The sequence below is a fragment of the Lithobates pipiens genome, unplaced genomic scaffold (assembly GCF_037356315.1).
Source record: "Lithobates pipiens isolate NorthernLeopardFrog02 unplaced genomic scaffold, aLitPip1_a1.2 Scaffold_19, whole genome shotgun sequence".
Lineage (NCBI taxonomy): Eukaryota > Metazoa > Chordata > Amphibia > Anura > Ranidae > Lithobates > Lithobates pipiens.
Window position 1 is genome coordinate 145,737,038 of NW_027507764.1, and position 1,097,469 is coordinate 146,834,506.

General features: G+C 42.7%; 4 protein-coding genes, 1 long non-coding RNA gene and 2 pseudogenes across 6 annotated transcripts in view; 2 read left to right on the forward strand and 5 right to left on the reverse strand.

Moving 5' to 3' along the window:
* Positions 1–159,287: 159,287 nt before the first annotated feature.
* On the reverse strand, positions 159,288–188,857 carry LOC143996370 (uncharacterized). Its single transcript, XR_013277541.1, has 3 exons — positions 188,716–188,857; positions 181,013–181,065; positions 159,288–162,177 (listed from the first exon to the last, which is right to left on the reverse strand). It is a non-coding gene; the product is annotated as an uncharacterized LOC143996370 (long non-coding RNA).
* GALNT15 (polypeptide N-acetylgalactosaminyltransferase 15) lies at positions 164,850–213,061 on the forward strand. Its single transcript, XM_077491376.1, has 10 exons — positions 164,850–165,802; positions 170,593–170,759; positions 174,949–175,153; positions 180,948–181,115; positions 183,528–183,645; positions 189,267–189,461; positions 189,778–189,909; positions 194,112–194,213; positions 201,421–201,549; positions 212,101–213,061. Exons 1-10 carry the CDS (start codon positions 165,330–165,332, stop codon positions 212,233–212,235), a joined length of 1,824 nt encoding a protein of 607 aa, XP_077347502.1. The 5' UTR covers positions 164,850–165,329; the 3' UTR covers positions 212,236–213,061.
* A 68,567-nt stretch (positions 213,062–281,628) lies between these two features.
* OXNAD1 (oxidoreductase NAD binding domain containing 1) lies at positions 281,629–398,451 on the forward strand. The gene is made up of 8 exons (XM_077491377.1): positions 281,629–281,771; positions 314,301–314,453; positions 314,788–314,854; positions 330,540–330,646; positions 347,928–348,069; positions 359,608–359,850; positions 385,530–385,638; positions 398,015–398,451. The coding sequence occupies exons 2-8, from the start codon at positions 314,332–314,334 to the stop codon at positions 398,167–398,169; spliced, it is 945 nt and encodes a 314-aa protein (XP_077347503.1). The 5' UTR covers positions 281,629–281,771; positions 314,301–314,331; the 3' UTR covers positions 398,170–398,451.
* Positions 398,452–491,917: 93,466 nt separating this feature from the next.
* On the reverse strand, positions 491,918–969,258 carry RFTN1 (raftlin, lipid raft linker 1). Of its 2 annotated transcripts, XM_077491379.1 has the most exons (11): positions 968,737–969,258; positions 959,010–959,121; positions 853,109–853,264; positions 750,700–750,886; positions 661,514–661,622; positions 597,788–598,193; positions 595,295–595,498; positions 556,415–556,530; positions 513,368–513,471; positions 502,827–502,908; positions 491,918–494,791 (listed from the first exon to the last, which is right to left on the reverse strand). In XM_077491379.1, the coding sequence occupies exons 3-11, from the start codon at positions 853,251–853,253 to the stop codon at positions 494,276–494,278; spliced, it is 1,869 nt and encodes a 622-aa protein (XP_077347505.1). In that variant the 5' UTR covers positions 853,254–853,264; positions 959,010–959,121; positions 968,737–969,258; the 3' UTR covers positions 491,918–494,275. The 2 variants fall into 2 exon arrangements, with proteins under 2 accessions (XP_077347505.1, XP_077347504.1); XM_077491378.1 differs by lacking the exons at positions 959,010–959,121; positions 968,737–969,258 and adding an exon at positions 794,548–794,689 and having other exon boundaries at positions 853,109–853,237.
* Positions 921,125–921,229, reverse strand: LOC143999747 (U2 spliceosomal RNA; annotated as a pseudogene).
* Positions 969,259–1,006,104: 36,846 nt separating the features above from the next.
* LOC143999733 (U2 spliceosomal RNA) lies at positions 1,006,105–1,006,189 on the reverse strand (annotated as a pseudogene).
* Positions 1,006,190–1,018,407: 12,218 nt separating this feature from the next.
* The window catches only part of DAZL (deleted in azoospermia like), a 127,637-nt gene continuing 48,575 nt past the window's right edge, over positions 1,018,408–1,097,469 (reverse strand). The window contains exons 5-11 of the mRNA XM_077491380.1: positions 1,090,216–1,090,279; positions 1,090,007–1,090,140; positions 1,082,544–1,082,618; positions 1,082,419–1,082,469; positions 1,070,426–1,070,539; positions 1,070,189–1,070,281; positions 1,018,408–1,021,102 (exon numbers count right to left, since the gene is read on the reverse strand). Of these exons, the coding sequence (XP_077347506.1) occupies positions 1,021,034–1,021,102; positions 1,070,189–1,070,281; positions 1,070,426–1,070,539; positions 1,082,419–1,082,469; positions 1,082,544–1,082,618; positions 1,090,007–1,090,140; positions 1,090,216–1,090,279 (600 nt within the window). The 3' untranslated portion in view covers positions 1,018,408–1,021,033. The remainder of the gene's footprint in view (positions 1,021,103–1,070,188; positions 1,070,282–1,070,425; positions 1,070,540–1,082,418; positions 1,082,470–1,082,543; positions 1,082,619–1,090,006; positions 1,090,141–1,090,215; positions 1,090,280–1,097,469) is intronic.

Below are 1,097,469 nucleotides of genomic sequence, written 5' to 3' on the forward strand. Positions count from 1 at the left end.
TTTAATTTGACTTGACATTTAGTAACAAGTAGTTGAACCCGAGACTTCCTGATGATAATTTCTGGCATAGCAGCAGGAAAATTATTTCCGCCTACATTTGTTTTTCCAGTTGTTTTGCTACTTCTAGGACACCTCAAATGCAAACAAAGATATCTGCTGTTTTATGGCTTAGCCAGTTTCTTATATTTCTCCCGTGAAATGATATGTTTTCTTCTCGGTCTCTGGGACTAGTAAAAATACTGATCTGAAGATTTTGGCGACCGCAAGTGGAAAGTTCTTAATGTCCGATCTCCATGAATCCAAGGAAATTTGGAACAAAATCTTACCAAACACAACAACATTCTTTTTCTGTTTTTCACAGTCATACCTACCTTACTGAACTTTTACTGGTCTAAATGTAAAAAGTAGTGTCAGCTTATTGAAAGCCCTGGTACCAAGAGAATAAAATTTTCAGTAATATTAGACAGAATAAAGAATTAAGGTCTGAAAATAGAACTTTAGAATCTGTATTTGCATTGCTCACTTTATCAGCTTTTAAAATACTGAGCACGTCATAAACATTTATATAAAAAGAGAAGGAATTGAAATGACATCAGGCTGGAACCTGGACCTAAAAGTTATTATACTAGTCATGGTAAAAAAGGAAAGAGAGCAACAGGCAGGATATAGAGACCTAATTTTAACAAATATCCTCCCTTGTGAACATAAAGAAAACATTTTGTTAGGAATAATATAACAGCTACATAAACTATTTGATCATTTTATGTGTTACAGGGTTCATGTAAGTCTCAGAAACAAGTATGATGTACTTTTTTGGGGAAAGTGGCTTGCTTTTGCGCTGCTTTGACTTTGAGTTGCTTTCAATTTGGTTGCTTCAGGCTGCGTCTGTGTTACTTTTGCATTTATATTGACTTGTATCTGGAGAGAAAGCAATTCAGATGCACACAAGTCCATGTACATGTGTACAAAATGTTCAAAATATTACAAGGACCCAGCTGGCTTGCAATTGCAAGTAACATGGTGGTTTGGAAGTGTTCATTTAGGCTCAATTCACACTAATGCGTTTTTTGATGCATTTTGCAGAAATACAAGGATTTTTTTTTTAAATGAGTTCCTATGGAACACGTTCACATCAATCCATTTTGTGCCTCTGTGTTTTTGGAAAGGGTTGGGGACTTTTTTCCCCGCAAAATGCAGCGTTTTGCATGTAATAGACTTCAATGGACTCGCATTCAAAACGCAAGTACCGTGTTTTTACCGCAATTTTGCCTAGTGTGTTTTGTTTGTTTTAGCTGTACCTTCATTGTATATAACTGGTTGCGAAGGAGGGGGCCAGGAAGTTGTCTTCAGCTGTCAGCTGAATTTCCCAGCTGAATGTAAAAGAAAATAATTGTCGGCAAAAAAAAAATTGTGAAAAAAAAACCACTGTGGGGTCCCCCCCAGGTCCATACCAGGCCCTTGGCCTCACCAAAATGTAAAAAAAATCCATACCAGACCCTTATCCTGGCTTATCGGAATCTGGAAGACCCCTTCAACAAGGGTTCTTCCAGATCCCACCCTCCCTCCTATGTGAATGAGTATGGGGTACATTGTACCCCTACCCATTCACCACAAAAAAGTAATGTAGTCTGAAAAAATACAGTCGTTTTTGACAAGTGTTTTGTTAAAAATATCTTCTTCCCCACTTCTTCCTCTGATCTTCCTCCATCTTCTCCCGCATCTTCCTCCTCCGGCCATTCTTCTCCCACTTCTTCTTCTTCTCCTGTCTTCTTTGTCCAGTGTATTTCCTCTGCCGCTGACCCTCCCCCGAAGCTGCGTCACTCAGATCTGTCCACGCCAATGTCAACCATGTCTTAGATAACAATGAGGGCGTGGCCATCGGATGAGCTCTTCTGGAGGCCCCACTCAATTGTGACATCACAAACCCATCATGCCCCATCAGTGACGTCACAAGGCCTGTTATGGTTTTGGGGGGTGTTGGCGCTCGCTCATCCCCTTCCTTTCCTGACGTGCCGGGCTGCATGCTCAGATAAGGGGAAATTGAACCATCACAAGAACAGCGCATCAGAGAGACTCATAGTCTGATGTGAAAAGCATAAAAACAATTTATTAAAATGAAAAAGAAAAAAACTCAATAAAAGACGTCTGATCCTCCAGGGATCTTAAAACCTTTACATCAGTCAATCACGACAATAAAACAACAGTTGCTTGATGATAAATTAACCCTGGGATCTTCTACTCGTAACTTTGAGATGTTGGTAAAAACAGGGCTGTGTTGCTAGTGTAGTCTATTGTACACGTAGATTGAATGATTGTGGGTGATTATCTCCCAGAGGCAGGGGGAACCAGTGAAGTTCGTATATAGGTGTAAATAAATGGTTGGAACTGAGTTCCCAAAAGACACTCACTTTTGTTAATGGCTGGACTGTAGGGCTGGGGCGCCGTCACGCTGAGCTGGAGGAGTGGAAGAAAAAGGGTCAATCCTGCTCCCTGTGCTCCGGGACGGAGGTGCAGTAAGCGCTGAAGGATGTTAATCCAAGTTGGACACGAGGTGGCGTCCACCTTGTGTGTTGGAGAGGCTTGGAGCGCAGCGCTTCGCTTGCCCGAACGGTTGCGGGTCACTATTGGTCACGTGGAAGGCTCCGTAGCGAGGGGGGTTGTCATGCCGACCGGCCTGCTAACATGTTTCGCGCGCATGCGCTTTATCAAAGCTGAGGCGGCGTGTGGTACACATAGGGATATATAGCATCGGGTTGTGTGGAGGGGCGGGGAGTACCGGAGTACACTAAATTAACCCCTCATGTGTCAAAACGTATGTTTTGCTTGAGACTTGTGGAACAATGATATCTATTGGTGTGTAGACTTAAGGGACACCGATAACAATGGATTCGGATTCGATTGAGATATTGAGTGGGTGAAAAGGGATATGAAAATCTAAGGAGAAGTGTGGGGTGGGGAAAAAGAGAGAAAATTATGTGAAAAAAAGGGGGGAAAGGGGGGGGGGGAGGTGGGGAATGTATAGGAAAGATGTAAATTGGATATAGCGACATATCTTTGGTAAAAAATTGTAAATATATGGAACGTAAAAAATGTAAAAAATGTAAAAAATGTGAAAATAAAAAGAAAGATGAAAAATAAAAAAAAAAATGGAAAAAAAAAAAAAAAAAATGTGAAATGTAAAATGTATATGTACATATGTATTCACCCACTCAGATACATGATACAATGGGGGGGGGGGGGGGGGGGGGGAGGAGAGGGGAACAAAAAAAAAAATAAAATAAAAAAAAATATATAATAATATAATATAATAATGGGGGATGGCGGGCAATGGGTTATGTTTATGTCTGACAGATGTGTATCAGGAGGTTATGCTGAGGATATCGATGTCTTCGTTGAGGCCTTCTGGTGAGAGGGTACCCATGAGATATATCCAAAAGGTCTCTCTACGACACAGAAGGGAAAATCTTTCGTTGTCCGTTAGGGTACCCTTTGGGATAGACTCAATTGCAAGAACCTCCATTTTTTTTAAATCTTTATCATGGAACTGGCGAAAATGGCGCGGGATGCTGTGTTTAATGCAACCCTTTTTGATTAGGCGGCGATGTTCGCCCACCCTAATACGTAAGGCCCGTATGGTACGGCCTACATAAAGGAGGCCGCAGGGCCAACGTAGGACGTAGATCACATATTCGGTGGAGCATGTAATGAACTGTTTTATCTCAAAAGTTTTTCCTTGAGGTGTGATAATGGTGGATTGGCCATTAGGGATGGATTGGCAGGTAAAACAGCCTCTTTTGCGACATTTATATATCCCATGTCTATTGTCGAAATACATCCTGATATCGGAGAATGTTTTATTGCAATTTTTACCTGATTTAGTAAGTTTGCTAGGGGCGATAATATTTTTTATTGTACGGGAACGTCTGAAGGTAATTTGTGGTCTAGGCGGAAGGGAAGAAGCCAGGATAGGATCTAGCTTAAGGATATCGTAATGTTTGAGAATTATTTTTGAAATATGTTTATACTGTGTATTAAAAGTGGAAATGAACCTGACTGTGGGGCTGTCGTCTGTGGAGTCTTTGGGACGCTTTTTGGTGGGTGAGTGCTTGGTTGTGTATTTCCTGAAGGCCTGTGTGATTAGGTCATCTGGGTAGCCTTTTTCTAAAAACTTTTTAGCCATCTGCTGGCCTTGTTGTATGTAATCATCAGTTAGGGTGCAGTTTCTACGTAGCCTCTGGAATTGGCCGCTGGGGATGTTTTTCTTCCAAACTGGGTGATGACAACTCTTATAATGTAGATAAGAGTTGCCTGACGTGGGTTTGGAATGGTTGCTAGTGGTGACATTTTGCTCATTATGGGATAAGACAAGATCCAAAAAGACTAACTGGTTTTGGTCAATAACTGATGTAAAGGATAAGCCCATAGGGTTGTTGTTACAGAAGCTGACGAAGGAGGCAAAACTGTCCACGCCTCCACTCCATATGAGCAAAATGTCATCTATATATCGACCATAAAATACGATGAAAAAAAAAAAAAAAAAAAAAAGTACATGCAAATTATCTGCAAACATCTTCTGCAAAAAAAGGCTCTGAGTTCCGGATAGCTTTGGTAAAAGTTATATTATTGAAAGAGATATTGGTATATCATTTTCCAAGTTAGGAGAACAGTTTATCTCCGAAGGAATGAATCATAGGTATCTTCTCCGGTCTGCATATCTTATGTGGAACAAAGCTTATTAGAAGAGATATGGAAGCATTCATAGGAGGGGAAAGCTAAACAGTTCTTAGCAAAGCAGCGATAGCGATTCTGTGTAAGTATATAGCTCAGTAGAAGCCATGCGAGCATAACAGCAGAAAATCTAGTGAAGGATAAGGGTGAAAGAAAAAAAAGAACAAAAACAAACTGTAGAGCCATAGATTATACTTTCACTAGGTGGCAAGTAATCTTAACATAGAATGTTTTAGCGGATCTAATCAGCAGTGTGACAAAAGGGTGACTAAGTATCTTTTCGGAGATCAAAGTGTAGCAAAGTTGTTGGAAGCATGCAGGAGTTTGTAACATATCTGATTGTATTTAAAAGTCAGAGCGGGAAATGGCAGAAAAAGTGGAATACAGGGAGAGGAAAAAATAAAAAAAATAAAAATACTGAAAGAGATGCAGGAAAGCAGAATTGGTGAGTACTTATCTGTATTTAATGGAGGATTTGTGACATTTCAGCGATCACGGCGAGCTCTGCGAGACAGTGGAGCAGATGTAGGGCTATGAAGCTGGGGTTGTGAAGGCGGTGTACGCGATGCTCTTGTTAGCGAGGGAGAGCGGCGCCTTCGAAAGTGAGTGTGCTGTGTTTCCATCAGGTCTTCGGTAAGGCTTTTTGGGATTGAATTAGACTTGAGAGCTGTGTTAAATTCAGAGTACCAGTGAGGTAGCTCCACGTAAGGTATATCTAGCGTATAGCAGAATCCTTCAAGCTCTTCGGGAACTCTTAGCAGGGCTGTTTTCCCATTATTAGAAGCAGATAATCCAAAGGGAAATTTCCAGCGGTATAAAATTCCTTCACTTTTCAGTACTTCTAACAGGGGGCGCAGATCCCTTCTATTTCGAAGAGTTATGGCAGAAAGGTCTTGGAAGATGTGAATAATATTGCCATTGTAATTCAGTTGTTGTTTAAGCCTGGCACGCTTCAGAATCTCTTCCTTTACTTTATAGTCAGTCAGGCAACAGACTATATCCCGCGGTGGATCAGTGTCTTTCCCTCTGGGTCTGAGTGCCCTATGGAAGCGTTCCATATCGATTTGAGAGTGAGCAGGCTTCTCTAGGAGTTGATTGAAGAGATCCGTGATGGTAGATAGAATTTGATCTGGAACAACACTTTCGGGGATTCCTCTTATCCGGAGGTTGTGTCTTCTCCCCCGGTTGTCAAGGTCCTCGACGTGTCTCTGGATATCCCGGAGCTGCAGTGTATGTGAGTCCATGGTTCGGTGTATCTTTGTGATAGCTGTTTGATGCACAGCCGTCTTCTTCTCGACGTCTTGAACTCTGCCCGCAATGGCTTGAATCTCATGACGGAGATCTGTGATAGCAGCGAATAAAGTATCTTTAATGTCCGCTGCCACTGTCCGTAGGTCCGTTAGACTCGGTTGTTGGTGAGCCATTTGTGTTGGTTGTAGCGTTGCGGGAGCTGAGGTGGCTGGAGTTAACACAATCCCGCCTGAACTCTGAGAGGATTCTGAGGTGGCCATGTTGGCCCGATGTGCCGTAATCACCTCAGAGATATTCTGGGTCCTCCGGTTATGGGTTTCTCTCGGGGAGCGGGATCTTGAGGTAGAAGTTCCTCTAGAAGCTGTCCCCATCCTCTGGGAAATTAAATATGGTGAATAAATCCTCTGTATGCTAAGGGAAGGCTTAGATTTGGCGGAGCTGTAGAGCTAAGCATCCATCTTCTCTCACGGCAAGCCACGCCCCTCTTTAATAAATTGTTTTTATGCTTTTCACATCAGACTATGAGTCTCTCTGATGCGCTGTTCTTGTGATGGTTCAATTTCTGCTTTCTTCCACCATGTCCAAAGTGGTCTAGCAGCTGCACATTGAGACTAATTATAGGCCCTCTATGAGACAACAATTAACCTAATATTTGGATAAAGCGTTCTCTACAAAAGGTTTTTTCCATTTGTGCGCCAAGAACTTTTGTTTTTAATGCTCAGATAAGGGTCTGGAATGGATTTTGGGGACTACCCTATGCCATTTTTTTTTACAATTTGACGCAGGGGGTCCCCTCCAAATCCATACTAGAACCAAGGGCCTAGTATGAAGCTGAGGGGGGGGGGCCCATGCTGTTTTTTTTTTACATTCAGTGGGGAAGCCCGCTGACAGCTGATGACTCATCGGTTGTTATGGTTGCGGTGAATACCTTAGCAACCAGGTATATAGTGTAAAAGTAAAAAAAAAAAAGGAAAAACGCAAATCGCTGTAAAAACGCGTGTCCAAAAAAGCAGCAAGCACCGCAAAAAGCACTGCAGAAATGCTCAAGGGAAACATGTATAGATGTGAATCAAGCCTTAATGTAGGTATGTGCTTCTGACAATCAGCAACATCAGCATCTCCTGGCAACCTTGCTGCCCTCTGCCATTATCTTTGCTTGCTATGTTGAACTTGGGCCCTATATAGTTCATCGTGGCACTGGTATACTGATGATTTTTTTGGACTGGGGACTGGACTTAGTACATTAAAATTGTTATTAAAATGACTATTTAACCATAAAATGACTTTTAGCTATAATCTTCAACATAGGTATGTGCAGTGGGTGTGCCAGGTGTGCCTGGGCACACCTTAATCCCTACATGCGGTGCCAATTCCCCCTACTGCCCGGGCTTCCCCCATATTGGCCCCCCACTCCACAGTGCTGCTGGCTGCTGGCTTCCCTCCTGTGCCCCTGGCTGCTGTGGGGGATGATTCAGGATGGAGAATGGAAGGGGGCAAGTAAATATTTCACTTACCAGTGCCTTTCTTTTCTAAATGAACAGTGGACACACTCACTCACTGTGTTCATTCTTAAAGGGTAACTCCACTTTCATAGGGGAAAAAAATAGCAAAGAAAAAATAATATAGCGTGTACAATTGCAATACAAGTCATATTGTAATTGACTGTTATTAAAAATGACCTTTCCTTTTCAATCTGCAGCCGCTGCAATTTTCTATAAATGCAATGCAATATGGCTACATGGAGTTGTTCTGTACACAGAATGTGTACTGACCACTCTCCAGAAACATAATTTCCTGCTTCTGTGATTGGCTCACCGATTTTACCAGAAGTCTGCCTAAGATACAAATCAGATTTCAGGCATCCCCTGCAACAAAAATGCAATTTTTGGTGAGATATTTCAAATAGGAGCACGTCTAAAGGGATGCAGGCCCAGCAGCTTTCCTCATTAGTGCCCTGCAGCTGCCACAGCTGACTGATAATTATGAAACCACTCCCATTAGACCCACTAAGCACAGAGGCACAGACACACTTGGATTTCTTCAGAATAACAAAAGGTAGGAATCTGCAACAATGGTTGTTATAATCCTTGCAATGTACATAGCTCACCCATAGTAAAATGTGTTTACTATGCTTCAGTTTGTGAATGAACAGGAAGTCCTTCAGCACAGAGCATTTCCTGTTCATTCATTGTCCTGTGCAGCTGAGGTTTACAAGGACTAAAGGAAGGTTTTGCTAGAGTAGGTTTACATTATAAACCAACAGCCACAAATTTTAATGTACATGCCAAGAGTTCACATCCTCAGGTCCAATTCACTCCTCATTGTCATCCATTCCTATGGAAGGCAGATTTTGCTGAAAACTACACCCAAGAGAAAGCAATCCACACATTTTTGGATTTCATTCTTAAGGACAGTTGGGCACTGAGGTGGTTTTCCGGTATTTTAGCACTAGAAATAGCCTCTAAATAACACCGTAAAACCACCTCCCATTCATTCCAGTTTGACTTTTCACACTGGGGCGTTGCGCTTGTGGGATGTTAGGAAAAGTCCTGCAAGCAGCATCTTTGGGGTGGTTTGGGATTACCAGTGTATACAACGCTCCCAAAATGCCCTGCTCATTGAAATGAATGGGCATCGCTTCCAAAGCACCTGAAAAGCGCCCTGCTAGTGGCCAAATAGCGCCACAAAAATGATCGGCGATTTAGCGCTAATGGCCAGGCGCTGCAGTATGAAAGCAGCCTTAAGTGGAGAACACCTTCTAAGGCAAAATTCTATCAAGTGAATGAAGCATCTCTTTTTGGATCTTTAATATTGTAAGACAGATATATAAGCACATCAATTATAATAAAAGAAAAATAACCTGCAAGGTTTAAATTAAATAGGTATATATTTTAAAGCAGTGAACATGACCTTACCCACACATTTACATGTGGCTATTTATTCTGTGTAATTTGAAATAAAGTAAAAGAAAGATTCCCCTACAGTGAATATTTAGTGAATGACAAAGAAAATTTAAACCTAAGTGCCTGTGGATGCTAGTAAATTGTACAATAATACACCAGCTGCAGTAAAACAATTACTGAAAAGCAATAAACAATTAAAAAAAATTTGCTGTGCTTAGTGTAGGTACATAAATATACACGCATTAATATCTTATGCAGTCCTAATAAGTGATGGTATAAAGTGCTCGTGCCTAGTAAGGTATCCCTGTGCAGATGTGCTCAGACAGGTTACCCCACATAGATGTGCACTCACCCCCAGGAGTTGACCACCTATCTCAAGTGTGATCTTGCAAGAATGTGGGGATACCCCTGTAGAAGTCTGTTGGCTGACGTCTTATGCAGAAAGAAGTCTCATGTGGATGCAGAGAAAAGTATTTAGATGTGCCTAAACCTGGCACCCGATGTGTATAGCAGGTGATTCGTTTATGGGGTAATCGGCCCACTCTTAGGAGACTCCGTTCCCAGTGTTCAGCTCAATTCCTGATTCCTCGCATGGGCGGAAGTGTGTTGCGATGACGCGGTAAAACCTTGATGTGTTTCGGCCAGAGGGCCATCATCAGGAAGAAATGCTAGTCGGGAGCTCAGGTGTTGCAACCAAGACACGCAGGTTTTTACTTGACTGAGTCAGTCTTTTGAATACCAATTTGTTTTATATTTTAAGAAGTTTTTTAATAAAATAACCATTCCGTTTTACACTATGAAGTTCCATTTGGTTCATGAGGATAGCCTGGTTTGTGCCACGGAAGAAGCGAGCACTGCACGGAGAGAAGATCTACCCCAGGAGGGGTTGAGGAATCCAAATACTCTAGTGTTTGTTGAGTTAAAGGTGGAGGTGCCTGTTCCAGACACAGCTAGTTCATCTAGTACATGCTTCTTACCCCTTCAGGGGTGTTAGAATCTGGTGAGTGAGGAACTGAAGGGGAGCACGGAAGTCACTTGATTCCTTTTTGCACATTTTCCGGAAAAATCCAGGCACGAGTCACTTTGGAAAAGCACAAGTCAGCTTTTATCTGCTTTTTTATATTTTTTTTGCTCTATACAAAGACTGGACTTTATTAATTAGCTTTTTTAATAATCATTATTTTTTATTATTTTTCACTTTTGACACACTTGTTCATGGACTATACTTTATTAATTAATTTATCACTTTTGAATTTGTACAATTCTGCATCTCTATGAATGAATATTGTTTATACCCCTTTATCTCTGGTGTTCTATAATAAAGGCATCTGCAGGAGTTAGTGGGTGTTGTGTGACTCCAGCACATGTTGAACCGCAACATGCCAACGACTTGGTAGAGTGGATGACCAAGCCCTCTTCATCCTCCTCATCCTCTCTCACCCAGTCTCAGGGTACTAGCAAAGCAGCTGCCAACGCATCGTCTTCCCTCGTCTCAATGTCATCATCAGTGACTCCTTCCCTAGACCCACCACGTCCTCCTGAGGAGTCTCCTGAACTCTTTGAGCACAATGTGGGAATTTCACCAATACACTGTATATGTGATATTAAAAATATATGTGAATGGGAATGTGTATCCGTTATCTTACATAACAACTATGCACAAGTGTGGTAAAAAATAATAATAACTATGCACAAGTGTGGTAAATAATATGATGAAAAATACAACTAATCTATCACAACTAAAAATGTAAGTGCTTTGGTAAAAAGTGCTTTTGCTCACATAAATGAGCCAATACTTATACTCTAAAAAGTGATAATCAAAAAGGCATTGTGAAACTACCAAGTGAAAACATCAAAAAGATCATATAATGTCCAATCCAAAATATATTATAATGTCCAACTGAAAATATTTATTCAAAGTCGCATCATCTAGTTGCTGAAAAAACGCATAAGACTTTTATCAGATAGGAAGGTGAAGCAAGGTGACTGGTGAAAACAAGGGTTAAATTCCTCTCCGGTGCGCCACTCTGTGTTAGAGAAGAAATGTATATATGCGCTCACCAGACATTAAACCCCCAATGGGTTAGCCAAGCAGTCACAGTATGAGCCACTGTGCAGCTCTCTCAAGGCTCTGCCACCGCTGTGCTGTGGGGATATTTTACACTCTTCCTTCCGTGAATGGTCCGTTTAGCGTTTGTACATGAAGGGAAACAGAAGTACAGCCATGGTGCAATATTGTTGTGTAAACGTACAATGTTTATTAAAATCAGTTTTACTCACAAATTCCAAAAAAGATAGATCGCTGTGAAATATGTTCCGCCGGCGTTACTGCTTGAATAGCAGTGTAAGGTGCACGTTCTAGGCCACGCCCTACGCGTTTCGTCAGAGCGACGTCATCTGGAGCGGCCATATTGGTGCACCTTCACGTTTATGTAGGGTGCAGTGCTCTTCTGCGCTTGCGCGATGTATTAGCGCCATTTTAATTGTGGGAATGCCCTATCCGAGCCGCTGTGCGTCTATATTGTATGGTCTCTTGTGACAGTATAAACGTGGGAAGACTCTTTGCTTATTGTCAATCCAGGGTATGCCGTCTTCTATTGTGTAACGGTCACAATTAAACTTTTGCCTACATGTTTGTAATTGCGGACTCCGGGCATGGTGAGATATAATAATGTAGCACCGCAACCTACATAACTATTCCAGTATACTTATAAAGGGAATATCAGCAATTATGCATGAATACAATTGGTATCTTTCAATATACTCATAAAAAGAGGTTAACCACTGTACATAAAAACAATTAGTAAAATTAATATAAAATTAATACAGTGTATGTAAAAAATATATGTAAAACATACAGAAAAGAAAGGAGAAATTATTAAAATATATAAGGACCAAGTATATAAAATTTAATATAAAATTTAATATATTTAATATATTTAATAGTAATACCCTGACCAGCTGCATATTGCATGTGTTACCTGCTGGGCTTCCTGACTACAGGATTTTTATATGTGTTTATTTTCAGTCTGAATGGTTAAAAACAAGAATACAAAAAACTATATGTCCACTATATTAATAAATGGACATATTCCCCGGTAAAGAGGACAGGAGGAGAGGAAAAAAAACTAAAAGTGAAAAAATGTGTATGTGTGCTACTAAGCTCACACAAATTAGAAAAAACTTTTTTTCTCTTTTACCAATAAGCTGAAATAAATATATTGTGGGGAGATATTGATATCTGCTCATTTTTAAAAGGCCTTATTTTAAAACATTTGTTAATAGGGCAAACTAGATAGAAGAAGTGCAATGAAAGGAAACTAATAGTGAAGTTGAATGGGGAACTCAGTGTTTAGATGTATACCTCGTTTCAAGGCCTTGTGCATGGCCTTACATGTTGCTAGACATATTCTCCAGTAGGGGGCAGACTTTTTTCTGTAATGTCAAACAATTATTGGTAGGGGGGGGGGAGATGGGAAAGGAAAACCTTCTAGGTTATGGTTCGAATGTTATATTGTGATTTATTGGTTTATTTGGTCTATATTAGTCCTGCCCTGAGCCGATAATGTATAGTTATGAGTTTAGACTGGGGGAGTTTTAAAAGTTCGATAAAAAACAATTCAAATCCAGCTCTACATTCATTCCCTGGGGTTGGAGGGTGTCTAAATTGTATATCCATTTGGTTTCATTTCTGGATATTTTGATGGTTTTGTCCTCACCTCTCCAGTGGGCCTTTACTTTGTCAATACCATAAAATGTCATCTGTCCTGGGTCACGATTATGGTAATCCCTAAAATGTCTGGAGACACTGTGATTGGGGTACCCTTTTTTGATATTCCTAATATGTTCACCAATTCTAGTTTGGAGTTCTCTCGTGGTGCGTCCTACATATTGTCTAGAGCAGGGGCACTCTATAATGTAGGTGACATAAGTGCTTTTGCATGTAATGAGCTCATTTATTCTATATTCTTTTTTATTTGAAGCTGACTGAAAAGTGGTTCTTTTCTTTTCAGTTTTTTTACTATTTCTACACGGGAGGCATTTACCGCACCTGAAAAAACCTTTCAGATTACCCCCTACTTTAATTTGTTTCGGGGGATCAATGGTGTTTTTAACAAGTTTGTTCCTCAATGTAGGTGCCCTTCTGTAAATGAATCGCGGTTTTTTTGGGAGGATATCTTTGAGTGTGTGATCTGCTTTCAAGATAGGCCAATGTTTCTTGATGATGGATTCCACCTCTTTATGTTGCCTATTGTATCCCGTGAGGAAAGCAACTGATGAGTTGTTAATTCTATCTTGTTTTTTATCTTCCAATAATTTGTTCCGTTCCATTTGTTTTATTTCGTTTTTGAGTTTGCGCAGGCCCCTTTCATCATATCCCTTATTTTTGAACCTTTCTATTATTATTTCCGCTTGTTGTTCGTAGTCAGTGCTTCTGCTGCAGTTTCTGTAAAGTCGCATCAGTTGGCCTTTCGGTATGTTCCCCAACCATTTAGCATGATGACAACTATTTGTGGGAATGTAACCGTTACGGTCGGTGGGTTTGAAGAAAGTGCGTGTGCCCAGTTTGTTTCCTTCCTTGTATATTTGTAGATCTAAGTAATTTACACTATTGCTGTTGTAATTACCAGTAAATTTTATGTTGTAAATATTATGGTTGATCTCGTTGAAAAATTCTTGTAGTTGTTCTGCTGTGCCACCCCATATTATCACGATATCATCTATATACCGTCGGTACATTTTGAGGTTCTCCCTATGTACACCATATATTTGCTCTTCCTCCCATCTATTGAGAAATAAATTCGCTACACTGGGGGCATATTTGGCCCCCATGGCTACGCCTTTGATCTGATTGTAGTATGTTCCCTTATACCAAAAATAATTGTGGTGCATTGCCATTTTAAGACCTTCCGTTAGATATTGTATTTGCTCTTGTTTTAGGTCAGACATCTGTTGCAATGCCCACTCGACGCTACTGAGCCCATCATCCTGTCTTATATTGGTGTATAACGATTCCACATCAATCGTAACCAATAGGTCTTTCTCTTGAATTGTCAGATTTTTCAGTTCTCCAATCAGTTGTTTGCTGTCACGTAAATAAGACTTTCCTTTGATTACCAACGGTTGCAGGAAGCCATCAATATAGGCCCCTAATCTGGAGAGCAAGGAATCGATCCCACTCACAATTGGTCGCCCAGGTGGGTTGTTTTGATTCTTGTGTATTTTAGGGACGTGGTATATAATTGGAGTTTTAGGTGCCTTCTGTATTAGATATCTGGATTCCTTTTTGTTTAAAATGCCGAGGGTTTTTCCTTTTTCTACAAATTTTTTAAGTTTCCTTTCGTATTCGGCTTTGGGATTTTTCTTCAGTTTCTTATAGGTGTTAGGGATGTTAAGTAAATTCTCCATTTCCCTCTCGTAGTCCTGTTTGTTTAAAATTACCAGGCCCCCCCCTTTGTCCGCTGGTCTGATTACTATGCCTTTCTGTTTTTCTATCCGCTTAATGGTGTTCCATATGTTTTTTCCTTTAGTTCTTTTTACTTCCAAGTTCTTCAAATCGTTCTCCACCATCTTTCTGAAAACTTTTATATTCTCATCCTGCGTTACCTTAGGGTTGAATGTGGAGTTGTTCCTTAATTGGGAATGTTTGTATGGACCGTTGTCTTTGTCCCTAGTATTTGGCTTTGTTGGACCAAAGAACTTGGTGATATTAAGTTTCCTCACAAATTTTTGGAGATCTATGTAAGTTTCAAATTTATCCAGACCTTTATCAGGTGCAAATTTCAACCCCATGTTTAAAACTCTGAGTTCCTCTTCTGTGAACACGACTTGGCTGAGATTGTAAATGCCATCTCCTATTGTTCTCTTCTTCTTTTTCTGGAGGCCTCCTCTCTTCCCCCTTGTACGTTTTCTGTTTGCCAGTCTGATGGCCTGTGTGGTTCCGCCCTTCTCTGTTGCCAAGGGCGTTCGTGTTCTCCATGGTTTCTCCTTGGGTTGTCTTGTCTGGTCCATCTCGGGTTCCAACCTCCATTTCTGTAATGGCTTCTTTGCTGGTTTCTTCCCGGGTATCGAAAAGGTCCTCCTTCTCTCCATGGGTTGTGATAAGTGTCCGGTATTCTGGGTGGTCTGCGCTCCTGCCCCCTGTGAAAAAAATCTCTATTGTATCCCCTATTCCTATAAGGGGTGTATTGGGGGTATTCCCTCAGGGGTGAATACCTATTGGGATGTCTGGGGATATTTGGCGTATAGGGAGTGCGGTTGTCCCAATATCTATTCTGAGTTTGTTCCCTAGGGGTTCTGCCTTCTGTTCTCCTATGTGCTGGGGTAGCAGGGGTGTTCTGTACAACCGTGTTACTTTGTGTCTGTATGTCCCTTACCCAATGTTGTTCTTCTTCTTGTATATCATTTTCTCCTGATTCTTCCATCAGTGAAGTTTCATTTTCCACATCACTGTAGTTATTGTCTGTCTGCCATTTGTAAACCTGCTGGTTTTTGTAGTCCAGTACGTCCCTTTTAAACTTTTTCTGTTTCTTCTGTTGCACTTCTTTGTCATACTTCTTTATGGTTTCTTGTAGTTCCCTTTCCTTGTTTAAGTATTCCTCTGTTTCTTTAAATGGTGTTAATTGCTCTCTAAGTTGTGTGATCTCCGTTTCTATGTTCCTTAATTTGTGTTGTCGTCTCACTACTATTTTTTGTAACAATTCGGTCTCACATTGATTAAAGAACCTGTACCAATCATCCATCAACTGTTTATCATTAACTGCATCATTAGGAGAAACATCCCAGCGTAATCTTCTGGGTGTTATTTTCTCAGTTATGTACATCTCTAGTATGGCCACATCCCACCATACTCTCAATTGTTTTTCTAAGCAGTGTTTTAGGTGTTTGAATAAACTTTCCAGGTCCTGTCGGATGACCACATGTTCTTGATTGAACACCTCCATTAAGTTAACTTTCCTGCTATTGACATATTTAAAGATGTCCATTGCTGCAACTTAGAGTGAAACTAACTGTTTCACAGAAAATAGCAAAAAGAAAAGATAAGATTGCGCTATGGACAAATTTACCTGTTTGCTAGACAAGTTTAAATAAGTTTAAATGTTAAAATGACTACAATAAAGTGAACTGTGAAGGGTTAAAGCTGCCTGTGCTTGAAACCTATCCCTCAAGATGGGAATAGATTAGAAATCTGAAAAATAAATTAAGCTTTGGCGCTAAAACCTAAATGGTGTACTAAAAATGCTAATATTCTGCAAATTACATAAAATGAAGCCCAATGTGGGAATTTCACCAATACACTGTATATGTGATATTAAAAATATATGTGAATGGGAATGTGTATCCGTTATCTTACATAACAACTATGCACAAGTGTGGTAAAAAATAATAATAACTATGCACAAGTGTGGTAAATAATATGATGAAAAATACAACTAATCTATCACAACTAAAAATGTAAGTGCTTTGGTAAAAAGTGCTTTTGCTCACATAAATGAGCCAATACTTATACTCTAAAAAGTGATAATCAAAAAGGCATTGTGAAACTACCAAGTGAAAACATCAAAAAGATCATATAATGTCCAATCCAAAATATATTATAATGTCCAACTGAAAATATTTATTCAAAGTCGCATCATCTAGTTGCTGAAAAAACGCATAAGACTTTTATCAATATGGCCGCTCCAGATGACGTCGCTCTGACGAAACGCGTAGGGCGTGGCCTAGAACGTGCACCTTACACTGCTATTCAAGCAGTAACGCCGGCGGAACATATTTCACAGCGATCTATCTTTTTTGGAATTTGTGAGTAAAACTGATTTTAATAAACATTGTACGTTTACACAACAATATTGCACCATGGCTGTACTTCTGTTTCCCTTCATGTACAAACGCTAAACGGACCATTCACGGAAGGAAGAGTGTAAAATATCCCCACAGCACAGCGGTGGCAGAGCCTTGAGAGAGCTGCACAGTGGCTCATACTGTGACTGCTTGGCTAACCCATTGGGGGTTTAATGTCTGGTGAGCGCATATATACATTTCTTCTCTAACACAGAGTGGCGCACCGGAGAGGAATTTAACCCTTGTTTTCACCAGTCACCTTGCTTCACCTTCCTATCTGATAAAAGTCTTATGCGTTTTTTCAGCAACTAGATGATGCGACTTTGAATAAATATTTTCAGTTGGACATTATAATATATTTTGGATTGGACATTATATGATCTTTTTGATGTTTTCACTTGGTAGTTTCACAATGCCTTTTTGATTATCACTTTTTAGAGTATAAGTATTGGCTCATTTATGTGAGCAAAAGCACTTTTTACCAAAGCACTTACATTTTTAGTTGTGATAGATTAGTTGTATTTTTCATCATATTATTTACCACACTTGTGCATAGTTATTATTATTTTTTACCACACTTGTGCATAGTTGTTATGTAAGATAACGGATACACATTCCCATTCACATATATTTTTAATATCACATATACAGTGTATTGGTGAAATTCCCACATTGGGCTTCATTTTATGTAATTTGCAGAATATTAGCATTTTTAGTACACCATTTAGGTTTTAGCGCCAAAGCTTAATTTATTTTTCAGATTTCTAATCTATTCCCATCTTGAGGGATAGGTTTCAAGCACAGGCAGCTTTAACCCTTCACAGTTCACTTTATTGTAGTCATTTTAACATTTAAACTTATTTAAACTTGTCTAGCAAACAGGTAAATTTGTCCATAGCGCAATCTTATCTTTTCTTTTTGCTCTTTGAGCACAGTGTTGGGTACATGCTCCAGGAGGATGCCCAGTATTTTGTAGGCTCTGATGATGACACTCAGCTAGAGGAAGGCAGTAGCGTGAGCGCAGAGAGAGGGGATGCTTAAGAAGGACAGCAATCTGGCAGTCATGTTCCACAAGCTGCAGCATACTGCCAGGTTTGCTACAGCGATGAAGAGGGAGGGGATGATGAGGGCACTGACTCCACGTGGGTGCCTGGTAGGAGAGAGGAGGAGGCACATGTCCAACGAGGCAGGATGCCCTCCGGGGGCCAGCTTAGGGGCAGCACACCGACTGAATCACACCGCAGAGCTCCGCCTGTGCAGGGCGCTGCCTCTGCGCGTTATTCTAAAAGTTCTTTGGTGTGGGCCTTTTTTGAGACGAGTGCATCAGATCGCACCGCTGCTATTTGCAACATATGTCTCAAGTGTATCTCGCGTGGCCAAAACATCAGCAGCTTGGGCACCACATGCTTGACCAGACATATGTTGACCTGCCATGCAGCTCGTTGGCAAGCGTACCTCAAAGACCCACACCAAAGAACAAAGCGGACCTCTCCTTGCTCCTCATCAGCTGGCATCTCCAACCCCACTAGACCTTCAGTCCTCTCTGAAACCTGCTCTGAGAGGAATGAAGGTGTACAATTAGGTGTGTCACAGCCAAGTGCTTACGGGCACTCTGCTAGCAGTACACCCACGTCCGATTATAGCAGGCAAAAGTCCCTGCCCCAGCTGCTGGACCGGCGAAAGAAGTTCACTCCCAGCCATCCACATGCCCAGTGGTTGAATGCTAGCTTGGCTAAATTGCTAGCACTTCAACTGCTGCCTTTTCAGTTGGTAGACTCGGCCCCCTTCCGTGAGTTTGTACAATGTGCGGTTCCTCAGTGACAGGTCCCCAAACGCCACTTTTTCTCACGGAAGGCGATTCCGGCTCTCTACCGGCATGTGGAAGGCAATGTCCTTGCCTCGCTGGACAGGGCGGTCAGCGGTAAGGTGCATATTACCGCTGACTCATGGTCCAGCAGGCATGGACAGGGACGTTACCTGTCTTTCACGGCCCATTGGGTCACTCTTCTGGCAGCTGGGAAGGATGCAGGACAAGGTGCAGTAGTGTTGGAGGTTGTTCCTCCACCACGCCTCCAAAATGCTACTATTGGTTGTGACACACCTCTCTACTCCACCCCCTCCTCTTCTTCTTCCTCCATGGCCTCTTCCAGTGCTCTGTCCTCAGAACCAGCGGTGCTCCGTAGGCGTTCCAAGGGCTACGCAAGTACGCAGGCAAAACGATGCCATGCCATGCTTGCGCTGGTTTGTTTGGGGGACAGGAGCCACACTGGGGCAGATGTTTTGTCAGCTCTGCAGGGGCAGGCCGAGAGGTGGTTGACGCCACGCCAGCTTAAGCCAGGAATGGTGGTTTGTGACAATGGCACCAACCTCCTCTCCGCCCTCCGACAGGGACAACTGACCCATGTGCCCTGTGTAGCTCACGTCCTTAACCTGGTGGTGCAGCGGTTCTTGGGCAGGTACCCCGGCTTACAGGATGTCCTGAAGCAGGCCAGGAAAGTCTGTGTGCATTTCCGCCGATCATTTAATGCCTGTGCTCGGCTGGCTGAGCTCCAAAAGGAGTTGAACCTGCCCAAGAACCGCCTTATATGTGACATGCCCACCAGGTGGAACTCAACGTTGGCCATGCTGCAGCGGCTGCACATGCAGCAGAGGGCCATCAATGAGTACCTGTGCGACTACGGCACCAGGACAGGGTCAGGGGAGCTCGGTTTTTTCCCACCACGCCAGTGGGGCATGATCAGGGATGCATGCACTGTCCTGTCACCGTTTGAGGAGGCCACAAGGATGGTGAGCAGTGACAGTGCATGCATCAGTGACACTGTACCTCTTGTCCACCTCTTGGAGCATACGCTGCGTGGAATAATGGACAGGGCACTTGAGGCAGAACAGAGGCAGGAAGAGGAGGACTTCCTTGCCTCTCAAGGCCCCCTTTATCCAGACAGTGTTCCTGCTGTGCCACCCATCACACAGGACGAGGATGAGGAGGAGATAGAGAAGGAGGAGGATGATTGTGTCAGCATGGAGGTGGAGGCTGGCACTCAGCATCAGCAGCAGCAGTCTTGTAGGGATGATTTACAGTCCCAAGAAACACGTGGACTTGTACATGGCTGGGAGGAGGTAGCTGCGGATCATGTTGTCCTTCGTGACCCAGAGGACTCCGGACCGAATGCCTCAGCTAACCTACGCTGCATGGCCTCCCTGATCCTGCAAAGCCTGCGGAAGGATCCTCGTATTCTTCGGATCAAGGAGAGGGGCCATTACTGGCTGGCCACTCTCCTTGATCCACGGTACAAGGGTAAGGTTGCTGACCTTATCTTGCCATCGCAGAGGGAGCAGAGGATGAGACATCTCCGGGAGGCCTTGCAGAAAGGTCTGTGCAACGCGTTCCCAGAGACTGGGAGGTTACAAACTCCTGGTCCTGGACAACGTGTTGCTGAGGCATCGGTCAGAAGGAGCGGTGGAGAAGGTGGCCGTCTGACTGATGCTTTCAGACAATTTTTTAGTCCGCAGCCCCAAGGTATGATCGGTTCCAGCAACCATCACCAGCGTCTGATTTACATGGTGCAGGAATACCTAGGGGCAAGGTCAGACTTGGACACCTTTCCCACCGTAAATCCTCTGGCTTACTGGGTCTTGAGGATGAATCACTGGCCAGAGCTTGCACAGTATGCAATTGAGCTACTGGCCTGTCCTGCATCCAGCGTTCTTTCGGAACGCACCTTCAGTGCTGCTGGTGGCTTTGTTACCGATCACAGGGTGCGCCTGTCCACCGAATCAGTTGATCGACTGACCTTCATCAAGATGAATCAGTCTTGGATCACCCACAGCTACCAAACACCTGAAGCAGATGTAACCGAATAATTTTTTTTGAAATATCACATCCCTTCAAGACTGCCTATGCTGATGCTGAGTGACTGTCCTGTTATGTTGATTGTCTATGCTCTTCCTCCTCCGCTGATATGTTGGAAAAACATTTCTGGTTCTGGGTGATGCCATCAGCCCAATTTTTCTGCCCCTGTTTAACAGGGGCGTTTAATTACAATTTTTGATGCAATGCTTTGCAGCAGGGCTAATTCCTGCAATAAAACTAGAGTATATGGGAGAGGTTGCAGTGTGGTGGCACCAGCACCAGTGCCTAAAGCCCAATTTTTCTGCCCCTGTTTAACAGGGGCGTTTAATTACAATTTTTGATGCAATGCTTTGCAGCAGGGCTATTTCCTGCAATAAAACTAGAGTATATGGGAGAGGTTGCAGTGTGGTGACACCAGCACCAGTGCCTAAAGCCCAATTTTTCTGCCCCTGTTTAACAGGGGCGTTTAATTACAATTTTTGATGCAATGCTTTGCAGCAGGGCTAATTCCTGCAATAAAACTAGAGTATATGGGAGAGGTTGCAGTGTGGTGGCACCAGCACCAGTGCCTAAAGCCCAATTTTTCTGCCCCTGTTTAAAAGGGGCGTTTAATTACAATTTTTGTTGCAATGCTTTGCAGCAAGGCTAATTCCTGCAATAAAACTAGAGTATATGGGAGAGGCTGCAGTGTCGTGGCACCAGCACCAGTGCCTAAGGCCCAATTTTCCTGCCCCTGTTTAACAGGGGCGTTTAATTACTATTTTTGATGCAATGCTTTGCAGCAGGGCTAATTCCTGCACTAAAACTACAGTATATGGGAGAGGTTGCAGTGTCGTGGCACCAGCACCAGTGCCAGCAGCCCAATTTTTCAGCCCCTGTTTAACAGGGACATGTAATTACAATTCTTGATATAATATTTCACAGGAGGGCCCGTTCCTGTGCCCACCCAGAGTAACTGTGAGGACTTATAGTGTTGTGGCACCAGCACCACAACCACCAAAGGTCAATTTTTCTACCACTGTTCAACAATGGCATGTAATTACAATTCTTGATATAATCGTTCACAGCAGGGCGCTCCAGCGCCCACCAAGAGTCACTTTGAGGGCTTACAATGTTGTGGCAAAACCAACACCTTGTTCTGCCATTTCTGCAGAGCATATAGGGCAGGCCCCTACTTTCAAACATCCAACTTACAAACATCTCCTACTTGCAAACGGAAGGAGACAACAGCAAGTGAGATGAAAAAAGATGGACGACAAAAAAAATTATACAGGGGTGATAACCCTTCCCTATGTTTTCCAAAAAGCTTAAAAATAGTTTTTTTGACTGGAGCTACACTTTAAAAATGTACCAGTTGAAAATTACAAACAGATTCAACTTAACACAACAAACCTACGCAGTCACTGTCTTGTTTGCACCGCCTGTATACTGCTGTTCTGAGTATATAGGACCTGGGGGCCACACGCATTTCCTTTTTTTAATATGGGTACGGGGTTCCCCTTAATATGCGTACAAGGGGCTGGTAATGGGCAGGGAGGGCTACCCATGCCATTTTTCTCAATGATTTTCAACCATATTGCAGGAACCAGATATAACATTAAAACCGCAAGCAGTTTTCAATGATGTTATTTCTGTTTAATGTCATTTTGTGCAGGGACTGTTCTAAACACGGGAAACACGTGGCACTTCACAGGCATACTACAGACACCCCCCAGGCACCATATTTAAAGGAATATTTCCCTTTTTTTTTCACTTTAATCGTCATTAAAATCTGTGCTCCCGCCAAAACGGCCATTTTTAAAAACATTTTAGGCATTGACCCATGTCCCCTGGGGCAGGAGCCAGGTCCCCAAACCCTTTTTAGGACAGTATCTTGCATATTAGCCGTTAAAATTAGCACTTTTAATTTCGAACGTTCGAGTCCCATAGACTTCAATGGGGTTCTAAAGTTCGTTCGAATTTGGGGTCCATTCGAAAGTTCTGGTGCGAACCGAACCGGGGGGTGTTCGGCTCATCCCTACTCATCACGACAGGTGTAATCACCTACTCCTCCTCACCACCACCTCTTCACTACTTTCGGTCTTTTATGACCTGTGTGCTGAATCCCTGTGGTCAGGGGTGAAGATTCTTTCCCACCCGAATATCACTTCACAGCCTTCCAAATTCTGGGTCCCAAATAACTCTATATTAAGACAGAGAGGACTGTGAGTCAGTCCTCTCCTGATTGACTCTACTCCCGGAATTTCTCACCCTGGGTAACCCTCTGAATACTACCGCACTTCCCCTAAAGGTACCATACCCCAAATATTGGTGCAATATAGCACCCATCCAGGACCCAACCTTGAAGTCCTGTACATACCCACCCCCCCACCTCAACGCGGAGGTGTTGGAGGCACCAATCACCACCATACAATGAACTTGGGAGAGGGCATTCGCATTCTGTTGTTGTCTCCCGGATCTGTGCTCTACCTTAAAGTTATACTCCTGGAGAGACAGGAACCACTTTGTCACCCTGGAATGGGTGTGCCTGTTTTATACAGAGGTGTATTGTCGATGGGGGCATAATGTTTTACCCATTGCTCTTTGGAACGTGGCAGGGGCCGAGTGTAAGCCAAATGGCATTCGCTTATACTGAAATTGTGGCCTTCTGGGGGGAAAAAGTGTTTTTCTCTCTGGCTTCCTTGGTGAGGGGAATCTGCCAGTACCCCTTTGTGAGGTCCAATGTGGTGATGTACCAGGCAGGACCCAACCTCTGAATTAACTTGTCTACCGGTTGAATTGGATAGGCATCAAATTTGGACACTTCATTAAGTTTCCTAAAGTCATTACAGAAACGCAGGGTGCCGTTGGGTTTCGGTACCAAAACTATTGGACTTGACTCTGCGATTCTTCAATGACGTCAAGCTCAAGCATCCTTCTCACCTCTTCGGACACTACCTTCTTATGAGCTTCTGGGATGTGATAGGGTTTTAGTCTAACCTTTAGATTGGGTTCTGTTATAATGTCATGTTCAATGACATTGGTGAGCCCTGGTAACCCTGAAAACATTGTTCGGTTTCTTTTGCAGAAACTCCTTTGTTTGTTGGGTTTGAGGCTTAGAGAGGGTAGCAGCAACCTGCACCAGGTCAACTCTGGCAGGGTCCCCAGCATTGACACCTACCACAGCGGACACCTGTTCTCGGTGTGTCCAGGGTTTTAACAAATTGATGTTACATAGTTAGCAAGGTTGAATAAAGACACCAGTCCATCCAGTTCAACCTGATTACACACTCACATCGGTCCCTACCCTCAAGGAGTCCACAATCCAATGTCCCTATTCATATACTAGGGCCAGTTTTGGACAGAAGCCAATTAACCTACCAGCATGTCTTTGGAGTGTGGGAGGAAACCAGTGTACCCAGAGGAACCCCACACAGGCAGAACATACAAACTCCAGGCAGGTAGTGTCATGGTTGGCATTCAAAAGATTGACCCCTTGTACTGCTAGGTGAGAGTGCTAACCACTACACCACTGTGCCGCTCCTGTGATAAATTTGATACGGTTTTCTTTTCCCAGGTTGGTGCACCCTGTAGTTCACCTCACCCACTTTTTCCACCACCTCAAATGTTCCCTGCCATTTGGCTAAAAATTAGCTCTCTACTGTGGGGATCAGAGCAGCCACCCGGTCCCCCACTTGAACCTGCCTGATGTTAGTGCTGACCGGTTGTACACCCTCCTCTGGGCATCCTTGTCCTTCTGGAGATGCTCCCTCACTAATGGAATCGCTCTAGCTGCCCTCGCCTGCATTTGAGTGATATGCTTTACAACCATTTTGTGTGGGGAAGACTCACTTTCCCAGGTTTCTTTTACTAAATCCAGCAGTCCACGGGGTCTTCGCCCGTACACCAGTTCAAACGGTGAGAAGCCCCTGGACGCTTGTGGAACCTCTCGGATGGCAAATAACAGGGCAAGGAGCAACATGTCCCAGTCCTTCCCGACCTTCTGGACCACTCTTTTTAACATTGACTTCAGAGTCTTGTTAAACCTCTCAACCTGGCCATATGTCTGAGGGTGATAGACGGACATCCGCAACTGCTTAATCTGAAACAGCTTGCATAAGTCCACCATCACCTTTGAAGTGAAAGGGGTGCCCTGGTCCGTCAGTATCTCCTTGGGGAACCCAGTTTGTGAAAACATTTGAAACAACTCCCGGACAATGGCCTTAGAGGACGTTTTCCTTTAAGGGACTGCTTCAGGATATCTGGTGGTGTAATCCAGGACTACTAATATATATTGGTGTCCCCTGGCTGACTTTACTAAGGGCTCCACAAGATCCATAGCAATCCATTCGAATGGTACCTCAATTATGGGTAAGGGTACCAGGGGGTTTCTGTAGTGGGACACCGGGGCTAGCGGGGCTAGTGGGGCAGGACGCACAGTACCTTTTCACCTCAGCTTTTACCCCTGACCAGTAAAACCTGTCAGTTATCCTGGCTTCTGTTTTATCAGCTCCCAGGTGTCCCCCCAGTGCATCGTTGTGGGCTAAATCAAGGAGCATCCACCGATACGACTGTGAAACAAGCAACCGCTCCACAGTTTCCCCTCGGCTTTACACTACTCTATACAGCAGGTCCCCGTTCACTGCAAAGTGAGGAAACCTTTGTTCGGCACTGGGCACTTGTAGGACTCCATTAATAACTAATAGCTGCTCCTGAGCATTCACCAAAATGGGGTCCTGTAACTGTGCTGTGCCAAACTGTCAGAAACCATGAATAAGACCGAGACAGAAGTCCAATTAAATCACACTTGTTTATTAAATAAAAATAAAAAGGTAAATAGAAAAAGTGTAGTCAAAGCATAGCCAGAGTCCAGTAACCGGATAGAGTACTCAGCCAGGCCAGAGTTCAATAAACAGATCGGGTAATCAGCCAGGCCAGAAGTCAGGGATCCAAGTAGCAACAGCAAGCAGGATAAGGAGCCAGAAGGGATGTCAGCAAGCCAGTCTTTAAACAGAACCACAGGAGATGGTTTCTTGTGTTGCAACCAAGGCAGAGGTGAAGTGAGCTGGACAGCTTTAAGTAGGCAGGTCAGACGAGCATGATCAGGAACAGCTGGTACCTGTGGAGAGAAATGAGAGCTGGCAATTAGCTGACAGCTGAGCAGCCAGCCCAGAGAAGGAAGGGCTAAGCCAGCCCTGACACAAACACACCCCTGGACACCCCCATATATGGGTGCACTAGCCTAGAGGAAGTTTACCCCTCATCCTCCTCAATCAAGGTCTGCGATGGGGAAGATTCCTCTTCGTTCTCCCCAACATGACCTGTAGCGGAGAAATCCCCCCCCCCCCCCTGAGGTCAACTTGGCCTTGAGACCTGAAAGATGAGCATTATCAACTACATTCGTATTTTCTGCAATGTCATTATCAGTGACAGGTATCCCAATATTATGGGTGTGTGTTGCGGGTGGTTCGGGACCAGACCCCTCAAGGTTTGGCCCCAAACGGCCCAGTGTCCCCAGTTCTCCTGGCTGTCCTGGCAGCCCTGTCTGTACCTGGTTCCATAGTTCAATAAACAATGGGCAGTCACACCCCACTATGATGTCATGTACCAGACTTCCTACCACCCCAACCTCTTGTGTCACTGAGGTACGGACATAGGAAACAGTCATCAGAACCAGGGGGTACTCTGGAGTCCAGTAGAGCCCTGGCAGGAAGGTGGTTTACCCACACTTCACACTCAAACCGTCCTGCAGCCAGATCAAGATGACTGGCACAAGGAGCTTCTCCGACCAGTCCCGCAATCCATAGGCTCCTCCTGAAGTGCGCATTGTGCCCCCAGGAACAACATCGCCAACACTATAGGTCCCCCATCCTTGGGATCCTTGGGACAGGAACCAACCTTGGTGGTTTTGCGAAAGATGCAGGTTTGCGGGTTCCAACGTCTGGCAGGGCTTCTCTTCTAGATGCTGTGGCCGGTCTGGTTGACCTTGATGTGGGTTCCCGATGCTTCAAAGGCCCAAACAGGTCCTCCGCCACGGTGTACCTTTCGACCAACTCAATCAGCTGGTCAGCGGTTGCAGGGTCTCCATGGCTTACCCAGCACTGTAGGTCATCTGGCAGGGACCGCAGGTACCAGTCCATCACCACCTGTTCCACCATTTGTGGACCTGAAAACTTTTCTGGCTGCAGGCATTTTTTAACTAGCTGTACCAGTTTGTGCATTTGGGACCTGGGTGGTCAGGTTTGTACCACCAGCGATGCACCCTCTGAGACCGGATGGCTGTGGTCACTCCCAGGTGGGCCAGGATCTCTGCCTTCAGACGCTCATAGTCACTGATGTGCTCAGTTGGGAGGTCAAAATAGGCCTTTTGCGGGTCACCAGTGAGGAAAGGGGAGATAGTGCCAGCCCATTGGTCACGGGGCCACCCCTCTCTCTCCACTATCCACTCAAAGGTAGTGAGAAAGGCCTCTACGTCATCGCTGGGTTTCAGTTTTTCTAATAAATGGCTGGCCCTCATGGCCACTTGGTTGCTAGCAGCCACGACCACTTGCTTTCGTCCCTGAGCCAGCCGCTGTACTGCCTCCTGCAAAGTAGCCACCTGTGCTTGAGTGGACTCCTGCTGGGCAGTAAACTGGGTGGCTAGCAACCGTGTGCATTCCTGCTGTGCAGCTACAGCCTGTGCCAGGGTCTGCTGCTGCTGCTGAGCCATCGCTTCCTCATGGTGATGGTTTGCTTCTGCTGAAGCTTGCTGCTGGGTCAAGGAGTTTTGTGCCAAAGCCTTGATGACCCCCTCCATGTCTTTGCCTGCTGCTTGCAGCATCTGAGCTGACTTCACCCAAGACATGTCATAGGTACACTGTCTCTTTAAATGTCAATTTTTAGTTTTAAATGTTTTTTGCGGCTGCAAATGCACTTTGCTCGCATTCTCCACCAGTTGTAAAGTTTGAGGGATAATAGCTCCACGGGACTAAGTGCATAAACCGTTTAAACTTTAAACAAAAAGGCTTTTATTTGTAAGCAAATCAAAAATAAAGCTTCATTCAGCACACAGCGCAAAAATATAAAACAAAGTCTGCTTATCTTCAGCACAAAGAAAAATAAAGAAAAGGCACACACAGTTTGTGGCCGGGTCTTCATCCCAGAGTTTTAAGAGTCCTTGTTGAATCTTTAGCAGCTCCAAACAGATACACAGCTCATCTCGACAGGTGTAATCACCTACTCCTCCTCACCACCAGCTCTTCACTACTTCCTGTCTTTTATGAGCTGTTTCCTGGAGGCCTTTAACCCCCTGTGTGCTGAATCCCTGTGGTGAGGGGTGGAGGCTCTTTCCCACCCCGATATCACTTCAGAGCCTCCCAAATTCCGGGTCTAAAATAACTCTCTATTAAGACAGAGATGACTGCGAGTCAGTCCTCTCCTGATTGACTCTACTCCCAGAAATCCTCACCCTGAGTTACCCCTTAAACACTACCGCACTACCCTTAAAGGGATCATACCCCAAATATTGTTGCAATATAGCACCCATACAGGACCCAACCTTGGCGTCCTATACAGTAGTTCAGGATTAAATCTCATTTCTTCTCATTTTAATGAGTGGTGGTCAAACTCCCTTCTGATGAAAAGTTTTATCCCTATTGTGGGGTCACCACCAGTATGGTATTTGTAAATTGAAATCATATCCCCTCTCAAGCGTCTCTTCTCCAGAGAGAATAAGTTCAGTGTTCCCAACCTTTCTTCATAACTAATATCCTCCAGACCATTTATTAGCTTTGTTGCCCTTCTCTGTACTCGCTCCATTTCCAGTACATCCTTCTTGAGGTCTGGTGTAATTCCAGAAATCATGGGGAGAGCAGGAGGCAAACAACACACTCAGTCCTGCAGCACCTTGAGATTAGGGATGATCCAGCGCTAACTTGACAACCAAAGGGTGCAGGTCTGGTGTAGTAAAAATTGTTATAATTGACAAAATAGGGAGAAATCACTTACATCATAGTTGATAGTGTAGCACTTGTACCAGGACAATCAGGGTAGCAGCCAGCAGTGTAAAGATCAGCAGCAGCAGTGAACTAAGGTGGAATCAGCAGCTAGCTGGGGCTGTATGTTCTTATCAAAACTGTTGAACTGATAGAAGATATAGAAGAAACATGAAGAAGTTAAAATGTATACAATATAATGTATTATAATATATATATAATATATTACTGATTCATTTAGAACATAATTTTTGCATATTGTCAATGACATACTTACCTAGTACCTAGATGATATGTCCTAGTTTAATTGTTTTAATTAATGCTTTTCAGTATTTTCAAATAGTATATTTGTTTTTTTACCGCACAGTAAGAACTGGCTAAAATTTGAGGTCCTGGCTTGACTTCTCTATTTGGCTTTTCACTTGACAAGCCTAATCAAAGTAAGTCATTTCAATGGCCATTATAGTTCATGACTTTCAACACTAAAGTCTAGGAATAAAAGCTACAGGGCACTTACAGTACAGACTTGTGGCGTATACAGTGATTATGATACAGTATGGACTGTGTAGAACATCTAGAAATGAAAGTCAATTTTTTTCACTTCGTTAGAGAACACTTACATATACCGTAAAAGTAAAAAAATCATTACTCAGTTCAGTTATTGTAATTCTCGGAAATCTTCCTTTATGCCAAGGTGCTACAAGCCAAGTTAGAGTTTTGCTGTGGGAACTTTTGTGTCTCCAAGCACCCCAAACATAACTTAGTGACTTCATGCTCTTCCACGACTGCAGAACATCATATAGAAAGTAACTGCAACTTTAAGTTGAAAGGTGATTCCTAATTGATGAGATCATGCTTTAGTTTGATCTCCAGTCGGGCTGCCCCTCACTAAACTTGACCCACCCCACTGCCTTTAGCCAATACCCCAATTAAACTAAACTATACTAATTCCCCAAATTCATACCTGAATCTATGATCAAGTGATATTCTGAGTTCCAAGTGTATATCTACACTGCAGATTTGGAGCATCCTTCCTCGAGTGCTCACGTCCTTCCCTGGTGACATGAGCTCTTTCAATTGACTGGGTGCTCATAGGGTCCCGAAGACTCCAGTTGCAGTGTCATGATGTTATACCAAGGGACAGCAATAAGACTGGTTAGCGACAGGCCTGGACTTCATTGGTGGATCACTGATCTCCACTACCAGAAGGCCATATGACACCAAAGGTGGGATTTAATACTTTGTTACATAAAAACCTCAATTAAATGAGAATTCTTAAAGAGTAACTCCACTTTTGTTGAAAGAAAAATATTCCTCTCTGGGTGATCTATGTACATTGCAAGGATTTTAATAAAATTTATTGCAGATTCCAACCTTTTTGTTATTCTGATGAAATCAATGTGTGTTGTCTGTGCCCATGTGCATCTAATAGGAGTGGTTTCATAATTATCAACCAGCTGCTGCAACTGCAGGGCTCTAATGAGGAAATTTGCAGGGTCTGCATCCCTTTAGACATGATTTCCTATTGGGTGTATCACACCAAAAATTTAATTTTTGTTGCAGGAGGTGCCTGAAATCTGACTTGTATCTTAGTATAGAGTTCTGGGAAAATCACACAATGAGAAAATGAAATATCTGGCGGGCATCATCTGTGTTCAGAACATCTTCAGGTAGCCATATTGCAGTGCATTTTACAGAACATTTCAGAGCTGCCGATTGAAAAGGAAAAGTCATTTTTAATAACAGTCAATAACAAATTTTAATAACATTCAACAACATGAGTTGTGTCGCAATTGTGTCCATCAATGCCACATCACCTGTGCCCAACAATGCAGCCTACCTGTGTCCATCAATGTCACTTCACCTGTGCCCAACAATGCAGCCTACCTGTGTCCATCAATGCCACTTCACCTGTGCCCAACAATGCAGCCTACTTGTGTCCATCATGCCGCTTCATCTGTGCACAACAATGCAGTCTACCTGTGCCCAACAATGTCACTTCACCTGTGCCCAACAATAAAGCCTACCTGTGTCCATCAACGCCGCTTCACCTGTGCCCAACAATGCAGCCTACCTGTGCCCAACAATGCAGCCTACCTGTGCAGGGGAAAAGAGAGGAGAGGAAGAGTGCCAAGGAACATCGCCAAAACAGCTTTCATTTGAATTGCCGACTGTTAGCCCTTGTACACACGGACGGACATTCCGACAACCAAATCCGTTGGATTTTGTCCGAAACTGTTGCATACACACGGTCGAATAAAGTTGTCGGAAAATCCGATCTTTCAAAACGTGATGTCGTAATTTCGTTACGATGGGACTACGTTCAGGCTAGTAGCCAATAGCATTGATGTAGGAATTTGATCTGAGCATGCGTGGCACTTTGTCCGATCGGAATTCTCTACACATGATCGGAGTATGTCCGATCGGAGTATGTCCGATCGGAGCAGTTTGTCGGAAAATATTTCCAGCAAGTTGGAAAATTTGGTCCGACGGATATTCCGCCGGAAACAGTCCGATGCATACCACACACAGTCGGAATTTCCGTCAAAACGGTCCGATAGGACACATTCCGACGGAATCTCTGACCGTGTGTACAATGGCTTAGTGTTCCTGCCGCTCGCCGTCAAATACAGCCCCTCCTCTTGGCCCCGGTACTTTGATACACGTCACATGTCCCAGAATTGAAGGAGTGATCTGTATATCAATGTACCCGGGCCAGGAGGCGGGGCTGTGTGTGAGAGCGAGTGCGGGGAACACTCAACAATTCTAATGAAAGCTGTTACAGCGATGTTCCCTGTCGCTATTATGATCCTCTCTCTTCCATGGGGCCATTGCTGGGAGATCGGTTCCCTTCAACCCAGCCTGGCGGTGCTCGTCCCCCTGCTCCCAGGCAGCCCACGTTCTCCAGCCTAATTTTCCAGTAGGCGGGTGGAAAATTTGAGGGCTGTGCTATATTTTTTTTTTTCTTATTTGCTATTTTTTTCCCATGGAGTTACCGTTTAAAGCATACATAAAGGCAAAAACATTTTTTTTTGACAGAGTGAAGAGGGATTAGAGAGAGCCATCCTCTCTATTTGTCTTGTTTGCCATTATCAATTGAAAGTTTGGTTTGTCCCCAGAACTGTAAAAGAGAGGAAATCTTCCTTGGGGAAAACATTCTGGCATACCCCCCAACTTTTTGAAATGATAAAGATGGACACCTTTTAACACACAGTAGGTAGGCAAAGGACATGTCTCTGCCATGACCCTAGATACACAGACCACAAAGATCTAATATGCAGAAAATGACTGGATAAACCACACAAGTGCTTTTTTTTAAACCTATCTTTCCTTTATATAGGCCTTTCAAAAGAACAAGTGCAGTAATGTAGAGTGGCATAATACTTATTGTCATATAGAACATTTTGTATAACTATGTATGCATTAGCCCTTGTACACACGGTTGGATTTTTTCCCGACTGATTTTGTCCGAAACTGGTGTTGCATACACACGGTCGGACAAAGTTGTCGGAAAATCCGATCTTTCGTAACGTGATGACGTTATTTAGTTACGACGGGACTACGTTCAGACTAGTAGCCAATAGCTTTGGTCTAGGAATTTGATCTGAGCATGCGTGGCACTTTGTCCGATCGGAATGCTCTACAAACGATTGGACAAAGTCCGATCGGATCATGTTGTCGAAAATATTTTATATCGTGCTCTCAAACTTTGTTGGTCGGACATTCCGACGGAAAAAGTCAGATGAAGTCCACACACGGTCAGATTATCCGACAACATGGTCCGATCGGACATTTTCCATCAGAATGTGTGTACAAGGGCTTACACTATAAAGGTGGAAAATTTAAACAGTATGAGTGACCGAGGGATTTGGTCTCAAAAGAGGAACATTTCTTCCAAAGGAGGAACACTTGGGAACTATAATTCTAACGACCTTGGTGATAACCAGGCATTCCCTCACTTTGGAGTGATTTTCTCTTGTTTCCTGTTCAGACTGTGGGACAGGAAGTTAAGGAAAATCTCCTCAATAGGTCACAGATGGCAAAAAAAAACAATAGGGGTTAAAATTGTAAATCCCTATCCAAAATGAAAATTTTTTGCCTTTAGTTCTACTATATAACCTCATAATGGGTTAAACCATAAAATAAGCTTTAAAAAAAAAAAGGTTGTAGTTGTGTTGCTTTTGGACAGCTGGACTCTTCCGTTGGTCCTGCTGGGCTGAGGTTAAAGACTGAGAAGGCTGAGGAAATAATTCCTAATGAGTGTTGATTCCTCATTCACCTCCCCTGTTGCCCAACACCTTACAAGTTATGTAATAGTGGGAAACATTGCCAATTTCTGTGAAGATCTAACAGGCAAGGAAATTTGTGCTGCAAGTACATATGTTGAAAGGAATTCTTTGCTAAATGTTTATGGTAATTTGGATTTGTACTAACTAAAAAATATCTCAGCTGTGGAGGTTTTAAGTGTTTGAAAGGGTATAGTAATGCATAAATGAGCAACAGTATATTATTTTTGAAGTCTAGGGTTAGATGTGGGATGATGTCATGGAAGACAAAGCGTAAATGAAAAATCACAGCTGTAAGAAAAAAGCCTTAGAAGGTAACAAACAGCAGAATTTTACCTCTAGGGCCGCGTACACACGCGGGGACTGTTCGCTCAACTTTGTTCGTCAAACAGTTTCAGCGGACAGTCCGCTCAAAATTAGCATGGACGGACTTGCCCACACACGACGAACGAACAGTCCGCTGAAACCGTGCGCGATGACGTGAACGGCACGTACGACGGGACTAGAAAACAACGTCCTATACACTGCAATGCAACCTTCGGCGTGTAAATTCTTTCTGAGCATGCGCGAGACTTAGTTTGACGAACAAGCCTACACACGGGCGGACTGCCCGCTCAAACCAAGTTTCAGCGGACAGTTTTTCGGAATTTCCGAAAAACTTTGTTCGTCAGACTGTCCGCTGAAACTGTCCGCTGAAGCCCACACACGAGTGGACTGTCCGCCGAAACACTGTTCAGCGGACAAAGTTGAGCGAACAGTCCCCGTGTGTGTACGCGGCCTAGGACTTCTTCTAATGCCGCATACACATGACTGGACTTTCTGGCAGAAAAGGTCCAACAGTCTTCCCGACGGAGTTCCAATGGACTTTCAACGGAGTTATGACGGACTTCCGAACGAACGGACTTGCCCAAACACGAAGTCCATTTGTTTTAAATGTGATGACGTGTGATGGGACTAGAAAAGATAGTTCAATAGCCAGTATCCAATAGCTGCCCTTGCGTTCTATTTGGTCGTCGGACCAGCATACAGACGAACGGTTTTCCTGATAGAAATTAACTCCGTCGCACAGATTTGAAACATGTTCTATTTCTAGGTCCGTCTGAATTTTTGAAGAAAAAAGTCAGATGAAGCCCACACACGATCGTAATATCCGACAGAATGATTCCATCTGACCTTTTCTTCTGGAAAGTTCGGTCGTGTGTACGCGGCATTACAGGTTCAAAGAGAACTTCTGACTGGTAAGATATTGCTTGTCAGTCACATGCTCAATAAGACCATGGTGTTAAAGAACTAATTTACATTTTTTTTTTTTAATTATAAATAATTTTGCCTTACTTGATTTAAAAAAATAAACTTGTTCAATCAAGCCGTGTTTGCAAGAGACCCTTGAAGACAGTAGGGAAACTTAGATAGCATTGGCTATTGGCTATTAGATAGCATTGGCTATATGTGTTTGTACACTGCAAACTCCTGGATAAGAAAAACACATATCTTCAATTGAAACCGATATCTTCAATTGTTCCTATTATTTTCAAAAAAACATTAGATCCAAACATTGCTAGAATACTGTAACAATAGCCTTGTCGATCCATACAATAAGACAAGATGGAGAGTTCATTTTAAACATGAATTGCATGGAGTCATTAGTTCGAAGTCAAGTCACTATCAGCTTGGAGAGTTCATGTTCTCCATGTGCTTGCAAGGGTTTCCTCTAGATACTCTGGTTTCCTCCCACACTTCAAAGACATGCTGGTAGCTTAATTGGCTGTGGTCTAAACTGACCCTAGTATGTATGCATGTAGGTATTTTAGTGGTACCTTAAGCCTGGTACACATGAGCTGAATATCGGCTGGCAACGGCTCGTACACCAACCTGTCTGACAGAAGCCGACTGAGCGGCATCAGATCAACACTGGCAGCCAATGGCTACAACCACTGACCAGTGTGTTTTGGCAGGGAAAGGGGTGCAATACCCCTGTCAGAACACAATAGCTCAGCAGGGAGATTGCTGTACTAACATTGGATAATTAGTACATCGTGCTCCTCTCAAGCTCCTCAGTTTTTTTTTACGTTTAGCCCGCTGGGTTGAATGAAAGAAAAACTGATAGTGAGTACCAGGCATTAGACAGTAAACTCCTTTAGGGCAAGGACTGATGTGAATGTACTGTATGTTAAGTGCTGCAAAAATTAACAGCGCTATAGAAATGCCTGTAATAAATAATATAAAGTACATTGCCATATTCATGGAGCTGAAAATCATCCAGAGATAGGGCTATATTCAACAGGATGCTATGATACACCAAACATATCAGAGACACATAAGGCACTGTATGTTATAGCATGGGTACCAAGTGTAATAGAGAGGCATTAGACACTTCATGTCTATAAGTGGGTATCAAGTATCAAAAGAGGTATAATGCACTGGGTGTAGTATAGGGGTGTGATCTTCTGCGGATCTACCCTTACCACTACCATGATGGCTTGCTGACTTAGTTGACATTCAAACCTGGAACCTGGATTTCACCATCGCTTTCCATTCAGCCTTGTTTTTTGCCAGGTTAATATTTTGCTTTTTGTCATAGCTGCTTGTCATTTTTTAGGTGTCAACCATTCATCATGTTCTTCGTCCCCCTTTCTTTGCTTTACCATGCTCATTTCCACAATCTTGCAAAGCTCCTTTCAGTCAAGGTTTTCGTGATATGGGCAGTTGGCATTTTTATTCATTATTCTTTCCTGCAGATGTGGTTTTGCTTCATTTACTCTTTGCAGATCCTCCTGTAGCACCACAGTTCAAATCTTGTGATCTTGTGTTAGAGGCGTATTTGAAGAAAAATGTTCTGTCATACCTGAGAACAGACCAGACTTACATTTGTAGCAATCTTTTCTTTGTGCTTAGACGGAGGATTGTTCTTCATCAGCTCTTTGTGTCTCCAGAAACTTTATGTAGCATTGACAATTCCAGCTCTGACATCAACATTGTTCTTCAAGCTTTCATTAATCCATATTATAAGGCATTGGAAGTATCTTAATAAACAAAATATTAGTGCAACACAATATACATAAAAATCTATATAAAGTGCATGTAGAAAAACATTATGTACAAGTGTACATAATTATATGTACATAAATATATCATTATGTGAAGATACAGGATAGTGGAATGACATCAAAGATAAGGCTCGTATCTCCATACGCGTTGCGTCCTGGATGTGGACTTCATCAGTGAAGGCATATAGGGATAGGAGCCTGATCTTTGATGTAATCCTGCAACTATCCTGAGTTACACAGAGGCAAGGTGATGAGCTTGAGTGGAGTTGAGTAAATAAAGTGGAATTCAGATCTGATTACATCCCTAACAGCTTGCTATGACTATGATAAAACAGTGGTCACGGCGAGTCGAGTAAATGCCAAAGAGCTACATTTTTGTCCCATCTGAACAATAGCACTTTCTCCCAATCCTTCTCTGAATCATTTAGATGTTCATTGGCATGACTGTACATGTACCATCTTGGGGAGGGTGACTGGCCGTGTTTGAAGGAAGAAAAATGCTGACTATGACCCTAAGAATACCATCCCTACAGTCAAGCACGAGGGGCCATGTATTGTAAAATCTTGGATGAGAACTTTCTACCCTCAGCCAGAACACTGAAGATGGGTCATGCATGGGTGTTTCACCATGCTGGCTGGCCATATTCACTGTCTCCACTATTTTCTGTCACTTGTAAACACAGAAGCCCAGCGTGCTGCTCCCTCAGAGCACTCAGGGTGGACACAGACACAGCTGTCGGGATACGGATGTATTATTTATGAGCATCAGAGGGCTTGCTGGCTGAGAAACAGCCTGGTGTTTGAATGCCAATGACCCCTGCTGGACAATCTCACTACCGCCTGCTGCTGCTGTCCAGTGAAGGAGAGGCAGAGCCACACATGGACTGTGTGGGAGGCTGAGACTGACTGCTTCTGAGGTGAGGGTGCATTCTTGGGCACAGGTGAAGCGGCATTGATGGACACAGGCAGGCTGCATTGTTGGGCACAGGTGAGGCTGCACTGATGGGCACTGATAAAGTTGTTATTAATATTTATTTTTATAACTTAATTTTTCATAAAACATTTAAGTGTAATTTCATGAGATAATTTATGAGGGCGTGTTTATGGGTGGAATTAGGGGTGGGGCAGGGTAGGGTTTGGGTCAGGCAACTGGTGCCTGTCTGGTAGCTCCGGACTTGAAATCTTTCTACCATATATAACAATATATCACTAACAGGTAGAGGATTATGTAAGTAAATGTAGCAAAGTAAAGAAAACCAAATTGAAAAAGTGCAATGTGTGCTAAAAACACTAAATAGCATACATAGCAGATTTATAACCAGCTGATTTACATTCCTAGTCAGATCAGTATCTGGGCATCTTTTTGTTTACTATTGGGACCCTTATCTTCCTCGAGGTATCATTATACAGATAATTCCCACTATAGCTGTTCCTTCATTTCTAGTTGCTGCTTGTTTACCAAAGGGAATGTACAGTATTTCACAGAAGTGAGTACACCCCTCACATTTTTTGTAAATATTTTATTATATCTTTTCACTTGACAACACTGAAGAAATTATACTTTAATACAATGTAATGTAGTGAGTGTACAGCTTGTATAACAGTGTAAATTTGCTGTCCCCTCAAAATAACTCAACAAATGTGACTTGTTAGTGTCACAAGGTCTCAGGTGTGAATGGGGAGCAGGTGTGTTAAATTTGATGTTATCGCTCTCACTCTCTCATACTGGTCACTGGAAGTTCAACATGGCACCTCATGGCAAAGAACTCTGAGGATCTGGAAAAAATGAATTGTTGCTGTACATAAAGATGGCCCTAGCTATAAGAAGATTGCCAAGACCTTGAAACTGAACTGCAGCATGGTGGCCAAGACCATACAGCGGTTTAACAGAAAAGGTCCCACTCAGAACAGGCCTCGCCATGGTCGAGCAAAGAAGCTGAGTGCACATGTTCAGCATCAAATCCAGAGGTTGTCTTTGGGAAATAGACGTATGAGTGCTGCCAGCATTGCTGCAGAGGTTGAAGGGGGTGGGGTCAGCCTGTCAGTACTCAGACCATATGCCACACACTGCATAAAATTGGTCTGCATGGCTGTCATCCCAGAAGGAAGCCTCTTCTAAATGCACAAGAAATGCACAAGATGATGCACAAGAAAGCCTGCAGTTTGCTGAAGATAAGCAGACTAAGGACATTAATTACTGGAACCAGAGGCGGACTGAAAACTCATGGGGCCCCAGGGCAATAGGAGATTATGGGGCCCCCAAGCAATCAGAGATTACATTATATATGTATATAGACTAGTTTCTATTGGCTGAGAAGGTACTGGAGAGGTGGGGCAGCTATAAACTCTGGATTTTTAGACCAAAAGGATGTTGGTAAGGGACATTTCAGAGACAGATGTAAAAAAAAAAAAACACACATTTATACATACTGTCCCTGGTTTTACTGAGGCTGGCAACCCTGATGGGCCCCCTAGTGGCATGGGGCCCTCGGGCAGTGGCCGAGTGGCCCAATGGTCAGTCCGCCCCTGACTGGAACCATGTCCTGTGATCTGATGAGACTAAAATAAACTTATTTGGTTCAGATGTGTCAAGCATGTGTGGCGACAACCAGGTGAGGAGTTCAAAGACAAGCGAGTCTGGCCTCATGGTGGTGGGAGTGTCGTGGTCTGGGCCTGTGTAAATGCTGCCGGTGTCCTGTCGGATAGTGTCCCCCGTCGGATAGTGCATGCGCAGTACACAGGACAAGCAGATTCCGAAAATAGCCGAAAATGAACGACGCCTGCGCCGTGAGTCCAGATTCTAGCCCCACCATCCAAGTGGACATAGAGCTAGAATAAAAAGAGCCGAGCGAAGCGAGGCCATGCCTGAAGCGTGGCGAGCGAAGCGAGCCCACGAGGGGTCCTCTAATATCTGCAGCCCTATATCCACTTGGATGGTGGGGCTTGCACCTGGACTCACAGCGCAGGTCAGAGCGGACACTTTTCGATGGCTGGACTGTAGCTGTCACAACACCGGCACTGGGGAGCTACAGTTCATTGAGGGAACCATGAATATGAACATTTACTGTGACATACTGAAGCAGAGCATGATCCCCCTCTTTTTGGTGACTGGGGCACCGGGCAGTATTCCAACATGATAATAACCCCAAACACACCTCCAAGGCAACCACTGCCTTGCTAAAGAAGCTGAGAGTAAAGGTGATGGACTGGCCAAGCATGTCTCCAGACCTAAACTCTATTAAGCATCTGTGGGGCATCCTCAAAAAAGGTGGAGGAGCACGAGGTATTTAACATCCACCAGCTCCATGATGTTGTCATGGAGGAGTGGAAGAGGACTCCAGTGGCAACCTCTGGTGATCTCCATGCCCGAGAAGGTTAAGGCAGTGCTGGGAAATAATTCTTCTCCTCCCTACAGCAAAACTCCCCCAATCCTCTCCTCACTTCTACAACAAATCCTCCTTCCCCCAATCCCCTCCTCTCAGCATAAATCTCCCTCCAAACCTCCTTTCTAGAAAAATCTTATCCCCTACTGATTCATCCAGCACATATACTCCCCCAAATTACTCCTCACAGCATCTTTTGTTACCTGGTGCCCCTCCCCCAAGTCACTTGTGTTCCTCCCTGTAACTTTCTCCATCTCAAAACTTACAAATCTCAGATCAGCAAGGCTCAATTCCAGGGGAAGGTCCTCCTCCTGGGCTCCTCCCCTTACTGTTGTGCATGATATATGTCAGCGCAGAGGAGGAGCCTACAAGAAGGTTCCCTTTGCGCTGTCCATGCATTATTGTAACGGGCAGCTAGAACTTCTTCCTGTCGCTGCCTATCACAATTTCAGTATCACAATACATAGATTAATCAATTGCGGTGTCTGGGACCCAGGGCCTCCATCAAAAATCATTGGGCCCTATACAGCATACCTCACAGGGTCCCCTCTAACAGGCGTGTAAAAATTTTAAGGCATTCTTGGGCAGCCAGAAGAAAAAAATGAGGCAGTGTAGAGTTTCAGCCTACAATTAGAGTGCAGGGGTCAGACATACAGTACTGTGCAAAAGTTTTAGGCAGGCTGTAAAGTAAGAATGCTTTAAAAAAATTTTTTATTGTTTATTATTTATTTTATCAATCTTCAGAAGTGAGAGAACAGAAGAAAAATCTAAATAAAATCAATATTTGGTGTGACTTACGCATTGACTTCAAACCTGACTTGCACAAAGTTAGGGATTTTGTACGATTAGAGTCAGGCATATAATGAACCACTTATACCAAGCATTTGCTAATGATCATCAATTTCTTATGTAAATTGAACACAGTCATTAACTGAAACACAAACAGCTGCGCAAGAGGTTTAAAACTGAGTGAGGAACAGCCAAACTCTGCAACTAAGGTGAGGTTGTGCAAGACAGTTTCATGTCACACGTCATACACCATGGCAAGACTGAGCACAGAGACAAGACACAAGGCCGTTATACTAGCAAGATCCCTCTTAGGCAAAGATTTCAAAACAGACTGGGGTTTGAAGATGTGTTCTTTTGAAGAAACACTGAAGCCCCATACACACTATCAAATTTTTTGCTGATTTTTTCCTTCAGATTTACCAAACCCACATAGTGCAAGGGCCTGCCTGATTGCATACCAATTGAAACTCCTAAGGTTTGACCTCATATTATATGTTTTTGGTAAATTCGAAGGAAAAAAACTCAGCAGAAAATCTGATAGTGTGTATGGGGCTAAAGAAATGGGCCACGTTAAGGACCATAGCTGCAGTGGTCGGCCAAGAAAACTTAATGCAGAAGATGAAGGACACAATGGGGGTTATTTACGAAAGTAAAATCCACTTTGCACTGCAAGTACACTTGAAAGTGCACCGAAAATGCACTTGGAAGTATAGTTGCTCTAAATCAAAGGGGTACATCTGATATGAGGGGAAGCTCTGCTGATTTTATCTTCCAATCATGTGCAAGCTAAAATGCTGTTTTTTATTTTTCTTGCATGTCCCCCTCAGATCTACAGCGACTTGCAGTCGCAAAGTGGATTTTCATTTAGTAAATGACCCCCATTTCCCTTTCAACATTGCAAGATGCCAACAGTGCCATTAGCAAAGAACTAGCGTAAATCAGTGGGACACAGGTACACCTATCTACTGTCTAGAAAATTTTGGCCAGAAGTAGTCCTAATGGAAGAATTGCAGGCAAAAAGCCATACTTCTGTAGCGGCGGGCTCCTGAAGAGCACACGCTATGCATTTTCAAAGTTAAACTTTACCTAAACTGCAGTTTGGTTTGGGTTTATTTGTCTAAATTGGACCTCTGCATCAGTCTGACTGGACTGTGAGATGTTCAGCCTGGCCACAGGGGGCACTGTCTCTTGTGGCAGGTGTGGAACTATGGTCTGGTAAGGTGCTTAACCACTTCCCACCCGGCCAATGCATATATATGGCCGGGTGGGAGCCGTCTACTCCTGATAGGACGTTCAGGAACGTCATTCAGGAGTAGCGGGATCGCGCGCGCGCGTGCCCGCGCAGCAGCGCGATCCCGATGTGCTCGTGTCACCCGGACATGGCACATCTCAGATCGGCAGGAGGGCTCTGTGATTGGCCCTCCTGATCACATGACGGCCGTGTCCAATCACGGCCGTCATGTGATGTAAACAAACAGCCGGTTGCTAGGCAATCGGCTCTCCTCTCCTCACACGCTGAGGAGAGGAGAGCAGAACGCTGCAGCCGGCTGATGATCAGTGAGTATGGGCTGCTTTTTACAGCTTTTTACTCACTGATCATCAGTGTAGTGTAAACACACAACACACCACACAGTACAAACACAGTCCCCACATATGTCCCCAAAACACACATGTCCCCAAAACATACATGTCCCCAAATAATAAAAACACATGTCCCTAATAATAAAAACATGTCCCCCACATATGTCCCACTAAAATCACATGTCCCAATGATTATCTGCACACATATGTACGTGATCACCTGCACACATATGTACATGATCATTTGCGTACATATGTCCGTGATCACACAAACCAATTATTATACACTTAACGGAATTTTTTTTACCAAAAACATGTAGCAGAATACATTTTGGCTTAAATTTATGACAAAATTTGATTTTATTGGATTTCTTTTCAAATAGAAAAAAGAAAATATTGTTTTTTTTCCAAATTTCCGCTTTTTTTGCGCTTATATCGCAAAAAAAAAAAAAACGGAGTCGTGAATAAATACCACCAAAATAAAGCTCTATTTGTGCGAACAAAATGATAACAATTTCATTTGGGTACAGTGTAGCATGACCGCGCAATTGTCACTGAAAGCGCTAGAGCGCTGAAAGCTGAAAATTGGGCTGGGAAGGAAGGGGGTGAAAGTGCCCTGTATTGTAGTGGTTAAATTATTCTCTCTCTTGGAGCCAGGTCGGTGGGAGTGGCCCTCTCGCTGTGCCCTCTGGGAAAGGGTATTTAAGATGCTGACGTCACATGGTTCGGGGGTTCCGGTCCAGTATGAAGTGCTGATTACATGGTTCTGGTCCTCCTGACCAGCCACCATGAAGGCTATGGCCTGGGGTGCGGATACACCTGACTTTGATGTCTCAGGGCTGGCTAGCCCGAGGCAAGGAAACTAAAGGAGGATTCCGAGGTGGTTGGGTGCCATCTCCGGTTCGGGAGAGACCCATTGTACTTCAAGCATTCCAGGGGAGGACTCTTTAGAAGAACACCACGTATGGGTTGGTTTTCTTAACAAGAGCCTGGAAGGGCTGAAGTAACCGAGAGAATCCGGTCTTGTGGATATCGCCAAGCAGGCTGAAAGATCCAGGTATCCTACAAGTGTTCTAAAGCTTAGTTTCCATACATGTTCTACAACGTCTGTGACAAAGACTTTGTTCCTGAGTAAGCACCTTGTTGGCTGCTAGGCCTTGTGAGAGAGGGACTGTCCAACCTGAGTGTTCATCCAGCTGCGAATGGCTTTTCTCTGGATGCAGTCAAAGTAAGCAAGTTCTTTAACGTTTTTGGACTTTGACATTAAGAGTACCTGAACTTCCTTTTCCAACCCTCTGATCCCAAGTTGAAAGACTGTTCAGTTGTCTGAGTTTGCAAATAAAATCCATTCAAGTGGATCTATTGTCAGTCTCAAGTTGCTGGGTCATCTACCACGGGACATCCTCTAGACGTGCAACAAGGAGAACGGAAGGTAACGGTAAGCCCAAAAATAACCAGCAGCTCCCTCGGGGGTTAGTGCTACACTTCTGATGTGAAAACAAGGCTAAGCATCTTATCTATACACGAAAACATAAGAACAGGGGTGCAGAAAAATGGTAGCAGGTGCTCTGGACTGAGGTTTTAAATTTTTAAATATCTGGATATAGCAGGGAGTAGTTTGTTTGTGAAGAGCTGGAGAGTGTCTTCTAGCAACAGTGAAAAGCTTCTAGGCTACCTTTGGGTGCAAAGATAGGTACCAGGTGCAGACCTCGGCTCACCACCGCGTGAACAAGCAAGCTACATGCTTGTGAAATGCGTCAACAGCAATCCCTGTATTTGTCTGACAAATTTTTTACAATAAAGAATATATTCAAGCAAGATTTTGGATTTCCAGTGTGCGACTATTTTTCATTTGTTAAACAGTGAAGCGTGGTGGAGTTTCCTTGCAAGTATGAGGCTGTATTTCTGCAAAAGGAGTTGGAGATTTGGTCAGGATCAATGGTGTCCTCAATCCTGAGTAATATGTAAGGTAGATACTTATCCATCATGCCATACCAACAGGGAGGCATCCCAAATTTATTCTGCAGAATAAGACCCCAAATATATAGCCAATGGCATTAATAAACTATCTTCAGAATAAAGAAGAACAAGAAGTCCTGGAAGTGATGATTTGGTATTCACAGAATCCTGATCTCAACATCATGGAGTCTGTCTGAGATTACATAAAGAGACAGAAGGATTTGAGGCAGCCTACATTCACAAAAGGTCTGTGGTTGGTTCTCCAAGATGTTTGGAGCGATCTACCTGCCAAGTTCCTTCAAAAGCTATGTGCAAATGTACTTAGAAGACTTATAGAATTGATGCTGGTTTGAAGGCAAAGGGCGGCCACACCAAATATTGATTTGTTTTGGATTTGCTTCTGTTCATTTACCTTCTGTTAATTATTAAAAATAAACTATTAACACTTCAATTTCTGAAAGCATTTCTTTTTTTTTTTTTTCCATACTGAAAGCATTTCTAATTTACAGAATTTTTTCAGACCTGCCTAAATTTTTTGCACAGTAGTGCACGTAATGTACAAAGTTCAGGTGTCAGGAGTATGTAACGTACAGAGTGCTGGGGTCATATGCGTGGAATATACAGAGTGTTTGTACCCTGCACAAGTGATACCCATGCTGGGGATGCTTGTGTAAGGAGAACAAATGTATGCACACACACACACACACACAATCAGGTAGGCCTTGTTCAAAAGGGCGATGAGGTGCCATTTTTGATCTTCCAGGTGCTGCACGCGGGCAGCCCATTGAAGTCTATTGGGATACATGGCTGCACGGACACAGCCCCTTGTACTAATGTGACAGATGTGCAGATGCGTGTGAGCATCTTCAAAGGCAGATAGTGTGCGTTTGGATCTGCTCACCCAACCGCACACGATAGGCTTCTGCATCAGCTGCATCCCCTGCAGCACAGTGCACAAAAAGGGTGCATTTCCTACCTCTGCCTGACCACGCGTAGTATTATATATATTTTTTAAATATGTTTAGAGAAATTTGGGGTCACCTTTATAACTTCTGGTTACCATGGCTGTGATTGCCTTTATTTAGCACTCCTCTGTTTTCTGTCTTGCCAAGCACTATTGGGGATGCGGTTATTTCACAGAACGCCTGAGATAATCATTCAATATGCTTTTTAGAATTAAACAATAATGGTGCAGTTCAGACCTCTGTGCTAAATGCACTATGCCAAATACATCTCAACAAAAAAGGAAATGGTGGTTCTGTGCAAAAACACAAATATTTAACTGGTCTACAGTGACTCTTTAATTTGATATCCACTTCCACTGGTCATTTGGAATTTGAATGAAAGAATAAGATTTTAATTAGTGGATGACTTGTAAAGAGACATCAGGGGAAGAGACTTATTTCCAGCTCCCTGTGCCAAGTTGAACTTTTTTTCTGCTAGCTGCTGATAGTTTATCCTTCCTGTCATGGACTTGGCTTTGGTTACATATCCGGGGATATGAGCACTTAGTGAAAAATAAAACAGATTAGGCTCCACTGTCTACATAGCCTACAACCGCGGGATTATATATTTTCTTTTAACGGTCACAGTAGCTTGTTAAGACTCGGCTTCTGTTCAATATAAGAAACTGTATTTCTAGTGGATGGCCGGATACAGATAGAGATATCAGTGAACGCAGGATAAGAGAGTGGCATGTTTTTACACTCATGCACTGGGGCAGATCTGTTATGTGACAGCACTTAAGAAAGATTCAAATCTGTAAAATATAACATACGAGTTCCTGTTTCCTCAGTGCTAAGCAAATGAAAACATCAAATCAAAAAGAATACAACATAAATGAATGAAATTGTTCTGTAAAGAATGTCTACAATTCAATTACTGGTATGTCCTCTAGGCTATTTTTAAAACAATAAATCCTCATGTTTTAAGGGCTTGTTCACATGTCTGGCAGCCTTTACCGCCCCTCTGAAAAGTGATCAGTGGTGGATTGTTTTTGTAGAGTTGTTTCATAGGTTGTGAGGAAGAAACTTGTCATCTCCTCACCACTGGAGTTAACACTGTAAATGCTGTACCACTGTGCCCATCAGACTTGTACAGTTCTTGTTCAGCTGCCTAATGCAATATGCTGTTTATTTTGTGCCACAGCTGTGGAACATAGCATTGTGCCCGTGGCATGTGTATGGCCCTGAGCAGCTGCATGTACTGTATGTGCCGCCCCTCTGAAAAGCGATCTTGTCGCCTCCTCACTGCCTGATTTAACCTTGTATATACCATAGCATTAAATTGCACATAGTTGCAGGGTGGTTGCGGACTGGACCCATAAACTTGCACAGGAACGCGATATGTTATTTAATTTTTGCCGCACAGCAACGCACACATGGCTCTCCCTCTCCATCATTGCAAGAGACTATCTCACCTGTCACATGTACACGCTTATGACAGGCTGCTAGAGAAACCTTTGTTGCCTTTGGTAACCAATTGTATCTTCACACTTTACCGTCAACTTCATACCCCAATGTGTTTAGAGACCAGAGTTGTAGATTATGTGTCGGTTACTTGCTTTATACCCTTCTAGTAACTTCAGACAGTCATAGGCAAAGCGGGAGAAGCTTGAGAGGTATCTAGAGTGCCAAGCTAGGGACCCTGCAGAGAAGTGGGGGTGACGCTTGAGGAAGATACCACCGTGAAGATTGGAGGAGCTCAAGGGATTCAGTGGCAGGCCTGGGACCTTGCTACACAAGCATCACCTTTACAGCACAAGGCTTCATAATCCGTTATGCGCTCCCCAATGCCAATAATATTAAACTATGCTATAATTTCAAGGAGCAGGGCTTATAGCCAGGTGTGGGTAAGTGAGTGAGTGAGTATGATAAAATGTTTTCTGTATGAATCAAGACTACAACATGCAATAAGGAGAAGTATAAAGGTACAATTCTACCATTTGCATATATTATTGTAGTGCTACCCCCGAAAAAGCCACTGTAGATTTTTAACTGGTTCTTTCCCAAAACAGTGCAGGGGCAGCCAGGCACCCAGCAACAGTCCATTCATTCTGGCTCTTTAAATTGTCTAGGGGGTGTCTTTTTGCATCTTTTTGCTTGTAGAAAGTTGGGAAGGGATTTGGGATGCTATGGAATACTGAATTTGAGCACAATGCTGCAGAGGACAACACTTCCTTCCTCTCTAAACAGCAGCAATGCAGTCTTTCACTCACAGCTGGGAACCATACGATAGTTTGCAGGACAGGTACAACTAGGCTGGAACAGTCCATAGACTCACAGCTGGGGACCACGAGACAGCTATAGCTCTGGTGCAGTTATATAATTTCATGGCTGGGGACCATGAAGCAGCTTTAGCACAGGTGCAGTTATATAGGTTCATGGCTGGGGACCATAAAGCAGCTTTAGCATAGGTACAGCTAGACTGGTTTACGTCTGGGGACCTTAAAGTAGCAATTACACATATACAGATATATACGTTCACAGCTTGAGGCCATGAAAAAGCACAGTTGCAGCTGGATAGGTTTATGACTGGGGACCATGAAGTAGCTTTAGCACAGATACAGATAGATAGGTTCGCGGCTGAGTGTCATGAAGTATCTTTAACAAAGATACCGCTAGATAGGTTCAAGAATGGAATGAGGACTATGAAGTAGCTTTAGCACAGACATAGATAGATAGGTTCATGGCTGGGGACCATGAAGTAGCTTTAAGGTGCAGCGCAGACAGGAGGCTCTACTCATAAAATCCTGAAACAAGGGATTGGGTAAGCCACAAGATGCTACATAATTTTTTGTTATTTTTGTCTTTGTTGGTCACCTCTAGACACATATGGATACATTTATCATCAGAATTGAAAGGAGAAGAATGGAAAGGTGGCTGAAAAGCATCTATAATAGTTTACATAGAGAGCAGTTTATGGGGTTATCTGTGTTGAAAGAACAACAGCAATGTTGCTTTGTAATGTAACTATATACTGTGTGCATTATACATGTCTATGCAGCTAGGTGTCACTGTAGTATTATAGTGTAACGTGCATGTAAATCTATATGGTGTTGTAATTCTATTGTATATGAGAGGATGTGCTTTATTCTCAGTGAATTCAGCTTCTGTTACCGTGATGTAAACATATGCTTTACAATCCTCCATGCAAGTAAAGTTATTCTCTCCATTCAACAAGCTTCCAGTGCATCATTTCAACACTCAGTCAACAGGCTATGGGCCCAGGCACTGGAGAGTACTGTATATAAGCTGCGAGCGGTTCAGATGTGAAGTTGGTTTTATTCGCAAAACTGAACAATGCCAATTGCCAGCTGTGGATGTTCATGCTAGAAATACTTTTCAGCAAGGACGACTTGTGGCAAGTGCTGAATACAGACAGACCCACAAACGGAGAGATGGAGGAATGGGACAGGAAAGATAGGCAAGCAAAAGCGACTATAAGCTTGCTAGTGTAAGATGACCAGCCTATCCACATAATAACAGAGAAAACTGCCAAAGGAATGAGGACTTCATTATAAAAACTGCATGAGCATTCAAGCCTAAACAGAAAGCTGTTTCTGCTAAGAAAGCTGTATAAAATGAGACTAGAAGAAGGTCAGCAAATGTGTGACCACATCATCGCTATTGGAGAGAACATTAAATATAACCATATTGTTTCCCTGCTCCTCTGCAGCCTTCCAGAGACATATACTGCTCTTATTAATACTTTAGAAACCAGATCCGAGCAGGAGATAACGCTAGAATATGTCAAAGACAAATTAACTGATGGAAACAGAACAAGGCTGCACACACGGCTTCAGGCAAAAAATTTACACACCCGATCCAAGGTGCTAATCCCGGCTCATCATCATAGGCAATATCAAGAAGAGTAGAAAAGATTGATCGCACACTCAAATCCAAAAGATGCAGTAGAAATTTCTTTATTGTCATGAGCCAGACAAAATTGCAATGATGATCAGTTAATGCGTTTCACATGAAAAGAACCGTGCTTGTTCACAACAATGTTCAACTGATCATCATTGCAATTTTGTCTGGCTCATGACAATAAAGAAATTTCTACAGCATCTTTTAGATTTGAGTGTGCGATCAATCTTTTCTTCTCTTCCTGCAAATTAATTGATGAATAGAACAGAAGGAAAGAAAATACGCACCATGATGACAAAGCTCTAAAGATGCACAAAGGCACAAAGTACAACAAAAAAAGCAGAGCCTGTTTTCACTGTAAAAGGACTAGTCACTTAAAAAAAGGACTCTTCTATCTGAAAAACCGAGCAGCGAAAGCTAGAGCTATCCACAAAAGAAAGAGTCAAAGCAAAAACAAAGGAAACTGCAGATGCATCACTGAGTGGCACCTTTAAAGTGACACAAAGCGGCAAGCCATGTGGCTGGTGCATAGACAAGCCACATGACTAGCGATGAGACCTTCTTCGCAAACATTGATTACAGTGCAAAAGACAAAGTTTTCCCAGCAAATGGGAAAAACATCACTGCAGAAGGTAAAGGCCACCGCTTCCTGAACTGGATTACACAACAAGGAGGCAAGCACAGTATCTTTGTAAAAAAAAAGTGCTGTATGTTCCAGAACTAGAAGGCAGCCTTCTCCCAGTGAAAAGTCTGGCAAACAACGGTCTCACAGTTAAGTTCTAGGGTGATGAATACACAATTCACAATAATAAGCAATTCCTTGCAAAAGGAAAATTGGATGATCACCTATACAGGCTCAGCACCATGGACCAGCAAGCCAATATAGTCTCTAATAACATACACAGCAAATGTATTCACTTATGGCACAGGCAGCTGGGGCACAGAAGTCCAGGAGCTATACAGGACATTATTAAGAGAGGCAAGTGCTGTATTGAAGCAAAAGTCACACATGTTCCTCTTCCACAGGCTTCTGAAAGAAAAACTACCCACCCCCTGCAGCTCATACACAGTGACGTATGCTGAACAAAGTGGTGTAGCAGAAAGGAAAAAATCACACTCCTATAGAAATGGCCTGGTGCATGTTGTCGGATGCCAACCTACCTCACAAGTACTGCAACCTACCTACATAACAGACTACCTCAAGAGCCATTAAAAGTACTCCATTCGAAATGTGGCATGGATGAAAGCCTAGCACAGGGCCCATCAGAGTGTTTGGATGTAAAGCATATGCCCATATTTCAAGTGAGAAGTGATCCAAGCTGGAGAACAGAGCCATAGAGGGCATTCTAGTAAGCTACAGTGAGAAAACTAAGGGTTACAGAATCCTACACCCAAAGACTGACAAAGTGACAATAAACCATAGTGTTTATGTGATGAGAGCCCATCACCAGAAACACCGATCCCTGTTAAGTGAATATGCCCAGCAAACCAAAATAAAAAGGTTGACCAAAGCGAACCTGTGCAGGAGTCAGAACAAGAGGTGGAACTCACAATGCCTAAATCAAATTCCCCACCAGATCAAGTCAGAAGATCCACTCAGACTGCAAAGGGGATACCACCACACAAGCTGTCATATGCTGTCAAAACAAACAGCGTACTTGAACCAACCTCCTGGGAAGACATAGAAAAACTGCTAAAACCTGAAGCCAATAAATGGAGAAAGGCAGTAGAAGAAGAATTAAAGTCACTTCAGGAAAATAAAACCAGGACATTCACAGAGCTCCCTCCAAACTGAAAAACTCTAAGGCTGCGTACACACGGGCGGATTGTCTGGCCAACTAAGTTCGTCAGACAATCCGACAGACAGTCCGTTCAAAATTTGCATGAACGGACTTGACCACACACGATGAGCAGACAGTCCGCTGAAAGCGTGCGCGATGACGTGTACAGCACGAACGACGGGACTAGAAAAACGACGTCCTATACACTGCAATGCAACCTTCGGCCGTGTAAATCCTTTCTGAGCATGCGCCATACTTAGTTCGTCCAACTTGCCTACACACGAGCGGACTGTCCGCTGAAACCAAGTTTGGACGGACAAAACCAAGTTTGAACGGACAAAATTACGGAAATTCCATAAGACTTTGTTCGTCAGACAGTCCGCTGAAAAAGTCAGCTGAAGCCCACACACGAGCGGATTGTCCGCTGAAACACGGTTCAGCGGACTAAGTTGGACAGACAATCCGCCCGTGTGTACGCGGCCTAAGAAGTAAGTGGACTTTCAAAATAAAGCCAGACGCAGAAGGGAATATCCACAAATACAAAGCTAGACTAGTTGCCAAGTGTTACTCCCAGAAATTTGGTGAATATTACGATGAAACATTCGCTCCTGTCGTAAAACACTCCATCATCAGAGTGCTTCTCAGCATTGCAACCGTGAAGGGCATGCAAGTGAAAAACCTAGATGTTAAAACTGCTTTCCTATATGGAGACATTAAAGTGGTTGTAAACCCTTACAAACCACTTTGACCTACAGGTAAGCCTATATTAAGGCTTACCTGTAGGTCCAAGCAATATCTCCTAAACCTATATGGTTTAGGAGATATTTGCCCGAAAACGGGCACTGCTGTCTACGGCGCATGCGCCGTAGACAGCGGCGCGCATGCGCACTGAGCGCGGCATTTCCAAGAATGGAGCTGCCGCGCGTGTCAAATCCCGTGCGCATGCGCGGGAGTGACATCATCGCGGCTTCGCCGAATGACAGCGGCGGAGCTGCGCGACCCCCCCAACAAGATGGATGCGGCGGACTACAGGGGACAGCGGCGACTTCGCTGGCTCCTGTGTCAGGTAAGTGGCACATAATGGGCTACTATGCGATGCATAGTAGTCCATTATGCTTTGCCTTTGCAGGGAATGAAAGAGGAAGTAAACTCATCAGGGTTTACTTCCTCTTTAAGGAAGACCTCTACATGGAGCAAACACCTTGGTTTGAGCAAGGAGACAACCTTCTGCGTAAACTTCAGAAGAGCATCTATGGTCTTAAACAATCTGCAAGGATGTGGAATGAGAAAATTAATGAAGTACTTACAGTACTAGGGAGGGATTCTCAAGAAGTAAAGCAGACCTTTGTCTCTACTCCAGGAATCATGAAGACAGATGGGAATACATCCTTATCTATGTCAATGACATTATAACCTTTTTGAGAAGGGGATTACAATCAGATAGTTCACAAGCTGAAAAAAAAATGAAATCAAAGAGCTAGGGAACATTAGTTACTATCTAGGAACCAAAATAGAGAGAGAAGAAGATGGAAGTTATCTTCTCAAACAACCTCAGAAAATCTCTGAAATTTTGGAACAATTCCATATGCAATATGCAAAGGAAGTGAAACCTCCTATGGAACTAGGCTATCAAAAGAGCAATGAGGCAGAAAATTTGCTACCCAACAATGACATCTACCACAGAGCAATCGGTGAGCTGCTATATGTTGCCACTTTGACAAGACCTGACATAGCCGTAGCAGTGGGCATACTATGCAGGAAAGTCTCAGCTCCCTGTTAGCGTGACTGGAACACAGTAAAAAGAATGATACAGTACCTCAAAGCAACAATTCAGATGAAGTTATGGTTATTAGCAACATGAAATCCAACACTGGTTGGGTATGTAAATGTTGATTCGGCCGAGGACTGCAAAGACAGCAAATCCACAAGTGGATTCATCTTCCAGTACGGTGGACTCCTCTGCAGACATCGCTTGCACATACTTCTATACATGCTGTTTTTTGACACCCTCAAAATGTGAGTGTTTTTATTCACCTTTTATATTAAAGTTATTTTCGTGACAATATTACGCTATGTTGGATTCCTATTTTTATGGTTCTATGTATGATATCATCATGCCATCCTTTACTGGATAACCACGTTCCTTTGCCATATTGATGTTGCAGTGCAAGTTGAGTGGGTGGATTACCTACACTCATTGGGTTGAATTCCATATATAAGCCTACATGACTTGGAGGGCATACGCCTAGCTAAGTCTGAGTCTTCTGATAAGCCTCCTACAATATCACGGTGGTGGTGGTGTTGCATGTACGAAGAATACACCTTGGAAGTTTTCACCTAATCTGGCACTGAATTTACCTTTTGGGACTCTAATAGCACTTGCAGTGTTTTATGAATAAGTTGTATATGATTACATTTTTTCCACTTAATTAATGTTTAAAAAATGTGAGCTCATGGAGCACTAGTAAGTTTTGTTTTGATGCATCTGTCTTAAGCTACACATATATATATATATATATATATATATATATATATATATATATATATATATATATTCACTTATATATTTGTATTCTAACACTATGATTTAGCACTACACGTAATTTTTTTCTTTGTGATCTTCCAGTACGAGGAAGGAACTATAAGTTGGTCTAGTCGAAAGCAGGTAACTGTCACTCTATCTTCAACTGAAGCAGAGTACATTGCAGCAGCACACACGTGTCAAGAAGCGTTATGGATTTATAGTCAACTTTTTGTGGACATTGGGGTAGACATGTCAATTAGTAAATTAGTGATACGTGAGGAGTGAGCTGAGTTGTACTTTAAGCTGGGGGAAGGTGCAGCCCCCTCATTCTTAGTAGGCATTTTATCAGTGAACTATGTAGTCCATTGGGAGCTCAGCCTCCAACAGTGCATTTTCATTATGGTAATACCTCCTGTGTAATAAAAACCTGGAAAAAAAAGGATAAAATCTGTTCAGTGAACATCATCATGCCCCATATGGCTAGGACAGCATGAACTTTTAGAGCCCATTTACACTTGTGTGTTGTGAGAACATGTGTTACCGCAATGCATCTGCTCTATACACAGTGTATTGTAGTGCCTTTTATTGTGAATGGCATTCCAACACATTGTACAGCAGAGAAGAATGTACAATGACATACTATGGGTGTGCGTTTTATCATCATTGTGTATTTAATGGGCTGCCTTAACATAAGTCACATTAACTCATGTCGCAACATGCATTTATGAGCTTGCATTAATACAACAGAATGCTTAAGCTGGCCATAGATTTGTGTGCGATTTTCTTTCTTGCAACCACGGGTTGCAGGAAAGAGTTGCATGATTCCTCCATCAACACAGTCCGTGTTGATGGGGGAATTCCTCCTGCGGAACTGTTGCATTCTCCCGAGGTAGGGGAGGGGGAGCCGCCCTAGCAGCTACAGCTACTGGCATTAATTGCACGAAAAATCGGACAAGCTGGTTGTATCTAGGTTGATTGATCTATCAACTTAGGTACAATCAACCTGCCCATACATGGTCCGAATCTATGGCCGCCTTAACTAGCAGCACCACATCTGCAGTTCTTACGTATGTATTAAAGGATGGCTTATACAAGCACTAAAAAATAAATGGCAGTCTGTACAGTATCCACTATAGTTAAATTATTTTAATAAAGCCAGCCCTCTGGCCCTCTTTCATTTTTTAGGGACTAGTGTCATTAAGATTTTTTAATATATTTTCCTATAAAATAATAATGCTGGAACCCTGCAATTTCATGGCTTTAGTAAGGCAGGCTTTGAAGTCTTTCCTCTCAGTGAAGCATTTGACATAGATTTGTGCCAGAGTCGGTATCCCATCTCACAGACATGAGAAATTTTTCCTGGACCTGGCTATCATTCTCTTTTTGGACCAACTACAGAAAAATTTAATGAAAAATACAGTCCTAGTAGTTGGCTCCTGATCCCGGGAAGTCATAATTTTCAGCACAGATCGATTTTACTTTGTGCACTAATCAAATGGGTCATTGCAAACTAATGCAAACTAAATTACGTTATTATGAATACTCCTTTTGCTAATCTTGCATTTACAGGAGTCTGCTATAGATAATGTACTCTTTTATGTCTTTTATGTAATTCCAATGACAATTACTGTAAAACTATACATTATTTTGTGGCTTCTGCCAATTTTGCCAGTATATGTAGTTTTCAGTTTTTTGGGGTTTTTTCATACCCTACAAAGTCTTTTTGCATAGATAGGAACCAAATTTGTTAATGGTAACAATTAAAGGCAAATAGAGGAGTTTAGAGATTTATTTTATAGGATTCATGTATTGAAATGGCTTCTCCTGCAGCTCTGTTTTATTAGGAATCATTAAGCTCACAAAACATCTCATCTCATCAAACTAAATTGTCAGTAAGACGGTGCAGAGATAGCCATTTGGCAACCAATCAAAATGCAGATTTCTGCTACACAAAATTATTTCAGTTTGAATTTGTGCATTGCTGCCTGTTTGGATCGATTTGACATCACTATGGGAGAGGTGCTAGTAACCAGGTGTAGAAATCAAAGGCTGGAAAAGTGTGGCAGTGTGTGCAGGGTGAATAAGATTTTTCCAAAGTCACAATGTTACATTGAGGATGCACAGGGTACAGATGCTACAGTATGTTGATCCCTTGGCTTCAGTACTTTATGACTAACTGGAGTACAGAAATTAAGCAATGAATGTTTATTCCGAATTAGTGACTTGGAATATTTTGAACCCATGAACATTAAGGCGGTCTGCATTTCTAGAATGAGGTTAGAGCGGAACTTTGCCCAAAACAGGGAAGTTTGCCTAGGGCCAAAAGGCTGCAGTACCATTCACAAAGTGCAGTGCAGCTCTCATATGTGCAGAGGGAAGCCGGCTGTGAAGCCTCAAGGAGTCACAGCCAGCTTCCCACACTAGACATGGCAGATCAAGATCCTCTTTAACATTGCTTGCTTTTTTCAAACAGGTTTCCTTTGATTGAGAAAGTGCTTTCTGTGCACCCCAAGAGCCCTGCAGTGCAGACATATGCCATTTGCAAATATAGACTTGTTTTATTTCTGTTTATTACAAGCACTGTTTAATGCCGTAATACTGGATGCAGTGTCTTACACCTCAATATTATATGACGTTTTCATGCTTAGAGATTACATTCAGTTACTGACATGGAGTGCCTTGTGTCTCTCTTGTAGCAAGACCCACAAAGGGTTTGCTGAGTCATAATGAGTCTCCTAGCCTGTCTAGAGGCACCAGTTGCACACTTGCCCCAAACAGTCACTGACTAGTGAGCAAAACAACAATAAATGGAACTCCACTCCGTCAAATTTGCTTGATGAGAAATTTATCTGGAAAACATTGGGGAATGAAGATCAGTGTGTACGAGATAGTAGCCTCAAAAAAGTTCCTTTAGCATACACGCACAAATGGAGGAAAAACGACTTCAGTCCTCCTTGCAGACCAGTATAATGTGGCTTTAAGCCGAGACCAGTATTATTTAATTTTGAGCTTTTAATTTAAGACTGGCAATATTCATTTGGAAATGAGAAGTTTAGGCTTCCTGTTGGGTCTACAGATAGTAACTTGTAGCCAGATCTCCAGGACTTTTACCACAGAGAAGATCCCTTTGCAGGATGATCCTAACTGGAAGCCATCCTTCTACTCGCTTTCTCCTGGAATGACTTTCCAAAGGAGCAGCAGCAAACTTCAGGTCTTTGGACTCTGACCTTTCTCTTAGCGGTAATCCTCCTCAATCAGCAGGCCGGGAAAGCCCAGATAAACAGCACACTTCCTCTGCAAGGGAGAGCTTTCTGGAAATTCTCCTAAATATATAAATACCTTGAATATGGGGTGGCGGATGTATTAGTAATGGGGGATTTTAACCTGACTTCTACCCCAGATCTGGATAGACTCAAATCGGTCTCTAGATGGGTGCCTGGCTTGGTGGATTGGGTTGACACCTTCAATTTGACTGATGTATGGCTTCACTTTAACCCCAGTGCCAGACAGTTTACCTGCCACTCCTCCACCTTCAGAACCATGTCCCGTATTGACATGACGTATACGTCATGCTCTATGCTCAAGAAGGTCACAAATGTTGATATTTTGTCCCAGGGAATCTCAGACCATGCCCCCTTATTTCTTCAGGTGTCCTTTGGGGAGAGGTTATGGAGGCTCTCCAGATATTGGATTGAGGATGAGGGGATTCAGGAGTCGGTACAGGAGGGAATATGTCACTATTGGCTGGACAATGTGGATACTGCTACTCCCCTGGTAGCATGGGATGCCTTTAAGGCCTGGACCAGAGGGGAGTATATGGCACATATATCAGTAGCTCATAAGGAATCCACGCAATCTCTGGAGGGGTTGGAGGAGGAGGCTGGAAGGAGGGAAGCGGCCTATGTTGCGCACCCCAACCAGGTCACATATGCGGAGTGGAAGTTTGCCCTATGACAGCTATCTTTATTTACAATAGAAGGGACACAGAAGTCACTCCTTACTACGGCCCAAAAAATCTTTGAGTATGGAAACAAGAGTGCTGGCGTGGTTGGTCAAAGGGCAATTTGCGACCACTCATATTAGTGGAGTCAGAGATTCAGACGGGGTCCTACTAAAATCGCCTAGTGACATAAATTATTGATTTGCCCAATATTACCAGCACCTATATTCCTCTAGAGTGGACTACTCCCCACAGGAGCTATCTGAGTACCTGGCCGGAGTTCCCTTCCCGACTCTTAGCGATGAGGCATGCACCAATTTAGAGTCTGACATTACTTTGGAGGAGGTCCAGATGGCCCTTTCTCAACTCCAAAAAGGGAAGACTCCCAGGGCGGACGGACTACCCACGGAGTTCTACTCCCATTATCAGGATCTGTTAGGCCCCCGACTTGTATCCCTTTTTGCCCAGTTCTTTGAGCTGGGGGCTCTCCCAGAGACTATGTCTGAGGCGGTGGTGGTGCTGGTTCCCAAACCAGGCAAGGATTGTGAAGACTGCTCCTCTTACAGACCAATTTCCCTTCTAAATGTTGACGCCAAGATTTTGGCAAAAATCCTAGCCAACAGGCTGTCGGTGGTCCTGGAGGAGGTGGTACACCAGACCAAACGGGGTTTATGCCTGAGAAGGGAACCGATATCAACATCCGCCGCCTCTTTCTGAAGATGTCAGTGAACCATGAAAATAGGGGTAAGTGGGTCATCGCCTCCCTAGACGCTGAGAAAGCATTTGACTTGGTGGAATGGACCTTCCTGTGGGAGGCGCTGACCCAATTCGGTTTTGGGCCCAGGTTTCTCAGATGGTTACGAATGCTATACCAGGCTCCGTCGGCTTGCATCCGAACCAATGATAGGCTTTCTATGCCCTTTTAACTAACGAGAGGTACGCGTCAGGGCTGTCCTTTGTCCCTTTTGCACTTTTTGCACTTGCTCTTGAGCCATTAGCAAACTTGATTAGGAAATCCGACAGGGTCAAAGGAATGAGGATAGGGTCCCCAGAAGAAAAAATTACTTTATACGCAGACGATAGCTTACTGTACCTCCAGGACGCGAATGAGTCCCCGACGGCGGCACTAGAGATATTTGACACATTTGGGAGGTTTTTGGGAATACATATCAACTGGTCCAAGTCAAATGTCTTCATACAGGCCCGGAACCCCGACGTGACGATACCTTTGCAATGGGTGGACCAGTTTAGGTACTTGGGTGTCCAGGTTCGGAGGGAGCTGACGAGCTTTATGGAACGAAATTTTTCCCCGATCCTGTCTCAACTTTGGACCAGGTGCGCCTCTTGGGCTTCCCTCCCCCTTAACCTTATGGGCCGTATAAATCTTTTAAAAATGCTGTTTTTTCCTAAAATCATTTTAGTTTTCCGTAATAGTCCTACCTGGATACTCAACTCCTTTTTTGCAGAGCTCGACAGATGTGTGGGTTCGTTTATTTTGGGGGGTGGGACCCCCAGACTGGCTAGATCGACTTTGACTCTCCCGGTCCATTACGGAGGTTTGGCGTTGCCGAATTACAGAGCCTACTACTGGGCGGCTGTGCTGGTCACAGTCCGCTGGTGGTATGTCTTCTCTAGGAATAATGCTGCGGTATGTCTAGAGGCAGCAGTACTTGGTTCACACCGAGAGCTGGGCAACCTGGTCTATAGGGGGCATAGGGCATACGATAACCTCTAGGGTACTCAAGCCACTAGGGTAACCCTCTGGGTCTGGTCGGCGGCTAGGCGGGGGCTTCTTAATTCAGGGGATTGGTCCCCTTTCTGCCCCTTGTGGGGGGAATCCCAATCTCCCACACTTCAGGACAGTCCCAGACCCACAGATTTGGGCCAGATATGGTATTAAGATGCTCTGGGACATTGTCTCAGGGGGAACTGTAATGTCTTTCGGGACCCTCCAATCTAAACAGCAACTGCCGGGGTGGATGTATTTCAGATACCTTCAGCTACGCCACGCCTCTAGGGCCGAGTTTCCAACGCCCCCCAGACTTAATATGGACCCTATTGAGGAATTATTGGCTCAGGAGAAACTGCATAAGCCCCTATCTGCTCTATACTTAGACCTGCTGAGGAAGGATACCAGCAAACTGGATAGACTCTGGGATCAATGGAAGGCGGACGTGCCAGACTTAGATAGAGAGGACTGGAATGACTGATTGGGCGACAGTACCTCCCTGCTAATATCTACCAAAGAGAGACTGATACAGGTTAAATTCCTACACAGGGTCTATTATACCCCTCAGAGGCTCCACAGAGTGTACCCCCAGACATCGCAGGAATGCACACGATGCCAGAGCAGTGTAGGTACATATCTCCACATATTTTGGAGCTGTCCCAAGATTGCCAGATTCTGGGCTAGGGTGGTGGACACTATTAACGGGCGCCTTCAGCTGGATCTCCCTGTCTCCCAGAGGCTGGCGCTCTTGGGTATTCAGGATGATGAGCAAAGGCCTAGATATACTAAACTGCTGGTGACCTATCTTTTCTTTTATGCGAAGAGGGAAATTGTGTTGAGATGGAATGACCCCTCTCCCCCCACGGTGATATCATGGGAGAGGTCAGTTAATGCTGTGCTTCCACTATACAAATTGACATACATGAATAGGAACTGCCCGAAAAAGTTTAATAAAATTTGGCAACCTTGGACGGCGTAGGGGAGGCTGGGCTCCTGTAGGATCTGACACTCTGGGCAGTAGCTCTGACACCAGCTCCTGATGTAGAAGGATTGCATGAGCTCAGGGGTAGGTCTTTGGAATGTCGCATACCTACGATTTGCATTTCTTTTGTATACAGTCCACATGTACTGTACTTCTATGACTTGGTCCATGTTGGACATATGTTGTATCTTGCTTTGATTTATGATCAGTAAAGGAACATTCTTGATTTTAAAAATATATATAAATACCCTCCAAAGCATGCACTATTAACCATAAATGCATTAGTATTTTGGCCAGGGTGATATAAATGTAAGGCACCCCAAGAGCTGCGAGTAGAACTGGGATCCCCCACCCTGCACAGCCAGGCACACCAAATCTTCACAGTCTCCCAAAGTCAGAAAACAGTCCAATACTTTGCATTTGGTATTTTTTTGAGGGATTACAACTTGGATGGGGATAGGGGTATTTTGGAATGCCTATTTGACTTTAGAAACTCTTCAGGGACTATATACAGTCTATATACACTCCTCTGCTTCCTCCAGCACTTCACTTGCTTGCCGACGAACACAGACTCAGATGGGACACTTTTAGTGACTCTGGCAAAACACCCAGCCAGGTCAAAGCAAAAGCCCTCTACAGTCAGGGACTCAGGGCCCCTTTGGTTGTGTAGCAAAGTCCAGTGTCCAGCTTACATCTCTGTGGCTACTGATCCCAGCACCACCTCTTCAGACCCACCTGGCTGCAGCTGCCCCTTTCACTATCCCTCCTGGCTACTTCTCCACAGTCCTCCCAGACTGACACCACAGTCCTTCCCGACTGCTCACTCACCAGCCCACCCAGCTGACTCCTCAGCAGATCTCCTAGACATGCTGAGTCTCTCCCACTGTCCTCACACCTGCTCCCATGCATCCAGGACAAGATTGCTCCTTGTGTTGTAGAAGGTTCCTCCAGCCCTCAAATCTGAGTTCACTCCCTCCCCTCAGACTAGGGGACACCCGCAGAGGCCACTAACAGCCTCCTTAGCACTCCATCTCCAACCTGACTGCTCCTGCTGGCATGACTCAGGAGTATTTAAGAGGTGCCCGTCCCTTGCCAGCCCACTTGGCTGGAGAGTGGCTAAGGCCCTCATCAATACTCCAAGTAGCTCCTCCTAGACGCCACTACTTCTGGAAGCTTCTCCAAGGTTCCAGGGAGCAGGTGGAGTTACCAGAGGTGCGGCTTGATGAGTCATCCAGCCTCCCTGAGTCACTCATGCCTGACCCAGATTCAGCCCAGGCTTGGCTACTAGCCAAGCCAAATTTACCTACTCTAACAGCTATGCACACTATCACACTAAGCTAGGGGGTGCTATATAAATATTGAGGATATTTTCATATCCTATCCCATACTATTGCCACATAATTTCTTCAACAGCAGGAGAAAGCAGGCGATTACCTGAGCTTAGGGGAATTTACAAAACACTGACTATAAAAAAAACAGCCCAGGCTGCTTACAGCTTGGCAATAATACATTTAAAGTAGAAACGCTTCTGTATATGGCTAGGTTGCTACAGTCTTTTATACACTGTGCTTTATGTGTCTCTGTTACATTCAGTGCCTTAAAATGATATTTTACATTTTAAGAACATTATTAAATGCACTCTTATTGAAAACAAGCCTGTAAAGTATTGCAACCACAATTAGTGCATTGTGAATGCAATGCATATGCTCCTGCACTGTTCCTCCGACCCCAGGTCTAGTGATGGCCGAACGGTTCGCCCGGCGGTCGTTTCGCGGCGAATTTCCGACTTTCGCCGTCCGCGGGTTCGAACGCCTTTTTCCGTCGTTCGCCCCGGCGGACTTACGTGTTTAATGTATACAAGAACTTTAACCTTTCGTGACACGTTTATCATGTGTTACAGGACAACCAATTGAGACATGACAGCTCATGGACACTTGGACATTCCCCCTAACCTATAAATACACCCGATCCGGTGGCCATTTTACATTCTTTCTTCTGTCACTGTAGGGAAAGGATCCTGTGTGGAGTAGGGACAGAGAAAACGCTAGCTATTTGGTACACAAAAGTTCTTTTCAGGACTGGTATAGGTGTTAGGTCAGCAGCCTGAGTTTCTTTTGTCAGTTTAGATAAAGGGACAGAGCGCTGTATGCTGCTATTTTAGGGACAGCTCAGCCAGATTAGTCTTTCTTCATCATCATCATCATCATCATCATTAGCTGTTACTATCAGGTCCACAAAAGAGCTGTTCCAGCTAATCGTTCCAGCCTACTCTTTTTTGCCAATTTGTATAGGGACAGGCAGGAAGCAGTGTGTCAGGCAGTGAGGATAATTTTAAAGACTTGCTGTTACTATTAGTTCCACAAAGGTTCTTTTCAGGACTGGTATCAGTGGTACGGTAATAGGCTTGTACACGTATAATATTCTTTCTTCCAAATATAGAAAGAATATTATACTTGACTGCTGCCCTTCTGCTGCAGTCTGCTAATCATTCACAACTCACTTGTTCCACAAAGCTCTTTATCAGGACTGGTAACTTGGTCTGTCTAGGGTGCTACGGTACATAGGCTTGGGTGCGGTACAGTCTGCTGTTCTGTAAGGACCGCTATCGGTCCACAATAGATAGGGTTGCCGTGCACTACTGCTGACCGCTGCCCTATACTGCAGCAGTCCTTCAGCGGTATAGGGACTGACGCACAGTCTGCTAAACACTAATACACAACCTGCTTGGTCCACAAAAGTTCTTATAAGGACTGGTAACTTGGTATAGGGTGCTACGGTACATAGGCCTGAGTGCGTTACAGTCTGCTGTTCTGTAAGGACCGCTATCGGTCCACAATACATAGGGTTGACGTGCACTACTGCTGACCGCTGCCCTATACTGCAGCAGTCCTTCAGCGGTATAGGGACTGACGCACAGTCTGCTAAACACTAACACACAACCTGCTTGGTCCACAAAAGTTCTTATAAGGACTGGTAACTTGGTATAGGGTGCTACGGTACATAGGCCTGAGTGCAGTACAGTCTGCTGTTCTGTAAGGACCGCTATCGGTCCACAATACATAGGGTTGCCGTGCACTACTGCTGACCGCTGCCCTATACTGCAGCAGTCCTTCATTGGTATAGGGACTGACGTACAGTCTGCTAATCACTAACACACAACCTGCTTGGTCCACAAAAGTTCTTATAAGGACTGGTAACTTGGTATAGGGTGCTACGGTACATAGGCCTGAGTGCGTTACAGTCTGCTGTTCTGTAAGGACCGCTATCGGTCCACAATACATAGGGTTGCCGTGCACTACTGCTGACCGCTGCCCTATACTGCAGCAGTCCTTCATTGGTATAGGGACTGACGTACAGTCTGCTAATCACTAACACACAACCTGCTTGGTCCACAAAAGTTCTTATAAGGACTGGTAACTTGGTATAGGGTGCTACGGTACATAGGCCTGAGTGCGTTACAGTCTGCTGTTCTGTAAGGACCGCTATCGGTCCACAATACATAGGGTTGACGTGCACTACTGCTGACCGCTGCCCTATACTGCAGCAGTCCTTCAGCGGTATAGGGACTGACGCACAGTCTGCTAAACACTAACACACAACCTGCTTGGTCCACAAAAGTTCTTATAAGGACTGGTAACTTGGTATAGGGTGCTACGGTACATAGGCCTGAGTGCAGTACAGTCTGCTGTTCTGTAAGGACCGCTATCGGTCCACAATACATAGGGTTGCCGTGCACTACTGCTGACCGCTGCCCTATACTGCAGCAGTCCTTCATTGGTATAGGGACTGACGTACAGTCTGCTAATCACTAACACACAACCTGCTTGGTCCACAAAAGTTCTTATAAGGACTGGTAACTTGGTATAGGGTGCTACGGTACATAGGCCTGAGTGCGTTACAGTCTGCTGTTCTGTAAGGACCGCTATCGGTCCACAATACATAGGGTTGCCGTGCACTACTGCTGACCGCTGCCCTATACTGCAGCAGTCCTTCATTGGTATAGGGACTGACGTACAGTCTGCTAATCACTAACACACAACCTGCTTGGTCCACAAAAGTTCTTATAAGGACTGGTAACTTGGTATAGGGTGCTACGGTACATAGGCCTGAGTGCGTTACAGTCTGCTGTTCTGTAAGGACCGCTATCGGTCCACAATACATAGGGTTGCCGTGCACTACTGCTGACCGCTGCCCTATACTGCAGCAGTCCTTCATTGGTATAGGGACTGACGTACAGTCTGCTAATCACTAACACACAACCTGCTTGGTCCACAAAAGTTCTTATAAGGACTGGTAACTTGGTATAGGGTGCTACGGTACATAGGCCTGAGTGCGTTACAGTCTGCTGTTCTGTAAGGACCGCTATCGGTCCACAATACATAGGGTTGCCGTGCACTACTGCTGACCGCTGCCCTATACTGCAGCAGTCCTTCATTGGTATAGGGACTGACGTACAGTCTGCTAATCACTAACACACAACCTGCTTGGTCCACAAAAGTTCTTATAAGGACTGGTAACTTGGTATAGGGTGCTACGGTACATAGGCCTGAGTGCGTTACAGTCTGCTGTTCTGTAAGGACCGCTATCGGTCCACAATACATAGGGTTGCCGTGCACTACTGCTGACCGCTGCCCTATACTGCAGCAGTCCTTCATTGGTATAGGGACTGACGTACAGTCTGCTAATCACTAACACACAACCTGCTTGGTCCACAAAAGTTCTTATAAGGACTGGTAACTTGGTATAGGGTGCTACGGTACATAGGCCTGAGTGCGTTACAGTCTGCTGTTCTGTAAGGACCGCTATCGGTCCACAATACATAGGGTTGCCGTGCACTACTGCTGACCGCTGCCCTATACTGCAGCAGTCCTTCAGCGGTATAGGGACTGACGCACAGTCTGCTAAACACTAACACACAACCTGCTTGGTCCACAAAAGTTCTTATAAGGACTGGTAACTTGGTATAGGGTGCTACGGTACATAGGCCTGAGTGCGTTACAGTCTGCTGTTCTGTAAGGACCGCTATCGGTCCACAATACATAGGGTTGCCGTGCACTACTGCTGACCGCTGCCCTATACTGCAGCAGTCCTTCATTGGTATAGGGACTGACGTACAGTCTGCTAATCACTAACACACAACCTGCTTGGTCCACAAAAGTTCTTATAAGGACTGGTAACTTGGTATAGGGTGCTACGGTACATAGGCCTGAGTGCGTTACAGTCTGCTGTTCTGTAAGGACCGCTATCGGTCCACAATACATAGGGTTGCCGTGCACTACTGCTGACCGCTGCCCTATACTGCAGCAGTCCTTCATTGGTATAGGGACTGACGTACAGTCTGCTAATCACTAACACACAACCTGCTTGGTCCACAAAAGTTTTTATAAGGACTGGTAACTTGGTATAGGGTGCTACGGTACATAGGCCTGAGTGCAGTACAGTCTGCTGTTCTGTAAGGACCGCTATCGGTCCACAATACATAGGGTTGACGTGCACTACTGCTGACCGCTGCCCTATACTGCAGCAGTCCTTCATTGGTATAGGGACTGACGTACAGTCTGCTAATCACTAACACACAACCTGCTTGGTCCACAAAAGTTTTTATAAGGACTGGTAACTTGGTATAGGGTGCTACGGTACATAGGCCTGAGTGCGTTACAGTCTGCTGTTCTGTAAGGACCGCTATCGGTCCACAATACATAGGGTTGCCGTGCACTACTGCTGACCGCTGCCCTATACTGCAGCAGTCCTTCAGCGGTATAGGGACTGACGCACAGTCTGCTAAACACTAACACACAACCTGCTTGGTCCACAAAAGTTCTTATAAGGACTGGTAACTTGGTATAGGGTGCTACGGTACATAGGCCTGAGTGCGTTACAGTCTGCTGTTCTGTAAGGACCGCTATCGGTCCACAATACATAGGGTTGCCGTGCACTACTGCTGACCGCTGCCCTATACTGCAGCAGTCCTTCATTGGTATAGGGACTGACGTACAGTCTGCTAATCACTAACACACAACCTGCTTGGTCCACAAAAGTTCTTATAAGGACTGGTAACTTGGTATAGGGTGCTACGGTACATAGGCCTGAGTGCGTTACAGTCTGCTGTTCTGTAAGGACCGCTATCGGTCCACAATACATAGGGTTGCCGTGCACTACTGCTGACCGCTGCCCTATACTGCAGCAGTCCTTCATTGGTATAGGGACTGACGTACAGTCTGCTAATCACTAACACACAACCTGCTTGGTCCACAAAAGTTCTTATAAGGACTGGTAACTTGGTATAGGGTGCTACGGTACATAGGCCTGAGTGCGTTACAGTCTGCTGTTCTGTAAGGACCGCTATCGGTCCACAATACATAGGGTTGCCGTGCACTACTGCTGACCGCTGCCCTATACTGCAGCAGTCCTTCATTGGTATAGGGACTGACGTACAGTCTGCTAATCACTAACACACAACCTGCTTGGTCCACAAAAGTTTTTATAAGGACTGGTAACTTGGTATAGGGTGCTACGGTACATAGGCCTGAGTGCAGTACAGTCTGCTGTTCTGTAAGGACCGCTATCGGTCCACAATACATAGGGTTGACGTGCACTACTGCTGACCGCTGCCCTATACTGCAGCAGTCCTTCATTGGTATAGGGACTGACGTACAGTCTGCTAATCACTAACACACAACCTGCTTGGTCCACAAAAGTTTTTATAAGGACTGGTAACTTGGTATAGGGTGCTACGGTACATAGGCCTGAGTGCAGTACAGTCTGCTGTTCTGTAAGGACCGCTATCGGTCCACAATACATAGGGTTGACGTGCACTACTGCTGACCGCTGCCCTATACTGCAGCAGTCCTTCAGCGGTATAGGGACTAAGAGTTTTGTCACAGGGTGATTTAAAAAATGACAGGCAGAGGAAGAGGCAGGCCCTTCCGCAGGGGTGGTAGGGGTAGGGCAGGAGCAACAGCCTTGAGCCAAAGTGGGAAGTTGCAGAAGGTGCGTTCAATTACTTTAAAGGACGCACCAGACTTGGTTGAGTGGCTCACTCAGCCTTATTCTTCTGCACCCTCCTCATCCTCTCGATCTGCACCCTCTTCTTCACTCTCTGCTATGTGCACCCCCAAAGACACTACCACCAACAACACCACCACCACCACATACCTTCCGCTTGAGTGCAAATGGGGGCCTTCATGCTCCAGTGTTTTAATAGGGACCCCCGTATAAAAAGCATGAGGGTCAAGGACCAGTACTGGGTGGCAACGTACTTAGATCCCCGGTACAAACACAAAATGGCGGAAATGTTACCGCCGTCGCAGAGGGCTGTCAGAATGCAGCACTTCCAGGCCTTGCTTCGAGAAATGCTGCATTCTGCTTTTGCGTGCGCTGGCAGAGGAGCAATTCCCACTCCCAGAGAAGGATTTGCGGGTACCAATCCAACAGCGCCTGCAAGAAGAGGCCGGTTTGAAGATGTGTTGGTGACTTCGGATATGAGGTCATTCTTTCAGCCGACCCATCGACAGGTGTCATCCGGATCCAGCATCAGGGAACGCCTAGACCGTCAGGTGTCCGACTACATTGGGTTAACGGCCGATGTGGACGCTCTGAGGAGTGATGAACCCCTAGACTACTGGGTGGGCAGGCTTGACCTCTGGCCAGAGCTTGCCCAATTTGCAATCGAACTGTTGGCTTGCCCCTCATCCAGTGTCCTGTCCGAAAGGACGTTCAGCGCAGCAGGGGGGATTGTGACCGATAAGCGTACTCGCCTAGCTCACGACAGTGTTAACTACCTCACATTTCTAAAAATGAATGAGGCATGGATCTCGGAGGAATTCAACACATGTGATCAGTAGACCATGTATATGTCTATAAACAATTTTTGGAATCAAGCACACAGACCTTCTTAATTCATTTGGCTCACTTCCCTGACCCAAAAAAGCACACCGTACTATATGCCCCTACCCTCCTCTTTGAAGAGGTTGAGCGGTGTCATATTTCTACTGGGGCTGCTTATTATGAGGGGTTCCCACCATCCCTGTGCTGTGCTGACTTCCTCCTGGGTGTTCTTATTATGAGGGGCTCCCACCATCCCTGTGCTGTGCTGACTTCCTCCTGGGGGTTCTTATTATGAGGGGCTCCCACCATCCCTGTGCTGTGCTGACTTCCTCCTGGGGGTTCTTATTATGAGGGGATCACACCATCCCTGTGCTGTGCTGACTTCCTCCTGGGGCTGCTTACGGTGCTGCTGTCAGCGCTGTATGTCACGGAGCTGCTGTCAGCGCTGTATGTCACGGAGCTGCTGTCAGCGCTGTATGTCACGGAGCTGCTGTCAGCGCTGTATGTCACGGAGCTGCTGTCAGCGCTGTATGTCACGGAGCTGCTGTCAGCGCTGTATGTCACGGAGCTGCTGTCAGCGCTGTATGTCACGGAGCTGCTGTCAGCGCTGTATGTCACGGTGCTGCTGTCAGCGCTGTATGTCACGGAGCTGCTGTCAGCGCTGTATGTCACGGAGCTGCTGTCAGTGCTGTATGTCACGGAGCTGCTGTCAGCGCTGTATGTCACGGAGCTGCTGTCAGCGCTGTATGTCACGGAGCTGCTGTCAGCGCTGTATGTCACGGTGCTGCTGTCAGCGCTGTATGTCACGGAGCTGCTGTCAGCGCTGTATGTCACGGAGCTGCTGTCAGTGCTGTATGTCACGGAGCTGCTGTCAGCGCTGTATGTCACGGAGCTGCTGTCAGCGCTGTATGTCACGGAGCTGCTGTCAGCGCTGTATGTCACGGTGCTGCTGTCAGCGCTGTATGTCACGGAGCTGCTGTCAGCGCTGTATGTCACGGAGCTGCTGTCAGCGCTGTATGTCACGGAGCTGCTGTCAGCGCTGTATGTCACGGAGCTGCTGTCAGCGCTGTATGTCACGGAGCTGCTGTCAGCGCTGTATGTCACGGTGCTGATGTCAGTGCTCTGTATTACGGTGCTGCTGTCAGTGCTCTGTATCTCCTGCACCCTCTTGTTTGCCTACCCTGGTCCCTGACCTTCCCTCTCCTCCATTGCCTTCATTAGCTCCATAGTCCTGAATTGTCAGAACAATTTCCCAAATAAAAAAAAAATGCTTGTAGTTATCGATCCCAAATTCACCTCATACATGTATTATGCTATTGTCCAGGTGGTGGGACTACGTGCTACCCCCTAATAATTACCCCGTGGCCGCAAATTCGACCTAAAGGTTTGCGAAATTCGCCTCCCATTGAAGTCAATGGAGCCCGCGGCGAACGGTCGTTTTCGCGAACGTTTGTGCCCGTTCGCGTTTCGCGTTCGCGAAACGTCCCGTCGGAAGTTCGTCCATCACTACCCAGGTCCATGCAGAGGTACAGATCTTCGATTTTTGAGCTGGAGGAAGTAATTAATGTGTGGTGACATAACCCCCCCCCCCCTCCCCCTTCTCCATTGATGTCTAGTCTGCTGTGTTGACAGATGTCGCTTTCCATTCACAGATTTGTGTGAATGGATCCATGAATGGATGATGTGGCTGTGTTGGCTCTTTGCACACAGTGGTGCCATAAGTGTTTAAATAATACAGGATACTGAGGGAAGAAGAACCCTATGATACAGGTAAGGAAGGAGAGGGGGATTGAGGGCAGGGGCTGCAAAATGTTACCAAGTTTCGTATTACAGCTGAAAATAGGGTGTAACATGGTTTAATGTTGTCACCTTCTGAATGGTGGGGTGCTCTCCACGCTGCTGAATTCTGGACTTGATGTGGTCCAGTTTTTTCGACTTGGACTTCCCTTCTAGTCCTCATATTATTATTTTTTGTAGTACTTTCGTGTATATTTCCATGTTACCATTTTCCATATGATGCCTGTGGAGCTCTCTGTACTTTGCAAACTATTTTTGTGGTTCACGCTTGGATGTGGTTTGTTGGATGTTTCATTACTAAATAAAGAATTAAAAAAATTACATGCAGTTCTTACCGTAATATGGACGTGGTGTCTCAGGTATCAGACATCTCTGACTCTGGTAACATAAAAATAAAATTATAAAAAAATTTATAAACTCTATTAGATAGGGGTTAGAGGCAAAGTAGAGCATTACGTGGATTATTAGGGGTGTTGTGTACATCTGTGATAAATATTTTTGAACACGTGTTGTTTTCAGCTATTAAATACATCATTGCTATAAGCTGTCAACCAAATACAATTTTTGATAAATGTTTATGCACTTATTGGGTATAGACTTCTTGTAAATCAATAATAATAAGCCTATTGCTTTACTTTGATACTGACTTGATCTTGAAAATGAATTTATCAGACACACAGAGGAACTTTGTGTCTGGGGTCATTCCTTGCGATCATTGAGTAGATTTTACCTTTTAAGTAATATTGTGTGTGTGTGGTATAACGTGGTGTGTGTTCTTGAGCTATTTCTATGACGTGTTAAATGAATTAATATTATTTTGTAGGCATTTTGCCATAAGCTTCCATGTGTAATGATATAACATTTCATGACCGTGGTCTGAATATTACCGATCCATCTGTAGTTTAGTTCTAGATCTGATGGAAATATTGGCTGTGAGTTGGAAAGAATGATATGTTTACAAGAGAAATAATCACTTGAAACCACATGTATCTGCACTGAAAAGATTTTAAGCAGCTATATTTTAGACAATGTTTCTATATCCTAACCTCCTACCAGTTCACTGGTAGTTTGTAACTGAAAAAAGGGTTTCTGATGATTTAAGACCAAACACTTTTGTATTTGTGGGGTTTATTAAATACAGTATAGAAAAGATTAATGTGTAAAGTGCTGTGACAACCAATACCAATCACTTTTTTTACTGCTTTAGATAAATGTAAAATGGCTGAATTTTGCAAACCACATCATGGACTTAAACATCTTTTATGGTAATGAGCTCTATTGGGGCAATAACTCCCAAAGGATACTTGGCATTGGAAGAGCTAGTTTTATTTGAGCGATTGTTCCTTTTCTGCACAATAAAGGAAATATGTCTTTGCTCTGTGTAAATTAAGTAAACTATTGGCTTGAACACTTGACTCCCCAGTTAAGATGGCATTATCCTAGACCAGCCTTTCACAACCTTTTTTTTTTTGCCATGGAAGAACCCTTGAAATATTTTCAGGTCTTAGGGAACCCCAGCTTATGGCAAATTACTGTGCTTAGTAGGTAGTAGATATTTATCAAAATTAAGAATATTTTACTGAATAATCATAAAATTAAATGAATAATAATGTTCAGAATGGCAAGACAGTTGTAATGACCCTTACTTTGTTGTTCAGTGTAGCTGGGACCGCTTAAATTTGTTATTGTAGTGAACCCTTAGATTAGCGGTTAGTGTAACTGTGACTCCTTACATTGGCGATCAGTGTAGAAGGGCCTCTTACATTGATGGGCAAATTAGAAGGGAGCTTTTACATCGATGGTTAGTGTAGTGACCCCCCCAAATTGGTATTCAGTGTTGAAGTGACCCCTTACAATAGAGATCAGTCAAAAATCAATCTGCCACTGATCGAGGAGCCACTAGAAATCCCTGGAGAAATCCTAGTTGAGGTAGTAATTTACATGTTTTTTTCCCATAAATAACCATTATTGCCTAAAACAAAAGTTCTATAAAGATAAATGATTGTAACATTTTAAATTTTTGAATTTCACCTTACTTAAAAGATCACATTTGAAAGAACCATTTGTCCAGAATTTGGAAGGACATTACTAACCTTATAAATTAAAAAGCTGTGGTATACCAGAGATCTCTGGCAAGAAAAATCTGAAACTACAACTTAGGAATCAAGGTCATCTCAAAATCAAGGATCCCTCTGAATCTGAAGCACAGGTAGAATGTAATAAAACATTGAAATATAGTATTGATATTTACTGGTTCACCTATTTAGGTTCAAATATAAATGTTAAAACCCCTTTAGCTTGCCCATAAAAATATTTGGATGTGCAGACTTGATTTGGTAGTCTCTATAGATGTCTGTACATGAGGACTGCAGGATAAATGTGAACTCTCACACTGCTCCAGCATTTATGGCTATGTTGAGGAGACTGGCGTATGGAAGAAAAAATAGCATCCAGATGAGATTTTCTGACCTGTCTGATTGCTTTTCCCTGATTTTTAGCTGGCAGTGTCTAGTTAGCCCATACAAACATAAGTTTGATTGCTAGATTGAAATTTCTGAAAACTGCGCTGGGCAAATCTTTTCACTACCTGCCACACCAATCATGTTCAAACTTCCAAGGCAGGTTTGAGTTTAATTGATGGCTATGATAAATGTGCTGTATGACTTTTACTTAGGCTTTGAGTATGGTCTGGAATTGAAATGTTTCAGTATTACAAGAAGGCATATTTCAAGTTCACCAGATTGCTGACAAAAAGTACTAGGATAAACTATTGCATAGTGGCAAGGTTTGGTTAAAAAAACAAAAACGCCAGACAGTTAGGCTGTACCCCTGAATGCATCTCAAGGTTTAAAATTTTATTTTACCATAAGGTTTCTCCAGAGATTACTTGGTGTTACTAGGTGTTCCTTGAGCAGTGGTAGACTGATCTCCTGCTTTATGAATAGTATCCAGGTCAATGCCACTACTTATTTGGTATAATTAATGCAGCTTCTACTCTGATATATCTGAAAATGTAACTACTGACACCAATAGTTTCTAGATATTATTATTGTACAGGATTTATATAGCAGCAACAGTTTGCGCAGCACTTACAAAATAAAGGCAGCAATTACAGGTACAATACAATTTGGTACAAGAGGAATCAGAGGACCCTGCTCGTTAGAGCTTACAATCTAATGCCCCGTATACACTATCGGACTATCCGGCAGACTTGCAATTTTTTCAGCATAGGGCTAAGTCCGCCGGATAATCCGATCGTGTGTACGTGGCATAAGAGAGAGGGTCAAGTGATACAAAAGGTGATAACTGTGGGGGGATTAGCTGATGGAGAAAGTGAAATCACAGTGTATTAGTTAGAAGCAGAATAGGCTTCTTAAGAGAAGAGTTTTCAGGGATTGTCTAAAGATGGACAGATTAGGAGATAGTCAGACAGATTGGGGTAGGGAGTTCTAAAGGATGGGAGAAGCTTAGGAGAAGTCCTAGAGGTGAGCATGGGAGGAGGTGACAAGGGAGCTAGAGAGCAGGAGATCTTGGGAGGACCAAAAAGAGCGGTTTGGTTGATATTTTGAGATCAGGTTAGTAATGTAGCTGGTGGCAGAATTGTGGATGGCTTTGTAAGTTGTTGTTAGTACTTTCAATTTTATTTGTTAGGTGAGAAGCCAGTGGAGGGATTGGCAGACACTGAGCAGTTGGTAAGGTAGATAAGACTGGCAGCAGCATTCATGATGGACTGAAGGGGGATAGCCTATGTAAAAGTAATAAAATGAGGAGGGAGTTGCAGTAGTCAAGGCGAGAGATGACCAGGGAGTGAATTAGAAGCTTTGTGGTGCCATTGGTTAGAAAAGGGCATATTGTCGCATATTGTGGAGATGTTGCGGAGGTGGAGGTGGCATTATTTGGACAGGGATTGGATGTGGGCCTGAAAGGATAGTTCAGAGTCCAAGGTTACCCCTAGCAACCTGGCACATGTTCTTCAAAAAGGACAGTTTATTTGTGAGCAGGCAGGTACATTTCAAAAATACAAAGTGAAATGAATAACAAGGGGCACCAACACTAAACAACCTCCTGTAGATTAAAAAAGAAAAACAAAATACAAAAAAGATAATAATGGTGTTGTGGTAAGTTGAAACCCAAAACACACCCCAAAAAATGCAAAGATGAGCAAACTGACAAAAAAGGAGATGTTGATGAAAAAAAACAACCACAAAATTCCCCCCCCAAAAAAATAAAAAATTGTGTAGATGTGACGATTTAAAATATTGTATTGCTGAAATGAGTAAAAAAGACTCAAGAAATACGTTCGGGAGAAGTGTGTGACTAAGAGCATCAAAAGAAGTTCATTCTTGCAGCATTGTAAAGAACAAGAGAATGCGCTTCATGATAGAATTTTTAACATTGCAGCGTGACGAATGTGCTATATCGATTACGAGCGGTAGTTTTACCTGAGCGAGCGCTTCCGTGTCCGAATTTGATTGTGAGCATGCGTGGCACCTTGTCCGTCGGAGTAGGCTACACATGATCGGAGTATGTCCGATCGGAGCATTTTGTTGGAAAATTTTACAGACCAGTTGGAAAAGTTGGTCCGTCGGATATTCCGACGGAAACAGTCCGATGCAGACCACACACAGTCGGATTATCCAACAAAACGCTCCGACAGGACGCATTCCATCGGAATCTCCGACCGTGTGTACACGGGCTTAGGTGAGGGAAATATCTGTACAGTGGAAATCTTGTCACAAATTGTATAAATCCTTTTTTTGAAGTGATTAGTAATTTCCTGGGCCATGAGTAAGTTAGTTAATGATTTTTAAAAGGACTTCCCTGAGACCTGATATTCCAAGTGTTTCTCTGGGGTAAAAAGGTTTAGAAAAGAGGGACAACAGCAGTTTCAATGGTGATGGGGCCAAATAGATCCAAAGGGCCTTCCTGACAATTATCTTCCAGTGCTTTTCCACCGCTCCCTTCTTCATTACTCTATAATGTACCATAGAAATATTTCACTAAAGTGTAAAGTGTTTCCAATCACAGAGCTCAAAGTCCAGAGGATTTAATGCATCTTTTCAGCAGATTGTGCCCTTTATGTAAAAACTGTTGGAGGAATTTAGCTGGTCAGCTAAATATGCATGCTTGTAAGTTGACAGGGAGGGTACGTATAAGCTGTGTGTTCTGGAAAGATTGCTAGCATGGTTTTAAATTTAATATTCTCATTAAAACATTATGAATTGTGAGTTATCATTTCCAAGGAATGCTAGAGCCTGTCTTGATACTCTGCTCTTTTCGGTACATTCCAACGCTCTGACTTCAGCTTCCAGTAAGGCATTACTAAAACAGTTTGAGAATGGAAAGCTTGAAATAAAAGGCGAAAATCTTTAACATGCAATCACATCTTCATCCCCAGCGCGGGATAAATACGGAAGCATTGAGGAGCTGCACGCTATTCCTCTCTCACAGTTAATCCAGCACCTCCGTACAGATCCCCCTGGCAGGAAAATCCTTGTTTCCCTTCATAAAGTACACATGAATATTAAGTTATCTGGAACAGTTTATGTTAACGTACTTAATGTTATCAAGATACACTTAAAACCAAGCATTTCAATCTAATGGAATGCTAGAATTCAACATACAGTTGTGGAAATGGGTGGATGCTTTTCATGCTTTTGGTATCAAGTGATTGCTCATTTTTTTATACACGGTCATAACAGTTGCCTTCCAATGGATGTTCTACACTGAGAGGTAAGTAAAGGCACCGCATATACCATACTTATCAACATCATTGTTCATATTGTGCAATTTTTGTTAATAAATATTTTTTTTAATGATGTTGAAACAGGGTATCTGTTCCCTCTTGTATTTTATGATAGTAAATATATTTAAAGAATGCCAAATCCTTTGTTTTTTATGTAATCAATCACCGTAAATCAACTCATCCTAATATAATGCAACAAAAAAGAGATTCGCCCTTGGGAGTTTAAATGAGGGGGGCACCATTTGGCCAAAAAGCATCATAACAGTAATTGAAGTATAATGTACAGTAAATCTGTCCAAACCAGTCTAGCAGACATCCTGGGTATGATAAAGTTCAAGGGGGCCGAATACTTTCACAAGGCACTGTATATGCTTTTTATTCAAGGGAAAATCATGCATACATTAATATCATCAGCAATGGCCAATAATGGACCTATGGGGTAGACTGGTTTCATGAGCATGTCATGTGAAGGGTTTTCCTCCCTCAGCTTCCCTAGAGCTCCGACAGCTGCTGATATGCCAAAAACATTCACTAAAAGGTTTCTGAGTAAGAAAAAGAATGGCTTTAATTGCTATACAATAGGTCACTGGGTGGTCAAGTGGTCTGGATGTGACTGCAGTTGACAGTATCAAATGAGCCCCTGTTTGATAACCTTTTGGCTTATCAAAGCATCACTAAATTTATATATATATATATATATATATATATACCGTATGTATGTATGTATATATATGTATATATATATATATATATATATATATATATATATATATATATATATATATTATATATATATATATATATATATATATATATATATATATATATATATAAAATTTGTGAGGTCAGGCACTCATGTGGACGAAAAGTCCTGGCTCACACTTTCCACTCTAATTCATCCCAAAATTGTTCTATCAGGTTGAGGTCAGGACTCTGTGCAGGCCAGTCAAGTTCCCCCACCCCAAACTCACTCATCCATGTCTTTATGGACCTTGCTTTGTACACTGGTCCAAATCATTTGATGGAGGGGGGGATTATGGTGTGGGATTGTTTTTCAGGGGTTGGGCTTGGCCCCTTACTTCCAGTTAAGAGAACTCTTAAGACGTCAGCATACCAAAACAATTTGGACAATTTCATGCTCCCAAATTTGTGTTTGGGGAATGGCCCCTTCCTGTTCCAACATGACTGCACACCAGTGCACAGAGCAAGGTCCATAAAGACATGAATGAGTGAGTTTGGGGTAGAGGATATTGACTGGCCTGTACAGAGTCCTGAACTCAACCTCATAGAACACCTTTGGGATGAATTTGAGTGGAGACTGCGAGCCAGACCTTCTTGTCTCAGTGCCTAACCTCAAAAATGCGCTTCTGGAAAAATGGTCAAACATTGCCATAGACACACTCCTAAACCTTGTGGACAGCCTTCTCCAGAAGAGTGGAAGCTTCTTCAACTCTGCTGCCCCCTCCCCAAAGCACCCTCCCATGTTGAGGGCAACATGAGAGCCCCCCCCCCCTTTCCTGACCTGCCAGTCTGCATGTTCAGAAAAGGGTCTGGCATGGATTTTGGGGAGGCCTAACAATGTTTTTTTTGTTTTTTTTACATTTTGCGGTGGAGTTCCCCTTAAAATCCATACCAGACCCTAAGGGCCTGGCATGGATTGAGGGGGGGGGGGGCCCACACACCATTTTTTTTTTTTTTTACATTTTTTATTGCCAGACAATTTAAATGTCTCTTTTTTCAGGTTCTATACATGATACAGATGCACCACTTTACAGGCAGGCTAAAGGGGACCCCCCCACTATATTTAAAATATTTTTTCATTTTTATTGTTTCACTTTAAGCATCATTAAAATCATTGGCCCTGTAAAAAAAAACTATCTTTAAAAAAAAAAAACATTTTGTATTGATACATGTCCCCCAGGGCAGTACTCGGGCCCCCATACCCTTTTTTTGGCCAATAACTTGCATATAAGCTTTTTCATTTTTCAAATTCGGATCCCATAGACTTCAGTAGGGTTCGGGGCTCAGGTCCGAACATTTGCGAAGGGGACCCAACAAATCAAGCAGCTTCTTTGGAAGTAAGTGCCACACTCGCATAGGTGTGATTGGAGCTGTAAAGAAGAATTGAGCTCTGAAGCTGTGCCCAAAAAGAGACAGACAAATGACTAGTCACCAATATTACCCGTGATCTCCCTGCAGCCGATCTTTCCCTCATTATTGGCTTACTATGCCTTGCACTGTATTTCTATGTGGAGATCTTGGCAGACACTGGGCTTTGCTTCCTAATATCAGAGTCTTTAGCAAGGAGAACTGTGAAGAGCACAACAGTGACATCAACAAATTTCACTTCAAATCTCCAAGACTAGCAGTGAGATGCAGTAGTGTCTTAGATCTCACACAGATAAACAGATGTGAGGCTGTAGGCTAGAGTGACCAGAGGAGATGGAAGAGATGCTGCCTTGTTCCTACAGAGCAGTGGAGCACTTAGGCAGTTGTACCAGTTACTTACATTGGGTGACTTAAAAACTTTATGAATAAACTTTGTGTTACTTACTACTGACCCCTGCTTTCTGCATCACTTACTACCAACCTTTGTCTTCTACATCACTTACTACTGACCGCATGTTACATACTACTGACCTCTTAACTCTGTGTTACTTACTACTGATCTCTGCCCTCTGCGTCACATACTAATGACCTCTGTCCTCTGCATCACATGCTAATAACCTCTGAACCCTGTATTACTTCTGACCTTTGCCCTATTCATCACTTACTACTGACTTCTGCCCTCTGTGCCACTTACTACTGACCTCCAAACTCTGCATCACTTACTACTGACTTCTGTGTTACTCAATACTGACCCCTGCACTGTGCATTACTTGCTACTGGCCTATACACTCTGCTTTACTGCTTATACGACCTCTGCACTCTATACCTTTGCGGTACTTACTGCTGACCCAGGAGGGGGTGTTCGGCTCATCCTCACTACTGCTCTCATCACTCTGCATCATTACTACCAATGTCTGCACCACTCACTAGTGACCCCTACAATGTGCATTACTTATTACTGGCCTCTACAATGTGTAATGCTATTGACCTCTGCACTTTGCATTACTGACCTTTGCGTTACTGACTGTTGACTCCTGGACTCTGCATTACTAAGGATATCTGAACTCTGCATTACTTACTGCTGACCCCTGCACTCTACTTGACTTAATACTGACCTTGGCAGTGTGCATTACTTACTACTGATCTCTGGCTCTGCATTACCCACTACAGACCCATAAACTCTGTAATACTACTGAGCTCTGCACTGTGCTTTACATACTACTGACCTCTGTCCTCTTTATCATCTATTACTGAGCTCTGCACTCTGGGCTACATAATCCTGACCTCTGCCATCTGCATTACATGTTACTAACATCTGAACTCTGTGTTAATGCTGCTGATCCCTGTACTCTGCATTATGTAACAATGACCTCTGAACTTTGGTTTAATTACTAGCAACCTCTGAACTCTGCATCCCTTATTACTAACCTCTACACTGTGCATTATTTACTACTTACCTCTGCATCACTTACTACCAACCCCTGCAACGTGCATTACTTATTACTGGCCTCTACACTTTGCATTATTATTGACCTCTATACTTTGTATTAATACTGACCTTTGTGTCTCATCGACTGGCATTGTCATAGTGAAGCATTGGGTGGCCATGGAGCTCGAAGATTCAAATGGTACAGTACTGAACTGGCCCTGGTTTGCTTCTCCCCTTCCTAAGGCTTTATGCTTAAATCCCACCCTTGGGAGTACCTTGAAGGTCTCTCTGTAAGCCTTCCGCAGCACTTCAATCTCTCTTGCTCTGTCCCCGATTAAATGTATCTTAGGCAACCCTGACTTTCCCCGTCTCAAAGCTAGTGGCTACACTCATCTGACAGACTTTCTGACTTTCAGACTTTGACCTTGATGGACCTGACTCAACTGGCAATTCCTCCCTTGGTCTTCTGGGCAGGCTTCCAACTTCAGAAATATCTGCTCACTTTCTCGTATGCCAGGTATCAACCGCCCGCTTTCATCTTTCAAAGCCTTGTGCCATAGGGGTGTGAACCAGTTCATCATAGCCTTTCCCTGATCTACACAACCCTTGTTTGGCCCTAGGTAGACTTCACCCCTCGGTTTCTCTCTAAATGGGAATCAGAGCTGGGACTGTCCCTTACAACTGTACAGAGGAGAAAAAAAATGTTTGCCCAAAAATCCTCTCTGGCCCCTGGGGTTCAAGAGACCAATTATAAACTTCTCACTAGATGGTACCAGGTCCTGAATAAACTCCACCGTATCTCACTGCAGATTCCAGATGTTTACTGGTGCTGCAGAGAGGAGACTGGCTCCTTTCTACAAATTTTCTGGCAATGCCCCAAGCGTCAGCTGTTTTGGCAGGGGGTAACCTGCTGCACCTGTCAGGGAGACCCATCAAGAAATAAAAGGCCTCTCTTACGATTCAGTTGCTAAATGTGGCGAAGGCCTGCATCCCACTTTTCTGGAGGGACGTCAACTCCCCACACTGTCTCTGTAGTTCTCCAGGGTAAATGCTCCTAGGGATATGGAGGGCCTCACAGCCACCCTGTGTAATAGTGAAGAGACCTCCAGGGACACCTGGAGACCCTAGTAACACTTAATTTTCTTGGAAGCATACCTAAACAAATTCTCCTCACTTTAGTGAGTCCACCCACATTCAGGCCTATCTCTCCCCCAGTTTTATTGCTTTCAGGCTCTTTCCCAACCATTCTCTCTTCATTCCTCTCCACATTGTCTTTACTCTGCTCTCTGCCCCCCACTTTCTGTGGTTCTTTTCCTTCCTCTTACCACTCCCCTCTTCTTGCTCCTTTGTTCTCCTAACCCCCGTTGTATATTTGCAAACTGTCTGATTTTTTCCGTGTGGAACTGAGAAATAAAAATACTGACCTTTGTGTTACTTACTGCTGACTCCTGAACTCTGAATTAGTAACTAATTAGCTCTGCACTTTGCATTGCCTAATACTGCTCTCTGTACTCTGCATAACTAAAAATTGACCTCTGCGTTCCTTACTGCTGACCTCTGTACTCTGCATTACTTCTAACTAGGGCTGTGGAAATTAAAGATTAATTCCTCCATTAATCGATTCATTTTTTTGATCAATCAAAATTCTTTTGATCGGTGCTCACCTCTCTGCCGACTTCCGGGTCTTCAGGGAGCTCCGTCGAAGATTTGGTGACATCGTGGACATCAACGTCATTGGACTCCTCCCCCTTCCCCAAGTGCCTCCATCTGCTAACGAAGAGAAGGGGGAGGAGTCCGGTGAAATCGAAGTTCTGATTGAACGTAACGCGTACAGGGAAGGAGCTACGCATGACGTCACCCACTGCTGCCCTACAGAACTAACACAATTGTCGGCTTTACATGCTGTGCTTTTATCATCTTTATGTGAGTAGTTTGTGTTTGAACACAGAAATGTAATCTTATACTTAAGCGGTGAGCACGTAGATTTTTTCTTTCTACCCATGACCTGGTGTCCTTGCTGAGATCTAAGGAGATGTGAGAGAAGTTTATGGTCTGTGCTAACCCTTTTGATAGCCGCTTGCATGACCACCTGTTTGCACAGGGGTCCATGCCATAAGGTGAGAATGATTAGTTAGACTGGAGGTGGAGGGATTGTCACGCTACTGTGGAAAAAAAATTACTTATGTCAGTGCTACAGTTTGAATTTAAAACGTATTTGTGTGAACTGTGAAGCTAAGTAATGGATTGTGGAAACTAACTAGTGTTGGGTGATTATATATAGTGTATACCACAATTACCACTGACTAATGCAGAGATCAACTAAAAGTAGTTGGATCTGTATGTGCATTATAATTAATCGAAATTAGTCATTTATTCGATTAAAAAAAAAACGATTAATCGAACACGAAAATTTTAATCTGTAACAGCCCTACTACTAACCTCTAAATTCAATATTAATTACTCCTGACCCCTGCACTCTGTGTTACTACTAACTGTTAATACGTCCGACTCGAACATCGGCTGTTCGCCCGTTCGGCGAATTCCGAACATTATGGGCCGTTCGCGCCAAATTTGTGTGGCGCTCACGGCCCACAATGCACTGCGCCATCGCAGTGCATTGCTGGCTCATGATTGGCCAAGCATGCACTGTGACCCCGCATGCTTGGCCAATCACAGCGCCGGCAGCGAGGAGAGCCATGATTGGCCACAGGCAGGATGCCTGTGGCCAATCATAGCTCAGGCTGTGTAGTACACGCCCCACACTATATAAGGCCGCCAGCGCGGCGGCCTTGTGTAGTGTGTTGGCGTCTGTAGGAGTTAGTGGGTGTTCTGTGTACCTTCAACACAGTATACACCAATCGTTATCGGCCGATTTTCCGTTCTTGCTCTTCTGTAGTGGTTGTTGTCTGCGTGCCCTGACCGCAGTATACACCGCTATATTCACCTATATAGCTAGCTATATTTCTCTTTTTTAATAGAGCTTGCAGTCAGTGGTAGGAGATTGTGCGTGCTGTCTGCGTGCTCTGAACCCAGTATACACCGCTATATCCATCTATATAGCTAGCTATCTTGCTCGTTTTAAATAGAGCTTGCAGTCAGTGGTAGGAGATTGTGCGTGCTGTCTGCGTGCTCTGAACCTAGTATACACCGTTATATTCACCTATATAGCTAGCTATATTTCTCTTTTTTAATAGAGCTTGCAGTCAGTGGTAGGAGATTGTGCGTGCTGTCTGCGTGCTCTGAACCCAGTATACACCGCTATATCCACCTATATAGCTAACTATCTTGCTCATTTTAAATAGAGCTTGCAGTCAGTGGTAGGAGATTGTGCGTGCTATCTGCGTGCTCTGAACCCAGTATACACCGCTATATCCACCTCTATAGCTAACTATCTTGCTCGTTTTAAATAGAGATAGAAATAGTTTTAAACAGGCTCATTCCTGCACTAAAACTAGAGTATATGGGAGAGGTTGCAGTGTCGTGGCACCAGCACCAGTGCCAGCAGCCCAATTTTTCAGCCCCTGTTTAACAGGGACATGTAATTACAATTCTTGATATAATATTTCACAGTAGGGCACGTTCCTGTACCCACCCAGAGTAACTGTGAGGACTTATAGTGTTGTGGCACCAGCACCACAACCACCAAAGGTCAATTTTTCTACCACTGTTCAACAATGCCATGTAATTACAATTCTTGATATAATCGTTCACAGCAGGTCGCTCCAGCGCCCACCAAGAGTCACTTTGAGGGCTTACAATGTTGTGGCAAAACCAACACCTTGCTCCGCCATTTCTGCAGAGCATATAGGGCAGGCCCCTACTTTCAAACATCCAACTTACAAACATCTCCTACTTGCAAACGGAAGGAGACAACAGTAAGTGAGATAAAAAAAGACGGACGGCAAAACAAATTATACAGGGGTGATAACCCTTCCCTATGTTTTCCAAAAAGCTTAAAAATAGTTTTTTTGACTGGAGCTACACTTTAAAAATGTACCAGTTGAAAATTACAAACAGATTCAACTTAACACAACAAATCTACACAGTCCCTGTCTTGTTTGCACCGCCTGTATACTGCTGTTCTGAGTATATAGGGCCTGGGGGCCACACATATTTCCTTTTTTTAATATGGGTATGGGGTTCCCCTTAATATCCGTACAAGACCCAAAGGGGCTGGTAATGGGCAGGGAGGGCTACCCATGCCATTTTTCGCAATGATTTTCAACCATATTGCAGGAACCAGATATAACATTAAAACCGCAAGCAGTTTTAAATGACATTATTTCCGCTAAATGTCATTTTGTGCAGGGACTGTTCTAAACACGGAAAACACGTGGCACTTCACAGGCATACTATAGACACCCCCCAGGCATGATATTTAAAGGAATATTTCACTTTTTTTTTTCACTTTAATCGTCATTAAAATCAGTGCTCCCGCCAAAACGTCCGTTTTTAAAACTTTTTTTTGCATTGACCCATGTCCCCTGGGGCAGGAGCCAGGTCCCCAAACCCCTTTTAGGACAGTATCTTGCATATTAGCCGTTAAAATTAGCACTTTTAATTTCAAACGTTCGAGTCCCATAGACTTCAATGGGGTTCCAACGTTCGTACGAATTTGGGGTCCGTTCGAAAGTTCTGGTGTGAACCGAGCCAGGGGGTGTTTGGCTCATCCCTACTACTAACCTCTAAACTCAGCATTACTTACTACTGACCCCTGCACTTATAATTATTCCTCATACCTGATCTGTCCAGAGTAAGCTCCCAGGCAGCCAGAGTATGCCATCACAACCCCCAATCTCCCTCTTATGACTGCACGTTTGTTGTTCAGATATTATCATGATTACCAAATTCCCCATTAATTTTATCAACTGCAGCATACAGTATCTCACAAAAGTGAGTACATCCCTCACATTTTTGTAAATATTTTATTCTATCTTTTCATGTGATAATACTAAAGAAATTACACTTTGCTACAATGTGAAGTAGTGAGTGTACAGCTTGTATAACAGTGTACATTTTCTGTCCCCTGAAAATAAACTAAACACACGGCCATTAAAGTCTAAACCGCTGGTAACAAAAGTGAGTACACCCCTAAGTGAAAATGTCCAAATTGGGCCCAAAGTTTCAATATTTTGTGTGGCCACCATTATTTTCCAGCACTGCCTTAACCCTCTTGGGCATGGAGTTCACCAGAGCTTCACAGGTTGCCACTGGAGTCCTCTTCCACTCCTCCATGACGATAGCACAGGGCTGGTGGATGTTAGAGACCTTGCGCTCCTACACCTTCTGTTTGAGGATGCCCCACAGATGCTCAATATGATTTAGGTCTGCAGACATGCTTAGCCAGTCCATCACCTTTACCCTCAGCTTCTTTAGTAAGGCAGTGGTTGTCTTGAAGTTGTGTTTGGGGTCGTTAGCATGTTGGAATACTGCCCTGCGGCCTAATCTCTGAAGGGAGGGGATCATGCTCTGCTTCAGTATGTCACAGTACATGTTGGCATTCATGGTTCCCTCAATGAACTGTAGCTCCCCAGTGCCGGAAGCACTCATGCAGCCCCACTTTGTGACACTCCCACCACCATGCTTGACTGTAGGCAAGACACACTTGTCTTTCTATTCCTCATCTAATTTGCTGCCACTCACGCTTAACACCATCTGAACCAAATACGTTTATCTTGGTCTCATCAGATCACAGGACATGGTTCCAGTAATCCATGTCCTTAGTCTGCTTGTCTTCAAGTAGAGCAACAATTCTTTTTTTTCAGAATCTCAGAGAGTTCTTTGCATTGAGGTGCCATGTTGAACTTCCAGTGACCAGTATGAGAGAGTGAGAGCGATAACACAAAATTTAACACACCTGCTTCCCATTCAGACCTTAGACCTTGTAACACTAAAGAGTCACATGACAGCAGGGAGGGAAATGGCTAACTGGGCCCAGTATGGACATTTTCACTTAGGGGTGTACTCACTTTTGTTGCCAGTGGTTTAGACATAAATGACTTTGTGTTGAGTTATTTTGAGGGGAAAGCACATTTATACTGTTATACAAGCTGTACACTCACTACTTTACATTGTAGTAAAGTGTAATTTCATCAGTGTTGTCACATGAAAAGATATAATAAAATATTTACAAAAATGTAAGGGGTGTATTCACTTTTGTGAGATACTGTACATGACAAATACAAGAAATGAAATGTGCGTGGTTGAGGGAACTCACCAGTAGATGCAATGCAATGCCAAGGTCCTTTGAGTACAATTAAGGGAGGGAAAGGGAAATTTGTGATGGAGGTGCTGTCATTGAGTGGAAAGGTTGTTCTGGAGGAAGAGGCAAATTTTTCCTTGGGATGCACTCTTTGCTCTACTTATATTTGACCTCAGCACATTGTACATTATTTAGGGCCAGTTCACACCACATGCAGTGCAGTGCATCAAAAACGCATGGAAAGTAGGTTATATGCTTTTCGATGGCATAGTTCACACCAGTACCTGCAGTTCCAGTGAGTTCCAGTTCCAGAAAAAAAAGTAGAACATGCAGCATTTTTCCTGCACTGGGCTGCACTGGAACGCTGTAAAACACATCAAAATCACACTGGAATGCACCTAAATGCACTGGAACACACATGTCCTTATTTAAGGTTAAGAAAACAGAGGGGGAAAAAAAATGCACTGGACGGCATCAAAAACGCACTGGAATGCATGAAAAACGCATCAAAAATGGTGTGAACTGGCCGTTATTCCAGTTCTATTCTACTCTTGACCCAGAACAGAACAGATTTTTAGGTTTAATTAAACTTTACACCTTTAGGCCCCTTCCTCTGTTAGCACAATCACGGGGAAGTGTGCAGTGTGTTGTGCCTGCTCAGCTGTCTTCACACCGCCTGAAGAAAGCCTGCTCTTCTCTGGACATCTCCTGTCCTCAGCCTCAGGACTGATCCTGTTTACCTAACATCGCTCTGTCAAAAAGGAGTACCACCGTTTGCGAGAAAAAACAAACACCATCGTAGTACCAAGCTCACAATTGGGAGGTGGAACCATCAGAGGCAAGGCACACAGTGGTGGAAAGCCTATATGCCCATAACCCCTTAGGGGGGACAAGGATCTGGTGAGTGGGGACCCAAAAGGGGCACAGAAGTCACTGATATATGCAATCACCAAAGTCACTGTTCTTGTTTCTTTTCATTTTGGGACTTTGAGTACCGTTGAAGCTTACAAGAAATTTGAACTTTACAATTGCACTGAGCACTTTTTTGGAACTATGTTTTTGTTTTTTTACAAAAAAATTTTCACAATGTTTTCAACATTAATGGGAGAGGACTATTGAGTATACATATAAATTATTGTGATCATTGGTTTACCGTATATACTCGAGTATAAGCCGAGATTTTCAGCCTCTTTTTTGAGGCTGAAAGTGCCCCCCTCGGCTTATACTCGAGTCATCGCTGTCTGCCCGCTCGATCAGCGTGTCGAGCAGACAGACAGCGGCCATTCTATAATTCAAAAGCCGCGCCTCCGGCGCCGCCTTCGCCTGTGATAGGCGGAACACTGAATTTCCCAGCAGCCTGTGTTCCGCCTATCACGGACATCGTATCATCCTCGTACTACGGACGAGGATGATACGATGTCCGTGATAGGCGGAACACAGGCTGCTGGGAAATTCAGTGTTCCGCCTATCACAGGCGAAGGCGGAGGCGCGGCTTTTGAATTTTACAATGGCCGCCGAGGCGCCGACGAAGAGGGCACGGGACGGAGGCAAGGCAAGGCACGGCACGGGACGGGACGGGACGGAGGCAAGGCAAGGCAAGGCAAGGCACGACACGGGACGGAGGCAAGGCACGGCACGGGACGGAGGCAAGGAGGCAAGGCACGGGACGGAGGCTCGGGACAAAGGCTCGGGACACAGGTAGGCTGGACACACACACACACACACACACACACACACACACACACACACACACACACACACACACACACGGATGGAGACACACACACACAGGGATGGATGGATACACACACACACACAGGGATGGATGGATGGATGGAGACACACACACACAGGGATGGATGGATGGAGACACACACACACAGGGATGGATGGATGGATGGATGGAGACACACACACACAGGGATGGATGGATGGATGGACACACAGGGATGGATGGACGGACACACAGGGATGGACGGACACACAGGGATGGACGGACACACAGGGATGGACGGACACACACACAGGGATGGACAGGCATGTCTCACCCTCGGCTTATACACGAGTCAATAAGTTTGCCAGTTTTTTTGGGGGTAAATTGGGGGCCTCGGCTTATATTCGGGTCGGCCTATACTCGAGTATATACGGTAGTTTATATTATAGTTCATGTATTGTATGGTTTTTGGATGGCACATTCTACCCCCTTTTCTTGTATGAGGATCCAGACTGACGTTTTTGGAGCTTACTTGCACAACATTTCATAGTATCACTTTGCACTTTATATTATTTTCTGCAGCACCTGTGCACCTTATGAACTTACTATATATTTCTTATGCACATATGCACTTTACTAGTTTATAACCTTTTTTCACATATATGGTAAACATTATACTAGTAGCACTAAGTTTGAAGGCCAGAAAACTCCCCTTAGACACAATTTAGTGGAACAGGGTATGAGGAGTTTTCTCTTGCCTACTCTCCAGATAGGTACAATATATACAGATACAGGGGCGCTCTGCGCTTGCTCCTTTTTAGTTGTCTATCTGTTCCCTTCTCTGGGATTAATATATTTTTTATTTTCATTACCAGTACACATATAGATGACATAGAGGGGTATATTTATTAGCTTTATTTTTTCATAAACAAGCACTTGTTAAGAAGGGTTGGATCACCTGATAGAGGGAACAGGTAACGCAGTAGAGGAAGCGCCACTAGCCCGGTTTAGGACTATACATATTTTTTTCTTACTAGTAATGGCGGCAATCAGTGACTTGTAGCGGGACTGCGATATTGCGGTGGACAAATCGGACACTAATGCCACGTACACATGACCGGTTTTCCCGTCAGAATAAACTTGTGAATTGGTTTTTCCAACAGAGTGCCGACGGAGTTCCTCTGAAACTGTCTTGCCTACACACGATCACACCAAAGTCCGATCGTCTAGAACGAGGTGACGTACAACATGTACAACGGGACTAGAATAAGGAAGTTCAATAGCCAGTAGCCAATAGCTGCCGTCTCGTACTTGCTTCAGAGCATGCATCGTTTTTGGTCCTTCGGAACAGCATACAGATGAGCGGTGTTCCCGATAGGAAATGGTTCCATCGGAAATATTTTGAACATGTTCTATTTCTAGGTCCGTCAGAATTTTCGAAAAAAGTCAAATGAGGCATACACACAATCGGAATATCCAATGAAAAGATTCTCTCTTTTTTTCTGTCGGACATTCCGCTCGTGTGTACGTGGCATTAGTGACACTTTTTTGTGGGAACCAGTGACACTAATACAGTGATCAGTGCTAAAAATATGTACTGTCACTGTACTAATGACACTGGCTGGGAAGGGGATAACATCTAGGGCAATCAATGGGTTAAATGTGTGCCTAGCAACAGGGCTGTCTTTAATATTGATTGGACCCTGGGCAAACGTTTTCTTGGGCCCCTCCCATAAAATTTCACTCTCCACCTGCTCTGAGACATAAAATAAATATCAGCTAGACTTAAAATCAGTTTACTGTATCAGATCAGGCAGCAATTGAGATTGGTTACCAGAGGTTACAGTGTGTCATTACCGCTTACTGACTGGTTGCTAGAGGTTACAGCACACATTATGGCTCACTGATTAGTTGCTAGATGTTACAGCACATGATTTCTGCTTGTTGATTGGTTGCTAGAGATTACTGTACAGTAATACTGCTCACTGATTGGTTGCTAGAGGTTACAGCACACCATCTCCTCACTGCAGGGGACATGACATACATATGAATGCCACCTTTATTTACATATCTATGCTGCTGGCTGCAGCTATTTACATAGGAATTCCGCTTATTTACATGTAAACACAGGTGAGTCCTCTGTACACAACAGTAGGGCAGTAGGGCAGAGCTGAGCAGCATTAGTAGCAGCACTTCACACTGAGATATCAGGACACAGCAAGGGACTAAAACTTCAAGGGACAAGGAATTTAAACTGGGATAGTTGGCAAGTATGAGCCAGCTGCTTTGGGCCCCACAACAATGAGAAGGCCCAGGAAAGCTGTCCCTTCTGCCCTGCCTTAAAGACAGCCCTGCCTAACAAGTGTTTTCTCACTGTGGGGAAGGTGATTTTACTAAGGGAAGACATAGATCCCTGTACTTGCTTTGCAGGAACACAAGATCAATGTCTTCCATACTGACAGAATGGCAAACTGCCTTGTTTACATAGGCAGACCACTAGGCGAGTCCGCCGGATCCGCTGATCGCCTCTGACACCCAGAAATGCAGGATCACGCATATACGTGATCCTGTGCAGCGCAATCGCCCTGTAGCAGTAAATCTGCTATCAGGCGATCGGAAACTGGATAAGATCATTAGCATTATGATAACTCTCAGGCAGCAGGCACTCTATCATGGCTCTGGCTGGCTCTGTCACAGTGTGTCACATATAATGGCTGCTGGGTGCTAATTTTGTGAACTTCTGACCAATAAGTGCTGCTGCCTGTGAGTTCTGATACCATCCATTATGCCAGAGAGACAGGCACAGTGCAATGTAGTCTATTCACAGACGCCCCTAAAGCTCACCTGTGTTGAAGCCTTGAAGGCACTGGCAGCCCCACAATTGGATCTGCTTCCCCTCTATTCCTGATACTGGACATCATCAGCTGGGCTCAGCTGCCTCTCTCTACCTGTCGCCTCCGCCTGCCTCACAGCCTCTCAGGTCTCACTCTCTGGGCCCCGGCTACTACTGGGTGGGGAGTGGAGGAAAATTACTCTGCTGGGGAAGGCAAGGAGATAAGCAGGCAGATGGCTGGCCAGGATTTGAGCCAAGACAGAAGAACATGTGAGCGGAGATGAATGGGCATGTGGCAGAAACTGAAGAAATAATGGAAAAAATACACCCCCCAAAGCTAGTAGGAGCGGGGGGGGTATAATTCAGATTATTATTTTATTCTGTACTGACTATCTTTGAAAATTGCCCCAGCTCCTGTTGAAGTCAAATCCGGGGACAAAACCGTGGACAGAATTGGTCCGGGGACAGTGTCCTCAATCCGGGGACTGTCCCCTGAAACCGGGGACATCTGGTCACCCTACTTTATTAGGGTTTTGATGTCAACCCCAAATTTGGCATTTTCTTTATTTTCACTTTCGAAAAAAAGAGGGCGACTCTCCCTATTGGGGCACCAGACAGCATAAAAACAGACAGGTGTTCTAATCCCTCTACATTCTATCCAAATTTTTTAAAAAATTGCCTTCAGTTACACATAAAAGCCATTACTTGAATGAATGGAATAACCCAAAAATCCACACTGTGCACTCTCCTGCTATTGTCTCTGTGATGCCCTGATGCTCCTTTATTTCTTCTCTGCATAATGCTGATATCACTGTCTGCTTTGTGGAGTGTTTTTTAGGGAATACCAAAATGCACAACAGAGAGAGAAGTTGGGTAGTTTAGCTTAGAGTACTACACTGGTTGGCAGTTAGGTCAGGCAGTTACAGAGGACAATGAAAACCCTCAGGGTTTTTAGACAGAGAGCCTCATTATGTACCAATAAAGTTTGTTAAATGGTGGCAGCATGAATCTTGCTCATAGCCAAGGACATTAATTTACATCCACCTTTTTTGGATTCGGAATACACATATGCTTTGGTTATATTTTATTACTCATTTTAGTCCAAAATTATTATTTATACATGCATAATTTGTTCAGAATGTGTCTCATGCACAAATGTCTTTAAATCAAGTCCAGACTCTTTCCATGATATTCTGATAACACATTTCAGTGAACTTCATTTATTGACTTTTCTGTATATCAGATCTGTAAAAAAAACAGCATGTTCTGACCTCAGAATGTGGTGATCATCATGGTTGACTTACCTTCCAAACTGAGCAACATTGCTAAAGAATGTATTATTCCTTATGGCTCCTCCACTGTGTAATCCTACAGAATATAGACACCTGAAATTCCCTACAGCTATCTAAGTAACACAGAGCTGCACGGTAGGTTTGTAAATTCTTGTTGCACTAATCAGTCAAAAAGCAGAATACAGGTATGGAAAATTGCCCCATGTTATAATTAGTGCCTGCTTCTTTTTATGAAGCTCTGTGGTGCTTGTCAAAACCTTGTGAACCAAAAAAAGTGAACTGTGCAGTTACAGTGCACAAAAATGTGAATGAGAGTACAGTAATGGTCCCACCTCAGAAGAAGGGCTTAATACCCTTAATCCCCAGGGCACAAGGCTCCTGGTATTGGCAAGGCATGCTATGGTCTATGTAGGCTGAAACCAGGTCTCTAGGGACCTGCCAAAGCTGGTCCTACAAGTACTTGGTGGGGGGCACTCCTGGAACGGGATCCTCTGGTTGGGGATATGAAAAATACCCAAAGCTCACAGATACTCCCCCTGACATCAGGGCAGGCACAGATAACTTGCACCCTTAGTCTCTGTGTAAAAAAACAAAAAAAGCACACGTGCATTGATAGTGCCTATGATAAATAGTAACAAATAAATAAAATGTGCCATGTGTTGTACACTCCTTACTGCCCTATAACAGAACAAATATTCTGATTGTTGTTGATCATGCTCAAAATCAGAAGCACCATTTGCTATTATTGAGCTGCTTATAACCACCCAATGAATATCATCCCCACTGTTGTATACTTAGTGGTCATTCTGAAGTTTAACAACCCTCAGGCTTGTATTTATATTGGACATTCTTTGTGACTTCTAATATAGTAGCACAGTAAAGACTTTTTGGAACAGAAGATATGTATACTACATGTCTCATTTTATCACATATCCCAAAAAATAAAATAAAATATGTAGCACCCCCTAGTGTACAGTCTAGTCAGGTAAATGTAGATGACGCATAGTACCTTGCGTGAGTCTGGGAAATTGCTATGGGTTCAGCTTAAGGCCAGGCTGGAAGGCTTTGCAGACCAGGCCTCTATTGACTATCATTTGTTCTAAAGGTCCATGGAAACTTCTAGAAACTAGTGGGCGGAGGTATAGAGGCAAGGATCCGAATATTTATGGGAGTTTGATCAATTCTCCACGCAGAAGGCCTGGCAGGGTGGTAAGGCAGGCCCACAAATATTGAAGAGCCTGGCCAGCAGGGGGTTGTTGTTGGGTGTGTAGTACCCTGGTGTTTAGGCAGGGTTGCTTTCTAAATTTACCTGCCAGGTGTAACTACCATGGCCCATTGTTAGGGATCATTTGATTACATTCTAAAGCCCCATACACACTATCAGATTTTCTGCTGATTTTTTCCTTCAGATTTACCAAAACCATGTAATATAAGGTCAAACCTTAAGAGTTTAAATTGGTATGCAATCAGGCAGGCCCTCACACTACATGGTTTTGGTAAATCTGAAGGAAAAACTCAGCAGAAAATCTGATAGTGTGTATGGGGCTTTAGTCTGTAATTGCTGCACTTCTCTCTTTTGCCACTAGATAAGACAAGGGCAATGCAAGGTCAGATTATGAGTATATGGTGCATCTCAGCCAATGGGCAGGGGTTTTATTAAATCCCTTGGCCTGCTGTGAGAACCTATATATTTGGGTTGAGTCAGGTGATCAGTGCTCTGTGCCACCTGGATGGCTGTCTGGGTGGACGTGTGTTGTACTGCCTGGGCTGCTGGGCCAGAGTTTGGGCCTGTCCCAGGCACATATGGCTGCTGGTCTGTCTGAGGGCCTATCCAGAAGCAAGAGAGCAGCACTAAGGGACCAACCACCTTATTACCAGGGACCGCAGTAAGTAGCTGAAGCAAGTACCGGAGCAGAATTCCCACAAACCGGGAACGGTGAAGAATCTGGAAACTTCAGTGGGTATCAAGCCAGGGACCCAGCCAGCGGAGGTGATGCTTGCAGAGCAGCCTTGTGTGTCAAGCCAGGGACTGAGCAGGCCAGTGGGGTGAAGCTTGAGAAGTATCTGGAGTGCCAAGCTAGGGACCCAGCAGAGAAGGGGGGTGACGCTTGAACACTACACCCACTATGCCTTCCAACCCACTCTATATGGAAGGATGTCAGCAGCTCTTGGCTCTGGAGGTTCTCATTAGACTGAAGGAGGCCTGGGACTTTGCTACAGGTGGAAGATGGAGTGCTGAGGATGGTGAGGCCTAGGTGGAGACCCCAGGGCTGGGGGGTTCTGCTGGAGCTGAGGAAGGAAGGAGAGGAAGCTGAAGAGAGGGACCTTCACCACCCTTCAGTCTCATTCAGGAACCACCCTGTCTAGCATGGGAAGACCTGTACAGCAGGAGGCCTGAACAGCAGCCTTTACTAAGGCAGCAGGATTCAAGGGGACAGTTGGAGTATCTCTACCTATCCCCCCCCCCCCCCAAGGCCAATAAGGCCAGTTATAGGTAGGGGCGGGGGCCATCTCTTTGTTATTGGTGCAAATTTGGTCAGGGGACACACTGGGCACCTTTGCTGACATTGTGCTATGTGCTGGGTGTCCAATGTGCCCCTGTGCCTTTAAGGAGGATTGGGCTACCTCCAGGCCCACCTGCCACTTATCTATCCATTAGAATGCATGTAATCCATTGTGGAGCCTCTCATAAATTTAGAAGAGTTACGACTGCAAGTGATACAGGATTCCGTGAAGAGGCCTTGCAGCTTACGCATGCATTTGCAAATGTGTGCTAACTAAACCCATGTTTTTAATGCATACTGTTGGACAGATTAATTTGGTTGGTAAGCTGGTTGGTGAGTTGAGCTGGGAATTTTCTCTGGTTTTGTTTTTCATGTGTTTGTCCTTCCATGTGCTCCTTGCTGTGAAGGCCAGTTATAGGTGGGGACAGGGGCCATCTCTTTGTTACCAATAATGGAAAAGGCTGCCAGATGCAAAAGGTGTCACAGCGAATCTAAATCCTTTGCTCTGGGTTATTTTTCAAGGCAGCCAGGTGGGTATTTTTTTTTAAATAAAACGCTGTTTTTTGACATATAGCTGGTTGCTAAGAAGCGGGCCGGGAAGCCGGCCGCTGCGTCCATTACAATGGATGACTCAGCTGTCACGAACCGGGGCATGCTGGGTCGATAATGTCACAAAGAAGGCAGTGCTTCCAGGTTGCCTTGCCCTTACCTATATAAGAGTTGTCAAACAGTGGAGGAGGCATTCGGTGGCCAGCCGTCCTAGTGAGTGGAGCTCTCTTTTTTTTTCTCAGGTCCCTGCAGTGCGTGGACGTCATGATTGACAATGGATTTGCATCGGGAGACACTGTTTTTTTTTGTTTTTTTAATAAAGGAATTGTCAAAAACTGTCTCTGTGTTTTTGTTAGCTTTAGACAAATTTTTGGTGAAGGGGTAGGGCCATTCTCATTCGCATGGGGGGGGGGGGGGGGATGGGGGCTGGGATCTGGTGGCCCCCCTTGTTGAAGGGGCTTCCAGATTCCAATAAGCCTTCTGCCCGTAGACCCCCACAACCACTGGCCAGAGTTGTGGGGATGAGGCCCTTGTCCCCATCAACAACAAGGTGCTTTGGGGTGGGGGGCAGAGCCTCCCCTGCCCCAAAGCACCCACCCCCTCATGTTGAGGGCATGTGGCCTGGTATGGTCCGGGGGGTGCTCGCTTGGCCCCCCTTTTCCTGACCTGCCGGGCTGCATGATCGGATAAGGGTCTGGTATGGATTTTGCCCATTTTATTAATTACATTTTACTATTGCCGGCAATCGTATTGTATTGCCAGCAATGTAAATGTAATTTAATTCATTTTTTTTTCTTTAGAAATTTAATTTTTGCTGCAGCATGTTCTGCACACTAATTTCCATGTTTTTTTACATTGAGCTGTCAGCAGGAAACTCGCTGACAGCTGGTAAGTCATCCGTTGTTAACCACTTCAGCCCCGTAAGATTTGGCTGCTGAATGACCGGGGCATTATTTGCGATTCGGCACTGCGTTGTTTTAACCGACGCTGCACCCAAACAAAATTGACGTCCTATTTTTCCCACAAATACAGCTTTCTTTTGGTGGTATTTGATCACCTCTGCGGTTTTTATTTTTTTCGCTATAAACAAAAAAAGAGCGTCAATTTTGAAAAAAACACAATATTTTGTACTTTTTGCTATAATAAATATCCCCATTTTTTTTTAAAAAAGCACATTTTTTTCTCAGTTTAGGCCGATATATATTCTTCTACATATTTTTGGTAAAAAAAAAAAAATCGCAATAAGTGTATATTGATTGGTTTGTGCAAAAGTTATAGCGTCTACAAAATAGGGTATAGATTTATAGCATTTTTATTTATTGAATTTTTTACTCGTTTTGACGGTGATCTGCGACATTATGGCGGACACATCGGGCAATTTTGACACATTTTTGAGACCATTGCCATTTATACATTTATGCATTGGCTCCCTCGTGTGTTGGCTGGACTCTATGGGGGTTATTTACGAAAGGCAAATCCACTTTGCACCACAAGTGCAAAGTGCACTTGAATTTGCACTGAAAGTGCACTTGGAAGTGCAGTCGCTGTAGATCCGAGGGGGACATGCAAAGCGAATAAAAAACAGCATTTTAGCTTGCACATGATTGGATGATAAAATCAGCAGTGCTTCCCCTCATTTCAGATCTACCCCTCAGATTTACAGCGACTGCACCTCCAAGTGCACTTTCAGTGCAATTTCAAGTGCACTTTGCAATTTTAGTTTGGACTTGTAGTGCAAAGTGGATTTGCCTTTCGTAAATAACCCCCACAAATGTGTACATACATAGACACTAATGCCTGATAAACTCTAAGGGGGTTATTTACGAAAGGAAAATCCACTTTGCAATGTAAGTGCACTTGAAAGTGCAGTCGCTGTAGATCCGAGGGGGACATGCAAGGAAAATAAAAAACAGCATTTTAGCTTGCACATGATTGGATGATAAAATCAGCAGAGCTTCCCCTCAATTCAGATCTACCGATTAGATTTAGAGCGACTGCACTCCCAAGTGCACTTGCAGCGCAAAGTGGATTTGCCTTTCGTAAATAACCCCCTATGTGTCATTTCCTTTTTCTCATGACATAATTCAGAGCAAAGCATTGTGGGATGTGTAGTTCAGAAAGCTGAAGTTTCCATTCCAGAGGGACTGTCTGGAACTGCAGCTACCAGACTGCTGGAAATAGAACAGACTGCCGGGAGAGAATATAAAAGGGTCTGGAGCGACCTGCATTGCTCTCTTGGACGCCAGTGTGAATCTGCCAGCAGGGAGCTCTGTGTCATTGTGAGCTGCTGCTGACTTGTGGCCTACACAGCGGGGAGTCGTTCAGCTGTACCCGGAGGGACCTCTGCGGACAGAATAGTTTCTCTTCTCCAGCAGACCAGAGGCTGTTCCAGGTTATCCAGCGACGCATGCGCTTCAGATCTGGGTAGGCCACAGCGTGGTGTGATGGATGCCAGATGCCTTTTCCCAGAGCCAGGATCCAGAGGGAGTTCCTGAAAAGGGTCTCATCCATCGCCTGCATTGCTTCAGCAGCTTCTTTATCCAGTGTGGTGAGGAGGCATAGCCCAATTAGATTATTAAGAACACTTCATACAGACATCTATCATGCTGCCCAGTTTGCTGGTTCTTGTGGTGCCACTGGAAGCTAGTTCATATATTCTTTAGGACACTGTATGCAGACATCTATGCCTGTTTGCTATTAAATATCACACAGTAAAAATCATACAGGAAGAGTTTAAAATACAATAAGGATACACTGCAGATCCACTAAATCTGCTATATTTTCAAGGATCTCTTTGAACCTATCATTACAGAGCTAGCTGAAGACTTCTGGATTTCAAGGGGCATCACTTTAACCCATTTTTTTACCCTCTATTCATCTGCTCAAGTGACTAAAGTTGTTTTAGCACAGAGGCTCTGTTATTATTTCTCTGGAACTTTATTTAAAGGCGCCAGCCAACTCTAACACAATCAATTGAATATTGTTTGCCAGATTGTAATGCTGTTAATGGCCTGTGGGTTGAGGAAACAGAAGGGAGTGAGCAGTGCTGAGACAAGGTCATCTAGAGCCCAGGGCGAACAAATTGCGCCCCCCTCCCCAAGATATATGATTATGTGTCAGCAAAAATCACCTCCTCCTAAAAAAAAAAAAAAAAAAAAAAAAAAATCGAGCACTAAGCTACGTGCTCCCCCAAGCATAAATCCCCCTTCCTCCCAGTACAAATTCATCCCCCTGCTGAATTCACCCCTCCTGGCATGACTCTTTTGCCCCCCATTCCCCCCGGCTCAAATCCTCTCTCTCCTCCCCATATGCCGCCAGCACAAATCCCCCCCCCAAAAAAACTTTCCTCTCCAAGCACAAATCCTCTACCCCTTAAACACCTTAAACACCCCCCCCCCCCCCCAGCACAATTACTCTCCCCATCCTCCTAGCACATATACCCCCAATCATCTCTACTAGCATTTATCTGTACCCAGAAAAAAATTCTTAGCACTAATCTTAATCTCCCTCCCCACCATATTACCTTTTCTAGCACAAATCCCCTTCACCCATCTCCCCTTCCAACACAAATCCCCCCAAATCCCCACTCCCAGCACACAACCGAAAATGTCCCCTCTTGGAACAATTCACCCCCCAAATCCCCCCCACCCAATACAAATTCCCCCCTCCAATCTCCTCTTGGTCCCCCCCCCCACCTTGCATGATAACACAGTGCCCAGGGCAGCTGCCCCAACTGCCCACCACCTGTCCCGGCCCTGGGAGTGAGTCTGACACTGACATAGGAAATAAATATGTGATAATAAAGTGTCCCCCCCCCCCCCCCCGCCCATTCTGCTGACCTGTTCATAAAGGTTTCTGTGATTTGGGTAAGGTTAAGTTATATTTGAATTATACTGTGTATTCTGTGTTTTATTATTCACTGAAACTAAGTCTGTGTCTCATAAATAGAGTTATAGTGTTCAGATAAAAATGCCTTTTACCATTTGCAGAGTGTTTTTTTACATTTTTCTGTGTTCTCGTTATTACAGTAAACAGTTTGAACTGTTTCACTGATAGTGTGCGAGTCTCTTATTATTAGTAACAGTTGATAAGAATAAGTGAACCCAGGGTGTCAGAGGTGATGGAGGATTTGCAGAGTGGGGGCAACCAGTGGGGTACAGAGTCTATTAGCAGCCCTTACGAGGGTACCGCTACATGTAGTAATTACAGCTAAATCGAACAAATATCACATTTTAATTGAATGCAAAATTCTTTGCGAATTGCAGTTTCAAAACTGATTTTATCGTATTTTTTGCAAAAAGTGGAATCTACAGTATGGGGAGCCAAAGTGCAGCAGTACCAAGGAAAAGAACTTAGAAGCACATATAGTTGGGCAAACGGTTCGGCCCGTGCATGAGTTCGGACCAAACAATGGCCCCCCCAAGCACTATATTTAAATACATTTTAGTTTTTTATTGTTGCACTTTAAACATCATTAAAATCACTGCTCCTAAAAAAATATTGTTTAAAAAAAACATTTGCATTGATACATGTCCCACAGGGCAGTCTCCGGAACCCCATACCCCTTTTATGGCCAATTACTTACTTAATTACTTGCATATAAGCCCTCAAAATGTACACTTTTGATTTTTCCTGTTCAGCTCCCAATAATTTAATTGAGCTCTGCTGCCATCAGGGGGGTGTTCGGCACACCAGAGGAAAGAGCATCAAGAAAGTGTAGCACAGACCCTTTACTCGGTCACGCTGTTTAATCCAGGTTCTGATGCCAATTTAATGCAAAGCAGCCAGTCACATGGTATATTCAGCCAGGTGCACAGAATTTCTCTCAGCCTTTCTTAGTCAGATAATGTCTTTTTTGTGACTTATTGTTTGAAGAAATGGGATAAGGATTAGGGTGGGCCATGGGATAACCAGACCTAGCAATTTGATCAAGGGCACTATCTAGCAAACAGTCAAGGTTTATGGAATCGACTTCCATGTAGAAAAAAATGCAAACAATTCAGCACAGGGGGAATCCCACAGTGGAAACAACCCTGGGCAGTATGTCTGGAAACAGTACCTCCAACAACAAAAGGGGCACAATGGCAACAGTTTCTCTCCCAGGATTTCTCTCAGGCCTGCTCACCGTGTCACTGGTAGGGATGAGCCGAACACCCCCGGTTTGGTTCGCACCAGAACCTTCGAACGGACCAAAAATCCATACGAACTTTAGAACCCTATTAAAGTCTATGGGACTCGAAAGTTCAAAAACGAAAGTGCTAAATTTAAAGGCTAATATGCAAGGTATGCAACAGAATAAGGGGTATCTTCAGGTGTATACTGTGCTGGAGGCACACAACACCCACTTTAACTCCTGCAGATGCCTGTATTAGAGAACACCAGAAATAAAGGGTAGATACAGGTTTATACTGTGCTGTGCTTGGAGGCACACAACACCCACTAACTCCTGCAGATGCCTGTATTAGAGAACACCAGCAAAAAAGGGTAGATACTGGTGTATACTGTGCTAGAGGCACACAACACCCACTTGAACTCCTGCAGATGCCTGTATTAGAGAACACCAGCAATAAAGGGTAGATACAGGTGTATACTGTGCTGTGCTTGGATGCACACAACACCCACTAACTCCTGCAGATGCCTGTATTAGAGAACACCAGCGAAAAAGGGTAGATACAGGTGTATACTGTGCTGGAGGCACACAACACCCACTAACTACTGCAGATGCCTGAGAAAAGAACACACTGTCCCTGCCTATCTTTCTCTTTCCCTGCACGCCGGAACATACTACACAAGGCCGCCACGCTGGCGGCCTTATATAGTGTGGGGCATGCACTAAACCCCCTGAGCTATAATTGGCCACAGGCAGGACGCTTGTGGCCAATTATGGCTCTCCTCGCTGCCGGCGCTGTGTTTGACCAAGCATGCGGGGTCACAGTGCATGCTTGGTGAATCATGAGCCAGCAATGCACTGCGATGGTGTAGTGCATTGTGGGCCGTGCATGGCACACGAATTTGGTGCGAACGCTCCACAAAGTTCTGAATTCGCCGAACCGACGAACGGCCGATGTTCGAGTCTAACATGCATTCGAATCGAACACCGAGCTCATCCCTAGTCACTGGCTACTTGGATGCCTCTTTCCAGTATCAGGTGTATCATGAGCCTCCCGATAAGATCCTCCCTTGATGTTGCCTCAGCTGTTCTTGCAACTTGGGAATGATCCTTCAGCTCCCTCCAGAGGCAAAACCATCCAGAACCCTTTGCAGACTCTCAAAGGCCTTGGAAAGTTTAACAGTGCTTCCAGGCTGAGTCACTCTCCAGCATGCAAAGGACCAGACTATTCCAGACCAGACCCTATATACATCTCTCACCCCCCTTATGGTCACTATCCCGAGCTGTATACATAATCAGTTCAGGCTCTACTTTTTTCACCAACTATGTTCCCCTACTTTCTGGACAAACAGGGGGAGACAGGCAAGCCTGCAGCTGCATAGCTCACAGCAGAGAAAATTGATAAAATCCAGCTGCACTGGCTACAGCAGAGCCCATAAATAACTATATTTACCTAAAACCTCTAAGCACCTAACCAGGAGGATGCTACAAAAGAAGAGGACAGACCAGTAACAGGATGAGTCAACCCATAGCCAACTGCCTGATGTCCAGCAGCGTACCTCATTCATATTGGTGATTCAATCACCTAGAAGCATCAATTCTTCAGTAATTTCACACCCCTGTACAGCCAAAGTACAGAAGTACAGCCAAAGCTTGTTTTGCAGAGCAAACAGTGGTGACTGATAGTCACCAGCTCTTTTCTCATGGAGCTCTGAGAACCGAGCTATTGGTGGCATTTGATCGCACGGTACTCAGTGTAAAGAAGGGCAACAAAGCTAATAAAGTGTCTGGAGGATATTAGTTATGAAGAAAGGTTGCGAGCACTGAACTTATTCTCTCTGGAGAAGAGACGCTTGAGAGGGGATATGATTTTGATTTACAGATACTATACTGGTGACCCCACAATAGGGATAAGACTTTTCCATGGAAGGGACTCACTAAAATTAGAAGAAAAGAGGTTTAACCTTAAACTGCATAGAGGGTTCTTTACTGTAAGCCCTCGTACACACGATCGGACATTCCGATAACAAAATCCATCGGATTTTGTCCAAAACTTGTGTTGCATACACACGGTCTGACAAAGTTGTCGGAAAATCTGATCGTACGTAATGTGATGATGTTATTTTGTTACGACAGGACTATGTTCAGGCTAGTAGCCAATAGCTTTCATAGTTAGTAAGGTTGAACAAAGACACCAATCCATCCAGTTCAACCTGAGTGAGTGTCTACAACTGTCCCCATTCCTGTACACTGCACACTCACACCAGTCCCTACCCTCAAGGAGCCCACAATCCTAGGTCCCCATTCATATACTAGGGCCAATTTTGGACAGAAGCCAATTAACCTACCTGCATGTCTTTGGATTGTGGGAGGAAACTGGAGTACCCTGAGGGAACCCACGCAGGCACAGGGAGAACATGCAAACTCCAGGCAGGTAGTGTCGTGGTTGGGATTTGAACCAGCGACCCTTCTTACTGCTAGGTGAGAGTGCTAACCACTACACCACTGTGCTGCCCAGGTCTAGGAATTTGATCTGAGCATGCGTGGCACTTTGTCCGATCGGAATGCTATACACACAATCAGACAAAGTCTGTCGGAAAGTTTTAGAGCCCAGCTTATTCTGACGGAATCAGTCCGATGGAGCCCACACACAGTCGAATTATCCGACAACGCGGTCCGATCGGACATTTTCCGTCGGAATGTCCGACCGTGTGTACAAGGGCTAAGAGCGGCAAGGATGTGGAATTCCATTCCACATGCGGTGGTCTCAGCGGGGAAGGGGGGGGGGCCCAGATAGTTTCAAAAAACTAATAGATAAGCACCCGAACGATCGCAACATACAGGGATATACAATGTAATACTGACATATTATCACACACATAGGTTGGACTTGATGGACTTATGTCTTTTTTCAACCTCACCTATTATGTAACTATGTAAAAGCCGGTGGGGACAGATACAGAACTGAACCAATGCTGCGTCCAGCTTGGTAAGTATGATTCTAAAAAACACCCCATTTCCATACTTCTCTTTTAAGATAAACTCCCCAGCCCATTTAATTTTTATAAGTGTTACCTGGGTTCTTTGAATAGTAGTGTAGATCCTGCCCACATTGTCTCCTAAACCGCATCTAGCAACCACTACTTCCAGCTTCTACTTCAGCATAGCATTTTATTAGCTATATATTTTACAGGACAGAATAACAGCCTCTCATTGAGAAATACGAATTGTAAATGGTTCATTGTCTTGTGTTATAAATTAAACATTTGATCATCTTTTAAACTGTTTGCTATGATGTTTAAAGTAGAAAAACAGATGATATAGTGAGGTTTTCACTTACCAAGTGCTGAAAAATATGCAATACATTAGTCAGTAAAATAAAGTATCAAATATTATCCTGGGAAGAAATCGCCCACACCTAATAAAAGTACTCTGATGGCACTAGCATTTCCAGTCCAATAAGTGAGTCATAGATTCTTTTTCTAATTAGCGAGGAAGACGAAAACTTTGCAACAACTCTGAAAACTAAGTGTAAAGAATATGTTGATTTCTCCACATCAGTAATCCACGCCTATAGAAATTCTTATTTATTTTTTGTTTTTTTATTATTTTAGGTAGGGAGCATTGAATGGACAGTCCAACTCTGTCTTTGCCAGTGATTATGAATCAAAGTTTAACCTCAGCTTTGTGTAAATTTTTTGTAATAAATATAGTATATGAACAACTCAGTTTACTGAAAGATCATAGTTTTTGTTTCTTTCAGTTTTTTCATACGGTGGATCCTTTCCATTTTGCTTGTATAAAAGCCCTACTTTTAGATCTAAGCCTGACTTTACCTTATTTTAAATGTTTTTTCACCAGTTGCTGTTCTCTGTAATCTATAAACCATGGTACCCTGGTAAGGGCTGCTAATAGACTCTGTACTCCACTGGATGCCCCGACTCTGCAAATCCTCCATCACCTCTGACACCATGAGTCCAGTCATCTTACCAACTGTATCGATAATAAGTCTCACACACTATCAATGAAACAGTTCAAATTGTTTATTTTATTAATGAGAACACAGAAGAATGCGAAACACGCTGCAAATGGCAAAAGGTATTTTCACCTGAACACTATAACTCTATTTATGAAAAGCAAACTTAGTGATTTGAACCCTTCAGTGGCAAAAAAAAAAACACAAAGTACACAGTATGATTCAAATACAATTGGACCTTACCCAAAATCACAGAAACCTTTGTGAACAGCTCAGCAGAAGGGGGGAGGGGGGACTGGCACTTTATGTTAGACTCACTCCCTTCTGTTTCCTCAACCCACAGGCTATTAGCATCATTACAATCTGACAAACAATATGCAAACGATTGTGTTAGCCCTTGTACACACGGTCGGACATTCCGACAACAAAATCCGTCGGATTTTGTCTGAAACTGGTGTTACATACACACAGTTGTCGGAAAATCAGATCGTTCAGAACCTGATTACGTTATTTCGTTACGATGGGACTACCTTCAGGCTAGTAGCCAATAGCTTTGGTCTCGTAATTTGATCTGAGCATACGTGGCACTTTGTCCGATCGGAATTCTCTACAAATGATCGGCCAAAGTCCGATCGGATCATGTTGTCGGAAAATTTTATAGCCCTGCTCTAAAACTTTGTCGGTCGGAATATTCCGACAGAAACAGTCCGATGGAGCCCACACATGGTCGGATTATCCGACAAAACGGTCTGATCGGACATTTTCCGTCGGAATGTCCGACCTTGTGTACAAGGGCTTAGAGTTGTCTGGCTCCTTTAAATAAAGTTCCAGAGATATAAGAACAGACCCTCTGTGCTAAAACAACTTTAGTCGCTTGAGCAGATAAACAGAGGGTAAAAAGGGTTAAAGTGCTACTCCTTGAAATCTTCAGCTAGCTTTGTAATGATGTGATCAAAGGTAACCTTGGCAATAGGGGTATAACAGATTTAGTGGTTCTGGAGTGGATACTTATTTTACTTTAAACTTTTCCTGTATGATTTTAGCTGTGTGGTATCTGGTCAGATTTAGTATCAAAGATGAGAGCAGGCATAGATGTCTACATACAGTGTCCTAAAGAATATGTGAACTAGCTTCCAGTGGCATTACAAGTACCGCAAACTGAGTAGAGCAAATAGATGTCTGTATGCAGTGTTCTTAATTAATTGGGCTATGCCTGTGCACCACCCTGGATACAGAAGCTGCTGGAGCAATGTAGGCAATGGATGAGACTACTTCAAGAACTCCCTCTGGATCCTGGTTCTGGGAAATGGCATCTGGTGTCACCACACCATGCTGCAGCCTACCCTGATCTGAAGTTCAGGCATCACTGGATAACCTGGAACAGCTTCTGGTCTGCTGGAGAAGAGAAACAATGCTGTCCACAGAGGTCCCTCTGGGTACAGCTGAATGACTCCCCGCTGTGTAGGCCACAAGTCAGCAGCAGCTCACAATGACACAGAGCTCCCTGCTGGCAGATTCACACTGGCGTCCAAGAGAGCAATGCAGGCCACTTTTATTTTCTCTCCCAGGGGTCTGTTCTTCTATTGCCAGCAATCTGAATGTTGTAGTTCAAGCCAGTCCTGCTGGAATGGAAACCTCAGCATTCTGAACTACACATCCCGAGTTTTGTCACAAGAAAAAAAAGAAATGACACATAGGGGTTGATTTACTGAAGGTAAATAGACTGTGCACTTTTGAAAGTGCAGTTGCACTTGGCAAGGGCAGCTGCTCCAGAGCTTAGTAAATGATGGAGAGCTCTGCTGATTTCCCTCATCCAATCGTGCAAGGAAAATTACATAAACAGCATTTTTGCTTACACGTGATTGGATGATGAAAGTCAGCAGAGCTCTCCATTATTTACTAAGCTCTGGAGCAACTGCCCTTGCAGAGTGCAACTGCACTTTCAAAAGTGCACAGTCTATTTGCCTTTAGTAAATAACCCCCATAGAGTCCAGCCAACACAAGAGGGAGCCAACCGCACACATTAATAATACTGCAAGATGTCTCTGAATTGTAGGCATAATAGCCAGCCCCTGGCTACACATGTAATTACATTCTCGCCTGACTTTCTTTAGCTTAGAACAGCTTTCTTCTTAACTGGTGCCGAACAAAGGAATAAATACATTATGGTTACATTTTGCCTTCTCTTGTTCTTCCTTTTATCCCTCATCAATATGCAAATTTTGTAATCAAACCTTTCTTTTACATCTTATTTTAGATGCATGCCTGCTGTCAAACCTTTTATCGAACACTTTATTTTAGATGCATGTCATCACTGGGTCTCTGCGATTTTCTATGCAATGCGGTTCGATTATGACTGAAGGGAGGAATCGGTACTCATTACGGGAATAGTTATGCAATTATCAGAATGACTTGATGGATTTCCAAGACAGTCAGGCTGGGGAGGAAAGAGCTAGAACTGCAGTCTGCGGGCTGGATGCGGCCCTTTGCATGCTTTTATCTGGCCCTTGGGAATTCCTTCCACAGATGGAAAGTGTTATTTCTCCTACTGATACAGAAGATGTGGCACTATTCCTTCCACTGACACCAATGGTGAGCCACTATTCCTTCCACTGATACCGACGATGGGGCACTATTCCTCCCACTGATACCGACGATGGGGCACTATTCCTCCCACTGATACCGACGAAGAGGCACTATTCATCCCACTGATACTGACAATGGGTCACTATTCCTCCCCCAAACTCGCTCATCCATGTCTTTATGGACCTTGCTTTGTTCACTGGTGCGCAGTCATGTTAGAACAGTAAGGGGCCATCCCCAAACTGTTCCCACAAATTTGGGAGCATTAAATTGTCCAAAATGTCTTGGTATGCTGACGCCTTAAGAGTTCCCTTCACTGGAACTAAGGGCCCAAGCCCAACCCCTGAAAAGCAACCCCACACCATAACCCTCCTCCACCAAATAATTTGGATCACTGTACAAAATAAGGTCCATAGAGACATGGATGAGCAATTTTGGGGTGGAGGAACTTGACTGGCCTGCACAGAGTCCTGACCTCAACCCCAACACTTTTGGGATGAATTAGAATGGAGACTGCGAGCCAGGCTTTCTCATCCACATCAGTGCCTGACCTAACAAATGCGCTTCTGAAAGAATGGTCAAGCATTCCCATAGACACACTCCTAAACCTTGAGGACAGCCTTCCCAGAAGAGTTGAAGCTCTTATAGCTGCAAAAGGGTGGGCCAACTCAATATTGGACTCTACGGACTGGGATGCCATTAAAGTTCATGTGTGTGTAAAGGTAGGTGTTCCGATACTTTTGGTAATATAGTGTATATACACACACATCCAAATCATTAACTTGATTAGCATGCAGCTAATGCTAAGTATTTGTGATCCAGAGCAGTGTTTCTCAAGTCCAGTCCTCAAGGCGCCCCAACAGGTCATGTTTTCAGGTTTTCCCTTATTTTGCACAGGTGATTTGATCAGTTTCACTGCTTGGTAATTACCACAGCCGTTTCATCTGAGGGAAATCCTGAAAACGTGACCTGTTGGGGCGCCTTGAGGACTGTAGTTGAGAAAAACTGATCCAGAGCCATGAAAAAGGGCGGCTTTTAAAACATGCAGCATGTTATTAAAGTGTAAGTAAAGACGAAGCTTGTTTTTTTTTTTTTTTTTGAATAGAAAGGAGAGAGATTGCAACCTCTGTCAGGATTTTATTGCTGTTTGTGCCCAGGAAATTAATCTTCTCTGTTTGGCCTTGTTTACATTTACATTGCCCTCTGAAGAGCAATCCTCATTGTATCACTGTTCAGAAGGCATTTGACAGGCGGTGAAGAGACTTTATATCACCTCCTCACTGTCTGTTTTAATCCCCCAAACCCTGCACCAGCATGCCACAAACATGTGCAGAGTGGTTGCAGGACACCCCTATTCAACTGAAAATGACAACAGAGATCATTTTTGCAGCCATGACATATATACACCCCTCGCCATTGCCTTTGCAGCTTATAGTGGAACTAAAGATGCATATACTTACTTTAGTACCAGTGGTCTGACACCCACAATGACCCTTGCCTACGCCTTGCTGGCCTCTCCTCCCAAGGTTCTTCCATGTGTTGGTCTTCAGCCGTTTTGTTATGGGGAATGACACTGGATGTCTCTTCTGCAATTAAAAGCCTGCCTTTTTTTGTTTAGTTTAGTTGCGCTTGGTGGGGGGGGGGGGGGGGGGTGAAAACCCTGTGTTGAGCCCCCCCCACAGCCTGCAAGTATAAGCTAGGCCTTTATCCTGTTTATTATTATCATCGAGAGTGAAAGGAAAAGAAAATCCCAAATATCTTTGGCTGTCACCAAAAACAGGAATGGAAAGGAAATCTTCCAAAGGGGGCACTTGTTCTGGTCACTGTAAAGAAAACCAGGCATTCCCTAATTTTGGAGGAATTTCCCCTCACTTCCTGTTTTGACTATGGGACAAGAAGAGAAGGGAAAACTCCTTAATGCAGATGTTTAGATTTCTTACTCCTCTTAATCCAAAATGAAAAAAATATATATATTTTTCTCTCAGTTCTACCTCAAAGCAGAGGTTCACACAAAAAGTGAACCTCTGCTTTTCAGAACCCTCCGGTGTCACATTTGGCACCTTTCAGGGGGGAGGAGGGTGCAGATACCTGTATAATACAGGTATCTGCACCCACTTCTGGGAATAGACTCCTGCGGGATGCCCCTTTGCATCACCCCCTGTTGTGTTCTGGGAAACACATAGGTCCCAGAACATAGCGGGACCAGTGAGGACACAGAGCATGACTCGCGCATGTGCAGTAGGGAACTGGGAAGTGAGGCCCCAATGCTTCACTTCCTGATTCCCTCACCGAGGATGGCGGCAGGGGCAGCGAGAGACAAGTAATTGCTCGGCTTCTGCTGCCGACGTCGAGGGCACCCTGGACAGGTAAGTGTCCATTTATTAAAAGTCAGCAGCTGCAGTATTTGTTGCTTGCACACATCAAAAAAGTGTTTGTTTACATCTGTTTAATTATAGCTTTTGGGACCACTAATCATACGGTGGATGGGCAGGGCCAAATGTGTAACGTAATATAGTGCCCCCCTTGATCCTCAGGAGCAGGTGGAGTAGCCCCGGAGAAAGCCAACATTTCACCCCAGGACTGACTCCTTGGCTAAAATGGGGGACCAAAAGTGTATTGGGCACCAGTCACTTTCTGTTTTATTAAAGAGTTTTATTGCTCATCACACAAGGAGAAAAGATTAGAGATCCCAGATACCCAGAGTAACACTTACAGACTTCTCCAGATCCATGTCCATCTCTACAGTGTAACCTTTAAGCCAACCCAGCAACACTGTAGCTTCTTAAGCTGGTTGGCAGACTTTTCTCTCTGTGCTAGTTCCACTACCCTCTGTACTATATCCTAGGCTTTCATGAATCATGACCAAGAGAGTCATCAGGCCCCTGCAAGAAAACCAGCCTTCATCCTGACTTTCTTCAGCAAGGTCCTCCTCCCAGGCCTTGATCTCTGCACAGTTTCCCCCAATGAACAGGCAGTACAGCTTCCAGGATCACTTTAAGTCTAAATCCACATCCATAGCACATGGTAGACCCCACACTGTCTATGGGCCTATTAGGATAAATTGGACCAGCTGCACCTCCCCAGGATGCAGCCCATAGGAAGAGAGAGATCACAAAGCCTCAAATATTTATATACACCCCAGCATGCACCAGTGGTAATTCACCTCCTACTGATTGGCTGGATAGAAATATTTATATTCATAATTCAGTTTTACTCTAGCATCTTATACTATTGCCAGAGGCACCAGTGACACCTACTGGCAGCAGAGAGAAACAACAGCTTCACTGAGTTTAGGGGAAAGCCAAGTGATGAAATAGACTACAAATTCAGCTTGGGCTAACTGCCACCCAGCAAAACTACATTTAGGTAGTAGTCCCTGTTTAAGAAAGTAAAACTAGATGACCGAAGTGTACCGATCATACTGGGTAGCCAGCTACCTCTATAGGCTTTCACCAAACTTATAACATAATAAAAATTTCACTCTGTACATACAACCACATAAACAGAATGATGGGTGGCAGCTTTCTGTACAATAAAATGACCAATTTTAAAACATAGTGCTTTCAGTTTTATTGTGGCATACAATAAAATTAGAATGAAACACATTACTTGAACTAACAGGGCAGACAGTAAATGGTCCGAAAATGTTTTTGAAGCCCAAAGTAAATTGTCTCAAGCAGAAGCGAGGTTTCAAGCAGTTTTGGCATCTACAGTACGGTATTTGTACTTTCATCATTCCAGCTGGTTCCTGCTCCAACAAGCAAATGATGAAAGCAGATTCAGATGTTTTAAAAGTCAAATGAGAATGCTTTAAGATCAAATAGGGTCTCGTTTTAATAAATGAGGCAGAATTCAAGTACTGGCAACTGTGTGAATAGTGCTTCAACTGTAACTGCTCTTTTTCCAATAGGCATATTAGGAATAGGCCCTGTTTATTTAGTTTCCATGGCACACTTAATTCAACCTCCACAGCAATGACATCATTAATATGCCTTCATCATATGGCACATAAACGCAAAGCAGGTGCTCTTGGTTACCAGAGGTAAAATACTCTGAGATCACATAAATAAGAGAGTCACTAGTCACTCCTGAATTTTAAAAGAAAGTGTTTTATTCCTCTGACCTAAACTTAGGAGTTTGTGCATTTAGCACAAAGGCCATTGTGTTGGAAGTAATGAATGCCATGTAATGAAAGAGAGTGTCTTGCATCTACAATATGGGATAGAAGTAATCTGCAGAATATTTACCCTTACCACTTAAAGTCATCTCCAAGTCAAGAATATAATTGAAAAACCTTATAGAGGTTTTAACCCTTTCTGTTCAAAACTACAAACAAATTGGGGCAATTTAATAAGGCATTTGCACACATTTCTTGCAGTATGTATGTAGTTAGAATCCTTGCACTAAATTAATGAAAACCCTGCAACATGTTCATTGTTAATGCCAACATTCGTGTCAATTTCAAGTAGTTCTTTTACTACACTTTTACTGTATGGTGTATTGTGTATAAAGAAATTCCTCCATATAAGGATGATAACATAAAAATCTATGAGTAATTGTGCCAGCATAGAACAAAAGCTGCATTACTCTGCTCCTACCAAGGCACCTTATCCCCATGTTAACGGGTGTGGAAGTCTGCATGGGGAGCTTATTGGATTCTGGAAGCCTCCTTTAAAATAAGGGGACCCTCAGATAGCTGCCTTCCCCCATTCAAAAGGGATTTCTTCCATATTAACGGGGAAAAAAAAATGATAAAGTAAACAACAAACAGTCACAAAAAACTCATTTATTTATAAAAGAAAAACTTCTATAATGTATATTAAATCCAATGTTGATCATATTGTCCAGTGATGTACAGTAGTTCCATTGTCAATCATGAGTGATGTCCCAACAAGTCTTCAACCATAAACTGATGACCCATGTCACAACAGTCCTCACCCGTAGCACTTCTGTCACAAATGACTGTTATCAGACTGGCAGTTGAATGTCAACAAATCATCCAGAGATGCTGGCTGCCATCATTAACCAAATTTGGTCAATGGCATCAGCTGGGATGCACACCGTCTTGTTTATAATTTAAAAAAATCTGATAGGCGAGCACCTGAAAGTTGTCATTTAGTGGCGGTGGTAATACCACCACTAAATGAATAACTGCCAGCTGCATAAGTCAGAGGTTCAGGTGGGTGAATTGGTGAAGTCTGTCCAATCAGTTTGCCCATTCTGGGAAATGTGAAGAGCATAGGATTGAGTTGAACACATGGACCCAAACATGAAATTGATCCCTAGTAGTGACGTGTGCTGCTGTTTTGGGACTACAGTGCCCCTGAGTCATGAGAAGTTGGCATTAGTAGACGGGTTACATAAGTATGGATATTGCTGCTAGCAACTTTCACCTAACATAAGTTATATAAGTGGTGAAATGTACTTAGGTAGTGCATAATTCCACACAAAAGCACTTGAAAAAGGTTAGGCGCTCATGGGCTTATATAGATACTGACCTACAGTATAACCATCTTGGGCAGCATATCGGGATGTTCTTAAAGTCCTCTGGGATTTCTCTTTTTCCTCTGACTCCCTTTTTTTAATTTAATCTTCTTTTCCTTTTCATATGTGACAGAGGTTGTAGCACAATTCTTCGCTGTTGATAACTGCTATGTAGTGACTTATTTGCTATGTTATGGGAAGTAAGCTGGATTCTGCAAATTTAAAGATATGCTTGTATGTTGATTAACTTTTGCTAGTATTAATGTATCAACAGCAGATCGAAGTTATATCGCTGTTTGCTCCGAATATTGCATTTTTTCTACTTTGGATTGTATTTTAAAACTTTAATAAATATATTGAAAGTTGACGTTCCACACTAACAGTGCACAGCCCAGACAAATCTTTTCATGCCCGCTGCCACAGTCAAACATACACTATGGTCACGTTGCATGGAAGCCAATTAGCTGTCAACATTAAACCACTTACACTTAAAATGTATATTATCCCATAATTTGACATTTCTGATTTGTTTCTGTGGTACCATGTACTTGTCTTAAAAAGTATTCTGTTCTCTTTACATTGCTTCCCTTGTGTGAAATACCTGCTGATCCTGCCAAGTCCCCCTACTTTCCTATTTCAAACTGACTACGCCAAGTATAGAAACACATCCCAGCATGGCCAGTTTTCTTCTTTGCATTCTACTTGGTAGCACAGCCTGCCTGTACTCCGGTGGCAAGATTTGTTGATTTTTCTGTACCTGTAGAGTTTGTGTCTATTGTAGATATTTTCTAAATATGTATTTTTCTCCCTGACTTACAAATTTCAGTAATCGAGGCATGGTTGCTCTCTATTTAGCCACCATGGCAATGTCATCTTTGTGGCTCTTTCAGGCATAGGGTCACTTGAATTCATTCATACCTGTAAAAAGAACACTGCATATATTTACCTCTCTTAAAAAGCTTAAATTTCATGGCTCACAGTGTGGATGGTGTCATCTGTCCCCGTGCACATGGGGTAACTCTCGCGAGGACCGCGCTTATCAATACCCAGGAGAAGGCAGAGACTGCAGTGATCTGAAGAATCTAACATTAAGGCAGTTTCCTGAGATGTGTCTTTACTGTGTGCAGTAATAAAGTACAGAGTTCCTCTGAAAAGCAACTTGTCCCATGTCACTACACACTGTAACTAATGAATGTTTGCATTAGGAGTGACGTGCTGAGCCTACACCCACTCCACCAGTCCAGTGTACCTCGGTTAACTCACTCCCAGTAACAGAATGGGATCCCCCCAAGCCCCTAGTGCGAACCTCATGTGTGGACTCATTTAACTCTTTCCTTCCTGTACCTCGTGACCAGGCCATAGATGTCCTAGTCTGCTCCCTAAATCAATACTAAAATGAGTGTAAAAGAGAAAATTCACTATTTGCACTATATTCTGTTATTGCTCGGAATAATATGGATGCTCAATGAAAGATTGTTTTGTATGTACTATTTATTTTCATTCTGCATTGACTGTATGTATCATATAAGCAATTTATTAATAAACAAGTTTTGATGAAGAAAAAAAAAATGAGTGATCGCGCTGCCTTTTTAATCAAGGTAAGTTAATAACTAAAAAGTGACAATAAATGACCAAATGTATAAGTGTTTCATATATATAAAGTGCCAGTACAAATTAAATCCATGAACAAACGTATAACGCAAAAAAAAAAAAAAATACAATAAATATGAAATAGTAAAAGCTTCTTATAAATTGTGCAATCAAGAAAGTCTCTAATTTGATAAAGTGCTTCATAGAGACAACACCACAGTGTAACGTCAATGTTCAACTCGTGCTTCTTTTACCAGGTGAAGTGCAAGCTCACCTCCATTATAGACCCCTAGGGCAGGGCCGGGTTAAGAGCATCATGGGCCTGGTGCGGAGGACTTTGGAGGGCCGTTTTTATGGTTAATAAATAAAATTAAAACACAGACAAATTTTTATTAAAACAAATTAGGTATTTTTTAACAAACTGCTCATTCACACTACATGCAAGAGAACCCGTGCAAATGAACCCACATTTTCTGTATACTTTTTTTTTAATTTTTACATTTTTTTTTACAATTTTACTTTTTTATTATTATTTTTTTTTTTCAGTGGAGGGCAGTGGATGGTGTAAGTAGTGCAGTGGATGGTGTCAGCAGGTTTTTTTTTTTTCTTTTTTTATAATTTCTTTTTTACAATTAATTTTTTTTTATTTTTTTTTTTTCAAAATGCATTTGGGGCTGGGTTTTTGGCAGTGGACAGCATCAGTAGGGCAATAGCAGTGCCCAAATGGTCAGTCCAACCCTGGTGAATATCTTCTGTAATCACGTCCTGTCCTAGAGTGACAATACTGCTCCTCTACATATACAGTACAGTGGGTGTTGTCACCCTGGAAAATGAAGTGTGCTACTGGCAGAAAAACAGGTGAAAAGGACAGGAAAAAGCCTCAAAAAAAGAAAACTACTGCAATTGCCACATCAAGGTCTGCTAACCTGCAGTATATTAAATTTTTATTCTTGGATTTATAAATGCTTTAAATAGATACAATAACAACTGTAGCATTCAAATTACACCAACAACAGATCCTATTCCAAAAAATAATTTTCTGCTTTCCTATGAAATCTAATATAGGAGTCCTCTATGGGATCTTTGTCTTTGGCTCAGTGTTTTCATGCAGTCCTGGATTTTTATACCATTTTATACTAATAAATGTTGTGACATTTACTATGTTTTTTTCACTTATAAATGTACCAAATCTGTTATGCTTTCTCATTCCTCCAAGGTAATGGCAGCTTGCCTTGGCTCTAATTCGTCTGTAGACTGAAAGGATAACTGCTTGCATCTTTACTTGATGACCTTGAAATATTGTACCTTTGCCAAACAGTAGTCTGAGAGAATTCACTGAAAAATGTGCTTATTACGATCATTCCAATAGAAATAAAGCAAGGGAGTACAGCATGTTCGAAGCTTGTGATGAATATCATTGTGATTTGTTTACAAAGTATCATAGTTTGGTAATATACAGCAGCCAATCAGCAGTAAGCTTTGATGGTTCTACTAAAAGCTAAACTATTGCTTAAAAAGGAATTCCGGGCATGGTATATTTTTAATTAGTTACATGCTAGGGGGAGTACAACTGGGGGGATCCATAGTGGAGAAGGATCTGAGGGTTTTCGTAGATCATAGGCTCAATAATAGCATTCAATGCCAAGCTGCGGTTTCCAAAGCGAGCAAAGTCCTTTCTTGTATTAAGAGAGGTATGGACTCCAGAGAGAGAGAGATATAATTTTGGCCCTGTTCAAATCATTAGTAAGACCTCATCTGGAATATGCGGTTCAGTTTTGGGCACCAGTTCACAAAAAGGATATTGGGGAACTGGAGAAAATGCAGAGAAGGGCAACCAAACTGATAAGAGGCATGGAGGAGCTCAGCTATGAGGAAAGTTTAGAGGACCTGAATTTATTCTCTCTTGAGAAGAGGAGATTAAGGGGGGATATGATCAACATGTACAAATATATAAGTGGTCCATATAATGAACTTGGTGTTATTCACGTTAAAGTGGTTGTAAACCCTTACAAACCACTTTGACCTACAGGTAAGCCTAGATTAAGGCTTACCTGTAGGTCCAAGAAATATCTCCTAAACCTATACGGTTTAGGAGATATTTGCCCGAAGACGGGCACCGCTGTCTATGGCGCAGGCGCACTGAGCGTGGCATAGTCGATGACGAAGATGCCGCGCAATGCCGCACGTCTCAGCTCCCGTGCGCATGCGCGGAAGTGACGTCATCACAGCTTCGCCGAATGACAGCGGCGGAGCTGCGAGACCCCACCGAGAAGATGGATGCGCCGGACTACAGGGGACAGCGGTGACTTCGCTGACTCCTGTGTCAGGTAAGTGACACATAATGGGCTACTATGCGATGCATAGTAGTCCATTATGCTTTGCCTTTGCAGGGAATGAAAGAGGAAGTAAACTCATCAGGGCTTACTTCCTCTTTAAATTATTCACGTTAAGGTCATCATCACAGAGGACAAGGGGGCACTCTTTACATCTAGAGGAAAAAAGATTTAGGGCCGGTTCACACTGCGGGCGATGCGAGGCGACACGACTCGCCTCGCCGCAGTGTGACAAGTCGCCCCCGTTCTGTACAATGGAACCGTTCTGAGAGGAGCGACTCGAGTCGCTCCGACTCAGAAAAAAGGTTCCTGTACTACTTCTGGGCGACCTCGGGGCGACTTGCATTGACTTCTATACAGAAGTCATCTGCAAGTTGCCGCTGAGGTCGCGGCAGGTCGCGGCGAGGCAAGTCGGTGTCGCCTCGCATCGCCTGCAGTGTGAACCGGCCCTTAATCTCCAAATAAGGAAAGGTAAGTAAGCGAGGTAAGAGCTGTGAAAATGTGGAATAGACTCCCTCCAGATGTGGTTCTGGCAAGTTCAAGAGATTGCTTTAAAAAGGGCTTAGATTCTTTCCTAAATGTACATAATATAACTGGGTACTAACATATATAGGTAAAGTTTATCCAGGGAAAATCCAATTGCCTCTTGATGGATCAGGAAGGAATTTTTTCCCCTGCTGTAGCAAATTGGATAAAGCTTTGCGGCTTTTTTTTTTTTGGCCTTCCTCTGGATCCACTTTGGGTGAAGGATTGTGTATATGGGATTGTATTATTATTATTATTTTTTTTGGTTGAACTAGATCAGGGGTAGGCAACCTTTTGACCACAGCGTGACGAAAAATATTTTTAGGGAATTGAGTGTGCCGATTTTCTAACAAAAAAATGTCAACTTCACACTCTCAATTACAAAAAGGATTTTTTTTTTTTTTTTTAAAGTAAATGCTGTAAACTACTTCAGTAGGGAGAAATTCACATCCTGCACTCTCAGGCCTCAGATCAGCCCCAATACATTCACCTTCACACCTCAGATCACTGCCCCACCACTGTAACCCCCTGCACATCTGCCCAACCACTGTACCACCCTGCACTTCTGTCCCAACACTGTACCCCCCTGCTCATTTGTCCCACCACTGTAACCCCCTGCACATCTGCCCAACCAGTGTAACCCCCTGCACATCTGCCCCACCACTGTACCACCCTGCTCTACTGTCCCACCACTGTACCACCCTGCTCTTCTGTCCCACCACTGTAACCACCTGCCCTTCTGTCCCACCAGTGTAACCCCCCACTCATCTGTCCCACCAACAGGGAAGTTGCTAGGTGGCAAAAAGACCAGGGGCTTCAGCCTGAAGTCCAAGGCCAACATGGGTGGGGGGGGGGGCAGCGCTAGTGGCGCAGGGTTTTTTTTTGGCTGGGTCGGTGGGGTTGTGTGGTTGTGTGTAAGCTCACTTGCTGGTTGCTGCCTGGCTTACCTGTGCCCATCAATGCTGACCACTAAACTCACCTGCCTGATGCACTGACCTACCTACCTAACATACACTGACCTACCTGACATACATACACGGACCTACCTGACATGCACTGACTTACCTGACATACACTGACATACCTGACACACACTGACCTACCTGACATGCACTGACCTACCTGGCACACACTGACCTACCTACCTTTCACGCACTGACCTACCTGACATACATACACTGACCTACCTGACACACACTGACCTACCTGGCACACACTCACCTACCTGACATGCACTGACCTACCTGACACACACTCACCTACCTGACATACATACACTGTTGGTAGTGACACACACTGACCTACCTGACCAGGAGACTTCATGTGTCCTGCAGCAGCAGCTCAGCTCAGCCGTGGTGTGTGGTGCACCCATTTTCACAGCAGGCAGCCAGAGGAGGAGAGGAGAGCCAAACGCCAAGCTGGGAGTTCACATTGTAATTCCCGCCTTCTGGAGCCTGCAGCGTCTATGATGGACATCACACATCCCGCGGTCCCGCCATTGGACCAGTAGGACGTCCATCATAGGAGCTGCAGGCTCCAGAAGGTGGGACCTGCTATGTGACTCGGCAGCACTCAGCGGCGCTCGGGATCAGATCAGTCCCCGCTCAGCGGCACTCGGGGCTACTAATACAGGTATGCATCCCTGAGACCCGGGGCTTTTCGGGGACCCATTCGGGGCTTCAGACCCCCCCAGCCCCCCTCCCGACGCCACTGCCCACCAATGTTCTCCTTTTCCCATCTGCCCCACCACTGTACCTCCCTGCACATCTGCTCCACCACTGAACCATCTTCTCATCTGTCCTAACACTGAACTTATCTGCTCATCTGCCCCACCACTGTATCTCCTGCACATCTGTCCCACCACTGTATCACCTGCTCTTTTGCCCCACCGCTATAACCCGCTGCTCATCTGTCCCACCCATGTACCTCCTTTCTCCTCTGCCCCAACACTGAACCCCCTCTGTTCATCTTTCCCACCACTGTACCCCTTCTCATCTGGCCCAACACTGGACCCCCTGCTCATCTGTCCCACCACTGTACACCCTTGCTATTTTGTCCCACCACTGTAACCCCCCTGCTCATCTGCCCCACTAATGTACCCCCTTTTCTCATCTGCCTACCACTGTACCTCCCTGCACATATACTCCACCACCGTATCCCCATGCTCTTCTGTCTCACTACTGAATCACTTTCTTATCTGTCCTAACACTAAACCCATCTGCTCATCTGTCCCACCACTGTAACCCGCTTTCTCATCTGCCCCACCAATGTACCTCCTGCACATCTGTCTCACCTCTGTACCCCCTACTCTTCTGCCCCACCTCTGTTCCCCCTGCTCCCCTGCCCCACCACTGTAACCCCCTGCTCATCTGTCCCACCAATACACCTCCTTTCACATCTGCTTCACTACTCTACCCCCCTGCTTTTCTGTCCCACTTTTGAATCCCCTTCTCATCTGCCCCAACACTAAACCCCCCTGCTCATCTGGCCCAACACTGAACCCCCGTGCTCTTCTGTCCTACTGTTGAACCCCTTTCTCATCTCTTCCACCACAGTACCTCCCTGCACATCTGCCCCACCACTGTACCTCCTGCTCATCTGTCCCACCTCTGAACCCCTCCAGCTCAATTTCCCCACCTCTGTACATTCCTGCTCATCTGCTCCACGCTGTACCCTCTTCTTATCTATGATATGCGAGATATGCAGAGTGGGGAAAGGAAGCAGAGATGAGACACATCTACCTGTCTTGGCACACTCATCCTGCTGATCCAACTCTCGTGTCCAGCCCATGTGCTTGTATGTAATGTCACATACAAGCATATGGAACGGATGTGCAATGATGAGCTCGGGTCAGGGGCATTTTCTGAAAGCAGTGAGCCTGTCTGCGGGATCATAAGTTGGGCCCCCACAGCTGAGAAAAAGTGTGGCGCTCTGCGCCACAGGAAAAGTTGGGTGTGATTTTCATTGCACTGAACACCAGCTGTGACTTAAAGGGACACAGAGTACAGAGGGGTTCAGTGGTAAGTCACACAAAGGTTCAGGAATAATTTCAACAAAGTTTCCAGAAGCTCAACAGTAATTCTACAAACTGTTACCTTATTGTGATTTCCTCAATCACAGTGAAATCCCTTATTTGGTAGTGGCAACCAAGCGAGTCATCTTCCTCCAGATGGTGGGCAGGGCTAGCAGGACTGTGATTGGCTTTAGCAGTGGCAAATGACAGTCCTCCTCCTCCTGGGATCGCCCCACCCCCCACCCCCCTAGTAGAACTGCACCCAATCTCTTCCCCAATCACAAAATCTGATGATTGCAGCTACAGCAAACTTAGAAAACCAAACAATGTTTCCAATCTTTTACAATGTGTGGGGGCACACTTTCCCCTCGAAGTGGGGAATTCTGAAATTGGAATGCATTACTGTTTCACTGACACTTCCCTGCACTGCTCTGCTGATGGGGAGGGAGTCGAGTGCCGGCAAAAGATGCTTTGTGTGCCGTTTGCTGCACCAGTGCCAGGGGTTGCCCACCCCTGAACTAGATGGACTTGTGTCTTTTTTCAACATGACTAACTATGTAACTAACTATGTACATTGGTCCATCTTAGTGTAACTACACCAGCAATGGGTTTTGGATAGAATAGCTACAGTAATTCCCCACTATTTGGATTGTGATCCCTTTAAGGAAGAGTTCAAGAAACCTTCCCATGAAGGGTGAGGGGTTTCGGGGTAGTCAGGTCAGAAAATACTTATTTTACATACTCTCTGGGTTGGTAAGTCCGCATTTGGGACCAGGAATTCAAAGACTTGAAGAGATTCTGGGTGGGAAAGAGCTTCTAAATCCTGATTACAGGGACTGTGGTCCTGAATGGGATTAAGCCAACTGCAAGAGAGGCCTAAAGAAGCTGTCAATGGGTGTTTGTGAAGTGAAGTGTGTAGCAGGGAAAATGTAAGAGTCAGTGTCAGTAAGTAAGTAAGAGTTAGTGTTGTGGACTGCTTATGATTGAGACTCTGCTTAGCAGCTGGAAAACTCCTCCTTGGGACCCTGAGGGAGGCAGAGTCCTAACTCTGTAAAATTTGTGATTTTTACACCAGGAGTGTGGACTGTTTGCTTTATTTTTACTGAAGAATGCTGTTTTGTTTGCTTGTTTTGAGAGACCAATGAAGACTGTTACTTTTACAAGTGGCTGGCTGGTGATCTTGGGCTCTCCAGACTACAGTATAGACCAGGGGTCCCCAATCTTTCTAAACAAAGGGCCAGTTTGTTGTCCTTCAGACTTTAGGGGGGTTGGGCTTTGCCCAGCGGAAGTACAAAATTCCCTGGTGCCATTGGATGTAACCAATGCCCCACCATTGCTATTAGTGGGAGGAATAGTGCCCCATCGTTGGTGTTAGTGGGAAAAAGAATGCCGAATCGTAGGTGTCTGTTGAGAAATAGTGCCCCATAGCTGGTGTCAGTGGGAGGAATAGTGTCCCATCATTGGTGTCAGTGGGAGGAATAGTGCCTCATAACTGGTTTCAGTGGGATGAATAGTGCCCCATCCATAGGTGTGCGCACCCTATTGCATTCTGCAGCTCTCTAATTTTCTGAAAATGCAATGCAATATGGCTACCTGGAGGTGTTCTGTACACAGAATGCCCCCCAGACACATAATTTCCTGCTTTCTGATTGGCTCACCAATTTTCCCAGAGGTCTACTAAGATACATGTCAAATTTCAGGGATCCCCTGCAGCAAATATGTCATTTTTGGTGAGGTACTTCCTTTTATTCTCAGAGAAAAGGTACAGGAACTCCCTGTTCAAGTCACCCCTTGTTTCCGCCCCTACCCACCTCCGAGCACCATCCCTTGATTTCTCTCTCTGTCCAACTCCCAGTTCCACCCCTTTCAGAGAGTACAGAACCAAGTATCATTTTGTAGTAATTTTATGAAATTTGTTAATAATAAGCTATAAAATGTATCCCCTGCATCCAACAACAATACACCCCTCAAAATTGTTACCCCCAGCAACAATAGACCCCCCACAACAAAATAGCAACAATGGATCTATCACAGCAAAATAGCAACAATGGATCTATCACAGCATTAATAGACCCCCCCCACCAGCAACAATAGATCTCCTAGCAGCCAGCATCCATAAACAGCCAACAGTAGACCCCTCCCTCAATAGTAGATCCTTCCCAACAACAAATGAACCCCAGCAACAATAGATCCTCCAGCACACCTCAGCACCCAATGCTAAATCATGCATTCAGTGCTAGAGGTACCGGAACTGTATACCCCCCGCATTCCCGCTGAAAAAAAACCCTGGATACTTCCAATAGGAAATCACGTCTAAAGGGATGCAGGCCCATCAGCCTCATTAGAGCCCTGCAGGTGCACAGCTGATCGATAATTATGAAACCACTCCCATTAGATCCACTTTCCCACATGGACACAGACAAACACAGGGATTTCTTCAGAATAACAAAAGGTAGGAATCTGCAACAAAGTTTGTTAAAATCCTTGTAATGTACATAGATCCCTCAAAGGGGAAGGTTTTTTTCTCAACCAAAGTGGAATTACGCTTTAACCAGTTGCCGACCGCCGCACGCCGATGTACGTCGGTAGAATGGCACGGGCAGGCATAAGGACATACATGTACGTCCCTTGCCTCCCGCGGGTCGGGGGCCCGATCGGGCCCCCGCCCGGTGCCTGCGGCGGTCGGTTTTCGTCCGGGAGCGATCCGGGACGAGGGGGCGGCCATTCATTCATGGCCACCCCCTCGCGATCGCTCCCGACGAATAGAAATCCCCGGTGACATCACTTCCTCTCCTGTAATGTAAACACAGGAGAGGAAGTGATGTATTCTCTCCTCCGTGTCGGTATTTTTCGTTCCGACACGGAGGAGAGCGGATCAGTGAGTTGCACCAACACTCTACACACACAGTAGAACATGCCAGGCACACTCACACCCCCCCTTTACCCCCCGATCACCCCCCCAATTACCCCTGCCCCCCAGTCACAGTGACACCAATGTCATTTTTTTTTTTTTTTTTTTTGCATTGGTGTCATTTGTGACTGTAATAACTGTTAGGGCAGTTAGAGTTAGCCCCCTTTAGTTCTAATGTACCCCCCTAACCCCCCCAATAAAGGTTTAACCCCGTGATCACCCCCCGTCGCCAGTGTCACTAAGGCTGGGTTCACATTGCAGCGGTTTATGAGAACGAATGTGATTTGCACCGCACTGCAGTGCAAATCACATCCGATCTCTGTGCGATTCGAGTTCAGCCATTCGCCGCACCCGCCGCACCCGCCACACCCGCCGCAAATTCGCACGGGACCCTTTTTTTGGCCCGCAGCAGAATCGGATCGCATGGGTGTTCACACCATGCGATCCGAGTTTGCAGATCGCACTGCGATATGCGAACTGATCTGGGGGTGTCAGTAACATTTCACTGACACTCCCAGCAGTTCGCATAGGGCAGTGTGAACTGCCGCCGGGAGGCATGCGATGCGGGAACCCGCCGCGCATTCGTGGCGTTCCCGCATCGCTCCAGTGTGAACCCAGCCTAATAAGCGATCGTTTTTCTGATCGCTGTATTAGTGTCACAGGTGACGCTAGTTAGGCAGGTAGGTATTTAGGTTCGCTGCAGCTTTTTATAGCGCCAGGGACCCCCATATACTACCGCATAAAGCCCCCTAATTGCCCCCTAGTTAACCCTTTCACCAGTGATCACCATATAACTGTTACAGGTGACGCTGGTTGGTTAGTTATTTTTTTATAGTTTCAGGGCACCCGCCATTTATTACCTAGTCTCACTAGTGTACCCCTAAATTTAGGGGTGTCTACTTTCCAAAATGGGGTCATTTGGGGGGGGTTTGTGCCATCTTGGCATTTTATGGCCTTCAAAACTGTAACGCCCTTAGAAAGCCTGAAGGCGGTGCTTGATTTTCGGGGCCCCGTACGCGGCTAGGCTCCCAAAAAGTCCCACATATGTGGTATCCCCGTACTCAGGAGAAGCAGCAGAATTTATTTTGGGGTGTCATTTCACATATGCCCATGGCATGCGTGAGCAATATATCATTTAGTGACAACTTTGTGAAAAAAAAAAAAAAAAAAAAAAGTTTGTCATTTTCCCGCAACTTGTGGCAAAATATAAAATATTCCATGGACTCAACATGCCTCTCAGCAAATAGCTTGGGGTGTCTACTTTCTAAAATGGGGTCATTTGTGGGGGTTTTGTGCCATCTTGGCATTTTATGGCCTTCAAAACTGTAATAGGTAGTGAGAAGTGAACTCAAAAATTTACGCCCTTAGAAAGCCTGAAGGCGGTGCTTGGTTTTCGGGGCCCCGTACGCGGCTAGGCTCCCAAAAAGTCCCACATATGTGGTATCCCCGTACTCAGGAGAAGCAGCAGAATTTATTTTGGGGTGTCATTTCACATATGCCCATGGCATGCGTGAGCAATATATCATTTAGTGACAACTTTGTGAAAAAAAAAAAAAAAAAAAAAAAAGTTTGTCATTTTCCCGCAACTTGTGGCAAAATATAAAATATTCCATGGACTCAACATGCCTCTCAGCAAATAGCTTGGGGTGTCTACTTTCTAAAATGGGGTCATTTGTGGGGGTTTTGTGCCATCTTGGCATTTTATGGCCTTCAAAACTGTAATAGGTAGTGAGAAGTGAACTCAAAAATTTACGCCCTTAGAAAGCCTGAAGGCGGTGCTTGGTTTTCGGGGCCCCGTACGCGGCTAGGCTCCCAAAAAGTCCCACATATGTGGTATCCCCGTACTCAGGAGAAGCAGCAGAATTTATTTTGGGGTGTCATTTCACATACGCCCATAGCATGTGTGAGCAATATATCATTTAGTGACAACTTTGTGTAAAAAAAAAAAAAAATTTTTTTTTTTGTCATTATTCAATCGCTTGAGGCAAAAAAATAAAATATTCAATGGGCTCAACATGCCTCTTATCAGTTTCCTTGGGGTGTCTACTTTCCAAAATGGGGTCATTTGGGGGGGTTTTGTACTGCCCTGCCATTTTAGCACCTCAAGAAATGAGATAGGCAGTCGTAAACTAAAAGCTGCGTAAATTCCAGAAAACGTACCTTAGTTTGTAGATGTGACAACTTTTGCGCAAACCAATAAATATACAATTATTGACTTTTTTTTTACCAAAGACATGTGGCTGAATACATTTTGGCCTAAATGTATGACTAAAATTGAGTTTATTGGATTTTTCTAATAACAAAAATTAGAAAATATCATTTTTTTTCAAAATTTGCGGTCTTTTTACGTTTATATCGCAAAAAAAAAAAATCGCAGAGGCAATCAAATACCATCAAAAGAAAGCTCTATTTGTGGGAAGAAAAGGACGCAAATTTTGTTTGGGTACAACATTGCATGACCGCGCAATTACCAGTTAAAGCAGCGCAGTGCCAAAGTGTAAAAAGACCTCTGGTCATTTACCAGCAAAATGGTCCGGTCTGAAAGTGGTTAAGCAGACATATTGTATTGCCCCACCCTCTTCCCCCTTCACCACCATCCCTCGTTGCCATGGCCCACTGATATCTCAAGTTTTCTTATAGATCCCATAAAGTTGAACTCCAGACAAGCTTGTCTCTTCCCCACTCCACAACTAGACAGTGAAAGGAGAAGTGGCAGATTGATTAGCTCATCATGTTATCAGTCTGTCCTTTCCATCTATCGACTTTCTACGTTACCACATTAGCACTACAGCGCTGTTGACTGACTCCATGTGCTGCTTCTCCCTTTCCCAATCTGAGCTCGTCTGAACAGAGGCTGCAAAAGGTTGATACCAGATTAAATTCAGGGAGTTAAAAAGCTTGACTATAACATTTTCTTTTAATTAATAGGAACCAGCTTCCAGGATTTTTTGTCAAAGGTTAAAGGGGTTGTAAAGTAAATTTTTTTATTTTTTTAAAATAACAAACATGTTATACTTACCTCCACTGTGCAGCTCGTTTTGCACAGAGTTGCCATGAACCTGGTCTTCTGGGGTCCCTCGGCAGCTGTTTCGGCTTCCTTCCACAAGTACTTCTCACGTTCATGCAAGCTCCCTCGCATGGTGAGAAGTACTTGTGGGCATGCTTCCGTGATACAACCGGCCCCCGCCCCCGGCACTCCATGTCATTGGATGTGATTGACAGCAGCACGAGCCAATGGCTGTGCTGCTTTCAATCCATCCACTCTAGCCAATCAGCGGCCAGGCTAAGCGGCTAAAAGGATGTCGGGGGCGAACGCAGGACTTTCGAGGGGTCAGGTAAGTAAAATGGGGGGGCTGGGGGCGCCGGCACTGAAGGATGTTTTTTCACCTTAATGCATAGAATGCATTAAGGTAAAAAAAATGTACCTTTACAACCCCTTTAATTGAGCAAGCTGAGGCTACCATGCACAGCTGCACCAGATGTTGCACTTTCTAGTTTCAGTAAATCAACCCTACTGTGTTTTTCTGTCTTCTTGTAATATCCTTTGTGTGCATTGCATGAATCTATCCACAGCCACTGTAGCCAAACCCATTCAGGCATCCGGACCCTTTTCGGGCGCCTGAATTACAGCGGCGGGGGGGTGTTTTTGAAGCACCTGATTAGAGCCATATGCTCTAATAGGCTTCAAAAAAGGTGCATAAACCATTGTTAGCAGGTGTATTAGCAAAGCAAATTAATATTTGCTTTGCTAACACAGAACCGCCTCTCAGCCAATCAAGAGGGCAGGATGTAATACCGGCTCACCTGATTGGCTGAAGGTAGAGGCGATTTCATTGGCCGCCTAGCAATACAGGAAGAAGACACGCATGGAGGACGCATTGAGGACACAGAGCCATCGCCGCGCTACCTGTCCCACAGCTCGCTGCCTTACCCGCTGTCTGAATCACCATTACAATGGGGTAAGTGCCAGGCTGACAGAAGGCGGGTGGGGGGCACAAAGGCTGCAATTGATGGAGCACAGTTGGCTGCATTTGCGGGGCACAGTGGCTGCATATTATGGGCACAGAGGCTGCAATTGATGGAGCACAGTTGGCTGCATTTGATGAGCACAGAGGCTGCATTTGATGGGCACAGAGGTTGCTCATGATGGGCACAGTTGACTGCATATTATGGGCACAATTGGTTGCATATGATGGGCACAGTTGGCTGCATATTATGGACACAGTTGGCTGCATATGATTGACACAGTTGGCTGCTTTTTTTATGGGCACAGTTGGTTGCATATGATGGGCACAGTTGGCTGCATATTATGGGCACAGTTAGCTGCATATTATGGGCAGAGTGGCTGCATATGCTGGGCAGAGTGGCTGCATTTTCTGGGCACAGTTGGCTGCATATGATGGGCACAGTGGCTGCATTTGATGGGCACAGTGGCTGCATATGATGGGCACAGTCCCTGCATATGATGGGCACAGTTGGCTGCATATTATGGGCACAGTTGGCTGCATATTATGGACACAGTTGGCTGCATATTATGGACACAGTTGGCTGCATATTATGGGCACAGTTGGCTGCATATGATGGACATGGTTGGCTGCTTTTTTTATGGACACATTTTTATGGGCACAGTTGGCTGCATATGATGGGCAGAGTGGCTGCATATGATAGGCAGAGTGGCTGCTTTTGCTGGGCACAGTTGGTTGCATATGATGGGCACAGTGGCTGCATTTGATGGGTACAGTGGCTGCATATGATGGGCACAGTGGCTGCAATTGATGGCATAGTGAGGCTTCAATTGATGTTTTTGTTTCAGTATTTATTTTTCAGAATTTTTCAGTTTGTTTACACTCCCCCACCCCCAAAAAAAATTTTTTGGAGCACCAGCCACCACTAGTAGGACCATGGAAAACGAATGTAGCCATCCTCTAACAGGAAACCAGATCACAGTAGTAAAAAATATAGAATTTAGAGTTGGAGTTTGGAGTTTTGGAGAGAAATAGAATGTCCTAATTTGCATTAAGAATACGTACATATTTCATATCAGAGTTTAGTGTCTTTTTGACATATATACACAATATGATTGGCAAAAAGGAAGTATTCGGAGGCGGGGCTAATCTTGGCTCTTACACAAAATGCTGTTGATGTATTTTGCTCAAATTCAAAGCACATATGGAAACGCACTAATGTAATGAAGTACAAAAAGTTTAATACAGAGTACTAATAAAAATGTGTGGATTTACCCAAATAAAATGATTTTAATAGTGTTCTTGGCTCACATCACGAAAATATTGAGTTATCTAAGTGAAAAATTGTATGTGCACAAAGAAACTGGGTGGAATAGAGAGAAGTGTAATGAAAAATGGTGTAATAATGTGAATAAATGGACATTCTATTGCACGGTAAGATTACTGGAAGTTCAACAAGTTCTTTTGGCAGAATGATTCACAAACAAGAACTGTCATTAAAGTATTTTGTTGAAACTACAGCCAGATTCAAGTTGCTCTGACTGGATATAAAACTGAATGTTATAACCATTGGCGTTCTAACCTTCGTTAGTTTTGAACATGCATGATAAGTCTCAATGGGAAGTTTCAGAAAAGTTTTGAAGATTTTACTGCAGAGGTAACAGCCAGCACCCAACCAGTGGTGAATTTGGAGTATATTCTCCAATACGAGACATTAAATGTTTATTCAACAATACCAATCAAAATTACTTTAGTAGTTCAAACGGGACCCTCAAGTATCTAACAAGCTAAAGACAAACGGAAAGACCTGAAACTATATGGTCATCACTGGAACTTTGGAAAGGATAAGGGGAGATCTTTCTCACATGCACAGTCAGCATCTTGCTGCTTCAACATTTAAAGTAATATTAAACCCTAAGCGATTTTAGTTTACTACATTGAGCATAGTAAAATAAACATCCCCCAGTAAATGGTTTGTTAGAGTTCTTACCCCAGCACATTACAATTTCAGTGCTGCTGGCTCTTGCTCTCCTGGTGCTGCTTTCCCGAACTTCCGGTCTTCACAGGAAGAGGTTAACAGAGGACAGCACAGTCTTTAGCCAGTCTGTTAGCTTGGAGAAGGGAGAGGGAGGAGGAAGGAGGGGCACGGAAGTGCCCTGCTATACCAGGGCTGTATTTCTAGTGATGCACACAGTGTAGGGAAACACAACTCCATATTCCATAGAATGCTGCAAGGAAAGAGTATCCTTGCAAGCTCAGTAATTAAATGGGCTGCTGTAAGTGGGGGTTTCCTTTTCAGAAAAAAAGGAAAAGGTGAACTAACACCGTATACTACCTTCTCTCCCTTCCTCGGTCCTTACTGTGCTTATCTCTGATAATCTCTTATTAGCTCTTATCTCTGATAGTGATGAGCTGTCGGTGCCCTTAATTTGAAATCCCTGCTCTTCTCATTCTTCTTTCTGCAGGACTTCTGGGACAGATCAGAATTATTCTTAGTGGTCAGCACTGACACAGAGCATCACTCTGATATGTCGCAGAAGCCCTGCAGAAAGAAGAGGGAGAAAAGCAGGGATTTCAAATACCTAGACAGCTGTACTGACAGCTCATCATCCATGGAGGTAAGTACAGTATAATGAAAAGGTGGACTAACCCTTCAAAATCATATATATATATATGAGAACGTACTTAACCACTTAAGCCCTGGACCATTTGGATGCCCAAAGACCAGAGCACTTTTTGCAATTCGGCACTGCGTTGTTTTAACTGACAATTGCGCATTCGTGCAACGTGGCTCCCAAACAAAATTTAAAACCTTTTTTCCCCACAAATAGAGCTTTCTTTTAGTGGTATTCGGTCACCTATGCGTTTTTTATTTTTTGTGCTATAAAAAATAGCGCCAATTTTGAAAAAAACACATTATTTTTTACTTTTTGCTATAATAAATATCCTCAAAAAAATATACATTTTTTTTTCTCAGTTTAGGCCAATACGTATTCTTCTACATATTTTTGGTAAAAAAATCGCAATAAGCGTTTATTGATTGGTTTACGCAAAAAGATATAGCGTCTACAAAATAGGGGATAGTTTTATGCCTTTTGTTATGAATATTTTTTTTTTTTTACTAGTAATGGCAGCGATCATCGATTTTTATCGTGACTGCGACATTATGGTGGCAGATTGGACCATTCACATTTATACAGCAATCAGTGCAATTAAAAATGCATTGATTACTATGTAAATGTGACTGCCAGTGAAGGGGTTAACGACTAGGTGGCGCTGTAGGCAGGGGTTAAGTGTGTCCTAGGGAGTCATTCTAACTGTGGGGGGAGGGGCTATGTGTGACACGACACTGATCACCGCTCCCGATTACAGGAAGCTGTGATCAGTGTCCTGTCACTAGGCAGAATGGGGAAATGCTTGTTTTCATTAGCATTTCCCCGTTCTTCCTCTCTGTGAGACAATCATGGATGTCCCCATGGACATCGAGTCTGCAGGACCCTCGATCACACTCACGCACCCGCAAACCGCTTTTTAAAGTGCAACTTTTTTTTGTATTTTTGGGGGCAAGTGGGGTTAGGGCCTTTAGATACAATTGGCAAACTCAGAGACTTCAATAGGAGAACAGCCGTGCAGGGAAAGGCCCCCAGCAAGGCGCCTCATCTGCACATGCTGGAATGCTGTCTCCTATGGCAACATTCTTTAGCAGTTCCTAACTCAAACGTAACAGTTCCTTCAGCTTCACTACAACTGCTTCTTGTAGTTCTTCAACACTGAGCTCCTGGTCTCTCAGTAGACCCACTGATTCACTGATTCTGAATCCCTTCAGCTCCTCCCATCTTTGCGGTGGTATCTCCCTCAAGCCTCACCCACGCTTCCCTGCTGGGTCCCTAGCTTGGCACTCCAGATACTTCTCAATCTTCACCCTTGCTGACCAGATTGTCCCTGACTTGACACACAAGGCAACTCTGCAAGCATCATCTCCGCTGATTGGGTCCCTGACTTGATCACGACCTGAACTTTCTTGATTCTCCATCGTGCCCTTTTGGTGAGAATACTACTCCAGTACTTGCTTCAGTTACTCAATGTGGTCCCTGGTAAAGGTGGTTGGTCCCTTAGCGGCGACAGCCCCCTTTGTACCTCCGACCATGAAAGGTTCTCCGGCCGTCAGAACTGTCACTTTTAGTTGGACTGTAAGCCCCAATCCCAACCCTGCGCTGCCCTCTTACTTCTTGATAGGCCTTCACCCAGCCTGGCAGCCAGATGCCCCTGGCATAGGCCCAATCTCCGGCCCAGCAGCCCGGACATACAACACATGTCCACACTTATATTATGTACCTGGTTTTCTATAATAACAGTAAAATGTCTTACACTTTTTTAAAGTAAGATCTGTTTAAACATATAGGTATTGGCATTGCTAGTACAAAGAATAGGGATCATGTAATTACAAACTGCATTCGTGGCATATGTGACTGAGGAGAGGGGATAAGTGTGTGGAGGGGAATTTGTGGCTGAAGAGTGGGAACTGGGTGCCTGAAGAGAAGGGGGATATGTGGCTGTGAGAGGTAGGAGTATACAGTATGTGAATGTATTGTTCTTTTATATCAGTCAAACATGCCTCAGACAATAGACAAATGCCTTAGGTGGTGGGTTCATGGACAGAGTCAGAGGGAAGGGGGTATGATATAGCTGCCCAGAGGAAGTTCATTTCAAAGTACATCTCTGTCAACAAACATGTTAGAATCACTCCTGGCTGAACTACACACATCAAAACTAAAAGTCTTGTTTATTTATCATAGTGATCATTTTTAGCTCTAAATGAGTAAGGAACCAAGCATGAGTAGTAAAACATATGATTTATTTTATCCACTATGACCTGTTACCAATTGGTGCATGTGCAGTCTCAATTCCAAAAAAAATATTGTAAAAGTTCCCAAGAAACTGAGCCACGTTATGTAATTATGACTGGACTTGTTATTTTCCCCAGCACTCTGTGTTTCAACAGTTGTCTAAATTTCCAGTATTACAAAAGCATATGGGTTTGATCTGATTCCGCAAACTAGAATGTCATTGGCTGCTGTGAATTACCGCACAATGCGTGTTATCAGTGCTCTATTCTCTACTATACTTGAATAAGTGTAAATATGTACTGGTGTATGTTTGTATGTCCAGTGTATAACCAGCTTTAGAAGTTGAAGTAAATAGCTTTCAAATATATAATTTTCTCATTGTATTTATTTTACCTATTATTAAATTACTCCCTATGTTTTACCCGATGTTGGATCTTAAATGAAAAATGAAAATGCAATATAAGGTGAAATTAAATGTGCTACGTTTTAGTGGTGTGAAGTTTAAAGGATAAGTTTACTAGTGCGACTTTTGTGCAAAAACAATCTGTGATGGATTGCTTTTGAGAGGTGTTTTACAGTTGTCGAGGAGGCTATATACCTTGAGGGGGCAGTTTATACTGCAATTATACACAAGCCCAAACTAAGACCACCCTGGACCTTGGGTGTGCTGCATATGCCCCTAAAAAAGTATTCACAGTACACAGAGTATGTGTAGATGCTGCTCCACCCTCTTCACATTTGCTGGCAAAATGACAGCTGGGAGTTGCTATGTAAATACTACAGATACTACAACTGCTAATGTCAAAAACAGACGATGTACCACAGTTTGTATAAATGTGATGGCCCGCCTGACACCCTGCCTGAGTGCCTCGCCAGACCCTACCCCTTGCCCCTCCAAACACTTCCAGCTGACCGATAGCTAATACCAGGCAATTACCCTAGGCATTGTACACAGACAAGATGTTGAGGTAAAAACCAAAGGAATCAATTTATTGAACAGCAATACAGGTTTTTATACACTTCAAAAATAAGGGCTGTCACCGCATGAACAATGCAAACTTCCAACATCAATTCAATGATCAGCTAACAGTGATCTAATTAGACAGTACTCTAATTAACAGCTAACTAATTAACCAGTAAGCTAATTAACAGCTAGGCACCTAAACAAGCCTTGTTTAGTCAGGGAATACCCACGCTAGACAGTCCGGCACCAGTTCTCCAACATTCAAGAAGACCCAGGGCTGTCCAAATCTCATTAGCCAGTTTTCTTTTCACATCCATCTTCTTACTGAGTTTCAAGTTGGCAGAAACCATCATGGCTTCCTTGACTGCTAAATATGATAATAACATGCCATTTTGGATTATATAACAGGACATCTTCTAGGATTCTTGTAACTCCCTCAAATGCCAGGGCCCATAGTCACTAGGCAAGATGCTACCCTACAGTCCCCTCAAAAAGCCTCTATTCCAGTTGGGTCGGTCACAATAAACATTGTTTAAAAGTGAGATAGAATAATAGAAATCAACACTGATATGGCGCATTCCATATTGGCATGGCCACAGTGCTGTGTTTGGTGATGTGGTAAAGAAAGTAGGGCATGAAGTGAATGGGGCCACGCCTCAACCATGTCCAACGAAAAATACATTTTTGTGTGAAATCCCTCTTCAAACAGGAATGCGGGAGGTGCGGCATATTGTCTTCTGACTGCCTGCTAACAGCAGGCAGTCAGGGTCCTGGTTCCAGACTGGAAATAGCTGTATGTTGACGCAGGCACCCAACCTGGGTGCTGGACGGTTCCGTGACAAATAACATATTTATGTTAAAGATACACATTAATTTAAATGTTTTTGACAACAGAGATGGGTTATGTACTAAGGGGCATCACTACTCACATTTGCCCAGGCCAGCACAATTTCAAAATAGTCTTTTTGTGTTACAAAGTAAAAATATATTAACACAACAATATTAATAAGTGAATATGATTTGTAGAGGTCATTTCTGAATAATACATTTCATCTTGTGTGATTAGATCTGGTGTACTTCCAGTGTGCTCCCGCTGGATTTATCTTAAAATACATGTTTTCCTTTTCTTCAGGAAAAGTTAGAAACAACACTTTTACTGGCGGCACATCTAGCTGCCTAATTCCATCCAAGTCCACCCTTTCTAGGCTAAGGGATCCAAAGGATATTGATCCACAGTGTCATAAATGTGAACTTTTAGATATATTACTGACAGGTTGCCATATATTACTGGCATTTCAGAAAGGAAATATGGGCTTTTATGCACAAATACCTATGTAGTTTCCGTGCACTTATTTCTATTGCATTCAACGTGTACTGTTTTTACAAAGAGATCACCTTACCTGCCAGCTAAACTCATTTCATAGTGATGTGAAATCATGATTCTGTTTTTTTCTGATTATTTTTCAATTTGCTGTAGCATTGGCTTTATCTATAAACTGATAGAAAATGTGCATTTTAAGGTAACCCTTGCTTATTCCAAATGCATATATGGTTAAACGTCAGCCATTGGCAAGTTTACTGTCTGTTTAGAAATATTCATACTCAACAATTTTGCCATCAAATGCTTCATGAACATCTTTATGTTTTATGACTTACCCACTGTATTTCATCTTGTATGTCTGGATTTGAACATTCTTGTTTACCTATGTGCACATTTTATGCATAGTGTTTGCAAATGGTTATATTATTTTCACTATTGTTAGTGCTATTTAGCATAATTACTAATTGTCATTTTTACATTCATTTTATTTGTAGCATTTACATGAAAAAAAGACACAAGTCTATCTAGTTCAACCAAGAAAAAACAAACAAAAAAATATACAATCCCATATACACAATCCTATATCCACAGTTCATCCGGAGAAAGGCGAAAAACCCCAGCAAAGTACGATCCAATTTGCTACAGCAGGGGAAAAAATTATTTAGCTGATCCCCCGAGAGTCAATTGGATATCACCTGGATCAACTTTACCTATAATTGTTAGTACCCAGTTATATTATGTACACCCAGGAAAGAATCCAGTCATTTTTAAAAGCAATCTACTGAGCTGTCCAAAACCACCCCTGGAGGGAGTCTATTCCACATTTTCACAGCTCTTAGCCCTTGTACACACGGTCGGACATTCCGACAATCAAATCTTGTTCGATGGATTTTGTCCGAAACTGTTGCATACACACAGTTGTCAGAAAAGTTGTCAGAAAATCAGATCGTACTTAACGTGATGACGTTATTTCGTTAGAACGGGACTACGTTTAGGCTAGTAGCCAATAGCTTTGGTCTAGGAATTTGATCTGAGCATGCGTGGCACTTTCTGGAAAATTTTATAGCTCAGCTGGAAAACTTTGTCCGTCGGAATCCACACACTGTCGGATTATCCGACAACATGGTCCTATCGGACATTGTCCATCGGAATGTCCGACCGTGTGTACAAGGGCTTACTGTGAAGAAACCCTTCCATATTTGGAGATGAAATTTCTTTTGCTCTAAATGTAATGAGTGCCCCTCTGTTTCCTCTGTGATGACCTTAAAGTGAATAATTCAAGATCAAGTTCACTATATGTTTTTGTACATGTTGATCATACCCCCCAATTCAGTTTCTATAATCTTTTCTCATAGCTGAGCTCCTCCATGCCTCTTATCAGTTTAGTTGCCTTTCTCTGCACTTTCTCCAGTTCCATGATATCCTTTTTGAGAATTGGTGCCCAAAACTGAACTACATATTACAGATGAGGTCTTACTAATGATTTGTACAGGGGGAAAATTCTCTCTCTCTCTCTCTCTCTCTCTCTCTCTGTAGTCCATTCCTCTCTTAATACAAGAAAGAACTTTGCTCACTTTGTAAACCGCAGCTTGGCATTGCATGCTATTAATAAGTTTATGATCTACCAAAACCCCCAGGTCCTTCTCCACTATAGATTCCCCCAGTTGTACTCTCCCTAGTATATATGATGCATGCATATTCTTAGCCCCCAAGTGCATAACTTTATATTTATCAACTTAAAATCCTAATTTGCCACATAGTTGCCCAATGAAATAGTGCGTTGAGGTCGGCTTGTAAGTTGGAAACATTCTGGAAGGATGTCATTCCACTACATAGCTTGGTGTCATCTGCAAAGACAGACATTTAACTTTTAATCCCAGACCTTATATAATTTATAAAGATATTAAAAAATAAGGGTCCCTACACTGAACCTTGGGGTATACCACTGATAACCTTAGACCATTCAGAGTAAGAATCCTTAACCGGCTCCCGAGCGCCTCACATCTACTTATGGGGGCAGAATGGCACCCCTGTGTGAAACCCTGTACCCATACAGAGGGTTTCCTTTAAGAGTCGTCAGAGGCGGGGGACCCAATGAGCATGGCCAGTGGTCACAATCGCCGCCGGCCACATATGATCTCATGCATGAGTGGCAGCATGGGGATTTGTGTGTGTAAACACACAAATCCCTGTGCTGTCAGAGGAGAGGAGACATGTTGTTTGTTCCTAGTAAGTAGGATCAGCGATATGTCTCCTCTCCTACTCAGTCCTATCCCAATACAGGTAGAACACACTGAGGAAACACACATTTAACCCCTTGATCGCCCCCTAGTGTTAACCCCTTCCCTACAAGTGACAATTACACTGTAATCAGTGCATTTTTATAAAACTGATCGCTGTATAAATGTTAATGGTCTCAAAAATGTGTCAAAAGTGTCTGATCTGTATGTCACAATACTGCTAAAAATCTCTCATCATCGCCATTACTAGTAAAAAAATAAAATAATAAAAATGTCATAAATCTTTTCCATAGTTTGTAGACGCTATAACTTTTGCGCAAACCAATCAATATATGCTTTTGCGATTTTTTTTTACCAAAAATATGTAGAAAAATATATATTGGCCTAAACTGATGAAGAAATTTGTTATTTAAAAACATTTTTGGATATTTCTTTTAGCAAAATTTAAAAAAATATTGTTTTTTTTTCAAAATTGTTGCTCTTTTTTTTGTTTATAGAGCAAAAAATAAAAACCACAAAGGTGATCAAATAGCACCAAAACAAAGCTCTATATGTGGGAAAAAAAGGACGCAAATTTAGGTTGAGTACAGCATTGCATGACTGTGCAATTACCAGTTTAAACGACGCAGTGCTAAATTATAAAATGTGCTCTGGTCAGGAAGGGGGTAAAACCTTCCGGGCTAAAGTGGTTAAGCACTACTCTCTATACATTTCCACCCATAATGCTTCAGACTTGTCACACTCTCCATCAACTAGGTCCTCTTTCACACTTGCTTTGAAATCACTTCTCACATAGAAACAGACACCACTACCCCTTTTTACCTGTTTTTCCAAAAAAGAGCATAGCCAGGAATAATAATAGCCCAGTCATGTGAAGAACGAAGCCAAGATTCAGCAATACCAATTAAATCATATTTCTCCTCATTCACCAGAGCTTCCAACTCACCTATGTTGCTTGGCAAGTTGGCGGAGTTCTGGCATTTTTATTTTAGTACAAATAGTATTAATTTATGACTAAGTGATTGAAAGCCTGTTTAGGGAAAAATAGTTTTTGAAAACTTAGCACAAAGGACGTCACTTACATCTAATCTGTGTCTACTGTGCTGGTGCCAACAGTAATAGAAGAAATCTGGAGTTTTCTGCCACCCTCCCATACCATGCAGCCATAATGTTCTCATGCTGCAGGGATTAAAGAGGAAGTAAACCCTGATGAGTTTACTTCCTCTTTCATTCCCTGCAAAGGCAAAGCATAATGGACTACTATGCATCGCATAGTAGTCCATTATGTGTCACTTACCTGACACAGGAGCCAGCGAAGTCACCGCTGTCCCCTGTAGTCTGCCGCATCCATCTTCTCGGTGGGTCTCGCAGCTCCGCCGCTGTCATTTGGCAAAGCCGCGATGATGTCACTCCCGTGCATGCGCATGGGAGCCGAGACGCGCGGCATTGCGCGGCATCTTCGTTATCGAGGATGCCACGCTCAGTGCGCCTGCGCGGCGCTGTCTACGGCGCATGCGCCGTAGACAGAGGTGCCCGTCTTCGGGCAAATATCTCCTAAACCGTATAGGTTTGGGAGATATTTCTTGGACCTACAGGTAAGCCTTAATCTAGGCTTACCTGTAGGTCAAAGTGGTTTGTAAGGGTTTACAACCACTTTAATACCAGTGCTGGAGCTGTGATAGGCACTCATTAAACGTGCTAACCATGCCTGGCCTTTTCCGTCCTTCTCCTTTATTCATACAACCTGTATTATAGCTTCCATGAATGAAAAGTGATCTATGAATGGAAGAGACAGACCCTTATTTCATCACCCTAATTCATAGATTGACCCTCATTAATTGAAATACAGCTTCTGTGAAAAGAGGAGGGGGATGGAAAGGATGACCTTAGTTAGCCCATCTTTAGAGTGCTTGTCAAAGGTCCAGTGCTGGTATTAACCCCCACAGCACTGGACGATTACAGCAGGGGGTAATTGAAGGGGGCAAAGGACTGCAGATTTTCACTATGACAGCTTAGAGCAACACAATGGACACTTTGGATTAAAGTGGTTGTACACCTCAGTCATGAAATATGAACAAAGCATATCCCTCTATATAATGTGTCTCAATCAAGAGCACTTGGTGTCACTTTTGTCTGCTGCTTCATTCCTCTGCTATGAGCATGAATCACTTCTGACAAGTTTTTCTGACACCAAGAGAAAAAAGGGGAAAGGGGAGGGAGCTCCAGTTGATTGACAGCCTGTTCCTGTGTGCTGTGTGAAGGGGGGTGAGTCTCTTCCATCCAATCAGCTCTCAGAGCTCTCCTTACTGAGCTGTACACACTTCGGCTCTCAGCCCCCTTTTTTCTGAACTCCCACACAAGCTTTATAATTCAGAACTTTGAACAGATGCAGAGAAGAGAAGACTGCAGATAGACAGATACATTTTATGTATAAGAATTTGTTCCAACTCTGTTTATCACCTGAGGCCAGTCACTTCACTGGTTATATGTAAGGGTTTATAACCAGTTTAAATGTAAGTCCCTTGTGCTCATTTTTTCCCCCTAAACTTATACTGTATGTAGCACCAGTGGCAGTGCGTCCATAAGGAGAGGGGGTGGCTGGAGAGGGGGGAGGGTGGTGGTGCATAGGCTCTAATAGGTGTCGAAAAAGGTGCAATGCGAGCGCCATTATTATACAGGATTTAGTATACAGGATTTATGCTTGGCGCACGCCGTTCACCCAGGTGTGTTAGGACAGGGAATGAATATTGACTTTCCTAACACTGAACCGCCTCTCTGCCAATCAGGTGCTCCGGTCTGTTACCCGTCACCTGATTGGCTGAAATGACAGGTGGTGCGATTGGACACCTATCAGGTGTCCAATTGCCTATGGGAGAGGACAGGAGAAGATGTATGGAGGATACCGCTCGCTGCTGTTACCCGCTGCCCCACTGACACAGGGTAAGTGCTGGGCAGACGGCGAGCGGGCAGGGGGGTTTACAGTGGTGGCATTCAATGGGCACAGTGGAATCATTTGATGGGCACAGTAGTAGCATTCGATGGGCACAGTGGGAGTATTCTATTGCCACAATGGGAGCATTTGATGGGCACAATGGGAGCACAGTGGGAGCATTTGATCGGCACAGTGGGAGCACAGTGGGAGCATTTGATTGGCATAGTGGGAGCATTAGATAGGCACATTGGGAGCATTAGATGGGCACAGTGGGAGCAATTGATGGGCACAGTTGGAGCATTTGATGGGCACCGTGGTGGCATTTGATGGGCACAGTGGCCCGCAAGTGATGGGAACAGTGGCTGCGTTTGATGTGCACAGTGAGACTGCAATTGATGTTTTTTTTCAATTTGTTTGCGTCACCCCCAAAAATTTTGAGCACCAGTCACCACTGTGTAGAACCCTGGTGTTTAGGCGGGGTTGCTCCTAAATTTACCTGCCAGGTGTATCTATCTTGGCTAATTGTTGAGGATCAATTGATTTCACTCTAATGCCCTGTACACACGGTTGGACTTTCAGACGACAAAATCTGTCAGATTTTTTCCGATGGATTTTGGCCCAAACTTGTCTAGCATACACACAGTGGCACAAAGTTGTCAGAAAATTCCATCGTTCTGAACGTAGTGACATAGAACATGTACGTTGGGACTATAAATGGGCTAGTAGCCAATAGCTTTCGTCTCGCAATTTATTCTGAGCATGCGTGGCACTTTGTCCGTCAGAATTGTCTACATACGATCGGAATTTAAGCGATCGGATTTTGTTGTCAGAAAATTTTAGATCCATCTCTTAAACTTTGTGTGTCAGAAATTCCGATGGAAAAAGTCTGATGAAGCCCACACATGATCGGATTTTCCGTCGGAAAGTTTGATCGTGTGTACAGGGCATAAGTCTGTAATTGCTGCACTTCTCTCTTTTGCCGCTAGGTGGCCAGGTACCTGGTGGCATTAGATATGAGAAGGATATTCTGACACTGCTATGTCAGAATATGGGTATATGGGGTATCTCAGCTAATGGGCAGGGGTTTTCTTCAATCCCTTGGCCTGCTGGGAGAACCTATATATTTTGTGGAGTCAGGTGATCGCTGTTCTGTGCCACCTGGATGGCTGTCTGGGTGGATGTGTGTTGTACTGCCCGGGATGCTAGGCCAGAGATTGGGCCTATCCCAGGCACATCTGGCTGCTAGGCTGTCTGGAGCCTATCCAGAAGCAAGAGAGCAGCGCAGGGTTGGGACTGCAGCTTGCAGTCCAAACAGAAGTGACAGTTCTGCCAGCTGGAGAATCTGTCATGGTCGGAGGTAGAAGGGAAGCTGTCGCCACTAAGGGACCAACCACCTTATTACCAGGGACCACAGTGAGTAACTGAAGCAAGTACCAATGCAGTATTCTCACCAACCGGGGACTGAAACTTCAGCGGGTATAAAGCCAGGCACCCAGCCAGCAGAGGTAGTGCTTTCAGAGCAACCTTGTGTGTCAAGCCAGGGACTGAGCAGGCCAGTGGGGTGAAGCTTGAGAGGTATCTTGAGTACCAAGCTAGGGACCCAGAAGAGAGACGGGGGTGACACTCGAGGAAGATACTACCCTGATAATTGGAGGAGCTCAAGGGATTCAGTGGCAGTGAATCATCTAGTCTAGTGAGAGAGACTGGGAGCTCAGTGGGCTGAAGAACTACAAGAAGCGACTGTAGTGGAAGTGAAGGAACTGTTAGGCTTTGTGTTAGGAACTGTTAAAGACTGTTGCCTCAGGAGATAGCATTCATGCACATGTAGATGTGGCGTCTTCCTGGATTCCTTTCCCTGCATGGCTGTCCTCCTATTGAAGTCTTGGAGTCTGTCATTTAATCTTGCAACTACCTAAGGAGTCCTGGCCCTAACTCTCTTTCCCAAAGTTCTATTAAGAGAAATAAAAATCTCTTTTGCATTCAAGAAGTGTCTGGCGCCCAATAAGTTTAACTACCTTGCACCCACTATGCCTCACAACCCACCATATACAGAAGGATGTCAGCTATCTCTGGCCCTGGAGGTTCTCATTAGACCGAAGGAGGCCTGGGACCTTGCTACATATAGCACTATAGCACTCACTTAATTTGTTAGTATGGATTTTTGATATTTTCACATTAGATATATTTAAATCACCAAGTTCTATGTCACAGATTCATTATAGTGTATCAAAACTATTTGATATTTCCACAGCAGCTATCAAGATTATTTTAACACCTTTTGCAATTTACTTTAGCACAAACTTTCCCTATATATGTATTTGAACTCAATAGTTAGATTTTTTAAAAAGGTGAATATGCTTCTACATGCAAAAAATATAAGTGCCCAGTAGGCTCTGTTCACACATGTGCACGTCGACAGAATGCTTGCAGATTTTTGCCCCTTTCCACACTTTGGGTTTAGGGCAGCCCATAAATTTCAATGGGCTACCCTACCCTGCGAAAAACACACTAGAGAAGTGCATGACCCTTTGAAAGATCACACCGTACAATAATGCACATTGCTTAGTTACCTTGCATTTTGGCTCATGTGAATGTGCACATTAGCTAGATGTGTGGGGGTGCGTTTAAAAATCAATGGCATTGTCAAGCACCTGCAAAAGGGCTGCGCAACTTTGTGCACAAATGTGAACCTAGGCCTAATAATATTATTTAATTATTTATTAATAGTTATTAGTTAATAGTTATATATCATTTATAATAAATACCATTGCATTGATCCAAATGCCTTTGGGAATCAGGAAGATTTTTTTCCCATTAGAACAACTTGGGCCATGCAACGAATTTAGGGACAGAAAAGTCCCCCCAACTTGAAACAGGGAATGCAAGTCATGGACAGGAAAAATGTACTTCAACTTGTAACTTTTAAGTGGTGGGGTGGGGGGTGTGGTTCCTATCTATAATATTCTCTTCCCTCTACCTTATTTTAGCCAGCGTTTCCTTTCCAGCATTTAGGAATTGGATTCTAGTTGCAACACCTTATTGTTTGCACATTGAGCTGATGCGTGGACATCAGGGTCAACGGGTCTACTTAGACAGACATTCTTCTGTCTGGGAACTGGTTTTGTGTATGTGCAGTGGATCCAAAGGCCACAATCTCCCACCGAGAGGATATGCACAGTAGTGGTATAGTGTGGTTGTCTTTGGTATGGTCAGCAGAATTGCTTCTTGAGCTAGCTCTGTAATGATGGGCAATGTTTCTGTTCAGGTAACTGAGGCTGACATTGTTATCTTGTACTATCTGAAGAATTTTCCCTTATCTAGCACTAGGTTTCATGCTGATGAAAAGATTATGTTGTATTTATTTCAAGGGCAAGCAACGTGTCTGGCCCTGTATAATCTAGGTTTTATTTTGACTGTTGTGTTTCAGCGGCCTCTTGATGCCTACCATTCCAGGGCAATGGCCTCTTTCTTCACTTCCTTTTTAATGCTTACCTGATATAGCTGCTATTGTTCCAATATGCATTTTTTTTTATCCTTTAGACTCTCTGCATTTATTCTAAGCAGGCTTGTTTCTTTCGCTTCTTGTTTTTCATATGATTGGCATGTGCTCAGTGCCTGTCTATTAAGCTTGGACCAATGGTCTCTGCGGCGGATTCGCCGCGAGATCACCGCTATCGGCGACGGGAGAGGTGCCACCCCCCTCCCGCCGCCCTCCCGCACCTTACGCCGCTTACGCTCGGTAGCGGCGGAGGCGATCGGGTCCTTTCGCTAGATGGGTATGGAGATGAGTGAGGCTAAGATGGCCCCCACTCGTCTCTATGCCATAGGAGGGCGGAAGCAACGTCAAAATGTCACTTCCGCCCATACCTCTTAAAGGTATATTTTTTTTAAATGTAATTTTTTCTTTTCTTTTTTTTTTTTTTTGTTGCATTTTAGTCCACATATGAGATCTGAGGACTTTTTGACCAAAGATCTCATATTTAAGAGGACCTGTCATGCTTTTTTCTATTACAAGGGATGTTTACATTCCTTGTAATAGGAATAAAAGTGATCCATTTTTTATTTTATTTTTTAAAACAGTGTAAAAATAAATAAAATCAATTAAAATAAATTACGACGAGCTTGCGCACAGAAGTGAGCGCATACGTGAGTAGCGCCAGCATATGAAAACGGTGGTCAAACCACACATGTGAGGTATCGCCACGATCAGTAGAGCAAGAGCAATAATTATAGCTCTAGACCTCCTCTGTAACGCAAAAAATGCAACCTGTAGAATTTTTTAAATGTCGCTTATAGAGATTTTCGAGGCTAAAAGTTTTATGCCATTCCACGAGCGTGCGCAATTTTGAAGCATGACATGTTGGGTATCAAGTTACTCGGCGTGAATTTTTTCCAAAAAAAGTGCGCTTGTAAGACCGCTGCGCAAATACGGTGTGAAAAAAAGTATTTCAATGACCGCCGTTTTATTCTCTAGGGTGTTAGAAAAAAACAATATAAAATGTTTGGGGGTTCTAAGTAATTTTCTGGCAAAAAAAACTGTTTTAAACATGTAAACACCAAAATCTGAAAAAGAGGCCTGGTCCTTAAGTGGTTAAATTAAACAACTGCACTGTTGATGAAACTAACAGCTACACATACCTCGGCCTAGAAATGAACAAATCAGGAAGTTTCAAGCCAGCCATAGAGGCACTAAAAGACAAGGCACGCGGAGCCTACTATGCCATCAGGAGACAGCTGTACCACCTAAAACCACCAGTGAGAGTCTGGCTCAGAATATTTGATAGTGTCATCACCCCAATTCTTCTTTATGGCAGTGAAGTTTGGGGTCCTGTCACCTACCCAGGCCAATCCAAATGGGACCCCAGCCCAACAGAAATATTCCCTCTGGAATTCTGCAAACACCTCCTCCAAGTCCATCAAAGCACCTCCAACAGTGCTTGCCGGTCTGAGTTGGGCAGATTTCCCTTACTTCTCGCAGTACAGAAAAGGTCGCTATCATACTGGGACCATGTACAAAACAGCAGTCCCAACTCATACCACCATAAAGCCTTACTGAACAGTAAGGACCAGTCCAAACCATGTGGCCTGCAACAACTCATCACCCTGTTTATCCCAAACTCTCAACAATGCGGCCTGACATAATCTCAAATAAAAAACATAACAAATTACTCCAAAGATAAATATGTTGGAGAATGGAGAAACTAAATAACAAACTCCAAAAAACAAACTGTTTACCAGTCATTGCAGAGAGACTACAAACTGGCCCCGTACCTGGAGGTGCTACAAGACCCCAAAGACAGACAGACCCTGAGCGCTCCACAGCCTGGAAATCCAATTAGGATGGCACAGACAGACCTACAAGCCCAGGGAGAGTAGACTGTGCCAGCAATGTGACCAGGGGGTCCTGGAGGATGAGGACCACTTCCTGCTACAATGCCCAAAGTACTCATCAGTGAGGGACACTCACTTCCAGAGACTTTCAACTCTCATACCGGACTTCACTTCTATAGAAAAGAAGAGGAAACTCCAATTTCTACTGGGAGAAGAGGAGCCAATGGTAAAGATACTGTAGCTACCCAATATGTGACAGCATGTCACCGACTGAGAGGGGCATGAAAGACTGAGGACATACAAAATCCTTAAAGAGACTTATGCCCATTCCCCTTTATATTACCCATTACCTTTCCCCCTTTTTCCTATACAAACTCAACTGCTTTGGCAATGCTAACATGTATTTGGTCCTGTCAATAAAGCTTATTTGAATTGAATTGAATTGAGAGAGAGAGACAGACAGACAGACAGAGAGAGAAAGAGAGAGAGAGAGAGAGAGAGAGAATGAGAGAGAGAGAATGAGAGAGATAATGAGAGAGAGAGAGAATGAGAGAGAGAGAAAGAGAGGGAGAGGGAGAGAATGAGAGAGATAGAATGAGAATGAAAGAGAGAGAGAGAGAGAGAATGAGAGAGAGAGAGAGAGAATGAGACAGAGAGAGAGAGAATGAGGATGAGAGAGAGAGAACGAGAGAAAGAGAGAGAATGAGAATGAAAGAGAGAATGAGAACGAGAGAGAGAATGAGTGTGTGAGAGAGAGAGTGAAAATGAGAGAGGGAGAGAGGGGGGGTAATAATGAGAGAGAGAGGGGGGATAATAATGAGAGAGAGAGAGAATGAGTGAGAGAGAGAGAGAGAATGCAAATGAGAGAGAGATAATGAGAGAGAGAGAGATAGACAGAGAGAGGATGAGAGAGAGAGAATGAGAGAGAGAGAAAATGAGAGAGAGAATGAGACAGAGGGAGAATGAGAGAGAGAGTTTCTTGTGTTTCTTGGGAAAATCCGACAACAGACATTTGTCTGTGGAAAAGTTAAAAGCCTGCCATCCAACATTTGTCCACCGAAAATCTGACAGAACAATTGTCTGATGGAGCATACAAACGGTCGGATTTTCCGCCAACAGCCTGTCATCACACAATTCCCATTGGAAAATCCGATCATTTGTACGAGGCTTAACAGTTGTATATCTGTGGTCATAATCAGCCTCTTTAAAAAAAAGTAGACCAATCTCAAGTCAACAACATCTTCTCACTACTGCCACTAGCAATGTAGTGGTATGATGTGGAGAGGACCTGTAACCCAATAAGAAATTTAAAATAAATTAAGTAATAATCCCATCCCAATCTAATTGGCATATACCTGTACACTATATTACCAAAAGTATTGGGACACCTGCCTTTAAACGCACAGGTTCAATATTGAGTTGGCCCACCCTTTGCAGCCATAACTGCTTCAACTCTTCTGGGAAGGCTGTCCACAAGGTTTAGGAGTGTGTCTATGGGAATTTGTGACCATTCTTTCAGAAGTGCATTTGTGAGGTCAGGCATGATGTTGGACAAGAAAGCCTGGCTCACAGTCTTCGCTTTAATCCATCCCAAAGATGTTCTATTGGGTTGAAGTCAGGACTGTGCAGGCCAGTCAAGTTCCTCAACCCCAAACTCACTCATCAATGTCTTTATGGACCTTGCTTTGTGCACTGGTACGCAGTCATGTCAAATGATTTGGAGAAGGGGGATTATGGTGTAGGGTTGATTTTCAGGAATTTGGCTTGGCCCCTTAGTTCCAGTGAAGGGAACTCTTAAAGTGGTTGTATAGTCAAAATTGTAACTTTTACCTACAGGTAAGCCTATAATAAGGCTTACCTGTAGGTAAAAAAAAAAATCTCCTAAACCTGTATGGTTTAGGAGATATTCCCCTCGCAATGAGCCGCTGACTGTAGCGGCGCATGCGCACAGGGGATTCTCGGCTGAAAGCACGGCAGACTCCGGACCCTGCTGGAAAGAAATCTACCACGCGCAGGCACGAGAGTGACGGCATCGTGGCTCCGGCCACTCACAGCGCCGGAGCCCCGATATCCGGAAGGCACGCCGAGGGAACATGTCAGCTCCCTGGGCGTTAATCGGGTGAGATGTCAGGACCTCGTTCTAAGGTAAGTATTTCATAATGAGCTAGAATGCGGTGCATAATACTTTTGGTTATATAGTGGATTTTTATTACAAGGTGTTTGATTGTCATAACCTGTAAATTATACACTTAAAAAAAAAAGATAATCTACTATAAGTTCTTTCTAGACTCCAGTACCACACACCATAGCTTCTAGATCAAGTCAGTTTGCTGAAGTCAATGCAAATATTCAGCATTTAATCAATTACTCCAAATTACCAATTTAACTTTACAGTTGTGGTAAATATTACTGTAATCCTATTTTTGGATAGCAGAGCTAGTGCCAGCATTCTGATTGGCTGATGTCAAAAGCCATCTATTAAAGCAGCTAACAAGGGCCATATGGGCAGTATGGCATTGCTCACAGAACCTATAAAATTTGACGTTTACTGTTCTTTCAGGCATTTCATTCCAGTGCGCAAAATGTATATTTCCCCTTGGAAATGGGACAATATTGAATCTTTTATAAATTAAACAAGCTAGGCTTATGTTTTTTTTCCATAGATTATCTTTTCATGCAAACTACATAATCTTAGCGTATAGCTCATTATACCTAATCCTTGACACATGCACAGGAATTTAGTAGAAGGTGACAAAAATTGATAGCGGTCTTAACAGGCTGCTAAAACTTTGTAAGTACCATCATCTATGTACAAGGTAAGTTTCCCCACCTTTTATACTTACAAGAGTAACATATTTATCCATATTCAATAATTTTATGTGATATTAATGAGTAAAATTGTACCCTCACATTGTATTGGTTAACAGAATTCCTAAATATTATATATATATTTCACAGCAACCATATACAAGCAGATACACATTAAGAAGATTGAACAAATTACTTAGAAGATATTTCAGAACAAGTATTTCTGCCCTTGGACCTGCTTAGTGATATTACTTAAATATACAAAAAGGTAATAAATAGATCTTTCAACCAATGGAAAACAAGTTACACCTTCTGGGCTAGGCTTATTATAGTTTTTTATGAGCCTATTGTCCAGAATGGTATACAGGATCAAGATAGAAAGCCATGGGGACAAGCGATCAGACAGACACACACACACACACACACTTCATTTATCAACTCATAACTTCACCCACATTGATGAAGATTCCTTGACTCCTTAAAATTTGAAACTCTGAGGACGCAAGACGTAATTCCTCTTTAGGAAAAAATCCTGGAAACCACAGCAGCCACTTTAAAACTCTAGTAACCATTATTTTAGATTATCAGCCATTTTGGAAAGAGTGTTAATTGTATTAATTTTACCTTATATTCTATTGTTTCATTTGAAAATATGAATTATTGATTTTTGATCATACAGTTGGATAACTATTTCTCTCGATTTGATAACCACCTTGTAGATTTTTCTCTAAAGTGTAATTTTTCATTATCATTTTTGTAGTTACCTTTCTGTTGACATAGCAGACGTCTATTTTATTTCACGTTATTGATCACTTACTTAGCTGCAGTATAGTAACGGTTGAATTCGTAAAATGCGGACGTTCTGTCTAATCGTCAGATATACCCGGTTATTGACTCTACAGGGAAGTTTTATCATTTCTGTGTAATCTAAATAGTACAACACTGCCATTAGCGGGTGTTTCTATTAAATTTCTTGATTTTATGTAACATTTGTTTTTGACAACCAATACTTATAGCTATTTTGTATGATTACATGTCTGGTGAATAAATCTCCAATTTTTAGTCTGTGTTCATATTGATTGATCCTGTATCTTAAAAATACTACCTTTTAAAATCACTCATTCATAATTACTGTGCAGGAAAATTATTCTCATAAGCACAACACCATGGACAGTGAATATATTGACCAGTGATGCACCACAAGAGGATAACCAGAAGCTAATTAAAGTAACTGCCCTTGGGAATTTTTTTTTCAAAACAGATTCTACAAAAGATTATTTGTATCTACCTTTCTGGAGGTGCTGTTTTGTCCCTCCAGGAGAAACTTTGTATTCAACACTTTTGGGAATGTTTAATGCCTAGCCTCTACATCACTATAGCACACAGCAGTAACATAGTGGCCAGCAGGAGAAACCACAGTGCACAGTAGGGACCAGTCATAGAGTTTTCGGTGACCTGTTGATCTTCAGCCATGTGATGGTCCAAGGACTGCCATAAAGGTAAATATGAACAGTCTTTGTTTGTAGCAGGCCTTTATTGGAAACTGCTTTAATTACAAACTGCATGGAGTGTCTAAGCTAAATATTGGTGCCATTATTAGAACAATCCTGCATTTTTGCTACTGTAACAGCCCAGTGTCCAAAGAGCGAAGCCCAGTCTGTCCTGAGAGACCAGACATTTTGGGATATATTTATGAAAGCTAAACAGGAGAACTTGCCCATAATGACCCTTGTATCATTTTCTCAAGTATTAAAATAGACAACTGTTTTTCCTCTTTAGTTTTTTTTATACAGACCACAATTAAATAAATTAGTGTGAGAATGGAAATTAGCAAAACTTTTCCAATTCCCCCAAATTATCCTGCAGATCTCTTCTTTAAAAGACTACCAATTTTTAAAAAGTGACAGAAATTATGTTATATGCCAGAGTGCCTGCAGGTTAAAGTGCTCATACTGTACGTGGATCAGGATCTCGATGAAGAAGACACTTAATTGCTACCGGAAACAGGTTAATTCAATTTAAGATTTGACACCACAAGGATTACATCGAATTTACCCGAACATCCCCGACCACTGCTGGAGATTCCTAATGGAGCCTGCTGGTTTTCTTCATATATTTTGTGAATGCCCACACATTCAATTGTATTGGCAGGAGGTGACTACATTCATCCATACTCTGACCTCTATAACCATCCCGTTGAAAATTTGTTTCTTCCTTCTGGGGATGGTAGACTCACTGGCGTTCGCTAGTAATGTGTTCCGCACATTACTAGGGATATTGTTGTTTTACGCTAGGAAGACCATTTTGTTAAAATGGAAGACTCATATACAGTAGCCCCCACGTTACCCCTTTGGAAGCAGCTGGTCAATTTGGTTATACCACTTTATATGGGCACATAGTACTCCCAAAGCTGTCCTAAGAAGTTTTAAAAGGTGTGGGATGTCTGGATCAACTCATGTTACTGCAGATAACTGAGATGATAGTCGGAGAATTTCATGCTTTGAGTCATTTTTTGGCTTGGCTGGGCAGGTGATCTGCCCCCTCCAATAAATGATACTCCAGGCCTGTAACATCCCGTGTGTATAAGTGATGAAATAATTGCAATGTCTTAATGGCTTTATGTGTGACATTCAGAGCGGAGATGTGACCAAGACTTATTACCTGCTATATAACTCCTTCTCAAAGGTGTGGTACTGAGCATCTAGGTTTTAGTTAAGTAGTCACTTAACATTTGTTGTTTAATGTGCTAACTGTTAAACATGACAGCCAGGGAATGCCCAAAGGCTATGCGTTATCTTTACTTTTATAAGCTCTTGAATAAAGAGAATTTAGAAAAAGTGCTCATACATAAAAGTGGAGGTATTTTGTGTTGGTGTAACTTTTCAATGCATCTTATTTTGCTATGTTAACTGCCATAATAGGCAAAATGAGAGCAGAAAAAATGACAGTCGTTAAGTTGTCTTTTTTTATGAGATTATGGGACAGAAAATGTGTTTGAAATATTATTTAATAATAGCACTTTTATAGGCCTCTTCTGTTTTTATCTCCTAAAATTTTTTTTAATAACACAAAAAATTTGCATATATCAGGTTCTGTTTAGTGGCTAATCAGGTGCATGATTGTTCTGCGCTACCCAGCTCAAGCCTGTCACTGGTATGAGCTGGATGGATAGTCAGTTTAGCTATTGTCAAATGGAGCAATAACTCTAACCTGCTTGTAGGCAGATGCAGTCAGACTCCCTTCAAGGGTGGTACTGTCTGGCGGCCGCCATGCAGGAAGGGCGGAGGACAAGGGGGAACCAGATTCCTCCAAGGCCTCTGTAGATCTTATGAGGGAAGCAGTTGTCCAAGTGGACGCAGCTTCCCTGATTGAACTGGCGGCTATCTTTGATGTGGGCAGTGCTTATAAAAAGCACTGTCCCCTTTGGGTTGGTGCGCATTCCGCATAGTGATAAGGCAGGGACAGATCTCCCGCTGGTTGAGGACAGTCAGATTAGTGCAGGGTCAGGTTCTTGTGGAGGAGGGACATGATAGCGACTGTTGCTTTGATTCGAGCAGAAGCCTTCTTTAAAAGAGCACGGTTGCTGATCTGCTTTCTAGCTGCCTCCCCTGCTGGATGCTGCTGGGTGACTACAGTGTGCACAGCTACTCCTTGTCTGGTTCATGGTAATTGTTCCGGTCTGGTGTGGCCATGTCTTGCTGTTTCTTTCACAATTATTACATTAATATACAGTAGCTTGCTGCATCAATCAGTCTCCGTGTGAGTTCTCTTCTTCCGCGGGCAGTGAGCCCTGGCCACACATTCATGCTTCTGTAGCACACTGCTAAAGCAAAATGTCTTCCTGCAAAAAGTACACTGCTCTGTTTCTCTTATAATCTTGCATCCTTTCAGCAAAGCTAATCCTTATCCTCGCTGGCCAAACCTGAACTCAGAAAGTTACATTTTGCTCTCATATAGGGTACACCTAGAAAAGTTAGTTTGCCTAAATAGCATCCTAAAAGATTTAACTTTTGTCTTGAATTCTTCCTGATAAATAGCAATAAGTTCCAGTGCCTAAGCAGCTTCATAACCATATGATCTGTCTGTGCGAGATCATCTCTGTCACTGTTGTCTTTGCTTGTTAGACCCCATACACACTATTAGGTTTTCTGCAGATTTTTGTCTTTGGATTTACCAAAACCATGTAGTGCAAGGGCCTGTCTGATTGCATACAAATTGAAACTCTTATGCCGCGTACACACGACCGGACTTTCCGGCAGACTAGGTCCGATGGAATCAGTCTGTCGGACAATCGTGTGTGGGCTAATCCGATCGTTTTTCACATAAAAAATCAGACGGACCTAGAAATAAAACACGTTTCAAATCTATCCGACGGACTCAATTCGTATCGGGAAAACCATTCGTATGCTAGTCCAACGGACCAAATACGATGCAAGGGAAGCAAGGGAAGCTATTGGCTACTGGCTATTGAACTTCCTTTTTTAGTCCCGTCTTACGTCATCATGTTCAAAACAAACTGACTTTTGAATGGACTTAGTCCGTTTGTGTGTGGCCAAGTCCGTTCGTTGGGAAAGTCCGTCGAAACGCTGCCGAAAGTCTGTCGGGAAGACCGTCGGACCTAGTCTGCCAGAAAGTCCAGTCGCAGCATTAAGGTTTGACCTCATATTATATGGTTTTGGTAAATGTGAAGAAAAAAATCTGCAGAAAATCTAATAGTGTGTATGAGGTCTTAGTCTCATAGTCTCACAAGATTTGTAATGAGATTCGGTAATGTCATTACAGTGCTGCTCACTGTTCTCCTTGCTGGAGAGAAAGCTCTACCTTCTCAGGATCTCCCTTCTTCTGCATTATTCATTCTGTGTAACTACGCTTACTCCACCTCTCCTGATGCTTCTTTATCAATACCCCACCAGTTGTCAGCATGCCAATCATCAAGGAGCAGCAGTGACATAAGGAAGCAATGCCCTGTCTCTGCTAAGATGGCTGTCTCCGCACAGAGACACAGTGAGGAATGAGGCATGTTAAGTTAATAATGGGAAAAAGATTAGCTGCAGGGAGGCCAACGGCCCTACAGGTGATTTGTACTCTAGTCACCAATATTGCCTGCTTGCCCTTTTTGGGCAAATTTTCCACAGTACAGGTCCTCTTTAACCTCGCTTACTGGAAAAGTTATACATTTTGTCGTTCCATCTGGCGGCTACCCTTCTTTTCATTACTCCATGATAATAATGGTGCTTTCAAAGCTGTTTCAAGATCCTCTATTGTAATTTAAGAGTTTAAAATCCTGGACCCCTATTTGTTCCAAGACTGGGAGCTACTGGATTAGGTTTCAGTTACCAGCCCACCTTCTGCTCAAATATGAGATCATTGCTTGACTATTCTGACATTGTGCTCTGCTGCGTTTTTTTTATTTAGTATGACAGATCTATGTGCAATAATGAAGTGCGAAGTGTAGAGGTCCATGGCAAGCAATCAAATTCAAATATAAGCTTTAGATAATTAAAAGGTAATGTCCGATTGACTATGTGCTATTACACTCTTTGCCTTAGCTTTGCCTTATTAACCACTTCAATACTGGAAACCTTCACCCTCTTCCTGCCTGTAACAAAATGTCCCACACTCCGCTTAAAATGCTTCTGTAGCCAAAGCCTTCCGATGGGCTGTCATCCGCTATCCAGGGGCATGCTTGGGATACATGCCACCGGAGGGCACTGTAGCTCTCATCCAGCAGTATCTCTACCCAGACCAGCCTGCTTAACTCAGCTGTTTGCTCCTTGTGTGTTTTTTCTCCCAAAAACAGAACCCGAAATCCAGACCGTGACCAGTACCTTTCCTGGATAGAGGGGAGAACTTTTCCCTGGTGTCGCTGCTCGCGGGTTAGCGTTTCCTTCCAGAGTTCGCAGCGGACAGAATCATACCATCCCAGCAGGACCGGCTCTAATACTGGTCCCCTGTGCTGTATCTGCATCTCTCGCAACCTCCTTCCGAATTCCTCTTCCATGGTGGCTGGTATCTGTACCTCTCCTCTCCTGCTATCCGGACCTTGGATCAAGGTGGATGTTTGGATGTCCCAGACTACAGGTAGCATCCCACTGGTGCCACAAATGTAATGAAATGTCCCACACTACGCTTGAGTGCTTTCGTCATATACCTCTTCCTCCCAGTCTGAATATAGATATCAGATATTCCAACCGCTGCTAACAACAAACAAGGCAATACTCGTTTGGTTGCTAAACATGAACTGTCTATTAGAACAAGAATACAGTCTTATATACAGTTGAGGTTCCCCACTCCTGCTCATATTACTCTAACAATACAACTGTAACCAGAAACATAGCCACGAGTCACCTAGTCACCCAGACTAGGTGACTAGGTGACTCAGGCCGCGTACACACGGGCGGACTGTTCGCCCAACCTTGTCCGCTGAACAGTGTTTGGGCGGACAGTCCGCTCGTGTGTGGGCTTTCAGCGGACAGTTTCAGCGGACAGTTGGACGGACAAAGTCTTTCGGAAATTCCGAAAAACTGTCCGCTGAAACTGTGTTTGAGCGAACAGTCCGCCCGTGTGTGGGCCTGTCCGCTGTACTTTCGAAATGAGCGCACTGTTCCCGCTCGGAAAGTCCGCCCATTTCGAGCGCGTGTACAGGTAGGCGGGGCCCGCGAAGGAGACGTCGCGGGCTCCGCCGCCTGGAATGGGCTTAAAGGGGAACCCCAACGCCGAAAAAAATCGGCGTGGGGGTTCCCCCAAAGTCCACACCAGACCCTTGTCCGAGCACGCTACCCGGCCGGCCAGGAAAGGGGGGCGAGCGAGCGCGCCCCCCCTCCTGAGCCGTACCAGGCCGCGTGCCCTCAACATGGGGGGGTGCCTTGGGGAAGGGGGGGCCGCGCGGCCCCCCCACCCCAAAGCACCTTGTCCCCATGTTGATGAGGACAAGGGCCTCTTCCCGACAACCCTGGCCGTTGGTTGTCGGGGTCTGCGGGCGGGGGGCTTATCGGAATCCGGGAGCCCCCTTTAAGAAGGGGGCCCCCGGATACCGGCCCCCCACCCTATGTGAATGAGTATGGGGTACAATGTACCCCTACCCATTCACCTGTGAAATAAAGTACAAAAAAAAACAACACAGGGAAAAAATATTTTATTGCACAGCTCCGGGGGGTCTTCCGTCTTCGGGGGTCTTCTCGCCGGACTCCTCCGCTATGTGTGTGTAGCTCTTTTACTAGCGGAGGAGTCCGGCTTTCTTCCTCCCCGCCGCCGGCCTCTTCTCCCGACTTCGGGGGTCTTGTCCCCCTCTTCGGTTCTTCTGCCGGGCCACCGCGCCTGGTCCGGTGGCCCGGTCTTCTGTCGCCGTCTTCCGTTCTTCTGTCGCCGCCTTCGGTTCTTCTGCCGGGCCACCGCGCCTTCTTGTAGCTCTTTTACAGGCGGTGGCCCGGTCTTCTGTCGCCGCTGTCGTCGTCGCCGCCGCCGCCGCCGCCTTCCGTTCTTGTTCTTCTTCTTGTTCTTCTTCTTCTTCTCCTGGAGATGTTGACTCGACGAGCTCTCCGGCCGGAATGCCAGGGACACGCTCCGCTGCCACTTATATAGTGACAATGGGGCGGTGTCACATGGTATATGTCACATGGGTTGGTCACATGGGTTGATGTCACATGGGGACTATGACATTGTAAGGGGGCGGGGTCACCATGTGACCAACCCATGTGACATATACCATGTGACACCGCCCCATTGTCACTATATAAGTGACCGCACAGCGCGGCTCTGGCATTCCGGCCGGAGAGCTCGTCGAGTCAACATCTCCAGGAGAAGAAGAAGAAGAACAAGAAGAAGAACAAGAATGGAAGGCGGCGGCGACGACGACAGCGGCGACAGAAGACCGGGCCACCGCCTGTAAAAGAGCTACAAGAAGGCGCGGTGGCCCGGCAGAAGAACCGAAGGCGGCAACGGAAGACGGCGACAGAAGACCGGGCCACCGGACCAGGCGCGGTGGCCCGGCAGAAGAACCGAAGAGGGGGACAAGACCCCCGAAGTCGGGAGAAGAGGCCGGCGGCGGGGAGGAAGAAAGCCGGACTCCTCCGCTAGTAAAAGAGCTACACACACATAGCGGAGGAGTCCGGCGAGAAGACCCCCGAAGACGGAAGACCCCCCGGAGCTGTGCAATAAAATATTTTTTCCCTGTGTTGTGTTTTTTTTTGTACTTTATTTCACAGGTGAATGGGTAGGGGTACATTGTACCCCATACTCATTCACATAGGGTGGGGGGCCGGTATCCGGGGGCCCCCTTCTTAAAGGGGGCTCCCGGATTCCGATAAGCCCCACGCCCGCAGTCCCCGACAACCAACGGCCAGGGTTGTCGGGAAGAGGCCCTTGTCCTCATCAACATGGGGACAAGGTGCTTTGGGGTGGGGGGGCCGCGCGGCCCCCCCTTCCCCAAGGCACCCCCCCATGTTGAGGGCACGCGGCCTGGTACGGCTCAGGAGGGGGGGCGCGCTCGCTCGCCCCCCTTTCCTGGCCGGCCGGGTAGCGTGCTCGTACAAGGGTCTGGTGTGGACTTTGGGGGAACCCCCACGCCGATTTTTTTCGGCGTTGGGGTTCCCCTTTAAGCCCATTCCAGGCGGCGGAGCCCGCGAAGTATCCTTCGCGGGCCCCGCCTACCTGTACACGCGCTCGAAATGGGCGGATTTGCCTCCTCCTTACGTGGGCGAGTCCGTTCATTTCAAAAGTTGAGCGAACTGTTTGCCCAACCTTGTTCGTCAAACAGTCCGCTCGTGTGTGGGCAAGTCCGCTCATGCAAATTTTGAGCGGACTGTTTGCCGAAACTGTTTGACGAACAAGGTTGGGCAAACAGTCCGAGCGTGTGTACGCGGCCTCAGAGATATGACCTTTTAGGGTAAACTTGCCATCTCCTCATTCACAACTTACAATACACATAAGTATAAACACATCCCCAATAGTTTGCTAGGAGACAAAGGTGTGTTAATGAGCACAATAAACTATTGGGTGAAAGACCCAGGCTTTCCAAATCTCGTTAATCAGCATTCCTTTCACATACATCTGTCCAATGAGTACTAAGCTGGCAGAGACCATCATGACCTCCTTAATAATGTTCTTTTGCATTACATAACAGAATATCTTCTTAAATGCTTGTAGATCCCTCAAATGCCAGGGCCCATAGTCGGTATGCCAGAGGCTAGCATTCAGTCCCCTCCAAAAGCTTCTGGCTCGGGTGAGTCTGTCACACTGCCCAGGCCAATTTTCAGGTTTCAGCGCTGTCACACTTTGAATGGCAATTGCGCGGTCATGCAACACTGTACCTATATGACATTTTTATAATTTTTTTTCACACAAATAGAGCTTTCTTTTGGTGGTATTTATTCACCAATAGTTTTTATATTTTTTGCTAAATAAACCAAAAAGGACAAAAAAAATTGAAAAACAAACACATTCTTGTTACTGTTATAACATTTTGCAACTAAATACGGTAATCTTTCTTTAAAAGTGTAATCCAGATTGTATTCTGCTACATTTCTCTGATGAAAATAACCAAAATCAGTGTATATTATTTAGTTTGTAGGAAAGTAATAGAGTCCACAAACTATGTTATATAGTTTATGTATATATCTGAAGATTAGTCCTGATGTACTGAATCTCATTTCTTTCTCATGACAGAAAATGCCATGACAGTAAAGATATCCCCCAAATTACCCGTTTTCACATACTGTGACCAGAGCAATACAGTGTTACCATAGTAACACTGTACTACTCTAGAGAGGTGATCAGGTATTTTCTTTTCTTTACACACTCTGATTTCTTATAACAGTGAATATCATTGCTATAGTCAGCCATTTTTTTTCTGAATGAAATACATTAATTTAATGTGTACTATTGTGTTTAACTATGATTGGCCACAGCTAATCACATGGTACAGATGGGCATTAATGATAGCCATCCATTGTGCACAATTGTCATGTGATCTGATGTGGTTGGTCACATCGATCACATGGTACCATCGGTGGGCTCTACACTGTTCTGTTACATAGTTACATAGTTAGTAAGGTTGAATAAAGACACCAGTCCATCCAGTTCAACCTGAGTGAGTGTCTACAATTGTCCCTAACCCTGTACATTGCACACTCACATCGGTCCCTACCCTCTAGGAGCCAACAATCCAAGGTCCCCATTCCTATACTAGGGCCAATTTTGCACAGAAATCAATTAACCTACCTGCATGTCTTTGGGTTGTGGGAGGAAACCCACACAGGCACAGGGAGAACATGCAAACTCCAGGCAGGTAGTGTTGTGGTTGGAATTTGAACCAGCGACCCTTTTTACTGCTAGGTGAGAGTGCTAACCACTACACCACTGTGCTGCCCTTCTGTCTTCTGCTACAAAGCCAAGAGACAATAACCATGGAGCGGGAGCAGATAAAAGCAAAAGCTTAGGAACATGGAGGGGAGTTGAAGAGAGACTTTGCTGGTGTAAGGAGTGTGTATGTTGAGAGTCACGTGTGCCTGGACCGAAGCTGAGCATCAAAGTGGAAGAATACTTCTGGTTGCAGAAGGGTGAGAGCCGCCATCAGCATAGCCTCAAAAGAAAAGTGGGGACCCTCATTGTTGAAAGCTCATCACTATACTGATCGTTACAATAGGACTGGGTGAGAGGGTCTCTAACCCACTTATCAACGTTTCCAATTACAAACAGTTGCTGCCATTCAGGTTTCAGACACTCTTCAGCATAGGTCTCTACTAGTGATTTTTGTGCCAGTACCTCTTACTGCTGCAGACTGCCATCATTCTACTGTTATCACAGTCACTGCTTGCAGGATACAATTTAAAATCAGCGCTCAGTGGAACTCAACATAAATACAATCAATTAATTAAAAATATCACATTTAATCAAAAGAGAAGCACAGAGGTAAAGTCATTAACCACTTCAGGACCGCCGTATTGCCAATGTACGTCAGCACAATGGCACAGGCAGGCACAATCACGTAGATGTACGTGATTGCCTTCCAGCGGGTGGGGGGTCCGATCGGACCCCCTCCCGTTGGATACGACGGTCCGGTTCGCTCCAGGAGCGCTCCGTGATGAGGGGATGGCCGTTGGTTTTCGGCCACCCCCTCTGGATCGCTCCTGGCCAATGAGAAGCTTCCTCCCACTGTGTATTGTTTACACAGGAAGGAGGAAGTGATGTCATTCTCCTCGGGGCGGTCTTTTTGACCGGACTACGAGGAGAAGACTAATAGTAAGTGTGCACCAACACTACACTGACATGTAGGTACACACAGGCACACAAACCCCCCCCCCGATCCCCCCCCCGATCCCCCCCCCGATCGCCCCCCGATCCACCCCCGCCCCCCCTCCCCCCCCCAGTCACAGTGTCACTGATTGCATTGATCATTTCTTTACTGATCAATGCATTCAGTGTCAGTTGTGACAGTAAAAACTGTCAGGACAGTTAGTGTTAGGTCCAGGGTAGCCCCCTATCACCCCCCAATAAAGATTTAACCCCCTGATTGCCCCTAGAGTTAACCCTTTCACCCCCTTTTGCCAGTGTCACTAAGCGATCATTTTTCTGATCGCTGCATGTGTCGCTAGGTAGCTAGTTGTTTTTTTAGGTTCACCGCCAGGTTTTTATATCGCTAGGTACCCCGATATACTACCCAATAATGTTTTTAACCCCCTGATTGCCGCTAGTTAACCCTTTCACCCCCTTTTGCCAGTGTCACTAAGCGATCATTTTTCTGATCGCTGCATGTGTCGCTAGGTAGCTAGTTATTTTTTTAGGTTCGCCGCCAGGTTTTTATAGCGCTAGGTACCCCGATATACTACCCAATAATGGTTTTAACCCCCTGATTGCCGCTAGTTAACCCTTTCACCCCCTTTTGCCAGTGTCACTAAGCGATCATTTTTCTGATCGCTGCATCAGTGTCGCTAGTGTCGCTAGGTAGCTAGTTATTTTTTTAGGTTCACCGCCAGGTTTTTATAGCGCTAGGTACCCCGATATACTACCCAATAATGGTTTTAACCCCCTGATTGCCGCTAGTTAACCCTTTACCCCCTTTTGCCAGTGTCACTAAGCGATCATTTTTCTGATCGCTGCATGTGTCGCTAGGTAGCTAGTTATTTTTTTAGGTTCACCGCCAGGTTTTTATAGCGCTAGGTACCCCGATATACTACCCAATAATGGTTTCAACCCCCTGATTGCCGCTAGTTAACCCTTTCACCCCCTTTTGCCAGTGTCACTAAGCGATCATTTTTCTGATCGCTGCATCAGTGTCGCTAGTGTCGCTAGGTAGCTAGTTATTTTTTTAGGTTCACCGCCAGGTTTTTATAGCGCTAGGTACCCCGATATACTACCCAATAATGGTTTTAACCCCCTGATTGCTGCTAGTTAACCCTTTCACCCCCTTTCACCAGCGATCACAGTATAAGTGTCACTGGTGACGCTGGTTAGCCAGTTAATTATTTAGGTTCCCCGTCAGGTTTTTATATAGCGCCAGGGACCCCCATATACTACCTAATAAAAATTTGAACCCCCTGATTGCCCCTAGTTAACCCTTTCACCACTGATCACCGTATAAGTGTTACGGGTGACTCTGGTTAGTTTGTTTTTTATAGCATCAGGGCACCCACCATTTATTACCCAATAAAGGTTTAACCCCCTGATCACCCGGCGGGTGATATCAATTAGGTTTTAGGGTCAGGGTCTGCGTCGCCCCAGGCAGCGCTAGGTTAGTGCCAGTACCGCTAACACCCACACGCAAAGCATACACCTCCCGTAGTGCTATAGAATCTGAACAGATCAATATCTGATCTGATCAGATCTATACTAGCGTCCCCAGCAGTTTAGGGTTCCAAAAAAACGCATTGTTAGCGGGATCAGCCCAGATACCTGCTAGCACCTGCGTTTTGCCCCTCTGCCCAGCCCACCCAAGTGCAGTATCGATCGATCACTGTCACTTACAAAACACTAAACACATAACTGCAGCGATCGCAGAGTCAGGCCTGATCCCTGCCATCGCTAACAGGTTTTTTGGTAGCATTTTATATTTAAATCCGGAAGGCAGTGCTTGGTTTTCGGGGTCCCGTACGTGGCTAGGCTCCCAAAAAGTCCCCCATATGTGGTATCCCCGTACTCGGGAGAAGCAGCAGAATTCATTTTGGGGTGTAATTTGACTTCTGCCCATAGCATGTGTGAGCAATATATCATTTAGTGACAACTTTGTGCAAAAAAAAAAAAAAGTTTGTAATCTTCCCGCAACTTTTGGCAAAATATAAAATATTCCATGGACTCAACATGCCTCTCAGTAAATAGCTTGGGGTGTCTACTTTCCAAAATGGGGTCATTTGGGGGGGTTTTGTGCTATTTTGGCATTTTATGGCCTTCGAAACTGTGATAGGTAGTGAGGAGTTAAATCAAAAATTTGCACCCTTAGAAATCCTGAAGGTGGTGATTGGTTTTCGGGGTGCCGTGCGCGACTAGACTCCCAAAAAGTCCCACACATGTGGTATCCCCGTACTCAGGAGAAGCAGCAGAATGTATTTTGGGGTGTCATTTTACATATGCCCATAGCATGTGTGAGCAATATATCATTTAGTGACAACTTTGTGCAAAAAAAAAAAGTTTGTAATATTCCCGCAACTTGTGGCAAAATATAAAATATTCCATGGACTCAACATGCCTCTCAGTAAATAGCTTGGGGTGTCTACTTTCCAAAATGGGGTCATTTTGGGGGGTTTTGTGCTATTTTGGCATTTTATGGCCTTCGAAACTGTGATAGGTAGTGAGGAGTTAAATCAAAAATTTGCACCCTTAGAAATCCTGAAGGTGGTGATTGGTTTTCGGGGTGCCGTGCGCGACTAGACATGTGGTATCCCCATACTCGGGAGAAGTAGCGGAATATATTTTGGGGTGCAATTCCACATATAACTATGGCATGTGTGAGCAATATATCATTTAGTGACAACTTTTTGTAAAAAAATTTTTTTTTTTTTGTCATTATTCAATCCCTTAGGACAAAAAAAATAAATATTCAATGGGCTCAACATACCCATCAGCAATTTCCTTGGGGTGTCTACTTTCCAAAATGGGGTCATTTGGGGGGGATTTGTACTGCCCTGCCATTTTAGCACCTCAAGAAATGAGATCGGCAGTCATAAATTAAAAGCTGTGTAAATTCCAGAAAATGTACTCTAGTTTGTAGACGCTATAACTTTTGCGCAAACCAAAAAATATACGCTTATTGACATTTTTTTTACTAAAGACATGTGGCTGAATAAATTTTGCCCTCAATGTATGACTAAAATTTAGTTTATTCGATTTTTCTTATAACAAAAAGAAGAAAATATCTTTTTTTTTCAAAATTTTCGCTCTTTTTCCATTTATATCGCAAAAAAAAAAAATCGCAGAGGCAATCAAATACCATCAAAAGAAAGCTCTATTTGTGGGAAGAAAAGGACGCAAATTTCGTTTGGGTGCAATATTGCATGACCGCGCAATTACCAGTTAAAGCAGCGCAGTGCGAAATTGGAAAAAGACCTCTGGTCCTTAAGGTGTTTATTGGTCCGGGGCTGAAGTGGTTAATATCCAGCACAACAGTGAGGGATGTACTTATTGCACAGTCAAGTAAAAATCCAAAAGTAGGAATAAAGCAAAAGTAATAGTACACTGAGCCGCCTTCCTTCAGGAAACAAGGGGTTAACTCTTGGCTATAGATCTATTAACAGGTAGCCAAAGCATAGAGGACTCATAGTTCCATGTTGCAGTAACTTGGCAATTCTCTTATCGCAGGCTGCTGTCCACTTAAAAAACATGTGCGCTATTTTAATCTCAAGTTGAGATGATCAGGGATCAGACAGCGCTGCTCCAAGACAGTCACCCGAGTACCTCTATTTATGATGAGCGACATCCTATATTGTATGTCTGGGAGACATCGGGTTGGCGTCCCAGCCGGGAACGACCGGAAAAGGACAACCACTATCGTTCAGAAAATGGAGCTCCCGTTCGGAAGGAAAGGATGGTCAGTGAAGCTCAGTAAGGACAACCACTACCGTTCGGAAAATGGAGCTCCCGTTCGGAAGGAAAGAGCAGTCAGTGAAGCTCAGTAAGTTGCCGTGACGACCATGACTGACATGTTTCACGCACCTGTGCTTTGTTAAAGTCCAGGGACTTTGACAAAGCGCAGGTGCGCAAAACATGTCAGGTTGTCTCCAATAAAGCTGGCCATACACCGTGCAATTTTCTTATTCAATTTCCTTTGGGTTTGCCTTCAGCTGTGTGGTACAAGGGCCTGTCTGATTGCCCACACATTGAAGGTGTTTGGATTTGGCCTCATATTGTGTGGTTTTGGTAGATCTGGGGGAGATCCATAGAGGAGAATTGTATGGTGTATGGCCAGCATAACACCAAAAAAAAGCGCTGGAGTTTTGTGTTGTTTACTGCTTGCAGGATACTGAAATGAGTTAACCCCTTTATTCCCTGCAAGGCAGAACCCTGTAGTGCATCCATCTATGCTCAAGTGATCTATCTAAGTCTTGTTTAAAAAAATAAAATAAAAAATAACAAACATGTTATAATTACCTGCTCTATGCAGTTGGTTTTGCACAGAGCTGCCTGGACCCTCCTCCTCTAGGGTGCCTCTTTGCTGCTCCTGGCCTCTCCCTCCAGTCGAGTGCCCCCACAGCAAGCAGCTTGCTATGAGGGCACCCGAGCTGAGCTGCAGCTCCGTGTGTCCATTCAGACACAAGCTGGACCGCCTCCTCTCTCCCCTGATTGACTAACTGGCTTTGACAACCGAAGGAGCCAATATCGCCACTGCTGTTTCTTAGACAATCAGGAGGGAGAGTCTCGGATAGCCGAGGGATTTCTAGACTGTTTGTGCTCAGGGACTATCTTTCTTTGAATTACTAGTGTGCAGGAGATTTGACACATTTCTAAGTGCTTAAACCTAGACTCTCTGGACTGAGGGCCTACAAGTGAGTTAGCCCTAATTCCTTGTTCATTTTACACATCTCACTTGGGGAGTAATCTCTCAGACAGAGGGCTATTGTTTATATCTTCAATCCTGCAGGACAGGTAGTCACGCTTTAAAGGGTGTTTGACCGGTCTGTATTGCTCTTGTGCTGATTCACCTTGTTTACTGTTTAACCGTTTTGCTAACTGTTGAAGTGTCCGCCATTCTTTTTATTGCAATTAATAAAACTTGGTCATTTATTTTACACTGTGTGAATGTATTCTTCTTGTGTGGCTGCTGTGAGTTCCTTTGGCCAAGGTAATTTGGTGGTGTCAGTTGAAGTGGGGCTTCATATCGGGCCAAGAAAGGAACAGAGGATCCAAACATACAAGCGGCTCCTTCAAGGGTGGAGCTACATAAGTCTGTATCTTTTTATCATATTTAAAAATAAAACTGTCATGAGAAATACAGAAGTCCTATAAGTTGTGAGGTAGGGCCTCAATGGATCATGCTTGTTTTTTCATAACATCCCACATATGCTCGATTGGACTGAGATCTAGAGAATTTGGAAGCCAAGTCAACACCTCAAACTCATTGTGATGGTCCTCAAAACATTTTGTAACAATTTTTACAGTGTGGAAGGGTGCATTATTCTGCCAAAAGAGGCCACTGCCACCAGGGAATTCCAATTTCCATGAAGGTGTGTACTTGGGTAGCAACAATGCTTAGGTAGGTGGTACGTGTAAAGTAAAATCCATATAAATGGCAGGACCCAAGGTTTCCTAACAGAACATTGCTCAAAGCATCACACTGCTTCCACCAGCTTGCTTCTTCCCATATTGCATCCTGATGTCATCTCTTCTCCAGGTAAGCGACACATACACACCTGGCTATCCACCTGATGTAAAAGAAAACATGATTATTCAGATGAGGCAACCTTCTTTCCTTGCTCCGTGGTCCAGTTCTGTTGCTCCTGCACCTGCACCTATGTGGCCCTATACATAACAAACTGCTATGGCAATTTTTTCTTCTTTCAACTTCAGGGGCAACATATTTACTTACTGCCTAGTACTATATATCCCATCCACTTATAGATGTCTTTTATATATTCACTTAACCTATCAGTGGTCATAAAATTATGGCTTATAAGTGCATATGTAGATCAGGATCATGACGGCACCTGAGCGCATTCAACATAAATTTTAGTGTTTTTCCCCACCCAGAAAGCCCAGGTGCTGCTTACAGCCTCCCATTGACATGAATAGAAAATTAGAAATAGATTTTGCAATTTTTGCATATATCTGTACATTTGTTTTTATGATAGCACTTCCGTATACCCAGGCTACAGCTGCTCACAGCCATTCATGTCTATGTGAGAATTTATAAGGCACCTCAGCTTTCCAGGAGTGGGGGAACCCAAATTTACATTGAACAAGCTCAAGCATCCATATGCAAGAGATTTCATAGAAAATGGGAAGTCCTTATCTATATACCTAAACTGGAGAGGTTTACCTGTTCTATTTGCCCTGGTGACCATTGTCATTTAAGAGTTGTCAGTGGAACACCTCCTGTTGTGTATCCAGGACAGGAAGTGAAGAGTAACTAGCAAATCAATTGGTCCCTACAGCACAGATAAAGAAACATTCTCATCAACTAAACTGAAGTGGACAGATCCTCCAGTTACCCAAAAAGGAATGCACTTAAATAAATATTTAAGTGAGCACCCTAGTGCTACCTGAAATATATTTATTTAAGAAAGTGGAGCACCACCAATGGTGGTTCTCTCACCAATGGTAATGAATAAAGGCAGTCCCTATACTAATTGCTTCTAAACCAAATGTGCAAATAATAAAGTGTAAAACGTGTAAAAAATCTCAAAAACGTAATGCATCTTAAACAAAGTGATAAATGCTAAAAATACAGACCTCAGTTTATAGGAAAATAAACAAATATAGTTCCAAATTCATATATATATATATATGAATTTGGAACGATATATATATATATATATATATATATATATATATATATATATATATAAAAAATCTGTGTGCCAAAGTGCTATTCAATTGCGGTGCACCAATTACGGTACACTTAAAGCGGAGTTCCACCCAAAAGTGGAACTTCCACTCATTTGTCTACTCTTCTCCTCCGGTGCCACAATTGGCACCTTTCAGGAGGGAGGGGGGACAGGATACCTGTCTTTGACAGGTATCCTGTTCCCACTTCCAGGAGCCCGAGCCGCGGACCGTGAAATCACAACGGGGCTCCCTCCTCCTCTCCCTGTGGCCGGGCCAGTAGGAGAGAGGAGCAGGGCCTTGCACATGCGCAATAGGGTTCCCGGCGTGAAGCCGTAAGGCTATACTGCCGGGTACCCTTAACCGCAATGGCGGCGGCAGCATCGCTGGACTCCACGACAGGTAAGTGTCCTATTGTTAAAAGCCAGCAGCTGCAGTATGTGTAACAAAAAGAAAAGGGAAACTCATCGCTTAAAATAAATTACAATATGCACTCAAATTAACAGATGACCTTTATATATTGGCACAACAATAATGGCCCAATCTCAGGAGCTGGCTTCTAAACTTCCTGGTTAGAACTGTTGTTCTAACCAGGAAGTTTGATCACTGCTGAGTAGAACATGCTTCAAAGCATTTCGTCAGGATTGACATAATTTCGTCAGGATTGACATCATCAGGAGGCGGCTCACCAATCTCACCAATAGGACAGATACTAAAAAAAATGGTAATATTTGAAAAATTTGCACGTAAAAGGTTTTTCAAAAAACAATTTTTTGACAAAATACCGTGTGCTAATTTACTGGCACTATTTTTTGTTTTTTTGCCAAACTACTTTTCAGAGAAAACCTAACATACTATATATCATTTCTTCCTTAATAGTGACTACTGTTGTTGCCTATTATATACACCTTTTAACAGCAAATATTTTAAAGCCCAAGTCTGTGAATTTGTTAAAATCTACCCTTGCAGTGGGGCCCCCTTACACCAAAGGTTAAATGCTCTATGGGACAAAGGCAACATTACTTTCAGCTGTGGGGCTGTCCTCTACTCCCCGAAGTGGGCGGTCTTTCGGTGTCACTGCGTACAATGCAGGGCTAATAACGCTGCATTGTACGTGAAGGAGGCAGATGTGTGGTCGAAATCTCCTTGGAAAAGAGACTTCACAAGGCCATTTGCACAGCTTGAGGAGGGACACTGCTGGGGTGAGGAAAAAGGTAAGTATTATACCTTGTTCATGCACCCCTAGGCCTATTGAACAGTTACTCTTGCAGTGAGGTCGGGGGACCGCCTCAAGGGTATTTTTGTCTATACACTCTAAATGCATATAAATACTTTCCAAGCCTACACTTTATAAATTCAAACTCCTAAATAGAATATAAGTATATTTTAGGTTGCAGAGCTGGCCCTTGCACCTTGGGGGCCCTGCTGGTTGAGCTAGAGCGTGAAATGGTCTTTTTCATAGGAATACATAGTGGGCATTAGGACCAGGGTGCATTGTGCAGAAGTATCTGGCAGTGCTGAACTTGTGTGTGAAGGCGAGGCAGTGTGGCTGCCTATTTACAGTACATCTGTTCATCAGATCTCAGTGCAGTATCACAACAGTGCAGAGATCACACATCTGTGCTTGTTTCCCTACGATCAACTGGGATGAAATGATAACACTGCACCAGCACAAGGCAATGAAAATCCAGTCTATAAAATGACATCTAGAGGGGAGGAAATATTTTATTACAACCATGTGGCATTTCATTGAATACTTTTTATCCTGAAGAAATCCAAGGGATTACGGTGACCTGTTTGTTTATCCTATATATTTCCTTACATTGACTGGAAGGAATTTATCTGCAGAGGGCTGGTTGGTTTAGAGGAGAGGAAAAAAAAGAAAAGAAAATATTCACAGTAGGAGCATGCAAGCGGAATGCAAAGAGGAAATACGGACCTGTATGGGAAAATACATGTGAGGGAAACTGATCTGGAATGAAGATAATTGCAAATACCATGACGGTGTGTGTCTTACTGTGCAACCAAAAACATGTTGTTGAGGAAGAGGTGCAGATCCCTGCTGTGCCAGCTGCAAGTCCTGGTGCTACTTCTGGCATTGGTTCTACTGCTGGTGATGGTGGCTATTCTGGACCCAGAGGTACAGAGTGAAAACAGCTCTGGTTATATTTACCAGCACCATGGCACTGGGCAAAGATGGGCAGGTAGCTACTTATTGGAGCAGTCTGAAGATGCCAATCAGTATAAAGTAGAACTTCTTTCGCCGCTGTCTTCTCTAAGGGATGAGGAGCTTATTGCCATTGGGATTCCTGGGCACAGTAAAAGCCTTGAGAAGATCAGGAGAAACATCTATAAGATTGTGAAGCACTCCAAGAGGAAGGATGAAGTTAATATCGTAACACAGAGTGGGCAGACTGAGAATGGAAGGAACAGACATGAGTATAATGAAGATGGAAACCAGAAAATTCCTTTACATAGGACAGTACCCGAGGGTCGCCATCCATTGTGAGTATTGAAAATGATGATCTGGGAATAATGCTACACAAAAAACAGAATGCCTTTGGAATGCTGATCATAGACATGCTGGTTTCAGCACTGTAGACATGGCAGCCTTGATGTAATACTGAGCCTTGTAGTTCCATTAAAGTAGGAATAGAATATCTCATCTGGGTTTGCCATATCACACAAAATGTTTCAGTACCTGCAGTAAAGAGTAGCAGCAAAGCATATGATCCTGGAAGTACAAGTGTTCTATACTCAACAGTTATCCAGGACATGCAAGCCTGTTAAGTAAAATGCTGCACATTGAAAGGAAAGTAGGTACAGGTTCTTCTCAATAGGAGGACTGTTAGTACTGGGTACTTTTCTACTGCGATTAATGGAAATCTCCTCTGAGAGAATTAGTGGGCTGCCATTGTTGACCTCCTGTAAATACTTGTTCCCTAACTGTCATATTGATCCAGTAAAATTGTTTCTGAGTCTTCTGAGTCACTGACCTGGAATATGCAGCTCAGGAGTGACTTCACTCTGACTTCATCTGCTGAATAGCTATACTAGTTCAGGGACTTAGAAAGTATTGAAGCTGAAGACAGTCAAGCAACTAGCAATTGCAGCAACTGTCAACAATACCAGTCCACATATTTCTTTAAATACAGGTTTCCTTTAAAGGGAATCTAAACCCAAAACAAAAATGTGACATATTGCAACTTGTCACTCCTTGCATGTTGTGGCTGCATTTGTTTCAGTCGTACATTTTTTCCCTTTAAAACCTGACAATTCTTTTATCTGTATCTTTTGAGAAGCAGCAATGTTACCATAGGACAGGACTACAGAACAACTCTCCCTCTTCTCCTTAACATGAAAAGGGCAGGTTTCTGTAGTCCACATAACCAAACTGGGAAGACTGATAAATTTTTTCAGTGCACAGGAAGTTATGAGAACCCTGGATTTTTGACAGGATCAACAGGTATTTTTCTGTATTTCCCAAAATCTACTTAAAAGAGAAGTTGGAAGGGAAGATTTTTTTTTTAAATAATACTTACCTAGGTGGATGCAGTATTGGTCCAATGCTGCATCTGTCCCTCGCCAACTGTAAGGCTGAGAACCAAGCAATCAAAGACCACTCATCGCTCAGTTCTCAGAGCTCCGTGAGTAGAGAACTGGTGACCATCAGTCACCACTCTCTGCTCTGCCCCCTCTGCTCATGAAGCGCTAGGCTGTGGAGGGGGCAGGAGCGGCCGGCTCAGGCTCTCAGCGGCTCGCTGAGAGGCTGAGCCAGAAGCTGTTCCAGGTATGTTGGCAGATGCTGACTTTATTGACACGATCTTGCCCCAGCCTGGGCCGACTCTGTGACGTGAGCCAACAGTGGGCTTCAGCCCGCGGTCTGCTGAAAATGAGTCTCACAGGAGTGCAGAACGAACTGCACTCCTGCGATCCACATGAGCAGTACAGCCAAATGAGCTTTGGCTGTACCTCTCCTTTACCCTAAAGACTGCAATCTATTACACTTTTGTTCTTGGGTTTAGATACACTAGGCTAAATTCACCCTTTGGACCAAATTTTTAGTTACCAGTATGTAATTAAACCTTCAGTATTGTCTTTTTTGCCAGAGAACTTACTGTTTTAATTTCCCTCATTTTCTTTCCCTGCATTTACTTATTTTTTCCCATGTGACCAGCTAGTAAACTTGCTATGATTCAGACATGGGTGGGAGGGGTGAGTGGGGGCTGCGGGTGGTAATGGTGAGTGGCGGCTGTGTGTGGTAATGGTGAATGGGGGCTGTGGCAGTAATCGTGAGTGAGGGCTGTGGGTGGTAATGGTGGGTGGGAGCGGTGGGCAGGAACACTGAGGGGGGGAGTGGTTGGCATAAACAGTGGGTGAGAGTGGTGGGTGGAACTGTGATGAATGTCAGCGCACAATGAAAGCAGAGCTCTTCTGGACAGCACTCAGGCCATCCTGCATTATGCAGTTTCCCCTTTATAGTGGCTTTATTCCAGTTATAAAGCCACTTTCTGTGGGGGGGGGGGGGGGGGTTTGGTTACCGTGGACTCATTCCCAAGCTTTGCCATGCCCCCTTGTCCTAGGATGACTCCCACTGCTATCAATCTATATTACGAGGAGGGAGAGAGGTGTTGCTGATGCTCTCATGCACATCGCTGGATCAAAATCACTTTCAGGTAAGTAGAAGGGTGATCATGAGGGGGATACTGGACACAGAAATGTTTATTACCTTAATGCAGAGAATGCATTAAGGTAAGAATCTTTAAGGCTTTAAAACTACTTTAAGTGATGGATGAAGGCGTCGTCAAACACAGTCATTTTTAGAGATCGGTAAAACCAAGGAGCCGTGTTTTTATACCAACAGACCCAAGACAAAATTTGTTGCTTCAAGTTCCTGACCCTAAAAATAAATGTACCGTGGAGCAGCTGTGCACAGTAACCAATCAGCTTCTAGCTTCAGCTTCTTCAGTTAAGCTTTTAAAATGCAAGCTAAAAGCTGACTGGTTGCCATGCACAACTGATTCAGATTCAGCCTGCTCCAATCTTAGTGAATTCCTCTCAAAATATTAAAGGCCATGTTTACCTTTAAAACATGTTACATGGTACATTCATATTATAGGTGTAACATGTTCCAGCTCGTGCCCTGCTTACCCTCCTCACCCCTTCCCCTGTCACATTTTAAAATCGTTACAACTGTACTGGGCTATGCTGGAAGAAATGTCTGCAGGAGGCTGACATTATCCCTCCAATCCACTGACTGCAGCTACAATGCTTTTTGGGCTCCTGTAGGAAAAAATAAAGAATGCACACTTTTTTTCTGCAAAAATATATGTATTTATAAATGTTTTCCTAAAAGGGGAACTTAGCCTTTAAAACTGACAATGTTATAATCCTAAGATCACCTACTTACAATACATATTATTAAAGAGACTGAAGGAATGTCTTTGCCGCAAATATATCCATTTCTGATGAGTCAACAAAATTTTTATAAAAATTCTCATGAATGTTATTAGAAGATATTATGTCGACCAAGTTGTAATTTTGGTTAAGTTGCCTTTACTAAAGTGCAATATAATTTCAGCCATGACCTAGAAACCATGCCCTTAGAGGCTAAATTAATTATAAAATACATTTTAAAAAATTCAAATTTTTATATCTTCACCTACTATTCTTCAAAAAAGTTATTTTTTGTAAAACACAGTATTGATATGCAGACATAGCACAACTGGATAATTTAGGTAAATAGTCACACAATTTATTGCTTGACAATTCTCAAGTTTAGTAAATTAGTGCAGCAATATGTGACATCTGACAGAATGACACAATGTAAGATCCAAAATATTCATGTATCACTTCTTCAACGTGCATAATAAAATTTAAGAATTTTGTGGAAATTTGTACTGAAAGAGATCATGCTTACTTCTTGATGGTGCTTGGGTGAAGAGTCACTGAATTTAGTCAGATTTAAAAAAAAAGAAGAACAATATAAAAAGAAGCAGGTGTTGGACCGTTTATTAATAGTCAACTTTGGTTTCTAATAGTTTATAGGGGGATTTCAAATTTATTTATTTTTTAAAATTTTTGGGGTTTGTGAAATATGAGAATTGTTTCAATAATAAATGAATGATATGCACCTATTTTTTTTTTTTAAATGTTAGGTATATTATGCTCTATTTACTAAATAAATGCTTTTTGCATGGTTTGTTAGCCTTTCATATGGGTTTTTTTCAGCATATTCTGAAAAAGCACGGTTTATATACATACCATTCCCCGTGGGGAACAAAGAGAGAAAAAAAGCAATCCCGAGAGTTAAAAATAGCAGGTAGTCCTGTCACTATTTTTAGAATACATTTTGTATTTTGAATTATAACTTAATTTGTGTTATAGTTTCATAGTTAGTAAGGTTGAATAAAGACACCAGTCCAACCTGAGTGAGTGTCTACCCCTATCCCTGTACATTGTACACTCACATAGGTCCCTACCCTCAAGGAGCCCACAATCTAAGGTCCCCATTCATATACTAAGGCCAATTTTGGACAGAAGCCAATTAACCTACCTGCATGTCTTTGGAGTGTGGGAGGAAACCGGAGTACCCGGAGGAAACCCACATAGGCACAGGGAGAACATGCAAACTCCAGGCAGGTAGTGTCGTGGTTGGGATTTGAACCAGCAAACCTTTTTATTGCTAGGTGAGAGTGCTAACCACTACATCACTGTGCCGCCCAGCTCAGTTATATTGCTTGTCTGGAGCTCAGTGCTAGCAGTATCCTATACTTCATACTGTTGATATTCCTTCAACTAAATTAGACTAATCTTTTTATTATTACAATTATTACTAATACTTTACAGGCAACCAACATGTTTTACTACTACTTTTGTTGTATTAAAAACATTTCTGTATTTAAAAGGTTAGAACCTCTGTAATTTTTTATTTTATTGTTGTCTATGTTCCTGCCAGAGAGGTCCACTCTATGGAAAATTAGGGAAAATCCAATAATTTGAGTTGCCACCTGAACAGCAATAGAGGAGGAAATCTTCCAATGGGGATGTTGTTTTAGTTACATCTAAGAGGGTTTCCTTTAGTTTGAAGAGATGTTATGTCATTTCCGGTCATGTATACAGGACAGGAAGTGAGGAGGAAAGCTCCCCGGTTAGACAAATAAGGCAGAAAAGCCTCTAATTTACCCAGACTTCCTCTTCCCCCCTGGAAGGGTTTTTGCACTTCTCTTCTCTGTTCAAAATTAATTTGGCATTAGCTATACATTAAGGAAATCTATTTTCTTTGCCACACACAGGTGTCACCAGCAGATTTACAATGAAAATCTCCCTACAACCAGTGTCATTATCTGCTTTCACAATGAAGCCTGGTCTACACTGCTGAGGACAGTACACAGCATTCTAGACAACTCTCCCAGAAGGATGTTGAAGGAAATTATCTTGGTAGATGACCTCAGTTATCAAGGTAACCTCTCATGTAGAAAGACTTAAAAACATTGTAATGCGAGAAATACAGTGCTTGGAGCATTTTTAAAATGTGCTAGTTGCCTGGATGTCTCTGGCCTTAATACTTACAGAATCTCTTACCCCACAGCAGGTATAGAAACAGAAACGGTCTTGGAGATTCACAACTCCTAATCTGCCTAATCAAAATGCAATAAGGCCTAATGTATCAACATAAAATCAAGGCCAGCAGCATTTTTAAAAGGAAAGAGAGGCAGTGGCATCCTCCATATTCCTAGGAAATCAAACCTCAAAGTCTGCACGTAAACCCCATTGCTGGAAATAATATCTAGATGTACTGTCTGTGCAAATTGAAGTGTATGTAAACCTTAAAAATGAACTTCTTGTATTCTCTCAATTTCAGTCTGTAAAAATTTTGCATCGGAAGTGTTTTGTGATATCTGTTTAATAATTTCAAAATACTAGTGGGGCCTGCTAGAAAATCAGAGGTGCCCTGTGGCATAAGCATACTTTAGTATTTCAAGGAGTCTAATCATCTACAAAACAATGTTAAAGGAGTTCTATGGTCACAACATAGACTTTCATATTATAACATCAGCACTGTAGTAAAAATACAAACAATAGTTATTTTTGACAACTGAATATAAGTGTACTTGAAGAATCTCCTTTCATGTTGTGAGTGCTGCCCGCCTACTGGCCTTCTATTTCCACAATGTGTGAATTCCCTGCATGCTTTGGAGCTTCTTCTTTGCTGTTTACCTTCAATTACTAAGGACTACATATCCCATGGCACCTTGCTACCTGCAAGCAGTGGTTCTTGTACTGACTCCACCCCCTGAAACTCTTCCATTGAGCACCTATGGAGTTCAGAAGGCAGGCTCTGTGAAATGCGTGACACAGTAGTGTCTGCTCACAAGGCATATTGACTATGTGTCACAAAAGAAAATAAAGGTGTTGGGATCTTCACAAATTAGTGTAGCACTACCCCCCGTATGAGCCTCTGATCAGGACCCTCAGACCCTCTGACACAGAAGGTTTATTGTACAAGCATGCAAACACTGAAACATTGAAAGTAATCCTTGAAGTGGTAGTAAACTCGACTTCATAAATAAAAATCTCCTAAATGGTGCACAGGAGATATTTCCTGTACCTATAGGTATGCCTTATTATGAGCAGTAGTAAGAATTTATCTGCCAAAGTGCAAGAACATACTGCCAGTGTGCACTAATGGTGCCTATGCTAGGCCCAAACTGACTAGGTACGCGCCATCAGTGTTTGAAATGACCAGGAAGGGAACAAAGGGGATTGGCAGGATGGTTTTATGGGAAGACCAGTCCTTAATGTTTTTCTTCTTTCCTTGGGGCCCTTTAAGAAGCGTTGGTGCACTTAATGATGATCTTATTAAACCTGCATGCAGTAACGTGTGGAAAGGTGCAGTGCAATTTTATCACAGAGTTACATGGATACAGGCCAGGGGTGGTGACAGTTTGGTGTAACTGTGGCCCAGTGTTGATACAGGCATACCCCACTTTTAAGTACACAAGCTGGAAAGTGCGAAATCAGGCTCACTTCTGCATAGAAACCAATGAGCTTCCAGGTTTTATTACCAAAGATTAATTGAACAAGCTGGGGTTAGATGCTCATTGGTTTCTATGCAGAAGTGAGCCTGATTTTGCACTTTCCAGCTTTAGTAAATAAACCTCATTGTGTACTTAAAATTGGGGTATGCCTGTATACTGTAGGTGCATTATGGAGTTTATATAGGTGCACTAGATACCCTGCTCTCTGTGAATAAGTTCTCTCAGTGTCAGTAAAGGGCCAGCAGCCCTCTCATCAATTCCTAAAAAATGGTGGCAGGCACTGATGATGGAAAGGGCCCCCTTCAGTCTCAACCTGGGGCCCCTTTGGTCTTGTCCTGGTATCTCTGTCATCCATCAGCCTTCTGTTGCCAGATGTGTGTTTATGGACTCCCTGGCACCAAGAGAGCAGGCTTTCCTATGGCGGTTCAATACAACATCCTTGTATGCTCCTCCTGCTGCCCAGAGTCTATTTGGGACATGTAGTTCAAAGAGTCCATTGCACTTTATATGGCTGCTGTCTCAGACTACAACTCCCAGGATACCAGACACTCTGCAATAAAGTCTATGGGCTTACTTGGCTTTAGATATCCCCCTGATGGTCATAAGAGGATAGTGCAGCATGAAATTAATATCGGAGTAGAGGGAGAGAGGCAAATAAAGGGCAGTGTCTCCTTCTCCATGATGCTGTAGAACAGCACCTGGCTAAATAAGTTTACAAACTTCAAGATTATTCAGATTAATAGGAGTAAACTAAAAATAATTGAAATACAATGTGGAAAATAATATATGGGCTTTAACATCTGTGTGTACAGGGAATATAAAACAAAGGTATGTTTTTGGAAATACACTCTGATAGACTGCATGTTTTGAAATGAACCCCTGAGAACGGTAATAAAAAGTTGCCATTGCTTACTTGTTCCTGAAGCTCCACACCTTAGGTCTTTATTGCATAGCGGATCACTAAAATTAAGCAAGCACTTGGCCAATAAAGTCTGAAAAGTTTGAACTCCAGCCCCACTTGCTTGTTTAGAGTCACCGACTCACTGGTAGTGAAGATATGATGATGATGGATCCTAAATCTTTCAAAACAAGTCAGCAACAGCATCTTCCATACTTTCACACATGTGGTAACAGAACAGGAAGATCTGAATAGGCCCTAACTCTTTAGTAAGAACGTACAATTTTTTTTTAATTTGACCCATAACCTAACTTCAAAACTGAAATCCAGGAGTTACACAAAAACACCATTGCAGTGGAGCTACCTCACACAACAACGGTTAAATGCTTCTTAAGTTTAGGGGTAGAGGAATGAGCTTTAACACTTAGCCCCGTACACACGGTCGGAGATTCCGAGTTATTCTGACGGATTAATTCCGGAAGAGGTCCGGAAGTGATGTTGCATACACACGGTCAGACTCAGTTGTCGTAAAATCCGATTGTACATAACGTGATGATGTTATTTTGTTACGACGGGACTACGTTCAGGCTAGTAGCCAATAGCTTTGGTCTAGGAATTTGATTGTGAGCATGCGTGGCACTTTGTCCGTCGGAGTAGGCTACACCTGATCGGAGTATGTCCGATCGGAGCATTTTGTCGTTAAATTTTACCGGCAAGTTGGAAAAGTTGGTCCGTTGGATATTCCGACGGAAACAGTCCGATGCAGACCACACACAGTCGGAATATCCGACAAAACGGTCCGATAGGAAACATTCCGTCGGAATCTCCGCCCATGTGTACAAGGGCTTAGTCTATTCCTTGCTTCAGCAGGCTTTGCATGCTCTCCTCTTTTCTCTAACATTACAAGTTGTTGAGGGGCCCTCTCCATCCTCATGTACAACGCAAGGCTAATGGTTCTGCATTGTTCTTGGTGATGTCAGTATGCGGCCACTGGCCAAAACACCTTAGAGTAGATGGCATAGCCTGTGAGAAGCCTGCCAGAGCAAGGAAAAAGGTATTACCACTTATTTCTCTTTCCCTAGACTTAACGGATAATTAACCCTTGAAGTGTGGGATAACACTATAGCAGTGTAATTCTCAGGCCGCGTACACACGCGGGGACTGTTCGCTCAACTTTGTCCATCAAACAGTTTCAGCGGACAGTCCGCTCAAAATTAGCATGGACGGACTTGCCCACACACGACGAACGAACAGTCCGCTGAAACCGTGCGCGATGACGTGAACGGCACGTACGACGGGACTAGAAAACGACGTCCTATACACTGCAATGCAACCTTCGGCGTGTAAATTCTTTCTGAGCATGCGCGAGACTTAGTTTGACGAACAAGCCTACACACGGGCGGACTGTCCGCTCAAACCAAGTTTCAGCGGACAGTTTTTCGGAATTTCCGAAAAACTTTGTTCGTCAGACTGTCCGCTGAAACTGTCCGCTGAAAGCCCACACACGAGCGGACTGTCCACCGAAACACTGTTCAGCGGACAAAGTTGAGCGAACAGTCCCCGCGTGTGTACGCGGCCTTAGAGGTCAGATTCAAATATAGTTCAGCTTTAAGAAAAATTTGAAAATAAACAGGTCTCTACTTACACATAGGGTAAGGTTATACAAACATGCTACCCTGGTCAGTTTTTTCATTCTTGTGTATTATGTCCAGGTCATCTTAAGTCTGCTCTGAGTGAATACATTTCTCGAATTGGTGGAGTGAAGCTCATAAGAAGCAACAAAAGGCTTGGTGTTATAGGGGGTCGTATGCTTGGGGCAGCCAGAGCAACAGGGGAGGTTCTGGTCTTCATGGATCCACATTGTGAATGCCACCCAGGCTGGTTAGAACCGTTGCTGAACAGAATAATGAATAACAGGTAAGATTTTTCTGCATGGAATTGCACTGCTGCCAACCTGCAAAATGTGTGTAATAATGTCAGAAAACACAAGTTAACCATAAAAACCAACCAGATTGTTGCTTTATTTCTGATCTCCAGACAAACAGTAAAATACAAAGTTGAAACACATATGTGGAATTTGTTTTACCTGACGAAGGATTGGCATTTCAGTCCAAACAGTCCTGAACTTTGCACAGCTCTGTCACTGCAGTAAAGTAGAATAGCCCAATCCTGCCTCTTTCATTTTATTGGGCAGTGAAGAAGCAGACATTTGTGCCTCTGTTGGGATCCCCTCTCAATGCCTGCCCAAGTGTTCTAAAAAAGTTTTCCTCTTGACCGTACATGAAATGCTTTCTACTACAAAAACATCTTTTTGAGTCCACACTATTTGAATAATTTCACTTTAACAATTGCTACTAACAAATATTTCCCATGCAAACTTAATTACTATTTAATTGAAACGTATACTGTAAAACAGATGTTAGCAGTAAACTCCAGTTTCTAAATATAGTCGTTCCCATCAAGTACTATGGTTAGGATTCGGGCCTTGGTAAGAATTTGTGGTCTATGTTTTTAATTATTTGTAGGCCCATAAAAAGCCATTTTACAGAATGACCGTAAGTTTGTACAGACAGGTTCTCCTTTCTGATTGTTATTGCTGTATTTGTTTTCCTATGCAGTTGCATGTTTAATGTATCTTATATGTGTTGCTTACCTCTCTGTATCAGCATGTAAGGCAGAGCAGGAAATGGTTGTGCTATATAAATCATCACTAATAAGATAAATGTGACTCACAATGTTAAAATAATCAGACATTCTCAGACAACACCAGATGTTTGTAGCACAAAAAAAAAAAAAAATGTTTAGACTTTCAGACTAACTTCACACTCTTTGCTCCAACATCCAAAATCGTCGAAATACGGCCATAAACAATGATAGGGAAAGTGGAAGTAAATAAGACCTATCCTATGCTGGAGTGAATTGTTGATTAAGTTGCACATTTATATTTTATTTATTTCATTTATTGCATATATATATACTGTATATATATATATATATATATATATATATATATATAGATAGCGCAAACAATTTACACAGCACTTTACATTCACCTCAGTCTCCTACCTTATATGATACATACACATACTAGGGCCAGTTTACATACTAGCATGTTTTTGGAGTGTGGGTGGAAACTTGAGTACCCTAACTATTAAATTGTCACATATTCGAGAGAATTTTGCAATGAAATGATATTTGATACATTTCCATTACCGTTCCTTCTCCATATCTCCGCTGCCTGTAAAACGCCACCACTTCACGGGAGAGATGCTTGTAAACATGTGCAAGTCAAATTAGTTTTTTTAAAGAATTTTGACAAATCCGTTAATTCTAAAAAATCCGAATTAACGAAAACCCGTTTAACAAATTTCTCAGAATATTCGTCAATTAAGATATTTGATTGCTCTTCTGGAGCTGAAGTAATTAAAGCCTGTGGGCACCTTTTAGGCCTTGCATACACTATATGCTTTGCTAAATCTCCTAGACTCCTTCCATCCTGCAGCAGAGTTGTGGCAGAAAAAATGCTTGACGTTTGTAAACTCGTGTAACATGTCAAGCACCTGGACGTTAATTCATTTAACCACTTGCCGCCCGCCCTATTACAAATTGACGGTGGCAAAGTGGTTTCATTATCCTAACCGGACATCATATGACGTGATTAGGATAATGAGCCGCTGCGCGCCCCCGTTGTTGCGGGGTGTCACACCCGGCAACTACGATCTCGGTAAAGAGTCTCCGACGGAGACTCTTTACCATGTGATCAGCTGTGTCCAATCACGGCTGATCACAGTGTAAATGGGAAGAGCCGGTGATCGGCTTTCCCTCACTCGCGTCTGTGAGACGCGAGTAGAGGAGAGCCGATCGGCTGCTCCTCTGACAGGGGGGGTCTGTGCTGATCGATTATCAGCACAGCCCCCCCGAGGATGCCCACACTGGACCACCAGGGACACCACTAGACCACCAGGGAAAAGGTAATAAAAATCCATAATCCTCCCTAGACCACCAGGGTGCCAGTCAGCACAATGGGTGCCAATCAGTGCCCATAATGGATGCCAATCAGTGGCCACAATGGGCATCACTGATTGGCATGCATTATTGTTTGGCACTGATTGGCATCCATTACTATAACACCGATGCCGCCTATGAGTGCCCACCTGTGCCGCCTATGAGTGCCCACCTGTGCCGCCTGAGTGCCCACCTGTGCCGCCTGAGTGCCCACCTGTGCCGCCTATGAGTGCCCACCTGTGCCGCCTATGAGTGCCCACCTGTGCCGCCTATCTATGCCCACCTGTGCCGCCTATCTATGCCCACCTGTGCCGCCTATCCATGCCCACCTGTGCCGCCTATCCATGCCCATCCGTGCCGCCCATCCGTGCCAGCTATCAGTGCCAATTTGTGCCACCTATCAGTGTCCGTCCGTGTCGCCCATCCGTGTCGCCCATCCGTGTCGCCCATCAGTGCCGCCTATCAGTGCCGCCTATCAGTGCCACTTCATTGGTGCCACATTGGTGCCCATCAGTGCCACCTTATCAGTGCCCATCAGTGTAGCCCCATCAGTGCCCATCAGTGAAGGAGAAAACGTACTTATTTACAAAGTTTTGAAACTGAAACAAAAAAAAACATTTTGTTTTTCAAAATTTTCGGTATTTTTTTATTTGTAGCGCAAAAAATAAAAACCGTAGAGGTGATCAAATACCACCAAAAGAAAGCTCTATTTGTGGGAAAAAAATGATAAAAATTTCATTTGGGTACAGTGTAGCATGACCGCGCAATTGTCATTCAAATTGCGACAGCGCTGAAAGCTCAAAATTGGTCTGGGCAGGAAGGTGTTTAAGTGCCCTGTATTGAAGTGGTTAAATGGTTTGAATAATAATTTATTCTTACCATTTAAATAAATGAATGCTCAAGCGTAAAACACGCTTAGTGCTTAGGCACATTTAGATGCGTTTACACATGTTTAGGTGAGTCAAAACTCTGCTGCTCCTGGAAGCACTGGCTGTGGGTTTCTTTCATACCTTTAAACACCCAAGCCTCTAAACTCCTCCAAATCACAGGGTCTACTACACCCCCAAAATTGGACAGTATTTACTCTCAATTGAACTTCCTGGGTACGAGACGTGCTATATCTACTGGTACCTTTATACACATGGTGTGGACCTGTCCTATGATCCGTACTTTTTGGGAATTGGTGGTTGATGTTCTTAATGATACCTTGCCTTGAGACCTGATCCACTCTTTCTTTTACTGGATAAAATGGGGCATATGGAGGCTAATGAACATACTAACTTATTTCTCACCTATGCAACATTTTAAGAAAGACGGGAAATCTTGTTGAGCTGGAAATTGCCCAGGCCTCTGACTGTGTCTGCCTGGAAAAGGGCTATTAACTTGGTTCTGCCTCTTTATAAGGTAAAGCATGAGAGCAGAAACTGTCCTAAAAAATTCTATAAGGTATGGTAGGTTTGGATAGATGCCCACTAAGAGGATGCGCTTGCTTGAGTTTAATTGGATCTCTCTCCTTCCCTCCCCATCCCTTCCTTCCCTAATCACTCGACTCTGCCCTTCTCCTTCACTTTATTCTTCCATCTGATCCGTCACTTGTTCACTATCTAATTAGACACTCAGAGACCTATATATACCTGAAATAGCTGCCTCATCCTGGCCTTGGTCTCAGAGTGCTCTGCCTGGATAACTATTTACCTTTCCACTTCCCATTACATATGTAGAGTACCAACTACTGTTTATGCATAGGATTTCCCATGCACAATCAATTTCCTACCTCAATGCCTTAATCCATTGTAGTATATAGCTAAATCATAATAAACCACTTCTTGGGACATACCTCATATCCACATCCTGGATACATATATTTGAAGAACAAGAGATGGGAGGGTGGTACCCCCTACCCTAAAACAATTAGGACTTTTAAGGATACAAGGTAGTCCTTAAGGTGAGCAGAAAAACTAAATTCAATTGTAAAAAGAATTGCATTTAGTTTTGTGCTCACCTCAGTGACTACCTCATATCCTTAAAAGCCCTAATTGTTTTAGGGTAGGGGTATCCCCCTCCCATCTCTTGTTCTTCTAATATACCATTGCAGTACATAATTATATCTTTATATTGTAATGTATCCCACGTTACCAGGTGCATTGTTCTTCTCTGTTACCCTGTTGACTCTGACCTTGCAAAACAATCATTAAACCTTGTTCTGTTAAAAAATAAAAACTCCTCTAAATGCCTATGTGTGCATGGGCATGTAGGTTAACATACAGGGGCCATTAGAGGCAGGGGAAAAAATGCTCAATGCCCCTAGGAGCATTTGCCCAACGTGTATTAAGCTTTAGGCACAGGCAGTAGAGTGGTAGCACTGGAAATGATTTCAGTGGTCCAGCACTCGCCACTGAAAGAAGGACTGGGAGATTAACTTATGCCAGCCATACGTGCCAGTTGAGCGGGGACTGGACAAATTTCGATCCATGTATGTATCTATTATCTATCTATTATCTATTATTATTATTATATTATCTATTATTATTATTATTACTATTATTATCTATTATCTATCTATTATCTACTATTATCTAGTATCTACTGATCAACTTCTGTACAACCGTGTCAGATTTTTCCTGATCAATTAATTTCACTGATTATAGTTGGCAGCTGATCATTATATTCTGATTGCAGGGAAGGCTCATCACTGTCAGAAAGAAAAAGCATAGTGGGAGAATTCTCCCATCCACTTCGAATATGTGTGAATAGGGAAATTGGATCATTTTTATTTTTTTCAACCCCCTGGTTGAATGAAAGAAAATTATGAATGAATAGACTGTCTTATGCTGCCATGACGGGGGAGTGAAACAGGGGTGGGGTTAACGTTCACGTCATTGACCACCAATGCAGGGTAGGGTGATGGGTTAACTTTCACTTCCATGACCCAATTTGCAAGAGGGGTGATGTGGGATAATTTTCTTTACCACTGACCACCAAGGCAGGAAGGGGCGTGGGGGGATACATTTCACTGCCAGTGATCACCAGTGCAGGGGGTGGTGGGATACAATTTAACCACCAATGTGTAGGGATGTGTGTCAATACTCTTGACACCAGTGCTGGGGGCTTTAATGGCAGCCAATGACACCAAAATTGGCTGTTGTTATTGTGTCCATTGACACCAGTGTTGAGGGTTATTATTGCACTCACTGACACCATTACTGGGTGATATTATTTCGTCAATATGGCCAGGTCCAAAATGTCCTGCAAATGTCCTGCAATTACAGGATTTCCTCAGTTTTCTGCATTGAAAGACACATGACATCAATTAACTTGAAAAATCAAGAATCAAGAAAAATCTAGTAGCAGAAAGCAGTTAAAGAAAGGGCACAGCGCTAGCAGGAGGCGAGTACTGCAGCCAGAGCTGCTGTTTTAAGCACCTCCTGGGGCCCAACTAAAAAAAAAAGTGTCTGGAGTTGGTTTTTATTCCAGCCTTTCAGAGCACAAAAAATGCTAATTAATGCATGTGTTGACACACCCCTAAGATTTCTAAAAGGATATCTATAAATGGAGCTCAGAAGGCTTCCCCTAGTAATATGTAACAATATAAAGTACAAATATAAGCTCTGTAAAAACCTTAGATTTTTTGGTTTATAATAACATATGAAGCTAAAGCATTATATTGCCTCTTTACAAATATAGCATTATTTTTTTCATGTCATAGAAATAGAATAGTTTCGCCCATTCTAGATGTCATTGACTGGAAAATGTACGACTATTATCACTCACCTGACCTGAGACAAGGAGTGTTTGATTGGAAACTTGATTTTCACTGGGCAAATCTGGCAGAGAGTGAAGAGAAGGTACAACAATCTCCCATCATTCCATTCAGGTAATGTTTAATTATTTAGCCAAGATGAACATTATAAAGCTTTACTTTGCTTGGCCTTATTTAAAGTGGATGTAAATATATATATATACCCAGTGAAGTATATAGCCTCAGATGATACACAGGAATGAAACAAATTTCCCTACAACAACATAAGTAGAGGCTTTCAGAACTGTTCCTTGAATAGTTCAGCACTCTGCTAATCTACAGTGCCTTGAAAAAGTATTCATACCCCTTGAAATTTTCCCCATTTTGTCATGTTACATGCAAAAACATAAATGTATTTTATTGGGATTTTATATGATAGGCCAACACAAAGTGGCATATAAGTGGCATATAATTGAGAAGTGGAAGGAAAATTATAAATTGTTTTCCAAATTTTTTCCAAATAAATATCTGAAAAGTGTGGTGTGCATTTGTATTCAGCTGCCTTTTTTTCTGATACCCCTAACTAAAATCTAGTGGAGCCAATTGCCTTCAGAAGTTGCTTAATTCGTAAATAAAGTCCACCTGTGTGTAATTGAATCTGTATAAATACAGCTGTTCTGTGAACCTTAGTGAACAAGCAGCATCATGAAGGCCAAGGAACAAACTAGACAGCTCAGGGATAGTTTTGGAAACGTTTAAAGCAGAGTTAGGTTATAAAAAATATCTCAAGCTTTGAACGGAGCACTGTTCAAACCATCCGAAAATGGAAAGAGTATGGCACAACTGCAAAACCTACTTTTGCAGAATGTTCTGAATCTATCGCCCCCTCTAATGGGTGTAGTGATTTTCTCAATACCCTGTATATCCAAGACTGAAACATGGATCCAATGCCTAGCGACATTGGTAGAGTGATTTTTATCAATGTCATGCAGATGGTCATAAAGATGGTCTCTGAACCGTTGGATGGTCTGTCCAATGTATTTGGATGTTGCATGTGCTGCAAGTGATGTCATAGACTAGGAATTTGGTGTTACAGTTGATGAATGAATGGATTTTAAATGTTTTGCCAGTTGCGATAGAACAGACAGTATTACCCCCTTTGATAAAGGGTAAAAGGGTACATGTTCTGGTACCGCATCCAAAGGTGCCTTTAAACTGCAACCAGTGGGTTCCGGGACTGGTGCTGGTGTATAGACTAGGAGATAGGTATCTTCCTAGTGTAGGGGCCCGGCAAGAAACCTTTTTGATTCCTCCTGTCATGATTCGAGCATATGTGGGATCATTAACTAGTACTGGAATATACCTATTAATGATATTTCTGACCCTATTAAATTCCACACTGTAAGGTGTTGAGAACACAGGGAGGTACTGGCATTCAGAGAGAACTCTTTTCTGTTAACAGTTCTAAGGGGGCCCCTATCTGAGATTAACTGAGACCACGGAGTGTTCTCAGCAATCTTGAAGGCTCTAGAAATCATGGCTTTGGAATAAGCTTGATCCTCAAATCTAGTTGTCATGTCCCCTGCTTCCTTTATAAAATCAAAATCCTTGCTGCAAATACGTCTTAGCCTAAGAAATTGGCTGACCGGGATCTCTCTTATTGTATGTTTTGGGTGACCTGAATCGGCTCTCAATAGAAAATTGCCTGCAGTAGATTTCCAAATTAGAGGTCACCTCACTGTCACTGGCCTGCAACTGAACATCCAGAAACTTGATGGACCTGGGGCATTGATGCCCTGTAAATCGTAGATTCAAATCATTTTCATTTAAATAGTTCAACCAAGTTTCCATGTTGAATTGCTCATCAGTGACAACGAACAACAAGTTGTCTATAAAGCGTCAGTAAAATATGGTATCTTTATGGTGGAGGCTGTTTGATCAAAACATACGATCCCTCTCCCACCATCCCATGTACAGGTTGGCCAATGATGGAGAGAATTTTGGCCCCATCGAGGCGCCACACATTTGGAGATAAAAATCTCCATCAAACATAAAAAAAGTTGTGTGTAAGCAAAAATTCAAGACTCAACAAAATAAACTTCTATGACAAAAGAGAGAACTGGCCTAATCAGTTGAGAAACAAACTAAACCGCTTGTATGCCCAAAGAATGTAGGATGGATGAATAAAGACTGGAGACATCACATGTAACCCAATTATAATTGGGCTACCATGTGAGGTCTTTCAATTTCATCAAAAGGTGTGTAGTGTCTCTGAGAAATCCCAGTAAATCACTAACCAAGGGTTATAATTGATTGTCTACCCATTGGCCCGAGCGTTCGTTCAGTGATCCAATGCCTCAACGATTGGTCTACCAAAGAGGGGATCTAACCTCTTGTAGATCTTTTAATACATATGTAATAATAAGATGACATGATTTATAAACATTTATTACCATTACAGTGACTATTGACCTAATGAATGACTTATGGATTGTGATTTTAAGTGTTTTAATGTACATCGTGTAATAATGTGCGATATTCACCCAGAACTCCTGTAATACCAGGAAGTGTAATAGCTGTCGACCGTCACTACTTCCAGAATATTGGAGCCTTCGATACAGGCATGGAGTACTCAGGAGTCGAAAATATTGAGCTTTCTCTTCGGGTGAGTTAACATATCATGAATCATAGTGAAGAATATAAAAGCAAACTAAAATTAAGGGAGGAAATATTGGAAGGAAAACACGAAAATAACCCATGTGCTAAGATAAGAGATCAATTTTACAGTTGGCTGAGCACTGCCAATATTGACCCACTGGTTTTGTGAAAAGTGACAGCTAATGTCACATGCTACAAAAACACAAATACACTGTAGTGCAATAAAGGGTAGACAAGTACTCACAAACTACATACTGAGTGATAATAAATAAAAAAAAATGGGGAAAACTATCACGTTGGATATCTATACTGATATTGACTGGGTAATGTGTTAGGAATGATGCCACATTGTTTGATGGAATTTAAAATGATCAACGTACAGAGGGCTAAAATTCAAAGACACCCCAAATATCAAAGTGAAAAAATAATGTAGCAGGCTAGTCAATTTTGCTGAAATTTCATTGCGGCAAATCAAAATGGTACTCAGTAGTTTGTATGGCCCCCACCTGCAGGTATGCATGCCTGAGAAAGTTAGTGCATGCTCCTAATGAGACGACAGATGGTGTTCTGGGGTATTTCTTCCCAGATCTGGACCAGGGTATCACTGAGCTCCTGAATAGACAGGCACAACCTGGCGGTGTCGGATGGACTGAAACATAATGTCCCAGAGGTGTTCTACTGGATTTAGCTCAGGCGAGTGTGGGGGCTATCCAATAGTATCAATTCCAGGAACTGGCTGCATACTCTCGCCACATGAGGCCAGGCAATGTGGTGCACCAGGGGGAATACAGGACCCACTGCACCAGCGTAGGGTCTGACAGTGAGTCCAAGGATTTCATCCGATACCTAATGACAGTTGACAGTCAGGGTGCCATTGTCTAGCCTGTAGAGGTCTGGGCGTCCCTCCATTGATAAGCCTCCCCAGACCATCACTGACCAACCACCAAACTGGTCTTGCTGAACGATGTTACAGGCAACATAATGGCTTCTCCAGACTCTTTCACGTCTGTCACATGTGCTCAGGGTGAACCTGCTTTCATCTGTAAAAAGCACAGGGCGCCAGTGGTGGACCTGCCAATTCTGGTATTCAATGGCAAATGGCAATCAAGCTCCACTGTGCCTGGCAGGGAGCACAGGGCCCACTACAGGACGTCGGCCCTCAGGCCTACCTCATGAAGTCTGTTTCTGATTGTTTGGTCAGAGACATTCACACCAGTGGCCTACTGGAGGTAATTTTTTAGGGCTCTGGAAGTGCTCATCCTGTTCCTCTTTGCACAAAGGAGCAGATACCAGTCCTGCTGATGGGTTAAGGGCCTTCTATGGCCCTCTCCAGCTCTACTAGAGTAACTGCCTGTTGCCTGGAATCTCCTCCATGCTCTTGAGACTGTGCTGGGAGACACAGCAAACCTCCTGGCAATGACACGTATTGATATGCCGTCCTGGAGGAGTTGGACTGCCTGTGCAACCTCTATAGGTTCCAGGTATCGCTTCATGCTACCAGTAATTACACTGGACCCTAGCCAAATGCAAAACTAGTGAAAAACAGTCAGAAAAGATGAGATGGGAAAAAAAATGTCAGGTCGTCTCATTGTTGCCCATCTAGTGCACCTGTTGTTAATTTCATTAACACCAAAGCAGCTGAAACTGATTAACAACCTGCTCTGCTCCTTAACTGACAAGATCAATATCCCAGGAGTTTAATTGACTCAATGCCGTACTCTGATCAAAAAGTGTTCCTTTAATTTTTTTGAGCACTGTATATATATTTCCAAGGGTAGCCACTGCACTCTATGCTTGAAGTACAGTAATTGCCCAAGTGCTCACCCACAAAGACATCCATATAAATCCAAAACTGGTTTAGAGTCACTCAAGGGTCTTGCAGAGGAGGAAGATCAAAAAAAGGCCGTGTTTTTATTGTCAACATTTTGATGAAGCTCAGTCTATCTTTCTCAAGACCAGGAGAAAGATGGACTGAGCTGAATCAAAACGTTGACAATAAAAACACTGCTTTTTCTGATCTCCCTCTTCTCAGAGATTAATATTCAGTATATTCACTATATTGTCAACAGTATTGGGACACCTGCCACACACATGAACTTTAATGGCATCCCAGTCTTATGCCCTGTACACACGGCCGGACTTTTCAACGGAAAATGTGCGATTGGATCGTGTTGTTGGAAAATCCGATCGTGTGTGGGCTCCATCAGACGTTTTCTGTCAGGAATTTCCGACACACAAAGTTTGAGAGCTGGATCTAAAATTTTCCGACAACAAAATCCGATTGTTTAAATTCCGATCGTGTGTAGACAATTCCTGACAAAGTGCCACGCAAGCTCAGAATAAATTACAAGATGAAAGTTATTGGCTACTAGCCTCTTTATAGTGTTGTTGTACATGGTTTACGTCACCTCATTCTGAACGATCAGATTTTCCAACAACTTTTTGCGACTGTGTGTATGCAAGACAAGTTTGGGCCAAAATCCGTCTGAAAAAATCAGACAGATTTTTTATCGGGAATGTTCGACCGTGTGTACAGGGCATTAGTCCGTAGGGTTCAATATTGAGTTGGCCCACCTTTTCCAGCTATAACAGTTTGATCATTCTTCCAGAAGTACATTTGTGAGGTCAGGAACTGATGTTGGACAAGAAGGCCTGGCTCGCAGTCTCCGCTCTAATTCATACCAAAGGTGTTCTATCGGGTTTAGGTCAAGACTTCGTGCAGGCCAGTCAAGTTCCTCCACCCCAAACTCGCTCATCCATGTCTTTATGGACCTTGCTTTGCACACTGGTGCGCAGTCATGTTGGAACAGGAAGTGGCCATCCCCAAACTGTTTCCACAAAGTTGGCAGCATGAAATTGTCCAAAATGTCTTGGTATGCTGACACCTATAGAGTTACTAAGTGGCCAAGCCCAACCCCTGAAAAACAACCCCACACCATAACCCTCCTCCACTAAATGATTTGGACCAGTGCACAAAGCAAGGTACATAATGACATGGATGAGTGAGTTTGGAAGTTTGGAGTTAGAACACCTATGGGATGAATTGGAGCGGAGACTGCGAGCCAGGCCTTCTCGTCCAACATCAGTGCCTGACCTCAAAAATGTTCTGGAACAATGGTCAAACATTCCCATAGACACACTCCTAAACCTGGTGGACAGCCTTTCCAGAAGAGTTAAGGCTGTTATAGCTGCAAGGGGTTGGCTAACTCAACATTGAACCCTACAGACTAAGACTGGGATGCCATTAAAGTTCATATGCGTGTAAAGGCAGATGTCCCAATACTTTGACAATATAGTGTATATAAATATATATATATATTTTGTGACGGTATGCGAAGTGAGATAACCAATAATAGGTACATTTCACCTCGCATCGTTCCATTGTAAGGGACTAAACCGGAATCCGGCCCGGTTTTCCAGCCTCTGTGGCAGGCTGGGTTCTGGTCCAGTGGTTCCGGTCCACTGGAATCCACAGTCAGCTGGACCTTAAATATCCAGGAAGAGAGCACAGCAGGGCTCTGGTTTTGAGACTCAGGAAGGAAACTGAGTGAGAGGAGCTCTGGCTGCTGGACTAAAAAAGGTTTGCGTTTCCATATGTTTTGTGGGTGACGTGGATCAGCCCCACACTGTATAGAGAGGAGACTATTTGTTTAGTTAGAGATGGACGGCAAGCATTTAATTTACTGTTTGTTTGTTTTTACTTTGTAAACCTCCTGCAAATAAACCTGGCATCCACTAGATTTTTAAGAAAGAGCCTGTTTGCAGACTGTCATTCAGAAAAGGAGATCCCCACGAGCTAATGCTCCTGGAACTCCAAACATTTTCTTTAGCTTTGCTCTCAATTCAACGCACAAGCTTCCTCCTGTCTCTTCCGCGACACTCTCACGCAGTGCCAACTCGCAGGCTTTTTCCAACTCCGCCCAGAGTTTTCGCGCTAACAGTGGATGTCAATCATTTTTGTTCCCAAAATGGCATAGTCCAAAAATTAAACCCTCTACCCGATAGTAGCCAAGTACACAGTTCTTTTATTGCGAGGGGTAAAGGCAAATCCCAGACTCAGGCCCCCACATGTAGCACTGACTCCCGAAGGAGCAGCTGATTTCATTGGGCTTACCGTTACCTTCTTAACCTCGTGTGTGTCTAGGGGTTTCCCTAGGTAGATGGCCCAAGAACTGTAGAGACTGAGGCCAGATCCACTTAAAGGGATTTTTTATTTGCAAAAATAGTTAACGAACACAGTCTCTCAACAAAGGGTTAGCGGGTTTAGGTAGAAAAGTCCAGGTACTCTTAGTGCTAATTCAATCTTGCAGCCGGTCCGGCGATACCACACGAGACCAGATTCACTTGGGGTCTTTCAACTTGTCCAGGCTCTTGCTGAGAAGCCAACCTTTGTGAGGCCTTCTCCCGAAGAGTCCTCCCCTGGATACCTTCACAGTTACTGGGCCTCTCCACAAACCAAGACGGCACCGGACCACCTTTGAATCCTTCTTTCAGTTTCTTTGCCTTGGGCTAGCCAGCCCCGAGACCTGTAGTCCAGTGTATCTGCACCCCAGGCCATGAGAGTCCTGGGAGCTAGTCAGGAGGACCAGGACCATCAGCCAGAAAGCACTTCTGGACCAGAACCCCGAAGCACGTGACGTCAGCACCTTAAGTACCCTCTCCCAGAATGCGCCACCCACGGTCAACACCATGCAGTCCAGCCAGACTGGTACTGAGGTCAAAATTTCGAGTAATTAAACCCAAAACCAAACTGCGGTTCCAGGAAAAGTTAAATGACAAAACACATAGCACGTGCTCTTCAGGAGCCGGCGCTATATATATATATATATATAACAGGCTATAATACCAGAGTCCAGGAGCAGTTCCAAATAATCAATAAAACAATGAAAAAGATCACAAGCAAATGGATGGGAGTGACATACATCACTTCGGAATCATACGGCACACCAAACACAACATCATCGTCAGGATCTTGGGAAAATCCCAGCCATTATAAACATCAGGAGACACACAGAGTACAGAAAGGTGTCAGTATATCAAGCATTCAATGAGAATAAAAGTAACAATATCCACTTACATTAAAAACTGGAAGTAGCAGCAGAGAGCCTTCAGTAACATGTGGTACTCCTTATGGTTCAACTCATTACAGGCAGCAGGGCAAGGCATGGAGCAGCATAGATCCACAGTTTCACACTGGCTGACTGTCGTCAGCAGAGCCGGCACTGAAACATTGAAGTAAGCTAAGTTCAAAAGAGCTGCAGGAGCACATATAGGAGCAGTAGTAGATAAAGCAATGTGTTTCTGAGTAATCTCCCCCTTTATCATGGCTTGATCAAGTTGGCAATTTGCCTGAACCACCCAATTTATCACACTTTCATCCACCAATACCCATATCACACAAAGCATGTGTTTTGGTAAGGTGCCTTGGGTTCTGGTCCACCCATTGTACACCATCTTCAATCATCCCAACCACCCTTAGGCCTAATAGATTCTAATGCAGTAGGGTAATGGTTTCTGTTTTACAAAGCATGGAGTGTATGTTGTACAACATGTATATAAGTCTGTAGCAATGTTCTCTGACTGTGGTGTTAACAAAGTATTATTGTTTTATTGTATATTTTTTGACAGGTTTGGCTCTGTGGTGGCTTAGTTGAAATCATACCATGTTCACGAGTTGGCCACCTGTCTCAAATTCACAGCACATCTAATATAACTGAAGATGAAGCAATGCTTAGAAACAAAATCCGAATAGCAGAGGTTTGGATGGATTCATACAAAGATGTCTTCTATCAGAGCTTTGGAACGGAGCTCTTAAGCAACCTGGTCAGTGGAAAGTATTCTCTTTATTTAAAAGCTTTTTACTAACATGGGGAGGAGGACTTCAACCTGTGCATGTTTATTTACACTATGATCGTCCGTGCTTTTCTGCTCTGGTAAAACATACCTACTTCATTTCTTGTCCTGAGGAAATATCTAATGGCAAATCTCCTCAGTAGAGTCACAAATAGCAAAAAGACCCTTGGTGGAGATCCTACGCCTTCTCTAAAGTTTTAGCTGGATTTGAACTTTATTATTTTTCAGCTATTGTTCCAGCTTGTGATACTATGTAGAATCATGATTCATTTTTTTCATCTTTTAGAGCAAGAAGACTGATGTCACTGAGCGTAAACAACTGCGACTGAGACTTGGCTGCAAAGGGTTCCAGTGGTTTTTAGAAAATATCTATCCAGAAATCAATAACTCCATTTCGGTGCAAGGATCATATGGCCTAGTAATACTTTATTATGTTTTGTGTGTGTGTGTGTATTAATTTTTCACACATTGTTTACCATAAAACACTCAAATAAAGATCTGTCCATACAAGTTACTAATAACTGTCCAAGATTTTATGAAGGTTAATATTTAAAGGGTTACCAAACTCACCTCAGTAAAATCAGTCTGTATATGCAGTAAAGCATGCTTGTAAAGGCCCATACACACGATCAGACTTTTTGACAACAAACATGCAAATTAGCTGTTTTGGAGCAACATCCGATCGTGTGTACGCTCCATCGGAAAAACTTTTTTGGTTTTCATCTGACTTTTGTTGGCTGTGCGAACGGACAAACTTTCTGGCAACAAAAGTCCGATGGAGCAAAATCTGATCGTGTGTACAGAAAACCATAGGACTTTTGCACAAAGTACAAACAGGCATGCTCAGAACCAATGCAAAAGATCAGACAACAATACAGAAGTTGACCAAAGGTGGCGGTAAAGAGCAGAAAAATCACATGATTTGGTGAAAGTTGGCTGAAAAAGTCCTGCTGTGTGTATGCAATACAAGTTCAGGGCCGACGCCCTTTGTACAAAAATCCAAGGGAAAGTTTGTACAAAGTCCTATCGTGTGTATGAGGCTTTATACTCACTGTGCAACCTAAGGCTCAGGGGTCCTGCAGCCTCACAGGACAGTCAGAGTAGAATGAAAACTCCTCCTACAAGCTTTAACTAGACACTGATTGAAGTCATACGACTGCTATATACTGCTGATGAGGAAAGGTTTACATTTGCTAAAATAATTACATTTCTATGTTTTGTGTACTGTAGATACAGTAAATGCAGGGTCCTGGGTTTAGTAACACTTTAATGCCACGTACACACGATCGGACTTTCCGCCAACAAAACCGTAGATTTTTGTTTGAAGGTTGTTGGCTCAAACTTGTTTTGCATAGGCACGGTCACACAAATGTTGGCCAACAATTACGAACGTGGGAAGGTATAAAGCCTCATACACACGATCTGACTTTGTACAAACTTTCCCGTGGACTTTTGTACAAAGGGCGTAGTCCACAAGTTTGTATTGCATACACACGGCAGGACTTTTTAGGCAACAAACACGAACGTAGTGACGTTTCAACGTACTGATGACACTTCAAAAGAGGACGTTCTATTACTCCAGCGCCACCTTTGGTCAACTTCCATATTGTAGTCTGATCTTTTGCATTGGTTCTGAGCATGCGTGTTTGTACCTTGTACAGAAGTCCGATGGTTTTGCGTATACACGATCGGACTTTGCTCCATCGGACTTTTGTTGCCAGAAAGTTTGTCCGTTCGCACAGCCAACAAAAGTTCGATGAAAACAGAAAAAGTTTGTCCGATGGAGCGTACACACGGTCGGATGTTGCTCCAAAACAGCTAATTTGCATGTTTGTTGTCAAAAAGTCAGATCGTGTGTACGGGCCTTAAGACGTATGACGAGCCAAGAAAAAGGAAGTTCAATAGCCAGTGCGGCTCCTTATGCTTGATTCCGGGCATGCGTCAACTTTTGTGCGTCTGACTTGTGTACATACGATCGGAAATTCCTACAACAAAGTTTTGTTGGTGGAAAATTTGAGAACCTGCAAACATTTGTTGGTGGAAAGTCCAACAGCAAATGTTCGATGGAGCATACACACGGTAGGACTTTCCGACAACAAGCTCACATCCAACATTTCCGATCGTAAAATCTGACCGTGTGTATGCGGCATACGTTTTTTACCCTACGTACTACATCAATTTAAACAAAATCTATACTAAAAAGTATATGGCAATTTCTGACTTTCTTTAGAAAAAGCTAGCTGTCTGTCTTAAGCCTCATACACACGATAGGACTTCGTACAAACTTTCCCTTGGATTTTTGCACAAAGGGCATCGGCCCTGAACTTGTATTGCATACACACAGCAGGACTTTTTCAGCCATCTTTCACGAAATCATGTGATTTTTCTGCTCTTTACCGCCACCTTTGGTCAACTTCTGTATTGTTGTCTGATCTTTTGCATTGGTTCTGAGCATGCCTGTTTGTACTTTGTACAAAAGTCCTATGGTTTTCTGTACACACCATCAGACTTTGCTCCATCGGACTTTTGTTGCCAGAAAGTTTGCCCGTTCAGAACCAATGCAAAAGATCAGACAACAATACAGAAGTTGACCAAAGGTGGCGGTAAAGAGCAGAAAAACCACATGATTTGGTGAAAGTTGGCTGAAAAAGTCCTGCTGTGTGTATGCAATACAAGTTCAGGGCCGACGCCCTTTGTACAAAAATCCAAGGGAAAGTTTGTACAAAGTCCTATCGTGTGTATGAGGCTTTACTCTGACTTCAGTACTTTAGGTTACTGACCTGAAACAAACATGCAGATCTAGCAAGTCAGTATGAAGTATGAATGTGGAAGTATGGGTTTCATTTTGTTCATGCTTAAAGAGAAACACTTTAAATCAGCAGCTAAAATTCTGTAGCTGCTTGTGGTCTGGGCCACTCGCCCTGCACATGGGGATACACTTCATGCAGAGCATGCTCATGAATGTTCAGGACCAGGCAGGGACCACGTTCATGTGAGAATCAAACATTATGATGGTTCCCGGCCTTAGAGATTAGTCTTATACAGTGTTCAGTAATTAATTTCTTATTCCCTCAGTAAAAGTACTGTCCCGTGTCACTACACACTTTGATGTATATTGCATTTAGAAGAGACATTGCTGAGCCCGGACCCTCTCCTTCCATCCAGCATACCACTGCCACCTCGTTCCCATAACAGAGTGAGGTCCTGCTGTGCGCCTAGCATGTACCCCATGCGTGCACTAGTTAACTCCTTCTCTCCCATACCATACGGCCAGGCTATGAGTCTCTATTATGTGGGTTTATTTAAGAAAGAAAGCCAACTGTCTAGTCAATGACTGGAACCTAATGCCATATCCCTAAATAGAGAAAGAAAAACAAAGGAGATGCCCCCTGGGACTTTATAGGCATAGGTTGGAAACCAGAAAGATGCTTAGAGAAATATAATAAAAAGTACACATTTTTATTGACTTTTTCCCAGCGGTCGGTTTCCCACAGCAACCTGGTTTGGTCCCGGTTGCTGCGGGAAACCGACTGCTGGGAAGGGAGCCAAATTACCATCCTCTTCGCTATTGGAGCATCTGTCACCTTTACCAGGTACCACCCTTTGACAGGCTGCAACGTATCTTAAGACTATTAAAATAGATTTGTGACAAAATAATACAATGGAAGTGATAATAAACATACGAAATTGCTCCGAACCTGTAAATAAAAATATGTGACTACCAACACATACTGAAAGTCCTTTGAAATAAAAGTCCAAATAACAATATGTGCACCACTTGTGACCATAAATGTGACCAATAAATTAATAAATTAATAAAGGTGAAAAGAATTGTCTTCTTACCAGAAGGTTCAGACCCCAAGGGTCAAAATTGGCTTATAGGGATTATGGCAGCTTCTCCAATCATCACATTCCTCCACCGTTACAAATGATCTCCTATATATACATCCACTGTAGCTGGCTTCCAAAAGGGCTCTAACATTAACAGTGACTCATAGGTGGGCATCCAAACATAAAAAACAGAATGGCTCCAAATAGTGTAAAATCCCAATTTAATGAAGGTTAAAAAAGATAAAATGCACACTTACAAACATGAAGAAACATCAGGCCTTAAGTGGGTAGCGCCGGCCAGACGCATACCATCACAAACCTGTCCTCCCCAGATCGTATTCACAAACCACGAGGTGACGTCAGCGCGACGCTCCACCCTACGCATTTTGTAATAACTTACGTCGTCTCGGGGATGTGGTTTTTCACTGCTGTTCTTTTAGAACAGTTTTGTGGAGGGGAGTGGGATGTTAATCAGTGAGGCTATTCCTCAAATTTAGTATATTTCACTAAGGTCAGCGCAGTTTTTATATTTCACAGTTTGATTTAAGTTTGTATTTTTGGTACAGAACAGAATCGCAGCTTTCACTCAATTCAAGTTTTCACAAGATTATTTATAATTTATACTGTAGCGCAGTCTCTTTTCCAACTCTTTTTTTTTGCAACGTATCTTAGACTAGTTTTGGTTACTTCAAACTCATGTGAATACAGAGTATGTGGAAATGGGTGTCATTAAATAATAAAAAAAAATACAAAATTAATAATTTTCTTTATTTTTTATATCATTCACAGCTGTTTAATACGGAAGCAGACTCCTGTGTGCAGGTCATATACAACAGCCAAATGTCACATCACATGGTTGAACTTTCAGACTGTGCTGTAGAAATGGATCAGGTATAAGTGAACATGTATTCACTATTATTTCAGCTATGGCGGAATTGTTGCTGAATTATTCAGATTTGCATTTTATGTGTACATAGATATGCATTAGTATATACACTATATCACTGAGGCTGGGTTCACACTGCTGTGCGGAGCGCCTCACAGCAGGGGTCTGGTGTGCCCCTGTTCTCAATTTTAGGGATGAATCAGGCCTGAATTTTTGGCTGGATTCGGACCTGAAACGGACCAGAAGACGCACAGGACTCTTCTGCAAATCGCTCCACAGCCGTCCCAGAGCTGTGTGAGTCGGCTCCATTGAAAGCTGGTGACAGTCTCCTGACATGTGAATTGGATGTGGGGAAACCCGAATCCAATTTGAACTAGTGTGAACCCAGCCTAAAGTTGTGTAGATACTCTTAATTTATTGAGTTTAAGTGTTTGTAGTGAAGAATGCTGTTAAAGGTATAGTATAAAGTACAAATATGGGGTATTAATAATGCTACAACATACAGTGCAAATACATTTTAGATAAGAGCAGCTTCACACTGCCCCAGTGTGGTCTTGCTGAGCTTTGAGCAAAGTGAAGCTAAGTCACAGGTTTTGTTCAGGGATAAGCTACGCTTTCCCATAGTCTTTTATGATGGTCTGTGGGTTTGGTGCAGGTTTAGAAAGCTCAACAAAGATACAGAATGCAGGAGTTCTGGTGTGCTTTATAAAACCACACCAAACCGGCAGGACCCCATAAAAGTCTATGGCAAAGTGCAGCTAACCCACAGGAGAACCGCGAGTTAGCTGTGCTTAAGCCCTTGTACACACCGTCGGACATTCCGACGGAAAATGTTTCTAATGGACCATTTTGTCGGATAATCCAACCGTGTGTGGGCTCTATCGGACTGTTTCCGTCTGAATATCCGACCGACAAAGTTTTAGAGCTGAGCTATAAAATTTTCTGACAACATGATCCGAGCTGACTTTTTCCGATCGTTTCTAGAGAATTCTGATCAGACAAAGTGCCACGCATGCTCAGATCAAATTCCTAGACTAAAGCTATTGGCTACTAGCCTGAACGTAGTCCCATCGTAACGAAATAATGTCATCACGTTCCGAATGATCGGATTTTCCAACAACTTTGTCCGACCATGTGTATGCAACACCAGTTTCGGACAAAATCCGTCGGGCAAAATCCGACGTATTTTGTTGTCGGAATGTCCGACCGTGTGTACAAGGGACCACGAAAGGAACGGAGTTGCCCACACACGAATGGACTAAGTCTGTTCGAAAGTCCATTAGTTTTGAACATGATGACGTAAGACAGGACTAAAAAAGGAAGTTCAATAGCCAGTAGCCAATAGCTTGCCTTGCGTCGTATTTGGTCCCTCAGACCAGCATACAGAAGAACGGTTTTCCCGATAGGAACTGAGTCCGTCGGACAGATTTTAATCATGTTCTATTTCTAGGTCCGTCGGATTTTTAAAACAAAAAATGATCGGATTAGCCCACACATGATCGGATTGTCCGACCGACTGATTCTGTCGGACCTTGTCTGCCAGAAAATGCGGTCATGTGTATGCGGCATTACAGTGTAGCAACAATTTGGGGAAGGAAAAGGGGTGAAGATAAATAGACTTGGCGCTATACCTTCTCCATGCCAATTTATATGTTTAAAACTTTATGAGATATATTTTCCAGGGTGCTGGCAATTAAATAAAATTATGAAACCAATGAATGGCAATTGCTTGCCATAACCACTACGAGTGCAAGTACATATAAATTACATGTGCCACAGGATATATACTGTCATCAATTAGAAAATATTAAAATGCAAGTGAAAAAATATAAGTGGAAAAAATTCAAGTGAAAAGATTGGGTAAGGAATGGTGGCTAATTCTTTCCTAATGGTATAGTGACTGTGCTTGGTCTGTGATAAAAAATTATGCTGAATGCAATCAAAATGAACTAACGTGACAACCAACACGCTGTGACAGACATAAAAAGCAGATAACCATGTATTGTGCAAAAACCAATATAAAAACCAATATGAAAAAACAATGTTAAAAATATTAGAAAAAAATATTAAAAATTAGAATTAACATTCATAGTGAACCATATATATTTTTTTTGGATTGTGAATAGTCTTTATAGTGAGTGGCGTGATCCTCCGTGCATATAGGGAAGGAAGGGGGGTGGTGATATTCAAACAGTGTTTCCCGTGTTCAGTGGTTACTCCAATAATATGCTCTCACCGGAAAAAATACCCCATCCGGGGTGGATCGACCTTCACAATATCAGCTATTGTGTCGCTTCTCTGGCTTGCTTCTGGTGCGATAATGGGGGTCTCTCGTTTTTCGGTGAGTGTAGTAAACCACATGTATTATGTCAAAAGAGAGGCATATCCATAGCGTGATACCGTTTAAAATATATATTTATTAAAGAAAATAGATAAAATCTACTTACAAACGTAGATATTGCAATGGCAGTAATAGTACAGCGTTCAGGCAGGTTTAAAAGTCCCGCTCAGCTTCCTGGTTAGCGCTAGAGGTGTACGTCGTATGGCCACGCCCTACGCGTTTCGTCACTCAGACGTCATCCGGAGCAGCTGCTCCGGATGACGTCTGAGTGACGAAACGCGTAGGGCGTGGCCATACGACGTACACCTCTAGCGCTAACCAGGAAGCTGAGCGGGACTTTTAAACCTGCCTGAACGCTGTACTATTACTGCCATTGCAATATCTACGTTTGTAAGTAGATTTTATCTATTTTCTTTAATAAATATATATTTTAAACGGTATCACGCTATGGATATGCCTCTCTTTTGACATAATACATGTGGTTTACTACACTCACCGAAAAACGAGAGACCCCCATTATCGCACCAGAAGCAAGCCAGAGAAGCGACACAATAGCTGATATTGTGAAGGTCGATCCACCCCGGATGGGGTATTTTTTCCGGTGAGAGCATATTATTGGAGTAACCACTGAACATGGGAAACACTGTTTGAATATCACCACCCCCCTTCCTTCCCTATATGCACGGAGGATCACGCCACTCACTATAAAGACTATTCACAATCCAAAAAATATATATATGGTTCACTATGAATGTTAATTCTAATTTTTAATATTTTTTTCTAATATTTTTAACATTGTTTTTTCATATTGGTTTTTATATTGGTTTTTGCACAATACATGGTTATCTGCTTTTTATGTCTGTCACAGCGTGTTGGTTGTCACGTTAGTTCATTTTGATTGCATTCAGCATAATTTTTTATCACAGACCAAGCACAGTCACTATACCATTAGGAAAGAATTAGCCACCATTCCTTACCCAATCTTTTCACTTGAATTTTTTCCACTTATATTTTTTCACTTGCATTTTAATATTTTCTAATTGATGACAGTATATATCCTGTGGCACATGTAATTTATATGTACTTGCACTCGTAGTGGTTATGGCAAGCAATTGCCATTCATTGGTTTCATAATTTTATTTAATTGCCAGCACCCTGGAAAATATATCTCATAAAGTTTTAAACATATAAATTGGCATGGAGAAGGTATAGCGCCAAGTCTATTTATCTTCACCCCTTTTCCTAGTACCTTTCCACCTGTCAAGGTGGAAACAAATAGAGGCTGCTCTTACCCCTTTTTTCCCTGCTACTTTTCCACTTTACCTACTTGGTATAATCCAATTTACTCTATAGTAGGAGATCCATAGCGCAATCCAAAAAAACCCCCCTCTTCTACAATTTGGGGAAGATCCCATCTGTTGCAGCAAAATTGTGTCCCTGTGCACAAAGCTAGCTCCATAAAAACACGGTTTGATGAGCTTGGTTTTGAGGCAGTTGGGTGGCCTATATAGAGTACTGAATACCTTTGAGATAAATATGAAAGCCAGTTGGGAGTCAGAGCTTCTTACACAACATCTGTACCTAACTTCTCAAATAATCTTTTGGCTGAATGGGCACAAATTCCCACAGACACACTCCTATATCTTATTTAGAGTCCTCACAGAAGAGGGGAAGCTATTATATCTGCAAAGGGGGGGGGGGGGGGTATTATTAATGCACATGGTTTAGAAATTAGATGTCCAAAAAGCTCATATAGTTGTGATGTCAGGTGTCCATAAGCCTTTGGCCAATGGTGTGTATTTGTGTTTGTGGTGCACATCAGTGTCTTGTGGGTCCTGGGTATACAAATGGCTCATTTACAGTCATAATTAGACACTGCAAGTACACAATCAGCTTATTGTACAGGCTGTTATAAAGTATACCTAAAGGCAAAACCTGTTGGACAGAGTGGAGATGGATTAGAACACCTGTCAGGTGTACCCTGTTAGGGAGACTCACCCTCTCTATATATCTGTCCTGTTTACTGTTATCAGAAGTGAAAGCAAAAGAAAATCCCATATTGTGGGTTGTCCCCAGAACAGTAACAGAGGTGAATTCTTCCAATGGGGACAATAGTTCTGGTGACCCAGGCGGCCCAAATTTGCAGCAATTTCTTCTTTTGTGCTGTCTAGTCTATGGGACAAGGAGTGAAGGTAAACCTCCCCAATGGGAAACACATGGTAAAAAAAACTAACAGGGGTTATGACACTCCTTACGCTATGCAAAATGAAAAAAATCTTACCAATGGTGGTAGTAAATAGAGACTCACGCAGTATTAAAGAAATAGTTCAAATATTTTTACTGTAGTAATGAGAACACAAAATAGGTATATATCAACTTTGTCAGTTAGCAAGAAAGCACTCCTACACATAGTTTCTTTGTCTAACTTATCAAAGAGATAATATCAAAGTTCCTTCAATTGGAAATGTACACACATATTAACCCAATCACCGAAACCTATGTGAACAGGTTAACAGGAGGGTAGACAGCTGGCACTATATCTTTGTGTCAGGCTTCTACCTTCTGCCTCCAACTCACAGGCCATTAATCTTGCATAATATAAAGAAACAACATAAAGACTATTATATTCAAATAATCTAGCTCCCTCTAGATGAAGTCCAATGCAATCAAGGCAGATGAGGAAAAGGGATAATAAAAGGGTAAAGGATATTCCTTAAAATCCAGATATCTTCAGCTAGCCTCTTTGTGTTGTAACTAAAGTAATCCTTAATAACAGGGTGTAACAAATTTGGCTGAACCTTGATTTATCCTTGTTGTATTGCAACTTCCTTCTTTTATGATCCTAATGATGTTATCCAGTATAGAATCAATAATGTGAACTGGGCATAGATGTCTGCTTTCAGTGCTCGTTATAACAGAAACTCTAACTTCTGTGACACTACAAGTACCACCAGCTGAACTGTTGTGAATGATATCTGAAAGCAGTGTCTTTAACTATAACATGGACTATGCCTGCTCACCACTCTGGAACTCAGATAAAGTTGGCAACGATGCAGATGATGAGAAGACACTAACAGGAACTCTCTCTCTGTATCCTGGCTCTGGGTAATGGCGGCTGCCATGCCATGCTGCAGCCCACTGGGATCTGAAAGGCAGGCGTCTCTGGATGGACCAGAACTCCCTCCGATATGCTGAAAGGAAGAAGCGATGCTGTCCACAGAGATCCCTCTGTTTATAGCTGTCTGGCTCCCTGCTGTGTAGGCCGCAAATCATCAGCTTCTTTCTGTCACACAGACCTCCTGCTGGCAGAGTATAACAGCATCCCGAGAGGCTGATATAGGCTGCGCCAGTCCGTTTTATATCCTTTCCCAGCAATCTGTTCTGTCCACTCAGCATTCTGCTAATTGTAGTTCAGATGAGTCCTGCTGACATAGTCACTTCAGCATTCTGAACTACACATCTCATGAAGCTTTGCTCTAAATCCTCTCAAAGGAAAAAGGAAATTTACACATAGAGTCCAGCAAACACTAGAGGGAGCCAACTCCACATGAATAACACAGAAAATGTCTCTAGATTGTAGGCATAATAGCCAGCCCTGACTACACTGTCATATTGCAAAACAAAAAAAACACGTACATCTGAAGCCAGCGTGTCTGTGAATGGCTTTGATCTGAGCTGTCATTGGGTAGCTCAGAAAACAGTCACGATGTATAGAGGCAATCACAGTGGCTCTGTAGCTTGAGATTGCTGTGAGATAAGCATAAACACTAGTAGTGTTTACAAACATGTAGTCCATTCACCATGGAGGAAGCTCCCTTTACTTCACGGTTAATGGACTAAATGTCTGTAAACACAACAGGAAGGATTGCAGCGGATCGAAGGTGAAAGTAGGGGGGTCTTAAAGTACCACTGGCTACCAATGATGATTGGATATTGGATAGTGGTTGTTTTTAGAGATGTGGGGTTTTAAAGTGCCACTGACTACTGATTGTAAGAACTCTTTTAAAAGGTGGTGGTGGGGGTTAAAGTGACACCGACCAACTATGATTGAGGGATCTTTTTTTTTTAAAGGTAAAAAATGTAATGTGAATGTGAGCATTTTTTTGTCTTTCTTCCCATTATATAGTACAAAAAAAAAAAAAAACTGTGGTTAATAAATACCACCAAAAGAAAGCTCCATCTGTCTAAAATTGGGTACAAGGCAAATAAACTGGACCAACAAAGAGAGTAATTAGAAATTTCCAGAAGAGGAGAGGGCTGTGACGTGTAAGGATGGACTGGGCTGTGTTGGGAAATTGACTCCCATGGAGTAGTCAGATTTGCTACCAAGTTCAAAGGCACATTGTAATTGAATGAAAAGCTTTGAGAAACTTTCCCAAATTTCTTGATCTACATACTGTTCAGAGTCACTGACTTGAGCTGGCCTTACGCTGAGCCCTGCCGGACCTTCTGTATTCAACAAAAATAAATGGTGCCTGCTGGAAAATATTCGGTCAAACTGCGTCTGCATCCATTTAAATGTAGACACCGCTTAAGTATTCTGACAGCCTCCGTTGATGGCTGTCAGATTATAATAGCCCAGCAGAGAGATTCATTCATCCATGCTGTTTAGCATTGATAGATAAATCTAACAGTGTATGGCCAGCTTTAGAATGTGTTAAAGTTAGTGGGTCAGCATAGCAGCCTGGCAAAAGACATTTCAGAAACATCAAGACAAAAATTGAATTCTGATATGTTTTTTTTTTTTTAACCGTGACATTGCCAATTTTCTATGAGTATCCTGTAAATAGTTCTTTATAATAGAGATACCAGGTCTGTGGGGGCATGTGGTAATCTAAAGTTATTTATTAATACACATTTCTACTTTACAGCTTTTTGTGTATCATGATAGGAAGATCCATTCTAACTTCACAGAATCACTCTGCTTTGATCTAATGTATGAACAGATTGTGCTAACAAACTGCTCTGTGAAACAAGCATCCACGTGGGATTTCAATGAGGTATTTAAATGTCAATGTATAACATTTATAATAAGAATTATACTGAATGTAAAAGAATTGCAGATGTTGTTTTCCTAATTTTAAATTTACAGGGGAATTCAATAAAGCATTGGTGCCAGTTTTCTGGTGGTATGGTCCTTTCAAAGGTCCTGTGCCAAATTTAAAAAAGCCCACCACCACTTTCGTTCGCTTCCCTGAAACATGTGGCCAGTGGCGGTGCATCCATTAAGGGTGCACGGGCGCCGTCCCCTCTCTCCAGCCACCCCCCTCTATGACTAATTATTATTATTATTATTATTATTGGATAGATTCATGCATTGCATTGTATTGCATGAATCTATCCATGGCTGCCACCGCCACCCCCTATTCAGGCATCTGGCCCCTTTTCGGACATCGGGCACCTGAATTACAGCGGAAGGGGTGTATTTGTGAAGCACATGATTATAGCCATAGGCTCTAATAGGCTTCAAAAAAGGTGTACTCGGAGAGCAAAGCATTGCGCTCAGAGTCCACCCAGATGTGTTAAAAAGAAAATGAATATTGCTTTTCTAACACTGAACTGCCACTCCACCAATCAGGTAGCGCGGGTCTGATACCCATCACCTGATTGGCTGAAAGGATAGGCGCTGCAATTGGATACTTATCAGGAGGAGAGGAGACGCATGGAAGACACAAGGCCCCACAGCTCACCGGCGTCATATGCTGCCTGACCCACCACTGAGATAGTGTAAGTGGCAAATGGGTGGGGGGGGTCACAATGGCAACTTTTGATGGGCACAGTGGCTGTATTTGATATGCACAGTGGCGGCATTTGATTTGCAAAGTGGCAGCATTGTGTTGTCTGCCCCTATACATTGTAAAGTGCTGCATAAACTGTTAGCGCTATATAAATTGTGTATAATAATATAATAATAATAATTTGATGGGCACAGTGGCAGCATTGATGGGGCACAGTGGCAGCATTTGATGGGCACAGTGGCAGCATTTGATGGGCACAGGGGCAGCATCTAATGGGCACAGTGGCAGCGTTTGATGGCACAGTGGCTGCGTTTGATGGCACAGTGGCTGCGTTTGATAGCACAGTGGCTGCGTTTGATGGGCACAGTGGCTGCTCTTGATGGCACAGTGGCTGCGTTTGAGGGCACAGTGGTTGCATTTGATGGGCACAGTGGTTGCATTTGATGGGCACAGTGGTTGTGTTTGATGGGCACAGTGGTTGTGTTTGATGGGCACAGTGGCTGCGTTTGATTGCACAGTGGCTGCGTTTGATGGGCACAGTGGCTGCTCTTGATGGCACAGTGGCTGCGTTTAATGGGCACAGTGGCTGCGATTGATGGCACAGTTGCTGCATTTGATGGGCACAGTGGGGATGCAATTGATTGGTTTTTTTTTCAGAATTTTTTAGTTTTGCGCCACCCCCAAAAAAAATTTTGAGCACCAGCTGCCACTGCAAGTGGCAGAGTCAAATAGTTCTAAATATTCTTTTACAAATAGGCACTATCACTGTACCAAATTAAACAATAATGACCTCCAGTTTATTGATGACAAAACTGGAGGTAAATAAATTCATTATAAATCTTCCTACCTGCACCCTGTGTTTTTCACCCGCATAAGATGTGCATTAAGCACCAATGCTTCTGTGAAGAAACTTCATATCTAACAATCCCTGGGTCTCTAAGTCTAGTGTTCTGTAGGTGAGAGCTTACTAGTAGTTAGATCTGACACAGCTACAAGCAAGCAGAGCAGTGAAGGCTAAGAGATTTGTTTTCACCACATTAGCGCTCACACATTTATGATGCAAAACAGAGAAATGGTGAGTCATAGATGGAATGTTGTGTGATTTGGAACCAGGAGTTGCCTGTCCCTTTAGCACATATGGTAAGGCAAACAAATAACACAGGGAATGTAAGCTAACACCTACTTAAAACAAGAAAGACATTTGAAAGTTTACAATGCCTTTAAAACCATCTCTAAGGCTGGCCATACATGGTTTGAATCCTGCTGAACTGGCCGAGATTTGAACGTTAATGAGAAGGCTGAATGTAGCAAGTTGATCAATTGATCAACTTGGGCATAACCAGCCTGCCGGATTCTCTTGCGATTATCGCAAGTGGCTGCTATAGCCGCTAACAACAACCACTGTCTTCACCACGCATAAATGGATTCCCTTGCATGCCCCTACTCCCTGCCAGAAGGCAATGGCCAGGCAGGAGGGATTCCCACATAAACATTGTCCGTATTGATGAGGGAATAGAGCAAATTTCTTTCATGCAAGCTGTGGTTGCAGGGAAGAAATTTGCTCTGTGTATGGCTGGCCTAAGTTGGAGTAAAGAAAGCTAGCTTGTCCATTCCCCACCTCTCACTGGTTGCTAAATAACCTGCCCTTAACTATCCTCCTAGCAACCAGTGATGCTGACAGTGATAGCAGTCTGATGGGTAAGCAAAGACACTAGTTCACCATCAGGTCCGCTCTCTCCTTGCGATTAACAGCATACAGTGGAGAAATTCTATAGCTAATAGTAGGCCTTGTCAACTGGCTAAGGATTTGCCCACTGTAGATCACTAGGGGAGCGGACCTGATAGTGAACTAGTGTCATTAAATGCCCATCAGGCTCCACCCCCCACCTAGATTAAAAAATCCTTGGCTTGTTAAAATCTTTATTCCAAAAGAGAAAACAAAATGTTGCTGTAACTGATTAAAAAGTATTAAAAAGTGATTAAATAGTTTTAGCTGGAGGTAAGGTTTAATTTGCTAGTCACTTATATATCCCCCTCACAGGTGGACAGTGCTGTTGTCCAAAGATGGCTATGCTGCTTCTACATAGACACAGTGGAGGATTAAGTGTAGCCACCTAAAGACATAAGGTGCGTCACTGGTGGAATCACCATGTCATGTACAAAAGAGATAACACAAAAATCTAAGTCCTGAAATTATTAAAACTGCATGTTTTAACTATTAAAAGTAGAATTTGGTCAGAATTTAAATGTAAGAATTGACATAAATACAGAGAGGACATTCTATTTGCATTTGCATAATGCCCTGTACACGTGACCGGTTTTCCCATCGGAATAAACTCTGAAGGTTTTTCCAATGGAATTCCGCTGAAATTGTCTTGCGTACACACGATCCCACCAAAGTCTGATCGTCAAGAACACGGTGACGTACAACACATACAACGGGACTAGAAAAAGGAAGTTCAATAGCCAGTAGCCAATAGCTTCCGTCTTGTACTTGCTTCAGAGCATGCGTCGTTTTCCCTCTGTCGGAACAGCATGCATACAAGCGGTGTTCCCAATAGGAATTGGTTCAGTCGGAAATATTTAGAACATGTTCTATTTCTAGGTCCGTCAGAATTTTTGAAAAAAAAGTCAGACGAGGCATACACACGATTGGAATATATGATGAAAAGCTTCCGTCTGACTTTTTCTGTCGGACATTCCGTTTGTGCGTACACGGTATTAGTCTACCGTACTCATTTATGCCAGTGACCCAGTGACTTTTTTAATACACAGTGAAAATTTCTAAACATATCCAATACAAAAAGCCTGATGAAAACAAAAGATATCAGTATTATGAAATTTCTCACAGCTACGGACCAAGTTTAAACCTGCCTTGAAAGTTTAAGGGGCCAGGTTTACTTACGTGATTTATTGACAGACAGCACACCATAACAAATCAAAAGATTGACATGAACCTTTCCTAGCAAGCACATGCATAGCACATACCATGCATTGTGTTTCACTAAGGTTGTGTATTGCACTCTACTTTACAATGCGTTGGGGTGCCATTCACATTGGTACCCCATTTGTACCTTTGGTGAAAACTCAAATGAACTAACCTGTAAAATAATGATTGAAAACCTAACTTAGGGTAAACTGAATGAGCTTTCGGACTTTATTACCACTGAAGTGTTTGCTGGACAGCACTATTAGCTCGCTAGTTTTATTTTTGGCCTAAAATTGTTCTTTAGGAAATGTGGGTTTGCTGGGGTTCATACATTAAAAGTTAAATTAGAAACCTTTTGAAAGTAAGAAGATAATCACTTTCACTTCCTGTCCTATAGAAACAACTGCAAGAAAGTGAAATCCTCTCTGATAAAAAGGAGTTTAAGTGAGATTTAAGTGAGATGTAACTGTAACTATGTGCTTCCATTGGAAAATATCCCCTTTATTCCTCTTCTGTTGATAACCCAAAATTTGGGATTTCCCTTCTCTTTCTCTGGCAAAGTTCATCAGGATATATAGAAAAGATGACTATTCCCCAGTTGGAACAAAGACAGCAAAAAAAAGCTTACAGGTGTTCTAAGCCTTCCCTAGTTCATACTAAAAAAGTTTTGGTTTCAGATATACTTTTAACCCATTCCAATCCTTGAAGGGCTATGGTGGTTGAAAATTTTTTGTAAATGTGACAAACCTTAATGTTTCCCCTGCTCTATGCTGTAGTTCCATCCAGAAGTGTTGGATGCTGACACCACTCTAGCTCTCTAACAAAGCTAAGATTGGTGGTGTGTGAGACAGGATGGGTATTACCCCTTTTCTTTACAAGCTCGGCGCTTTAAAACGTATTTAACTATTGGTAAAATACTATAACACTCTTAATGAACAGATGTGCACCACAATCTTTTGCACCTCCTTGTCTCCTTGGGGGGGTTCATCCTGGTGCAGGCTAGAAGTTCAGGTGGCCCTACACTTGGCTGCTTTATGTATACAGTCTAATATGTAGAAGGAGGGAGAACCAGTATTCTGGATTTGAATGTAAAATTAAGAAAATCTCTGTGTTTTTAAAACACTTTTTCAGATTGAAAGGCCTAAACCTAAATGTTAGAGTAAAAGAATTACAGAATGGTTAACCATTGCAGATTTTCTGTAGGGACCAAATAAAATCACTTTACAAGGTTATGAACTTTAAAGTTTTACAAGTATGAGCTCAGTGTTGTACATAATGCTGCCAATTATTACCTACAGCACCTATAAACTGCATAGCTCTGCCCATTTAGTAATTGTAACACTTAACATTAACAGTATACCTCTGTCTTTTTTAAGCTAGGCGGTTCAACTTGTTTGAAGTTCTAGTAAAACAGATTTGGATTGAATGCAATAGAATCAACTGACAGCAATTATATCTGTCAGTAATTTTCAAATGTTACTATACATCCATAGCCACCATAAGCAGAAAATTGTGTTTCTCATCAGCAGAAAATAATTAATTATATGGTTGCTGTAGTAAATGATAGTACAGACCTTTCCAAATGTTCCACTGAGTACACTCTATGCATTCAACTATACACAATAATAAAAATTGGATAATTTGCTGGTTTAGACATTCATTTTTATAATTAAAATCTATACAAGCCTGAAATGTTTTAGTTTTGGATAGAGTAGGGAAAGTTTTAGACCCCTGTAAGGTTTTTATCTTTCTTCCTGCCTGTGCCCAATCAGTCAGATTTCCCTTCACTTCCTTTTCTAGAGATGCCACGGGATGTAAAAGGAGATCTTAACATTTTGAGGGAAGATTTTCCTCTAAGCCCTTGTACACACGGTCGGAGAATCTGTCGGAATGAGTCTTATCGGACCGTGTCGTCAGATAATCCGACTGTGTGTGGTATGCATCGGACTGATTCCGTCCGAATCTCCGTCCGACCCAATTTTCCAACATGTTGGAAATATTTCCCGACCAACTGGGCCGGACGGACCTAATCCGATCATGTGTAGAGCATTTTCATCGGACCAAGTGCCACGCATGCTCAGATCAAATTCCTACATCAAAGCTATTGGCTACTAGCCTGAATGTAGTCCCATCGTAACGAAATTACGTCATCACGTTCTGAAAGATCGGATTTTTCGCCAACTTGGCCCGACCGTGTGTATGCAACAGTTTCGGACACAATCCGTCGGACTAAATCTGACAGGCAAAATCCGACTGATTTAATTGGCAAAATCTCCGACCGTGTGTACGTGGGCTTAGACAATTGTCACCAGAATATAGACGTTTTGGGATTTGTTCCTAAAATTCACATATTGGATATTAGAGGCCTTACTTTTAATCATACGTAGTACCCTCTAGTGTGTGCTACTAGAAGTGAGAGTAGGTAAATTGTAGTCTGGCCCAGGGATAAACCTGAGCCACTGAATCTGGGTCAGGGTTATTAGAGGTCAGAGCTGGATGACTCATCCTGGCAGCTCCCTGGTGCCTTTCCCTCTTTCTAGAATGTTGGGGAATGTTCTGGAACTAGTGGACGGAGGTGAAGAGGAGCTGTCTTGAATATTTATGGGCCCTCGGCCAATCTCCAGGAGTGGGCCTGGCAGAGGACTTAGGATTTGATTTTTCTTACGAACTTTGCAACACTTCCAAATTTATAAGATGCTTTAAAGTGGTTGTAAACCCTTTACAACCACTTTTTACCCTGGATATACCCTGGATATCTCCTAAACCTGCACAGTTTAGGAGATGGCACATGTACACTGAAGCAATGTTCGTGCCCTTGCTTCAGCTAGTGTGCCGTTGCTTCAGCCAGTGTGCCATTACCGGCGGTGACATCATTACGACTCCAGCCAATCACAGAGCCAGAGCCCGCGATACCCGGAAGTAACTCCTTAAACGATGTCGCCGGCCAGACCAGTGTACCAGGACCGCTGTGGGGGGCTTTCATCTAAGGTAAGTATTTCATAAAGTGCTAGTATGCATAGCATACTATCTCATTATGCCGTTGTTTTGCAGGTTTTTTATTTTTTTATTTTTTGTTAGTGGGTTTACAACCACTTTAACTGACAGCCAATTCTCCCTCACTCCACTGTCACTGATTCGATAAGAAGAGCTTGGACATTTTAGGCACAACATCACAAAGGTTACAAAAATATTAATTTATTGAGAGAAAATGACAAACCATGTATAAAATCACACTGATAAAATGAACCGATGAGGGAAATGTAGCACTAAATATAACCAGCTTATTGCTACATGGAAACTGACAACAAGTAGATTTGATGTATAGTAATGGTGAATCCAAGAGTACAGTTATATTGCAGTGAAGTATTATCTTGCTCTACATGTTATGTGCCTTGCACTTCTTCAGGAGAATTTGAATAACTATTTAAATATAAAAAAAGAGAAAAATACATAAACAACAAATAATGAATATAAAACAGTTAGCAGTTAATACGGTCTTCCATTTTACCCATCCCCCCAAAGGGAGGGGGGCAGCCCACAAAACAATCCCACAGACAGTGAGGGCAAGCCAAACAACTATGGGGGCGTGCATAACATGAATAGAAATAATATAAAGTGTATAGATGTACTTTAGTGCATAGGGTAAAGCAAATATTGGGTGTAGCCCCAGTACTTACAATGATCTATAAAAGCACAGGCTCACAGCTGAAAGCAGTGTATACAATTAAACCGGGCGCCTGCTGAGGGGTCAGGTGTTACCATCAGAGAGTGGAGATCTATGATAAATAATGCCGAATAGGTCACATTATGGCAGAGTAATCTTAGCAGGATGTACCAGAGCAAAAAGTATAAAAAACGTACCCGTTATAAAACAAGATCTCTGTCTAACGAATGGGAGGATGTATAAGGTCAATGGTAGATACAGTGAGTGACAGAAAAAGGGAAGAAAGGAGCGTTAGCACAGATCCCCCTTCATAGTACAGATTGCCACAGATTAAGAAGGGCCATTGATTGTAGACTCCCCCCAGAGAGAGAAGCGCCGTTGAGTATACTATCGGGTAATTTAAAAATAAAGAGGAAGGATTGTTCAAACCATATTGTAGAAATAGTAGGAAGGGGACCAAACTTGATGCAACAAAATGAAGATGAATTACCTTTAACAGGGAGAACCCTCAAAAAACGTGCAGCCGCCTGTATAGTGACACACCAAGTGCGTGTGACTCAATGATACAGCGAGACGGCGTACCTATGTATGAATGTGCCATCTGTAATCAACCAATCAGCGTGCAAGCCAAGATGACATCATCCAGACTGGCCGTACAGCTTCACCATGCATGTGCCCAGTCCAGGACACTCCCCCACAGTAGATAGTATCACAGCGTGGGACACAAGTGGCTAACAGGCAGTGATGTAGGGGGACCAGGAGTGAGGACAGTCTGGATTCAAGGAGTCCCACTTCCTCCAGGTGCAGGGAGTGGTTATGGGCACTTGCTGCGCACCTGCCTATGCCAACCTGTACCTGGGGTGGTGGGAACGTGGCCTTTTTTCTATGACTCATTATCATCTTTCACCAACCATGCATTATGTTGGATGCATTACATTGATGACGTTTTCATTATCTGGACAGGCACTCCTGCTTTATTGGGCACCTTTGTTGATACCTTGAATCGAAACCAGTTCAATCTAAAATTCACAGTTGCCAGCGACTTTTGACAAATTACCTTTTTGGATCACACCATTTTTAAGGACAAAGATAATTGTTTAGTCTCAATACTTTTTAGAAAACAGACAGCTGGTAATACATTGTTACACGCTGATATCCCAAGTATCCCTTATGCTCAATATCAGAGGTTACGTCACAACTGTGCCCACCCAACCAATAGTTATGTTCTGGAGGAGGGATACAGGGGAAAAACCCAATGTATATGTGCTGGAGGAGAGATACAGGGGAAAGATCAATGTGTGTGCTGAAGAGGGATACAGAGGCAAGACAAATATGTGCTGGAGGGAGGATAGAGGGGGTAGACCAATGTGCATGTGCTGGAGAAGGGATACAGGTGAAAGGCTAGAGGAGGGATACAGTGGCAATAGAAATGTGTATGTGCTGGAGGAGTGTTATAGGCATAAGGTTGGTTTGCATAGTATAAAAGTGAAAGTCAAACTTAGATATAATATAATATAGGATAGATTATAGCAGGCATGTCCAAAGTCCAGCCCGGTTTTGAGCGGCCCGCCTGGTTATTTGGACATATATATCTTTTGTGGCCCCCCGACAATCTCCCAGCATCAGGGCCACAAAAGATGTATATGCCTTGGAAGGGACAGGGAGGAGGCGGGACCGAGCGCCGTATACACACACAGGAGAATTTCCTGTTTACAGGCGGCCTCTGTAATAGGAAGTCCCATCTCCGGCGCTGCCATTGGATGACTGTTCTGTCCATCAAAGAAGGCGGGACTTTCTATTACAGAGGCCGCCGTGTAAACAGGAGATTCTTCTGTAGGTAATCTTTGGCGCTCGTCAGTGCATTCCTGGCAATGGTGCTGCATTCCTGACAATGGTGCTGCGTTCCTGACAATGGTGAGGCATTTCTGGCAATGGTGCTGCATTCCTGACAATGGTGAGGCATTCCTGGCAATGGTGGGGGCATTCCTGGCTATGGTGGTGCATTCCTGGCTATGGTGGGGGCATTGCTGGCTATTGTGGTACATTCCTGGCTATGGTTGTGCATTCCTGGCTATGATGATTCATTCCTGGCTATGGTGGTGCAATCCTGGCAATGATGGGGGCATTCCTGGCTATGGCTGTGCTTTTCTGGCTATGGTGGGGGCATTCCTGGCTATGGTGGGGGCATTCCTGGCTATGGTGGTTCATTCCTGGCTATGGTGGGGGCATTCCTGGCTATGGTGATTCATTCCTGGCAATGGTGGGGGCATTCCTGGCAATGGTGGGGACATTCTTGGCTATGATGGTGCCTTCCTGGCTATGGTGGGGGCATTCCTGGCTATGGTGGGGGCATTCCTGGCTATGGTGGGGGCATTCCTGGCAATGGTGGTGCATTCTTGGCTATGGTGGGAGCATTCCTGGCAATGGTTGTGCATTCCTGGCAATGGTGGGGGCATTCATGGCTATGGTAGTGCATTCCTGACAATGGTGGGGGCATTCCTGGCAATGGTGGGGGCATTCCTGGCTATGGAGAGTGCAATCCTGGCTATGGTGAGTGCATTCCTGGCTATGGTGAGTGCATTCCTGGCAATGGTGAGACTACATTCGTGGCAATGGTGGGTCTGCAGATGAGCACTGATTAGGCTGCATTGATGGGCACTGACCATTATTTTACTTCACAATTCTTTATTTAAATTTTTTTTTTCCTGAAACTTCACTCTTAAAGTGAAGGTGCATGTTATATGCCAATAAATACAGTATATCCAAATAATATGCCCAAGCTCACACACAGCCACAAAGGCAATAGAATTCTTGTTGGGCAGTGTATAAGTGCTCGAAGGAACACACTTAGACAGAATTTTAACGGTTCAAGGAATGTCAGGCAAAATGGTCGGCCCTCATGCATGTTCATTTCATCAAATACGGCCCTCTTTGAAAAAAGTTTGGACACCCCTGGATTATAGGCAACAAATGGTGGGTTGACCGGGAAGCTGTAGTAGTTAAAACATAATGCTGCTAGTAAGAAAGTTTGCAGGGTCTTCTGAAGAGACTGCTTGGCAGATTTAGGAATGTGTCTGCCTAAACAGTGTATTATATTTGGATATAAAGGTGTCAGATGAAGGGAACACCGACAACTTCTCTCTTTAGCCATAATCTGTCTCTAAAATGTTGCTTTGTTGAGCAATATCATAAATTAAAAATATGATTTTTACTCTTGTAGGCTGGACAACTGATACACATTCCTACAAGTAAATGTGTGGAAACAGTGAGCATAGAGACTGGCAAGACATTTCTCTTCCTTAGCTCGTGTAAGAAGAACCAAGGGAACCAGACCTGGAAAATGATACTGGTGTGAGGATGTAAATGGGAAGTTTTGGACACTATTTAACCTGAAAACTGCATTTTATTTTTTTTGCCGCAGACAAGGATTATTCCCTTTCCTATGCGAAAGTATCATACAGCATCTCATTTCAAACTTATTGCACTCTTGGGCATTACGATGGTTTTCATGTAGATTTTATGTATAAATGGCAAATTTTGTGTACAAAAATTACATTAATCAGAATGTTCCTAAAACATTGGGCATTATTCCTTGTTGGAGTGGAACTCCAGCCAAATACTTCTCTTTAATATTGGGAAGACTAGGGTAAGTCTGCTCTTCTGTCAGGTTTTAACTGCTGTCTGTATCCCCACTTTTCCCTGCGGACACAGTAGCCAATAAAGAAAAGACAGAAAATGTAACTATTTTGCATTATATCCAAAAGTAGCATAAAGTTTTGGTGCCACTGTAACTGTGTCGATGGGCTTTTCTATTTGTTTCAAAATGGTATTGCATTCTGATTCAACTCAATGCAAACCCCACTTGAAGCAGGTTCAAAGGAGGTCAACTGCACCTGTCAATGACTTCTGAATGATCTCAGAAGTGTGCCAAACTGATGGCATCCACAAAGCTCACAGTCCATCAACACAGGCCCTAAAATTTACTATGGGCTTTTGCCAGTTGAAATATAGAGCACAAAACAAACAAAACCTATAAGCCTAATGCATCGAATCTCATGAAATCAGGACAAATTGTAAATATGTTGTAGACTATTTGTAAATTGGGATTTTTTTTCTGTTACAAATTAGCAGCAGAAATGCTGCATAACTATTGCACATGTAAATAAATGTTTTTTAAGCTATATTCTTTAGTCAAACATTTCAGGTCTACGTAGTATGTAGACAGTCAATACTCCACTGCAATTCTAACAAGATCCACAACTAAAGGGCTGCTGTTGGAGATGTAGTAACACACAACCTGTGGGTACTTTCAATATCCACAGTAGATCAGCTAAGTTGGATTTTTTAAGACCGTAGCATATCTTTCTTTACTAATAACATAATCCTACAATGCATAACTGTATGTGAATTATTCCGGTTATTCAAACATCTTCCAAAAGCTATGGGTACTTTTATAAAACTTACAGTTTTTAATTATTTGCTAAGGCAAAAATAGGGTTAGTTTTTTTAACATACATTGAGATAGTTTAACACAAATAGGGTCAACAGATTAACAATCATTAAATATTTTAAGGAATTAGGGCTACCACCCATAGTCTCTGTGAGTTAGCCCTTCCTGTGCGAAACGCATTGGATGGGTAGTTGAAAAGAGGGATGTCTAGCTGTGAACTTGTGTCATTGGAATAAATAGTTTTTAAGCACTGTGACTTTATAGGTATGCAGTCCATTAATTTCCTTCTGACATATGGTTGCCGAGCAGGGACACGTTCTTGGGCCAACACCTAATAATTACCAGAAGGTCAATGGACAGTAAACATTTCAAGAGTGACATGGTTTGTTGCTGGTTTTACTAACTACTGCTAGAAGCAGTTCAGTTATAAATTAATGAAATGCACAGTGATTGAAAGCATCATACATTAGACAAGCTCTCATCTGAGTGACAAAATATTATGATCAACCAGGTGTCATTCACATTGCCATTATGAGTTTTATATATGTGCCTAATGTGCTTTAAAACATTAACAACTGTGTTTTTGTTTCACCCAAAGAGACATTGAACAGGTTCAGGTTATCTGCAGATCTTGGTATACTGTGGTTGAATGAACTTTAATACATTTTACAGTATAAGGTCCATTTCGGTATATATAGCAGTATGTTTAAAGTGAACCTTTTAGTTTAAAGCCTAACTCCTTTCTTTTTGTGACTTTAAACAGTTTAATTGGACCAAGCTAGTCCAAACAAACTATTTGCTTCACTAACAGATGCACCCGCTGGGAGCGCTGTATAAACGGTATGTAGCCTTAGCTACTTACAATATACAACCCTGTGTTCTGGCAGAGGGACTGCTCAGCCATTCACAGGAAGCACATCCTCTGATTGGAAAGGTGGGTAGATGACCTCACGATCTTCACCTCCGCCAGTCAGAGGAAGCCTTATATTCATTAAATACAATGCTTTCTGTGAATAGCGCTCTGCCCGGCTCAGATTTGTTCTAGGAGTGTGATGAAAAGTCCTTAACAGATCCCGTTTCATCCATAGAAGCTATGGAAATGGCAGGGGTTGGAGGTGTAATAGAATAGAGGAGGATTTTCACTAACAGTAGAGTAATCAGCACAAGGGACATGACCCACAGACTGTAAGTTACCGTATTTATCGGCGTATAACACGCACTTTTTCCCCCTTAAAATCGGGGGAAAGACGTGGGTGCGTGTTATACGCCGATCCCCACTGTCTGCGATCAAAAAAAACCGAGCGCGGCCGAAAAATACAGAGCGCCGCCGAAAAATACCGAGCTGATTGCTCGGCTCCGCTCGTAGTCCCGCCTCCCTGCTCTTTCTCTAGCGAGCGCTGCCGAAAAAGACCGAGCAGTCTGTACTGTGTACTCGGCTCGGCTCGGCTTGCAGTCCCGCCCATACTGGGCGGGACTGCGAGCGGAGCCCAGCCGAATACACAGTACATACGGCTCGGTCTTTTTCGGCAGCGCTCGCTAGAGAAACAGCAGGGAGGCGGGACTACGAGCGGAGCCGAGCAATCAGCTCGGTATTTTTCGGCTGCGCTCACTCGGCCTGTCTCGGCGGCGGGAAATTTAAACATGGACAAGGCTGCAAACGGCGCTGGCCAAGCTGCAAATGACACTGCAAAGCTGCAAACAGTGCTGAGCAAGCTGCAAATGACACTGATCATTCTGCAATGATGGACAAGGCTGCAGATGCACACTGATAAGGCTGCATTGACTGGCCTTTAAATGTAAGTTTTTTTTTTCCTTAAACTTCCCTCCTAAAACTTTTTTCCTTAAAATGCCCTCCTAAACTTGGGGTGCGTGTTATACGCCGGTGCGTGTTATACCCCGATAAATACGGTATGTTCCTTGTGCTGATTTTTTCGTTTGTGATTTTGGCTGCACATTAAATATAGCCAAATACCTCTTTTAACAATATAAACTAAGATAATTTGACATCAACATGTTAGCACTGCATGCAACACTGTATTTCTGTACATGTACTGTAGGTGCCAATTTCTATAACAGCATTGTTAACAATCTACGTAAACTGTATAAAGATATTCTGCTTTTTATACAATGGTTAAGACGGTAAACGGGAAGTTTATCTGATGCAAATGTTTGCTTTCTATTTTCTAACCTGTAGTAGCAATCTATTTTGTACATTTGCTTTTTTCTGTAATTTCTGAGACAAATTTAAATAAATAATAAAGTGTTAACTTATTCTAATAGCACACTGTTGCCAAATTTCAGCCCACACCACTTTTCTTGAATGTGTCCATGTCCTGTTTATTCCCAGTTTTAGCAAACTAATTTTGGCTTCCTGTATGTCTCACGGGCTCCAGCAAAGAGAGTTCTGCAATTTGCAGATTGTATTATTGCTGTTACAAGAGGGTCTCACTCTCACTGTTTTCCATTCAACTTATTTTGCAATATAAATGCAGCAAGTAAGTACATAGCAGGAGAAAATACTGTAGATGACCTAAGTGAACAGAAGCTAAATATAAAGAACCTGCTATCTGATTTGGAAAAAGCAAAAATCCAAATAATAGACTGCTTAAAAATAAATCTAACCGTATAAGAGGTTACCTGTTCAAAGCCTAGAATCGTAGGTGACATTACTTTGGAGGTATCCTATGGTGAAGTTCCAAGCGTGTTTTCCCACAATCTCAGGAACTGTTCAAAGTCATTCAGTGTTATGAGTGTCTCTTCCTGATTCGTGGTACGAAAGATACGCCCACTGACATCTCTGTGACATTGGGGGTTCCAGGTTCTTCTACTTCTGCAGAGATCCTAACCTGTACCATAGCATATACACCATGGGGGTTATATAATAAAAGTGGAGGGAGCTAAATCTGGTGCATCTCTACACATAAACCAGTCAGCTTCCAGGATTTATCAGCAAAGATTAACTGAACAAGCTGAAGTTAAAGTGTTACTAAACCCCCAACAGTAAAATTAGTCTGTATATGCAGTAAAGCATGCCAGTTATACTCACTGTGGAACCTAAGGGGTTAATCCTCTGCATTGTGTAAAAAGGCTGTTTGATCCTGGCTTCCCTGATCCTCCCCTTCTTCCATTGCCCCATGATAATTTCCTGATAATATCAAGCCTATGGAGTCAGGCCACACATGCTCAGCACAGGGCCAATCAGCACTGTCCAGACAGAGGGCCAGGAGTCTTGCAGGTTCATAGGACAATCAGAAAACTCCTACAGTGCTTTAACCAGTTCTTGGCCAGACATTGATAGAAGTCATAAGACTGCTCTAACTGCTGATGAGAAAAAGGTATTTAGCAGTTTACATCTAATAGAATTATTTCATTTCCATGTTCTGCATACTGTGGGAGACCAGATATAGTGAATGCAGGGTCCTGGGTTTATTAAGACTTGATACGTTGATTGGCTACCATGCACAGCTGCACCAGATTCTGAGTGCATCCGTGTTATTAATTCTACCCCATGTAACCATCTCCAGTAGGATTCTGAATCATATGCATGACAGAAGAAGGTAATCAGAATGTGCATGAACATTTTCTCAATACATGGAATATCGCTGTTAAATTTTAATCAGTTTAATTTTAGAATTTTGGTCCACCTGAATTGTACATGAACATTAAAAAAAATGCTGTTTTGGAATAAAAGCACTAAGCCACTAAGCTTATCAGCTGTTGAGATATTATCCACACAGGGAATGTATTGATTACTTTGTAGTGAGTCGGCCAGCATAAGCATGCATTGTGAGAACGAGTCATTAAGTTGGTGGCTCAAAGCCAAGTAGCACAATCACTTCTCCACTCACTTCCCTCGTCACCTTCCCTCAGAACAGCCAGTACAGTCCACAGGATGTTCCCTGAATGTCTATCTAGAGAGACCTAGTAATGCGCCTGGCATTTAAAGTACAGTCCCCATCTCTTCCTATAAACCAGGCCAGGAGTGGAACTCTCAACACTCCAACTCTTGGAATGGACACCGGCTGCTCCAGCCCTTGCTAATAGCAGAATCTGCAAAGAAGTATAAACATTTACTGCAGATCCCAGCTCTTCACACAGTAATGCAATGTCTAGTCGATTAGATTTGACTTTTGAATTTTTACTTAAACAATGCGTATGTACATAGTTCAGATAATGGATTTAAGTAATGTATCACGGTACGGTCCTTGCCACTAGAGTCACTCAAAACATTTGGACAATGAGTAATTTGAGCTAATTTGTTTTTTTTCAAATATAAATTTTATTAAACACCACATAAAGGGAGATATCCCGACAGTACAATCAATACAGAGATACAAACATATGAAGCGCTTGCGTGACTTAAAAAACATTACTAGCAAGGTCACAGAACCAGGCTTCTCACAGTGAACTGCCAGCAAACCGGGATAATGCGCTAAGCCACCCATCATCCCACCGTAATCACTCATGTCCAAGACGGGAACCTCCCTTCCATTTTCCATATACTCTTCAGGGAAGGGGGGGGGAGAAAAGAAGGAATGAAGAGAAAGGGGGGTGGGTATCAGCCAGGGAGATGGACATCCCCATCCTAGGGCCCGCACCATCGCAAGTCCACTACGAACCCAGGAGGGCAGTCCCCTCCTCCGAATATATAAAGGCAATCCATATTGCCCACGTCACCGAAAATTGCTCACTCTTATGCTGTGCCGTAAGGGCCAAGTCCTCTAATTTCCTGATTTCCTCCACTCTGCGCAACCAATCTGTAACAGTGGGCGGGGACTGTTGTTTCCATCTAAGCGGAATGCATGACTTCGCTGCATTTAAGAGATGGCGTACTAATGACTTTTTATATTTTTTAAGGGGGATAGCTGACAGGTGTAGGAGGAAGAAGGCGGCGTCATCTGGAATTGTGTATTCCGCAAACTGCTGAACAATGCGCCTTATAGCTCCCCAATAGTCCCCAAGTTTGGAGCAAGTCCAGAAAATGTGGAGCATGGTTCCCTCTTCCTCGCCACATCGCCAGCATCGGTCCGAAACGTCAGGGAAACATTTGTGAAGTCTTGAAGGAGTGAGATACCACCTATAAAGCACTTTATAGTTTGTCTCCTGTATTCTGGTGCATATGGACGTTGTAACCGCGCAGGTAATCATCTTCTGTTTTTGTGTGTCTGAGAACGTTCGATCTAGGTCTTTCTCCCACTTTTCCAGGCCAAGCAGGCGTGGTTGAGCGGCGGGTGAGTTAAGTAGTACATACATACTGGAAAGCGTACCAGTCAAAGGTTCAGTGCCTACGCAGAGTTCCTCAAATACTGTCCGAGGACGACCGAAGTCCTGGGGCTCAGGGATCGAGTGCAGGAAGTGGTGTAACTGCACCGCCTTCCAAAAATTTAGGCGGAACTCACCCGTTCCGTCGGATAATTCCGCAAGAGTAGGCCAACGGTTCTGTATCACAAATTTGGCCGCATGATCAAAATCTTTGTTACGCAGGGCAACAAATTCCCTGGGATGAAGGCAGGGGCGTAACTAGAAATCACAGGGCCCCATAGCAAAATGTTGTATGGGCCCCCCCCCCCTCACCCAGGGGCGGATCCAGAGTCTAGTCTCGGGAGGGGCACTGATAAAAAATACTTTTTTGGGGGGCAATTTATTGGGGCAATGGCTGATGTTGGCGCTTCAATTGTCACGGCACCATTTGTGTTATGGTGTAAGGATGATTGAAACACATTATTTCTATTATTACATTGTTATAGTTCAACTCACCATAATGCAGAATCAGTGGAAGCCCCGAGTGTGTCACCTGCCACCAGGTGCAGATTGTCCACTTGCCACGTCACCTGCCACACATTGCAAATTGTCCACTTGCCACGTCACCTGCCACCCGTTGCGGATTGTCTGTTTGCCACGTCACCTGCCACACGTTGTGGATTGTCCACTTGCCACGTCACCTGCCACCCATTGTGGATTGTCCATTTGCCACGTCACCTGCCACACATTGCGGATTGTCCACTTGCCACGTCACCTGCCACAAGTTGCGGATTGTCCACTTGCCACATCACCTGCCACCCATTGTGGATTGTCCACTTGCCACGTCACCTGCCACCCATTGCGTATTGTCCACTTGCCACGTCACCTGCCACAAGTTGCGGATTGTCCACTTGCCACGTCACCTGCCACCCATTGCGTATTGTTCACTTGCCACGTCACCTGCCACCCATTGCGTATTGTTCACTTGCCACGTCACCTGCCACCTGTTGCGGATTGTCCATTTGCCACGTCACCTGCCACAAGTTGCAGATTGTCCACTTGCCACGTCACCTGCCACCCATTGCAGATTGTCCACTTGCCACATCACCTACCACAAGTTGTGGATTGTCACTTTCCTTTTAAGGTGGGGAATGGGATTGTCACGTCTGAGTCAGGCAGCAGAGAGATTCAGGCAGCAGAGAGATGATGTAATCTCTCTGCTGCCAGCACAGTGAGTGAGGGTGGAGCTGGCAGAGAGATTCAGGCAGCAGAGAGATGATGTAATCTCTCTGCTGCCAGCACAGTGAGTGAGGGTGGAGCTGGCAGAGAGATTCAGGCAGCAGAGAGATGATGTAATCTCTCTGCTGCCAGCACAGTGAGTGAGGGTGGAGCTGGCAGTTCGCAGGGCGGGCGCTGGGCGGTGAGAGAAGATGTCATCTCTCTGCCCCGCCACTCGCTGATTGGCCACCCACCAAGCCTCCCCGCTGGCAGCTTCCCCGCCACGCCCCCCCCCGCCGCCGCCGCCGCCTCCGCCCGCTCGTACAGTCAGTGTGACTGTACGAGAGCTGAGCGGATAGGCAGCTCGGCGGCTCACCCGCCGCCCGCTCACCGGGCCCTTCTCAGCTGCGGGCCCCATAGCGACCGCACGGGTCGCTATGGTGGTAGTTCCGCCACTGGATGAAGGCCCGGCGCGATGTCTGAGCCTGTTCCAACTGTACCCATAGTTTAACTCCACCGTTCCGTCTCCAGTCCAGAAAACGACCCAAGTGGAAGTACCGCTTAATATCAGGGACTGCCAGACCGCCCTGATGTTTGGGGAGGGACATTTGGTGTCTATTAATCCTCGGTTTTTTGCCGGCCCAGATAAAGCTTATGAAAAGGTTATGTGTTTGCTTGAAGAATGCTAATGGGAGATGTATTGGAAGAGCCTGGAGCAGGAAGAGGATCTTAGGAAGTATACACATTTTAAGGAGGTTACACCTGCCAAACCACGAATGGAGACCCCTGGACCAACCATCCAGGAGTGAGCGGATGGTGACCAAGAGAGGTGGGAAATTCAACTCGAATGTCCGTGTTATGTCCATGGGAATGTGAGTCCCCAAATATTTTAGAGCCACATTCGTCCATCTAAAGGTGAAGTGGGCTTGCATAGATTGTATGACTGATGGGGGAACAGCTACACCCATGGCTACCGATTTGGAATAATTGATTTTTAAATTCGATACTTCCCCATACACCTCGAATTCTTTAAGGAGGTTGGGCAGTGAGATGGTGGGGTTGGTCAAAGTGAACAATAAATCGTCCGCGTACGCCGATATTTTACAGTGCAAGGCACCCACCTGAACACCCTGAATGTCAGGATTTCTTCTAATGTTACATAGGAAGGGTTCTAGGGAGAGCGCAAAGAGTTAGGGTGAAAGAGGACACCCCTGCCTCGTACCGTTTGTGATAGGGAAGGGCGTTGATAGGATACCATTAGCCTTCACCTGTGCCGTGGGGGAGGAATACAATTTGGTGATCCAGGTGAGCATTCTATCTCCGAGGCCAATATGACGGAGCACGGAAAACAGGAATGCCCAGCTCACCCTATCGAACGCTTTTTCAGCGTCTGTGCTAAGAAACACACATGGGGATTTTTTAGTACTGGCCACGTGAAGTAGGTTTAGAACTTTTATAGTGTTATCACGCGCTTCCCTTCCAGGTATAAAGCCGACTTGATCTAAGTCGATCAGCGTCTGCAGGTGGCGGGCAAGGCGTGTCGCTAGAATTTTAGTGAATAATTTTAAGTCCGTATTTAACAGGGAGATGGGTCTATAACTACCGCATCCGGAGGGGTCCTTACCCTCCTTGGGGATTAAAGAAATATGTGCATTTAGCAGATCCCTCGGTAGGGCCGTGTCTGCCCCCACGGCGTTAAAGAATCTCACCATACGTGGACCCAGGACGGGGAACAACGTTTTATAATATTGAGTGGTGTATCCGTCCGGGCCCGGGGCTTTCCCCGGCTTCATAGCGCTAATGGCAGTCTGAAGGTCCACTAAACTTATCGGGGCTTCAAGTTCTTCCCTAACTGCCGTGGGGAGAGAGGGCATCTGGGAAGATGCTACGTAAGCATCAAACACAGTCTGGGAAGGGCCTGCACTTGGGAGGTTGTATAAATTGGTGTAATAGTCACGGAAAGCCACCGAGATATGTTGCGGCAGGGCCACCTTCTGGCCGTCCGGGCCCACGATAGAAGGAATGTAGGCTGCCTGTTTTTGTACCCGAATTGTTCTAGCTAGCGACTTCCCGCATTTGTCTCCGGATTCATATGCAATTTGCCGGCTACGTTGCACCGCCGCCTTAGCCCTGTAGTGAAGCAGGTCCGTAATCTGTTTGCGCGTCATGTTCAAGTCTGCTTCTAAGGACTGCGAAGGGGCGTGTTTGTGTCGTGCCTCCAGAGAGGCCAGGGTGTCTAGAAGTGTACGCAGAGTTGCGGATCTCTCTTTTTTTATACGTGCCCTGTGGCTGATCAAGAGCCCCCTAATGACCACCTTATGCGCCTCCCACAGCGATCCTGGATCACAGTCGGGGGTGTCATTCTCCCGGAAGTAAAATTCCAGTGTTTTGTTCACTTCTGTTAGAACTTCAGGTGATTGGAGGAGGCCCTCATTCAGCCGCCAGAACCGCGAACACAACGCCGTACGACCAGTGAGTGTGTATGTAAGGTAAATAGGGGCATGGTCTGACCATGTAATGTGACCTATAGCGGAATCCACCACTGCGTGTAGTTGATTGTGAGGGATCAAGAAAAAGTCAATTCTGGAGTAAAGTTTATGAGTGTTCGAGTAATAGGAATAGTCCCGTTCGCCCGAATGCTGTAACCGCCAAACGTCAATTAGGTGGGCCTTGTGAAGGGACTGAGCCACTCGTTTCCTGTGGGCTACAGGGACCGATGAGGAACCCGACGAGGTATCGGAAGATGGAATTAGAGGGAGATTAAAATCCCCCCCCAATATCAACTGGCCCTCCTTAAAGTCGTCCAAGCTATCTAAGACTTTTGCAATAAAGGTGTGCTGATGTTCGTTAGGTGCATATACTGTCGCAAGGGTGATTGTTACGTCCCCCACCGACCCCTTAAGGAACAAGTACCGACCTTCCGCATCCCGGAGGGCGGTTTGACATTTCCAGGGAATGCCACTGGAGATCACTATTGAGACACCCTTGGTTTTGGCGGAAGGGTTGGTAGCATGATACGTCGTGGGGAAGAATCTGTTTTGAAGGAGTGGGACTTTAGTGTTTTGAAAGTGAGTTTCTTGTATAAACGCTATGTCCACATGGGATTTCCTTAAGTCTGTTAACAGCATGCGCCTTTTTTCGGGGATGTTAAGTCCCCGTGCATTCAATGAGACCACCTTGACGGAGTCCATCTCCCCTGGCTGATGAATGGGGAGGCAAGGGGAGTGACAGAGGGGGGGGGGGGGGGGAAGGAGAAGAGAGAATAGGGAGAAGCGAGAGACAGGAGAGGGAGAGAAAGAAGACAACAAAAAGAGGGTTGGGGGGGGGGTGGAAGGGCAGGCCGATATAAGATCAGAGACCTCCCTCCCACTCGGGAAAGAAAGTTGCAAGGGGTGGGTCTTGGAGGAAGGGGGACCCCCAAATATCTAAACAAGACTAACCTTGAGAAGGCACGTCACCTCCAGAAATCCGGGGGTGTGTGCCGGCCTATTTGGGGGATGGGTTGGACTCTGGCAGGAAAGAGGAGCCCCCGTCCTCCCACCCTCCCCAGGACTACACTGTACCAGCGTAAGCGGCAACAATAATTAACCTAGCCAGAGCCCCTCGAGAGGGGTAACACAAAAAATGGAGAAAAATAACAGAACGTGATAAGTACTACAGAGCATTTCCAAACAGAGTGCGACAATATGAGGCAGAGGAACGCAATGCAGAGCACTCTACCAGATTCCCATGGAGACCCGAGGCGTAGCCCCCTGAAACAGGGGGGGGAATCCGTGGCAGGGCCACAGGTCCGTGCAAACAAAACCAGAAATAAGAGTCTACAATACAATAAAACAACATCGTAGCGAACAGAACATCCGAACATAACACACCTCCCCAGCGCCCCCCCCCCCGCCCAAGGACCCCGCACCGTCACCACCGCCCCCCCGCCCAGCACCCAAGGTCCAGGTCACCCGGGGGGGGGGGAGGGGACCCCATCGGCTCCACCCCAGCCCCCCCCACCCCCAGCAAAACAAAGCACCCGCCAGGAGGGCACCCCAGCCAACACCCCGGCCCCCCACATAGGCCACAGTCCACAGCTTGATGAGGTGTCCACGACCTGTTCAGATTAGGGACAACGTCCGTGTGGAGGAGTCTAGGTTCCAATTGGCGAGTACCCATCGGCCGGCCTCCACCCCTGTACTGTCCGGACCACACATTCCGAGGCCAGATCAAGGTCTTACTCACTGAACCGGCAGGCCTGCGGGGAGGGGGGTGTCCACCGCATCAACGGCTCATAAAAGGAAAGCAGTCCTCGGAGCAACCCCCATCCCGCACCCCCAGGCATCCAGCAGAACTGTGGGTGGCAAGCAAGGTATGCAGGCCGACCCCCCCCACCACCCCGAACCCCCAAAGAAAAGGAGTCAGGAGACAGGGGGGGGAGGGTCCCGGAGCACCACCGGACGGCGGGACAGGGGGGGGGGAAGCCAGGGGAAACATCCAAGGTAGAGAGTGAGGGCGGGCCTCGGAGCACCTCCGGGCGGCAGGACGGGGGGGAAGCCAGACGGAGCCAGGTGAGTCATCTGATGTAAAAGGTCAGGGGGGGTCACAAAACACCTCCGGGCAGTAGAAAGGAGAGGGGGGGCGCAGGGAAAGCAGCAAAACAGTCACCATGAAAGAGAAGGACACAGAAGGAAACTTCACACCTCTCTGCCGTCCGCCGGGGACAGCGCTCGGGATCGTCGTCTACCCCTCTGTGTTCCGGAAGGCAAACCTCCGCCCGCAGCGACACGGCTCCTGTGCCCTGGATAGTCCGGGAGATAGTCCAGCCAGTTGGGCAACATTATTGGCTCCGCCCCCAGGAAGGAGAAAAGCGCCGGCAGGGAATCGGGGGAACGAAGTGTAAAGGACCGCTGGTCCCTTCGGAAGGTAACTGAAAGGGGAAAACCCCAACGGTAGGTCACTCCTCTTCTCCTGGCTAGATCCAGCAACGGTTTCAATAGCGCCCTGCGCTGTAGCGTAGCTCTGGAAACGTCTGGAAGGATCTTGAGTGGTGCCCCGTCAAGTTCCAGGTCTTGAGCCTCCCAAGCTTTGCGGGCTATAAGCTCCTTGTGAGCATAGTGGTGCAGGCGGCATATGACGTCCCGTGGTCTAGCAGGGTCCTCAGATCTCGGACCCAGCGCACGATGGATACGATCGAACTCCAGCCTGCCCTGTAGTTGGTCCCCCGCCACTCTGCGGAAGATATCCGCAACGGTCGCCTCCAGATCTTGCGGGCCAGTTGCTTCAGGGAGGCCTCGAAGCCGCAGGTTGTTCCTGCGGCTCCTGTCCTCCATTTCTTCCATATGGAGCTGCAGACCCAGCGATCACTCTGACTGCGCGCGATGGTGTGCCTCCAGGTCCGTCACCCTGCGGTCCAGTACTGACAGGGACGTCTCCCCCACCGTCAGCCTATCCGCCAGTGAGTGCACCTCCTGCTTAACCGCGTTAAGCTCCTTGCGGTGGGCTGCCTCCACTCGACCAACCAAGTCCTCAATATCTGCCTTCGTTGGCAGTGCCCGCAGGATGTCTCTCAGCTCCTCATCAGCACCACATGGTGGCCGTCGTGAATCCCCCGGAGGTGAGGAGAAGGCAAGGGGGAAGTCCGGGGCCGGCTCCGGGGCTCCGGGATCCCGAAGGGGTAGCCATTGGAGTCGTGCACTCTGAGTCCTGCACGTGGGGGGCCTGCGCCTCCGCCATATTGGTGTCCGCGGAGCTCGGCAGGGCCGCCCCAAACAAGCGCTGGATTTCGCCCCGGGGGGAGGTCGAGGGAAGCCGATGCTCAGTTCTCCTGTTCTTCTTGGATGTGCGCTTACGAGAGGAGAGCATTATGCTGACAAGGGAGCTAAGTAATCCGGAGAAGGCCGGGAGCTTTACTCAAACACCTCTTTACTCCGCCATGTCCAGGCCACGCCCCCGAGCTAATTTGTTTACCCTTGGTCAGGCATATGGTATAGTCCCATTTTATTTCCCTTTTCTGTTCTAGAGTAAGCTGGGTCACCAGGCTCAGATGGATGCCCACCAACTGGAAAACATAGCTTCTCTTCTACATCCTCTTCCACCTCTTACAACTCCCTACCATTAACTAATTCCACCATTCCCTCTCAGCCCAGATTAGCTGTCAACGGGGTGGGGGAACTAACTCCTATTGCAAGTAGATCTGTTGAACAGCCCTGCAAAAGCAGAACATGCATATGTAATGAGCAAACAAAGTTGACCCCTGTACATATATTCCTACAAATTATACTATAGGGTCCAAAAAACAATCAGTCAATCTAAGCCCCTGTACACACGGTCGGACATTCTGCCAACCAAATCCGTCGGATTTTGTCCGACGGATTTTGTCCGACGGATCTTGTCCGAAACTGTTGCCTACACACGGTCGGACTAAGTTGTCGAAAAATCCGATCATTCAGAATGTGATGACGTAATTTCGTTACGATGGGACTACGTTCAGGCTAGTAGCCAATAGCTTTGATGTAGGAATTTGATCTGAGCATGCGTGGCACTTGGTCCGATCAAAATTCTCTACACATGATCGGAGTATGTCCGATCGAACCAGTTGGTCGGGAAATATTTCCAACAAGTTGGAAAATTGGGTCCGACGGATATTCCGACGGAATCAGTCCGATGCATACCACACACAGTCGGATTATCCCACAACACGGTCCGACAGGACACATTCCGACGGATTCTCCGACCGTGTGTACAAGGGCTTAGAAGATAGAAACTGTATATGGAAGTGGTGATTACTAGTTCTGAGGGTCTCATCCTAATCCAGTTCAAACTTATTGCAGACCTTTCAGACTGAAATGGCTGCATGTCTGTTTCAGGGCATTGATTCACTGGGAAGTTAAGACCAGATGAGAATAAAAGCCTCAAAATGTATATCTTAAAAAAAGCACATACAATGGCAGCTTTTCTATCTATAACTTCACAGGTTCTCGTTAAACCAGAGGTTCTCTCAGCCATCAAAAATATATTTTCTTAGGAAATCAAACCAAAGAGAATATATACTTTATATAGCCTTCAGTCAAAACTGCTGAATTAGTGTCCCCCCCTGCGTTCTGGCTTTGGTTGTCTCTACACTATAGACTCTTGGAGTGATTTTCCTGCCGTTAAACACATACAGAAGAGCAGAAGAGAAAGTTTGTTTCTATTCAGACCAATAAATCTTGCTCACTGTAAATGTTAATGGTCATTGTATGAAATGATTATTTAAAACTGGCCAAAACCATGGCAGTGGGGTCATAGTACTTTACAAACTCACACAAATCCTATATTTGGCAAAGCTACAATTGGGGCTGCTTAGCCAAGCCGTAAAAACAGGGCTTGTCACCAAAACAAAGCTTGCCACCCACCACATTGGAATATATGAGACATCAGCCTTTGACTGGCAGACTCTTAAGCCCAGACTGTTAAAATCAGAGTTGTGGAGGCCATGGGAATGTTTTTCATGGCTGGTTTTATCTGGGCTCCTGAGTTTCTACCACATTCTGTAAAAAAAAAAAATGTGCATACAGTAAAGACAATATTAAAAGTTGTAAAGACCTTGCAGATGTGAGCTTAAACACTGACCACCATCCACTTAACGCATCTTGTTTATTGGGTACTACAAGATGCGGTATTACTAACTTAACTAAATCTTTGCATTGTCTTGTTGGTCAAATGTCTCGGCCACCCACATTGTGAACTGCATTCTCATACTCAAAAACAAAGTTATAAAAAAAACCTTGTCTAGAATCTGATGAGAAACTTAATTTAGTCTCATGTATAGGATTTTATAGCCATTTCCCTATATTTCCTACCTGTAAGATATAAATGGTAATTTCTTCAATGTTATATATTCAGGTACTTTTTTGGTTCTTTGTTATGCCCTTCTATAAATAATTGACCTATGGCAGATTTACCCCTTTCATAACCAGGCCATTTTTTGAGATACGCATTACTTCAGGGATATGCAATTAGCGGACCTCCAGCTATTGCAAAACTACAAGTCCCATCATGCCTCTGCCTCTGGGTGTCATGCTTGTGGCTGTCAGAGTCTTGCTATGCCTCATGTGAATTGTAGTTCTGCAGCAGCTGGAGGTCCGCTAATTGCATATCCCTGCATTACTTTGACTGACAATTGTGGGGTCATACAATACTGTACCCAAATAAAATTTGTAATTTTCCCACAAATAGAGCTTTCTTTTGGTGGTATTTGATCACCACTGCATTTTTTAAATTTTTGTTCTATAAACAAATAAACTTAACATTTTGAAAATATATAAATAAATAACTAAAATGTTAACTTTCTGCTATAAAACATATCCAATAAAAAATGTAAAAAATAAAATGTCTTCATAAATTTAGGCTAATATGTATTCGGCTACCTATTTTTGTAAAGCGTATATTAATTGGTTTGTGCAAAAGTTATAGCATCTACAAACTATGGGATATATACTGGAATTTTTATTATTTATATTTTCTAACACTAGTAATGGTAGCGATCGGCGACGTATAGCGGGACTGCGATAATTGCGATATTGCAGCAGACATTCTGACATTAACTGACACTTTTGACACTTTGTGGGAACCTTTATACAGTGATCAGTGCTAAAAATATGCTGTACTAATGACACTGGCTGGGAAGGGGTTAAACAGCTAGGATGATCAAAGGGTTAAACGTGTGCCTAACTAGTAGTTGTGTATACTGTGTGAGATGGATACTTTTTCGGTGCTTTGCAGCAAAAGAAAATCCATCACTCCCCCCCCCCTCCCCCCGTCAAGACAAAGCTCTGCCTTGTTTACATAGTGTTTTCCAGACGATCAGCTGGTGCAAGCGGACATCCATTGGCTGGCACCCACTAATTGGCTTCTGTTGTGACAAATCACCCTACCTGGAAGTGCAGAAACATGTATCATATAGATATAGTGTTACATGACAGTCGGCAAGCTTATATTTCACATTTTCCAGCCATTGCTATACACAGGAGCCCCTTGCAAACATAAATGGCTAATCTAAGGCTAGGTTCACGTGATTGCAGTTTCCCTGCGGCCATGTTTTTGTGGGCAAAACAGCCTATTTACTTGACTGAGCTTCTGTACCTAGGGAAAATGCAGGGAAAAGGTCCCTGCTTTTCCAAAATTGTACAGTGCCTTGAAAAAGTATTCACACCCCTTGACATTTTCCACATTTTGTCATGTTACAACCAAAAACGTAAATGTATTTTATTGGGATTTTATGTGATAGACCAACAGAAAGTGGCACATAATTGTGAAGTGGAAGGAAAATGATAAATGGGTTTCAATTTTTTTTTACAAATAAATATGTGAAAAGAGCATTTTTATTCTGCCCCCTTTCTGATACCCCTAACTAAAATCTAGTGGAATCATTTGCCTTCAGCAGTCACCTAACTAGTAAATAGAGTCCATCTATGTGTAATTTAATCTCAATATAAATACAGCTGTTCTGTGAAGCCCTCAGAGTTTTTTTTTAGAGAACCTTGGTGAACAAACAGCATCGCAAAGGCCAAGGGACACATCAGATTTTGTGCATGCAGTGTAGGGGGCGTGCACGTCCCGCCGGAGCGCTGCTCCCGCTGTGATTGAGCCAATCAGGGAGTAAAACAAGGAAAACCCCTGCTCTGTCAGGGAGAAAAAAGAGAGAACTTGTGTTTCAACCAAGCTGAATCACGCTCTCTCTTTTCCTCTAGTGTATCTGTCCCTAACACAGTTTGAAAGCACCGAAAAAAAGAATGAAATGGCTGCACATGCAGGACTCCCAATTGCCTTTATTATTCACAAGAATAACACCAAATGCACCAACATATGGTCTTGTAGACGCATTTCACACATACATCTTGTGCTTAATCATTACAATGACTGAAATAACTGATGGATCTGAAATAGACCGCCCCAGTAGTTGCAGGTGTTCTGGGGGCAGTAATAATCAGTGATACAACACAGCCTAATGAATCACCAAGCTTCAGCTCATAGGAGCATCAGGTTGGAGATTTAAATAGAAAATCAAACTGGAGTTCCATGCTCCCATGTGCACCGAGAAATCCTCCATACATGCTAAGAGCATGGACCAACAATCGCATAGAAACATTGTGATTCATATAGATAATACCAATACAAACATTGGAAAAGCAAAAATCAACAACAGTGAAAAGATTAAAAAAAAAAAAAAAAAAAAAAAAAAAGATATACATATACTGACATAGAGAAAATCGACATTATAGTGAATTGTAAACCAATCATCCCGTATAAACATGCACGCATGTGCAGGCGCACACACAAATGCATCCACACATACACACAGGAGACATACATATAAAATCATTTGTTCCTCTGTATAGGACCACTACAAAGTCCAACATGGTGAATGCATGTGTATATATATATATATGCAGACATGCATACTTATATCATGGAAAACTACCTCCATTGCGGGGTGTGCAGAGACACATATATTCCAGTGCAATCATAAACATCATATTGTACATAAATGTTAAATCTACACGCATGCACTATATATTTAATTAAGTGAATCCAAATCCAGTGTATCTACATAAGAGCCCCTGCAATTGGAGTAAATGTGAACTATTTCGCAGATGGATATAAAGAATATATATAAAATATATGGTGTACCATCTCAGGAATAAAACCAAATCTGATCCGACTGTAGGACCCAATGTGTTATTGTCAGATTCAACCGAGTGTACTGAGACCCAGGAATCCACTATCCAGCTCTGTCCATACACAAGCTAATGTCGATCGCACAGCGATCACACAATGGACACACAGTGATGTGAATAAAGGAAACCATGCCGGTCAATATGTGGCCCACATGATGGAAATGATGATGACAGTACTCGGCCCAGTTGGAGGGTGGCGAGGCAGGTGGTGAAATTATGTAAAAACAAAATAGATAAACACAATAGATAAACACGTCAGTCCCGATGTACGGAGGGAAGTGCAAGTCAATTATTCATAAAAATGACTGACATCCCACTCAAAGTTGAGCCAGGTCTGGAGGTGGAAAATCCAATAGACTTCCCTCCGGCAAAGGGACCGGAATGCATCACCCCCTTGCCTTTTCAATGACCTGAACCCACATGGCTGTTTTGTCACCATTGTGGCACCTGTTAAAGTGTTTGGCCTCATTGGTGAAGAAGTTTTTGTCTATACTATAAACATGTTCTTGAAACCGGTCTCTAATGCCGCGTACACATGACTGGACTTTATGTTAGAAAAGGTCCGATGGTCTTCCCAACGGACTTCCGACCGAACGGACTTACCCACACACGAATGGACCAAAGTCCGTTCATTTTGAACGTGATGACGTATGACGGGGACTAGAAAAGGAAGTTCAATAGCCAGTAGCCAATAGCTGCCCTAGGGTCGTATTTGGTCTGTCGGACCAGCATACAGACGAACGGTTTTCCCGTTAGAAATTGATTCCGTCAGACAGATTTGAAACATGTTCTATTTCTAGGTTCGTCTGAATTTTTGAAGAAAAAAGTCAGATGAAGCCCACACACTATCGTAATATCCGACGGAATGATTCCTGTGTGGGCTCCGGCTGACTTTTTCTTCCCAAAAGTCCAGCGGACTTAGAAAGAAGTTTTGACTCAAAATTGTCCGCTGGACCCGGCAGTCCGGCGGACAATCCACCCGACTGTGTGCTAGTCCGCTCTGACTTTTGAAATGAACGGACTTGCCCACACGGAGAAAAATCCGTTCATTTTGAACGTGGCCCAGGTAGATGGGACTAGTGAAGGAAGTCAATGTCGCCGCCTCCTTCGGCGAGATTGACACCTCGCTGGCCCCGTCATCTGGTATGGATTTAAAGGGGAAGCCCTATGCTGAAAAAACGGCGTGGGGGTCCCCCCAAGGTCCATAGCAGGCCCTTATCCGGTCAGGAAAGGGGGTGGGGACGAGCGAGCGGCCCCTCCTCTGTATAAGGGCACGTGCCCTCAACATGGGGGGGTGCTTTGGGGAAGCCCCCCACCCCAAAGCACCTTGTCCCCATGTTGATGAGGACAAGGGCCTCTTTCCAACAACCCTGGCCGTTGGTTGTTGGGGTCTGCGAACGGGGGGCTTATCGGAATCTGGGAGCCCCCTTTAATAAGGGGCCCCCAGATACCGGCCCCCCACCCTATGTGAATGAGTATGGGGTACGATGTACCCCTACCCATTCACCTGGTGCAAAAAGTGTAAATAAAAAAACACAACACAAGTTTTTAAAATAATTTATTAGACAGCTCCGGTGGTCTTCTTCCGTCTTGATGGGGTCTTCTCCCTGGACTCCTCCGCTATCTTTTGCTCTTTTGCTTGTTCTTTTACTAGTAGAGGAGCCCGGCTTTCTTCTTCTTCGTCATCGCCTCCGCTGTCCAGGGGTCTTCTTCCGACTTCGGGGTCTTGTCCTGCTCTTCGGGCGTCTTGTCCCGCTCTTCGGTTCTTCTTGCCGGGCCTCCGCTTTCTTCTTATAGCTCTTTTACTAGCTTTGGCCCGGTCTTCTGTCGCCGCCACCGCCTTCTCTTCTTCTTCTTCCTTGCGATGTTGACACGACGCTCTCTGGGGCCACAATGGCAGGGACGCGTTGTGAGGCGACTTATATAGGGACAAGGGCGGGGTCACCAGGTGATGTCACATGGTGACCCGCCCCTTATTATGTGACAGTCCCAGCATCCTCCGATGACGAAAATACCAGAAATTCGGACGAAAATGCATTCAGACGAAAACAAATGCACATGTCTATTATCCAATAGACGGATTAAGGCATTTATTTATGACCATGAGGTAAGAGATCTGAGAGCACATTGAGTGGGTGTTGTTTTATCATCTGAACTACAGTCAACAAGATTTTTGAATTTCTTGCACTTTACGCATAAATTATTTTAATTATTGGCCTGAGGACTTTGGCTTATATATTTGATTCTCATTGGACTTTGCACTTTATATATTTCATCTTTAATCTATCTGAGGATTTTTTCAGCACGTGGAATTTATATGTCTATATTATATGGTGTCCACTACATATTTATCACTATTTAATTATCACTGGCTTATTTTGTTTGTGCACTCAGATGTTTATTATCATCATTATGTCATTCTAGTCACGATGGTTATGCACAGGATCACATATCATTTTTTATCTGAATCATGTTTTTATGTTGCCATGCCTACACCAATCTACCAGGTGTCCCAAATGGGCAGCCTGGTAGTATCTGTATAGGTCGTGTATGGCCAATCCACCATGTTGCTTAGAAAGAATCATCAGAGATCTTCTGAGCCTCAGATTTTTATGTGCCCAGATGAATCCGGTGAAAAGTGCATGTATCCTTTTGAAGTATTGCCAAAGTATACCAATAGGTATAGCCGGAAACAAACACAGGAACTTTGGTAGAATGTTCATTTTAATAATATTACCTCTCCCAAACCAAGAATGGCATCCCTTATGCCACCACTCCAGGAGGATCCGCATCTCCTGAAGAAGTGGTGGATAGTTAAATTCAAATGTACGCGAGGGGTCTGCTGGAATCTAAGTACCTGAATATTTCAAAGCCTGGTCCGTTCACTTGAATTTAAAACTAGGTTTCAGTATTCTCATCTGTTCAACAGGGACCGCTATTCCCATCGCCTCCCATTTAGGAAGGTTAATCTTGAAATAGGATGGGGTACTGTAGATCTCAGTCTCCTGGACCAGATTTGGGAGAGAAATCATTGGAATTGTTAATGATAAAAGCATCTCATCTGCAAAAGCCAAATTCTTATATTGAGTTCTTTCCACCATCAGTCCTGGAATATCCGGGTTTCGCGTTTGAGTTTTACTATCGCACTTATAAGTCCATTTGTACAATTTTAAAGATGCAGTGTAGGGCAGCGCTGCATTTTGTTCTTTTTATTGTCTCACGTACATGTACACTGACCATTACACTGACCTACCTGACACATACACTGACCTAATTGACCATTACACTGACCTACCTGACACACACACTGACCTAAATGACCATTACACTGACCTACCTGATAAACACACTGACCGACCTTCCCATTATACTGACCTACCTGACACACACACACTGACCTAAATGACCATTACACTGACCTACCTGATACACACACTGACCTACCTGCTCATTACACGGACCTACCTGACACATACACGGGCCTACCTGACCATTACACTGACCTACCCGACACACACACACGCACTGACCTACCTGACACACGCCCTGACCTACCTGTGCATTACACTGACCTACCTGACACACACACGCACTGACCTACCTGACACACACACTGACCTACCTGAGCATTACACTGACCTACCTGACACATACACTGACCTTCCTGACACACACACTGACCTACCTGACACACAGACACTGACCTACCTGACACATACACTGACCTACCTGACTATTACACTGACCCACCTGACCATTACACTGACCTACCCGACACACACACACGTACTGACCTACCTGACACACGCCCTGACTTACCTGTGCATTACACTGACCTACCTGACACACACACGCACTGACCTACCTGACACACACACTGACCTACCTGACACATACACTGACCTACCTGACACACACACTGACCTACCTGACACACAGACACTGACCTACCTGACACATACACTGACCTACCTGACCATTACACTGACCCACCTGACCATTACACTGACCTACCTGACCATTACACTGACCTACCTGACTATTACACTGACCTATCTGACACACACACTGACCCGCCTGACCATTAAACTGACCTACCTGGCACACACACTGACCCACCGGACAATTACACTGACCTATCTGACACACACTGACCTATCTGACCATTACACTGACCTACCTGATACACACACAACAACAATGTGCATATAACTTTTATATTAAACATGTCACGATCAAAAAAAAAAGTAAAAATAAAATGAAAATAAAAAAAAATTAAAGAATTAAAATGAGAAAAAAACAGTTCATCTGTGTCAATGCTTCCAAAGCAATCACAGCTGTGTGTTTTCATCCTCAAAGGGACCAATATCCAGTGCACACCTCCACCAGTAGGGATGAGCCGAACACCCCCCTGTTCGGTTCGCACCAGAACCTGCGAACAGACCTAAACTTCGTGTGAACTTTAGAACCCTATTAAAGTCTATGGGACTCGAACGTTCACAATCTAAAGTGCTCATTTTAAAGGGTAATATGCAAGTTACTGTCCTAAAAAGTGTTTGGGGACCCGGGTCCTGCCCCAGGGGACATGGATCAATGCAAAAAAAAGTTTTAAAAACTTCCGTTTTTTCAGGAGCAGTGATTTTAATAATGATTAAAGTGAAACAATAAAAGTGTAATATTCCTTTAAATTTCGTAGCTGGGGGGTGTCTATGGTATGCCTGTGAAGGGGCGCATGTTTCTGCTGCTTAGAACTGTCCCTGCACAAAGTGTCATTTGTGCAGGAAAAAAAGTCTTTTAAAATCACTTGCGGCTATTGTCGGCTCCCGTAATACAGAGAACACTCAATGAGTGTTCTCTGTATTAGCCGACAATTCATTCATTCATTGATAAAAAAAAAAAAAAAAGCGTGGGGGTTCCCCTAAATTCAATTACCAGGCCCTTCAGGCCTGACATGGATATTAAGGGGAACCCCGTGTCAAATTAAAAAAAAAAATTGACGTGGGGGTCCCCCTTAAAATCCATACCAGACCCTTTATCCGAGCACGCAACCTGTCAGGCCGCAGGAAAAGAGGGGGGGACGAGAGAGCGGCCCCCCCTCCCTCCTGAACCGTACCAGGCCACATACCCTCAACATTGGGAGGATGCTTTGGGGGTCTGTGACCCCTCAAAGCACCTTGTCCTCATGTTGATGAGGACAAGGGCCTCATCCTCACAACCCTAGCCGGTGGTTGTGAGGGTCTGCGGGCGGGGGGCTTATCAGAATCTGGAAGCCCCCTTTAACAAGGGGACCCCCAGATCCCAGCCCCCCCTGTTTGAAATGGTAAGGGGGTACAAAGGTACCCCTACCATTTCACAAAGAATGTGTCAAAATGGTTAAATAAGACAAACACACTTTTGAAAAATTCCTTTATTAAAAATAAAAAAAAAGATTCCAGCGGTGCTAATCCACTCTTGCTATCCAGCGACGAATCTCCGGGGTCCAGCGATGGATGATCATATCCAGCGACGGGGGATGAAACGGAAACCTGCGTCACTGGGGAACCCCTGGCTTCCCTCTCCAGCGTCAGAGGGGCGGGGTCAGGTGGCGGGTGGCCCCACCCTCCTAATATAAGAAACGTCAGCGCTGGGATCTCCGCAGTCTCCGCAGTGGAGACAGAAGACAGATGTATGGACAGCGCTGGACTGAGAGATCCCCCGTCGCTGGATATGATCATCCATCGCTGGACCCCGGAGATCCGTCGCTGGATAGCAAGAGTGGATTAGCACCGCTGGAATCTTTTTTTTATTTTTAATAAAGGAATTTTTCAAAAGTGTGTTTGTCTTATTTAACCATTTTGACACTTTCTTTGTGAAATGGTAGGGGTAGGGGGTCACAGACCCCCAAAGCATCCTCCCAATGTTGAGGGTATGTGGCCTGGTACGGTTCAGGAGGGAGGGGGGGCGCTCTCTCGTCCCCCCCCCCTCTTTTCCTGCGGCCTGCCAGGTTGCGTGCTCGGATAAAGGGTCTGGTATGGATTTTTAGGGGGACCACCACGTAATTTTTTTTTTTTTATTTGATGCGGGGTTCCCCTTGATATCCATATCAGACCTGAAGGGTCTGGTATGGATATTTAGGGGGACCCCCACGTCAATTTTTTTTTTTAATTTGACACGGGGTTCCCCTTAATATCCATGTCAGACCTGAAGGGCCTGGTAATTGAATTTAGGGGAACCCCCACGCTTTTTTTTTTTTTTTTTATCAATGAATGAATGAATTGTCGGCTAATACAGAGAACACTCATTGAGTGTTCTCTGTATTACGGGAGCCGACAATTTAGCCGCAAGTGATTTTAAAAGACTTTTTTTCCTGCACAAATTACACTTTGTGCAGGGACAGTTCTAAGCAACAGAAACATGCGCCCCTTTACAGGCATACTATAGATACCCCCCAGCTACGAAATTTAAAGGAATATTACACTTTTATTGTTTCACTTTAATCATTATTAAAATCACTGCTCCTGAAAAAACGGACGTTTTTAAAACTTTTTTTTGCATTGATCCATGTCCCCTGGGGCAGGACCCGGGTCCCCAAACACTTTTTAGGACAGTAACCTGCATATTACCCTTTAAAATGAGCACTTTAGATTTCTCCCATAGACTTGTATAGGGTGTTCCGGCTTTTCGAATTTGCTGCGAACAGCCCAAATTGTTCACTGTTCGCTGAACAGGCGAACAGGCAATGTTCGAGTAGAACATGAGTTCGACTCGAACTCGAAGCTCATCCCTATCCACCAGCTAAAGTTCCTGCTCACCTCAAAGATGAGTGTAAAAGCATAAACAAATCACTCCTCGTGTCAGTCACAATGGATCAACTTTCACTCTCCAATGGTAATCTTACAGTCTCCAGATTGCTCCTCTGTGTGGGTAATCAGCGTCTGTGTTGCCGCCAGACAAATCTTCCTTCACTTCACTTCATAAGTGCTCAATCACACTATTACATCCATAGGTTTATGGACATGAAACAACAAACACGAGTGCCATAGTGTACTCTGCATGTTTATTCAAAAGCCCCCAAAACAAATCCACTTACAAGATAAAAACTTTAAAACAGCATGTCTCAAATCATCACTTCATTCACCGCAAATCTACACTCACAATGTTTCACAGATGCTTTATACTGACCTACCTGACACATACACTGACCTACCTGATACACACACTAACCTGACCATTACACTGACCTACCTGACACACACACTGACCTACCTGCCACATGCACTGACCTACCTGACCATTACACTGACCTACCTGACCTTTACACTGACCTACCTGGTTATTACACTGACCTACCTGACACATACACTGACCTACCTGACACACACACTGATCTACCTGACACATGCACTGACTTACCTGACACACACACTGACCTACCTGACCATTACACTGACCTACCTGACCATTACACTGACCTTTAGGATGTCTGCTAAAAAACCTATATAATGTTTGGGGTTCTGAGTAATTTTCTAGCAATAGTTTGTCTCAATCATTTAACTACTACTTTGTTTGGATAGTCTGATCTGTTAAAGGAAGTTGGAAAAATAACAGAATTACTGGCCTGGATCTATTGGTGAAAATAAAGAAGTTTTTGTGTGAGTTGTGTTCATAGCCACAAGAAAAGTTGTAGTTTTGGAGTGAAATCTTCCTTAAGTGCCCAGCCAGGACTTTAAATCTGTGGTCGCATTAATTACATATCGCTATTCGGCAAGATAAATACCACTAAAAATATAAACATACAGTGGGAAGGGAACAAACAACCAACTATTTTGCATTACAAAAATACTCCTCTCCTGCCATCTGGTGGCAACAATAAATATACAAAAATGTTATTTATTTTTATTTATTTTTGCAACGTTTCCTTTGAATAATAAAAACGGGAATATTTTATAATCTGTTAAATTTAATATAATTTTTTTTTTATAATTCTACAAAAACAAAGTAAATAATTGATAAAAAATAATCCAACATTCTAAACAAATCATTTTCTTACCAAATGAAGAGCAGTTATGATTTATTTTGCTTATTTACAGTATATCACAAAAGTGAGTACACCCATCACATTTTTCTAAATATTTTATTATGACAACACTGAAGAAATTACACTTTGCTACAATGTAAAGTAGTGAGTGTACAGCTTGTATAACGGTGTAAATTGCTGTCCCCTCAACTCACAGCCATTTATGTCTAAGCTGGCAACAAAAGTGAGTACACCCAATTAGGCCCAATTAGCCATTTTCCCTCCCCGGTGTCATGTGACTCGTTAGTGATACAAGGTCTAAGGTGTGAATGGGAAGCAGGTGGTGTTATTGCTCTCACTCTCTCATATTGGTCACTGGAAGTTCAACATGGCACCTCGTAGCAAAGAACTCTCTCGGGATCTGAAAAAAAGAATTGTTGCTCTATTGTACCTTAAGATAGCCTAGACTATAAGAAGATTGCCAAGACCCCAAAACTGAGCTGCAGCATGGTGGCCAAGACCATACATTGGTTCAACAGGATAGGTGTCTGTAAGGTAAACCGGACCTCCACCACTAAAAGGCCAGTGCGGATACTTGCTCATGCCCGTACACATTGCACTTGTGCTAATATTCATAAGCAAAAGACCAACATAATTCCTGAAATGCCAGTTCATCGCGCACACACCAATTAGCACTTGGCACCCAGTGGCCTATTTAAATTGCTTTTTCACTGTAAACAGTGCTGGATGATCTTCAGCTTCTTCCTGACTTACCAAGACCTGATCTGCTGCTCCTCTTTGTTTGTGTATGACCCAGCTTGCCTTTGGACTTTGTCTCTGCTTGTTCCTTTACTCTGTTACCTGGTATCCAGACTCTGGCTTGTTTACTGAACTTGATCTGCCTACTGACTTGGTACCACATTGCCTGGCTGTTCCTGACCCTGGCCTGCCTTCTGTACTTGCTTTGCCTGCTGATTCGATACCCTGCTGCCTGATTGTTGCTGACTGCTGCTCTTTTCCTGGTTCCGCACCTGTCCATGTTCTGGTGCCAAGTTGTTTCTACTTCCTGCTCCAAGCACCGTGACTGCCAGCTCTACCCACCTACAGAGGGGACATCACCAGCCAGCTACCTGGCACTCGTGCCACTCCTTGCCTTTACACTTTCTGTTCCCACCTTCAGGAGTGTAGGCGGGAGGAGCAAGGGAGGCCTCCATCACATTCCAGTCTCCACCAGGTACGTGATAGTGTCAATCAGAACAGGCCTCACCCTGGTCAACCAAAGAAGTTGAGTGCACGTTCAGTGTCATATACAGAGGTTGTCTTTGGGAAATAGATGTATGAGTGCTGCCAGCATTGCTGCGAAGGTTGAAGGGGTGGGGGGGTCATCCTGTCAGTGCTCAGACCATACATCCCACACTGCATCAAATTGGTCTGCATGGCTGTCATCCCAGAAGGAAGCCTCCTCTAAAGATGATGCACAAGAAAGCCCACAAACAGTTTGCTGAAGACAAGCTGACTAAGGACTGGGACCATGTCCTGTGGCCTGATGAGACCAAGATAAACTTCTTTGGTTCATCTGGTGTTAATTGTGTGTGATGGCAACCAGGTGAGAAATACAAAGACAAATGTGTCTTGCCTACAGTCAAGCATGGTGGTTGGAGTGTCTTGGTCTGGGGCTGCTTGAAATTTTCCACATTTTGTCATGTTACAACCAAAAATGTACATAATTGTGAATTGGAAGGAGAATGATTTTCAACATTTTTTATAAATAAATATCTGAAAAGCGTGGCGTGCATTTGTATTCGGCCCCCTTTAGTATGATATACCTAACTAAAATCTAGTGGAACCAATTACCTTCAGAAGTCACCTAATTAGTAAATAAAGTGCACTTGTGTGTAATTTAATACAGCTGTTCTGTGAAGCCCTCAGAGGTTTGTTAGAGAACCTTTGGGAACAAACAGCATCATGAAGGCCAAGGAACACACCAGACAGGTCAGGGATAAAGCTATAGAGAAGTTTAAAGCAGGCTTAGGTTCTAAAAAAAATCCCAAGCTTTGAAAATCACAAGGAGCACTGTTCTATCCATCATCCGAAAATGGAAACAGTATGGCACAACTGCAGACCTACTAAGACACGGCCGACCATCTAAACTGACAGGCCGGGCAAGGAGCTCATTAATCAGAGAAGCAGCCAAGAGGCCCAAGGTTATTCTGGAGGAGCTGCAGAGATCTACAGCTCAGGTGGGAGAATCTGTCAACAGGACAAGTATTATGCCTTGTACACACGGTTGGACATTTCGACCCCAAAACCCGTCAGATTTTTTCCAATGGATTTTGTCAGAAACTGGTGTTGCATACACACGGCACAACAAAGTTGTCGGAAAATCCAATCATTTGGAACGTGGTGACGTCCGTTGCGTACGATGGGACTACATAGAGGCAAGTAGCCAATAGCTTTGGTCTCGAAATTTCATCTGAGCATGCGTGGCACTTTGTCCGTCTGAATTCTCTACAAACGATCAGAAAAAGTCAGATCGGATTTTTTTGTCGGAAAATTTTAGATCCTGCTCTCAAATTTTTTCCGTCTGAATTTCCAATGGAAAAAGTCTGATAGAGCCCACACACAATTGGATTTTCCGACAATATAATCCGATCGGACCCTTTCCGTCGGGAATTTCCGACTGCGTGTACAGGGCATTAGTAGTGCACTCCACAAATCTGACCTTTACGGAAGAGTATCAAGAAGAAAGCCATTGTTAAAAAAAAGACATAAGTCCCATTTGCAGTTTGCGAGAAGCCATGTGGGGTAACAGAAAACATGTGGAAGAAGGTGCTTTGGTCAAAGGAGACTAAAATTTAACTTGTTAGCCTAAAAGCAAAACGTTACATGTGGCGCAAAACTAACACTGAACATCAGCCTGAACACACCACCCCCACCGTGAAACATGATGGTGGCAGCATCATGTTGTGGGGATGCTTTTCTTCAGCAGGGACAGGGAAGCTGGTCTGAGTTGATGGGAAGATAGATGGAGCCAAATACAGGACATTCGTACAAAATAAACTGTAATGCCGCGTACACACGACCAGACTTTTTGACAGCAAAGGTCTGACAGATTCAGATCTTTGCTGTCCAAAAAAATCAGACGGACTTTAGAAATGGAACATGTTTCACATTTTTCCACCAGAACTCCACCGGACCCAGTTCCTATCGGGAAACCCGTTCGTCTGTATGCTGGTCCGACGGACCAAATACGATGCAAGGGCAGCTACAGCACCTGCCCGCGAGAATGTTTCCAGCGCGATCCTATCAGGTTACTGTACATCCCGCGCTCGCTGTGATAGGAAAAACAATCTGACAGAGCTTGAGCTATTATGCAAAGAAGAATGGGAAAAAATGGCACTCTCTATATGTGCAAAGCTGGCAGATTCATTCCCAAAAAGACTTGCTGCTGTAATTGCAGCAAAAGGTGGTCCGACAAAGTATTGACTCAGGGGGGCTGAATACAAACGCACACCACACATGTAAAAAAATGTGAAAACCATTTATCATTTTCCACCCACTTCACAATTATGTGCCACTTTGTGTTGGTCTATCACAAAAAATCCAAATAAAATACATTTACATTTTTGGTTGTAACATGACAAAATGTGGAAAATTTCAAGGGGTGTGAATACTTTTTCAAAACACTGTACTGTGACATACTGAAGCAGAGCATGATCCCTTCCCTTCGGAGAGTGGGCCACAGAGCAGTATTCCAACATAACGACCCCAAACACACCTCCAAGATTACCACTGCCTTGCAAAACAAGCTGAGGGTAAAGGTGATGGACTGGTCAAGCATGTCTCCAGACTTAAAACCTGTTGAGCATCTGTGGGGCATTCTCAAATGGAAGGTGGAGGAGCGCAAGGCCTCTAACAACCACCGGCTCCATGATGTTGTCATCGAAGAGTGGAAGAGGACTCCAGTGGCAACCTGTGATGCTCTGGTGAAGTCCATGCCCAAGAGGGTTAAGGCAGTGCTGAAAAAATAATAGTGGCCACACAAAATATTGACACTTTGAGCCCAATTTGGACATTTTCACTTAGGGGTGTACTCACCTTTGTCGCCAGTGGTTTAGGCATTAATGGCTGTGTGTTGAGTTATTTTGAGGGGGCAGCAAATTTACACTGTTATACAAGCTGTACACTCACTACTTTACATTGTAGCAAAGTGTAATTTCTTCATTGTTGTCACATGAAAAGATATAATAAAATATTTACAAAAATGTGAGAGATATTGTACATTGTAAAGCACTTTGAAAAAGTGTAATTGCAAAGAAATATTAACCAATTACATCACTCCAGCTATAATAAAGTGTTTGTGGCATATCAGTGCATCAGTGTTGTTTTTTGCACTGTTAACAGTGTAAAAGTTATTAAACAAAGCTAAAAAAGATAAAAAATAAATAGACCAGTGGAAGTTCTGGGTGCTTGTTATATTTTAAATACAGTGGAACATAAAAAAATATAAAAAAATAAATCGATTTTGCTGTTGCCTTTAACACCTACTCAGATACAAGGTTGCATTTACACCTGGGCGTTTTGAATTGGTTATGCCTATAGACACATTTAGAAAAGGATAAAAAAAAAACAAGCAGCCATACTAATGATGTCAAAGATGTATACAGCACAAAGGGGCTGAGGGACATCATTAGACTGCCCCCCATTTCAAAATGCCCAAGTGTGAATGACAAATTGCACAATGCACATTTTAGATGCCATTTACTTGAATGGCACCCAAAAATGTGGTGTGATTTTTCTGTGATTGTCACACGATAAATTGCGCTGGAATCGCAGAAAACCGCATCACTTGAAGCTTGTCACCCATAAAAAGTTCCGGAGCTTCTTTTGGGTGACATGTGATTTGTCTTTCACACCTGGGCGTTTTGAAATTGCGGGCGGAATCAAAGAAAATCTGCCCGCAGTTCAAAATGCCCAGGTGTGACTGCAGCCGCAAGGCACAGAGAAGGGGCATTTTCTGAATTCAGTATGCCTTTGTGCAAGAGCATAGGTTTGACCTTATCTAAGAAAAATAAAATGCAGCATGCTCAGTGCACTGCGGAGAAAACTAGTTGTGGATTTCATTGTGCTAATTATTTGGTGTGGCTTAAAGAGATGTAGTACATTTAATCTGAGACAATTTACATGAATGAATGAATGAATGAAATACTTATATAGCGCACAATGCGAACTGAATCGCCTCTACATACATAGTATGGAATGAGGCGGTGTGGAAAAGAAAACGTTACAGTACAGAACAAGACGGTGTGGAGTATGGAACGTACAGCTTATACCGTGTTTCCCCGAAAGTAAGACAGTGTCTTACTTTCTTTTTATCCCCAAAAGCCCCACTATGTCTTACTTTCGGGGTATGTCTTATATTGGAAAAAAATCCCAGCATGCAGAGCTGCACTGCGCTACAGAAGAGGACTACAAGTCCCAGCAAGCAAGGCTGCACTGCATTACAGAGGACTACAAGTCCCAGCATGCAAGGCTGCACTGTACTACAGAGGAGGCCTACAAGTCCCAGCATGCAAGGCTGCACTATGGAGGACTACAAGTCCAAGCATACAAAGCTGCTATGCTCAGCAGAGGAGAACTGTAAGCCCACACAGCCCGGTATGTTGGGACTTGTAGTCCTCCTCAGCTGCATCTTGCGGTTACATAATAAAAGGTGCAGAGAATCTCTTCACACCCCCCCTCCCCCTCCCCCTCCTTGGTCTCTCTCTGTATGACCAGCACTGACCTGTACCGGGAGGACACAGAGCCAGTGACACCTGTCGGCAGTGATCCGGGACCTGGCGCAATAATCCCCTTCTCTGTGGTTGCGTCGCGCCGTTCTGATCAGTCTCGGGCAGCGGCTGTCACTCACAGCCGAGCAGAGTGAAGCCACCTCCCCCTCCTCTTGTATGGCTACACAGTGCTGTGTATGGAGGAGGAGGAGGAGGGGGAGGCGGCTTCAGTGAAGCCGCCTCCCCCTCCTTCTCCTTCATGGACAGCACTGTGTAGCCATACAAGAGGAGGGGGAGGCGGCTTCACTCTGCTCGGCTGTGAGTGACAGCCGCTGCCCGAGACTGATCAGAACGGCGCTGTCTCTTCAGTCGGAGGGGGAGGGCGCTGGCCTGGCACCCCCCCCCAGGGTGTGGCACCCGGTGCGGCCCGCACCCCCCGCCCCACTCTTAGTACGCCACTGGAGGCGGCAATACCCCCGTGTTTCCCCGAAAGTAAGACATATGTCTTACTTTCGGGGTACGGCTTATATTAGCCGACCCCTCTGAAACTCCCGATACGTCTTACAATCGGGGGTGTCTTACTATCGGGGAAACACGGTATGTACATAGCAACGCTCAATAATGCACCTATAGCATTTATGTTTTTTGAAGCATTAAAAAAGATTAAAGAATGTCTTAAATTGTCATGAAAGTGTTTTTTTGCTTGTGGAAAGTGCTTAAAGAAAAATGTATTATTCTGCCCCTAAACATACTCATAAAGTTATCTCTTTAAAGTACACTGTTAAATGTTTTATGCAGAATTAAGTTACAAAATTAAATATTAACAACAACTTTATCAGTGCCCATCAATGTAGCCTATCAGTGCCCATCAGTGCCACTTATCAATGCTGCCTCATGAGTGCAGTCTCATCAGTGCAGCCTCATCAGTGCCCATCAATTCAGCCTCATCAGTGCCCATCATTGCAGCCTCATCAGTGCCCATCAGTGCAGCCTCATCAGTGCCCATCAGTGCAGCCTCATCAGAGCCCATCAATGCAGCCTCATCAGTGCCCATCAGTGCAACCTCATCAGTGCCCATCAATGCAACCTCATTAGTGCACATCAATGCAGCCTCATCAGTGCACATCAGTGCAGCCTCATCCGTGCTTATCAACACAGCCTCATCAGTGCCCATCAATACAGCCTCACCAGTGTCCATCAATGCAGTCTATCAGTGCACATCAGTGCAGCATATCAGTGTCCATCATTGCAGCCTCATCAATGCAGTCTCATCAGTGCCCATCAGTGCAGCCTCATCAGTGCCCATCAATACAGCCTCATCAGTGCCACCTCATCAGTGCCCATCAATGCAGCCTCATCTGCCAGATTACACAGAGAGCTGATCTCCAATGTCAAACAAAGCCCTGCCTTCTGGATCGGCTCCTATGATAGACATCACACTGCCTCAATTTTCTGGCACTGGACCAGTGTGCTGTCTATCACAGGAGCCGATCCAGGAGGTGGGACCTCTCCTATCTGTGTGAGCCGGAGGAACTTCTCTTCCTCTCCTCTCCTATCCCTTCCCACAGTTTCCTGGCAGATTGCAAAATCGGCTCCCATTTAACCCCGCTTGCCATATCCCCTTCCAATATGGGTGCTTACTCACCCTCAACTAATTTCCAATTGCCAAATGCAAGCAGAAATTTTGAATGGAAATTTTGAGGGCTGGTATATGCTAAATAATTTTTTATTTTTTGATGTTTTTTAACAATGAAATTGGAATTACCCTTTAAAGGGAAAATGATGTAGAGGAAATGATCTGATTTGAGGCATGGTTAGGTTTTGGTGTGTTAGCAGGCCTTTTTGTGAATTCTCTGCAAGATGTATTCATATGCTTTGACACTTGGCTTGGTCCAGCTCAAGATGATCATCAAAAGAATAGCCCAGCAGGAGAGGAGGGTGCTGTGCCAATATTGGGTGTATCTCTAAAGTCCCATACACACTATCAAATTTTCTGCTGATTTTTGTCTTCAGATTTACCAAAACCATGTAGTGCAAGGGCCTGCCCGATTGCATACAAATTGAAACTCCTAAGGTTTGACCTCATATTATATGGTTTTGGTAAATCTGAAGACAAAAATCAGCAGAAAATCTGATAGTGTGTATGGGGCTTTAGTCTCGCAGAGAATTTCCAAGGGTCATTTCTATATACTTTACCACAAATTATGGGTATACTGTCAGGAACCATGAATCAGACTGAGACAGAAGTACAGTTAACTCACACTTGTTTAATAATAATAAATAAAAGGTAAACAGAGTAAACGTAGTCAAAACAGCCAGAGTTCAGGAACCGGAACGGACAGTCAGACAAGCCAAAAGGTCAGGGAACCAGAGATAAGCATAGTAGAACAGCAAGCAGGATCTGGAGCCACAAGGAATGTCAACCAAGCAAGTCTTTAACAGGAACACAGGAGAGCGTCTCTAGAGATGTGACCAAGATGAAGGCAGAGATCATCTGGACTGGACGGCTTAAGTAGACAGGACTGACAAGCAGGATAACATCAACAGGTGAGCCACTGTGGAGAGATAGGAGCTGGCAATTAGCCAACAGCTGAGCGGCCAGCTTTGAGAAGAAAGGGCTGAGCCCAGTACTGACATACAGTATACTCCTAAAAGTTTTTTGATTATACCCACGTGAAGGTGTCCATGTTTGCTGGCCTTCTTGAGATTGTTAGACAATGACTGATGTGAGCCACAACTGATATGAGGTACCCTGTGTCACCAAAAGAATGTTTCCTTTTAAATTTGCAGTAATGTCTAAGTATTCTCTTTATTGCCATTTCTGAAGACAATTACCCCATCAAGTCCCCCTGTCTTGTGATTGGCAGTGAGCGGATTCTGTAGCTGGTGGAAAGCTCATTTGTTTGTGTCTTGAAAGCTGTTTTTATCTTCCGCTGTGTGAGTACCTGTCTAATGTATTTATATAAATAAATTTTAATACATACTTCACTATTGGAGCATACTTCTCTCTTTCCTATGAAACAACTATGGAATAACATTGAGCAATAAGACCTGTGTGGAAAATATCAACCGTGGGGGCCAGCACTTACCTGCTAGGAAAGGGGGATACAATCCCTGGATTTTTTTATTGGGCTGTTCTGCTGTTAACCTTACAGCAGTAAGGTAAGGGGCCACTTCACCTGATGTGCTGTGAAAACACTCCGAATAAGGATTAGACACGTTTTCTGGCAACCCTTTGGAGAAGCACTGAATCAATCACTGGTCACTTTATTCACCCCAAGTTCACAATATAGACTCGAATTTTTTGAGCTACTTTCTTTCTTGATTGTTTTTTTCTTTTTGTTGATTTTGCACGGTGTGTGCCACGTTTGGAATTTACACAGTCCTTTGAATTATTTTTAGAGATGTTTTGTATGCACAAGACACTTTGATATTTATTGCTGCTATTTAATTTAAGCACTGGACACTTTATGTTCATTTATTCGATTATTCACGATTGCATTTGTTTAAGGCACTTTATTTAGTTGGAACTATTTTGATACACTGTATAATATATAACTGTTTAATTTAAGGTATATTATACCTATTTAATAGGCAGAAATTGCATCTTTGGTAGCACAACTTTTTTATTTTTGATATAAGAGATTATAGTATAGTTTGATCTTATGAGGTAGCGCAACACCATTTGTTTGATTTTTATACTGTAGCTGATATTTGTCCCAATCTCAGGTATTAAATCTGCCCTCTGCTGAGTCAATGTCAGATGGCATCTTCCCGACAAAAAGAAAAATGTTCGGCGATTTCATGTCAGGAGATACATGCTGATGTGAAATTTAAGGACTGGGCATAAAGGTCCACTTTAGATTACAGTATGGCATGTTAATTGGAAAATGTAACAAATACACAGTAGGTGTTATCCCTATTTGGCTGCAAATGTAGAAATACACTTTAAACATTTTAATACATAGATTTAGGATATATTACTACATTTATATAAAATAAAAAATAGCACGGCATGTAATTATACTCATTCTTGATCTACTGATCCCTGGAGGAAATTTTTCCCAACTGAAGGAAAATACCCACTTGATGACTTGTCAGATCTGTTTTTGTTTTTTTGCTTGCATCACAATAGCTCAGGAGAATCTGATCGGATAATTCAGGGTGCTGTTCCACCGCTTCTATGAGTACTGATACATTAACTACTTCCAGTCCGGGCCTCTTCTGACATTTCTCTAATACATGTAAATATCTGCAATGCATTATTTTGCTAGAAAATTACTTGATACCCCAAATATTATATATTTTCTGAAAGCAAAGGCCCTGGAGAATAAAATGGTTGCTGTTGCAATTTTTTTTTATGTTGCACATAATTTGCGTGGCAGTTTATCAAATGCAAATTTTCTATAAAAAATACACTTTATTGAATTTTAGTGCACACAAACACAATATAGTACCTAATATTTTGGTAAAATATAAAACATAATGTTATGCCCAGTAAATAAATACCTAACATGTCGTGCTTTAAAATTGGGGTGTATTAAATTATCCATAGGCGATGCTTTAAAAGCCTCTGCAGGTTACCAGTTTTAGGCTGGGTTCACACCATAGCGATGCGGGAACGCCGCAAATCCGCTGCGTTTTCCCGCATCGCATGCCTCCCGCCGGCAGTTCACACTGCCCTATGCGAACGGCTGGGAGTGTCAATGAAATGTTAATGACACCCCCAGATCCGTCCGCATATTGCAGTGCGATCTGCACACTCGCACAGGAATCGGATCGCATGGTGTGAACACCCATGCGATCCGATTCTGCTGCGGACCAAAAAAAGGGTCCCGTGCGAGTTTGCGGCGGGAGCGATGCGAATTCAGCCATACTATCTGTATGGCTGAACTCGCATCGCTACGGAGATCGGATGTGATTTGCACTGCAGTGCGGTGCGAATCACATCCGGATCTCCCACCCGCAGCAGTGTGAACCCAGCCTTAGAGTTAAACAAAGTCTGGTGCTTGAATGCTACTGGTGCTACTCTCACTTGGATGTACCTGGCGATTGTGGTGCAATCACTGTTTACATATGTGCACTTTTGCATTTGTGCGGGAGCATGGAGAGACTTTCATTTTTTTAAATGTATTTATTTTATTTAAATACTTTTTTTTACACTTTTACTTTAAATCAGTGGTCATCAACCCTGTCCTCTACCAGGCCAGGTTTGCAAGATAACTGAAATACATCACAGGTGATAACATTTTCCGCTCAGTGATTGCAGTATTCTTGTCCACATCTCCCCAAGGTAATACATAAAATCTGGCCTGTTAGTGGGCCCTGAGGACAGGGTTGATGACCACTGCTTTAAACTATTTTTTTTTGTTGAACTTTATTGTTATCACAAGTGATGAACAACATCCCTTGTGATAGCATGGGCCATGATATGTCCTCTTTATGCATCTGGCATCTATTATATCTCATATCTCTCCCCTGCCCTCCAAAGCAGCTGACCAAACAGAGAATGGTTTGATTGTCTGCCTTACAAGCCAGGAACGGCTGTTAATTAAAGAGAAACCAAAAGCGTTGAAATCCTTGAGGATTCAGGTTTCTTAGCTCACAGAAGAGATCAGAGGATGGAAGTTTCTCCCACATTTCATGTTGTATTAGTCCCAGGCTCCCTGGTGCGACAGGAAAGTCAGTGGGTGTGGGAGGGGGATCCCCTTCCACCACCCGTAAAAGTGATTTGGCGACTGTAATGTGATCATGTGATCTGATTCCAGTGATGTGATCTTATTCCATGTGATGTACACAGCAATGTGGTGTGAATCACATGCTATGTCTGTGATTGAATAAGTGTGAAGCCAGCCTTAAGGGCAGTTATGAGGCTTTAATAACACTGCTTAACACTTAAAGACTGCCCATCGCATATATACTGTGGCAGGGCAGCTCTATTGCGTGAAACAACATACCTGTGTGTAGTTTTATCAATATATAGTGTGCACGTCTGAGGAGCCGATGCGCCATGTCCTCCGCCCACCCACGATCGCTTCACAGAGAGGCAAGGGACAACATGTTGATCTGCTGTTCCTAGTGACTAGGATCAGCGATCTTTGTGTTGTTCCTGTCAGCACTTCCCCCACACAGTAAGAAAGCAACAACAGGGAAGACATTCAACCCTTTGATAGCCCTTGATGTTAATCCCTTCCCTGCCAGTGTCATTTATGCAGTAATCAGTGCATTTTTTTATTTAGCACTGATCACTGTATTGGTGTCACTGGTCCCCAAAAAGTGTCACTTAAGGTCAGATCTGTCTGCCATAGTGTTGCAGTCCCGCTAAAAATTGCTAATCGTCGCCATTACTAGTAAAAAAATAAAAAATAAATCAAAAATCCATAAATCTATTCTGTAGTTTGTAGACACTATAACTTTTGCGCAAAACCCAGCAATATACGCTAATTGGGATTTTTTTACCAAAAATATGTAGAAGAATACATATTGGCCTACACTGATGAAGAAATTTTTTGGGGTTTTTGGATATGTATGGATATGGATATAGCACAAAGTAAAAAAAATATATATATATATATTTTTTTTCAAAATTGTCTGTCTTTTTTTGTTTATAGAGCACGCAGTAAAAACCGCAGAGGTGATCAAATACCACCAAAAGAAAGCTCTATTTGTGGAAAAAAAAGAACATAAATGTTATTTGGGTACAACGTCGCATGCCCGTGCAATTGTCAGTTCAAATAACACAGTGCAGAATCGCAAAAATGGCCTGATTGTTAAGGGGGTAAATCCTTCTGGGACTGAAGTGGTTAAATACAATTTAACCACAAGGTATTGACTGTGTGTAAACAAGCCCTTACCCTATAACTGAAAACTCTAAATTAAGAATTTACAAAAAACAATCCTGGTCAAAGCTGTAATAAGTTTCTTATTAGAAGAAGTACATTTTTCAAAAACCAAGGACTGAAAAAGCGCTCAGTACAGCACCCATTTTTGCTTGTTTTATTGAGGACAGGGAGTGATGGTTTTGTTTTTTTGTCCACACTGGATTTAAAGTGTAAGCTCACCTTGACAGAAAAGCCTGTAAGGTGACCCTACACTGGACCCCTCACCATCCCCTCTGGTCCCACTGTACTGTAGTCCCATGATCCTGCCCTGTCAGGGACCAGAACGATCTTTACCAGTCTGGGAATTTGAAATCCTCCTGGCTTTCCTTCCTCTCCTTGCAGCACCGATAGGACAGGCTAGATGGATTCCGATTGGTCAGTGATATCCATGTGACAGTGCTGACCAATTAGAATGCCTTTTGTCCATACACGCTGATAGGTACGAAAAGTAGATTGAGCCAAGATCGGTTTTCATTTTTTCAATCTCAGGCTTTTCAGCCTGGAGGAGAGATGTGGGGTCACCCCACATCTCTCCATAAAGAGGACCTGTCATGCACTATACCTATTAAAAGGGAAATTTAAAGGGAAAGTGTAAAAATAATAAAATTCTAATAAAATCAACAATAAAAAAAATAAAAAATAAAATAAATAAAATGCCCCCATTCCTGCATGCTCAGACGCAGAAGCGAACGCATTTGTAGGTCGCGCCCACATATGTAAAAGGCATTCAATCCACACATGTGAGTTATTGCCGCAAACGTTAGAGTGTGAGCAGCAATTATATCCCAAGATCTCCTCAGGAACTCTAAACAGGTAACCTGTAAAAAATTTGAAAGCGTTGCCTATGGAGATTTTTAAGTACCCAAGTTTGGTGCCATTCCAGGAGTGTGTGCAATTTTAAAGTGTGACATGTTAAGTATCTAGTAAGTCAGCGTAATATCATTTTTCACATTGTACAAAACAATTGGGCTAATTTTAGTTTTTTCTTTTTTTAATTCATGAAACTGTTATTTTTTTTAAAAAAAATGCGTTTGAAAAATTGCAGCGTGTAAAAAGTTGCAACAACCGCCATTATATTATATCCCTTAGGGTCTTTGCTAATATATATATATATATATATATATATATATATATATATATATATATATAATGAGTAATTTTTAAGCCAAAAAATTATGATTTTTACATGTAGAAGTGGAGTGCCAGAATTGGCCCGGATGTGAAGTGTATTTTTTGCTTCTTTTTATTTCTCTTAAAATGATTGTAAATGATCACCTTGTAAAACAACCCAATTAGTTTAAAATAGAAATGAAAGAAAAAACATAAGTGTGTACATATAAAAAAAAATGCTAAATACCGTTTTCTCCCTTTTTTATAAGTGAACACATTTCCTCTGTTCTCAGCTGCATAAGAGCTGGGGGGAGGAGAAGCAACAGCACACTGATCTTCCCAATGAAAGGCTGTGCAGGTGGGGGGGCAGAACAAGTCTGATTACTGATTCTCCTGCTTAGCGTGGTCAGTTTTTAATAGTAAAGTAGATGAAACAGGAACTCCAGGGATTTCACATGAAGGAAGTCATACAAGTACATGGTTCAGCAGGCACGTATCAGGAATATGAAATGCTGGATTTACATATTCTTTAAATTTGTCAAGGGTGGGGTTTGGGGGGAATTAAAGTAATATACCTAAACATTTTTTGCTGTGGTGTCCCCTTTTCCCGGTTAAGAAAGTAGAAAAAAAATCAGAAATTTTGGGTTGTCCTCAGAAAAGTAATAGAGGGGAAATATTGCAATGGGGACACTGGTTCTGGTGATCTGGAGGTCCCCAATGAATTCCCTTAATTTGCAGTGATTTCCTCTCATTTCTTGTTTGGTTATGGGACAGTAAGTGAAGGGAAATCTCCGCAATCAGATACAGATGGTGAAAACAAATTTGACGGGGTTATTACCCTCCCTTGCGCTATCCAAAATGAAAACGTTTTGCCTATAGATCTACTTTAAAGAACCCTTGGTAGATTTTGAAATTAGATCGTAACAAGAGTATCTTTACCATGAATTTAAATGACTCCATAGTAACAAACTGAGAATAAGACGCTGCAAATATGCAGGAAGGAATGAACAACTGCAAACAAAAAAAGTTACAAAGTGATAAGTGATGGTCAGCACTTTTTTCTATACCATGTAGTACATTCATAGAGCCTGTAGATGTCTCTGCTACTATATTTATGGATGTCTTAGCTGGTAAATACCAGCAGCTAGACTGAAGAGCGCTCAGCAAGAATTCAGCATTGAGCAGTTTTCCTTGAAGCCCTCAAAGCAATGTTCATCTTCAGTCTGGGAGTGTTAAATACACATTTAAATGGGAATGTCCGCTGTAGCATTACTGTTTAAATTGAGACAAAATTCTTTATTTGAGGTACTGACTGGGGCTATAATTTATTACAACCTATGAATGCTGTATCTATGACTTTCCCTCACTTCCTATTAGATTGAACACAAATCGTTCAAAAACATAAGCAGACCATGATAAAACCCAGCAATAAACATGCTAGTTTTGGCAGAGTGAGGAAGGGACAGCATCCCTTTTAGTTTGTTATTGCTGATTTGCGCCCCTCACTGGGGAAGATCATTCACCACCAGCTGCCAGTGACTGCTCATCAGTACAAGAAATAAAATGGAATGTTACCAACAGGTACAATTTTCCTGTGTGTTCCCAAAATTATACCCAGATTTCTCTTGCTCCCTCCACTAAATGTTATCCACATTGGAATAAATAAATTGATCTGGTACCCATTTGCATACCCTCCAACATTTTAAGATGGGAATGAGAGACACCTACCAGCAAATGTATGCAGGCATGGGACCCACACACTGCCACACCCCCTTAAAGGGGAATTAACCCAAAGGTTAATTAAATCCACAAGTGCTTTTTTTTTATCACTACTATTCCTTTATGTTGGCTTTTAAAATGTACAAATGCAATTTAGAATTTGGAGAAAGGTTTAGCATTGAGAAACACTTTTTGAAAGATAAAAAGTGAATTTTTTTATACAGCTATATAGATCATACCAAAATGAGGGACAAATGAGGGGAAAAGAGGGACATTGCTCCAAATCAGGGACAGTTGGGAGCTATGCCCATTTGGGGCCCATGGGTACCACCATGCCACATCCTAAAATCAACGTAGAATTAGAGGCTAGAAAAATCATTGACTTATAGGCACATAATATATGTATAAAATTAACAAATTGTATTGATCTGCATTAAAATATTAGTATACAAACAGTATACCCTATTTGAAGCTGTGTGCATGGTAAGGTATACACTAAAATATTCACATATCCTCCCAATATTGGTGTTTCACTTGTCCTTGATGAATCTCATAAGTTCCACTCTATATATGTTTCACGACCTGGTTGCTTCTTCAGGAGATTTAAACAATCCACAGGCATTGTAGATCCTTATTGACTCTTTATTGACTCATTATGATTCTTGTCTGACTGACAAGAATCATAATGACATAGTTGATGAGGTTAAAAAAGACACAGGTCCATCTAATTCAACTCTGCAATGCAACATTAGCCACCATGGTCAAAATAAAATTGCTTCTCAAGCATGTCATAGCAGATGCGTCAATTTGGGTCACATACTTCTGATCATCTATACATCCCCCAGCTAAAGGGTATGTTATAACTGAATAAGTGACATCCGGTAGAAATTTTGAGGGATGCTAAGGGGCAATAAGACCCACAATTTGGTAGGAATAATGGGGCAATCCTGTAAGATGTTTGGAGGGTACCATTACTTTACGACAGGAGCTATAGGGTGCTTAACCACTTGCCTACTGGGCACTTAAACCCCCCTCCTGCCCAGGCCAATTTTCAGCTTTCGGTGCTCTCACACTTTGAATGACAATTACTCATGTAACACTGTACCCAAATAGATTTTTATTTTTTTCCCACAAATAGAGCTTTCTTTTGGTGGTATTTGATCACCTCTGTGTTTTTTATTTTTTTGCGCTATAATTGAAAAAAGACCAAAAATTTTGAAAAGAGACCTAAAATTTTGAAAAAAAAAACGCATTTTACTTTGTTTCTGTGATAAAATTTTGCAAATTATTAATTTTTTTTCATGAATTTTGGCCACAATTTATACTGCTACGTATCTTTGGTATAAATAACCCAAATTGGTGAATATTATTTAGTCTTTAAAAAGTAAAAAGGTAGTGGTGCGCGGTACTATGGTGAAGAATCTAGTTAAAACAGGTTTAATATATTCAATAGGTACTCAAAAGATTAGAAGATAAATGTAATATCGTCTCCACTACAGGTAATAAATGGAACGTAGAAAAAGAAAAGACAATATATGTATATAAAAAATATAAAAAATATATATATATGTATATATAGTGAGGGACCCTCACTCCTATGCGTAGTAGTATTTTGAGTGGTAGACAAATGGATAAGAAAAACAATTAATGATAAATAAGACTGGTGGTCCCAATGCGATTTTTTAGGTAGCAGAGTTGCATAAGGGCCGGTTCACACTGCGAGCCGCGGCGAGGCGTCTCCGACTTCCTCGCCGCGACTTGCAGGGGGGGTCAGCGGCGACTTGCAGAGGACTTCTGCATAGAAGTCAATGCAAGTCGCCCCCGAAGTCGCCCCGAAGTAGTACAGGAACCTTTTTTCTGAGTCGGAGCGACTCGAGTCGCTCCTCTCAGAACGGTTCCATTGTACTCAATGGGGACGACTTGCGGGAGCGAGGCGAGGCGAGCCGTGTCGCCTCGCCTCGCGCCGCAGTGTGAACCGGCCCTAAAGTGGCAGTGCTGAATATAAAGAAGGTCCGTGAAAATAACTACTACTGTATTTGTTTCAGTGACTAAAGTACTATACATAAAATAGTGGACGAAATAAAAAATATATAGAGTGAATCACCATGCGATTTGTTAAAAATGACGAAAAACGCATACAAAGTGCTAGTGCTGAACAATAAATAGATCTGAAAAGAAAATCTGCTAAGTCAAAGTATATGTGTAACAGTGTACAAAAGTAATCATTAGCTAGATAAGGCAAAAGATGTAAGTAATGCTTGCCTTGTGACTAAAGAAATCGCATATGGTGTTAAAGCCAAGGGAGGGTTAAGCAAAGTGACTCTGTGCGGGTGTCTTTATACCATAGACTTAAATATCGGTGCAGTGCACTAAATTGAATCATACAATCAAAGAAAATAAATCAAATTGTTGAATCAAAACAAAAACGCATAAACAATCCAAGTGTTGGTGAGAGGGAAACAACCCTCTGGGAATAATCCAAAACAGAAGGAAAAAGGTGCACAGTGTTTGAAGCTATAAAAAATATAAAAAAACAACAATGGAACAGTAATCCTAGTTAAAATTGTCCATTCAGCTGGTGCAACAACAAGTGGCGATTAGCCCAAAATCGCATGTAACAAGACAGTCGCCTGCAATGCTGGTGCTTAAAATATATGTGCACTATAAGGTAGAGATTTAAACAGTGATAATGGTGATGGTGGATATCTCCCACATGGTCCTGTGTAATCAGAATATGGGTGTCCCCTTACCTTACAGCTGTAAGGTAACAGCATATGGTATATGTATCCTCAGGGTTCCTGGTGGTCCTTATCCCTCGAGGTCCTATTCACATGTCCCCGGGTCCTGGCGTCTCCTGCCTACTGTGCCGTATTGGGCTCTGTAAGTGGTCCCTCAGCGGTACTTCAGCGTGGGGGGGGGGATTGGTGGTATACCTCGGCGGTTTTATGCAAGGGGTTAAACAGATAAGGAGGAAGGGAGCCCCATAGTATAGTATTTTTCAACAGTATTGAAATTTATTTATAAAAACAGCTTTGGTACTCACAAACAGACAGAGTTTTTGTATGGTGTATAAACGAGCCTCGAGCTCGATTGCGTCACTTCCGGTAGCGCCCCGACTAGTGTTCATCACGGTCACGTGACTTCATCAGGGGATGAAGTCACGTGACCGTGACGAACACTAGTCGGGACGCTACCGGAAGTGACGCAATCGAGCTCGAGGCTCGTTTATACACCATACAAAAACTCTGTCTGTTTGTGAGTACCAAAGCTGTTTTTATAAATAAATTTCAATACTGTTGAAAAATACTATACTATGGGGCTCCCTTCCTCCTTATCTGTTTAACCCCTTGCATAAAACCGCCGAGGTATACCACCAATCCCCCCCCCCCCACGCTGAAGTACCGCTGAGGGACCACTTACAGAGCCCAATACGGCACAGTAGGCAGGAGACGCCAGGACCCGGGGACATGTGAATAGGACCTCGAGGGATAAGGACCACCAGGAACCCTGAGGATACATATACCATATGCTGTTACCTTACAGCTGTAAGGTAAGGGGACACCCATATTCTGATTACACAGGACCATGTGGGAGATATCCACCATCACCATTATCACTGTTTAAATCTCTACCTTATAGTGCACATATATTTTAAGCACCAACATTGCAGGCGACTGTCTTGTTACATGCGATTTTGGGCTAATCGCCACTTGTTGTTGCACCAGCTGAATGGACAATTTTAACTAGGATTACTGTTCCATTGTTGTTTTTTTATATTTTTTATAGCTTCAAACACTGTGCACCTTTTTCCTTCTGTTTTGGATTATTCCCAGAGGGTTTTTTCCCTCTCACCAACACTTGGATCGTTTATGCGTTTTTGTTTTGATTCAACAATTTGATTTATTTTCTTTGATTGTATGATTCAATTTAGTGCACTGCACCGATATTTAAGTCTATGGTATAAAGACACCCGCACAGAGTCACTTTGCTTAACCCTCCCTTGGCTTTAACACCATATGCGATTTCTTTAGTCACAAGGCAAGCATTACTTACATCTTTTGCCTTATCTAGCTAATGATTACTTTTGTACACTGTTACACATATACTTTGACTTAGCAGATTTTCTTTTCAGATCTATTTATTGTTCAGCACTAGCACTTTGTATGCATTTTTCGTCATTTTTAACAAATCGCATGGTGATTCACTCTATATATTTTTTATTTCGTCCACTATTTTATGTATAGTACTTTAGTCACTGAAACAAATACAGTAGTAGTTATTTTCACGGACCTTCTTTATATTCAGCACTGCCACTTTATGCAACTCTGCTACCTAAAAAATCGCATTGGGACCACCAGTCTTATTTATCATTAATTGTTTTTCTTATCCATTTGTCTACCACTCAAAATACTACTACGCATAGGAGTGAGGGTCCCTCACTATATATACATATATATATATTTTTTATATTTTTTATATACATATATTGTCTTTTCTTTTTCTACGTTCCATTTATTACCTGTAGTGGAGACGATATTACATTTATCTTCTAATCTTTTGAGTACCTATTGAATATATTAAACCTGTTTTAACTAGATTCTTCACCATAGTACCGCGCACCACTACCTTTTTACTTTTTGTCTTCTCCAATTGGGGTTCAAGTACCCCATTTCAGTGTGTGCAGCGGTGCAACAATTAGATTACTCTTTGATTAGGCGCAGGAATATTCTCTTTTATTATTTAGTCTTTGTTAAAGTTAGAGAGTTTACAAGTTGTGGTGCAAATCATAAAAAAATTATCACACCTGATGTACTGGTGGCCTATCTCATTTCTTGCAACACGAACAAGCCAGGAAAGTACAAATACCCCCCAAATTACCCCTTTTTGGAAAGTAGACATTCCAAGGTATTTTTTCCCACAATTCTTTGCAAAATGAAGATTTTTTTTTCCCACAAAATTGTCATTGTAATGGGTTATTTCTCTCACATGACATGTGTATACCACAAATGACACCCCAAAATACATTCTGCTACTCCTCTTGAGTATTACAATACCACATGTGTGGGACTTTTTCACAGCCTGGCCACTTAGAGAGGTCCAACATGCAGGGAGCGCCATCACATGTTCTAGGAGCATAAATTACCAATTATCAAACTTGTTGACTACCTATTACACTTTTGAAGACCCTGGAGCACCAGGACAATAACACATGACACTGACGTGGCACTGATGGCAGATGGCACTGATACGTGGCACTGATTGCACATGACACTGATGACAGATGCCACTGATGACAGATGGCACTGATGTGTGGCACTGATGACACGTGACACTAATACGTGGCACTGATGACACGTGACACTGACAGGTGGCACATGGCACTGGGGACAGGTGGCACTGATAGGTGGCACTGAGGACAGGTGGCACTGGGGACAGGTGGCATTGATAGGTGGCACTGGGGACAGATGGCACTGATAGGTGGCACTGGGGACAGATGGCACTGATAGGTGGCACAGGGGACAGATGGCACTGATAGGTGGCACTGGGGACAGGCGGGCATGTGTGTGTGTGTTTCACTGTGTGTTCTTCTCACTGACGCTGCAGCTGCATCTCTCCCTCCTCACACGCTGTCTCTGTGTGAGGAGAGAGAGCCGGCGATGAGAGATGATCTCATAAGTTTACATATGATATCACCTCTCATTGGACACGCCGATCGAGTGCTAAATGGCCGCTGTAATTGGCCATTTAGCACGATCTGTGATTGGCTGTGTTCAAGGGACACGGCCAACACAGGACTTCCCCCGATGCGGCGCGCAAAGGGGAAGTAAACAGGAGGACGTCCAGGGACACCCTCCCGGCAGTTAGTGTCCCTGCTATAGCGCAAGCGTGAAGTGGTTAAGAGAGAAGTATAGCTTTTTTTTTACAAAATCATATTTACCTAGGTGGATACTGCATCGATCACCCGCCAGCTCTAAGACTGAGAGCCAAGTGATCAAAGACTGCTGATCGCTCGATTCTCAGAGGTAGATGAGCAGAGATCTGATGACTGTCAGGCCGCGTGGTCTGTTCGCCCAACTTTGTCCGTCAAACAGTTTCGGCAAACAGTCCGCTCAAAATTAGCATGGACGGACATGGCCACACACGACGAACGAACAGTTTGCTGAAACCGTGCGCGATGACGTGAACGGCACGTACGACGGGACGAAAAATACGACGTCCTATACACTGCATTATAACTTTCGGCGTGTTAAGCCTTTCTGAGCATGCGCGGAACTTAGTTTGTCGAACAAGCCTACACACGGGCGGACTGTTCGCTCAAACAAGGTTTCAGCGGACAGTTTTACGGAATTTCCGAAAAACTTTGTTCGTCAAACTGTCCGCTGAAACTGTCCGCTGAAAGCCCACACACGAGCGGACTGTCCGCCCAAACACTGTTCAGCGGACAAAGTTGGGCGAACAGTCCGCCCGTGTGTACGCGGCCTTAGTCACTGATGTCTGCTCTGCCTCCCCACCTCCCCCCGCGCTCACTGGACTGTGGAAGGGGTGGGAGCAGCCTGGCTCAGGCTCTCAATGGCTTGCTGAGAGGCTGAGCCAGGTGCCGGTCCAGGGTTGTGGGTGGATTCGGACTTTATTGTCTCAATCTTGCCCCAGCCTGGACCAGCTCTGTGATGTCAGCCTGTCTGCTGAAAACGTGTCACAGGAGTGCAGAATGAACCACACTCCTGTGATCCATAGAAGTACAGCCAAACAAGCTTTGGCTGTACTTCTTCTTTAAGTTGCCTCAGCATTACTTGCAGTTTAAAAAGGTTATTGTAATTGCTTTCTTATGCTCTCCAGTTTCATAATGCCTGCATGATATGGTTCCTATCGATTACACTTACACCAGTGCTAAAATTTAGGTGTGAACACTTATACAAGTACAGTAAATCTAGCACAAACTGGAACATTCACTTTTATTGAAACCAAAACAACAAGCACACTCTGAGATAAAAGGCAGCTCAAATGACACAAAAATCTCAACTTGAAATTTAAGTTTGGCTCCATAAGCTCCTGTCTGCCTCCCTGTGAGATGTATTCATCATATTAAAGGGCTAATAGCGAGGATCAGAAGGAGGAAGGGGACAAACCAAGTTGTGGCTGGTGCTCAAAATTTTTGGGGGAGGTGCAAACAAACTGACAAATTCTGAAAAACACCAATTGCAGCTTCACTGAGCCCACAAAAATGCAGCCTCAGTGCCCATCATATGTAGCCACTGTTCCCATAAAATACAGCCTCTGTGCCCATAAAATGCAGCCTCTGTGACCCCCCCCCCGCCATCTGACCGGCACTTACCCCATCTTGGTAGTGGGCCAGGCAGAGGGTGACAGCAGCGAGGTGTGGGACTGGCAGGCGATGTCTTCTGCATCCTATTAGTTTTCATATTAATTTGCTTTTATAACACACCTGGGTGGACTGAGGGTGCAATGCTCTGCGCTTGCAGTCCACCTTTTTTGAAGCCTATTATAGCCTATGGCTCTAATCAGAGGCTTCAAAAAAACACCCCCCGCCGCTGGAATTCAGGCACCCGGCATCCGAAAAGGGGCCAGTCGCTTGAATAGGGGGTGGCTACTGCAATGCATGAATTTATCCATTTTACATATAGGGGCTGGCTGGAGAGAGGGGAGTGGTGCCTGTGCACCCTTAACCACTTAAGGACCAGGCCTCTTTTTCAGACTTGGTGTTTACATGTTTAAAACAGTTTTTTTTGCTAGAAAATTACTTAGAACCCCCAAACATTTTATATTGTTTTTTTTCTAGCACCCTAGAGAATAAAATGGCGGTCATTGAAATACTTTTATTCACACCGTATTTGCGCAGCGGTCTTACAAGCGCACTTTTTTTGGAAAAAATTCACTTTTTTGAATAAAAAAACAAGACAACAGTAAAATTAGCCCAATTTTTTTTTATATTGTGAAAGATAATGGTACGCCGAGTAAATTGATACCCAACATGTCACGCTTCAAAATTGCGCCCGCTCGTGGAATGGCGTCAAACTTTTAGCCTCAAAAATCTCCATAAGCGACATTTAAAAAATTCTCCAGGTTGCATTTTTTGCGTTACAGAGGAGGTCTAGGGCTAGAATTATTGCTCTCGCTCTACCGATCGCGGCGATACCTCACATGTGTGGTTTGACCACCGTTTTCATATGCGGGCGCTACTCACGTATGCGCTCGCTTCTGTGCGCAAGCTCGTCGTGACGGGGTGTTTTTAAAAAAATAAATTTTTCTTATTTATTTTAATTGATTTTTTATTTTTTTTTACACTGTTTTAAAAAAAAATAAAAAAATGGATCACTTTTATTCCTATTACAAGGAATGTAAACATCCCTTATACGGTAATAGAAAAAAGCATGACAGGTCCTCTTAAATATGAGATCTGGGGTCAAAAAGTCCTCAGATCTCATATTTGGGCTAAAATGCAAAAAAAATAAAAAAAAAATTAAAAAAAAAAAGAAAATCTGACATTTAAAAAAAATATACCTTTAAGAAGTATGGGCGGAAGTGACGTTTTGACGTCGCTTCCGCCCTCCTATGGTATAGAGACGAGTGGGGGCCATCTTAGCCTCACTTGTCTCTATGGCCAGCAGATGAAAGGACCCGATCGCCTCCGCCCCTACCGACGGCTCCGGTAAGCGGCGTAAGGTGCGGGAGGGCGGCGGGAGGGGGGGTGGCACCTCTCCCGCCGCCGATAGCGGTGATCTTGCGGCGAATCCGCCGTGGAGACCACCGTTATCGTACAGCCGACCGCCGCCTGAAGAGATGGATATCTCGGTTGTGGCAGCAGCTGCTGCCGTTACCGAGATATCCCTCTTCAAAAATAAGATGTACATCATCGTGCGGCGGTCGGCAAGTGGTTAATGAACACACCGCCACTGGACAAACCCACATTCAAAAAATTTGAAACATTCTTTGAATGGCGCCCGTGCTGAGCAGCCGACCCCCTGTGTTCAGTAAGCTATTGTGCAGCCACTCGGAGCAGGACCTGGAAATCACTGGACTAGCGGTGTCTACTTCAGTAATTTCAAGCTTCCAAGGGGTTCTGCCAGGTATGGTATATACATAGTTACTTTGGTATATAAATAGTTAGAGCTGGACCAATGTAACTATGTATAATATAGTCACTAATTCCTAGTATCTTTTGGGGAGATTTTTGTACCTAAATTCTCAGGCCCACCCTGTAAAATACTAAAAAGTCTGGTTCTCTGTGTTTGAGTGTTGATTAATTTTATCTTATGGAGCATGCAATATCAACAGTGTGAATCACCAAAACGTGGGTAGGTATTACTTTTGTGTACTCCCAAAACACCAGGGTTGCTGCCTACTGAAAAAGCCCAAATTATGGTCCCATGCTATTCTTAAAAGTGGTGTTAAACTCAAAAACAAAAATATTAAGAAATAAAATAAAACATTGCTGCCAGTTCTTAAATGTGGTAGCTACATTAGATTTCTTTTTAGTCTTTTTTTCCTTTATTTTCACCTGGCAATTTAGCCAGTAACACACTTCCTGTCTTTGAGCAATCTGGTTGGGAGAGCAAAGGAGACAGTTTTGGACGGCAGCATTGTCAGCCTAGGAAGATCAATTCGATGTACTAGAACATGTGTCAAACACAATGCCCCTGGGCCAAATCTGGCCCAACAGGCCATTTAATGTGGCCCTTGCACCTTACCTGCAGCTGTGACGCACCCCCAGCCCCCCCGTTTCCATCTTCCCTGGTATCAGCAGTCAGCCGACTTCAACCCTTCTCTCGTTCTCCTCCAGACTTTGCACTTTCTGCTTCCCAGCTCCATCCCCAACTTCTTCCCAGCAGCAGCATTAAGTAAGGGGGGGGGAGTGCACTGTGATGTTAAGTGGGGGACATCTAGTCTTACAAATTCAACTGGCCCTTTGAGGGCAACCATAATGCTGATGTGGCCCGCAATGAAATGGAGTTTGACGTCCCTGTACTAGAAGATTTAGATGGACTTAACTAACAAATCAGTAGAACTTCGGCTAACACTTTTAAAAGGTTACAGCAACTTGTTTTATTTTGGAAGGGGGGGGTAAAGGTTTTACATTTAACAAAATGAAAGCTAACAGTTGGTAAGCTCCCATCAGTGTTAAATGGTTTGTTACAGACCTTTAAATGTCACTTTTAGTGAACAGCTTGCACTGTACAAGAAAGCCTATAAAAATAACCGACCTTCTGGCTGGATCACCAAGTGAAAATAAAGAAGCCTAAAAAAGAAAATGAATACAGCCGCCACATCCAAGAATTGGTAAACTGCAATATATGAAATATTTTCTTTTGGGTTTAATGCTGCTTTAGATATATTATCGTGCATCCCTCATGTCTTAGCAGTTATGCCCTGTGCACACGATTGGACATTCCGACCACAAAATCCATCGGATTTTGCACACACATGGTCGGACAAAGTTGTCAGAAAATCTGATCGTTGGGAACGAGGTGACGTTCGTTGCATACGAAGGGACTACGTAGAGGCTAGTAGCCAATAGCTTTGGTCTCGTAATTTAATCTGAGCATGCGTGGCACTTTGTCCGTTGGAATTCTCTACAAACGATCTGAAAAAGTCAGATTGGATTTTGTTGTCGGAAAATTTTAGATCCAGCTCTCAAACTTTTTCTGGCGGAATTTCCGACGGAAAAAGTCCAATAGAGCCCACACACGATCGGATTTTCTGACAACATAATCCGATCGAACCTTTTCCGTCAGAATTTCCAACCGTGTGTACAGGGCATTAGTGTTTTAGTGCCTAGGTGCTTAACCAGGCCTGTCAAAGAAAAATCTTAATTAGATTGGCTACTGCTAGCTTAAGTGGTTGTAAAGGCTAAAAGTTATTTTTTTACCTTTGAGCATTCTATGCTCTGCTCTGCTTCAAGCATTCTATGCTCTGCTCCCCCCGAGCTGAGCCCTCCTCGATCCAGCGATGTGCACGAGAATCTCGGCTGTCCTGGGACTCCCTCTCTTCATTGGTTGGGACAGCAGTGGGAACCATTGGCTCACTGCTGTCAATCACAGCTAGTGAGCCAATGAGGAGAGAGCAGGGGACAGGGCCGACCAGCAGCTCTATGTGTCTTATGAATGCATAGAGCAGGGCTCGGGAGCGAGCACCCACCAGAGCCCCAATAGCAAGCGGTTGATATTGGGTGCACTGGTTGTGGGGAAGTAGCCATGAGCACCTGCTAGCCAGGGGGGAGCAGGGGGCCCGAGAAGAAGAGGATTGGGGCTGCTCCATGCAAAACCATTACACAGAGCAGGCATGTCAATAAAAAATGTTTAAACCGAAACCTTAATACCACTTTAAATGGTTTAATACATTTCTTTTACTCTTATTTCACTTATTTAGAATTATTTTTTCTCTGACTTTCTATTGTGGCTCTTGGGTAGTGGAATAAAAGATCTAGTGCTAGTACCTCTTAAGGGTACAGGAAGAAGCACAAATATGTGAGCAGTGACTTGTAAAGGGACCTTAAATCACATTTCTCTCTTATCTTAAAAAGGAAGTAAACCCTGTCTTCTTTTCTTACACCAGGGGACACCGAGCCATAGTACTTACTATGTGGGATGTCCCATAGCAATGGCAACTGAAGGAAGGGAGACACAACAAAAAACAAGAGGCCAGAGGACTCATACTGCAGCCTGCAATATACTGTGCCCAAAGGCAATAGCCTCATGACCTTTAATATCGATTTGATAGAATCTGATAACATATGAACCGAAGACCAAGTCGCAGTCTTACAGATCTGAGCCATAGAGGCCTGATGATGCACCACCCAAGAGGTACTAATCATCCTGGATGAGTGTGCTCTAACATAAGGAAGAACTTTCTTCTTTAAGCTGAAGCTTGAACAATCACTTGATTTTGGACCCTCTGGTAGTACAAACAAAACATGTGTTTTGGGAACCTGAGCGGTTGCCTTTAAATAGACTCTGATCGCTCTTACTACATCAAGGGAATGTAGTGCCTTCTCTTCCCTAGATTGAGGCTCTGGGGAGAAAAGAAGGAAGAATAATATCTTGGTTTAAATGAAAACTTGTTACCACTTTTGGTAGAAATTCAGGACGAGGACAAAAACCACGTCATCCTTATGCATGATCAAATGTGGCTCTTTACAAGAAAGAGCCGCTAGTTCCGATACTCTTCTAGCAGAAGAATTAGCAACCAGAAAGATTATCTTTCTTGTCAAAAAGAATCAAGAGAATTTCTCATAAAGGCTCAAACGGCTGATTCTGCAAAGCAGATAAGATCAATTTTAAATCCCAAGGATTTAGCGGTGCCTTGATAGGGGGATTAATCCGTGTTACCCCCTGAATAAGCTACGCACTAAGAGTGGGAAGCAGGATTTTATTGAAAAAACACTGACAAGGCCGGGATCTGGCTTTTAATAGCAGTCAATGCCAGCCTCATCTCAGCTCCCATTTGCAGGAAATCAGGGATCCTGCCTATGACATACTTCCTGGGGTGCCAACCCCTGGATCCACACCAAGAAACATATGCCTTCCAGACTCTATAGTAAATGATTCTGGAAGCCGGCTTCCTGGCATTAATCAAAGTAGACACTACCGAAGGAGATGACCCACTTTCCCACAAATTTTTCGTTCGTAAGGTAGGATGAAATACTGGACCTTGTGCGAGAAGGTCTGGCTATAATGGCAGAGTCCGAAGGACTCCTACTGCCATCTTTATGATCTCAGTAAATCAAGATCTTTTGGGACCCACTGGGGTCACCAGAATCACCTCCTTTCGTTCCTGCGGAGAAGGGGCAGAAGTGGCAGAACTGGAGGAAACGCATAGATCAGTGAAAACTGATCCCATGGGAAGACGAATGCGTCAGTTCCGCCTGCTAGCGGACCCCTTGTTCTCGACACAAAGTTGTCGACTTTGTTGTTGAATCTGGACGCGAATAGGTCCATGCCCGGAATACCCCATCTCTGACATATCGCTAGGAAGAAGTCGGGGTGAAGAGACCATTCTCCCGGAAATAATTGTTGGCGACTCAAATAGGCCAATTCTCGCCGATAGACAAGGAATGCTGTGTTCTGCCCAAGGTAGAACATTATTGACCTCTTACTGGGCTGCACGACTTCTCGTGCCCCCCTGGTGATTGATGTAAGCCACAGCCGTGGCTTTGTCGGACTGAATCCTGACAGTCCCGTAGTCTGACCGTCCAAGATTTTAGGGCCAGATGTACTGCCCGAATCATCCAAAAAGTTGATATGCAAGGTCCTCTATCCTGGACCATCTCCCCTGGACAGAATCTTCTTCCAGGGCTGCTCCCCACCCTAGAAGGCTGGCATCTGCTGTTAACACTTTCCAGAGTTCAAGTAGAAAAGATTTTCCCTTTTGCTGGATAACAACCACCATTTAGGCTCTGACTTACGTCGGGAGCCAAGCGTAGTGGAAAAAAAACCAAGGCCTAAATCTTTTTATTCCAGACCAACAGGATGGTGTTTTGAAACAGTGTTGAGTGAAAACTGCTTGTAAGGAATGGTCTCGAAGGAGGCCACCATTTCCCCTAACAATCTCATGCACAGCCGAATGGAAGGATTTTTCTTTGTTTTGATAAGTTGAATTAGTCCTACAATGGAACCGATTCTTGTCTGGGGTAAGAATACCTTCTTCTATACAGTATCTATAACCAGCCCCAAGTACTGTAATCTACTTGATGTTTTAAGGAGGATTTTTCTAGGCTGAGTATCCAACCCAGAGATTCCAGGTAGTTTACAACTGTGATCAGACTCTGGTTTAGACCTGAGACTGAATGATCTATTTAAAGGTAGATCGTCTAAATAGGCTAGGACCGTTATGCCTTGAGCCCCTAATCTGGCTAAAGGAGAATCTTTCAGAACACCTGTGGTGCTGAATGGCAGAGCCACAACTGAAAAATAGTATTTTTTGTACTCACTGTAAAATCCTTTTCTCTTATATTCACCGACTGACACAGCTCCTCTCTTAGCCATTGGGTTGTTACGCCACCTTTAGGAAAAGACTAGGCATTATATGTTATGGAAAACGCAGAACTTTTAGTTCCGCCCAATGGGCGGTCCCTTAGGTAACAATCCCTCAGCCTGCCATGCAGCCATCAGTATGTCAACAAGCAGTATAACGTAAAGAAAAATAGGAGGGGCGGGTGCTGTGTCAGTCAGTGAATTACAGAGAAAAGGATTTTAAGGTGAGTACAAAAAATCTTATTTTCTCTATAATTCACCGACTGACACAGCTCCTCTCTTAGCCATTGGGATGGTCCCGAGCAGTGCCAAAACGAGGGGTGGGAAGCAGCATAAAAACTTCATCCACCATGGCAAGTGGGAAATATAACTTTACCCACAAAAAATGACAGCTTGTGGAAAAACCACCACAAAAAAAACGGGTGCTCCTCCACAGAGAGACCCTACCTTCAAAACCGCACCAAAAACTGCTTTAACAAATGCAACAGTGCATTAACTTAAAGGTACTGCGTTTTTGCCCCAAAAAAACAGGAAAAAATGAAAAATTGTCTACACAATTGCAACTATACAGCCGCCTGCAAAACGACATCTACCTTGTAGAACTTTGTAAACATGTGGACAGGCGGCCAGGCCGCCGCCTTACACACTTGAGCGACAGGCGCTTGATGTCGGAAGGCCCAAGATGTTCAGATTGCCCTTGTGGAGTGAGCCGTGACCGGTTAGGGGGGCACCTGCCCATTCAAGGCGTAGGCTTGTACTACAATCTGCCTGATCCACCTAGAAATGGTGGCCGACGAGACCGCCATGCCTTACTTTGGACAAACCACCGAAACCAACAGTGAGTCTGACTTCCGGAAGGGAGCCGTGGCAGATAAATACACCTTCAGAGCCCGAACCACATTCAGAGCATGAAGGGCCACGACTTGCATGACAAGGCTGCCAGTTCCGAAACCCTCCTGGCCGATGTGATGGCCACTAGAAAGACTACTTTCTGGGAAAGAGTCAACAGGGGAATCTCTCTATTTTCAAATGGCGGTTTTTGAAGCGCTGATAACACCAGGTTCAGATCCCACGGGGGTAACGGTGGATGCACCGGAGGGACTACATGTCGCACCCCTTGAACAAAAGTGCTCACTAGAGAGTGAAACGCCAGGGGTCACTGAAAAAAAGACAGCCAAAGCTGATATTTGTCCTTTAATGGTGCTTAACGCCAGTTTCTGGCCCACTCCTTGCTGAAGAAACAGCAGGATCCTGGATATAGAAAAAGAGCGTGGATGCCATCCTCTCTCCTAACAAATGGAGATATAGGCCTTCCAGGTACGATGATATATCTTCAGAGAAGATTTCCGTGCTCTCAACATAGTTGGGATCACTGAGTCAGACAGACCCCGGTTCCTCAACACCTCTCAATAGCCATGCCGTTAAAGCCAGCGATGGTAAAGCAGGATGGAGAATCGGACCTTGAGACAGAAGGTCCTCTTGCAACGGCAGCCGCCAGGGAGCGTCTGCCACCGGGCCTGTGTACCAAGGACGCTGAGGCCAATCTGGGGCAATCAGTATTACTGGGATCCCCTCGGCTTCCACTCTACAAAGCAGACGTGGTAACAGTTTCAGTGGAGGAAAGGCGTAGATTAGCTGCTTCTGATCCCACGGAGCCACCAGTGCGTCTGACGCGTCTGCCCACGGATCTCTTGTCCTAGACACGAATCTCAGCACCCTCCGATTGAGATGGGAGGCCAGAAGATCCATGTCTGGTATGCCCCATCACAGGCACAGAAGCCTGAACACCTCGGGATGCAACGCCCATTCTCCTGGGTCCAGCATCTGATGACTTAGATAGTCTGCCTGTCAGTTCTCCACTCCCGGGATGTAAATGGCTGACAGGGCGGGTACATGTCGCTCTGCCCACCGAAGTATGCGAGCGACCTCCCGTGCGGTGGCCAAGCTTTTTGTTCCTCCTCGGTGATTGACGTATGCCACTGCAGTGGCATTGTCTGACTGGATCCTGATTGGACTCCCTTGCAGTCTCATCGACCATGTGGAGAGGCATAGCCTAATCGCTCTAAGTTCGAGCAGATTGATCAGCAACTTGGATTCCTCCATCGTCCAGAGGCCCTGAGTGGACTGAACTCCCATTACCCCACCCCAACCTGATAGGCTGGCGTCCGTTGTGATCACTGTCCAATTCAGAGGTAGGATCAACTTCAAAGACTGAAGCACCGAGGACCTCAGCCACCAGATCAGGGAATCCCTGACTAACTGGCTCACCTGAATCTGCCGATCCAGGGACAACGGGGATTTGTCCCACTTTGTCAAAATCTCCTTCTGCAGCACTCTGGTGTGGAACTGTGCATATGGTATTGCCTCGAAGGAGGCCACCATGAGTCCCAGGACTCGCATGCAGAAGCGAAGCGATGACCACTTGCGGTTCAGCAACAGTTTTAACGCGGCTCTGAGAGTCTGCAGTTTGTCTGAAGGGAGAAACACTCTCGCTTCCATGGAGTCCAGCAGTAAGCCTAGGTACTCCAAACGCTCACCGACTTTTTTAGGTTCAACAGCCACCCAAAGTCTTGCAGGGTCTGCATGGTGATCGCCACATCCTCCTCTAACTCTGAGGTGGAAGAAGCTCTCAGGAGGAGATCTTCTAGGTAACCCACGATCGCGATCCCACGTTGCCGTAGCAACGCCAACACAGGAGCCAATACCGTGGTAAAGACTCGGGGGGATGATGCCAGACCAAAAGGGAAGGGCCACAAACTGGTAGTGGGCATCCCCGACTGCAAATCGAAGAAACTTTTGATGCTGGAGGCATATGGGTATGTGCAGGTACGTATCCTGGATGTCTAAGGACGCCAGAGAGTCCCCTTGATGGAGTGCAGTGACTACTGAGCAAACTGATTCCATTCTGAACCTCTGCACCTTCACAAAGTGATTGAGGGCCTTTAGATCCAAGATTGAACGTACCCCTTCCTTCTTGGGAACTACAAACAGGTTTGAGTAGAATCTCTGTAAATGTTCCAATTCTGGAACAGGTACAATCACCCCGCGAATCAGCAGGTCCCTTACCGCCCCCAAGAGGGCCTCCCGGTGACCTGGGAGTATGGGTATGCTGGAGGGGAAGAATCTGTTTTGCGGCCAAGAGAGGAACTCTATCTTGTAGCCGTAGGAAATCAGATTGCAGACCCATTGGTCGGACAGTCGGGAAGACCACCAGGCTGCAAACTCCTGAAGGCAAACCCCCCACCTGAGTTAAGGGGGGGGCAAACCTGCATGCGGTAGCACTTTTGTTCACAGGCTTGCGGTTCCAGGGACGTTTTTGTCCTTCTGTGGTCATCCTGTCAGACTGGGGACGTTTAGCCAAAGCTCCAGGCGGACGAAAAAGATGGTTGTGAACGGAAAATGAGGGCCCTTGCCTACGGCATGGCTCCTTAGCCTTCCTGGCCTGTGGGATTAGAGTACTCTTATCACCTGTGGCATTCTTAATAATGTCATCCAAAGAGGCTCTAAAGAGCCGGTCACCAAGGAAGGGAAGATCCGTCAGGGCTTTTTTGGATGCCTGGTCAACCGACCAGGCTGCTGGCCTCAGCACACTGTGACACAGACATCAGGCCATATATGCGCCCAGAGCATAAAAGCTCACGACCACCTCCGGAGCCGAGATCTGTCATGGCTGGTCTAGCACGTACCTGCCACCTGCACACGCTCGCTGGACAGGCTGGGGAGACTACAAGGATAAGAGTATCCTGTCTGTCACCCAGCCGGCTGTTGATAGCAGATCACAGTATCTTTCATCTTGTGCAAAAAGTAAAGCTTCTGCAGAAAATACACGGACCGATGGGTCCGTCAGGGTTCCTAGGTCCTTCTTCACTAGGCAAAATAAAACTGATGGATGCATGGCAGGCTGAGGGGTTGTTACCTAAGGGACCGCCCCTTGGGCGGAACTAAAAGTTGTGTTTTCCATAACATGTAATGCCTAGTCTTCTCCTAAAGATGGCGTAACAACCCAATGGCTAAGAGAGGAGTTGTGTCAGTTTGTGAATATAAGAGAAATGATGACTTTATATTTCAAAGCGCAGAAATTTCTGGTGAGCGGGAAATATTGGTACGTGAAGATATGCGTCTTTGATATCGATTGAAGCCAAAAAACTCCCCTCCTTGCAGGATGGACACAACCGATCGGATTGACTCCATGCAAAAGGATCAGATGTTTAAGTGCCAATTCAGATCTGTTCAGTTCTGGAACCTTGAAAGGTTTGAATTCAAACTGTGAAGGTTTGAATCAAAACCTGTACCCTGTTCCACGAAGGGAACTGCTGAGATCACTGACTGGAATAATAGATGATCCAGAGCCAGAAAGAGAGACTTCTTACTCTCTGAACTCTAGCTGTAACCTAGAGAAAACTGCATAAGCCACCCATCTGTCTTGACATTGTTTGTGCCAATCTTTTGAGAAATGCAGGAGCCTTCCCCCCACCCGAGTGAGCGGGGGGCCTCCCTTCATGAGGAGGCTTTAGCATCCTGCTTTGTGGACTTTCTGCCCCAAAATCTCCTCTGACCCTGGTGCTGCCCTTGGGGTCTTTCCCTTGAACCTGACGGTTGAGGCCTTCGAGACTGCCTAGCCCTAGAGGCTGATGGCCCTGGAGTGGCAGCACGCTTACAGAAATATTTGAACTTCTTCTTTACTGGTAAAAGAGAGCTTTCCCATTAGAGATCCTTTGGATGTATTTTATCCAGATTGTCTTCAAACAGCCATTCACTATAAAAAAAAAAGGGGAAACTGGCTAGGAGCTTTTTACAGGTTGCTTCGGCTGACCAATCTTTCAACCATAAATCTCTGCGTGAATGCACTAGTCCAAGCATAAGCTGTGGGGCTTAAATGATAGAATCTTTCATAGCATCTACTGTGAAACATAGTGCATCTAATGCGCCAGCCCATTGCTGGGCCTGCTGATCAGGCAGAATCTTAAACTGTTCCTTAAAATGGAAGTAAACTCTCCTATCGTTTTCAGCCAAGGAAGCTGCCATCTTTGCCTCTGTTTAATCTTCAACTGCTATGGTGCTGCACATGTGATTCGTTATGACATCAGCCATTGGATGGTTTGATAGTTTGGCTGAGAGCCTTCCCGCCATGCCTTTTTTTTTTTAACTGTTTAAATCGATGGGTTTACTTCCACTTTAATGGACTGAGATACACCAATTGCAGCAAGAACCGTCTGCGCTACTGAACTTGCTAAAGACATATTGCTTTTAGAAAGAAGTTCCAACTTTTTATCTGTTGGATCCCTTAACATCAGCGCATTATCCACCGGATATGTGAGATTCTTGCTCACTGAGGCGATTGCAGCATCAATTGCTGGAACCCCCCATTTCTTATAGAAATCCTTTCCATAGGATAAAGTGTGGAGAATTCCTTAGGAGGATAATATTGTTTATCCGGATGTTCCTATTCAAAATATGTAAGCTTTTGAAGCCATGCATGAATAGGAAAAAACTTGCCCAGATGGGGGAGGTTATAATGAACCCAAATTAGAGGTGGGTTGCTCGAGAGCCTGCTCTGCAGGCAGCAAAAAGTTTAAACCAATTTAGTAAGGGAGAGCACAAGCAACCTGTCTTATGATGCTACTCCTAGATTAGGATCCTCGACAGAGGATAAATAAGTATCTTTCAAATATTTGGGAAGATCTACCTGATACCCAGCCTCCTGCACCTCAATAAAAGGGTCCTGAGCACTAGATGGAAATCTGCTACTTTAGCCCCACTATGAGGAGATATCATAACATCAATCTTCTTTCCAAATTACAAATGGTAGAAGAAAAAAGAAAACTCTTGTGTGATATATACAGGGACTGAAGTGTCTAGCACAGCTGCAAGAACAGTTCCCTCTGACGGCTCCATCTGACCAGCCACATCCCTCTCAGAGGAGGATGACATTCTTTTGGAAATGGATTTAGTTTATGGTGAAATCATTGACTCCTTTAGAACCCTTGGCCCTCGTACACACGGCCAGACATTCCGACAACAGAATCCATCGGATTTTGTCCTAAACTTGTGTTGCATACACACGGTCGGACAAAGTTGTCGGAAAATCCGATCGTACGTAACGTGATGACGTTATTTCGTTAGGATGGGACTATGTTCAGGCTAGTAGCCAATAGCTTTGGTCTAGGAATTTGATCCGAGCATGCGTGGCACTTTGTCCGATCAGAATTCTCTACACACAATCGGACAAAGTCCGATAGGATCATGTTGTTGGAAAGTTTTATAGCCCAGCTCTAAAACTTTGTCCGTTGGATATTCCGACGGAAACAGTCCGATGGAGCCCACACACAGTTGGATTATCCGACAACACGGTCCAATCGGACATTTTCCGTCGGAATGTCCGACCGTGTGTACAAGGGCTTAGAGGAGTTCCTGGTCCCATTACCACTCATAGCCTGAAGCATAAAGCAGAGGCACTACCAGCAAAAGAACGTACACTGCTAGGCTATATACCAGCGCCATTAGCTGCTATTAATCCTAGCCTGGTAAAGTAAAATGTGTCAAAGGGAAATGCCTGTGTTACCAACCTGAAACAAGCCAGCCCTTCTCCTGCTCTGTCCCTCCTCAGCCAGGCAGCAGCTTCACACACACTGCTTTAACAACTTCCTGCATGTGTGGCCGGCGTCCAACAGCGTTAGCCATGCCCCCCACGCAAATTACGACCCCCCTTTCCTTTCAAAGGAAAGTGTTTTCCCGCATGAGCGGTGTCCTGTGAAACGGCAGACATGGCGGAGAGGGGGGTAAATCCTCCGCTGAGCGGCCGGCGCCGGTCTGTCTCCTTTTAAAAAAAAAAAATCAAACTGCTTTGGCATATTAATCCCCTGAAGGGGAGAAAAAAACAACAAGATTGGGGGCGCAGGAGGAGAACCAGACCCCCCTTTCTTACCAGATGATCTGCTTGTGGGAGGAGAAATTAAGGCTTCTGCGCTGTTTCCAGCATCAGGTCGGTGAGTGCTCAATACAGCCCCCAGTGGTGACACATAGGCATGACAGCATTATACATAGACGGAGAAATTCCTGAGAAAATCTCCCTTACCTTTCCTCGCAGCAGGGTTATCTGAGATAAACCCAATCTTCACCCTTCACGGTGGGCTCCAAAACCTTCAGGAACAGTGAACCTCAGGTTACCCACAATCCTGGACCTGCGACAGCACCCAGCTAGTAAAAAACGTTATGGCCTTACTACCAAAAAGTACTGGATCCTAGGGTCTAGCTCTCTAAAAAAGAAGCGTTCGCAAGCAAAACCTCATTTCTTTGGAAACAAGGCCCGGGTACCATTCATTTAGCCCATAAAAAGACATCAGAACGGATACGGTCAGCATGGCTAGCCCCAGCAGGGAAGCTTCCAGTGGAGCTCAGCACAGCACATTTTTACTCGTGACCAACACCTTAGACACTGGCAAAAAAACTGAGGTCTCCCAGTAGTGGAAAGGAAATGACACGTGGCACTTATACGTGGCACTGATGACACGTAGCACTAATACGTGGCACTGAAGACACGTGGCACTAATACGTGGCACCGATGACAGATGGCACTAATACGTGGCACTAATACGTGCGACCGATGACAGATGGCACTAATACATGGCACCGATGACGCGTGACACTGATGACAGATGGCACTGATAAGTGGCATTGATGACACGTGACACTGACAACAGATGGCACGTGACACTGACAGGTGGCACTGATGACAAATGGCACTAATACGTGGCACTGATGACAGATGGCACTATGTGGCACTGATGACACTTGGCACTGATGACAGATGGCACTGATACGTGGCACTGATGACAGATGGCACTGACGACAGGTGGCACTGACAACAGGTGGCACTGGGGGCAGGTAGCACTGGGGTGGATGGCACTGGGGGCAGGTAGCACTGGGGTGAATGGCACTGGGGGCAGGTAGCACTGGAGTGGATGGCACTGGGGCGGATGGCACTGGGGCAGATGGCACTGCTGGGGGAGGATGGCACTGCTGGGGGAGGATGGCACTTTTTTTTTTTTTTTTTACTAGAGGCAGAACGGCTGCCGCTGCAGCCGTTCATCTCTCCCCTCTCACACTGTCTGTGCGAGGAGGGAGAGCGGCGCTGAGAGATGATCTCATATGTTTACATATGAGATCATCTCCCATTGGACACGCCGATCACGCTGTAAACGGCCGCTGTGATTGGGCGTTTACAGCGATCTGTGTTTGCCTGTCCCCGGGGGACACGGCGAACACAGAACTTCCGCGATGCGCGCCCGCGGCGGCACGCATTGCAGAAGTAAACTTCAGGACGTCCAGGGACAACCACCCGGACGAACGCGCTTGCTCTACGGCCGTCATTCGGCTATAGGGCGGGCGCGAGGTGGTTAAATATGAGATCTGATGTCAAATAAAAAATAAAACCCTCAGATCTCATATTTACACTAAAATGCAAAAAAAAAAACAAAAAAAAAAAAAACAGGAGACAGGACACGATCGTCTCCGCCACTGACAATGGCTCTGGTATGGGCGGAGGGCACCAGATCATGGCGGGGGGGGGGGGGCCCTACTCCACTATCATTTGTAGCAGACTGCCCACTGAAGAAGAGGATACCGGGTTATGGCAGCTAGCTAATGATATCCTCCTTCAAACAGCCGATGTAAAACTGCAGCAGGTGGTCCATAAGTGGTTAAACTTCTCCACAACTTTATCCCTGACCTGTCTGGTGTGTTCCTTGACCTTCATGATACAGTTTGTTCACTAATACTCTCTAACAAACCTCTGAGGGCTTCACAGAACAGCTGTATTTATACTGAGATTAAATTACACATAGGTGGACTTTATTTACTAATTAGGTGACTTCTAAAGGCAACTAGTTTCACTAGATTTTAGTTAGGAGTATCAGAGTAAAGGGGTCTGAATACAAATGCACGCCACACTTTTCATATATTTATTTTTTAAAAATTGTTGAAAACCATTTATTATTTTCCTTCCACTTCACAATTATGTGCCACTGATCGATCACATAAAATCCTAATAAAATACATTTACGCTTTTGTTTGTAACATGACAAAATGTGGAACATTTCAAGGGGTATGAATACTTTTTCAGGGCACTGTAAATCTGGACTGGCAAAGATTTCACTTTGATTTTCAGGGGTTTGTTGAGGTCAGTTTAGACAATGGAAAAACATGATTAACATTTACTTCATGCCGCCTTCTTCTCGTATTTTATATATTATTTGCTCAGACAGGAACCAAAGAGTACAGAAAATACCACAATTGTATGCCACATCCTTGTACAAATACTAAAACAAATGCTGAGATGTGGGTGTTACAGAATACAGCCTACAAATATGATTGAATGATGTGCTCTGCTTAGCTGCTATGAATAGTTGAAGAGGAAGAATCTAATTTGGAGGAAATCCTTTGATTTTTAATGCACAGCGTCTAGAAGAGAAACAATGTGTCTATAATAAAATGAGAGAACAGCTGTGCTTAAGAAATAACATTCATCATTCAAATCATTTTAAGATTTTTTTTATACATAAACTATAGCCCCTTCTCCCCTTCTGCAACTTAAATTTGCTCATGACAGTTTTGAGGTCTGTACTTTAAGACATTGCTGACTGTCATACAATAGTAACCTTGTAACCTTCTGAGGAGCTTTTCAGGCACTTTCACACACAAAAAAGCGCCTGTACAGTTCCTGAAAACTTCTTATTAACATCAATGGATCCTTTTATACTGGGGCAGTGAAAAAAGTCCTGCAAGCAGCATCTGTGAAGCACTTAAAAATAAACACCCCTATTTATTGAAATGAATGAGAAGCGCCTGAAAAGTGCCGCCAAATGGATCTTTTGAGTCACATCACGTGACCTTAAAAAAAAAACGCTGCAAAAACACCTGATGTTTTATGGGCCGTTTTCAAGCTCTTCAGTGTGAAAGGGGTCTAAAGCCCCGTACACGCGATTGGATTTTCCCGACAACAAAACCGTGGATTTTTTTCCGAGGGATGTTGGCTCAAACTTGTCTTGCATACACATGGTCACACAAATGTTGGCCCAAAATTCCGAACGTGAGAACGCGGTGACGTACGACGAGCCAAGAAAAAGGAAGTTCAATAGCCAGTGCGGCTCTTCTGCTCGATTCTGAGCATGTGTAAACTTTTGTGCGACGGACTTGTGTACACACGATCGGAAATTCCGACACGTTTTGTTGGAGGAAAATTTGAGAACCTGCTCTCAAACATTTGTGGGCGGAAATTCTGACAGCAAATGTGCGATGGAGCATACAAATTTCTAACATTTGTTGTTGGAAAATCTGATCGTGTGTACGGGGCATTTAGTGTTTGCTCTTCTGTGAGCCAAGGATGATTGTGTCGAAGTGACTAAGAACATCTCCCGTGTTGAATGAATCTTTAGATCAGCCATTAGTTCTGTGGAACCTCTAAGATTCCCTTCTGGAGTTGCTGGGGGTTCCTTGAGCTGTGGTAGACTGACCTCACATCTGGTCATGACATAGCTCCTGAGCCAACCCTACTTGGCAGAGCCAGCAACATGCCACAAAATTATCTATTTAGTTTTCTGTATAGGGTGGTTTTGATTACTACTGAAAGAAGGGCATTTTTCTCAGTTGTCCCTCTCTGTGGATTTTTTGTTGGAGGGGTTCACCAAGACCTGAAAACAGTGGCGGCTGGTGCTCAATTATTATTTTTTTTTTAAATAAACCTCCCTGCCACCCTCCAGACTACTTACCAAATCCAGGTCACGGACGGCTTATTCACTGCCCACCCATTTTGAAGCCAATTAGGGCATCAGGTTCTGATCTGTGCTTCTAAAAAAACAAAACACCAACATAGAAAGCCATGCTTCCAGTGCCCTGCATAGAGATGGGCGGGGGGGGGGGGGGTGTCAGTGCCCCTACACCCCGTATGAGAGGCCATCACTGCCTGAAAAACATTTTACATGTTCCTCTGTGGTAAAAAGGTTAGGAAAGGCTGCCTTAGAGCTTTGGTACACCAGCTATATAACATGCAGATTGGGAACGCTCTGTTCCTGATCTGAATCAGGGACAGAGTCCCTAATTCAGATCAAGGACAGAGAGTCCTATGTACCAATGCTAGCAGCATAATGAATAATAGTTAAAGTATAACGAAAGGCAAAACTTTTCTCTAGTTTTGGACAGAGTGGAGAGGAATTAGAACACGTTAGTTTTCATTGCTGTCTGTGCACCCATTAGGGAGATTCACCCTCTTTATTTGTCCTGTTTACCATTATAATCGAAAGCAATTCCCTGCAAGAATTTCCTCTTGCTTCCTGTTTAGGCTATAGGATAGGAAGTGAAGGTAAATCTCCGCAATGGAGCACAGATGGCAAAAAATAAAAGAGGGGTTCTAACTCTCCCTTACTCTATCCAAAATATAAAAAAAATCAAGTTATCCTTACCGGTAACTTGCTTTCCAAAAGTCTTTCAGGAGAGCACTTGAGAGAAGGATGCCTCCCCTTACCAATAGGAAACACCTCTTCCACCAAATTTAAAAGGAGGCTCCTTCCAACACATTGCCAGTAGTAGTAGTAGTAGTGGAAGAGAACCTCCAGCCCCGACCTGGAACACATAAATTCGAGATATAGATATATAAACGACTAACCATATCTCAATTTATGTGTTCCAGTTCGGGGCCGAAGGTTCTCTACTGCTACTACTGGCAATGTGTTGGAAGAGGTGTTTCCTATTGGTAAGAAGAGGAGTCCCTCTCTCAACTAATGTCCTGAAAGACTCTTGGAAAACAAGTTACCGGTAAGTCTAACTTGAATTTTCCCTTAACATCTTTCAGGACAGCACTTGAGAGGATAGAGACTTACCCCCTAGGGAGGAACCACAGCCTGCCAAAAGCCTGATCCCCCTTGACAGGAGATCCAGTCTGTAATGACAGACAGTAAATATTGATGAAAGTGATCCGCACAGACTTCTAACACATTAAGGTTATAGAAAAATATTCACAATTAGTGTGAAAAAGTATACAATAGCTGAAATCCAAAATAAAATGTGTATACATCAAAAAAGTCCATCAAAATGATAGATTTGTGACAATAATCATGAGTGTCCATAATCCTGGTGAATCTTCTAAACAATTGTGTTGTGACATTTATGTTAATCTTCGTGACTAAATAGTCACGTAATGCTCTCAGAACCCTTACCTCCAAATGGAGAAAAATAAGCCTTGGATTGATATCCTGGGATGGGATCGCCTATGTGTCATCCGTACTCCCAATCGATATCCATGTAGATGGTTATGGATGTGTTTCACGATCCGCTGAGCAAGTCCTCTCTCTGCTGACAGCTTGAATGGCCTCAGAATCTCATGGTTATGCTATTCAGCATTAAAGGAAATAAAAGAAAACAGGCGTCCCATAGTGTAATATGTAAAGTCAATACAATTTATTGAAAATGGCAAGTTGCCTATTGCATCAAAAAAAGTTAAAAGCAAGCTAATCTGTATGTAGCCGTCTGTCAAACACGCTCCTTGCATCACTTACAGTCTCTCAAACTTCCGGACAATCCCTACGCACGTTACAACCAATCCGGTTCCCCTGATGAAGTCACGTTTTATGACATAACATGTGTAGGGAAGGGATTGGCCAGAAGTTTAAGAGACCGGAAGTGAAGCAAGGAGTGCGGAACCACGAGATTCTGAGGCCATTCCAACTGCCAGCAGAGAGAGGCCTTGCTCAGCGGATCATGAACCATGTCCATAACCATCTACACTGGGAGTACGGATGACACATAGGTGATCCCATCACAGGATATTGATCCAAGGCTTATTTTTCTCCATTTGGAGGCAAGGGTTCATGGGAGCGTTAATTGACTATTTAGTCACGAAGATTAACATCGATTTCACAACACAATTGTTTATTTAGAAGATTCACCAGGCTTATGGACACTCATGATTGTCACTAATCTATCATTTTGATGGACTTTTTTTGATTTCAGCTATTGTGTTTACTTTTTCACACTATTTGGGATTATTTTTCTATAACATTAATGTGTTAGAAGCCTGCGCGGATCACTTTCATCAATACGTTTCTGTTTAGTGTGCACTTCTTCAGATTTTGCAGCGATTTCACATTATTAGTTTTTATTGTTTAGTCGCTTAATTAGTAGCGCTAAGGACCTCGCTTTAAATTGTAATGACGGCCGCTCAATTGTCAGTTAAATTGCCACAGTGCCGAATCGCAAAAACTGCTCTGGTCAGGAAGGGGGTAAATCCTTCCGGGGCTGAAGTGGTTAAAGAAAACCATAATTTTAGCTTCTAAAGACTGAAAAGCAGCATAGAATGGAAGTATTGAAGAAAAATCCAGGCTTAGGCATCCCCTTAGCTGTGTAGAGAAAGGGCCTGAGATTACTCTCCGTGAGATAAAGCATCCCCTTAGCTGTAGAGTCTAGGTTTAGTCTGTGACATAAAACATCCCTATAGCCGTGTCTAAGAATAGCGCTGGTCCTATGAGCGGTGCCGCCATGAAGCTCCCCTTTGGTGTCATTTCTTGGTAGGAAGATTTCCCGCGCTGCTCGCACTTTGCGGACAAATTCCTCCGACCACAGACAGGCATTAAGCAGGAGAGCGCCGGAGCGGGAGTCTCTAACCCAGAAAGTTCTTCTCCTCACCTCACGAACAGTTCAGTCACGTGAACGCTTTGCAGCCACTCCCCGTTTTTTGACGGTGGCGGCGGGATGACGTCAGAAACCCGGAAGTCAGCAATGTCATCTAGTCACCCGGCATTTTTTGTGGAATGGTGTGATCAGAGGTCAGTGCTCTGTGTCTGAAGTTATAGAAGCTGCATGGTTTCTGCAGGTGTGGGACTACGAATGCCAGCGTTTCCAACTTGCCACGGTGTCACTTCTAGCCCCATAGCTTAATCTTATTTGGAATCAAACCCCACTGTCCCTCTTTCCTCCCTTGTGTTCCTGTATTTTTGGGGGGTTGATGTTGAGTTCTTCTGAAAGAGGAGCTTCAGTCAGATTTAGAAAAACACTGCTATATAGCTGCTGACTTTTAATAAAATGACACTTACCTGCCCAGGGATCCAGTGTTGTCCTCACCCGGGACTGTCCCCTCGCCAGTCTCTGGGTCCCCGGTGCCACCATGTTGACTGGGGGAAGCCAGTTGTTACTCCCCACTGCACATGCGTGAGCCGCTGTGCACCTTTGAAACATCCCGCAGCCTCCTGGGACCTGTGATATGTCCCAGGAGCTTTGGACACGGAAAGGGGCAACTTCAGCCTGGATTGCTAGGCCAGGCATCACTAAATGGTGGACTGTGGCTGCCTTACTCCCCCCCCCAGACTTCGCCGCTTTCGTTATCACAGCAGAGAGGAGGTGGGAAAGATCAAGAGGGAGAGGCACAGTAAAACTGCATGGGGGGGGGGAGCTGACAAAGGTAACTTTGGACATCAACTAGGAGATAATTGGTTGCTAGGACACAGAGCGGTCCTAGCAACCAATCACCAGCTCCTTTAATATGTAAAGTTAACTTTGTCAGCTTCCGCCTCCCATGCAGTTTTTACTGTGCCTCTCACTCTTGATCTTTCCCGCCTCCCACTCTGTAGGACTGAGTGGGGCAGAGGATCTTACACTGAAGGATGGGGGTACTGGGGATGGTTGATGTCAACTTATAGAGAGGTCTTCTTTGGGAAGGGAAATTGGGGGGGGGGGGTGGTGTAAAGGGGCAGAGCACAACAGTGTGTGCTGGGGGTGCAAAGGGGCAGTGAGTCCTACTGTGGATGTAAAAGGGGGGTTGATGTAAAGGGTCAGTGAGCCCTATTGTGGGGGTGATGTAAGGGACAGAGTGCACTGGTGGTGGAGGTTGCTGTAAAGGGGCAGAGAGCACTGCTGTAGGGGGGGTAATGTGAAAGGGGGGGCGGGCAGGGGCAGAGCACACCAGTGTGTGCTGGGGGGGGGGGGTGCAAAGGGGCAGTGAGTCCTACTGTGGATGTAAAAGGGGGGGTTGATGTAAAGGGTCATTGAGCCCTATTGTGGGGGTGATGTAAGGGACAGAGTGCACTGGTGGTGGGGGTTGCTGTAAAGGGGCAGTGAGCACTGCTGTAGGGGGGAAGTACTGTTGAGGGGGTAATGTGAAAGGGGGGGGTCAGAACACTACTGTGAAGAGGCAGAGGACACTGATGTAAGATTGGGATTGTGATATAAGAGAAGATTGGGGCTGCTATGTGTGTGCAAACATGCAATTCAGATCTCTGCTGAAAAATGTTACTGATCGGAATTTTAATTCAATACTCCTGGCCTAGGCAGTCCCAGCGGAAGTGGGTACCTGTCAAAAGCAGGTACCTGCCCCCCCCCCCACAAAAAACCCAATGATTAACAATAGGAAAGGAGGAGGATGATAAGCGGGACTTCCCTTTTTAGGTGAAGTTCAGCTTTAAGAGGCACTTTATTTCCACTTAATTTTGGCACCACCATCTTTAAAAATCTGGCACGTGCACAGATGTGTGCCACATGTCTCTGCCCAGCCTTCAGGAAAATGTACAGACCTGCAGCACATATGCACACACACATGGTGGTGGTGGGGTTTCCCTCACAAGCAGATGCCCAGAGATTAGGGATGAGCTCAGGCGTGTTCGCATGCTCCACGTGCAGAGCCCGCCAGTAAGTCAGCGCAGCGCTGCGCTAATCACAGGCAGTGAGACATTGCTCCGATGCGTGGCTGCAGAGATTGGGCAATGTCTCGCTGCCTGTGATTAGCCCAGCGCTGCGCCGACTTTCTGGTGGGCTTTGCACGTGGAGCATGCGAACACGCCTGAGCGCAGCCTTACCAGAGATCTGGCACCTCATACCTGCAATATCTTTGTGCATATGCAGGAAAGCCCCCCGTATGTTTGCGGATATTCCATAGGTTTCCGGTGGCTCTGAAACCCTGCAGCAAATCTGTGCAAATATGTAATTTGGCTGCTTGTATAGGTAGCATTCAGTTTCTTGGAGAGCTTTCAGAGTTCTAGGCCCTAGTAATGATCCAATGGGTGTCTCCAGTTTATACCAATAAATGATTCCTACTCTTCGACTTTTTCTATACAAAATCATGAGGGTGACTGGAAGAGAAGTGGCTGTTGACTTGATCTGTATCTGATTTGTAGTGTTGAGCTGACACTTGTATGTCGGTACATTCTGGGCTGCATATTGAACCATTAAAATAACATTTGATTATACTGATTATATGCTATTGGGAGATGCTTCTTGTTCTGTAACATTTCCATTTGCTGAAATTTCAGGTAGTCTTATGAAAGAACATCTTGTCAACTTGATATGTGATGAACATAATTTACGTTGTGACCTTTCAAAGCTGCCAAGTCTGAAATACAGTTTAGTTGTAAGTGACTGCACATAAAGTGTTGTCATGAGCCATGAATTTTTTTTTTTTTTTTCATGGAAGAGTACCATTTTTTTGTTGGGATCCTGACTTTTAGCAATGATAATGGTAGGAAGGAACCCATAATGTTGTATTAAAGTACCTGTGTACATTATATCAAGGGGGGGGTTATGGGTAATAATTCTAGTGCTCAAAAATCCCAGAAATGTATACATACAAATCTTACTGATCACCTTCAGAGCTGAGTTTATTTTTACACAAACACAGGAAACCTGCAGATCATCAGTAGAAAGTAGGGACATTGCTATGGTCTCAAGGGACCCAGGACACAAATATGAGAAAAATGGTGGTGCACGAAACTATGGACAGGATTAAGATGAAGAAGTGGTTTTAGGCTGGGTTTCCCTGCATCCAATTCGCATGACAGGAGAGTATGACTGGCTCTCAATGGAGCCGGTTCAAACATCTCCAGGGCGGCTGCGCAGTGGATTACACTGGGGTCATGTGCATCTTTGGGTCTGTTTCAGGTCCGAATTCAAGCCTGATTCGTCCTTGAAACAGAGAACAGGGATGCACCAGACCCCTGCTGTGAGCCACATCCAAATTAAGTGTGAACCCAGCCTTAAGGTATTGGTATGTGGGTTAGCCTTTGGTAACCTCATGTGCTGTGCAGGACCACTGGTCCTACATTTTACGTAATGACATCAGAGAGATGCAACCATTCAGGGAACCAGTATTACAAAGAGGAGGGAACCCATGTTATATTATACCTTTTTCCAATCCCCATAGACAAAAGAGAATTTAACCCTTGCAGTGCAGAAGAGTGCGCATTGCAAGGATAACTTTTTCTCCATCCTGGACATCAGCTTAAAACATAAACAGTCCTGTCCTCTTCTCTTTGCTTCCCTGACACATGTTATTTCAAGGCATTAATTCCACCTGATACAGAATAGAAGATTTCTGTACCTACAGTCCCTATTTAATGATATGGAAGTAATGGGTGACTAATTATTAAAGAACACATAACAAACACCTAACCTAACTGGATGATGTGGCCAACAGCACCAATATACTGTATAATACATATATTACAAGGGGAACAAGCTCGATTGATAGCAGCAGCACTATACTATACATGAGACAGGGAAACCAGAAACAGCTCAAGCAGGTTTGTTTTTGCACCTTTTTCAGCAAGGCATTGAAGGTACAGCACATCTATAGGATAAAAATATTATTAATATTATACAGGATTTACAGTTAGGTCCATATATATTTGGACACAGGCACAATATTCATACTTTTGGCTCTGTATGCCACCAGAACTGCAACCATTTTTATACAGTCCCCTCTTTTTCAGGGGCTCAAATGTAATTGGACAAATGAATATAATCATAAATAAAATGTAAATTTTTTTATATTTTGTTGAGAATCCTTTACTGGCAATGGCTGCCCGAGGTCTAGAACCCATGGACATTACTAAAGACTGGGTTTGCTCCTTCCTGATGCTTTACCAGGCTCTAACTGCAGCTGTTCTTCGCTTGCTCTTTGTGGGTCTTTCTGCCTTTTGCAAGTGAAATGCTCAATTGGGTTGAGATAAGGTGATTGACTCGACCGTTGCAGAATATTCCACTTCTTTTCCTTCAAAAGCTCCTGGGTTTCTTTTGCAGTGTGTTTTGGATCATTGTCGATTTGTACTGTAAAGCGCCGTCCAATCAACTTTGCTGCAATTGGCTGAATCTGGGCTGGCAGTATATCTCCAAACACTGAAGAATTTATCTGGCTGCGTCTGTCTTCTGTCACATCATCAATAAACACCAATGACCCAGTGCCACTGAAAGCCATGCATGCCCATGCCATCACACTGCCTCCACCATGTTTTACAGATGATATTGTGTGCTTTGGATCATGAGCAGTTCCAAGCCTTCTCCATTCTTTTTTCTTCCCATCATTCTGGTACAGATTAATCTTAATTTCATCCATCCAAAGAATGCTTTTCCAGAACTAGTCTGGCCTTTTTAGATGTGTTTTTGCAAAGTCTAATCTGGCTTTTCTATTCCTTAGGCCAGGGCTCGACAAAACCCAGGCGCCAGGTCGCATTGGCGACTAGAAATAGCGACCTCGCGCCTGGGGCAGCACAGCTGGGGGTATCCTGTCTCTGTGGACCCCCCCAGCGTGATTGCGTCGGGCCGTTCCGCCGGCGGCCGAAAATTTAGGCCGCGGCTTTGAGGCCTTCTGCGGTCCTATGATTCCTTATGGAATCTGGCGCCCTCTTGTGGTCGCCGTTGGTATGACAAACCAGCAATGCTAATGAAGATTCCTCTGCCTGTATTATATTACCTGCCTCTTCTTCCCTTTATTTAGAACCCCCTAAACATTATATATATTTTTTATTCTAACACCCTAGAGAATAAAATGGTGGTTGTTGCAATACTGTCTGTCACACCGTATTTGTGCAGCGGACTTACAAGCGCACTTTTGTTGGGAAAAATAATTTAGTTAATAAAAAAATAAGACAACAGTAAAGTTAGCCCAATTATTTTTTATATTGTGAAAGATAATGTTACGCCGAGTAAATTGATACCCAACATGTCACGCTTCAAAATTGCGCCCGCTCATGGAATGGTGACAAACTTTTACCCTTTAAAATCTCCATAGGCGACGTTTAAAAAAATTCTACAGGTTGCACGTTTTGAGTTACAGAGGAGGTCTGGGGCTAGAATTATTGCTCTCGCTCTACCGATCACGGCGCTACCTCCTATGTGTGGTTCTAACACCGATTTTATATGCGGGCAGGACAGGGCGCGTTTAAAAATTATTATTTTTTCTGCTTATTTTAACTTTTTTTTTTTCCACTGTTCTTTTAAAAAAAATGTTGTGTCACTTTTATTCTTATTACAAGGAATGTAAAAATCCCTTGTAATAGAAAAAGCATGACAGGTCCTCTTAAATATGAGATCTGGGGTCAGAGAGACCTCGGATCTCATATTTACACTAAAATGCAATTGAAAAAAAAAAATTGTCATTTGAAAAAAATAAATAAAATGCCCCTCTAAGAGCTATGGGCAATGACTTGGAGACGGGGGGGCGGCGACGGCGCTATCTTCCCCTCACTCGTCTCCATGTCAGGCCAGGGACAGGTCCGGATTGCCGTCACGGACCTGGCTCCTAACTTTTTAAGCTGGCTCCTAGATTCCAAGCAAATTTGTCAACCCCTGCCTTAGGCTTATGGATGGTTTGCCCCTTGTTGTGAACCCTCTGTATTTGCTCTTGTGAAGTCTTCTCTTGATTGTAGACTTTGACAATGATACACCCACCTCCTGGAGAGTGTCCTTCACTTGTCTGGATGTTGTGAATGGGTTTTTCTTTACCATAGAGAGGATCCTGACACCAGGGAGGGAAAATGGCTAATTGGGCCAAATTTGGACATTTTCACTTAGAGGTGTACTCACTTTTGTTGCCAGCGGTTTCAACATTAATGGCTGTGTTTTTAGTTATTTTGAGGGGACAAATATACACTTATACAAGCTGTACACTCACTACTTTACATTGTGGCAAAGTGTAATTTCTTCAGTTTTGTCACATGAAAAGATATAATAAAATATTTACAGAAATGTGAGGGGTGTACTCACTTTTGTGAGATACTGTATGTTACTTATCTCATATACTGTATATAATAATAAATACACCCAGAAGTCGGCTATATGACCATTTTAACTAGAAGTCAGACATGAAGCTATATGAAGGGTGGAAGGGGGATATCTTTAATTTTAAAGGAGTACTAAAAGCTGAGACTTTTTTTTTTTTTTCATTGATATGATAATTTTAAATATTATGCACAATAGTGGTAAAAGTTTACCAGGAAAGGAAGTCTGCTCATATAATTTGTAATCAAAACATCTTTGCCATTCTGAAGCTTCCCTCCAACCACTTTGCATATTATTTTATATATACTGTGATTCTGTACTTGCCAAATATGCTGCAGAAATCTCCCTCCACTGAGTCTGGCTGCATCCATTTTAACTGTGGGCAGCCGAAGCTGCTGCCTGTTCACTTCCTGGATTTACACAGACATACAGAGGCACACCTCCAGCTCTGCAGCCCTGCGGCTCTCGTTGGCCCTCTTATGACTCAAGCCCCCTCCCTTCCTGGCAAACTCTCAGGAGAGAGAGAGCTGTGCATTATGTCATAAGCCTAGGCTTTTTACCAGTCAAGAAACAGGAAGTGGGCTGTATAAGGTATTTACTGGCAGAAAACAAATGTTTTACTATCCAAAGTTAAAACAAGCCCAGAAGATGTAATTGATGGAAAGTTGATTTTTTTTTTTTTGTAATCTTGCAGATTTTCAGACAGCACTATAATATGCATGACAGACTCCCTTGTCATGGACGGGTAGCTTGATACAAGCTCTCTGCACCTGCTAGCCAGACAGCATTTAAAATATTTAGTAGCAGCAGCATGTTTTTTTTTTTCACCTGTCATGATGGGGGTTAAAAAAACAAATATATTAGCCCTTTATAATACAAAAACAGCAGATAATCACTACTATAAGGGGTTCATTTATACGTATATTTAATGTGATTGAAAACATTGGATTTTTTTTCATAACAACAAACTTATACTTACCTGCTCCATGCAATGGTTTTACACAGAGCAGCCCTGATTCTCCTCTTCTGGTTTCCCCTACAGGCGCTTCTGGCTCCTCCTGCCTTCAGAGTGCCCCTATAGCAAGCCGCAAAGTATAGTATAGAGTGCCGCTATAGCAAGCCGCAAAGTATAGTATAGATTGCCGCTATAGCAAGCCGCAAAGTATAGTATAGAGTGCCGCTATAGCAAGCCGCAAAGTATAGTATAGAGTGCCGCTATAGCAAGCCGCAAAGTATAGTATAGAGTGCCACTATAGCAAGATTAAAAAAAAAGTCTGCTTTTAGAATCACTCATTTCCTTCTGCCCAGGACTACATGTCCATGATATATACTGACATGTATGAAGGGTGTACTGAGCTGTATGTGTACTGCACTGTGTATACTAACATGATTGAATGATGTACTGAATCTGTATGTGTGCTGCACGTTGTACACTGACATAAATGAACGATGTACTGAGCTGTATGTGTGCTGCACTGTGTATACTGACATGTATAAACGGTGTACTGAGCTGTATGTGTGTCCCACTGTATATACTGACATGTATGAAGGGTGTACTGAGCTGTATGTGTGCTACACTGTGTATACTGACATGACTGAACAATGTACTGAGCTGTGTGCTGCACTTTGTATACTAACATGAATGAACAATGTACTGAGCTGTGTAATGTATTGTGTATACTGACATGAATGAACAATGTACTGAGCTGTGTGCTGCATTGTGTATACTGACACGTATGAATGTTGTACTGAGCTGTGTGCTGCATTGTGTATACTGACACGTATGAATGTTGTACTGAGCTGTGTGTGTTGCTTCACTGTGTATACTGACACGTATGAACGTTGTACTGAGCTGTGTGTGTGCTACACTGTGTATACTGATATGTATGAACGGTTTAATGAGCTGTATGTGAGCTGCACTGTATTTTCTGTTATATAAACAAATAATGCATTCTGTATGCCGGCCAACTAATCGGCTGACCAACTAATCGATTATGAAAATAGTTGACAGCTATTTTCATAATCATTTATAATTTACTATGTCGATTAGTTATTTCAGCCCTACATTTAAAAATAGATATGCCTGGAGGAAGCCCACCTCTCCTTTAAAGCGGGGGTTCCAGCTTGTTTTTTTTTTTTATTAATCCCTGGGATGTTTGCACCTAATGCTATTTATAATGGGATGTGTATAAAATGTAGGTATTCTATTCTTTGTAGCCCCCAGGGAGTCCACTCCCATCTTTAGCGTGGGCATCCTCTTTCCAGGATATGGCGCTGCTGGATACCCAGCATGCACCTCCTTGTTCTCGCGCATGCACATAGCGTAAATCACTCGTAATTTTATAAATGGTGGATGCCCATTAACTCCAGGGATCTATGACACTAATCTCACAGGAGCCGATGTGCTGACGGAAAAGATGTATCTTGCCGCAGCGAGATGCACAGGAAGATAAAAAATATGCCATTGAAAACAAGGCACATTAAATAAAAACAAAAAAACAAGTACCAATGCCATTTTAACCTGCAACAAAGAACTGGGTGGGGCAAAGTTTTAAATGCGGGTAGAACTCTGCTTTAAGCAGACTAGGATCTGAACACGCCTGAGCTCATCCCCATCTGCGACCCATTCATAGAGCATCTGAGGCATTGTACATTGATTTGCTGCAGGGTTATTTTAGGGGTGTTTTCCTGTTTTTTAACACAAAAATGCACCAACATGTTTGAAAATGCTAACATCCACATATTTTTACATGTAATATTTTTAGGAGGAGTGCTGAGTAGAAAGTACTTTCATCAAATGATCACTTTCAGTTTTGTAAAGGACAAACCACGCACCTGGAATGCCTGTAGACACGTATAACTCGTACAATGTCATACAATATGATATATTTTTTGTAAATGCTCCTAGCACTGCAAACTTAGGGGTGTTACTGGAGATACCACATTCAGTGCAACAGGCTGACTTCGAGCACTTTGCAGACTTCTGGGAGAATTCAGTAAGTAATTTACCGGAGAAAGTAGGTAAGGATTCTGGGAAATCCTAACTGCAAACTGAAGGTCGTTACCATGGATGCAAAAGAATAAAAATGTAGTATTTTGGCAGGCAGGACGTGTAAAGTTCGCTGACTTGTTACTAGTTAAAGCTGTGTATTATTTTTTGAACCTTGGAGTGATTTGTGAGTTTCTTCCAGATCTGTGCAGTAATCCCACATTTATTATTATTATTATTATTATTATTATTATTAAGGATTTATATAGCACCAACAGTTTGCACAGCTCTTTACAAAATGAAGGCAGACAGTACAGTACAAGAGGAATCAGAGAGCCTAGATCTTTAAAGCTTACAATGTAATGAAGCTTTTCCTCTCTGAAGCAACATTCTGTAGTAAAGACCGGTCACTGCTGCTCTCTCTCCTTGTGCAGGGTGACTGGTCTTGTCTCCACCCCCTCATCTAGCTTTCAGCAGGCACGCTGTTGTGGGTGGGGCCTGCTAAATCTATCCCACAGCTCTGCTCTCTATGCAGGCTAGGTATAGCACAATAGACTGTAATGATGTCGCTGTTACTTTTAGAAGGTAATACCTGGGTTTGTAAAGGCATTTAATGTACACAAAAGGGATTTATAAATGTGAACATATTTTAATTAAACCAATTTGTACCCAGAGTTCAGCTTTAAAGTGGTTCTAAGGTCTCAAGGTTTTTTTACCTTTTATGTATTCTATGCATAAAGGTAAAAAAAACTTCTCTGTGCAGCAGCCCCCCTAATACTTACCTGAGTCCCATTGCAATCCAGCGTTGTGCACAAGAGCCCCGGCTCTCCGGGGATTATCCCTTCTCATTGGCTGAGACAGCAGTGGGAGCCATTGGCAGTCCGTGAGCCAATGAGGAGAGAGATGGTTGGGGCAGAGCCTGTTTGGGTGTCCCCATTGCAAGCTGCTTGCTTTAGGGGAACTTGGCAGGCGGGAGGAGCCAGGATCGCCGACGGGGGACGCAAGAAGAGGAGGATCTGGGCTTCTCTGTGCGAAACTGCTGCACAGAGCAGGTAAGTATATGTTTGTTATTTTTAGATTTTTTATTTGAAAAAAAGGCCTTTAATATCACTTTAAAGTATATGTTCAGCTTTTATAATGAAAAAGGTGTTCTACTGATGTCATGCCACACAGCACAGCAAAACAGCTTGGCGTTTTTTTTTTATTCCATTGTAAATATATCTCACTAGATTTAGTACAACATGTTCAGGTTTATCAGTCTATTGATCAAGCTTCAGTCATACTAAAAATGTGAATTAGCCAAATGCTGCTTTTGTTTTGATTGGTTCCTCCCCTGGCAGCAAATTTTGAATATCTGTAGGAATGTTGTAGAAGAGAAGCAGGCAGCGCTATTAGTGGATCATGCTGGGGTTTCTGTCTGCTAATCATTTCAGATCTGAATCCTGGCAGTGCTGTAAAGTGAAAAGCTAGCATTATGTAGGTTGTAAATTAGAAGGTGTGCTGCATTGCTAATCTGTAAATAATGCTCATAACCATTAGTGCTGCTTTAGTAATTGTTATATATTCTAAATTAGAACTAGGAATGGCCAGTTCTATGAGCAGTCCTGTAAATTCAGTCACTCCTTCTATTACGCGCAAATGGCCATTTCATTATTTGTGCCAAGGAGGAATAATGTGATTGAAGAGTACTCTTGAGCTACTTCAACATGCGCTGTAATCATCTCCTGAATAATTCTCCATGTAGTGCTGTCTGTAGCCTGATTACTAGACAAGTGGGCTTATTCAGTGAGACAGCGCAAAGTGCAGTAACCCAGAGTAGCCAATCAGATTACAGTTGATTATAATTAAAGCATTTATAGTGAAACTGTCAGACTTTAAAACTGAAAGTCGTCCCCCCCCCCCCCCCCCCCCCCACCATCACAACCACCCAAAATCAAAAAGCCCAGCATGTCAGCTGTTACCTTCTTTTTTGGCTAGAGAGGGCCTAGCCCCAGTAATATCCCTGAATACCTAAACCATCTGCCAATCACCTGTCCAAAAAGTCACTAAAGCTGGGTATACACAGTTACAGCCAGAAACCCCCCCACCAAAAAGGATAACTCCCTTTCACACAATCAAGGTGGATTTTGGAATCCTGCTTGCTGTTTGTGTTTTGACAGCGGGACTCTCTGCTATGAGAACAACGACTGCAGCCAATTCATTGTTTGATGAAAATGTTCTAATTATTGACTTCTGTTGAAGAGGGGGTGCCACACACAGATCGAAATTCGCCTGGTTCCTGATTAGCCAGCCGAATTTTAACTACTTGCCACCTGTGGGATGTCCATGGACGTCCTCGGGTTTCAGTCATTATATCAATCTTTTAAGGCGTCTACTCTTTCTATCAGAAGTGATTTGAGAGGCTAATTAGCAACACATTCACTTCTGCACGTGATGGAAAGGGGTCCCACCCCCCTCTCCCGCCACTTTTCCCATGTTCTCCTGTCCCATCACAGAGCCTGGTAACAATATGGCCAGTGGCGATTGCTTCACTGAATAGGGAGAGAGGACCTGACGTCTCTCTCTCTCTCTCTCTCTCTCTCTCGATCTCTCTCTCTCTCTCTCTCTCGATCTCTCTCGATCCCTCTCTCTCGAAACCGGGAGCCACAAATATTTGGTCACTTCTGGTTTCACCTCTTTGTTTACCTGGCCACTTGCATGGGAGGCTAGAGGAGAGATTTTGGGGTCTAATAGACCCCAGATCTCTCCATAAAAAGGACCTGTCACATCCCGTGCTGTCACAAGGGATGTTGTTCATTCCCTGTGATAGCAGTAAAGTTAATCCTAAGAAAAAAATTGTATAAAATAAATGATAAATAAAAAAATTAAAGGGCCCCTGTCCCACCACGCTTGCATGCAAATTTGAATGTATACGTTATTCCCGCATGCATATGTAATCGGTGATCACACCACGCATGAGGTATTGTCTCAAAAATCCGTTCGAGAGCAATAATTCTAGCACCAGACCTCCTGTGCAACTCTAAACATGTAACCTGTAAAGGTGTTTTAAACCGACGCTTATGGAGATTTTTAAGCACCGTAGTTTGCTTCCATTCCACATGCGGACCCAATTTTAAAGCATGACAAAAAATTGGGGTAAATATTGTTTTGGTTTTTTAATTCATTAACCGCTTGCCGACCAGCGCATGCCGATTTACGTTGGCAGAATGGCACTGGTGGGCAAAAGGGTGTACATGTATGTCCCCTTTAAGAAGCGGTGGTGCGTGCGTGCTGCCGCCGGCGGGCGCCCGCTGCGGTCTCCGTGACCATGAGTGCCGCGGACTCGATGTCCGCTGGGTGCCCCCAATTGTGTCACAGAGAGGTAGAATGGGGAGATGCTTTTGTAAACAGAGCATTTCCCCGTTCTGCCTAATGACAGGACAGAGATCACTGCTCTCTGTCATCGAGAGCAGTGATCGCTGTCATGTGAGGTGTAGACCCTCCCCCCCACAGTTAGAATCACTCCCTAGGACAAACTTAGCCCCCTCACCGCCCCCTAGTGGTTAACCCCTTCACTGCCAGTGTCATTTACACAGTAATCAATGCATTTTTATAGCACTGATTGCTGTATAAATGACAATGGTCCTAAAATAGTGTCAAAAGTGTCCAATCTGTCCACCAATAATGTCGCAGTCCCGATAAATATTGCAGATCGCCGCTATTACTAATGAAAAAAAGCAACACTCACCATTTTAATCTGCAGGGCCTCTGTTAAAAAATATATATGTTTGGGCGTTCTAAGTAAAAAAATAAAAGTCGATTTTTACATGTAGGAGCGAAGTGTCGGAATCACCCGGATAAGAAGTGGTTAGTCCGTCTTTGATCCATGGAAATAGATGGCAAGGCTTATCTCAGGAGTCAGGGAAGTCAAACCCAAACAAAGTGTTGCTTATATTATATCACAGGGGGGGGGGGGGGGGATTTATTCCTCAAGCACAAAGTGTATTGATGACAGCATGACAGCTAGGTAACCAAAATTAGCAGAACAAGAAGTCAGCAATGGCTTTTGTGTATCCCCCCTCCTAAATACAAGATAAACATAGGTTTCCTTCAAGCATGGTGTCCAATGGCAACCAGCCAGCATCTATGCCCCACTTATGCAGAGTGAACTCTGATTGCTTATAATGCAAATAATACATTTGCATACAGTGCCACCATACCTGGCCACATGCCATCAACATGGGGGGGAAGGGGATGCTTTCTCACAACACAACCCTCAGTGGTTGTGGGGATCTGCAGGTGGGGGGGGGCTTATGTGCATGTATAAAGCCCCCCAGATCCCAACCCCCCCCCAATGTGAATGAGTGGGGCTACTCACTGGATGTTAAAGTGGTTCTAAAGTCAGAAGGTTTTTTTAATCTTAATGCATTAAGATAAAAAAACCTTCTGTGTGCAGCAGTCCCCCAATACTTACCTGAGCCCCATCTTGATACAGCGATGTTGCACGAGAGCCTCTGCTGTTCTCCCTCCTCATTGGCTGAGACTGCAGTGGGGCACCATTGGCTCGCGCTGCTGTCAATCAAAATCAAATCCAATGAGAGAGAGGGGACGGGACGAGGCCATGTTGCAACTCCATGTCTGAATGGACACACAGAGCTGAGGCTCAGCTTGGGTGCCCACATAGCAAGTTGCTTGCTGTGAGAGCACTCAGCAGGAGGGAGGGGCCAGGAGCTCCAACGAGGGACCCTAGGAGAGTAGGATCAGCGCTGTACTGTGTAATACGACTGCACAGAGCAGGCAAGTATGACATGTTTGTTACTTTAAAAAAAAAAAAAGACTTTAATCTCACTTTAAGTACACCACCGGATGCCTGCCTAAAAAAAAAAACAACGCTAGGCACTCTTCTTATCCATCTGTTTCCTTTCTCCCCCCACTGCTCCCTTCTTCCACCCACCTACTATATTACAACATCTGGGTACCCAACCTTGTGTGTAATTAGTAGTCGTATGCCACGTACACGCGATCGGACTTTTCAACAGCAAAGGTTCGATTGAATGAATCCGTCGGACAATTCGATCGTGTGTGGGCTCCATCGGACCTTTGCTGTCCAAAAATCTGACAGACTTTAGAAATAGAATATGTTTAAACATTTTCGGCTGGAATTCCGCCGAACCCAGTTCCTATGGAGAAATCCACTCGTCTGTATGCTAGTCCGACGAACGAAAACCGACGCTAGGGCAGCTATTGGCTACTGGTTATGAACTTCCTTATTCTAGTCCGGTCGTACATCATCACGTTCAAATCCGTCGGACTTTGGTGTGATTGTGTGTGACCAAGTCCGTTCATTTGTAAAGTCAGTCAGGAAGACCGTCGGACCTAGTCTGCTGGAAAGTTCGGTCGTGTGTACGTGACATTATTCTAGCTAAACGTTAGTGCTATTCATTCATGTTCAGTCTGTGATCTGAAATTTTGTACCTTTTTATGCACTTATCTTTATTCGCTGTTCAGAATTTGATGCGACTTGTTGGCTACCTTTTGTACCCTAAATAAATAAATTGAAAAAAAAAAACCACTAGGCACTGGCACTCAGCAGCTGTTAGCAGAGAGTTTAGGAGCATTTAGGAGCTTTCAGTGTTTTTTCCACTGGCAAATCGTTCCAAAAAAACACGAAAAAATAGGGCTTTGTTCTGCTCCTACACGCTGAAGCTTATAAAATGCCTCTAGACTATCAAAGTTATCAAAAGCTGCTGCTAAGAGCATTTTTGTATGCTGGTATGCAATTCTGTGTGCTAGTGTGCATTCTATTCTTCTAGGCACTATGGAAAGTGGTAAAAATCCACAATAATCATTATTCCTATTATTTTATTATTTAAACAATAATAGAAACGGAATGCAGGCATGATTTGTTGCTGTTCCCATAGCTGCCCTCTTTCTTCAGCACAATTGGGCTGTACAACCCTGGGTGCTCCATAACTGATTTTAGTAATACTACTGGACATTCTCATAGCTGCCATTGCTTTTAAACTGCTTTCCAAATTTGAGACAGCCTGACACTGAAGTCTGTGTTTTGTTATTCTTAAGTGCACACTAGCATTCCTCAACTGACCCAGAACAAGGAAGTTGGAGGCCAATGAGTCAAACATTTGCAGAGTTAGCAATTCCAGGAATACCACTCCTAAATATCTGTTAAACATAACGCTGACCACAAATAAATGATATGGAGTTCCAAAAGGAAATCAGTTTGAGCAGAGAATCGCTGTGTTGGTTACTAATACTATTACATATGTGCACAACCTTCTTCAATAGGGAGTGCTACTTAAAGTGGAACTAAAGTCTAATGCCGGCCATACACGGTTCGAATTTCGAAAATCGTATCTAAGAATTTTCGTATGAATTTCGCACCATTAGTGGGCTGCAGCAACAGCCGATTTTCGTGCGGAAATGAAATTTGAGGAATCGGACATGTTGGAAATTTTTAGAAAAACAAACGATTTTCTAATCAATGATGAGAGAATCGTGCGAGAAACGTAATAAGAAAAGAAAATGTATGGAGATAAAAGAAAATTTACGGAGAGAAAAGAAGATTCCCGGCCAAGAAAATTCTTTTCTGTAGCAACATGAGGTGAAATTGAATGCTTGGTCGGCTGAATTTCGAAAATCAATGGTGGCATCATCGGATCACAAAAAAAATGAATTTTCTGATTTTGAAAAGAAAATTTGTTCGAAATTCGACCGTGTATGGCCTGCATAACTCTAAATAAACAAAAATTGCGAGCAAGCAGACTCTTCATTACAGGAGAGGCAAGCAATTTCTATTCTGCAATAAAATAAACTTACCTGCCTACTCGCAGGCTAAAGATTTTAAGGAAAGCAGAAGCCAGCAGCACCAGGGACACATCGGATTAATATAGTACTAACTAATGTCTCTTGTGCTGATTTTTTTTTCTTTATTATAACTAGCTTAAATTTTTCACAAAAATAGGTTTTCAGGAATAAAAATCCTAACTGCAGTAATTGGAGTTCACTTTACTGAAGTGGTAACAGGTTAGGAGCAGGTCATGATGAATTCTCATTGGTTGCTTTAGGGCACCATGATTAAAGGAAATCTTTTTTCTTTGGGGTATCAGGCTATAGAAAATCCTCATCTACAGTATATGGGGAAGAAAGGCATTTTTTTATTGCTGTTGGTGTGTAGAAAGCTCCTAGAAATCAAATTCCCTGCTCATGTGATTGGCTCACTGCTTTTTCCAGAGGTCTGTACCATGATGTCAAATTTTAGCTATTCCTTGCAATAGATGTTTGATTTTTGGTGAAGGCTTATCATATTCAAAAAGGTTGCAGAAACTGCAGCTAAATGCCTAGCAATGTATATAGTTCATATAGAGAGGACTATTTTAGGCACTATACAGTTTGTGCACATACGTTTACATACCCTGGCAGAATTAGATTTCTTGGCCATTTTTCAGAGAATATGAATAACACAAAAACTTTTCTTTCACTCGTGGTTAATGTTTGGCTGAAGCCATTTATTATCAATCAACTGTGTTTACTCTTTTTTAATCATAATCACAACAGAAACTAACCAAATTACCCTGATCAAAAGTTTACATACCCTGGTGATTTTGGTCTGATAACACGCACACAAGTTGACACAAAGGGGTTTGAATGGCTATTAAAGGTAACCGTCCTCACCTGTGATCTGTTAGCTTGTAATAAATGTGTGTGTGTGTGTATAAAAGGTCAATGAGTTTCAGGACTCCTGACAGACCCCTTGCACCCTTCTTCCAGTGCTGCACTGAAGTTTCTGGATTCTGAGTGATGGGGAAAGCAAAAGAATTGTCAAAGGATCTGCTGAAAAAGGTAGTTGAACTATATAAAACAGGAAAGGGATATAAAAAGAAATCCAAGGACTTTAGAATGCCAATCAGCAGTGTTCAAACTCTAGAGGTGGAAGTGGAAAATGAGGGGTTTTGTTAAAAGTAAACCATGGTCAGGTAGACCAACTAAAATTTCAGCCACAACCGGCAGGAAAATTGTTTGGGATGCAAAGAAAAAACCCACAAATAATTTAAGGTGAAATACAGGACTCTCTGAAAACGTGGTGTGGCTGTTTCAAGATGCACATTAAGGAGGCACTTGAAGAAAGATGGGCTGCATGATCGAGATGCCAGAAGAAAGCCATTACTACGCAAATGCCACAAAGTATCCCGTTTACAATAGGCCAAACAGCACCGAGACAAGCCTCAAACCTTCTGGCACAAAAGCATTTGGAGTGATGAGGCCAAAATTTAGCCTTTTGGCCACAACTATAAACACTTCATTTGGAGAGGAGTCAAAAAGGCCTATGATGATAGGTACACCATTCCTACTGTGAAACACGGAGGTGGATCACTGGATTTTGGAGATGTGTGAGCTACAAAGGCACTGGAAATTTGGTCAAAATTGATGGCAAGATAAATGCAGTATGTTATCGAAAAATACTGGAGGAACATTTGCATTCATCAGCAAGGAAGCTGCGCATGGGACGTACTTGTACATTCCAACATGACAATGATCAAAATACAAGGCCAAGTTGACCTGTCATTGCCTACAGCAGAATAAAGTGAAGGTTCTGGAGTGACCATCTCAGTCTCTGTTAGGGCTGGCTGCTCAGCTGTCGGCTAATTGCCAGCTCTCATTTCTCTCCACAGTTACCAGCTGTTCCTGATCATGCTCGTCTGACCTGCCTACTTAACCACTTTCAGACCGGACCAATTTGCTGGTCAAAGACCAGACCACTTTTTGCGATTCGGCACTGCGTCGCTTTAACTGACAATTGCGCGGTCGTGCGACGTGGCTTCCAAACAAAATTTACGTCCTTTTTTTCCCCCACAAATAGAGCTTTCTTTTGGTGGTATTTGATCACCCCTGCGGTTTTTATTTTTTGCGCTATAAACAAAAATAGAGCGACAATTTTGAAAAAAACGCATTATTTTTTACTTTTTGTTATAATAAATATCCCCCAAAAATATATAAAAAAACATTTTTTTTCCCTCAGTTTAGGCCGATACGTATTCTTCTACATATTTTTGGTAAAAAAAATTGCAATAAGCGATTATTGATTGGTTTGCGCAAAAGTTATAGCGTTTACAAAATAGGGATAGTTTTATAGCATTTTTATTAATAATTTTTTATTTTTATTTTTTTTTACTAGTAATGGCGGCGATCAGCGATTTTTATTGTGACTGCGACATTATGGCGGACACATCGGACATTTTTGACACATTTTTGGGACCATTGTCATTTATACAGTAATCACTGCTATACAAATGCAGTGATTCCTGTGTAAATGACACTGGCAGTGAAGGGGTTAACCAGTGGGTGGCAGTGTAGGGGTTAAGTGTTCCTAGGGGTGTGTTACTAACTGTGGGGGGGTTGGGCTTTAATTTAGTGAACACTGATCTCTGCTCCAATCACATGGAGCAGAGATCAGCGTCACTAGTTGCTAGGCAGAATGAAGAAATGCTGTTTACAACGGCATTTCTTCATTTGGCCGCTCCGTGAGACGATCGCGGGGATGCCTGCGGCGATTGAGTCCGCGGGTCCCGCGACCGGACTCACGGGGGTCCCGACCAGCGCGGGAGCGCGCCGCTGGTGGCACGCTCCCGGTGGCAGGGCGGCAAATTTAAAGGGACGTACATGTACGCCCATTTGTCTGCCCGTGCCATTCTGTCGACGTACATCGTCGTGCGCTGGTTGGCAAGTGGTTAAAGCTGTCCAGCTCACTCCACCTCTGCCTTCGCCTTGGTCACATCACAAGAAACCATCTCCTGTGGTTCTGTTTAAAGACTGGCTTGCTGACATCCCTTCTGGCTCCTTATCCTGCTTGCTGTTGCTGTACTTGGATCCCTGACTTCTGGCCTGGCTGATTTCCCGATCTGGGTACTTGACTCTGGCTATGCTTTGACTACGCTTTTTCTATTTACCTTTTTATTTTTATTTAATAAACAAGTGTGATTTAGTTGTACTTCTGTCTCAGTCTGATTCATGGTTTCTGACAGTCTCCTGACCTCAATATCATTGAGCCACTCTGGGGAGATCTCAAACGTACAGTTCATGCAAAAGAGCCCAAGAATTTACAGAAACTGGAGCCTTTTTGCCAATGGAATGGGCAGTTTTACCATCTGAGAAGATAAAGAGCCTCATCCACCAATACCACAAAAGACTTCAAGCTGTCATTGATGTTAAAGGGGACAATACATGGTATTAAGACCTGGAGTATGTAAACATTTGATCAGGGTCAGTTGGGTAGTTTCTGTTGTCATTATGATTTAAAGAGTAAACACAGGTGATTGATAATAAATGGCTTCAGCCAAACAATAACCATGAGTGAAAGAAAAGTTTTTGTGTTTATAATTCATATACTCTGAAAAATGGCCAAGAAATCATACATTCTGCCAGGGTATGTAAACTTATGAGCACAACTGTACCTCAAGCCTAATGGTTGAGTCCTTTGTGGACGTCAGTCATTACATACTATAAAATGTTATTCAGCAGCACCCAAATACAGTTATGGTTATCCGCACAGTCTAGATGCATTTCTTGAGCTCATATTTAAAACTGATCTCTAGGCAAATACAAAAAGATGATTAAGTTATATATTAAATAAAAATAGTTAAATATATTTTTATTGCAGCTAGTGTAAATACCAGAATTTCAATTGGTAACAGTCTCTTATAATTCAATGTACAGCAGCACTATGACTAGGAGAGGGAGAAGCAAAAGTAAGAGCCAATTAGGTGGGCTACATGTGCTGACAATGAACATTCTGATAGGAGGAGAAAGCAGCAGATCAGCAACTGTTGCTTCATCTCTGTCAAATTACAGGCCAAGGGCAGGGAGGTGACTAGTCTATCCACTTGAAGACCAGGCCTTTTCTGACACTTTGTTTACATGTAAAAATAATTTTTTATTTTTTTTGCTAGAAAATTACTTAGACCACAGACGACATATATATATTTTTTGTCAGCAGAGACCCTAGAGAATAAATGGTGGTTTTTGCAATTTTGTATATGTCAAGTGGTATTTGCACAGCGACTTATTTTTTTTTTTCAAAAGCATATTTTTGGGAAAAAATACACTTTAATGAATTTTAATGCACACAAACACAAAATACTACCCAATTTTTTGGTAAAATATTAAAGAAGGTGTTACCCCGAGTAAATAGATGCCTAACATGTCACGCTTCAAAATTGCACACGGTCGTGGAATAGCGCCAAACTACGGGATTTAAAAAGCTCTATAGGCGATTCTTTAAAAGCCTTTACAGGTTACCAGTGGAGAGTTACATGGAAGGTCTGGCGCTAAAATTGTTGCTCTCACTCTGAGATTTGCAGCGATGCCCCACATGTGTCGTGCGATCATCACTTACTTATGTGTGTGGGACCAAAGCCTGTCTACGCCTTTGCACGGGGGCGCTTTAAACATTTATTTTTACATTTTTACACAGTTCATTTTTTTTGATCACTTTTATTGCTGTCACAAGCAATGTAAACACCCATGTATTGTGAGCAATAGGCAATGACAGGTACTCTTTATGGAGAGATCAGGTGTCTATTAGACCCCAGATATCTCCTCTGCCCTTAAAGCCTCTGATCACACCAAGATCCGTGTGATTAGATGCCTTTCATTTTTAAAAATGTTGCTGTTTACTTCTAGGGAAACTGGAAGTGATAGAAAATGCTCATCGCTTCTGGTCTCCAATACTGTAGATCTGATCAGGGACCTTCTGATCCTCTATGGTAAGCTACTGGATCTGCCGGCTTCACTTCTGGGTTCTCCAAAGGAGGCACTGGTGGGGTGGGTTCCACCACCAGGTCAACCCCTCCCCCTGGCTACAAAATTACTCGCTCGAATGGCTTTTTACAAAAAAATCTGATCGCCTCCTGGAAACAAGAATACTGGGATGATGCCTGTAGCTGCCAGTAACCACTTGAAGTACCAGCGTGAAGGTATGTATTCTTCAAGTGGTTATACTGGATAACTAGCTGAGAAAAGTCAGGTCAGCAGACTGGCTGTGCCAATCTTGGGGCTATTTATGGAGTATCTCTTTAGTTTAAAAGGAAAAGACCAAGTGATGATAACCTAAAATTATGTATTTTTGGGTGATTTGCGCACATTGCAGTGCATTAAATAGTGATTCTAAATGGAGAACATTTTCCCCAAAAACTTATTTAGAAGTCATGTCTGGTGTTATAAAGATCTCGTCTTTATTTTGCCCGATAGCTTTATCAAATAGCGTCTCCAAAGCAGGGTTTCTTGTTTGTATGTATTTTTGGCTACTTATCCAGGATTTCAGATCATGCATGGCCGCTGTGTATTTGCCAGAAAAAAAGATGCCAAGTATTAATTAAATATTGTTGGCAACTGTAGAACTTCATGGCACAGACCTCATAGTTACTCTTCTATCTCAGATGAGCAACATAGTGAGCAGTCCAGGATTTTCATAGCACAGACAAGCTGTATGCAGATTTAGATAGATATGATCCCCTGATCCTCTACGGCCATAAATTTGGATATTCTTATTATAATGGAGACTGTTTTTAAATATTGGAAAATTCTGATTTTTTTTTTCATTATTTTTCAAATTTTTGCTCACAATCTTCAGTACTTAATAGTAAAAATAATCAAAAATCTGAATTGAAATTGCAGTTTGTAGCTTAGCATACAGATGCTGTTATTTAATCACATTAATTCCAGAGCAATTTTTGCTTTTCATTGCTGCATGAGTTCATCCAGATAAAACTTTTTTTTGTTTATTTTGTTAGATACCCATCCAAATTTGAGGTTGTTCCTAAGAGAAATATGGATTTTTTTTTTATGTGAAATTATTTCTGTTTACATCCATAGGCAGTTTTAATAATAAAAATAAAAATAAAAAAACGTAAAAAAAAATATATATATATAGTTTTGCCACTTCCCTTCTAGGCATCCAAACACACTGAAAATAAAATGATCCAGTATTTACTCAGCAATTTATTCTCTTTATAAAAATAAGAAATCTATGCTGGAGGCAATATTAACTGCTGTATTACAATTTTTAAGCACAGAAATAAATGATTCAGCAATCTCATATGTATCCCTAATTGTTGCTCGACCACTTTCCATAAAATAAGAGATGTCTCATAATCCTTAGTTTTGGGAACAACTTCTTTAGTTCTTTATTTAACACTTCAATACAGGGCATTTTCACTCCCTTCCTGCCCAGGCCAATTTTAAGTTTTCAGCGCTGTTGCATTTTAAATGACAATTGCGCGGTCGTGCAACACTGTACCCAAATTAGATTTTTTTTGGTGGTATTTGATCACCTCTGTGGTTTTTATTTCTTGTGCTATAAACAAAAGAAAAGTGACAAGTTTGAAAAAAAACACAATATTTTTTACTTTTTGCTATAATAAATATCCTAATTTAAAAAAACAACAATTTTTTTCCTCCATTTAGGCCGATATGTATTCTTCTATATATTTTTGGTAAAGAAAAATCGCAATAAGCGTATATTGATTGGTTTTCGTAAAAGTTATAGCGTCTACAAAATAAGGGATAGATTTATGGCATTTTTATTATTATTATTATTATTTTACTAGTAATGGTGGCAATATGCAATTTTTATCATGACTGACATTGCGGTAGACATATCGGACACTTTTGATACTATTTTGGGACCATTCATATTTATACAGCGATCAGTGTTATAAAAATGCACTGATTGCTGTATAAATGTCTCTGGCAAAGAAGGGGTTAACACTAGGGGGCGATCAAGGGGTTAAATGTGTTACCTAGGGAGTAATTCTGTAGGGGGAGGGGACACGCAAGGGGAGGAAACCGATCGGTGTTCCTCTGTACTGGAAACACACAATTGGTTTCCTCTCCCCTGACAGGATGTGGATCTGTGTGTTTTGGCTCCCAAGTGACGCGGCGGGCGCATGCCCCCTAGGTGGCCGGGAAGCCGAGGACGTCATATGACGCCCACCCAGAATGGGAGATCCCTCCTGTGGACTATGGGTGGGGAAGCAAGTGTTTTTAATGTTTTCAAAGTACAAATGGGATTTGACAATCAGAAATAAAAAACAAAACAAAAGCTTGCAATAAGCCATATCATCCCATGTAACCTAATGTATGTTTACACAAAATGGAAGAACTAGTATAAGGCCCCTTTCACGCGGGGCAGACTCCACCAGCTCAGCAGGGAATCTTTCCACTGATCCCTGCCGAGCAGGCAGATGGCTGGTCCGTGTCTGCACTGCTTTGTGGACTGTCGGTTGTAAATGGACTGCCTGTCTGTTTTATACCTGACTGCTCTCCTATCTGATTCGCTAGATAGATGGGGAACCAATCCCTATCCATTTGTTTTTAGTGGATCGGACTGGATGTCGGCATGTCCGTTTACATCCACCGCTTTATAGAGCACAATGGGGGGGTCCCATCGGGATCATCTGAAAAACTGACAGACGGACCTGATTGGTCCACTCGTGTGAATACAGGTATAACCTTAATACAAATGACATGTTAACAAGGCAAAATATGTAGACAGGTGTGCTCCAATAAGAATCTTAAAAGCAGGCATGTGGTGATAATAATAATAATATAATTTACAATGGGTTGTAGGGAGCAGAGCAAAGTATTTTAAATCTTAAAGTGTATCTAAGCTCAAGAAGAAAAATGTAAAATATTGTAGGTTACCAGTCCATCAATATTGTTGCTGCAATAGTTTGCTTTTTTTTTTTTTATCAGGTTAAGTACATTTTTTAGCAAGTGCAGAATATCCCTATTGGTCTTGCTAAAATGCAGGGTCCTTGTCACTTTCTGTGAGCTGATTTGGAAGCACAAACTTGATTTTCCTTTTCTTAAAGATGAACTGCAGTCAGCTCACATAATTTGTAATAAAAACATTTTTGCCATTCTGAAGCTTCCCTCCAACCACTTTGCATAATATTTTATATATATTGTGATTCTGTACTTGCCAAATATGCAGCAGAAACCTCCCTCTACTAAGTCTGGCTGCATCCATTTTAACTGTGGGCAGCTAAAGCTGCTGCCTGTTCACTTCCTGGATTTACACAGACACACACCTCCAGCTCTGCAGCTCTTAGTGGCCCTCTTCAGACTCATCCCCCTCCCTTCCTGGCAAACGCTCACGAGAGTGAGAGAGAGAGCTGTGCATGATATCATAAGTCTAGACTTTTTACCAGACATGAAAGAGAAAGTGGGCTGTATAAGGTATTTACTGGCAGAAAAAAATGTTTTACTCTCCAAAGTTAAAAGAACAAGGACAGAAGATTTAATAGATGGAAAGATGAAAAAAAATAACTGAAGGTCCACTTTAATGGCCCTGTAATCTATTTTTAATGAAACTGTTTTTTCTGCCTCCTTGTAAAGTCCTCTGTGAGCTCATGAACCTTTACTTTTGCTTCTCACTTCCATTTGGAGAAAGCAGTGGATGCTGGTTGTGGTTATTTGCACTGCTCTATGCGCACTATAAATTACATAGTCCATATTCAATCCCAGGAGCAAGCAAGAGAGGGTGGTGACATATCTACGTATAGTTGGACCATGGAGAACAAATGTAGCCACCCTCTAACAGGAAGTTGGATCACAGCGGCATTTAGAGGTTTTGAGGGCATTAAAAGGTACTTTTTGAGTTGAGATTACATATTTGAATGGAATTTGTAAATTATATTTTACAAAAATATTATTGACATTTTTAAATATAGCGTGGTGAAAGCGCATTCTGAACATATATATAAACAAGGGAAGTGTATTACACAAAACGGAGCAAAGCTCCTTACAGTTTCGATCTGTCAGGTCTGGGCTCAGGCCTTCCTTCTCTGAGCTGGCCGCTCAGCTGTCGGCTAATTGCCAGCTCCTATCTCTCCACAGTCACTCGCTTGTTGATGATACCCTGCTCCTCAGTCCTGCTTACTTAAGCCGTCCAGCCCAGATGATCTCTGCCTTTGCCTTGGTCAACATCATAGAGACTTTCTCCTGCCCTCCCGTTAAAGACTTGCTTGGCTGACATTCCTTCTGGCTCCAGATCCTGCTTGCTGTTCCACTATGCCGATTCCTGGCTTCCTGATTTCTGGCTTGTCTGACTATCCGTTCCGGTTACCAAACTTTTGCTATGTTTTGACCGTTCGATTTACTTTTATTATTAAACAAGTGTGATTTAACTGTACTTCTGTCTCGGTCTGATTCATGGTTTCTGACAGCAGCTCAGTTTCAGGGTATATAGATGATTTTATAAAAGATTTACCTCTCCCATCCCTTCCTGTCTCTCATTGGAACATGATGGAAGAGGTAATGGCTGCCAAAAAAACCTCAAGAAAAGCACCAGGTCCCTTACTATGCGGGAAACGGCCATTAAGCTCTTTACTAGATGATATCTGACTCCAGTTAAATTACATTCTCTATTTCCTACAGTATCTCCCCTGTGTTAAAGAGGCTGACCAACACCAGGCACATTTCTCTACTTGTTTTGGGAATGTACTCATATGGCCCCTATACTTAAGCCATCCAGCTCAGATGATCTCTGCCTTCGCCTTGGTCAACATCACAGAGACTCCTGCATTCTTGTTAAAGACTTGCTTGGCTGATATTCCTTCTGGCTCCAGATCCTGCTTGCTGTTCCACTACGCTGTTCCCTGGCTTCCTGACTTTCTAGCTTGTCTGACTATCCATTATGGTTACCGAACTTTGGCTATGTTTCGACTATTTTGTTCTATTTACTTTTATTATTAAACAAGTGTGATTTAACTGTACTTCTGTCTTGGTCTGATTCATGGTTTCGTGCTGAGGTTCTCTCCTGATCACCACAATGCAGTAAGACATGCTTCCAGAAGGTAGCCAAGGTCCTATGCACTTCTTCACTCCCCTCCCTGCCGGAGGAGTACAGTGATTTTTAGCTATGTCTTTGACAAAGGTCAGGCCGGTAATTTGCCTCCACACCAGTCGTATGATTGTGCAATTGACCTTCAACCTGGTGCCCTACCCCCTCGTGGCCGGGTTTAATCTTTGTCAGTCTTGGAGGATAAGGCCGTGGAGGCGTATGTTACAGATGCACTTTCTCGAGGTTTCAAATCCTTGTCTCCTGCTGGCACCACTCTTCTTCTTTGTGAAGAAGAAGAGTGGTGAACTGAGACCTTGTATTGATTATATGGGTCTCAGTCATTTCACGATTAAGAATGCCTATCCGATTCCGTTGATTACAGAGTTATTTGACCGCCTCAAAGGAGCAGCAGTTTTCACAAAGCTTGATAAGAGAGGAGCATACAATCTCATGAGGATTAAGGAGGGTAACGAGTGGAAAACTGTGTTTAATACCAGAACAGGCCATTATGAGTGCCTTGTAATGCCTTTTGGCCTTTGTAATGCCCCGGCAGTTTTCCAGGAATTCATTAACAAAGTCCTCCGAGATTTGTTGCAGTTGTGTGGTGGTTTATCTCGATGATAGCCTCATATTTTCCAAGTCCCTGGAGAGTCACCACACAGATGTCTGTTGAATGTGCTTCGGAATCTAATGCCGCGTACACACGATCAAACAATCCGGTGGAAAAATCTGGTGGACTCAAGTCCGCCGGACAACCGACTCAAGTCCGCCGGACAATCCGCCCGTGTGTAGGCTCCGGCTGATTTTTTTTTTTTACCCAAAGGTCCGGCAGACTAAGAAAGTAGTTTTGCACACCAATCTGTCCGCCGGACTCGCATTTCGGCAGACAGTACGGCCGTGTGTGTGCCAGTCCGCCGTACTTTTGAAATGAACGGACTTTTCCCGCCCGGAGAAAAGTCCGCTCATTTTGAGCGTGGCTCCAGGTAGCCGGGGCCAGCGAAGGAGGCGTCGCTGGCCCCGTCACCTGGTATGGACTGAAAGGGGAATCCCTACACCGAAAAATCATCGGCGTGGGGGTCCCCCCTAGGTCCTTATCAGACCCTTATCCGAGCACGCTACCCTGCCGGCCAGGAAAGGGGGTGGGGACGAGCGAGCGCCCCCCCCCCTCCTGAGCCGTTCCAGGCCGAGTGCCCTCAACATGGGGCAGTTGGTTGTCGGGGTCTGCGGGCCCCCCACCCTATGTGAATGAGTATGGGGTACAATGTACCTCTACCCATTCACCTGTGCAAAAAATGTAGAAAAAAAAACAACACACAAGGGTTAAAATAGTTTATTACACAGCTCCGGCGGTCTTCTCGCCGGACTCCGCTATCTTCTGCTCTTTTTCTAGCTCTTTCACTAGCGGAGGAGCCCCACTTTCTTCTTCGCCGCCGCCCTCTTCTTCCAACTTCGGGGGTCTTGTCCCCCTCACCGGTTCTTCTTGCCGGGCCACCGCGCCTTCTTCTAGCTCTTTTACAAACGGTGGCCCGGTCTTCTGTCGCCGCTGTCCCTGTCTTCTGTTCTTCTCTTCCGGAGATGTTGCCTCGTCGTTGTCTCCGGTCACTATGACAGGACGCTCGGCGTGCGGCGACTTATATAGGGACATCCCTGGATGATGTCCCCGCCCATTATGATGTCACAGTCCCAGACATCACCGGATGATGTCCCCGCCCATTATGATGTCACAGTCCCAGAGGATGCTGGGACTGTGACATCATAATGGGCGGGGACATCATCCGGGGATGTCCCTATATAAGACGCCGCGTGTCCTGTCATAGTGACCGGAGACAGCGACGAGGCAACATCTCCAGAAGAGAAGAAGAGGAGAACAGAAGACGGCGACAGAAGACTGGGCCACCACTTGTAAAAGAGCTAGAAGAAGGCGCGGTGGCCCGGCAAGAAGAACCGAAGAGGGGGACAAGATCCCCGAAGTCAGAAGAAGAGGGCGGCGCCGAAGAAGAAAGCCGGGCTCCTCCGCTAGTGAAAGAGCTAGCAGAAGATAGCGGAGGAGTCCGGCGAGAAGACCCCCGAAGACGGAAGAAGACCCCCGGAACTGTGCAATAAATTATTTTAACCCTTGTGTGTTGTGTTTTTTTTTTCTTCTAAATTTTTTTCACAGGTGAATGGGTAGGGGTACATTGTACCCCATACTCATTCACATAGGGATGGGGGCCGGGATCCAGGGGCCCTCTTATTAAAGGGGACTCGCGGATTCCGATAAGCCCCCTGCCCGCAGACCCCGACAACCAACAGCCAGGGTTGTCGGGAAGAGGCCCTTGTTCTCATCAACATGGGGACAAGGTGCTTTGGAGTGGGGGGGCCGCATGGCCCCCCTTCCCCAAGGCACCCCCCATGTTGAGGGCACACGGCCTGGTACGGCTCAGGAGGGGGGGGCGCTTTCGCTCGTCCCCACCCCCTTTCCTGGCCAGCCGGGTAGCGTGCTCGGATAAGGGTCTGATATGGACCTAGGGGTAGGGATTCCCCTTTAAGTCCATTCGCTGGCCCCGGCTACCTGGAGCCGCGCTCAAAATGAGCGGACTTTCCTCCGCGTTTGTGGGCGAGTCCGTTCATTTCAAAAGTACGGCGGACTTAGTACGCCATACTTAGTCCGCCGCAAAAGTACCGTGTGTGGGCAGGTAGCTCATTCGGAAAGTCCGGCGGACAGTCCGCCAGACTAAGTCCGCCAGATAGTCGGCTACGTGTGTACGCGGCATAAGAGAGAACAATCTCTATTATAAATTGGAGAAGTTCGAATTCCGTCGTGAACAGGTTAAATTTCTGGGTTATGTAATTTCCACTGCTGGTTTTTTGATGGGCCCAGTGAAACTTTCAGCAGTCCTACAGTGGCCCCGACCTGTGGGTTTATGTCTTCTGCAGAATTTTCTTGGCTTTGCCAACTATTATCAGAAGTTTATTCATAACTTCTCGTCTCTGGTCAAGCCCCTGACTGATATGGGTACAGGTTGAGAACCATAAGGAGTATGAAGTACAGCTCATTGTTGACTCCCATAGATTCCGTGGGCGCATACAGTAACTGGTGCATTGGAAAGGGTACGGACCGGAGGAACGCTCTTGGGTCTCATCCTTGGATGTACATGCCCCAGTCCTCCTCCGTGTTTTTCATAGACTTTTTCCCCTCAAGCCTGGTGGTCCTCCGAGGGAGAGGGGTCATTAAGGAGGGGGTACTGTCAGGGCTGGGCTCAGCCCTTCCTTTTATGAGCTGGCCGCTCAGCTGTCAGCTGGTAATTGCTAGCTCCTATCTCTCAACAATGACTCACCTGTTGATATCCTGCTCCTCAGTCCTGCCTACTTAAGCCATCCAGCCCAGATGATCTCTGCCTTCGCCTTGGTCAACATCACAGGTATGCTCTCCTGCGTTCCTGTTAAAAACGTGCTTGGCTGACATTCCTTCTGGCACCAGATCCTGCTTGCTGTTCCACTACGCTGTTCCCTGGCCTCCTGACTTTCTGGCTTGTCTGAATATCTGTTCTGGTTACCAAACTTTGGCTATGTTTTGACTAAGTTTCTTCTATTTACTATTATTGTTAAACAAGTGTGATTTAACTGTACTTCTTCTGTCTCGGTCTGATTCATGGTATCTGACTGGATCAGAGTGTAAGTACAAAAGTTCACAAAGCCTCCCACGGGAAGGGTCATAAGTACATTGAATAACACAATAGCTTGTAGACCCATAAGAAGTCCTCTGTCGAGTAAATTTCTTTTCAAACCACAGTTTAGTGTCACTAACTACTAATCCCTCTAACCCCCAAAATGAACAAAGCAGGTATTTGAAGTCCAGGCTTGATAACAACCTTTGCTCTGTCCATGGATACAGTAGAAGAGTGAGTGTAGCTACCCTGGGACAAGAAATGCCAGGTAAAAACTAAGGAAAAAAGCCTGAGAAAAAAAGCAATGGAGCAACTTCATGTAAGAAGTGGTAAGCTGCAATATAATACACTTTTGTTGAATTTGGATACATTTTGAAGTAAAGTGGTCACAGCATACACTTTGATTTTTTTATAACATCAGCATTTTAATAGCTATACAAACAATAGTTATTTTTGACTATCCATTATATTCTTACTTGAAAAATTCCTTTTCATTTTGTGAGTGCTGTACGTCTGCTGGTCATCGCTTTTCACAACTTCCTCAATTCTCTGCATGCTTTGTAGCTTCTCTTCTGCCCATTTCTTTGGTTTACTTTGGAATTTTAAGGACTGCAGATCCCACAGTACCTTGCTACCCGCAAACAGTGATTTCTGTACTGACCCCGCCTCCTAAAACTCCTCCTCTCAGCCCCTCTGCAGTCCAGAAAGCAGGCTCTGTGAAATGTGCAACACTGCAGTGCATATTCACAAAGCATAGTGAATATGCGTCAGAGAGTTCAAGTATTTGTCACAAAGTTTACAAATGGCAAGATTGTTCAGATTAACTTAGAGGGCGGCACAGTGGTGTAGTGGTTAGCACTCTCGCCTAGCAATAAGAAGGGTCACTGGTTTGAATCCCAACCATGACACTACCTGCCTGGAGTTTGCATGTTCTCCCTGTGCCTGTGTGGGTTTCCTCCGGGCACTCCGGTTTCCTCCCACAATCCAAAGACATGCAGGGAGGTTAATTGGCTTCTGTCCATAATTGGCCCTAGTATATGAATGGGAACCTTGGATTGTGGGCTCCTTGAGGGTAGGGACCGATGTGAGTGTGCAATTTACAGGGATAGGAACAATTGTAGACACTCACTCAGGTTGAACTGGATGGACTGGTGTCTTTATTCAACCTTACTAACTATGTAACTGCTTCCTGCCCGGGCCATTGTAAAATGGCACCTGAGTGGGAGACCTATCAGTGTACCGGCCTGCTTCCAGTAGATCACATGACAATTGTAAACAATGAATGGCTGCGATTCATGCCGTACAATTATGTTGCTAGTTGTAAATGGTCACTGTTATCACATTGTACAGACAGGGCCGATCACAGCCAATTTGTACCATGTGGTTAGCTGTGGCTAATCACAACAATTTTTTTTATTCAGTAAAAATGCTTGCTTATAGCAGTGAAATTCACTAGTGTTTAAAAAAAAAAAAAAAAACCCTGATAACCTCCCCAATGTAGTGCAGTGCTATGATAACACTAATGCTCTGGTCACAGTATGTAAAAACAAAATGAAGAAAAATAAAATAAACAAATATTCAAAAAAATTGAAAAAATGTAGTACATTATTTATTTTTTATTTACATGCTGTCACCAGTCAGTGTCCCTGCTCACTGCCACACCAGTTACATGATGACGCTGTACTGCACTGGTGACAGTATGTAAAAAATAAAAAATGTGAAAACATTTTTTTTTTTAATTCTTAATTTCCCAGAAAATTTGTAACAAAAAATTACAACTTTAAAAAGCACACCATGCCTCTTACTAAATCACTTTGACTCTACAAAAGGGTCCTTTGGGGTATATTTGTTTATGTATGTATGTATGTGTATATATATATATATATATATATATATATATATATATATATATATATATATATATATATATATATATATAAAATATAATCTCTATCATAGTTTGTGCACTCTATAACTTTCTTACAGACTAAATAATATACACTGATTTTGACTATTTTCAAGAAATGTAGCAGAATACATTTTTTACATAAATTTACGAAGAAAGTTTATTTATTTGAAACATTTTATAACAAAGAAAACAATTATTATTTTTTTTTTTCAAAATGTTTTGCCTTATTTCCTTTATTTACCAAAAATGTGAAACCCCAGTGGTGATTAAATACCACCAAAGGAAAGCTCTATTTGTGTTAAAAAATTTAATGTAATTTGGGTACAGTGTTGCATGACCGTGCAATTGTCATTCAGCCCTTGCTGAACACAGGCTGGAAATTGTGCGAGTTCAGCTGAACTCGCACTATTTCAAAACCGCATTTCAGTGCGAGTTCCGGGGGGGGGGGGGGGGGTATTTGAAAGACATCTGTGTGGGTTCATGCCCACATGTCTTGAAATCGCTCCCGAAGTTGCCAAAAGTATTGCGGAAACTACTTTTGGTAACCGGTGCGGCGTCGCACGGATTGGGACAGTGCCGTTACCGCCAACAGGCTGAGATTTGGCATGCGATTTGACATGTCTCAAAGTGCGACAGCGCTGAAAGCTGAAAATTGGCCTGGGCAAGAAGGGGGGAAAAGTGTCCAGTAGTGAGGTGGTTAATAGGAATAGGCTAGAAATAATTGAAATTCAGTGTGGAAATGAATATATGATTTTACATTCTGACCATAGATGCACTTTAAATCAGTTTTTATAGAAGAACAAAAATAGTCTAAATTGTGTTTTATAATGAACTGTGTTTGCTGTGAATCATGTTTAGGAGTGTTATTCTTGTGTTTATAATTCCTGATCATGGCTTATTTTTTTTTTTTTTTATTATTTCTTGCAGACTAAAGAGCTGAATAGTGTTCTCCCCAGCCATGGCTCTTGCTGCAGTTTCAGCCTCTTGTCAAGTGCTCAGAGGGACTACTGGAATTTTCACTGGTCAGTTGGCCTCATTGCTGTGGAGAGCTCCTGCTTTGTGCTCTTGTACCCTGAATAGGTGGGTGAGCTGTCTGCAAGCACTATTAAATATTGTTTGAAAAGCGATGTGATGGCAGTTCTGTTGTTCTAGGATAGAGATGGTCAGTAAACTCTCAAACAGTAGATTTTGTTGCTGTTGTACAACACTGGCCTTTTCCTAAGTAGCCCTACACCGTGTAGTTCAGCAAGGCAGCACAGTTGTTTCTGCTGCTCGTGGGTCTGGGTTGCTCTAATAACTGAGAAAACAGATATTAAATAGTTCTATGTTATCATAAGAAAAATTCAGTGATTTTTTTTTTTTTTTTACTGGAATTTTTTTTTCAATTATTGACTTTGGATTTATTTAATGATAGAAGGAAAATGACATCACAAAGGAAAACAGATCACTTGGAGAGGACGGCAAACACATTCAGGCAGGAGGTGAGTGGACAGGTTCATCTATCATAAAATATCTCCTTGCTTAATTGTCCTTTTTTTTTTTTTCTTTTTTTTTTACTTCATCTCTTTCATATTTACAGCCCCACATTTTCACTGTTGTGTGAGCAGCGATTGTATTGAATTACCAGCCGGGTTCTTGTAGCTGTTAGAGACCCCATTGGTTAGATTTCCACACAGTAGTTTAGATCTCTGCCCCTGCCACAAGGCCATTATAGTGTTGTCATTCTCTCTCTTGTACTCCCCGTTTACATTTTATTCTATACTATGTAAAATCTATCAGGGGAATGGAATGCCATCATAGTTTTAGGCCAAAACTAAACATTTTGGTGGGGAGATCTTTTTTTTTTTTTCAAGATCCAAAGAAAAAGAAAGCTGGAATTGGGTTTGTCCGATTTTTCGTATAGTGTATGGCCAGCATTAGGTGTCTTTAAATGGAAAAACTATTTTTAGAATGCATACAGAGAGCAGAGTCCACCTACTTACCCTGTTTCCCTGAAAATAAGACCTAGCATGATTGTTGGTTATGGCTGCAATATAAGCCCTACCCACCAAATAAGCCCTAGTTAAAGTCCTTGTAAGTCTTATTTTCAGGGTAGGGCTTATTTGGGGACAGGTGATGGTGATTGAAATCTGATACATTAGTGAACAAATGAAAAATAATAAAGAAAATGTCTGTTATTAAACAGTCCATAAATGACACCAGAATGTCTCAAACGGAACATAAAATTATCCTGATGTGAAATCTTCAAAACTTTCACCACACCACGTGCAATCAGTGTTTCCACTCCCCTTTAGTTATGCTCTCACCAAATAGCGATGCCTTGCACTCTCGTGCTCGGCAAAACAGCATCAACACTTAAAGGGTTAAACATCCAATGATATCCAGATGTGACACCCGATATCATGGACTCTCCATATATAATAAAACAAAGTGCTCCTAGTGCAGTATCATTGTGAAAAATGTATTTCTATTAAAAAGCTTCAAACATTGCTCTCACATAAGCTAAGATCAATAAAGCATAGAGACATCCACTTGCAGCAGCAAGTACTGGCGTAGTATGGTCACAGCGGACACAAAATGTGTGAACTGAACCTCACCAACGAGAGATCGTGCTCCTCGGAATGTCACTTCTGGTATAGCGTCAACTGGTTGCCGTACAGCCAACGTCCCAACATTTCATAATCACAACTTACTCGTGGCTACCCATGAGTAAGTCATGATGACGAAACATCAGGATGTTGGCTGGGTTGATGCTGTTTTGCCGAGCATGCGAGTGTAAGGCATCGCTATTGGGTGAGTGCGTAACCAAAGGGGAGTGGAAAGACTGATTGCACGTGGTGTGGTGAAAGTTTTGAAGATTTCACATCAGGATCATTTTATCTTTCATTTGAGACATTCTGGTGTCATTTATGGACTGTTTAATCACAGATTTTTTTTTTATTAATTTTTCATTTGTTTACTGTATCAGTTTTCAATCACTATCACCTGTCATTGGGTTTATTGATTTATAGTGTTTATTAAGTCAGCGCTACTATTTACTTTAATTCATATTGTAAATATTTTTTATACAGTACTGGCACTGCCATAAACATGTCCATAGATGTACAATGAGTACAGTACAGAAGCTGCCATAAACATGACCACACATATACAATGAGTACCGTACTGGCACTGCCATAATCTTGTCCACACATATACAATGAGTACAGCACTGGTACTGCCATAAACATGTCCGCAGAGATACAATGAGTACAGTACTGGCACTGCCATAAACATATATCAAAAAAGTTATACGAACAATTCATCAATATATACGAGAATATCAGTATAAAAACAGCGCTTATTTTTATAACAAAAAGTCCTTTGTAGAAGTCGTAATAAACAAAAAAATCACTAGACAGTTCCAAAATGTGCAGATAAAGTGCCTATAGTGATCTAATCAACGTTGTAAGGTGATCAAAGGTGCTGCCAAACTTTCTTCCACCATAAACCGGGAGTGCTTCACCACAAGCGATGCGTACCCCCCTCGGGGGTTAAACTCACCAGACACTGCTGATAAGATAAGCCTTAAGGAGTGATCACTTCAATGGATATAGTAATATTCATATATATCCCCCTTTAGCGTTGCAGTCACAAGTAGTCCTCCAAGTATATCATAGAAATGAAACAGAATGTATACATAGCATAATACTGTTTTATTTTTTAAAAAGTTTGACACATATCAGCAAAGTCACCCACTTCAATATATGCGTACATTAACAAAGAGTAACATCAGCGTTAAAAACGTGTACTTCACCGAATTATCGATTCCAGAACCATTCACCAGTGTTCCCCTGTATGCACTGGGTATCACTTCCTGGTCCGTGGTTAGCGGTGGAGCGCACACCTCACTTCCGGTAGCGACTTCCGACTTCAACCGAGGGCGCCCTTTATTACGACTTCTACAAAGGACTTTTTGTTATAAAAATAAGCGCTGTTTTTATACTGATATTCTCGTATATATTGATGAATTGTTCGTATAACTTTTTTTATATATTTTTATTATAAATTTTTTAATGGCTGCTACTATTGTCCGCTCTGCTGGGTTTTAATATACTCAGCAGTTACTATCAAGTATAGTGTGGTTCTAGCATTTATTACATATGCAGGCATCCGCTTGAAAGGAAGTGTATATGTGTATGTATATATATATATATATATGTGTATATATATATATATACTCTTTTATTTACGTGTGTGCGTTCACTGTTTAAGGGGGCTCATATACGTGAGTATATATATATATAATTTTGGGAGGTGTATGAAGGTCTTAGTCTGGCGCAGAGAGGTATATGATAGGCCGTTTTAAAGTATACCTGCTGTTGTTTGTTTACTGCCATAAACATGTCCGCAGAGATACAGTGAGTACCGTACTGGCACTGCCATAATCATGTCCACACATATACAATGAGTACAGTACTGGCACTTCCATAAACATGTCTGTAGATATACAATGAGTACCGTACTTGCACTGCCATAAACATGTCCGCAGATATGCTTATCCACTTAAGGACCGCCGTATTGCCAATGTACGTCAACACAATGGCACAGGCAGGCACAAGCACGTACATGTACGTGCCTGCCTTCCAGCAGGTGGGGGGTCCGATCGGACCCCCTCCCGCTGCATACGGCGGTCCGTTTCCCTTCGGGAGCATTCCGTGATGAGGGGATGGCCGTTGGTTTTCGGCCACCCCCTCTGGATCGCTCCTGGCCAATGAGAAGCTTCCTCCCACTGTGTATTGTTTACACAGGAAGGAGGAAGTGATGTCATTCTCCTCGGGGCGGTCTTTTTGACCGGACTACGAGGAGAAGACACAAAGTAAGTGTGCACCAACACTACACTGACATGTAGGTACACACAGGCACACAAACCCTCGCCCCCCGATCCCCCCCCTCCCCCCCCAGTCACAGTGTCACTGATTGCAGTGATCATTTCTTTACTGATCACTGCATTCAGTGTCAGTTGTGACAGTAAAAACTGTCAGGACAGTTAGTGTTGGGTCCAGGGTAGCCCCCTATCACCCCCCAATAAAGATTTAACCCCCTGATTGCCCCTAGAGTTAACCCTTTCACCCCCTTTTGCAAGTGTCACTAAGCGATCATTTTTCTGATCGCTGCATCAGTGTCGGTAGGTAGCTAGTTATTTTTTTAAGGTTCACCGCCAGGTTTTTATAGCGCTAGGTACCCCGATATACTACCCTGTAATGGTTTTAACCCCCTGATTGCTGCTAGTTAACCCTTTCACCCCCTTTTGCCAGTGTCACTAAGCGATCGTTTTTCTGATTGCTGCATTAGTGTCACTAGTGTCGCTAGGTAGCTAGTTATTTTTTTAGGTTCACCGCCAGGTTTTTATAGCGCTAGGTACCCCGATATACTACCCAATTATGGTTTTAACCCCCTGATTGCCGCTAGTTAACCCTTTCACCCCCTTTTGCCAGTGTCACTAAGCGATCATTTTTCTGATCGCTGCATCAGTGTCGCTAGTGTCGCTAGGTAGCTAGTTATTTTTTTAGGTTCACCGCCAGGTTTTTATAGCGCTAGGTACCCCGATATACTACCCAATAATGGTTTTAACCCCCTGATTGCTGCTAGTTAACCCTTTCACCCCCTTTTGCCAGTGTCACTAAGCGATCATTTTTCTGATCGCTGCATTAGTGTCGCTAGTGTCGCCAGGTAGCTAGTTATTTTTTTAGGTTCACTGCCAGGTTTTTATAGCGCTAGGTACCCCGATATACTACCCAATTATGGTTTTAACCCCCTGATTGCCGCTAGTTAACCCTTTCACCCCCTTTTGCCAGTGTCACTAAGCGATCATTTTTCTGATCGCTGCATTAGTGTCGCTACTGTCGCTAGGTAGCTAGTTATTTTTTTAGGTTCACCGCCAGGTTTTTATAGCGCTAGGTACCCCCATATACTACCCAATTGCCCCTAGTTAACCCTTTCACCAGCGATCATAGTATAAGTGTCACTGGTGACGCTGGTTAGCCAGTTAGTTATTTAGGTTAGGATAGGTAGGATACTACCTAATAAAAATTTGAACCCCCTGATTGCCCCTAGTTAACCCTTTCACCAGTTATCACCGTATAAGTGTTACGGGTGACTCTGGTTAGTTTGTTTTTTATAGCATCAGGGCACCCACCATTTATTACCCAATAAAGGTTTAACCCCCTGATCACCCGGCGGGTGATATCAATTAGGTTTTAGGGTCAGGGTCTGCGTCGTCCCAGGCAGCGCTAGGTTAGTGCCAGTACCGCTAACACCCACGCGCAAAGCATAAACCTCCCGTAGTGGTATAGAATCTGAACAGATCAATATCTGATCTGATCAGATCTATACTAGCGTCCCCAGCAGTTTAGGGTTCCAAAAAAACGCATTGTTAGCAGGATCAGCCCAGATACCTGCTAGCACCTGCGTTTTGCCCCTCTGCCCAGCCCACCCAAGTGCAGTATCGATCGATCACTGTCACTTACAAAACACTAAACACATAACTGCAGCGTTCGCAGAGTCAGGCCTGATTCCTGCGATCGCTAACAGTTTTTTTGGTAGCATTTTATATTTAAATCCGGAAGGCAGTGCTTGGTTTTCGGGGGCCCGTACGTGGCTAGGCTCCCAAAAGGTCCCCCACATGTGGTATCCCCGTACTCGGGAGAAGCAGCAGAATTTATTTTGGGGTGTAATTTGACTTATGCCCATAGCATGTGTGAGCAATATATCATTTAGTGACAACTTTGTGCAAAAAAAAAAAGTTTGTAATATTCCCGCAACTTGTGGCAAAATATAAAATATTCCATGGACTCAACATGCCTCTCAGTAAATAGCTTGGGGTGTCTACTTTCCAAAATGGGGTCATTTTGGGGGGTTTTGTGCTATTTTGGCATTTTATGGCCTTCGAAACTGTGATAGGTAGTGAGGAGTAAAATCAAAAATTTACACCCTTAGAAATCCTGAAGGTGGTGATTGGTTTTCGGGGTGCCGTGCGCGACTAGACTCCCAAAAAGTCCCACACATGTGGTATCCCCATACTCGAGAGAAGTAGTGGAATATATTTTGGGGTGCAATTCCACATATAACCATGGCATGTGTGAGCAATATATCATTTAGTGACAACTTTTTGTAAAAAAAAATTTATTTTTTATTTTTTGTCATTATTCAATCCCTTGGGACAAAAAAAAAAAATATGGTCTCAACATGGCCCTCAGCAAATAGCTTGGGGTGTCTACTTTCCAAAATAGGGTCATTTGGGGGGGTTTTGTGCCATCTTGGCATTTTATGGCCTTCAAAACTGTGATAGGTAGTGAGGAGTAAAATAAAAAAATTTATGCCCTTAGAAATCCTGAAGGCGGTGCTTGGATTTCGGGGTCCCGTACGCGGCTAGGCTCCCAAAAAGTCCCACACATGTGGTATCCCTGTACTCAGGAGAAGCAGCAGAATGTATTTTGGGGTGTCATTTCACATATGCCCATGGCATGTGTGAGCAATATATCATTTAGTGACAACTTTGTGCAAAAAAAAAAAAAGTTTGTAATATTCCCGCAACTTGTGGCAAAATATAAAATATTCCATGGACTCAACATGCCTCTCAGTAAATAGCTTGGGGTGTCTACTTTCCAAAATGGGGTCATTTTGGGGGGTTTTGTGCTATTTTGGCATTTTATGGCCTTCGAAACTGTGATAGGTAGTGAGGAGTAAAATCAAAAATTTACACCCTTAGAAATCCTGAAGGTGGTGATTGGTTTTCGGGGTGCCGTGCGCGACTAGACTCCCAAAAAGTCCCACACATGTGGTATCCCCATACTCGGGAGAAGTAGCGGAATATATTTTGGGGTGCAATTCCACATATAACCATGGCATGTGTGGTCTCAACATGGCCCTCAGCCAATAGCTTGGGGTGTCTACTTTCCAAAATAGGGTCATTTGGGGGGGTTTTGTGCCATCTTGGCATTTTATGGCCTTCAAAACTGTGATAGGTAGTGAGGAGTAAAATAAAAAAATGTATGCCCTTAGAAATCCTGAAGGCGGTGCTTGGATTTCGGGGTCCCGTACGCGGCTAGGCTCCCAAAAAGTCCCACACATGTGGTATCCCTGTACTCAGGAGAAGCAGCAGAATGTATTTTGGGGTGTCATTTCACATATGCCCATGGCATGTGTGAGCAATATATCATTTAGTGACAACTTTTTGTAATTTTTATTTTTTTTTTGTCCTTATTCAATCCCTTAGGACAAAAAAAATAAATATTCAATGGGCTCAACATACCCATCAGCAATTTCCTTGGGGTGTCTACTTTCCAAAATGGGGTCATTTGGGGGGGTTTGTACTGCCCTGCCATTTTAGCACCTCAAGAAATGAGATAGGCAGTCATAAATTAAAAGCTGTGTAAATTCCAGAAAATATACTCTAGTTTGTAGATGCTATAACTTTTGCGCAAACCAAAAAATATACGCTTATTGACATTTTTTTTACTAAAGACATGTGGCTGAATAAATTTTGCCCTCAATGTATGACTAAAATTTAGTTTATTCGATTTTTCTTATAACAAAAAGAAGAAAATATCTTTTTTCTTCAAAATTTTCGCTTTTTTTCCATTTATATCGCAAAAAATAAAAATCGCAGAGGCAATCAAATACCATCAAAAGAAAGCTCTATTTGTGGGAAGAAAAGGACGCAAATTTCGTTTGGGTGCAATATTGCATGACCGCGCAATTACCAGTTAAAGCAGCGCAGTGCGAAATTGGAAAAAGACCTCTGGTCCTTATTGGTCCGGGGCTGAAGTGGTTAAGGCAGTCCCAGTACAGTTCTCATTGTATAACTGTGGACATGTTTATGGCAGTGTCAGTACTGTACTTATTGTACATGTGTGGACATGTTTATGGCAGTACTTTAATATTTTTAATTGTATACATTGTGGTATTCACATGTTAAAGGCTAGCAGCTGTGATAAGGTTTTTCTTCTATTTTTTATTTTATTCACATTGAGTGTAGCACTGTCTGTCTTTATTAGTTCATTTTAGCATACAAAGCATTTTTAAAGTGTATGTAAAAAATTTTTTTTTTTACTTTTAGATACACTAGCTGCAGTGATGGTGAACCTTGGCACCCCAGATGTTTTGGAACTACATTTCCCATGATGCTCATGCACTCTGCAGTGTAGGTGAGCATCATGGGAAATGTAGTTCCAAAACATCCGGGGTGCCAAGGTTCACCATCACTGCACTATGGGAAGGGTAAAACTGCTTCAGTTCCTCTGCTGAGAGTTTCTTTCATTTCCTTTTCTGAGAATCAACAGGAAATAAAATGTCTCCAAAGTCAACAAAACTCCCATCCTAGAGAGTTGTTGCAGGTGGCCCTGTTGGGTGATTTTCCCTTACTCTTACCATTTGTTTAGTGACAACTTAGTCAAATTTTGACAACGGGTGTTAATAGGATGAAAATACAGACAAAAGGGCCAAAATACCCCCATCCCCCAAAAAAAGCCTTTGCACACAAAAATTTATTGTTATCTGAATTTTGTTCTGATTAGAAGAGTTGGTGGGATTTTTTGAATTCAGTATATCAAATTATAAGTCTGCTGACAGAATGAAAGTAACCTAAAATGTTCTGTGCAAGGAATAATTATTATATATTCTTTTGTGTATAGAAATCTCTATACAAGCAGTTTATGAAGGCGCGTGTTCTGCATTACATAACGTGGTCCAGGATTTGGTATCTGTCACTGGAGGTCCTGTTACAATGTTTTATGTTCTTTTATTACACATTGACCTATGTATGGATTTGACTTTGTGTAGTATACATAAATCTCTGGCGTTCCCTATTATTACTTATGGCAGTGGTACCCATACCTAAAGGGTTATGTAATTGCACACAGCTGTGCTTGATTTGTGCTTTGTGTAGTTTAGACCTGATGGTGATTGTTCCTACGAGTTGAATGTTTTCACTCATGTGTGATGAAATCAGTGTGTTCGTTTACGTGTTCCATGTGCTGACTGTCCATAAAAGAAGACACACACTCAGCCATTCCCCTGACATATAATACAAACACATTGACAAAACACCCACATGTTTTTCTGCTTTAGTATGATCATTTCATGCTATTGTTATGCTGAATTCAACAACCACTGTTCTGTATACATGGCTGCACACTCATGGCATGACACTATTATTCATGGTTTCATTGTGTCATTTTTTTTATTTATTTTTTCTTTACATCACATACCAACCTTTCTGAAGAGCTCTAGCTAGAGCACACATTTGTGGAGGTTTTAATAAAATGAAAAGTTACTCTTATACCCCATACACACGATCAGAAATTCTGCCAGCAAAAGTCGGATGTGAGCTTTTGGTCAGAAATTCCGACCGTGTTTATGCTCCATCGGACTTTTGCTGGCAGAATTCCAGCCAGCAAAAGATTGAGAGCAGGTTCTCTATTTTTCGGTTGGAAAAAGTTCCTATCCGAAAATGCGTTCGTCTTTATACAATTTGGACGTGCAAAAAATCACAAATGATCGGAAACAATTTGATGCATGCTCGGAAGCATTGAACTTAATTTTCTCAGCTCGTCGTAGTGTTGTTTGTCACCACGTTCTTGATGGTCGAAAGTTCAGAGAACTTATGCGTGACTGTGTGTATGCAAGGCAAGCTTGAGCGGAATTCCGTCGGAAAAACCATCCAAGTATTTTCTGATGGAATTTCTGATGATCGTGTGTATGGGGCATCAGTAGGACATGAACTGTATATATTACTGGAGTATAACACCAGGCCCATTTAGTGCTATGCATATAGCTTTTTAAACTGTGTTCTCTTTTTTTTTTTTTTTTTAGTTTAGTTTAGTTTTTATAATAAATATCCCATTTTTTTTTCTCCTCAGTTTAGGCTGATATGTCATTTACATATTTTTGGCAAAAAAAAAATCTCAATAAGCGTATATTGATTGGTTTGTGCAAACATTAGCACTTACAAAAGCGCCTACAAAATAGGTTATTGATTTTATTTTATTTTTTTACTAGTAATGGCGGCGATCTGCTTTTTTTTTTTAAACCATTAACATTTTTTACAGCAATCAGTGCTATTAAATAGCCACTGATTACTGTATAAATGTCACTGGCAGGGAAGGGGTTAACACTAGGGGGCAATCAAGGGGTTAAATGTGTTCCCTCACTGTGTGTTCTAACTGTGGGGGGATGGGACTGACTGGGGGAGGAGACCAATCGTGTTTCTATGTACTAGGAACACACGATCTGTCTCCTCTCCCCTGACTGGACATGGACTTGTGTGTTTACACACACAGATCTGAGGTTCCTGCTCTGTCACGAGCACGTGCATTGGCTCCTCAGTGATGCGCCCGCGCACACACCTGCTACACCTCTTAAAGCGACCACCGTACAGCTACGGCGTTTCGTGCAGAGGAGCCATTCTGCCACCGTCAAATGCCCTTCCTGCCCTGCACACAAGGAAGATTCAAATGGCAGGTGCAGTGTGGGATGGAGCACCACATGGTAAGCTGCACTGTGATTCCAAATCTGTGCCCGGTTACACAGATTCCAACCAATGATCTTCCTGCCAGGGAGAGAGGGGCGCGGAGACACCTGCACTACCATGAGGTACTAGAACTGGGCCGGGTAGGTGAGATGAGAGGAAACCTTTTGGGGGGGGGGGTGTTGAGATGTGTGCAAAGGTGGGGGATGGCAGAGAATGGTGTAGCGGTCAGAGGCAAGGAGGGGTGAAAGTGAGATTTGGACAGCCAAGAGAGCTGAAATCTACACGATGTGCATAGCACACGCCCTAAACCCTGCAGTCTATATGTAACACACCCCTGAACACTGCACTCTGTACATAGGGCACCCCTGAACACTGCACTCTGTACATAGGGCACCCCTGAACACTGCACTCTGTACATAGGGAACCCCTGAACACTGCACTTTGTACATAGGGCACCCCTGAACTCTGCACTCTGTACATAGGGCACCCCTGAACACTGCACTCTGCACATAGGGCACCCCTGAACTCCGCACATAATGCACTCTGATATTTATTGCCCCCTTTAAGATCCTCCCACTGTTTGGCCAGACCCAATGCTTGATGTGATTCAGCAGGGGAGGGCATTGTTGAGTTCCTGCACCTATTCTCTCAGACAGAAAGCCCTGGGTAAACTTATATAATCTTACAGATACAACCGGCCCTTTGAGGGCAACCATTATGCTGATGCGGACCTCGATGTAATTGAGTTTGACAACCCTGGTTTACACTGTTACCTGCGTATGAATTTGCATATGCATTTGTAAGTTTATGCAAGTAGCGCCGTATATATTGTATCTAGAAAGGTGGGAGTGAAGACTGCTTGTGACAATGGGGGTGTGGAAGGAGCAGCTTGAACAGAGCACAGACACAGTCCTGTGTAAACTGCAGAGAAAGACATACACTGCAGGAGACAGAGAAACTGCAGTACACCGATCTTTTCTGTGATTAGTAGTACAGGCAGTTTGTCAACAGATGTCTAAACAATGTACCACAATGGGCTGGATGTGCTTCCATGCCCGGGGGTTGTCAGTTTGAAAAAGGAAGTCAGAATCACTAGGTATTTCACACAAAGGAAGCTTAAAAAAGAACAGGACACTTAGTAATACAAATATATGGTAACATAGAAACATAGCACAACAAGTATATGGTAACATAGAAATATATTAGAAATATGAAATGTTGGAGTAACATACCCTTTAAGGCAGGGCTCGACAAACCCCGGGCGCCAGGTCGCATTTGCGACTACAATTAGCGACCTGGCGCCTGGGGCAGCACAGCTGGCGGTATCCTGTCTCCGTGCACCCCCCCGGCGTGATCGCGTCGGGCCGCGCCGCCGCCGGCCGGTAATTGAGGCCGCGGATTTGAGGCCTTCTGCGGTCCTATGTTTCCTTCTGGACTCTGGCGCCCTCTATTGGTGGCTGTTGGTATGACAGCCAGCAATGCTAATGGAGCTTTCACTGCCCGCCCATCTCCTCCCCTTTACTTAGAACTCCTAAACATTATATATATTTTTTATTCTAACAACCTAGGGAATAAAATGGTGGTCGTTGCAATACTGTCTGTCACACCGTATTTGTGCAGCGGACTTACAAGCGCACTTTTTTGGGGAAAAATTATTTATTTAATTAAAAAAATAAGACAACAGTAAAGTTGGCCCAATTTTTTTTATATTGTGAAAAATAATGTTACTCCGAGTAAATTGAGTAAATTGATACCCAACATGTCACGCTTCAAAATTGCGTCCGCTCTTGGAATGGAAACAAACTTTTACCCTTTAAAATCTCCATAGGCGACATTTAAAAAATTCTACAGGTTGCATGTTTTGAGTTACAGAGGAGGTCTAGGGCTAGAATTATTACTCTCGCTCTACCGATCGCGATTCTTATTTTAACTTTTTATTTTTTATTTTTTCACTGTTCTTTTAAAAAAAAATTGTCACTTTTATTCCTATTACAAGGAATGTAAAAATCCCTTGTAATAGAAAAAAGCATGGTCCTCTTAAATATGAGATCTGGGGTCAGAGAGACCTCAGATCTCATATTTACACAAAAATGCAATAAAAAACAAAACAAAAAAAACATTTGTCATTTGAAAAAATAAAAATAAAATAAAATGTCCCTCTAAGAGCTATGGGCAATGACTTGGAGACAGGTGGGGGGGGCCGCGCTATCTTCCCCTCACCCGGATTGCCGTTACGGACCTGGCTACTAACTTTTTTAGCTGGCTCCTAGATTCCAAGCAAATTTGTCAAGCCCTGCTTTAAGGAGTATTAACCACTTAAGGACCGCCGCATGCCAATGTACGTCATCACAATGGCATGTACAGGCACAAGCACGTACATGTACGTGCTTGCCTTCCAGCGGGTGGGGGGTCCCCCTCCCGCTGGATGCGGTGGTCCGTTTCGCTTCAGGAGCGATCCGGGATGAGGGGATGGCCGTTGGTTTCTGGCCACCCCCTCTCGATCGCTCCTGGCGAATGAGAAGCTTCCTCCCACTGTGTATAGTAAACCCGGGCAGGGAGAAAAAAGATGTCATTCTCCTTGGGGCGGTCTTTTTGACCGGACTACGAGGAGAAGAGTGAAAGTAAGTGTGCACCAACACTACACTAACATGTAGGTACACATAGGCACACAAACCCCTCCCCCCCGATCCCCCCGCCCCCCCTCCCAGTCACAGTGTCACTGATTGCAGTGATCATTTATTTACTGATCACTGCATTCAGTGTCAGTTGTAAAAGTAAAAACTGTCAGGGCAGTTAGTGTTAGGTCCAGGGTAGCCCCCTACCACCCCCCAATAAAGGTTTAACCCCCTGATTGCCCCTAGAGTTAACCCTTTCACCCCCTTTTGCCAGTGTCACTAAGCAGTCGTTTTTCTGATCGCTGCATTAGTGTCGCTAGGTAGCTAGTTATTTTTTTAGGTTCACCGCCAGGTTTTTATAGTGCTAGGTACCCCGATATACTACCCAATAATGGTTTTAACCCCCTGATTGCCCCTAGTTAACCCTTTCACCCCCTTTTGCCAGTGTCACTAAGCGATCATTTTTCTGATCGCTGGATTAGTGTCACTAGTGTCGCTAGGTAGCTAGTTATTTTTTTAGGTTCACCGCCAGGTTTTTATAGCGCTAGGTACCCCCATATACTACCCAATAATGGTTTTAACTCCCCGATTGCCCCTAGTTAACCCTTTCACCAGCGATCACCGTATAAGTGACGCTGGTTAGCCAGTTAGTTATTTAGGTTCCCCGTCAGGTTTTTATATAGCGCCAGGGACCCCCATTCACTACCTAATAAATATTTTAACCCCCTGATTGCCCCTAGTTAACCCTTTCACCAGTGATCACCGTCTTAAGTGTTTTGGGTGACTCTGGTTAGTTTTCTTTTTATAGCATCAGGGCACCCACCATTTATTACCCAATAAAGGTTTAACCCCCTGATCACCCGGCGGGTGATATCAATTAGGTTTTAGGGTCAGGCTCTGCGTCGCCCCAGACAGAGCTAGGTTAGTGCCAGTACCGCTAACACCCACGCGCAAAGCATACACCTCCCGTAGTGGTATAGAATCTGAACAGATCAATATCTGATCTGATCAGATCTATACTAGCGTCCCCAGCAGTTTAGGGTTCCAAAAAACCGCATTGTTAGCGGGATCAGCCCAGATACCTGCTGGCACCTGCGTTTTGCCCCTCTGCCCAGCCCACCCAAGTGCAGTATCGATCGATCACTGTCACTTACAAAACACTAAACACATAACTGCAGCATTCGCAGAGTCAGGCCTGATCCCTGCGATCGCTAACAGTTTTTTTTTGTAGCGTTTTATATTTAAATCCAGAAGGCAGTGCTTGGTTTTCGGGGTCCCGTACGTGGCTAGACTCCCAAAAAGTCCCCCACATGTGGTATCCCCGTACTCGGGAGAAGCAGCAGAATTTATTTTGGGGTGTAATTTGACTTATGCCCATAGCATGTGTGAGCAATATATCATTTAGTGACAACTTTGTGCAAAAAAAAAATTGTAATATTCCTGCAACTTGTGGCAAATATAAAATATTTCATGGACTCAACATGCCTCTCAGTAAATAGCTTGGGGTGTCTACTTTCCAAAATGGGGTCATTTGGGGGGGTTTTGTGCTATTTTGGCATTTTATGGCCTTCAAAACTGTGATAGGTAGTGAGGAGTGAAATCAAAAATTTGCACCCTTAGAAATCCTGAAGGCAGTGATTGGTTTTGGGGGTGCCGTACGCGGCTAGACTCCCAAAAAGTACCACATATGTGGTATCCCCGTACTCAGGAGAAGCAGCAGAATATATTTTGGGGTGCAATTTCACATATAACTATGGCATGTGTGAGCAATATATCATTTAGTGACAACTTTTTGTAAAAAAAATTTTTTTTTGTGTCATTATTCAATCACTTGGGACAAAAAAAAATATTCAATGGGCTCAACATGCCCCTCAGCAATTTCCTTGGGGTGTCTACTTTCCAAAATGGAGTCATTTGGGGGGGGGGGGGGTTGTACTGCCCTGCCATTTTAGCACCTCAAGAAATTAGATAGGCAGTCATAAATTAAAAGCTGTGTAAATTCCAGAAAATGTACTCTAGTTTGTAGACGCTATAACTTTTGCGCAAACCAATAAATATACGCTTATTGACATTTTTTTTACTAAAGACATGTGGCTGAATAAATTTTGCCCGAAATGTATGACTAAAATTGAGTTTATTCGATTTTTCTTATAACAAAAAGTAGAAAATATATATTTTTCTCTAAATTTACGGTCTTTTTCCATTTATATCGCAAAAAGTAAAAATCGCAGAGGCAATCAAATACCATCAAAAGAAAGCTCTATTTGTGGGGAGAAAAGGACGCAAATTTCGTTTGGATACAACATTGCATGACCGCGCAATTACCAGTTAAAGCAGTGCAGTGCGAAATTGTAAAAAGACCTCTGGTCCTTAGGCTGTTAATTGGTCCGGGGCTGAAGTGGTTAATGAAGGAAAAAAGCTGTACCCAACAATGACTACAATTACACATAGACTTTAGATGCATTTTTCAAATTCCTGCAGTTTTAGGATGTTTATTCAGATTGTCTAAAATGTTTTTTTTTTTTTTTTAAATCATCGATAATAGGGTAATTTGGCTTGGTTGGATGTTTTTATGTATAGGCCTGTGATGGCGAACCTTGGCACCCCAGATGTTTTGGAACTACATTTCCCATGATGTTCATGCACCCTGCAGAATAGTTGAGCATCATGGGAAATGTAGTTCCAAAAACATCTGGGGTGCCAAGGTTCGCCATCACTGGTATAGGCCTTCTCACAGATCTCAGTAGAGTGTATAAAGAGGCACAACCTGTATGTAATCTGCATATGAAAAAAAACCCATAGGATTGTATTTCGGTGCATTGTGGGATAGGAATACCTACCCTGTACCTTGTTACACTAAAAACGTAATGGTCATTGTTATAAAAACAAGGTGTCAGTTCAGTTTTACGTGTCAGGAATAAAGTGTACAGGTAGAAAGCATGGCCTTTCTTCTACAGATTCACTAATGGATTATTTTAATATTTGAGGTCTTTATGTCTTAGACCTTTTGCTTCAGCATTCATTTACTTCATCTTGCAGGTTATTTCTCCGGCAACAGTTTGTGGGATTACCAATGAATCTGCCACTGTGAAAAGAGTGCGGCTATCTGTAGGAAACAGTGAATTTACTTTTAAAGCAGGACAGTGGTAAGAACACTTTTCATTATTTAAAAAAAAATGTTTTTTTAAAGGAAACCTGACGCCCAACGTAACCACTTGCTGTCTGTCAATTGTACACAAATGGCTGAACAGTGCCGCTAAACAGACAGGAGGGCATTTTAAAATGACCTTTCCCTTTTTACATGCTTATGTGCGCCCTCTACAGTGCACACGAGCACCACAATGTGACCGCACTGTTCACTAGACAGCTTACTGAATAAATGTAGAGCCCATGAGGGGCTTTGTACCATGTGATCTCTGTAACCGATCACACATTGTTTAAAGTGGTTGTAAAACCTTACACACCAATTTTACCTACAGGTATACCTATAATAAGGATTACCTGTAGGTACTGGAAATATCTCCTAAACCTGCACGGTTTTGGAGATATTTACCATATAAGCTTGTACCGATGTCAGCTTGCACACTGAAGAAAGGGCATGATCGTGCTGTTTCTAAAGGGCCTGTGCGTGTGTGGGAGTGACCTCACGTGACCACGGCCAGCCACAGAGCCGGAGTCTGTGGCCCCGGAAGGAAAAGGGGTGAAGATGGATGCAGCCACCAACAGGGACATCACGGGCTTCGTTTGCAGGTAAGTGTAACATAATGGGCTCGTATGCTATGCAGTAAAGTAAGTAAAACCCATCACGCTTTACTTCCTCTTTAAAGTGGTTGTAAAACCACTAAAAAAAACAAAGAGAAAAAAAACATAGCATACTTTCTCATTATGAAATACTCACCTTAGATGGAAGCCCCCGCAGTGGTCCCAGTACACAGCTCCGGCCGACGACATCGCTCCCGGAGTTACTTCCAGGTATCACGGGCTCCGGCTTTGTAATTGGCCGGAGCCGCAATGACATCACTCCTGCACATGCGTGCGGGAGCCGCCGGTGACGGCACACTAGCTGAAGCAACACACGAACGAGCCATTGCTTCAGTGCGCATGTGCCAATGACGTTGGCACATGCTGACACAGGGGATATCTCCTAAAACATGCAGGTTTAGGAGATATCCGGGGGAGCTACAGGTAAGCCTTATTATAGACTTACATGTAGTAAAAAGTGGATTGTAAGGGTTTACAGCCACTTTAAACTACAGCTGTAGTTAGCAGCAGCTTTCACTTTCATCTCACATAGTGATTGTTGGAAGGAAGTTCCTAATTACAGACAGCACACAGGAAAATGAATAATAAAAAATGCTACGACAAACACTGTCAACACCCCCTTTTACCATCCTCACCCTTCTACAGTATGTGTCGGCTCTAAACTGACCTGTATATTAACCTCTTACCTGCCTTATCCGTTACATCTGTACATTAACCCCGTCATCTCCTTCCTCCTGTTTGACCTGTACAGTACAATCATTGGGTACTTTTTTGAATGAACGAGGAATTGTCAGTGTATTACAATACTGAAAATTGTCCTTGACAGGAAGAGGGCATTAACATGCTGGTCTTCACATGCTTAAAATTATTGTTTTTTTTACTTTTTAAACGCTTTTGTGATCAGCTTTTCAGTTGTTGGTAAATCTGGAAGGATAAATCACTATCGGGTACTGATACTTCAGGTTCCAATGTCCACATACTTGCTACTCTTTTTTTTTTTTTTTTGCTCTGGTTAGATTTTTATTATAAAGATCCTTTTGACAGGCTAGAGAGAATTGTGAGAATAAGAAATGGGGAGCCGCTATTCTTTACTCTTTGAATATGCGTGCCATGATCAGTCATCCGTATCATTCCCTCAATACTTTACGAATAAGTGGCCTGGGACATACATGTTTATAACAGCTGTCAGAAATACCCAATATGTTTATCCTTTTCTTTACTATTTCACTGACCTGGAACAAGAACATGTCTGACAACCCTGATGCCTGAGGTATCAACAGCAGCTATCCATTTTTTGAATAAAGATAGAAATATTGTTGCATCAGTCTGTTTTACAGTCATTAAAGTGTTAAATTCACCTACAGAATAAATGTAGGTGAACTAACACAGGGCACTCTTCCCACCCCCTCGGTCCCTGCTGTACTTACTTCTGGGGTCACTGAGCTGTCAGTACCCTCACGGCTGCTCTAGAAGTGTGAGGATTTGAAATCCCAGCTCTTCTTCATCAGCACTTCTCAGGTGGACCAGATAGATTTTTTTTTTTCTTCATTGACTTTCAAAATTGCCAAGCATATGCCCAGCTTTGCTGCCTTTAGTTTGGGTTCGCACTAGTGTGATGCCAGACATTGCATGTGATTCACCCTGTATTGCTGTGCACATCACATGCGAATTCAGCCATACAAACTATGGCTGAAATCGCATTGCATTTGCACCAAAATGGTTCAGGACCCTTATTTTGGTCCACACTGGAATTATATGGCATGGGTGTTCAGACCCATGCGATATGATTCCTGTCCGATTTCAGTTCGCACTGCAATCTGCAAACTGATTTGGGGGTGTCATTCACTTTACATTGACACACGCATCGGTTTGAAGAGAGTAGTGTGAACTGCCTGCGGGTCAGATGCGATACGGGAACCTGCACAGGAATCGTGCTGGTTCCCGCATCGCACCAGCGTGAACCAGGACTTGGAGTCTACACAGGTTTAACAGTCCCTGAGATAGAGCATATTTCAAAAATCAACTATACCTATGTGGCTTCTCCTCCTCTACATGTAATCGTTACACATAAATATTTGAAACTATACATCTCATGACATATTTCCAACATAAATGTGCCGTATTTTTATTATTCAACCCCTGGATGGTGATGAACATATAGCAAGAGTATGATCACCAGTCATGTACCGACACATAGTTACTGAATTTATGTTTGAACTCATTTTAATATTTAGGATATGGGCACATTTCAACAGATATACTTTTGGCAGAATTTGGAGTTCTTCACTGTAAACCTGTATACTGCTACAGTTTTGTCAAGGTTAAACACTAAAGCCCTGTACACACGGGGCTGAATGTCGGGTGATGGCCAGTGCAATAGTAAAAACGGCCGACATGTGTACTGCAGTTGGTCCGACAGAAGCCGGTCTGCTTCTGTCTAAGGGGTATGACCGAAAAATGTCTGCCGATCAGCATGCTCAGCCCATTGATTTGAGCCTAAAAAAAAAACTAGCAGTGTGTACTAGGCTTAAGTCTACCTTTTGGACCAGGTTTCAGGTTACACTCACATTTAGGGTATAACCTGAACCATGTTTGCATGCAAAATCCTGAAAACCCAAACCACCAACCCTTTCATGAATTGCAGGATGCCTCTACCTGCATCATTTTGTAATTATTTAAATTTAGTACAGCTTGGGTGTGGCTCCACCGCCACAGGCAATGACACCAAGGTCCCAGATTTTTTGACAACAAATTACTACTAGTTCTACCTCCTATCGTGGTAGAGTGCCTACCTAGGGGGGGCGGGGGAGGGTGCCGTAGTTCAGTTGCCCTTCCATCAGCCCCATAACAGCAAGCCATTACCTCCGTGCACACCTGAGACTGAGGAAATTTATTGAAAGAGCTGACATACTGATCGTTAGTGCAATGAATGCAAACAAGTATTAAAGCCTGGTTCACACCTATGCATTTTTTAGCGTGTTTTCAGTTTTGCAGCAACACACTACAGTCCATTTAACATGGTTTCCTATGGATGTAGTTCACATCTGTACATTTTATGGTATGGGCCAGGGCCTTTTTTTTCCGGTTTTGGTTCCACTTACTTCAATTGATGTAAAGCATGTATTGAAAAACGCAAAATGCACCTGGAATATGCAAACTACAACCTGCATAAGTGTGAATCGAGCCTTAATGCACATTGATCATGAGATTAATGTTGCTGCATTTCCTTGCAAAAGCGGAACTAAGCATTTCAAAATGTAACAATTTCCAGATATTCAGGGCTTATTTAATGTAATTTCCATTTTTACACAGGAAGCTATGGATTTTCAGAGTTGCAATTCAATTCTGAAGATACATATTCATTTTACTATATTGGGAAGCTGCAGATTATGCATCCAAACCCGAAGCATGCATTATATTTTTAAAATGCATTCTCAGCTAAGTACCGTATATACTCGAGTATAAGCCGAGATTTTCAGCCTCTTTTTTGAGGCTGAAAGTGCCCCCCTCGGCTTATACTCGAGTCACCGCTGTCTGACTGCCCGAACAGCGTGTCGAGCAGACAGACAGCGGCCATTCTACCTTTCAAAAGCCGCGCCTCCGCCTCCGCCTGTGATAGGCGGAACACTCAATTTCCCAGCAGTCAGTGTTCCGCCTATCACGGACATCGGCTCATCCGAGGATGAGCCGATGTCCGTGATAGGCGGAACACTGACTGCTGGGAAATTGAGTGTTCCGCCTATCACAGGCGGAGGCGGAGGCGCGGCTTTTGAACAGGGGAATGGCCGCCAGGGCGCCGACGAAGAGCGGCGATCCTGGCATGGGACGACACGGAGGCTCGGGACGGGACGACACGGAGGCTCGGGACGGGACGACACGGAGGCTCGGGACGGGACGACACGGAGGCTCGGGACGGGACCGGACGGAGGCTCGGGACACAGGTAGGCTGGACACACAAGGCTGCACGGACACACACACACACACACACACACACACACACACACACACACACACACACACACACACACACACACACACACACGGATGGATGGACACACACACACAGGGATGGATGGATGGATGGACACACACACACACACAGGGATGGATGGATGGATGGACACACACACACACACACACACACACACACAGGGATGGATGGATGGATGGATGGACGCACACACACACAGGGATGGATGGATGGACACACACACAGGGATGGACGGACACACAGGGATGGACGGACACAGAGGGATGGACGGACACACACAGGGATGGACAGGCATATCTCACCCTCGGCTTATACACGAGTCAATAGGTTTCCCAGTTTTTTGGGGGTAAATTGGGGGCCTCGGCTTATACTCGGGTCGGCCTATACTCGAGTATATACGGTATGTGGCCAGTTTTATAGGTTTTACTATAAGACTGATTTATCCATAGAAGACTGATTTTGGAACCATTTGCTTGTGGTGGTTTTAGTATGCTAAATGGACCAAGGATACCCCCAGTAAAAAGAATGCACTTGGACAACTTGACAGAAACGAAAGTAACCCTGGTACAGATGTTTTAGAAAGGGATGGGTTTTAAGATATTATTATTATTATTCACAATTTATATAGCGCCAACAGTTTGTGCAGCGCTTTACAATGTAGAGGGGGTAGAGCACTATTACAGTACAGTTCCATACTGAAAGCCCTGCTCGTAGAGATTACATTCCAAAGGGAGAGGTTTACATAGTGGATTTAGATAGTTAGCAAGGTTGAATAAAGACACCAGTTGAACCCGAGTGTGGGTGCGTGTCTACAATTGTCCCTAACCCTGTACATCGCACATCAGTCCCTACCCTCAATCCAAGGTCCCCATTCATATACTAGGGCCAATTTTGGACAGAAGCCAATTAACCTACCAGCATGTCTTTTGAGTGTGGGAGGAAACCGGAGCACCCGGAGGAAACCCACGCAGGCAAAGGGAGAACATGCAAACTCCAGGCAGGTAGTGTCATGGTTGGGGTTTGAACCAGCAACCCTTTTTACTGCTAGGTGAGAGTGCTACCCACTACACCACTCTGCCACCCAGGTTGGTGGTACAAAAGGTAATAGATGCAGGGAATGATTTGATGGGGGGTGGCTCGGGCACAGTTGTTAGGTGGGTGTGGAATAAGCTTCTCTGATTAAGTGAGTTCTCAGGAATCTCCTAAAGCTGGACAGATTAGGGGCTGATCGGATATACCGGGGAAAGGAATTCCAGAGGATGGGAGAGGCTCTGGAGAAGTCCTGAAGGTGAGCATGAGAGATAACAAGGGAGCTGGAGAGCAGGAGGTCCTGGGAAGGAGCGGAGGGGACGATTTGGGCAATATCTGCAGGTGATGTAGCTGGGGGGCGATGTTGTGGGTGGCCTTATATGTTGTGGTTAGCATTTTGAATTTCATACGGTGGGGTAGGGGAAGCCAGTGAAGGGATTAGCAGAGAGGGGCAGCAGTCACAGATCGATTATTGAGGTGTATTAGTCCAGCAGCAGCATTCATAATAGACTGAAGAGTGGATAGCCTGCATAAGGGTAGGCCATTAAGGAGAGAGTTGCAGTAGTCAAGGCAGGAAATAATCAAGTAGTGACTAAGTTTCTTTGTGGTGTCATTAGTCAGAAAGGGTCGAATTATGGAGATCTTGTAGAGGTAAAGGCGGCAGGATTTAGCCATTGATTGGATGTGGGGGCTGAATGAGAGGTCAGAGTCAAGGATTACACCCAGCACCCTGGCATATGTGGAGGGAGCAATGGTTGTGCTGTTGATCTTAATGGTAAAGTCATGGGGGGGGGGGGGGGGGGGGGGACCGGGAAGGAGGAAATATTACAAGCACAGTTTTAGAAAGATTGATTTTGAGAAAGTGGTGTGACATCCATACCGATATGTCATTCAGTAAGTTTGAGATCCGTGAGGAGATTGAGGGGGTGAGTTGAGGAGTGGAGAGATTAATCTGGGTGTCATCGGCGTAGAGGTGGTATTCAAAGCCATGGGAGGTTAACAACTGGCCCAGGGAAGAGGTGTAGAGTGAGAATAGGAGGGGCCCAAGGACAGAGCCTTGGGGTACCCCAACAGAGAGGAAGAGGAGCAAAGGAGATGGAGTTGTAAGTGACACTGAAAGTTAGCTAAGATAGGTACGAGTATAACCAGGATAAAGCAAAATCACAGAGGCCAAGGGAGTGTAGTTTGCTGAGGAACTGGTGGTCAACTGTGTCAAAGGCAGCAGAGAGGTCTAATGCCATGTACACATGATCGGACTATGCGGCGGACAATCCAACGGACTTTGCAGCTGAGGTCCGCCAGACTTTCAAGCGAACAGACTTGGCCACACACAATCACTCCAAAAGTCTGGCGGATTCGAACGTGATGACGTAGAATAAGGAAGTTCATAGACAGTAGCTGCCCTAGCGTCGGTTTTAGTCTGCCAGACTAGCACACAGACGAACGGATTGTCTGCTAAAAGCCGAGTCCGGCGGACAATTTTGAAGCAAGTCTTATTTCTAAGTCCACCTGGACTTTTGGGAAGAAAAAGTCAGCTGGAGCCCACACACAATCGAATTGTCTGGTGGACTCTGGTCCGCCGGATAGTCCGATCGTGTGTACGCGACATAAGAGTATGAGTATGGAGTAATGGCCATTGGTTTTAGCAGTTAGTAAGTCATTGGTGAGTTTTAGTAGTGCAGTTTCAGTAGAATGTTGTGGATGGAAGCCGGACTGTAGGGGGTTGAGAAGGTTGATGTCCGTGAAGTAGCGATTCATTCGGTAATGAGCTTGGAGGCAAATGGGAGCAGGGAGATGGGTCTTAAGTTATTCAAACAGGTGGGGTCTAGTAAGGGTTTTTTAAGTATGGGAGTAACCATTGCATGTTTGAGTAGGGAAGGAAAGGTGCCAGAGCAGAGGGAGAGGTTGAAGATGTGGGTAAGGGAGTTTAGGATAGAGTGGGAAGGTGGTCACAGTAATTGTGAGGGGACAGGGGACAGGTGGTGAGGTAAGCCATGGAGAGGAGTTTGTCAACTTCATCAGTGGTAACTGGGCAGAAGGAGGAGAGTATTGAGTGATGTGCTAGACCTGATGTGTTGGGTAGGGGAGGAAGTTGAATGCTGGATATCTCCTTGCGAATGGGGTCGATTTTGCTTTTGAAATGGTTGGCAATCTGTTGCGCGGTAAGCAAGTTGGTGGGTGGCGGCAGTGGGGGGTGAAGTAAGGAATTAAGGGTAGAAACGAGTTGACAAGGTTTGGATGAGAGCATTTTGATGAAAGTGTTGTAGTAGGTTTGTTTAACAGTGTGGAGGCAGGAGTTGTATTTGAGAAGGGCAGATTTGTAGAAGGTAAAGTCTTGCAGGGACTTCGATTTACGCCATGCTCGCTCAAGAGCACAGCTGTGTCTCTTGAGACTTCTAGTGTCGTCTGTTTGCCAGGGTTGTGGCAGATGGGGCCTGGTTCTGCGTGTAGAAAGAAGAGCTAGTACGTCTAGGGAGGATGACAGCGTGTTGTTGTAGATGTAAGTGGTTAGGTCTGTTCAGGGCAGGGGTGCAATTATGTCGTGAAGGGCATCAGTAGCAGAATGAAGAAGGGAAGAGTTGAGGTTGCGAAGGTTTCTGCGGGTATTGGTTTGTGGGTTGGCAACATGGGAGGTAGGAGACAAGGAGCATGTGAAACGGATAAGGTTGTGATCAGAGAGAGGAAAGGGGGGTGTTAGAGAGGTTGCAGGGAGTGCAACGATGGGAGAATACGAGATTGAGAGTATTGCCGTTGGAGTGAGTGGTGGTTTGTGTCCATTGTGTTATGTTAAAAGAGGAGGTTAGGTTGATCAGTGGTTGCAGTATTGCCATTGATTTGAATGTTAAAGTCACCTAGGATGATGGCAGGTACTTCAGAGGAGAGAAAGTAGGGTAGCCATGCAGAGAAGTCATCCAGAACGCATGACACTGGTCCAGGAGGCTGATAAAGGACTGCGGCCCTCAGACAAGCTAGAAAGAAAAGACAAATGCATTGCACTTCAAAAGAGCAGGGGAAAAAAAAAGGAGGTATGGGAAGAACCTGGAAGGTGCATTGTGGGGAGAGGAGAACTCCAACACCACCTCCTTTTCATCCACTGGGTCTGGTAGAGTGAGTCCAGAGAAGGCCATGGCAGCTGGAGAGGTAGTGTCAAATTCCTGGAGCCAGGTTTCGGTAATAGCAAATAGATTAAGGGATTTGGAGAGGAAAGGGTCATTGACAGAAACTAGTTTGTAGAACACCAAGCGGGCACACCAGAGGGCACATGAAAGAGGGGGGCTGACTTGTGGAATCAGGGGAATTGGGATGAGAAGGTGGGTTTTACGACTACTGTTGGAGGAGGTAGACAGACCATTTTGGGGGTGGGAATTGGGTGTGGGAGGGCTGGGGTTTGGTGCAATGTCCCCAGACATTAGGAGTAGTAGGGGGGTGAGGGTCATAAGGCGGGAGTGGGATTTATAGGAGGGCAGTGCAGTGAAAGTGGTGATACTGTGTGGGCTTAGAATGAGCAGGAAGTGATAAATGCAGGAATACTGAGTGGGCAGAAGAGAGGGAGATATGTACAGGTTGAGGGCTGGAGAAGGGGGAGGGGTAAATACATGAGTTTGAGGAGAGAGGACATTATAGCAAAGATTAGTGTGAGCATGTTGGAGGGTGGGGAGATGGGAATAGAAGGAAGGCTGAGGAAAGTTCGAGGATGAAGGGGAATTTCACTAATGTCTGTACTTACTTTTTTGTGGCAGTGCCTTGGTCAAAGTGCCAAACACTTGTCGCCAGAGTGACACTTTGCGCAAGGAGTGGCCAGCCGTCCATAGAAATGAACTACATTTATACAGGGATGGGGTGGGGGGAAGATTCACAATTTTTCAATTAGGAGCTGATAAATCCAAGCTTGTGGGAGGGTGGGGTTTACAACTGGCCTGGACAGAGTGCAATGCAAGAGGGGGCAACAGGATAAGGTTAAATGTTTGATCTTGTCCAAGGCAGCATAATACAATATAAGTGACACTTTCAAAAATAAACAAGTATAGACAGCAGTTTCAAATTCTTAGTAAGGCAGAATTAGAGTTCAGTTAGGTAATGCAGTCCAGTGTATAAGAGAAGAGTGGCGACTATGCAGTTACCAGAGGGTATGAAGAGTCAGGTGGAAAATCGCAGACAGAGCGACTTTGTGTTGCAGGGAAGGTCTATGCAATTACCTGAAAGAGTAGATCAGAGAAGGCATGGTGAGGAGATGGTAAAGATGACAATGTGGTCTTGTTAGAAGAAGTGCCCGTGTACAAGTGCCAAACACTTGTCGCCGGAGTGACACTTTGGAGTGGAGTGGCCAGTCCAAACCCTTACCAGCCATCCCAAGAAATGAACTACATTTATACAGAGATGGTGTGGGGAGAAGATTCACAATTTTTCAATTAGGAGCTGATAAACCAGGCTTATGATATAACCATCAGTGTGTAAAGTTCATCCACAAATATCCAATGGTGTTTCAAAGGTCCATAATAAGGATTTACATTTCAGCAGGATCTGCATTATCTTTTCCAGGTAGGGTCTGAAGTACTTCCCAGCAATGTTCATGGAAAATGAAGGAAGGAAAAAAAAAAGAGAGTGAGTGCCACGGTTTGAGTGTAGCTTGCATGACAACATACGGGCAAAAAATAATAAAGTATTGCACTCACTTGTGATTAGAAGGACATGGCATATAGAAAAATAATCCGCAGGATATTCAGCAGGGGGCACTTTCCTGGGTTTCGTCGTTGGGTTGGGACATGGTTGGGAAAAACTCAGTGCAGAATTTATTAAACCATCATATATATATATATATATATAAATAAACAATAATGCACTTGCATATGATCAAATGGAAAACTGCAGTAATGAAAAGATACCATCAGTGGGCAAAGTTCTAGGTCCCAGAAGGCAGCAGCAGGTGTAAAATGTTGGTGAGAGCTCCTTTAATGGCCAGGTGACACAGGAAACGGCACAGAGAGGCAGAAACCAGGAAGAACCACCTTGAATAGATACAAGAAGTGGCAGCTGTGGACCGCAATGAAGCTCAATAAAAATGCTGAGTCAGCGCTTAGTGGACAATGGAAGAGTTAGCTGCTAATATACCCAATTTTCCTCAGTGTGTGTAAAGATATATGGGTGCAGCACTAAACAAATTTTAACATCTAAATATATATACAATTAATTGGTCACTTATTTGTGTATCATGTATTAACATTTACACTTTTTCTTGTGAATTTAGTTCTATGTAATATTTTTTTTATGTTTCATTAAAGTCTTTTCACTGATTAATGATATATTTTAAGATGTTAAAATTTGTTTAGCGCTGCACTCATACTGTATATTTTTACCGACTGCAGCTGGGCCACAGTGACATCACGCGTGAAAGGTGGCTTTTCAGGCCACGGTCCCCCTTTCTCGAGTATTGTTTATTTATTTTACGTTGTGGTTTTTGGGCCTAATGTTCATCCTCAAGTCTTTTTTTTGCAAAGAAGACAGAAGGTTAAGTATGTGTGTCTGTGTAGAAAGCCTTTAGGATTTATGGATGCACGACTAGCAGTGGTGCCACTAGTAAAGTAGTATGGGAGAAGGCCAGCACTCTGTAAAAGTGTTTAGTTAGTCTCCTGCATAACAGCAATGTCACTTGTCCAAGGGCATGTAGAACTTTTTTGTCAAGGCATGAAAAACTGGTCCCACACGCCCTCGAAATGTGATGTTGGTGATTGCTGTTATGCAGTTACAGTAAAGTATTAAACTTTATATAAGCAGATCTTTCTTCTTTTTTTTTTTTTTTTGCTGCTTTAGTCTGTTTCAGAAGATGTTGGGTGGGTCATAGCATTGCTAGCAATATGTAAATGTCTTCACACCCACATGTTTTCATTGAAGCATCTACCCATCAGCCTTAGGAGACATAGGAAAAGTAGATGGTGAGGAAGAGGAGATGACTGAAAAACATGTAGTGAAGACCCGCCATGCTGAGTATAGAGATTGTGAAAATCCACTAACTCCTCTACAGTTGACTATGAAGGCAGGTCCTTTGTGCTCAATTATTGGCTTTGCTCTAAGCCCCTATTCACACATGAGCATCTTTCAAGCTTGAGCAGTTTTGTTTTTTAGCCAATGGAAAGCTAGTTACTAGGAGGAGGAGAACAAGAAGGTCATGTACAAGCGACACATCGCTCAGATGTGAATGGGGCACCATTGAATATAATGGGAATCTTCATGTTGGGTGTTCAAGCACTTCTGGAAATGTACTTCATATTGCTCAGGTGTAAACAGGGGAAAAATAATTTTTTAAAGCTGTGGTGTTTGATTCATAGATTTGAAAATACATCTATATTTTTTGGTCGTTTGAACCTTCTTGGTCAGTAAACCTGTCTATACAATTATATCAGTGTGTGTCTTTTACTAAGAAAGCTAATGTCTGTTTAAAAATGCACTTGTGCAAATCTTCACTGATTTTCTCACATGTTCAGCTTAGCAAATGCTAATAAAGGAAGTGATTTGTATGTGCATTGTTTCACAGCTGTTCTGTTAAAAAGAAAACTGGTGCAAGCGTTGTTTGCATGTTGTTCTTTATATATTTATAGTTTGTCCTTTATTATGTATTTTGTCATGAAATTTTAAGCACAGAAGCCCTGATAGTCTCAGTTTGGGAAGTGTTCTGCCTGGATGAAGTGGTAAACACCTAGGAGGACAACAATGAATGGTCTAATGTTTACCAGAGGTGTAACTGTAGCTTGTGGCCATCTTACTAACCATAGAAGCAATTTGTGGGCTTTGGATATTGCTTTATTTGCAGAGACCTCTGGTATAACTGGATGTCATTACCAGCCTTTCCTTGTGTAGGATTTATGTGAACGGCTCCTAAAATAAATATATCATGGTATTGCAGATAACCTGATGATATCATTACACAGCTGCCCTGACATCATGATGGTACTGGGGTCTCGGAGAAAAACTACTGCTCAGTCAAAAGCCCATTTTTAAAAAAAATATATATAATATTTTCCCAGTTAAATAGCTATTTAGGTGCATTGGAGAGGGCAAACAGTATCTCACAGAAGCATATTATGTCATTCAGACCAAATATTGAGCCACCATTAAAGCAGAACTGAACTCAAAAAGTGAAAATGTGCTTGTTCTAGGGATCATAGTATATAGGATTGTTATTTGTAACTAAGCAGTACCCTGCAAAGGTATCTTTTGTCTGCAAGGAAAAATAACAGCGCAGTTCCTTGGATGTGAGGGTGCCCAGACACTCGTATACCTACAGCCTGCAGTGTGAGATCTAAGGCACTGCTGCCTCTTAACTGCCAGTCTCAGATGATTTGGAATGGGATTTGGAGACTTCCTGGTTGTGTAGCTCTTTGTTCTCCCTGCTGGAGACTCTGACACTAGTATGCAAACCCAGGTACTACCAAAATGGCTACCCCCACACAGAACAGAACAAGGCATGGTAATTCAGTAAGGCCCCTTTCACACTTGTGTGACTTGGGACTGCAAAGTCACATGACAAGTTGTTCCCCATGAAAACCACTCATATATGTGAGACTTCAAGTCATGCTGACTGCAAAGTAGTCCCTGTACTTTCATGCGAGTTGTGGTCCATAGACCTCAAGTTTACACAGGCATTCCCTGAAATCGCTTCAAAAACGTGTGGCTTTTAAAAGGGGCATAATGGGGAAACATCAGCTGGAGTAGACCACAGATAAAACACAGTTGACAAGTCAATTGTTCTCTGCTTGTCTTTTTTTGGCTATTCTTTTCCGAGTTCATTTCAGACAAAAATAAAAACCTAATAGGTGGTCTAATCCAAAACTAAGAAAAAAAGTTTTGCCTTTTTTTTTTATACTTTAACCACTTAAGCACCAGCCTTTTAAACCCCTTCATTACCAGGCTGCTGTGCTAATTTGTCCGACAATTACTCTATCATACAACACTGTACCCAAATGAGTTAAAACATTTTTTATATATATATATATATATATATATATATAACATAGCTTTCTTTTGGTGGTATTTAGTAACTGCTGTGTTTATTGTTTACCTTAAAATAGAAATAAGACCAAAAAATATTCCCCTTTCTAAGGTAAATAAAAATGCCAGAAAAATATCAAAACCCCCCGAAATGAATAATTTTTGAAAGGCGGACAACCCAAGGTGATCTATTTTTTTTTTTTTTTTTTGTTGCTCATATTGAAGGGGTTAAACACGACCCTGAGAATGGTCCACTACTATATACATTATTGTACAGGTTGCACACAGAGGAAGAGGGCACTGAAGGTATTAAAGTGCTGATTGTGTACAGTCACAGGATGGAGGTGAAGAGTAATGTTCAGATAGACATGAAAAGGAAGGTGAGGTATTTAACAGGTCACATGGAGACGGTGGGGGGCTGGAAAGGGTTGAAAAAAGATCTGCCTGTCACTGCAACAGAATGAATGGATCAGCAGCTGCACATTCACAAATGCTCAGCCTGTCCCTGTACCCAGTTCTAAAGGGAGGGATCAGCATTGTAATTAATATCATGTAATGATCAGTCACAGCGATCCCATGGTACCCAGATGCTTAGATTGGCTTGTTACAGTGTTTTGTGCATTCCCAACTATACACAACAATCACCTGGTGGATCGGCAACCCAACGCGTATTTATTCCGTGCCGCTCATAAACAGCACTGAATAAGGCCCACCAATCCCCCATTCCTAATTCGTACACAAGTGGTTAAAGAGCAGCCATATTTAATCTGTAATCGCCATCAGTCACCAGCACAGTGGGTAGTGGTCACTCCATCTTTCTCACCCTTTACAGATTTGTAAATTGAATCCCTTCACCCCTGACAGCGAGAGCACTGCTAGCAGTGGGTGCCAGAACCGCTTCAGCTCCTTTTGAGCTGCAATGATCGTAGAAAGTGGCAGAAGAGTTTTATAGGCTGATTAAAATCTTCAACTATACAATACTAAAAATCTGTAATTTTCTTTTGTACACCTTTAGTGTTCTAGTTTATGCTTACAGAGAAATGTATTTATCCTGCTTTATTACTGTAAAGTCTATTAAGCCCAGGCATTTTATTTTATCATACAGTTTTTCAACAGTAATCAACTTTTTTCTACCAGAGTGCTATCTGAGTTCTTCAGGAGTGCCATGACAAAATACCTAAAAATTGCCCTTCATTGCCCAAAATTGTGTACAAGCCAACAGGTGGATCATGCCTGTCTTTTTGTTACACAAGGCCACAGGTTTTCATTGTGCAAAATTACAACTTTGTGCACTGTGTGGGTCAGCCAACAACAATTCCTGACATCATCGGTTGATAAAGAGGATGCCTGGCATCTGCACAGCATCCTTGTTCGACCCCCCTGCCTCTGTCTGTCAGCACTTGGGCCAAGTTAGATGCGTGGTGGAGAGAAAATAAGGGAGAACAAATGCTGGAGTACTAGTTAGTACCAGTGGGCAACAGTGTATTTGCTTTTCATGAATAAATTTTCTCTCATGATTTATTCTCTATCTCTAGTGCATCATTTTAAAGGGTGCCTTGACTGGAAAAAGGTTGAGAAACACCAGTTTAAGTGATTAAACATTAGAGGGCGCTATTGTCTAGTTCTACTAATTCATGACCAGAACAATCTGTTAGCATGCAGAGAGCTGTCGACAATAATAATAATAGTAAAAATCTCTACATGACTTTAGCAAATATCTTCTTTAAATGGGAATGTAAAAAAAAGTATTAAAAAAAGATTAAAAAACCCACCTAATTTTCTAATTTGGGTCATGAAAATGATCAGATCCAAGGACATTCTGGAGTCAGGTCGGATAATGAGTCTGTAGATTCAATTAATTAAGAAAAACAATGACTTCATGTAGTACAGCTATTTATAGAACTTACCATCAATTGTAAGATTCCATTCTGTTTCTTTTAAATCATTCTGTAAAATTTTATGATCATTGATTTTGTTAAACAAAGAAAACAACTTTTATATTTCTATATTTTTCGTTTTACTAATGCCAAGACGCTTGAAAAGCCTGTTTTGCGTCATTGTATTTTAGCTTGTTAATCGATGTATGCACCACATGTTTCTCATTAACATACAATTAAAGTAAATGTAGCTAGCTTAAATCCAGCTGTAAAATAAAATTTTATGGTGTGCTTTGTTTCTTTTATTATATTAGGAATGTGTTGACTTTTTTGGATTTAAGCCTGGCTTTCCTTGCCATTGAAAGTTCAGGTTATTTGACAGTCAGTGTAATGGAGTCAGGAATGTTAAATGGCCATAGAGTGCAAATGCTGATTTCCCAAATTGTATCCATTCATACAATACAAAAGCTGGTTTGCAGTTCAGTCTTAATACAATATATTTAAATTGCATGATTTACTTTTCTACTTATGATTTATTAATAGAGCAAAGAACTATATGATAACCCATAGTAACTAGTCATCTGCTATGCTTCTGAATGGTCTACACCAGGGGTGCCCAACCAGTGGCCCGCGGAGCCCTCTGATGTGGCCCTCGACCTCCTGCTCTGGGATGGCTGGTTGTAAATCTCAGAGCATAAGTGTTGTGAATGAAGGTGACGGTAGGAGACGCAAGGCGAAAGAGAGAGGCATAAGGAGCTGCTTCCTGTGAAGCGCTGCCTCCTGTTGCAGGCGGAGTGATACCAAATGTACTCTGCCTAGGACAACAGTCGGCGATACCTGGATGAAATACTGTTATTATAGGTAAGTTTATTACAAAAATCACAATGTATATCTGGGCATATCTGTTCTTCATTGGTTACTGAGCTGCTTTCAAACTGATTTGCAGGTGCAGCGCAGTGCACCTGCAGGTTATCGGCACTGAGCCATAGACTTCTGTTATTACCTGCCAGTTTGGTGTGCTTTCAGAAAGTGAACTTCAACTGCAGGATATAATAGAAGCCTATGGCAAAGTGCAGCTAACCCACAGGAAAGCCACAGGTGCTCAGGTGGGCTGCGTCATTGTTCACTCTGCATAAGCAGAGTCCACTCATTGTGGCCCACGACCGGTTATCAAGTCGCTTAAGTGGCCCTCGCTCTTCAAAAGGTTGGGCACCCCTGGTCTACACCAATGAAAGCTGAAATCCGATTCAGAAAAGACAGGATCAGACAGCCTTTTTACACAATGCGGGGGATTAACCCCTGAGGTTCCACAGCGAGTAGAACAAGCATGCTTTGCTGCATATACAGACTGATTTTACTCTTGTGGGTTTAGTAACTCACTGATATAGACAATGTACCTATCTAAGTAAATAAACTTCATTTTTGTAATATTTTTTATTTTAAAAGTAAAAGAGGGCAACATAAATCTAGTGTGATATTTGACACTGTTTGCGATAAACTAACAGCACATCAGTATCTGGTTCGATGGATATAGTAGCAATTCTCAATTCCTTATTAAGGTACTCATCAGATATTTTGTTTCTATATTTGCCCTTCATGTGCTTTATCCTTGAGAACAGTTGCTCACCGATATTAGTGCCGACGCAAACTGATGACGTAAATAAGGTGTGATTGTGTAACAGTATTTGGTTTATAGTAAAAAATACTGTATAAAAAGAATGTAAACTGTGCATGTTTTCTAAATTAGGTACAATTAAAATTTGTAATATTTTGATTTTTTTACAGGGTAGATTTCTTTATTCCTGGAGTTCCTAAAGTTGGGGGTTTCTCCATTTGCTCAAGTCCAGGACTTCTGGAAAAAGAAGGGGTACTGGAGCTTGCAGTGAAGTATAACTTACATCCGCCTGCTCACTGGATTCACACACAGGTAATACTGCAGTAACCTAGCCCAGTGTGGGTAGTGCCAAAAAAAAAAAAAAACATGTTCCATATAAAATTTGATGTGATTATTAACCATTTGCCAGGTGTTTTGATTATTACAACACAGATATCCTATACCTATTGTAAGAGAAAAATACAGGGGAAAAAATTGCGTTATAACTTCCCCCTTTGCTTCCGGACGTTCAAAATAATGCATGTTCAAAATAATATGTAAGTTTCATTAATTTAGGAGAGAGGCGTGATTAAATAGCAGTGTTTAATGTAACATAAAACTTTTATCTTGAAAGTAAAGGAAATAAAGAATGATAAAGAATGAACTTTGATATTGGGCTTTTAGCAAATGGCCGCAGCATTGGAAGGTTTCCGTAGTAATGGAGGTGGTAAGCAGGTTCAGTGTTTTGCTTCCTTCTACTCTTTTAGCCTTTGAATTTCACACAATGCACAGCGCCCCCAGGGGACAGTTGACTGGTTTGACATTACAGGCTTCATTACGGAGGAGGTGATGTCACTAGAGAAGGAAGGTGTAATGGGGAGCACTCTCGTCTAGTAGTAAAAAGGGTCGCTGGTTCAAATCCCAACCACGACACTACCTGCCTGGAGTTTGCATGTTCTCCCTGTGCCTGCATGGGTTTCCTCCAGGTACTCCATTTTCCTCCCACACTCCAAAGACACGCTGGTAGGTTAATTGGCTTAATTGGCTAATTGGCTTCTGTCCAAAATAAATTGGCCCTAGTATATGAATATGAGTTGGGGACCTTGGATTGTGGGCTCCAAGGGTAGGGACCACTGTGCGTTTGCAATGTATGTGTGGGGCGCTACGTAAAAATTGACGGCGCTATATTGGTACCTTAAATAAATAAATAAATAAATAATAATAGAGGAGCATCTTAATGAGACACAATGCATAGGGATAGGTCCAATTGTAGACACGGGTTGAACTGGATGGACTGGTGTCTTTATTCAACCTTACTAACTATGTAAGGTAGTAGCCAGAGTCCATAAACTTCAGACTCTTCCTCTCCTTCGTCTGCATGTCCCTCAAAGTTGACAAGGGGGAGCAGTGTTGTAGTATGCAGTGACAGAGTTACTAGCTGGCAGAAAGATGCAGTGGCTGGGTGTTGGGATACATTGTAAGGGGTGCTGAAGGAAGGTTCAGAATTGCAGTGCAGTGGTATGGGTGCTGGGACGTAGAAAGGTTCAAAGTCAGAGGTGCTGGGTGATAAGTAGGTGCAATTTTAGGTGGCTAGGTTTTCTAAATTCTTCATAGGCCTGAATGCAAAAGCTGTCTACCTGTATTCCTGCTTTGACTAAGCACCACCCAATTATATTGAAGGTTTTTGCAGTTAGCATGGGGAGATGGTCATTAGGAATAGAGTAATGGTAACAAAAGGCACTCTGTGTAATACGTGTGGGGCCATTTATTTGGTATGGAACCCCAATGCATTAGTACAGTAAGTGCCAACAGACTCGTACTGCAGCACAACACATGCTGTGGTGCACTGCATTATACAAAAAAAATAAAAAAGTCTTTTTTTTCTGTTGCTGTGCTTTGAAAGGCTATTCCTGATGAAAGAGTTGCCTTAAAGTGATATGAAAGGTATTTAAAAAAAATAATAATAAACATGTTACCCTTACCTGCTCTGTGCAATGGTTTTTTCACAGAGTAGCTACAGACCTCTTTTTCTCTGCTCCCCCGGTTCCTCCATTTCTAAGAAGTGGCCCTATAGCAAGCCGCTTACTATGGGGACACTCACGCATGCTCGCTCCCGAGACCCACTCTGTGCATCTGTAAGACACACAGAATGGGGCTCAGCCCCAACCCCCAGCTCCCTCCTCTCTAGCTGTGATTGACAGCAGTGGGAGCCAGTGTTCTCTAATTTTATAAGATAAATGCACAAAGTACAATTTTGCATTCTGACTGACAAATCCACTTTGAAACAAAAGCTTATTTTTATTAAAAGAACACTTAAAGGGATTGTAAAGTGAATTTTTTTTTAAATAACAAACATGTTAGAGTGGGCCCGAACCTGCTCTTCTGGGGTCCCTCGGCGGCTGTCTCGGCTTCCTCCCGCAGGTGCTTCTCACATTCATGCGAGCTCCCTCGCATGGTGAGAAGCATCTGCGGGCGCGCTCCCGTGATACAGCCGGCGGCTATAGCCGCTCGCTGTATCACACGGCCCCGCCCCCCGGCGCTCCGCGTCAGTGGATGTGATTGACAGCAGCGCGAGCCAATGGCTGCGCTGCTTTCCATCCAGCCACTCCAGCCAATCAGCAGCCAGGCTGAACGGTGGAAAGGACATCGGGGGACGAGCGCGGGACTTTCGAGGGGGTGAGGTAACTAAAACTGGGGGGCGCAGACACTGTCAGATGTTTTTTCACCTTAATGCATAGAATGCATTAAGGTGAAAAAACATTTACCTTTACAACCCCTTTAAGCTTAAATGGGTCTTCAACAACCCAACAACCTCTGTCAAGTTAAATGGGTCTCCAGCACCCCCCAACCCCATTGTTGACTTAAATAGGTTTCTAATATTCCCCCTCCCTTCCCCTCTTGAGGTGTGGGTTTTGGCACTAGGTAGACCAGCCTTTCTCAACCTTTTCAACACAGAGGAACCCTTGAAATAGCTCTCTGGTCTCAGGGAACCCCTGCTAAAAAATGGACATCTGCAACTCGTGATACAATAGTGTGATGGTCAGTGGGAACAATGGTCCTTACACTTGTGGTCATTGGGAAGAATTACCTCCTTACAGATAGCTAAAAAGATCAATGGTGTCAGTGGGAACTTATTTGAGAAGCAGAAATTGCCCAGTGCTGAAGGAACCCCTAGCAGCCTTTGGAGGAACCCTAGGGTTCCACGGAACCCTGTTTGAGAATCACTGAGGTAGACATTGCTTATGAGAAGCATCACCTGTCAACTAAGGGGACCCCTTGTAAATATTTTCTGTTGTGGTCTTGATGGCTGGATTTCCATTTCAATCTAGATATAAACCCCAATGTCTTTTCCAGACATACCGTATTTATCAGTGTATAATCGCGTGAAAATCAGGGGAAAATCATGGGTGCGTGTTATACGCCGATCCCCACCGTCTGTGAGGGCCGCTGACATTGACTGAGCTGAGTGTACTGTGTACTCGGCTCCGCTCACAGTCATGCCCAGTCCCGCCTCCTAGCCTTTACGTCCCACCATTGGACCGGTGTTGTGTCCATCATAGGAGCTGGGCCAAGGGGCGGGAAGGGGGCGTGATTGCAAACGGAGCCGAGTACACAGTACACTCGGCTCGGTCTATGTCGGCGGCGACGGTGTAGCGACATATTTGGCTACACCCCACACTCGTCCACAATAAGGATACACTAAGAAGGGGGAAAGCGGACATGTTGTTACACCCACTGGAGTTTTGCATTTTACACGTAACACTAACATCAGTTTATACAACGGTGCTAAATTTGAAACCCCAAACATGCTGCAATTTTGGGGAGGCTGCAGATGGACTCTGGGGAAGGCTGCAGATGGACAGTGTGCAAGGCTGCAGATGGACGCTGTGCAAGGCTGCATTGAGGGTCATTTAAAATGTAAGTTTTTTTCCTTCCTAAAAGTTTTTTTCCTTAAACTTCCCTCCTAAACTTGGTGTGTGTGTTATACGCCGATTAAATACGGTACATTACTTTTTGTGCCTAAATATCAATTTATGACTGTTATTTCCTTTAGTGTGGACTGGATTCAGTCATTCTCATATGTACTCAAAATATGAGCTCTATGTTTGTTATTACTACCTTTTGAATGTATGTTTTTGATACTATCTGGCCAGAAAAGGGCATTATGGAGCAGGCCCCGAGTTATTTTACTGCCCTATCCCTTATTCTGTTGTGTTCAATTTTGTACGTACACTTGCTAGAATTATTATTGCCTGTTTACAAGTTTTGTGCTTTAGGTAGGCATTAAAATTGTGGTTGTGACTCCTTTCAACCCCCAGTTTACAGCATTTGGTGTCCCGGAATTTAAGTTAATTAACCCAATTAGGAAGTAGGCAGTGACCCTGCACCCTTCAAAAAGTCACTGTGTTGAAGAAAAGAGTGCCTTCTTAAAGTGGTTATAAAGCCTAAACATTTTTTGCCTTAATGCATTCCTTGCAAGTAGTATCCCCCTCACCCCACCCCCCATACTTGCCTGAGCTCTGATTCATTCCAGTGCTGTGCCCATCTGCAGCAACTCTCTTTCCTTACTTCCTGGTCTCATTGGCCTTGCTGAGGCAGTGGAAGCCAGTGGCTCCTGCTGCTGTCAATCAAAGCCAGTGATGCAGGAGTGGGGGGTTGGACCAAGCCTCACTGTCTGTGCCTATAGATGCAGGCAGCACAGCTCGGTGTGAGCCCACACAAATTCCCACATAGAAAACTGCTTCCTATGGGGGAAATGACCAGAAAGGAGGAGCTAGAAGTGCGGGTGGGAGACCCAAGAAGAAGTAGTTTGGGCCGCTCTGTTATTTAAAAAAAAAATGCATTTACAATCACTTTAACAGAGTAGATTATAGCAAAGATTTTAGTTATGATCATTATTCCTGTTCTGATTGTTTTTTCTTTTCTTTAAGTGGCTAGGAATGTTTTTTTTTTTCTTTGGTAGTACAAACCAAACCTCTCCCTTTAACTGCGTAGAGGTTGTGTTTCCTATTAAGACTAGCTTTAAAAAAAAAAAAGACCATTCCTCAACATCAGTGCTATGAGCAGTGTTGATTCTTCTCTAAGTCCTAGGATTACACTGACTCTGTGAGTTCATAACATGATTGGCTTTCTCTGCTCTTGGGTACTGTGTTTTGCTCTGCGTTTTTTATTTCATTATAAATCTTTCCTATTATGGCTTTATTTTTCAAGTTTCACTGTGAGCCAATGTTTTAAAATAAATAGCTGTATTTAGGGTCGGAAAAATGTGGTTTAATATAATAATAATTTTAATGTAAATAATTTGAAACTTTCAAAAAAAGGACTTGGACACCAAAGTTCTAGGTAAGGAGGTATCCATCTTACATTTATGTTGGAGGTTAGTACAATTATCCCCTACTTTGGAGTTGTGTGCATCATTACCATGTTAACCATGAACACGAACTGAGAAACCCGGCACTGCTGATAAACTTAGATTCGGATGAAGCATGCGTCTCCAAGGTGGAGAATCATAATTCTGCCACCCTCCTGTATGAATAGCTGGCAGATGTGGCTGCAGAGGTATCTGCTTTGCCTTTGACAAACACCATTTGTGGAATGATATTTGGTTGGGATTTTGTAAATTAGTACCTTTTGGTGAACTCAGTAAAGTACAGTAGAACAGGAGTGTCATAACAATTTCAGTGGGCAGGGAACAAAAGGAATTTATTTGGAACTGAAGGTAAAAAACAGACCAGGCAATACTCCAGCCACCACTAAAGATTGGTAAACTGCATTATATTACATTTTTGGTTTCGGGTTTAATACTACTTTAATGAGGAGTTCAATGCAAGACAGACCACTTGAACTTCGTGCTCTGATGCATTTTACTTGCAATTAGCTTATTCATAGTGTAAGGAGATTGTGAGTGAATTACGTCAGACGGCAGAGTTCAAGTGGTCTGTCTTGCACTGAGCCATTTATTAAATCTTCTGGTACAATAATTTTTATTGAAAAAATTACCGGTAACAAAACAACTGGTGACCCACGCAGGAGGATCATGGTAAGAATGCTAAAAATAATGGCATTGGTTGATACATGCCTAATGTAACAGTTTAGTGGGGTAAAACCCTATATTATGACCTTGCAACACAGGCTACGGGTCTGCAAAGGAGACCTAGGTCTGAGGGCTTGGGAGCATACTATGGGGTGGTGAGGGTGGGCATGGGTGTAGGCATAAGCCAAGTGCCAGAAATAAAAAGGGGGGAATATATAGAGGGTGGGGGGACAGAGAAGGGAAGAAAGGATAAAGAGGAGATAGCAAGGGAGAAAGGGGGGGAGGGGAAGGAAGTTCCTGCAGGCTTGGGTTTAGGTGAAGTCAGTTATAAAATGCCCAGACTGGTCAGATGCAGGGTGGGGAGAGCATAAGACCACCAGGGTGTCCATACTTTGAGAAATTTAGTATGAGAGTTGTGTAAAATGCTAGACAATTTTTTTTTAATGAAACCATAAGGTCAGTCAAAATGCTCTGCCACAATCAAAAAAAAGTGTTTCTTCCAGTCCCTGGCAATTGTGCATTAAGGATCAATAAGCAGGTAGGTCACCAGTTTTTTTTGGTAGAAAAATAAGCCTTGGATTGGGCAATGTAGCAAGGCCAGTTTAGCATCTTTGCAGATGGACAAATGGAACAAAGTATAAATAAGCCCAAAAACCCTGGAGTCCGGTTAAATGGGGGCAGGACCACCAGATATGAATAACATCTCTTTTTTGCCTACATTCCCTGAAGCAACTCTCACTATAGGATGGGTTTGAACTTGCTATATGGGCCAGAACCCAATACCATCTAAGGAGGACCTTATAGGTGCCCCCCCCCCCAAGTTAGCAGGGTTAAAAGGAGCACTTTGCAATGAAGGACCAGGCCTTACTTTACTCCACTCCAATTCTGGTCATGTTTCCCACCAGGATTTGTAGGAGGCAGCAGCAGGGCAATCAATGGTGTTAGGGGTGGCATAGATCCTCGAGATAGTGCCTGGAAAACCAGGAGAGTGTAAGCAGGTGTGCTCAAAGGCCTTTTTCGGAAAGTGGTAAGTAGAATTGCATCTCAGAGAGTCCACCCAGTGGCGTAGTTGGGCGTAACGAAAAAACTTAGTGGGTGGTGCCTCGGGAGTTCCCTGGAACGAGGGCCAGGAGGAGAAACATAAGGAGGTGGCAGACCTTCGTGAATCCATGCAATGACCTCCAGGAAAAGGATTCTGGTTGTTTGGAACATGGCAGAAAGAGAGGGTTGTTGAAAAGGGGAAGAAGTGGAAGGAAGGGCGACATGAGGTTACCTGAGTAACGGATCGAATCCCAAAGTTTTAGGCAATGAAGCATGAGGGGGCATAGAACAGGAGGATGAGCCCTATGGAGAAGCCATGATAAGGCCGATTTTGGAATTGGGGTGTAGTTGGGCAGTTCCAGAAGGAGCCACAGCGGAATGTTCAAGATTGCATGTAGTAAGGTTAGTTGGAAGATCTGCACTGCCAGATCATATTTTGCTATATTAGGAACCCCACGTCCTCCTCATATTCTGTGCATATATAGTGGAGCGAGGGACCCTGGGTAGTTTGTAGGTCCAGATGAAAGAAAGTATCTTTTTTTGTAGCAGGCATAAGAAGAAAGAGGGGCATGAATGGATAGGGTTTGGAAATAGTATAGGATTTTAGGAAGGATGGTAATTTGGACTGCATGACTGGGACCACTCATTCATTAAATCTTCAATAATGACTTTTAGTTTGGAGTGAGGCTGTCTTTCTTTTTACTGTCGCTATCGCCATAAGGTTATCTCTTATGACTTGATATCTAACAGGTATTTCATCAAATCCCTACTATTTGGGTTCACACAAAGTGATTTGCAGTGCCACGTTCATTACTTGTTTGATGCATCAGTTATTTTCTATTTCCTGGCTCAAGTTTTGACCATCCTTTACAACTACAGGAAGGTTCTTCAGGGCTTTGCTCACTTATAAACTCCTTGTGCTAAGCACAAACTGATAACCCATTACCTTTTATTTTTTGTTAGAGCAAGAGATCTTGCATTGCATTTGTAAACAGGGATATAAGTTCTCCCTCCCATTGGTAGCAATATGAAAATCTGTAAAACAGATGGTGATGGAGGGGTTGTACTGGATGTCTTCAGTGCTCCCATTGTCCATTGCCTACAATTCCAAGACCTCTCTCCAATCTTTCCAAAACCAAAACAAGATTGACTACAATTCCACGTTTGCAAAAAACTGTCAAAAAAGGAAAGAGTGCTCAATACAGCCAATCAGATGGTTGCTTTGATTTTCACACCTGCTAAGGAAAGGAGGTGAAATCTATTTAGCTGCTGTTGGCAAAAATAGTATTGATTTTCCAGTTTAAATTCAGCAGTCCAGTTGCATCTAACCAGCACTATATTTATCATTACACATGTGATGGCGGGCATGATATGCTTGCATATGCATAAGAATCCTCACGTGTGATGAGCAAGCAGACACAATGGTATAGACTCTCATTAACATGGAATAATCGTGACCATGCCAGCAGGCTGAATTGCCAAGTGTTTTCTAATGCCATACCATGTTATTCTTGCAGCCAGTTGCAGATGGTAGATATCTGCCTTCCAAGTTACAGATGGAAGATATTGGTCCTTTACTTCTAAAACATTGCCTGAGGGGGGATATTATTTACTACATGTACATTGTATTTAGATTTTCTGTTCACTCAGACCTTGCTGAAAAATTACATTTGTGGTATTATAAATTAGATAAAATCAGTGTATGTTCTAGACAATGTAAGCAGAAGTTTACTGCACAGTACACAGGATTAGTATGTTGGGGAGATAATGTACCCTGTAGGTTTATACCAATATTAGAAGTCGTTGAACAGGTACAGTAAGTGACCATTAAAAAGCTCCCAAGAGCTCACATTGCCTTATAAACTGTTACATAGTGGTGTATTATTCTGGATAATACATGGCTTCAAAGTGGATTTTGCACTTAAAATGCAAGGTCTTCTTACTTACCAAGCACCCCCTTCCCTATGCCAAAATGCTAATCCCAAAGTTAGTTAATATACTAACCTTACTCCTGCTTCTCTGGAGCCTATGTGCGAATTATGCCACCATCCTTCCAGCAAGGTCCCAGGGGATGCCAAATAGCCCCAATCATGGGTGAAGACTTTTTTGCACTGTGCTATAGCAGGGATATGCAATTAGCGGACCTCCAGCTGTTGAAAAACTACAAGTCCCATCATGCCTCTGCCTCTGGATGTCATGCTTGAGGCTGTCATAGTCTTGCTATGCCTCATGGGGCTTGTAGTTCTGGAACAGCTGGAGGTGCACTAATTGCATATCCCTGTGCTATAGCATCATCATAAGAGTTTGATGCATTCCCACAGATCTTAGCAGAAAGATGGTGACATCCAGGGAAGCCAAGGAAAAGTACATTTATTAAAGCGGGAGTCCGCCGGGACTCCGCGTTTTTTTTTTTTTTTTAAAAGCCAGCAGCTACAAATACTGCAGCTGCTGACTTTTAAAATAGTGACACTTACCTGTCCAGCGCGCCCGCGATGTCGGCACCCGAAGCCGATCTCTAGATCGTCTCTCGGGTGCTGCCGCCGCCATCTTGGGTATGGGAATCAGGAAATGGAGCCTTTCGGGTTCATTTCCCGGTTCCCTACTGCGCATGCGCGAGTCGCGCTGCGCAATAAGGACGGTCCCCGCTGCCTCTGGGATCTGTGTGTTTCCCAGCAGGCAGCGGGGCACTTGCGGAAAGGGGCTGGCACTTGCGGAAAGGGGCGTAATCTTCGCCCCTTTCCGCAGAGAGCTATCCTGTAAGTGGGTGCAGATACCTGTACTGTACAGGTATCTGCACCCCCCTCCCCCCTGAAAGGTGCCAATTGTGGCGCCGGAGGGGGGGAGGGTTCCGATGAGCGGAAGGTCCACTTTAGGGTGGACCTCCGCTTTAACTAACATTTTTAACCACAAGTTTTCTTTTTATAGTAATTATGGGTCTGTTTTATTTAAGCTCTGCCCATCTTCATCAAATCCTTGCCTGCTTTTCGACAAAGTGCGTGGGGTTTATGGTTAGATGGGAGAGTAATGGGGAACCTAAGATACGTACTGTATGTGTGTGTGTATGTGTATACAGTATCTCACAAAAGTGAGTACACCCCTCACATCTTTGTAAATATTTTATTATATCTTTTCATGTGACAACACTAAAGAAATTACACTTTGCTACAAAGTAAAGTAGTGAGTGTACAGCTTGTATAACAGTGTAAATTTGCCATTAATGTCTAAACCTCTGACTACATAAATGAGTACACCCCTAAATGAAAATGTCCAAATTGAGTCCAAAGTGTCAATATTTTGTGTGGCAACCATTATTTTCCAGCACTGCCTTAACCCACTTAGGCATGGAGTTCACCAAAGTTTCACAGGTTGCCGCTGGAGTCCTCCTCCACTCGTCCATGATGACATCACAGAGCTGGTGGATGTTGGAGACCTTCTGCTCCTCCACCTTCCATTTGAGGATGCCCCACAGATGCTCAATAGGGTTTAGGTCTGGAGACATGCTTGGCCAGTCCATTACCTTTACCCTCAGCTTCTTTAGCAAGGCAGTGGTTGTCTTGGAGTTGTATTTGGGGTCATTATCATGTTGGAATCATGCTCTGCTTTAGTATGCCACAGTACATGTTGGCATTCATGGTTCCCTCAATGAACTGTAGCTCCCCAGCATCGGCAGCCCTCATGCAGTCCCAGACCATGACATTCTCACCACCATGCTTATCTGTAGGCAAGACACACTTGTCTTTGTACTCCTCACCTGGTTGCCGCCACACACGCTTGACATCATCTGAACCAAATAAGTTTAACTTGGTCTCATCAGACCACAGGACATGGTTCCAGGAATCCATGTCCTTAGTGTGCTTGTCTTCAGCAAACTGTTTGCGGGCTTTCTTGTGCATCATCTTTAGAAGAGGCTTCCTTCTGGGACGACAGCCATGCAGACCAATTTCATGCATTGTGTTGCATATGGTCTGAGCACTGACAGGCTGACCCCACCCCTTAAACCTCTGCAGCAATGCTGGCTGCACTTATACATCTATTTCCCAAAGACAACCTATGGATATGACGCTGAGCATGTGCACTCAACTTCTTTAGTCGACCATGACAAGGCCTGTTCTGAGTGTATCCTGTCCTGTTAAACCGCTGTATGGTCTTGGTCACCATGCTGCAGTTCAGTTTCAGGGTCTTGGCAATATTCTTGTAGCCAAGGCCATCTGTATGTAGAGCAACAATTCTTTTTTTTTCAGATCCGCAGAGAGTACTTTGCCATGAGGTGCCATGTTGAAATTCCAGTGACCAGTATGAGAGAGTGAGAGCGATAACACCACATTTAACACACCTGCTCCCCATTCACACCTGAGACCGTGTAACAATAATGAGTCACTTGACACTGGGGAGGGAAAATGGCTAATTGGGCTCAATTTGGACATTTTCACTTAGGGGTGTACTCACTTTTGTTGCCAGCAGTTGAGACATTAATGGCTGTGTGTTGGGTTATTTTGAGGGGACAGCAAATTTATACTGTTATACAAGCTGTACACTCACTACTTTACATTGTAGCAAAGTGTAATTTCTTCAGTGTTGTCACATGAAAAGATATAATAAAATATTTACAAAAATGTGAGGGGTGTACTCACTTTTGTGAGATATTGTGTGTGTGTGTGTATGTATATATATAATCTCAAGCACACACTAGTATACAGATATTATTTTACACATGGTGTCTGTGTGTTTGCCCTAAATGTACAGGTTTTCTCAGGTGTCCTTGCTTATATTCTTTTTGCTTCTCTTTTCTCTTTCAGTGTTCCCTCGGCTCAGAAGTAGCATTACGAGTAGGAGGAGAGTTCTTCTTTGATCCACAGGCAGCAGACTCACCAGTGGATTTGGTCTTAATTGCTGGTGGAGTAGGAATCAATCCTTTGTTTTCTATACTACTACATGTTGCTGACCTTCACAAAGCCTTAGAGACAACAGGCAGAGGTTTCCGAATGGGGAATGTGAAGCTCCATTATTGTGCTAAGAACACTAGCGAATTATTATTTAAGGTAACTACCAAATATGCTGCTACTACTACTGAATATGCATCAAATGTGCCAATTTATAGATTTCAGGTGTATCCAGCAAAGGGTATTGTTAATGGTGCAAGTTATTATAGACGATCATGTGCTTTCAGCCTCATGGCAGCTGTTTGGGGAAGGCCCTTTTCTGTCATAACTTGACTGTGCCCCTGTGCACAAAGCCAGCACTATAAAGGCTTGCCTTGGCCAGTTTGGTGTGGAAATTTTGCGTAGCGTGCACAGACCTTTTTTTTTTGCATGCTAGTCTCCAGATCGAAAGTGAAGAGGTTACTAAAGTATGAAAATTCTCGTAAGACAGAAAAAAATTCAGAAGTGATGTCATTATTGTGTTACCTCATCCCAATGAATTGTAAAGCAGATCTTCTTTTTTAACATCATTACCTGACCTCACAAATGTTTTTAGGGCTGAATAGGCGCAAATTCCCACAAAGCGAGTCCCGACCATACTTTCAAGTTGGCCCAAAAAAAATAAAAAAATTCGCTCAGCTACTCAGGTTTAAAATGCGACTTTTATTGCATTAAATTCTAAAGATATGTTGAAGTCACGCTGCCATATGTAAAAGTGCTAGTTTCAAACTAATCAGAGCTGCTGCCATTAAATTGTATTTTCTAATTTCCTGAAAGACACCCCAGAATCTTGTAGAAAACCTTTCTAGATGAAGAGAAGCTGTTATAGCCACCTAGTGTGTGTGTGTGTGTGTGTGTGGGGGGGGGGGAGTGATTGCTCCATATTAAAGTGGGTTTAAAGGCTTTTTTCCCCCTAAAATAACAAACATGTTATACTTACCTGCTCTGTGGAATGGTAATGTACAGAGCAGCCCCGAACCTCCTCTTCTGGCATTCCTTGCCGGTGCTCTCGACAACTCCTCTTCTGTGTCTGCCACCAAAGCAAGCTGCTTGGCTCTTTGCCAAGTCAGGCTGTGTGTATCTATTGACACACACAGTGCAGCTTGGCACACTGCAGGGATTGCATTAAGGTAAAAAAAAACATTTTAGCTGTAGAACCACTATAATGCCTATAGTTTTGGAATAGGCTATCCAACAAACCCATGTAGATGCGATGGTCAATTCAGGTATCCACAAAACATTTGCCATTATAGTGTGTTGTATTCCAGCTCCATGAATTTTAATGAGAATGGGGCCGAGATCAGAAAAGACAGCTTCACAGAGATGCACAATTATAAAACAGTGCTTGAGAAAAAAATCTTATAGGAACCGGCAACATTCTAACTATTTTCTGGTGGATTATGAATGCATTTTAGTAGTGCACACATCAGGGAAAAATTGGATTGCAGGGAGCTGTACATAACAAAAATATACAGTTTGGGTTCGGTAACTTGGTACTTGGTAATTTGCTAGAACAGGTTGTTGATTGGTCACATATGCATACATAATACAGCAAAGCTCCATTATCCTTATTCTGTATTTCCATACCATTATACCTATGCTATATTTAAATAATGTAATCAGAAAAAACATTTGCTTCTAGGTTCAAAAGTAAATTGGATACCCAATATTCCGTAAAAAGTGAAAGATTCTTACAATATGAAACAGTTGCACACAGCCAATATCATTTTAAAAATTATTTTACCATGTACTTCTTGTACATTCACACAGAAATGTGAATCAAAGTGCTATGAGGGTTTTAGCTCATTTGTACAGTTATCATAAAATAGTGGTTTTTACTTGATTCATATAAAAGATTAATCTCCAGAGCTAATCAAGAATTTGCATTGTAAATTTAATTATTTGATTATTTGTTCATGCTAGCCAAAACAAGTGAGCTAGGGTTTTATTCCTGTGTTTTTACTGGCATTTTTATACTTTAGGAAGCAATGATTATGGCTTATTTTTTATTTAATTGATGACATTTAGTATAGTGTGACTGTTATAGTACACCTGAACCATAACTGGAAGACATGTTGTTGGCTAAATGATAAACTATTGCCACTTTCTACTTTATTTTATTCAACTTAGTACTATCTCCATGTATGAACTCGAATGATGGTTGTTAAAAAATAAAGGTGAGTCACATGACTAGTTCTCCAATCACTGAGCTCTCACACATACTGACGCATTTTGCAGAGATATCTGCATCACAGGTTACATATTGCAGAATGCATTTTATGAATGGGCCATAAACTGCAGGTCTTGGTTTGCAGATATAACAGTCAATAGCAAAATCTACTTTCATCTGTACATCAGGCCTTGTGGTGGGAATTAGGCTAAGATAGTTAAGGAAAATATGCAAATAAGGCACATATGCCAGAAAACCTTTTTTCATGTGCGTACAGGTAATTTATTTGAGTGAACATCGAGGAAAATATAAATCTGGCGAAAGCAAAACACATTTTCTGTAAAATTAAGTGGACTGGTGTGTTTACTGAAGGTAAAGCACTTCATTTTACTCTCTCCTTACCTGACGGCTTGGTGGTTGCACATAAGGGCCCTGAGTACAGTCTCTGTAGTCCTCTAATACACTGTATAGTTCATTATAACTAAAGAATCATTTAATCTGGCCATAGACGGGTCGAAATTCAATGGGTTAAGCAGGAACCAGACACATTTCAATCTAATTATGGGCTGGTTGTACTGAAGTCGATCTATCCTGGCTGATGGGGTAAAATAAAGGGCACCTACCCAAGACAAAATAGGTGTGGGTATCCCTACACACTTAAGGGTTTCTCTAAGAAAGTCCCAGTCCACCCTGTCAAAGGCCTTTTCAGCGTCAGTGGACAGGCGTAACAAGGCAGTGTTGGATGTATTCGCCTTTGCAATAACATTTAAAGTTCTTATAGCATTCTCTTTAGCTTCTCTGGATTGGATAAATCCTGCTTGATCTGGAGAGATGATATGTTGAAGAAGTGAACTTATTCTATTCACAAGGATTTCAGTGAACAGATTGATGTCAAAATTTAAGAGGAAAATGGGCTTGTAGCTGGCACAGAGGAGAGGATCATTTCCTGGGAATAACTGAAATACTGGTCCATGAAAGATCTGGTGGGGGAGAGCATGACCTTCTGTGATGGCATAAAAGGCTTCTGTAAAATAAGAAGAGTGTTGGGGGTGGTAATTTATATCATATGCAATTGTAAAGCTGTCTGTGCCAGGAGCTTTGCCCTTTGGGGGGTCATCCAAGGGTTGAGATGAGAGCATTGTGTTTATTCTCCGTAACAGAGGGAAGCACCACGGCCTATAAATGGTGTGAAATAGCTGACAATTTGAGTGTGTGTTGGAAGTCAGAAGCGGGTGTTTGTAAGTTATATAATTTAGCTTAGTAAGAACAAAAAGTGTCCACATTATCTGGAGTAGAACAGAGCTACATGCCTTATGGTGAGGACACCACAGGGATATATCATTGGTAATTTTGGATTGCAGGGCATTCACTAATAAGCGACCACACTTGCCCTGTACTTGTAAAAAGAGTGTTGCACTTTCATGAGTATGTGTTTAGCTTTGCAAAGGGAGTCGTCCCTAATCTGTGTTGTCTAGAAGTTTTGATTCAAGCAGTCTATCGGAGGTTTGATTCTGGCTCAGTTCAAGTTTGTGTAATTTACTAAATAAGTACGCTAGCTTTATTTTCTCCTAGTTATTTAGCCCTGTGGCCATGTTTAATTAAAATCATTTTAATATCCCCCTTATATAGAATTTGTGAGCAGCCCAGAGTGGGGAGAGGGTTATCTATGAAATCCTAATTGATGTCAAAGTATTCAGTTCATTAAGGACATCTGCTTTGACCTTGGGGTCTTGTAATAATATCTCATTAAGACCCCAAGTAGGTGTTCTAGATGTCTTTTTGGTAGGTAGAACTGAAAATATTGGAGCATGGTCTTGGCAGACCTCTTTGACCTATACCTGCCTTGGAGTCTGGAGTTACACTTATTGCCAGAGCTAATGCTTTGCTTTGTTTGATTTGCCAAGCCAACAAGGTTGGTTCTCTAGTTGTCAGGAAGCACTCTGTAACAATTAGGAATGACATACAGCACTGTAATAGGCCTTAAGTAAACATCAATCTTTCATGACAAAAGAGGATGAGAGATGCTCATTGTCATTGCAGCCTCCAAACCCGCCTAGATATTATATGTGAACTTCAGTAAACTTCCGTGCAAAAGCAGTCCAAGCTTTTTTTGCTATTTTGTGTGAGTAGAAAGGAACAAACCTTCATCGGTCTGATGTTTTCCAGCAATTCTCATGAAAGCCTTAGTGGTCGCTTTTGATTCCCATCCTTTATCATGTTTGACCCCTGAGTTTTCTAGCTTAAATGTGTGAGGGGCATTGACCTTGTATTTTAACAGCTGTTTCCTTGAAAAAAATTGTAGACTCCATTAAAAATGAAGTCTACACAAATTTTTATGTTATGAGAATGGTGGATCATTCCTGCAACAATATTTTGGCTTGGCCACTTGTAGTCTCACCCAGGGGTGTATGTGACAAATTAGTAGCTATTTCTTAGAGAAATTTATTCAGTTTTATTGATGAATACAGGAGTTAGATCACAGCCAGTACACTGCAAACTGCTGCACTGTACACACGATCGGACATTCTGACAACAAAATCCATTGGATTTTTTCCCGACAGCCGTTGGCTCAAACTTGTCTTGTTGTTGGAAAATCCAATTGTTCAGAACGCGGTGACGTAAAACAAGTATGTCGGAACTATAAGCGGGCCAGTAGTCAATAGCTTTTGTCTCATAATTTATTCTGAGCATGCGTGGCACTTTGTGCGTCGGATTTGTCTACACACGATCGGAATTTCAACGATTGGATTTTGTTGTCGGAAAATTTTAGATCCAGATGTCAAACTTTGTGTGTCAGAAATTCCGACGGAAAAAGTCAGATGGAGCCTACACATGATTGGAATTTCTGACAACACAATCCGATTGCACATTTTCCATCGGAATGTCTGGCCGTGTGTACAGGGCATACTTGTGACAGATGGTTTAAAAGAAAGGTGATTTTTCAGTTTTATTTATTTAAACAGGGTTTTGACAAAAATGTAGCTAAGAGCTCATAAACGCGGGTGTATAATAAGTTGCATTCTCATTTGTATGAAAATTATCACAATGTTCAAATGTCATTCAAAAAAATTTTGTTTGGTTTTAACATTTGACTTTAGAATGAATGGACTTTAGCAAACAACAACATACACTGTTGGAAATTTGTTTGTTAGAGAAAAAATTTTCATCCTGCTGCTTTGGATTTTCTAGTCACTCTGGTTGAAAATGAACATCGATTTGATCCACTTATGATTAAGAAAAAATTTATAAGCTTTCTTAGAACCATCTTTTCCTAAAAAATGTTGTTTGAAATTCTACCTATCTATGGCCAGCTTAAACAGGGTAAAAGTTGAAACTTTTATACTGGGATGACAACGTTCTATACAGCTCAAATTTGCATATCTCAACAATGTGTTGTGGAGAGAAAAATACAAGAGCAGTTGAATTCTTGAAATGTTACAGTGCTGGAATGATGTTAGAAGTGAGGCGGACAACGATCACCCAGACGATGTTCTTGGATGAGTCAAAGGTTGATCTCTAAGTTAAGTTGGGTACATACTGGCTGAAAATTGGTCAGTTCAACGGGAACCGGCTTACTTTAGGTCATTGTATACAGCTATCTCCCCAACGATCGGCTTCTGTTGAAGGGACATGCTGGAAAACCAGCATCCAATCAGCACTCACAGCCAATGGCTGTAAATGCTGATCTGTGAATTATGGGGGGTGGGGAACCTGCTTTCAGCATTCAATAGAACAGCAGGGGAGATCTCCCGAACAAAATCACTTGTACTGATATGTACATTTTGTTTTTGTTTTTTTAAGTTCCACCCGCTGATTGAATGCAAAAAAAAAACCTGTCAGTGTATGCCAAGCTTAAGAAAAGGGGGGGCTGAGGAAAGAGAAGAAAAGAATGAGAGGGGGCAGGAGGGTGAACGTGAATGAGGTGGAATCGGGTGTAAACTCTTCTTTTCTCAGATACTTGCAACCTTCTTTATTAATGGGTGCTTCAATCTATATCTGACTTTTACCATAGTCAATCCAGGGTTGTTTATGTGTCCAAAAGGATTGTAGACAATTTTTAATTAATCAAAATGTTTTTTCCATGCATTTTATAGTTTAGCTTAGTTGCTAAAAAGGACAAAAACAATAGGTTTTTATCGTTTTTTATTTTGAATTGTACAAGTTAGTGTTTAGTGTTCAGTTAATGGGAAAATATAAGAGGTCAACTTATCAGAGCTAAATATAACTTGTATATTAATAACTCATAAATATAACTTATAAGAGTTAAATATAAGAGGTCAACTTGGGGGTATCGGATGTATGCATACATATTCATTCAAAGTTAGTAAAAGGTTAATGGTCAAGGCGGTGTTAGCGCATTTGAAGATTCAGTGGCATAGGAGTCAGGGGAATGGGTTTTTGTTTTGAATATTTATGTGATGATAGTGGATAGATTCTCTTATTTTGGTGTGTTTTCTACCACTGTAATACTCCATAGTTTGACACCTGGTGGGCTGAAGAATATGTTATCAGTGCATTAGGGTAGAGTTCTGGAAATTAGTTATCTTAAAAAAAAAAAATCTTTACCTTCACATCAGTAGTAAGTGGGCTATTCCGTGTAGTGGGGATGGGGGTACATTGCATTGTTTATAGGAGTAGACTGATGTTGCCCTTTTCCAGTAAAATATAAGACCACATGTTGTATGTTACAAAAAAGATGGGTAGGACTGGTGAACGTAATACCCAAACATGGTGAAGTCATTTGAAAACAAAAGGGCATTTTGATCAACTTGATAAAGCAATCCAAGATATTATAGATATGTTACCATGACTGAAATGGGTCCAGAGTAGGGGCTAAGTGGCAGAAAATAAAGGATTCATGTGATGGGGTATTTTATCTTTAAGAAGAGTAAAGCTATTTTTTTTTTTTGTTAAGTAATTTAAATTTACAGATTTTCTGACATTCCAGAAAACAAATTTTAGATCAGTCATTTAAACTTCTATGCTATGTGCACATCATAAGTAGAGGCACAATGACATGGCAAAAAAATCTAAACAAATAATGGTAAACCTTCTCAATAGGTTTCGTAGCGCTAATGATGGACTGGCCTGACTCACGTTGAAGTGGCATTTTTAGGCTATCATTTTTTTCCAGCATTAGATATAATCCAGAGCTGCTTGTGATGGTCTTGAGTAGAATTTAAAGTAGAATTTAAAGTTTGTCAAAGGCATAACTTAAAAATATACAATACACAAGTTGTGCCTCTGAATGCATTATTATTGCATGTATCTGACTGTAAAATAATGCTTATCTCACCATACTGCTTCTGTCTCTTGCTATTTATAGCAGTGATATGTTTAATGCTCGTGTTGCTTTTGCTGTTAGGATTATATTAGCATCCAGAAACATATGTGTGGCATAGTTCTATATGAAACAACACCCCTTCATGTTTTGCCAGCAGTGATGCTCCCGGAAACCCCTGTTACTGATATATTAGTTATACTTTTCTATATTTTAGAGGCTTTGTGTGCAGCCATTAATGTCTGCTCCAGAGGACATACAATCTGCATGACTGCAGGAAAGCAGAGCGTGGTCTAATCCTACTGGAGCTCTGCCAAACACATTTTGTAGGTGCCTATGGAGGTGGCCATTATCACATAAATTGTATTTTGTTTCACAAACAAATGCTCTATAAATAAGATAAATATGGATATTACAATTAGAACATATTTGGAGAACCAAATTCAGATTAACTAACTGAAAGACTGTGTACCACAGAAAATATCAGTTGCCTTAAAGTCAGGAGGTTTCTTGTCATTCTTCACGTGTCTCCTAGACACAAAAAAATGTGAAATTTTGCTAGGCGAAATTAGCCTGTTTTGTCATATATAACTTGTGTGATACTCCATTTAAAAAAATAAAATGAAACATTAACATTAAAATTGGTTAACATTGCTATTAGTTAAAGTGTAACTAAAGGCATAACTTTTTTTTTTTTAAGTTTTGGACAGATTGGAGATGGATTAGAACCCCTGTCAGGTTTTTAATGCGGTCTGTAGAAGTCTCTTCTACATTGGCAAAAGTTAATGTTTCTATAACTTTTACCTTTTTTAAATTTGGTGTCCCCCCCCCCCCCCCCCCCCCCACTACTCCACATTGCTACTAAGATTCAGGCTGATGTACTTCCATCTGCCATTTCTGCTGAGAACGCAACTGCCTGCTTTTCCAGAGACACAGCAACAGAACATCCGTCAGCATTTTGGTTATAGTGGCTTCTTTTCTAGACACACAAAAACCCTGTCAGTCTGCATATGTTTTGTGAGCACCCCTCAATTAGGAATGGCAGAGATGACATGCAGAGGGGCGAAGAAAAAAGGGCCCAATAGCACTTATGCAGCAAATGGCATTCAGGATAATGAGCAAAATGCTTAGGTTGATCCCCTGCATTGGAGCAAAGTCATATAATAACACAGCTCCCTTTCTCTAATTGTATCTCTTTCTCAGTCCTAAAATAGATGGCTTATCTGACTTTGGCAGATTTCACTGTAACTTTGATTTCTTTGAAAAAACGCTTTGCCCTTTTAGAACCTTTGGCCTCCCCACTACCGGGGACTATACAAGTGTATGACCCTAAACATCTTGATTTATTTTAAGACAATAGTGAAGGAAGGAGAGGTAGATGCAGACGAGGATCCTAAGTAGATACAAGCTAAGGCTAAGACTACCTTTTTTTGCATTGATACATGTCCCCTGGGGCAGGACCCAGGTCCCCAAACACTTTTTATGACAATAGCATGCATATAAGCCTTTAAAATTAGCACTTCTGATTTCTCCCTTTCGAATTTGCTGCAAACACCCCAAATTGTATTCGGCGAACACCAAATGTTTAAGTTGATCTTATGTTCGACTTGAACATCGGGTTCACCCCTAATGCAGAGGCTGTTTGTTCTATTTTGTCTTTTTTTCCCTACAATGTCACCAAGTTATGGTTGCCTTTTCCTTTTGCCCCCTCTCTTGATTGGCTTGGGGGGGGGGGGGGGGGGAGATAAAGGGTGAGAGAGGGGGATTCAGGTTCTTATACATATTTATACTGCTAGAGATTTACATGTTGACTTTTTTCAGATACTTTTGTCTTTGTTATTCTTTGTAAGCAGTCTGTATAAATACTTACAAACTTGCTTATTACTCAATACTCAATTGAATATGACTTTGTTATCGTATTATCCGACATGTATAACTCTACACAAATTTGATTCCTTGTTCTCTCGCTCTGTATTTTTGAAAATTTTCAATAAAAATAATCTTAATAAAAACAAAATTAAATATCTTGGAGTACAGTACAGGGACACAGGTCCCTCCCCTCTGTTCTCTCTTTCGCCTTATTGATGGTTACAAAACTGGAGTCCCACTGAATGGTCAAGGTTATATGAGGGTGCAGTGGGGGCATTCCCAGCAAAATATTTGCCAATATCCAATTACAGGAAAGTAGAGGCATATTACTTATGGCCTATGAATTCAAGTTTTACATCCTGTACTGTACTCCAAGATATGGAATATATAGGTATGGCAAAATTCAGGTTTTTAAGGATGTATATAGGCTGAATTCCAGGTATGGATTTTAAAGCATAATTGCATTGGTCTGGCTTGTACAACGTTGTAACTATGCATATTCAATTCCTTGTAGGATCCCTGTGAAAGCTAGGAGTCATTGTAGTATTCTCCGCTACTACAGTGATCACTGCTGTCTTCTGGGTCCCATGCTGAACTGCTGCATAGTAACCACAGGGGTTCGCCCACTTGGCAGCACAAGCAACATTCCTTGCATTTTTCTCAATGAATGCAAGGCATTCTCTGATTGGACAAGGCGGAGCAGTGATACCACAATCTCCACCTGGACTGAGAAAACGCCTTGCATTAATTGAGAATAATGCAAGGTGTTTTGTGAATGGTGCTCGTGCTGCCCAGTGGGCGAACCCCTGTGGTTACTATGCAACAGGGCAGCCATTCAGAGCAGGACTTGGACAACAGCAGCGATCACTGTTGTAGCAGAGGCTGTTAAAGTGATTTCCAGCCTTCACGCAGGTTCCATAGGTATGGCATTTGCATATTTACGTTGTACCAAGCTGGGTCATTGTAACTATGCTATATAATGCAAACCTGCTTTAGTGCAGATCTGCAATCATTTGTATCTTTTTTTTTTTTTTTTTTTCCATGTGTCTGGAGGTCAGCTATCAATTAACTTTACATTCATATAGACTTGTGTGAACAAGAAAAAGCGATCCAGAAGTCTTTTTACCTAAGTGACATTAATAGTCCATAGCCATTATGAAGTTGAGGAATTAAGGCATGGCGAATTACACCTTAAAATCGTGACTTTTACCTTTAAGTTTTCTTGCTCCTCGTATATTCTGTACATAGCACCAACACTACATGAATATCTCTAATAATTAATTTTTTAGGAGTACAAAACGTCTGCATTTTGTGTATGTGCTTTGAGCCTTTATCAGCTTTCCCCTGTTCCATACATCTTGCACAAATTAGAAAAATTATGCGCTTTTTTTCTCTACATTATAAGTTGGCAGTCAGACACTTCCTCCAAGAGCATCAAGATGTCTCACTGTTTTCATCACAGAACAGCAATGAATGGTTCCCTTTGCTGAAATGCTGCTTTATACAACACCTGGCCATTTGCCATGTCTAAGCAGCAGAGGAACAATACTACAAACAGCAGTTATTTACATCTCTGTTCACTGTGCGCATACATTTGCAGCTGTGATGTTGACTACAAAGTTAAAGCCTTGGAAAGACAAAAGATATCCCAAGCGCTGGCTAGTTTGGTCCTCCATCTGTGTGGAAGTCTGTTAGTTTAGAAGAAGCACGAGTTCCAGGATACCAGGATTAGTGTGGGCTTTCAAATTCTGAAAAAATAATTATGAAATAAATAGACACATGAGCATGTGTTTGTGTACCCGGGAATATGTGACTGTGTGGTCATTTGAGCCTAGTTGAGGATATAAAACAGTCGCATATCAGGATATTAAATGATAGGTTTTTCCATGCTTCTAATCTAACCAGGGATTTTGGTGGGCCTTAAGGGCTGTGCATCAGGTTCAGGAGAGTGTAATACACAGAGCGCTGGGTTCAGGAGAGTGTAATACACAGAGCGCTGGGTTCAGGAGAGTGTAATACGCAGAGCGCTGGGTTCAGGAGAGTGTAATACACCAAGCGCTGGGTTCAGGAGAGTGTAATACACAGAACGCTGGGTTCAGGAGAGTGTAATACACAGAGCGCTGGGTTCAGGAGAGTGTAATACGCAGAGCACTGGGTTCAGGAGATCGTAATATACAGAGCACTGGGTTCAGGAGATCGTAATATACAGAGAGCTGGGTTCAGGAGAGTGTAACACACAGAGCGTTGGGTTCAGGAGAGCGTAATACACAGATCATCAATGCAGCCTGATCAGTGACCATAAGCTCAGCCTCACCAGTGCCCATCAACACAGCCTCAAGCCACCAGTGCCCATCAATGCAACCTCCAGTCACCAATGCCCCTCAATGCAGTCTCATTATCAGTGCCCATTAATACAGCCTCATCAGTGCCCAGCCATCAATGCCCATCAGTACAACCTCATCAGTGCCCATTAATGCAGCCCCATCAGTGCTCATCAGTACAGCCTCATCAGTGGCCACCCAGCAGTGCCCATCAATGCAACCTCATCAGTGCCCAGCCATTAGTACCCATCAATACAGCCTCATCATTGCCTATCAATGCAACCTCATCAGTGCCCAGCCATCAATACAGCTGCATCAGTGCCCAGCCATCAATACCCATCAATGCAGCCTCATCATCAGTGTCTGGCCCCATCCCATTAGCCTTACCTGGCTCAGCTGGCAGTGGTGTTCCCAGGCATCTGAAGAGGAGAGCCGCCGCGTCCGGTCTACACAAAATGGGCCGAGTGACACACAAGGTCCCCCCTCCAGGACCGGGTAGGCTCCTATGATGGATGGCTCAGCTGTTCCGGGACACGGGACCTCATGTGTCACTCGGCTGCAACGGGTAAGTGGAAGATGGAAATCCCCGGCCGCTCTGTAAAATGGCGGTCCTCACCCCCCCCCCCCCCTCCTAAAGCCATTGAGCAGCGCGCTGTCAATTGTAGCGCAGAAGCCAGGCTTCTGTGTTTACAAGTGACAGAAAATAACAGTGAAACTGCATTTGGCCATCCATGGCCTATTTTATGGAAGGGGCCTGGTGCTGCAGCTCCACTAGCCCCTATGTTAATCTGGCCCTGAATCTAACCCTCAATGATAAAGCTGCAATCAGTTAGTGAGTGAATTTCACGATTGGCAAAAATGTGTAAACAAAATTAGAGCTGCACAAAAATTACTATACACTTCACAAAATGTATATGATGTTAAAGGGGTTGTAAAGTCAGAAGGTTTTTTATTTTAATACATTCTATGCATTTAGATAAAAAGCCTTCTGTGTGCAGCAGCAGTCCCCCTCAGCCCCCCTAATACTTACCTAAGCCCATCTAGATCCAGCAATGATGCAGGAGTGTCTAGGCTGCCCTGGACTTCAAGCTTCGTTGGCTGAGACAGCAGCGCCACGCCATTGGCTGCCACTGCTGTCAATCAGTCAGTCAGCCAATGAGGAGAGAAAGGGGGCAGGGCTGGGCTGCAGCTCCGTGTCTGAAATTACACGGGGGAGCTGCAGCTTGGCTTGGGTGCCCCCACAGGAAGCTGCTTGCTGTGGGAGCACTCAAATGAAGGAAGGGGCCATGAGCATCAAAGAGGGATCCGAGAAGAGGAGGATCCGGGCTGCTCTGTGCAAAATCACTACACAGGCCAGGTAAGTATAATATGTTTGTTATTTTTAACTGCTTGCGGACCAGCCGCCGCAGTTTTACTGCAGCAGGTTGGCTCCGCTGCGCGAAATCACGATATACTACGTGATCTCGCAGGGCTTGCATAGCAGGCACGCGCCCACCGCAAGCTCCGTGAGTCGGATTGCGTGGCCCGCGTACTTTATGTCCGCAGGGATACCTGCGATAGTCTCACGGAGAGGAAGAACGGGGAAATGCTAATGTAAACAAGCATCTCCCCGTTCTGACTAGTGACACTGTCACTGATCATAGCTCCCTGTGATCAGGAGCATGATCAGTGATGTGTCACACGCAGCCCCCCCACAGTTAGAATCACTCCCTAGGACACACTTAACCCCTACAGCTCCACCTAGTGTTAACCCCTTCACTGCCAGTCACATTTACACATTAATCAATGCAATTTTAATCTCACTGATCTCTGTATAAATGTGAATGTTCCAAAAATGTGTCAAAATTGTCCGATCTGTCCACCATAATGTCGCAGTCACAATAAAAATCGCAGATCGCCGCCATTACTCGTAAAAAAAAAAATATATATATTAATAAAAATGCCATAAAACTATCCCCTATTTTGTAGAGGTGATAACTTTTGCACAAACAAATCAATAAATGCTTATTTTATTGTGATTTTTTTTTAAAAATATGTAGAAGAATACATGCCTAAACTCAGGGAAAAAATGTTTTTATTTATTTTTTGGGGATATTTATTAGAGCAAAAAATATTGTGTTTTTTTTTTCAAAATTGTCGATCTTTGTTTATACCGCAAAAAATAAAAACCGCAGAGGTGATCAAATGCCACCAAAAGAAAGCTCTATTTGTGGGAAAAAATTATGTCAATTTTGTTTGGGAGCCACGTCGCACAACCGCGCAATTGCCAGTTAAAGCGGCGCAGTGCCGAATCGCAAAAAGTGCTCTGGTCTTTGGCCAGCTAATCCTCCGGGGCTGAAGTGGTTAACAAATAAAAAAAAAAGGAGACTTTAGTATCACTTTAAGAAAAAATTGTCAAATTCATCTCAAACATAATAAATATGTATTATATTTAATAGAGTTAAAAAAAAGTGCAGAAAATCTTTAAAGAACCCTTGTGTGTGTGTATGTGTGTGTGTGTGTGTGTGTGTGTATATATATATATATATATATATATATATATATATATATATATATACAGTGCCTTTGCGAAAGTATTCGGCCCCTTGAACTTTTCAACCTTTTGCCACATTTCAGGCTTCAAACATAAAGATATAACATTTTTATTTTTTGTGAAGAATCACCAACAAGTGGGACACAATTGTGAAGTGGAACGAAATCTATTGGATATTTTTAACTTTTTTAGCAAAATTATTCGGCCCCTTTACTTTCAGTGCAGCAAACTCACTCCAGAAGTTCAGCGAGGATCTCTGAATGATCCAATGTTGTCCTAAATGACTGATGGTGATAAATAGAATTCACCTGTGTGTAATCAAGTCTCTGTATAAATGCACCTGCTCTGTGATAGTCTCAGGGTTCTGTTGAAAGCGCAGAGAGCATCATGAAGACCAAGGAACACACCAGGCAGGTCCGTAATACTGTTGTGGAGAAGTTTAAAGCCGGATTTGGATACAAAAAGATTTCCCAAGCTTTAGGCTGCTTTCACACTGGGGCGGTATTCAGGCGTTACAGCGCTAAAAATAGCGCCTGTGTAACGCCTGAAAAAAACCGGCCCCTTTAACTCCAGTGTGAAAGCCGGAGGGCTTTCACACTGGAGCGATGCGCTGGCAGGACGGTGAAAAAAGTCCTGCCAGCCGCATCTTTGCAGCGGTGAAGGAGCGGTGTATTCACCGCTCCTTTACCGCTGCTACCCATTGAAATCAATGGGACACCGCGGCAATACCGCCGGCAAAGCGCCGCTGCAGCGGCGCTTTGCGGGCGCTTTGCGGGCGGGTTTAACCCCTTTTCGGCCGTTAGCGGGGGTTAAAACCACCCCGCTAGCGCCCGCGCACCGCCGCTAAAACGACGGTAAAGCGCCGCTAAAAATAGCGGCGCTTTACCGCCGACGCTGCTCTCGCCCCAGTGTGAAAGCAGCCTTAAACATCCCAAGGAGCACTGTGCAAGCAATCATTTTGAAATGGAAGGAGTATCAGACCACTGCAAATCTACCAAGACCTGGCCGTCCCTCTAAACTTTAAGCTCAGACAAGGAGAAGACTGATCAGAGATGCAGCCAAGAGGCCCATGATCACTCTGGATGAACTGCAGAGAACTACAGCTGAGGTGGGAGAGTCTCTCCATAGGACAACAATCAGTCGTACACTGCACAAATCTGGCCTTTATGGAAGAGTGGCTAGAAGAAAGCCATTTCTCAAAGATATCCATAAAAAGTCTCGTCTAAAGTTTGCCACAAGCCACCTGGGAGACACGCCAAACATGTGGAAGAAGGTGCTCTGGTCAGATGAAACCAAAATCAAACTTTTTGCCCACAATGCAAAACGATATGTTTGGCGTAAAAGCAACACAGCTCATCACCCTCAATACACCATCCCAACTGTCAAACATGGTGGTGGCAGCATCATGGTTTGGGCCTGCTTTTCTTCAGCAGGGACAGGGAAGATGGTTAAAATTGAGGGGAAGATGGATGCAGCCAAATACAGGACCATTCTGGATGAAAACCTGTTGGAATCTGCAAAAGACCTGAAACTGGGACGGAGATTTCTCTTCCAACAAGACAATGATCCCAAACATACAGCAAAATCTACAAAGGAATGGTTCACAAATAAACGTATCCAGGTGTTAGAATGGCCAAGTCAAAGTCCAGACCTGAATCCAATCGAGAATCTGTGGAAAGAGCTGAAAACTGCTGTTCACAAACGCTCTCCATCCAACCTCACTGAGCTCGAGCTGTTTTGCAAGGAAGAATGGGCAAGAATTTCAGTCTCTCGATGTGCAAAACTGATAGAGACATACCCCAAGCGACTTGCAGCTGTAGTCGCAGCAAAAGGTGGCTCTACAAAGTATTAATGCAAGGGGGCCGAATATTTTTTTATTAGTTAAAAAAGTTTCAAAAATCCAATAGATTTCGTTCCACTTCACAATTGTGTCCCACTTGTTGGTGATTCTTCACAAAAAATAAAATTTTTATATCTTTATGTTTGAAGCCTGAAATGTGGCAAAAGGTTGAAAAGTTCAAGGGGGCCGAATACTTTCGCAAGGCACTGTGTGTGTGTGTGTGTGTGTGTGTGTATATATATATATATATATATATATATATATATATGATGCAGATGGCTCCCTTCAAAATCTGTAGCATAGATATGGCTCAAGCAGAGAAAACAAAGAAACCTACCTCATTGCTTTGCATTAAAACTATGAATTCACTTTAAAAAATCTAAAAACTCACAATAGATGGTGCATCCAGATTGTGAAAAAAATGTAGAGTATATACAGCAAAAAGTGCCTTCCATGGAGATGCCTCCTTTTGTTGTTTTCAAGTGTTTGTAAAACCCCACCTCTGGATTGCGTCAATAGGCTCCACCCTACGCGTTATGTCATGAAGACATCTACATGTGCACTGGAATTTATTTTCACTTTTTGTGCACTGCAATACATGTAAGTACAGTATAATATATTTTTATTAGGTTTAAGATTAATTTGACAGTTTGTAGTTGACACCATATAGTTTTTGTGATGTGTAGTGTAATTTTAAATACTTTGAAAAAATGACATTGCCTTTAAATTAAAAGACAGTTCACACTGTTTCTTTTCAAAAGGAGTGGCATTTTATGTGAATTTTTGACAGGTTTTCAGTGCATGCATTGTGCAAAATGTAGTAGAAATTCTGCTTGCAGAACCTTTTTTTTTTTTTTTTTTTTTAAACAAACGGATCAGAATGCATAGCTGTGTACAACAATGATGTTGAAAATAATGACAGAGATCTCAGCATGCATTTCATGCACAGTGTGAAAAATATTAGTAAGCCCTGGTGCCAATCAAAAATATGCTGAAAAATATGAAGCTGCCCCTTTAAGTGAATAAACCACCTCTGAAAAGTGAACCAATGAAAAGCAAGGCGCTAAGACATATGTGATCATTACATTTGAACAAAGGATAAAAAACAATCCAAATATACTTCAGCGACCAAAGGTGATGTTTTTTTTTTATTTATAAGAATTATTAATAAATATTGCACAATCCAAAAATGTTTTGTAAATCTTGCTGAAGAAAGTTCCAGTCACAAAGTGTACAAAATGCATGCTTACCAATAGCATCTATGATGTCATAGGGTACTAACCTTTTTGCACGTTGTTTTCACAATGTCCCACCTTAAGAATGGTATATGGGAAACCACCACCAACTGATCTCCTCAAACATTAATAACTGAGACCGAGGGAGAGATAATAATCCAGAATAGTGTGATATCATTTTTTTAAAAGTCAAAACAAGGATTAAAAATATAAATTTGCCACTCACATTTCAAGGTGCTATAGTCAGCACCAACCCAACCAGCCCAATGAAATTAGGCTTATACTACCCCTCACCCCTTCAGACTTGCTTTATAAATATCTTCCTTCACTCACGTATAAATAAATAAAAGACAATTTTGTTTTCTACAAGAAAGGTATGCTGATGGACATCTCTACATCCTTGCTTAGATGGATCACACCTTCCCTCCAGTTTACTGCAACACTCTTAAAGGATGACTAAAGGTTCCCCTTTTATTTTAAAAAAAACAAACATGTCATACTTGCCTCCTCTGTGCAGTTGGTTTTGCACAGAGTGGCCCCGATCCTTCTCTTCTGGGGTCCCTCAGTGGCACTCCTGGCTCCTCTTCTTCTTGAGTGCCCCATTGAAGAAGTGCGCTCCCTCGGGGCACTCATGGGGGCATGCTCCCATGTCCTGCTGCTGCATCCATTGACACAGACAGCAGGACTCGGCTCCGCCCCCCCCCAGGTGCCAACGTCATTGGATTTGATTGACCGGAGCGGGAGCCAATAGCTACGCTGCTATCAATCTATTCAATCAGGACCTAAGACACTGGCTGGATCGGTGTGCTCTTCCCCGGCACAGGAACGATTGGGCTCAGGTAAGTAAAAGGGGATTCTGGGGGGCTGGTGCACTACAAGAGGTTTTTCACCTCAATGCATAGAGTCGAAAAACCGCAAGGGTTTACAACCCCCTTTAAGTTATCAAGCATTGATCTGTATGATGTGGCACCAGTAGCACTTTCAGAATATGATACCAGCAAATATACTTTAACCTCTCACTGTGGGAGCTTTCATGTCCAGCATCCATTTGAAGGCTTAAAAAAAAAATGAAAACATTTGGAGAAAATATTATTTTTTTACTCACCTCTAAATGCCTGTTGCTAGGGGATCCCTCATAGTCTACCTCCTTCAGCGCCTGGGCTCCTGATGTCACTTCCCTCGGTGCAGGAAGGGAGATCGCCTCTCCCCCCTCCCTCTTGTCAATCATCTGGGACAAGTGACAGGTGCCGGATGATTGCGTGGCCAGTCACGGCGCGCGGCTCGCAAATGCGTAGTCGGTGCCCGGCTGTGAAGCCACAAGCTGGGCGTCCACAGTTAAAATGCCGGAGCCGCCGAGCGGAGAGGGAGACAAACAGGGCTTCAATCCCCCACATCGCCGGACCCTTGGACAGGTAAGTGTCCGATTATTTGTAGCTGCTGACTTTTTTTTAGTTTTTTTGTTTTAAGCGGAACACTGCTTTAAAGCATAAGACAGAACAGCACAGTAAATGTAAATAGGGAAATATCCAGACAAAAGAGTTTGTCTTGGTGAGGATACAGGTTCATTGTCTATCTGCTGAGCATACTTTATGCATGGAGTTTCTATGTTTCCCTGTGTGTGGGGACTCTATGGGTGACCTGATTTTCTCCAAAAACCAAACAAACTTATTTATTTAGGTAAAACCTTTATCTCAAAAGGAAAACAAATGTTTGCTGTAACTGATTTTAAAGTATTAGCTGGAATTTGTCTTCAGTGTGTTAGTGTATTTAAATCTGCTACTCCGTCGAATGCTCCCCTCCCTCCAGACTGACAATGCTGCTGTTCAAAGGTGCCCCTGTGCTCATTCCTCCAGAGTGGAGGTAGGAGTACTTAAAATTATCAGCTTTTATTTTATTTTTTATATTTATTTAGGTAAAGCTTTTTATCTCAGGGAAAAAAACTGTTTGCTGTAACAGATTATTTAGTATTAGTCTATCTGCAGCCCTCTCTTGTCTACATCTGTTCAAAGTCCAGAATTTATACAGCTTGCCTAAGCTTCCAGAAAGCAGCGGGCGGACAGCTGAAGTTACACTCTGCAGAGCTTAGTGTGAGCTGATTGAAGAAAGTGACCCCCCCCCCCCCTTCACACAACACATGGGAACAGAGCTAAGGTTGTCAATCACAGGCAGTGTGCTGGAGCTTTATCTCTTATCAGCTTTAGTATGGAGATGAAGGGTGCAGGCTCAGCAGAAGCAATTAGTAGAAAAAGGAAGATGGACGGCTGCACTCCAATACAACACCTTTATTGTAAAACGTAATCCATTCACCAACAGAGGCACAGGTACAGCTCCTCTGTTGGTGAATGGATTATGTTTTACAATAAAGATGTTGTATTGGAGTGCGGCCGTCCATCTTCCTTTTCTGCCAACTCCTTTTTACCTCTTGGTGTTAGACAAACTAGGCAGAATGGGGCAGCAGACAAAGGACACTTAGTGCTCTGGATTGAGACACCCTATAGAGGGATATGCTTTTTCATATTTCATGTCTGAGGATTACAACCACTATAAATCCGCTAGTACATCTGACACTCGCCCCCGCCCGACTGACCATGCTGCTTTGCAAATCTGCCCCCCTGTGCTCATTTATCCAGAGTAGTGTCTGTACACACAGGAGGTGTGTTACAGGCCAGATCGCCAATTGAAAAACATGGGTAAAGCCTAAAAACTACATCCAGTGATTGGTAAAGTGCATATATATCATGTTGTAAAGCGCTGAGCAAACTGTTGGCGCTATATAAAACCTGTATAATAATAATATTACATTTTTCGTTTTGGGTTTAATACTGCTTTAACCAGTTCCAGACTGCCCACTGCATGAAACAACATACCCTGTGCGTTGTCTGCACTCCCTGGTTTGGGGCGTGCGCAGGCCACACGCGATTGTTCAGGGAAATGACAGAATGGCGGTCTGCCTATGTAAACAAGGCAGACCGTTGTTCTGTCACAGACATAGAGATCTTGTGTACCTACTAATCAGGAACACAGCTCTCTATTTGTCTAGTGCATCCATCCCCCACAAAGTAAGAAAGCACACATTTAGCCATTTGATTGCCCCTGATGTTAACCCCTTCCCTGCCAATGTCATTTACACAATGTCAGTGCGTTTTTTTTTTGTTTGTTTTTTTAGCACTGATCACTCTTGTCACTGGTCCCCAAAAAGTGTAATTTCGGGTCCAATTTGTGAGCCGCAATGTCACAGTCCCACTAAAAATCGTTGATCGCCGATATTGCTAGTAAAAAATAAAAAGTTCCTAAATCCATCCTATAATTTGTAGATGCGATAACTTTTGCGCAAACCAATCCATATACACTAAATCGGATTTGTTTTACCAAAAATTTATAGCAGAATACAAATTGGCCTAAATTGATGAAGAAATTTGATTTTTTTTTTTATTGAATATGTTTTATAGCAGAAATTAAAAAATATTTATTTCTTTCTCAAAATTGTCAGACATCAATTTTATTTGGGTACAGCATCTCATGGCCGCGCAATTGTCAGTTAAAGTAATGCAGTACCGTATCGCAAAAAATTACCTGGTCATTACGGGGGTAAATCCTTCCAGGGTTGAAGTGGTTAATAAAACACTGCAGGCAACTTATGTTTTTGAGAAACTCTCCACAGTAGTATGATGCAAGAGATGCCAAACCCAGCTACAACACACAGGGAAGATTTAAAGAGGAAGTAAACCCATCAGGGTTTACTTCCTCTTTGATTCCCTGCAAAGTTAAAGCATAATAGACTACTATGCATCGCATTGTAGCCCATTATGTGTCACTTACCTGACACAGGAGCCAGTGAAGTCACCGCTGTCCCCTGTAGTCTGGAGCATCCATCTTCTTGGTGGGTCTCGCTGCTCCGCCGCTTTCATTCGGCAAAGCCACGATGACGTCACTCCCGCGCATACGCACGGGAGCCGCCACTCGTGGCATATTGCCGTTGACAGCGGCGCGCTCAGTGCGCCTGTGTGCTGCTGTCTACAGCACATTCGCTGTAGACAGCGGTGCCTGTCTTTCGGCAAATATCTCCTAAACCGTGTAAGTTTAGGAGATATTTCTTGGACCTACAGGTAAGCCTTAATCTAGTCTTACATGTAGGTCAAAGTTGGTTGTAAGGGTTTACAACCACTTTAACATCTGGTGTATGTGGAGAGATATGTAAAAGCCCAGCACATGGTATCCAAGCTCAACAAGAGCTGGAGAGCTCCTGCAGCACAGAAGGTTTGTTGAGCTTGTATACTATGTGCTGGGCTTTTCCATATCTCTCCACATACACCAGATGTTACATCTTCCCTGTGTGTTATGGCTGGGTTTGGCATCTCTTGCATCATACCAAAATCCACCTAGGGCTTCTGTGGACACTCACTCATTCTTTTCACCCATCATTGTTTTTTTTTTATTATTGTTCGTCTCCTGATGAAGACTCTCTCAGTTGAAATGCGTTGAGGTTCAATACCATTGACAAATTATCATTGAAGACAACTTTACATGATGGCATCCAGATATGAGATGTACCTGATTGATACCTGTATCGATTGTAATTTTTTATTTTATGTTGCTGATTTTAATTTGTATTTAATAAAGAAATATCTTTTTTATTAAACTTTTATGGTTCTGGGTGCCTATGCAAAGTCCTATTTCATGTTTTTGTACTCCATATTGCACTATGGATGGGGTACCCAGACATATCATTTGGTCAGGTGAGAGCAATAAGAGACAACATGTGAAGGCCTTCTCTGGTCTTCTAAGCCAGTGTTTCTCAACTCCAGTCCTCAAGGCACCCCAACAGGTCATGTTTTCAAGAATTCCCTCCGATGAAACAACAGTGGTAATTACTGAGACAGTGAAACTGATCACCTGTACAAAATAATGGAAAGCCTGAAAACATGACCTGTTGGGGCTCCTTGAGGACTGGAGTTGAGAAACTGTTCTAAGCAATGTACAGTATGTTAGACCTCAGTATATCTCCAGCTTACAGGCTCTGTGTTATCACGTTTCCTTTGTTGATGTCACAGTAATGATCTCCTTTCATGTGGATGACAGTTCCCTGTGATCTCATAATTAGGCAGGCGTAGCCGTACCTACTATGCGTTTAGACTATGTATGGATGCCATGCTCACAATAAAACAATCTTTATTGTAGCAATATCTTCTAGCTGAATGATCCCATAAACGTGATTTGAATTGTTTGGATGCATAGTTGTATTTCATCAACGCATGATATTTTTTCTTGGATGTTGTAGTCGTAAATGGATAAAAAAGATCTCCAAAGGAGAACATGAAATTGTATGAAACATTATTTCTAAGTCAGCTATTTATTTCCTATATTTAGACCAGCGCATTTGAACCTGTAAACAATGGCCTGCCGATGTTTATTATCGACTAACGCTCAGCCTGGCTTCTTGCTTTATTGTGAGCATAACTGGTGCCCAGTGGGATAGGGAGAAGCTATGCTTGGGATAAATGGTGTGAACAAAAGCCTTTAAACTGCTTTCTGTAGCTTATTTTTTTGCCTACATTCAATTTGAGTGGAAATGACTCGCCTCTGCCACCTTCACAGCTGCACACAAGAAGAAATCAGCAGCTTTACGCTTTGAAAATGCAAATGCTGCCTTTTACAAACAGTTCTCACACAGGTAGATGAATGCATTGGGCTTAAATATGGCTTCTTTTTTTTGAAGACCATATCAAATTTGATGCAGCCAGTCCGAAACAAACAAATATTTATAATTATGTGTCCACTCTATACTGTAGGAGGACGTGCAGAAAAATGTATTTTTTTTGTTTGTTTTCTAGTTGTGCTCATAAGTGTACAAAAAGTGTTGCGCTAAAGAAAAATGTGAGAGATGTGTTGAATAATGACTAAATATCACACTCGTTTGCATATAAAGATAACCAATATCAAAACAAAATGAGATATATACAAAAATATATATAAAAAAAAAAAAAAAAAAAAAAGATGTGAAGAAGTCCTTTGTTAAAAGGTCGTAATAATTGTGCTCGCCCTTAGTGCAGACAAAAGAATATTGAAATGTTCATTTCATCCGTGATATATTTGATCCAGAGAAGAACACCCTGGTGCAGACACCACTCGCAAAAGAAGGATGTAAGCTTACCGACTCCCAATGACCCCTATAAGCAAACGCTCCAGGGGTCAGAAATGCTTTCCAATTGTATCGATAGAAGATCATCCAATCAGGGAAGATGAGCTTTAGATGTTGATGCTGATGCTAACTCCTCTCTCGTTCAAGCTGAATTGGACACGGAAGCAATACTCCCAGAAAGATCACACCCTCATTCATGGGATCATTGTGGACAAGAAGAAATGGGGCCACATAGCATAATTCCGTATAGTAAATAAATGTTTTGGAGAAGTGAAAAAAGCGCTTTACAGATAATAAGCAGCAGTAGAGTCCCCCCGCCGCGTTTCGTCTTATTTAGACATCGTATGGGGTGTACTCATGCCTAAAGAATCTTTTTGTTTTTCCCCTTTGCCTATTTTAAATGTTGCATGTGTGGGTCATGTCCTGTGTTGGAAAGGAAAAGCATATTTTTTGAAGGGGAGGTAGATAACAAATGAATATGCAAATTTCTCCAAATAAAATATGAATCTGTATTCAAAGTGTACCTTAGCACAAACGCGTAAAATATATTGCAGTTTACCAGTGCTTAGATGTGGTGGCCGTCCATGCTTTCTTTTTCCTTTTTCACCCTGTAATCTTGCAAGTAACAAACTTCCCATCCCTTGGTGTCTACACTTATTTCTCTATTGTATCTATAAAAGGAGCCGTGGTTGTCACACAGGCAGGACCTAAAACATGTCTAGCCTATTTCATCTCCATTATATGGTGGAATGATGGGAATAGCAGTTAAAGTTATTTGTGTTTTCTTTTAAAGTGACCTTCTGTTTTTTTTTTTTTTTTATCTAATATAACAAACATGTTATACTTTAATGCTCTCTGCAATGGTTTTGCACAGAGCAGACCTGATCCTCCATTTCTAGGGTCCCCCACCAGCGCCCTGATCCTCCATTTCTAGGGTCCCCCAAAGCCACTTTCCATGGTGGCACTAGTCTCGTCTATTGACATAGACCGAGCGACTCGCCCCTGCCCCTCGTCACAGCATTTGTTTGGCAGCAGCAGGCGTAAATGGCTGCCGCTGCTATCAATCTGCCCGATGAGGAGGGAGACAGCGGTGAGGATTGGATCAGGCTCAGGTAAGAAAAAGGGGCAGGAGGGCTTCTACAGCACAGAAGGTTTTTTAGAATATAATGCATCAAGTTAAAAAAACTTTTTGCTTTAGAGCCACTTTAAGTTCCCAAGAAGTGACAAGGGCACAGCATTCCTGGCAAGAAATAACAGGTATTTTCTGTACTTACTAAAAATCTTCTTATTCTAAAAAGTAAAAAAAGCAGATATATATTAATTTTTTTTGTTTAGTTATACTTAACAAGACCTGTACGGTGTCCAAAAAGGCAAACAAAGAATTAGTCACCAGTCTGTAGTCACCCTACAGTTGATTTCTCCATAACTGACTTAAGCTAGGTACATACGGGAAGTTTTTCTTTTGTCGCTGGGAGGTTGCCGTACTAACTAAGCCTGATGGCCGAAACACGCTAGCTGTTTTACAGTTGTTATGCATGTTATTTCAATAAAAAATAGACCACTAGTTGATGTTATCCCGAATGCCAACTTTTTCCTCTAGTGATCCATTGGCAACTTGACAGTCTGAGCATCGGGTGGAGCTGGGAATTTGAGACGGTGGAAGTTCTAATACACTTTCCATTTGGTTTTCCAGCATGCCCGTTCGACAGAAGCCAGTGTAAGGACTGGCTTCCGTCGGACAGGCTACAGTAGACACTGGTTGAATGTTAGCTGGTTTCTGTTGAACCGGCCGATATGTGACTCGTGTGTACCAGCCTTTAGTGTGTCTTGTTCTGTTTGTTATCACAGTACATGCAGCACTAATTATTGTCCAAGCCCTCCCCTAATCGGAGCTCTACTGTACAGGGAGTTGCAGAAAGCTAATACCAAGTCAAATTCAGGTATTCACATTGGCTGAATTTAGATATATACTGAATAATTTTGATCAAAACATAGTTGCAAACGTTGTTTTTAGATCTTCCTGAAGTCCAGATTGATGTTGTCATTTTTTCAGCTACAATTTACACAAACAATTTCATCAGCCTCAGATCCTTAAGCAACAGAAATTTCCCAGCATACGAGTTACAGGAAGATTTTGTCAGCCACTCCTGCAAATTTTCTCTGGGAACTCTTTACTCTAATAGCCCAAAAAAGAATCCAATGCGAATACAGCCATTAGTATTGTCTTTTCCCACTCTGTTCCCCAGGGTCCTATAGCTTTGATTAGATTTAAGCTATATTGAATGATCTGTATATCTTCTGGGAATAGCTGTGAATTGTACTACTGGGATTATAAATCTACTCTTTGAATTTTCCTCTCAACCTCTTTCTATAAATAATGAGTTATTTTCTTTCTTTTTTTTTTTTTTCAGAAAAACATTCTTAATTTGATGCACAGCTTCCCTGAAAAAATAAAATGCAGCTTTCATGTCACGCAACAGAATACACCAATTTGTCCAGAGCTTCAGCCGTTTATCACTGGTGAGTGGGTCCTTATGGCTGGATACAGTTCAAATATTCAGCATGAATTACTGGAACACACTACTGAGGAATGTAAAGGCCCCTCCACTTATGAAATGTTGGGAAATCAACAACAACTGGATGATTTTATTTCTACAAACTCCGTTTTATTTTTAGCTTGAGGAAGTCCCTGCGGAAAGATTTGTCTTGCCCAGAAATCCTTTTTTTCACCATCCTTTTAATGAGCTGAAATGTTTACAAATTACTAGATAAATGACTATATATCTTCCCTGTGCGTGTACCTGCCTTATATTGAAGGATTTGGTAGTCCCAAGGGAAGAATATATTGAAATGCAGGAAATACATGGTTACAGTTACTCTTAAATTTAGCAGCTTTCACCTGGAAGTAGTTTTGATGCAGCTTTTTTTCATACTTTAATTGCTTTTACATGCAGTGTTTTTTGGATTGCATTTCATGTTCAGAGATTTAAAAATGATCTCCCTTATAGTAGTCAGTATGCCAGGCATTCAGTGTCCTTGCTGAACTTTTGCTGAGATGTTTCAACCAATAACCCAAATAGAGATTCATGTATTTGTCTGTAAAGACAGGCTTGTACAGAGAGAAAAAACATGAAGCTAATCCCCTATTCCACACTGCTGAGAAGCACGTGAAGAAAGCAGAGCAAGCATATGTAACAAGCAAATATTGCTGCCTCCATGCACATATATAAATTAGGGATGCACCGAAATTTCGGCCGTCATTATTTTGCCTTTATGAAAATTTGCCGCAAGAGAAAAATGGCTTATAATGGAGCCGAAAATGAGGCTGGTGCCCCCCATCACCGGGGTGTCCTATAGCACAGAAGAGAGAGGAGAGCTGCCACCTGGTTGATTACAGCACCGGGAACATAAGAGCTTTCATTTCAATAGCTGTGTGTTCCACGCCACACGCCGTCACATACAGCCCCTCCCCCTTGTCCGTGGGAACTTTGATAGACAGATTACCCGTCCCAGGATTCTGTCTATCAAAGTTCCCCGGACAAGGGGGAGGGGCTGTATGTGACGGCGCTGTGGGGAACACAAAGCTATTGAAATGAAATTGGTTATGTTCCCGGTGCTGTAATCAACCAGACGGCGGCTGCTCTCCTCTCTCTCTCCCCCTGCACAGGCTGGCTGCAGTGGGAACACAGGCTTGCTGCAGTGGGGATGCACTGGGGAAACAGGCTGGCTGCAGTGGAGATACAGTGGGGACACAGGCTGGCTGCACTAGGGACGCACTGGGGACACAGACTGGCTGCAGTGGGGACACACTGGGGACACAGGCTGGCTGCAGTGAGGACACAGGCAGGCTACATTGATCTCTTGTATCATGTCTGCAGTCTCTGACCATCTCCTGTACCATGTCCACAGTCTCTGACCATCTCCTGTACCATGTCCGCAGTCTCTGACCATCTCCTGTACCATGTCCACAGTCTCTGACCATCTCCTGTACCATGTCCGCAGTCTCTGACCATCTCCTGTACCATGTCCGCAGTCTCTGACCATCTCCTGTACCATGTCCGCAGTCTCTGACCATCTCCTGTACCATGTCTGCAGTCTCTGACCATCTCCTGTACTATGTCTGCAGTCTCTGACCATCTCCTGTACCACGCCTGCAGTCTCTGACCATCTCCTGTACCATGTCTGCAGTCTCTGACCATCCCGTGTACCATGTCTGCAGTCTCTGACCATCTCCTGTACCATGTCTGCAGTCTCTGACTATCTCCTGTACCATGTCTGCAGTCTCTGACCATTTCCTGTACCATGTCCGCAGTCTCTGACCATTTCCTGTACCACGCCTGCAGTCTCTGACCATCTCCTGTACCATGTCTGCGGTCTCTGACCATCTCCTGTACCATGTCTGCAGTCTCTGACCATCTCCTGTACCATGTCTGCAGTCTCTGACCATCTCCTGTACCATGTCCCCAGTCTCTAACCATCTCCTGTACCATGTCCCCAGTCTCTAACCATTTCCTGTACCATGTCCCCAGTCTCTGACCATTTCAAGTATAAAAATATTTTTTTTTTTTTAAATAAGTGTCGGTTTCGGTTTTCGGCCTAGTGTATTTTTCATTTTCGGTATCGGTTTCGGCATCAAAAAAACGATTTGGTGCACCCTAATATAAATAGAATATAAATAGAATATACACTTATGTTAATTATAATCACCTATGAATGTATTACTTCATCTTTGTGTTCATATAACCACTGAATTATATAGCTGCATGTATGGGGGCATTCTCATCTTTAAAGTGGTTGTAAAGTCTAAACATATTTTACCTAGTGAGGAGAGTGCAGGGGCGAGTCCCAATGTCTGTGCCCCCTTGAGCAGAGGCTTCCCGTGGGGACACTGGACAGAGGGGAGGGACCAGGAGCGCCAGCTGAGGGACCCGAAAAGTGGAGGTTTGTGGCCGCTCTGTGCAATTTCATTGTACAGAGCAGGTAAGTACAGACATGTTTGGTATTTTTTATTTTTTATTTCTTTCACAATCAATTTAAAATGTGGGAATATCATTACAGAACTGAGTTTCCACAATAAAGCAGTAAATTAGCCTCCTGTTTAATAGCTACAAGCAGACCTAAATATTCCTACAATATAGCTGGGCATATATCTGAAATCAAATATCTGAAATCAAAGTGCAGAATCTGACTGCAAAAACGAAAAACACTTAGTGATTGTAAACCCATAATTGTTTTTATTTTTTAAATAACAAACATGTCATACTTACCTGCTCTGTGCAATTGTTTTGCACAGAGCAGTCCAGATTCTCCTCTTCTTGGGTCCCCTGCCAGCGCTCCCGGCTGCTCATGCCTCCCCTACCCCCCTCCAAGTGCCAACGATAGCAAGCCACTTGGTGTGGGGGCGCTTGTGCGTGCTCCCTCCCTAACTGGCTCTGTGTATGTATGTATACACAGAGCATTGCTCAGCCTCATTTTCAGTCTGCACTCTAATCTGACTTTGGCTACCTTGGATTGCTAGCTAGCAGGTTCACATACTGTGCCGGCACTCCTGTTGTGCATTGACTTTGTTGGGCTGCTTGTTGATAATTTCAAGGTTATCTGTTGTATTTTTGTCCTTTGTGCTTCCAATTAAGGTTGCACCGATACTGGTTTTGTTATCTTTTCTGATACTAAGCATTTGCACAAGTACTCGTGCAAATCCTCCAATACCTGAAGCCAATACCTTTGTGGTGCGATTTTAGCCCATACAAAATGAATGGGCTCAAATCACACTGCAAAGAATCGTATGTGATTTAAACAGGAATACAGTGATTGCTGTTTCCCTCACTGCTCCTGTGTGAACCAAGGCTTGTCATGGTGACTTCAGCATGGGTTCACACTGGAGTGGTGCAAGAAACCACATGTGATTTGGACAGTAATCGCACTGCATTCCTGTTCAAATTGCATGCGATTCTTTGCAGTGCGATTTGAGCCCATTTTTTTTCTATGGGCTCAAATCGCACCACAAAGGTATTGGTAAGTACTTGACCGAAAGTATCAGTACTCGCTAGTAAAAAAACAAAACAGTATCGGTACAACCCTACTTCCAATGGAGAGCTCTCCCTTTACTTCCTGTTGTGTCACAAAAAAAAGGAACTGCATCTCATATAGGGGGACACCTGGGAACAACAGTGTAGGGAAGGGTTGGAACCTCTGCCATATTTTCATGCTGTCTAAGCTACCATTAAGAAGGATATGAAAGAAAATCTTAAAGGGTCACAGATGGAGGTAAACATTTCACAGAGGTTTAAATTCTTCCTCGCTCATTTTAAAAGACATTAACAAAAATATATGCCAGACATGATGCAGTTTATTTTTTCATCCTCTAATGCCATCTTTCCTAGGAATACTGATAGGTTCTGTCTTTGCAGACATTGGTAATGATCTTGACTCTTATTGTAAAGGCAACGCCTGACTAATTAGGTCTATTTTTTTGGAAAGCTTTTGCGCACTTAAAAAGAAACGCACCCATTTGAGAACACAAAGGTGAAGGAATTTCACACCTCTTCCTGACCATGCAGCCACTTAAATTGGAGTTTTATGGAAACATATGGTGGGTTTTTGCTGCTTGCCGTCTGTTTAATGTTTATATAAAACCTTATGCTTTGGTTTAATAGACTGCTCAAGTGAAGTTTCTCAGTTAGGATTATTTTCTAGTGCATTTATTCACTGCCCTTCTCAAGCTTATAATTGGCTTACATTTGTTCTTCTGTGTCGTATTAAAAAGAATGGTAGTGAAGTCCCCGCAACGAAAATATTTCACAAACTGCTAAGAGCTGGCATTTGGGCTCCAGTACTTAAAAATAACAGTAGAAGTATTTTAATAATGGCAAGCAATGTGCTCCAACAGGGATGTATAAAATTTAATGGTTTCATGGTCAGCATGCAGAACATAAGATAAATTGTTCGCTTTTATGAACTCTCTGACAATTATATTGTGCTGTATTTTCCCCCATTTTGAACTGATCGACATTTATAAAATCTACTGCCCAAGATACTTTGGATTTGGGTTTTCTGAACTACTATGACTTAAGCCAAATCATATACTGGGAAACCTGCTATGTGTGATTCTCATCATGTCTTTCAAATGCTAAATGTATGTAGAGCCCAACTTCAGAATTTTTTTTTATATAAAAGAACATATAGAAACCAATAGGTTCCAAAGCCACACAAATCAATGACCAAAAAACAAATAAACTACAATAAAGAGCTGCGTGTTGTAAAGTGTAAAAAAAAAAACTAAAATGCGAAAAACAAAGGAATCGCGCTCTTATATCATAAATTAAATATCAGCATGGTGAATAATCAAATAAATACAACTTCATTTAAATTATAAAAAATACATAAAAATGGTGGCGTCAAATTATGCATATGGGAAAATCCAAGATGACATACATGAGGTCATAGGAATGAATCCAAACCGCTGCTGTCATTCAATATATACCTTTTTTTTTTTTTTGCACCATAGGACACACCTGATCATAAGACAAACCTAGGTTTTAGAGGGGGAAAACCCGAAAAATAAAATATTTCCGACCAAATGGTATACTAAAATATTCAATAAAATATAACAGAAAAATATTTCAACCATCTAAAGTGAACAGCAGTCAACAATGGCATTAAGTACCATTATCACTGTCATTAACAAATGAGCAGAGACTTTAAGACCCCTTTCTCACTGGGGCACTTTGCAGGTGCTACAGCTCTAAAAATAGCGCCTGCAAAGCGCACTGAAAGAGCCGCTCCATTTACTCCAATGTGAAAGCCCCGAGAGCTTTTACACTGGAGCTGTGCGATGGCAGGACAGTAAAAAAAAGTCCTGCAAGCAGCATCTTTGGCGTGGTGAAGGAGCTGTGTGTATACCACTACTCCAGCTCCTGCCCATTGAAATCAATGGGGCAACGCGGCTAAAATGCTATAAATCTATCCCCTATTTTGTAGTTGCTATAACTTTTGCGCAAACCAATTAATATACGCTTGTTGCCATTTTATTTTTTATTTTATTTTTTTGTAGCAAAAATATGTAGAAGAATATACTGTATATCGGCCTAAACTGAGAGAAAAATAGCATTTTCAAAAATATTGTCACTCTTTTTTTGTTTATAGCGCAAAAAAAAAAAAAACGCAGAGGCGATCAAATACCACCAAAAGAATGCTCCATTTGTGGGGAAAAAAATTAAATTTTGTTTGGGTGCAGCATTGCACCACTGCGCAATTGTCAGTTAAAGCGGCGCAGTGCCGAATCGCAAAAAATGGCCCGGTCATTCAGCAGCACAATCTTCCGGGGCTGAAGTGGTTAAAGCACTTTTTTGTAGTTTCGTAATATGTGCTCTAAACTGGTCAAGCACTAATAAGGCAGGTTTTTTGAGAAGCCCTCCAGAACGTTTGGACCACACTTTTTCAACCCATACTCTTTCCATTTTCGTCCATCCATCCTTTGTCATGAACATGTACAACTCCTCGTGGAATCATTTATTTTGGAAATGTTTTCCTTTTGAAAATTAGCATGGGCCAATTTGGTGCCGTCTGCACAGCAGGGCAACACAACCATGTAATGTGTCCTGAGGTTTTCACAGTTATGGTTTTGGCACCTTTCAGATCAACAGTCCTATTAGATGGCACATCAAAGGTTAGCGGGACTTCATCCATATTCCCAATCTGGCCAATTTCAAAATCATTTTTCTTCCTAGCATCAATCACAAATTTATGAAAAGACAGAATCTTAGATTCAAAATTTGGCTTTTTTTGTGCAATTCTAGTTTTTATTTAATTTTTATTATCATTTTTTGTATTCATATTATCATTTTTGTAGAGACTAAGAAGCCATTATTCCGTCGTTGTGTGATCCATTCTTTCATGACCACTTCTAACTGTGGCCACTTTGCAGCATGCCCACAAAAAGTGTGCTTACTTATTTTCTTTTTTGCAGCTAATCCTCCTGTTTCCTCAACTCTCTTTCAATTGGAAGTGATGCAAAATGTCTCTCCGCTGCTCTGTTTCCATGTTCTTTAGCATATTTTACTACCTCCAGTTTTAAAGGAATTTTATATGCTAGCTTTTCTGCTTCATCATCCTGGCTGAGCTGGCACCTGGTCCCAGCAGTGGGTGGCTGAGCTGGCACCTGGTCCCAGCAGTGGGTGGCTGAGCTGGCACCTGGTCCCAGCAGTGGGTGGCTGAGCTGGCACCTGATCCCTGCAATGGGTGGTTGAGCTGGCACCTGATCCCTGCAATGGGTGGTTGAGCTGGCACCTGATCCCTGCAATGGGTGATTGAGCTGGCACCTGGTCCCGACAGTGGGTGGCTGAGCTGGCACCTGGCCCCTGTAGTGGGTGACTGGGCTGGCACCTGGTCCCGGCAGTGGGGTGCTGAGCTGGCACCTGGTCCCTGCAGTGGGGTGCTGAGCTGGCACCTGGCCCTGGCAGTGGGTGGCTGAGCTGGCACCTGGTCCCAGCAGTGGGTGGCTGAGCTGGCACCTGGTCCCGGCAGTGGGTGGCTGGGCTGGTCCTGGCAGTGGGTGGCTGGGCTGGCACTTGATGCCTGCAATGGGTGGCTGGCACCTGGTCAGTGTTAATTACCAGTATTCACAGAGACAGTATTTAGTAATGCTTTTTATTCCATGTACTGTATACTGTACTTAAAGAGGAAGTAAACCCTGATGGGTTTACTTCCTCTTTCATTCCCTGCAAAGGCAAAGCATAATGGACTACTATGCATCGCATAGTAGCCCATTATGTGTCACTTACCTGACACAGGAGCCAGCGAAGTCGCCGCTGTCCCCTGTAGTCCGCCGCATACATCTTGCTGGTGGCGTCTCGCAGCTCCGCCGCTATCATTCGCATGCGCACGCGAGTCGACGCGCACGGCAGCTCCATTCTTGGAAATGCCGCGCTCAGTGCGCCTGCGCGCCGCTGTCTACGGCGCATGCACCGTAGACAGTGGTGCCCGTTTTCGGGCAAATATCTCCTAAACCATGTAGGTTTAGGAGATATTGCTTGGACCTACAGGTAAGCCTTAATCTAGGCTTACCTGTAGGTCAAAGTGGTTTGTAAGGGTTTACAACCACTTTAAAGAATGCAGGGCGGCACTGCTTGCAGATACGATGAACTGAAAGGGACTTGGAGTGAGGCAGCGACCAACAAGGGCTCACTGTTCTAGTCAGCAACAGGAAAACAGACCTAGTGTGCGGAGCAACACGTAATGATGTTGTGTGGGCGTGCCTCCGCGCACTGGACCTGCTGCAAAGCTTCCTGGGCTTCTTCTACATGGGTCACCCCTTTCCCTCGCTGTACGTGCAGGAGTGCTGCTGGGAAAAAGATGACGCCGCGCACCAGTCTGACCTCCCTTCCGTGAGCTCAAGTTGACGGCGCCCGCTGCCTCCCATCTGTAAAACAGCATAGACGGGGGGGCTGGCTATTCAGTATTCGCAGGGGTCAAGTCCTGGGGAAAAAAGTGTGGGAACTCCCACCCAAGATCCACTCGCCCACCAAAAAAAAAAAAAAAAATGATACGCTCATATGCACGAACAACTTCAAAAGTGGTATTTTTCATCCAATTTTCGTATTTTGTGTATGAAGCTTAACTGTTAGTACATACAAAAAAAAAAACAATCCTCAATAAACATAAATACGGTAATTCTCTGAATAATCAGCATTCATTCAATCATGTTCTGATCTTTATTAGGGAATGTTATTTTGTATATAGAGTGTTTATGTGTTGAGTTTACACTTTTCATTGAACAGAGTTTGGATAACATAGGGTTAAACAGAAAGGTCATAAATTAACTGCACATTATCTGGACAGAATGCTTAGGGAGATAGTGATGTGTTCCTGCTTAGGAGATGTATGTTAGTTTGGGGGGGCTGCAAACTCTGCAGGGCTCCAACACACACTCTCTGCTATTCCAACCCTTCACATTTTTCCACATAAACTTCCCTCCTGGCATTAAACTTTGCCAGGTATTGTGCTCAGCTTACCACCCCAAACTGATGTTCCTCCCTCAGCTCACCTCTCTCCCTGCATGTCCTGTGAGCAGAATAGCTGTGCTCCTCCTTTGGGTTCTCTCATCATATGGCACTGAAGATAGAGGAGGGGGGGATTCAACGGGACACACAGAGCAAGTATGCAGGAGACTGGAGGGAGATGAGGAGACAGAAAATCGGGAGGGGCCGGCAGGGAGGGGCGCATCATGAAAGGTCTGACTAAATACAATCTCTTAGCAGCAGGGACCTGATCTACCCGTCAGCTAGCTGTGATTGACAGGTAGATCGAAGCAAAAGATGTCATGGGGCCCCCCTGCTGGCAATGCCTGAATGGTCAGGTGTGCGGCACTTACTATTGCGAGCTGTGTCGGTGGCTGCTGGTGTAGCACCTGCCACGCAGCTCACATACTTCAAAGTCTTGCAGGACATGGCTGCTAATGGGAAGGAGTTCCTGTTGTGGAAAAAGTACAGGAACTCCGTTCCCATGCGTTCCCGCAGGACTTGAGCTCTGAGTATTCAGACCATAAGACTCGGAGGCATTTTTCCACATATTTCTGGGGGGGAAAAGTGCATTTTATGGTCCGAAAAATATGGTATATAGATGGCGTATTCAAGATTCCAGCTTTGCTAAATAGAGAGGGAGAGGAAATAACACTCTCATGGTGCAGTAATTCAAATTATTTATTTTAAAAAAAAGGTTGTATTCTAATTATAAGATCACAGCTCATTTTGATTCTTTTCACATTTTTTTATTTTTTTTTTAATAGAATGAGGAATGATTATATATTTTATGGGTTTTAACCACTTCAGGCCCGGAAGGACTTCCCCTTTAATGACCAGGCCATTTTCTGCGATACAGCACTGCGTTAATTTAACTAACAATTGCATGGGTGTGCGACGATGTACCCAAATAAAATTTATTTCCTTTCTTTTCCCACAAATAGTGCTTTCTTTTGGTGGCATTTGATCATTTTTATTTTTTGCACTATAAACAAAAGAAGACCGACAATTTTGAAAAAAACAATGTTTTTTACTTTCTGCTATAATACGTATTCCCCCCCCCCCCCCCCCAAAAAAGTAAAAAAACATTTCTTTATTAATTTAAGCCAATATGTATTCTGCTACATATTTTTGGTAAAAAAAAATCCAAATTAAAAATTGATGGGCTTGCACAAAATTTATAGCGTCTACAAAAAACGGGACAGATTTATGGACTTTTACATTTGTTTTTATTCGTAATGGTGGCGATCAGCAATTTTTAGTGGGACTGCAACATTACGACGGACAAATCTGACCCTAAGTGACACTTTTTGGGCACCGGTGTCACCAATACAGTGATCAGTGCTAAAAAACAATGCACTGATCATTGTATAAATTACACTTTCAGGGAAGGGGTTAACATCAGGGGCGATCAAAGGATTAAATGTGTTCCCTCAGGATGTTTCTAACTGTGTGGGAGGAAGAACACAGAGATCGCTGTTCCTGATTACTAGGAACAGATGATCTCCATGTTTTCCCCTGTTAGAATGGGGATCTGCCTTGTTTACATAGGCAGATCTTCGTTCTGCCTCGCTGTGAAGCCAACGCGGTTAGCCGGCAGGCATTGGGTCCGCCATTCACGAGCATCAGCTCCTCCACTGTGCAGCGGGCGCACCTACACTATCTATTGCATACAACAGCGTACAGGTACGTTTTTTTACGCAATAGAGTCGCCCTGCCGCAGTATTTATGCGATTCTTTAACTAGCTAATTGCTGTTTAGTGTCTCTATTTAGGAGATTTCTACTTAAACATTTTTTATTGGTGACACACAAATGACAAGAGGGCACATATACAGTCATGGCCAAAAATATTGACACTCTGCATTTCTGTCAGATAATGCATCACTTTGCCCAGAAAATTGTTGCAATTACAAATGTTTAGGCATTCTCATGTTTATTGCTTTTGTTTGTATTGTATTCCATCACCCAACCACTGCAGGGATGATAAGGAAACAACCAAACCGTATCATATATTGTGCCATTTATGTGTATAATAATAATTGTGTATGAGTTCTACTAGTGGTTACATGTTTTGTAACCTTTGTAAAATAAATATTTGATATTTTTAACTTATTTGGTACCGTTAAAAGTCCTGAATGTAGCTGTTGGGGTTTAATTTTGTTTGTATTGGTATGACATAAAAAAGTGGAGAAACAAAAAGCAAAATCTGACACATTCCACGCAAAACTCCAAAAATGGACTGGACAAAATTATTGGAACCCCAAATTTAAGACAGCCAATCACAGTGGTTGTTTGTTCAGGAACTTTACCTCCCAGCACTAAGATCCGATACTCTCCCCAGCTACACATATGTCCCTTCCTTTAACTTTTCTGTCACTCCAGCCATCTGTAAGAAGCCAAGAGCAGAAGCCCTTTGATTACTTGGCTCTCTCCCAGCCCATGTGACAGAGGTGGGTATGCTATACAAAAAATAACAACCACCCCAATCTATAACTAGCCTTACAGACAAAGGTGAGTGCCTGGGCAGAATTTGCCAAACACCTTTGTTGTGATGAGGGAGAAAGTGTAGAATCGCATGTTCCTCTATATCTAAAATTACCAGATATTTCTGTTTGCTTCCAGCTGGTAAATGGAGTGGCAGGTAGGTGAAGGAAGGTGAGTATGCATCTGGGGCAGGTAACAGTTAACTTGCTCTCCCCCACCCAAAAAAACTGGCCACGTGACTTTTTCCTTTGGTTGACTGTTTATTTGTGTGACATCACAGATCTCTTCTTCAACATGGCTCATCTAGTAACTTGAGTGCTTGAAATCTAAATCCAGGGCTTTACGTTTTTGGTATCATTTAGGCATGTTTAAAGAGGAAGTAAACCCTGATGAGTTTACTTCCTCTTTCATTCCCTGCAAAGGCAAAGCATAATTGACTACTATGCATCGCATAGTAGTCCATTATGTGTCACTTACCTGACACAGGAGCCAGTGAAGTCGCCGCTGTCCCCTGTAGTCCGCCGCATCCATCTTCTTGGTGGGGTCTCACAGCTCCACCTCTGTCATTCGGCGAAGCCACGATGACGTCACTCCCGCGCATGCGCACGGGAGCCGACATGCGCAGCAGCTCCGTCGCTGAGAATGCCGTGCTCAGTGCGCCTGCGCGACGCTGTCTACGGCGCATGCGCCGTAGACAGCGGTGGCTGTTCTTGGACCTACAGGTAAGCCTTAATCTAGGCTTACCTGTAGGTCAAAGTGGTTTGTAAGGGTTTACAACCACTTTAAGTGCATCAGGCTTTTCTGCCCATATGCCCCTCTCCTCAACGTGATTAGGGTGCATTCATATTTTTACCTCTAATCGCCTCTGCCTCTAAACACCTATGTGTGCATGGACACATAGGGGGTAGTTTACGAAAGGCAAATCCACTTTGCACTTCAAGTGCATTTGAAAGTGCACTTGGAAGTTCAGTCGCCCTAAATCTAAGGGGTAGATCTGAAATGAGTGGAAGCTCTGCTGATTTTATCATCCAATCATGTGCAAGCTGTTTTTTATTTTCCTTGCATGTCCCTCTCGGATCTACAGTAACTGCACTTCTAAGTGAACTTGCAGTGCAAAGTGGATTTTACTTTAGTAAATAATCCCCACAGACTAATATAGAGGGATGTTTAGGGGCAGAATAAAAAAATGTGAAACGCTTTTAAAATGGGCGTTTTTCAGCTGCAGTGTGCATAAAGCCTAAAAAGCAAGACTAGCACAAGACAATGCCATTTATTTTTTTTCCTCACTGGGTATTAACTTTTTACACAAATGTTGTTGATAAATACACTTCAAATGTATTTCTAGGTTTGACAACTACTAATGAAATGCTGTTATTTTGTCTAACACGAACAGAAGGAAGAATCACTGAGAGTCATCTAGCAAATTGTATTTCTCGTGATCATCTGTGTTACATATGTGGACCACCTCCAATGATTGAGGCCATGTGCAAACAGCTCGAGGAACTGCATGTGCCCAGAGAACGGATTTACTTTGAAAAGTGGTGGTAGAAGAGGAATGCCAGAGAAGCCATATCCTCATTCAAGTACCAGAGATGTTCAGCTGGAAGCAAGTGTACTGTTCTCAGGGAGAAACACTGACATGCAATGACAAAAATATTTAAATACAGCAACTGTTCGCTAAAAAACATAGCCATCACTCTGTAATTTTTTTTTACAACTAATATAACAGTCCACTAATGGAAAAGAAAAGAAGATCAATGTGGAATGTTTTATAAGCAATGTATCATCTGCTGTCTTTTATTTAAATATAATTTTTAAATCTGTACTATATCTTCTCGTCTTAGTTGTCATTTACTGACAGAAAAGTGCTGGCTAAAAGTATTCCAGTAATGTTATTATGGTCTATGAGCTCCTACAATTTTTTCCACTAAGGCCTGGCCATACACGGCTCAAATCTTGGTTGGTTAAGCATTAACCTCCCGAGATTAAAACCGCTAGACCTGGTTCACACCTATGCATTTTTTAGTGTGCTTTCAGAATTGCAGAAACACACAACAGTCCATTTAACATGGTTTCCTATGGGTCACGTTCACCTCTGTGCATTTTATGGAAAGGGCTAGGGATTTTTTTCTGGTTTTTGGTTCCATAGACTGGATCAAAAGCGTGTATTGAAAAATGCAAACTGCAACCTGCATAGGTGTGAATCGGGCCTCAATGGGCAAGCTGAATGTACCAAGTTGATCAATCGATCACAGTGCATTAGCCAATACAATCACAACTTATCTTACCAGCTTGCATTACATCTGGCAAGGATTGGCTAGTTTTCAAAAGAGACATAACAAAAAAGGATTGTGCAGTTTTCTGCTTGCAGTGTATCCTATGAAAGCTTTGTTTTGCTTGCGTCTATGCAGCAAGGTTACACTGTGGTATAACAAGGAAGCTGAGACTTCTGCAGTGTGTAAATGTGCTTTTACTATACAAAGATGCTGTGCATACAAAACTATTACAATCTTAGGAATACAATACAAGACTGACAGATATCTATAACAAGCAAAATGCCTAGCAAATGCAGACTATGGTCTATAACAGTACAAATGCACTTAAAGGTTACTCGCGCAACACAAGCTTTTTGGCACTTTCATTAGAATGTTTTCACTTTTATTTATTACAGGTATTTATATAGCCCTTGCAATGTATGCAGAGCTTTGCATATTGTACTTTCAGCTTGCAATCTAAGGCCCCTATCTCACAAACATACCAGGGCCAATTGGATATCCCACCAGCTTCTCTTTGGCGTGTGGGGGAAACCCACATAAGCACAGAGAGCACACAAAATCCATACAGATAGTGTCCTAGCCAGGATTCAAAAAGAGGACCCCAGTCAGTGCTGTAAGCCATTGTCCAGCCCTATTTTCCCCTCCACGGTGTCCCCTCCATAATTTGTTAGTTGTGTTCAGCCCTGAACAGTACTGGGCAGAGAAAGTAAGGAGTCAGTGTGGATGACGGGCAAGCACAGACTCTGACTGTTATGTAGAAATGAGTAATCAATCCTTCATTCTATTGAGTTACAAGCCACTATAAACATAGACTTTTAGCATGGTTGGTGCACTGGCTTTAACCCCTCATGGATAGGAAGCCGTTGTGGAAGAGTGTCTGTCCACAGTATCATTTTGTCTTTATCCAGAAGAAATAATGTTAGCCATGGAAGACTTTGCACCTTTATGCTGTACATTAAAGGGCACTTTAAAATGTATCCTCCTGTTCATCAGCGAGTTGTTTTAAGTATATATAAAACGGGATAAAATGAAAAACCTACACATTCCTGCTAAAAAACTGAAAGGAGGGTATTTCCAACTAGTGAAGATGTTTCCATGTGACTCATCCCTATGTTTGCCTGTGATAAAAATGTATTGGGGGAAGAGGAAACCGAAAGAATGCACAACGCAAATCTGGGAAAGACAATGAAATGTAGAATAAGTACAAAGGATGAGTTTAATGCAAGATCTGGAGATAATTCAGCTGTGAGTGCAGTAAACACAACATAATACTTCACTATTCATACACTCCAAAGGCAAATCACAGAAAAGGCCATTAGTCAAGAGATGGCTATTCTGTAGACAACAGAGAGAAAAAGCATCTAAAAGCACATCACAAATGCTGGAATAGCAGTAGCACACAACATACATACTGTCAATTTACAGCAATATGTGCATGATCTACTGTTGCTTTGTATTATCTATATGAAGGTTCTCTGTCTCAGTAATCCCAAGCTCCAGAAATGTTTTATTTTATTTTTTTGCTTTGTTAGGTGAATACGTTGAATCCCTGTATTTACTGTGCATTGGAAGATTGCTCTCGCTTTGTGGGGCATAAACTGAAGCAAAACATTTTATTTTTCAGTACAATGTAGAAGGGTTAGAACCTCCTATCAAGTTATTGCTGTCTTTGTCTTACTGTACCACAGATTACTGTTCCTTTTCTTGTGTCAGGGACAGGAAATGTGGAGAAATCTCCTCCATGGGGTCTCAGATAAAAAAACAAAAAAGAACACTTGACACTATCACCAGCTATATCCGAGAGAGAAAAAAAAATTGGGCTTTAAGAGCCCTTTCACACTGAGCCATGGGCAGCGTTACTGGTAATGCGCCACTATTTTTAGCGGTGCTTTACCGTCGTTTTAGCGACGCTGTTCGGGTGCTAGTGGCCGAAGGAAGGAATATGTGCGCCCGTGTAGCGCCGCTGCCAAAGCGCTTCGGCAGCGGTGACCATTAATTTTAATGGGCTGGGGCGGATGAGGAGGATTTATACACACACCGCTTCTCCACTGCTCCAAAGATGCTGCTTGCAGGACTTTTTTTTAACGCTCTGCCAGCGCAGAGCCCCAGTGTGAAAGCACTCGGGCTTTCACATTGGGGTGGCAGGCGAGGCGTTTTTCAGGCGCTATTTTTTATCCTTTTAGCGCTTGAATAATGCCTCAGTGTGAAAGGGGTCCAAGTTAGACTTTAAAGGCACACTAATGCAGCAGTTGCAGTTTAAAACTGTCATTTTGAACATCTATGCAGATTAGGCTGAAATTATGACTTTTCATTTTCAAGATCACTTGGCACCCTTATCATCCATTGGCTTATCTAATTTTTTTAGGTGGTGTACTCATATACACAATGCATTGCTGAAATAATAGTTTATATGCAGCTAGCATTATATACACTATATTGCCTAAAGTATTGGGACGCCTGCCTTTACATGCACATGAACTTTAACCACCTCAATACAGTGCACTTACACCCCCTTCCAGTCCAGACCAATTTTCAGCTTTCAGCGTTTTCACAGTTTGAATGACAATTACTCAGTCATGCAACACTGTAACCATATGAAACTTGCGTCCTTTTTTCCACACAAATAGAGCTTTCTTTTAGTGGTATTTAATCACTAGTGGGTTTTTTTTATTGTTTGTGCTATAAATTAAAAAAAATTCAAATTTTGGGAAAAAAATGCATTTTTCTTTGTTTCTGTCATAAAATTTTGCTAATTTGTAATTTTTCTTCATAAATTTTGGCCAAAATTTATACTGCTACATATCTTTGGTAAAAATAACCCCAAATTAGTGTATATTATTTGGTCTTTGTGAAAGTTATAGAGTCTACAAACTATGGTGCCAATCACTGAAAATTTCTCACATCTGATCAGGCCTTCAGTATATCAGGTTTATCTAATTTCTTGAGACACTAACAACATACCCCCCAAATGACCCCTTTTTAGAAAGAAGACATTCCAAGGTAAGTAGCATGGTGAGTTTTTTTAAGTTGTTATTTTATCCCACAATTCTTTGCAAAATGAAATTTTTTTTTTTTTTTTTTTTTTTTTTACAAAATTGTCATATTATCAGATTATTTCTCACACACAGCATATGCATACAACAAATTACACCCCAAAATACATTCTGCTACTCTTCCCGAGTATGATGATACCACATGTGTGAGACTTTTACACAGCCTGGCCACATACAGAGCACCAACATTGAAGCAGTACCTTCAGGCGTTCTACGAGCAAAAATGATACATGACATTTCACAACCACCTATTACACTTTTGAAGGCCTTGGTGTACCAGGACAATGGAATTGCCCACAAAATTACCCATTTTGGAAAGCAAACACCCCAATGTATAATCTATGAGGCATAATGAGTCTTTTGAACGGTTCATATTTTTCCAGAAGTTTTTGGAAAATGTGGAAAAAAATGAAAACACATTTTTTTTACACAAAGTTGTCAATTTATAAGATATTTCTAACACATAGCATGTATATAGCAAAGATTACACCCCAAAACACATTCTGATACTCCTCCCGAGTATGGCGATACCACATGTGTAGGACTTTTACACAGCCTGACCACAGAGAGAGGCCGAACATTGAAGTAGTATCTTCAGGCGTTCTACGAGCATAAATTACACATCTCATTTCATTCCTACCTATCACACTTTAGAAGGTCCTTGAGTGCCAGGACCCCATTTTGGAAAGCAAACACCCCAACATATATTCTATGAGACATGGGCTGCAAATAGGTACTTGGGTACTCTGATGGGCTGCAGATAGGTACTCAGGTACTCTGATGGGCTGGTGACAGGTACTCAGGTACTCTGATGGCCTGGTGACAGGTACTCTGGTGACAGGTACTCTGGTACGCTGATGGCCTGGTGACAGGTACTCTGATGGCCTGGTGACTGGTATTCGGGTACTTTAAAGGGAGGTGATAGGTACTCAGGTACTCATATGGACTGTGACAGGTACTCAGATGGACTGACAGATACTCAGATGAACTGTGACAGGTATTCAGGTATTCATATGGACTTTGACAGGTACTCAGATGGTTTGTGATGAGTACTCAGGTACTCAGATGGACTGGGACAGGTACTCTGGTCCTCTGATGGGCTGTGACAGGTACTCGGGTACTCTGATGTTCTGTGACAGGTACTCGGGTACTCTGATGGCCTGTGACAGGTACTCGGGTACTCAGATGGGCTGTGACAGCTACTCGGGTACTCAGATGGACAGGGACAGGTACTCTGATGGGCTGTTACAGGTACTCGGGTACTCTGATGGGCTGTGACATGTACTCGGGTACTCTGATGGGCTGTGACAGGTACTCAGGTACTCTGATGGGCTGTGACAGGTACTCGGGTACTCTGATGGGCTGTGACAGGTACTCTGGTACTCTGATGGGCTGTGACAGGTACTTGGGTACTCTGATGGACTGTGACAGGTACTTTGATGGACTGTGACAGGTACTATGATGGCTGGTGACAGGTCCTCTTTATTGGGGGGGGGGGGGGGCAATCAGTGTGATTGGTGTACACTGTAAGCGGTAATGAGATGTTACTGCAATCTCCTCCTCACACGCGATCTGTGTGTGAGGAGGAGAACCCGGTAACATCTCGCTACCGCAGTTTGTTTACATTTAGTGATCGGCTGTGAAACGATCACAGCCGATCACGTGGGTAAACAGCCGGCCAATGGCTGTTTACCAGCGTCGGTGATGAGCAGTGTTCCCGGGAACACGCCGCCACCAACGTGCATGCGCAGCGTGCTTGTGCGCACTCGCCATGCACAGTGGGGGTGGAACCATCTGTGATCGGCCATGACTTCATCACAGCAGATTATGCGGTAAACAGCCATACCCAATGGCTGTTCACCCCCCTCAATGGCGAGCGGTGTCTCCGTGACACGACGCCACCAAAGGAACAGGGATGTGCGTGCACGATCGCACACATTCCCTGTTTAAATGGGAGGCCGTCATATGACACCCTCCCGCCACAAGAGCCGTGCTGCCTGGCCATCATTTGACAGCCGGCGGTCGACAAGCAGTTAATGGCATCCCAATCTTAGGCTGGATTCACACCTATGCAGTTTTAGTGCTTTTTGCAGATTTGCACTAAAGTCCATTAAACATTGTTTCCTATAGAACATGTTCTGTGGTGCAAATCTGCAAAATGCAAAAAGCACAAAAAATGCATAGGTATGAATCCAGCCTTAGTCCGTAGAGTTCAATATTGAGTTGTCCCAGCCTTTGCAGTGATAACAGCTTCAACTCTTCTGGGAAGGCTATCCACAAGGTTTAGGAGTGTGTCTATGGGAATGTTTGACCATTCTTCCATAAGCGCATTTGTGAGGTCAGGCACTGATTTTGGATGAGAAGGCCTGGCTCGCAGTCTCCGCTCTGAAACATCCCAAAGGTGTTCTGTTGGGTTGCGGTCAGGACACTGTGCAGGCCAGCCAAGTTCCTCCACCCCAAACTCACTCATCCATGTCTTTATGGACCTTGCGTTTTGCATTGATGCGCAGTCATGTTGGAACAGAAAGGGGCCATCTACAAAATGTTCCCACAAAATTGGGTGCATGAAATTGTCCAAAATGTCTTGGTGTGCTGATGCCTTAAATGTTCCCTTCACTGGAACGAAGGAGCCAAGCCCAACCTCTGAAAATCAGCCCCCGCACCATAACCCTCCCCCTTCCACCAAATAATTTGGACCAGTGCACAAAGCAAGATCCATAAAGACAAACTCAATATTAAACTCTAAAGACTAATGCTGGCCATACACTAGACACACATGTTCATTCATGAGTATGATTTTATATTTATTATGGTGATTTTTTTGGTGTAATTTATTGTCATATATTATTACATTATTTTAGCTTAATTTTATGCGCAGCTATATTCTATGTTTTGGTTATGGTGTTTGTAGATATCTTACAAATTTGAGCTGCAGCTATATTTTCAGTGATTTATTTATTTTGTGTTTAGCGCAGTATCTACCCCTTTTTTTCTCAATTAAAGCGGGACTGCACTGTGGGAAAAAATATTAAAAGCCAGCAGCTACAAATACTGCAGCTGCTGACTTTTAATAAATGGACACTCGCCTGTCCCGGGGTCCAGCGATGCCGAGGCCGATCGATCGCTCGGCTCTTGGTTGCTGCCGACACCATTCTAGGTGAGGGAATCAGGAAGTGAAGCGAAGCGGCTTCACTTCCCGGTTCCCTACTGTGCATGCGCGAGTCGTGCAGCGCAATAGGAATTGTCCGCGCTGTCTCTGAGACCCGTGTGTGTCCCAGCAGACAGCGCGCAGGGACAGGAAGAGGCATAGACTCCAGTGGGAGTCTATGCCCGGAAGTGGGTGTAAATACCTGTCTTTGACAGGTATCTGCACCCCCCCTCCCCCCTGAAAGGTGCCAATTGTGACACCGGAGGGGGGGAGGGTTCCGATCAGCAGAAGTTCCACTTTAGGGTGGAACCCTGCTTTAAATAGAAAAAAAATGTATTCAATGTAAAAGCTAATAAAAATGAATACTCACAAAATTGCAACTAGAAATAGCCATCAGACCACACAATGTCATACAGTGCCTACAACAAATGTCAAAAACATTGACAGCAAAGGGGTGTAGAACTGATGTGTTTCGGGGGTGCACCCCTTTTCTCCGAGCTTTGAGGAAGCAGGTATGCCCCCTACACCCCTTTGATGTCAATGTTTATGGCATTTGTTGTCCGCACTGCATTTCATTGTGTGGTCAGATGGCTATTTCTAGTTGCAATTTTGTGGGTATTCACTTTTATTTGCTTTTACATTGAATAAAAGTTTTTTCGGTAATGCACTAGGCGCCTTCTTGTCAGTTTGTTTTTTTGTAGTATCTGTTGGATTACCCTGTCTAAGGAGGGCTGCATCGCCCTAGAATCCAGAATTATTATTGTCCTTCCTGCTTTTCACTACAGAGGACCTCATAGTGCTTTAAATGTTTGCTAGCTTGAGTGTCTTTTATATCTGCTTGGATTTCAATGTTAAATTCCCAGTTGGGGATGACACTGTTTTTGATCAGAACCCATGTTGGCCAAACCCAGAAGGAAGCTGTCAATGCCAGCCCAAGAAGCTGCAGATGGAGCATTCCCTGTCCTTCAGCTGCAGACAGGGATTGCTCCGGCTGCAGCTGTTTGGGCTGGCATTAACAGCTTCTTTCTGGGTTCAGACCGAACCCAACCTCACCCTTAAGCCCCATACACACTATCAGAAGTTCTGCTGAGTTTTTCCTTCAGATTTACCAAAACCATATAATATGAGGACAAACCTTAGGAGTTTCAATGTGTATGCAATCAGGTAGGCCCTTCTACTACATGGTTTTGGTAAATCTGAAGGAAAAACTCAGCAGATAATCTGATAGTGTGTATGGGGCTTTATTCCCCATAAGCATATTGTGTATCCATCCAATGTCAGATAATTCACATCCCATTCCAGAAGAGATCAGGATGCACACACCACTGTCACATCTCAGGTGCTGGCTTGCTCATCTCCACCGAAGCAATCATTTGTACCAGCAACAGGAATACCACACACTGAGATGCAAAATAATATTCTTCCTTTAATAATATAGCCAGCAGGAACAAGTTCTATTCCAACATGTCACCCGCTAGACTCCATGCTTTCTTAAAGCAAGCTCTGTGCCTAGCATAAACATTTCTGAATCAAACTTGTTCCCACTGGGTGTTTCAATAAAGGAAGAATATTATTTTGCATCTCAGTATTCCTTTCCTGGTGCAGCTGAATAATATTGTGTAGGCATAGGACACAGTTGCTACCATCAGGATGCTGGGCTAAAGCAATGATTTGCAGCTAGCACTGGAGCAAGTGCATGGCTTAAAGAGGCCACGGGAGGTCAACAGTACTGAGATGCAAAAAAAATGAAGAAAGTTGAAAACACTATATCTTAATCATACAGTACAGCAGACATGCAGAATTTTCATACACCATAGGCTATAGGTGTGCACCTTCAGGTGATTGACAACGTTTTGGAGGACATCCCCCCCGAGTGCCTACCCTATATCCCTATCCCTCTCCGTGAGATCTCAGTTTTTTGCTAATGTCTGAAGGTGATGGACCTTTTCTCCTTCACAGAGAAACTTACCCTTCGCTTAAATATTTTTTATTTTCCAAATTCTCAATCAAACCCTCACTGTCTTCTAATGCCTGCATAGAAGAAGCAATGTATCTGGATTGATACCTTGGTAAGATCTTGGGAGCCATACCTAAACCCCACACTGTGGAGAGTGCCCATAATATTGCTTCTGGCACTGAAACCTGCATTGGCACTCAATGTAACATGTTGAGTTGGCTGTACAATACTATACAGGGTCAAGGTCAATCACCTTGGAATCCAATTCCTAAAGACCACTGTGGGGGGTATGCCCACCATGACAGGTGAAGCCTGGAATTTATTTACAGGCTAGTGTCGTGGACAAGAAAGGGTCACTCTGTATCTTGGACTGTTCCGCTATTATTACAGGATGGTCTACATCTGGGTTACTGCAGACACACTTGCTCTTTACTCTGCACCCTCTTCCGTGAGTACTCCACAGGGAAATACCCTAACATTTAGATATGGGGGAGACTGGGCAAGGGGGAATCAATGCAAAATCAAAGGCAACCAATTACACTGCCAAAGGCCTGCACAATAAATACTCAACCTCAGAGTGGACATGCATCCCTTGCACCACAGCAAGAACCATCTCTATCATTGGTCCCGGCTCCCAGCTCTATTTCAGGCATGCAAGAGGCAGCCTATTTGACAAAAACAAAATTCTCTACATCTATGTCATATTACCTTGGACAGATTATGTCCTTATTACAGCCATCTCTATCTAGGCCATAAAAAAAGTAACGCATCCTCTCCTACTCCGGCTTCTCAACCGGAGTCAGATTCTGCTATGCCAGTCTTAGAGGACACAGACACAAAGGGAATTGAAAAGGATATTGAGGAAATATCGGAGGGAGCTACAGAAGATTTTACTTCACCAGATTGTCATTATATTATAGAGGGAGCGTATCACAACTTGCTTGCTAAGATTAAAAAGCTCATTGCCTCTCTCTGCAAAAGTCACGACATTGTGCAAGCTGACCCTCATCAGTGTGGACATGCTCCTTTGGGTACAAAGAGACCTAAAAAAAACCTTCAAAACATTACCTGCGCAAGAACAGATAAAATGTGTAGTCTATGACAACTGGGTCACTACTAAAATAATTTTCACTCCTCCCAAAATCTTTACTAATGCTCTTGCTGCAATGTCAGCATGTCAAAATGCAGCTTACTAGAATAGGATAATATGCAAACAACATGACCCTGTATTTAAGTATCTTGCAATTGCCTTCTGCTCTACTCTTGTGCTTGCATGCCCTAGTCTAAAACACGTCAAGGGAATGGCTCTAATCTCCATTCACATTCACAAGAATATATGTCTAAAAGTTTGGACAGCTGAAGCTGTCTGGAAAAGGCACCTCACACATATGCCCTTTCCAAAGAAGATGCCTATCTGCACTTGACCAATTTATCAAAGAGGTCACAGGCAAAACCACCTTGCTCAGAAGCCCCTTGCTCCTCAAAATGCAGAGCATCTGTTTGTCCTAACCAGGCTTCATCTTCAAAACTTAAATTCATACCTTCCTTCCGGCACAAAGCTTGGCCCACCAATTCTACCAAAACCTTCCCTCAAAGCTCACTTTACAATGAAGGGTGCCCTCACTCCTAAGTGTGGGGGCGTCTCTTACACTTTGCCTCTTACTGGATCACAGATGTCCCAGACCTGTGGGTTCAAAAGGGTACAAAATAGATTTTAATCTCTACCACCTCACCAATTTCTTCTTTCCAACTAACCAAAAACATATTTGCAAAATGCTCTGAACCAACTCTTGTCCCAGGGAAATTATTGGGTTGTGCCAGTACCACACAAGACAAGTTCAAAGATTCTATTAAAACCTGTTCTTGGTACCAAAGCCCAATGGGGGTATATGTCCTAGTCTGGATTTAAAAGATAAGTTCACCTTTTGAACATGTTACATTTTACCTGTGTTTAGGGTTTAAAGTGTAACATGTTCAGGCAGACCCCCTCTCCCTCTTGTCCCCGCTTCCCTGTGACAGCGGATGGGGGTTCCGTTGCCCCTGCAGCCACTCTCACACTTGAAATCAGTGTGACTGTGTTGGGCTCTGCCCACACACCAGCATTATTCATTCACAGAAATTGGTGAATAAAAAAAACACAAGGTACATGCCTATAACTCGTGGCTTATGAATATTCTGCCTGTGTCCTGTACTGTACTCCAGAATATGGAATTTACAGGTAAGTCAAAATTCTTCTTTATATGGGAAAAAAACATGGCAATTGTTTACGATACACAGAGTTTTAGTAAATTAAGTACATCCAGTTAGGGTTTATATGCACATTAACAACATTAACCACTTGCTGACCGCTGTATAGCTGAAAGATGGCTACAGCGCAGTTGACCAGCTCCCTGGATGCCCTCGGGGCACGCATCGCATGCACTCTGTTATCAGACATGTCTTTCTAATACAACTGATCACAAATCGAGGTAAAGGGCCAATCACAGCGGCCCTTTAACATGTGATCAGCTGTGTCCAATCACAGCTGATCCCACTAGTGTATTTAGTTTTGGTGCTTCCCTAGACCTGACTAAACTCGTGTACCCCTTAATTTAAATATGACCCACCCCTTCCTGTCGAGGCCACACCCTTTGCTGTTTAAGACCTGCCCTGAAATTTTTCACTGGGGACACTAGTTCTGCGGGCCGGGGGGAAGCAATGGATTGCATAGATTTCCCTCTCACTTCCTGTTTGGCTATGGGGCAGGAAGTGAAGAAAAATTTCTGCAATGGGACAAGGATGGTAAAAAATAAATTGACAGGGGCTATAACCCTCCCTTACTCTATCCAAAATGTGTTGCCTATAGTTTTACTTTAAGCACAAATTTCTGATCATTTTTAAGAAGATATAACCATGCCAATGGTGCAGCAGAAAACATAGCAAAGTGAGAAAGGTTTGTGGTCCAGGATGATAGGACAGTCAAAATTAGAAGTGGCACCCCCCCCCCCCCCCCCCCCACAGTTGTGGAATGCCAGCCGCCCACATACCGGTAGCAGTGCAGATATTTTATGGGGGAGCTAGACTAATTTGCCCAGTATGCCCCATAAGACTGCCACTACACTAACAGTGTAGCGCAAGTTGGCGTGGATTCTTTCTGTGCTTCCCCCCTGCAAAGTTCTGCCCTAGGCCTGGGATACAGCGTTGGCTGATCCCATGTAAACAAATGCTGGTTATTGGTATTCCTTTCCTCAGCACTGTATGAGGAAAGGAAAGCCGATAACTGGCTATCCTGTGACAGCACACATTTATATTGATAATCGGGGGGCACTGATCATCAGTGCCCTAATTATCAATGCAGCCCCATCAATGCCTCATCAGTGCCCATCAGTGCAGCCTCATCAGCGCACTGAAGAAAAATTGATTATTTTCAAAATTGTGTGGCTTTTTTTTCAAACTGTTCAGTCTTTTTTCGTTTGTTTAGCAAAAAAATAAAAAACCCAGTGGTGATTAAATACCACCAAAAACAGCTTCAAATGGCTACAGTGCTGCATGACCGCACATGTCATTCAAAGTGCAGAAGCACTGAAAGCTGAAAATTATCTTAGGAAGGGGCCACTTGCCAAACAGCCGCCATCATTATACTGCAGCAGGTTGGCACGGCTGCACAAATCGCGGTAGGTGTACGTCAGGCAGTTTAAGTGCTCTAGGGGAGGGGGCACGCCCACCAGCGGCACAACGCCAGAGCCAATGCGCATGGCTGTCCACCGGTGACCTGCAATCACTCCTCAGAGAGTCAGAATGGGGATCTGTCAATGTAAACAGACAAATATCTATTCTGTCAGGGAAGAAGAGAGAGATCAGCCGTGCGTAATGAGCCAGAGAGGTGAGGGATGATTTACAGTACCTGAGTGGGGAGTGTTAGTCTATTTAATCAGCGGTGAGACGTCTAGTTTGCGCCCCTTACTGAAGAAGTCACGCCCATTTGGCGTAACGCGTATAGGGAGAGGAGTCGCAGTGGTGACGTCATTCCGCGAGCATCTTGCTGTTTCTTATGCTTCCTGAGCCCGCACTGCTGCGTTTGTGAGTAATGTGTATGTTTTTATTATGAAATAGACCGCTTGTTATACAGAGAGCACTAGATTTGCCTTTTCAATCGCTATGTTCACCAGATCGTTCTGACACTGGCTGACATCCATACTATTAGCCTATGGTAGTACGGGTAATATTGGATCTCCATGTTCAGCTGACCCATTTGTATCCCAGAGAGGGAACCTGCTATTTCTGACCTGCTGGTGAAACAGGGGTTAGATTTTGAGCTGAGTGGCTAGAATATTAAGGTGGAGGAGAGCACTTTCACTTTTGAAATCTTTGCACTATTGGTGTTTTGTCGGGGTGAAAGTCACTTTCATTCAGAAGATTTTGGAGGACTGTTTTTCAGACTTTTTTCACATACCGTATTTGCCGGCGTATAAGGCGACCCCCTATTTTTCAAGTGAAAACATAGGTTTTGGGCAATACTCGCGGTATAAGACTTCCCCCCTTCTGAGGCAACATCATTTAAAAAAAACATTAGAACCATTAAAAAACACAAAGCAAGAATGACAACTACTCATCCGCCATGCTGTGATATGTCATAAAGTAAATCAAACAATAATAACACAAACTATTGAATGCCACAACTCTGGAAAGTAGAATTTTTCACTAACCAAACCTATACCACTTTTGGGTTACATGGGAATTGTCCACCAAAATGCATTTAATAACCCCCCTGTCATATGTCCCAGATTTACCTGTCCCTCTTGGGTGCCTGGGACCTCAAAGGCAAACAGCAGGATGTATAGTAGTAGGAGATCAGTGAATGGATTTACCCAGGGAAGTATGGTGAGCGGTGTATTATTTTAATGAATACAACGCCTGCTTGGATTGGCAGAGGCTGTAGCATCATCAGCCCTTGCCTTTCTCTCTCTCTCTCTCTCTCTCTCTCTCTGTCTCTCTCTCAAAGCCAATCCGAGCAGGCTACTCTATGTAGCCTGCTCAGATTGACAGAGGTTGTTACTCCAATCCAAGCAGGCTCTGTATTCAATAATAGAATACATCGCTCGCCGGGATTGGCTCAACGTAGCTGAAGCCACATACAGTATTAGCAGACATTTGGGGGCTGACATCCATCGGGCAGCATTGTAAACTCGGCGTATAAGATGACGCCCGATTTTTGGGCAGTGTAAAAGGTAGTCTTATACGCCAGAAAATACAGTAATTTTTGATCTATTGATTATTTTGATGTTTTTTCTGGTGTTACTTTCAGTGTGATCATTTTGTAGTGTTTATTATTCTTTAATAAGGTACACATATATTTGACTGTGCACTTATTATGTTGCTGTTTTGCAAGTTAATTATATATTCCTATGAGGATCTATTTTTAGTTTTGTTGCTTTGGTATTTAGGTAGCCCTAGATTGCTAAGTAGTTGTCTTGGGTTTTACTGAACTATGCAGACCAGAAACTCCCAACTGAGATAAGTTTGCACCCTCTTGCAGGACCATCCCTTTAATTTTAATAAATCAACTTGCTTTTAGTGGTGATATTTTGAGCAGCTTGAGCAAAAGCTGCATACCTTATCTCTTGTCCCTGGCCTCCGGCCTCACCAAATATATATCTTGTGGATTTCCTCAGCACAGGTGTGTGTATTAGATAGGGTTACTAATTATTACAAACTTGGTGTCACGATATATACACCCAATTTCCTGTTCTAGCAGACAAACCTCAGCTCTTTCCCTCTGCACTTGTTTCGCTTCCTGTGTTTTGCACAGACTTACATTTTTAAATTACAGAAAGATGATTGATAACCCTTTCATTTCCAGCCTAATTTCCTCCCCATCCATATATGGCCATGCTGAAATTTGCTTGCAAAAGGATTTGTATCGTGCTGTTTTCATGTACTTTAACAATTTGTTTCAATTGTTTAGGAATACCAGCAAAAGCTGATTCAGCTGTAAACTTAAAGTATATCCACACTGAGGAACATAAACATAATATTTTGCAGCTTACCAGTCCCTAGATTTAGTAGCTACATTCATTTTTTTTTTTTTTTGGGGCAACCTGTTGTTGGCTTTTCCTCTCATATCTTCTGTGAACTACAGACTACATCATGTAATAGAGATTACTCATGTAATGGAGATAAGGGGGGTTTAATCTAAATTCGTTTTTATTGGTGATAAAATGGGCATAAAGTAAGAATATCAATTCTGACAGTGACATGCACCAATGTTGTAACATCAGTCAAAGGAATAGATAAGACAAGGTATATGCAAGTTAGCATGCACAGAAGAAATGCATTTAATAGACAATTGGCAAGTTATTAAATTGCTATAGACAAATACAATTAAAAACCTAATCAAAGGCTGTCTGCAAGAATATGGCAAATCCCATATAATTATTCAGTTTAGAAACAATGAAGACCTGAATCTAAAGTGTTGTATTCCACCTCAAATATAGGAGTTTTTGGACCTTAGTTGTAACCTTAGACATTGCTCAGCATAAATGAGTGCAAACCTTTACTTTCCTACTACAAAATACTCCCACAAATGTGGGCCACTGATTACAACCAAAATTTGTTAATTTGCACACACAAAAAAGTATTTATTTTTCCTAACAAATGAATTCAAGACCACGTTGCAAAATGAATACACCCCAATGCAAGTCTTAGGAGCAAGCCTAAAATTTAGACAACAAAATCCTAATTAACAAGAATTCAATTACAGGTGAGTCTAATTATTCATTAAACAGGTGTCCAGAAGACAGTTGATTATAAAAGGACGTTACTTAACAAAGAAAACCCCTTCTCATTTCATGCTGTCAGCAATGGCACCACATGGAAGGGAAATGTCACAAAGCCTGAGAAACAAAATAATTTCTTTACACAAGAAAGGTGAAGGCAACGAGAAGATCAGCAAAGCTTTTTTTTATCAGTCAGAATACTGTAGCAAAAGTGATACAAAGATGGAACTGCAACCATCTCACAGAGACATCCAGGTCATCCACGGAAGTTAGCACCTCAACAGGAGCGTCTTCTGATGAGAAGGGTAGAAGCAAATCGGCATGCAAGTTCACTGCAGTTGGCTATAGAAGTAGAAAACCAAACTGGGGTGATTGTTTCCCGTGACACAAATACGGTCTACACTGCAGAGGAATGGCATGCATGGATGTCATCCACTAAGGAACCCTTTCCTGAAGCCCATGCACAAAAAAGCCCACCTAGAATTTGCCAGTGCCCATGCTGAAAAAGAAGAAGACTACTAAGACTCTACTCTGGAGTGATGAGACCAAGATACATGTTTTTGGTACTGATGGCTTCAAAACTGTATGCAGTCGCAAAGGTGAGGAGTACAAAGAAAAATTAATGGTGCCTACAGTGAAACATGGTGGCAGAAATGTCCTTCTTTAGGGGCACATGAGTGCTGCTGGGGTCAGGGTGCTGCATTTCATTGATGGTATCATGTATTCACAGATGTACTGCTCTATATTAGATGCTCAATCCGCGGCCTTGGTCGTTGTGCACGTTTTCAACATGACAATGATCCAAAACACACTAAAACCACTGCTGCATTTCTGAAGAAGAACAGAGTGAAAGTGATTCAGTGGCCAAGTATATCTCCTGATCTGAACCCAATCAAACACCTATGGGGAATTCTGAAGAAACAAGTTGAGTATCACTCTCTATCCAACATCCAGGCTCTTAAAGAGATTGTTCTTCAAGAATGGAAAAAGATAGATGTTACAGTAGGGCGCCCACTTGTTGATTCCATGCCTAGAAGACTTGGAGCTGTCTTTACAATTCATGGAGGTCATACAAAATACTAGATGTAGTGTTTTTTGTTGTGGGTTATATTCATTTTTGCATCAACTAATGTGAGCAAAACTGAAGATTTTGTAATCAGAGTTATATTAACCTTACTTTCATGTAATGAGCTAAACAAATGTAAAAATGTAGCAAATGAAGACTCAGTTTTGTCAAAATTTTGGAATTTGTTCTTGTGTTCATTGAGATATTGATTAAAACTTAACTTTTCAAAAGGGGTGTACTCATTTATCCTGAGCACTGTCACAAATCACTAATGAGTATATAGCAGTGCAACCTGAGTACATCAGACCTACACTTTTTGGGGGCAACCTCTATGGTCATAAATCCGTTTCTTATATATTAGCAATTCATTCATTTTCACTTTCCATTGTAGTAGGCTTGGAACCACACCTTAGCGATCAGCATATGTAAAAAAAGCATGAAGATAAATGTTTAATTTAAAGTCTCAGGAGGACTGGGGTGGGGGGCTGTTTTTAGTCTAAAGGCCCGTAAACATGATCAAAAAATCAGACAAAAAAAACACCACCTTCAAATCAAACATACAATATTCTGATTGTTAGTATACAGCTTTCGAGAGCTGATCACGACAATTCATCCAATATTATCCAAAGGGACAAACACGAAAATGTTTTTCATACGATACCAGATTATACGATTTATGGTTAATCAGTCCAGTCTTTATACGAAAATACCATACAAATACAATACAATACTTGACATCACTTCTGAATTTTTATTCTGTCGTACAATACATTAACTCTTAATTTTCGATATGGAGACTAGCATGCAAAAAAAAATGTATAGTCATTCGTCCAATAATCTCATCGTATGTACGAGGCATTAATTGGTACAGCAGTACAGTAATCAAGTGTTTTCACCCTAGGACCAAAAAGGGAAAACAAATTCAGACACTGATCTAAGGACTGGTAAGCTGCAATAGATTTAATTTTGGGTTTTTGATTTACTAATATCTAATAAAAAATGTACATAAACAAAATGAAAGTACCTAATTGAATAATAAATAGATTTCATTAAGCTATCAACTTCTCTTTTCACACAAGGGTCATACGTTCCATCCCAAAAACTGCAGACATAAAGTGACTCAGATTCAAGCAGATATAAGTCTGTTTACATCTGCACCCTCATAGTCATACTTTGTGGTTTAGTTTGAACCCATCTGAAAAACTGCCAGATAGTCCCAGACTGAATGCCCATTTGAAAGGGCGAAGTAATTCTACTTAAGGCTGGGTTCACACTGCTGCGGGGGGAGATCCGGATGTGATTCGCACCGCAAATCACATCCGATCTCCGTAGCAATGCGAGTTCAGCCATACAGATAGTATGGCTGAATTCGCATCGCTCCCGCAGCAAACTCGCACGGGACCCTTTTTTTGGTCCGCAACAGAATCGGATCGCATGGGGGTTCACACCATGCGATCTGATTCCTGTGCGAGTCGGCAGATCGCATTGCGATATGCGGACGGATCTGGGGGTGTCATTAACATATCATTGAAACTCCCAGCCGTCCGCATAGGGCAGTGTGAACTGCCGGCGGGAGTAATGCGATGCGGGAAAACGCCGCGGATCCGCGGCGTTCCCGCATCGCAGCGGTGTGAACCCGGCCTAAAAAAAAAAAAATCTTAGGAACACAATTTGGATATACATAAATCCTCTTTTACACGGGCAGGAGCTCTGTCAGTTGATCCGCCGCTGAGCTGAGCAGGGCAGGTGAATGATAGGTCCATGCTTGCTCCGCTTATGCAGAGCAGACACAGACACAGCCCCATCTACCCTATGGGCAATCCGATTTAAATGGACTAGCTGTCCGTTTACACCCAACTGCCCTCCGGTCTGATCCAATCAGATGGATGGGAATGGATCCCCTTCTGTTTTTTACATAGAGGAGAATGGAGGGCCCAATCGGGTCCACCTGAAAAACAGACAGGCACACTCGATCAGACTGCTCATGTGAAAGGCCCCTTTGCCATCATAAATTTATATTTTACCTCTACTGGAAATGTTAAATTAGTTACATTTCCTGACAGTTGACAAGCAGTAAATAAAAATATTTGTTGTAAAGATGAAGATAATTTTAGCATCTGAACTCCCAGGAAATCTCCCATACACCTGTGCTTGATGATTGAGAGATTAACCTCAGAGCATGTTGGTGGTCTGTAACACTGACTTACAAGCTGTGCAGTGACTGACTATATGGATCATGTAAAATAGAACAGACATTGTAAATTCTTTCTCTTTCTTATAGCATGCTAATATATATTGGGAAGGCTTATAAGATATTAAAAAACAGATTACCTTATGCCGCATTATCATTCACCCCGCACCAGTCACGCTCCTGACAGGTAGTTTGGTGTGTATGAGGATTGGCGTGAAGGTACAGTGGTGAGGCGGTTCATAGGGAGTACAGGGAGTTTCAAGTCACTAAAACCTTATCATACATCCAGTATATATCACATAATCTACTGAAGAGAGCTCCAAATAAGTCATAAGTGATGAGTGATTAACTATCACAGATGTAGATTGCTAATGTGGTTGAATGAGATCAGCAGCACTGTCACATAAAAACAAACACAAGAGGGCGACTCCATCTAGGTGTAGCAATTTATTAAAAAGTCATAAAAGACAATTAAAATGCACTCACTAGATAAAAGTAGATCATAGTTTCCTATGGTTTGATACCTTTCTGCCCTGAAACATGTAGCTACATCCCCTCCACTTCCTGTCTTCACCCAGCCAAGAGAGGTGCCGTTTTGGAGCCACAACCATCTTGCCACTTCTGTAAGCTGTTTCAGCCTCAACTCTGACAGCTGCACTTCCTTCAAGAGTTTCACTTCAACCAGCCACGTGCCTGCTGAGCTCTGCAGCCTCATGGTGATCCTATGGAGGCCTATATGGGTCCATGACAAGCCTTGATCTACTTTTATCTAGTGAGTGTATTTTAGTTGTCTTTTATGTCTTTTTAATAAATCATTTTTTATATGTGCATTAGGATCTCTAGACCTAATTTGAGAGGAGCTGCATCCATTTTACCTGATATTCCCTACCACTTTCCTGGCCCTTTTATGTGCCCCGTTCAATGACAGTTGGGTTCCAGTCAGTGCAATAGCTCATTCTTTTTTTTTTGTCACTAAATGCTGGGTGTGGATCCTCCTTGCTACTCATATGCAGTAGAACCCCATAGACTTCCATGGGATCGGGAGCCACACCTACACCAGCATTCCATATGTGAATCAATGAAAATATTTGGCAGTTCTTTAATGAGTATTTCCACCACATGCAGGTACTCATTATTCCCTTAATCCATCACCTTTGTGCAGCACATATACTGTATGTAAATCCAGAGAACGTACCAGATTTTTATGACCTCTTATTTCTAGGATAGTCATATAACGCCTAATAATCAAAGGGTTAATCGCCTCTGACACCACTACAATTTCAGTTCCCTCTCTTGTTAGATTCTTACTTCTCCAGCTCTCCACTCAGCATCAGAAATGAATGCAATCACCATAGTGCAGAAGGTAAAAACACTTTTATTCTGATAATGAAATTACACTTACATAAGGCCAACATGAATGAACACTAAAAAAAACTTCAGGGACAGTCCCTCGAAATCAGGGACAGTTGGGAGCTATGAGGTTGCAATAGACACTTAGTAAGGCACAGTATTGCAGCATTACTGTACATTACTCTGTAATGGCACAGTATTGCAGCAGCATATTGCTCAGTAATGCACAGTATTGTAGCAGCATATTACTCAGCAATGCATAGTATTGTATCAGCATATTACACAATATTGCAGAATGGCAGTGTTCCAGGATTAACCTGTTTACCAGAGGATGGCTTCTGCTGAAGCAGTTGCAAACTGGAATACAAATAACATCACTATCTGTTCCTGAAGAGACTCCCCCAAATTGCTGTCCCGGTGGAATGTCTGTGGAGAACAAGTGGCATCCTTGCATTGACCCAACTTGATCAAGAACCTCTCCCTGCCTTGATAACTCCCAAACAGGGTCTCTGTCCCTCACCTATCCATTTCCTCCAGGCTTGCCTAAATAGTGCCAACACCAAAATGTATAGAGTCCTAACAAGAGGGCTGCCAGGGGTCATTAGAAGTCAAAGAGTCCTTTCAAACCACCTCTGTGACAACTATGGGATCTCTCCAGGAACAATTTTTCTCTTAAGATCCCACTCCATTGGTATAGTGACTGCCTGCACCTGCTTACAAACTGCCCCCTTTGTTCTACCTGTACTCCCATCATCGTCCCCTCTCTGTACTGCCTGTCCCTGCCATCAACTGCCCCCCTGTACTACCCTGCATCCGCTATAAACTTGTCCCTTCTGTACTGCCTGTCCCTGTCATCAACTGCCATCCACTGCCCTCCTGTACTGCCTGCATCCTCTATAAACCTGTCCCTTCTGTACTGCCTGTCCCTGCCATCAGTTATGTTGTAGTACCAATGTGAGGCAATGCAGTTTATGCATATTAGTTAGCTGCAGTGCCTTTCATTGCGCTTGCAACCCCACACACCTGTATTGCATGGTAATACACTACTGTGTACTGTGGTGCTGAAGATAGCATATGCACCTTTTTGATGCAATAGGAAGCCCATTTAAATTATAACGTTTTTATTACTAAGCGCCATCAAGTCGACATCGACTCCTAGTGAACAGTGTTCCTCCAAAATGACTATTTACTCTTTGCAACGTCTTGTTCATTCTTTCTGTGACTGTATTCAGCCATTGTAATGCTGCTCATCCTTCTTTTTTTCCCTTCAACTTCTTCATGTCCAAGTCATGTCCTCTGAGTCTCTAGTGAAAGACTGGGCTTGATTTGTTGAAGGACCCATTTGTTTGATTTCCTTGCTGTCCATGATATTCTTAGCCCTTGTACACACAGTCGGACATTCCGACGGAAAATGTCCGATCGGACCGTGTTGTTGGATAATCCAACTGTGTGTTGGCTCCATCGGACTGTTCCGTCGGAATAATCCGACGGACAAAGTTTTAGAGCTGGGCTATAAAACTTTCCGACAACATGATCCGATCGAACTTTGTCCGATTGTGTGTAGAGAATTCCGATCAGACAAAGTGCCACGCATGCTCAGATCAAATTCCTAGACCAAAGCTATTGGCTACTAGCCTGAACGTAGTCCCGTCGTAACAAAATAACGTCATCACGTTAAGTACGATCTGATTTTCCAACATCTCTGTCCGACCGTGTGTATGCAACATAAGTTTCGGACAAAATCCGTCAGACAAAATCCAACGGATTTGGTTGTCGGAATGTCCAACCGTGTGTACATGGGCTTAGAGTTCTTCGCCAAGTTCAAATGAATCAATACTTTGCTGTGTTGCTTCTTCATTGTCCAGCTTTAACATTTATAAAGAGAAAGAGAAGATATCATAGTCAGAACAAATCTGATTTGTTTGTTTTTTTACGTACACACCAGTAACTTTGAAGATCTTCCCTGGGTCTTTCATCTTTGCTCTTCCATGCACCAGTCTGCCAATCTTTTAATACTGTTTCAGTATTTCAGTGCTTTTTATATTCAACAATTCCCAATAAGGAAAGTATAGAGTTCTACTAGGCTTCATCCTGAAGTAACTACTATTTTAATGAGTATATAACCACCATGTACCTTATACGAGATACAAAGTCAAGGTCAAAGATATAATAAGAAGAATAATACAATTTATTTATAGGCATCTTTCAGAACACCCAAGGTCACCTTACATAGATAGCAACAGAGGACCAAAAAATAAATACATAAAAAAATATACATTACATAACCATTAAATTACAAAAACAAAATAAATCAACTAACAAGTCAGACAGAGTATATTAATTTAACCACTTGACCTCCTGAAGATTTAACCCCGTTCATGACCAGGCAACTTTTTGTGATACGGCACTGCGTTACTTTAACTGACATTTGCATGGTCATGCATTGCTGTACCCAAATAAAATGTGTTATCTTTTTCCCCACAAATAGAGCTTTTTTTTGTGGTATTTGATCGCCACTGCGTTTTTTATTTTTACGCTGTAAACAAAAAAAGGCCTGGCTATTTTGAAAAAAAAACAAAAACAATATTTTTTACTTTCTGCTATAAAACATATCCAATAAAATAATGTAAAGAATCAAATTTATTCATAAATTTAGGCCAATATGTATTCTGCTACATATTTTTGTTAAAAAAAAAATCAATTAATCAATCCCAATAAGCGTATATTGATTGGTTCATGCAAACATTATAACATGTACAAACTATGGGATGTATACTGTAATTTATATTTAATATTTATTTTTTTATACTAGTAACGGCAGCGATCAGTGACATAGCAGGATTGCGAAATTGGGGTGAACAATTGGACACTAACTAGCACTTCTTACACTTTGTGAGAACCAGTGACACTAATACAGTGATCAGTGCTAAAAATATGCACTGTCACTGTACTAATGACACTGGTTGAGAAGGGGTTAAACATCTAAGGCTAGAGTTTGTGTTTACTATATGTGTTGTTTTTTTCTAGTGGAAGAGATGGATTTGAGTCCCTGCTTTGCAAGAACATAGAATCTATCCCTTCCCTCTGTCAGAACGGAACTCTGCCTTGTTTATATAGGCAGAGCTCCGCTCTGAGTCTCTGCCTGATGATTGGCAGATGACAGTGGACATCAAGTGCCCGCCACCTGCATATCAGCTTCTGCATGCTCCTTAAAGTTGGAAGTGTGGGATCACATTCATAGCTGCCGCCTTGTAGCAGTAAAACTAGTGGAGGGACAGAGCAGCTAAAGGCTCTCAGTCCCATAGTCATCAGGCGGACTGATGGAACATGGAGAAGGATGGAAGAAGAAGACCTGAGAGTGCGGCAGGGTCTATTGAAATGTAGGAGTTCAGAAAGGTACAGATGAGTGAGGTTATGAATGACCTTAATGCCACGTACACACGATCGGACTTTCTGGCAGAAAAGGTCAGACGGAATCATTGTGTCGGAAATATTACGATCGTGTGGGGGCTTCATCTGACTTTTTTCTTCAAAAATTCCGATGGACCTAGAAATAGAACATGTTTCAAATCTGTCCAAGGGAATCAATTTCTATCGGGAAAACCGTTTGTATGCTGGTCTGACGGACCAAATACGACGCAAGGGCAGCTATTGGCTACTGGCTATTGAACTTCCTTTTCTAGTCCCATCGTACGTCATCACGTTCAAAATGAACAGACTTTGGACTGTTCGTGTGTGGGCAAGTCCGTTCGGTCGGAACTCGGTCGGGAAGACCATCTGTCGGAAAGTCCGGTCGTGTGTATGCGGCATAAAAGTAAGTAATAGTACTACAAAGTTCTATGTATTAGTACTACGTGTGTCCTCATGTTGTTATTTGAACTTTTTTTCAATAAAAGTTTGTAAAGAAAGAAAAAGTAACAGAAGCTTGAAATGAAATACGATATTTGATCGCATGCCAGTGGAGGTGCTGAAAAACAAGAGTGTTGTGATTAAAGGAGGGGGTTTTGGTGATGATGCAGGCAGAGTTCTGAAACAGTTGTAGTTTATGGAGGGACTTGAGAGAAAGAGCAAAAAGAAGCGAGTTGCTATAATCTATACGGGAAGTGACCAGAGTGGCAGTGCTTTTGGGTGTGAGGAATGAGCGGAGGCGATTAGACTTGTGTAGATGGAAATATTCTGACCGAGTAACATTACTGATGTGGGCTTGGAAGGATAATTTACTGTCGAGGATGACACCCAGACTCTACCTGAGGGGAGGAAAAGACTGTAGAACTATCAATAGTAACTGAAAAACTGTCAAGCTTTGTCACGGTGGATTATGTGCCAATGAGGAGAACCTCGGATTCATCAATGTTTAATTTGAGAAAGTTGGAAGGGAGGACAGAGGATTTAATTTCCTGTAAACAGTCGATGAGGGATTTGGGTGAAGGGTGGTAGTAGGTTTAGTGGACAAATAGAGCTGGGTGTTTTATCCACATAGCAATGAACGTGGATGGTAAATTTATGAAATATGAGACCATATAGAAAGACACACCATAACCATATCTAGATTTTGATGTCACATGCTGCCAAATAATTGTCTTGTAAAATCTAGATAAGCAAACAGACAATGCAAAACTATTGGCCAGAGGCACCATGGGACAGAAGCAAAATGTTTTAGTTGGAGCTGTGCTTCAAAATGTAGTACAGATTTGCTACTAGGCTTGTGTAATTCGTTTCATAACGAATCGAAATTCGGCCGAATTTTGCATCTTTCGGACATTCGGATGCATCCGAATGTCCGAATAAAAAAATAACGAATAACAACGAATGCGAAAGAAAAATAACGAATGAATTCGAATGAATTTGGTAATTCTTTAAAGATCTAATGAAACAAAAGGTCAGCTCAAAGTAAATCTTATAGTCCAATCAGCTAATTAATTTTGTGTCGGAGGTTGGATTACTGGCAAAGTGCATTCCTGAGAACTGAGTTAGAAGGGTGTTGTATTGTATTTGAGCCGAGGAGAAGAGACGTCATTGTGTGTGTTAAAAGATTCAATAAACAAACGACTTTCCATACTACGAATCATTATCACGAATGTCTATACATACATAAATAGCGAATTTCAACGAATACGAACGAATGAATATGACACTCTACGAATAATAACAAATTATCCGAAAACTTATTAATGTAACATAACGAATATAACAGAACGAAATTATGTATTTTACGAATGACAACGAACCGAAACGAAACAAAATTTTCGATTGTGCACAAGTCTATTTGCTACAAACTTTTTTTTGTAATTTAATGCTATTAAAAATGACATTTCTATTCCAATCTGCAGCCATGTGATTTCTTTTTCAAACTTCTGAATTTTTTTTTGATATTGTATCTTTATAATTATGGCACCTGGGGACATTCTGCAATAGCTTCCTGTAATTGGCCTATTGCTATTACGAGCAGTTTTAATTTTTTTAACCATTACAATATTGAGACAGATCATGTGATTAGACAAGGCAGGCCCTCCCACTTAGTACTCAGGAAGTAGGAAGTGTCTGGAATACATGTGGTAGTTTCAACCTTAACACTCAGCAATAAAAGCAGATCAAATCCTTGCAATGGATTTAATTAAAGTGAAGAGGATTATTTTTTCTCCTCAACAAAAATGAATTTACACTTGAAAAGAAAAAGACTCTAGTTTTCCTTTTTATGCCGACACAAAAAAAAACCCAAGTGACAAATCAACATTATTACAGTGACGATCCTTTGTGTAAAGGTTTAAAGTCTATTTATTGTGGTATGGTCCTGAGAGGTAATAACATTACAAGAGGTGCTTGTACCAACATTAAATATATATTCAGACTTTCTATGTCGAATTGTGCCATCTTTTTCATCATCAATTTTGATGTTACCAAGAGGAAGGGACCACAAAGCACTGAAAGCTGTTTTTATCTTTTTTTTGTAGTGTTATTCACACTTGTGACATTTTTTTCTCTTTACCCTATTCAGAACAAAGAGTTTTTGTGACTATTGGCAACACAATTCATTTTTTCCAATAGCCCATGCATTGTAAAAAAGAACAATATGACCCAAAATCTGCAAGACCCTGAACACTATAAAATGAAAATTCAATTATCTTTTATCACACAGTATATTGAAGCTCCTGTTTGGAGATTACTTTACTTTAAGTGACCGGATATAAGAGCTTTGTCTGCTGTTCAGGAGAAGAGCATCACTCCGTTTGGCAGAGAAATTATTTTCTCTTTTCTTTTAGCATCATCTGGTACAAGTACTATATGTATTATTAGGTATTACTTCAAGTGAGAGATACTTCACTTTTGTCTTCATTGTGGCAAGACATTCAAGAGGATTGTTTATATCATGTCTCACTTTGATGTTCTGCTCTCCTAATGACTGCAGCCTGCTCTACAGGAAGGAATGGCAAAGTCGTAAACAGGCTCTCCTCCCGTTTTCAAGCAAAGCTTTCTTCTGCTTTGTACCGCAAAGACACACAGCAACCTATTATGTGTCTCTTTCCGAAGATGTATCACACTTAACTATAAATGTTCTTTTTTTTCTTGCGTGCATATCGTATAAAATATGCACCTTTGGGTTTGGTGGAGGACCAACCCCTTTGTACACAACTCACACAATGATAAGGCTTTCTTCATAACAAGGGAGGGGGGTTGGTTCTCCTTAAAAAAAAGATGACTTGCAGAAATGAATTGCTTACTCTCTGATAGGAACACATGAAATCCTGAGAAAAGACCCTTTAGTTTTAAGAGGAAATTAAGGATCATTGAGACAGGATTTACTAATAGGGTCCTAGATAAAAAGGAAAAAGAATACTTGGTACCTTTGCACCCAGAACCCCTATTATTTACTACCTCCCCAAAATACACAAATGTTAGACTCAACCCCCAGGTAGGCTGATAGTTAGCGGCATTGACTCATTAACTGCACATATAGGTAAATATGTTGATTTCTTCTTACAACCTTTAGTCAAAGATACACCAGCCTATTTGAGAGACACTACTCATATGTGTCAGGGCTGGCTTAGCCCTTCCTTCTCTGGGCTGGCTGCTCAGCTGTCGGCTAATTGCCAGCTCTCATCTCTCTCCACAGTTACCAGCTGTTCATGATCATGCTCGTCTGACCTGCCTACTTAAATCTGTCCAGCTCACTTCATCTCTGCCTTCGCCTTGGTCACATCACAAGAAACCATCTCCTGCGGTTCTGTTTAAAGACTGGCTTGCTGACATCCCTTCTGGCTCCTTATCCTGCTTGCTGTTGCTCTACTTGGATCCCTGACTTCTGGCTTGGCTGATTACCCGATCTGGTTATTGAACTCTGGCCTGGCTGACTACTCGATCCGGTTACTGGACTCTGGCTATGCTTTGCCTATGCTTTTTCTATTTACTTTTTTATTTTTATTTAATAAACAAGTGTGATTTAATTGTACTTCTGTCTCGGTCTGATTCATGGTTTCTGACTATATGATAAACAATGTGTCAAAAATGAGGTTGGAGATGAGGCACTACTTGTGACGGCAGATGTCTCATCTCTCTATACTTTCATACCCCATTCAAAAGGATATGAGGCAGCCAAATATTTTTTGGAGAAAGATGCGAAGATTCCCTTCATTCAGAAAGAGTTCATACTGGAATTATTAAAATTCTGGATGGAACATAATTATTTCTTCTTTGGAGGTAAATTTTACTGACAACGCACTGGTGTAGCCATGGGAGCAAAATTTGCTCCCAGTCTTGCCAACCATTTCAGGGCACTGTGGGAAGAAAAGGTATTGTACCCGAATAGGAATGATAACTTACGCTTCTGGTGTTGCTTTATAGATGACGCCTTCTTTATTTGAAAAGGGGATGTTAATTCCCTAAAACAATTTATGGCAGATTTGAATTCAAATGCATGGGGTATCAAGTTTACCTACAAATATAATGATTTAGCTATTCGTTTTGTAGACCTTGTAATATATATCAGCTGTTAACGAAGACTAATTTTAAAAGTTTTGGCCAAAATGGTTTTATACCTCAGGCTAGCTGGCACCATTCCACATGGCTTAAGGCAATTCAGACGAATTTGATGCAACTGTTCTAAAAAGAAGGACTTTTTGATGCAGGCTGTGGTATTGAAAGATAGATTTCTCCAGAAAGGATATTCTCGTGAAAGTTTAGAACTGGAGATTAATAATGAATACAATCTTGAACATCAGACTTTTCTTGAACCTCAAGTTAAACCTGACAGAATTGATAGTCACTTTGAGTGGGCGTTTTTTTTTTTTATCAAAAATGTTTTTCTTGAATGTTTGTACAACCCACAACAACCTTGAGTGGGAGTTTTTGATTACATTTTCCTCCCATCATCATTGGATTAATAAGCTCTAATAAGGAAACAATGGAAAATCTTCAAGGAAAATAGAGTATTGGGTTCTATGCTCTCAGATCAACCTAAAGTTATTTTTAGGAAATCCCAGATTTTGAGAAATGTTTTAGCCCCCAATATTGTAGCTCTGCCTTTAAAGCCCAAGATGTTTGGGAATCAAACAGTTTTTTTTTTCCTTGTAGGAGGCGCAAGGTTTGCACGAATTCCAAAACCGTATGTACAAAGTCCTTTACAACCACCAAGAGAAAATACCCAATTAAAGATTTTATTACATGCAGCACTAAAGGGGTTATATGTCTCCTAAAATGTATGTGTGTGTTAGGAACTTCAGGTATTGAGTCTGTCTTAGTAGAAGGGGACCTCTCTTACGGCTCTGGTTCTGGTCTCACTGGAATGGGAACAGGGAGACCGGAGCGCAGTGGGGTAGGAGAGTCCAGCCAGGAGCAGTAGCAGGTATCCGGAGATGAGGGTTCTCAGAAGCAGGGACTCTCTGTAGTAGGAAGGCTGAGGACTGCAGGCCACTGGATCAGGTTGGATGGGTCCTCAGGATACAGGGTAGCGATGCAGGAACAAGCAGAGGTGTCAGGTACAAGCAGAGTTCGGCAACAGGAGATCAGTTCAAGAAGGGTCAAACAAGCCGGGGTCGGAGCAGGAGAGGTCAACAAGGTCAGACGGAGCCGGGTCGGATATCAGGTAGGTAGCAGGTAGACAAGCAGGTATACACAGGCACAAGCTGCAGACGAGACAGCACAGAGCTGCTGCAACTGTGCCTTTAAAAAGGGCTACTGGCGCCAATCGTGCTAACGCTCGCCCGTGCGTGCGTGTACCGCGCGCACACACGAACGGCGTGCACCCGCGCGCGTTGGAAGACGCTCGTACCTACGACAACCCGCTGCACGAACGTGCACGCGCGCACGGAGAGCCGATCGCGCAGGACGAGCGGATCCCTGACATTGCCCCCCCACAAGGGGCAACCTCCGGGTGCCCCTAGTAGCTCTTTTCTCTGGGTGTGCAGCAAAGAAGGCCTGTATTAGTCTATTGGCATGTATGTTAGTAGCAGGTTCCCATGAATTACTCTCTGGGCCATAGCCCTTCCATTTAATCAGAAACTGACCTTGTCCCCGTCGTCTTCTGAAATCCAAGATGGCCTCCACTTCGAACTCCTCACTGCCATCAATCAGCACAGGATCGGGTGGTCTTGTTCCTCTACCAGGGAAGGGGTCAGGTATGACAGGCTTAAGTAGAGCTACATGGAAGACTGGGTGTATTCTCATGGAATCGGGTAAAGACAACTCATAAGATACCTCGTTAATCCTCCTTTTAACAGGAAATGGACCCAGAAACTTTGGTGCCAACTTCCTGGAGGGACATGCTAATTTTAAATTAGAGGAAGACAGCCATACCTGGTCCCCGACTTGAAGGATCAACTCTCCCCTTCTTCCCTGATCGAAACTCTTCTTGCTGTCAGCCTGAGCCTTGGTTATAGCCTCCTGCAGGATCCGGTTGTTCTGCTGAAGAAAGGATACTGTGTCCTGAACTGCTGGTACATGCGATTCTGTAGGGATATCGGGAAGAAAAGACAGGTTAAAACCGTAATTGGAAAAGAACGGGGACTGCCCGGTGGTAGCATGGCTGGCATTGTTGTAGGCGAATTCCGCCAAAGGTAACAGGGAAACCCAATCGTCCTGGACAAAGGAAGAGAAACATCTGATATACTGCTCGAGGGTTTGGTTGGTGCGTTCTGTTTGCCCGTTAGTCTGTGGGTGGTAGGCGGAGGACAAGGCCAATTCAATTTTCAGGGCTCCGCATAAGGCTCTCCAGAAACGGGAGGTGAACTGCACTCCTCTGTCAGATACAATGTTGGTGGGTACCCCGTGAAGCCTGATTATTTCCTTAATAAAAACGTGAGCCGTTTCGGTAGCAGAAGGAGTTCCCTTCAAGGGAAGAAAGTGGGCCATCTTAGACAGACGGTCACACACAACAAAGATGGCGGTACAGTTCTCAGAGGGGGGGAGTTCTACGATGAAATCCATAGTAATCATCTGCCAGGGGCGGTCGGGTGCGGGGAGAGGCTTAAGCAGGCCCCAGGCCCGATTCCTGGGAATCTTATTCCGGCAACATACTGGACAAGAGTTCACGTACTGCTTGCAGAACTCCCTCATGCCTGGCCACCAGAAGGAACGTTGTATCAGCTCTAAGGTCTTGCGGACACCAAAGTGTCCCGCGAGTGGATGGTCATGGAGGAGCCCCAAAACCTTAACTCTCACCTCCTCAGGAACGAAGATTAGGTTGTCTTTCCAGAGCAGGCCCTCTCTGGATGTTAATGAGATTCCTGGGGGACAGGAAGATGTGGAAGAGGCACTCTTGAGCAGAGAAACTAGGCCCGGTTGGATGAGAAGAAAGGAGTTAGCAGGGAGGATAGTATCCGGAGGTGCAGAGTCCTTAGGATTGTCAAACATGCGAGAGAGTGCATCCGGCTTGGTGTTTCTTGATCCAGGGCGATAGGTAATGTGAAAACTGAATCGGGAGAAAAAGAGGGCCCAGCGGGCCTGCCGAGGTTTCAGTCGTTTAGCGGTGCGGAGGTATTCGAGATTTTTGTGATCCGTGTAGATGAGCACGGGGTGTACCGCCCCCTCCAGTAAGTATCTCCACTCCTCCAAGGCCGATTTAATGGCAAGTAGTTCCCGATCTCCTACATCATAATTCTTCTCCGCTGGAGAGAGTTTTCGGGAGAAGAACCCTACGGGGTGCATCAGGTCGTCTTTACCAAAACGTTGGGAGACCACCGCCCCTACTGCTATCTCAGAGGCGTCTACTTCCAGAATATAGGGTCTAGATGGATCCGGATGACTGAGGATGGGGGCAGAGGTGAACAAGTCCTTGAGTTTTTCGAAGGCGACCTGGGCTTCAGGACTCCAAAGAAAGCGCATATTCTGCTTAGTAAGCTGGGTAATGGGGGAGATAATGGCCGAGAACCCTTTAATAAACTTTCTATAGAAATTGGCGAAGCCCACAAAGCGCTGGACGCCTTTCTTGTCGGTGGGGGCTGGCCACTCGAGAACAGCAGCGACCTTTTGCGGATCCATCCTGACGCCTGCTGGGGAGATTTCAAGGCCAAGGAATTGGATCTCTTGTTGCTCAAACTTACATTTCTCGGCTTTGGCGTATAGTCCATGTTGCCTGAGCCGAAGTAAAACTCTGCTGACGTGCCCCCGGTGCTGTTCCAGGGACCTGGAGAAGATCAAGATATCGTCAAGATAAACGATGACAAAAATGTCCAAGAAGTCCCGGAAGACATCATTAATCAAGTGCTGGAAGGTGGCTGGGGCATTGCACAATCCAAAAGGCATCACCAGATACTCGTAATGCCCAAAACGAGTTCGGAACGCAGTCTTCCACTCGTCGCCTGCTCGTATACGGACCAAGTTATAGGCTCCTCTCAGATCAAGTTTGGTGAAGATAACAGCCGACCTCAATTTTTGAAAAAGTTCTGGGATCAGAGGTAGGGGATAGCGGTTTTTAATCGTGACTCTGTTCAGTTCCCGATAGTCTACACAGGGTCGGAGGGTCTGGTCTTTTTTAGTGACGAAAAATATCCCAGCCCCGGCAGGGGATGTGGAGTGACGGATGAACCCCTTCTTGAGGTTTTCGGAGATGTATGCCTTCAGAGCCTCCTGCTCCTTCTCGGATAAGGGGTAGACACGTCCAAAAGGAATCTCAGCCCCAGGGAGGAGCTCAATGGGGCAGTCGTAAGGACGATGCGGAGGTAAGGAGTCAGCCCCCCGTTTACTGAAGACATCCAGAAACTGATGATAAGGCTCTGGAACCGATTGACATAGGTCCAGGTCTGGATCTAGACAGAGAAGTGTTCTGGATTGTGCAGGAGCCCCAGAGAGGCAGTGGTCCTGACAGTAGGTGGAGAGGAATCTTACCTCCCCAGAGGACCAGTCAATGGAGGGGTTGTGGGCTTGCAGCCATGGTATGCCCAGAATCACAGGAAAGAGTGGTGATGAAATGACATCAAGAGTTAGTAGTTCCATATGTCGGCAGGAGGTAGAGGTGGGTAGAGGAAGGGTCTCATGGGTGACCCGGCCGGACTTGATCTGAGAACCATCGGCCAAGAAGATAGAAAGTCCATGAGATTTTGGCTGAAGTGGAATGGAATGCAGGTTGGTGAAGGCAGCGTCGATGAAGCAACCGCAGGCTCCGGAGTCAAGGATGGCGTTGACGTGAATCGTTCTTCCATGAAGCTGAAAAGAAAGCAGAAGGGCAACATGTAGAGAGTTGGAAGGTGAGTTAACGAAACTGCGGGACACAGAAGAGAGGCACTTACGAGGCTTCACAGGGCAGTTGGCCACATAATGTCCGGAGCCGCCACAGTATAGACACAAGTTCATATGTCGACGACGGGCACGCTCTTCCGGAGACAGAGTAGGTCGGAGTAGTCCAAGCTGCATAGGTTCCTCAGGAGCAAGGGAGGTACTGGCAGGCCCCTTTTGAGGGGGCGGAGAGAAGAACGGATTGGGAGACGGGGTTCTGGCGGTCATCCAGGCAGGTCTCAGAGGTTGAGAAGAGCGTTCGGCCTTCCGCTCACGGAGTCTACGATCGATCTGGATGGCTAGGGCAATTAAGTCCTCTAAGGCATCTGGGATACCAACTCGGGCTAGTTCGTCCTTGAGGCCTTCAGACAGGCCCATGCGAAATTGGTGTCTAAGGGCCGACTCGTTCCATAAGGTATCTGCACTCCAGCGCCTAAAGTCCGAGACATAGTCCTCGGCCGTCCTACGGCCTTGCTGGAGCGCAGTTAATGCGGATTCTGCGGTGGCAGTCCGCTGGGGGTCATCATAGAGTTGTGCCATCCCTTCAAAGAAGGCAGAGAGAGTCTGTGTAAGAGGACTGTCATTCTCCAGGAGATGGTGGGCCCATGACTGAGGTTCTTCTTGCAGGAGAGAAATGACAAATCCCACCTTAGTTGCTTCCAGCGAAAAAGTCCTGGGCTGGAGGGCAAAGTAAAGCTGGCAAGCATTACGAAAACCCCGAAACTTGGAACGGTCCCCAGAGAATTTTTCCGGAATGGGAACCCTAGGCTCAGGTGGGAGCATCACGACTGCCGGATGAGTTGCAGGCTGGACTGGAGGAGACTGAGGTGCAGTGTCCGGGGATCCCGAAATGGAGAGATGTTGGACCCGCTCTTCCAATCTGGTGTAGCCGTCTTGAAGGGATTTCACGGCCTGGGTGAGAGCCGCAAGGTGAGAGCAAATCTCCTTCATGGCGGAGGCCCCTTCTGCAGACTCAGACATGGCTGTCTCGTACTGTTAGGAACTTCAGGTATTGAGTCTGTCTTAGTAGAAGGGGACCTCTCTTACGGCTCTGGTTCTGGTCTCACTGGAATGGGAACAGGGAGACCGGAGCGCAGTGGGGTAGGAGAGTCCAGCCAGGAGCAGTAGCAGGTATCCGGAGATGAGGGTTCTCAGAAGCAGGGACTCTCTGTAGTAGGAAGGCTGAGGACTGCAGGCCACTGGATCAGGTTGGATGGGTCCTCAGGATACAGGGTAGCGATGCAGGAACAAGCAGAGGTGTCAGGTACAAGCAGAGTTCGGCAACAGGAGATCAGTTCAAGAAGGGTCAAACAAGCCGGGGTCGGAGCAGGAGAGGTCAACAAGGTCAGACGGAGCCGGGTCGGATATCAGGTAGGTAGCAGGTAGACAAGCAGGTATACACAGGCACAAGCTGCAGACGAGACAGCACAGAGCTGCTGCAACTGTGCCTTTAAAAAGGGCTACTGGCGCCAATCGTGCTAACGCTCGCCCGTGCGTGCGTGTACCGCGCGCACACACGAACGGCGTGCACCCGCGCGCGTTGGAAGACGCTCGTACCTACGACGACCCGCTGCACGAACGTGCACGCGCGCACGGAGAGCCGATCGCGCAGGACGAGCGGATCCCTGACAGTGTGGATACCAATATGTTGGCAGGACCACCAGGGCATTACCAATGCGTATTGGTGAACATCTAAATTACATACACAAAGGGTTTGATAAGCATAGCTTGTCTAAACACCTTGCCCATTGCCATAGAAAAAAACTCTCCTCTTTGGAGGTGATTGCCATTGAAAAGTACACTCCACATTGGCGTGGAAGTAATCTCAGAAGGGAGATATCAAGGCGTGAGACCCGCTGGATACTTGACCTCTGTCCTTTGTGTCCTCATGGCCTTAAAGTAGAGTGGGACATTAATTATTTTATAAATAATAGCTAAATATCCCACCTACATACTCTTTATTAATAATTAGTTATTAACTATAAATATTTTTTGATAGAATTATTTATATTTCCAATCAAAGTTTTTGCAATTTATTCACATAGTCTTCTAAATAGCCTAATGTATATGAGGTAGGAATATTGATTGTGAATTGTATGAATTTACACGTCTCTAAAGATAACATTAGCCATGTGACTCATGATTTATTCAATACTCATCATTAGTTTTTACATAAAACAATTTTACTTTTTTTAAATAAATCAAAAAAAGTTTTAATACATTTTATATTTTTATTTTTATATCGTTGTAAAATTAAATGTACTTTTGTGAAGTAGGAAGTGACTCTTCTTATTATGATAATTTATTTTTAAATGTTGGGGACTTCAATACTTATGGTTGCACATTTGGATATAATGTGACCCCATCAACACGGTTATGAATTTCACTTCCGGTGTCACAATTGCTTTAAAAATCAGTGCAGGACATCCCAGCTTCATCCTCCATTCCCAGACATAGCCTGTTAAGGGGAAACATGTTGGGAGGGGCGACGGCAGCTGTGACATGATGAGCACCCAGATTTGTTGGTGATCTCCATGCTGGATCACCCTCTCTCTATTACCTAATATTACTATCTCTGTTGTACGTGCATATTATAGCTTAAATAAACTCCCTGTTTTTACATATAATGCGATGAGCTCTCTTTCTGTGTTCCCTTATCCTGCTCACACACCTGAGTAAAGCACAGCGATCAACCTTCCGCGTGAGGCAAGCTGTACTGGGACGCTGTGGAATATACTTTCAGTGTGGAGCCAAAGTCCAGAGTGAGAGGTATTGGGATGCTGAGACTGGAGCTGTTGGATCCATCCATCCATCCATCTTGGAGGTCGGGAGACACACAGAGGATGTGGCTAGGCATCTGCTTCTGCTCTATTGGATTGAGTTCTGGTGACTGTGGAGGCCATTGAAGTACAGTAAACTCATTGTCATGTTCAAGAAACCAGTTTGAGATAATTTGAGCTTTGTGACATGGTGCATTATCCTGCTGGAAGTAGCCATCAGAAGATGGATACACTGTAGTCATAAAGGAATGGACATGGTCAGCAACAATACTCGGGTAGGCTGTGGCATTTAAGCAATGCTCAATTGGTACTAAGGGCCAAAGTGTGCCAAGAAAATATCCCTTACACTATTACACCACCACCACCAACCTGAACCGTTGATACAAGGCTAGATGGATCCATGCTTTCATGTTGTTTCATTTCTGACACTATCATTTGAATTTCACAGCTGAAATTGAGACTCATCCATTTTTTTCAATCTTCTATGGTCGAATTTGGGTGAGCCTGTGAAAATTGTAGCCTTAGTTTCCTATTCTTAGCTGACAGGAGTGGCATCTGATGTGGTCTTCTGCTGCTGTAGCCCATCTACTTCAAGGTTCGATGTATTGTGCATTCAGAGATAGTACTCTGCATACCTTGGTTGTAACTACTAGTTATTTGAGTTAGGGCTAGTTTACACTTGCTTCAAAATATGGCTTCAGACACGCTTTGTTAAAGCTGTTTGAACGCCAATCAAAGCTCCTGTCACTAAATAAAATAGCTTACATTCCTATTTACACCTTGCCTTTGCTTGGTGCTTCAATGAGGCTTTGGTAGGGCTTCAATGAGGCTTAGGTGGAGCTTTGATGGGGCTTCAATGAGCCTTTGGTGAAGCTTTGGTGGGGATTTGGTGATGTTTTGCTGTGCTTCGATGAGGCTTTGGTGAGGCTTCAAGTAAGCTTTGCCATAGACTTCTATTGAGGCCTTGAAGATGCTTTGAAGCACCACTAAAGCTACATGGGGTATAATCTTTTGAAGCAAAGCAAAAGCAAGGTGCAAACAGGGCTGTAAGCTAACCATTTTATTTAATGACAGGAGCTTTAACTAGCATTCAGAGACCTTTAGCAAAGCCTGTCCGAAGCCTTGTTTTGAAGCAAGTGTAAACTAGCCGTTAATTTTTGCGTTGAAGCCGAAGCAAGTATAAATGAGCCCTTACTGTTGCCTTTCTTTCATCTCACACCAGTCTGCCCACTCTTCTCTGACCTCTGACATCAACAAGGCATGTTTGTCCACACAACTCCCGCTCACTGGATATTTTCTCTTTTTCGGACCATTCTCTGTAAACTCTAGGGATGATTGTGCGTGACAATTTCAGTAGATCAGCAGGTTTTTTTAAAATACACAGGCGTATAACACGCACCTTCAATTTAAGAGGGAAGTTTCAGGAAAAAAAAGTTTTTTTAAACATAAACTACTTTGAAGCAAAATAATGGTCAGTGCCCATCAATGCAGCCTGATTATTGCCCATCTGCAGCCTCAATGCAGCCTGATCTGTGCCCATCTGCAGCCTCAATGCAGCCTGCTCTGTGCCCATCTGCAGCCTCAATGCAACCTGATCTGTGTCCATCTGCAGCCTCAGTGCAGCCTGATCTGTGCCCATCTGCAGCCTCAATGCAGCCTAATATGTGCCAATCTGCAGCCTCAATGCAGCCTGATCTGTGCTCATCTGCAGCCTCACTGCAGTCTAATCTGTGCCCATCTGTGGCCTCAATGCAGCCTGACCTGTGCCCATCTGCAGCCTCAATGCAGCCTGATCTGTGCCCATTATCAGCCTTAATGCAGCATAATATGCGCTCATCTGCAGCCTGATCTGTGCCCATCTCCCATCAATGCAGCCTGATGCCCATCTGCAGCCTCACCATCTCTCATGCAGTAAAATCATGCAGGAAATCACAGAGTCATCATCTCCTGTTTACTTGGCTCTCAGTCGGCAATAACATATATAATCCCGACTCCGCTATCGGCATTGGACCAACTCAGGTGATTGACAGAACACTGGTCCAATGCCAGTGGCGGAGGTGGGACTGTGCGTGTGACATCAGAGCTGAGTGAGAGACGATTATACAGAAGAGGACGGCTCTGTGATTTCCGGCAACGCTCTTCCCCCTCCTTCCCCTCTGAGGTACACTATCGGCGTATAACACGCACCCATGATTTGCCCCCTATTTTCGGGGGGGGGGAAAGTGTGTGTTATACGCCGATAAATACGGTACTCAGAACAGCCCATCTGACACCAACAACCAATTAGCAATTTGTGTTACCAAGCAATTTAACAGGTGTGCCAATAAAGTGACTGGTAAGAGTTTTTTTTACTGCCTGAACTCTGACATCTGATAACAAACACTCAAATAAGTACCATATAACAAAGGTGCTGTTAGGATTACATGAAAGAAAAAAAATCCATTGTTATGTAAGTTTTACCATCTTCCAACAACCCAGAGTTTGTGCCAGTTATGAACTTGAGCACAGGCAGTAGGTAGGTCAGTCAATATGTGGTCTTCCAGACTGAAACCAAGCTGACATGATATGAATGAAGAGCAAGAAAGAGACTACGAGTAAATAAGAGCATTTATAGCTATCCCCAAGAGGTAACACATCCTGGCTGGTATTCTTCTATCTTATTTTTTTTTTTTTCTTGCCATTTATCGAAAGAAACAGGTTCAATGGGTTACTTGCAGGCCCAGAAGTACATAGAATCTGGTTCTGAATAAGCTACATTAAAGAAAATGCTTAGAAAATATGTCAACTGCCATTGCTGCTCTCTCCTTTTGTGAAAGCTAGTTGATTGATCTAAAAATGTAAATACCTTCTGTGTCATTGGCCTGAACTGGTAGGTTTCTAGCTGGATACAACTCTATTGGATGCAATTGCTAGTTTGTGTATACCACATATAAAATTAAGATGTCCTTGGAGACAGGTCTCAAGCTCAATAGTAAAACCTGCTCCCAACTCTAAGGCCGCGTACACACGGGCGGATTGTCTGCCCAACTTAGTCCGCTAAACCGTGTTTCAGCGGACAATCCGCTCGTGTGTGGGCTTCAGCGGACTTTTTCAGCGGACAGTCTGACGGACTTTGTCTTTCGGAATTTCCGTAATTTTGTCCGTCCAAACTTGGTTTTGTCCGTCCAAACTTGGTTTCAGCGGACAGTCCGCTCCTGTGTAGGCAAGTTGGACGGACTAAGTATGGCGCATGCTCAGAAAGGATTTACACGGCCGAAGGTTGCATTGCAGTGTATTGGACGTCGTTTTTCTAGTCCCGTCGTACGTGCTGTACACGTCATCGCGCAAGTTTTCAGCGGACTGTCTGTTCATCGTGTGTGGTCAAGTCCGTTCATTCAAAATTTGGACGGACTGTCTGTCGGATTGTCTGACGAACTTAGTTGGGCAGACAATCCGCCCGTGTGTACGCGGCCTAACTCTTCATTAGCCCGACAGAACCTCAATTCAACTCCCTGCCTACAGTACACTTTCTTAATGTGTGATCTTTGACTGTCCGGCTACAGACCAAGCTTTTCTTGTTATTACGTTAGAGAGAAGGTACTATACTCGCAGGAAGAGGATACAAAACTTGCTGCCATCACTTTCCACATCTTAAGCCATAACTGAGGGGTAGGGATGAGCTCCGAGTTCGAGTCGAACTCATGTTCAACTCGAACATTGCCTGTTTGCCTGTTCGCCGAACAGCAAACAATTTGGGGTGTTCGCGGCAAATTCGAAAAGCCGCGGAACACCCTGTACAAGTCAATGGGAGAAATCTAAATTGCTAATTTTAAAGGCTTATATGCAAGTTATTGTCATAAAAAGTGTTTGGGGACCTGGGTCCTGCCCCAGGGGACATGTATCAATGCAAAAAAAAGTTTTAAAAACGAAAGTTTTTTCGGGAGCAGTGATGTTAATAATGCTTAGAGTATAACAATAAAAGTGTAATATTCCTTTACATTTTCATACCTGGGGGGTGTGTATAGTATGCCTGTGAAGGGGTGCATGTTTCCCGTGCTTAGAACAGTCCCTGCACAAAGTGTCATTTCTGCAGGAAAAAAAGTAATTTAAAATCACTCACGGCTATAATGAATTATCGGCTCCCCGTAATACAGAGAACAGTCAAAAAATGCCGTGGGATTCCCCCCAAATATCCATACCAGACCCTTTATCCGAGCAGGCAACCTGGGCTCTGCGGGCCGGGGCTTATCATAATCTGTAAACCTGCGTTACATCAGAGGGGGGCGGGATCACCCGCATGTCATTGGGGAAGCCGGGCTTTCCCCTTGCGTCAGGGGGGGCGGGGTCAGGTGACGGGTGGCCCCGCCCTCCTCATATAAGAAGTGTCAGGCTACCGGGATCCCCACAATGTCTCCGCCGGTGGAGATAGAGGATGGATGAGCTGCGATGGAGGGAGAGATCACCCACCGCTGGATCAGATCAACCTTCGCTGGACCCCGGAGAGATGATCATCTGTCGCTGGATAGCAAGAGTGGATTACCACTGCTGAAATCTTTTTATTATTTTTTTATTTTTAATAAAGGACTTTTGCAACGGTGTGTGTGTCTTTTTTAACTTTTTTTTAGACTTTCTTTGTGAAATGGTAGGGGTACTTTTGTACCCCCTTACCATTTCAAACAAGGGGGGATCTGGGGTCCCCTTGTTAAAGGGTGCTTCCAGATTCTGATAAGCCCCCTGCCCACAGACCCCCACAACCACTGGCCAGGGTTGGGGAGATGAGGCCCTTGTCCTCATCAACATGGGTACAAGGTGCTTTGGGGGGGAACCCAAAGCATCCTCCCAATGTTGAGGGCATGTGGCCTGGTACGGTTCAGGAGGGGGGTGCTCTCTCTCGTCCCCCCTCTTTTCCTGCGGCCTGCCAGGCTGTGTTCTCGGATAAAGGGTCTAGTATGGATTTTTAGGGGGAACCCCACAGAATTTTTTTTTTATTTGACACGGGGTTCCCCTTAATATCCATACCAGACCTGAAGGGCCTGGTAATTGAATTTGGGGGAATCCCATGCTTTTTTTTATCAATGACTTTCAATGACTGTTCTCTGTATTACGGGGAGCCGACAATTCATTATAGCCGCGAGTGATTTTAAATGACTTTTTTTCCTGCAGAAATGACACTTTGTGCAGGGACAGTTCTAAGCACAGAAAAATGCACCCCTTTACGAGCATACTATACACACCGCCCAGGTACGTAATTTAAAGGAATATTACACTTTTATTGTTTCACTTTAAGCATTATTAAAATCACTGCTCCAGAAAAAACTTCAGTTTTTAAAACTTTTGTTTGCATTGATACATGTCCCCTGGGGCAGGACCCAGGTCCCCAAACACTTTTTATGACAATAACTTGCATATTAGCCTTTAAAATTAACACTTTTGATTTTGAACGTTTGAGCCCCATAGACTTTAATAGGGTTCTAAAGTTCACACGAAGTTTATGTCTGTTCGCAGGTTCTGTTGCGAATCGAAAGGGGGGGTGTTCGGCTCATTCTTACTGAGGGGTATTATTTAAAGCAACCATGATCCTGTACTAAGAATTCATAGAGGAGGCATAACTGATAGCATGGCTGGCGGAACAAGTGAGTATTCACGTGACTTGATAAACTAGAATTGGTAGTTGTAGAGGAATGCAAAGTGTCACACAGCACATCTGATTGCGGTGTATTACAACTCATATAAATTATTATGTCACAGCACTTAATTTCTTAGGTGCAGAAACCATGATCTTTACTGTCTTGCACCATCATCCCTTTGGCACAATACTACACATCCCTGGTGTGCCAAATATTCACAAACTTGTTTTATGAAAAAAAATATTTTGCAAAAATTGTGTGATTTTTGTCTCACTTCATAACATTTAGTGCATAGTTGTATTTTCTTGTTCAAACATGAATAATTGTTTGGTGCATTCCATAAATCATTGTTCAGTGCACCAAATATTTGGCGCACCATAAATAATTTGTTAGGCCCACTGTCTTCTCTTACAAGTATATCTTCTCTGTAAAGGATTGGTATAGGGACAGGGTAACTTTAATCAGCAGAAAGCATGGCGAGTGTGATGGTGGCAGGAATTAATGATCTGTTTTCACCAGAAGACCAACAGAAAGCCTTGAGACGAGCGCTGGGGCTCTTTAGTATGTTGGCGGTTGGAAAACCTCTACAGAAAAAAACATAAGGGCTGCCATAACTGACTTGATGGTGCAAGTTCCAGGGTTGATATACTTTACAACCATCACTACTTTATGCCTTATTGATTTAGAACAAGATTGCAGCCAATGAAGTTGAAATCCCCAACCTGTCAAATTATTCTAAGACAGCATCTCACTATGTAGTGAAGCAGACAAGAAGATGGAAGCCAGGGAACGTCTACCTATAACAAAAGTCAGCCGTGGCAGCTGGAATATTTTTTTTCCCTGACTGGTCCCTTTAAGATATTGCCTTTCTACTTAGAAAGCTATCACAAGTAACAAATTAAACCAGGCTCACTTTGAATGTCAGATTCATACAGCAGGGCACCTATCAGCATACTAAGTACTTTGGTTTTCTTGTACAAATAGCAGGAATGCAAATATTGACATAAAGGGTAATTCTAAATATAACAGATCAGGAGGGTGAAGCTTGCAACTTCTGCATAGTGAATGAGTATTGCAGCATGGGCTGAAACAGGCAGATTTGTTATAAAAAATGCAAAGTATAGATTCAGGGTTATAATCTGTATCTATTTATAATACCCATAATAAGTTTAGGCAATGCATGATCCTCCAGATGTTAAAGCCCAAATTAGGCTTCTTAATTCATTAGTGTAATGCAGGCCGCCAGTAATAAATATTCTTATTTTTTTCCTTTTTTTGAAATGAGCTAAGCACCCAGCCAAAATAATAAAATCGTGTGCTGCCAGCATACAGGAGAGTCAGGCTGCAGCTTTCTCCCTTAAGCCCTCTTACAGTCCAACATACCCCATTGAACACTCTTCTGATCAAAAGTGCTTTTGCTCACTGAGCAGAGCTGTTGATTAGAGCAGTGTTTGGGTGGGATGAAGATGGGCCTGTCAGAGGGTTGGGCTGCTTCTTGTGTGTGGTCCAGCTCTCCTAGTGATGCCAACATAGGATTTTAAATCCTTGCTCCAGCAAATAACAAATGCATATTCGTTACTGTAAAAAGCTTTGTGTAAAGCTTTGCAAGCCGAAACATGTTAACTTTCTTCTGTATACTGGACCATTTGAAAAAGCAAACATATGGATTGGGGCTAAAGAATAATAAAAGAGGGCACAGGTATTTGGGCACACCTATATGGGCTTGCGGCAGCCCCACCCCTCTCCGCACTTGTTATTAGTTTAATAGGAAGTTTTAGGTAAAAGGGTTACTGTCTCTTTAAGATATTGAAGTGACTTATCAGCCAATAGTATTTTATGGAAGGTTCTGGAATCTCAGGAACCCCTATAAATAAGTTTTGAGTACAGTTTTTCAAACCTTGGCAAAAGAGCTATAATACACTCTTTAAGGCTTGATCATGAAGACCCTTCTCCGGCAGATCCTTGAGAGAGCAGAGAGTGGCAGTGAAGATGACTGACTACGCAGCTGCCTGGTGCTCACGGAAGAAAAAGGAGATGAGGATTTGCAAGAGAGGCCGGATTGGGTGAAAGCAGTGATGGGAGAAGACTTACCAAGTCAACGGTCTTCAGACGTTCCTGTAGAAGAGCGATGTGTGTCTCGCCAAATACAGCAGAGTCGGCCTCTCGAGAGGAGGGATGTGACATCAGCAGGTTAAGAGGAGGAGCTGCGGAGTCAATCGGGGAGCGTGGGACCATGATGCTGCACTCCCAAGAAGTGCCGATGCTCCGGCAGTGACCAGCAACAGTAGTTGTTCACGGCCATGCCTCTCTGAAGGACGTGTCTCCAAGGCTGATTCTGCCCATGGCAGTTGCTAGGCAGCCAGAAGATGCTGCAGCTTCGCCAGCAGATAGGAGACTGGAAGCCTCAGTTGGTGTTGGCGGTTTTAGTGGCACAATAGCAGCACACATGTTGGGCAGCGATGTTACTGAGGACTCTTCACATGCTGCTGCTGGCAATTATTCTGTAACTATGGGTGAGTGTACTAATATGTTGGTTAGCTCAGCAATTGATCAGTTCTTTATCTAAATTAGTCCCTGTGGTTTCTGCTAATTCCAATTCAGTTTCCACTTCTGATGCTCTTTCCAATTCATCTGCTCAACTAGTTTCTAATAATCTCTCTAATGTTTCTGCTATGCAGTCTGTTTCTTCAATTATGCCTGTAGTAAACATTTCTGATAAAAATCCAGTACCTGCAACATGTTTTAAAGATATCATGCCTTGTGAGGTTTCTCCTTTAGGATTTCATTTATTTTAATCTGTAAATGAAAACGTTTGGAAAGGAGAATTTGTTCAGGTACTCTCTCTGCTTCCTTCTGCTAAACAGTTTTCTTCTAGGTATGATAGGAAATCTGAAGGTTGGTTACAGGCATATTTTATTTTTTCCAGTGTCTTAGTAGAAAAGAAACCTGACTAATGTTGGGGATTGTTTCAGGATTTGGAGCATATCCTGGGAGCGTACAAAAATTTTGGCGGTATGGGATGGTTTCAGTATGATGAATCATTTGTCAAAAATTGTCTATACATCCCTCCCTTAAAGTGGATGTAAACCCTTTTTGATGACTTTTCCCATAGGTAAGCCTGGAATAAGGCTTTCCCATAGGTAGTGGAAATATCTCCTAAACGTGCGCCGTTTAGGAGATTTTTCACTTGTAGTGCGCCAATGTCATCATTGGCGCATGCACTGATGCGCACATGCACGCGAATCACAGTGTAAATAAAATACCTCATGCATATATAAAAAAAGGAATGTTCCTTTTGCACAGGTGCACACCCAAAATGCACACAAAAGAAGCATGTAATTTCAGTCACAAATTTTAGTCAAAAAAGCATGCACAGCAACAGGAAATGGTAGTTTTGGTCAGCTTATGGTTTTGTGGGTGCATAAATACATAGATTGCAACATATCTGAAATACCTTAACTGATACACTGGATACCCTCATAGTTTGTTCTTACCTTTTCTTTTTTGTTCTATTTTCAGTTACTTAGTGTTTTTATTTTTTAGATTATACTCTATCAGTAATTGTGGCCAATTTGTTACACAAATACAATACTGGATTGTCCTAGATTGCTAGACCCTGAAAGGGATATAGGTCATCATGATGGTGTATGTTCTTTAACTTCTATACAATACTTGTTTTAAGTCTGTTACTTGATATAATCATGTTCTGTATGTGTTTCTGTATGTGTTTTTCTTGTTCTTCCTTAAAAAGTGAGGTGAGATTATCAAACATGCTCCTATGGTTGGACATGTATCCAAACAAACAAGGAGAAAGCTACATTTTTAATTCAAGGGTTTTGTTGTGTTCCTTTAACAACTTTTCGGGGTATAAGTTGTACTTTAGTTAAGAATCTTAAATATGTGGATAAGGCTCCACAAGTAATTTGGGAAAAAGTGCGGAAAGAATTAGATGAAGATTGAATTGGACCTTTTGTTCGCCCCCCTTTTCAGAATTTTTGAATATCCCCATTGGGTTTGGGTCTCAAAAAAAAAAGCCCAAATAATTTAGAATTATACATCATTTATCTTTTCCCACTGGGAATTTGTTAAATGATTAAATAGATGATCAGATTTGTACTGTATCTAATGCTTCTTTTGAAGAAGCAATTGCTAAAATAAGATCAGTTGGACAAGGAGTGTTATTGGCTAAGGCTTATATCAAATTGGCTTTAAGACTTTTTAAGACTTATTCCAATTTCTCCAAAGCTTTTAATTCTTTAGGGGTTTTCATTTATGGTTTTTTAGTTTTCTGATAAGCGCCTTCCGGATGTGTGCTTCCGGCTCTTACTTTGAAACTTTCTTAAAGCGGAGTTCCACACAGAAATGGAACTTCTGCTTTTCGGAATCTGGTGTCACATTTGGCACCTTTCAGGGGGGATGGGGGAGCAAATACCTGTCTATACAGGTATTTTTCTCCCACTTCCAGGCATAGATACCTGCGCCATCGAGGGTATCTACTCCACTCCCCCCCGCTGTCTTCTGGGAGACACACAGGTCCCAGGAGACAACAGGGACCAGTGGGAACACGCAGCTTGAGACAGGCAAGTGCAGTAGGGAACCAGAAAGTGAAACCGCAAGGCTTCACTTCCAGATTCCCTTAACAAAGATGGCGGCGACAGCACCCGAGAGCCGAGGAACAGATCAGCTTTGGGTGCCGACATTGCTGGTGCCCTGGGCAGGTAAGTGTCCATATTTTAAAAGTCAGCAGCTGCAGTATTTGTAGCTGCTGACTTAAAAAAATAAGAAAATTGGCGGAACACCGCTTTAACATTTTTGCCTAGGGTTATTGCAGTGGAGTCAGGTCGGGAAGGGATTGTTCACTATCTTGATGATTTCCTTTTTGTTGGCCCCAGAGAGTCCATATTTTGTTTGAATCTATTGAATAAATTTAAAGTGGCTGATTATTTTGGGGTGTCTTTGGCTGAGGAAAAGATTATCCTTGCAGGACTATTGAATTTTAAGGTATTCTTCTTGATACCGCTTTACGTGAGTTTAGACTACCTGTTCAAAAAATTGAGAAGTTAAAATATTAGATTTTTGTTTTCTTTGAGAAAGAAGAATGTTTTATTTAAGGATATGTAATCCTTGCTTGGATTGCTAGCCTTTACTCCCAGGATTTTACCGGTGGGCTGTATTTTTTCTAGGCGTTTGTATATGGCTACAGCCAGATTGAAATCGCTTTTTTCACATATCAGGCTTCCTTAAAGGAGGATTTATTGGTCTGGTCAAAATTCTTGGATGATAATGGGTGTTCTTTTTTCCAAGATGGGTTAATTTTTCCAGCAGATTTCCATCTTTTTACTGATGCCACATGTTCTAAAGGCTTTGGAGCTATCTGGCAGTCGTATTTGTGTTGTAGTGCTAGGCCTGAGGCTTGGGTTGTCAAGAAATAGATGAAGAATATGGTATTGCTGGAACTTTTTCCAGTAGTTGTAGCAGTGGAATTATAGGGAAAATTTTTGTTCTTTTCGCAATAAATTGTTTATCATCCAGATCTCTGTCAGTTATTAAATTACTACGCCACCTAGTTTTTTTATGTTTAACCACTTGGGATCCGCGCTATTGCCAAATGACGGCAACAGCGCGGACCCACATTTCCGGGACTACGTCTATTGACGTCGTCCCGGATACGAGCGTCCTGCGCGCCCCCTAAGGGGCGCGCGCGGCGCGCTCTGTGATCGGCGAGTCCGTGAGACTCGCCTGATCACCGATCCGTGCAAGGGGTCGATCCCGACCCCTTATCACGTGATCAGCTGTCAGCCAATGACAGCTGATCATGTGATAGAACGGAGCCGGTAATCGGCTATTATTCCTCCTCGCGCTGACAGCGCGAGGAGAGAAAAAAAAAGCCGATCACCGGCGGCCGTGATCGGGACATCAGTCCCGATCACGGCCAGCAATACAGCTGACCACCTGCCCCCTGCCAGTGCCCACCTGCCCACCGCCGTGCCATCCTGAATAAAAGTAAGTGCCCCCCATCAGTGCCCATAGTGCCCACAGTGCCACCTACAGTGCCACCCACAATGCCACCCACAGTGCCATCCAGCAGTGCCACCAACAGTGCCACCCACAGTGCCCACAATCTGCCTCAAAGGTGCTGCGACCCAGTGCCGCCCATCAGTGCCCAGCAGTGCCGCCCATCAGTGCCCAGCAGTGCCGCCCATCAGTGCCCAGCAGTGCCACCTATCAGAGCCACCTATCAGTGCCACCTATCAGTGCCCATCAGTCCCATCTATCAGTGGTACCTATCAGTGCCCATCCGTGCCACCCATCCATGCCACTTATCCGTGCCACCCATCCATGCCATCTTATCTGTGCCCATCTTTGCCCATCAGTGCCGCCTTATCTGTGCCCATCGGTGCCGCCTTATCTGTGCCTATTAGTGCCGCCTTAACTATGCCTATCAGTGCCCACCAGTGCAGCCTATCAGTGCCCACCAATGCAGCCCATCAGTGCCCACCAATGCAGCCCATCAGTGCCCACCAATGCAGCCATCAGTGCCGCCTAATCAGCGCACTTCAATGAAGGAGAAAAATGACCCGTTTGCAAAATTTTATAACAAACTATTAAAACATGATTTTTTTTTTTTTTGCATCTTTTTTTGTTTGTTTAGCAAAAAATAAAACTCCGAGCTGTAACTAAATACCACCAAAAGAAAGCTCTATTTGTGGGAAAAAAATGATAAAAATTTCATTTGGGTACAGTGTTGTATGCCCGCGCAATTGTCATTCAAAGTGCATCAGCGCTGAAAGCTGAAAATTGGTCTGGGACTGAGGGGGGTTTAAGTGCCCAGTAAGCAAGTGGTTAAAATGGAACATATGATTGAAGGTAAAATTTACTCTGGGTATTGACTTGCTTTCTTACTTTCAGATAAGTCATTTTTGCCAACTTTTACCTCATGCCAATTTGGAGGGTCGTTCTTGTCCAATACACCTGTGGGATCTGATCTGACATTGGCCTATCAAACAATTAACAATTCTGTGTCTCCACATACTTGGAAAGAATATTCTAAAGCTTGGGAGAAATGGGAGCTCTTTTGTGAATTAAATAATATGTTTCCGTTTGCTCCATCAGAGGAGTGGGTGTTGTCATTTTTAGTGTTTCTTACGAAACAACAATTTTCTCATAGTCATATAGTTTAATTATTGGGTGGTATTTCCTTCTTTTTTTGCATAAAGAAGCTTCTGGCCCTAACTAGTTACTTTTTTGTCAAACAGGCTTTAAAGGGCTACAGGAGAATTTTTTTTTCACCTGATGACAGAAGACATATTTCGATAGACATTTTGGAAAACATTTGCCAGGTTACTTCTTCTGTTCGTTTTCCTAATTATGAGGCATTGTTTTTTAGAACAGCATTTGTGCTAGCTTTTTATGGGGTTTTATGGATTTCTGAGGTAATTCTGGTTAATAAAAAATGGAATACTGGTATAAAGAATGACTACATTGTATTTTACCACAATGTAGTTAAGGTATTTTTAAACAGATCTAAAACTGACCAACTTGGTAGAGGTCAGTGGATTGTTTTATCCCCTTTTTACAAAGAAATTATTTGAAAGATTGTGCATAAAGATATAACCAGGTACTTATGCTTGTTGTATTAAAAAAATACATCATTATTTTTAATAAATACATAGCTGTGTTAAATGGTGTTTTTTTATATCTGTCTGGAATTCATGCTTTATACTGAAAAGGGACTGTTTTATCCTTATAGATTTAAGAAATCTAGTATTGATTTTAGTCATGCTAAATGTGGCCAATCTCCATTCCTGACAAAAACACAAAAGCAAGTATTCTGAGGTAATCACTATGGAGGGCTGCAATCTTTAAGGAACATGAGTGAATTATAATGGGAATATCCACTTCATAGTGAGTGTATTGGCTGATTTTCCTTCTCATTTTCCATAATGATTTTTTGTGATTTTGTTGTTTTTTTAAGCTGGAATGTATTTTTTCTCCACAACTCTGTGTAAAATCCATGCAGCTCCAGGCACATATGAATAATAGCACCCAGTCTACAAGACCTACTCTGTTTTTTCATTGTCGTATTGTATAGTTCTATCCTTATAGAATTATGAATATCTATATTTTTCTCTATATAATTGTACTACTTAAAGTAGACCTGTCATAAATCTGGGCACTTCAGACTGAGAAAATGAAACGTTAGGTTTAGTGAATAGTCAATATCAGAGTGGGGAGAAATTCTAGAAACAAAAGGTAGCTAAATTAATATGAAAATCTCAACTTCGCTGTAAAAGTTGTATATTTCCCCCTGCTCTGCACCCCCTGAACCTCTCTATTGGATTGAATGAACAAAGTGAGAGCACTTCCTGTCCACACTGCTTTCTGTTCATTTATTCATTGAGTGCAGCTTTGCCTGCAGATAACTGTGACTTGCCTGCAACATAGCAACACATAACTCTGGTCCAGAGCAGGCAGCATGCTGGGAAGCCCTCAGCATTAAGGAGAAGATGGAAGTCAACCTCTGCAGACCTCCTCTACCTCCCACTATCTGCCACACTGCTGGAGCCAAAAATTAGAGCTTTGATGTGCGAAGAGGGGACTTTATCATTGGGGGGCTCTGTGATTAGAAGACTGTGTAAATGGGGGACTCTATGATGTGGGGACTGTGTGAATGAAGGGCTCTATGTTAGGAGGACTTTTTGATGGGGCTATGTGATTGAGGGACTGTGAGACTGTGGGCTGTGTGAATGGGGGGCTCTGTGATGTAAGCATTGTGTGAATGGGGGGCTCTGTGATGGGAAGACTTTGTGATGGGGGGGATCTGTGATTGGGAGACTATTCGATTGGGGGCTATGTGAATACGGGGCTCTGTGGTGGGAGAACTGTGTAGTTGGGGGGGTCAGATATGATGGGGGAACTGTGTGGTTGGGGGGCTCAGATATGATGGGGGATTCATGTACAGGGGACCTCTGATGTATATGGGGGCTTTGAAGAAGAAGTTATTTTGACATGTAGGGGGGACAGGATATGAGGGGACCACTGAATGGATGGGGAGGGGTTCTGCTGTAAAGGGGAGGCTATGTTGTGATATGGGGACCTCTGTTGTGAAGGGGAGCTTCTAATGTGAAGGCAAATTCATCAAGACAGTTGTGTGCATTGTCCCAGGCTCAGATTTCCCACTGATAAGTAACATTTAATTTTTTTTTCCTTTTAGGCTAGGGTGCCTCAATCTTTTTCATACTTTTAAAGAGTGCAGTGACTGATAAAAGATGAGAAACTCTGCTCTGTAGACTGGGCAGTGTACCTTGATTTTTTTTTTTTTTTAAATAGCTCATATAGGAGGGGAGTATCCTTGCAGAGAATCTATATCCCTAACAGATTGTTTCCTTATTTGAAACTTTGCTCTTCATTATTTTTGGGACTTCTACTAACACAGAATGAAAAAGAAAAAAAACTAAGGAGAAGCACAATCAATAACCTCATTAAACATGTGACGTACGTAATCCTGAAAGGAAGCAAACGTTCTTCAAACAATAAAATAGTAAAAAATTACATTTTGTTGAAACCATCTGTCCAACAATTGTATGTAAATTTTATTATAAAGTCGTTTGAGTCTTATGGTCTAAACATTTTAAATATGCTTTTTATAATGTGATCTTTTAGGCCGCGTACACACGCGGGGACTGTTCGCCCAACTTTGTCCGTCAAACAGTTTCAGCAAACAGTCCGCTCAAAATTAGCATGGACGGACATGGCCACACACGACGAACGAACAGTTTGCTGAAACCGTGCGCGATGACGTGAACGGCACGTACGACGGGACGAAAAATACGACGTCCTATACACTGCATTATAACTTTCGGCGTGTAAATCCTTTCTGAGCATGCGCGGAACTTAGTTTGACGAACAAGCCTACACACGAGGGGACTGTTCGCTGAAACAAAGTTTCAGCGGACAGTTTTTCGGAAATTCCGAAAAACCTTGTTCAGCGGACTGTTCGCTGAAACTGTCCGCTGAAAGCCCACACACGAGCGGACTGTCCGCCGAAACACTGTTCAGCGGACAAAGTTGGGCGAACAGTCCCCGCGTGTGTACACGGCCTTATAGGAACACAGATCATAGGACTTTGAATGAATTTATTGGTGAAGATCCTTCTGCAAATACGTTATTTTTTTGTTTAGAGGTTTACAGTCAAAGCACACATGGCATGGGCATGTTAAGTAATTTACCAGTCTAAGACCTGAGTGTGTTCCATTTACAGACTGTGTTTGTGACTTAAAATAAAGCTTTTTTAAAAAAAACATCTACAGTAATAACAGTACCCATGAGAAAGTACAAAAAACATCTAATAATAAACCCACTTACATACAAGAAGGATTTAATTTTTTTTTTTTTACTTATACCATGATCATTTAACATTTCAGTTTGAAATCTTTCAAAAAAAAAACAAAACTAAAATGTATTTAAAACATTAAAACAATAATATTAGAACATTATTTTTGGAGCTCGATTTAAAGAAAATGTGGAATAATCAAGATGTGTTCCTTAAAAGTCTGCCAGCTAGTTAAAAGCCCGAATAAAATAACTGAATTACATTTAATGTCTCCGCACAGTGAAAAAAATGAACTAATTTGCAATGGGGAGCTGCCGCATTAATATTATTTTTGGCACTGCAGGAAAGGAGGAAGATAACACGTACCATGTGTTCTCCTCAAACTTCTGTAATCGCTGACCTTTTGAAGATAACTAGAGAAAATTCCAGTAGGTATTTTGACGGCGCACAGAGGAGATTGTTTTTGTTCCTCTAAAGGGATTCGGCTTTCTAAAATCAATGGTGTTGTTATCATGGGGTGTAAAAGAGAATGGAAAAATGACCTGTAAATACATAAGACTCTGTAGGGGACACCTTCTAAAGAAAATAGGGGAGAAAAAAAATTAAGTCCTGCAAATAAATCTTTGTTGTTGATATTGCATTATTGAAAAAAGATAGTACCATATACCAGAAAAGGTAATCTATGACCACACAGCCACAGATTACCACTGGTACACTGGTAAGCAGCGCTATATAACAGTGCAACCTTGCTGTAAAGACAATCAAATCATAAAATGTTCAAATTATAAAATGTGTATAAATGTGTATGACCGTTACATATATCATACACTGTACAATCACATACGATATTATTATACAGTCCGGGTGAGAATATTTAAACTCTCCCCTTTATTACTCTTCTCCCAAAATCAAACACAATGTCACTGCGGGAGGCACTGCACCAATGTCGCCTGTATGTACAAGCCACAATTCATTCCAGGAGAGTAAAGTCCCACATTTCAAACGAATAGTCTCTTTTGTGTTGGAACAGATTAATCACCGCCACCGTTCATCTTATCACACCTCCACACGTGGTTTCCACAAACGGGGGTTCTTAGTGACAGGTGGAAAGAAATCCCCTTTTGGTCAAACTCTTACCGGAATATATAGGTCTAATCAGCACGTCACATATACCCAGTGAGATCCTTTCTTTACATCATCCTCCCTTAGATCATGGTTATGTCTGTTACTTCAACAGTTCCAATGATTGTAACGTGAATGGGAAATCAAAAGATATATATAGTGTGATACCGTAAAACACTCTGATTTATTTAAATACAACAAAGAATACACTCACAAACAAAAATTCAAAGTCAGGCAAATTCAGATTATCATCACAGCATAATCGACTGGATCACCTTCCCCTGGACAGCATCGGGCATACAATCGAATGTGTACCTCTAACCTTCTTATTATGGTGCGTCCTTGTATCGTTACCCTGACGCGTTTCGTCCGTTAATGGACATCATCTGAGGGTGCCGATACATCTACTTCCTTCCTATATATACCCTGTGTCATCTAAATAATTTGACACAGCGTATTGGCTCAATTATGTGGTAATTTCCCGCTTACCTTTTCGGAACATACAGCGTCGCCATCTTAGTGACATCACCAAATGGCGACGCGCGTTCACGTGGCAAAACAAAGCTCCCGCGCATGCGCCACTCTGCGGATCAGAGGGAGTGCCCTTCCGTCCATTCTTTAATGTCACATTAAAGAATGGACGGAAGGGCACTCCCTCTGATCCGCAGAGTGGCGCATGCGCGGGAGCTTTGTTTTGCCACGTGAACGCGCGTCGCCATTTGGTGATGTCACTAAGATGGCGACGCTGTATGTTCCGAAAAGGTAAGCGGGAAATTACCACATAATTGAGCCAATACGCTGTGTCAAATTATTTAGATGACACAGGGTATATATAGGAAGGAAGTAGATGTATCGGCACCCACAGATGATGTCCATTAACGGACGAAACGCGTCAGGGTAACGATACAAGGACGCACCATAATAAGAAGGTTAGAGGTACACATTCGATTGTATGCCCGATACTGTCCAGGGGAAGGTGATCCAGTCGATTATGCTGTGATGATAATCTGAATTTGCCTGACTTTGAATTTTTGTTTGTGAGTGTATTCTTTGTTGTATTTAAATAAATCAGAGTGTTTTACGGTATCACACTATATATATCTTTTGATTTCCCATTCACGTTACAATCATTGGAACTGTTGAAGTAACAGACATAACCATGATCTAAGGGAGGATGATGCAAAGAAAGGATCTCGCTGGGTATATGTGACGTGCTGATTAGACCTATATATTCCGGTAAGAGTTTGACCAAAAGGGGATTTCTTTCCACCTGTCACTAAGAACCCCCGTTTGTGGAAACCACGTGTGGAGGTGTGATAAGATGAACGGTGGCGGTGATTAATCTGTTCCAACACAAAAGAGACTATTCGTTTGAAATGTGGGACTTTACTCTCCTGGAATGAATTGTGGCTTGTACATACAGGCGACATTGGTGCAGTGCCTCCCGCAGTGACATTGTGTTTGATTTTGGGAGAAGAGTAATAAAGGGGAGAGTTTAAATATTCTCACCCGGACTGTATAATAATATCGTATGTGATTGTACAGTGTATGATATATGTAACGGTCATACACATTTATACACATTTTATAATTTGAACATTTTATGATTTGATTGTCTTTACAGCAAGGTTGCACTGTTATATAGCGCTGCTTACCAGTGTACCAGTGGTAATCTGTGGCTGTGTGGTCATAGATTACCTTTTCTGGTATATGGTACTATCTTTTTTCAGTTTTAGAATACTACTCATATGAATAGTAAGTTTGAGCAGCTGCAGATTTGTTTGTGATTTCCACTGCTGCCTACTAAGCGCTTGTGTTTATACATTTTTTGGATTTGGGGCACGAGAGTATAAACATTGTGAGGATATTGCATTATTGTTGGTGACATTTTTTAAAATATTTTTATAGTAAGTTATAAGGGTTCAATGGAACATGTGTGAAATGCCAAATTTGTCAAATTAAGATAGAAAAAATTTCAGTTATAAAAATAAAAAAATTATAATAATTAGTTCTTTAACCACTTTCAGACCGGACCAATTTGCTGGTCAAAGACCAGACCACTTTTTGCGATTCGGCACTGCGTCGCTTTAACTGACAATTGCGCGGTCGTGCGACGTGGCTCCCAAACAAAATTTACGTCCTTTTTTTACCACAAATAGAGCTTTCTTTTGGTGGTATTTGATCACCCCTGCGGTTTTTATTTTTTGCGCTATAAACAAAAATAGAGCGACAATTTTGAAAAAAACGCATTATTTTTTACTTTTTGTTATAATAAATATCCCCCAAAAATATATAAAAAACATTTTTTTCCCTCAGTTTAGGCCGATACGTATTCTTCTACATATTTTTGGTAAAAAAAATCGCAATAAGCGATTATTGATTGGTTTGCGCAAAAGTTATAGCGTTTACAAAATAGGGATAGTTTTATAGCATTTTTATTAATAATTTTTTATTATTTTTTTTTTACTAGTAATGGCGGCGATCAGCGATTTTTATTGTGACTGCGACATTGTGGGGGACCCATCGGACATTTTTGACACATTTTTGGGACCATTGTCATTTATACAGTAATCACTGCTATATAAATGCAGTGATTCCTGTGTAAATGACACTGGCAGTGAAGGGGTTAACCAGTGGGTGGCAGTGTAGGGGTTAAGTGTTCCTAGGGGTGTGTTACTAACTGTGGGGGGGTTGGGCTTTCATTTAGTGAACACTGATCTCTGCTCCAATCACATGGAGCAGAGATCAGCGTCACTAGTTGCTAGGCAGAATGAAGAAATGCTGTTTACAACGGCATTTCTTCATTTGGCCGCTCCGTGAGACGATCGCGGGGATGCCCGCGGCGATCGAGTCCACGGGTCCCGCGACCGGACTCACAGGGGTCCTGACCAGCGCGGGAGCGCACCGCCGGCAGCGCGCTCCCGATTGCAGAGCAGCAAATTTAAAGCGACGTACATGTACGCCCATTTGCCTGCCCGTGCCATTCTGTCGACGTACATCGTCGTGCGCTGGTCTTCCAAGCTACAGGTGGCTTGGAAGATTATAGCTAATTGAGGAAGGTTTGCCTCTACTATATGCTTGGCGGTCACTTGGTGGCCACAGATGTCTGGTGAGCAGATTTGTAAGGCACTTCGGGTGAAGCACTTTATGTTTTTTGCAAGATTCAAGCACACTGCACTTTAGGAAGGCACGGAGTTGGAGATAGAACACACACAGAAGAATTGAACCAACACATATTTTAATGTATATTTATATTTATATTGGACTGGTTTGACACTACATTTATGATATATTTGTTGCTACAACTGTTGCCCTTACACAGGTTTGGGTGATTTATATATATATTTTTTTTATTACTTTATGCTTTATTCGTTTTCACAAATTTTTGGTGAAATTATTATTGTTTGAAAATTATTTCTGGCTCCGGTTCTCATTTCATTATTCACCCAAAGGCTGTGGCTAATACAAAAGGTTTCAATGTCTGTTAAATGTTGTTGGATAAGACATTTGAAAGTCAATGTTCTTATTATCAGGAGGTGCAGGGCTTAGGCTTTTGCTCAAGTCAAGGCCCTGGAATTTGCAGTCGCGGGATACTCACAGCCGCCACTACCCGCTCACGTGTGGTCAAGTGTGACCCTAGGCTAAATATAATAGAACAAAAAATAATTAAATATAATAACATAATCAACAAACAAAACTCAATCCAAAATATGAGCCACATAAAAACAATAATAACCTGGACTGAAGCAAAAATATTATAATGACTTACCTAATTTCTGCTGCACAAACTCTTCTTTTTATTTTTTTAAGTGAATGACGTGGCTGTGAATAAATAGCTTGAATAAATTACAGTTGACCTTTAATTGAATTAACAGTTGAAATTTGAAAATAGTTGAAATATATATTATTATACAGGATTTATATAGCTCCAACAGTTTGTGCAGTGCTTTACAACATGACTGCAGACAGTACAGTTACAGGCTACGTCTGGGAATAGAGGACGTAACCTGTTAAAGGGAAACGCATTGGAAGGAGACAGGAGCTGTGACATGATGGGCATCCAGACGATGTGGCCAGGCATTGGGTATTTTCTTACCTCATGCGTTAGATGATCTCATATAATCTAGAGATCATCGGGATTTGGTAAGAGGCCAATTTTATTTTCAATTAGATTGATATACTTTATTATCACTGGGAAATGTGGATAGCACATTTAGTGGCTTGAATACCAATGGAATAATTTCTGATACACATGGACACTTGTTTATTGAACTCTTCATTAATCACCACACCAGTTGATTGTTATAACTTTTCTGATAGGAGTTTTTCCAGTTTTTTACACAGCGCAATCTTTTATATTTTCACTTTTTTTTCTATACTTGTCCATATTGAGTTGGGGGGTGAACGATCGGATTTGGAGTAGTGGGCAAGGTTTATATTTTTGTTTACTGATAGATATTCCAGCATTTTCTTTTCTTTATTCTTTAGTTATTATTATTATTATTATTATAATACAGAATTTATATAATGTCAACAGTTTGTGCATTGACAATATAAAGGGAGACAATACAGTTACAGGTATAATAAAATAAAATACAAGAGGGTTAGGAGGGCCCTGCTCATAAGAGCTTTCCATCTAATAGGTATCTTTTCAATGAAGTTTATCTACCTGATTGGAAATTTCTATAAATAGTGCAAATCTCTGATATTCTTATTTCAACTTTTATGCTTTGTTTTCAGAAAGAAAAAACAATTTATGTAGTTTTCTATATTACCTTTAGATGCTAAATATACATGTCCAGCAATATTCAATAGAGATAATTAAAATATGCAGTATAACACTGCTAAGAAAATAATGAGTGTCAGTAACAGGCAACAGTAGCAATATGTGATGTTATTTTGACAATTTTTTTTAAATGACTGACAGTTTGCTCTGCTGAACCATGACTGGTATATTTAACCACTTCAGTTTCAGAAGGTTTACCCCCCTTCATGACCAGGCCATTTTTTGTGGTATGGCACTGCGTTACTTTAACTGTCAATTGCACGATCATGCACCCAAATACAATTTTTGTCCCTTTTCCCCACAAAAATGGACATCAATGCATTTCTACGGAAAAACGGATGACAACGAATGATCATCTATTTTCATCTGTTTTCATCCGCTTCCGTCAACATCAATTTTTTTGAACGGATAAAAGCTCTATTTTTCATCTGTCAAAAAAATCGGACGAAAAAACGGATGTTAGGCCCCTTTTACACATGTGGACAGTATGTCCGTATTTCATCCATCCGTTTGCGGATGAAATACGGACATACATGCATTCCTATGGGATAGCGGGTGTCTGCGGATAAACATATGCAGACACCCGCAATCGTCCGCCTCCACTATTGTCCGATTCTGCAGACGGAGGAAAATCCTATTTTTCTATCCGTCTGCAGAACGGATCGGATGAACATGGACAGACGGTCCGTGCTCATCCGATCCCCCATAGAGGAGAGCGGAGAGCTGACAGTGTGCAGAGACGGCCCTGTCCGCCGCCAGCTCAGAGACCAGTGACATTAACACAGTGATCAGTGCTAAAAATATGCTCTGTCACTGTACTAATGACACTGGCAGGGAACGGGTTAACATCAGGCGCGATCAAATGGTTAAATTTGTGCCTAAATTGTGCTTACTAACTATGGGGGAGGTGCTTTGACTAGAAGAGGGCTGAGAGCCATGTTCCTGCTTAGCAGAAACACAGAATCAGTATCTTCCACTTTGACAGAATATCAATCTACCTTATTTACGCAGGCAGACTGCCGTTCTGCTTGTGTCCTAAAAAATCTGTGGATCTCAGGGGGAGTCCTGGTGGGCATTGAGTCCATCAAATTGGCTCCTGCTGTGTCCAATCACAGAGGAGCGGGTTGCCGCCGGGTGTACGCACTCGACCCAGACCCGGAAATGTTAGATCACATACCAGTACGTGATTCTGCACAGAGTGGCTGCCCCACTGCAGTAAATGTATGTGAGATGGTCGGGGACTGGTTAAATCTGAAACGTAGTTGGGGATATTGATCTCAACAACAGCATGTAAACATTCCTTTAAAATATATAAAGGATGCCCATGTCATAGCAACAAATGACAATTCAAATTGAACTGACAATGAGCAGAACCTGATGGGGAATGCTGAAAAGACTTGTTCTCGATCTTTTCCACTTTGCCTGTGATTGACAGCAGACAACATTGGGTGGATTCCATAGCTGCCATTCAGTCCAAAAGTGGCATTGAGATTCGCCCACTGCCATCCACTGTCAATCATAGGTAAGGTGGATCTGATGAGGAACTAGTCTCAGAATTTCCCATCAGGCTCCACATACCAGGCAACTTAAATTCACAGCTGGTGCCCCTGTTGGGTTGGCAGGGCCCGATGGGGAACTCTGAGACTAGTTCCCCAACAGGTTTGCCTTGCCTATGATTGGCAGTGGACAAATTTAAAAGCTGACCACTGCTGTGCGTTGTCAAGTAAAAGTAAGGAAGACCTGATGGGGAACTCTCAGCCTCAGCCCACCCCTTATACAAAACTCTCTGGCCATGAGCCTGTCAATGTGAGGGTAGTAGCCGGGAGGATGTTCATTGAGGAAGGAATGCCCAGTATGCACACTCTGCAGGCATCAACAGATTCATATACAGTACAGACCAAAAGTTTTAACATACATTCAAAGAGTTTTCTTTATTTTCATGACTATGAAAATTGTAGATTCACACTGAATGCATCAAAACTATGAATTAACACATGTGGAATTATATACTGAACAAAAAAGTGTGTAGCCACCTTTTGCTTTGATTACTGCTCTGCACACTCTTGCCATTCTGTTGATGAGCTTCAAAAGGTAGTCACCTGAAATGACTTTCCAACAGTCTTGAAGGAGTTCCCAGAGATGCTTAGCACTTGTTGGCCCTTTTGCCTTCACTCTACTGTCCAGCTCACCCCAAACCATCTCGATTGGGTTCAGGTCCGGTGACTGTGGAGGCCAGATCATCTGGCGCAGCACCCCATCACTCTCCTTCTTGGTCAAATAGCCCTTACACAGCCTGGAGGTGTGTTTGGGGTCATTGTCCTGTTGAAAAATAAATGATGGTCCACCTAAACGCAAACCGGGTGGAATAGCATGCCGCTGCAAGATGCTGTGGTAGCCACTGGTCTAATGTCCATTCCTTGTGTTCTTTAGCCCAAACAAGTCTCTTCTGCTTGTTGCCTTCCTCAGCAGTGGTTTCCTAGCAGCTATTTTACCATGAAGGCCTGATTCACACAGTCTCCTCTTAACAGTTGTTCTAGAGATGTGTCTGCTGCTAGAACTCTGTGTGGCATTGACCTGTTCTCTAATCTGAACTGCTGTTAACCTGCGATTTCTGAGGCTGGTGACTCAGATGAACTTATCGTTCGCAGCAGAAGTGACTCTTGGTCTTCCTTTCCTGGGGCGGTCCTCATGTGAGCTAGTTTCTTTGTAGCGCTTGATGGTTTTTGCGACTGCACTTGGGGACACTTTCAAAGTTTTCCCAATTGTTCGGACTGACTGACCTTCATTTCTTAAAGTAATGATGGCCACTCGTTTTTCTTTACTTAGCTGCTTTTTTCACACTTTTTTGTTAAATATATAATTCCACGTGTGTTAATTCATAGTTTTGATGCCTTCAGTGTGAATCTACAATTTTCATAGTCATGAAAATAAAGAAAACTCTTTGAATGAGAAGGTGTGTCAAAACATTTGGTCTGTACTGTAGCTGCCTGACACAGTTATATGAATCAGGTGCAAGCACAAACATTTTTAGATCTGTGTCCCAAAGAAATTCTAAAGGGTGTCTCAGACACGCATTGTGAATTTCCCAGAGTATCTGCAAAGAAAGTTTACTTTTTCCACAAACTTTTAACTCAAAAATGCTTTTGCTAGATTCCTGGTATCATGATTTACAGTATGTTTTTTTTATTTTTTATTTATCCTTCACCAATGTATTATCACTAGATTACACACTGTTAATGATAATAACACATCGCTCACTTATACTAGAGCTCTGTTTAACTTCAGAATGTTTTTGTCTACTCCCTGCAAGTTCATCTTGAATTAATTGACAGTCCTTGATAAGATATGTGTAGCAGCTGTAATAACCTCCCCAGGACATGTATAGGATCGGCTGCATCAAATGTCTGGAGCCTAACGCCCCGGGGGATCAGGGTATGGTCCTTCTTTTGGAGGACATCAGACACCCGTCTGCACTTTTTAGTGTGTCACTCTTTATGTGTGTGCACTTTTTTTATGCACCGGGTGGAAGTTTTTTGGGTGTGTTTTGCACGCCATGGGCTTTTTCAATAGAAAAAAATGTCTGGGTTATACTTGGCTAAAACTATAATGAATGACCAAAACTAGGATACAAGATCAAAAAAAGGTAAAATGATAATATTTTCAGTTTTTTTTTTAAATTATTTATTTGCATGTATAAATACTATTATCACAGAGGATAGTTTGGATAAGAGTCTTTCTTTAGTCTAGGAGATAAAAATGACCCATTAACTGTTACCGATATCTATCCTTCAATAACTATGTAGCACAGGGGGTTAAAATAATTGCAACATAAATCCCTTGGCTCAAGAATGATATTCAGTTGGTTGAGCTGAACATTTTCTTATGATTCCTTATTGTTACCCAAAAGATTACCCTTGTGCAGTGCAAGCAGCTCCATTAGGGGCGCAGGGGCACCACCCCCCTAATTCATGCGCTCAGCCCCTAATTTACATGCAAGGTGCCAGACGCATGTATTTCAATGTTTTTTTTTTCTTTTGAAGCACATGATTAGAGGCTAGGACTCTATTTGGCTTCAAAAAAGGGTGGGCTTGGGGTGCAGAGCACTGTGCCCTGAGCCCACCCAATTGTGTGTCATTATCAAAATAATATTCACAAATGTCTTCCTGCTTCTCCTCCCGGCTGGGAGGAGAAGCAACGGTCCCGGATCTCGGCCCTGGATCTTCCCTCGACAAGCTGGAGCGAGGAGCAGCAGGTGGAGGGGCAGAGGGGCAGAAACTTCCAGGAACCCTACACAAGATCCAGCACCACCTCGTCATCGGCCTCCGAAAGGTAAGGCCACGGATCGCCACCTTCCTGTCTGACCCGGGTAGTGTGAATGGAGGGGACAGGTTTGTTTGCCGTACCCCCAAAAATATTGAGCACCAGCCACCACTACCTTTGTGACAGTTTACAGCTCAGAGATGTGATCAGATTGCAGTAATGCATTGAAGGTTTTATGTACAAACACTGATGTGCAAAGTATAGTAGTAATAGTTTCACATCTTCTTTGACTATAAAACAATGTGCTTGAAGCACACCAGTAATATAAAAAAAACAAGCTTGATTGCTGTGTTGAATTTTGCTTTGTCCAGCCTATCTAACAATTGTTATTCTTGTAGTTATTAGTTAACCAAAGTTCAGTTCTGGGCAAATAAAAAAAAAAAAAGAGCCCTAACCAGTGTTTAAAATAAAAAGTAAAATCTGGTCAAAATACTTGCCTACTCTCTGGCACTGTCCCCTTCAGTACCTTTCTCCACTACAAAATATCCTCAGAATCACTGCGGTTGTCATTCAACACAGGTGTCTGAGGATATATTGTGAGTGCACGGCATCATGGGCCCACCGCTGAGGCCACTGCTGGGAGAGGGGGTTGCCTGGCCTAAGGAGCATAGGAAACCCTGGAGGAGAACTGTTTTATTAAGTATGTGCAGCACCAGGTTCCCAGACCCACACTAAATATAAGCATATTTAGGAACTTTCAAAATCTGTTGAGTCTGTCATAGGGAAAGGGATCTGTGGGTGTGTATTAGCAGACATGGATATGGAATCACAGGCATGGTTTAACAAATGTGGCTTAATTATGCAAAACATCGTAAAAATTAAAATAATTATTGACTAAAACACTTTTTATGTAGTAACCAATACATAGCTTCCAAGGCAAAGTGTCCCCATATCTCCCAGACAGAGAGATAAGGGGAAATGGGGATTTTTTTTTCATGCCTAGAAATATTGCCACAAAAAAAATTTAGATAAAATTATGATATTAATTTGACATGGTTAAAATCTATGGTTACAATCTAAAATCACACAACAGAACATCAGGAAGTAACGAAGAATGGTAGGATTGACGCGTTTCATCCAAGCCAAGCTTCTTCAGCATCCACTTTGTTTTCCAAACTGGTAAATGATAAAGGCAATACATTACTCTAACCTAGTATTATTACAAATTAAAGATTTCATATATTACAACTACACAAAATAAGAAAATGAAAAAATAAACATGGGGAGCCCGGAGGAGAAGGGGGAAATATATATATATATATATATATATATAGTATGTCACAAAAGTGAGTACACCCCTCACATTTTTGTAAATATTTTATTTTATCTTTTCATGTGACAACACTGAAGAAATTACACTTTGCTACAATGTAAATTAGTTGAATGTACAGCTTGTATAACAGTGTAAATTTGCTGTGCCCTCAAAATGATGCAACACACAGCCATTAATGTCTAAACCGCTGGTAACAAAAGTGAGTGCACTCCTAAGTGAAAATGTCCAAATTGGGCCCAAAGTGTCAATATGTTGTGTGGCCACCATTATTTTCCAGCACTGTCTTAACATGGAGTTCACCAGGGCTTCATAGGTTGCCCCTGGAGTTCTCTTCCACTCCTCCATGACGACATGACAGATCTGGTGGATGTTAGAGACCTTGCGATCCTCCACCTTCAGTTTGAGGATGCCCCACAGATGCTTAATAGGGTTTAGGTCTGGAGACATGCTTGGAAGTCCATCACCTTTACCCTCAGCTTCTTTAGCAAGGCAGTGGTCATCTTGGAGGAGTTTTTGGAGTCGTTATCATGTTGGAATACTGCCCTGGGGCCCAGTCTCTGAAAGGAGGGGATCATGCTCTGCTTCAGTATGGCATTCATGGTTCCCTCAATGAACTGTAGCTCCCCAGTGCCGCAGCACTCATGCAGCCCCAGACCATGACACTCCTACCACCATGCTTGACTGTAGGCAAGACACTCTTGTCTTTGTACTCCTCACCTGGTTGCCGCGACACACGCTTGACACCATCTGAACCAAATAACTTTAACTTGGTTTTCCAGAGCATTAGGGATCAGCGAATTGGGGGGACAGTGGCAAAAGAAAACAGAGCACAAACACTACTAGGCTACTCACCCCAAGATGAGAAGCAGCAGAAAAAGCTGAAAAAATTACAGCCAGGCCAGTGGTAATATTTATTCAAATACAAACAAAAGCAAAATAGTGATATATGGACACCCAAATAAATGAATACACACAGGCACCATTTAACCAACTTACCAAAAAAGGGGGGGGCTTAATCCTCCACGCAAGAGAAGGAAATAGGGTTTAGACCCGATGGCAGGGGTAAGAAGAAAAAATCAGGCCATTGCCAAAATCATAAGGCCAGCCACAGGCAACCATCAAGTAGATAGATAGTCCTCAAGCTGTATCCGCAGAAGGAACAGATAACAAAAAATAGAAAAAAGAAAAAATTGTATATATAATTACCCAAAGAAACACAGTCACATGAAAAACTGAGCCATAAACTGATATATAGGATTTCAATCCATATTGCAACTCATTCATGTAATACCCGATACATGGTCCAAGAGACCATAAAACTATTTTACTTTGATTTAATAAACTTTATTTTTTGCTAACTTTCTGTAAAATACAAAATAATTTATATTAAATTTAAAACTCTTCGTGGGTTTCACAGGCTCAGCACATCTTCAATTATAAAGCAGGTAAAGCACACCAATAATGGGCAAACTTATCCTTCAAACAGTGCAAGAATAATTGTCAAAAATATAGCAATTAGAATGGGGAGCAGAGTTTGCCTAAGTCCTGCCTTTACTACTTACTGTATATAATCTCAATAGCCAGTAGAGCATTTCTCATTGTACCACTGAACAGCAGTAGGCCTAATATAAAAAGCCAAGGCCCTATGTATAGTGTGGGTTAAGTACTGCCCAACTACACAGAATCTTATTAACATATACAATTAGATATACCACAAGGCACCAGTATTTTCATCCACCTTTCCTCAAAAGACTGGTTCAATTTAATGGTAACCTGTTCTTCGAGAAATACAGTGGCTGTCACCGATGATCCTTCTAGAAATGCAAGCCTGCTGTCTGTCATATGGTTCAATACATTCTCAGACATTAACTTGTAACTGGCATGCAGAATAAAAAGTCAAAGTCATGACACAGGACAGAGCTGTCCTCTTTCAGCACTACTGGTATATGACAAAGGTGAACGCTCTGAAGACATCTCAATGCACAGGCCAGAAATTCAATGATGTGCGGCTTGCACTTTTACAAAAAATAGACTCATAACATGTAAAATATATTTAATGAGGGGAAGGAGAATGGAGGGTGTAAAAAGACACTTGGGAAAAATTGCATTAAAAAAAAGCAGAAGAGTAGATGATGTCAATCCTTTCTTAAAGGAGAAGTCCAGTTTGAGCTCATTCAACTGGTCTTCTCCCTGCAGAGGAGTGCAAATCGTTTTGCACTCCTGTGACCCATTTGTAGCAGAGATCGGTCTGAAGTCCGCTCTCTGCTGACGTCACCAAGATCAGTCCAGGCATCAAGTCATCCCGATTTTGGAAGTCTTGATCCGCCAGGTGCCTGGACTGATAGGTGTCTCAGTCTCTCATCCAGTTGCTAAGATGCTGAGCTCAAGTGAGCATGAAGGAGCAGAGCAGGAGGGCTGCTGACTGACAGGGAGGTGAGAGAACCGAGCCATCAGTGGCGTCCCGTGGCTCGGTTCTTAGTGAAGAGGTTTCAGGGTAAGTATGAATATGGGATAAAATGGGATTTAAATAATTCTCTTAACTGTACCAAGGCCTTAATGGCGATATATTATTTTTAAAATTATGTACACGTGATTGTTTAAACAAATGTGTGCATAGTTGATGAAGGAGATGCTAAAATAAAAGTAGGCATACACTAAAGCCCTCGTGCCAAACCTGGGGCCCTTTGGTGCTTTGTGTGGCCTGCAGACATTAATCTGTGTTTCCATATTGCCCTATTATAGCAGTGATGTCTAACAGTCTCATGTAATGTGTTTCCAGTCTATTACTGCCTCTTGAAGCATGTATCAACAACAACTATATAATGTTTATAGACAGTAGTCTCCTGCAGCAAGTCTGCAATCTATGACCGTCTCCAATATCACATCTGCAGTCTCTGACCATCTCTTGTATCTTGCCCATAGTTTCTAACCATCTCTTGTATCATGTCCACAGTTGCTAAATATCTCTTGTATCATGCCTGCAGTCTCTGATCATCTCTTGTGACATGTCCACAATCTCTGATCATCTTTTGTATCATGTCCACAGCCTCTGATCATCTCATGTATCATGTCCATTGTCTCTGACCATCTTTTGTATCATATTCTAAGTCTTTGATCATCTCTTGTATTATTCCCATCACCCTTGCCTATATCCTGTTGTGTGTCTTCTGTTTCAGAGACTGAATATTAACTAAATTTCATGTGTGGCCCTTTGTTATTGTTGGGAGCCACCTAGTTGACAGTTGACCCTCACTGCACTAAAAGACGATCTGCTCCTCCCTAACTTTTGTATGTCTGTTCCAGGGTCCTGTGCTCATGCACAGCATAATTTGCATGCTAAAAGGTCTGGGGGCAAAAGTCCTAACTCGCCACCCAACAGATCTATTTCAAGAAAAAAAAAATGATGCAGCCAAAAACAATGCTCTAGAATAGCAGTGATGCCTCCAGGATCTAAGGCTTCTAAGCACTTCCACATAGAACTTGGAAATGTGCCTAACAGCACAGCAAGTTTTAATTCTCTGAGATCATTACAAGCTCAAAGGGAGTGCTGTTTAAACAGAATTTTCAGCTGGAGGTGAATGACAGCCTGGAAATGAATTTTTACGTTGTGCGTATCCTTTTGTGCTGCTTTCCTTCTGAAGGTGAGGTTACAAAGAGTTCAAACCTAATCACCAAGCCTCGTTTATTATGTTTCCCCTGCATAGTAAGTTCGCAGGTAATGTTTATTTCTAATTGGTTCTTCGTCCTTATCCACACTGTGCCTTTGTAAAAAAATGTTGTGTAATAACAGAGATTGCAGACAGTCTTTTATAGCACAAGGCTTTATCAAAGTGGTTAGTCAGTGGATGGAGCTGCTGTGGGCACCACTCAAATTAATAGCGCTACAATAGAGATGATTACAGGAGGAAAATGGGAACCACATTTTCTAAAAAGTTAGCTGATGTCCATGTCATATTCTTCTTCTTGACCAGATCCACAGCACACTGTCCTTGATTCCCCCTATAGAACATTAAACTGGGGATTATCATGCTGTACTGCGGCATATAAAAGGTACATAATACACATCAAACACCCAGCTAATATCATAACTCCAACTGCAAAGGCACACTAATTAGTGATTGTGATGCTTCATCTTAGGATACATCAAGTAGCCTGCAGCTTGTTATATAAAACACATATAAAATAATAGCTTGTGCATTACTTAGCGGAATAATATTATTATTATTATTATTCAGGATTTATATAGTGCCAGCAATTTACGCAGTGCTTTACAATATAAAAAGGAGACAATACAGTTACAATACAATAAAATACAAGAGGATTAAGAGGGCCCTGCTCTGAAGAGCTTACAATCTAATAGGCTGATTCTTCTGCAATCAGTAATGGTTGTTAAAGTTTATTAAACGAACATAAGAAATCTCCACTAGAGACAGTTTTAAATCTGAAATGGAACTATGTTTAAAAAGGAAAAAAAAAGTTTGTGGCCCCTGCAGCCACTGTTACTGTTACCTCCTTCAGGTGCTATAAATCTGGTAACATGGTATTGATGCTAAAATCTGATTTTGGTCTAATTTTTTCTCCTTGCATCATCTTCCCTGCTTCCTAGCCCATTCGTTTGAATTTGCCATAACATTTGGGGTACAGCGTAAGTACTGGCCAGTGGTAATAAACATTGTATAGTGTCTAATATGTATTTGGTACCCCTACCAGATGCACAAGCAACATAGGAGGTTCTGGTTCTGGACCACCTTCCACTCTGTTTACAATTCTTCTTGTCATGTTGGCCCCTGCTCTTCAGTGTAGCCAGTGGCATACCAACAGGGGGGTGGTCTCCCCCTGGGAGCCACACATTGGGGGGGTGTCAGGCCGGGGCTGCTTATTCACTGGGGGTATCTGGGCTGGCTATAGACTATCTGTATTGGGCTGTGCCATCCTAGTCTGTCCAGGACACTCTCACCAACTTTGGCTACAATGGACCCACCCACTCACCCCTTTGCAACTCCACTCACCAATAGAGTTCTCCCATGTCCCATCACATTCCTTTTTCCCTGCCAACACAGGCCAGCAGTGTTTTTTGCAGTAACAGCTTTCTGGAAACATCCCAGGATCAGAGAAAGCAGTGTGCGGATCCCAGAGAGAGCGAGAAAGTGAGGGCTGCTGTCTGTGATCCCTCCTCCCTGGGCACAGGTGAGAGTCACACCCGAGGGACAGAACTCAGTGTTACTGGACCGACTCCCATGGGTGCCAGGAATACCTGGGTCTGATCCCCACTGGAGCGAGATGTCATTTACTCCCATTGGTGCTCTCTATGACTTCCAGGGGTGCTCTCTATGATTCCTATAGGTGATCTTTCTGACCCCATAGCTGATCTCTTTGACTCCCGTGGGTGCTCTCTATGATTCCCATAGGTGCTCTCTATGACTCCCAGGGGTGCTCTCTATGATTCCAGTGCCCTCTGCCAGTGCCATCTGCCAGTGCCATCTGCTAGATCCAGCCCCATCTGCCAGAGCCATCTGCCAGAGCCAGAGCCAGTGCCATCTGCCAGTGCCACCTGCCAGTGCCATCTGCCAGTGCCACCAGTGCCATGTATCAGTGCTATCTGTCAGTGCCACCTGTCTCAGTGCCAAGTATCAGTGCCATCTCTCAGTGCCACCTGTCGTCAGTGTCACCTGCCACATCAGTGTCACCTGTCAGTGTCACCTGCCACAATAGTGTCACCTGTGATCAGTGTCCCATGTTACTGTCACCTGCTAGTGTCACCTGCCACATCAGTGTCATCTGTCAGTGTCATCTGCCACATCAGTGTCACATATCAGTGCCATTTGTGATCACTAAGAATGTCACAAAGATTATTTTCAGCCGAGGAGGCATACAATATTCTTGCGACCCACGAGAGCAATGGGGAGCTCTCTGCTTTCTAATTCCTCCTCATTTTCAGATTCTGAGTCTGACGTGGACTACAAGCCTGTCCTAATCAGTGGTACAATGACAGCCTCAGAGGAGGAAGATGAGAGTCCACCCGTCAGACGAAGGCATACTGGTGAGGAGGCAGTGCCATCCACCAGCACCGCAGTACCTCGGCAAAGGCCCAGTACCAGTAGGGTGTCACCTCAGCCCCTAAGGGTTAGGTCCCATGCCAGCCTTCCCTATTCCCTTCAGAACCCCTTGTGGCTTCCTCCTAATTCAGGAGAAGCTAATGTTCCTCCTTCCACTGCCCACCCAGGAGTCCAGGTGGACACAGAAAATGCTTCCCCGATAGACTTTTTCCATTTAATTTTTACTGAGGACATGCTTGCATCGATTGTGGCCCAGTCCAACCTGTATGCACAACAATTTATAGCAAGTAATCCAACGTCCTCTTATGCCTGTCCCTACGAGTGGAGAGCCCTAACAGTGGAGGAGTTTAAACATTTTTTGGGCCTCACCCCCCCATCTTTTCCTCAATAATGCCCAGGACCAGATATCTCATGATTATGAGATTCCTATACTATAACGACAATACCCAGTGCCCTCCCCGAAATGACCCAAATTTTGATAAGCTTTATAAAATTCGGCTGCTAATAAATAATTTTTCTGAGATCTTCCCCCAGTTGTTTACCCCAGACCAACACATATGTGTGGATGAGTCTCTTATCAAATTTTCTGGCAGGCTGGGCTTAAAACAATTTATTCCCACCAAAAGGGCCCGCTATGGGGCGAAGATGTATAAATTGTGCAACCGAGCCACAGGGTATACATATTCCTTCATGGTATACGAAGGGAAGGACACCCGGCTACATCCCCCTAATTGCCAAGAATACATTGGATCGAGTGGGAAAGTCGTTTGGGAACTCATAAACCCACTCCTGGAGAAAGGCTACCATCTGTATGTAACTCTATGTAATGTATGTAATGTATGTAACGTTTAATTTATGCTCTTAGAATGCCTTATGGTGCTATTTCAATATCGGGCCTCTGTATATGGTCAGGCTGTGTAAAAGTCTCACACATTTGGTATCACCATACTCAGGAGGAGTAGCAGAATGTATTTTGGGGTGTCATTTTTGCTATGTACATGGTATGTGTTAGAAATATCTTATAAATGAACAACTTAGCGTACAAAAAAATGCGTTTTCATTTTTTTTCCACATTTTCCCCAAACTTCTGAAAAAAATTGTAAAGTTCAAAAGACTCATTATGCCTCATAGATTATATGTTGGGGTGTTATCTTTCCAAAATGGGGTCACTTTGTGGGCGTTTCCATTGTCCTGGTGCTCCAGGGCCTTCAAAAGGGTAATAGGTGGTTGAGAAATGAGATGTGTAATTTATGCTCTTAGAATGCCTGATGGTGCTATTTCAATATCGGGGCTCTGTATATGGCCAGGCTGTGTAAAAGTCTCACACATTTGGTATCGCCATACTCAGGAGGAGTAGCAGAATGTATTTTGGGGTGTCATTTTTGCTATGTATATGCTATGTGTTGGAAATATCTTAGAAATGAACAACTTAGCGTTAAAAAAATGCGTTTTCACGTTATCCACTAATTTGGGTTATTTTTACCAAAGATATGTAGCAGTATAAATTGTGGACAAAATTTATGAAGAAAAATTTATAATTTGCTAAATTTTATCACATAAACTAAGAAAAATTAGTTTTTTTTCAAAATTTTCTGTCTTTTTTCATTTATAGCGCAAAAAATAAAAAACCCAGAGGTGATCAAATACCACCAAAAGAAAGCTCTATTTGTAAGAAAAAAAGGACAAAAAATTCATTTGGGTACAGTGTTACATGACTGAGTAATTGTCATTACAAACAGATTGGAATAGAACCCCTGAAACCTTTCAGTTTCTGGAACAGGCACTATCACCCCACGGCTGAGCAGGTCCTTTACTGCCCCAAACATGGCCTCCCCTGTTTGGTGGCCAAGAGAGGAACTCTGTCTTGTAGCCCGATGAAATCAGTTTGCAGACCCATTGGTTGGAAAGCTGAGAGGCCCACCGGGCTGCAAATTCCCAAAGGCGACCCCCCACCCGAGTGACGGGCGGGGGCAAACCTACATGCGGTAGCACTTTTCCTCGCTGGCTTGTTAGACTTGCGAGTCCAGGGACACTTCTGTCCCTCAGTAGTCGCCCTGTCAGCCTGGGAGTGTTTTGCTGAAGTCCTGGGCGGACAAAAAAGCCTCTTTTGAGCGGAAAATGAGGGCCCTTGGCTGCAGCATGGCTCCTTACTCTTCCTGGACTGTGGGAGCAACGTGTTCTTCCCACCTGTGACATTCTTTTTTTTTTTTTATTGAAAAAAGCCAACTTTATTGAAGTACGAATGCTTGATACATAAATCGACAGAGGCCAACATGGCCAAAACAATAGCACATATATAGACACATTACAGTAACTGTGTAGCATAAAGCAAAATACCCACAAGAGGTAGAGCCATCACATAGTATATATGAATGTATAAAAGGGAGACAAAGGAAAGGGGGAGAGACAGTTTCACCATCTGCCAACCATCTACCCCAGACCTTTTCGTATTTAGGTGAACACCCCCTGTGCACATAAATCAGTTTTTATATGGAAGAGTATCATTCACCTCTTTTTTCCAACACTGGATCGTGGGGGGTAGGGCCTGCATCCACCTTCGAGCCACCGCTTTCCTTGCCAGGAATAGGGTCTCATGCAAAAAGGTGCAAAGAGATTTATCAGCTTCTAAGCTAGGCATCAGACCTGAGCAGGCACATTTTGGGGTCTAGGGTAGCAGGCAAACCCATCTGGTCATGCAGGAATCGTATCACTTGCATCCAGTATGCTTGAATAGTTGGACAGGTCCATAGAAGGTGATAAAGGGAGCCCCGGGTATGACCACATTGACGGCATCCCGGATTGTACATGGGCTTGAAACATGCTATCTTCTGGGGAGCTAAATATGTCCTGTGTATGATATACAGCTGCGTGAGGCGATCTGACAGCCGGGGGATACATATTTCACATCCCTCAGAATGTCATCCCAATCCTCATCCGCAATAAGCCCAATGTCCACCTCCCATCTGGTCTTAGCGGCATAGGCCAAGGCTGTGACACCAGGGAGACGGATAGCGGAGTACAAGGTGGAGATTAATTTAGCTGGCTCAGTACCCGTAACTGTATCTACTATAGAGGGGACTACAAAGGATGGGTTAGAGCTAATAAATTGGGTTTGTATGGCATGGCGGAGCTGTAGGTATCTAAAAATGAGACAGTTAGGGAGGGAAAATTCATCCTTGAGCATTTGAAATGTTTTTATTCCCATAGTAGTCATGACCTGATAAATATATAAGATCCTGTGGCGTATCCACACTACAGGATCTGGAATGGACAGCAGTTCAGGTAGGTGCATGTTGAACCAGAGAGGCGTGTGGGAGTGGACCCGTGGGATCCCAAGTTTTTTCAGTGCCACCCCCCACACCCTCCGGTGATATGTCAGCATGTCTGCGTTATGGCGGGGGGAGCAACCCGTCAAGGGGGCCCTGAGGACTGCCTGAAGGGGGGTGTGAACTGGATTGTCAGGATGCCCACAGATTAGTGCCTGATATCGTAGTAGTTCGCTTTTGTTAAAATAATAAAAATGGGATAATTGGGAGGCAAGGTAGTACACCTGAAAGTCTGGAAGAGCAGCTCCTCCCAGCATCGCCAGGTTTTTCAGGAGCTTCCAGGATAATTTATGTCTGCTATGCCCCCATATAAATGATTTAAGAACAGACTCAATCGTTTTGAAAAATTATTGTGGTATATATAAGGGGGCATGCCCCATGAGATAGAGTATCTTTAGTAAGAGTATCATTTTAACCAAATGAATGCGTCCCATAACCCCCAGTGGTAGTCTGGCCCAATTCTGTGTCTTAGTCTTGATCAGGATACATAGGGGTTCAATGTTAAGGAGTGTGTAGTCTGCGAGCGATCTGGTCACCTGCACCCCAAGGTACTTAATCGAGGAGACCCTTGGGAGGCTCAGAGGTGGAGATGTGAGCGGAGGGGGGAAATGGTCAAACGGAAGGATCTGAGATTTGGACCAGTTAATATGCAAACCTGAATGGCCACCGATACATTCTATAGAATGAAGGGCAGCGCACAGGGAGGGACCCGAGTCTGCCAGGTAGACAAGGGTATCATCGGCATACATCCCGATCTTCTCTTCCAGGTTACCAATCTTAAGGCCACGGATATTAGCATCTGCCCGAATCATGATAGCCAACGGCTCCACAGCCAGTGCATACAACATAGGGGAAAGGGGACAGCCCTGTCGGGTCGACCTCTCAAGGGGAAATTGGTCCGATAACCAACCATTCACAAACACCCTGGCCCTGGGGGATTGGTATAGGAGTTGAACTCAACGAATAAAATTGGGGCCAAATCCAAATCTTGAAAGGCACTCCCATAGGTAGTTCCACTCCACAGAGTCAAAGGCCTTAGCGGCGTCCAGAGCCACCACGACCCTCGACCCAATGTCATCGTGGGATCCCTGAATATTCATAAATAGATGACGAATGTTCATTGTGGTATTTTTCCCTGGCATAAAGCCTGTCTGATCTGGGTGGACTAGGGACAGAATGACCTGGTTGAGGCGGGAGGCTAGGATCTTAGCTAATATCTTAATATCAACTTGGAGCAGGGATATAGGTCTATACGATTCTGGGTGTTTAGGGTCCTTGCCAGGCTTGGGGATTACTACAATTTGGCCCTCTCTCATAGAGGGGGGTAGGGTACCCTTATCAAACATAAATTTGTATAAGTCATAAAGTTTAGGGATAAGGATTTCAGAGTAAGTGGCGTAGAATTCAAGCGGTAAGCAGTCTAATCCTGGGGCCTTGGACGCTGCCATGCAGGAGATAGCCGCAGAGATATCTTCTATAGTAATAGGGGCTTCCAACAGTTCAAACTGTTCATCAGCCAGTCTGGGAAATGCAACTCCCGCCAGGTAGTCCCTGGTGTCTTGGAGAGTGTGGGTGACCCGGGAGGTGTAAAGTGCACGGTAGAACTTCCCAAATTCCTCCGCCACCAGTTGTGGATCAGTGACATTGTTCCCCCGTGGATCTAATAACGGCACTACCACAGGGGGACGCGTGTCCAGATGGGCCAGGTATGCAAGTAGTTTACCCGATCGCTCACCGTACTCAAACACCCTCTGTCTACAAAAGAAGATGCGATTCTTAGCTTTCTCAATGTGCAACTGGGAAACCTGATGCGTCTGTACCCTAAGATTATTGGCTGTGCTGGGTGAAGGGTCCCGATGGAACGCCTCCTCCAGCACCTGTAAATGTTCCGCAGCCTGTTGCAGAATAAGTTTAGATGACCTTTAAACTCTATTAATGCGCGTGGAAAGGAGGGAGCGGACATGCAGTTTAAACATCTCCAAGACCATGTCATAAGCAGCTGAGGGCCCGTTAGCCATGAAGTAATATTGTAGTTCAGTGGGGATGTCTTGCTGGTCCCTCAGAGCCGTCAGCTAAAATGGGTTGAGCTGCCAAGGAGGAGCAGGTGAGACGCTTAGGAGCTGGAGCGCAACCCAGTACGGAGCGTGATCCGAAAGTATTCTCGGAGCAAAGCCCACATCCCATAGTTTCGGCGTTAGGGACCTTGAAATTAAAATAAAGTCTATACGCGACATAGTGTTGTGACTGGCCAACAAACATGAGAAGGCTTTAACGTGTGGGTGGCTGTGGTGCCAAGTGTCGACAATAGCAAAGTCGGTCAGCATGCGGTATAGCCTAGTGTGAGCTGGCGAGTCAGAGGGAGGGTCAGGTGCACCCATACGGTCCAGAGCAGGAGTGAGAGTCATATTAAAGTCTCCCATCCACACCGCTGGTACGGGGGGATATTGAGTCATAAAGGCTAGACCCTCACTAATGACTAGTGAATTGTATGGGGGGGGGGGACATAGCAAGCTAGTATAAGGATAGGGGATCCATTAATGGTGGCAATGGCATGTATAAACACATATCTGTCCTGCTGGTCCGTCTGGAGTGACATTAAATCAAATGGGACCCTTTTTGCAACCAGGACCGAAACCCCTCTGGAATACGAGGTGTGAGTGGCATGATAGGCCCAGCCTATCCAAGGCTTTTTCAAAGAGGATTGCAAGTGACCCGTAACATGAGTCTCAACCAGTGCGATGACATCAGCACGCTGAGACTTAACCACTTTCAGACCGGACCATTTTGCTGGTAAATGACCAGAGGTCTTTTTACACTTTGGCACTGCGCTGCTTTAACTGGTAATTGCGCGGTCATGCAATGTTGTACCCAAACAAAATTTGCGTCCTTTTCTTCCCACAAATAGAGCTTTCTTTTGATGGTATTTGATTGCCTCTGCGATTTTTATTTTTTGCGATATAAACGTAAAAAGACCGCAAATTTTGAAAAAAAAATGATATTTTCTACTTTTTGTTATTAGAAAAATCCAATAAACTCAATTTTAGTCATACATTTAGGCCAAAATGTATTCAGCCACATGTCTTTGGTAAAAAAAAAGTCAATAATTGTATATTTATTGGTTTGCGCAAAAGTTGTCACATCTAAAAACTAAGGTACGTTTTCTGGAATTTACGCAGCTTTTAGTTTACGACTGCCTATCTCATTTCTTGAGGTGCTAAAATGGCAGGGCAGTACAAACCCCCCCCAAATGACCCCATTTTGGAAAGTAGACCCCCTAAGGAAATTGATAAGAGGCATGTTGAGCCCATTGAATATTTCATTTTTTTGCCTCAAGCGATTGAATAATGACAAAAAAAAAAATTTTTTTTTTTTTTACACAAAGTTGTCACTAAATGATATATTGCTCACACATGCTATGGGCGTATGTGAAATGACACCCCAAAATAAATTCTGCTGCTTCTCCTGAGTATGGGGATACCACATATGTGGGACTTTTTGGGAGCCTAGCCGCGTACGGGGCCCCGAAAACCAAGCACCGCCTTCAGGCTTTCTAAGGGCGTAAATTTTTGAGTTCACTTCTCACTACCTATTACAGTTTTGAAGGCCATAAAATGCCAAGATGGCACAAAACCCCCACAAATGACCCCATTTTAGAAAGTAGACACCCCAAGCTATTTGCTGAGAGGCATGTTGAGTTCATGGAATATTTTATATTTTGCCACAAGTTGCGGGAAAATTACAAACTTTTTTTTTTTTTTTTTTTTTTTTAACAAAGTTGTCACTAAATGATATATTGCTCATGCATGCCATGGGCATATGTGAAATGACACCCCAAAATAAATTCTGCTGCTTCTCCTGAGTACAGGGATACCACATATGTGGGACTTTTTGGGAGCCTAGCCGCGTACGGGGCCCCGAAAACCAAGCACCGCCTTCAGGCTTTCTAAGGGAGTTACAGTTTTGAAGGCCATAAAATGCCAAGATGGCACAAACCCCCCCCAAATGACCCCATTTTGGAAAGTAGACACCCCTAAATTTAGGGGTACACTAGTGAGACTAGGTAATAAATGGCGGGTGCCCTGAAACTATAAAAAAATAACTAACCAACCAGCGTCACCTGTAACAGTTATATGGTGATCACTGGTGAAAGGGTTAACTAGGGGGCAATTAGGGGGCTTTATGCGGTAGTATATGGGGGTCCCTGGCGCTATAAAAAGCTGCAGCGAACCTAAATACCTACCTGCCTAACTAGCGTCACCTGTGACACTAATACAGCGATCAGAAAAACGATCGCTTATTAGGCTGGGTTCACACTGGAGCGATGCGGGAACGCCACGAATGCGCGGCGGGTTCCCGCATCGCATGCCTCCCGGCGGCAGTTCACACCTATGCGAACTGCTGGGAGTGTCAGTGAAATGTTACTGACACCCCCAGATCAGTTCGCATATCGCAGTGCGATCTGCAAACTCGGATCGCATGGTGTGAACACCCATGCGATCCGATTCTGCTGCGGGCCAAAAAAAGGGTCCCGTGCGAATTTGCGGCGGGTGCGGCGGGTGCGGCGAATGGCTGAACTCGAATCGCACAGAGATCGGATGTGATTTGCACTGCAGTGCGGTGCGAATCACATCCGTTCTCATAAACCGCTGCAATGTGAACCCAGCCTTAGTGACACTGGCGACGGGGGGTGATCACGGGGTTAAACCTTTATTGGGGGGGTTAGGGGGGTACCTTAGAACTAAAGGGGGCTAACCCTAACTGCCCTAACAGTTATTAGTCACAAATGACACCCGCCGGGTGATCAGGGGGTTAAACCTTTATTAGGTAATAAATGGCGGGTGCCCTGAAACTATAAAAAAATAACTAACCAACCAGCGTCACCTGTAACAGTTATATGGTGATCACTGGTGAAAGGGTTAACTAGGGGGCAATCAGGGGGCTTTATGCGGTAGTATATGGGGGTCCCTGGCGCTATAAAAAGCTGCGGCGAACCTAAATACCTACCTGCCTAACTAGCGTCACCTGTGACACTAATACGGCGATCAGAAAAATGATCGCTTATTAGGCTGGGTTCACACTGGAGCGATGCGGAAACGCCGCGAATCCGCGGCGGGTTCCCGCATCGCATGCCTCCCGGCGGCAGTTCACACTGCCCTATGCGAACTGCTTATTACAGTCACAAATGACACCAATGCAAAAAAAAAAAAAAATAAATGACATTGGTGTCACTGTGACTGGGGGGCAGGGGTAATTGGGGGGGTGATCGGGGGGTAAAGGGGGGGTGTGAGTGTGCCTGGCATGTTCTACTGTGTGTGTAGAGTGTTGGTGCAACTCACCGATCCGCTCTCCTCCGTGTCGGAGCGAAAAATACCGACACGGAGGAGAGAATACATCACTTCCTCTCCTGTGTTTACATTACAGGAGAGGAAGTGATGTCACCGGGGATTTCTATTCGTCGGGAGCGATCGCGAGGGGGTGGCCATGAATGAATGGCCGCCCCCTCGTCCCGGATCGCTCCCGGACGAAAACCGACCGCCGCAGGCACCGGGCGGGGGCCCGATCGGGCCCCCGACCCGCGGGAGGCAAGGGACGTACATGTATGTCCTTATGCCTGCCCGTGCCATTCTACCGACGTACATCGGCGTGCGGCGGTCGGCAACTGGTTAAGGAATGTCAGGACAGCAGTGCGCTTAATCTTATTGCGCATGCCCCTGACATTCCACGTCAGGAATTTTAGGGAGCTCATGGAGGATATAGGGCATGCGTAATAAACCGCAGTTGGACTAGGACCAGCCGAGCAGACACGGACAGAGCCATTGGTGGAAACCTCTGTATCAGCCAATATCGATAGTGCACATGTGACAACAACATAGTACCTATAGCATAACCAAACTTTTATAGATAGGTTGGCATATAAAAACAAATACCCACAACATTTCCCATCCCTCCCAGTCCACTGCCTCCCCAACTCGGCACAGACATAGTATCCCACAACTGGGTATCAACTGAGGACATCCAATGGGCAAGGCCCATTGGAGGCAAGGGACTTAATTTTAAGGGAGCATAGATACCCATTATAAAAAGAAAAAAAAAAGAAGAGGAACAGAAAACAGTCCAGCAAACGGACAAAGTTCACAAAAATCCTAGGGGGGTGACTCCTTCTCTGAGAAGCGCATGGAGTGTAGGAGCCACAGCAGTGTGGCACCATTACAGTCGTGCAGGGAGAGGTCCCGTTTGTCAATGGAGCAATAATCAAGGTATAGCAGGAACCCACAGCATCGGTCAGTACGTTGTCTTCAGCCAGTCTCTGTCAGGCGCGGAGGAGCCAGGGATTATGGATCAAAATCACCCGAATGTGGCCAGAATATTGCAAGATCCGGGGTGGTATATATAAAAAAAAAATGGGGGGAAGGGGTTGCCATTACTGTCCCCCCGCTCCTCTAGAAAACACACACACGCAAGGTATTCATTAAGGGGATAGACCGTAGGTGAAAGTCAAATAGCAGTGCGGGGATAGGAGAGGAGCGGAGGGTGGGTTAGAGCACTCACATCTTTCAGACAGCATGGCGCATTCAGGCCCGGCGATTCCTCTGATCAATCCAGGTGGACGCCAGTTCGGGGTCCTGGAAGAAATGGGTTCGGCCGTCGCACTCCACGCGGAGCTTCGCAGGATATAACATGGCATATTTGAGGTGTAGAGCACGGAGGCGACGTTTAACTTCCTGGAACCTGTTCCCGTTGCCGCTGCACCTCATTGGAGAAGTCCGGGAAGACGGCCACATGAACGTTGGCATGGGGGATATTTCCCTTCTCTCTAGTCAGGTGGAGGATCTTGTCGCGGTCTTTGAAATGTAAGAATTTCGCTATCAGGGTGCGTGGCGGAGCTCCTTGGGGAGGAGGCTGGGCAGGGATGCGGTGAGCTCTCTCAACTGCAAACATCACCGAGAATGCCTCTCTACCAAAATTGGTTGTCAGAAAGTTCTCAAGGAAGCTTGCCGAGTCGTTGCCCTCAGCATTCTCAGGAAGGCCGATAAAGCGGAGGTTACATCTCCGAAGGCGATTTTCCATGTCGTCCTGCTTTGCACTAAGCTGCTGTAGCTGATGATGAACCTCCTCAGTAGTATGTTGCAGGGGGTGCAAAATATCTTCCGCTCTGCCGATGCGGGTCTCCGCCTCCTCCACACGATCCCGCAGGGCGAAAAGGTCTTGTCTGATAAGAGAAACATCAATTTTGACCTCCTCGATTTTGGTGGTAAGATTTCTCTGGCACATGGCAATGGCATCTAGGACCTTGTTAGTGGCGGCCTCGGAGCGTTCCATATCCGAGGATGCGCCCGCGCCGTCTTTATCCTGCAGGTCCTCTCCAAGCCTGCGGTACTTGACAAGTTTGTCAGCGGCTTCAGAGCTCTTTTTTGGTGGAGACATACTGCAGGAGAAAAGCAGGAGAATTCCTAGGTGTACCAAGATGGCTACTGTTCACCAGGCAGGATCTGTAATATCCCCCCTCCTACCCAGTCCAGGGGTGTCCCAGAGGAGGCTGTGGGTGCCAGACAATCAGTGTCAAGGTCCAGTGGCACTAAAAAGAAGGGAAGCAGTACAGGAGATCTGTAATTTCTCAACAGGGCAGTCACAGAGTGTAGCAAAATGGCCGCCGGGAGCTAGGCCGAGACCACCGGACCGTCCCTCAGGCCTCCACTGACCAAACAACTGCCTCAGTATGTACCCCAGATCATCCGGTGGGCATAGGGGGCAATAAGCAGGCTCAGGGTTGCCCGGAGAGGGAGATAAGACTGCCGGGAGCGGCCACCGGGTGAACCAAGATGGCCGCTGCTTCGGGAGGTAGGCCGAGTCCCCAGTCTTTCCTGCACAGCAAGCCCAGATGGGAGAGAAGAGCTGCAGCGGTGGCCGTGGGTGGCGCTTTCGAGCGCTGGATGGCTGGATGGCTGCCCAGGGAGAGTGGCAAGGTCTCTGGCTGTGGAAGCAGGGAAATTCCAGCAGGATAAGCGGCAGGATACAGTGGGCAAAAGGAGGACTCACCACAGACGTCCTACTCCATTGCCGTCCAGGCCACGCCCCACCTGTGACATTCTTAATAATGTCATACAGCGAGGCTCCAAATAGCAGCTCACCAAGGAATGATAGATCCGTCAAGGCTTTTTTAGATGCCTGGTCCGCAGACCAGCATTTCAGCCAAATCAGGCGCCGCAGCACCATTACTGAAACTGATGCCCTGGAGAGCAAAGGAAGCGTATCCAGGGCCATGTCACAAACTTTCTTAAGGCCGTGCACTAACTGGTCTGCTAGTTCCATGCAGACCGGAGAGGCCTGCTGCTTCTCCAATTCACGGTGCAATCGTTTTGCCCACTAGGTAAGTGTCTGCGACACTAATGCTGTGGCCAGTACTGGTCGTATCGCTGACCCCACTACCATAAACAGGGAGCGGGCCACTGCCTCAGCCTTCCTGTCGGGATTGTAGTTACTTCATTTAACTTGGATCCTGGGGGTCCACGCCCGGGGGAGCCGACCATTTCTTAAGAAGGTTCTCCGCAAAGAGGTAACGCACCGCCATTCTTTTTGGGACCGAAAAGGTCAGTGGCTTCCCCATTCCTTGTATATGAACTTATCGAAATAAGTCAAATACGGAAACACCTTAGGTGTACGGGCTGGCTTAGGGGACCCAAAAGGGGCTGCAACTTCAGCAGAGGATCCAGCTGTATCTTGAATTTTCAGGGTATCACGCACAGCTGTGATAAGTGCTCCAACTATCGCTTTGTCTTGCGTGGACCCGGATGCGGAATCATCCTTGCTGTCCGATCGGTACTGGTCAGCGTCCTCTGACACATCAGAGCAGGGGCCGCCAGTCACTGCGGGGCCCGAGTCTGAGTCAGAACTCTCCCCAGAGGACGGGGGGCAGGGGCCATTATTTTGCCACCTTTGCGCCTGCACACCGCCTCCACCCTTGGCAACGAATGTTTCAAGGACCGCCGACAAAGCGTCCAAAGGCACTGCACTGCTTGCAGATGAGCTGGTTGCAATTGCAGGGAAGTCTGGGGAAGAAACACCAGTTTCTGATGACATGCTGACCCACCCTGTCTGCCACCCTTGGGGACTTAGGACAAGGTGCTTAATCCCACCCACCTAGCTTCTGCAGACTGAGGGGCCCCCACCGCAGGACTCCCCACCCCGACCGAGAGCTGCGCTATGCTCTTACAGGTGCCTGTGTCCAGTGTCAGCTCCCAGGTGTCCAGAGCAAAAAAAAAGAGCTGTTCAGAGGTACAGGAACCAGAACTGAGGAGACAAACCATGCTGAGGCTACAAAAAATGGCCGCCGGGTGCCCTGTATAGCAAAAAATCACAGGGAAAATGGCCGCCAAACTTCAGGAAAATGGCCACTGACCATGCTTCCCACAGATACTCACATAAAATGGCCAACCAGTAACTGTACACAGTGAATGAACAGAGATAATGGCGGCAGACAGCGCTATGGTGGCAGCACATACAGAACCCACAGACACCAGCAGAGAGATCACAGAAAGCTCAGGGACACAGCCAGCACAGCCCCCAGACAAGGATCAGAGCCCCCCAGAGGACCCCTGGCTCAGGTACACAGCAGCCAAGTCATGCGATATCCCCCACAGGGGGAGGTAAAATGGGGACAGGGAGAGAAGAGAGGGAGGAGAGGGACCCCCTAATCAACCTCCCAGGGAATGCCCAGCTACTCTGTCCCACCAAGGCAGGAAGAGCTGTACTTACCATCCGGAATGAGCTGGGGATATCCCATCACGGACCCACACCCGAGCAGTACGGGGTGGCCGCTGGCCATGGCACACTGTGACAAGGACATCTGTAGTCTGGTCATATGTGTGCCCCGGAGCATTGCACTCACCGGCCGCCCCTGGAGCCTGATGTCATGGCCGACCCAGCGCATAGCTAGGGTCTGCACATGCTCGATGGCCAGGCTGGGGAGACTACAAGGATTTATATTATCCAGCCTGTCACCCAGCCGGCTGTTGATAGCAGATCGCAGGATCTTAAAATCAGGCAAAAACAAGGCAAAACAGTAAAAAATCCCCAGGACTAAAGGTGGCGTAATAACTCTACGGTCAAGATTACTGGAGCTGTGTTCGTCAATGAACAAAAGAGAAAAATGTAAAGTCAGTCGCTACAAATACTGCAACTGCTGACTTTTAATATTACGACACTTACTTGTCCACGGATCCTGCGATGTCGGCATCCCGGCCAATTTTTCAATTGGTCTCGTGTGCTGCCGCTGCCATTCCTTGTAAGGGAAACTGGCAATGAAGCCTTGTGCCTTCACAGCCGGTTACCTACTGCGCATGCACACAGCATGCGTCTTTATGAATGAGTAACCTAAAATGACAATGAGTTCAAACTTGTGTAGCGGATGACATTTTGGACAAAATGTCATACGCATGTAAATTTAGTTTTTGCCTCAGAACAGTAGGGGTTCTGAGGGTTAATTACATAGGTTGGCCTTAACATCGGTCTGGCCAGGCTGTGTTTGGAAGTTCTGCCTGGTCATGTGAACGGTGAGGTGCACATGACAGACCAGAACCAGGTCTGGTTGGATGTTTAGGTATCAGCCTTCTTGAAACCAATCAGTGGGAGTGCCAGGGCCCGCTGAGTAGTCTGGGAAGGGGTACTTAAGAGGTGTGGGTCACGTCTTCAGAGAGAGGAGTTCGTGAGACCCATGTGGTCTGCTCTGGTTCCAGGACTGGGGTAGCCCCGTGAGGGGTCCCGGTCACGGGGTGTTCGACATCCCGCAACATGTTCCTGTTAGAGGCCCCTAGTAGACCCGTCTGGTCTGGGGTAGGGATCTGTCTGTTCCCCAGTCTCAGAACCTGCTGGTCCAAGGCGCAGTAACTGAGGGAGGTTCAAGGTGTCTGGGTGTGCTCTCGGCTTGGAGAGGCACCACAGCTCGTGGAAGTGACCGGGGAGGACTCTTTGGAGGAGGTCCGGCAGGTGGCTTCCTGGGAAGTGCCTGGTTACTGAGTTGGGAAGGACATTGACAAATTCACACTTTTCCAGTACCATTGAGGAGATGGGAAACGTTCCAGGTACTGAGGAAAAGGTTCTTGTTCACCCTTAGTTACAACTTGTACACGTTCATAGGATTGCTTCAAGTTTTGAGTCAACGTGCTGACTGCCATGATCTCTGGCTAGAGATCTGTTCAGCCTTGAAGTACCCAGCTGCGAGTGGCCACTCTCTGGGTGGAATTAGAGACTTTACTAGACCTGCAGTTCAAGGTGCCTGAGTTCTTCACCCGCGCCCTCTGTTCCCCTGCGAGACTGTGTTATTGGATGTTACTACTGCAAAATAAAACCTTTGTTAAAGGACTTTATCCGTGTCAGTGTTCAAGTCATTGGGTATCTACCCTGGGAACCCCTAGACGTGGAAGAGCAGGCCAAGAGAAGGTAACTGGCAAGCCCAATAAGTCAAGGCTGCCCAGCAAGGGTTGTGGCCCCTACACTTGTAAATCTAATACCCAAGGTGACGAAGAAAGGAGGAAGGGGCCGAACTTCTGGAGGACCTCGCTGTGGCGAGTGGTGACGGGTACCTGTCAAAAACAGGCACTTGCTCCCCTTTCTCCAGCCCATAAGGTGCCACATGTGGCAGCAGAGGAAACAAGTGGAGTGTCCCATTTTGGGTGGAACTCCGCTTTAAGCTCAAGTTGTAATAACAGCAATCCTGTAAAATTCCACATTCAAGTACTCAACCTATGCAGTATTAGTATAGCCTGTCATGCAGGAGACATATCCCCAAATACACTCATTCTAGGTGCCTTACTGTCTCTCAGACATTGATACATCATGGCCTTGGACTGGTACTAGCAGCAAGTGTCTCACAAACACCAATGACAAAACCAGCCTTGAAAGGTTAAATCTGATTGTTGATGCAGCTAACAAAGGGAGTGTGTAAATTACACAGCAAGGGCCATGGACAGTAGATTCACCCAACGTGCAAGCTGCTCTGTGAAATCCATCTTCAGTGGATAACAGATACTTTCTGACTTTTGCATTAATGCTTTGTGTTTTTTGGAGCTATCACTAGCAATTCATTGATTGATTTCACTGCCAGGAATAGCTCTTTAGCTTGTTTTGCAGCATATGTCCTATCCTTAGGGAGCCGCTCCAATTTCTAAAGCACTACTACAAATTTTCAATTATGGTAGCTATTAGCTACCAGATAGAATCTCATATATATATATATATATATATATATATTTTTTTTTTTTATAATGAAAATTGACAACATTTAATCTAGAAATAGAATGAAGTCACCATAGCAACGTAAAGAACAAATTTATTGATCAACGTAAAAATGCAGTGAGCCAGCAAAAAAAAAATAACCAACCAGTGGTCATAATTTTCCAGTACAATATTTATATTTTTATCTGCTTCGAGCATGAATAGAACAAAAGAGAAATGCAGTACATTCTGAAAGAACTCTGTCACTTGATAAACACAATATATAATGATACATAATATACTGTAGTCAAGGAGAAAAAAAAGATCCCAACGTCAATGCATACATAAATATAATTATATACATTACAGAATCACTATCTCTTTGTTGTGACAATATTGTGGCATTATAGGTTTCCCAGCAGTAAAAGAAGTAGTAAGCTGTGTGGTAACTGGATTTAGATAAAGATGGTACCATTATTGCAGAACTTGCTGCACATTATAAGGGGGGGTGGGGGGCATGCTTATCTGTTAACAATACATTCTCATTTCTGCAAACCAGTTCATTTGTTTTTATGAAATACAGGGACAATAGGATCCCTTTATTTGTTATTGGCTTTACTGGAAAGTAGGGTTGTTTTGTTGATGTTCAAAGTCAACCATGGATTTCTGGAAATGTCACTGGATAAAGTAGCAACATTTCAAAACCTAACTGGGTAACGTCAATTTGTCCAAAACCACTCTGTTCAGCCTCATAGATCTGATGTGTCACTCTGTAGCCATGTATTTGCTTCCATAGACGTTCCATAGTGTTTTGGTTATCGATTGTCTATAACCAATTTTTTTTTATAAACAAATCGTACATGGCTACATAGCCACAGCATGCCTTTCCACTATGAGGTGAAAGTTGAACCCTGTGTCATCTGAACACAGCTTGAAAAACCATTAATCAGAACATTCTTTGTTGCCATCAAGTCAACTAATCACAGTAAATGCGAAAGCCCTTAAAATTTCATTCAGACCTGCTATTTGAATGGAATCCCAAATGGATTAAACAGGTTTCATTACAATATGCACAATTTTTCCTAAACAAAAAGCACACTCACAGGTATAATTTACTTTAGTTGTAGATAAAAATGTCCATATCCTTCAAATTTTCTCATCACTACAGTCCAAAACAAACGATTATAAACCATTAGGCCATTAGATAATCAAACACATGTTATGAAAGTGAAAATTTGGGAACAAAATTTTACTGGTGTATGGTCAGCTTTACTATTTGGAGAAAGCAAAGTCATATGTGCCAGCACCAAACTGTGAAGCAGAAGAAACATGATGGAAGACGTATAATGGCAGGCCTTGGAAGCTTACTATCATTGAGTGAGCAACGAATGTCAACAGCAAGATGTCAGGACATCTGTCTGATCTAAAAGGTTTATGTAATACAATGACAATAGTCCAAATTACAAGAGCAAATGTGGGCAAAAGGTGAAAAAACAGGTAAAATATGAACCTCTCCTTGGTCCCACATGTGTTTCTCCAGCACCTCACTATTCTGATTGGAAATATGGGTCAAAATCTGCAATTTGGTGCCTTGATGGTTTTACTGCTAAAGAATTCAAAGTTTGTCTATAACCAATTTTCTTTCTTTTTTTTTTTTTTTTTTTTTTTTTTAGTTGTAGGTAGTGTGGCGAAGGATTATAAATCCTGTCTATTTTTTTCTTCTTTCCGGGCCCTGCTGGGGAGATTTCTGTTGTCATGGTGGCAACCCCCAAATAATGGGATTTTGCAAAGTAATAGGAAATCCCAAATTTTATTTTTATCATTAAAACAGGATATGAGGGGAAACTTTCCAATGGGAACACCTGTTATAATTGGAGCTGTCTAGGAAGGGATTTCCTTCACTTTGGAGAGGTTTCCTGTCACTTACAGCTGTGCTTCCAGAAGATTGTTAATTTTCCCCAAATATTGCATGCAATACTGAAAATTTCAATTCACTATACCTTTATGTGGTATTTGCCTCAAAAAGCAAAAGGGTAAATACTTCATAAAACAGTGTTAAAGTCAATTCACTAGGGAAATAAATGAATAATTGCACAAGTTAAATAAGTAATGGTCCAGGCATGCAATGCTGAAGGAATGTAAAAACATAATAGCCAATTTAGTGATAATACTTTAATTTTTCACAAATATATTTTTAGATATCTTTGGCGAAAATATTCACAGTACTGAATTGGATTAGGAATAGGCAAGTATTCTTACAAAGGTGTGGAACTAGAGCTGCTAGAAGATGGGTGTCATCAATCTGAAGTATTGGCAGATGGATACCAGAGTGAGACTTTGAAGAACATCAATGGGGGAGATTTACTAAAAATGGAGCACAGAGAATCTGGCGTAGCTGTGCATAGTAACCAATCAGCTACTAGGTGTTCTTGTCAAAGCTTTATTGAACAAGCTGAATTTAGAAGCTGATTACTATTGGTTACTATGAACAGCTGCACCAAAATCTCTGGGCTCCAGTTTTAGTAAATCTTCCCCAAAGGCTATTCTCTATTCTCTAGCAAGAAAAAACAGACATGTCCAGAAATATAGCAATGAATTTGCCAAATGTCACAGCAAAAATTACTTTAAAGAACTAAAGGCAAAACCTTTTTATTTCTATTTTGGATATAGCAAGGTAGGGTTAGAACCCCCATCAGTATTTTTTCTTTTTTTGCCAGCTGTGTCCCATTGGGGAGATTTCCCCTCTGTTAGTGTTCCAATGTCAACCCACAATATGGGATTTTCTTTCACTTTTAATGATATGGGAAAAACTGTTGAAATAGAGAGAGTGGATCTCTCTAACAGGGGCCTAGACAGCAATAAAAACTGATAAGTGTTCTAATCCCTCTCTGCTGTTTTCATCCCAGTGGATATAATGTCATGCGATAAAATGCGGATTGGTCCCATGAGATAAATCCTGAAAATTTCAATGAAATAAATCATGCCTTATTTTATGAGCGTTTTTTAGTGAATGGAATTTTTTTGGGAAAAACACAAGGTATTTTACCACAGATCTTAAAGCGGTACATACCACTCCATTAATGGAGCCCCCGGTCCCTAAAAAAACACAGATGGCAATACAAATCTGTTTAGCCATTCCCTACTCTATCCAAGGCTGAAAAAAAGTTTTGGCTATATGTCCAATCTTAGCACAACTGGGTAAATACAGGCTAGGGTGGGAAATCTTGGAAATTGTTTTTTAACCGTATTGCACTGATAATAATTTGGTACATTTGCATATGGGAAAACGTACTCCAATAAAATAGTGCAGATAGCACAATGGGCAAATGTAAATGGCTTAAATATTTACCATATAGAAGTCTTATCAGTTTTGCAACTTGTCTTGTGTTTGTTGTCTGTCTAATGCTGGCCATATGCAAAACCAATTTCAACAAATTTGTGATTGCATAATTGGCAGAATCCATCATGGCAACCTACCACAAACCTACCAAACCATGAAAGATCTACGCTATTGGTGGTAGGTTTCCTTAATTAGTGGAATGCTTTTGTGGCCAAAACTAGCAAAAAAAGTCACAAAACCGCATTAGTATGTAAAATATATATATATATATATATATATATATATATATATATATATATATATATATATATATATATATATATATATATATATATATATATTTCATGTATATAATTTAGCTTTCATCAATGGATAGATGTCAGTCTTATGAATGAAACAGTTGGAATAAGTCACAGTAGGAACACTAGATTTTAGCGAACTTGTGGGTTTAATACTGGGTCTTATTTAACAAATTAGGTATACAGGTATACAGTATCTTCTCTGCCATATCATTACTGAACAAATGATCTAAACAATCAAGGTCAGTCAGAAAAAAGTATGTGAACTTTTTGGATAACATTCTAAAATGGGAGTAACTGGAAGGTATTTAAATCAATGGGTCTGCTACTCCATTCAATCCAGGTGTGGGTTTGATGCATTCTGCCATCTTTAAAATCACAGAATTATGGCAACCCGCTCTTCAAAGAATTGTTTTGAAGTGCATTATGCCCTGATCGAAAGAGATTTCAGAAGACTTCAGAAGAATAGTTGTGTTGTTAGGAATCATGAAACTAGAAAGAGTAACAAAGGGTTTTGAAAGGTTTGAGTAGTAGATATGCTGATAGTATATAAATGGATGAAATGTAGCACCACTTACTACCCAAGATTGGACACTACAAACATCAGTCACAATGTATAATTCTCAAACAGAAAAAGCAAACCTATCTGTAGTTTTACAAGTCTGCGTTAATGCAATCCTGACGTATTACAACAAAGACAGTATATTTTTCTAATGTACCTTATTATTAGTATACAAAGTCCATGAGCGCCACTTATGTGACAATGCCTAGGCTTAGTCTCTCAAGGTCTGCCTGAGAAAGGCCTGCTGGGGGAATTATGCAATTTAATGAAATAAAGGTTTAACTCTGTACAGGCATACCCCACTTTTAAGTACACAGTGGGGTTTATTTACTAAAGCTCAAAAGTGCAAAATCAGGCTCACTTCTGCATAGAAACCAATGAGCTTCTAACTCCAGCTTGTTCAATTAAGCCTTGGTAATAAAACTGGAAGCTCAGAAGTGAGCCTGATTTTGCACTTTCCAGCTTTAGTAAATAAACCCCATTATGTACTTAAAAGTGGGGTATGCCTGTATCATATGTACACAATGTCACTGTTAACAAACAAAAACCTATATGCCAACCTCTGTAGCTGCAGGCATTTTGAAGAAATTCACAACTGCACAGCTATCTCAACTTCTTTACCTTTTTTTCCATATGGAGAGCAAAATCTTGGCAGCCTGTCAGCATACTGATGTAAACAAACAGCAAGTGGTTCTGAACTGACTGAAATCTGAATTTAGAGTCTTTATTGTAATCTTTAAGGATAAACATGATCATAATACATGCAACTAAAGAGGTCTGCGATGGCTTGTTTTAAAGCTCCTTTATTGCTTGTTAAGAATGTGTAATAGTCTGGGCACAGATGCATTTAAAACCTCATTCAAAGGGTTCGCCTGCATTTGTTTTAGGTAAAACATGAGTTTAGTCAGCAGTGCCGCGCATTCATTTCATTAGGCAGGGCGTTTTGGGAGTAGTGTTCCCAAACTGCCCCAAGGATTCCGCTTGCAGGACTTTGCAGAACGTCCAACAAGCGCACCGCTCCAGGGTGAAAAGTCACATTGAAATGAATGAGGCAGTGGTTTTCAGTATTTAGTTAGAGGCTATTTCTAGTGCTAAAACGCCTGAAAACCGCCTCAGCGTGAAAGCAGCCTAAAGGTCTTCTTACATCTGTGCAGTTACCTTGCAGTAGTTTAGGAGTTGATTTACTAAAGACAAATGGGCTGTTTAATTTTGCAAAGGGAATTTGCAAGGGTATTTTCCCTAAAGCTTAGTGAATGAGGTGAAGATCTGCTAACTTTAATCATCCAATCATGTGCAAGCAAAAATGCATTTTTTTAAAAAAATTTCCTTGCTCATGATTGGGTATTCTTTGCAAAGTGAACTTCCACACCATTTAATAATCTCTGGTGAAAATTCCCCCCGCAAAATGTAACTTTGCTTGCTTCTTTTGTTGGTTGAACTAGATGGACATGTGTCTTTTTTCAACCTAACTATGTAACTATGTAAAGCGAACAGCCTATAGGCATACCCCACTTTTAAGTACATAATGTGGTTTATTTACTAAAGCTGGAAAGTGCAAAATCAGGCTCACTTCTGCATAGAAACCAATTAGCTTCCAAGTTTTATTACCAAAGCTTAATTGAACAAGCTGGAGTTAGAAGCTCATTGGTTTCTATGCAGAATTGAGCCTGATATTGCACTTTTGAGGTTTAGTAAATAAACCCCATTGTGTACTTAAAAATGGGGTATGCCTGTATTTGCCTTTAGTAAACTGACCCCTTAATGTTTATAATATGTTACCACATACTGTACACTTTCACATGTACATGCATAATGTACATATTGTTATGTACTTTAGCACATAGTTTTGTTAATGCATTGTAAAAACTGTGTGGAAAAACTAATAATGCTTAACATCAATGACACATGCATACTATGAAGATGTTTAAAATTGTAGTCAAGAACACTGCAAACTAAGTTTTTCACAAACATACTACATTGATGTGAACATTTTTCCATACAGGTACATGGGGTTTCTGCAATAAATGCATAGCTGTGCAAGGGCACTTAGTAATGATGGGGTCCCCAGGAATCTAACAGACATACAGTACATACACAAGAATTTAAAAACTAGAAGTGATCATTTCTCTTTCTTCGAATGTTAGATCTCAGCAAACCAAACTACCCTTTAACCAGTTGATGTTTTCCATGTGTATTAGCTGTCAGTATTTATGATGCAGTGGTGGTGGTGGTGGGGGCGGGGGGGGGGGGGGAGGGCACAGACACAGCAAGGCTTCCATTCACTCCCCATGGCAAAAAGCAGGAAAATCATGCTCCAGGGCCAGGCTGGGGATGGGGTGGATGCAGCTGACTCTGATTCTCAGCTGCATGCTGAGAGGTGAGTCCAGCTGTCAGTGAAGTTGGTGGGAGGATCAAGACAATATTGTCAAGATCCTTCCAAAGCTGCTCTACCCTGTCAGCTGATAGTGGCTCTGGGTTACAGAAGAACAAAAGTAAGTGTACTCACGAGAGAAGTATGGTCAAAAAAGCTTTAGCCATATTTTTCTTTTAAGCAACTTTTGAAGTTTGCAAGAGGACTTTCTTGACCTGTCATCATATATAGCAACAGCATAAATGAAAAAAAAAAAATTATAGTTAAAAGCAGTCCTTAAAGTGGGATGCCCCCTAAAAAAAAAAAAAAATTTAAGTCAGCAGCTACAAATACTGCAGCTGCTGACTTTTAATAATCGGACACTTACCTGTCCCATGGTCCAGCAATGCGGGGGAATGAAGCCCCCCCTCGTTCCCCGCTCCGCACGCAGCGCCGTCACTCTTACTGTGGGCACCCACTGCGCATGTGCGAGCAGCGCAGGGCGCCGTGATACACCGCACAGTCATCTGGGACACGTGACAGGTCCCAGATGACTGTGCGGCGCGAGGGGAAGTGATGTCGCTAGCCCGGGCAAGGAATAAGGCAGACTACGAGGGACCCCCTAGCAACAGGTATTTAGAGGTGAGTAATTTTTTTTTTCCCAATTATTTATTTATTTATTTTTAAGAATTTTAAACAATTTTTTATTTTTTGGTGGCAACACCACTTTAAAGTGGTTTTGTACAGAAAATTGCAAGTTCATCTTATTCAAATGGCTTTGGAACATAGATGCAGTTATGACCATTGAAATAAAATAATATGCAGTATTTACCTTTTATTTTTAATGTTTATGCCGACTTCTGGGCTCTCCTCCCGTGGGAGTAGGCGTGTTTATCGGCTTCACAATGGTCCCTGGGAACTTTTTTAGCTATTTCCCAGGAATCCATGGGGGACACAGTCAAGCCGAAATTGCCATTTTGAAAGTGGGCAGGCAGCTCTATCAGCCATTACCACTATAGCACAGGAGGCAAAAGGAAGGAAAACAAAGAGGACACTCAATGAGCATGTGCGAGATGGAGCGGTGGATGCTGGGAGCTCAGTGTCATCGCATCCAGGAAGTAAATGCCTGTGGGCTTCAAACGCCCACAGTGAAAATGGAAACCGCCGGACTGCTTTTTTAAAAGTTTTCCTTAGCAACGAAATCGTCACGCCGGGGGTTAAAAAGACGCCGATCGTGGCTGCAAAGACCCGGTAGGAATCGCCCAACAGTGACACAGGTTAAAAAAAAAAAAAACGGCAGTGGAATCCCGCTTTAAGCTCCAGTCAAGTAACTTTGCCTAGGCTGATGATGTCATGAGTCTTCTACAGGCCAGAGGAAGCTTTCCTCAGTAGTTTCCTTTCCCTTCGGAATCAGATTGCAACATTGTAATTTTGGAGCAAGTAACCTGCATCAAAGAGCTGAGCTGTGTTGGACATGTGTGAACAAAGTTGCGAAATTTACACACAACAGAATTTACATTGTTGTGCCATTACTGAACCCACATCTTAGTCCAGAAAGAAGCTGCTGACATTGGATAGTCCCTGAACAAAGGTGGCTTTGTTCTTCTCAAGAGAAAAGATTAAAACATTTTCAAAGGGGAACTGTGATCTCTGAGATGAGTAATGCTTTACCTAACATGCAAAATATATGTTATGCTAGGTTCACTGCCAGCTAAATTAAGGTTAGTGTATAGGTTTAAACAAACCAATTATCATAAGGGGATTCAGTGTTAGAGCTAACTAAATGATGTGCAATGACCAGCTGAGCTGATTCCTACAACACAGATAACCAGCCAAATTGTGCTTCCTACAAGCAATGAGGTTCATTTACTAAAAAAGTAGAGAATGTTCACTTAAATGAAATTAAAATGTGTATCTAAGGATTGGTAGGCTGCAATATATTCAGTTTTTGTTTCTGGGTTTAGAGACACTTTTATTTAACTTAGTGAATACGGTGAAGCGAAGTGAAAATTCACTCTGCAAAGAATACATAGGCATGTGCAAAGTGAACATGTTCTACTCCTTTAGTAAATTCCTGAATGTTTAGCGTTATCTGGCGTTCTCGTCTAAGATCCCTTGCACACTGATGGTTTAGATTTTTCTCTGCAGCATCCTGACATATCAGAGAAAAGAAGAAAAGTGTTAAAAGATGTATTTTCTGAATGTCTACGTAAACTTGAAGAGTAGTAGACTGTCATACATCTGATCATGCAGAAGAGTTAGCAATCAGAGCAATCGTGTGGAAATCAAATATGTCAATGAATATATTTACACCAATAAAATCCTGACAGCTTCTAGACATAACTGATAACATAATCTACATAATCGTAATACTGTGCTACCTAGATTTGTGCTCTTTTATGATGTGAATTAAGTGGGAAAAAGCAATGTCATATGTGTTCTTAAGTGATTTATTTCTAACATAAACCATACAGATATAAATACTAATAAGTACATCTTTTTATAAAATATGGACATAATCTATAGAAAGGAAAATCATTTTTATTAATCCATTGACTATCATTCTGCTTGTGGGCCTACAGAATACACAACAGCACATGAGAGCTATGCCTGAGCTGACAGAGCATGGAACTATATATTTACTATGCTTTTTCTGTATAGCAGGGAATAAATTCTGTTATATAGAAACATTTCAGATTTGCGTGATTTCCAAATCTAAGTAAAATATACATTTGTGATATAAAACATTCTCCCTTGGCTTCTCAGAACTTTGCTTGTTCACTGCATTTCCACAAAATGTCTCTTAGCTGTTGCTGGTCAGATGCTGTTTAGTGTAATATATCTTTCCATAATAAGTAACAGTTATGAGTACCCAGACACTGCGATTTGTCTTTATCTCAGGCTATGGAATTAAAGTACAGCTCCAGCTCCAGTCATTTTTAAGATAGATTGGAGAAGTGTTAAAAGCTCTGCCAGGTGTGCTGTGTCTCAGTTGGGTAAAACTTTCATATCTTGGGTAAAGGATATGAGAGGAAATCTTCAGAGGACTTGGACAGCAACAACAAAAACCTGAATATATGGATGGTATGAACTGGATCTCTGTTCAGTTTTACATTGTAGAGTAGAATCTGCTTTGTAAAATGCATTAGCTCTACTCGGGCAGCCCTCAAACACAAAGGGGTCTCGAAAAGCACCTTGAACAAGATCCAGAAGTTTAGAAGAAACAAGACAACATACTAATGGTTTTGAACATATTGTTTATTTCATGTTTACATTTTAGAGTGAAAATAAAACATGTTTCGGGTGATTGCACAGTACTTTATCAGGGTTTGAGATGCAGTTTAGGATAAAAAAAAAGACAGACTCTGAAAAAATTTCTAGGATATGGCATACAGTTGTTACTTCTTTTCAAAGCAGGCTGTAGCAACATCTCCACAGCCAGCTGCTGAGTCCTGCTTTGAAAAAAGGAACAATTTGCACCTACAAGTCTGCCGTGTTTTAATTTAAACAGCAATTCAAGCTCTGATAAAGAGAGCACTTTAACATGAAATGTGGGACTTTTATTACCCTGGATTTGTATAATGAAATAATCAATACTAGGCCCCAAAAAGTTTTGGTATGTCATTCCAGTTTCTTCTAAACTCCAGCAATAAAACCCAAACTGCGCATCTAACCCTTCTCCACTCTATTCAAAAATGTGGCTGAAGTTCTAATTTAATAACTTTTCAGTGTAACACTAGAAATACACTTTAATAAGTAAATATAACTCTTAACAAAATGTTATTTTCTACCCGATTGCAAATGGCGTATGAATCTCTAATCATACCAAAGCCCCTCACACAGACTAAACTCCGCATGTGCTGAATAGAACCATATGAAACAATAAACACCAATGTTCGTATACCTGATAGCTATCTTTTCAGTACAGTATAACTCTTTGTACAAAACAGTAAACAAAACTATATCAAAATAATATGAAGTGCAACTATATGCAAAACGCTGCATACAAAACAGTTTCGATAGTTACCTGTGCAGGAAATTTAAGCATTTATAGATCTATATAAATATATCTAAAGTGTGCTAAAGCAGGAATGGGACATTTTAATTTTATAATGTGTTTTGGCTGTTGCATGTAGCTCATATGAGAGCAATTGTCTCTTTTTTTTTTTTTTTTTTATATATTAAAGAAAAAAAATATTTTACATGTTCCAATGACCACATGATAAACAAGCCATAAAGTTCCAACTGCAACTGTTCTACAACTCGCAAAGTACTCAGTAGATTTAGATCAACAATAGGTAGCAGAAGGGCTCCTCTTCCACTCTAATCAAACCCAGTATTTTTTTTTTTCATTCTATATTTGGACATTGTTCATCCTCACTATCAACTGCTTTTATAAGTGTAGCCATATACAGTAATAGCAATAACTACTTTCAACCTATTTGTAAGTATAGAACAGAGCAACCTGTTGGATTTCAGTCCAGCAGGTATCCCAAAACCTGTTTTGGGGCTCCTTGATTGTCATATATGTAATACATTCTACCTAGAACCACTGTTTTGTGTCTGGAGACCAAATGGTGACAGTCAGTGACACATGTGGCCTAATCTAGGAATGTGATGAGCACCAGGTTAGCAAATGAACTGGGTTTTCAAAAGCACCAAAAAGTATTGACAGCAGCTACCTAAATTATACATTCAGCCCTTGGAATGCCCGAACCAGTTGCTGATGGAACCTTAGGATGTAATAGTACAGAAACAGCTGAAGGTACAAAGCATTGAATAATTGGTACTTATGAACATACAATAGCATGATCAGTGTTGAAGTGCTCTGTAAGTCCTGTAAAAGGTGGTTCTTCTTGGAGGTGTTCCCCTGTGTTGATATTTGTGTCACCTTCAGCTGCACTTGTGGCTGCTTCCCTTACATCACTCACAGCGTCATCATCTGTCAACCTTTCTTGAGAATGTTGAGTCTTATCAATATCTCCTTCTTTTTCTGCCTTTGTGGTTTCTGTGATCTCTTCAACTGTTGGTGGACAATTAGCATTGGTATCACGAATTACTGGTGATTCTTCAACTTCTTCTTTCTTCAGCTGGGCCACTACTTCACTGTGGAGGCCATCGCTCTGGTTATGATAGATGTTTCCATCAGTTTGGTGATTGATATGTACCTGTACTGTGTCATCTATTTTCACTTGTTCTTCGTTCTTCTTGTTTCTGTCTGATTCTTTGTCCTTAGAATTAACTTTTCCTTTCCCCTTTCTTGAGTGCTTGCTGTGCTTTTCATCTCTTGAAAATCTCCAATGAAACTGAAATGAGCAAGTAGACACATTTGTGTGAATTAATGAAGGAAAATTATCAAAGGGAACTTTGATCAATTCATTTAAAAGTGGTTAATTGGAAATTTGCAAATGCCATTGACCTGTGTCGAGGAATAATAATAATACTGGATACAATAGCAAATAACTAATAATGGACTTTAACAGTCACCAATATAGACATTTTTGTCTAAAACGTATACATTGATTAATCATACAGGAAAAAATGTATACTTTAAAAAAAAAATTGTCCCTCCAGCAAATATAAATACAAATCACGTGACATTATTAATCCTGCAACTTCCTCATCCTGCAGTATATCACCAATCATACATTAATACCAAAAGGTCATCTCAAAGTCATCAATGCGTACAGTGAGCAGAACCTTTCCCAACACGTTTTCTAGGCATGTATTTTAGGGGTATAATTGCCAGGATGATGCCATAGTAAAGGCAGACAATATAAAAAAAAAACATATGATGTTTACAAACAGTATGCACTCAGCCAACAAGGGTGAACCAATAGGTTCCAAGGGATGAAAGAAGAAATTGGAAAGTGGACATCAACTCATCAAAAAACCCATGGAGCTTAGAAGCATAAATATGGTCTAAATGATTCATGTGTACCCATACTCTACAGTGATTGGATTGCAAGGGTTAAATGTTGGTAAATGACACAAGCCAAAGAACTTTGCAAATACATATAATGACATAATAATTGTAATAGTATATGGGAGAGATGCTGCATCACTTCTGTCCAAATATTTTATTGGGCTAGTAATGGCACAGCTGGCTTTGGTAACCCCTTTAAAATATAAAATTAGTTTTATAAACTAAGCCAATGGTTTCTTGTGCCTGAAGCTTCCTATTCGGTCCGACTTGGGCAGTTCCTACAGTTTTATGTTAATTATAGTTGCTGCCTTCCTTTATTCTAGTTAAAATCAAAGTAAGTAGGGTCTGCTATATTGGATACTGGGCAATTTGATCAGTTTGTTGAGCCCTTGGTTATAACGGCACTCCTTTCTATACATAGAATATGTTTTACAAGCTGTATTTCACATAGTTTCACATTTTTAGCATAAATCAGACCAAAGCTTTTTTTTTTTTTTTTTTTTAAAGGCACTACCCAAAACATGAAAACACTTTAAGGGAATTGCACATTTTAAGAATTATGACAATTTTGCTCATTAAATTTCTGCTTCCGCCAGCTATTTCATATTTACTATTCACTTCCCCAAAACATGTCGCCTAACAGACGAACCAGCTCTGTGAATAATATTCAAATTTGACTTTTTGCTAAAAGTCAACAGCTAAAGTCCTCATTTCCATCAACTACTCCTTTAGCCACAGCAGCATGCAAAGAGCAGTTGACACATGAGTGTCACAGGATGGACAGAGCTGTCTATAACTTGTAGGCTATCACTGCTAATTCAGCTTCATAAAACTACTTAACAGCTTGCTGTCCTTGTCGTCACCCTTCAGCATATTACTCATGTGTTTATCCCTTATATTTCATGGTAATTTTGCAAAAATTTGCAAGCTGATAGAGTTGAGGGATCCAGCAGCAGATACACATAATGCATTTCATTGGTTCAAGGACACCATTTCCTCAGGTTCTGTGAAACTGTATCAATGTATGAACCCAAAAAATGCATTGATAGGGTGGGGACAAGGATGGCAAACTGTGAAACATTTTTAAAGCTTTGTGATAATGCATGGGCCATTGTTGGCCAGAAGATTATGTATGGGAGTTCTTCAAAAAGTTTTATAACTTTTTAACTCTATCAAATATAAAAAAGTGGGCAAACTTTTTGGGGGCTCCAGCAGCAGATACACATGATATGTTTCATTGGTTCAAGGACACCATTTCCTCAGTTTCTGTGAAACTGTATCAATGTATGAACCCACAAAAAGCATGGATAGGGTGGGGACAAAGATGGCAAACTGTGAAAAAAATGTTTTGCTTTGTGATAATGCATGGGCCATTGTTGGCCAGAAGATTATGTATGAGGGTTCTTTAAAAAGATTTTTTACTTTTTAACTCTAGCAAATATAAAAAAGTGGGAAAACTTTTTGAGGGCTCCAGCAGCAGATACACATAATGCGTTTCATTGGTTCGAAGACACCATTTCCTCAGTTTCTTTAAAACTGTATCAATGTATGAACCCACAAAATGCTTGGATAAGGTGGGGACAAGGATGGCAAACTGTGAAACAATTTTTAAGCTTTGTGATAATGCATGGGTCATTGCTAGCCAGAAGATTATGTATGGGAGTTCTTCAAAAAGTTTTATAACTTTTTAACTCTATCAAATACAAAAAAGTGGGGGAATTTTTTGGGGGCACCAGCAGCAGATACACATGATGCATTTCATTGGTTCAAGGATACCATTTCCTCAGTTTCTGTGAAACTATCAATGTATGAACCCACAAAAAGCATGGATAGGGTGGGGACAAGGATGGCAAACTGTGAAACAATTCTTTTTTTTTGTGATAATGCATGGCCCATTGTTGGCCAGAAGATTATGTATGAGTGTTCTTTAAAAAGATTTTTTAAGTCTTATCAAATATAAAAAAGTGGGAAAACTTTTTGAGGACCCCTTGTATTTTAAGGATCTAATGATCAAATTTTTAGATGTATAAGAATAAAAATATATGAAGTTTTAACAATAGTGTTTAAAGCGGAGTTCCAGTCATTTTTGTGTTCATTAAAAGTCAGGCGTGTGTCATGTCCCAGAAGATTTCAGGGAGGGAGGAAGAGGGGACAACCTCTGCTCAGACCACGAAAGTGGAAGTGGGTGCGTGTCAAAACTAGGTACCCACCCCCCCCAAAAAAATTACATGCTAAATGTGGCAAGGGGGGGGAGTGCTTAAAGCAGAACTTCATCTTGAGGGTGCCTTAACCACTTGCTGACCACCGCATGTACATTTACGTTGGCAGAATGGTACGGCTGGGCAAATGGGCTTACAGGTACATCCCTTTGAAATTGCAGCCATGTGGTCACGTGAGCGCCGCCTGGCGGCACATGCGCAAACCCTGCCGGGAGCTACGTCAGTAGGATCGCGGGTCCCACAGACTCGATGTCCATGGGGATACCCGCGATCTCCTCACGGAGCTGAAGAACGGGGAAATGCTAATGTAAACAAGCATCTCCCAGTTCTGCCTAGTGACAATGTCACTGATCATAGCTCCCTGTGATCGGGAGCTATGATCAGTGATGTATCACACACAGCCCCTTCCCCTAACAGTTAGAATCACTCCCCAGGACACACTTAACCCCTTCCTATCCAGCTAGTGGTTAACCCCTTCACTGCCAGTGTAATTTTTACAGTAATCAGTGCAATTTTATAGCACTGATCACTGTAAAAATGACAATGGTGTCAAAAATGTGTCGAAATTGTCCGACGTGTCCGCCATAACGTCGCAGTCCCGATAAAAATCGCAGATCACCGCCATTACTAGTAAAAAAATAAAATAAATAAAAATGCCATAAAACGAACTCCTATATTGTAGATGCTATAACTTTTGCGCAAACCAATCAATAAACGCTTATTGCGTTTTTTTAAATGAAAAATATGTAGAAGAATACGTATCGGCCTAAACCGAGGAAAAATTTTTTTTATATATTTTTGGGGATATTTATTAGAGCAAAAAGTAAAATATAATGCGTTTTTTTCGAAATTGTCGTACAAAAAATAAAAACTGCAGAGGTAATCAAATACCACCAAAAGAAAGCTCTATTTGTGGGAATAAAGGACGTCAATTTTGTCTGTGAGCCACGTTGCACGACCACGCAATTGTCAGTTAAAGTGACGCAGTGCCGAATCGCAAAATGTGCTCTGGTCTTTGACCAGCAAAATGGTCCGGGGCTTAAGTGGTTAAATGTCTCATGTATTTTTAGCCTTTTCGTGTTCATACTGTGAGAGATGCTGCTGCAAAACTGTGCAACCTCAGCAACTTATGTAGCGGGGACATAATTGTGTATTAATGTAGTTATGTTTATATCAATGTTAAATCTGTGGACATTGCAATGGCTCAGTTTGTTTGGAGCCATCTACTGACACAATCTGGTAATGCACAGATATGATGATTTTAAAACACAAAAGACTTTCATAGGGAGTGAAGTTTGTTTTAATAAGAGGTTTGACCTTTGTTACCCAGGAGTCTGTGTGACCTACCCATGAACACTCTGATATGCAGTGCATGCTGGGTAAGGGATAAAGGGAGCTACAGTGGCCATATTTGGCCTATTGGGAACACACTGCCTGCCTTTGCGGAACTGTGTGGAAGGTTCTCGGACACACTGACTGACAGTCACCGCGAAGTGCAAACCGGACCATTTGCGAGGTGACTTGAAGGAGCCTGAGAGCTGGTGATCGGATTGACGAGGTTCGGAGATGCTGGTTGGAGTAGCAGAGGACCGGATCCAGTCGGCGGAGCGACACAGAGCATCTGGCCCAGTCTAAGCGGGAGCAAGCTGCAGTTATCGGTCCAAAGCCATCACCCTGAACTCTGATCCAGTTGGTTACGGCCCACCATTTAATACTATTGCACACAGTCTTACTCACAGGCCTTGCTGGAACCTGTTGTTCCACAGAAGTTAAACTGAGCAACTGACATTTAGTAGGCTTGAGGCCCTGTTCACTTTAGCGCCCAAGTGTGGTTACAAGTTCCTGGAGTTATACCTGGAGTATTCTGAGTTAACTTTCTTCACTTACCCCTTTGTAGTACAATTACCTGAGGAACCATTTAAGCTAGCGAACAAAGAAGATAAAGGAGGAAATACTTTAAGTGAGGCCTCACGTAGACTTTAAGTAAGGGGAGCTCCGAGGTCTAGATAATAACATACTTGCATATTGTTTATTGTATCTGACTGTTGATTCATGTTGTACTGACGTTCTACGTTGGCAATCCCTGTAATCACTTGTGTTATACTTTCAGTAAAATTATTTCTGGTTAAGAGTACAAGTGTGTGGTCTACTGTCTTTCCCCACTAGGTGGAGCCAGAGGATCCTGAGGGATCGAAACAGGTACCTTATACTGTTTATATTATACTGTATTATTATTGCACCACAGCTGTGCCAAGGGGACAGAGTTACACACAAAGGGGGTTTCTCAGAAGAGTGCAGGCCCAACTCAAATTAGCAGCTCCTTCGGGGGTCAGTGCTACACTTATATTTAGGGTGACTATAGAGTGAGTCACCACTAGGGCAGTAGTAAGAAAATCCAGGATTGAATTAGAAAAACCATTTTTTTGTAAATTCAGGTCATTTTCAGTTCACTTTAGGGAAATGGACTACTTTCGTATGTGGAAACAGAATTTTCTGTTTCAGTCTATATGCTCTATATTTACTCCCAGTACAATACCCATCATAAGTTAAGATTCCATTATCAGCTTGCCACTACCCCATTAAAAGCTAAAGATTGTGCAATTATTCATGATTAAAACTTTAATCATGAATAATTACAAACCATCTGGCAATGTTAAAAATGTGGTTTGATGAAGTCTTCTTTTTTTGCTTGAAAGGCATACTGTATTCTGCTTTTGTTTTCTCCATAGGGAACTAGTGTTTTGTGTGAGACTGAGAAAGAACTAGAAAGACAGTACATAAATTAATGAAGCTTTTTCTGGTTAATTATATATTGCAACATAAAGTAACACCTATTTCTATGTGTCTCAGACTAAATGCAAATTACAAAAGCATGTATTCACTTAGTGTTAATAAATTCCTTCCAAACTGTAGAGCAAGTGGGTGAATTGGTAACAAGGGAAGATGTTAACAAAAGCGCCACAATTAAACAAAATCGCACCGTGAAGTCCTAGATTACTAATGTGCGATACAGAAGAAACCCAGTTCTAAGAGTTTGACACAGTTATTGCCAAAGGTAAAAACCTATCTAGCCTGCCACTGTCTGGCTGCATCAGGATTATCCACAAAGCATAATTATTTAGAAAGTATCTGTATTAAAGGCCACAACAAACCAGTTTTCTGGCAAGTTCACATATTGGTTTGCTACAGGTATGCTATTGCCTGTATTAAAGTGAAAGTAAACAGAATGGCATTTAATTTACTGCAGCACAATGGGGGTTATTTACTAAAGGCAAATCCACTTTGCACTGCAAGTGCACTTGAAAGTGCACTCGGAAGTAAAGTCGCTGTAGATTCGAGGGGGACATGCAAGGAAAATAAAAAACAGCATTTTAGCTTGCACATCATTGGATGATAACATCAGCAGAGCTTCCACTCATTTCAGACCTATCCTTTAGATTTAAAGCAACTGCATTTCCAAGTGAACGTTCAGTACAAAGTGGATTTTCCCTTCGTAAATAACCCCCTATGTATCATTCACAATTACCATTTTCTTTTTCAAAAATCTTTTTTTCACCTTTTCCTTTCTTGGTTCCACCTCACTAATGATGGGCTCCCACACCCTCTTTGTAACCACTTCCTGTCTACATGCGGGCATCCCAGAGATGCCTGCATGACATTTCTCATGGCAGATTTCCTGATGCTTCTTGATGCCGTGGATTATGTCTGCTTAATGTGCATTAACGGATCTCTAGGGGGAGCCTGTGTAGCAAGGCCATACAGTAGGAGCACAGAAGCGTTGTCACGCTATAGCAGGTAGTGCCTGAATTACCAGGTATCACTTTAATAAAAGCTGCATATTTGAAAATATTTTAAAGAGGCCTTGTCACCAGAACATTTATTTGATCAATTTGTTATAACATTATTTGTGCATTTAATGTATTATAAGCATATTATTTAACACCTCGATTCCTCCATACATATCCTTAAAGTTGTTCTAAAAGCAGAATGCATTGAGGTAAAACACCTTCTGGGTGCCGCTCACCCCCCTCATATACTTATCTGAACTCCATTTTGATCCAGCGATGTGCATGAGAGCAGCGTATCTCCTGCAGCTGTCAGTCATAGCCAGTGAGACAATAAGGAGAGAGTGGGGGCAAAAGTAAAAAAAAACCTTCTGGGTGCAGCTCACACCCTCATATACTTACCTGAGCCCCATCTCGATCAGGAGGGGGGAGGAGCCAGCACCACTCACGAGGGACCCACAAAGAAGAGTATTGGAACTGCTCTATGCAAAACCATTGCACAGATCAGGTAAGTACTGTATAACACGTTTGTTATTTATTTAAACAAAAACTATTTTAAGAATCACTTTAAGCCCTGAGACAATAAAGAAGACTAGCTAACCTTTGTTTGGAAAACATTGTTCTTAACTAGTTTACAACAGATAATGAGATCTGCCAACACAGTGCAAACTGGATTAATTATGATAAACATTAATTCCTTATCCCCTCACAAACATTACACAGAGAAGGATGGAGGGGCTGTGCTAAGGAACTGACTCTTCATGCAGAAGTCAATTCTCTAGCAAGTATAAAGGAACTTTGAAGTGCTGCCGATAAATGGACAGACAGGCCTATAGCAGCTGCTAGTGGAGTACCTGAGACACCTTTGCTAACAGAACTTCATTTGGGCTGTAGGCTGGACTTATTATTTTGACATATTCTGATAGTTTGCACTGTGGTACCGACCAAGAATTGTCTTTACGATATCTATCTTAGGCGGACGTGCCGCTGTTTGTACTTTATTGTATAATTGTGTCATGTCTTACTTTTTCTGCCAATTTATATCTGATATTACTGTGCATGTTATATTCTTTAATAAAATCTATTATGGAAAAAAAAGGAACTTTGAAGATGAATCATGATTTCTGGAAATGAAAAACATTGCAAGTAAACATTTGAAATACTTGATTTTATGGTGTTTTTTCCTTTCATTGCGTTGGTGACAAGGTTTCTTTAAAGCTGTGATCATAAAAATTCGAATTTGTTTTGTAGACTTCCAGTGTGCTTATCTGACACCTTTGGCTGAGGCCACTGTCATCATTTGCTATGTACTGGAGGGGTGGCACAGAGAGTGGTTTGGTAATTCCACCATATGTGTATACTTAACATTACTTTATTTCCTAGGTCATTGATAAAAGGTAAAGAATGTCACCTTTGGCTCTTTCCTCTTCGTCTTATGGGGGAGTGCCGGTCTCTGCATGAACACAATCTGCTTGGTAGTGACATTACCATCCCTGGAAAAGAGATTCATAAATAAGCAATGGATGTCATCAGCCATATTGCAGAGCTCCCAAATCCACTTTCACCATTAACCATTAGCCAAAATTTCCATTTATATGAGATCGATTCCATGCTGAAATGGATGCAATTTGAAATCAAGAATTTCTCAACGAGGATACAACCGGATGATAATTTATTTCCAAAGTGTGTGCTAACATATGAAGGCATATCTATTTAAATGCAAGCAGCTTCCAAAGAACGCGTTACCCCTGAAGAAAATGTTAATAAGCATAAACCATTCCCAGACTGCCAGGTCAAGTATTACTCAAATACATAAATGGAATTTGACAGGAAACACATCATCTTATTTCCTGCTTGAAAACTATAATTTATATATCACCATTCACATGTCAAGCAAACTGATCATACCCAGCTGAACAGCACAGTCAGAAACACTGTGAAATAAAACATAAAAAATTTGAAATGCTAACTACTCACCCTATGTGTTCTATGTCCTAAATGATAATGGCCACTATATACTAATAAAACTGTCCGCAGCCCCCTCGAGTATATAACTACTATAACCTGAGCAGAGACACCATTGTTCAGTTGTTTTTTCTACTAGATCACAATAACACTTTTAGAAATCTAGGTGATCTGTGCAACTGCCATTTAAAGCACATTAAAAGGTCTGAAACATTATTTCTGTGAATCATTTGTTCTTTTTTTTTTTTTTTTTAAATATACGTTTTTTATTGAATTTTCAAAAAGGGCGGTACAGAAAGGGTACAGTACAACTATGGCCATAACAGGCAATCAAACATACATGTTGGCCTTCAGGATTTCCATCTACAATGTGGAACATCTAAGTTGTCACAATGGGCAGACAAAACTATTTTGTGCTTATACAAATTTAACAGTAACCATTCCTGATCCTATGTATTTATATATATGGTATTGTCTTAAGTACTGATCTGTATATTTAGTCGTATTGTCTGTGCCCCGATCATAATAGTGAAAATGGAATGGAAGGTAGCAAAGTGTCTAGAGGTAGAACCAACAGTTGAGGAGATGGAAGGTAGGGAAGGTGGAGGAGGAGAGGAGGAAGGGGGGGTATTGTTCAACACGGATGTGATGGATGTAGTGATGGTGTCACTTTTCAGTTGGCCAGTTCCGGGATATCCTTTAAGAGTTTAGCAGGGACTGCCCTTCATCAGAGAAAATGAACATGTTCCACAGCTCCCAGACTTTAGAGTGTTTTTCTTATTTGTGTTGTGCTGTGAGCACTAGCTCCTCTAGTTTTTTAATGTCTTCTACTTTATGCAACCACAATCCAATGGATGGGGGTGCATTTTGTTTCCATGTAGCTGGAATGCAAGATATTGGGTAAGTGTCGAACAAAAGATTTCTTGTACAGCTGCGCCAGGATTGTGGTTGCAGGAAGAATGCTGGGTCTTTCTGAATTGTGTGATCTGTACATTTTTGTATAACTGTCTCTATTGTTGTCCAAAAGTGTAGTAGTAATGGGCAGGACCAGAAGATATGGAGGAGTGTCCCTTTGTCTATTTGGCATCTCCAGTATTTATCTGATGTGGTAGGGAAGAATTTATGTAGTAACTGAGGTGTATAATAATGTTTTGTTTTTGTACATCAGTAAAAGTACATTGTAGGTCGCTTCCCCATTTTTGTAGGAACACCAAATCAGGTTGTTCCGTTGGGGTGTTAAGTAGAGTATATGTTTTTGACAGTACTTGGAGTAATATTCCCTCGTCTCTACAGTAGTCCTCAAATGTTGTCAGATTGCGTTTGAATTGCACCGGGTCTGGTATTGAGTGAAGTGATGTAAACGGATTGCCTTCCAAAATGATAGCTGAAAGGCCCAGCTGTTGCTCATACATGATTGGATCGATGTTCATTGATCCCCATGTATGTAATGTAAAGCACAGTATTTACCTGCGGTCAAAAGCGTCTCATATTCTGATCGGTCTAGTCCAGGGGTAAACGCTGGGTTGCCTAGAATTGGGAGTAGTGGGGAATGTCTCAATATCAGGGAGGTTGTGTTTATCATTATTGAGCCTACACGTAATGTTGCTCCTTTGATAGGATGTGTTGTCATGTCCTGGGGTAGTTGGTCATAGCACTATATCGCTCGCTTTAGTGGGACACTCGCCTATTTGTGTCCATAATTTGGTTTGTTCATGTCTGTTCCAGTCGATAATTCTCCCTAGGTGTGCTACTTGGTAGTAGTTTTTTATGTCAGGAAGGGCTAGTCCTCCATAGTGTTTCAGTAGCGTTAGGTATCGTTTCTGTGGTTTTGTATGTGACCATATAAATTTGGTAAACAGTGAGTGCACTTGCCTAAAGTATAGAGGTGGGATCTTGATTGGTAGTGCTTGGAACACGTAAAGAAATTTCGGCAGAATTAACATTTTGATAAGATTGCATCTGCCGAACCAGGAGTCCCTTGTTGCACTCCTCGAGCAGCACTCTTGCCTTTGTTACCAGTGGGGGAAAATTGAGTTCAAATGTGCGTGTCAATTCACAGGGGATATTTGTCCCTAGGTAGACAAGATGGCTATCTGACCATTTGAATTTAAATTTAGTTTTCAGGGAGGTTAGGTTGTCTGATGTAATGTTAATGCCCATAGCTGAAGATTTGTCAAAGTTAGTTTTTAGAATAGATATATTCCCATATCTCTTAAATTCTTTAATCAGGTTCGGGAGGGACACTACAGGGCTAGTAATGCAAAATAAAAGATCATCTGCATATGCAGAGATCTTGTATTGGGCCTGTTCTATAGAGATTCCAGATATATCCGGATTCCGGAGTATCCTGCATAAGGGCTCTAGTACTAGGGCAAAGAGAAGGGATGACAGAGGACAGCCCTGCCTGGTACCATCTGAGATGGTGAAGTGGTCAGAGAGGACTCCATTGGCTTTGACCTAGGCCGTTGATATAGAGTAAATGTTAGAGATACAGTGTAGCATATTATTACCGAGTCCAATGTGTTTAAGGACATAAATCCCCAACCCACCCGGTCTTTCTCAGCATCTGTACTGAGAAAAACGAATGGTGTTTTGGTCGCTGAGGCGCTATGTATTAGATTAAGTACATTGGTGGTGTTGTCTCTAGCTTTTCTTGAAGGAATGAAACCTACTTGGTCCAAATGTATTATGTCTGTCATATGTGGGGATAGTCTGTTGGCCAGTATCTTAGTGAAGAGTTTAAGATCTATATTCAGGAGGGATATAGGTCTATAGTTGCTGCAGGCTTTTTCCTCTTTAGGCATGAGGGAGATATGGGCTCTTAAGGTATCTCTTTGTAGGTGACCTCCCTCCGTAAGATTGTTGAATAGTTTGACCATGTATGGGCCTAGTATTGGTAAGAGGGTTTGATAGGATTGTAGGGTAAACCCATTGTGGGGCCTGGTGCTTTACCTGGTTTCATGCCTTTGATGGCGCATTGTAGTTCCATCAACATGATGAGTTCCTCCATTGTTACCCCTGTTTCTTCTGAGAGTTTAGGGATGTTTGATAAGGTAAGATAGTCGTTTATTTCAGTGTCACTAGTATGCTGTTTCGGGAGGTTGTATAAAGAAGAATACTAGGCCTGGAATTCTCATGCAATTTGGGTGGGCATGACTTTCTTGTGTCCCAAGGGTGAAATAATTTGGGGTATGTATGCGTGTAGTCTCTATTGTCTAACTGCTTTGGCAAGTATTTTCCCACACTCGTTACCTCATTCGTAGGAGTTTCCTACAGAATTGTAATGCTGCTTTAGCTTTGTACTGTAAAATATCTACTGTTTGTCTTCTAAGAGTCAGCAGTTCTGTTTCTAGTGATGTTTTTGGGTTGCTTTTGTGTTTGGTTTCTAATTCACGTATCTTATGTAGCAGTAGAAGAAGCTGCTTTTCCCATTCTTGTTTGATACATGCCCCGCGTTAGATCAGGACCCCCTGATTACAGACTTGTGAGCTTCCGAATCATTCATTCTTTGCTTTTTCTTCTTTTTTTGTGTAAAAGCGCGGACATTTTATACTGAACCTGATTTAAAACACAACTTTTAGTGAAGGTATTATTTAAAAAGCCACCCCTAGACACTTAATAAAATACTTGCATTCAGCCCTTCTCCTAAATTCATCATTGCGTGGCCTTGCCTGGCACCACACAACTTTTGCAAAAAAGAAGAAGAACTGGCCATGTCCAGCTCCAATTTTGCTTTAACTGGTCATTCCTATAGGTGGTCTATCCATTCTTATAGGTGTTCTCTACTCCTGGAGGCCACCTGGCACTCCCGGGAGTATACACAAACCATAGGATTGAATTGACTAAGCTTTGCACATGCAACGTAGATGCTCAATGTGGTGCCAGGAAGAGATTCACAGTAGAGAACTTGAAAGTGGGACTGAAGGTAAGTACTTTGGTAGTGGGCTGCAACTCAGGAAGGGTCATGGAATATTTAAAAGACAACTTCCCTAAATGTGAAGTAGTACCTTAAATTAAACCTGTTTTTAAAGAAACTAAACTGGTAGTAAGATTGTAAAATAGACACTCGGGTGCTTACAAATATCTTCTGATGTGTGCGTGAATTTATTATTAGAATGTTCACCCACATCCCACCGTGCATTTCATCCTAAGAAAGAAACTAATCATAGAAAAGAGGAATCACAGACTATGTTTAGGTTCTTCCCAAGAGAAAAATCACAGGGAGCAGGCTGGCTGAGACTGGACACTCTATAATAAAGCCCAACTCCAGGATGTTATCAACCTCTTTCTTCCATTAAATAACAGCAGGAATTAAAAAAACAAAACAAAAACAAAAACACTATTTAAATACCCATTTAACTTACCCTAAGCCACAGCCATGATACAATCCTGTCTCTCTTCTGTGTGATGTTGACACTTCCTATTGGTGGCAGTGTTGCCAACCGTCAGGACTTTTTTTTTTTTACTGGCAGCCAGTAAAAAACAAGCACTTTGCTCTTGCCAGTAAATGCCAGTGTCAGGAAAAGATTGGCAATAAAAAATATGGCTGAGAGAGGCTTGTAGTTCTGGTCCAGATCCAGCTGAGACCATCCGAGTGCCTCTACAGTGTGTTCGAGTGGTGCTGGCAGGCCTGCGGGATGGGAGAAAGGCAAGCTGGGAGCAGTACTGTCAGTACTGTTTGGACTGAAGGAAATACCTGGCGTGGAGAGAGATGTGTCGTGTTGGTGAGGTGTCATCATCTGTGCTGAGGCACACTGCTGTCAGAGTCAATTTCATGTGTGTATGCCTGCCCATTCTAATTTCTTGCCCTTCTGAGTCCTGTCCCTGAGCTTCTTACTTATTATATGAGTAATATGCTTTTTGCCCTAATATTTACCTTAAATCACATTGCTAATTCCATATTGTACTTATTTGTAACTTAAATACTGAAATTTGGACTTAAAACTGTAATTTTGTATCTTTTGGAAATGCCAGTAAGAACTTGGCTGTACCAGTAAATTTTTATTTGGTAGGTTGGCAACACTGACTGGTGGAGGTGGCACTTCCAGTGGCTGGGTCTTCTATTATAGGGTCCAGATCTCTGGGGGTAGTGAGGTGCCCAAAAGGATAACAAGCAGGGAAAAAGGTCTGGTCCCCATGGCAGGAAATTAGCTTGGCTCTTTGATGAAACTGTGACTTTGATCCATTACATTGTAGGGTGGCTTAGGAAAAGCTGTTTGGAATTAAGACTAAGCAGTAAGGTAATTGATGCACAATGCAATTTAAATTTCACTTTTGCCTGGAGTTGGGCTTTAAACAGCAGTGTTGAAGCTTAGTGTGCAGCACTTTATCCTTCAATAGTGCGGAAGTACAGGCATGGGTGAGTTGTCACCAAAAGCAGAGGTGTAGAAAGAGATAGCCTTGAGCGGTGCATTATTGCAAGATATAACTTTGTTTGCATGCTTTGAAGATAAACTCAGCTTGTGTATTTTTTTATTAAATGCTTAGTTTGAATTATGCATATTTGCTACAGGATTACTTGAATGCATTTCTCTATAATCCACTTCACCTGCATTTTACACAGTTCCTCATAAGTAAAATCTGTGTATTTGCTTTCTGGAGTTTGGGCTTTGCAACTTCCCCTCTCTCTACTTTAGAATCTAAATTTCAAGGCACATTTCATTGTAAAGGGATAAAAAAAAAAAAAAAAAAAAACCTTGCCCTGGCCTATTTTATATAATCTACAACGGAGGTGTTTGGAAATATCTCTCTTGCATTACAAAGAGGTAAGCAAAAGGGTTCTGAGACAACTGGATTTCAAACAAAGCGGAACTGGTTAGATCATTGCACTACAACAGAACCTGGATAAAAACCTGAAGCCCCGAGCTATGGTCCTGCTAAGCTTTTTAAAACAATTTTGAACTCTAACGTGAGTATGCCTTTGAAGGTGACTTCTGTGTTGTGTCAGAGCTTGCTTGCCCGACTTCCCATTTATTAATCTGCTATAAATGCATATGGACCTTTCAAGTTTAATGTCATTTTTGAACACCAGCTTGGAATTTTCGCCTATTACTTGTTCAATTGTACATTAATGTTTCCCTATGAAACAAACACTAGGTCATTTTCATAATGGTAACTTCATGCTGATTAGCAAATATGTTTTCCTCTGCAGAAAACAAAAAAAAAAACAACCAGAGGGTTAAACAACTAAAGCCAATGTTCCTTGTCACATATTTCAGCACCAGCATGAGGAATATCCTGACAATTATGCTTTTCCCACTGCCTGTGGATGTTCCCGCTAGCTGACAACTCACAAATGAGTTTAATTTGACCTCTGTCTACCAATAGCAAATTATTCACAAGAATTTAGAACTGTAATGAAACGTATCATTTTTTATTCAAGAGAAATTAGTGTATTTAACAGATATACAGATGAGGCTTTTTTTATGAGGCTAGTTTTATAGGTCAATTGCTTAACTAACGATTGTGCCCTTGTAGACAGAGTAAAAATGTGTATGATGTAAAGGGATTTTGACGATTATGGTTATTAGCTGAAAACCCACCGAGAGTGTCCCAAGATTGTGGTTACCCTCCACATCAACTGTTACTGAATTAGGTTTCCTGAAATGCAGAGTCTAAAAAACAGTAGGGATTAGCCACAAATTAGTTATGGATTTGTTTTTCTGGTAATTTCAGTTCACAGCCTACAGGTTTCCCCACTGCCAAAAGATATTGATCGCTGATAAAAAAAATTTTTTACTGGTCCTAACCTGTCCTAAAATATTGTGTAGATGTGTAAAAAACATTATATAATATGACTATTTCTACTGATGATGGGGAAAATGTGCGGCCAATACTTTTACAAGAAAAAGACACCTCTTTCCCCTGTCTCCTATAGGCATGTACCTCCCATGCCTTACAGCAGATCAAGGCCTGGTTAAAGGTGAAAGGAGCAGGGGCGGACTGACCATTTGGCCCCGGGCCCCTAGGGGGCCCCATCAGGATTTCCAGCCTCAGTAAAACCAGGGACAGTATGTAAAAATCATTTTTTTTATATATCTGTCTCTGAAATGTCCCTTACCGACATCCTTTTGGTCTAAAAATCCAGAGATTATAGCTGGCCCACCTCTCCAGTACCTTCTCAGCCAATAGAAACATGTCTGTGCATACTGTGTGAATGTATACGGTGTGTGTGTGTGTTTGCGTATACTGTGTGGCCCCATAATCTCTGATTGCCTGGGGGTCCCACAATCTCCTATTGCCCGGGGGCCCCATGAGTTTTCAGTCCACCCCTGGAAAGGAGTAATGGCTCAAGCAGACAGTGATGTACTGCAAGGAGGAAACAACCATGAGCAAATAACATAGAAAATAAATAACCGTGGCTGGGATTGGTGAAAGACACATGGGGTTGATTTACTAAAGGCAAATAGGCTGTGCACTTTGCAAAGTGCAGTTGTACTCTGCAATTGCAGTTGCTCCAGAGCTTCGTAAATGAGGGAAATCTTCACTTTGCAAAGAATACCCAATCACATTCAAGGAAAAATCATTTTTACTTGCACATGATTGGATGATTGCAGTCAGCAGAACTTCTGCTCATTTACTAAGCTCTGTAGCAACTGCACTTTGCAAAGAGCACAGTCTATTAGTAAATCAACCCCATAAATCCAGAAAATTTATTGGATCACACCCACTATAACAACTGCAACTTCAGATCAGAAAAAGAGGGGGAACCGTTTTTCTGAGAAACTGTGCCACACAGTTCACAGTAACATTTATGTTTGGTGTCTGGAAAAGTCAGAGGCACACTGACACTGGGTCTCTGCTGCAATTTAAATCCAGGCCAGCAGATGGAGTCAGTGTGCACGTAGAAAGAATGTGCCTGGCAGAGGAGGCCAGACGGTGGAATCAGAACTGCACAGAGAGTTGCATGTGGTTCATTACAAGTAAAAATAATTATTTTAACTTAAAAAATTAAAAAAGGAAAATAAAAAATGTATGTATGTCTGACATGTAAACACTTAGGTACAAACTTACATTAGGATCAGCCAGAACACATTATTGCATGCATCTTGATTTTCTAACACTACAATTAAACTGGTAGACCATACTGGGAGAAAATAGGAGCACTATGACTACACAGGCAGATGTGATCATCATCATTTGCTATCATCTTTATAAAAACCAGAAGATAGCATAGGTGTGTGCCTAAACAGTATGAATGTCCAATCATATTTTGCCATCATGTGGTTAACAGTCACTGTGTTAAAGTGATTGGAAAGTCTCGTTTTTTTTTTCTATAAAAATAACAAACATGTTATACTTACCTGCTCTGTTGCCGTGGATTTGCACAGAGTGCCTCTTCTGTGCTCCTGGACCCTTCATCCTGTTGAGTGCCCCCACAGCAAGCAGCTTGCTATGGGGCCACCCAAGCCAAGCTGCAGCTCGGTGTGCCCATTCAGACATGGTTCAGGCCTGTCCCTCTCTCTCCTTATTGGCTGCCGCTGCTTTGTCTCAGCCAATCAGGAGGGATAGTCCCGGATGGCCAAGACACTTGATGGGGCACAGGTAATCATTAGGGGTGCTGAAGGTGGCTGCTGCGCACAGAAGGCTTTTTATCTTAAGGCATTGAATGCCTTAAGATTAAAAACCTTCTGACTTTTCAACCCCTTTAAGGCAGGCCATTCAAATATTTGGTTTGCTAGCACACAAGAATGGACAAAAATGGACATACAGTGTATTTTCCAAGACAGTTTCTTTACAGCAGGCAGTAGTGTTGCATACGTATATTTCGTTAGTGTGCTAGGGGGAGGGGCCACTGAAAATGAAAGAAACATGCGTTGTGATAACATACATGTTTCCCCAATGCACTGTACTTGGAGTGAGCGGGCCACTTACACCGAGTGGGCCATGTAGTAGCAATTAAGGTTCAGTCCAGCGCCTGAGAAATCGAGGATACCTAAACTGAACCGACAAATCAGCACAAGAAGTAAGGATGAGTTTTAATTTCTCAAAAGTGTGGGCCAAAATCAAGGGATTTTCTTCTTTGTCAAAATACACTGGAGTCGATATAAAAGGCAGTTTATGATAGAATTTGGTAGTTTCTATGGGTGCAATGGGAATTAAAGGATAAGTTCACCTTTTGCATTTATTATTTTTTGTTGCAGGAGCCTGCAAAGAATTGCACCGGTCATCAGCAGATCAGATGGTGCCATGCAGATCTCTTGCAGACCTGTCAGTGTATAGGCCTGCTTGTACTTAATTCGATGAAGCCAATACATGCCGACAGGAATAATGAATGAATGACCACAGCGCTCACACCGCCATAGTAGTTCATTAAAAAATACAAGCCCACAGCTGCAAAGGTTGCTGGACCTTGTAGTTTTCCAATCACAGAGCGCAGTGAATGAGTGACGTGGGAGGGTGCGCCACACACATCCAATATTTCAAACATTTTGACAGCTAGAGGGTGGAGAAGAACCCCCGCTAGCTGGGGTTCGGGGAGGTGCAGGGGCTGGTGCATTCATAACATGTTACATCTCTAATATGGGTGTAACATGTAACATATTATTAACTTATCCTTTAAATGGCTCCTGAAAGTTAGGGAAGCTAATTTTAACTATCCCGAGCCTGTTCTTATGCCAAAAAGGTCTCCCCATCAACCTCATTATTTTTCATTTTTTCACAGAAAGAAAATGAAGACAAATAAAAAAAAGTAAAAAAAGGAAGAAAGGAAAGCAACAACACACAAATAAATACACAAAAAAGCAAAAACTGTATAGGGGAAAACACTACCAGCCACCCAGAATTCCTACGACTTGTACGGAGAGAACATAGTTACGTAGTAAAAAAAAAGAAAAAAGGAAAGCAACAACACAGAAATAAATACACAAAAAAGCAAAAACTGTATAGGGGAAGAAACTAGCAGGCACCCAGAATTCCTACGACTTGTACGGAGAGAACATGTTTGCACACTCTGACCGGCTCCACTTTAGGCCATGTTTTCCTTACCTACTCATTTTCACAATAGGTGTTGAAAGCACGCAGGTCAGTTGCCAGCCAAAGACAGCCAGGGAGTTCAGCAGGGGCATGTAGTCTGTCTGCACTTCAAAACCCTGCAAAAACAAATAGACATTTTCCATGTCAATACCATAAATCAACAATGAAATCTTCAGTATAAACATAGGGGTTAGGGAATGAAGATATACTTTGCACTAGCAACAAAAACATATAACTTCATTTACAACTGCATAATTAAAGTGATATCAACAAATGAGTTAGCAAAAGAAAATCCAACAAATTCCCAAGTGCCATGTACTGGCCAATGTTTTGAAAATGTCAGATTTTTTTGTAGCCACACGCCGACACATGTCTGTTGCTGTCCCTCCATTTCAACTGAATGACAGGTTCAGTTGTTATAAACAAAAGGGGCAGGGTCTCCCAGGTGATGTCATTGACTATATATGAAGTATATATGGACCATATAAAGTCAATGACCCTCTTGCTATATGAGACAGAAGGAAAGAGGAGGCTTTTTTCCTGTAAATGTATTGTACATACATAAAACATCATTAGCAGGGACAGTCATCTATAGATGTATTTACACAATAATAATCAATACAGTATTCACCAGCACAGGGCATCACAGCTGCTATGTGCATTTTCCATGAAAAGGTAAAGTACTGAAATCAAATCAATCACGGCAATCAAGGACAGTTCACTCTGCTAATATCAGACCAGTGCAAGATGATTCTGATTGGTTGCTGTCAATTACTGTACTTAAAATGTCATTAAACCCAAACCATCAAAAACTGTCAATACATGCTATATTACATTGTGTCCATTCTCACTCATCCACTACAGCATTTGTTGTCTGTAAACTGCAGATATCCTGTCTCTCTCTCTACTTGTATGTGTCCCTGCAGTAGCCTAAGATTGTGTAGACCAGCTGTTGACATCTACTTACTATGCTTCATTTTCCATTGCCATCTAAGCTGTTCATTTACTCCTTTTTCTTTATCTGTACAACTCATGTGACTATAAAATCACACGTGGGCATATACATAGTGGTGAATGACACTCCCCCTTCCTCCCTCCTCACATTGCTAAACACTATGAGGGTGGGGCAGGATACAGGATGGTGATTTATGGAGGCTTCACCTCCCTGTTAGTTTCAGCACATACACACCATAGATCAGGGGTCTCAAACTGGAGGCCCTCCAGCTGTTGCGAAACTACAAGTCGCATGAGGCATTGAAAGGGTGACAGTTACAAGCATGACTCCCACAGGCAGAGGCGCATTATGAGACTTGTAGTTTTGCAACAGCTGGAAGGCCGCCAGTTTGAGACCCCTGCCATAGACCAATGCTGGAAGGGTGTGGCACAGTCTAGATATCTTTATCTTAAAAGTGCGAACAGAGTTAAAGCCGTTGTCATTCAACTTAAACTCCGTCTACACTATGTTATTGAAAAAAATAAATAAAAATGTTTGCTTTGAGTTATGAAATGTTATAAATTTGTATAACGCTTTAAAACACTTTGTTACTATTATTTATTTTATTTCTCTATTATTTCTCTGAAAGCCTTTTGTTTATGTCATTTGACCGGCACAGCACCAATCAGCGCTGTGCAGACACAGATTCATGCACAAGCTGACTGCTAGAAACTCCTCCCTCTAAACTTTCCCTAAAGCCCCATACACACTATCAGATTTTCTACAGATTTTTTCATTCAGATTTACCAAAACCATATAATATGAGGTCAAACCTTAGGAGTTTCAATTTGTATGCAATCAGACAGGCCCTTCCACTACATGGTTTGGGTAAATCTGAAGACAAAAATCAGCAGAAAATCTGATAGTGTGTATGGGGCTAAAGGCAGGAAAGACCTAGGAAAAGTCAGGTGACCTCTGAACAGCAATGATTAAATAAGGTGCTAGGTTACAGGGGTGCTCAACCTGTGGCTCTCCAGCTGTTGCAAAACTACAAGTCCCATCATGCCTCTGCCTCTGGGTGTCATGCTTGTGGCTGGCTGTCGGAGTCTTGCTATGCATCATGGGACTTGTAGCTCCGCAACAGCTGGAGAGCCACAGGTTGAGCACCCCTATGCTAGGATGATTCTTAGATTCAATTAAATACAGTTGCATGCTCTTTATACATAAATAGAAAGGATAATGACAATGAAAACATTGTTTAGTATTACTTTAAGGATTCTAAAGGCTGAAGTATTTTTACTGCATGAAGGTAAAAATCCTTTAGTATCTACCCCTCCAATACTAACATGAGCGCAACCTGGATGCAGCTTAGCGCATGAGAGCAGCTGCTCTCCCTGCTCTCTTCCTCCTCATTGGCTCAGAGACAGCAGCAGAAGTCATTCACACCTACTGCTGTCAATCACAGCCAGTGAGGAGCAAGCGGGAGCCAGAAACGATCCCCGCTCTGTTTGTCTTGCTGACACACAGAGCGGGGCTCAGAAGCAAACACATACAAGTGCCCCTATAGCAAGCAGTTTGCTATGGTGGCACTCAGCAGGGGGTGGGGATCTGAGCAAAAGGGGACCCCCCCTTTGAAGCACGTTGGCTGTTTGGATGGTCTTCTCACATTTGGGACTTGCCTTGTTGACCAGGCTGCTTCAAGTATAATGTGGGCTTTGATGTGCCTTATTGCCGATGTTGTTTATGAGTATGCATTTGTCTTTTTTACACAATAAGCTTGGATTCACACTTGTGCGAACACAGACATTGCATGTGATTGGCACCTGCACGGCAGTAACGATCGCATGCAATGTCTGTGCGAGTTACAGTTGTATGGCTGAACTTGCACAGGAAAATATTGCAGGGCCTTTTTTTTCCCGCACTGGGATCAGATCGCATGGGTGTTCTCACCTATGCATTCTGATTCCTGTGCAAGTTCACAGTTTGCACTGCGATCTGTGAACCGATTTGGGGGTGTCATTAACATTGTATTGACACCCGCAGCGGTTCGCAGAGGGCAGTGTGAATTGCCTGCGGGAGAGATGCGATGAGTGAATCGACACTGTAATTCCGCATCCCTACAGTGTGAACCCAGGCTTAAAGGGGTTGAAAAGGTAAATATTTTTTCACCGTAATGCATTCTATGCATTAAGGTGAAAAAACATCTGACAGTGCTGCCCCCCCCCCCCCCCCATTTTACGTACCTGACCCCTTGAAAGTCCCACGCTCGCCCCCGACGTCCTCTTCACCGCTCAGCCTGGCCGCTGATTGGCTGTCAATCACATCCAATGACGTGGCACGCCGGGGGCGGGCCGAATGATACAGTGAGCGGCTATAGCCGCCGGCTGTATCACGGGAGCACACCCGCAAGTGCTTCTCACCATGCGAGGGAGCTCGCATGAACGTGAGAAGTACTTGCGGGGGGAAGCTGAGACAGACACTGAGGGACCCCGGAAGACCAGGTTCGAGGCCCCGTGCAAAACGAGCGGCACAGTGGAGGTAAGTATAACATGTTTGTTATTTTAAAAAAACTATTAAAAAAATAAAATAAATAAACTTTACAACCCCTTTAAGCTATCGCAAAAGTAATGTTTAGGGCGCCCTTTGTACCTTGTCTTTTCAGCAGGGGGGAAGGGACAGGAGCACCAGTAGAGGACCCAAGAAGAAGAGGAACATTGCACAGAGCAGGTAAGTATAACGTGTTTGTTATTTATTTATTTTTTTTTAATTACCTTTAGTATCACTTTAAGAAAAAGAACAGGCTGAGCATGTCTTTAGTCAGAAAATAAGCAAGGGCACACTGGCAACCCATTGTTCCCAAAGTGCTGCTGTTTGCCCATACCTCCCACAATTGCAATCAGTACCCTTTAAGAGAACAGCTTGCTTTCCATTGGCATCATTGGCAACATCATACTGTGAAAAATAAACCAAACTTTGCAAAGATGGTACTGCGGGATTTTAGCAAACAATAAAAACGATTTCAGTAGAGATTAATCATTAATCAGATTGATTTTTAACAAAAGTGAAAATACGCTGCATTTCCCAAAGAGTCAATACACTGTTATTTACCGTGTAAGTAAAAGACAAAAAATATTGATTGCATTGCGAAATGCCATCTGGAAATGTATTTTCTTCCTTTTCAACCCCTGAGACAAAGTACCGTATTCAAATTTTAGAGGTTTAATTCAGGTCTAGGCTGGTTTACGCTCACTTGGTTTAGCCAAGACAAATATTAAAAAGACCCTAAATGTCACAGTTAAGCTGAGGCCACTATAAAAAGATAAGAAAACTCTTTTGATGTTTCTCCATGGCACCTGTATTTTTTCATTTAAGGACAGCTCATGTGGCCATACACAGCTTCATAAATACAAGTAATGCTGTCCATACAATCGTAGGTTTTTGGATGTGAATATTCGTACAAACATTAATATGAAAACTCTTTGTACATTCGATGACTGGATGAATATGTTTGAAAATCTCATTTACCTTTAATATTTGATTTTAGAATGACTGCAATTCTCGAACAAAAGCCCCATACACTGTCCAAAAATGTGTTTGTTTGCACTTACGTTCCTGTGCGATTCCTGTGCAATATGAGTGCCGTGCGTTTTCAGACCGTTCATTTGAATTTGAAATCTCTGCATCGCACCAAATGTAGCCCATGTACTACTTTTCTTTTTTATTATTATTTAAAATTAGAATCATGAATATCTAAAATTGATTGGTATTCACATTGAGGTTTTATAACAGGGGTCAGTCAAATTTTCTTCCAGCAGAGGTCCAAATCTCATGTTTGTGTAATGACTAAGATCCTTCACATCACAGCCCCATTATATCAGTTTCCCCCTTTATATCAGTGACATCATTCCTCCCCTATACATCACAATACCCCCTTTACACCACAACATCACCTTTTACATTGCAGGCCCCTCTTTTACACCCCAGTCACCCCATTTACATTACAGATCCCCCTTTATACCACAGCACTCCCTTTTACATCACAGCCCCCCATTTACACTACAGTGCCCCCTTCTACACTGCAGCCCCCCCCCTTTACACCAAAATGCCCCCTTTTACATTGTACTCCCCTTTACACCAAAGTTCCCCCTTTTACATTGCAGTCCCTCCCTTTACACCACAACACCCCCTTTAACATCACACCCCTCCCCTTAATACCACAGTGCCCACATTGACATCACAGTACCCCCCTTTACACCACTGGGCCCTTTTTTACATCGCAGTCCCCTTTTACACCACAGAGCCCTTTTTTACATTGCAGCCCCATCCTTTACACCAAAGCACTCCCTTTTACTTCACAGAATCCCCTTTCTCACATCCCCCCTTCTGTGTCTTCAGCCCCCTCTTCACATCACAGTCACCCCCCTTACATCACGGATCCCCTTTTACAAGACAGACACCCCCTTTACAATAGTATCTTTGGTCCCTCCTTCACATCACTGTCCCCCTCTTTACATCCTGGTCTCATCAAATAATTGGTCCACTTTATATGAATAACCCCTTCCTATCATTTCCTCTTCACAGCCCTCCCTAATCTTTAGAATCCTACCGTACACAGCAAGCAGAGGGCAGGTGGCATGGCATGCTACCACCCGCTGTCCACTCATGCCGCGCCTCTTGCCCTCTGCTTTCTGTAAGGACGAAAGCTGTGGCCACAGTGGGGAAACAGAATGGGGCACCCAGGCTGCTAAGTGGCACAGCATGGTCCAGGTAGGACTGTCATTTAGTCTGGGTCCGGAACCGTGATCTACCATTTGGTGATGCCTGGATGCCCCTCCTGGTTCCCACAGGTTGCAGGAAAGAAATTTACATGATTCCCCCATCAACATAGACAGTGCTGACAAGGGAATTCTTCCTGCTGAGACTATGTATTTTCCCAGCGGGGGACGTCTCCCAAGAAGACAGTCAAGCAGAGAGCGGGAGATTTTGGGTACTCAGTATTCCATTGGATCTCATGGAAAGGATAGATGGAATGATCCTGTAGCAAGTGTGAAATGAAAACTGTGCCTTGTACAAGTTAGCCGCTCACTAATAAAGTGAACTTCTACTGTAAGCGCTGAAGCTGCCCTTTGCCACCCACACATTGTTTTCCTGACATGTCCTGAAACAATTGCGGACCTTCAGTCATTTTTTCAACTTTCCATCTATTAAATCTTCTGACCTTGTTGTTTTAACTTTGGATAGTAAAACATTTTTTTTTTTTTTTTTTGCCAGTAAATACCTTATACACCCCAATTTGTGTTTCTTGTCTGGTCATTAGCCTAGGCTTATGACATCATGCACAGCTCTCTTGCTCACGCTCGTGGGAGTTTGCCAGGAAGGGAGGGGGCATGAGTCATAAGCGAGCCAATGAGGGCTGCAGAGCTGGAGGTGTGCTTCTGTGTGTCTGTGTAAATCCAGGAAGTGAACAGGCAGCAGCTTCAGCTGCCCACAGTTAAAATGGCTGCAGCCAGACTTAGTGGAGGGGGATTTCTGCAACATATTTGGCAAGTACAGAATCACAGTAAATATAAAATAATATGCAAAGTGGTTGGAGGGAAGCTTCAGAATGGCAAATATGTTTTTATTAGAAAATTATGTGAGCAGACTACAATTCCTCTTTAATTTCTTATCACTATACATGCCATATTCACTACATATGTGTCATATCTATATTTCAGCTAAGGAAGAGAGAAAAATGACAGCAGGTCCGGCGGATTTGAAGTTCAAGTCTTAATAGGCAATCTGCCAGTGCATGGCCAACCACAATGATTGAGTCAAAGGATTGTTTAACAATACTGTACAATCTATTTTAGAAGAGAAATAAATAAGCTTAAGGTCTTGTATTGATCTCTGGATATCAGCCATAAAATCCAAACCACAGGAAAACAAAGTGTACCTACTCAATCCATATAAACACCTTGACTGCATGGTACACAGCCACAAGTAAATCCAGAACTGAACATCGAAAAGCCAGCACCCACAGCAGCCATTCTTCGAAATAACCTTTATGCAAACCATTAGCAGAGGATAAAATTGGATCTTAGCTTCCGTGTTTCTGACGTTGAAGGCCTTAGTCATTGCAGCTTGGACTAAGGCCAGCAGCAGCTAAAGTGTACAAGCTAAGATCAGATTTTTATCCTCTGTTGATGATTTGAATAAAGGTTATTTCGGAAGAATGGCTGCTGTGGGCGCTTGGCTTTTTAATAACAAATCCTAACCACCCAGCGACATTTCCTTATAGATCAGCTGGTAATGTGTATGTGCTGAGATCTGAAGAGTCTCATTCACACCCTGACTGTCACCTTGTAGGACTTGAAAAAAACAAACTAATGTCTGCCAGGTGCCTGAAGCTGTGCTGTTAAAATGACACTAAAGGTTATGTTTAAAAAAATAAAAAATAAATAACAAACATAACATACTTACCTCCACTGTGCAGCTTGTTTTGCACAGAGTGGCCCCGAACCTGCTCTTCTGGGGTCCCCCGGCGGCTCTCGTGGCTCCTCCCTACATCAGATAACCCCCTGGGAAAAGCACTCTCCCGAGGGGGTTACCTTGCGGGCGCGCTGCCTAGTCCAGCATTCGGTGTCCATAGAGGCCCCTCGGTGCCCACGTCATTGGATTTGATTGACAGCAGCGGGAGCCAATGGCTATGCTGCTATCAATCTATCCAATCAAGAGTCGAGAACCCTGGGCAGAGAGAGAGCACGTCCCCGTGGGTCAAGTTTGAGGGTTCAGGTAAGTAAAACGGGGGTGGGGCTGGGAGGCCGGTCCCTGACAGGTGTTTTTTCACCTTAATGCATCCTAAAAACACAAACCTTTAAAACCCCTTTAAAGTACACCATCAAATGACTGGGATCTGGCATGTAACAATGTTATAAATGTCAGTTTAATTATTAGGAGCATATTTCTTTGCTGATTATTGTATTAAAATACTTTACCTACCACCATAAAACCCAAGTGTTCAATATCTCACCTTTGTTTTTTGTTAAAACACCCTCCAGCCTCAGAAGTAAAGTCCTAGCTTTACAGTATGCTGCAGAGAGGGGTGGCTTCACTTTGGATTAAAGCAGTGGTCTCTCTGTGGCTGGATAACATATCCCCCCTTCCCCTAGGGTTGCCACTTGTAACACCCAGACAGTCCGGGTTTTGAATCATGTGTCTGGGTTTCAGTCCCTCTGAAACCCGGACACATTATTCAAACATGAATATAGCTCCCAACGGGGCCTGACAGGAGGGTGAGGGGGCACTATGCTCGCTGCAATACTATTCTCTTTGGAGCACCCAAAGGTGTCACAGCTCTGTTATCCTATAGTGTAAACTAAAAAAAAAAAGTTAGCTGTGCGCCAGCCACTAAAGTGTTCGAGTTTGGCGAGAAGAAAAAGTGACAAACCTACCCCCAGTGCCCCCTTGGTACCATTACAGAGATGTGCTGCTCTGTGTATTTTTGGACTTCAAGTATTCTGTCTATGCATGCATACGTGTTATGTCAATGATCTGTGTATGCTTTCTACTGTACATGTTCTGTCTGTGGTCTGACATTGTGTATGCTGTGTGCCCTGTGGGAGTGTGTGTATACCCTGTCTGTATGTTCTCTGTTTATTTGTGCTATGTGTTTGTGTGCTATGACTGTATGTGCTCTTACTGTACATGTCCTTAATGTGTGCTCTGTGTATGCTTTTATCACTTTTTCCCTTTATGTGCTGACTGTGTCCTGTCTGTCCGTACTCATTGTATGTTCTGTCTGTGCTACTTTAGTCACTAACCTGGAAGAAGCATTCAGGTTAAAAATATTGCATAAGGAACTTCTAACCTGCATAATTCCAGATCAGTGACTTCAAAAGTATTGAAGCAATATTAAAAGGAGAAATGTCTAAATTCTCCCACTACATGGTTCTTTTAATTCCGTATTTCTGTAAATATTATGCACAAAATTGCATTATAACCCCGATATACCAGGTAAGGACCTAGTGATATTATACAAGCTACTGCAAACCAGTGCTAATTTATCCACCGAAAAAGTTTTAGTCTTATGCCCTATACACACGATCGGAAATTCCGCCAGCAAAAGTCCAATGTGAGATTTTGGTCGGAAATTCCAACCGTGTGTATTCTCCATCGTACTTTTGCTGGCGGAATTCCCACCAGCTAAAGATTGAGAGCAGGTTCAAATTTTTTTGCCGCGGCCCGGCTGCAAAGACGCTACGGCCCGGTAGTGGGCCGCGGACCGGGGGTTGATGACCCCTGCCATACAGTACCTTTTGCAAAATTGGAAACTAATACTAACAGGAGTCTAATCGTAGTTTTGGGAAAGAGAGAGAAATGACTGAAGTACACCAAATTTCTTATAAAATGAAATCCAGAGGTTTGGACAGTGACAAGAGTTGAACTAGTTCTGCTCAGCAGTAGTACGTAATATGATAATACATATTTTTGGCATGAATTGTGCATGGGACAAGAGCATCATCACTTCAGTAAGTTCAGTTACTACTTTATGAAGAAAAATGTCTCTGCCAACCAGTAAGTAAATGCCTCGTATTTCTCAGCTGGCAGCGGTTGGCTGGTGATGCGGTACAACATAAGTCACCTAGATGTTCTGCAGACATTACAAATTAGAGATATTTTTCAACTGCAAAAGACAGAATATATCAATTTATACTTCAGGCTTCTCTTACCAAAAAGTACATAGACCTACATATCAAACTAAGAATCTCATAAATTAATATTGCCTGTGTGTGTGCACATTAGAAAAGTCACCTTGTTCATTCCTTCTGACCACTTTATACCCATCTCTCCAGATTCCCCACTGCTCCTTCCTCTGTTAGCACCACAGAATGGTGACATCACCTACTTTACTATGTTCCTGTGCTCAGGCCTAAATATTAGCCACTGCATAATGGGAGGGGGGTCATACGCTTCTCCATGGGCAGCAGGCATTTGTTGTTTACTGTTCTTTGCTGTAAGGAGGTAGCATGCTACCCCAATGGCATATTCTGGCATTAAAATAATTGCCTAATAAAAGGGGAAACAGGGAAAGGCAAGGGCAACACAATGTCTAATGCAGCAAGAAAAAAAGTATTGTAGAATATGGGCTAGGCTTGTGCAATTCGTTTCGTAACGAATCGAAATTCGGCCGAATTTTGCATCTTTCGGACATTCCGATGCATCCGAATGTCCGAATAAAAAAATAACAAATTACAACAAATTACAACGAATACGAAAGAAATATAACGAATGAATTCAAATTAATTCGACATGATTCGAAATTATTTCAACCACATTCGAAATTATTTCAACATGATTCGACATTATTTCAACTGCATTCGAAATGATTTCAACATGATTCGACATTATTTCAACCGCATTCGAAAATATTTTGTGACCCGACTTTAGGGTCATGTATCTCAGGGTCACTTAGTGCTAGACACTTCAAATTTGGATATGTTGTATTGCTAGAATTATTGTGTTTGTATACCAAATTTGGGGTTTCTAGCTATAAGTGACCCCGAGATATGTGGCCCCAAAATCGGGTCGCAAAATGTTATTAGTTATTAGAGCAGAGAATGACATTTTGCGACCTGATTTTGGGGCCACATATCTCGGGGTCACTTATAGCTAGAAACCCCAAATGTGGTAACACAATAGTACTAGCACTACAACATATCCAAATTTGGAGTTTCTAGCACCAAGTGACCCCGAGATACATGGCCCTAAAGTCGGGTCACAAAATATTTTCAAATGCGGTTGAAATAATGTTGAATCATGTTGAAATCATTTCGAATCCGGTAGAAATATTTTCGAATTTCGTTGAAATATTTTTGAATGTGGCTGATTTTTCAAATTCGGTAGAAAACTAAACGAAATCCGAAACCGAATTTAAGGAAGTTAACGAATATAACTAAACGAAATTAATGAATTAACGAATTAAAACGAAACGAAACTAAACAAATTTTTTCCTTTTGCACATGTCTAATATGGGCTTTTAAATAGTAGTCCCCATGGTTAAGATAAGACATATATACACACCAAATAGATTTTTTTTAAAACGATTAATCAACTAATTTCGATTAATTATAACGCACATACAGATCCAACTACTTTTAGCTGATCTCCTTTCATTGCAACTCTGCATTAGTCAGTGGTAAATGTGGTATAGACCATGACTTAACTTCACAGTTCACACAAATACGTTTTAAATTCAAACTGTAGCACTGACGTAAGTCATTTTGTTTTCCACAGTAGCGTGACAATCGATTCACCTCTAATCTAATCTAACTAATCACTCTCACCTTATGTCATGGACCCCTGTGCAAACAGGTGGTCATGCAAGCTGGTATCAAAAGGGTTAACATGGACCATAAACTTCTCTCACATCTCTTTAGATCTCAGCAAGGACATGGGTAGAAAGAAAAGATCTAAGTGCTCACCGTTTAAGTATAAGATTAAATTTTTGTGTTCAAACACAAACTACTCACATAAAGATGATAAAAACAGCATGTAAAGCCAACAATTGTGTCAGTTCCGTAGGCCAGCAGCGGGTGATGTCATGCGTAGCTCCTCCACCGTACACGTTACATTCCATCAGAACTTCAATGTCACCAGACTCCTCCCCCTTCCCTTCGTTAGCAGACGGAGGCACTTGGGGAAGGGGGTAGGAGTCCAGTGATGTCGATTTCCGACATCGCCGGATCTCCGAAGGAACTCCCTGAAGACCCGGAAGCCAGCGGGAAGGTGAGTACCGATCAAAAGAATTTTGATCGATCAAAAAAATTAATTGACTAATCGAGGAATTAATCTTTAATTTCCACAGCCCTTATATATATATATATATATATATATATATATATATATAGTGTTCATAAAAGAGAACCAAACAAAGGGGCAACTAAAGCCGGGCTTTAGTTGCCCCTTTGGTTCTCTTTTCTGAACACTATATATTTTAATTAACAAACTTTTTTATCTTTATAATAATGATTGGTGTATATATATATGTTTTATCTTAACCATGGAGACTACCATTTAAAAACCCGTCTTCTACAATACTTTTTTCTTTCTAGTATATATCGGGCTGGTGCCCCCTAGGTGTGGAGTGTGTGGAACATGGGTTTCCCTCTCTATTAGGCCCCCACTCTAACAAGCTCTTACCAATGTCTAATGAAGCCCTGGGATCAATGAATGGTTTTATCGCCCCCAGACCCACATTTATATGGCCAGTCCACAAACCGGGGATAGAAATTTACTCTATTGTAATAGTAAATGCAGCAACCCTGAGAAGAGACTATCTATTTCTTCATAGTCACTGTAAATATGGTTTACAAATGTACACTACAAGACCATTTTAAGAATTCAGCTTATTAGAAGAAATGTAAAGCAGCTGGGAGTTTGCTTTGCTAAATTCTGTTTCTGAGTAAAGCATTTAATAAATCTGGACATATAGAGCGCTGTACAAAAATAAATGCATGAATCATGTTTTGGAAGCCGCAGTACACAGTATTACCAGAGATGCAGGTGAATTTCACCCACATGATGTCACACCCACGCATTATAAAGAAAACACGTCTTAATGGTGACCACCGTTTTCCAAACAATCACAACATTTAGTTTGTATGTGGTCTATAATTTAACTGTATGATGCCATCTATTGTGGAAACCCCCTGCAGATCACTCTGATTGCTCTTTCAAATCTTATTTATAGCTTTGGACAAGTCAGCGGCTGCAAAAAGCAAGCAAAGAAAAGGTTTAAATGACTAGTATGGTAACATATTATTTTCTTTTGACACTCTACGAGGGAGGTAAGAGCATGATGCAAAATGCCAAGACCTGGGGCCTTTGGGCGACCCATCTCACGATTTTAAACTTGTTAGTGTAACAAATTATCAGCTTGCCTATAGCCACAGGCAACGCCATGACCTCCTGCAAAGGCTTTAGCCATCCTCCACACACTTGTTTATTGCTCTCTGATATATTATTAAGTACCAGGACAAAAAATAAAACTCTATTGTTGGACACATAATGGATTGGATAAGAAATGGTATAAATGCCTCTATGTCTTGCAGGTCATATATTTGGTATGTTAAGTCAATTGGCGGTTTTTGCACTTGGGAATCCCATGACTCATTTACAAAGGCCAGAGGGAGGCAAGCAAACAAAATAAGGCTTAATGTACACGGGACATTTTAAAACCTCTCCTGAATTATTTAACTTGACAGATAGTAACCGACATTTAAAAACATCCGTTTTGCCACATTTACATGCCATGTTTAGCCATGTTAGTCGCGTTTGCGTTTAGAGGCGTTTCTTTTTTTTTAAATAGTCAAACATGTATCTCCATTAAAAACTCCTGTAAACGAAACGTAGCTACCATGTTTACACATGTTTACAAGCTGTTACAGGCATTTGGCGTTTCAAATGCCTCTGAACAACCGTCCTGAAATTATTTGCTTTCCAAAAATTGCTTAAAAACTCAACTGCCTAGAAACAACTATAAACGACCCTGGGTACATGTACTTATAAGATAACATAGAGGAGAGTTCAGGGATAAAATGGTTATTGGAGCTCTGATATATAGCCAATGAAGGAGTAAAGCGGTATAATCAAAAAGATTTAAAGTCCTATAGATAAAAGTATCCACAAGCTGCCTGAGTCAGACCTGGGGGATAGGTTCTGACCAGGGTCAGTGTTGGTGGCCAGCTGTCAGAGCAGAATAGGACTCTGTATGTAGTGAGAGAGGAAAAACAGAGCGACGCCACTCTAAGTGCAGCATAGGGTTAAAAACTTCTGGTTTAATGTAGTATACAACTCACATGTAGGTAGAAGTAAGTAAGCATGTAGCTAATAAAAGCCGTGATGATCCTTTCAGTGCTGCTGGCCTCCCTGTCCCCTCCGAGGCAGCTAAAATTGAAGTATCGGCTTATAACACTCAAGCGCTATTTGCACCCAATTTTCAGGGTGAAAAAGTGCGTATTATACGCCAATAAATACAGTACTTTCCAATTAGACCGTTGTAGTGCTGACTATTTTCAGACAAGCCTCACACACCCTTTAATTATTGTGCACATCTAGTGAGCTGAGAGAATAAATCAACAATCTCACCTCCACAACTAGGTGAAATTACATGAAGATCCAAGGCTCCACTCTGCAATTTTATATGTTGCTTTTAATTATGCATTATTATTAGTAATTGTTTTACATACAGTTTGCTAAGGATAGATCTTGTCACAGAGGCAGCAGAAGAAAATGAAATGTTTCAATGAGCATCAATTATGCAATTATTTATATTGGGCTGTAATGTTTAATGAGAACAACTGAAATATATTGTACATTCCTGTATGACATATACATCAAGAAAACACAATGGACACTACGAAAATAATGCACATGCATTGGCGTAAGTGTGGCCTTAGTATTTACAAACTTAGACTAGTTCAGTTAATTTTTGCTGAAACAGGTGACAGCTCTGATATCTAGATTATTTCAGTACAATCCACTCAATCATGCCCAAATTGGGTATTAATTGTAAGACACATACAATAATCCACAGAATTCATTTTTCAGCGCAGTGAACATATGTGCTGAGTTTTGCTGTATTTTTTTTTAACAAATTCTTTATATAAGACATTGTGAAAATACAATAGGACATCCTGCTCAGTGTTACAGATTACATGTCAACATCACACATAAAGATTGCCGCAGTAGGTCACATAAATTTACATACCGTACATGAAAGAAAATGAAAATGCAAATAAGGTGGCATATGTTAGAAAGCTCAATAGAAACAGGAGTTACTCCTGAGATGTAGTGCATGGAACACCCTGGACCACCCAGATACCGCCCAGAAATACATAGTAAATCCTCCATGTATACCCTGTACCTATGGTAATCACATTGGTTTTGGGTCAATGGTAAACTAAGTGTACATTATAACACAATGTGGAACATTTTGAGTTTTTCCCTTCTTCCCTATCCATACCCTGAGACAGGAGTAACAAAGGGAGAATTCTATACAGAAAAATATAATGCAGGGATCCTGATCATCCCCAGGATCAGTCAAAATGGACAACCTAGGGGAAAAAAAGTGGGTAAAAAGAATGGGAGGGGTGAGGAGAGAAGTTTTTCTCTATTTTATATCATATACTCTCTACAAAAGACCTGTCTTGAGAACCCTATTGGCCCCTAAAGAGCAGGAACCGGACACATTTTGATCCATCTAGGGGCAGGCTAATTGTACTGAAGTTGATCCATTGAGTGGCTATATCTGCCAGCAGCGATCATTGTAGCACTGGCAAAGATTCCCTCATCAACACCCCAAACTCGCTCATCCATGTCTTTATGGACCTTGTTTTGTGCACTGGTGTGCAGTCATGTTGGAACAGGAAGGGGCCATCCCCAAACAGTTCCCACAAAGTTGGGAGCATGAAATTGTTCAAAATGTCATGGTATGCTGACGCCTTAAAGGAGAGGTCCAGCCTGAGCTTGTTTGGCTGGGCTTCTCCTATGGGTCACAGAAATCCAATTTGTTTTGCACTCCTGTCACCTGTTTTTAGCAGAGAGTGCTCTGAAGTTCACTCTCTGCTGACTTCATTGGAATCAGTCCAGGCACCGCATCATCATGACAATGAGATCTGGATCCACCAGGTGCCTGGAGTGATAGCTGTCTCAGCCTCCCAGCGAGCCCCTGAGAGCCTGAGATGACCTCTCCCCACTCCTCCACAGCTCAGTGCTCCAACATGGAGGAGCAGAGCAGGAGAGCTGCTGATTGACAGGCATTAGCTCTCCGCTCGGGGCGCCGAGAGTACCGAGCCATCGGCGATGTTCGATGGCTCAGTTCTCAGTACAGAGACACCGGAGACAGATGCAGCATCGGTCCGATGCTGCATCCACCTAGGTAAGTATGATTATGGGAAAAAAACTGATTCCCATACTTCTCTTTTAAGAGTTTCCTTTACTGGAACTAAGGGGACAAGCCCAACCCCTAAAAAACAACCCCACACCATAATCCCCCCTCCACCAAATGATTTGGAGGGGTGGCCCAATACTTTTGGCAATATAGTGTGGATGAGCGAGGCTTGGGATGGAGGAACTTGACAGGCCTGCACCTCAACCTGATAAAATACCTTTGGGATAAATTAGAAAAGAGGACCTTGGACCACTGAGCAACAGACCAGGTCTGTTTTTCTTTAGCACAGGTAAGACACTTCTGATGTTGTTTGTTGTTCAGGAATGGCGTGACAAGAGGAATATGACATTTGAAGCCCATGTCCAGGATCTGTCTGTGTGTGGTGGCTCTTGTTGCACTGACTCCAGCCTCAGTCCACTCCTTGTGTAAGTCCCCAACACTTTTGAGTGGCCTTTTCCTGACAATCCTCTCCAGATTGTGGTCATCCCTGCTGCTTGTGCACCATTTTCTTCCACACTTTTCCCTTCTACATAACTTTCTATTAATGTGCTTTGATACAGCACTTTGGGAACAGCCAACGTCTTTTGCAATCACCCTTTGAGGCTTTCCCTCCTTATGGAGGGTGTCAATGATCTGCACAACTGTCAAGTCAGCAGTCTTTCCCATGATTGTGATTCCTACTGAACCAGACTGAGAGTCCATTTAAAGGCTCAGGAACCCTTTGCAGGTGTTATGGCTTAATTAGCTGATTAGATGGACAATCCAAACAAAAGAACTCGCTGCTCCAGGTGAGTCAGGAAGCCTAATGATATCACAGGGTGCCCGCCTCAGCTCGCCTCCGCATACGATCAACACTGAAGAAATGGCTGCACTCCAAGATCCATCAAAATTCTTATTTAATAACGAACATCCCAAATGTTACAGACAGTACAAATGGTAGACGTGTTTTACACACTAACAGATGTGCTTATTCATTACCAATAACCTGTTAGTGTGTGAAACGCATCTACCATTTGTATTGTAACACTTGGGATGTTCTTTATTACAAGAATTTTGATGGATCTTGGAGTGAAGCCATTTCTTCAGTGTTTAGATTGGGACACTTTGAGCCTAGAATATTGTACCTTTGCACAATACTCTAATTTTCTGAGATTGTGGATTTGGGATTTTCATGAACTGTAAGCCATAATCATCACAATTATGACAAATCACAGCTTGAACTATCTTGCTTTGCATGTAATGAATCTATCTCATATATTAGTTTCACCTTTTTAAATCGCATTAGTGAAATAAATGAACTTTTGTACGATATGCACATTTTTCGAGTATCACCTGTATTGCGCTTTGCAGTGCTACACAATGGTTTTACGGCTCCTTTTCATAAAGTAAATCTATAAGTTAGACTGATCAGTTAAAACATTATACTTCTTGTGTGGCTGATTTCTTATTTCAACATTTGTTTTGCAGGGAGGCTAGATAATTGTCGTAAAACATGATCCCCTCTAGTGGCCAATCTACAAATATCTATATTTAAAACACTGATTAAAATATAAAAAAATAAAGCATGTAAAATGTGAAAGTCACTTCAGTACTGCAATAATAAAAACAGCACGTTCCCATTATCTTGTTATAATCATATTTCATTTACAAAAAAGTAAGAAATTTAAATATCAGCTTACCACTGAAAAACTGTTTGAATTTTGTGAAACCTATTCACTAAGCTTTGTCCATGATATGGATTCATAGTTTGACATTTTTATTTAAGTACACATGTGTATGGGCACAAAATAATAAATCTGTAAATTATCAATTCAAGCCACAATATTTTGTTTCTATGGTGATCACATGCTTGGTATACATTAATATGTTTGGGAGAACACAAGACACGAAAATAGATCAGGAGATCATCTTTGTGCATTGCCAGCCTCATTGATGTATAATAAGTACGTAGTCAGCATAGTAAACAATTAGGTGCTAACAACATGGTAATTTTTTTCCTTCAATTATTATTTTTGGGAAATTATGAAGAAGAAATAACAGCATAGTCGATAGGGTACTGTGACAGCATTGTGGAATGGATGGGTAAGTGGAATAGAAGTTAAAATGATCTGGATAATTCAATAAAAATGTACAAGAAGCTAATAAGATGCTAAAAGTGCCGAGGCCCAGAATTAATATTTCATCATTACAAGATGATTTCTAATTGGTTTTGCATTTGTACATTTTGTTTAATTAAAGCAAATCTATCAGGCATTTTAGATAAAGCTAAAAGCCCTGCCAAAGAAAAGGTACCATAAAATGTTCAATTACCTCTGCTGCATGGAAAATATTTTTTGTGCTCATGTATGATGCTGGTTTCATTCTATTCAACCCCAAACTGGGTGGCACAGTAGTAAAAAGGGTCGCTGGTTCAAATCCCAACAATGCCACTACTTGCCTGCAGTTTGCATGTTCTCCCTGTGCCTATGTGGGTTTCCTCCTACAATCTAAAGACATGTGGGTAGGTTAATTGGCTTCTGTCCAAAATTGGCCCTAGTATATGAATGGGGACTGTGGATTGTGGTCTCCTTGAGGGAAGGGACCAATGTGAGTATGCAATGTACAGGGACAATTATAGACACTCACTCAGGATGGACTGGTGTCTTTATTCAACCTTACTATGACAATACACATTTAATGTACAAGCATACCCCACGTTGTGCAAAACCAGGCTCACTTCTGCATAGAAACCAATGTGCTTCTAACCTTGGCTTGTTCAAGTAAGCTTTGGTAATAAAACCTGGAAGCTTATTGGTTTCTATACAGAAGTGAGCCTGATTTTGCACTTTCCAGCTTTAGTAAATAAACTCCATTGTGTACTTAAAAGTGGGGTATGCCTGTACATTCCAGGTGCATTAAAATAAAGGGTGTTCAAAAGTTTAGTTCGTTTACTTTAAAAAAACAATCACAGCCTTACCAAAGCTTGTCCCCTGCTACCATGCTGAAGAAAATGGCCCTTGTTCTCTTTGTTGAAGCAATGGTCTCTCTGCAGAGGTCCAACTCACCCCCCAATGAGTCAGAACTAAAGTTTTGCAGTCAAAAAAACTAGAGACCACTGCTTTCATACAGAGGGACGAGGGTCCTTCGCTACAGCAAACTAGCAGGGGAATAGCTTTTTTACCAAGGATGTAGCTGCTTGAGGAACTAACTTGAGGTCTCTGCACACGCTTTGTATTAATAAACCTAGAATGTGATTAATGGATTTGAATTGAATGTTCATTTGGGCTTTAATAAAACATGAGCTTAAGTTTATTTATTTCTGATCAACAAAAATACTCAGCACATTACAGAATATATATAACCATTTTCCTCAGTTACTGTCCCCCATAGGAGCTTGCAATCTAATCTTTTTTATCCAGTCACACACACCATTGGCCCAATATGAGAGAACAAAATTAACCCACCAGTATGGTGTTGGTTTGTGATTGAGAACTTCATGCAGATAACATGCGTGGTGGGACTCAGACCCAGGACCCAGGGCTTCAAGGCAAGAGTGATAACCACTCTGGAACTACACCCCAACCATTCACCTCTATCCATTGTAAGCACCTCAGTGATAAATAAAAGTGCTCTCAATGGACAGGGGACCAGAAGTTGTAAATGGTTTAGAGGAGAAAACCTGGCTATGCCCCAAAATTCTGAGTGAAACCAGCAACACAAATGAAGAAGGGGTTCAGACTTAAAGTCACTGCAAAGACAGACAATTCTATGCATTAAGATAAAAAGCCTTGTGTGCAGCAGCCCCCCTCATCCCCCCCAATACTTACCTGAGCCCCATCTAGATCCAGCGATGTTGTAGCAGTGTAGCTGCCCAAGATTCCTCTCATTGGCTAAGTCAGCAGTGCGGCGCCATTGACTCCCGCTACTGTCAATCAAAGTCAGTCAGCCAATGAGGAGAGAAAGGGGATGGGGATAGGCTGGGCTGCGTCTCCGTGTCTGAATGGACACAGGGAGCTGTGACTCGGCTTGAGTGCCCCCATAGCAAGCTGCTTGCTGTGGGGGCACTCAACAGAAGGGAAGGCCCAGGAGCACTGAAGAGGGACCTGAGAAGAGGAAGATCTGGGCAAAACCACTGCACAGAACAGGTAAGTATAACATGTTTATTATTTTCAACAACAAGAAAAAACGAGACTTAAGTATCACTTTAAAGGTTAACTTCATATTTAACTACTTCCAGTCTGGGGCTTTTCTAGCACTTTCTGTTCACATGAAACAATCAGTATTTTTTACTAGAAAATGACTTAGAACCCTCAAACGTTATATACTGTATTTATCGGCTTAAAATCAGGGGAAAATCGCGGGTGCGTGTTATACGCCGATACTCCGCGATTTCCACACTTTCGGCGGCTTTTGAACATACTCGGCGGCTTTTGAACATTCTCGGCGGCTTTCGCCCGTTCTCGGACCTTCTCGGGGACTTTCGGCCGCTCTCGGACCTTCCGAGAGCGGCTGAAAGCTGCCGAGGTCCGAGAGCAGCCGAAAGTCTCAGAGAGCGGCCGAAAGCCTCCGAGAAGGGCCGAGGCGGCCGAAAGCCGCCGAGAAGGTCCGAGAGCGGCCGAAAGCCGCCAAGAACTTCCGGGTGCCGCCAAGATACATGGGACATCTCGGCGGCGCCATTTTTAAAACATAAGCGGACAATGCACTAAGACGGACAAGGTGCATGTCAAGGCTGCAATGAGGACAGGCGGCATGACAAGGCTGCATGACAAGGCTGCAATGAGGACAGGCGGCATTACAAGGCTGCAATGAGGACAGGCTGCATGACAAGGCTGCAATGAGGACAGGCTGCATGACAAGGCTGCAAATGACGCCGACGAGGCTTCAGATGGACACTGATAAGGCTACATTGATGGGCATTTAAATGTAAGTTTTTTTTCCTTAAATTTCCCTCCTAAAAGTTTTTTCCACAAAATTCCCTCCTAAACTTGGGGTGCATGTTATACGCCGGTGCGTGTTATACGCCGATAAATATGGTATGTTTTTTTTAAAGCAGAGGCCTTAGAGAATAAATTGGTGAGTTTTGCAATTCCTTATATCAGGCAGTATTTGCGCAGCTGTTTTTCAAATGAAATTTGTTCAGAAAAAATATATATATATTTTTTTCTTAATGCAAAGAAACATAATTCATTTTAATTCATTACCTTTATACAAAAAATTGTTTGTAAAATTTAAAATATGAAGTTACACCGAGTAAATAGATATCAAACATGTCACTCTTTAAAGTTGCGCATACCCGTGCAACAGTGACAAAGTACCGTATATACTCGAGTATAAGCCGAGATTTTCAGCCCTTTTTTTAGGCTGAAAGTGCCCCCCTCGGCTTATACTCGAGTCACCGCCGTCTGCCTACCTGATCAGGCATGTCATGTAGACAGACGGTGGCCAGCGTGTCATAAAAACATACAGCGGCCATTCCAGTATTTAAAAGCCGCGCCTCCTCCTCGTCTGATAGGCAGAACACTCAATTTCCCAGCAGTCAGTTTTCAGCCTATCACGGACATCCCCTCATCCTCATACCTCAGACGAGGATGAGGGGATGTCCGTGATAGGCTGAAAACTGACTGCTGGGAAATTGAGTGTTCTGCCTATCACAGACGAAGAGGAGGCACGGCTATTGAATACTGGAATGGCCGCTGTATGTTTTTATGACACGCTGATCGGTGGCTGCAGATGGGCACACGGAGGCATGCACAGGACACAAAGGATGAAGATTAGCACAGGTAGGCTGCAATGGACACAGGGAGGTATACACAGGACACAGTGAGGTAGGCAGATCTGCACAGGACACAGGGAGGCATACACAGGACACAGTGAGGTAGGCAGATCTGCACCGGACACAGGGAGGCATGCAATAGACACAGTGAGACATGCAGCTGCAGATGGGCATTGTTGACCCTCTTTGCCACTTACAGTAGCTGCTGCATTTCCCACCCCCAGCTTATACTCGAGTCAATAAGTTTTCCCAGTTTTTTGTGGTAAATTAGGGGCCTCGGCTTATATTCGGATCGACCTATACTCGAGTATATACGGTACATACATTTTACTATCGATAGGTGACGCTTTAAAAGCCTTTAGGGTTACCACTTTAGATTTACAGAGGAAGTCTGGTGCCCCCAAACTGACGCGCGCGTTCTTCTTTGCATGCAAGCACAGGAGGACAGGGGCACTTCATTTTTTTTTTCATTATTAGTTTATTAAATTTTTTTTACATTTTTACACAGTTGCTTTTTTTTATCACTTCTATTGCTGTCACGGGAATGTAAACATCCTTGTGACAGGAATAGGCATGTGACAGCTCCTGTTTATGGAGAGAACTTGGGTTTATAAGAACCCAAATCTCTCCTCTGCACTCAAAATCATTCAAAACACCAGGATTGGTGTTTCTAAATGCTTTTGATTTTCAAAAAAATTGCACTGATGGTTTCCGGGTAAACTGGAACTGCTGTCAAGTCATCACTTCTGGGTTACTATTATGCACAGTAGAGTGAAGAAGGTTGGCTCCAGGTGTTCATTGGTGAGGAAGACTTCTTGTCACTTCCTCTCTTTACCGTGTTTTCTCAACTTTTTTATTTAATCATTGATCTTTTAATTACCTGAATGTATGTATGTAGGTTTGTCAATGTACCAAGAGTCACACACATTATGAATACTCACAGCCCAGATTCAGGCAGGAATTGCATCAATTTCTAAATGTGGGGAATATCTTAAGGCACATACTTGGGCAAATTGGACATTGTGCTTTGCCAACAAACAATCAAAGTCACTGAACTTGCTAAACTGAAAATGCATAACAGCTGGACCCAATTTAAGGTTTATACATTGCCAAAATGTTTATATCTTAGTTTTGGATAGGGTAGGGAAGGTAGGATTGCGTGTCTGTTTTTTTTAATTTTATATATGTGTGTATATATATATATATATATATATATATATATATATATATATATATATATATATTGAAGAGATCTCTACAAAGTGACAGTTGTCATTGGAACAGTTTTTCCCTTATCTCTTGATCCCAGTGACAACTGTAAAAGTTTGTATGTTTCTTACTTTCTGTCTCTCCGGAAATGGTCACCAAAACAAATAGAGTAGACAACAGTAAAAACATTGCCAAGGGGTTCCTGCTCGATCCAAAACTGAAAGAAAACATTTTGCCTATACATTTACATTAGGTGAGTGAGTAAGCAAGGGTTGAAGGCCCTCTCATTTTTTTTTTGCCTGTGTCACACGCCGGGAAGATTTATTTTTTCACTTCTGTTCTGAAAACACAACAGAAAATTAGAGGAAATCCCACCTGAGTGCTGTCGCAGGAACAGGTTTTTTCATTGGAGGCTTTGTCCTCACCTCTTCATTTGGTAAGAACTTAAAAACTTTGGATTGCATCTTACTTTCTGTCTCGCTGAAAATGATCACTAGGACATATAGAGTCCAAATCTCCTCAGTGGTGGCAAAGACAGTAATAAACCCTTCCCTATCCGAATTTTTAAAAAAAATAAAAAATATGCCTTTGCAATGACTTTTAGGTCTACTTATGAGGCTACTTTCACACTGGGGCGGGCACCGCTTTACCGTCGTTTTAGCGGCACTATTTGGCCACTAGCGGGGCAGTTTTAACCCCTGCTAGCGGCTGAAAAAGGGTTAAAACCGCCCACAAAGCACCACTGCAGTTGTGTTTTGCTAGCAGGTTTGTGGCGATGCCCCATTGTTTTCAATGGGAAGGGTGCTTTAGGAGCAGTGAATACACCACTCCTATAGCGCTGCAAAGATGCGGCTTGCAGGACTTTTTTGACCGTCCTGCAAGCGCACCGATCCAGCCCTCGGGGCTTTTACACTGGAGACACAGGAGAGGCGCTTTACAGTTGCTATGCAGTCGCTATTTTTAGTGCTGTAGCACCTGTAAAGCGCCTCAGTATGAAAGTAGCCTAAATGTTTTCACACCAGATTCACATAAATTTCACCCAGGAGTCATATTTTCCAGTCAAAATATGAGAAATATGTGTGACTCTTGAGTGAAAATTGGGTGAGTCTTGTGTGAAAACATTTATAAACAGACCCCTTTAAGCCATAGTTACATAGTCAAGTCGAAAAAAAAAGACCATCCATTTCAACCAAAAGAAAAAAAATGAATACAAAAATAAATAGAAGTCCAATTGTAGGGCTCACAGCAACAAGTTGCAACTCCGGTTTTACTAACTTTTTTTAAACTAAAAAACTGTTTCATTTTTTTTTTTCAACTTTTGAAGTTCAAAAGTTGTTTGAGTTCAGAATGTTTTATTCACTTGTTGTCCATGTAATCACACATGATTCAGCACTGTTAGCAAATAAAAATCTAATTTCTATAAACCAGGGCAGATTTGAACATTTTGGAGCTACTTTCATCTTTCGTCCAACATTCTAGACAGACAGCTACATCTGTTGAAGAACATGAGAACTAATGTTCAGACTTTTTTTTGCCAATTGAAAGAGCAGATTTTTCTTAACAAGATAGGATATAAAACTGAAAAAAATGCAGCTGTCTCCTTTTTTTGTTGCGAAAAAACTTCAAATATAATATCAAGTAGATGAATTGACAATAAACAGATGGAAAGTGGACACAAATCCAATGGGAACACAACCTAAAGCGGAACATATAACACAATGGGGTTGTTTTACTAAAACCGGAGAGTGCAAAATCTGGTGCAGCTGTGCATGGCAGCCAATCAGCTTCTAACTCCAGCTTGTTCAATTAAGCGTTGACAAAAAACTGGAAGCTGATTGTTTTTTTTTTGTTTTTTTTTTGTTTTTTTTTGCAGAGCTGCACCAGATTTTGCACGCTCCAGTTTTAGTAAATCAACCCCAATATATTTATAAAGAGTCTCTGAAGGATTGTTGTTTTTATCATTATCGCTCTGGAACAGCAGAAGGTTACCAGGAAGGTGAAAGAATCCTGCAACTGATAATAGATATTTTCCCCTTTTTATGAACATACTGTACATAATCTCCTTCCTCTTCATGGAAGCTGATACTTGACTTTTTTACCAGCCTTCAAATCTTCAAAAACATTTTTTTGAATGCTCCACTATAATTTTAGGTGAAGACAATTGCTCTGATGATGAACATCTTTTTTACATAAATAAAAAATAAAAAAACATAAATGGGATCCCTTCTGATACAGCAAATATAGGTAAAATATGAAAATATTCAGAAAAATATCCTTGCTAATTATGGAACACCTACGGTAAATCACTGCATGTACTAACTTGGAATTGCTGTCAAATTAGATCGTGGAAATGTCTATAGGTTATAGCAAAAGTCAGACAGATGTAACTAGAACACAATGGTGGTATTTGCTTTTTAACTGCAAACTGCAATATGAAAGGGAAACAGAACCCAGAGACAGACGTGATAATAGAAGTCACAGGCCAGGATGGAAAGAGTGGGGGATGACATTTTTATGGTTAACATGTGACAAAGGTGAAGAGCTGTTCTATATTTACAGTTCCACAGTCATTTGCACTAACCCAATATTTCAGCTGTGTCTGGGAGGAAACGGTTAAGGATGGAAGAACTGTTATATCCTGTCTGTTATTTTCTAAGGTCATATGATCACTAAAGTGGTGTGTTTTCTATCTCTGAGGTTTCGCACGAAAGGGGGGGAGGGGATGTGTTAGAAGGTGCCAGGTTAAATGCACAGTCTCACTGCTTTAATACCCCACACTCAGCCTTGTTTATATGGAGCCACTTTTCTCAACCTTTTTAATATGGAGGAACCCTTATAATAATATTCAGACCTCAGGGAATCCTTGCTAACAATGGTTTTATATACAAGTTGTGGTACATTAACTATACCACACTGGTGGTTAACGAGAGATGATTCCCTTATGCTGGTGATCAGTGGAAGGTCTGCTCCTCTGTCTGTGATAGGAGAAGCAGCAAGGACCCTATTAAAGTGGAAAGGAAAGCAGAACCTGATGGAATCCCTACAGTTATATTTGGAGGACATCCTTAAGAAAGAGGCTTCAGTTCCCCTGCTTTATAATACTTGGAGACCCCACTGTCAGAACCTAGCATAAGGATTCTGGTTATACAATGCATTTCTCCATGTGCTGCAACATACTAACTTGGTATTTAACCCTTCTTAACTCCTTGGAGCTGGCACCTCCCTTTATGGCATTTAAGATGCCAGAAGTTGGGGTGGGGTTTATGATCATGTGACAGCCATGATTGGCTGTCATGGTGGTCACATGATCAGAAAGCTCCTGATCGCTAGTGAGCTTTCTATTAGCCGCCGGTAACTGTGCTGGGAACGTGCAGGGCGTGTGCCCTCGGCACAGCTGTCTTCACACGAATTAATTCAAATATGTGGCTGCTCAGCACCAAGGATCACCCGCCGAGATGCTGCATATTTGCGTGCCGCCGGCACCAAGGGGTTAATACAACTGGGATCCCGATGGGATTGATCCACTTCTTCCTACATTTTTCCTTTTGTTGGTCTTGGGAATGTCCACAGACAGTGATCTCAAATGGGTCATTTCGATACCGATATCATTGGTCACCAACCGTTTCTCCTAATGAAGGTTCAACGTAACGCTTTATTGCTCAGCTATTCTTTCACCATTGTTGCTATTGTAACACAAATGTACTTCCAACAATATTGTATTATGATCCTCACAAGTCATACTACATGGTGTGGAATAAGACATGAACAGAGGGGTGTAACATAGTTTTTATACTTTAATAAAAGCTGAAAAACAAATTGCGCTTCAAAACTGAGAAAAAGCAGCTAGCCTTAAACTCTGATACACAATCTGTAAATATACTGTAGATAATTATGTGCTAATTCTCATAATGCTAAACATGTATACTTCCCACAATACTTAAAGTGGTTGTAAATCACTGCATGTTTTGTTTTTTTCTTACCCTGCAAGGTAATGTCATAATGAGCTAGTATGCATTGTTAAACTTACCTTAAAACAAAGTCCTCCCATGCGGAGATGTAAGAGCTGCACCCGCTCCCATCTTCACCCGTGTTGCTTTCGGGTGAACGGACTCTGGCTCTGTGACTGGCTGGAGCCGCGATGACGTCACTCCTGCTCATGCATATGGGATTTGCCATTTGGCACGGGTGGGCATTCCTTCAGATCGCATGCGCCAGTGATGTAACTGGCTGCATGTACAGTAAATATCTCCTAAAAAGTGCCAGTTTAGGAAATATTTACACTAACTATAGGCAAGCCTTATTATAGGTTTACCTATAGGTAAAAGTTAGTAATGGAAGTTTACTTCCACTTTAACCGAGCAAAACTGCAAAATGTGATATGTATACAAATAGTTAGTAATATAATGGTGCATAAATTAATAAAATAAATTGGGGTTTATTTTACTAAAACTGGAGAGTGCAAAATCAGGTGCAGCTGTATGTAATAGCCAATCTTGTCTATATTCCTGCCTGGTTAGCAAGGCTCATCTGTAGTGGGTGCAGTAGTGACTACCAGCTGAATACTGGATACATCACAGTTGAAGCCCTCATACAGAGGGGCAGGTTTGAAATTGTACGAGTTCAGCAGAACTCGCACGATTTGAAACTGGCATTTTAGTCCGCCCTATGGGGGCATTTTGACAGACATCTGTGCGGGTTCATGTACAGATGTCTATTGAAATCGCCCCCAAAGTCGCTAAAAGTAGTACAGAAACTACTTTTGGGAATCGGTGCAGCAACCACAAAGTCGGCATCACACTGATGCGGGCGGTGCTATTGCTGGCAATAGGCTCCGATTTTGCCAAATCGGCCCAATGTAATTGTGGGCGAATGCACATATTCGCCTGCATACCATGGATCTTCAAATGTAGTCAAAAGCTTTTATTGCAAAAAGATCACATCACAAAAGGACAAGTGCAATGTTTCAGAGCCACACAGGTCCCCTTCATCAGGCATGCAATAAAAGTGGCATGACAGAATATTAAATAAGCTAACCACCAATCAGAACATGAGGAAAGTGTGACTCCATCCTCTGACATCATATAAGGTCATACTCCTGCCAAAATTTACAAAAATGTATTGAAAATTAATACAGACATTAAACCTAGAAATGGTTTGCCTTTCCCTTATTGTATTGGAGGGGAGCCGAGGCAGAGCCAGTTTGTATTTCCATAAGCTATAACGACTGGGAACATCAGCCAGATGTTTTAGGCCCTGCCGGTCATGATTCTCCATCAATCACATATGGCTGATGTGCCCGATCGTTAGAAAAAAACAAAAAACCTAACACTTAATTGGTAGCTCTAAGCAAAACAAACTTTTTTTCTCTAGTTTTTAGCTGAATTTTTAAGTGGAACGAATTGACTCCAGTGCAACCACACTATATTCTACTCACATTCATGTTTACATCTGCTATCAACTGCCAATCTGTGACACCTGGTGAATACTGGAATAAATCATGTAATCTCTCGTCTACTGGCAGATGATCCAAAATAACAAACTGATTCATTTGTCTTCCAGTTTCACAACCTAGATTAACTCTGGGATTAGGTTTCTGTATATACAGGTTTTTGATATATTTATTCATTTTTCTATTGATTGAAGTTAATGGACTTGGGCCTTCTTGTCAGCCTAATTATATAACTTGCAGTAGGAAAATGAAAGTGGAAAGCTTACTGATTCCTATGGACAACAAGAACATGATATCCAGTGTCTGGGAATGATCTTTATACAGGGTTTGATTTACTAAAACTGGAGCGTGCAAAATCTGGTGTAACTGCATAGAAACTAATCAGCTTCCAGCTTTCAACCTGAAGCGAGCAGATGAGAGCCTAAGACGGCTGCTCCCCACCCCTCCACCTCTCAGCGCTCCAGTGAGCGTGGAGGAGCAGAGTGGAGAGATGCTGATTGACAGTCTACAGCTCTCCGCATGGGGAGCTGTGAGAACCGAGCCACCGGCAATGTTCGATCGCTCTCTTCTCAGTGTACAGGAGTCGGGGGACAGATGCAGCACCGGACCGATGCTGCATCTACCTAGGTAAGTATGATGAGGAGAAGAGGAGAACCCCCCAAACCCATACTTCTCTTTTAAAGTGAAAACCTTCTGTGCTGCAGCCCCCCTTTTTTCTTAACTAAGCCTGATTTGATCCAGCGATGTGCACTAGAGCAATAGCTCCCACCGATGTCTCCCTCCTCATTGGGCAGATTGATAGCCCCTCATTCAAATGCTGTGATATGAGATGGGAGCAGCGCCGAGTCCCACTGTCTGTCAATGGATGCAGCATCAGGGCTCGGGAGCAAGCACACATGCGTGCCCAGGGCCGTTTTTAATATTGATTGGGCCCCAAGCAAAATTTTCTTGGGGGCCCCCCCCATGCAATTTTGCACTCTATCTGCTCTGAGACATACAATAAATAGCAGCTAGAATCAGTTTATTGTATCAGATCAGTAAGTGATTGCGATTGGTTGCCAGCATATCATTTCCGCTTCCTAACTGGTTGCTAGAGGTTAAAGCACACATTAAGGCTCACTGATTAGTTGCTAAAGGTTACAGCATATGATTTCTGCTTGTTAATTGGTTGCTAGAGATTGCTGTACAGTAATACTGCTCGCTGATTGGTTGCTATAGGTTACAGCACATCTTCTCCTCACTGCAGGGGGGCATGATATACATATGAATGCCGCCTTTATTTAAATATCAATTTTGCCGTCCTCAGCTATTTACATATGAATGCAGCTGATATTTACATATGAATGCAGCTGCTATTTACATATGAATGCAGCTGCTATTTACATATGAATGCTGTCGTTATTTACAAACGAATGCCAGTAATTTACATGTAAACACAGGTGAGTCATCTGTACACAACAATAGGGCAGAGCTGGGCAGCAATAGTAGCAGCACTTCACACTGAGATATCAGGACACAGCAAATGACTAAAACTTCAAGAGATAAGGGAATTTAAACTGGGATAGTTGGCAAGTATAAGGCAGCTGCTTTGGGCCCCACAACAATGACAGGGCCCAGGGCAGCTGCCCCTTTTGCCCCGCCTTAAAGACGGCCCTGTGCGTGCCCCCGTGGCAGGGGACCCCAGAAGAAGAGGATCGAGGCTGCTCTGTGCAAAACCATTGCACAGAGCTGGTAAGTATAGACATGTTTGTCACTAACCGATCCCTGACTGCTGCCCCTCTCTGCCAATTCCTACACTGGCTTCCCCTACCCCACAGTAAAAAATTCTAAATGCTAACCACAACATACAAGGCCATCCACAACATCATCCCCAGCTACACCACCAACCTCATCTGAAGATATCTCCCAAATTATCCCCTCCTCTCCTCCCAGGACCTCCTGCTCTCTAGCTTCCTTGTTGCCTCCTCTCATGCTCGCCTTCAGGACTTCTCCAGAGCCTCTCCCATCCTCTGGGACCCCCTGCCCCGGTATATCTGATCAGCCCCTAACCTGTCCACCTTTAGGAGATCCCTGAAAACTCACTTATTCAGGGAAGCCTATCCCACACCCACTTAACAACTGTCCCCGAGCCACCCCCCATCAAATCATTCCCTGCATCTATTACATTTTGTACCACCACCTGTTATGCTATTTGCATTCAAAATTGATAATAAAGTATTAATAATTATAGAGCTGCATCAGTTTGTGTCTTTTATAGGTGGCTAATGTTCATCTTCAATGGATTATGTTTAATACCTGCGCAAAGATCCACACTCATACAAACTCACAAGATATGTGTGATACCTTCCTAGTAAATTTCTCCATGCCTTTGTGTATTTCCTTTAATTTGATCAGACTCATTGATTGAAAAGTGCAACATTTTTTAATGAAATTTCCCCTGTCTCCAAATGTCCTTGCCTTTCTCATTAACTCATTATAGCAAATAACACTTTTTCACCCCTTGCTTTTTTTAAAGGACGTCTCAATATAAGCACAGGGAAATTCCCCATCTTTATAAGGGTTTTTTTTTTTTTTTTTTGTGGTTTACTTAGAAAATGAAACACTTTTTACAGAAGGCTAACTGTAAAATCTTCTCCATCTGATTTAAAGGAAATCTTATTTCTTAGAATGATTGTGTTGTTCACCTTTATGCTCATCATAATTCTGACACATTCTAATAGCTTTTTGAGTTTGTAATGGCCAAAACACTAAAAACACCTGCGTATCAGGAATAGCAAAATGATGTGCCAAAACATATTTTCAATGTGTGCCTTGATGCAGTCAGCAGAAATGACAAAAAACAATATATAGACATCTCCTTCTCTTCATTGTAACAGATCAGAATTACAGGCAGAAGCAGGAAATACTGCCGGTGCCTTGCAGCTCTTGTCTTGCACGTTTCATGACAGCATCTCTTGTGTTTCTATTTATTGAGCCACACAACTTCATCAATACGAGAAGAACATAAAATAATTTTATATATATATATATATATATATATATATATATATATATATCTTTCCGACCTGACAACTCTGTTGTGCAACACATAATACAACTCAATGCCAATCTTGTTTGATGTTAATATACTTGTTTGCAAAGCTCAACTATAGGCAACAGTGCTGTTAAAGCGGAGGTTCACCCTAAAGTGGACCTTCCGCTCATTGGAATCCTCCCCCACAATTGGCACCTTTCAGGGGGAGGGGGGTGCAGGTACCTGTACAGTACAGGTATCTGCACCCACTTCCGGCGTAGATTCTGCAGAAGGTACGCCCCTTTCCGCAGAATCTACGCCCCTTTCCGAAAGTCCCCCGCTGCCTGCTGGGAAACACACGGATCCCAGAAACAGCGGGGTCCATCCTTATTGCGCAGCGCGACTCGCGCATGCGCAGTAGGGAACCGGGAAATGAAGCCGAAAGGCTCCACTTCCTGATTCCCATACCCAAGATGGCGGCGTCAGCACCCGAGAGACGATCGAGAGATCGGCTTTGGGTGCCGACATCGCGGGCGCGCTGGGCGGGTAAGTGTCACTATTTTAAAAGTCAGCAGCTGCAGTATTTGTAGCTGCTGGCTTTTAAAAAAAAAAAAAAACGGCGGACTCCCGGCGGACTCCCGCTTTAAAAGTATTTGCCTCCTTCCTTATTTATTTATTTATGCATATTTCTCACACTTAAATGATTACGATCATCAAACAAATTTTAATATTGCACAAAGATAACCCGAGTAAATCCAAGATGCCATTTATTTTTTATTTTTTATTTCATTTATTAAGGGAAAAAAACTGTTCAAACCAGCCTGGCCCTATGTGAAAAAGTAATTGCCTCCTCCCATACTGAATCATGAATGAACTGTGATCAACCACAATTTTTTTGGAAAGCTGAGTTAAATTTCACTTGCCACACCCAGGCCTGATTACTGCCAGACCTGTTGAATCAAGAAATCACATAAATAGAAGCTGTCTGACAAAGTGAAGCACGTTAACAGATCACAAAAAGCCACACATCATGCCACAATCTAAAAAAAAAATCAAGAACAGATTAGAAACAAATTTATGGACATGTATTGGTCTAGGGAGGGGTTAAAGTCCATTTTTAAGGCTTTGGAACTCCAGTGCAGAGAGCCGTTATCCACAAATGGAGATAACTTGGAACAGTGGTAAACCTTCCCAGGAGTGGCCGGCCACAAAAATTACTTCAAGAGCATGATGACGACTCATCCAAGAGGTCATAAAAGAACCCAGAACAACATCTAAAGAACTGCAGGCCTCACTTGCCTCAGGTAATATCAGTGTTCATAATTCAACAATAAGAAAGAGACTGGGCAAAAATGGCATCCATGGGAAAGTTCCAAGGCCAAAGCCAATGCTGACAGAAAAGAACACAAAGGCTCATTTCACATTTACCAAAAAAAATCTTAATTATCCCCAAGACATTTAGGCAAATATTCCGTAGACTGATAAGACAAAAATGTAACTTTTTGGAAGGTTTGCGTTCCGTTACATCTGGCATAACGCTAATACAGCATTTCATTACAAGAACAGCATACCAACAATCAGACATGGTGGTGGTAGCGTGATGGTCTGGGGCTGTTTTGCAGCTTCAGGACCTGGATGACTTACCATAATTGATGGAACCATGAATTCTGAGCTCTACCAGAAAATCTTAAAGGAGAATGTCTGGCCATAGTTCATGACCTCAAGCTCAAGTGCACTTGGGTTATGCAGCAGGACAATGATCCAAAACACAACAGCAAGTCCACCTCCAAATGTTTCAGACAAAACAAAGTTTAGGTTTTGGAGTGGCCTAGTCAAAGCCCGGACTTAAATCCAATTGAGATGCTGTATCATGACCTTACACAGGCCGTTCATGCTTCAAAACCCTCCACTGTGGCTGAAGTAAAACAATTCTGCAAAGAAGAGTAGGCCAAAATTGCTCCACAGCAATGTGAAGGGTGGCAAAACCAGTTATAAGGTTTAGGGGGCAATTACTTTTTCACATAAAGCCAGGCAGGTTTGGACAGCTTTTTTTGCCTTAATAAATGAAACCATCATTATACATCTGTTAAAAAAAAGAAAATTAAACCATCATTTAAAAACTGCATTTTGTTTTTACTCAGGTTATCGTTGTGTAATAATATTTGTTTGATGATCTGATTAATTTAAGTGTGACAAATATGCAAAAAAAAAAAAGAAAATCAGAAAGGGGGCTAAAAGTTAGAGCGCTAACTACAGCGTTCCCAAACCGCCCCAAAGATGCTGCTTGCAGGACTTTTCCTAACGTCCCGCAAGCGCACTGCCCCAGTACAAAAAGACAAACTGAAATGAATGGGAGGCAGCTTCCAGGCGCTATTTAGATGCTATTTCTAATGCAAAAACCCTTGAAAACTGCCTCAGTGTAAAAGGGGTCTTAAAGTATATTTGCACTTTTACCCCCAAAAAAATCAAATTTTTGCATTTGTTCCTGCAGCTTCTGAGTATACCCTAATGTGCTCTAAAAAAATCTGCTCCTGGAAAAATGATTGCTTATTTAGCTGAACGTAGGGCTGGTTGCCTCTCTCCAACAGCGCCCTCTAGTGATGACCAGGAATGGCTTGTTTACAGTCAAGAAGGATGCAAAAACAGGGCCAGGCTACAGTATGCTGTTGGAAGCAGAAATTATCTTCAGTAAAAGCTTTTTGTAGGCTGCAGGAAAAAGTACAGTTATAGTTTAACATACCACCTTCTACCTACTAGTTTATTTTCATCATTGTGTGGACAATGCTTCAAAATAAATTACCTTAGAACTGAACTCAAGGCAGATATAAAATACACACATGAATGCAGCTCTGTAATTATTAATATATTATTAATAGAAAGAAGCCAGACAGGACAGCTGGAGAAAACAAAGTGAGAGACAGATGAGCTCATCACTGTGCTGCTTCTCCTTTCACTATCCAATTAAAGGCTGGAGTCTTCAGATCACCCCCCCCCCCATGTGAATAGGTATGGGGTACATCGTACCTCTACTCATTCACCAAAAAGTGTCAAAAAGAAATAAAAACTCAGAGACAGTTTTTGATAATTCCTTTATAAAAATAAAAACACAAAAATAAAAAGAATGTCCCCCCGGTATAGATCCACCCTCAAGCAAAATGAACGACAATGTCGCCGACCCTGGAAAAAAAACAAACAGGTCCATACCTGTTGCTGGCTCCCGCCGTCTGACATTTCATAAATAGCTAAGGGGCAGGTCACCTGACAATGTCACAGAGTGGTCCCACCCCCTTGTGATGTCATTGACAGGTGCACGCTGGGTTAATGACATCACAAGGGGGCGGGTCCCTCTGATACCTCATCGGGTGACTCCGCCCTTAGTTATTTGAGAACTGCCAGATGGCGGGCAGATGACGGGGGCCATCAACACGGGGACAAGGTGCTTTGGCAGAGCCCAAAAGCTACCCCCCATGTTGAGGACTAATGGCCTGGTATGGTTCAGGAGGGGGGTGCTCGCTCGTCCACCCTCTTTTCCTGGTCTGAAAGGCTGCATGCTCTGATAAGGGTCTGGTATGGATTTGACCTCAACGCCATTTTTCTTTTAACTACTGGCATGGGGTCCCCCTTTAAATCCATACCAGAACCGAAGGGCCTGGTATGGATTGGGGGGGGGGGGTGGGCTCACTCTGTTTTCCTTCTTTATTTTTCTTTTTCGACCAATTCTTTGGTTTACATCCCTGCTGACAGCTGATGAGACGTTGGTTAAGGACGCAGTGGCCAGCTTCCCAGCCCGCTCCTTAACAACCAGCTATTGTTAAAGATGCCGGTAGCTTTGAAAATTCACATCTGAACTGTATGTGGAAATTGCAGCTGAACCACTGAACAGTTACCTTGTAAATTCGCAGTGAAAATGGACAGGGAATTTGCGCTGGACATGTGTGAACCTATCCTTAGTAACTCTGTCAATAAAAAGCTACCACAAAAAAGCTACAGATGTAAAGTGCATGGCTGCTGCAGTTTTCACCTTCCCACCCGGCATCTAGTCAAATGACGGCCGGGCGGGAGTTCTCTTGTTATGGGTGGACGTCACACCCTACGGGCGATCTGTCATCCACTGTGATTGATGCGATTGATGGATTTTCAAATATACAGTGGTGTGAAAAAGTGTTTGCCTCATTTCCTGTTCCTTTGCATGTTTGTCACACTTAAGTGTTTCGGAACATCAAACCAATTTAAACAATAGTCAAGGACAACACAAGTAAACACAAAATGCAATTTGTAAATGAAGGTGTTTATTATTAAAGGTGAAAAAAAATCCAAACCATCATGGCCCTGTGTGAAAAAGTGATTGCCCCCTAAACCTAATAACTGGTTGGGCCACCCTTAGCAGCAACAACTGCAACCAAGCGTTTGCGATAACGTGCAATGAGGCTTTTACAGCGTCTTGGAGGAATTTTGGCCCACTCATCTTTGCAGAATTGTCCTAATTCAGTTACATTAGAGGGTTTTCGAGCATGAATGGCCTTTTTAAGGTCATACCACAACATCTCAATAGGATTCAGGTCAGGACTTTGGCTAGGCCACTCAAAAGTCTTCATTTTGTTTTTCTTCAGCCATTCGGTGGTGGACTTGCTGGTGTGTTTAGGATCATTGTCCTGCTGCAGAACCCAAGTTCGTTTCAGCTTGAGTACACAAACAGATGGTCGGACATTCTCCTTCAGGATCTCTTGGTAGACAGCAGAATTCATAGTTCCTTTTATCACGGCAAGTCTTCCAGGTCCTGAAGCAGCAAAACAGCCCCAGACCATCACACTACCACCACCATATTTTACTGTTGGTATAATGTTCTTTTTATGAAATGCAGTGTTCCTTCTACGCCAGATATACTTGGACACACACCTTTCAAAGAGTTCCACTTTTGTCTCATTGGTCCACAGAATGTTGTCCCAAAAGTCTTGGGGATCATCAAGATGTGTTGTGGAGAAATTGAGACGAGCTTTGATGTTCTTTTTGCTCAGCAGTGGTTTTCTCCTTGGAACTCTGCCATGCAGGCCATTTTTGCCCAGTCTTTTCCTGATGGTGGAGGCATGAACGCTGACCTTAACTGAGGCAAGTGAGGCCTGCAGTTCCTTGGACGTTGTTGTGGGGTCTTTTGTGACCTCTTGGATGAGTCGTCGCTGCGCTCTTGGGGTAATTTTGGGCGGCCGGCCACTCCTGGGAAGGTTCACCACTGTTCCATGTCTTCGCCATTTGTGGATAATGGCTCTCACTGTGGTTCGCTGGATTCCCAAAGCTTTGGAAATGGCTTTATAACCCTTTCCAGACTGATAGATCTCAATTACTTTCTTTCTCAATTGTTCCTGAATTTCTTTGGGTCTCGGCATGATGTGTAGCTTTTAAGGATCTTCTGGTGGACCTTACTGTGTCAAGCAGCTCCTATTTAAGTGATGCCTTGATTGTGAACAGGTGTGGCAATAATCAGGCCTGGGTGTGGCTAGAGAAATTGAACTCAGGTGTGGACAACCACAGTTATAGTATGTTTTAACAAGGGGGGCAATCACTTTTTCACACAGGGCCATGATGGTTTGGATTTTTTTTCACCTTTAATAATAAACACCTTCATTTACAAATTGCATTTTGTGTTTACTTGTGTTGTCCTTGACTATTGTTTAAATTGGTTTGATGTTCCGAAACACTTAAGTGTGACAAACATGCAAAGGAACAGGAAATGAGGAAGGGGGCAAACACTTTTTCACACCACTGTACATTATATAGCATAGTTTGTGGACTCTATAACTTACCTATAAACAAAATAATATACACTGATTTGGGTTATTTTCACCAAAGAAATGTAGCAGCATTCATTTTGGCCTAATTTTTTGAAGAAAGATTATTTATTTGCAACACTATAACAGAAACAAAGAAAATGCGTTTTTTGTTTTTTTTAACTCTTCTGCCTTTTGTAGTTTATTTAGCAAAAATTAAAAAACCCAGTGATGATTAAATATCACGTAAAAGAAAGTTTTATTTGTGTGAAAAAATTATAAATAATAATTTGGGTACAGTGTTGAAGTGGTTAAGACAATTTCCCTGCAGCCATATCGCTGGCCATTCTAACAGGAGAAGATCCAACTAAGCCGCTCTCTTCGGTCATCCCAAGACCTCCTGCTCTCTAGCTCCCTTGTCACCTCCTCCCATGCTCACCTCCGGGATTTCTCCAGAGCTTCTCCCATTCTTTGGAACTCCCTACCCCAATCTGTCTGACTGCCCCCTAATCTATCCATCTTTAGACAATCCCTGAAAACCCCTCTCTTTAAAGAAGCCTATCCTGCTTCTAACTAATATACTGTTTTACATTCTCCATCAGCTCATCCTCCACAGCTATTATATTTTGTATCAACTGACCTTCCTTTTTTTAGATTGTAAGCTCTAATGAGCAGGGCCCTCTCATTCCTTTTGTACCAAATTGTAATATAACTGTAATGTCTGCCTTCATTTGGTTAAGCGCCGCGCTAACTGTTGGCGTTATTTAAATCATGTATAATAATAATGATATATGATACCAGAGCTTGTTGCTAGCTTTCACCTCCTCAAATTCCTATTGGCCCATCACTATGATAAGCTGCATCACCAGCCAATAGGAATGCACAGGAGACAGGAAAAAAACAGGAAAGATTTGCATATCAGCGGATTGACTTGGAATTTAGCTTTAGCTACAAGGTTTTGGGGTTTGCTGTAGGTATGTGCAGACACCTCTGCATTTTTTAATTTTTATTTTTTTTCATTTTTTTTGACAGATTTCTTTTTACAAGGACCTAAATTTTCATTTAGGGTTTGTTCACATAGGTGGCTTTACTACAGCCCCTGTGAAAAGGGGTCCCAGGTGGGTTGACAGGCGATATGTCGCCTCTTTACTGCATGCTTTAACTCAAAGACCTCCTTCACACAGGGTGTTTTAAACTATGCCCTGTGCAGGGCCATGTTGACCAGCACAGGGATGCACAGATGTCGCATGCACTGTGCAGTGTGCTTTCGGGGGCCGCGCACACACACCTGCATGGATGTCATATTGGAAGCGGTGGTCCATATCCCAATAGACAGCAATGAAACTGACAGCACTGGGAGGTATGCATCCCCATGCCAATAAAACATGGCCTGCACAGGGCATGGATTAAAATGCTCTGTGTGAACAAGACCTAAAAATACTGCACCATTGGAAGGGGTCGCATTCAGCAGTGGTACTGCTTGCTGAATGAAAAATGTTGTTTAACTTTTGGCACAGCCGCAGCATATGTACAGCACTGAATTGCTTTGTTTGGGTGGGCAGTCGGGCTGCTATTCAACAATCTGCTTTTACCGCCCCCCCCCCCCCCCCCCCCGGAAGCCTGTGTGAATGAGTACTGAAAACAGTGGTGGTGCATCCATAAGGGCGCCACCCCCTCTCCTGCCACCCCCTCTACCATCAATAGATAGATTCATGCATAGCTGCTACCACCCCCTAGTCAATCGCCCCGGCCCCTTTTCGGGCACAGGGTGCCTGTATTACTGCAGTGGGGGGGTGTTTTTGAAGCACCTGATTAGAGCCATAGGCTTTAATAATCATCCAGAAAGGTGACATGGTGCTCGCAGGTCACTCAGCTGTGTTAGAAAAGGAAATGAATATTTGCTTTCCTAACACTAAACCGCCTCTCTGTCAATCAGTGGGAGCAATTGATAGGCATAGTGGCAGCAATCGATGGGCACAGTGGCTGCGTTTGATGGCACAGTGGCAGCAATTGATGGACACAGTGGCTGCATTTTATGGGGCACAGTGGCTGTATTTAATGGCACAGTGGCTTCATTTGATGGGCACAGTGGCGGCAATTGATGGGCACAGTGGCTGCATTTGATGGGGCACAGTGGCTGCATTTGATGGGGCACAGTGGGAGCAATTGATGGGCACAGTGTCGGCAATTGATGGGCACAGTGGTGGCAATTGATGGGCACAGTGGCTGCATTTTATGGTGCAAAGTGGCTGCATTTGATGGGCACAGTGGCTGCGTTTGATGGGCACAGTGGGAGCAATTGATAGGAACAGCGGCGGCAATTGATGGGCACAGTGGGAGCAATTGATGGGCACAGTGGCTGCATTTTATAGGGCACAGTGGCTGAATTTGATGGCACAGTGGCTGTGTTTGATGGGCACAGTGGCTGCATTTGATGGGGCACAGTGGCTGCATTTGATGGGGCACAGTGGGAGCAATTGATGGGCACAGTGTCGGCAATTGATGGGCACAGTGGTGGCAATTGATGGGCACAGTGGCTGCATTTTATGGTGCAAAGTGGCTGCATTTGATGGGCACAGTGGCTGCGTTTGATGGGCACAGTGGGAGCAACTGATAGGAACAGCGGCGGCAATTGATGGGCACAGTGGGAGCAATTGATGGGCACAGTGGCTGCATTTTATAGGGCACAGTGGCTGCATTTGATGGCACAGTGGCTACGTTTGATGGGCACAGTGGCTGCGTTTGATGGGCACAGTGGCTGCATTTGATGGTAAAGTGAGGCTGCAATTGATGTTTTTTTGTCAGAATTTTACAGTTTGTTTGCGCCCCCCCAAAAAAATTTTGAGCATCAGCCGCCACTAATATCTGCATACAGCAAAGAATAGGAACAACACAGAAAACAGTATTAGTGTACAAATGAAATTGACTTTGTGACCAATTGCTTCAAAGTCACTTCTTTGGATGTTAATAGCTGGGAAGATGATGAACGTCTTTAAAATCGGAGCTGGTCAGTAGATTGTGGGATAAATAGAAATAATTTTTTCCGCTTTTCATTATGCTGCAATTTCCTTTATCAGAGCTGGTAAACATCGGATGTGAATAGCACCATGAATAAAGGTGGAACAACGCTGATCTAATTGATTAAGATATCTTTCATGCTTTAAGTTTATGACCTACATTCATAGTAATGTATGCAAATTATTTTGTATGGAACTATTTCTGAGACAATCTGAGGTTACATTAAAGGACAAATGTAGTGCACAGCTCTTCAGTGTTTGGTCTACACTGGGGTCAAACTATAATTGCCTTCTGTCCTTCATTTCCAGGGAGCCTCAAAGACAATAAGATTTGCCCCTGAAATGGTTGTTCCTTCCTGGAAATGTTCCTTAATTTGAAAAAAGTTAAAACTTAATAAATCTTTTTTTTTTTTTTTCTTGTAACAGTTAGTTCTTATGTGGTTTTGTAGTAATCGTCTAATGATCACACTTGGATTGTCCTACCTTAGCTCCTGCGGATAGCTGAGTATCCTGGTATGCATTGTATTCTTCCCTAGTGTAGTTATCAGACTGTAAGCCCACAACAAAGGTTATGCCTTGTCCCATTTCAGATCATTGGTGTTAACAGACACTCATAAAACTATCAAGTAAAAACTGACCAGGATTACGTGAAATAAAACTAAGGGTGGCTATACATGGATCCAAATGCATCCTGTTCAGCAGAGACCAGCTCAATTTTGATCCATGTATGGGCTGGCTGGTTGTACAGAATCAATCTACCAGCTGACTTCTGTACAACCAGCCTGTCAGGTTTTTCCTGAGTGATCAGTGCCTCTGGCTGTAGCTGGCAGGACCGATTAGTGTATTCTGACAGCGGGGAAGGCTCCCTGCTGTCAGAATACAATAACACAGCAGGATCGATTCCCCCATCCATCTTGAATCTGTGAATGGGGAAGTCAGATCATTTCTTTTTGTTCAATGAAAAAAATGATTATTGTATTGCTAGCCTAATGTTAATGAACACTTTTACCATCTTTCAGCCACCCAGAAAAATAGATGTTTTCAGCACTGAACTGAAGCAGTAGACCGTTTAGCCTTGAAGTAGACTGTATCGCCTTAAGCCTAGTACACATGGGCTGAAAGTCAAGCAGCCCCAGCCAGTTCAATAGAAAAAGGCCGACATTTGGCCCGTGTTTGGTGCAGCCGGCCGACTTCTGCCGAACGATCATGGCAGAAAAAGGTCTGCTGACCGACTCCTGACCGGAGTGTTCTGGCCGGGGGGCCGTCCTCCTGTCAGAACCCAATAGAACAGCAGGGGAGCTTGCTGTACTAACATCGGATTGTTAGTGCAGTGGCTCTGACCTGAGCTGTCAGTGGTTTTTCATTCAACCCAGTGAAAAAACTACTGGTGTCTACGGGGCTTTACACTTGGAAGTAGGGAAAATGCATGTAAATAATGGGCCAACCGGCCAACCATGAAAGCTATTGCTTTCTACTGGCCATTGCAGATTGGTTCTCTTTTGATTAACTATTTGGAAACAAGTATTAAAATGCAAAACAATTTTAGATTCCCTTAAAATGTTATAATGGAACATTTGGACACTATTTAGCTATGGTTCACTGCCTCAGTACCAAAGTATCCCATAATTTCTGGCAATGTTGGGAACTATGAGATGGAAGTAATCATATGTCTGCCCATGCCTCTGAAGTGCAGGGGCCCACATTAAAGTGTACTGTCCATGGAAAGTATTAGCCTGCAAGTCTGGCATATGCCATCATTTTTTTCTTTCTTTTATGTCAGTTTCATAAGTATGGAAGTGTTCTACTGCATTGTGATGGCCAATATTACAATTAACCACTTAAGCCCTGGACCCTTTGGCCTGCCAAAGACCAGAGCACTTTTTGCGATTCGGCACTGCATTGCTTTAACTGACAATTACACGGTCGTGCCATGTGGCTCCCAAACAAAATTGACATCCTTTTTTTCCCGCAAATAGCGCTTTCTTTTGGCGGTATTTGATCACCTCTGCAGTTTTTATTTTTTGTGCTATAAACAAAAAAATACCGTCAATTTTGAAGAAAACGCATTATTTTTTACTATAATAAATATCCCCACAAAATATATATAAAAAAAATTATTTTCCTCAGTTTGGGCCGATACGTATTCTTCTACATATTTTTGGTAAAAAAAAAAAAAAAATGCAATAAGCATATGTTTGGTTTGCGCAAAAGTTATAGCGTTTACAAAATAGGGGATAGTTTATGGCATTTTTATTAATAATTATTTTTTTTTATTAGTAATTGCGGTGATCAATGATTTTTATTGTGACTGTGATATTATGGCAGACAGATCGGACACTTTTGGCACGATTTTGGAAGCATTCACATTTATACAGCGATCAGTGCAATTAAAAATGCATTGATTACTGTGTAAATGTGACTGGCACTGAAGGGGTTAACCACTAGGTGGCGCTGTAGGGGTTAAACTTAGCATCTTGAGTACGACATTTACAGCCATGGAGACAATGAAAAGCCACAACTCTGATGCAGTTTCATTGGATGTTGTGAGATCAGTCGGAGAATATGGGGGGAGTCGGGGTAGAGTGCCAAGCTGTTAGGGCTTTTATTTAATCTCACTAGTTGTACTACAACAGATAGCATAACAGAAAATACTATACATTATATCAGTGATTCTCAACCAGGGTTCCTCCAGAGGTGGGTTCCTTCAGCCATTTCTGCCTCTCCGATAAGTTCCCACTGACACCATTGATCTTTTTAGCTATCTTTAAGGAGAAAAAACTTACCATTGACCACAAGTATAAGGTCCATTCCTCTCACTGACCATCACACTAATGTATCATGAGTTGTAGATTTCTAAATTTTTATCAGGGGGTTCCCCGAGACTGGAGAACTATTTCAAGGGTTCCTCTGTGTTAAAGAGGTTGAGAAAGGCTGCATTATACTGTTAATATAATTGTTGTAAAAGATGTATGTGAGAAATGTAACACCTACTTCAAAAATTGTCCACTGTTCTACGACAATGGCATCATAACGCTTTATGGTCTTTGGATCTTGCTCTGGGAAATCTTCGAAAATAAAAACGCCATCTGTATATTCCGATGAAGTGTCTGAGAAGCAAAGAACAAAATATAGTTGTTTAGTCCATAAACAAATCATCACTGGGTTATGTATTTAGGTACAGTCTATTAAACTAAAGCAAAACTCCAGACATAGTATGGTTTAGCTTTACAGTTGCCTCTGTTATCTGCCTGCTCATTGGAGAAAGGTGATGAAGCCGATTCATTGTCTAATGATATGAAAGTTGCATGGGTGAACCATTAAATAGGGTTGTCACCTGTCAGGCTATGCTGCATGGAAGAGGTGTGTATAACACATGAATGTCAGAGAGAATTGTGCATTATTTGGAATGTAAAAACAGTTTATATATGCATCTAGTCAATGTATTCAGCTTTTTGCCTGGAGTGCCTATTTAACGATACACATGTAATGACTTTTTGTAGACAACTGATAAATGCTTTAACTGTATATCCATGCATGCCTATCCTTAGACAATCAACAATTTATTTGCTTACCCATTAAAGATTTAGCCAGACAACAATTAAGACACTGTCATCGTTAGTCTACTAAACTAGAAGCAGAATGACGGCTGTGTGTTGGTCTTAAAGAATAAGCTGTCTCTAAAATGATATCACAGTTTTTAGATGGATGCTGTTAGGTTGAGTCACCAGCTAGCCTCTTATGCACATCGGAGATTCCAGGGATTTCCCGTCTTGGGTTCCCAGCTTTCCCATACACTTCCATTATGAAGCCAGCTAAAGTAGTTTGACTCCACTTTTTATGTTCTCTTCATAGCAAAAACAGAGAAGCCCATAGCAGTCACTAGACCTCTAACTTATTAGCCACTGGGAGGGTGAGCAGAGTGGGTAGGTTTAAGTGATAGAAGACCAAGGGCATAATCTGCCTAGTCCAGTGATGGCGAACCTTGGCACCCCAGATGTTTTGGAACTACATTTCCCATGATGCTCTGGCACTCTGCAGTGTACTGGAGCATCATGGGAAATGTAGTTCCAAAACATTTGGGGTGCCAAGGTTCGCCATCACTGGCCTAGTCTTTCGACACAACTTACATATATCACTATAAACGACATCATTTGTTTCTTGCTACTTTTAAATTGTGGGAGACCTTAAGTCAGGGGTGCCAAATCAGTGGCTCGGGGGCTGCATGTGGCCCGCAGAGCCCTCTGATGTGGCCCGCAACCTCCTGCTGTGGGATAGAATAGAAAGAATACTGTTATTAGAGGTCAGTTTATTACTAAAATCATAGTGTAGCATATCTTTTCCGCAGTGGTTACTGGGCTGCTTTCAACCTGATCCGCAGGTGCAGAGCAATTACCTGCACTAAGCCATGGACTTCTATTATTACCGGCGAATTTGGTGAGCTTTCTGAAAGTGCACCAAACCTGCAAAATATAATAGAAGTCTATTGCAAACTGTAGGAAAGCCAAAGGTATATTGTGTTGCACACATGGTGTGGGTAAACCGCAGCGCATCAGTGTGAAAGCAACCTTGGACCCCTTTCACGCGGTCAGTTCCGACAGTCCGATCTGGACCCTCCATTCACCTCTAAGTAGTGGCAGACATAAACCGACTTGTGTTCTACCTCTAATACGATCCTCTAAAAAGTATTGTGGGCTGTGTCCGTGTCTGCTCTCCAAATGCAGAGTGGACACGGACATGCCATCCACCCGCTCCGCTCATTGTGGCCCGCGACCGGGCACCAAGTCGCTTAAGTGGCCCTTGCTCTTGAAAAGGTTGGGCACCCCTGCCTTAAGTAATCAAAAAAGTAAACATAAAAACTAGCCACAGGCTGTAGTTTTATGTTAGCATATGATCCAACCAGTGAAAGGTCTTTCTCCTCAACAATCAGAAACGTGTATGAGTTTGCACTCTAATGAGTAATACAAACACTGTCAATGTAGACAAACAACAGTCTACTGGCTGGATATATCCAACTTGATCAAATATTTTTTCTCCAACTGAACCCTGCAGTAGAGACCTGAGATAGCCCAAATGTCTTGCCATCCTTCTAAAATATCATCATATATCAAATATCAATATTATTGATGATGGATTTAACCACCTCAGCCCCGGAAGGATTTACCCCCCTTCCTGACCGGGCTATTTTTTGCGATACGGCATAAAGACATGGATGAGTGAGTTTGGGGTGGAGGACCTTGACTGGCCTCCTGACCTCGACCCAATAGAACACCTTTGGGATGAATTAGAGCAGAGACTGTGAGCCGGCCTTCTCATCCAAAATCAGTACCTGACCACACAAATGCGCTTCTGGAAGAATGATCAAACATCCCCATAAACACACTCCTAAACATTGTGGACAGACTTCACAGAAGAGTTGAAGCTGTTATAGCTGTGCGTGTAAAGGCTGGTGTCCCAATACTTTTGACAATATAGTGTATATTAATATCAGTGTCAAAATTTTACTTAACCTCCCTGGTGGTACGATTATTTCAGATTTTAAGTGCTGAAAGCGGAACAATTATTTTGCATGGAAATTTGGCGTTTTATATTGTAGGCCTGCAATTCTTAGGAATAACTCTCTTAAATCTGTTCAAACCAGAGTCTAGCAGACATCCCGGGTATGATAAAATTTATAATATAATAAATAACTATAAATAATGATAACAAATAATCATAAAAATTATTCAATAATGTAATCAAATCCAAAAACACTGAAATTTGCTAATTTGCTGAATTGTCGCTGTCATTAGATTTAGTGTTTGATGACGAATTTCCCCACAAATCGCTATCACTCAATTCTGCAAGTGATTCTAATTTATTATCGCTGTTTTGACATAAAGGGACACTTTTGGGTTGCTATGGACAATCGCCAAATTCCAGGCAGAAAAAAACAGTATTTATAATATGCAGGGCACTGGACAGACCCCTAGGGACAAAGGGGTGTGTAATTTTTTTATACAGTACTGTAATCCGCAAGATTACAGTACTGTATGTGTATTTTTACTTTTTTGAATTTGGCGCTGATCTCCACTCCCATGCGTCGGCGGCACTCAGGCACTGTGTGAATCGAGCGGAGGACGGCTCGCACACACAGCGGGGAGGACATCGCTGGATCCAGCGATGCGATCCCGAGTCTGGCTCGGGGGTTACCGCTCGTGGTACTGAAATTCCAGCCCGAGTCAGACTTGGCTTAACGCCAGGGAGGTTAATGCAGTTGATTCACTAATGAGAAATAAAGCTGTTTAATTTACAAGGGTATTTTCTCTTAGCTTAGTAAATGAGGGGAAGCTCTGTTGACTTCCATCTGTCAAACATGTGCAAGTAAAAATGCTGTTTTTCAATTTTTTTGTGATTGGGTATTTCCACCACATTCACTAAGCTAATAGAAAATTCCCTCACAAAATGAACATACTATTTGCCTTTAGTATATCATCCCAAATGTCTGTGACTTTTCAAAGTTTCCCAAATATTCTGGGAATAACATAACACCGAAATATATATCTTAAACAGTCTTGAAAAAAATAAACATTAGATTCAGCAATAAGACTCTAGTCACACTTGTGCGATGCGGGAACCTTACGAATCCACTGCGGGTTCCCGCATCGAACCCGACTTGCACAGCAGATCACACTGCCATATGCAAACTGCCGGGAGTGTCAATACATGGTTAATGAAACCCCCATTTCAGCTTGCATATCGCAATGTGAACTGACAGTTCGGATATAAATCGGATCACATGGGTGTGAACACCTATGCAACTCGATTCTGGTGTGGACCAAAAAAAGGGTCCTGCCTGAGTATGGTCCAAATATGATTCGATATTGGCGATAGTATCTGTATGGCTGAAATTGCATCGCACGGACACCGCATGTGATTTACACTGCAGCGCAGTAGTGTGAACCGGCACTTAGGGTGGCTATAAATCTCTTAGTTTCAACCACAAATTGACAGCCAAATGCAACACATGATTAGGGTTGTTATGGATGAAATGGAGGACACATGTTAACCGCTTCAGCCCTGGAAGATTTCACCCCCTTCCTGACCAAAGCACTTTTTGTGATTTGGCACTGCGTCGCTTTAACTAAACAATTGTGCGGTCGTGCGACGTGGCACCCAAACAAAATTGACGTCCTTTTTTCGCCACAAATAGAGCTTTCATTTGGTGGTATTTGATCACCACTGCGGTTTTTATTTTTTGCGCTATAAGCAAAAAAATAGCGACAATTTTTTTAAAAAAAAGCAATATTTTTTCTTTTTGCTATAATAAATATCCCCCAAAAATATATTAAAAAAACAATTTTTTTCCTCAGTTTAGGCCGATATGTATTCTTCTACATATTCTTGGTAAAAAAAAACGCAATAAGCGTATATTGATTGGTTTGCACAAAAGTTATAGCGTCTACAAAATAGGGGATAGTTTTATGGCATTTTTATTATTTTTTTTATTAGTAATGATGGCGATCTGGGATTTTTATCGGGACTGCGACATTATGGCGGACACATCGGACAATTTTGACACCATTTTGGGACCATTGGCATTTATACAGCAATCAGTGCTATAAAAATGCACTGACTACTGTGTAAATGACACTGGCAGGGAAGGGGTTAATCTCTAGGGGGCGATCAAGGGGTTAAGTGTGTCCTAGAGAGTGATTCTAACTGTGGGGGTGATGGGCTTCCACTCACGTGACAGAGATCACTGCTCCCGATGACAGGGAGCAGTGATCTCTGTCATGTCACAAGGCAGAATGGGGAAATGCCTTGTTTACATAGGCACTAACCCGTTCTGTAGCTCCGTGACCAGATGGCCGGGAGACCAGAAGACATTGAGTCTGCGGGTCCTGCGGGTGCGGTCAGGCTGTATGCCGCCGGCGGTGTGTGCACACGCCCGCTAGCCCCGCCATTTAAAGGGGACATACAGGTACGCCCTTTTGCCCACTGCTGCCATTGTGCTGACGTATATTGGCGTGCGGCGATCGGCAAATGGTTAAAGTAACATTTTGTGATCCTTATTCACAGAAAGATCAATGGATTGGCCCCATCACTTTTTTTTAGCAACTCAATATAATTGTGTGTAAATATGATGAGTATAGGTGTCGGAATTGAGACATTTATTGCAGCTAGATTGTAACCAACTGATACTTGTCTCTCTAGAGGACTTCCTTAGCTCCATGAGATTACATGAAGAACAGCAGGCAGACAGTGCGCAATCATTAAAAACATGCCAGACAAACAAGCCAGTATCTCAAGTTGTCTCTCATTCTGCTCATCTGCTGTCTCCACCTGCCGTCCTCGAGCACCTCTCTTATGGCTTGTCTTCTGGGTGGTGGAGCTTGAAAATTAAATCACTATCTCTTATTTTTTTTTATCTTAAATTGGTCCAGTGCCACTAAATATTTCATTAAGGTAAAGATGCTGCCCTACTGTGCACAAAAAGCTGTTTTCACTGGTACCCATAAATATTTAATGCTTTTCTCTTGGCTAAATGCCACTTTAATGTTCTGTATTTTGATTTACAAGGGGAGCATAAATTCACATTTTACTGTCTGCTAAACGCTAGATGCCTTATATTTTTGAATTAAAGTTAGTCAATAATATTGAACCAGATACAGTGAACAGCACCCAAATTTTAGCAAGTAATATCTCCGACCCAAAGAAAAGGTCCTACAAAGGTAAAACTACTCAATGTATCTTCTTTATAATAGTGCAAATAGTAATGATGATGTGCAACACGCAGTAACTCAAAACAGTTTGCAATGACTTCTGACTGGTTCCTGTGGTCTTCTTTGCATGTCCTTTGCAGTGGGAGATGTCTTGCATGCACATCATCAAATAGCATACTGTATGTATAGAGATTCAGAAGGGGCCATCGGCTCTAAATTATGTTTATTACCTTAGGAGTCCTATGGATATTAAGCTCAACTGCAGGCAGATATACAAAATAAAGCAAGAGTGTATTCCATTAAAAATAACTACAGAAAAACTCTAGTTCCCTGCAAACCTTCCTCAAGCCCCCCACTGAACTTTTTTTGTTCAATGCTTTTTTTTAAGGGAAATAAACCATACATGAAATGAAGGCATAAAATATAGTGATCTCGGGTCAAAAATTGCCATTTCTAAATTGGGAATCATTACATGTAACAAGATCACGTAGCAATATGATGTGGTCCAAAGGACATACTATTGTTATCATTTTAACCGTATGTACAGAGGTATTCCATCACATGGCATAAAGAGATGCCATAAGGTTTTTGTTCTCAGATTGGGAACACAGCAGAACAATAAAAGGCATATAAAAAAAGGAAGTAGGAAAGAGAAAGAAGAAGGAAAAGAAGGAAGCAAAAGTAAGCACAAGGTGAGTGGTCAAGTCTAGAGGTGTCTTAAAGAAGAAGTAAATCCTGATGGGCTTACTTCTTCTTTGTCTCACTGCAAAGGTAAAGCATAATTGGCTACTAGTAGCCCATTATGTGTCACGTACCTGATACAGGACCTGATACGCATGTGTCACGTACCTGATACCTGATACGTATGTGTCACGTACCTGATACCTGATACGTATGTGTCACGTACCTTATACCTGATACGTATGTGTCACGTACCTGAGACCTGATACATATGTGTCACGTACCTGATACCTGATACATATGTGTCACGTACCTGATACCTGATACATATGTGTCACGTACCTGATACCTGATACGTATGTGTCACGTACCTGATACCTGATACATATGTGTCACGTACCTGATACCTGATACATATGTGTCACGTACCTGATACCTGATACATATGTGTCACGTACCTGAGACCTGATACATATGTGTCACGTACCTGAGACCTGATACATATGTGTCACGTACCTGAGACCTGATACATATGTGTTACGTACCTGATACGTATGTGTCACGTACCTGATACCTGATACATATGTGTCACGTACCTGAGATCTGATACATATGTGTCACGTACCTGATACCTGATACGTATGTGTCACGTACCTGATACATATGTGTCACGTACCTGAGACCTGATACGCATGTGTCACGTACCTGATACCTGATACATATGTGTCACGTACCTGAGACCTGATACATATATGTCACGTACCTGATACCTGATACATATGTGTCACGTACCTGATACCTGATACATATGTGTCATGTACCTGATACCTGATACATATGTGTTAAGTACCTGATACCTGATACGTATGTGTCACGTACCTGATACAGGAGCCAGCGATGTCACCGCTGTCCCCTGTAGTATGGAGCATCCATCTTCTTCTGGGTATCACTGCTCCGGCGCTGTGAGTGGCATGCGCAGGGGAGCCGCCACTAACGGCATATCGCCACTAGCAGCGGCATGCTGCTAACGGCGATAGCGCGCCTGTGCGCCACTGTCTGCGGCGCATGCGCCATAGACAGCGGTGGCTGTCTTTTAGTAAATATCTCCTAAACCGTGTAGGTCTAGGAGATATTTCTTGGACCTACAGGTAAGCCTTAATCTAGGCTTACCTGTAGGTCAAAGTGGTTTGTAAGGGTTTGCAACCACTTTAACTTCTTTTTAATTTAACCACCAGCTAATCACAGTGGTCACATGATCAGGAACTCTGCCTCCACCTTGCATTATTCAGAACTCACTTAATCGACCAGTGAAAGTCATTGCCAAAGGGTTAAAAAAAAAATACACTTTTTGTTCTGCAATCTTAAGCCCAGTCTGGCTAAATCAAATCCTTAAGGCCCATATACATGATCAAACTTTCCGAAGGGAACTGTGTGATGACAAGCTGTTGGTGGTAAACCTGAGTGTATGCTCTATCGAACAATTGTTGCCTGATTTTCCATGGACAAATGTTGGCTAGCAGGTTTTCAAATTTTCCACGGACAAATGTGTGTTGTCAGATTTTCCGAGCGTGTGTACACAAGTCCGTCGGACAAAAGTCCAAAGTACAAACACGCATGCTCGGAAAGCAAGAACGAGCTGGAAGCGGTCGGTCTTGTAAACTAGCGTTCGCAATGGAGACGTGGCAAATTATGGAATCTCGAAATGCATCGCACATTCTCTTCTTCTTTAATGGGATAATAATTAAGCTGCTTTGCTGGTGATACTGATGGAGTTATTGCAAACTAATTGTTAACCACTTGCTTACTGGGCACTTAAACCCCCCTCAGTCCCAGGCCAATTTTCAGCTTTCAGCGCTGATGCACTTTGAATGACAATTGCGCGGGCATACAACACTGTACCCAAATGAAATTTTTATCATTTTTTCCCCACAAATAGAGCTTTCTTTTGGTGGTATTTAATTACAGCTGGGAGTTTTATTTTTTGCTAAACAAACAAAAAAAGATGCAAAAAAAAATCATGTTTCATAGTTTGTTATAAAATTTTGCAAACAGGTCATTTTTCTCCTTCATTGAAGTGTGCTGATGAGGCGGCACTGATAGGCTGCACTGGTGGGCACTGATAAGCTGCATTGGTGGGCACTGATAGGCTGCACTGGTGGGCACTGATAGGCATAGTTAAGGCGGCACTAATAGGCACAGATAAGGCGGCACCGATGGGCACAGATAAGACGGCACTGATGGGCAAAGATGGGCACAGATAAGATGGCACAGATGGGTGGCACGGATGGGTGGCACTAAGGGGCACTGATAGGTACCACTGATAGATGGGCACTGATAGGTGGCACTGCTGGACACTGATGGGCGGCACTGCTGGGCACTGGTAGATGACACTGATGGGCACGGATATGTGGCACTGGGGTGCAGAACCTTTGTTGAGGCAGATTGTGGGCACTTCTGGGTGGCACTGTGGGCACTGCTGGGTGGCACTGCTGGGTGGCTCTGTGGGCCCTGCTGGGTGGCACTGTGGGCACTGCTGGGTGGCACTATGGGCACTGCTGGGTGGCACTGATGGGGGGCACTTATTTTTTAATCATCTTTAGTGATGAGGGGGCAGGTGGGCACTGGCAGGGGGCAGGTGGGCACTGGCAGGGCTGGCCGTGATCGGGACTGATGTCCCGATCACAGCCGCCGGTGATCGGCTCTTTTTTTTTCTCCTCGCGCTGTCAGTGCGAGGAGGAATAATAGCCGATTACTGGCTCCGTTATATCACATGATCAGCTGTCATTGGCTGACAGCTGATCACGTGATAAGGGGTCGGGATCGACCCCTTGCTCTGATCGGTGATCAGGCGAGTCTCATAGACTCGCCGATCACAGAGCGCGCCGCGTGCGCCCCTCAGGGGGCGCGCAGGCCGCTCGTGCACGGGACTACGTCAATAGACGTAGTCCCAGCAAAGGAGATCCGCGCTGTAGCCGTCATTCGGCTATAGCGCAGGTCTCAAGTGGTTAAAGGCTTTTTTTCTAGTGATATCAAGAATAATATTATTGTGCTTTTTTTTTTTTATTTGGGCAAGTTATCACAACACCATTATCCCGTAGTTTTTAAGATCAAAGATACAACTATGTTGGTGTCCCTTGTCAATTTTACATTGTATTTTTTTAAAATGTAACTGCCAACTCCCAAACTGTCATTTGACGTAAAACACACAGCCAAGTATTATTCTCCACGATTTTTTTATTGTGCATCAAAAAAAGAAAACAAATAAAATTAGTCATGCTATCTGCCAATAGAACTTAACCAAAAAGTGCATTCTAGGCATTCAAAAATATAGAAATCATTATATAACCAAAAAAATAATGTCAAAGCAATAACTACAAGGCCATTAATAAATAACACGTTATCTCCTCAGATTCTGCCACATGTCTGGTTGACGAACGGCCGCACAGAAACAAACTGAAAAGCACGAAATGAAAAGTGCGAACTGAAAAGCACGAATCAACACTCACCAAACTTCTACTAACACGGAATTAGCAGAAGGAGCCCAAAGGGTGGCGCTAAAGAGCTAAAAAACCACGTAGTACTACATTCGTAATTGTTGGCCAACAATTGTGTGGCCGTGTGTATGCAAGACACGTTTGGGCCAACGCCCTGCGGACAAAATTCCACGGTTTTGTTGGCCAACAATCCTATCGTGTGTATGAGGCATAAGTCTTCTTCTTTTGGTGGTGAAGGTTGGTAGAACCAGAAGTACGGTTAGCTCAGGCCGGTGTGATGACACGCCATCAGTTGGCACACGATGACACTCTGGGCCTACAGAAAGTGGGTTGGACGACACTTGCCATCATTTAACCCAGAAAATGAGTGGCACTGAATGGCTGGATTGGTAAGGTGAATTTTTCAGCAGAGACTGTTTTTATTTTATTTTGAAAGATGGTAGCTAATTTGAAAACAAAATTGGAGTTCCACTTTACATATATTTTTACATATAACTAGTATAAGTGCCTGAAATTGTTTTGACATCAGCCACCTGTCATCCCCTGCAGAACATAATTGGGTTTGGAGAAGGCGGGGGGTGGCTAGCAGTTAAGCAGGCTCTGCTGCATACATACGTTCCGAGAAAGAACTACCGACAGAAGGCAAGAGCAAAGTGAGCAGAGTTTATGACTTATAAGTGTGTCATTGCTCCTTTATTGTCCAATCAACAGGCTGTAGGGGGATCTGTATTTCTTAACTCTAAAAGAGAAAGTGTTGTCAACTTCTTAGCTGTGCTGTCTGGCACACATGTACAGATCACAAAGATCCCTAAAGTGGCTAGACAGAATTTGGCAGACATGACAGTTCACATATGTGTATTTCACCTGCTTATTGAGCTCTGTGCCCAGAGTTGGGCTTTACTGATATAATACAAAGATTAACCAGTTCCCTACCGCCGTATTATAAAATGACGGCGGCAGGAACTGTTCCTGCCTCCAGGTGGGCGTCATATGATGTCCTCGGCTTCCCGGCATTGTGGAGAGCGCGCGTGTGCCGCCGGCGGCTCGTGCTAGCCACATCACCGGGGACCCGATGCGCGTGCCCGGCAACCGCAAAGTCCGCCGGGCACCCGCAATTGCTCATCACAGAGCAGGGACGTGGATCTGTGTGTGTAAACACACAGATCCACGTCCTATCAGGGGAGAGGAGAACTGATCATATGTTCCTTGTACAGAGGAACACAGATCAGCCTCCTCCTCTCATCTCTCCCCTCCCCCCACAGTTAGAGTCACTCCCTAGGACAAACATTTAACCCCTGCAACGCCCCCTAGTGTTAACCTCTTCCCTGCCAGTCACATTTATACAGTAATCAGTGCATTTTTTCTAGCACCGATCGCTTTATAAATGTGAACGTTCCCAAAATAGTATCGAAAGTGTCTGATCTATCCGCCATAATGTTGCAGTCATGATAAAAATCGCCGATCGCCGCCATTAGTAGTAAAAAAAATAATAAAAATGACAAATCTATCCCCTATTTTGTAGACGCTATAACTTTTGCGCAGACCAGTCAATATACGCTTATTGTGATTTGTTTTTACCAAAAATATGTAGAAGAATACATATCGGCCTAAACTGAGGAAGAAATGTTTTTTTTTTTTTGTTTTGTTTTTATTAGATATTTATTATAGCAAAACGTAATAAATATTGTGTTTTTTTCAAAATTGTCGCTCTTTTTTTGTTCATAATGCAAAAAATAAAAAATGCAGAGGTGATTAAATACCACCATAAGAAAGCTCTATTTGTGGGGGAAAACAGATCAAAATGTAATTTTGGTACATCGTCGCATGACCGTGTAATTGTAATTCAAAGTGTGACAGCGCTGAAAGCTGAAAATTGGCCTGGGCAGGAAGGGGGTGAAAATGCCCTGTATTGAAGTGGTTAAAGGTATGCAGTCACCAATAGCTACGAGTCATTTTTCATGTCATGTAGTGAATTCATCCTAATGATACTGATCCACTAAAAGCTTATGATTGATTTCTTATGGGCTCATCTACATTACTGGGTTTGACATTATTAAATAAAACCTTAAGGGTCCTATGAACAAAAACTATACCTCTATTAATCATCATGACTGTCCTGTTCGTTGGTGTGTTCAATAACTAGGATATAAATATTGCACGATAAACTACATTAGGCATACAGCATTTGGTAAGCATTCTATGAACAAGAGAAAAAGGAGAACTTGTCAGGACTGGAATATTGGAGCTACAACTGCAAATCTGTTTTTAAATATACAAGCTGCAGGGCTGTCATTCTTTATCCTTGCTTCACTACCTGAGTCACCTCCCGGGAAAAGGCATGCAATCAGTAAAGTCTAACCACTGTTTCTGTATACCTGTTTTAGGCCAGTGACTCACTAGGTACTGACTGACCTGTAGATAATGATTTTAGTGTTATTTTTAGCAAAAATATCATTTTGATATTTTTTGGGGGGGCAGGGGGGCCTGTCAGGTAGCTGACCCTTGTCCTTTGCCTTGCTGACCCCTATCCTTGGCTCTGCTGACCCCTGTCCTCCACCCAGGTGACATTAGTACACTGCCCTGTGGACCTCTGTATACCGGTCCCAGTCCTATGCCATGCTAACCCATGTACACTGCCTTGCTGACCCCTGTCCTCTGCCCTTCCCACCCCTATTCTCAGCTCCAGTACACTGCCCTGCCAATTCCTGTACCCCTGCCTACCTCCCATCCTTTGTCCTCCTGACCCCCTGTACGCTTCCCTGCTGACCCGCATACACTGTCCTGCTGACCCATTTACAGTACCCTGTTGACTCTCGTACACTGCCCTGCTGACCCTTTATACAGTACCCTGCAGACCCCATGTTCACTGTCCTGCTGACCTTTGCCCTCTGTATGACATCCTGTATATTGTCCTGCTGCCCCCTATACTCTGCCCTTCTGTCCCTTGTACACTGCACTACAAACTGCTAACCTTATCCTCTGCCCTGCTGACCTTTTTTTACTGCACTCCCACTTCAGACCCTGGTTATTATACAGCTCAGATTAGAGACAGTATGGGGCTTACATATACAGGAGAGGGGTGAATGACAGTAGGGGGTGAGTCTTTATACTGTTGGCCCTGTACTGTATTGCACTGGGGCTGGTTGGTGCTCAGGAGGCTTTTCGTCTTCTTCATGTGAGAGCAAACAATGTTTCCTGATCACCAGCCAGTCAATGAGATATGGCTGCTAACTGCAGCCTGTGTTTACATGCTGTGATCCCTTGAAGGTAGGAGAATCAGCAAACCCCAAACCTTTTGTGTTCCACAAAGCAGCATGATAATGTCCCTGGGCCAGCAGGTGGCATTGCTGGTGACCACTATGGGACTTGCTTACAAATATACCATTGAAAGCATTTGGTTGGATGTATTTGATAAGTATAAAAAAAATGATGCGTTGATCCTGCCAGGTATACAACGCTGTCCTGATTAACCCTTCTAATTTCACTTCTGTAACCTATAGAACTCTTATATAATGGAGATGAGTGGAGAATGTAGTGCTAGCTTGCTTCCAGTCTTACAGCAATAAAGCTGATCCTCCATACTACTGTACAGGGAGAGAGAGTTGTCATCCAAAGACATAAGGTGTGCTACTGGCAGGACCACCTGCTGAAAATAAAAGGGCCTGAAAACAAAAAAGGAAGGCAGCCACATGTATGGATTGGTAATCTGAAATATATTACATTTTTGTTGTCGGGTTTAGATAAAATGTAAAGTATTACCAAAATATTTTTTTTTTCACATTAAAATAACAAACATGTTATACTTACCTGCTTGGTGTTATGGTTTTGCACAGAGGAGCCCAGATCCGCCTCCTCTCAGGTCCCTCCCTTTAGCGCTCCTGGCTCCTCCCTCCTGCCCCTTGCCCCACAACAAGCAGCTTGCTCTGGGGGCACCCAAGCAGTCACTCTCCCCAGCTGTGGGCCTGTGTGTCCATTCACACACGGAATCGCAACTCGGCCTGCCCCTTTCCATATCCTGATTGGCTCACTGGCTGTGACCGGCAGCAGTGGGAGCCATTGCCCAAAAGCCAATCAGGAGTGTGAGTCCCTGGAGAGCCAAGGTTCTCGTGAACATCACTGGATCACGATGGGGCTCGGGTAAGTATTAGGGGGACTGAGGGTGCTGTTGCACACAGAAGGTTTGTGTGCCTTTACAACCACTTTTAAGAACATTGGGGGTTATTTACTAAAGAAAAATCCACTTTGCACTGAAAGTGCACTTGGAAGTAAAGTCACTGTAGATCCGAGGGGGACATGCAAGGAAAATAAAAAACAGTATATTAGTTTGCACATGATTGGATGATAAAATCAGCAGAGCTTCCACTCATTTCAGATCTACCCCTTAGATTTAGAGCGACTGCACTTCCAAGTGCACTTTTAGTGCAAAGTGGATTTGCCTTTCGTAAATAACCCCCATTGTGTCAGTTCAGCATTTTTGCAGAGACATCAACTGATGTCCGATGCTTTGTAGATGTTGGAAACTCATTGGAATACTCCTTGAGGTTTCTAAAAATTCCTGAAACAGCAGGTACAGTAAGAAGTAAAAATAAACATACGTTAATATTTAATAGCACAGCAGTCTAGTCTGCATGTCTGCATAGTGTGGTCTGGCAATGGATGTAAAGGACAGAGGTCGCCCTACAATGGCAGTCTGCCCTGTCCAGTCATAATCTGGGTTCTCTGTTTATCAAAAGAATTGTGTCATTTCTTTAAACTAGGATTTTTCTAAATATTCAAAAGGAAAAACAAAGGAAAATATATACCATCAGAATTTTATAGCTATTAAGCGTAATATTGGCGTCAAGCCTGAGATGTGGTCAGCGAGCCACTAACTAAATGCAACAGATCCTTAATGTGCCATATCCAGTAAGCAATGCTGTGTGTACCAATCCAAGAAAGGTACTGCAGTTATTTTATCAGAATATGTTTTAATGTTCACATTAACCCCATAATAACTGGATTACAGTACTGCTTCCCAAGCAGGCAGATTTTGTAGGAAGCTGGTTAAACAATACCTATTGTTAAAGAAACAGGGGAGAGTGAAACTACAAACCTACATTTGGACATGCTAGTATGCTGACTGGTATGCAGAACGTTGACTTGAAGTATGGAGAAAAGTTGGAGAAAAAGTCTCAAGTCCTCATAGGCATACTTGTTCCAGGTCCATGATGTGAAATATTAAGGCTCACATCACATTTTACTGAGTGTTTTTTACGGTAACCCAACAGAACCCATCTTTTACTGCTCAGAACTGCAATGCTCATAAATACACATACTTTGGCGTTTATCTACTAAAGGCAAATCCACTTTGTACTGCAAGTGCACTTGGAAGTAAAGTCAATGTAGATCTAAGGGGGTCATGCAATAAAAAAACAGCATTTTTGCTTGTACTTGATTGGATGATAAAATCAGCAGAGCTTCCCCTCATTTCAGCTCTTCCTCTCAGATCTAAAGCGACTGCACTTCCAAAAGCACTTGTAGTGCAAAGTGGATTTGCATTTTGTAAATCAACCCCTATGTGTGCTGTGGTGCTATTCATTTAGAACAGCATGGCCACGTACAGAGGCCTAACAAGCAGGGAGCACCTTCAGGCATTCTGGAGCACCAATGCACACACGCAATAACTGCCAGTAAACCTGCAGTACAGCACAACAAAACATATGCCTTGAGCACCAAAACATACTGTGCTACTGCTAAAAATGGTGCAGGCATAGACTTTCATGTGGTATGGAGTATTGCCAGATACTGAAAAATAATTGGTTGTCTTAACACAGTAAACGTGTGTTACAACTCATGCATGAAGGCTGCACATTTGTGAAGGGTCCCTAAAGCTAGAGGGGTCAACATCACAGCTAGACAGCTAGCTTTTTCAGAATGAGAGAATTGGCTTTCAATTTTGGCATTTAAGTGTATATTAACCTCCCTGGTGGTATGATTATGTCAGATTTTTGATGCTCAAAGCGGTTCATTGTTTTGCATGGAAATTTGGCGTTTTATATTTTAGGCCTGTAATTCTTAGGAATAACTCACTTAAATCTGTCCAAACAACAGTCTAGTAGACAGCCCGGGTATGATAAAGTTTGAAATACGAAATCATAAATTATAAATATAATAAATAACTTTAAATAATTATAACAAATAATAATATTCAATAATGTAATCAAATCAAAAACACTGAAATTTGTTCAGTTTCAGAATTGCCGCTGTCATTACTTTCAGTGTTTAATGACAGGCCAGTCAAGTTCCTCCACCCCAAACTTGCTCATCCATGTTTTTACGGACCTTGCTTTGTGCACTAGTCCAAATCATTTGGTGGAGGGGGGAGTTAAGGCTTGGGGTTGTTTTTCAGGGGTTGGGCTTGGTCCCTTAGTTCCAGTGAAGGGAACTCTTAACGCGTCAGCATACCAAGAAAGTTTGGACAATTTCATGCTCCTGACTTTGTGAGAACATTTTGGGGATGGCCCCTTTCTGTTCCAACATGACTGCGTACCACTGCACAAGGTCCATAAAGACATTGATGAGTGAGTTTGGAGTGGAGGGACTTAACTGGCCTGCACAGAATCTTGACCTCAACCTGATACAACACCTTTGTGATGAATTAGAGCGGAGACTGCGAGCCAGGCCTTCTCGTTCAACATCAATGCCTGACCTCACAAATGCGCTTCTGGAAGAATGATCAAACATTCCCATAGACACACTCCTAAACCTTGTGGACAGCCTTCCCAGAAGAGTTGAAGCTGTTAAACCTGCATAGGGTGGGCCAACTCAATATTGAACCCTACGGACTAAGACTGGGATACCATTAAAGGTCATGTGTGGGTAAAGGCCCAATACTTTTGGTAATATAGTGTATTTTCCAAGGGGATCACAGTTTTTTGTGTTTCTGTGTTATATCCTTCATATGGGTAGGGATGGACAGATTTTTTTGGGGGCCAGCTTGGAGTCACTCTTTAAAGTTCATGTAAAACATCTTTCACAAGTACATTTATTTTTCAAAACACAAGAAGCTAAATTAGATTTCTATGTTAGATTTAGCTGTGATTTTGCTAGAAGTGCCTGCTGTTTTCGTGTATTACTGCGTCCGAGATTCCTCAAATGATTCAGCACACTCATCTGAAATAAATGTGTTTTGCTGATAATAACAAGCAGTGATGGAGACACCTACTACAGCTAAATAAGTGACAAAGAGACAGTGAGTAGGGTGTGATGGGTGAACCGCACTACACCAAAGGGCTTTATTGATTGTTGTCTAGCAGTTTCAGCCCCCTTGTCGTTGCATCTGTTATTCACCACTAAATTGTCAAAATTATAAATCATTAGAACATAATATTTGCTGCTGAAAAGGTTTCTCAGCCACGCCATTCCATTATACTCGCATTCAATGTCAGTTAATAACTGAAGCAAAAATGCGCATTAGTCATGGCAGGACTCCCTCACACTGAATACATTATTTTCACCAAGGAAAGCTGGAAAGCCATATTAGAATTCTAAATGACATGTAAGAAAGGTAATCAAGCATACACCTAACTGACCTGCATTTTAATAATTTACTTCCTTCAGTGTACTGTATTTGTAGGGTGTCACGAACTAGTACTATTAAAAGAGAGATGGCTATTCAACCGGTATCTGATTGTCTGAATAAGGTTCATGAGTACACATGCATTTTGATAAAATTAAGAACAATGCACATAAAGCATAAATTAAAACTTGATTTACCACTTCAGCCCCGGGAGAATTTACCCCCTTCCTGACCAGAGCATTTTTTTTGCAATTCGGCACTGCGTCGCTTTAACTGACAATTGCGCGGCCATGCGACGTGCCTCCCAAACAAAATCAACGTCCTTTTTTTCCCACAAATAGAGCTTTCTTTTGGTGGTATTTGATCACCTCTGCGGTTTTTATTTTTTGCGCTATAAACAAAAAAAGAGCGACAATTTTGAAAAAAACAAATTATTTTTTACTTTTTGCTATAATAAATATCCCCCCAAAAATATAAAAAAAAAACAATTTTTTCCCTCAGTTTAGGCTGATACATATTCTTCTACATATTTTTGGTGAAAAAAGTCGCAATAAGCAACTATTGATTGGTTTGCGTAAAAGTTATAGTGTTTACAATATAGGGGATAGTTTATGGCATTTTTATTAATATATATATATTTTTTTTTTAAATGACGGTGATCAGTGATTTTTATCATGACTGCGACATTATGGAGGACACATCGGACATTTTTGATACCATTGTCATTTATACAGCAATCAGTGCTATACAAATGCACTGATTCCTGTGTAAATGACACTGGCAGTGAAGGGGTTAACCACTAGGTGGCAGTGTAGGGGTTAAGTGTGTCCTAGGGGGTGTGTTACTAATTGTGGGGGGCGTGGCTGTCTTTTACACATCACTGATCTCTGCTCCAATCACAGGGAGCAGAGATCAGTGACACTGTTGCTAGGCAGAACGGGGAGATGCTTGTTTACTTTAGCATCTCCCCGTTCTTCCTCTCCGTGAGGCAATCGTGGGTATCTCCGCAGCGATCGAGTCCACAGGACACGCGACCCGACTCACGGAGCTTCCCGCGGGCATGCGCGCTCCCACGCCTCTTAAAGGGCAACATACAGGTACGTGATTCTGCCTGTACTTGCCCTTCTGCCGACATATATCGGCGTGAAGCGGTCGGGAAGAAAAGGTCAAAAGGTAAGCAATCATTAACATCTTAAAACAGACATTACCCCTTTTTAAACAGTTTACACAATTTTTCTTCTCCCCTCCTCCTGTTACATAATTGAACATTCAAATTTAGTTTTCCCTTAAATATCTTTTTAATCAGACCTGGACCACACTTCCAGCTTCCTTGGCTAGGTGAGAATAACGCCACCCATCTCATTAGAAGACCCCTGGGATACTAAAGTCATGCATCCCAGGAAGCGTCAAGGAAACTCCAGCACTGTGTATGCGCTGTATCATCATGGGCTGGAGGGAACCCAAAAGAGACAGCCAGGCCCCTGATGACGTCAGAAGAGAAGGTGGTGGCAAGGGACCCAATGTTCGAGCAGCAGTTACATCAGACAATTCTGGATTCGCTGGGCATCTATTTTTTTTCTTTTAGGAACACAGCAGTTAGGATAAGAGAAGAAGGAAAAAAAAATAGTAAATTCCTCTTTGAATGCATTTCTTATTAATTTCTTGGAAAACAAGCTAAAACACAGCGTAAGCAGCTTTAATGTACACACTATAATATATATAATCCCAATATACAGTAAATCATATATGACGCCAAACCCTGATGTGCTGTAAAAAGTATGTACGAATGGATTTTGGTGCCCAGATAAATATTGCTAGATCCTGATGCTTAGTAGCATGTACACAGTCTACAGTGCTTTAGGAAAAATGCATTGCTCATACCTGACGATCATTAGGAATAGTTTACTGCTACCATAATATTTTTGTCAGTCTCTGTGTTCACTGAAACGCTGCCTTTTACACATCATTTGCTCTTGATATATTTGAATTATCAGTGTTGCCTGTGGTTATTGAAAAGCTCTCACACAGCTGTAGAGTCAAAGGAGTGCCCGGTCGTTAAAAAAGACCTTGATGGTGGGAATGGATTTGGTTGAAATGTCGATTTTATGATATTGAGGTCTATTGATGACCTTTGCTCATGGAAAATATAGATGCATTAAGCCAGCCATACATGGATCGGAATTCAGCCAGTTCAGCAGGGACCAGGGTAACAAAGGTAATAAAGGATTTGGAGGATATTAGTTATGAGGAAAGGTTGCGAGCATTGAATTTATTCTCTCTGGAGAAGAGACGCTTGAGAGGGGATATGATTTGAATTTACAATTACCGTATTGGTGACCCCACAATAGGGATAAAAAAGGGAGGACAAGACTCATGGCCACTCATTAAAATTAGAAGAAAAGAGGTTTAACCTTAAACTGCTTAGAGGGTTCTTTACTGTAAGAGCAACAATGATGTGGAATTCCCTTCCACAGGCGGTGGTCTCAGTGGGGGGGGCATTGATAGTTTCAAGAAACTATTAGATAAGCACCTGAACGACCGCAACATACAGGGATATACAATGTAATACTGACATATAATCACACACATAGGCTGGACTTGATGGACTTGTGTCTTTTTTTTACCTCACCTACTATGTAATTATTTATGGGCTCCCTGGTTGTATAGAAGTGTACCTGGTTGTACAGAAGGGTGTTTCCTGATTGATCAATGCCATCAGCTATAGTTGGCAGCTCTGATCATTGTATTCTGACAATTGGGAAATCTCCCCGACATCAGAACATGATAGCAAAGCTAAAGGATTCCCCCATCCACATCAAATATATAAATGGGGGAATCTGATCTTTTTTTTTTTTCATTTAACCCAAATGATGAATGTATGAGCTGCCATTGGCATATCAGTTGAGCTGTCAGTTGACATACTTCTTTTACCATGAAAGTTTATGAGGATCTTCTAAAAGGCCAGAAACATTATATATATAAATCCACCCATGGGGCCAGAATAGGTTGCCAATCCCAATTTAAGTATGAAAAGACAGAATAACCCCCCAAGGTAAGTATTAGGGACTTTATAGGCAACAAGAAATAGATATGAACAAAAATTCTATGAATAATATTTATTTGTAGAAAATATATAAAATTATTCAGGTGCAAGAATAAGAATTGATAAAAAAACAGCAAAATACAATGATAAATCATTAGTGCGTGGTAATTGTGGGTATTCAGCCTGATGCGTTTCAGGACAACCATGGGGTCCTTTCATCAGGGGCGTTCAGTATAAGGCTCGGTTCACACAGGGGCGGCACGACTTGCAGCGCCGCGACCTGCACACGATCAGCGGCGACTTGCAAAATGACTTCTGTATAGAAGTCAATGCAAGTCGCCCCAAAGTAGTACAGGAACCTTTTTTCTAAGTCGGAGCGACTTAAGTCGCTCCTATTAGAACGGTTCCATAGTACAGAATGGAGCGCGACTTGTCAGGCGGCGAAGTCACCTGGACAAGTCGCCCCTGTGTGAACCGAGCCTATGATGCAACTACCATAGCACATTCTAAAAACAAAAACAAACAAGAAAAATAATAGAAAACAAGCAAAAAAACAGAGAACAACATAAGTTCATCATGAACAAGGACAAGGAGAAGAGGAGCATCATTGAGACCAAGATTAGGAAATCACCTACCGATTTACTGGACATTGCACTGGCATACACCTCCAATTGAAGTGCCGATTGGTACAACACGGCCAAAGAAAGAAACGCACAATGGATGTCATAGAGGGTGTGTGGGATAGAGATGACTATTTAAATGTGGGTAACCACAATTTTAAAATGGATGTAGCTATTTATTATCCTCGGGTTAAAATCAATTTACATCTAACCATTTTAAAATTGTGGTTCATGATGAACGTATGTTGTTCTCTGTTTTTTTGCTCGTCTATTATTTTTCTTGTTTGTTTTTGTTTTTAGAATGTACTATGGTAGTTGCATCTTATTCTGAATGCCCCTGATGAAAGGACCCCACAGTTGTCCTGAAACGCGTCGGGCTGAATACCCACAATTACCATGCACTAATGATTTCTCATTGTATTTTGCTGTTTTTTTTTATCAATTCTTATTCTTAGTGATGTTTGCACCTGAATAATTTTATATATTTTCTACAAATAAATATTATTCATAGAATTTTCGTTCATATCTCTTTCTTGTTACCTGTAAAGTCCCTAATACTTACCTTGGGGGGTATTTTATCTTTTCATAAAAGGCCAGAAAGAAGAACATTTTTTCAGCATGGCCTGGAAAAAAAGGTGCAGGGCTCAGGATCCTGTAGATGATTGATTCTCTCGACCAATGGCTGGGAGGTAAGATATAAACCTTGTCTTCCTACAGCCTACCCCTATTCCTATACTTATTCATCCTAGAGCTCTTCTTTAAAACACAATGTCAAGACCTTCTGCTTATTACAGAAATATAATGTTCACGCCACAGACATTATTAAATCATTTCTGTTACAATTTCTATTTATATTCTTCGTGCTTGGATAACCATAGTCAAAGTGTTTTTGATGAAGTCCAATCTTATTAAGGATTCCATTAGGCAACACACGGAATGACTCCTTTTTAGGAATGTAATGGAGTCGTGCAATATTTTGACTGGCTCATTACATCTAATTTCCTGTCTCAGATATAATCTTTAAATGTACATGCTTGGAACATCTCACTAATTCATTACTGAAAACTCATTTATTTCCTGATATTAGTCATAACAACATTATTGCACCGCTTACAGCTTGGTGGGGAACAGGCTGTGGTGTATTATTTCATGTTATTGTAACGCAATAGCCAGAGATGAATATCACAGAATGTTCTGTATCAATGTAGCACCTCTTTCACGGCATCTAATGAAAATTAATTTATCACAAAAGATTTCGATATTGGGATGTTGCATTTTATAGAATTCAAAATGATATGTCCTCATTCATAGTTTGCGTGGATTGTACCAATTGTATAAAGAAAGGCCAATGAAAACAGTTCGAAATATGATTGGCAAGAACAAAGACATAACTAAAACCTAAGAGCCCAGTGCAAAGTCTAAACAGGGACTACCTTGTATCTCCTACAACAAATGTAGAGATGTAAAAGAAAAACAATGTTGCTTTGTCCTGTATCTGATATATTGTTAAAAAAATTTACAGTACAGTTGGGAGGAGAGAAGGGAAAGAGGAGACATTTTAAACCCTTAAATACGTTAAGAGCCCGTTCACACTGAGGCGGCACGACTTGCAGCGCGACTGCCTCAGGTGACCGGGATCCGACTTTAGCGGCGGCTTGTGAAATTACTTCTGTATAGAAGTCAATGCAAGTCGCCCCAAAAGTCGTACAGGAACATTTTTCTAAGTCGGAGCGACTTGAGTCGCTCCGATTAGAACTGTTCCATTGCATAGAGCGGGACACGACTTGTCAGGCGGCTAAGTCGAACCTAAGGCTCGGTTCACATGCAGCTCACACCGGGGGTCCGGTGCGTGTTGGTTCACTGTTTCAGGTCCGATTTCAGCCAGAATTTTGGGCTGTATACAGACCTGAAACGGACCAAAAGACACACAGCGTTTTTGTGCAAAACGCATCAAACCCACTGCGGAGATATGCGAACCGGCTCCATAGAGAGCCGGTCAAAAATCTTCTGCTATTGCAAATTGTATGTGGGGATGCCGCATCCAATTTGCAATGGTGTGAACCCAACCTAAAGGATAACTAAAGGCAAAACTTTTTTTTTAGCTTTTTTTTAGTTTTGAATAGAGTGGAGATAGATTAGACTACCTCTCAGTTTTTATTGCTCTATGTGCCCCATTAGGTAGATTCACTCCCTTTATTTCTCCTGTTTACCATTATCATTGAACGTGAAAATAGAAGAAAATCCCAAATTTCGGGTTGTCCCAAGAAAAGTAATAGAGTGAAAATCTTTCAATTGGCACACTTATGCCTTGTACACAAAAATTCCGACGGAAAAGGTCAGATCGGATTATATTGTCGGAAAATCCGATCGTGTGTGGGCTCTATCGGACTTTTTCTGTAGGAAATTCAGACGGAAAGAATTTGAGAGCAGGATCTCAAATTTTCCAACAAAAAAATCCCATCGCACTTTTTCAGATTGTTTGTAGAAAATTCAGATCGGACAAAGTGCCACGCATGCTCAGATCAAAGCTATTGGCTACTAGCCTGTAGTCCCGTCGTAATGAGCGAACGTCATCACGATCCGAACGATCGGATTTTCTGACAACTTTGTCCGACCGTGTGAATGCAACACCAGTTTAGGACAAAATCCGTCGGAAAAAATCTGACAGATTTTGTTGTCGGAATGTCCGAACATGTGTACAAGTCATAATTCTGGTGACCTGGGAGTCCCCAAGGAATTCTCACTTTGGAGGGATTTCCTCTCACTTCCTGTTTTGGCTACAGGACAGGAAGTGAAGGGAAATCTCCCCAATGAGGCATAGATGGAAAAAAAGAAAACTGACAGGGGTTAACCCTACCTTTCTCTATCCACAAAAAAAAAAAAAGATTTTGCCTATAGTTCTACTTTAACCATTTGGCCTTCGGAAGATTTACCCCCCTTCATGACCAGGCCATTTTTTACAATATGGCATGGTGTTATTTTAACAGACAATTGCGCAGTAATGCAACACTGTACATAAATGTATTTATCTTTTTTCCCCCACAAATAGAGCTTTCTCTTGGTGGGATTTAATCACCACTGCGTTTTTTATTTTTTGCGCTATAAAGAAAAAAATAACTCGACAATTTTGAAAAAAAAAAAAAATATTTTTTACTTTCTGCTATAAAACATATCCAATAAAAAAATTGGAAAAATCTAATTTCTTCATAAATTTAGGACAATATGTATTCTGCTACATATTTTTGGTAAAAGAATAAAATTCCAAAGAGTGTATAGTGATTGGTTTGTGCAAAAGTTATGGTATATATACTGGAGTTTGTATTTATTTTTTATTTTTTCTTTAACAAAAGTTTTTATTATTAATTTACAAATTTACTTTCTAATACAATAGGCTTACATTCAGATTTCAGTACAGGTGTTTCACAGTATAGTATAAATTCAAACATTTCCTGTGTCCGGGCGGACCCGGGTTTTCACATGACTGCAACAGAAGCGTGTCGAACAATATATAGAAAGCCCATAGTAATCATCTGTTATTTTTTATTTTTTATACTGGTAATGGTGGCGATCAGCGACTTATAGCGGGACTGCAATATTGTGGCAGACATTCTGACACTAACTGACACTTATGACGCTTTGTGGGAACCAGTGACACTAATACAGTGATCAGTGCTAAAAATTTGCGCTGTCGCTGTACTAATGACACTGGCTGGGAAGGGGTTAAATATCTAGGGTGATCAAGGGGCTAAATGTGTGCTTAGCCAGTGCTTGTGTACACTATGGGGTTGATTTACTAAAGGCAAATAGAGGGGTTCATTTACTAAAGCTGGAGTGTGCAACATTTAGTGCAGTTCTTGCATAGAAACCAATCATCTTCCAGGTTTTATTGTCAAAGTTTCATTGAAAAAGCTGAACTTAGAAGCTTATTGGCTACCATGCACAGCTGCACCAAATTCTGTGTGCAAAAGTTTTAGGAAATCTAACCCATTCTGTGCACTTTGAAAAGTGCAGTAGCCCTCTGCAAGTGCAGTTGCTCCAGAGCTTATTAAATGAGGTAAAGCTTCATATTGCAAAGAATACCCAATCACATGCAGGGAAAATTTTAAAAACATTTTTAAACATTTTTTTTAACATTTTAGCTTGAACATGATTGGATGATGGCTGTCAGCAGAGCTTTTGCACATTTACTAAGCTCTGGAGCATGTGCTCTTGCAAAGTGCATGGCCTATTTGAATTCAGTAAATCAACCCCTATGTGTAGTGCTTTCACTAAGGGAATTAATAGATTTTTTTCCCCAATTTGCGCGCGGGGGGGGGGGGGAGTTATATTTAACACAGTTGAGAGCAGCTTCAGATTTCAGAGCTGTGCACAGCAGTGTGTATGCACCCAAAGAAATTACTACAGCTGCGCTCAGATCCGTAAAGATGTACATGGATCTAAATGCAGCATATTTTGCACCTTTTTTAAAAATGTGTACAAGACTGCAATATTCAAAAGCTAGTAAAGGAAAGGGCAGAATTGCATCAGGTGAAAAGGTCATTTCCCCCTGTTCTAAAACATTTGGTAGACTGCTGGAAACGTAAAATGCACGTTGGCTCAAATGGTACCATTAAATCATTCTCTTCAATTATAGACCCAGGGAGTCTTCAATTTTTCTATATAGCTCGCTCTCTGCTTAGCTGAGGTGAAATTACTTATCCGTAAGGACACCTAGGCTACTAGACCAAGGCTATTGTAGAATTAGACACGATTTTCCTCTCTACTCATCCTGCAATCTTTCAGCAAAGTACTGACACTGGTAGAACAGAAGACAAATAACTTTAGAAAAATCTTCCACAAACTCTGACTTCAGTATGCAAGACTGTTACAACTTTTAAGAATCCTATAATAATTTTAAATAATTGACCCTAAACCCACAACTGTAAAGAAACAAGCCAAAACATCTATAAAGGCCTGGTTCACACCTATGCAGGTTGCAGTTTGCATTTCCCAGGTGCATTTCACATTTTTCAATACACGTTTTGATCCAATGAAGTCTATGGAACCAAAAACACAACCTGCTGGTCCCTGGCCCTTTCCATAAAATGTGGCCCCTTAGGAAACCACAATTAATGGACTGTAGTTTGTATCTGCATAACTGAAAACACACTAAAAAATTCATAGGTGTGAACCAGGCCTAAAGGACAATTTTATAACACTGGCTATAATATTTGGTAACATGCTAACAGGGCTGGATTTCTCTGTCATGAGAAGTTTTTTTTAGGTTTCAAGAATTATTCCTATGGAATAATGGTACCCTACATACTATAATCACCATAATGTAATTTTTTTTTTTTGTAACCCTTTCATGCCTAAAACCCATTTCTGACATTTGTTGCTTACAAGTTAAAATCCATTTTTTTTGCTAGAAAATAACTTAGAGCCCCCAAACATTTTATATATATATATATATATATATATATATATATATATATATATATATATATATATATTTAGCAGAGACCCTAGGGAAGAAAATGGTGATTATTGCAATATCATATGTCACACTGTACTTGTGCAGTGGTCTTTCAAACATATTTTTTGGGGACAAATCACACTTTCATGAATCAAAAAAAAAACTAAACAGTAAAGCTAGTCCATTTTTTTGTAAATTATGAAAGATAATGTTACGCCGAGTAAATAGATACCTAACATGTCATGCTTTGAAATTGCACACACCCCTAGAATGGTGACAACCTACATGGTTACACGGTTAAACGGTTACAAGGTTAGAGTTACAGAAGAGGTCTTTTGCTAGAATTATTGCTTTTACTCTGATGATCGTGAAGATACCTCACATGTATGATTTGAACACTGTTTACATTTGCGGGCGCAATGTTTTCTTTGCTAGTTGAGCTTGCAGGTGCAGTGTGCGCGTTAACATTTTTTTTATTTTCATTATTTTTTTTTACACTGTCTTTAAAAAAAATAAATCTGATCACTTTTATTGCTACCACAAGGAATGTAAACATCCCTTGTGACAGTAATAGGCAGCACAAGTACTCTTTATGGAGGGATCAGGGGTCTAAAAGACCCCCGATCTCTCCTTTGCACTTAAAAGTATATAGATCGCCAAAAACGGCGATTCTGAATACTGTCATTTTGTTTAAATTGGCACCATTGACAGCCGAATAAACCGGAAGTAAAGTTGTGATGTCCACCTGTCTGGGCCCCCCTGCTATAATGTATTTATTGAAAGTAGGTCTCCTGCTACTGTCTGAAGGTGTTCTGTGTTTATACTTATGATAATATGTATTGCACTGTGAGAAGCTCAGTGACAGCAAGTCAGACCTGTAGTGAGATCCTGATTAATCAAAGCATTGTCTACATTGTTTCTGTCTGGGTGGGCACTGAATCATCCGGTGGCTAATTAGTGTAATGTTTATAGTATATGTCTGTTGTTCTAATTATTATCCTATATGCAGGTTGTATTGTTAGGATAATATGATCAGGAGGGGGATGTTCTGCTATGGTGTATATATTCTGTTAGTTTGTTCAAATAAAGGTGTACCAGCTTTGCAGCCAAATGAGTCCTGCCTAGTTCTTGGTTGCAATATGCAGCTATAATATCTAATACCTATCTTCAGACTGGAGGAAGTGGTATATGATGGAAGCACTCAAACGGAGTTTGGGATGTTCCAGTTGGATCTGATACTCTTATCCTGGGCTAATCTGGGGTTGTTGTTATATATTTTTTACATTGTATAAATAAAGATTTTTTAAAAAGAAGATTTAACAAAATGTAACTTTTTGACATTCTATGACTAAGACTTATCAAGCTTATTTAATATAGCAGTGTGAACAACAATTCTGAAGTGCAAAGTGCAGTCACACAACCACACAATCAGACTTCATGTAATGGTTCCCATGGCCATCCAGTTGCAGCAGGTATGTCCTGGTGTCTCTGATTATTTGCAAACAGAAAACCATTACAAATCAATGAAAGGCTGACAATGTCCAGCACTGATCTGTGTGGTGCATGGCGAGGAACAGGAATGTGATGTGAATGAGCCCTAACTAAACCCTGATCAGTTAAGAGATTATTTCCATTTGCCTGTTAGTTAACATGAACATCCTAATTTCTCTCCCAATTCAAAAACCCAATGCAACATAAAGGCAAGGATTTGGCAATATGGGGGCTACCAAAAGGAGAGATAATAAGTTATTTTAACAGTGGAAACATTTTTGATTGCAAATAGAAAATTTTCCAAATTGCCGGACAACCTATATGCTACGGGGCAGGCTTCCACACTGAGAGGAAGATGCCAACTGTGTCCTTGGAGCAAGTCACACAGCAGATGAAAGCAGGTCCCAGCACTACAAACGACAGGCAGCTATCTCTAAAATAGCAAAACCTTCAAGGCATACATAAAATGTGTACAAAGAAAAACATGAGGAGGAAAATATTATTCCCGCAGTAAAAAAAAAGAAAGAAAAGATCATGATCAGACATGACTGCCTCGCACTATACATCTGATCAAAATAAAAATCTTTGGGAGGTGAGTTTTACAGGGGTGTTCTCGCTTGGATGCAACATTTAATGTACCATGTAAAACCTGTCAGTAGCGCTACAAGCAAACACATGCTGCTTTTTCTGTCACAATCCCAAAATCAATTTTCAAGCTGCGAAGTGTAATGGTGCCACAATTCTGTCATACCGACTCAGACTTCTAACACTTATTACAGTCAATAATTTTTACTCATGTTTCTAATCTTATTTCCCCTGCATAGCGCGGCTGGACCCCACAGTATGAGAATAGACTGCAGCCGTGTTCCAGGCCTCTGTCTCTACACTTCTGTGCTTAGTTCTTATCTTTTTAAAGGCGAATTGCACCAAGTATTGTTTGTGTTGAAAATAGCCACAGATTATATGAAACCCTCAAAAAAAAATTCTGTTGAAGGAGCTTGCTGTTTGTTTGTTTTTTGTTTTGTTTTTTTTAAGCCAGAAAACATTTATGCCCCGTACACACGATCGGATTTTCCAACAGGAAATGTTGGATGTGAGCTTGTTGTCAGAAAGTCCAACCGTGTGTATGCTCCAACGAACATTTGCTGTCGTACTTTCCGCCAACAAATGTTTGCTAGCAGGGTCTCAGATTTTCCGCCAACAAAACTTTGTTGTCGGAAAGTCCGATTTTGTGTACACACGTCCATCGCACAAAAGTTCACGCATGCTCAGAATCAAGCAGAAGTAGCCACACTGGCTATTGAACTTCATTTTTCTCGGCTTGAGGTACGTCTTGTACGTCACCACGTTCCCACGTTCAGAATTATTGGCCAACATTTGTGTGACCGTGTGTATGCCAGACAAGTTTGAGCCAACAACCTTCAAACAAAAATCCGCGGTTTTGTTGGCGGAAAGTCCGATCGTGTGTACGGGGCATTAAGCCTTATGCACACATGGATGTATTTTGACACTTTTACAGCAGCTGTTTTTGGCTGTAGAACGTTTTTTCTACAGTCATTAAACTCTCCATCATGTTATCCTATGTGCCGATGCACACATAGGCTGTTATCAGCAATTTTGGGCAGTGGGGCAGTAAAAGAAAAAAACTAGTGGGTTTTGACAGACATTTTTTCAGCTGTAAAAAAGCTCTAATGCTGATAAACGTCCATAAATGCTCAAAAAACATCGCTCACACGTGTTTTTTAACATTTTTGATCCATTGAAAAAAAAACAAAAAAAAGCTTCTTAAAAAAAAAACGATAACGCAGAGAAATACCAAAAAATGCTAATAAAGGCTTTTGAAAAAAGTTGAAAAAAGTAAAAAAACTCACTGCAAAGCTACTGACATTTTTATAACGTTATTTTAACGTTGAGTGTGCATGAGGCCTTACTGTAAATTTATGATCCTCTGTGTGATCACTTCATAATGCAGAGAAAGCTTGTAGTGTTCTACCATTTGGACAGCAAACTATCAATTAGAATAATGTACAAGGTGCAGCGGCGGAACTATAGGGGTCGCAGCAGTCGCACTTGCGACTGGGCCCTGCCGTTCTGCCGCTGTGGGGGGGCCCAAGACCTGGCATCTCCCCTGCACCTCTGGCTGGCACTTTAGAAAGCACTGGGGGGAGGTGGAAAGCGGCGATCGGCAGCTCTATGGTGCCTGTGAGCGGCGGGATCTGCCTGGGGCTTGTAGTTCTCTCTTCCCGAGTGTCAGTGTATACAGTGGAGAGGAAATGGGAGGGGCCTCTGACCCTGGCAGGTATCAGTTTCACTTTCAGTGAGTCGCTCTGCTTGTACACTGTTTCTGATACATGCCCTGGTCAGAGGCCCCTCTCTTCTCTACTGTATACACTCGGGAGAAGAACTACAAGCTCCAGGGAGATCCCCCTGCCTGTGGACACCATAGAGTTGCCGATCGCCGCCTCCCACCTCCACCAGCCAGGTACAGGGAAACCTCTGGAAGGGGGGGGGTCAGCTGTCTGGGTACCCTGATGTAAAGGGGGGGCCCTCTGGGGACACTAATGTAAGAAAGGGGCCCTCTGGGGAGACTAATGTAAGCGGGGAGGCTCTCTGGGGATACTAATGTAAGGATGGGGCTCTCTGGGGACCCTTATGTAAGGAGGGGGCTCTCTGGGGACCCTGATGCAAGGGGGGCTCTCTGAGGACCCTGATGTAAGGAGGGGCTCTCTGGGGACCCTGGTGTAAAGAGGGGGCTCTCTGGGGACCCTGATGTAAGGAGGGGGCTCTCTGGGGACCCTGATGTAAGGAGGGGGCTCTCTGGGGACCCTGATGTAAGGAGGGGGCTCTCTGGGGACCCTGATGTAAAGGGGGGCTCTCTGGGGACTCTGATGTAAGGAGGGGGCTCTCTGGGGACCCTGATGTAAAGGGGGGCTCTCTGGGGACTCTGATGTAAGGAGGGGGCTCTCTGGGGACTCTGATGTAAGGAGGGGGCTCCCTGGGGACTCTGATGTAAGGGGGGCTCTCTGGGGACTCTGATGTAAGGGGAGGCTCTCTGGGGACCCTGATGTAAGGAGGGGGCTCTCTGGGGACTCTGAAATAAGGAGGGGGCTCCCTGGGGACCCTGATGTAAGGAGGGGGCTCTCTGGGGACTCTGATGTAAGGGGAGGCTCTCTGGGGACCCTGATGTAAGGAGGGGGCTCTCTGGGGACTCTGATGTAAGGAGGGGGCTCTCTAGGGACCCTGATGTAAAGGGGGGGGCTCTCTGGGGACTCTGATGTAAGGAGGGGGCTCTCTGGGGACTCTGATGTAAGGAGGGGGCTCTCTGGGGACTCTGATGTAAGGAGGGGGCTCTCTGGGGACCCTGATGTAAAGGGGAGGCTCTCTGGGGACCCTGATGTAAGGAGGGGGCTCTCTGGGGACTCTGATGTAAGGAGGGGGCTCTCTGGGGACCCTGATGTAAAGGGGGGGCTCTCTGGGGACTCTGATGTAAGGAGGGGGCTCTCTGGGGACTCTGATGTAAGGAGGGGCTCTCTAGGGACTCTGATGTAAGGGGAGGCTCTCTGGGGACCCTGATGTAAGGGGAGACTCTCTGGGAAGCCTTATGTAAGGAGGGGGCTCTCTGGGGACCCTAATGTGGGGGGAGGCTCTCTGGGGACCTTGATGTAAGGGGGCTCTCTGAGGACCCTTATGGAAGGGAAGGCTCTCTGGGGACCCCTTATGGAAGGGGAGGCTCTCTGGAGACTCTGATGGAAGGGGAGGCTCTTTGGGGACCCTAATGTAGGGGGAGGCTCTCTGGGGACCTCGATGTAGGGGGAGGCTCTCTGGGGACCTCGATGTAGGGGGAGGCTCTCTGGGGACCCTAATGTAGGTGGAGGCTCTCTGGGGACCTTGATATAAGGGGGCCCCTTATGGAAGGGGAGGCTCTCTGGGGACCCTGATGTAAGGGGGGGCTCTCTGGGGACCCTGATGTAGGGGGAGGCTCTCTGGGGATCCTGATGTAAGGGGGAGATCTCTGGGGATCCTGATGTAAGGGGAGATCTCTGGGGACCCTGATGTAAGGGGATGCTCTCTGGGGACCCTAATGTAAGGGGGGGCTCTCTGGGGACCCTAATGTAAGTAGGAAAGTTCTCTGGGGTCCCTGATGTAAGTGGGGGACCCGTACTCAGATATGTAATGACACACACACATATATATATATATATATATATATATATATATATATATATATATATATATATATATATATATATATATCTCTAATATACATGTGTATGCCTACCCAAGTGTATGACTTTCTTTTCTTTGCTGCTATGGGCTCTAGCCCCGAGATCTTTTGTAGACCCAGCAACGTCCCTGGTGGGGACCCTTCATGGTTTCTTGCACCCGGGCCCTGAAGATGCTAGTTACGCCTCTGACAAGGTGAGTATACAAATTCACCTTGTGTGTGGCCCTGTTGACACCTTCCTGTCCCCGAGTAGCTACTGCATCCAATCAGATGCAGCTGCTGGTGCCGGCTGTAAGGCTACAATAGAAGGCACCGCAGATGCATCTACACCACTTTATTGAATGTATGGAGAAATCTGTAGGATTTTCTTCTGTTCAGCATGCAAACTGAATGAAATAAATCAAGCAGTTTTTGGCCAGCGTTAAATCAAATATTAATGTGTATATGGGAAGGAGAAAAGTGATACCATTAGCCATAATGCACAAGGGTACACAGTCTACCTACCAGTCCTGTTGCCCACCCCTTGTATTGTGACATGAGGACGTTGACTCCTGACATTCTCAGGACCCTTTAAGGAGCCGTATTATGGAATCATCTGACAGCCATAAAAAAATGTTCAAGTCATCAGAGAGTGATGTGAAAGAAGGACATACTCACGCCGTAGATCAGAAAAAGAAGACTTTGGACCCAGACCCATCACCAGACCTTGTTTTCAAGTATGAATATTCTTCTAGTTAGTTTTTTTTTTTTAATTAAATCTAGTGATTAGCTAAATGACAGTGGAGGGGATGAAGGTTGTGGGCATTTTACCTATAGCCCAGGGAAAAGTTATGCCGCGTACACACGACCGGACTTTTCGAGGGACTAGGTCCGACGGTCTTTCAGACGGACTTTCGGCGGAGTTCCGACTGACTTTCAGAATGAACGGACTTGGCCACACACAATCACACCAAAGTCTGACGGATTCGCACGTGATGACGTACGACCGGACTAGAATAAGGAAGTTCATAGCCAGTAGCCAATAGCTGCCCTAGCGTTGGTTTTTGTCCGTCGGACTAGCATACACACGAATGGATTTCTCAGTCCGGCGGAGTTCCAGTGGGAAAATGTAAAACATGTTCTATTTCTAAAGTCCGACGGATTTTTGGCAAGCAAAGGTTCGATGGAGCCCACACATGATCGAATTGTCTGACGGACTCGTTCCGTCGGATCTTTGCTGTCAAAAAGTCAGGTCGTGTGTACGTGGCATAAGCCTCCATCCGGGCTGCTTTTAAATTTACTACTGCATAGGTTTAATGCTTGTTTGGATAGGCGAGGAGGAATACATTGAAATTCTTTATTCCTTGCTACCCCACGCTTCCTCATCTCTGGGCAATTAGTTCCCTGAAGTAACTTAACTTTGTTGCCTGGGCAGTTGCAGCTGTCTGACATCATCTCGTACACACCAAAGACATGGTGGTATGTTAATTGGCTTCTGTCTAAAATTGGCCCTAGTATATGAATGGGGACTTTGAATTGTGGGCTCCTTGAGGGTAGGGACCAATGTGAGTGTGCAATGTATGTGTGGAATGCTGTGTAGTTGACTGCGATATATGGGTACCTTAAATAAATAATAATATAACAGATGAGTATCTTAATGAGACACAATGTACAGGGATAGGGACAATTGTAGACATGCACCCACACTCACTTAGGTTGAACTGGAGGGACTGGTGTCTTTATTCAACCTTACTAACTATGTAAGTATGTAACAATGCAGGACCAGCAGTCCTGCATTCTACGCAAGGATGGTGAGTGCCCTCCTACACTCTGGGAGCAGCAGAGGAGAGTGCTGACTGCAAGAGTGGTGAGGAAAAAGGTAAGTATTTGTACTTACCCCCAGCCAAAGTAGCATTTAACCCATGCAGGGGGCCACTACATGGGTACATTTAACAGCAGCCTAGAGAGTGGTTTTAAAGCCACTGGGTGAGAATGGCAACCAGGCAACTAGCATTTGTGGAAAGAGATCTGCAATGGTAGCCCCTATCTTTAGTTTCTCTGATGTGCAAGCAAATACAATACCCTCTCAAGGCTTCAAATATAAATAATAAACTTAGTAATGAGGCATATATATATACCAAAATAGGTGTTTAACATGTGAACATCATGTCATAAACTATTCTGGATTAATGATACTTCAGAAGCACAAAATGAATGTCTTCGACAAATGAACAGCAGCTCCCCTTTAGGCTACAAGAAAAGGATTGGGTTAACATGATGAATTTCCATAATGCTATTGTTAGGTCCAGCACAATACCATAATCACTCTGATGATACCAAAAAGGGAATGTGCTATTATCGTTTATATATATTGCAAAAAAAAAAAAAGCAGCTGTGTGGAAATTATTCTGTCATCTGTGTATTTTGTCAAAAAAATGAAGAAATGCTGAATATATCTCTTGATTTGCAGCCCAGAGTATAAAAAAAAATCACAAAAAATAATAGCACATACAGAGAATAGAGAATGATTTGCTAAATGTCTTTTGCTATGCAGCATAAGCAAAAGCATAAGCAAAATGATTCTTGAAATGTAAAAAATAAAAAAAATCTATTCTATTCAGAAATTGGATATGTGTATGTTAATTTAGTGACACAATAAATCAGCACAAGGCATTAGAATGATTATTGTAACGTAATGTAAGACAAAACAGCTGACTATAAAGAGCATCCACCAACACACAAAGAAATGAATATTACATCTTTTTTTTCAGACATGACCTGGTGTCACCCTGCTGTGAATCCTTTGCCCATACGTATAGGGAACCTGGGAGACAAATGACACTCTCCCACTGTCTGCCTATTTATAAAACCAGCAACACTAGCTCTTGTATCCATATGGCAAAAATGTAATCAGAGCAGACAGCTTGCTCTGCCCAGATTTCTTGCTCAATAGGAACAGTCAATGTTAGCCTACAATGAAGATGTCAGGTCGTTTTAAAGGTTCAAACATTTCACAAATTTAAGTCTGAAGGAAAAGAAAATGGGCACACAATCGTATTTTTCCCATACTAACCAATCATCTTTAAAGTGGTAAGTACCCAAAAACAAAAATGTTATATATTGCAGCATGCCAATCCTTAAAGCAGTAGTAAATCTCCACTGAAATAAAAATTAAGTGCCCCCCCCCCAGCAGGGTTAAGTCATTGGGGGTAATTTACTAAAGGAAAATCCACTTTGCACTGCAAGTGCAGTTGCTGTAGATCCAAGGGGGGCATGCAAGGAAAATAAAAAACAGCAGTTTAGCCTGCATATGATTGGATGATAAAATCAGCAGAGCTTCCACTCATTTCAGATCTCTCCCTCAGATTTAGAACAACTGCACTTCCAAGTGCACTTGCAGTGCAAAGTGGATTTGTCTTTCGTAAATAACCCCCATAATGTACTAGTATGCAGGGCATACTAGCACATTATAACAGATTTACCTGTAAAACGCATCCCTCCCACACAGCGCTGTTTCTCTCAGTACGTCACATGTTAACGTTGGTTGCGTAAGGCAGCCCATTCATTATGAATGGCCTGCCAATGCAATAAACAAAAAAACACACATGGGGGGTTATTTACAAAAGGCAAATCCATTTTGCACTGAAAGTGCACTTGGAAGTGCAGTCACTCTAAATCTAAGGGCTAGATCTGAAATGAATGGAAGCTCTGCTGATCCAATCATGTGCAAGCTAAAATGCTGTTTTTTCTTTTCCTTGCATGTCCCCCTCGGATCTACAGCACTTGAAATTGCACTGAAAGTGCACTTGCAGTGCAAAGTGGTTTTTCCTTTAGTAAATAACCGCCACTGTGTTCCACCTTTGTGCCTGCAGCAGCCAGCGGAGAGGAGGGGAGCCGGCAGTACAGCGGGGGAGGAGGGGGGAGGGAGAAGAGGATGTTGAACAGGAAGGGTGATCGAGACAGTGGAGGAGGGATTACAGAACCAATCCTCTGTGTGGCTCTCTCTGCAGCAGCTGAAAGCCAGCAGGAGGGAGAGGAGGAGAAGCCACTTTCACCTGCTGCAGAGAAAGCCACATAGAGGATCAGTTCTGTAATTCACCTCGGATCTGGATTGGAAGTGTAGTCGCTCTAAATCTAAGGGGTAGATCTGAAATGAGTGGAAGCCCTCGGATCTACAGCGACTTTAGTTTCAAGTGCACATGCAGTGCAAAGTGGATTTTCCTTTAGTAAATAACCCCCATTATCTTTTTTTTACAACACAGTGGGGGTTATTTACTAAAGGCAAATCCACTTTGCACTGAAAGTGCACTTGGAAGTAAAGTCGCTGTAGGTCGGAGGGCTTCCACTCATTACAGATCTACCCCTTAGATTTAGAGCGACTGCACTTCCAAGTGCACTTGCAGTGCAAAGTGGATTTACCTTTCGTAAATAACCCCTGTGCATCACAAGTTATAGTCTGCTAGGATGATGTGCTGTAGTTTACTGTGCAATGGCTGCTACTGTACAATCCATTAGAGTGCACCGTGAATGGCACTCCATCGCACTGCACATAGATCCATATTTTTATTGATTTTAATAGAAGCTCATGAGGCTTAACCACTTCAGCCCAAGAATAATTTACCTCCTTCCTTACCGGGCCACTTTTTGCGATACCGCACTGCGTCGCTTTAACTGACAACTGCATGGTCATGCGACGTTGTACTCAAACAAAATGTATGTCCTTTTTTCCCCACAAATATAGTTTTGTTTTGGTGGTATTTGATCACCTCTGCGTTTTTTATTTTTTGCGCTATAAACAAATAAATAGTGTACATTTTGAAAAAAACACAATGGGGGTTATTTACGAAAGGAAAATCCACAGTGCAATTAAAAGTGTACTGAAAGTGCAGTTGCTGTAGATCCGAGGGGGACATGCAAGGAAAATAGAAAACAGCATTTTAGCTTGCACATGATTGGATGATAAAATCAGCAGAGCTTCCACTCATTTCAGATCTACCCCTCAGATTTAGAACAACTGCACTTTCATGTGCACTTGCAGTGCAAAGTGGATTTGCCTTTTGTAAATAACCCCCAATATCTTTTACTTTTTGCTATAATAAATATACCAAATGTAAAAAAAAAAAGCACATTTTTTTTCCTCAGTTTAGGCCGATCTTCTACATATTTTTGGTAAAAAAATCGCAATAATCGTATATTGATTGGTTTGTTTAAAAATTATAGCACCTACAAAATAGGTTATTAATTTATGGCATTGTTATAATTATTATTTTTTTACTAGTAAAAGGTGGTAATTTGCGATTTTTATCAGGGTTGCAACATTGCGACAGACAGATCGGACACTTTTGACACTTTTTTGAAGTAAGCATTTATAATACTTGTTTTCTACATGCTTTTATCTTCAGTTGTTTAGGTTGCCGACAGAGTCTCAATAAAGGAAATGTGTGCAAAGAAAAACATGTAAACTGATATTCCTTAACTCTCTTTCTGGAAATGCCAGTTGTTTTACGGGTCAATAACATGTCTAAAATACATTAAATGCACATGCAACCTTATGGGAAGACTGTTGTTGAAATTAATGGCCTGGACCCTTTTTTTCTATAAAGCAAAGTTCAACCCGTAGGTTGTAAGCCATGAGCAAGAGGCTGGCATAGAGCATCCTTCAATAAAATTACAGACAGAAAATCAGCTGAATGAAGGGAAATGTCAGAACTAGATTTCCATCTCCACTGGCTCTGACAGATACATGTCATTAAAGTCGTATTAAACTCAAAAGCAAACTTTTATTATATTGCAGCTTACCAATTCTTACATATAAAGCATTCGTTTTCTTTTTTAGGCTTTTTTCCATTATTTTTATCTAGTGATCTGGCCATTATGTCTGTTGTTGCTTAACAGAACCAGCTCTCCTACATGTGTAGCAGTGATAGGGTTGAGATAAACCATTTACCATGGATAGGGATGCTTACAATGATCAGCTTTTATACATTTTTAAAATAATCTTTAACCCAAAATGATTTTTTTTAATTGTAACTGCTTAAAAAGTCTGGGCTGCAGGTTAGTTTAAATCTGTAGTGTATCTAAATCTGTTCATGCAGCTAACACACCCCTCCCTCCACATTAACAATGCTGCAATCCAAAGGTGTATTTGTTGCTCCTTCATCCAGAGTGTAGACACACTAATAGAGCAAGTGTATTATTGGCCAGATCCCCAGGTAAAAATAGCAAGAAAAAAATCGTAAAAAAGACTAATGCAGCCACCACATCTAAGGGTTGGTAATCTGCAAGATGTTATATTTTTGGTTTGGGGTTTAAAGCCACTTTAATTTCTCTTCAGCAAGTTGTGATTTGAAGCTTGACCCTTTATATAAATAACTCATAATTTGTGAAACAGTGCTGTTTCTTCAGTGTTACAATATGTGCTTGTCTTTGTATTTTCTTTGTAAATGCAATTTATCCCCTGCTGTTTCCATAAGTAGTTAGGGATCCTGCAAAATGAGAAAATACATACCTGAGTATACAACTGGGATTCTACATCTTACGTCCTATCAGAAGACTATTATACAAATGAAATACATTGAAAGAAGAAAAAAAAGGAAATATCTGGCAAATGCAAAATTCCATACCATTTACCATTCCAAGACAGAAGACGGCATTTACTAGTGAGCATCCTTTCCTGAAATGATCCGTCATGTGCTCCAACCAGTTGGCTTCCAGGCCATTGATGGTGCTCTTATCCTTGGAGATCTTCATTGGGATATTCACAGTATAATACTTTCTGTACCTCTGCTGCATTTTTGGCTTATTAAAAAGAGCCAAAATCTCAGTTTCTGGAAAACAAAAATGTAAGGTATAAATATCATTTTCATTGTTATGAATAACAGTTTACAGACTATACCTATAAGCCTTTTAGGGCCATAGCCACTTCCCCTGCAAAGAACTTAGTGGAGGCGTACACCCTGATAACGTATGTGCGCACAAAACAAGTCGGGGGGGGGGGGGGGGGCTACGTGCTGACACCACGCTGCTGTGTCCACGTGTCTGCCATTGTAAGTCTAGCTAATTTTATCTTGTTTTAAAAGCTGCTGCATCTATCTATATATAATTTTAATATTTTACAATAAAATACTACACTATACAATTACCTTTGGGCTCCTCATTTGGTGAGCTCGCTATGTGCAGTTTGTGGATTTCAGGAAGAAGTATTTTATGCTGCTAACAATAAGGTATGAGGAGTGCCCACTAAGGAATATTGACTGGAGCCTGCTTTATCTTATTTCTGGTGAGAGTATAGCTTGGGTGGAGGTTCATGCGAACTGTATCGTTTTCACAATTTTTGGCGGATCTCGCTGGATAATACTTAATGTTGGATTTTTTTTATGTTCTAGTGAGCACATAGTAGACCAAGAGTGTATATACTGGGTGAACTCTCTACACATTGTGGACACTCTTTTCAAAGTTCTACTTGGTTTACTTAAATTTTATCTGGACTTTTACTCATTTTCTAATATATTAAGGATATTATATCTATTAAGCACTGTGATTATATTGTCTTAGTGGAACCAGCTTGGGGAGTGGGGCTAAAAAAAGCACAGAAGGGCCTGTTGCAGAAGGATAGAGGGGCAGGTGAAGACAGCACAGAGGGATCTGTTGGGAAAGTGTGTGTGTATGTGTGTGTGTAGGGGGGGGGGGGGGGTGTATGTGTGAAAAGCAAAGAAGGACATGCTACGTAAAGGAGACGGGGGTAAGAAGAGAAGAGCACAAAGGAACCTGTTGTAGAGGAGTGGAGTTAAAGGTGAAGGGACTTGGTGTGGAAGAGATTGTGTGGAGAGCCCAAAGAGACCTGTTTTGGAGCAGAAAAACAGGGGGTATTAAAAATATAGTGGAACTTGTTCTGGGGTGGGGTTGAGGGGGGATAAAGAAGATAATGGTTCCCGTTGTGTAGGTGGTTATAGCCAAGAATATGGCGGAAGAAAATCTGTGGCTAGAAGAACAACTGTGAGTAGAAGTAATGGCAACCATGGAAGAAGAAAGCGAATAAAGGTAAGAGCACAAGTGGCTGAAGGAAAGAGGGTTAAGAGGTACACAGATAAGGGGAAGCCCTATATGATGAGACACAGGCCGCGTACACACGGGCGGATTGTCTGCCCAACTAAGTTCGTCAGACAATCCGACAGACAGTCCCTTCAACTTTTGAATGAACGGACTTGACCACACACGATGAACAGACAGTCCGCTGAAAGCTTGCGCGATGACGTATACAGCACGTACGACGGGACTAGAAATACGATGTCCAATACACTGCAATGCAACCTTCGGCCGTGTAAATCCTTTCTGAGCCTGCGCCATACTTAGTCCGTCCAACTTGCCTACACACGAGCGGACTGTCCGCTGAAACCAAGTTTGGACGAACAAAACCAAGTTTGGACGGACAAAATTACGGAAATTCCAAAAGACTTAGTCCGTCAGACTGTCCGCTGAAAAAGTCCGCTGAAGCCCACACACGAGTGGATTGTCCGCTGAAACACGGTTCAGCGGACTAAGTTGGGCAGACAATCCGCCCGTGTGTACGCGCCCACAGAGTTAGAGGATAGTAAAGCAGAGTAATCAAGCAGAGAATTGGGCCAATATTAAAAACTTCCCTGCATACATATTTTCTGTATTTATAACATGGTAAATCTTACAGACACCTGCCCTAAACGTGTTTGCCATTCATCATATTGATTCCATAAATGATTTGCGTCTGATTCGCATGAAGATCATCCACACACCTGTAGGGGTAACTATATGGCACTAAGGTGGCTAGGAGGGTAGGGCGGGGGTTTAAAAGTCTATAAAAAAAAGGCTCTTGTTCCTTTTACAGATGACCAATGCAATAGCCTTCTATATAATCCAACTAAAACTCAGGAACACCTGATGGACCTGTCCATATAGGAATGTAACCAAATCTATAAAAGATCAGTCTACCTGCTTGTTAGCAAAAACAAATTCAATTGTGTACTGCAATAACTTTCGAGGTGAGGTTACAGAAGCCTAGACTAAAATGTACAGTGTAGCCCTCCTACTCCCAAAAATTAACTGAAACCTACTATCTATTTCCTAATGACTTTTGTACTTACTTCTAATGCTGCAATTATCAGATGGCGTAGTCTCAGTTGTTATCTTGTCATGAGCGAATACGTCCTCATTTGAAACCTTGAAATTGAGCTCTTCCAATTGATCTCCTTTATTTAGAGCTGTAGACTCCACTTTTTGCTGCTCAATAACATCCAGTCCATCGACTGCTTTGGGCTGTTCATCGTTTTCCATTTTCTTTGCTGGTGAATTGCTTCCATTAGTGTAATCTGACTTCTTATCAGCTGAAGTATTATCTTCTGTATCACTGCATGCTTTATTGATGGCTGGGAATTCGGGAGCACTTGTTTGACTCAAGCTATCAGATGGGCTGTAGGGCAGGTCTTTTGCAAAGTAGTATCCTTGTACTATCCCCGCAAACTTTGATCCCTGACTGGCTGCATCCTCGATCTGAAAAAAACAAACCCATAGATTTAATAAAGAACAATTCAATAGTAGGAAAAAAAATAACTGATATATGTGAAAAAATTGGACCACAATAAATAATACTCTAATAATGCCCTAGAAAAATAAGCAATATAATTTTTATCAGCTGAGGTTGGGGCAAATGATTTTAGTCCCACCTTAAGTATGGGTATGGGTAAAGCTTTATAAGCTCTTGGAGTGCTGCTTTAGGTGTGTAGCATGGGGTTTCCTTACAGTAAAGTGTATCAATAACCAAAATTGTGGACAGGCATGCTTTTTAATACACAAGAGACATGAAATGTCTCTTCCACGTTAAAGTGATTGTATCTGTTTGTTCGCCTTGTACACTGAGCTACGCTCACACAGCTTAGTGTACACTTTCGGCATCTATCGAGAGAAACTAATTTCCGCATGTGTGTAGGAGTGATATAATTTTGGCCTGGTCAATCAGAACGGCCAAAACTCAGAACCCAAAAGAAGACTTGCCGAAGATGTCGGTGGCCATTAGGAAACTACTAGACTCTGTATCATTGGCGTGAAGGTGAGTATAGTTCTGCTTTGTGGGTACAGTCAAAATTGAAAATTCAACCTTGAGATGCATATAGGGACCCCAGTTCACCTACTCATTGTTTCAGTTTTAAATACATATTTTGCTGCAGAATATTAATCAATTTCATTACCCTTTCCTGGTAATCTGGAAACCCCTAGTTATGATGAATAATAACTATTCCTAAGCACATCCAATGCAGAAGCTGTCTTACACTTGAAGCAAGTTCTATGTAAAAAAGAAGTTCGAGCTAAAAGGTTTCCTATAGTAACCAATCACATTGAAAACAGCCCTAGAAGTTTGAATAAAATTACTCTAACTGGTGTGAATGGGCCCAGCCAGTGATTCAGTGAGCCCTGAAGTTAAAGAAAGCAGTTTCAGGAATTAGCAGGAGCCCCAACATGTGATAACAGTGATTTTTAAAATATGAAACTTCAAACAACTATATGTACTCAATATTGACCTAAGGTTACCACATTTTCAAAGTAAAACTTAGGGAGGCCTTGCTAACTAAGGCCACTTTTGAACCACACTCACAAAATCCAACCACCATTGTTAACATGAGGAATGTAAGGGCTTAGGGACACACTATGTCTTGCATAGTTACCAACAATTAAAAATAGTTAGGAGGAAGGCCTTGAAGGTATCAAGAAGAAAAATATGACCCATGACACCTGCTGAACATTTGGAGGCATGGCCAATAAAGTAGGTCATACTTCACAGTGTGTGGTCTGCATTGTGGGAGTGAAATTAGCCCCAGCATTGGTGCCATTGGAAATAATCAACAACACATGATTGGCAACAATAATAACCCCAGGAACTGGTGTAATTGGCTATAATGGCAGCCTCCCTGTTTCTTTCAGGAAACATTTACTTTAATCTTTTGTTGTTCAGTTTTTGCTTACCTAAAGACACACTCCCACCCCGTGCTCTGGCCCTGTGCTTACTGACTTGTCACTGGTAAACACAGAAGCCGGTAGAGGATGTTTTCTGCACTAATCCCTTACTCTTCTGGCTTCTGTGTTTACCAGTGGCAACTCTTCTTAGAGCGCCATTATGACACAGAGGAGGTGGTCAGCTACACCAGCGTTGAGGCCCCTCCTGAACCCCTCGTCCCCAGCTGGCACTGAGGATTATTTCCCTATCGCTCCCAGGTAAGTATTAGTGGGGTTAGGGGGAGAGCTATGTACTGGAGGGTTGGGTACAGAGCTATGTCCTTGGAGGGGTTTCAGGAGGAAGGTAATAACCTTTGTTACCCACTCTCTGAGCCATGCACCTTGTGCAATGTGCACTCTTGTGCCCTGTGTCCTCTGCGATGTGCACTCCTAAACCCTGCGCTCTATTTGATACCCACTTCTGAACCCTGCACAATATTCACTCCTGCACCCTATATGATACACACTACTAAGCCTTGCTCCTTGTGCAATACGCACTTTTGAGCACTACACACTTTAAAATAAGCAATCCTAAGTACCTGCACCCCATGTGATATGTATTACTGAACCCTACACCCTGTATAGTACACACTCCTAGGCCTTGCATGATATGCACTACTGAGCCCTGTATTCTATGCATTATACATCCCTGATCCTTGAGCAGTTCAGAGCCTTGACCACACCCACCATTTTGCACTGTATGCTAAACTTTGCTTCCCTCACCTGTTTGACCGGGGTGGCTGGGGGACATGGTGAGGGGATGTGAGTACATGTGCCTATTCTCTGAGAAAAAAAGCCCCTGAAAATAACACATATAACACAGGAAATAACATGCTCACTGTTCCTCATTATCAGAGGTGTCTAACAGACTACTCTTTAACAGACGCTCAGCCATTAATGACCCCCTACGCATCAGCAACCTCAACACCATGCAATTTGGTGTAATGTATTTTTACAAAAGGGTCAGAAACTTCTTTCCCCTTGTTTTTCACTTTAGGGCAGCCTATTGAATGCACTTGCGCACGCACAGATGTGAACCGTGTCTAAGGGATATAAAAAGATGTTTTGGTTATAAATTCATTTTCTCTGTGTGATGATAGATTAGTTTCCTCTGCCTTTGATCCAACCATCCCCTCAAACTACATACTGAAATGATTTAAATGGTATGTAATCACTAACTATAAACTTATTTTCTTTGTTCCTGTTTGGCCAGCGGAATGTAGCATTAAAAGTTGTCTGTTATATTTCCTTGACACGTGCAAAACAATTCCTGATAATCCTGCCAGAAATCTTGTGAGGTGAACTTCCTGTGCACTCTGCCTTTGCTGCACTGAAATTTCAGAAAGTTGCCCAGTTGGACTACAACCTCTTCCCCCTTTTTGGAGATGAGGTGATGCATTGGTGGGGAGGGTAGTATTCTGTAGTCATGTTCAAGGATGACTACCCAGGTGACATCTTGCGTCATGATCCTAGAACAGGAAATGTCTTACTGGCAGGATCACTAGGTGAATATAAAGAAAACTAGCCTGAAAAGAAAAACAAATGTAATGTCCACATTTAAGGACTGCTAAGCTGTAATAAATTACATTTTGTTCTTGGGTTTAGACACAACTGCTGCAATCAATGCAACAGTTGTCACTTACTAACCTAATGTAAAAATTGCTGATATGCTACAACACATAACACACAGATTGGAAGCGATCTTTCCTTATTAGCTGTTGAAAGTTCATCTCTCAGTGGTTTTTATAGGTTACTGAACATTATTCACACCATTAAGCAGGCCTAAATCAGATTGCCAGAGAGTCTCCTGTAAGCTAAGCTGTACAGGAGCAAAATCGGATCAGACTAATGGCTTGTTCGCACCAAAATGCGCTGAAGAAAGCCCGTGTTCTCTACGCATTTCCCACACCGCGTTCAAAACGCACTGGGTGTGCGATCTGCTGTGAGTGTCAAAATATTCGTAACAACACCCCAAATGCAGATTGCAAATGCAGTGTGTTAGCCTGCGCCAGATGGCATGGTACTGCAGTACTATGTAATCCGATGCAGTATGTTTTTCAAAAGTAGTGCATGCATTACTTTTTTGTGCTATCCAGTGCAATTTCCCTCCCATTCAAATGAATAGGCTGGAAATCGCACCATACTGAGCCGCACAGGAATCGCACAAATTCAGGTGTGAACCAGCCCTAAATTCAAAAAGAATGCTAACAAACATAAGCACACAGCATGCGTTTTCTAAATAAACACATTGCAAAAAATACCAAGCAGTATGATAAAAGCAAATTCAGTAACATAAAATAAAAAGAACACACACTGCTGAGCTGAAAATCAACTCACTGAAGCTTGGTCATGCCACAATACCATGATTATATACTGTATAGTCATTTGAAAATTGAAGTACACCCCCATGGAAACTGATGACGTTTTTAACATATTTGAACAGGCATACATTAGATCTTTATTCAACTAGTGCCTACGGGTATAGGTGATATGTGGCACAAACAATTAACATGGTGTATTTGTTTTTATGATCTAAATGAACAAAAATGCAGATTTGTTTGTCATATGGAAAAAAGTAAGTTCATCCCTTCATTTACCGCCACTTTAAACCAATGATTGAATAGTGTGCAGGTAGAACCTATTTTATGTAAAAATCTGAAATCTGGGGTCTACTATTTTCTTTGCTTTTGCTAAATTGGTAAATCTACAAAAGTTTGTTCAGAGTATCCCAGTGTTCTGAATACTAGTATACAATATTCAATAACATGGATTTTAATGAGTGTTCAGGTGGCTAGCACCACAGAGAAAAAGTGGGACAAGTCACACATTAAATGCCAAGTTATTATATTTTTAAACTATTACTCTATAGAGACACGCTTCACTGTAGCTAATCCTAAAATGTCACAATAATTACTTACAACCACCTTCTCACCTCAATCTCAGACATGTGCACTTTATACAGCGTAAGAAATGTCAGAGGGATTCCCTAGAAAAGACCAAACTGGAAACAGATGTGTGGATGATAACCATGGGTTTTTAATTTATTATGGAAAAACATCTACTGACGTTCAATGCAAATCAGGTGTAAAAATAGACTGGAAATCTAGGTAAATTATTTCAGGGACCTGTAAAGGGAACTCACTTCAGTTAGAATCCCAACTGCAGAATTTCAGTAATATTTTATCTTAGACTTATCACTTGTCCTAATTTCACCCTGTCAACCAATATTGACTATTTTCAATCCTTTTTTTATATTATATATTATAATATTTTTTAATTCTTATGCTGTTAGCATTAGTAAATAGAAAGGAAAGCATATCATCTTTACTTGTTTTAAAGGAGAAGTAGGGTCAAAGCTCTTCTCCTTCTCCTGTGGGTCACAGGAGTGAACTTAGTTCTGAACTTCTGTGACCTGTATTCAGCCAAGCGGCGGGCTAAAGTCTGTTGTCAGAAGACATTTCTCAACAGGTCCAGCCTCTGGAGAGATCCTGACTAAAATGGTGCCTCAGCCTCTCAACGCACCACCGAGAGCCTGAGCCAGCCACTTCCAACTCTTTACAGCCAAGCACTCTGGTAAGCGTTGGAGGGGCAGAGCAAAGAGCCGGCTCTCTGCTCACTGAAGACCATGAAACAGAGTGATCAGCGATCTTTCATTGCTCAGTTCTTTGTCTTAGCCCCTAGAGATTCTGCCAACCAAAGCCGTCGGATTTTGTCCGTCAGATTTAGTCTGACGGATTGTGTCCGAAACTGCTGCATACACACGGTCGGACTAAATTGTCGAAAAATCCAATCTTTCAGAACGTGATGACGTAATTTAGTTACGATGGGACTAGATTCAGGCTAGTAGCCAATAGCTTTGATGTAGCAATTTGATCTGAGCATGCGTGGCACTTGGTCCGATCAAAATTCTCTACACATGATCGGATTACGTCCGACCGGCCCAGCTGGTCGGGAAATATTTCCAACATGTTGGAAAATTGGGTCCGACGGAGATTCGGACGGAATCAGTCCGATGCATACCACACACAGTCGGATTATCTGACGACACGGTCCGATAAGATGCATTCCGACGGATTCTCCGACCGTGTGTACGCGGCATTAGAGGTGGTGGGGGGCAGATGCAGCATCGGACTGATGCTGGAGCCAAATAATTATGATTGTTTTTAAATCCCACACTTCTCTTTTTAAATTTTTCCTGGTTTCCAGGCCTAGGCAAATAATGTAATACATCCCAGGTATCTTCAGGAGGGGAGGGTTTTCTCAACTAAGCACACCCTCCTGCCTGCACGCATGAGTTAAGTACAGATGTATTCCAGGAAGTAAATGCGACATGAATCGTCTGCCCTTACTCAAGATGACCATCGCCAGAAATGCTAGGGTTTTTTTCAAAGTGATTTCTCAACAAAATACAGTATTGAGAAATGGATGGATGGGAAAGAGTGCTTTGCTTATTAAAAATGTATTAAATAACATTTATGGTGCTCAGGTTGTCTGGGAGAGAGCAGCACTAATTGTTTTTTTCAGGCTCTTGCGGCACTTCATCAGCAGAGCTGCAAAAACCTATCCATAAAATAAAAAATGTGAACGAGCAATTGGGTGCAAGTCCATTCTTCACAGATACCAAGCAGGAACGACTCCCCTATAGTGTGTATAATCATTCCTTAACTCCTGGTGCTTAGATGTGCTCATCTGTGACACAAAGTATAAATGGCTCTCCTATAGTGTGTTTAATCATTCCTGAGCACCCGGTGTTTAGATGTGGTCCTCCTCTGTGATTCCAAGTAAAAAAGGCTCCCCCTATAGTGTATTTAATTGTTCCTGAACTCCCAGTGCTCAGATGTAGTCCTCCTCTGTGATACAATGTAGGAACAGCTCCCCTATAGTGTGTATAATCATTCCTGAACTCCCAGTGCTCAGATGATGTAGTCCTCCTCTGTGATACAAAGTAGGAACGGCTCCCCTATAGTATGTATAATCATTCCCGAACTCCCGATGCTCAGATGTGGTCCTCCACTGTGATACAAAGTAGTAAATGTTTATCTGCATAGTTTTCAGTTTCTCTAACTGCTGCTCCATTACTGCTATGTCCTGTAAAGACGTGGCAGCCAGCAGTAGTAACCATAGTGGGCAGAAGGAAACACGCTATTCAACACACCCCTAAGAATGCAATCACCGCCCACCAGACAGGGGAGTGATTCTTTTTTATTTTTTTATTTTACTGATAGTGTCCCCTTAGAGCACAACCTTAACCAATATCTTTTCTTAGGGTTTTTTCATTATCCGACAATGATTGGTGAGCTTGGTACAAGATGGGTGTTCCTAAAAGACATGATTTATTGTGGCACATCTTTTCACATCTTCCAGCAACCATTTTCTTTGCAAATTCTGAGATCTCAGAACTGCAAAGGAAATAGGTGCTGAGAGAATTCCCTATACCAGATGCAGTGATCACAGATCCAAACGGGGGAGCAGTTAGATATATATTGCCGATTTGGGGCCCACTCTGATTAAAGTCTGAATAAAGAGGTATCCTGGGAAAAGGGACATCCCTCCCTATGTCCCCGTTGAGGAGATTTTCCACTTATTTCCAGTCCCAGTGAAATCCTGTGACATTTTACATCACCAGGACAGGAAGATAAAGAACAGGCAATGGGGATGCAGACAGCAATAAAAAAAATAGTATTCATTGCAAATCCAACTATCTTGAACATGAACAGTTGGCCTATTTTATGCATCAGTCTATATTTGTTTTACTGTATGCATGGTCACAAGACCAAAAACCTTTTTATCACATGTATGAGGACTCTAAGAAAAAAAATTCCAGCATCCAATGCCAAAGAAAACTTGTAGGAATCTGATAATGGTTGCCACTATATACTTATGACAGCCGCTCAACTAAAAAAAAAAAAAAGTTGCTGAGCACAGTGTAATGTGAAGGCTTAAATCGACTGCTTTTGATAGTGTTTGAAATTATGCACATTACATACAAGAATGCACCAACCCTGCCAAAGAATTTGTATCTTCAAAGCCCATTATCTACACAAATATCTCTAAAAGACATAGAACCATAGTTGCAACACTCCAAATGTTAGGAAAATAGATAGTTGCCCTCTGAAAGAGACATTCTGACATTCTTGTGTTTCTGAAAGCTTTATGCAATAAGTTGTTAAAGGGCCACTAGACATTAAAGAGCCTTCTCTTACTGGCTAGATTTTTCTTTACTCGAATATTATTCAGATGAAGTAAAGAATCACTTAATAGCATTTCAAACTCACAGAGCTGTAACAGAGACAATGAGTCTGATCATTTCAATTCAAGGGCTTATTAGGGACTAAAAGTCTCTATCACAGAGAAATTCATATCTTGGGAACATTACTTTTAAAGACACCATAATCACTCTGGTTGCGACAGATCTGAGAAGCTCAAATTGAATCCTAGTATTGATGAGTAGTACCAAGTTCAAGAAAACTTGTAACATAAAGGACAAACTTTTCCTAGCTTCCAAGTTTTACATTTTGTCATACCTAAAGATTTATGGTTTCAGTAGGTAGAATGGAAGTTTGAAAAAACTGTATGAGAGAAAGACAGGGGGTATCATTGTTGACCACCTTCTAAGAGTGCCTATTGTTTGGCTATCTCTAGCTTCTTTAATTTCCAAGTCTCTGACCTCAGACACCTATGGAATCAATGCTCCTGAGCCGCATTCTTGTTATGGGTCAATGACTCAGAAAGTATTGGAAGCCACGAGTATAACTGAAACATTAGCTTTCAGTGCACTTTTGATTTCTAGCTTAGAAGATCTACACTAAGGTTCCTCCTCACACTAACCTTCCTACTAACCCTATCTCCAATGATAACCCTAACATTAACTCTCCCTGTACATCTAATATTTATCCTAAGTGTCCCTCAAACTAACCCTAACATTTATGCCTACACTAACCCCCTTTAACCCTAACATTTACCCTCATACCAACCCAACCTGTAAGTGATCCGGATGGCTCTGAAGTAGGGATGAGCTTCGAGTTCGAGTCGAACTCATGTTCTACTCGAACATTGCCTGTTCGCCTGTTCAGCGAACAGTGAACAATTTGGGCTGTTCGCAGCAAATTCGAAAAGCCGGAACACCCGATACAAGTCTATGGGAGAAATCTAAAGTGCTCATTTTAAAGGGTAATATGCAAGTTACTGTCCTAAAAAGTGTTTGGGGACCTGGGTCCTGCCCCAGGGGACATGGATCAATGCAAAAAAAGTTTTAAAAACTGAAGTTTTTTCAGGAGCAGTGATTTTAATAATGATTAAAGTGAAACAATAAAAGTGTAATATTCCTTTAAATTTCGTAGCTGGGGGGTATCTATAGTATGCCTGTGAAGGGGCGTATGTTTCTGATGCTTAGAACTGTCCCTGCACAAAGTGTCATTTGTGCAGGAAAAAAAGTCTTTTAAAATCACTTGTGGCTAAATTGTCGGCTCCCTGTAATACAGAGAACACTCAATTAGTGTTCTCTGTATTAGCCGACAATTCATTCATTCATTGATAAAAAAAAAAAAAAAAAAAGCGTGGGGGTTCCCCTAAATTCAATTACCAGACCCTTCAGGTCTGATATGGATATTAAGGGGAACCCCGCATCAAATAAAAAAAAAATTGACGTGGGGTCCCCCTAAAAATCCATACCAGACCCTTTATCCGAGCACGCAACCTGGCAGGCCTCAGGAAAAGAGGGGGACTGAGAGAGCGCCCCCCCCTCCCTCCTGAACCGTACCAGGCCACATACCCTCAACATTGGGAGGATGCTTTGGGGGTCTGTGACCCCTCAAAGCACCTTGTCCCCATGTTGATGAGGACAAGGGCCTCATCCTCACAACCCTGGCCGGTGGTTGTGAGGGTCTGCGGGCGGGGGGCTTATCAGAATCTGGAAGCCCCCTTTAACAAGGGGACCCCCAGATCCCGCCCCCCCCTGTTTGAAATGGTAAGGGGGTACAAAAGTACCCCTACCATTTCACAAAGAAAGTGTAAAAATGGTTAAATAAGACAAACACACTTTTGAAAAATTCCTTTATTAAAAATAAAAAAAATAAAAAAAAGATTCCAGCGGTGCTAATCCACTCTTGCTATCCAGCGACGAATCTCCGGGGTCCAGCGATGGATGATCATATCCAGCGACGGGGGATCTCTCAGTCCAGCGCTGTCCATACATCCGTCTTCTGTCTCCAGTGCGGAGACACTGCGGAGATCCCAGCGCTGACGTTTCTTATATTAGGAGGGCGGGGCCACCCGTTACCTGACCCCGCCCGCTCTGACGCTGGTGAAGGGAGCCAGGGGTTCCCCAGTGACGTATGGGTGACCCCGCCCCCTCTGATGTAACGGAAACCTGCGTTACATCAGAGGGGGCGGGTTCACCCACACGTCACTGGGGAACTCCTGGCTTCCCTCTCCAGCGTCAGAGGGGCGGGGTCAGGCACCTGTCAGTTTTTACTGCTGTCTGTGCTCCTGGGAGATCCCTCTCTATTTGTCCTGTTTACCATTATCATTGAAAGTGAAAGTAAAAGAAAAAGAAAATCCCACATTTTGGGCTGTCCCCAGAAAAATAATAAAGGAGAAATTCTCCAGTGGGGACAATAGTTCTGATGACTTGGAGGATTTGGTTATTTTCAGTGATTTTCTCTCACTTCCTGTTTTGGATAAGGGGCAGAACGTGAAGGTAAATGTTCCCAATAGGACACAAACAGCCAAAAAAAGAGAAAAAAACTAACAGGGATAACTCCTGATGTCATCACGCCCATAGATCAGCTCTGGATGTGGGGATGGCAGGAACAGTCCACCGCTGGATGGGGGGGGGGGGGGTTGTTTTCCAGAGGATCGAAAGATCAGGTAGGTATAGCCTTTCTGTGCTCCCCTGGATAACATGAGCACTTAAAGTGGTTGTAAACCCTTACAAACCACTTTGACCTACAGGTAAGCCTAGATTAAGGCTTACCTGTAGGTCCAAGAAATATCTCCTAAACCTATACGGTTTAGGAGATATTTACCTGAAGACAGCCACCGCTGTCTACGGCGCATCTAGGCTCACTGGGTAAGTCGCAGATCGCGGCGATATGCCGCGAGTTTCGGCTCCCGTGCGCACGCGCGGGAGTGACATAATCGCTGCTCCAGCGAATCACAGCGCCAGAGCAGCGAGACCCACGGAGACTCACCAAGAAGATGGACGCTCGGAACTACAGGGGATAGCGGTGACTTCGCTGGCTCCTGTGTCAGGTAAGTGACATATAATGGACTACTATGCGATGCATAGTAGTCCATTATGCTTTACCTTTGCAGGGAATCAAAGAGGAAGTAAACCCATCAGGGTTTACTTCCTCACTAACCCATGCAGTGTTGGGGGGCACAGCCCCACTACATGGAGAAATATTTTATTCCTAGAGTTTTACTTTAAGGCTTAAGGCTCTAAGCCTTGATATGTTTGGTATTTATTTACTCAGAGCAACCTCTTCTTTAATACTGTAATAAATAATTGGGTATTTAATTGTACAACCCCAATTCCATCAATGCTGAAAAATACCGCATATCCAGGTTTTAGAGCAGCATATCCTCCCATATGCATGACGTCTTTTTCAGGGAAAACATTGCATATTTCAGCACCACAATGCTAAATTGTATACTACATCTATGCCAACAGCATGGCTTAATGGTAGAAAAATCTGGATGCTTAATTGGCCTGCCTGCAGTCCAGACCTTTTACCAATTAAAAATATCTGGAGCATCTTCTGGAAAAATATGACAAAGAAGGACTGCTGAGCAGTTAGAATCCTATATCAGGCAAGAATGGGACAACATTCCTCTCCCAAAACTCCAGCAACTGGTCTCCTCAGTCCCCATAGATTCACAGAGTGTTGTTAAAAAAAAGTGTATTTAGTAAACATGGCCCTGCTCTGAGTCCGGAGGCTGGAACCGCCAGGAGATTTGTAGTTTTTGGTGGCACTGCAGTGTTTATCTTACTTGCACTGCAGTTGCCACTTCTGTCACCTGTCAGACCTCAAATTATGGCAGTGGCAGTTCAGGGTGAGGGAGCCACTCCTTAGATCCAGCCTCAGGACCCGGGGCGGGGGTAGAGGGATTCCATACTAATGGGAAGGGGAGAACTCTGTACTGGCTGGGATTTTGGCTTGAAGAGGGAAGTAAGGACTGCGGCATATGTTAATATGTATACAGTAAGTAGGTCCAAGTATGAGGCCCCCTCCAAATGTTTGTGTAATTCTGCTGCACCCACAATATGCCTAATTTTTCTGAACCCCTGAAATTTTTATCTACGGCCCTGCAGACTCATACATCCTATAATAAGTGCACAGTAATTTATACTGATTTTAGACCAAACAGTTGGATTTTTATGAGCCTTAGTTATGACTGATTCTCTTTAAATGTTCAATCATATGACCCTATAATGCTATATAATTGTTCCTAGACCAAGACCCAAACTTAAAATATTTTCTGAATACTAATTAATCCACAAAGGCATGTGTTTGGAATATATATACAGGTAGAGTAGAGCATATCAAAAGAAACTGACATTGCAGGGAGATAGTGCTAAAACTGTTTTTATAATGTACTGATTCCAAAAAACATTACAAAAGATATCCAAATGTATAAAAATTAAAGTATATAAAAACAAATTTACCAGTATCAATCCATAATAGAGGGTATATCTTTCTGTACATATATCATCATTATATTTTATCCATGCAGAATGGCTTTACAATGATAATCATATATCCAAGTGATGGTCTGTAAAATTTAGAGGTGAAAAAGCTACGAACTTGCGTAGCAGCAAGTACCTTCTCTATGTCTATATAAGAAAACCTCTATTTTGTAGGAGCAGGTGGAACTCTGAGGATTTATTTAGGAGGTCATCTAAATTACAGGATCACCTGTATGTCATAGTGGACCAGCACGAAAATAGATGGGTCAGTTTAGGACAGGGTTTCATCCAATGCTATGGTTCTTCAAGAGAGGTATGTCTAAGGGTTCCTTGAGCAATGAAAAATGTCTGCAGCTCAGATAAGTTCCTACTGACACCATTGATCCATTTAGCTATCTGTAAGGAGGAATTCTTCCCAATGACTACAAGTGTAAGAAGTATTATTCTCAGTGACCATCACACTAATGTATCTAGTGGCATCACTAGGGTTGGTGTCACTCCCCCCCCCCCCCATCGGGCTCTCTCCTATCTAGCCTTTCACAGTGCCCCGCAGGCCACCATGCAGGCTAGTTTTGGGCTGGTAGTGCACAGTCACGGTGCGCACCACAAACTGGCCACTGTAAATGATGTGGTTGGTGACAACGTGCTGATTCGTGCTCTGTCACGGATGGGAGTGACTCCATGGTGGTTGGATATCACTTCCTATTTGATGACGTCATCCCTCTGGCATGTGTTCACCCGGGGGCTGTCCACACCTCCTGCAGCCCAATAGCAACGCTACTGAATGTATCAAGAGTTTTCGATAAAGTCATTTTTAGTAGGGGTTCCCTGAGATTAGCAAGTAATTTCAAGGGTTCCTCTGTGTTGAAAAGGCTGGGAAAGGTTGATTTAGGATCTAGAGAAAGCAAATGCTAGTATTTATCAATGAATCTTCTAATGGCATTGCCATCAGTGTTCTAGGTTGTAATATATTGGAGAATGAGAGTAGAAGATTTATTCTCCCTACTATCATTCTGTTTAATCAAAAGAGCATTACTATCCATATTTATTATCCTATGGTATGTTGATTGCTAAAAGCATTTCCTATAAACATTTCTCTCTCTCCCTCTCTATACAAGACCTTAACTTGGCATTTAAATTCTGTCAGAGGAAAACAACTGCAGCAGAATCTCAAATAACTGACATAAGGTATATCAGAAAAAGTGTGAATGGCGTGTTTGGATGTTATTATCAACTTTTCAGAATGGTATTTCATGAATTGAGCTTATAATATAAAGTTGTACATACTATAACATCACCTCAAGACTAAAGAATTAACCACATATATTTACACCACTATGCTCAATTTAAAATGCATTTATTTATTATTCACGTAATTTACAAAAAGATCAAAATCTTCTTTTAAAAAACCTGACCAAACTCTGACCATCATAATGAGCGTATATTCACAATAAATCTGATTAGCGGTCAACCTTACCACTTAACAAGTTTTAAGGTAAGATATAAACCACACAGGGCGTGCACTGTTTTCAATGAGCTAGCTAAATCATTGATGTCAATTTACTAAAGGCAATTAGTATTTTACATTGTAAGGGGATTTTCACTTTGCAGAAGAATTTTAGCTTAGTGAATGAGGTGAAGCTCTGCTAACTTTCATCATCCAATTACAGGTAAGCAGAAATGTAGTTCTTTTTTTTTCTTTGCACGTGATTGTGTATTGTTTGCAAAGTGAATTATCCACACATTGACTAAGTTAGGCAAAATTCCCTTGCAAAGTTAACAGCCTATTTGCCTTTAGTAAATCAACATAGTGACTTGCATTATGAGAAGAAGCACTGAAACACAACCATTGTGCAGCACTTACAAAGCAGAGCTTGCTTAAATAGATGTGGTTGCACTAATGCTCCTAAATAATTACATACTATGCAATGTTTTTTTTTTTTAATCATTAATACATACATACATCATATATGTTTTCATGTTTTAATGAAAAAAAATTAGAAAGACTATACATTCACATAAACCTCCATGCCTCAACCCTTGGCCTTCCCTCAACACCGAAGAGCCAATGTTTTAAAAAATAAAATTGCCCATTAGAAGATAAAACAGGAAAGGAGATTTTGCTGCATTACTCACCTTCAGCTTGGAGCTTTCACCACAGTACTGCTGTTCTGCTACTAGATATCTTTTATATATCACTCTAGCAGTACAATGTCACCATAGTGAAACTGTATTACTCTTGGGGTGGGCTGATAAGAATTGTTCTCTTTTTTTTTTTTTTTTTTTTTTAACAATGTGATTGCTTTTATAGCCATGATGGCTGTAAAAACAATCATTTTTTACTGTATCTGGCTGCATTCATATAACCATTGAGAAATACTGATATCTGATTGACCACAGCTATCACATGATAGAGGGCTGCTGTGACTGGCTCTGTGCCATGTGATTTCTGTGACCAATCACAGGAAATTACATATAGTTTACTACTGTCCATGTATTGCTGATTGGCTCCAGCAATCATGTGATACCAGGGCCACTCACAGTGGAAATGACAAGAAATTACATATTAGTTACTACTGTCCATGTAATCGCTGATTGGCTACAGTGATCATGTGGTACCAAGTACAACAAACAGTGGCTGGTACAACAAACATTGTTTTGCTGTATCCACCAGACACAGCAGAAATATGGGTATGTCCACCTGCATCACTGCTGCTCCTGTCCGGCTGTTTATGTACAGTGGCTGGATTGGAAGCAGGCAACAAATACATTTTATGATATTTAATTACTACAGAGTTTCATTATTTTGTGTCAATTATATCTGTGCGGAGATCAACTTTAAGTGTTAGCCTCCTTAGCTTCTTTAAACCCTAAATCACTCAGACTACTATAGCAATCATATTTCTTTCTTTATGTGGCTATTTATACTGCTCTTATACAGTATATCAACATTAACACTTTTGCCTTTTTACAGAAAAAAATGTGTCTGCAGATGACTTTTTATTTTGAATAACAATCATGTTATGCAGTCTTGATTTTTGACTATGTAACTACCGAGTTAATTATGTGTCAAAATTTCATACACCTAATCATGCATTTTGTAATTTTGTGTTATCACTGCTGTTTATTTTCCAATGTCTCACATATAAATATATGTACCTTGATTTGCATTTTAATTTTGATCCTTGGGTGTACTTGGTTCTTTATTCTTTAAGTAGTTACTTTAGAAACACAAAGATCTTTTGCTCCTAAAAATACCACTACCTTTAACAGTCAGTTTCGGTATCTATTACTTAGAATGGACCAGGAAGCCATTTGAACTTGTGATAAAATATTGCCCTATAAGATAAAATACTCATTTACGAGAAATAGAGGCTATTGCCTAAATAATCATTTTTTTGCAGAAAATAAAGAAGTGTCACTGTGATTTTTTTTGTTTGTGAATTTATACTAGTGTGTTCTTAGATTCTAGGAAGAAACCAAGGGACCTACAGAGATCTTGCAAAAATACAGAGATTTAGTGGTTGAATGCAACCAAGGCACATCTGTATGTTGTGTGTATATTCTCTCAGTTGGTAAGGGTAAATCAACCGTTTCTTTTGGCAATGTTTTCAGAAACTACTGCCAAATATGAAGTATGCTTAGGAAAAATCAGTAAACAAAAACTCTGCCCAAGTCTGTCCCACAAGATTTAATTATTCCCCCATTGATCTCTGCCATCTTGCCTCCTACACAGCATAGAGATGTAAGCTAGATTGGTCATTATAACTCAATGACATGTCAACTCATCATGCAGCAGATATGACTGCTCTCTGTATATGATAGGGGCCACAGGGAGTGAAAAAAGTTGGCGATGAGGGCTTAACACTTGGATTTTGACAAAATTGTGTATATCAATGGCTAATGGAGCAAATTATGAAGGTACCACTGTTTTTCCATGGCAACGAAAAAAAATTCCCTTTATCGACTGAGGTAAAGCCATAGTCCACCTAATAAATGCAACTACGTATATTTAAAAATTTTCATTTTTGAACTGTGATCATATGTATCCCTTTTTTGTATTATGTGTTGTGATGACTTGTTAGTATTTACATATATTTTATACTGACATTGAATTACTCCTTTCAATTGTCTGAGTTTATATTTTGGTATGCATATGATGTATCTTCGTTGATTGTTTCTGTTTTTGCTATGTCATCTGTATATTTAGAGATTAAACATATATAAAAATAAAATAAAATATACACTTGAAACATTTTAGCTCTGAAGTCTACAACTACTATCAGTGCATCAAGGGTGCAATGCACAGGATTCTTCATAGTCTACATCCCAGCACAAAGTTCCCCAGGAGGTATGGACCTACCATTATGGGACTGGTGGAAGTAATCAATTGGTTGGGGAATGTGACCATATTTCATGTTACGTCCTACATATGTGTAACATGAAACATGGTCACAAGGGTGAACTAAGCCTTTAATCCTTTTCTGCCACTGCCCCTGGACCCTTGAAGAGAAAACCTGAATGACAGGAGACTTTCTGATAGTGTGACCACCGTGACAGCAGTCACATGATCGGAATCTCCTGATCGCAAACAATAATTGCAACTGGAGCTGTCTGTTGCAGCTTTGTCATTGTGCAGGGAGAGTGCCACAAGCACACAACACATATACGAGTACGTTGGACGGAAACAGGCTAATAAAGAAAAATACACTTAAAGAACACATATTAGGCTTATACTAGTGTATTTTCTTTCCAACTTTGAAAAATCTGGAGCTTCAAATCATTTAGCATATAACATGCAAATGTTTAGAAATGTCACATATTTGTAGAGGGGAAACATATGCCGGAAAGTTATACATAGGAAGGATGGGGTACAAAGGCCAAGTCTCCTAAACAATGTATACTGCTGCTGTAATATGAAACAAGGGAGTCTTCATTCCAAAGATGTAAGCATTCCTCATTCATAAATAAAGTTATGTGGGATGTGGTATTCTAAACCCAAAATTGACAATATTGCCAAAATGCATTAAATCATTTTCTAGAGTTAATAAAAATTTTCTACAATCAAACATAACAACTTTATTTAACAATATTGTGTATTGAACAATGCAGTAAAAGAGAGACTCAGAAACAAGTAAGGTTAATATGTGATTGCATTTCACACGCATTTGTTCTTGATCACAGGGCAAATGAAGCTGAGACAGAACTGATTACAGTAATTACACCTGAAGCAGTTCAAACTGGGAAAACAGCCTATATGTTATGTGCTTTACACTGGGACAATATGGACTTTCTTTTGGTATTTGGAAACATAGCAACATTTAAAATTATCCTTATATCCAATCAGAATGTAGAGGCATAGCTCTGTGTTTAGTTTCTCATCATTCCTATCACATCACATGACATATGTAGACATCAAAGATTTTTTTTCTATTCATTCTTGGTATTTTTTTCTTTAGCATTCTATGGTCCCTTATTAAATGTTTGGTTGGACTTTATTATTGTAATTATTTAATGAATGACATTACCCAATGCCTTTGAAGAGCTCATTAACTAATTAGTGTAAATACTGTTAAAATGTTTTGATGTTTTTGAGTAGGGAAAGGTTGGAACCCCTGTTTGTTTTTTTGTTTTTTTTGTTTTGTTTGCTGTTTTTTGTGCCATAGCATAGATCTCTTCCCACTTTCTGTCATGCAGACACAAAAGGAAATGAGAGGAAATATACACCTACAGTAGCTACTAAATAGTTATCACTGAAAAAGGTGTCCATTGGAAGGTTTCACCTTACCTCTGGTTCTGATAACAACCGTAATAAAGTCCCACAGCTAGAAAGTAAGTGAACATCTCTCCACAATGAGGGAAACCCCCTTAGACAGTTCTCTCAAACATATATAGAATAAGAAGGAATAAACTGCGCTCCAAAGCAAATTCTAAATAAAAAGCTGCAATGAAAACAAAAAAATATCCACATGGTGTCAAAAACTAAAAATATATAAATTGCACTAATTACTGTGACCACTCTATATCCCATGTGACATAAAATGAGTGATAAATAATAATGAATCTATATATGTGCATATATAAGAAACACTAACATAAAATTAATATAAAAAAAAGTATATATATATATATATATATATATATATATATATATATATATATATAATGAAAATATATATATAATTAATACAAAGTCCATCAACAGTCCAAGCCAAAAAACTGAAAAATGAAAGCCCAAAAATATCCAAACGGAAAAACATGAAATCCGAAGTTTGAGGGAAGAATCTTCACCAGAGCTTGTAGGAAGAAGGAAGATGGAAGACAAGATCGGGGTAGATCAAAATGGTGAATGCCCTTACCAGATACGGTGGACCCCCTTATTGGCAAGGTCTAAAACGCAGGCAGATAACTGCATGGGTGGTTTAGATATCCAGCTGCTCACTTGTCTGCTCACTAGGCAAAATGATGAATGCCCTTAAAAAATACGGTGGACCCCCTTAGTGGCAAGGTCAAAATGATGAATGCCCTACCAGATACGGTGGACCCCCTTAGTATGTTAGTGTTTGTTATATATGCATTATTATTTATCACTAATTTTTATGTCACAAGGGATATAGAGTGGTCACAGTAATTAGCGCAATTTATATTTATTTCTCTCAAACAGGTTTACCAACTGAACTTAAAACCTTAAAATGATTTCCTATCACTTTCTGTCCAGGTGATAATGACCTCCAGGACAAAAAGAGGGTGAATTGTACCAGTGGCTCCACAAATATCAATAAAAACCTAAGAGAGGTTTCACTAAAATATAATGTTTTGCCAACAGATTAATTGCATTCCAGCCACTTTGTAGCTGAAACATGGTTATACAAAATATTTCAAAATATTTCAATATGAACTTAAGCAAGAAAGTAAAATATTGCTAAGTAGTAGCATATCTCTGCCAAAAAATCTCCTTATTCTTTTTTTTTTTCTAGTGTTATATTTATTTTGTGTAATCACCTGCAGTGCATGTGTAGAAGACTATATTCTCCTGGCTCATTAACAATGCCAAGAATATGGCAGGATGAAGTTATTCCAGAACACATGTGCAGAATTTACATCATCGGCTACCACCCTGTGGCCAAAAAGACCCAAGCCCCTTAAGAAGATGGTGAGTGTCAACAGTGAGTATTGACCTGCTGGCATTGAAGTACCTGCCTATACTGAAGGAGAACAGACTGTAGGTAACTTTGAAATAATATGCAAATATACTGTGAACACTTGTACATTCTAGCAGGAGAACCCCATCAATCTGGAACAAAAGTTCCACATTAAGGTTCTGTATCTTTGTGCACCTTCGACTAAAGATGTGTAAGCCCTTGTACACACGGTCGGACATTCCGACGGAAAATGTCCGATCGGACCATGTTGTCAGATAATCCGACCGTGTGTGGGCTCCATCGGACCATTTCCGTCAAAATATCCGACCGACAAAGTTTTAGAGCTGGGCTATAAAATTTTCCAACAACATGGTCCGATGGGAGTTTGTCCTATCGTTTGTAGAGAATTCCGATCGGACAAAGTGCCACACATGCTCAGATCAAATTCCTAGACCAAAGCTATTGGCTACTAGCCTGAACGTAGTCCCGTCGTAACTAAATAACGTCACCACGTTCTGAACAATCTGATTTTCCGACAACTTTGTCCGACCGTGTGTATGCAACACAAGTTTCGGACAAAATCCGACGGATTTTGTTGACGGAATGTCCGACCGTGTGTACAAGGGCTTAGAATTGACGCATCATTAGAGACATCTGTTTACATCACACTAAAGGATTCTCCCCATTTCCCCCACTTGGTAATGCCCAAATAATGAAAAACATCAACTGCTGCATCTACAGTATGTCAAACCAAAGTAATACTTTCATTATGGTTGGTTGGCTAAATCAACATTTTTCTTATATAATCGGGGGTCCAGCAAAACAATTTCCATGTGCACCGACCAAAGTAGGAGGTGTAAGAAGTAGTGTTCATAATTCACCCGAAAATGATGCAAGAATTTTATTTCAGACACCTATCCTACTAGATTTTCCTGGCAGTCTGCCAAAGAAGCATTAAAAAAAAACTATTACTATACACCATATGTACCTCAATTAACTATCATTATTAGTTCCACTGAATTGAAACTTTTCCGATTCTGCAAAACAACCAAAAATTGCATCCAACACAGATTGTCCCGAAACTGTCTGCTAGTTAGCACCAAATAACAGAACAACCACGGCAATGATTTTTCTGCCTGTCAGAATTAAAAACATGTTCATCCTATTTTTAAACACCTGGCATATTCGCGGATCACTTTCTAATTGGCTTTGATTTAGTGATAAATTATTGCATTTCACACTGTGTAGGTTTTGAAAATTCTGGAACAAAATTAAATATGATAACAAGCAATATGACACCATTATGCAATGTGACTAGCAAGTGGCAGCTTCAGATTAGAAGCGTCCATATCAGAAATGTTTATGTGACACTCCCACATGTATTTTGCATGTTATTTAAAATAATTTTGACTTTCTCATTTAAAGACATTGGCACTGAGGTGAAGAATATGGTTTGAAGCACACATCTTTACAAATTCAAATCACACTTTCAAAACAGAGTATTTCTAAAATAATGTTTCTATTATTATATCTATTATTATTGACTGACATTGTTATATAAAGCTATGAACAATCTGGCACCTGGTTATACCTCACCCCACTTAGAAGTTTACATACAGTCATTTTGACATACAACCTAAGACAAATAGTTCAACTAATAGAAAAATAAATCAAATAACCTGCATCCACGGAACCCTATATGTTAATCCAGAGGGAGGCATAGAATCCATATAAAGCAGGGTCCAATCTGCTTCAATGGGGAATCAATTCCTGTTTCTCTATGGCAATCAGATATTTCCTAGGTACACTATATTACCAAAATTATTGGGATGGCTGCCTTTACACACTCATGAACTTTAATGGCAACCCAGTCTTAGTCCGTAGGGTTCAATATTGAGTTGACCGACCCTTTGCAGCTATAACAGCTTCAACTCCTTAAGAGTTAATTTCACTGGAACTAAAGGGCCAAGTCCAACCCCTGAAAAACAACCCCACACCATAATTCCCCCTTCACCAAATGATTTGGACCAGTGCACAAAGCAAGGTCCATAAAGACATGGATGAGCGAGTTTTGGCTAGAGAAAGTTGACTCCGGACCTCAACCTGATAATACACCTTTGGGATAAATTAGAGCGGAGACTGAGAGCCAGGCCTTCTCATTCAATATCAGTGACTGACCTCACAAATGTGCTTCTAGGAGAATGGTCAAACATTACCATAGACACACTCCTAAACCAAGCCTTCCCAGAAGAGTTGAAGCTGTTATAGCTGCAAAGGGTGGGCCAACTCAACATTGAACCCTAGGGACTAAGACTGGGATGCCATTAAAGTTCATGTGCTTGTAAAGGCAGGTGTACCAATACTTTTGGTAATATAGTGTATGAATAGTCAGTTATATTCTTGGATATTTTAAAAACACATCCAGTGTTTCTTTGTTTTTGTTTTTTACAATCAACTGAGTTGACCAGAGGTCTATTCCACATTACCTCTAGTCTTATTGTAAATTGGCCTTTGCATATGTGAAGGTTAAAAAAAATTAGTAAAGCAAAAATACAAGCTAATGCACAGCCAAATCACAACATCAGTGCATAAAGGGTTAATTACATAAATAAGGTTGCTGAAACCATAGAATGAATTTCCTTAAAGAGGAGTTCCCCTAAATAAATAAATAAATAAAAGTCAGTAGCTACAAATATTGCAGCTGCTGACTTTTAATAATCGGACACTTACCTGTCCCAGGGTCAAGCGATGCGAGGGAGTGCTCGTTCCCCCCTCCGCTCGGCAGCGACAGCATTGCAACTGTGGGCACCCGGCTGTGGCTTCACAGCTGGGCACCCATTGCGCATGTGCGAGTTTATTTTTTTTCCTGTGGAACACCACTTTAAGAAAGACTAAGGAATAATGCACTATAAATAAATGAGCAGCTATCCAAACAACTAACTTTTTGAATTTCATATATTTATGAAAGAAAGGAAGACTCATATAAAGACATAACAGTACACCAAAGTACATGCACAGGATCTCCCCACAAGTGAGGTTTTACTTTAAAATGTTATGATTCCTACCTCCACTTGATCCTGAGTGTCCACATACCAGCTGAAGATGTTTTTATGGTATCTATCCATGTATATTGATGTTTGTTAATTGCTGTACTTTTAGCTTGGACATTTTACATGTTCTAAAAGAAATCTATATGTTGCTTGTAGCTGAGAGTTTGCCTTTGTCTACATAGAGGAACTGTGGGCATATCCTGTGCATGTACTTTGATTTACTGTTACGTCTTCATATGATTCTTCTTTCCATAAATACATGTAATTCAAAACTTTAGCTATTAAGAGTGCTGCCTTTTATTTATATAAGAGGTTGCAGAGGTTAAAGCTTTTTTCCTTTAGATGCAAAGATTGCCCCCTTGCCTTTTGCAATGACAATAAAGGATAGTTTTTAGGGTGGAACACATAACATGTTCCCCTTCCTGAAGCCTCTACCTGATCCCCCTTCCTTCTAACTGTGACAGTGGGCTGGGGATCTTTTCCCTGCACCGCTGTCACAAAATAGAAAAAAAAAGGTTGTGCGGTGCTCTGCCCACCTGGCCATGACATTCATTCACAGAGTACTGTGAAAGTGAGAACTGCAACTAACATCGGCCATTGTGGCTGATGGCTTTTAGTTCTTAAAGTGGTAGTAAACCCACGTTTTCATCTTTTACCTACAGATAAGCCTGTAATAAAGCTTACCTGTAGGTATTGTGAATATCTCCTAAACCTGCACTGTTTAGGAGATATTCAGAGTGCATGCAGCCAGTGATGTCCCCGACACACTGTGCCGGACCTTCAGAGCCTGTGCCGTAAAAGACGGGTTCTGCACGCATGCGGTTTAATACCACTTTAATGAACTACCAGGGTGCTGAGCGCTCTAGGTAGTTCATTCATGTTTTCTGTCATTCAGCAACTACCTCCAGCTCTGTGCACTACTGTACTAGCAGCCATGATGTTTCTTTTTCCACCGCTGCTGCTGGCTCCTCCTCTTTGGAGTGTGCCCCTATAGGGAGCTGCTTCCTAAGGGGGAGGCACTCGTGCAGGCTCAATTCTGAGCCACACTCCCTCTTCACATGATGTGATTGATGGCAGCACCAGCCAATGGTTGCTGCTGCTATCAATCTGCCTTGCTAGGGGAGAGAGGGCGGAGAGAGCAGCTGACCTTGGGCACAGCGTTGGATCGCTATCAGCTTTGGTAAGTATAAGGGGGGTTGGGAAACCATCCTAGACATAGAAGTTTTTTAACCCAAATGAAGACAATAATAAAGGGTGAAAACGATGATAAATTAAATAAAAATGATCTGTTTATACCCAATAGCAAATTAGAACTATGAACGTGTTATGTTTAATGTACTTAGAAAAAAAAAATGTATACGTGGTATACATCTATAATAGAAGTACTGTACCTTATTTTCTTAGTGACATAACTTCCTAAACATTTTGTAGTGGACAAAATTAAATGCATAAAGAAAATACATACAGCAAGTCACCTTGAGTGTATATTTTATGACTTCCATAGATCATTAGGATACTTCCTGTATCTGGGTGAAGAATGGGGAGTTTCTACTACTGCATAATACTATTAGCACTCACAATGCGGGTGGAACACACAGTAATGAGAATTATTATGAGAAGGTCATGTTGACAAAAGGGGGTCAAAGAAAAGTCATAATCCAATATAAAACAGACTCAGGAAAAAGTCATGCTATTTACTTTTTTCTGAGAATATTTTTTTTTTATGAGGCCATTTTCATGGGTCAATTCACTTCTGATAAACTCCAGTGGTGGTGTGTATGTTCCCCGACTAGCAGTGTTTTTTTTAAATGAATGAGCAACCAGCTTTATTTTTAAATTTGCCCTTTAACACACAAAAAGATCTTTTCCCAAGATCTGATGCTGTATTGTCATTGCATCAAAGGGTCAGTCCACTTAAAAGCGGACTGACCAAATACAGGTGGGGGCTTGGTAGACTTGATAACACACCACCCTCTTACCTGCCTCAAATATTCCATCATAAAAATCTCCCTGCCATAATTCCCAATTGTTCATTTTGGACATTTGGGTGTTCAACTCACATTTACATATTCCATAAAGTAAATGAAAACAATCCAGCATGCATTATGGCAATACCTTGTATTGTTCCTTTCAACCTTGGCACCAAAGTGCAGCTATCTTACCAAAACAGGCTCAAAAAAGTCATTTGGACACAATTGTTCTCTGCTTGAGCAGTGTTTTTGCAATGCTGCTTTATGCATTGACCACAGTCAAAGGACACTAATTACCAACTGAAAGTCCATAGGGACAACTCCTTAATTCCATGGCTGTGACCCTGATGAGCCATAACAACCTCATTACAGATTGTAGACAGTGCAAAATATGTGCATGCTGAATAAAGATATGGCTGTTTTTATTGTCATTCAAGAACATGTAGATGAAGGGGAATGAAATGGGAATAGTAACAGTAATAAAATAAAGACAAAACACGCAGTAGCACACACTTATATAAATATGTATAAATATATATATGTATAAAGTTAAACAAAGTGTAAAGATAATGATAATGATGATAATTATTGTTTTTATTAATGATAAACTAATAATAATCATAATAATTACCAAGCATAAAGTGCAGAATTACCAGTGTAAAATTTCAGCAATGCCCAAATATCAGACAATAATGATAATAGTAGCAGTTGTTACATTTGATGCAGAATTATTCTTAAGAACCTCCAGCCTGGTATCCCTGTTCCGCTTTATAGCGTCTGACCTGAAGGGAGGTGAACAAAAAATCCCCATAAGCAGGATAGGAAGGGTTCCTCGTGATACCGTGGCCCATTATCCTGTGCCTGCTGTTGTAAAGGTCATGTATGATGAGTAGACAGTAGCCAATAATTATCTGTGCAATCTTTACCACTCACTGAAGTGCATGTATATTTATAGCAGAGCAGTTGTGAGAAGTGAGGATGCTATTTGCCACACACATATAATAGGGAAGGTCTGAGGTACTGAGGCCAGCATGCTTCAATTTCATTAAAAAGTAAAGGCGTTGGCAGACCTTCTTCCCTATGCTGGCTGTATTGGTGCTCCAGGTGAGGTTATGAAAAATGTACATCCTCAGATATTTAAGACATGAACCCATCTTAACAGCAGCACCCCCCAGTGTAGCGGGAAGGAGTAGTGGTGTCTTTCGAAAACTGACCATACACGCAAAGATTTGGGGAAATCCAGATAGTCCTCCATCTTCCACTGCTTGCTATTGTATACTGACAACCAACACCGCAGCTGTCAGAATACACAAACAGTTACTGCAGCTGATTGGATGCAGTCATTGTTCAGCTAACTTTTTTCTACCTGGCCCTTTCAATTTTTTCTATCAAAGTTTGTCGAGCTGGGAGATGTCGGCAGAACCACCCACAGCTCAAATTTCAATATTCAAGCCATATATGGTCAGTTTTAAAGGAATTGTAAACATTCTTACCTGCACCTTGTGCTTTACACCTAAATAAGATGTGCATTCTTTATGTAATTTCATTGCGTCATTTGTTGTTCTGTACACACAGTCTACAGTAAAGTAACTCTTCACATTCTGGTGGCAGCAGTTTTTTTTTGTGTGCTCATGTGGCATGACACTAAATGCATGACCTCTGTCTGTAGTCTAAGAATTGACACATTCTGTGAAGAAACTACACATCTAACAATCCCTGGGTGTTTTGGTCTAGTGTTCTACAATTGCAGCAATTCGATTTAGTGCTCTGCGGGTGACAGCTAAACAGTAATTATATCCCATAGAGACACCAACAAGCAGGGCAATTAACTGAGAGCTCACCATATCTTTCAGATGCAACACAGAAGAAATGGCAAGACATGTTTTTGACACTGCATGATCCAGAACAAGAAGCTGCCTGTCCCTTTAGCGAATAGGGACTAGCTAGGTTAATGAATACATGGACAAAAGGCGATTGCTTAGCCATGACACCACAAAATGCTGCAGCAACATGTGAGTCCACCATTACAAGGTAAAGCAGACAAACAGCACAGGCAATATAACTACACTAAAATCTAGTTAAAAGAACAAAATAATTTGAAAGTGTACAATGCTTTTAAGGCCGCAATGATAACAAAATGCTTATAATTTCCATATGAGTGAGCTGACAACATGATTTGCATATGAATTTGCTTCAATGGCTCATCCATATGCAAACCCCTTGCGACTTTTTCAGTAGAAAAGCCGAGGGAAGCTCTTCCTCAGCTCTAGTCTCATTGGTTTGCTGATGGTGAAGTTTTCCTGCTGCCGCTACATTTCACCAATGCTTCTGAAAAGTGAGCTTAATGGCAATATATACGTGTGTACTGTTGTGGTGAGAGCCTTTATGTATGTAGTGCTGGAGAGGGACAAGGTCTGTAATGGAGGAGTGGTCTGTACTGGTTGGAAGGACAGGAGGGTCCACTGTGCTAGGGAAAGAGGGGATCTGTTCCGGTGGGGTGGCTTTACTGGAGGGGTGGTCTGTACTTGCGGGGAAGGAGGGGATATGTACTGGTGTGGAGTGAAGACACTACTAAAGGAGGGTCTGTAGTGCTGCTGTGGAGGGTGTGTACTGGAAGGGGGGTCTCTACTGGTGGGGAGGGATATTACTACCTAAGTGTAGCATTTTTTTAAAACATGTTTATAAATTAAAATAAATAAATATTCACTCACATTTTCTACAGCAGATGCCAAACTTCCAGATGGTCAATGGTGAGCAAGCCAGTCTGGGTGAATGTAATGTAAGGAGCTTGAAACCAGGAAGTTAACCAAACAGCAGGAAGAGGCAACAAGAAAAAGACTGTCTGTGTATATCATATGGACCACTTATGACAGAAAGAAAGTGTTGTAGGCCCACAAGATGGCCGTGATGATGTCATGTGACATAAATGTGCTTGGTTATGTGTTTCGGGGTGTGGTCTCCTTGTTAAACCTCAGGGGTTGGCTATTACTAGCATGTACCTGGTTAACTTCCTGGTTCCAAGCAATTTTACATCACATCCACCCAGAGGGGATTGCTCACCATTCACCATCTGAAAGGTTGCCATCTGCTGAAGATTTATCAATACGCTTTTAAATATCTATGTAAGTGCATATTTATTGTCTTTTAATTTCACAAATATGTTTTAATGAATCCTACACTTAGGTAGTGGCACTGTTCTCTCCTTCTTTTTGTTTTGTTCATGGTTTGCTGGTGGGAACCTTCCCAGATCCTGATTCGAAGAGAGACATAATGTGAACTTCATGCCACAGTAATTTTATATGGACGTTTCTTAAGTACTAAAAAGACTTTCTCTTTTTATGTTGTTTATCATTCCATGCCTATTGTTATTTTTGGCAGTTGCACTAGTGCCCCCCCCCCCCCCCTTTCTTGTGCCTTGGTACTTTAGGGTGTTCATGCTCTTTTAAATTATTATTTAGTTACCATCCATAATGCAGCCTACACATGCAGTAATGCTCAGGCCATGTCAACCAATTCTGATCAAGTAAACAGATCACCATATTCTACCAAAGTCTTGATTGTGTCATTGTATCAATAGAAAATATTGATCATATGTTTCCTTATCTCTTTGGTTATTTTTGCAATGAAAAGTTGTTTGAAAGTTGTTGAAATGTCCCAGAAATTGCTGTGTATGTGGCCAGCATAAGGAAGGCCATACACATGCAAATATCTAACCAACAGTGACAGGTGGTGGGACATCTGCCATTCAAGTAGTAACAGAAAGTATACAAAGTTCTTTATGCTTAAAATAAATGTTTGCCTGTTTTAACATCTCTCAGCTTTATCTGATCATGTACTACTTTCATGTACCACTTTATAATGTCAGTTGTTGGCACGTACCCCCTTGTAGGTGTTATAAAACAACAAATGTTACAAAATGTGTTCCAAACAACTAGAAAGACCTCATTTTCAATTTAGACCTGCTCATTTAACTCACATATTCAATGCCTGTTTACTGCATACTCCCATTTGCATTTGCTTTCTCCCAGTCAGGTTCATATATTTGGCTGAGGGTACTGGCATACGTGGGTGAATTTAGGCAGGAGATTGTGCCTGGCCTGGCTTCTTCAATTTTTTTTTATAAACAGACATGCACAATAACTCTCACTGTAGTACACAAATGCTGCGTACACATGAGCGGAGTTTCCATCTGAAAAATCTTGGATGTTTTTTCCGACGGAATTCCGCTCAAGCTTGTCTTGCATACACACAGTCACACAAAAGTTCTCTGAACTTTCAACCACCAAGAACGCGGTGATGTATAACACTACGATGAGCGGAGAAAATGAAGTTCAATGCTTCCAAGCATGCATCGAATTGTTTCCAAGTATGCGTGTTTTTTTGCGCTTCCGAATTGCATACAGACGATTGCATTTTTGGATATGATCTTTTGCTGACTGAAAAATAGAGAACATGCTCCCAATCTTTTGCTGGCTGGAATTCCCCCAGCAAAAGACTGATGGAGCATACGCACAGTCGCATTTTCCAACAAAAAGCTCTCATCGGAGTTTAGCATGCGACATTTCTGATCGTGTTTATGCGGCATTACACTAATACTAGTCCACTCAGTAACCCTTACAATAACTCACTCTGTAATGCTCACATTCATTTATTTTCAAACCCTTCTGTTAACATATCCTGTATCCCTTGCACTGACTTTACATGTAAAGCTCACATGAACCCACCTGTATCCCTCACATTCACCCACCGTGTAACCTTTACACCAATCCACCTTTTAACCATCACACTAAGCCTCCATTCACACTTATGCCGCGTACACACGAGCGGACTGTATGGCGTACTTAGTCCGTCGAAACACATTTCAGCAGACAATCCGCTCGTGTGTGGGCTTCAGCTGATTTTTTCAGCGTGCAGTCCGGCGTACTAAGAATTTCGGATTTTTCGAAATTCTGTCCGTCGTACTTTGGTTTCAGCAGACAATCCGCTCGTCAGTATGCTAGTTTGACGGACTAAGAATGGCGCATGCCCAGAAAGGATTTACACGGCGGAAGGGTGCTTTGCTGTGTCTTGGACTTCCTATTTCTAGTCCCGTCGTACGTGCTGTACACGTCATCGCGCAAGCTTTCGACGGACTGTTTGTGCATCCGTGTGTGGTCAAGTCCGTTCAGTCGAAAGTACGACGGACTGTCCATCGGATTGATGACGAACTAAGTACGCCATACAGTCCGCTCGTGTGTACGCGGCATTAGTAAGCACCTGTAGAATTACCGTATATACTCGAGTATAAGCCGAGATTTTCAGCCTCTTTTTTGAGGCTGAAAGTGCCCCCCTCGGCTTATACTCGAGTCATCGCTGTCTGCCTGCTCGATCAGCGTGTCGAGCAGACAGACAGCGGACATTCTACCCTTCAAACGCCGCGCCTCCGCCTTCGCCTGTGATAGGCGGAACACTGAATTTCCCAGCAGCCTGTGTTCCGCCTATCACGGACATCGTCTCATCCTCGTACTACGGACGAGGATGAGACGATGTCCGTGATAGGCGGAACACAGGCTGCTGGGAAATTCAGTGTTCCGCCTATCACAGGCGAAGGCGGAGGCGCGGCTTTTGAATTTTAGAATGGCCGCCGAGGCGCCGACGAAGAGCGGCGATCCTGGCAAGGCACGGGACGGAGGCAAGGCAAGGCACGGCACGGGACGGGACGGAGGCAAGGCACGACACGGGACGGAGGCAAGGCACGGCACGGGACGGAGGCAAGGAGGCAAGGCACGGCACGGGACGGAGGCAAGGAGGCAAGGCACGGGACGGAGGCTCGGGACACAGGCTCGGGACACAGGTAGGCTGGACACACACACACACACACACACACACACACACACACACACACACACATGGACACACACACACAGGGATGGATGGATGGAGACACACACACACACAGGGATGGATGGATGGATGGAGACACACACACACAGGGATGGATGGATGGAGACACACACACACAGGGATGGATGGATGGATGGAGACACACACACACAGGGATGGATGGATGGATGGACACACACACACACAGGGATGGATGGATGGATGGACACACACACACACACAGGGATGGATGGATGGATGGACACACACACACACACAGGGATGGATGGACGGACACACAGGGATGGACGGACACACAGGGATGGACGGACACACAGGGATGGACGGACACACACACAGGGATGGACAGGCATGTCTCACCCTCGGCTTATACACGAGTCAATAAGTTTGCCAGTTTTTTTGGGGGTAAATTGGGGGCCTCGGCTTATATTCGGGTCGGCCTATACTCGAGTATATACGGTAAGCATATTTTTGAAAGTGATTTCAAGCAAATGTGTATGCAAGCTCCTGGGTGTGAGGAGAAGAACAAAGAAGAACAGTTGTTCAGGTGCAAAAATGCTCAAAAACACTTTTGTTGTGTGTCAAACCGCTTCCGGACCAGCCGCCGTAGTTATACTGTGGCAGGTTAGCTCCCCTGTGCAAAACCACGTAGCTATACGTCGGCTCGTGGGGTCCGGATAGCAGACACGTGAGGGCTGCACAGCAGGGGTACTGATGCTCGTGGCTGACAGATGCGATGACCGCCGGCCACCAGCGATCGTGAGCAGGAGACACAGAACAGGGACGAGTGTGTGTAAACACACAAATCCCTGTTGTGTTCTGAAAGGAGTGACAGATCGTGTGTTCCTATTAGCTAGGAACCACGATCTGTCACTTCCTCTAGTTAGTCCCCTCCCCCTTCAGTTAGAATCACCTCCCAGGGAACACAGTTAACCCCTTCACCGTCCCTAGTGTTAACCTCTTCACTGCCAAACATTTTTACAGTAATCAATGAATGTTTAATCACACTGATCGCTGCATTAATGCCAATGGTTCCAAAAATATGTGAAAATTGTCTGATGTGTCCACCATAATGTCGCAGTCATGATAAAAATCACAGATCGCCGCCATTACTAGTAAAAAAATAATAATAATAAAAATGCTATAAATCTATTCCCTATTTTGTAGATGCTATAACTTTTGTGCAAAACAATCAATATATGCTTATTGCAAATTTTTTTACCAAAAGTATGTAGAAGAATACATATTGGCCTAAACTGAGAAAAAACTTGCTTTTTTAAAAACAAAATGGGGATATTTATTATAGCAAAAAGTACAAAATGTTGTGTTTTTTTCAAAATTGTCGCTCTTTTTTTGTTTAAAAAAAAATAAAAAAATGCAGAGGTGATCAAATACTACCAAAAGAAAGCTCTATTTGTAGGAAAAAAACAATGTCAATTTTGTTTGGGTACAATGTCACACGATTGCGCAATTGTCAGTTAAAGCGAGGCAGTGCCGAATCACAAAAAACGCTCTGGTCAGGAAGGGGGGTCAATTCTTCCGGGGCTGAAGTGGTTAAGGCACTTTTATTGAATTTATGGACACAAAAATGTGTGCAGCAGCTCCAAAAACCTGTAAATGTAACTTTTTGAGCATCAGGCTTCGAGTGTCTGAGCATAGAGATGTGAATAGCCTGTATTGAAAAGGACGCAATTCCTATTACTGAGTATTGTCACGTGTAGGATTCGGCGGAAAAATGCTCAGGTGTGAATGGGGGCCTAGTTCATCCTGTAACTTTCACACCAACCCACCTTATAACTGTCAGACCAACTTATCCTATAGTGGTAACATGAACCTACCCTGTAACCATCATATTAACACACCTTGTAACAGACCAGATATTCAATATATTATGTGTTTCATGAGACCTGGAGGTTGATTTACTAAAAGCAAATACAATGTTCACTTTACAGTTCAATTTTGTGGTAAAATGTCACTTTGCAAGGACTACCCATGGACAAAAAAGCATTTTTGCTTGCACATGATTGAATGATGGAAGTCAGCAGAGCTTCATCTCATTCACTTAGCTCTGGGGAAAATTCCCTTGCAAAATGCAACTTTCCTTGCAAAGTGAACATTCTATTTGCCTTTAGGAAATGACCCCCCTATTGTTTAAGGGACTGTCTGAGTGTTTTAGTTCTAAAAGTAGACTGGCTTATCAAAAGTGGGCAGGATTTTTCCAGATTGAGGGATGGGATTAATATTATGTCTTTTTCAACCTTTGGGAATGTATATATATGATCCTCCAGTTTTTCAGTATATATTCTATCACAATGCAGCAGCTGCTTTAATGTGAACCCATATTGTGCAGAGGTTATGAGGCTCCATAAAATGTAATTTAATTGTATCTGCACACTCTCAGGGACAGGATTCCTGAACAGTTCTCCCTATGGAGGAAAATGCGAGACACAGAGCTTGAAAAGCCAGTGACTGCAGACTACTGATAGCATTTAGTGCACAACGACATCTGTCACACTTCTCCTTCTCAATTTCATTTTCTTTTGATTCTTCCTGCAGAGAATTATTGGGCCACTTGACTCTCTTTTTCTGCAGTCAGCTGACTTTCACATGGCTTTATTCACATGGAAAAGGCTTAAAATAGGTCAAGAATTCTTTGTATTTCCATACTTTAAAGTTTGTCAAATAAAGTTGAAACCTAGTCTATCTCTATATACCTAGATACTCATATATACACTATAGTACCAAAAGTATTGGGGCGTCTGCATTTACACGCACATGACCTTTAATGGCATCCCAGTCTTAGTCCGTAGGGTTTAATATTGAAGAATTAAGCAAAAAGGACGTTTTGGACAGGCGCACTCCGGAATATAGCCTGTATTATAAAAAGTCCAACAGATACAAGCCACAGTAAAAAATGGGACAAACGAGCTGACGCGTTTCACACTTAACAGTGCTTAGTCATATTGAGTTGTCCCTGTCCCCCATTTGCAGCCATAACAGTTTAATTCTTCTGGGAAGATTGTCCACAAGGTTTAGGAGTGTGTCTATGGGAATATTTGACCATTCTTTCAGAAGCGCATTTGTGAATTCAGGTACTGATGTTGGATAAGAAGGCCTGACTCTCAGTCTCTGCTCTAATTCATCCCAAAGGTGTTCTATCAGGCTGAGGTCAGGACTCTGTGCAGGGCAGTCAAGTTCCTCCAACTGAAACTCGCTCATCCATGTCTTTATGGACCTTGCTTTGTGCACTGTTCTAAATCATTTGGTGGAGGGTGGATTATGGTATGGGGTAGCTTTACAGGGGTTGGGCTTGGGCCCTTAGTTCCAGTAAAGGGAACTCTTAAGGCATACCCAGACATTTTGTACAATTTCATTCTCCTAACTTAGTTTGGGGATGGCCCTTTTCTTTTCCAACATGACTGTGCACCACTGCACAAACAAGGTCCATAAAGATATAGATGGGGGAGTTTGGGGTGGAGAAACTTGACTGGCCTGAACAGAGCCCTGACCTAAACCTAATAGAACACCTTTGGGATGAATTGATGAGTGGGGACTGAGAGCTAGGCCTTATTGTCCATCATCAGAGCCTGACTTTGCAAATGTGCTTCTGGAAGAATAGTCAAACAATCCTATAGACACACTCTTATACCTTGTGGACAACGTTCCCAAAAGAGTTAAAGCTGATACAGGTGCAAAGGGTGGACCAACTCACTATTGAACCCTACGGACTAAGACTGGGATGCCATTAAAGGTTAATGTGTGTGTAAAGGCAGGTGTCCCAATACTTTTGGTAATATAGTGTTGAAAAGCGCCACTTCCACAAACAATTAGAAATCATGAAACGAGAAAAACTTAGAACTTGAGGTGCCACACAACCAGAGTACGAAATCTTAATAAAATGTATTTAGCAATTAAAATAGCTTATTTTAAATAAAATCCCCACATAAAATCATAGGATATCATTGTGTTTCTGTTGGATATTACAATAAACGATCTACATTATTTTTAAACATCCCCATCTATCTTTGCTCAGCTATCATATTATGTGTCCATGAAACTTTGTATTACATTTCCGCCAGACATTTTGAAAATCCAACCTACCTGCTAGGGATATTACTAAAGAAGCAACAGCATTCTGCATTGTTAACATCGCCGCAATGAGGGTGGTATTTAAAGGGGTTCTGGTCAAATAATACTCATCTTTTTCACTAATGCTGCGTACACATGACCGGACTTTTTGACAGCAAAGGTCCGACGGGAACAAATCCGGTCGGACAATTCAATTGTGTGTGGGCTCCAGCGGAGATTTGCTGTCCAAAAACCAAAAATCTGGTGGACTTTAGTAATAGAACATGTTTCAAATTTTTTCACCGGAACTCCGCCGGCCCCAGTTCCTATCAAGAAATCCGCTCGTGTGTATGCTAGTCTGATGGACAAAAACCGACGCTAGGGAAGCTATTGGCTACTGGCTATGAACATCCTTATTCTAGTGCGGTCGTACGTCATCACATTCGAATCCATCAGACTTTGGTGTGATTGTGTGTGGCCAAGTCCGTTCAATCGGAAAGCCCGTCGGAACTCCGTCGGGAAGACCGTCTGACCCAGTCCGCCGACAAATCCGTTTACATGCTGAAAGCACTGTACTGATGTGTCAGTCTTCACTGGTCAACATGCTACCCCTTGGCTTAAGACCCAGTTAGTGTTAGAAACCATATATGTCAGAACAATCATATGTAGAAGAATAAGATAGAAATAGAGATGTCTAAAAATAAAACAACATGCTGGCATACGTATATTGTGTTCCCATTTGCAGCCACATCCTCCAGAATATAGACCTGTGTGTTGTCTACAGTATGTTGGAAATAATAGCAATGACCTGGCCTCTGTCATTCAGGTATTATGAATAGCTGTGGGTTCAAGCAGTCGGGACACAACAGTCATCAGTAGAGATTCCTCTATCCACACTATTTAGCGTTGATGGGGGAATCAGTAGATTTCTCTCATTCACGCCGTACTAAACCAGAAACATTGGGGTTTAATAAAACCGGAAAGTGCAAAATCTGGCGCAGCTCTGCATAGAAACCAACTTCCATGTTTTTTGTCAAAGCTTAATTGAACAAGCTGAAGTTAGAAGCTGATTGGCTACCATGCACAGCTGCACCAGATCTTGCACTCCAGTTTTAGTAAACAACCTCATTGTGTAATATGGCCAGCTTATCCCTCGTCTCCTTTCCCTTGTGAGGTCATATTTGGTGCACCAAGCATACTTGCTCTCTATGACAAAAGGTTAGTTGTAAGAGACTATTGCATTATGTAAAGGAAACAATTTTTTAGGAAATAGGGGATATCATATATGTGTATGTGAAGACATTTCCAGTTTATTCAACACTGTTTTCAAGCAATACAAAGTGCCAAAGCCAACACTTTGCAAAATATAGCTAAGAAAAAGAATCTTAGGCCGCGTACACACGCGCGGACTGTTCGCCCAACTTTGTCCGTCCAACAGTTTCGGCAAACAGTCCGCTCAAACTTAGCATGGACGGACATGGCCACACACGACGGACGAACAGTTTGCTGAAACCGTGCGCGATGACGTGAACGGCACGTACGATGGGACGAAAAATACGACGTCCTATACACTGCATTATAGCTTTCGGCGTGAAAATCCTTTCTGAGCATGCGCGCAACTTTGTTTGACGAACAAGCCTACACACGAGCGGACTGTTCGCTGAAACAAGGTTTCAGCGGACAGTTTTACGGAATTTCCGAAAAACCTTGTCCGTCCAACTGTCCGCTGAAACTGTCCGCTGAAAGCCCACACACGAGCGGACTGTCCGCCCAAACACTGTTCAGCGGACAAAGTTGGGCGAACAGTCCGCGCGTGTGTACGCGGCCTTACACAAAGTGTTCCTTAAATGGTGTGTTTTATTTAGGTGTCATTAGTTATGTGGCTTATGTAGTGCTTTATATTAGTTCTGTGCAAACAGTGTTTTTAATGAAGCTTGGCAAACATGGAGGATGATAATATAACATTATGGCTGCACTGAGGTCGCATAGCTGTGCATAATGGTGTCAAATAGAAATCAGAAATATGAAGGATAAATATTAAGTTATTCAGTTTACAAAGTAAAGCATTGAGAAAATATGAAGCCTGCGCTGAAGCTAATCATTGGCCAGATCTTTTAATTGTTGTTATCCTTGGATAATGTTCCAATAAAAAGTATGCTGAAGCCAAAAGTACCCCTATTCTATGCTTTACCTTTTAAACTGAAGTCTAGATCCAGATATAGACGTTCTGTTGGATCTGCTTCAGGAACTTCTTCATTGCTGTATCTGTAGCCTACCTGCACTCAGGAATTAGCTATACCCCATACACACGGTCAGGAAATTCCAATGGAAAAAGTCTGATCAGATTATGTTGTCGGAAAATCCAATCGTGTGGGCTTTATCGGACCTTCTCTGTTGGAATCTCTGACGGAAAAAGTTTGAGAGCTGGATCTAAAATTTTCTGACAACAAAATCCAATCTGACTTTTTCTGATCGCGTGTAGAGAATTCCAATGCACAAAGTGCCATGCATGCTCAGAAAAGAATTGGAGACGAAAGCTATTGGCTACTGGCCTCTACATAGTCCTGTCGTACGTTTTGTACGTCACCTCGTTCTGAACGATAAGATTTTCCAACAACTTTGTACGATCATGTATATGCAAGACAAATTTCGGCCAAAATCCGACGGATTTTGTGGTCGGAATGTCTGACCGTGTGTATGGGACATTAGTGTCACAAATGTATTGTTGTTGAGAGATAATAAGTTAGTATGGCTATCTGAAATGCAACATATATGCATCAGTAACATAGCTATATTAGCACATGGCTTTCTGTATTTATACAGCCACCACAACTACACTGTCTCTGTCCATATTTTTAAACCTTATGTCCATAGTTCCTTATAACGGTATATGACACAGAGTTGTTCTCCTGTAGGCTTCTGCATATTGTTACTGCATTGCAAGACCTGCATTGACAGGCTTCATATTTATGCAATGGATTAATGCTTCAGATTTGTCAGAGGGATGGTCTCAAGTCACTGAGCACATTACACTGTTGCAATAACAAAGCAACCTAATTGGCTAGTTCCCAGTCTCCCTCTCAAAAATCCCATTACAATACCCCCCAACACAGTGCAGGAGGGCATGCTCACAGAATTTTGAGCTCCCAGCATGCTTGGTATGAAGCAATGAGGCACATTATTGTAACCCACCTTCCTGGAACCATATGGGGACGTTCAGATGTTAGTATTTGATGCCAAGGTGATGTCACTGTAAGGTCCCCATGCCATCACAGTGACATCGCTCAACCTCACCAGGTTCTGAGTTTTTGTTTCTTTATAATGCTGTTTTCTGAAGACTGCTTATGCACCTTTTTTGAATATAGATGGCGCAGGGCTGTTATACTGTAAGTATAGGTTACATTTTAAAAAAAATTCTGCTTCAAGTAGCTTTTGATATTAAAATGAAAGGTATAGACAAGTATAAATCTGCTTGTGACCATTATTTGACATCATTATATAGTTACCCTGGTGGAAAAATTACATAAGTCTATCTAGATCAACTAATAGTAAAAAACATCCATATACAGAACAGAAAGGTTCATTATTGTACTATAGGATAAAAAGTCTATCACATGATATATTAAAAGTATTTCCGTAGAGGTGAACACAGATGGGCTATATAATAATATAAAAGATATCGGAGGCAATTCAATTGAAGTCTATAAGCGTGTAATATATTTTTTAAAAGATCCAATGAAATAGAAGAGTTTATTAGATGACAAAATATTAAAATAGTTACACTGTGATCTGGAGATTAAAGATAATCACCGAAAAGTGTGCTACATTTCATGACTAGCTGGCAGATGTTATTGACTTTCACAGTTTTAAAGGTTTGTACCTACAAATGTCCTTGGTGCTGAACCATAAAATTTTACACCTTAAAGATAAATGGTCAGTCAGCACTAACCAATATTTTACAATTCAATTCTGAAGTTGACCCAGTAAAAAATCCATCCTGAAGAAACCTTGAAAAGAAGAAACTAAATGCTTAATCAGTGAAATATTTTTTTTTTCTCTTGCAGAGCTAGGAGCCCCAATGCCACCTGACACTACCAGGTGTGTCCGATAGTTTCTCTCTCCTGAGCACTTCTACTACATCACTACAGCACACAGTAATGATACAGCAGTTGGCATACAGAACCAGACCGTCCCGGAGAGGAAATGTTACCAGTGTAGTGGTGCTTCTAGCTCTGCAAGAAAGCAAAGATTTCACTCACTGCCCACAGGAAAGTTGGTTAGGTTCTTTTATACAAGTGACAGGGCTTTTTCAAGATAACCAAACCCAACCACTGATGACACTTATTTTCCCTGCACTCCTTTACTACTACATTCACCTGCCTGAGCCCTATGAAATATCTGGCACATCTGGGTATGGGGAAGACTTTCTCCACCTCCTTTTATGATGCAGTGCCTCCGCACAGTCACATATGTATGGAGAGAAGAACTGAATCATGCACAGGACTTTTCTTAGGACTCATGCAGGTGAAGAGAATGAAGGGGGAGCACAGGGAACATAGGTTTAAACACTGTGTTATTAAATACCTCAGCTATCAAAGTAGCATTAACATTTCTTTCATCTCGGATAGAATAAGGGAGGGTTATAACTCGATCAGTTTTATTTTCCGCCATCTGTATCCCATTGGGTAAATCTGTTAATTTCCTGTCCTACAGCCAAAACAGAAAGTGAGAGGAAATCCAGAGTCACCAGAACTACTGTAGTGTCTCCATTGGAAGATTCCCATTCTATTCTTATTCTGGTGACAACCCAACATTTAGATTTTCTTTCACATTCTCTCAGTGACAATGGTAAAAAGGACACATAGAAAGGCTAAATCTCCCAGGGGACAGACAGCACAAAAAATTTGACTGGGGATCGAATCCCTCCACTCTATCCAGAAGTAACAAGAAAAAAAAGAAAAAGTGTTGCCTTTGAATTAGCAAAGTACAGTTTTTTTTTGTTTTTTTAAAGCCAATAATCCAGATGGTTTAACATCAGAACCCAGCCAATCCTGTGACATGAGAATTCCCTCTCAAGCTTCTCAGACTATTAATAACAAAAAGGCACTTGAAAATTCCAGTTTGTAAAAAAGCATGCAATAGCATTGTATACTAATAAAAGTGTGCCCTTTCATAGACTTCTGAAAACCTTAAAATACCCTAGTGGTGCTTCTATTTAGCAATATGACAATACTGTATAAACAGAGCATTAAAAAAATATTCACCCCATTTTCCAATTTTGTACTGTACAACCTGGAGTTAAAGTAAACCTTTCACAAATATGAGCAATCCAAACTGAGCATATGATTAAAAAAAACGTATACTAAAAAAAATCCGTGAATTCAATTATGTAGGCAGCTAAAGTTATAAGCAAAGTTATAAGCAAATCTTAAAAATTATGGTTTAAAAAGTTATATTTAAATATGTATTCTCTACTCAATAATTACCTTCTATTGCTCCAAGCCTCCTCCACAATCTATAAATTGCTTTCCTTTTTTTTTTTTGCTGCTGTGCTTCAACTTCCCGTTAAAGGTGGCTACATTTTTCCCCATGGTCCCACTGTATGTAGGAAGGTAGCCACCCACCCTTGCTCTCTCCCGAGATGTACTTAGGATTATGCACTAGGGACATTTATATTAAATAACTGTTTTGAAGTGAAGTTTAAATATACTTTAATCAAGGGATCTGTAGGATGATGGAGAGTCATTGGATGTTCAGAGAAGACAGAAGATTTACAATTGAGCTACTTTACACATCTAGATGGAGCTTTTTTAAGTGCATTTCCCTCAGGCACTCATGGTTCTTTCCAGTAGTGTGGTCAGGTGGCGGTATTGGGAAGCACAGTAAATAAATACAATTTTCTAGGCCCTTGAACAAGTTGAATGGCTGTATAATTTTGCTGATGGAAGTGTATGTAATACAGCAGAAGCAGAAGGGACTGCTTTTTCTATTCGTGGGATCTGATTATCTCCTCTAGTGAGTCAGAGAACAGAGTTGTCAACCCAGCTCCTTTTTTTTTTCATCTTCTTTTAATGTACAAAAGGCCTGGTTACTTCTTATTTTTTCCAGTTATAATTAGAGATGTTAAATGTTATATAATAAGACAACAGATGGAGGCCATAAATGAGCTAACAAATGAATAAATAAATTAATTAATGACTTGCCGCCTGCATTGCTTAAATGAGCTTGTGGCATTACCGCGTGAATGAAACGCTTTGTTTTCAATATTCGATAGAAGACACATTAGCAAGTCTTAATACATTATACCTGCCTCTCTGAGCAGCATATGACATTGGAAATTAAATGAGTGCTAAGTTAGCGTACATTAAAACAGCATTTTTATTACATACAAGATGTCACAAAATCATAGTATTAAACAGTCGCTTGGAATGATCATGTAAAGTACTAATCTTCTAAGCTTTGTTTGTATCTTAAAAATCCACATACATCACCTCATTACAATAAAAAGAAAAAATAGAATAAAAATAACCTTTGGGAAAACAAACTGCTATGGTTGAACTTGATGTATTGGTGTCTTTATTCAGCCTTATCAACTATGTAACTATGGTATACCAATACCTCTAACTGCCATTCACACAAGCACCTTTATATTTTTTGGTTTCTTTATAGCAGTGGCAGCTGGTGCCCTCCCACCAGGTCGGCACTTGCCTCATCTAGGTCACGGGCGGCTTCCCGGCTTCTCCTCCCACCGCATCTCCCATCGTCTAAGGACCCGCTTCCTGTCTTCTTGTCTTGATTGGCCAGAAGGAGAAGCATGAAGACAATAGTGAATGTTGATTCGCTAATGTCACAAGTGGGTGGGCTCTGGGCACAGAGCACTGCACCCCAAGCCCAACCTTTTTTAAGCCAATTAGAGTCTCAGGCTCTAATCATGTGCTTCAAAAAAAAAGCTAGTAGAAATCTATGCTCCCAGCGCCTCACATAAAGATTAGGGGCCAGCGCATGGAGATTGGGGGGGTACCCCTGAGTCCCTTATGGACCAGCCGCCGCTGCTCCAAAATACAGTTTAAGGTTGAAACCCTGACACACAGCAAAATACACAGATGGAATTATTATCATAAAGCTGTTGTAACTGACAAATGATTTGTATTGCTATCCATGAAGTCCTGAAATATACATAACTCTGCCACACAACACAGCCCTGTTTGGAATTTAAGAAGAACTTCACTCTCCCCTTTATATATTTTTTTTCCCCCCCGCTAACATTGACACCCAATCGTCCTCAAAAAGCACACTTACACAACCAGCTGTCCAAGCTGGAATTCATCTTAAAGGTACTTTTATACAATTACCCTTTTAGTGGCTCAACTTTCTGAAGATTGTAATGACATAAAACACCTGGTAGCCAGAGACCTTGTCTAGACTGTAAAGTTGCCCATGGACACTAGAGGTAATTCGGACATGCAGGCATCATCCAAGCACCCTGCAGCAACTCAATATTCCTATGGTTTCCTAAAGTGGTTCTAAAGGCAGAAGGAAATCTATGTATTAGGGTAAAAAACAAAAACCTTCTGGGTGCAGCTCATAATGACTAAATTAGTCAGGACGTGGCTGTAACCAGAGTGACACAAGGTGCAATATCGGAAGTGACGGTCTGGGGGAGACGACTTTGTGTGTGGGTGAGATGTTTGTATGATTTATTCTAATTATCTTTATCGCCACTATTTACTGTATTGGTTATTATGGTAGATGTGTTATCAATAACATGTTTGTTATTTAAAAAAAAAATGACAACCTTTTATAATCACTTTAAACATGTAGGGTTATCAATGTTGATCAAGCCTACAGAACGTTGTTGGAGAGGTGCCATAACTTTGGCAATAGATTTTAAGGGAAAAAATGGATCACAGTTTTCTCATATACAGAAATGCTCTCACAAAGCGCTACCATTTTTTTGTCACACATTGGGTTGTAATTTTGGAAGTACAGATAAGAAATCAGTAAAATAAAGTACCAATCGACCCTTCTACAAACACCTTTCATTTCTTTCGATTTATTTATAAATGCATGAGTTTATTCCTACCCTTTGCAGACCTACACCATGCTGTTTACTTCCCAGTTAATCTCAATTCCAGTCATCCATAACAAGCATCTTTTTTTTGAAGCCCCTGCTTCAGAAGAAATTCAGACTACAGAATATAAAGTAAGTAATACAGTAGGACTCCATTCCTTCAAAGCACACAAAATGCCCTTTAACACAGATTAAGTATTGGGATTTGCACAGAGGTAACGACGGTAAGATAACTTCTAAGGCAAGACCTCAGCTGTGCTGGTCCATTCAAAATCATAACTTTAAATTCTTATTAAAAAACACAAAATCAATTGTCTTTCACTGATAGAATAAAACAGCAACTGATAATAACCAGAATAAAAGTAGCAGAGCAGGCATTTAACAGCAATAATATTTCAGTGTCCACTGGAACCAAGTTATATAGTAAATTCAGTTATAAGGAATAATTCTAGTGAAGCTGGCATTTTCCATCAACATGAGGTCAGTTAAGTCTATAATGAACTGGGAGATTGAAAGTCTCTGCTTGTTACAGCTAACACAGTACAGATATCCTTTTTTCCGGAAAACATCTCCAACTACCCAACACAGATGTATACACTTCTTAAAAAAAGAAAGAAAAAAATAAAGAAAATTAAAGATAATTATTCTTAAAATGCAACAATGAATATCTAGTCAAAATAATCAATGTAATACTCCAACTGTAAATGGTTATTTATAAAATTGAAAATGCAAAATTGATTTAAGACTTAAGCAAGAACAGCCAAGTCCAAGACAATAATTCATTTTGAGAACAATTTTTCAATGTTTTCTGTAATTTGTTTTAAGAAAACCTTTCTATTTTTCCACAACGCACCTTAATTGATTAAGTTTTGTTGCATAGCGTCCCTGTATTTATAAATCCCATGGTTCCTGATTGATAGCTTGAAGGCTGCATCTTAGTTTTGGCCCATAACTGAACGCGGGGATAGAGAGAAATACAGTCAACAACCAGAAAGATATTTGTTGCTAGTATAATGGGTTTTAGTTTCCCCTACACAGGGATTCTGACACCTAGAGAAGTCTGTTACTCAGTAAAGCTCTATTTTTAAAAATTAGGTCTCTAAGGTCTCTAAGGTTTAAAATAAGATAAAAAAATTAAAAAGTTAAAAATAATTTCAGGCCTGAAGGTTACTTAAAAACCTAAAACATTTTTTCTGAAACCAGAGACACTGGGGAATTAAATGGTGGTAGTTATACATTTTTATGTCATGCGATATTAACGGTTTACCAATTGCAACCTTTCAGTAAAAAAAAAAAGCCAAGTTTAACTTTGGGGCACAAAATGACAATATATGCCATTTTTTTGGGGTAAAATGTAAAAGGTAAGGTTGTGCTTAGTAAATAGACACCCAACATGTCAAGCCTGAAAATTGTGTGAGCCCATAAAATGGCGGCAAACTTCTGTATCCTAAATTTCCCATAGGTAATGTTTTAAAAACTCTCACAGGTCATTAGTTTAATATTAACCAGGAATAATGGCCCTAGATTTTTGCTCTCATTCCAGCATGCACAGCAATATGTCACAAGTGTAGCGCAACCAACGTTTTTGTATGGAGGCGCTCCCCCTCACGCATGTGTTTACATTTGTATGTGTGTGTGTGTGTGTGTGTGTATGGGGGGGGGGGGTGTTCAAGTCCTTGGGTGAAACTTTATTTTTTATATATTTCTATATTACACAGGACACCAAAATACCCTATGTGATACTGTTTTGTTGTGACAAGTTCTCTTTATTGAGATATCCTAAATCAATCCTGATATCTCACCTGACCTCTATTGAAGCTAATAGAGCACAAATTGCACTCCATTAGCTTCTTCCCCAGCCACAGCAGCCAGGGAAAGTGAGAGCCAAACCCAAAAGTAATGTAATGTACCTCACTTACAGGTAGGGGAGATCAACGAACAGATGGTCGCTGGTCCCCCATGCCCAAACCTCCTGGCACCCACCATGGTGGTTGGCAACTATGGTGGGGATGGTTTGAGGTAGAGTTGTCAGATTTATACACCAGACCTACAGTGGGGTTGATGCAGCACCTGTACCTCCTGGGTGCACCAAGAGGTGACCGGTGTGCAAGAAATCTTAACCAAATGCCTACTGGGCACTTTCACCCCCTTCCTGCCCAGGCCAATTTTCAGCTTTTAGTGCTCTTGCACTTTGAATGGCAATTGCGCGGCCATGCAGCACTGTACCAAAACAAAATTGTATCTTTTGTTTTTCACACAAATAGAGCTTTCTTTTGGTGATATTTAATCACCACTGAATTTTTTATTTTTTGCTAAACAAACTAATAAAGACCAAAAATATTGAAAAAAACAAACAAAACTTTTTAATTTTTTATTATACAATTTTGCAAACAGGTAATTTTCCTCCTTCACTATGAGGCTGCAGTGATGGGCACTGACAGGCTACACTGATGGGCACTGATGAGGCGACACTGATAGGCTACGCTGATGGGCAGTGATGATGTTGCGCTGGTGGGCACTGATAGGCAGCACTGATGGGCACTGATTGACAGCACTGATAGGTGACAATGATGAGGAGGCTCTGATTGGGAGTGCTAGTAGGCACTGATTGTCAGCGCTGGTGGGCACTGATTGTCAGTGCTGGTGGGCACTGATTGTCAGCGCTGGTGGGCACTGATTGTCAGCGCTGGTGGGCACTGATTGTCAGCACTGGTGGGCACTGATTAGCAGCACTGGTGGGCACTGTTGGGACAGCACTGATAATCGGGACACTTATATTCCGGTTATCGGCTGTTAGCGTAGGGAAAGGAGTGCCAATAACCAGCTTCTGTTTACATCCGTGATCAGCTGCGATTGGACATAGCTGATCACCTGGTAAAAAGCTGCCAATTGGCTATGTACCTCGATCCATGATCAGCAGTGTCATCACATAGCATGCTACCCCTGCCTCGCAGCGAGCGCGATCACGGGAGCCTGTTGAATTATCCAGCCATGCTGTAGCCATCATTTGGCTATAGAGTGCTGGCCAAGTAGTTAAAGTGTATCATGGTCAAAATGTAAAATTGTATATTGATTTTCACTTTGAATTTCTTGAAATAATCTGAAGGACCTTGAAGTTTGTAAACTGTGAAGATCCTCACACAATTACTTCCCTAAATTGCGTGACACACATTCACTATGCCCTGTGAGTAGGCACTGCTGTGTCACACATTTCACAGAGCCTGCCTTTTGAACCATATAGGTGCTGAGAGGAGGAGTTTAGGAAAGTCAGTACAGGAATCACTGTTGCTGTCAGCAAGGTACCATGGGATATGTAGTCTTTAAGTGAAAGGAGATTTTTCAAGTAAGCTTATATTGGATTGTAAAAAATAACTAATGTTGATATTGTTACAACAATGCAACAAAATGGCAGTGAATGTTGTGACCATAGATTTCCTTTAGGGGAAAATGAGGACAATTAAAATCCTGTGTTCACATTACTATGGGCTTGTAGTTTTCAAACACACAGCATACAAACTTATTTAATGGAGCTCATTTATAAACACTGTAATACATCAAAAGTGAAGGTATTTCAATCTATTGTGGAATCTGGCTGGTTGCAACAGCCACGCCATCAATTTCTTCTCATTTGCTTTGCTTACTTTGTTAATCAGCTTTATTGTTTGTTTGTTTTTTGCTTTGTTTTCAGCAGGAAAGCTATGCTGATACATTTTAGCAGTACTTTATGATCTTCTAAATAACTCTGTCCTTTCAAAAGTACCTCTCTTCCAGCCCAGCTTCATCAGTGACCTTTTTTTCGCCCCAGGAAGCGGCTGCACTCCAGATATATTTAGAATTGAAATCACTATAATTTGATTTAGTAAATGTGGAACCCAGACACACATTAATAGGACAGAAATTCTGATGCCTCTGGTCTGAAATATTAAGCAGAACAGGATTAACCCATTCTACAAAATGCAGTCAGACATTTTGCAAGAAGTCAGCTATATGTTTACTTTTTTGTAAAATGTCTTATTTTGTAAAATCATGAGGATTTTCATGATTTAAACACTTCCCTTTTATGTTGTGGAAGTGAGAAGAGGGGGAAGCAATCTGTAGTCCAGCAGAGTAAAACAGTGCCAGGGCTTACAACACTCGGGATTGGGATTTCAAAGCAGAAGAGACAGAAGTTAGAAGCTCAATGGATTTCTGGCTGGTCAAAAGATATAAAAAAAATCAACATAATCTAGAGTAAATAAAATACCCCTGTAAAAATGTAAGAACATTTAAGCTATACTTGCAGGCAGGAATCTGTGAAACAACACTCCTTTACACAGGGCTGCTGTTAGAAATCATGGGGCCCCAGATAGCCTAGCTGACAGGAACAGTGAACCAAGCCTAACAGGTGGCTCCAACTGCATGCACAAACCACTTGTTCATGCCAACAGAATACCTGTGACAATGAGACTTATTCGTGTTCTTTTATTACTTTTTTTGACAATTTTCCTTTTTTTTCATTTTTTTACATTTTTTTGAACATCCCTTTGGGGGTTGGTGAGATATCAGGGGTCTAAACAGATACCCAATGTCTCCCTTTTAAGACAAATAAAGAGATTGAGGACACAGATTCCTCAATCCTATCTCTGCATCCTCAGCTGCTGAATGAATATACAGGAAGTGCTTTGTACAGAGGCTCATTCACAAACTGAAGCATTGCAAACACAGGGAGGGCCACAGGGGGGGTCAGTTCCAGTAATTGCGCCCACTCCTGCTGCTCTGGGCCCCCCCGTTGAACTTATGGGGCCCGGACCCCATATATGAGGACAAGGTGCTCAGCGGTCCTGCCCTTAGGCAATTTCTACAAAGTTTAAAACAGTTGTCATTTGTATTATTTGGAACATGTACAGTAAATTCTTAGACCACGTCTAGAGCACGTTTTATAGTTTTGGGCCATGTTTAAACAAAGTGTATAGTAGACCCAGATAGGGTTTCCGGGAAGGTAACTTTACACTTTTGTAATTTTTGATTCATTTGATCATATAGATCTTTGCACTTTACAACACTATTGTTTTTGTATTTAGCACATTTTGATGTATGCTTACACATACAAGTAGCACATTTTGTATATATATTGATTAGCTTTTTTGACACTTGGGACAAGGATTACAAACTAGTGCCGCTTGTTATTTCCTTTATCGTTTTTTTTTTTTTTGGTTTATCACCAGTTACTAGTGGCAGGTGTTTCATTTAATCCTGTTTCTTGCTATTTCCAATTACATCTTGGACGCTGTAACCTTCTGCTTTACCACAACTTTATTTTTTATTTTTTTTTATTAATTAAAAGACAGATAGTTTACAGAATGTTGTATCAAAAGTTTAAACAGGCTTGGTAAAATAATTAACAAACGTATATTTTTTTGTGATTTGATAAATACAGTATGTATAACTATGTACAGGTTAGCCCAAAAAAAATGTCTAATTTGGTTTTCATCCAAAATACTGTAGAGCTGACAAAAGGAGATCCACTTTTAACCCATTTAACACAATCACAGAAAGGATCTGTTCCTTGTGAGACTACATTTGGTATTGTAAGCCAAAAATGGAAGTGGTAAAAAATTGAAAAAATGTATTTAAATATATTAGATGCACCTCTACCTAGAAATGGCATCACTAGCTATAATTTTGGTTTTCATCAGTGGCGTGACTGATCCAGAGAATTATTCTGATTGTTGTTGAACAATGAAGCAGACCCTTTTCCTCATTGTTTATTTTAACTTTTTTGCGTTCTGTATTAACATTATAAAAGCATTAGAATTACAATCAGCTGAGTTTGAAACAACTATGGTCCATTTTTAATCATACTATGCTAGTCTGTTTATATTTATTTTCACCGGATAAAGACTTCACTGTCCAAGACCTTCTTCACAACCTAATTAAGGAAAGAGGAAAAACAGTGCTGGGCCTGTTAGATTATTTGGTTGGTAATGATTTCTTATCTTAATGTAATGATGTTGATGTAGGTGATCTGCTTCCTGGGCAGACAGCTTCTACACCTCAGAGGATATCCAGTCTTCTTGGCTTGTAGTGTAATGTAACAAACATATGAATTGAAGTGCCAAACCCCTACTGAAAAGGGCCAGGTATGACTTTATTCCAATAAGGGTCAGGGGAACAATCAAAAGAGTAGCCAACACACTTCGGGGGTTCAAAAAGAGGGCTTGTGAGTAAAAGCAATGATATATGAACTAAAAGATAACTGGACATTTAATGGTATCTCCACACCAACTGACAGGACCTGTACAGATAATCACAGGTACTTCAATTCTCAATTTTGTTACATTACGCTTTCAAAACCTTCTAAACGCTCCCTGTAACCTGCAGAATGCTCCCTACAGAAGTCAACTAAAAAAAATAATAATAATAATTTAGGTGAACTTGTGCAGTGGTATTAGAAAAAAGATATATATTCAACTGCATTTCTTGACAGACCTATTTATAAATACAGGAGTAAAAAGGGTCTCCACAAAAGTGGGGAACTTGTGCAGAGAGACCAGTTAGGTTTCAGATACAAATTCTGAGAAATAAGAGAAAACTAATTTCCATAACAGAAAATCATGCAAAACTAGAAACAGGCATACGGAGTCATCTAAAAAGAAAAAAAGAGTTTGTTACTAAAATGTTCATGCCAATTAAATGTAGAGACTAAAAACACAATTAATAAAATATATAACAATTTTGCATATCTTTTAATACAGGGCAAAAACACATACCAGAAACAAAATAAAAGTCAAAATCAATGTAGGGCAAGTCCAAAATGAAGCACGATTGGCCACTTGGTAAAATGTAAGTAACAACAATGAATTAAACAAATGAATAAAGATTTAAACACAGTGGTCTGATATATGGTGAAGCATAATATTCTAATATTGCATGACGTGTTTCTTAAGGATGTGAAAAATAGACCAAATCAGTTAAGAATCCAATATTAAGTTTCATAACCAAAAAGGGCAAGGTTGGAAAAATGGGAAGACACAGGGGTTAGTGTTTGAAATACATAAGGTAATGTCATTGTAATGCTGTCATAATACTAAAAACCGCCAACTGATTACATGATATACAGGTTCTTGCTATAGTGTATTTAATATAAGGATAGTTAAGTATAAGGATAGTTCTACAATAAATATGCATTGGAAATTACTGAGAAGAAATTTTTTTTTACAATGTATACCCATTATATAGTTTTCATTTTTCACAAAAAGAGTAATTTATATAGTGAGAATATTTATATGTGAACCTTCACTAAAAATGTGTATTTATTAACCACAGCTGTGATAAATTAAGGCTATACAATTTGTAGCAACAATGTACTGACTCCTAAGCATGGTGGACTCTGCAGTGATTAACATGTACTGGGTTAAATTACCCAATATTCCATTCTCCAATACTGTGGTTGCTTGTCTTTGTTACAAGAACCTAAGGCATTCTACACGAGGTTAGCCACAGGAATTTTCTTCCATAGTAGCAAGAAAAGTTACATTTTTACAAGATCGCATTTTCCATACACAATATTTACATACTGTATATAGGTGACTGATTATAAACTGTGAAATGTATGTTAGCAATGGAAATATATTTCAGTATCAGTCCTTTGATAAACAGATCAATGATTTTATTTTTCATTCTTTGGACAGTGCTTTTTTCACAGCATGATATATGATCTGCAAGAATGCAACCCACTTAGACTTAATATTAGTGGGGAAACAACGTCTAACCTATAACAATGTTTTACTTCATAAACCAAACCTAAAAATGTTGGTTGGTCATGTTTGTTTGGACTATGATTTTATATTGGGAACTGTTACACTGTATTCCCACATTTATAAAGAAAACTACAAGCACTTAAATTGAGTTTGTTACAAAATATTTTGTTCACACTACCGCTGAGAACATAAATGAGAAAGGGTACATCATTACTTCTTTTAAAGACAAAAGCACTAAATGTAATTCTCATAAATGCAATCACATCTTATTACATTCATCTATAGGGTATAATTGGGACTTTTACAGCTAGTAACATACATCAGTGACTTGGATTTAGGCACCCCAATGGGCCTGATTTATTTAGTTTATAGTGGGCAAAAGCCTACTTGGGTATACTTGCTTCCCACTGTCCTGATTTCTATCGCCATATTCATTCTAGTTGTTTCGTTACTCACCACTGTGTATACAGAACCTTGGCCAAAAAGTCAGAGTCAACTGGGCTAGGACAGAATGATTTTTTTTCAGATCAAATCTTAAAAGTCGATATAATTAGAATATGCATATTTTTTAAGGTGGCCATAGACAGATCAAAAATCGGCCAGTTCAGCATTGACCAGTCGAAATTCAATCCATGATTAGCCATCCCCATTTGACAGAAGTCTATTGTTAGATCGACTTCTGTGGAATGGACTAGCTGGAAAAATGTTGGCAATCAATGGCTGCAGCCACTGATCAGTGTATTCTGACAGCTAAGAGTCACTCTTTCAGCATACAATGTCCTGGCAAGGTTTGTTTGGATAGAGGAATCAGGTTTTTTTTTTTGTTTTTTTTTGTTTTTTTGCACCATCTTTGGCCAGCTTATCCCTACAAGAATGGTGTTGTCCCTTGCCAATCGATTATATTTAGCTGTTTTTCTTAATCATGTGGTATACTCAATGTCCCATTTTCAATAAATCTCAGAGTTTATAATGCCAATGTCATGTATAGACAATCCTTTACTTTTTTTTTGCCTAGTAATGCATTTTGTAATAGTCATTGTTGCTTACTCCCTTTCATATTTTGTCACCTCACCAACCAGGTCTAACGCCCACCCACTACCCATGTTATACTCACCTCTCCAGAATTCCCCAGCCCTTCCGTCTTCCGTGCCACCACTGCAAAATTACAAAAAGGATGAAATCCCTGATCCCTCTGAGATCCAACATTGGGTATTTTGTTGGTACAGTGCCGGATAGGTGAGTGTATATAAACAGTAGGTTGAAAGGTGATGACTTTAAACACATGCTGCCAACTTTCTAAAAACTAAAAAGAAAACTGCTTATACTGGAGTTGCACTTTAAAGTTGGTCTGATGAGTGAAAAAAATACAAAAGCTCTTGTACAATGTAAAGCTATTTTTTTAAAAATACCGTTGTCTTCAGAATCCCAAAAACACGCCATGTATTACTTATTTGTGGACAGAGTACCAAGACACAGAAGCCATTATGTCCCTGAGATCAAGGTCTCACATCAGATATCTCAAAAACTCCTGAAACAAAATTGGTAGAAAAATCTTACAAATTATGGATCTCCTGTATCAAAAAATTTGTAATGTGAACTCTCCATACTGCTTTACATCCACTGATCAAGTTTAAATCCAACTTGCAAAATGAAAACTCGAATACGACTTGTGTTTAAAGTGGTTGTAAACCCTGTTACACCACTTTTACCTACAGGTAAGCCTGTAACAAGGCTTAACTATAGGTACCGTGAATATCTCCTAAACTTGCCCAGTTTAGGAGATATTCAGTATATGCACTGCTGCCACTGGTGGCATTTCTTCAGGACTCGTGCTGTGACTGGCGGCTCCCGCATGCATGTGTAGGAGTGACATCATTGCGGCTCCAGCCAATTACAGCTCCGGAGCCGCGAACCTGGAAGTAACTCCGGTGGAAGATGTCGGCTGTGTACTCGGAGTGCCAACTCAAATTTAGGGCATCCTTCGGAGGTATTTCATAATAAGCTAGTATGTGATGCTTACTAACTCATTATGCCTTTGTCTTGCAGGGGGGGGGGGGGGGGTTTCCCGGAGGTTTACAACCTCTTTAAGGGGTTTTGCAGAAATTTTTTAGCACTGGCACGTTAAGGCTCAAGAAATGGCCTATGGAACATAGATAGTTATGTAGGAAGCAGGGCTGGATTAAGAACATCTTGGGCCTGGTGCTGAGGATTTTGGTGGGGCTTTTTATAAAAATAAATAAGAGAGGGGGGATGAGAGAGAGAGGATGCACATGAGCATGCGTGGGAATGACAGCAATGCAGCCCGGCCAAGGCAAGTGACTGAAGGCACAGAACCCGGAAGGAAGAACAGGTTGAAAATGGAAGCGCCCGGGACCCGCCAGATTGTCCATTGAGTTCAGTGGCACTGACAAGAAGTGAGGAGAGGCGCTATGTGCTCATCCTCTCAGTCTGCTACAAACGGCTTGTATTTAAACTGGCCGCTCCGTATATAGCTTCTGACAGGCTGTGCAAGGAGCCCCATATCTCTGGAACCATAAATGATAGGAGCCCCATATTTTGATCAGTGGTGGGGTAGGTCTTCAGCTACCTAACCCCCAAATGTAACCCCTGGTTGCTGAGCCACAACCCTCAAAGTCAATCTTTTTTTTCTGATTTTTTTCTTTGGCAAATGGGCCTATCTTGAGGTAAGGGGCCTGGAGCTGTAGCTCCAATAGCCCCTATGTTAATCTGGCCCTGGTAGGAAGCTAGAGATTTTACTAAAACCATAACTTATAAACTGTGCATTATGTTTTTATTCTCTGGACACTGTAGTGAGCATTATCATTATGTCCGATTACTGATGCATAATGATTTGAGAGCTGCCTAAACACAAGGATACATTTTCAGGCATTAATACATGTACTCTTATTAAGACATTTTATACTAATGTCAATAATAATTTTTAATTATATTACTGCACAAATAAAAACCTGTCTAATGAAACAGCAGAAATTCTATAGGAATCCATATTTCATATTTAAATATATATTTATTTATTGCATATTCAAGTATTTATGTAACGGAAACCACACCATAAAGCTAAGGAACTTAATTTACTCTGAGCCTGAGGGAATGGAAGGATAAGCAACATGAGCTCAAAGTATCCATCTCTCAATAATATTGGATTGAAATTGGGTGCAACAACTTCAAAGGCAATAACATTTAGAATGTACTCCCTCTGCATTACTATTAGTTTTTGAAGTATACGTGCCAAGAAAGAACTAGTGCCTGTATGTGTCCCAATTTTTCAGGCCAGTCAAGATTAGTTCCACTTCAGTTACCTTAGTGATATATTGGGTAGCCTGCATATCTGGAGGTGAAGGCAAGTGGTGCCCTTAGAAACCAGCCATATTTCAGTTGTAATTTTTTTTGCTGTAGGTTAAAATATAAAAACGGAATACTGTTTGTTATGGTAACACCTTTACTGCCCTTCTTGAGATTGTGGACTCCTGTAGGCTGGAGGTCATGTTAAACGCAGTCTTTTCTATTCAAATGCAGTGCTACTTAAATGCTACTTACATGCATTTGAATGCAAAACATAGTGTTTGACAAGAAAAGACTGCATTTGACTTATTTTATCCACAATCCAAATGCACCTCAATAGGATGTGCTGAATCCAAATAAACCCAACGCAATGTAGGTCACATGCAGCCTCTGAACTGTCATCTACACATCTGCATTTCAAATGTCCGCCAAACCCAGGAAACCAACACTCAGGTACGCAAGCCCTTACAAATCAGAATTATCATGGTAAATAAAGCCCTGATGCTGGCCAATATACCCAGGAGCTGTAAATACCTTCACCTTACAACACTTGCATCAAAAATGGCTATGGGGCATAGGCACAATGCAGTGACAGAAATACAAAATGTTAGATACTTGAGATAGCCTTGAACTATTTACATATACAGTATGTGTTTATACCTCATTTGTATTTGGAAGATACAATGGGGTTGATTTACTTAAGGCAAATAGACTTTTCACTTTGCAAGGAAAGTTGCACTTTGCAAGACAGTTTTCCCCAGAGCTTAGTGAAGTTCTGATAACTTCCATGATCCAATTAGGTGAAAGCAAAATTATGTTTTTTTATTTTTTATTTGTCAAACTCAATTTCAGGGCAGGCTGCATCATCATTATGGTTGCTCTCAAAGGGCCGGTTGTATCTGTTAGATTAGATGTCCAGACCACCCAACCCTCCCCCTTTAGATCAGAAGTCAAGAGCCCTAACAACATCAGAAGTCAAGAGTCCCCCACCTTCCCTTTCATCACAGTACACTCCCTTACCTTGTGCTGCTGCCGGGAAGAAGCTGGGGTGTATCTGGGAACTAGAAAGTGCAGGGTCAGGAGGAGGATCAGGGGAGGACTGGGATCAGTTGCTAGAGTCTGCTGAATGCTGAGACCAGGGAGGCGGAGATGAGGGGGCACTGTGGCTGTACAGAGAGGCACAGGATCTGTAGGTCGAGTCCTATCCACCTCTCTGCCGTCGTAAGCTGAGACGGGGCAGAGACAAGCCTCTCCATGGCTGCACTGAGAAGCACAGGATCTGACAGAGGAGTTCTGTACTCCTCTCTGCTGCCGACTGCTGAGACAAGGTGGGAGTGGAGATGAGGGGGTGCCACAGATGCAGGAAAGGTACAAGGAGCACATGAAATGGCTTGGCGGGCTGAATTTGGTGCGCAAGCCTTGTGTTTTACACATGTTGCCTAGCACATGATCAGGTATTCTTTTAAAAGTGAAACCTCCCCACATTAACTAAACTCTGGGGAAATTCCCTTGCAAATTGAACTGCCTATTTGCTTTTAGTAAATTAACCCCTATATCTCAGTGTTAATGATGGTTGGGTTTTAGGCTTCATGACTGTCCAATCACTCTGCCATTAACAGAAAACCAAAAAAACTGAAGACAATTCTGCTGGACTGCCAATATTCTATATCAGCAGTTCCTCTCATCACCCCAGCACTTGTGAAGCTATGTATTTAAATTTTACAAGTGTACTGATCCTTTAAAGCAGATACTGACAACTGAAATGCTTACATCTGTCAGATCTTAACTACAATATATTTGCACTGTGATATTTAAAGGATAACTGTCATGAAAATATAGACTGCTGTGTTTTCATACATATTCTTGTTGTGTATTCATACATCTATGTATATTACCTGTTTTGTCTTTTCCTTTAAAAATATCTTTTATGTATTCACATACAGGCAACAGTGGTCAGGGGTGTACCACTTGTAACAGAGCCGTGGTGTAGCATGCCATACATGGCCCCTGATGCAAGATAGGCACAAAGGCTCCTGACCTTTAATCCTGTAACCATATGGGCTCCCCGGAACTTGAACCCCTTGTTTTACTATTCCTTTCACATAGGTACTGTAAAACTTTAGTTTTTGGTTTTAACTTTTGAACTTTAAGTTCAGTTGGCAAGGCACATGGTCCTATAAAAGTGACCTTTCTCAACTAGGGTTGACAAAATAACACATCAGTGCTAAAGTGATGTGAAACAGAGTAAACTGTCTTTAACCATTCAAACCAGTGGCCAAGAAAAAAAAGATAAAAAGATAAATCTTCAAAGGGATTTTGTTGGGTGTCCAACAACACTTCAGATTTTGCTGTCCTCTTTAGATTGGGAAAGGTCCCTATTTCTAATAACAAAACAAGAAAAGAAAGAGCACACAGGTTTTGTGCAGCTATAAAGAAGGGGGTATAGCCCCCAAAATGCATTAGCCAGTGCATCCTCCAAGGGGGTCGTCTAGGCATTGTACGGGACATTTCATCCTTGGGTCTAAATAGTGGCTTGAGTTTTATTCCATGTTCACCAACATTTTGATTTTGTGAGTATATATGTGTTTTTACTTCAAGAAATAGTGCTTTTGTTAATGCACAGGGCTGATGTCCCTCTCCTTTTTCTTGTGTTATTTCTCCAGGTTGATAGGGGTTCCGTAAACAATGACCAATTTCTACCTCTCAAATAAACTACCACTGACACTATTCCTCCGACTGTCCCGCCAATGTAAGGAGCATCCTTCCCACTGGCCACCAGTGTAGGGGGGCACTTTTCCAGTGGCTATCAATGTAAAAGTTCACTTTTCCAATGACCACCAATTTGAGGGAGCACCACACGTTTCACTGTCTGTTTCTCTTTGGCCATTATTATTATTTGTGTCATTAATTATAGGTACTAAACATAAAATTATCATGCAGTGCAGCCCTGTGGTAGGACCTGGATAGTTCCTTAGACAATTCCTTGACTGCTCATCTTGAATCTTGTTTGTCTTGAACCTTAAACCCTTTGCTCTTCCCATGAACTTCCTGATTTAAGCCATGTCTCTGCACTTCCTGGTTGCCAGAATATTGTGCCTTCACCAGCCAATATCTTTCTCCTGTCTCTCCTGCTGCCAACCGTATCTTTGCTACCATTCGTTACCGACATTTGGCTCATTCCTCAACTATGCTTCTGCGGAATCCCAACTTGCAACTATTTGTTACTGACTTTTGGCTTATTTATTGACTACACTTTTGCTTGATCCCTACCTGCTATATCTGCTACCGGAAATCCTGCTACTGGACCCCGGCTTGCTCACCTCCTGGTGGGGCTATCCTGAGCACTGCGACCTGGAACTAATGTGCAGCAAAGCCCATCTCCACCATCAGGAGCTCTGGCGAAGAGTGCTTAGACCCCGCACCTCAGGTGAACCCCTGTCATCAGCCAGGGTGATCTGTGTGATACCTGATATGCTGCTATAGCTACTGAGCCTGACTCCAAACCGTGACACCCTGGCTGTCCAATACGTTAAGTATGCCACATATTATATATTTTTTTGAGTCTTATATCCACAATTTACAGTTTAGGTTTATTTCTTGTGGACGGTAGATCTAAGGGTTCTCTGAGATCTTTAGGGGTTCTCTGAGATCCAAAATACTTTCTCATAACAAAGAGTGGGGAAAGGATGGTCCAGATAGATCCAGAATCAGTCTAGAAGATAGACTTGGCACCAGTTGATTATGCATCAGAACAGCATATTGAAAAGCAGCATGTGTTTTGAATTCCAGTTATATTTGTCCTTACGTCTAACCAGCAATCTGTTCATATTAGCATGAGATCAGTCTGTACTTCTCTACCTGTGTGCAGGCACATAAAGCAGGTTTAAAAAAATATTCCATGGAAGCTAATAGGATGACACAAGCATCTCCACTGTAAATTAAGACTATCATTAACATTTTTTTATACTTCATAATGGAAGAATGCACATTCACAGTGGCTTATGGAACCATTAAACTGTATAAAACAAATCCCCCTCCTCCGCTGAAGATCCCTTTTCTTTATTGCTAAGTAGATTTTCTATTTAAAGCTAAACTTTTTTCATCTTAATGCATCCCAACTCTTACAGCATTTCTACTGTATGAATGATATGAAATTAAAAACATGCAATTAACCAGCAGGAGAGAGCTTATCATTGCTTTTGTAACTCCCATTTTAGTCAAAATGTTAATGTTTGTGACAAATAAAGCTTTACTATCCTAATATTATTTAGTAAAAAGAAGCTAGTTGTGAAGGTCAAACAGTTGACATGTTTTATGCTACTTTTTGTACTATTCAGACTGATTGAGTCATGCATCTTACAATAGACCTAAATGGATGCTAAAATAATCCAAGCAAAAAATGATTGGAAATATTTTTTGGGTATTGAGATACACAATTATGTCAATCATAGCTGAAGAGGTATTTACTGAATTCCTGCGACACGCAGGAAAAAGCACAAATACAAGTCAAGCTATTTGGTACATTAGATTACAATTTCATAAGTGTAATTGTTCCCATTTTCTGGTGCTGTGCAAGGATTGATTTAGCCCTGAACCTACTAGCTCCAGACATCAAAACACTTGTTAAAATCAAAGTCTGTATAGCAGATTGCAAAATATAATTACAAAGAAAAAGTACAAATGACCTTTCTTGGAATTTGGATGAAATAGAAGATAAAAGATAAGACATACATAAAATGATGAGTGTATAATGTACTTCTGTTTTGAACCTTTACATGGATGTGACAAAGACAAGTTCAATTTGGTGGCAGGTATATGGCAATGAAAAATTAATGTACAAATTGCATTTAAATATTTTTTGACCTTTTTATGTGCCTGTAGACATTTCACTTGTCAGTCAGATTAGACCATACCTAACAAGATGCTTTCATGGTTCCCTCAATGAACTGTAGCCCCTCATTGCCGGCAGCACTCATGCAGCCCCCGACCATGAGACTCTGACCAACATGCTTGACTGTAGGCAAGAAACACATGTCTTTGTACTCCTCACCTGGTTGGCGCCACACACTCTTGACACCAGCTGGGATCAAATAAGTTTATCTTGATCTCATCAGACCATAGGACATGGTTCCATTAATCCATGTCCGTAGTCTGCTTGTCTTCAGCAAACTGTTCATGGGCTTTCTTGTGCATCATCTTTAAAAGAAGCTTCCTTCTGGGATCACAGCCATGCAGACCAATTTTACCATGGCACTGATGGGCAGTGATGGGTGGCAGTAATGGGCACTGATGGGTGGCAGTGATGGGCACTGATTGATTACACTGATAGGCAGTACTTCTAGGTGGCACTGTTTGGCACCACTGGTGGGCATTGATGGGTGGCACTTGTGGGCATTGATAGGTGGCACTTGTGGGCACTGCTGGTCGGTATAAATGAGGCATAATTGCCTCTTCCTCTTAGGGACTGATGTCCCTTTAAGATAAGCCGGTGATCAGTGTGAGGAGAAAAAAGAAAACGATCACTGAGCTTTTGTTTACATCATGTGATCAGCTGTCATTGGCTGACAGCTGATCACATGGTAATGGTCAGGACCGGCCCCTTACTTAGATCGGTGGTCATCTGAGTCTCGGTGATTCGGTGATCACAGCGCGCTCCGCATCATATGACGGCCTCCTGGAAATTCACATCCACGCTGTGGCTGTCATTCGGCCATAGCACGGATGTCAGGTAGTTAAACTATAAATAAAGGCAATCCTTTTTTTTTGGACAGAGTGAAGAAGAATTCTCCTCTGCCCCTGGGATGGATTGTCATTTCCACCACTGACACAGAAAACTGTGAGCTGATATAATAGTGTAAGCTATAGTGTTTGCTGTTACCTAGAAAAGTAATGAAAGGGAAATCTTCCAATGAGGAGACTAGTTCTGGTGACCTGGGAGGATCCAAGGGATTCCCTTAATTTGAAGAGATTTCTTTTTACTTCCTGTTTTGGCTATGGGACAGGAAGTGAAGGGAAATCTCCCCAATGGAACCCACAAAGCAAAAAAATGACAGGGGTTATAACCCTTCCTTACCCTATCCAAATGAAAAAAAAAATTTTTGTCTATAGTTCTTCTATAAACATCCTGAAAAGATTATTGGTATTAGTTTGATCATAATTACTTTTTATATTTGGATTATGAAAAAGACTACAGATAACTTTTAAACATAAACTGGCATTGGAAACACTTGTGGATAATATATACAGTGATGTGTATCTAAATCCAAGAATAAAAATAGAATATATTGCAGCATACCAGTTCTTAGATGTGGTGACTGCATTTGTTTTCTTGTTTTTTTCAGGCTTTTTTCTTTATTTTCATCTGGTAATCCTGCTAGAACCTATTGTGACAGTGCTTCCTCACTTTACTATATCTATGAAGGAGAAGTGTTGTCAGCCTAGGACAGGACGTGTGTACTACAGAACTCCTCTACTCAATTCATTTTTGGGGGGGGGGGAGTTGTTCTATAGTTCACAGAAGATTACTTGGGAGACGGCAAACACTGCTTAAGATTTCAGTTTAGTGCACAGGAAGTGACAAGGGCGTTGTATTTCTGTCAGGATCAACATGTATTTTTTGTACTTGTAGAAAATGTTCTTAGCCTGAAAAAAGAAAACAATTGAAGCCACCCTATTTAGGATTGGTAAGCTGCAATGCTGTACATGTATGTATAAACTTGGGTTTAGGAGTACTTTATTACCCATGCCTAAACCAATTCATCTAAACAGCATAGACTCTACCCACTTTACCTAAACGATCCACCCTTAACCTCTTCAGGCCTGGAAGGTTTTACCCCCTTCATGACTAAGCCATTTATTGCAATACGGCACTGCATTTAACTGACAATTGCGTGACGCTGTACCCAAACAAAATGTATGTTCTTTTCTTCCCACAAATAGAGCTTTCTTTTGGTGGTATTTGATCACCTCTGTGGTGTTTTTTGTGCTATAAACATAAAAAGACTGAGAATTTAGAAAAAAATATTTTTTTTAATTTATGCTATAAAACATTCCCAATAAAAAATTGCAAAAAAACAAATATGGTCAATATGTATTCTTCTATATGTTTTTAGTTTTTTGTTTGTTTTTACTATTAATGGCAGCGATCAGCAATTTTTTAAATTTTTTTTTTTAGTGTGACTGTGACATTGTGGACGGACAAATCTGACACTAAGTGACACTTTTTGTTATTAGTATGCTGTACTAATAACACTGGCAGGGAAGGGGTTAATATCAGGGGCAATCAAAGGGTTAAATGTGCTCCTAGGGAGTGCTTTTTAACTGTGTTTTAATCTTATCCTATTAATGTCATCATTTTAATACTACACTCAGGTCAGCGCCTCCTCCTCCGTGTTTTTTTCCCTTACATGTCTTGCAGAGTTCTGGACACACTCTGAAGGATGGCTGCCTTCCTTTTTAACCCTTAATATCCCTTGCTTTTCCAACTACCCAAAATTCCAACTACCCAACATTCCAACTATCCAACTACCCAACTCACTTCACCATACAGCTATTACAGCCAAAGACTATCCCTCTAATGCTGCGTACACACGACCGGACTTCCCGGCAGACTAGGTCCAAAGGGATTAGTCCGTCGGACAATCCGATTGTGTGTGGGCTAGTCCGATCATTTTTCAAAAAATAAAATCCAACGGACTTAGAAATAGAACATGTTTCACATCTGTCTGACGAACTCAATTCCGATGGACAAAAATTTGGAAAACCGTTCGTCTGTGTGCTGGTCCTAAGGACCAAACACGACGCAAGGGAAACTATTGGCTACTGGCTATTGAACTTCCTTGTTTAGTCCCATTTACGTCATCACGTTCAAAATGAACGGACTTAGTCCGTTCGTGTGTGGCCAAGTCCGTTCATTTGGAAAGTCTGTTGGAACTCCACTGAAAGTCCGTCGGGAAGACCGCCAGACCTAGCCTGCCGGAAAGTCCGGTCGTGTGTACGCAGAATAAGGATTACTCCATTTGGAGCACCAGATAACACTGACTATACTTCTAACTGTGTGGGGGTTGCTTTGACTGGGGGAAGACAGAGATCTGTGTTCATGCTTAGCAGAATCACAAGATCTCCATCTTCCCCGCTCACAGAATGGCGGTTTGCCTTGTTTACCAGCATTCTGCCTCCCCTGAGAATGACTGCAGGGTGGCGGTGAACATTGGGTTCACCCGACCCGTTGATTGGCTTCCGCTGTGTTCAATCACAGCGGAGGCGAGGCGGGTCTTTCGGTGACAGGTACATGATTTAGCGCAGGAGGACCGCCAGTGGCGTAACTAGAACCTTCAGGGCCCCGATGCAAGAAACCATGAAGGGCCCCCCTGAACCCCAGCCAGGGCCCTTCCCTCTGAGTCCGGCGGTGGAACTCCAGGGCGTGGTCACAGGCATGACCTTTGTGAGCCCTGTAGTTCCACCATTGGTATCAGTAGTTTTTATTTTTTATTATTTTTTTTATTTTTAGGTGCCCCATTGGGGGACTGTCCCTAGGCAGGATGGGGCCTCCGTCCCCAGAAGAGATGAGGTCCTTTTCTCCAGGGTAGATGAAGTTACTGCCCCCAGGTGAGAAGGGGTCCCTGTCCCCAGGGGAGGTGGGGATCCCTGTCCCCACGTGAGAACGGGTCCCTGTCCCCAGGGGGAGATGGAGGGGGTATGTAATGGTGTGTGGGGGATGGGATCCTCTCACTCACCATGACCAAGCTGTAGGCCGCGCACTCATCCATCTTGGCCTGGGCTCCATCCAGTGTGCTGGACGGGCGAGGACGGGGCTGGCAGACAAGCCTGCAGTGTCCTCCGGGGAGCTCTCATAGGTCTGCACTGCATCTGTGTGCTTAAAGTTTGTTTACCCGGGAGAAGTATGGAGTGCAGTGTGGGCCGGACTCGGGGGGGGCGGGACTCTGGCTGGGGAGGACAGACATCAGACTGAGTGGCAATGCATGGAGCAGGAGAGGGGTACTCTGAGGAGCCGGCCGAGGACACAGGTCATGCGAGGACTGCACAACTAAAGAGCAGCCAGTGCGATAGTTGAGCATGGAGCTCTGCTAGTCACCCTCCACCTCCAGCCACCCGTGTGCATGGTGCACTGGGACCCCTAACTGCCTATGCTGCTGCCGGCCATATGTAGAGGGGGCTGCATGGGCCCCCTGCATCATAGGGCCCGGTTGCGGTCGTGACTGCTGCACCCCCTATAGTTACGCACCTGAGGACCGCTATGCCACAGTATATTGGCATGGGATGGTCCAATAGAGGTTAAAGTGGTTCTACAGGCTCAAGGTTTTTTACTTTCATGCATTCTATGTATGAAGGTAAAAAGCCTTCTGTGTGCAGCAGCCCCCCAATTACAGCCAGTGAGCCAATGAGGAGAGAACGCGGGGGACTGCCGAGCCGCGGCTCTGTGTCTTATGGACGCATAGAGCAGCTGCTCAGGAGTGAGCACGCAATGATGCCCCCAATGCAAGCAGCTTTCTCTGGGGGTGATTCTCGAGGGGGAGTAGCCAGAAGCGCTGGCGGGGGACCTGAAAAGGAGAGGATCGAACCTGCTCTGTGCACAACCACTGCACAGAGCAGGGAAGTGTAATGTGTTTAGTATTTAAAAAAAAAAAATAATCTCAGTTTATGATAGTAAATCCTTCTTGAAAGATACAGTTCTTAACTATACTCTCACAAAATGAGTTTTTTCCTTTTTATGGTCACGGTCTACATCTTGTCATGCTGAATGATTCATAACAGCATGACTTTATAACAAGGTTCTCACTGTTACACATTGCTATATTTATGAAGAATAAACAAGCTGCTGGAATCCTGACCTGAATGAAATTCGATGTATGCAATTATAAGCGAATTAAAAGATAGTGTTACTTGCCCTCTTCACTAGGTCAGGTATTAGCTTTTGGTCTACCAGCTGGTCAGGAGACAAACACTGTTCCACTTCTAGGATGTATTCTTCATTGCTCCCATCACATGTTGAATTTCTAAGGGAGAAACAAGATATTTTATACTTTAGAGAACATTGAAACACATTTATTCACTTTGCAACTGGCCACAGAGTATTTAGGTAACCTTAGAATGCATATACGTGTCTGGGATCACATGAACACATACATCATGATGTTGTCCGTGATGGGCTACTAATCCACTTCCCCATCGGTGAAATCTGCGTGGCCCTTGGGCATGTGATCTGTCTAAGTGCAACTCATAGTAACCAGTTATAAATGTAAAAATTAAAAAAGCTGCCTCTCTCAATAGATGAGATGAAGGAGACAGAGAGATTATTTTTTTTTTTACATTGTACTGTAACAAGTACTGTCTATATACTTTATAAAACATTGCAAAAAAAAAATTCTTTACATCATTCGTTCACTGCCAAATTAACCACGTGCCCTCCGGATGATTCCCCCCTCTTCATGACCAAACCATTATTTGCTTTTTGCCACTGCGTTACTTTAAAGTGGACCTTCAGTCATTTTTTTCAACTTTCCATCTATTAAATCTTCTGCCCTTGTTGTTTTAACCATAGCTCCCAACTGTGCCTGATTTCGAGGGATTGTCCCTGATTTGGAACAATGTCCCTCTTTCCCCCTAATTTATGCAGTTTTTATCTTTCAAAAAGTTTCCCAGTGTAAACCTTCCATCCAAATTCTAAATTTTAAAAGCCAATATAAAGGAATAGTAGTGGTTAAAAGAAAGCCCTTGTGGATTTAATTAATGTTTTTGTTTTGGTTCATTCTCCTTTAAGGGGGTATGGCAAGGGGCGTGTCCTATGTCTACATACGTTTGCTAGTAAGTGTCCTTCATTCCCATCTCAAAATGTTGGGAGGTATGGTTTTAACTTCGGATGATAAATGTATGCCTGCAAACACCTTATACAGCCCACTTCATGTTTCTTGGCTGGAATGTAGCCTAGGGGCTTATGACATCATCCACAGCTCTCTCTCTCACCCACGTGAGTTTGCACAGAAGGGAGGGGGATGAGTCATAAGAGGGCCAAGGAAAGCTGCAGGTCTGCAGATGTGCCTCAGTGTGTCTGTGTAAATGCAGGAAGTAAACAGGCAGCAGCTTCAGCTGCCCACAGTTAAAATGGCTGCAGGCAGACTCAGTGGAGGGAGATTTCTGCAGCATATCTGGCAAGTACAGAATCACAGCATATATAAAATAATATGCAAAGTGGTTGGAGGGAAGCTTCAGAATGGCAAAGATGTTTTTATTACAAATTATGTGAGCAGACTGCAGTTCCTCTTTAACTGGCAATTGCGCAACACTGTACCTAAATAAAATGTATATATTTTTTTTCATACAAATAGAGCTTTATTTTAGTGGTATTTTATCATCACTGGGTTTTTTGTGCTATAAATGAAAAAAGACCGATTTTAAAAAATGTGATTATTTAAAAAAAAAAAAAAATGGATATGTTTTATAGCACATAGTAAAAAATATAGATTTTTTTTTACTTTCTGCTATAAAACATATCCAAAAAAAAATATCTAATTTCTTCATTAACCCTCCTGTCAGTAACCCTGAGTGTTGCTCGGGATTACATTTCAGTACCATTAGCAGTAACCCCAAGCCAGGATTGCATTGCAGAATCCTGGTCCAGGTTATTTACCTTGTCCCCATGACCCTGCAATGTCCCCCCCCAGCTATGTCCCCCGCCAGGTCATCCGCCTGATGCTCTATGTGCCGGGCTCCATTCCCTGCGACCGACACGAAGCATGGGAGTGGATGAGGTTAAGAGGTTAAATTAGGTAAACTCTGCTACATATTTTTGGTTAAAAAAAATCCAAATAAGTGTATATTGGTTGGCTAGCATCTATTAATTATGGTATATATTGGATTTTTTTTATACTAGTAATGGTGGCGATCAGTGACTTATAGCTGTACTGTGATAGTACGGCGGGAAATCTGACTATAACTTACACTTTTGACAATTTGTAGGAACCAGTGACACTAATACAGTGATCAGTGCTAAAAATATACACTGGCTGGGAAGGGGCTAACATGTTGGGTGATCAAGGGGTTAAATGTGTGCCTAACAGTGCTTGGTGCATTCACTGTGTGCTGTTTTTACTAAAAGATGTGCCAGTTTTATTCCATGCTTTGGATGCACTCAAATGAGTCACTAACTGAATACATCTGCCAAATGTCAGCTAGCTTATCTCTTCTAATAGTCACCCTCAAAGTGAATCCTTTCATATTGAGTTCCTGCCAAATCCTCCTAATGAAGGGGGAGTGTTAGAGCCCCCAAAGTGTGTTAAATGTTTAATGGCACCTCCACTTGAAGACCACCTAACTGGGAATTTACGTCATGGTTTTCAAGTGGAATACCAGAGTTATGGCTGCAGCAATATGCAATAACCTCAGTATTGTTCTTTTCAGCCAGTGATTCTCTTACCGCTAAAAGTAATCCAAGCAGCTGATTGGCTGGTGGATCGTTTTTAGAAGCAGTGGCTGGTGGAACCAAAGAGATTAGCTGAGGAAAGATGACCTCCACGAAACTCTATGGTCTAGAAGGCCTGGAGCAACATCATGATAGTTACATAGTACAAAGTGAGGTTGAAAAAAGACACAAGACCATCAAATTCAACCTATGATCCATCAAGTCCAATATATAAGGCTGGAGATTTATTCAAGAGCGCATACGCCGATGATGTTGGCGTATATATTACATATCTCCTAAATGGTGCAAGTTTAGGAGATATTTACAGTACCTACAGGTAAGCCTTATTATAGGCTTACCTGTAGGTACAATTAAAAAGGAAGACTTTACTTCCTCTTTAAGTGGTTAAATTATCTCTATTGGACAGATATAAGGGTCTGCTTTGCTATACTTCTTCCAAAGAAGCTCGCTACTAGTGATGGCCGAACGGTTCGCCCGGCGGTCGTTTCGCGGCGAATTTCCGACATTCGCGGTCCGCACGTTCGAACGCCTTTTTCCGTCGTTCGCCGCGGCGGACTTACGTGTTTAATGTATACAAGAACTTTAACCTTTGGTGACACGTTTATCATGTGATACAGGACAGCCAATTGAGACATGACAGCACATGGACACTTGTACATTCCCCCTAACCTATAAATACACCCGATCCGGTGGCCATTTTACATTCTTTCTTCTGTTAAGATAGGGACAGGTTCCTGTGTGGAGTAGGGAGAGATAAACCACTAGCTATTTGGTACACAAAAGTTCTTTTCAGGACTGGTATAGGTGTTAGGTGTTGATAGGTTTGCTGTGCTGCTGATTCTTGCAGCAGCCTGAGTGTCTTTTGTTAGTTTAGAGAAAGGGAAAGGACGGTGTATGCTACAGGGACAGCCAGATTAGTCTTTCATCATCATCATCATCATCATCATCATTAGCTGTTACTATCAAGGTCCACAAAAGAGCTGTTCCAGTAACCACTAATCGTTCTCTTTTTTTGCCAATTTGTATAGGGACAGGAAGGAAGCAGTGTTGTCAGGCAGTGAGGGTAATTTTAAAGACTTGCTGTTATTATTAGTTCCACAAAGGTTCTTTTCAGGACTGGTATCAGTGGTACAGTAATAGGCTTGTACATGTATAATATTCTTTCTTCCAAATATAGAAAGGATATTATACTTGACTGCTGCCCTTCTGCTGCAGTCTGCTAAACATTCACAACTCACTTGTTCCACAAAAGTTCTTATAAGGACTGGTAACTTGGTATAGGGTGCTACGGTACATAGGCTTGAGTGCGGTACAGTCTGCTGTTCTGTAAGGACCGCTATCGGTCCACAATAGATAGGGTTGACGTGCACCACTGCTGACCGCTGCCCTATACTGCAGCAGTCCTTCAGCGGTATAGGGACTGACGTACAGTCTGCTAATCACTAACACACAACCTGCTTGTTCCACAAAAGTTCTTATAAGGACTGGTAACTTGGTATAGGGTGCTACGGTACATAGGCTTGAGTGCGGTACAGTCTGCTGTTCTGTAAGGACCGCTATCGGTCCACAATAGATAGGGTTGACGTGCACCACTGCTGACCGCTGCCCTATACTGCAGCAGTCCTTCAGCGGTATAGGGACTGACGTACAGTCTGCTAAACACTAATACACAACCTGCTTGGTCCACAAAAGTTCTTATAAGGACTGGTAACTTGGTATAGGGTGCTACGGTACATAGGCTTGAGTGCGGTACAGTCTGCTGTTCTGTAAGGACCGCTATCGGTCCACAATAGATAGGGTTGACGTGCACCACTGCTGACCGCTGCCCTATACTGCAGCAGTCCTTCAGCGGTATAGGGACTGACGTACAGTCTGCTAAACACTAATACACAACCTGCTTGGTCCACAAAAGTTCTTATAAGGACTGGTAACTTGGTATAGGGTGCTACGGTACATAGGCTTGAGTGCGGTACAGTCTGCTGTTCTGTAAGGACCGCTATCGGTCCACAATAGATAGGGTTGACGTGCACCACTGCTGACCGCTCACCTATACTGCAGCAGTCCTTCAGCGGTATAGGGACTGACGTACAGTCTGCTAATCACTAACACACAACCTGCTTGTTCCACAAAAGTTCTTATAAGGACTGGTAACTTGGTATAGGGTGCTACGGTACATAGGCTTGAGTGCGGTACAGTCTGCTGTTCTGTAAGGACCGCTATCGGTCCACAATAGATAGGGTTGACGTGCACCACTGCTGACCGCTGCCCTATACTGCAGCAGTCCTTCAGCGGTATAGGGACTGACGTACAGTCTGCTAAACACTAACACACAACCTGCTTGGTCCACAAAAGTTCTTATAAGGACTGGTAACTTGGTATAGGGTGCTACGGTACATAGGCTTGAGTGCGGTACAGTCTGCTGTTCTGTAAGGACCGCTATCGGTCCACAATAGATAGGGTTGACGTGCACCACTGCTGACCGCTGCCCTATACTGCAGCAGTCCTTCAGCGGTATAGGGACTGACGTACAGTCTGCTAAACACTAATACACAACCTGCTTGGTCCACAAAAGTTCTTATAAGGACTGGTAACTTGGTATAGGGTGCTACGGTACATAGGCTTGAGTGCGGTACAGTCTGCTGTTCTGTAAGGACCGCTATCGGTCCACAATAGATAGGGTTGACGTGCACCACTGCTGACCGCTGCCCTATACTGCAGCAGTCCTTCAGCGGTATAGGGACTGACGTACAGTCTGCTAAACACTAATACACAACCTGCTTGGTCCACAAAAGTTCTTATAAGGACTGGTAACTTGGTATAGGGTGCTACGGTACATAGGCTTGAGTGCGGTACAGTCTGCTGTTCTGTAAGGACCGCTATCGGTCCACAATAGATAGGGTTGACGTGCACCACTGCTGACCGCTGCCCTATACTGCAGCAGTCCTTCAGCGGTATAGGGACTGACGTACAGTCTGCTAAACACTAATACACAACCTGCTTGGTCCACAAAAGTTCTTATAAGGACTGGTAACTTGGTATAGGGTGCTACGGTACATAGGCTTGAGTGCGGTACAGTCTGCTGTTCTGTAAGGACCGCTATAGGTCCACAATAGATAGGGTTGACGTGCACCACTGCTGACCGCTCACCTATACTGCAGCAGTCCTTCAGCGGTATAGGGACTAAGAGTTTTGTCACAGGGTCATTTAAAAAATGACATGCAGAGGAAGAGGCAGGCCCTTCCGCAGGGGTGGTAGGGGTAGGGCAGGAGCAACAGGCTTGAGCCAAAGTGGGAAGTTGCAGAAGGTGCGTTCAATTACTTTAAAGGATGCACCAGACTTGGTTGAGTGGCTCGCTCAGCCTTACTCTTCTGCACCCTCCTCATCCTCTCGATCTGCACCCTCTTCTTCACTCTCTGCTATGTGCACCCCCAAAGACACTACCACCAACAACACGACCACCACCACCACCACCACATACCTTCCGCTTGAGTCACTGGAATTATTTTCCGATCCATATCAAGAGGACATTTCTGATGCGCAGCCACTCTTGGTATTGGATCAGGAAGAGGAGGTAGCAACAAGCGCTACTCAGCAGTCTGACGCCAGTACCCAGATCAGCCCAAGGAGGAGGTTGGTCCCCGGTGTTGCTGCCTACTCTACTTATAGCGGTGGGGAAGGTGACGTTGATGATGACGTGTCTAGTGATGTCACGTGGGTGCCCACAAGAGAGGAAGAGGAGGGGAGTTCAGAGGGAGATATGGACCAGCAGATAGGGAGGAGAAGCAGCAATGACTTACATTGCACAGCAGGGACAAAGCAGACTGCAAATGTATCAGGAGCGAGTCATCGACCATGTACGGTCACATCTGGCGCTCCCAGGACACCGGCACATGGCTCCGCAGTGTGGGCTTTTTTTAACGTGTCCGCTGCTGACAATAGCGTTGCCATCTGCAATCTTTGCAGTCAACGCGTTAGTCGCGGTAAGCCCAATACTCACCTAGGGACGACCGCCTTAAGAAGGCACATGAGCAGCCATCACCGAGCCCAGTGGGAGCAACGGAACACACAAAGCCACACTGCAGGCTCTCACCGTCCAGCCTCGTCTTCTACTTCTCCTTCTCCTCTCTCCTCACAATTGTCCTCCACTCCACCTTCCATCACGCCAAGCTCACATTTTTCTGCAAAAAGGCAGGCTTCCGTGGGCCTAATGTTTGAGCGTAAAAAAATGATGACGCCGGATAACCCTCTTGCCCAACGGTTGGCGGCTGGCTTGTCAGAACTCATAGCCCGCCAACTACTGCCATATAAACTGGTGGACTCGGAGGCCTTTCGCAAATTTGTGGCCATTGGAACACCACAATGGAAGGTCCCAGGAAGGAAGTATTTCTCAGAGAAGGGCATCCCAGAGCTATATGGCCATGTTCAGCGGCAAGTGAATGTATCTCTGGCACACAGTGTCGGTGCCAAGATACATCTGACCACAGACACGTGGTCTAGCAAACACGGGCAGGGAAGGTATATCAGTTTTACTGCCCACTGGGTGAACCTTCTGACGGCCGTCAAGCATGTAACCCGTGGCACCCGTGTAGATTTGGTTTTACCGCCACGGATTGCATGCAGGCCTGACTCTTCTTCTCCTCCTCCTACTCCATCCTCCTCCCTCTCCTCCTCAGCTGCCTCCTCCTTTTCCGCTGCTAGCGTCTCTTCCACTGCACCGCCCAAGCTCCCCAGAACCTATTCCACATGCCAGGTGAGACGTTGCCATGCCGTGCTGCGTCTGTTGTGCCTGGAAGCAAAGAGCCACACTGGCCCGGCACTCCTTTCAGCTTTGCGTTCACAGGCAGATGAGTGGCTAACACCGCTCAATTTGACAGTTGGTAAAGTGGTGTGTGACAACGGTGCCAATCTGCTTAGCGCATTGAAACAGGGCAAAATCACGCACGTGCCGTGCATGGCACACGTCTTAAACTTGGTCGTGCAGCGATTCCTTGTCAAATACCCTGGGGTCCAGGACATCTTGCGGCAGGCAAGGAAAATCTCGGCCCATTTCAGAAGATCTTACACGGCCATGGCTCGCCTTGCTGACATTCAGCGGCGACACCATCTGCCGGTCAGACGTCTTATTTGCGATTGCCCGACGCGATGGAACTCAACCTTCTATATGCTTGATAGGCTGCTCCAGCAGAAACGTGCAGTTAACGTCTACCTGTATGAACTCTGCGAAAGAAACGGTTCTGGGGAGCTGGGTTTTTTTTCACCGCGCCAGTGGCTGCTCATGCGCGACACATGCAGACTTCTGCGGCCATTTGAGGAGATCACCAAACTGGTCAGTCGCAGCCATGGCGCCATCAGTGACATGGTACCTTATGCCTTCTTTCTGGAGCGTGCATTGCGTCGTGTCATTGATCAGGCTGTGGAGGAGCAGGAGCGGGAAGATGAGGAAGTCGCAATGCTGGATGAATTCCCAGGGGGGGCTACTCTATCTGAGACAAGTCAACAACAGGAGTCTGATGAGGAGTCAGAGGAGGATGGTGCCGGGGCGGATGAGCAGGAGCAAGAAGAGCATGCTTTAAACCTTTCTGGGATCCCTGTTGTGCGAGGATGGGGAGAGGAGAATGAAGAGGACGACATTATCCTGGATGATGAGCAGGAGCCAGGCCACCACACCGCTTCCACTTTAGTGCAAATGGGGGCCTTCATGCTCCAGTGTTTTAATAGGGACCCCCGTATAAAAAGCATGAGGGTCAAGGACCAGTACTGGGTGGCAACGTACTTAGACCCCCGGTACAAACACAAAATGGCGGAAATGTTACCGCCGTCGCAGAGGGCTGTCAGAATGCAGCACTTCCAGGCCTTGCTTCGAGAAATGCTGCATTCTGCTTTTGCGTGCGCTGGCAGAGGAGCAATTCCCACTCCCAGAGAAGGATTTGCGGGTACCAATCCAACAGCGCCTGCAAGAAGAGGCCGGTTTGAAGATGTGTTGGTGACTTCGGATATGAGGTCATTCTTTCAGCCGACCCATCGACAGGTGTCATCCGGATCCAGCATCAGGGAACGCCTAGACCGTCAGGTGTCCGACTACATTGGGTTAACGGCCGATGTGGACGCTCTGAGGAGTGATGAACCCCTAGACTACTGGGTGGGCAGGCTTGACCTCTGGCCAGAGCTTGCCCAATTTGCAATCGAACTGTTGGCTTGCCCCTCATCCAGTGTCCTGTCCGAAAGGACGTTCAGCGCAGCAGGGGGGATTGTGACCGATAAGCGTACTCGCCTAGCTCACCACAGTGTTAACTACCTCACATTTCTAAAAATGAATGAGGCATGGATCTCGGAGGAATTCAACACATGTGATCAGTAGACCATGTATATGTCTATAAACAATTTTTGGAATCAAGCACACAGACCTTCTTAATTCATTTGGCTCACTTCCCTGACCCAAAAAAGCACACCGTACTATATGCCCCTACCCTCCTCTTTGAAGAGGTTGAGCGGTGTCATATTTCTACTGGGGCTGCTTATTATGAGGGGTTCCCACCATCCCTGTGCTGTGCTGACTTCCTCCTGGGTGTTCTTATTATGAGGGGCTCCCACCATCCCTGTGCTGTGCTGACTTCCTCCTGGGGGTTCTTATTATGAGGGGATCACACCATCCCTGTGCTGTGCTGACTTCCTCCTGGGGCTGCTTACGGTGCTGCTGTCAGCGCTGTATGTCACGGAGCTGCTGTCAGCGCTGTATGTCACGGAGCTGCTGTCAGCGCTGTATGTCACGGAGCTGCTGTCAGCGCTGTATGTCACGGAGCTGCTGTCAGCGCTGTATGTCACGGAGCTGCTGTCAGCGCTGTATGTCACGGAGCTGCTGTCAGCGCTGTATGTCACGGAGCTGCTGTCAGCGCTGTATGTCACGGAGCTGCTGTCAGCGCTGTATGTCACGGAGCTGCTGTCAGCGCTGTATGTCACGGAGCTGCTGTCAGCGCTGTATGTCACGGTGCTGCTGTCAGCGCTGTATGTCACGGAGCTGCTGTCAGCGCTGTATGTCACGGAGCTGCTGTCAGTGCTGTATGTCACGGAGCTGCTGTCAGCGCTGTATGTCACGGAGCTGCTGTCAGCGCTGTATGTCACGGAGCTGCTGTCAGCGCTGTATGTCACGGTGCTGCTGTCAGCGCTGTATGTCACGGAGCTGCTGTCAGCGCTGTATGTCACGGAGCTGCTGTCAGCGCTGTATGTCACGGTGCTGATGTCAGTGCTCTGTATTACGGTGCTGCTGTCAGTGCTCTGTATCTCCTGCACCCTCTTGTTTGCCTACCCTGGTCCCTGACCTTCCCTCTCCTCCATTGCCTTCATTAGCTCCATAGTCCTGAATTGTCAGAACAATTTCCCAAATAAAAAAAAAATGCTTGTAGTTATCGATCCCAAATTCACCTCATACATGTATTATGCTATTGTCCAGGTGGTGGGACTACGTGCTACCCCCTAATAATTACCCCGTGGCCGCAAATTCGACCTAAAGGTTTGCGAAATTCGCCTCCCATTGAAGTCAATGGAGCCCGCGGCGAACGGTCGTTTTCGCGAACGTTTGTGTCCGTTCGCGTTTCGCGTTCGCGAAACGTCCCGTCGGAAGTTCGTCCATCACTACTCGCTACCTCGTGATCATCCTGGTCCTCTGGTTTTTAACATTTTCTAAGGTGTAAGAAGTATACAAATTAGGAATGTCAGCATTAACAATGTGTTTGTTATGGAATGTTCCACATACTAAAATGAACATAATTTTTTAAACTTGCTTGTGTAGCATAGTTTGTGCATATGATAGCGTAATAACCAAAACTGCCAATAAATGCAAAAATGCAGACATAACAAAATGATTCACTCAGAATACCCTTAAATCAATTTAAACATCATCTTCATCAGTTAGGCATTGCTTTTGTTGTGAATGCATTTCTTTATTGTTAACTGTTTTGTTTCAAAATCAACCAAGTCTTGTCAGTTGCTCCTGTTTGCTTTCACAATTAAACTTTGAATTGTCTCTAATTTACTTTATTAATCAGCCATCATTGTTTATTTGAATGCTGCTCAAGAAAAAAAAAAAGGTACATCGGTACTTGCAGTATATCCGAATAAAGAAAAGTAATTATACAGCATAAAAAAGGAAAGAAAGTTTAGGGCTCACAAAGAAAGCCAACACAATGAACATCTCTAGTGAGTCTGTTTTTAATCATGGAAGATTACGCTCCACTATAATCGCATTATTTGTCTTTGTGTGGAGCCTAACAGGAGACCGAAGCTGATGCAGTCTACCAGGTTACATGCCTGAAATTCCCGCTGAGTGTTCACATGAAATGGAAGAATAATTTTCATTTCATTGTGCTGCAGGCAGTTCTATATACTGATGTGTATTCACAAGATACATCTCACGGCTTCTGCCTGGGGTTCTAATGACCTCTTTGGAGGGATAACTACTGCAGGCAACTCTTCTGGATGAAAGTTAATCACAGGCATTCTGATAGTATAATAGTAGATGTGACTAGCTACTCATGGTCAACGGTACGGTGTCCATTTACCGGAATTATCAATTGTTTACTTATATAATGGAAAATCCTGCAAGATGCAGATTCTGGAATGAATATCCTTGTTCTCCATTAGCTAAAGCTAGCCATACTTGGAGCAAATTCATAAGAAACTGGCTGAAATTCACTTTATGGGTGGCCCTGTTGGCCCCCTACCACCCAACATCCTTCAATTAACCACTAGCCTACAGGGCATTAACAACCTCTTCCCGCCCAAGCCATTTTTCAGTGCTATCGCAATTTGAATGACAATTGCGCGGTCATGCTACACTGTACCCTAATGAATTTTTTATCATTTTCTTCACACAAATAGAGCTTTCTTTTGGTGGTATTTAATCACTGCTGGATTTTTTATTTTTTACTTAAAAAAAAGATGAACTATTTGGAAAAAAAAGATTGTTTTACTGAGTTTCTATCAGTAAATTTTGTAAATAAGTAATTTTTCTCCTTCACAGATGTGCCCTGATGAGGCAGCACATATACGGTAGGTTACTGATAGGCTAAACTGGTAGGCATTGATGAGGTGGCACTTATGGGCACTTATGAGGCGGCACTTATGGACACTGATTAGGTGGCTCTGATGAGGAGGCACTAATATGCCACACTTATTGGCACTGATAGGTTGCACTGATAGGCAGCACTGATGGGCACTAATAGGTGGCATTGATGGGTGGCACTGGGCGACACTGATGGGCATTGATGGACATAAGTGATGGGCATTGATAGGCAGCACTGGTAGGTGGCACTAATGGGCACTAATATGCCGCGCTTATGGGCACTGATAGGTTTCACTGATATGTGGCACTGTTAGGTAGCATTGATGGGAACTAATAGGTGGCACTGATGGGCACTAATAGGTGGCACTGGGCTCTGATAGTTGGCACTGATGAGCAACACTGATGGGCATTGATGGACAGCAGTGATGAACATTGGTAGGTGGCACTGATAGCCAGCACTAACTGGCATCAATAATGGGCACTGATTGGTGCCACTTGTGGGAGCTGGTGGGCACTGTTTGCTGGCACTGGTGGACACTGACTTCTGGCACTGGGGGGCACTGATTGCTAGCACTGATTGGTGATGCTATAATGTAATCAGTGCCCTGATTACATGTTTTGTTGTCCCCTGCGAGGAGATTACGCTGGTCGTCTCTCTTTGCCTGAGGAGGGGGGGGCGCCGATTACCAGCATCTCCATGTTTACATGCGACCGTCTGTGATTGGACACAGCCAATAACATGGTTAAAGAGCTGCAGACACGAGATCGGGGTCACACCGTGTCCTAGCAACATGGTGCGGCCAAGAAAGCTGTGCTGCGTGCCTCCGTGGATGCACAAAAGCGCCCGTTCTGGGACACCATCATATGACGGCATCCCAGAACAAGACATTTGACAGTGGGCGGGCAAGAGTGGTTAAAAAATCAACTGGCACTGTTCAGGTCTATTGACAACTGCCAATGCCAGTTGTCAGAATACAATAGCCACAGCAAAGATTGATTCATCTGTGTTGTTGAGTATCCAAATTGGACCTAATTAGCCATTTTCCCTCCCCAGTGTCATGTGACTCATTAGTGTTACAAGGTCTCAGGTGTGAATGGGGAGCAGGTGTGTTAAATTTGGTGTTATCGCTCTCTCATACTGGTCACTTGAAGTGTGGCAGCTCATGGCAAAATAACTCTCTGAGAATCTAACAAAAAAGAATTGTTACTCTACATAAAGATGGCCTAGGCTATAAGAAGATTGCCAAGACCCTGAAACTGAGCTTCAGCACAGTGGTCAAGACCATACAGCGGTTTAATAGGACAGGTTCCACTCAGAACAGGCCTCGCCATGGTCAACCAAGGAAGTTGAGTGCAGGTGTTCAGCGTCATATCCAGAGGTTGTCTTTGGGAAATAGATGTATGAGTGCTGCCAACAATGCTTCTGAGGTTGAAGGGGTCAGCCTGTCAGTACTCGGACCATACGCAGCACGCTGCATCAAACTGGTCTGCATGACATCCTTGAAGGAAGCCTCTTCTACAGATAATGCACAAGAAAGCCCGCAGACAGTTTGCTGAAAATATGCAGACTAAGGACATGGATTACTGGAACCATGTCCCGTGGTCTGATGAAACCACGATAAACTTATTTGGTTCAGATGGTGTCAAGTGCAACCAGGTGAGGAGTACAAAGACAAGTGTGTCTTGCCTATAGTCAAGCATGGTGGTGGGAGTGTCATGGTCTGGGGCTGCATGAGTGCTGCCAGCACTGGGGAGATACAGTTTATTAAGACCCCTTTCACACCAGGGCGTTTTGCAGGCGCTATAGCGTTAGAAATAGCGCCTGCAATCCGCCCTAAAAAAAGCTGCACCATTGTCTGTGGTGTGAAAGCCTGAGGGCTTTCATACTACAGCGGTGTGCTGGCAGGACGTCAGGGAAAAGTCCTGCCAGTAGCTTCTTTGGAGCGGTGTGTTTACCTCTCCTCCACCGCTGCTCCCCATTGAAATCAATGGGGCAGCGCTGCATTACCACCAGCAAAACGCCGCTATTGCGGCGTATTGCTGGCGCTTTTAACCCTTTCTCGGCTGCTAGCGGGGGTAAAAGCGCCCCGCTAGTGGCCGAAATGCGCCTCAAATCCGGCCGAAAAACGCCGCTAAAAATATCGGTGTTTTACCGACGACGCTATGGGCGGTGTGGTGTGAAAGGGGTCTAAGGGAACCATGAATGTCAACATGTACTGTGACATACTGAAGAAGAGCATGATTCCCCAAACACACCTACAAGACGACCACTTCCTTGCTAAAGAAGCTGAGGGTAAAGGTGATGGACTGGCCAAGCATGTCTCTAGACCCATCTGTGGGGCATCCTCAAACGGAAGGTGGAGAGGCGCAAGGTCTCTAACATCCATGAGCTCCGTGATGTCGTCATGGAGGAGTGGAAGAGAACTCTAGTGGCAACCTGTGAAGCGCTGGTGAACTCCATGCCCAAGAGGATTAAGTCAGTGCTGAAAAATAATAGTGGCCACACAAAATAGTGACACTTTGGGCTCAATTTGGACATTTTCACGTACTGCTGTGCCAGCTGTTTAGACATTAACAGCTGTGTGTTGAGTTATTTTGAGGGACAGCAAATTTACACTGTAATGCCCCATACACATGAGTGGATTTTCCATCTGAAAAAACTTGGATGGTTTTTTCAACGGAATTCTGCTCAAGCTTGGCTTGCATACACACGGTCACACAAAAGTTCTCTGAACTTTCGACCGTCAAGAACGCGGTGACATACAACACTACGACGAGCCGAGAAAATTAAGTTCAATGCTTCAGAGCATGCGTCAAATTTAGGGCTGTGAAAATTAAAGATTAATTCCTCGATTAATTGTTAATTTTTTTGATCGATCTAAATGTTTTTGATTGATCAACATTCTTTTGACCGGTACTCACCTCTCCGCCGACTTCCCGGGTCTTCAGGGAGTTCCGCCAGAGATCCGGTGACGTCACCGGACTTCTCCCCCTTCCACAAGTGTCTCCTTCTGCTAACGAAGGGAAGGGGGAAGAGGTCCAGTGACGTTAAAGTTTCTGATTGAACGTAACGTGTACGAGGGAGGAGCTATGCATGATGCCACCCGCTGCTGCCCTACGGAACTAACACGATTGTCGGCTTTACATGCTGTGTTTTTATCATCTTTATCTGAGTAGTTTGTGTTTGAACACAAAAATGTAATCTTATACTTAAGCGGTGAGCACTTTGATCTTTTCTTTCTACCCATGACCTGAGATTGTGAGAGAAGTTTATGATCCGTGTTAACCCTTTTGATATCCGCATGCATGACCACCTGTTTGCACAGGGGTCCATGCCATAAGGTGAGAGTGATTAGTTAGACCGGAGGTGGAGGGATATTGACGCTACTGTGGAAAAAAAAATTACTTACGTCAGTGCTACAGTTTGAATTTAAAACGTTTGTGTGAACTGTGAAGTTAAGTTATGGATTGTGGAAACTAACTAGTGTCGGGTGATTGTATATATAGTGTATACCACATTTACCACTGACTTATGCAGAGTTGCAATGCAAGGAGATCAGCTAAAAGTAGTTGGATCTGTATGTGCGTTATAATTAATCGAAATTAGTGGATTAATCGATTAAAAAAAAATCGATTAATCGAACACGAAATTTTTAATCAGTAACAGCCCTAGTCAAATTGTTTCCAAGCATACGTAGGAATATTGCGCGTCAGAATTGGTACAGACGATCTGAACTTTTTCCGACCGAAAAATTGAGAACCTGTTCTCAATCTTTTGCTGGTGGGAATTCCACCAGCAAAAGTCCGATGGAGCATACACACGGTCGGAATTTTTGACCAAAAGCTCACATCGGACTTTTGCTGGTGGAATTTCTGATCGTGTGTACAGGGCATTATACAAGCTGTACACTCACTACTTTATATTGTAGTGTCATTTCTTCAGTGTTGTGTGTGTGTATAATATACACACAATCTTATAAATACATTTAAAAAAAAACATGTATTAAAACAAGGACGTTGTGTTAGTAGGACAGTGGATGGTGTCAGTAGTTTATTATTATTATTATTATTATTTATTTTCGTATTCTTTTTTGCAATTTTATTTTTATATCATTTTCAATTTTTTTTTTTTTTTAGTAGCCTAGTTAGGGGGCTTTGGTGCAATATCAGCAGGGAGAATCTGCATCACACAGGGTGATCCAGGCACACCTGGCACATCCCCTGTGCACGTCTATGGGAATCTGTCAGATTTTTTTTCATGCAGTCCACAGTGAGTATGGACAGTTTTATTCTCTGACCTAGTACAAATATGTACATATGTATTATGCTTTAGGTGCGGAGCATTTTTTTTTTTCAAATATAAGTTTTATTCAACTCCAGAAAAGGGGAAGAGGTCCCCACAATACAAAAAAGAAACAAGCACAATATCAACAGTAACTAAGTATCGAGCATATTACAGTAAATGAATGAACATGAAACAACGTGCCAAGGGTCGAGTCCCAAATGGGTCAGCACCCACTGGCGTCAGTCTAACCATGAATGAAAGAGTAGGGCCCTTCTCCCCTAACTTTTTCACTTTTTATTATGCGAGGGGGGTTGGGGAGGGGGATGCAGCAGGGGAGGGGGGAGCAGAAGGGTAGAGAATTGGGGGGGGCGAGACACGGCGGTAGCCTAAGATTATGGATTTAAGGGGGTTAGCGAAGTGTTTCAAGCCTCCCTAAGACGTTGTCCCTCATCCGAGTAGATAAAGACATTCCATTTGTCCCAGGTCTTCTTAAAAGTCTCCTGTCTATTTTGTGATGTGAGGACTAAATCCTCCATCTTCTTTACCTCCTCTATTTTCCGAATCCAGTGTGCAATGGTCGGGGGAGAGCTTTGCTTCCAATAAAGAGGGATACATGCTTTTGCTGCATTTAGTAAGTGGCGTATTAGCGACTTTTTATAGGTTTTAATGGGAATCTTTGAGTGGTGTAAAAGGAAGAATGCAGCATCCTCTGGAATAGGGAATTCCGTGAACTCCTGTGTAATGCGGCGGACCTCTTTCCAGAAATCTGTCAATTTAGGACAGGACCAGAAGATATGGATCAAAGTGCCTTCCTCCTGTCCACACCGCCAACATTGGCTGGAGGCAGAAGCACCTATGAAGCCTAGAGGGAGTCATTTAAAGTTTGTCTCTTGTATTTTGGTATACAAGGAGGTTTTGAGAGCCAGAGTGATGATGCATCGTCTTTGTAGCAGAGAGAGAGTACATTCTAGGTCACTTTACCATCTGGACAGGCATGGCAGTTGTGGGAGCTCTGATGGAGAATTCAGTAGGGTATGTGTTTGGGAAAGGGTGTGAGGTGTGGAGCATTTTAGGAATGTTTTTTGTGCGCTTTAGGTGCAGTGTCTTTGAATTATATATAACAAGCATTTTTTTTTAAAGTGTATCAAAGATGCACCAAGCAAGATTTTTTTTAATGCACTGCACCTAAAACGCAGAGTTGTGAATGAAGCACTATTTACTACTCAGGGAAGTAAGAATGACAGTCATGGACATTGAGACTAAAATTAAATAAGTTAGCAATTGCCACCCAAATCCTGACAGGTTCCTTTGAAAGCAAATGTTGTTCCCTCTTGGCATTGTAATAAGTTTGCCACACATTAGAAATGGACATATTTTCAACTTTCCTTGTCTCTCTGAAATAAATCATTGCCAAAATTATTAACAGCCCAAGCATGTGAAGAACAAAGCCAAGATTCAGCAATACCAATTAAATAATAGCGCTCTTCATGAACCAAAGCTTTCAACTTCACAGTATTGCTTGAAAGACTCCTGGCAGTGATGAACAAACACTTTATTCAATTTTTGCATTTAGAATACCTATTTACTATATCTTTTTCTATTACACAAATAGTACAGTAAATTTTCAGTTGTAACATGGGGCTCTTTTTATCACATGCCGCATACCTGGACAAAATTAGCATGGTGTATGGCTAGCTTTTCTCTCCCTCTCCTCTCAATCATATTTTAAATACTTCTCCATACTTAGCCTCCTTAAATCTCTCCCGAGCAAAACAGATCCCCTTCCAATTAGGTGCAAACCATCTTTAGCATACAGGGTCAGCCCAGTGTTCTGTTCCAGAAACTTAAACCTACTTCCTTACAGCAGGTTTCCTATGTTGCATCTGGAACAGGCAATATTTCAAAAATTTAACGTTGAAGGTCTTTCTTTTCAGCTTGCAGCCTGGTGTTCTAAATTGATTCCTAAGGATCCTCCATATTTTAAGTATTCTGTCAGTGGTCCCAACATGGACCAACATGGCTGGGTTATGGCCAGCCCCACCCACTAATTTGTCTACCAGGTCCACTTCATTACATGCCAATCTCTGGTACCAGGGAGACAGCAAACCATTCAGGTGAGGTGATCTAGGTGATAAGTTATTCTATCATTCCTCCTGATTATAGAGTCTCCTAAAACCACACATCATGCCACAATCTAAGAAAATTCAATAACAGATAAGAAACAAACATTTATCAGTCTAGGAAGGGTTTCAAAGCCATTTCTAATGCTTTGGAACTACAGTGAACCATGGGGAGAGCCATTATCCACAAATGGAGATAACTTGGTACAGTGGTGAACCTTCCCATGAGTGGCCGACCTACAAAAATGACTCCAAGAGCATCACGATGACTCATCCAGGAGGTCATAAAAGAGCCCAGAACATCTAAAGAACTGCAGGCCTCACTTGCCTCAGGTAAGATCAGTGTTCATGATTCAACAATAAGAAAAAAATTGGGCAAAAATGGCATCCATGGGAGAGTTCCAAGGCCAAAGCCACTGCTGACCAAAAAGAACACCATTATCCCCAAGACATTTAGGCAAATAAGAATGAGACAAAAATGTAACTTTTTGGAAGGTGTGCGACCCAATAAATCTGGCATAAAACTAATACAGCATTTCATAACAAGACCATCATACCAACAGTCAGACATGTGGTGGAAGCGTGATGGTCTGGGGCTGCTTTGCAGCTTCAGGACCTGGACGACTTACCATGACTGATGGAACCATGAATTCTCAGCTCTACCAGAAAATCCTAAAGGAGAATGTCTGGCCATCAGTTTGTGACCTCAAACTCAAATGCACTTGGGTTATGCAGCAGCACAATGATCCGAAACGCAACAGCAAGTCCACCTCCAAATGGTTCAAACAAAGCAAAATTTAGGTTTTGGAGAGGCCTAGTCAAAGCCTGGACGTAAATCCAATTGAGATGCTGTATCATGACCTTACACAGGCCGTTCATGCTGGAAAACCCTCCAATGTGGCTGAACTAAAACAATTATGCAAAGAAAAGTGGGCCAAAATTGCTCCACAGCAATGTGAAAGACTCATTGCCAGTTATCACAAACGCTTGATTGCAGTTGTTGCCGCCAAGGGTGGCACAAACAGTTATTAAATTTAGGGGGCAATTACTTTTTCACATAAAGCCAGGCAGGTTTGAAAAGCTTTTTTGCCTTAATAAATGAAACTATCATTAAACCACTTCAGCCCCGGAAGGATTTACCCCCTTCCTGACCAAGCCCTTATTTGCGAAATGGCACTGGGTTTCTTTAACTGACAATTGCGCAGTCGTGTGACGTTGTACCCCAAAAAATTGACGTCCTTTTTTTCCCACAATTAGAGCTTTCTTTTTTTTGAAAAAAAAGCAATATTTTTTACTTTTTGCTATAATAAATACCCCAAAAATATATAAAAAAAATAATTTCTTCCACAGTTTAGGCCACTATGTATTCTACATATTTTTGGCAAAAAAAATCACAATAAGCGTATATTGATTGGTTTGTGTAAAATTTATTGCGTCTAAAAAATAGGGTATAGATTTATGGCTTTTTTAATAATTTTTTTTATTAGTAATGGCGGCGATCTGTGATTTTTATCATGACTGCTACATTGTGGCGGACAGAGCCACTTTTGACACTATTTTGGGACCATTGGCATTTATACAGTGATCAGTGCTATAAAAATGCACTGATTACTGTGTAAATGTCACTGGCAGGGAAGGGGTTAAACACTAGAGGGCGATCAAGGGGTTAACTGTGTTACCTCAGCATGTTCTAACTGTAGGGGAGATGGGCTCACTAGAACATGACAGAGATCACTGCTCCCAATCACTGAGGGCAGTAGATCCCTGTCATGTTGATAGGCAGAACAGGGAAATGCACCTGCTAGCCACGGATGACACATTGACGTACGGGTACTTTGTTTTGCACACACCTGTGGCACTTTACCGACGTATATTGGCGTGAGCCCGTCGGCAAGTGGTTAAAAACTGCATTTTGTATTTACTCGAGTTATCTTTGTATAATATTAAAATTTGTTTGATCTGAGTGATTTAAATGTGACAATTATGCAAAATTAAAAATCAGAAAGGGGGCAAATACTTTTTCACAGCATTGTAAATGCATATGCTGGAATGTATTAAATTGTTCAGCATAAGTATTGGTTTAGGGGTAGAATATTATATTGATTTGGTTTTGCCACTTAGAGCAGCGTTGCACTTAGCAATTTAACATTTATGCTAATTTAAAAACTACAGTGATTTATAACAGTGGTCATCAACCCTGTCCTCAGGGCCCACTAACAGGCCAGGTTTTGTGTATTACCTTGGGGAGATGCAGACTAGAATACTGCAATCACATAGCAGCAAATTATATTTCACTTATCTTGCAAACCTGGCCTGTTAGTGGGCCCTGAGGACAGGAGTTGATGTCATAGCTACACTCATCACTAAGTCCTCAACGTGACTTATGCCGGCCATACATGGAAACGGCTGAGATTCAAACCATTGATAGGCAGGCTGAATGTACCAAGTTGATCCATCGATCAGCTTGGCTACAACCAGCCTGCTGGATTCACTTGCGATTATCGCAAGTGGCTGCTATAGATAATCACTGTCTTCTCCCTGTGGGGATGGCTTCCCCTACCCCCTCCCCCACCCGGAGAACATAATTGCTCGGCAGGAGGGTTTCCCCATTGCCAGCACTGTCTGTGTTAATGGGGGAATCGTGTAAATGTCTTTCCTGCAACCCATGGTTGCAGGATAGAAATTTGCACTGTCTGTGGCCTGCCTTATATTGCAGTGGAGGAAAGGACGAATTCTGTTCTGAGAGCTGATTACTGTGTAGAGCAGGGGTCTCAAACTGGTGGCCCTCCAGATGTTGCGGAACTACAAGTCCCATCATTCCTCTGCCTGAGGGAGTCATGCTTGTAACTGTCAGCCTTGCAATGCCTCATGGGACATGCAGTTTCACAACAGCTGGAGGGCCACCAGTTTGAGACCCCTGGACTGTAGAGTATGTCAAAGGCCAGCCATAGCCAGTTCTTGAACCAGCTGAGATTCAAACCATGTATGGGCAGGCTAAATGTAATAAGTTGATCGATCGATCTGCCGGATCTTACATGAGATCATCGCTAGAGGCTGGTAAGCCCGCTAGAAATAATCACGGTCTTCTCCTGGTGGGGACAGCTTACCCAACCCCCCTGCCGTGGGAATACAATGAGAAGACAATTGGTCAGCAGGAGGGAATCCCCTGTCAACGCTGTCTGTGTTGATGGGGAATTTGAGCAAATATCTTTCCTGCAACCCGCAGTGGCAGGAAAGAAATGTTCATAGTGTATGGCCTGCTTAACTCTGGTGCTTATTGCAATGCACAGTCATATACAGGCTTCCTGCACAATGATAGTAACAGGAAATTTGAGTTAAAGCTTTGAAGATGGAAGCTGTACCACGTCTATTGGATGGCATATCTATTTCTGTGGCTTCAATTGGGTTTTGGCCTCTCCAAAGGGTTTCCTGAAGACCTGTTATGTAAAGCGTACCTAAACCCCTAAAAAATAATAATAATAATAAAAAAAAAAGTAATGCAGCTTATCAGCCTTTAAAAAAAAGCCTGTACTCGTTTTATTTTTTCTTTCACTCTATTTTTGCCTGGTGATCCAGTCATTAACATATTTCCTGTTTATGGATGGCTACACTCACTTCTTCTCCTGTGTGTATGGATACAGTCATGGTTGTCATCCTAGCTGGTCTTCAAACATGTCTTCTCATCTCCATTAAATAGGGATGATATTGTTTTTGCTTCCAGTATTGTCAGTACACAATCTGTTTTGGAAGATACGTAGGAGAGACATCAGAGGTCTAATGGACTGCTGATGTCTCCATAAACAGAACCCGTCAATGCACAATACTATCACATTGGAGGTTTCTCCAACCTTTGAAAAACCGAAGCAAAAAAATTAAAGGGTAACTCCACTTTCGTGGGGAAAAAAATAGAAAATAAATAAAAAATAATATAGCATACACAATTGCAACAGAAGTTATATTGTATTTGAATTTTATTAAAAATTACACTTCCTTTTCAATATGCAGCTCTGTAATTTTCTGAAAACTTCAATGCATTTTGTGTACAGAACACCCCTCAGAAACATACATTTCATGCTTGTGTGATTGTCTCAATGATTTTCCAGAAGTCTGCACTAAGATACAAGTCAGATTTCAGGCATCCCCTACAACAAAAATGTTATTTTTTGGTGAGATACTCCCAATAGGAACACGTCTAAAGGGGTGCAGGCCCAGCAGATTTCCTCATTAGTGCCCTGCAGCTGCTGCAGCTGATTGATAATTATGAAGCCACTCCCATTAGACCCACTTTCCCACATGGGGCACAGACAAACACACAGGCATTTCTTCTGAATAACAAAAGGTAGGAATCTGCAACAAAGTTTGGTAAAATCCTTGTAAAGTACATGGATAAACAGGGGGGAATGTTTTAAATTTTTTTCTCAACAAAAATGGAGTTAGTTAAATAAAATACATAAAAAAATAAAGACATTTAGGGTGTCCACAACTATGCCTCCATGCACTTATTTAAACATATGTAACTCCAGGATTCACATGTGTATGTAAACAACAACTGCATAATGCATTATTTTAGGCCTAAAAGATGCATTTCAAAATTTGTGTGAATTTTTTTTTTTTATTATTGCATGTAGAGGGAAGTGTAACATTAAGAGGGTTAACAGGTTAAAGATATATGAGGGTTTAGTGATTGGCACATCTACTTTAAAGTCTTTCAATGGAATTCCTTGGCGATTTCTAATAGTTTACACTGGGAGTAAATGCCCTATATAGTTCCATTACTGGCTAGTATTTCAAACAAAAATGGGACACTTAACAGCTAAACATAGCAATATCTCCGAACAACCTGGATTTACCTGAATAATAAATTAGCAAAATAGTGACTTGATTTCTGCTTGTTCTTAGAAAGTGTCGGTCTCAAGTGAACAAGTCTTTGTTCATGGTCTGGTAGTCCGTCCCCAAAATGATGCATGTATTATTTACACTCTGAAAGCTTATGAATAATAGCCATATAATCCATGTTATCTTCAGGCAGGTATAAATGATTTAAACCTATATTCAGTGTAGCACAGAGTATTTAATCCATTGACATGAAAATATTTCTGCAATCATTGCGCTGCATCAAATTACTATGTTGAATGAAACCCCCTATATATATCAAGGAAATGTTTGGTTAAATTAATACACATGCTTTTCCCCCAGGGCTAAGTCTACAATAATTACATTTAACATTTACATAATCAATCTAACCTTCAGATCCCAAAGGCAGCAGCCCCAGTGAGAAAGTGGAAGTGTTAATTATGTTGCTTTTTCAAGGTGTTATTTTTAAATCCAAGCAAAGGAATGAGGAAATATGAGGTAGGCAAGTCATGTTATTCATATCACCCAATTACTAGTCTAACCTGCTATTCTAACCGCAGAGTCTCATAATTGTTAGAAAGTGGGCCAAATCCAAAATCCAATTTCCAATCTAAATTTGGCAAGGCGTGCTATGGATTTCAGTGTAATTTCATAAATCATGAATTGTTTAACTTAAGAAGAGATAAAAGAATACAAAAAACAAAAAAACTTGGCTAACAACAAAAATCTTTTGAAGCAGGTGAACATATAATCTTGGTGGTCTTACCATGGTCTGGTGGAACTTGTTTGAACAGAATCCCCTACTTGTTTGTCAACTAAGGGTGCATATTTAAGTGAATTTGAGCTCTTATATTGGAAGGTACAGATGGTGTTTTTTTTTTCACCTTTTCTTCCTCCTTCTCGATATAGATGTTTACTATTATTATTGTGGTTATATATTTGAGGTTGCTGTTTTTTATAATATGCAATGTATACCATATCTAATTTGTATTTTTGCAACATTATTTCAGTGACCAGCCGTGTCTATAAATGAGATCTAAGGTCCTAATGAAGCGGGCCATCCCGCGAAACACATCAACCTACATTTAATGATCTCTGAAGACTTCCATGCTACAAATCTTCTGCTTATTTATGTGGAAGTTAAGTGGTAGAGTTTGTGTCCCATTATAAATGATATTATATGTTTAATTGAAGTGTTTTTAAACTAATATAAAAAAGACATGTGGACTTTGTTAAATTTTTGTTGTATACATACTTCACCATTTGAGGGGTATTTATAATCCCATCACATATACCTCTTTTTTCGGTTTAGCATTTGTCTAGAAAAACAGACTTTAAAATTGTCTAAATTAAGAGTAGTTTGTTATCACCATATGAACTCGGTAAACGATTTGAAAAAGGGCAGACCTTGATTATTTTATGTATTCTTTATGTATAATATACAAAAAGTATTTCAATGCGTGCCAAGATAAAGGATAACAGCATATTTATTACACTATAATGATCTTGACCTTGCCATTGTCACCCCCCATCCCTGATCCATACATGTGGTAGAAAGGACCGAAGAGAATTATTGGCAACCCGCAGCTTAGCAGTGTTTGCTGGGAAATTCCCATTGTAACCCATTGCATCATTCTGAGCATTGCACGATCTTTTATATACTCGTAGCAATGACAAATTTTGCAACACATTCCATTGTATAAAGACCATTAGTAGTTGTTCCTTGTATCCCAAAGGAGCTTTACAGTTTACATTTTTTAAGACAGTTTACAGATTCTAATTGTACCTAGCATCGTGTATATTTTTTTATGGTAAGTGGATGTATACTACGTAATGTGGAAAACTTAAGTAATTATTACCTCTCACAAAGATTACACTACTCTCTGAAACAATGAGTCATGTGCTTTTCTTTCCAGAAGGACAAAGCCAACTTTGTCCAAGCAATATGGAGCATCTTTATCTTTAATGGAGCTCGGAGATTACTGCCTATGCAGTTATTGGCTTTGCTGGTAATTTTCCAAGAAAGATCACTTTATGATGTATCCCAGCTGTCATTTAATGGCAGCCCGTGGTCCGAGCATGGACCGAGCGAAGCTCCTGCCCGGACCTCCAGGCCGCCAGTGTAGTGGAAAATGTCAGCAGTCATAGGTTTTCTGGTACTGTGGGTTTACCAGCAACCAATGATGTCATGTGTGTGCACCCCGCCCACTGCTCCTGACCACGGCTCTCGCTGCTCTCGTTGCTCTCGCCCCTCCCTTCTGGCTGGGCCGCAAGCTGGGGTGTGATTTCACGTGCACGCCCTGCTCCCCTGCTGATCCCGAATCCGGCTCCTAGTTTTCACTCCTTGAGAGGTATATCTCATAGTTTCTGCACCATGCAGCTTGCCAATTGTGCTGTCTCCTGCCCTCAAGGTATTTGGGGCACATTTTTTCCTAATGTGATCGCTGGTAGGCATATTTTTTAATGTGCACACTGATTGGCATATTTTTTTAAGGGACACACTGATGGGTTTGCTTTTTTGTGCCCATCAGATTATCCCTTAACATAAAATGTGCCCATTACAGTGCCCCTTAACATAAAATGTGCCCATCAGCATGCTACTTAATGTTAAGGGTCACGCTGATGGGCACATTTTATGTTAAGGGTCACACTGATGGGCATGCTTAATGTTAAGGGGCACTCTGACCAACATATGTTATTTTAAGGGCCACGCTGGTTGGCATGTTTAATGTTAAGTGGCACTCTAATGGGCATATTTAATGGTAAGGGGCACTCTGATGTACATATTTTATTTTAAGAGCAACACTGATGGGCACATTTTATGTTAAGGGAGATGTAGATGGGCATATTTTGTTGTGCCCATCAGAATTTACCTTAACATCAGGGTGGAACTTAAAATAAAACTCGCCCATCAGAGTGCCCTTAACATTAACTATGACCATCAGAGTTCCCCTTAACATAAAATGTACCCATCAGCATGGCCCTTATTTTATGTTAAGGTTCACTCTGATGTGCACATTTATGTTAAGGGGCATGTTGATGGGCACATTTTATGTTAAGGGGCACTCTGATGGGCACAACAAAATTAACATAAAATAAGGGGCATGCTGATGGGGACACCTGATGTAAGAAAACATTCTGATGGGAACACCTGATGTAAGGTGGCACTGTGATGGGGACACCTGATGTAAAGGGGCACTCTGATGGGGACACCTGAAGTAAGTGGGCACTCTGATGGGAATACCTGATGTAAGGGGGCACTCTGATGGGGACACCTCTATAAGGGGATACTCTGATGGTGGCAACTGATTTATGGGGTAGTCGGATGGGGACACCCAATGTAATGAATTACTCTGGTCTGGTTACCTAATTTAAGGGGGACACTATTGGGGACATTTACATTTACAGAGTATTACCAGAGTGTGTGGAGGAAACAATAAGAAAAGCACTAGAGAAAGCGGCTTGTGCCAAAAAATTTAAGAAGATGTGTACAATCTTTTATGGCACAGATTTGTGATTCAGACCTCGGCCGAAAAAATGTTTTAGTTACCGGAACTCCTTGAATTTTAATTCACTACCCCTGCTGTAGTCCATTACTTTCGTGACTTTCTACGAAGTCACAATGTTGTATAGAAACATAGAAAAGTGACCGCAGGAAAAAAAAGACCCAGTGGTCTATTGAGTCTGTCTTTTTTTTTTTTTACTTTTTTTCCTGAATATATAATCTATACTATAGATATATATATATGTAACTATAACTATGTAACCATACACACACAAGACTGTGTATATAACATATATTAATACAGTGCTTGCACTAAATATCGTGTAAACACTGAATGTATAGTCTATGTTAAATGCATATATATATATATATATATATATATATATATATATATATATATATTAGACTGACTGTGTGTATATATATATATATATATTAAATACACTGCCACTAACTAAATAACCTGCCTGCTTAATCTGACTCAAGCTATCACTTTGTCTACAGCATGATTGGCCAAAGGCACTGTGCACTGTGATTGACGAAAGCATGCAGGTTAGGTGCATGCTTTGGCCAATCATCATACAACAATGCACTGCGATCTTGCAGTCCATTATCGAGCATTCCGCGGCGCTTGGATTTTACACGAATGCCCCATGTGTTCGGTTTGTTTTAGAACAAACAAACATCCGATGTTTGAGTCGAACTTATGTTTGACTCGAACCGTGGGCTCATCCCTAATACACACATGTAATGTTACTGAATGGTCATCAATAAGCTGTCAAACCTTAACTTCAGATCCCTCTCCTTAACCACTTTAGCCAAGGAAGGATTTACCCACTTCCTGACCAGGCCATTTTTTTGCGATACAGCACTGCGTCGCTTTAACTGACAATTGCATGGTCATGCGATGCTGTACCCAAACAAAATTGATGTACTTTTTTTTCCAGAAATAAAGCTTTCTTTTGGTGGTATTTGATTACCTCTGCGTTTTTTATTTTTTGCGCAATAAACAAAAAAAGACAGATAATTAAAAAAAACTATATTTTTTCTTTTCTGCTATAAAACCCACCCAAAAAAAAAAATAAACAAATCTAATTTCTTCATCAATTTAGGCCAATATGTATTCTGCTACATATTTTTGGTTAACAATAAATAAATAAATAAATAAGCGGATATTGATTGGTTTGCGCAAAAGTTATAGCATAGATTTATGGCATTTTTATTTCTTTTTTTACTAGTAAAGGCGGTGATTTGCGATTTTTTGCGGGACTGTGACATTGTGGCAGACAGCTCGGAACCTAACTGACATTTTTGACACTTTTTTGGGAACCAGTGACATTATTACAGTGATCAGTGCTACAAATATGCACTGACATTGTACTAATGGCACTGGCAAGGAAGGGGTTAACATCAGGGACGATCAAGGGGTTAAATGTGCTCCCTCACTGTGTGTTCTAACTGTATGGTGGATGGGCTGCCTGGAACAACACACAGATCTGTCTTGCTGCATAGCAGCAAGACAGGATCTGTGTGTCATCCCTTGACAGAACAGGGATCTGCCTTTATTTACTATGGCAGATCCCTGTTATGTCACTGTGGGGTGACCAATCGTGGGCAGCCGAAGGACATTGAGTCAGACTTTCTGATTGGGTCTACCGCTGGCCTTGCGCATGCCCACAAATCTCCGTGTACGAACCCAACATACACCTACGGCAATTTGCGCAGCCATGCCAACCTGCCACAGTATAATGACAGTGGCTTGTCAGCAAGCGGTTAAAGAACCTAGACTTTAACATTTAAAAAATAAATAAATAATGTAAACTATCATACTGCCTAATAGCTCTTTACATTATTTATGTTTTTTTTTTAAATGTTAAAGTCTGGGTTCTTTAACCGCTTGCCGACCAGCCACCGTCATGGTAAAGTGGCCTTTTTTAATAAACCATCAAATATGATAACAACTTATTTCCAATTTGGGTACATGCAAACCTCTGAAGCAAGGATGGGGGTGGGCAACAACTATTTAAATTACATGATAGAACAGTTGGGTGTCAGGAATATAATTCTCTGCCACATGACAGATCTAGGACAGTATAAAAATGCTATGCTATCTTATAAATTTAAGTGCCTCTTGTTACAAAAATAAATGGTTTATAGTTAACAATAGGGACACGTGGTAAAATTTGCATCCCTGTTGCTCAGTGTATAGGATATCTGACAGTCTTTATTATAGGCTTAAAGCTTATATATATATATATATATATATATATATATATATATATATATAGAAAGGCCAGTATGGTGGCCTGAAATTATGGGAGGAGCCCGGTGGAATATATAACCAGCCCGCTCGCCTGTCCTCCTCGTCGGTTCCGGTGCGCGATACCCGATACGTCAGGTATCAAGCGCCGGCTATTCAGACCAGACGCAGTGAGCCCGTTCGTCAGTTCCCGCATTTTTCGTCCCCGTCTTGACAGCTCGTCTCCTCGTTCAGCAGCGTCCGTCGCTTTCGCCGTCGGAGTGTCGCCGTACCCATCGAATTTTTCGTTGCACGTCGGGCTGGCTGTCGCAGGTAGGGCTTCGGCACCCCCTTTTTCAATCCATGTATTCGATGTACCGCCAACATTCCCTGTACTCACGAGCCGCTCGCTGCTTTCAAATCGAATGTTTTCTGTGGCCCTCGTACGCATGTCGCTGTTTTCTACTTTCGATGCAGTCGTTATCACTTTTTCGACACGTTCGATTACGCCACGTCAGGCGATTCATTCGCAGGTACGGCATTCGAAACCGTTCGACTGCCCGAGCATTTCTATTAGTATCGGTCGAATCGTTCGACTCACAGCCGACTGCTTGTTACGATAAGGCAAGCAGTCCGCACGTTTCGCTTGCTTTGCTTCAATTCGAATATCTCTTCATTCATGCAGTTATGTTATGTATTTCATTTCATTTCATTCCAAGTCATTTCAGTCCCAGTCATTTCTTCCATTTCGCATCATTTCTGTCACTAGTCGCGCTCCGGCGCGAATCCTGTTGCACCTCTGGTGCACCGATTCGCTTTGAAGTGCCCCCAGGGTTTGGCCTCATTTCTGTACATGCTCCAGAGACCGAATCACTCGCAGGTTCACGCACGATCCCTGATTCTTGTCTCTGTCATGGGATATCATTTCTGTCACTTATTACACTCCAATTCGAATCCTGTCGCATTCTTTTATGCACCGATTCGTTCTGGTGTGCCCAGCTGCTACGCCTCATTTCAGTACATGCTCCAGAGACGGATTCTTTATTGTTACCATCAGTCCAGTCGTTGAATCTTGTCTCTGTCATGGGATATCATTTCTGTCACTTATTACGCTCCAATTCGAATCCTGTCGCATTCTTTTATGCACCGATTTGTTCTGGTGTGCCCAGCTGCTACGCCTCATTTCAGTACATGCTCCAGAGTCGGATTCTTTGTTGTAACCATCAGTCCAGTCGTTGAATCTTATCTCTGTCATGGCATATCATTTCGGTCACTTATTACGCTCCGATTCGAATCCTGTCGCATTTGTTTATGCACCGATTCGTTCCGGTGCGCCCAGCTGTTACGCCTCATTTCAGTACATGCTCCAAGGACAGGACTCATCTGTTTGGTTCAAGGGCTCGTCCTCTGATTCTTGTCTTTGTCATGGGTTTCATTTCATTTCACCTATCACGTTCCGGTACGAATAGTCACATCTGTGTACCAAATTCATCCCGGCGTGCCCCAGGAATGGCCTCATTTCAGTACATGCTCCAAGGACAGGATTCATCCGTTTGGTTCAAGGGCCTCGTCCTCTGATTCTTGTCTTTGTCATGGGTTTTCATTTCATTTCACCTATCACGTTCCGGTACGAATAGTCACTTCGGTGTACCAAATTCGTCTCGGCGTGCCCCAGGAACGGCCTCATTTCAGTACATGCTCCAGAATCCGTTTCGTGCTCAGTCGCAAAGTTGTGGCATGGCGATCCGGATCTCTGTCATGGCAGCTTCTCTCATCTCACTATCACATGCCGCTCCCCGGTTTGGGTCCAGTTGATTTTTTAAGGTTTGGATGCCTACCAGGGGGGCCTTGCTCCTCGGCCTCATTTCATTATAAAGTTGCCTCAAAAAGGAAAACACAGCTTCGTTTAGGCGTGTTGCGTTGTTTTTCTCCACATTCAAGCGTAGACTTCGTGCAATCGTCGTAAATACACATCCAAGCGTAGACTTCTTGCAATCGTTGCAAGCACGCATCCAGAGATAGACTAATCGCAATCATTGTACCAGCACGCATACGAGCAGAGACCTCTTGCAGTCGTCGCAAGCACGCATTCGAGCCTAGACCTCTTGCATTCGTTACAAGCACGCATTCGAGCATAGACCTCTTGCACTCATTACAAGCACGCGTTCGTGCATAGAGCTCTTGCAGTCGTTGCAAGCACGCATTCGAGCATAAACCTCTTGCGGTCGTTGCAAGCACGCATTCGAGCACAAACCTCTTGCTATCGTTGCAAGCACGCATTCGAGCATAAACCTCTTGCAATCGTTGCAAGCACGCATTCGAGCATAGACCTCTTTCAATCGTTGCAAGCACGCATTCGAGCATACACCTCTAGCGATCGTTGCAAGCACGCATTCGAGCGTAGACCTCTTGCAATCATGGCAAGCACGCATTCAAGCATAAGCCTCTTGCAATCATTGCAAGCTGATGTCCGGGCACAACTTATGGCAATCATTGCTGGCAGGCACTTCTGCCTGCTCAATAGGTTGCTTTGGGGGAAGCCTGGATACCTTCCTAAATGTTCGTTGTATTACAGGGTACTTATACTTATAGGCATAGTTGATCCAGGGAAAATCCGATTGCCTCTCGAGGGGTCAGGAAGGAATTTTTTCCCCTACTGTAGCAAATTGGCCATGCTCTGTTGGGGTTTTTTGCCTTCCTCTGGATCAGCTGCGGGTGTAGAATTGGGGTGTCGGGTGGTGTGATACCTTATTATTTCAATTGTGGTTGGACCGGATGGACTTCTGTCTTTTCCGGCCTGGCTACCCACGAAGCCTACTGTAAATCCTTGCAATCGCTGCAGGCACGCGTCCTAGCATAACATCTTGCAAATCATGGCAAGCACGCATCCTGGGTAACATCTTGCAACCGTCGCAAGCACGCGTCCTAGCATAACATCTTGCAATCATGGCAAGCACGCATACTGAGTAACATCTTGCAACCGTCGCAAGCACGCGTCCTAACATACATGCAAGCATAACTCCCGCAGTCTTCGCAGTGCACGTGCGGTAACGCGAATTGCTCACAGTCACCACGTACACATCTCCTCCGACAAACTCCCGGGCAATTGTCGCAAGCACACGTGCAAACACAACCTTTAGTCATGCCAAGGCTCGCGACTTAGCATAACTTCTTGCAATCGTTTGTTGCAAGCACGTTCTCAGTGGTACGCTAACTGGCTACACCTCATTTTCAGCAGCACTTAATTGGCCACTCGTCTCCTGTGGCCTTTCTTACAAGCCACTCACTGTCGCCTGTCTGTCTGTCTCTTCCTTGGGACAGTTGAGTTCAACCTCCGTCCGCACCAGCATCATGTTGTCATATGCGACTGGCTTCTTCCTGTAGCACGCCCAGGCTATTTCTAGCCAGCGTTCAACATTTCTTATTCTTACAATGCTCGGAGAACCATCTGTTGTTACAGCCCATACAGCAAGATCCCCACTACGATGCGTCCAGAGGCATCAGCCCATAATCTTCGGCCAATGCTCGCCCATTACAACTGCCATCTTTACGGACATATAATACCCTCGCATATTCCCCAGTTTAGTCATCCAAAAGACACCTACAGTCCCTTCACGGCATGTCGAGCGTCCCTATGCACGTCATCCCTCAGGGGTCGCGCCTCTGTGTCACGCCGATTGGTCTTACTGTCTCTCTCACAGGATCCAGAGCAAGTCCTCAGCCGGGTCCCCGCGGCAATAGCAGTCCTTGCTATGCGGGAGGAATTCCTATCGTCTGGGAGTGACGTCTCTCTGTTCATTCCCTTCGCGTCTTCCCTTTCTTCCCAGGTGATGACTGACGCAGCGGCCTCCACGGGCTTGCCGCTGATTTTTTGGCCACCTCTGGCTCGCAGCTCCCTGGCCTCCCCAGTTACTGGCAATTCCTGGCTGCGCCAAGGCGCCCTCTCTGTTGGTTATGTACTTCCTACGTCGACTGGTCCAGCTCTTGTTGTTGTTTCAGTTCAACATCCATTCTTCCTTTATCCCCGGTAAGTTCAATCAGGCAGCGGACGCCCTCTCCCGCTTTAACCTTGTCGCGTTTTCATTCAGGCACCCGGAGCCGGACCAACATCAGCAGCTATCCCGGACTGGTCTCAACTGACTCTGGATTAGCCCCTCACCTCCTAGCGGCTACCCAACTCGTTTGATCACTCCCTTTCCCGCAATACCCTCAGGGCCTATCAATCAGCCTGGAGGGCCTTTAACCAACTTTGTCACGTGTCACAGTACAGAGACGTCCCGTGTCAAGCAAGTCACAGCCTTCATTTCCTACTGCCACTCGCAGTTGGCGTCGTCCTTTAATACGATCCGGCTATACATGACCGGTGTACAACATCTTACGTCCCTCCAGGACCCTACCGTACCCTTCCTATTTTACCACGCCGTTCGGGCTGTTATGCGCGGTATCCAGGAAACGCCAGCCGATGACCGGCACCAAAACGACTGCCTATCACAGGAGACGTTTAGAAATACGTCAGATTTCCTGGCTACTTCACCTTTTCGGTCTCCACATTGGTGTCATTTACAAGCAGCCATACACCTGGCCTTCTACGGCTTCTTACGGCCAAGCAAGTTTACTTGTTGTAGCCTCACGGCACGCATGCTGTACCAGCACCACCTGGTCCGATACGAAGACCATTTCGCCTTACACTTAGCAGTCTCCAAGACGCAGCAGCTTGGCTCGGGTTCGGACATACACCGCTATAAGTCCAACAACCGTCGGTACCCGGTCGCCATTTTCACGCGCCTGTCGGCCCCTTTTGGCTGATCAACCAGGAGTTAGTCCTCTTCTGCCATTTCTCACTAAACCTCTGAACGCTGCCCGGTGGAACGTGTCAGGATACTCCCGGGTGTCCTTTACCTCTGTCCTACTCACATTATCAAGAAGTTGGGCAGATGGAGGTCCACCTGTTTCGCCCGCTACATACCCAATCCGCAAGCGGAGATGACCCAGGCCTTTGTCGAGCGCACCCAGTAACAAACTTGGATCAATAAAATACAACCCCTACCTGAATGATTTTGCCCCCTTATTTTGGTATACCGTACGTCAGACCAGGGCACACTTTCAGGTCCATTTCAAGTAAGCGAGTTTATGTTAACCTTGTTTGTCATCCTTAACCATATCGGTCAGAGGGCTCCTCACCATAAATAGAAAGGCCAGTATGGTGGCCTGAAATTATGGGAGGAGCCCGGTGGAATATATAACCAGCCCGCTCGCCTGTCCTCCTCGTCGGTTCCGGTGCGCGATACCCACCCACCCATCCCCTTTTTCAGGGCATTTCTCAGCATCATACTCCTCATGAGAGTACTCATTTCACTCCATTCATATTCATTTCATTTATCACCCACTTTCTATCTAAGGTATGCCCCCTTATTTTGGTATACCGTACGTCAGACCAGGGCACACTTTCAGGTCCATTTCAAGTAAGCGAGTTTATGTTAACCTTGTTTGTCATCCTTAACCATATCGGTCAGAGGGCTCCTCACCATAAATATATATATATATATATATATGACATTACGCTTGACTGTCATTGCCTATCTTGATGAACGTTTTTTTCTGATTTATGTTGTTCAACAAAATATCCCCATCCACCCAAAAAATATAGATTAGTCCTGATTGGATTTCGAATGAATTTATTTTTATTTACTAACAGCTTAATGATGCTCTCTTGCCTCTTTGTTGGTTATTTTATGTGACTGGCAGCTCCACTGACCAACAATGAGGAAGGAGGGGTGGGATAAGAAATAGTCCAGATTTAAATATTATTATTATTATTATCCAGGAATGATATAGTGCCAACATTTTGCGCAGCACTTTACAACATCAGGAAAGACAGTACAATTACAATACAATTCAATACAGGAAGGGTCAGAGGGCCCTGCTCGTTAGAGCTTACAATCTATCTAGAAATATAACTTCATCTGCCTTTGCAGGGGAAATAATGTGGTTGTGGTTCTCCAATTAAACAGCGTTGTTTTGGTTGATATATATATATATATATATATATATATATATATATATATATATATATATATATATATATAATATATATATATATATATATATATATATATATATATATATATATATATATATATATATATATATATATATATATATAAATGAGCATGCTAGTAGAAGGGGAAAGGAACAATGGCTTGCTCCCTGCATACTTCAGCAGACAGCTGTTCTTTAGAAATGTCCTATGTGTATAGTGCAAAGCGAGACCTTAAATAGTCCAAAGGCATTACATGAATGTATGGACACTATGGGGTTGATTTACTAAAACTGGAGAGTGCAAAATCTGGTGAACCTCTGCATAGAAACCAATCAGCTTCCAGGTTTTTTTTGTCAAAGTTGAATTAAACAAGCTGAAGTTAGAAGCGGATTGGCTACCATGCACAACTGCAACCCTTAGTGTCCATCTATTCATGTAAATCAATCCCATAGTGTCCATCCATTCATGTAATGCCTTTGGACTATTTAAGGCTTCGCTTGGCACTACACAACAGGACATTTCTAAAGAAACAGCTTTCTATGTATGCCCAGTCACCCGAAAAAATACAAAAAGTTGGAAGTCTGACAACCTGTCCTGGACTATTCCTACTAAAGCACTGAAATGCCCCAAAACACTGTTCACAACCCAAGTGCACAAGAATAAAGGGAACACTGGGAGTCTATCAATTAGAAATAGGAAAGCGTAAGTGCAAGAAAAGCTTGAAGATGAGCAAAAAGAGCTGGCTAAATATCAATGCCTCATGCATACTAAGAATTAAAAATGCTGCTTTTAGGGGTGTTTGATGTTTTCATTTCGGCCTCAAAACAGACCTCTATGTTAGCCTGTGAGGTTTATTAACTAAAGGCAAAACGACTGATCACTTTGCAAGTGTAGCTGCACTCTTCAAATGCAGTTGCTCCAGAGCTTAGTAAATGAGGTAATGCTTCACTTTACAATGAATACCCAATCAACTGCAAGGAAAATAATTACAAAAAAACAGCATTTTTTTGCTTGCACATGATTGGATGATCCTAGTCAGCAGAGCTCTCCCTCATTTAGGCCCCATTCACACTGCTGTGACTTGAAGGTCGTGCAATTTTGTTTCAGGGAATGCCTGTGTAAACTTGAGTTCTATGGACCTCAACTCCCATCAAAGTCAGACCAGAGTAGTGCAGGGACTACTTTGAAGTCAGTGCGTCTTGACGTTGCACAGATATGAATGGTTATCATTGGGAATCATGGGGTATGACTTGTCATGCAACTCTGATGTCCAAAGTCGCAGAAAAGTCGCACAATTGTATGTAAGGGGCCTTACTAAGCTCTGGGGCACCTGCACTTGCAAAGGTGCACAGTCTATTTAGCCTTTATTAAATCAACCCTTATGTGTTCATACACATATAGGCATTTAGAGGCAGAAAGAAAACTCTGCCAGCACATCTACGAGCAGCAGCATTTTGGCAGAAAAAAACACTTGATGTGTGTAAACCAGTGTAAACCCATCTAAAGGTGCCATAACGCTAGGCACGTCTAGAGCTTATTTCATTTCAATTCAATAATTAAATGCCAAAGTGCTTTATGCACTTACACGTGTTTACATGTGTCAAATGTTTCTTCTGCCATAACGCTGCTGCCAGGAAGAAAGGCATTTAGGAGAGCTGGGCGAATGCCCTGTGTGCATAGGCGCAAATTCTAAACAATGTCCATAATGAGAGAAAATGTAAGGAAAGCAGAGTATACTGGGGGAAAAAAAGAAACCCCTAATCTACAATGGAAAAGAAAAAAGTAGCAAGAATGAAAACTACATGAATGCGAGATCGGTTAATGTTTTAATCAAAGATGTGTATAGAAAGTAATATATGTAAAATATAAAAAAAAGTATATACATTTGTGTGCCAAAATGAGAACTCAAAAGTAAAAGTTTAATAAACATGTCAAAACTGGGCATTCAGTAATGTATGCAGCTAGGCGGCAAAAGATCCCTCAAAACTGATTTAAAATGTTGGCAGATGAGTGGGGACTAAAAGCTCAGTAAATTATCCCCGATTTGTTTTCCCACACTTTATATATAGCTTCTACTTTAGGAATTTTGATATTTCAATCCAGCAAAAAATACTACATGATGATCAACAAGCAACAAGAAGAAAAAAAGGAGAAAAAAAAGTTAACTCTGAAGCTGGCTGATTTTGTTTCAGACACCCCGGTAATGAAGAATCTTTTAAAGACTCAAAGAAAACATTTATTTACGCAGAAGAGAAAAAATACCCTGGGAGCCCAGGTTGGGCAAAACATAAAAGTTAAGCAAATAAAATACAAAACAAAGTCTAAAGCACAAATTGTCAGTTTAATGTCGACATGCCCCTGGCACAATTAATTAGCTGGGAAGTTGACAGCCCGGTAGTTTTATCTAGTAAGGAGGATTATTGGGTTTGAAAGGTGCAAGATATTATAAGGAAGCTCCAAATAATGAACTCCCATAACACGGCAAAGTAATCTTTACCGTGAGCGTCAGCTACAATCCAAACGTCTGTTTTATTTCTTTGTTAATACAAATTGTAATGGCTTGAGCTAATAACTACGGGCAAGTTAATGCACAATGAAGCTCTTACCGGCACGATTAGTATTCCACTCCACATCTGGGTTATTTTGAAGGACAAAAGTGTCCTAAGGATGCTGACAGGTTTAGCTACATGCCTCAGTTGTGTTTGAAATGCAAAGAAAAATAAAATAAAGAAATACAAGCAGTATTTTGGGATGAATGGTTATACAAGTCGCAACTGTCACCAGGCCCATTTTCCTGGAAGGCCCAGATGGCCAACTAACTTAAAAAAAGATTTCTGATAAGACTGGAAATGGCAGAATCAGAATTGTAGTGTTTCAGTACATTGAGGCCATGGAGAAACAAGTAATGGTGCCATCAATTCCAAAAGGTAAACTCTAGACAGATATGAAATACAGAAACCGATGCAGCTCTCCTCATGTATATCTGTACCTGGTATTTGTCTGAATAATACATTATTTGACCTAAACCTATGCAACTCTGTGTTCATTAATACACCATCAAATGTATTTTTAAGTGCAAGCAGTGCCGAATTTGACCTGGCATTAGCTTCTTGCAGGCAACTATACAGCAATATTCAGGCATGGGAATGGAAAAGCAGCACAAGACCCCATTAGGTGGGTTGCAGTGCTGATAGAAAGAGAGAGCAAAGTGACCGAGAGATAGGCTCATTAGGGTGCTGCTACATTTTTCACTGTACAGTCACAGGCTGGAGGTGGGGAGGAGACCTGTAAGTGAAAGTAACACTTCAACAGAGAAATATTAGGTCCCCTCCCCTGCCAAGCAGGCTGGAGCTGTCTGGCCGAGCTAAAAGCAAATAACTTTATGGACAAAAATACAAATCATTGGCAGGGAAAACAGCTCTCACATGTGTATTTGGCTATTTGCCTGCAGTTCAGCTTAAGTCTTTTTGTACACTACAGCTCTTAAACTTGAGTTTAGGAGCTGTTAGCCGTTTTTTTGCCAAAAAGTCAACTCCATAAAAGCCTATGGGGTTGATTTACTAAAACTGGAGAATGCAAAATCTGATGCAGCTGTGCATGATAGCCAGTCAGCTTCTAACTTCAGCTTTTTCAATTAAATTTGGACAAAAAAAACTGGAAGCTGATCGGTTTCTATGATGAGCTGCACCACATTTTGTACTCTCCAGTTTTGATAAATCAATCCCTTTGTGTCCATGTACAAATAGGCTTTTAGCATAGTTTAGGAGCTGCTGCATTTAGGGGAGGTTCAACACCCATCAACCTCACTCTGCTGAATGTGGAAGATTCATGTTCATGATAGGAACATTTTGACTGCTGGCCACATGAAACCGGGCATGGCATTCCCCACTCTAAAGCTTTAAAAAGTATTGCCTTGGTGCTTTACTTTAAAGTGCTAGTTCATATTTATAAAAAAAAAAAATTAAAAATACTCTATGCAGTCCACAGACACCATTCCATGATTCTAAATTAATGTGATTTTAAAAATATGCATGTATGCTCTTCCCATACCTGTAGGCCATTTTTGCATAGACTAAAGCCTGCCCCAAACGCTTGTGATAGTTTTCACAGCTCAACCCTGTCCTCTTCTCCAGGACAGACCAACTGTTAGGATAAATGCCCTCTAGTGATACAAGAGCAAGTGCTGTTCTTCTTAGCCCTGCACATGTGCAGCCCTAACTCTTGCTACCACAGATGACTCGTTCTAAAGACTGGTCCATCCTAGAGAAGAGGATAGGATGGAGCTGTGAAAACTATCAGGAGCGTTAAAGGGGCTGTAAATCCTCACGGTTTTTCACCTCAATGCATAGAATGACCTCTTGTAGTGCACCAGCCCCCCAGAATCCCCATTTTACCTGAGCCCAAGTGTTCCTGCGCCGGGAACGAGCATACCCACTCCAGCCAGTAACTCGGGCCCTAAATTGGATAGGTTTATAGCAGCACAGCCATTGGCTCCCGCTGCTGTCAATCAAATCCAATGACACGGGAACCGGGGGACTTGCTGTTCTGCTGTCTGTGTCAATGGACGCAGCAGCAGGACATGGGAGAGCACCCACATGGGTGCCCTGAGGGACAGCACTTCTCCGACGGGGCACTCTAGAAGAGGAGGAGCCAGGAGCATCACTGAGGGACCCCAGAAGAGGAGGACCGGGGGCCACTCTGTGCAAAACCTACTGCACAGAGGAGGTACATAGGATATGTTGGTTTTTTGTTTTGTTTTTAAAAGGAAGGTTTACAATCATAGGTATGCACATGGGGATGTGCCAGGTGTGCCTGGGAAAACCCTAATCCAGTGCAATGCTGATTCCCCCTACTGTCCAGGCTTATCCCCCTTGTTGACGCAGAGCTGCTGGCTTCCTTCCTCTCCTCTCTTCCCAGCTGCTGCAGGTATGTTTCAGGATGGAGAGCGGGGGAAGGAGCTAGTAGATATGTAATTTACCGGACCCTTCCCTTTCTAAGTGAACACAGTATATTCGCTAACTGTGTCCATTCATAACTGAAGCATAGTAAACTGTGTTTGTTAATGCACAGAAAGACATCCAGCACATAGCACTTCCCATTCGTTCACTGTCCTGTGCAGCTGAGGCCGCAGAGAAAGGCTTGCGTGTTTGATCTTTTTGTGCACACCCTAATGCAATAGGCTGGGCACACCTATACATACAATACATATTACAATACATTAATGCAATACATATTTTGAAAATTGAAGAATTTAGAATAATAGAATTGTTTGTGCAGACTGCATTGAATACTGTTTTTATAAAGGTCTAACAACTGTCCCCAATCCACCCCCATCAAATCATTCTCTGCAGGTATTACCTTTTGTACCACCTTCCCCTCCCTTTAGAATGTAAGCTCTACGAGCAGGGCCCTCCTGTACTTTTTGTATTGAACTGTACTGTAATTGTGTTGTCCCCCTATACATTGTAAAGCGCTACGTAAACTGTTGGCGTAATAATAATAAAAAAGGTAAACTAACCCTTTAAAGCAAAGCACCAGGCAATACTTTTTTTAAGTTTTAGAGTAGGGAATATTTCTTTGGTTTGTAACACTGTTTCCTCATTGGAGGGATTTCCTACAACTTCCTGTCCTGGGGACATGCAAAGCAAAGGGAAACCCCACCCCCAAAAAACAAACAAACAGATAACACTTAAAAGGTTACAAAGTTACTAACACCTTCTCACTCTACTAATGTAGTAATGTACTGTAGTTGTAAATGTTGTCTGCCTCCTCCATTGTAGAACTTTTTTCTTACATCCTATCCTAGTGACACAAAGTATAGATGAAATATTGCCCCTACAGGGGTACACACAGCAATAAAATGTGACAATAAAAAGTGTAACAAATAAAGGCTTCAAAAATTGGATTCTCATCCATGCATTTAGAACAGTTTACGACTGGCAAAAAGCAATATAGTTATATTTTAGTAGTACCACATCGCTGTCTATACATCACTTTCAGACATTCAGATTTTGACATTCATCGCCAGTGATGTCACTCCCGATACTCCTAAACTAGAACACAATTCAATTCTCTCCTGGTAATAATCTAATTTCTGCACAGCTGGAAAAGTAATACTTTTTGGGAATTAAGCCACGTGAACTGTTCCTATAGCATTATTCTATCCTATGATCAAAGGAACTGCACGAGCTCAATGTGTGGAAGACAAATAACGGAGCCCTGTGTATTACAGAAATCCGTGGTAACATGTTTGCACTGGAAGCACAAAAGGTCTGATGAAAGGCCTGATTCATTGCTCTGTTGTATTAAGGCGCAACTTTAACGAGTCATTTGCCACCAATATCGTAACGGAAAATGACCTGTTATTTCTGCACACCCTGTCTGTGAGGATGTCGCCCATTTCACAATTGCTTCTAAATGGGCCGGGAGGAATACAAACTACTTTACTGATGCCTTGTATCTCGGAGACAGGCAGCACCCAAGGGGCTCAGTGAAAAGTAAAAAAAGGGATAAACAGCAATAAAACTGCAACACACAGGGAATCCATATGTAATACATGAAAACAGCTGGGAATGATAAAAGCTGATGAGCTTAAACTCCCAATGACAGAGTGAGATCAGGCACTGAGAAGAGACATATTCTGTGTAAGCTTACCAACTTCCACACCCCTTTAAATAGCAACCCTTGTTTACCATTATTTTTGCAGTACACCCCTCTGGGCATCCAGTGCAATTTCGAATTTCGGATTGTTTTCCTAAAAAATATGTAGCTTAAGCTGGCAAGTCTGTAAAACAATGTGCAATTTGCTATATTAAAAGAACAATTGGCAGAACTACCATAAGAGTAAGGGATGTAAGCTAGGGTTGCCACATCATTCCTTTAATCCAGGACACGTGAATTACACGGATTCTGAGGCTGATTTAATGCAGATAAGGCACAAAGTGAGGTTATAGCGGTTGTAAAGGTTCCTTTTTTTGTTTTTTTTAATGACAAACTTGTCATACTTACCTCCACTGTGCAGCTCGTTTTGCACAGAGTGGCCCCGATCCTCATCTTCTGGGGTCCCTCCGCGGCTGTCTTGGCTCCTCCCTGCATCAGTTAACCCCCGTTCTGGGAAGCGCTCTCCCAAAGGGGTGAGCTTGTGGGCGCACTCCCGTGATACAGTCAGTGGCTATAGACGCCGACTGTATCACTCGGCCCCGCCCCCTGGCATGCTGCATCATTGATTTGATTAACAGGAGCGCGAGCCAATGGCTGCGCTGCTATCGATCATCCAATGAATGAGCCGAGAAGCTCAGCCGAGAAGTCAGTGTGTTCACAATGTGGGACTTTTGAGGGTTCAGGTAAGTAAACGGGGGGGGGGGGGGGGGGCTAATCGTCGGATGTTTTTTCCCCTTAATGCATAGAATGCGTTAAGGTGAAAAAACATGTACATTTACAACCCCTTTAATTACCACCTTAATCAGCCACAGAACCTGTGTAATTAATATGTGTCCTAATGTAAGCACCTTCAGTGCTACAAGGCAGGGTGCTGGTTAGGGTGCTCAGCCTGCTGCTTAACCACTTCAGCTCCGGACCAATAAACACCTTAAGGACCAGAGGTCTTTTTGTAATTTCGCACTGCGCTGCTTTAACTGGTAATTGCGCGGTCATGCAATATTGCACCCAAACGAAATTTGCGTCCTTTTTAGTGATGGCCGAACGGTTCGCCCGGCGGTCGTTTCGCGGCGAATTTCCGACATTCGCGGTCCGCACGTTCGAACGCCTTTTTCCGTCGTTCGCCGCGGCGGACTTACGTGTTTAATGTATACAAGAACTTTAACCTTTGGTGACACGTTTATCATGTGATACAGGACAGCCAATTGAGACATGACAGCACATGGACACTTGTACATTCCCCCTAACCTATAAATACACCCGATCCGGTGGCCATTTTACATTCTTTCTTCTGTTAAGATAGGGACAGGTTCCTGTGTGGAGTAGGGAGAGATAAACCACTAGCTATTTGGTACACAAAAGTTCTTTTCAGGACTGGTATAGGTGTTAGGTGTTGATAGGTTTGCTGTGCTGCTGATTCTTGCAGCAGCCTGAGTGTCTTTTGTTAGTTTAGAGAAAGGGAAAGGACGGTGTATGCTACAGGGACAGCCAGATTAGTCTTTCATCATCATCATCATCATCATCATCATTAGCTGTTACTATCAAGGTCCACAAAAGAGCTGTTCCAGTAACCACTAATCGTTCTCTTTTTTTGCCAATTTGTATAGGGACAGGAAGGAAGCAGTGTTGTCAGGCAGTGAGGGTAATTTTAAAGACTTGCTGTTATTATTAGTTCCACAAAGGTTCTTTTCAGGACTGGTATCAGTGGTACAGTAATAGGCTTGTACATGTATAATATTCTTTCTTCCAAATATAGAAAGGATATTATACTTGACTGCTGCCCTTCTGCTGCAGTCTGCTAAACATTCACAACTCACTTGTTCCACAAAAGTTCTTATAAGGACTGGTAACTTGGTATAGGGTGCTACGGTACATAGGCTTGAGTGCGGTACAGTCTGCTGTTCTGTAAGGACCGCTATCGGTCCACAATAGATAGGGTTGACGTGCACCACTGCTGACCGCTGCCCTATACTGCAGCAGTCCTTCAGCGGTATAGGGACTGACGTACAGTCTGCTAATCACTAACACACAACCTGCTTGTTCCACAAAAGTTCTTATAAGGACTGGTAACTTGGTATAGGGTGCTACGGTACATAGGCTTGAGTGCGGTACAGTCTGCTGTTCTGTAAGGACCGCTATCGGTCCACAATAGATAGGGTTGACGTGCACCACTGCTGACCGCTGCCCTATACTGCAGCAGTCCTTCAGCGGTATAGGGACTGACGTACAGTCTGCTAAACACTAATACACAACCTGCTTGGTCCACAAAAGTTCTTATAAGGACTGGTAACTTGGTATAGGGTGCTACGGTACATAGGCTTGAGTGCGGTACAGTCTGCTGTTCTGTAAGGACCGCTATCGGTCCACAATAGATAGGGTTGACGTGCACCACTGCTGACCGCTGCCCTATACTGCAGCAGTCCTTCAGCGGTATAGGGACTGACGTACAGTCTGCTAAACACTAATACACAACCTGCTTGGTCCACAAAAGTTCTTATAAGGACTGGTAACTTGGTATAGGGTGCTACGGTACATAGGCTTGAGTGCGGTACAGTCTGCTGTTCTGTAAGGACCGCTATCGGTCCACAATAGATAGGGTTGACGTGCACCACTGCTGACCGCTCACCTATACTGCAGCAGTCCTTCAGCGGTATAGGGACTGACGTACAGTCTGCTAATCACTAACACACAACCTGCTTGTTCCACAAAAGTTCTTATAAGGACTGGTAACTTGGTATAGGGTGCTACGGTACATAGGCTTGAGTGCGGTACAGTCTGCTGTTCTGTAAGGACCGCTATCGGTCCACAATAGATAGGGTTGACGTGCACCACTGCTGACCGCTGCCCTATACTGCAGCAGTCCTTCAGCGGTATAGGGACTGACGTACAGTCTGCTAAACACTAACACACAACCTGCTTGGTCCACAAAAGTTCTTATAAGGACTGGTAACTTGGTATAGGGTGCTACGGTACATAGGCTTGAGTGCGGTACAGTCTGCTGTTCTGTAAGGACCGCTATCGGTCCACAATAGATAGGGTTGACGTGCACCACTGCTGACCGCTGCCCTATACTGCAGCAGTCCTTCAGCGGTATAGGGACTGACGTACAGTCTGCTAAACACTAATACACAACCTGCTTGGTCCACAAAAGTTCTTATAAGGACTGGTAACTTGGTATAGGGTGCTACGGTACATAGGCTTGAGTGCGGTACAGTCTGCTGTTCTGTAAGGACCGCTATCGGTCCACAATAGATAGGGTTGACGTGCACCACTGCTGACCGCTCACCTATACTGCAGCAGTCCTTCAGCGGTATAGGGACTGACGTACAGTCTGCTAATCACTAACACACAACCTGCTTGTTCCACAAAAGTTCTTATAAGGACTGGTAACTTGGTATAGGGTGCTACGGTACATAGGCTTGAGTGCGGTACAGTCTGCTGTTCTGTAAGGACCGCTATCGGTCCACAATAGATAGGGTTGACGTGCACCACTGCTGACCGCTGCCCTATACTGCAGCAGTCCTTCAGCGGTATAGGGACTGACGTACAGTCTGCTAAACACTAATACACAACCTGCTTGGTCCACAAAAGTTCTTATAAGGACTGGTAACTTGGTATAGGGTGCTACGGTACATAGGCTTGAGTGCGGTACAGTCTGCTGTTCTGTAAGGACCGCTATCGGTCCACAATAGATAGGGTTGACGTGCACCACTGCTGACCGCTGCCCTATACTGCAGCAGTCCTTCAGCGGTATAGGGACTGACGTACAGTCTGCTAAACACTAATACACAACCTGCTTGGTCCACAAAAGTTCTTATAAGGACTGGTAACTTGGTATAGGGTGCTACGGTACATAGGCTTGAGTGCGGTACAGTCTGCTGTTCTGTAAGGACCGCTATCGGTCCACAATAGATAGGGTTGACGTGCACCACTGCTGACCGCTGCCCTATACTGCAGCAGTCCTTCAGCGGTATAGGGACTGACGTACAGTCTGCTAAACACTAATACACAACCTGCTTGGTCCACAAAAGTTCTTATAAGGACTGGTAACTTGGTATAGGGTGCTACGGTACATAGGCTTGAGTGCGGTACAGTCTGCTGTTCTGTAAGGACCGCTATCGGTCCACAATAGATAGGGTTGACGTGCACCACTGCTGACCGCTCACCTATACTGCAGCAGTCCTTCAGCGGTATAGGGACTGACGTACAGTCTGCTAATCACTAACACACAACCTGCTTGTTCCACAAAAGTTCTTATAAGGACTGGTAACTTGGTATAGGGTGCTACGGTACATAGGCTTGAGTGCGGTACAGTCTGCTGTTCTGTAAGGACCGCTATCGGTCCACAATAGATAGGGTTGACGTGCACCACTGCTGACCGCTGCCCTATACTGCAGCAGTCCTTCAGCGGTATAGGGACTGACGTACAGTCTGCTAAACACTAATACACAACCTGCTTGGTCCACAAAAGTTCTTATAAGGACTGGTAACTTGGTATAGGGTGCTACGGTACATAGGCTTGAGTGCGGTACAGTCTGCTGTTCTGTAAGGACCGCTATCGGTCCACAATAGATAGGGTTGACGTGCACCACTGCTGACCGCTGCCCTATACTGCAGCAGTCCTTCAGCGGTATAGGGACTGACGTACAGTCTGCTAAACACTAATACACAACCTGCTTGGTCCACAAAAGTTCTTATAAGGACTGGTAACTTGGTATAGGGTGCTACGGTACATAGGCTTGAGTGCGGTACAGTCTGCTGTTCTGTAAGGACCGCTATCGGTCCACAATAGATAGGGTTGACGTGCACCACTGCTGACCGCTCACCTATACTGCAGCAGTCCTTCAGCGGTATAGGGACTGACGTACAGTCTGCTAATCACTAACACACAACCTGCTTGTTCCACAAAAGTTCTTATAAGGACTGGTAACTTGGTATAGGGTGCTACGGTACATAGGCTTGAGTGCGGTACAGTCTGCTGTTCTGTAAGGACCGCTATCGGTCCACAATAGATAGGGTTGACGTGCACCACTGCTGACCGCTGCCCTATACTGCAGCAGTCCTTCAGCGGTATAGGGACTGACGTACAGTCTGCTAAACACTAATACACAACCTGCTTGGTCCACAAAAGTTCTTATAAGGACTGGTAACTTGGTATAGGGTGCTACGGTACATAGGCTTGAGTGCGGTACAGTCTGCTGTTCTGTAAGGACCGCTATAGGTCCACAATAGATAGGGTTGACGTGCACCACTGCTGACCGCTCACCTATACTGCAGCAGTCCTTCAGCGGTATAGGGACTAAGAGTTTTGTCACAGGGTCATTTAAAAAATGACATGCAGAGGAAGAGGCAGGCCCTTCCGCAGGGGTGGTAGGGGTAGGGCAGGAGCAACAGGCTTGAGCCAAAGTGGGAAGTTGCAGAAGGTGCGTTCAATTACTTTAAAGGATGCACCAGACTTGGTTGAGTGGCTCGCTCAGCCTTACTCTTCTGCACCCTCCTCATCCTCTCGATCTGCACCCTCTTCTTCACTCTCTGCTATGTGCACCCCCAAAGACACTACCACCAACAACACGACCACCACCACCACCACCACATACCTTCCGCTTGAGTCACTGGAATTATTTTCCGATCCATATCAAGAGGACATTTCTGATGCGCAGCCACTCTTGGTATTGGATCAGGAAGAGGAGGTAGCAACAAGCGCTACTCAGCAGTCTGACGCCAGTACCCAGATCAGCCCAAGGAGGAGGTTGGTCCCCGGTGTTGCTGCCTACTCTACTTATAGCGGTGGGGAAGGTGACGTTGATGATGACGTGTCTAGTGATGTCACGTGGGTGCCCACAAGAGAGGAAGAGGAGGGGAGTTCAGAGGGAGATATGGACCAGCAGATAGGGAGGAGAAGCAGCAATGACTTACATTGCACAGCAGGGACAAAGCAGACTGCAAATGTATCAGGAGCGAGTCATCGACCATGTACGGTCACATCTGGCGCTCCCAGGACACCGGCACATGGCTCCGCAGTGTGGGCTTTTTTTAACGTGTCCGCTGCTGACAATAGCGTTGCCATCTGCAATCTTTGCAGTCAACGCGTTAGTCGCGGTAAGCCCAATACTCACCTAGGGACGACCGCCTTAAGAAGGCACATGAGCAGCCATCACCGAGCCCAGTGGGAGCAACGGAACACACAAAGCCACACTGCAGGCTCTCACCGTCCAGCCTCGTCTTCTACTTCTCCTTCTCCTCTCTCCTCACAATTGTCCTCCACTCCACCTTCCATCACGCCAAGCTCACATTTTTCTGCAAAAAGGCAGGCTTCCGTGGGCCTAATGTTTGAGCGTAAAAAAATGATGACGCCGGATAACCCTCTTGCCCAACGGTTGGCGGCTGGCTTGTCAGAACTCATAGCCCGCCAACTACTGCCATATAAACTGGTGGACTCGGAGGCCTTTCGCAAATTTGTGGCCATTGGAACACCACAATGGAAGGTCCCAGGAAGGAAGTATTTCTCAGAGAAGGGCATCCCAGAGCTATATGGCCATGTTCAGCGGCAAGTGAATGTATCTCTGGCACACAGTGTCGGTGCCAAGATACATCTGACCACAGACACGTGGTCTAGCAAACACGGGCAGGGAAGGTATATCAGTTTTACTGCCCACTGGGTGAACCTTCTGACGGCCGTCAAGCATGTAACCCGTGGCACCCGTGTAGATTTGGTTTTACCGCCACGGATTGCATGCAGGCCTGACTCTTCTTCTCCTCCTCCTACTCCATCCTCCTCCCTCTCCTCCTCAGCTGCCTCCTCCTTTTCCGCTGCTAGCGTCTCTTCCACTGCACCGCCCAAGCTCCCCAGAACCTATTCCACATGCCAGGTGAGACGTTGCCATGCCGTGCTGCGTCTGTTGTGCCTGGAAGCAAAGAGCCACACTGGCCCGGCACTCCTTTCAGCTTTGCGTTCACAGGCAGATGAGTGGCTAACACCGCTCAATTTGACAGTTGGTAAAGTGGTGTGTGACAACGGTGCCAATCTGCTTAGCGCATTGAAACAGGGCAAAATCACGCACGTGCCGTGCATGGCACACGTCTTAAACTTGGTCGTGCAGCGATTCCTTGTCAAATACCCTGGGGTCCAGGACATCTTGCGGCAGGCAAGGAAAATCTCGGCCCATTTCAGAAGATCTTACACGGCCATGGCTCGCCTTGCTGACATTCAGCGGCGACACCATCTGCCGGTCAGACGTCTTATTTGCGATTGCCCGACGCGATGGAACTCAACCTTCTATATGCTTGATAGGCTGCTCCAGCAGAAACGTGCAGTTAACGTCTACCTGTATGAACTCTGCGAAAGAAACGGTTCTGGGGAGCTGGGTTTTTTTTCACCGCGCCAGTGGCTGCTCATGCGCGACACATGCAGACTTCTGCGGCCATTTGAGGAGATCACCAAACTGGTCAGTCGCAGCCATGGCGCCATCAGTGACATGGTACCTTATGCCTTCTTTCTGGAGCGTGCATTGCGTCGTGTCATTGATCAGGCTGTGGAGGAGCAGGAGCGGGAAGATGAGGAAGTCGCAATGCTGGATGAATTCCCAGGGGGGGCTACTCTATCTGAGACAAGTCAACAACAGGAGTCTGATGAGGAGTCAGAGGAGGATGGTGCCGGGGCGGATGAGCAGGAGCAAGAAGAGCATGCTTTAAACCTTTCTGGGATCCCTGTTGTGCGAGGATGGGGAGAGGAGAATGAAGAGGACGACATTATCCTGGATGATGAGCAGGAGCCAGGCCACCACACCGCTTCCACTTTAGTGCAAATGGGGGCCTTCATGCTCCAGTGTTTTAATAGGGACCCCCGTATAAAAAGCATGAGGGTCAAGGACCAGTACTGGGTGGCAACGTACTTAGACCCCCGGTACAAACACAAAATGGCGGAAATGTTACCGCCGTCGCAGAGGGCTGTCAGAATGCAGCACTTCCAGGCCTTGCTTCGAGAAATGCTGCATTCTGCTTTTGCGTGCGCTGGCAGAGGAGCAATTCCCACTCCCAGAGAAGGATTTGCGGGTACCAATCCAACAGCGCCTGCAAGAAGAGGCCGGTTTGAAGATGTGTTGGTGACTTCGGATATGAGGTCATTCTTTCAGCCGACCCATCGACAGGTGTCATCCGGATCCAGCATCAGGGAACGCCTAGACCGTCAGGTGTCCGACTACATTGGGTTAACGGCCGATGTGGACGCTCTGAGGAGTGATGAACCCCTAGACTACTGGGTGGGCAGGCTTGACCTCTGGCCAGAGCTTGCCCAATTTGCAATCGAACTGTTGGCTTGCCCCTCATCCAGTGTCCTGTCCGAAAGGACGTTCAGCGCAGCAGGGGGGATTGTGACCGATAAGCGTACTCGCCTAGCTCACCACAGTGTTAACTACCTCACATTTCTAAAAATGAATGAGGCATGGATCTCGGAGGAATTCAACACATGTGATCAGTAGACCATGTATATGTCTATAAACAATTTTTGGAATCAAGCACACAGACCTTCTTAATTCATTTGGCTCACTTCCCTGACCCAAAAAAGCACACCGTACTATATGCCCCTACCCTCCTCTTTGAAGAGGTTGAGCGGTGTCATATTTCTACTGGGGCTGCTTATTATGAGGGGTTCCCACCATCCCTGTGCTGTGCTGACTTCCTCCTGGGTGTTCTTATTATGAGGGGCTCCCACCATCCCTGTGCTGTGCTGACTTCCTCCTGGGGGTTCTTATTATGAGGGGATCACACCATCCCTGTGCTGTGCTGACTTCCTCCTGGGGCTGCTTACGGTGCTGCTGTCAGCGCTGTATGTCACGGAGCTGCTGTCAGCGCTGTATGTCACGGAGCTGCTGTCAGCGCTGTATGTCACGGAGCTGCTGTCAGCGCTGTATGTCACGGAGCTGCTGTCAGCGCTGTATGTCACGGAGCTGCTGTCAGCGCTGTATGTCACGGAGCTGCTGTCAGCGCTGTATGTCACGGAGCTGCTGTCAGCGCTGTATGTCACGGAGCTGCTGTCAGCGCTGTATGTCACGGAGCTGCTGTCAGCGCTGTATGTCACGGAGCTGCTGTCAGCGCTGTATGTCACGGTGCTGCTGTCAGCGCTGTATGTCACGGAGCTGCTGTCAGCGCTGTATGTCACGGAGCTGCTGTCAGTGCTGTATGTCACGGAGCTGCTGTCAGCGCTGTATGTCACGGAGCTGCTGTCAGCGCTGTATGTCACGGAGCTGCTGTCAGCGCTGTATGTCACGGTGCTGCTGTCAGCGCTGTATGTCACGGAGCTGCTGTCAGCGCTGTATGTCACGGAGCTGCTGTCAGCGCTGTATGTCACGGAGCTGCTGTCAGCGCTGTATGTCACGGAGCTGCTGTCAGCGCTGTATGTCACGGAGCTGCTGTCAGCGCTGTATGTCACGGTGCTGATGTCAGTGCTCTGTATTACGGTGCTGCTGTCAGTGCTCTGTATCTCCTGCACCCTCTTGTTTGCCTACCCTGGTCCCTGACCTTCCCTCTCCTCCATTGCCTTCATTAGCTCCATAGTCCTGAATTGTCAGAACAATTTCCCAAATAAAAAAAAAATGCTTGTAGTTATCGATCCCAAATTCACCTCATACATGTATTATGCTATTGTCCAGGTGGTGGGACTACGTGCTACCCCCTAATAATTACCCCGTGGCCGCAAATTCGACCTAAAGGTTTGCGAAATTCGCCTCCCATTGAAGTCAATGGAGCCCGCGGCGAACGGTCGTTTTCGCGAACGTTTGTGTCCGTTCGCGTTTCGCGTTCGCGAAACGTCCCGTCGGAAGTTCGTCCATCACTAGTCCTTTTCTTCCCACAAATAGAGCTTTCTTTTGATGGTATTTGATTGCCTCTGCGATTTTTTTTTTTTGCGATATAAATGGAAAAAGAGCGAAAATTTTGAAAAAAAAAGATATTTTCTTCTTTTTGTTATAAGAAAAATCGAATAAACTAAATTTTAGTCATACATTGAGGGCAAAATTTATTCAGCCACATGTCTTTAGTAAAAAAAATGTCAATAAGCGTATATTTTTTGGTTTGCGCAAAAGTTATAGCGTCTACAAACTAGAGTACATTTTCTGGAATTTACACAGCTTTTAATTTATGACTGCCGATCTCATTTCTTGAGGTGCTAAAATGGCAGGGCAGTACAAATCCCCCCAAATGACCCCATTTTGGAAAGTAGACACCCCAAGGAAATTGCTGATGGGTATGTTGAGCCCATTGAATATTTATTTTTTTTGTCCTAAGGGATTGAATAATGACAAAAAAAAAAAAAAAAATTTTTACAAAAAGTTGTCACTAAATGATATATTGCTCACACATGCCATGGTTATATGTGGAATTGCACCCCAAAATATATTCCGCTACTTCTCCCGAGTATGGGGATACCACATGTGTGGGACTTTTTGGGAGTCTAGTCGCGCACGGCACCCCGAAAACCAATCACCACCTTCAGGATTTCTAAGGGTGCAAATTTTTGATTTAACTCCTCACTACCTATCACAGTTTCGAAGGCCATAAAATGCCAAAATAGCACAAAACCCCCCAAAATGACCCCATTTTGGAAAGTAGACACCCCAAGCTATTTACTGAGAGGCATGTTGAGTCCATGGAATATTTTATATTTTGCCACAAGTTGCGGGAATATTACAAACTTTTTTTTTTTTGCACCAAGTTGTCACTAAATGATATATTGCTCACACATGCTATGGGCATATGTGAAATGACACCCCAAAATACATTCTGCTGCTTCTCCTGAGTACGGGGATACCACATGTGTGGGACTTTTTGGGAGTCTAGTCGCGCACGGCACCCCGAAAACCAATCACCACCTTCAGGATTTCTAAGGGTGCAAATTTTTGATTTAACTCCTCACTACCTATCACAGTTTCGAAGGCCATAAAATGCCAAAATAGCACAAAACCCCCCCAAATGACCCCATTTTGGAAAGTAGACACCCCAAGCTATTTACTGAGAGGCATGTTGAGTCCATGGAATATTTTATATTTTGCCAAAAGTTGCGGGAATATTACAAACTTTTTTTTTTTTTTGCACAAAGTTGTCACTAAATGATATATTGCTCACACATGCTATGGGCAGAAGTCAAATTACACCCCAAAATAAATTCTGCTGCTTCTCCCGAGTACGGGGATACCACATGTGGGGGACTTTTTGGGAGCCTAGCCACGTACGGGACCCCGAAAACCAAGCACTGCCTTCCGGATTTGAATATAAAATGCTACCAAAAAACCTGTTAGCGATGGCAGGGATCAGGCCTGACTCTGCGATCGCTGCAGTTATGTGTTTAGTGTTTTGTAAGTGACAGTGATCGATCGATACTGCACTTGGGTGGGCTGGGCAGAGGGGCAAAACGCAGGTGCTAGCAGGTATTTGGGCTGATCCCGCTAACAATGCGTTTTTTTGGAACCCTTAACTGCTGGGGACGCTAGTATAGATCTGATCAGATCAGATATTGATCTGTTCAGATTCTATACCACTACGGGAGGTGTATGCTTTGCGTGTGGGTGTTAGCGGTACTGGCACTAACCTAGCGCTGCCTGGGGCGACGTAGACCCTGACCCTAAAACCTAATTGATATCACCCGGTGATCAGGGGGTTAGACCTTTATTGGGTAATAAATGGTGGGTGCCCTGATGCTATAAAAAACAAACTAACCAGAGTCACCCGTAACACTTATACGGTGATCAGTGATGAAAGGGTTAACTAGGGGCAATCAGGGGGTTCAAATTTTTATTAGGTAGTATATGGGGGTCCCTGGCGCTATATAAAAACCTGACGGGGAACCTAAATAACTAACTGGCTAACCAGCGTCACCAGTGACACTTATACTGTGATCGCTGGTGAAAGGGGGTGAAAGGGTTAACTAGCAGCAATCAGGGGGTTAAAACCATTATTGGGTAGTATATCGGGGTACCTAGCGCTATAAAAACCTGGCGGTGAACCTAAAAAAATAACTAGCTACCTAGCGACACTAGCGACACTGATGCAGCGTTCAGAAAAATTATCGCTTAGTGACACTGGCAAAAGGGGGTGAAAGGGTTAACTAGCGGAAATCAGGGGGTTAAAACCATTATTGGGTAGTATATCGGGGTACCTAGCGCTATAAAAACCTGGCGGTGAACCTAAAAAAATAACTAGCTACCTAGCGACTGTAGCGACACTAATGCAGCGATCAGAAAAACGATCGCTTAGTGACACTGGCAAAAGGGGATGAAAGGGTTAACTAGCGGCAATCAGGGGGTTAAAACCATTATTGGGTAGTATATCGGGGTACCTAGCGATATAAAAACCTGGCGGTGAACCTAAAAAAATAACTAGCTACCTAGCGACACATGCAGCGATCAGAAAAATGATCGCTTAGTGACACTGGCAAAAGGGGGTGAAAGGGTTAACTAGCGGCAATCAGGGGGTTAAAACCATTATTGGGTAGTATATCGGGGTACCTAGCGATATAAAAACCTGGCGGTGAACCTAAAAAAATAACTAGCTACCTAGCGACACATGCAGCGATCAGAAAAATGATCGCTTAGTGACACTGGCAAAAGGGGGTGAAAGGGTTAACTCTAGGGGCAATCAGGGGGTTAAATCTTTATTGGGGGGTGATAGGGGGCTACCCTGGACCTAACACTAACTGTCCTGACAGTTTTTACTGTCACAACTGACACTGAATGCATTGATCAGTAAAGAAATGATCAATGCAATCAGTGACACTGTGACTGGGGGGGGAGGGGGGGCGGGGGGGATCGGGGGCGATCGGGGGGGGGGATCGGGGGGGGGTTTGTGTGCCTGTGTGTACCTACATGTCAGTGTAGTGTTGGTGCACACTTACTATTAGTCTTCTCCTCGTAGTCCGGTCAAAAAGAACGCCCCGAGGAGAATGACATCACTTCCTCCTTCCTGTGTAAACAATACACAGTGGGAGGAAGCTTCTCATTGGCCAGGAGCGATCCAGAGGGGGTGGCCGAAAACGAACGGCCATCCCCTCATCACGGAGCGCTCCTGGAGCGAACCGGACCGCCGTAACCAGCGGGAGGGGGTCCGATCGGACCCCCACCCGCTGGAAGGCAATCACGTACATCTACGTGATTGTGCCTGCCTGTGCCATTGTGTTGACGTACATTGGCAATACGGCGGTCCTGAAGTGGTTAAAGGCACATTCACACTGCCAGCGCCCGGGCGTCAGCGGTAAAGCACCGTTATTTTTAGCGGTGCTTTACTGTAGTTTTTGCAGCACTTTTCGGCCACTAGCCAGGCACTTTTAACCCCCGCTAGTGGCCAAAAAAGGGTTAATACCATCCGCAAAGCACCACTACAGAGGCACTTTGCCAGTGGTTCGGCAGTGCTGCCCATTGATTTCAATGGGCAGGGGTGCTTTAGGAGTGGTGTATTCACTGCTTTTACTTATTTTTTTTTGACATCCTGCCAGCGCCCCAGTGTGAAAGCACCTGGGCTTTCACATTGGGATTGCAGCTGAGACTTTTTTCAGGCGCTAAGGCACCTGAAAAACACCTCCCGTGTGAAAGGGGTCTTAGTAATATAGAATCACCACACATTTTTTTCTGCATTGTCAGGACTTTTTATCGATCTCCTCTTTTAGGTGTAAAAGTGGGCTGCTTACATAAGAAATGAGAGCATCATAAGAACAGCATAGTGACATCAACAGGTTACTGCCACCAAATAAGCAATGTGCATCTGTAATATACAGGAAAGAAAATGTCCATAGCTCTGCAAACCCCAAGTAAGTTTAACAAGTTACAATAGTATACTGCGCTATAGACGTATAGATTAACTATAGGTCTATATAATTTTTTTTTGCTAGACAATTACTTAGAACCCCCAAACATTATATATATATATATATATATATATATATATATATATATTTTTTTTTTTTTTTTTTCAGACACCCTAGAGAATATAATACAGAACTGCAGGCCAGGTACACTGTGCCTGTTTAGAATACCTTAAATGTAATGCCACTGCTTCTGTTGTGGTATTAGCAGATAATGAATTGTTGATTGAATAGTTGATCCAAGAATCAAATGTTAAATAATAAAACTAGTTGACTAAGAGTAGTTTCTCCATGAAGAAGAAGAAGCCCATCACCTTAGGACAACAGCAAAAACCTAATGATTCACAGAGTGGGTTAGGGTTATACAGGGGAATGCCCAGGGGGTGCGTCTTACAAAGCTTTGACAGTGCCCAATCACCTACAGTTATGAGCATATAACCCAAGGTCTGTGAATACCAAGCCTGACAGCACATATCCCTGGAAACTGCAGGCTTCCCCATAGCACCAGGAAGATACGTTGGATGTTTCATCATCAGGTGGCCAGCTAAAATAACTCAGAAGAGACAGCTAGCCCCCTCATGTCATACAAGAAGAGACCTGCAGGTGGAGAGCAGGAGAAGAAGACAACACTGGATCTGCTGGTCTTCTAAGTAAACGTATCCAGCATACAAACGTGAGCAAAGGTAAAAGGCACAGGAACTGTATTTTGAGGGAGAAGGGTGAAGTTCCTATAACCCACTTGGGTACCGCGCTATTGCCGAATGACGGCATTAGCGCGGACCTAGATTTCCAGGACTACGTCTATTGACGTCGTCCTGGTTACGAGCGGCCTGCGCGCCCCCTGAGGGGCGCGCGCGGCGCGCTCTGTGATCGGCGAGTCCGTGAGACTCGCCTGATCACCGATCCGTGTAAGGGGTCGATCCCGACCCCTTATCACGTGATCAGCTGTCAGCCAATGACAGCTGATCATGTGATAGAACGGAGCCGGTAATCGGCTATTATTCCTCCTCGCGCTGTCAGAAAAAAAAAAAGCCGATCACCGGCGGCCGTGATCGGGACATCAGTCCCGATCACGGCCAGCAATGAAAGGCACCACATGCCACCTGCCAGTGCCCACCTGCCTCCCGCAGTGCCATCCTGAAAAATAACAAAGTAAAAGTAAGTGCCCCCCGTATGTGCCCATAATGCCCACAGTGCCACCCCACAGTGCCACCCACAGTGCCACCCACAGTGCCACCCACAGTGCCACCCCACAGTGCCACCCACAGTGCCACCCACAGTGCCACCCAATCTGCCTCAAAGGTGCTGCACCCCAGTGCCGCCCATCAGTGCCCAGCAGTGCCGCCCATCAGTGCCCAGCAGTGCCGCCCATCAGTGCCCAGCAGTGCCACCTATCAGAGCCACCTATCAGTGCCACCTATCAGTGCCCATCAGTCCCATCTATCTGTGGTACCTATCAGTGCCCATCCGTGCCGCCCATCCGTGCCACTTATCCGTGCCACCCATCCGTGCCATCTTATCTGTGCCCATCTTTGCCCATCAGTGCCGCCTTATCTGTGCCCATCGGTGCCGCCTTATCTGTGCCTATTAGTGCCGCCTTAACTATGCCTATCAGTGCCCACAAGTGCAGCCTATCAGTGCCCACCAATGCAGCCTATCAGTGCCCACCAATGCAGCCCATCAGTGCCCACCAATGCAGCCTATCAGTGCCGCCTTATCAGCGCACTTCAATGAAGGAGAAAAATGACCCGTTTGCAAAATTTTATAACAAACTATTAAAACATGATTTTTTTTTTTTTGCATCTTTTTTTGTTTGTTTAGCAAAAAATAAAACTCCGAGATGTAACTAAATACCACCAAAAGAAAGCTCTATTTGTGGGAAAAAAATGATAGAAATTTCATTTGGGTACAGTGTTGTATGCCCGCGCAATTGTCATTCAAAGTGCATCAGCGCTGAAAGCTGAAAATTGGTCTGGGACTGAGGGGGGTTTAAGTGCCCAGTAAGCAAGTGGTTAAGTAACCGAAAGGTTCTCTTCGACACTTCTGTACAGCGTAACTTTGGCTTGATGTACAGCCCAAAGGTATTCTATTCCTCATCTTCTTCAGTTAGTAACTCCTTCCTCAACAAGCCCCCCTGGTGGGAATTCCAAAGTAGAAACCCTTACAGATTTATGGGAACTGGGAATATACTGTTTTTTTTTAGCTTGCGCTAGAAATAATAAAATAGTTTTAGTTAGGTTGATACCAATATTTCATTTGAATATTATGTATGTGTACGTAGGTATTATGTATTCTCTTTCCTTAATGGCCTACCCTTATGCAGGCTATCCCCCCTTCAGTCTATTATGAATGCTGCTGCTAGACTAATACACCTCACTAACTGATCCCTGACTGCTGCTCCTCTCTGCCAATCCCTTCACTGGCTTCCCCTACCCCACCATATAAAATTCAAAATGCTAACCACAACATACAAGACCATCCACAACATCGCCCCAAGCTACATCACCAACCTCATCTTCAGATATTGCCCAAATCGTCTGCTCCTCTCCTCCAAGGACCTTCTGCTCTCTAGCTACCTTGTTTCCTCCTCTCATGCTTGTCTTTGGGACTTCTCCAGAGCCTCTCCCATCCTCTGGAGTTCCCTGCCCCAGTACATCCGATCAGCCCCTAACCTGTCCACCTCTAGGAGATCCCTGAAGACTCACTTATTCAGGGAAGCCTATCCCACACCTACCTAACTACCCCATCAAATCATTCCCCATATCTGTTACCTTGTGTACCACCACCCCCTCCCTTTAGAATGTAAGCTCTACGGGCAGGGCCCTCCTGTCCCTTCTGTATTGTACTGTAATTGTGCTGCCCCCTCTCTGCATTGTAAAGCACTGCTTAAACTGTTGGTGCTATATAAATTGTGAATAATAATTCTCATTTCCAACCAGTAGGTGAAGATTTAGGCTACATTTCACATGTTTCCCAGGCTAACCTCATCTGCTTTGTTAAAAAAAAAAGTTCATTGTTTTCAGAGTTCAATAACTTAATCTCCAATTTACACATACAACTGGATGAATCTCCATTCATCCTCCATATCATCCATTCACTGAATGAGTGACTCATTTACCTTTATTTTGTTCCCTTTCTGTGTGTTCAGAGGACTCTTACTGAAGTTTCATAGGGACAGAGAGAGTCTGAAAACAGCTTTTACTCTCTTTTTAGGAAACCACAAGTACTCTGTGAATCTGTTGGTGTGAAAGCATCCTGTATGAAATGTAAATATATTTAAAAACATAAACCTTAAAAAAATTAAAGTAAAATTGGCCCAAAGTCATTATAGTCCTAGATTTGGTACTTTCATGTTGGTTAAATGCAACATTGTATAAGCTGGAATTACTTTACTTTTATGTACTTTTTAATTTTACTTACCTACATTTATACAGAACAAATGAAATGCATATATTGACACATTAAATGTGCAATGACTAAACTACGCCATCACATTTGCTCTATTTCACTTTATAGTACATGAACCTTCTTTCCTTGTGATCGGTTTCAGCAGAATAAAACATTGGACTAGTCATAAAACAGTACACTAGTGTTAATGTAAATAATCAAATTAAAATACACCAGTGGAAACAGAGGGTACAGGGGAGGACACATCTGTTTAGTGGACACTAAGCCCTTGTACACACGGTCGGACATTCTGACAACCAAATCTGATCGATTTTGTCCGATGGATTTTGTCCAACGGATTTTGTCCGAAACTGTTGCACACACACGGTCGGACAAAGTTGTCGGAAAATCCGATTGTACATAACATGATAACGTTATTTCGTTACGACGGGACTACGATCAGGCTAGTAGCCAATAGCTTTGGTCTAGGAATTTGATCTGAGCATGCGTGGCACTTTGTCCGTCGGAGTAGGCTACACATGATCGGAGTATGTCCGATCGGAGCATTTTGTCTGAAAATTTTATGGACAAGTTGAAAAACTTGGTCCGTCGGATACTCCGACGGAAACAGTCCGATGGAGACCACACACAGTCGGATTATCCGACAAAATGGTCCGATAGAACACATTCCGTCGGAATCTCCGACCGTGTGTACAAGGGCTTAGAGCTGGTTTACCTCTATAGAGTCCAGTTTTCCCAAGCATGTTTTTTTTCCAGACGTTTTTAATACTTTTAATTTTTTCAGTAATATACAGTTTCTGAAAATGTTTTTTATATAGCCGATTAACATTTAAAATACTGATATTATTATGAATTATTCATATAAAAAAGGAGTATAATATTTTTTGACAGCATTCTGTTGCTGATGAGACAAAGAACATGTAGTACTTTGTCCTATCTTCCTAGGTGCCCTGTAATGCTAGCTGTGAAGTCAAACAGGGTGCCCCTCTTGGCGCACAGCCATTCAACACTGCAACCAGCAAGGAGATGGTTGCTTTGTTAGCGAGTGCCTGTCATATGTACTACATGACTTTGTCACATAGGGAATTAAATACTGTAAAAAGTGATACTTATTTAATAGATGTAAATAACAAATTTTAGTATTGCAGGTACTAAATGAGGTCTTCTTCACATTGCAGTTTTTCTTTTTTTTTTAAGGATAGAGTTCTGCTTGGGGCTAGACTGAAGAAGCCATAGAAAACGATCAACAGCCAAAGTCCAAATGTATACACTTTTAGACATTCTTGGGGTGTAATGGGCAGAGGAGGACTGGAAACCTTTGCTTCGGGGGGGGGGGGGACAAACTCAACCAGCTCTTTTATTGTGGCATACCTTTTACAATCTTCCAGCATCAGTTTCTTTTGTGGTTCCTGGCATTTAGTCACTTGTTGTCTCAGAGCTGCAAGGAAGCTGGTGCTGGAGGCAGGTAGCTCTATAATATTAAGCATGAATTACTGACAGAAAAGCCTCATTCTGGTCAATGTCTGAATGGTAAAGTAATGCCACTCAGGGACATAAGAACAACATACAAGGGGTCTTCAAAAAATGTCCTCACTTTTTTATGTTTTGTAGAGTTTAAAAAAGTGCAGAAACTCTTTGAATAACCCTTGTATCTTGTTAGTACTTGGTTAGTACTTAGTACAGGGTTTTCCCCCTGCCTACTAGCCCATTCCTCTCATGGGGATGGGTCAGAGTCAACTTGCTAATTGTCCAAGCACCAAGAAGGGCCACACTGTGAGCAGGAATTCAACATTAACGAGGCTCGAGAAGAGTGTATATCCAAAAACGACTGGGAAAAAGCATGAGCAGGAGGGACATATTCCAGGAACATCTAAAAGCAAATCAGTCTGAATCAAATGTCTGTCTTTAGCTATAACTACTGACATTAACACCACAATCTATACTGCATCCATTGTAGTGGGCATCATTGCTGTTAAATTATTAACATGCTCTACTACTTAAATTATTCATGTCTGTGTTGGTCACTGTAGTTGTTAACCTTAAATATATTGTCGAGTGCATTTGGAAGTGCATCCTTTTCATCAATAAGAGAAGTCAGTGCATCCCTGCCTTCGTTGCTGAATTCTAGCCTCCCGATGACATCTGGGTTTGAGTAAATCTCATGCTGTTTTGGTTGATGATGTGCATTAGGTACCCCGCTGGTAATAATGATGATGATGGTGTTCATCAGACAGATAAAACATTATTTTGTTAAGCAGACAATTCTGAAGCATCTGAAAAGCCATATGGGTACAAAATGATTTCTTCACTACTGTCACTGATGGAAAATTATTTCTGTGTACAACAAATTCTGTACAGAAATGGGCAGCAATGACGAACAGGTATGTCTCAAACACATTCAAACACAAGCACTTAGTTCTGATTCCCAAAGTAACAGCACATGTTTGCCGCACTGCCAGGTACAGACAAAATGATGTTAATTTTTTAATTGTGTAAGAGAACAACACTTATTATCTCAGCTATGAAGAGAGCTGTACAAGCACTATGATTCTAATCCAATAGGATGTAATCAGAAATAACCAGTAGCAGCATCCAAAAGGAATAAAGTGCATGGAGTGGTTGAGTCACAGTATGAGGTCGCAAGATGATTTTTCGCTCACAGATTAGAATACAATATTTGGAGGTGTTATTTGGGCCTCTGGGGTCATGTACTAATATGATGTGTTTTCTTTTTATGTCTTGTAAATTACGATTTTAACTTTATCCAATTAAAATTCCAATTTTTTATCTTATATGTGTGCCTATAAAGTCCATTTCTGCAACTTTTTATTATTTTTTTCCATAACAGTAAATGTTATTAATGTCCAAACGATATCTCCCAAGGGTCTGATAGTTTCTACATGAATCATTAGACATAGGAAGTCCTCCAGTATAGTCCCTTTAGTTTCCTAGTTTCCTGGCGTGTTCTGCCTCTGCCCCCCCCCCCCCCTCTTTTACAGGTGTTTGACTTTTACTTAAGATTGTAAATGCACTTCTATGTTATAGATGTGTGGCCATACACACATAAGCATTTATAGGCAAGGCATATTACAAGAGAAGTGCTTAGAGAATAAAAAAAAGCAAAATAAAAAGCACCACCAGAGAATTCAGGAGAGGAGATTTTGGGCAGAAAAACCAATGAATACACCTAAACGTGCCTAGGGTGTATAAACGTGCCAAAACATGCCTAAACATGAGTGAAAAACATGGCTTTAGGCACGTTTGTCAAGCTGCTTTTTTCTGTCACGAACAAAGAAATCTGGGGCGGTAAAAAAAAATGGCATGTGTGCATGAGGCCTAACTGAACGCTCAATGCCCGGGATATTCAATTAGCGGACCTCCAGCTGTTGCAGAACTACAAGTCCCATGAGGCATAGCAAGACTCTGACAGCCCCAAGCATGAGACTCAGAGGCAGAGGCATGATGGGACTTGTAGTTTTGCAACAGCTGGAGGTCCGCTAATTGCATATCCCTGCTCTATGCTGTTTGCTTAATCATTAAATAATGGTTGGTAATAGCTCTCATTTAATGGCTCATTTGACTACCATATTGTAAATACATTAATTGGTATTTGAGATAATAGGGGAAAAGTGTTTGTATGAAAGTCTTTTTGTTATCCTGCAACAAAAAAAAATACAATTACTTTATCTTTTTTTTAATCAAAGTGGGTCCACTCCCTAAACTATTTCAGCATTAGGTAGATACTGGTCCATTACACCAAATAGCTGCTGCTTAAATCTCTCAGAGATTCTTGAGACCTCTGTAAATAGAGTGGTTCTAAGGCCTTGCCTTGCATTAAGGTAAAAAATGTTTAGGCATTGAATTTGGCCTCTCACACTCCCTTCTACTTACCTGAGCCCTCATTTGATCCAGCTCTGCAGCTCTTCTTTCCCCTCACTTCTGTGTCTCACTAGCTTTGCTGGGGCACTGGAAGCTATTGGCTTCCAGTGCTGTCAATCAAAGTCAGTGACGAGGGAGTGGGGGGCGGGCTGAGTCCTGCTGTCTTTGTCAATGGACGCAGCAGTGGGGCTCGGGAGCAAGCATGCATGCATGAATGCCCCAATGGGAAGCGGCTTTCCGTGGGGGAACTGGACAGCTATGTCCACGAGTGTCTCAGCCGTCTGCACATTGGTCAGTTAGTCAATAAGGAAAGAGAGTGGGCGGGGCGGAACTGCAGCTTTGTGTCTGAATATATACACGGAGCTGCAGCTCGGCTTGGGTGCCTCCATAGCAAGCTACTTGTTGTGGGGGCACTCAACAGGAGAAATGGGCCAGGAGCATAGAAGAGGCACTCGAGAACAGGAGGATCTTGGCTGCCCTGTTCAAATCCAACTGCAACAAAGCAGCTAAGTATAGATGTTTGCTATTTTTATAGAAAAAAAAAACGAGACTTTACAATCACTTTAAGTATTTCCCAGCTAGCAACGTAGAGTGTTGCCTAAATAATTCCCAACATACAAAAGGCTGGCTATGAAGAGTTTCAGGCAGTTTAGTGTAATAATATTTGCAAAATCATCCAAGGGATGGTAAACTATACACCCGAAAGGTACAACAAAATGTTAAATGATATAAAAGGCAAAACTTTTTTGAAAATGATTAAAATTCCTGTTAGGGTTTTTCTTTTTATTCATCCAATTGGGGATATTTATCCTCACTTCTTGTCTTGTTGTCCTCTAGACAAAACAGGAAGTGAGGCGAAACCTCTTCAAAGTGAGGGAAATGCCCTGTTAGGCAGTTGTCAACTGGAACAGGTGTATCCATTGGAAGATTTCCCTTCTGTTCCTGTAGACAACACATGACAACTCTATCCAAAACTAAAAGAAATAAAAATAAGTGTTGGCTTTAAATGCACTTCCTTATGAAGGTAATCACACACTGCCTTCTAATACTTAGTCGGTAGCATCAATAGTGGATGTTTCAGTGCTGCATGAAAGGTCCAATTTAAATGTTTTGACAAGCACCAAGCATTCTATTATACATTTTATTCTGAATATGTGCTAAGCTTCAGAAAGAACCAAAAAATGTATGCGGGTACTGTCTGGAATAGATAAACAGGCACTATGACCTAGTTAACTCCTTTCCGTATTATATTCTATTTTTCTGCCGTACAATTTTATTTTCCGCTAAGTGGCCCTCTCTGATAATGAAATCACTTTATAATGGCACTCGTTCACCATGTGACCTCTAAGTGATCTTGCACAGTAATGTCTAGCAATGTCCCCACTTTTGTGTGCATTGTTCTCTCTGTCACCCAACATGAATACCCTGCATACATTGTTGGTTGTGTGAAAATGACGCTCTGCTCAATAATTTATTTAGAGTTAATTAAAAGGCATTATTAAAGAGTACATCAGCCATTTCCATCCTTTAGTCTTTATTTCTACTTCCTTGACAACGACATAATTGTTAGTGCAGCTACAAAGGATATGAATTGTCAATGATTTGCTGACATTACGGGTGCAGCTTTTGTCAGATGTAAATGCAATCACAGGAGATGGTCGCTGTGCAACGTGTCCTCTCAAATAAGTATGCTTAGCATGTAATGTACCGATTACTTACTGTACTTAACAAGAGATAATGTATCTAGTGTTAAATCTTCCCCGTGGGAGATTACTTATCCAATGTAAAAAGAGAAATATGAATAACAGAGTTGCCTCATGACGATTAGTCTTAATTATATTAAGGAGAACATTATCTGGAATGTCCTGTAAAGTAAAGAGTGCATAGAGCAAAACTTAATACCATAGCCTGTGGAGGGATTAATCAGAGCTAATGAAATCAGTGGTGCTACGATCATACACGGCAATCTCATTACATTCCTTTCCATAGAGTATACTGCATGCCTGCTGCTATTCCTTCCATCAGAAATACACTGGACGACTGTAAAAAATTCTTTGCCCATGTGGTTCCACTTTACCATATTTCTAGAAATGATAGTAATGACCAGCCGTGTATCAAAAACGTGTGTAGTGCTAAAAGGCTGTGTCATTAAAAGGAAACATCCAAAAAGTTGACCTCAGCAAGTTGGAATCAATGAGAAGTAACCCAAAACAACCTACAAATAGGTGTTAAATAAAGGATAATAAACCATACTCGCTAGTTGATATGCAGTTCCAGAACTCTCGACACCCAAACCAATCCAAGGGATGATATTTAATGGGATGGTAATGGAAAGGTAAACATTAGTGCCCGAATATAAAAAAAATCTAAAGAAAAAGGGAGCTCCATATGGCACAGATCAACCAAAAAAATGGTTTATTGAAATAAAATTATCTTACAGCGAAATGCAGGATAAAGGATAAAAAGTGAAAACCCATCCAAATTAAAAAGCAATGGGGGAAGCAGGAGGTGCGGGCCGGCCTTCCCATTAAATATTGTCCCTTGGATCAGTTTGGGTGTCGAGAGTTCCGGAACCGCAGGAGGACCGAGGACTACAGATGGATTGTTAATGGGGAATGGGAAAAGTTTAATGGAAATAGGCAAAATACTTGCTATCAAGAGACAATTAGATATCCAACAGAAACAACACTCTTGCGTATAAGTGTGATGGCCCAGCTCAGGTGGAGGGTATTGCTTTAGGCTTTGCTGCTCCCTAAGGCTAGGGGTGTCCTTGACATATCTAGAAAATGGAAAGAAAAGAGAGCCCAGCTGCCTAGTGCTTTATCCCATGTAAATTTACGATCCTGGGGAGCCCCTGCTGGTTGACAAGTTTCAAAGGATTGTCCTTTCTCAGAGCCTATCGGCAGAGGCTCCTTCAGCTAAATATATGCATGCATAAATGCCATACTGCTCACATCATGAGAACCTGGGGCACTCACCTTAGATAGAAGCGATCAAATAGGTATTTAAATCCAGGCCACAATCCTTTAAAAAGCATCAGCCAACAGTTTTTTTTTTCCTTTTGGATTAAAGGTTTAGCATGAATAAATAAATAAAAGCTGATAATTTTAATCACCCCTGTCAGTGTTAAGTGGTTTGTCTCATCCATGTAAAAGTATACATTCTGCTGTAGAGTTTTTACTGTGAAAAGCAACAGACTTGCTTGCTGGATCACCAGATGAAAATAGGAGAAAGATGGGAAAACGAATGCAGCCATTACATCAATGAATTGTAAGCTGCAATATAATAAATGTTTGCTTTTGGGTTTATTAATCCTTTAAAGTGAAGCTCTAGTTTGGGTTTAAACCCTGCCCTTTAAAAAAAAAGGATATATACCAAGTACATACACATTTTTTTCCAAGATGTTTATATCGAAGTCTTTGGAGCAGTCCGGTGAAATCACAGGTCCTTCTTTCCTTTGGTGCCAGTGGGAGGTGGTCCTTCTTGCACAGGACAGTGCTCATGTAATGATGTACAGTATGAGAATTGCTCTGTGCTGCAGTACTCAGAGTCTAGGCCAGATGAAATCTCTCTAGGGCAGCGGTTCCCAACTCTGGTCATCAGGAGCTATATGCTATATGTTCAATCCAGAGCTGTACCTCACAACAACTGCTTTCTGCCAGTAAGTGTCTCCAGTGTTCCAGATTGAATAATGGCTAGCATTATTCAACCCACTTGTTGTGAGCCTAGTCATTCACCTGTGATTCTCAACTCCTGTCCTCGGGACCCACTAACAGGCCATAATTTAAGTATTTCCTTGGGGAGATGCAGACTAGAATACTGCAATCACCGAGCAGCAAATTATATCACCTGTGATGTATTTCAGTTATCTTGCAAACCTGGACTGTTAGTGGGTCCTGAGAACGGAAGTTGAGAACCACTGCTCTAGGGGGAGGTGAATTACTAGGCTCACAACAAGTGGGTTGAATAATGCTAGCCATTATTCAATCTCGAAGACTGGAGACACCTACTGGCAGAAAGCAGTAATTGTGAGGTACAGCTCTGGATTGAACATATACTTTGCAGCAAGGGCTGCTTTTTATTCTTACCTGTCCTAGGCTAGAGGTTTTTTAACTACATTTCCAGTAAAAGCACAATTAAAACATTTAGTCTTCACATATCTTAAATTTTGTATATATGTATATACAGTACGTATAGTCTTTATATGTGTATTTGTATAAAAAAGGGACTGTCCCTCTTTTGAGACCAAATCCCTCTGTCTCTCATGCAGCCTCAGTTGTCCCTCCTCTTTGTCTGATGTGTGCATCTACAGTATATACAAAATGTACTATTTTTCTACCAAAAATGGTATGCTGCACTAATCCTTCTATCCAACCTCTGAATTATTGTATTTGTTATTTTGAAAGGCCAACACAAAAGAAAAATAGAGTTCAAAGACACACTTGTGTAGTTTAGCCAATCATTTTATGCATTCTAGATCTTTGTGGTCCTTGTAACCAGGGTCGTGGCAGGGACGTGTCCTTTACCCACATATTGTGTGCTAAAAGGGGTCCCTCCTTATCATTTCAGTAGATGGGAGGAATGAACAAGTACAGCATGTATTTTGACTTCTCCCTTCCTGAATATCTTCTGGATGACATTTAGAATGAAATCTTTCCTATATGTTGTTTACATCGTTATATTTATGTCAGCCTTTCCTTCCTTCTCCAACATAAGTGCATAAGTAGTTATACCCACTGGCATGCACTCTACACAATGCAGGCACAGCACAGAATAATATATTTTATATATATATATATATATATATATATATATATATATATATATATATATATATATATATATTGAGGGCCTTTGCAACAGTTTATTATCAGAGTTATTCTTGACAGGGTATTACTGATAATCCACATTGCATATCTTAACTAAACTGGAATACTATACCTACTGTATATACAACAGAAAAAGACAGAGTAGTCCATCGAGTCTGCCCTTTTTTTTTATTTCATGTTTTTCTTTTTCGTTAACTTTTTTGTTAACTTTTTTGTCTAAGTATAGACATATGTTTGTCCTAAGAATGTTAGAAGCCATTTACTGTTGACTATCTCACTACCTCTGAAAGTTTACTCCAAACATTAACTACGCTTTCAGTAAAATATTGTATTAAAACCTCACCTATAGCTTTACCAAGTAATTCAATATATTGAAATAATAATATAAATGGGTCTAAGGCACATCCTTTTCAATATTACCTTAAATGTGATAGACTATTACAGTCATAAATCCGATAACAAGCCATAATTCCTACTTTTAGATTAAATTCTCATTTGCTAATCATCATTTCTATGTCTGGTGTTTTTAATGGTTATTAACTAAAAAAAACCCCTGCAAGACAAAGGCATAATGAGCTAGTATGCTAGCTCATTATGAATTACTTACCTGAGATCGAAGCCCTCGCAGCAGTCCTCATTCACTGCTCCGGCGGCCGACATCTATCCCGGGGGTTACTTCCGGGTATCGCAGCTCCGGCACTGTGATGATGTCAGCATATGCAAATACAGGGATATCTCCTAAACCATGCAGGTTTAGGAGATATGCAGTGTAGCTACAGGTAAGCCTATTATAGGCTTGCCTGTAGTAAATAGTGGTTGTAAAGGGTTTACAACCACTTTAAGTGGGCTATATAATGGTTTGTTTATATTTAAATTTTTATTGTATTCAGGACTAAAAAAGAAATGTGAAAATTTTGTTTTATTAGTCTGATAAATATGAAATAATGCATATGTATATTTCACAATAAGGCATTTCACGTAGCAGGAGCAACTCTAGGTTCCATGCAATGCACAATTTTGATATTTTTTTTGAAGTTCCTATTTTGAAATAAAAAAAGCTGTTAGAGCTCCACAGTTCACATTCTATATATACATACAGTGCCTTGAAAAAGTATTACTACTCCTTGAAACTTTCCACATTTTGTCATGTTACAATCAAAAACGTTAATGTATTATATTGGGATTGTATGTGATAGACCAACACAAAGTGCCACATAATTGTGAAGTAGAAGGAAAATGATAAATGGTTTTCAATTTTTTTTTACAAATAAATATGTGAAAAGTGTGACGTGCAATTGTATTCAGCCCCCTTTACTCTGATACCCCTAACTAAAATATAGTGGAACTAATTGCCCTCAGAAGCCACCTAATTAGTAAATAGAGTCTACCGGTGTGTAATTTAATTTCAGTATAAATACAGCTGTTCTGAAGGCCTCAGAGGTTTGTTAGAGAACCTTAGTGAAAAAACGGCATTATAAAGACCAAGGAACACATCAGAGAGGCCAGGGATAAAGTTGCTGATAAGTTTAACCACTTCTGGACCAGACGCCACAGTTATACTGTGGCAGGTTGGCTCCCCTGCGCCAACCTGTCGTAGCTGTGCGTTGGCTCTTTAAGACGCTTCCGGTGGTGCACATGCCCAAAGTGTGTCCCCTGACTTGATGCGAGTGCCTGGTGGCAACGATGACCGCCGGGCATCCGAGATTGCTTGTGACAGAATGAGAAAGGGGATGTGTGTGTAAACACACAAATCCCGGTTCTCTCAGCGGAGAGGAGAGAGATTGTGTGTTCATATAAAGTATGAACACCCCTATAGTTAGAACACATCCAGAGAACACAGTTAACCCATTGATTGCCCCCTAGTGTTAACCCCTTCCCTGACAGTGTAATTTATACAGTAATCAGTGCATTTTTATAGCACTAATTGCTGTATAAATGTCACTTGTCCCAAAAATGTATCAAACATGTCAGATTTAACGGCTGCAATATCACAATCCTGACAAAAATCACTGATTCCCGCCATTACTAGTGAAAAAAATAAAAAAAAATAAAAATGCCATAAATGTATCCCCTATTTGTAGACACTATAACTTTTGGGCAAACCAACCAATATACGCTTATTGCGATTTTTTTTACTAAAAATATGTAGAAGAATACATATCAGCCTAAACTGGGGAAAACTTTTTTTTTTAAATTTGGGATATTTATTATAGCAAAAGTAAAAGATTTTTTTTTCAAAATTGTCGCTCTTCTTTTGTTTATAGTCCAAAAAATAAAAACCGCCAAGGTGATCAAATACCACCAAGAAAGCTCTATTTGTGGGGGGAAAAAAGGATGTAAACTTTGTTTGGGTACAGTGTCGCACGACCGCGCAATTGTCAGTTAAATCGATGCAGTGCTGTATCTCAAAAAATGGCCTGGTCATTGACCAGCCAAATCTTCCGAGGCTGAAGTGGTTAAAGCAGGGTTAGGGTATAAAAAGAAAATCCCAAGCTTTCAACATCAGAGCACTGTTCAAGCCATCATCTGAAAATGGAAAAAGTATGGCACAACTGCAAATCTACCAAGACATAGCCATCCACCTAAACTGACAGGCCAGGCAAGGAAAGCATTAATCAGAGAAGCAGCCAATAGGCCCATGGGGGAGCTGCAGAGCTCCATAGCTCAGGAGTGAGAATCTGTCCACAGGACAACTATTAGTTGTGCACTCCACAAATCTGGCCTTTATGGAAGAGTGGCAAGAAGAAAGCCATTGTTGAAAGAAAGCCATTAGAAGTCCTGTTTGCAGTTTGCAAAAAGTCATGTTGGAGACACAGCAAACATGTGGAAGAGGGTGTGCACCAGTCATATGAGACCAAAAAGTGAACTTTTTGGCCTAAAAGCAAAATGCTATGTGAGGAGGAAAACTAACACTGCACATCACCCTGAACACACCATTCCCACCGTGAAGCAAGGTGGTGGCACCATCATGTTGTGGGGATGTTTTTTTCTTTAGCAGGGACAGGGAAGCTGGTCAGAGTTGATGGGAAGGTGGATTGAGCCAAATACAGGGCAATCTTAGAAATCTTAAGAAAACCTGTTAGAATCTGCAAAAGACTTGAGACTGGGGAGGAGGTTCACCTTCTGGTAGGACAACGACCCTAAACATACAGCCTGAGCTACAATGGCATGGTTTTGATCAAAGCATATTCATGTGTTAGAATGGCCCAGTTAAAGTCCAGACCTAAATCCAATTGAGAATCTGTGGTAAGACTTGAAAATTGCTGTTCACAGATGCTCTCCATCCAATCTGACAGAGCTTGAGCTATTTTGCAAAGAAGAATGAGCAAAAATGTCACTCTCCTAGATGTGCAAAGCTGGTAGAGACATCCCCAAAAAAACTTGCAGCTGTAATTGCAGCTAAAGGTGGTTCTACAAAGTATTAACTCATGGGGGCTGAATACAAATGCACGCCACACTTTTCACAGTTTTACTTGTAAAACATTTTAAAAACCATTTATCATTTTCCTTCCACTTCACAATTATGTGCCACTGTTGGTCTATCGCATACAATCCCAATAAAATACATTTAAGTTTTTTGGTTGTAACATGACAAATTGTGGAACATTTCAAGGGGTATGAATACCTTTTCAAGGCACTGTACCTCCCACCTTTCTGGAATGATAAAGAGGAACCCCTTTTAGCATACAGTATGTGGGTAAAGGACACATTCTTGCTACAACCTCAGTTAAGCAGAATCACAAAGCTCTAAAATGCAGAGAATAGTTGGCTAAATAAAAAAGTGCTTTTATTCAAATCAATTTATTCTTTATATTGTTTTTTTCAAAATACCAAATGCAGTAATATAGAGTTTGGATAAAAAGTTTAGTTCAGCATAACACTTTTGGTATTACATTTGTACATTTTGTATAGGAATTTATGTAACCAAAAAGAGGGACAACTGAGGCTGCAAAAGGATCAAAGGAATTAGGTCTCAAAAGATGGACAGTCCCTCAAAATGATGGATAGTTATGAGCTCTTCTTGTTATATTGTTGGCATACAGTAGTGGACAGCATTTCAACATATACCATATTGTATTCCAATAGAGGTGAAAGACCCTTAGCCCTTGTACACACAGTCGGACATTCCGACGGAAAATGTCCGATCGGACCGTGTTGTCAGATAATCCGGTTGTGTGTGGGCTCCATTGAACTGTTTCCGTTGGAATATCTGACGGACAAAGTTTTAAAGCTGGGCTATAAAACTTTCCGACAACATGATCCGATCGGACTTTGTCCGATTGTGTGTAGAGAATTCCGATCAGACAAAGTGCCACGCATGCTCAGATCAAATTCCTAGACCAAAGCTATTGGCTACTAGCCTGAACGTAGTCCCGTCGTAACTAAATAACGTCATCACGTTACATACGATCGGATTTTCTGACAACTTTGTCCGACCGTGTGTATGCAACACAAGTTTCGGACAAAATCCAACAGATTTTGTTGTCGGAATGTCCGACCGTGTGTACAAGGGCTAAGACTATAATTACAGAATTACCTCCACACAAATTTAACCATTATTTTTTTTTAATTTTACAAGTTTTGTAAGTCATTAATTGTGTTGCATTTAACACAATAACTGAGGGATTCCTCAAGCATGAAAAAAAGGCCTTTAACCTATTTCGAGAGTACAGTAAGTCAGTGGCATTGTTAGAATCTGAAAAGATATAGGGAACCCCTGCACCCATTATTAAGGTAAATGTTGCAGAGATAATTTATAAAGGTAATTTATGACTGCCAAATTATTAGTTAAAAGAGAAGGTTCAATTGAGTCTGAGCTTCTAAGATTGCAAAGTATCTGTCACTGAGAGAAAATCACACAAACGCAAATGATTACAGGGGAAAGCCACAGAGAAAGCCATTGGCCATTACAGTAAAAAGCCACAAAGAAGACAGTTGTCAACTGAGAGAACACCATCAGTCACTAAAATGAAAACCACCACAGAGTACATTATTGCTCACATTTGTCAACTAGTGGCAAAAGCCACAAGAAATGCCATTATTCACTAGAGCAAAAGCAACAGAGAACATTATTTACTAGGACAAAAATGCCAGCAGTCACTAGGTAAAAAGCCACAGGGCACGCTATTGGTTACCAAGGGCAATAGCCACAGACAACGCCACTGGCGACTAGGGCGAGAGCCACAGAAAATATGAAGCTCTACTATCATGCCCCTCACCTTACCCTATGCCTTCAGACCCAGGGCTTTTCTAATGTCTGCCTGCAAAAAAGATCTGTTGCAGATGTCCCAATTTAATGCAATCTTTCATATTTGCAGGAGTGATAAAATATAGTCTTGACCATAATATAGACAGAAAGCAAATAAGTAAAACAGCATGTAGTTCAAAACTACAATACATGCCATTTAAGTGTTTCCTCTTTTCCTCAATTCCCACTTCTGGGCCAGGTAGTAAGGCATATTTGGAAATAGCTAGAAGATAAATAGTCTTGTCATTCTCTAGAAAAGGTTTGTTTTCTGAGATCACCAGATCAATAGTATTTGCCCTGCGCAGATGATCTCAGAATTTTATACCTACAGTCCACATGACAATCACAAAAACGATTTCCATTTTTCAAATTCTTACAAAAATGTGTAGATTTATTCTTTGTAACTTCTCAAATTCCTCCGATATCTACCATGAAAGTAATTCAATCCATGCATATCATTTCCTATCACAATATTGTGTCTGCTTCTGCTTTAGGGTACATAAAACACATGAATTACTTATGGCTTCTCAAAGGCCAGCATATGCTAAGCTATCAGTTTACTACAAATCATCTCACATTACTAACATCAGCTGTTCATAAAACACAGCAATATGATGAGGAAGAAATTATTATATTAAAAAATTAGACAAGTTCATACCTGTGTGATTTAATAAACATACTTCCCAACTTTTTTAGATGGAAACGAGGGACACCTATTAGCAAAAGTATTTAGGCATAGGACATGTTCCCTTAGAGGAGAATTATATGAAAAAAATGATTAGTTAAACCCACGAGTGCTTTTTTTTTTTTTTTTACCACTACTATCCTTTTATACTGGCTTTTGAAATTTACAATTACAGCAATTTAGAAACTGGATGAAGGTTTAGCACTTGGAAACACTTTTTGAAAGATAAAAAGTGCATTTTATATACAACTATATAGATCAGACCGAAATGAGGGACAAAATGAGGAGAAGAGGGACAAAGGGACTTTTTTCCAAATCAGAGACAGTCCCTCGAAATCAGGGAGCTTTGATACAATCAACACAAGGAAATGCATGAAAAGAGGGTCAGGAAATATAAGGGGGCTTTTTTTGATGCACAGCACTTCTTTTTTGCCCTATAGACTTCAATGAAAGATGTATGAAGGGACGCATGAAAATGCATTAAAGACTCATGAAAACGACATGAAAAATATACGTGCAAAGGCATAAACCTACCAATTTCCCTCTATACAAAAGTTACCATATTTATCGGTGTATAACACGCACTTTTTTCCCCTTAAAATCAGGGGAAATCGCTGATGCCTGTTATACGCCGATCCTCCGCAATTTCTGAGCGATTTTTGAGCTGTGGGCGGCTTTTAGCCACCTTCGGCCCTTCTTGCGGCTTTCGGCCACCTTCGGCCCTTCTCAGCGGCCGAAAAACGCAGAGAAGGGCCGAGAGCGGCCGAAAGCTGACAAGAACAGCCGAAGGCAGCCGAAAGCCGCCGAGTACGGCTGAAGGCGGCCGAAAGCTGCCGATAGCGGCAGAAGGCGGCCGAAAGCTGCCGAGAGCGGCAGAAGGCGGCCGAAAGCTGCCGAGAGCGGCAGAAGGCGGCCGAGAACTACCGGGCGCCGCCGAGATACACAGGACATCTCGCGGTGCCATTTTTAAAAATAAAAGCTGAAATTATCACTGACAAGGGGACAACGATGCACAAGGCTGCAATGATGGACAGGCTGCATGACAAGACCGCAATGATGGACAGGCTGCATGACAAGGCTGCAATGATGGACAGGCTGCATGACAAGGCTGCAATGATGGACAGGCTGCATGACAAGGCTGCAGTGATGGACAGGCTGCATGACAAGGCTGCAATGATGGACAGGCTGCATGACAAGGCTGCAATGATGGACAGGTGGCATGACAAGGCTGCAAATGACACTGACAAGGCTTCAGATGGACACTGATAAGGCTGCATTGATGGGCATTTAAATGTAAGTTTTTTTTTTCTTTAAATTTCCCTCCTAAAAGTTTTTTTCCTTAAAATTCCCTCCTAAACTTGGGGTGCGTGTTATACACCGATAAATACGGTACTTAGTTTTTAAAATGTACGTTGTACATATCAGTTGCAGTTTTTTAGTTTCAGGAAGCCCAGCTTGTTAAACTGTCATTTTTAACATATAGATGACACTAACAAAAATGGTTCATGAGGAAAATTATGAGGGTCTTGGTGATGCAAATATTCTCTGGGAATTTTTTTTGCAGTCACAGAGTTTAAGAAATGCTTTAATTTGATACATGTCATAGAATTTCACTGACAGGAGTCAATATTTACACGATATTGATATGTCTACCCACTTCTAGGTCAGTGAAAATAAGGGGTAAGGTGTACAAAAAAGCCATCAACTGGCACTGCTGAACTGGCCGAGATTCAAACCATGTATGGGCAGGCTGATTGCAGGAAAGAAAATTGCTCCATCTATGGCAGGCTTAAGAAAGAATAGTGTTGTGCCACATACACACGACCGGACTTTCCGGCAGAAAAGGTCAGCCGGTCTTCCTGATGGAGTACCGACGGAGTTCCGACGGACTTCCGACCAAATGGACTTGCCCACACACGAACGGACTAAAGTGCGTTCATTTTGAACATGATGACGTATGACTGGACTAGAAAAGTAAGTTCAATAGCTAGTAGCCAATAGCTGCCCTTGCGTCGTATTTGGTCCGTTGGACCAGCATACAGACAAACGGTTTTACCGAAAGAAATTGGTTCCGTCGGATAGATTTGAAACATGTTCTATTTCTAGGTCCGTCAGAATTTTTGAAGAAAAAAGTCAGATGAATCCCACACACGATCGTAATATCTGACGGAATGATTCTGTCTGACCTTTCTGCCGGAAAGTCTGGTCGTGTGTACGCGGCATTAGAGTTACCAGAAGGTTAGTGTTAGGGGTCCTGGAAGACAGTGGTAAATTCATTTTACTATTGCCTGCTTTTAACTCAGGGCTCCTCTGCTAGTTTAAAGGGAAACTTCACTCTCTCAATCAACATTGACTATTTTTAATCCTTAAAGCAGAACTTCATCAAAAAGGAATCACCTGGGCCACATGTGTCAACCACCAGGCCTACCAGGCCATTTCATAAGGTCCTTGTACCACTCTTATAGAAAATATACCAAATCAAATCATTATTCAACCAAAAAATAAAATAAAAGCCTCATACACGTGTCCTGCTTCTTGGGTCAACAATGCCAAGAGTTGGTGAAAGCAGGGGTCTGTCACCCAGAGATAATTCCAAAAAAATCTGGATTATTCTCCTGGAGCTCACGCAGCAAAAGTATATGACATAATTGGTCACCATTAATAAAGCAAACGATTTTTGGTCCAAGAAATCCTCCTCCTCCTGTTCTTGGACTGGACTTGGGTCAAAGCAATAACTCCAAGGCCAATAATAATTAACACATTATCTCCTCCGATTCCGCAACATGGCTGGTTAACGAACGGCTGGTCAGAAATGAAATGAAAAGTGCAAAATGAAAAGCGCAAAATGAAAAGAGTGAATCAACACTTACCAAACTTCTACTAACATGAAATTAGCAGAAGGAGCCCAAAGGGTGGGGCTAACGAGCTGAAAAACCACATAGTACATCACTACGTTTGTGTTTGTTGGCTGACAATTGTGTGCCGTTTGTATGCAAGGCAAGTTTGGGGACAAAATTCAGAGGTTTTGTCTGCGTAAAATCCGATCATGTGTATGAGGCTTTAGTAACCAGCATTGGACACCATCCACATAGCATTGATCCACAGTAAGACAGACTTGGATTAATCACATCCTCAAAGCATTCTAATAAATAGAAAAGCAATTTTCATACTATTCACCTTTACATCTCTAAGGGCTCATTAATCATAATGTCTTAAACACAACAATAACTGCAACAGGATACTAAACTCCATTAAACAGAACCTGTAGTGTAGCTATATATTTGATTTATATTCATTACTTATAGTATACTGTATAGCAGCAGTTAGATACCGGTAACTAAAAAGAGTATTTTCCTTTTGGGATAAACATTTTACATAAATAAATAAAGAAAATCATTATAATTACCCCGTCAGTATTAAATGCTCAAGCTGTTAGGAAACTACAAGTCCCATCTTGCCTCTGCCTGTGGGAGTCATGCTTGTAACTGTCAGCCTTGCAATGCCTCCTGGGACTTGTAGTTTTGCAACAGCTGGGGGGCCGTCAGTTTGAGATCCCTGCTCTAGGTGATACCTTTGCTGAACAGCTTGGTCTTTTAAAGAAGTTGAAAAACAACAGATTTACTGACCAGATCACCAGCTAAAAATTTTAAAAAAAAGCAGCCAAAACATCTAAGAATTGGTAAACTAAAATATATCATTTTTGTTTTGGGATTTAACACCACTTTAAAGTGAATATTTACACAATTTTTAATGAAGATTCTCAATTCAAGCGGAGGTCCACCCTAAAATGGACCTTCCGCTCATCGGATTCCTCCCCCCCTCCGGCGCCACAATTCGCACCTTTCAGGGGGGAGGGGGGTGCAGTTACCTGGATAATCCAGGTAACTGCACCCACTTCCGGGCTAGCTCTCTGCGGAAAGGGGCGCAAGTGCCCGCCCCCTTCCGCAAGTGCCCCGCTGCCTGCTGGGAAACACACAGATCCCAGAGGCAGCAGGGACCGTCCTCATTGCGCAGCGCGGCTCGCGCATGCGCAGTAGGGAACCGGGAAATGAAGCCGAAAGGCTCCATTTCCTGATTCCCATACCCAAGATGGCGGCGGCAGCACTCGAGTGTCGATCTAGAGATCGGCTTCGGGTGCCGACATCGTGGGCGCGCTGGACAGGTAAGTGCCACTATTTTAAAAGTCAGCAGCTGCAGTATTTGTAGCTGCTGACTTTAAAAAAAAAAAAAAAAACGCGGAGTCCCGGCGGACTCCCGCTTTCACTTTAGTAGATCAGCCAGGATATCTTAAAGCAAATGTAAGCCCAATCATTAAAATCTCACATGAAATACACTTTGTGAGAGAAGACTGGTCACATTTTTGTTTTTCTTGTGACATAAGGTTTGGAGCACAAACTGTATATGGTTCTCTGGTAATCTTAAGGGAAACATTTCCTCAGAATGCAACAAAATCTGAAATTTGTGGCCACCTTCTGAAAAAAAAAATGTCGAAAGAGTTTCAAAGTTGATAATGACTAATTACAGTGCATCCAGAAAGTATTGACAGCACTTTACTTTTTCCACATTTTGTTATGTTATAGCCTTATTCCAAAATGGATTAAATTCACTTTTTTTCCTCAAAATTCTACAAACAATACCCCATAATGACAACATGAAAGAAGTTTGTTTAAAATCTTTAAAAATTTATTAAAAATAAAAAATGAAAAAAATCCCATGTACATAAGTATTCACAGCCTGTGCTCAATACTTTAGTCGAAGCACCTTTGGCCAATTACAGACTCAAGTCTTTTTGAGTATGATGCTACAAGCTTGGCACACCTATTTTTGGGCAGTTTCTCCCATTCTTCTTTGAAGGACATCTCGAGATCCATCAGGTTGGATGGGGAGTGTCGTTGCACAGCCATTCTTAGGTCTCTCTAGAGATGTTCAATTGGGTTTAAGTCTGGGGTCTAGCTGGGCCACTCCAGGACATTCACGGTTTTCTGTAGTCACTCCTTTGTTATCTTGGCTATGTGCTTAGGGTTGTTGTCCTGCTGGAAGATGAATCTTTGCCCCAGTCTGAGGTCCACAGCGATCTGGAGCAGATTCTCATCAAAGATGTCTCTGTACATTGCTGCATTCATCTTTCCCTCAATCCTGACTAGTCCCCCAGTTCTTGCCACTGAAAAACATTCCCACAGCATGATGCTGCCACTACCATGCTTCACTGTAGGGATGGTATTGGCCAGGTGATGAGCGGTGTCTGGTTTCCTCCAAACATGAAGCTTGCAGTTCAATATTTGTTTCTTTAGACCAGAGAATTTTTCTCTCATGGTCAGAGTCCTTCAGGTGTCTTTTGGCAAACTTCAGGCAGGCTGTCATGTTCCTTTTACTGAGGAGTGGCTTCCATCTGGCCACTCTGCCATACAGGCCTGATTGGTGGAGTGCTGCAGAGATGGTTGTTCTTCTGGAAGGTTCTCCTCTCACCACAGACAAATGCTGGCGCTCTCTCAGTGTGACTATCGGGTTCTTGGTCACCTCTCTGACTAAGGCCCTTCTCCCTCGTTTGCTCAGTTTGGCTGGGCGGCCTGCTCTAGATAGAGTCCTGATGGTTCCAAACGTCTTCCATCTACAGATAATGGAGGCCACTATGCTCATTGGGAGCTTCAATGCTGCAGACATTTTTCTGTACCCTTCCCAGGATCTGTGCCTTGATACAACATTGCCTTGGAGGTCTGCAGACAATTCCTTGGACTTCATGGCTTTATTTGTGCTCTGACATGCACTGTTAACCACTTCAGCCCCGGACCACTTGGCTGCCCAAAGACCAGAACACTTTTGTAATTCGGCACCGAGTCACTTTAACTGACAATTGCGCGGTCTCGTGTTGTGCTCCCCACAAATAGAGCTTTCTTTTTGTGGTATTTGATCACCTCTGCGGTTTTTATTTTTTGAGCTATGAACAAAAAAAGAGCGACAATTTTGAAAAAAATTCTATAATTTTTACTTTTTGCTATAATAAATATCCCCAAAAAATATATATAAAAAAACAATTTTTTTCCTCAGTTTATGCTGATATGTATTCTTCTACATATTTTTGGTAAAAAAAAACTGCAATAAGTGTACGATTGATTTGTGAAAAATATAGCATCTACAAATTAGGGAATAGTTTTATGGCTTTTTTATTATTATTTTTTTTTTTACTAGTAATGGCGGCGATCTGCGATTTTTATCTGGACTGCGTCATTATGCCGGACACATCGGACAATTTTGACACATTTTTGGGACCACTGTCATTTTTGCAGAGATCAGTGGTATAAAACTGCATTGATTACTGTAAAAATGCCACTGGCAGTGAAGGGGTTAACCACTAGGGGGCAGTGAAGGGGTTAAGTGTGTCCTATTGTGTGTTTTAACTGAAGGGGGGATGGGACTGTGCAGGGGAGACAACAGATCACTGTTCATACTCTGTATGAACAGACGATCTGTCTGTTCTCCCCTCAGAGAACTGGAAACTGTGCGTTTGCACACACAGATCCCGGTTCTCTGTGTGCCCCGAACGATCGCGGGTGTCGGGTGGTGATTGCAACCGCCAGGCACTCGGATTGGCTACGTGGGCGAGCGGGGGGCATGCACGCGCCCCCTAGTGGCCATCTATGGTACAGATGTATCATGGTGGCGATTTGCGCAGCTGAGCCATGCTGACGCAGTATAACTGAGGCGGCTGGTCGGCATGCGGTTAACTGTGGGACATTATATAGACAGTTGTGTACCTTTACAAATCATGTCCAATCAACTGAATATACCACAGGTGGACTCCAATCAAGTTGTAGAAACATCTGAAGGATGATCAGTGGAAACAGGATGTACCGGTGCTCAATGGCAAAGGCTGTGAATTCTTATGTAACAAACTTCTTTCACGTTATCATTATGGGGTATTGTTTGTATAAGGAATATACTTATAATTATAATATAATATAATCATAATAAGGATAATTTTGAGGAAAATAATGAATTTAATCAATTTTGGAATAAGGCTGTATTACAAACATAACAAAATATGGAAAAAGCAAAGCGCTCTGAATACTTACAGTATACAGTATGAGAAGCACTAAATTGCAAAACTTTATTAAGCATCACTATGAGCCATAGGCCTTCCCCATGGGATTGGTGGAGAACTCAGTCACATTATTTGAACCTCCCCCCTACAATCCCTGTGAAAAGAGTTTTGCTTGTTTTATAGTCCAAATTGTTTTTTTAGAAGCAGCAGTATTGATGACTTATAAAAATACAGCTGCTTTATAAATTGGCCCCCTAGTCAGTAAAAGTGAAAAATGCTAACAAAAAAAGTTTTAATAATTTTGGAATCAGTTTGTCCATATAGTCATTATTATACAGTATATTTCATCAAGAAATATCCCAAGACAGTCTGAAATGCAAAGGAATACAACATATTTAGTGTGTTCTGAAGTAGGAACAACATGCTGCTTCTTGTAATTAAGTTTACGCGTCATTTCCTGCTCAGCTGTTTGCAGTTATGGCTGTGAAGCAAATAAACTATTAACAGCTGGGTGTGATGCTTGCAGGGTCCTGCAGTTACTGTAATGTGGCCATGTTGGAATTCTGCAATGCCTCATATGTAGGAAGGGCATGGTGCACTACATTTGATTTTCATTTGAAATTGGTTCCCCTCTGTACTCTGCCTGTACTCCCAGTCTGCAGCTAATAGTGTGCTACGCTTTCATGATTACAGTACAATAATGACTTGCAAATGTAAAACAAGTACAATTTTTCTGTTTACTTTGTTACTCCATTTATGGAAATCCATAATTAACACCTTCCTGTGTTTTTCTTGGTAATATACCAAATGTTATGCCGTGCAATGACATTTAAATAACCTGCAGAATTGCACATGGAGGTGTGCATGGTAATGTGCAAATATGAGCGCACACACAAATGCACCGCATTGTTGACTGGGTTGTCCATGTATGATGACTATGCCAACATGTTGTCACAGTCGGATTTTCCAACGATCTTATTCTAACCTTATTATCATTAAAGTGGATTTGCACAGAGCAGCCTGGATCCTCCTCTTCTCGAGTCCCTCTTCGGCTTTCCTGGCCCCTCCCTCCTGTCAAGTGCCCCCACAGCAAGCAGCTTGCTATGGGAGCAGCCGAGTCGAGCTGCAGCTCCGTGTGTCCACTCAGACACAGAGCTCTGGTTTGGCCCCGCCCACACTCTCTCCAGATTGGCTAACTGACTTTAATTTTGACAGCAGCGGGAGCCAATGGCATTGCTGCTGTGTCTCAGCCAATCAGGAGGGACAATCACAGACGGTCGAGGCACTCGTGGACAGCGCTGGAGGAAGATGAGGCTCAGGTAAGTATTAGGGGGTGCTGGGGTGGCTGCTGCACACAGAGGGCTTTTTTATCTTAATGCATAGAATGCATTAAAATAAAATAAAAACTCTGCCTTTACAACCCTTTTAATCGTTTACACAACCAGGCTAGGATGTCATGCCTATGCTAAAGATATAAAGGGCTCATAAAAGCTGCCATCAGATAAGGAAAGAAAGAACAGGATACATTACATAAAATATTATATCCATCGAAAATCATATACATAAACCAAATACAGTTCCAAAAAATAATTTTGTTTTGTAAAAAAAAATAAATAATAATAGGGCTCCATTTAAAAAGAAGTAACAGGGCCATACCACAGCCATACTGCTGTTTAGCAACAACAGAAAGTTGTGTTTTTTTAATAGTGAACAGTGCTCTGCAGTTTCAGGATTCCCCGACAGCCCAATAGTAACAAGGCTTCTAATTGACCATCGTCTAAAGGGACTGCTCCTCTTCTGGAACCAAATCCCTTCTACCCTCTTTCTCCCTCTGTTATTCCTAACATACTATTTAATAACCAAACATGTTATACTATGCCAAACATTTCATCCAACCTAAATTATTAATTATTGCATTTGTTCTTTTAAAAATCCAGTATAAAAGAGTGGTGGTGAAAAAAAAACACATGAACATTTAACCAGTCATTTTTTGTGTTTTTGTTCTTCATGGTCCATCATGTAAGTAGGCGTGTGGCAGGGGTATGTCCTTTACATATGTCTGTATATTAGGGATGGTCCCGATGTTCGAGTAGAACGTAAGTTTGACTCAAACACCGGGTGTCCGTTTGCTCATAGAACAAATGAACATATGGGGCGCTCACAGGAACTTCACCCGCCACAGAGCACTCATGATGCACTGCAAGATCACAGTGCATTGACAGCTGCTGATTACCCAAAGTATGCACCTGACCTGTATGCTTTGGCCAATCACAGCGCAATGTGCTGTGAGAGACATAATTGGCCAAAGGCAGGGTGCCTTTGGCCAATCATGGCTCAGGCGCTAAGTCCACGCCCCACACTATATAAGGCTGCCGCTTACACGGCAGCCATGTATAGTATATGAATAGAGATTAGGCAGGTAGTTAGTGTATAGTGCAGTCAGTGTAGTATATATATTACAGTTTATAGTATATAGTGCAGTCAGTGTAGTATATATAATACAGTTGAGAGTATATAGTGCAGTCAGTGTAGTATATATAATACAGTTGAGAGTATATAGTGCAGTCCATATAGTATATGTAATACAGTTCAGAGCATACAGTGCAGCCAGTGTAGTATATATAATACAGTTCAGAGTATATAGTGCAGTCAGTGTAGTATATATAATACCATTCAGAGTATATAGTGCAGTCAGTATAGTATATATAATACAGTTCAGAGTATATAGTGCAGTCAGTGTAGTATATATATTACAGTTCAAAGTATATAGTGCAGTCAGTGTACTATATATAATAGAGTGTATAGTGCAGTCCATGTAGTTTATATAATACAGTTCAGAGTATGTAGTGCATTCCGTGTATTATATATAATACAGTTGAGAGTATATAGTGCAGTCCATATAGTATATGTAATACAGTTCAGAGCATACAGTGCAGCCAGTGTAGTATATATAATACAGTTCAGAGTATATAGTGCAGTCAGTGTAGTATATATAATACCATTCAGAGTATATAGTGCAGTCAGTATAGTATATATAATACAGTTCAGAGTATATAGTGCAGTCAGTGTAGTATATATATTACAGTTCAAAGTATATAGTGCAGTCAGTGTACTATATATAATAGAGTGTATAGTGCAGTCCATGTAGTTTATATAATACAGTTCAGAGTATGTAGTGCATTCCGTGTATTATATATAATACAGTTCAGAGTATATAGTGGCATCAGTATAGTAAGTATATATAATACATTGCAGAGTATATAGTGCAGTCATTGTAGTATATATAATACAGTGGAGAATAAATAAATAAATAGTGTAGTCAGTTTAATATATATATATATATATATATATATACAGTGGTGTGAAAAAGTGTTTGCCCCCTTCCTCATTTCCTGTTCCTTTGCATGTTTGTCACACTTGAAACAGTGTTTCGGAACATCAAACCAATTTAAACAATAGTCAAGGACAACACAAGTAAACACAAAATGCAATTTGTAAATGAAGGTGTTTATTATTAAAGGTGAAAAAAATCCAAACCATCATGGCCCTGTGTGAAAAAGTGATTGCCCCCCTTGTTAAAACATACTATAACTGTGGTTGTCCACACCTGAATTCAATTTCTCTAGCCACACCCAGGCCTGAGTATTGCCACACCTGTTCACAATCAAGGCATCACTTAAATAGGAGCTGCTTGGCACAGTAAGGTCCACCAGAAGATCCTTAAAAGCTACACATCATGCCGAGACCCAAAGAAATTTAGGAACAATTGAGAAAGAAAGTAATTGAGATCTATCAGTCTGGAAAGGGTTATAAAGCCATTTCCAAAGCTTTGGGAATCCAGCGAACCACAGTGAGAGCCATTATCCACAAATGGCGAAGACATGGAACAGTGGTGAACCTTCCCAGGAGTGGCCGGCCGCCCAAAATTACCCCAAGAGCGCAGCGACGACTCATCCAAGAGGTCACAAAAGACCCCACAACAACGTCCAAGGAACTGCAGGCCTCACTTGCCTCAGTTAAGGTCAGCGTTCATGCCTCCACCATCAGGAAAAGACTGGGCAAAAATGGCCTGCATGGCAGAGTTCCAAGGAGAAAACCACTGCTGAGCAAAAAGAACATCAAAGCTCGTCTCAATTTCTCCACAACACATCTTGATGATCCCCAAGACTTTTGGGACAACATTCTGTGGACCGATGAGACAAAAGTGGAACTCTTTGGAAGGTGTGTGTCCAAGTATATCTGGCGTAGAAGGAACACTGCATTTCATAAAAAGAACATTATACCAACAGTAAAATATGGTGGTGGTAGTGTGATGGTCTGGGGCTGTTTTGCTGCTTCAGGACCTGGAAGACTTGCCGTGATAAAAGGAACTATGAATTCTGCTGTCTACCAAGAGATCCTGAAGGAGAATGTCCGACCATCTGTTCGTGTACTCAAGCTGAAACGAACTTGGGTTCTGCAGCAGGACAATGATCCTAAACACACCAGCAAGTCCACCACCGAATGGCTGAAGAAAAACAAAATGAAGACTTTGGAGTGGCCTAGCCAAAGTCCTGACCTGAATCCTATTGAGATGTTGTGGTATGACCTTAAAAAGGCCGTTCATGCTCGAAAACCCTCTAATGTAACTGAATTAGGACAATTCTGCAAAGATGAGTGGGCCAAAATTCCTCCAGGACGCTGTAAAAGCCTCATTGCACGTTATCGCAAACGCTTGGTTGCAGTTGTTGCTGCTAAGGGTGGCCCAACCAGTTATTAGGTTTAGGGGGCAATCACTTTTTCACACAGGGCCATGATGGTTTGGATTTTTTTTCACCTTTAATAATAAACACCTTCATTTACAAATTGCATTTTGTGTTTACTTGTGTTGTCCTTGACTATTGTTTAAATTGGTTTGATGTTCCGAAACACTTAAGTGTGACAAACATGCAAAGGAACAGGAAATGAGGAAGGGGGCAAACACTTTTTCACACCACTGTATATATATATATATATATATATATATATACTAAACTGACTACACTATATATATATGGTATATGATATGGTTCAGGAGGGGGTGGGGGGCGATCGCTTGTCCCCCTCCCTTTCCTGGCCTGCCAGGCTACATACTTGGATAAGGGTCTGATTTTGGGGGGACCAAAGTTCCCCTTAAAATTTATGCCAGACTCAAAGGGCATAGTATGGATTTTTTTGGGGTGACCCACTCCATGTTCTTTCTTAATTCTGTCATAGGGTTCCCCTTAACTACTTCAATACACTCTAATTTATACTCTGCACTGCACTATATACCCTGCACTATATTATATATATATATATATATATATATATATATATATATATATATATATATATATATATATATATATATATATACACTAAACTGACTACACTATATATATATATATATATATATATATATATATATATATATATAATATAGTGCAGGGTATATAGTGCAGTGCAGAGTATAAATTAGAGTGTATTGAAGTAGTTAAGGGGAACCCTATGACAGAATTAAGAAAGAACATGGAGTGGGCCACCCCAAAAAAATCCATACTATGCCCTTTGAGTCTGGCATAATTTTTAAGGGGAACTTTGGTCCCCCCAAAATCAGACCCTTATCCAAGCATGTAGCCTGGCAGGCCAGGAAAGGGAGGGGACAAGCGATCGCCCCCCCACCCCCCTCCTGAACCATATCAGGTCACTTCCCCTCAACATGGGAATGGTGATTTGATGTTTCTTGTTGATGGGGACAAGGGCCTCTTCCTGACAACCCTTGCCCGTGGTTGTCGGGGTCTGTGGACGGAGGGCTTATTGGAATCTGGATGCCCACTCTATACAGTATATACAGTGTGTATCCTTTATGCTAATAGGTGTCCTTTTTTATCTCAGGGATTTGGAATGCATGAAGTAAGGCAGATGAGATACGTAGGTGAGGTGCCACAGTCAATGACCATAAAACGTGGTAGATATGTGTAGATCAGTAAAACAGCTTTGAAGGTATAGAGACACTCCTGGTAGATCAGAGACAACCTTCATGCACCTAGAGGACCCTGCCTGAATAAGTGTCGGTTTACAATGTTTATGGGCCCACAGGTACCCCATACTTCTAACAGTCAGGCATAATAGTGCAAATGGAAAGGGTTTATACACTGGGCTGCATATTAGCTGCTCCCCTATTGCAGGGATTGCTGGCAAAAGTGTTACATGGTAATTTCCACTAATGTTTTAAATCAATATTTCTGCTTTTTCACACGCTTGGAAAGGTTCATAATATACATAATAGAAAGGGCATGTATAGAATGCTTATTCAGGAAGCTATCACCAAGACACAAACATTTATTTGGTTGCCACTGGACAACAAACTGATAGAGGAGAATATCCAAAATATATATTTGTATAATTGGTCTAGAATAACACTATACTTGAGAGTCCTCTGCATTCCAACTTGTTTATACAGTAAGAGAACATGCACAAATTTACCAATTAGACCCCTATAAACTGAAATCAGGTTGGTAGCTACCAGTTGCTGCACACTGAACTTCATCATTGCCCCTGCACTTCATTATTGAATAGACTTGCATGTCTGCTAATGAATACCTCTGCAATCTTTGCCAAGAGCAGGCAAGAAACCTTCTGCTTTTGTCTTTTAAAGTAAAATGTCTGGGAGCGCTATGCTGCGAATATTAATGAATACACATCATCTGACGCTACTGCTACATGAATGGAATACACAGCAATAAGGTTTATTTGAATATAATTAAGTTGTCACTGGAGAAGAAGGATAAGAGAAGCAAAACAGGAATCCATATCTTAAAGCAATACTGGTTAATGTTCATTACCATATCATTCAGTATGGCAAGTGCAAATCTATTTATTAGCAATGAATATTAAACACGCCGTACCCTCACTAAAGGTGTTACTTCATTACGGGTCTAGGAAATTGTAGAAAGACGTTCTCTGTATTTAGTGAAACAGTACACTATTGTGTAGAAATGACCTCAGCGATGACAGTTTTCTGTTGACAGTGTACATCTTCTTACAGCTGCTACAGCAAATTCCTAACACCTTTATATAAATGAACACAAGGGAAATATTGTGGAAGAGTAAGGCCTGATCTCAGTTTGTATCCATGTAAACATTCATCTTGAGATCGGTACCCAGGGAACTGTCATACCGTTGATGTCATATTAGTATACATTTAAAATTAACAGCTGCTTTGCTTATGGCTGTGTTTAGACATACTTCCCTTGGCACACCTGACAATGACGTATTTTTGTGCAAGACCAACGCCTTGCATTATGTCAATATTTTAGTAAAAACGAATGTTAGACCAGACCAGTGAATAAGAAAAAGATGGATTGATTGTGTTTCTTGAACTAATGGAAGTCATCTGACCTCGCTAAACATCCCCTGCACACCATACATTAATCTTGCAGAATTTAGGTTAACAAGGCAAAGTAAGACAAAAAAAATTAAAATTTTGTGTTGGGGGGAGGGGGGGGGGGGGGTCTATGTTTTAAAAAAAATCACTGTATGAGTTGCTCAAGTTTTCGCAAAATCATCATAACTAATTACTGGAACGTGTCTAATATGTTTTATTTTCTTTGACTGCCAGCTCCATCTGGTGGCTCTAATGCAGTATTCTCCTGAAATATTTCAATCAGGAAAATACTGCATAATGGTCAGCAGATGGTGCTGACAATAATAGGAAATAGACATTATGGGGATTATTTGTAACGGCTGGGCAAATTCTTGAGGAATTCACACAGCAAATATTTTAAAAAAGAGACCCCTTGGCCCCTTAGTGACAATATAATAAATGCAGTCTGGGCATTACTTAAAGTGTTTGTAAATGATCACCTTGTAAAATAAGCCTTTCAGTTTCAATTAGAAATTAAAAGAAGAAATCAGTGTACAGATATATAAAAAAAAAAACGACCTTTTCCCTTTTTTTTAATAAGTGATTACATGCTCTCTATTTCCTCCATTCTCAGCTGCATAAGAGCTGGGGGAGGAGAAACAACGGGACACTGATCTTCCCAGTGAAAGGCTTTGCAGAGGTGGTGCGTCAGGACAAGTATGATTATTGGAGGAGAGCAGGCTGAGAACTGACCACAGTGTGTTCCCCTCTTTAGTGTAGTCTGTTTTTAATAGGAAAGCAGAGGGACTGGGAGGAACACCAATTTCACACAAAGAAAGTAATACAAAGAGAACAGGATATTTTCTCATACAAGTACATGGTACAGCAGGCACATATAAGGAATATGAAATGTTGGGGTAACAAACACTTTATCAAACAATTCCCCAAATACTGATATGTAATTATTTTGGTAGATGTCAATGTGTTAAACTACCTGCAAACCTTTTTATTCCCTTCTGATGTAAGCTCTCTACAGCCAGTTGTAAGGTCTGCCCAGATGCTGCAGTTATGAGGGCCACTCACTCTCTCTTCCTTGATTTTCTATTCAACTAAAATACAATCTTTTTAAAAAATGCAAAAATAATATCACAAAAGGAAGAATAAGACTCCCCCTGCAATACCATGTTAGGTTGTGTTGAGATAGGAAATTTGGGAGGGTCTGCTACGGACGTCCTGTGACATACAGAAGTCCAGTTAGAGATTCAGCCCACCAATAAAATTCCAGTTTCTAGTAGAGTGAACCCTACAGCCAAAAAATATTTATTGTCTTTTTTTATGTTTTGAACAAAAGTTTTTATTTCTGTCTGTGATTCTGCCACATTTTCAGTCCTCGAGGTGCCCATACAAGTAATAGTCAGAGAGGTAGTCATCAGAAAATGAAGCTACAGACAGCAATAAAAACAATGTCAAAACGTCTACCCTTTCCCCCTTCTAAAATTTGTAAAAACTCTACAGGAACAGTACAGAAAGAAAGAAAAACAAACTAGCAGATAATATAATCTCACGGCACATGTCTTGGCATGAATAGTTAACTACCTTTCTGTTTTCTTGATGAGGACTACTCGGAACATCTCCTCCAGGGGAGTCCTTTCACTGCCCTCACTGAACTGAATAAATGGATGTATAGCTGTCACGGTGAAGCCCTGCTGGTACAGATCTTGTAGCTTGGCGGGGAGGTCACGTAGAGAGGAAACTCGAACTGCAGGTGAATTGGGGATTTGAGCTGGAAGTAGAAATAACACATATACAATGAATATAACCAAACTGTATACTTAATTTATTATCACACAGATTGTAGCTACAGTATGTATAGATGTGTAGCTAGAGGTGTGCACGTTTTCAAATACATAACAGTCTTTAACCATCACCATGATGACTGAAACTATTGAAAGGAGGGACTATCCTTGTTGCCTGAAGAAAAACTTAAAATAAGCCATTTCACCCTTTATATTTTACTAGAATACTAAAAGAGGAGCCTGTGCGCTGCGGGCAACAAGCAAATCATCTCCCACAGACACTTTCAGTTAGGAGACCCATAGATATTTATAGCACGTTGAATGTCCCAGTATTTCCAGATGTTCCAAGAGTTAAAGAAAAGTCATATTATATGAAAGATTAAAGATCACTAATGGGAAGGCAAGAAAGTAACATCAGGTGGGTGCAGAGGTACCATGATACCATGAGTGGGGGGGGGGGGGTCATGCCATCTGTGCTTACTGTGAAGATGCACAAGGACAACTCTTACTAGATTTGGGTAAGACAGATACTTAGAGCTCTCCACTGTCACAGGCTTGGACACTGCTGACTTCCATCTGGTTGCCAACCAATAAGCAGTGCGTATGTTTTTTACTTGGCCAACAGTTGAATAGGAGGCCTAAAAATTGGCCTTACACAAGCCCCGTTGTTGACTGTTCACCACTGCCCTCAAGGTCCAGCATTTTATAGAATATGTCCAATGTTCTCCCTATTTTTCTTGTAGAGATTCTTTATTTGTTTTCTCTGAGGCCGCGTACACACGGGCGGACTGTTCGCCCAACTTTGTCCGTCCAACATTTTCGGCAAACAGTCCGCTCAAAATTAGCATGGACGGACATGGCCACACACGACGAACGAACAGTTTGCTGAAACCGTGCGCGATGACGTGAACGGCACGTACGACGGGGCGAAAAATACGACGTCCTATACACTGCATTATAACTTTCGGCGTGAAAATCCTTTCTGAGCATGCGCGCAACTTTGTTTGACGAACAAGCCTACACACGAGCGGACTGTTCGCTGAAACAAGGTTTCAGCGGACAGTTTTACGGAATTTCCGAAAAACCTTGTTCGTCAAACTGTCCGCTGAAACTGTCCGCTGAAAGCCCACACACGAGCGGACTGTCCGCCCAAACACTGTTCAGCGGACAAAGTTGGGCGAACAGTCCGCCCGTGTGTACGCGGCCTAAGGCTTCTCTTCTCATTTCAATCTCAACAGCATATCGCATTTCTTCCTTCCCTTTCAGAACCTATAGACATTAGATGACAGTTCCTGAATTTCCAGATAAATCAGGTGATGATTGTCTAAAGAGAAGCATGCAACAGTCCCCCAAAAACCATTCTGGAGACTTTGCTTGGAAGCATGATCAGGTTAGAAAACCATGTCATATTGCTAAAAAAAGATAAGCTACTTGTTGGGACAGTCTGTGTGCAACTCCCTGTCCTGCTTCAATGTTCTATACATTAATGCTCATGCAACTAAAGTATTCATTTCTAGAGTTGAGAATGCCCCCAAATATATTGTCCACTTATGATCGCATGTCTGATTGTTCATTTATGTTGATGTCATACTTTATTTTAATTTTACCTTGGAATCTCATAAGCCCATTGCAATATTAAACCAAACAGGAAAGTGACATGCATGCTGGAAAGTCAGCATCTGCCCAACTCGGCAGAGAGAGCTGATTAGAGTAGTCCAGCATACAATCTACTTCATATTCATATAATAATTCATATATATGTTCTACACTTCCAAATTTTTAAAAACATAACAATGAATGCATAAAATCTGTAAATAAAAAAATTATTTCACAAAGTATGTTCAAGCGCTCCCTAAAAAAAGGGGGGGGGGGTGCAATATCTATGCAATGTACTGAATAAGTGTCCTTTCACATGGTCGCTCAATTTAGATCAGACTGCCAGTTTTTCAGGCAGTTCTGAATGGAGCTCAATGTAAGCCCTTGTACACACGGTCGGACATTCTGATGGACAATGTCCGATAGGACCGTGTTGTTGGATAATCCGACAGTGTGTGGGCTCCATCGGACTGTTTCCATCGGAGTATCCGACGGACCAAGTTTTCCAGCTGGGCTATAAAATTTTCCGACAACATGATCCGATAGGACTTTGTCCGATCATGTGTAGAGAATTCCGATCAGACAAAGTGCCACACATGCTCAGATCAAATTCCTAGACAAAAGCTATTGGCTACTAGCCTGAACGTAGTCCCGTCCTAACGAAATAACATCATCACGTTAAGTACAATCGGATTTTCTGACAACTTTGTCCAAGTGTGTGGATTTGGTTGTCGGAAAGTCCGACCATGTGTACAAGGGCTAAGACTATCGGTAATCAGATGTAAACAGATGTGCATCCATTTACATCGATTTACCTCCAAGTCTGTCTAGGTCAGAAATAAAAACAGAACATTTCTGTGTCCTTTTCCATCTTTTGAGGCCTAAACATGACAGATCTGAGATAGCCAGATGTAAACCGATGTGCATTTGTTTATATCCGCATGCCCAAGACCTAACATAGGTCCCTTAAGGTCTGGGCAGAAAAAACTGAACAGACATATTTAACTCCAGTTCAGCCAGAGATCTGCTAACAGATCCCCTGTTTACTGGAATAGACACGGCCTGTGTGAAAAGGGCCTAGAACTTACAACCTGCTAAAAGGGCCATATTTGTTTTTGAAACTAAAGCTATCCTTCAAACATGAACATAATCAAAAAAATTATCTTGACACAACAAAAATGTAATTATAATATAATACTGTATATATACTGTATAATATCAAATACTGTATATTGCTATTTGGTGTATGAAAAATTATGTGAACATTTTTGATATGGAAACAATGTATTGTGTAATATACATTTAAATTGCTCAGAAGCAAAACAAGCTCCCAGGTGTTTCCAAATCCTTATTTAAAAGTTGGGCACAATGGTTCCCATTGGCTCTTTAAAAGGAAATCGTCTCTGCTTCCAACTTCCATTTATAGACAATGCCATAGAGCCCACTGAGGATTTTGTTATCCATCAACAAACATTTCTTAAAGAAATATATCCTCTTCTGAATTCCCACTGCTTTCTTCTGTGATTCCAACCATGAGTACGGGGTCATGTTCCATTTATACAACAGCTTTGTTTTCCAGGAAAATGTTTATTGCTCTATTTAACAATGTGCATGAGATAATCCATTTTCTATAGTCGCTCACTCACACAGTCTCTTACCCAAAAAAAATCACCTTATTTAGATATCCTTCTAGAATCTCAGTTAGGCTTAGTTATTAAGAATAAAAGATAGAAAACTGCAAATAAAAGAATAGGGACAGCAGAAACTGTAGTGCTAGCTTACCTTCAGTGGGCAACAAGTAGTCTTCTTTCCCTATAACAAGCTGCTTTACCGGCATCTTTTTCTGCAGGCCAGACACTTTGCTAATTTTCATGTGCTCCTTCCTGGACTAAATAAAGGCACCCTACCACTAGGCATATCCATTTTGCTGGTCCAAATAAAGTAAGCAGCTCAGGCACCCTGTTAGTTTGCCACATATCCCCTACCACATGCTGGGGTAAATCAAAGAAGAAGCTCCAGCACCCTGCTACTTGGCACACACCTCCTCCTCTCCTCTTGGCCTAAATAAAGAATGCAGCTTAAGCACCCTGCTGTGTGGCTAGCCCCCCCCTGCTTGTTTATACTGTAAAAACAGCTTAGGCACCCTGCTACGTGACACATGCCCCCTGCCACCTGCTGGTCGAAAAAACAGTTCAGAGGCCTTGAACATGCCTGCAACATCGCAGGGTGGTAAATATAAACTCTGCTCAAAACAGAGAGACTGAAAATGCTAGAGCAAAACATTTCTCTCTGGTGATTTAAGATCAATAATAAATGATTACTGCAGAACTCTAAGTGCACAGATAGATTATGGAAAAAAGCATTTTAGAGTTTAACTTAGACAGCCAAAAGGCATAATCTAGCCATGGTGACAAAACTATTTAAATTCTGGTACTATATCAGTGCTTAGCAAATTGCTGCTGGCACCACCCTCCCCATGACTGAACAAATACAAAAGAAAGGGTGTCCTGCCTGTACATGTCCTCTCCCATAGGTTCTTACTGGTCAAGCTGGTCTCTTCTAATTTTTCCACCTCGCTTATGTTTAGTGTGCTGCATAAGTTACTTCTAACCAGAAGCCACTCAGCAGTTGCAAATTTTGCAAATAAATAAAACTGAACACTGAAGCAGTCAGAACATTACAGACACAGGGATGAGAAGAGGTTGAATTACTGGGGGTGCTATATCAACGTTGGGCCCATTCTTGTAAAGGCTTAAAGAAGATATTTCACTTCCATTTTTATTGTTTTCTGTTTCCCACGGGAGAAAGTACATGTAGTAATTTGCAGTGCCAGGACAAGGTCAGACTCTGCCTGCTCAGCAGGGATCGCTCTGTTGATCCCCACTGAGCTGGCGGATGACAGGTCCGTCTCTGCTCACTGTGCATGGATGGACCTGTCAGATCTCTGCTCTCCTCTATGGGAGGAATCAGATAAAAACAGATCCGCCTGTCCATTTTCATCCGATCCGCCAGACAGATGGAAAATAGGGTTTCCATCCATCTGGATTCAGCAGATCGGAGAGGAGCAGATCACATATCAGCGGACATGTCACTGCTGATATCCATCGCTCCATTGACCTGCATGGAGCATCCGTTCAGGCCCACCTAAAAAAACTGACAAGCAGTGAATAGCATGTGTGAAAAGGGCCTAAAGCTAACTTTTTGATCTTACAAGGCACCCAGCTTCCATCCACAGCGGACAGACAATGCAGCTAGCAAGGAAACAAGTGATTTGACAGGATGCACTTTCTCTATTTCCAAGCACTTGCCCTCTTGCCTGGACCATTTTAGCTGACAAGCTCCCCTCCCTCTGCAATCCATGTGAGATGCTTTCACAGGCAAGTGCTTGGAAACAGTGAAAAGTGCAGTCTATCACAGCAGCCATCTCCTTGCTAGCTAGGGATGAGCCGAACACCCCCCGGTTCGGTTCGCACCAGAACTTTCGAACGGACCCCAAATTCGTACAAACGTTAGAACCCCATTGAAGTCTATGGGACTCGAACGTTCGAAATTAAAAGTGCTAATTTTAACGGCTAATATGCAAGATACTGTCCTAAAAAGGGTTTGGGGACCTGGTTCCTGCCCCAGGGGACATGGGTCAATGCAAAAAAAACTTTTAAAAACGGCCGTTTTGGCGGGAGCACTGATTTTAATGACGATTAAAGTGAAAAAAAAAAAGTGAAATATTCCTTTAAATATCATGCCTGGGGGATGTCTCTAGTATGCCTGTGAAGTGCCACGTGTTTCCCGTGTTTAGAACAGTCCCTGCACAAAATGACATTTAACGGAAATAACGTAATTTAAAACTGCTTGTGGTTTTAATGTTATATCTGGTTCCTGCAATATGGTTGAAAATCATTGAGAAAAATGGCATGGGTAGCCCTCCCTGCCCATTACCAGCCCCTTTGGGTCTTGTACGCATATTAAGGGGAACCCCGTACCCATATTAAAAAAAGGAAATACGTGTGGCCCCCAGGCCCTATATACTCAGAACAGCAGTATACAGGCGGTGCAAACAAGACAGGGACTGTGTAGGTTTGTTGTGTTAAGTTGAATCTGTTTGTAATTTTCAACTGGTACATTTTTAAAGTGTAGCTCCAGTCAAAAAAACTATTTTTAAGCTTTTTGGAAAACATAGGGAAGGGTTATCATCCCTGTATAATTTGTTTTGCTGTCCGTCTTTTTCAGAGCACGCAGACAGCACGCACAATCTCCTAACACTGACTGAAAGCTCTATTTAAAACGAGCAAGATATTTAGCTATATAGGTGGATATAGCGGTGTATACTGCGTTCAGAGCATGCAGACAGCACGCACAATCTCCTAACACTGACTGAAAGCTCAATTTAAAACGAGCAAGATATTTAGCTATATAGGTGGATATAGCTGTGTATACTGCGTTCAGAGCATGCAGACAGCACGCACAATCTCCTAACACTGACTGAAAGCTCTATTTAAAACGAGCAAGATATTTAGCTATATAGGTGGATATAGCGGTGTATACTGCGTTCAGAGCACGCAGACAGCACGCACAATCTCCTAACACTGACTGAAAGCTCTATTTAAAATGAGCAAGATAGTTAGCTATATAGGTGGATATAGCGGTGTATACTGCGTTCAGAGCACGCAGACAGCACGCACGATCTCCTAACACTGACTGAAAGCTCTATTTAAAATGAGCAAGATATTTAGCTATATAGGTGGATATAGTGGTGTATACTGCGTTCAGAGCACGCAGATTACACGCACAATCTCCTAACACTGACTGAAAGCTCTATTTAAAACGAGCAAGATATTTAGCTATATAGGTGGATATAGCAGTGTATACTGCGTTCAGAGCACGCAGACAGCACGCACAATCTCCTAACACTGACTGAAAGCTCTATTTAAAACGAGCAAGATAGTTAGCTATATAGGTGGATATAGCGGTGTATACTGGGTTCAGAGCACGCAGACAGCACGCACAATCTCCTAACACTGACTGCAAGCTCTATTATAAAAGAAAGATATATCGCTAGCTATATAGGTGAATATAGCGGTGTATACTGTGGTCAGGGCACGCAGACAACAACCACTACAGAAGAGCAAGAACGAAAAATTGGCCGATAACGATCGGTGTATACTGTGTTGAAGGTACACAGAACACCCACTAACTGCTACAGATGCCAACACACTACACAAGGCGGCCGCGCTGGCGGCCTTATATAGTGTGGGGCGTGTACTACACAGCCTGAGCTATGATTCAATCATGGCTCTCCTCACTGCCGGCGCTGTGATTGGCCAAGCATGTGGGGTCACAGTGCATGCTTGGCCAATCATGAACCAGCAATGCACTGCACCATCGCAGTGCATTGTGGGCCGTGAGCGCCACACGAATTTGGCGCGACCGGCCCATAACGTTTGGAATTCGGCGAACGGCCGATGTTCGAGTCGAACGTATGTTCGACTCGAACACGAAGCTCATCCCTATTGCTAGCTGTGTTTTCGGATGACCATGGAGGGAGGAGGGGTGCCCTGTTTGACCTCACACCACATAGGAAGATGGAATGATGGGACAAAGTAGCACTACATGTACTTTTTCCCCTGAGGACCAGAACACATTAGAGTGGTAGTAAATCCTTGTGTGTAATTTTTAGCTACATGGTAAGCTTATAATAAAGCTTACCTGTAGGTTAAATGAATATCTCTTAAGCGTGCATCATTTAGGAGATATTCCAGCAAGCAACAGCCAGTGACTTCACCAGGGAATGGACTCTGAAGGTATGGCATACTTGTGTTGTTCCTTTAGAGAACTGTACCGTGTCTGGGACTCCCATGGGAGTGACGTCACTGTGATACAGCTAGTCAGATGGCTGGAGCCCGCGAACCCGGAAAGAAGACCAATTGAAGATGGAAGCCCTGTCAGCGGTGACAGTGTGCCATTGGAAGATAAGTATTTCATAATATGCTACTATGTAATTCATACAAAACTTTATTTTAGAAGCTTTACTACCAGTTTAATAATCATAATGGAATTATGAGTTATTCTTTAATCAGTGCTAAGCCTTCCCCTGGGGTTGTCACTGCCTTACCCACAGTACAATGGTCTCACAGACACACAAAAATGTCTGTAAAATACTGTGATACGCTAACAATTTATCCAAGCAGCTAATATCTAGCCAAATCTAAATTGTACCCAAAGGTCTAAAACAAGGAAATTTGAATAAATAGGCTTTGGATTTTTTAGTAAAACGTAAAATGTATGCTTCCCACAGCTAGATTATAATTGAATAATAATCGAAGGATTAAAATAATAAATAATGAGAGTTAGGGTCAGTCTGGTATATTAGTAAATTGAGAAGTTGGAAAAAAAACTTTTTTCTGCTACTCAGGAAAAAAAAATAGAAAGGCTACTTTCTTTGAACTACATTAACTTTAGCAAGGTACAAAACACCAACAGAGTTAATAATGGCCCTAGAGGCAATTTTTCAGCAGATTTCCAATTTCCTGCGTAGGGAAGTTTGAATGTGGCTATTTATGTGTCCAAAAAGCATTCCCACTCTTGATTTTAACTGTTCAGAAAATGTCACTGAAATTAGAAAAGAAGCATATTTCTAAATACTTGGGCAGTATGGTGGCTCAGTAACGCTCCATGTGAATCTGGCTTTGCTTCAATCTTAAAGCCAAACTGGAATGATTTTCAATGTACTTATGAATAAAGGTTCACTGCACACCACATGGTTTAAATGCTTGCTTGGCTGGGGCATGGCTGGGGCATGGCTGGGGCATGGGTGCTCAACCTGTGGCCCTCCAGCTGCTGCGGAACTACAAATCCCATGAAGCATTGCAAGCCACTGACAGTTACAAGCATGACTCTCAAAGGCAAAAGCATGATGGGACTTGCAACAGCTGGAGGGCCACAGGTTGAGCACCCTAGTGCTGGGGGGGGGGGGGGCTGTTCACACCACATGCAGTCCAGTGCATCAAAAATGCATGAAAAATAAGTTATATGGTTTCCAATGGCATAGTTCACACCAGTGCAGTCAGTTACAAGGATTTCCAGTTCCAGAAAAAAAAAGTAAAACATACTGTATTTTGCCTGCACTGGACTGTACTGGAATGCAGTAAAACGCATAAAAAAACGCACTGGAACACATCAAAAACGCGAAAAAAAAAGAAAAAAACCACCTGGAATGCATCCGGAATCTCATCAAAAATGCACTGGAATGCGCCAAAAACATGTTAAAAACGTGCATACAAGAATGCATCTAGAAACGGATCTAGAGTGCGTTTTTGTGGGATGAACCAGCCCTTGGGGCCAGTTTACACCATAGAAACGCAGTTCGAATGCATTCCAGATTCTTTTCTGCGTGAGCGTTTTCAATGCATTCCAGGGCGTTTTTGATGCAGTGCAGTGTATTTTTTCCAACTTTTTTCTTAACCTTAAATAAGGACATATGTGTTCCAGTGCGTTGTTGGTGCATTTAGGTGGGTTCTGGTGTATTCCAGTGTGTTTTTGATGCGTTTTACACCATTCCGGTACAGTCCAGTGCAGGAAAAATGCAGCATGTTCTACTTTTTTTTCTGGAACTGGAACGCACTGTAACTGCAAACACTGGTGTGAACTATGCCATATAACCTACTATACATGCATAACGTACTGGACTGTACTGGACTGCATGTGGTGTGAACTGGCCCTTGTTGGATAGCAGACAGCACCAGCTGCTGGGGGGTGTGAGGAATAAGGTCAATCCTTGTACTTATTCCAAGCCAGGAAGAAGATGGCAGTAAGAGACCTTATACCACTGAAGGAGTGGTTATTATTGCGACTTGCCATAAACAACCTTTCCTTCTTAAAATGTGAGCATTTTAGTACCTTGAACGGCTGACACAAAACAACAGTAACTTGAATGACTGGCAACAAAAAAGATAAATGCCTCAGTCTGATCTGAGGCAGATAGGCTCCTGAGTTCAGAGGTGGCCACATGCCAACTCTGCACCTGGCAGCACATTGTGCTATTGGGGCGTACAAACTGGCCAATTAACCGCTGTAAGATTGTGTGCAGCCAGAAACTCCGTCCATTTGCACAAAATCTTGAGGCTCTGGGGACTAAGGCAGCCTTGTTGGCTTGGGGTTAATATCTTGTTTGTACAGATTCTAAAGAATTTCAGGATCGTTATGTGCAAATAATTTCCAGAGAGTCGGGAAAGGTGGTTACAGGCTTACATAGCTTTTGGAGCACTCTTAAAAGTCCTTACATACCCTGGAGAAATTCTATCTCTGTGTGACTTTACCACTTCAGCTGTGATTGATTAGGAAACACCCATCCCCATAAGGTAATGTGATGCACAAGGGATTGAAAATCAGTGGACCATCTAGGACAGCACCCCTGGCCCCTTGAAAGCCCACCTCAATTTGTATTGGTGCCTCCTTGCTGGCGTGGACTGTACACTGGACAGTTAATATGATCTGTTTCCTTTCATAGTGAAATTAATGTTGGAGATATGCAGGCATAACTAACTTTTTATCTTTACAATTATGTAATAATAGAAAAACTGTTGCAGTGAGATCTGAAAGGACTACTGGCAGGTTTATGTTCAAGCATGATGTTTTGATGTGGCACCACAAACTTCATAATGAATAAATCCATGGGTGCAAACTGTCTATGTACAGGGCCAGTAAGATGCCCTATTCACCAGGAATGTGCAGTCAGGGGAAGCAGATGAGGCAGAGCATAAAAAAAATTATCAAGCTTGGGGGTAGGTAGCTGAAGTCCTACCCCACCACTGGCCACAATTTGGGGCTCCCACTATCTATGGTTCTGGAGATACAGAGCTTCTTGTGCACCTTTTCAGAAGTTACATATAGAGCGGCTAGTTTAAATACAAGCTGGCACACTCTGTTTGTAGCAGACTGAGGATGAGCTCACAGTGCCTCTCCTCACTTCTTGTCAGAGACACTGAGCTCAATGGACAGCTTGGAGTCTTGGACCAATGGTAAAGTACCATTGGCCCAAGCTGTCCAATAAAAAATGCTGAAGTGGAGGCACTAAATCACATATCTATATATATCTATATATATATATATATATATATCTCTAGCTAAATCATATATTTATATGCTATATGTTATAACATAATAATTTATTATTTATCTATTTACTGTAAAATTATAACTTCAAACTTCAGTAATTTTTCCATTAAGCCACCTGCTTGAGTAGTTTTTGAAAATATGGTAAATTACCTTAAAAACAATAAATAATAGTTATTTGTATATTAGTTACTTTTGGTAATTAAAGCGAAGTTAATTTTTTGTTATTTTTTTTAAATTGATCCGAGCATCATTCATTTTCAAAATAAAAAACGATTATACATGGTTAATTGTGGATCTTTCTAAAATATAAATGTACTACTTACAATTTCCTCCCTCCTGTTGTGGCCGTTGCCATCATGATTGTGGGCATGTGAATTCCAATCGATATCTCTTCCTAAATAAGCCTTGGAAAGGTAGATGCTGAGTAACCAGCATGCACCTCTCCATCTCACGCATGTGCGATTCACCGACGGCTGTAGCGCAATTGTTTCCAAAGTTGCCATAACAACGGGCAGCGATGGAGGAAGGTCACGCCCCGTTGTGGATATAAACACATCTTGGCACTGTGATTCGCCTTAAATCGCGTAATTTCCTGTCAGGAAATAATGCAATTTTTGATCACAGTACTGCCCACAGGCTCCTGGGAAATTATGACACATCATTTTCCAGGAACACAGGCGAGGGAGAAAGTGACGTGGAGCTCCGCAGACCAGGAAGTGGCAGATTAGGAGGACTGCATAGCAACACGGCGATTCTGGTAAGTATAAAAAAAATGTTTTCCGCCAAATATTTTTTTAAAGGTCTAGAGGAGTCTGATTCTGAAAAAAAAAATTCAGGGTGGAACTCCGCTTTAACCCCTTGCCATCCAGGCCAATTCTTGCCTACATATACATCATTTGTTTGCTAGAAAATTACCTCCAAACATTATATATATATTTTTAGCAGATACCCTAGAGAATAAAATTGTGGTCGTTCTTTTTCAAGTGTGCTTTATCTGTTTCATCAATAGAGTTACAGAGGTGGTCTAGTGATATAATTATTGCTATTGCTTGTTTGCAGCATATGTAGCCTGTGTGTATCTGGCTCTGATATTAGCCAGTGTCTCGCCAGCCACTGACCTCACCGCGTGTCCCTACTATGCACATGTAAGCAACTGGATGAGTGGTTGCATGCGCAGCAGTGCCAGCCATTACTTTGTACAGAGTACAAACCTGATAGCTGTTGCTGCTGTTTGCGCATGTAGCGCGGCTCCTGAAGAGCATGCGCTATGTATTATTTTCAAAGTTAAAATTGCCTAAACTGCAGTTTGGTTTGGGTACAATTATCTAAATTAGACTTCAGCATCAGTCTGACTGGACTGTGAAATGTTCAGCCTGGCCACTGGGGGCACTGTCTCTTCTGGTAGGCATGGAACTATGGTCTGATAAGGTGCTTAAGTTACTCTCTCTCGGAGCCTGCCCAGTGGGAGTGACGCTCTCACTGTGCTTTCTGGGAGAGGGTATTTAAGATGCGGACATCACGTGGTTCGGGGTTCCGGTCCAGAATGATGCACTGACTTCATGGTCCTGGTCCTCCTGACCAGCCCCGAAGAAGGCTATGGCCTGGGGTGCAGATCCACCAGATTTAGATGTCTCTGGGCTGGCTAGCCCGAGGCAAGGAAACTAAAGAATGATTCTGAGGTGGTTGGGTGCCGTCTCCGGTTTGGGAGAGACCCAGTGACTTCAAGCATTCCAGGAGAGAACTCTTCAGAAGAAGACCATGTAAGGGTTGGTTTCTTAGTAAGAGCCTGGAAGGGCTGAAGTAATTGAGAGAATCCGGTCTTGTGGATATCGCCAAGGTGGCTGAAAGATCCAGGTATCCTACAAGTGTTTTCAAGCTTAAGTTTCCCTACGTGTTCTACAACAACGTCTGTGGCAGAGACATTATCTTGTACATTCTACAACAATTTCTGTGGCAGAGACGTGTTCCTGAGTAAGCACCTTGTTGGCTGCTAGGCTTTGTGAGAGAAGGACTGTCCAACCTGAGTGATAATCCAGTTGTGAATGGCTATTCTCTGGATGCAGTCAAAGTAAGCAAGTTCTTCAACATTTTGACTTTGACACTAAGAGTACCTGAATTCCTTTCCAACCCTCTGATCCCAATTTAAGAGACTGTCATTGTCTACATTTTACAAAAAAATCCATTCAAGTGGGTCTGTTGTAGGTCTCTCAAGTTACTGGGCCATTACCACTGGACACCCCTAGACGTGCAACGAGGAAGACAGAAGGTAACGGTAAGCCCAAAATCTTACCAGCAGCTCCTTCGGGAGTTAGTGCAACACATATACTGTGTGCGCAAAGATATTGGCAAGAATCTGTGGGCAGCCACGGTCAGCAGCCTGCATGAATGCCGCTAAAGACTTCAGATCAGGTCAGGAACAGCAACCCACATTTGATACGTTTACTTTAAAGTTTAAAGTGTTACTAAACCCACAACAGTAAAATCAGTCTGTATATGCTGTAAAGTATGCTTTTTATATTCACGGTGGAACCTAATTGGTTAAACTTCTGCATTGTTTGATCCTGTCTTCTCTGATCCTTCCCTTCATCCACTGTCCCTAATCCATCTCCTGATAAGACAGAGCCTTTGAAGTCACTCTGGACATGCTCAGTTTGGTCTGTATTACTTGAGAGTTTGTTTTTCCTGGGAGGGTGCATGTGATCAGCACAGAGTCAATCAGCACTGTCCAGACAGAGGGTCAGGAGTCCTGCAGCATTATAGGACAGTCAGAAGAGAATCAAAACTCCTCCCACAAGCTTTACCAGACACCGATGGTGCTATATACTGCTGATGAGAAAAGGTATTTAGCTGTTTATATTTACTAAAATAATTGCATTTCCAAGTTATGTGTACCGTGGGAGATATAGGCCACTTTCAGATGGGCGCCTTTGTTGGATGGACTCCACTTGCTCAGCAAGGAATTACTCCGCTGATCTCCGCTGAGCAGGCAGATGACAGGTCCTTCTCCGCTCACTGTGCCGAGCAAAGACAGACCCTGTCTCCCTCGCCTCTATGGGGAGATTGGGTGAAAATGGACCGCCTCTCCATTTTCATCCGATCACCTCTGATCCAATCCTCCAGATGGATGGAAAATAGGACCACCATCCATCTGGATTTTGCAAATATGATCGGATAGCAGCGTGTGTCAGCGGACATGTCACCGCTGACATCTGCCACTCCATAAGGATGCATGGAAGGTCCGCCTGAAAAACTGACAGGTGGACCTGATTGGACAGCCTGTGTGAAAGTGGCCATAGTGAATGCTGGGTCCTAGTAACACTTTAACTCAAGGCTCAGCCCCCTGCCCCCAATTGCACTCAACTCTTGAAGACCCCCAAATGTAGATTTTTTAAAAACTTTTCAGATGTCCTCATTAGGTTCACATGACAAGCTGAGTTTTCTACCTGTTTTGGCTCTTCTCTAGCCAAGGGCAATCCTCCGAAAATGAATGAAGGTTGCCCAAGTGCCGCTCCCTTAGGCCCCTTTCACACTGGAAAAAAATCTGGCCCCTTTCACTCCAGTGTGAAGCTGGAGTGCTTTCACACTGGAGCGGAGCACTAGCAGGACGGTGAAAAAAGTCCTGCTAGCCGCATCTTTGGAGCGGTGAAGGAGCGGTGTATTCACCGCTCCTACCCATTGAAATCAATGGGGAATCGCAGCTATACCGCTGGCAAAGCGCCGCTGCAGCGGCGCTTTGCGGTAATTTGCTGTCGGTTTTAACCCTTTTTCGGCCGCTAGCGGAGGTTAAAACCGCCCCGCTAGTGGCCGCATACCGCCGCTAAAACAACGGTAAAGCGGCGCTAAAAATAGCGCCACTTTATCGCCAACGCCGCTCCCACCCCAGTGTGAAAGGGGCCTTAGGATCAGTTCCAAGGCACCCACTTTTTCATATGTCATCATTCTTCCAGGTTCAATGACTAAGGACATCAGAAGACTACGGACATCTTGTGATGAAAGAGCAGTACTGTGGGGACCTTCTACGGATTAAAGATGAGTGTTGCAGTTGCTTATATATTTTGTAACCTGCCTGGTGCCTCATTTACGTTAGAAAATATACCCTAGAGTTGGACTTTACCTTTCTGAAAGGACAATAACACTGATGTCCTCTCAAAGTAAGAACCACGTTTTGCCTTATCAAGTACTTTAGGAAAACTTGCTGAAAATGTATGTGGATTTAATTATTTCCTTTACGCTCCAAACTTTCACTGAATGTATACTTCTATTAAAACATTTTTACTAGGATCAAAACCTCTGCATTTTAAACACATAACAACACTGCAAATGTCATAAATAAATGCTTGTGAATTGCCTAACTCAAGATACAATCTCTTAAATCTTAAAACTTGGACAACATCCCAAGAGTTTTCATAAACCAAGTACTTTCTTCATACAAAAACAGTGCTGCACAATGTTGTTACTTGAACTACTATAACCCGCATACTGCTGTTCCAAATATGTTCAAGTGCTGAAACTGTGAATATGACTTTTTATTAATAAATGCTATGATAAAGGAATTTCCTTGACCACAAATTTCAGAACAAACTATCACTTGCACGGCTGGGAATACATCCATATTCTACAGCATTCCTACTTGCAAAGGAGACATCTATGTTCCACATATCACTATCTGTGGTTTTGAAACGTACACATTAAAAGATAAAAATATGTTATGCTTTCTGAATTAGGAAACTTTGATTACTCTATAAGGCCTCTTGCACACTGCTGCTTGTAAAAGCTCAGTACAGCTTTTTTTTTTACTGAGCTCAAATACAGCCCATGAATTGTAATGTGCCTATGCACACATGCACCTAAACAAGCGGCGTACATTGTTTAGTAAAAAAAAATGCATTTTTGGTCAGTAATTTACGCCTCATGTGCGCAAATACGCACAGATGTCCATTTTCATATTGTGTAGAATGAGAACACGAGACAAATTTTGCGCATGCGCGCACGCATGTACGCGAAAGTCCGCACAAATACGTACCAAAAAATCACCTGAAATTACGCCTGAAAAAGTAGATGCTCAAACAGGAGTATGATGTGTAAGAGGCCTAAAGATGACTTGTCATACTTTAGCTAACACAATACCTTTATCCTATATATTATTATTTTAGTGGAGGAATAAATTTGACTGTATTTTCTCAGCTAAGACCTGCCTAGAGTACAGCTGTTGCTCTTCAGATTTCTGAGAAGCTGCTATCATCAGGAGACAGAAGTCACTGCTGAGCGAACCAGCAAACTACAACAACCAATGTCTATGAACATATATATATATCTGCTGCAAAGTAAGGAAGCTCAGTCTGCACCTGAATTCTAGTGTGCAGGTCTGGAACTGACAATTCAAAACTTTTCTTTATTTTTAAACATATTTTGTTGCAAAAACAAAAATAAATCACAATGAATCACACCAGTGCGACTTATCTTGCGATTTGATTCAAATCGCATGATAAGTCACATTCTATTGTCAGCAATGGAAGCGGTTAAAATGGTGCAACTCCGACTCCATCAGAGTCGCAACAATTTTCAAAGTACACTACTTTTTGCAAGCTGAGGTGCGACTTGCATAGATGTTGCACAGATGTCTTCCAAATAGCACCTGAAGTCGCGCTGACATGTGACTTTGAAATCACAGTGGTGTAGTGGATAGCACTTACTAGCAGTAAGAAGGGTTGCTGGTTCAAATCCCAACCACGACACTACCTGCCTGGAGTTTGCATGTTCTCCCTGTGTCTGCGTGGGTTTCCTCCGGGTACTCCGGTTTCCTCCCACACCCCAAAGACATGCTGGTAGGTTAATTGGATCCTGTCTAAATTGTCCCTAGTATGTATGAATGTGAGTTAGGGACCTTAGATTGTAAGCTCCTTGAGGGTAGGGACTGATGTGAATGTACAATGTATATGTAAAGCGCTGCGTACATTGACATCGCTATATAAGTACCTGAAATAAATAAATAAATAATAAAATAAAATCATGTGGCTTCAAGTGAAGTCACAAGATTTCAAAATTGGATACAGTGTGACCGAAGACTAAAGACTTATAGTCCATTCACACCTAAAGAGTGTTGCGATGTGATCCCGTAATTACAGCACACAATTTTTGGTTAGTTATGGTGCGATGAGCAGCTCATTCTTCTAAACCGGCTGCCCTAATGCATTGGGGAAGATTTACGAAAACTGGAGTGTGCAAAATCTGGTGCAGCTCTGCATAGAAACCAATCAGCTTCCAGGTTTTATTGTCAAAGCTTAACTGAACAAGCTAAAGTTAGAATCTGATTGGCTAAAATGTACAGCTGAGGATTTCCTCTCACATCATGTATTGACTAATGGACAGAAAGTGAAGGTAAAATTCCCCAATGGGGCACAGATGGCTAAAAATAAACCAACAGGGGTTATAACTAGGGTTGCACCGATACCGATACTAGTATTGGTATTGGTGCCGATACCGAGTATTTGCCCAAGTATTTATACTCAGGCAAATGCTCCCGATGCTTAAACTGATACCTTTGCATCAAGAGGCAGCTGCACTCCCAAAAGTCATTGGGTGGAGCGGAGAGCGAGTCCTGGCAGCAGCAGAAGGAAAGCTGGCTGGGGCAGGGGTGTGGGTCACACCCGCATGTGCTGTCAAAATCGGTGACCTGGGCCTTCGCATTCATTAACGGAAGTGATGGCCAATGTCTCCATCAGAGATTGAACACTGCAACGCCCATCTTGGTACACCCTGCACTCGGCCGCAGTAAGCTTGCAGTCACATTTATGGGCTGGGTGTAACAAGATGTCCGCTGCTGCCTTCTGACTGTAGGCTTTCTGCGGCTGAGTGCAGGGTGTACCAAGATGGGTGTTGCAGCACTTGTATACTCGAGTTGCAAAATCCTGTTATTGTCTCTCATCATTCGTTTATCATGCCATCAATTGCCAATGCAATCAGTGCTGCATTTCTGCCTGCCCATCAATTCCACCTATCATTACCCATAAATGCCGCCCATCAGTACCCATAAGTGCCACCCATCAATGCCACCTATCAGTGCCCATAGGTGACAGCCATCAGTGCTGTATATCAATGCCACCTATCAGTACTCATCAGTGCTGCAAATCAGTGTCCATCAGTCAGTGCCACCTATCAGTGCTGCATATCAGTGCCGGCCATCAGTGCTCATCAGTGCTGCATATCCGTGTCCATCAGTCAATACCACCTATCAGTGCAACATATCAGTGCCACCTACCTATCAGTGCCCATCAATCAGTGCCACCTATCGGTGTTCATCAGTGCTGCATATCAGTGCCCATCAGTCAGTGCCACCTATCAGTGCCCATCAGTGCTAATGTCACTTGACATTAAAAAAAAAGTATTGGTAATCAGTATCGGCGAGTACTTGAAAAAAATGTTGGTACTAGTACTCAGTCTTAAAAAAGTGGTATCGGTGTAACCCTAGTTATAACCCTCCGATACTCAATCCAAGATGGAAAAAAAAAGTTTGCCTATAGTTCTACTTTAAATTAAAATAAAGCTAAAAGAAATGAATGCCAGCACAGCAAAAAATGAAAAAGAAACAACTAAAATAGCAATGCATGGTTCAAAAACAAGTCCCGCTCTGACTTGTAACAGAAGCAAAAACTTCTGCAACTTACTTTTTGGGATGAGATCACACAAAATAAGGCCTGCAGAGACTCAGAAACATCATTCTTCTTTTTATAATCGTAAATAGGTTCAAACAACTAATGTGAACTACAAATAATGAAACCAGAGGTTATTAAATATTCATGCCGTTTCCCTTGATTTCGAGCACCTTATGACAACATCTGTGAATGTTTTTCAAACTAAAACTGAAGATTCACATGCAGAAGTCACAACTGCCAAATGTCTCTCCTTATTTTTTTTTGTTAGCGTCAACGATCCAAAGAATTTCTCTATTAAATAATTCATTAGCAGCTACCTTGCCATGAGGGTTTGAAATACAAGCAAGGAGAATACTGCATGGTTACTTTTTAGTTTATTCTAACTTAAGGCAACAAACTAGTTATATTATTACAATTCAGAGAATCTGTTTAATTACCTGTCAAAAATCTTATAAGGAGGCAACTGCCACAAAAGAAGGGTGCTGCAAGCTTACATGGTGCTTTAGGCTGGTTCTTTGCAGCTGTGTTAATGTCAGTAATTCAATAGGATATTGAAAATATGTAAAGTAAGTCATTTTCAGGAGAGTCAGGAATCATGGAATACTTTTCTACAAGTTACATGGAGCTTACATCTACTAAACGTGCTAACTGCTTACAGACCAAAATTATTTTTGGCATTGGAAAGGATATGCAACAGGGGGAGGGAAACTCCATGGAGACTGGAGTGTCCCAAGACATGTAAGAAATCAGTGGATAATCTTCCCACCAACATCTACTATATTGTACATCTTGTATTGTTATAAAGTATATTCAAAGAAACTAAAAGGGCAGTTGGACCGACTGTTCTTTTTTAAACACAGGAGAAAACAATATACAATAAAGGCAAACTTAAAGAGGAACTGCAGTCTGCTCACATAATTTGTAATAAAAATGTCTTTGCCATTCTGAAGCTTCCCTCCAACCACTTTGCACATTATTTTATATTTAATTTGATTCTGTACTTGCCAAATATGCTGCAGAAATCTCCCCACACTGAGTCTGGCTGCATCCATTTTAACTGTGGGCAGCTGAAGCTGCTGCCTGTTAACTTCCTGGATTTATACAGAGGCACACCTCCAGGCTCTACAGCCCTGCAGCTCTCATTGGCCATCTTATGATTAATCACCCGTCTCCCTTCCTGGAAAACTATCATGAGAGTGAGCGAGAGAGCTGTGCATGATGTCATAAGCCTAGGCTTTTACCAGACAAGAAACAGGAAGTGAAGGGATTTACTGGCAAAAAAAATGTTTTACTATCCAAAGTTAAAACAACAAGGTCAGAAGATTTAATAGATGGAAAGTTGAAAAAATTACTGAAGGTCTGCATTAATAACTGTTTCAGGACATGTCAGGAAAACAATGTGTGGGTGGCAAAGGGGAGCTTCAGCACTTACAGTAGAAGTTCACTTTATCAGTGAGCGGCTAACTTGTACAAGGCACAGTTTTCATTTCACACTTGCTACAGGATCATTCCATCTATCCTTTCCACGAGATCCAGTGGAATACTGAGTACCCAAAATCTCCCACACTGTGCTTGACTTTCCAAGGTTAAAACAACAAGGGCAGAAGATCTAATAGATGGAAAGTTGAAACAATGAAACATACAACATACGTTAAGAGCTTAGAAGTGTAGACATGCATCAGTGAAAATCCCCAGGTCCCTGGAGCCTGCGTGCCCACCAAAGAAGAACCCAACCATGCTCAGTGGAATCAATGAATGAGAAAGCAGTTTACACCCCACCAGAGGCTGCCTCTCTCTCATGCATTTTACTATCCCATGGGCTTGGTCACAGAAAAGATGATATATAAATTAGTCAAAAGAGTTTCCTAAATGAGTAAAAGATCACTTATCCAGTTTTGCATTCCAGAATCAAGTGTATTTATAAACTATAATATTGCATAGCAAATACAAACATTTCTGTGCTGTCCAAAGTCCGGCCCATGGGCCAATCTCGGCCCACATTCCAGTTTAATACAGCATCCCTGGTAATTTGGATATATACCGTGCTGCCTCGCAAGGGGACAGGGAGGGGGTGGGATGAGTGCCATCGGAGTACATACAGTTTACTCGGAGGTGTCTGTAATAGGAAGTCCCATCTCCTGGGCTGCCATTGGATGACTGTTCTGTCTATCATAGGAGGCAGGACTTTGTATTAAAGAGGCTGCAGAGTAAACAGGAGATTCTCCTGTATGTAATCTGTTGGCGCTCGTCCCGTCCCTCTCCCTGCCCCCTCCAAGGCTGCAGATGGGCATCAATCAGGCTGCACTGATAGCAATGGTAAGATTGCAAAACAATAATAATCTCCTGCGCTTGGGTGCTTAGTCTATAAATAAGTGGTGCGACCAACCCTCTAAATCAAACAGTGCCTGTAGTCTTGCTGCCCTCCTCAGAACAATGGGAATTCAAAAAACTGGAACAAAAAAGAGAAAAGGAGGGCACACCGACCTTATGCATTACGAATGGTAAATTTTATTAAAAGCTAGAACAACAATAGTCATACTCACAAACAAGCTTGTAAAGGAAGCTTATAAATTGGTGAGACTCCGTCTCTGAACACCTGCAACCCGGACCTATTGTTGGAGAGGTTTGATGGCATTGCAAACGGCTGACGCATTTCAAGGGCATACCCTCTTCCTCATAACCTAAGCAATCAATCATTGACCGCTTAGTCTCTGAGGAAGAGGGTACGCCCTTGAAACGCGTCAACCATTTGCAATGCCCACGGACCCCTACAACATCAGGTCCAGGTTGCAGGTGTTCAGAGACACATAATTTTGGAGGGAACTCCCACCACTTCCTGCTTCTAGGACAGGAAGTAACTGGAATCTCACATTTGTCACCCTAAAAAAAAATGCCTCCCGAATAAATTGAAAAAAATTGGCTTTAGACACACGTTATGTGCCAGGAATTAGTGCCAGTGTACATAAAATTATTAAAATTTTAGTTGTAGTAAAATGTGGAAGGGTTAGACTATCTGCCAAGTTTTTTTTATGAAGTCTATGTCCCAACTGGGGAGTTTTACCCCTCTGTTGGTACCGGTGACCATTGTAGTTCAGACAGAAAGTAAGGGGAAAGCCTATATTCTAGAGTTGTCATTAGAGGAATACTTCCAGTCGTTACAAATGTTCTGGTGACAATTAAAATTAGGTTTTGCTCACACTGGGGAGTGTCCCTAGACAGGAAGTGAAGATTTTCGGCTGAGCAGGCGGGCTCCTGGCAGGGTCTCCCCCGTGTGGAAAGGGCCTTAAACGTCACAATATTTGTTACTAACTGTGTCCTTTAAAGGGGTTGTAAAGTCTAAAAAATAAACAAGACTCTACAATAATTTTAAGGGAGATTCCCTCCCTTAAAGTGATTGTAAAGTCTTGTTTATTTTTTCATAAAAATAACAAACATGTTATACTTACCTGTCCTGTTGCAATGATTTTGCACAGAGAAGCCCATATCCTCCTCTTCTTGGGTCCTTCTTTGTTGCTCCTGGCCCCTACCTTCTGCCGAGTGCCCCCCAAGGCACCCAAGCTGAGCTGCAGCTTTGTGCATTCATTTAGACATGGAGCTGTGGTTTGGCCCTGCCCCCTCTCTCTCCAGATTGGCTAGCTGAGTTTGATTGACAGCAGCAGGTGCCTATGGTGCCGCTGCTGTGTCTCAGCCAATCAGGAGGGAGAGTTCCGGATGGTTGAGACACTTGTGGACATTGCTGGACAGAGAGGGGGCTCAGGTATAATTAGGGGGACTGCTGCACTGGCTCCATAGAGGATAATTGAGGGTCCAATCGGGTCCGCCTGAAAAACTGACCGTCAAACCCGATCAGCTTTTCTAAAACTACAAACCAATGTTTTTGGCCACACAGATATCGCTTTTAGTTAGCAACAGGTTTCTGGGATTGCCAGTTATGTTTTTGATAATAGACTAGTTTTTGGAATGTGATATTAGCTGATGCCAAAACTCACAGATATTGTTATTATTATTATTATTATTATTATTATTCAGGATTTATATAGCGCCAGCAATTTACGCAGCACTTTACAATATAAAAAGGAGACAATACAGTTACAATACAAAAAAAATACAAGAGGATTAAGAGGGCCCTGCTCAGAAGAGCTTACAATCTAATAGGGTGGGGCAGGTGGTACAAAAGGTAATAACTGTCGGGAATAAGCTGATGGAAGTGGTAGGAGATTAGTTGGAGACATGATAGGTTTCCCTGAAGAGATGAGTTTTCAGGGATCGCCTGAAGGTAGCAAGAGTAGGGGATAGCTGGACCGGTGGAGGTAGCGACTTCCAGAGGATGGGAGAGGCTCTGGAGAAATCTTGGAGACGAGCATGGGATGAGGAGACGAGAGAGCTTGAGAGTAGGAGGTCTTGAGAAGAGCGGAGGGGATGATTTGGGTGATATTTGGAGACAAGATTGGTGATGTAGCTCGGGGCAGAGTTGTGAATAGCTTTGTATGTTGTGGTTAGTATTTTGAATTTAATTCGCTGGGTGATTGGAAGTCAGTGTAGGGATTGGAGGAGAGGATTGGCAGACACTGAACGGTTCATAAGGTGGATAAGTCTGGCAGCAGCATTCATGATAGACTGAAGAGGAGATAGCCTATGGAGAGGCAGGCCAATAAGAAGGGAGTTGCAATAGTCAAGGCGAGAGATAACAAGGGAGTGAATGAGGAACTTGGTGGTTTCATTTGTTAAAAAGGGGCGAAATATTGTTATGATTGTTTACATTAAATTGATCTATTAACATGCATAAATGAATTATTTTCAATTGGTTTACATCAACTGATCTCTTACAGTACATCACATCTAAAAATACTATAGTTCTCCTTTATGAAGAATTAAGAATGCATCTTCATCTGCTAGGGTTGTAGTTGCACAATAATCATTAAAGCATTTAATGCTGATATGATGCAGGGCAACATGATGTGACCACTATGTGCAAGTTATAACTAAGTGGGGCACACTGGTTCACCATAGTTTTTGTTGGCAACTAATATTACCAATAAGAAAATGAAGATGAGGAACTTGATTAACATTGCTGTGACCTTTAATAGCAACTCTTAGAAAAGTTTTTTTCTGCATAAATCATCTTCTCATGCCTAACATGAGTCAGGGGAAGAGGATTGTAGTTTTTTTTTTTTGTCTGCACTAACTGTCAGTTTTTAGGCTACAGAGCAAGTGTAATGTTTTATGTAGCTAGCAGCAATTTCTTTTAGCTATCAGTGTGAATATTAATTTAACATTTGTCCCTAGTGGAACATCTTTAACTGTGTCTATAAATCAAGAGGGAGCATATGTAAATGATGCGGAGTGCGGTTAACTAAAAGAGAAAGAGAGATGAGACTGGAAAACTGCAAAGGAATTTACGTTGAAAAAAAAACTGTTTTATCTCTACGCTAATGAGTTTGACAACCACACTCCAAAGATCTAATGTTTTTCTTTTTCTTTTCATCCCCAGTGACTTCCAGACATCGGTATCCGTAATCTGCATCTTTATCCTTTAGTGCATTTAATCATTTTACACATTGACAAATATTGATCTGGTTTCCCCATTAGAACCTCTTCTCTAGGTGGACTTGAAAGTTGTTTAATGCACACAGACATTATCCATGAAAACCAACAGGTGTTCTTGCAGTTCTGCTCTAGTTAATGTAAGCATATAATGACTTACGTACCAATATAAGCACACTTCCGTTACTAGGACATCTATCAGCAAACATGCCTGCTGTTTTGTTAATGCTAATTTAATTAGATTAAAATGGGATGCAGAGGGGAATATTTGACTTTTAAAACGGCTTTTTAATCATTGTGCTTGGCAGCAGGGGTCATCTGGCAGTGGGATCATTGAAAATGTAGATTTTAAAAAAATAATTAAATGTCATGTAATAGAGAAGGACAAGGCTTGGAAACCAAAAACTTATTTATTAGTATCAAATATTTTAGGTGTTTAGTATGTTAGGCAAATTTAGGCTTTTCGCCCTTGTACACACGATCGGAGATTCCGACAACCAAATGCGTCGGAGTAATTCCGACGGATTAATTCTGGAAGTGGTCCGGAAGTGATGTTGCATACACACGGTCGCACTAAATTGTCGGAAAATCCGATTGTACATAACGTGATGACGTTATTTCGTTATGATGGGACTACGTTCAGGCTAGTAGCCAATAGCGTTGGTCTAGGAATTTGATCTGAGCATGCGTGGCACTTTGTCCGTCGGACAGTAGGCTACACATGATCGGAGTATGTCCGCTAGGAGGATTTTGTCGGAAAATTTTACCGGCAAGTTGGAAAACTTGGTCCGTCGGATATTCCGACGGAAACAGTCCGATGCAGACCACACAGTCGGAATATCCGACAAAACAGTCTGATAGGACACATTCCGTCGGAATCTCCGACCGTGTGTGCAAGGGCTTAAAGGTCAAAGGTACAGAAATGATTTCTGTAGGACAGTAAAACTCTGAGTTTTTTTATTAGGACCTCCTCCAATTTAGTTGTACTAAATGGGCCCTTTGAACTTATTTAAACACATGTAAAATTGGTCCAAATATTAATGTGTTACTACCAGTTAAGAAACATTCCAATGTTTAAAAGCCCTTAAAATTATTGTATTAATCCTATATTGCCTGTGTGTGTTTTTTTTCTCCAAATAGTGGATTTTCCAGAGAACTTGTAAATGTAGGAATGGCCATGAGTCTTTTAAAATTTCTATTTGTGTCTACTTAGTATTATTCCAGAAGAAGAGCACCATGCTTGCTCAGGACATGAGGGGAAACAGTAGTATAATGTTATTTTATTCCTGTCAATGAACAAGACAACTGGAAAGGTTATAGATCCAATTATCTGCCATTTGCAGAAAAAGAGGGTTCAGTTATATGCAGGTTAACATGCCTTATTTGCAATCCCGTGGGCAACTGTCCCCCATCACTATTCACATTTTGTAACAATTCTTTCTGTGAGTTGGTGGAATAAACACAACTAAGCACTTAAATCCCAGGAACCATTTTAAACCAAATTGCAACCAGACTTTTTTGTCCTAGCACCTTATTAATCAGAGTCCAGTCACAGTGGCTGCATGAGGGTTCTAGCAGATGTAAACCTCGAACTGTAATATGTATGGCTACTTTCAACTTTGCTACAAAACTTCCGCAGGAGGACTCTGCAGCACACTGTAACAACACTGCTTCTGCACTGATCCGGTGATGTCATCTCTGACATCATTAGTATTTCTTGTGAGCTGTGGTGACCATCTTGTGGCAAGGGAAAGCTCAACCAGCTCTCTCGGCAGCTAAGATCTAGTGCATGTTGATAACTCATTATTCTGGGTGATCTGTTGCTAAAGGGAATTTGTATATTAAGAAAAAAAAAATAGTAAAGAAAAATAGTAATGAATTTAACAGATAGAAAACACCTGTTCCACATTAATCTCCAAATAAACAGATAGGCTGGATGACATCTGCAGTGCCATTCTGACTTTTGGCCATCACAAACTCATGAAAACTGCTTCCACACTTTGCCTTTAAGCCACTCAGTGGGAAATCTTTCCCATCTCCCCACTGGTACACAGAGCAATAAGCCTAATGCAAACGGGGTGATGAGGGTGTTCCCAGGCACATCCAGCACACACCGTGTGCACGCCTATGATAGAATGTGCAAATAAGCAACATAAATAAGAGTGCATAAAGATAAATAAAAGTCCCAGTGTTTTACCTTAAAGAGGGTCATTTGAATTTGCTAAGCTCCCACTCTTCATGCACCTTGAAGGTTTGCATGGTGGTCCTAGTATTAGGAAGCTTTTGTGGCTATTTTTAGGACTCCCCTTTCTTTCTATCATATATATAGAAGATTACCATAGTTATTTTCGGCTCTTCATCTGGACTTTTATTTATCTTTATGCACTCATATGTTCACTATTACATATGTATTCTATAATTTCATAAACGCTGCACTATTGTTTTTGTATAAATGGAGCTTGTTCTGTTATTATTTTCTGAGATGCTATCCACTTTCTCTGAAGGACTTTTTTATGCTGTAGTCTTTTGACATGGGAACTGGATAATAACATGAGCACACACTGAGAACACTGCAGTAGCACAACTGTGTTTCAATGACACAACATGTGACCGGGTCCAAACCCTAAAATCGCATCAAGGGATAGTACATTAACTGCTTGACTTCATATATCTCTTAGGATCTCCAGAGATAACATCTCCTTGTGCCTGTGATCCCGCCATCATAGGAAATGCCCACTCTTCCCACTGCATTCTCTATAATATAAAAGTCCAACAGGGAGCATGAGCCCTCCTTGCAATGGACACATAAGGTGAGCAGATCTGGATGCTCTTATACAGAAAACTGAAAAACAGAGATTTTAAGAAACTGTGAGATACTTCAATTTTCCAGCATACAACGAAACTGAAATGTACTTTTTGGGTGTCCTGACCCGTACATTTGTTATTTGGTCTTTATGTGAACTGGAAATGTGTGCTGTATCATGAAATGTCAAATTCCATTTCAGAAAATCAGAATTCTTTGTTCTCTTCAAGTGAAACAACTCAAAAGTGAAGATTTGCTATGTTATAGGGGAGATCAAGAAATGTTAACTGTCCTAAACAGTACATTAAATATTTACAATTTTATTAAAATTCCTCCTGAAAAAAGGAAGCTCACTCCTTGGTATTTAGGGTGCCTAGGCACTCCATTGCCTCAAGCCTTTTAGCTGTATATCTGCAGTGTGAGAGATCATCTAAAGCACTGCTGCCCGTGACTGCAAGTATCATCTACCTCCTTCTGCTTAAAAAATACCTTTGCACAGACAATGATTGTTAAAGTTTTCTCATATTCTTAATAAACAGTAAATAACCTTTTAAATAAGCCCTAGCTAATCTGTCCAGTCCCGTCATCACAACGGAGACTCTGAAGTCAGGTTTCAGACCTTTTCCAACAGCTTAGATTAGAAACACTTGCTGTTTACATTAGAGGGCTGGCAGTCTGCCACTGAAAATAAGAGAAAAGCTGTGATTAAAGTATGTATAGTCAGAAGTTTGGTGTTTAGTTTTGGATGGGGTAGGGAGGGTTAAAATCCCAGCCAGTTTTTGCTGCCTGTGTAACATTGTTTTCTTACACTTCCTGTGCCAGAGACAAAACACCAAGTTAGAGGAAATCTCCCAAAACCATGGAATTCCCCTCTTATGCTCATACACACGATCGGAAATTCCACCAGCAAAAGTTCAATGAGAGTTTTTGGTCGGAAAATGCGATTGTGTGTATGCTCCATTGGACTTTTGCTGGCAGAATTTCGGGCCAGCAAAAGATTGAGAGCGTCTTCTAAATTTTTCGGTCGGAAAAAGTTCCGATAGCAAATTCGGATTGTCTGTACAAATTCCGACGTGCAAAATTCCTATGCATGCTCAGAAACAATTTGACACATGCACGGAAGCATTGAACTTCATTTTCTCTGCTCTTTGTAGTGTTGTTTGTCACTACGTTCTTGGCGGTCGAAAGTTCAGAGAACGTTTGTGTGACCGTGTGTATGCAAGCCAAGCTTGAGCGTAATTCCACCGGAAAAACCATCCAAGTTTTTTCCGACAGAAAAGCATGTGTATGGGGCATTAGAGAGTTTTCCCTGGAACAGATTACTCTGTTTAAAGATTTCCCTTTACCTCTAGTTCTGGGGACACCTCTAGAAATTCTGAATTTGCTCTTGTGTTCTCTGTGACCATGTTCATCAGTACAAATTGAAAGAGAAATTCCCCAATGGGGAAACAGATAGCAACTTTACAACTCTTCCCCCAGTCTATCCAAAGCTTATAAATACAAGGTTTTGCCTGAAGATACACTTTAATTTCTCTGCAGTGCCTACAACTACAGAGGTCATTGAGGGCTTGTACTACCTGTTCATGATATATGTTAATACTTGAATGTACATAATATATTCACAGGTTCTCTTTATTTCATTCTGTGGATCTGTGCTTCCTCTACCTCTCCTGCTGCTTCTTGCATATTCCCCCGGCAGTTACCAGATTTTATCAGCAGCTCCGACATAAAGGAAGCAAATCCTTGCTCTTCTACCAAGAAGGCAATCCCCAGACTGAGGCACAGTGCAGACTATCAGAAGTCAGTAATGGGGAAGTGTTCAGCTGCAGGGAGATCATGGGCGATACTGATGACTAGTCCTTTGCCCGACACAGATTCCACAGGTCAGACCCTCTTTAAATATTACAGATTACACTGTTTAAAAAAAAAATTACATTCATAAAGGAAAATTGCAATCTAAAAATTGAGACCTTCCCCTCTTCCCTTTGCTTGCTCCTTAATAGTCAAAACACCATCCATTCAAATATTTCTTAAATTATAACTAAAGGCACAACTTTTTTTTTTAGTTTTCGATCAAGTGCAGAGGGATTAGAATGCATTTCAGTTTTTATTGCTGTCTGTGCCCCCATAAAGGAGATTCCCCCTCTCTATTTGTCCTGTTTACCATTATCATTGAAAGTGAAAGCAAAAGAAAATCCCTAAATTTTGGGTTATCCCCAGAAAAGTAATAGAGGGGAAATCTTCCAATGGGGACACTAGTTCTGGTGACTTGGGTGCCCCCAAGAAATTCCCTTAATTGTCATGGATTCCCTCTCAATTCCTGTTCGGCTATGGGACAGTAAGTGAAGGTAAACCTCCCCATTGGGACAAAGAGGACGAAAATAAACCTTACAGGGGTTATAACTCCCCCTTACTCTATCCTAAATAAAATAAAAAGTTTTGCCTATCATTTTACTTTAATGTACACCACTATACCCAGCACTGCTATGTCTCTCTCAACTTATACTAGCATACTGTATATCGTCTTTCTTGATTTAACTTGTCGACATAATGTTGCAGCCATTGTTCTTGTTAATTGCATTCTCACGGTAAAATGGAATAAAAAAAAGAAAAAAAGTTAAATTGCTATTGTTTTTAACTAATTTATATAAAAAAAACTTCAAATGGCATTCAGAAATTATCAGGTCTATCTAAAGTTTTCATCAAAGATTCATACAACTCGGACCCAAGATTCTCACAAGTTTTTTAAAACTCAATTTGAATACTGTGTGAATCTTGGGTGAAAAGTGTATGAATTTGGGGTGAAATAATTGATAAATAGAATTTCTGAATGAATGCATAGTATGTACTTCTCAGATAGCAAACAACTTTGTGTAGTTATACACACTGCACATTTACAACATATTTTGAACTTTTCTATAGGAACTTTTCTATGGGAACTTTATCCATTTCTTTTCTTTGTCTCCTGTAGGTTTAAAAAATCTCCTGGCAGTTCCCATAATTTAACTGACTGTGTTCTTCTGCTGATTTTTATTTTGTACCTGGCTACCTCATCTGCCAGACAAATGAGACTGCCAAAGGGTAAATAACACAGCCAATCACAAAACTGGAATATAAGCCTGCCAAAACAAAACAAACAAGCAAAAAAGTTAACAATTAATGAATTTGACCTTTAACAAGAGACAGCTTATCTGGAAGCCAAAAATATAGGGTGTAAACCAAAACTCTGGAATTGTGTCCACCTGCATGAAGACATGACTGGGACTAGGATATTTTACTTTATATCTGATAAATGACCTGATGCCTTAAATATCCCGTTCACACCCAAGACACACAAACTGTTTAATGCACATCCTGTCCAACATTCCACTGTTGTGGGGACTTTTTTTCTGAAAATCGTCCACCCTGAGCATCAGGGTTCCCCAGGCACATCTCAATGATGATGCCCTTTTGTACAAGGCCTGCCCTTGTGACGTGATTATTTTAAGAAAAACTATAGCTAGCATGAGTTGTAGTAATATGAAAGATGATTTTATATTTTCTTAAATATAGAGAATCTTCTGGCTACCATTTTTTTTTTGTTCAACCCAGAGGGTTGAACAAAAAAAGACTGACAGCTCAGGTCGGCGCTGCGGTACAAACAATCTGATGTTAGTACAGTGATCTCCCCTGCTGTGCCATTGTGTTCTGATAGGGGAACTGCCGCCAGAAAACTCCGGTCAGCGCTCAGACATTGGCATGAGAGCGCTATTCGGGAGATGGTTGGCAGACCGGTTTTGGTCATAACCCTAGACAGAAGCCGGACCGACTGGCTGCCGAACACACAGACCCAATGCCGGCTGGTTTCTATTGTACCTGACCGCTGCTGCCCAACATTCTGCTCATGTGTACTAGGCTTTACTACAATTGTTTTATTTTTAGGCTAGTTGCTGCCATGTGCACTGGCTCACTAGTTTCCCATGTGAAGTATGCCCCAGTCTGTCAGATCAGCCCCTACCCTGTCCACCTTTAGGAGATCCCTGAAAACTCATTTATTCAGGGAAGCCTATCCCACACCCACCTAACTGTCCCCAAACCACCCCCATCAAATCATTCCCTGCAGCTATTACCTTTTTGTACCACCACCCCCTCCCTTTAGAATGTAAGCTCTACGAGCAGGGCCCTACTGTACCTTTTGCATTGAACTGTACTTTAATTGTGTTGCCCCCCCCCCATTCATTGTAAAGCACTGCGTAAACTGTTGGCGCAATATAAATCGTGTATAATAATAATAAAAGTATAACCCCCAAGGACAGCCAAGACTACCATTTACCTGAATTTGGGCTCTCTGAGGAGCATTTTTCATAAGATTAACAAAGCAGTAGGTGGCAAAGCAAGGGCAATTGTTTTCCAGAAACTTGCCTTGGGTGGTTGGGCTTTGGTGTGCTCTGAAAGTTATTTTCCAGAGATATACAAATTTAAAATGTGGGCAACACATGACGTTGATCACTAGATACTAAGTCAGCAAGACTAGCTTATATTGCTCTTCAGTTCTATATTTTATACTGAAACACAATTATCACACACAGCTCAAATCAAAAATCTACAACACATATCTCATTTTAAATACAAATGTCCTTTTAAAGCAGCATTAAACCCAGAAACACTAATGTAACATATTACAGGATACCAATCACTGGATGTGATAACTGTATTTGTTTTCTTTTTAAATGCCCCCCCCCCCCCCCCCGTTTGCACCTGGTGATCTGGCCGATAACACACCTTCTGTATTAGAGTGTCCCCAGTCTGGATGAAGGAGCACTCTTTAGACAGCAGCTTAGGACAGCAGCATTGTCAGTCTAGGGGAAGCATAGGGTTAGATGTACTGGCAGATTTAATTACATGTTGAAGCGAAACTCTAGCTAACACTTTTTTTAGTCAGTTACAACAAAGAGTTTTTTCTTTTTGGGATAAAACGTTTACATATAGAAATAAAAGCTGATCATTGTAAGCACTCCTGTCAGCATTAAATGCTGTGTCTTAAAGCGGAGGTCCACCCTAAAGTGGACCTTCCGCTCATTGGAATCCTCCCCCCCTCCGGCACCACAATTGGCACCTTTCAGGGGGGAGGGGGGTGTAGGTACCTGTACAGTACAGGTATCTGCACCCACTTCCGGGATAGCTCTCTGCAGAAAGGGGCGTAGATTACGCCCCTTTCCGAAAGTCCCCCGCTGCCTGCTGGGAAACACACAGATCCCAGAGGCAGCGGGTCCATCCTTATTGCGCAGCGCGACTCGCGCATGCGCAGTAGGGAACCGGGAAATGAAGCCGAAAGGCTCCACTTCCTGATTCCCATACCCAAGATGGCGGCGGCAGCACCCGAGAGACGATCGAGAGATCGGCTTCGGGTGCCGACATCGCGGGCGCGCTGGACAGGTAAGTGTCACTATTTTAAAAGTCAGCAGCTGCAGTATTTGTAGCTGCTGGCTTTAAAAAAAAAAAAAAACGCGGACCCCCTGCGGACTCCCGCTTTAACCTTCTAACTGCTGCACCTGCAGAAAAGCTTGTTCTTTTGAAAAACAACAGACTTACTGGCTTAGATTACCAGGTGAAAATAAAGGAGAGAAAGCCTTAAACAAATTGTCATGCTGCAATATAATAAATGTTTGCTTTTGGGTGTAATACTGCTTTAAGATATGTAACTGTTATTTACACCTTTCCTTATTGATGATAATGTTCTTTATAGTAAATAATAATCATTAGAGGCCTCTAATTTTATAACATCTAATTGTCCCCACCACAGACAGCTTAAATTGTGTCTGATTCCTGAAAAATCTATCAAATTTGAAGTTGTTGGTGTCTCTGCAAGTTTCACTGTTTTGCCAATAATTTACCACCACTTCAGGGTAATATTTTACATTTTTAGAAAGGTGAATATTTCATATTTCTGATTTACAACCAGCAGAAGGAGTGGCTCCTTTTGGCATATTTACAAAGCCTAATAGTTTCCATATTGATTTTTTTTTACAGTGTTCAGTAGCTGAAACTCAGTTTACACACACACAGCTGAAAAATTCAGAAATTATTGTCTTTGCCTTCTATCACAAAAGAGGAGGAAAGTATTACCCTTGTACACACGGTCGGACATTCCGACAACAAAATCCGTCGGATTTTGTCTGACTAATTTTGTCCGAAACTGGTGTTGCATACACACAGTGGGACAAAGTTGTCGGAAAATCCGATCGTTCGTAACGTGATGATGTAATTTAATTACGAGGGGACTATGTTCAGGCTAGTAGCCAATAGCTTTGGTCTAGGAATTTGATCTGAGCATGCGTGGCACTTTGTCCGATCGGAATTCTCTACAAATGATTGGACAAAGTCAGATCGGATCATATTGTCGGAAAATTTTATAGCCCAGCTCTAAAACTTTGTTGGTCGGATATTCTGACGGAAACAGTCCGATGGAGCCCACACGCGGTCGGATTATCCGACAACATAATCCGATCGGACATTCTCCGCCTGAATTTCTGACCGTTTGTACAAGGGCTTTAAAGTTTTAGATTCTACTGTGCACTCTCTGAAAAAAAACCTCTACCAGTGGCACCCCGTCACTCCCCATCCCTCACTGCAAGTGTTAATGTTTGTTAAAAAAAAGGATGTAATACATACCTTATTCTTCCTCCCCCCAGCAGCTGGTGCTCACTTCTCTCTGACAAGCCAAGTTATCAATGTCCTCATGTACACTGCAAGACTATTGGTCTTGCATTGTATGTGATGGCACCAGAGTGCGACTGCTGGAACGCTATGAGAGATGAGACTCCAGGGGACCAATTATACAGCAATGAGGAAGCCTGATTGAGCAGGGAGCTAGTTACGTATTACAGCTTGATCCTCTACTCTTAGAATCAATGGGCATTGAACCTATGCAATGTAGGTAGGCTTGTTGTAAGGGTAAAAATTTACATTAGGGAACCCTATATGTTTTGCAAGTTTATTTGTTAACCCCTTCCAACCCAGCTTGGCATACTGTTAAATAGTTCAGAACACCTGGGGGAAGGGGGGATCAGCGATCATGTGACCACTGTCGCAGTGGGCACGATTGGAAGCCTGTCCCGACAGTTACTGATCTTTACCCTGGATGGAGAGTTGGACAGCTCTGTCTTTGTGCTTAGTGCATGCAGTGAGCATGCTTTCAACAAATAAAAATTGGCTGCCCAGTGATGCATATGTGCTGCCCACTCTTTTTGGCACTGAACATACATTATATTACCAAAAGTATTTGAACACATGCCTTTACGCACACATGAACTGCATTCCGGTCATAGTCCCTAGGGTTCAATATTGAGTTGGTCCACCCTATGCAGCTATAACAGCTTCAACTTTTCTGGGAAGACTGTCCACAAGGTTTAGGAGTGTGTCTATGGGAATGTTTAACCATTCTTTCAGAAGCGTATCTGTGAGGTCAGACACTGATGTCGATGAGTAGGCCTGGCTCGCAGTCTCCGCTCTAATTTATCCCAAAGGTGTTCTATCAGGTTGAGGTCAGGACCTTGCTTTGTGCACTGGTCCAAATCATTTGGTGCAGGGGGGGAGTATTTTTTATTTTTTTGTTAAGTAAAGTCCATTCATTCCAAAATCAAAAGTTAAAAGCAAACAAAAGCTTTAGCTTTTAATTGACATTCAAATGTTCTAAGAATTTTCTTTGGAAATTCTATCCATCTATGGCAAGCTTAAGTGGGAAAAAGGAAGTCATCTTCATGTAGATGGTGCTTAAATACAGTATAAAAAGACCGCAGGCCAACACAGGAAATGGAAATATGTGCACCAGATATGGCAGTAGCAACTATGTATGTAATTACATTAAAGAAAGTAAGTAATGTTATCACAAACGTGATTATGTCATAACAAAATATGCATAAATGTATGATAAAAAATGCATGATTATAAGTTAATGTCAGAGAAAACCCCATATCAAAATGATCAATAGAGCTATATACAACCAGATATTATATACAAACCTTTTTTTTCTTGTGAGGTGACAAGTGAGGAACATCTGACTTCTGCATATACGTACAGTTCATTTTATCACTGTATCTACTGATCATTTTGACATGAGGCAACTTCTGCTTGTGCATTTTATCATCATGTGAATAGTTTAAATTGCCTCGGCTGGTGACAGGTTTACTTAAAACTGGAATTAGATATTAATTAGATAGCATTTTTATAATGAGGTTTATTGTAAAATCCAATTTAATTTCGACTGGAATGTACCTTTTGATCATTTTATGGATCATTAAAGCAGACCAACACTGCCTGCAGCATACATGCATATTCTGTTGGTTCTGGTGTAACTGTTGTTCAGAAATTATAATATGGGAAAAGTCATGAAGTAGGTGACATGTCATTTTAAGCTCCGCACGTGTTATGGGTTTTAAGCTTCAGACACGTCAGTTTCATGACAGCTGCAATTGTGCCGCTGCACTGTCTGTCCTCCTGCTTTTGAATTGGTATTTCAATTACCTGAACTCCTATAGAGATATCCTGAATATGTACATTGTTGCAGGAGCAAAGGAGAGGATTAAAAAAAAAAGCATTCTTTTGTATCCGAAAGGCCATGGATTTTTAAACCTCTAAGTGAACAGTCTACAGCGGACATTCAACTATGAAAGTGTCATTTTAATTTAGAAAGGTCAAAAGCAGCAGTGATGTAAAATACATGATTTTTCTGTTCTTTTTGCGAACAAAATTAACTGTGAATTATTGGTAAGCTGTGCAAAATGTTTAAAACTGAATTCCAGACAATGAACTAAACACACCACTGAAATATCGATATGGTAATTGTTTTACTTGCCAAGTGATCTAAAATTCTGTTTAGCCAGTCTTATGTTCTAGGCACACCTATCGGCCAGCACAACCAGATCTTTGGCTTTACTTTACTACAGTTAAAGTAGACCTAAATGCCAACTGGGTGACATTTTGTTTTCTAAAGCACTATGTACTGTATTATAAACAATGACCATGTTTTCTTTATATAATACTGTTTTCACCTTTCTATCCTTTCTTCTGTAGACTCTTTGCATCTACCTTTAACCACTCCAGTGTCAAATCATTGTTCAAAAATGAAAAAAAAAAAAAAAGATAAAGAGCACAATGTGCTGTCCCCATCAAAATAACTCAACATACAGCCATTAATGTCTAAACAGCTGGCAACAAAAGTGAGTAAATAAGATTTTTTAACAGGTAAGCATTAAGAGTATGAGTTGGGGATCTGGGGCACTTTGTATTCATGAGAAGGTAAGAGTGGTAGGTGTGTCCATGAAGAGGACCCAGGGGCCCTATAACACAATATATTGGTCTTGGATACCATAAAGGTAAGCCTTTCAATTTCCATCCTCAACAATAAACCTAGATAGTTGACCCAATCCTAAGAGCAGAAATGAAGAAGCATAGCAGACTTTTGAAAGTAGTGGAGTAGGGTTCAGGTAGGATGGGCAGCAATGCTATTTGAGCGGTATCGGGTCCAAAAAAGATTTGATGTATGGATAACTCCACTATATACTGTATGTAATATTTTGCCTATTGAGGCACTGCACCACCAGCAGTCAGGGGGTGTTGTTGGGAAAACATTATGTAAGATATGTGGGCTTTTATATCAGTTAGTCAATATTTTGTAATCCCTTTCCTGGCTGTGGTAGCACTAGTTAGAGTAAGAGTGAGGGAACATGCCTCATTCACATTTCCTGTTCCCATACGGTCATTTCGTTCGGCTTGGAGGTATATTTCATGGTTAACAAAAGGACATAGAGTAAGGCAGCTTGTGTTGGTCAATCAGTAAGCTGACAAAGAAGTTCAAAAAGAGAGCATGAGCAATATAGGGTGACCAGTTTATTGGGCGAAAAAAAACTGTAGAAATTTCAAAGCTTGATGTAGCAGAGTCAATTTCCTGACTGGAATAGATGATATGCCATGAGATCTGAGAAAATTGAGAGACCTTCGTAAGTGAGGGCCTGCAAGAAGATTCAGAATGAGTCTACTGGAGCAATGAAGAGTTATCAAATCCTGGAGGAAAGGAGACATGGGTTCAATATATGAAGAGATATGCAGATACTGATTAAAGGAATTCCTTGTCTATAAAAGGGAAGAGAGGCAGAATGGGGGGGGGGGGGGGGATGGGATTTGGGCCTGGATGGAGAATGATATATGTTTTTCAATGGTGATCCATAGTTTGTGGTCCACATGGAAGAGGCTAAAATTATGGTAGTAAGAATTTTGCTATAAAGCTCACTATTTGAAAGATCCTCCTATCTTCTTCCTCCTGACTAGAATAACACAGTGTAATCATGTGCCTCATCAATTCCATATCTATTTAGGGAGGGTTGTACATACTTGACAAAGAAGGATTTTGGGACATACTGTATATGGCCATTGTGTGAAAAAGGTAAAACAGTTTCAGGAAGAAATCTATTTTAAATATGACCATTCACCCTGATGCAAACGCCCAAGGACTACATTTTTGAGGAGGATAGGGGTTCTTTTTCATGTATTGGCAGGGTCTGCAGGGATGTCATTTCTAAAAATTCTGAAGCTTTCATTTGCCAGGAAAAGGCAAACTGGCATTGTAAGGATTGTTTCAGCTTTATGAACAAGGAAACATTAAGAGACCCTAGCTTGGAGTATATGACCTTGAAATTACTTACAATGGCAAAGTCCTGTAATTCAGTAAGGAGAAAAGTGAAAGCTTCTGCAGGATTAGAAATGTAAAGAAGAAAACTTTAAGCATAAAGAACCACTTTATGCTGTTAGATGTACAGTATACCCTGGATGAAGAGGTTGTTATATATAGTGGTAGCTAGATGCTCCATGGCCAGGATGTTGCGGTAAAGAGAAAATGGGTGCCCTGGCACATGTCATTGTGTAATTGTGTAGTTTATATTAAATATACTAGCTTATGGTTTATGGCTATTTTGTTACTTTCTATAAGAAAGCTTTAAAACACATTTCCAACTTTGTTTTCCTTTATGACTGTCCTTCAAATTCATTCATAGTTTTGGGATTGGGAAGAGTCAGGAGGTATATTTGGGAATTCACTGCTGAAAAGTAACATGCCTAGAACATGTCAAGAAAAGGAGAGAAGAGAAGAAAACAGACCAAAAAATAGTGTAATGTTTTCATATTAGACAAAACATTGCTATGGGTATGCCACACTTAAGCTGGCCATACATTATACAATTGTCTTATTCAATTTCATTTAAATTTATCTTCAACTATGTAGGGCAGGGGCCTGCCTGATACATACAAATTAAAAGTGTTTAGGTTTTGGTAAATCTAAAGGAAAGTTGTACAAGAAAATTGTACGAGGGTTTTTTAAAAAGTTTCCACACTTTTTTTTAACTAAGTTATAGACATAAAAGTGTGGGAACTTTTTGAAGACCCTCGTATAACATATGGTCAAGATTCAAACCGTTAATGGGCAGGCTGTATGTACCAAGTTGACCGATCGATCAACTTGGGCACAACCAGCCTGCCGAATTCACTTCTGATTAATGCAAGCAGCTGCTATAGCCACTAGCGATAATTATCTATAATAAAATCTGTGTTAATGGGGGAATTGTCCGAATTTCTTTCACACTGTGTATGGCTGGCCTTGGAGTTAAAGGTTTAAAAGAAAAAAGATTTCTGTACTTGTCTATTAATCAAACTGATCAAGTTGAAAGTTCCCCTTTGATCTTGATAACTACCCTGTTAAAGTAGTTAACCTTATACTCTAATAGTAATGGGCAGAAATTGTGAAAAATTCTATACCTTAATATCTGTATGTGCCCAACCTATACTGTATGCCATATATGTTTTTTTCAAATACATAGGGTGTGGACTTATGGGCGTTAAGATAAAGAGTTTTTATGATAGATGCCCTTTAACTTAAATTGTCCACGTCAGAGAAAAAATATTGCAAAAACAGTGCCCTGCTTTTTGCTCACCACTCTGGTAAGCCATGTGTCCTACGTCCAATCTGTTTCAGTGATTCGGCCTCCATCACTGTCTAAGTACTGCATTGATATAGGGGTCAGAGGAAGGGTTTAGCACCAGCAAGGGACACTGGTAACAATGGTACACTACCAAAAGTGTTGATTGCCAAAGACACAAATGGTGGTTGCAGCACTGAGAGAAATTTATACGAGAGCCCTTCTTTTACAGAACACTATTAGACTATTTTTTCTATGACAGGTTCACTTAAAAAATGTTAACTGTCTTATTGGCATGGTTAACCCCGTTCAGACCGGACCATTTTGCTGGCTTAAGACCAGACCACTTTTTGCGATTCGGCACTGCGTCGCTTTAACTGACAATTGCACGGTCATGTGACGTGGCTCCCAAACAGAATTGATGTCCTTTTTTTCCCACAAATAGAGCTTTCTTTTGGTGGTATTTGATCACCCCTGCGGTTTTTATTTTTTGCGCTATAAACAAAAATAGAGCGACAATTTCGAAAAAAACTCATTATTTTTTACTTTTTGCTATAATAAATATCCCCCAAAAATATATAAAAAAATGTTTTTTCCCTCAGTTTAGGCGGATACATATTCTTCTACATATTAAAAAAATCGCAATAAGCGATTATTGATTGGTTTGAGCACAATTTATTACAAAATAGGGGATAGTTTTATGGCATTTTTATTAATAATTTTTTTTTTTACTAGTAATGGCAGCGATATGCGATTTTTATTGTGACTGCGACATTATGGCGGACACATTGGACATTTTTGACACATTTTTGGGACCATTGTCATTTATACAGCAATCAGTGCTATACAAATGCACTGATTCCTGTGTAAATTACACTGGCAATGAAAGGGTTAACCAGGGGTGGCAGTGTAGGGGTTAAGTGTGTCCTAGGGGCGTGTTAGTAACTGTGGGGGGCTGGGCTGTGTGTTAGTGAACACTGATCTCTGCTCCAATCACATGGAGTAGAGATCAGTGTCACTTGTTGCTAGGCAGAACGGGAAGACGCTATTTACATCGGCATCTCCCTGTTCAGCCTCCCTGTGAGACGATCGCGGGTATCCCCCCAGGGCGGCTGTGCACACGCGATGGCAGGGCAGCAAATACAAATGGATGTACCTGTACGCCAATTTGTCTGCCTGTGCCATTCTACCGACGTACATCGTCGTGCGCTGCTCTGGAAATGGTTAAACAAAAATATATAAAGGCAGAAAAATGTTTCCTTCTGTTTGAACTCCATCAAGTGTAGTTACATATCCAAAAGCTATGGAATCTGGCCAGGTGATCTCCATTGAAGGCATTTAGCAGAGATCAGTTTAGAGCCGGTTCACACAGGGGCGACACGACTTTCAACACGACTTTTGGAGGCAACTTGGACACGACTTGAACACGACTTGGGCGCGGCTTGGGGCGACTTACAACACGACTTTAAGTCGCCCCAGGCCAGGCGACTTTTGCCGTGGCCAATCAGAGAATGAGCTCTGAAGGGGGAACTCCACGCCAAATTTTAAAAAAAAATGGCATGGGTTCCTCCTCCAAGAGCATACCAGGCCCTTAGGTCTGATATGGACTCTAAGGGGAACCCCCTACACCAAAAAAACAGCGTGGGGGTCCCCCAGATCCATACCAGACCCTTATCCGAGCACGCTACCCAGCCGGCCAGGAAAGGGGGTGGGGACGAGAAAAAGGTAATAACTGTGGGGGATGAGCTGATGGAGAAAATGAAAATACAGTTAGGTGTGGGTGGGGTAGGCTTCTCTGAAGAGAAGTGTTTTCAGGGATCGTCTAAAAGCTAATAAAGTAGGAGATAGGTGGACAGATTGGGGTAGGGCATTCCATAGGATTGAAGAGGCTTTGGAAAAGTCCTGGAGGTGAGTATGGGAGGAGGTGATGAGGGAGCTAGAGAGCAGGAGGTCTTGAGAGGAACGAAGAGAACGAGTAGGTTGGTATTTAGAGACTAAGCTAGTGATGTAGCTGGGGGCAGAGTTGTGGATGGCTTTGTATGTAGTTGTTAGTATTTTGAATTTAATTCTTTGGCTGAGCGGAAGCCAGTGGAGGGATTGACAGAGAGGAGTAGCAGACACAGAGCGATTGGTAAGGTGGATGAGTCTGGCAGCGGCATTCATGATGGATTGAAGAGGTGATAGACTATGTAGAGGTAAGCCAATGTGAAGGGAGTTGCAGTAGTCAAGGCGGGAGATGACCAGCGAGTGAATTAAGAACTTTGTTGTGTCATTATGTATCGACGGAGATCCGACTTGGAGGCGACCTCCATTGAAATCAATGGTTACCAGTCGCCTACAAGTCGGATTGAAGTAGTACAGGAACCTTTTCTGAAGTCGGAGTGATTTCAGTAGTGTGCATTAAGACGGCTCTCATTAACTTACATTGATTTTTACATGTTGTCCGACCTGAGGCGACTAGGGGCGACCTGAAGTCGGATCTGAGTCGCCCCTGTGTGAACCGGCTCTTACCAAACACCATGGCTGGAATACTTTAAAAAAATGAAATTTCTCTTTCCAAATAACACATTAGCATACACTAGTGGGTGCTTTATTAGCATCATAACAGTTTCAGCCTAAATGTAATTACAAACCTGTCTATATAAAGACGTGTGCTTCTGGCATTACTTTATTTCAGGCCAGTAATGCCAGAGAGGCATTTGGATTAGACAGACTTTCAAAGAGGCTTGATGTTTTTTTTTATGTTTAGCAGTGTGGCTACTGCAGTGTTTCCTGCCATGGAGAACTGACAGGAAAACTTCACTAGTAACTTCACAAAACAACTTTGCCCAAAATGTAGCCAAGCATCATAAACTTCCAAAACAATTTGCCTTCATTTTGTAAAACAACAGTACAACTAATCAACCAGTTTACAATACACCTAAAGTGGTTGTAAACCCAAAACAAAATGCTCCTGTCTCTTTAAGGCACAGGATATAGCACCGTGCTTTTGCCATGTTAATTGTTCCTTTCTATGTTGTACAATACCTGGCTGATCTTGCCTGTTCCTGACTCCCCTCTGTAAACTGACCACGTTTATCATGGCTGCTAATCTCTAAAAGTGTGGTCAGTTTACATGCCTCCGTCATCCCGCTATCTCCTCAACATCTCTGCATCTCCCCCCTCTCTCCCTGTCTTCTCCGTAGTGTGTGTGAGAGCCAATCTCCTCCCCACCCCTCCCCTCTCATGCCTGTGTAATTCTATTCCCTGCAGCTGCTCCAATGCTTGCAACGTAAAGAAACATGCATTAATTACTTTGATCCTCTCTGTTTTAGGTCTCTGTTGAGTACAGTTGTGTGTTTTCCTAAAATTATAATGCAGGGCTCTGCAAAGAAGGTATTTAGCATTAACATTTTAGAAAAACACAAACACTGTACTTAACTAGGGTTGTCACCCATCCAGGGTTTTGAATTGTGTGTCCGGGTTTCAGATTGGCTGTGACAGTAACGGACACAATATTCAGAATGTACTGTGGCTCCCCAAGTGACCAAGTACCACAGCCACCTACTGCATAGGTGTGTGCATGAACCCCACTCTCATACACGGACAAGAGAGAAGAAAGGGCCCACCCACACTTTAATTAGCATCATTCTGTGTCTCGGGAAAGGGATGTGTGGGTTGGAAATTTGAAGCTCAGCCACTGGCAGATACACCATGGCTGAAAGATGTCGATGCCTGAGCCTCCATCCTTGGGTAACTGAGCTTACCATCCAAGTTCTCCCTCCCTTTTCTCTCCTGCCTCCAAGGGAGTGAGTACACTAAGGTAAGGGGGACTCAGATGTAAGGGGAAACCTGTGGACTCTGATGTAATGGGGCTTTGGAAACCCTAATTTAAGGGGGGATACTGATGTAAGTGGTAGGTTTGGTGAGCAGAAACCCCCTTACATCAGAGTCCCCCTTTATACCAGAGTCCACATCTTTCCCCCCTATAAAAAATGTTGCAATGTGCCGCTAAAGTGTTCGGGTTTGGCTTGAAGAAAAGGTGGCAACCCTATACTTAACAGGGACCTAAAACAGAGAGAATCAAAGTATTAAAACATATGACTTTACAACCACTTTAAAAACACCAATGCTACCTGTAATAAGGTGACATTTTACAGTCTGCGGATCTCAAACACTACTGCAAATTCTGCCTTTAGTGATTTCAATATCACAAGGATGGCAATTGTCAAATGATTCCCCAATGATTGCTACAGAAATTGCAAAAGTTAATTAGAGTTTAACACCTGATGTGAAAATTGTACAACTTATCATCCAAGGGCAATATCAAAGATAATTGGAATCCCTCATGTATTGCCAGAATTACCTGCACACTGTAAGAATATAGAATTTTCAGCAAGTCCACCACTAAACACTTTTTCTTGGCTTCTTTCACGGCATATTTTAGAAATCAGCCCTCACAGCTGCAGATATTATCACAAGCTTTGACAAAACAGATGCCACATCTTCCCAGATACGGAGTGATGTATAGGGGAAGAAAACTACATCTCCTGATACAGTTCCAAACTTCACAATAGCACAACAAGGGAAGGATCTATTATCTAGACTACAAGTAGACTTTAATTTGAAGCACCCCCTCCTTTTTTTTTTTTTTTTAAATGCTACGGTCTGCTAATTGATGATCACTGAAAAGCTGTGTAATTTAGCAACATATGTTCTTTATGGCAGTCTTTATTTGGGTATTCATTTGGCAATAGCTGAATGTGAAAAAAGAAACCATTTACTGTTTATGAGATAAATGCATTGGAGATAAGACAATCAATGATAATGAGCACATCGCTGGGCCATTACATGTCTATTTTTCTCCATGTATTTGGTTTATCAAGAAATTTTTATCTATAAGACACTGTTTGTACTGACCTGGGCTTTCCTTAAAAATTCAAGTGGAAGGATGATGATTGGATTATTTTATTATATACATAAAATACAAAAGAGAAGCAAAAACATATTAAGCTTACTGTGATCAGGCTGGATGGTACTTGGAGCCTGTGAACAGTGGGGCTTGGATACAAACACTTGAATTAAAGTTGAGCTTTTACCCATATCAGCCAATTCCTTAACAGATACTGGCAAAGTGTGTCTCTTTCTAGAACAGCCAATCTGAAAAAGACAGTTTTATTGAAGAGAATGTGCCATTAGCTATGTGTCCTACAGAGCGCTTTAAATACTTTAATGTAAGCAATGTTTTAACATTGGACCAGAGGCACGCATCCATGTGCTATGGCCCTGATTGAACTTCACAAAAAGGATGTTAGCTCATGTGCAAATAATAATTTAACATGGCCATCTAGACTGCATTAAGGGATGACTGTATAAGTATCACAGCCACAGTCTTACCTTGAGTGTGCTCTGTTTGTGTGTTTCTGAATGTGCTCTGTTTGTGTGTTTCTGAGTGTGCTCTGTTTGTGTGTTTCTGAGTGTGCTCTGTCCGTGCGTTTCTAAATGTGTGCTCTGCCTGTGTGTTTCTGAGTGTGCTTTGCTTGTGTGTTTCTGAGTGTTCTCAGTCCGTGCGTTTCTAAATGTGTGCTCTGCCTGTGTGTTTCTGAGTCTGCTCTGTCTGCGTGTTTTATCTGTGTGTGCATCTCTGGTCCATCTGCATGTTCTGGAATATGCTCCATCTGCATCTTCCTGAGTATGCTCAGTCTGCATGTTTCTGAATGTGCTCGGTCTGCATATTCCTGAGTGTTCTCTGTCTGTATGTTCCTGAGTGTGCTCTGTGTGTGCATTTGTGACTATGTTCTGTCGGCATGTTTCTGACTAACTGTGCTTTGCCTGTGTTTTTCTGAGCATGCGCTGACTGTGTGTTCCTGAATAAAAGTACTCTTTGTGTTTCTGACTGTGTGTGCACTGCCTGCATGTTCCTGAGTGTGTTCTGCCTGTTTATGAGTGTGCTTTGTTTGTGTGTTTCTGACTAACTGTGCTTTGTTTGTGTGTTTCTGAGTGTGAGCTGAAAGTGTTTTTCTGACTCAGTGTGTTCTGACTGTTTCTAACTAAGAATACTTAGTATTTTTTCACTGAGTGTGCCCTGTCTGTGACCAAGTGTGCTTTGTGTGTTTCTGAGTGTGTTATTTCTGTGTGTTTCTGAGTATGCTCTGCCTGCATGTTTCTGAGTGTGCTCTGTGTGTTTCTGACTATGCTCTGTCTGCATGTTTCTGAATGTGCTCTGTCTCTGTGTTTCTGAATGTGCTCTGTCTCTATGTTTCTGTGTGTGCTCTGTCTGTGTGTTTCTGAGTGTGCTCTGTGTGTTTCTGAATGTGCTCTGTCTCTGTGTGTGCTCTGTCTGCGTGTTTCTGAGTGTGCTCTGTCTGCATGTTTCTGAGTGTGATCTGCCTGCGTGTTTCTGAGTGTGCTCTGTCTGCGTGTTTCTGAGTGTGCTCTGTCTGCATGTTTCTGTGTGTGCTCTGTCTGCGTGTTTCTGAGTGTGCTCTGTCTGAATGTTTCTGAGTGTGCTCTGTCTGCGTGTTTCTGAGTGTGCTCTGTCTGCGTGTTTCTGAGTGTGCTCTGTCTGCGTGTTTCTGAGTGTGCTCTGTCTGCGTGTTTCTGATTGCCCTCTGTCCCTGTGTTTCTGAGTGTGCTCTGTCTGCGTGTTTCTGAGTGTGCTCTGTCTGCGTGTTTCTGAGTGTGCTCTGTCTGCATGTTTCTGAGTGTGATCTGTCTGCGTGTTTCTGAGTGTGCTCTGTCCGTGTGTTTCTGAGTGTGCTCTGTCTGCGTGTTTCTGAGTGTGCTCTGTCCGTGTGTTTCTGAGTGTGCTCTGTCTGCCTGTTTCTGAGTGTACTCTGTCTGTATGTTTCTGAGTGTGATCTGCCTGCATGTTTCTAAGTGTGATCTGCCTGCATGTTTCTGAGTGTACTCTGTGTGTTTCTGAGTGTGCTCTATATGTGTGTTTCTGACTAAGTGTGCAGTGTCTGTGTACTCTTTCTGCGTAGTCTCTAACTGCATGTGTGTTTTGACTGCCGTGCACTCTTATACCGCATACACACAGTCAGATTTTCATACAGGAAATGTTGGATGTGAGCTTGTTGGCTGAAAGTCCGACCATGTGTATGTGACATTACAGTTTGTGTGTGCCCTCATCGCATATAACAGCTCTACCTGTGCGGTGGTACACTTCATTTTCTGTGTGCTGCAAGTGTGTTAGACCACTGCCTTCACTTTCTGGGTGTGCAATCACTTCCAGGATTGTGGACTCTGGTGAGGACACAGGGTGACAAGAAAGGGATGAGGATGTGGGTCAGGAAAAAAAGGGATGAGAAGAAAGAAAGAACAAACATCCGTAGAAATTGAGATTTCAAAAGAGAGTTGGAGAGAAGGGAGAACTACACTTAGGGAGCAGAAAGGAAAACAAAAGCTGCTCTTCTGCAAAGGAGAGCCAAGAGGAACAAATGTGACATGGAGGAGGAAAGTAGAAAGGAGGATGGAGCATTCTCACCGAGGGTGGGAAGCAAGGAAACTCCAGATTTAAGGGACAGGATCACGCTTCTCTTCTTATATCATAAAGGATACAAGAAGATTTCTATGAACAACAGCTTGTTTAATCCAGTTGTCCAAAGCAAACATATTGATTATTAGCATCTACGTTCTATCTATCACATAAAGTTGTCTACTACTACTACTAGACGCAGGTCTACTGTACCTAATGGCCTATTTTAAAGAGCCAGAAACAGCTATACCACCTGTAAGAGTATGAAAGCAGTTAATTTGGGATCTATGAGCTGCATCATTTTGGTATGGGACCTGCATCTTCTCAGCTCAAAGGCGTATGACAGTACATGAAAACAGGGAGTAAAGTTGTGTTGGTTGCTTACTTTTGGGATTTAGTTGTTAGAATTAGGGTAGATAAAAGTTAAAGGCCACGTTAATGGTTAGGTGTAAGCAGGGCCGGTTTAAGAGCATCATGTGCTTGGTGCTGAGGATTTTGGTGGACCTTTTACTGGGCACCCTTCTGCTTTCCAAGAGCCTGTGCTGGCGTGTGCCCAAACTCAAAAGTGCGCAGCCACACAGGCATAATACTAGAGAAGACTGGCATTTGATTTGCCAAGTTTCTGCAAGGGCCGTGCATTGGCGTGCACTCTGAGCTGAAAGAGTGTAGCTGCGCAGGCCTAACACTATTGAAGCCCCAGACTTCTGTAAGAGCCCTGCATTGGCGTGCCCCAGGCTTCTGTTAGGACTGCTCATGCAGTACCCATTATCAATCCCACCACCCTGCCCAGGCAGTGCATGTGGAATGCAGGGCCCCTCAGGGGAGATCTTTTCCCGTTGGCCCATTGCTTTCCATGTCCTTTTTGGGTGGCTGGGCCTATATTAAGGTAGGGGCCTGGAGCTGCAGCTCCAATAGCCCCTACGTTAATCCAGCCCTGGGTCTAAGTGGGAAAGATGAAAGGCCCACTTTACATGTTAAGTGTTGGAAAGGAAGGTTAAGCCATGACTCATAGCAAGTTTGCAGTTAATGAAATCTGTCTTTCTGGACATGAGTGCCTATTCCAGGCCAACATCTCAAAGTAATGGCACAAGAGTCAAGCAACCAGCAAAATCCGAAAGGAGTTTATACTTTGTGTTTCCCTCAATACAAATTTCCTTAAGTGACTTGCAATCTATGGTACTGTCTGCAGGATTGTGGAGAGGAGGGTAATGATCATTATACACTGCACTGAAAATGATATCAATGTGATGAAACTTGATCCATTTTGTACTGCTGAAAGCAACAACTATCTAATGGACAAATAAATCTCTGCTAATGAACGCTCATCTCAAATCTCCCATCCTTCAGTGCCCTCATTGCTAATTCTATTTAAAAACCCAGAAGCTTTCATCATTGCTCTTAGATACATGTCTACAGAACTTATCGCATACAGAAAACGCTAAATTTTTTATATGACGGATATGAATATGAAGCCTACATTTCAAAAGGCGAGATGAGAGCTCAATGTGTGACAGCGTGACTGAAAGATCCAAAGCTATGTTTACCGCAGGGTTTTAATCAAGCACATGAAAATGCCAGTGTTTATTCTCTCGTTTGAGCAGCAAGTTCAATAAACTGCAACTTGCAAAGTTACTTTAGAATATTTTGTAACTCTTTAGCTGTCAGACTGAGCATTAAAGCTAAAACAAGAAAATAGCCTTGTCTTGGCACCCCTCCACCTTATTGCAAGGGCAAAATGCTCTTTATGTCTAGATGTGTGGAAATAAGGATAAATAATGACCTTATTCTGTGCTCCAGCATGCTCCCTCTGTCCATGAGACTGGTCTTCTCTAAAGCCCCATACACACTATCAGATTTTCTGCTGATTTTTTCCTTCAGATTTACCAAAAACCATATAACATGAGGTCAAACCTTAGGAGTTTCAATGTGTATGCAATCAGGCAGACTCTTCCACTACATGGTTTTGGTAAATCTGAAGACAAAAATCAGCAGAAAATCTGTGTGTATGGGGCTTAAGAGGCTCACAGCTGTGGTCGCAGGTTCGCCCCTCCATATACTATGCAGTTACTATGCCTGCATGGCATATGATGACATTGAGGGTTGCCCACAGACCAAAGCTTCGGGGAGATAAGAATAGTGCTGGAGCCTTCAGGACCCACTGCATGTTCAACTTTAAAGCCCAACTCCAAGAATAGGAAAAAAATCAATCCTTGCAGTGGGCACTCCACAATGCAAGTGCTTTAGTGAAGTGGCTTTGTGGGAGCAGTTTCACTGCAGAATGGGCCTTGATAGGTGAGGAATAAGGTAGGTATTACCCCCAGTTCTTGCACCCCTAGACTGAATGAGTAGCTAACCCTTGTAGTGCAGGGGTCTCACTGCAAGGGTAGATTTTGTCTAATCTGGGGCTTTAATAGCAAAGAAACAGGTACATAAGGATGGGGGAAAAAATGAAAGGGACACTTTGGAAGATGTCACCTTAACCACTTTCAGACCGGACCATTTTGCTGGTCAATGACCAGAGGTCTTTTTACAATTTGGCACTGCGCTGCTTTAACTGGTAATTGCGCGGTCATGCAATGTTGTACCCAAACAAAATTTGCGTCCTTTTCTTCCCACAAATAGAGCTTTCTTTTGATGGTATTTGATTGCCTCTGCGATTTTTATTTTTTGCGATATAAACGTAAAAAGACCGCAAATTTTGAAAAAAAATGATATTTTCTACTTTTTGTTATTAGAAAAATCCAATAAACTCAATTTTAGTCATACATTTAGGCCAAAATGTATTCAGCCACATGTCTTTGGTAAAAAAAAAGTCAATAATTGTATATTTATTGGTTTGCGCAAAAGTTGTCACATCTACAAACTAAGGTACGTTTTCTGGAATTTACGCAGCTTTTAGTTTACGACTGCCTATCTCATTTCTTGAGGTGCTAAAATGGCAGGGCAGTACAAAACCCCCCCAAATGACCCCATTTTGGAAAGTAGACCCCCTAAGGAAATTGATAAGTGGCATGTTGAGCCCATTGAATATTTTATTTTTTTGCCTCAAGCGATTGAATAATGACAAAAAAAAATATTTTTTTTTTTTTTACACAAAGTTGTCACTAAATGATATATTGCTCACGCATGCCATGGGCATATGTGAAATGACACCCCAAAATAAATTCTGCTGCTTCTCCTGAGTACGGGGATACCACATATGTGGGACTTTTTGGGAGCCTAGCCGCGTACGGGGCCCCGAAAACCAAGCACCGCCTTCAGGCTTTCTAAGGGCGTAAATTTTTGATTTCACTTCTCACTACCTATTACAGTTTTGAAGGCCATAAAATGCCAAGATGGCACAAAACCCCCACAAATGACCCCATTTTAGAAAGTAGACACCCCAAGCTATTTGCTGAGAGGCATTTTGAGTCCATGGAATATTTTATATTTTGCCACAAGTTGCGGGAAAATTACAAACTTTAATTTTTTTTTAATTTTTTTTCACAAAGTTGTCACTAAATGATATATTGCTCACACATGCTATGGGCATATGTGAAATGACACCCCAAAATAAATTCTGCTGCTTCTCCTGAGTATGGGGATACCACATATGTGGGACTTTTTGGGAGCCTAGCCGCGTACGGGGCCCCCGAATACCAAGAACCGCCTTCAGGTTTTCTAAGGGCGTAAATATTTGACTTCACTCCTCACTACCTATTACAGTTTTGAAGGCCATAAAATGCCAAGATGGCACAAAACCCCCACAAATGACCCCATTTTAGAAAGTAGACACCCCAAGCTATGTGCTGAGAGGCATGTTGAGTCCATGGAATATTTTATATTTTGCCACAAGTTGCGGGAAAATTACAAACTTTTTTTTTTTTTTCACAAAGTTGTCACTAAATGATATATTGCTCACGCATGCCATGGGCATATGTGAAATGACACCCCAAAATAAATTTTGATGCTTCTCCTGAGTACGGGGATACCACATATGTGGGACTTTTTGGGAGCCTAGCCGCGTACGGGGCCCCGAAAACCAAGCACCGCCTTCAGGCTTTCTAAGGGCGTTACAGTTTTGAAGGCCATAAAATGCCAAGATGGCACAAACCCCCCCCAAATGACCCCATTTTGGAAAGTAGACACCCCTAAATTTAGGGGTACACTAGTGAGACTAGGTAATAAATGGCGGGTGCCCTGAAACTATAAAAAAATAACTAACCAACCAGCGTCACCTGTAACAGTTATATGGTGATCACTGGTGAAAGGGTTAACTAGGGGGCAATCAGGGGGCTTTATGCGGTAGTATATGGGGGTCCCTGGCGCTATAAAAAGCTGCGGCGAACCTAAATACCTACCTGCCTAACTAGCGTCACCTGTGACACTAATACAGCGATCAGAAAAATGATCGCTTATTAGGCTGGGTTCACACTGGAGCGATGTGGGAACGCCACGAATGCGCGGCGGGTTCCCGCATCGCATGCCTCCCGGCGGCAGTTCACACTGCCCTATGCGAACTGCTGGGAGGGTCAGTGAAATGTTAATGACACCCCCAGATCAGTTTGCATATCGCAGTGCGATCTGCAAACTCGGATCGCATGGTGTGAACACCCATGCGATCCGATTCTGCTGCGGACCAAAAAAAGGGTCCCGTGCGAGTTTGCGGCGGGTGCGGCGGGTGCGACACGAATTCAGCCATACTATCTGTATGGCTAAACTCGAATCGCACAGAGATCGGATGTGATTTGCACTGCAGTGCTGTGCGAATCACATCCGTTCTCATAAACCGCTGCAATGTGAACCCAGCCTTAGTGACACTGGCGACGGGGGGTGATCACGGGGTTAAACCTTTATTGGGGGGGTTAGGGGGGTACCTTAGAACTAAAGGGGGCTAACCCTAACTGCCCTAACAGTTATTACAGTCACAAATGACACCCGCTGGGTGATCAGGGGGTTAAACCTTTATTAGGTAATAAATGGCGGGTGCCCTGAAACTATAAAAAAATAACTAACCAACCAGCGTCACCCGTAACAGTTATATGGTGATCACAGGTGAAAGGGTTAACTAGGGGGCAATCAGGGGGCTTTATGCGGTAGTATATGGGGGTCCCTGGCGCTATAAAAAGCTGCGGCGAACCTAAATACCTACCTGCCTAACTAGCGTCACCTGTGACACTAATACAGCGATCAGAAAAACGATCGCTTATTAGACTGGGTTCACACTGGAGTGATGCGGGAACGCCACGAATCCGTGGCGGGTTCCCGCATCGCATGCCTCCCGGCGGCAGTTCACACTACCCTATGCGAACTGCTGGGAGTGTCAGTGAAATGTTAATGACACCCCCAGATCAGTTCGCATATCGCAGTGCGATCTGCAAACTCGGATCGCATGGTGTGAACACCCATGATTCTGCTGCGGACCAAAAAAAGGGTCCCGTGCGAATTTGCGGCGGGTGCGGCGGGTGTGGCGGGTGCGGCGAATGGCTGAACTCGAATCGCACAGAGATCGGATGTGATTTGCACTGCAGTGCGGTGCGAATCACATTCGTTCTCATAAACCGCTGCAATGTGAACCCAGCCTTAGTGACACTGGCGACGGGGGGTGATCACGGGGTTAAACCTTTATTGGGGGGGTTAGGTGGGTACATTAGAACTAAAGGGGGCTAACCCTAACTGCCCTAACAGTTATTACAGTCACAAATGACACCAATGCAAAAAAAAATAAAAAATGACATTGGTGTCACTGTGACTGGGGGGCAGGGGTAATTGGGGGGGTGATCGGGGGGGTGTGAGTGTGCCTGGCATGTTCTACTGTGTAGTGTCGTGTTGGTGCAACTCACCGATCCTCTCTCCTCGGTGTCGGAACGAAAAATACCGACACGGAGGAGAGATTACATCACTTCCTCTCCTGTGTTTACATTACAGGAGAGGAAGTGATGTCACGGAGCATTTTCATTCGTCGGGAGCGATCGCGAGGGGGTGGCCATGAATGAATGGCCGTCCCCTCGTCCGGGATTGCTCCCGAACGAATACCGACCGCCGCGGGCACCGGGCGGGGGCCCGATTGGGCCCCCGACCCGCGGGAAGGCAGGGACGTACATGTACGCCAATATGCCTGCCCGTGCCATTCTGTCGACGTACATCGTCGTGCGGCGGTCGGGAAGTGGTTAATCATATCAAATATAAGTACACTATATTACCAAAAGTACTGGGACCCCTGCCCTTACACGCACATGAACTTTAATGGCATCCTAGTCTTAGTCCGTAGGGTTTAATACTGCGTTGGCCCACCCTTTGCAGCTATAACAGCTTCAACTCTTCTAGGAAGTCCTGAACTCAACCCGATAGAACACCTTTGGGATGCATTAGAGCAGAGACTGCAAGCCAGGCCTTCTCGTCCAACATCAGTGCCTAGCCTCACAAATGCGCTTCTGGAAGAATGGTCAAACATTCCCATAGACACACTCTAAACCTTGTGGATAGCCTTCTCAGAAGAGTTGAAGCTGCTATAGCTTCAAAGGGTGGACCAACTCAGTATTGAACCTTACAGACATCTGTGTTCTATCGAGTTGTTCTATCGGTTTGAAGTGAGGACTTACCAGAAGAGTTGAAGCTGTTATAGCTGCAAAGGGTGGGCCAACTCGGTATTGAACCCTACAGACTAAGATTGGGATGCCATTAAAGTTCATGTGTGTGTAAGGGCAGGCGTTCCAAGACCTTTGGTAACATAGTTTACATGTCCTAATATTTAGGTATACTTATGGGGCTGGAGTAAAGCATGTTCACTCTGAATGAGATAAAGCTAAACAGAAAATTACCTTTGCAAAGAAGACCCAATCACGTTCAAGGAAAATAACAAACCATGATTAGATGATTGAGGTCAGGGCAGCATAACCTCATACACGAAGCTTAGGAAAAATACAAAGTTCACTTCGATTAGCAAATGAAGTGTCGTGGTGCTGTCTTCAACCAGATATTTTTGCTGTGTCTTTCTGTCCAGTTGACATCAGTTCCCTTTATCTCTGAAGGGGGGGGGGGGGGGGGGTGTCACCAGATCAGCAAGAAAGGAAATCTGCCCAGTGGAGGCACAAACATCAATAAACACCTAAGCCCTTGTACACACGGTCAGAGAATCCGTCGGAATGCGTCTTATCGGACCGTGTCGTCAGATAATCCGACTGTGTGTGGTATGCATTGGACTGATTCCGTCCGAATCTCCGACGGACCCAATTTTCCAACATGTTGGAAATATTTCCCGACCAACTGGGCCGGACGAACCTAATCCGATCATGTGTAGAGAATTTTCATCGGACCAAGTGCCACGCATGCTCAGATCAAATTCCTACATCAAAGCTATTGGCTACTAGCCTGAATGTAGTCCCATCGTAACCAAATTACGTCATCACGTTCTGAAAGATCGGATTTTTCGCCAACTTGGCCCGACCGTGTGTATGCAACAGTTTCGGAGAAGATCCGTCGGACTAAATCCGACGGGCAAAATCCGACGGATTTGGTTGGCAAAATCTCAGACCGTGTGTACAGGGGCTAAGAGAATGTATAACCACAATTTCCTATACAATAGAAAAGTTAGGGAGTCAGTTGAGCTTGGGTTTTGTGGGCCTTTTATCTGCCCATTGTCTGGTTTAACAAATATTTTTTTTGTAGACTGTCTACCTGCATGACAACTAATACATAATAGTAGTATTATTATTTTTTTATTCCGCATCATGCACAACACTTATTCATTAGAATAGGGTTACAGTAAGAATACATATACTGGGTGCATAAATGAGAAATAAGAGACATAACAGGAATTGGCATTAGTAGATTTGAATTCTCTGTTGGAGAACACATATCCTAAAACCAAAGCTGGATTTTGTACTCAGTGGGAAGGTTGTTGAATGGCAAAGTTGACACTCTATGAGTTAAAAATTGTAATCTCTATAAAAACTCCTCTAATTGACAATGTCATCCACCCGCCTCTCCACCTCAGCCAATCAGAAGAAGCCTTGTATTCATTCATAAAGTACAAAAATTCTTGCGAATGGCTAGGAAGTGCTCAGTCCGATTCAATGCTACAGGAAGTCCCTGTGACCTTATCGGAACACATCGCTATATTACTGTATTCGGCTGATGCTACATGCAGTTTATACAGCACTGAGAGTGGTGCATGTATTAGTGAAGGAAATAGTTTGTTTGGGCCAGCTTGGTCAAAGTGAACGATTTAACGTTAACTGAAAGCTTGAGTTAGGCTGTAAAAGAAATCTATGGTCACAGCATACACTTCAATTTGATAACATCAGCATTGTAATAGTAATTACACACATTAGTTATTTTTGGCAATCCAATATAAGCTTACTTGAAAAATCTCCTTGCATGTTGTGAGTGCTGCCTGTCTGCTGGTCATCTCTTTCCACAAATTCCTGGATTCCCTGCATGTTTTGCAGCTTCTCCTCTGCTGTTTACTCTCAATTTCTAAGGACTACGTATCCCATGGTACCTTTCTGGCTGCAAACAGTAATTCCTGTGCTGACCCCACCTCTTCAAACTCCTCCCGGCAATTCCAGTTCAGAAGGCAAGCTCTGTGAATTCTGTGAAACAGCAGTGCCTACTCACAGGGCATAGTGAATACATGTCACAGAATTCAAGGAAGTAAATGTGGGGGATCTTCACAAAATAAGTTTATAAACTCAAGATTGTGCAGATTTATAGAAGTAGGCTAGCAATAGTTGAATTACAATGTGGAAATAAATATATCATTATACATTTTGTCCATCAATATGTTTTATTATTAAAAAAAACATATTTATGGAGAACCAATGACTGGTTTTGCTGCAGAGAACCAATATATATCTACCTAAAAAATATCCAACAGTTCCCATATTTTGACTTAAATTGGGGTGCCCCCTAAAAAAAAAAATTACTGCAGCTGCTGACCTTTAATCGAAACTTACCTGTCCCAGGGTCCAGCGATGCGGGGGAACGAAGCCCCCCCCCCTCGTTCCCCGCTCCGCTTGCAGCGCCGGCATTCTTACTGTGGGCACCTGGCCATAGCTTCACAGCCGGGCACCCACTACGCATGCGGGAGCGGCACCAGGTGCCGTGATACGCCGCACAGTCATCTGGGACACGTGACAGGTCCCATATGACTGTGTGGCACGAGGGAAAGTGATGTCACCAGCCCGGGCATTGAAGAAGGCAGACTACGAGGGACCCCCTAGCAACAGGCATTTAGAGGCGAGTAAAAAAAAAATTCCAATTATTTATTTTTTATTTTTTATGAATTTTAAGATATTTTTTTTTTTTGGTGGCAACACCACTTTAAGTATCTTTTTAAAGTTATACTTGCTTGTCTACATATGGAGGACATTCATTCACTGCATTAGTTGTAGGTATTTTTAAGTTACATAAATCATATCATGTGCCTATAATAATGAGTTTTATTGTTTAAATCTCTATTGCATTATTAGAGTAAAGAAGCATTAGGCTCCCAAAGTGAATGTTCATATCATTGTTTATCTTTTCTTTATTACAGCAAAAGGTGATATCCTTTAAAATAAAGAGTTCATTAAACATGTTAATTAAACATCTGAGCTACTCTAATTTTGCCTGCTGAAATGCAGAATTGCAGTCTCCAAAGACAAATAACTGACAGACATATCTTGTCCTGCAGCAGGTATTCTGCTAAGTAAGGTATTTTCCTCCTTAAATAACTCTTGTTTAAAAAAAAAAAACAAAGGTTTTAAAAAAAAAACTAAAAAAAAACATAAATCTCTAGAAATGCTATTAGACTGTCAGCTTGAGCTTCATAGGCTTATGCCCAAACGTCCACACCTGGCACTTTCAATCTTTCAATTTCCACAACCTCTAATACCATGAGTTAAAAAAAAGGGATATAATAATATTTTTTGGCGTATTCAGTAACACAAAAAGTAATGCACAAAGTGTATTACCTATGGCTAAAACAAAAAAATCCTGTTAAGCTGGTTTGATTACACTTATAAAAATCTTATTTGCTGCTATAGGTTACTGTACAATTTTAATTACTACTGCTCTTTACACTGCTTTACTGAATCAACACAATTTTTTGGAATAAAGCATAGGTCATTGGACATTAAAGTGGATAACCTGCCAATGCTATTTTTAGTTAGAGTAAGGGAAAAGTTAAAACTGTATTTATTCCTAAAAAAGTCCCTGTTTGGGAGATTTTTCCTCTCCTTTCCTGTTCTCTCAAGTTGGACTGTAGTAGATAATAAATACTTGTAAGTGTAATGCCCTGTACACATGACCGGTTTTACCATCGGAATAAACTCTGAAGGTTTTTCCGACGGAGTTCCGACGGAATTCCGCTGAAACTGTCTTGCGTACACGCGATCACACCAAAGTCCAATCGTCAAGAACGTGGTGACGTACAGCACGTACGACGGGACTAAAAGACAGAAGTTCAATAGCCAGTAGCCAATAGCTTCCGTCTCGTACTTGCTTCAGAACATGCGCCGTTTTTGGTTTGTTGGAACAGCATACAGACGAGCGGTTTTCCCGATAGGAATTGGTTCCATCAGAAATATTTAGAACATGTTCTATTTCTAGGTCCATCAGAATTTTCGAAAAAATTGTCCAATGAGGCATACACACGATCGGAATATACAATGAAAAGCTTCCGTCTGACTTTTTCTGTCGGACATTCTGCTCGTGTGTACGCGGCATTATACTTAACCATTAGATAGCCAGCATGCACTTAACATAAAAAATAGATGTGATGCAAGATCCCGTTTAAGAAACACAGTAGCAAAAAAAAATATTTTTTTATAAAGGAAAACAGTGGTAAAGGCTCAATCAATTTATAGCTAATTCAGCTCCAATTCAGCAGGGGATCTGCTCATGGATCCTCTTCAGTTTGACACCATGGCAGAGGATCATAAGACTTGAAGGGGGAGCTGGTGGCAGTGCAAAGTACAACATAGCATTGATATACCAAAGGTAAATAGGCTGTTCACCTTGCAGGGAAATTTGTATCCTGCAAGGGAATGTTCCTATGAGGTGAAGATCTTCCATTTTTTTTCATTCCCTGCATGTGATTGGGTATTCTTTGAAAAGTGTTTTTTACCACATTTACTAACCTAAACTAAACATTTCCAGAATGAAAATCTCCTTCCAAAGCCAGCATTTGTCAATAGAAAAAAAAACACTTTATGTACAGTATATGTACATAACAAAACAGAAAAAAATATTTTGTAAGTGTTTAGTCAATTTAAAGACAACTAGGGAGGTGCACAACTATCTGAATCCAAATTATCCAGCAGGATCTACTCTTTGCTGCCGAATCAGGGGTATGCAAGTGTAAGTATATATTACACAATATTACACTCTGCCACAAATTCATAGTTCCTAATGTTCTTCTTTACATTCTCACTGCATTTTCTTTATACTATGGATCTACTTGTAATTTTTTAGCATTACATATTTGCATATTTAAACAATAAATCAATTACCCCAAAAGAGTAATATAGGTACCATTTAAGCAGCACCATTGCTTTAGATCATGTGGCACTAGTTTCACTTATGTTTGTTTAACGTCTACAGTTTCTTTGGCTTTATGGAATATCTGACACCGTCTCATTACCAAGCTGTCCATAATCCAATAAATCACTTCCAGATGTGTCTAATGCACAACAATACCTATATCCTCCAGGTCTTGTTGGACGTTCAAAACAAACTGTCATTCCATTTTGTCTATCATGTTGTGATATTGAATATTACTCTCTTAGTTTAATAATCTAGCTGGATTTGTTTTCCCACATAATACAGTCACTGTGCTATGTACTTGTTTGTTCTCTCCATGAGACGCAAACCCCCTGACTTCAAATCTGCTGTACGTGTGAAGCCTTGTATTTCTCCCTGTGCTGGTGCTTACACTGCTGTGTCTGCAAGATCTAGCACCAGGCTGCTAGGCTGGCTTAATTCTGATCATCACATTGATGTGTTGGCTTGTTTCAGTCTATCAGATTGCTGCTTTTGGCTTGGACCTGTCCATCACATATCTGTGCTGCTTCTCTGCACATTTCTGCATTCGATTAGTGTTACATATGAAATTGCTGTCTTGGCTTGGCTCTACCTGTCAGATGGTTGGGGACTGAGCAGAATGTATTATTTTCAGAAGATGATATACAAATGTGTTGGATATAGTTTTAAAAATATGTGTCAGTTATTACAACCGAGTTGGGAAAATTCAAAGTAAAGAACCACTCTAGACAAAATTAAAATAGAGATAGGGGAAGCAGCTATCATGTTAAAAATAACACAGTGGTAATAAAGGGTATTTTTCTATAAACATAGTTTACTTACCTGCTCCTTGCAATGGTATTGCACAGAGTGGTGCCTTAACTCCGCTTCTGGTGCCCCTGGACGGCGTTCTACACTCCTCCTCTTCTGCGAGTGCTCCCATAGCTAGCTGGGTGCAGTTGTGCTCTGGAACCAGGCTGTGTACATCCACAGACGCACACAGGGTAACCCAGCCTCCCCCCCCCCCCTCGTCCCCCCTCACATACAACTACTGGGATGTTTTTTTACCTTAGTGAAGGAAATGTAATCTGTTATTATTTGGCCAATTAAATTAATTAAAGCCCAAGTGCTTGACACACCTAAACGTGATAAACACATTTACAAGCGTGAAGGTAGGAAAAGCATTTAGTATAGATTGTCAAAAGTCTGGTGTGCATGAGGACTACAGCTGTAATATATTACATTATTTCTTGAATTTAGTTATGCTTTCATTAGGAGGCCTGGTGCTCCCCCCTTTACCCTGCTGTCCGAGTCACTCATCCATGGGTGCCGTTAACGCAAGAATTCTTCTTCTGGATTTAGTTTTAACTGTTGCCATTGTCTGTATGTGTCAATTTAGCAGCATTTAGTCTGCAAATCAGAGTCAAATTAAGAGAAATGTCTGTAGATCAGTGTCAATTTAACAGCGTTCAGTCTACAGATCAGTATCAATTTAGCAGCATTCAATCTGCAGATCAGTGTCAATTTAGAATTGTCCAGTGCACAGGTCTGTGTTAATTTAGCAGTGTTCAGTCACAGATCAATGCCAGTCAGCTGATCTACTAATAGTAATCATTTTGTAAATTTTTGGTCTAATCTTTGGAAGAGACATTCCTGATTTAAAGCTAGTTTGCACCAGTGGTGAAAGCATCCAGTAGTAGTGATTCCTCAAACAATAATGGCGTGTTATTACGGTCATATAAAACAACAGATGTCACATACTAAGAAACTTTTTGTAAAACCTTTCTAGCAGAGGGGTCTCTATAATTATTTTTTGTGGAGAAAAGGAATAAAGGCTGTCACTGAGTGTGCATTGCATATCAGATGGGCAATGCTTGTCAGATGCCCAATATTTATGAATCATCTAACCATCTATTATTGGCCTACTCCTGCCCATCAATCTTTGTGATTATCAATTATTATGCTCATCAATGCTCCCTTTTGTTTGTCCTTCTGTTTGCATTTATTAAATAAATCAATGTCTTCTTTGGTTTAAATCAGTCTGTCCCTAAATGGAAATCACTCTATAGCTAACCGTTTACTTGTATCCAATTTTGTCTGCCTGTGCCAATCCATCTGCCTATCTAGATGCCTATAAACAAGACAAGCAGACTGATTCACAGTGATGCACGGAATGTCACTGATGGAGAGATTATTCCATCAATGCCATTCTGTCCATGACTGTCTTGTTTATAGGCACAACGATTATAGGCATTTATAAGTCTGTGTCATTGCTAATAAGCCTGTATATGAGTGCCAATAAATATTGGTGCCAGTCTGTCTATTCTTTCTGTGTAAATATTAATCATTCTATCTGCAAAATGCAAAAAAAAAAAAAAAAAAATCCATCTTTAAACCCAAGTAAAATTTTGCATCAATGCTGATGCTAATAGGGTTTGGTTTTTTGTGTTTAACATAACATTTGGGATCACCCACTTTGTGTGCTGCTACCCAGTGACAGTGATTGCCCCAATCATACACCCACAGATGAACTGCTCTGACATTTTCAGTGTGAAACACTTCAGCAGATCAGAATTTTCCAGCAAAGCTTAACTGATATTATACAGGTGATTGGTGGGAGAAGAGGGAGCACAGGGTGGAACCTTCCTGATTGGCTGAGATATACTACTGTCATCTCTTTATTCATGAGAGTGTTGGTCTGGGAATTTACTGGTGTTGATGTCCGTCTATCACCAGACTGGTAATGTTATCAGTCTATATATCATCTGTCCATCCAGATCTGTCAATCTGTATCTGTTTTTGAACTTGCATTTAACTGGTGATGTCAATACCACCCAGTTTGTCCATCAATGCCAATTCACCTTTGTATTGGTGTCAGTTATTCAGTTCATCAATGAAAATGACTCTATATACGAATTTGTTTATTGTCGGTTATCTGTTTTTGTCTATTTCTTCCCCTTTATCTGTTTGTGTCAATGTTACATGTCTGTCTATTCATGGCAATCGGTCTGTCTATCAGTTCTAGATTGCCAATACAAGGCGTCCTATCCAGCATGTCAAATTGTCAGTATCTATCCATCCATGTCCATCATAAGCAGCCAGTACTTCCAACAATGCAAACCAGTCCGTCCCCCAATTAATCTGTATCAGTTCTTTAAAGTCTGTCTGTCTTGTATGGTTACCCCCCCTTGTCATCCGAGAATGTGGAATAGTAAGAAAAACAGGAAGACAAAATGTTGCATAGATAAAGAAAAACAACCACCCTATCTGGAGTCATATTTTTTTTTTACTTCAAGACATAAATGCCAATAAAGGTCTTGCCTTTTTTTAAGAAATCACAGAGAACAGACCTTTAAAGCAGCAGGTAAGGTAAGTACCAGTAGGCGGGGAGTTCTTCTTACAAGAATAGGCAAAGAGACAGTAAGAGAAATTCATGTCATAGACACCCTTTAGAATTCTGTTGAGGGGGCTTGCCTTTGATTCATGTACCTGACACAGACAGGTACAAGAATCTTTTGATGTCAGCACTGAGGTTAGAATGCCTATGCTGGACATTCCTTTCTCGCACTCTCGCCCTCGCTGGCCAAATGTGCCCATCACACTGAAAGGCGCATGCCTGAAGAGTTGTTTACTAGGGGTGATGGGAAACTGATAGAACCACCAGGTCTGCCTATTGACAGCATGAAGCTATTCAGTCCAATAGTAACTTTGGAATCCATCCTCTGCCATCCAATGTCAATCACAGGTAAGGTAAACCTGAAGGGAACTAGTCTAGCCTAGTTCCACCCACCCAACAGGTATAGAGACCATGAAGTTGTGTTGTCATGTGACCGGAACTGGCACATGATTGCACTGACCAATTTGAATCACTCTGATCCATCCCCCGAAGCCCTACAGAAGAAAGAGGAGGAAATGAGGGGATTTCAAAACCCAAGACACAGGCTGTGTGGGTACTGACAGCTCATCCACAGAGCTAAGTACATCAGGGACTGGAGAGGGGGGGAGATGTAGGGTGTTAGTTCACCTTAAAAAAAATTCTGAAAAGATGAACTTATACTTTAAAGAAACAAGCCCAAGTATATGATGATGGCCCTCAGCTTCACTCCACACTAATGAAAATGGGCCTATATATAGCCAGCCTATATTTAGGAACTGCCTGGTAATCAACATACTGACTGATAAATGAACCTTAAAAATCAGCCGGTTAGTTTTTGGGGCTATCCTTAGCTGAAAAAGGCAGTTATTTAAAGAAGTTCAAGCCAAAATTTACACAGACTTTTGAATGAGATAGAGGTTCACTTATATACGATTATCTTCAGTCTGAAGGCAAACAGCTCATATGGTGCTTTTTCTTTAGAAAACCAATAATGCTTTGGGACACCTGTGGCGGGGGTATCTGTATTTTTTATTAAGATTTTATATAAATCATTTTTTTAAAAATCACTTAACTTAAAAAATATTGACCTGGTATCATTATAAGTTAGTTTTAAAACTTCAAGTTATTAAGTAACATATGTTACTGTGATGTCAATAATTTATAATTACATGAATTAGTCCAGCCCAAGCATAGCACTGTCTGCCAAATATGGGAAAGATGTACAGTTTTATTACTGAAACCCCTCTGTTATTTGCAACTAGGGCCTGCTTTTAGAAACATCTTATAATTACCTTGTGAAGGGATATTGTGGTCTAAAAAAGTTAGGCAATCAAAAACATGTTTGTCTTCATTACCATAAATGGTTGGCAAGCCAGGAGCTTACATCTGTTCGCTCATATCCCATTAAAACAGTCCACTGGAGGACACAATAATATTTTATGACTAAGCAAATGTAAAAACCCCACTTAACCAAGAACTAGAACTAGGCGAAACAAGATATTAAAACAATAAGGTCTGTAAGGTGATAGCAGATAATTGTGTCCCCAATGTATAGTTGAGGAGATGACAATATCCTGGCATTCAAGCATGATAAACGTAGTCTGATGTCCTGTTTACTTCCTTAGTCCATTAACTGTAATCATCCCAGGGTTTGGAGCATATTGGTGGAGTTTCCAGAGGTACAAATCGCTTTTAGGCTGCTCATAAATGTAGTTAAATTTATGGAATAGAAGCCGTGATGTGTCCGACAATAACACATACATGTCTTTCCGAGGTCTGGGGAAGAATGCTGCAAGGAGACCTTAGTAAACGTTATTACTACTTTTACAGAACGCTCTTATTAAAAACTGTTTTATATATTATGCCTATCTAATTAGGCTACTTTAGTAATGATAAATGTCTTTTGTGTAATAGAAATTCTACATTGTTCATTATAAATATAGACTTAAAAATAATCATAACAATTAACTCTAATAATAATGGCACGGAAGGGTTTGCTGTAGGGGATTACTATATTAAATATCAATATCTAAAAGTGCTCATGTATAGGTAACCAATATGTTGCCAATATTTAAGGGAGTAAGTCTTTTTATAAAAAAAAAAATGTATAATCTAATAAAAGGAAAAAAAAAATGATACAGTGGTGTGAAAAAGTGTTTGCCCCCTTCCTCATTTCCTGTTCCTTTGCATGTTTGTCACACTTAAGTGTTTCGGAACATCAAACCAATTTAAACAATAGTCAAGGACAACACAAGTAAACACAAAATGCAATTTGTAAATGAAGGTGTTTATTATTAAAGGTGAAAAAAAATCCAAACCATCATGGCCCTGTGTGAAAAAGTGATTGCCCCCTAAACCTAATAACTGGTTGGGCCACCCTTAGCAGCAACAACTGCAACCAAGCGTTTGCGATAACGTGCAATGAGGCTTTTACAGCGTCCTGGAGGAATTTTGGCCCACTCATCTTTGCAGAATTGTCCTAATTCAGTTACATTAGAGGGTTTTCGAGCATGAACGGCCTTTTTAAGGTCATACCACAACATCTCAATAGGATTCAGGTCAGGACTTTGGCTAGGCCACTCCAAAGTCTTCATTTTGTTTTTCTTCAGCCATTCGGTGGTGGACTTGCTGGTGTGTTTAGGATCATTGTCCTGCTGCAGAACCCAAGTTCGTTTCAGCTTGAGTACACGAACAGATGGTCGGACATTCTCCTTCAGGATCTCTTGGTAGACAGCAGAATTCATAGTTCCTTTTATCACGGCAAGTCTTCCAGGTCCTGAAGCAGCAAAACAGCCCCAGACCATCACACTACCACCACCATATTTTACTGTTGGTATAATGTTCTTTTTATGAAATGCAGTGTTCCTTCTACGCCAGATATACTTGGACACACACCTTCCAAAAGTTCCACTTTTGTCTCATCGGTCCACAGAATGTTGTCCCAAAAGTCTTGGGGATCATCAAGATGTGTTGTGGAGAAATTGAGACGAGCTTTGATGTTCTTTTTGCTCAGCAGTGGTTTTCTCCTTGGAACTCTGCCATGCAGGCCATTTTTGCCCAGTCTTTTCCTGATGGTGGAGGCATGAACGCTGACCTTAACTGAGGCAAGTGAGGCCTGCAGTTCCTTGGACGTTGTTGTGGGGTCTTTTGTGACCTCTTGGATGAGTCGTCGCTGAGCTCTTGGGGTAATTTTGGGCGGCCGGCCACTCCTGGGAAGGTTCACCACTGTTCCATGTCTTCGCCATTTGTGGATAATGGCTCTCACTGTGGTTCGCTGGATTCCCAAAGCTTTGGAAATGGCTTTATAACCCTTTCCAGACTGATAGATCTCAATTACTTTCTTTCTCAATTGTTCCTGAATTTCTTTGGGTCTCGGCATGATGTGTAGCTTTTAAGGATCTTCTGGTGGACCTTACTGTGTCAAGCAGCTCCTATTTAAGTGATGCCTTGATTGTGAACAGGTGTGGCAATAATCAGGCCTGGGTGTGGCTAGAGAAATTGAACTCAGGTGTGGACAACCACAGTTATAGTATGTTTTAACAAGGGGGGCAATCACTTTTTCACACAGGGCCATGATGGTTTGGATTTTTTTTTCACCTTTAATAATAAACACCTTCATTTACAAATTGCATTTTGTGTTTACTTGTGTTGTCCTTGACTATTGTTTAAATTGGTTTGATGTTCCGAAACACTTAAGTGTGACAAACATGCAAAGGAACAGGAAATGAGGAAGGGGGCAAACACTTTTTCACACCACTGTATATATATATATGCATAATGTTCAGCAATTGAGAATTTTATAACACAAGACTTAACTTATATAATGTATCAAATGTAACAGTGTTCCATCTGTTTTTCAAGTTCCTCCTATAGTAATTCTTTCCCCTTGCTATAATGTAATTTAATTTAATAATTCTTTTTTTCGGTCTCCAAATATCTGTTGTTTTGTTTTTGTTTTGTTTTTTGAGCTTCGCTTACAACTTTTTCCCCTAGGCAAATAATATAGACATTACTCCCGTTGACTCCTGGGAAATCATCCTCACAAATTCCAGGAGTCTTCAGGCACATGCTTCAGAAGAAGAGGGACTCCCCTGGCGCCACGTGTGTCCAGGTGGCTATAGCTGTGCACTGTGTGTTTTGCGCACAGTTTCCAGTGAATGATGGGTTCTGTGCTGCTGGAGATCCAGGATGAGAACAGGCACTGGCATCAGCTGCCCTTACTAAAAATGGTTGTCCTCAGAACAGGTGTAAAAATAACTGATTCACTGGTTAAATACTGCACAGTGAATTTTGTGAAAAACAAAGTCCCTTATTGTTATCAACAATATATTTGGCTGTTGCATTTTTTTTTTTTTATTTAGATTGAAGGTCCTCTTAAAGCTAATCTTACACTGTAGCTTTCTTTTGTTCATCCAGCAGAAAGAAAAACAGATTCTTCCTCCATAAAAGCTAGGTGGATGGAGGACTCTCCCTGCCAGGCAAATCAAAATCAAGCAAAATTCCCCTTGACACAAGCTGAGCAGGGACAGCCACACACTTTTCAAAATTAGACAAGTCCCTGCTGAACCAGCCAAATTTCGATCAGTGTATAGTTGGGTTGCCACTTTTTCTTCAAGTCAAACCCGAACACTTTAGCGGCACACAGCAAAAGTTTTTCTCTTAGCAAATGCTATAGGATTGTAAAAGACCTGGGAAACCTTTGGGTGCTCCAAACAGAATAGTAATGTGGTATGCATAGGGCCCCCTCACCCTCCTATCAGGCCCTGTTCTGAGCTATATTCCTGTCTGAATATTGTGTCCAGGTTTCAGGTGGACTGAAACCCGGACACATGATTCAAAAGCCGAACTGTCCGGGTGAATCCCGGACAGATGGCAACCCTAGTGTATGGCCAGCTTTAAAGCTGAACTATAAGCAAATATAATCCATCCTTAAAGTATTATTTTAATGCAAGCAGTGGAAGTACTTACATTTGACTTGGCATCAGTCTCTTGCAGTTTCTGTATAGGAAAGCTCAGAGCGAGAATAAAGCCGGCCAGAGAAGGTTCAAATCTTGGCTGGTTCGCCAGGGACTGGACAAGATTTGATCCATGTATGGGCAGGCAAAATGTACCCAAGTTGATCGATCGATCAACTTGGGTACAACCAGCCTGTCGGATTTAAAATGTGATTGTTGCTAGCGGCTATTATAGCCGCTAGCAGTAATCACTGTGTTCTCCCAGCGGGGCGGTCCACCTGTCCCCCTGCCGGAAGTAAACAATGGCTGCACAGGAGGGATTTCCCCATCAACACTGACTGTGTCGATCATGGAATCCAGTGATTTTCTTTCCTGCAAGAAAATCACTCCTTATATGGCTGGATTAAGAAGTAGCACAAGGAGCAAATCAATGTCCTGACAAAAAGCACGCTGATAGGAGGTGAGAGCAGAGTAACAGAAAGAGGAGCTCATCAGTTTGTTCCTTCTACTTCACTGTCCACTCACAGATTGGGGGCAGACCATAAAGTATAGACTCAAAGAAAGTGTAGCAAAAAATTATACGCTAAACAAAAATCTCATATTGGGTTATTAAAATCCAACTGTAGAAAACAAATTCGTAATAAGTAGTTGAATCCAAAAAAAACACCTTGTGCCTGCACCATCACCACAGGCAATATAGACTCTTACCAGGGAGCCTGGACCCTTTTTTATGAAGGGTCAAACAGGCTTGATGTAACAATCTTTGCCGGGGTCATCAGCTGGAGATGTGTCCTCAGATCAAACAGGGCATGAGCAGGATATTCAAACCAAGCTCCATCCACCCCACGATCAGATTGATCAGAAAATGAAAGAGACGCCAGATAGTGTAAAATCCCAAAAGGTTTGTTTAATATAAAGTATTGCACCTACATTAGTAAGGTAAAACTAGCGTTGTGTACAATATAGGTGGCCGTCTTAAGATATCCAGGCACTGTTCAAACAAACGCGATAGAAGGAAACGTCTCCTAACTCGATCAGTTTCCTCACAGAAAGGACTTCTTCTGTGGCATACTCCGGAAGAAGTCCTTTTTTGCAATGAAATCGGTTGGGTTAGGAGCCGTTTCCTGCTATCGCGTTTGATTGCACAGTGCTTGGATATCTTAAGGCGGCCACCTATATTGTACTCAATGCTGGTTTTACCTGTACTAATGTAGGCACAATACTTTATATTAAACAAACCTTTTGGGATTTTGCACTCTGGCGCCTCTTTCATTTTCTGATCAATCTGATCTTGGGGTGGATGGAGTTTGGTTTGAATATTCTGTTTTATCTGAGGACACATTTCCAGCTGATGACCCCGGCAAAGATTGTTACATCAAGCCTGTGTGACCCTTCATAAAAAAGGGTCCAGGCTCTCTGGTAAGAGTCTATATTGCCTGTGGTGATGGTGCACACACACGAGGTGGAGTTTTTTTTTTTTAGGATTCAACTACTTATCACATACAGGAAGTCCCTGAATTAAGAACATGTTACGGACTGTAGGTTTGTTTGTAAGTGAAAACTGTTTGTAAGTCAGAACACTGCTTAAACAGTGTAACTTCGGCTTGTGCAGGGATGTGGGATGTTCCGGCGTCCGTCTGTGGAGGGACCTGTGATGTTTACCGGCAGCACCTGGGGCTCTTCTTGCCATGCAGTACATGAAGTACTGCAGTGTTTAATGTGGCAAGATAGCTGCTCGGAGGAATCCAGGAGTGGATCACAACCAGCGGCATTGAGGCCGTTCGTAAGTAGGAGTTGTTTGTAAGTTGGGCATTCTTTAGTCAGGGATCACCTGTATTTGTGTTTTCTACAGTTGGCTTTTAATAACCCAATATGAGTTTTTTGTTTAGCGCATCATTTTTTTTCTACATGTTGTTTATTGTGATTATATCTCACTTTTGTGGTGCCGCTGGACAATTTAGACTGTAATGCCGGTTATTGACATTATTTATTTTTATGTTTTTACACATGCACAGTACTCTTCCTTTATATAATTCAAAGAAAGTGGGTTGAAGGAAGCTGAATGTCTTTCAAACCACAAGATTGAGGACACCTAGAGGAGCAAAAGTGGTATTGCAAGGTGAAGCTTCAGGTTATAGACAAATATTGCAGCAAACAAATTTTGTTGTGTTTTCATCATGCTGGATCAAAGTAAATGTTGTTTTGGCATAAAAATATTGCTATGCCTAAATTTTGTATTACCTGCTTATATTTTTGATCACATCTTTCTTTATGAACATGCCCTTCCACCTACTAAATCTTATTCTTGGCTTAGCGTGATACTAGATGGCTTCAATGGTCAACACTGAAACTGAAGAAGTGTGAGAGATTGGGCTCTTGGCCCATGAATTATGGTCAATATTTATGCGCAACCTAGGAATTGGGGAAGATCAAGAGAAAACAAACCCGTCGTGCACTTAACGGCTCCTGCTATGAGCTACAATTGGCAGTTCAAGTCTGTATTTTTACTAGGGCAGATTTTACTTTATATTTCAAATGTACACATCAAGATTACACACTTTTAGTGCATTTCTCAAAAAATATATGGCATGTTTATGCAAGTAATGTGGACAGAAATTACTTTGAAAGTTGCATAATGTGTATTGTCAGCTTCATACATTGAAGAGCTTGCATGCACTTTTTGATGAAACAGTCCTTGCTAGTAGCTGTGTACATAGGTGTGATAGTTGTTAAGGGATACAACTAACATATCTTTCTTAGTGATAATAAATCAGTAACACTTTTACTCTTTAAGAAGACATAATTATTTTTCATCAACATAATGTTCCATATAATATAAAAACAAAAATAAACACGGTCTTGTATTAAAACATTGTAGAGGTAATATAAGAAAATGTGTTTCTGATGATTTTTTTTTTTTTTTTTTTGCAAAGCGCAGTAATTATGATAATACAGTCATTGTAAAATGCAGCAGTAATTTGGCATTTCATTTGGTTTTATAATAACTTCATTCCAAGAGTAAAAATTCATATGGAATGCTTTCACAATTTCTACTTAAAGAGGTTTCAAGGGCAACACAAATAAGGAAAAAAACAAGAAAGGCACCAATTACAATTTAGATGCAAACTACAATTAGATGATGCAAAATGTTTATTATTAGCAGCAGTCACAGATATTTTTATTCTCCACAAGTCTTATGCTGCTCTAATCACCTAGGGTATAACCTCATTAAAAGGATACTTCAGTTAAAATTAAAGGGGTTGTAAACCCTCAAGGTTTTCACCTTAATGCATTCTATGCATTAAGGTGAAAAACCTCCTGTGATGCAGAGCCCTCCTTTTACTTACCTGAACCCAGTCTTTCCAGGGATGAGTACGAGCACACCAGTTTCAGCCAGTGTCTCGGGTCCTGATAGAATAGATCCCGCAGCTGTCAATCAAATCCAATGACAGGGGAGCTGGGGGCGGGCAAAGTCCTGCTGTCTGCGTCAATGAGCACAGCAGCAGGACACGGAAGCGCCACTGAGGGACCCCAGGAGCACCACTGAGGGACCCCAGAAGAGGAGGATTGGGATCACTCTATGCAAAACCAACTGCACAGAGGAGGTATGACATGTTTTTTTTTTTTGTAAACGAACCTTTACATATCCTTTAAGCCAGTGGTCATCAACCCTAGGGCCCACTAATAGGCCAGGTTTGCAAGATAACTGAAATACATCACAGGTGATATACAGTAATTTGCTGATCAGTGATTGCAGTATTCTAGTCTGCATCTCCCCAAGGTAATACATGAGTCCTGGCCTGTTAGTGGGCCCTGAGGACAGGGTTGATGACCACTGCTTTAAACCTTGAATTATATTTGGGGAGCACAGTTTACCTGCTCAGTACTTCAAGTGGTTGTAAAGTCAGTGAGTACCATTACTGCTAGCCCCTTTGTTATAACAAGGTATAATACACAGTGTCAATGTTTAATGATGCTGCTGACTACCTTATTTCAGAGTGCCATTGTGCGGTCACGTGACCTCCCGCCACTCTCCTCCAACGATCTAAGGACTACAGCAGGAGATTCCCCTCTGATGTCAGCGTGGAGGTTACGTGACCGTTGTGCTTTCTGATCAGCCCTGCTGTAGTCCTTAGATCATGGAAGGAGAGCGGCGGGAGGTCAGGTGACTGCACAGCGGCACTCTGAAATAGGGTAGTTAGCAGGAATTTAAAAAAAAAACATTGACCCTGTGTATTTTACCTTATTATAACAGAGGAGCTGGCAGTAATGGTACTCACTGACTTTACTGCCACATGAAATAGCGGCACAACGGGAGGAGAGGGGCAGGTTTGGAGATAGCTCACTAGGGACTGACAGGCAGGGAGGGAGGGGGAGAAAGGAGAGACTCTAACACAGGGGGGTGACAGAGGCATGTAAACTGACCGCAGTATCATGGATCAGCAGCCATGATTACCATGGTCAGTTCACACAAGGGGACACAGAAAATGCAGGATCAACAGGGTAGTTTACAGCATAGAAAGGGACAAATTACACAGCACAAGCACTGTGCTGTTTAACATGCTTTTAAGGAACAGGATCTTTTTTTTTCTTTTTAGGGTTAAAACTCTTTCAGTTTTTTCTTTAGGAATTCTTGTAGTTCATGAATCCATTTTACCTACTTTTAGTAGTAGCCTGGTGATCTGGAACTCCCTTTTGCCTTTTTTTTTTTATCTGCATTGATGCACAAGCGGTTTTTCTAAACACAATGGGGGAGATTTACTAAAACTGATGCAGATAGAATATGGTGCAGCTGCACTGAGTAACCAATCTCCTTCTAACTTCAGCTTGTTCTAGTAAGCTTTGATAATAACACTTAGAAGCTGATTGGTTACTATGCACAGCTACACCAGATTGTGTGTGCTCCAATTTTAGTAAATCTCCCCCAATATCTCATTATGCCCCATACTGTCTCACAAACAAAGAGTTGAATGTAACAAAAAATAATTCTGTAACTTTTAGTACAGTTGTCCTTTATTTATTCCCTTGACACCTGTGCCAGGTAAAATACTTACCTTTTGTCCATTTTCCAGCTATCTTAAAGTGATACTAAACTAAATTTTTTTTTTACTTGGAAATTTGCCTTTCTTGGTTGTCTAGGCCAATTCCTGAACTGCTGCCTCTGCCTTTCTGTTTGTGAGTATCTCTTCCTTCAGAAAATGCACAACATTTCCTGAATCACGCCTGTGCCAAGTGATTTTCCTCCTGTATACACAAGGCATTAGGCTGGGGGCTCAGCACAGGGACCTGGAAGCAAGTGGAGATTACTGGAGCATTGTCTACTTCAATTATTTCTAGCTTCCAGAGGCATTGGCCAGGTATGGTGTATACATAGTTAGATCGGTCCAAGATAGAGCAAGGTAACTATGTACAAATATACCATGCCTGGAATTCATCTTTCGTATTGCCTATCCTTTAGCACTATGTCAACCGTGTGGCCTTGCCTGCAAAACGTCCCTACAAGGTCATCATAGTGTGTATATGCACTGTTGTCTCAGCCATGAAGCGGTTTCTCAAGTCATCAATTAATTAATTTCAATTTCAAACCTATTTTGCAAGCTTAAATTAAAAAAAAATCACAAAACATATTTGGAACTACTCTCCTAATTAACATGTTAAAGTGTTACTAAGCACACAACAGTAAAATTAGTCTGTATATGCAGTAAAGCATGCTTGTTTTACTCACTATGGAATCTAAGGGGTTAAAGTAGAAGTCTACCCTAACACTAAAATTCCTGCATCTAAAGACATCCATGATCTAACACTAACCTATCTAACCCTGTAAAGAAAAAAATCAGTATACGTACCTTTTTTGAAGCCGATCCGACCTGATCCCACACTGAGCTGTCAGCGGCGGCTTTGCTGTGGAGGCGGGTGCAGAGGAGTCAGCCAACAATGGAAGCCTCATAGTAACTCTATGGGTGATGTCGCTCCCCATTCATTTCATAGCTGCTGTCAGCTGTCTCCTCTGCAGAGCTTCTGCTTCAGGAGAACGGACCGGATCAGCTTCAAAAAAGGTATGTATACTGATTTCTTCTTTACAGGGCTAGATAGGTTAGTGTTACATAATGGATGTCTGCAGATGCAGGGGTTTTAGTGTTAGGGTGGACTTCTACTTTAATCCTATGCATTGTGTAAAAAGGCTGTTTGATCCTGTATATTCTGATCCTTCCCTTCTTCCACAGTCCCCAAACCCTCTCCTGATAGAACAGAGCCTTGGGGGCAAGCTGTACATGCTCAGTTTGGTATGTATTGCTAGAGAGTTTTTCTTTTTCCCGGGAGAATGCATGTGATCAGGAAAGGGCCAATTGCCATTGTCCAGACAGAGGGTCAGGGGTCCTGCAGCCTCATAGGACAATCAGGGGAGGATGAAAACGCCTCCTACAGGCTTTAACTAGACACTGATAGAAGTCACAAAACTGCTATATACTGCTGATGAGAAAAAGGTATTTAGCAGTTTATATTTACTAAAACTATTGCATTTCCATGTTCTGTGTACAGTGGGTGACCAGATAGGATGAATGCAGGGTCCTGGGTCCAGTAACGTTTTAAAAGGCTGTAATAAAGAAATTAGGTATGCTGGCAGCGCCACCCCAATACCTTGGTGCCTTATTAGCAAGAGTGGGTATTGTAGGGCTAGGAAGGTGTATGCTTACATTTATGTAAGCAACTTCTTTGAAAAAGTTGCTATTCAAATAGTTGGGTTGGCAGGACTTTGGGAAGCATTGCAGCAAGAATGTATTTGTGCTAGCACTGTCACTTTTTTGCATTTAGTGATCAAGTTTACTTTAAGTCTAGCAGCTAAGGATTACAGAGAACAGAGACTAAGGCCGCGCACACACGGGCGGATTGTCTGTCCAACTTAGTCCGCTGAACCGTGTTTCAGCGGACAATCCGCTCGTGTGTGGGCTTCAGCGGACTTTTTCAGCGGACTGTCTGACGAACAAAGTCTTACGGAATTTCCGAAATTTTGTCCGTTCAAACTTGGTTTTGTCCGTCCAAACTTGGTTTCAGTGGACAGTCCGCTCGTGTGTAGGCAAGTTGGACGGACTAAGTATGCCGCATGCTCAGAAAGGATTTACACGGCCGAAGGTTGCATTGCAGTGTATAGGACGTCGTTTTTCTAGTCCCGTCGTACGTGCTGTACACGTCATCGCGCACGCTTTCAGCGGACTGTCTGCTCATCGTGTGTGGTCAAGTCCGTTCATGCAAATTTTGAACGGACTGTCTGTCGGATTGTCTGACGAACTTAGTTGGCCAGACAATCCGCCCGTGTATACGCGGCCTTAGATAGAGCTGCAGTGTTTGCTGGATAAAATTAATAACTAACCGATGTTTCATTTGTTTCCTGGAATTGCTATTTTATAGAAATGAACGAACAAATTCAAACGAACCAGGTTTCAACCTAAATTGTGCTGATTCACCCAATGTAATTATCGGCAAAGTTTCAGTGGTTCACATCAAAAGAGTTTTGTGTCTAATGTTGTTACTGGCCAAAAATACTGCCAGTGTTGTGTGTGCTTTTTTTCCTAAGCTCAGCACAAAAAAATCATCAACATATTTTTTTTTGCGTTTAATTTACAATGACAAAAAAATATATCCCCTAAAGTATTGGCTATGCAGCAAGCTTCAGTGTTTCCGTCAAAACAGTAAACTCAGCTGTAATGAATCTTAATGTAACATCTACCTAAAAGCAGAAAAATAAAGACCTGCACATTTTTATGATTGTGTTTCATTAACTGAAAATCGTATAAAAAAAAATTCTAGTTGTAGTTGTTACACTATATTGTAAAATATATTGAAACACTTCACAAATAAATAAAATAAATAAATCAATCACTGATTAAATAAATTAATCCATAAATAGATCAAGCAGCGCTTATCCTATTTATGCAAGCTCAGATGCCTGCTCAGTGTAATAAATGTTCATATGGTCTAAAAATAAATAAAATCAAAACATCGAACCTCAGATGATGTCAGTATGACGAAACGCATCAGGGTGGAACCATACGATAGCAACACAGCAGCAGTGATCAGGGGAAGAAGGAGGGAAGTCCGGATTGAGAGACAGCAGAGGGGAGTGACCCAGAGCTGTGAGAGTGCGGTAGGACGATCTTTCAGATTAGCCGGACACTAAGCTGTGTATACAGGAACTAATGCTCTATAAGTTGGATGTTTGTGAGTGTAATGTTTGATGGTTTTAGAATTAAATAAAATACTTGTTTTTTTATGGAATTACACTATATGTGCTTTCTCTGAACATCTATTTTCGAGATATTTAACTAATGAATTGCACATGATGGTGAAGGAGAACTAAGCCGAGAATCAACAGGAGATTCTGATAAACCTTGTTAAACCAGCTGGTCCTGGTAAGAGGAATACCAAAGGGGGATTCTCATCCATCACATATCCCCTTGTGTGTGGTGTTTTTGTGCACGTGTGGAGGTGTTTTGGAGTAACGGGCAGAAGTGCAATATATGTCAATACACTAAGGGACTTGCCAGAGTCTTTTTACATCTATATCCGGATTTGCTAGATAAAGATGGACATTTGATATGGACTATATGCATGTTTTAATTTTATCTATTTTTAGATCATATGAACATGTATTACACTGAGCAGGCATCTGAGCTTGCATAAATAAGATAAGCGCTGCTTGATCTATTTATGGATTAATTTATTTAATCAGTGATTGATTTTTTTTTAATTTTTTTTATAGATCTGGTGTTTAGTTTTTACTGTTTATATTTTGTAGAATAAATTTAAAGCAGCTGCAGAATAGGACTGAGATTCCACAACCCCCATCAAAAAAACACACATTTTTGGGTGTGTAAGCGCTTGTGTTTGTACATTAAACTGGGCGGAGGTTTTAGTGGCAAATTTGGATACAATATTGATACACTTGCCTTTACATGCACATGAACTTTACTGACATCCCAGTCTTAGTCCGTACAGTTCAATATTGAGTTTCCCCATCCTTTGTAGCTATAACAGCTTCAACTCTTCTGTCCCATACGCACGGTCATGCATTCCGATGGAAAAAGTCAGATGGGATTATGTTGTCGGAAAATCCGATCATGCGTGGACTCCACCTGACTTTTTCTGTCGGAATTTCCGACGGAAAAAGTTTGAGAGCTGAATCTAAAATTTTCCGACAACAAAATCCGATCGGTCTTTTTCCAATCGTGTGTAGAGAATTTTGATGCACAAAGTGGCACTCATGCTCAGAAAAAATTTGGAGACGAAAGCTACTGGCCTCTACGTAGTCCCGTTGTCCTTTTTGTACGTCACCTCATTCCGAACGATTGGATTTTCGCACTTTGTGCGACCGTGTGTATGCAAAACAAGTTTCGCCCAAAATCCGATGGAAAAAATCCAACGGATTTTGTGATCGGAATGTCCTACCGTGTGTATGGGGCAACCTGGGAAGGCTGTCCACAAGGTTTAGGAGTGTGTCTGCAGGGAATGTTTGACCATTCTTCCAGAAACGCATTTGTAAGGTCAGGTACTAATGTGGATGAGAAGACCTGGCTCACGGTCTCTGCACTAATTCATCCCAAAGGTGTATTATCAGGTTGAGGTCAGGACTCTGTACAGGCCAGTCAATTTCCTCCACCCCAAACTCGCTCATTTAGCCTTCCCAGAAGAGTTGAAGCTGTTATATCCGGAAAGGGTGGGCCAACTCAATATTGAACCCTACTCAATATTGAACCCTACAGACTAAGACTGGGATGCCATTAAAGTTCATGTGCGTGTAAAGGCGGCATCCCAATATTTTTGACAATATAGTGTATTTGCATGTCAGGCAGCCCTGCTAAATAATTTAGGCAATATCAAAAAGCCACACAAAGATTTAAATTCCTAACAGCCTGAGTAAAATGATAGATAAAAGAGAAATTGGAATATGCAATTAACGTAAAATACTAATATGCTAATATTCTGAAATGTAAACAGGGTACCCCCATGAACCTAATTATATGCTATTTAGATCAGTTATTTTGTATTATTAACACCCACAGAACTGATCAAATTTACTGTACAAGCCAGGAGATGAGCATTTTTTAAATATATTGTCATCATCATGCAGAAAGAAGTGAAGCAGTTGTGGGGCAATAGAAAAAGGCATTCAGGTGCCACCTCCAACCACAAAAAAAACTGTCTGTGGCATTAGAGATTGCAACAGCAGTAGGAAGAACTTTTTCTACAAAGTACTAAACAGATTGATTCATCCTTATCAAGCTGCCAACATTGTCGACTGGATAACTTGCCCCTTTCTGCAGTCACAGCTGGTTGATCAATCTAGCACTTTGACTTTGAACGCGAGTCTCGCACAATCTTTTTCTTCATCTCATCAAAGATCTCCTTCTCATACAGAGTACAAATATAAATTCTAACTATTTTTAATAATCTTGTCACGACACTTCTGTTGTAAGCGGAAGGTGCACTGCTGGTGGCAGTTCAATGCTTTCTTCCAAACCCAAGCAACATATAGTTGATAAGGAAGAACAGCTGTTAGAAAATTCAAAATGTTAGCAAAATGATGAGCCGTTAGGCCTTAAAATCGGGATGCTTTATGAAGGTGGGCATTGAAAATGGAACAGTGGGCACTGGTGGTTGTGATCCACCTGACTGTGTGTAAGGTCATGATGAAGGTTGTAAACTGCAGGTACATCAGTCAAATAAACTGTAACTTGTCAAGCGAAGCAGTCTAAAAGATAATATGTCAGATATGGGCAAATTGCACTGGCAGAGATACAATTGTAGATGGTCACTTAAAAGAGTACCTGTACTCCATTTATGTACTGGGAGGTTTAAATCGAATGGTATTGGAGGTAGCCAGGAGCCTGAACATAAGCATAATGGACAAGCACACCATAAAACTTCTTTCTTTCTTTAACCACTTCAATATCAGACGCTTTTCCCCCTTCACTTTGAATGACAATGATCGCAGTGCTCAGCTGTCATATTACTATAGGCCAGGCAGGAAGTGGTTAAAGTGGTTGGAAACCTTTACATATATCCAGTAGAATGACTAGCCTCAGGTGATACACAGAGCTAAAAGAAATCCTCCAACATAGTTTGTACCTGTTTATCTGCAGTCTTCTCTACAGGCATTCAAAGAGCTGAAATACACTTTGTAGAGCTTAGTGTTGGAGAGTTCTGAGAGCTGATTGGAGAGAAGAGACACACCTCGCTCGACAGCTCACAGGACTAGAGCTGATGCTGTCGATCTGCTGGAGGTCCCTCTCCTGTCACCTTTTTTCTCTTGGTGTCTGGAAAACTTGCCAGAAGTGATTCATGCTGACAGCAGAGGAGTGAAGCAGCAGACAGAAATTATGCTTAGTGCTCCTAATTGAGACAAGAACACACTATACAAGGACATTCTTTATTCCGATTTCATGCCTGAGGTTTACAACCACTTTAATGCTTGCAAAGCATAGATAGAAGTGTGTAACACAGTATATTGAAACATATCTTTAGTATTCTTCTCAAGGGTCAAAGGAATTACCAACTTGGTTTGCTCTCCTTTTCACCTCTGTAATGACCAGTATATGTGATGAACAATCACTGTAAAACACCAAGCAGCAGACGAGGTGGATGGAGTTTTGTTTGCACTTATTGCATCCTTATTGGGATCCTTTGCAGCCAAAATATCAGAAAATGATCCTGCCCCTGGAATCTGCTGTTCCAAGTTTAGAATACTACTAAATGTATGTTTAGGTACTTCTTGGTTCTTGGAGAATATTCAGTTGAAATTTTATTGTGAGGTGTACCAACACCTCTGAACCTCTGAGTTTGAACAAGAACTAAATGTTATGCCGCGTACACACGACCGGGCTTAAGTCCGACAGACTGACGGAGTTCTGACAGAGTTCTGATGGAATTTTCGAATGAACGGACTTGGCCACACACAATCACACCAAAGTCCGACGGATTTGAACGTGATGACGTATGACTGGACTAGAATAAGGAAGTTCATAGCCAGTAGCCAATAGCTGCCCTAGCGTCAGTTTTTGTCTGTCGGACTAGCATACACACGAGCGGATTTCTCGGTAGGAACTGGGTCCGGCGGAGTTCTGGCGGAAAAATTTGAAACATGTTCAATTTCTAAAGTCTGTCAGACTTTTGCGAATCAAAAGTCCGCTGCAGCCCACACACGATCGAATAGTCTGCCGGAATTGTTCCGTCGGACTTTTGATGTTGAAAAGTCTGGTCGTGTGTACGCGGCATTACAATCTTCAGAGTGGGAGCCCTACTCCTTATTAGGCCCATAATATTATTCTATTGATTGAAATTCCATTGCATTGCATTTCATTGCATTTTGAGCAACTCCTATTTCCAATTAACTGGAAAATGGGCAGTTTGTAAGTAGTAGTTATGAAAAGCAACCACGTTTTTTATCATCTAGGCAGATCCTGCGAAATACCGTTCCACTAACTGAACTCTAATGCCTTGTACACACGACTGGTTCTCCCATCGGAATTCCGCTGAAACTGTCTTGCGTACACACGATCACACCAAAGTCCGATCGTCAAGAACGCAGTGATGTACAGCACGTAGGACGGGACTAGAAAAAAGAATTTCAATAGCCAGTAGCCAATAGCTTCCGTCTCCTACTTGCTTCAGAGCGTTTTTGGTCCATCGGAACAGCATACAGATGAGCAGTTTACCCGATAGGACTTGGTTCCGTTGGAAATATTTAGAACATGTTCTATTTCTAGGTCCATCAGAATTTTCGAAAAAAAAAAGTCAGATTAGGCATACACACGATCGGAATATACAATGAAAAGCTTCCGTCAGACTTTTTCCGTCGGACATTCCGCTCGTGTCTACGTGGCATAATAAGTGGTGGTTGAACTGACACCCATAGCAATGTCATTTGGTTGTTAGCAGTAAACCCTTTACTACCTTGTAAAATTGATAATCTTGTCCTTTATTCACATAAAGTAACATGAATCACAGGCTGACATTCCGGACCTTGCAGGATCCACATGACTCTATCTTGATAAAGAGATCCTGTGAGGTCCCAAAACATTGATCTGTAAAGGTGGTAACCCTATGTAAATAAAGGACAAGATTATCACTTTACCAAGGTGTGCTAATTAAGATCCTTATTTTCCTATGATTTCATGGTGGTGCCATGCACCAATTTACTACAACACCCTACACAAACCGTGGATGAGACTATAAGAGGTGCAACTGATACAATACAACTTTTCTAATGCTAATACCTTTCTAGGCACTGATCAGACTTTTTAACATGAATGTGTTTTCTAGCTCATAACATATGAGGAATCCCTTTTAAAATAAAACATTTTTTTTTCATGTGGATAGGCTCTTTTAGTGTAACTGATTTTCAGGCTCCTCAGATAATGGCAATGCCAAATTTTGATTATTTACCCCTAGCACTTTTTGGTTTCCCTAAAATGCATATAACATTAGTTGGTGTAAAGCAGAAGGAAATGCAAACAAACTGTCTATTTTTTTTTCTACAAAAATATTTGAAAAACACAATTTGATGTCCTAGGCCATAACAGTTGTTGGGGTCGATTTACTAAAGGCAAATAAACTGTGCACTCTACAAGTGCAGTTGCCCCAGAGATTAGTAAATGAGGTACCCAATCATGTGTCAGGAAAAAAATAACATTTTTGCTTGTAAATGATTGGTTGATGGAAGTTTATTTATTAAGCTCTGGAGCAACTGCACTCCCAGAGTGCAACTGCACTTTGCAAAGGCACAATATACTTGCCTTTGGTAAAACAACCCCGTTGTGTTTGAACAAACATAGAGCTGCTTAGTCCAAGGCAAATGTCTTTTTCAAACCTTCATAACATTTTCATTATAAGGCAGTATACATGACTACTCAATGTATTGAACGCCTCCATATTCCCACAATAAAAAAAAACAAATGATGCCAAAAACACAAAACTCCAAACATCAAACCTCAGTGGATGGTACCAGATCACAAGAAAGCACAGTCTCACCATCTATGACTAGAGACCCTGTGTGGTCCAAAACTTGCAGACTGGACCTTCTTGTGATTTAGTACCACCCAGTGCTGTACAGTCTAGAGAAGTTTGGGCTTTGCACTAGCAAATTACTGAAATTTTTTGCTTTTATCCCTATGGTTCTAGACATGGGTTAGTATATTATTTGTAAGTTGAAGGGACTTTTTGGTTCCTTTGCACACATATCACCATAAAGTTCTAATATCCTAATATTAAAAGCATCAAAATCAAAAGTATAAACATGTAATAATAATCAACCTGCTCATTAAATAAATAGCCCAAGTCCACGTGCAAAATAAAATAAAAAGTGCAGTCCAAATGTGGACAGTGGAAAGGATAGTATGGGAGTCAAATCCCTGGTATAAAAGGACAATGTCTGATGTCCAATTGATAAAATTCTACACCAGGTGACACCATATGAGGCTTAAAAGATTGCAATGACTATCTAATTAAAGAAAGGTCAAATCAGGCATTAGGCATACAACATCACACAGGTCTTTATGTGTGTAGTAGTCATCAGTAAGAAAAGGACTTCCTTATCATCTCACAATGTGTATAAGGGAAGGACAAATCATTCAGGAATTCATCCCAGTATTGGCACATTAAAGATAAAAGTGCAAACTCTTCATAGTGTAAACAGTAAGATTACTTCTATAATAGTAAAAAGTAGAACACTCACATATTATAAGAACAAACTGCACCTTTCTTTAAAAAGTTCCAACAGGTAACATCCAAATGACTTCCCATCCACTTCTTCCAATGCCCCATGCTCCGGATGATGTCAGTTATGACATAACGCATAGGGAGAAGCCTGCTGTGATGTCATTGCCATTGTTATTGGAAGCGGACAGGAAACCACATAAAGCCTTGGTGGCCATACGTTCAGAGTGCATGCACCGGTGACGTCACTGGCTCCATGTGCAGTAAATATCTCCTAAATTGCAATTGAGATATTTACAGTGCCTATAGGTACGTTTTATTAAAGGCTTACATATAGGTAAAAGTCGGAGATGGAAGTTTACTCCCACTTTAAGTATTTACATATTCCATATTAAATGAGCTTTAAAATGGCATTGACTTAACAACCTTCTAATCTCTAATGAAAACACAGGGAAGGAGCTCTGGGAGGGGGGAGCAGAGTGAGCAGAGCTACATGAGATAAAAGCATGAACAACTTCAATGGTTCTTTTTTGAGGATGAATTGCTCCACAGTGTCTACAACTACTGAGATCAGTGAATTTTTTTCTAAAGCTGGATCCACACTTTTGGGGTATATTAACACATGCATAACAATGAGTTTTATTTTGCAGGTTAAAGTGCATTGCGTTCAAGTGATCCTATTCATTTGAATGGATTGCCTAAAATCTCAAAATACACTAAAAAGGTGCATGCATCATTATTTGTAATGCAGTGCACCGCAATGTATAGTAGTTCAATACCATGGGTTGTGGTGCACTGCAAGGCGGGATTTAAGAGTAACTGCTACTGTAGCATACAAATATGCATAATGTATCATTCGCTGCTTTTCAACTTTGGCACAGGTTCAATTTTAAGAATATTGAGAAATAAACATCTTGTTTTTTTGGATTTGCAATCACAATTAAATATCTTCTGTTTCAGGGCAGTAAAGCAGTGATTCTAATATCAGATCATTATGTCCTGTCTCTCGGATATAGAATTAGGTTTATTAGCTTGGCAATAGCAGCCAAGAAAATGTTCAGACCTTCAACAAACAGTGCCAGTTTTCCAGAGAATCACATAGAACGTCCAAATTTGTCACGTCTTTTTTATCTTTCTTCTTTACATTTTTGGGACAGATTCACACAGGAAGTCAAGAGCAGCAGAAAAATATCCTCCCCATAAACAGCTTGATCAGTCTTCAACTGCTGCTGCCCCATTTCCCTTCCAATCCTAATCTGACATTGTCACAACACACTAATCTTTCACAAAGTCTCAAAGTATGTTTCCTTCCTACCCTAGCCTCCAGCTCGCAGGATGCTCTGTTTTTAGCACATGCTACGTCTGTCCGCAGAACTCTATTAGAATAAGCCGTGCCTGTCTGGATATGTGAAATGCAGCTGACAACATGATAATTGCGTTTTAATGAGGCTGAACAAATCTATTTGCAAAATGTACAAAACTGGACCTTCTTCAAAGTAGGGCTTGGACAAAATGTCACAGGATTATATGTTCAAAGCCTGCTCTTCAGGTCTTACTTACCCTGATTAATAATGTGTTCATACTGTTAAATTTTCTATTCATATTATTTCCAGACATTTAATGCTACAGTAGGAGCCAAGTAGCATCCAATAGCACCATGTGAAGATATCGGTTTTTACAAAAACCCAACTCCAAGCAGACCTTTCCCCTCACTATTTGTCCCTCTGTCACCAGCACAGAAAGTGAGGGGGAATCTCTCCAATGGAGATGCAAACATCAATACAAACCTCAATTTTAGTAGAATAGACAGGTGTGAGAACCTCTAATACCACGTACACACGACCGTACTTTCCGGCAGACTAGGTCCGAAGGGATTAGTTTGTTGGACAATCCGATCATGTGTGGCTATTCCGATTGTTTTTCAGAAAGAAAATCCGAAAGACCTACAAATCTATCCGATGGACTCAATTCCGACGGACTAAAATCGGGAAAACCGTTCGTCGTTCATCGTTCTTGTGCTGGTCCGATGGATCAAATACTACACAAGGGAAGCTATTGGCTATTGGTATACTCTGGATTTTTTGCAATCAATTTGGCACACTAGCCTTTTAATGAAATGAACATGAGTGTCATATGTCTTAAAAGTCCCATAAAGGGGGTTTTGCATGTTTGTTTCAGTCTTCTGGGATGTGTGACGTGATATCCCAGGTGACTCTGGGTGGATGAGGGCTATGTCTACCTCACCTAGGTAAGAATTCTGCCTTGCAGCTTTAGGGTTGTCCATTCAAATCCTAACCATGGCACAACTTTCCTGGAGTTTGCATGCACTCCCTGGGCATGTGTGCGTTTCTTCAGGGTACTCCAGTTTCCTCCCACCCTCCAAAGACATGCTGGTAGGTTAATTGGGTACTCTCTAAAATGTAATGTTATGACATAAGGGAATACATCTTTTCCAGCCATCAAGATTGAAATGTAACAATCTCCTTCATTTTGGTGACATTAAAATTAAATTTAGTAGACTACAGAATAAAACATGTGTGGCCAAGATTTATCATATGACCGGTCGTCATAGGGACATTTATCATACAATCACTGGTGGTAAATCAATCAGTCTAATTTAAAACACATGCATCATGAACATTTACCTGCAATGAATGTTCATGTGAAATTCGTTGCTTTATAAATGCCTCTCCCCTATATATCTAGTTTAGGTTAGATGATACAAAGAAGAAAATATACTCTGAAAAAGTGTGAAAAAAAAATGATAACACATGGCCAGCTCTACAACCACCTAAGGCTGCTTTCACACTGGGGCGAGAGCAGCGTCGGCGGTAAAGCGCCGCTATTTTTAGCGGCGCTTTACCGTCGTTTTAGCGGCGGTGTGCGGGCGCTAGCGGGGTGGTTTTAACCCCCGCTAGCGGGCGAAAAGGGGTTAAACCCGCCCGCAAAGCGCCGCTGCAGCGGCGCTTTGCCGGCGGTATTGCCGCGGTGTCCCATTGATTTCAATGGGTAGGAGCGGTATAGGAGCGGTGAATACACCGCTCCTTCACCGCTGCAAAGATGCGGCTGGCAGGACTTTTTTCACCGTCCTGCCAGCGCATCGCTCCAGTGTGAAAGCCCTCCAACTGGAGTTAAAGGGGCCGGTTTTTTTCAGGCGTTACACAGGCGCTATTTTTAGCGCTGTAACGCCTGAATACCGCCCCAGTGTGAAAGCAGCCTTAGAGGTAATTAAAAATCCCAGTGTGTGCAATCAGTGTTTCATACAATCTCATCCATTTTCAATCAGTTCATTTGATCCCAAGTAAGCCCATAGTTCTGTACAATTATAATTATATTTTACTTAACTTAGATGGTCTACAAGTGTGATTGGGTAATTATTTTATTGTTTGTCTTTTTTTGTCAGTAGATTACATTTTTTAAATCAGAATAAAGTTTATTAACAACTTTTTAACAGTACAAAAACAATGCACATTCCGAAGTTTTTGTCAACCAATATTTTCAGAGAAATCGAAGTATAACAATGCTTTTTTACACAACCAAAGCAGGTATATACACCTAATCAAACCTGCCATCAATTGTTACGTCTCCCAGTATATAAATCCATATATATGGCCAAAGAAGATGCCCCCAACTCATACCTTTCCCAATATACCCAACTGAGCACTTTCCGAAGGTGGGGACATGCTGAGCGGCTAAATCCTCACTTTAAATGAATAGTCTATTCAAGACTAGATCTAATGGAGCTAAGCCTGTGGCAGCTAGCCAGCATCCCCAGATTTTATTAAACCGGTTCAGAGTGCTACTATGCTGATATAAGGCTTATATCGCAATGTTATTCCTATGTTGGCTAACCACATCTCTAGGGTTGGAGGAGATTGAGAAATCCAGTTTTGCAAAATCAACTTTTGTGCTTGAAACAGTGCCATGGATACCGCCTCTCTGACATGGACATCTGGTATATCCTAATCCAATATGCCCAGTAGGCACGGTTTAGGGTCAAGTGGTATGGCTATTTGGAAAATACTGTTAATGATGCATACTATACCGGTCCAGTAGCAGTGCAATTTTGGGCATCCACAAGAGATGTATGAGATCCCCATTATCTCTATCGCATCTTGCATACAATGGGTGTTGGGACGGAGCCAGAGAGTAAATAATTGAAGGGGCGTGCGATGAACCCCCAGTATAATATATAGTTGGGACAGCCTTTGGGTTACATTGAAGAAGCAGCCTCGAACGGACTCCAAGGCCTCGGCCTATTTATCCTCATCTATAACACCTACATCTTTCACCCATTTTTCCATAGCCATGTTGGGAAAATGATCTAGGTATCCCAGCAGCAGCATCACATAGCATCTGGAGAAGAACCATTTAGTGAAGGTGGATTGCTGCATCATATTGAAAAGAGGAGTCGGGGATAACACCGACTGCTCCAGGGACATGTGCACTTTAATGGCCTGCTGAAGTTGAAAATAGGGGAAATGCAGTAGATCACATTTAACAAATATATTTTTTGCAAGACAATAGTACCAAGAGAAAGCCTTGTTTGCCACTCCTCCACAAAAAAAAAAAAAAAAAAATGAATCACTTTATCTTAAAGTAGAACTATGGCCTCCCATTAAAATCTAAATACTGTATATGCCATAACATTTATTATAAGTGCATCTTCAATTACTGTTTTCTCTCCTGCATAGTGCTACAAATACCCATTGAGCCACCTAATGCAGCTTCCTGTGATGGTTTGGCAACGATACTGCACTGACTCTAAATTTAAGGAAGAGTTGTAAGCTGTGTCTGCTTTCACTACAGTGGGATGGGAAAATCTTGCAGGGGGAGTGGCTATTAGCATTGCCACTACTGATTTACAAGCCTGAAACTAGTCATTCAGCAACTGGCCACACCTAGTCCTGCCCACTGCTTTACGGATTGACAGCACAGTATCTTATCTGAAACCCTCCCACTGTGAGCTGCAGTGTCTGGGACAGGAAGTATGTGAGACACTTTGTTTATTTTATGTGGTTTGTGAATTACACAGTAACTGAATTTGATATTTGTTTGGACCAACGACATGTCCAAAGTCGGGCCTGCAGCCAATTGTGGCCCATGTTTTGGTTTATTAAGGCCACATGGGTAATTTGGCAAAATCTGTTGTGGCCCCCAGTGAATCCTCGAGCACCACTCAGGACCCCTGGGGTCTCTGGATCTCTCAACGCCACAGGACTGCACGTCCTCAGTTGGCATTCTCGCAATCTCTCAGACATCTGGAGATTTGGTGCGTTCCTTCTCCCTGCGCTGCGTCTTCATCACACACAGCCACAAGGGCAGTTCATCTTTGCTGCAACTGAAGAGAACCTGCACTTGCCATCTTTATTCAGGACAGGGAACAATAGACAATATTCCAGAAGGGCGTAAAGGGCTAAAAGTAAAAAAGATCAAAGTTTATTACATAAGGGCTACAAGACACCACGTCCAGACAACTGCCCCTCACTTGTGCTCAAGCTCATTGAGCTGCATTGTGACAGCGAGTTACGCAGTCGTCACCAACAGCTCTCACTTGTGAACTTTTAAGAGCCGGTTTCAAGAGATTTGAACATTGGCTAAGAAAATACTGAGCTTGTTTGGCTCAACATATGCGTGTCAGAAGACATTCTCTGCTATGAGCTTTAGCAATAACTGCGTGAGGAGAAGACTAAGTGACTCTCACCTGTGTGACATTTTGCGCATCAAAACCACTGTCTTTGAACCAGACCTAGCCTATGTGCTGCAGTCCAGATCTCAGTTTCACCCTTTACATTAGTGCAGGCAAGGTTTTTTTTTATTGAGATGAAATATCTCAGTGAATGTCAGTTGGTCTAAATCCTTTATGAATATATTTGGACACAACATGTATACTTGGTGTTATGTTCCTGTTCATATTTTTTTAACAGGCAACCTTTATTACCAATAATATGTAATGTACTTTACAATGATTTTTTTTTTCATCTGGCCTACAGATATGAAATGCAGAGTGATTTAACACCTGTTTATATTTGTCATCCATGTGACGAAATGAAAACTATGGCGTTTGCAATAAACTTTCCATAAAATAGTTAATTTGCATTTCATTTTAATGGTTCAAAGAATGTCAGGCAAAATGGTCGACCCTCACGCATGTTCACTTCATCAAATCTGGCTCCCTTTGAAAAAAGTTTGGACACCCCTGGTTTAGACCATCATACAGGAGTCTTTCATTGTACTTTAAGTAATGTCAAAGGTATCACCAAATAGCTAGACCCAGAGTGGAAATGTTAACATTTTCCTGGTTCATATGGGGCATATGAGCTGACCTGGTCTTAAACACACCATCGTCTTCCACTTAGTGATCTTCACTGTGCAGCCCTTTTGGGAATTGTACAGCCTTACTTCTCAAAAGTTTCTTCCTGGGTTCACTTCAGTTTGCACATGCATCCTGTGGCCACATTTTTTTTCTTTGGGGAGCCATATTCTTGGAGGCTTTAACAGATCTTGCAAAGTATGGCTCTCCTCATAGGAATGATCAGGGCTGCAGTGCACATGTGCAGGCTGAAGAGAAGAAGCTCTGTGGCTCTCAATAGGGATGCACAGTAAAGGTGAAAAAGTCAAGTATAAGACTAGGTGGGCTGTGGTTAGGGGGGTTCACTCCTGTAGCACATGTAGTCCAAAGAGCCAAGTTCTATTTTCAATCAGACTATTATGGACTACAAACTGCAGCCAGCTGGGGAAGTAGAACAAAATGCTTGAAAAGATAATAAAAAGTCTGTGCGCAGACAGAATCTCTCTCTTGGGACCACGGCCTGGATCTGCAAGCAGTGTTAGACTGTGCTGTGGCCGAGTTGTGGCCTGTGAAGCAGGGAGAAAGAGCCATCGCGAGTGGGTCCAGGAGCATTCACTGCCAACCATTTCTGGTCATTCAGGGGCAGCCTGGAGGCCGCTCTCATCACACCCATGCCAGATCCACCTGGGCTGCTGCATGTGCTACATGAGGTTGAGTGCCATCCCCTGAGCCAGACTCTGCAGAGGCTTACTGCGGAGCCCTAATGCCACTCTTCAATTCCAAAAGTAGCTGGGATTGGTGAGTGGGCACATGCCCATATTCCTATAACAAAGGACACTGCATGCAGACACTGTTGTTTTGTTTCTCTGATTAAACTTGTAAGAGATGTTTGCTACACTTACTCTTTGCTGAGCAGCAACAGTATTTGCTCTCCTTGTCAAGACACTTCAAGCACACCACTAAAGAGCTAGCTGAAGATGCAAGATTTCTCAGATTTCTTCTGAGAGACTACAACATACCCCCCCCCCCCCTACAAGGGATCAAAGTTATTGGTGCCATAAGGGCCCATATTTCCACCCAGGGCTCTATCTACTAAAAAATGTATCTAAAGACTTAAGGGTCATATTATTTGAATTGAACTAAATACAGGATTTATACGGTTCTTGGGACTGTGGTGTCAGGGAACAGAAGGGAATGGTCTGACATGAAATTGGTCATTCCTCTGCCCTTCTTCTGCCTGTATCCTTAGAGCCCAATCCAAGCAGAGCTTTATGGTTCTGTATAAGTGTTTATATTATCCTGTAATCAGTTATCATTATTTTGTCTGTTTCTGTTGTCAGGGTTATTTGTCATAGTAAATCCTCAGAAGGTGACAATTTTATGTTACTGAATTTCATTGCTATTAATCTTTCATTAAACAAGATTCAACTGCTTTACTTGACTGTGTGTGTTTCTAAGTATCTTTTGTCACAACAAGAATGTCAGAACCCAGAGTGTCAGAGGTATCGGAGGACCAGTGGGGTACAGATCCTTTCAGTGGACCTCAGGGAAGTAACAAAGTTACAGTTAACACTTTATTATTTGACACAATCAGATATAGTGCCATCACCTACGAACTGATTGATATTCAAATGTATTAAATATTAGGTTGCTTTTTTTGTTTGTTGGTGGACTTTGCTGTAGACCACTGGACTGGGAGAAAATGCTTCAGCACTTTCTGCAGTTGAAATTTGATTTAATGCACTTTCAGACTTTTTCTATAAACAGCACAAATGGCAAATTAAGTTTTGGGTTACTGGAATCAGGCAACATGGGATTTCTGGTTGCTATTGTTGCTGTACCTTATGTAACATCATTGCTCTACTCTGGCTAATTGCGGAAGTCTAGAATGAATGACTTTACTGAGCACCATTATGAACTACCTATTTAAGGAACTGACTCATCTTTGCTAGTTAGAGAAAGAAACGCATATGTCAATGTAAAATAGAATAAAAAAAAACATTTGCAGTACACCACTGCAATACATGTACGTCTCCATGTTTTATTCCTTTTTTTTCAAAATTCAAGCTCCCCTATGTACCAATATAGCATTAATGCACTTCTTTTTTTTAAATAAAATAACTTTCCATTTATTCTACACACGCTTACCTCACTCTCTTCATGGTTGTTTAAAAACACGTATCCATTACTTTTGCCTTACTTCCTGAAAAGTCTTTAGGTCACGACACAGGAAGGAGTTGACCAGCTGAAGGTAGATAATGCAGGGTGTGTGCTAATGAGATCAGCTGGTCAACTCCTTCCTGTGTCATGACCTATAGTCTGTCAAGGAAATAAGGCAGAAGTAATGGATAAATGTTTTTGAACAGTTATGAAAAGAGTGAGAGATTCATGAAACGTGTGTAGAATAAATGGAAAGCTGTTTTATTTTTACAAAATAAGTACATTAATGCTTTATTGGTACATAGAAGAGCTGGAATTTAGAAGAAAAAAGGGTGAACAAAGGTAAACATGCCCTTTAGGGACTGTGCAACTGCAGAAAAATACCTGAAATGTACTCAGCTTCTAAGTTTTGTAGTGGGCTGACAACACACAGCAATTTTGTGAACTGAGTAGTATAAGCCCTGCCCAATGTATTTTGCTAATCGACTCAACCACTCCCACTTTCAGATTGCTACAACATAAAGGCTAATTATTTTGTAATCCAAGATAAGGACTAGGAGGCTAAACAGAGTTGTTGAGGCAACAGAGGAATTGGGCAGAGGACACAAGACAGCTTTGATACTCGTATATGATACGTTTAGCAGATCAAAGAGAGTGAATAAAAAAAGTTCATTGTTAGGGGTTACATACACTTTAAGTGGTAAACCAGTGTCATTTAGGAGCCTGACAGCCCTTTTAAAGCACAGACACAGGCCAAAATGTCTGTTCCAATGTGACTTATATGGCTGTTATTCTGTTAATGTGGCAGAGTACTAGGGAACAAAAAGTCCATTTATCATGCCGATGGCCAAGCCAAACTTCAAAATAAGATAATTTTCTGAAATGCATCACAGTATTAAAGGGATCTATTTACAAAATAACTAAATCAAGTATTTTTATTTTTTTTTTAATATAGAAGACTCTAATAGTTTTGCCTGTTTAATAAAGTTTTGCCATTGTTTTCACTATAGTTTGAGAAAAGTGAAAATAAGCCAACAAATGCCATTTGGAATGTGGATCTCTTTCAGCAGATGGAATTAAAGCCCAACTGTAGTCTCTTCAAAACCTACACAGACTGTTGTGCTCGGCTCATTTTTCACAATTAAAGCAGTACAATTGGCAAAACTCAGAACCGATTCACCATTTGTGCGGTGACTGCCATTTTTCTGCACTGTATAAATGCTAGTCACTGCAAGGGCACATAGAACACAGTTGCATGTTTCTGCAGCGCACTGGTTGGCATCAGAGGTCACTGCTGCCCAGCCAATCATGCTGCAGTGTCAAGACTTGAATGGAATTTACACTTTGTAAACATCCAATAAAATAAAATAAAAAACACACACCCCCAAAATATAAACTGTGTGATGTGGTGAAACAGGGCATCACCCCATACTTTCACTTCCCAGCAAAACCAAAAAGCAGTCCTCAAGAAAACAGAGTATTTTAGTGTACATCAGTATGAACAAGCTCCTTGCTGATTGCCATGGTGTAGCTGTAATAAGGCAGGGGGTGTCTCAGACCGCTGTAGAGAGACTGCTGCTCTCACACAGGGTGCAAAAGTCTTAAAGCGGAATTTCACTCTCCCAATCAACACTGATTATTTTTAATCCTCATGCTGCTAGCATTAATAAATAAATATGAAAGTATATTAGATTTACTTTTTGTAAACCTTTTTCTTTTACATTTCCTCAGTGACTTCCTGGTTTCTTGCCTAGGCAAATGACGTCATACATTCCAAGAGTCTTCAGGAGGGGAGGAGCAGAGGAGGGGTCTTGTCAGTTAAAGTATGCCCGCCTGCCTGTATGCCTGCGCTAAGGGCAGATGGAATTCAGGAAGTAAATGCTACATGAATCATTTGCTTTCAGCTTTCTAGAGCATGCCACATTCAAAACATGAACAGAGCAAAACGATCTCACATGGAATACTCATGTGAGTAAAAGTGGACTTTAAGAGCACAACATGGGACACATACACATATATTCATAAAACTTCTATGTTATTTCACAAAAAGTAAAAAAAAAATAATATAAGCAGGGCTTTAAACCAATCAGAACAAGGGGAACATTCCCTAAAGGTATACTCTCAAACAAAACACTGACAAGTGTAGCTATAAGTATCCAAAATATCTATTGCATATACAGTACATATCATCCAGATACTCTTGTAGGTGGTATGGACGTGGGTATTCCATGTGGGATAATTTTGTCATTAATTAGTTGCCCTTACTCAAGATGGCCACGGCCAGAAATGCTAGGGGTTGTTTTTCAAAGTGATATCTAGGGGAACAATAAAAGAAAATGTACTTACCCACTCCTCCCAGCAGCTAGACAAGTCCTCACAGCTTCTGTACCCCAGCGCTCTAGAGGTCTAGGGTACTGACATGATCATGGAAAAATACATGGAGACGTGGATGGATAGGGGAATTTGCTTTGAATATTAAAAATGAATTAAATAGCAATAGTTTTTGGCTTGTGGTGCTCAGATGCAGTGAAGACTTTAAGCTGTAGCCTCCTACCTGGAAATATGAGTTTTCGGGTGAGGCTGGGGAAGAATTGAAAGAATAACCTGGCCACACACTGGTTGGCTGGTTCATCAGCTGGACCTAAAGCCCAACTCCAGCCAGAAAAAAAAATATTCCTGCAGTGTGGCTTCGCTGGTAATAGCTTGTTGGGTTCAAAGAAAAGAAGAAACAGTTTTACTTGCCTGATCCTCCACTCCCTCAGCAGGCAGAGCTCCCTTACGATCCAGTGGTGGACTGCCCCTCAGCATGCTCACATACAGAGCAGGAATATGGTCTTGACAACTTCAGGAATCTAGAGCGTGGGGATGCAGAAGCTGTGGGGACTGGTCTAGCTGCTAGGAGGAGCAGAGGATTAGTTAAGTACATTTTCTTGTATTGTTCCCCTACACCAGGTCTCCAAACTGTGGTCCATTGCCTGCCTTTATCAGGCCCTTGGAGCACTATTCCTTCCACTGATATAAGGCACAATTCCATCCATAGACCCCAATGATGGGACACTATTCCTCCTACTGACACCAATGATGGGACACTATTCCTCCCACTAATACCAATGATGGAGACACTATCCCTCAGACTGACACCAATGATTGGACACTATTTCTCCCACTAATACCAATGATGAGGACATTATTCCTTCCACTGACACCAATGATGGAACACTATTCCTTTCACTGACACCAGAGATGGGGAACCAATTCCCCCACTAACACCAATTAAGGGGTACAATTCCACCCACTGACACCAATTGTGGGACACTATTCCTCCCAATAATACCTATAATGGGGACACTACTTCCCCCATGGACACCAATGAAGGGACACTATTCCTCCCATCTAATAGGAATGATGGAGACACTATTTCTTCCACTGATAGCAATGATGTGACACTAGACCTTTCACTGATACCAGAGATGGGGAACTAATTCTTCTACTGACACCAATTATGGAGCACTATTCCTCTCACTAACACCAATGATGGCACATTATTCCTCCCACTAATACCAATGATGGGGACACTATTCCTTTCACTGACACCAGAGATGGGGAACTAATTCTTCCACTCACACCAATTATCGGGCACTACTCCTCCCACTGACACCAATGATGTATTTTTTTTTTACTCGTACTGACCACCAAGCTTTGGCATAATTTATTCCCAAATGATACCAGGGCATTTTTTACTCCCACTGGCCAAAGTCTGGCCCCTCTAAACTTTGAAGGGCAGTAAACTGGCACTTTGTTTTAAAAATGTTGAGACCCCTGCCCTAGTCATAAATAAGAAATTGTCCCCTGCAGTGCAAGGGATCATTTTTATTTGCCTTAAGTTCGGCTTTTTTAACCAACCAGATTTACTTTCTATAGGTTTCAAGGAGACTACAATAGTTTTAGGATCACGTTGCTATAATTAGAAGTTAGCTGTTTACAATTTTTTTATACACTGCCCCCTCACAACTTTTTTTGTCAAGCTTTTCCTATGGTGAATAAAAAAAATGAAAATTTAGCCAAGAAAATAATTGCTGAGTTTTATGTTGGGTATAATGTTTGCCTTTATGCCCTAAAAAATACAGAGGAATACTTGACACTTAGTCTTTAAAACCTCGCGAAATAATTACCAAATGTGGCCATTTGAGTACATTCTTTAAACTGACATATCTGCACATAAAGCATTAACTTTATTGTTCCTATTAACAAATAATGTTATGTTTTGGACGATCTGAAGTTGTGCTGTGGCAAAGTTTACGTAAAAAATTCTTGGCACGGTTGTTTTTTTCATCACCAATAGCACTAAATTCGCATAGCAATAAATACAAAGTTCTCTGCCCTAATATGTACTGAATCTGCTGACACTGACCAAATTGCAAGCAGATGAACATAAGGAGAACAGATGCGGTCTAACTTTGTTCTGAGTAACTGTGTGGGCAGTACTTTATCGCCCAAACTGTCACCAAACATGGCATTACCAGCTTGTAAAAAGAAAAAAAAAAATAACACTTTAAGCTAAACTCCAGGCAGATATAGGTGGCAGCTCTGTATTTATTAACATTTCCTTAATTGTAATGCAACAAGTTAAAGTACCTGAATTTGATATCACCATGTACAGCAAAGCCCAGACTGCGAGAGGGTGCAGCAGCACAAGGTGCAAAGAAGCATGCTAATAGAAGAAGAGTGACAAGAGATTCGCTTTTTCGCTTGCTGCATCTCTTCACTTTTCATTTACAGAATGAGGATAAGCAGGACGCCTCTTTATAAAAAATTGGCATAGCTGCTCATCAATCAAAACTGCAGGTAAGTTATTTCAGTATGAATGGGGGAAAATTGCACATTCTCATACTATATTCTCTGCAGATCAAATGTTATTCATAAAAAAAAAAATGGTGTGAATGGGGAAAATACTGAAATATAGCCACTAGTGCTGAGCATCATAGAAAATATATATGTATTTGGTGGATATACTGTGGTATTTTCTCAATTACCACTTTTTAAAAAAAGAATAACATTCAACCTGTACAAAATATAACCTGAGAACATTTTATTCTGCTTCATTTGCACAAAATAAATGTACATCCAGCTTCGATGGACAATCTGCTTTGCTCATTTTGTATAATTACGCCCCTAGGGGTTACTGAACAGCATTGCTGTTCATCCATTGAAACTTCAGGTAAGTTCTTTCTGTATGAATGGGGGGGAAATCACACATTCTCAGGCTATATTCTCTGCAGATCGAATGTTATTCATAAAAAAAGCAGCAGCGTGAATGGGGAAAATACTGTATTATAGCCACTACATAGTGCTGTGCATCATAGAAAATATGTATGTATTTCAGTGCCATCTAATGGATATATTGTTGTATTTTCTCATTGTTTTTATTTTTTTTAAAGAATAACATTTAATCTGTAGAAAATATAGCTTGAGAACATTTGATTTTGCCTCATTTGCACAGAATGAATGTACGGTATGAATGTACGGTACATACAGTTTCCATGGACAATCTGCTATGCTAACTTTTTATAATTCTACCTCTAATGCCACGTACACACGAGTGGACTTTTCCACAGACTAGGTCTGACGGTCTTCCCGACGGACTTTCAGCGGAGTTCCAGCAGCAAAGGTCTGATGAAGCCCACACACGATCGAACTGTCTGCCGGATTCGTTCCGTCGGACCTTTGCTGACGAAAAGTCCGGCCGTGTGTACATAAGGGTTACTGAACTGCAGAAAAGAAAAATATGGTCACCTCCCTTGCCAGTCAGGGCTGTGATATATAGCAGAGCTGTGTAAATCTCAGAAAAGGATGGAAAAAAAATCCATTGACACATAACAGCTCCTTTGCATTTCACCTGTGTATTTAAAACCAAGCTGGTAATATTACAGCCCCACTCCCACCCCCACCATTGCCCCCCTCCATGAATTTTCCATCAAAATAAATAATGCAACCATCAATCCCTTCCCTCATGCCAGGGTACTCGGTGTAATCCTAGACTCTGACCTGTCCTTTCAGCCCCAAAGCCAATCATTGTCAAAAGCTTGTAGACTATCTCCGTAACATCTCTAAAATTCGCCCCTTTTTAAATAATGAAACCACCAACTACTCATTCACTGCCTTGTTATCTCTCGCCTTGACTATTGCAACTGCCTCATCATAGGCCTACCTCCCCATCAGCTATTTCCTCTTCAGTCTATCATGAATGCTGCTGCCAGACTTATCCACCTTACTAACCACTCAGTGTCCGCCACCCCTCTCCACCAATCCCTACACTGGCTCCCGATCGCCCAGCAAATTAAACTCAAAATACTAACCACAACATACAAAGCCATTCACAACTCTTTCCCGAGCTACATCACCAATCTTGTCTCCAAATATCACCCAAACCATCCTCCCCGTTCTTCTCAAGACCTCCTACTCTCAAGCTTCCTTGTCTACAGGATTCTCTAGAGCCTCTCCCATCCTCTGGAACTCTTTACCTCAACCTGTCCAGCTATCTCCTACTCTAGCTGCCTTCAGGCAATCCCTGAAAACTAATTTCTTATCACATCTCCAAATATCTTTTATCAATTCCATCCACTCATTCCTCAGTTACAACCTTTTTTTCCACCTGCCCCACCCTATTAGATTGTAAGCTCTTCTGAGCAGGGCCCTCTTAATCCTCTTGCATTTTATCATATTGTAACTGTATTGTCTTCCTTTTATATTGTAAAGTGCTGCGTAAACTGTTGGCGCTATATAAATCCTGTATAATAATAATATTTAGCTCTGTGTCTGGAGTTAGGCTTTAAATACGAAGCTTAGGTATTGATATTTTTATGTCTGGATTGTCACCAACATTTTTTAAAAATAACCCTCCTGGAGAAATTTTTTTTTACATGATTTTAGAGAAATTTTGGAACCTTGCTATGTCTGTTATATGCAATGTTGCTCCCAATCTTATGATGCCTTTCCAGCTACCAAAAAACCTTACTTTCTATTGATGCGCTAGTAATAATAAATACTTTTTCTACGCTTGCCTTTAGTTCTTGCTGTCAGAGTACACAGAGTTTGAACTCAAGTTTGCACAATATCAAATGGAAGCCTTTTTGTACAAACTACCCGCATGCTATTAGAAAAATTGCCCTGTTTAAAGTAAGTGCACTTTGGCATCCAGCTACTTTGAGAAAATGCGTTTCTGGGCTATTTGCCCCAGAGCCAGAATAATATGTCTTCACCAGATTACACATAATTTTGACACAGTAAATTGGGAAAATGTTATTCTTGTGCGATTGTAGAAAGAAAATGTATGTCGCATTGCTTTCAATGTAGTATTTTAGACCACTAGACCTTCGTATAAGGAAACTGCTTTTTTTTTCCATTACGTCTTAGCATAAATTTGCAAATAAGGAGGATTTCCATCTTTGGCCAACCAGGTAGCAGGTACAATGTGACAATTGGTACTGCTTTTCAGGCACACTGCAGTTAGGGATTTTAACCCAACAATGTAAGCATTGAACTTTTTAGAGTTAACATAGAAGCAATATTATTATTTAAAAGTACTTATTTAGCGCTCTCAATTTACGCAGCGCTTTACATATACATTGTACATTCACATCAGTCCCTACCCTCAAGGAGCTTTCAATCTAAGGTCCCAAACTCACATTTATACACTAGGGCCAATTTACACAGAAGCCAATTAACATCCCAGCATGTCTTTGGAGTGTGGGAGGAAACTGGAGCACCCGGAGAAACCCACGCAGGCACAGGGAGAACATGCAAACTAGACATAATAGACAATAAATTAGTTTTGTTTTGTTCCATTTCGTATTAGCCGTTAATTCGCAATTTCATTTCGGAATTTGTGTCCGAAATTCAATTTGGATCCAATACGAAATACAAATTTTCTTTAGGTTCGCTAACTTTTCGTAACAATTACGAACGTTCGTTATGATGAATTTATCATTATGAGGGGCTCCGACCATCCCTGTGCTGTGCTCATTAAGAGGGGCTCCCACCATCCCTGACTTCCTGGGTTTCATAACAAATAATCGTAATTAACGAAAATTCTTATTTTGTCCGATTCTGAATCTCCCATCCACTACCAGTACCAGTCTCCCACTCCCATATTAAAAAAGGTAATTTTCCCAACCCTCACTCAGCAGCAGAAGAAAACATCTGAATGGTCAACAAAACACCAGTCACATTTCCGTTGTAACGGAATTTGGATCCGAAATTCGTAAACGGAATTTCGTGCAAAATTCGGAAGCATAGAAATTCGTATTTCGGATCCTCCCGAATGTACGAATTTATGGAAATTTGTACGAATTTTTGATTTGTACAAAACGAATCGCACATGTCTAATGCAAACTTCAGGCAGGTAGTGTCGTGGTTGGGATTCGAACCAGAGACTACCCACTGCACAACTGTGCCACCCGCAATAGACATTTAATGAGTTATTAATGGCTTGTGGACCGCCCACCGTACATTCACTGGGGCGGGGCAGTTGCTCTGTGCCAGATCATGTACCTAGTACATAATCTGACACTTCCAGGTTTTGGGCACACGTGGCATTATCCCGTGGTGCCGTTCGATTACACAGGACATTGGCGATCTGCCTATGTAAACAAGGCAGATTGTTGTTCTGTCAAGAGGGGAAGGTATTGATCCTGAGTTTCTGCAAAGCAGGGACACAGATATTTGCCTTCCCCTATTCAAAGCACCTGCCCCACAGTGAGTAAGCACAACCTAGGCATACAAGGTGTGTCTAATTAAATAACGAGACTGTGATCCCACCTAGTAAACAAAGCAGTCAGAACCGGTTATAACTGCATGCGTAGTGGCCTTGAACATGTTTGAACCTGCATGACAAGCAGCAACACTCTATTACGTTCAGTTGATTGTGAGTCGCCATTTAGTTTGGTTGTGTTTTCTGTAGTGTGCTGAAAAAATGCTAAGTTTAAAAGTTGAACAACTTGTCAATTTGAAATTTTTAGTAAAATTTCACAAAACACCAACAGGGTGTTTTCAAATGCTTACTACAGCTTATGGGGATGACGGCCTGTCTCGTGCACATGTGTTCGAGTGGCACAAAAGATTCAGAGAGGGACGTCAGAATGAATTCCCAAAAGTTAAATCAGTGCTTAAAGGGACACGTTTTGAGTCAGTTGATGCTGTAAAGAAGAAAACAGCAGATGTGTTCAAACAGCTGACAGAAAATGATTTTCTCCATGCCTTTGACCAGTGGAAAACAAGACTACAGCAATGTATTAGTGCAAACGGAGAATATATTGAAGGGGACAAACATAAAATTTGTAATACATATAAATAAAGGTGAATTATTTATTCAGTCTCATTATTTAATAAACACACCTTGTACATTTAACCCTTTGATCGCCCCCAAGTGTTAACCCCTTCCCAATGTCAGTACAGTGACATATTTTTTTTAGCACTGATCACTGCATTTGTGTCACTAGTCCCCAAAAAGTGTCAAAAGTGTCAGTTAGGTGTCCGATCTGTCCACCGCAATATCGCAGTCCCGTTATAAGTCACCAAACATCACCATTATTAATAAAAAATAAAAATATCGAATAGTTTGTAGACACTATAACGTTTGCGCAAACCAGTCAATATACGCTTATTGGGATTTATTTACCAAAAGTATGTAGTAGAATACATACTGACTAAAAATGATGAAGAAATTTGATTTTTTAAATTTTTTTATTGGGTATGTTTTGTAGCAGAAAGTAAAAAATATTTTTTTTCGGCCTTCTTTTGTTTATAGCGCAAAAAAAAAAAAAAAAGCAGCAGAGGTAGTCAAATAAGAACCAAAAGAAAGCTCTATTTTTTTGGGGGGGGGGGGGGGGGACAAAAAATGTATTTGTGTACAGTGTCCAACTGTCAGTTGAAGTAACGCAAAAAATGACCTGGTCATTAAGGGGATAAAACTTTCCGGAGCTGATGCGGTTAAGTTGGAGAGGTTTTAATAACCTCTGCACTGTTTTTTTTTTTTTTTTCATGCTTTTTATGTCTGTGCTTTGATTACTAACAGCTTTATATGTTATGCGTGCCAGCACACAGATTTATGGTTTTATTATTAGTTAAATAAACAAGGTCTTATGTTCTGAATGAATGGGTGCCAAATTTGCTTTTCTGTTACTTGTACTTTTGCTCTTTGGAAAACGTAATTCAATTTCTTGCAGCAGATATATTAGGGAGAATCAACAAAGAGTGGAACAGGCATAAAACCTGCACCACTCTTCTAAACTGAGAAACCGGAGCAAATCCTGTTCCATTGTCAACTAGGAGTGGTCTGCTCTGTATTCAATGCTGTTTCCAAGCCAGACACAGTATATGGTGCAGGACTCTCCTGAAGCTTCTTGCTCGGCTCCCTCTGCCTACCCAACCACTCAGCTGACAGCAAGAGGGAAGAGGAAGGCATTCTCTGCCTATATGCAGGCTATGCCCATGCAGTGTGTTCACTTGTCCAACAGAGAGAGGAATATAAGCTGTCTTCCAGGATGTCAGCAGACAGGTTACATCATGTACACCAAGTCCAAACTGGCAGGAATATGGGGCAGTCTTATATATTGAAAACTGCCCAATCCCTTTGTTAAAAGTGAAGCTCATACATATTCTTCTACATATTTTTGGCAAAAAAAATCGCAGTAGGCGTACATTGATCGGTTTGTTATAGTGTTTACAAACTAGGGGATAGATTTAGGGACTATTATTTATTTTTATTGTTTTTACAATTTGCACGGACAGGTACGTAGATTCACGCAGGAGATCTGACCTGCCGCAGTATATCTGCGTAAGCTGGTTGGCTAGTGGTTAAAGTGGCTGTAAAGGCAGAAGGTTTTTTTTTTAATCTTAATACATTTTATGCATTAGAATAAAAAACCTTCAGTGTGCATCAGCCCCCTTAATACTCACCTGAGCCCCATCTGTCTGGGACTCCCCTCCTCATTAGCTGAGACAGCAGCGCAGCACCATTTTTATAGAAAAAAAACTTTAGTATTACTTTAAGCTAAACTGCAAAAAGTGGTCCTATTTCAAAAAAGCTGTCCTCTATCAACTAACTGGCTACTGTAAATACTGCAAAAATCTGTACAGGCGTAACATATAATTATGGATACAGCTTACAAAGTAGATTACATGCTGTCCTGCATTACAATATCAGACTTGTCATAAAAGTGGAGTTGAACTCCAAGCCATCTCCTACAAAAGAAACACATAACTGCAGCCTGCTGAATTGCCTGAACAGGACACATTTGTCTTTTACTGCATTTGTTCTACTAACCACCAAGTGACAATTAAGTACAACTAAAGCCTTCTATATGACAATCTAAACAAGCCCTAGTTACTGTAATATGCACAAGACTCATAACGCAAAGAAAAAACGTCCTCTACCTTAAATGAGTAAAGTACATTAATTATATTGCAGTTTACCAGCATTTATTCTAATCAAAGACCGTCGTTCTACTTTAAAGAGAGTGAGTGTGCCTATAAGCAGTCACACGCCAAAATCAAGGCATCCTGGAAAAATACCATCTCTTTGAAAGACACAGAGCACAGACAGTAAAAAAAAAAAAAGCCTGGACCTTTCAGATGTCACCAGGCTCAGCATGTCTAATAAAGGAATGCATGAATGATGAAACGCAAGAAATATTAATGCTGGAGGCCATTGCTAAATGCGGACATGCAAACAAGGCAATAAGGACAATGGATAATGCAAGTGATTCCTCTTTGACTACCATTACCTAAAAAAAGATTTCAAAAGCAAATTTCTCCATGGCTAGACTTGATTAAAAATAATAATGTAGACCTCATAGAGGATCAATGCATAATGCAATGTGAAACTGGATAAATACAGATATATGTGCGCATAAACTGACAAACTGTAAAAGAATACTCAGTAAGTAACTGGCTGCCAAGGGTTGTTACAGGCTAATGAGGAAGTTATGCAATAAGCTTGAGGCTATGGGCATCAAAAGAAAAAACACTGAATCACAAGAAAATGTGTGTGTCAGTAAATGTTTCTGTTTTTGTGTTGCATCTTTGTCAGTAAATATTTTTTGCAAAGACTTAGGGGTTTATTTACTTAAACTAGAGAGTGCACAATCTGGTGTAGCTGTGCATGGTAGACAATCAGGTTCTAACTGCACCCTGTTCAGTTAAGATTGGACAATAAGGCCTCTTTCACACGGGACGGATTTGTGCTGATCCGCCCGTGAACATCCACTTGCTCAGCGGGGATCGCTCCGCTGGAAGATGACAGGTCCATCTCTGCACACTGCGCAGGGATGGACGTGTCAAAGCGGCGCTCTCTCCTATGGTAGATGGGATGAGGACGGACCGCAGAGTCCGTCGTCACCAGATCCGCAGACAGATGGAAAAGTAGGTTTTTCCTCCGTCGCACTTTTTTGGATAGGAGCGTTTCGGATGTCAGAAGACATGTCACCACTGACACCCGACGCTACATAGAGGTCTATGGAGCATCCGTTCACGTCCGCCTGTCAGTTTTTTAGGCTGACCTGAACGGATGCTCCATAGACCTCTATGTAGCGTCAGATGTCAGCGGTGATATGTCCGCTGACATCCGAAACGCTCCGATCCGAAAAAGTGTGACGCAGGAAAAACCTACTTTTCCATCCGTCTGCGGATCGGATCGTTTGTGTGAAAGAGGCCTAAAACCTGGAAGCTGATTGGTTTCTTTTCAGAACTACACTAAATTATGCACACTCCAGTTTTAGTAAATCAACCCCACAGTCTCTATAGCTTTAAAGTGGAGCTCCAGGCAAACAACTTCTAATTGAAAGCCCTGCTCGCCTATATCTGAATTAGAGTCTGTGTTATAGTATATAAAAAAGGCACCCCCTAAATCCAAGTACTTAATAATGCTATTAGTAAGCTACTGTCATCTTTTTTGGTGCTATCCACAAAAATTATAAATAAACCATGCTTTGAGGTGCTAGTTTAGACCTGTAATAGCTAGTATATGTACTAGTACAATTAACAATGCAATCATAAAAACATCAAAAGATATTTCTTGAAAAATGTATCTACAGTTATATATTTTGGTATCAGACATTCAACTTACCTTCACTGATGGTTGTGAAGTCAACATACCGATATTCATAGGACACATCAATCTTGGTTTCAACATTTGGCCGTTTCAGTGTAGAATATATATTTCCTGGCCTTTTCTCATCAAACTTATCAAACTTATTTAGTCCACAGCCCATTGTAGCAGGTACTGAAAAGATAACAAAGATAAGTAGATTATTATTTCATTGTGAGCATTAAATTGTTTTTTTGTTGTTTTATTTAAGCCTCCATTCACACACATGAGCATTTTGTAGCTTGAAGCTCAAAGTTCCAAAACACTCAACAAGCCAAAGCCCATGATTTTAAATTGTTCCTGCTCACATTTGAGCATTCAGGCAGTTGTAGCTCAAGGTCTAAACCTTAAAGGTACTCAAGATACTTTTGAAGCAGAATGGGGCATTTTTAGTCCCACTGATTTCAACAGAAATGCATGAAAAAATGTGTGTTCAATGCCTTTTTCAGCTGCCCCTGAAAGAGTCTATGGGGCCTAAACCTAGGATCCTGCCCCAAGGAAGCTCCTGTTTGGCACTTCAGATCCAAAAACAACAAACAGGGACCCTCTGAATTTTGATCCATGTATTGCCATCCCTGCTCAACAGAAGTTAATTGTTAGGTTGAATTCTGTCAAACGGGGATGTTGGAAAACTTTTTTTGATCAGTAGCTGCAGTGCACTTTGCAAGCAGAAGAGTCCTGTCAGGATACAGTGTACCAGCGAGGAAGTTTCCTCTATCCACCTCGCTTGTGTTGATGGAGGAATTTTTGTTTTTTTCTACCAGCCCGCTGGCTATTAAAAAAAAAGTAATCTGTGACCACCTTTAGTAGTGAGATGCCTTCTAGTTAAATGTTGCCCCTTGTAAGTATCAGCAGGGTAGAGCAGTTTTCTAGAGGAGGATGGCAGCAGGGTTTGGACAGCTCTTTCTGTGTTGGTATGACATTATCACCATGCCAAGTTAACATCTTCATATCATCTTACAAAAATACCATCCTCCATCTTCCTCTATTGAACATTCTTTAGCTAGGCCAACCCCTAGCGATACAGGAAAGAGTACTAGACCGTGAAACTGTACACAGGTACGCAAATATATTTTTATATTTTTGGCAGCATGTCTACTGATTATTTTAACCATTCTTTGTTATGTTTTAACAGATGTGAAAAACAGCTATGGATGACATCTATGGGAGGGCATCCTATGTAATTTCACAGGCTGCCACCCTAATGGGACAGTTTTAGGCACATCCATCTGATTGCTCTGAAATAAATTTGCATTCTGCAATCTGTTAGTGTCCTAGAATGTCATAGGTCTTGCATTGGATGCCTTTAAGATGCATATTATGGAGCCTGAAGCTCAGTAATGACTTTGCTGTATCACACTGCAGATAAAAGGCACAGTGTGTTATTTTTAAAGAGACTTTGCCATAGGTGTCTGTCATTTACCAATGTTACTTTTTCTGAAAAAGTTTTATTTATTTTTCTTCACAAATGTAGTCGGTAGAAAAGGTTCTACTGCACCCCTGTAATGTATTTATATCCTCTTAGAAGAAGAGGCTTCAATGAATGCTAAAGTAAATAGATAAAACATGAGTTTTGAGAACTCTTCCAAGGTCCTCTGATCTTTTTGTTTAACATATGTGCATTGTGTTGCTATGGATATTTAGGTGATTTTATACCACATTTATTTGCTATATTGCATAGTTCAATTTTAAGCCCATGTTCTGTTTTATGAATCTAAAGCAGCGTACACACGTCCGGACTTTTCGTCAGAAAAGGTCCGACGGTCTTCTCGAAGGACTTTCGATGGACTTCCGAACGAACGGACTTGCCCACAGACGAACGGACTAAAGTGAGTTTGAAAGTCAGTTAGTTTTGAACGTAATGACGCATGACGGGACTAGAAAAGGAAGTTCAATAGCCAGTAGCCAATATCTGCCCTTGCATCGTGTTTGGTCCACCGGACCAGAATACAGGCAAACGGTTTTCCCGATAGGAATTGAGTCCATCGGACTGATTTGAAACATGTTCTATTTCTAGGTCCGTTGGAATTATTTAAAGAAAAATGATCGGACTATCCCACACACGATCGGACTATCCGACAGAATGATTCCGTCGGACCTATTCTACCGGAAAGTCCGGTTGTGTGTACGTGGTATTAGGCTCTCCCCATCGACATGCAAATAAACCAGTCGGACTGGTTTAGGAGCTAAGCAGAGGACAGGATATGATATACAGGAAGTTGGGGGAGGAGCTTAGGATTTTCGAAGAAGTCCGTGGTCAGACAAAAGAGGTTTTTTTTTGGAAGACAAAGAGGCAAGACATGGCTGCTAGAAGCTGGAGGACTTTGGAGAAAGTTGTTGGAGACGTTTCATCAACTGAGAGCCCAAGTTGAGTAACTGTTTAGTTTACTTATTGCATAGACATTGTACGTGCTTATTTTCTCTAGAAAGGATCATTTGCTTTTGCATGTTGTAGGCATATTTTGTGTTGTATTTTATATCCTACAGTTTTATGTGCAGTTTTTCCTGTTTAGTAAAACACATTAATATACCACATAAGTCTAAGCTTCCTTGGCTTTTACCGCAAGAACCTTTAAAAGAGACAAAGCAAAACATTTGGAGGCTCGTCCGGGATTTGTGCTAAAGTTCAACTGAAGCAGACCTGTTTTCTGTGATGTGTCTTGTTGCTTTTTCTGGGGGAAAATTCAGCATACACTGTTTAGGACGAGTAGGGCTGCAGAGGTTTCTGGTGTCCAGGAGGAGAAGGTGTGTACTCTTCCTACCTGGGCCAGTGATAGTCAGTGGATGTCTGTTGCAAAGGAGCTGGCTAGGTATGCTTCTCCTTTGAACAGAGCTTGGGGGGGTGGAGTCTCTGATCTTTCCTCAGATTTTAGTCTCAAAAGTTTTGGGTTCAGTAAGGGAGAGATGCGGGCAGTTGCTGTGTTTGGTTTGCATTTCCTGCATGCTCTACATATTGAATCTGAAAAGAGAAAAAAGGCATAGTTCGACATATACTTACTCAAGGAGCAGCTTGCAGAGGCAACCAAGTATTTGGATAACACTGCAGGCAAGACAACGGATTTAGAATGTAGGGAACTCAAAGCAAAACCGGCAGTGGCTTTAAAGTGTGTTCAAATCACGGCTGGCAGAGCTGAAAATTTGAATGAGGGGGACACAAAGACCTTCAAGGCCCTGCAATGGCTTTGTGAAGGACCTCTCTCCTTTGGACCTCCTTTTCCCGGCCACTCTGCATGGACTTCTGAGACCACTGTTAGCTGGTAAGTCCCTGAATTGCTCCCGTGTGCCCCTGGACTTTGATGTACTGGATTGTGGTCTGCTACTCCCTGCTCGCGGATTGTGCCCTGTGATTCTGGTCTAATGCTAGCCATACACCTGTCGAAAAATCGTTCAAACGACTTTTCGAAAAACAAACACATGGTCCTGAGAGTAAAAAGTTTGCCATCATGTAATTACCAAAATTTGATCGATAAATCATTCAACTGACATAAATTAATATTTTTTTTCGTCTGTTTTGTCACATAAGCAAACCAGTTGGGGCGAGAAATACATTAACCTTTCAATTTATTGTCTGTTCGGCGGAAGTTTTACAAACTTTTTCAGCTCAAAAACGCCACAACCGATTTTCTATGTGTGCCCATTAACTAGACGAAAAACAAATGAACTGTCCAAACTACAGATTTTGTAACGATTTTTCATCTAGTGTATGGCCACCATAAGTCTCTGCTGTACTAGATTGCTGCCCTGTGCCTCTGGACTTATTCCTTGATGTGCCCTATTGCCATCCTGTTATATTTTTGCATGTCCCTTATGGTGTTGGAACCATTGCCCTGTGGCCCTTCCATATCTGACTCCCTGCTTTTTAGCCCTTCAGGGGCCTTAAAATTCCTCTTGCTGTCCATGTGTGTTCTGTTCCAACCACACCTCTGTCACACCCTTGTTTTCAATGTCATTATCCTAAAGTTGGCCGTACAGTAGTAGACTTTTGTTCAAATTTTTTTGTTTAAAGAATGTTCATTCTATTGTGCAATCAGTGGTGGGGATCAAATCTTCGTTAGTTTTCAATGACTATGATGATGAGAAAAATTTGAAGAAGCAGGAGGGAAAATGTTTCTTGAAGGAACAAATTTCTAACAGTGTATGTGGATTCCATTCAGAAAATGTAATTCATTTCTAAAGTGAATGTGTAAACAAAAATAAAAAGTACTTTTGATGATATTTGTCAAGTCATTGAATATACTAAGAATTTCCATACAAATATTTGTACAAACATTTGTTTGAAAATCTGCGCATGGTCACCTTAAAAGTTCATATACCTTTTCCATCAAATGACTTTGACTGCATAGACCATTTTCTTAATAAAGAAAAGGCAATGTCAACTACTGGATAAGTTGTTTGTTATATAAGGCTGCCTGTATTATTATAACTTCAAATGAAAATCTGAACACATTTTAATAGTCGTTCATGCAGAAATTCAAAATCCCTAAAGGTCCACAAACGTTCTCTCACAACTGTAGTTGCTTTGTCCAAGTATGGTGTATATAATGTAATGAATCAGACTAAAACTTCCTTGGAGACAACAGTCAAATGTTGTCACTTCTTAAATTCATTACTATTGAAAAAAAAACAAAAACAAAAAAAAAACAAATCCACAATTGTATAGTTATAGAATGCTGCAGCCAATATGAATTTACAGTCTGCAACTACTGAACCACACCTAAAAGATTCCAGAGCTGGAAGTGTGACTAAAAGTGTTTTGAAAATTAAATAAAAATGTTTCAAATGCATAAATCAGTACAAAGTGAAAGCGACGTGGGATAAACTGTATGTCTGCGCTGAATGTAGTAAAAACTGGTGAACCACAACAGTCAAATGACACTCCATCTAATTATAAACAGCGTTGGATTTGTATGTGAATAATTACAATGCTCAGAGTTTCAAGTGTTCTGATTTCTTCTTATCCACCTACGTGCAGTGCTCATAAAAACAAAAGGATTTCTTTCCTCTCTAACCAATATAGACTTTTATTTTAAGCTGAACTCCAGTCATCCCCCGCCTCCCTTCTCCAGATAACAAGATTTATTATCTTGCAAAGTAAGAATATTTATTTTGTTCCTCAGTTCCCACAGGCATCCACCCCACCCATTAAGAACCTACTTTTTGACACTTAAAGAGGTTGTAACCCCCAAAAAAAAAAAAAAAGCCTGCTCCTTTAAGGCATGACCCTCCCTATGTTGAAATATACCTGGTTGATCCTTCCTGTTCATGTGTCCCGCTGTCTGTGCTGACCACGGTAATCATAGATGCTGTGCCATGATACCGTGGTCAGTTTATGTGCCTTCATCATCCCGCTCTTGGCTGTGAGTCTCTCCCCTGTCCCCCTCCCTATCAGTGTTAGAGCAGCTACCTCCCACTGCTATTCAGCTGCAATAGGCAGCAGCAAAAATACATGTATCTCCTCTGGATTGTACAGTTATTAACTATAGTGTGTGTTTTTTAAACTGAAAAGGCATGTGCAGTCATGTGACATCCCTCTGCTGGCCAGTTGACATCACAGGGGAATCTTAGCCCCTCCTGCTTCTATACATAGCTTGAGGAAGAAGTTTGGAGGTGGACCATGTGACCGCACAACTGTGGTGTGAGGAAAGGTATTTAACCTTTTCATAAAAAAAAGAGGGGGGACCAGTAAAATAACAGTGTGACTTTACAAATACTTTAACAGGTTATTGCATCTCTGCGAGCCTCCATTGTATGGGAGGACATTGAGCGCCATCCCATATATTAGGGGTGGAGAAGGAGAAAGAGGCAAGTAATAATCAAGTATTCCTCTACTCGCCTAGAATCCAATCAAAATTCTTTGCCTTTTTTGTTTTTAGAGTAGGGTGGGATTTGCACCATAGACAGGTTTCTATTGTTGTCTGGGTCCCCCATGGTTGGAATTCCCTTCATTAGGTAGATTTTCCTCTCAAAAAAAAGGACATAGATATCAGTAAAAGAATAGTCCAAGTTATATTTATCTATAACTATAGATTCTTTCATGTAAATGTTCATTTTTTATTAGACATTTCCTCATATGTACTCCTTGGTCCTGTGGTCTAGCCACGTGCCAAAACCCAAGAGCCTGTTCCCACTCCCCTCAAGCTCGAGGAAAAAGGGCCACACACCAATGACATCCTACAATTCCAGTAAACTTTAATGAGCAAACAAAGCAGCGTACAACACATACTGCAGATGTCTCACCTTAGGCCACACACTAACGCATTTCACCTATGATAGGGCTTAATCATAGAGATACGATTAAGCCATGTCATGGGTGAAATGTATTCAAGGTGCAGCCTCAGGTGGGAGGTCTGCTGTGCGTGCTTTGTGCTGTTTTGCTTGCTCATTAAAACTAACTGTATTTTAAAGATGTCATTGAGGTGCTTTTTCCTTGAGCATTATTTTCTTTTCTCTTTAAATCACAGCAAAAAATGGAGGAAAAAATGGAAATCTGCTTCCCCTTAAAATCTTGTAGTCATAGACCTTTGCTGACTTTAAACACATCTGGGCCTGTATATAATTGGTAAACTAAATAAGATGTGTTTTTTTAATTAAAAAAATGAACATCTTATAAAAATGCATAAACCAGTTTAAATGCTTTCCTCAGAAGCATGAAGGACAAGAGATAAAGCCTACGTGAAGGTCAGAAAGTGTAGCAAATTTCCTTCTCGAGTTCTGAAGTAACTGTATAGGGCTTCTGAAAAATTACCATTATCACTGTTTTGTTATGGGATTTATATTATCATAACCATAAAATTTTGCACTTTTTACACACATAAGCTTATTTATTACATTCAGGCAAATCATTCAAATGTGTAAATGTAACCTTTCATCATTTCACCCTTTTTCCTTGTTTCTGTTATCCTCTGAGAGCTCTACCCAGGATATTCATAGGATCTGCCAGCTCATTTTCTGGCTAGTGTGTGATATGCCAGTCTAGAGGTACAAGACCTTGCATTATTAATTAAATCAGCGAAAGCACCTTAAAAGGGCCTGGCCAACACACTGGCAGAAGAAACTCCTGCTTTGGGCACTATATTAAAGAGGCTGCAACTGAGGTGGAAGACTCGCCACACAGATTACACAGAGAGATATTTTCCAGGTGAAATCTGTATGATATATTTTGACAGTCTGGTAATGCGCTGGGGCTCAGTAGTGCAGACTGCAGATCCTATATGAATGGAGCCTGCAAACAGGTTGCAGGGTTCATGCACAAATTACTGCTTAAGTGAAAATCAAAGTATTTCCTTTAACCTGGACATGATGTCAGCTCCAAAAAATCTGAAATGGCAATATATAATATATATATATAGATATATAACAACTCCTTCCCTCCCTTCATTTATATTTTGCTATTTTTCTTCTGGTGTGAACCTTCTTAATTTTTGTCCACCAAAATCGTACAAAATGTAAAAAGTCTTTATTTCAGAGTTATAAGCAACCATATTTCCCAGATGGAAAATTGACAAATTTTATGTATCACAATGTTAATAAAAATATCACCATTCCAAGCTATATGGGGCTAAATCATACAGGTTCAACAAAGCCCCATTCAGTTTTCCATGAACCAAAAAGTGGCTGCTACAGTGACTATACTTGCAGTTATGTAAGAATGATTTGTTGTAAAGGCAGGTGTGGGGAGGTGCCACAGAATCTTATCTCAGCATGAAGGCCGGCCATACATGGTTTGAATCTCGGCTGGTTCAGCGGGAACTGGCCGGGATTCAAGCCGTTAATGGGCAGGCTGCATGTACAAAGTCGATCGATCAATCATCTTGGGTACAACCAGCCTGCCGGATTCTCTTGCGATTATCGCTGTCTTCTTCAGACACAGGCTCCTTCTCCCGCCAGGAGCAGACAATTGCTGGGCAGGAGGGATTCCCTGTCACCACTGTCTGTGTTCATGGAGGAACTGTGCACATTTTTTTCCTGGACTTGTGGTTGCAGGAAGGAAATTTGCACTGTGTATTGCCTGCCCAACTCTGCTGAAGCTGAATTCAAACCAGGAACAATGTTGGGCTAATTTGGGGGCAAGGGGAATACATTAAAGTGGTTGTAAAGTAAAATTTACCAAATATTACCTTATTTCTCTGCACTCAAGTGACTCCTCACTGCTCCCTCTCCCGATTTGACAGCTACAGCGGGAGGGCCTGAGAATTCCCTGCTGACATCAGTCGAGAGGAGGGGAAGAAAGGAGGAGAGAGCTGAGACATCAGCCGGGAAGGAGGGGAGGAGAGCAGCAAGAAGTCACGTGAGTGCCAAGCCGTGGTCTGAAATAAGGTAGTAATGGACATACTTTTTTACAAAGAACATATAGTGGTGCATAGGACATTTTCTAACTGAGGGGATTGTGTGTACTTTACACAGTTACTTCAGAAGCGGGGGTGGGCACTGGTAAGAGCTGACAGGCAGGGAGGGAGGGAAGAGAGGACAGAGGGGAGCTGTGGTGACATTTGGTTGGGATCTTCTCCCTGCACCCATTGTCACTATTCAAAAAGAATGTGGCCATTTGTGGCTCTGCCCACACGGCTGTGTCATTCATTTACAGAGTCCTGTGGATCAATTAACTACAACTATCATCAACCTGAAAGCTTGTAGTTCTCAATGAACTACCAGGGCATTGATGAGCACTCTAGGTAGTTAAATGAGCTTTCTGTCATTCAGTAGCTACCTGCCCACATCTGAGGTACAGGCAGACAGCTACACAGACAGTCAGCAGGAGCCTGGCATTACACCCATGATCTGCTGATTGTGGGTGCAATGCTTTAAAAAAATAAAAATAAAAATGAATGCTAATTTTAACTACAAAAAATTTTGCATTTTTTTCATTTTTTTAATTTGAATTTATGCTTTAAGGCAGGGGTCAGCACGATCTACCAGTAGATCGTGACCAGGTGACTGGTAGATCATGAACTAGGCTTGATGACCCACCAACGCAGAGCATCAACCAGAGTGCAATGCAGAGGGACTACTTGTAAAGTTGGAGCTGTAGTAGGGAGCAAGAGCCACATAAGCCAATGCCTCCTTTGTAGTGATGGATCCTGTACCATGCGGAGTGATACCAACTGCACTTCACCGCTTATCCCAGCTAGCAGTCTCCAGAGTGGTGCCAGCAGCAGGAAAGAAGAGATTTTGCACCAGGCATAAGAGTACAGGGCTGCTTTCACACTGATGTACTGCGGTTTACCCTGCAGGGTTGCTGCACTTAGCCATAGACTTCTATGATATGTTGTGGGTTTGGTGCACTTTCTGAATGTAGGGGTTTTGGTGCACTTTCAGAATGTGCCACACCTGCAGGATATAATAAAAGTCTATGGCAAAGCACGTGATCCAAATGTGTTTGACAGGTGGTGACGGGGCCAAATGCTGCCTCCTCACCACCTGATTTAAAACCATGATTGCCGTGCAATGCACGCAATTGCATCACGGTAGTACGGCAATTAGAGGTTTAAATCTGGTGTGAGGAGGCAACACTGTGCCTAGTCATCTTTGATCTCTCCAATGCTGTTCAGGTAGATCTTCACCTCTTTATGGTTGACTAACCCTGCTTTAAGGTTTATAACATTAAAATTCCAATACCAGACCAGTTGGGGGAATATAGTTTTACTTGCAGAACATGATGCTGGACATGATTGTCATACAGTATGTCCTGGGGTCTCCTGATGTAAAAGGGGGACTCTGATGTGAAGGTGGCACTATGGACTCTGAAGTGAACAGTTACATCCATTCAGTGCCTCTGATCAGAGTAAATATTTGATCAAGCCTTTTTAAACCACTTCCACTGCAACAAGCAATCTTGCAATATCTAACATCAGCTTTAGCAGAACTTATTTCTATTTTCTAACCCAGGGTTTCCCAGATATTTCATTGTCCTAATCATGGTCATATGTTGTCATTAGCTGTAAAGCCATGTAGATTACTTTTGGGCTTAGTTCACACCTATGCAGGTGCGACAGTGTATGTGCATTTTTGCACAATTTCGTACATCGCTTTTAGGGCAGCTCATTAATTTCAATGGGTTGTCCTATGCATGAAAATTGAATAAATAGAAGTGTATGACCTGTTTTTAAAAATCACACTAAAACATGTGGCATGGTTAGCAATGTGCACTGGGGTGTCATTAAGAATTAATGACACTGTTACAACCCTGCAAAATGATGTGCTTTTTTTGTGTTGCGATTTTGTTTGCATTCCCACATTGCACGAATGTGAGTTATTATTATTATTATTATGGATTTATATAGCACCAACAGTTTGTGCAGTGCTTTTCAATTTAAAGGGAGACAGTGCAGTTACAATACAATAAGGGTTAAGAGGCTTTATGGGTAATGTTAATGTTTACAAATTGGCAACCTATAAAATTGCTGAAGACAAATGAAATAACAGACGTAATCACAGACTGCTTGCAGAAATGTATGCAAAATAATATAGCACCCTTAGCCCTTGTACACACGGTCGGAGATTCCGACGGAATGTGTCCTATCGGACCGTTTTGTCGGATAATCCGACTGTGTGTGGTCTCCATCGGACTGTTTCTGTCGGAGTATCCGACGGACCAAGTTTTCCAACTTGTCCGTAAAATTTTCAGACAAAATGCTCCAAACGGACATACTCTAATCATGTGTAGCCTACTCCGACGGACAAAGTGCCACGCATGCTCAGATCAAATTCCTAGACCAAAGCTATTGGCTACTAGCCTGAATGTAGTCCCGTCGTAATGAAATAACATCATCACGTTATGTACAATCGGATTTTCCGACAACTTTGTCTGACCGTGTGTATGCAACAGTTTTGGACAAAATCCGTTGGACAAAATCCGTCGGACAAAATCCAATGGATTTGGTTGTCAGAATGTCCGACCGTGTGTACAAGGGCTTAGACATAACAGATCCCAAATGAGTATATGGTAGTTCAGCCTAAGTACATTGGACCTAAATACGTAATAGCCACTGTTCCAAATCAAGCAAGAGCTGCTTCCTTTGGACAGCAAGTAGAAGATTCTGCCTGCCACGTAGCCCACATTTTCTGAATTATTGGGGTAATTTCTGTGACCATAGATCAGTTTCTTATATGAGAGCCTTTTATTAATCTCCAGTTTCCATTGTTGTAAGGTAAGTACACTAGCTTGGGTCCACACCTCATCTATCAGCGTCTTGGTAGTAAACGATACCTCATGCAAAAAGGTTAGCAGATAAATGTTAAATTCTAAAGACCTAGGAGAACTCAGCAGGCATAGCCAAGGGTCTAATTGTACCAGGGAAACCATAACATCATTCAAAATGTCTTGCTTCCGGTAAGCCTTTATCTGTGGTCAGGACCAGAGCAGGTGGAAAAAGCAGCCAGAGGCCATTTGACATGCAGGTCATAATGAGTTATTAAATGGTTTATACCTTAATACCCGAATTGGCATCAAATAGGTACAATGAAGTATAAGCAAATGGGGGAGCTTATCAGTAGGTTTTTTTAGAGAGACTAACAGTGGATGGTTTGAACCTCTTTCCTAGGTCTCGTCATCAAAGAGACACAAATCAGCCTCCCGCAAAATCTTGACAGTATCATTTTTTTGTTGTATTGGCTGTAAATTAAGCCCCATACACACTATCAGTTTTTCTGCTGAGTTTTTCCTTCAGATTTACCAAAACCATATAATATGAGGTCAAACCTTAGGAGTTTCAATTTATATGCAATCAGGCAGGCCCTTCCACTATATGGTTTTGGTAAATATGAAGGAAAAAATCAGCAGAAAATCTGATCTTATAGTCCTGCACAACACTTTTTCTATAAAGCACTAAAATATAATTTCCTCTGTGTGCTGCTGCCGCTGTTTGTTGCTACATTGTATCTGCTTCCTGTATGAACCCTACTGGTACCTCCATGTATGGTACTCTATCATTAACTCTTTTGGGACATCAGACAAACACCTAACTGCACTTTTATATGATATACATATTTACTGTGTAACCTGCTAAAGGTTTTGTAATTATGTTCTGTCTCCATGGCTTTCACATTGTATAGCCAGGAAAATCTTTACTATTTTCTGGTTCAGCTTTACTACTTCCTGGATAATTTTGCCGCTAATGGGAAACAGGGGATGACACTGATTCCTTGGACTTGATTTACTAAAGAAAATATGTACAGGCAACAGTGGCCATGTGAATGAGCCCTAAGCCCTCATTCACACACAGAGCTTTAATAAATAACACTATACAGTTTTATATTTTAGGTTTATCAGGGCTTTTGTTGTTAAGTTATGTTGTGGTTGTGTTTGTGTTCAGCAGTTGTGGTGCAGTATTTCAATAAAAAATCCCCCTTGGAATTAAAAAAAAGTCCCCCAAAATTCAGGAGTCAGTAGGATTGCCTCTTGAAAGCTTGGCAGCCATTGCTCTACCACCACCGCCAATCGTTTTTAAGAGACACCATTGCCGCCCTTGTGAAGGAGTCCTCAGGTTGGGTTTATACTGCCGCATGGAGTGGCTCAAGGCAGGGGTCTGGTGCATCCCTGTTCACTGTTTCAGGTGTTATTTCAGTCATAATTTTTGGCTGAATTTGGGTCTGAAAAAGACCTGAAGACTCACAGGACTCCTGTGCAATTTGCTCCGGAGCCGCTCCGGAGATGTGTGAACTAGTTTTCACAGAGAGCCGGTCACAATGTCTTGACATGCGCATTGGATGTGGAGAAACTCGCATCCAATTCTCAATAGTGTGGATTGGAGGTCACAAAGTTCATGTCTATGCATCTCCTTGTGGAGCAGCTCACCAGGTTCATAGGGTCCACAACCTACAAGTCCACTTGTGATGTAGCATTAACATCCAAGGCTCTACAGCTCTATCCCTTTTATCAATAAATAGATCACAATACAAGCACAGCATTCTGGACTTAGAGGCCTTATTTTCATCCTTTGTTGCATTTTAGTGCTGCTTATATTCTTTGCATGCAGTCCAGCAATGATTCCATGTCAGTTCTCAGGGCGGGTATCCTGATGGTGACAACAGTGGGCCACACTTGTGTTTGTATGTTGAAACGACCACCTGTAGTCTCCATCAGAAGTCAGTGTGACAAGAGCACAATTAGAAGTGAGGGCCAGAGCAATCAGTTATCACCTCATAACAGGAATTTCCAGAACAAGAATCTGCAAGTTTATGCAAACCCATAATCAATAACATTATGACTCTTTCTTAAAACATCACTGCACTTTAGTGACTTTCACAATGTAGTCTAGGATGTACCATCTTTTACTTTTAGCATAGTAGGGACATTTTCCTGATGTTTTTCAGAATTTTGTGGTTGGTGTTACATTTATAACTTTCTTCCCTTTGAATGTTAGAACACCTGTTGATGCTGCATTGTCTGCGCATACACTTTATAACATTTTTCTTTGCTTTCCTTTTAATTGCAGCTTCATCTGTGCTCTGCTACAACTAGATTATACTAAGGATACATTCACATCGGCAATTAAGGCCGTCCAGCATGCATCAGCTGATGTCACAAGGGGGGCAGTGCCAACAGGTGATGTCGCTGGGTAGCCCCCGACCCTTAGCTTTTCAAGAACTGTCAGATGATGGGGTAGACAGACAGCGGGAGCCTTTGGCGTGTGCGGAGCTTTTTTGTTTTCAGGTCGGCGGGCGTCGTGGTTGACAATGGAGCTACAACATTGTTTTTGTTATTTTAATAACATCTCAGTGTTTTTGACACTTTTTTGATGAATAAGTAGGGGTACAATGTACCCCTACTCATTCACATGGATAGGCGGGATCTGGTGGCCTCCTTAAAGGGGGCTTTCATATTACCATAAGGCCCCTGCCAGCAGACCCTCACAACCACCATCCAGGGTTGTGGAGAGGAGGCCCTTGTTCTCATCAACATGGGAACAAAGTGCTTTGGGGTGGGGGGCAGATCCCCCTCCGCCCCAAAGCACCCATGCCATGTTGAGGGCATGTGGCCTGGTATGGTTTGGGGGGTGCTCAATCATCTCCCCCCTCCCTTTCCTGGCCTGCCAGGCTGCATGCTCAGAAAAGGGTCTGGTATGGATTTTGGGGGGACTCCATAACATTTTTTTTTTTGGCGTAGGGGTTCCACTAAAAATCTCTACCAGGTATATGGGTCAAAACTGATCAAATGATGCGTTCCCTTAGAAGGCAATCAGGCTGGAATTTGCATCTGAATCGGACCACAGTGCTCAGAAAACGCACAGGACTCTTTTTTAATTCATGGCAAACTCGCACTGTTGCATATATATGTAAACCAGCTCCAAAGAAAGCCGGTTTAATTCATATGTCATGTGTTGGTTATTATCAATCATGTATCAACAGTGAGTTGAAGCCAGGGTCTTTCGGGATGTCTAACTTTGTGAACTAAATAGACTCAGTTCACAAAGGTAACACATCAAGACAAAGATACATATTTTTGTTTTAAGTTATTTTTAGTTAAGTCCAATAAAATTTGAAAATTACAGTAAATTGGCTAAAGTAAATGTTTTTAGATGTTTTTGGCCTAGAGTTCTTTTACCACTGTTTCATTTGTCACTTTTTCTTTAACTGGTTTTTGGTCTATAATAAAATAATAACATTAGTTAGGTTGTATTAAATTGTGATATGGTTTTGTCCTTGGTTAGATCCTTTTATCTTTAGGGCCCATTCATGGTGTGCTGCCCTGCATCATGCATTAACATGCATTTCACAAGGCTAGCCCATTTATTTAAATGGTTGCACAACTTGTGACAACTTACAAAAATATTGTGCATGCAGAATTTCCAAAGCACACTGCCCCAAAACACACATTAATATATTGCCACTTGCGCTTTGACCCATGTCCGCCAACAAGATGCATTCTGAATGACACCAAATCACACGAACACACGTAAGGTGTATTACCACTAATGCATTACTGCAACGCGATAATGTGAATGTGCCATTAGAGTTCTGTATTCAAGACCAGTTAAACCAGTGGTTCTCAACTCCTGTCCTTGGGACCCACTAAGAGGCCAGGTTTGCAAGATAACTGAAATACAGCACAGGTGATATAATTTGCTGTTCATTGATTGCAATATTCTAGTCTGCATCTCCCCAAGGTAATACTTAAAATCTGGCCTGTTAGTGGGTCCTGAGGACAGGAGTTGAAAACCACTGGGTTAAACAAACTTTCACCAAAATATCTGATACATTTTTCCACCCACAGTATCTGAAACCACGTTATGCTGGGGATGTATGCAGGATATTGCATTAAAGCGTTTGTTACCCCAACACTTCATATTCCTGATATGTGCCTGCTGTACCATCTACTTGTATGAAAAAGTCTCTTGTTCTCTTTGTAATATCTCCATTGTGTGAAATCTCTGGTGTTCCTGACAGTCCCCTTGCTTTCCTATTAAAATCTGACCACACTAAACAGGAGGGCACCCTGTGGTCAGTTCTCTAGCTGTGCTCTCCTCCAATGATCAAACTTGTCCTGACAGGCCCTCCTGTATAGCCATTTACTGGGAAGATCAGTGTACTGCTGCTTCCCCCCCCCCCCCCCACACCTTATAAGCAGCTGAGAATAGAGGGAATGTGATCATTTATATAAAAAAAGGGAAAAAAATATTTATAATTTTTTTTTCGATCTACAAAAAATGTTTTGCCGTTTACAATCACTTTAAGAACATAAATACAATATCTCCAAGCTCTTGTTTGCAATGGCTACACTCTAGCGTACATTCAAGCTTCAGCCCTGCAAGGGTTGATAGTGCTGTTTGTACATGTCATTCTGACTGAGCACTCATCAGATACAGCGAAATGCAGGAGAGGAGAGAAGAAAAGAGAGAGGGAGAGTAATTTCAGCTGGGAACATTGTAATTTGCCATAGTTGAAAATCAGTGAAACTGTTAAAATAATCACTGCTGGTGCAGGCTCTGCATGCTCCAGCACACGCTTTCAGCATTTTCTCGAAAAAGCAGAGCCGACACTGGAAACAGTATTTCCTTTCAGCTCAAAATGATTTCCATAAAATGTTTTAGTAAATTCAATGACACTAGTGTCCCAAAAAAAAATAAAAAATTCATTGCCTTTTTACGGTCATTATTTTTCTTTTGAGTTATTGAGATGTTACTGATTCTATACACAAATATCAATTGCTATTTTTTCATAGAGAGTAATCACAATTCTGTTTCAAGAAATGTGAATAGTTGTATTTTCCTGCATTTATTACAAGATGCAATATAAAGATTTATTTGTATTCACTGTGTCAGTATACATTACTAAAGATGTTTGCCATCAGCACACCCAAACACTTGCACAAAGTAGTTTTAAAGATCACATATAAGCAACATTTTGGAGCCACTAAGGGAACTCCTACATCAGACAAAGATAATCACTTTACTAAGCGTTCCATAGGTGAAACATCGCTAAAGCATGGTTAGATTTTCGCTCCAAGGTTCATATGGAAATTCAGAAAAATCGTTTGTCAGAACATTCTTGACTAGGGTAGCTCAGAAGTGTCCATACTACTGCTACATTGCCACTTATACCTCTAAGCCCCATTCCCTATTAAAACACACGACACTAGTTGGAGTTAAATGGCCATCTTGACTAGGGATGAGCTTCGTGTTCGAGTCGAACGTACGTTCGACTCGAACATTGGCTGTTCGGCCATTCGGCGAATTCCGAACGTTTGGGCCGTTCGCGTCAAAATTCGAGTGACGCGCGCGGACCACAATGCACTGCGGTGGCGCAGTGCATTGCTGCCCCATGATTGGCCAAACATGCACTGTGACCCCGCATGCTTGGCCAATCGCAGCGCCGGCAGCGAGGAGAGCCATGATTGGCCACAGGCATCCTGCCTGTGGCCAATCATAGCTCAGGCTGTGTAGTGCACGCCCCACACTATATAAGGCCGCCTTTGAGGCGGCCTCGTGTAGTGTGTTACTTAGCATCTGAAGCAGTGGGTGTTCTGTGTACCTTCAACACAGTACACACCGATCGTTTTTGGCTGATTTCCTATCTTGCTGCTGTGTAGTGGTTGTTGTCTGTGCCCTGACTGCAGTATACACCACTATATTCACCTCACCTATATAGCTAGTGATCTAGCTTTAACCACTTAACAACTGCCCATTGCCGATTAACGGCTTCAGGGCGGTTGTTTAACTCTGAGAGGCCGTTAATTAACGGCCTCCCAGAATTCTGCTCTCGCGTGCCCCGAGGTGCGCGCACTCGAGAGCATCCGTGACCTGTGGACCCCGGCGCATCACGGATCACGGTAAACGGCCGCTCATAGCGGCTGTTTACCACGTGATTGCTCCGTCAAATGACGGAGTGATCACTTGGAAACAAACCGGCGTCATGTTATGACGCCGGTTCCTCCCTCCCCTCTCTGTACCGATCGGTACAGCGGAGGGGAAAGAGATCGGTGTCAGCAGCGATGTGGGCTGCATCTGCAGTGCCCACATCGCTGCTCACCGAATTTAACCCCTCAATTCCCTGCCTATACTCTGCAATACCAGTGCATACTCTGCAGTACCCCCCATTACTCTGCAGTAACCCCCATTACTCTGCAGTACCCCCCAATACTCTGCAGTACCCGCCATTACTCTGCAGTACCCGCCATTACTCTGCAGTACCCCCAATACTCTGCAGTACCCTGCCATCACTCTGTAGTACCCCCCAATACTCTGCAGTACCCTGCTATTACTCTGTAGTACCCCGCCAATACCCCGCCAATACTCTGTAATACCCTGCCATAAATTGCCATACCCAGCCATACTCAGAGATACCCAGCCATACTCGGTGATACCCTGAAATACCCAGCCATAGACGCCCCCCACCCCTCACCGCCCTCCGGTGCTTCTACCAACTCGCCAGTACGATCAAAGCCAGAATCTTTTTTTTATTTTTTATTTCAGGCTTCCCAGCCTAGAGGTGAGATGTGGGGTCATATTGGCCCCCCAGATTTCACTGTAAAGAGGACCTGTCACCCCATATTCCTATTACAAGGGATGTTTACATTTCTTGTAATAGGAATAAAAGTGATCAAAAATATATTTTTGGGGAAAAAAATGTCAAACTAAAATAAATAAAGTAAAATGAACAATAAAAAAATAAAATAAAAATTAAAGCGCCCATGTCCCCATGTGCTCGCATGTGCCACACATGTGAGGTATCGCCGAGAACGTTAGAGCGAGAGCAATAATTCTAGTCCTAGACCTCCTCTGCAACTCAAAACATGTAACCAGTAAAAAAAAATTTAAAGCGTCGCCTATGGGGATTTTTTAAGTAGCGACGTTTGGCGCCATTCCACGGGCATGTGCAATTTTGAAGAGTGACATGTTTGATATCTATTTACTCAGCATAACTTCATCTTTCACTTTATGCAAACATTGGGCTAACTTTACTGTTTTTTTTGTTTGTTTTTTAAGCACAAAACTGTTTTCTCCCCCCAAAAAAACGCGTTTGAAAAATTGCTGTGTAAAAATTTGCAACGACCACCATTGTATTCTCCAGGGTCTTTGCTAAAAAAAAAAAATATATATATATAATGTTTTGGGGTTCTCTGTAATTTTCTAGCAAATAAATGATGATTTTTACATGTAGGAGAGAAATGTCAGAATTGGCCTGGGTGCTCCAGAACGCCTGATGGCGCTCCCTGCATGTTGGGCCTCTGTATGTGGCCACGCTGTGTAAAAGTCTCACACATGTGGTATCGCCGTACTCGGGAGTAATAGCAGAATGTGTTTTGGGGTGTAATTTGTGGTATGCATATGCTGTGTGTGTGAAATAACCTGATAATATGACAATTTTGTGGGAAAAAAAAAAAGAAGGAAATAGGCCGTCAGTACTTCAGGTGTGATCAATTTTCAGATATTGGCACCATAGCTTGTGGACTCTATAACTTTCACAAAGACCAAATAATATCCACCAATTTGTACTTATTTTTACCAAAGATATGTAGTAGTATGAAGTTTGGCCAAAATTTATGAAGAAAAAATGACTAATCTGCTAAATTTTATAACAGAAACGAAGAAAAATTCATTTTTTCGCAGAATTTTCGGTCTTTTTTCTTTTATAGCACAAAAAATAAAAAACCCAGCAGTGATTAAATACCACCAAAAGAAAGCTCTATTTGTGTGAAAAAAGGACAAACATTTCCTATAGGTCCAGTGTTGCATGACTGAGTAATTGTCATTCAAAATGTGAGGGCACCGAAAGCTGAAAATTGGTCTGGTTATTAAGGGTGTTTAAGTGCCCAGTGGTCAAGTGGTTAATAATAGAGCTTGCAGTCAGTAGTGTTAGGAGATAGTGCGTGCTGTCTGCGTGCTCTGTACCCAGTACATACCGCTATAATATAGGGCAGGCCCCTACTTTCAAACATCCAACTTACAAACATCTCCTACTTGCAAACGCAAGGAGACAGCAGCAAGTGAGATGAAAAAAGATGGACGACAAAACAAATTATACAGGGGTGATAACCCTTCCCTATGTTTTCCAAAAAGCTTAAAAATCGTTTTTTTGACTGGAGCTACACTTTAAAAATGTACCGGTTGAAAATGACAAACAGATTCAACTTAACACAACAAACCTACACAGTCCCTGTCTTGTTTGCACCGCCTGTATACTGCTGTTCTGAGTATATAGGGCCTGGGGGCCACACGAATTTCCTTTTTTTAATATGGGTACGGGGTTCCCCTTAATATGCGTACAAGACCCAAATAGGCTGGTAATGGGCAGGGAGGGCTACCCATGCCATGTTTCTCAATGATTTTCAACCATATTGCAGGAACCAGATATAACATTAAAACCGCAAGCAGTTGTAAATGGTGTTATTTCCGTTTAATGTCATTTTGTGCAGGGACTGTTCTAAACACGGGAAACACGTGGCACTTCACAGGCATACTACAGACACCCCCCAGGCACCATATTTAAAGGAATATTTCACTTTTTTTTTTCACTTTAATCGTCATTAAAATCAGTGCTCCCGCCAAAACGGCAGTTTTTAAAACTTTTTTTTGCAGTGACCCATGTCCCCTGAGGCAGGAGGCAGGTCCCCAAACCCTTTTTAGGACACTATCTTGCATATTAGCCGTTAAAATTAGCACTTTCCATTACGAACGTTCGAGTCCCATAGACTTCAATGGGGTTCTAACGTTCGTACCGAACGCGGGGGTCGTTCGCAAGTTCTGGTGCGAACCGAACCGGGGGGGTGTTCGGCTCATCCCTAATCTTGACTTTTATTAAACAACATAAATAATAAATAGCAATTTAAACAGTAACATAAACCAAAGATAGATGTCTCCAGCCGCAAGAACACCAATTCTGGGACATTAACACTTGCCCCACAGACCTTAAAGATCTACCACTGCCTGGTTCCTCTTAGTGGCCCACACCCAACCAGAAGTCACCATACCACTTGTAATACCACAGACAGATATTTTAACCCCATCCAAGGGGTCCCAACAGCCATCCCTACACCTACACCCTCAAACTGACTTACCCTATGTCAGGGAGGGAGGGCGGGACGTTCATTTGATGGCTTCCCAACCATAATGTTATGGAACCACCCCTTCTTCCAGTGTTTTCTCCAATGCTCCTCCACATAACCCCGTCCACTCCACCAATCACATAAGTAGGAAACTCCCACCTATCTCTTTTGCACATTAACCCTAATCTGTCTGTTTCCCCTCCCACCCTGTCATGCCAGCCCTATGCTTTATTCGTTCCTCCTAGCTCTGGGCCTTCCTTTCTTGCCATTATTGAGTCAACTAATTTTGCACGAAAGCCTGTCGTTTTTCATCCAGACCTGTTATTTAAACGAAATCCCAGACATATTAAACATGTTTATTTTTAAGGAAAACCACATTCACAGTTAGAATTGTATTTGTTCGAGAACATTTTTCCATGCTGCTCTTTCAGATTTCATCTGTACTGTTAGAAACAAACATCCATTTGAACCCGCTAGCCATTAGAAAATCAAACAAAAGTTCAGAAAATGTAAGTTTTCAAGCAAAATTCTATTGACATATGGGCAGCTTTATACACTATATTAAAAAAAAGTATTGGGACGCCTGCCTTTACATGCACATGAACTTTAATGGCATCACAGTCTTAGTCCGTAGGGTTCAATATTGAGTTGGCCTACCCTTTGCAGGTTTAATAGCTTCAACTCTTCTGGGAAGGCTGTCCACAAGGTTTAGGAGTGTGTCTATGGGAATGTTTGACCATTCTTCCAGAAGCGCATTTGTGAGGTCAGGCACTGATGTTGGATGAGATGGCCTGAAATGCAGTCTCCACTCTAATTCCTCCCAAAGGTGTTCTATCGGGTTGAGGTGCACACCTCTAAAGTTCCTCCACCCCAAACTCACTCATCCATGTCTTTATGGAACTTGCCTTATGCACAGATGAACAGGCATGTTGGAACAGGAAGGAACCATCCCCAAACTGTTCCCACAAAGTTGGGAGCATAAAATTGTCTTAAATGTCTTGGTATGCTGACGCCTTAAGGGTTCCCTCACTGGAGCTAAGGGGCCAAGCCCAACCCCTGAAAAACACCCCCAAAACATAACCCCCCTCCACCAAATGGTTTGGTCCAGTGCACAAAGGAAGGTCCATAAAGACATCGATGAACAAATTTGGGGTGGAGGAACTTGACTAACCTGCATAGAGTCCTGACCTCAACCTGATAGAGCACCTTTAGGATGAATTAGAGCGCAGTCTGTGAGCCAGGCTTTCTCATCCACATCAGTGCCTGACCTGACATGCTCCTAAATCTTGTGCACAGCCTTCCTAGGAGAATTGAAGCTGTTATAGCTGCAAAAGGGTGGGCCAATGCAATATTGAATCCTATGGACTAAGACGCCATTAAAGTTAATGCGTGTATAAAGGCAGGTGTCCCAAAACGTTTGGTAATATAGTGTATGTGATCATTAAAGCTCCTTTAGACAAACACTTGGGTGTGCTAATGACAAAATACTCATCTTTGAACTTTGCAATTGAATTTTCCCCAGAGAATAGTGAACATGGTAAAACTTCACAACTTAGGTAAAACGACAAGCACTTGTAGATAAAGTGTTAGTTTACCTTTACAGAAAAAATGCAAAGATGAACTTACACCATACACCCTACCCCTGCCCCTCAGCTGTACTTACCTCCAGGGATGCTGAGCTGTCAGAGCCTCCTTTCTGTGCAGTGTTTCTGGGACAGACAAGAACGATTCTGATTGGTCAGCACCTGCACATTGAATCACTTTGGTCTGTCCGAAAGTGCCGCTTACAAGAGGGAAAAGAGCGGGGAATCACTGGACCTCTGGAATAGTTTTATGGTCACTGACAGCTCAGCGGGGAAGGCCAGATTCAGAACTATGGAGAATGAACACACTATAGTGTACTGGGTTTTAAGGGTCCTCGGGTACTTTATATTTTTGAGGAGCCCACAGGTTCCGTTTAAAGTAATAGCTTCTCCTGTTAATTTTGAGGACAAATTGATCCACAGTACATGCCCCTAACAAGATCGGGCTTATTTTAACTTCTTGTTAAGAATATGTGAATATCTGAATGTACATAGGTTGGTCACAGTTACAATTTAAGGAAAGATTCTCTAGCTGTTCAGGAGAACCACCCTGTCCACTACTAATGGCCGAAAGAACGGGTTCGGGTGAGGATGGTGCAGGACCTCTAGACAGGGTGTCCTTTTATTAGCCACTTCCCACCCGGCCAATGCATATATACGGCCGGGTGGGAGCCGTCTACTTTTAAGTAGCGGGATCGCGCGCGCGCGTGCCCGCGCAGCGGCGCAATCCCGCGCAGCGGCGCGATCCCGATGTGCTCGTGTCACCCGGACACGGCACATCTCAGATCGGCAGGAGGGCTCTGTGATTGGCCCTCCTGATCACATGACGGCCGTGTCCAATCACGGCCGTCATGTGATGTAAACAAACAGCCGGTTGCTAGGCAATCGGCTCTCCTCTCCTCACACGGAAGTTATCGCTGAGGAGAGGAGAGCAGAACGCTGCAGCCGGCTGATGATCAGTGAGTATGAGCTGTTTTTTACAGCTTTTTACTCACTGATCATCAGTCTAGTGTCAACACACAACACAGTGTAAACACAGTCCCCACATATGTCCCCAAAACACACATGTCCCCAAAACATACATGTCCCCAAATAATAAAAACACATGTCCCTAATAATAAAAACATGTCCCCCACATATGTCCCACTAAAATCACATGTCCCAATGATTATCTGCACACATATGTACGTGATCACCTGCACACATATGTACATGATCATTTGCGTACATATGTCCGTGATCACACAAACCAATTATTATACACTTAATGGAATTTTTTTTACCAAAAACATGTAGCAGAATACATTTTGGCTTAAATTTATGACAAAATTTGATTTTATTGGATTTCTTTTAAAATAGAAAAAAGAAAATATTGCTTTTTTTCCAAATTTCCGCTTTTTTTGCGCTTATATCGCAAAAAAATAAAAACGGAGTCGTGAATAAATAACACCAAAATAAAGCTCTATTTGTGCGAACAAAATGATAACAATTTCATTTGGGTACAGTGTAGCATGACCACGCAATTGTCACTGAAAGCGCTAGAGCGATGAAAGCTAAAAATTGGGCTGGGAAGGAAGGGGGCGAAAGTGCCCTGTATTGTAGTGGTTAAAAGCCAGCAGATACAGTATTTGTAACTGCTGACTTCTCATTTTTTTTAATACAAGGTGAAGAACCTCTTCAAGTTTTATTTAATAACCCAATATGCTTAACCACTTCAGCCCCAGAAGAATCCTGATCAGAGCACTTTTTATGATACAGCACTGCATCGTTTAACTGACAATTGTGCGGTTGTGCGGCGTTGCACCCAAACAAAATTGACGTCCTTTTTTTCTCACAAATAGAGCTTTCTTTCGGTGGTAATTGATCGCCTCTGCGGTTTCTATTTTTTGCGCTATAAACAAAAGAACGACAATTTTGAAAAAAAAACACAATATTTTGTACTTTTTGCTATAATAAATATCCCCTTTTTTTTTAAAAAAAAAAGCTATTTTTTTTCTCAGTTTAGTTTATGTATTCTTCTACACATTTTTGGTAAAAAATAAGGGTACATTATTGGTTTGCGCAAAAGATATAGCGTCTTCAAAACAGGGGATAGATTTATAGCATTTTTATTATTATTATTTTTTTACTAGTAATGGCAGCGATCTGCGATTTTTATCGTGACTGCGACATTATGGCAGACACGTCGGACAATTTTGACACATTTTCGGGACCACTGGCATTAATACAGCGATCAATGCTATAAAAATGCATTGATTACTGTAAAAATGTTACTGGCAGTGAAGGGGTTAACACTAGGGAGCGATCTAGGGGTTAACTGTGTTCCCTGGGAGGTGATTCTAACTGAAGGGGGAGGGGACTGACTAAAGGAAGTGAGAGATCGTAGTTCCTAGCTAATAGGAAGACACGATCTGTTACTTCTGTCAGAACAGAACAGGGAAGTGTGTGTTTACACACACTCACCCCTGTTCTGTGTTTCCTGGTCACGATTGCTCGTAGCCAGTGGTCATTGTGACCGTTATCACAAGAATCGTCACCCCCCGCGTGCGCGCCTGCTATCAAGACCCCGTGAGCCGTCGTATAGCTACGAAGGCTCACGCAGGGGAGCCAGCCTGCCGCAATATAATTTCAGAGGTTGGTCGGGAATCAGTTAAAGCGATGTTCCGGCCCCCTCCTCCAAAAATGAAATGTATAGCTGCTGACTTTTAATATTAAGACACTTACCTGTCATGGAATCCATCGATGTCGGCACCTGTCCTGAAATCCAGAGATGTGTCCATTGGCTGTCGGGTGCTGCAGCTGCCATTGCCGGTAAGGGAACCTGGAAGTGACGCCTTGCGGCTTCACGACCGGATCCCTACTGCACATGCGCAAAGCGTGCTGCGCTCTCTTACTGGCCCGGCAGCAGGGGAAAGAGGAGGGAGGAAGAGGGGCTGAACTTTTGATGTACATTGTTGCGGCGAGGTCCGGAAGTGGGGACAGGGAACCTGTCAAAAACAGGTACCCTCTCCCCTCACCCCCTTGAAAGGTGCCAAATGTGGCATCGGAGGGGGGGGGGGAGATAGATAAGCAGAAGTTACACTTTTGGGTGGAACTTCGCTTTAATCTAAAGGCCAGCCAGATAGAAAAGAAACAAATTAATGCAAGTAGTGACTTTGACATGGTGTCAGCCTTTTACATTTCTCTGTGCAGCAGGGCTATGAATCGAGAAGGGAGAAGTAACAAAGGAGTCTAGCCAGCTTTTGCCACAGTACTCATGTGCTAACATAAAACATGCTGCCAGGAGGAGAGAGTAGAGTGACAGAGACAAGAGAATGCTACCTAATTTCTGCAGAGAAAAAAAGAGGTCTCCTGCAATAGGGACTGGCTTCAATGTTTTAAATAGGGATGTTTCTCAGCATATAGAATATATAGAGGTTTGTAGTGAATGGTGTTACAAGGACTTGGAAATGCAACTGAAACTCAAAGCTGCCTGAAGCACACATTCTATAAATAATTTCTTATGGTTCACACAAATATGGATCTCCTCCTAACTCCTCAACCCATTTTTTAGACTTTTCTTTTACTCCTTTTCCATTAAGTTTCAAGAACACTTGTATTTCAGCTCTACACCCTTCCCCTAAGTGGTATGATCACGTCATTTGGTGTAGCACACCCTAGCATTTATTGGGAACACCCAGATCTTAGGTCAGTAGTTCCCATCTAATATAAACACATATTCGCCCATGGTCATCAAAATGTAAAGAGTACAGAAGAGCACAAGGAGAAGCGTTTGATTGAATTACCATTCACAATAGGAGCGGCTTCATTCTTTTCTCAAGACGCATCATGTCTTGAGAAAGACACTATTTAACTACTATGTTATAATCAGTTTTCTATGACAATAAACATGTGAAGATATTACCATATTTATCAGCGTATAACACGCACAGGCATATAACACGCACATTCATTTTAAGAGGGAAGTTTCAGGAAAAAAACTTAAATTTGAAATAAGGAACTTTGAAGCAAAATAAAGGTCAGTGCCCATCTGCAGCCTCACCATTGCCATCAATGCAGCCTGACCATTGCTATCAGTGGAGCCTAATCGATGCCCATCTGCAGCCCAGAGGGGACAGGGAGGGGGGGCGGAACGAGTGCGGACAGATTACATACAATGTGAATCTCCTATGATAGACAGAACAGTGGTCCAATGGTGGCCCAGGAGACGGGACTTCTTATTACAGAGGCCGCCAAGTAAACAGGAGATTCTCACTGTATGTAATCTGACGGCGCTCGCCCTGCCCCCCTTCCTGTCACCTCCAAAGAAAATAAAATTGTAGCATTGACATATAACACGCACACACTATTTGCCCCCAATTTTCATGGTGAAAAAGTGAGTGTTATACAGCAATAAATACAGTATATATATTTTTTACCTAGTTGTCTGTCTCTTGCCTCACTTAAAGTCCCAAACTTCCTATATGCAAATTTTATCTCAGTATTTAGCTTTTTGCCTGAAATTCAGCTTTCAAATCTAAATATATGAACATGAAATAGAATTGGATCCTAAAGAATCTGTGAAATAATTTATGTTAGTTCAATTAACCTGCTGGTCTATTAACTTTCACTTGTGACTCTATTTTGATGCTGAGAACAGCAATTATTGTCACTGGATACTAATATTAAAATGTCAAAAAAAATTTAATAAAATAACCAGTTATAATCGACGGTCAGTATCCACAAACACAAAACTATTTAATGAAGATGGCTCATCTGTCAATACGTTTTACATTCTGTGATATTTTCTAAGGCTCTAAACTATTTTACAGCTAAAAAAATTAAACACGTTTTGATAGATTCTCTAAGATGAAATGAAAATTAAAACAGCATGCAAAATACTAATGAGAAGACGGGATATTCCTGCATCACCTTTAAACCTTTAATGGGATCATCAAGAAAAGTAGAGTAGCAGACATTTCTCATTTAAATATACAGTATAGCATTCATCTTCCTCTAATTAGGATCTTTAACCCACTTTCATACATGAATTCTCAAGCACGCCGCAATAAAATGAAAACTTGAGGATCAAAGGAATGAAAAAAAAAATCTATAAACTTATGTGTTTTAGACAGAAAATTATTCCATCTCTGTAATCCCATCTTTTCTTACTTGGCTAGCCGTACACTTCGTTAAGACATTCTCACCTTTTGATATCCTTACCTATTCCCACCATACCCTTATTGAGCACTTTTTAAGTACTGTAGTGTGTGACTGACTTCTCATCTAATCAACTTTATAAATGGTTTTCATCTTTATTTTTATTTTTTATATCCGTGGATTTGTTAAAACAAAGTTAAAGCGTAACTCCACTTTTGTTGAGAAAAAAGCATTCCCCTCTGGGTGATCTATGTACATTGCAAGGATTATAACAACCTTTGTTGCAGATTCCTACATTTCTGAAGAAATACAATGTGTGTTTGCCTGTGCCTCTGTACCGAGTGGGTCTAATGGGAGTGGTTTCATAATTATCTGTCAGGCGTGCAGCTGCAGGGCACTAATGAGGAAATCTTCTGGGCCTGCATCCCTTTAGACGTGTTCCTATTAAAAGTATATCTCCAAAAATGACATTTTGCTGCAGGGGATGCCTGAAATCTGATGTGTATCTTAGGCAGACTTCTGGGAAAATTGGTGAGCCAATCACACAAACAGGAAATGACCAAAAAAACAGCAAGATGAAGAAATCAAACTACAGTTTCCACATCCCAAAATTACAAAATATGACAAAGAAAGAGGGGGACTAAGAGGTAACAAACCTCGGGGACTTTTAATGGTATCCAATACAAGGGTTACACCAACAGAGGTAATAATGTAAAAAAATTGATTTTAGTATAGTATAACACGCACCCCAAGTTTAGGGGGGAATTTAGAAAAAAAAACTTTTAGGAGGGAAGTTTAAGGAAAAAAACTTACATTTAAATGCCCATCAATGCAGCCTTATCAGTGTCATTTGCGGCTTTCCATTACAGCCTTGTCAGTTACTTGCAGCCTTGCATTTAGCCTTGTCAGTCACTTGCAGCCTTGCATTTAGCTTTGTCAGTCATTTGCAGTCTTGTCTGTGGCTTTGCCATTTAAAAATGGCGCCGCCGAGATACAGAGTGGATGTCCTGTGTATCTCGGCGGCACTCGGTAGCTCTCGGCCGCTCTCGTGGCTTTTGGCTATTTTCGGCTGCACTCTGCTATTTTCGGCCGTTCTCGGCTATTTTCGGCCACACTCGCCCGTGCTCAGCGTCTTTCCGAAAGCTGCAGAGAATGACCGAGTGCGGCTGAAAATATCCAGGAACGGGCAAAAATAGCAGAGAAAGGCCGAAGATAGCTGAAAACAGCCAAAAATACCCCGAAGCCGCAGAGAGCGGCAGAAAGGGTTAAAAATTGTGGGGGGTCGGCGTATAACACTCACCCCCGATTTCCCCCTGATTTTAGGGGGGAAAAAGTGCGTGTTATACGCCGATAAATACGGGTACATAAAAACATGAAAAAAAGAACAAAATAATACATCCATACAAAATGGGGGATATATGAGTTATTCAGACATATATATATAAAGAGCTACCACTCTGGACATGTTTCACTCGTTAGAGTTTCTTCAGGAGACTGATGGTATAGCTCATTTGTATGCTGCAATAAAAAAACAGGACATAGAAACAAGTATTGTATTGGATACCGTTAAAAGTCCAGAGGTTTGTTACCTCTGAGGCCGCGTACACACGGGCGGATTGTCTGTCCAACTTAGTCCGCTGAACCGTTTTTCAGCGGACAATCCGCTTGTGTGTGGGCTTCAGTGGACTTTTTCAGCGAACAGTCTGACGGACTAAGTCTTTCGGAATTTCCGTAATACAGTCCGTCCAAACTTGGTTTTGTCTGTCCAAACTTGGTTTCAGCGGACAGTCCGCTCGTGTGTAGGCAAGTTGGACGGACTAAGTATGGCGCATGCTCAGAAAGGATTTACACGGCCGAAGGTTGCATTACAGTGTATTGGACGTCGTTTTTCTAGTCCCGTCGTACGTGCTGTACACGTCATCGCGCAAGCTTTCAGCGGACTGTCTGTTCATCGTGTGTGGTCAAGTCCGTTCATTCAAAATTTGGACGGACTGTCTGTCGGATTGTCTGACGAACTTAGTTGGTCAGACAATCTGCCCGTGTGTACGCGGCCTTAGTCCTCCTCTTTCTTTGTCATATTAAGCAGGAAATTATGTTTCTGGGAGGTAGTCGTATACACTCTGTGTACAGAACACCTCCAGGTAGCCACATTGTAATGCATTCTCAGAAAATTACAGAGCCACAGATTGAAAAGGAAAGGTCATTTTTTAATAACATTCAATAACAATATGATTAGTGTCGCAATTATATGTGCTATATTATTTTTTCTTTATTTGCTATTTTCTTTCCACATGAAAGTGGAGTTACCCTTTAACAGTACAGTAACTTCAGTTATTTTTCTTGCTTTATGAGACCTGCAATATGGTATAAATTGCAGTTAATAGGGTCACTTCACTGAGATGTAGGCACCCGCTTCCCTTTGGTTGTTTTATTGTGTGGTAATCTTCTATTTAAAGTGGTCGGTTCACAAAGATAAATATTGCTAAGTGTGCAATAGTCATTTTCTTTCTCCTAAAATGCTCTTTTCACCAGTGACTGCCTCTAGTTCTCCTGAACTGATCTTTATCTCATGAATCATTGCGTTATCTCCACCTTAGATGGTTCCCCTTCCTGCTCTCCTCAATTGACACTTCGAAAAATTTAAATAACTGCCAGTCTGAGGCTAGCCTGTATAACCCTATAGCAATCTTTGTGAGAAAATAACATGTATTGAAAATTTAGCTTTTCACTGCGATCAGTGATGGTAAACAACTAGTGGTGCACCGAAGTGTGGAAACCGAAACTTCAGGATGCACTTGGCCAAAAACGAAACCAAACTTGACAGTTTTATACAAAAAATATATCTTTTTATACATAATTGTATTATATTTGACTTTTTAATGAATATCATGAATTTAAATGAATATGAATTTATTGTCGGCCATTATCGGCACCTTTTGAATCCTGCTATCTGCATCTAATACCCTGTACACACGGTCAGACTTTTTGTTGTCGGCAGGGCAGGACTTAGGGTGGTGGGGGCCCCTGGGCTTGAGTCACTTTCGGGCCCTACCTTCTATACATTACCGTATTTATCGGCGTATAACACGTGCCAGTGTATAACACGCACCTCAAGTTTAGGAGAGAATTTTAAGGGAAAAAAACTTTTAGGAGAGAAGTTTAAGGAAAAAACTTACATTTAAATACCCATCAATGCAGCCTTATCAGTGTCCATCTGCAGCCTTGTCCAATGTCATTGCAGCCTTGTCAGTTGCAGCCTTGCCATTGCAGTCTTGAAGTTTCAAAATGGCGCAGCCGAGATACAGAGTCCTGTGTATCTCGGTGGCTCTCGGGTCCTCTCAGCGGCTATCTGGTCCTCTCGGCGGCTCTCGGGTCCTCTTGGCGGCTCTCAGGTTCTCTCGCAGAGCCAAGAGTAGACGAGTGTACTCGGCTGGGCTCACAGTCATGCCCTGTCCCTGTGTTATGTCCATCATAGGGCAGAACTGGGTGTGACTGTGAGCCGAGTTGAGTGCACTTTGCTATGTATCCCAGCAGGGCCCACGGGGCCCCCTATTGGGCAGGGCCCATGGGCTTGAGCCCAGTCAAGCCCAATGGTAAGTCCAGCCCTGGTTGTCGGAAAATCCGATCGTGTGTGGGCTACATCTGACTTTTTCCGTCGGAATTTCCAACACACAAAGTTTGAGAGCAGGATCTAAAATTTTCCAACAACAAAATCCGATTGTTCAAATTCTGATCGTGTGTAGATAATTCCGACGAACAAAATGCCATGCATGCTCAGAAAAAATTACGAGACCAAAGCTATTGGCTACTGCCCTCTTTATAGTCCCGTCGTATGTGTTGTACGTCACCGCATTTGTAATGATTGGATTTTCCGACAACTTTGTGCGACCTTGTGTATGCAAGACAAGTTTGGGACAAAATCCTTCGGAAAAAATTTGACAGATTTTGTCGTCGGAATTTCCAATCGTGTGTGCAAGGCAATAGGTGCATTTTTGGGCAAACCGCACCAAGAACGCACCTCCCTATTTAAACGCATTGGAAATGCAGCAAGAATGTGTCAAAAATGCACCCTTTTTGCATTTTTGAGGCATTGCTGAAGAGTAGGAGAAAGGGACACTTTTTCACAGGTGGAAATGCAACTTTATTCCACAGGCATAAAAACTGATAGCAAAAGTCAAGTAATAAACCATTTTCACCAGATACAACCATATACCTCCCTTGACTTTATCAGGGAGGAACAAATCTGAATTATAAGGTCATTTTTGATATGTGACCTGGTGATTGGGCTTTGAATCTACTGCTAACCTAGGAATGAGGAGGCCAGTCACTTTGTTCTTTTTTATCATTTTTATACAGGACTGCAGCAGCTATGGATGTTTTTGAGCATATTGTTGTGCTTGGCGTGTTAAAATCCAATAATCAAGTGTACTGTTACTCTGCCTAGATTTTAGCTTTAAAGGAAACCTGTAGTGAAAGAAATATGGAATATGTAAAAGAATACATATGGGCCCTAAACTGAGTAATAAATTAGTTTTTTTATATATTTTTGGGGGATATTATAGTAAAATGTTAAAATATTGCTTTTTTTTTCAAAATTGACAGTATTTTTTGTTTATAGCGCAAAAAATAAAAACCGCAGAGGTGCTCAAATACCACCAAAAGAAAGCTCTATTTGTGGGGGGAAAAAGGACGTTTGTTTAGGTACAATGTCGCATGACCATGCAATTGTCAAAGCGACACAGTGCCAAATCGCAAAACGTGCTCTGGTCATTAAGGGGGTAAAACCTTCCGTGGCTAAAGTGGTTAAAGCAACTTTGAAGCAACTTTCATGGAATGCCCGGGTAATCTTTCTGTGATGTCGGATCCAAATCATGTCAATATAGAGGAGGATCCGATTTGGAGAAGACCTCCATTAAAGTCTATGGGCACAATCTGGATAGAAGTTGCCTTGAAGTAGTACAGGAACCTTTTCCAAAGTCAGAGTGACTTCAGTAGTGCTAATTAGGACAGCTGTCATGGACTAACATGGGATTTCACATGTCACGCAACTTGGGGTCTCACTAGTCGGATTCTAAGTCGCGGCAGTGTGAACCGAGCCTTATTGTCAAAGTTTAACTGAACAAGCTTAAAGCAGAGGTCCACCCACTGCTGCAAAAATTAAAAGCCAGCTGACTTTTAATAATTGGACACTTACTTGTCTTGGATACCAGCGATCTCGGCACCACAGATGGTTCCATCAGCTGTTGGGTACATGCCACCTCCATTGAGAGTAAGTGAACCCACCACGGTAGCCTTACAGCATCATGCCGGGAACCCTACTGTGCATGTGCGAGGCTCCGCTCCTCTCTCCTATTGGCCCCGCGGTGGGGGAAGGAAGAGGGAGCCCTAGCGATGGCCCAAATATCCGCAGCTGAGGCTCCCGAAAGTGGGGGCAAGATACCTGTGAAAGACCTGTGAAATCCTGCTCCCCGAAAGGTGCCAAATGTGGCATCGGAGGGGGGAAGGAGTACGACGAGTAGAAGTTCCACTTTTGAGTGGAACTCCCCTTTAAGTTAGAAGCTGATTAGTTACTATGAACAGCTGTGCCAGATTTTGTGGACACCAGTTTTAGTAAATTTTCCCTTTTCGTTCCTGCAGCTTCATATAAACCAACATCTGGAAAGTACACCAAATTTGCCAACCTTAGGGTCCATTTAGTGCAGCTCAAGTAGGACTGCTCTGATCCTGTGTAAATTATTACTGAACTATGCAGGCAGAACATGAGATGTTTATATAAGAAGTGCACGACTTCCAAAAGCAGGTGTATGCAAGTTAATATAACAAATCTTATTCAACTGAAGCAGTGCATAGAACCGGCATGATGCCTCAGCACATTTATGGAAACTATACAGTCAGAATAGCTCCGCTTGAGCTAGACTAAATGGATTTTGGAATTTGAGGTTGATGGTCCTTTGATGATCCCCAGATGACCAGCTGCATGAAACTTTAAGTCTACCATACACAGAGAGATGTAATCCCTCATAAATACAACCATTGCTAATGCTTTCACTAGACTTGTGTAGCATATTTGGTGTTGGTAGTATTTTAGGCAAGACCCCATTACCGCGGATGTTGAGCTTCTTGCGTTGTACGTTGTACGTTAATGAGAACTGACTTAGAACAGGCTCATTTTAACATTGTTCAAAAAATCATGACACCTCCTACCATCCAAAAGGTAAGAAATACATTTAAAAAAAGGCATGCTGTGTAAATGGGAACACATAACAAACATATATTTGGGTTTTCTCAAATTTGACTGCAAAAGTGAAAATACGCTTAAAGCGGCGTTCCGCCTGGGAAAAAAAAATAATTAAAAGTCAGCAGCTACAAATATTGTAGCTGCTGACTTTTAATATCATAGACACTTACCTGTCCAGGGAGCCTGCGATGTCGGCACCCCAGCCGATTTTCAGATCGACTCCCGGGTGCTGCCACCACCATTCCTGATAAGGAAACCAGGCAGTGAAGAATTTTGGTTTCACTCCTTGTTCCCTACTGTGCATGCGTGAGTCACACTGTGTATTCTGAATGGTCCGTGCTGTCTTTTGGGACCTGTGTGTCTCCCAGAAGACATCAGGGGGAAGGAGGAGGGGCCGGACATTGCATAGTTCACTTCTTTCCCCAGAAGTGGGAGCAGATGCCTGGATTTGACAGGTATCTGCTCCCCCTTCCCCCCTGAAAGGTGCCAAATGTGGCACCGGAATCTGATGAGCGGAAGTTCCATTTCTGGGTGGCACTTCGCTTTAAAGAGCATAATAGTTTATACATATCAGCATAGATTAATGCAAGGCTATTATCCTGTTGGATACCTTTTCACAGTCTTTCCAGTTCTCTCTGTGTCATTATATGTGTCCCCAACCTTGTCAGACCGTTACATAATTCAACTGGAGTAATGTGTTGTTTCTCCATAAAATACCTACTTTGTCTATTATTCTGTTGAGGTATTTGATATGCTTGGTGTCGCAAAATAGAACAAAGAAGACATTCTTGGTATATCCAAACTAAATACTGAATATTAAACAAATCATGGCCCTATCCTCACCTATACTAAAAAGAAATATCTATTCACCTTCCGTTCATCAGTTGGTCCGTTTCGGTAATGCTGATTTACGGAAGTTTAAATTGATTTACAAAGACCTGTCTTGCCCTAAGAAATTTACCAAAATTTGACAGCCCTGGTCGGACATCTCTGAGGCTGGGTTCACACTAGCTGTGGCCATGGCTCAGAGCAGGGGGTCCGGTACATGTCTGTTCAACGTTTCAGGAGCAAATCAGGTCTGAAGTTTAGCTTGAATTTACACCTGGAACGGAACCAAAGACGCACAGGACCCTTTTCCAGTGTGCTCTGCGGCCACCCCGGGGCTTTGTGAACTGGCTCCATTGTGAGCTGGTCACAATCTTCTGTCATGCGAATTGGATGGAGGGGAAACCTGAATCCACTTTGCATCAGTGTGAACCCAGCCATAGTTATTATTGAGGGGAAACCTCTGTATCCCAACAATCCTACTTACTCATGTACTCCTTGAGATGGTCGTTGCTTCAATGTTTTGCACCTCTATCATGGGTGATCATTTACTGAGTTGTACTGGAGGGGGATATTGGCACTGGTATGAGAGCGTGTATGAGTGTGAGTATGTGTGTGTATTTTGTAATTACATATGAATACCCTGTACTGTTATATCTTTTTTATAGGGCCCTGTGCAGTCCTCATAACCTGAACTAATTTTGTTACCCTCTGGTAGTACTTATGGATGTTATTTTTATTCTTTTGTTCCTTTTGTAATGATTCTATTTTTTGTATGTTTGCTTAAATAAAAACATCTTAAACAAAAAATAAATAAATATCAAGATTGTGCACATTCCATTAGGCTGGGTTCACACTGCAGCGGTGACGAGAATCGGATGTGATTCGCACCGCACTGCAGTGCAAATCACATCCGATCTCTGTGCGATGCGAGTTCAGTCATACAGATAGTATGGCTGAATTTGCATCGCACCCGCCCCAAACTCGCACAGGACCCTTTTTTTGGTCCGCAGCAGAATCGGATCGCATGGGTGTTCACACCATGCGATCCGATTCCTGTCCGAGTTTGCAGATCGCACTGCGATATGCAAACTGATCTGGAGGTGCCATTAACATTTCACTGACACTCCCAGCAGTTCGCATAGGGCAGTGTGAACTGCCGCCGGGAGGTATGCGATGCGGGAACCGGATTCGCAGCGTTCCCGCATCGCTGCAATGTGAACCCAGCCTTGAAGTGCCACCTGGTGTTGACCCCAATATGTTGCATTATCCAGAACTACCAATCCAAACAATACCCCCCCCCCCCCCACCCCACATGCCCCAAAAAAAGCTTCAGGTCACTCTAGACAAAATGCAGGAGTTCATCAACATTTTTCAAAACATACCGAACAATACCGTCAAGATGCAAAACTATAAAACTAATCAGCAAATCATCTAATCAACTAATCTTTAATTGGAATGGTAAAAATATCACGCTTTTGTATGTACTTAACCATGAGATATGGAACTCTATCTGGGTCAGCTAAAGAAACTATTAGTCTGGTTCCTTGATGTGCATGGCATTTCACAAGCTACTTACACATAAAGAAAGCAATGTGCAGTAGAGGAGATAACGTACTTCATTCATTTTAAACTTTGATTTCTAGGAGTGATACAATAAACAGAGTAAATCCTTATCCATCATACCTTTATCAAGGTTTTAAAATGCCAATCCCTGATGGGACAAAAATGACTTAATGTCATGTATGCAGGTTTAAAATGTAAATCCCAAATAGGATTGAAAGTAGTGGACAAAAACATTGACAGCATGTTACTTAAAGTGATACTAAGCACACACTGTTTCATTTACATTGTCCCTTCGCTTTGGGTATATAGATGATGGCACTGTAATTATTTTAACCCGTTCAATACTTGGCACTTTCACTCCCCTCCTGCCCAGGCCAATTTTCCGCTTTCGGTGCTGTCGCAATTTGAATGATAATTGCATGGTCCTTCAGCACTGTATCCATATGACATTTTGGGCATTTTTTTAAAACAGAGAGTTTTCTTTTGGTGGTATTTAACCAGCACTTGTTTTTGTTTATTTTTTTTGCTTAAAAAAATTAAAATAAATATTAAAATGTATTTTTAAAAAAGTTTTTCTTTGTTTCTGATCTAAAATTTTGGAAATAAGTGATTTTTCTTCTTCACTGATGTGCGCTGATGAGGCTGCACTGATGGGCACTGATGAGCTGCACTGATGGGCACTGAAGAGATGGCACTGATAGGAACTTATGAGGCTGCAGTGATGAGGCAGCACTGAAGGAAACTAATAGGTGGCACTGATGGGCAGCACCAATGGGCAATGATAGGCACTGCTGGGGCTGAAATGATACTCAGGACACTGATGATCAGTACCAGCGTGTAAACAGCGTGCCAACAGCTTGCCAATTATCAGCACTCCTTTCCTCACACAGACACAACCCATGAGGAAAGTACTGCCAATAACCAGCAAGTCTGTTTATACGAGATCAGCTGTGTCCAAAGACCACAGCGGTCACAGAGCCCTATGATGTCTATGGACGTCCTCTCAGAACTATAATACCATGCTGTAGCCGTTTTTTGACTATAGCGCAGTACCATAATCATATAAATACCTTTTTTTCCTAATATACAGCTGTCATATAACCCAGCTCTTTCTCAGCTTCTCTGTAGGGAGCTTCTGGTCACATGTTTAACCACTTCCCACCCGGCCAAGGTACATATACGGCCGGGTAGGCACTTTTTCCTTCTGAGTGGACATTCAGGAACGTCCTTCAGAAGAAGGAGGATCACGCATGGGTGTGACATTTACCACTGTATATACACCCACATGTGTGAGTTTAGTTACATGGTCTGCTTAGATGTGATAGGGAGGAAAAGCTCAGCATAGTAAGTCACTGAAAACTGAGCCTTTGCAGAGCAGTGTTGGCAGCTTCTGCAAAGTCTCCAACTGCAGTGGGGACATGGACAGAAGGGAGAGATAGAAAACAGTGAGTATGAACAGCTTGTATTTCATAATTTATTGATTTTGTTTTTAATGACGTGGATTTAACGACACTTAAGCAAAATGGTTAAATATTGAGAGAAAATTAAACTGAAATTAAATCATAACTGGAAACATAAGCTGTATCTTAAAGATACATTCTAGTGAAATAATAAAATGTACTATTTAGGGCTTGTGAGATGTTTTGTACAATGCAAGAGTTTCTTCTCATGAGCTTTGGGATCCTTAGAGTTCCCAGGACCTTGCCAAAAGGACTGTGATGCCACCCTTACCTAGAAGCTGTGGGTGGAAGCCAGATGGATAGTAATTACTTTTACTAACTTTTCAGTTTTTTTTTTTATAGCTATAATGCAGCAATTATACTGTATATGAAGGGATGAGTAGCAGTGTAATTATCTGACTTTGTATTTTTATGCAAGGTTTACTTTAACTGCTCTCAAAAGCTTGTATACATTAGCAATTAAAATGCATCTAAACTCAAAACTAAGATTTTATTATATTGCAGCTCACCAGTCCTTATATGTGCTGGCTGCATACAAGTCTTTTTAAGCCATTTCCAGTTATTTTACCTAGTAATCCTGCAAATAACACATTTTCTGTCCTTTCATAGCTACACTCAGTTCTTCACTGTACTGTATCTATGGAGTCAGCTATGGGTTTCACACAGCCTGGATATGTATGCCTTTGTCCATGTCCATTGCAGGTGAATTGATGGGACTAGTTGGTTACATAGGAAAGATAAGAATGTTTTTGCATTCTTTTCATCTCTCAGGAAGTGACAAGGACACTGCATTTCTGGAAAGATAAAAGTTTTTTTTTTTGTTTGTTTTTTATAATTGCTGACAATGTTCTCAGCTGGACACATGTAAGCTAATGTGTCCACCACATCTAAGAATTGGTAAACTGCAATGTACAATTTTTTTGCTTCTGAGTTATGAACACACTATATACAATAAATAAACTTTATAAATCAGTAAATGTCATTTTGAAAGTTCTGCAATACTGCTATAATTATCTATATTTTTCCCATAGAAACATCAGATCTGGTCAACTATACTAAAACTAAGCATACTAAATTACTATATTAAAAGAAAAAAAAATATTTTCTTTGGTTAAGCATGAACATGTTAAAATGATTGCTAAAGAAATGTGAGATTTAATAATTGCAAAGATATAAAAGCCATAAAACGTGTCTTGTGCTTATTCACAGGCACCGACAATGTGCTAATGCTGTTTAGCACAAGGTTACTACTATAAGCATTTTTACTGATTGGGGGTTAAATTGGCTTATATAGTAAAGTGATTCAAAGAACAATGATAACATGCAAAGTCATGAACCCAGAGACATAATGTCAGCTTACAAGGTATGGTATACATAATGGTTTTGTAAGTATTTTCTTCATTTAATATGGTCAGGTAAAAAAAAATCTTGCTTATATTTTCTCTTATTAACAATTCAATTGCACAACTTACAAGGTGCATACTAGTTATTAAACAGATGTTTTACTATACTGGAATTAGCAAGAAGCTTTGTAAGTCAATGTCAATCTTCATAACAAAGCTCGATACCAGATTTTCTCTAAAAATGATTGTTTGTCTGCATAGGTGTTCGCAGCCTATTACATTAGAGAGTGCACCCAAAATGTATTAAAACATGGACAGTGTTAATAGGGCAGATGATGGTGTTAGTAGAACAGTGGACTTGTCAGCAGGGCAGAGGTTGTTGTTAGTAGGGCAGTGAACAGTGGCAGCAGTGTTGGCCCGTCCATTAGGGGAGCATGGGCGCCACCCCCCTATCCATGCATCCGGCCCCCTGATCTACACGCAGGGCGCCGGACGCATGGATTCCAATGGTTTTTCTTTTTTAAGCACGTGATTAGAGCCAGAGGCTCTAATAGGCTTCAAAAAAGGGTGGGCTTGGGGCGCAGAGCACTGCCCTCAGAGCCCATCCAGTTGTGTGACAATATGGATATTCGTTATTGTCACACTGATTCTCTTCCCTGACAATTAGGAAGCGGTCGCGAGACCCATTTTTTGATTGACTGAAAGGAGAAGTGATCTTATTGGTCAAGGAGTGAGGAAGGAGAAGCAGGGGAAGCCTGACCGACCCACGTGCCGCCACTATGACTCCAGGGTTGGCTCACCTGCGGTGGCTCAGCCATACAGAAACCAGCACTACCCGGAACAGACAGGGGAGGGAGGAGGAGGGGAGATCGAAGTCATCCTGGGCAGGACATCTGCCTCCTTTGGTGGGTCACAGATATGCCCGAGATTCGAATTAGGCTATGGCGGGTGAGCAGAATTGACTCACACACTGTGGCGAGGCCTTCTACACTGCAGTTCTGCAGCAAGTTTGTGGATGGTCCACATGTATGTGTTAAGAAGAGTCGTTTAGATACTGTAAGAACGGCAGAGAAAAGTTGCGTACACAAGAACAGGTAAGAAAGGAACGTGTAGGACAGAAAAAGGAACGACAGGTGCAGTGAAGAATCCGATTGCAGTCTGGGTGATGAGCGCTGCTGAGTGGAAATTTAGAAAGCTCCAAAAAGTGCAGGGCAACCGAGATGAGCCAGCAGGTGACTGGCCAAGTAACCGATAGCTTGGGTGCCCGGTCTGTGTCAAACACAAACCTGTGAAACCAGAACCCCAGGACATACAGGGGCAAGAAGCTGAAGTCTGGTGTGGCCTAAGTAGGAATGTTGCATTCTGTAGTACGTGGCATATGTTCGGAATGCTAACGCTTGCACTGTCTACAAGCCCACCGTATAGCAATGTCTGCATAGGTGAAGGTGATGTCTTTTGAAAATAGTAAATCAAGAAAAGAAAATGTCACAGCAACTAACGCCCAATGAGCAGCCCAAATTGTGTATGTGAAGTCAACGTGGTGAAAAGGGTGCTGCAGGGTGGTGTAAGGGTGGAACCCATGTACTACACACCGGACGCACTGCCCTGATTGCGAAAGTCCTGGTTGAGGCAGAGAAAACCGACCGAGAACCTGTGGAAAAGGTGACATGAGAGTCCAGGTTTTTAATCTGGCGTGATTAGATGCTTAACCCAGCCCCGGCACCTTAAATGTGACTGACCCCCCTATAGATGAACTTGTGCAGGCCCCATTGCTGTTTTTTTCCATTTTCTTTTCCGTTCGTCTTTTTTTTTGTTTTGTTTTTCGAAGAAAACACATCCAACCTTGTGCAGGATGGAACCACCTGAACGTGACTGACCTAGGGGGGAGAAGACAGACAAGAAAATGTGAGCGGCCGGGTCGTGTGCACTGGAGAAGATGAGTGGCCAAGTCATGTGCCACTGGAGACATGCTTGCAATAGCGTGTTGCAAGAATGTAGCCTCATGAGGGAGGCAAAAACAAGGACAGCAGGGAAATTGGAGTGTGTGTGGGGATGAACCATGGCCATGTTTAATCGTGTGTCATGATTGTGTGTTCGTGGCAATGAAAAGAATCGTGCCGACTTGCACTGGAGTTGTGAACCTGGAGTATCCTATGAGTTGTAAACGAGTGCGAACGTACATATGAAAGGTATGAGTAATGACTGGTTGCTTGTGGCAGGTGCCTCAAGGGGGAGATCGAGCTGCAGGAAGCGGTGGTGTTTGTGAAAGATAAAATTGTGTTATGTCGTGCCATGGATTCGAATCGTTATGTCGCTGACGCAACTGGTATTTGAATCGGGCTGTAGTAGAGTGTTAGGGTTGCCACCTCACCCCTCCAAAATAGAACACATACCAACCACACACCCCCGAGGCTAACCAAATGCAGTCAAGGCACCAAATGAGTTACCACATCAATCAGTCACAGAACCCGTGCAATCAATACATGCTCAGCTCCAAAGGCATGAGACAGCAACCCTATAGACTGTGAATCCTACAACCAGCAAAGCCTGTGCAGAGTGATGTCGGAAAACGACCAACAGTGGCTCAGAGGCTTGGATCTACGAACGAATCATTTGTTTTTGTAGATGGGATGACAAACAAGGTAGAGGGAATCTATGAATCTACAACGACTGTGCCGAATGATGTTGTGACATGACCGACAATGACTCAGAGGCAGCTAACTATGAAAGGGATGCAGTATAAGAAACATATAGCGAATCGCCAGATTGCATATGACCAAGAACGGATAAGCCGGAAAAAACATAATGGTAATTGAACACACAGACTCATGAACCACGAAGTGAGCTGGGAAGAGTCAGCCTAGTGACGCCTCTTATTGCGCACTGGAAATGACAAGGGATACAGGTGAGTGGGCTGCTTATATACCCCCTGGACTCCTCCTCCCATAAATTCAGGCCACTATACTGGCCTTCTTATATATATATAACCTATATAACTTAGAAGTAAGTTCCTAGCAACTACATGTACAAATGTCATAGTTGTCCCTTCAGAAGACACAGAGGTATTTGAGGTCCATAAAATGTAATTGGTTGACCACCACCAAGTTCCTTTAAGGGATTTTAGAAAAAAAACATCCCCTACAAATGAATTCCCAGCATACTTTGCTAGCAAGGCAAGAACAGATGGCGATGTCTCTCCTTGGCATCAATAATCCTAGGAATGTTTTGCACAGTGTTAGGTCAGAATCCTTTAGAAATTTCCTTCAGAAATGAAAGCTCTATGAAGCTGAATGTTCAGTAAACAGTATCCAAGGACATGAACTAAAAAAAATTGATAGCATGAACATAAATTGTTAAAACCACTGGTGTGGTCCATTAATGTTTTCCCTGGTTACAGTCATATATCCTTGTTTTTTTCTCTTGTTTTTTCAATCCCTATTGAAGAGAAATATGACTCGTTGAAGGAATGTTGAGATAAGAGGCATTTCAAGAGGCCCACACCAATTCCAACAACCTGTAATATAAAGCTTCAAACTTGGGAAAACAAATAAGAGATGTCACTCTTAGATAATGTCTTTTCTTTCCTTTGTTGATCATTTTCCAGCTTTAAGCACCCGTTCACACCGGTGCGGCTTTGAAATCACGTGACTTTAGTGCAATTTCAAAGCCACACATCAGTGCGATTTGCACTGCCAATTTCATTGTGACTTGTGACTTTATTTAACAGAAGTCTATGCAATCACAATCAAATTGATAAAAAGTAGTGCAGGAACCTTTTTCATAATTGCTGCAACATTGAGTCGACACAATATGAGCGGTTCCATTGGAACTGTCAAATCGCATGACAAATTAATAATAATATAAGGATGTTGTGGGAGGCTGATTTGTGTCCTGTAGATTTGTTTATACTTCATTGTACTTATGTGATGCCAAATCGGAACTGTCAAATGGCATGACAACTCGCATCAGTGTAAACGGGGGCCAAACAAAAATGCATGAAAACATCAAGGTAAATATGTTTCAAAATGTACTTGGCATAATTTCAATACACTTTTCCTGAAAGCACCATAAATGGGGAGCTCTGATTTGAAAAATGGTGGTCAGAGCCTATGACTTTTGGCTGTGGATCATGCCTTTGTACTTTCTGCAGTCCATAAATAGATCACCAGTAGAACCTCTCCTAATAATAATGAACTTTAAATGTCCTCCTTCCATGAGGAAGAATAGCAACCCACAACTCAATACATATATAAAATTATAATTTTACAAAGTTCTATTGTTACATCCTTGATAAAATTCCAAATTTGTGTAAAATCACAGAAAAAAACAATAATTACACATTGTATACACGACACCAGCTTATTATATATCTCAACACCCTGTTCAATGTTTATTGCAGCCTTCAACTGCTTCCTCAAAATTGGGTTGTTGATTTCATAGATGTCATCTGGTCCATTTCAAATAGATGCATACAATGAAATAGATAATACACACATGCATAATTATGTCCTATCACACAACGGTATACCATATTTGTTCCCTTAATGCACAGCTCCAACAGTTGGAGTCGGTATACTAACAATCCCATGTTATTATTATTATACAGGATTTATATAGCGCCGACAGTTTACGCAGCGCTTTACAACATTAGGGCAGACAGTACAATTACAATACAATTCAATACAGGGGGGAATCAGAGGGCCCTGCTTGTTAGAGCTTACAATCTAGTACAGCAATCTTCCCTGCTGTTCTATTGTGTTCTGGCAGGGGGACAACCCCCCACCGCCAGAACACTCCGGTCAGCGCTCTCAGCCATTGGAATGGGTCGGTTACTGGTTTTCCAGCATGCTTGTTTGATATAAGCCGGCTGAACGGCCGGCTTCTGTCAGACTGGTTGCCATACACACTTGCTGAATGACAGACGGTTTTTATTGAACTGGCCGATGTTGTCTGTGTGTACGACGCTTTATTAAGAAGCAGTTTGAGGCCACAAAACATGTTGAGAGTTTTATGTAACACTAAGCTGATGTAGTGTTACATAATATAAATATTATAGATGTGTTTCTTCTATAATTTTAAGGAATTTTGCAGTTTTATCAAGGATGTAACAATAACACTATACAATTTATAATTTATACAGTATATATATTGAGGTATGGGTTGCTATTCTTCCACTTGGATACATTTTAAGTCATATGTTCACAGGGAAGGAAATATATGCATACTCCCCCCTTTGTGTTTTCGACTTAAGTCAGGTTTCCAGTCCTGTATTCTGCAGGGATTTATGTTTTAACTTCACCTTGGGCTGCACATTTTGATGATGTGTCATAATAGCGGTCACATACAGTCTGTTCAGTAAAATCAACAGTGGACAATCATTAAGCTGTAATTTAAATAAATGCCCCTGGCAAATGTACTGTAATTGTAGCACACAGATCATGGATCTCAAACTGCTTTTTTGTAACTAAAGATCTACTTGTTTATGAAAAGCTTTTTTTGATAGCGTCTGACCCTTGTAATCATTTTGGCCTCATATAGTCTGATTTCTCATCAGATGCAATGGAAATTTGAATGCAGACATTTTTTTCAAGTTTTCAAAAGATATAGAAAAGGTATTTGATGAAATTTGCCTACCGAAAATGGGGTTTTAAGGAGCATTTTTTTAAAATTGGATAGAAGCACTGTACTCATCCCTTACTGCTTCTGTAAGGTACTTTGGATTTTATCCTCTCCATTTTGGATTTGTAGAAATACACGGCAAGCCCGCTCCTTATCCCCTATTCTATTTATCTTGGCTCTAGAGCCCTTGGCACTATATACACTTGCATGCAAGGATATTGGGTATATGGAGAAGGCGAGTATTGATAATAAGATGTAATTTTTTGCTGACATTCTAATCACTGTTACTTTACCCATATTTTTGCCATATTTATTTAACATTTCTCTGTTGATGCCTAGCATCTTGACTTCTTTATTATGAGGTTGCTAGGTTTACAATTAATAATATATATTTTGACTTTGATAACTGGACCATCAATTCTCTGCATTATTCTTTTTGAGCTATGGCCCTTTTAGCTCTTTAATGTTCTTTAAATGTAGCATATACATGTGATGGTTTAAATTTTCTACATGGTATTGGAAAATTTTATAAAATATATTGAACAAGTTTAAAAAAATATATTGTAAGAGCCTGGTACCTTTCCAGACTAGATGGCCAGTGCTGCAGCATACTTCACTTTTAATAGTCACCTTCTAGGGAAGTTTTACTCACTTAGTGAATAAAGCAACTCATCATTAAGCAATTCTAGGATCTTGGGCCAGATTTTCAAATCTGAGCAATACAGTTCTTTCCAGAGGGACAAAACAAGGACAGTCAATACAGACTGAGGACAGAGCCAGAGAGACAAATAGTAGCATAGAGTCAGGCAGAGAGTACTAGCCAGAATGTAACTCTAGTGAGGCAGATATGGTACCAGATGAAAAAAAAAAGAAGCAAATTCAGACAACATTTTTAAACGCATACTGTTAGGTTAATCTGGTTTGTCGCAAGCTGGTTGGTAAGTAGAGCTTGACATTTTTCCAAGGATTTTTCCTTGGCTTTTGTTTGATATGCGTTGCCTTCCAATGCTCCTTGCTGCAAAGGCCAGTTATAGGTGAGGGCAGTGACACATGTTTCATATAATTCAGATAACAAGCCAGAGGAGCTGGTCAGTTAGAAAATGGAATGAAATGGAGGTATGGAAGATTGAGCCAGGATCATAGAAAAGCCATGGTGCAGTTCTCTTAGAAATCAGGCCAGGCAAGGTTGGCAATAAACGACCTCAATAAAGAAAACCCCTTAAACATTGAACAAAAAGTACCCTTCAGTTGGCAGAGTGTCAATTTAAAAAAGGGATTGACCAATCACTAGGCATGTGTGGGTTTGCATGTGAACACATGCACCCCGAGGTACCCATCTGTTCAGCACATCAACAAGCATAATGTGTACATATCTTCACACACTATTACAGGCATAACAGGTGGAGGCAGTAGATTTAGATGTACAGTATATAAACTTAATCTGTTATGAATTTTTACGTTTTAACAGTTTCAAAGGACATTGGTGATCCTACCATAAAGGTCTATGAAGACAGCAGTGATGCACTCAGGCGTGTTCAAACACCAGTTTAAATCCACCAGAGCTATCCTGCTGAGAAGCTGTCAAAGCCAACAGCCAATAAAAAGCAGCAGAAATATTCCCTGCTCCACAGCCGCACTCTTACATGCTCCGTGCATACATGTGGCTATGGGGTGGGGAATGCCTCCATCGCAAATGATTATCTCTTGTCCGAACCCTTCTGAGCTCATACCTAGTAAACAATATGTGGCTGCAAAGAGGCCAGCTGAGATCAGTAGCACTGTTGTGCAAAGGATGGAAACCGGTGAAAACATTTATTTTTAATAGCATTTGTTTCTCAATTAAATAGAATTTATAAAACAAATAGCTGTGCCATAACTGTGCCTTAGCAAACAAATGTGATTCAGGTAGGGCTAACATCTATTTTGCATTTCTAATATATACAGCATATCTGATAAATTAGTTGTATCGATGGTCCCAAATAAAAATGCAAATCCTGCAGCTCATTCTTCTAGTCCTGCTATACTATACAATCCCATTTTTCCATTGTTCCTAAACCAAATTTCCCCCTCCAGGATATGTGAACAACAAATATCTCAAAATGAGTTTCATTATTAATCTGTTTTCTTTGCACAAACTTCTCCCGCAAGCCACCATTTACATTTTTAACAATTAGTAATTTTGCTAATTAGATTTCAGGTCAGCTCCTCCTTAGGTAAGCTTCTCCTTGCATTGGCTCGACAATCACTGAGTGATTAGCATAATTTCCTTATTAATAGATTCAGATCAGGCGCTGCTCTTATCTGGTCTTTTTGTGGTTTGGCTTGATAAAGAGGTAGTTGGCAAAGACAATCTTTTGAAGGATCAAAGGAAGAGAAAAAACTATTTGGTGCAACAACCCATTAGCCTCTAGCTAAGCAATGCTGATCCACGGATAGATGTGTAATTAAAGGCAAACGCCAGTAAGCAATCTTTGGTTATAAACTAATGACCACCTAAATGACAATCCTGCCTATAAAATAAACCAGACCAAACCCATTGGATCTCATTGCAAGGCTATATGAACTATATATTACAGCAGAAATAAAGGCCAAATAAAGTATTAGAGCCCCTTTAATTGTTTAAATGCAACACGTTACTGCACGTTATGGTGCGCTGTGTTAAGGAAGGTTATTACCTTTCAGTGGTTCACTGTTCACTGGTTGCATACCCTAAAGATAGTTTAATCATTAAACAAAACATTGTCTATAGCTTTAGTGAGTAAATTTACCTGTAATGAAAGATGTACCAAGTCCCGCAGGTAGCTGAATCCTGTAGAAATTTTCCCTGCGGGGACACCCAGTCCTCTTCCCACACATAACCCAAAGCTATTAACCCCTGCAGTGGCAGAGGTTCAAGTTTTTGCCACAAATAGAATTTTCTTTTGGTGGTATTTGATCATCTCTATGATTTTTATTTTTTGCACTATAAACCAAAAAAGAGTGACAGGAAGAGGACACGGAACCCTTGCAGTAAAGATTTCTCCAGAATGCAGCTGGCTGCATGACGTGGGGCATACAGTTACAACACAGGTTAGTTAGCTCACTAAAGATTTAGAGCAGGGGGTGTCCAGCTCAATTTCATTGTGGGCCGCATCAGGGTCGGTTATATCTGGGGTGCACTACGTAAAGAGTGCATCGTTCAAGAGTTCGCTGTGTACAGAGTTCAGGAAATGTGGCATGCACAGAGTACAGGGTTTAGGATTGTGTTACATACAGAGTTCAGGGGAATGCTGTGTACAGAGTGCAGGGTTTAGGGGTGTACTATGCACAGTGTGCAACCCCAATCCTACTCCCCAAATCCCTCTTGCACCTCTCTCTCTCCTATCTTAACCACTTCAGCCCTGGAAAATTTTACCCCCTTAATGACCAGGCCATTTTTTGCGACACAGCACCGCGTTACTTTAACTGGCAATTGTGCGGTCATGCAACGCTGTACCAAAATAAAATTAATATCCTGTTTTTTGACACAAATAGAATTTACTTTTGGTGGTATTTTATCACCTCTATAGTTTTCATTTTTTGTGCTATAAACCAAAAAAGAGCGACAAAAAAACAAAAACAAAAAAAACAACATTTTTTACTTTCTGCTATAAAACATTTTTTGGGGGACCAGTGACATTATTACAGTGATCAGTGCTAAAAATGCGCATTGGTACTCTACTGACACTGGCAGGGAAGGGGTTAACATCAGGGGCGATCAAAAGGTTAAATGTGCCCCTAGGGGGTGCTTGCAAACTGTGTGGGGGTTGCTTTGACTGGAGGAAGACAGAGATCCATGTTCCTGCTTAGCCTTGTTTATATAGGCAGACTGCTGTTCTGCCTCTCTCGGGAACGATCCTGGGTGGCCTGCAGGCATCAGATCTGGCAGAACCACTGATTGGCTCCCCCTCTGTCCAATCAGTGTGTGATTGCGCCTGCAGCGACGCCCGCACGCCCCTAGTGACTATTGCACAAAATTACCCACAGGTGCGTGATTTCGCACAATAGAGCCAACCTATCGCAGTACATGTATGTTAGGCGGTCGGCGAGTGGTTAACTGCCTTTAGTACCTCCCTTTGTAGGTGGTTCTGCTTCATCTTGCAAGAAGCAAAAGCAGAGGGTGAGAGCTAGATGGCGAGATGGAGTTCTGCCACATTCTGGCTGAAAAACTGGGTGCAAGGGCCGCATAACAAAGCCAGGAGGGCCAGATTCAGCCCCCTGGTCTTGTGTTTGACATATGTGCTTTAGAGATTTTTTATGTTATAGTTAAACTTCAGTTTCAGTGCACCAAAAAAATGGACATGCACATATTGTTAGTGCAATGCACTGCAATGAATGACATGCATTGTAGTGCACTGTCCGCTATGGTACAGTTGGGCTGCTGGTATTGTGGTTACCTTAGCATAACTATCTCCATGAACCCTCATGAGCTTGCTGCATCTCACAACAGCAGAAGGTATTGGGTACTTTATGAACTCCATGATCAGTGCTTAGTATCTAGGTGGCCAAGTACATTTGTAGTATAAATAGTATGAGGAACAAACAAAGCTCCTGTGAGGTGCGCCTGGGCACACAACAGTCACAGACATGTGGATGAGTGCGAAGTAGTCCTAAAGTGACAGATTTAGCAAAGACGCTAATATATATATATATATATATATATTGTAAGGGATCTTCCCGGGGTAGGGTGTGTTTGGACACAGTTCACAGCAGACTTGGAATTTATAAAGCAGATCTTGGCGTTTATTCGTGGTACAAACAGTCCAGCAAACAAAATATACAGCAACACCGTGCTTTCTAAGTACAACAAAAATAAAAGTCCTAGCCCGGCTGGGCGCTTACTAACAGGTTCTGCTCACCTATCTGACACTTACAAACACAGCGTCTTTCACCTGGATATCGCAGGGTGAGTTTTAGCTCCAGCAGTGGCTGTGCTTGCAGCTTCCTCAAACACACAGACTGTTCGTTTCCCTGGCTGAGAGCAATCACCTGCAGACCCTGCAGAGCCTTTAGCTTCCCAGGCTAATTAGGATCAAAGCTCACCTGATCCCAAACCCAGAACTGGATCGGGGGATGTGGAATGACAGGTCCCTCTACCAAACCTACCTGCCATTCCATATAAACCCAGGCCCGGCAAAATTAAATAACTCAGCAGCATATCGCTGCTGAGAAACTGATCCATCCTGGATTTACCATCTCACACTGTGTAGCAACCTAGGTGAGATGTACACCCCCTCGATCACTTCTCCAGTGACATGTCTACATATCCCCCCCCTCTTTTTCAGACCGGAGGGCTGAGCCTTTTGTCCCCACAGACAACTTACCCTTGACAATGCGTCAGCATTTGCCTGTAATTTCCCTGGCCTGTGTTCCACAGTGAAATTAAAGTTTTGTAGGGAGAGAAACCATCTAGTCACTCTTGCATTTCTCTCCTTGTTTAACTTCATCCATGTTAGGGGGGCATGGTCTGTCACCAACTTGAATTTCCTGCCTAGCAAGTAATACTTTAACGATTCTAGGGCCCACTTCACTGCCAAACATTCTCGCTCCACAATGGCATAATTTTTCTCGGCCGGGGTTAGTTTTCTACTCAAGTACGTCACTGGATGCTCCTCACCATTCACTACTTGTGAGAGTACTGCACCTAATCCTGTGTTAGAGGCATCTGTCTGGACCAGAAATTCTCGCCTGAAATCGGGGGTAACTAAGACAGGTGGTTGGCACAAGGCAGACTTAAGGCTTTGGAAAGCCTTCTCGGCCTCTGGGGTCCACGTGACCATTGCTGTCTTTCCGCCCTTTGTCAAGTCAGTTAGTGGAGCAGCAACTGAGGCAAAGTTCGGCACAAATCTACGGTAATACCCCGTAATACCCAGGAAAGCTCTAACCTGTTTCTTTGTCAGGGGTCTAGGCCAATTCTGTATTGCCTCAATTTTATTTAGCTGTGGCTTAATCAACCCTCTCCCAATAATGTAGCCTAGATATTTGGCCTCTTCTAGGGCTAGAGCACACTTCTCGGCATTTATGGTCAACCCCGCATCACTTATGGCATCCAACACGGCCTGTACCTTACAGAGGTGACTTTCCCAATCAGGGCTAAAAATGACCACATCATCGAGGTAGGCAGCTGAGTAATCACGATGTGGTCGCAGAATCAAGTCCATCAACCTCTGGAAAGTTGCAGGCGCTCCATGTAACCCGAATGGCATCACTACATACTGGAATAGCCCATCAGGGGTGGAGAATGCAGTTTTCTCTTTAGCCTCACCAGAAAGTGGAATCTGCCAGTAGCCCTTTGTGAGATCGAGGGTGGTTATGTACCTGGCGTTACCCAACTTCTCAATCAACTCATCTACCCTGGGCATAGGATACGCATCGAACTTGGAGATCTCATTCAACTTTCTGAAATCGTTACAGAACCTCCAAGTTCCATTGGGCTTTGGGATTAGCACAATTGGGCTGGACCATTCACTCTGTGACACCTCAATTACCCCCAGAGCAAGCATACGTTTTACCTCGGCAGATACGGCTTCCCTACGTGCCTCGGGTATCCTATAGGGCTTAAGGTTTACTCTGCTTCTAGGCTCAGTTTCAATGTGATGATGGATGAGGTGTGTACGCCCTGGGAGGTCAGAGAACTTGTTTTTGTTTTTCTGTAAAAATTCCTGAGCCTCCTGTTTCTGTGACACTGATAGAGTATCACCTACCTTGACTGGAGGGATTGGTGGTGACAAATTATTAACAGTATTTGTCGCCACCAAGGATTCCCTGTCTTTCCAGGGCTTGATCAAGTTTATGTGATAAACTTGGAAAGGCTTCCTTCTACCTGGTTGGTGCACCTTGTAGTTCACCTCACTGACCTTTTCAACAATTTCATAGGGACCTTGCCACTTCGCCAAGAATTTACTCTCAACAGTGGGGACTAGTATAAGGACCCTATCGCCTGGGTTGAATGTCCTGATTCTTGCGGACCGGTTGTAAATTCTACTTTGGGCCTCTTGAGCCCTCTGGAGGTGTTCCCTTACCAGGGGCATTACAGTGGCTATACGGTCCTGCATTTGTGCTACATGCTCAATAACACTCTTGTATGGGGTGGACTCATTCTCCCATGTCTCTTTTGCAATGTCTAGTAGACCCCTAGGGTGATGACCATAGACCAACTCGAATGGTGAGAACCCTGTGGACGCTTGGGGCACCTCCCTAATAGCAAACATGAGGTAGGGTAATAAATGATCCCAGTCACGACCATCTTTTGCCACCACTTTCTTCAACATATGTTTCAAAGTTTTATTAAATCTCTCCACCAATCCGTCCGTCTGGGGGTGGTATACAGAGGTACGGATGTGTGAGATTTTAAATAGTCTGCATAATTCCTTCATTACTTTCGACATAAATGGCGTACCTTGGTCAGTTAGGATTTCTTTGGGGATCCCAGTCCTAGAGAACATATAAAACAACTCACGTGCAATTGTTTTAGATGCAGTGTTTCTTAAGGGTACAGCCTCAGGATAGCGGGTCGCATAATCCATGACTACCAAAATATACTGGTGTCCTCTAGCTGACTTTACAATGGGACCCACTAAATCCATGGCAATACGCTCAAAAGGCACCTCTATAATAGGGAGCGAAACCAAAGGACTGCGAAAATGTGACACTGGGGCACTAACCTGACATGTGGGGCACGACTCACAGTATTTTTTAATGTCATCATATATGGCCGGCCAAAAAAACCTCTGGAGAACCCTCTCTCGCGTTTTGTCAGTCCCCAAGTGTCCCCCAAGAACATGGTTATGTGCCATGTCAAGCACCTGACGCCGGTACGGCTTAGGTACCAGAAGCTGTTCCACAATCTCATCCTTAACCTTATTGACTCTATAGAAAAGATCATTAGTCACCGAAAAATGTGGAAATCTTTTTTCAGCATCTGGTTCCTGAGGTACCCCATTCATAACAGCAACCTGCTCTCTCGCATTTTTGAGAGTGGGGTCCTGTAATTGTGCAGCCCCAAAATTATCGCTAGACACCTCTAAGTCTAGTATATTTTGCTCAGTGGGAGGAGCCTCCTCCTCCCCAGCCAGGACCTGCAAAGGAAAACAATCATTTTCATCCTGTACACTTTTATCATTCACAGTGGACAAGGCAACCACCTTAGAGGTATCCTCACTCCTTTTGGGGATTTTTCTTTTTTCCCAGAGAGCCCAGAATAAAGGAAAATCGCGCCCCAATATTACATTATGCATGAGGTTTTTAACCACACCCACTTCATATTGTACTGTGCCTTGTTCAGTCCCGACTTTAGCCAGCACTATAGGGTACACTTGTGTATCACCATGTATACACACAACGCTCATATGCTTTTTAGACTCTAAGTCCCCAGTCACCAGGCTAGCATGCACCAAGGTTACAAGGCTTCCTGAGTCCATTAACGCTTTAACAGGAAAGTCATTGATTGTGATGTTGCAGATTTGCGGTTCAGTCTCTAGTCCAGGAACTGCAGCACAAGATGGTTCCGCAAATAGCGACTGACGCCGGCTAGCGTCACATTCCATGGGTTCAGAGGTAAGAGGGCAATGGGCCGACACGTGTCCCGCCTCATGGCATCTCCAACACTGGATAGGGCCTGGTCTCTTTGGCAAGGAGTCCTTTTCAGAGCCCCTTAGCCACCCGGGACCATCACCAGTCTTTTGTCCCTGAGACACCACTTGAGCCCTTTTCCCTCCATCAGCACCCCTCCACACTCCCCCAATAGATGGAAGTCTCTTACCAGCTGACGGCACAGATCTGGCGCTCCGGGGAGGTGAAGATGCTGCAGGAACATCACGGAGGTAGTCCTCAGTCGCCTGGAACCTCTCCACAAGGTTGACAAGTTCGTTTGCATTCTTAGGATCACCTTGTCCCACCCAGCGTTGCAGGTCAGTAGGAAGCGCTCGGAGGTAGCGATCCATCACGACCTTCTCTAGGATTTGTGCAGGAGTAGAAGTGTCTGGCTCCAACCACTTTCTTGCCAAATGGATTAGGTCATACATCTGGGACCTCGCTGATTTGTCCAGACTGTAGCTCCAGTTGCGTACCCTCCGGGCACGGACTGCAGTAGTAACTCCTAGTCGGGCAAGTATCTCCTCTTTTAGCCGAGTATAGTCCTTAACCTCTTGCTCACTGAGGTCATAGTAGGCCTTTTGGGGTTCACCTGTTAAATAGGGCGCAATTACCTCTGCCCACTCAGCGGCTGGTAACTTCTCTCGCTCAGCCACGCGCTCAAATACTGTTAGAAAGGCCTCAACATCGTCCTCAGCAGTCATCTTTTGCAGCGCTTTCTGCACAGTCCTTCTCCCAAAAAAAATCTCTGGAGCGGCTCCCATCACTGTGGGTGGATTAGCAACCACAGGCGCCTCTCGAATTGCTATCAGGTGCTCGATAAGTTGTTGTTGTGCAGCCATGGACTGTTCATGTCGTCTATTGGCCTCTGTCTGAGCCTGCTGTTGTTGCAAACTCACTTGCATAAACTGCTTCAGCATCTCCTCCATGTTGCTGGACTGTTCTTGGAGTGTAGTTGCAGCTTTCACCCAGGACATCAGCAGCTGTAGCCAAGTCTGTCCACACCGTTGCCCCTAGCAACCGTGTTGCCCGCTACCTCCACCAATTGTAAGGGATCTTCCCGGGGTAGGGTGTGTTTGGACACAGTTCACAGCAGACTTGGAATTTATAAAGCAGATCTTGGCGTTTATTCGTGGTACAAACAGTCCAGCAAACAAAATATACAGCAACACCGTGCTTTCTAAGTACAACAAAAATAAAAGTCCTAGCCCGGCTGGGCGCTTACTAACAGGTTCTGCTCACCTATCTGACACTTACAAACACAGCGTCTTTCACCTGGATATCGCAGGGTGAGTTTTAGCTCCAGCAGTGGCTGTGCTTGCAGCTTCCTCAAACACACAGACTGTTCGTTTCCCTGGCTGAGAGCAATCACCTGCAGACCCTGCAGAGCCTTTAGCTTCCCAGGCTAATTAGGATCAAAGCTCACCTGATCCCAAACCCAGAACTGGATCGGGGGATGTGGAATGACAGGTCCCTCTACCAAACCTACCTGCCATTCCATATAAACCCAGGCCCGGCAAAATTAAATAACTCAGCAGCATATCGCTGCTGAGAAACTGATCCATCCTGGATTTACCATCTCACACTGTGTAGCAACCTAGGTGAGATGTACACCCCCTCGATCACTTCTCCAGTGACATGTCTACAATATATATATATATATATAAAGAGAGAGATAGATAGAGAAAAAATATCAATAGACTAGGGAATTTTTTTCTATTAGCAGACTATTAATACACATTCCTGCAACTACAGTCTGTTCTTCTTATAGTTCACATATTTTTGCAATGAGAAAAAAGCTTGAGCTTTCCAAATATATCATTAGATCTATAGCGCTCAGACAGAACAATAAATCCAAACACTACATAAACAATGTCATCTGTTTTTATTGACATGTGAAGAGCATAAAATGGGAAAACACATATCTAATCCAGTGCATGATGATACCTTAAATAATTGTCAGCGTAAACATGTCACACTGTTTTCCATTTTCAACCTCTTTTTTCTGTGGAAGGAATATTGAGACAGGGCAATTATTTTCCCATTTGTGCCGTAGGTTTTAAGCATTAAGTGGCTGAGGTCACCACATAGTCATACATTTTCGAAGGGATGGATTTTTCTATTTCATGCGAAGATGAAAGAGTAATGGTGCTGAATTATGTGGCTTTATAGACAATCCAACAATAGGGGCTCAAGCCAATCTAAGTTGATGCAGGTGCCTCGGCGGCACAGAATGCTGTGCTGCTGAATGTAAATCCTGCTATATATTGAGTCTAGCTGGCAATGTGGGCTCTGCGGGGAACAAACACTTTGATTAGCATATTTATAAGCCTGGCTATTTCACTGGAGGGGAAAAATCCTAATACTAAATACTCTATAGGACATCAAAACTTTCTGAAAATTGGGCATTTGTAGCCTGATTTTACATGAGTGCCAACTGCTGGGTCTTGCTCTTGTACAATGTTGAAAGGAACATTAACCCCCCTCTACATAAGGTGTGCCAAATGTAAGGTTGGATATATATGGCTCAATTTGGTGAAAAAATAAATCTAACACTTGCAACATTTTTGGTACAAAAATAAATCTCCCTACTTGCTACTGGATTAAGACTTTTGGTTATAGCTCTATTTTCACCCTACCTATTTTCCATATAAGGAGCCATTCAAGGTGTATTTATATGGTCTTCTATTTTCAGTCTACTGGATGTCATGACACCAGATGACATGTAATATTATGAAATCATATACTTTTATAATTTACCTTGTTATATCAGAGATTATTGAGAGACCTGACCAAAATGCGGAGTCAGATTGCTTTCCTCCAGGAAACACACTTCCATGCTAGGAAAATCCCAAAATTGAGTAACAGAGCCTACCCAGTGGTATATCACAGTTCATCCCCACTTTCTAAAGCTAAGGCAGTCAGTATTCTTATAGCAAGGTCCGTTCCATGATTGCTAGGCACATACATTAGCGATGAGCAAGGTAGATTTTTGATAGTTAAGGGTGTAATTGGAGCTACTTAAGTAACATTGATTAATGTATATTTTCCTAATTTGAACCAGTTGCTTTTTTTAAGGTCACTTGTTCCTCTGATTTTGGAGCATAGTGAGGGTGTATTGATTTAAGGAGGGGATTTTAATTTTGCATATGATCCACTCCTAGACGTTTCAAGGGGTGTAGCTCATTTATCATTCTCTTATTTAAAGCGTCTAAAGGCAGAATTAAATCTTCTTCAGCTGGTAGATGTATGTTGTTTACAACACCCCAATGTCAGAGATTATACTTTTTTTTCTTCAGTTTATTCATCATATGCAAGGATAGATTATTTTTTTCCTCCCACAAAAAGAGCTGGACAGAGTTTGAGCCACTACGATTGATCCAATTTTGTTTGCCGACCATGGACCGGTTAATTTGGATATAGATCTAAACATAGTGGCTACAAGGACCCTGTCCTGGAGGCTTAACAACACACTGTTAAAGGACCCTACCACCATGACTGAGGTTCTACAGAGTTTAGAAGAATGTCCAATTTAATACATCTCCGACTGTACTGTGGGAGGTGCATAAATTCTTTATAAGAGGGATTTTTTTAAACATGGAGCCAGGATAAAAAAACGAAGGCGGTTGGAAACTGAGAAGTTACTTTTGAGGATTAGTAAACTTGAGTATACCCTCAAAAAAACACTTTCTAAGCAGACACAGGAAGAATTACTCTCCTTACGTCAACAGTATAATCAAATCGTAAATTCACAAGTAAGGGAGAAATTGAGTCGATATAAACAGTCTATCTATGAGTATGGAAATAAACCAGGTGTTCTATTAGCAAGGGTACTGAAAGGGCCACAAAAAAAAACGCATATCGCTCAAATTAAGGCCGACTCAAGGTGTCAGATCTTGAGGCTATAGCTTAGGAATTTCTAAATTTTTATTGGAGGCTTTATAATCTGCAAAACATTCAAATCCATCAAAGCTCCTCTCGGGCAGATTTCATATCATCCTTTTTGACATCATCGTGTATGCCCCTACTTCCGTCAGAGGTGATTGCAGGGATGGAAGCCCCTATAACAAATAAAGAACTGGCCTTGGCGGTAGAATCCTCAAAACCAGGGAAGGCCCACAGCCCCCGGCTCAGATAGGTTAAATCTCATATACTATAAAACTTTTTAGGATGTTCTCTCTCCTTACTTCCTATGCGCTTACAATTTTATTTCAGTTAATGGTAAGCTAACAGAGGACGCTTTGAGGGGCCACATTATTGTGATCCCCAAGCAGGATAAAGATCATATTCAATGTGGGAACTATCGGCCTATAGCACTCTTGAATGTTGATTTAAAATTATTCTCAAAAATCATAGCGAATAGGTTATTGCCATACTTTCCTCACCTTTTTCATGCAGACCAGGCAGGCTTTATCCCACAGAGAGGGGCCAGGGATAACACTATAAGGGTTATAGATTTGAATCACATTGCAGACTCAGAGAGCCGACCCTCTCTCCTTTTATCAACAGATGCTGAAAAGGCATTCAACTGGATGGATTGGAAATTTTTACGATCTACTTGGCCTGGGGGAACGAATACAGTCTTGGATTCAGGTGCTATATACTGGTCCAACAGCAGCTGTGCTGGTTAACGGGGCATGATCAGAGTATTTCTCTTTGTCTAATGGGACGAGACAGGGCTGTCCCCTTTCTATATTAATGTTTGTGCTAACTTTTGTAAAGTTAGATCGGACCAATTGATCAGTGGACTCCAGGTCTCAAATATGGAGCATAACATTGCCGCATATGATCTCTTATTTTTTTCTTACCAATCCAGAGGTTTCATTACCACGTTTACTCCAATGTCTAGCTCAGTATGAGGATCTTTCTAATTTCTCTATAAACGATGCTAAATGTGAAGCGATGAGTATCCTCTCTAAGGAGAGTATTGCTAACCCACAAGGCGTATATCGGTTCAAATGGGTTCAGTCCTTTTTGAAATACTTGGGGGTTAAATTGACCCCGGATATGGCCCTACTATATGGGACAAACTTTTGACCATTATTATTGAAAATGCGATCATATTTTGAACTATGGCAGACCCTTACCCTCACGTGGTTTGGGAGGTGCAACGCATTTAAGATGACATTGCTTCCTCAGATCTTATGTTTAATGCAAGCGATACCTATTAAACTATCTCAAGCCTTTTTTCTCTCGTGTCAGACACTGTTAACTAGATTTTTCTGGGGCAGCAAAGTTTCTAGACTTCGCCACTTGCTGATGGTTTTGCCTAAATCACAGGGGGTGGGGTATTGGTCTGCCCGACTTGATCTTCTACTATCGAGCCTTACATCTGTCTAGAGTGATGTCATGGTTTACTCCCTCACATAATAAACTATGGGTGCAAGTGGAACAATAAGCTTCATCGATTGTTTTGTCTGCACTCCCATGGGTCGCTCACCAATATTATTGGGGATTGAAGATGCATCCTACAATCAGGACTACCATTGCAGTTCTTACTCATATATTCTCAACAAAAGGCCTCTCCCCCTACCTATCCCCATTAACACCGGTGATCTAGAACCCAGACTTCATGCCCGGGATTGATAATAAACAGCTTCGGGGGTTGATAGGACTAGGTAGAACTAGATGCATGCATTTTGCTGCTCAACAGGAGTGGGTGTCTTTGCAGGATCTCTCCACTCTTTTACAGCCTCCCTTGAGCCCTTGGTCTGCCTTTCAATTGTCACACTATCTAAGGTCTATACCAGATGCGGAACTATATGTAAGGCCACTGACACCCTTTCTATGTGCGGAGGGGGAACATGTACCACACATGTTGTCACTTCTGTATAAACAGATTAATCAGCCTCCAGTAGGCCAAATTCCTTCATTTATACGACGCTGGGAAGAGGACATTCAGATTTTTTTCACAAGACTGCAAATTAACAGGATGATTTTACTGGCTCATAAACCTTCCATAGCAAGTCGCTTTCAAGAACAGGGTTATAAGCTACTGATCAGATGGTATAGGGTCCCTGCCTTAATAAGCAAACTTTATCGTCAAACCTTTGGTGGTGTTGGTGGTCCAATAAAGAGACAGGGACATTATTACACATTTTTTGGTAGTGCCCTTTAATTACATCATTTTGGAAGGATGTGGGGAATATGATTAAACAATTGACATTAGTTGCCCTTGGTTCAGACCCTTTGGGATATCTCCTGCATTTAATTGAACAACCCCTTCACCACTATAAAAATACATTGTTAGCGCAAATGTTGAATGCCTTCCGGGCTTGTATTCCAGACATGTGGAATTCCACGATTACACCTTCTCTGAAACATTGGTTCTTTAGGATATACAAAATTAAGACAATGGAATCTATGACAGTGTCTCTCTATGGTAGAGAGGAGGAGTGTAGGGACACCTGGCGGCCATGGACAACCTTTTCAGGTGCACTTTGGTATGTTGATTGCATTTCCTTTTAGGTTAGGAATGTGGATCTATAATGACAGGCTCATATAGTTTTGAAGGGGGAACCTTGGGGGGGGGGGGGGTTGGCGAGGTAGGGGGTTGGAAGCAGTAAAGGTTTTGAGATTGAGCTAGTCAGTGTGGGGTTTTTTTTCTTTTTCCTTTTTTAGTAGATTTTGTCGCCAGACCCCCATCGTTGGGGTCAGGAGAAAGATTTTTTCTTTCTAAAGTAGTTAAGTCAAGGTATATGTACACCTCACTAACCGATCCGTGACTGATGATCCTCTCTGCCAATCCCTTCACTGGCTCCGCCTACCCCACCGTGTAAAATTCAAAATCCTAACCATAACATACAAGACCATTCACAGCATCGCCGCCATCTACATCACCAACCTCATCTGCAGATATAGCCCAAATCGTCCCCTCCGCTCCTCCCAGGACCTCCTGCTCTCTAGCTCCCTTGTTACCGCCTCCCATGCTTGCCTTCAAGACTTCTCCAGAGCCTCTCCCATCCTCTGGAACTCCCTGCCCCAGTATATCCGATCAACCCTTGCCCTGTCAACCTTTAGGAGATCCCTGAAAACTAATTTATTCAGGGAAACTTATCCCACACCCACGTAGCTGTCCCTGAGCTACCCCCATCAAATCATTCTCTGAAGCTATTACCTTTTGTACCACCCCCTCCCTTTAGAATGTAAGCTCTACAAGCAGGGCCCTCCCGTACCTTTTGTATTGAACTGTACTGTAATTTTGTTGACCCCCCTATACATTGTAAAGTGCTGCGTAAACTGTTGGTGCTATATAAATCGTGTATTATAATAATAATAATAATAATAATAATAATATGTAATATAGGTTAACAATAGTTGTAATTGTCGCATTGTAGATATACTTTGGAGGTTACAATTTTTTAAATTGAATTTTCACAAGGGTGTTGTATTAATTTATGATCTGTATTAACCTCCTATGTTTTGTTTATAAATGTAATATGTGTGAATGTTGGCTTAATTGTTACATATGCTTAGCGATGTTGGTCGTGACTTTTTCTTTGATTCTAAAATAGGTTTATTTTTTATTTGCTATTTTTTAAATGTGACCATATATTTTTATCTTCCCCATGTATTTGTCTTCATTCTAACATTGTCCATGTCTCTGTCAATGATTTCAATGCTAGTAATTACTAACACATTGTATTCTTGAACTTTACGATTCATATCAATATCCTTGGTATTGTAAAGATATTGTTTGCGTGGAACATATTTGATTTTTCAAATGATGTTTGCTTAACAGAAGAGAATGAAAAAAGTAATATCCCATTTTTTACATTAGAATGGCATTTGCCAATGTAAATTTGCAACATTAAACCTTTTATTTTTTTAACAGGTAATGGCTTTAGGTTTATTGCAGCAGAAACAGTTGAAGGGTTCAATCTTTTTAGTTGTAAGAAAAGGTCACAAAATTGCATTCTGCTGTTGGTGCTCCAGTGCTATCGTGCTATATACAAATTCCACGGTTGGCTACCCAAAAATATTATTTTACCCATTCTGAGGCAAATGTTCTCTGCAACAGGATGATAATCCTCAACTGGTAGAAAATCTGGTTATTATTTACATCCAGATTTCTTAACAAATATTCTAATATTCCTTTTGATCCTTCTGTTAAAGTAAACCTAGAAGAAAGGGTGCAGACACTGCTAGCTTAGATTTAAAAAGGGCAAACTCCAGGGCTGTAATGATTCTTACAGTACATTTATATCAAGTGATTCATTGACCTAGAACAGCCAGTGAAAACTAAAAAGTGTAAGATCCTGTCCTATATGTCTGTTGTCAGTTAGAGACTCATTAGGTAGTAAAGACACAAGGTCATACAGTACTGTAAAAAAGTATTTGCCCCCTTCCTGTTTTTTTATTTTATTGCATATTTGTCACACTTAAATAAATCAAATTATCAAAAAATGTTAATATTCCACAAAGATAACCCTGAATAAATACAAATAACAGTTTTTAAATGATGATTTAATTAAGGGGAAAAAAACTGCCCAAACCTGCCTGGCCCTATGTGAAAAAGTTAATCAAATAATTAGTTATGCCACCCTTGGTAGCAACAACTACAATCAAATGTTTGTGATAACTGGAGATGAGTCTTTCACATCATTGTGGAGGAAATCTGGCCCACTCTTCTTTGCAGAATTGTTTTAATTTGGCCACATTGGAGGGTTTTCAAGCATAAACGGCCTGTTTAAGGTCACGCCCCAGCATCTCAATTGGATTTAAGTCCTAACTTTGACTAGGCCACTCCAAAACCTCAATTTTGTGTTTTTAATTTTTTTTTGAGCCATTCAGAGATGGACTTGCGTGTGTTTTGGATCACTGTCCTGCTGCATAACCAAAGTGCGCTTGAGTAGAGCTCACAAATCGAAGGGCGGACATTTTCCTTCAGAGTTTTCTGGTAGAGCTGAAAATTCATGGTTCCATCAATTATGGCAAGTCGTCCATGTCCTGAAGCTGCAAAGCAGCCCCAGACCATCACACTACCACCGCCATGTTTGACTGTTGGTATGATGTTCTTTTTTTTTAAATGCTGCTGTTAATTTTATGCCAGATGGGACACACAACTTCCAAAAAAAAGTGAAACTTTTGTCTCATCAGTCCACAGAATATTTGCCCAAAGTCTTGAGGATAATCAAGATTTTTGGGGGAAATGTGAGACGAGTCGTTGTTTTCTTTTTAGTCAGCAGTGGCTTTTGCCTTGAAACTCTCCCATGGATGCCATTTTTGCTCAGTCTCTTTCTTATCATGAACACTGATCTTAACTGAGCTAAGTCAGGCATGCAGTTCTTTATATGTTGCTCTGGGTTCTTTTATGACCTCTTGGATGAGTCATTGTTGCGCTCTAGGAGTAATTTTGGTAGGTCAGCCACTCCTGGGAAGGTTCACCAAGTGTTCTCCATTTGTGGATAATGGCTCTCACTGTGGTTCGCTGGCGTCCCAAAGACTTAGAAATGTCTTTGTAACCCTTTCCAGACTGATACATGTCAATTACTTTGTTTCGCATTCGTTCTTGAATTTCTTTAGATCACAGCATGATGTGTTGCTTTTTGAGATCTTTAAAGAGGAAGTAAATCCTGATGGGTTTTACTTCCTCTTTATTTCTCTGCAAAGGTAAAGCATAATGGGCTACTATGCACCGCATAGTAGTCCATTATGTGTCCCTTACCTGAAAACGAAGCTTGCGATGTCACCAATGTCCCCACTAGCAGCAAGTGTCCATCTTCACCCCTCCTCCTTCTGGGGCTGCGAACTCCAGCTCGGTGACTGGCCAGAGTGGAGTGACGTCACTCCCACGCATGCTTGTGGGAGCTGCCAGTCACGGCATGACTACCTTTAGAAACAGCACGATCTGCCCTTTCTAAAGTGTGGATGCCATAGACATCAGCGCGCGGCTTTACTGTAAATCTCTCCTAAACCATGGAGGTTTAGAAGATAATTCTAGCACCTACAGGTAAGCCTTAATATAGGCTTACCTGTAGGTAAAAGTGGTTGTACATGGTGTACAACCACTTTAAGTATGCTTCAGTTTGTCAGACAGCTTCTATTTAAGTTCTTTTTCAATTCAACAGAACTGGCAGTAATCAGGTCTGGTTGTGGTATGTGAAATTTAACTCAGTTTTCCAAAAAATGTGGTTAATCACAGTTTATTCATGATTTAGCAGGGGGGGGGGGGGGGTTGTAATTGCTTTTTTTGCATAGGGCCAGCCAGGTTTGGACAGCTTTTTTTCCCTTAATAAATGAAATCATCATTTAAAAACTGCAGTTTGGATTCACTCGGGTTATCCTTGTGTAATATTAAAATTAGTTTGATGATTTGAATAATCTAAGTGTAACAAATATGCAAAAGAAAGAAAAATTAGGATTTGGCAAATACTTTTTAACAGCACTGTACACTACTAAACTTTTGTTCAAAAATGTTTGTTAGCCCTTGTACACATGGTTGGACATTCCCACGGAAAGTGTCCGATCGGACCGTGTTGTCGGATAATTCGACTGTGTGTGGGCTCCATCGGACTGTTTCCGTTGGAGTATCCGGCGGACCAAGTTTTCCAACTTGTCTATAAAATTTTCCGACAACATGATCCGATCGGACTTTGTCCGATCATGTGTAGAGAATTCCGATCGGACAAAGTGCCACGCATGCTCAGATCAAATTCCTAAACCAAAGCTATTGGCTACTAGCCTGAACGTAGTCCCGTCCTAACGAAATAACGTCATCACGTTAAGTATGATCGGATTTGGTTGTCGGAATGTCCGACCGTGTGTACAAGGGCTTATAAGAACGCTTGTTCGATTTTCTAATCATTAGTGGGATCAAACTGTAGTTTGTTTTCTACCATAGTGACAAGACAATTGGAAGGAGTAAGATGGAAATTCCTTCTCAAATGAACAGATTTCTAACACACTGAGTGTTGTTTTTTATTCGTAAACTCACTCCAAAATTGAATGTTAAAAGCACATGTTTTCTGACATTCTTTCAAATGACATTCTTCAAGTAATCAAATGTACCAATGAGAATTTTTGTACGAATGCTCATATGAACATTCTTTTGAAAATGTACTAGTTTATGGCCAGCACCAATCAGGATGACAGCCCTAGAGCCTGCACTCAAGCCATGATGGCTACTATTTTCCTTTCATCACTGGTATCCAGTAGCCAGGTACTGGTGTGTTTTTAGTTGCATTTTTGTGGAGCTCAGAAGGATAAGGATTTGAAGTTCTCTAGGCAGGTATAAAATAAACAAATTAATGAAGATCTGTGTTCATCAATACATCTTTAAATGGAGACAATCAGTTGCTCTAAAGTGCAATGAGCATTCTAATAAGAAGAAGCAGAATGAAGAGAGATGGGCTTACCAGTCCTCTGCTTCTCCTTGTATTGTTCTGTTACGTGGGTATGCAAGAGAGCAGGGATTTTTTTCAGCAGGAACAAGGGTGAACTCAGTTCCACCACCTCTGGCTCAGGTATTCTGCTCCCTGCTCTCCACTATCACTTGCTAACACTGAAGTCCAGCTTCTGCTTTTACAAGTGATAGCTTATCTCCCAGTAGCTCCCACAGGTCATATCTCCAGTGCAGATCCCACTGAGTGGCAGACAGGGACAAGGGAGCTACAGAACAGGTGCCCAGGATTTAGTTCAGTCATGGGCAGGAGAGGGTGCGTGGTAGGTTGCACCCTCTGTGGTCTCCATTTTTTCCCTGGTGACCAGTTGTTGATGCTCCTACTGCATAATCTCCCTTGCAAGTGACTGTAGTATAGTATAGTATGCTGGGAGGTACTACAGCCAGATAGGTGTTTCAGCTTAATATTGCAACAAAGGTAAGATATATGACAGATGGTGGAGCTTTTAAGGAGGGGGGAGAAAATGAGGGCAGTGGAGGGAGGGGGTTGTATGCAGAGGGAAGAGATACTATTTGATGCCATTTGGCAGGTATGTGAGTGTGGCTTGCATGGTTGAGTTCCTGCATCTATTCTCTGAGAAAAAAGCCCTGCAGGAGAGACCTGTAAGTGGTGCAGAACTGCAGTGGGTTCCCTTTGCTGTGTGGTGTGGCAGAGCTGTGTACAGTTTAGAACTTGAAGGACAGAAATACAAATCCCTTGGCAGGTAAAACATCTCTATTTCTTGTCCCTTTTCATCTACGTTTTTAGCTGTTTGCCTAGAGTTCAGCATTAAATTAAATACAGCCTCAGCTGTTTCCTGATAGAAAAAAGGCTAAACTGCCTGATATCATTTTACAGCTGACAACTCTAGGAAATGTTTAACAGCCCTTATTCCTAGTATAATATGTTGTACGTTGTAGCTATTACTGTAGAAATAATTAAAATAAATGGAAAGACAAAGCACAAAAATGTCCTGAAAGCACTTCTAAGCATGTTTAGTCACAATCTCCATTTTTAATTCTTTTTACAAAATTTTCCTACAAAAAAACTTTTAGGGCCCTTTCACACAGACGTGTCTGTGTACAGGCTCCGCTTTGCTCAGCAGGGATAGCTCCGTCGATCCCCGCTGAGCAGGCAGATGATAGATGACAGTGTGCAGAGACAGACCTGTCAGAGTGCCGCTCTCCTCTATGGGGGATCAGATAAAGATGGACCGTAGAGTCCGTTTTCATCCAACCCGATCCGCCAGATGGATGGAAAAATAGGGTTTCCATCCATCAAACTTTAGCAGATCGGTGCGGGTCAGATGTCAGCGGACATGTCACCGCTGACATCCGTCGCTCCATAGACCTGTATGGAGCATCCATTCAGGTCCGCCTAAAAAACTGACAGGCGGACCTGAACGGTCCATCCATGTGAAAGGGGCCTTATTTAGCTGCTTTAGCTGTCCTGGTACTCAAAATGCTCTGATAACTGATGTGAAGGCAGGAAGTGGCATGCTGGTAGAATGAACTTCACTTTCCTGGATTTCCTCAGCAAACAAAGAAACCTCCATTTCCGCTAATAGATTTATTTTCTCTTGTTGTTGACAGAAATGTATTGCAACTTGCACAAACTTAAAGTGCCAATCAAACAGAGGCACATTTCTAGCCACCCTGACCTTCCTCTTGATCCAGAATGACTATGTAGTTCCAGTTAAAAGGTGGAAAAAGACACAGGTCCATCCCGTTCAAACTATGTGTGTGTACGTGTATGTGTGTTTTTTATTCTCTAACAATTTCCATAGCCGTGTATATTCTGCTTCTAAAGGAAGACATCTAAAACACTCAAGCAACACTCTCAGCTAGTACTACTATTTGCTGGGGGAGGGAGGCCCACAACAGTAAAGAATCCTCTGCACAATCTAAAGTTAAAGGGATTGTAAAGTGAATTATTTTTTTTTTTTTAAATAACATGTCATACTTACCTCCACTGTGCAGCTCGTTTTGCACGGAGTGGCCCCGAACCTGCTCTTCTGGGGTCCCTCGGCGGCTGTCTCGGTGGCTGTCCTCCCGCAGGTGCTTCTCACGTTCATGCAAGCTCCCTCGCATGGTGAGAAGCACCTGCGGGTGCGCTCCCGTGATACAGCCGGCAGCTATAGCCGCTCGCTGTATCACACGGCACCGCCCCTGGCGCTCCGCGTCAGTGGATGTGATTGACAGCAGCGCGAGCCAATTGCTGCGCTGCTTTCCATCAATCCACTCCAGCCAATCAGTGGCCAGGCTGAACGGTGGAAAGGACGACGGGGGCGAGCGTGGGATTTTCGAGGAATGAGTTAAGTAAAAGGGGGGGGGCTGGGGGCGCCGGCACTGTCAGATGTTTTTTCACCTTAATGCATAGAATGCATTAAGGTGAAAAACATTTACCTTTACAACCCCTTTAAACCTCCTTTCTTCTAACCTCAACCTAAAATCATGGCTGCGTGGTCCTCTTTAGAGACCTTACAGTAAATAAATTATTACAGTTACTGAAGTCACATTTGATAGATGTGCACATTGTAATCATATTCCTTCTTAAAGTGTTACTAAACCCACAACAGTAAAATCAGTCTGTATATGCAGCAAAGAATGCTTGTTATATTTATTGTGGACCCTAAGGGGTTAATCCTGTGCATTGTGTACTCTTCTAAATCAGCTGTTTTCTATTTTTTTTAGCCCATGGAGTGTGAAACACACCCAAAAACTCCACCCGGTGCCAAAAAAAGTGCACACACATAAAGAGTGACACAAAACGTGCAAAGGGTGTTACACTGATCCTCCCTGGGAAGGACCTTACCCTGATCCTCCAGGGCGTTAGGCTCCAGACGAGGACTGAGGTACTTCACTGGGTCCACCTGGTCAAAACAAAATGGACCCCCTTTCTCTGGAAGGTCTGCCGAAACAGACCCACCCAAGTACTCGGTGGGACTCCCCCAAAGGGAGACCCCATGAGGGAGGGCGAACCAAGCCAGAAGGCCATGTCCACCCCCTCCCAAGACTTTAATGGTAAGCCCGGGGACCCACACCCTACTCATCACACTGTGACAAACGTGCAACAGAATCAACAAAAAAGTGACAAACACAGGGATAAATAACTAGAAAGTGGGGAGAAGGAAGTGGAAGATGTGAAAGTGACCATTGTGCAATACAATGGCCGGCCCTTTGACCAGGAATAAAAAATTCCTCTGGTCCTAGCCAAAAGGCTTGGCCCTAGAGGCAGGCGTGAAAAACGTGTGTATGGTGAAGTGACTATGGTGCCATAAATCAAAGTGACCCTCACTCACAGTGATTGCACAGCACCCCTGAACTGCCACTTCAGGGGCACATTCACCACAGGCTTTTGATCCCAACCCTAACCAACAGCCCAGTCAGCAAGGCCTGAAATTCTGAGAGCTTAGGGAACACCCATGACCCCTGAGGTTCAACCATCGCTCCCGTCATTCCTACCTAATTACATAATTACATTTGGGAAATACTAACCAACCCCCCCCCCCCCTCGGTGGGAAGGGGGGGCAGTGTTCTCTCCCAAAAAACTGACGGGAGCTAGAACTACACCAATCTAGGCCAGAAGGCCATAGACCAAATCCTCTGGCCACACCCAATGCAGCACCAATCCTCATCAGGAGCACCCTTCCAGATGGCTCAGACTCAACAATTGACCGATCTCCAGCATCTGTCGGGCAACCAGGTGTAGTCCCTGCTGAAACCGCCCTTCCAGGCACAATTACGCCTTTGGATTTGCATAGCTCTCCCTTACGGGAGTAGCACAGTGCCTCCTCTTGCAACTGATAAGAACAGATATTACACTTGATCTTAGCCAAAAGGCAGAGAAGCAATAAGCGATTTCTAAATCACAAATGGCTTTCCCGAGGATCGGTGAACTGGACAGCATATGAAACGCATGGAAGCAAAGAAGCATCCGCTTAGTGAGATGCTTCTGTAAGCCAAAAACACTAAGCAATTCTGTGTCCGGATGAGGAACTCATACTGTTGTCAGCCCAAAGTCACTTGGTCAACAGAGATTTGGCAGGATCAACTGGTATTTGCTATGTAATAGAAAAAGACTGTACATACGGAGATTATATGAATTTGCACTTATTTTGTAGTGCTTTACATTTTTGTCTGTTAGATTTTAACAAACTACTACAACGTTGTATAATCTTTTCTGATAAGTTAGTAGGCGTTTGCCCTCAGTAGACATAAATGTAGCCCCAAGAAGATTTGTTCCACTCTATTCAGCCCACTGTTTCATTTGAGACTGACCTGTTGGCTTTGAATCTTTATATACGTTGTTTGAATAACTTAAATTTTTTATATCTACCTGGAACATTTCTAATATTGATGAATTGATTTCAGTAATAGGTTCTGAAGCACTTCCAAGTATAATTTCACAATATCTGTCAGTAAACAGATCTATTAAACCTCTATCACTTACTAGATAAAGATTGCCAGCTACTTACACAACCAATTGGCTAATTCATAGCATGGCAAGTAAATGTGTACTGCACTTCATCCCACAGTGGGATAGCACAATCAAACAAGTGCAGGGCACTGAGAAGTCAAGCAAGGAATGATTGTGATGAGATAACATCAGTTGCTATGTAAGGAGAATCTGTGAGAAAAAGTGATTTAATATTCTGATTTCCTGTAGCAAAATGAACTCAATACGAAAGCAATTAAAAAAAAATCACAAGCGTCTTTTCACTCAGAATAGGCGCCATTTATTAAAAAAAAAAAAACTGTGGGGAAACAGACCAAGATTTTTACCCATTCTCTAAAGCTTAAAAAAAAAAAAAACAACAACTTCTAACTAACATTTTCACTTTTAAGATGTTACACAGTTACATAGTTAGTCAGGTTAAAAAAAGACACAGGTCCTTCCAGTTCAACCAATAGAAAAAATAAAGAGAATAAATAAATAGAAAACCTCCATATACAGAACCCTACACTCCAGAGGAAGGCCCAAAAACCCCTGTAAAGCATGATCCAATATGCTGCATGGGAAAAATGAATTCCTTCCTGATCCTCCAGAAGGCAACTGGTTATTCCCTGGATCAGCTACACCTGGTGTTACTACCTATAGAAGTTAGTATCCAGTTATATTCTGTGTATTCAGGAATGCATCCAGCTCTTTTTAAAACAATCTACTTGGCTGGCCAGGACTAGTTCTTGAGGAAGTATATTCCACATTTTCACAGCTTATACTGTGAAGAAGACTTTGCACATGTGGAGGTTAAATCTCTTTTCCTCAAGGCTTAGAGTGCCCCCTTGTTCTCTGTGATGATCTTAAAGTGAATAACTTTACACCAAGTTTACTATATGGACTACATATGTACATGGTGATCAAATCCCCCCTTAGGCCCCTTTCACACTGGGGTGGTTTTCAGGCTCTACAGCGCTAAAAATTGCGCCTGTATAGCGCCTGAAAAAACCGGCCCCTTTCACTCCAGTGTGAAAGCCCGAGGGGCTTTCACACTGGAGCGGTGCGCTAGCAGGACAGTAAAAAAAGTCCTGCTAGCCGCATCTTTGGAGCGGTGAAAGGAGCAGTGTATTCTCTGCTCCTAAACTGCTCCTACCCATTGAAATCAATGGGACAACGCGGCTATACCGCCGGCAAAGTGCCGCTTTGCAGGCAGTTTTAACACTTTTTCGGATGCTAGCGGGGGGGGTTAAAACCACCCCGCTAGCGCCCGCAGACCACCGCTAAAACAACGGTAAAGCGCCCCGCTAAAAATAGTGTCGCTTTACCACCGACGGCCGCACCGCCACAGTGTGAAAGGAGCCTTAATCTCCTTTTCTTGAGAGAGAATGAACTCAGTTCCTCAAATTGTTCGTCATAGCTGAGCTCCTCCATGACTCTCATCAGTCTTTGCACTTTCTCCAGTTCTCCTATTTTTTGGTGCTCAAAACTCAACTGCTTTTTCAGTTTGAGGGGAAAACAGAGAAAATAAGAAGGATGTCATTGTGCCATTGCTTTCAATACTTATTTCACTGACTTGGAGCAAATATACAGAATCGAAGCTGTGACTGATTTTCAGTTCTGCATGTTTGTTCTGGGTAAGCATCTCAGAAAGTACAGAAGCCACAGACAACCGTTCAGCTAGCATTTTCAGGACAATGTTAGCATTACAGATTTTCTTCAGACTAAAGGTGTTTCTACCAAAGTCCTCCCTGTACCAGGCTCAGTAACACAAAACATGTTTGAGTTTAGAATGCATATAAAATGAAATATTTGCATTAAAACAGCAGGCACCCGTTCCAGGCAGGATGAAGTAATGGCAAAATATAAAGTAAATATTGGCAACTTACAATACACAATGCCTATTATCCAAATATATTATGTCATTTTTAAGACTCCGGTGAGGTGTATTTTAAAAGAAAGAAATAAAAGTTTCCATCATAGGGAATTTTTTAAAGCCAACAGAATGTTTGCTTGTGTGAGCGGCACTATAAAAACTTTCCAAAGCTGAAGAAATAACACAAACAGTTCACAAAAAGAATGACTAGTTGTAAGCATGAATGAAGTTGTATGGCATATAGTAAGGTGTATTTATCTATTTCCTTCTTACAAAGGCAAGTGTGGTCTTTAATAAGTATGTGAATCTCACATATTTCCACTCCAGAGAAAGGCAGCATACTGGATTTTGGTCACCATAATCCATACCAACCAGCTTTCTGAGATGGGAACGAGGGACATCTCTAAGCAAACGGATGTAGGCATAGGAAATACATACCCGCCACACCTTATAGGAGAATTCTACAAAAAAAAAATGTAACTTAAGCCCACAACTGCTTTTTTTTTTTTTTTTAACCACTACTATTCATTTATATTGGCTTTCGAAATTTACAGATGCAGCAATTTAGAAATTGGATAAAAGGTTTAGTACTGGGAAAACCTTTTTGAAAAATATAAAAGTGTATTTTTTATACAACTATATAGATCAGACCAAAATGAGGGACAAATGAAGATGAAAGAGGGGCAGAAGGACATTGTTCCAAATCAAGGACAGTCCCTCAAAATCAGGGACAGTTGCATAATCAATCTTACATATCCTGTAACATACTTTGTCATTATGAGACTCTGCTTTTTCTGCCATTCCTAAAACATACATGTGTATTAAGGTGCTTCAGACCAAACTGGACTAATTGTGCATGACAGTGCAGGGTTATTAGATTGTGAGCTCATTTGGGAAAGGGACCCTTGTTTATTTTTCTATGTATTCAGGAGCATAAAGTGAACATGTCAACACTATAGAAATACAGGAAAATATAGATGTGCTGATATGCCGGTTACATTTTTATTCTTTGGCCAGTTCCTTCTATCATTGTCTCTTCCAACGAGCACAACAATGTTAACATATACTGTATATGATCAGCCTAAAAGAAGCATGTGCAGGGAAACAGTAATGCCAGGACATATTGTGGTTGATTTACAAAGGGCAAATACACTGTTCATATTTCATAAGGGAAGTTGCCCTTTTGCAGGGGAATTTGCCCCAGAGTTTAGTATGAGATGAAACTCTGCTGACTTCCATCATCCAATCATGCCCAAGCAAAAATACTGTTTTTTTTTTTTTGTTTTACTTGCACGTGTACATTCTTTGGAATGCCCCATTTTTCCACATTCAATAAGCTCTGGGGAAGTTACCCTTACATATTTACCTTTAGTAATTTAACCCCATTGGCTGAAAAAACATGCTATGCCCTATTGGCTGCAAAAACATGCTATGCAACCCGTGAAAGGAGTTCAACTATATTTATTAATATATGGGAAAACCAATGATAAAATCTTTTATGTCACGTCTGCTCAGTTACCATGCCAATCTCAGCGGCTGCTGACAGCAAAAGGTGGTGGTCCCTGTGATAGAGGCTAGATAGAGGCTACTCATCAGCACTAGTTGGGCCTGGTATACAGACACGAAGCCTACAGTATCTGTTGCAAGAAAGTCATATCAGAGGTTATATTAACATTTTATTGTGTCACAACTCATTCTCCACACCCCCGCTACACTTAAGCCTAGTACATACAATGAGATTATGGGACAAATGATCATCCGTCTCCAGATAAAAAATGAAGAGGTTACTAAAGTACAAAAATAAAAACTCAAAGTGATTTAATGTATTGTATTGTATATGTATTGTATTTTCAGACGAAACTCTACTGATTAAATGAAAATCGTATGATCTGGTATCATACCAGAAAATTTTTTGTGTTTGTCCCTTTGGATAATTTCAGATGAAAGCTGTGTGCTAATGATCAGATTATCATACGATTGCTTCGAAAGTGGTATTTTTTGTACAATTTTATAATCAGGTGTACGAGCCTTTACTGTTTCATCGTCAATGACCACATTGTTATACGTTCTTTATACCTCTATATTGCAGCCCTTCCCACAATGTCAGGAGGAGTGTCTCTTTTTTTTTTATTAAAGGAAAATCCACTTTGCACTGCAAGTGCATTAGGAAGTAAAGTCGCTGTAGATCCGAGGGGGACATACAAGGAAAATAAAAAATAGCATTTTAGCTTGCACATGAATGGATGATAAAATCAGCAGAGTTTCCATTCATTTCAGATCTACTCATTATGCCGCGTACACGCGATTGGAATTTTGGTCGGAAAAAGCTCTGATGATTTTCCCAACGGAATTCCGATGGGATTTCTCTCAAGCTGTCTTGCATACACACGGACACACCAAATTCCGACCATCAAGAATGCGGTGACGTATAACACGTACGACGGGAGTAGAAAAAGGACGTTCAATACCCGGTAGCCAATAGCTTCTGTCATAGTTTAATCTGAGCATGCGTGAGTTTCTGCGCGTCAGAATTGCATACACACAAACGCATTTTCGGATAGGAACTTTTTCCGACTGAAAAATTGGGAACATTCGCTCAATATTTTGCTGGCCGAAATTCGGCCAGCAAAAGTCCAATGGAGCATACACACAATCGCATTTTCCGACTAAAAGCTCTCATCTGTCTTTTGCTGCCTGAATTTCCGTTCGTGTGTACACAGCATTAGATTTAGAGCGACTGCACTTCCAAGTGCACTTTCAAGTGCACATGCAGTGCAAAGTAGATTTGCCTATTCACTATGTAGCCAATTAATGTCTGCACTGCTGTCCACCTCAAATTCTCTCCACAATATTACTGCCTGCTGCATACAGTGTGCTACACTCTCTGATCCACTATACTTAGTAGGCTACCATAACCAGGAACCTTCTGGTGGCTGCCATGTTGCCACTGTACTTTGGTGTCTCTGACATTTGGTGCTCCATATTCTTCCCCACATTTCTGCAATATTTTTCTCCAATTGCTGTCTTCACTTTCCTTAGGCTAATATAGTGATGATAAACTGCCAAGAAGTATAAAATGTTATCTCATATTTTGTATATGTGTATGAGTCGACTGAGTCCTTCCCATTAAGTTCTACCCATTCCCGCCACAATGGGCTCCTGTTTTGCATCTCCTCTCAGTTAAACACATTGAGATTTCATTCCTCTCTCCCTTCCACCCATCAACAACCACCATGATCATTTATTCCCTCTCGCCATGCAGGGCTCCTACTCCACTGTTCCCATGGTCCACAATCAGCTCATGCTTAGCCTCCTCTATCCCCTGTCTAGTCAGATTACACTCATTTTCCTCTATGTTTCTCCCTGGTCCTCCATCAGTTAATGATAATGGGATTGTCCCCCATATGTCTTCAACCAAATTTTATTATGTGAAGAAGGGCCCACCTACCAATAGCATAGGAAGTAAAGCCTGGTACAAATGACAAGATTATCAGACAAATGATCATCCGTTTTTTTTTTTTTGCCTGCTCATCTCATGTCCAAAATTACTAAATTTATGAAATTCTGGTACGACAGAATTACAATTCGGAAGTGATGTAATGTATTATATTGTATTTGTATTGTATTTTCAGATGAAAACTGTACTAATTAAAAATGAAAAATGTTTGTGTTTGTCCTTCTGGATAATATCAGATGAACTGACATGATCGGCTCTCGAAAGCTGTGTCCTAACAATCAGATTATAATTCGAACGCCTCAAAAGCGGTATTTGTCATACGATTTTCTGATTGTGTGTGCAAACCTTAAATCTCTGGTTAGGCTAATAAATCTTTGATGAACCTGCTTTAAAAATATTCCACCTAATTTACACTGGTGGTAAATCAACTCATGTCATTTAAAACACACGCACCCGCAGTAAATATTTGATGAATGTTAGATCCAATGCTTTATAAATGTGCCCCATAATGTGTTAAAAAAGAGCTCATAAAAGCATAGAATATTCTGTCACCAATCTCAAAATAGCCATTTCAAGCATTTTTTTCTGTTTTGTCAAGGCTTTAGGTGGGCGGCTTTTGCAAAAAGTAAGATTTGCCGTGCTTAACACAGTGAGGGAGAGCGTGCCTCTGTGTCAGCGGAAAGCCCACCCTCTTGACTTGCTTTGTTCCTTTGCACCTGAGTAATTTTTGTTCTTTTGCACCTGAGCCAAACAAGAATGATTCATTCCCGATTCAGCCTCAGAGCACCGTGTGAAAGGCAGTAATTTCTAAGAGATGCACTACCTGCTAAGATGTGAGGGGAATCTGCGAAGCTTGTGATAACAGGCACCGCATGAACACACCACATACATCCTTTCTCTGCAACAAGAGTTTGAAACAAGGCACGCTGGAAAAGATAGCACATCTGCCAGATGTATGCATGGTAACATTACCTGCGAGATTATTGTGACAGTTATGAGCAAGCTGTGTTTATTGTTCAACCCTAGAAAAGAATTCACATTTGTAGAAAATTACAGCAAAGAAATCCCAGCAAAAGTACGAAAATCTACTTCTACATACCAGCTGAGGCGGTTTAAAGGGCTACTAAATATACGACACGAAACGGATTATAAGGATCGTGATACTAATATGGAAGCTTTCACTGCTGACTTGTTTTAAAGTTGCAATTTCCAAGGCCTCATGCACACAGACCTTTATAAACTCCAAAGTTCTCAAGTGTAAAATCCCCCGGGCTTTCCTGTACCTGGGGAGCAGCATGAACCGAGTACAGTCACTAATACAAGTTAATGACCATACCTGGCCATACTTGTATAAATGGAGAACACTTTGGCATCAGCGGTTACCTGTGTTTGTGTGTATTTGTGAAAGTGACACATTTTGGGAAATATGCCATACACGTATTCATCGATTAACACAGATACAGAAGAGATCGGCGTTTACACAGGTCATGTACAGCCATTCATGCCTAGTGGCGCGTGTACATTACACTTGTGGCTTCCCAGGTGTGGGGGGAGCACTGAGGGTATTACATTTGAGAACTAATTAGTCAGTGAATGATGCAGGTTTGGGATATATAACTGATTGTGTAAACCTATTGGTCTGTTGAGTACAAAAAAAAACGGGTGTTGTTTTTAATTGGTTTGAACTTTATACCACTATTTAAATGTATTTTTTGTAAAAACAAGTTCTTCGGACCTTCAGACAGGAGATAGAGTAAGAAAAACCGTGTGCATATCAGGTGTCAAGATACCAAAATTTATCCATAAACGAATAGATTTCTTTTGTTCAGCCTGTGGGCCAAATGAAAGAAATCCAACAAGTTCCTCCACCCACATAAACGGCATGGATGGAGGAGTCCCCCCTGCTGTGCTACTGTATTCCATTTTTTTTTTAACTCTGCACGTTGTCAAGTTCAAGCCAACAACTAGATTACACCATTCCATCTTGAAACTATTTTTGTACTTATAAATGGATATTCCTTTTGATGTTTTTCTTTCATCCCTCATGTTTTTTACTATAGACTGTTGGAGGGTCACTGCAAGGTCAAAAAATACTCCTCTCCCCCTCCTTTCTTGGTTGGAGGTTAGATGTCCTCTGTGTGGCATGGGCCCATTATTTCTGACCAGGGGTGGACTGACCATTCGCGCACTCGGGCACTACCCGAGGGCCCCATGCCACGAAGGGGCCCCATCAGGGTTGCCAGCCTCAATAAAACCAGGGACAGTATGTAAAAATCTGTGTTTTAAAAAAAAATCACAAGATTATAGCTGCCCCGCCTCTCCAGTACCTTTTCAGTGTGTGTATGTGTATTCTGTGTGTGTATACTGTGTGTATATTGTGTGTCTGTGTGTGTATACTGTATGTGTGTGCATACTGTGTGTCCCCATAATCTATTGCCTAGGGGCCCCATGATTTCCTATTGCCTGGGGGCCCCCCATAATCTCCTATTGCCAAGGGGCCCCATAATCTTCTCCTATTGCCCGGGGGCCCCATGAGTTGTCAGTCCGCCCCTGTTTCTGACCTCCCTGGCTTTTCCATCTTGGCTGATCTGGGGCAATGGAACACTTCTCCCCATTTCTTTTTAACTGGATGCTTTTTTCCTGACATCTCAAGAAACATGGTTAGATCTCATGTTGTTATTCTATTATATGTTCAGTATGTAATTCTTATTCATATATTCTGTATGATAATTACTTATTATGTTTGTTTTTTGCTTTTTATTAATTTACAGACAACCTATGAACCACTATCCCCTGAAGAAGAGGTTGAATCGCTACAAACCTTGAAACGCGCCGGTTATAGTCTTACCCAGTTCACTACTGGCCAGTCTCAAGTGGTTGTCTGTATACATATACACACGTTTCTTGATATTGTACTTTGTATTTTTGTATAATAGATATATGCATCCTATTGTGACTTCCCATAAGTCACCAATTCATTTTTAAACTTTTCTAATATCTATATCTATATTTCCATTACATTTATTTGTCAAAGAATTTCTGCCTTTAAAAGTCCCACAGAGGAACCTGTACTGTATTCCAACAGCCGGAATCCACGGCTACCAGAATGCCCAATGTCTGCTGCTGATTGGCTGTCCAGCCACAAATTTTCATCCTGGCTCCTTCAACAAAAGTCGAAATCAACTTTTGCTAAGCTGGCAAATCCATCCACTGTTAGCCCCTGTACACACGGTCGGACATTCTGACAACCAAATTCGTTGGATTTTGTCCGACGGATTTTGTCCGACGGATTGTGTCCGAAACTACATACACACGGTCGGACCAAGTTGTCGGAAAATCCGATCATTCAGAACGTGATGACGTTATTTCGTTACGACGGGACTACGTTCAGGCTAGTAGCCAATAGCTTTGGTGTAGGAATTTGATCTGAGCATGCGTGGCACTTTGTCCGATCGGAATTCTCTACACATGATCGGAGTATGTCCGATCGGACCAGTTTGTCGGAAAATATTTCCAACAAGTTGGAAAATTGGGTCCGACGGATATTCCGATGGAATCAGTCAGATGCATACCACACACAGTTGGATTATCCGACAACACGGTCCGATAGGACACATTCCGACGGATTCTCCGACCGTGTGTACAAGGGCTTAGAATTTCCACTGATTCCTTTAGAAACAGCCCAAATTCCAACAGAGATAGTGGTAGTAGAGAAACAAGAAGAAGAATGTCGGTCCTGGAACCTGCACCTTCAAGAACTGTCAGCAATGGCAGCTCCAATACATACAACCTGATACACAAATAGCATGAATATATTCAACAAACACGAAAAATAAATTGCTATATACAGTGATCTAGCACTGATAGCAGGCACTGATAGCAGGCATTCCACCCTTGACAAGCTCAATAGACTTAACCGCCTACAGTTGCTTCCCAAAAACATATACAGTATATTTTACAAATTATGCACAGGGCAAGGTGCAGGGCAGCTCAGTCCTGAGAATTACAAAGGGAAAGCACAATTCTCCCTGTGTAATTAGAAGGTCCCAACATTTTTAAACATAATTTTAGCCCCTAGTTAGTCCTATTTAATTGTATTTAACCCCTACCTCCTTTTCTTCTATTAGTATTTTTTGCTTCTTTCTTTTTTTTTTTTTTTACATTTGTATGTAAAATGTAAAAATTAGATTTTTTTTCTTTTTTGTAACACCAAAAACAAAACATGCTTGTAGCAGAAATAATTATAGTGTCTTAATGAAACGGAAAAACAGTAGAATAATATTTGGAGTTACCGTATATACTCGAGTATAGGCCGACCCGAATATAAGCCGAGGCCCCCAATTTACCCCCAAAAAAACTGGCAAACTTATTGACTCGTGTATAAGCCGAGGGTGAGACATGCCTGTCCATCCCTGTGTGTGTGTCCGTCCCTGTGTGTCCGTCCATCCCTGTGTGTGTGTGTGTCCATCCATCCATCCATCCCTGTGTGTGTGTGTGTCCATCCATCCATCCATCCCTGTGTGTGTGTGTGTCCATCCATCCATCCATCCATCCCTGTGTGTGTGTGTGTCCATCCATCCATCCATCCCTGTGTGTGTGTGTGTCCATCCATCCATCCATCCCTGTGTGTGTGTGTCTCCATCCATCCATCCCTGTGTGTGTGTGTCTCCATCCATCCATCCATCCCTGTGTGTGTGTGTCTCCATCCATCCATCCATCCCTGTGTGTGTGTGTCTCCATCCATCCATCCCTGTGTGTGTGTGTCCATGTGTGTGTGTCCGTGTGTGTGTGTGTGTGTGTGTGTGTGTGTGTGTGTGTGTGTGTCCAGCCTACCTGTGTCCCGAGCCTCCGTCCCGTGCCTTGCCTCCTTGCCTCCGTCCCGTGCCGTGCCTTGCCTCCTTGCCTCCGTCCCGTGCCGTGCCTTGCCTCCTTGCCTCCGTCCCGTGTCGTGTCGTGCCTTGCCTCCGTCCCGTCCCGTGCCGTGCCTTGCCTTGCCTCCGTCCCGTGCCTTGCCAGGATCGCCTCGGCGGCCATTCTAAAATTCAAAAGCCCCGCCTCCGCCTCCGCCTGTGATAGGCGGAACACTGAATTTCCCAGCAGCCTGTGTTCCGCCTATCACCGATATCGTCTCATCCTCGTACTACGGACGAGGATGAGACGATGTCCGTGATAGGCGGAACACAGGCTGCTGGGAAATTCAGTGTTCCGCCTATCACAGGCGGAGGCGGAGAAGGAGGCGCGGCTTTCAAATTGTAGTATGTCCGCCGTCTGTCTGCTCGATACGCTGATCGAGCAGTCAGACGGCGATGACTCGAGTATAAGCCGAGGGGGGCACTTTCAGCCTCAAAAAAGAGGCTGAAAATCTCGGCTTATACTCGAGTATATACGGTAACCATTGAAACATAAATTCGTGTTTTATATATACTGTAAATGTATATATATATATATATATATATATATATATATACACAGATAAATATATATATATATTTGGAATACCTCTGACATGTTTGTATAACACTGATTTAAATAAAATAAAAAAATTCTGTGCAGCAATCCCTTTGGACTTTCTTCTTTAAACGGCCTTATTGCTTTGCACTAAAAGAGGACCGTAGTGCTGTTCACCACACCTGACTTGGATATATGTATATGTTTTTTTTTTTTAACCCTAACCCTAATTGGATTCATTAACCGTACAAAATGTAGTTAAAGTTTTCATTTATTTTAGCTTATTCAAATAAATTTTTATTAACACCTTCAGCCTTTCGCTTTTTTTTTCTTTTTGTATGTAAACTTTTAAAAATAGTTTTTACATTTTTATTTACTGAATTAAATGGCTTTTGGGGGGGGGGGGGGGGGGGAGCGCACGTTGTGGCATTCCTAGTCAGAGGATTTTGCTCCACTAGATGGGGTGAAGCAGAGGTGTCGATTTTCATGTGGCATTGTATTTTTGGACAAGAACTGTACTGCTTAAACGAAAATCGTACGTTCTGGTATACGAGAAAACTTTTTGTGTTTGTCCCTTTGGATAATTTTGGATGAAAGCTGTGTACTAACGATCAGAAATGTTTGTACAATCGCTTGAAAGCAGTATTTTTTGTCCAATTTTCTGATCACATATACAGGCCTCAAAGTGTTACTAAACCCAGTAATATGAAAATAGTTAATCAGCCCCCCCCCCCCCCCCCCCCACAGTGTTCATGGCTCATAAATCTTCTTTTTACAATAAAATATTGCCACTTTATATCTTTTTGGCTGATCTGTATACTACGGTTACATGATAAACTGTACAGTTTCTCCATTGCTGAGAGCTCAGGTAGGAGGAGATTTCCACTGCAGCCTGTATACACGCCCACATGTGTGATGCCAATATCATGTGACCTGGCTATCTCTGATCAACAAGTAATCATTCTCTCCATCATAAAAGACACAACTGAGCATGTGCAGGTTGGCTACTCTGCCTGTGTTAGCTGGCTTTCCCCAGATAGACATTGCAGGAGAGGGAGGATCTGTGCATACAGGATAAAAACAGCCTTTTTACACAATGCAGAGTATTAACCTCTGTTCCACAGTGAGTATAACAAGCATGCTATGCTGCATATATACAGACAGATTTTACTGTTGTGGGTTTAGTAACACTTTAATGCCTCGTACACACGATCTGAATTTTGGTCAGAAAAACCTCTGATGGGATTTTGCTCAAGCTGTCTTGCATACACACGGTCACACCAAATTCCGACCGTCAAGAACGAGGTGACATGCAACGCGTACAATGGGACTAGAAAAAGGAAGTTCAATTGCCAGTAGCCAATAGATTCCGTCTCGTAGTTGAGTCTGAGCATGCGTGAGTTTTTGCGTGTTGGATTTGCATACACACGATCGGAATTTCCGATAGAAACTTTTTCCGTCTGAAAAATTGAGAACCTGCTCTCAATTTTTTGCTGGCGGAAATTCGGCCAGCAAAATTCCGATGGAGCATACACACGGTCGCATTTTCTGTCGAAAAGCTCTCATCTGTCTTTTGCTGGCCGAAATTCCGACCGCGTGTACGCAGCATAAGTGTGACACCACTGTACTAAAATGTCAAATGGTAGACTGTTTGGAGGTCACGCTGTGCATGCATGACCAGACTGTTGTCCACTGACTGCAGTCAGTTTCATACTGTGCCTCTACACCTTATCAAAACAGGATGAACATCAGCAAAAGGGTTTCCATTTTTAAAACAAGATACAGAGAACAGGAAACATATACTAGATGTGTTCTAATTAATTCTGACAACGTGTAGATTGCAAGCAGCATATTATAAACATACATATCTATCTACACAGCACTTTAAATATGTGCATACTCTGCTTTTCGAGTAACCAAAGTTGGTTCATTTATTGTATTTCCTTACACAATTGTGGTTGTGGTATTATTTGACCAAAAATACTAGGAATCATCAAATCCTTGTGGTTTACTTTAAAAAGTACAGATGGCTGTAGACTTTTTAAATGGATTATTAACAAAAGGCGACCATAGACGGTTTGAGTCCCTGCTGAACCGTCCAAGATCCAAACCATGTATGGTCTGGCTGAATGTACCCAAGTTCATTGATTTATCAACTTGGGTACAACCAGCCTGTTGCATTTTACATGTGATTATTGCTAACGGCTATTATAGCCACTAACAGTAATCACTGTGTTCCCCTGGTAGGGACGGATTCCCCCACTGGGGGAGAACACAATCGCTCCGTGGGAGGGATTTCCCCATCAACGCTGACTGTGCAGGAAATCGGGTTGCAGAAAAGAAAATCGCTCCATCTGAGGCCGGCTTAACATTCGACCACCAAACAATCACTTTCCCCGGATACATACATAAATATGTACAATGGCATATTGCAGCAGTGAAGGACAGTTCTGATCTGGATAAAAAGACTTGTCCCTAAATCTGACCATACATTATACAATTTTCTTACAATGTTCTGTACAATTTTTGTGCAATCTTCTTTAGATTTACCTTCAACTATGTAGTGCTAAGGGCCTTGATTGGATACAAATTGAAAATGTTGTTTAGGTTTGACCTCATTTTTAATATTTTTTGGTAAATCTAAACTAAAATGTTACAAGAAAATTGTATAATGTATGACCAGTCTTAAGCCTAGTGCAGACTGTGAGATTTTTTATTTTTGTTCAACCCAGTGGGTTGAATGAAGGGGAAATACCCAAATAGTACTGAAAAACTCTGTATCCTGATCCCAGACACACGCCTGTATGTGTGCTGGGGTCCAAAATATAAGAAACCTAAACATGGAAATGCAGATATAAACCAGTGGGTAGGCTGGTTGGTGTAAAGAGCAAAAATGTCACTGACACCTCCCAACACTTCCTCACCAAGTCGTCCTAACCTCTGCCTAGGCGCTGTGTCTGGGATCAGGATACAGTGTTTTTCAGTACTATTTGGGTATTTCCCTTTGGGCATTCCTTTTACCATTCCGGGAGACTCATATTTGACCTTTCAGGAGAAGCATATGGGGAGCCTGACGTGAAGTTGCACAACTCTTATTTTTTAACCATATGGATACTCAAGTGTAGTGTCAATGTATAAAATATGTAGTTTTCTCTGTATGAAACCTGATGAAGGAAAGAATTTCTGAAACGTGCCGGTTCAGGGATAATTTACAATTTCTCATTGATGTTCTTTTAATTGTATCCATATTCATGTATATTTATGTACAATTATCATATGTACCGTATATACTCGAGTATAGGTCGATCCAAATATAAGCCGAGGCCCCTAATTTACCACAAAAAAAATGGGAAAACATATTGACTCATGTATAAGCCGAGGGTGAGACATGCCTGTCCATCCCTGTGTCCATCACTGTGTCCATCACTGTGTCCATCCCTGTGTCCATCCCTGTGTCCAGCCTACCTGTGTCCTGTGCCTCTTTGTCCTTCTGCAGCCTGTGTCCTTCTGCAGCGATCTGCATGTAAAAACATACGGCGGCCATGCCAGGATCGCCGCACGTCTTCTCCTCGTCTGTGACAGACGGCGGCCATTCCACTGTTCAAAAGCCGCGCCTCCGTCTGTGATAGGTCGGAACACTCAATTTCCCAGCAGTCAGTGTTCCGCCTATCACGGACATCCTCTCATCCTCGTCCGTAGTATGAGGATGAGCGGATGTCTGTGATAGGTGGACCACTGACTGCTGGGAAATTGAGTGTTCCGCCTATCACAGACAGGGAGGCACGGCTTTTGAATAGTGGAATGACCCTGTCTGTCTGCACGACACGCTGATCGGGTAGGCAGACGGCGGTGACTCGAGTATAAGCCGAGGGGGGCACTTTCAGCCTAAAAAAAGGGGCTGAAAATCTCGGCTTATACTCGAGTATATACGGTATATATTTTTTGATATGTAATTTCTTTTTGAATAAAATTTTCTTTATTTATATGTACCCTTTTCTCAATGTAGTAGTGCTCTAAAAGTCCCACTTTAGGGGTATTTCCCTTTCTCTTTCCATGGTAATTACTAATGTTATTAATATTGTAAGAGGTTGGTTTCTGATGAACTGTAGTTGGGAAGAACAAAGGAACATATTGAATATTGTTATTATCATTACATTTTAATTATTAAATTATATACATTTATATTTTATAATTATTTTATGAGTATTATCTGTTGAATTCTTCAATATGAATGTTCTCAAAGACAAATAGGGAACTATTTACTTGAGGCAAATAAGCTGTTCACTTTGCAAGGAAAGTTGCACATTGCATGGAAATTTTCCCCAGTGCTTAAAATGAGGTGAAATTTCACTTTGCAAAGAATACCAAATCATTAGTGATAATAAAAAAAAATTCTACTTGAAAATGATTGTACAGTAGGTGACCGGGATATTGTGTCAATCTCGCCGCTTTTATCGGCGAGATTGACCCCCTGCAAGCCCCGTCGTGGGAGCCAGCACCGAGCCGCATCAGGAAAGGAAAAATGTTTATTTTTCCTTTCCCGATAAGTGACAAGCATCGCTGGCCGGGATCACACTGGTGCGGGGATCTGAATTGGATTCCCGCCAATACCAGACACTGTATTTGGTATGAATCCTAAGGGAGAACTCCACGCCAAATAAAAGAAAAAAACAGCATGGGTTCCCCCTCCGGAGGCATACCAAGCCCTTAGGTCCGGTAGGGATTTTAAGGGGAATCCCCTACGCCAAAAAAACGGCATGGGGTCCCCCCATAATCCATACTAGACCCCTATACGAGCACGCAGCCCGGCCGGTCAGGAATGGGGGTGGTGACGAGCGAGCACCCCTGAGCCGTACCAGGCCGCGTGCCCTCAACATGGGGGGGTGCTTTGAGGAAAGGGGGCGCCCTGCGGCCCCCCCCACCCCAAAGAACCTTGTCCCCATGTTGATGAGGACAAGGGCCTCTTCCCGACAACCCTGTCCGTTGGTTGTGGGGGTCTGCGGGCAGGGGGCTTATCGGAATCCGGGAGCCCCCTTTAACAAGGGGGCCCTCGGATCCCGGCCCCCCACCCTATGTGAATGAGTATGGGGTACAATGTACCCCTACCCATTCACCTGTGAAAAAAAAAAAAAAAAAAACACAACACACAAGGGTTAAAAATAATTTATTGAACTGCTTCCGTCTTGTGGGGTCTTCTCGCCAGACTCCTCCGCTATCTTCTGCTCTTTTACTAGCTTTTTTACTAGTGAAGGAGCCTGGCTTTCTTCTTCGCCGCCGCCGCCCGGGGGTCTTCTTCCGACTTCGGGGGTCTTGTCCCCCTCTTCGGGGGTCTTGTCCCCCTCTTCGGTTCTTCTTGCTGGGCCTCCGCTTTCTTCCTTTAGCTCTTTTACTAGCGGAGGCCCAGTCTTCCATCGCCGCCGTCCCTTCTTCCGACTTCGGGGGTCTTGTCCCCCTCTTCGGTTCTTCTTGCCGGGCCACCGCTTCTTCTTCCAGCTCTTTTACTAGCGGTGGCCCGGTCTTCTTCTTCTGCTGCTGCCGGCGCCGCCTTACGTTCTTCTTCTTCTTCATCATCATGGGGACAAGGTGCTTTGGGGTGGGGGGGCCCGCAGGGCGCCCCCCTTCCCCGAAAGCACCACCCCCCCATGTTGAGGGCACGCGGCCTGGTACGGCTCAGGAGGGGGGGGGGGCGCTCGCTCGTCCCCACCACCATTCCTGACCGGCCAGGCTGCGTGCTCGTATAGGGGTCTGGTATGGATTTTGGGGGGACCCCACGCCGTTTTTTTCGGCATAGGGGATTCCCCTTAAAATCCCTACTGGACCTAAGGGCCTGGTATGCCCCAGAAGGCATGCAGGCTTCATAAGTGAGGTGACATTATCGCCGCTTTCTCCTCGCTCGCTACTATAGGAAAATTACATTTTCCTATTGCAGCCAGTGCGTGAACCAGCGCGATCCCGTCAGAGAAGCCTGTCGCCGGGAACACAATATCGGCGGCACCTACTGTATGAGGGAAGTCAGCGAAGATTCACCCTATTTACTAAGCTCTCTGAAAATCCCCATGCAAACTGCAACTTTTCTGGCACAGGGAACAGTCTATTTACTTTTAGTAAATCAATCCCTTTGACTCCGGCATTGAGAGATAGACATGTTGACGGTGGCACTGATCTACCTATAAAGACCTAGATAATTATCTGGAAATAGTTACTTTAACTGTAATGCAGTCAGTAGGTACTGTGCTATTTGGGGGTCTGGATCACCAGCCAGCTGTGTATGGGTAAAAAAACGTCTTAATTTTTCAAAAAGACAAACAAAAACAGCTTATTTTCTGCATGAAACAAACAAAATAGTCCATCACTCTAATAGTCAAAACAAAATCTTGGCTCACCGCCAGCATACACGAGTTCCAAAATAAGGTTTAAAGTCCCCGCCTGCTGCAGGGGTCCAGACAAGGCATGAGAGCCCAACAGCTTTTCAGTAGCCAGAAAGCTCACAGCATTCCCACAACTGTGTCCTGTTCCACTCAACACTTCATGGACATCTGCTGGCTGCTTCCTGACCTTTTCAGTCCTCTTTGGCAGAGAGGTTAATCCTCTCAGGACCAAAGTACCTATAGTTAGCATTTTCCCATCCAAAAGCTTCAGAATTCCGGGACCCAAGTGTTACTAAACTCAGGACCCTGCATTCACTATATCTGGTCTCCCACAGAACATGGGAATGCAATTATTTTAGTAAATATAAATTGTTAAATACCTTTTCTCATCCGCAGTATATAACAGTCTTGTGACTTCTATAAGTGTCTGGTTAAAGCTTGTAGGAGGAGTTTTCATTCTGCTCTGACTGTCCTACAAGGCTACAGGACAACTGAACCTCTGTCTGGAAAGTGCTGATTGGCCCTGTGCTGACCACATGCACCCTTCCAAAAGAAAAAAAAAACTCTCTAGCAATAGGCACCAAACTGAGCATGTGCAGAGAGACTTCCGAAGGCTCTGTACTATCAGGAGATGGATTGGAGACAGTGGAAGAAGGGGATGATCACAGGAGACAGATCAAACAGCCTTTTTCCACAATGCAGAGGATTAACCCCTTAGGTTCCACTGTAAGTATAACAAGAATGCTTTACTGCATATACAAACTGATTTTACTGTAGTGGGTTTAGTAACACTTTAAAGTTGTTGTATAGCTTTGTTTTTTTTTCCTCATAAAATTGACCAATATCTTATACTTATCTGCTCTGTGCAATGGCTTTGCACAGAGCAGCCCTGATCCTTTTTTTCTGGCATCCCCCACCGGTGCTGCAGGCCCCTCTTCCTCGGGTGCCCCCAGGGAAAGCTGTTTTTCATTGGGGCACCCGTGCGTGCGGGCTCCCATTAACACAGACAGCAGGACTTGGCCCCCGCCCCCTGCTCCCGCGTCACCAGATTTGATTGACAAGAGTGGGAGGCAATTGCTCCCGCTGCTATCAATCTGTCCAATGAGGAAAGAGACAGCAGCAAGAGCCTCTGCGCTCGTCCACACCGCTGGATCGGATGGGCTCAGGTAAGAAAAGGGAGGGGGGGGGGGGGCTGCAGCAGAGGAGCTTGCATAGAATGCATTAAGGTGAAAAACGTGAGGCTTTAGAACCACTTTAAAAATCCCACTTCTTTTGGGAGTTGAAAATCAAACCATCCTTTTAAAGGTGTCTGTATGAATAACTGCATAGTACCACACATTTATCCATGGAGTACGCTCAGATCAGGTTGTATTTAAAATATAAAGCCCTCTATAGTTGGGAAATTTCCCTGTATATGCTCTTACATTGTGTGCAAAAAAAATTAAGATTAGAGAAGTCAATAGGCAGACGGAACTTGGAGAAGGAACATTTGAAAGAAACTACTTATATTATATAACATTTCAGTTGCAAAGTAGAACTGATCTCACTAAATAGATGGAAAATACAATATCCCAAAAGACGGGTGTTCTATTGGATAGGTTTAATAAAAGGATTCAAATAGCAACGATGTGTAGTAAAGAAATGCACCCAGTCGTGAACAAGGCTTCATCTGTCAGTGTAAAATGGTTAAATACTAAGTGGATGTCATTGGCCACTATGTTCAACCAATTTGTCCAATTTTTGGTTTAATATACACCCAACTGCGCCGCTCAGAAATGACATTTACTAGATGAAATTCATGAGATTTACTCAAAACACCTCCTTGCTTCTTAAACCTCTTGGAGACTCATGTGGTGAGGTTTTTTTCCCAGTACAAAGTCACTGTCCACTCCCACGAGACCATAATGAAGATGTCTCTCTCTCATAGGTGGCCTCACCAATGACATGTTTATGTTGGTGGTGAGAAGATGGCTCCCTTAGCCTGTTGTCCATGTGGACCTTTATCTAAAATCATCACGCTCAATTATGTTAAGATTTGTTAGGAAATAGAAAATAAAAAACTGTTTATGAAAGCATAATATAATGCAGATTCCCTGAAAATTATTAAAGCCGAACGCTGACATAAAATATTGTATGAATAAAAAAAGCATGTGTATTGTTACATGAATCTTTGGGCACGCAAAACTGCATGTACATTCATTTTGAAGGAACGGGGGCAAAATCGAATGTTATTAGGCTATTTTTACTCCAGGTCAAATGTGAGAATCAGGAAAATACCAAATTATGGCCATTAGATGGAGCTAACAATCTAAGGAAATAAATACTTACAAATATACTTTCAGTTTCATAGGATGAATAGAGCTGGAATGTTATTATAAATACACCCCTTAGTGTGCTTTGGGGGTTATTTACGAAAGGCTGCAAGTGCACTTGAAAGTGCAGTCGCTCTAAATCTAAGGGGTAGACCTGAAATGAGTGGAAGCTCTGCTGATTTTATTATCCAATCATGTGTGAGATAAAATGCTGTTTTTTATTTTCCTTGCGTGTCCCCCTCGGAACTTCAGAGACTTTACTTCCAAGTGCACTTTCAGTGCAAAGTGGATTTTCGTTTAGTAAATAACCCCCATGGTCTCTGTGCAGGAGCTTCCTGTAATAAAGTCCCTGCTGGTCTCTCTTTCTCTCTGTGCACATTGACTTGTCTTGTATCTGCCCCCTGTAGTTTTCTACAGGCAGCCTGTAGAGGGGGGATCTGGTGAGTCCCTCCCAGAGGTAATAACTGGGCTTGCAAATGTATTTGGTGCTCACAAAAAGTGCATGTATATCATTTTAGCCTATTGAGAACTACATTTTAATGAAAGTTTTTGTGACAGTAATTTCACTTTAAAGTGGTTCTAAAGGCTTAAAGCGTTGTTCCACCCGCAATTTTTTTTTATTTTTAGACCTCTTTCACACTGAGGGCGTTTTGCAGGCGCTATAGCGTTAAAAATTGCGCCTGCAAAATGCCCTAAAAAAGCTGTGCCTTTATGAAATGCTTCTGGCACCTTCCTTCTTGTAAGCTAGGGATGTTACTGCCGTCTGTGTCCAAGATTTCTCCTTACTTCCTGTCCCCGTGGCAGGAAGTCAAAAGACAGGAAATGATGTAAGTTTTTCAAATGGTAGGATCAGTAAAAACAAAGAACCTCTGTAAGGTTTTTATTGCTGTCCTAGCCTACTGCCCCAATGATCCTTATTTCTTGCCCTAGTGTCACAAAAAAAAGATCATTAAGCTCCTCAACAGAGTCATGGACAGCAATAAAATCCTAAAGGATGTTCTATCCCTTCTCCTGTTCTATTCAAAGCTAAAAAAATAAAAAAATATTCGCTGCAGCTGTGCTTTCAGGTGTATAAATGAGTGTCAGCTATTCAGTTCTCTAACCAGGTTAATTTCTGCAAAGCAGTGACACATGAAAAAAAAAAAAAAAAAGCCCTTAGAGCTCCACCTGCTGGTTGGAAATAGTAAATATGAAATATTCATATGTATTCACATTTACGTGACTGGATAGTGATTCACACTGCATTTCTCGCTGTCATGTTTAAATAATGACAGATGCTCTGTTGCTGAACAAGAAGTTTGCAAACACCGAACATAGAACTGATTATTGGAAACCTGAATTTGCCTTAATAAAACTTTTGATTGAGAAAAAAAAAAAGAACTGAACCTCATTGAAGTCAATGGGAGCAGAATCTTGTTATTTTTTTTCTGCCCTTTTGCAAGACTAAAGCCCCATACACACTATCAGATTTTTGTCTTCAGAGTTACCAAAACCACGTAGTGCAAGGGCCTGCCTGATTGCATACAAACTGAAACTCCTAAGGTTTGACCTCATATTATATGGTTTTGGTAAATATGAAGGGAAAAATCAGCAGAAAATCTGATCGTGTGTATGGGGCTTAAGTTGCAAGGTTTTGTTTAATGCCCTGTACACACGGTCGGAAATTCCGACGGAAAATGTCCGATTACATTGTCGGAAAATCGTGTGGGCTCTATCGGACTTTTTCCATCAGAAATTCCAACGGAAAAAATTTGAGAGCAGGATCTCAAATTTTTCAAAAAAAAAATCCGATCAGACTTTTTCTGATCGTTTGTAGAGAATTCCAATCGGACAAAGTGCCACGCATGCTCAGATCAAATTACGAGACCAAAGCTATTGGCTACTAGCCTCAACGTAGTCCCGTCGTAACGAACGAACGTCATCACGTTCCGAACAATCGGATTTTCCGACAACTTTGTCCAACCGTGTGTATGCAACACCAGTTTCGGACAAAATCCGTCTGAAAAAATCAGACGGATTTTGTGTTCGGAATGTCCGACCGTGTGTACAAGGCATAAGGCTATGTTTCCACTATTGCGCCCCCACAGTCACACGGTATAGAGTGCGACTTTGTACTGTGACTTTGATGTAACTTTGAGTGCAGCTTTAAGACAACTTTACACTCTCTGGATCAAAGTTGCATCAAAGTAATTTGCTCATAGAAAGGTATATTTTGAAATCCCGAGGTACCCCTTTTAAAGTGGTTGTAAACCCCATTCATGAAATTTGACATGGGCACATATATCTGTAGTGTTTTCTTATCTCTCTCCAAAGCTCTAAGTGCTATGTCTTTCTGCTGCTCCGTTCCTCTGTTATCAGCATGATAACTTCTGACAAGTTCTCCGACACAGGAGATAAAATCAACTGGAAACTTGTGTCTGGGGAGGGTGATAAGCAGAGAGCTTGTCTATTCACAGCACAGCTCTGCAAGTTTCTTCATTCCTCTATGTGGAGGGGGCGTGTCCCTTTCCTCCAATCATCTCACTCACAGTGTATGCTAAGACTGCCCTCCGACTGCTGAAACAGGAAGAAAAATTTCTAACACGATGTGCACTTTTTAAAGAGTCTACAAAGCTGACGACAGCAGATATACATGTAAAACTTATGTCGGGAGATTTGTTTCATCCCTGTGTATTATCTGAGGCTGTTCACTTCACTGGATATATGTGAGAGTTTACATCCACTTTAAGTTCAATAAACTATGGGATCCTTGGCTACAGGTACTGGGTTTAGCTCCATCAGCCCTGGTCTCTCTGCAAATCCTCGAACGTAAAAAAAGTTGCGCTACTAGTAAATCTAAGTAAAACAATAAACATCAGCAGCTAGCATCAACAATCTAGTGAATTTTATGAAACAGAAAAAATATAAAATGCAGTGCTTGTGAAAGATTAGAAATCCCTGGAAAACCCAGTTCTATGACAATCTGTTCAGCTCACATTGGGAGTGTGAACACAGACAGGAGTTAGGAGAAAAGGAATCTTCTAACCTTACTGCATATCCTTCCTAGCTGGTGAGTGATCGAAGGAATAGGCTTGTGTATGTGTTGGAGTTTCCGGTGTGCATTACCTACCTCCCACCTGTCCCAGATGAGGCTTTCGGGGTATATCGTCACAGCATCCAAGCGTTCTATCAAGGACCAGCTGGATTGGATGGTCTAAATGCCTGTTGACCCACCGCTATACAGCGTGTGTGTCCATCTTGAGCGTACCCAACCTATCTGCTCATATGTATGCATATCTGTGAATACTACATGGAGAAGTTTGCTTACCTTCATCTACCATCATTTGAAGAGGCACCATTCCCGGTTCTGTTTAAATAGGACTATACAGTACGTTATAGAGGAGCGTTTAATCACATTCTCTGTTTATCATGGATTTTTTCTATTATTTTTTGTGTCATTTTTATGAGTTTTCCTTTTGTTAATTGCACACCGTCATATTCACTGTATATTTTGTATGATTCTGGTTTTCACTAATGAGTAGTCATTAATTCAATACCCATCCCTGTGTTTTCCAGGGATTTCTAATCTTTGACAAGAGCTACACTTTATATTTTTCTCTCTGCAAATCCTGCAAGGTTTAGATCATTGTTCTGGAAAGGCTTATGTAAGCAGATGATGGATGGCTGTAGTTACCGACATTTTGCGAAGGTCATGGGTGGGACTGTTGGTCATATAATATGCTGTTAGCAGTAGGTTAGTTCTTAGAATAGAACTGTTCAGAGGCATTGTTTTACGCATGCATTTGATAATTCTCACTACATACTAGAGCTGCATGATTAATCGTTACGAATCAAGATCGCAAATTTTTCCCCCCCTCACGATCTTAACAAACCATTTTCCTGATTCTATGCAGAGAGTTCAGCTCAAGCCAACAGCTGTTAAGAAAACAAAACAGGCAATCTGCCAAGTTTCACAACATTCCTCAGTAGTGGAGCTAACTATAAAAAACATTGTAACATTTTGTTCTTTAGATGAAAGGAATGCACTTCGGTCTGTAAATGAGGGAAGTTTAACCACTTAAAGACTAAACCTTTTTCTGACACTTGTCGGTTTCAAGTTAAAATCATTATTTTTTGCTAGAAAATTACTTAGAACCCCCAAACATTATAATATATTTTTTTTAGCAGAGACACTAGAGAATATGGTGGTTGTTGCAATATTTTTTCTCACACTGCATTTGCGTAGCGGCCTTTCAAATGCAATTTTTTTTTTTTGGAATAAAATACACTTTAATGAATATAAAAGAAAAACTAAACAGTAAAGTTAGCCCAATGTTTTTGTATAATATGAAAGATGATGTTACGCCGCAAGAATCGTTTATTCTAAGCAAAAAAAAAAATATGTGATTCTCATTTTGGCCAGAATCGTGCAGCTCTACTACATAGCTTGCTTTTAGCAGTAAGAATACTTTGTTCTACATATATTTAATGTCTGCTATTCAAGTCCATAGTGTATTGTCATTTACTTTGTCATGCTTTACTGACATTTCTTACTGACCCGGTCATTTCTATATGAAAAACAATCTGTGAGAACAGATATACTGTTTTTGGGGCTTTTCCCCTTTGTTTATGTATGTAAAAAGTCAAAACCTTTCAATAAAAACTATTTGAAAAAAAAAAAAAAATTAAAAATACACAAATAATTTCAGTAACATGCTTTGGGGATGCCTTAAGCCTGCATTTGAAGTTGTATCTGAAATGTACATTGCTGGGTGACATGATTAACGTTGAATTCCATCAGGGGACATTGTTTATATTTTCAGTAAAAGGCTTTTTTTACAGTGTTTTATTTACTTTTTCACTTTATTTGTGAATGAGTAGAAAGGAGTGAATAGGTACCCCTTTTTACTCATGCCCCCTTAGTCTAAAGGAGCCTTCTAGATTCCAATAACTCCCCCCTGCCGACCTCCTCACCCCTTTTGGGAGACAGGATTTGGGGATAAGGCCCTTGTCCCCTCAACATTGATGATAAGGTGCCTTGCAAGCAGTGTTCATTTTTACGTCAAATTTCGATTTAGTCTTAGTCATAGCCTTTTGACTAAAATGCCATTTATAAAAATTTACACATTTTGATGTCGTTTTTGATGTCGTATTTTAGTCATCTGAACTGTTTTATTGTTAATTTAGTTGACTAAAATAGTGTTCATTTTGTCAACTAAATTAAGACTGCCCCTGGGGGGGATCTTTGCCACGGGGTATATGGACTTTTATGGTTCAGGAAGAGGATGGGGGGAGGGAGTCAGCGCAAAGTCACTGCCCCCTTTTTCCTGGCCACCCAGGCTACATGTCTGGATAAGTGCCTTTTATGATATTTCAGGGACACCTCACATCTTTGTTTTATAGACATGGTGCACCGACCCTTTAAAAAGACAACAGTCATAGCATTTATATTGTTTGTTTGTGCCTGTGTGAGCCCATTCCTTTAACTACTTCCAGACCGCCCACCGTACATATACTGCGGCAGGGCGGCCCAGCTGCGCAACACAACCTACCTGTATGTTGTTCGCACTTCCTGGCCCAGTGCGTGCACCACCGGCGGCCTGCTCCTTCTGTGACTAGACACAGCGGAAGGCAATCAGTGGGTCCACCCACGATCGTTCGGGGGAATGACAGAACGGCGGTCTGCCTATGTAAACAAGGCAGACTGTCATCCTGTCACAGAGGAAGAGAGAGATCTGTGATTCCTACTAATCAGGAACAAAGACTTCTCTCTATATCTAGTGTTAGCATCCCCCACACAGTTAGAAAGCACACATAGGAAACACATTTAACCCCTTGATTGCCCCTGTAGTTAACCCCTTCCCTACCAATGTAATTTATACAGTGTCAGTGCATTTTTTTGCACTGATCACTTTAATGGCGTCACTGGTCCCCAAAAAGTGTCACTTAGTGTCCAAATTTGTCTGCCTCAATGTCCCAATCCCGCTAAAAATCACTGATCGCTGCCATTAGTAGTTTAAAAAAAAAATGAAAAAAGTCCCTAAATCTATCCCATAGTTTGTAGAGGTGATAACTTTTCTGAAAACCAATCAATATACGCTAATTTGGATTTTTTTACCAAAAATATGTAGTAGAATAAAAATTGGCCTAAACTGATGAAGAAATTTGATTTTGTACATATTTTTATAGGATATGAATTATAGCAGAAAGTAAAAAATATTGTTGTTTTTTTTTCAAAATTGTTGTTCTTTTTTTGTTTGTAGGGCAAAAAATGAAAATCGCAGAGGTGATCAAATACCACCAAAAGAAATCTTTATTTGTGGCTAAAAAAAGGACATACATTTTGTTTGGGTACAGCATCGCACAACTGCGCAATTTTCAGTTAAAAATAACGCAGTGCCGCATCGCAAAAAAATGGCCTGGTCATACAGGGGGTATAGCCTTTCGGGGCTGAAGTGGTTATATTATCAATTAAACCAGGTATATATGGTAAATTTAGAAGGCTCTGACAATACTGATTAAAGGGGAGTTCCGCTTAAAAAAAAAAAAAAAGTCAGCAGCTACAAATACTACAAATACTGCAGCTGCTGACTTAATAATCGGACACTTACCTGTCCCAGGGTCCAGTGATGCGGGGGATCGAAGCCCTGCTTGTCTCTCCCTCCGCTCGGCGGCGCCGGAATTTTAACTGTGGGCGCCCGGCTGTGACTTCACAGCCGGGCACCCACTGCGCATGCGGGAGCCGCGCAATCATCTGGGACCTGTCACGTGTCCCAGATGATTGCCTAGAGGGAGAAGGGAGAGGTGATCTCCCTTTCTGCGCCAAGGGAAGTGACGTCAGGAGCCCAGGCGCTGACGGAGGCAGAATTCGAGGGACCGCATAGCAAGAGGCATAAAAAGGTAAGTAAAAAAATATATTTTTTCCAAATGTTTTTTTTTTTTCATGCACATTAATAAAAAAAAAATTTTGGGGTGGAACTCCACTTTTACATGCAAAAAAATTGCTAAACAGCACAAAATTTTACTCCACCTAAAAACACGCCATTAAAAAATTGTAATTGCAACTGGTGGAGAAAAACACATAGTACCCGCTGTGCGACTTTTCAGTATCATGTGTGCACATTAATACTAGCTTTACTGCTTTGCTACGTTTAACAAAAAAACAGCTGACAGTTAAAAAGAGAGGAAGATACTGAAAAATATTAAGGATAACACCTCCAATCCACATTTCTTGATCTATGCTGCTAAATCTTTTATAAAAGTACAGCAAGTAGGTTTCTTTGACATGACCTATTTTTCACAAAATATAGCTGACTTCCACTTATAATCTTGTTGTCCATAACATACTTCTGAATTATGTCTCCAGGCAACTATTCAAAATGTTTCCTTACTATTACTGTCAAATTCATAAGTATGTAATTTTCGACTTGACACCTTGCTCTCGACTGACATAATGACGCCAAATATGCTTTATGCCAGCTCTGCACAGGCAAATTATTTTTTTTAATGGGTTCTAAGAAGCTGACAACAATGAGGCATATTAAAAAAAATAAAATAAAAAAAACAATTGGCGCAAAGAAAGCAATCAGTCAGATCCTGTCATTTTAGGGCAGATAGCATCTTGTGCTGCTGTATAAAGCAACAGATAAATAAGGGTGCTGCTTTATTACTCAATCACTATATTGTTTTAAATTGATGAGCTGCTGAAATGTATTTGTGTTTACTCATTTGATGTAGCTTTGTCACTTTTTGTAATGTGCTCTACAAAGAATGCTAAACTATTCACACAGACTAAAAGCCTTAAAGTTATTGTAAAGTCTTGTTTTTTTGTTTTGTTTTTTAAATAACAAACATGTTATACTTACCTCCTCTGTGCAGTGCTTTTGCACAGAGCAGCCCAGATCCTCCTCTTCTCAGGTCCCTCTTCAGTGCTCCTGGCCCCTCCCTCCTGTCGAGTGCCCCCACACGAAGCAGTTTTCTATGGGGGCACTCCCGAGCTGAGCTGCAGCTCCCTGTGTCCATTCAGACACAGAGCTGCTTTAGTCCCGCCCCTCTCTCTCCTGATTGGCTGATTGTGATTGACAGCCGTGGGAGCCAATGTGGCCACTTCTGTGTCTAAGCTGACCAGGAGGAGAGTCCTGGACGGCTGAGAGACTCGTAGACATCACTGGCTGGAGATGGGGCTCAGGTAGGTATTAGGGGGGTGCTGGGGAGGTTGCTACACACAGAAGGTTTTTTAGCTTAACCACATCCGACCAGCGCACGCCGATGTACATCAGCAGAATGGCACGGACAGGCAAATGGGCATATAGGTACGTCCCTTTAAATTTGCCGCCGTGCAATTGCATGCATGCCGCCAGTGGCGCTCGCGTCGGTCGGAACCTCTGTGAGTTCGATTGTGGGTCCCGCAGACTCGGTCCCTGGAAAAACGGGGAGATGCTAATGTAAACAAGCATCTCCCCATTCTGCCTAGTGACAGTGTCACTGATGTCTGCTCTGTGTGATCGGAGCAGAGATCAGTGATGTGTCATAGACAGCCACCCCCCCCAGTTAGAAACACGCCTAGGACACACGTAACCCCTACACTAATCAATTCAAAAAGGACCCCACAATCTACGGTCCACAATCCACAATCTATGGTCCCTCAGAGGTCGGCATATTTTGGGTGTCAGCCAATTAAATTACAGACATTTCTTTGATTTGTGGGAAGAAACCAAAGTATCCACACTGAAACATGGAGAACCTACCAACTACAAGCAAATAGTGAGGGGAATTCAATAAATCTCAGGTGTCATTTTTATGTCAGCATGGCCCCTCAAAATGGTCTGTGCCCAATTCAAAAATACCTACCTGTAGCTTCACCAACACATGCAGCAGATTGAGGTAGTTCAAAATAGCGAACTTTTACAAAGGGGTGCTCTTAATGTATCAAATTCAAAAATAGTTACCTCCAGTCTACAGATAATGAAACGGAAGATAATTAAAGTGTTACTATACTCACAACGGTAATATCAGTCTGTATATGCAGTAAAGCATGCTTGTTATATTCCCTGTGTAACCTATTGGATTAACCCTGTGCATCATGTAAAAAGGGTGTTTGATCCTGTCTTCTCTGATCCCCCCCTTCTTCCACAGTCCCCAATCCATCTGCAGATAGTACAGAGCCTTTGAAGTCACTCTGCACATGTTAAGTTTGTTGTGTATTGCTAAAGTTTTTTTTCTAGAGAGGGTCCATGTGATCAGCACAGGGGCAATCAGCACTGTCCAGACAGAGGGTCAGGAGCCCTGCAGTCTCATAGGACAGTTAGAGTAGAATGAAAACTCCTCCTACAAGTTTTAACCAACAACTGATAGAAGTCACAAGACTGCTATATACTGCTGATAAGAAAAGGTAGTTAGCAGTTTATATTTACTAAAGTAATTGCATGTCTATGTTCTGTGTACTGTGGGAGACTAGATCAAATCTTACCCACAGCAATTACCTTTTGTACCACCTCCCCCTCCCTTAAAGGGGTTGTAAAGGTTTTAGTTTTTTCACCTTAATGCATCCTATGCATTAAGGTGAAAAAACTTCTGACAATACCGCCCCCCCCGTTTTACTTACCTGAGCCTGTTCACCTACTGCGCTCCCCCCGATGTCCTTTTCTCTGCTCAGCCTGGCCGCTGATTGGCTAGAGTGGATGGATTGAAAGCAGTGCAGCCATTGTCTCGCGCTGCTGTCAATCACATCCAATGATGCGGTGCGCCGGGGGCGGGGCCGAGTGATACAGTGAGCGGTTATAGCCACCGGCCATATCACGGAAGCAAGCCCGCAAGATCTAACCACCATGCAAGAGATCTCGCATGAAGGTGATTAGTTCTTGCAGGGAGGAGCTGAGACAGCCGCCAAGGGACCCCAGAAGGCCAGGTTTGGGGCCACTCTGTGCAAAACGTGCTGCACACTGGAGGTAAGTATAACATGTTTGCTTTAAAAAAAAAAAAAAATTGTCATTACAACCCCTTTAAGATTGTAAGCTCCATGAGCATGGTCCTCCTTTCCCTACTGTATTGAACTGTATTATAATTGTACTGTCCCCCTCTACATTGTAAAGCGCTGTGCACACTGCTGGCGCTATATAAATCCTGAATAATAATAATAATATAGTGAGTGCAGGGTCCTGGGTTTAGTAACACTTTAAGACCAAGTATATGTTGGCATACAGAGACAGGTAGAGTGCCTGTTTCTGTATGATGTGTCGCAGTGTGACATATAGAAAATAATTCAATCCGGATGGCCGCACTCCAACAACGATTTCTTTATTGGTTAAAAACCAAACAGCAAAAGATGAAATCAACAGCTGACATGTTTCACACCATAACTACTGGTGCTTACTCATAGCTGACTCTTTAGGCAATAGACAGAAATTTATATGCATATGCCAATACAATTTTCACAGAGTAAACAAGGTGGGCTTAATTGAATAATTGAAGAGCTGGTGAATTAGTGTATACTCACTACACTTGGAAGCTCGGCTCTGATTAAATCAGTGTTTCTCAATTCCAGTCCTCATGGCCCACTAACAGGTCATGTTTTCAGGATTTCCCTCAGATGAAACAGCTGGGGTAATTACTAAGGCAGTGAAACTGATCAAATCACCTGTGCAAAATAATGGAAAGCCTGAAAATATGACCTGTTAGTGGGCCATGAGGACTGGAATTGAGAAACACTGGATTGAATCAATATCAGGTCTGCCGACGCCCACGTCTCACATGATGTTGCCACTTTGATGTGACTTACAACGATAAAGCCCAAATCGCTACTACAAAATACATTACAAGGTCTTTACAATTGCTGATGACAAATCTATACATCTAAAAACATAGATGGGACGTAAAAACATCAAAAAAGGCAAAAAAAAAAGAAACAGTGAAAACCAACTACACATATGTATATAGTTTCATTATTGCTGGAAGAATAACATGTTTATAAAAAATTGGCATCAAGGCCAAATAATAAAAAAAAAAAAAAATATATATATATATATATATATATATATATATATATATATATATATATATATATATATATATATATATATATATATATTCATATATATGTAATTAAATATTCCATATATATAAAAAAGAGATTTGTTTAATTATTTCAAAACTTCAAAGCAATCGTTCTAGCAAAAAATATATAGAACACTTATTGGCCCCTCATTGACAATAAGAATTCCATAAGGTTCCTTTTGAATTTATCTTTTCTAGATTTCAAAATAAGAATAAATCAAATGATTGCATGAAATAGAACACGTATGTATATGTACTTAAGAACATGAAATGACGGTACAAAATGTAAAGAGTACTTGAACGGATGTTAAGAAAAATGCAGGCTTAATGGAAAGACAATAGATATCAGCAGAGAAAATAGTGTGTATGACACGGATTCTTTATGGATGTATACTCCTATCTATATCTATACGCATATCTCTGTGTGTGTGATGTGTCGAGTGAGTTTGGGGTGGAGGAACTTGACTGGCGTGCACAGAGTCCTGACCTCCAACTGATAGAATGGTGCCACTACAAAAAGGTATAAATTATGTTATGCGGGAGCGACACTTAGATGTGAACAGGGCCTCAGAAAGCAGCCCCTTACTGCAGCATTAGCATATTAAAAAATAGCATATCCTAACACAAAAAAAGCTTTGGATATACATACTTTTATAAAATGTTCCTTTTGAAGAAAACTGCTATTTTTTCAAAGGAATTCCAGCAACTTTCTATAGACTGTTACATCTGAACTGACCATTTTAACTCAGCAGGTAGCTATTCATATTTCAAACTGATTAAAAGGCGACCTAATTGTTTTGATATTCTGATCATATGAAATATGAAAGTACATATACATGCAAAAAATTTATTGAATAAACATTCTAAATAAATTCAACCTATAGCAAACCTCTCACTATTAAAAATCCTTTTTGCTAATTATTTTCTAACTCCTCTCTCTGAAACAATCACATACATATAATAGCCTATTTTTGTTGACTCCCCCCCATGGAGATAGTGACGTCTCCTTGGAGTCCACAGTCTCCTGAGATATCTATTTCAGTATATCCAAGAAGGCTAAAAGTTAGTAAGTGCCAAAGTATCTGTAGTTTGTGCCTGGATAGATATCAGCTACTCACCCCATAAACAAGGTGTAAGTTGCAGGGAGAATGCATAAAAAAATAAAGTAAAAATAAATTAATGCAAAAAAAAAGAAATATAGAAAATAAGAAATAAATATGAAAAAGTAAAACAAAAAGTCAATATAAAGAAGAAGTATAGCCAAAGCTTGTTTGTTCTGCACTCCTGTGACCTATTTTCAGCAGACAGCAGGCTGAAGCCCGCTGTCAGCTGACATCACAGAGCCGGTCCAGGCTTGGGCAAGATTGCGACAATGAAGTCAGGATCCCCCCACATGCCTGGACTGGTACCCAGCTCAGCCTCTCAGGGAGCCGATGAGAGCCTGAGCCGGCCGCTCCCACCCCCTCCACAGCCCAGTGCTCCAGTAAGCGAGGGGGGGGGGCAGAGCAGACAGCGGTCACTGACAGTCACCAGCTCTCCGCTCAGGGAGCCCTGAGATCTAAACGATCTGGGGTGTTTGATCGCTCAGTTTTCAGTGTTAGAGCGGCGGGGGACCAATGGAGTACCGGACAGATGCTGCACTCACCTAGGTAAGTATGATTCTGCTAAAAGCAACAAAACCACACTTCCCTTTTAATGGTGAAAATTCAGCTTTTATGTTGGTAATACTTTTAAAAATAATTTGGATTGAATCAAACTAAACAGAAAAACAGTGTTAATTTCATCAACTATAATTAGATGGCAACATGGTCGCTAAGTGGTTTGCACCCTTCCCAAGCAGCCTTAGGTTTTTGGATTCAATCCCCTCCAAAGAAACGGTCACCATGTACTTGCTATGTTCTCTACATACCTGTGCTAATGCTTTAGTTTTCTCCAACAAAACAAAGATCATTAAGATAATTGGCTTATTAACTGATCTACCTTTGTCAGGAAAGTAGGTAAAAGTACAGTGGTTATATTTAGAGGCTACATGGTAGATAAGTGGTTCACATGCTTCCTTTGCAGCTTTAGCTTGGGGCTACTCAGCCAATTAAAGCATATGTCAAGACAAAAAATATATAAAAATCATGCACTACATCTCTGCAATATATGCACATTTCCCAATTCATCCCTTTAAAGCGTAACTAAACCCCTGATTTAACTGTTTCCATTGAAGTTCATCCAGAAGATAATTAGATGACACCGTGTAACATGGTGATTGGTGAAAGTTCTTAATTAGATAATGGAATAATTGGCGGCACCACAATTGGCCACACCACAATTGACCGCACCACAATTGATCCCAGATCTTTTATTAGGACATTCCAAAAACACTACAGGAACAGAATGCTGGTAGACGGGTATCACACACTTCAGGTGCGCTTAATCATGATTGAGTCCGGGTTCACACTCGTATGAAAAACGCTCCGACTTTGGAAGCACGTTGAATGACGTGTGTAAATCAATGGTTTCCTATGAGGGTCATCTTAACTGGTCCGACACAAGTCGGTCCGGCTATGAAAAAAGGTTCTTGCACTACTTTGGTACGCCTTTGGTCCTACTTCAGCCCATTGACTATCATTGAATTCGGATCAAAGTAGGATCCTTGTCCTAACCATCAACTTGTGACATCCAACATGTTGATTACAGCAGCAGTAAAAGGAATTTATGTCTCACTGGGATTGTTTTGATTGGTCAAAGGACAAGTCAGACTATCACAAAGTTGGATCAAAGTAGTATCCTGTTCATTCAAGTTGGATGGACGAAGGACCGATGTAGGACTGATGTAGGACTGATGTACGACTGATGTAGGACTGATGTCACAGAGCAAAGCAGGATGACAGTCGTATGACTGTCGTGTAATATCAGTGTGAACCCAGCCTAAGCGCACTTGAAGTGTGTAATACACGTCTGCCAGCAATCTGTTCTTGTAGTGTTTTTGTCCTAATAAAGGATCTGGATCAATTGTGGTGTGCAGCCAATTCTTCTATAATTTATTGCACACGGAGGCGAGCCGGGGCGGGCAACCACTGGATCCATCAAGCTTCCTTGTCTCACCTGGCGTGGTGAGTTTTTCTTGTTCAGATCAATGGTTCTTTATTAGCAATATACCAGTTTCACGACTGTTACAAACTAGATTAAATAAACTAATTTACTTCAGAGTCATATACTGTACAAGTCTTGGTTTCTTGTATTTTTGCACAAACACTGGACTATCAGAAGTAAGGGAACACCCCGTTTTCACAGAAGAGGGTCATAGTTTTCATAGGACTTATAACTAATAGTCATAACCAATTAAAAGAACATTTATGTGGTGGAAGTGCCAATTTTTCCACCCCCAGCTGTATACTTGTTACCAGGCATTAACTCATCTGTTCAGCTTCATTTAGACTGACCTGGAAGAAGTCTGAGGCTGAATATACATCAATGCATCTCAATGAATGCAACGCCTGTCAAAATGCATGTCGATGCATCCTACTGCACCTAAACGCATCATGATGCATGTGAAAGCACGTTTATATACGCTATGATGTGCGTGACATCCAATATAATGCATGCATTGCATGACAGATGACAGTGTGTGTCTGCTCTTTGATCGGCTTCCTTTGATTTAATAGAAAACGCATCAGAGAGAAAAATGGATAGGTGTAAATCCAGCCAAGGGGTTTCCCAACAAAGTCCATTTTCTTAGGTAGGTTGTCATTACTGTCTATCTCACAGTCCAGTAGGATTATCTTTAATGACCGGTCTTGCTAGGTATGCTGATAATGCATACAATACTAGCAATCTAGGGATTCCTAAAATGCCAATGTCTTTGTCCAGCTCAGTGAAGCAATAAGATGTTACTCTGCTTTACTATTACAATCTACTTCAGTTGAAAGTAATAAATATCTAAATTAAAATGTGTATCAAACCAAAACTTTTTTCTTTAGGATTGGCTAGAGTGGGGGAGGCTTAAGCCTAGTACACATGGGCCGAATGTCAGGCGGCATCAACCAATTCAATAGAAACCGGCCACCATTCTGCCGTTGTGTACTGCAACCAGTTCAAACGGCTGGCTTCTGTCGAAGGGGTATGACCGAAAACGGTCTGACAATCAGCTTCTGCTCATCGCTGACAGGAGTTTTCTGGTGGGGAGAGTAGCCCCCTCTGTCAGAACATGATAACTCAGCAGGGGGATTGTTTTACTAACAATGCATAGTTAGTACAGCGGCTCCAACCTGAGCTGTCAGTTTTTTTTTCATTCAGCCCGCTGGGTTTAATGGAAAAAAAAAACTAGTAGTGGATACCATTGGCTGAGAATGCTGATCGGGAGCCATTCGGCAGACCTTTTTTGGCCACCCCCCTTCATTAGCTGTACACACGGGCTGAATGTCAGTTGGTTACCATAGACCTGGCTGATGCTGCCCAACATTCACCACACGTGTTATAGGCTTTAGAGCCAATGTTTATTTAGACTGTTGTCAGGGGCTCTGGTTTCCCACACTTCCTTCACTTCCTATCCCGATGACTATAGTTTTAAAATACCAAAAGCGAGGCAAAATCTGCAACAGAGACACAAAAAGCAGTACAAAGCTTACAAAAGAAACCTCAAAAATACATTTATAGTATTTGGTCACAAATAGAGGTCCTCATTTGCATACATCTGCAAAGACGTGGGAAAGCCAAAGTCAAGGCACCTCTGTGTGTGGTCTCCGTTCTAATCGAACAAACTTAGAAATATACTGTATATATATATATATTTATACTTTGTGTGTGTATAAATATATATATATATACAAAGTGGGGAAAATGGTTATTTGATCCCCTGCAGATTTTGTAAGTTTGCCCACTTACAAAGAAATGAAGGGTGTATATTTTTTATCCTAGGTGTAGTTAAAATTATAGAGACAGAATATCAACCTAAAATCCAGAAAAAAACACATGATGCAAATGTTATAAATTGAGTTTCAGTTGATCCCCTACCAACGAGCAATAATTCTGGTTACAGTATGTGCTCATGTGGTACACACATTAGTCCTGTCAATTTAAAGCGGAGTTTCAGTCATTTGTTTGTTTTTTTAAAAGTCAGCAGCTACAAAAAGTGTAGCTGCTGACTTTTCATAAACAGTCACTCACCTGTCCCACAGTCCAGCTGTGTGCTCACCGCAGTCATGTTCTCCCCGTGTCCTCCCTCGGAAGTCACCGGCAACTCTTATATGGGCACCTGGCTGTGACAGCTTGCGGCTTTACAGCCAGGTGCCCACTGCACATGTGACTGGCCCCAAAGTCTTTTAGGACCTGTCATATGTCCCAGAAGACTTCTGGAGGGAAAGCTTCTGCTTGCGGTAGCCACGGCGACCGCAAACAGAAGTGGGAGCAGGTACCTGTCACGTTCCTGTACCTGCTCCCCGCCTCCTCCCCAAAAGCTCAGTTGCACAAACAGGAGACGAGTTGGAGGCCTTAAAGCGGAAGTTCCACTTTTGGGTAGAACTCCGCTTTAAGAAGGTGTTCCTAACGACAATTGGTTATGAGTATAAAATACACCTGTCCACAGAATCTCTTTTTTCCATTCAAACCTCACGATCAAAGGGCAAAACCGAAGAGTTGTCAAAGGGCAACAGGAACAAGAATGTAGACTTTCACAAGGCTGGAATGGGTTACAAGTCCATCAGCAAGAGGCTTGGTGAGATGGAGACAACTGTTGGATCGATTATTCGCAAATGGAAATAATACAAAATAAGCATCAATCGCCATTGGTCTGGAGCTCCATGACAGATTTCGCCTCATGGGGTAAGGATGATCATGAGAAAAGTGAGGGGTCAGCCCAGAACTACACGGGAGGAACTTGTGAATGATCTCAAGGCAGTTGGGACCACAGTCACTAAACAAACCATTGGTAACGCAATATTGAATTGAAATTGGATTGAAATCCTGCAGCGCCCACAAGGTCTCCCTCCTCAAGAAGGCACAAGTACAAGCCTGTCTGAAGTTTACCAATGAATATCTAAATGATTTAGAGAAGGATTGGGAGAAAGTGCAGTAGCATTTTAATCTGTATTCTGACAGCTGACACCAGCAGCTGTCAGAATATCTGAACAGTATCTGCACCTGGTTGAATGTTGCTGATATTAGCCAACAATTTTTGGTGCAGCTCCTTCGATTTTTCAACTGAAGAATGGTGGGTGGAATGGTGACGACAGAGCCATCTATAGAGTACATTTTCATCAAAATTTGCATAGTGTATGGCAAGCTTTAGAAAAACTAATTTTGTATTTTTAAAATATGTCTGCTTTAAAGGGCAACCTAGCTCCCAAATGGGAGTTAATTCTATTTAAGAACCCCTTTTCCCCAAGCAGAATGGCGTTTTTTTCTTTTGTAGCTGCCTGTCTGCACCAGGAGGAGGCAGCCAGCTGAAGATGACTAAGATGGCAGCAAGGAACCCAGTGTATGTTGACCGAACAGCAGATCACATCGGAATACCACTGGATTCACTGTGAGGGTGAGTGTGTAGTTTGAAGAAACTCAGTCCTACAGGTAAGAGGGAATTAAAGCCAAGATCAAGAAGGGGGAGTTGTGCACAACTTTAATAATGAAGAATTACTTTTACCATAAATAACTAGTAGAACAATGTAGCATTTATATGTACAGCAGTCAATTAGGTTGGTTGTTACGTCACATACATACCTTACTTCTTGTGTCCTCTCTGTTTTCTAAAGATCTAAGCAGAGCAGCGGTATGAGCTGAGATTCCCCTCTGACATCAGCTGGCCAACTGACCCACAGTACTTTAGATCTGCCTAAAATAGAGGGAGTACAAATAATGTGGTTATGTATTGTAGCAGAAATACTGGCAGGAGGAGGGGTGGGGGGCAGGGAGCAGATTGACTCTCACACACAGACTGAGCTGACAGGCAGGGAGGGAGGGGGAGAGAAAGAGAGGGAGAGCCGTCGGATGAGGGAGGCATGTAAACTGACCACAGTATCATGTATCAGCAGCCATGATTACCGTGGTCAGCACACTAAGGGGGCACAGGAACAGGCAGGATCAACCAGGTATTTTACAACACAGAGAGGGACAAATTACACTGCAACAGCACTATGCTTTTATTTATGCTTTAAAGAAACATGAGTTGTTGTTTTTTTAGGGTTACAACCACTTTAACTGCACAAACTTCACAAAATATGCTATCTAGAGCAGTGTTTATCAAACTTTTTTCAGTCATGGCACCCTTTAAAATCCCACACAATCACGAGGTATTGTAAAATGTAGCAAACTAAAAAAATTGTTTTACATTACACAATAACATCCACATGTAGGCCACCCAACATTACAGGTAAATTTATTTATCAGCCCATAACTACATTGGAGGAGCTTGTGAATGATATCAAGGCAGTTAGGACCACAGTCACCAAACAAACCATTGGTAACACAATATTGAACTGAAATTGGATTGAAATCCTGCAGCACCCACAAGGTCTCCCTCCTCAAGAAGGCACATGTACAGGCCTGTCTGAAGTTTACCAGTAATCATCTAAATGATTCAGAGAAGGATTGGGAAAAAGTGCTGTGGTCAGATGAGACCAAAATGTAGCTCTTTGACATTAACTCAGCCCGCTGTGTTTGGAGGATGCTGACTATGACCCTAAGAACATCATCCCTACAGTCAAGCAAGGAGGTGGAAACATTATGCTTTGGGGCTGTTCCTCTGGTACAGGCTTACTTTGCCCAAACCTGGTAAGTCATATTTTGCTTTGGGATCAAACATTTATTTTGCTTACTGAACTGCAACTCAATTTATAACATTTGTATCATGTGGTTTTTTTTTCTGGATTTTTGGTTGATATTCTGTCGCTATCATTTAAAATACATCTATGATAAAAATGATAGACCCTTAATTTCTTTTTAAGTGGCCAAACTTACAAATCTGCAGGGAATCTAAAAATTATTTTCCCCACTGTATATATATATATATATATATATATATATATATATATATATATATATATATATATATATATATATATGCCGTATACACAGTATATCCTCCCACGGTGCTGCTTCCCTGATGGGTATGAGCTGATTTAATATTCCACACAATCTCGAGGTATCCCATTGTAAGGGTTCTTTCACACGGACCGTGAATATCCGCTTGCTCAGCGGGGATTGCCGGAGCGATCTCCGCTGAGCAGGAAGATGACAGGTCGGTCTCTGCACACTGCGCAGGGACGGACCTGTCACAGCGCCGCTCTCCCCTATGGGAGATCGGGTGACGACGGACCGCAGTGTCCGTCGTCACCCGATCCGTTCCGATGACGGATGGAAAAATAGCTTTTTCCTCCGTCACACTTTTTCGGGTCGGATGTCAGCGGACTTGTCACTGCTGACACCCGACGCTCCATAGACCTCTATGGAGCATCCGTTCAGTTCCGCCTGAAAAATTGACAGGCGGACCTGAACGGATCGTCCGTGTGAAAGGGGCCTTAAATATAACAAACTAAATACATTTTTTACATCACACAATAACATCCACATGTAGGACACCAAACATTAGAGGTAATTTATTCTTACAAAGCTAATACACCTTTGCACACTGGTACTGACTAGTATTCCAATGTTCCTCATCTCCCTTACTCAGCTAAAGCGACCCCAGTGCTGATGGAGAGGGGTAGAAGAGGGGCAAACAAGGATGCCAGCATCTTCCTCATCAACCAATGATGCCATTAATTGCTAGAATGCCAGTAGCTGGCACTCACCATCCCAAAGGTTGTAATGCCGCAGAATAAAAACCTGTGGTTTGTGTGACAAAAGACAGGGTTGATGCACTTGCTGGCTTGTTAACTCTATTTTAGGCAATTTTTAGGCATTTTGCCAAGGCACCCCTGAAGAACCCAGAAGGCACCCTGGTTGAAAAAGAATGATCTAGAGTTTTCTTGTATTTTTAGATATCTCAGATATGTACAGAACATCTCTGAAAAGCATGGCAGGGATGAATGTGTCGATCACTCTGGTATGATACAAAGGCTAAATCATGCCGGGGGTTTAATGTTTCTGAATGACATTCAGAAATCTCACAGCAGTTCATAAAAGGAAACTACATAAACACACTTCTGCATACTGCAGCAAAACACAAAAGTTTTAGCCTTGAAAAAAATACCCTGCTGTGAAAGATCCCCTAAAACGCCACTCCCAGCATGCTACTGATGACGGATGTACATTAGGTCTCTAGTGCTAAACCGCAAAAACACATTTTAACAAAGTTAGAGAGAAGTAAAAAAAAACAAAAATAAGAATACACTCCAGTCGAACGTGACAAGTTTGTATTTAAACAGCCTTCATTCCGAGCATCTGCAATCATTTTGTTAAGCGCTGCGCAAACTGGTGGTGCTAAATCCTTTATAATAATAATTGCTATTGGTAAAATTACTAGTGAATCCGCTGGATCGTGCTGTCAATGGAACAGCAAAGGAAACCATGAATTTAAAATCTGCTTTTAGTGCAGAGATCAACAGAGTTGTGGAAAAACTTCATGAAATGTGCCCTAATACGATTGTTTACAACCCATGTGAACAGAGGTTTTAGGGATCCTATTAGTCAAACTTTCTGCCCGACGCTTTTTCCGGGAGATCTGGATGAAAGCTCACTGTGAGCTGGGCACCTGTATACATCTGACTACCTCTAATGCTGCGTACATAGGGCTGGAATTTCCTATGGAAACAGCCCGATGGGAGCTTTTTATCGGATTTTCTGACCGTGTGTATGCCCATCGATCTTTTTCTGTCTGCATTTCCGACGGTCTTTAGTTTGAGAGCCTGTTCTTAATTTTTCCGATGGAATTTTTCGATCCTGTGTATGCAATTCCGACACGCAAAATTCCGACTCATGTACAGAAACAATTCGATGCATGCTCGGAAGCATTAAACGTCCCTTTTCTTGCGCCGTCGAACATGTTGTATGTCACGGTGTTATTGACCATTGGAATTTGGTGTGACCGTGTGAAGGCAAGACAATTTGAGCGAAATTCCGTTGGAATTCCAACGGGAAAACCATCAGAGCTTTTTCCAACGAGAATTCCGATCGTGTGGCATGAGTCGATCTAGGACCAACTTAAAAAATTGGAAAACAATTGCGTTCTTTTCCATTTTTTGGAATTAAACATGATGGATTTGAGGTAAAAGAATGTAAACGGATGCACGTCTTTTCCTGCCTTCAGAACTAAGGCCCCATTCACACCTGAGCGTTTTGTAGCTTGATGCCTGAAGCTACAAATCGCTGGAGGGTAATAAATCAATTATTCTCTATGGAGATGGTTCACATCTCCACTCCAAATCCCTGAAGTCAGAAGCTCCAAAACGGCTGAAACTCAAACAAGTTCTGGAACTTGGGTTTTGGGTTTGGGTTTTTCTGCTTTTTACATTGCTGACCTTTTGACCTGTACAAAATCGCGGGGAAAATCACGCCACTTTCTGCCTGAAAACACTACGCTTAGGTGTGAATGGGGCCTTAATGGCCCATTACAAGATGCAAAAAAACTGAATGGACATGGATGTCACAAAAGTTCCAATTCGGCAGAGGATCTGTTCACAGTCCCTTGCTCATCAGAATGGATACCACTGGTCTGGGAAGATAAGACTGCACCAAAAAAGGTTTATATCATAAATAGTCTGTGTCCTGTGTGTGGCTAACTTATCATTATTATAATACAGGATTTATATAGCGCCGACAGTTTACGCAGCGCTTTACAACTTGAGGGTAGACAGTACAACTACAATGCACTTTAATACAGTAGGAGTGGGTTCTGACATACAAGCTAGGCTGGCCATAAGGGGTACCACCAGTCCTCCTGTACAGGGCTCAGGCAGCAGGGGGAATCAGATGTGGGCAGGACAGGAATGTTGCCCAGTGTGTCTGTCTCTGTAACAGCTGAAAGCCAGTTTCTCCACCTCTCCCTCCCGCCAGATTTCAGCTGTTGCACACAGGTCATCATTTCTGTAATTGTCCCCCCCCCCCCTATACACTGACTCCCCTCCTTGTCCTTCCCACATCTGATTCCCCCTGCTGTGTGTCCGCCCCGGCACCGCTGCTGGCTTCTCTCTCCTGCCAGCAACTGCAGGCACACAGGAGGGATGTTCAGGATGGAGAGCGGGGGAAGGGGCCAGTAAATATGTAATTTACCAGGCCCTTCCATTTCTGAATGAACACAGTGAGTGATCGGTACCAATCACTCACTGTGTCCATTCATAACTGACCTGTGTTTTCTATGCAGTTTATGAATGAACAGGCATGCTCTGTGTCCTTTCCATTCATCAGCAGTGCAAATGAGGCTGTAGAGAAAGGAAATGAATAATCTGTGGCCTCAGTTCTTTTCTCTGTCTCATAGAGCAGTGGTCATCAACCTTGTCCTCAGGGCCTACTAACAGGCCAGGTTTGCAAGATAACTGAAATACATCCCAGGTGATATAATTTGCTGCTCAGTGATTGCAGTATTCTATTCTGCATCTCCCCAAAGTAATACATAAAACGTGGCCTGTTAGTAGGCCCTGAGGACAGGGTTGATGACCACGGTCATAGGTGACCCCTTATATTGCATCACCCCCCCCCCCCCCCCCTTACAACAGCAAATATATCATTGAATATCATAATAAAATAATTAAAATATGTAAAAAAAAACAAGAAAAATAAAAATGAATTAAAAAAAAATTGTAAAAAATATTTTTTTTACACTGTAAGCCCTTGTACACATGGTCGGACATTCTGACGGAAAATGTCCAATCGGACCGTGTTGTCGGATAATCCGACCATATGTGGGCTTCATCTGACTTTTTCAGTCGGAATGTCCGACCAACAAAGTTTGAGAGCTGGATATAAAAATTTTCCGACAACATGATCCGATCGGACTTTGTCCGATCATGTGTAGAGAATTCCGATCGGACAAAGTGCCACGCATGCTCAGATCAAATTCCTGGACCAAAGCTATTGGCTACTAGCCTGAACATAGTCCCATCGTAATGAAATAACGTCATCACGTTACGAACGATCAGATTTTCCGACAACTTTGTCCAACCATGTGTATGCAACACCAGTTTCGGACAAAATCCGTCGGACAAAATCTGACAGATTTTGTTGTTAGAATGTCCGACAGTGTTTACAAGGGCTAAGGCTGCTATCACACTGAGGCGCTTTACAGGCCCTATAGCACTAAAAATAATGCCTGCATAGCGCCTGTAAAGAGCCTCTCCTCTCACTCCAATGTGAAAGCCCGAGTGCTTTCATACTGGATCGGTGAGCTGGAAGGATGGTAAAAAAGTCCTGCAAGCCGCATCTTTGCAGTGGTGTATACACCGCTCCTAACGCGCCCCTGCCCATTAAAATCATTGGGCAGCGCCGCTTTGCGGGCAGTTTTAACCCTTTTTAGGCTGCTAGCGGGGGGGTTAACAGCCGAAAACCTCCGCAAAAACTACGGTAAAGCAACACTAAAAATAGCGGCGCTTTACCGCTGACACCCCCAACGCCCCACTGTGAAAATAGTCTTAATAATATTTTTTCAAAACTGTAAAAAATATTTTTTTTAAACTGTAAAAAATATTTGTGAAGTATATTTATGAAGAGGAAATGTACATGGGTTCTCATACAGTGTGAAAGAGAGGTTTGTTTGCGTTGCCAGAGTTGCCTGTTACTCTGAGGATGCAGCAGATGTAAAACACAGCCACAGATCCTAATCTGACAGGTGTGAGTGATTGTCCCCGAGGCCCCTTTCACATTTGTGCGACCTGAAAATGACGTGATTTTGCTGCGACTTCTAAGTTCACACTGACAATGGGAATGAAATTGTGCGAGTTCAGCTGAACTCACAAGATTTCATTCCCGCATGTCAGTCCCGACTTTGGGGCAATTTCAGAGACATCTGTGCGGATTTCTGTACAGATATCTATGAATTCACACCCCTGAAGTCACCAAAAGTAGTACAGAAACTACTTTTGGGAATTTGCATTTGCGGTGCCGCACTGATTCTCACAATTTAAAGTGGTGCCTCAACAACCTAACGAGTCCCCCAGTTTTGGAGGCTTTTCAGAGATGACTTTTTTTTTAGCATGTTATACTGATTTTCCTGACGGTGCTTAATATTAAGATACTGTATATGATATTAAGATATATATATAAGCCTTCTAAATGATAGCTTTGCTTTAGGACGAGTGAAAAATGTGCCTGTGGACAACTTACAACATGTGAACTCACAGAAAGACATACTTGTAGGTACCTAAACATAACTATTTTTTAGCATCCCCTGAAGTCTTGGTCTGGCCCTCTCGTAATACAATACCGGTCCATAGCTATGATAATCGACGCCACTGACTAATAATGAGAAGTGTGGATTGGAGCGTGCCTGAACTTGACTTTAGGAAATTAAGTCATTTATTCAACTCTGGATCTTGGGGCTTCCAATGAGTTCTGGAAGCTGACTGTATGGCCACCTCTATGCCCATCTCTATGTCCACCTCTATGTCCAATGTCAGGTTAATTGTTGTAATGTTAGTGGAGCTTCTCGGTGCCAGTCTTCGCCGGCATTTATGCGTGTTGGGCATAGGGCAGCCCATTCACTCGACTGGGATGTCTTAGCACATTTGTCACACCAAAGAAGCTCAGGGACCATATTTTGGCCCTGAACCAGGGGCAATTCTCGAAACGTGTTTTGTCATGTGACAAACGCAGCAAAATCGCACCCAAATGTCTTTGCATGTTTTGCGGCAATTTGGAATCACCTAAGTGTGAACAGCGCCTTAAAGTGCCATTCATATTAAATGAATATTATGCCGACAACAGCAAGGGTAGAAGTTAAATTACATAATTAATTATTGGTTTATTTAAAAGTATTATTTCACAATTACACACAAAAACTTATAGTGGTCCTATTTACTCATAACATAACCAGTCTGGGTAATAAAAGTGGCGGAAAATCTACACAGGCAGTCACATTCTGTAGTCAATGAACCCAACTTCCTGACAAATTACTTCTCTTCCTTTCATTGAAAAACTTCGGAGATCTCTGATTTTTGTCACTGTAATATGACTTCCAAGGATACCAATGATAAAACCGTGGTCTGAGCAAACCCAAAACATGCAAAATATGGCAAAGATACAAACATGCTTAATAGGGGTCAAAGTGGAAAATCCCTAAGCAGCCAATCACAGGTCAGCTATTATTATTCTGCCTATTTTTAGCTGCAGAATGGTGACTTTTCTGGTCCAAATTTTTTTATTGAATAAAATAGGAAAAACATAACAGGGTATACATACTAAACAAATAATTCCCATGCAGGGGACATAGAGGGTAAAGTGACTTTTGACTGGTTTTATAAATATGGATATTTGAATGAATTCAGTGTTTCAGTTGGCTTATTGACAATCTAGGTAATAAATGGAATTCCTCCCACATCCAGTAAACATCATCAATAACCCAACTGATGGTTGATTGGCTCCTGTCTAAATTTGACTTGCAGATCTGTGTATATAAGTGAGATAGAAACCTACCTGATGTGAATGTACAGTATATAAAGTGCTACATAAACTGTCAGTGCTATGTATCAATAACATCGACACCAATAATAATAATGTGCTCTGAGCTAACCCAAAACATACAAATTGCCAATAATAAAATTACAGATATGAACTTTCTGAAAAAGTGGAACATCCCTTGGTAACCGATTACAGACCAGATTTCATTCATCTGCCCATTATTAGTTGCAGAACGCTAACTTCTGATTGTTTTTTTATAAATATTGCTTTTTGCATTCTTTAATAAAGTAAACTCAACAGTGTTTCAGTTGGCGTAATGACAATCTAGGCAATAAACAGACGTCCCCCACAACCAGTACAAATCATCAATAACTAGAGCTGCAGTCCCAGTAATGACAATGTGACACTCGATACAACTAAATAGTGTGCGGGAAAACTTGTTAATGAAGTATGTGTCCCCAGCTGCTGCAAGTGCCGGAAGGATCAGCTGTAAAACCTTCCACAATACTCTAATCCGGAGATTCATTACAATGCATTGATGGAACAGTAAAACTACAAGGTTACCCTTTCATCCAGCACAGTCTGTAGCAGTGCTTTGGGCAGGGGATCAATGAAGGAGCATGTATAAGTTCCCTTCCCCAAGGAGACTGTAGGTTACTGATGACCCCTGTGCAGTATATCAGTGCCCCCCCCCATCCCTCCAGTGCAGGTTACTGATGACCCCCCTATGCAGGTTATCAGTGATCCCCCCCATTCACTCCAGTGCAGGTTACTGATGACCCTCTGTGCAGTATATCAGTGCCCCCCATCCCTCCAGTGCAGGTTACTGATGACCCTCTGTGCAGTATATCAGTGCCTCCCCCCCATCACTCCACTGCAGGTTACTGATGACTCCCTGTGCAGTATATCAGTGCCCCCCATCACTCCACTGCAGGTTACTGATGACTCCCTGTGCAGTATATCAGTGTCCCCCATTCCTCCAGTGCAGGTTACCGATGACCCCTGTGCAGTATATCAGTACCCCCCATCCCTCCAGTTCAGGTTACTGATGACCCCCTGTGCAGTATATCAGTGCCCCCATCCCTCCAGTGCAGGTTACGATGACCCCCATGTGCAGTATATTAGTGACCCCCATCCCTCCAGTGCAGGATACTGATGACCCCCTGTGCAGTATATCAGTGCCCCCCATTCCTCCAGTGCAGGTCACTGATGACCCCCCTGTGTAGGATATCAGTGCCCCCCCAACACTCCAGTGAAGGTTACTGATGACCCCATGTGCAGGATATCAGTGACACCCCCCATCACTCCAGTGCAGGTTACTGATGACTCCCTGTGCAGGACATCACTGCCCCCCATCACTCCATTGCAGGTTACTGATGACCCCCATGTGCAGTATATTAGTGACCCCCATTCCAGGTTACTGATAAACCCCATGTGCAGTATATCAGCCCCCCCCCCCCCCCATCACTCCAGTGCAGGGTACTGATGACACCCTGTGTAGGATATCAGTGAATGTGCAGGGGGGTCATCAAAGTCTATGATGACCCCCCTGTATAATGTACTGATGATCTCCTGAACAGTCTATGGTGACCCTCTTGTCCAATGTACAGGTGAACTCCTGAGCAGTCTATGATGACCCCCCTGTGTGATGTACAGGGGATCCCCTGAGCAGTCAGTCTATGGTGACCCCCCTGTAATGTTCTGACGATCCCCTGAACAGTCTATCGTGACCCCCTTGTGTAATGTACAGGGGACCCCCTGAACAGTCTATGATTACCCCCCTGTGTAATGTACAGGGGATCCCCTGAGCAGTCTATGGTGACCCCCCTGTGTAATGTACAGGGGATCCCCTGAACAGTCTATGGTGACCCCCATGCAGTGTGATGATGATGAGGATTACCTGTAGTGCTGTGTATGTGGCCCCGCAGTCAGATCGCAGCACTCTCTCTCTCTCTCTCTCTCTCTCTCAGCAGCCGGCAGGCTCTGTGGACATGCTATGTATGTAGAAGGCGGCAGTAAACTTTTCAGGCTGGCTGATCAGCTCTGCAGACTCGCAGGTGACAGCGACTAATAGGTGTCAGGAGGGTCCCCAGAGGACAGGCTGCGCTGTGCTGTGCTGTGTCTGCACTTCCTCTGGGGCTGAAGTCATGAACAAAATATGTTGCTTTGCATGTTCAGTCCAACCACATCCTCCGAGCCTGGCTGTCCTGATCTCCTCCACTCCGGAGAACTGCACAGCCCCCGACACTTCACTTCTACATCTATGGGCACTGCGGAGCAGACAGGGGGCAACTCGGAGAGGAGGATGGAGGAGAGGAGGATGGAGGAGAAGAGGGTGGACGATCAGAGGATGGAGGAGCAGAGGATGGACGATCAGACTGCTGTGATGTGTACAGAACATTTCCCACAGCCCGAGCCTCCCTCTCTTCTCCTCCAGGAAATCCTCATCTCTACAACTCTGGCGCCCCCTCCCTCTCCGATCCTTCATCTCCACTCATCTCCAGTCCCTGCACGGGATACTTGTCTCCTGTGTCTGCAGGGGGGCACCTGGGAAATGCATCCTTCTCTCCTCACCAGTCACCACTCATCACACACATTATAATCTCAGCTCACTATACAATCTCCTTTAGATTTTCCAAAACTGTTTATTATACTCTACTGTATAAAGGTTATACTCTATAAATTATATATTTATTGTCATAGGCGTGTGCAGGGGGTGTGCCTGGGCACACCCTAATCACCCCATGCGGTGCAGGTTCCCCTGCTGATATTTCACCAAAGCCCCCCGTATAGGGCTCCTAAAAAATATTGTAAAAAATAATTTAAAAAAATAAAGTAATAAAAAACTACTGGCACTTTTTGGCAGCTGGTGTTCAATAATTTGGGGGGGGGGGGGGGTAGAGAGACATGGCCATTCCCCCGTAAGATGGACATGAACACCGGCAACACCCCCACCTACCCCCGTGGGGGGCAGACGGATGGACTCCTTACTTTAATTGGCAGATGTCCTGCCTGGGATGACTTTGATCTCCCCTCCTCCTCCCTGCCCGAGGTCGGGAGTGCTGGTTGCTGGATGGCTGAGCCACGGTGGGTGAGCCATCCCTGGAGTCCCAGTGGAGGGCTGGGGGGTTGGTCGGGCTTCCCTTGCTTCTCCTCCAGCTGTGCGTCTTCTGCGGCCATGCATCTCCTCCCTTCTTGACCAATAAGATCACATCTTCTTTCGGCCAATCGGGAAATGGGTCTCATGACCCGCTTCCTGATTAGCTGGGAGGTAGACATGTACATTAGTTTTCGTCCGAATGCATTTTTGTCTGAATTTCGGAAATTTAAGTTATAGTTTTAACAAAGGATAACAAACGTGCAGAATCCGAAAACTAAAAGACTCGACATAAACAAATGCTTTATTTTCGTTACAAAAACAGTTCGATATAGATAGGAGATTTGACATGACACTGACAATAGCGATCTGTGTCCATCAAACCTGTGGTCAAATGTATCTAACCTTAGCTCTATTAGTCCATGATTATTCTACATAGAGAGAAAAGATTCAACATAGAGAGAAAAGATTCGATATAGAAAGGAAAGATTTGACATAGAGAGAAAAGATTCCACATAGAGAGGAAAGATTCGACATAGAGAGGAAAGATTCGACATAGAGAGGAAAGATTCGGCATTATAGAGACAATAGCAAAAAAGGTTGAATGTGCCTAACCTAAATCTATTAGACCAAGATTATTCGACATAGAGAGAAAAGATTCAACATGAAGATTCGACGAAGCAGTCACCGCAAGCGGACATTTATGGTCAAATGCTCTGCCCATAGGCTATAGAAGAATTCTAATGTTGGTTGACTAGTAATAATAATTAATAAATATAATTATTACTAGTGTCATACAACATTAGAATTCTACTATAGCTTGTAGGCGGAACATTCGACCGGAAACAACGATTGCGGCATCGTACGGTTTAACTGCTCCGTCGAATCTTCTTAGAACATTCGACAGACACCATAAGCCTTCAATGACAGATTCGACCTTAATTATTTCGGATTTTCGGACTAATGCATTTTTTTAAGGAAACAAAATAAATAAAAACTCATTTCAGGAGTAACTAAATACATTTATTTTTTGGACGAAAACTAAATTCTGAAACAAAATATTTCAGTGTGCATATATCTACTGGGAGAAGAATCAGTGTGACAATAGCGAATATCCATTTGCTGTTGACACACAACTGGGTGGGCTCGGAGCGCAGTGCTCTGCCCCCCGAGCCCACCCTTTTTTTTAAGCCTATTAGAGCCTCTAGCTCTAATATTGTGCTTCAGAAAAAAATAATCTCACATTGGAATTCATGTGTGTCGTGCCCTGCATGTAGATCAGGGGGCCGGACACATGAATAGGGGGGCAGTGCCCTGTGCCACTAATGGACGGGCCGCCACTGTTCACTGCCCTACTGACACCATCCTCTGCCCTACTGACAACAACCTCTGCCCTACTGACACCATCTTCTGCCCTACTGAAAACAACCTCTGCCCTGCTTACACGTTCCATGTTTTAATACATTTGGGGTCCACACTCTAATGCAATAGGCTGCGCACACCTATGCAGATTGCAGTGTGTGTGGTGAGCTCTAGATCTTCCAACAACTGAATGTAGTGCACCGAGCTGTCTAATTGACTGGGATTGATTGGATAATTTAGATGGTCAATCATTTTACATTGTTTTGGAAGTTTGAAGGCTGCTTTCACCACTGCTCCATTGCAAAAATGTGGTAAAACCACATACACTTGCTACTGATTAACCACTTGGTGCCTGCCTACCCACAGTGCACTGTGGCCCAGCGGAGGCTGTAGGCAACGTGACATACTCGTAAGTCGCTTTCCACTTCCAGGCTTAGGACGCATGTATGGTAAAACAACACAGAGCTCTGTACAGAGGGAGTGATCTGTTTGTTTCTCATCCCTGCTTTGCAGGGATCAGAAACTGAGAGATATTTAGTAAAAAGCTACACACATTACACGTAGTTAGGCACATACAGTATTCAACCCCCTTGCTCACCCTAGATGTTAACTCCTTCTCAGCCAGTGTCATTAGTACAGTGACAGTGCATAGTATTATCACTGATCACTGTATTAATGGCACTGGTGATATCAGTGGCAGTTAGTCAGCTCCCCCCAGCATAAGTTAGCGTCAGATTGCCTCAGTCCATTACAAGTTGCTAATCACTGTCATAAGTAGTATAAAAATTCCAGTATATATACCATAGATTGTAGGCACTATAACTTTAAGCAAGTCATGCATGTACTACTTTTTGAAAAGCACAGCAACCGTATCGCATATCCGGTGCGGGCCAATGAAGGCAAACGCACTGCGTTTGTGACCTGCGTTTGGGGTGTCATTAATTTTGCAAGGGCAGTGCGTACCAGACATTTTCCAAACTTTTTAGGATGTGGACCACGTTTAAAAAAAGAAATGTTGCAGTGTTATTCATAGCAACCAATATCATTCCAGTAGCCATTAGGAAAAGAAAAGCAAGAATACAGTTGCTTTAAGTAGTCTTCACATTCCTCCTCAGGCTCTCATCACTTAGGTTATGGGTGCTTTAAGCTACATAATAATTACCCAAAATAATTTGTGGTGACTGTGGCAATTTCATAACTCTCAGATCTGTTTATTCTAGGGCAATATGGCTTTTAGCAAGAATGTATAAGAGGAAGTGCTGTATATTCTCACAAGAGCATGGTATTGTTCAATTGTGAGAGTCACGTTGTCCAACTTCTCCCAAATTACCGTGAACTGTTTACAGTATTACACCACAATAAGTGAGAAAAACATAGGAACCCTTCAGTCTTTCTTACCCTCGTCTTTTCTATTGCATTTCCTATACTTTTATATTTATTACTATGTTTGACATCAGAATTGTCAAAATCTGTTTTTTTTTTCTGATTTTCATTTTCCAGAAACTTGTATTAGCGGTTGACTTCTCATGTAATAGAACCCAGACCAATGTCATGTGCAATGAAAATAAAATGTAAGTTAAAATTGATTAACCACTTCAAGTCTGTACACTTTCACTCTCTTCCAGTCCAGGCCATTTCTCAGCTCTCAGCGCTGTCACACTTTGAATGACAAATACTCAGTAATGCAACACTGCACCCAAATGATTTTATTTTAGAGCTTTCTTTTGGTGGTATTTAATCACCACTGTTTTTTTTTTTTTTTTTTTTTTTATTATTTGTTATTTAAATGAAAATATACCAAAAAGAAAAAAAAATTCTTACTTTTTGTTATAAACATTTTGCAAATAAACAATCGTCCCTTATAAATTTAGGTCAAAATGTATTCTGCTACATTTCTTTGTTAAAAATAACCCAAATCAGTGTGTATCATTTAGCCTGTGTGAAAGTTATAGAATTTACAAACTATGGTATATACAGTATCTCACAAAAGTGAGTACACCCCTCACATTTTTGTAAATATTTTATCCTATCTTTTCATGTGACAACACTTTAGAAATTACACTTTGCTACAATGTAAAGTAGTGAGTGTACAGCTTGTATAACAGTGTAAATTTGCTGTCCCCTCAAAATAACTCAACACACAGCAGTTAACCACTTTCAGACCGGACCAATTTGCTGGTCAAAGACCAGACCACTTTTTGCGATTCGGCATTGCGTCGCTTTAACTGACAATTGCGCAGTCATGCGACGTGGCTCCCAAACAAAATTGACGTCCTTTTTTTCCCACAAATAGAGCTTTCTTTTGGTGGTATTTGATCACCCCTGCGGTTTTTATTTTTTGCGCTATAAACAAAAAGAGAGCGACAATTTTGAAAAAAACGCATTATTTTTTACTTTTTGTTATAATAAATATCCCCCAAAAATATATAAAAAAACATTTTTTTCCCTCAGTTTAGGCCGATACGTATTCTTCTACATATTTTTGGTAAAAAAAATCGCAATAAGCGATTATTGATTGGTTTGCGCAAAAGTTATAGCGTTTACAAAATAGGGATAGTTTTATAGCATTTTTATTACTAATTTTTTATTATTATTTTTTTTACTAGTAATGGCGGTGATCAGCGATTTTTATTGTGACTCCGACATTGTGGGGGACCCATCGGACATTTTTGACACATTTTTGGGACCATTGTCATTTATACAGTAATCACTGCTATATAAATGCAGTGATTCCTGTGTAAATGACACTGGCAGTGAAGGGGTTAACCAGGGGGTGGCAGTGTAGGGGTTAAGTGTTCCTAGGGGTGTGTTACTAACTGTGGGGGGGTTGGGCTTTCATTTAGTGAACACTGATCTCTGCTCCAATTACATGGAGCAGAGATCAGCGTCACTAGTTGCTAGGCAGAATGGAGAAATGCTGTTTACTCGGCATTTCCTCCATTCGGCCGCTCCGTGAGACGATCACGGGGATGCCCGCGGCGATCGAGTCCGTGGGTCCCGCGACCGGACTCACGGGGGTCCCAACCAGCACGGTAGCGCGCCGCCGGCGGCGCGCTCCCGATGGCAGGGCGGCATTGAATATTGGACGTACCTGTACGCCAATATGCCTGCCCGTGCCATTCTGTCGACGTACATCGTCGTGCGCTGGTCGGGAAGTGGTTAATGTCTAAACCGCTGGCAACAAAAGTAAGTACACCCCTAAGTGAAAATGTCCAAATCGGGCCTAATTAGCCATTTTCCCTCCCCGGTGTCATGTGACTCATTAGTGTAACAAGGTCTCAGGTGCGAATGGGGAGCAGGTGTGTTAAATTTGGTGTTATCGCTCTCACTCTCTCATGCTGGTTACTGGAAGTTCAACATGGCACCTCATGGCAAAGAAGTCTCTGAGAATCTGAAAAAAAGAATTATTGCTCTATATAAAGATGGCCTAGACCAGTGTTGGCGAACCTTGGCACCCCAGATGTTTTGAAACTACATTTCCCATGATGCTCATGAACTCTGCAGTGTAGCTGAGCATCATGGGAAATGTAGTTCCAAAACATCTGGGGTGCCAAGGTTCACCATCACTGGCCTAGACTATAGGAACATTGGCAAAACCCTGAAACTGAGCTGTAGCACAGTGGCCAAGACCATACAGTGGTTTAACAGGACAAGTTTGCCCAAAGAAGTTCAGTACACGTGCTTAGCGTCATATCCAGAGGTTGTCCTTGGGAAATAGACGTATGAGTGCTGCCAGCATCACTGCAGAGGTTGAGGGGGTGGTGTTTCAGCCCGTCAGTACTCAGACCATATGCCGCACACTGCATCAACTTGGTCTGCATGGCTCAAAAGGAAGCCTTTTCTGAAGATGATGCACAAGAAAGCCCTTAAACAGTTTGCTGAAGACAAGTAGACTAAGGACATGGATTACTGGAAGTATGACCTGAGGTCTGATGAGACTAAGATAAACTTATTTGGTTCAGATGGTGTCAAGCGTGTTTGGTGGCAACCAGGTGATGTACTGAAATGCCTGTTTCATTTCTTGAAACCCTAAAATGAAACCCTAAAATGGCAGAACTAATAAATAATATTTTGAAATATGGTAAATCCTTGTTTTTTTGCCCGCAGCAGGTTGGGGTATACTGTATATAAAGTGGCAATCTGTATATGGCAATCTTAGCTCCTGCAAGTAGGAACTGTAGCTCTCACTTGTGTAGGTTGCAGTGAAACAGTTGCTATGAGAAACAGGGGCAGGGCTTCAGAGTCTGGCATACCAGTTCATTGTATGCTATAGCCAAAAGATAGCTACAGTGCGGCTCTCTACCATTTACCATAAAGGGGTCATTTGGGGGGGGGGGGTATTTGTACTGTCCTGGCATTTTAGGGCCTCAAGAAATTAGGCTTTCTGTACATCAGGATTCATCAATTTTCAAATATACAATGACTTGAAAAAGTATTCACACCCCTTCCAATTTGCCACATTTTGTCATGTTACAACCAAAAACATAAATGTAGAGCAGAGATCCACAGCTCAGGTGGCAAAATCTGTCCACAGGACAACTATTAATCTTACACTCCACACATCTGGCCTTTATGGAAGATTGGCAAGAAGAAAGCCATTGTTGAAACAAAGCCAAAAGAAGTTCCGTTTGCAGTTTGGGAGAAGCCATGTTGGGTACACAGCAAACATGTGGAAGAAGATTCTCTGGTCAGATGAGACCAAAATTGAACATTTTGGCCTAAAAGCAAAACACTATGTGTGACAGAAAACTAACACTGCACATCACCCTGAACACACCCTGAAAACATGGTGGTGGCAGCATCATATTGAGGGGATGCTTTTTTCAGTAGGGACAGGAAAGCTGGTCAGATTTGATGAAAAGATGGACGGAGCCAAATACAGGGCAATCTCAGAAGAAAACCTGTTAGAGTCTGCAAAAGACTTGAGAGGGGAGTGGAGGTTCACCTTCCAGCAGGACAACAACCCTAAACATACAGCCAGAGCTACAATGGAATGGGCTAGATCAAAGCATATTCATGGGTTAGAATGGCCCAGTCAAACTCCAGACCTAAATCCAATTGAGAATCTGTGGCAAGACTTGAAAATTGCTGTTCACAGACGCTCTCCAACCAATCTGACAGAGCTTAAGCTATTTTGCAAAGAATGAGCAAAAATGTAACTCTCTCTTTGTCCTGCTGGAAGGATTTCCATCCCAGTCTCAAGTCTTTTGCAGACTCTAAGGCCGCGTACACACGCGCGGACTGTTCGCCCAACCTTGTTCGTCAAACAGTTTGGGCAAACAGTCCGCTCAAAATTTGCATGAGCGGACTTGCCCACACACGAGCGGACTGTTTGACGAACAAGGTTGGGCAAACAGTTCGCTCAACTTTTGAAATGAACGGACTCGCCCACGTAAGGCGGAGGCAAGTCCGCCCATTTCGAGCGCGTGTACAGGTAGGCGGGGCCCGCGAAGGAGACGTCGCGGACTCCGCCGCCTGGAATGGGCTTAAAGGGGAACCCCAACGCCGAAAAAAATCGGCGTGGGGGTTCCCCCCAAGTCCACACCAGACCCTTGTCCGAGCACGCTACCCGGCCGGCCAGGAAAGGGGGGCGAGCGAGCGCGCCCCCCCTCCTGAGCCGTACCAGGCCGCGTGCCCTCAACATGGGGGGGTGCCTTGGGGAAGGGGGGGCCGCGCGGCCCTTCGCGGGCCGTCTCCTTCGCGGGCCCCGCCTACCTGTACACGCGCTCGAAATGGGCAGACTTTCCGAGCGGGAACAGTCCGCTCATTTCGAAAGTACAGCGGACAGGCCCACACACGGGCGGACTGTTCGCTCAAACACAGTTTCAGCGGACAGTTTTTCGGAATTTCCGAAAGACCTTGTCCGTCCAACTGTCCGCTGAAACTGTCCGCTGAAAGCCCACACACGAGCGGACTGTCCGCCCAAACACTGGTCAGCGGACAAGGTTGGGCGAACAGTCCGCCCGTGTGTACGCGGCCTAACAGGTTTTCTTCTAATTTTGCCCTGTATTTGGCCCCATCAACTCTGACCAGCTTCCCTGTCCCTGCTGAAGAAAAGCATCCCCACAACATGATGTTGCCACCACCAAGGGGATGAGCATTGTTAGTTTTCCCCCACACATAGTGTTTTGCTTTTAGGCCAAAAGTTCCATATTGGTCTCCTCTGACCAGAGCACCTTCTTCCACATGTTTGCTGTGTCCTCCACATGGCTTCTCGTATACTGCAAACAGGACTTCTGTTTCAATGTTTTTTATTGAAATTTTACATAAACATATAACAGAAAAAGATGACATTTACATTTACATGTAAACAGAACATGTCATACAATAGGCAGATTTCCGGTACTCAATGAATAATGGTGATTGATTGTCACTTTAATAAATGTAATTGAACCCAACAAGAAGTGCTGCACCCAGACTTAGGGTGATGGACACTACACCCTCCTTCGACACCCCATCTGGAATAAATCTGTGTTGAGAAGAGAGCAGACACCAAGTATACATGCACCACCGTTGCGTTACCTTGATACCTTTAATGGATATCATACACTTTTATTTAGATGTTAATAGGTTGTAGGAACTAACTTACATCAACTGGACTTTTAATGCTTGTAGGTAATTAAGGTGCTTATTGTTCTTTATTATAAATGTTACACTAAATGTAATAATAGAGTATTCTAGCATCGTATTTGTAATGAGGGATATCATCTTAGAAATGGAGAGAAAGAAAGAAAACAGAAAAGGAAAAGGATAGAGAAGGAGAAAGTGTTTGGTCTACAATCTCAATTGTTGATTAATACTAGAATTTAATCACATTAATGTTGTTAATATCGTACCCTAATTATGTTGTTAGTCTGTGCCAATCGACCCAATGGTTCCCTTTCGAATGCATATTTTGGTAAGTGAGGGTTGCTCTGGGTCCTTCCAGTGCTGCAAAATTGTCAATCTTGCACTAAGTAGTAAGTGTGTGATTATGACTCTTGAATCTGTCTGGACTTTCTTAATACCCAGAGACAGAACTGCCATTCCAGCAGAAAGTAGAACATGCAGTCCTGTGATCTGTGCAATAAGGTTTTTGTATTTTGGTCCAAAGGACTTGGATCCTTGGACACGTCCACATTGTATGATATAATCTTCCTGTGCCACTGCAATTTTTCCCACATAATGGTGAAGACTGAGGACTAAACTTAGAAATTTGATAAGGCGTTAGATACCAACGTAACAATAGTTTGTGGGAAAGCTATAACAGATTGGCACTCTTAAAGCCCCGTACACACGAGAGGACTTATGTCCGACAGACTTCCGAAGGAGTTCCGTCGGAGTTCTGCTGGAATTCCGACGGAGTTCTGACAGACTTTTCGGCCGAGCGGACTTGGCCACACACGATCACACTAAACTCCGACGGATTCGAACGTGATGACGTACGACTCGGCTCGAATAAGGAAGTTCATAGCCAGTAGCCAATAGCTGCCCTAGCGTCGGTTTTAGTCCGTCGGAGTAGCATACACACGAGCGGATTTTTCGAAGGGGACCGGGTCCGGCGGAGTTCCTTCGGAAAAATTTGAAGCATGTTCCATATTCTAAAGTCCTTCGGACTTTGGCGAGTCAAAAGTCCGTTGCAGCCCACACACGATCGGATAGTCTGACGGACTCAGTCCTTCGGACTTTGGATGTTGAAAAGTCCGCTCGTGTGTACGCGGCATTAGTTGCTGTATATGTAATATGTAGTGCTTTCTGCCATTGTTCCGTGGAGTAAGACATACCCAGATCCCGCTCCCATGCTTTAATATTTGTATTCTTGACAAAGTCGTTTTATCATGTAACACTGTGTAGAATAATGAAAAGCCTTTGATTTTGGTATTAGAGCTGGTGAAGTATAGAGCTATTCTCCATGGCAGGTAAATGGTGGATTTGGGATTCGTGTGAAGGAAATGGGTAATTTGTAAATATCTAACCCATATTCTACTTGTAAACATCTGAATGTTTTAATTGTGGGGCCCACTCTCGGGTCCTCTGTTGTAGTTATTCCTTTAGCTTCCCATTGTGATATATTAAGGTCTGGAATAAGCATGGCCAGACTTGCTAACCTGAGTGGTATAGGTTCAGTTGCATTCTTCTTATGTTGCATGGACGTAAGTATCTTCTATGCATGAAGTGTAGCTACTATATTAGGGGATATTTTAGTATCGATAAGGGGATGGTATCTGCTAGCTAGTAGTAGATCATATAATTAGTGACCCTGAGCTTGTGAGTTCTCCAATTTTAGCCATCTAGCTCCAGATATCCTTAACTGGGGGAACCAGGCCCTCACCTGTGCCAGTATTGCTGCAGTATGGTAGTCCTTTAGTAGTACATGACCCACCCCCCTGCTCTTCTGTGTGCTACTTATTTCTTAAAGGCATATCTAGCTTGTTTGCCCTGCCATAAGTATCTATTTATTAAGGATTGTGCTGTGGAAAAGAAAGAGTTTGGGCCTGGTATGATTAATGTCCTAAACAGATATAGTAATTGTGGCAAAATTACCATCTTGAAGGCTGCCAGCCTTCCAGACCATGTTAGTTCGACCATAGCTATTTCCTGTAGCTTATTGGTTAGTACATTCAAAAAGGGAGTATAGTTAGCATTAACTAGTTGATCTGTGGAAGCTGTCAACATGATACCTAGATATTTGATTCCCTCCTCACTCCAGGTGTATGGAAATCTTGGCTTGAGGCAAACGGTACTTCTAATGACTTTCTTCCAACAATGGCTTTCTTCTTGCCAATCTTCCATAAAGGCCAGATTTGTGGAGTGTACAACTAATAGTTGTCCTGTGGACAAATTCTCCCACCTGAGCTGTAGATCTCTGCAGGTCCTCCAGAGTTACCATGGGCCTCTTGGCTGCTTCTCTGATGCTTTCCCTACCTGGCCTATCAGTTTAGGTGGACGGCCATGTCTTGGTAGGTTTGCAGTTGTGGCATACTCTTTCCAACGAATGTTGGATTGAAAAGTGCCCCGTGAGATGTTCAAAGCTTGGGATATATTATTCTAACCCTGCTTTAAACTTCTCCACAACTTTATCCCAGACCTGTCTGATGTGTTCCTTGGCTCTTATGATGCTGTCTGTTCACTAAGGTTCTAACAAACCTCTGAGGGCTTTGTAGAACAGTTGCATTGATACTGAGATTAAATTATACACAGGTGGACTCTTTTTACTAACTAGGTGACTTCTGAAGGCAATTGGTTCCACTAGATTTCAGTTAGGAGTATAAGAGAACGTTCACACAAGGGCAACTCAGGATCCGACTTCAGGTCGCCCCAAGTCACGCTGTTGAGAAAATCAATGTTAGTTAATGGCGCTGTCTTAATGTACACTACAGCAGTCCCTCCGACTTCAAAAAAGGTTACTGTACTACTTCAATCTGACTTATAGGCGACTTGTACCCATTGATTTCAATGGAAGTCGTCTCCAAGTCGGATCTCCATCTATATTGAAGCGACAATGTCGACTCTCACAGAATAATCAGCTCTCGAGGCGGAACTCCACGCCAAATTTTAAATAAAAAACCGGCATGGGTTCCCCCTCCAGGAGCATACTAGGCCCTTAGGTCTGGTATGGATTTTAAGGGGAACCCCCTATGTCGAAAAAAACGGCATGGGGGTCCTCCCAAAATCCATACCAGACCCTTATCCGAGCACGCAGCCCGGCCGGTCAGGAAAGGGGGTGGGGATGAGCAAGCGCCCCCCCCTCCTGAACCCTACCAGGCCGCATGCCCTCAACATGGGGGGTGGGTGTTTTGGGGAAGAGGCACCCTGCGGCCCCCTCACCCCAAAGCACCTTGTCCCCATGTTGATGAGGACGGTCTGCGGGCGGGGAGCTTATCGGAATTGGGGAGCCCCCTTTAATAAGGGGCCCCCAGATCCCGGCCCCCCACCCTATGTAAATGAGTATGGGGTACATATCCCTACCCATTCATCTGGGGAAAAAAAGTGTCAATAAAAAAAAAACACAACACAGGTTTTTAAAGTAATTTATTAATCAGCTCCGGGGGTCTTCTTCCGACTTCAGGGTCTTCTTCTGACTTCTCCTGGAGTCTGGCCTCTTCTCCCACTCTCCGGTTCTTCTTCTGGGCTCCTCCGCTATCTTCTTGCATTTTCTTCTTGAATTTACTAGTGGAGGAGCCCGGTCTCCTCCGTCCTTCTTCCATCTTCTTTCTTCTTCCGTTGTTGACACGACTCTCTCTTCCGCTGTAATGGCTTGTGCGACGTACACGGCGACTTATATAGGCATGGGACGGGAGAAGACGCCGGAGAGCGGGAGAAGAGGCCGGACACCGGGAGAAGAGGCAGAATAGAGTGGAGAAGTCGGAAGAAGACCCCCGAAGTCGTAAGAAGACCCCCGGAGCTGATTAATAAATTACTTCAAAAACCTGGGTTGTTTTTTTTTATTGACACTTTTTTCCCCAGGTGAATGGGTAGGGGTACGATGTACCCCATACTTATTCACATAGGGTGGGGGGGCGGGATCTGGGGGCCCCCTTATTAAAGGGGGCTCCCGGATTCCGATAAGCCCCCTGCCCGCAGACCCCGACAATCAACGGCCAGGGTTGTCGGGAAGAGGCCCTTGTCCTCATCAACATGGGGACAAGGTACTTTGGGGTGGGGGGGCCGCAGGGCGCCCCCTTCCCCAAAGCACCCACCCCCCCATGTTGAGGGCATGCGGCCTGGTACAGTTCGGGGGGGGCGCACGCTTGTCCCCACCCCCTTTCCTGACCAGCCGGGCTGCGTGCTTGGTTAAGGGTCTGGAATGGACCGGCATAGGGGGTTCCCCTTAAAAGCCATACCAGACCTAAGGGACTGGTATGCTCCTGGAGCGGGAACCCATGCCAGTTTTTTATTTAAAATTTGGCGGGGAGTTCCCCCTCAAGAGCTGATTATTCTCTGATTGGCCATAGCCAAAGTTGCCTGGCCTGGGGCGACTTAAAGTAGTGTTGTAAGTCACCCCAAGTCATGTTGAAGTTGCTCCAAGTCTCACTGTTATTCATACTCAAGTCGTGTCCAGGTTGCCTCCAAAAGTCGTGCTGGAAGTCGTGTTGCCCCTGTGTGAATGGACTCAGAGTAAAGGGGGCTGAATACAAATGCACATCACACTTTTCAGATATTTATTTGTAAAAAAAAATGAAAACCATTTATAATTTCCCTTCCACTTCACAATTATGTGCCACTTTGTGTTGGTCTATCACATAAAATCCCCCAAAAATAAATGTATGTGTTTGGAAAATTTCAAGGGGTATGAATACCTTTTCAAGGCACTGTATATACACTATATTACCAAAAGTATTGGGAAACCTGCCTTTACACGCACAAGAACTTTAATGACATCCCAGTCTTAGTCTGTAGGGTTAAATATTGAGTTGGCCCACCCTTTGCAGCTATAACAGTTTCAACTGTTCTGGGAAGGCTGTCCACAAGGTTTAGGAGTGTGTTTATGGGAATGTTTGACTATTCTTCCAGAAGCGCATTTGTGAGGTCAGTCTCTGTTCTAATTCATCCCAAAGGTGTTCTATTGCATTAATTGTTTGTGCAGTGGTGCGCGGCCATGTTGGAACAGGAAGGGGCCATTCCAAACTGTGCACAGCTGCACCAGATTCTGTGTGCATGAGCTTTAGTAACTCTCCTCCATAGTGGCATGCAGTCAATATACAGTATGTATCCTGGGGATGTTGGTAGGGAAAGTAAAAATGATGGATGCAAAAGGTTCCATCACAGAGCTATACAATCCTTAGTATGCAATGATTATGAGACAGTATTGATATTCTAATTGTAGAAATTTTAGGCCACTTTCACACTGAGGTGCTTCTACAGGCATTTTAGTGCTAAAAATAGTGCCTGTATAGCGCCTGTAAAGCGCCCCTCCTGTCACTCCAGTGTGAAAGCGCGAGTGCTTTCACACTGGAGTGGTGTGCTTGTGGGACATTAAAAAAAAGTCCTGCAAGCAGCATCTTTGGGGCAGTTTAGGAGCACTGTATGCAGCACTCATCCACTGCCCCTGCCCATTGGAATGAATGGGCACCTCTGCCGAAGCACCTGCAAAGTGCTTTGGCAGCGGTGCTACGTGGGAGATATTAACCCTTCCCTCGGCTGCTAGCGGGGGTTAGAAGCGCCCCACTGGCGGGCGAAAAGCGTTGCTAAAATAACGGTACAGCGCCGCTATTGACGTCCTCACCGCCCCAGTGTGAAAGTAGCCTTAGTGAAAGGGTAGTTTATGCTATGTAAGGAAGTGGTTACAGTCACATCTAATGCTAATTGTGATGGATGGAGGATTATGTACTATGTGGTTTACTTTGTCCTGACTTACTAACTCATTGTAGGTGTATTTGTATATTATTTTGATACCTTAAAATTCCCAACTAATCATTGGGATGTGGTGTCAATATTCGATGGACTAGCCTTTCATTTTAAGATATCTCACTCTTATCTCACTAACTCTTCTCTTATCTTTATTGCTATTGATTTGTATGTGTTTTTTTTGTTGTTTTTTTTCTCTTCTTTCCCTCAGAGGTGTTTTTTTTTTTTTTTTTTTTTTTTTTTTTTACATTCTGCTTAAAAATGTGTAAATCAGTACTGCTTGGACCTTGAAGAAGGGGACATACCCGAAAGCTTGTCCTGAAGAATTGTATGTTAGTGCAAATAAAAAAAGTATCACGGACAGTACTCAATTTTCTCTGTCATTTTAAGATGACAAATTTTAAAAAGTTACTAAATTGCCTCCCCACCTGATCATGGCGAACCTCCCTTTACCCCGACAGCCGTGCAACACACAGCGTCCTCCACTCTCCAGTACCTGATGTTGGTGGGAATACACATCCCATCCGGATAACATGGTCGCTGGTCCTGCACTGCATACAGAGCAGGCCAAATAATGTTGACAAGAAAGGCAGCATAAAGAGCAGCTGTGGCAGGCTCATTGCCACAACCTGAGCCAGTGGATTCTATTGGTACTGCTGTGCCATTCCCTCATAAAAATTAGCAATATATTCTTTGAGTTTTTAAGCCTAGTGTCAGGCTTTAAAGTGTCACTAAATCCACATCATAAAAACTACCAATAAATTGTGTATTACATGCTGTTCATACACACTCAGTCACTGTGAGATTTGTTTTCTGTATTCTTAAAAAAATCTGGTTGATCCTGCTGCTCTCTATCTCCACATTCTGTCCATGTCCCCAATTCAGTTAGGGATTTGGCAGCTGTGATGACAACTCTGCACATGCTCAGTTTTCAGTGAGTTTCTATGCTGAGCATTTCCTCCCTATCACATCTGAGCATTCCATTTGACTATAGAGTAACACATGTGGGTGTATACACAGTGGTAAATGAGAGCCCACTCCCTCCCTCCTCTTCCATGCTCACTAACCAGCTAACTACAATGGGGGGGGGGGGGGGGTGTGATATTACATGTAGATTGATGGAGGCTTCACCTTCCTCTTATTCTAAGACACGGGCTGGAGGGGCGTGACACGACCTGTGACTGATAGAAACCTGGCCACACCATGTTATTGACAAAAAAAAGATTACATTTCAAATATATATTTGTATGATAATTTAAAACAGTTTATTGATATTAATTATTTATTTTCACTCTGTATTCCAAAGGCTGTTTTTGTTTTATTTTGAGCATGTGACCAGCAGCAGAGGACTAGAAGCTCCTTCTGCTTGTGTTTCGCTGCAGACAGGCTGGGAAAGAGCTGGATCACGTGACAGCTGTATATCGATTAGAAAAAAGGTACTTGGATGTTTTTTAATTAAAATAATTACAGTGTTATCATCCATATACAGAAATAGAAGGGACAATGTAAATTAAAGTGGTTGTAAACCCTTACAAACCACTTTGACCTACAGGTAAGCCTAGATTAAGGCTTACCTGTAGGTCCAAGAAATATCTCCTAAACCTATACGCTGCGAGACCCCACCGAGAAGATGGATGCGCTGGACTACAGGGGACAGCGGTGACTTCGCTGGCTCCTGTGTCAGGTAAGTGACACATAATGGACTATTATGCGATGCATAGTAGTTCATTATGCTTTACCTTTGCAGGGAATGAAAGAGGAAGTAAACCCATCAGGGTTTACTTCCTCTTTAAACAGTGTCTGTTTAGTATCACTTTAAGTTTACTCCCCCATTACTACTATAGGCATAGCTCTCAACTTTTTGAGATAGGAAGGAGGGCGACCTATTACCAAAAATATGTAGGCATAGAACGCACACCCTGCCATGCCCCCTTAAAGCAGAATTATACCAAAAAAAAGATTAGTTAAACCAAAACATGCTTTTTTTGCTACTATTATTCCTTTATAATGGCTTTTGACATTTATAAATGCAGCAATTTAGAAATTGGATAAAAGGTTTAGTACTGTGAAACGCTTTTTTAAAAAGATAAATAGTGCATTTTATATACAGCTATATAGATCAGACCAAAATGAGGAACAAATGAGTAGGAAAGAGGCACAGAGGGACGAAATCAGGGACGGTCGGTATAGGGCACATTTCAGTGGAAGCATGAAAAATAAAATTAGGCTAACAAAACACTTGTACCTTTATTTCAAAGACTTCATTTTATTAAAAAAAATTGTTAGAATCAATGGATCTGCCTGTATATAGACACCTTTGTCATGTCTAACATCATTCATGTGACTGTATTCTAGGTTTCATGGCCTTGTTCCTATACATTTCTGGAATAAACCTATCCCTGACATACAATCTTCTATACAGTCTGCATACAGAAGACTAAGGTATTGTCAAATATTTTGGGGGCAGCAAGCAAAGTCAAACCTAATCTGTCAGAAAGGAAATGGATTTATTTGTGTTCTGCAGGGCAGGAAATAAGAGGGTTAGTTGCTTTTTCTTCTGCCTGGAGAAGTCTAATATGTGCTAACCCATGTCTGTCAGGAAGCTGATTAAGCTGTGACGTGCTAGGGAGAGTAAAAAACGAGCAAGCATTTGTGTGCTGGGTGCTTGTATCTGGGTTATTTGTTACAGTGGGCAGACTGACGCTGCTTTTTTCTTTTAATTCTGTGTGGTATTCTATCAAGGAAACCAAAAGAACCACATTTCTAGCTGACATAATAAAGAGCAGATTATGCCGAACATCAGCTTTTTGTAACTGGGATTTTACAAAATATATGTGTCCAAAGTAATAATCTCTTCAGAGCTGAGCCATCAAGAAATAGAAGATAGAGTTGTACAATTTCTAATGTAAGCAGTGAGTTTGGTGCTACAATATTTCGGTACCAAAATCTAGAGCTTTGCTTTACTCACATAGTGGATGTTGCTTGGAAGAAAAAAACATTTAAACCACACCCCTGCTCAGGGTCGTTGGTAAGGTAGTAGAGCTGGCCCTCTGACACCGGCCTTATGCCCCATCAGTTCAAAAGGAGGGCCTGGGCACTTGTTGAGAAGGAGGCCTGGCTGTACTGCCTTGTGACTCTTGTAGATCCCCCTGCAGAGCTGCCAGCTTTCTCTCTCTAGCTGCGCTGCATTTTTTCCTTCCTGTTAAAACCACACCCAGAAATGAATGCCCGCCCCTAATTAACCTACTACCCCACCCCCTCTACACTGGCTTTCTGGATGTCCACCTGGTAATACTTTAAAAAGGTGTGTACTAATAGTACAGTAATAGTTGCACTATTACTTTGAAGATTACTAACCAACATGTTATAATAAATAAATATCATGTGATACTATAAGAATACCCTAAATTTAGTGATAAAAAATGCATCAACCCAATATCAAAAACATAAACATACTAGAGGTAGAGATAGTCAGCACGGAACATATCCCAGAGGGTAATATTGGGGGCATTAGTGGTAGGTTGACTAAAGCACATAAACCCAAGGTAAGTATAGTAACAAGTCCTAATTGCAACCTCGGAACACGCAATAAGGAGACAGTGTGTGATCGGTCTAAATTACATGGCATGTTCACCAATGCCAGGAGTCTGGAGGACGAAATGGGAGTGCTAGAGATACTGTTGTACAAGGAGGATTTTCGATTTTGTGTGAATTTCAGAGACTTGGTTCAACAGCTCTCGTGATTGGCTGTAAACCATTTAAGGGTATTCCCTTTATCGCAGGGTTAGAGAGGGTAAAAAAGTGGGAGGGGTATGCCTGTATATTAAGAATTATGTACAAGTGATTGTGAGAAATGACATCACTAAGGGAGCTAAGGAGGAGGTGGAATCCTTATGGGTAAAGCTCCAAAGGGAGGAAACTAAGGGGAAAGTAATACTGGGAGTATGCTATAGGCCCCCAAACCTGAGGGAGGAGGGGGAGACGGACCTCCTATCACAATTTGGATAACAACAAGGATGGGAAGTATCATCTTAATGGAGGATTTTAATTATCCAGACATAGACTGAGCGGAAGGAACTGTGCATTCATCTAAGGATCGTCAATTCCTAAATGTCTTGCAGGACAATTTCATGGGTCAGATGGTAGATGCACCAACTAGAAACAAAGCGTTACTAGACCTACTGATTACCAACAATACAGACCTGATCACGGGGCAATTTAGGAAACAGCGATCACAGGTCAATTAGCTTCAGTATAAATCACACAAATAAGAAACATAAGGGGAATACAAAGAAACCGAATTTCAAAAGCGCCAACTTCCCTAAACTACAAACCTTGATAGAAGATATTAATTGGGATAAAATCTTAAGAACAAAGAACACGGAGGAGAGATGGGTTTCCTTTAAGAGCATATTAAATAAGGGCATTAGCTAGTGCATCCCATTGGGAAATAAATTTAAAAGAGTGAATAAAAGTCCCGGGTGGTTTAACTCCAATGTAAAAATGCATATAAAAGCAAAGGAGAAGGCCTTCAAAAAAAATACAAGGCAGAGGGATTATCATCAGCACTCATAATTTACAAAAAATGCAACAAGAAATGTAAGGGTGCAGTTAGGGCAGCTAAGATAGTACACAAAAGCACATAGTGGAGGAGAGCAAAAAAAAATCCAGAGAAATTCTTTAAGTATATAAACAGTAAAAGAGGGAGGACCGACCATATTGGCCCCACAAAAGATGGTTAGATGGCGAAGGTATTGAATTTATTCTTCTCTTCAGTCTTCTCAAGGGACTTAGGGGACTTCAGTAACCCAAACTGCAGCGTGTATCCTCATGACAAATCACAGGAAGCACCCTCATGGATAACAGAGGACAGAATTAGAAATAGACTTGAAAAACTTAACATTAATCACCGGGACTTGCACCCGAGGGTCCTTAGGGAACTTAGGGAAGTTTTTGCCGGACCATTGTTCCTAATTTTTACTGACAGTCTACTGATTGGAGAAAAGCCAATGTAGCACCAATATTTAAAAAAGGGCCAAAATACATCCCTGGGAATTACAGACCAGTTAGCCTAACATCAATCGTATGCAAGCTCTTGGAGGGGATGATAAGGGACTATATACAGGATTTTGGTAATGAAAACAGTATCATTAGCAGCAATCAGCATGGATTCATGAAGAATCGTTCTTGCCAAACCAATCTATAAACCTTCTATGAGGAGCTGAGCTGCCATTTAGATAAAGGGAAGTTCGTAGATGTGGTGTATCTGGATTTTTCAAAAGCATGTGATACAGTTCCCCATAAACATTTACGGTACAAAGTAAGGTCCGTTGGCATGGACCATAGGGTGAGTACATGGACTGAAAACTGGCTACAAGGGAGAGATGGTAGTGATAAATGGGGAGTACGCGGAATCGTTAGGGGTGGAAAGTGGGGTCCCCCAGGGTTCTGTCTTGGGACCAATCCTATTTAATTTATTCATAAACGACCTGGAGGATGGGGTTAACAGTTCAATCTCTGTATTTGTGGACGATACTAAGCTAAGCAGGGCAATAACTTCTCCACAGGATGTGGACACCTTGCAAGTAGAGCTGAACAAATTAACGGGGTGGGAACTACATGGCAAATGAGGTTTAATGTGGAAAAAAAATTTAAATAATGCATTTGGGTGATAAAAATATGAATGCAATCTACTCATAGGGGAAGAACCTCTGGGGGAATCAAGGATGGAAAAGGACCTGGGGGTCCTAGTAGATGATAAGCTCACCAATGACATGCAATGCCAAGCTGCTGCTAACAAGGCAAACAGAATATTGGCATGCATTAAGATGGGGATTAACGAAAGCGATAATTCCCCCAATCTACAAGACTCTGGCCCGGCGTCACTTGGAGTATGCTGTCCAGTTCTGGGCACTAGTTCTCAGGAAGAATGTGCTGGAAATGGAGCAAGTACAGTGAAGAGCAACAAAACGAATTAAGGGAATGGGGAACATTAGTTATGAAGAAAGGCTACAAGCAGTGAACTTCTTCTCTCTGGAGAAGAGACGCTTGAGAAGGGATATGATTTCATTTTACAAATACCATACTGGTGAACCCACAATAGGGATAAAATTTTCAGCGAAAGGGAGTTAAATAAGACACGTGACCACTCATTAAAATTAGAAGAAAATAAGTTTAACTTTAGCCTCCCTGGTATGATTATTTCAGATTTTAGGTGCTGAAAGCGGTAACATTATTTTGCATGGAAATTTGGTGATTCATATTGTAGACCTGTAATTCTTAGAAATAATTCACTTAAATCCGTCCAAGAGTCTAATAGACATCCCAGGTATGATAAAATTTGAAATATGAAATCATTAATTATAATTACACATATATATATATATATATATATATATATATATATATATATATATATATATATTATAATAAATAATTATAAATAAGTATAATCATATTGTTTGTTCATAGCCTTGGTCCAGTTAACATGCCTCTAAACAGAAATCGCATTGATAGTTGTTGCAGAGCTGGGCCTGCAAGTGTCTCGGCCTGCATCTCAAACTTTTAAATAGAAAATCTTAAAATCAAGGAACGTCTTCACATAGCGAGATGTTTGCTTATGACTAAGACAGCAGGATCAAATACTGTAACAGACCACTTGTTAGGCCTCTTTCACACGACCGATCCGTTCAGGTCTGCCTGTCAGTTTTTCAGGCGGACCTGAACGAGAGAGGTCTATGGAGCGTCGGATGTCAGTGGTGACATGTCCGCTGACATCCGACCCGCTCCGATCTGAAAAAGTGTGATGGAGGAAAAACCTACTTTTCCATCCGTCATCGGATCGGGTGACAACAGACTCTACGGTCCATCGTCACCCGATTTCCCATAGGGGAGAGCGGCGCTCTGACAGTTCCCTCCTGCGCAGTGTGCAGAGACGGACCTGTCATCTTCCTGCTCAGCGGGGATCGACGGAGCATTCCCCGCTGAGCAAGCGGATATCCAAGGGGCGGATCATCACTGATCCGCCCCGTGTGAAAGGACCCTAAGTGAACTCTTTTTCCACTGGATATTGTTCGGTAATGATTTTCTGAAGAGTGAAAATCTTTTCTGGAGGGACACAAAATTGTCAATCCCAATTGACCCAAACTGGGTTTGTGAAACCCAGTTGTCATAGATTGCCCATTCAATTTGTTCAAGAATATGGGGAATTCATGAAATGGAGAATGTCTTTTTTGATTTAGCAGGTCTTTTTGTAACCAATAGCTGTTCTTGGAAGCATGACGGGGATGCATAGTTGAATAGAGAGGGGGCACTGTGCAGGATTTTGGAGATCCTTTTTGGAGATCCTTTCTATCCTCCCAAAGAGCTGCAAGGAGGAGTAAGAAAAATGGTATGATTCGTGAAGCCACAAGTAAGAATGTGTAACATAATAAACAGCAGGGAGAGGACAACAATAGCACTTCTTTGTGTACTTCTTCCCAAGGACAGTGAACTAAAGGTCGGTATGTCTTTGCCTTATAGCAAATGTTAATATACTCCCTCTACCTACGGTAGATGACGCCCTGAGGTGATGAACAGATTATGCTAGGACCAGAGCCAGTAATTTGATAAATACCCCAGGGAATGGAGGCCAGGCCAAAGGGACGCTCAACAAATTGGTAGTGATCATCCCCTATCATATAGGATCAATATTATCTAGCCTCTCAACCAGCTTAGTTGTTGATTTGAAGATGGCTAAGAACATTTTCAAACAAAAAAGGGGTTAACTCTGCTAAAACAAAGAAACTAAGAGTACCAGCAGGAAGCTAGGTCCTTGTTCCTAGACACTAGGCAAAAAACTGAACTGCCCACAGCAGATGGGGGTTTGGCCACTAGCAGGGGCCATCCCTAGTGTCAATCTTACCCCTAGTGCAGGTGGTCAGACACTATAGCTGACTTCTGTGTTCTTGTAACACACTTATAGCAGCCACCTCTCCCATTAGGCAAGCAGGTCTACCTGTACTTGGTTTGCCCCAGATCTTACACACAATGCTATAGTGCCTGACTACCATGCTAGGGCAGGCATGAACTGAACACAGCAAACAGGTACTTACAGTTGGCAGACAGGCAGGGTGGTTCAATGACAGTAAAGGTACACGGCAGGCAAGGTTCAGAATAGTCAGTCAAATCCATAGTCAAAAGGCAGACAAAGTTCAGAGAATGGTACGATTTCTAATCTGAGGTAATAAACAAGGGATTCCAAACTAGCAGGCAGGGCAGACAAACAGGGAACTTGGAGCATGTGTTACAAGGCTATCACAAGCATGAGACTGCAGGCTTAGCGGGCTTAAATCAGGTTTGGTCTCCACCCTGAGACTGGCTACATCAATTACCTTGCAGGTGGACAGACAGGCAAGGAGAATGCATGTCAGCCAAAACCAGTATGCTAGAATGAGACCAGCAGTTGTCATGAAACAGAAGAGTTTACATACTCCTGCCACCTATCCAGTGCTTTCTTTTTTTCTGCTTAGTGTCCTACTCCTGCTGGTGGCACTATAACCCTATGATCAAGATTCCTTGCTGGGCTGTGTCCTTCAATGACCGAAAGATAAATGCTCAAAAGTCATCAGGAACATGCAAATATTGTTTCCTTTGATACATGGCCTAAAAGGATATATTATAAACGGTCAGTTTTTTTTTCTTGAAGTGGCAACACAGTATATCTAACTAAAATGAAACGCTAACTCTTCACCACTAACTAGGTTCTACCACTGTGTACAGAAAATAAATCCTCTAGTCTTCGTACCAAATAAATATACTACTATTAAATATGAAATATTTTAAAAAATAACAACAAATCCAGTGCTTTTTGTGTATTATTTTCTTATTTTATCAACCCCCTTCCCCACACACGCAAAATATACCAAATGTTGTTGTATGCATCAGTAGTCTGTAAATGCCTAGTCACAAAGATCATCCAATGTATTTTAGCATGTTAAAATACTGCTACCTTCTGGCTGGTATAGGTAGTGAAATTTCATGATGTGCATAAGTAGAAAAGGCATGTGGAAAATGCAAATTTTTATTCATTTTTATTTTGCATTGAAAGAAATGTGAGGAAGATACAAAGAGGTTGAAATTGCTACTTGAAGCTCTGAAATAGACCACACAGTGTTTCATGTGATGTGTACACTATAAAATGCAGAACTTTCCTTTTCAGTGGGTTTTCACCTGGCAGATAAAGAAGTAATTTAGAATCAGTTATCATCTAACCTGACTTTTCTTCTATTTCTTACTGCCTTAGGGACAGTGGCACTTTTTTTTTTAATTATTTAAACCTACACGTCATGTCACTTGCAAATATCTTCTTACCTTTTTGCATTTCCTTTTGTGTCTCTTTCTGAGAAATTTATGGAGTGTTTTCTACCATCATTAGGGAATAAGTTACTCTAAAATGTATTTCTTTACTAAGTCTATATATGTGTAGTTGCATATATTAAATATTTCTCACTTTACCATTTTACTAATTTGCTGCTGGGGTGGTGACTACGACAAGGTTCACCTCATCACACCATTCTCACCAATTTTATCAAACCATCATAGATTATCTATTATGTTTTAATATTAAAATATATTTTTTGACTTTTATCTTATTGTTCATTTACACAACGACACATATTAAGATCTAATATCAAAGAATTGATGTATGTATTTGTTTAATTAATGTGTTTGGCATACATACTTAATGGAAATTTTTTTAGACAAAGTTTTTTATATATATACAATTTTATATATATTATTTTTGTTTTTATAAATAGGATTTTTGTCCTCACCGTAAAATCCTTTTCTCTGAAGTTCATTGACAGACACAGCAGCTCTTCTTGACCTTAGGGTTATATCGTCGCTTTAGGAAAGGACTAGGCAGAAAGTGTTAAAAACAGCAACACTTGCACAGTACCGCCCAGGGGGCGGTCCTACTGGCTATAACCCCTTACACTGCATCCAGCAGCTCAGTTTGTCGAAAGCAGTACAAACATAAATAGGAGGGGTGGGTGCTGTGTCTGTCAATGAACTTCAGAGAAAGGGATTTTACGATGAGTACAAAAATCCTATTTTCTCTATTATTCATTGATGGACACAGCAGCTCTTCTTGACTTTAGGGACATCTATAAGCAGTGTAAAAAAAACATGAGGAATGGGAACAGCAAACAACAATAACTCCACCCATTACAACCAGAGCTCCTCAACAGAGGAGTTGCAACCTTAAACAGCTGCCTGCAAAAGCTTGCGGCCGAAGCAAGCATCCGAAGATGCGCTCACATCAACCTTGTAAAATCTAGTGAAAGTGTGGACAGATGACCAGGTCGCCACCTTACACACCTGGGAAATGGACTAGGGCTGCAACTAACGATTATTTTCATAATCGATTAGTTGGCCGATTATTGTTTAGATTAATCGGTTAACAACCGTAAAAATAAAAAAAAAGTGGGCCAAATTGACGTTCATTTTCAACCACAGTAACAGGAAAATTTGGAAATAGAATTCTTTCACTCAGCGAATGTACAAAGATTTTTCATCTGAATATTCTCACCTGAAAATTGATCCGTGTGGCCAGCATAAGGCTCAGTACACACCTATGCAGGTTTTGCTTTTGATCTGTTTTTGCAGTACTTTTTGCTGTGCGTTTTGATTTTTGCGCACGTGATTTTACTGCAATTTGCGTTCTTTGCATTTTTTTTTGGGCAGATTAAAAAACACAAATTGCTGCAAAAACGCATTACATACTTTTAAGCAGCTTCTCCATTGAAGTATATTGAACCAAAAAAAGCACAGGTTTGCATTAAAAATCCCTGACCCTTTCCAAATACACAGCGGCTGAAAAAAGCACAGATATGAACGTGTCCCATAGGAAACCATGTAAATAAACTGTGGTGCGTTTCTATAAAAAATACCAACAAACATATAGACGTGAACCAGGCCTAAGATGTTTAGTAACATAATTGGGTTAAAAAGAGTAAAATTAGCCCTTTATAGTACAAAAAAAAGCAGATAATCACTACTGAAAGGGGTTCATTTTTTTACTGTAGAACAGTGAAAGTAATATTTAGTAGTGATTATATTTTTGTACTATAAAGGGCTCATTTTAGTTTTTTTTTAACCCCATTATGTTACTGGCCGATTAATCGATTATGAAAATAGTAATCTATTAATTTCATAATCGATAAGTTGTCGATTAATCGATTAGTTGTTTCAGCCCTAAAATGGACGTTTGATGTCAGAAAGCCCAAGAGGCATCAGTTGCCCTGATAGAATGCACTGTGACAGGAAAGGGAGGCGCCCATCACCTTATGGCATAAGTATGAACTACAATCTGATCCACTGAGAGATGGTGGCCGATGAGACCGCCAGTCCCTTCTTCGGACCAGTCCCTGATACAAACAGCGAGTCCGACCTTCGAAAAGGAGCCTTAGCAGACAGATACATCCGCAGAGCACGGACCACGTCCAAAGAATGCAAAGCCACCTCTTTGGTGTGTGACAGCTGAGGCCATAAGGACGGAAGCACAATGTCCTCATTTAGATGAAAGGCCGAAACAACCTTTGGAAGAAACGAAGGCTGTGGACGCAGCACCGCCTTATCCTTGTGGAGGATCAAGTAGGGCAGATGTATTGGCCATCCTGGCAGATGTATTGGCCATTAGAAAGACTACTTTCTGAGAGAGTGTCAATAAGGGAATCTCCCTAATGTTATCAAACGGCGGTTTCTGAAGCACCGAGAGCACCAGATTCAAATCCCACGGAGGTAGCGGTGGTCGAAACCCGAGGGTGGCTAATGACAGAACTCTGTACGGCCGCACTCCAAAGCTAAAACTATGCTTTATTCAAATAATATTTGGGACACAACAAATGACATCACAGCAAAAGATGCTAACAGCTGTTGCGTTTCGCACTAAGGCTAGTGCTTACTCATAGCTGGTCGAACCAGAGGGCCACATGTCAAATCCCCTGAACAAACTTACTCACCAATGAATGAGTCACCAAGGAACGCTGAAAAAAGACAACCAAAGCTGATATCTGCCCCTTAATGGAGCTTAATGCAAGTTTCTGATCCACTCCTGGCTGCAAAAACAGCAGGACCCTGGAAACTGAATATGTACATGGACGCCACCCCATCTCCTTACACATGGAGATGTAGGCCTTCCATGTACGATGATAAATCTTCCGAGAAGATGACTTCCGTGCCCTCAACATAGTGGATATTACCAAATCTGACAGACCTCGGTCCCTTAGCACCTGGCTTTTAACAGCCATGCCGTTAAAGCCAGTGATGGTAAAGCAGGATGAAGTATTGGACCTTGCGACAGAAGGTCCTCTCACATTGGCAATTGCCAAGGAACATCCGGCACCATTCGTACTATGTCGCGTACCACGGACGCCAAGGTCAATCTGGGGCAATCAGAATTACTGGAATCCCCTCGGCTTCCACTCTGCGAAGCAGATATCGTAGAAGTTTGATTGGGGGGAAAGCATAAATCAGTCAATAATGCCCCCATGGAGCCACCAGTGCATCTGCCACATCCGCCCAGGGATCCTTTGACATGGCCACAAACCTATGTACCTTCCGATTGAGTTGAGAACCCAGGAGATCCACATCTGGTGTGCCCCACCTTAGGCAAAGGAGCCAAAATACATCCGATGTAGCGACCATTCCCCTTGGTCCAGCATCTGATGACTTAGGTAGTCCGCTTACTAGTTTTCTATGCCCGGAATGTACACGGCCGACAGACACCGCTCTGCCCACCGCAGGATGTGAGCGACCTCCAGTGCTGCAGCCAAGCTCCTTGTTTCTCCTTGATGGTTGACATATGCCACTACCGTGGCGTGGTCCGACTGGATCCTGACCGGATGCCCCTGCAGCCTCTGTGACCATGTGGATGTGGAGAGGCACCGCCTGATTGCCCGAAGTTCCAGCACATTGATCGGCAGGTGGCATTCTTCCTGGGTCCACTGACCCTGGGCTGACTGAACGCCTCAAACTCCCCCCAACCGGTCAGGCTGGCATCCATTGTGATCACCGCCCAATGAAGAGGAAGGAACAACTTCCCGGGCCGAAGAGCCCGCGACCTCAGCCACCAGAGCAAGGAGTCCCTGACTAGCTGGCTCACTCGAATTTGACAATTCAGGGACAACAGGGATCTTGACAGGATGTCCTTTTACAAGACTCGAGTGTGGAATTGAGCATACGGTACCACCTCGAAAGTGGCTACTATGAGACCCAGGACTCGCATGCAAAAACGCAGCGACGACCACCTGCGGGACACCAACAACTTCACCGCAGCTTGAAGAGTCTGCAGCTTGTCTGAAGGAAGAAAGACTCTCGCCTCCGAGGAGTCCAGAAGCAGCCCCAGGTACTCCAGGCGATGAGTCGGCACCAACACCGACTTCTGTAGGTTCAGTACCCAACCAAACTCCTAAAGAGTTTGCATGTTGATTGCCACATCCTCCCTTAATTCTGATGTGGAAGCTGCCCTCAGAAAGAGGTCGTCTAGGTAACCCACGGTTGCTATCCCTCGCTGTCTTAGCAAAGCCAAAGTTGAGGCTATCACCTTGGTGAAGACCCTCAGTGCCGACGCCAGGCCAAAAGGGAGAGCTACAAATTGGTAGTGCTCATCCCCGACCACAATTCGCAGAAACTTCTGATGCCAATGCATATGGGGACATGCAAGTATGCGTCCTTGGTGTCCAGGGATGCCAGAAAATCCCCCTGATGGAGTGCAGCCACCACTGAGTGAACTGAGTTTGTACTTTCACAAAGCTGTTGAGGGTCTTGAGGTCCAGGACCGGACAGACCCCTTCCTTCTTTAGGACTACAAACAAATTGGAGTAGAATCCCTCTGGCTTCGGAACAAGTACTATCACCCCGTGCAGCAGCAGCAGGTCCTGTACTTCCCCAAACAGGGCCTCCCGATGAGCCGGAAGAAGATGAAGGTTGGAGGGAAAAAATCTGTTTGGCGGACAAGAAAGAAACTCTATCTTGTAACCTGAGAAAACCAGTTCACAGACCCACTGGTTGGAAAGTAGGGAGGTCCACCAGGCTGCAAACTCCCAAAGACGACCCCCCACCCAAGAGCCGGGTGGGGGCAAACCCTTATGCAATAACAGATTTGCTTGCAGGCTTGCAAAACCAGAGATGCTTTTTTCCCTCAGCAGGCCCCTTGTCAGGCTGGGTACGCTTACCTGCCGACCCAGGCAGATGAAAAATCCGCTTCTGAGTGGAAAAGGAATGCCCTTGTCTAAGGCGTGGCTCCTTCCCTTTTTTGGACTGTGGAGTAACATACTCTTACCCCCAGTAACATTCTTAATAATGTCATCCAGTGAGGCTCCAAATAGCATCTCTCCCTGGAAGGGCAAGTCCCCTAGTGCTTTCTTAGATGCCTGGTCGGCAGACCAGCATTTTAGCCAAATCAGGCGACGTAGCACTACTGCTGATACTGAGGCTCTAGAGAGCAAGGGGGCCGTATCTAAGGCCACATCACAGACCTACTCAAGGCCCTGCACCAACTGGTCCCACCAGCTCCACGCAGACCAGGGAAGCCTGTTGCTTCTCCAATTCACGATGCAACAATTTAGCCCATTCAGTAAAAAGCGCCAGCTTCTGACGCCATGCTAATCCACACTCACCTGTCACCGCTTAGGGACCTAAGGCAAGTCACACAAAAATACCACACTCCTAGCTGTCACAGACTGAGGGGCCCCGCAGGACTCACCATCCTGACCCAGGTACTGCACTGTGCTGCTGCTGTCCGCTCTCCCCTGCGTCATCCATGAGGTGTCTGTGTGGAAAGTACACTGTTCTAGAAAGAAACAAGCACCCAGCGCTAGAGGCAAAACTACCTGAGGCTACTAGAAAATGTCCGCCAACCGCCTCAGCAAAAGCATCTGAGGGTGCCAAGTAAATGGCCGCCGAACTACTAGAAAATGGCTGAAAGGCATGTCGTGGCCGACCCAGCACAAGTTCTGCACAAGCTCGATGGCCAGACTGGGGAGACTACAAGGATCTATATTATCCAGCCTGTCACTCAGCCCGGCTGTTGATTGTAGATCACAGGAATCAAAAATGCAGAAAAAAAAAATTCCCAGGACCAATAGTCCCACTGGAAGCCAGGTCCTTCTCCTACGCTAGGCATAAAAAAACTGAGCTGCTGGATGCAATGTGAGGGGTTATAGCCAGTAGGACTGCCCCCTGGGGGGTACTGTGCAAGTGTTGCTGTTTTTAACACTTTCTGCCTAGTCCTCTCCTAAAGGGGCGATATAACCCTAAGGTCAAGAAGAGCCGCTGTGTCAATCAATGAACGACAGAGAAATATATATTTTTTGTCTCTTATGCCCTGTACACACGGTCGGACATTCCGACCACAAAATCCGTCAGATTTTTTCCGACGGATTTTGGCCGAAACTTGAGTTGCATACACACGGTCGCACAAAGTTGTCTGAAAATCTGATAGTTTGGAACGAAGTGACGTTCGTTGTGCACGAGGGGAACATTTTTGATCCAGCTCTCAAATTTTTTCCGGCAGAATTTCTGATTTCCAGAAAAGTCCGATAGAGTCCGCACACGATTGGATTTTCTCGACAACATAATCTGATCGGACCTTTTTAGTCGGAATTTCCAACCATGTGTACAGGGCATAAGTGTGTAGTGATCCCGTTGCTATATTAGTGCATCACGGCCTGGTTGAAAACAACCTTTATGGTTCCCGACAATGAATGTAATCATCATATTTAAATCATAGGGCATTTTTATGTGCTCTCTTATAAAAACGATTGGGATCCCTCGCTGCCTTATCAAAACCAAAATTGGGGCTAGCACCTCGGTGAAGACCCTCGGTGCCGACGCCAGGCCAAAAGGGAGAGCTACAAAATGGTAGTGCTCTTCCCCGATCACCCGTATGACATCAAATAAGGGCCTATACACATATCCATTCAAGAGTGCCAATCCTTTTCAATGGTTAGACTTCGGTCTTTAAAATTATATCAAAAATGCCTGCCAAAGTATGGGCCTCGGTCTGCAAAATATTATCAAAAATGTCCGCCGTAGATTTGCGCGCAAGTGCACTAGGGACACTACACAATATAAAAGGACGGGAAGTGTAGCCAGATGGACACTCCAGATGACGTCTTGAGTGACAAAATGCGTAGGGCGGAGTTATAGTACGCCTTGCGTTACTTCTGGTCAGGGGCGTGAAAGCTTGTTTACTCGGCGCCTGCTTCTTTCTAACATTTGCGCGTGTGATATTTAATCAAATTGTGAGTATATTTTTATATTTCTCCATAAATAAACAATTTATAAGCGGTATCACGCTATGGGCACGCCTTTCTTTTCTATGTGATAACCCGGTGGAACGCCACCAGCAATTCATAGATTGTCCAGCTGGTTCCAGAGTGCTACACAGTGGCATATACTATGATCGCACAGTACCCCTGGGGGGGGGGGGGGGTAAGGCCAGCTGGTGAGTGCAATATATTACCAGCATGGATAAGATCAACAGCACTACAATCACCTAAAAGAATATAAACAACATTATTATTTTACAAGGCGCTGGATGCTATTGGCGAGCACAAGTCACTTTATTGGATTAATGGACTAAATATTTATAGCTTGTTTTTGCACATTCCCCTCTGTTTTTTCACAGTGGGATACTTATGTTTATAAATATGTTTTTGCATTGTGTGTGTTTTTTTTTATACATCTCTGTTCCATGATTGTATGACCATTCCATTGAGACGCTGTAACAGACGGTTAAACACACATGCATATATAAGGAACAACAAATTAGTGTATGATTATGGAGGATCAATACCCTCATACACATCATTAACACTCGGATTAATTTTTTCACCTTCCTGACACCCCTCACCTTGCAGAGGGTGTAACACACAAGCACTTATCACTTTAAACAAATGCCTCCTTTTTCATTTTTTACAGACTGCAGTTTGCAGTAAGTATAACACTTTCAGCACATCTTTTTCATTGCAAGCTCTGCTAGGGCAGACACATCAGCACCTATTACTTAAATTTTATATATTTTTTTTTCTATTTCACCTTTAAGGACATCTTTAAACTGCGCTTTGTAGTAAGTGTTAATTCTTTAGCACAGGATCATTATTAAGCATCCATAAGAGGAATAGCGCCACACCTACACCTTTTTCCAATTAACATACCTTTACTCCATCTAGGCTGCAGTATTATGTAGAGGCAGCAATTCTCTCTTTTGTTTGCCAACTTTTTATTTATTATACCTTTGTCTCCTGCTTTGTATATTCTGTGGCGCAGTATCACACACTACTTTCCAATCTTGTAAAGAATATTCCCCATTATGTTTCCGTATGTACTGTCTAATGAAAATTAGATATTTGTATTTTCATAAGTATCTACAGTTTAAACTTTTTTTTTGTTTTAATGAGAACGTGTCAACCATCCCAGTGGTGTCACTATTCAAACTAAAATAGGAAAAGCAAGTTTCAAAATGATTGTAAGTCATGTGCATTGTTCTGTTCTGACCAGAAAATTATAAGGAACTATATCACAATAAATAACTGCACCTCCTTCACACCGCTTTCATAATAAATCATACTTTTGTGCAACCACGTGCATCCAAGATTTCCAGTGTGGTTCAACTGATGTCACTCCATTCACATTTCAAAACAGTAACCACACATGCAGAATTGTGGCGATCGTGGGAAGAGCAGGGTTTGAAGCAAGTATGAGCCATACCCGAGGGGTTTGCAGGGAAGAGGGTACAGGAAAGGGGCACTTAGCTGTTAAAAGCCCCAACCCAATTAAAACACCCCCCCCTCCCCAACTGGATCTTTAGTATTTTACTTGACCCCCAACCCATCGCAATTTAGTCAGCTACCCTCTAGTACAGACTTTCTCAACCTTCTCAACACAGAGGAACCCTTGAAATAGTTCTCCGGTCTCAGGGAACCCCTGATAAAAATTAGAACTCTACAACTCATTATACATTAGTGTGATGGTCAGTGGGAAGAATGGTCCTTACACTTGTGGTCATTGGGACGAATTACCTCCTTACAGATAGTTAAAAAGATCAATGGTGTCAGTGGGAACTTATCTGAGAGGCAGAAATTGCCCAATGCTGAAGGAACCCCTAGCAACCTCTGGAGGAACCCTGGTTGAGAAACACTGCTCTAGTAGATTCTCCATATGCATTTTTAGTCTCCAATCCTCTGGGGGAGACCAGAAAGCTTGGCTCTGGAGTAGGAACTTGCATTCAGAGAGTGAGTGTCAGCTCCTCATAATCGCTGATGCGTTCAATAACACTTTTCTTGCGTAAATTCAAAGTACGCTCACAAATCCAGCTAGTGAATCTCTGCTGCCACCCAGTGCTTATACACCAAAGTTCTACATATGTATTTCTTTAATACTTAAAGTGATTGTAAAGTCTTAATTTTTTTATTAATAACAGTTTTATACTTACCTGTCTGCGCAATGGAATTGCACAGAGCGGCCCCCGGCTTCTTCTCGGGTACCCCACCAGCACAGATCAAGTGAGGACTAATACTAATACTGTGAGCAATACTGCTGCCTAAACATTTTTACCTTTAATGCAGGGAATGCAATAAGGTAAAAAATGCTTAGGCTTCAGAATTAATTTAAGTTCCAAAATCTATTAAACTGCTATTGCCAGGGGAAAATGCTATAGTTGGCCCACCCTTTACAGCTATAACAACTTCAACTCTTCTTGGAAGGCTGTCCACAAATTTTAGGTGTGTGTCTATGGGAATGTTTGACCATTTTTCCTGAAGCACAATTGTGAGGTCAGGCATTGATGTTGGATGAGAAGGCCTGACTCATAGTTTGTTCCCTAATTCATCCCAAAGGTGTTTTATCGGGTTGAGGTCAGGCCAGTCAAGTTCCTACACCTCAAACTCGCTCATTCATGCTTTTATGGTCCTTGCTTTGTGCACTCGTCCAAATCATTTGGTGGAGGGGAGGGGGGGGGGGGTTATGGTGTGGGGTTCACTTTCAAGGGTTGGGCTTGGCCAATTAACTCCAGTGAACTAGTGTATAGCTGATTGTTAAGGAGCGGGCTGGCAAGCCAGCCGCTGTGTCCTTAACAATGGAAGACTCATCAGCTGAATGTAAACACAATTGCTGGCAATAAAAATTGAGAAAAAAACAGCATTGGGGGTTGCCCCCCAGTCCATATGAGATTCTTTTGGGTCTGTTACGGATTTTAAGGGGAACCCCATGCCAAAATAAAAAAGAATGGCTATACCAGACACTAATAAATCTTGACAGCAAGCTATAAAGTCAGAATCCAGAAGTGTGGTCGGAGGGAGGCAGGGTCATCAGCCCACCACATCTCAGCCAATTGGCATTTAGAATTTGCACTGTAACCTGCCCCTCCTTCCTTGCGCCCGCCACATTTGACAAGATGTGGGAAGTCGAAAGTGTGGCTGTACTGTATTGAGGAGGACGAGAGTCTGCTCTGTTCCCTGTGCTTTACAAGAGGGCTATGCTCAGCTCTCATTTCTCCATCTGCCCGGGGACCTGTGGGGGTCGGGGCAGACCGGGCAGGTCATACATCTGTTACTGGGAGAAGGCTCTACTATAGGAAGGACTGATCACAGGCTAGGGACTCCCCCTTAATGGACAGATCAGGTACGATACATACCAGCAAAATCTGGCTGTGTCTTCTATAGAGAGAACATAGGATCCTGAAGATTGTATGTATACCCCATAGCATAGGGAGACATAGACAGGCAACTCTGTCACTGGGGATATAGGAGGACTGCCATCCGATTGCTGATAAAGGGGAAGGGGGGGGGGGGGGGTCATCCGTGGATTAATCACTTCCTTCTCCTATAAAGGATATCTGTAGCGAAATATAAAGATTAGTCCCCGTTACACTGTGAAGTTGAAGGCCAGGAACTATGGCTCCTAGAAGGGGCATTCCAGAAGAGGTGGAGACAGAATGTCTACTGATGTCTGAATAAGTAAATTGGGTTAAGTAGGGTCTGAGGCAGCTTTCCATTCCCCTATTGTTCAGTGTGTTAATGAATCCACCTATTATCTGCTACGGGATGTAATTACATGCCTAGTCATGTGTAGGGCATGGTTTTATTGTTAGGGGAATGCCCCTGGAAAATGAGTTAAGAAACCCCTTGCATGGGAAGGCATATAAAAAGCCAGTTGTGGCTAAATAAAGTTTTTGATTGACTCCCCGAACTGTGTCATCCAGTTACTGGAAGGGGGGGGGGGGGGTAAAAGGTGGCCGTGGATAAGTTAGCACTTCCTCAGCTTCAAGGATTTCACCAGTGGACTGGAGATCCGCCACAATATCTAAATGCAACAATTCAAATTTAATATGGTGCACCTTACCCCTCCTTCAATGTGATAAACGTATTCATTTCTTATGTCACACTAATTTAAAAAAGATTCCTGCTGATCCCACAAGCAAACTTCCTGACTGCACTGAGCTGAAATCTCAGACAATGGTCTCACTGATTTTCTGTGAACTACGGGGGGGTGTACTAAGTCTAAATCAGGAGAGCATCCTAGGGTGACAACACTGCCCCTCCATAGATACAGTACAGTGAGTGAGTGTTGTCACACAGTACAGGAAGTATGTTACTGGCAGGATCACCAAGAGAACCAATGCAGCCACCAGGGACTGGTCAGGTGCAGTATATTACATTATAGGGTTTATACATTTTAGCGATCAGAGAATCTCCATTATGTTGGTAAATAGATGAATTTACTTTTCCTTTATGGTAACCATGCACACTTTTATTTATTTTCCAATCAATCTCCTTTGATAGGAACAATAAACCTATGGTTGACAACTGATTTGATCGCCATGCCACACACAGGGAAGGGGATGTCAATCAATAATGAAGACATGATTCTAGCTTACAGTCATAAATTATGGATCACATCCTTGTTTCCTCCATGTAATCTCATAATCCGATCAATCTACATACCAGTGTATTCATGAACAAAGTATCTCAGTGATACTGATTTATGCAAAACTCTGCTTGATCGAAACTGAGTCTAACAATTGGAAGGGAAGTTATGGCTCTTTGATTGTTTGTTCATATAAAAAAAAATCCAATCGTGTGTGGTCACCATCAGAGATTGCCTTGTTGGTAAATATATGAGCTATAGGGAAATGTTGATGTTTTCAGCAGAGAATGTCATTTGTTATCTGCATCTGTCATGGAGATTGATATCCAAGTATGTTTTTCCTAAAAATTGTCTTTGGCCCAATCTACTAATGATCAGGTTCTGGACCGGGGGCAGCAGAGACCCGTTCAGTGCTGTCCATACTATTCCGACACCGGCCATGTATCTTATCAGGGAGATTGTGCACCAATCAGATAAAGCCATACATGTGTATTGATAACCATTACTTGTTGCAATACATGCAATTTTTTTTCAATTGAAAAAGCCTATGGCGTGCAAAACACACCCAAAAAACTTCCACCCGGTGCATAAAAAAAGTGCACACACATAAAGAGTGACACACTAAAAAGTGCAGACGGGTGTCTGATGTCCTCCCTAGGAAGGACCATACCCTGATCCCCCGGGGCGTTAGGCTCCAGACAGGGACTGAGGTACCAGACTCATCAGTGGTCATCCAGCTGAAGCCGGACGACCTCCTTTCCCCGTGAGGTCTGCCGAAACAGAACCTCCTAGGTACTATGGGGCTTCCCCGAAGGGAGGCCCCCCAATAGAGGGCGGACCAAGCCAGAAGGCCTATGTCCACCCTCCCACAAGACTTTCAGGATAGGTCTGAGGACCGACACCCTACTCATCAAAACGTGCAGTGATTGTGACATGACACACAAACAAAAATAAAAAGTGAGGAAAGGGATAGTGAAAAGGTGGCCATTGTGCAATACAATGACCAGGCCCTCCGGACAGGAATCAAAAATTCCTCTGGTCCTAGCCAAAAGGCCGGGCCCTAGAGGCAGGTGTAAAAAAGCGTGTTGTATGGTGACGTGACCTAGGTGCCAGATATCAAAGTGCAAGCACAGTGAATATAAGGCACCCCTGGACTGCCACTCCAGGGGCACATCACCATGGGCTTTTCAACAGAAGCATCCCTGACCCCCCAGCCCAGACCACGACAGCCCCCACCCCAGCCAGAAAGGCATGGAGATCCAGGAGCTTAGTGAGACCCTTTACCATCAGGTCACACCCTTGCTCACATCACTCCTACCTAATTACATTTGGGAAGTACAGGCCGTTCCCCCAGTGGGGGAAAGGGGAACAAACGTTCCCTCCCGAAAAACTGACCGGAGCTAAAGCTGCCACAATCCAAGCCAGAAGGCCAGAGTCCCCTCCCCTGGCGCCGACCAGTGGTTCTCCATCCCCATCAGAAGGCTTCCCTTTTGGCTATGAACCGCTCCGGGTTACCTTTACACCAGCAGGCTTTGCATAGCAACCGCCACCCCTGCTCCACCTCGCCGTAGAACAGGGACGGAAGCAAGCGCCACCGCCTGGTAACTGATAAGAACAGATACTACACTTGATCTTAGCCAAAAGGCCGAGAAGCGATGCAAATGTCGCTTGCAACGATTGTGTAGTGTATGGGGTGAAATGTAAAGTGCGCTTTTGCATTGGTGATGGACACTTGGTTAATCTGTTTAGGAGTCATGGAGACATGTTCAGCCTGGGAAAGCTTGTTAACTAAAACCATTCAAGTGTGCTGCCATCACCTCCCTGCTGCTGCATGGTACTCCTTCACAGCTCATGTGGTTGCTATGTGGGTTTCACATCCTGTTTGTCCTGTCTACAAGTTCACAGATTAGCCTGGAAACCCAAAGAGCACCAGAGAGTGCGCTCCTCCAGTATTCTCCGGGGAACAGGCTTTACATATCACCAAAGATCCAGAATCTGATAGTCCTTCCAACAGGTCCCCATATAAACTCTATGGAGCAGGCATTATATTACACACACTATGTTGTCAAAAGTATTGGGACACCTGCCTTTACACATGAACTTTAATGGTATCCCTGTCTTAGTCTATAGGGTTCTATATTGAGTTGGCCGACCCTTTGCAGCTAGAACAGTTTCAACTCTTCTGGGAAGGCTGTCCACAAGGTTTAGGAGTGTGTCTAACAATGGGAGCTGTCTCTGTGGGGTGATGTGGAAATCTCTCCAGTATGACATAGGTGACAAAATACTCTGCCTCTACTATACTGAAAATAAGAAATATGTTTTTTTTACTTAAAGGAGTTGTAAAGGCAGAAGGTTTTTTTTATCTTAATGCATTCAGATAAAAACCTTTTGTGTGTAGCAGCCTCCCCAGCACCCCCCTAAATACTTACCTGAGCCCCATCTCTCTCCAGCGCCATTGGCTTCCACAGCTCAGAGTCAGTCAGCCAATCAGGGGAGAGAGGGGGTGGCACCGGGTCAGGGCTCCGTGTATGAATGGATACATGGAGCTATGACTCGGCTCCAGTGTGCCCATAGAAAGCTGCTGACTGTGGGGGGCACTCGATAGGAGGGAGGGGCCAGGAGCAGCATAGAGGGACCCAAGAAGAGGAGGATCTGGGCTGCTCTACAAAACCAACTGCACAGAGGAGTTAAGTATAACATGTTTATTTTTTATAAATAAGCCTTTACAATCACTTTAATAACTACCTTAAATCACATTGCTTATTACACATGGTACTTGTTTTTTGCATAAATACTGAAATTTGCACAAACTGTAATTTTTTTAACTTTTGGAAACGCCAGTAAAATCTTGGCTCTGCCAGTAAATTTTGGGTGTCGGATTTGTAAATTTCAATCTGGTAGGTTGGCAACACTGAGGGTCATACACTTCAATACAGGGCACTTTCATCCACTTCCTGCTCAGGCCAATTTTCAGCTTTTAGCGCTGTCACACTTTGAATGACAATTTCGCGGTCATACAACACTGTATCCATAAGAAATTTTTATCATTTTTACACAAATAAGGCTTTTTTTGGTGGTATTTAAAGTGGTTGTATACCCTTTTTTGTAACTTTTACCTACAGGAAAGCCTATAATAAGGCTTACCTGTAGGTAAAAAAAATATCTCCTAAACCTGTACGGTTTAGGAGATATTCCCCTCGGTATGCGCCGCTGACTGCAGCGGCGCATGCGCACGAGAGGATTCTCGGCCTGAAAATACGGCAGTGGCCGGAATGAAATCTCCCGCGCGCATGCGCGGGAGTGACGATATCGCGGCTCCGGCCACTCACAGCGCCGGAGCCGCGATACCCGGAAGAAACGCCGAGGGAGCATGTCAGCTCCCTTGGCGTGGATCGTGCCAGATGTCGGGGCCTCGTTCTAAGGTAAGTATTTCATAATGAGCTAGTATGCGGTGCATACTAGCTCATTATGCCTTTTGCTTTGCAGGTGTTAAAAAAAAATAAAAAATAGTGGGTTTACTACCGCTTTAATAAGCAATGGGTTTTTTGCTAAATAAACTATAAAAAAGACCAAACGTTTTGAAGATATACACTTTTTTTTTTATTTCTGTCGTAAAATGTTGCAAAAAATAAATAAAAAATTGGCTACATTTCTTTGGTGAATATAACCCAAATCTGTGATTATTATTCAGTCTGTAGGATATTTATATAGTCAACAAACTATGGTGTATATATATATATATATATATATATATATATATATATATGAATATACACATTATATCTAAAAATTGTTCAATCCCCGATGTACTGACACCCTATCTCATTTTTTGAGGCCTGAAAATGCCAGGACAGCACAAATATCCCCCAAATGACCCCTTTATGGAAAGTAGACAGTACAAGGTATTTAGTAAGAGGCATGGCAAGTTTTTTGAAGTTGTAATTTTTTTTGGCATAATTTTTGGGAAAATTAAGAAATTTTTTTTTTGTTTATTCACAATTTGTTTTTACATATTGTCTCCAGTGCAGTACAGCGTTATCATATAACTGGTGTGGTGGTGATCAGAGACGCTAACTGGTGACTATGTAAAAAAAAAAAAATTATATATATATATATATATATATATATATATACACATACAGTATCTCACAAAAGTGAGTACACCCCTCGCATTTTTGTAAATATTTTATTATATATTTTCATGTGACAACACTGAAGAAATTACACTTTGCTACAATGTAAAGTAGTGGGTGTACAGCTTGTATAACAGTGTAAATTTGCGTTCCCCTCAAAATATCTCAACACACAGCCATTAATGTCTAAACCGCTTGTACAGTACATGTTCACAGTACAGTACATGTTGGCATTCATGGTTCCCTCAATGAACTGTAGCTCCCCAGTGTTGGCAGCACTCATGCAGCCCCAGACCATGACACTTCCACCACCATGCTTGACTGTAGGCAGCCATGCAGGCCAATAACAATTTCATGCAGTGTGTGGCATATGGTCTGAGCACTGACAGGCTGAATCCCCCCCCCACCCCCTTCAACCTCTGCAGCAATGCTGGCAGCACTCATACCCCTATTTCCCAAAGACAACCTCTGGATATGATGCTGAGCACGTACACTCAACTTCTTTGGACAACCATGTCAAGACCTGTTCTGAGTGGAACCTGTCCTGTTAAACTGCTGTATGGTCTTGGCCACCATGCTGCAGCTCAGTTTCAGGGTCTTGGCAATCTTCTTATAGCCTAGGCCAGTGATGGCGAACCTTGGCACCCCAGATGTTTTGGAATTACGTTTCCCATGATACTCCACTACACTGCAGAGTGCAGGAGCATCATGGAAAATGTAGTTCCAAAACATCTGGGGTGCCAAGATTCACCATCACTGTCCTATGCCATCTTTATGTAGAGCAACATTTCTTTTTATCAGATCCTCAGAGTTCTTTGCCATGAGGTGCCATGTTGAACTTCCAGTGACCAGTATGAGAGCGTGAAAGTGATAATACCAAATTTAACAAATCTGCTCCCCATTTCTGAGACCTTGTAACACTAACAAGTCACATAACACTGGGGAGGGAAAATGGCTAATTTGGCTCGATTTGGGTGTACTCACTTTTGTTGCCAGCGGTTTAGCAGTTTAGCTGTGTGTTGAGTTATTTTGAGGAGACAGCAAATTTACACTGTTATACAAGCTGTACACTCACTACTTATTGTAGCAAAGTGTAATTTCTTCAGTGTTGTTACAAGATATAATAAAATATTTACATAAATGTGAGAGGTGTACCCAATTTTGAGAGATATTGTGTATATATATATATATATATATATATCTTTTTTTATTATTTTTTTACAAGGGAAAATGCCTCTCTAAGACAAGGATCCAAAGGTAAACTGTGACAGCCCCCCCCCCCCCCCAGGAGAGAGAGAGAGAGAGAGGGAGACCACCTTTACTGGGAAGGGGGCTAAACTTATGTTTTGAAATTGTAACAGAGATTAGGTGCTTTATGTTTTGCAGAGGGGAAGGTTTCTAAGGAGGGGTTCTGGTATATTCCACTGTGGAAGTAAAACCTTCTCTCCTGTGGCACCTTTTGAATGGAATTGGTCAAGTACAGATGTTTTCCATAAGTCTTACAAGCAGCTTCAGCTGCTCAAGTTTTTAGCCACAAGATTCTGTGCATGTAAATGGGAATTAGAACCATTCTGTGTGTCATACGACATGTTCTAAGGCATCCAAACACAAAAAGGCAGAACAGAAGGCAATTTCTGTAAATGCTGTTACAAAATGATCCTGGAATAGAGGATCATGCTAGTTGTTCATTATCCTGGTCCAGTTAGCTGCACTTTGACATACTGAAATTGCAGCAAGAGCTGGTTGCAGGGCTGAGCCTGCAAGAGTAAAGAGCCTTTAACAGCATCTCAAACTTTCTATCTGTAGAATTGTTGAAAGCAACATCTTCAATAGATACAGTGAGATGTTTAAGACTGAGACAGCAGGAGCTACAGGAAAACCACTTTTTGTAAACTTGTTTTCACTGAATAGAATTCCGTAAAGAGTGAGGGAAGTGAAAATACTTTCTGGAATGATCCAAAGGTCATAGCACATTCTATCTGTTCATAAACAGGGAATGTCTTTAAATGTTTTGCAGGTCTCTTTGTACCTAAAGGGACATTAAAAAGAGTCCAGCTGCACAATGCCAACCCTTATTGAAGGCTCTTCTACCACTTGGGATTTTTTTCAAGTGTTATTAAAACTATCTGGGTCAACCAAAATCACTGTATACAGGATCTCTAAGACAGGGAGTTGAATTGTGTCTGAACTAATGTGGAGGCACCATCCTCATCCTTGGTGCTACAGCAGGCTAGAGGGGAACTTTCAATGCAATATCAAAGCTAAACGCAACATACTTGTAAACAGAGAGCTGGGGATCACATTGAAAAATGGGATAAAAGTCACAAGTTACTGTCTCTCCTAACTGCAGATTGTAGAGCCCACATATACCTTGTATCTCTTCCCTAGATGGTAAAATCTTGAATACTAGGGAAAATATTCTCAGGGCATTTGTTTCATACTCTAGGGATTTGCGCTCCCTTTTACCTCTACTGCTAGGAAGTCAACTCCACTCTTCCCTTGAAACCCTTCCTATACCCTATTTACCTGCTGCTTGGAGACCCAGATTACTAAGGAAAATGTATTAGCTGCAAGAGGTTCCTTTCCCAAATGCAATTCTCCTGACCCTGATGGGCTGCCTGCTGAATGGTATAAGCATTATGCCAAAAAATTATCCCCTTGATTGCTACACCTCTATGTGGAGTGTCTGGAGCAACGCACACACCCTTCTTTTTTGAAGCCCATGTAGTGTTGCTTGCCAAGCCAGACAAGGACCGTTTCTTCTGTGCTTCTTATAGGCCAATAACATTTTTTCAATATAGACTTTAAGATGCTTACAAAAATGTTAGCTACTAGACTTACGGCGGTTCTTCTCCGGATTTCTTCAGAACAAACAGCCTTCATGCCCCACAAATGGATATTAACCTCAGGAGGGTCTTCACTCATACCTAATTGAGCGCTGTTAGATCTAGTAGTGTCCTAATGTTTCTGGATCTGGCTTTCGACTTGGTTGAATGGACCTATATGCAGGCAGTCCTGAGGTGAATAGGCTTTAGACCCGTTTTTTTCCCAATGGATTGATCTCTGACCACCCCATAGCAGCTATTAAAAGTGGTGGGGTGATTTCCAAAAATGTTACAGTACCCAGGGCAACCAGGCTGGGCTGCCTTGTCTACAGGTTTGTTTGCCTTTATGATGGCCTCGTGTACATTTAGTCCAGGGTTTTCGCATGGGTAGCCTTGGGGGTAAAAAATAGCACGATATGCCGATGATCTGGTGCTTTTTATAGATAATGCTCTTTCTAGAGTCTTCTCCGGCAGTTGACCTGTCTAACTTAAATCATTTTACTACCTTCTTAAGCTTATGCGTTAAAATCCAAAAACCTGCCAGTGTGCCACTTACACTCCAGGTAACCCCTCCAGTGACCCTCTTGTGTTGGTGACTCAAATAAGGTACCTCAGTATTCCCCAGACTTTGTTGTTACCTGTTGTTTAGCCTTCCAAAGCCACTTACTGCGATAGCCAGCTATAGATGAGGGCGGTGGGCAAGTTCTTGATAACACGGTAGTGTTTACATTGGTCCAGCAATGCACCAACACCTTTGCTGCCATTGTGCTCTTGCTGGGTGTTTGGTGTGTTCCTGTACCTTTAAGGAGGGGTGGCTCCCCTTCAGTCCACCTGCCCTCATCTAACCATCAGAATGCATGTGCCTCCACTGTGGGGACACTATGTTAGTGTTAGGACCAGATACCAGGGTGCCTTGACGTGGCTCACACATGCGTTTGCAAATGCGTGCGGACTAAACCCCTGTTTTTAACGCATACTGTTAGACAGGTTAATTTGGTTGTCTGCGAGCTGGTGGTAAGTAGGCTTTGGTTTTTTCCCTGGGCATTCCCCAGACTTTGTTGTTACCTCAGTATTGTCCTAATTCACTTCTAAAGGGATTGTATAAATGGCTTTTGCATAGAGTGGCCTCAAACCTTTTCTAGGATCCCCTGCTAGTGCTCTGGGCTCCTCCTCACTTCCAAGTGCCACCATAGCATGCCGCTTGCTATGGGAGCATTCGTGTGGGTTTGAACTTGAGCCAGGCTAGGTGCATCCATTCAGACATATAGCATGGTTCAGCCCCATTGGCTCCCGCTGCTTTCAGCCAAGCCTATAAGAGGGGAGAAGAGCTAGTGCATATGGGCCAGCTCTAGATCCTGATCAGGCTCAGGTAAGTATTTAGGGCAGGGGAGCCATTATTGAAAGGTTTTTACTTTAAGGCAGAGAATGCATTAAAGTGATTATTGAACATGAGGTTTACAATTACAAAAGACATGAATCTTCTCATCCCTGCGCCTGTTACTCTGAATAACTGTGGTCCATGGGTGTATCTGTGGGCCAGAGCTCAGGAGGCAGAGTCTTGACATCACATGACTCTCCTCCTCTCTGCAAACCCCTGCAAGCGATCACACTAGAGCCGCTTAGCAGCATGCATGGCGATTGAGCAGGGCATTCACATAGAATTCTGTATCTGAGCATCGAGTTTGAAGAGACTAAAAACAATTAACCCCATAAACACTGGGCAGCATTTGAGGCCCAGCAGGTTCAGACTTTCATAGGGGGCAGGGAGCTAAGCAATTGTAGGGAATCATTACACAGCAGAAAGGAGATATTTGCCAGCACATCATGGATCGACAAGAACAGTGGAAGGGGTCCTGCATGACTCCGAAATGTTGCACTGTTCTTGTGATGTGACCATGCAATAAACAATCTGTTTGGATGCTACCTTGTCGATCCATGGTGTGCTGGCAAATATCTGCTTTGTGAGCTTATCCAGGAACACATGCAATAGAAACATGGAGTATTCATTATACAGCAGGAAACTTCCAATACTTTGTGATTATCGCTACTAACAGAGGAGGAGGGGGTACATGTTTTCAGCATCATTATCAACAGAACCGAACGGGAGCCAAACAGCCTCACGGCTGCCGGGGAGAGAGTCGAGGAGGATCACAATAAACCCCTCAAAGGCTGGGAACTTTTACTGTGCAACTAGTGGGCACTACTTGAAAGTAGGGCACTATAGTAAAAGTGCCCAGCCATTGAGGGGTTAACTGTGATCCTCCTGCTTTGCTCTCTCCCCAGCAGCTGTGGGGATACATCTGTGTGAAGCTGTTGATCATGATGACCTGTGAAAGCATGTATCCCCCCCTCTTCCTCCTTTAGTAGAGATAAACAAAGTATTGGCAGTGCCCCGCCGTGTAATGATTCCCAATAGTTGGTCAGCTCCCTATTTAAGTCTGCACCCCGTGTCTCAAATGCTGTCTGGTGTTTATGGGGTTAACTGTTTTCAGTCTCAGGCTTGAGATCAGCTTTTTTTTTTTGGAGCGATCTGCGGGTATGGCCCCTTCTTTCATGACCATTCATGGGACTTTCAATTGGTCTGCAGGTCACAAAAGGGGTGTGTTAAACTGTAGGAAAGTGGAGAGGATTTCACATGACTGGCTGCTCCTTTACTGGCCAGACTGGGGAGAGATGACTTTGGCTGCTTTGCTGTGTAAGGTAGACTTGTCATTTAAATTTTTCAGGTTTACATCCACTTTAAGGTGAAAAAAAAAAACTCAATGCCCAAGTTGAATGCCTGGAGAGGCCTCCCATTGTCGGTAACGGGGAAAAATCAAACTCATCAAAAGTTTGTCTTAAAGTCTTACTTTCTCTGGCAGAAAGGTACATGTAGGATCCAACTCATGGTCCTGCAGCAGCCTTGCAGAGAGAGAGGACTGGCAGTGCCTAATTTTTATATATATATATATATATATATATATATATTTAAGCTACTCAGTCTGTTTTCACTCATCGCTGACTGACATGTTTGATGATGCAGCACTGCCTCTTGCAGTGGCAGTTGTTGCTCCTATGAAACCCTAACTCATTTGTTCTTTAGAGGCTCATCTCTTCATATGCCAGCCTGCTCCATATAATCAGTTATACCATGGAGGAGTTGTCTATAGGTTAGACCCCATATACACTATTAGATTTTTGTGTTCAGTTACCAAAACCATGTAATATGATGTCAAATCTTAAGAGTTTCCAACTGTATGCAATCAGGCAGGCCCTTGCACTACAGGGTTTTGGTAAATCTGAAGACAAAAATCTGCAGAAAGTCCAATAGTGTGTATGGGGCTTTAGAATCCGGTGGCCTACTCTCTACTTCTCCATTGTGGAAATACCCCAGCGTACACCATTTTTTACAACCATCCTTTCATATGCACCAGTGATGTTAAACATTGTTGTAAGAAATGGAGAGCTGATGTTCTTCAAAGAGTTGGAATCTGTATGCAGGCTACCTAACTCACTCACTTTTATTAGTTATAGGTTAGGCAGGTGCAATTTGGGGCTACCCAGTTTCTCCCTCCAGCCAAGCAGAACCTCACCACACTGTTGTCAAATATGTATATCAAAAACAATTTTTTTCAGGAAACAGTAGACTGCTACCTCCCACTCAATCAGAGGCTTTGCATTCATTCACAGAATACAAAACTGCCTCTGAATGGCTATTTTGTTCCAGGTGTGAGATGGGAAGTGTCTGTCACACTGGATGTAGCTAAAGTTACAGGCAGTGCTTAGGGACACTGCAGCACTTAGTGAAACAAATAGCTCATTTGGACCAGCTTCAGCTAAACTATTTAAAGTGACGGAAATCAACTTTAAACACAGGGCAATGCCACATGAATGAACAAGCCCACAAATGCAGAGAATTCTGCTTTTGTCAGGTAGGCCACTTGCTGCGGGCCTGAAAGAGCTATAATCAGATGCAGAATAAGTTCCTGGTCTGGTACAGGTAGTTTGTCAGTCTGAGGTTGAGTGTTGTGCAGGTCTACAGAACAGCAAATGAGAATCTGCTAACTTGCAATGGCTCCCTTGAGCCCGGCCTCCACCCTGGTAGGGGAATGATGCGCTCCAATTTATAAAGTGCGATCGTGTTCCAAAACTGGAAGGGCCCCACACTGCCTCCTCTGTCCCCACTCAGCAGATGGAATGGACCCCCAGCTTTTAAGGCTAGGGGTCGTTCAGGCTCAGAGTGTTGACCAGGGATGGCAAATTCACATTATGATACAAGGAAGATCTCCCATGCTCATGATAATCATGCGTGGATCATAGTGCCCAAAACTAGATAAAGGAAGGGGACTATAGTGAAGTACTGTTTGGTAAAGGCGTTTCTTGTGCAGATAAAAAAAAAGTACTTACAAAAAATGGCAAATAACTGTACACAGAGAATATGGTGGCAGATAGGGCTATGCGGCAGCACATACAGAGCTCACAGACACCAGCAGAGAGACCACAGACAGCCAGTGAAGCCCCCAATCAAGGATCAGAGGCCCCCCCCCCCCGGAGGACCCCTGGCTCAGGTACATACACCGCTCAGCAGCCCAGCCATGCAGCATCCCCCACGTTGGGGGGGGAGAAGAGAGGGACCCCCTAATTGACCTTTTTAGCCATAAAGCCCTCTTAGAGTTCGATAATGATGCGGACCTAGCCAACATGCGCATGGACTCTGCCAAGTCACCTGCAATAAATGACACTGCTGCAGATAAGGTTGTCAAGGAGCCCAAAATCTCTTGTTTTGGGGACTCCACAGTAACGTAGGCCTTCAACTGGTTAATCCTGTGCTCTGAAGCCAGCAATGGCAACGTGTTGCCAGGAATTTAGATTGCTCATCAATTGCCAGGCCCTTTTAAGAAGTAGGTACATCCTTTAATCCATGAGCTTGGAATAATGAGGCATTTCCTGTTGCTGCTAGAAAATTACTTAGAAAAAAAAATATGTTTGGGGGTTCTAACGCCCTAGAGAATAAAATGGCAAAAATAAACAGTAAAGCTAGCCCATTTTTTTTTTTATAATGTGAATGATAAATGTTACGCCACGTAAATTGATACCCAACATGTCACGCTTCAAAATTGTGCCCGCTCATGGAATGGCGACAAACTTAACCTTAAATATGTCCATATGGCGCCGTTTAAAAAAATTCTACAGGTTGCATGTTTTGAGTTACAGAGGTTGTCTAGGGCCAGAATTATTGCTCTCGCTCTACCGTTCACAGTGATACTGCACAGGTGGCTTGAACAGTTTTCATATGTGGGTACTGCTCACGTATACGTTCACTTCTGTACGCAAGCTCGGCGGGATTGAGGAGCGTTAAAAAAAAAAAAAAACAATTGTGTCACTTTTATTCCTATTACAAGGAATGTAAACATCCCTTGTAATAGAAAAAAAAACATCGATAAGTGATCTTGCGGTAAATCCGCCGCAGAGACCACTTTTACCCGAAACCGGACCGCTCACTACAGCGGCTACAGGGGTTATGGTTGCCATAATGCTATCCCACTTCAAAGTGCCCACGTGTATCGCAATGAGCCGTTCTGGAAGTGGTTAAATCAGTATTTTTTGCTAGAAAATTACTTCCAACCTACAAACATACTTTTTTTTAGCAGAGACCCTAGGGAATTAAATGGCAATCTTTGCCATTTTTATGTCACACGGTATTTGCAGAGCATGGCGCCATTCCATGAGTGTACACAATTTTAAAACCTGACATGTTATCTAATTACTTGGCGTAACTCCATATTTCACATTATACAAAAAAAAATTGGGCTAACTTTCCGGTTTTATTTAATTCATGAAACTCCCCCCACACCCCCCAAAAAAGGCGTTTGAAAAATTGTTGCGCAAATACCCAGCGACAAAGTTGCAACGACCACCATTTTATCTCCTAGGGTATCTGCAAAAAAAAAAAAAAAAGTTTAGGGGTTCTGGCAAAAAAATTATTTTTACATATAGGAGAGAAGTGCCAGAATAGGCCCGGTATGGAAGTGGTTAAGAGGAGGTCCATTGCTAGCAAATAAATGGAGTGGGGTAGTGTTATAGGGAAGGCACGTCAAACAGCTTGCCAGCATACAATCAGCTGAACATACGAGCCTATAAATACTTTGCCTGTCCTGTATGAACCCAGTGCCTGTGGGTCACTTTTAGAAGCCCACCAACATACAGCACTCTGGGGTGCATCTGAGGATGGCTGTGCTGGATAGGTGCAATCAAAGAGACCAGCTCTAGCTATGTTGAATGATTAGCTTTTTTAAAGCGGAACTTGACACACTAGCAAAAAACAGAAGTATGCTGGTAATAGGAGTTATTCTGTGCTGGCTTACAGGTTGCCAGTGTCAAACTCTTCTGTAGACTGCGGTAAAATCAGACAGTTGTATGCATTTTTTCTGTCATGGGATAATAAATGAAGGATCAAGTCACACTTTAGTGTCAAGGCTGACATGGCAGCACCTTTAAATCAGTTTTAGATTTAGGGTGAGGGGTGTCCATTCAGACACCAGCTGCAGTTCAGCCCCGTCCCCTCTCTCTCATTGGCTAATTTGACAGCAGCTGGGGCCAACAGCACCCCTGCTGTGTCTAAGCCAATCAGGAAGGAGAGACCCAGATGGCCGAGGTAATCCTGGACATCACTGGATCGAGAGGGGGCTCAGGTATTGGGGGGCTGTTGCATACAGAATGCATTAACATGAAAAACCTTCTGCCTTTACAACCACATTAACACCTGAGAGGTTTGAATCCTTCTCCATAATGTAAAACAAGTAGTTGTCCATGATCCGTTTGAGATCCCTGGGAGGCCCATCTTTAAATTCCTAGTTAAGTCCAGATTAGTTTCTCTTTGCTATGCAAGGCTGACAAAACACTTTCAGATCTCAGATTTAAAGACATTAAACAATGAGCCAAATTAGGTTTTCTTTATTATGTGGTCATACAAAGATGTTGGTTTCCAGTCAAATAATATCTAAAACAGTATTAAGAGAACAGGTTACAAGGAAATATTCTGACACATTTAAGGGATTTTTTTTAAATACTGCCAAGAGAGGTACATACAAAGTCACACTGTCATGATAGAATTAAACAGGATTCCAGATTTAAATAAAATCCACCAGCATTAGACTCCGGAATGATGTTGCAGCGCACCAGTTTTGGGTTTAAACTTTTACATAGTGAAGTGTCACGGATCACATAGCTGAATGACTAGTGAACAGTTTCCACTCAAAGAAATGTTAGGAAAGGAAGAAGCAGACATAGGTACGAGTGACATTTTTATTCAGACACAAACAAGTACTAAATGTATTCCAGATTTCACAAATTGATGCACTGCAGATGAAAATCAATTTCATCACCTAGTAAAACCAAGAAGCTGCAGGAAGTAGTAATATATGTTACTACATGAAGCCGCCAGTCATGTGTAGGATACCCCCTTTAAAGTAAACATGACAGTATAAAATATGTTAAAAGTCCACAGAACTACAGTGCAATAACTAGCACATCCTTAGATGGCATCCCAAGCAATCGATATGCTCCAAATCCTAGAATGCTGCATAATTTTGACATGTCGTCAAGTGTTCCCACTTTCTACCACACCATTCCCATTAACCAGTAAAACCAATGCACATGCATTAGGCAGTGGGTGATTGTGCAAAGCTATCAGATGTGCTGACATTAAATGCAACCAGAACACAGGGGAGGATATCAGGTATGTTTAGCCACTGGTAGATGCTTGCACAGTAGTGTCACATCCTGTATAATTTTATATTGTACTGACAAGTTAACTTGGAAGCTATGCCACACTGCAAAGAAAATCTAATGGTCAGTAAATTCTAATGCAGGAATGCAATTTCTTGTGCATTTATATTATTAATTGGGCAAGACTTAACCTTGCTGGCAGAAATTTAATTCCATAATTTTGAGGCAAATTGTAAAATATGCTCATGACAAGTCTTCAGGCTGAGCATAAAAATGTAACTTGTCCAATTTGCTTTCAAAAAAGTTTACGGAAATGCACTACTTTAAAATCCAATTAAAATCAACATAATTTGCAGCTACAATGTAGGAAATAAAATGCATGCCCTTGGAAAACATAGCCGGGATACTGAGGATTTGGTTCTGTAGTCACACTACTTCGTTTACAGCACACATTGCTCTTAATTCCAGGATCATGCATATATATTTAAAAAAATGGTCTTAAAAGCTCTATTACTAATGGAAATTTACCGGAAAACACTGCTAAAAGAAGGTAACTTACACACCGATGAGTCAAAATACACTTAAACCAATGTCACTACAAAGTGATGAAAGGCCGTGTTACCTCAGCAAAACGTAACACTGCCTGTGGAAGCACCTAACTTGCGCCAAAGGTGTTTACAAGCTAAGCAGGCGTTCTCAGCTCAGCATCAATAGTCAATACAAGCCCAAGAGATATTGTCTGAACTATAACTGTAGAATTTTACTTTCCATATTTGCTTGCTTTCAGCTATAGTTTTTCTATAGAAAACAAGCTGCCTCTTAGTTTCCATGGTATAGCAGAACCACTTTTCCACTGCATTGCTTTCGGTTTGACTTTTTCAGCTATCAGGAAACAGCCTATTACAGAATTTAGTATAAGTTTTGTATGCAGTGTGAGAAGAGTTTACTCATGTTGTAAGGGGCTTTTTAGCTGGAAAATAAAACTTGCAGCTGAAGTCAGACTGTTCCAGGATATCTAACAATTCTGGCAAGCCAATCATGTCTTAGAACCACAATATACATAGAACATTCAGAAATGTGAAATTTATGTCCGATGAAAACTAAGAGACGAAAAGGGTGAATATATGAAAAGTACTTATTACTATACATTCCTAACTAGCCATCACAAACCAAAAAAAGGTGAAATGAGTGCCTAAAATTAAACGCATGGGGTCATACAAGTGGAAGTGGATGCATAAAACACACTATGGAGACAATTACACAACTGAGAGGTATAAATAAGTGCAAACACATTTGTAGGGACAACATACAAGTGAATGGTAATAGGTGGGTGCCAAAAGCAAAACCCAAGGACAAAGCACACAGGGAGTGAAGATAAGCATCACACTATTAAGAGTGAAAAAGCACGGCAAAACAGTGAACACATACGTGTTTGGCTATGAAAAACAAGAACACATAAGAACATTTTTTACAACAGAACATGCTTAAGAAAAAAAAAAAACATTTGAAAACATTAAATGTGCCCTTTGCTTAAAATTGTGTAAAATGTGTAAAACAATGCAGAACCAACAGTTGAATGTTTATATCTAACAAAACCCAGAAACCCAAGGGTAGTGTTTTACAGTATACCACACTACGCCAACGTATTTTTAAGATGGATATACTTGAGGTAAAGGCATATTGCCAGTTGATGGTCCAAGCTCTGATTCATGATAGACTGGACAAATGTACGAACCAAAACTTGAGCTGGATGGTACTGTATGAAGAGCATTACTAACAAATCTTAGGAGGTAAACTACAAGTGCTACATTGTGAGCATTAGTGGTAGGTGCAGTTTTACAGTCCAGATTTCTCCATGGTGGGCCTAAACATGGCTCTTCTTCTAAACTGATGCACTCTTCTGTCCTTTAAAAAGAAAAAAATGCACATTAACTGACATACAAAAAAAAACCTCATTTAACACTGTTGAATAGATTGGGGTAGCGTTAGAACCTTTGTCAGAGTTTATTGAGGTTTGTGTCCCTGTTGGGAAGATTTCTCCTCAATTTACTTCCAGGTGAGGACACACAAGCCAGGGAGAAAGAACAAGGGTTGAATGATGCGGCTTATAACTGATATGTATTGTATATTACTTTTTAATTACCTGCATGTTTAATATATGCCAATATACAACTACCCATGTTGTGTAAATTAAAATGAACATGAGTATTCATTCCAATCATTTTGTTGTCTATAGCATATAAAATGCCACACCGAAATCTCCTGAGGAAGCTCTGCTGGGCGAAACATGTTGAGAGTGGTAGTGCCCGTTATAATATGCCCTTATAGAACTAGCGATTTGTGATATGGATGAAATTTTGTTCTCATGTTTTTATCTTTATAATAAAATATTAATTTTATATATTGAAGTGCATTTCAATCCCCACACTTAACACCTTAAAAGTCCTGAGGTTTATTATTCCCCCCCCCTTTTTTTTTGAACTTTTTCATATTGGGATGTGGTTAATTTAATTCCTCTGTCTTACTTTGAAAAATAGATTAAAACCTACCTCCAAATTTTTTCAAGAATTCTGATCTAGTTCAGTAGTCTGGATGGCTCGGGTGACATGACATGCCAGAATAGCATCTTGGGGGTACCCAGATAATTCCAATTGTACTGAAGGACAAACTGGTGATTCTCTCTCCCCCGCCCCCCCCATCGTTCTGTCCATGTGTTTTTTCTGCCATCTATAGGGGGGCTTTTCTGTGACGATTTAAGAATTGTTTCATGTTAGATTGATAACATGGGGTGAATGTTTATATTGCAAGTTAAAGCGTGCAATCCAGTGGCACAATATAGCAACTTTTCACATTTTCCGTATATCATTAAATCATTTTACTGCTCTGCCTACGTAAATCAATTGATGTCAGAGGATGCTGTGTGAGGGCCCAGACTAATGAACAGGATCAGAATTCTCAGAAAAAATATGAATACCAACTTTGAATTGTTCAATGGTGAATACCTTTGTATCAGCTGAAGTCAGCTGGGGTAGAGATAATATACTACACAATAAATAGCTGTGTATATGTACCCATAATAGGATTTTTATAACAGCTTACCTGTAAAATCCTTTTCTTGGAGTACATCACAGGACACAGAGCCACAGTAATTACTGAATGAGTTATATAGGCACCTTTAGGTGATGGGACACTTGCACACCCTAGACAGGACGTTTAGCTCCCTATATAACCCTCTCCCTTAATGGGAGTACCTCAGTTTTGTAGCAAAGCAATACACAAGTAATCAGAAAGAGGGGAGGGACCTCTGTCTCCTGTGATGTACTCCAAGGATTTTACAGGTAAGTTGTTATAAAAATCCTATTTACTTTGCGTACATCACAGAAAACACAGAGCCACAGTAATTAATGTATGGGAAGTCCCAGAGCAATACTGAGGGGAGGGGACACCAACAAAAGTAAGGTGCAATCAGACCTGAGGACCTATACTGCTGCCTGCAGCACACTGCGCCCAAAGGCGATATCCTGATAGAATCTGGTGAATGTATGGACCGAAGCCCAAGTTATGGCCTTGCAGATTTGAGCAATGGAGGCTTGGTGATGCACTGCCCACGAAGCACTAACACCCCTGGTGGAGTGCACTTTGATTTGAAAAAAGTGGACCTTTCCTCTTCAAACCATAAGCTTGAATAATTACTTGCAAAATCCATTTGGCAACAGTGGATTTCGATGCTGCCTATCCTTTCCTAGGACCTTCAGGCAACACAAACATCTGTTTTCCGAAACTGAGCAGTCGCCTTCAAATAGATTTTGACTGCTCTCACTACATCCAAAGGATGTAGTGACTTCTTTAGAACAGTGTTCTGGAAAAAAATTAAGGTAGAACAATATCCTGGTTTAAATGAAAACCTGAAACCACCTTCGGCAGAAAGCTAGGATGAGAGCGCATTACCACCTTATCCTTATGATTAAATACGGCTCTTTACAAGAAAAGAGCAGCCAATTCCGATACCCTTCTTGCAGAAGATATGGCAACCAGAAACCAACTTCCTTGTCAAAGGGATCAAGGGAGTGGAGTATGCCATATCGGCGCAAAAGGCTGTTTTTCGAAAACCGTGAAAAAGCAAATTCAAATCCCAAGGTTTTAAGGATGACCTTACCGGCGGATTAAGCCGTGTCACCCCCTGTATAAAAATATGAATGAGGAAATGCAAAGCGAGTGGTTGTTGGAACAATACTGATAAGGCCGAGACCTGGCCTTTGATGGTACTCAAGGCCAACCTTATTTCTAATCCTATTTGCAGAAAGCAAGGCTTCTACCTATAACATACTTTCTAGGATGCCAACCCCTGGACTCGCACCAGGAAACATATGCCTTCCAGACTAAATGACTCTGGAAGCTGGCTTCCTCGCATTAATCAAGGTAGATATCAATGAGCCTGAAAGCTCACAATTCTTCAGAATGTGGGTTTCAATAGCCAACCCGTTAAATTCAGCGTTTGTAAGGTAGGATGGAACACCGGTCTCTGCTACAGCAGGTCTGGACGTGGTGGTAGGTTCCATGGGGCCCCTATCGCCATCTTTACGATCTCTGCATACCAAAATCTTCTAGGCCATGCTGGGGCCACAAGAACCACAGACTTCCCTCCCTATTTGATCCTGCGAAGAAATCGTAGTAGTAGCAGCAGAATAGGAGGGAATAAATCAGTGGAAAAACTGATACCACGGGGTCACCAACACATCTGTTCCATATGCAAGTTGATGCCTTGTTCTTGACACAAAGTTGTCGATTTTATTGTTGCACCTGGACACAAACAGATCTACGTCCAGGTTCCCCATCTTTGCCATCTATCCAGGAAGATGTCGGGGTGAAGGGATCATTCCTCCGGGAACAACTGCTGGCGACTCAAGTAGTCTACCTGGCAAATCTCTAAACCTGGAACGAAGATTGTCGATACACGGCACATGCTTTTCTGCCCAAGTTAGGATATGGTTTACCTCTCCCTGGGCTGCGTGATTTCTGGTGCCCCCTTGGTGATTGATATAAGCCACTGCTGTGACATAGTCGGATTGAATCCTGACAGTACAATTCCACAACCTGAATGTCCAGGCCCTTAGGGCTAGGCGTGCTGCCCAAATCTCTAGAATGTTGATGGCCAAGGTCCTTTCAGTTCTGGACCATTTCCCTTGGACAGTTGCCTCTTCCAGGACTGCTCCTCAACCTGAAAGGCTGGCAGCTGTTACCACCTTTCAGGTAACCGGTACGAAGGGTTTCCCCTTCTGCAGACTTTTGGACATCCTTCACCAACTGAGGCTCTGGCACACCTTTGGCGACAGATTCATTCGAAAATCTAGCACTTGGACCCTCTTGCTCCAGGTATAAAGGATACTGTTTTGCAGCAGTTTTGAATGAGACTGAGCATAGGGAACTGCTTTGAATGAGGCCACCATCTTTCCCAACAAACTCATGCAAAGGCGAAGTAGGACCCTTCTTTGCTCTGACCACCTGAACCAGCTTCTTTATGGAACTGATCTTGCCTGGGGTAAAAAAACACCCTCTTCTGGACTGTATCTATAACCAGACCCAAGAAATTCTTAGATTTCTTAATAGTTTTACAGAAGATCTCTATAAGTTGAGGACCCAACCTAAGAATTCCAGGTAGCCGATTGTGGTGACCATGCTTTGGTCTAAGCGGGCTGCTGACCAGTCTACCAAGAGCAGGTAATCTAGGTATGCTACAATTATTATACCTTGAGTCCTTAAACTGGCCAGCGAAAGAGCCAGAAGTTTTGTAAACACCCGAGGTGCAGTAGCTAGACCGAAAGGCAAGGCTACAAACTAAGTGACGTTTTTCTACTTCAAAATGCAGATATTTTTGATGAGCAGAAAAAATGGATACATGCAGATATGCATCCCCGATGTCGACTGATGCCAGAAGTTGTCCTTCTAGGATGGAGACAACAGATTGGATTGATTCCATGTGAAAAATAGTGGATATTCAGGAATCGGTTTAGATCCTTGAGAACCAGAATGGGTCTGACATCCCCATTTGGTTATGGCACCATGAAAAGGTTTGAAAAAATAAAAACTCAAACCCTGCTTTATCACAGGGACCACCAAGATTCCTTTTTGAGACAAGTCGGTCTAATGCTTGAAAAAGACGTTTCTCTGGATCTTTGGACATTTGCCCTGAGGAAAACCAGGAGATGGGAAATGTCAGAACTCTAGTTTGTAACCTAGAGCTATTATGGAGACCACCCATCTGTCTCAAAACTCCTCCTGCCTAGACCCTTGAGAACTGCAAATGTCTTCCCCCCACTTGAGCAAGCGGGGGCGCCCCTTCATAAGAGGCTTTAGCGTTCTGTCTTGTAGGTTTCTTCCCTCGACTCCCTGGAGGCTGATGCCCACGGCACTGTATAAAGAGCCCATTTAAAAGGATGTTTTACTCCTTTTCTTAACTGGCAAAAGGGTACCTTTCCCCATTTCCAAACAGCCTTCCACCATGGAAAAGAAAACTAGCCAGGTGCTATTTGCATGGTGCTTTGGCTGACCACTTTTCAACCATAAGGTTTTACGGATATGCCCTAACCCAAGTATAAAGTGAGGTTTGCAGAATAGAAACTCCGATTGCACCAATTGCTAAACATAAAGCCCCTGGCAGCTTGGCTAAATCCTGGGCCTGCTGTTCAGGGAAAAAACTTTAGCAACTGTCTCAAATGGTCTCTCAGGGATTGACATACCCAAATTGCTGCCACTGCAGGTTGAGCAACAACCTGCCAAAGAACAAAGGTTTACCAGGAATTCCAATTTTTTATCAGATTGATTCCTAAGAATTTGAGCATTGTAAACTGGACAAGTCAAACTTATTTACAGAGGCTATAGCAGCGTCAATTGCTGGTATAACCCACCTCTTAGTAAATTTCTTCTTCCATAGGATAAAGTGTTGGAAACTTTTTAGGAGAGAAAAAATGCTTATCTAGGTGATCCCACTCAGAATACATAAGCTTTTCCAGAAATTAACAGGAAAGGCACACAAGTTTGAGGAGGCTTTAGTGAACCCAAACTTGTAAATGTGGAGTGGACCATTTCAGTAAGATTGCACCAGCAATTTCTCAGCTTTTAAAGCTGAAGGTCCTTTCCCAGCGGATCCCTCAGAAGAGGAGTCATCAGCCTCTTCAGTGTCCCCTGAAGGGGAGATTATTCCCCCCCCCCCCCCCACTGTTCCTCTGAGGGTCCTGGTGGTAGAAGGGGACCTAATGTAGTTTCTTCCATTCTGAAAATGCAATTAAAAACGCTAACCTTTCCTCTAATCCAATCATGGCTGAGGAGAAAACATCCTCCCTAATAGACAAGGGCTGAAATGTCGGAAGCAATTGTAACCTGACGACCCTGGCGGCTCACTGACCAACCTTCCTAGGTCCTCCAGGGGGATGGTGTTGCAGAGGGATGATCCTTAGAGCCTGAGGGTGAACCCTTTGAGCCCTTGTTTTATGGAGTACTTGTAATACCCCTTCTGACCATAGTGCTAAGCACAAATGCGGAGGTACTGCCAAAAATGCACCGATTGCTGAGCAAATAGTCCAGCAACTGCCGCTATTAATACTCAGCCTGATGCCAAGTAAACGTGTCCTGCGAATGCCTAAGTTACCAACACTCACATGCCCCCATCTGCTGTGTCCCTCCGTTAGCTGAATGCACCTGCAAAACGTGCATTTTACACAGCCCCACATTTGTGAACGTCTGAGGCACGTCAATGCTGCGCCCCCCTCTTTTTTTTTTTTTTAAAAAGGACTGCTTTCCCACATGAGCAGGGCTGTGATACGACCAGATTGGCATACCGCCGACTGACCCCTGCTACCTTGGCCTCCTAGAGAGAAGATGAGGGAATTCTACAAGAAAAAGCTCTCCTTTCCAACATCTTACCTGAGGCTTGGGCTGGAAGCGTGCTGCTTGTAAATGACAGAGCAAGACTGACAAGCATGGAATTAGGTACGTGCTCTTGACAGCCCCCGGTGGCGACTTTAGGCATGACATTTAACTTAACGTAGAAAACCCATAAGAATTCGAAAATTCCTTAGGAATCTCCACTTACCTTATCCAGCTGCAGGGTTCTGTGGTAATTCAGACAGACCCAATCTTCACTCACGGTGGGCTCCATTTAAAAAAACCTTCAGGGACTGGGGCTCCACACCCCTGGACCCGTAAAGCACCCCACCAGGAACATATGGCTGAAAAAAAACCAAGCACTGAATCCCAGGGTCAAGCTCTCTAAAAAGAAGCGTTATAGGCAAAACCTTGTTTTTTGACACGAGGCCCAGGTACCATTCAATTGGGCCTGAAAAGACACTTTTAATGGATCCGGTTGCATATCTGGCCCCAGCAAAGGAATATTCCAGTGTAGCTCAGCTCAGCACATCTTTACTCGTGACCAACACCTAAGACACTGGCGGAAAAACTGAGGTAATCCCATTAAGGGGAGGGGTTATATAGGGAGCCAAAACATCCTGTCTAGTGTTTTTAGATCTTTTTGTCAGATGTTACTATGGTATACTAAAGTATAATTATAAGCATTTCATAAGAGTCAAAGGCTTTTATTGACAATTACATTAAGCACTTGCCGACCGCCTTCCGCATATATACTGTGGCAAGCTGGCTCGACTGGGCAAATTGATGTACCTGTACATTGGTCTATGCATGTGGTACTTGCGGGCACCCCCACAGTTCTGGCGGACTCTATGTCTGCCGGCCACCCGCAATCACAGTGAAGAGGCAAAATGGTGATGCCAATGTAAACAAGGTGGATTCCTGTTCTGACAGGGGAGGAGAGATATCCGCTGTTCCTTGTGATCAGGAACAGTGATCTCTCTACTCTGTCAGTTCATCCCTCTGACCGTTAGAAACACCACCCTAAGGAACATTTAACCCCTTGATCGTCCCGTTAAACCCCTACCTGCCAGAGCCATTTATACAGTAACCAGTACGTTTTTTATAGAACTGATCGCTGTATTGTCACTGGTCACCAAAAGGTGTTACTTGGGGTCACATTTGTCTGCCACAATCACGCTAAAAATCGCCAATACCCGCCATTACTAGTAAAGACAATAGAAAAAAAAAAAGTCCCTAAATCTTTCCCCTATTTTTTAGAAACAAACGTTTGCGCAAACCAATCAGTATACGCCTATTGCAATTTTTTTTTAATCAAAAATATGTAGCAGAATACATATTGGCCTAAACCAGGGGTGTCCACATTTTTTTTAAAGAATGCCAGATTTGATGACGTGAACATGCGTGAGGGCTGACCATTTTGCCTGACAATCGTCACTGCGGTCGTGCAGTGTTAGCTTGTTGTAAGTGCTATTGTTTGACTGGTAGTGTCTCTTGACATTAAATTCCTTATAAACAGCCAGTCTTTTGGCATATCAAACAGCGATTCTGTATTTCAGTGAAGTAATATTCCACTTTCCCCGTCCTGAAAGCGGCAGCCCTCAATGTCAACTTCCCTGCTCTTATTTACAGTAGCCATTTTAGAAACTGACCAGAAGGGGAAGGGATCATGTGAGCACAGAGGTTATGGTCTACATGTGCTCATCTGATACACTGCCCAACAAGAATTCTCTTGCCTTTGTGGCTGTGTGTGCTGAAGACAGCGCAGGGAGAAGGAACGCAAATTCCGGGACGTCCGAGAGATCGCGAAAACACAGACTGAGGACATGCAGTTAAACCGGAACACGGCCGCAACATGCCTGGCCTAAACAGATGAATAAATTAATTTTTTAAATATGTATTATAGGTATATTTTTTTTTCTTCAAAATTGTCAGTTTATAGCGCAGAAAAAAAAACGTAGGAGGTGATCAAATACCACAAAAAAAGGTCTATTTGTGGGGAAGAAAGGACATCAATTTTGTTTGGGTACAACATCGCATGACCGCGCAACTGTCAGTTAAAGTGGCGCTGCGCCGAATCACAAAAAATGGCCTGGTCATTAAGGTGGTAAATCCTTCTGGGGCTGAAGTGGTTAAAGTGATTGTAAACAATCACCTTTTAAAACAACCCAGTTTAAAACTAAAATGAAAGACAAAACATTTGTGTATAGATATAAAACATCATAACTTTTTCCCCTTTACAAGTGATCACATACCCTCTGTTCTCAGCTGCATAAGAGCTGGGGGAGGAACAGTACACAGAGCTTCCCAGTAAATAGCTGTGCAGGAAGGAAGGGCTAGGACAAGTCTGATCATTGAAGGAGAGCAGGCTGAATTCCCAGCAGAGCTAGAGAATGGACCATGCCGTGTTCTCCTGCTTAGTGTGGTCAGTTTTTCATAGAAAAGCAATGGGACTAGCAGGAACACCAGGGATTTCACACAAAGGAAGCAATACAAAGAACAGAATATTTTTTCATACAAGTACATGGTACAGCAGGCACATATCAGGAATATGAAAGGCTAGGGTAATACTAAGTTTATGCATAGTAAATATTTGCAGTGTTGACCCTTCTTTTTCAGGACCTCTGCAATTCGCCCTGGCGTGCTGTCAAACTTCTGGGCCACATCCTGGCAGTCCATTCTTGCATAATCAATGTTTGGCATTTGTGTGTTTTGTTCACCCACCTCTTGAGGATTGACCACAATTTCTAAATAGGATTAAGGGCTGGGGAGTTCCCTGGCCATGGACTCAAAATGTTGATGTTTTGTTCCCCAAGCCACTTAGTTATTGCTTTTGCCTTATGGCAAGGTGCTCTGTCATGCTGGAAAAGGGATTGTTCGTCACCAAACTGTTCTTGGATGGTTGGGAGAAGTTGCTCTGAGGATGCTTTTGTACTATTCTTTATTCATTGCTGTGTTCTTAGGGAAAATAGTGAATGAGCCCACTCCCTTGGTTGAGAAGCAACCCCACACACAAATGGTCTCAGTATACTTTACTGTTGGCATGACAAGACTGATAGCGCTCACCTTCTCTTGGCAAGGTTTTTTCCGGATGCCTCAAAAAATGGTAAATGGTATTCAGAGAAATTACTTTACCCCAGTCCTCAGCAGTCCAATCCCTGTACCTTTTGCAGAACATCAGTCTGTACCTTAAGAGAAATGGCTTATTTGCCACCAGGCCATGCTCCTAAATTCTTCCCCTCACTGTGCATGCAGATGCACTCACAACTGCCTGCTGCCATTCCTGAGCAAGCTCTGCAATGCTGGAGCCCAGATCCCACAGCAAAATCAATTCTAGGAGACAGTGCTGGCTTCTGCTGGACTTTCTTGGGCACCCTGAAGCCTTCGTAGCAACATTTGACTAGGGCTGAAACAACAAATTGATTAATCGACAACTAATCGATTATGAAATTAATCGATTACTATTTTCATAATCGATTAAATGGCCAGTAACATAATGGGGTTAAAAAAAAAACTAAAATGAGCCCTTTATAGTACAAAAATAGCAAATTGCTACTGTAAATATTACTTTCACAGTTCTACAGTTAAAAAAATGTACCCCTTACAGTAGTGATTATCTTTTTGTTGTAGTATAAAGGGCTACTTTTAGTTTTCTTTTTTCTAACCCCATTATGTTACTAAACGTCTTAGACCTGGTTCACATCTATGTTTTTTTTTAGGTGCTTTTTGCAGAAACGCACTACAGTTCATTTACATGGTTTCCTATGGGACACGTTCACATCTGTGCTTTTTTCAGCCGCTGCGTATTTGGAAAGGGTCAGGGACTTTTTTGGTTAAATAATATACATCAATGGAGAAGCTGCAGAAAAGCATGTAATGGGTTTTGCAGCAATTTGTGTTTTTTAATCTGCCCAACAACAAATTGGCCAAAAAAAAAAAAAAAATCAAATCACAGCAAAATCACACACGCAAAAATCAAAACGCACAGCAAAAAGCACTGCAGAAACAGATCAAACTACACACCGAGCCTTATGCTGGCTATACTGATCAATTTTCAGACAAAAAAAAAATCTTTGTACATTCACTGAATGAAAGAATGTTGTTTTCACTTGTTTTTAACATTCTGTTTTTAAAATTAATGTAATTTCTGAACGAAAACCACATATACTGTCTGCAAATTCCTTTCACCAAGCAGTTTTCTATTTCCAAATTTTCCCATCACTGCGGTTGAAAATGAACATCGATTTGACCCCCACTAACGATTAGAAAATCGAACAAACGTTTTTAAAATTAAATTTTTTTTGAGGGAAGATCTCCTCTAATAGTATATCTCTTCTGTCTGTTGTTCTCAGAGTGGATCAGAGACTTTGCTCTCTAACCATATAGTTGGTTACTTATATTTACCACTGCATAGAGACGTTTAATAATAAAAAAAATTTTTAACGTTACATATTAACTAAATTACACATCACACTTTTTTTATCAAGGTTATTAACCGATGAATCGATTAATCGAAACAATAATCGGGCAACTAATCGATTATGAAAATAATCGTTAGTTGCAGCCCTACATTTGACCCTCTCTCCTTGAAGATCAGAGAAAATGGTTGATTTAGGGGCAATTTTAGTAGCAGCAATATCCTGCCTTTACCTGTGAATTCCTTTTTGTGCAAAGTAATGACAGCACGTTTCCTTGCAGGTAACTATAACAAACATGTTATACTTACCTGTTCTGTATAGCAGTTTTGCATAGAGCAGCCCAGAGCCTCCTCTTCTCTGGACCCTCTTCAGCTCTCCTGGTCCCTCCCTCCTAACGCCCCCACAGCAAGCACCTTGCTATGGGGGGCACCCGAGCTGCAGCTCTGTCCATTCAGACAAGGAGCCCTGGTTAGGCCCTGCCCCCCTCTCCTCATTGACAGCAACTGGGAGCCAATGATACCATGCTGCTGTCTCAAGCCAATGAGGATAGTCCCAGGCAGCCAAGGTTCTCATGTAACATTGTTGGATAGAGATGGGCCCAGGTATTAGGGGGGCTGCCGCACACAGAAAGATTTTTACCTTAATGCATAGAATAGGATATTAAAGCAAAAAATAGTTTTCAAAATTGACTTTTTTTGTTTATAGCGCAAAAAATGAAAACCAGAGGTGATCAAATACCACCAAAAGAAAGCTCTATTTGAGGGGAAAAGAGGTCAAATTTGTTTGGGTACAGCCTTGGACAACTGCTCAATTGTCAGTTAAAGCGACGCACGGTGCCATATCGCAAAAAAAGAAAAAGAAAAAAAAAAGGCCTGTCATTAGGGGGGGGGGGGCAAATCCTTCCGGGACTGAAGTGGTTAGTCTACTCAAACATTGATAATAGTGTTGCAACATGGTTTGAACATTCATTAATACTTCACTAGTACAAGGAAAAAATGATAGTATTGCTCCCTAATAGACATGATTATAGTATAAAAACAAACATTTGAAATACATGATAAAAACCCATAGCGATTGCAATCCAATTAAGAGCTACGCATTTCATGAAAAATCACTTCAAGAACAGGTGTAATCTGTATAGCTACAAAAAAATAATAAAATGTTCATAATATATATATATATATATATGATGTGCAACAATGTATCTAAATGATGATAACCAAATGTGTCAAAAGAAACTATGTTAGGGCAAAATCCTTTGCTGGCTTTACTTACAAGTCAACTATAACTCTTACTACGTGGTATTTAGGATCTCATAGAAATGTTGTCGTCCCTCCCCCTGCCCCAAGAATTGTGTGAGCAATAACTGTTCAAGTCGAGTAGTGGTGTGAGGGCTGCAGGAAGATCTCCATCGAGGGGTCAACTGGTAACTCAGCTAGCCATTCATATAACATTCTATAAGAATAGTTATTAGTAAGTAAACAATAATATTCCAAGTATAATTGTCAATGTAACTCATTTAAATTGGCTGCTAATTTATGGACAGACAGGGTTCCTGTAATTGTCCACTTCCGGGAACTGCTGTGTGTTCCAGCTGCCCTCTCCTTCCTCCACGCTCTATTATGGAGGTCAAGGCAGGTTGTGGTTGCAACGCATCGGCGCCATGCTATCCATGACGTCACTTTGGTGGCATTGATGAGTCGACACATGTTTGAATATCGCCGTTCACTCCATGGGGGAGCTTCCTGTTGGCGCCAAACATCTGATCACCAATTGCCGATCAGGTGATGAAGCACTCACAAATGCCTGAGTGATGCTGGGAATCATTCCTGTGCATGTTTGAGGGGACATATGCTTACCTCCCTATGAGAGGACTGCATCCTGCACTTTTCTGTGGGTATAGCTGGTCACAATGTCCCATCATGGACACATCAGCTAAGACAAGGTAGCTGGTTAGGGGTGATGGAACCTTTTCACTCAATCTCTGAGATGCACATTAGAACTCATTCTTTTTTATCCCCAAGGGATACTTCCCATTGTTTTTTTCTTTAGCACACTATATCTCTTCTGTTTGACACATCATTGTTGTTTAGTTCAACACATCATTTATAGGTAACTAGTGTTCACTGACTGATGCGCCAGATGAATGTCGTTATACTTTTACTTATTCATTGCGTATTGGCACACAAGTACACTGAAGCTACATACATACTATACAACTTTTGTTGCTAGATTTTGCATCCAAATTGAGTTTTTAGTGTTTAGGTTTGACCTCCTATTATGTGGTTTTGGTAAATCTAAAGGAAAAAAAAATCTAAATAAAATTGTATAGTGTGTATCCAGCTTTACTTTTCTACAGGGTTTTTGGTTTTCAATGAGTATCCAATTTACATACGAGTTATATTGACTATTATACTCGGAATATAATTATATACATTACTTATTGATTCTAAGCCCTTGTACACACGGTCAGAGATTCCGACGGAATGTGTCCTATCGGACCATTTTGTCGGATAATCCGACTGTGTGTGGTCTCCATCAGACTGTTTCCGTCGGAGTATCCGACGGACCAAGTTTTCCAACTTGTCCGTAAAATTTTCCGACAAAATGCTCAGATCGGACATACTCCGATCATGTGCAGCCTACTCCGACAGACAAAGTGCCACGCATGCTCAGATCAAATTCCTAGACCAAAGCTATTGGCTACTAGCCTGAACGCAGTCCCATCGTATTGAAATAACGTCATCACGTTATGTACAATCGGATTTCCCGACAACTTTGTCCGACCGTGTGTATGCAACAGTTTCGGACAAAATCCAACTGTGTGTACAAGGGCTTACAGAACCTTATATGGACTGCTAGCTGACTCACCAGTTGACCCCTCAATGGTAATTCACATTTTCCTGCAGCCCTCACATCACTACTCGACGTGCACAGATATTGCTCCCACAATTCCCAGGGGGAAAGATTCTATAAAGGCCCCTGGTCCTTAATACCATGTAGTAACAGTTTCAGTTGATTTGTAAGTAAAGTCAGGGAAGGATATTGCCCTAACCTGGTTTCTATAGCACCTGCTCATTAAGTGATTTTTCACGAAACCCGTAGAGCTTAATTGGATTGCAATCTTAGTTTTTATATCATAATCAGGTTTATTAACCACTTAAGGATCGGAAGACTTGCCCCCTTAATGATCGGGCAATTTTTTTATGATACTGTACTGCGTGGCTTTAAAGCGTTCCACCCTAAAGAGGAACTTCCGCTTATCTGATTCCCCCCCCCCCCCCTGTGCCACAATTGGCACCTTTCAGGGGAAGGGCGGTGCAGATACCTGTATAATAAGATACAGGTATCTGCACCCACTTCTGGGAGCCATGCCCCTTTCCACACTCCCCCCACTGTCTCCCCGTGCTATCAACCCTTCCCACTGCTCGAAGCAGCTTCAGTACATCAACAAGCAGTATAACGTAGAAAAAAGGAGGGGTGGGTTATGTGTTTGTCGGTGAATTACAGAGAAAAGGATTTTACGGTGAGTACAAAAAATCCTATTTTCTCTTATTTTCACAGACCGACACAGCTCCTCTCTAACTAAATGGGATGTCCCCAAGCAGTGCCAAACAGCATAAAAACTTCATCCACCATGGCAAGTGGGAACTAGTGAAACTAAACCCACAAAAAAACAGCAGTGTGTGGAAAAACTCCACCATATAACCGGGCATCCTCAACAGGAGTGATCCCCAAGACCGCAACATTGCGGAAGTAATGCAACAGTGCATCAACCAAAAAGTACTGTTTTTTTTTTTTTTTGATAAACAGGAAAAAATTCAATTGCAACTACACGGCTGCCTGCAAAACTTAGCGCCCAAAAACAGGCATCAGCCGATACACTGACGACTACCTTGTAGAACCTGGTAAACGTATGGACAGATGACCAGGTTGCCGCCTTACACACCTGAGCGACAGACGCTTGGTGTCGGAAGGCCCAAGACGTTCCAAATGCTCTTGTAGAGTGGGCCGTGATTGGAAAGGGGGGCACCTGCCCCTTCAAGGCATAGGCTTGGACTAAAATCTGTCTGATCACCTGGAAATGGTGGCCGACGAGACTGCCATGCCCTTCTTAGGACCAGCCACTGAAACAAATAGTGAGTCTGATTCCCGAAAGGAAGCTGTGGCAGACAAGTACACCTTCAGAGCCCTAACCACATCTAGAGCGTGAAGGGCCACCTCTTTGGGGTGCTTCGGCTTAGGACACAATGATGGCAATACAATGTCCTCATTGATATGAAAGGCCAAAACCACCTTCGGTAGAAATGTCGGTTTCGGACGCAACACCACCTTATCCCTGTGGATGACGAGATAAGGCGACTTGCAGGACAAGGCCGCCAGTTCCAAAACCATCATGGCCGATGTGATGGCCACTAGAAAGACCACCTTCTGTGAAAGGGTCTGCAGAGGAATCTCCCTGATATTCTCAAACGGCGGCTTCTGAAGCACTAACACCAGGTTCAAATCCCACGGAGGACGCACCGGAGGGACTACATGTCGCACCCCCTGCACAAATGTACTCACTAACGAGTGAGACGCCAGGGGTCTTTGAAAAAAGACAGCCAGATCTGAAGTGTGCCCCTTGATGGTGCTCAACACCAACCTCTTGTCTACACCTTGCTGAAGAAACAGCAGGATCCTGGATATAGAGAAGGAGCGCGGATGCCACCCTTTCTCCTCACACATGTAGATGTAGGCCTTCCAAGTACAATGGTATATCTTTATGGAAGAAGATTTCCGCACCCTCAGCATAGTTGGAATCACCGAGTCAGACAGACCCCAGTTCCTCAATACCTGGCTTTCAATAGCCAGGCCGTTAAAGCCAGCGATGGTAAAGCAGGGTGAAGGATTGGACCGTGAGATAGGAGGTCCTCTCTCAAAGGCAGTCGCCAGGGAGCGTCTGCCACCAGGCGCACCAGGTCTGCATACCAGGCCCCCAGGTCTGCATACCAGGCCCGCTGAGGCCAATCTGGGGCAATCAGGATTACTGGAATCCCCTCGGCTTCCACTCTGCGAAGCAGACGTGGCAACAGTTTCAGCGGAGGAAAGGCGTAGATCAGCTGGTACTGATCCTACGGAGCCGCCAGCACGTCTGCCCACAGATTTTGTCCTGGAGACGAATTTCGGCACCTTCCGATTGACCCGGGAGCCCAATAGATCCACATCTGGTGTGCCCCATTTCAGGCACAGCAGCCTGAATATCTCTGGATACAATGCCCATTCTCCTGGGTCCAGCATCTCTTGACTCAGATAGTCCGCCTGCCAATTTTCCACCCCCGGAATGTAAATGGCCGACAGGGCCAGAACATGTCGCTCTGCCCACCGAAGTATGTGAGCGACCTCCCGAGCAGCAGCTGAGCTTCTTGTTCCCCCTTGGTGATTTATGTACGCCACAGCTGTGGCATTGTCTGACTGTATCCTGGTCGGACGCCCTTAAAGACACGTTGACCATGTGTGGAGGCACAGCCTGATCGCTCTCAATTCGAGCAGATTGATCAGCAACTTGGATTCTTCCATCGACCAGAGGCCCTGAGCCGACTGAATCCCCATCACTCCACCCCAGCTGGACAGACTGGTGTACGTAGTGACCACCGTCCATTTCAGAGAAAGGAACGATTTTCCGGCCTGAATCACCAGGGACCTCAACCACTAGATCAGGGAGTCCCTGACTGGCTGGCTCACCTGGATCTGCCGATCCAGGGACAACAGAGATTTTTCCCATTTTGTCAAGATTTCCTTCTGCAGGACTCTGGTGTGGAACTGGGCATAAGGTACTGCCTCGAAGGAGGCTACCATGAGCCCCAGCACTCGCATGCAAAAGCGGAGTAATGACCACTTGCAGTTCATCAGTAGTTTGACCGCAGATCTGAGAGCCAGCAATTTGTCTGAGGGGAGAAAAACCCTCTCTTCCCTGGAGTCCAATAGTAACTCCAGGTACGCCAGACGCTGAGTCGGTACCACCACTGACTTCTTTAGGTTCAACAGCCACCCAAACGCTTGCAGGGACTGCAAGATGATCGCCACATCCTCCTCTAATTCTGAGGCGGAAGAAGCTCTCAGGAGATCGTCTAGGTAACCCACGATCGTGATCCCGGGTTAACAACGCCAATATTGGAGCCAGTACTTTGGTAGACTCGGGGGGGCTGATGCCATGCCAAAAGGAAGAGCCACAAACTGGTAGTGGGCTTCCCCGACTGCCAAACGCAGAAACTTTTGATGTCGAAGGCATATGGGTATGTGCAGGTAGGCATCCTGAATGTCCAAGGACGTCAGGAAGTCCCCTTGATGGAGTGCAGCGACTACTGAGCGAACTGATTCCATTCTGAATCTCTGTACTTTTACAAAGTGATTTAGGGCTTTTAGGTCCAATATTGGACGTACCCCTTCCTTCTTGGGAACCAGAAACATATTTGAGTAGAACCCCTGGAAGCGTTCCGAGTCCGGAACTGGTACAATCACCCCCTGATTCAGCAAGTCCCTCACCGCCCCCAACAGGGCCTCCCGGCGAACCGGGGACACGGGTATGCTGGAGGGAAAGAATCTGTTTGGCGGCCAAGAGAGAAACTATCTTGTAACCTGTGGAAATCAGATCGCAGACCCATTGGTCTGACAACCGGGAGGTCCAACGGGCTGCAAACTCCCGAAGACGACCCCCCACCCGAGACATGGGTGGGGGCAAACCTTCATGCGGTAGCACTTTGGCTTGTTAGGCTTTCGGTTCCAGGGACGCTTCTGACCGTCCGTGGGCGTCCTCTCGGGCTGGGGTCGTTTTGCCGAAGCACCGGGCGGACGAAAAAGCTGCTTGTGAGCGGACAAGGAGGGCCCTTGCCTGCGGCGTGGCTCCTTAGCCTTCCTGGCCTGTGGGAGTAGTGTACTCTTGCCACCCGTGGCATTTTTAATAATGTCATCCAACGAGGCTCCAAAGAGCCGTTCGCCAAGGAAAGGAAGATCCGTCAGGGCTTTCTTGGATGCCTGGTCAGCAGACCAGCATTTGAGAAAGCTTTCCTTCCTGTCCGTGGGATCCTTGAATGCAGGAGTCCCCTCAACCGGGATCGTGGTTACTTTATTTAACCTAGATACTGGGGGGTCCACGACCGGAGGAGCCAACCACTATGAGAAAGCTTTCCTCAAAGGGGTAACGCACCACCAAATTTTTGGGGACCGAAAAGGTCCGTTGCGCGCGACCCCATTCCCTGTAGATGAATTTGTCAAAATAAGTCAAATACGGGAACACCTTAGGTGAACGTGCTGGCTTGCGGGACCCAAAAGGGACCGGTACATCAGCAGAGGAATCCGCTGGCTCCTGAATCTTCAGGGTATCACGCACATCTGTGATAAGTGCTCCAACAAGCGCCTTGTCACGCCCGGACCCGGAATCCTCACTGTCCGAACGGTCCTGGTAAGCCATGTCTGATAGGTCAGAGCAGGGTTCTCCAGCCGCAGCAGGGCCCCAGTCTGCATCAGAGCTCCCCCAGAGGACGGGGGCAGGGGCAACTTTCCTGCCACGTGACGCCTCTATCTGAGCAACATAGGAGTCAAGGACTGCCATCAGGGCGTCCATGCGCACCGCACTAACTGCAGGTGACCCGGTTGCTATATCCTGGATTTCAGGGGGAAGAAACAGCAGTTTCTAAAGCCATGTTGACCCTAGCCTGCCTGCCACCTGCAAGGGGACTTAGGACAGTGAAGGTCCCACCTTCCTGCTGCTGCCGCGTGGGGGGGGGGATACTTAGCGTTAGACTCACCACCCTGGGGCGTTCTGTGATAGCCACAGCAGTGCTTCTAGTCCCTAGGAGGTTCCCTGTTGCAGAGAGGAGAATACTGTCAGCAGCAGCAGCTCCCACCAGCGGTGCAACGATCTGCAGAGCAGCTTCAGCAAGAGCCATACAGCATTCTGCACACACACAGTGGATACAGGAAGCAGCTAGAGAAAGCACATGTAATGCTGCCACAAGAGACCAGCAATGAAAAAAGCGCTCAGGCTTTAAGAAAATGGCCGCCAATGTAATTAATAGGAATCCTAAGGAAAAATGGCTGCTGAAGCTCACCAAGGAAATGTATAGCTTTCCCAAATCCAAGATTGCCGCCGGAACGGCGCCATGCGCTGACAGAGCAAAAAATAAAAACGTGCTACCGACTAACAGTCAGAACAACCTCCATAAACATGTTTTGGGACCCCCAGACCAGGACCAACGCCAGCTGCACAGACCCCGACAGGTGAGAAACAGAGACCCACACACACCGCTCGGAGTACATGCAGCCACCCCCCTCAGAGGGGGGAAGGAGGGGTGATAGGACTTGGGAGAGAAGATAGGGAGGTGAGGTGGCCCCCGAATTGACCCCCCAGGGAATGCCCAGCTGCTCACCCCACCGAAGCAGGGAGAGCCGTATTTACCAGTCCTGAAGAGCTGGGAGACATTTCATCACAGACCCACTCCTGCGCAGTTAAAGGGTGGCTGCTGGCCTCGGTACACTGTGCTCCAGACATCAGTAGCCCGGTCATATGTATACCCCGGAGCATTGAAGCTTACCAACCACCTCTGGAGCTGAGGCATGTAATGGCCTGCCGAGCCTTAGCTGCGGCCTGCTCACGCTCAATGGCCAGACTGGGGAGACTACAAGGATATTAACCAGCCTGTCACCCAGCCGGCAGAAGATCTCAGGATCTTTCATCTTGCACAAAAAGCAGCAAACCTGCAGCAAAAGTATGGACCGAGAGGCCCGCAGGGTTTCCTAGGTCATTCTCCTTGCTAGGCAAAATAAAAACTGAAGCTGCTAGCAGCAGTGGGAAGGGTTGATAGCACGGGGCCCGTTCTGTGTATTGTGTAACAATTTTGCCTAGTTTCTCCTAAAGGCAGGCCATGCAACCCATTTAGCTACAGAGGAGCTGTGTCGGTCGGTGAATATAAGAGAAATGGCAAGGAGAGACGTTTACCAACTTTCATTTTTTTTTTTTTACAGAGCTCTGCCTACTTCCGCAATCCGTGCCCGCAATGACTCAGAGTGCTAGAGTGTGTGAGAGCGGCACTGTGTGCATTACAGTCCTCCCGTGTTCTGACTCCTCTTGCACCAGAGGCAGAGCAGACTGAGTGAGAAAAAAAGAGATAAAAAGAGAACTGCGCTAACCTCAAATGCCCAAAGTGAATGGGGTATGTGTATGTGCCAAACCCACAATATGAGTCTTAGTGTCTTATTGTCTCTAAGACCACCTCAAAAATATAATGCATACTATTATATGTACAAATAAGTAAAATTAAATACAAAAATGGGACACAGAAACGTGTCAATGTGAATTACCCAAACGCAATACAGATTGTGTAGATCTCTGTGCATATACCCCTAAAGTAAAAAATTATTTTGTTTCCAGTTTTTTACATAAAATAAATTATCAAAAATATATATTCTGAGACACTCTATATAATGTCCATGTAATTATATACCAAAATATTATAAAATGTCCATATGGTAAATAACACCGGTGAAGAAAAACTTCATGTGAAGAGCTGAATTAGAAGTGCACAAATTAAAAATCTTCTCCAGAAATATAATGTGCTTTTCCCATCACCGAATGAATGAATTGGCTCCTTACCAGATCCAAGCGACCCCCCGTTACAGAGGGTCACCACAGGCAAAAACAATCAAAGGATATCCGGGTAACGGTTCCCCCTCAGGCGATCCCGAATCTTTCACGCAATAGGGCTATGGCTGTTGCTCCACATGTCACTCCCAACTCAACGTGGTATCACATAAGGAAAAACATAGGCTCCAGATAGTGTAAAACCAATGATTTTAATTTGCAAAAAACGAACGTATACACTTACATAAAAGACTTTAAAAACAGGTTCAAAACAGAGGCGTGCACCGGCCGGACACACGCCAACGCAGAGACCAACCCGTCCTTCCTGGTCTAAAAAGAACGAACACGACTGGGGTGACGTCGACACGTTCGCACCGCCCTACGCGTTTCGTAATAATTTACGTCGTCCAGAGCAGACTGAGTGCAGTGCAATAATTGTGGTACAGCAGGCCTGAGACCTCCCCTCCGATGACCACCGTTCGTCCAGAGCACACTGTGCAACACTGCAGGCCTCTGACCAAGGGCATCCAGGCCTCATTTGCACTGTCAATTATAGGCCATCCCTCAGACCACCATCCAGGCTCCAGTACTGTGTGTGCTGCATTTGCAAATTTTACAGACCGTTGTCCAGAGAGCATTGCGCACACTGCACCATACAGGCTTCCACAGTTCCTCCCCACCGTCCGTTCACGACTCCAAACTATAACAGAAATGTCGCCTTCTGTGACCATCACTGGTAGAAAGAATATCTATGCATGTATTTTACATTTCATGTGAAGGACAAGACTCGTTGCAAAGCATGTGGAGTGACACAAAGGTAAGCACAGCAACACGTAACTCTTTGGGAACAGTCTTTGATTTCATACCTTTTGTTATTCTGAAGTTAAAGCCGTTTGTCTATGTTGTGCACTTTAGTCAAGGAGTTTTAAAGGAAGCAAGTGATATGATTTGCAGTGTTGACCCTTCTTTTTCAAGACCTCTGCTGTAATTTGTCGTGGCATGGTGTCAATCAACTTCTGCACAACATCCTGATCTGGTACCAGCATTGCCCATTCTTGCATAATCAATGCTTGCACCTTGTCAGAATTTGTGGCTTTTCTTGGTTCACTTATAAGCCTCTTGAGGTTGAATTGACCATGACCACTGGTCCACCACAAGTTCTCAAAGGGATTAAGGTCTGGGTAGTTTCCTGGCCATGGACCCAAATTTTCAATTTTTTGTTTCCACTTTCCCAAACCACTTAGTTCTCACTTTTTGCCTTATGGTAAGGAGCTCCATCATGCTGGAAAAGGCATTGTTGTTCTAACCAAGAACAGTTTGGTGACGAAGTTGACGAAACCGCTTTACAAAAAAATAGAAAATAAAAAGGACTTTGTATAGCGACGAAATCTGTCTGTAGTGCATGTTCAAACCTAACCATTAATATTAATTTATATTCCATTTTTCACTCCAGCAGTATATGAGTTTAGAAACTGTAGAGAAATGCTTAAATAATACATTACAATTTAACTACACCCATTAGATTTGAGAACTAAAATGAGATTTAGTCAACTAAATATGACAAACAAAAACACTATAAGACTAAAACTAAACTGCCATTTTAGTCCCAAGACAAACTAAATCAAAATTTGCTGCCAAAATGAATACCTAATTTAAAGTCCCAAACCTTTTCTCCTGTTCTAACTTATTTGTACAAGTTTTAAATTGGCCCTTTTTTCTCCTTCAGTTATTTTTCTTCTTTTTGATATGCCCCTGTGCTCTCCCCCCAAATGGAAGGCCAGTATCTCTGACTAACTAGCCTGTGGGATTTTAGCCATGCTCCCAGTGAGTAATTTGTGGTGAAATCATTTTTGATTGGGTAATGTTATCAATCCAAACTTCTGTGTTTTTGAATGTGTATTCTCATTCTACACAGATTATCGCTTTCCCATCCTTCTGAATAACCCAGTTACTTATAAAACATGTAGAGGAACTGTGAATTCTCATAACAGTCTCAATGCAAGCACCAGAGTAGTTTTCAAAAGGGGCCAGGAAGACTCAAATCTGACTAGCGTCATGTAAATCCCCCGTTACTTACCGGTAACGGTATTTCCATGAATCTTCCAGGACAGCTACCTAAGATGATTGGCTCAGCCCTCTACAGGAAACGAAAATCAGATAATTTAAAAGGTCCCTCCCTCTCAGCTGACCCTCTGTTTGAAGATCAAGTAAACCTCCACCAAAAGTGCACTCGGCAGAGGAATAACACTCACTAAAAATCACCACCAGGTAAACAAAAGGAGATCAGTGAATACAGAATAGGGTGGGAATATAGACGCTGTCCTGGAAGATTCATGGCAATACCATAACCGGTAAGTCTAACGGGGGTTTTATCCCCCTCATCTTGCAGGACAGCTACTTGAAATAAGCCACATTTTATACCTTAGGGAGGGATGACAGCCCGAAGAACTTTCCTACCAAAGGAGAGAGCCTGGATGGAGAGAATCTGGACTCTATAATGATTGATAAAACGCATGAGAGGAGGACCAGTCAGTAGCTTTAGAAATTTCTTACCATGATGCCCTCGCTCTTTCTGCCCATGACGCGGCCAATGATCTTGTTGAATGAGCTCCAAGTCTAGGAGGAGGGATGTGAGCCGACTCGCTGTAAGCTTCACAAATTGCTTCCCTAATCCATCTGGAAATTGAACTTCTAGACGCTTTGGTCCCCTTTTTTGGAGCCACTGAACACTAACCGTTGGGAGGATCTAAACTCACTAAACCTTTCTAGATAAAGCAGAAGGCATCTTTTCACATCCAAAATATTAAATCTTTCCTCTTCCGTATTCTTGGGGGAAGAAAAACTAGGAAGAACTACCTCCTGGGACCTGTGAAAGCCAGAAGAAACTTCGGGTGAGTACAAAGAATTGGGCCTAATCACTACCCTGTCCTCAAATCCTCAGGTATGGGTCCTTACAGCAATGATTCTAGATCAGAAACCCTTCCTGACGTTATAGCCAAAAGATAGGTAATTTTTAGGGAAATCAATTTCAGGGAGGCCTCATGCAATGGCTCAAAAGGAGCCCTAGTTAGAGCATTTAACCACTTCCCGACCAGCGCACGACGATGTACGTCGACAGCATGGCACGGGCAGGCATATTGGCGTACATGTACGTCCAATATTCGTTGCCGCCATGCCATCGGGAGCGCGCCGCCGGCGGCGCGCTCCCGCGCTGGTCGGGACCCCCGTGAGTCGGGTCGCAGGACCCGCGGACTCGATCGCCGCGGGCATCCCCGCGATCGTCTCACGGAGCGGCCGAATGGAGGAAATGCTGTATAAACAACATTTTCCCATTCTGCCTAGCAACTAGTGACACTGATCTCTGCTCCATATGATTGGAGCAGAGATCAGTGTACACTAAATGAAAGCCCAACCCCCCCACAGTTAGTAACACACCCCTAGGAACACTTAACCCCTACACTGCCACCCACTGGTTAACCCTTTCACTGCCAGTGTCATTTACACAGGAATCACTGCATTTATATAGCAGTGATTACTGTATAAATGACAATGGTCCCAAAAATGTGTCAAAAATGTCCGATGGGTCCCCGACAATGTCGCAGTCACAATAAAAATCGCAGATCGCCGCCATTACTAGTAAAAAAAATAAAAAAAAAAAAATTAATAAAAATGCTATAAAACTATCCCTATTTTGTAAACGCTATAACTTTTGCGCAAACCAATCGCTTATTGCGATTTTTTTTTACCAAAAATATGTAGAAGAATACGTATCGGCCTAAATTGAGGGAAAAAAATGTTTTTTTATATATTTTTGGGGGATATTTATTATAACAAAAAGTAAAAAATTATGCGTTTTTTTTCAAAATTGTCGCTCTATTTTTGTTTATAGCGCAAAAAATAAAAACCGCAGAGGTGATCAAATACCACCAAAAGAAAGCTCTATTTGTGGGAAAAAAAGGACGTCAATTTTGTTTGGGAGCCACGTCGCACGACCGCGCAATTGTCAGTTAAAACGACGCAGTGCCGAATCGCAAAAAGTGGTCTGGTCTTTGACCAGCAAATTGGTCCGGTCTGAAAGTGGTTAATACCAACGACAGATCCCAGGGAGGAATCTGTTTAACAGCCCTGGGTGTACGCCTAGTTCTGGCTGAAAGGAACCTCTTGAGCAAGGTTCCTCAGCCAGTCTTCTTTCTGCAGACAGGGCAGCAAACTGAACCCTAAAAGTGCTGGCAAAAAATGTGATATACCGGGAGTAGACAGAATCCATTCCTGTCTGCCAGGAAACAAAAAAGTTTTCAAAACTTTCCCATAGAGCTTTCTTGTTACTAACTTACAGCTGTCCAGAATAGTCTCTCTGAGCACCCCCTTAGCTGTAGGATGTGCCGCTCAGCCTCTAGGCTGTCAAATGGAAGGTCTGGGGGTTTGGATGGAGTAATGGCCCCTGAGAAAAATCCTCCGCTCCAGCAGGGGCCAGGAAGTTTCTATTGAGAGCTCTCACCAAGGAGGACCAACTCCTCCTGGGCCACCAAGGGGCAATGAGGATAACTTCTGCTCGATCGCAAACAATCTTCCGAACTACCAGTGATAAGAGGAAATGGAGGGAAGGTGTAGGCGAGAGTGAAATTCCACGGGAAAGAGTACATCTGTCCCCTAAGGACTCTGTCTCTTTCCAGACAGAACGCAGTAGTTTTTTGTTGAGACTGGATGCAAAAAGATCCACTCTGGGAACACCCCACCTTAACACAAGCTCCTGGAACATGTCTTGATTCAGTTCCCAACTGCCGGCACTGACGTTTACCCTGCTCAGATAGTGCGCCAGAACATTCGCTGTCCCACTGAGATGCGCGGCCCTGACTGAAGAGACATTGTTATCTGGCCTAACAATAAAAGTATCTGAGCAAGTGCCCCCTTGCTTGTTTAGGTACACCAGGGTCATGGCATTGTCTGAAAAATCAACAGGTCTTTTGAATTGACCCTCTCCTCCAGAGCAATTAAAGCCTTACTCATTGCTAACATTTCTCTGAAATTCGATGACTGGCATGCCTCCTCTGGCAGCCAGTCCCCCGAGGGAGCTCCCCAGCCCCACAGAATGGCATCTATAGTAATTTCCATTAGGAAATGCTGTGACCAGTCCTCCTCTCCTGGCAGCTATTCTCGTTGCTCCCACCAGATTGAGAAAATCCTCTTGGAAGCTGTATGGGCTGATTCAAAGAGTGTTTTCTGCGATCCCAATGATGCAGAAGAAACGCCTTGGTAGGGGCCTGGCATTCAATTGGGCCCATGGCATCCCTGGAATGGCTGCAGTCATTAAGCCCAATAACTGCATGATCTGACAAAAGGGAGGCCTGTGGGAGCAACCTGAAGTTCTGCATGGAGAGAAGAATCTTTAAAATCTTTTCTTCCGGAAGAAAAATCTTTTTGGCAACTGTGCAATAGGTAACATAATAAGGGCATGCTCTGGGAGGGAACCAGACAAGACTTTTGCTGGTTGACCTTCGTTCCCAATTTCTGAAAGGTCCGCAAGATGAATTGTAGATTCTGAACAAGGCTCTCTCTCAAGCAAAGACCAAAAAATGTCAACAAATGAAACGATCGATGCCCTCTGTATTCGAAAATAGGCTATGATTTTCGTGAAAATCCTTGGTGCTGCCGAGAGATCAAAAGCGTGGGCTCTGAACTGCCAAATGAGAACTGCAAATCTGAGGAACTTTTGATGATTCTGGCAGATTGGTACATGAAGGTAAGCTTCCTGAATATACAGAGTTACCATGAACACTCCTGGAAATAACAGATTCCTTACAGATTAATAGGATTTTTAAAACAGCTTACCTGTAAAATCCTTTTCTTTGATAATCAGGGGACACAGAGCCATAGTAATTATAATCGCCCTGGATGAGTGTGCTCTTAATCCGAGAAGGAAGAATTTTCTTCTTTAAGCTGAAGCTTGAACAATCACTTGACAAATCCATTTGGAAAATAGTGGATCTTGACGCTGCCTGTCCATATCTTGTACCCTCTGGCAGTACAAACAAAACCAGTCTTTTGTGAACCTGACCGGTCGCCTTTAAGTGGATTCTGATCGCTCTTACTACATCAAGAGACTAGTGATTTCTCTTCCCAAGATTAAGGCTTCTGGGGAAAAAAGAAGGAAGAATATCTTGGTTTAAATGAAACCCTGTTACCACTTTTGGTAAGAATTCAGGATGAGGACCATAAAACCACCTCATCCTTATGCACGATGAAATATGGCTCTTACAAGACAGAGCCATTCGTTCCGATACTCTTCTAGCAGAAGAGCTGGCAAGCAAAAAAGATCATCTTTCTTGTCAAAGAACCAAGAGAATTTCTCGTAAAGTTCAAACGGCTGATTTAACGAAGCCGATAAGACCAATCTTAAATCCTAAGGATTTAGAGACGCCCTGATAGGGGGAATAACCAGTGTTACCCCCTGAATAAGCTACGCTCCAAGAGTGGGAAGCAAGAAGCCATAGGAAAAGAGATTGCCACGGCCTGGATCTTGATAAAAGTCAAGGCCAGCTTCATTTCAGATCCCATATGCAGGAATCCTGCCTATTGACATACTTCCTCGGGTGCCAACCCCTGGATCCATACCAAGAAACCTGTGCCTTTCAGATTCTACAGTGATTCTGGAAGGCGGCTTCCTGGCATTAGTCAAAGTAGACACTACTGAAGGAGATCACCCACAATCTTTTAGAGTGGGATTCAACAGTCAAACCTGTTAAATTCCTTGTCAGTAAAGTAGGATGAAATACTGGACCTTGTGCAAGAACGTCTGGCTATAATGGCAGAGTCCAAAGGACTTCTGCTGCCCTCTTTATGATCTCGATAAATTAAGATCTTCTGGGACCGGCTGGGGCCACCAGAATCACCTCCTTCTGTTCCTGCTTAATCCTGCAGAGAAGACGCGGAAGTTGCAGAACTGGAGGAAATGCATAGATCAGTGAAAACTGATCCCCTTTGAAGACTAATGCGTCTGTTCCGCCTGCTAGTGGACCCCTTTTGTTTGACAAAGTTGTCGACCTTATTAATGAATCTGGACGCGAATAGGTCCATGTCCGGAGTAGCCCATCTGATATATTGCTAGGAAGATGTCGGTGTGAAGAGATCATTCTCCCAGAAATAATTGTTGGCGTCTCAAGTAGTAGACCTGAAATATTAAAATTGCCGATAGTCAAGGGGTGTTGTATTCTGCCAAAGCTAGAACATTATTCACCTCTTTTTAGGGCTACACGACTTCTCGTGCCTCTCCTGGTGATCAATGTAAGCAACCGCCATGGCTCTGTCAGACTGAATCCTGTCAGGACAGTCCCGTAATCTGACCAACAAGATTCTATGGTCAGATGTACTGCCTGAAACTTCCAACAAAGTTGATAGGCAAGGTCCTCTAACCTGGACCATCCCCCCTGGACAGAATCTTCTTCCAGGGCTGCTCCCCAGCCTAAAAGGCTGGCATCTGTTAACACCTTGCAGGATACAGCTTTTCCCTCCTGCTGCATAACCACCAATTTAGGCTCTGACCTATGTTGGGAGCCAAGTGTATTGGAAACAAACAAGGCCTGAATCCTCTTTATTCCAGACCGACAGGATGGCGTCTTGAAGCAGTCTTTGAAAAAAACTACACGTAAGGGACGGCCCTGAAGGAGGCCTCCATTTCCCCTCAATCTCCTACAGCCGAAATGAAGGAATTTTCCTTTATCCTGATAAGTTGAATTAGTCCTACAATGGAACTGATTCATGACTGGGGTTAGAATACCTTCTTCTGTATGGTATCTATAACCAGCCCTCAAGTAACCTCCTTGATGGTTTTAAGGAGAATCTTCCTAGGCTGAGAAACCAACCTAGAGATTTCAGATATCTACAGCTGAGATCAGACTCTGGTTTTAGACCTGAGACTGAATGATCTATTAAAAGTAGATCTAGGACCGTTATGCCTTGAGCCCTTAACCTGGCTAAAGGAGGTGCCAGAATATTTCAGAACACTCATGGTGCTGTGGCTAAGCCGAATGGCAGTGCCATGATTGAGAAAAATTTATATTTCAAACTGCAGAAATTTCTGGTAAGCAGGAAACTTTGGCACATGGAGATATGCAACTCCCCTCCTTGCAGGATGGACATAGCCAATCGAATTATGAAAGGATTGGATGTTCAAGTGACGATTCAGATCTCCGAGATCTAGAATGGGTCTTACCTCTGTTTGGCTTTGAGACCTTAAAAGGTATGCGTCAAAAAATAAAACCCTGTTTCACTAAGGGAATATCTGATATCACCGACTGGGATAACAGCTGATCCAAAGGTCAGAAAGAGACTTCTCTTACCTTTTTCTTTTTTCTCTGGAACCTTAGGAGCATTCTTGAGGAATCAGCAGCCCCAAGGACCCCACAGGCAGCACCCAAACAGGACCCGAACCCTCAGATCGAAAGCAGACTGGACGGGCTCTTGAAACTCTAGATGTAACCTAAAGAAAAATCGCAGAAATCCCTCTGCTCTTAACGCTGTTCCTGCCAGACTGAGAATCGCAGGACCTTTCCCCTCACCCAAACGAGTGGGGTTGCTCCTTCATGAGAAGACCTTAGCATTCTGCTTTATGCCCCCAAGATCCTGGTGCTGCCCCTGGGAACTAAGGCATAGGAGAGGCTGCATGATTAAAGAAGAACTGTTTGAACCTCCTTTTACTGGTAAAGAGAGCTTTACCCCTTTTGGATGTACTTATCCATTCTAAATAGTCGTACCCCAGGAAGGGACACAGACTGGCTAAGGGTTTTCACCTGGTGCTTCGGCTGATTAATATTTCAGCCACGGGCCTCTGCAAAAATGCACTAGTCCAAGAATAAGCCGTAGGGCTTAAACGATCAAGTCCTTCATAGCATCTGTGAGACCCAGTGCGTCAAATACACCTGCCCCTTGCCGGGCCTGTTGATCAGGCAGAACTTTCAGGTATCTCACACCTGTTCCTTAACCCCTTGAAGTCCACATTCCAATGCATTTGCGTGACTCAAAATGTGCTCCACCAAAATAGTGGAGCAGACGTTAAAGGGTTAATGGACTGAGCTACTCCAATTGCAGTCCAGAACGGCAAAAGACATCTTGTCTTTAAGGCTGGGTTCACACCGCTGCGGCAGCGAGAACCGGATGCGATTCGCACCGCACTGCAGTGCAAATCACATCCGATCTCTGTGCGATGCGAGTTCAGCCATACAGATAGTATGGCTGAATTCGCATCGCACCTGCCGCAAACTCGCACAGGACCCTTTTTTGGTCCGCAGCAGAATCGGATCGCATGGGTGTTCACACCATGCGATCCGATTCCTGTCCGAGTTTGCAGATCGCACTGCGATATGCGAACTGATCTGGGGGTGTCATTAACATTTCACTGACACTCCCAGCAGTCCGCATAGGGCAGTGTGAACTGCCGGCGGGAGGCATGCGATGCGGGAAAACGCAGCGGATTTGCGGCGTTCCCGCATCGCTCCGGTGTGAACCCAGCCTTAAAGGAAAATCCAACCTTAGCTTGCTGGATTCTTTAACGTCAGTGCATTATCCACTGGACATGTGAGACTCTGCTCATTGAGGTGATTGCAACATTAATAGCTGGAACCCCCCATTTTTTTCATAGAAATGCTCTCATTCAGAATACATAGCTATGCATGAATAGGAAAAGCATCCCCAGATGGGGGAGGTTCAAATGAACCCTATTAGAGGCAGATACATCAAGAGCCTGTGCTGCAGGCAACAAAAGGGTTAAGTAAGGGAGTAAACAAAAACCTGACTTGTGCGGCTACTCCCTCCCTGTTAGGATCCTCTGAAGAGGAAAAATAAGATCTTCCAATATTTGGGAAGATCTATCCTTCGCCTGACGAGCGGCTGCGACCTGTCCAAAAACATTTTTTTTTCTCTTTAAGAGAAAAAAAAGGCAGCTGGCTGGCATTCAAAGGATCAAAAACCGATAATCTGTGGGCCCAGGAAGTTATCAGAACCCCCTTCATACCTGAGGGTCTGAGCTGGCTTGAACGGAGAGGAGAGTGGGGCTTCTGCTGTTTCCAGCATCAGAATGGCGAGTGCTCAATACAGCCTCCAGTGGTGACAGACATGACATGACAACACAATACATGGAAGGAGAGATTCCTGAGAAAATCTCCCCAACCTTTCCTCGCAGCAGGGTTTATCAGAGATAAAAAACCCAATCTTTGCCCTTCACGGTAGGCTCCGAGACCTTGAAAGGAAACGTTCAGGAAACAGGGGTACACTCAGGTAATCCTGCAATCCTGGACCTGCGAGAAGACCCTGCCAGTAAACTTATTGGCTTTACTACCAAAAAGTACCGGATCTCAGGGCCCAGCTTTAAAGCATTTGCAAGCAAAACCTTGTGTCTTTGGATGACGAGGCCCGCGTACCATTCATTTAGTCCATTACGGAGACATTAGAACAGATCTGGTCATGGTGGCTGGCTCTCAAAGGATTATTGCCCCTGGAGCTCAGTACACACATCCTTACACGTGCCCAACACCTTAGACACTGGCGAAAAAACTGAGGACTCCCCGTAATGGGAGGGGTTATATGGGGAAAGTTCATGCCTTAAGGGGCTTGCCAGTGTCCAGCACCTGATACGCCAATATAACCACATAGTTATTACTATGGCTCTGTGTCCCCTGATGTAAGAAAAGAAAAGTTTTCCATCCGGAATAGTCTGTAGACTATGAATCTGTTCAGGATGCTTAAATTGATGACCATCCGAAAACCGCCGGTAGCTGCTTACCAGAAAGACGTGAGAATAAAATACTTGGAATTTTTGATCTTCCAGAACAAGAAAAATAACCCCCTCCGTTTCCCACATGGCAATCAGATTCACCATGGCCTGCCGTCTCTTCCTCCCTCAGCAGATAGGCAAGAAAAAACCTCAGGGGTGGGGGTGTGGTTAATTCCAACCTGTAACCTCTATCATTTGGAGGATTCAAAGATTGCTGGTAATCTCTGCTCATTCCTTGATGAATCGGGACAACCCCCCTCTTACCCCTGCTCTGGCATCACTGGGGATTTTTGGTAGGGGCTGAAGAAGCAAACAGTGCCCCCCTTTTTTGCTGGTCTTTGTTAAATTACCACTTCTTTGCCTGATGCCTATTGATCTTAAAATTAACTTTGTTCTGTAAGCCACAAAAAGGCCTCTTATTCTGGGGCTTACTCTTTTGAGAAGATGGAAAGTTTACTCTTCTCAGAGGAATGAGTTAGGACTTCATCTAAGGAAGAACCAAATAAGAGCTTGCCTTCAAAGGATATGCCGCAAAGTTTATTCTTGGAGGCAAGATCGCCTTCACAAGATTTTAGCCAGATGGTCCGTCTAGCTGAATTATTGAGTGCTGATGCTCTGGCAAGAAAACAGCGTCCAAGAAGTGGGTCACGTCACTTCCGGAGCCATCTTGCCGCATCACCAGAAGTCCTCCAACGCTATTTTGGTACACCCAATGCAAAGACGACATGAGAGATACTTCTCCACACAGCTAGAGGCTGGAAATGGAAAAGAGTTGCCGTTGCTAAACCACCAGGGAGGCAAGTATCCCAATACATACAGGGGGGCCCTTCTCGGTCTATAAACATAGAAAAACACCCCAGACATGGCCACAGACAATCCTGGATATCACCAACAGAAGGGGGTCCACCAACCACAGTTAACAGACCTATATAAAAAACAAACAACGGTGTGCTCCTGGAGGGTCTGGAAACAAAACAACTGAGGGTCAGAGGAGAGGACGGGGCTTTTTAAACTGTCTGAATTGTGCTTCCTGTAGATGGCGGAGCCAAACATCGCTTAAGTAGCTGTCCTGGAAGACGAGGGGGGTACAAATTATGGGTTTGCATTATGTATGGAGGTTATCTTACATATCGGAGCATTCATAAGTTGTATTAAATTTGGAAAATGTATAAAAAAAAAAAAAAAGTAACCATGTTTTAAAAGTAAAACTTGGGTACCTCAAAAGTCCACTGATCAGTTCTCTAAGGTTCTATACACCAAGGGGATGTAGTAAAACGGTTATATTTTTGGCCTCACACCAAAAGTGAACACTTTTGCACATCTGAGAGATAAACATCTGATGTTAAATAGGCAAATTATTTTGTATTGCTCTAGTGGAAAGATTGGCAACAGTGAAGGGAGGAACCCAGCACTTGGAAAATATCTGCGCAATTTCCAGGAGAATTTACAGTGTGCTAGTCACACTAGGTGTCAAACTCTTGCAGTAGGTAGCAGATGTGGAGATGTGCAGAAGAAACAATGGTTACTTTGAGGTTAAGAGACCACCTTGAACTTATAAGTACCCGTGTGTGATTTGTAGGAGAAACTTGCCACCTCAAGCTGGGTACATATAGACCGAAATTCTGCCGGTTCAGCAGGGATCGGCCAAATTTTGATGTGTGTGTAGCCCCACCTCTTCGACAGAAGCCGATTGTTAGATCAGTTGATTCTGTTGTACGGACCTGCTGGAAAATGTTCTTTTGATCAGCAGCTGCAGTGCAAATCTGTATTCAGACAGCAGTTGAAGTACATTGTCCCAGGAAGGGGGAGGGCGCGATAGCAGGATATACCTCACTTGTTTGGATGCAAGAATCTTAGTTTTTCAGAATGAAAAAAATAAATAAAAATCTATGTAACCAGCTTAAGACAGTTTACTCAGATGGCGGAAACCTGAACTACTATTGTGGGTTACAGATTTTTGTGGGGATCTGAAGGGTAAGGGCTGCTCGTTCAGAAACAATTGGCAGACATAATAGTGACCAAAAAGGCTACACTGCATGAAAGATCCTCCAAGGCCCTCTAGGTATATATCCCCAATAGGTTAAAGTGGTGTTTTTTGCAGGGCAGAGAAACAAGCCGAGATCCCAAGGAAGCACAGGAGGCTGTAAGGGGGACTTAATATAAGATCTACCTTGAAGAAAAGTTAACGATTGAAACCATTAACCTTTAAAGAATAGATAAGGCCAAGACCTGACCTTTAAGAGTACTTAAAGTGGAACTAAAAAAATAAACTGCAAGACATGCTATATCTCTGCAATGACTGACACTTGCCTGCCTTCCTGCAGTCTATTGAATGCACAGTTCAGTGTGCATTCCAGGAACACTCCAGTTGAACCGGAATGACAGAAAGACGTTATTCCCTGACTAGCCAATCAAGAGGCAGATACGGTACACAAAAGTAACAGGGGAGATAGCAGTGGCTGGCAAAGAATTTAAATGTATTGCTAAACCCAGGACCCTGTATTTCACGCTCTCTGGTTACCCACAGTACACAGAACATGGAAATGCAATAGTTTTAGTAAATATAAACTGCTAAATGACCCTTTCTCATTAGCAGTCTTGTGCCTTGTATCATCTGCTTAAAGCTTGTAGGAGTTTTCATTCTGTCCTGATACGCTGTCTGATCAGTGCTGATCACATGCACTTTCCCAAAAGAAAAAAAAAATCTAACAATACACAAAATGCGCACGTGCAGCCTGACTCAATGCTCTGTTCTACCAGTAGATGGGTTGGAGTCAGGTAAAGAAATGGAGGACCAGAAGACCGGATCACACAGCCTTTATACACAATGCAGAGGATTAACCCCTTTGGTTCCACAGTGAGTATAACAAGCATGCATATACAGACTGATCTTACTGTTGTGGGTTTAGGAACACTAACAGCCAGCAGCCCTCTGGTGGTGGTAAAATACCTATATCTACGATACAGGAGTACAAAAATTCAGTTTTCTATTGTTCACTGAAGGACACAGCTTCAATATTTAATGGATGGGAGCAGTACCAGAAAGACAACTAAAGAGATGGACCCAAACAAAAACAGAACTAGGAACTCAGGTGGAAACGCAAACTGCTGCATGCAAGACCTGGCCAAACCTGGCATCTGCATCCACTCCGTAAACAGACAACCAAGTAGCAACTTTGCAAACCTGCACAACTGAAGCAGTTGTGGTGAAAAACCCAAGACGCGCAAAGCATCTTGGCAGAATGTGTAGTAATCGGAAATGGAGCCTCACTAACTGCAAGAGTAGAAGCCTGAATTAGCATTCTGCAAATCCATCAGAAAATGGTGGAAGATGAGGCAGCCTGAACTTCTCTAGGACCCTCTGGAATGATGAATAAGGCATTAAAAGCGTTAGACATCTGAACAGGCGATGTGGCCGCGAGATACACTAATAGTCATTACTACATCCAAGCAGTGAAGAGACATCTATTGGATGAGACGGCTGAGGACACAAGGTAGGCAGGACTATATCCCCATTAAGGTGAAAGGCCGACAAAAGGAAGCATTGCAAGCACATATACTCAACAGGCAGACGCAATGGCCACCAAGAAAGCTACCTTTTACATCACAGTTCCAAAGGGAAATATTCTGGATATTCTCAAAGGGATGTTTCAGGGGCGACAAAACAAGATTCAGATTCCAAAACTTTAGAAGGGGCCTAAACAGTGGAGCCTTTCTGGGTACCTTCACGTGACGTTGCCCCCTGGTGCATGCGCAGCAGCCTTCGGCCGGGCCATGGTCACGTGACTCCGCCACGGCCGGAGTTTGTTATTTAAGAGACTGGCCTCATTGCCAATACGCCGTAAGTATAGCACTGTTACTTATGCGGAAGGAATAGGTCACGGCGGGTGTTTCTGCTCTCCCACAGGAGGTAAACATTTCTAACCTTGAACATTACACTTTTTCAGACGTGACTAGTCTGACTGTGTACTACTTTAGCGTTGTTTATCATACCTAGACTATTTCTATCTGTCCCCTGTCTTAGATCGTAATTTAGGTGGCGATACTGTCGTCTAGACACTTGATCAAAGCGTCAATCTTAGACTACTATTTCTATCATCCAGCTACACTTCTGGCACCTTACTCCTGGCTACGATGAGTTTAAATGTGATGGGCACATGCAAATTGATTTCCCACTATTAATACCTCCACAGTACTTCTTGCTTGCTTATCAGCAAGCTGAAAAATATTTATATACAGCCTTTTCTAATCCTACGGTAAGGTTATGTTTTATAACATTTGGATTAGCTTTTCTATGCTGCCATAATACTCATCACATACCTTATATACAATCTTTCTCCGGAAAACTTACCTACAGGGATATTGATATTTTCTATTTATTTACAGACATCTAAGCATTTGCCAATTGTTTTTTTATATGGATGCACTATTTATATATGTTTAACCTCTTATACATTGCTCGGTAGCTTGATAGGCAGTGCATGCTTAATGCTACTCTCAGTGCTGGTTGCACTGTATCTGCTTGCAGACTTCCATTCTCCCACTTTGCTCCTTACTTTCTGGGGGTCCTTTTGGAGGTGTGTCCCTTTTGCTCCCCCGTCTAGCCTCGCGGATGGGTCCTGGCGGTATAGCACTCTCTAGGCATCAGCATGGGTTATATGTGATAGACACCCAGGTTGTGTTTTTCTGTCTGCTTTTTTTCTTATTAAAATGATTATGTATTAAAATTATCACCATATGTTTTTTGATTTGTATATGTATATATATTTGTTAGTATGAATCGCTCCTGAAGAAGCGCTAATTGAGCAAGGAACATGTCGAGCTATCCTAATTAAAAACCTGGACCCACACGCCTGACACCATTTTTTGGGATTCTGAATACTTTTCTGCTACCGAATACCAAATGAATGGCTTTGTATTATTGATTGTTGTACTACATGTTATACTATAAGCCCTATTGGATAATATCAATGATCAGGCAGTATGGGTTACAGCAATACCTCTTTTTATGCAAATAATTTTTGTACTATATACACGTGACTGTTTAATGTATGTTAATCTGTGACAACTAAAATAAAATATTTCTACGATTTTTTTTTTTAGAGTACTCATGTGCCTTATAAAGTCCATTCAATATTAGTTTTGTATTTCCGGATGTTGGCACATTAATATAGGTGTGTTCGCAGTGTCACCCTGCGATACATATGGTTTTTTTATACACTTAATTCTCATAAACAGTGGAGCCTCCCAAGTGACCCTCTAAATCAAAAGAAAGTCACCCAGAGGCCAGGGGATGTTGAAAGAACCACCAAGGCAGAGACCTGGCCCTTAAATTGAACCAAGGGCAGGCCTTTGCCCCACTCTTTGCAAAAAGGTCAGCAACTGGGCAACTGACAACTTGCAGGGGTGAACTGCCAGAGACCCACAAAAGGAGAAGTAGGATGTTAAGGTCACAGACGGAGAAGCAAGATGAAAGAGGTCCCTGGAACAGCACATCTGGCCTGCTGGAAGAGCCATGTTACAAGTGTTAGTATACCTATATACCAGGTTCTTGTGGGCCAGTTTAGTGCGATTATAATCTGTCTTACTCCATCTTGATCTGACTCAGAACAATTAGCCTGAACTGAGACAAGGAGATTATCAAGTCATTGGATGCTAGAGAATCCCTGGTTCTAGAAACTTGCCGGAGAGCGAGTTTGTCCAAAAGATGATCTGGTTTACTTCCAGCATGGCATCCACTCCTGGTGCCCCTTTGATGGTTAATGTAGTTCACAGGCATGGCACTGACTGCACCTCAACTGGTTGCCCCTTCAGAAGGGGGGTTCAGTGCTGCAGGGCCAACCTGACCGCTGTGAACTCCAAGATGTTGGCGAGTTTGGCTTCTCTCAATGCTGATGTTCCTTGGTCTGCTGGGGATTGAGCACTCCTCCCCAGCCTGAGACTTAAACCTACTTTAACCACTTCAGCCCCTGTCCATTTTGCTGGTCAAAGACCAGACCACTTTTTGCGATTCGGCACTGCGTCGCTTTAACTGACAATTGCGCGGTCATGCGACGTGGCTCCCAAACAAAATTGATGTCCTTTTTTCCCCACAAATAGAGCTTTCTTTTGGTGGTATTTGATCACCCCTGCGGTTTTTATTTTTTGCGCTATAAACAAAAATAGAGCGACAATTCTGAAAAAAAAAACGCATTATTTTTTACTTTGTAATAATAAATATCCCCCAAAAATATATATATAAAAAAAACATTTTTCCCCCCTCAGTTTAGGCCGATACGTATTTCTTCTACATATTTTTAAAAAAAAAAAAAAAAATCGCAATAAGCGATTGGTTTGCGCAAAAGTTATAGCGTTTACAAAATAGGGGATAGTTTTATGGCATTTTTATTAATTTTTTTTTTTTACTAGTTATGGCGGTGATCAGCGATTTTTATTGTGACTGCTACATTATGGCGGACACATCGGACATTTTTGGGACCATTGTCATTTATACAGCAATCACTGGTATATAAATGCAGCGATTCCTGTGTAAATGACACTGGCAGTGAAGGGGTGAACCAGTGGGTGGCAGTGTAGGGGTTAAGTGTTCCTAGGGGTGTGTTATTAACTGTTGGGGGCTGGGCTTTAATTTAGTGAACACTGATCTCTGCTCCAATCACATGGAGCAGGGATCAGCATCACTAGTTGCTAGGCAGAACAGGGAAATGCTGTTTACAACGGCATTTCCTCGTTCAGCTGCCCCGTGAGACGAACGCGGGTATGCCCGCGGCGATCGAGTCCGCGGGACCTGCGACCGGACTCTTAGGGACCCCTATCGACGGCTTTGGGGGAAGACTTGATGGGTCATACCTTGTGTCAATGGTAAAAATAGGATTTTTGTACTCCCTGTAAAATCCTTTTCTCTGAAGTTCATTGATGAACACAGCATCTTCATCTTGACTTTAGGGTTATATCACCCCTTTAGAAGAGGCCTAGGCAGAAAGTGTTAAAAACAGCAATACTTGCACAGTACCAGGGGGCGGTCCTATTGGCTATAACTGCGCACACTTCATCCAGCAGCTTAGTTCGTCAAAAGCAGTACAAACAGGAGTGGGTGGTGCTGTGTCCCTCAATGAACTTCAGAGAAAAGGATTTTATGGCGAGTACAAGAATCCGATTTTCTCTTTCGTTCATTGACGGACACAGCATCTTCATCTTGACCTTAGGGACATCCCCAAGAAGTGTCAAAGAACAAGCGATGGGAACAGCAAGAAAATAACTCCACCCATAACAACCAGAGCTCCTCAATGGAGGAGTTGCAACCTTAAACAGCTGCCTGCAAAACCTAGCGGCCAAAGCCAGCATCCGGAGATGCGCTCACATCAACCTTGTAAAATTTTGTGAAAATGTGAACGGAACAACCAGGTTGCCGCCTTACACACCTGGGTAACAGACGCTTGAATGTTGGAAAGCCCAAGAGGCACCAATTGCCCTGGTAGAATGTGCCGTGACAGGAAAGGGAGGCACCCACCCCCTTATGGCATAAGCCTGAACCACAATCTGTCTGATCTACTGAGAAATGGTGGCTGATGAGACTGCCAGTCCTTTCTTTGGACCAGCCACCGATACAAACAGCGAGTCCGATCTCCGAAAAGGAGCCGTAGCAGATAGATACAACCGCAGAGCCTGAACCACGTCCAAGGAATGCAAAGCCATCTCTTTGGGGTGTGATGGCCGAGGACACAAGGACGGAAGCACAATGTCCTCATTTAGATGAAAGGACGAAACAACCTATGGCAGAAACGAAGGCTGCGGACGCAGCACCGCTTTATCCTTGTGGAGGATCAAGTAGGGAGACTTGCAAGACAATGCCACCAACTCAGAAACCCTCTTGCCAGATTTAATAGCCACTACAAAGATTACTGAGAGTGTCAAAAAGGGGCTCTCCCTAATGTTTTCAAACTGCGGTTTCTGAAGCACCGAGAACCAGATTCAAATCTCACGGAGGTAGCGGTGGTCGAACTAGAGGGGCCACATGTTGAACCCCCTGAACAAACATACTCACCAATGAATGAGTCGCCAAGGGTCGCTGAAAAAAAAAAAAAGACAGCCAAAGCTGAGATATGCCCCTTGATGGTGCTTAAGGCAAGTTTCTGATCCACTCCTCACTGCAAAAATGGCAGGATCCTGGAAAGAGTATGTGCGCGGATGCCACCCCATCTCCTCACAAATGGAGATGTAGGCCTTCCACGTACGATGATAAATCTTCTGAGAAGATGACTTCCGTGCCCTCAGCATAGTGGATATTACCGAATCCGACAGACCTCGGTCCCTTAGCACCTGGCTTTCAACAGCCATGCCGTTAAAGCAGGCTGACGTATTGGACCTGGCGACAGAAGGTCCTCTTGCATTAGCAGTCACCAAGGAGCATCCGCCACCATTCGTACTATGTCGGCGTACCACAGACGCCAAGGTCAATCTTGGGAAATCAGAATTACCCTCGGCCTTTATTCTGCGAAGCAGACGTGGTAGAAGTTTGAGTGGGGGGAAAAGCATAAATCAGCCGATAATGCCCCCATGGAGCCACCAACGCGTCTGCCGCTTCCGCCCAGGGATCCTTTGACCTGGCGAAAAACCTCTGTACCTTTTGATTGAGTCAAGAAGCCAGGAGATCCACATCTGGCGTGCCCTACCTTAGGCAAAGGAGCCGAAATACATCCGGATGTAGCGACCATTCCCCTTGGTCCAGCATCTGACAACTTAGGAGTCCACTTGCCAGTTTTCTACACCCAGAATGTACATGGCCGACAGAGCCGGCACGTGCTGCTCTGCCCACCACAGGATGTGAGTGACCTCCAGTGCTGCAGCTGAGCTCCTTGATGGTTGACATACGCCACTGAAGTGGCGTTGTCCGACTGGATCCTGACCGGACGCCCCTGCAGCCTCTGTGACCATAAAAAAAGGCACCGCCTGATCGCCCGAAGTTCCAGCACATTTATTGGCAGGCAGGATTCTTCCTGGGTCAAGCGTGATCACCGTCCAATGAAGAGGAAAAAATTACTTCCCGGACCGAATGGTCTGCGACTTCAGCCCCCAGAGACTAGCTGGCTTACCCGAATTAGACAATTCAGGGCCAACAGAGATTTGTCCCATTTGGACAGGATTTCCTTTTGCAAGACTCCAGTGTGGAATTGAGCATACGGTACCGCCTCGAAAGTGGCTACCACGAGACCCAGGACTCGCATGCAAAAACAAAGCGACGACCACTTGCGGGAGACCAACAACTTCACCGCAGCTGGAAAAGTCTGCAGCTTGTCTGAAGGGAGAAAGACTCTTGCCTCTGAGGAGTCCGGAAGCAGGCCCAGGTACTCCAGGGCGTTGAGTCGGCACCGACTTCTGTAGGTTCAGTACCCAACCAAACTCCCGAAGAGTTTACATAGCGATTGCCACACCCCGCTTTAATTCTGAGGCGGAAGCTGCTCTCAGAAGAAGGAGGTCATCCAAGTAACCCACGATTCCGATCCCTCGCTGCCTTAGCAAAGCCAAAATTGGGGCTAGCACCTTGGTGAAGACCCTTAGTGCCGACGCCAGACCAAAAAGGAGAGCTACAAATTGTCAGTGCTCATCCCAGACCGCAAATCGCAGAAACCTCTGATGCTCGATGCATATGGGGACATGCAAGTATGCGTCTGATGTCCAGGGATGTCAGAAAATCCCCCTGATGGGAGTGCAGCGACCACTGAGCGAACTGATTCCATCTTGAAGCTTTGTACCTTCACAAAGCTGTTGAGGGCCTTGAGGTGCAGGACCGGACGGACCCCTGCCTTCTTTGGAACTACAGATTGGAGTAGAATCCCTGAAACCTTTCCAGCATTGGTACAGGTACTATCACTCCGTGTAACAGCATGTATTCTGATGAAATCAGTTCGCAGGCCCACTGGTCGGAAAGTAGGGAGGTCCACCGGGCTGCAAACTCCTGAAGGCGACCCCCCACACGAGAGTCGGGCCGGGGCAAACCTTGATGCGGTAACAGATTTGCTCGCAGGCTTGTGAAATCAGGGACGCTTTTGTCCCTCAGCAGGCACCTTGTCGGACTGGGAACGGTTACCTGCCAATCCAGTTCTGAGCGGAAAGGGAGGGCCCTTGCCTTTTCTGGAATATGGGAGCAACGTACTCTTACCCCCAGTAACATTCTTAATAATCTCATCCAGTGAGGCTCCAAATAGCCCCTCTCCCTGGAAGGGCAAGTCCGCCAGTGCTTTCTTAGGTGCCTGGTCCACAGACCTGCATTTTAGCCAAATCAAGCGACGTAGCACTACTGCTGATACAGAGGATCTAGAGAGTAAGGTGGCCGTATCTAAGGCCACATCACTGACATACTTAAGGCCCTGCACCAACTGGTCCACCAGGCTCCACGCAGACCGGAGAAGGCTGTTGCTTCTCCAACTCACAGTGCAACAATTTTGCCTATTCAGTAAGCATCTGACACCAGGGTCGTGGCTAACACTGGCCGCAATGCTGACCCCCCCACCGCAAACATGGACCAGGCAACCGCCTTGGCCCTTCTGTCGGTAAGGTCCTGGAAAGCAGGAGTCCCTTCCACCGGAATCGTGGTTACCTCATTATACTCCATTTCTTCAGGAAACGCTCCTCAAAGGGGTAACGCACCGCCATGCATTACGGGACTGAAAAGGCCTGCTGCAGTTTTCCCCACTCCTTGTAAATAAACGTATCAAAATAAGTTGGGTAAGGAAACACCTTAGCCATGCGGGCCTGCTTGTGCGACCCGAAAGGGACCAACACCTCCACGGCCCTGCTGTATCCTCCATCTTTAGGGTATCCCGCACCGCTGTAATAAGTGCTCATACAAGCGCCTTTTCCTGCGCTGACTCAGACACGGAGTCATCCTCGCTGTTCGAACAGTCCTGGTCTGCATCCTTTGACACGTCAGAACAGGGGCCGTCTGTCACAGCGGAGCTTGAGTCTGAATCAGAGCTTTCCCCAGAAGACGGTGGGGGTGTTTTTACCCCCGCCTTGCGCCCACACGCCACTTCCACCCTGGCAACAAAGGCCTCCAGGACTGCTGACAGAGCGTCCATAGGCACCACAGGTGCAGGGGAATCAGTTGCAATAACAGTGCTGTCTGGGGAAGAAGCGCCAGCTTCAGACGCCATGCTGACCCACACTCACCTGTCACCTCTTAGGGACCTAATGCAAGTCACCTAAAATGTCCACCCTCCTAGCTGCCACAGACTGAGGGCCCCACGCAGGACTCACCACCCTGACCCAGGTACTGTGCTGCCCGCTCTCCACTGTGTCATCCACCAGGTGTCTGTGTGAAAAGAAAGCTGTTCTAGAAGGAAACACGCACCCAGCGCTAGAGGCAAAACAACCTGAGGCTACTAGAAAATGGCCGCCTCAGCAAAAAACATGTGTGCCGAGAAAATGGCCGCCAAACTTCCAGAAAATGGCTGAAGGGAAAAAATTGGCTGTGGCTACAAAAAAATGGCTGCGGCGGCCTCCCCACATGTCAAACACAGCACAAACACCCCGCCTTGGCCCAGAAACTGAAGAGGATGAGCATACCCCCAACACAGCCCCCTACCTCCCATGTGCCCATTCACACAGCAGCCCACGGCATGGGGAGAAGGGAAGGGACAGAAGGGAGAGCGAGACACCCCCTATTCGACCTCCCATAGAATGCCCAGCTGCTCCACCCTGCCGAGACAAGTGGAACCACATTTACCCCTCCTGCAGGCCACAGACCGACAGACCCATCACACGCACAGTACGGGGTGCCAGTTGGTCACAGCACTAGAGCTGCCACGATGCGCCGACTAAGAAAATACGTCAACGTGCGTTCTGGGCGTCGATGCGTCACAGTGGTGGCAGTGCTTAATATCTAGCGCTGCCCTCCGTGCCACCGTCCCCCTCTTCTCCCCCGCCGTCCCCCTCTGTGCTGCCGTCCCTAGGGGTGCAACGGATCTTCGCCGATCCGTAATCCGAGCGCACATGCCGCGATCCGCGGTCTTAGGAGAGCCCGCAGCTTCGGCCTAGCTCCGAAGCGGCGGCCATCTTTCTACACCCAGGCGTTTACAATGTGATCGCTCCGACGGAGCGATCACTTGTAAACAAACCGGCGTCATGTCATGACGCCGGTTTCTCTCCCCTCTCTGTACTGATCTGTGCAGTGGAGGGGAGAGGTCTGATGGAAGCAGCCATCCCTCCATGCCCGCCTAATACTCTGCCGCCCGCCAATGCAATACTCAAGGTTATCCAAAGAATTAGCTAAATCAAAAAAAAAAAAAACACTAGATTCATTAAAAAATAAAAAAAAATTATCGGATAGTCGTTGACCAATCGAAAAAATAATCGATAGATTAGTCGACAGACAAATTAATCGTTAGTTGCAGCTCTACACAGCACACTGACACAGTCAGCAGTAGCCAGGTCATGTGTGCCCCAAAACATACAGCTCATCGGCCGGCCCTGGATCAGATGGGGCATGTCGTTGCTGACCCAGCGCGTAGCTAGGGCCTGCTCATGCACGATGGCCAGGCTGGGGAAACTACCAGGATCTATATTATTCAGCCTGTCACCCAACCCAGCTGTTAATTGTAGATCACAGGAATAAAAATATGTAAACAGTGCCGCGCAATACATTAAATGTTCATAATCAGTAGGAGACACTCTGAAATGGTGCAAGTTGATAGATCTGATAATTAGTGATCCCTACACCACATTATATATATATATATATATATATATATATATATATATATATATATATATATATGGCCTCTCACCTCCAACAGATCACAGGAATGAAAAATGCAGGAAAAAGAAAAATTCCCAGGACCAATGGTCCCACACTGGGCAGAAAAAACTGAACTGCTGGATGCTGTGTGAGGGATGCATAGTGTTACGGGGAACTCCTTGGACCCTGATGTAAAGAACATGGCACAAGGGACGGCCAGAGACCTAATGCTATAGTCTGGACAGAACATGACAACCCTGGATGCTCAGCAGATCACAATAGCAAGGCTTTTATTGATACAAATCTCCCAGCTATGCATAATATGGAATGCAGGCAGACAGGTGATGACAGCACCATGGCCATGCCAGGCTCCCAATGCTGTGGCCTGGATAAAGGATGTCAGCCCTGGATCCTCAGCACAGATCACAATGCCAGGCTACCATTCATAGTGATATCTTAGTCCCCACAGTGTATTGCTGTGTACTGGCTAGTAGATGTCAGTTCTATGTGCTGATCACAGATCATGCCCGGCTCCCATTGACAGTGATGATGCATCCATCCACAGCCCCCCATGCAGTGTCGTTGCCCCCCCCCCCACCTTTGTGTAAAGCTCAGATGCTGCTGTGTACATAAACATCGTCCTCCCTGGTGTCAGGCTCCGCTCACTCTCCCGGTCACGTGATGTGCTCGGTCCTGCACAGATCTCTATGTACTGTGGGTGTACATTCGGCCTGGCGGCTCTAGCCCATATGTGCCTGGTCCTGCATCTGGCAGAGAGGAGTGCAGTAGGCAGGGCCGGGACTTGAGTCAGTGGAGGCGAGCGAGCTTCTGCAGGTGTGGAAGTCAGTGGCTGAAGTCAACAGTGCCCAGCCGGGGCTGTGCTGCACTGCCTGTCAGTGTGCTGAGCTGGGCCCAGGTGCAAGCAGGGCTGGCCACCGACGTCAACATAAGCACTTTTTGGGGAACCCCTGGCTTTGGCTGTATTATGCTGGCGCCGGCCCTGCCTATAGGTGACTCGTTGCAAGTACCAAGGTGAGCACTCATGCAAGATCCAGTGCCTAAAGCAAAATTACAGGCTGTCCCCCAGTGTGGGGTCCTGGTATGGCTCAAGGTTTAACCAAGAGTGCAAAGATCCAGATACACTGATATTCTGGCATTAGAAAACACTGGTGGTTTGATTGAAAAACTGGAAGGCAACTAGTTACACTAAGGGCGAGTTTCTCTGAAGGGCAAAAGTTTCATTACCTATAGACACTGGAACAATACTGAGTAGTTCCAGAGTACAGTAGGGTTAAAAAGGGAGACTCTTGTGAGCATGTCCTTTAATGCTTTGCCAGTGTCCAATTACCTGAAGGTACACACCTATAACCCATGGTCAACATCAATTTTTAAAATGTATGCATGTATTTTAAGCGTGCACAGATGACTATGTAGCTACCTCGCAAACCTGAGACAGATGTCTGAGGTAAGTGTGGTCAAGGGATGCTGAAACAAAATAGGATTTTTGTACTCACCGTAAAATCCTTTTCTCTGTAGTTCACTGACCGACACAGCTCCTTTATTCTTGACCATCTGTTTGTTACGCCACCTTCAGGAGAGGACTAGGCAGAACATGTTAACATGTACAAAAAAACAGAACTTTATAGTTCCACCCAAGGGGCAGTCCCTTCAGTAACAACCCCCCAGCCTGCTTCCTGCAGCATCAGTACGTCAAGCAGTATAACATAATAGGAGGGGAGGGTGCGGTGTCAGTCAGTGAACTAGAAAAGAGAAAAGGATTTTATGGCGAGTGCAAAAATTCTATTTTCTCTTACGTTCACTGACTGACACAGTTACTTTATTCTTGACCATCAGGACTTCCCCAACCAGTGTCATAACGAGGGGTGGGAAACAGCATAAAAACTTCACCCACAACAGAAGTGCTCCCTAACAGGGGGGGGGGGGGGGGTCACCACCTTACCTAACAGCATCAGAACTTGTGTTAACAATGCATTATTACCAGGTAACCATTTTCTTAAAAAAAAAAAAAAAAAAAAAAGAAGAAGAGCAGAATTGCAAAATTACACAGCCGCCTGCAAAACTTTGCGGCCAAAGCATGCATCAGAAGATGCGCTTACAACCATTCTGTAGAATTTGGTAAAAGCGTGAACGGAGTAGTCGCCACCTTACACACCAGAGTGACTGAGGCTCAGTGTCGGAAGCCCAAGAGGCCCCAATTGCCCTGGTGGAATGGGCCATGACAGGAAAGGGGGGCACTTGCCCCTTCAAGGCGTAGGCCACATCTACCACATTATGTACCACATCTGTCTGATCCACCTGGAAATGGTGGTCGACGAGGCCGCCATACCCCTTTCGGAACAGCTACCAAAACGAGCAGAGAATCTGACTTCCGAAAAGGAGCGGTGGCAGACAAATATATCCTTATAGCCCTGACCACGTCCAGGGAATAAGGGGCCACCTCTTAGGATGTGCCGAACGCAAGTCCACCTTATCCTTATGGATAACCAGATAGGGCTATTTGCAAGACAAGGCCGCCAGTACCGACACCCTCCTGGCCGATGTAATGGACACCAGAAAAGTCACTTTCTGGGAAAGTCAACAAGGGAATAGCCCTGATGTTCTCAAACGGCAGTTTCTAAAGCGCTGATAACACCAGTTTCAGATCCCACAGGGGTAACGGTGGGCGCACCTGAGGAACTACATATCAGACTCCCTGAACAAAAGTGCTCACTAGAGTGAGACGCCAGGGGTCGCTGAAAAAGGACAGCCAAGGCTGATATTTGTCCTTTAATGGTGCTTAAAGCCAATTCTGGTCTACTCTCTGTAGAACAGCAAGATCCTGGAAATGGAACAGGTGTGCGGACGCCATCCCTTCTCATACAGATGCATGCCTTCCAGGTACGACTATATCTTCAGGGAAGAAGATTTCGCTAGGAAGCCTTCGCAACCCAGGCGCACTAAGTCGGCATGTCAGACGCCAAGGTCAATCTGGGGCAATCAGTATTACTGGAATCCCCTCGGCCCCCACTCTGCAGAGCACACGTGGTAATAGTTTTAGAGGAGGAAAGGCATAGATCAGTCGGTACTGATCCCACGGAGCCACCAGCGCGTCTGCCCAAGGATCTCTGTCCTGGATACGAATCTCGGCACCTTCCGATTGAGACGGGAGGCCAGATGATCCACGTCTGGTGTGCCCCACCACAAGCACAGTAATCTGAACACCTCTGGATGAAACGCCCATTCTCCTGGGCCCAGCATCTGGCGACTTAGGTAGTCCATCTGCCAGCTTTCTACTCCCGGGATGTAAATGACCGACAAGGCCGGTACCCGACGCTCTGTCCACTGAAGGATGTAAGCGACCTCCCGTGCTGTAGGCGAGCTTCTTGTTCCTCCTTGATGGTTGACATATGCCACATCCGTGGCCTTGTTTGACCTGATTGGACGCCCTCGCAGTCTCATTGACCATGTGGAGAGGCCAAGTCTGATCGCTTGGAGTTCGAGCACATTGATCGGCAACTTGGGTTACTTACCCGACCAGAGACCCTGGGTTGACTGTACTCCCAGTACTCCACCCCAGCCAGTCAGGCTGGCGTCTGTTGTGATCACAGTCCAATGCAGAGGTAGGAACGACTTCCCGGACCGAAGTGCCGGGGACCTCAGCCACCAAAGCAGGGAGTCCCTGACTGACTGGCTCACCTGCTTCAAAATGCCACCCCCGCCATAGGAATCCATGCGTCCAGCAAGGGGCCAGGCCAATGCATGGGGGGGCGGCGCCCGTGCGCCCACAGTGCACGGGCCGCCACTGCCCTATATAATAATAAAGGGAGTCATCTTCAGGGCCAGCAGAATAGGCAGTGCCCACGGTGGTGGGGCTCATAAATGTCTGAAGACGCAGGTGACAACACGGGGACATTTTCTGCTTGCCTTGCGCCCAAACACTTCCTGCATCCAGGAGATTAACGACTCCAGGGCCGCCAACAGCATGTCCAGGGGGCCAGAGGACCCTGAAGAACCCACCTCCATAAGAGGGACATGTTCACCTAAGCCATACAGCCCACCCTCTGTATGCAAGGCACTGCCAAAATCTAGGACACTCGTGTCGACACAAATGTGGTCAGTGAGCCAAATGCGGATGCTGCTTTGCTGATCATGCCTCAAACAGGCCCTTCATTACACAGGGACCATCTCTGGATCCCGCCTGAGAGGAGGATCACCAGCAAGATGCCCCGCCATGCAGTTCCTCAGCCAGCTACCAAAAAAAATGAATGGGAAGGTCCACTGCAATAAGGACATCCTTCCTGTCCACCCCAATATGGCCGCCGGTTCATCAGGAAAATGGCCACCATCGACCACAGTAAACCATATGGCAGCTGCAATGCGGTCTCCCAGACCCCTGAAAGGGACCCCCACCATGCAGAACCCACAGGGACAACTGAGAAGGTCCCCCCTCCTGCCGAGGGATGCCAAGAAAAGTTGGTCCCAGTACCCCCAGCTGGGGGGACAGGGAGAAATACCAGAAGCCACGGGAGAGGAAAGGACCCCAAGGGTCCAACCACGCCAGGGTGTACCTGCGCCACACTGTGTCCAGGGAGGAGATGTAATTGATTCAGCTGAGTGTGCAAATAAGGCTCCCATGACTGAACATGAAGGGGTGGGCAAAACAGCAACAAGGCCCACATGCCCAAAATCTCAAAGCAAAAAATACAATGCTGCATCCAAGAACTTTCTCCCAAAACTGGCTTCAGCAGAGGAATATACATCAATTCAAAAGAACTTGGTAAATCAATTGAGAGGACCAATAGCAGCTTTGCAGGCTTGGACAGAAGCTTCATGCTGAAGAGTCCAAACACCTCTGGTGGAACGGGAAAAGGAGAACATTGACCTTCCTTGATACCCATGGGCCTGAGAATTAAGGTGGGTTGCTCAGTTCTAAGCCTTTATTGACCTATTATAGAGTCATATATAGCTGGTAAGTGTATTTTTCCATATCAGGTAGTGGTCACACATGTATGTTTTCAGCCATTGGTGATGGATATTCACTATATTAACCATTTAAACTCAGAAGGGGACTTTTTATTCCACGTGGAATCATATGCATCTATAAAAATGTCATTTATAGTTCTTGGACAAAATCAGTTTTCATCTACGTTGTATATTTCACTTAAATATTGGATTTCTGTTTAGCGCAGCTCAATGTTATAACACTGTACAGCATAGCTAGATGGAAAAGCCAGGGGTCTGATTCATCCCATACACCAGAGCCCTGCCCACACTGCCACCCATTCAGACTCCAAATTCCAGGGCATGATGGAATTTGTAGTCTTGGTATGGGGTGACAGAAACAGGAAGTGATGTCGTCACTTCAGAGATCCTTTCTGGAGCACAGAGATAGAGAAAATTCTGTGTAAAGACCTGACGTCACCGATTTAAAAAAATATAACCAAAAAGGTTAATGATATCCCATGAACCCCCCCACCCGCTTAATATACATTAGAGTACCCAGGATTCTGAGTGTGCAGAGTGAAATATCAAGAAACTGGTGGCTCAATGAAAAAATTACGTTATACTATACCTTCATGAAATCATCTTGAATAAAAGGCTTGTGGAACCTTCCATCGCCAGAAAACAGACAGGATACAGCAGTTTGTATGCTTCGGTCAATTTTCTACAAATAACAATACATTTAATTTATGTCTGCCCTGCTAATGATATCACAGTAGAGACTATGAATAACTGACAATGTGGCCGCTTATACACAGTTGATAAGCCACTTTACATTTTATTCAACATAAAGCAATGACAAGGTTACCTTTTGGGGACTTGTTGAAACTAAGGCATTTTGCTCTGGGATTGTATAGTCTGCCTGCAACACTTCACCACAGGCTGTCTCAAAGTCATTTCCTGTATAATTCCAAGTTAAAGCCTATAAAACAGGAAAACCATATGTAAAACAAATTGAAAAATAGTATTTTTGTGTCCACAATACTGTGGAGCCAAATGAGGGGCATAGTTTGATAATCAAGTGGTTTCTAAAGTCAAAAGGTTATTTCTTCCCTTAATGCATTCTTTTTATTAATGCAAAAACCCTTCCCCCCAGCTCGCTAAACTCTTACCCGAGTCCTTTATTGATCCAGCCTTGTGCCCAGCTGAAGCTCTTCTCTCAGGCTACACTAAAAGCAGTGGGAGCCATTGGCTGCTGCGGTCAGCCAAACCCTGCATAGAGTAGGCAAGTTTACTCTTATTGACTTTACAACCACTTTAAGCGACCCATTAGGTTATACTGCCAAGTACAAGAGAAAAGGCACAAAAAAAAACGAAGGCCATTCTCCTGAGGATATAACCAATTTAACCTCTCACCTGCAGCAAGCAGCCCAAAAAAACAGTATATAAAAAGGAGAGAGCTGCGTCCTTCGCTGCAATACAAAAAATCATTTTACAGTGGGAACAAAAATCCTCTTTCCACCATCCTCCATTAGGGGACTCAATTAACCCCTTCCCGCCTGACCTATAGTAATATGATGGCTAAGAGGGAGGGGCTGCTATCCTGGGTGAACGGTCATGACATCCTCCCAGGATCATGCCAAGCTGTGATCTGTCCACTGGAAACAGCAGACGACAGATCAGTGTACCTGGCCATTGCCAATATGTGATCGCTGTGACCAATCACATGGCAACTGTACACAATGAATGGCTTCTGTTAATAGTGTACTATTGTGTTGATCTCTGATTTGGCACAGTGATCACATGGTACAGACAGGGCCAATCACAGCGCATCTGTACCATGTGATAGATGTGGCCAGTCAGTTTCTTCGCAATAGTACACACTGAATGAATGTCATTCATACAAAATGGTTGCTCATAACAGTGATATTCACCGCTATAATCAGTGATCATAGTGTGTAAAAAATAAAATCACGATCCACTCCCCACTATTATACATATAGAGCTCTATAAACACTATTTTTTTTACATCTCACCGGTCAGTGCCCCTGATCACTGTTACACATTTTATGTGACCGTATTTTTAACAAAACGTTTTTTCCCAAAAAATTGACAAAAAAAAATTGTACAACTTGCCATGCCTCTTAAATATCTTAGCCCTTGTACACACAGTCGGACATTCCAACAACCAAATCCGTCGGATCTTGTTGCATACACACGGCCGGACAAAGTTGTTGGAAAATCCGATCTTTCAGAACATGACGACGTAATTTAGTTACGATGGGACTACGTTCAGGCTAGTAGCCAATAGCTTTGATGTAGGAATGTGATCTGAGCATGCGTGGCATTTTGTCCGATCGGAGCATTTTGTCGGAAAATATTTCCGGCAAGTTGGAAAATTTGGTCCGACGGAAACAGTCCGATGCAGACCACACACAGTCAGAATATCGGACAAAACACTCCGGACACATTCCGTCGGAATCTCCGACCGTGTGTACAAGGGCTTAGACCAGTGAAGGCGAACCTTGGCAACCCAGATGTTTTGGAACTACATTTCCCATGATGCTCATGCACTCTGCAGTGTAGTCGAGCATCATGGGAAATGTAGTTCCAAAACATCTGGGGTGCCAAGGTTCGCCATCACTGGCTTAGACTGTCTACCTTCCAAAAAGGGGTCATTTGGGGGGTATTTGTACTGTGCTGGCATAGGGCCTCAAGAAATGCAATAGGCCGTCAGTACAGGATTGAATATATATATATTATATGTACACACACACCATAGTTTGTGAACTTTCCTACAGACTAAATATACACCAATTTGGGTTTTTGTTTTCCAAAGAAATGTAGTAGTATACATTTCGATTTAAAATTTGAAAGATTTGTAAAATGTAACAATTTTCATTTAGTAAGCAAACTATAAAAACCCACCAAAAGAAAGCTTTGTATGCAAAAAAAAAAAAAAAAAAAAAATTTACTTTGGGTGCAGTGTTGCATGAGCGCATAAATTGTTGTGACCTGCGCTGAAAGATAAAAATTGCCCTGGGCAGGAAGGAGGTGAAAGTGTGTGGTTAAGCAACCTTGGGATTTCTAAAAGCAGTCCAAACTGAGGGGTGGACGCGCTCAAGTACAGACAAACCAGCCCATAAATTAAAAAAGGAAACCAAGGGCATGATATAGCTGCTTACAAGACCTTTTGATTCAAATTGGCATCTGTGAAAGCAGACACATCGTGCTTGCGAAAGTTGCAGAAAGCATGAAGACCTAGAAATGTGACAACATACAGTAGGTGACCGCAATATTGCGTCAATCTTCTTGGCTTCTTCGATGTTGATGCAACGGTCTCTCCCTCTGTAATACCGTGTGAGCGGTGCACAACCACTTATATAGGCATGGGGCGCGGTCACGAGTGATGTCACGCGGTGACCCTGCCCCTTATGACGTCAAGTCCCAGCATGCCCCGGAACATAAGAGAAGAGGGAAGGAGGATGCGGAGGAGCACGGAGAAGAGGCCGGAGAGCACAAAGGAGTCGGAAGAAGACCCCTGGAGCTGCCTAATAACCAACGGGCAGGGTTGTCGGGAAGAGGACCTTGTCCTCATCAACATGGGGACAAGGTGCTTTGGGGTGGGGCCGCCCCAAAGCACCCCCACCCCCCATGCTGAGGACATGCAGCCTAGTACGATTCAGGAAGGGGGAGGGCGCTCGTCCCCACCCCCTTTCCTGACTGGCTGGGCTGCATGCTCGGATAGGGGTCCGGTATGGATTTTGGGGGGACTCAGGCTGTTTTTTCGGCGTAGGGGCTTCCCCTTAAAATCCATACCAGACCTAAGGGCCTGGTATGCCCCTGGAGGGGAACCCATGCCAGCTCTATTAGAGAGGCAACATTGTCGCTTCTTCCTCACGCTGGCTGCAATAGGAAAATGTGACATTCTTTTATTGCAGCCAGCGCGAGATGTACAGTACCCTGTTGCCGAGAACCAGCGTGATGGGATTGCGCTGGAAACAATCTCACGGTCAGGTACTGTAGGTCCGTTGAGGAAAAGCCCCAGCTGCCTTAGAAGAGTGGGCTTTAACAAGGAAAGGAGGCACTTTCTCGCATAGGCCTGCACAACAACCTGTGGAATCCACTTAAGAGCTCATGGATCTAGAAGCCAAAGAACCTTTTCAGTTTTCAAATCTTAAAGGTTCCATGGGCCTCTTCTATAAACTCTGATCTTTAGTTCTTTGAAACCAATTGAAAGTTGAAAGATCGCTGCATTAATGCCAATGGTCCCAAAAATGTCTCAAAATTGTCTGATGTGTCCGCCATGTCGTAGTCAGGATAAAAATCAGAAAGCTGCAATTACGAGTAAAAAAATAAATAAAAATGCTATAAATCTATCCTCTATTTTGTAGACGTAACTTTTGCGCAAACCAATCAATATACACTTACTGCGATTTATACTACCAAAAATATGTAGAATACATATCGGCCTAAACAGAATAATAATAAACAAAAAAAGCTAAACTGGGATATTATAGTAAGAAGTACAAAAAAGTGTTTTTTTTTCTAAATTGCTGCTCTTTGTTTTGTCTTGTTTATAGCGCAAAAAATAAAAATAGGGGGGGAAAAAATAGGATTTTTGTATTCACCGTAAAATCCTTTTCTTTGAAGTTCATTGATGGCACAGCACTTGTAATCTTGACCTTAGGGTTATATCACCACCTTTAGCAGAGGACTAGGCAGAACACAAAAACAACAAAGCTGTACAGTTACCGCCCAGGAGGTGGTCCTACTGGCTATAACCCCTCACTCTGATACTAGCAACTCAGTCAAAAAGCAGTACAAATAGGAGGGGTGGGTGCTGTGTCCGTCAATGAACTTCAGCGGACAGGATTTTATGGCGAGTACAAAAACCTATTTTCTCTTTTGTTCATTGACGGACACAGCACCTCTAATCTTGACCTTAGGGACGTCCCCAAGCAGTGTCAAAAACGAGGGGTGGGAACAGAAATAAAATAAACTCCACCCATAACAAAAAGGACTCCTCAATAGAGGAGTCGCAACCTTAAACTACCACCTGCAAAATCTTGCGGCCGAAAGATGCATCTGAAGATGCGCTCACATCAACCTTGTCAAATTTTGTAAAAGCGTGAATGGACGACCAGGTCGCTGTCTTACACACCTGGGAAACAGACGCTTTATGTCGGAGAGCCCAGGAGGCACCAATTTCCCTGGTAGAATGTGCCATGACAGGAAAGGGGGGCGCCCGCCCCCTTACGGCAGAAACCTGAACCACAATCTGTCTGATCCACTGAGAAATGGTGGCCGACGAGACGGCCAAGCTCTTCATTGGACCAGGCTGCGGGCACATCACCTCCTCATCCTTGTGGAGGATCAAGTAGGAGACTTGCATGACAAGGCCGCCAACTCAAAGCCGCCTTGCAGCTGTAATAGCCCCTAGAAAGACTACTTTCAGAGAGTGTCAATAAGTGAATCTCCCTAATGTTTTCAAACAGCAGTTTTTGAAGCACAGAGCACCAGATTTAAATCCTTCGGAGGTAGCGGTGGTCGTACTGAAATGGCCACACGTCGAATCCCCTGAACAAACGCAATGAGTGAGTTGCCAAAGGTCGCTGAAAAAAAAGACAGCCAAAGCTGATATCTGCCCCTTAATGGTACTTAAAGCAAGTTTGATCCACTCCTTGCTGCAAAAACAGCAGGATCCTGGAAACTGAATATGTACGCGGACTCCACCCCATCTCCTCACACACGGAGATGAAGGACTTCCACGTAAGACGATAAATCTGAGAAAAGGACTTCTGTGCCCTCAGCATAGTGGAGATTACCGAAGCCAACAGTACTCGGTCACGTAGCACCTGGCTTTCAACAGTCATGCCTTTACAACCAGTGACGGTAAAGCAGGATGAAGTATTGGACCTTGTTACAGAAGGTCCTCCTGCATCAGTAGCCACCAAGGAACATCTGCCACCATTCGTACTATGTTGGTGTACCAAGGACATAGAGGCCAATCTGGGTAAATCATAATCACCGGAATCCAGGCGTCTGCGCGCGGGGGGGATGGATTGAGGATTGGGGGAGCATAAACCAGCCGATAATGCCCCCATGGAGCCACCAACTCGCCTGATGCGTCCGCCCAGGGATCTTTTGACCTGGCCACAAACCTCTGTACCTTCCGATTGAGCCAAGAGATCCACATTTGTTGTGCCCCACCTTAGGCAAATTAGTCAAAACACTTCCGGATACAGCAACCATTCCTCCTGGTCCAGCAGCTGACGACTGAGGTAGTCCGCCTGCCAGTTTTCTACACCTGGAATGTATATTGCTGACAGAGCCGGCACGAGCCGCTCTGCCCACTGTAGGATGTGAGCAACCTCCAGAGCTGCAGCTGAGCGCCTTGTCCCTCCTTGATGATTGACACACCACCGCTGTGGCGTTGTCCAACTGGGTCCTGACCGGATGCCCCTATAGCCTCTGCGACCATGTGGAGAGGCACCGCCCAATCGCCCCGAAGCTCCAGCATATTGATTGGTAGGAGGGATTCTTGCTGCATCCAGCAACCCTGGGCCGACTGTAAACCCCTAAAACCCCCCCAGCCGGTCAGGCTGGCGTCCGTTCTGATCACTGTACAATTAAGTGGAAGGAACGGCTTCCCAGACCGAAGGGCCAGAGACCTCAGCCACCAGGAGAGAATCTCTGACTAGCTGGCTCACCCCAATTTAACAATCCAGGGATGTCGGAGATTTGACCCAGAACTCACATGCAAAAACGCAGCGATGACCGACAGGATATCAGCAACTGCATCACTGATTGAGTCTTCCGCTTGTCCGAAGGGAGAAAAACCCTCAACTCCAGAGGAGTCCAGAATCAACCCCAGGTACTCCAGGCGCTGAGTCGCCACCAACACTTCTGGAGATTTAACACCCAACCAAACTCCCAGAGAGTCTGTATGGTGATCTCCACATCCTCCCTTAATTCTAAGGCAGAAGCTGCTCTCAGGAGGAGATTGTCCAGGTAACCCACGATTGCGATCCCTTGTTGTATTAGCAAGGCCAGAATTGGGGCTAGCACCTTGGTGAAGACCCTTGGCGCCGTCGCTAGGCCAAAGAGAGCTACAAATTGGTAGTGCTCGTCCCCGACCGCAAATCGTAGAAACCTCTGATACCTGACGCATATGGGGACATGCAAGTATGAGTCCTTGATGTCCAAAGACTACAAGAAATCCCCGTGATGGAGTGCAGCAACCACAGAACGAACCGATTCCATCCTGAACCTTGACGAAGCAGTTGAGGGCCTTGAGATCCAGGACCGGACAGACCCCTTCCTTCTTTGGGACTACAAACAGATTGGAGTTGAATCCCTGAAGCCTTTCTGGCATCTGTACAGGTACTATCACCCCGCGTAGCAGCAGGTCCTGTACTGCCCCAGATGAGCGGTAAAAATCTGTTTGGCAGACAAGAAAGAAACACCATCTTGTAGCCCGATGAAACCAGTTCGCAGAGCAACTGGTCGGAAAGGAGAGGTCTACTGGACTGCAAACTCCCGAAGGCGGCCCCCCACCCGAGAGTCGGGCGGGGGCGGAACATCATGCAGCAACAGATTTGCTCGCAGGCTTGTTTGGCATGTGAAACTAGGGACATTTTTGTCCCTCCGCGGGTACCTTGTCTGACTGGGAACGCTTACCTGCCGACCCGAGGGGACAAAAAAGCCAGTTTCCATCTACGGCGTGGCTCCTTACCCTTCCTGGACTGTGGGAGCAGAGTACTCTTTCCCCCAATAACGTTCTTAATAATGTCATCCAGCGAGGCTCCAAATAGCCTCTCAGCTTGGAAGGGCAAATCCGCCAGTGCTTTCTTAGATGCCTGGTCCGCAGACCAGCACTTAAGCCAAATCAAGCGACGCAGCACCACTGCTGATACTGAGGCTCTAGAAAGCAAAGAGGCTGTATCCAGGGCCGCATACCAGACATACTTAAGGCCGTGGACCAACTGGTCTGCCAGTTCCACAGACTGGGGAAACCTGTTCCTTCCCCAACTCGCAGTGCAACAACTTAGCCCATTGAGTAATAGTTTGTGACACTAAGGCCGTGGCTGACACAGACTACAATGCTGACCCCCTTCTGTCGGCAGGGTCCTTGAAAGCAGGGGACCCTTCCACCGACATTGTGGTTATCTTATTTAACCTAGATAACGGGGGTTGGGGGAATTCAACTGGAGGAAATGACCATTTCTTCAGGAAACTCTCCTCAAAAGGGTAATGTCTCAGGACTGAAAAGGCCTGTTGCGGGCTTCCCCATTCCTTGTAAATCGATAAAGTGCTCCTACTAGCGATTTTTCCTGCGCTGATCCGGAGTCATCCTCACTGTCCTGGTCTGCATCTTCTGAAACGTTAGAACAGGGGCCGCCTGTCACAGGGGGAGTCAAGTCTGAATCAGTTTTCCCCAGAAGACGGTGGTGGGAGGGGGAGTTTACCACCCTGGCGCCCGTACGCCGCTTTTACCCTGGCAACAAAAGATTCCAGGAGCGCCGACAGAGTGTCCATAGGCACCGCAGGTGCAGGGGAACCGGTTGCTATAACAGGGATGTCTGAGGAAGAAGCGCCAGCTTCTGACACCATGCTGACTCACTCTTGCCTGTCACCCTTAGGGACCTAAGGCAATAAAGAATGCCCACCCTCCTCCTTGCTGCCACAGACTGAGGGGCCCCCCACAGTACTCACCACTCTGTCCCAGGTACTGCGCTGTGCTGCCACTGTCCCCTCTGCCTGCCATGAGGTGTTCTGTGTCAGATTCGAGCTGTTCCAGGTTTAACCAGCGCCCACCGCTAAAGGATAACAGATCTGAGGCTACTAAAAAATGGCCGCCAGCCTCAACAAAAGCGTCTAAAACCACCAGCAAAATGGCTGCCGGACTCCAAGAAAATGGCCGTGGTTAAAAGAAAATGGCCGCAGCGGCCAGTCCCCACATGGCAGCACACAGAGACCCCAAAAACATCACTAAGACAGGGAAAAAATTAGCAGACCACCAACCGCCCAGCGCAGCCCCCTGCCAGGACCCAGAAAACCCCCAGCCAGGTACGTGCTCTGCACCCCCTATGCCCAGTCACACAGCGGCCCCTTAGCATGGGGAGGATGGAAAGGGCCAGGGAGAGAAGAAAGGGAGAGACCCACTAGTCGACCTCCCAGGGAATACCCAGCTGCTCTATCCTGCCGAAAAAGGTGGAACCATACTTAACCCTTCTGCCAGGACTGCTGGACACATTCCACGAACAGACCCATCACCCGAGCAGTACGGGGTCGCTGTTGGCTAGGGCACATTGTGACACGGACAGCAGTAACCCCGGAGCATATAGCTCACGGCTTCCCCTGAAGCAGACGGGGCATATCGTGGCTGACTCAGTGGGTAGCTAAGGTCTGCACACGCTCGATGGCCAGGCTGGGGAGACTACCAAGATCTATATTATCCAGCCTGCCACCTAGCCCAGTTGCTTGTAGATCACAGGAATCAAAAAACAGTAGAAAAATTTCCAAGGACCATTGGTCCCCACAGGCAGCCAGGTCCTTCTAGACTAGGCAGAAAAAAACTGAGCTGCTGGTAGCAGAGTGAGGGGTTATAGCCAGTAGGTACTGTACAGCTTTGCTGTTTTTATGTGCTCTGCCTAGTCCTCTCCTAAAGGTGGCAATATAACCCTAAGGTCAAGATTAAAGGTGCTGTGTCCGACAATGAACGAAAGAGAAAGGACGTCAATTTTGATAGGGTACGTTGTCGCATTACTGCACAATTGTCAGTGCTCTGATCAGGAAGGGGGTAAAATCTTCAATGGCTGAAGTGGTTAAAATCATGGTCTTTTTGGCCGCTCAAGTTGATAAATTCTTTCCACTTTTAGACAACGCGGATTAGCACTATGGTATCTGTCAAAGGGTGCACTAGACTATTGGGGGGGGGGGGGGGGGGGTGACCTTCAGCAGGGCAAACGTTCATCTGTTCTGAATGGTCTTCCTCTCGCTGGGTTTCTACTATAGCCAAAAGTGAGTATTGTGGGGTACTAATGCAATAGGGTGTGGGAGACAGGGTAAACATGTCCGGAAGGATTATACGAAAACCTAGAATGTCCTAAAACAAATCCTTGTGTTGAAAAAGGTACCTTATAAATGGTCTTAAAGTCTGCGACCAGTGGTGTGTTGTAACACCTGAGGCAAAGCTCTGACTTGACACTTTGCATCCCCTATGTGCTCCTGCAAAGTTTACAAATAAGGATTCTGACATCAAGATAAGCCAAAAGACTTATCCTAACATCTAATAATTTTCTTTTATTGACTTCTGAGGTGGAATAAAATGTTGGCAGGACAACGTCCTGCGTTCTGTGAAACGAGGATACTTTGGGGAGGAAACTAAGGTCTGTTTTTGAGCACAACCCAATCCTCTTCTTCACCCCTTGTGAACTGTCCAGTGCTTTTTGGGGAAGCCAACTTTTTCCTGCTGGGCCTTCTTATACACTTTCATTGCTTGGCTACAAAAATGAGGACTCCCAGTAATGGGAGGGGTTATATGGGGGAAGATCACGCCTTAAGGGGCGTGCCAGTGTCCAGCACCTGATGGTCCGATATAACCCACATAGTTATTACTATGGCGCTGTGTCTCCTGATGTACATCAAAGAAAAGGATTTTACAGGTAAGCTGTTTTAGGGGGACACAGCGCCATAGTAATAACTATGTGGGATGTCCCATAGCAATGGCAACTGAAGGGGGGGGGGGGAGGAGACAGAATCAAGGAAAAAAGGAGGCCAGAGGACTCATACTGCAGCCTGCAGTATATGCTGTGCCCAAAGGCAATCTCCTCATGACCTTTAATATCGATTTGAAAAAAATCGGATAAACGTCTGAACCAAAGACCAATGTTGAGGTCTTACAGATCTGAGCCATAGAGACCTGATGATGCATCACCCAAGAGGCACTAATCACCCTGGATGAGTGTGCTCTCAATATGAGAAGGAAGAATTTTCTTCTTTAAGCTAAAGCTTGATCAATCACTTGACAAACCCATCTGGAAAACAGTAGATCTCGACACTGCCTGTCCATATCTTGGACCCGCTCTCTGGCAGTACAAACAAAACCTGTGTTTTGCGAACCTGAGCGGTCACCTTTAAATAGATTCTGATCGCTCTTACTACATCAAGAGACTATAGTGCTTTCTCTTCCCCAGATTAAGGCTTCTGGGGAGAAAGGAGGAAGAATATCTCGGTTTAAATGAAAACCGGTTACCACTTTTGGTAAGAGTTCAGGATGAGGACCTCAAATCACCTCGTCCTTATACCTGATGAAATATGGCTCTTACAAGACAGCTGTTAGCTTCAATACTCTTCTAGCAGAAGAAATGGCAAGCAAAAGATTATCTTTATTGTCAAAGAACCAAGAGAATTTCTCGTAAGGTTCAAACGGCTGATTTAACAAAGCTGACAAGACCAATCTTAAATCCTAAGGATTTAAAGGTGCCTTGATAAGGGGATAAACTGTCTTAACCCCTGAATAAGCTACGCACCAAGAGTGGGAAGCAAGAAGCCATAGGAAAAGACAGACATCAGCCTGGATCTGGCTCATAATAAAAGTCAAGGCCAGCTTAATTTCAGATCCCATATGCAGGAATCCTGCCTATTGACATACCTCCTGGGGTGCCAACCCCTGGATACATACCAAGAAACCTATGCCTTCCAGATTCTATAGTAAGCGACTCTGGAAGCCGGCTTCCTGGCATTAGTCAAAGTAGACACTACTGAAGGAGATCACCCACAATCTTTTATAGAGTGAAATTCAACAGTCAAACCTGTTAAACTTGTCCATAAAGTAGGATGAAATACCAGACCCTGTGCAAGAACGTCTGGCTATAATGGCAGAGTCCAAGGACTTAAACTGCCCTCCTTATGATCTCGATAAATTCAGATCTTCTGGGACCCGCTGGGGCCACCAGAATCACCTCCTTCTGTTTCTGCTTAATCCTGCGGAGAAGGTGCGGAAGTAGCAGAACTGGAGAAAAAGCATAGATCAGCGAGAACTGATCCCCTGTGAAAACGAATGCGTCTATTCCGCCTGCTAGCGGACCCTGTTTGACAAAGTTGTCGACCTTACTAATGAATGTGGACGCGAATAGGTCCATGTCCAGTGTACCCCATTTGAGATATTGCTAGGAAGATGTCGGGGTGAAGAGATCATTCTCCCGGAAATAATTGTTGGCATCTCAAGTAGTACACCTGAAATATTAAAATTGCCGATAGGCAAGGTGTTGTGTTCATTTTGCGTTAACAGGAGTTTAGAGGCAGGGACTTTTAGAGGCATAGTAAAAAAAAAAAAAAAAAAAAAAAAAAAACTGCCAACGCAGCTCATCCAACGCAAAACACAAATGACATAAAATGCAGTCAATTCCATAGGTCCAACATCCCTCTAACATCACTAGTCAGAGCATTTTACAGTACGTGCTTTGAGGTATTCCTCCTCTTCATCAACTTATCTAGGGGATAAGTCCTGTGCACATGCTGCAACTGGTGACAGAGGGAAGTTGGACCTACTGGGATGTAGACCGATTCAATGCTGCTCCACACTGGCTCACTACACACCTGGTGCTCCTACCGTCTGAAATTCTGGGTTTGTGAGTGCAAAACACATACTTTTTAATCGTTCTCTTTAAAAAAAATTTACACTTTCCTGTCCCTGAAGCAACCACTTCATCTGCTCACAGTGTGTGGCTAGATCTGGAAAATCACGTCAGGAGCATAAGTCTAATCAAAAATCAAGCTGTTTGCATCTCTCCAAAATGTAATTAAAATTTCAAGGGTGAGGGGAATATTTAAATAACTTTCACGTTTTATTACCTGAGGCAAAACATAGCTTCTTTGATCTCCACCAGCCCACTGTGGAGCCACCTACATGGAAGAAAAAAAATGTTTTTAAAACATCAAAAAGGAAGACAAAGCCATGAAGTTAGTATTAAAGGTACCTGGAAACATCCTGGCTGCTGGTATGCCAAGGGTATTTGCTGCAACATGACTGGTGAGTTTGGGTAAGGACAAGCCTGCAAAAAAAGGATATTAGCAATAATTCACGACTGGCCATAAGGACCATGCATTGTAAAGTCCACGTTAACCTGAAACTTTATTCGTACAGAAAAATTTCATATACACTCTGTACAGTATTTCCTTGTGCAATTTTAAGGCGGTCTCTATATTATCTGTCCCTCTAGTTTATTTGGACCAAGCTGGTTCAAACCATTTCCTTCACCAAATACAGCACTGACTCCAAGTAGGGATCGACAGAGCTTTGCATTGTAATAACTGTATGCAGCTTTAGCTTTATAGTACACAGTGCTGGTTTCCAGCTGTGATACAGACTTCTGACAGACTTTCTGGAAGAAAAGTCAGTCTGAGTGGCGCTCAGCCATTCAGACACAGCTTTGTATTCTGGGAATACAAAACTTCCTCTGATGGGCAAAGTCAGAGCGAGATGTCATCAGCCTGTCTCAGCCAATCTTAGGAAGCTTTGCATTTGTTCATAGAATACAAAGTTGCCTCTGCATTCTTGAGCGCCTTACAAGTAGGTGTGAGACGGAAGTCTCACAGCCAGAATTCGGCACTGTGTACTGTATATAGTTGAAGCTACATGTAGTACATACAGTGCTTAGAACCAGTGTAGAACTTTGTGAAGGAAATGGTTTGTTTGAACAAGCTTGGTCCAAGTGACAGGAAATATGGAGATCAGCTTTAACATAGTAATTGCATTGTTCTGCTCGAGAAGTAAAAAAATTGGCAGATTGTGACAGACCCCCGTACTCAAGAGTCTGTCCGCTGTATAAGCTTTTGCCCAGCACCATCCAAGGTCCCTTAGCCCACCCAGTCACTTGTCGAGACATTAGTGTAGGGTGGAAAACATGCTCTTTTTTCAAACACAGGCACAAAGCTATACATTTAGGGGACAACCCCCCTTCTTTGCATAATGACACAGGGTGTGGTAAACTATATTCAGTAACAAGAGACACACAAGTGTATTCAATTTTCCAACAGTAGACCGTCTTAGCAGGGAGGGCTGTTGGTGGAATTTTCCCTCCTCCCTGCCCCGATCTACATGCTAGAAACAAATATCCCATAATAAGATGCTCCCAAGGAAGACAAACAATAGAACAATGGGATACAGCCACACCTAAAACGATCTACTAAAAAGTATACAACAGTTTATGAGACCAAGCTCATACAATATTCCAGCAGTCGGAATGGTCAAATTTATCTTCATATATTTCTTGAGGGATATTGTTTAGAAATATTACTGTCCCAAGTGAAAGAGCCCCTTCATTCTTTTCATCAAACCACACACATAAGACCCTTGATAACAGGGGTAAAAAGTTAGTGCAGACCCAACTGGGGTTCTCATCACTCTGTTTCTAATAGACACATGGTAACTTGCACATAAGAGGGGCCAGGGGAGCTGGACAAGGAGTTTCCAGAGCTAAGGTAAAGCTCCCGGCCCAAAGTGACTCCCGTCACGCATCTCCCCTTTCGACAGAAGTCTAACACAGAAGGGGACCCCAAACAGATTGACTGAAGTTAGTCCGTAGTTCCAGTCCCCCAATGCCCACACATTGTCCCAAACAGAGCATTACTCACCCAGCCAACCTCTGCCTCTCATAAAACATAGCCGCTGCTGGGAAGAAGTGCAGACCGGTCCTTCCCCCTGGAGTCCTTTCAGCCGCTGGAGAGAAGACAGGGTGGCTGGGCTCACTTCAGCAAGCTGTTGGGGATCTGGGCCAGCTCCCCAGCATCCCTGGGATTTACAGGTGGAGACTGTAGTCCCATCCACTTTTACTAGATAAAAATTCCCCAGTGTTTGCAGAGCAAGGCTGACACCCCCCTGTCCCAATGCCGGACCCTTTTCTGGAGTTGTTTCAGTGGAAACCGAAGTCCCATCCACTACCGCCCCATCCACTACCACCGGAAATCCATCTTTTGTTAGTTGAGGAAAGAGGCCAGCAGCACTCTGCCCTATAGCAGCTCAAGCTGCAGTTGTGATGTGCCAAATGCATTCTCTCCCTGGAGCTCCTATGGAGTTAACTGTTGTGGGCAGAGGTCAACTGCACCATGCTCTGAAGCCAGCTCTTCTGTTGTAGGTTCTCCGGGTAGATGCTGCTCACCAGAAAAATCTATTAAATCCCTTAAGATGGGAAATAGGCAGATTCACTACAGGAACAAAACTTTTAACCACCTCAATACAGGGCACTTACAGCACTGTCACACTTTGAACAATTGAGCGGTCATGCTACACTGTAACCATGTGAAATTGTTATTTTCATCACACAAATACAGCTCTTTTGGTGGCATTTAATCACTCCTGGGTTTTTTTTTTTTTTTTCAAAAAATAAAATAGCCCCCCACCCAAAAAAAATAAAAAATAGCAGCTCATAGTTCTTTGTGGCTCACTTTCTATATTGAGTCACGCTAAACCTTCATATAAAGTCAATATGTGCAACAATAACCACTTAACAACTGGCCCATAGCTGAATGACGGCTACAGGGCGGTTGCTTAACTCTGCAATACCCGGCCATGCTCAGCCATATTCGGCGATACACAGCCATGCTGAGCCATACCCAGCCATACTTGGCTGTACTCAGCCTCTGTATGTGGCCATGCTGTGGAAGTCTCACATGTGGTATCGCCGTACTCAGGAGTAGGATAATCTATTTTGGGGTGTCATTTTTGGTATGTACATGCTATGTGTTAGAAATATTGTATAAGTGGACAACTTTATGTTAAAATAAAAAATGCATTTTGACCACTTTCCACCCGCCGTCCTTGACTTTGTGCGGGGATATAGCTACAGGCATCATTCAGATATCAGCCTTTTCAGCTGGCGATTCCCTACACCATAAGAACAATCATAGCAGCTGTTCCACTGCTTGATCGTTGTTACGGGAGGCCCCCCTCCCGCGCTTCTACCGACTCACCAATACGATCGAAGCCAGAATAGTTTATTTCAGGCTTCCCAGTCTAGAGGTGAGATGTGGGGTCTTATTGAACCTATATCTCATTGTAAAGAGGACACGTCATGCCATATTCCTATTACAAGGGATGTTTACATTCCTTGTAATAGGAATAAAAGTGATCAAAAAAATTTTTTGGGGGAAAATAAAGTGTCAAACTAAAATAAAGTAAAATGAATAAAAAAATTTAAAAAAGGTTTAAAGCGTCCCTGCCATGTGCTCGCATGCAGAAGCGAACGCACACGCAAGTCCCGCCGACATATGAAAACTGTGTTCAAACCACCCATGTGAGGTATCGCTGCGAACGTTAGAGCACGAGCAATAATTATGGCCCTAGACCACCTCTAACTCAAAACACGTAACCAGTAAAAAAAAATTAAAGCGTCGCTTATGGGGATTTTTAAGTAGCGACGTTTGGCTTCTTTCCACGAGCGTGTGCAATTTTGAAGGGTGACATGTTGGGTATCTCTTTACTCGGCGTAACTTCATCTTTCACATTATGCAAAAACATTCGGCTATCTTTTCGTTTTTTTATTTTTTTTTTAAAGCACAAAACTTTTTTCCCCAAAAAAAAATGTGTTCGAAAAATTTATATTTTATTTGTACTTTTCTGGCATATTAGAGTCTGAAGAAATGATAGGCCGTCAGTACATCAGGTGTGCTCAATTTTCAGATATTGGCACCATAGCTTGTGGACTCTATAACTTTCACACAGACCAAATAATATCCACCAATTTGTACTTATTTTTACCAAAGATATGTAGTAGTATAAATTTTGGGCAAAATTTCTGAAGAAAAATTACTAATCTGCTAAATTTTATAACAAACGAAGAAAAATGTATTTTTTTTTTTTTTTACAGAATTTTCAGTCTTATTTTATAGCACAAAAAAAACAAACTGTGGTGATTAAATACCACCAAAAGAAAGCTCTATTTGTGTGAAAAAAAGGAAAAAATTTCATATACAGTTGATGACCGTGATATTGTGTCAATCTCGCCGCTTCTATCGGCGAGATTGACACCCTATGAGCTCCGTCGCAGGAGCCAGCGCCGAGCTGGCTCGCATCGGGAAAGGAAAAATGTTTCTTTTCCCTTCCCGATATAAGCATCGCTGGCCGGGTTCACACTGGTGCAGGGATCCGAATTGGATTCCCGCCAATACCAGGCACTGCGTTTGGTATGAATCCTAATAGAGAACTCCACGCCAAATTAAAAAATAAACGGCATGGGTTCCCCCTTGGGAGGCATACCAGGCCCTTAGGTCCGGTAGGGATTTTAAGGGGAATCCCCTACGCCGAAAAAAATGGTGTGGGGTCCCCCCCCAAAATCCATACCAGACCCCTATCCGAGCACGCAGCCCTGCCGGCCAGGAAAGGGGGTGGGGACGAGCGAGCGCCCCCCTCCCTCCTGAGCCGTACCAGGCCGCGTGCCCTCAACATGGGGGGTGCCTTGGGGAAGGGGGGGGGCCACGCTGGGGAAGGGGGGGTCTGGTATGGATTTTGGGGGACCATGTTGATGAGGACAAGGGCCTCTTCCCGTCAACCCTGGCCGTTGGTTGTCGGGGGGCTTATCGTAATCCGGGAGCCCCCTTTAATAAGGGGGCCCCCAGATAGCGGCCCCCCACCCTATGTGCATGAGTATGGGGTACAATGTACCCCTACCCATTCAGCTGTGGAAAAAAATGTGACATCGTAAGGGGTGAGGTCACCATGTGACATCAACCGGTGACACCGCCCCTTGTCCCTATATAAGTCGCCGCGCACCGTGTCCCTAGCATTGCGGTCGGAGAGAGCGACGAGTCAACATCTCCAGAAGAATGGAAGGCGGTGGCAGCGACAGAAGACCGGGCCACCGCTAGTAAAAGAGCTGGAAGAAGCGGTGGCCCGGCAAGAAGAACCGAAGAGGGGGATAAGACCCCCCGAAGTCGGAAGAAGAGGGCGGCGACGAAGAAGAAAGCCGGGCTCCTCCGCTAGTAAAAGAGCTAGCAGAAGATAGTGGAGAGGAGTCCGGCGAGAAGACCCCTGAAAACCCCAGGAGCTGTGCAATAAACTATTTTAACCCTTGTGCGTTGTGTTTTTTTTTTACATTTTTTTCCACAGGTGAATGGGTAGGGGTACATTGTACCCCATACTCATTCACATAGGGTGGGAGGCCACTATCCGGGGGCCCCCTTATTAAAGGGGGCTCCCGGATTCCGATACGCCCCCCGCCCGCAGACCCCGACAACCAACGGCCAGGGTTGTCGGGACGAGGCCCTTGTCCTCAACATGGGGACAAGGTGCTTTGGGGCGGCCCCCCCTTCCCCAAGGTACCCCCATGTTGAGGGCACGCGGCCTGGTATGGCTCAGGGGGAAGGGGGCCGCTCGCTCTTCCCCACCCCCTTTCCTGGCCGGCCAGGCTGCGTGCTCGGATAGGGGTCTGGTATGGATTTTGGGGGGGACCCCATGCAGTTTTTTCGGTATAGGGGATTCCCCTTAAAATCCCTACCGGACCTAAGGGCCTGGTATGCCCCCTAGAAGGCATGCAGGCTTCATGAGTGAGGCGACATTATCGCCGCTCTCTTGCTACTATAGGAAAATGACATTTTTCCTATTGCAGCCAGCGCTGGTTAGAGAAGCCTGTCGCCGGGAACCAGCGTGACAGTATCGGCGGCACCTACTGTAGGTACAGTGTTGCTTGACTAATTGTCATTCAAAATGAGCTGTCATTCAAAGTGAGCACCGAAAGCTGAAAATTGGTCTGGTTATTAAGGGGGTTTAGGTGCCCAGTGGTCAATAATGCAGAATTTTAGTATATAAAGTGACTGTGCAAAAATGAAAAAATCATTGATTATCAGACTGTATCATGAATAGTCCACTGTATTAAGATGATTTTCAGATGTGAGACTGACACGATGCACCCAAGAGTCGTGGTTAAGATATCACCTCCACACACACTGCCGCTTACCGACTCCAAATGATCTATTACAGGAGATCACACGTTTGTGGCTTAATACCCAGCCTGGGCCTCCAAGGAATGGAGCAACACCAGCGTCTTCCCAGGTATTATCCTTTTGCACTCTTGGGTGCATTGTGTGTTAGTCTCACATCTGAAAATAATCTTAATACAGTGGACTATTCATAATATTATACAACATGATAATCAATGATTTTTTTCATTTTTGCACGGAGTCACATTATATACTAAAATTCAGCACTATTAATGCTTATTGCACAAATTCACTTTAAGGTTTAGCCCGACTTAATATACAAAGTTGTTTATTGTGTGTATTGCACAGGAAGTTGCAGCTAGGCTTTTTAAAAACACATTTCTCATCCATTCACCAATTCACTTGTTTTTGATGACAGTGCAGTCATTTTGTTTTCATTGTGGCTAACAGTTACCAAATCACTTAAGTGGCCCTCGCTCTTCAAAAGGTTGAGCACCCTTGCCTTAGACACACGGCAAGCCATCTAAGAGCTCTTAGCGGATCATGAGCTGGTTAAACCTGTAGGAATGTTGCCCTTGTGCTTATGATCCACCATTACTTATTGCAAAGTGAGGAATTCCCCTAAAGGGTACTAAATCGACTGCATGAACAAAAAGGGTAATTGGCATTTGACCTGGAAATTGTAAGGCAGAAACAAAAAAGATATCTGGGACCTTATGGGGAGTCGGCTGAATCACAGGCAAAGCAAGTAGATGAGCTTGCACTCAATAGCATGTTTCAGCACTTGAAGGGCAGAGTTACCATTGGTGAACACAACCAATTAAATGTTGCAGCCCATAAAAGACACGGCAAATTCAAAGAAAGGATCATGGTGCCTCAAAGGAGCGTTGCGGCACACGCTAGCGAAGAGAATAAGGAATACACATACAAGGGGACTGGCTTCTAAAATGCACAGATAAGCCCTATTCACCAGCATTGATCGGAAGTGGTGACAATAGTCTATACAGAGAATCAAGTACATACCAAACTAATTTTACCCTTTCAGCAAGCATACTGCAGCAGTCTTCAGAGACTGGTACATCATAGCCTTGGGACATGTAAAGCACCCTGCACTAACTTACATGGTACACAAGTATCTAGAAAGCACACCAGCAAAGGCCAATGCTTGTTGGTTCACTTTACAGGACAACCCTGTGTATTTCTCTGAGCAGGATCCAGAGATGGCCTCCAGGGCTTTTGGTAAGGTAAGCTCTTATAGCTCTGTAGCCATTGAAGAAACTTGCTTGAAGGCTTGATAATATGTATAAAAAAAGTAATACATTTCTTCTCTGAAGACCTAATTTCCCAGGACACTGGCAAAAACACTGTCGCAAAATAGGAGTAGGCAGGGTCACATTAGGCTGTGTTAAAGCTTTGTCTGCCAGTATCAACGATGACACAGTCCTGAGAAACAGATAGAAAACAAAGTATTAAATACTTAATTACTATACAAAGGTCAATTTCTAACCTGAATATAAGAGGCCATAGGACTAAACATGGGAGTAGGCTGAACATATGCATCGGTGACAGGGGTGCTCCACATGCTCTGATATTGTGGTGCTTGGGTGCTAAGCACCACAGTTCTTGGTTGAATGTGTGCACCTAAAAGAAGAATATATGATTAAATGTTTTCCTGAGAACCAGTTATGATAAAATGCAATGTAGATATTTACTCACATGTACTTTGCTTTCTTATAGCTGGTCCAAGTTTTAGTCTCTTGCCATGAAAGCTGACCTGTGTCTTAAGTATAATGCAGAAGTAAATTAAGTTTTTCAGAAAATGGCATAACTACATCTGAGTACAAAATGTATGTAGAGAGCACCACTTATTCCAAATAAAAGGAATCTGCTGGTTATAAAAATTAGAGGTATTCTGCATAACTAAGTTTTATAAAAGGCAAATAGTATCCACTTCCTGGTCTACACAACTTTGCGATTTGAAAACATTGACAAAATCGAATCGAATGGCACTGGTATGCAAAAGGGCATACAGGTATGTCCCCTTTAAGAAATATTGACGCGAGCGCTCCGCGGGCGTGATATCTGCTGGGTGCCCATGATCGTGTCATGGAGAGGAAGAACTGGGAGATGCTTTTGTAAACGCATTTCCCCGTTCTGCCTAGTGACAGGACAGTGATCATAGCTCTCCGTCATCAAGAGCAGTGACCACTGTCCTGTGTGTTGAAGCCCAGCTCGCTCACAGTTAGAATCACTCCCTAGGACACACTTAATCCCTTCACCGCCCCCTAGTGGTTAACTCCTCTACTACAAGTGTCATTTATACAGTAATCAAGGCATTCTTATAGCACTGATTGATGTATAAATGACAATGGTCCCAAAATAGTGTCAAAAATGTCCGATGTATCCACCACAATGTCGCAGTACTGACAAAAAAAAAAAAAAGCGCAGATCACTGCTATTACTAATAAAAAAAATGTTCAAAAATGCCATAAACTATCCCCCCATTTTATAGAAACTATAAATTTTGCGCAAAACAATATTATTGTATTGTATTTTTTTTTTTTTTACAAAAAACATGTAGAATACATATCGGCCTAAACTAAGGAAAAAAATTGTTTATATTTTTGGGGGATATTATAGCAAAAAGAAAAAAAAAATTGGATTGTTGTACTCACCGTAAAATCCTTTTCTCTGAAGTTCGACGGACATAGCTCCTTTAATTCTTGACCTTAGGGTTATCACGCCACCTTCAGGAGAGGACTAGGCAGAACATGTAACACATGTAAAAACACCAAGACTGCACAGCACCGCCCAGGGGGCGGTTCCTCTGGCTATAACCCATCACCCTGCTTCCTGCAGCTAAGTTCATCAAAAAGCAGAATAAGAGAGGTGGGTGCTGTGTCCGTCAATGAACTTCAGAGAAAAGGATTTTACGGCGAGTACAAAAATCCCATTTTCTCTAAAGTTCATTGACGGACACAGCTCCTTTAATTCTTGACCTTAGAGACGTCCCCAAGCAGTGTAAAAAAAAACACGGGAGTGGAAACAGCAAAACATAACTTCACCCACAAAAGGAACACCTCAGAGGAGTTGCCATCTGAAACGGCCACCATCAAAACCAGCAGCCAACTTATGCATCAAAAAAATGCATTTACAACAAACTTATAACTTAAAGTGTAAATGGCAAACTTAGACAGCCGCCTGTAAAACCTTGCGGCCAAAGCATCCAAAGATGCGCTTACGTCAACTTTGTAGAATTTAAAATGTGAGCGGACAACCAAGTCAACGCCTTATACACCTGGGAGACAGCCGCTTGATTTCGGAAAGCCCAGGAGGTTCCAATTGCCCTGGTAGAATGAGCCGTGAAAGGAAGAGAGTGCACCCACCCCTTTAAGGCATAGGCCTGAACCACGATCTGTCTGATCCACCAAGAAATGGTTGGCGACGAGACCGCCAGACTTTTCGGACCAGCCACCAAGACAGTCTGACTTACGGAAAGGAGCCATAGCAGACATACACCTTTGGAAGGAAAGAGGGCTGAGGATGTAGCCCCGCCTTATCCTTGTGAATGACCAGGTAGGGAGACTTGCATGACAAGGCCGCCAACTCAAACCCTCATGGCAGAAGTAATAGCCACTAGAAAGACTATTTTCTGAGAAAGTTACCAAGGGAATCTCCCTGTTTTAAAACGGCGGTTTCTGGTCAGACCGGAGGAACTATGCGTCGAACCCCATTGCACTAAAGTACTCACCAAGGGACACTGGAAAAAGACAGCCAAGGCTATATCTGTCCCTTGATGGTGCTTAAGGCAAGTTTCTGATCCACTTCTGCCAATGTACACAACACAGATGAAAGTTAATATACAAAGATTACAAATGTTGTACATCCATGAGCAACAATAAAAAAAAAAAAAAAAAAAAAAAAAGTTGCTGGGTCAGTAAATACACATACCGTATATACTCGAGTATAAGCCGAGATTTTCAGCCTCTTTTTTGAGGCTGAAAGTGCCCCCCTCGGCTTATACTCGAGTCATCGCTGTCTGCCCGCTCGATCAGCGTGTCGAGCAGACAGACAGCGGCCATTCTATTCAAAAGCCGCGCCTCCGGCTCCGCCTTCGCCTGTGATAGGCGGAACACTGAATTTCCCAGCAGCCTGTGTTCCGCCTATCACGGACATCGTATCATCCTCGTACTACGGACGAGGATGATACGACGTCTGTGATAGGCGGAACACAGGCTGCTGGGAAATTCAGTGTTCCGCCTATCACAGGCGAAGGCGGCGGCGCAGCTTTTGAACTTTACAATGGCCGCCGACGAAGAGGGCACGGGACGGGACGGGGGCAAGGCAAGGCACGACACGGGACGGATGCAAGGAGGCAAGGCACGGCACGGGACGGAGGCAAGGAGGCAAGGCACGGGACGGAGGCTCGGGACAAAGGTAGGCTGGACACACACACACACACACACACACACACACACACACACACACATGGATGGAGACACACACAGGGATGGATGGATGGATGGATGGATGGAGACACACACACACAGGGATGGATGGATGGATGGATGGAGACACACACACACAGGGATGGATGGATGGATGGATGGAGACACACACACACAGGGATGGATGGATGGATGGACACACACACACACAGGGATGGATGGATGGATGGACACACACACACACAGGGATGGATGGATGGACACACAGGGATAGATGGACGGACACACAGGGATGGACGGACACACAGGGATGGACGGACACACACACAGGGATGGACAGGCATGTCTCACCCTCGGCTTATACACGAGTCAATAAGTTTGCCAGTTTTTTTGGGGGTAAATTGGGGGCCTCGGCTTATATTCGGGTCGGCCTATACTCGAGTATATACGGTACACAATAAGAAAATAGAATGTACATACATGTGGACTGGGAAGTATGTAAGCATAATATGCAGACAATAATACGACATCAATACCCAGCATGTACTGGCATAAAACAAGAATCAATAAAGCCCTATGAATGTCATGAGACCCTGCTTGCTTCTTCAGGGGCGGATGCATGAATGTTGTATCTGCAATGTAAATAAGATCAATAAATGTTGTTGATAAATGGGGGCAGAATTGGCAAGAGGTCTGAAACAGAGACTTCATACTTACCAAAGGTCTGAGATAAATTGCCAAACGCTGGATATCACAATGGCAGCCCTATAGTGCATCCAGCTCAGGAGCCGAGGGGGCGGAACAAAGGCCACAACAAGGGAACATCCGAAGAAACAGCACGGTCTGGATAGGGGTATTTCTCAAGGCGGTCTCCACTTAGCCCCTTAAAATCATGTCTGGAAAAGGTCTGCAAAGATGCACATATATCAGAGGGCATAACTGCATATAGCAATAGCTCCAAATAGCCTCTCACCTTGGAAGGGCAAATCTGCCAGTGCTTTTTTAGATGCCTGGTCCGCAGACCAGCATTTCAGCCAAATCAGGCACCATAGTACCACTGCTGATACTGATGCTCTAGAGAGCAGGGGGACCATATCCAGGGCCACATCACAGACATACTTAAGGCCATGCACCAACTCATGTGCCAGTTCTGCGCAGACTGGGGGAGATTGTTGCTTCTCCAATTCATGGCGCAACAACTTTGCCCAATCAATAAGCGTCTGCGACACCAAGGCCATGGCCAGCACAGATCGTAACGTTGACCCCACCACCGTAAACATGGACCGGGCAACTGCTTCGGTGCCCTGCTGGCAGGGTCCTTGAAGGCAGGAGTCCCTTCTACCGGAATCGTGGTTACTTTATTTAACCTGGATACCAGGGGGTCCATGACCGGGGGAGACGCCCATTATTTCAGGAGACTCTCCTCAAAGGGGTAACTGCCATTCTTCTTGGGACTGAAAAGGCCAGTTGCGGACTTCCCCATTCCTTGTAGATGAGCTTATCAAAATAAGTCAAATATGGAAACACCTTAGGCATGCAGGCCGCTTTGCGGGACCCAAAAGGGCCTGCCACCTCAGTAGAAGTTCCTGCTGCATCCTTATCTTCAGGGTATCCTGCACTGCAGTGATAAGTGCTCCAACTAGCGCTTTTTCCTGCGCTAACCTGGACAGATTCATTTTCACTGTCCTGGTCCACATCCTCTGACACGTCAGAACAGGGGCCGCCAGTCACTGTGGGGCCAGAGTCTGAATGAGAGCTCTCCCCAGAAGACAGGGGGGGTCAGTGGGCGTTTACTCCCTTTGAGCCCGCACGCCACTTCCATCCTGGCAACAAAGGTCTACAGGACCGCCAATAAAGCGTTCGCAGGCACCGCATTTTTAGCAGGAGAGCCGGTTGCAATAGGGGGGGGGGATGTCTGGGGAAGAAGCACCAGCTTCTAACGCCTTGCTGACCCTCACTCGCCTGCCACAACATCCCACCTTCCTAGCTGCTCACAGACTGAGGGGCCCCTCCGCAGGACTCACCTTCCCGACTGAGTGCTGCGCTGCCACTGACCGCTCGGCCCTGTGTTAGTCACAAAGTGAAAACCACGCTGTACACAGACCAAGCACAGAGGTAAAAACACGCTGAGGCTACAAGAAGATGGCCACCAGCCGTTCTAGTAAAAAAAAATAACCAAGAAAATAGACGCCAAACTTTCTAGAAAAAACTGACAGCACATACACTGCATAGGACTACAGGAAAATGGCCGCGGCCTCAGCAAAATGGCAGGAGGCCTGCAAAGCGGCTTCTAGCGTAAAACGGCACAAGCACATCATAGTAAAGAGAAAAAAGACCCCAACAGCCAGCGCAGCCCCCCGCCAAATCCCGGGGGACCCCCGACCAGGTATACACACCGCACCTCATGCCCAGTCACACAGCAGCCCCAGCAAGGGGAGGGGGGAAATGAGGGATAGAGAGGGGAAAGGGAGAGAGGAAAGGGGAGAGAGGAAAGGGGAGAGGGGAAAGGGGAGAGGGGAGAGGGGAGAGGGGAAAGGGGAGAGGGGAAAGGGGAGAGGGAAAGGGGGAGAGGGGAAAGGGGAGAGGGGAAAGGGGAGAGGGGAGAGAGGAAAGGGGAGAGGGGAAAGGGGAGAGGGGAGAGAGGAAAGGGAGAGGGGAGAGAGGAAAGGGAGAGAGAGAGAGGCCCCCTAGTCGACCTCCCAGGGAATGCCCAGCTGCTCTATCCTGCCGAGGCAGGGAGAACCGTACTTACCCTTCCTGTCGGGATTACTGGACACCAGCACCACAGACCCATCATCCGAGCAGTACAGGGCGGCTGCTGGCCATGGCACACTGACACGGACAGCAGTAGCCCGGTGATACGTATGCCCGGAGCATATAGCTCACTGGCCGCCCCTGGAGCAGAAGGGGCATGTCATGGCTGGACCCAGCGTGTATCAGGGACTGCTCACGCTCGATGACCAGGCTGGGGAGACTACAAGGATCTATATTATCCAGCCTGTCACCCAGCCCAGCTGTTGATTGTAGATCACAGGATCAAAATTTCAGAAAAAATTCCCAGGACCAATGGTCCCTCTCAGGGAGCCAGGTCCTTCAACACTAGGCAGAAAAAAAACTGAGCTGCAGGAAGCAGGGTGAGGGGTTAGAGCCAGAGGGGCCAGAGTCTTGCTGTTTTACATGTGTTACATGTTCTGCCATGTCTTCTCCTGAAGGTGGCGTGATAATCCTAAAGTCAAGAATTAAAGGAGCTGTGTCCATCAATTAACAAAAGAAATATTGCTTTTTTTCCCAGAAAGTTACGATTTTTATTGTTTTTAGCCCAAAAAATAAAAACCGCACAGGCGATCAAATACCATCAAAAGAAAGCTCTATTTGTGGGCAAAAAAGGACGTCAATTTTGTTTGGGGTACAATGTTGCAAGACTGCGCAATTGTCAGTTAACGCAACGCAGTGCCAAAATGCAAAAAGTGCTCTGTCATTGAGCAGCCAAATCCTCCGGACTGAAGTGGTTAAGCGGAGGTCCACCCTAAAATGGACCTCCGCTCATCGGAATCCCCCCCCCCCCCCTCCGGCGCCACAATCGGCACCTTTCAGGGGGGAGGGGGGTGCAGTTACCTGGATAATCCAGGTAACTGCACCCACTTCGGGCTAGCTCTCTGCGGAAAGGGGCGTACGTTACGCCCCTTTCCGCAAGTGCCCGCCCCCTTCAGCAAGTGCCCCGCTGCCTGCTGGGAAACACACAGCTCCCAGAGGCAGCGGGGACCGTCCGGATTGCGCCGCGCGGCTCGCGCATGCGCAGTAGGGAACCGGGAAATGAAGCCGAAAGGCTCCATTTCCTGATTCCCATACCCAAGATGGCGGCGGCAGGACCCGATAGACGAGCGAGCGATCGGCTTCGGGTGCCGACATCGCGGGCGCGCTGGACAGGTAAGTGTCACTATTTAAAAGTCAGCAGCTGCAGTATTTGTAGCTGCTGGCTTTAAAAAAAAAAAAAAAAAAAAACGCGGAGTCCCGGTGGACTCCCGCTTTAAAGGTAGGACGCGGATTCTGATTATAAATGTACATGAAATCTAATTCTATACAGTTGGATTTTCACAGATCAGAGGTTAAGAGTGCACTTCTTAAAGTAGATGTAAACCCTCATATACACCCAGTGAAGTGAACAGCCTCAGATACACAGATGAAACAAATCTCCCTATATAAGCTTTACATGTATATCTGCTGTCTTCAGCTGTATAGATCCTTTAAAAGTGCAGATTGTTTTACATATTTCTCTATTCCTCTTCAGCACTGAGTGTAAAGCCTGGGCATACAGCTAGGACAGCTGATTGGAGGAAAGGCACCCCCCCCCCCCCCCTCCACATTGGCAAAGGAAGTAATGTGCAGAGCTCTGCTGTGACAAGTCAAGCTCTGTGCTAATTTATAGCAACGTTCCATGACACAAATTTTAGACTGCTTTTATCTCCTGCGTCAGAGAACTTGTTAGAAGTTATCAGGCTGATAACAGAGCTACAGAGCAGGA

Bases quoted from the DNA above. Each gene is read 5' to 3' on its own strand.
- RFTN1 (XM_077491378.1), bottom strand. From the start codon at position 853,174: ATGTTGAAACCAAGATTGATGTGTCCTATGAATATCGGTATGTTGACT. The intron at 750,887-794,547 runs GTAAGCTTAATA...TTCTACTTCCAG, and splicing joins TACCATCCAGCCTGATCACA to CTCAAATCCCCAATTCACCT. The intron at 513,472-556,414 runs GTAGGTGTTACA...TTGTTTTTGCAG, and splicing joins AACAGTGGACAATTTTTGAA to GGTTTTGAAGTGCAGACAGA.
- GALNT15 (XM_077491376.1), top strand. From the start codon at position 165,330: ATGTTGTTGAGGAAGAGGTGCAGATCCCTGCTGTGCCAGCTGCAAGTC. The intron at 181,116-183,527 runs GTAATGTTTAAT...ATATTCACCCAG, and splicing joins TCTCCCATCATTCCATTCAG to AACTCCTGTAATACCAGGAA. The intron at 189,462-189,777 runs GTCAGTGGAAAG...TTCATCTTTTAG, and splicing joins CGGAGCTCTTAAGCAACCTG to AGCAAGAAGACTGATGTCAC.
- OXNAD1 (XM_077491377.1), top strand. From the start codon at position 314,332: ATGGCTCTTGCTGCAGTTTCAGCCTCTTGTCAAGTGCTCAGAGGGACT. The intron at 330,647-347,927 runs GTAAGAACACTT...ATTTTTTTACAG, and splicing joins ACTTTTAAAGCAGGACAGTG to GGTAGATTTCTTTATTCCTG. The intron at 385,639-398,014 runs GTGAGTGGGTCC...TAACACGAACAG, and splicing joins GCTTCAGCCGTTTATCACTG to AAGGAAGAATCACTGAGAGT.